Source organism: Podarcis melisellensis (assembly GCF_964234715.1).
Source record: "Podarcis melisellensis genome assembly, chromosome: 5".
Lineage (NCBI taxonomy): Eukaryota > Metazoa > Chordata > Lepidosauria > Squamata > Lacertidae > Podarcis > Podarcis melisellensis.
The window spans coordinates 71,074,784-72,228,216 of record NC_138537.1 but is presented as its reverse complement, the minus strand read 5'-3'; the positions used below and the strand labels follow the sequence as shown (position 1 = coordinate 72,228,216).

At 41.1% G+C, this 1,153,433-nt stretch overlaps 7 protein-coding genes, 15 long non-coding RNA genes and 1 pseudogene across 67 annotated transcripts; 10 read left to right on the top strand and 13 right to left on the bottom strand.

Annotated features, from left to right (window-relative positions):
- Positions 1-17,825: 17,825 nt before the first annotated feature.
- On the bottom strand, positions 17,826-36,176 carry LOC309371199. 5 transcript variants are annotated; one of them, XR_014168897.1, is made up of 6 exons: positions 36,018-36,176; positions 30,599-30,664; positions 29,652-29,722; positions 25,951-26,076; positions 24,447-24,641; positions 17,826-19,062 (listed from the first exon to the last, which is right to left on the bottom strand). It is a non-coding gene; the product is annotated as an uncharacterized lncRNA (long non-coding RNA). The 5 variants fall into 5 exon arrangements; XR_014168898.1 differs by having other exon boundaries at positions 24,447-24,629; positions 25,947-26,076; positions 29,656-29,722; XR_014168899.1 differs by having other exon boundaries at positions 29,656-29,722; positions 36,018-36,174.
- A 30,497-nt stretch (positions 36,177-66,673) lies between these two features.
- On the bottom strand, positions 66,674-77,176 carry LOC309370450. Of its 2 annotated transcripts, XR_014168575.1 has the most exons (3): positions 77,114-77,176; positions 68,322-68,375; positions 66,674-66,888 (listed from the first exon to the last, which is right to left on the bottom strand). It is a non-coding gene; the product is annotated as an uncharacterized lncRNA (long non-coding RNA). The 2 variants fall into 2 exon arrangements; XR_014168576.1 differs by lacking the exon at positions 68,322-68,375.
- A 21,351-nt stretch (positions 77,177-98,527) lies between these two features.
- On the bottom strand, positions 98,528-109,705 carry LOC309371259. 2 transcript variants are annotated; one of them, XR_014168979.1, is made up of 5 exons: positions 109,452-109,705; positions 108,216-108,328; positions 105,969-106,119; positions 104,377-104,454; positions 98,528-98,939 (listed from the first exon to the last, which is right to left on the bottom strand). It is a non-coding gene; the product is annotated as an uncharacterized lncRNA (long non-coding RNA). The 2 variants fall into 2 exon arrangements; XR_014168980.1 differs by lacking the exon at positions 109,452-109,705 and having other exon boundaries at positions 108,216-109,216.
- Positions 109,706-154,786: 45,081 nt separating this feature from the next.
- Positions 154,787-158,949, bottom strand: LOC309371255. The gene is made up of 3 exons (XR_014168975.1): positions 158,656-158,949; positions 156,545-156,752; positions 154,787-154,915 (listed from the first exon to the last, which is right to left on the bottom strand). It is a non-coding gene; the product is annotated as an uncharacterized lncRNA (long non-coding RNA).
- An 18,501-nt stretch (positions 158,950-177,450) lies between these two features.
- On the bottom strand, positions 177,451-185,390 carry LOC309371298. Its single transcript, XR_014169026.1, has 3 exons — positions 184,888-185,390; positions 180,837-181,007; positions 177,451-177,685 (listed from the first exon to the last, which is right to left on the bottom strand). It is a non-coding gene; the product is annotated as an uncharacterized lncRNA (long non-coding RNA).
- Positions 185,391-231,669: 46,279 nt separating this feature from the next.
- LOC309371328 lies at positions 231,670-236,024 on the bottom strand. Its single transcript, XR_014169054.1, has 2 exons — positions 235,924-236,024; positions 231,670-231,879 (listed from the first exon to the last, which is right to left on the bottom strand). It is a non-coding gene; the product is annotated as an uncharacterized lncRNA (long non-coding RNA).
- A 75,971-nt stretch (positions 236,025-311,995) lies between these two features.
- LOC309371288 lies at positions 311,996-321,992 on the bottom strand. Its single transcript, XR_014169016.1, has 3 exons — positions 321,832-321,992; positions 318,827-318,914; positions 311,996-312,112 (listed from the first exon to the last, which is right to left on the bottom strand). It is a non-coding gene; the product is annotated as an uncharacterized lncRNA (long non-coding RNA).
- Positions 321,993-323,871: 1,879 nt separating this feature from the next.
- LOC309371207 lies at positions 323,872-401,074 on the top strand. The gene is made up of 4 exons (XR_014168910.1): positions 323,872-323,974; positions 324,174-325,313; positions 398,662-398,756; positions 400,976-401,074. It is a non-coding gene; the product is annotated as an uncharacterized lncRNA (long non-coding RNA).
- Positions 345,745-347,549, bottom strand: LOC309370449. Its single transcript, XR_014168574.1, has 2 exons — positions 347,376-347,549; positions 345,745-345,834 (listed from the first exon to the last, which is right to left on the bottom strand). It is a non-coding gene; the product is annotated as an uncharacterized lncRNA (long non-coding RNA).
- A 13,393-nt stretch (positions 401,075-414,467) lies between the features above and the next one.
- CTNNA3 (catenin alpha 3) lies at positions 414,468-979,308 on the bottom strand. Of its 13 annotated transcripts, none has more exons than XM_081913569.1 (18): positions 979,000-979,308; positions 973,416-973,524; positions 968,710-968,902; positions 957,030-957,196; positions 944,791-944,910; positions 879,695-879,958; positions 867,020-867,223; positions 664,787-664,867; positions 663,829-663,981; positions 611,476-611,568; positions 566,581-566,737; positions 536,955-537,155; positions 501,212-501,363; positions 464,548-464,640; positions 453,182-453,363; positions 432,359-432,464; positions 427,106-427,240; positions 414,468-418,524 (listed from the first exon to the last, which is right to left on the bottom strand). In XM_081913569.1, exons 2-18 carry the CDS (start codon positions 973,515-973,517, stop codon positions 418,237-418,239), a joined length of 2,691 nt encoding a protein of 896 aa, XP_081769695.1. In that variant the 5' UTR covers positions 973,518-973,524; positions 979,000-979,308; the 3' UTR covers positions 414,468-418,236. The 13 variants fall into 13 exon arrangements, 11 of the variants coding, with proteins under 11 accessions (XP_081769695.1, XP_081769696.1, XP_081769690.1 ...); XM_081913570.1 differs by lacking the exon at positions 979,000-979,308 and adding an exon at positions 976,068-976,100; XM_081913564.1 differs by lacking the exon at positions 979,000-979,308 and adding an exon at positions 975,762-975,896.
- Positions 442,777-465,021, top strand: LOC309371192. Of its 6 annotated transcripts, none has more exons than XR_014168865.1 (5): positions 442,777-442,992; positions 457,893-458,000; positions 462,451-462,743; positions 463,332-463,562; positions 464,568-465,021. It is a non-coding gene; the product is annotated as an uncharacterized lncRNA (long non-coding RNA). The 6 variants fall into 6 exon arrangements; XR_014168869.1 differs by lacking the exon at positions 442,777-442,992 and adding an exon at positions 457,277-457,708 and having other exon boundaries at positions 457,926-458,000; XR_014168870.1 differs by lacking the exon at positions 442,777-442,992 and adding an exon at positions 457,277-457,708.
- On the top strand, positions 556,513-560,364 carry LOC309371324. Its single transcript, XR_014169050.1, has 3 exons — positions 556,513-556,781; positions 556,896-557,018; positions 560,307-560,364. It is a non-coding gene; the product is annotated as an uncharacterized lncRNA (long non-coding RNA).
- LOC309371290 lies at positions 635,509-638,496 on the top strand. The gene is made up of 3 exons (XR_014169018.1): positions 635,509-635,745; positions 637,875-637,948; positions 638,416-638,496. It is a non-coding gene; the product is annotated as an uncharacterized lncRNA (long non-coding RNA).
- Positions 689,492-700,159, top strand: LOC309371286. The gene is made up of 3 exons (XR_014169014.1): positions 689,492-689,619; positions 691,855-691,923; positions 699,454-700,159. It is a non-coding gene; the product is annotated as an uncharacterized lncRNA (long non-coding RNA).
- LRRTM3 (leucine rich repeat transmembrane neuronal 3) lies at positions 723,697-824,193 on the top strand. Its single transcript, XM_081913676.1, has 3 exons — positions 723,697-724,218; positions 724,546-726,077; positions 822,881-824,193. Exons 1-3 carry the CDS (start codon positions 724,215-724,217, stop codon positions 823,067-823,069), a joined length of 1,725 nt encoding a protein of 574 aa, XP_081769802.1. The 5' UTR covers positions 723,697-724,214; the 3' UTR covers positions 823,070-824,193.
- Positions 824,301-825,765, bottom strand: LOC309371211. Its single transcript, XR_014168914.1, has 2 exons — positions 825,050-825,765; positions 824,301-824,804 (listed from the first exon to the last, which is right to left on the bottom strand). It is a non-coding gene; the product is annotated as an uncharacterized lncRNA (long non-coding RNA).
- Positions 979,309-979,420: 112 nt separating the features above from the next.
- Positions 979,421-992,757, top strand: LOC309371059 (plasma membrane calcium-transporting ATPase 1 pseudogene; annotated as a pseudogene). 4 transcript variants are annotated; one of them, XR_014173488.1, is made up of 5 exons: positions 979,421-979,847; positions 980,245-980,332; positions 982,684-982,738; positions 985,825-985,946; positions 988,822-992,757. The product of XR_014173488.1 is annotated as a plasma membrane calcium-transporting ATPase 1 pseudogene (transcript). The 4 variants fall into 4 exon arrangements; XR_014173486.1 differs by lacking the exon at positions 980,245-980,332 and having other exon boundaries at positions 979,421-979,601; XR_014173487.1 differs by lacking the exon at positions 980,245-980,332.
- An 18,651-nt stretch (positions 992,758-1,011,408) lies between these two features.
- DNAJC12 (DnaJ heat shock protein family (Hsp40) member C12) lies at positions 1,011,409-1,018,100 on the bottom strand. The gene is made up of 5 exons (XM_081912018.1): positions 1,017,850-1,018,100; positions 1,015,950-1,016,028; positions 1,013,431-1,013,570; positions 1,013,032-1,013,230; positions 1,011,409-1,011,984 (listed from the first exon to the last, which is right to left on the bottom strand). Exons 1-5 carry the CDS (start codon positions 1,017,925-1,017,927, stop codon positions 1,011,890-1,011,892), a joined length of 591 nt encoding a protein of 196 aa, XP_081768144.1. The 5' UTR covers positions 1,017,928-1,018,100; the 3' UTR covers positions 1,011,409-1,011,889.
- A 5,930-nt stretch (positions 1,018,101-1,024,030) lies between these two features.
- On the top strand, positions 1,024,031-1,037,846 carry SIRT1 (sirtuin 1). The gene is made up of 9 exons (XM_081913608.1): positions 1,024,031-1,024,601; positions 1,025,414-1,025,530; positions 1,026,565-1,026,806; positions 1,028,177-1,028,329; positions 1,029,967-1,030,114; positions 1,030,636-1,030,715; positions 1,032,163-1,032,349; positions 1,032,673-1,033,248; positions 1,035,802-1,037,846. The coding sequence occupies exons 1-9, from the start codon at positions 1,024,070-1,024,072 to the stop codon at positions 1,036,110-1,036,112; spliced, it is 2,346 nt and encodes a 781-aa protein (XP_081769734.1). The 5' UTR covers positions 1,024,031-1,024,069; the 3' UTR covers positions 1,036,113-1,037,846.
- Positions 1,037,569-1,039,483, bottom strand: LOC309371317. The gene is made up of 2 exons (XR_014169044.1): positions 1,038,777-1,039,483; positions 1,037,569-1,037,873 (listed from the first exon to the last, which is right to left on the bottom strand). It is a non-coding gene; the product is annotated as an uncharacterized lncRNA (long non-coding RNA).
- Positions 1,039,484-1,040,483: 1,000 nt separating this feature from the next.
- On the top strand, positions 1,040,484-1,045,652 carry LOC309371173 (cytochrome c oxidase subunit 5B, mitochondrial-like). Its single transcript, XM_081913857.1, has 4 exons — positions 1,040,484-1,040,640; positions 1,043,842-1,043,912; positions 1,044,383-1,044,482; positions 1,045,457-1,045,652. The coding sequence occupies exons 1-4, from the start codon at positions 1,040,553-1,040,555 to the stop codon at positions 1,045,567-1,045,569; spliced, it is 372 nt and encodes a 123-aa protein (XP_081769983.1). The 5' UTR covers positions 1,040,484-1,040,552; the 3' UTR covers positions 1,045,570-1,045,652.
- A 2,645-nt stretch (positions 1,045,653-1,048,297) lies between these two features.
- Positions 1,048,298-1,075,628, bottom strand: HERC4 (HECT and RLD domain containing E3 ubiquitin protein ligase 4). 13 transcript variants are annotated; one of them, XM_081913526.1, is made up of 28 exons: positions 1,075,448-1,075,628; positions 1,074,856-1,074,961; positions 1,074,647-1,074,691; positions 1,071,600-1,071,688; positions 1,070,613-1,070,892; positions 1,069,396-1,069,555; positions 1,068,806-1,068,882; positions 1,068,078-1,068,299; positions 1,067,521-1,067,612; positions 1,066,081-1,066,211; positions 1,065,501-1,065,661; positions 1,064,407-1,064,483; positions 1,062,962-1,063,095; positions 1,062,441-1,062,500; positions 1,062,182-1,062,293; positions 1,060,522-1,060,711; positions 1,059,237-1,059,409; positions 1,057,962-1,058,081; positions 1,055,152-1,055,175; positions 1,054,775-1,054,873; positions 1,054,351-1,054,518; positions 1,053,376-1,053,519; positions 1,051,969-1,052,135; positions 1,051,554-1,051,620; positions 1,051,289-1,051,371; positions 1,050,531-1,050,714; positions 1,050,205-1,050,307; positions 1,048,298-1,048,752 (listed from the first exon to the last, which is right to left on the bottom strand). In XM_081913526.1, exons 5-28 carry the CDS (start codon positions 1,070,836-1,070,838, stop codon positions 1,048,544-1,048,546), a joined length of 3,183 nt encoding a protein of 1,060 aa, XP_081769652.1. In that variant the 5' UTR covers positions 1,070,839-1,070,892; positions 1,071,600-1,071,688; positions 1,074,647-1,074,691; positions 1,074,856-1,074,961; positions 1,075,448-1,075,628; the 3' UTR covers positions 1,048,298-1,048,543. The 13 variants fall into 13 exon arrangements, with proteins under 13 accessions (XP_081769652.1, XP_081769654.1, XP_081769653.1 ...); XM_081913528.1 differs by lacking the exon at positions 1,075,448-1,075,628 and adding an exon at positions 1,075,334-1,075,435; XM_081913527.1 differs by lacking the exon at positions 1,074,647-1,074,691.
- Positions 1,075,629-1,080,967: 5,339 nt separating this feature from the next.
- On the top strand, positions 1,080,968-1,147,095 carry MYPN (myopalladin). Of its 7 annotated transcripts, none has more exons than XM_081912346.1 (22): positions 1,080,968-1,081,091; positions 1,082,522-1,082,589; positions 1,104,140-1,105,015; positions 1,114,230-1,114,405; positions 1,116,073-1,116,130; positions 1,117,151-1,117,283; positions 1,117,952-1,118,023; positions 1,118,685-1,118,826; positions 1,119,494-1,119,517; positions 1,122,978-1,123,094; positions 1,123,941-1,124,310; positions 1,124,508-1,125,113; positions 1,126,927-1,127,071; positions 1,133,158-1,133,250; positions 1,136,423-1,136,644; positions 1,137,057-1,137,206; positions 1,137,417-1,137,499; positions 1,137,712-1,137,838; positions 1,138,533-1,138,740; positions 1,139,695-1,139,860; positions 1,140,601-1,140,734; positions 1,141,587-1,147,095. In XM_081912346.1, the coding sequence occupies exons 3-22, from the start codon at positions 1,104,141-1,104,143 to the stop codon at positions 1,141,754-1,141,756; spliced, it is 4,071 nt and encodes a 1,356-aa protein (XP_081768472.1). In that variant the 5' UTR covers positions 1,080,968-1,081,091; positions 1,082,522-1,082,589; position 1,104,140; the 3' UTR covers positions 1,141,757-1,147,095. The 7 variants fall into 7 exon arrangements, with proteins under 7 accessions (XP_081768472.1, XP_081768473.1, XP_081768474.1 ...); XM_081912347.1 differs by having other exon boundaries at positions 1,080,973-1,081,091; positions 1,082,526-1,082,589; XM_081912349.1 differs by lacking the exons at positions 1,080,968-1,081,091; positions 1,082,522-1,082,589 and adding exons at positions 1,093,678-1,093,807; positions 1,100,116-1,100,234.
- The last annotated feature ends 6,338 nt before the right edge of the window (positions 1,147,096-1,153,433 follow it).

Genomic DNA, 1,153,433 nt, shown 5'->3' with positions numbered 1-1,153,433 from the left:
AATTGTTAAACAGAATATTTTTTTATCCTAAAAATGATAAATGCATTTTTACATGCATTTTAGCATTTATACATTAGCTTTGCCGGCTCAACTACTGGTTGATTCTACATTAGAACTGCTAGAGGAATCTGTCCTTTGCAGGATCTGATACTGACCTAATCCCCACTTTCTACGCCTGTGTGTGGATTTGAAAGTACCTTTATGCATTTCATGGTTGGGAACTGGAAAACTGCATGGTCTAAGTCACCCAGTGGGCTTTATGACTGGGGTTGGTATTGAATGCACAGCACCTTAACCCAGGGCTCTTTTTTAGCCGGAACTCACCGGAACTCAGTTCTGGCACCTCTCAGCTGAGCGCCATTGCCACTGTAAGAGAACAAGGGAGGTGTTCATGGTGAGTTCTGGCACCTCCTTTTCCAGAAAAATTGCACTGCCCTAACTGCTTTTAATTCTGTCTACAACCCCATTGTATGATAGTAGGGCCGATATGTTTTCCGCATTTCCTTTGCAAGTCTGGGCATAATTTGATGTTCCTTGGTCTCTCAAATTCCTTCTGGCCATTTCATGAGCAATATTCTTCCCATTATAGCCACAGCATTACCAGTGCTATAATCTGAACACTCCCTTATAATGCGAACTTTTATAGGGCAATCAAACATTTTGTTGAGCTGTTAGATATTATGCTGTAAAATGCATCCTTAATTAATAGATGTCTGACAGGTTCTATCTGGTGTATTTTACATATTCTCAACCTCTCAGGTTTTTTGGTTTAATTTCCTGCATGTTAGCATCATTCAATGTGATATTAAAAATGTCCAATTTATTTCTCCTGTCAAATCTACAAAGCAGGAGCAAGTTCTTGTAGTGATTGTGGTATCCTGGAATAATCTAATGATGTTGTGTCCCCATTTTATGCTCTATATAGCACTGAGTGTATGCTGTACATGAGTGGGTAGACATGGTTGGAATGGCAGATCGAATCCAAGAGATTATTAAAATGTCCATCAGACAATTGAAAAGTTTGAAAACTGTAACATGGCTCTGAACAAAAACTTCATCCAGTCACATCTGGTTCTGTGCCTTCTCTCTATACATAAAGGCAGTGAGGTCATGTATTCACAGCAGTGACCAGAGAAGAAAGTACTTTTAACAACCAGTAGTACTTTCCCTATATATATAAAATGGATGGTATACAAATACTGAATATATATATAGGGGACGCGGGTGGCACTGTGGGTAAAACCTCAGCACCTAGGGCTTGCCGATCGCATGGTCGGCAGTTCGCATCCCCCTGGCGGGGTGAGCTCCAGTCTTTCGGTCCCAGCTTCTGCCCACCTAGCAGTTCGAAAGCACCCCTAAGTGCAAGTAGATAAATAGGGGCCGCTTACCAGCGGGAAGGTAAACGGCGTTTCCGTGTGCTGTGCTGGCTCACCAGAGCAGCTTCGTCACGCTGGTCATGTGACCCGAAAGTGTCTGCGGATAGCGCTGGCTCCCGGCCTCTTAAGTGAGATGGGTGCACAACCCTAGAGTCGGACACGACTGGCCCATACGGCCAGGGGTACCATATATATATATATATATAGTATTTGTATACCATCCATTATGTGTAGCTTTGTATTTTCCTTTTTAAGATGTATATCCTTTTAAAATGAACAGTTAAATTTAAAAATGAACAGTTAAAGGGGGGGAAAGTGTGCAGATGGAGGGGATTGGTCCACTGATTGCTGATGTCACAATGAGAAGTTGCTTGGCAACGGCTGCTTGCCATCATGCTGGTGAGTGGCAGTTGCAGCCCAATGCAATGCCTCCTCTGTTCTCTGGACACACAGCACCATTTTAGATTGTTCCCCTATCTCCTCCGGCCACCATGGAGGCTCACAGGTTCTTGCCTAACCCATCCTTCAAAGGAGCCAATCTGCAGCGGCTGGGGGGGGGGCATGGCCAGCTACTTAGCCTGACTGACCACTCAGCACAGCATCCAGTCAGCCAGGAGCATCACCCATCCCTTCCCCTCCCTTCATTAATAGTTGATTACTGCTCTGTTTCTTTTCAGCTAGCCGGACTTTAATGTGGTCTTCTGGCAGTTGCCGTATTTGAAGCCAGGAAGTAATTTTCCCTGCTCTGCAGGTTTCACCTTCCCCATGGTCACAGCTGTGGCGGTTTAGGCCTTAGGCAGAATCCTATAGTCTTTCATCCAGCTGAGGTGTGGTGAAGTGGTGACTCACCCACCCCATTTTCCCTGCAGCGGCGTTAACAGGGTACCTCGTTAGAGGGCTCTGGAAGGAAGTCAATGTCCAAAGAGCCAAGTGCGTAGGCCTAGCGGATCATAGAGTTCCCCTCAGGATTTGGGGGCCATCTGCGTAAATGTGTGTTTTGCGATGGATCTACCCCCGAATAGACCCTGTCATGCCCCAGTTCTCCAGCAGGGGGCAGGCTGAGAGGGATAAACGCCCAACGCCTTTGCCAAAGCTTTCTACATCTGAAATCAATTAAGTTGCGGCCATTTAAATCCCAGACAGTTGTTGTGTCCGTTCATTTTACCACTCAGATTCTGCGGCTGGGCACGCAACCGATGTTGTCCTTTCAGAATCTGCTACCAGACTATGCTGTTGTGAATTAAAACCATGTTTTACTTCAGTTCCGCTTCTCATGTGATATATAGTCACTGCTTTTCTTCCATTTTGTGGAAATAAAGTATTCATTACCCATGAAGAAAATGATAGTAACACTTAAAAATTCTGGACAAAAATGCTCATCAGATCTGCATGGCAGAACTTAAGCTAAGATGCTGTGTTTTCTGTGTCTTCACAAAGAAATCAAGGGCATCTTTAAATTGGCAGTGAAAGTCATTGTGCACTGGAAAAAGGGGGAATGTGGAAAGTTTTTTTTTCCTTTCAGGTAAATTTGCTTTGACATCTGTGAAGGCCTGTGCTGCTTTTAGACCAGATCCCCTAGGATAATTGGTGTATTCTGGGTTCTCTCTAGGGCTTGTCTTCTCAAAAAGAAAAAGAAACAATTTCACACTTATACAAAAAAGGGGAGGAAAGAATCGAAGCATACTAAGCAACAATAGGAAATGAAAAAGGCCAGGGAAAGTATCACGTAAGTGATTCATTTAACCTGACCAAAAGTCCAATAGGAAGGTAATACAAAACAATGTAATTTAAAGGCAACGTATGTTATCTGGAGAAAATAAATTAAACTGGATTCCTAACCTACAAAATCCAAGCCTATAAAATACAGTGATAATCACACTGACAGTTAATTAAGAAGGAGAGCAGTGTAGAGAAGTATATCTGAGTCTGTCAGAAGTATGGACAGTTCCCTTTTGGGTTTCCAGATAAGTAAAATGATAGCTACAATTCACAGGAGTTTCAGCTCCCCTCTTCCCTTGAACCTGGCAAATGAACCGTTGCCCCAAATGGAAAACAGATTTCTGCATCTGATTGTAAGTTGCTCCAAAGAAGGGGCAGCCTGTCCTGTTTTGCCACCACAGGCAAAACAGGATAGTGTTGCTCTGCTGCTGAAGTCTCTCTTACCTGGGTTGTGTGGCATCACCTGTGAAATGGCGACAACAGCAGTGGGTTTCAGCGAGCCTTCACAAGATCTCACAGAACTCTCATGAGATTTTGTGAAGCTCTTGCTGGAAGCCACTGCTGCTTCTCCACCAGCAGTGGAGACAGTTGGGATGCCTTTGAGGTCACTGGCCCTTGATGTTGTGCCACCCAAGGCTTTACACTGCCTCATGGACCATGCTCCAAAGAGATGTATGTCCAACATAAAAAATATTAAACACCAGCATAGCAATGTTTGGATAGAAATTACAGTTTCAGCTCTACTGCTATCAAAGGGTAGACCATTCTATTTCCGGTTGATGTCATTTTTCATATGTTATGCATATGTCCATTCCATTCTATTTCCACATCTTTTTTGGTTTTTATATCTTCTGTCTCAACATTTTTGCCTGCAAATGTTATATTTATATACAGTTCTAGATGTTCATTTTAAATAGATGCAGCTTTTTACCAAATATTATCAAATTGGCCTGTAAGAGTTGTGTGGCAGACAGAAATTAAACAGGCTAAACCTTTTCTAGCATGGAAATGCAATTACGGGGAAAGCTTCACCTGTTGACATTTGTATCATATCTATTTACTTGTGTGTGGTTGTCCTTCATTCCCACCTGCAAAGGAGGACAACTTTGCATAAGATGAAGCATATGCAAAAATTTTGCAAGTTTGTGCCTTATTGAATGAGCGCAGCAGAGACCCAAATCTGCATATAGTATTCTGGGCCCAGAAATTCTTGGAGTCAACCCTGTTATGGTGGCCTCTGATTCCATACAATGTTGCACCAGGTAGGCAATGTCCACTGGTTGATCTAATCTTACATTCTGTAGCCGGCAATGCAAGCACTAAAGGATTCAGTTTCTGTAAACTATGAAGGATGAACTTTGTATTAAATCAGGAATAGCCAAAATAGTGAATTCCAGATGCCGATGGCCTCCAATTCCCATCAGTCCTAGCCAACAGTTGTGGATGATGGGAACTTTAGTCCTGCAACGTCTGGAGGGTACCACATTGGCTACTCCTGTATTTAATCTTCACTGCTGCCTTATAAGAACACTAGGGACAACTTTCTCTGACTTACATAGGGTATTGGCATGTTATTGTTTTCGGTAGTAAGTTGCCTGGAAGGTATAAATACATACTTGGCTTGCCTTTGTCTCTCCGTCTGGCAGGTGTTACTTTGTTCTCAGAGATTTCTTTCCAGTGTTTAATTAGTTTTGTCAGTCAGCTGTCTCATATGGCATTTCTTGAGTCATTACAATTTTTATCCAATTAACAGCAATATTTTTGAAAGGCATAATGACTAGAATGCCACTGGAGGTAGAAAAATGACCCCCCTCTTCAGTGTGCAACTACTTCTCTAGAGAAATTGTTTATAAAAAACAAATATACAAATATTTTATTGTTTCATTGAAAATACAGCGGTGTTCCTGTTCATGATAGGAGTAGACTAAAAAATGAGGCATTTCCTTGTTCCACACAGCCATTACTAGAGATGAGTGTATCAGTTTATTGGTGGTCTGTGCCATTTTTGAATGTGTTTGCCCTTAAAGCTGTTGTGTCTGATGCAAAAACTAACAACTGCATGAAAAACCCCTTTTGAATAAGTATTTAAACCTGCATTTCAAAATGTATTTTCTCTGAGGTATTTCTTTCAAAACGCATATTTCTAACCTGCTTTTGAGCTGGGAACTACTCCCTCCCAAGGTTATTATGTCCACCAGACTATAGTGAGGAACTGTGATCCAGGCTCATAGCCAGAGGGAGACCAAAAAAGTGTGCTTGGGAAGAGTGTTATCTAGACTGCTGGTCTTTTAAATACAAAATTGTAACCTGTTTTTATCAGTGTATCCTGTGCTTACAAGTGATGTATCAGAATTTGCAACAGGAGATTTTCTACAAACAGTGCAAGATGTCCTGCCACTCCATGATTTAAACCAGGAAAACAGGATCATCTGAATATGGCCAGCCATTATAGATGGCCCTGCATTTGTTGAAAGACGAGGCTGTGCAGGTTTAGTCTCACCTAAGTCTGTTGGTATGGTTATAGCTGAAGTCAGCTGAATTTCTTGCTAACTTCTCAGATGTATCTTCTCTTTCCAAAGCAGCTCTGGGCCTGCTGATAGTAGAATCAGTGTTTCCTCCATTGGTTAAAGGTGCTGCCGCATTGCCTCTGACAGAAGTTGCTGTTCAGTATTTATTTCCAGCAAAGAAACTAATGATGGATATTTGTTTTGAAGTGTTTCCTTATGTTTGCCTATAGTGTATATTGGTTTTGAAGTTATGATGATAATAATAGTGCTGGCGAATTGGGTGTCTGCAACTCCCCTAGCCAGGTGGAAATATAACTCTATCTCTCCACCTGAAAAGGCATAAAAACATGCCCCCTTGACAAGAGGCAACTCTTTCTGCTGTTGCTTCAGTTAATTAACTCCTTCCCTGTCATAGCAAGCGGAAACTCCTGTATCCCACCTCCCTGCTGCAGCAATTATGCTTGAATAGATTTCACAGCCGCAGAGAATGTATGTGTTTGCTATCTCCTTGGTCAGGTAGGAAAAATCTGCATCCCTTTTGAGTCCCTGATTGGTGATACATAAAAACAAATTGACCTAGCCTCTTGATATTCCTTCTCTCCATTTTGACCCGTCTCCTGGTCCTTGTCCATTTCACCCCCTCCAAATAATAGCATATGTATCTTTCAAAAGAAAAATCATTTTCTGTTGCTCTCTAAAATTTCTGTAGGAAATTTTAAGTATTTGTTTGTAGAAAAAGTTAAAATAGGGATGGCATAAAAATGTCACATATTTGTGAAAACAACATATGAAAATGCATTTTATTAGGGGGAATTGCTTTGCAAAATGTATATATCAGGGGAAATTACATACAGTGGTACCTCGGGTTACAGGCGCTTCAGGTTACAGACTCCGCTAACCCAGAAATAGTACCTCGGGTTAAGAGCTTTTATTCCAGCGGCGCGACAGCAGTGGGAGGCCCCATTAGCTAAAGTGGTGCTTCAGGTTAAGAACAGTTTCAGGTTAAGAACAGACCTCCGGAACGAATTAAGTTATTAACCCAAGGTACCGCTGTACAAACATGTGCATATTAGGAGAAATTCACTGCTGAATTGTTAGGAGGACTTTTAAAAAGTAAATCACAAATTGGTGTGGAAATGTTTAAAAGCTAAAGATGGAAAAATGAGAAACTGATATTGACAGAATTGCCCATCTGTATTTCTGGGTTACAACCCAGTTGTAAACCAGGAAAGTAAATGCCTTACAGGAACAAGTATAGAGGTAAAAGGGAAGGGAGAAAGAAATTTGCATAGTAACCAGAGGGAGAGCTAATTGGCGAGAAGAGGTTCATCCTTCCTATACCAGGAGCCAGAGACTTGCCAATATCTGTCTGGAGGAATAAGGAGGTTTTAGGGTTCCAAGCTCATGAGAGCTTGGCTACTCTCATCTGTGGGAGATTTCAGAACAGGAAGGATGCTACAGCAAGCAGGGAGACAGGGAGCGACGAGTCCATATTTATACATCAAACCAATGCAAGTTGTATGAACTAAAGCAGCACAAATTTGCACGGAAGCTATAGTGAAGAGAAATCCTCAGAGAATAGTACACAAATGAATTCTGGGGGAAGAAATGTTTAAGTCCTTAGAGATTCTGTAACTAGAAACAAGTTTAGAAAGTGACGCCAGTGGAGCAATACATCCAGAAAAGAACCAGGGCCAGAAAACAAAGTTTGGTATCACCGGCTTTGCTTCTTCCTTTGCTTTATTCTTCTAGCAATGCTTAGTTAATCGAGGCCCATCAGAAATGCTACAAAAGAAATAATGATACAGACAGCAGTAGAAATAACACCCAGTTTTTCATTTTCTGTAATGGGACTTTGATAATAATATAGCATTGTAGTTGATTCACTGTAGTGTCTGGAGGCAAACTCAGAAAAGGAAATATGTTTCTTTAAAAGCTTTCTCCATTCGAAGCTTTTCATTTTCCCAGGACAAATGGAAGAACTGAATTGCACAAAGAGCGTTGTGTCATGAGTTTTACAGTCAACTCTGAAATTAGTCCTTGGGGTTTGATAAATGGATTAGTAATGCCTAAGATCCAGGCAACTGTGTGGTTAGTTCCATATGCATAGCCACAACTTGTGTAGCCACATCGTATAACAACATCACCTTACATATATAACAATTTATTAGTGTTCAGTGTTGTCAATGTGCTTTTCAGAAACAAAGAAAGAGAATGGATAAGTGTATTTCCATTTCAGTCACAGATGTGTTTCACCTCATTTCTGCATTAATTGGTTTTTTTAAAAGAAACAACAACCCCAAAATGAAAATAGGACTTTCACGTGTACTTTAGCACAAAATATTTATCTAACAGCAGCCCCATCCTCCATCATATGCTAAAGCAAATGACTTTCGAAACTCTGAGGAAAGCTCTTTCTGGGCTGACAAGCAGAGATGCTCATCTATAAGCTATGAACACCATAGCTTGAATGATTTGGAAACTGTGAGGCAGGCACAGCCTCCTTTGAATACCCAGGTGCACATACCTGATTTTCCCTATGCACCTTGAATGCAAGCCACTTCTGCCTTCTCCTTCCCCAGGCGAGAGAAAGAAGAAGAATTAGCTCTTTCGGAATGTGGTAGAAGTGGTGGCTGTGGCTGGGCTCATGGAATGTCTATTTCTTCTGAGGATCCTAGGATCTATAACATGCAAGTTCTAGTTTAAAAAAACAAAACAAAACTATTGTGGGTCAGAATTAGATCAAATTTGTAGAGAAGGTTTGCTAACTCTGAAGGAATGGATCATGCCAAATTTTGAAGGATAGCTGCAGCAGTTTTATTTTGCACTTTTGGAGGGTGAAAGAGAATTATGTACTCTCCCTAAATGTTTTGTGAGAATTTTGGTCTGAAAATTGCAGAATTAAGAAAGGTGCCGCTGCGTAGGAAATCTTCCAGATTTCAGATAAATGGGTCCAAGGGCTTTAGTGCTAGGTGTCATTAAAGATAGACCCCATTCAATGAAGCTGTCTAAAATGTGTATGTGTGTACAAAATCGAGTGACATTTGTAGGCAAAGTCATGCCTTCCAATGGGTGGAATCCTTCTAAATTCCAGGATGGCGACAGCTGTTTTCCCACAAGCACAGTCTTTATAGTTGTGTGGTGGGTAAGACAGGAAACAATCTCCCTCTTGTGTTTTCTGGGCAATTGGTCTCAAAATTGCAGGCACAAGAAAGGTGCTTCTGTGTAAGAAGGCTTACAAATTGTAGTTAAATACATCCTAGACCTTTAAAGTTGAATTTTTTTTTGGGGGGGGGGGAGAAGTGGAAGAACTAAAAGGCATTTGCTTTTTAGGTAAAACTATTCCTCTGATTACAGGTTTGAACCATCAATCACAATAACTGTCCTCCGGCCCTCTTCCCAGGCTGGTGTTTGCTGTTCCTTCCCCGATTGCTTAACTCTGGCATTTTAGCTATATGATAAGCTTACAGACATTTAGCTAGAGCTAAACTGAATGATGACAGAGCTGTTGATTATCAAGTCACCCAGACTTTCCCAGGAAAGCTTTGGAGTGGCTGGCTTGAGAATTACATCTTTAGGATGCAGTTGCCTAACATCTGCCACCATAAGATTCTTAAAGGAGCTGTCTCTTTCACGTGCAGATATTGGCAGCCAAAATATGGTGTAGAGCACACTTCTGTTTTTCTCCAGAAATGTGTGCCAGAGCTCTAAGATTCCATCTAAGACAGAGTTTCCCAAACTTGGGTTTCTAGCTGTTTTGGGACTACAGTTCCCATCACCCCAATCACTGGTCCTGCTAGCTAGGGATGATTGGAGTTGTAGTCCAAAAACAGCTGGAGACCCAAGTTTGGGAAACCCTAATCTAAGAGATGGTAGTGTAGTGAGTGGCTTGTACTTAAGGTATCCTGAAGAGAGAGTTTCGGAGATCACCAAGTGATAGGCAAGGAAGAGTGGTCCTGTATGAGAGACCCAGTTTTGCTTCCCTTGCACCCCCCTGTTCTACTTGGCTGAAGTCTATCATATGTCATGTTCTTTGTTTATCATTGTATCAGAGAAATAAAATGATGGTGCAAAATGCAATAGCACAACATTGTGAGTTACGGTATCTACACCCTCCATATGAGCACAGATTATACATTCCAAATTAGGAGCATTTCTTCCTCCCTGCTGCCTCAAAGACTTCCACCTACACTTGCTTGCTTTAGCCAATTTTCCACTGTTCAAGAAATGAGGGGGAGTTGGATGTTTGGCTAAATTACAGTTCTAAGCTAATCCTTTTGGAACAAAACCATTCATTCTCGTGTTGTGCAAGAGAGTAAAAATATAACAGGAGATAGGTGCATTAATTTTTGCCTTACAAAATGTTCCAGAAAGATAAAATGCTATTACCCAATGAGTTTTAAAAAGCACCTCTGCTGCTGCCGCCGGTGAATTATTACTACTTAGGAAAATCAATAATGACATTTGATTTTTCAGGACATTTGAGAGCCTGGATGATCCACTGTTTAAATACAGAAATCTGTCTTACTTGAAGTCATTAATAGCGAGAAATGTCAAGCAAAGTACTTTGTAGTCAAGGAGAAAAATGAGCTTTATTTTAAAGTCTGGGATGACAGTATACCATACAGGCCTGACACCAGATGTTTGTGGATTTTACACATTCACATACCACGAGGTCCACTTTCTCCCCTCCCTCCTGGCAACATTTCACTTCTTGGTAATGATGCTTCTTAGACCGTAAATTCTCTATATTATGTTCTGCTTTTTCTCTCATTTTCTGCATTATTGTTCACAGTTCCAAAGGGTGAATTTATGCCCCCTTCAAGCCTTGGTTAGGAATTCAGATCCTTCACACGTCAAGGGTCATGTCAGGGAGGGTGAGGGCACGCAGCTAAGCCCCACCCATCCAGCACATCGCAGGAGTTTGAGGGTGGAGGTCTGCAATTGTTTTCTTTGGAGCTCGAGAGTTCATCTCAGGCTGGACCCTGAGTGCTTAAGGAGTCTCAGTGGATGTTTAGCAGAAGTTTCTTTGTTAAATGGTAATGTGGCTGTATTGTAAACCTGAAGAATGTTTGCATTAATTTAGCAGGAATTGCATGGTGAGCTAAGAATTATGGCATGTTTGCTTGTTATTTTTTGCTTCAGAGCATTTGAATTCTGGATTAACTCCTGTAGCTGAGAGGGGTGCATACAATATGAATTGTTGTAAGTCTCCAGGCACACCTTTCCCTCACAATTCTAGGCATTTATTTATTTCTCCTTGATTCCCCCCCCCCCTCCAAGTAGGTCCTATTGAATTCAGCCAGTAAACTAAAGTCCCTTGGTCCTTGGCTCTTTGCCCCATTCTCTTCACTTTATGTATTCTTCATTTTGACAATCTGTTTCTTCTTTTGATTTGAAGTATCAGTGTTATGCTGTCTCCCCCTGTTCTTACTCATATTTCCAATTGTCCTGTGGGCTATATGTGATTGGATATCCAAACATAAACTCCAACTTAATATGCAGATGACAGAATTTATTATGCATCCTCTAAACCTTTCAGCTGTCAACATCACCCTCCAGCCTTTTCAACAAATTGTGAATGTGGACACTATCCTTGATCCTTCTCTTTGGCTTTCAGCTCATGTTATTGCTCTGAGGTCTGCTATCATGTTATCAGCTAAGGTCTGCAAAGTCCTTCTGTCACATACGTTCCCAAAATCTGTCCTTTTTATCTACTGACTCTTAGTAGATTCTTATTCATACCTTCATTCTATCATATTGACTTATGTAACATTTTGTGCATCAGTCTTCTTATCTCTCAGCTTAAGTCTATTATCTCTGTTTTCCTCTGATCATTTAGTCTGCAATCCTACACCCCCTTCGCTAGGAATAAGCCCCAATGGAACTCAGTGGGACTTATTTCTGAGTAGACGTCTATAGGATTGCAGTGTTGTGTGTGTGTGTGTGTACACTCATGCTTATATCATGTTCCTCCTCTATGTTCCCTTTCACAAGTTTCCGCTTTTATTTTTTATCAACCTATTTTTATTTTAGTCAGTTTGTCTTAACTTTCCAGTCTTTCCACGATCTTGTTTCTTATCTACTTTTGTTGCTTTCTCTCTCCTCTCTTCCTTGATCCCTCTGCTCACCAAACACTAATCTCCTTATAAACCTCCATACTTGTCTTGCAGTTTCTTGTCTCCTTGCATTTTTCCTTGTGACAAGCTGAGCTGAAAGTGTCGCCTAACCGTCGCAGCACCATTTTGTGGCTGCAACAGTCAGGAGCTACTTTCAACACCTTTCAGGGTGGGCTGGTGAATTCTTTAAGCTTTGGGGCACAGAGAATTTACATTTATAACATCTAGGAATATCTCAAAACAAGCAGTGGTGGTAGTCCTGGGGCTCTCCAGCACCATGCTGACCTACAGACTTTCCTCTGTGGAAAGTCACATTGTGGAAGAAAATGGCTGCCCTCAGTTCACACTTCCACTTGTCCTGTCCTTTTAGGCATGGGTCTGAGTGGTTTTGACTTGGCCCTGCCACTTCCCCCTGAAGAACCTGCTCTTTAGTGCTGAATCGGAGCAACTAGCAACTCAATTGCCATTTGTTCTAATTCAGTGCTAAAAATTGTATTTCCTCAGGAGAAAGTGGTGGGGCAAACAGAGGTGTGGATAAGCCCTTAATTTGCCACATTTGTTTGTTGTTATTAATACAATTATATCCCAACTTTCCCCCAAAGAGATCTCTTCTCTTTGGGGTAGTTTAAGCTGCATTGTTGTTTTTCTGCCACTGAATGAACAATCAGCTTGGTTTTTACAAAGAGCTTCGTACTGCCTTCAGCTAAGTGTATTTGTGGGTTATGGACTCAGTCTCACTGATGGGTTAAGTGAATCAATTCAGTTCCACTGTAGTGTGTGAAGTAACTCACTTTGGTGCCATTTTAGGGCAAAACCCTAATACTACCATTTGCCTGTCGGCTGCTATGTGCTTCCAGTCTTCTCGTGTCAATAGCCTGGAATAATTGTCTGTTTCACTGATTTGATAAAAATGCATCATCTTCTGTTGGTGCCACTGGTTATGAAGCGAGGAAGAAAAGTTTTAGAGATCACATTTGATGAATTATGTAGGCTTCTTACACAGTCACATAGTCATTTGACACCTGTGACCTACTTAAACTACGGAAAATCCTGTTAGAGCAATTGCAGATTTGGAGTGACACACGAGTAAGTAGCTCACAGAACTTTAAATAATGTGACCTTAAAAAAATAAAAATGGAAATGGCTGGTTTTTCTAGCCTTGAATTAATTTTACATTAAACTGGCTGAAAGAACATGGACCTACTTTTGCGGCTCTTTGCAAGCACTTAAGGAGAGCGTTTCTGGGCAATTATATCACTTTGTGCAGTTACTTTGATATGGCCAAGCTTAATGTGACATGCAGTTGTGTGCATCTTCTTTCTCTTGATAGTTTAAAAGGAAGAAGCCATAAGCAGCTTCAGCATGTAGTAGAGTTAGAGCTGAAAGTGTGTGTGTGTGTGTTCGTTCTCTTGAGTTGCTTCCCACTCAAAGTGCCACACCCAAGTTGTTTTTCTCTCTACAGGCTAAAGATACGGAAACCCATATTTTTTTCTCTGTGGGAGGGAAAACATTCTTGGAGGGATAATTTTAAGCAGAAATTCTGCCACAAGGAACCTAGCCTTCTGCTATTCCTCCATTCAAACTCACAGTCCCTGAGACTGCATTATAACTGGCCATGTGCTGGACCTTAGGAGATCAGATTTACCACGTACACCGATGGCCGCTATGTATTTCATCTTGAGAAACAAATAAATGAGTATCTGTTTGTGATAGTAATGCCTTATTTTATACCAGGCATGAACAGCTTCTCCCATCAAGATGTCAGACCTTACAAGTGTCCCTGTTTTCCAGGGACAGTCCTGGATTTACAGATGCTGTTCTGGTTTCTGATGTGATCCTGGAATGTCCCACTTTCCCCTTAGGATGTCCCTATTTTCTTCAGAGAAATGTTGGAGGGTATGGAGTTATCCGACTCCCAAGTCAACTAGAGGTAGCCATCTATAGGAAAGGTTTTCTTTAATGTTTAAAGTTCTATTACGTTTATATAAATGTTGGAAGCTGCCCAGAATGGCTGGGGCAACCCAGTCACATGGACGGAGTATAAATAGTAAAAAATGTTGTTGTTGTTGGCACCCCTATTTTCATCAGAGAAATGTTGGAGGGTATGAGATGTACATACTAAACAGCTGTATATTGGGGTCTGCCAGGTGCTTGCACATTGTTTATTTCCATGCTGTGTGCTGTTCCAATCACTGTGGGAGGCAGGCCTTTCCCACCCCCCCTGAGCAACCAGTAACTTTAATGGAGGGGTGGGAGGGATGTAATTCAAGCAACTGCTGCTACATTAGCAGTATGTGTAGGAAAGGAACAGCTGGCAAAGATAATTGCGTGTTCAGACCCAGAAACCTCCTCCCTAAATAACTTCACACTTGACTCAAATTTTAGTTTTGGTTTTTGGCAGAATTTAGGCCACAACTTTATTGATTACAGAAAGTGAGTGGTTGCATAGGCTCTGGTTCAACTAGCTCCCTGCCATGCAGATAGCGCTGACCAAGGGTTCCAGCATAGGTCAGCCAAGGGTGAACACCTGGATAAGCAGAAAGCCGGGAACAGGCTATGTTCGCCACCCAAATGTCCCCCTCAACTCAGGCATGGGCACAACCCCCTCCCAGGGGTTGACCAAACCATTGAGTCCCTGGATTCCTTTAACGGAATACCCTTCACATACGGATGGCGAGAGCATTCTCCCCTCCCTATCACCTGAACCAGAGCCTATCCGCAACCTTACAAGTTGTGAAGATTTGCTATGCGGCCGGCGAAACCCAAATGGCAACAGCCAATCAGCCAAGTGCGGCAAATTCCTGCCGTGCCCCTGTCCCAACAACAGACGACACACGACAGCATAGCAAGGTCAAGCGCAAAAGCCCTAAAAGTAGGGAGAGGTGGGCGGGTGTTCTGAATGCACACACCGAAAGAGGAAGCTCTGGGTCACGTGCATGGGCATATATAGGTATAATAATAATAATAATAATAATAATAATAATAATAATAATAATAATAATATATTTATTTATTTATTTATTTATTTATTTATACCCCGCCCATCTGGCTGGGCTTCCCAAGCCACTCTGGACGGCTTCCAACAAAATATTAAAATACAATAATGCATCAAACATTAAAAGCTTCCCTAAACAGAGCTGCCTTCAGGTGTCTTTTAAAAGTCTGGTAGCTGTTGTTCTCTTTGACATCTGGTGGGAGGGTATTCCACAGGGTGGGTGCCACTACCGAGAAGGCCCTCTGCCTGGTTCCCTGTAACTTGGCTTCTCGCCAAGTGAGGGAACTGCCAGAAGGCTCTCAGTGCTGGACCTCAGTGTTTGGGCAGAACGATGGGGGTGGAGACGCTTCTTCAGATATAATGGACTGAGGCCATTTAGGGCTTTAAAGGTCAGCACCAACACTTTGAATTGTGCTCGGAAACATACTGGGAGCCAGTGTAGGTCTTTCAAGACCAGTGTTACGTGGTCTCGGCGGCTGCTCCCAGTCACCAGTCTAGCTGCACGTCATTGGCCAGATTAAATCCAGCATCAAGGGACCTACCAATCGGGTGTTGTGGCTGACCAATCTTACCCACCCACAACACAGGGTATCGGTTTCCAGGTCTCACCACAACACGTGCCCTCTTTAAGGGAGGACACAATTTGTGAATGGAGCACTGGTATTGGAACGGCATAAGTGAACTGGATGTTTAGCACTGGGCACTTTGGGTGACCTCTGGCATTATGCTTCCCCCTGGTCTCTGTTTTCAATTTAACATGGTACACCAGCCGCTTGGAAGGCTGCGAGTCTTAATCCGAAAAGCATCTCTGCCTTTGACTCTGTCTTTGAGAAGGGCATTGCTTTGGGCTCACTGTTCAGCCAACTGTGTGTGCAGCAAGAATCGGTGCTCTGCGCTGTGACCTTGGTGTATTTGACCTGGGAGCCCCGGAGAGATGTAAAGGAAATAAACAGAAAACCCCAAATGTATGTGTGTGTGTGCTGATCAGCAGAAAAGATGTATGAATACGCTGCAAGGTTGATCAATATTTTAGTTCTTCTATTAGCGGTTCTCCTTTTGCGTGACCCCCAGACTAACAAAGCCATGTGGCTCCTTTTTTCCAGTGCCTCTTTGTACTGTGACACAGTGCCCTGCCATCTTTAAGGAAATGGGATTCCTTGTATTGTCACCAATAAAACTAGCTCAGCTGTCAAGAAAGACAGATTTTTCCTATGTGCTTTATGTCATGCAGAGTTTGTATTAGGCATTCTGTTTATTAGGTGTATGCTTCTTCAGACTCTATCTTCAGTTGTCCCTTCATGTAATTATGGTTGGTTTTCTGGTCATAAATAAGGCTTACATGGGAACCAAAGGCAAAGGGGAAATATAGGTATGTGAAGAATATGGTCTCTCCAACCATTTATCATTTCATACAGCAGTTATTCTTTGAGTGCCAGTGGCATTTGTGTGAGAGGAGGAGTGGGGGGGGGGAGATGATTGTGAACTAGTACTCACTTCCCCTATAGTAAGTAATAGAATCATAGTTGGAAGAGACCATGAGGATCATCTAGTCCAACTCCCTGCAATTCAGAAATATTTCAACCAACATGGGACTCGAACCCACGACCTTGAGATTAAAAGTCTCATGCTCTACCAACTGAGCCTATTTCAGTCCCATTAATCTGGTGAAGAAGAACTGTGAGATGCTGATAGGGTCTGTTAACCCCATTCCAGAGATCTGTAGTTCTGACATCTACGCCCCTAAATGGTCTAAAAGAGTATACTTCCAGATGGGCCATCACTCACTGGTAGAGAACATACTTTAAGGTCTTAACTTAACTGAAGCTGCAATCCTGCACAAAGATATTTTCAAGAAAGCACCATGGCAATCAATGGGGCATGATGCTGAACGAATCTGTGTAGGTGCATATACAGCCTCAGGCAGACTTGCTATGACATATTCTCTTGAAGACAATTTGGTTCCCTGAAGAATTTCCATTTCCGAAAAATCTGCCACAACTCAATTGGAAATAATAGAGCAGACTTCTCATAAAGTGTGTTTAAAAAGTAAGGAAAATGACAAACCCAAGTGTTTCTGACGTAGGGATTATTAGCATCGATTATGATTTTGTAGTAACAATAATGTGAGACATACAGAAAGAGGGTCCACCCTCCCTGCGTAGTCGGCTATGAGTCACAGAGAAATGAAATTTGTAATACATAAGGCATTAACTTTTATTGAACCAATCATTCAATGTAAAAAGCATACAGCCTTGCTTGCTGCCTGCATATCACTCTGAATTGGGGAAGTGTCCATTTCCATCCTGGAATGCCAATCTGTATCTATTTGCTTCTCTCTGGTGGCCATCAAGTCTCAGACTATTTTGCTTTTGTTTTCCCCCATCAGGCCATTTTATATTATACCCAGCACTCAGTGCTTCCAAGAGTAAAACTTAAGTCAATGTGGAGAGCTTGCATGCTGCACCCACTGTAGTGTAGGTTAGTGCCTAAGGGCCAAACTACACATTATGTTAAATGCATGACCATATTTCACGTATCTACATTTTGTTTTTTAAAATAGCAGCTGTTGTGGGTTAACATTTTTCCTTGAGCTTTGGTGTCAATGAAAATCACCATCTGCAAGCGGCTACAGTATATGCTCTGTAGGGGAAGCTGCTATTTGGCACCAGTGAGTTTCCCTAGTCAAATCACAGCTTCTGGGGTACGATCTCTGCTGTTGTACTTCCAACAGGGTGCAGGGTTGCTGTTGCCTTAACCCATTTTCAAGGTGGCCAAAGGGTGTTTGCAAGCATCTTTGCTTTAATTCCACAAATCATCTCTGTGGTAGTTTGTGCTAGGATCAATGTTAATATACCTTTAGACACACTTCCCATATCTAGTTTAGGAAGTTAGGGCCAAGGAGGAGTCAGGGATAGAAGCAGGAGGAGAAAGTTGCCAAAGGAGAGGGGTTATGTTGTACAGAGTTCTATAATCAAGTATTTCTTTTTCAACCAGCCTCCCTGACTTCCCATGATTCAATTGAAGCTTAGGGAAAGATGACATGAGGTCAGTTCACCCATGAATTTTTTTGTGATCAGGAAGCACAGGTAGTTGGGGAAGCTGTAGAGTGTAGGATAAATGTTTAATGGCAAGATAAACAAGCACCCCACCCACAGCCAGCTTGCAGCAAGAAGGTAATCTCACCTTTGCCCCCACTAACGTTCTAAAGAAATATTTTAAGTGCCTTGAGAACTGGACAGAAAAATGGAAGCTTCTTTTTGAATTGGAAGAAAACTTTTAAGAAATTGGAGAACAGGTTTGAGCACAGTACTAGCTGAAATCTAACCCCTGCCCTGAACGTAATAATTGGACTTAGATAGCCATTCTGTGTTAACTTCACTCCTAAATTGTCCCCTATTGGCGTAATAATACTGATATCCTCTGCCTTCAAAACTCTCTGCCTTGCTTACTGAGCAAGGCCCACTCAGCAATACAGCACTGGGAGGGTAAGGACGCTTGTGTAGAGGCAGTTCCAAGGGGAGTGTTTGTCATATACGTGGTTTTGCATATACATGGAATGCATGATGTGATGATACTGTATTGTTGTTACCCTTTTTGAACCTAGACATATTTCTGTTTTGCAAGGTGCTGAAGGTAGTGCATGCCAGTCCTTAGGATTTGCTGATGGTATCAGATACAACCTTCTTTCCAGATCCACCTTTAGTCCCAACTTTCAACAAGTGATTCCCCTTCCTCCTTTGCAGTCTTCCTTTTTCTTTTCCCATTCTGCAAAAGTGTCCAGCAGCTGCCATTTTAGATTGCCTTCTCATGCCCAACGCTACTTTCCTTGTGCAATCTTTTTTCCTTTGTGTTTCCACTTTCCCCCTATCAATCAGTGTTGTTTTTTTAAAAAAGACTTACCAAAGGGGAGGGGGACTGAATGGTGGTAAAGCCATTTTTGCAACCCATCTCCTATCACGGTGCAACCAAGCGGTGAGTCATGTCAATGGGCATCTATTTCTTTCAGCATCTAGTTTTGTAAAAATGTGCTGCAGGCAGGACTGATATAGGCGAATGAAGTTTGTGTGACTTAATGGCCATATCTCAAAAAGATCTGAAATTTAAACCTGCCATAATGAAGTTACATTCTCTCTGCCTCAGATCGGCTCTGTGAGAGGGTGTTTAGCGTGTAGCTCCCATTAGGATCATCCAGCTGTCACACAAAGGAGGTGTTTTGCCACCAGCAGTTTTTGTTCAAGTGATGCATGTTGTCTGTTGGTGTATCCAGGTGAACTAAGCATCTACTTGGTGAATCACAGCAAACATTCGCCAGACTACTTATAGGCAGGGGCAGCCTTTCAGGTTTCCTTGATTGGGAGTAGGAAGAGATTTTAGAATATAGGTGGGATGGGGAGCAAGAGACACAGCAAAAGTGAAATGCCTGCATTTTTAAAAGCATTTGTTGTTTATTTTTATTTTCTAACTCCCCCCGCCCCCGATCCTTCTTCTGTCATGGAGCCCACAGAAGTGTACATGTGGTTCCCATCCAAGCACTGATCATGTGGTTTTAAGCCATAACCTGGGACTTCAAAATGGCCACATTTATGGTGGTGTTGAAGGAAACAAAAACCCCTCCATATGGCTTGAAATGGGATAGAGCAACTACCTACACCCACTTGGCTTCCCAAAATAGTGCCTTGAGAATTCTGTGGCCGTTTCTATTTTAGGTAGAAGTAGCAAGTCCCTTTTTAAAAGTGATCTACGCTAGCATGAAAGAGCAAGGAAATTCAGAGGAAACTGTAGCAACAATAGACTAGCGGTGGCTGGGGACCATCAAGACTGTTGGGGTAGACTGCAGGGAGCCGAAACAGCAGGCAGAGCCCAAGCCAATGACAGGTTGGTTTTGTTTTTTGCCCCCAGCCTCTTCTCTGCTGAGTTCTATAAAGACAACATTGAGACTACGGAGGAAGAAGTCGACCGGTTGTGCAACCACCCCCCCCCCCGGACTGCTTGTAAGTAAGATGGCAGACAGGTGGGGGCTGGGAGAGGGCAGACTGAGGTTGGTGGGGCAGTGCCCCACTTGCCATAACGGACCTGGCTCCTCTGCAACAGGCTATAGGAACAAAAGTCATCCTGGGCACCCATCTCCTATTTTCCCCATGTACAATTATCTACATTGATCGTAAGGCATTCTGCAAGCAGTATCGCTTCAAAAATCTGACAGTAAAGTTTGATCACACCAATTTATAGTTTGTTCCAGGCCTCCATTGGTATTAAATTACCTAGTTTTAGATTTGTATCATTTTAATTTGATATTTTATGTCTGAAAAAGAAATTGCATGACTTACCGTTCCCTCACTTTCAATATTTGTCCATCAAAGCTAACAATGGCCCAGGGAAATGTCCATATTAGTTCTTAAGGAAAAGCAAGCAAGGGAAGGAACAACTTTGTTTTCAGGCTGCTAACATCTTCACATCAAACTTCCACTGTCGTAATACATTATCTGTTTCATTGATTTCAATGTCAGGGTCCCCCCCCCCCCAGATTGTCAGGAGATGAATGTGCTACAGTTTGAAATAATTTTATTTGAATATTTATAGCCCACCTCTCTTTTGTAACTTCTGAGGTGGTTCGTGGCATACTTAAAACCAGCAGTATATAAAAACAGCAAAATAAAACAGAAATCCAATATTTAAAAAGCAACAAAAACATTTAAAGCAGTAGGAGAAAATCAGATGAGAAGCCACGGAGGTCCATTAAAAACCTGTGCAACAGAAATGTCTTCTTCAGCTGGAATGTGAAAACTATGGACAGGGGCACCACATTAAGGAGCAGAGGCAGGAACTATGTAAGCAAGGTGCCACAACCAAAAAAACAAACAAAAAAACCTCTGTCTAGAGATGGTGGAGCTCACAGAAACTAACCTTGGATTAACTTGGGAAATCAGAAAAAGGTAATTTTTTTAGTCAATCCAAGGGCTTGGAAATATTACCTCTGCCCTTTGTCCACTGCCCTGCAGCATTCCACTCCCTAAAATTTCATCGAGTGAACCCACATCATTATATTGCATTGCATTGCATTGTGCAGGGGGTGGTAGAGTGCTTTGGGGGCAAAAACCAAGGGAAGAGGAGCCTACCTCTTGTAGAGGACTCACAGGGGTTTGGTTTGCCTCCCCCACTCTGTATATTTGGCCGTGTACATCTTTATTCCATCCCCATTTGATTTCATGATGGGTATCCATTACACACTACTGCGTACTGCTCAGTCCAAGAGCTGATCTGACCATATTTGTCATGATTGTCTGCTTCTTTTTTCTAACAACTTTACCAAACTGAATGTTTTCTAGTTTCTTTAGGCATACAATCCAAATAACCAACGGTGTGTGTTTATTTGTGTGTGAGAGTGAGAGTGAGTGAGTGAGAGATGCTTAGTTTTTGCCGTTTGAGGGTACATTTTAAATAGTACTGCTTCAGCTTACTTTATCAGTTAGGAATGGCCTTTTGAAATGGAAATCAATCTCTTAACTTAATTTGAATCTAAAATTGCTTGGACATTCAGGGCTCGGCTCTGTGGTCTCCTTAAGGCAGTTTTCATGAAGTTCCAATTAGGAATATAATCAAATTTTTGAAACTCTTCAATCACATTGTGCTCACATGTTATTATATAAGGAAACTTGTTTGTGCATTCAGTGTGTTTATATTCTTCAGACTCTTTTTATCGGCTATTAGACATGCAGCTCTCATGACCTCCCTTTTGTCCTTTCTTAATTCTGTACTTCAGAAGAATATAAAACAAGAAGTTGCTGTCTGTGAACATCATTCTTATTTGGAAAGGAAACCAAATCCACTTGTCATTCTAAAACTCACTTATAACCACAAGATGGGCATGCCATTTATCTAGGTAACAATACAAACCTGAATGTTCAAGTGATGAGTCATTTAGAGAGATGTCGGTTTGGGGGGGCCCTCTGCTTGAGACAATATAAATGGACCTATTTCACTATATTCCAACTACTTCAATTTTAACATTGGTAATTTGAGGGAGAGCTCAAAGTTCTGCCTGATGCAATAAAAAGGCTTATTGCTGAAAGGTGCAGGATCCTCAGGCTGGATCAGAAATCTGATGTTTGGAAGGGGGAGGGTGTTTTAACGCTTGTCCCCCTGCTGTGATCCTGGATCCACACTAGGAGATGTGCCATTTATCTGTAAAAAAAAATCCTATAATTATTAATTGCAGGATTGATGTCTCATCTAGTTTGGCCAAAAGGCAAATATTCTGACCCCCAAGGTTTGCGCACAGCAGAATGATAGAATGCTGAGGCAGTACAATGGTCTGTGCTCTTTCAGAATGCTGGTAGGAGAGGCATTTTAATGCTCTACAATTGCCTGTGTAGAGGTGTGTGTGTGTGTGTGTGTGTGTGTGTGTGTATGTGTGTGTGTGTGTTGCTTCACACCACTCCAATATCTTAGTGGTGTGAGATTCCAGAGGTTCCAGGTTTACGCAGGGTTTGTGTTTTCTTTTGGAATGAGGCACAGTGGAGACTGTGGGGTCTTTATGATATGTGGTTTATTTACACATATATACAACCTGAGCCTATGATGGAGGGGTTGGCAGCATTAACACCCCAAGAGGGTCTTGCTTCTGTTGCGGCCACAGGCTTGGGATTCTAACAAAAATCAAGCATAGCTCTATCTCCCAGCCTGGAGCCTTCTAGCATCTGGTTCACAAAACTCAACTCTCAGTTCTGGCCTTTGTCTTTCTAACTACCACCTAGTTGAGGGGCCCACCTAGGGTTGCAAAATTGCAAAAAAATTGGATGTTTTTGAGCTTTTTCTGAGGAAAGTCGACTGCCATATGTCTGGATTTCCCCGATCATTTAGCCAATTTCTGCCCGGACACTGATTGCGGCTGCAGTATTCCATATATGTCTGGGTAATTCTGGACATATGGGAACCCTAGACCCATCTGTTACAGAGCCACTTCCTTTGTTACCTTAATGGTCCATACTTAGAGGACTTCACCAGGAAGCTAGCCAGGCTATCCCAGGAATTGAATATGTGCTGGATCCAGGACATACACAGCCTAACCCACTCCAAACGCATATTATTATGTAATTTACATAGCATATGATGTTTGAGTTAGGTCTGTGTTGCACTGCTGAATTAGTAAGACTTCCTCCTATTATTTCTTCTTAAGAAACTCAATTCTTTATTCTTTTTCTTGAGATCTTTCCAGGCTTTGTTTCATTTCTCTAGAGAGCCTAACAAGATCACGATCATGAATGCAATGCTTGTAAAAGCACTGGCTTAAATGCTGCAAAATGCACCAGTTTTTTCCACAATATCTCATTAATTTGTTTTAGCCAAATAAAGTAAAAAGAAGATGATGATACATTGCACACAACATCTTTAGGCTGTCATTTTATATATAAGAGGGGTTTGATTAATTATACAAAATCATTAAAGGAAATGTTGGTTGTAGAGGAATAAAGAAAAACTCCCAAGTACAGAGCTCAGATCCAGGTAAATGTGATTGATGCTCATTGTTGTTCTCGCTGTGAGGCTCCATCAATGTAATTAAATTAAAAGTGAGGAAGTGGGCTGAAATGGTCTCATCACTTCTTAGAAACATGAGGATGATGGAGGGAGAGTCTAACAAGTAAGTAGCATCCACATACAACAAAAATGCAATAAAGGATGGGGCGGGGAGAGGACCTTGGTCAATTGGACATTGTTGAATGTTTCATCTTAATTTTCTTCTCTGCTGCAGAAACAAGCTTGTCTCATTGGGAATATTATAGTTCATTCATGTCCAAACAAATTAATGTCTCAGCTTACTCAAACCATTATGTCTGTTCTGTATCACTTGGTATTGCCAGACATGAAACCTGGAAGGCTTGCTGTGGTTTGATTTGAAGAATTTAAACAATTTCTCTTTGAAAACCTTTTGTGGTAGGGCAAAATGTAGTTGATATCAGTTAAAATAGATGTGCTATTTTGTTAGCTAGGACTCCAAGTTAGGGAAGTAATACTTCTATGTTATATGGCTTCCTTTTAAAGACCATTTGTGCTTTGTACACTAGAGTGAACATACGGCCTAACACTCATGGACAGGGGCACAAGAAATATCTGTAATTTGAGCGGGGAGGGAGCAGTGGCAGCATATTCACAACCATGGCTAAGGCTGTTCTGAACAATTATAGCAGATCCATAGAGAAGAAAAATAGCAGCTCCATGATCACCGCATGTTTTGCCCTCATCATCTCTATACATATGTTAATAGTGCACTTAGGTGACTGCATGTTATTCAGTATAGAAGCAAAACAGGGCCACCTATAAACAAAATGGTAATTTCTACATGGGGGGGGGGCACACAGAACTATGTGAGTTTGTAAATTAAAAGGAAAAAAATGACGAGGTCTGTTAAGCCTGACAGTTGCTCTGTGTTGATGTCCCCTAGAACTCATTAAAAAGATTCCCTTGACAAACACAGCTTGAAAATGGCCACTTACCCAGTACAGAGGTGGGTGGTGGTTGCGACCCAGCACAACACTTCCCCCTCCTTCTGAAGCCATGACACATTTGCCCCAACCGTTGGCTCCTCTCCCTTGGCTGCTGCAGTGCCTGCTGGATTCCCGCCAAACCCAGTTTTAAAATTTCAGGCCAATCCGTGGTGGCCTTGGGGGCAAGGCTATCTTGGCAGTGGAGTCAGCCCCATTGTGTCACCCATCTTGTTTTCTTGCAGTCTAACCTTTTCTTTCCAGGCGTGCGGCCATGGCCATGGTCGTGCAATGGTTGCTGTCTTCAGAGCTGGGAAGGAATTTTCCCTGCTCTTCAGGTTTTGCCTTCCCCATAGCAATTGTCACAACTTTGGCGGTTTATTTCTTGGGCAGAATCCTTTAGTCAAACATCTGAGGAAGGGGTGAAGGGGTGACTCATCCACTTCCTGTGGTGGTAATAACAGGGTACTCAATTAGAGGGGTCATGAGCGTAGTCTCTGTCCACAAGCACACGGTGGATGGGCAATAGCGATTCGGGGAGGGAGCAGTTGGGTAAACTCACATTTTGCGTTGGTGCCATCTTCCCCTCACTGACCCTTTCATGCCTCAGACCCCCAGCAGGGGGCTGAGATGGATACCCGCCCAATACCTATGCCAAGGTTTACCTACATCTGAATTCAATAAAGTTGTGGACATTTTTATCCCAAATGCATGGTGTCTTCTCCTTTCACCATGAGGCCTGGCTCCTGGGGGAGGGAGTACTGTGTTTGGGTACTTAACCACTGGGTTAATGCCACTTCAGATTTGTTTTAATTTGAGAGTAGAGAACTTGTGGCCCTCCAGACATGTTTGGATTGCAGTTCTCAACAGCCCCAGCTAGCATGGCTAATAGTCAAAAATGATAGTTCAACAGCAACTGGAGGGCCCAAAGTTCCCCACACCTGTTTTAAATCGCTCATCTATATTGGTACTATATTAAAAAGCTCATCTATATTGGTACTTGCAGTTGGGGATTAGGATATATGTTTATTCAGACCAGCAGGAATTTTTCAAAGTTTTTGGGATTTTTTCCTTGCTTGGTTGTGCCAGGAGATTGGACCTGGGATCTTTGGCATGCAAAGCATGAGCCCTATCCGTGAGCTATTGTCTTCTGCAATAAAGGCATGGGATGCTGCTGGAAGCAATAAGAGAAATAATAGGCCAGGGAAGACAGAGTTGGTAGTGAGAGCAGAAATACTTTGGAATGAATTTGTACAGTGGTATCTCTGGTTACATACGCTTCAGGTTACAGACTCTGCTAACCCAGAAATAGTGCTTCAGGTTAAGAACTTTGCTTCAGGATGAGAACAGAAATTGTGCTCAAGCGGCGTGGCAGTAGCAGGAGGCCCCATTAGCTAAAGTGGTGCTTCAGGTTAAAAACAGTTTCAGCTTAAGTACGGACCTCCGGAATGAATTAAGTACTTAACCCAAGGTACCACTGTACCTGGAAATAATTGGGTAGTTAAGCATATATCCATGCCACCAAGACTGCAATCTCAAATAGTTAACCGTTAATAAGTCTCATTGAAATTAGTGAGACTTGCTTCTGGTTAAGCTGCAAAAGAGCTTTTTTTGCATTCTCCACCCATAATGTGAAAGAAAACCTACATAAACTACAATGGGTATTGTAATTTACCATGCAAAGAGTAAAGAGAAGTTTCTGCTGCAATCCTTATACCCAATTTACCTAAATAAACTGAACTGAATGAGACTTACTTCTGAATGAACCTGTATAAGATTGCTCTGTGAGGCATGTTGTTAGTGTCAACACCTTGAAGCACCATGCAGTTTAAAACTGGGGAAATCCATCTTGCGGTCCAGCAGCTTACTGGATTCATATGCCTTTGTGTGTTATAGAAAACATACATTAGTCATTTTTTTAAAAAAAAAAAATGTTCCCCTCTGTGAGTGAGGATCAGAAGAAATTTATTTTCCAGAAGACTCACATTCTGAGGACTTAAAGCACTCTAAAATTATGCCACCTGCTATTAAATCAAAAGGATGGGCAGCCTTATATGGGTCTCGAGATCATTTTAAAATCGTGTTATTTTGTTGTCGGCATTTCCTTGCTTTTAGCTGCCATTATTTAAAAATCCATTTCCTTAAAGCTGATATATAAGTTATAGCTTTTGGATATTGTAACAGTGAACATGTTAATGCATTCTAATTTGTCTAATTTATATCTGAAATGGGACGGGGAACATGTGAAAAGATTGTCCAGAAATACATGCTGTTTGGAGAACGGAATTAGATTTAAGTACTAAGGTAGGAATTTGCAATACTAGTGTGTCTCTTCTCGCTTTCTCATTCAAAACTCTGATGCTTCAGCCATATTCTTTGATAAGCAAAAGCATACCTTCTTCAGATGTGCAGTAAGTCTAGAATTCTAAAGAACAAGTATTTCTATCAATAAGGTTGTACCAAAAAGTATGGGAAACAGCCTTATTAGAAGAACTAACCAATAAACTGAAACTGACACGGGGGAAATGGAAGAAGATGCCTTCACCCCTTTTATCACATACACAGCTCAACAAGACAACGACAAGAATCCACCAACAGCATACGAATCAATATGGCTAACCTGACTCAAAACATCCACCCACCCCACTCAAACATGAAAACAAAGTTCACCACAGCCAATCACAATCAAACAACCACACCCTAGGCCAACCTCAACCTCTCTCACCACCAAAGGAAAACAAGCGAATAGTAAAGAAAACCCGCATGTGTGACGCTGACACAAAACCCCACACATACAATAAGTAAAATAGAAACATTGCCATCTGACTCCACCCCCACTCACCATGGCCCCCTCCACCTCTTTCCCCCTTTTCTTCCTAATGTAACGCTAATGTCTCGGCATATGAAACTGATGTGTAGAAAATGTAACTTGAAAAGAGAGACATTGCACATACTTTTGTAAACCATGAAATCTTTCATAAAAAAATATGTTTAAAAAAAAGGTTGTTCTCTGTTATGATAATTAGGGATGGAACCTACAGCTACAGATACAGTCTAGCTTTGAATACATGGAGAGATTTCTTTTTATGGTTCTAAAACAGTATGCCTAACAGTGAAGAAAACTGTTTTTATTCACAATTTTAAACTCACAATTTTAAGTCAGTGTAACTAAAAAAAAACACTTATTAGCTAAAGGGTATTTAACTGATGGGGAACATCAATTATTCTGTCGCAGCACCTGAGTATGCAAAGCATTTATCCTCAAAGGGGCTAAAAGTACATAAGGTAAAACTTAATGATTTAAGATGGAGGAAAATTCTGAATTCATGCTGTTCAGATAGCAGGAACAGCCTCAGCCTATCTTGCAACAAGTCTGCTCATAAGCAAAAATCAGCCTACTGGTTCCTTCTGTCTAGCAGGGATTTCAGTCACCCTCTGAATGTCTCCTCCCTCAATAGCAATTTTCAATGGCATAACATTACACAGCCTCTGTGCAGGGTGCTATGTGACTTTCCATTTAATAATTCAAAATATAACGATTACCAATTTATATATGGTATGACTTTTGAAGCACATTTTCTTCTTCTTCTTCAAAAGCATTTTTATTGATTTTCTATCGCAAATTTACAGTGGAGGAAGAAGGGAGGAAAAAAGAGGGAAGGGAACCCCCGAACCCCCCCCCACACTTTGTCAGCTCACCCTAGCAATCCAATAACCATCATTATACCCATCTTAATTTATTCATATAGCTTGATATAAAGGTAAAAGTAGAGGGACCCCTTCCCATTAGGTCCAGTTGTGACCGACTCTGGGGTTGGGGCGCTCATCTCGCTTTACTGGCCGAGGGAGCCAGCTTACAGTTTCCGGGTCACGTGGCCAGCATGACTAAGTCGCTTCTGGTGAACCAGAGCAGCACACTGAAACGCCGTTTACCTTCCTGCCAGAGTGGTACCTATTTATCTACTTGCACTTTGACATGTTTTCAAACTGCTAGATTGGCAGGAGATTGATATACCGTATGTTGTCCAAATAGATACCCAAGCAGCATTGCTGTTTATAACAAGTGTTCAAATGTAGCAAGGGTGTACAAACCGTTGTGTAATAGATGGTGGGTATTTATCCTTCCAACTCAAAGTATAATTCTCTCATATATATTTTTGTGCTTGCTTGCACCAAGGGCTGATATCTCTATTGTCCCATCCTGAATTCAGAACTGCAGCTGGAATCTGGTTACTATGGCAGTCCTCCCAGTGAAGGCAGTGCTAAGCAGATCTGGGAGCAAACCTAGCCCAGGGAGATGATGCGCATTTTTCCATAAGAATGCAGCAGCTGTGTAAAATTTTAAACCCTAAATAACCATGGGTGAGTCATTCTAAAAAAAGAAAACGTAAAGGTGCTAAGAAATGCAAATTATTTGCTGGAAGAATCAGAGAAGCCAAAATGGCTTTGAAGAGATTAAGAAGTGTGCCTATGTATCTGCTGTATAATCCTGAAATTATATCAGTGTTCATTATGCAAAAAGTATGGAACACAAGTCTAAGCATCCTGCAGTGGCAATGTCTTAAAGAATATGCAGGGCTTATCAGAAAATTAATATCTTGTTTAACGGATTTGTAACAGGTTCCTCTGAACAACACTTTTCTCCTTAAAGTTACTTTTGGAAATAATAATTATTTACGAATACCAAGTTTACATGTTTTACTCTGAAGTCTCTGTCAGACACATTTTATCTTTTTCCTTTGACAGCACCTCACTAGCTTATTTTTGCTCCATTAGTCTTCCCAGCTTCATATGTCTCCATTTTGTTATCATGTTTTTACTTATTGACTTCGTTTAAAAATTGCAGTATTGAAGGTATGGGTCTATGGGTGGGGGGGAGAAGCATTTTGCTCTGATGTTTTAAAGTGACTTATTTCTTTCTTCTTTCCCCTTGAACTTAACAAGCAACAGACAAGGAAAGCAGATCTGTGGCTTGTCAGGTAACCAGAGGGTGGCACTGGTCTTTCATATCTAGATGGTTTAGGTCATGCCATGAAATATTTAAAAGAGTTTATGTAAGTTGTAAGCAATGTATGCATTCTATAGTCTCTCCCAAACATCTGTGACTGAAACAACTAAGCGTGACATATTTATATATACTCTTATTTCTAGAGACTTGTAGTTTAGAGCTAAGCTATATACAGCCAAAGATGCAAGCATCAAGATAACCATTGTTACTACAGGTTTAGTCTCTGCCATTATGATGCCAATACATCTCAGTAGTATTTTGTACAAAACTTAAATCAAATCAGCAAACAGATATGCAAGCACCCCAAACAATGCCTCAGAATGCACAGGACCTGTTTCAGTTAAATATTTCTTGAAATACGGAAGTTTTTTCATGTGTTTTTTTAACTGAAGCATCCTAGATCTGGCTTAGCCTTATATTGTATTTGCAAACATTTTTGCTGGTGTACTTGCCTGCAGTGCTGTTACATTATAGATTTTGATGTGGCAGTGAACCAGCAATGTAATTGTTTGGTTTCCCCTAAAGCAGAAGAAAAGAAAACATTGTTGTTTCCCACTTTAGTCCCTGGGGAATATTTGGGGGCTTTGAACTAGAAGAAAGGTTGCAGGTTCTATAACAATGTCAGAAGAGGCCCGGTGAATCAGGCCAAAGGTCTTGTACTCTTGTACTCACAGTGGCCAACCAGGTGCCTGTGGAAAACCGAGAAAGACGTTATGAGCACAACACTCTCCTCCATTTGTGATTCCCAGTAATGGGTAGTCAGAGGCATTTCAACTCCGATACTGGAATTGGCTGAAGTCTTTTTAAAATCTGAAAACAGAAACTTGGGGATGGGACCTGGAAAAATCCTTAAAGGTCCTGAAGACTGTTCCTCAAGTCTACAGTATAGCCCTTGACATAGGGCAAGAAGGTGCTCACGTGGCAGAAGGCAGATAGTTAAGCGCTCCAGTTGAATAAATCATGTACCCAGGATATTAACATTGCCTGGATCTCTTATGTGGAGCACTGTGTTTTCATTTATTCTTCTGCAGTGCCCAAGAAACAACAGAGTTTCAATGCTTAAAAGAAAAATATGTCCCAGTACAGCAAAATGTATTTATTTGCTTGAAGCTCAAACTCAGATGTGAAACTGCAACCAGACAGAGGCATTTCTGAGTAAAGTGGTTTCATTTATTCTTCATTGCAGGCTGATCTCTCAAAAATTTGCTTTGAAAATCAGAACACTCAACCATTTACCAGGTTGGGGCTGTCAAGGAAATTAAAGGGGGATCAGAGTAATTCTACAATTAAGGGCTACAAACAAGTATGAGCAGAGTAATAGCCAGTGTACTGTGGAGATCCAGAACCTACATTCCTTCTATAAAACGAAATGAACCTGAACATTAAGATGCTTACCTACACATCTCGCATTCTGCACTCTATAGTGTATTCCCTGCATGCACATGCTTCTATTGATCAAACCTTAGGCGAAAAATCAAACAGTAGCATACTGTAAACAACTGCTATAACAATACATCAGCATGGGTAGACAAATTCTACATACACAATATGTAGATTTATTTTTTATTTTAAAAAAACATGTTTTCTTTTTTAAAAAAGATATTTTATCCAGCATTTAACCATTAAGTATCTATAAACATTACATACTTTGAAGTGAATCCAGTCATCATTCAATGCTCTCTTTCATTCCTGTTAATGCCAGCTGTAGAGCATTCCAGTTGTAGAGCATACCTTTTACATGAAAAAGGTCCCAGTTTCCATACCTGGCATCTCCACAGAAAACTGGAAAAGACCCCTGTCTGAAACCCTGGAGAGCTACTGTGAGTCAGTGTAGAGCAGTGGTTTTCTGATTTGGGGTCACCTTTAGTCCAAATGTGCATTTGGAGACCCACTTTTTAAATGTGTGTTGCCGTTAATTTGAAAGGGGATAGTGCTTTTTTGCCACCCAGCCTGGATCAGCCTGCAACTCCACATCACACCATTGTAGTGGGTTGGCACAATACTTATTGGTTATAACTAAATTAGGGCATGCCCTCTAGGGCACTAGTCAAAGCTCTTCTGGGTAGACTTCCCCACAACATTTATTTTTAAAATGTTTCTTTTCAGAAGTTTTGAATTGCAAATGTTGTACTCCTATGGAAAGTACAGTGGTACCTTGGGTTACATACGCTTCAGGTTACAGACTCCACTAACCCAGAAATAGTACTTCAGGTTAAGAACTTTGCTTCAGGATGAGAACAGAAATTGTGCTCCGGCGGCGCAGCGGCAGCAGGAGGCCCCATTAACTAAAGTGGTGCTTCAGGTTAAGAACAGTTTCAGGTTAAGAATGGACCTCTGGAACGAATTAAGTACTTAACTCGAGGTACCACTGTACTAACATTTATATTGTTTATTTATTCGTTCCTAATTCCCATATTAGGGTTGCCATATTTCTAACAGTGAAAAGTTGTTGAACTGTTTTTAAGGAAAATAGCCAAAAACAACATTGCTGACATGGGTTGCCATATGTCTGGGTTTTCTTGGACATTTTTTGTGATTTCTGCCTGGACACTGCTTCTGACTGCTGTATCCCAGATATGTCCACAAAATTCCAGAAGTATGACAATCCTGTAAGAATCTTTGAAAGGTATGGGACCCGAGTCTATTCCTTTCAGATCAATTTTTATAGTGTCAAGCCTACGTGCCATTTGTGACTATGTTCCAACAATTAACAAACATCTTTGCAATTATGTATGATGCACAAATGTTCACTTTACTTTCATTCATGGGCAGTGTATCCCTTTCCCACAGGGCTCTTATCTGAGGCCTGCACATGAGCATCTAATTGTTTTCATTGTGTTTACATTTTTGCATGTGATGCTATGAGCTCCTGGAGTACTTTTTGATAGATGGGTGAAATATGGATTTTTGGAATGAATGCAATATAGTCCTGGCTTACCTAACATCTTACCCATCTTTCAATCATTCTCTCAGAACTGCCTTTTTAATTTTTTGTAAATGTCTAGCCTTATGCTTGCTGGAATTCATGGGGCAATCTTTGGTGGTAAAGAGTCTCTTACATTTAGACAACGCTAAGCGTCAAGATTATAGAATCAATCAGCAAATAGTCTCAAAGCTGCGGAAAAGATTTCACTCGGCTTCTGCATTTCAAAGGGAAATAGGATAACCTTAGGATCACTCAGATAAGGACTATGTCTTAAGTGATTTACGAAGCAGAGCCTCAGTTGGGAAATGTATTAGCAGGCTTGCATCAAAGCAGATAAAAGGCTTTACGTGCTGGTCCAAAATGTTTGTGCTGTCTCCAATCCCTGAACTATGTTTCTGTAAATGTGACATGAGTTAACACCATGGGTTGTGATGTGCTGGCAGCACAATAGTAGGTATTTCATTTCATCCCACATTCTTATTTACAGTTGTTTGTCCACCTTATGCTCACATGCTGGTGCTGAAACAAACCTATGTACAAAACAAACTAAGTTTTGCAAACCCCATGGATTCACTGGAACTGTCTGTGAAATTATGGGTGTGGTGTAGTTATATCTTCCCCAAGATTTCATCTCACCTGGTAACATCATGTTAAAACCATCTGGGAGAGGGCAGGGTCATGTGGGAGAAACCACATCCTAAGTCTGCCTCCAGTCCAGTCTTTGGATGGATTCTTCCAACACAGTTCCCTCCTTCCTCACATGCTTTTTGTTGTGGTTTAGTTTCTTTTCCTCTAATACTGTTAAATTTCATGATGGGGCAGCATCCACTCTCCTAAAGTAAGAGTAGTGGGATACAGGCATGGGTTGAACAGAGACTTGCTTCCAACAAGTGTGTTATAATTTATTAAAGCTTATTTAAAACAACAGCAAGAAAATATAATATATTGCAGACTGGTTATCTAACAGTGCTTAGTTTCACAATTGTTTAAATATGGTTACTGTTGCTTTAAAATCAGTGGCTATTATAGCCCTAGTTCTCATCCCCATGTGAATCTAATATGGTGTTCCCCATTCCTCCTCCCTTAGTTAACTCACACTAATTTAGAGGACTTCCCTTGAAATCTTTTCATTATATGGAATCCAGTTCACATTCCAGGTCCTCGGAATAGTTTGGAAAGATGTGAGTAGACGTTTGCTCTGACCCACTTCTACCTATGTGATTAAGCTGTTTGTGAATTTGTCCTTAAATTACTATGCTGATGCTCTTAATAAGGATGTATGGATGGCTTAGTGTATGTATGCCTGAACACACACACCATTTTAATTGGGAGGGAAAGGATAAACTTTCCACATGGCACGATCCCACTGAAAAAAGCTTCCTACCCCTCTGGCCTTCTATCAATTTTTAAAAATCCATTCTGTGTGGAGTGGCATGTTTACCATCAATTCTAGTTGGGCTGTCAGGAATATATTGTTCTCTGGTGATTAGAACATTCCAGATTCCAAACAGCTGGCTTTCTGCTTCATTTCTGAGGTGGCAGTTCTGAGGAGATGCCTCAGTGCTGCAAACTATGTGGAGAGGAGAATATTTTATCACTTTTGTGATTTTCTCGTGGTTTTGTTTCCCTGATAAAAAGGCTGTTACACAGAAGTGTTGTTACTTTTGTTCAAAATAGGCAGAGTTCTCCTCTTCAATTGTCATCATGTTGGTGTTTTGTTTTGTTTTGTTTGTTTTGTTTTGTTAAAGACGACTCCTAAATGCATTAGCCCTGGTTCCCCCTTCATTAGCATCCATCATTGTAACTCCATTAACATTAATAGGGTCATCCTGTATTGTGAAAGAAAACCAAGCTTGTGAATATTTTGGGAAAGGAAAGCTGCATAGTGAGAGAATTCAAAAGATTGCTTTTTATAACCATGAAATTCTTTTTGTGCTCAAGTGAGAAATATGATACGCTTTCTCTCCAAGGCCCCAGCCTTTCTGTAAAGACCTAGAAAAACTTTCCTTGAAACATCAGAGAGATGGATGAGGATCTAAATTTTTTGACCAGTGCCAGAAAACCTGAACAAGCCTTAAAGTGTTTTGAACACCCCTCATTGTTACAGAAAACTCCTGACTGAAGTGAAGATACCAATATGAAGGTGATTTTAAAAGGTCTGAATAAGCTCTAATGCTGAAGAGATCCACACAGTGTCCATGAAGCTGTATTTTGCAACATCACTTCATCAGTAAAACAGCCATGTTGTGTGAACCTACTATGCACTCCCTGAGGTAATTGTTCTTAGTAGCTGGACAGGGAAGAAAGAGAAAATCTAATGGGGATGTTTGCTGTTAAATTTGGCTTGTTCAGAATACCATTCATGTCAGCAGCAGTGGGAAATGCATTCCTTGGAGGCCGGATTTGCTGCCCCTGTGGATCCTGTTGCCTGAGGCAGTCACCTCCATTTGCCTCATGGGTGGACTGGCCCTGCTTACTCTACAGCACTGCAGTAGTTTGCTGCAGGAACAAGCTACTAGCTTGCTTTCTACTGCACTACATCTACCAACAGCAAGGATCAGTTAATGCCAGGAGACCAGTGGGCTTCCATCTGGTCCAAAAAGCAGTATACTGACTCTGGCCTGCTCTTTGGTATATAAAACATCACAGGTTTGTAAACATAGTAGACAGTGCTGCTTTTGGACTCTCCTGCTTGCCTACAAACCACAAGACTCTTTCCCTGAACCAAAGTAGAAAAGTTGCCTGGTGGTATTAGATGCCTTACTCATCTCTTCTCTAAGGTATGTTTTATGGGTACCTCAAACCCAGCCATAGCCAAATGTATGCATTTTTTTCACTCAAGGTGAAATGAACATTCCACCTCAAACATGTGTGTGTGTGTGTGTGTGTTGTATCTCTCTTTCAAAACTGAGATATTTATGTGGCTAAAGTTTCATGGATAAAACTACAGTGGTACCTCGGGTTAAGTACTTAATTCGTTCTGGAGGACCGTTCTTAACCTGAAACTGTTCTTAACCTGAAGCACCACTTTAGCTAATGGGGCCTCCTGCTGCCGCCGGAGCACGGTTTCTGTTCTCATCCTGAAGCAAAGTTCTTAACCCGAGGTACTATTTCTGGGTTAGAGGAGTCTGTAACCTGAAGCGTATGTAACCTGAAGCGTACGTAACCTGAGGTACCACTGTACCTTCAAACGCACCAGGATCGATAGGACACACTACATCAAACACAACTGCACCTGCAGTATAATCTATATCAAGTGGGGAAAAAATCAGAAAGTCATATCCACTAAGCACATGTTTTGAAACCACAAATCTGCAATTTTGAAGAAAAAGGTGGAGAAGCCAGATGCTAAAACATTTCAGGTCTGAGAACCACTTATCAACAACTGCAGCAGAGGTGGCAACTGATCCCACAGCATTAGTGAAGACGGAGAACTTCTGGGCACATTAATATCACATGGCTTCAAGCTGGCAGGTGGTACCAATATCACTTAGCTTTGGCAAATGATGCCTTTCTAAACATTCCATCCTCAAAGCTCTGTAAGTGCTGCCTTGTAAACGACAACCTTTCATTTTTATCAGGGTGGTTGACAAAGGCACAAGCCAAAACATTTTGCTACATAAATAAAATCTGTTACATTATCCGCAGTACCATATATTTTAGTTACAAACCAAATCCCCAAAGGGATATAGGGAAAGCTTGTGTGAAGTGTTGTTTGATGCTTTTTATAACTATCTACCTATCTGTAATTCTTGTTGCTATTATTTATATCTAGGCTTTCAGGATACAAAGCCTTACAAGTAATATTAAACCACATTTTTAAAAAAGTAAACAATAGCAAGATATAAAAGGCCATCATGATAATTCCCATTGGGTAGTTGATGTTACCTGGTTCTGTGAGGGAGTGGAGGAGATATGTGATTTCTTAATAGTCATCCAGTATTCTCCTTATGCATGGAGACCTGAGAATAAAAGTACAGAGCTAATCCGAGCAGCTCAGTCTATGTATGGTTTGGGCCAGGGAGGTCATGGTGGAAATTCTGCATTCTGTAACTGCAGGGCATATTAATAAATACACATGTACAACATTTACTGGGAGAATTCCATTTGCAAAATTATTTTGTTTTGGATTATCATTGAACAACCATTTGCCTTTTCAAATTCAATCTTGTGCTATTATGCTGCCATTCCTTTAAAAATATCCACTGCTCGCTTTCAGCAAAGGTTTTGTGTTCATGCTTGTTTAGTGCATAATTGAATTAGGTAATTGTTTCACTAGACAGATCATTCTTGCAGATTTCAGATTTCTTTGTGGCCATCTGCATCCTGGTTTTGGCCAAGGAAAAGTTTGTTCACACGATTGGGCAGAATTATAGGGGGTTGTTTGGCACAAAGGGGTTAAATATCACATGAATAAAGATATTGTAAAGACTCGTAAAGACTTAGAAATGAATTGGAGCACTTCTTGAATTAATGAAAATATTGAAGATTTGACCAACATTTGCAGATTTCAGCATTCTTTTTTTGCCACCGAAAGCACCCTAGGAACTGTAGTTCTGTGGGGACTAAAGACCTTTCAAAGCAGAACTCCTTGGAATCTTTCAGGGGGAAGACATAGCACTTAAACTAGTGTAAAAGCAATATATGTTAATGGCGTGTAAATAAACCTAAGATAACTGGTAAATATGATCACATTTACAACATTGTTCTGCCATCTGTTTGTTTCTGGGACCAATGCAAAGTGCTGTCTTTAACCTTTAAAGCACTAAACAGCTTACAGCCAAATAATCTGAAGGGTTGTCTTGTCCCATAGGTACCTGTCAGGGCTTTGAAATCCTCATTGATGGCTGGGGTGCTTCTTCAGGTTCTCCCACCTAATAATTTGAGGTTGATTACTACTCGATAAGAGCTTTTGGGTGGTGTTGCTCCATTTATGGAATGGCCCTACCAGAGAGTCTTGCTTGGCACTGACGTTGTTTAGTCTTTTAACTGTCATGTAAAAATACCTTTTTTGTTCTCCCAAGCCCTTTAATTTTAATTACAATGGCTATGTATACCTGGTACATTAGTTCTTTGTGCCAACTTTCCCCTTTTCTGGTTTTAAATTTACTGGTCTAAAATTGTTGCAGCAACTTATTTATTTATTTATTTATTTATCCATCTACCCATCTTTTGATCTATCTACCCTGCCGTTGTGTTTTTCAAAATTGTCTTGAGTGTTTACTGAGCCAGTTGAACTCAGTGATAGATAGGTGTAATAAGTAAATGTGGTATACAAATGAAATACAGAAAGAAAAAGCATTAAATTAATAAGAGCGCTGGGTATTTTAGAATACTGTATCACTTTAACTGAACGCCATATTTCACACAACTTTCTACTTTTTTCAAAACTAAGCTGCAACTCTCATTAGACCCTTTGGCTGCAGGACTTTAGATCTTGGCCCCAGGGTCTAGCCCTAGATGCACCAACATTTGTAATCGATGAAGGGGGTTTCTGTCATCACTGAATATCCACATTATCCATCTAGAGAGCTTCTTCCCCATTCCCCCACAATGTATTTCCCATGTCTTGGTTATTTGTTCTTACAAAACTCTGCAAGTCCCTGAAAAGAGAGAAAGCACTTAACACGGGCTTAAATATAGTGCAGCCAATGTTGCACAGTAATTACTTTTATCTATCATCAAATTTAGTTTCAAGGATCTGGCTCTGTGATCAAATGCTCTATCACGCTGATATTTTTCACGGGGAAAATACTGCTTCCAGAACAAGACAGAGCACCTATACAAAGCAGCAGTGACAGCGAGCAGAAAGAGACTGGTGAAATTAACAGTCTGGTCCTATATATGTAAGAGAATACGAGTGCTGAGGTCAAAAGTACACTGGACTGCTACTGAAAACAGATGCCATCCCCAATTATGTAACATCTAGTTGAACCTATCCCTAGGATTGGCTCCAATGTTAATAAGGAGATTCTTGTGAAAATGTCACCTAGTGGGCCATCCTACTGGTGTCCTTCATGGGCAAGCTGAGAAATAAGGTGGCCAGATGCAAAGAGGACAGAGCTCCTATACCTTTCACAGTTCTGTAGAAAAGGTAAATTTTAGCAGGCCTAGTTTGTATTACAACTCATAATCATGCAGGAGGCCTGTCTTCTTTTGCATCTGGCAAAGCCAGTATTTCAATGTCCCCACAACTTCCTAGCATGATGCCACATTGGGTGCCCTGAGGGACTGTGATAAAATTAAACAGCCAGGTTCCATCCACCATAGGGAGACAGGGTAGGTGCCAGTAGACCTTGCCAGGATATTGGGACCAAATTTCTACCCTTACCTCTCAGAACTTGACAACCACTGGAAGGCCTGAAGCAGGTGTCAGGAACTTTTGGATCTCCAGATGTTACTAAATTACATCTTCCATCATCCCCTGTCAACACCTGAAGGACCAAAAGCTCTCCACACCTGATCTAAGCAACTAGTGACATTATGTGGTCATGCTTGGGGATAGGGCAACAGACTCAGTTTTCATTATGACCTAAGAACAATACTTGCTGACCTCCAGATGCTGCTTGACTACAACTGCTATCATCCATGACCTTTGGCCAAGGTTGATGGGAGCTAGAGTACAACAACCTCTGGAGAACCACATACTGTATTACCTACCCATTGTACTAGACATGTAGAGAGATCCTAGATGCACAAAGTTGGACTGTCCCTCTCCTCAGGCCAGGTTTCTTTCTTAACTTATAGGCAGAGAGTTCCCAGTTTCTTCCCCCTGTCTTCCTTTGATGTCCACTCTTAGCTGCCTTTTTTCTACTCTCACCCCTTTTTTCTACTCTCACCCCTCTACTTCTATCCCACCCCGATCCCATCAGCTGGCTTCCTTAACTGCTGTTTTTTCTCCTCCCTCTTCTGAGTATTCTCTCTCATCTCCCCGGTAACCAACTGCCTGCCACTCCATTCTGATCCTCCCAACTGGCCTGTGGTATTCTTGTAGGTTTGGGAACACTGAGGAGACCTTGCAGTTGGCTTGCCTGAATGCCAGGAAGCAGCAGGAGTCTGGACAACTTCAATAGTTTTATTTATTTGTGAATAGCAGATCAACAGAATAACAGTTAGGACTTGCTGCACAGGTAAGGCTAAGAGTCCAGCTAGTTCCCACCAAGCTTTGGAGGGAACCACAGACACCCAGCAAGGGGAAGGGAGTTTCTGTTACAGACTTCAGGCCACTCCCTGTGTAAGGTCCATTGCAAAGGGGAAATCATGAAGGGACCCAAAACCAGCTCCAGGGCAACAGAAATCTGGGGCTTTATCCATTGAGGAGAAATGGGAGGGATAGGAATTACTATCTAAAGTTATTGTTGATAGAAGGGTGCGTACTGGTAATATGTTTGCACTATATAGTACTATACTAAGGGTTACAACAAGGCTACAGAGCTGGTAGAAATGGTTTTCATTTTTTTTTTATTTTTGAAGATGCCTTTACATGGTGCCTATGGAATTCTGCTGGTAATTAGGTGACCTCTACCCTGTGTCTTTTAGGACTGCTGGGGCATTGATTTTCCACAATTATCTGAAGGTGGAAATAAAACAGACCTTTCATATAGCACCAATAAGAACTCTTCATTACCTAGCAGTGCCTTTCCCCATGGCCAAGCTATTTCTGTAACAAGCAAGTCTCATTCAGCTAAGGTGCCTCCAACATTCATAAAATTGATTATTGTACTAAGTCGGGGGTGGACAACCTGTAGCCTTCTGGCAGTTATTGGCTTACAAATTCCATCAGCTCCAACCATTGGTCTTGCTGGCTGTGTTTGGTGGGAGTTGGCATTCAGCAATATCTGGAAGGCCACTGGTTTCATATCTCTGGCCTATATTCAGCTTGTCTAATTGCTTCCTGTTCCGTACAGCTGAGGGAGATTAGTATTGAATTAGCCTTAATTCGTCAGCTTCTGTTCTCTCTTTGCAGGTGTGCTACATTTCTAGTTCATAGCCTTCCATTTTTCTTCTTTCTCTTATAGAAAAAAGTGCATTATTTTTCTATAAAGCAAGAGAAACATTGAAAGGAAATCAGTAATTTAACACATACAGAAATAGAGGACAGGAGCTGACTAAAGGGGCAATTCATCACTAATCACCAGGTTAGTAATAGAGCAGGTGGAGCCACCATAATAATATTCTTTGCGGCACTTCCCATAAAAGTGAGTGAACCGGCAATGGGAGTTCCAGATAAAAGAGCTAGAACGAAAGTAACTTTAGTCTGAACATTGTAAATGGTATAAACTGTGAATAAAAAGAGAATGATTGATTGATTGCTCCCAATATGCGGCTTATCAGAGTCTATTAAATGACATAGAACATGGCAGTTTAGATAAGGAGCAGTGACTGGTTTCGATCCCATTTTCTAAAGTGAACATCAGTTGGGGTATATCCTGTCCCAGAAGTCCCCATGCTTGTTTCTTCCCCTTTAAGACCTATAGTGAAAATATAAGCAACATTTCTGAGTTTCTATTTTCTAGCATAAAGGGAGTCATTTAAACCCCTGCAAACCTTTAACTCAAGGCTCATCCAGACTTGTGCTTGTCCCATGCTTAGAAAACAAGAGTCTGAGCAGTTTTGCACTTGTCCCACACTGCTTTCCCCTGAAAAACCTGCTCTTTAGTGATAAACCAGAGCAAATATCAATCTGGAGAAACCCTGATGGATGTTCGCTCCAATTCAGCAGTAAATACTGGGTTTCCCAGGGAGAAGAAGGTGGGACAAGGGCAAGTCTGGTTGAGCCCTTTGCCTAACTTTTCTAAGTGAAATCCTCATAAAATTGTAGGAACTGAAATGGAAATGTGACTATAAAAAGGTCCCTCTGCTCTGAAACCCCAGTGAGTAACTGCCAGTCAGTGTTGATGATACTGAGCTCCTTGGACCACTGGCTTGACTCAGTATAAGGGAGTTCCCTGCATTCCTAACTCATAGTGCAATTCAGTGTTTTCTTGGACAAATGCCTTTGTTCAGCGGTAAAGCATCTGCTTTGCTTGCAAGCCCACTGAGGTTCAGTCCCCAGCATCTCAATGCATTAGGAGAGAACGCTGCCTGAAGCCCTGCAGAGCTGCTGCCAGCCTATACTGAGCTAGATGGACCAGTGGTTGACTCAGTATAAGGCAGCTTCCTATGTCCTAATTTCTGTATGTTGCTCCTTGATGAAGGAAGCATTTGGAGGCTCCCCTACAAGTGAAAGGAGGCAAGCCCCAAAATACGAAGCTGTTACTTCCACCTCAGCTTTTTACTGGCACATCCATTCCAGCAAAGTGGTTCAGTATGAAAGGTGGATGCACAGACTTGCCATTGTTTAGGAGATTGGACAGATTTTAAAATATATATATATTGCACATACACAGTTTAATCAATCAATTTATTGCCTATAGCCAAAGGCCTTTACAATGTACAGCAGGGGATAAGAACAAGGCTGAAATCACACAACATGACCTATCAAAGTTAAATCAGTTTAATCAAAATAATCAAGATAGTTGATCATATTTCAGTGAATTTGAATTGCTGCTCTTTTGACTTGAGTCATGCACTGGCAATAAATGAACAGTGGACAAGATGCAAAGTAATGAAATATCAGATTTACACAATCTGGTCCCTTTTCTGCTGTGTCAAGTGTATTAAATTAATATAACTAATTAAAGCAAACCAATGGATCCATATTTTATTGAAATACAGAGACCAGGACCTACACAAGTGACTATTCTCCCTACAGACACTTCTAATATGAAGGTGTTAATGGAGCCTTTACCGTGCTGTAAATTGGCACCATCAAATTCCATGGGCCATTAACAGCAGACATTTCTGGCCTTACTTTCTGAGAGGACATTCACAGACTGAGCCTAAAGGCACTGGCATGAACAATTCCATTGAAATTAAGTGGGTTTACTTCCACCATTTTTTCATTTATAGGATGCAGAGGAGGGGGGCTGAGGGGAAAATGAATGTCAAATTTACATAACCCCAGAATCATGTGGCCTAAACATTGTTTCCCAAAATTCTGATAGCTGAGACACTCATTTCTTTTTCTGAATAAAAATAGGACACACACTTTACTTTGACATGCCAAAAGGTTTGTATGCTAAGTGTCCAAGAAGAAAAGTGACCAGCTTCAGTGAATCCCACCTCTTTGTTTCTAAATGAGTCACTGATATGGGCTTGCTTCTTCTTACCCTGATGGAGGCAAGCCATGACAGCAACTGATGCATAGATCCTACATTTGAAGGCAGGTAGTTTTGCTGAATCTTCACACTGGGAGTCACACAGAAGATTATGTCTGATAGGTGGGAAAAACCAGTAGACCTCTAGATGTTGTTGGACTCCAACTCCCATCATCTCTGCCAGCATAGCCAATGGTCAGGGATGGTGGGAGTTGTAGTCCAGCAACATCTGGAGTATCTGAGATTCCCCATGCCTAACTTAGGTGGTAGAACAAACAGAAAAGTCAATGCCCAGGAGTAGGGTCAGAGGGGAAGTAACCCATGAAAATTAATGTTATTCCACTTGATTAGGTCCTGTGGGGGTGAGTACCTCTAGTTCCATCCTTGATGGTGACCTAATCTTACAAGGATTCAGGAGGTCTCAAAAAGTAAACATTTCAATGACTTATTTGAGAACAAATTAGGCTGATCTCTGTCGGTGTACCCTTTAGCCTGTGGACATGGTCTATGTGGAAAGCCTATGGTATTTGAGATGCTCTAGTTCTGAAAAAAGCGATTAAAGGAGAACATGGTTGAAGTTCATAAAACAAGATGAAAGATGAAAAAATCTTTTTAAATAATTCCAGTGGCACCTTTAAGATCAACTAAATATAAGCTTTTAAGGTATGAGCTTTCATGTGTAATACACACATTGTCAGATACTCTGAAGCAGAGGTTGCTTCAACCTTATAACTATTGATGACTGTTATGGCAGTTGGTTTCAAAGGGAAGGGCAAGGGATTTTTAAAGGGATAGATGACCAAAATTAGCTTTAGTATGTATAATGGGATATGAATCCAATATCTCTATTCAGACCAGGTCTCTCCATAGTTTTTAGTTTGGTAATGAGTTGTAATTCAGCAACTTCTCTTTCAAGTGTATTTCTAAAATTCTTTTGCAGTAAGACAGCCACTCTAAGATCCTGCACAGAATGTCATGGGAGATTGAAGTGCTCTCCTATTGGTTTCTCTTTTTTATGATTCCTGATGTCAGATTTATGCCCATTTATCCTTTGGTGTAAAGTTTGTCCTGTTTGTCCAATATAGAGAGCTGAAGGGCACTGTTGGCATTTGTTTATTATGCTTCTTATGGCTATGACAGATCAACACAGCTATCTACTTGAATCTGAAGTTCATAAAATTACTCATGATGTAGAGAAAGTGGCTAGAGAGATGTTTTTCTTCCTCTCTCACAACACTAATGATCTACAGTTATCCAATGAATTTGCCTGGAGAGAACAGACAAGAGAATGCATAGCATCCTTCACATAGCACATAGTCAGCTTATAAAACTTGCTCCCACAAATGTGGTGATGGCTTCGGAAGGGGAATTGATGGCTGAGTGGAGGGGAAGGAAATGGATGACAATGGAGGATCAGTGACTCCCAATCAAGATGGGTATACATTCCCTCTGCATTCAGAAGCAGCGTGCTCCAAATTGTTGGGGAAGAACAGGAGAGTGCTGTTGTCATCACCTGCTTAGGGCTTCCCAGAGACATCTGCTTAGCCAATGTGGCAAACATGACACTGGACTTGGAAGGCCTGTGGTCTGATCCAGAAGGCGTCTCTCTTTGTTCTAACCATCCACCATTGCCACACACCTGATGCAAAAAAATTGTGGAGGAACCAATTTCTGGGTTTTATTCACATTTTCTGGTGTTAGATTTGAAAATCATGGGAGTATCTTCACCCAGTTTTATCCTGTGCTTGATCAGGTTGTTGCCGTGCAACTCTGTCTCTCTATTTCCATGGAAATATGGATTAATATATCATGCACAATCTGCTTGTGGTTAGTTTTCATGCACAACCACGGCTTAACTCGCTAGAGCTTACTTGTAATTTCTTAGAAAATTTCCCATGTTGACAGTACACTTATATTTTGTGAACATAAGTATTATTCTAAAGAGATTGTTCACTTCTAAACTTGACTTGATTGCTTCCAAATTGTGAATATTCCAAACTGATAGCATAGTTCTTGAGGGAATAGCCAATACTTAAGGCCAAAAATAATTTACCAGCATTATTTCTGGGAAGGTAGCATTTACTTGCACTGTTTTTCTTTTGCGAAATGAAGACTATAATCTTGTTTCCTAGCATCTTGAAAACAGAAATCCAAATCAATGTACCACTTTCACTAACAGTTGAGCTTTTAGAGACGTGCCCTTGGGGTGATCTGGGCACATTTTCATTATTTTCTGATGTTAAAAGGCCAATTGCAGAGGGAGGAGCAGCTGAGCAGTGACATTTAACAACAGCAATTGGGTAACCAGCATATCATTTTAACTCTAATATCTCAAACTAGTCTGAAGAGCAGAGAAGTGTGTTATATCTGTGGAAAGGATAGCTAGGTTGGTATTTGGCTACAATACCTGAATATAGGATTCATGACACTGGCCAAATGGTAATGGAATTATGGGAGTGTTGCTCATCTTTGTGCATGCCCAATGCCAAATCTGTGTTTGCCAGAACCCAAATTAATTCACAGTGAGGAATCTGCTTGGTTCCTTTATCTAGCACAGTTTCATTTAGCCATTGTTGGTGTGTTTCCTATACAATGAAATACAAGCAACACTCCAAATTTTAAGCAAATTCTGGCTCAGCAAGGCTGATCGTTTACACAAAGGCATATTGCAAAACACAGTTCCAACACTTCAGGACACTATATGAAAAGGACTTTTATTCTTAAATCCAGTGGTTTTGGACTTAGGACTCTTTCCAACATTACCTCAATGACATTGGAGGCATTGCAACATATCGTCTTCCCACACTGCTATAGTACATTGGAAGCCCCACATCATTTTCATTTCATTTTCACTTTTAATTTGTATACTGCCTTTCTATATTACTATACACAAGGCAGTTTACAAGCTAAAGTGACGTGCTAGCTCCCATATTGCTTGGGACCTCTGTTGAAGGGACTATAAAAATTAGCTAAAATGTTTCTTTTCATTTGAATGCAACTGTGGCACAATGTCAGATTCATTGGCAAAAGTAATTTGGCTCAGCAGTAGACCTCATCAGACACTCACCTCTGCATGTTTGCAGAACACAGGCAGGCAGGCTCAAGCAAACATGCTAACTCTGGCCACATTGTCCCCATCCCAGACTGTATGCTTCAGATCTTTGCATGTTAAGCGGGGTGGGGGTGGGGAATTGTTTATGTTTGGCTGAAGACCCTTGGAAACCTCCCCTGCACAATGAGGGTTCACATTTATGTGGAAAATCCTAAGCATATTCATCTGAATGTGCTAAGATTTCTTCTTCAGGCCTTCTGCTCGATGCACGAAGGTTGGAGCTGGAGCTGGTGGGAAAACTGGAGGCATGCCCAGTGTATTTATTGTTGTAAAGGGGAGGTTGATTTAGCCCTATTAATTTCTACTTGCCCTTCCGTACATTCAGACTAAAGGCCTGAAGAGGGCCAGGGTCTCATACTTCATTTATGTGGGTTTCTCAGCAAAAGTTTAGAAGACTTTCATGCCCAAGTAGGTTTCTTCCTCTGTTAAGCTGAGTAGTTCTTTAGAATCCTCCTCCCTTAAAAATTAATGCGTGATATTTACTGCAGATGCATAAACTTAACGTAGGTCAATATTTTGACTGAAAGGAGAGGCAGATGGGTTGAGAGAGAACAAAACATTCTGTTGAATGATCAGATTCCATGAGATGAAAGTCTCGTTCTTAAGATATTGCAGATATTAGGATAAAACCATGGGAATCTCTCCTAGAATTAAAACAAAAAGCAAAAAAATCTTCAAGCCTGGTTCATTCAAAGTTCATGGAGTTTTTATGAGTTCTGTATAAACCCAATTAACAATTTAGGAGAAAAATGGAATAAGAGAAGCTGGTAAAGGCAATATTTGGTGGTGAAGATATAAAGTTCTCTTTATAGGGGACAAGTAGGAACAAAATGGGGAAGAGAGAACACTATCATTGTTACTTCGGTTTGCTTGGACTTTTATGTTAATGGACCTAATTCCACTGACCAGAGCCAGCATGCGGGAGAGATTAGCTTACAACAAGTGGTGACAGGCAGGTACCTCATCTACTGAATGCAAAGCCATAGGATCCCAAATGTATAGTGAGTAAAAAAATAATGTGGAGGTTTTCCTGGCTTCCTACTGGTGTGTGCAGCTCAAAGGAATCCATGTTTGTAAATGAGGTCTGAGTGGCATCCATGGTCCTTACCTGGGTGTGTGTGCGCACGCTGTGGCACTTTTCACTAAAATATTGACCACAAATATTGTATGGTGGTCAGATGCCTTTTGTTTGAGAAAGATACAGAGGAAGCAGGAAGGAAGAGAAAGGAGCCTCCTTTGTTTAATACGGGAGATTTCTATACAGTGGTACCTTGGCACACAAACGCCTTGGTTGTCGAACACTGAAAACCCAAAAGTAAGTGTTCCAGTTTTCCAATGTTTTTCGGAAACCAAACGTCTGATGTGGCTGTTGTTTATTGTTTCCAGGGCACCTGCACCAATCAGAAGCTGCGCCTTGATTTTCGAACATTTCGGAAGTTTGGCGCTTTTGTTTTTGCTAATTTTTTATGTTTTTGTTTTTGAGGCTTTTTCGGTTAATTTGTTTTTGTGACTGTAGGAACCCAGTTCAGCTACTGATTGAGTGAGTGAGTGAGTGAGTGAGTGAGCGACTGCGGAAATGGATAAAAGCCCCCCATACAAACAATGACTATCATCAGTGCAGGTTAGAAAAAAAAATAATGTTAATTTTTATCATCTACAATATTGTCTTGTTTATTTTATATTACAGTACATTGATTATTACTTTCATTTTATGGATCTATTGTCTTGTTAGATAGTAAAATTCATGTTAAATTGCTGTTTCGGGGGTTGTTTTTAAAAGTCTAGAATGGATTAATCTGTTTTGCATTACTTTCTATGAGAAAGTGTGCCCTGGTTTTGGAACGTGTTGGTTTTGGAACGGACTTCCGAATGGATTAAGTTTGTGAACTAAGGTACCACTGTATGTAGGGAGGTTTTGTTTATGTAGAATAGCCTTGAACCAGGATTCTCTATCTGAAGCCATGTGGTAGTGTCACACAAGAGCTGACTGTGCAACTCAGCTCCAGGATGAAGCAATTGCAGTGGCAATTTAAAATTCTGGCCTGTATTTGCTCAGCTGGTCATGTGTTACTTGTGCAGTAGCTGCAGGTTGTGGCTCATGAGACCATCAGGAATGAACACGATAAGCACGTGTTTTGTAGGTTGGAAACAGGTCACAACTTTAATTGATATATACAGCAGGTAATGCAGGGTTGGCAGTGACAGTAGGGCAAGGAATTTGACTCCATTCTAAGCAGCCCTCTCTGCTGACATGTTGTTTTCATTTTGGTGGGAAGCATCCATAAACACCCATGAGAGTTGACCAGTGTTAGATCCTGATGTGGTGCAAGTGAGGGATTGATGCAGTGCTGGTCCCCTCCCAAGCTAAGGGCATAACTTGTGCATTCCCTTCCACTGCGCTTTTGGGATCCCCCAAACCTCCCTACCCAGAGCCAGTTGAGGTTGTGAGTAAAATTTTTCCCTGGCCCTATCAACCAGTGGTCTAAGATCCAATGGAATACTAGCACTGAGGGCAGGTGGGGAAGCTTGTGGGGCAAAATGGCCCTGACAGTCAAGTGGCTGAGACTTTTAAGCTTTCGGCTGCCCCACCCACCTCTTGTGAAATCCTGCATCTTCCCTTGGAATCTCATGAGAACCGGCTGGATAACCAAACCCCTCCTCTTGCCACCCAGATACGCAGCAGTGCTAGGCAATTCATCTCTCTCTCTCTCTCTCTCTCTCTCACACACACACAGAGAGAGAGAGAGAGAGAGAGAGAGAGAGAGAGAGAGAGAGAGAGAGAAGGGGGGCACATGGAGCAGTGGCACACATATTCACAGTTTGTTCATATCTTCTTATTAATTTATTACTTTTCGATCATTGGTCGGAAACCTTTCACGAAATATTTAAACTCACCGACCCATGCATAGTTAAATGCATTTTAAAAAAGAGTTGCCTTCCCGAATGTATCATGTTTCCCCCTATATTGCTCCCCCATTGAACCCAGAGAACTCTTGGAGAATAATCAAACTTGAAAATGTATCTCACAAGATACATTTAATCCACACTCTGATGTGGTATCACAAGTGTAATCAACAAGACATTCAATATCCAAGCAGAAATGAACATTTGGAGCAATTGTATACTCTCCACATCGAGGATTTCCAGATTTTAGTAGCAGCGTTTCTGTAGGTGTGATACATTAAGAAAAGTGAACCGCTCTCAAACATAGTGTTTCCCCTATAATGGTGTAGATTTTGATGTTGCAAAAGGTTACTGAGGTTCTAAGCAAACAAAGATTTCTTTCTGAAAACAGAACATTCAAATAAAAAGTTTTGTGCCTAGAAATTCAGTTACTTTTCCTTCAGAACAGATGCCCACTAGGTTCAATTAATTTGAGTCAGCTTAAAAACTAGCAACAGGAAACTGGGCCCCAGTCTGACTCCCCCATAGTTGAGCCCAACAATCCATCTGAGCCCAACAATCCTCCTCAGATGATGCACCACAGAGGAAAACCCCTTTAGCCTTTATTCCAGCCTCCAGTGTGAGCTGCACCTTAATTGGCCAATCCTATGTGCAAACCAAGAGACAGTCAGATGAGAATCTATTGCCAGAACATCTGTTGCTGATCTTGTTGGGAAAGGAAGGATTAAAGAGCCCATTGATTGCTCCTCCCTGTTTTTTGCACTGGAGTTTGCATCTAGTTACAAGCTGCATATACACACCATACATTCAAAGTACATGACTATTCCAAGAGAATCCTGGGAACTGTAGTTTAACCACACAGAGCTACAATTCTCAACACCCTGAACTAACTACAATTCCCATGTGCTTTAAATTTTCAGTGTGTTTGCAGCCATTGTGTGCGTGTGTATTTTACAAGATGGAGAATACTCTTGTTCCTCAGCAAAAGTAAACAAATCTCCCCCTGCTCTTCTCCAGCAACAAGCTTTAGATTATTAATTGCATTTTTGTATTCTTTCACTGTAAATTTGGAAAATGCCAGAGGACTACCAAGACTCTAATAAAAATAAAATAAAAAGTAATAAACTGTACAAAGCTAGATTCAGGCCACCCCTGCTCCTAGATGCCTCTGAGATTCAACTGCAACATGGAGCGCATGAGGGAATCCAAGCGTGTTCCTTGCTTCCTTTCTTTGGACGTCACCACTCATACATCAGTAGAGAGTGGAGATGTTATGTACTGAAGTTCTCACCCTGGGCCAGCAGGGGGATACTGTAGATAGTTATGCAAATGAAGTGTCGAAAGTGACGTTCAGTGATTGTATAGTTTGTATGCAAATGAAGGATCGAAAGTGACATTCAGTGATTGGATGGTTTAAGAAAGTTGCAACAGTTACACTGTTCTGGAGCTCTATATAAGCAGGCTGACTGAGCTCTTCAGTTCAGTTCTGTTCTGGCCTCAGAATAAACAAGAGCTGTTTGAAGAATCGCTGTGTCATCTGATATGTTTGCCCACAACTTAACAGGAGAGATCAGTGGTGTATGAAGATTCCTAGCTCCGAATGGGCACAGAAAGGCAGCTACATCCAACATGCTGGTCTAAAAGTTCAAGGCACATTGCAGACCCTCCCATGGTAGACTAGAGTGCTCCAACACACTGTTCAGAAATCACAGACAGTGAGCCTTGTACCACTCAGTTCTCTGGAGTTAGAGCACTAAACCCCAATAAGCAAAATGTTTTAAAATATTGTTTGAAATGTTTCATTTAATCTCGGTGTTTCTGTACTTCCATTCCGCGTAATCATTTAATTTAATGCCTTTCTTGGTCATTTCTATGGCCCACTCTCAGGAGGATCCTCCTTCTCCTTTCTCTAATATGTAAGGTTAACCGGCAGGATTTTTTTTAAGCCTCTTTTCTGTACATTACCATATTTTATCTCCACCTCTGTAGCTTTCTCCCTCAGCCATTAATCTCTGGTGTGAAGCTTTGTCAAATTCTATTTTGAAAATTTATCTTCACTACATCAATTGAATTCCCCTTCATCTGTTATGGCAATAATATTTTCAAAGAACTCCAGCAGCCTAGTTAGGCACGACCTCCCCTGCATGAATCTGCACTGCCTCGCTTTAATCTGCCTATCACAGGCCCACACTCCTACTTAGATCTCTTAAGATAATTAATCCCTTAAGAAAACATGAATGTTAATACTTCTCCCACAAACAGTATTTTGATTGTGGCTAAATTGAACTGTTGAGTGGGTAGAATAGGAGAAGCTTTTGAGAATATAGCCCACACTACAGATATACACTGGTTTAAAAGACATTCCCTCTTCTCCACGGACCGGTGGGAATTGTCCTGTGTGGAGGCGTTAGAGAGTTGTAAAAGATAATTCCCAACTCCTAATGAAACTACAACTCCCAGGATTCTTTGAGGAAAGCCTATGCAAGAATACAGTATTAAAAAATAATAATCTAGGGGATTAGAAACTGGCAGAGCTGCAGCTACTCTAGTTTGATCTCTCTCCCCCTTAATAGGGGACTTTTGTCCTGGGGCTTTTGTCCCAGTAGGTCGCGGCATATCATGATCTGGGGTTGTTTGGGGTGGGTTGCTAGTGGTAAAGATGGAGCAACTAGACTCAGGTCTAATGTGGTTTACTTGGGGCTTTTCCAGGGTGCCACGATAATAACTCTTCAAAGGACCCCCAAGACACCACAGTTGCCCTTCGTGAGGGGGGAGGGAGGAAATTGTTCAGTCATTCAAGGCTTCTGCCGTGAAGATTGAATGAAAGAATTCATTTAACTTCTCTGCAGTCCCTTATTCTCCTCCAGCAAGCTTCCCCCTCCTTTGTCATTTTGTCACAGAATGATCCATCAGCCTCCTAGCTTGGTTTGTACTTCAGATGCATTTAAAGATTTTTATTTTTATTTTTGTCTTTTGACTTGTTTTTAATGTCATTAGCAATGTGCTACTTTTCTACTTCTTTGCCTTATTATCAACCTACTTTTGGTTGATAGTTCGTGTTTCTCTTCATTTGGAAAATACTACTTTTGTTTTAAGGGGGGGGAGATATTGCATTTTATAGGACTTCTTGTTACTCTTCATAGTCCTATCACCTCACATTATCCCAGATATAATTTGTATCTAAGGTGGCAGCTCACATGTTCAGCTGTACATAATATTAAATGATGTATTCATGGGTGAATCGCCCCCGTCTAAAGACTGAAATATTAGATATCTATGAACACACACTAAGCATTTTCAGCCTTAGATGGGAGTGTGTTTGTCCTTGCACTGAACTCCACCAAGAAATTACTATTGTTTAATCACTGAAAAATCCATAAAGCCTTCTCGAGAGGAGAAGACCAACAAAAAGGACTATCAACAAAACTGGTGGAGAGAGACTAAATGGGGCCGAAGGGCCTCTGATGTGAGAAATCCGGGTTAAAAGTGATTTTCTTTTTTGAGGACATTGATCTGGGAAGGGGCAGAAACCGGGGTAGGGGGGGGAGGGGAGAGCAGGGTGGTAAAATTCTGGGATTTAGAACTGAAATATTATGATTTTTGGTTTAATACAAAGAGGGAGGAATTTGTGGGAGAGAAATTGGGCCGACCTTAGAGAAAGGATTTAATGTGTAAAATGGGATATGTAAAATTAGGATAAGTAAAAATGGAAAAATGACAGATTTTAAGAAAAGATACGAATAATATTTAAGAGATACGAACAAATAACTTTGCTGGGATACCCAATGAAATTGGAAGGTGGGTAGGGGGGTGTGGGGAAGTCACTGAAAGAAGGTAATGAAAGTAAGGGTATGAAATTATAGATGTTTTATTTTGTGTTTGTTTTTATGTGTGTGTTTGTTTGTTGAAAAAAATTGAAAACCCAATAAAAATTTATATATATAAAAAAAGAAAAATCCATAAAGCCTGAGAGCTCTATCAGCATCCATAAGCCTTATAACAGCTGGGCACTTTAGACTCCATTGTATGTATCCTGAAAACATAAGAACTATGTTTCAGAGTACTCCCAGTTTTTCCAGTTTCATATTGATAAAAGTCCCTGGAAGAAGAAACGCTTTGCTAGCACTGTTGCCTATTCATGTAGAAGTTCTTCATCAAGGATTGAGCAGGTTGTAAGAGAACCTATGCTTGTTACAGAGCAACCTTTTTCCACCTTGGGTGCTCTCCTCGGATATTGTTGGATCACAACTCCCATAATTCCTGGATATTGACATGGCTGGCTGGGGATGATGGAAGGAGTCCAACACCATCAGGTGACCCAAGGTTGAAAAGGGTTGTCATAGAGAGTAGAAACTCAAGCTGTACATGGCAGCAGGAGACTTAGAGTAAAGTCAGATTGGTTGTAGCCAATGGGCTTCAAGTACTTAAAAGTTCTAATGCATAGGAGAGGCAATTTGTGGAGGTAATTATGATGTCACCACCTCCTACTGGCCTCATGATGACTTTTAAAAATCAGCTTCACACAGTGAAATTCATGAGGTGGTCACAAGAGGTATTTTCATAGGATTTTGCTTCACTTTGAAGCTGTGATAGGAGAGGATGGCACTAATTATTGTGCTGAACCTTCAACGTTTCAGAATATTGGGTAAGTATCCTGTTGGAAATCTGTTACTTCACATCACTATGTTTCTACACAAAATATGAATACGGAACATGTACCAGTTAAAGTTTGCTACAAGCCTAATGTTGAAAATTAAGTAAGTGATGCTTTAAATGACGCTTGGAATATCCTTCATCCACTCTCATGAAAGTTGAGTAGCATGATTCCTTTGTTATGGACTTTTACTTCGAGGAAGCAGAACTCTTTCAAATATAATAAATGCAATGGACATATAATATATTAATTGCATGCTTCTGATCAATTATTATCACTAAAACGTTCTTTTACTAACCAGGAAATGACAGTTTATCTCACACTGAGACTGACAAGCGAAATTATATTAGAAAGTGGTTTCTAATTAGTTAAGCACTGCGGACCCCCTGTTTTTTTAAAAAAAGTCAAGCCATGGACCCACTACTTATGAAAATGTTGGTATCTCTATGGTAGTTTTTGTTACCCTGGGTGGGTTATGCAAACTCCCTGCGGTCTGTGGACCACCAATTGGGAACCACTGATATAATATATACTGTTCTCTGGTATAGATGGTAACATCGTAGCCCCAGTATATTTCAAGTGAGCTTTGAAGAAATATGGGTGCCGACCTTAATGCTGCTTTTTGCTGGCATGACTCGGAGATATGGCTGTATGCATATATTATCAGTTACTCTTTTTGAAGAAGTTAAAACAGTTCTAACAGATATGCGGTGTATTGCTAAAGAGTAAATTAGCTTTCACTATACAAGATTAATTAAATCTCCAACCTTTTTATATTCCCAGACCTTGTCTTGCAGTGTCTGGGAAGAATGGGGGGTATACTGTTGCACTTGGATTTAATTAACCTGGATATAGCTATGCAAGGCAACAATTCTGGTGTTGATTTGTATGCTGGTGAGGCTGTTAGCCTGTTGTTTTCATGCATCTTTGTATAATGCTTAATAAATATGTAAGTAGTTTGTAGAGCTGTTTGCTCTTCTGGTGAATTATTGTGATCCTTCATAACAAGTGTGATTATGTTTTTCGCTCTACCAAAATGAGAAGTGATCTGAAGTCAGCCCATTAACTAGGAAGGCAATGTACAATAGACTTGACAAGGAAATGGTCTGCTAAAGTTTGGGCTGCTTGATTCACAGTCCACCCGAGTGAATACAGCTAGCATGGCCAATCCAGTGAATACTTATTTGGCAGAGAGTCCTATTGAACTCAGTGGGACCCACTTTTGTGGCAATCCTGCCAAAATACCCCCATCGTGGAGCAGCATGGATGGATTGAGGCTATCCACATGCAGCAAGGGGAAACACCCCAGTGAGCTTACCCAAATGGACACCACACACATGAGGAACAATCCACCAGGCATAAAGTCCCCACGGTGCTCTCAAACCCCCCCCCTCCCTTGATGAATAACCACAATTATGAATGACAGGGAAGGGTATATAGGCAGTCCAATGCAACAGCTTGCTTGGGAGGGGGCATGTATGACAAGTGCATAGGCTCTTCCTCGGACAAGGGATCAAACCCCACTGCAGGAGCAAGATCCATTTAAAGGGGAATTATATGGGGTAACCTAATGGCACTATGAAGGGTAGCTGGTAGCTCACTCAACAAGCCACTCAGCTTACCTTGAGCAGGCAAGGTAAGTTAAGGCCAAACTCATCTTATGAGAATTTGCTTACTTCCAGTGGGAACGCTGAGTCCTTTTGCCTCTGTCTTTTGGATGGATGATTGACACACTCAGAGGAAATTTCATAAAAGCTTTATTCTTATCTCTCTCCAGCATACAATAAATGGTCATTTAGGGTTTCTAGTTTAATTCAGTAGGAGTTATCAGAGTAATTACAAGAAAGAGAGGCACCTTTTAATATATGCATATATGAAACACCCCTCACTACACCGTTTTCATTATAGCATAAGTGTTTTGTGACCTGCCTCCTCCCTCTCCCACAGATTTGGCAAACTGCTAGAGAAGAAAGGAACATAGGAACTTGCCTTTTATAGAGTAAGATTTTGGTAATCTAGCTCACCATTGTCTGGACTGACTGCTCTCCAAGCTTTCTGGCAGGATTCTTTTCCAGTTTTACTTGGAATGGCAAGAATTGGATTTGGGACCTTTTGCATGCTAAGCATCTGCTCTAACACCAAGACCCCAGCCGTCCACCATCCCCTTCCTATAATAAAAATCAAATAGTCACAATAACAAAATGGAGCCTCCATATTCAGAAGCAGTATACCAGCTCAGTCGGTGGAGCATGACATTCTTATTCTCAGGGTTGTGGGTTCAAGCCCCACATTGTGCAAAATGATTCCTGCATTGCAGGGGGTTGGACTAGATGGCTCTCGTGGTCCCTTCCAACTCTACAATTCCATGATTCCACCAACCAACAAGTATAGGAAATGGGCAAAATAGGTGTGGAGCTTGCCTTGATGCTTTGCTTGCAAGATCCCAGAATTCCCGAGACATCTGGCTAGCCAATTTTGTAAACAAGAGTGCTTGATTTAAAGTCATTGTGGCCCAGTGGTTAGAGTCTCAGCCTAGGACCTGAAAGACCAGGGTAGAAACAGTCAATCAGCCATGAAGCTCACTGAATGAACTTGAACTAGCCATTGGATTATATTTAAAGTAAAGGTAAAGGTAAAGGGACCCCTGACCATTAGGTCCAGTTGCAGACAACTCTGGGGTTCCGGCTCTCATCTCACTTTACTGGCAGAGGGAGCTTCCAGGTCATGTGGCTAGCATGACTAAGCCGCTTCTGGCGAACCAGAGCAGCTCATGGAAATGTAGTGCTGTGAAATGCTCAGTCAACAAAGCAAGGATTTCTGTTTGTGTAATGCAATTTTCTCCATCTCTCCTGCTCCCATGCCCCCTAAATATTTTCTAGGAATTCCCCAACCCTCCAATTTGGGGAGGGTGCTGGATGTGTGTAGGGGACACTGCAAGTTCAACTCTGCAAGTGCAAATCATTGTACTAATGAAACAAGTGCATTGGATACCATCCACTATCTTACAACCTAACCTTTATCCCAGGGTGGTTGTGAAGATAAACTGGGGAGGGAGGGAGAGAGGGAGGATGGGAGGGAGGGAGGGACAGCACCTTTGGCTCCCTAGAGGAAACGTGAAATATAAATGTAATTAAATAAAAACTAATCTTACTGTAATCTAGCAAAGCAGTTCCTATTAATCATGATACAAAGCATGAAATGTTAAAATTATTTTTGCCTGTAATTTCAAAGTAAATATGATTTCTAGAGGAATAGGATCCTTTTCCTATTTGCTGTTTATCATCCTTTCAAAATAACGTTGTTGCCTGCCATAGAAGAAAATAACAGCCTCTAAAACATCTTTGGAGTTAAATGGTGGGCAGTTAGATGCTAACTAGAAATGATCAAATCTGTAATGAACCTTTTCCCCACACACAATGGGGAAAATGTTTCCATTTTCAAATGATAAAACTAGGCAAAAGAAAATTTATGATCTAAACTTGCAGCAAATCATTTGTATTGATCTGTTTGTTTCAATTCTGCTGAGGCTAATGGAAATAATTTGTCACCTGACTTGTCCCAGTTGATTTGAAAAACTACCGTATCATTTATCAGGCCAGTTGAAGCCCTGGTACAAGTGTGCTGATACAAAGTAAAGCATCTAGGAGCAGAGCGAGCAAATTATTATTTTGTTATCCTTTATCCTTTGGTTTCCCATGCTGAATGCAGTGACACTATGAATTTTGTTGTTTAGTTGTGTCCGACTCTTCATAACCCCATGGACCAGAGCACGCCAGGCACTCCTGTCTTCCGCTGCCTCCTGCAGTTTGGTCAAACTCATGCTGGTAGCTTTGAGAACACTGTCCAACCATCTCGTCCTCTGTCGTCCCCTTCTCCTTGTGCCCTACATCTTTCCCAACATCAGGGTCTTTTCCAGGGAGTCTTCTCTTCTCATGAGGTGGCCAAAGTATTGGAGCCTCAGCTTCACGATCTGTCCTTCCAGTGAGCACTCAGGGCTGATTTTCTTCAGAATAGATAGGTTTGATCTTCTTGCAGTCCATGGGACTCTCAAGAGTCTCCTCCAGCACCATAATTCAAAAGTATCAATTCTTCGGCAATCAGCCTTCTTTATGGTCCAGCTCTCACTTCCATCCCATCACTACTGGGAAAACCATAGCTTTAACTATACACCATGAATTAGTGGAATGCAAAAATTATGAATTTGATTTTGCAGTCTCAATAGGACAGCTGGTCTAAGTTTGTTTTCATGGGATGCCTGATTTTTAGTTGGCTATTTAACTAGTATAGCTCAAGTTCTCAAAGTTATCAGGAGATTCCTCAGTCACAGAAAGAACATTACAGTACACAGTTGACATGCAGGTATAGCAGAGTTGCCAATCAGATAAGAGAAAAATAACCTGGCTGGGTTTTTGTTTTGCTTTCATGCTGCTTGCCATAAACCCTCAGTGTACTAAGCTGTATACCTCTGGTGAACAGGCAGCTTTGCACTGGTTCTTGCTCCAAATCATCTACAAATAATGGCAGCTGGTAGCTGGTACACATATATTCATCCAGGGGTGTCGGGGTGGGACAAGCAATTCCAGTGAGTAGTTTGGGAAGCTGGAATCACATTTCCTCATCAAACATAGCCTGTAAACCAGCCCATACACAGGATTAAGACTTCAGCCTCATATGTAGTTCTTTTCTGGTGAAATTTAAGCTCCTCCAGTTTTCTTTTTGCTATTTCCCCCTCAGTTCAGCCTTAGTCTTCGCTAATGAGTCATTTTTAACTGATTACACTTACATAAAATTAGCATTTGCAATTTGCATCTCCCCCTGTCCACCCCATTACACTGGCAGCACTGGCAAAATTAGGCCCATGTTGGGCTGTCACAGCTGTGGTCATATAAAATTCTCTCCACCACATTAGAGCATACTGCAGGGTTTTTGTTTTTGGTTGGGTGCAATTTTGTGGTTTACTTGTTAAAAGCGCCAAAGGATGGCTATATTTTTAATTGCAATATCAAAATGCATGAGAATGAGACTGCATTTTAAATTATAAAAATGGAAAGTGAAAAAACAAATTTACAAGCAACACAAGATTGGCAAATGTTGTTGCATCCTAGTACTTAATAGATTAATTGGTCATTTAATTGATTAAAAGCAACACAGTTAATTAACTAAACATTATAATTGGTCAGCAGCCCTTGTAATTACCCAATTCCCAAAAGACAAATGTCCTAGTAGTTGTTGTTAATATGCATGCAATTATTCTAAATTGTAGAGCTTTAGGCTTCAAATGTTACATCTTAATCAGAATGGAATCTAGAAAAGGTTTCCATGTAGCAGTGGCTCCTTCAACTTTCCACAGTCCTGGGCTGCTGTGGAGAGGGGCTATATAACCTAAACTAGCTATTGTTTTAAGTGGAACTTGTCAATCCAAAACCTATTAAAAATAATCAATAATTTGTTTATTGAAAAGGATAAAAAACAGTTAGAGTAAAATGTCAGCCATTTGAGAGGTGCTCTAAACAATGGCCGAGAGAGTAGAAATCAATACACCCCCTAATCCTCTATTAAAAGTAAGCCTGTGATCAAAGTGAGCTCTGTTCTTCCTATGACACTCCTAATTTCCCAAACTTTCTTCTTTCAAGGAACACTTTCTACATCAACTTGTCTGCTGAGAAATCACTGTCTTCTAATGGAACCCTTGCACATTGCAGTGGATTTTCTGGGGCATGTTCTTTCAGTTAAATTGAGCATTGGCCAGAATTGGTCTTCCCACTTTACTTCTCCTTGTGAGCTGAGACCACACCATTAAATCATATTCAGCAATCCAGTGCAACTACCTGCTCCCATATAAATCTACCCACAAGTTGGGCTATTCCCCAGAGGCCTTGTCTGAGTGCCTCCACCCACTGAAATATGACAGATGGTAAAGGGCTTGCCAATCTTAAGGTTGGCAGTTTGAATACTCATGATGGGATGAGCTTCTGTTGCTTAGTCCCAGCTCCTGCCAACCTAGCAGTTCAAAAGCATACCAGCGCAAGTAGATAAATAGGTACCAATGTGGCGGGAAGGTAAAAGGTGTTTCTGTGTGCTCTGGTACTTTTCACGGTGTCCTGTTGCACCAGAAGCGGTTTAGTCATGCTGGCCACATGACTCAGAAAAGCTGTCTGCAGACAAATGCCTGCACCCTTGGCCTGAAAGCGGAGAGAAGCGCCACACCCCATAGTTGAAATTGACTGGACTTAACAACCATCCAGGGGTCCTTTACCTATGGCAAATGGCAAGGTAGAGCAGTGCCTTGTTAGTGGAGAGCTCTCCTCCTCTTTGGAAATTTGGCTTGGTCCTTCCATATTCTCTTTTAGTAACAAACCATAGGTAGCTCTGAGAACTTTTGGCTGGCTCTGAATAGTTTCCTCTTGTTGTGATTAATGTTTCTGTTAGCAAGTGGGACCAGCAGCAAAATGGTGCCGTGTATCCCCACTTCCCTAAGAAGCTTGCTCCTGCTTCAGCTTGGCTCAGAAGCATTGTTCAAGCCTCTTGGGGAATGGGGATGGTCATCCCTTTGCCTTCCTCTCCATCCTTCCTGTTATAAAGCAGGAAGAGAAGTTTAACTTCATGGCCTGTATCTCCCAGCTCTAATCCATGCACTCGATAAAGTTGTTAGGGGTCTCAGCAAGTCAATTCTTTCTCTCTGTGAGTCACCTGCTCTCAGTTTATAGACTAAAGTGATAGACTCACACAGTCCGTCAGACTTTTGGTTTCTTTATATCTCCCTGCTGCTGCCACAGAAGTGAGTGCTGCCCATAGAGAACAATAAAGAAATCCAGCGTCATAGCATAGCTGCGCGTTTTCACCCACCTCCAACAAAAAGTGGGAGTTTCTCTCTTTGGTGTTCAATATGATCCTGGAAGTTACACTTCCTAGAGAATGTGGTGAGATACTCTATTATCTGCATATGCTCAGAGTCAACTGTGCTCAGTACTTTGTAAACCATGGAAGCTTGCAGGTTCCTGTTGGTCTGTTGCTGTTTAATTAAAATAAACCATTTTAATTCTTTTAAATATAAAATAAGTTATCCTTCTCACATTTTCTTAAATTGTTGGACTATGGCAGCCAGACCAAGCAAATTATGCTTTATATCTCTATTATCCTGTTGCATGCTGTTGTTGTGTTACATTGCTGTGACAAGGAAAAGGAATATATATATATATCCATATTCCAAATTTCCACTCAGCCACCCAACTTTGCTATTAGAGGGAACAAAAAAGAATGGTTTTGATCATTTTTGGCATGTGTTTTTCTAGGATTTCCTTATGCTTGTTGTCAGGGAACTGTCATCGGAAAGAGAGTTGGTGCAGAGGCTCCAGCAGACTCGGAGAGATTCTGCAGCGGAGGAGGGAACCAGCAGGGGGAGAGCAGAAGCTCCGGCAAAAGGGGAGTCGGAGGAGGGAGGGCTCTGGGATACTTCTAGTGAGAATAGTGCAGAGGTAACAAGACCCCCGTTGGCAACTCCCACCCTTCGCCGGAAGCTGTCACGTAGAGAGTCACGAAGGCGCATGTCCGTGAAACAACTTTTATGTTGGCGTAAATTTCGTAGACGCCCACTGTCAGATTCTACCAGCGACTAACGGAGTCATGCCTTGGGAGGCTCCGTTAGTGCCTCGGTTTGGCTGAACTGCCAAACACCAGAGGGATCAAGCTTTTACGCACAAGCAGCTCATTATCCCATCACAGCAATCTGACAGTCTTTGTAAGCTGCTTGTGCAAGCAGAGGGCATCATGAGCGAACCAGCCGGAACCGCAGGAGCTGGAGCGGGCGCAGGTCCAAGCCTGGAGGAAAGGTACAGAGCGATGGAGGTCCAGCTCGCGCTGCAAACGGCGAGGCTTGAGGAGAGGAGGGCTCAAGATGCGGATAAGGGGAAAACCGCCCCACTTGCCAGAAAGGTGCCTGGATTGGTGCAGAGATTTGGGGGGATCCCAGGAACTATCAAGCCTTTAGAACGGAGATGCAATATGCTCTCAATCTACTGTTTGATGACTTCACCGATGAGAACTCTAGAGTGGCGTACGTAATTAGCCATCTAGAGGGAGGGGCGAGGGACTGGGTTCGACCCCTGATGGCAGCGAATAATGATATCTTAAAGGACACGAGGAAGTTTTTTCGCGCCATGGACTTGATGTTTTCCAGCGAGATTGAGCAGGGGGTGGTGCGGAGGCAGTTGATGGGGTGCAAACAGGGGAGCCGATCTGTACGTGAGTACTGGACTGAGTTCACTATGCTTATTCATAGACTGGGGTGGGATCTGGCAAGTGAACCTATTCAAATGTTATTTGAAGAAGGGCTCTCTCCGACCGTGAAAGATGAACTTTCCCGGGCGCCCAGGGCGGAGTCTATGGACCAGCTGACTAAATCTGCACTGTCCATAGGAGCGCGCCTAGAAGCAAGAGCTTTGGAAAAGCGGGAAGGAAAGGGGGAACGTTGGAAGGACTTCCGCATTCCAGAGATTCCGGAGCAGTCTTTCCCGCCCGCAGAGCCGATGGAACTGGGAACAGCGCGCGCGCGCGCAGTTTCAAACACCAGTGAAGGGCGGAAGAAGGAGGGAAAGAGTGCCAAGAGATGTTATCTCTGCCAACAGCCAGGGCACTTTGCCAGAGTTTGTCCGCAAAGGAAGGAATGGCAGGGCATGGCGGGAACTGTTGGGGGAAAGGAGGAAGGAGAAATAGAGGAGCAAGTAAAAGCCAACGCCTGGTTGCCAACATCAGGGCACAGCAGCCAGGCCAGGGAGTAGTGAATGTGCCCACGCCGGAACCTCCAAGACCAGCGCTTGTGATAGAGGTGTTGCTGGAACTGCCAAACGGACACCCACTAAAGATAAAAGCGCTATTGGATTCAGGCAGCTCCTGTAATTTCATGAGTAAGGAGTTTGCTGCTGAACACCAGATACAAACTCTCCCATTAAGTAAGCCTTTGCAAGTAACCACGATTGATGGGAGGGAACTGTTGGGGGGAGAAGTGAGCCAACAGACTGTACCAATGATTATGAGGGTGGCAAGACACATAGAACTGATAGCGTTTAATGTAGCCACCTTGGGAGGAGCTCCCATCATTCTGGGAATGAGCTGGCTGGCACTACACGATCCGCTAGTAGGCTGGCATCAGAGGGTTGTTTCCTTTGGTTCAGCACATTGCCTAGAACACTGCAAGGAGGGAGAGGGTCAGGCAGGGGCCAGAGCCACTCTAGCAGGGATGGAAGTGACTGACAAGGGGAAGGTGCCACCACAATACGCTGATTTGGTTGACGTCTTCAGTGAAAAGGAAGCAGATAAACTGCCCCCGCACAGACCCTTTGACTGTCAAATCACCTTACTCCCAGGAGCACAATTGCCAGTGGGCAAGCTGTATGCTATGTCAGACCGTGAGATGCAGGAGTTAAGGGAGTTCATTGACAAGAACCTCAAGCGAGGTTTCATCAGAGAGTCACGAGCGGTGGGGGGCAGCCCAGTGTTCTTTGTGGACAAAAAAAACACGGGCAAACCCAGGCTTGTGTGTGATTTCAGGGCCCTAAATGCTGTGTCAGAACCAGTGACTTTCCCTATGCCCAGAATTGATGACATTCTGACACGGGTGAGAAAAGGGAAGATTTTTACCAAGCTGGACCTTAGGGGGGCATATAACTTGATACGTGTGAGGAAGGGGGATGAGTGGAAAACCACTATGTTCACCCCCTTGGGGGCGTTTGAGTACTTAGTTATGCCTTTTGGATTACAAGCGGGCTCCGCCTGCTTTCAATCATTTATGAATCACGTCCTGGGGCCATTGCTCTACAAGAACTGCGTGGCGTTCTTAGATGACGTCCTGGTGTACTCAGAGAATGAGGAGCAGCATGTGCGAGATGTTAGAGAAGTACTGAGCAAACTGCGAGAAAATCGGCTGTGGGTGAAACTGGAGAAATGCCAGTTTCATAGCAGGGAGGTGGAATTCCTGGGGTACCGGTTGTCTGACAAGGGGTTGGCTATGGATCCCGGCAAGGTTCAAGCGGTACTGGAATGGAAAACACCAAAGACCAAGAAGGACGTGCAAAGGTTCCTGGGCTTCGGAAACTTCTATAGGAAGTTCATCAAGAACTTTGCCCATTTAACAGCGCCCATCACGGATTGTCTTAGCAGCAAGAAAAAATTTGCTTGGACGGAAGAAGCGCAAGGGGCATTCGAACGCTTAAAGGCAGCGTTTGCGTCGGAGGAGCAACTTTTGCACGTGGATCTACGGCAACCAATGCGAGTGGAGACGGACGCGTCAGACCGAGCGGTAGGGGCCGTGCTTCTCCAGCCGGGGAAAGATGCGTCTGAATGGAGACCGTGTGCATTCTTCTCGCGGAAGTTGAACAAATCCGAGAGGAACTACACAGTATACGACCGAGAACTGCTCGCCATTCATGAAGCATTCCGGAGATGGCGGCACTTGCTGATTGGGGCGCAGCACAAGGTTCAAGTCCGGACTGACCACAAAAATCTGGAGTACTGGAGAACAGCCCGAGTGCTGAACCAGAGACAAGTGAGATGGGCCCAGGAGTTCTCCAAATTCAATTTTGAGATTCGTTACGTGCCAGGGTCCGAGAACGTAAGGGCGGACGCTCTTTCCAGAAAGCCTGAGTACTTAGAGGGGGAGGGGGCGCCGGAAGCAAGGCACGTAATCCCTGAAGACCGCTGGGTGTGTGGGGCGGCTTTGGTGGGGCAGAAAGAACTGTTAGAGGGTACGGAGAACGACGAATACGCCCAAGAGAAACTCAGAGAACTCAGGAGGACAGCGGAGAACACAGGGGGGTTTGAAGAAAAGAGTGGGGCGTTGTATTACAAAGGGGCACTGTACATACCCGATGGGGAACTGAGGGGCAGAGTACTCAAGCAGTTGCATGATAGCCCCACAGCGGGGCATTTTGGACAGCACAAAACCATGTGGTTGGTTACCAGGGAATTTTGGTGGCCCAAGGTGAGGGAGGATGTACGGGAATATGTCAGGGGTTGCGACAGGTGCCAGCGAGCGAAAGGGGAGAGGGTGGCGCCAGCGGGGCTCTTACAACCCTTACCCACACCAGAAAGGCCATGGGAGGCAGTCTCCATAGATTTTATGACGGACCTGCCAAAATCCAAGGGCAAAACGGCGGTCATGGTAGTGGTAGATCTATTAACTAAGATGTGTCATTTTATAGCCTGTTCTCATGCGGTCACAGCGGAGGAAACCGCCAAGTTGTTCGTAGAGCATATTTTCCGGTTGCATGGCGCCCCCTTGAGGGTGGTCAGCGACAGAGGGAAACAGTTTACTTCCAGGTTCTGGAGGAAACTTATGAGCTTACTGCACGTGGAAATCAATTTCTCCACTGCCCGGCACCCGGAAACAAATGGGCAAGCGGAAAGGGCAAACGGGATTTTACAACAATACCTGAGGTGTTATGTAAAGGACCGAGAAAATGATTGGGTAGATAAGTTACCTCTGGCAGAATTTGCCTACAACAACGCTGAGAACGTGTCCACAGGGCTGAGTCCCTTTCTGGCAAATTATGGGTGTCATCCCAGGGCATTTCCAGGGGAAGGAGGGGAGAGGTGGAGTGTGCCGGCGGCGGAACATTTTGTTGAAGAGATGGAAGCCATCCACCGTCAGCTACAACTTAACTTAGAGAGAGCCAAGGAAGAATATAAAAAGCAAGCAGACAAAAATAGGAGGGAAGGTGAAACTATAAGGGTGGGAGACCGGGTGTGGCTATCCACCCAGGGACTACCTTTCAAGGGGGGTTGTAAGAAACTGAAACCCAAAAGATTGGGACCCTTTGAGGTCATACAGCAGGTGAACCCAGTAGCATTCAAACTCAGACTGCCCAGTCACATGAAATTGCACCCAGTATTTCACAGGTCATTACTGTCGCCGTACCGAGAGGGACGTGAATGGGGGGGGGAGCGTGAGAGAGAGGTCTCCCGAACGCCCGTGATAGAAGAGAGAGAACGCGACATGAACGTGGCAGGAATCATTGATTCCAGGTGGAAGGGGGATCAGGTGGAATATCTGGTAGAATGGGAGGGGGAAGTAGAGTCGGAAAACACTTGGGTACCCGCTGAGGTAGTCAATGACGAGGTTTTAATAGAAACATTTCATCGGCGTTTCCCAAAAAAACCGCAACCCGTGGCACGATTTAGAAGGGAACACTTTGGGACCACTGATGAGGAAGGAGAGTTTGGAGGGTTCCCAGAGTCAGGGGTGGGTGAGGAAGCCGACTCCGACGAAGAAGAGGAAGACGGGGAGAGAGACGGTACGCCATGGTTAGAAGTGTTTGAATCCTCGGACGACGAGGAGAGTTCCTTTAGGGGCTTTCCGCCCTCACCGCCAGTGGGAGAGGACGCGGGGGGTGAAGGGGGCCCTGAGGGGGAGGTGGATGTCAGGGAACTGTCATCGGAAAGAGAGTTGGTGCAGAGGCTCCAGCAGACTCGGAGAGATTCTGCAGCGGAGGAGGGAACCAGCAGGGGGAGAGCAGAAGCTCCGGCAAAAGGGGAGTCGGAGGAGGGAGGGCTCTGGGATACTTCTAGTGAGAATAGTGCAGAGGTAACAAGACCCCCGTTGGCAACTCCCACCCTTCGCCGGAAGCTGTCACGTAGAGAGTCACGAAGGCGCATGTCCGTGAAACAACTTTTATGTTGGCGTAAATTTCGTAGACGCCCACTGTCAGATTCTACCAGCGACTAACGGAGTCATGCCTTGGGAGGCTCCGTTAGTGCCTCGGTTTGGCTGAACTGCCAAACACCAGAGGGATCAAGCTTTTACGCACAAGCAGCTCATTATCCCATCACACTTGTGTTAGACGCTCACTCAAAATATTTTAAAGAAAATACAGAATACATCTCTGGGTGATATAATGGATTATGGGCAATCTGTTTTTCAGGGAAGCTTGCCTGACATCATTGAGAAGCCCCTGGTAATCTTCCAAGGAACTTCAGAGTTTCCATGGAACAAAGTTTGAAAACCACTGCTGTCATGCTGCAGTGGATGCTAACCAGCATGCAGCCATTTTCATCCCCGCCTTCTCCAGATATACAGAGTGGAAGTCAATTTATGGCTAATTCCTCGGCAGGAATGCTTGCTCAAACCCAACAGAGCTTCTAGTGGGTATACCAGTTTATGAGGCAATCTGTCATATTTAAGCAGATCTCTGTTCCCTGACTAGCCTAAAGCAGAAGCAAGCTATCTGAGTACTGCATACTGCACTGTTGTGAAAATGTACTAAACAATCATTATGGAAACTGGAATGCTTTGAGCATATTTCTACTAATGGATCAGTAACTTGCATTCTGATTGGTTGAGAGACAATATGTTTTAAGTCACCCATACAGAGAGATCAGAGCAGCCAGCAGCATTGTAGACTTAAAGCTACCTCGCTGCCAATCCTTGCTTATTAGGCAATTTCAAAACTATAGATTTTCAACCTATAATTCATTGTGTTCTACTCCTTTGTATTCAGTGGGAGTTGTGGACTTGGAGTATAAATGTGGAAAAGTTCCATAACATCTGCTACTAATTTCTGCCAGATGAAAGTGATAATGATGATGAATATTTCTGTTGATGCTACTGATACATCGGCACATCTAAGCTCACTTCCACACCGTATGAATATCTAATTGAAAATACATGACTTGTAACACAGACTTGTTGACTTGGACACAGTTTTAATCGTCTTCATTCATTTTAGGATTTCAGCTTTCTAATTTTAAAGGAATAGCATATCTGGTGAAAGTTTCTTGGTGGAAATTTTGCTATAAGGCATTTGACTCTACCTTGGTAAATGCATTTTATGCTTTTGACCCGAAGGACTTGATATTTTTGTGTCCTCAGCTGAAACTGCCCAGCATTGCCTTGGAATTCTAAGAAATGAGAGAGAATGAGTTATGAAAGGTAAAGGGACCCCTGACCATTAGGTCCAGTCATGGCCGACTCTGGGGTTGCAGTGCTCATCTCACTTTATTGGCCGAGGGAGCCGGCGTACAGCTTCCAGGTCATGTGAACCAGAGCAGCGCAAAGAAACGCCATTTACCTTCCCACCGGAGCGGTACCTATTTATCTACTTGCACTTTGACGTGCTTTCAAACCGCTAGGTTGGCAGGAGCAGGGACCGAGCAACGGGAGCTCACCCCGTCGCAGGGATTCGAACCGTCAACCTTCTGATCGGCAAGTCCTAGGCTCTGTGGTTTAACCCACAGTGCCACCCACGTCCCTGAGTTATGAAAGAATAGTGTAATTTGTTAATTTTAGGCTGTGCACAGTTTTCGCTCCCATCAACCCAGGGCCCCAAACAGACCCAGAGGACTTATGTCTTGGATCTGTTCCTGAATTTGAAAGTTGGGCCAATATTTAATTAGGGATTTTTTTTTTAATCCCACACAGTCATGGGGAGGGCAGGGGAAGAAGACACTGCACCTCTTTCGCCTCTCCTATAACTATTGCAGAGAGCAGAAGGATTCAGTCCTGCTGAAGGAACATTGGGAGGTCTCACTGGAGACACAGGATATCCAAGATGAACACTGATAAATTCATACATACAAAAAGAACATACCAGAGGCTACTGGCTCATGCTTCTGCCTCTGACTGTCAGGCTGTCTTTTTTTGGTGGGGTGGGGAGGCTGCTCTACCCAGGAATCCCAAAGAATGAAAAAGTTATTGTAAGTTCCGTTTCCCCTTTCTCCAGTGGTTTCAGGTTTATTCATTCATTTGGTTTGATTCATAAATCCTCCCTTCTGCATACAGATAAACAAATCCATTTAAACATAAAACAGGCATTTAAAATTATTCATAGCACATCAAACAATGCATTGGGTGAGGTACACAGTTGCAGCTGACCACTTCACTTAACTGTTTCCAAATGCCTGAATAAAAATATTCATTTTAAAATGGTACCAAAACTCATGTGAAGTTGGCACCATTTCTGAGAAGAAGGCATTCCAGAGAAGGAGTGCTACTACAGAGAAAGTTTCGTGCCACTATCACACAATGCACTTCTCCTGGTGGCTATTTGTAAGCCCAGCACTGGCTGAGACATTCCAGTTCCTGCAGTCAAACTTTACCTATCATGCTAATCTCCGCTGTATGGATAATCACTCTGTGGATCCTAAGCGGGAACAGCTGAACCAGGTGTCTTGGCTAAAACGTGTATGTGTATATATTTATTTGGCAGGCTACCCATTTGAAATAATGGAGATAGAGAATCCACTCTGACTCATTGATGAGCCAGTCTGCTGTGTTAATCTCAGTCATCCCTCCTACGCACACTGCTTGAAAATGTTGTAAAATTTATCACCACCTTGATTATGATCTTGCGGACTTCCAGTTGGAGAATGGAAGACGTCATGCTTCTCTGGTGAATAAATAATATAGGATTTGTCAAAATGGATGAGAATTGTTAACTCCTTGATACCATTCAGAGAAGGCCCAGAATGCTAACCTGCTTACCCTCACAGTCTGCTAACTAATCCTTTCTTGGCTGTGCATCTGGCTTCTGAAGTCAGGATGCTTTGCTAATGCGGTAGTTATCAAGCCTAAGGAGAACACTCTGTGGGCCTCTCTGGGAGCCACTATGACAACTGTTGTTGATAATAGACACCAATATAGTGATGAGTAAATATCCTTGTCATGCCCTCCAATGGTAAGGAGTTTTGAACCTTACCAGTTCAAAGGTTACCCAGACTCCAGTGAACACACTGGTACCAAACACAATATCCCCATAATTCAGAAGTGCTTCCTAGTTATAGCTGTAGCACTGTGGAGACATTAGCAGTTCAGCTGAGCTCAAGGCATGGACAAGTGACAGAACCTGGGGTCTTTGAGGAGAAAGCAAAATCCTTCTTCCTCTCATCATCACTTCATGGCACATGCAAATATTCTTCTCTTCCTGGCTTGTCTGCTTTTTGAGCTTCTCCCTAGTTCTTTCCCCTAGCCAGTTCCTCTTCCTGGGATGCCCATCCTCTCCTTCTTCAACCTTTCTCTCTTGAGACTATCTTGGGTGTCTGGGGATGTGCATTGGTACCTCTGCATGTGGTGACTGTTGTTAGCTTCCACTTCTAGTCTCTGACCCCTCTTTTCCTCTGCTGTTCTCCTTCTGGTTTCAGGTACTCCCTCCACACCACTTTAGCCTCATATTCCCCACCTGCTGGTGACAACTCCCCACAGATTTGACCAGAGCTGATTTTTGATCCAGTGATGGGCGCCCAGTACCAGCCACATGTACTGACATCAGCCAATAAATCCTATCCCCATGTGCTCTTGCTCTTCATTCAGTGGCAGCCATGGGAAGAGTCCTTCACCTACTGGGAAGGCTGACAGCACTCCACGGCCTACCTCTGTTGTCATATTTGCTTTAACATCTCAAACTAGAAATGAGATAAGAACTCCCTGAAAACAGCCATGTGAAACCCAGAACAATTACTCATGTCAGAAGACAATCATGTCTAGTGGTTTACCTGGTATAATATCCACAAATGGTCAAAGTCCTGGTCAGTGTTTCACTACTGGACGTTGTCATAAGCAGTGCAATTTTGTTATGAAACTAGCATTTCTCATATCTGTGTGGAGGAAAAAGAGCTCTCAAGCTGGTTGGGAAAAAATGAAGTAGTGGTCTCTGAGACAGGCAAAACAGGCCTCTTCCCTGGACAAGACCTAAGAAGAAATTGTTTGGGTAGGGAAAAACTTGCCTCTTGCGCCCAAGAGGGTGCCACAAACTTAACAAAAACTTGCATAAACACCCTCAGAACTGAAAAAAAAGATAACTGGAAATCTTCTGAAGTGGAAATATTTAAGGACACTGCTTTTGAAGGATCAACAGATGCCACAGTGATCTTAATCCTGGCACCACTACTGTCACTCTAGGATGAAACACTCTTTAATCATTGATTCCTCTTGCAATGAGCTACTTGAGGCTTAAAAGGGTTGAATATTGCCATTCTTGAGGGTCCTATAATTTACCATTTAGTGTCTTTGAGACACCTTGCTTTAGCCTTCTGCAGCTGTGAGAACAATGAAATGACTGGCTGGCATTAGGGACAGAAACCTAATGCTTGTAAATACAGTAAAACTGCCTTTGGGCAATTTGGCAACTGCAAGGCATAGCGTTGGAGGTGGTCTTCTGCTCCCACTGATCAGATATTGTCTGAGGTAATTTCTGCTCAAGGTGCTTATTTTGAAGCCAGGAATTGCACTGTATATTTGTGTGACTTCATGAACTACTCTTGTTTCTTTTATTCAAGAAGGGTGATGAGAAAAATGCTAACATGTTGGTAGTATACAGATGTACGGTTTGCTTTCATTTAATGGAAATGTATCCTCGCCTACATGGGCCAAGCCCATACCTGAAAGAGTGCCTCTCTCTTGCAAAAGACATAAGCTGCTGAAGTAAAATTCCAACCATGTCACAAAAGCTCAGATACGAGCCACACCAGAAACCTTCTGTCTGTTAGTCAGGGCTGCCCAGGTTGCTCATAGAAAACCACTGTTGGTGCACACCCGATCTCTCAGCCAAGAGGAGGTACTTCTCAAAAGTAAAGACTGCCAAACCAGTGAAGTAGTTCAAATTGTTACTTTTTCTTGATTAAAAAACAACACTGAATCTATGTGCCCACTGATGTGCAAACAGACACAGCTGTGCTGCTTTGCTTGTCTGACTTATTAGTTTAATAATCATGGAAGTGACTCCTAAAAACTGAATAGGTTTCTTGTTTCGTTTGTTTTTTTTAAAAAAATAATTATTATTGCAACCATTGGTGCAAGAAAATGTTTCTCCTGCTACAATCTCCTGTTCTTCTGTCACAATTAATCGATTTTCGACTGTAGATGCATACTTTATTAATGTTGTTGATGTGGAAGCACTTGTTAGTGCTATTAAAATATATTTATAGGTACAGACAGTACCCAAGAACTCACTGCACTTGCTAATTTAAACCAGTAGGCAGCTTAATTTGACAGGTATTAATCTGGGATGCAAAAGGGTCACTCAGCGAAAAATGTTGTGTTCGGAAGCCAATGAAACTGCTCGGAATCACCTTCCCCATTTAAAGCTATGCTTAAAATAGTTACAGACTCTTGGACATGCAAATTAGCATTTTGTGTTGATGCAAAAACTACTTCTTTGCTGGTAAGGCTGCAATCCTAAACAAATTTACTTGGCAGTAAGGCCCAATGAGCACAGTGGGATCGATATACAGTACTAAGTAACCACATATTAGATCAGGCTTGTCGAACTGCTATAGTCATACATATCTCAGCCATGCAGTTAACTATATCTGGCTGAAAGTTTCCCTGTCTCCAGAATACAATCCAGCTCCAATAAAATCAGTTGCCATTGTACCTGTGTGTTGTTATCATCCATATAGTTAGGCTGCTTAAGCCCACAACTTTAATGGGATAAAATAACCCACCTAAGCAGGTACAGGGATTATGGAAACTGCTTTTGCCACTTTAGAATGATGCTTGCATTACAAATTTAGAAAATAATAATAATAATAATAATAATAATAATAATAATAATAATAATAATTTATTTGTACCCCGCCCATCTGGCTGGGTTCCCCCAGCCACTCTGGGCGGTTTCCAACAAAGGATTAAAATACTTTATTTTTTAAAAAAGACCTATGACTCTCATTCAGAAAAAAATGTGCTTAGGTCCCATCTGATGCCCTTTTAAATGTGTTGTGGAAGGAAGGGATTACAGTCGTCCCTTGGTTGTCGAACTTAATCTGTTCCAGGAGTCCGTTTGACTCCTGAAATGGTTCAAAAACCAAGGCGCAGCTTTCAGTTGACTTCAGGAGCCTCCTGCACTCAATCAGAAGCCGCATAGGACTTTCGGCTTCTGAAAAACGTTCTCATACCAGTACACTCATTTCTGGCTTTGCTACATTCAGGAGCCAAAATGTCCGAGTACCAAGGCATTCGACAACCAAGGTACAACTGTATTGGTTTGTTGTTCTTAGCTTTACAATGTATTTGTGGTTTTTATATTGTAATTTTATGTTGTGAACCACCCTGAGATCTGTGGATGAAGGGTGGTATACAAGCAACAACAACAACACTAATAAGGGCTGAGTGAGTTAATAACAAGTTGTTATTATTATTATTATTTATACCCCGCCCATCTGGCTGGGTTTCCCCAGCCACTCTGGGCGGCTCCCAACCGGATATGAAAAACACAATACAGCATTAAACATTAAAAACTTCCCTAAACAGGGCTGCCTTCAGATGTCTTTTAAAAGTAAGATAGTTGCTTATTTCCTTGACATCTGATGGGAGGGCATTCCACAGGGCGGATGTCACTACCGTGAAGGCCCTCTGCCTGGCTCCCTGTAACCTCGCAATGAGGGAACCGCCAGAAGGCCCTCGACGCTTGACCTCAGTGCCCAGATGGGGGTGGAGACACTTGTTCAGGTATACAGGACTGAGGTCATTTAGGGTTTTAAAGGTCAGCACCAACACTTTGAATTGTGCTCAGGAACGTACTGGGAACCAATGTAGTTACCTTGTCTCATTGATTTTATTTGGAGTCAAGTGTGGGTAAGACTGTGCACACTTATGTTCTGAACTCCACTGAATGACATACTTCAAAGTTAACATCCATAAGTTTAGCCTGTACCTTTCTGGGTTCAGAGCTCCCTGTTTATAACTCCCACAAATATATATTTTTGGTAACACTATCCTAAATTTTCATCCATCTCTCAAGAGAGGACTTTTTGAAATGAGTTTCTAGTCTCAGATGAGACCTTGCAGTTTTTCCTTTGACCTTAAATAATTGAACACTTTAGATGTTTTTGATGGAGCTTTAAACATTCAATACATTTTAACTAGTCTTGAAATGTGTCATATTTTACTTTCATACTCTTCCATCTGTGGTCAGAGGTCATGTCTGAAGATAAAACTGTATCGTCATTTCAATGCATTTTAATATAGCTTTTAAGATTCAGGTGTGTGGTTTTTTTTTAAAAAAGGGTATCAGTTGCTATTGGAGTGCATTAAAACATGGGAAATATTTCTAAACTTGCTATACCAGCAAAAAAGGAAAATAAGGGGGGGGGGAATAACAGCACATATGTACATAATGCTATACCAGTGTAACATTACAAAGCATATTATAAAGCATAGGGTGGCAAACAACATAATGGCAGCAATGTTTGTTTGTTTGTTTGTTATTTCTCACCCACCCTTCATCAAACCATCCCAGGGCCAGGTTACAGTCCAATTAAACAAACAATTTTAATTAAACTGAGAACAGGTGTAACCATAGCATGGCACTAAAAAAATCTCAGTTATAAAACCTGCATGGAGCCCTCAATGATTTTTCATTGCATCAGCTAGCTAACATCACACAGAAATTAATATTCTATCTGGTGCTGAAACAGGAACATTTAGCAGCAGCAGTTGTATATGCAAGAGGAGGCCATCCCATAGTCAGGCCACTACCACAGAGAGGGCCTGAGCCTGTGTCACCACACAGTGCTCTTCCCCTGGTGATGGAATAACAAGGAGAGCCTCCTATCACTTTAAAAAAAGGGTGCATATAGATAGAACATACAAAACAATGATGTTATTCAACAGTATGCAATATAAAGATGTAAGAGTTCTATTGTTCTGGATCAGTTGTTCATCATTCCCACTCTTTCTAGGCACCTACAGATCGTGATGTCTCAAAAGAAAATAGTACTTCCTTAGAAACTGAGGTGAATAACTTGAAGTAAATGATGTTTTCAGGGGCAAGTCCCCAGGTCCTCTCTGTTCAAAGCTAAGAGCGAAATTTCTTAACTTTCCTGAGCCATGTTTCTGATCATGGAGATCAATGCAATGCAACAAAGCATTGTGTTTCATGACACTTTTGGAAATAAAGACAAGTTTGAGTTGGAGGTGGGGGATTGGTCACCACATTTTAGATGTGACATCCCTTCATGCATTCTGAGTTCAAGTTCTTGCCCTATTGCAAGAAAAGACTCTATATTTGCCTCCGTACCAGTCATACTGCTCCTGGAGTTCTTCCAGCTGCCCCCCACCTAGCTATACAAAAACCACAGTAAGGGCCAAGGACCTGGTGTGTAGCACTGGTGTCCCTAATTTAGGACAGGCAATGTGGCTGGTGCTTACTGGAATGGAGCCGTGTGGGTTCACTAGCAGGGGTGCTGTGCTAATGTGTCCATGTAGCTCTGACCCCACCCAGTACCATAGCAATGGTGCAGTTAAGCATATGTTCATTGAATTGCAAGTTTTTGGATATGCTGACGCAATCATGTAACTACTTTGGGATGCAACAACAAATGTGGGATGGATGTTTGAGCTAAATCAAAACTATTTCTTGAAGTTGCATGCTGAGGAGGAAGAAAAAGAGGAAGGACTTGAGAAAGAGGGCTCAAGGTGGGGGTTTTTTTAGTCTCTGTAGTCTTCTACTTTAAGCTGTAACAATACCCAATCCACAATACATCTCTCCTCCCCACAAAAGCCCTCCAAAACAGGGTTGCAAGGGAAATTAGCTAGCTGTACTGAGTGAATTTTACCTTCACCTCTTTAGCTGACCTGGATACACAGTATGTTATGGCCTTGCAAGCATCAACTTTATCCAGCTCAGTGAATTTTATGTTCAACTCTTTCCCCAGGCATTTAAAAAAACTAACTTGTTACAAAGCTCAGATTAAATCACTGCAGGCAAAAACATAGAAAGCTTGCGGCAACTGAGACAACACAAAATGGCTTCCAGAGAAATGAGGGTAGTGTAATATTAATGGTATTTGTCTTGGGTAGGAGAAGGTGAGATATATGTATACGTGAGTGTGTGTAAGAGAAGGGTATTTATTTCTTTTTTTTATGCATACCAAATGCCAGGTTAAGTAATTGGGGCCCTCTTTGCATATTATTGTTTGGGTTACAAACCACCCTGACAAATAAATGTGTACATAATATTGAAGTCAATTGACTACTTTCTGTAGCACTGGAGTCTAGCATAGCCTGAGAATTGGATTGGGGAATAAAGAAGCACAGAATTGAAGTCAGGAAGAAAGAAGCTGACTGCCCTAGGTCAAATAAAGCTCCAGGAAACACAAGGAGTGTCAAAACCTTGCAGAATCTAAGATACAGCAGCCACCTCTTTTGAAACCAGTCCAGGAGAGGAAATAGGCAGGAAGAACCAGCTGCACAAATATAAGAGGGGAGACGACACCTGGCTTACCAGTAGTACATGTGAAAAGGATCTAGGGGTCTTAGTGACTCAAGCTTAACGTGAGTCAACTGTGTGATGCAGCAGCAAAAAACAAACAAAACTGATGCTATTCTTGATGGCATCAACAAAAGTATAGTGTCCCCATCAAGGGAAGTGATAGGACTGCTCTGTTCTGTTCTGCCTTGGTCAGACCACACCTGGAGTGCTGTGTCCAGTTCTGGGTGCCCTATTTAAGAAGGATATTAACAAGCTGGAATATGTGCAGAGGAGGGTGGCCAAGATGATCAAGGGTCTGGAACCAAGCCTTATGAGGAACAGTTGAGAGAGTTGGGTATGTTTAGCCTGGTAAAGAGAAGACTAAGAGGATATAAGATAGCCATTTTCAAATATCCAAAGGGCTGTCACATAGAGGATGAAGCAAGCTTGTCTTCTCCTGCTCTGGAAGCTAGAACCTGAACCAATGGCTTCAAGTTACGAGAAAGGGGATTCTGACTAAACATCAGGAAGAACTTTCTGACAGGAAGAGCTGTTTGGCAATGGACCAGACTGCCACAAGAGGTGGTGGGTGGACTGTCCTTCCTTGGAGGCCTTTAAGCAGAGGCTGGATGGCCATCTGTGATGGATGCTTTAGCTGAGATACCTGCATTGCATGGGGTTGGACTAGATGACCCTCGGGGTCCCTTCCAACTTTGATTCTATTATTCTATGATAATCACACTGCAAGTTTCACCACAGTATGACTATAAACTTAGTACATGTTAAAAATGCTATAATATTAATAAATGCTGATGACATATTGCAGAGTCTCAGGAACTGTCAGTTTACCCCAGGGAAAAGGACAATATGAGCTGATCTCATTTCAATACTAGGGAATGTGTGCTATTGAATTTCATTATAGTTGCTTTATTTGTTGTTTTGAAATTGCTAGTATCTCCAGGGCAAGTGAACAGATCTAGAAAATGAGTTTTGAATAAACAAAATTGCACACTGTTCACCTATTTATTACCTGTGTTGCACTAATGGTCGAAAGTTCAAAACTTAAAATTGGTAACATAGTAGCCAACATTATTTGTGGTTGTGATTCTGCTCCTCAGTCTTCATATTTTCAGGGAGTGAATTGTATAGAAATAAATGAGACTTACTTCTGAGCAAAATTGCAATCCCAGACACATTTCCCTAGAAGTAATTTCCATTGAAATTAACAAGGACTTGTGTTTTAAGACTCTCTCTGGTAAAGAGCACTGGAGAAATAAAAACATCAGCTCAAACAGAATGGGCCAGAGTGCCCCCCTCATAAATATAAATGATGCCAAAAAATGGGATGTATTAAAGATAAGTAAGAACAATATTTCAGAACTTAAACCATTACAATGTTATATTTTGTTAACCCCTTCAGATAGCTTCTAGTCTATAAATGGTATTCTAGAAAAACAGAATGTTAGTTTTCAAGCTAGCTAAACCAACAAATTCAGCAGACACCCATACTCAGATGAGATTTATGTAATAAGCCAAAATGTGTCAGGAAAAATAGACCAACTACTGGCAGGGGCGGACTTTGCTCTTTCAAATTTCAGTGGTGCCCTGGGAGAGGCCAAAATTCAGTGCCCCCTGCCTCTTGCCTTCCGTTATGCGTGTGCTGTACAACATAGTTGTGACACCCTGTGGTGCCCATCTCAGCTTGGCGCCCAGGGCAAGGGAACTGTTTGCACTGCCCTAAATCTGCCTCTGCCTCTGGGCTATCCAAACCAACCAAATTCAAATCTGTGTTTTATGGATATGAACTACTATTGAAACATAGTTTCTGCAGACATTTTTGTGGTCCATTCCATGAATCCCATCTAGTAACGTGAAGCTGGTGTTCTGGATCACTTTTTCCAGAATAATGTTGCTTAGCTAGAATGGATATCCAAGCTTACCTGGCCTTAGGAGAGCTCACAAAGCCTGTGCCCCTGCCTTGCCTCTCTCTGCCTGGATCTCGGCGGGGGGGGGGGACACCAGATAAACAGTCACTCAGTGAGCTCACAATGACTTGCTCACTGGCATCCTGAGCAGTTCACAGTGAAGTCTCTCTAACCTTGTTTTACTCTGTAAAGCTCTAAACCACTTGGACCGAAAGCACCTGATTCCTCATGATCACTGAGACCCTCCAGTGGGGCACTTCTGGTGGTTCCCAATTCCCCTGAGGGTCAGTTGGCTGTAACTAGGGACCAAGCCTTTAGCAGGCCCTGCCCTGGAAACTCACTGCTGATAGAACTTCAAGCAGGAGCCAACCCTCCTTTTCCTGAGATGTCACTCTTCCAAACACTTTTTTGTCTAGACAGGTCTTTACAACATGCTTTCTAAACATGGAGCTTTGGTTGATTTCATACTTACATGTTACGTGCAATCTTTCTGTATTTTTATGAAACTGCAGGTGATGACTTTGTAATTAAGTAAGTAAGTAAATAACTCCCGGGAATCACCCCCTGTCCCTTTCTAAGTGGCCTGGACCTGGTAGATCAGTTTAAATTGAATATAATGGTCAGACCTGGCATCTGGATCTCTGCAGAACTCCCAGGGGGTGGTTGGTCTGTCACACGTAGTAAAGACTCCAGGAGTCCGGGCAGTATTTTGGAACCATCCTACTTGGAAGTTGGTGTTGTGTGCTGTTTGTCTGGAATACTAGTTATTTCCCAGGGTGCTTATGCAAGCATGGTTTCTGTGGAGGTTTGGTGGCTTACTGCATGAATCTCAAGTTCTCATATATGTACTGTTAATTTTGAGGATCGATGTAGCTTAGAAGTTGGTGTTCTGAGCCATTTCGGTTTGGTTCCGGCCTTTACACCGTTCAATTTTCAATCTATATGCTCCCTACAAAGGCAGTTTAATATGAGAGACATTTGTGTGAAAGGAGAAGGAAGGCCAAAACACCTGACCTGTTCATTTCTACATGTTTCTGTTTTACTAGGGATTCAGTGAATATGAAATTTATAGGCAACTTAGAAGTCTGTAGTCAAATGCCTGGCTGGAGAAGCTTATTTAAGTAAGATATTTATGTACCACTTTTCAAACAGACCTCACAAAACAGTTCACAAAAGGGCATTACAGCAATAAGGATCAGTTTAGAAAGAGAGAGAGAAAGAAAATGTTACAATAGAAGGTGAAAACAATTGTTTAGAACAAGCTATAATGGCTTCCTTAGCATCCTGCCCAGGTCAGGATGCCCCTGTGGTAATGGCTGGAAGAAGGAAGAGGAACCACCATGGACATCTGGATTGTGGCAGCTCACCTGAATGATTTATTTCTTCTCCCTTCCCCTCAAGGCAAAATAGTCTTTATTGATTTTAAATCAATACAGAAAAAAATATAACTGTTCAGGTTGAAGCTGCAAGGCCTATTGACTACAGTGGCTGATAATAAGGCATCTGCTTTACAGTATTGTTATCTTATGTATTTTTACTTGGAAATAAATCTCACTTGAGGGGGGGATTCCCTTAATGCTCCCCATCAGTGGAAACCCTGCACAAGGAATTCCATTTGCCTAACAGGGTTACCCCCTCTCTTCCTTCCATGCCCCCCAAATTGGCTTGGTGGGTGGTTGGAAGAACCCCTGGAACAACATGCAGGGAGATGAGGGGAGATCATTCGATCTGGCAAGCTGCAGTGCTTGTGCAGATGGAATGTTTGTAACAGAGCAATGTTGAATTCCTCCCACTGTATTTAATGGGTCTTATTCCCAGCGAAGTCAAAATTAGTGCCATTTACACCCCAGTGCAGCTATGGTTTATGTGGATGTATTTCAATGGGACTTGAAATTACACATATTTGGGAGTGCAGGCCTAAAGGGGGTGAACTTTGTTTGGACCATGCTTAGTGTGGTTATCAAACATTCCTCAACTACTTATATAGGCTTCAGGGTTATTAAAATAAGAGAGGTACATTTATGGTAGTTTTGAGGTCATGTTTTTCTTTAATTCTCACATGAGGGCCCCTCTCCTTCACTATAACATATGGGAAGGTTTTGTTTAATTATTGAAAATCTTATTATTTTAATCCTCTGAAGTAGCCAGCTCTAGAGAGGGAATTGGTCGTGAAACTCTAACTTTCATTATGGATCTGCCAATATCCCAGCATAGTAATGTGCCATTGATTTTGCTATTATGGCCGATTACCTGCTTCAGCTAAGGGGTAAAAGGTTCATGGATTAATTCAGCCATATATTTTCCCTTTAGTATTGTGTATAAGACATGCACAGACATGAGATGTATGTGAATAGACCATTATGGGAAAATATCTACTTAGTGTACATTTTTAAAAGCACCCTTCCACAGCCTTCCTCTATGAAAGATTTTGTTTGGTTTAATGATAAAGCTGATGAAACATTGATCCCGTGTTCTCTTCTGAAGTCTTGAGGAAATTATTGTTAATCAATGTAATGGAGATATCATGAATTCCTTGAATATAAGCTTGGTTATTGTAAAAATCAGGGTCTGAAGTCTACCATACTTACTCAATTAGAAGCCATTTTATGAAAATTATGTATAAGGTAGAATATATTATCCCAATAACCTCCAGATTTGACTCCAAGAGTTTCCAGATTCTATGTGCAAAGTTGTGGCCCTCAAATTATTGCTTTGAAGAAGGTGTAGCTGGCCAAACTGAGGCATTGTTTGTGAGTGGCTTCCACCAGTTGTTTGTCGATTATCAGAGTCAATGGTCTCAGGTAGTGAGTATGCCAGACAGTGAATTGGAGTTTGCCAGGGCTCCTGCTTGCCTTAGCTTGGGTGACCAGCCACCCAGATCCCTAATGGGGCAAGGCTCCTTGTTGCCCCCCCCCCACTTCCACTTTCCTCCCTGCTTCACTCTAGAAATATCTAAATTTTAAACGATCTTGCACCAGGTCTTGATTACTTTGGCCAGAACTTACTGTCATATTTGGATAGATGAGATTAACCCATGGAATGTTTTATACCCTCAATATTTTATCCATCTTTCAACAGACTGATAGTTCCTATAGATTAAGCTACAAAGCAAGTGTACTCAGAAGTGAATGTACTTAGGGTTGCTTCCTTAAAAACATAATTTTAAGGATTACATATTGTAATCCTTCATTAGAATAATAACTTTGTAAAGTATACAGTCTGGGGTTTCCCCCCTCCCCTCTTTACTTTCCCTTCTACATGGGTGCTGTTTCTCTTTTTCTCTTTCTCTCTTTTATTTACGTCACACCACGTTTAGTGCACATAAAATTATGCACTTTTTAACTTTCAATAAAGATGTCTGAAAAAATAATAAAAAAGGGATTGCTTCTGTAAAAGCATGAAACCTTTGGTGGCAAGCATCAGACTTCATTTGTAAATCACACTTGAGTGAGACTTCGTTGTTGTTGTTGTTGTTGTTGTTGTAAATCCCAGGATAGTAGGCAGAACCAATTCAGAGTGGGAGGTAGGAGGGCTACTTGGCCTGGTTCTCCAGGCTCAAAGGGGCCTCAGATTTAGACACTTGTTAGTTAGTTGTTTTTTTACATTTGATAAGCTTCATGACTTGTTTTTATGCACATTGGATCAAAATGTAAAACACACACTCAGCTTAGCGCTTCAGATTTAAACTATTAAGAGGTGGTTTGGAAGAATTCATTGTTGTGGTTGCTAACTGATAGATTTTATCATATTAAAGAGTTTTAAATGTCCATAAATATTAATAAAAATGTATATGTTCTGAGGGCACAGACTTAGACTGTGATGATTGTGCCCTCTCAGACAAACTGATTATACAAACAAACCACTCGCTCTTTTACATGATGCCTTACATTAAAACAGTATTGCCATTTTTAATATTTATTATGGCTAGTGGCCTCAAAAGCTGGAAGTGGCCCAGCCTTTGCACCTGGGGCCAAATTGCAGATGCAAAGGTTCACCATACCCACAGGTCTCTTTTTACGTTTCTTAATTTCCTGACCCAGATGGGAGACCGGGATCCCCACAGAAGGTCGGGTGTTTGGCTCCAAATGCTCTTTTTAGAACCACCACCCTACAGATGAAGTGCTAGCATTTTTTAAAAGAAGCCACTTTTGACAGGTGTACAAAACATCAAACAGATAACGATGGTGGTAATGATTGATTTTTTTAAAAATAAAATCTACTGGGTGATGTGTATTTTGGGGAGGAACTCATAGTCTATCCAAGACTCCATTGCCACAGTCCATCCCAAATACTTTATTAGGGATAAAATCAGACTATCACAATTGTTCTTGCAAGTATGGCTGCCAAAATTAGATCAGTGTTCATGGGAGAGCTGTAATTTAGTTCATGTCAAAATGACATGCCTTCAGGCACCTTGCTGCTCTGGTTCAGCGAAGTATGTGATTTTCCAGATGGTTATACTGTGATATTTAGTTTTTATAGTGAACATGTGATTGGTTTCTATGTCTGTTTTATGGTTAGCTGTTAAACTGACCTGACCATTGCCAGAAGGTGCTATGTAGCTGCAGTAGTTAAAGCCTCTTTTATTAGCTCTCTTGATACCATGGGCAAACAGATCGAAGCTACCTGCTTGAATACAAACAGCTTACCCATCCTTTGGTGATAAATTCATCACAACTTTTCCGTTATTGGCAACTCCTGCTGTTCCATGCTGAAATGACTGCTTTGTATAAACAACCTGTTGCATGATAATGGCAATTATTATTTGAAAAGCAGTCATGAAAAATTGAGTCCCCAAAGCATATCAACAGATCTCGCTAGATTTTTGAATACATCTAGGCTTAGGTCTCCTCCTCCTGCAGGGATGCAGAATTTCCTTTGGATGCATGCAATTTGTGAAGCAGCGTGAAGCTGAAAAGGCAGACGTTGTGCAAATCATTATATGAACCCATTTCCTACTACTGAGGAGTGATACATTTTAGGGCAAAGGGTGGAACAATGTTATCTTCTCCCTAGAGTTGAACATGTTTATAATCGAAACAGGACTTTTGTGCTTGCTTCCTGACTGACATATCTTCCTCCACCTTTTGGCCCTAAGACTGAATATTATTATGGTTTCAGATTCTTTGGCAATGACAGTTGACTTGAAATTTACTATAAACCTGTGGCCTCTTCTCCCACTGTACTCTTTTGTGACCTAAGGGCTGGAGTTAAATAGCACTTCACCTTGCCATCTCTCTCCAAGAAAGGTGATAGGGTTAATAGAGCAGAATAAATTCAAATGTGCCCTTGATAGTGTATTAAAAGGCTGGCTGGGATGCTCTGGCTTCTCCTGCCTCTGACAAACAGCCAAACACAACCTTTTCTGGTACCTGCAAGGATTTGTGCACATCCAGTGGGATATTCCTTTGAAAAGCAGGCCATTCCACCCAAGCTATATCACAAATTGGTTTTGAAACTCCTTTCAGCTTAAAAAGGTGGCTTCTATGTAACACAGGGAGGGATCTGGCCTTTGCTTCTCTGTCATGAACAATCAGTATAGCTGAAAAATTAGTTTGGATAGGCTCTACTAATCTGAGGTCCGGGGGAAGCATGTTAGAGAACTGATCTAGTTTACTTCACAATCATCAGTTTCTCGAAAGCTGTCAGCTGGGTAATGTGTAAATGTTTTATGGGGAGATTCTACCTAAAGCCATGGTGGTGGACTTATTGACATTTGATTCCTCCTCTTTTACAAAGTACTTCTTTGCAGGCTGGATAATTAACTTACGGAACTTGTTGCTGCGAAGGGTGGTGGAAGCTACTCAGGTTCAGCACTTTCATAAGAGAAGCTGAGACCATTATTTCAGGCAATAGGTGCAAGGAAGCAGTGATACCTCCCCAGGGTCCCCTCTTACTTGCTTCATCCTTGCTGCTGCTGCTGCTGCTGCTGCTACTGTTACCACTAACCAATCTCTCAACAAAGCTCTCTGCCTCTTCTGCCTCCTTCTGAGGAAGCCTTCTTGTTCTGAATTACCTGGTTCAGGGGACACGGTGGATGCTTTTCACAACCAGAATGCCTCACTCTGAGGAAGGATGCCCGTGGCTCTTCCTCAGAGCAAGGCAATGAGAAGGGTGGGGGGAGAGAGAGACCATCAGTGTTTGGCTGGCTCCTGTGTGTGATCCAGTAAGGCTGCCCTTTAGGTGGAATTTTAAAATATCTTTAGGAGTAAGTGATCCAGTACACACAATCGTATCACAGCTTCTTGGAGCCATTGTGGCCCTTATAGCTTTTATGCACAGTGCTTAATTCCTATGGTCCTACACCAACTTGCACGTTGGGGCTTTTAAAGCAGTAAGAACAGTGATATATTACATGGTCATAAGAACAAACCATGATTTCAGGTCAACTGTGCTCTACAGCCATTCTTCTGCAGTAGCAATGGCAATGTATATTGTCTTTATTTTTAGAAAACAAAACAAAACAAAACACAAAACTCATGTCAGTGGGAATGGGATAAACATCCTTAGCAGTTATTAATTTGCTTTCTGGTGTGAAAACCATAAATACAATCTTGAATTAATGAATAACCCTTTCTCCATTACCACAGAAGAGTAACTAAAGAGTTCATTTTCTTATGGAGCTGCTTTAAAAACAACAACACAACATAATATTTAGATCCATATGGGAGGTTTGTTTCTACATGGTAGCTTTGCAGGCAGGCATTGGCGATAGAAATTTTAGCCAATGCTGCAGTGTCAGGTTTGGACAACTACGTATATGTATGTGGCTCTGGGTGGAAATGTACATTGTTATTCACATCAAAAGTCACATTCAGCTGTTTCAGTAGGGCCAATGTGAACCTTGTTGTGTGGATGAGGAGATGCATTCAGATCTGAATCTGCATAATATAGACATTTTGGGGCTGCTTCCATTTGGCCCCCTCTCTTTCCTGTTTGCTGCACGGCTCTGACTTCTTTTTATTCTGGCAGCCATTTGGTATGGCCTGCCAGGTTGAAGATTCTTTTGTGGCATCCCTCTGGTTTTTTAGATTGGTTTTATCAGCGGCACCTGCCTCTGTTTTCACTTGCTGTTTATTTTGCTGCTGTTGTTTTATGTTGGATTTTATTGGATTTTTAAACTATTGTAAGCCACCCGTAGGATCGCAAATGCAGTGTAAGGGCAGGATATATATCTCTTGCCAATCTTTTTGTCCTATGGTGGTTTTATTGTTGCTGCTGCTATTGGTATTATTTTAATTTTATTGCAGGCCCCTTTTGAGCCATCAAACGTAAAAGCAGCAGGATATAAATTGAAATACGAAATAAATTAATTTGTCTATTCTTCTTCTTAGCCTGTGCAGTTTATGCATGATTTCCACATGTTTGGATGCTGTTGTGGGAAGCCAAGAATTAATAAACAGAATAGAGCAAATTTTCTAGAGAGGGGTCTCCATTAAAGGTGGCTATTATTATAGCATTTTGAAGATTGGAGAACCACTGAGAATTGCCGTATTCCAATTGAGCAAATTATTCTGCACATTCACAGCTCAGTGACTGAGAAAATAGCAACAGTGCTTTAATGGCAGTATCTGTGCTCTGATAGGATTACTCGCGGCCAGCTAACATGTAAGAATTGACATTTTAATAGTAAGATTATTGTTTGGGCAATTGTACATGGATTAGCCTCGTCAAACACCCACTGACAATAATAAAAAAATTATATAATTGTGTAGTAGGGCATTGGCATGTGCTATCTTGCATTGCAACCAGCATTCAGTTTTAGAATAATTGTTCATAATGTAGCCAGATAAAATGTTGCTGTAGCTGCTGAAAAAGATACATCCAGTTGCTTTTACTGATTATCAGTCTAATCGCTGGCGTCTACGATTTGCATCACATAATAACTAGTATTAAAAAACTTTTTATCAGGGAGTCTTTTTGTCCATCTCCTAATCTCACATTCATGCTTTAGAAAAATTGGATTGTGAATTAATCTCTGAAACCATGAAGACAAATGAAGCATTATGCACAGGGATCAGATTATTAGGGCTGACACAGGCTTCTAGAGACACCCATCCAATAATTAGAGTGTCTACCATGAAAAATGTAAAGAGAGCTGGTATAATCAAATTACAGTACTTCTACACACAATTGCCACAGGAAATAACTTCCGACTCCTCAGGTTGCATATCATGTTTCTTGTAAAATGTTTTTGTGGTCCATCTCTGTCCCAATGCATGCATTGCTGAGTCAGCATGGGAGCAACTGAAAAGTACCCTCCTATAGCTGGCTCCACTTGTCTTGGCAACACATGGAAGCTCTGATCCAATCAGACACCCCTCTGCTCCTCTTCCTTTCCATGTGAGCACCATTCCCAGATCTAGTTGTTGTTGCTGGCATGGGACGAAATACAATATCAAGATGTCCCATGTGACTTCAGCCTCTGTACACTATAGAGAATATGTGGAGAACCACAGTTGTTTTCCCTATAGCTACTGCACATGTCTGTTGATAATGTATGAATTTTGCAAGTTGTTTGATGGTTTTGTTTAAAAGAATAAAAGGAGAATTTCCTGAATGCCTAGATTCAGATTTGGGGCAAATACTCTCTTGGTGAGAGAACCCAAGCAGAGATTTAAAATCACAAAACATGCAGCAAAGTAAAGCATGGAAATATAGGCTTTTAGACCTTTAAAATATCCCATTTTAATTTGCTTCCCAAGCTTCCTCTGACTTCCCTTTTAGCATAGAAAAGACTACACAGTTTGCTAAGTTAAAAATTGTTTACTTACAAACTCTTCAAAGGTTGTATTTATAAGCAGTCAGAAAACGCAGGCAGCCAAATTACCAATTATTGCAAAAAAATGGTAAAAATGTTTCTAAATTGTTGGTCTAGAAACACAAAAATGGCTTGTAAGCCATGCACGCAGTCTGAGCCTGGAGCAACCAGGTTCTAACCTCCATTACACGTGAAGTTCACATGGTAGATGAAGTGTTTCTAAATTACTTGTACAGACACACAAAGATGGTGGGCTTAAGCCATGCAGCCATCAGTCCAGATGTCCTTCCTGGTTCATTAAATGTTCCTGGTTCATTAAATCATTAAATTTTGGAAAAGAGAAAGAGAAGAAACAAAGTGACGACTTCCAAGATGAGGGGGCATGCTGCGTGACCTAGCTAAGTCTAGGAAAACAGCTTACTCTATGGTCTTGACTCCTTCCTGCATGAACTAGAGCTAAGCATGCTGGTTATATGCTGATTTATCCCACAAATTATGCCTCTACATTGGTAAAATGTGTAAAGAAGATGATTAGGGGAGGTCAGATCTTCCTGTGAACTAGGTCTTGGAGTCCACATAAGTCGTGAGCCTTTACTGTTCTTCTACTACAATTTTATATTTACAAAGCTTGTATTAATGTTTAGGGCATTCACCTCATTACTCATTTTGGCATAAGCTTCTTTGGGGCCAAGAGAGGGAAGCATTATGCTAAAGTAGCAGCTACTTTAGTCAGAAGTGGTTTTATAATTTTGTTCTAGTGTCACTTGTGGATGTTCTTGGACTGAGGCCAGGCCCTTTTATAAGACCCTAAGACTCCAGGGCTGAAAGTTCATTTGAGAACTTCCTTTCTTCTCATTGCACCCTGTGCCAATGTCATTTTGTTTGAGGGGGGAAAAATTCCTAGATTTGACAACAGCATTTAATACAGCAGCATACTAATATCATCAGCTGACAAACAAGGTCGCCATGACAACCAAGAATTTAATTCCGGTGAACAACCAGAAGAAGCCAAGTATCTTGCCCTTTTTGTTCATATTTTGACTGGCAGCATCAGCATCATATGTATTAATTTGAATTCTTTGAGTGTCATTCTTTGTCACCCAGCCACACACAAGAGGAAGAGACTTGTGTGAAACCAAAGGTTTATGGATAAGTTTTTTTAAAAAGTGTCTCAGTCCCCAGTCCCCCCCCCAATGCCTAGTTAATACTGAGCATGCCTAGTGGAAGCAGAATGATGGGTGACTGTTGAGGTGAAAATAGAATCCCCAAGAGAGGGAAGAATGGAGTGCAATATCCCAGAATGGGGCATTTTGTTGCAGGTCACAATTGTTTTCCCTGTTGGAACTAAAGTTCACTGCAAGAACAGACCATTGTCTTTTACTTTCTTTTTGTCTCTCAATAGCAATAGTATTTTTTTGTGACAGAGAAATACGATAAATACGGAAATAATTCTTTAGTATACTTGAAAACCCATGTACCTTTTGGAATATTAAATTTTACCACAACGTTGTTCTGGAGGAGTATGTGGACTTGATAACAGAAATTATTTTTAAAGGGAATAGCCTTTTATATGGCTGGTTAGCAGAGCGCACATAAGGCTCTTTTATTGTAATAAACTATATTATAATGGCAAATAAATTATACTATAGTCACTGTGCTTTGTTTTGACATTTAGCAGATGTCGTCCTTCTAGAAAAGAATAATGGATGGAACAAATTTCCACTTAAATTGATGCAAAATTGATATAATCTAACTATTAACAATTTGTCATAAAACCAAAACTATGAAATGCATTTTAAAGCTTGTCATAATATTTCTGTAACTAGGCTGATTACAGGGTAGGCATTGGGGACTTGAGGCACAAGTCAAATTTCATATAAATGATGTTTCATAAAATGTTTCTGCTCCTTTTAATGCAGTTGGGAATCATTAAGAATATATTTGTTCTTATTAAAAACTGATGGTAATTCCAGTTCATTCCAAAAGCATAATTTACAGCTCTGAATATACTAAATTCACTACTTTTTGTTTGTAATGGAAAATTTACTTAGTGTTTTCATAGGGAAGGAACTTCCTTCTACCACCAGTGAAGATGAGCCAACACTACCTATTCCATCCTTCTTTCTTTTCCTACCTTCCTTCCTTCCTTCCTTCCTTCTTTCCTATATGCTCTTGAAAAACTAAAAACTCCCGTCCCACAGCAAGTATAAACATTTGTGAAATGTTTGATTGTTCTTTTCATTGCTTTTTCCTGACCAAACTTTCATCATATTCACGTCATTAGATCTGGCTCCATAGCATAATGATCACTGTAATCCATGCATTGGGAACCTCAAGGCTGGGTTACTGCAACGTGTTCTAAGTGGGGCTGCCCTTGGACCTGGTCTAGAAACTCTAGTCTGGTGCAGAATGTGGCAGCCAGACTGCTAGTGGGGGCACATGACTGACAGCATATGAGACTGTTGTTAAAACAAATGCACCAGCTGCCCATTTAGTACTGAGCCAAGTTCAAGGTCCTTGTGCTAATTCACAAAGCCCTGAACAACTTTAACAATTTTAAATCTTAGGTCCAGGGTACGTTAGGGACCACCTAAACCCTTATATCCTAGTTTGACCACTGAGATCCTATGTAAGAGCATCCCAGTCACACACACACACACACACCCCAAGTTAATGAGGCTCATTTGACATTGACATGAACCTGAGCCTAGTCCTGTGGAATGTTCTTATCAATAGAGATTCAGCTGGCATCCTCAGTTTTAACCTTTAAACATTTGCTGAAAATGTTTCTGTGGCACCTGACTTATGCAGACAATTAAGGAAACATTTTCTGCTGATGATCTGTAATTTTAAATCCTCATGCGGTTTTAATTATGTATATATATAATTGTTGTACGCTGGTTAAAATTGTGGCATACACATATTTTTATAAATAAATAAGATAATTAAAATGTCACTCTGTTCACTGTGTCATCCCTGACAGGACATGCTCGTGTGTGTGACTGATCTAGAAACAGAAAAGAAGCAGCTAACAGAGAGAAGACAACACTAAGGAAGTCAGGGGAGCCATGGGGCCAGTGAGAGAAGAGAGAGAAAATAGGGTGCATTTCTGCACAGTCGTTTTTTGAGGGGGAGGGGGGATTTTACAACAGAACATTTGCTATTTCCTAAATCAGAACTGGAGAGAATTCAGTGCAGCTCCCCCTGCCACAAGCACAAGGAAATGTTGGTAGGAAAGGTGGAATCTCTTGCACTCAGCTGCTGCTCCATTGAGTAAGTGGAGCAAGTAGATTTCCAAAAGGTAAAGCAAAGGGAGTGCCAGACCCCCAAAGGTTTCTATGACGAGCTTTTACAAGCAACAGCCTTAACTTCTATTACTAGGGTTGCGTGCTTGTATCTGTTTAATGGATAGGTGAATCCACTGAACGTGAGTAGACTGAATAAAGCACTGGCTGATCTGTCAGTACCAGTTCTAATCAGAAAGGCTGAGAGTGAAGAATAAATTTATTGTTTGAGGCTATCTAAGTCCTGGTGGTTTACTGTAGAAGATAAAGAAAAAGAATAACTGAAAGATGCCATTTCTTTCTACCAATAAGTGATACTTTTGATTCTTTACATTATAAATTCCCAAATTTAATCTTGGATGTAAGCAATTTAACTGTCAGAGCAATCGTGACACCCTGATCAGAACTACTGGAGGGGATTTGGGTTACATGGAGGTGTCCCTCTGCTGAGAAATGAAAGCGGGGAAAGGGACTCCACCACCACAGAGGGCTCCTTTGCATTTGCTAAAACACAGGCAGTCGAGAAACTTCTACCTGGGGTATCAGGAGCTGGAGTTAGTAGTAGGTCAGCAATAAAAACCACTAGTGTTAGTGAAGTTAACTCTTTAGTCAAAGAAACCAAAACAGCACAGGCCTAGTGATCACAGCAACTGTTCCCAGTAAGGCTTGCCCCAGTGAGGCAGTTGTGAGGACTGAAGGTCCCCACATTCCCACCACACTCTAAGCCTCCTACCCTAGTTCCTTGCATGCCAAGGCCCTGTGACCCCCGCAGTTCCCTAGTGGATAATCAACACACGGACATGAGTATTCACAACAATTCACAACAAAAGAAAAAGAAAATACATCTAACCAAGGGGGGGAAATTAGAGAATATTTTGTCTCTTTTCATATTTACAGTTATTTATACCTCTATAAAATGCTATTCCCAATAAAGCAGTGAAATGAAAGATAAGATATCAGAAAAAAGAAAAAAAAGAACAAAGAAAGAATAAAGAAGTAAAAGAAAAAGATCATAGGTGAAAATTTTTTAAAGTAGATAAGTACTCACAATACATGGCCGTTTCCCATCTGTATTTATATTCAATTGTATAATTTCATCTTGTCCTTATCTACCTTAAATAGTTGTTGTTGTTTTTTTAAAAAAGACTTCCACCATTTACCTCACACGTTTTTAATAATCCGTTCGTCAGAACCTCTGTTCTTCATATTTTCCCTTTGGATTTCCTTAATGTCTCACTTTGTATTTTTTATATTACGCACAAGATTATTCTAAACACAACCAGATTTTTGTAGTCGAGCCCTGGTTTTGTAAATAATCATTTAAGAACTCCCATTGCTTCATAACCATAGTTGAGTATTAGGTTTATGGGTTCAAATAGGCCATAACTTTATTGGTTACTGATGTGAGCGGTTTGGCTTAGGCATTGGGTGAAGCCAGGCTATATCTCGACCCCCGCTATCTGCTGGGAGTCCGTCTAAGGGTAAACCACCAGTAGGTGGAGCCCTATGACTTACATCAAATAGGGGCACACCGATGGGTCACTGTTGTGGTCGTGGCATGGCCCTAGCCCATGTTCAGGCATCAGACAGAACCCATACCCCTGGATCCCTTTAACAGGATTCCCTTAATGAGCAGGGGCAGGCAGACCTCCATCCAAGCAAAGGTTTATCCAATGTCTAACCTCACAAAGTTGTAACGATTGCTACAAGATAGGTGAAAACCAAATGACTGGCGCCAATTTGCCTAGTGGAAAAATTACTACCCGGCCCCAACAATATGGTGGCCAACCTTTGTCCATAGCAAAGTCACAAAGCATAAAAAAGAGGGTGGGCGGGTTGGGAGATCTGGTGAAGGGCGAGAGAGGATGGTTGTGCCATGGTTTAAATTCCCCACGGTCACACCCCCTACTGGCACTGATTGGTCAGTGGGGCCAACCCTGGGTGAGGCTCTGTTCAATGCTGGTGACACAGCCAGGAATGTACAAGGGGACATCAAACTCTACCCCCTGCCGGATCACTGCTGCAACGCCACCCACCTGCAAAGGTGAGCCGATTTCCCCAGCAGCCTAAGGCTTCGTCACCTTGCCTCTTGTTGTCCAGCCCTCTTTATTTATCTGAATGTTCTGGGAAATGAGGGGGGAGGTGAGCTGGTTGCACATACACTTACTACAGGAATGGTGGTCTTGCAACCCTTCCTGACCACTGGGCATGCTAGGCTAATGGGCTGGGAGCACAAATATGGAGGGCATACCCTGTAACATTTCTCTGATGAAAATAGGGACGTCCCATTACATAATAATAAATTTACTATTTATACCCCATACACATCTTATTGAGTTGCCCCAGCACTCTTGGCAGCTTCCAGCATATATTAAAAACGTAATGAAATGTTAGACATTTAAAAAAGCTTCCCTGTACAGGGTTGCCTTCGGGTGGCTCAGGGGTTTGATAACTCCATATCCTCCATTGTTTCTCCAATGAGAATAAGGACATCCTAAGGGAAAGTGGGACATTCCGGGATCAAATCAGAAACTGGTATGGCTTCTTTAAATCAGGGACGTCCCTGGAAAATAGGGACACTTGGAGGGTCTGGACTCCCTAGATTCTTCAGCAGTCTGACAGATCTCTGCCTCTTGACCCCACCCCCCTGCTTCAGCCTCTGATTCTGGACTGCTGTCTGCCACAACCTCTTCCTGCTCACTAAACCCTGTTACCTCTCCATCTTCCAACACCTCCTCTTCCCAGTCTGCTCCCTCTTCTCCTTCTGACCACCACCAACCCCCAGGCTCTAAGCCTTCTTCCCCTGGGGGTTCCCTTCAGGGTTCTGCATTCTTCTGCATCTAGCCGGTCCATGACATGCAAAAATAGTTTTACGTTATTTCATATTTTCTTACAAAGGAATGTAGATTATGGGCCTCCGATAACAAGGAGGTGACTGTGGACAGATACTTAAATCTACAGGATGGATTGTGTTTTGGTTCCACTGAATTGAAATTTCAGCCTTCACGACATATGAAAAGTAAACAGTTATTTTCATGGAGGATGGTCAAGATATTAACTGATATGCATAACATTTCAGATATAGCTATATAATTCCTAGTGCAGTAAGATAAGACTTTTGGAGCAGGCATTTTTTTAAAAAAGTTTTTTATGAACCACCCTAGTAGGGCAGTAATTGTTTCTTTTTGACACCCCCCTCCATGATGGAACCCAGGGTGCACCGCCCCCCCCTTCCTACGCCCCGATTGTGGTTCTGGGGCTCTGGTTTGTGCCCTGCTGCATTCCTCATGCCAATTTAGGATTGCTCATGCAGGATTGTGGCCTTGCTCTTTCTGTTCATACATTTCTGAAGGATGGGCTGTAGCTACAATTAATTAAAAGAGCCTATCAATTTCAGTTTGCAGCGTTCACCATGCTAGAATGCATAATTCTGCCTTGCAGATTAGGTTATGATGTACTGAATGCTAATAGGTAACCCTTAAAACATCAGTTTGCTTTCATCTTCAATATGTGTTGCTACATACCCATAGAATTAGGTCTCCACCCTCTTAATTTTCTTTCATATTTTATCATCATTCAATGTATTATTATTCCATTGCATTGATTATATTATCTCAGTAAAAGGATTTTAAAAGCCTGTAATTATAGTGCTACGTAGCCATAATACATTGATACTATTATTTTCAGAACATCCTTTTGTCGTTATATTTAATGCTCAAAATAATGCCAAATGATGAAATTCCAAAGCAATACTGAAAATGACAAAATCGGGTCATTTTAATTATCCATTGTTGCCACATGATAGTGGGACTAGAATAACATTTTCCCCCTCAACAGGTGCATCTATTCTTTTAACTAAAATGGGTGCACAATTTTTTTGTGTGGTTCTATGTTGTATCGGAATAAAGATGAATCCACCAGGCTAATCTGCAAAGATTATTCAAGTGTTAAAAGAATATAATTTCAACAGGATTGGATATTTAGTGAAAAAGTACCATGCAACACGCAACTACTAACTGATAGCATTTCCAGACCATTTATCATAAAATGCATTACTGGTTTTGTCATTAAGACAAGATTTATATCCTCCAGTTAATTGCTTTCACTTATTATTTTAAAGGCCATATAGTATATAAATCATATTGTTTTAACTTTAAAAGTATACAGAGCCTCTTCATGTGCAGTAGAACTGATGAAGGACAAAATGTATTTTGTTTCATATTAGACTTAAGAATTCCACCAAAGGTTTCAAATAAGACTATGACCAGTGTGCCGTTAATATATATTTTTTAATCCACACTGTTGAAATCAATTTGCACCTTGAAGAGGAAGTATGGGATTAAATAACCATGAAGGTTGAATTACTTTGAAATACAATTTGGCTTAGAGTGAATGGCAAAGTACTGCAGATATCCTCTTATTGTAGCTGTCAGCACTATTTCAGGATTGCTCAACTTAGTCCGTACATCTTTGTGCTTGGCTCTGATGATGACTGCCGAAGCCCTATGCCAGACTCTGGTTCAGAGTGTTGTACTCCTTATACCTCCAGGGAGCTTCCTGGTGGCCTTTCTAGCATCTCAGGTAGGGATTCCAGGGTGAAGGATGGGTTATGGACAGTCAGTTTGATTCATAGGGGGTTCTAGCCACTCCTCCAAGAATTCATTGGCTTTGGGTACCAAACTGATGTCTAGAAACCTATTTCTGGTCCATGTCACTTTTGCATGTGTTTACCATGAGTCCTCCTGTTCTGTTTCTAAATTAATATGTGAAAAATATGCACACATGAAAATCTGCATATAAATATATATCAAAATGCACATTTCTAGACATACAATGTATCAATATGCACAATTAAAGCACACTTCGAAATGCCTTTTGAGCTGAGGATGGTGCTGGAATATTTGGGAAATACAAATTCCAGTCGATAACTAAGTTCCCATCTCTATGCTAGTTTGTGAAATTCAATATTGGACTTCAGAAAGTTTGAATTCACAAAAGATTTCTAGTTTCTTCTTTTTTAAAAAAAGTATTTTTCAAACAATGTTCTTATATATTTAAATCGTTTTCATTTTTTGCACATCTGAGATTACTTGACTCCCCGGACTTCCCCCCACACCCACCCCTGGTTTCCCATATTTATCTACTCTTTCTATTGCATCTACTTTTTTCAAATTCATTTTATATCCTTTTTTAACTTTAGTATTATTACATTATGAGTGTTATAACAATCCTGCTAAGCTTTTTAAATATCTACAGTGGTCTTTAAGGTACTCTATAAATTTCCCCCACTCTTTGCTAAATTTCTTTTCATCTTGGTGTCTGATGAAAGATTTCTAGTTTCAAGGTACATAAAAGACTCCTCCTCATAGAGGTTTGTGTGCTCTTTGCCCATGGACTTGGCTTTCACCAACGTTTAAAACATTTGGGATTTCTGGTTCCTCCACTGCATAGCTCTCAAAAGTTGTTGTTTGTGGCCAGAGTCAAACAGTAGAACAGGCGCAAATTGGATACAGACGTACAAGTCTGTTCAAATATATGCTTGAGTCCTCCCTAGAAGCCACTGACACTGACTGTTTCCTGCAACTTTCATGGAAACTCCTTAGGTAGTGTGTCACCACTGCCATCTTTCTACATAGCTGTCACATAAAAAGTCCAGTACTCATATGTGCAATGTTTCAAAGGCCAGCAAAGAAAAGATGACTGTAATAGAATATGATGGTGATACACAACCTATGCCAGGGGGCAAGATGCTACAAGGAGGTAATATAAAATGATCTGGAGTTTGAATTAGGCCTGGCATGGGACTGATAGTGGCAACCAGGAGACAATTTGTAGCTGCTAGTGATTTACCATCCTTGCCCTGTGATTTACCATCCTTGATACTGAAGCCCCAAGGTCAGTGTGCAAATGTTCCTAAAATTCTCATTTTTTTCATCTTTTAAATTTTCCCCTCTGCATTAGGTTGCAGGATCTTTGTATTTATTTGCTATCTTTTGTTTGAGTTATTGGGAAATTGCCTGTTTTCTGATGCTGGTGTTTTGGACCTCTTGGATAATGGAAGCTACTTTTTTAGAGTTTCCCCCTCTTCCTTTCCTAGTGGGGGATTTCAGCACAGAGAGAGTGCTGTGGTGCCTTTCCTCCCCTGGGAGTTTTCTGCAGCTAATTTCCCAAAGTCTGCCTCCTGTTGGTGTGTTAATCTATGTGGTGGCAGACTACCTTTAGGGAGTTTGTGTTCACCTGAGGACTCCTACTATCTACTATCCTGACACCCCACTTCCCACTCTATGGCACTCCCAATTACATTTCTGAACATGTATTTGGAACCAAGATTAGGTAAAATTCAGGGTGGGGGATTCCAAGTGGAGAAGTGACAGGTATGCAAAGGGTTAAAGACCCTTCACTCACTGCTTCTCCAATCCAAACTGTGTCCTCAAAAGCATCTGCCCTCATCACCTCCAAAGGTATCAGGGCAGGTGCGCAAAACATTTCCTTAGGCCCTCAGACTCATGTCTCTGAATGATGTCAAAACACCAGATTACTGTCCTTGAAACATGACATTTAAGATGTCAGCAGAGGAACACATTGCCTTTAGAAGCCAAGACAATTTAGATGCTTCATGGATATTGCTGCCCACTTCCCCCGCCACCACTGCTAGAAATGCTGGTTGGTTTATCTTGCCTTCAACTTGTATTTGCATCCTCTTGCTTCGCTAGCGTTTGTCTGTATTTCTTAATGTGATTATTTATATGCTAGGAGCGCTGTCTACCCTGTTATCAGTGGTATAGTTTCTGGCCATGTATTTGTTCCCTGGAATTAGTTTTTCTTTTCTTTTCTCCCTGTAGTTTACTGCTAAACTTTGTTTTCGGGCGTTTTAAAACTATTTTATTTATCCCTAGCATTATATTTCTTTAATAAGTTTTTGCTATCGCACTGCAACATTTTCAAGAAAGATAACTGGAGTTAGGGATTTGGATGTTGGGTCACCAAGGAAGTTCACTACACAACAGAATTATGCTAATCAGAAAGACGATTACTTCATTTTCTTTTTAACACATGATACTTTGCATATATGAATGACATTTTCTTCGATATTTCATCTTCTATGGTGTGAGGGTTATATAAATCTTCACATTATGCTACTCTCTTTCCTTTTTCATACTTCCATCTATCTCAGGTCTGCTAAATGTCTCCCTCAAGCCAGTCTTGTCAACTCTGCCAAGTGCTCCATGTTCATTCCCCATTTTTCTTGGTGCATTCGGGGGGGACAGGACCCACAGCTGTGTGAATCATCACTTGCTTTTTGTCTGAACTCTTGCTTAAGTTATGCAGGACTAGGTGAACAGGATATCAGGTATTCCATATTTCATGTTCAGGAAATTATGGGATCTTCAATATGAATGTTGAAGTAATCACCACCACTGGCACATTCCATAGGAGAGGAAGTGTGGGAGTGGCCCCATTTTCATTAAGTGAGAGAAAATGAGCTGAGAGGGGGAGTGATTCCCCGCCCCCCCCCCCCCCGGATTTAGCAGGCATTCCATGGTTCAGGTGGAATGCCATAAGGGTAAAGTAGAGAACAAAGAGAGGCAATCTGGCAATCTTGACTATTTAGAACCAAATTACATTTTTTGTTAATTGTGCGTAAATAATTAATTATGTGTGGCTTTGAATGATTTAAGTTGCTGTTCTAGGGGGAAAGAGCAGGACTTTGGCACTCCTTCTGACTAGGTACCAGGCAGGAATGAAGAAGAGCAAAGATACAGTATTCAATGCTTGTGAAACAGAGTATGTGTCTTGCCAAATAAAACAGAAGCATGTCAAAGATATATTCTCAGATTTTAAAACGTGGACCAGTGGACTGGCATGCAACAGAAAAGCAGGAGTTTGGGGTTTTTTATTTAAATTTTTAAAAATGGATTCTAAATGTTTTATTTGAGGAAAATGCAATACTAAATCCAACTTAATATCCATTAGCAGTATAAAGAGAAAGATCAGAGCTTTCCACAGTTATCTGTGTGGATTTTCCTTTGAACATTCCCTTCACTCCCCAGTGAAATTTCCATAGAGAAATGGGAAGTTGAGCAGTAAGTAAAATGAAGCATTGAATGATAAGGATGACTGGAAGATATCACTTTAAATGAAGAAGAGGAATCCTGAACTTATTCTGTTTTGGGGTAAATTCAGCAAAATACAAGCCGAGGGCTGCAAGTATGCATTTAGCTTTGTATGGAAAATATTATGTACTTTGAGTAAATCAGGCTTGGCTGAAAAAAGAAAAGAAAGTGGTGTGATATTCAAAGACGAGTGTGGTGTTTACAGAAGATGAAGAAAATAGTGTGGCACAGTACTGACAGTGGAAGGCTGCTCATGAGCCAATATTTATATTTGTGTTGTTTTCATGATATAACTTTAATTATGTATGGGTGCAAAATGCTAAACTCCTAAGTAAAGCCTCCCAGAAGTCTGATAGTTGATCAGTAGTGCCTGCATGGTGTCTACCTCACATCACATGAAATCAAAGTGCTTGCGTTGTTTGACTCCTGCCACCAAGGTTTGAGCTAGAGGTTAGCTAGAGATATCCCTGAGGTGACAGGGTTGTGCTTTGTTCCCAGGGCAGTTCTGCCAAAGAAACTGAGAGTTTCTCGCAGTAGTAGTCTGAAATCTTTTTGTCCTGCAATGTGTGCACATGCTGCTTTGTGTTGGCCTTTGATGTCATTTTTTTCTTTAAGTAAAAACTTAGAAGTAATCATTCCTGCCTCCTTGAGGCAACTTCCTCTGGAATCATTCAGACACATACACAGGCTGTTCCATTTTCCCATACAGCATTCTCTCCCTCCCCCACCTTCTTTTTCTCTTCCAGCAGACAAGTACTACCCAATAAAAGCAATTTTTTCTTTCTTAGTTTTCCTTCAGTTCCAAAACACAGCATCCTTACAGATGAAATATGAATTGCACATGCCAGAGAATGGAGTAGTATCTACATTATATTGGGAAGCAGTTAATTTGGGGCTGATGTTCATTTCCCTTTTTTGTAGTCAGTTCTTCATAATGATGTACAAAATATACAGGTGTCCTGTCAAGTGTGAATATTGTAGAATTAGGCATCTGCCACTTTAAAAGCTGAAACAGGCAGTTAGGCAAGGTTATTGGAGTCATTGTCCCTGAGCTTTTAAAAGACGTGTATATATATACACGTTTCTGTGTGCTGCGCTGGTGCTGGCTCGCCAGAGCAGCTTCGTCACGCTGGCCACGTGACCTGGAAGTGTCTCTGGACAGCGCTGGCCCCCGGCCTCTTAAGTGAGATGAGTGCACAACCCTAGAGTCGGACACGACTGGCCCGTACGGGCAGGGGTACCTTTACCTTTACCTATATATATATATACAAGACATATTTACTCAAGAGTTCCTTGAAATCAAAGATTTTCTCTGAGATCCCATAGGGCATGGAGTGGTCAGCCTGTGGCTTACAAGATGGTTGGACAGCTATCAGCCCCAGTGAAGATAACCAATAGTTAGGGATTATGAGAGTTGTTCAACGACATTTGGAAGGCCATAGGGTAGCCATCCCTGCTATAAGTAAAGAGTACACAGAGTGTTCGATGGCCACTTTGCTTGATCTGTTGCTTGCTGCTTGCAGTCCCGATGTCAAGAGCTATGGGATTAGGTTCTGCCCATGTAGGTTGCAGAGCCTGGAATGCTTCTAGCTTCCTGTTCAGATTAACTATAGTCCTGCCATGCTACCTCTGTCCTAATTCTGTGCATGACAACTGCTCCGTTGCAGGATGATGCATTTACACTTGGGAGGGCGGGAGGAGAAGAAATGACAAAGCAACCAATTAATATGTGTACAAATCAGCAAAAAAGAAAAAGAAAAAGTGGTGTAGTAAAACAAGTGTCATACTTGGATTCAAGCATGGTGCTTACCTTGGGAAAGTCACTCTCTCTTCCCCCTAACTTACCACATAGGGTAATTGTGCTTGTCAGGTTATAGGAGAATAGCACCAGGGTATGTAGTCCTGAGCTCACTGAAGTGTGATAAATAATTGCAAAAATGCACAGGCATGTGACTACACCCACCACTTCCTAAATCTTAATAGCAAAAATCAGAAGAATATTAAAGGGATCTCAAATTGGCATTGGTGCCCATTCAGGTTTCCAGATTTCATATCTTCATTCTGAAGTGATATCTAGGGAAATGTTAGAAAGCAAGCTGCTGCAATGCAGAGGATGTTCCATTTCTAGATAGCTGCTGGATTTTGCACCACATAATCTGTAGTGTTCCAGAAATTAAATCTCATACATTGCAGTGGTAGTCCATCACTTAATTCTTGATGTGTTTGTTGTTTGATGGTGTTAACATCAGGCACATAAAATTGTGTAAGCCAAAATTGGTATTAATCATCCTGTGTCAGACAGTTCTAATACTTCTATTATTACTGTAATATGACTATATGTTTTGATTTTATTGCCAATCTATCTTTGACCTGTCCTTTTAATGACTGCAGTCTAATTTACAGTGTGCTTGCAATGCTATTGGATTTCCAAATGAAATGAAATAAAGTAAACAGTTCTTACGTTAAATTATTTAAGCTGCGGGTGAAATGAGGATTGCAGAAATACAAGTGCTTTGTCTAAAGTACAAACAGTGAAGTGATTTAACCTTTAAGCCAACCTTTATGTTCTTAAGAAAATAAGTGAAAACTCCTTGTGAAGAAAGGCCAAACTAGCCATTTTCCACAGATGTGCATAACCATATCCCAACTGCCCTTTTTAAATAGGAAAGGCTGCTTCCAGGTAGGATAAATGATGGAGAGGGAGGGGTGCTTAACGCTTTCCCGTCAATTGTTTTCATTCTCCAAATCCCTCCCCAGCAGCTTTCTCCCAAGTCAGAGTCCCTAAAGGGATCAACATGTGTTTTGGAACTCCAGTAGTGGAGGGCTGTTTGAAGGTGATAAATTGCAAGCAGAGAAATGATATAGTTGCATGTGTCTCTCTGTAAAGTTTAGCTCGGCCCTTTAACGACACCCAATGTCCTTTTCCCTTTCAAGATGTTTTTCTAAGGCCTCATTCACCTACACATCACAGGTGTGTACTGAGGTTAATGCTAGGTTCTTAGATGGTTATGAGGCTGCTTTGCTCTATATCTTTAATGAGTTCTCCAAGGAAAGTTATATGGCTCTCACATTGCACAAACTTGCTAAAAGGAAAGCAGCTTCACACAGCTTTCCAGCTGCATAATTACTGTCTAAAAAGGACAAGCTTACTGCCATGATGTGTGCAATGAGAGCAGCAGAGAACACCTCAAGTAAATGAGTTATGAGTCAGGGTCCTGGGGGAAAGAGTTGTTCTAAGATGTTATGGGTTTTATCCTGCCAAACTTGCCCTACCACAAGGTCTTGTGTCAGTGAGCAACACTAAAAACCTAACAATCAGACATCAAACGTTGGAATAGCCACAGCAGAACACACTAATTGCCCATTGCTGAGTAAGGACTTGGGATCACTCTGTGGAAAGGAGATCCCAGCAGGAAAGTGAGCCAGTCTGCTTCTGCTTCATCCTATTTCTACATTAAACTGTGGTTGTTGTTGTTTTTTTTAAAAAATGAATGAAGTACATATTTAAACAAATGCTTGCTAACATTTATTTCAGAAGAGTTTTCTGAATGTAGCTTCTCTCAAAATACACATTTGTAAATGGCTTTTGAGGTGAGATCTTAATTGGAACATTCACAAAGGGGGAATCTGGAGGATAACATGTGAATATGGGAGATCAGATTAGTTCATATCAGAGTGTGCAAAGATCCATCTCCTCAAGCATTTTAATTTTATGCTCAGTAGGAATGTATAAACTGCCATAGGTTAGGAGAAATTAGGTGCCCCTAACTCTTTGAAAGAGGCTTAGAGTATGGAAGAAGATCAGGATGAGGTGCTAGACAGAAGACAGTGACTGCAGTCATTTCCAGACTTCCCTGGATTTCTTGGGAATGGGGTACAAACAGAGCTACAAAGGATGGGAATCTACCTATGTACTCCAGCTATGTACTTGAATTGCATCCCATAGTATAGCCAACCTCTAAGGCAGGGATGGGGAAACAGATATTGCTGGACTCTAACTTCCACCAGTGACAGCCAGCATGGCCAAAGAACAGGGAAGATGGGACTTATAGTCCAACAACACCTGGAGGGTGAGAGGTTCCCCATCCATGCTTGAAGGTTAGGGTGACACTTTGAATGAGAGGGTACACTGAGTGTGTGTAGATTGGTGCCAGAATGAAATCTTCTCACTCGACTAGAAGATGAACTGGAGTTTATGATGCTCCTGCTCATAAACTATTTGACTAGCTGAAAACCCTGCAATTCCCTTTCCATGAATAATCCATTAAGTTCCTGGATGTTCCTAAAACAAATATGCAGAGGCTAAAACAATCCATATTTTCAGAATATCTCTTCCTTAAACAAGAACATAATCACATGCTTTAAAGCCCTATACTGAGAAATTCTTCTAAACGGAATCTTTACTAGCAAGCTCTATTTGTCCTTTAATTAACACTGTCTGCATTAACTAACTTCCTTGTTCCTGGTCTTGAGAAAAGAAAAGCTAGCTAAGCACCGATCATTGATTTGTTTCCTTTTTTTCTCATTGCAGGATTAACTGAACATTGGCAAGTAGAAGGAGTGCAGGAGAAATTCTATTCAGTTCGCATTTAAAGGTAAACCTACTTAATGTTCACTGTCCGAAAAATATGCAAACTGAAAAACACTTGTCCTTTGAAATTTGCACTTTTCCAAATTTTGCAATGCAAACTGTGCATATAAATGTGTGTGTTAGGGACAATAATATACAAAATGCATTCTATGAGGGGAAATTGCTCCCCCAAAATGTGTACAGTGGTACCTTGGGTTAAGTACTTAATTCGTTCCGGAGGTCCGTTCGTAAGCTGAAACTGTTCTTAACTGAAGCACTGCTTTAGCTAATGGGGCCTCCTGCTGCTGACGCACCACCGGAACACTATTTCTGTTCTCATCCTGAAGCAAAGTTCTTAACCCGAGGTACTTTTCTGGGTTAGCTGAGTCTGTAACCTGAAGCGTATGTAACCTGAGAGCGGCCAAGGGATGGAAAGATCTCAAGGCTCCAAAAATAACAGATTGGCAAATCAAATTACAGGAATTGGTGGAGACGGCTCAACTGACTAAGAGGAAACTCAAAGCAAAAATTTGCGGGAAAATGGGATGGTTATAGAAGATATGTTCAAAAATACAATAATACTTTTAGTGCTAGCATTCGAGTGATAAAGGAACTAAAAGGAGGTAGACAACAATTAAGGATTTATTATGTTTTCAGAATGTATTAGAAAAATTATATAGAAAGATTTATTGTTTTGTGTACATTCAAATGTAAGATAAAATATATGCAAAGGGACTTGACAGGAAGTCAAAGTTGAAGAAAAGATTTTGGAAGATAAAAGGGGAAAAAATATTTACTTTCATTATCATCATTTTGTGGGTGTGTGTGGGTGTGTGAGTGTCTGCACATATGTGTGTTGTTGTATGCAATGTTTGGGAGGAAATAAGACGGTAAATAACAAATAACAAACTAAATATTGATCTATGTAATTTTTATTTCTTAATTATATTTAGTGGTAGTATGGCTGTATTGTTTTTTGTAACATAAAATCATTCAATAAAAAATATTTTTTAGAAAATAATAACCCAAGGTACCACTGTATGGTAGACAGTCCAAATTGCACACCAAAATGTGTATATTAGTAGCGGAGCCTAGTGTAAATTAGAGGTTATAGGCAGTGCTTTATATATATATAGTAAAAAAGGTGCCAGCACTCACCATGAAGAAAAAAAGCGCTGGTTATAGTGATGATGAAACTAAAGTATTGTTGTGCTGTAGATGAAGCTTTCTCAGCATAACTCACCTTTAAGCTTATTGTCTTGGGGATGTTTCCCAAGGAAAACTGTCCTTTGTACAATGTGATCCCTTATGGCATCCCAGGAAAAACAGATAATTGGAATTTTGCTCATAAATGATTTTACAAGCAAGCTGTAATATCAAAATTATATCACAAGGCAAGCCATAAAGTATATGCAAAGAACTATTTGGTTCAGCACCTGGCTTCCCAAAGTGGCCAAGCAGAGGGTATAGTAAGCCCAAAAGAAGGACCAGCACAGAACCCATTCCCCACTGTTCTTCCCAACCAAGTGCTGTTCAGAGGCATACTGGAGGTAGTAGCATACAGCCATTAAGATTAGTAGCCATTACTAATGGCAACTTAGTGCGCCTTGAATTGGTCTGCTCACCATTTAAAGGCATCCAGGTCCATTTGGTCTGATCCAACAGGCCTCCTCTTTTAGTCTTAAAAGGCCAGCTTAGACATATTTGGCCAATGGGAAGTTACTGAAGCTAAACTTCAAGGGCAAGGCCAAATGCTAATCCAATATGGCTGGCTGCTACATGGAAACCTCCCTCTAGAGGAGTCTGTCTTACCAGTTTAGAACTTTCCGTCTTGGGGTTGGTGGTGTCTGCTGCACCCCCTCAGTACACCTTTAAGATCATGTGCTCAGAGGAGCAATACACAGGACTTATTCAAGACTGTCACCGGGCACCTTGAGAGGTCAGTTGGATATGTGTTTTCCTTTGTTTTCAGTTCAGAGCATCAACTGTTCTCCATCACTAGAATGGATGAGGTATTGGGCTGAAAGCTCTTTCTGTAATGAAAATGCAAGTCTTTTTGGGCTCCCACAGATTTTCACAGCAGTTACCAAATGCCAGGGCCTGACCCAGAGTGTTCAGAATTGATGGTCCTGAAACTTCTCTCTGTTGTTGTTCATAAAGAAAAAGGAAAGCTTAAGAAAAAAAAAACATTTTTTTTTTAAGTAGCACAAATCCTATGCATGCTTCCTAGTTCAGCTTTTGCTAATCATTCATACAGCACAAATTTTCTCATTAAAATGAGTATCCCAGAGAGGCATTTGATAAAAAAAATACCAGAAGTATATTTGGAAACACATCAAAACGTCACAGTAATATCAGAATCTCTGTACGCTGAGTGTTGATTTAGAAGTTCAGAAGAATCTTGTGCTATGACTCTCCTGGGGACATACTGCTTGAGAATGTGGGCAGTAGATTGCATAATTGAATGCTCCTCCAGATCAAGAATTCCACATACCTTAGAGAGATAGAGAAAGAGAGAGAGAGAGAACACTAGTAGCAAGAATTCTCACCTGCTCTCCTACCCAAAATGCACAAGAAGGTTTTGATGTAGTTGCTGCTGATGTTGTTGATGATGATGTTGTTCCCTTCTGCAGTATGTGGATTGGGTTGTTTGCATGAGTAATTTACAGTTATCTCTATAAGCTTGTGGAATATTTTAGCCTGGACAGTGTTATCGAAGCTACTAACATGAGTTTGACCAAACTGCGGGAGGCAGTAGGAGACAGGAGTGCCTGGTGTGCTCTGGTTCATGGGGTCACGAAGAGTTGGACACAACTAAATAACTAAACAACAACAACAAATAATTCACAAATGGAAGAAACACAAAAGAACTGTCAACCTTCCTCAGTCTGGGGCTCCATGCAAGATCTCATCTCGTGGAGTTGCAATGATGAGGAGAATTGTGATGAAGCAGCCCAGAACTACACGGGGGGGACTTGTCAATGATCTCAGGACACCATGAAAACAGTTGGTAATGCACTACGCCATGAAGGACTGAGATCTTGCAGAGCCCGCAAGGTCCCCTTGCTCAAGACAGCACATGTACAGGCCCATCTGCAGTTTGCCAATAGACATCTGAATGACCCAGAGGAGAAGTGGTGAAAGTGTTGTGGTCAGATGAGACCAAAATAGAGCTCTTTGGCATCAACTCAACTCGCCATGTTTGGAGGAGGAGGAATGCTGCCTATGACCCCAAGAACACCATCCCTACTGTCAAACATGGAGGGGTACATATTATGCTTTCGGGGTGTTTTTCTGCTAAGGGGACAGGACACCTTCACCGCATTGAAGGGACGATGGACGGGCCCAAGTATCATCAAATCTTGGGTGAGCACCTCCTTCCCTCAGCCAGGGCATTGAAAAAGGGTCAAGGATGGGTATTCCAGCATGACAATGACCCAAAGCCAAGGCAACAAAGGAGTGGCTCAAGAAGAAGCACATTAAGGTCCTGAAGTGGCCTAGCCGGTCTCCAGACCTTAATCCCATTGAAAATCTGTGGAGGGAGCTGAAGGTTTGAGTAGCTACACATCAGCCTCAAAATCTTACTGACTTGGAGAGGATCTGCAAAGAGGAGTGGGACAAAATACCTCCTGAAATGTGTGTAAACCTGGTGGCCACCTACAAGAAATGTCTGACCTCTGTAATTGCTAACAAGGGTTTTGCCACCAAAGTACTAAGTCATCTTTTGCAAAGGGATCAAATACTTATTTCACTCATTATAATGAACATCAATCTCTGACTTTTGTCTTCTGGATTTCTGGGGGTTTCCCTGTTGTTGTTATTCTGTCTCTCACAGCTACAATAAACCTACCATTAAAATTATGAACTGGTCATTTCTTTGTCAGAGGGCAAACGAGCAAATTTAGCAGGGGATAAAATACTTTTCCCCCTCACTGTAGCAGGTAAGTCACTGCTGTTTACTGAGGGGGGGCAAGAGGGTGGTGAGGTCAGTGCAACTGTCCCAGTGGAGCCAGTCCAGGGCTCCTGCTAGTGTGTTCTCACCCTATTGCCCTCTCTACCACCTTATCCCTTCTGGGAGGTCCGGTAAGTGCCTCTTCCCCAGCCCACCAACTGCTCCCAGTGTTATCATTAGCACTCTTACTTTGAAGCTTGATGTTTGTTGGAAGCTGTAGATGCATTGATTGGCAGCAAAGCTCTTCCCATCGGATAGTAAAGATTTTCACTTTCACAACTTCTGGGCTTCTGAGTACAGATGGCACTTAGCTTCTCAAAGACAATTGGCTTTATCTTGGCTATAAATTGAGGAATTTCTTATGAGTGTGCTTTGATTTAGTCACATTGATTGCAGAAGCAATCTCTGTAGACTCTTAAAAGTTTAGAAAGGACCTCAGAAGCTATCCTCATTGGCTGCCATGAAATATGCTCTTTAAGCTCTGCAATTGTCATTGTCCAGAAGCTCCTTTCTTGTATTAATGTCCTGAAGATGTAATCCCTCCTTTTCCCCACTTTGTCTACCTGGAAAGTTTTGAAGTTACCATTTCATTCTTAGCATTGCTTTCTTTCTTTTTTTGTATTCAGCACTGCAGTTGCAGACTGAACAGCTTCATACATTTCATAATAGCTCTAGTAGGTACTTTCAGCTTGCCTAATCTAATAATTAAGAAGCAGGTTTCGGCTATGGGATGTGTATTATAATTGGAGTAATTATGCATATGTTTATCCACAGTTATGGCTTATGCTACGTTCACATTACTGACATTGTCAGTGACTAAAGCAAATGATTTTCCAATATCAGGCTCCCCAGACACATCATTATTTCACTCCCATTGTATTTTGTGGTGCGTTGTGGCACTTTTCTCTTATTTTGGTATACCCTGAGGGTGTGGTGTTATATTCATTACCAAATATTGAATTGCCTCCACCTGCATTTGTACTAAAAATTACAGAGCCTTGTTGGTGGTAACAAACTGAAGATGTTTCCTATTACACACAAGCATACTTGGCTGCATCTGCTACTAACTGAATGGGGAGATTCCTGGAGCCTCAGCCTCATGCTGTTATTTATTTAGTTAGTAGATTTCTACTCTGCTTTTCAGCTAGAGTCCACAAAGTGTCTAACAACTAGGACTGGGCGGATCTGTCAATTTTGGTTTCTCATTTTTCTACTCTTAAGTTCAGTTCTCCTCATTTCCACCTAAGTATTTTGGGAGGAAGTCCTCAGGAAAATTCATCAGCATTTTAATGTGAGTGTTGATGTTTATTAAATTTGTATACCGCCCTTTGTGCATAGATCTCAGGGAGGTTCGCAACATCAGATTAAAATATAAAAACCACAATGTTTCTTACTAGACTCGTTTTTACACAAGTTTGCCTACTACACTTTTTGCAAAGCAATTTCCCCTCCTGCAATGCATTCTATATATTATTTCCCCCAACATATGCATTTTTATGATCACTTTCCCTCAGTATCTGCATATTTGTACATCTTACTTGGCTGGAGAGCTACATTGAACATTTGGAGAAGCAGGAATTCCAAATGATGGCTGTGTATCTGTTCTTCTATTGTTTTAGAAAGTGTGTGTTAGCTAGGTTCACATTTAAAACCACATACTCACAAAACAACCAGTCCCACTAAGCAGGAGACAGCCTCAGGTGTTCTTTCCCACAGGGCAGAAGTGATGTTGACCCAGAGGGTGGCAGTGGCAACAGTCTGACTGAAGCAGGCCCTGATGTCACCTGTGTCCTTGCTTAACTTACCGTGTGTTGACTTGTACTGTCAAAATATAAATGCAACGTCTAGGAGCAGACAGTTTCATTTTGCAAATCAAACCACTCTTGTGGATATGATTATTCATCAGTGAATGTAACTGTGCAATCCTGCCTAGAATAGCTAGCAATTTATGATGGCTGTGCAAATGAAATCTAACTTTGAGGTAGGAAAAGTTTGTTTGTGTGTGTGTTGTCACAGAAGTCAGTAAGGGAACCTGGTAGAAATGGGTTTAGATGAAAATGTAAATGAGGGCAATTCATAAAAAGCAGAGGTGTATGAAGTATTGGCTCCATGCCTGTTTCATGGCCAAACCATGAAATAGGTTTGACCATCAGGGCAGTGCCTCAGATTTTTGTGCCCCCCTCCTTCTCCTTTCCCCCCACATTCCAATTCTCTCCCTCTTATCACAGGTCATGATAAATATAGCTTGCCATAATGTCTGAACTAGACCAAAAATCTGTATCCTGAAACACCGGGGTAGCTTCGAATAACAGCATTTTTAAAAGAAAAAAACAGAAAGCAAAACAGAAATAAAGCAAGTAACAGAGCGAGGTCACATAGAGAGTCTCTGGTTCCTACTGCAAGAAGATGGAACTATGGGTGGTCTTAATAACTCACCTTTGCCACTGAAGGTTGCTTTTGGCCCTGTTCCTGTTAGATGTCTGAAGTTACCACAGGTGGTGAACAACAGGAAAACCTATGATGTGCTGCAAGTTTCCTCCCCGACTGCTCTAGGGTTAGGAGGCAAGTGATATTTCTGTTCTTGCTAACAAATAACACCATAATGATTTTTCAAAACAGCTTTCACACCACAGTAACATTTTTTACTTTGTGGAATATTTGACAACATTTGACCAGGGTAAATACAGTGGTACCTCAGGTTAAGTACTTAATTCGTTCCGGGGGTCCGTTCTTAACCTGAAACTGTTCTTAACCTGAAGCACCACTTTAGCTTATGGGGCCTCCCACTGCCGCCGCGCCACCAGAGCATGATTTCTGTTCTCATCCTGAAGCAAAGTTCTTAACCTGAGGTACTATTTCTGGGTTAGCAGAGTCTGTAATCTGAAGCGTATGTAATCTGAAGCGTATGTAACCTGAGGTACCACTGTAACAGGCAGTCAAGTTGCCACATTTAATTGACTCTTGTGCCAACCCTATACCCAGTTCCTACGTAAATCCTTTATTATCCTTGTCTAATAATCCTAGCATAACCACTGTCTATCCTACTGGGCTAGGAGAATGCACACAAATGGCCTGTGACAGGGAGAAGGTTAAGATCAAAGTCAAACACTGCAATCTAAGCAACATCTTGATAAAACCACAGAGGAAGAAGTACTATGGTCTGTGTGCCTTGCTCTCTTACGTCTGGAGGTCGGCCAAGATTCCTATCTATCTTCTATTAAGACATGATAAAAGTTTTTTTAAGAAAAATTATGCATGGCATGGAGAAAGTGGATAGAGAAAAGTTTTTCTCCCTCTCTCATAAGACTTGAACTTGTGGACATCCAACGAAGCTGAATGCTGGAAGATCCAGGACAGATAAAAGAAAGTACTTCTTCACATAGAGCATAGTTATACTACAGAACTCCTTGCCCCAGGGGACAGTGATGGCCACCAACTTAGATTCATAGAGGCTAAAGCTATCAATGGCTTCTGGCCCAGATAGCTGTGCTCTGCTTCCATGGTCAGAGGCAGTAATGCTTCTGAGTGACAGTCTCTGGAAACAGCAGGAGGGGGAAGTGATCTTGTGCTTGGGTCTTGCTTGTGGGTTTCCCCTAGGCATCTGGCTGGCCGCTGCAAGAACAGGATGCTGTACTAGATTGTCCTTTGGTTGATCCAGCAGGCTCTTCTTACGTACTTACGTTCCATTATCTCTTCTTTATTTGATGCTGAACCACCCTGTGTTATTTACTGTAAGTAGAAGCTCTGTAGTAAATGGGGTGTCTGCCTGGTCTCTTCTGCCCTCGCTTGGCTGCCTGTTTCAGTGAGAGAGATACTGAAAGCCACTGTGTTTGTCCCCTGTTGACAGTCACCTCAGTGACCTCATGCTGATACTGCCTTAAGTATCAGCAGAAGACAACCTGGCCATTGTGACTTCATAATGGTGATGATGATGATGCCTGAAGAAAAGAAAACACTGATTCTTGTACCCACATCTTGCTCATCACTTTCATGAAGAAGGTGTTGTTTTGCATCTCAGAATAGATGAAGCCTCTTAACTGTCTTTCTTACTCTCCCATCCTTCGGCCTTTTCTCAGGGAGGCTCCATGGCATCCACCACTGGTTTTTTGGACCTCTGGCAGCTGCCATGTAATTTATGTTAGCTGCCACTATCTCTCTGTTACCTGCCATTCATTTCTCTAATGCAGGGCCACATTTCCTTTTGCCAAGCCAATGTGTGGAGAGGCAAGAAGAACAAAGAGGGTGCAGCAGTGGATGTGATCCTTAACTTTGTTTCATGCTGGGGGGAAATTAGGAGAAGTGAGGTATTGACTGCTTCATGGCTCAAAGAGAGGTGCCAGTCACCATAGTTAGTTGAAGGAATCTTGAGACTCCCTGCTAGTCAACCACCAATACTGTTTATTTTATTTTTATTTTTTGCTAAGTGTAATACTTTTAAATTGACTGCATTTCTGAAATGAATAGTATATTCATTCTCTTTATCCAGAAGGACAAGCATGAGTAGAGACTCTTGCTATTGCTTTTACGAAGTACATAAATGTATATTTTTATATGCCCAGTGACTGTGACCAGTATGGGCCATGCAACCAGCAAGGAGCATGACGCTGCCTATACATTACAGTATTTCTCATTTTGAGCATGTTCCAGTGAAAGTAAGCACCATTGATTTCAATGGAATGGGGTTAGAGGGCAATCATTGGAATGCAAAGGCCGTCTTCTACTCCCCACAGAAATGTACACCACCTACCGTGGAAATATAGAAAATATACATTTTAAGAAGTTTTGTAAAAGTTCTCTGAGGCTGGAGTTTTAAGTCATTTCATACAGAGTCTGAGCAGAATCTAAGTCAGTGGATGATGCGCAGGTAATAATTCATTTTTCTGCAGAGAAAATCAAATTTCATGTCCTTGCAAAATCTAGGCTTCTTTGAAATGTGACATCCACTTTTCATTTAGCAGATGATACAGATGCAACAGAACTGATGTGGCTGGAAGGATATTTTTGATGGTTGTGGTGTGGGGGGGAGGGTTGCTTCCTGTGACACACCCAGTTGGCTACAAAAATTGGCAGAATTTGCCTGGGATGCTCAGTCTTGTTTAGCATGCTGGACAAGAGAGAATGACATGTTGTTTGCGGGATTATGACGTCCTCTAAACAGAAGGGAGATGGGAAAGACTTTTCTAGGGATAACGGATTGGTAATGAAACTTTTTTATTTATTTTTAAAAATCGCTAGACACATAACTCCTTGTGAGTCTTGGCTTTGGATGTAAGAGAAGAATGTTCATCTGCCTTGTCTGTCACAGAACTGAGGTGTGCTTAGCACACCCAGCCCAAGGAGGACAAATGGCTGGTAGTTTAGTTCTTTATTGACAATGCACACACTTAACAGTAGCTCCAAGGTGCACAGAATACACACGCACATGCTTCTGGTGAATAAATAGTTGGCATCCTATCCCCCAGGCTTGTGCTCTGAGCTGGATTGTCAGAGCAACAGTGTGACCACCCCCGCCAAAAAAAATCTACATCTTATGGCATGCACACAAGCAACCTGAGACTTTAACTACACAGAAGTTGCCGTCGTGCCTGTCTCTTCAAGCCCCTCCTGGTCCTGGAAGACAGTGGAGAAGGGGACAAAGGGGATTCTACTGCCCCCCTTACAGGCACCATCTCTTCCTCTGCTCCTAGTCACTATCCAGCATTGGCTTCACCAGAGGCAAAACACCCCATAAATCGCATTCCCCTGGGTGGGTCAGCCTCTGGCCCCATGGCCTCCATCACCCACTCCTTAGTGCCCTGCCAGTCCTTGACAAATAACATTCCCCTTCCGTCCATTTGTCCTTTGTTTTTGTTTTGATTTTTTTAAAAAAATGTTCCCTTGCTAAGCAGCAAAGTGCAATGACAAGAGACTGTGAATTAGGTACCTAGAAGGACAAAGGGCTTAGGACACACACCATCCTGGCCAGTGTAGAATGAAAGAGGTAGAAAAGTATTTTTGTAAAATGGATGGGGTGGATTGGTTAACGTCTGAAATACCTAAAGAAATTAAGTCCATTTTGCTTGGCCAAAGTCATGGGTTTCCCCAGTAAGTTGACCCAACATATTGAGTCCTTCTTGGAGTCCAGATACATTGCTGTGTATCATATATGCATGCATACTTAATTCAGTTGCAATCAATCAAGTGTCATGTTGTCTGTAATTAATAGATATTTAGCTTCATTTTATGCAAAACAAAATAAACATTTTTACTATGGAGAAAAACCTGTTGTTGGAAACCATAGGAAAGGAGAGTGCTTTTTTGTTCTGGTCCTTTCTATGGGTTTCCCATAGGCATCTGATTGATCACTGTGAGAACAGGGTGATGGACTAGATGGGCCATTGGCCTGACCCTGAAGACTCTTTTTCTGCATTTAAACATGAACAGGATTGTGCTGTAAATATGTTTCTTGGTCCTTCTGTGTCCTTAATTCAAATAATAATTGAATCACTGGAGTGTGACTGTGCTTTTGTAGGTTTTGTTGCCAGCCTATTAGCCAAGACAACATTGGCTCTTTCTAAGGAACCTGCCAGGTGTCAGATTCAGACTGAGTTGGGAACAACTGGATTCTCATATATATACAGAAAACCCATTAAACCAAAGTCATTCGGATGCCAGTCATTATCTGTTTAACATTGTGTATGTGTTTTTAATATTTCAAAGCAGTAACGTTTGAAATTATTGCTTAGTTTTACATTTGCTAGGAATATCTAGGAAAATAGTTTGTATGAAAACAGAGTTGGAATTAACAAATGAATTGCCATAAAAGACATTTCCTGAGAGAGATTAACGCACGCACCAAGAGTCTAAACTTCCTTCATAGCCGAGCACTGCAATATATTTGTTAGTCATTTTTCATTGGTTCCATTTGACACTGTTAATGATTTCATTTCCTCTGGGAGGAGTTCTAGTTCCCAGTTGTTACATCTCATATTTATTGGGCTCTCAGTGAGGATTGTATTACCTTCAAACAATGCAAATAACTCATAATTCAGATTAGTCACTTTAAAAGAAAATGGAGAACTGCAACATTAAAAGTTTGGTAATGGGCCCATTCCTGAGTTCGAAAAAGGACTCCTGACTCTTGGGACTATGGCACTAATGGGAACTGACTGGCAAATTAAATAATTTGTCAGGGTCTACTGTTACATGGAGAAATGCTCTTCTTTTAGTAACTCAACACTTTAAAGCAAAATAATGGTAATGTGCCATTGGGTGGTGGAGAAGGAAACATTTTTGAAAAGCTAATAACTTAGAGTGTTCCTGAAGCAAAAGAAAGCATTGTTTCAGTACCCAGACTGTGAATCAAAAAACATAATTGCTGAGTGGTAGAAACATCTGACCACATCTGATGTATTACTTTAAAGCCACCGCAAGGGAAAGGAGAGAGAACGTCTGAGTGCCTCACACTTCCTCCACCCCCACTTTTGGGTCTAGTTCAGATATGCTTGTTTCCTCCACCTATGTGGCTATTTACCTGTAAGTGTGACTGATGGGGGGGGGGAATAGAACTCCAGGTTCCTCTCTTGCTGCTTATGCAGTAAGTGAAGTTACAGGGAAGCAGCAGAGGGCCTTCTCAGCAGTGGGATCCTTCCTGAGGAACGCCCTCCCATCAAATACCAGGGAGATAAAAAAAACTGCACACCTTCTAGAAGATATCTGAAGGCAGCCCTGCGTAGCAAAGTATTCAATGTTTCATTTTTTAAATGATTGTATATGTGCTGGAAGCCGTCCAGAGTGGCTGGGAGGGGAGTAATAGTAGTAGTAGATTGGAACAGGTTATCAGAAATAATATTTTAGCATGTGTGTGTCTATATGTGTGTGAGTGAGAGGGGGGTGACCATGTACACCAAAACCCACACAAGGCAATGTGGTGGGTCAGGGGAATATGTTGCCCTCCCAGACCCTCCAAGTGTCCCTATTTTCCAGGGACATCCCTGATTTAGAGAAGCCATCCTGGTTTCTGATTTGATCCCAGAATGTCCCGCTTTCCCTTAGGATGTCCCTATTTTCATTGGAGGAATGTTGGAGGGTATGGAGTTATCCAACGCCCGAGCCATCTGAAGGCAATCCTGCATAGGGAAGTTTTTTAATGTTTAATGTTTTATTATGTTTTTATATATGTTGGAAGCTGCCCACAGTGCTGGGGCAACTCAGTGAGATGTGTGGTGTATAAATAGTAAAGTTATCATTATGGAATGGGATGTCCCTATTTTCATTGGAGAAATGTTGGAGGGTATGCCCTCCATATTTGTGCTCCCAGCCCCTAGCCTAGCATGCCCAGTGGTCAGGAAGGATTGCAAGACCACCATTTCCATAGTAAGTGTATGTGTAAAGCAACCTTTAGTCTTTGTGCATGGATCAGGAGCACTGCCCAGATTGATGTCTCTCATTCACAACAAGGAAATATTGAGGTCAAAGTATTAGAAGTATGATAGCTTTCTAAATAATTGCACACTGCTGCACATATTAGATCATGCTGTGCCAAGAATACAGTCTCATGTGAATCTGAATAAGGAATGCCGTGCTGTAGAGTAATTTAACTATAAGCCACGTCCTGGTAAGTGGACATATTTAAATGCCTATTAGAGAGGATCCTAAATAAATATCTTGCATAGGAAACATACCAGCCTCATTTCTTTTCCAATGCATGACAGGGATACAATAGAAAATTTGTTTACTGTAGCAATTTGTTAATCAATGTATTCATAAGACCATTAACTAACTAACTAACTATATCTATCTGAAAATACAAATTCTACTTCATATGATGGTTGTGTTTATTGAATTTCTGTATCAGGCACCCTCAGAAGAGAGTCAAGTGTGAAATTATTCTTCTGAATTTTGCCAATGGGTGGGTAATGATGACTAATGGAAGATGTAAAGCGAAGCATGATTTATTCATGCACTGTGTCTCAAAACTGAATTATCTTTCCTCCAGTTGTTTCCTCAGAAAATGCTAAGAATAAGGTAACTTTCACAACATCACACATTTAGCTAATTTCAATATGTGGGAGGGATTCGTGCTTCCTATGTGACCCTCTCCTGACAGAGGTTGTCCATCAGGGCCACCAAGACAGATTTAATCCTGCACATGCTGAACCCACCCAGTCACACACACACAGAGAGAGAGTGTGCTTGCATCTGCTTCTGTATTAGTGATCTAGTAGACTCCATTCACTTTTGGAGTGAAATAAAGCAGCTGTATTTGAGGAACTTCTCAAGGAGGAAGCAAGGTAAGGCATGAGGACTGCATACCACCCCCCCCCCAAGATGCAGAGAGGGGGGCAATAATCTAATGTTCACCAAGGGCAGCAATACAACTTAACATGGCTCCAATTGGACAAACTGGAAGCTGCCCATCCAGTGGTAACTAGTGACCTCAGCCATAGTTTGTTCCTAATATATAACTAGTAGAAACAATAGCTTTAGTTTAACTGATGGTACTAATGATAGAAGACCACTTCGACTGGTTACTTCATCAAGCCACTTTCCTCAGTTTTCCCACAGTTATTTCAGGTAGCAGCTGTCTGCAATCAAAGCATTTGGCTAATGTTTTTATTTTTGAAATATTGCCGAACAGCTTAAAGACATCTATTTGTCAATATTAACAGGATGAAAGAAATGCAAACTGCCCCTATTATGCATAATATATGCAGACAGAATACTAATAAATCCTGCAAATTGCAGGGGATATTGGGTATGATCCAGCCACAGCAAAGCCCATTTATTTCAGCAGTACAAAGTTGCAAATACATGCTTAAGGAAGGCTGCATTTCTGTCCATATTTGGGATCTCAGTGGGATTCCTGAATAAACATACATAGGACTGGGCTAAATGTCTCTCCCACTAGAATGGTGACTTTTAAAATGTTTACCATTTGGAAGGATCATTCCCATTCTCTTTGGCTTTTTCCATTCTACATCCCAAGCTGCTCTAAAGTTTTATTTTTGGAATGGTTTTTAAGCAACAATTTCTTTTAAAGGTCTGTGAAAAAACATGGTGTGCTTTTTAGCAAATCAAAGCAGGCTAATGTGCCTGTAAAATACTAATGGCCTCCTAAAAACAACAACAACATACAGCTCTTTGGGATATGTCTGTCCAACCATACAAGTTTTCTATTGTTTTGGTAGCAGTAAAGGTCATATTCTAAGAGAGTTGCTCTCCCCACTGCTTGAACCTGGCAGCTTATGATTTCAGCTAAAATAAAAGATGAAGCAGGGAAAGGAGGACAGCACCAAAACAGAAGAGAAGGAAAAGAAGAGGTGGGTCCTCAAAGCTTTGCTAAGATATCAGGGTCCTATCCAATGCTACTGTTCCACTAGCACACAGTAAAGCTAGCGCCAAATGTATTGCTCTTTTTTTCCTTTGGACCACATCAGTGAGGCCTAGAGGGCGTCTTGTTGCCTGGGAAGCCCAGGACCTCCATACACACTGCCTAGACTTGAACCCCGGGGAGGTCACTTTGGTGCTGCTAATGCAGCAGTTTTAATTTATTCCCGGAGGCACACTCCATTGTCTCTCGAGACAGATGAATGCCAACAACAGCAACAACAAATCTTATGAAGACTGACAGTTGCATCCAATGCCAAGTTCCACTTGTGCAACAGAACTTCCCCTTCCTCTTGTCTCCTCTTCTCTCCACATGCCTGCAATATCTGTTCTGGAGGCTCCTCCAACCCTCTGGAGCAGATTTTGAGTGCGTGAGAGGGGCTGCAGGGGAGAAGAGGAGGGGATACTTTCAGTCTGCAAGTGGATGTCTGCTGTGTGCTAGAAGGAACATGACGTGTGTAATTGCCCCCCTCCCCCGGGTACTACCACTCCCCTAATACCCAAAATACAGTTCTGGTAAAATACTAAAAAATGTAAAGTGTTTTTCATTGATGTCAAAACTTTATTGCCTATTTTTGACAAGTGCTCCTGAAGAAGCTTGTTTTGAACCATAGCACCCTGGGCTTTTACAATAACTTTTTAAACCAAAACTAAGGGCCATTTCACACATTTTGCACGGCCGGGGTAGTCTGATACCTTGGTGCCTCTACCTGTACGGTGGACTTGTTTGTCAGTAGCAGGCAGTGGGGTGGGGTAGCAGTGCAACCTCTGATTGACTACATCGCTGCTGTATACTGGGATGGATAAAGGGAAGGGCAAGGTGGCAGCAAGCTCAGCACAGTGAGAATGTTCTGGCGACGCCAAGCCATCATTCCCACAAGTCTGTTTGCTCCATGCTGGCCTTACCCTTCCCTCCAAGTGTTTAGGAGCAATATGGGTGATTGGAGGTCAGGTGAGCATCACTGCTGTGCTCCACTGTTGCTTGTTTCCTTCATGTTTTGCATATTGATGAGCAAATCTAAATGTAGGTTCTAATCAAATACATGGAGCAGTTTGGCTGGTACACATGTAGCCAGCATCTTTAGAATGCTAAAATCCTGTTGATTGTGGTGTGGAAGGAGACATTTGTATGCATGGATTGAACCTGGCTCTACTCCTGAAGAGCCAATCAATAGAGTTTTAGATTTTTAAGAAGGGGCTGCTAAATTAGGGAGAGAAAGCTGCTCGTGCAACACCCAGTTGTATATCCCTCATTCAGCAAAGGCAAGGATGGGGATCCTATAGACCCTCTCGAGATTTGTTGGGTTCCAGTTCCCATCAGCCTCAGCTAGCATAGCCAGTGATCAGCAATGGCGGGAGTTGAAGTCCCATGACATCTGCAGGGCCACAAATCCCCTATCCCTGACCTAGAGACATATATGCAAAAGTCTGCTTTCTCACACAGTTACCTGGGTGGAAATGTGCCAATAAGCTGAAACAAACTCAGGGTTACTTGTCCGACTCCACTTTTCACCTGCCAGTGTTTCATTCTCCTATCCCTTCGGAGTAGTTGCAGTTCAGTGATTCTGTGGTTTTCTTCTTTCATTTTCATTTTCTTTTGCGCAGGAAAGTCAGGCACAGCAATTTATTAACAATATGTGATATTGACAAGAAAGCCAAATCATCCTCTAGGTGAGTGCTTGTGATTGATGTGTAACTTTAAAAATTGAATTTGGTATTGCAACTCACCCAGGTCAATTTGTTTAATTGTATTAGAAGATCATAAACCAGACAGACAGCAAACTGTTTTAGCTCTTGCAGTGTGGTGTGTGGCCATAACTTAAAAACGATAAGTGACTTATTGAGGTACATAATTGAATCCTGAGGAATCTCATGCATCATGCCCACTCCACTGCCACACAGTCTTCTAGTGATCTGTAATACCAGTTCTGTTGGATGGAATATGGTTCAGTGAGCTTGAAGATGAAGAAGAAATAAAAATAAAAGGTGCAGATGTAGACGAAAAAGAGAAAATTGGCTTAGATCTGCAGCTAGAGTTTGCACACACACACACACACACACACACACACCTGCTCTTTTTATCCTTTCAGATAAAATAGAATCCAAACAACATTATACGAGAGGAAAAGAAAAAGAGGATAGGCAATCTAAAGCTACAAGGTCCAATTCTAAATGTCTACCTCAGCTAAAATCTTAATTGATTTCTGTTGGACCTTTGTCACCCAGAGCCTATTAAGTCAAGAGTACTTGGATTTAGTCTTACTGAGAAATAATCTTTATCCAATGGAATAAGAAAGCGCAAGCAAACCTATTTATTCACTGTTGAATGAGCTACTCTTGTTCTTCTGCCTTCCTCCCCACTGTGGATTTTACTTTTAAGTATGGATTATACCTGCTGCTTGCTTGTACTGGATTCTCTGCTTTCATTGAACCCTTGAATCTATCCTGTTGTATCATAGCCACACAGAAGTATGGAATTTGCTTGATCTATGCAAGGGAGAGGGTCCCTCCCTCCTCACCTTGCATGGAAGAGCTTTCCATGCATAGACCCCTTTCCCACAGCTCCCAAATGAGCAGTTTGGTGGGGAAGCAGAGAGCAAGGGGTGGGGATAGCCTGTGTAAATCCTCCACTCCCATAGGTTCTTTGTGAACCCCCCTACTGTAACATAGATGTCGTCTCCTAGGGGCCAAGGCAATTTTGGCACCCATTTTTTTTAGGGATTGGACCCCCTCACTATTCAGAGAAAGTCATGCAACGTCGTGCTGCCGCCCCCCCCCCCAAATTCTCTGGAAAAGCTGGCACCTCTGCCCATGTCAGTAATATAGCCCATGTCAGTAATATAGGAATGAGAAAGAAGGGCAACAATAGCACTGAACAGGATTTTTATTATTATTATTTAATGCTAATAGTCTCACAGCTAGAGCATTTGGGGATGGGGACACTGCCTCCCCAGCTATTTCAGCTTGTTAATAATAATGGAAGACATTTCAGACTAACTGCAATATTACTTAGTTTTGCCTTCTCTTGATTCTGATGTGATTCTGTCTCAAGGGAGGGGGGAATCAGTGTTGACCAACTTCTTACCCAACCTCAAAAGGTGCAGACCCTCTGCCCACAAAACCTTCCTTAGCAAATGGGGGGGTGAAATGTTTGTTAAATGGTAGCAAACATTTTATGCAATATAATCAGAAGAGAAATGCTGTATCCATCCCAGAATGTGTTTGTATCGAGGATGTATGATTTGCACTGGTGTCTGGGTTCTTTTCTTAAGGCTGAACAAATATTCAAGTTCACAGTACATAGCTATAGCTGTCTGAGTTTAGGTGATAAATACATAACATACTCTTGTCACACTGTATAGATAACATCATTTAACTGAACCCACAGAGCTTTATCTGCAGGTAATTGAAGTTATAATTACAATGGTGTAGTACTTTTATAGAGTGTAGCTGTCACCTAGGAAACCAGTGGCATACAGAATAAAAACATACCTATAAAATACACAACTGGTAGAAGTGAACATCTAAGTACCAATTGTCCTCTAAATATAAAAACACCAACTCTTCCGGTGCAAAAGGTTGCTTTCAAAACATTATTTCCAGAGAAAATGTTCCCATTAAATTTTTCTAGTAGCTTTTGAGATTGTTACTGACCACGTTTGTCTGTGTCTGGATTTCTACAGGCCTCCCGGCTCTTTCACGCGTTAGCCTTTTTCTTGATTTGTGTGTATTTTCACATATTTCCACGTTTCATGGCCTGACCTTTATAGAGATACTGGCACCTAAACGTGCGCAAAGAACAAGATGGTGAGTGTCAACTGCCCTCTGGCAACAAAATGCTATTCAGCCCTAGCACTGATCAGAGAACTAAGGTTTCTGGGAGTTTGTTCCAGCTGTAAGATCTCCAAGAAGGCCAGGCTATTGCAGACCCACCTCTTTCCTTCTGTGATGTCGTGCCTGTTTCCTGTGCATCTTCTTTTCTTGCATCAAGTCTTCTTCAGAACTGTGGTATGGCCATTCAGAAGGTCCATTCAGTGTCACTGATGCTTCCTGGACCCTCCTGCTGTACTATAGAAATGCTGGACAAGTCACCTGCACAGCACTGGCAGGGATGGAATGGATAGAGTCACAGATTTTGTGTGTGTGTGTGTGTGACTTTCTTTGGGCTTATTGGTAGCTTTCTCAGGACTATGTAATAAAACATTTAGTCTTCTCCCCATTTCTGTGTTCATTGTGTTCCAAATCTAAAGAGGACCTCTGCCCTTGGTAGAACACAGGGGTGAGGTAGCTTATTATGTCTGAGGCTACATTGCCTTCAGGGTCCTGATGAGCTCTCTGGAAGATGCATCCCGAAGGTAGGTGTAGCCAAAGCAAAACGTTGGTGTGGCCAAAGCAAGAAAGTGCTTGGAAATGAATTTGTAATGAATGACAGGCTTTCCCCCTCTTGCAGTTTAGAAGGCAATCTAAATTAACTTGGAAGACCCTCCTCGTTAACTTGCAACCCCCTGCCTCCATTTAAATGACCCTGAGAGGCACTTTTATGTATATTTTTATGTAATATCTACATTTATGTTCTCAGATATCTCTTTACATAATTTGCTCTTTATATTGATAATGCACATCTAGTGTTCTGGAGAGGGTTGCAGAGAATGTAGGGAAAGTAGTGTAGAGGAAGAAAAGAGAAGCACTGGTTGCTTACACAATCATTTGTTAAAAACTATATAAATAAATGGCAACAATTTAATTCTATTTGACACTGAATTTGAGTTTCAGATAATGAAATTGCATTAAAATTTGAATGCCAACGTTTTGAAATTTTGCCTAACCTTCTTCAAACTCTAATTATTAGTAAGGTTACATTTGTAATGCAATTATGTTGTGAATTGTTAATGTAGCCTGAGAACTATATCTTGCTTCTCTTCCTTGGTGGGAGGGTGGACCTTTAAACATTCTAGCCCTGTGAAGATTGTTTTTAGAGTTTTGACCTTGGCTAAATGTAATGCATGATTTTGTCATTCAACATTAGCAGATAAGCTTTCAAGTAGAACTCAGATACAAAGGCTAATATATTTTTAAATATACTTGGTTTGCTCAGTAATAGAAATGATTAATAATGTAATATTAGGAGAGCTAGATTCATCAATCATAATGAACACAGAATTTGGCAGTAGATATAAAATGTTTTACAAGTGCTTAGAATGGATAGACTTGCAATGGCGTGATAATAAAATGGTATGATAAGAATGTGAATCATTAACACTTCTAGTGGTATAGTTCCCCATATGTAGAAGTAAAAAAAAAAAGTTTGCTGGAAATGAGATGAAAAAATGATTAAAATGAAAAATGTAACTGCATTTATCTTCTGCAACATTGGATTTGCTGTGTGGAAACATATGTAAACTCCTGTGAGATGGAACGAGAGCAAGATTAACCAGAGCCAAAAAACAGCTGGCAGATGAAAAAGCTAAAAAGGAAATGAGAATATGTTGTCAAGATGAAGAGGCAAAGAGCAATGGAGAAGATGGTGAGTGATTCTTGATTAAAAGGCAGATGGATTCTGAAATAAGCAGTACCAAAAGAGCCAAAAAAGACTAGATGGCTGGATGCCGTACATGGACGCTTTATGGAGAATTTGGGGGCAGGGGTGACCGATGTTATGCTGGGATCAAGAAATTGTGGTGACCAGAGAAGAGAATCATGGTCACATTTCTGCAACCCTGATTATGCTGTATAAATATATTCCTGTTTTAAAGTTGTTTTGTTTGATATTGCTGCCAAGAAAACATTGAATATCTCTTAGATAAATTGTGTAGATATAAATAACATGGAACATTGTGGAGGTACGAAAAGCTTGGAACCTTTTGAGTTGTGTGTATAGATGGGTAGTGCTGTGAGACTCTATTTTCTTTAAGAGCTGTCTACCTATATTAAGCTGGGTTTGCTGCTGAGTGTAGGATCAGAAGAAAACCTGATATATATATATATATATATAATGTGTGTGTGTGTGTTTATAACATGTAAATAACAATGCTTTGCATTTATATAACTGCATTAGGGCTGGCTCCGCCATGTATAATATGAACCCTGAAAACTGTGGTTTAGTTTTTAAAAATGGCAATGGAAGCTTTCACTACCCCCACCCAATGGAAAGTAGAAGGGGAGCACATGAGGCTTCCCACAGCTCATGTATGAACCTCCAGATACTCTCAAACTCTAACTTCGATTAGCTCCAGCTGGCATGCCCAGTGATCAGGGATGATGGGATCTGTAGTCCAACAACATTTCTGGAGGGCACCAGGTTGGGAAGGCTAAACTAACCCTTGGTCTAAACTAAACCTTAGAATGTGACAGCTGCACTCTATAAAAGCACTACACCATTGTTGCAATTTTGCCAAAGGAGGTCAAGATAATAACTTGTTGAGTTAATAACAGAGGTAAGATTTGAACTGTAGACTTCACGATCTGCAGCTCAGTCTCTTAGACACTATTTTGTATGAGCTATCAGGAAATAGGGATGACTGAACCTGGACTAAAAGGACTGTTTACTTAGCAAAGCAAAAATGAATGCTATCTTTGAGAATATTAATGCATCTGGGTAGATGAAGATGCCCTGCTGTTGAAGGATGGTTTAAAAATAGACTCCATGTTAGCTTTTGCTGTGGGAGTGGGTATCAAAATATTCTAAGTGCAATTTCTAAGTGTCAGCCTACAAATGAACAAATGTTAGAAATGTTTTTGTACCTCATAGTGTATCCACAGGAATAAACATATTTGGAATCATGCAGAGTTACAGCTGCTGCTATATTCAGTCACTAGTCAAAGCAAAGACTAAGTGAACTAATACTGACACAGAGGGATAAATGCCATGGTAAGATACAAACAGTGAAAATTCCATTGAAGGTTTTCCTCACTGAAAAGAAAGTCAGCAAATTGACTACATAAACCTGACACACATCAACCTGACACCTATCAAAAGGATACTTGCCCCAAAGTGACACTCCTTGATTTCCTATATCACAAAGGGTTGTCAACAAGAGATACTATATTTCAAAGAAGCAACTGATTCATCACACACTGTCAATACAGTTTCTACAGAAAAAAACACACCTTTATTTGTCTGTTTTTCAAACTTTTCGCTATGGGTTATTTTGACATCATGGTTACTTATTTGACTCTTCTGTCAAAATCAGAGGTAGACATTTCAAAATGCTTATTTGTTAATAGTAGAATTGTACACAACAGTGTTTTGCTCAGTGTTTTGTTCTTTTAAAATTATTCTCCGACATGGTGTGCCCTAGTCATTCCTGGCTCATTGAATGATATGCCATCTGGATGATCATGGCTAATCTGCCTGATATCTTGGCTATAGAAGACTCTAACTCAGTTCAGTAGGTTGGAATACACTATGTCTTGGAATACAGTATGTGGTGACTGTGATGGGGAAAATGCAGAACAAATTTGGGGCATGTCTGAATGCACTGGCATATTCCATATGCACATTGTGACATGTATCTCACCACATACTGTTTCTAACCACTATGTGTTCCTTTTCTAGGATATGGTGATATCACTGGGCATATGTAATGTGCATTCACAATCATGGTCATGGTGTGGAAAAATTAATGGTATTATGATGACATCACATCAGTGATTATCACTTCAGTATTTTGCTGCTGTCCATGCTTTCTCCTGCTTCATAAGTTACTGGAATATCATGGGAGTCCACACATCTGCTTGCCAGTTTAGGGGATTTTTGCATCTGGAATCTGTGCCCCCCTCCATTAATGACACAGGGTCAAATCTATGCAGTAGCTGGACAGAAGATTATCTTACATATATTGTGGTGATGTAAGTACAGTACAACAAGTAGCAGTAATGTGTGCCAAGTACTGTTCTCAAACTTTATGAGACTCTTCCTCATTTTAAGGCAGTCCTTTAAGACCCTTCTGTCTTCTGATCTCATCAGTAAGTATTTTTAAGGCATGGAAACCAGAAAGCGTCAGTAGCCAAGATACACTGTATATGCATTTATCTTTTGGAGTTATTCCAGACTTGAGGGTATCATTTCCTGTGCTTTTTCAGTATACCGGAAATGGCATCACTGTGAGATATTGTCCTGTCATCTCAGGACTTTGCCTTCAGTACGGTCTGCACACCAGGGAAATACTCTGTTTTGGTTGCAGCTGGATGTTCCTGGTGTGTGAGCGAAGTTAACCAATTCTGATATAAACAGAATCAATTTGGGGAAAATATTGATCTAGACTTTTTGTCCTCTTTCTCTTCCTGAGAGACTGTTAAGATACCAGCCATCCTAATACAACATTTTTGGCAAGTGTGCTCCAAATCAAGCCTACAGTATGAGTAGGGGTGTATTCTGGTTCCTCGTATCAGTTTAGGTGACAGTTTGCCAGACTCATCATCCATTCCTCTTTCATTACAGATCTCACTTCACTACTTTTAATTAGTCCTGATCTGGTCCTTTATGTTTTTGAAAAATAGCATCATTGTTTTTGTTTTTTTCTAATGATTGCAGATGAGCTGAAAAATCGATGTGCCAGTAATTGCCCACTGAAGGATACATCTTGCCTCAGGGTTATTGTCTGTTCAAGTGAAGGAGAAGGTCACACACACACACACACACACACACACAGCCACAGTTGCTGTCGCTTGTCCTTTTTTCTTTTCCACTAGCTAGCATATTAACAACATATATTGCCCAGCAAATGCATTTCCTATTTCATCGATTGTTTCTTTGGATTTAGCAAAGCAAAACAATCAATGAAATCCCTGGTACGAGGGTTCCCAATCCCTGGTACAGAGACTCCAGACTCCTCCTTGAGAAAGACACCTAAAGTATTCTGAGGTAAGCTGTGGTCACGTTAGTTCAGGCTACATCTGTTTAAAAGGTATGATTTGAATAGGGTCATAGGAAGTTTACAAAGTGAAAAACATTTGCAAACACAGTTTTGTGTGTGTGCTTGTATTTGTTTGGTTCAGTATACTCCATTCACTGCTTTGCAAAGCGCAACTGGTGGCGCCTGCTCCTCAAGCCAAGGGGAGAGGAGACATTGTTTTATATGTTCTGTGTCATCCTCCCTCCCCACAGAGGAGAAAATGAAGTGGTGCACTGTGTATCTGCAAGACAAAACTATGCAAGCGGCAAATAAAATCAAGGGGTTGTTGGGGGGGGGGGAATGTAGTCCAATAGTGCTGATACCTCCATGTCACGCAGGTATGGGCATGGCTCACAATTTACAGTGGATGCACTGTGAATTCATTGCAGTCAGTTCCCTGTTGTTCTGATCAGAAAGAGTGACTGCCACTGAAAGTGGAGGCTCCATTGGAGGCAGTGTTCTTTTTTTTAAGTAGTACTTCTGGAACTGTAATGAATTGCAGAGGGGAGTAGCTTATGCTAGTGGGTAGGAATTTGAGAGGCGGTGGAGAAATTAACATTAGCAGACTTTATACAAAAATGATTGTGGATGGAGGAGAGTCTCTCCCTGAAAGGGAAGTCAAACTGATTTGGAGGAGAAACTGCTGGAAAGTGGGAGCAGGGTAGAGGTACTGGCAGGGGCAGGATAGGCTGTTTATGATTTCCTGAACCCACCAAATAAATAATCCACTTTCTTATATCTAGAATGGGACACATTTCAGGGCAGTGTGGTTTATGATTCCCACTCACCAACCTAACCCACCTCCAAAACCCCAATTCACTTAATTCAAGGCATAGCTTGCAGGGTATGCTTATGACTACCTACCCAACCTACCCAAAGAATCACGCTTTGCACAAAGAACCAAAAGAATGCAGTTTGTATTTTTACATTGATTCATAATGGTAAGTTATAAGCATTGAAGAATATACTATGCATCAGACTCACATTTTCATGCTAACAAAATAAAGAAAGGTTAAGAATAAAAGAAATACAACAAAAACCATGTTAGGATACATGTTGTCACATTCACAAAATCCTTAAATATATGTCTGGTATTGGAAAAGTCCACAAAAAGTCACTGCAAGCCACATGGCTTCACAAAGACATCAAGCAAGCATATGGTGGGCTAGTTTGGTGCTCAGTCTGCTTGTAGTGTATTTCTCCACCTTCTCTAATGAGAGAGCGCCACTCAGGACCCATTTCTGCTGTACCTTTAAAGCAGTATTATACCACTTAACAGTCATGACTCCCCCAAAAATATTAATATCCTGGAAAATGTAAGTTGCTAAGGGTGGCGAGGGTAGTTTGGACATCCATATTCCCCTCACAGAGCTACTGTTCTCAGAGTTCCTTAAGAAGATGGTTTGACTGTTATACCACTTAGAGAACTCTCAACTTTCAGCATCCCTTAAGTTCCCAAGCTTCGTTGGGAGAAACCATGTCACTTCAAAGTGGTATGATACTGCTTTAAATGCATAGTGCAGATGGAGCCTTAGTATGCAATGTGGTACATTTGCATCCTCTCTCCCCTGACCATTTGTCTCTGGTCCGTGGAGCAAGCACAAGGCAACAAGAATACAAGCATAATTCTGTGTTACAACAATACAGGCCAATATCCTGCTCCTGCCCAGATGTGTTGCAGTGCACACAACTTGTGCCATGGACTGTCCATCTGGGCCTCCTCAATTGCCTTGCTTTTATTTGCTTCCCAGAAACATCAAAAGCAATTGTCCATCCTCTGTTTCCCAGCTCTCCTTATTACAGTTAACCTCAGACAAGTGTCAATGTATTAACACATGACACACACATCACAGTTGTGTGGAATCAATACAAATAAAAATGCTACTTCAGATAAAAATAACTTTCCAGACAGCCCAATGGACCATCCTTATTGTACTGATAGAACAAGGATAAAACACTAAATTATATGTTTGTATAGACTGTTGACATCTGAAATTGATTACCACCTGACATTTTAAACCTAATTCTGTTATTTTTATAAAAGCCTTTTTGTCCAAGTAAGTTGTGTACAAATTGTTCTCCTAACTAGATGGGACATCTTAAGCATCACAAATCTATCCCTCTGCTTTAACAAGACACAATATAGATCACACGTCTGGGGTGCTAAATATAAGTAGGGGATGAATGAAGTACATTCAAGTGATTTGGACTTTGTTGCATTTTTTAAGCAGTAAAACGTCTTTAATGTGAGTCAATCAATATTTGTCTGATGAAATCAGAAAAGAATTCACTTGAGCCACATGTTCTCATTAAATAGAATGGCAATGTTCAGTTAGGGGGGAAATGTTGCACATTAATAGATCACTTTAGAAAAAGTGTATCTAAGAGAATGTGGTGAAGTGGCAGATGCAGATGCAATAGGGGCTCATATACCTAGGAGGAACTACTATATTCCTGCTTTCTGCTACTTCCGCATGACAAAAGAAGAACTCTGCTAGATCAGACAAAGATGGTTCTCGGCCAGCTTCTTGTTCTCACAGTGGCCAACCACTGAGGGAATCCTGCAAGCAGGACATGAGTGCAATTGCACTCTCCCCACTTGTGCTCCCTAGCAACTGCTACTTAGAGGCACACTGCCTCAGATATTGGAGTACACAGTACACAGCCATCATGACTAGTGTAGTTGCTAGCCTTGGTCTCAATGCATTTGTTAAAACCAAGAACCTTCCGTCGAAAAGCCTTCAATCTCCTCAAAGTTGCTGAGGCTTTTGGGGGGGGGGTTGGCATATTACTGTTTGTAGGGTGTGGTTTGGGAGACTTCTGTCGCCTGCCATTTCTCTCTGACTACTGCAAGCTGTCACTCTGCAAGCTCAGAAAAGAGCCATGGCAGATAGAGACACTGGCACTGAGTCAACTGACCGCCATTGACAATTAGCCACAGACAAACTTTCATCACAACAGGCAGGTTCTCCATAGCTCTGGAAGACACGTAGTTCATCTTCTAATCTCCTATATTCCCGCAACATTAGAATTCCATAGTACTCTGCATTCAATGAATAAACAAATAAATAAAACCATGAAAGCGATATCCCTATGTGCTTGCTCATAACCATTCCTCCCCCAGCCTGGGAGAGAGAGAAGTCTCTACTGACTTGCATAGGGGAAGCAGGGGTGGAAAAAGAGGATAAATCCACAGGAAAGACAGGGGCGGTGGAAACGCCACTCCCAGTAAAGACTTTTTACCTCAAAGGTCACTGATGGAGATGTCAGCTTCAGCATCTCCCCACATGTATGTATGAGAATGCAGTGGAGATTTCTCTGTTGACTTGCATTGAGAGGAAAGCTCAGATCCACACAAAAAGCAACACAGTTCTCAATCCCTTCCCCAAATACTGTGTCTCTAACAGGGCTCTAACTTAGATATTTTAAGCTCTTGCCACATCTCAGTTAATAAGTAGAGGCTGACTTCTAAGTTTTATCACTAACTTTTGTTGTTGTCAAATGGGATGGGGGGGAGAAGGATAAGGGATTTTTGTGACCTTAGTTCTCTACCTGAAATAAATAAACCTCACCATATCTTGCTTAATGTTTCTTATGAAGAAAAACAGGTCGTAAATAGCATTGGCAATGTAAATGCATTGACTTTTTTAAAGAGATGAGTTTGACATTAACATGAGGCAATCAAAAGATGAAGCATATGGGAATACTCATAATGGCTTATGAATAAGGAAAGGTGTGTGCGTGTGTATGTGCTCCCCAGACCATTTGGAAATATCTAAAACAGATATTTTTACATCTGCAACAGGCAGATATAAATTATCTCAGTGATGCTTAAAAAACAACAACTTGCCTTTATCCAGTCAGCTTTCATGGTGTGCCCATTGAAGCTATATATATATAAAACAGTTTTTATTTTTAGAGATACCTTCAGCACCACCAATGGGAATAGTTGTGATACACATCAAGAATCTCTTCTCTTGTCTCAGGGCCAAACTAGATATTCCACTGATTGAATGAATACAGTTAATGTGCATAAAAAAACAAGGAGAACCTGCTGGATTGGGTCAATGGCCCATCTAGTCCGGCATCCTGTTCTCACAGTGCCCATCCAAATGCCTATGGAAAACCCACAAGCAGGACTTGAGCACAAGAACACTCTCCCCTCCTGTGGTTTCCAGCAATTGGTATTCAGAAACATTACTGTCTCTGACTGTGGGGGCAAAATATAACCGTTATAACTAGTAGCCATTGATAGTATTATCCTCCACAAATCTATCCAGTCCTCTTTTAAAGTTGCCCAAGTTGGTGGCCATCACTGCCTCCCCTGGGAGAGAGTTCCATAGTTTAAGTATTTGCTGCAAGTTTTTGCTTTGTGAATTGCAGCAGTGGGGAAGCTTGAGCGGCCTTGGAATGCTCAGCGGGCAGGAAAGTTTAACTTTTTCACTCCCTTTTACTTTCTTAACAAACAAAAAAAGTGCCGCTGCTATTTGCATTTTGGAGGAAAGGTTGCAAGGGTCCCCCTCAGCTGCTATTTACTTAATAAAAATTCTAGTTTGAACCTTAGGTATAGCATGGGACACTTGCAGGAATTGTGACATTAATCAGAAAGGTTAAGGTGGTTGTTAGTGTATTTCATTGACATACATCACCACCTTGAGCTCTTTTAACAAACAGTGCTAAAACACAGTGGATTGTGTCCAGTGCTGCACAAATGGAGTTCCCCTTTCTTCTTCCTCTTCTCTCCCATTGCCCCTGCCCCAGATCTGCTCTTGAGGGTCTCCCCAACCCTTTGGAGCAGATTTTGAGGAAGGCAGGGGGGTTGCAGGAGACAGAGGATGAGGAATAGCCAGGCTAGCCTCCTGATGAGGTGAGAACCTGAGTGATAAGCCATTTAGGGGGGTTAGGAAGGTTAGTGCAAGATGGCAAATGGGTGGAGCCCCCTCCCTCAACAGATCAAGCTAAAGTAGAGAGTTGGAAGTATGTTTAGCATGTAGTTACAGGTTGGTTTTCTTATTACATGTGAGACAATTCCAGAAAATCAGATACAACGGTGATGTTCATCATTCCGGTCTCTACACCTTTGACTCTTTATTTTTTGTGGTCTCTAAAACTGGGAAGTCCAGGAGTCTGTCTTCTGGTACATCTTTTAAGCAAGCTGCTCAAAATCATCATTGGACTTCCTTCTGCTGAGCTTGTCATAATTCCTAAAGCACCTGATGAGCTGAATGGAAAATAGTTTAATAAGGTAAAAGGTAAAGGACTCCTGGACAGTTAAGTCCAGTCAAGGGCGACCATGGGGTCTTAGTGCTCATCTCACTTTCAGGCCAAGGGAGCCACTTCTGGCGCAATGGATTATTAGTCCCCAAGCTGGGATTTCAAGCAGGTCCCTGTGGGGCTTTCCAGCTGCTCCCTGTCAAAAAAGCTCAACAACTACTTTGGGTGGGTGCTCAACAAGTCCCACCACCTTTTTTTCTAGGGGGGGAAAGCCCTGGGTCCCTGCACTAATTTCTCAGTTGTGACATGGTGTGCAAAACAGATTTGCTATCAAACAATTCCTTAACATTCTATTTTCTTGGGGAGGAAAGTGTGTTTTCTACAGAATATGTAGGATTTTTTGATGAGGCCATATAAAGTGCTGTTTGGGGCCTGAAGGAATCTAGCACTAGACTCATTCAATAGATGTCTCTGTCATGAAGGAAATATGTACAATTGCCTCCACCCAGCCAACATAATGCAATCTAATTACAGTGGGAGATAATTTGGTGCCATTCTCTACATCATTTGGCAACTAAAGCAGTCCAGAATGTACGTTCAGTAAATTTGAACAGTCAAAATTATTAAGCGACCAGGCGTCTTCCTCTGCTACAATAAGATTGCTATAAAGGAAGCAGAACCTCTGAGGGGAAAATGTCCCTGCTCCACATAGTACTACAGAAAGTTTAGCAAGTCGCGATTTTGAAACTTTCTACCTCCAGGCGACGGCATTTTCTGCACTGATTTGCAAAGGAATTCTTTGAGCATCTGCCACAGAACTCCTTTGTGCTTCAGAAGATTTTGAGTCATTGCCAGTCAGTTCACATGAAGCACTAGCCAGGCCTGTGAGGGTCATTGCAGGGTAAGGAGATCAGTAGTACTGGGCAAGCTTATCTTTGGTTTGTTTGCCATTATTGATCTTCTCATTGGGGGCCTCCAGCATTCCTTAGAAACATGTTCATTTGATAGGATGAAACAGGGTTGTCTTATGTTGTTCCCATGGCCGGAAATTGAGCTTGGATAGCTCAGTCAGTAGAGCATGAGACTCTTGATCTCAGGGTTGTGCCCCACATTGGGTGAAAGATTCCTGCATTGCAGGGGGTTGGACTAGATGACCCTTGCGGTCCCTTCCAAATCTACAATTCTATGGTTCTTTTAAAAACAATGCTACAGCAATTTGGCTTCGGTGTAGTCCTTCCAGGAAGATTTGTTGAGAGAGGGGATTTTAAAACCTAGATAATATTGTCATGAAAAGAAGTATGTGTTTAATTTTATATTTCCCTCCCTCTCTCTTCTGGAGAAAACTGTCGGTTTGTGTGTGCGTCTGTGTTAGAATTATCCTTGTGTTAAACTCCAGATAGAACCCTACTGATTGGAATCAGTTAACAGAGGCATTGGCTTGCGCCTTTTTGAAGCTGATTGAATTCTCATTAGAACCTCCCTGGGCCAAAGAGAGAGAGAGAGAAAAGTTACGTTTCATGTGTTAGGTATTTAACAGAGGTAAATGAAAGGCACCCATTTTGTATCGTAGCTGCTAGAAGCACGTCTCTAATTAGGGAGGCTGCTTCTGAGTGCTCTGTTTTAGAAGAAAGAATCACTTGATCTATCATAGTATTTTTCCATTTGCACAATCTCTTCCGTGCTGCCAATTTGTAAATGTACACACACATCAGAATACAGAGGAGCCCTGCTGGATCAGTCCAGTGGCTTGTCTAATACAGCATCCTGTTCTCACAGCGGCCAACCAGATACCTGTGGGAAGCCCAAAAGCAAGACCTGAGCACAGCCACACTCTCCCAGCTTGTCATTTCAGAAGCACTTAGTTCTTCCTACAGTAAGAATTACCTTCATGTGACTTTACTGTGGCATAATAGCTTTTCCATATAGGTGGAGCTTTTAGGGACAGCAGAAACTTGAAATTTTCAAATGTTTAATAATAATACATTGCAATAATGTAGCAGTTTAGAGTAATCCTTACAATCGATCTCTTCAAGGGTCCTTGCAATTGCTTCCTCCCCCCTGCTTCCTTCCTGCTCTCCTATTGGTTAGGTGATAATTCCATTGCAGAAAACAAATCAAGGAATTATAAAATCTGGTTCCGAGGCTAAAATATTTTGCTTCAGTGAGCCCTTGGTTTCTAATATTCAGAAGATACAAGGGTGTAAATTTGGCTCATTTTGTACCTTCTGCCTTTTAGCACATTAACCTTGCAATCCTATGCACACTTACCCAGAGAGCAAGCCCCATTGGACATAGTACTTACTTCTCTTAGTATATGCACAGCAGCCTATAAATAAGGGGTGAGCAGTTATTCATTCCCCAGGTTATCACTGCTCTTGCTACTATCATCTTATCATAACGAATGATTTTCAGGAATGTTTGTGCATTTTAAATGGATTTAATTCTGTATTATAACTTTTTTTTTGTTGAAACAAAAAGCCTGTGTAGTCACCACGACTCCTTTTATAGACAGCAGTTCAATATTTGTGTGGTAAAATCGTGGCAATATTTTTGTATTCATTAGTTAAATGCAGGTTGTACAATAAAGGAAACTGGCGCAATCATCAGTACTATGGCTAAGTAAGAAAATGGCTTCTGTTGCTTCTGAGTTAATCAGAATGAAAACATTATACTACCTAACATTTCATCCCCAGCTGGTTTGTATACGTCTAAAATCTTCTATTTGCAGCAAGCCTGCGAACACAGGTGAGTGGCGGAAGATGCGATTGCACTGACAGATGCTGCTTCCCAGTTTTGGTTGGCAAAAGCAGAGTGTCTGGAAAAATGGCCTTCCACACTCATGCAAATTGCTGCCAGGAAGCAAGTGTCTGTCAACATGGTGGTTGACAGCTCATACATTGTTACCTCCACATTTTTGAATCCACAGGATTGCACCACATAGAAGATTTTAAGATGTATGAACTTTTCCTCTATTAGCGTGTTAGTCAAATGGTCTCATAAGTCTAAGCGATGAAATCATGTTCTCTCTACTAGATAAACTACATTTCAAATTCCTATTGGGAAAACTTTCAAGCTTTTGTTTTGACGGCAGTAGCTTAAGTGCTGGTTTCTACTGCCTTCTTATATAAAAGTCAACCATGAAAACCTGGTAACAGATAAAAGGATCCAATTATATGTGTGACGTGATAACTCAATGTTCACAGAGTTTTTCTAACCCTTTGTCTCCTTGCTGCAACACCGTGGATGTCCACCGGGGAACAAAGGGATAGGGTCCCCCTTCCAATAATGCCCCCTTCACCACCAGATGACCCATAACCTCTAGATCTCCAGCTTTCTTTTTTTAAAAAAAGGATGTGTTTCTAAAATTTGTAGACGTTGAGAAGTGAAATGTACAGGCAATATTTAATTTTTTTGGGTGGAGACACTTGTCTGCTCCCCCTTTCAGTGTTTTATTTTGCTCCCCGCTCTCAGAAAAAAAATCCTGTGGATACTCACATGCAACACCAATCCGAACCCCTCCTTGTCAAGCTATTGTTAGCCACGGAAGGGGAAATGAGAGTTTAGGAAGCCTAGCCTAAGTATTGAGAAATCAAAGTTTCTTTCTGCTGTTACTCTTAATATGTCACTGGTGCCATTTGAGCCAGTGTGCTCTTCATTAGGGGATATTATTTCCGTTAAAACAATTTTAATATTTGCTTACTGGATGTTTTACAGTCTTTTTATCTTTTTATCAACCTTTTCAGTTGAGGTTATCTGATCCTAGTCTTTCTGCAACAACAACAAGCCATGGCATGTATTTAAAAAACAAATTCAAGTAATTTGTCACTGACTCAGTGACCCAGTATCCCATGATTGTAGAGGTTAAACTGCCTCATTGCACTCCTTTTGATCTTAGAGTGTATAGTAACTTTCTTTTCTTTTCTTTTTTGGAGATCCACAGAGGCAGTGATGATGTATGTTCCAACATCTGATGTTGGATGCTATTTTGCTGTTAGCAGTTAGAACAGTGTTCATTATCAAGGTTATATAGCACGTTCAATGATAGCTAAAAAGAAAACAAACAAACAAACAAACAAGTAAATAAAGAAAAACTTCTCAAGGACAACAGTTGTATTTCATCAAGGTTATAAAATGCATAGAAGGACGCAAAACAGGTCTACCATTTTATACATTACCTTTTTTGTTTTTAAGTTAGAGTTTGCTGTTTTATTGTGAGACACCACAATTGCACAAATAAATTTTTCCAGAGATGCACAGTTCAGTGATGCTAAGATAACCTCTTTAATTAGATTATTACTAATAATTATTGTTTATTAAATTTATATATCCATAGATCTCAGGGCAGTTCATAACATAAAATTATAATATAAAAACCACAAAATATATAATAAAAATGAGAACAAAACAAAACAAAACAAAAATCCCCCCTCCCACAACACAACAGAATGGCATCAGAAGTCAATCAACCAAAGGTCTGATTGAAGAGGAACCTTTTTGACTGGTGCCTAAAGGTGTATAATGAAGGCGCCAGCCAAACCGCCCTGGGAGAGCTTCATTAACTGGCCCCGCGGCCAGATTTGCTTCCCTTTTATGCTTTGCATGTTGATTGCAGCTTCTGGGCTTGATGAGGCATCTCATCTCCTCCCCAAGCTAGCAAGCCCCACCTGGGCTGTGAGTCCTGGCCTCCTTAGCCTCTGTGATATTTGTGACAAATATGTAAACTGAGTGACAAAGCAGGGTGCAGATAAATTGGTCAGGCCTAATTGTTTATGTGTTAGGAAACGTCACAGTGACCTAAAGATCAAATGAGCAATCGCGATGCCATTATAGAATGGTATGTGCTCGTATTGGGGTCTATTTAACAAGCCATATAGTTACTTAACAAGACATATAGTTGAATATATATGCGAGGGATGAAGAAACTGTTGTCCTCCAAATGTTGTTGGAGTATAACTTCATGCTAGTTGGGGTCCTGTAAATCTGGGGTCGGGGGGCAAAAATTCGTCTTCCCTATAGCTGCATGCAACTGCTCCTAAATCCCAGAACTAGTAATGGAGTACCAGGAAAATTGTAATACATAGAAATATAAAGCCAAGTCTTGTTTCAGTTTCATCTAAGCCTTAGCATACTGTGGGTATTCTTTTTGGACCATGAATCCAAACATCTGCCAACGAAAATTGGCATGTTTCAAAACATTGTTAATATAGTAATCCCTAATGTTCGATTTGTTTGTTTGTGCCACTGAGTTCTTTACAAATGTTTGCAAGTTTGCTACGGGACCAGAAAGATGCTTTCTCAACCCATTGTTTGTTTAGCTAATAAGTACTTGGTTTTGCTGGTGTATTTTGACCAAGGGAAGTTTCTAATCTTATTTATTTAAGCTGCAGACCTATACACAAGTAATCTGGGAATAAGAACCATTGACCTTGATGTGAGTTACTTCTGAGGAGAAATGTATAGGGGAATTGTTCCAATGGATAAAGAGATTTTGCTATCCTTTAACTTCTAATGTACCGTAAATAAACAGTTATAAGATTTTGAGAAGGCCTTTAGGAGTTTTGCCTCTGGACAGCTATGTGTGAAAGCTTCTGTTCTTGGTATTGATAGCACCTTGTGTTGTCTTCTTTTTAATGTACATTGAGTTTTGTATAAGGTTTTGAAAATCTATGCTGTTGTGATAATTAAACTTTTAGAAAGCTGAAATCAATGGTGCATGTTATGAGTGCCTAGCCTTGGTTGGATCATTGTTTATTGTTTTTAGGGTCCCTGTGGAACATCTACCAGCTGTTGGATCCACAATTTTATTTTCGGTATCAAGAGCTTGGAATATGTCTTTGATAGCTTTATTTAGGCCTTCACAACAATGAAGGTGGTGAATTGAAATACTTTTTTTAAAAAAAAAAGTGCCAAATTTTCATTTTTAAAAGGAGTATATGTGAATTGCAAACTAACAGCAGACTATTCAGAGCATAATTAGTAGCTTACAAAGAAGAGCTTTAGTGTTAAGCCAGCTAAAGCTTTAAGCTTCTGAATATTGTTCTGTGCATGTCATATTTCTGCGCACAACTGGCCAAAAAAAATATAAAGAAAAGGTTTAATGCTTTTCATGGTGGCAGGGTAAATGCCTTTTATTAGAATGATTTCTGACCATTTACTAGGATCAGTGGCGTAGCGTGGGGGGTGCAGGGGGGGCCGGCCGCACCGAGCGCAACATCTGGGGGTTAGGGTTAGGGGGCGCAAATCCACGGGTTAGGGGGCGCAAATCCACGGGTTAGGGGGCACAAATCCACGGGTTAGGGGGTGCAAATTACTTGCCTTGCTGACAACCCACGCTACGCCACTGACTAGGATGGTTTCTGGACATATCAATCATGGAGTGTCATTTAGCTACTATATGGAATCCATTCATTTCTGCAGTTCAGTGAGCAAAGCATTGCTTTTAGTTCAACACAACTGAATAGTCAGATATCAGAATGAAATGTAGTATGCACATGTAGTGAACAATTCTGTATTTAAACCCCAGCTTAGATTCCCTTATCTGATTTCAAATTTGTTTGGGGGCACAGGACTGCAGCATCTCCTATAAAGACTGATTCACAGTAGCAGTTGGTGGGGCAGGACACTGGCAAGGTCAGTGCAGTACAAACATATGTGGGGGAAGCATGGGGGTGGGGAGAGAATGCAAATAAATGGAAAGCTACTATGAACTGCCAAAGCACAGTGGTCTGTACAAAAAATCAGAAATAAAAAAAAGCAATAATGGCGGATTCCTATCACATCAGATTCACTTTGGAAAGAAGACGTGGCAATTTGGGACTTTAAAGCTCCTAATAGGTAGGATTCCTGATTGCAAAGAGGCTCATAAGTGCTCAGTCAAATGTTCTTAGAAGCCCCTTCAGACATTCCTGCTCAAGCGGGGAACATTGGGTTGTCCTTTTGAATGCATGAATAGGACCTGCGATGTCAAGAGAAATGAACCAATGGCAGCCAAGGCAGTAGAAGGGAGGTTTGATGACCCTCACAACTTGTGGCACAAATGGGCTTTTCGCTAACATGAATATAACAGGAAGAACATTTAAGAAAATGACAAGTAGAGAGCAGTTTTTTTAAAAAAAGAAAAAGATACTGCTTTTGCATTTTTGGGGGACTCCTGGCAAAGAATGCCATTTCTTATATTCCGGCATTTTTTAAAAAATATATCTAAGGCTAGCACAATTTTGCTATCATCTATCAAGAACAATGTGAATAAAATGAGAAATATGATGAAAGCATTTTTAACACTGTGAAATGAATATGTCAAGGTAGATGGACAACTCCATATTTTTGGTGTGCATGATGAGGTCAAGTTATGAATGATAGATAATTTTGAGAAAATTGGATTGCATTTGTCCTATTGTTGATGCCAGCACAAGGGAAATCTAGATTTTGGCAAGAGTCCTTTTCTGCTTAGCTTGACCTGCAAAATCTCACGAATTAATTTTTGATCTGGTTGTCAGGCGGAAGAAGGGTTTAGTATTTATTGTTTGTACGTGGGTGGGAAACTAAACAGAAGCAGCTGTATGCCATGCATATGACACGTGCTCAACTTTTCTAGATATTGGGCTTTCTAACCACCACTTTTTCAATTTCAATTAGCCAATAAAATTTCCTTCCAGTGAAAATAACACCTAGGTCTGAACTTTATTAGTGGAAAGTAAGCCCTATTCAGATCAGATAATGGTAAGGTTTTCAACCAAATTACTATGGTTTAACTGTTGATTTCAAAACACTAGGGATGGGCAAGTTGTCTGTTCCTCCCCTCATTTTTCCAATCTTAAATTAAGTTTTCTGTATTCCAAAATGGGTTTTCAATTTCAGAAAAAAGTCAAGTCCTCATGAAAATTCATCAGCGTTTTGGCACTTTATAGACTACAGGCAACTCCCCCTTTACACACATTCAAGGCACAGGTGCACGAGCACATTGTCATGAACCCAGAAGTGGCACGAAAAGGGCCCTAAAAGAGCACAAAGATGGCAAAAATGGCATGAAAGTTGTGTCTAGCAATCTCATGAGCCTTTGTACTGACCTCTGAGACCTATGGAGAGTTGGAGCTTTGAGAAGGAGATTTGGAGGAAGCAATTGTGGTGGAGTTTGGTGGATTTGGGGTTTTTTAAATGGTTTTTCAAGGGTTTGCAGAGGTTTAGAGGGCATCTGCAGTCTTTTTCAATGATGGTCCCAATATACATGAATTCACCTAAACGTGTGGTGCCTTGGAACATAACCCCTGCACAAATGGGGAGTTGCCTGTACTTCGTTAATGCACAAAATACATATTTCAAAGGGTTTCTTGGGCATAATTATGTTTTAATCAAATACTCAGATTTGGATTTCCTAACACAGTACCCTAATATACGACTATAAATGGTTTTTAATAAAAACATACCTGTGCACAATATTAATCCATATAATTTAATACTTAACAGCTGAGTGTTTATATACATATTAGTTTGATGATTTAATCTTTTCTTATAAGAAAATTATAAGAATTAAGACCTTGATATATTTCAGACAGTTTGTTGCGGGTGGGCGGGCTTGTGGTGGGTGCCTTTGAATTTCTGAGTTATTTAGAGAAAGGAAGGGCTAAACTTAGGATGTTTCCAGATTTTTATCAGAATTCCCCCCCCCCCCTCTTCAGAGAAAATGCTGTGACTACAAAAGTGTTAAGAATACAAATGAGGATTTATGTCCGAGCAGCTGTATAACACTCAAGCTTTGGTAGAGAGAAAAATTGAACTTCCACAGATTTTGCTGCCCTTTTGCTCACAAACACTAGTGTCTTTAATGGGGAGGGAAAACAAGTTGAGACCAGGCTCTATTTATCTTGGGGAAACTGCCCACCTGAGTTTCAAATGTATGATTCCTTAAGGATACTCCAGTGCTGAACTGCAACATCACTCAACGTCAGCTAGCGCTTATCTCTCTTTATTTCATTATTCATCAAATGTGACTGTGATCTGGCAGGCTTTCAGAGTTCAAATGCAGGGTTAAACAGAATGGTAGCGTTAGAGGTAGACAGAAGCAAACATTTCCATCATCTTGGCATGGCTAGGCATGCTGAATGGGAGAGAGGGAGAGTGGTAAAAATAACTTTGCATCTGACAGTCATGTGTGTGTAAAAGACGTCTGTACAATATATCCAGCTATTCTGAATTCCAAGACCTGAGCATTGTTACAGTCATTCTTCAATAACACAGTTCCGGAGTTCAGCAAAGAGCATAGAACTATATGATACAGCTTGTCATTTACCAAATGTTTACACACAATTTTTTATGCTAGAAGCAATAGAACAGCATGTTATATGTGGGGCCACCTCTGAAGATAGTTCAGAAACTTCTGCTAGTGCAGAATTCAGCAGCCAGGTTGCTCACTAGGTCAAGACAGTTTGAGCATGTTACACTGATCCTGGCCAAACTGCACTGGCTTTCTCACTGGGACCAAGAGAAGGTCCTCCTCCTAAGTTCTCAAAAGCTGGACAGGTTTGTATGAGGGAATGCAGTCTTTCAAATAGTTTGGACCTAAGCTGTGTAATAGTTTGGGTGAAGACTCTATCTAGACAAGCCAGAGGTGCTATTGCTGCACGGTTCATCAAGCCATGGGAGATAGTGTTCAGCCTTTCTCCAGTGTGGCCACAATCACTCTGAAGGTTCAGGTTAATAGTTGTGGGTGGTATGGGACTTTGATATGAAACTGGTTACTGGAGACTTAAGTCACCCTGGTGGAACAAAACATCCTTCTCCACGTGAAGCTGGTGTACCAGTAACAGCCCCTCCTGGACAGAGACTGAATAGAAACTATTTACCCTATTTTTGAGGAAAGCATCTACGTGTAAGTACTGTTGCTTTTCTCTTGTAGTTTAATCACCACCATGCCATGATATGTCTAAGTAAGAATTTGAGAGCCTTGTTCAGTCCTTTAGTTTTAAAAAGACTTGCATGCATCAGGCAGTTAGCAATCAGCGAGGGTGTGTCTAAACTGGTAACCTAAATGCGTTTGAGGTCTCTGAGCTCATTAATGGCATCTTGAGGCCATTTTGCCCTGTGTCCTTCCCACCCCCTTTTTAAATCATGTGTTAATACCATGTCTGAAATTGCTGAGTACTTGGTGCTCTTCCTATATTTCCATACAATTAATAGCTCTAATTATTAGCCATCAGATGGCAGCTGCAGATGAATATTGTTGACAGATGACAAGGATATTTGTCTTCTTGTATCAAGCAGGACACATTTTATTACCCAAGTCACACGGCATGCAATCAACTAGGCTTACAGCTCCCCAGATAAAGGGCAGCCTGCCTTTCAGCAGGGTTTTCATTAGCATGTCATTCTAAAGGGAAGTTTTAGCTATAAGAAAATTCAATGCATCAGAAATCCATGTGTATATTAAATTACCTGATCCCCACCCAGCAGCTTCTGGCGTGTGAACCCTTTGGACTAGGCTTTTTCGTTAGTTTTAAGGGGGTGGGTGAAAAACAGTCCCTGAAGATTGGAATGATCTTCAGGGGCTTGCCAGCATTGAAGTGGTGGCAAAGTTTACACACAAACACACACACACACACAGAGTGAGAGACCAGTATTTTTCAGCTTCATCCACCCCAGAAGATTAATCCAAATTTTGGGGGTACTTTTGTCCTCACCTTCTGGAATTGCTGGAAAAATCTGGGCCAAAGTATTCAGTCCATGGCAATGCAGAGCACTCAGAAGTGAGTATGCGGAATTAGGAACCATAACAATAATAGCTAACCAATCAGTGCAAGATTTCAAACCCTAATTTGGGGGGGGCGGCGCTTGGATTGCAAAAATATCAGAAGAATCCCCCGTGCAAATCTCAGCTTTTCTATCTCAATCTGCCACCCAAATCTAATTTAAGGAGATTTTTCTCTTTCTCAATTTAGTAGTATAAGAAATTTAAGTATAAATAAATAACATAAAATGTCACAGTGCTTCTCAAATCAAAGCTTCTATGTGTTTGTCGCTATTGTGGGTGGGATGGGGAACCCAAACACAGCTACTTTGAATGGGAAGTAATATCAGGACTCTGCTCCATGGTCTTTCTATTGTAACTAAACTAAGTATTTGCCAGATAATCAGAGTCACATAGACAATCCCAGAAGAGCATTTTGTTCTCATTCCATGAGCGTAACTGATACCATCATTCTCAAATGTCAATATAGTATAGCTTGGACCTGCCAAAAGCTGAGATACTCACTCTCTGCCTAGAGGGACTTGGAGGAAAGTTCAGCAAGGAGACTATTGGGAGTCTCTAACAATTTGTTATCAAGAGCATTGAAGTGAAGCTCCAAATGGTCTCTGACTTCCCATGCTGCTTGCTCCAGTGACAAGAGCAACAAAGCGGTCGTTTTCAATTACCATTGGACTTTAAAACATAAACTGTATTACTCCACTGTCAGCTGCTCAGAAACCTGGAAAAGAAAATAGCCTGCATTTTTGTCAAATTGCTTTCTTAAATCAAAGGATGAGCTTTTCCTCCCTTTTTTGCACTGACAAAATAAGGTCATTTAAATAGTATAGAATGGTGGTGTGTTAGAATAATAATAATAATAATAATAATAATAATAATAATAATAATTGTTCCCTATTATGCTAAATGTGAATGTTAATTCCTTCGGCAATATTTTAATAACTTGTCGGGAAATGTTGGATTCCAAATTACTGAACACTTCTCAAGGAGAATTTGTGAGAACTGTGGCCCTAACCTAGAGGCAGATACACACTGAAATCAGTGCGCAAAGTTAGTTGCAACTAACTTTATTTCAATGTCTTTCAATAGGACTCGGCATTTGTTGCTACAGAGAACTGTAGTACGTATTTTTGTGTTTTTATAAACTGCTGTGTGATTCTTGGATGAAGAGCAGTATAGGGATTTAATACATCCATCCATAAATGGAATGGGGGGGGGGGGGCTCAAAGGAAACGTTCTAACACTTTGCTGGGTGACCATAAAGCCTTGTAGAACACATCATGGTAATATTAACATCTTGGTATCACAATATTTATTGCTCAGACAATTAGCTTGAGTACTATGGTATTGAGACAGTGATGTGACATTCTTCTTGTCCTACAGGGATGTTTCTCAAATATCATTAAACATGCATAAAACCTACCAATTCACTGCACATCAAACGTATTACAACCTTTGACTATTCAGAACACTTCTCGATCTCATTGGTAACTAAGCTCCTACCTCATGAGCATTGGTATCAGAGGAGCAAATATGGCAGGGGCTGCAAAAACAAACCTAAGTACCAATGATGCTGTGATGTTAGTTTATTTTCCTCTTGATTTAAACCCTAATCTGCTCTTGAGGGTAGATAAACATCAGAGATCTGTGCTTCAGCTCAACATCTTATTAAACAGTCTTGCTGCTTGCAAATATTCACTGCAGGAACCCAAAACCGCATTAAAGTTTTTGTTGGTGTGCGAGTGATCTGAGAGATTATTAGGTATTTATGTAATCTTATTTCAGCTACAGAGTCAAATTATGTATCACTTTGGGGTAGAGCTGGGGTAGAGCAACCTATGGTGAAACCCAACATTTTCCAGATCTACACTGAGAGTCCTACATCCAAGTCTGATCTTCATCCTGGACCTCTGTTTCCTGGTGCCCTTTTCATAGGATCAGGCCATAAATTATAAAGACAACAGAAGACCCATGGAGTTGGAGTCATCCCTGACCATTGGCCGTATTGACAGGGGCTTATGGGAGTTGGAGTCCAACAATATCTGGACGGCCACAGGATCCCCATTCCTGCAGTAGATAATGGGAAACTATGTGGCGCTGTGTGTAACACCTCAGTGCCTAGGACTTGCTGATCGTATGGTCGGCGGTTCGAATCCCTGCGGCGGGGTGAGCTCCCGTTTTTCGGTCCCAGCTCCTGCCCACCTAGCAGTTCGAAAGCACCCCTAAGTGCAAGTAGATAAATAGGGACCGCTTTATAGCGGGAAGGTAAACGGCATTTCTGTGTGCTGCGCTGGTGCTGGCTCGCCAGCTGCAGCTTCGTCACGCTGGCCACGTGACCCGGAAGTGTCTTCGGATGGCGCCGGCTCACGGCCTCTAGAGCGAGATGAGCACGCAACCCTAGAGTCGGACAAGACTGGCCTGTACGGGCAGGGGTACCTTTACCTTTACCTTATGGTTTATTCAACAGGGAAACCTTTCAGTCTTCTCCTCTCATGCATGCAGATGGAGAAGAGGATCGGGGAATGCACTCACCCAAGCTTGCTGCAGCTTGTTCCCACCCACCCAAAACATGGGTTAGATCAATGGTCCCTAGCCCTTTGGGGACAAGGGGTGCATTTGGAAGTGGAAGAAACTGTCATGGGAATCACAAAATAGCAATTTCACACAAGACAAATGGGTGAAGCTCCCTTCCCCCTCCCAAAAAACCAGCAAAAGCACCTACATGTGCTACACACACCCCTAAAACAGGCAAAACACCTAGATACATACACACCAACCCACCAGTAAAAGACAGACAATAAAGCAGGCAGACCCCCTCAAAAACTCAAATTGGGAGGGATAGCAGGCCTTTAGTGTGCCCCAAATGGGGTCAGAAGCTGCTGTGGTGCCCAGGAGTGTCACATTGGGTACCCCAGGGTTAGTTCAGTGATAACTGGAAATAATTTTGTTCTCTTAAATGCTTTAGAAATGTTATTGTAAAATGTTTTAGCATCCTATTGATAAATATAAAGGACTGCTTTGCCAGTGATTTGGGGAGAGTTTAATAAAGAGTTACTGGCATTTGCTCACAAATTCCTAAAGAATTCTTTCCAGAGTCATTTGTGATAAGATTCTGGAGTGAATGAAAAGGTCCAGCTTAGGCATAGACAGTTATTAAGCTGCTTATTATAATCCTCTCTAAATATTTTAAATTATGTATATTTGCATGTGAAAGTTGTTGCATAATCATTTGAGTACCAAGATGCCAGTCATTGCTGAATTCATCTTAATTTGTTTTTAGCTAGTTAAAATCTTTCTGGAGAAGCACCACCTCTTCTTGAATTGCCTTAGGATTTTACAGATGGAGAGAAACCCCTTAGGTGAATGATGCTTTGTTGGGAACTGATAGGATTTCTAAGTCTCTTGACCCAGTATAAAATTGCTGCCATTGGAGACAAAAGAGAAGCAATTACCTACTTTTACAATTCCAACATGGAGCATTTTTACAAGACATACAGTACTTTACGTGCATACATTTAGCAGGATATGTGGGAAAGCAGAAGGCTTTTTGTCAATGACATTGAAATATTGCTATAAATATTCCCCAGCCTTACAGCGTGTTATACCAATGAATATGTGCTTAAATAGGATTAGGGCTGTCTAATGGCAGGGGCAACCCAATCAGATGGGTGGAGTGCAAATAATAAAATTGTTGTTGCTGTTGCTGTTAAACCAGACCATGCTATCAGGCTTGTGCTGCAAGCGCATTAGGCTTGCACATGTATATGGCTACTACTACACTTTCTGGATGTTCGTCTGTACTCCTCTGGGTTTAGCTCAAAGGGCCACAGTTCAGTAGAAGAGCATATACAGTGGTACCTCAGATTATGTACTTAATTTGTTCTGGAGGTCTGTTCTTAACCTGAAACTGTTCTTATCCTGAGATACCACTTTAACTAAATAAGTTAAAGTGCTGCATGATTTCTGTTCTCATCCTGAAGCAAATTCTTAACCCGAGGTACTATTTCTGGATTAGTGGAGTCTGTAACCTGAAGCGTATGTAACCCGAGGTACCACTGTACTTTGTATGCTAATGTTTCTGGTTCAATGTTTGGCACCTATGGGTAGGACTGAAAATGTCTTCTGTCTGAAACCCAGGGGCTACTTCCAGTTTCTGTAGACCAGTTATACCTAACCTGTAGCCCTGCCAGATTTTGCTAAGCTACAATTCCATCTTCCCCAGCCTGCCTGGCCATTAGTTAGGGAACAATGGAAGTTGTAGTTTGGCAACATCTGAGAGGGCCACAGTGCAGACAGCACTGGATCAGATGGGCTAATGATTTGATATCAGGTAGTTCCCTGTGTTCCTAATCTCAGGCAAATAACAAAAGTGAGGAAAGCGGCAGCGGAGGGGGGAAGATTTATCAACCTTGCCCTACCTTACTGATGTACTGTGTTCAGTTTGGTATCTCCCAAACTGTTAGAATAGCCAGCTTTTGAAATATTGGATTTGAGTGGGGTAGCAGAGCCCAGAGAGTGAGTTGAGTGTGGACACTAGCTGTTTTTTAAGGGAGAGCTCAGGGGGAAACAATACCTATTTACCCTAAACCAGGGGTCAGCAAACTAAGGCCCGGGGGCTGGATGTGGCCCCCATGCTCATAAAGGCGGACCGTGCCGCCCACTCGGTCAGTCCCTGCGTGCTGCGGATGCCTTGCTGTGCGGGGACTGACTTCCACGATGCTGGCACAGCTTCTGGGCGGGCGGCAAAGTTGGCGTGGCTTCGGATTGGCTGCAGGAAGCTCCTGCGTGCTGCCTACCTGGACTTCCATGTGCACGTTCTGCCCGCTGACCTGGCCTCAGCCGACGGGCCGCAGCACATGGTGCACGCCACCTGGGAGCTCTGCGGGGACGGGCCCATGGAGCGGCTGCTGCTCATCAACAATGCCGGTGAACGGGTGGCGCCAAGACGCGCTCCTGAGCGCGTGCAGAGTGCGTTCCTCCTCCAGGTCCGGAGGCAGCTGCGGGACCGGCTTGCAGGGTATTCTTCAACCCCCTGATGAAAAGGTTTGCTGACCTGACCCCTGCCCTAAAATATATATAACTTTTAAAAATCTGCTTCAGCTCCTTGTTTTTCTGACAACCCTAAACACTCAGCAGGCCCATTGAGCTTGTGGGGGAAAGATAGCAATTAATGATAATGATCATTAGCGACATTTTGCGTGTGCGCGCACACACACACACACACACACACACAGAACACATTAATTCTGCTATGGTATTAAGGCTGTGCTGAAGAGTAGTATATACATATTTTAAGTAAAAATTAAATATTTATTATATTATTTATTAACAATACTTATATACTGCTCAGGAGATGCATAATAAGAGTACAGGTCCAGGGCTGTCATACACTGTCAACAACAACAACATTAACAATAATCTCAAACCTTATAGTGGGAGACTCTAATGGTCTACCCAAACCTGTATTCAGCAAGAAAGTAAAACCTTTGAAGAGCTGCTTTCTCTTCATGATAGAGGTAGGTCCACAAAGCAGTTGAAATAACAGGCATAAAGCTGGAATAATTTGAAAGTTCTTTCATATATCAGATCCAGCTGTTTTATCTTAGTTTGTTAACCAGAGTTTCTGGTTTAGGCATAATGGGCAGTTCTGGTTCAATGCAAGAAAGCATCTCTGGGTGAAGGCAGAGCACGCAGTCAGAATGTTTGTCCCTGACTTTTATGAAGCTGGGGATAAACATCTAAATGACTGCCTCTGGCTAGAGGACAACCTTACAAAAAAGCAGGGCCTGCTCTCTATTTTTTTTTAACAACGGTATCAAAGAGATTACCGAAACCAGTGCTGCCTGTCAAGCAAGCCCCTTAATGACTATTCTCTCCAGATGACCAAGCAACTGTGATCCAAGTCTCTTTGAATTTCTTTTATTGATGTCCCTCTCCAGTGAAAACATAAAAAATGAGCCCCTACTAATTGCATATGAAATTATTCATCTGTTTTGCTTTAATGCTATTCCAGTCCTACAGTATTAATTCCCTTTTAGTTGGTGGTTTGTGTTGGACATACAACCAAAACTTAACAGAATTCTTATATTGGAGAGAAGATAAGAATATCTTGTTTATTGAATACAGTTCTTAAACTCAAGGAGTGTGCTCTCTCTCTCTCTCTCTCTCACACACACACACACAACCTTAGCACACAAGCATACACACAGTGGCGTAGCGTGGGGGGTGCAGGGGGGTGCCGACCGCACCGGGCACAACATCTGGGGGTTAGGGTTAGGGGGCGCAAATCCACGGGTTAGGGGGTGCAAATTACTTGCCTTGCCCCGGGTGCTGACAACCCACGCTACGCCACTGCATACACATTAACTGTGGGATAACTAACTTCATATAACCAACATGCTTAAGTCTAATTGATGCATGACGGGGTTAATACCATAGAATAAGCAGTCCTGCCAGGCTTAGTGAGGTCACTTCCCCTTACCATGGGAGGGAATGGTTAATCAAGCCTATTGTTCAACCCCCAGTCTACCAGAGAAGCTCAGTATTTGAGGAGCTCTGAGCTGATTGCTGCAGTTCAGAATACATGGCTCTTACAAGCCACTCTTGATTTCCTAATTTAGTAACTTTCAGCACTTTGGAACTAAACTTAGTTTACTGCCTGTGCAACTTTTTCTGAATGCTGTATGGAAAATCACTTGAATTCAACCTTTGGATAGCTTGTAAGTAAACCTTTTTTTGCGTGCCAAACTGTGTGTTTTTTTCTATGCTGGGGAAAGAGGAGAACTTTGGAAGAAACTAACAGGGGCATATTTTAAGGGTCTAACAGCCTATATTTTAATGCTTTACTTGCTGCATATTTGGTTATTTTAAATCTCTGCTGGGGTTCTCTCACCAAAGAGTACTTGCCCCAAACTTTGATCTTTGCATCTAGGAATTCTCCTTTTATATCTATATTTTTCCTTGAACCAACATAAACTCATACATGAACAGCATTGGCTACAGGGGTATTGTTGCAAGGGACAGGTGCTCTGACTAGGAAATGGCTAGGAGCTTAGAGTGACAAAGAGAAGGCAAAAAGTAGGAGTGTGGCTGTGGTATCAGGTGTGTTAAGCTGCTTCAGGTGGATGTTTGATTATAAGAGGCTTGCCATGTTTTCAGAGGAAAAACATACATGAGCACTTGAAACAGAAAGAACATACCTGAGTACATAACTCATAAAACATCTGTTTTGCAACTTGTTTTTATTGTACTTAATGGTTTTACATTAATTGCAATTAAGTTTTTTTTAGAAAAATGAAACACATCTAACATTAAAATATGTAACATTTGCCAACTATGTATCATATTAGTTGTTCATAAGTAGTCCAATTTTATATCAGAGAAAGAACATTCAGCCTAGTGCTGTTCTGAAAATTTCTGCATTTTTTTACCATTCTCCAGTGAAAATTATTAAAGACGAGAGAAATTCATTGAGAATTTCATGGTTGGGGTACAGTAGTACCTCGGGTTACAGACGCTTCAGGTTACAGACGCTTCAAGTTACAGACTCCACTAACCCAGAAATAGTACCTTGGGTTAAGAACTTTGCTTCAGGATGAGAACAGAAATCATGCAGCAGTGGTGCAGCGGGAGGCCACAGTAGTTAAAGTGATACCTCAGGTTAAGAACAGTTTCAGGTTAAGAACAGACCTCCAGAACAAATTAAGTTCTTAACCTGAGGTACCACTTTAACTACTGTGGCCTCCCGCTGCACCGCTGCTTTTGTTTTTGGTGCACTTTTTGGTGCACTTTTACTTGACTTTTGAGGTGGCCAACAAGTGTTTGTAGCCCTCCCAGTTGCTCATGCAATCAAAGCCCAGGGGAGGATATCATGATTTAATTCCTCCCATAGGACTTTTTCAGATCAGGAGCATGAGCAGCTGGGAAGGCTGCAGAACACTAGAGAAAAGTTTACCAGAAGAAAAAACACACACGCCACCCTTGGTCACCTCACAATAATAAATTATGCTCAAAACCGCAAACTGACTGAAATTCTAAATAAATTCTCAAGTGCTATGAGAATGAGACAAAAAAAGAGGAAGGCATTTTACAAAGGAAGAAAACTTTCAAGAAAATGGAGGATAGGCACAGCACTAATTCACACTGTATGGCACCTAATTGTGGATTTCGTAGAACAAATCCTGTCATTCACAGTAGTTGAATATCTGACTTACTTCAGAAGGGTGAGCTAAAGTTACAACTGTCCAACCTACTGATCAAAATTAACATAGATACTGTGGATTTTTACCCTTCTTTTCCAAGTGTCTCTCACAGGGCAAAGGTCAGTAGCAATGAACAATGGGGAAAAGGTCTGCAGAAAACCTGGTACTCCCACTGGTTCAAATCTCTCAGAAATTCTGTAGACTATGGCACCACCAAGTCTCCCAAGTAACCCAAACAATTAAGATATCAATAGACTATAGTTTTTAAAGAAGTCAAAAATGGACTTTCCCTCTTTTTGAGAACGAACATCTGTACCTCCACAAAACCTCACAGCAAAGCAGGTCATCAGCAAAGAGGAAAATCTCTTCAGCTGAAGACTTTACTAATGGCCCAATCTCTGAAGCAAGGGACACGGAGGGTAAAGGTCTTGGAAACTTATACACTGGAGCAACTCTGCAATAGCATGTTAGAAAGATCTGACAAAGACTGTGTTCTTGGCTTCATAAAGGTTCCTTGGGCCACATAGTGACCTTCCTTTCCCTTTCATAACAGGCATGGAGGAAGTGCTTGTCCATAATTCTTACTTCAAGGACATTCACTGAATAATGTAGTGGTTTTCAACCAGTGTACCGTGGCACCCTGGGGTGCTTTGAATGATGGTCAGGGTTACTGCAGGCAACACTGGCCTCTGTCCCACTTTCCTTTCCTCCCTCCTCTGATACCATCTTGCCCCTCTGCTTCTCAAAAGCTTGCACGGCTATTTGTTGCAGCAATCCTGGCTACAAGCTTCCCTGGTGAATGGTGCCTCTGGGGCTGGCCAGGGGGTGCTGGTTGCCAGGAGCTGAGGCGACCGTGGAAAGAGGAGAGGAGGCTGAGTGAACACTCCACAAGGGAGGATGTTTGAAAAGGGATGAGGGGCTGCCAGCTTTGCAGGCAAGGGGTGACATAACTGGGCTTCAGAAGTTTGGAGTACGTTTCCCCACAGGGGAGCCACAGAAAGAATGTAGCTGGTCAAGGGAGCTGTGGACTCAAAAAGGTTGAAAACGTCTGGAATAATGTATTCTTAAGTTGGTATGACAAAAATGATTGTGTCATGGGTGACATGCATCACCCAAGTCTGCCCAGAAGGAAATTCCATCAAGTACAATGGGATTTACTCCCAGGAAAGTGTGTATAGGATTGCTTTACACATTTCAGTTTGTTTTGAAAATCATTCTGAATATGTGACCGGGACTTCATTTTCACATTATTTTGGACCACACTGTTGGAACTGTAGTTATCAGATTACAAGCATTGCTTTCATTCCCTAGAGCCCCATCAGGGTGAAGGGGTTGGTAGCAACAACATCATAGCAATGCAAAAATGTGGCCTTGCAGCCTAACCCACTGGGTGATTTATTTATTTTAAATTTGGAAGTGACTACCACTGGGTTCAATTGGGCTTGCTTGAGAGTACAGTAAGGCAGCAATCCTATACACACTTTCCTGGGAGTAAATCCAATTGTACTTGATGGAATTTCCTTCTGGGCAGACTTGGGTGATGCATGTCTGTTTAAGAGTACATGGTACAGAATTACACCGTTACATTTCAGACAGCTGGTTTGCTTTCAGGCACTAGTCACTACTTAACCGTGACTCTGAAATCTCTGACAGAATATCATGGGCTGTTTCTTACACTGACACTTTTACACTAAAGTTTATTTTCTCAGCCTTATGCACATTTCACCTACTGTTTATTACAGTGTTTTCTCTATCAGTGCAAAGAAAAAACAGAAAGAACCTAAAACCAATAACTATCAAGGCACAATTTTAAAGATACATGCTGATATACAGGAAAAAAGGAGGAAGGGAGAGAAATTATAATCTAGTTGTGTATTGATTCTGTAAACATTTGCAAAGAATGCCAAAATGCATGGATGTTTCAGCAGTGCAATTTGGGATGAAAAACTGGATCTGTCGGGATCCAAGTTTTGCACAATATGTTATTGGGAAAGTGCACCCAGGGCATCCATTTTCTATACAAATAGTTATTTTTAATACTCTATTTCCTTGAATTATAGTGGACTTTACTTTTCCCACAGAGAGCACTAAGCTAGCATAACAATGAAAGTCATTGTGGTTTATTTACTGGCTGATACTAGGCGCTCCGCTTCCTCAGAGGGAATTTGCATTTCAATGTGTTTTGTTGCAATTGTTTTAATAACTGGCAATACTTATCCTACAGCAATTTCACCGGTGTGTAGAAAAGATTGGGAGATGGGTTCCCCCATACAGACAGCACCTGCACATGTCAGAATCATGTTGCTGTTCTGATGCATTTGTTTGGGGCAAGTCACATAAGCACTGAGGCACAGAAAATTCTGGCATGAATCTCTAAACACAACTTGAACATTGTGGAATAGGTCACACACTGGTGTCAGCTCTTAAGGCAGGGGGAAAGTGGCAGTGTTCATCTAATGGTGTTTAACAGAAAGCAAACTCTGCCTGTACATCTTTAGGAGCAGACCAGTTGCCCTAGTACAACCTATGCACTGTCATATGGCTACATGAAAGGATAGGAGAAGAAACAGATGTCAAAAGACAAATTTATTATGAGCAATATGAACAGCTGTACAAAGTACAGTTGTGTAGCCTAATAAATGTTGCCTTATTTTTCCATTATTTTCAGTCTAGTGCCAGATAAATACACAGAACAGAGCTTTGCTGTTACCTGTATTTTGTATTACAGGTACATCAGGGAATTAAATTAAATCAGGGAAGAGCATAGAGTTATCTCTGTATGTGGACAGCTAGTTTTGATTGTCTGTTGTGCCTTGAGTCAAGAACAGTGGAAGAGCTAAAAGGAATTTGGGGACAAAATATTCTCAATCAAATTCTCCTAGCCTGAATTTTCTTGCTGAAATTTAATTCTGTCATGCCCCCCACAACACATTCTCAGTGATGTATTGCTGATATACTTAAAAGGTATTTTATTAGAAATGAATGTTTTAAAGGAGAGTTGGTAGATCCATCACACCATATAACTCTTGAGGTTGAGTTTCAAAAAGGAACTGTAAAAATGTGAAAATGTTTGCAATTCTGTGTGTCAGATTATTTCTGAAACTTTGCTGAATTTTAAATGCATTTGAAATTTCTTTGGGGCTCTAAGGATCAGTAAATAACTTTGCAGACAGTTCTCTTGTAACACTTTCTTCTCATGGTGTATTTGACTTAACACAGAGAGAGGAAAGCTACAACCCAATAGTTTCACCATATCACATTTTTTAGTACAGCAGGATAAAATGAATTAGGACTTAAGGTACTGTCTCTGTAGTTCTATTGCTTGGGTTTCCCCTATCTCCTCAAATGTTTATCCAAATAGGACGGGGCAGGAATCCATTATAAATTAATTTCTATATGGAGTATGGCATTTCCAACTTGTTCAAGCTCTGTCTCCTCTTGTATTCAGCACCAAGCCACTTATGTGTTATTGCTGTTTTGATTTTAAAGCCTGACTATATGCCAACACCCCCATATATGTATAATATGTATAAAACAGTCAAGCTCCATGCAGTACTATATTCCTGCATCAAAATTTTAAGGAGATGTCTGCTGTTGTGGTTTCCAGAGGATTAAGTGGTTTAGTGGTTTCTGTGATCATCCCACCTCTGATACACAGGCTTTTTTCTTTCTTTCTTCTTCTTACATGGTTCACAAACCTGGATATCCCTTTCCACCACTCCAGAGGGCCTTCTGGCAATTCCCTCACTGCGAGAAGTGAGGTTACAGGGAACCAGGCAGAGGGCCTTCTCGGTAGTGGCGCCCACCCTGTGGAACGCCTTCCCATCCAATGTCAAGGCAATAAGCAACTATCTTATTTTAAAAGACATCTGAAGGCAGTTTTCCATATTTAATGCTGTATTGTGTTTTTAATATTCAGTTGGGAGCAGCCCAGAGTGGTTGGGGAAACCCAGCCAGATGGGTGGGATATAAATAAATTATTATTATTATTATTATTATTATTATTATTATTATTATTGCTTCAATTCAATACAAGAAGGCCTTGTAATGGGGCATATTTGGAAGACCACTACCACTGTATTTTGAGGAGGAATGATATGCCACAATCTCCCAGTTAATGCCCCAAAGGTACGTAAAAGCACAGACCCGGAGTTGGCACTTGCTCATAGTTATAATATTACAATTTGTAGACTAGAGTTCTGAAAGAGTTGGTCATATTTTGCTAGAATCAGCAATTATTATAGAAAGGTCTCCCCACGGGAGATGTGGGGCCACATGCTGTTTAAATGTTTAAAGGAAGAAGAAGAAGAAGAGTTTGGATTTGATATCCTGCCTTTCACTCCCCTTCAGGAGTCTCAAAGCGGCTCACAATCTCCTTTCCCTTCCTCCCCACAACAAACACTCTGTGAGGTGAGTGGGGCTGAGAGACTTCAAAGAAGTGTGACTGGCCCAAGGTCACCCAGCAGCTGCATGTGGAGGAGCGGAGACACGAACCCAGTTCCCCAGATTGCGAGACTACCGCTCTTAACCACTACACCACACTGGCTCTCCTGGATCTTAAAGTGCTCTGTAGACTAGCATGGGAATGTTCCAACCGTCTCATCAATCTCTCTCTTTGTAATCTGCATTTTGTTTTGACTGTTCCTTGGACCTTGCCGGACATCAGCATTGACAGGGTCGTGGGAATGTGACTCAAACGCAGATGATCAAGGGTCACCGGCACTACCAGATAGTATAAAAGGCTCATGTCCACTTACGTCCAGTGAGAATTTCAGTGCAGACCTCACTGTTGATACCGGGTACTGCACCCATTGCCTGTGAGGAGTTCGAACCTGTAGTCTGCCTTGGAAGAGAGGGGATTCTCCAGCAGCAGAATGGGCCATATGAACTTCTTGCTTTGCTCTTTATTTTCCTAATCTTTTAAATAAACCTTTTAAAGAGCAACTCTTGTTGTAGAATCATAGAACTGCAGAGTTGGAATAGACCCCGGCGGCAATCTAGTCCAACCCCTGCCTTGCAGGAAAATGCAGCTGTCCCATAAGGGGATCAAACATGCAACCTTAGCATTATCAGCACCATGCTCTAACTGACTGAGCTATCCCAATGGCTGTCTGAATCCAAAAGAACCTTTGGAAGCCAAAACCTTTGGCAGAACAGGTCCCAAGGACAGCCCCTTAAAAGAACTGTGCTATGAGGGGGAGATGCTCTCTTTGCTGTTTGTGTTATTTTTGCTGCCTTTCTCCCTTTCATACACAGATGGATGAATCAATATTGGAAAATTGGGAAAGTTGTTATTTATGATGACCGGCAATAATGCACTGGCATGGAAGCGAGCGTTCCCACTGTTGCCGGAACATTCAAAATGCTAGTTCAGTCTTCAGATGTAATGAGGCATACAGTAATGGGACCACTGAAGTAAATAATGTGCTTCATAGCCCACTCCTGTTGTACTATTAAGAAGAGAAGGATTCATCTCTTTTGCACTCCATGCTCCACCGAGTAAGTAGCTCATGTTCTCTCTAGAACTCCCTGGCCAAACTCCCCCAAGCAGAGATGACATAAAGATTTTAAAAAACACCTTCTGAATACATGTAATTTAAAGTAATAATTTTTGTATCTCATGGAGTTGTTGTAGTGCTATGCAGAGTAGAACAAGTTTTAATTGAAAACAAAGAGGTGCAGTAGCTCTTCCTATGAATGGAATTGCTCTGTGGAAATGTTCTGAAAGGGGAAAGAGGTGTAGGTCAGTAGAAGAACACAGGCTTTGTATAAAACAAGGCTAAGTCCCTGGCATCAAGCAAAGCTAGAAAAGACCCTTGTCTAAAACCCTGGAGAGTTTCTACCAGTCAGTACAGGCAACAACTGATTGGGGCGCATCTGAGTGACACGCAATCGCCATGCATGCACAGCACCAAGCCTGGAAGTAGCCCAAAACATTGTAAAGATGTGATGAAAAAGTTTGGAAAAGGGCGTTAGGGGTCAGCAAGGGGAGGGTTTTAAAAAAAATTATTCAATCATTTTTTTGATACAAATAACAACCGCAAAAGACACATACAGTGGTACCTCAGGTTAAGTACTTAATTCGCTCTGGAGGTCCGTACTTAACCTGAAACTGTTCTTAACCTGAAGCACCACATTAGCTAATGGGGCCTCCTGCTGCTGCCGCGCCACCGGAGGATGATTTCTGTCTCATCCTGAAGCAAAGTTCTTAACCCGAGGTACTATTTCTGGGTTAGCGGAGTCTGTAACCTGAAGCGTATGTAACCTGAAGCATATGTAACCTGAGGTACCACTGTACAACAAAAACAATAATAACAATAATAACACAATTTGACAATTCAGATTTGAATTCACTGATATACCTATGACTACACCTTTTTAACAATATTTTCCCACCTCTCTCTCCTCCCCCTACTTCCCACCACTATCCGCCTTATCGCTTAAATATTTGTTCCAGATTTCTTCATATTTATCCATTCTTATTTTGCGTCGACATGCAATTCATTCGTATGTAGCTAATCTGTCCATATTATCAATCCGTGTGCTCAATTGAATCTTTTTTGGTCAGCAAGGGGAGGTGTGGCAGAGTGGGCTTACGTGCATTCCGCCAATGCACATTGGGGTCCAGAACATTACTGTCAGGTGCTGGTGTGGTTGCTCGAGAGTAAACAGGCAAGACTCCGACCTGTCTTTTCCAGGCTTTATTCTTGGTGCAAACTATTTACAGTGAAGTGCGTTGTAAGTTCATGTCTGGCTCAATCGCTAGCAGAATCTGGGAGTGGTCAGTCTTTGTACCTCCCCCAGCATAAAAGTTGCATCACCCTCAACCTTTTCCGCCTCTCCCTGTGCCGAAGCCCACTGCGCAGAATGGGCGCTGGCAGGGGCGTACTTCCCGCCTCTCTGGTTTGCTCAGGCTCGGTGTTGAGGCTCTCCCTAGCATTCCCTGGTCCCTGCACCTCTTTTTCACTGGAGGTGGGGCTTCCCTCCTCGCTGGAGGAGGAGCTGCTTTGTAAAATTTTCGGAGGCTTCCTATAACACAACTGCCCTTCCATCTCTCGCCTCTGAGTTGATGGCAGTTCCCTGACAATAACCCCCGCGCAAAACAGAGATTGCCTGTATAGACAATACAAATATGGAAGGATCCCTGATCAGATTCAGCAGGAGGGTATGTTCTCAAAGACAGGAATCCAGCAATCTCTGGAATGTTTGTACCCACTGGTACATAAATACCATTCCAATGTTGTCCCAATCTGTTTCCACCCCTTAAAAATGCTTCATGTTGGTGGTTTAGAAGGAACATAAGAAAACAGGAAGCTGCCTTATCCTGAGTAAGACCATTGATCCATTTACCTCAGCCTTGTCTACATTGATTGGCAGCAGCTCTCCAGGATTTCACACAGGGCTCTACAAGTGACAAGGGCACAGGAAGTTAATGTCTCCCTTCCTTCCTTCCTTCCTTCCTTCTTTCCTTCCTTCCTTCCTTCCTTCCTTCCTTCCTTCCTTCCTTCCTTCCTTCCTTTCATTTCATTTTTTCAACTGGAATTTCTGTCATTTCAATCTGTTGTAGAAGAGATGTGTGAACAATAATAGTTCTGTGACTTCAAGAAACTTCCTCACTCCATCCCTGTAACTAGGGATGTGTGAAAGCTTCTGGATAAATTTTTGCTAACATATTGAAAGCCCTATTGTCTTTTACCTGCTCTGCGGTTTTACATGCAGAAGAGTCTAAACTTGCTATGAATTTTCCTCTGGTGCCAAGAAGGGATGCATGAAACCCCACTGAGAGTTCTAATGGAAAATTTGGCTTTCATCAAAAATTCTTCAGAGGTTTCACCTAAAGATGAGCTGCCAAATTCTCTTCAAATATCACTGCTTGCTAGTTATGTTTAGGAATGGATGGATCAGTCTGTTTTCAGACCATGCCAATTTCAGATGTAGTTGTTCATCAGGTTGTTTCATTCCATTTGTGCATTAATGTGTGAACTTTTTTTTAAAAAATACAAAAACTCATATTTAAATATGTTTTTGACACATTTAAATACACTATTTATTGCAGTGTTAGCATTTCTAGATGTACTATATTCTAAAGCATGCATGCTTAATGAAATTTGGTACATTGTATCAAATTTCATTTCACCAGTACTACATCTTTTTCCCCCCTTTAGCTTAAAATTATACGGCAAAATTCAGAAAAGTGAGATAGTACCAATTCATGGATTAGTCCAGGAGCTGCAAATTAGGTCAGTTCACTTAAAAATGCAGACCAAATGAGATTCTCCTCCATCACTGTGCATGAAACCGAAGATAAAATATAATTTAAGCTGAATAACTTTCCTTAGTTGATCTGTCAGGAAAATATTCTGCACACCATCCATCAAGCAATCTGTGTGCTCGGCACTGCAAATCACCCTCCTGCTCTCTCTTAACTTTCATATTTAAACAAAACTCCTGCAATGCAAACAGCCAGCCGTACCAGATGCTTCGACACAGATGTTCTGTCCAAGCATATTGCCTTGGTGTTCCAAAGGCATTATCTTGAGTCCTCCCTCAACGTGACAGTTGTTTCATTTCACCTGTTGGAAGCCATCTTCTTTCACAGATGGTTATATTCAGTTCACTGACAAAATATGCAAATGGCGATGGGTTATATCTACCTAGTCCGCGCTATTTTCACCCAACGCTGCTGCAGCTTCCTTCCAGCTCATCCAGTTCTGCAAATCCTTGCCCTTTGTGGAAGGGACGAGTTTGCCAAGTGCCCAAGGGGGTCTATTTAGACCTGAATGTCTACTGACATGGAGAGATGACATATTGCTGCTATAATTCTGAGGTGTGAACCCACCAGGCTGGAAAGGATTAGCAGAGAATCCTCTCAGCTCCAGGCCCAACAACTGAACTACTCTCTTTGCTCAAGCTGCTGGCAAGGAAACAGAACAGACCAAAGCAGGTCAGCAGCCCAGGGATTGGCTCTAAGCTGTTATTAACTGTCAGCCTGCTCAAAGGCTCCTGATTTAGAAACTAACATAGGAGGTAGAGGAAAGTCAGCATTATATCTATATTGTATTGTGCTCGTTGTGGTGAAATCTCTAACACCGATTTGACTCATCTGGTGTGAGTGTTTCAGCTAATTCCAAATATTCGTAAAGCACTCAAGGTGTTTTATGTTTTATAATAATGGCCTGCAATCTCGGAAGACGGGATACAAATGGGAATTTGATGAGAGGAAGAAGGAAACTAAGCTTATGCAGGTGTCAGTGCTTTCATAGGATTACACATCATGAAGTCCCATAACGGCCAAATGGAATGGTTGTTGTGGGAGACAGTTCTGGGAGGGGAAGGAGCCAAATGGCAGTTGCTCTGAGGGCTTCTTGCTGTGTCATTTCTCCATCTGCTTCATCCAGGTATGATGGCAGCTGGTGAAGGTGGTTTTGGGAGAGGAGGAGCAAAATAACAGTTGGCCTTACCTGAGCTAATGGAGGATGCCTCACTTCACTCTCTTGGAAGAAGCTAGTTGATGGACACAAGGATGCATAGAAATGCTTAGTCAGACTCAAGGCTGGGGAACCTGCGACATTCCAGATGTTGTTGAGCTACAGTACCCATCATCCTGTCATGTTAGCTGGGGCTTATGAGAACTGGAGAGGCTAAAAACTTCCATAGAGTCTCAGGTTTTCTACTCCCTGGTCTAGACTTTGACAGGGTTGCTGTTCATTTAAGACAGAAAATTTTGCTGATTTTGGCTTGTGTCACTGAAGCATTGTGACATGATAACCACTAGGGGCCATCATACACTAGGGGTTGGCAACCTAAAGCCCATGGGCCACAAGCGGCCCATGGGGGTCATTTAACTGGCCCATGGACCCCCGCTGCCCACTCAGGGACAGCCTTCCACAACGCTGGCTGGTTTCCCATTGGCTGCAGGAAGCTCCTGCAGCCAATGGGAAGCTGCACACGTGTCCTCTGCGCCGGAAGGAGAGCCGGAAATAGCGTTTGTGCATGTGTGCGTGCATGTACACTCCGGCCCACTGCGGTGTCTGCAGGACTGTGAACTGGCCCAAGCCACAAAATCTTTGCCGACCCCTGTCATACACTACACCAAAAAATGCTTAGTTTTAATCAGTGCTATTTTTCTAGAAAAGGAGGTGCCAGAACTCACCATGAACGTCTCCCATGTTCACTTATAATGGCAATGGCACCCACCTGAGAGCTGCAAGAGCTGAGTTCCAGTGAGTTCCTGCTCAAAAAGTCATTATTTTAATTACTGTGTGTTGTCACATAAACCTTAGGAAAGTGGCATGCTGTATAAGCTTAACCTTACAATGATGCCAACAAAAAGTTTTAAACATCACATTATGTCTTGAAACCAGAGACTGCTGGATCGGGAAAAGGGCAGAGTTTTGTCAGATTAAAAGTGACAATGTATTTTATAGATAAGGCATTTTTAAAAAAATCTCAAATTACCTTTCTATAATCTCTGTAACCTTTACCCTCCATGACTCTTATTTCCATCCTTTACGTTTTTAATATCTTGACCTACTGAGAGAAAAGTTCAAATTCTCTGCTGGTTTTTTAAAGAAGAAAAATTCTTTTAAATGCTGGTGGGAAAAGATTGCTGCAGAGTCATCATTCCCTCTGATTACAAGTCAATTTAGCATGGGTCAAAAATGGGTTTGATTTCCAAGACTGTGTCCCAATTTATTATGAAGGTTCAGAGCCAACAGTGCTCAGCATCGCACCTCCAAACTACCCTTGTGATCATCTGAGAGAATGAAAATGTAAAAAGAAGGTACTGGTGAGGCTTCAGCAAGTGGCACAGTCAGGATTGAAAAGGTTCAAAGGAACATGGACCTTGGTAACATTTTCCTCCCTAGAATGTCAGTGGACTAATGACTTAATACCTGATTTGAGAAGCTGCTTCAGAGACTTGATGTCTCGTAATCTGATCACCCTGCACTCAATAAGGTGTCCATGAGTGCTATGGCTATCTGCTCCAAGTTTGGTCTGAAGCACATGAAAGGAGAACAGTGGCCTTGAAGTAGCCCATAAAAAGCTAGCATGCACACACAAATGCAATTTTTTTGTGTGGAATTTATAATGTTGATGAAACAGATACAGAGCAGAGATGGACACAGCAGCTAATTCTGTCCCATTATGGATGTTGCTAGCATTTGATTATGTGCCCTGTGGCATGAAATTACGTTCCAAAGGGTGCATTTTGTTCTGATTTGCGCTGCACTTATTACACAGCTTTTACATGTATATATTTTTTTATGCAGTGCTGCTTTTGGGGGGGGGGAACAAAAGAAAAAAGCGCTGGCACCCCCATCTGGGTAAAAGTGCTGTGGGCAACAGCACAAAATGCCTGTCATAGACAGAAAGAAAAAAGAAAAAAGAGAGGTGGTGCTACTCTGTTAACAGCAAATACTGTCACAAAAAAGCATTGGCATCGTGTGAAATACGTACTGTGTGCACATTTTGCCCATAGAAAATGCACTGCAAAATCTGGAGTTGTGAGCAATCCAAGTGGGAGATGTGTTCTGATCTGCAGGGAAGTTTGGAAGTGTTGAATCTGGAAAAGTGTATGATACAAAAAAAGAGACTAAATCTCTAACACAGAGCTACGAAATGTCAGATTGCCAAGCAAACCCACATTTTAGAAATAAGCATTTGCTTTTAGATCTCATACAAAACATGCCCTGTATTTATGCACTATGTCACAGGAAATTTGGGACCCGTTGCCTGTCAAATCCAGCATCACATTACCTGACACTGATGACAGATATACTTTGCTCCCCATGATTGAACACAATTTCAAGCTTTGGGATTTTCATTAAACTATCTTTGAACAAAAAACATCTCCCTCCCCCTCAAAAAAAACCTTCCTGTATCAGAGATAAGGATCATGGCAGAGTGGGTCTACATAATCTAAAGTTGACAATGTCGTCCTACAACAAGTTTGCATATATTCATAAATATGTTGAGGCAGCCACAAGCTTCAAATTACCTGTTGTTGTTGTTTTTTAAGTATAACAAGGAATGGTTTTTACTGTTCCAGGAAATAAGCTTTTTAAAGTCTTCAGTCAACCACTGAGTTCTGTTGTGAAGGAGATCAACAACTAAATAGGTGTGAAGGGATCTTCTAACAGCTGCTAACTTTTATTTTTTTTCCAGAGCCAGACTTTGGCTGGATCTAGACACTTAAAAAACGGTTTCAGGAAAACATGTTGTAAACGTCATAATAGGAAATCACGTTGCTGAAAGACGGAACTCCACAGCACCATCTGGTGTCACGGTGTTATAATACATTTAAAACACTCCTCACCCCTTTCTTTTTAATAATGAAGATGAGTCCTTGATCACTGCAGCATCACCCAAATCCAGACCTGGGATGAGGAGTTTCCAGCCAAGCTGGCATACCAACTCCATGGGACTGAGGTGTCTTCAGCCCCCTCAATATTTGTTGGAAGGGAGCTGAGGAGGCCGAGCGTGGAGCTGAGTTTGACGCAGCTTCAGAGGTTGGCTCCTCCTGAGCATGAGAGATGAAGAGCCGCCGGCCATTGAAGCCGCCTCATTCTGGGCTCCACTTTCGGCCTCTTCCCAATGATGTGACATCGAACGTGTTGCACATTGCACACACATGTGATGCATCCTGGGCCCTCTCAATCTTGGGTGCAAGTTGACACCTCTGCAACCAAAAGTCCCTCTTGTCTGCTAGAACCAGAACTGGAGAAGTGCAGTATGCAGAAGTCCACAATGCCTATGTACTGTCTCCGGGATCAGAGACAGCATGCCTATGAATTACCAGCCACTGGGAAACTACAACAGGAGAGGGCTGCTTGTGGGCTTCCCATAGTAGTAGTAGTAGTAGTGGTAGTAGTAGTAGTAGTAATAAATTTATTATTTATACCCTGCCCATCTGGCTGGGTTTCCTCAACCACTCTGGGTGGCTCCCAAGAAATTAAAAACAGAATAAAACATCAAACATTAAAAGCTTCCCTAAACAGGGCTGCCTTCGGATATCTTCTAAAAGTCAGATAGTTGTTTATTTCCTTGAGATCTGATGCGAGGGTGTTCCACAGGGCGGGTGCCACCACCAAGAAGGCCCTCTGTCTGGTTCCTTGTAACCTCACTTCTCGCAGTGAGGGAACCGCCAGAAGGCCCTTGGAGCTGGACCTCAGTGTCTGGCCTAACGATGGGGGTGGAGACGCTCCTTCAGGTATACTGGGCTGAGGCTGTTTAGGGCTTTAAAGATTCACACCAACACTTAATTGTGCATAGGTATCTGGTTGGCCACTGCAAGGTGTTAGATGGGTCTGTGGTCTGATCCAGTAGGGTTATTCTTATGTTCTTAATCTCTGTTGACCATGAAGACCAGAAGGGCAGGGCTTCTAGTATTTAGATCAGTCTTGGCCAATCCAGAGGCTTTGTTGGAACAGTGAGTTCCTCTCATAGAGGGGATTGGGTGGGGGGTGTCACAGGGAAAAGTGTAAGGGGATAACCTTTTATGTAACTCTCATTGAGTAACAATGAAGAAAGTGAAGGCAACTCAGTTGCCCTGCTTCTTCCCCACCCCTTTTCTTTACAGTTTGTAAAAGGCAGTGTTGGGTTTGTTATAAGCAAAGTTTGTCAGTTAATGAAAGAAATCTATGTTAAAGAAATCAAGCGTCCAAGAATCATCATTCCTGTTAAAAATACCTTGGCTGTTGTAATAGGCTATATATGTTTAACATTCCTCTTTCCATCTGTGCACGAATAGAGCTCCTATGCCAAGACAAGGGGAAGCAGCCATAGCTTATTGGTATGGCCGAAACCTTGCAGGCATGGGAGCCTAATTCAATTGCTGGTATCTCCTGCAAAAAAATTCAGGTAGCAGTGTAGAGACTGCACCCTATTCTCAGTTCCCAGGAACTGTTTTGCTAAGGGCCAAATTTGATGTGATAACTCACCTGCAATCAAGTGAGTAATAATAATAGTATTAATTATTAATTATTATTTTATTATTCAATTAAAACATTCCATGGGGGCTGCAATACCATTTTAGTAAGAATGACAGCCACCGGGCAACTCCCAATAAAATGTTGTTGTTGTTGTTGTTCATTTAGTCGTGTCCGACTCTTCGTGACCCCATGGACCAGAGCACGCCAGGCACTCCTGTCTTCCACTGCCTCCCACAGTTTGGTCAAACTCATGTTCGTAGCTTCGAGAACACTGTCCAACCATCTCATCCTCTGTCGTCCCCTTCTTGTGCCCTCCATCTTTCCCAACATCAGGGTCTTTTCCAGGGAGTCTTCTCTTCTCATAAGGTGGCCAAAGTATTGGAGCCTCAGCTTCAGGATCTGTCCTTCCAGTGAGCACTCAGGGCTGATTTCCTTAAGAATGGATAGGTTTGATCTTCTTGCAGTCCATGGGATCTTCATGGATCACTGCCTTGCCATGGCAAAGGGGGTTGAATAACTCAGAGAAGCTATGAGCTATGCCATGCAGGGCCACCCAAGATGGACAGGTCATAGCGGAGAGTTTTGACCAAATGTGATCCACCTGAAGCAGGAACCGGCAAGCCACTCCAGTATCCCTGCCAAGAAAACTCCATGGACAAAGACAACAGGCATATAAAAACAAAATATTAAAATCACAATAAAACCCTCAAACATTAAAAACTTCCCTGTATAGGCCTGCCTTCAGATGTCTTCTAAAACTCATATAGCTGTTTAACTGTTTGACATCTGGTGGGAGGGCATTCCACAGGGTGGGTGCCACTACCGAGAAGGCCCTCTGGCTGGTTCCCTGTAACTTCACTTTTCACAGTGAGGGAAATGCCAAAAGGCCCTTGGAATTGCTCCAATAGGACAATTTTTGTCCAGATGGCAGCAGAGAAGAAGAGATTAAACACATTTCCTGCTGCCCCAATGAAAACTGCCCCTTCACCTGCTATTGCTACTTTAAAATAGTAAAGTGTCGTGTAGTGGTTAAGAGCGGTAGTCTTGTAATCTGGGGAACTGGGTTCGCGTCTCTGCTCCTCCACATGCAGCTGCTGGGTGACCTTGGGCCAGTCACACTTCTCTGAAGTATCTCAGCCCCACTCACCTCACAGAGTGTTTGTTGTGGGGGAGGAAGGGAAAAGAGAATGTTAGCCGCTTTGAGACTCCTTAAAGGGAGTGAAAGGCGGGATATCAAATCCAAACTCCTCTTCTTCTAAAATAAAATAAAAAAGATTGCTGATACATTTAGCACCACACCTACTTTGACCCTTAGTCACAGGCTTCCAGCCTGAATGAAAGGTTCGATCCCAGTTCAAGTTTTAGACTTCCTGACAATTCTCTCCTTTGTGTTATATGTTTAGCCTTTGGTCCAAACAGTTATCTTTTCTTATATGATACATTCTGCTCCACTGATCATTCATCTTATACGATGATAGAGACCTGGATGGTGTTATTGCTTCAGTTAAACCTTTGACCTGGTTGAGCTTTAAGTAAATCGTGACTCTCCCTTACTTGGTATTTTAACTGTGTCAGTCACATTAACGTTTTAAAATTAAAAAACACCCTTTCACTTGTTTGATATAAACATGCATCTTATCCCTGAATAGCCATAAGTACATTGCTCTGATCTAATACACCAGTGGCACTTTATCCCTCTTTTCCTTTTAACTGCTCTTCCCCACTGTAGCTGAAACAGAAGTGTAAAATGCTGAAATACTGCTATCAAGGTCAACAGTACCAGTAAGTATTGTGCACACAGAGAAAATTGGAAGTGTCCCCATTATGTAGGTTCATATGGAGGATATGATAGAATGGTAGCTTTGGCTGAGGATAAAAATCAAGTGAAAATGATACCCCTTGAAGTGTCTAATTGCATCATTTCATTTGTAATCACTGACCTTTCTTCCTTGCACAACGGAGAAGAGATAGGAAGACAAATTCCTCCTTCCTCCTACCCAGCTTCATTTGATTTGGTGCCAGCAAAGGATTATTCACTCTTGGCCCCATCCTGGGCCCAGTTACAATATTGATGCTCAGTGCATTTCACTTGAATGTTTTTGAGCTTCATGGTGTTTGGTTTTATGTGAAAGCAAAGGATACCAAATAATATTCAAAAGGAGGAAGAAAGGACTTTCAAGCAGATATTGAAGGTTTCATTGACTCTGAACACACGGTAAGGTTTCGTTGGGGTTTTTTCAGCTGTCAGTAAAAATCTATATTGATATAAGAAGGGCAACAGCTGCAAGCTATCTGCGTAAAATACTTAGTCTGATGGCTTGACAAGAAATGACATTTCTCACATTTCTTCATGCAGCAGTAGAAGGAATCATGAGACATGAGTTCATTCTTTGTGATTTGATGATTGTGGCTACCCCAAAGACCCTCATGTCTCTGAAAACTGGCGGACAGCAACTTATATCACCTGGGCCAAATCTGCCCCATAAATTGTATCTTCTGTACCTAAATGGCCTGCTTCAAAGTAAAAAAAAAAAAAAGGGATGCACAAGCAACATTTCTAACAATAAGATTGGCACCAGACCACTGGAGTGGAGGTGGAGCATGGTGAGTGGATCCCTCCTCCCTTGAAAAAAAAATTGCCCTCCAGCAAAATAGTTCATATGTGCATGCATGTTTGCATTCACTCTGATTATGTTGTTGTAAGCTGACCTTGTAGCTTGGGTGAATTAGATTGGAACAATCACTTAGCTTCTGGAGTTCAGAGGCTTTATTCATGTAGGAACTATTTACAGGAGGAGTGGAAATGAGACAGAGAAAATATCACATATTGTCTGGAGAGAGCAACAAACAAAATGGCTCAGTTTTTTTGAGTGGACAAACAGTGCCCTTGTGTGGTTTAAAGTAACACATGCATTAACTGGAAGCTTAAGAGAAGGAAATGTATTTGCTTTTCTCTAATAGTCATGTGTTAGTGTGAGAGTAAAGGATATCTGTCTCTCTGTGTTAGATGTGTGTCTATTACTGTGTGTAAATGGCTCCACCCACCCACCAGTATTTGCCACATGGCCTCCGAGGAGCAATCCACCTCCACAAGTGGACCATGGACCAAAAAGGTTGCTCACTTTTAAAAATATAGCTCCTTGAGGCTGCAGCTATCTTTCTGAGTTGATCCTATCATCTGTGGCACTAGAACACAGCTGCCATGTTCAGAATCAGATATGCATAAATAAAATATATAATGTGTTTATCTCCAGCCAGAGAGCTCCAGCCAATCATGATTTTGGGAGTTCTGTACCTGCATGATGCATGCATTTTCAGAATTCATGCTTGCATCATTTTAACATTTTTTAGGCTCACCCATAAAATATCTTAGCTGTACTCCGAAAAACATGCAAAGTGTCCCAGTGTCTGTCTTAACATGCTTAAACAGAACCATACTTGTTGAAGAGGCAGGGAGTTTTGCCCTGCTCCTCACTCTCACTCTCTGAGACAATGTTTGTAGTTTCCATATATTTTGAAGATGATGCCATAAAGGCCCAGTCATACTGTTCTGTAATGATGAATTAAATAATATCCCCTGGGTGTCATCCGTATTTTTGGCTGTCAGTTCCTTCTACCCTCCAGTTGCCTCCTCTGTGTGCTGTTTCTCATGAAGACATTAAAGGAGGTTTAGAGATCACAGGAGGCCTTTAGTTAGAGCAGCAGATAATGATTCTCAATTAGTTCAGGTAATGGTAGTTATCAGCATTTTGGAGGAAATGGAGCTTGAAATGTTTTGTGGATGAAAGGTGAGCGGGATCTCACAAAAGAGGGGAGGAAATGCTCCCTCCTGTTTATGCATGCGGTTTGTACAGAGATATTTCATTTCCTTGTACAATCTTTTGCTGGAAACAGTAGTTTATTGTTGAGGGACTTTAACATCGTTTTTTAAAAAGCAACAATCCTTAAAGAATTGTCTTAAGGAAAATCTACTGAATCCAACAGCGGAGTCTACTGTCTGATGTGGGTGTAAACCTGGGTTGCCATGTGTCCTATTTCACAGAGGACAATGCACTCTTTGAAGGGCTGACCAGTCCTCTGTTTCCAGAGTAGGCAGATTTCAGACTTGCAGGATATATGTTAGTTTTGTGATTTGAACACCAAGGTCTACCAACCAGAGTCATGTGCAAAATTGTGGCATGTGGAAGTGCAGGACACAGAACTAAGAAGCGGACTGCCCAGTCTTGTTGGGGATCTGAGGTGAGATAGCCACAAAGTGGAAGTTGCTCCTGGTTCCAGTCACCACACAGCGGCTGCTTAAGGTATAAAACAGTTCACTGCTGCAGAAGATCAGGCTTCAGTAATACAGTTCTGGATACCTCGGGTTACAAAATGCTTCAGGTCACAAACGCTTCAGGTTACAGACTCTGCTAACCCAGAAGTAGTACCTCGGGTTAAGAACTTTACTTCAGAATAAGAACAGAAATTGCACGTTGGCGGCGTGGCAGCAGCAGGAGGCCCCATTAGCTAAAATGGTACCTCAGGTTAAGAACAGTTTCTGGTTAAGAACGGACCTCCGGAACAAATTAAGTTCTTAACCAGAGGTACTACTGTATATACATACAGCTTGTAGGTGTTGCAGATACAGATACAGATATATATGTCAAAAGCATGTCTGTTGCAACAGCAATTCAAGACTTAAGACAAACTCTGACTCATGGACTCAAAGACATGAGCTAACATGCCTTAATCACTGAACCATTGTTATGGCTGACCTTTCCCCTGTTGGTTTATCTCATACATCTCATACATATGGGTCCATGAATGAAATTAACCTCTTTCTCCACGTCCAGTTCCTCCAAGAAGCCCAAACTTTTTTTTTCAGTACAAGATTGTGAGCTCAAAATCCTATCCCATAAAACCCATCCCTAGTTTTCCTCATCCCAAGCTTTCCTCATTTCAACAGCATCTGCTGTGGAAGAAGTGAGGATCAGAATGCTTTGCTGATCAACTGCGAATCATCCAGAGCTCTTCAAGTAGATCCTGATCTACCTTCTTTCCATCCCCGCTTTATTTGGAGGCATCTTTTGTTTGAAGGTCTGTCTTGTACAAAGCCAGTTTAAGGATTCAGAACCCTTAATAAGGGAGATAAGGCATTTTGAGGAAGTTTCATTAATGATTAATTTTAACTGATTTTATGCAATATATATGCTTTCTTGCTTTCCATAGTTTTTAGGTACACAGTGCAGAAACTTCAGGAATGACACAAAATATAAATAACTGAACATGCAACTTGTTTGCAAACCTGTGCCTTCTTTTTTGTGATGGGTGGCTACCCTAGTGCAAAGGTGCATCCAATTTGCATCATTATGCTCATTCAGTCCCCACTCTGAATACAGCTTGTGATGCCGATAGGATCACACATCTAGGGCCAATAGTTGCTATGGGTGACTAGTTGTACTTTACTTTTAGTTGAGTTAAGATCTCAGTGCTTTCATACCCTAAACAATGAGTAACATAAGCATAAAAAATGCAATCATAACATTTTAATTTATTTTACAAGATAAAGACACCAACAAAGCAAAGCATATGCGCGCGCGCACGCGCACGCGCACGCACACACACACACACACACACACACACACACATATATATATATATATGCTTTCGTAGATTTTCACGGGTACAGGAATGCAGGTTTTGGTGTCCTCGGGTGTCTTCCCGTGTAAAAGTTGGGGTGTCTAGGCGACGTTTCGACGAGGTCTCACTCGTCATCTATAAGGAACAAAAGAAGAAAAGGCACACTAGCCTGGGAACCTCCTCTCTGCCCAGAACATTGGAGGCTATACACCACACCCCCTCAACAGTATTTATAGGAACTCAAACACTGAGATCCTGCTCTGTTCCAGTAACAAGAAGCCGAAAGCACCAGCCTGAAGATGACGAGTGAGACCTCGTCGAAACGTCGCCTAGACACCCCAACTTTTACACGGGAAGACACCCGAGGACACCAAAACCTGCATATATATATATATATATATATATATATATATATATATACACAGTCTATTCAGTTGCAATGGCATGTTCAGCTGTAGATGTCAGGAAACTGCTTTGCCCTTTTGTTGCAGTTTTATTTAATTTTTTCCCCTGAAGAATCAATACTTGTGTTGTGAAAGTCACTGTAGCCCTAGAGCTATTGAGTCTCTTCTAAAATTAATTTTATTTTCTAGTCAAAGGAAAATAGATTGAAAATGCCTTTAATAAAGTAAAAAAAAAATTATTTCAATAGAATATAAGTTAGGATCCAATAGATGTTTCCTTGTGCAAAAATAGGCTTCCACATATGGAGGGGCTTATAGGAATGAGATGAATTATCCAGATAAATGCAATTTAGTCTAAATGAAACTCTTTTTTGTTGCCCTTGACACACTTTGGATTTTTTTTCTGAGCAGAAAATTCCACATTTACCTTGATAGGCAAATTTCTGGGTCAGATGCATCTCTGATCTTATCAGCTTTGCCCACTGATGGCAACTATTGGACAAATTCATAGAAGATAATGCCTACTAGCCATTCATAGAGGATAATACCTAGGTTGGAGAAAGTATGACTTTCGTTTTGGGGAATCGCAACTGGAATGAGTGCTATTTGTCGGAAGACTCCCCCCCCCAAAAAAAAAATCACATAAGAACTTTTGACTTAGTCTTCCTAGGATGTGGCCTTGAATTTACAGAGATCGCAATAATGTGTAGAGAGAATTCCATGCACACAGTGCAGGGTGGGGAGGTGGGATTCTTCTATCATCTTCTCTAAGCAGGAGAAAGTGTGATGTGCTTTGACTGAGCAATCCCTGGGTATCTGGCCCAAGGGGCTTTGGTTTGTTGTTGACCTTTAGTCTTGAAGCACAGCAGCCTGGAAAATCTGATGAGGCCAGGCATGCTGCATCTCTGCTACACACATATCATAAAAAGCTCAGGGGGTGAGAACATTTGTAGCCTGCTGAGAGAGAAATAAGGTAGGGGGAAGCACCCACTGAGGTGTGCCACTGATTGCTTTTAACAAGTAAGTTATCAGTGGGACAAATTGGTGAACGGTGAAGATTCAAGACTGATTTCTTAAGTAGAAAACTTGATATATCCAATTATGGTTCTTTGAGCAGAACTAAACTGCAGTGTGTTCAGTAATCACACTGCACATGAGGTGTTCCGAGTAATATTCTTGGATGAAGAAAAAATATTCATGGAGGGAAGGGAGACTTCATCAAGAGAGTCTGTAAGTGCATGACTTAGATGAGCGGTGGCAATGCAAGGTCTTCATCCATACTAATCTCTCTAAGTTTCACTGATGATGACTGATTTCTAAATAAGAGGTAAAGCAGCAGTAAAAAAAAAACTTCTGGGATTCTTATTTAAACCCACCACCACCACCCCCCAAAAAACACTGCCTTTCCTCCACTGAGTAGTAAACAAAAAGCCATTTGATAAGCTAATATCATATTTGGGTGCAGAATAGAAGGAAGTTGCAGTCTGGAAAGAGCAACAACTGACGATCTTCCATCCCCAAATCTTGGAAAAGATTTATTTCCCAGAGTGAGACAGAGGAACTAAAGCTGTTATTCTTTAGGAAGTCTAATTTGAGGCACTGGCATGCTTATGCAGTTTGCATATGGTCTCCTGTCCAGAGGCACAGATCTGAGATAAGTCCAATTCCTGCATTTACTCATAGGTAGGACACTCATCTTTAGCAGCAGGAGTAGAGATTTTGACATACTGCACTGAATAATTGCATAAAATTAAAACATGCTAAATTGGAAAACAAGAATTTAAAATCTACAGCCATAGACTTTTTCAATGAATTGATAGGCATATATATTTGCATCATTTATTCATATCTATGAAAATGAGAGGTAGCTAGCATTTGTTTTAAAATCAGAATCGAAAGTTTTGAGAGGGTTTTTTTATAGCAAAGATGAAGTTACAATCAGCAGAAGTGGCTCCTTTCTTATCAATTGAGAAGACTAAAATAAATAGTTATGATGTTCTTCATCTTCTCTCAAAGGCTGGCCTGAAGTTCCCTCCCACCTTTCATGATACCATTCTCCACCTGTAAAAATGGACAGAGAATTTCTGTCCATTTATAGGGAGAAGGGAGACTTTCTAATAAATTTTCATGGTGGGCTTGCCTTACTTGAATAGCCAGTGAGTTGCACCTTCTCCCTGTAGTGTTGTTGGAGTTGTCCCAGTCAATCAGATTCTGGGAAGTATGGAAGCGAGGGCAAAGAAGGCCAAGTGCTTTTTTGCCTTCATCCCTGTTAGGTTGCTTCATCCCTGTTAGGTTGGTTAGGTTGCTTCAAGTCATGTGCTAATCTAGAAGCAAATGTAGAAATTAAACTTCACTGCAGATGCCTCCTGAGAGAGAGAGAACAAGTTCCCAAACCACCTAAAGAAAAGAGAGTACCATGCAATGCTACAAATCCCTGGGCTGCATTCATTTTCCTAAAGTCAACACTCTGCTATTCTTATTGTTCCTTAGCCTAATGGAATTTATTGAGGCTATTCATCCTCTGTGTGCACAGCAAAAGTGCACTTTTTAAATCTGAGAAAGCTATAGAGTTAATAGCTTAATAATTCACCAAGAAAAACTGATGTGCTGCTGACCCATGTATCAGGCTGTCAGCAGTGCTTGAGGGTAGTTCATAAATTGCATGGGAAGACTCTGTGGGTGCTCAGGACCAATCCTCTTTTCAAAAGAAAATGGCCTTGTATAGGAGGTCATGAGGGATTAATGCAGAGTTATTCTCCAACTTAATTTGCATGCCAGTGAAGAGGGTGAAGGGGCAGGAGAGAAGCAGCTCCACCATCAAGAGCTAATAAAGAGAAGTCCATTTCTTTAAAGACAAAGCAATCCCATCATTTTGTGTAGTAAGTAGCTTGATCTTCACTAGGAGTGCAGGCATTTCATTCCCTAGAGCTCCCTTGCAATTTGAGTGCAACATGGATAAAGGTATATGTGTCATCTGAGTCCACTGAAAAGCATTATATTTTGAGGCATTGTGAAACTGGTGTAAGCCCCGTGGTTGTACCAGCAAAAATATTGTAATACTAAACTAAGTCACCATTTGTTGCTTTTTCATGATACCCATAATCAGCTGCTTGATATGTCAGTTATCACGGTAGGGCCAATCTTTTTCCTGGTGCTGCTGTCAAAGTTCACCCTTGTGCTCTTAAACTGCTCCAACTCTTTCATAAACCAAAACATAGGCAACTGGGGGATTGAATAGCTGAGGTGCTTGAAATGAAAAGACTCTTCCAAAGACTCTTGGCAGCCATGCACTTTGCCTCCATCTTGGCTTGAGGCCCTCCAGTGGGTAGAGCCAATTTGGATGGCTCTTTGGCCCTTGCTCATTTCAAAATATGACCCACACTACTACTACTACTACTACTACTTTTTTTTAGAAAGATTGCTGACAAGGGCCACGTGTAGACTTCTAGGTGGCAAAAATGTAGGACTGTGGGACCAGCATTGTCTTCATAGCCAGCTTTGTGTTACACGAACCATTCAACATCTCCCAACTCCTTCACATACAGTCTTGGCATCATTATTTTTTAAACCCCATTGCTGAGCGCAATCATCTATATCCTGCACATCTGATCAGTATTCCTCTCAAGCTTCCTTTCAGATGTTGAGATCAGTAGAGGGGGCCCTCTAGGTAGTTCCACTGCCATGAGAAGTATGGGGGCAGGGACCTGGGAGAGGGCATTCTCTGTGGCAGCCCCTAAACTATGGAATTCTCTGCCACCGAGGTGCAACTGGCACCTTCACTCTGCTGTTTTGGTCAGATGCTGAATATGCACTTCTATACCCCGCCCTTTGAAACTTGAGATAGATGGACAGATAGAGACATATTTTAGGACTTGCCCTAGTTTGTGATTGTAATTTGTTTTAAACTGTTTTTAATGTTGTATGTTAATTAGCCCTAGGACACTAGAAATATTGATTGAAGTGGAGAGGGCATGGGAAGAGTGGAAGAAGGAGAGTAGAAGAATAATTTCAGTATTATTTTACTATTTTCACATTGGTCTTGAGAACTGATTTTTCCTATATGTATTACACATCCGATGTGTGTTTGATTGTCTTGTCAAATGCTTGACTGCTGTCCTTTTTCTTTTTCATGTTTCTTTTTTGTCTCAGCTGAAAACATCCCTTTGCTTCCAGGGAAACTGTCCATGTTTTGCTTAGATGCTACACTGCCCAGCCATCTGGGTGGCAAATTGTTCACCCTTAAACAAGACAAGAGAACCAGCTCCCATCCCCCCACGTCTCAAACTGTGTAAACTGAAGTTTAAATGGTGCATCCCAGGTGACCTACACTTGGAACACACCAGGTCGTTTCATCAAGCTGAGTGGCCAGTTAAATTCACTTCAGTTTAACATGGCTCTGTAGTGCAGTATGAACCAGAAGGGAGGAGAGAGACATGGCTAGTGTGGCTTGGCTATATAGTGTTAATCTTTTCAGTGACAGGAGGCCTGGAACAGAAGCACTGGAATGCAAACTGTTGCCAAAGGGAGTAGGAAAGATATATTCCAAGTGCAAATTTGTGAACAGCTGCAGTTCCAAATCAGAGGAAACATGACAGTACAATGCCACTTATTGATTATAGGCAGATCGAAAAGGGCTGCTGCTTTGGCTCAGGCAGAACAAATGGGATGTCACTGATATGGACATAATTGTATGCAACGGGTTCTATGCAAAAAGAAAAACAAATGAGTCAATAATCTAAATAATAAATTTGATAGAATCCGTGGCACGCAAAATCTGTGATTCACAAAGCAAGCAAGATAGTAAGGGACTGCCTCATATTACTCTTGCTTCGGCCATTTTACAAGACACTGCTCTGAGCCCCATCTTCCCCTGAAGTTGAAATGAATGGCTATCAAAGCTCAGGGCTTTTCCCTTCAGTGGTGCCCCCATTTTGTGGATTTATTCCAGAAGGCCTTTAGATTTTCTTGCTGAAAATTTGTTTGCATGTGTGTTTTGCGTTGTATTAATTTTTAATTTCATTTGGTTTTCTGGTTACCATCATTACCATGTTTCATTGGGATTGTTTTTGTAATGATCTTTTAATATGTTTCACAGTTGCTTATGCATTTTGTTATGGACAAAGATGTGAGTTATGAGTAATATAAATGAATTTAAAAATTCCTTCCAGTAGCACCTTAGAGACCAACTAAGTTTGTTATTGGTATGAGCTTTCGTGTGCATGCACACTTCTTCAGATACACTGAAACAGAAGTCACCAGACCCTTATATATAGTGAGAGGGTGGGGAGGGGTATTACTCAGAAGGGTGGTAGGAATGGGTGATTGGTAAACCTGTTGACGACTGTTAGCGACTGCAATTGATCAACAGGTTTACCTTTGCTATGAAAGATGCCATTTTGGGGGAAGCATGGGAGGAGACCTACCTCTTTCACACTCTTGCATATTTTTCATGCCTGCTTGCAGCCATCCTTCCTCAGTCTGCTGCTGCTTGAAGAAGAGGGGATACATATGCACTGCTACTCACAAGGTAATCTTTGCAACTCTTCGAAAAGGAAGGCAGTGCAGATGCTGAGGAATGGCATCTGCATTGTGATACATGTCATGATGCACATAGTTATACAGTGGTACCTCGGGCAAAGTACTTAATTCGTTCCGGAGGTCCGTTCTTAACCTGAAGCACCACTTTAGCTAATGGGGCCTCCTGCTGCCGCCGCGCCACCGGAGCCCGATTTCTGTTCTTATCCTGAAGCAAAGTTCTTAACCTGAAGCACTATTTCTGGCTTAGTGGAGTGTGTAACCTGAAGCGTATGTAACTGAGGTACCACTGTACGACATTTCATTCAGTGGGATGCACATTCCAAGTTGAGGGAGCATCAATCTCTAGCTGCTTCATAACATCTCTCTCTCTCTCTCTCTCTCTCTCTCACACACACACACACACACACACACACACACACACACACAAATTGCACCCTTTCACAAAGGTGTATAAAACTGCCCAAAGGGAGGGTTTTGTTTAACGGTAAGTGGCTTCTTGAAAGCACCTCCACCATTTCAGTTCAGCATTATTGGAAATATTGTCAAGGGCTGGTCTAAAGTGTAGATTGCAGGTGTACAGTAGTTGGAAAACAACCCATTTACACAAATCAATAACAGAGGAGATGGTGGGCGGGGGGAGAGGAAAGCTATTACAGGATGCTCACTCTATCTTAACTTATACTTTGTAGGCTCGTGGTCACACAGTATTTTACTTTTTTAAAAAAGTTTGAAGTTTCTCATGCATGGCCTTCAAGCCCACCTAATAATCCCCCCCAGACAAAAGAATTAGAAAGAGAAAGTTGTGTTTTAATAAAGAAGCATACTGTTCATCTGGGTAAGACATAGTGTGTAATCTTTCAAGTGTAAGATGATTTACAGTGGAGTTTCAACTGATCAGGTCCCTAAAGAAAATTGTATTGCATTTGATTTGCTGCCTTGTGCTTTCTAATTTTGTTTTCCTAATGACAATTGATTAAAAATAAACTAATAGAAAGTCAGTTGATTGAGCTGGTTACTGGCTAGGGGACGCTCCACTCATCTGCAGTGCTGTAATGAAGTATTTATCTTAGCAGGAGTCCAATTTCCAGAGCCATGTGAAGAGAAATCAGAAACAGGGTGGGGAAATAGAATACAGAACACTTTGATCTTGGGCTTAAACTTCTCTAAACCACAGAAGTGTTTTCTATCCCTATGCATAGTCTGCATGGGTTTACACACACCTGTCAATTTTCTCAGACATTTAACAAGTTGGTTTAGAGGAAATAGTTCTGAGTTCAGGAAAGCATGAAGGATGGCACAATGGGTGAGCAAGTGAACATATGGGTAAGAGAAAGTTCCTACTCTTCTATGACCCTGTTCAACCTTCAAGGTCAGGAACAGAGTCCTTGCAAGCTGTCCTATTTATTCATGAGGCCAATAAAGAGAGGTGGCCTTTTCGATGCCAGGACCAAGTTTATGCAACCTGGAAAGCTATTGTATACCAAGTCAGTCTGTTTGTCCTTCTGGCTCAGGATTCGTTACAGCAGAAGTAGATACTGTGACTAGAGATGGGCGAATCTGTCAATTTTGGTTTCTCGTTTATCCATTTTTAAGTTCAGTTCTCTGCTTGTCCCCCACTTTATTTATAGGCATGGATCAGAGTGCTTTTGTCTTTGCCCCCATCACTTTTCCCTGGAAAACCCACTCTTTGGTGCTAAATTGGAACAAATGGTAATCCGCAGAAAACCCAAATGCCATTTGTTAAACCACAGATTTTCTTTGGGGAGATTGAACCCAGGACTCTGTCATGGAGTTACAGTCCTTAACATGGTGCCCTGCAGATTTACAGGCTCCAACTCCCATCAACGCCCACCAGCTTGGCCAACCATCAGGGATGATGGAAATCAAACTACAAAACATCTGGAGGGCACAACGTTGGGGAAGGTTTCCGTAAGGGAACTCCTTGTCAGTAGAAATCTTCCATGGTTTCTCCCACATTTAGACTGGCCTGTTCCAGCCAGCTTTTAAAACATGGGTTATGGTTTATTATGCTAAAACAAATTGCCATTGTAGCCTGATTTTAATGTTCCGCCTGGCTTGCTTCCGTTTTCTTTTGGTTGTGATGTATTTCCTATTTTTATTTTGTAAGTTGCTTTGTGAAAGTACCCTGCAAGTAAACTGCAAGGCAAAAGTAATAACATAAAGTTGGAGCTGTTGTTGGCTTTGCCAGCTTCCACAGTCACCTGGAGGCATGTGCAGTAGCCTTGCTTATATTTTCTGTGTGAATTAGGGTAAAACAAGGTGGAGCAGCACATATGATAGATTCAACTTCAAATGCAAATGGATTCAAATGTCTCCCCCAAACACAGTGGTGCCCTTTTGCCTAATATATTGGTTGTGACTACACGAGTGTGCGCAGATCATGCAGACCAGTTTGTGTTGGCATCCGATGTTATGAAAGTTCTGTTTGTGGTTTGCTTTGCAACAACTGAAAGCGACCACTTGCTGCTACAGTTGCTATGGGAAGAAAGTGTAAGTGTGAGCAGGCCCAGAGTCTCACTGATTTTGATGGGACTTCGGCACACCTAATGTCTCTCCAATGTGGCCATTATTGGCAATCACAAAGCATAGAAATTTGAAAAATCAAAGCTAGTATCGTATTCTCTGCTACTAACAGATGTCCTGGTCACTCAGGAAAAAAACATTTACTCGCACAACATGAAAACCAGGGTTGTTTGCATGTCTATTTAAAAGTTATTGGATGAGTGACAATTTCCCCCAAGCTCTTCGTGAACAGTCTTTTCATTGTCTATAATGGGGAGCAGAAGGTAAATGTCAGCACCAGACGCCTGGGGCACATGCAGAGTACATTCATCTAGCAAAGTCGCAATTTGCTTTAGACTCATCTGTGCTGCCTTAACTATCGTCTGCTTCCCTCTGTTGCCTGAGGAGAGCACCGCAGAGTGTAAGATCATAGAACAGTCTTGAGGCGGGGAAGACTAAGGCAGCCTTGTGTGCTGTTAGGAAAATAAACGGAATGTGAGGGATTGTAATTAGAGCGCTCTGAAGAAAAGTTCGAAATTTGATTTCCATAAGCCAAGGTTTCCTCCACTTCCCACTTCCAGAGTATTTCTAATTACATGCGCAGAGGCAGTCTTGCAAAAATTTATCTTGTTTTAAATCAGCATGGCAAATAAGGTAATTTTTCCTACACGCACGCACACACACATGAATTTTTCACTTGAAGCATGGCACGCGCATTGAGATACTGATAAATATGGTTCCTGGAAGACTCTTACATTTGAGCTGACATTGCACGTACTCGTATGACTGGCTGAAGGCAGAAGCTGTTTACTAGTATATTGCAAAAGAAATTGCTAGCAGAGTTGATATTTCTAGTGTGAAAAATGTGAGAAGCATCTACGGAGAGGGAAAGGAGAACAGGTTATGAATAGCAGCAGTAGCATTAGTGTTTACTACTATTCCCATATTGCAAATTGGAGCGGGTGCTGAAACTGGGAAAGAGTGCCTTGCCTGATGAGTTCCATATACGATAAAGGTAAAACTCAAACCAGGGACTTCTAATTCATAGCTCTATCATTGCCACTATAGGAGGGAGGGGAAGCTAGTGCCCTCCGTGCATTGTAGGCTTGCAACTCCCAGCTTCCCTCATAACTGGCAATGATGGTGGGGTTTGATGGGAGCTGTAGTCCAACAACATCTGTAGGGCCACAGGTTCCCTACCTCTGCACCACAGTATACCAGCAACAGTTGGGAGTTAGGTGGTGTGGTAAGGATAGGAAAAGAAATCTGAAAAGGGATGGCTTTGACTTCAGAGAGAGAGAGAGAGAGATCTCAAGGTGGTTCTGATTGATAATGCTATTTTGTGGAAGGTAGCCTCAAGACTCTCAGCAGCAATTATATCAGGCATTTGTCTGATTAACTTTCTGTGGCCTTTTAAATGTGTCTGTGGAAGAAGGGCTGAGGTCCCTGACCCCTGAGCTGCATAAAAACATACATAAATAAACAACAAGCCCACAAACAGTAGGGCACTTGGCAAGCATAACTTGGGCCATTTATATATTTTGTCCCCTCTGACATCTGGAATATTAAGGAGATGCCATTGCATTTAGGTATTCAATCTGAAGGCCATGCTTAGTGCTATGCATTACAATTGTACAAAGACAGCCTTTCTCGATTGTATTTTGGGTTGTAAGAGCAATATGAAAATGTCATCTGGGAAATGTAAAGCTTCAAGCTTTGGTCAACATATTACCATAGAAATGGCAGTCAAGTCCAGGGCTAATTTTTGTCAGTGTGTTGAGATCAAGCCAGGTCCTAGTATGGGAAATATACCGAGACGGAATTAGATTCATAACCACTACAGTGTTTGTTTCACCTTTGGGGACTCTTGCTGCAAGGCAAATGCATTGGGGCACAGAGAGAAGCAGAGTTCCTTGGAGTAATGCTTGCTGTGTGTGCATCTCACGCATATCTCTTCAACCTCTGCATTTGCAATGCAGCAGAGGTTTTCCTTCTCTCTTCTCTGATGGAAACTGATCCCGGTCTTTTAAAAGGGACCTGGAACCATCAATATTATAATTGCCGGGCTTTATACAATAGCCTATGATCTTCTGACCTCTGAACAAGCAAACCAAATTTGTAAACCAGGCAGGCCAAAACACATCACACTAGCTTTAGCGGCACAAAAGCATTCCTGGAATCATCATCCAGGGACTCAGCTACATCCGTCGCAATAATATGTTTGAATGTGTTATAAACACGCAACACCAGATGGCACCAGAGAGCAAAAAAAGAATTTATATGGATTTTTACATAGGCTCCCCCCCTTTCTGTTGTAACGATTTAATTTCTGACTTATTTATAGTGTTTTTAACCTGTGTCTAGATCCACCCCAGGGCTGAATCCAGGTGTCTTCCATGGTAATGCAATCCCATATCCAAGACAAGTCAAAGTTCTGTTCCCTGATTTGCCTTTCTACTGACCAGAATCACCTCTGTCTTGTCTGGATAAAGCATCACTTGGTTCCAACTCATCCATTGCTTTATTGACAGACACCAGAAACTTATTTAGAACTTGAACACTTTCCTTCAGTTGTGATGGAAAGAGATAGAGTTGGTTGCCATCCGCATATTAAATCAGAGCCACAGTTCCTCAATGACCTCATCTAGTAGTTTCATTCAGGACAAGATGGAGCCCTGAGGCCCATCAAAAGTCAATGGCCCTGGGGCATAATAGGACACACCTTCAGGAACTGCCCTCCTATCAAAGCCCAATGATCCAGAAGGGTTTTGTGATGAGCGGTACTGAAAACTGCACAGAGCTCTAGCAGAGCCATCCAGGACACACTCCCTCTGTGCAGTTCCCTTTGCAAACCCTTAGCTATTTAAACCAGCAATATTTCTTTATTTGAGAAAGCATTCATCTAAAAAGGCAATGTGTCAGTTTTGAGAGAGGGTTAAGAAGCACTTGTAAAATCACAAAAGGAGCACTCTTCAAAACATTATTAGAAGACCAAAAGCCTATCATCTGGGATTTTTTGCAGTCAATTAGAAATATGAATTTTCCTTGAACTTGTAATTGCTGAGGTCAGAATCTAAGTGATTGCTTTAAAGTGGGGTGGGGGCAAAATTACCTTGTGGACCAGGAAAACACTGGTGCTGTTTGAATTTTTCGCTAGATTTCTTACCATAACATTTAGCACTGATCTAGAGCATTGCACATAAATTACCACAGTAATATAACAATTAACTCCTTATTACACATGAGACATTAGAAACTCCTCATCCATCTATAGATAATTCTTTTATCCAGCGTTATTTTTCAAGAAAGAGGTGCTGGAACTCATCATGAACACCTTTCTTGTTCTTTTATAATGGCAATGGTTCCTACTTGAAAGGTGCCAGAACTGAATTCCAGTGAGTTCTGGCTGGAAACGCCCCCCCCCCTGCTTTTATCACTTTACCTTCATTGCAAGGGTAGCAAGTACAGCCCTTTCAGGAGTTAGGGGCCACATGACATCCCCCCCCCCATCGCTAAATCAAGGGGGTTTAAAAGTTTGTTTTTTTAAAGAAAAACACTCGTTAGAATTTAAGCAAGAGCCCACAGACTCCTCAAAAAGACTCTGGAGACACACACATTTCCTACCTGTGGCAAATGAGTGTACGTCATTGTCTGAGAAGAGATGCACTCATCTTACAGTGCATGGAAGTCATATGAAGACACAGAGGTGCCCAATTCTGTCTCCCGTGTAATGACTGTAATCCCAATTGTCACAAATTGCATCTGCCTTGAAGCCCCAGGAATTCTTAATAGATTCTGAAAAAACACAAAATAGACATAAATCTGGAAGAATTACCTACTGATAACAATTGTCCGACCATGAAAGAAGCTCTATAAATCCTGCCTAGAGAGTTACTTGCCTACTTTGAAGCCAATTTTAAAATCATATATTACTGTGTAAGAAGCAGCACACTTCACAAGCTTGAAAAGAACAGTTGTTCACCTGCTGGCTCTGAAATTAAAAAGTTTAGAATGTAAGCTTAAATGTGATTATGGCTAAATTGTACCCCAGTGTTTTAGTTTAATGTGATTCTTAAAGAAAGAAAAAAAATTAGAGGGATCCTAAGATAAGTTACCATATAAGGAAGTTTGTGGAAGGAAAAGTTCACCTCACTTTCTCTCCCCTTCGTTCCCCATCAGCAGTTCCCTACAACCCACCCAACCAGTGTGCCCCATGACCCACTGGAGGGGCTTTTCAGGGGGTTCAGATTGTGGGGGGAGAAGTAGATGGAAAACTTTCATTTCATGAACTTTCATAGATTAATTTATCTTAAGATCCATACCGGTGTTCCGTTTGGTTAGAATCCATTATGAAGAGACGCGTTGCAGATGTCCAAATAAACCGTCTTTCATTTCTGATTTCCACAATGGCCCAGAGCAATCCTAAACATTGCTAGATTTCCAGAATCACAGGAATCTAATCTCCACCCATCTCCTCTCTCCCCAGGTGTGATGCTGATGGTCAAGAGGACTGAGCGTCCTTTACCATGAAAGTGTAAAGGTAAAGTGGGAAGTGGGTCAATACTGTACTAAGTGCTTTTCAGTGCAGTCCTGCACATGTCTAGTCAGAAGTAAGTCCCTTTGGCTTATCCCAGCTAAGTGAGTATAAGATTGCAGTCTTAAAGGACTAATTTTATGATGGCTGTAATCAGATGGAGAGACAGGTGTCTGTAGCTTGTGGCTAATGTTATCACCCCTTTCCCTCTTCAATTGGAAAATGTGAGGAAAAGGAGATGTGGTGACTGAGCATTTTGTCTAGAATTGCTTTTCAGTTCAAGAGTTCCATGGGAATGGAATTGTTCCTAGACAAAGATTCTTAATCACACTTTGGGATTCCACATCGAACAAAAATGTCTAGGGAATTTAAAGGAAAACAGGTGGAAAAAAATATTAGATGAGACATAGTCTGTATTAACAGAAGTAAAGATTTCAGATTGTAAGAATTAAGAAGTCCTCTTTAGGCGTTGGTTGTGAAAGGATGAAGAGAGGACAGCAGGCTGGATGCCCCAATTTTCCATCCCCGCCAGAGACTGTCCTGGACTGACGGGGAATTGTAAGTACTTTCTTCCCTGTAACCAGGAATCCTGCATGATAGAATTCCTAATTGTGGGGATGATTGTACCTGTGCAACCCTGCTTCAGAGACAGAGCCAGCAGCTTGGGGGTTGAGTGGATGAGCAACTCAGGCAGCAAGGCTGGTTCATGCACATTGGAACAGTCATTAGGTTGTACAGAGTGCCTCTTAGGCAGCTTTCTTTAGTTCTGTTATGTCCTAAGTAGAGAGTGATATTGGATATCACAATGAAGTCCGAAAGGGGTTTATTTAAATCTTGGGGCTCCATTTCAACACTGAACAGGGATAGAGGTGATCAAGGATATACTTCACTACTTTGCTAACTAAGGTGAAGAAATACATCTTGCATATTAACACCTACAGGTTGCTGTAATAGGCAACAGAAATTATCATTCAGGCTGAGCTTCACAATGGAGCAGAAGTATTTGAGGCATTGTTTTAATGTGAATGATTTCACACAAGCTATCCAATTTCATAGGTGAGCAGAAAAGTTAGTTCAGGATCCAGTAAGTATTGATATCATCTTAATGCAGATAAGACGCACAGGAAAACCAGTGAGTCAGTGCTCTAGTAATGCCAAACATGTTGGACTTTAACTTGCAGAGCTGACACCCTAGTGATTGCTTGATGCCTTCCCCCCCCAAAAAAAAACCTTGCCAGGGGGCAAATGTAGATGGGTGTTGGTGGCAGGCAGAAGAGAGAAGGGGGGGCGGCTTTGAAACCGCACAGCTCCATCTGTCTATTAGTAACTCACTGAGTGAGAATGCTGCTGCTGCCACCATCATCATTTCCTTACCTGTAATGTATCTGGGCACATCCCAATGTGCATGTTAGAGGCACTGGAGAGAAGGAAGATGCTTGTAGCAGCAGCTGTCTAGCCCAATGCTTCTCTTGAGAGTGCTGGGCCATTAAAAAATACTAGAAGGCTGGCATTAGTTGTGGTGGGCCACAGCGACTGTCCTACCATGCCAGGTCCACTGCGCCTGTTAAAAATAATGTCTTAATTCTGCCAAGCTTTTGTATTCTGGAGAAGCATTTACAGAACAACTAGCAAAATGCTTGCAATTATGGCAGGTAGAGTAGTGGCAGAGAGAGGACTCATGCATTGCCAGAATCCCCAGGAGTGTTCAGTGTGCATCTGTGTAAGACACACAGTGCACCCACTTCCATTCACTTGTATGGAAGAAAAGTAGGTCACAAAATTGTCTGGTCACATTCCTTCCATGGCTTCTGCTTCACTGGCAGCAAGCCTGGGCTTCATGCTGTATAACCACTTGGCTCCAGTCTCTGCCAAGGGGATCACCAAATCCATGGAAATTTTGGACAAACCTGTTTGAGGCTCCTATGACTTAAGGGACTCTGTGGCACCCCAGAAAACGGGGGCCTTCAGTCACAGTTTTCAGTGCCTGGTATTCGCCTTCCCAATTGCTTCTTTCAAGTTGTCACATTTCCACTTTCTTGTGGGTATGAGAAACGCCATGTAAAATTAGTTGTCTGTTAAACTGTGAGACCATTTCAGCAAATCTGCCAAGTCATAAGAAATATACAGTGACAGTAGGTCAAAAACTTCCCTAAATGTGAAGTGGAGCAGGAGGCTGCAAACAGTTGGAGTTCCAGTTATTTGATATGGTACTGCGTGCATTTTTCAAAGCAGTGGAAATGGTGATACTATTTTGAGAGCAAGAGCATTAAGGGAGATGATGAACTGACCTCTGTTTAGGATGGGTTGCTCACCCTCTCTGCAGGTTCTCTTCTCAAAAGGATACAAGTAACTTCAAAGAATCATGATATATATTGTTATTATTATTATTTTAATCATGACATATATTTATTTATTTCATTACCGTATTTTTCGCTCTATAAGACGCACCAGACCACAAGACGCACCTAGTTTTTGGAGGAGGAAAACAAGAAAAAAAATAGTCTGAATCTCAGAAGCCAGAACAGCAAGAGGGATCACTGTGCAGTGAAAGCAGCAATCCCTCTTGCTGTTCTGGCTTCTGGAATAGCTGCGCAGCCTGCATTCGCTCCATAAGACGCACACACATTTCCCCTTACCTTTTAGGAGGGAAAAAGTGAGTCTTATAGAGCAAAAAATACGGTATATGTTTTCTTATTTTAAACCACATTTTTTGGCTTACATACCATCCCAAGGCAGCATATATAAAAAAACCCCCACAAAAAAACCAGGAACAGTGCAACAGAAATCCAGCACAAAATATATGTGTCAAACATAACATTAGACACAGCAGGAGGAGCAGATAAATATTTGCTAAAACAGAGCTCCATCAGATTTTCCAAATGCAAACCATAATCAGAACATTGTTTCTTCATCTCCTAAAAGTTAACAAATAAGGGGCCAGAAGTATCTTCATGGGGAGGGTATTCCAGAAGTGCAGGGCCATCACAGAAAAATACCCTGCTTATTGTACTCATCAGCAGGTCAAAGAGCATGGTCTCTATTGCCTATATAATGACTCAAGCAGTTCCATATAGATGGGAGTGGCCCTTCAGATACCCTGATCCCAAACCATTTATGACTTTAAAAGTCCATTCCACATACCCTCCAAGGCACTGACACCAGAAATGGTGCGTCTTCCCGGCTCCTTGTGTTTTCAGGCTATATGATGTCATGTGAGGCTGCAATCTTGCATGCTTTACCCAATAACCTGTGTTTTCAGGCTCCGTGATCTTTTGCAAGGTCTCAGTCTCATGCATTTCTGCTCCACAAACAGGGATGTCCTGCTTAAAGTGGGCAGTTGACGGGTATGATACCACCACCTTAAATTGGGTCCGGAAACAAATAGGCAGCCAATCTTCTCTAGATAAGGTTGCATCTAGCGAACCAGCTGAAACGGGTGGTGAGTGGGAAAGCGCTTCTAGCTACCAGTGCCCACGCTTTACCTCCATAGATAGTGCTAACTGCAGGAACACTCCCAAACTACATGCTGAGCACTTTAGTGGGCATGTGACCTCATCTAGGAGCAGCAGGACATTGCCTTCCAGAATGACACCTTTCCTGGCCTACAGTGTTTCCAGAAATGCCACATCCACACTATATATTTCAAGCAGTTTGAGTTCCCTAGGAAGAGGTGATGATTGTAAAATGACTCTGGAAATTGTAGCCCTGAGAGGGGATGTGGCGATCACACAGGGTCCCCGGACGTTTAACGGTCTATTGATCCCTGTGCCACCACTGTGCTCGCTTCCCCGCTGCCACTAACCAGTTAGTCTCTGGTAAAACACTGAGTCCAGTCCACTGTTAAAAGTGAACCAAAAAAAGAGAGTTTATTTTACAAACATTAACAAGTTTATGGTTTCTCAGAAAATATTCCTGTCAGTATCTTTACTTTAGTTTCTTTACTGGCCTATACCTTCCTAATACCTTCTGACTGATTATTTCAACTGTTTGACTGACTCCTCTTAACAAATTCTCTCACTCTCTCACACCAGACTAGCCCAACCCACAGACATATCTTCTCTGTCTCTTCTAACTCCAGACTGTCTTCTCAACAACTCTAACTCACTAAAAAACCTCTGTGCTTAAACCTTATACACAGTTGACTCTGCCCCCTGGGTTCCCTATGAACCCAGTATGATGTCACACACATAGGAGGGCAAACGCCACAGAGGAATAGGATCTCCTAACAAATCTCAGCATCCTTAATAAACTTCAGTTCCCATGATTACTTCATGGAAGCCATAACTGTTAAAGAGCAGGTCTTTCTGTGGCCACTCCAAAAGCAACTGATTTTGTGTGAGTACTTTAACTCCTCTTTAATCAATGCATCCGATTTCTGAGAGCCAGTATTAATCTTTAGGCCTTGATTAAATGAGAGGGGCAGGAAACCATGGGAAGCACTGGGTCGAGCAAGGATTTAATTATATAGAATTAGAAACTTACCTGTGGGCAAACCTCTTCAGAAGAGTGTCAAGAATTGCTGTAGGGTTTTCCCCTCCCCCCTCTTAAAAGTGCCATCATTGCAAGACATAGAGCTTGCATGATTAACACACTTTCCTTTCACCATGGCAATTAGGAATAATGAAGATACTCAAGGATTCAACATTGACAGAAATGAGTAGAAGATTTCACTAATGGGGAGATTAGTCATTCCACTGAATCCTGACATAGATGTGGTAAAAGGGAATCTATATCTATCATCTATCTATCTATCTATCTATCTATCATCTATCTATCATCTATCTAATCTATCTAGAAACACAAGGTGAATTGGTATAAATCAGAATAGATTTTAATGTAAGTCAAAATAATGTTTGCTCAGAGCATGTAAATGCACTAAACCCAAAATGAGGTCTAGGGGCAATTTAGGGGTGGATGAGGATGAAAAAGCTAAAACCTTATCTAGGTCACATCCACACTATGATGATGCTTCATTTATTTATTTCATGAAATTTATACATTGTTTGAATGTTTAAATAAAAACCGCAGTGGTTTACAAAGAGACTGTCATTCCCAAAGGTGTTAATTTTGGCAGCAGGCACAGTTGGTTGAATCTCCCAGTAACTTCTAGCCTAGGGGACAAAAATGAAGGTGTGCATACACAGCAACATCCATACGGCAACATGTTTCTAAGTTAGAGAAAACTCTCTGAAACAGACAAGTTGTTTTCCAAGTGTACACTAAAAAAAAGTTTGAGAGCACAGTGCTGATTCTGAACTGAGCAGAGATGGGTGTGCCCATCACTACTACCAACCGGTGTATTTGGGAATGTTATAAGCAGATGGTATTCTTCCATCTTGAGATACATTTGGTCCCTAGAGAGAAATTTGATGGTTTTTGCAATACAGAGCCCATTTGTCAGATCATCCACCATTCTTCAGCATTCAAAACTATTCCTCCCCCCCCCCCCGAATAATCAAGAGACCAGTTAAAGTGTTTGCAGTCCATAAATCTTCTGGGGCTTTGCAGCTTTTATTTAATTAGTGTGTTAAATTTAGCTATGATTTCAATTTACCCAAATTGACACTTGGCTTTCATGTCAGTCAATTGCGATTTTCTGTTATTAGTCCCATTTTCCCCTGGATATATAACAATTTTACACACTGGGAAAATTTCACACCTTTAAGTAACACCCTCCTTAGCATTTAACAGAAGATTATGGCATGAGTTTTCATTAAAATACTAATTGCTCTGAAGTCATGGAGTGCAGTGTGTGCTTTAGGTACTCCTTCACAGCACAACTTAAATCTGTGGGTCACTTTTTTTAAGGGGGGCTGGGAAAACCAAACGACAATTAGGTTTTTTTGTAGGGCTGTGCACTGGATTCAGCCGAGGGACAAGCCTAATTGAGCCTGTTCAGAGGGATCTAGGTTTTGCTTGCTCAAGGCATGTTGAGACAGCCATGCATTGATACAGGTCAGGTTCCATGGACTAGAGTGATCTAGGACTGTCAGTGAGTGGGGCATCAGACTGGAAAGGAGAGGCAGGCATCACATGGGAAAACCTCCAGAAAGGCCAAGGCCTACCTCACTGGCAGTAGCATCTTCCCAGGAGAAGGTAGGAGTCTGATGCCCCCTGACACACCTTGCTGAGTGGAGCTGATTAGCAGAAGCAGTCTACCTGAATCTTCATTGTCCTTGAGTGAATTGCAGGGTGGCCCTCCTTCATCCTCTGCTATGTTGGCCGCTCTGCCCTCCCACAAATTGGCTGATGGCTTCAATGACTCCACCAGACTGTGAGAAGCAGGTTGCAGGTTATAATTAAAGGTGGTCTGAAGAGGCTGGAGACTACCTCTTTGAACCACAAACCAGTTACGGTACCTCAGAAGTTCTACACAAATTTGTACACACACCAGCTTGCTGTTGTCTTGCCACAAGTTTAAAATAATGAGATGTGAAATCTGAGGGCTTCCTTCCTGAGGGCCTTGAGACATTTTTGCTTCCCTGTGCCTGCTTCTCCCACTCCTTGGGTTCCTCATCCTAATGCATGATCCTATAAGTAAAATCTCCCCACAATTATGTGCTATTTAGCCAGCTATCCTCAGTTGTGACAGGGTTCCTGTCCATGTCACATTTGGTCGCTGCAGAGATAATGAGCCTGCCACTCCTCTGAGTTAAAGAAAAACACTCCCAGATGTTGGCAAAGAGTGAAATCTACGCAACAGCTGCTGTCTAAAGTAAAACTTTATATGCTGAACTGTCTCGTGCTGAAGAATCCAGCATTCTCCTTTCATGATGTGCATACATTTAGCTTGGCAGGTGGCATCATTTGAGCCCAGGGAGGTGTGCTTGGGAGAGGGAGAGGTGAACAGCTCTTTGATAGGTATATAAAATAGCATCCACATAAGCATCCTTCATGTAGCTTGAGATCTCTTAAATTAGTTATGTGGTACCAATACGAGGGTAGGTTTCTGTAAGTATATGTACATGGCACTTCATGTATATTGCATTAAGCATTATAAGTGAAAAACAGTTGTGGAAATGGCTTTGTTTTCTTTCCAAAGTAAACAGTCTGTCTTATCCTACATAGTCAATAGTGCTTTGGACTCCTGCAGAGGATAATTTCCTAGATGCAAAAAGTCTACAGATGTAGGATAATGTATTCCTCTAGTCTCATTGGTTTGCTGTGTGTGCAGTTTGATACAGAAATGTTAGAAAGCAATTTCAAGTCACATCGCAAACTTGCAGGTACTGTTCTCAGAATGCCAGGCAGGCAGCAGTGCAGGTTTCAACCCAGCCAGAATCAATTTCTTGCCAGGCACATCTTGATTCTTCTCTCTCAGAACCAGATTTACACTGGAGAGTAGAGGACAGAAAAGATGCAATTCATGGATGGGAACCAATTGTTCAGCTAATGAAAACTGAAAAATGCACTGGGGAATAACACTTTACTTGTAAGATCTGGCTAAAGTTCCACACCGTCCAAGGTTATTTGTATAGGTGACTTTGAAATGTTGGTTTCTTTGTTTCTCATCTATCCAGTCTTCAATTCATAATAATAATAATGCCTTTATTGTCACTGTACAACCTGTGTACAGTGAAATTAAATGAGCCTCCCCCCCTAAATACTCAATCTCTTATCGAACAACACACCACCTCGCAAGTCAATTTCGCTATGTTATTTAGGTTCAAAAGCCTAACAGCCTAACAGTCCACAGATAGAAGCTATTTTTTAGCCTGTTGGTACGGCTGATTATACCCTCCTGCCTGAGGGTAGAAGATTAAAGAGGTGATGGCTGGGGTGTGAGTCATCCCTGAGAATTTTTCTCGCTCTCCTAAGGCAACGATCCCTTGTGATGTCATCTAGCGGCCTCAAGGGACAGTCAATGAGATCATGCGCTGTATTCACCACCCTCTGTAGAGACTTTCTGTTTGTGGCTGTCAGGCCAGCATACCACACTATGATACAATATGAAAGGACATTTTCTATTGTAAAGGGAGTTAGTTCATCAGTTGTTGTTTAACTTTATTCTTTCACAAGACCCTGAGGAAATTGAGTCTCTGTTGGGCCTTTCTGACCTCCTGAGTTATGTTGATTTTCCAAGTGAGGTCCTCACCAAGGTAAACTCCCAGGAATTTAAAGGAGGAGACAATTCAGTTCTCTACATAAGCAGAGTAATTTGTGAGGTTTTTAAAATAAATAAATAAATAAATAAATAAATAAATAAATAAATAAATAAATAAGGACAATGGTGTGGGGAAGAGCTAACCCCCTCTCCCAGCTCAGTGGCCCCAATCCATCTCACCCCTCCTTGAGAGGCTACCGTTAATCTTGTTTTGCAAGTGGGAGATCACTCTAGTCACTATATTTTCAACTAAGCTGCATTTGCAAATGTACCTAGAGGATCATTTACACTCTTGAGGCAAATTCTATAAAAGTGTTTGCTTTTCTCTTGTTGAGAAGCTGCACAATTTGAATCTCTGGGAGTGAGGAATCAGTGCTGTTCCATAGAACTGGAGTTTGTAACATGAAAATATTTTCCATATATTTTTTTAATTAAAAAATTGTTCATTTGTTAAAAACAGAAGAAGAAAGAGAAGCCAAAAACATTTGCTTTATAACATTTTTATTTATCTAATTAGGCTGCTATGAGCTAAAACTTTGGAGAAATATTCTTTTTTATTTCCATGAACGTTGGCCCTGGCTGAGCATCTTAGATATCATTCTTGGCATTTGCTTGAAAGTGTTAACAGTTTGAACAGATGGATCCATGCCTGACTCTCTTGGCTGGTTTCCAGATTCATGGGGAAAGGGTGTAACAGGGACATCAGCTCCTATCATATGGACCAAGTCTGCTCAGAAGTTTCTCTGTATTAAGGTTTCAGAGTTCGTGGAGATTTTTTTGGCATTTTAATATTCCCAGCAGGGGATTTCATCAAGATTAGGATTTTTAGGGCTATCACTCAACCGGGAAATCAACACCTATTAGGGGCCTAAACATATGGGAGGATGCTACTTTATAAAGATTTCAAACTGGGTTAGGCACGCTGTGAGAAATATCATGCTCATTTCTAAGTTTCTGTATGAAACAGGTTAGTGGACCTTAAGCCTCTTGAAATGCATTTACAGTGTGATTAAAGATACAGTCCAGTTTTTTATAGGGACATGCACCAGATTTGGCTGAGGGCCAAGCCAAATGGGAGAGTTAGGGGGCCTCAGACAAGTCAGGTACACATAGCTACAGACTGCTGTAAGTCAGGTTGGATTGGCCCAAAACAATCCATGGCTGTCAAGGAGTGCAGCATTAAGCAGGAAGTTGTGGCAGGCAAACCACAGGAAAAGGCTGAGACCTACCAGACTGGCAGTTGCATCTTCCCTGCAGAATTTAGGCTGAACACCATGTCTCTCCTTCTCGTTTGATGCCTTGCCCTGCAGGATCAATAGCTTTGCTCAACAGCTGTTGAGTGGAGGCATCAATCCGGTGAGTTGCGGGTGCTGCTTTGCAGAACCACACAGGATCAGATCCTCCAGTTTATCCTCACTTGATAATACACATGATTACATCCCATACAAAGAAACTCTATCACTTCCAATTATGAGCAGAATTACCACTTGGCACAATTAGGCCAGGATAATTTTGTAGTCGCTGCATTTTAAAATATTCCCTCACTCCATTTTAAAACATCCTAAGGAGGAATGATGACAGCGATATATTCTCTGGATCAAAGTCTGATTTCCCTTGGATGACAGTGTGTCGCTAGATTGACGTACCGAAGCATTTTATTCTATCACATGCGGATGCTTTTGAGCCATTCTAGAGGCAAGAATTTTCAATGCTGTGGATCTCAAAATAAGTTATGAGCTGTATGATTACAAAAGCAGAGTGAGCTAAATTATTAAACAATTATTGAAAAATAAGCATTCTCCATGAGTAGTCACTTTTATTTATGAGCTCTTGCTGATAAATGTATTCTTGCCTGTGAGGTTTTGTTTTAAGAAACAATCAGTGAATTAAATTAATACCCCTGGTTTCTAAACAGAAATACATGAATTAATGCTTCCATTACAGCCTGTTTAGGCTGTGATGCAATCCCATTTCCTGTGGGTTTTATGAATGCAACCACCAGGGGCATGAAATTTAATATCATAGAGATTTGCACAGCAAAATGTCTCTTAGGATGTCTCGGTGGTTGACTTTTGTTAATGTTCTAGGTCTCACTGATGCCTGGATGTGTGTTGGGAAATGATTTTTTCAGCCAGATCTACCTGAAGTAACTCTAGCGCTTCCCAAAAAAATGTAGATTGGCTTATAAATTCATATATTCATACTGCAAGCCAATTAATGGTTCTCTCTGGGGTGGAGATGGTAGGACCTGGCTGAGCAGTTGTACAAAATATTTTGTCCGCTGTTTGTTTTACTGTTTTAATGTCACATTGATTTTGCTGGGATGGGGTGAGCCTGTGCTCGGCCTGTACCATGCAAGGTCATGAACTGGAGTGATGGCACCGAATCCAGTGTGGCTTTATACCAGCACGGGGGGGGGGGGGGGGCTTGCTGCCTGTTTCTGCTTTGCCACTAGTGTACTATGTGAAAGAGAAGCTTGCATGAATCTCCTGCTGGAGAAGCATATGAGCTGTAGTGCACCAGGACAATAGAGGCATGACTTTCCCTTTTTGTATGTTCCCTGGAAAATAAATAGAAGTCATTCAGTTTGCTCCCCCTGCTTTTGTGTAATGTGTGATGCCTTTGTTACATTGATTTAGTTTAGAACACAAATGCAATCACTAATGACGCTTGAGGAAAGAGTAACAGCCTAACCTACAAATCAATCTGAAATACTTGGATTGACTTCTGTTGGACTAAATTGCCTTGAATTCACATGCTCTCTCTCAGTTGGTTCAGGAATCAGGCTGCCCAATATGACTTTGCAAAGGGGGCCTTGCAGATGACTTGGAGCCATAATGCAGCCTTATGCGTAGCATATAGCACTTGGCCTGCCCAATTCTACTCACACTCGGTTGTCACTGCAAGCAGGCTGATAAAGTGTTGTGCATGCCAACAACACAGCTTATAGATTCTGTTTCTTGGTATCAATGCACCGTAGGTTATTTTCTGCCTCCTCAAGTAAAGTCAAGCATAGCAAAACTAATAATTACGGTACATTTCTGCATCTTGGAGCATCTGACAAGGGCTATTGAAGTTGCCCTTGGGGAGGGAGGAGAAATCCATAAGGAGACAATTATGAAAGGGTTTGTATGAGTGAGTTGAAATGCGCCACATTGTTGAAAAGTAATTTAGCTTCCCAGCAAGCTGAATCCTTCTCATGTTTTGAGCCTAAGTGATCATTCAAGCAAAGCTGTGCTTGTTCCCTTCTGAAGATAGCTATGAATATTGTGTTTTTCAGCTGTGTCTTTTTGAAAACACAATACCTGAAACATTTGTACTAGAGAGAGTTAGTCAAAAGGTTAATTGCTTCTATCAGATTTTGAACGTTGTGGAACATCCAGGTTTGCTAGCATCTCTTGGCAAAGCCAGGTATTTTGCTCACCTTTTAAATTAGCAAAATACTGTATACTCTTGAGCTCATAAAACAACACTACACGATTCACTTTTTTCCTGAAGGCTCTAGAGACCCCTCAGATGCTCATTGGAAATTCTGGATCTTTTGAGTTGTCCTCCCCTTAAATTGCCATTCCAGATATGTGAGCCTGTGCATGGCAAGGCTGCTCAAATCAAGGCTGAAATAAATCATTGGTGAAGGCAACAGGAGTTTCTGTTAAGCATCTCATTAGCTCTACATGCAGGCCTGGAGACTTCAAATAGTAGTCAGTGAACAAACTGGAAAACAGCAGACCTGAAAAGGGAAGACTGTCATTGGAAAATAAAGAAGAAAAGAACATTTGAATAAAGAAGTATTAGGATTGTTCCTTCTTAGCAACATGAAGCACCAAAAGCATCCTAAATGGTGGATTTGGTTAGGGAAGATTGCCCAGAAGGGAATGTGTCCCTTGAGTTGAAGAAGGTTCCCAATCCCTGCTCCTTCTGGCAGTGAGGGAAGAAACAAGCTCCCTGCAGCTTTTCCTTCTCTGGTTTATGGTTGAAGCTAAGCGGCCTTTGCCAATATTTTATTCACAGCAGACAGGGGGTTCAACTTCTGAGTGGCTGTTATATAGGGTTGCCATATTTCAAAAAGGGAAAAATCCGGACACAAAAGTTGTTGAGCTTTTATTTGCCAAAATCTCGACTTCTGACATGGGTTGCCATACATTTCAGTCAGGCTATTGGTTCATCTAACTCAGAATAGTCTATCCCGACCAACAGTACTCCAAGGTTTCAGAAACAGGACATTCCAGTCCCAGCTGGAGATCCCAGGGATTGAACCTGAGGCGTTCTGCATGCAAAACAGATGCTGTACCTCTCATGGTTCCCTTTATGCCCTCTGATTCAGCCAAGAGTGGGGAGCGTTTGAGGACTCAGAGTGGAGGAGGGGAGTTGAGGCTATGCAGTGGAACCTGCTTCATTAAGCTGCTGCCACCACCACCGCCCCGACTCCCTGTGAGGCTGGACCTGACAAGGCAGGGGACTCCAGGGCTAGCCCCCTTTCCTAGCCTGTGGAGGATGGGGGGGCAGTTTGCGGTGACAGAGCAGGAGCATTCAAAGGACAAGAGAAGAGAAGCGGAGCAGGCCAGGTGGAGTGCTCAACTTCAGGCCATGAATTCATGCAGGGAGAGGGAACTTTCCCTGCCTCTGGACAGGTAGGTGGGGAAACTTGCTGGAACAACTTAACAACTCCCGTGCAGTTTTGGACCTCTTCTACTTCATGTTGTTGGACTGGGTATACTGTAAATGCCTTGTAAGCAGACCTGTACTAGATTCTGCTAGCCACTGAGTTTGTACTGTAAATTGGTACAACAAAAGTTTTCCATACAAGTAAGCGCCTCTGTAATCCCGTCTTGGGCAGGAGCCAGGAGAGTCCCACAGAGCTACAACCATTCCCTATCAGGAAGCGGGGCAGCCATCTTTTCATCTGAACGGACTTCTTGTCAGGAATGGTTCCAGACTTTTTTAAAACAGCAGCTTCTGTGCTTTCAAGCCTCTCCAGGCTGCTAGAACAAAAACAGTTTAAAAAGAAATCAAAACTTAAAAGGCAGCCTTTGGACGTGCTGATGAATTTGTAAATTCCTAATTTTGCTTTGTTTTCACACATTATTTTTTTTAAATAATCCACAGGTGTGTAGCTTGAAAGGGTATTGAATAGATTTAACCCTGTTCACATGTTAAATTAGCATGGATTGAAATGAGCTGATCCATCCCTCCATTCAACACAATGGGACTTACAAATAAACTTGTATAGGCTTGCATTGCAAATGGTTATTGGCGAGACTGTTGAAGAAGACTTGCGTGAAATATTGGTTGTCTTGAGATCTTGGGAGGTATTCCCATCATATGAACAAAGTTACCCCACCGTGATAATTTTCATGATTGGATAAAAGACTTCCATTTGAAAGGCGCCTAAGGAACGTAACTGCTGATTTTCCTCTGCCATTTTCCACTTCGGTGTCTGACTTTCATATGCCAACAAAGCCAGACTCGCTTCAGACAGTTTGGGTTGTTTACAAGTTCTTCATGCTGATTTCTATGATGCTTTGAGAGAAGAATAGCTCCATGATGTCTGTTGCTATTGATTTCATTCAAATGAAAACAAAGGACAACATGGGGAAAAGACACTTCAGAGGAAAGCAGACGATCCTGGCCTATGAATAAAAAAGTGCATGTCAGAAATGTTCTTCACCTTAAGAGAACAGAGGCGGGGAATTCTTCTGAAATATTTAGATTTTAAAATATGTTTGCCAAGGATTCCTGCCATAAAGAGCCTGTCATAAGAGTAACTCAGTCATGAAACTTAAATACAAAAAACAAAACAAAAAAACCACTCTGCACAGAAAATGTCAGGAAAGAGGGTTCCAGGGCTGCCTTCCCATTTCTGTCAGGGGGGAATTTTTGTCAGATTGAATGTTGCATATGTTGCTCAGCAACCTCCTGAGGGGCACATGGCAGTGACAGACAGGGTCAGAGACAAGAGTAAGCAGAGCAAACAATGTGCATTTACCTTTGTATATAGGTTAGTTTCCACATACACTTGTACACTCCTCTCTATCCTCCATTCAGGCCAGCAAGAAGCATTTTCAGCATTCAAGGACATTCAAGGAGTGTGCAGCGCTTGGCCCAGTAAATGGTGTGGCCAGGTGAGAGGAAGTGTGATGTGGAGGGGGATGGCCAGAAGAAAAGCCTAAGGGCCAGATAGGGAAACCTGGAGGTTCACATTTGATCCCTGAGCCTCAGGTTCTCCAATCCTGCCGTAGAGTTCATAAGTAGGACCTGAGTGTTGAATACTTCTGTTCAAGATGGCAGCCAACCAGCCATGTCCCTTTCCCAGGACACTCTATTCCATCTTCAAACCTGGTTTTTGTTTTTCTTTCAGCAGTTGGTTGCCATTCTGTGCCCACTAAGCATGTACCACCCTGATTCAACTATTGGGAGGGCTTGTTTATTATTTAAAGTATTCTTACCCCACTCTTCAGCTGGAAAGGCCCACGGTATGGCTTACATTAAATCAATAAAATAAAACGGTCCCTATCCACAGTTTGTAATCTAAAAGACACAAGACAAAAGGAAAAAGTATTGAGGAGGGCAGAGAAAAGCATCCAAACTTGGACACCAGTTCTTAAAGTTATATAATAGTTTTGTACCCTGCTATGTAAATGGTAACAAAAGCAATAAAACGTTTTCTGAATCCACACAAACACAACATTTTAAGAACAATTGACCGCTGATATGAGAAGCAGCTAAAATGTCAGTGGATGCAGCTTGTCAAAAAATGAAATGTAACAATTGATGATATCTAAGAAGCTAATTAAAGAAATAAATAAAAAGGACAAAAGGGGGATCTATCCATATTATATCTTGGAGGAGAGATGGCTGTAGCAAATGGGGGCATGCCCCATGTTTCTTTGATTGAAAATCAACTCTCAATACCAGTGTGAATGGGAGGGAAAATACAGCTTTACAAGGCTGTGGAAAAATATCCTGGAGAAAAGACCCACTCCCTTTTCAAAAAGTTATTCCAACAATACAAAATTTTGAAGTGAAGAGACTAGTTTTTATGTTGTTATATTGTTGGATAGTTGCAAGACAGCATTGCTGGGGTTAGGAAGGGGGATCTATCCATATTATATCTTGGAGGAGAGATGGCTGTAGTATTTGTCTGGTAAGAGAATCCTGGAGAATCCTGGGACTCAGCTGCATTAGTTTTTTAAAAAGTGTTTTAAGTGTGTTATAACGGTGTGACACCAGATGGCGTTGTGGAGTTCTATCTTTTGGCAATGTGATTTCCCATTATGAGGTTTACAACACGTTTTTCTGAAACTTTTTTTGATGTGTCTAGATCCAGGCCTTGTTCTGTTTATCCTAATGGCAACAAGAGTTGTCAAGGCTCAGATGTAGCAATGGGAAGTAGTGATAGTTCTTACGTTCCTACTTGGCTGTTTGCCAGCTTGCTTTATCATTTGTTCTGTTTCCAATTAAATATTGTGTGTTCTCACATGAAGATAGCCTTAATAGGCAAGGCAGGCTCAAGACATTTTGCTGCCTGAGGTTAAGAGCAGAATGGCTCCAGGGACCCATGTTCTTGTAACTGCCTGTTTGTGATCTAGAAGCTGGTCTAGAAACTTCACTAGCAAGTGTGTTAACTGAGACCAGGCATTATAAATATAAAGAGTTGGGACGAATCAGTTAATTCCATTTTCACTCCGTTTCTCACTTTTCCAATCTTAAATTCAGTTCTCCACATTTCCACATCGGTTTGCAATTACTATTTTTAAAAGCCAGATGAAATTTCTCCTAATAAATAATTTTTGTGTGCAGTTTTGGCTAAATAATAAACATTTCTGCAAATGAGTTTTCCTAACACATTTTGGTATGTTATGTTCACTACTACAGGCATTTCTGTTCACATTTCTGCCCAATATGTACATTTTTGCTTTGAGGGTTTTTTCCTACAGTCAAGCGGTATATAAATCGTATGAGATAAATAAAAATAAAAATGTATATTTTCATGGCCAATGGTCAGGGGGGTGGAGGTTGTTTTCCAGACACTCCAGGGTGGGGAAGGTTGCTCTGGAGTGTCTGAAGCAGCTGAATTGCAGCTGGAAACTTTTAAAAATCCCATTTCTAAAAATTGTTATTGGCCTTTATTTTCAAAAAGAAAAAAAAGCCAGTAACCAGGGTGATTTTAGAGGGGGGTGCCATCCTGAAGAATTGTACAGCAAGTTCTATTAATTTGTACTTTTAAAAAAATCTAACTTTGTGTGGTAGGTTTTGAAACTTCTCCTGTTTAGCGATGCATTTAAATTAGATCTGCACTCCCTGTATCCTAATTTGCATTATGACTCCTTGTCAAGAACACCAAGACAAATCTGCTTCAGCATTGATATGAACCCTATTTGCAGACAAGGGGACCCTTCAGCGAAGGTCATAGAGACATTGATTTACAGAGACAGTTGATTAATCAGAAAATGAAAAATAACATGCCATTGTTTTGAAAGAGATGAAGGCATGAACAACCTCTAGATAAAAGAATATTGGAGGAGATAGGTTAAATGGTTAATGATGAACTAATACGAATATGAAGTCCTGTCGATTCTTTAGCTTAGGAAATACATTCACTCAGCTGCACATTCTTTAGGAAGTAGTAAATGCAGACAGAATTGCAAGATCTGGCTCTTCAGAAAGGGCTGCTTTGTACTTCCATTTTTTAAAGTGCCCTTATGACATATTGAAGACGGTCATCTCTAGTTTAAATGACTCTTCTCCAGTTTTAATTATTGTGTATGCGCCACTCTTTATCCAACAGGATCGATTCTTCTTCTTATGCTATTAGAAGTGGCTTTTTGGTAATGTCTCTTCACCACAAAAGGAAAAATGGGGCTTGGCGGGAGATTAACTAGCTACAACTTTATGATGGATGTCTGCTCGAGAGGTTATTAGCTTCAAGTCATACTGTCCTAACCTTGAACCCGGTGCAAGTAATGTGACCTTTCTCATAAAAAGGTAGGAAGCTGCCATTGCAAGCCACCTGCATAGATGTGTGACCCTTAAGATCCACTGCCATTTTAACCACCAAAGTTGTGCTGAGTTTCTGAAGTCAATTTAAAACCACAGATTTCCCAGCCTACCCCAACTTGCTATACTTGTATAAAGCTTCACTGAGGGAATGCTTACGTGGACCCAGTAGATGCTGCAGCAGCTCTTCCCATGGCGTTACTCTCCTGATGCTGTTGGAATACAACTCCCATCAGCCCCAGCCAGCATGGTAGGTTGGTAGGGATGATGGAAGTTGTAGTCCAACAACATCTGGAAGTCAAAAGGCTGCGGAAGGCTGTGCCATAGTATGTAGATGCCTGATTTCCCCCTCCCAGATCTGGCATTAAGCTCATTCTACATTGTGATAAACCCTCCAGAAAAATGAACTTTTACTTCTTTTGTTGCCATAGGTTTGAGTTCATGGATTTACTCTGCGTCCTCTAAACCAGATCCAGAAAAAGCTACGAAGCTCATGCTTCTTCTCCCATTTTTAACCGCTGAATCAGAGCAAACAGCTAATGGGTTTTCCATAGGTTGCTGTTTGTTCTGATTTAGCACTAAAGAGCAGGTTTTCTGGGGGGAAGTGGTGGGACAAAGGCAAAACTACTCGTGCCCATGCCTAGAAAGTGGAGGACAAGTGGGGAATGGCTCAGACTCATGCTTTCTAGGCACAGGACAATCAGAAGTGTGGACGAGCCCTATGGTCTGGCTGCTTCATTGGGTCATGACACTTACAGAAAGGACTCGCTCTTTTACATTATGATTTTGGCTGTTGCCATGTTTACTGGGAAAGGTGGTGGTACTGTTCATTTTTATTACAATGGTGCTGTTTTCTATTTTTTATTTGACCTGAAGAATTATATGGATGTGTTTCTGTTGCTTTTATGCCTTACTGACTGCCCTGAAGGCTTTATAATAAAGAAATGAAAGTTGTTTGGCACTGCTAATTTAAGAAGGAGGAATAAACATGAAAGTGACAATCACAAAGTGCACCCCTTCTCCAATTGTCGCATCTGTGTCTGCAGGATTAAAGTTGAGATAGATTGCAGATGTTCAATGTTTCATAGGGAGCTACATGTACAGTTCATAAGAACAGGTGGGTCTGAAATTCCAGATGCCACTAGCTATGTAACTTGCCAGTAAGGAATACATGCCCACCAGGATAGATAGACAGAGAGACAGACAGACAGAGGACTCTGTGTCAGCTCTTTTTGAGCAAGAGAAAAATGCAGTCGAATGTAAGGTGCATCTGTTCTGCATCTACATTGCTGTTCAATTCCTGCGCACTTCTCCCGGCAGCTTCATTGGTACCGACTACCCATCTTGTAATTAATTATATAGCTTTGGTCGTGTGGAGTTGATTTCTAAAGCAGCTCATCTATCACTCGAACTCCACCAAAGCTTTTTGTTGGGTGGAGATGGGGGGAAACAGGAGGTCTGTGCAAAAATGTTTCTTCCTAACAGCCCTGAAGCTGTTTCCTGTTGCAGGCCAAAATGTGGTTTATGGGTGCAGTGTTCTGAAGACTGGAGCAGAAGTAAATTTTATCAGGGGGTTTAACCAGAGGTTGTTGACGTGGCTCTGACATGCTGAAAAAGAAATATAAGAGACCGTATACATCTTGTCCCCTTTTGACATGCCCAATAAATATCCCATCGCTGCTCTTACACATCTTCCTGGTAATCATTGCAACTGTTCTGGAGCTTTTGACACTTTGCTGACCAGGTTAGCGTTGCTACTCAAGTGCAATATGTGCTCTGCATGATTCTGTGCAGAACTGCATTTGTTTGTTTTTAAACAACTTTTTTCACTTTAAAGTTATAAACACATGCTTTTCTAGTTCTCTTTACAACTTATAATAATAAACCTCAGATTGGGTCCAGACTTGAGCAACCCATTAGTGATTGATGCTTAGGGAGAATGAGTGAGGAAGTAGTGTTGGCAAGTAACCTTGGTGAGAGCCATGGATATGCTGAGACATCTGCTATTGGCGGGAAATAAATGCTTAGACAAAAGATGTTCAGAGGGTTGGAGAGGACGGATCTCTGGGGAAGAAAGCTAAACCAGGGCTGAGGAAACCCCAACCTGTGGGCCAGATAGGACCCCTGACGCAACTGAATGCAGCTTGTGGTGTTGCTGGCAGCCCATCCTGTCCCCATTGTCCTTCAGAAGGCAGCAAGGGAAGCTGAGTTGCTGCTGTCACCAAGAAAGGTGTGCCCTATTTCTTTTATGGAGGTGGTATCGGGAAGCAAGCTGAGAGATGGAGGAACTGAATGTTTTATGAGCCTTGTATCCCTTGCGCTTGCTGGCCATGGAGTGATTTGGGGCATGCGGGCTTCATCAAGATTAAGGCTCCATGGGAATTGGACACCTTGGTGACCAACAGGCCCACCAGCTATGGAGTACTTTGAGATGAGCTTCATCAGTGGGCAGGCCACTAGCATAGGTGTGCCATGTTGCCTGCAGCATGGAGGATGGCACATTTGCTCTGCAAAAAAAGAAAGAAAGCAATGAGTGTATCTATTGCTCTCCCTTCACTCCACTGCATCCTGAGAATGAATGTTTCTTCTGTGTTTTGCTAAAGTCTCACCCCAAATAATAAAAAGAGCACAGGAAGAGCATTGTTTTCAGCCAAATGTCTTCAAGGTATCAAAGCAATCATCTCTGTTTTTGACAACCAACAATGGATATTCAGAGGTGTCTTTCTTTGGAACATGGAGATTCAGAGGAATACAGTGTTCAAAGAGCAATGGAGGAACATATTGACCATAGCCCATAGTAGCTGGTAGAGATTGTTTAATCCCCAAATTGGTGACAATCCTTACATCTTGCAGCATCCCAGGACAAAATGATACTTTGAGGGTTTTGAGCTTGGGTGGGTGGAGCAATAAAAAGTGTATGTAATGATGATGATTGAGGTCTGCACAATTCTGCATGGTGTGAAGAAAATTAGCATAATTATTTATGTTTTATTTCATTTTCCCCCTCCCACCCACCTTTGACTCTGCCCACTGTTGACTGCAATCCCCAGGACTGGCCTTATCATTAGGCAGAGTGAGACAACTGCATCAGGCAGCTGGTGTTGAGTACTGTGAAAGAGTAGCAAATGGTTAATGATTTAATTTGTTATTACTGTATTTGTAATGTGAGGGAGAGGCACTTGTGGAATTTTTTTGCCTGAAGTGCCAAAATAACCCAATCAGCTTTGGATACTATGTACCTTGTCATGTGCGTGTGTTTGGTGGGAGACTATTTGCTGTTCTGCCCCAGGTAACAAAATTTCTCAGGTCTGATTGATATTTCCTGTGGGTCAGTGGATGGAGTTGTGTGTGTGTCTACACACACACACACACACACAATCTCTTTCCTGGAGACTGATAGAGATACTGTATCTTTAAGAGAAGAGGAATTTTACCTTTGTGGCTTCTGCTGTCGTTCCAGCAGAATGACATTGACATTGTCAACCCTAATGGGGCATCAAGAAATGGGATGAATTTCACATATTGATTTGAATCAAGCAGCCTGGTCTTTGTCTGTAGGCCCCAGACACATAGCAATCAGACACAGGGAGACAAGAAAAAACTCACAAGTATTCCTGAAACCTCTGCTTTCCAGAGGTGATGATAGCTGAATTTTATTGCAGGCCAGAATACATGATTGCCAACCACATATCAATGAGAACTGTCATGCAGTAAAAAGCTCAAGGGATAGGATGCTAAGAAGAAGGAACCGAGAACTCTTTTAAACTTTGTTCTACCTATCAATAAAATTACAGACAAATATAATTCATGTGTGACAATACCTTCATAATCCCTCTAGCATTTTGGGTATAGTTAAAAATAAGAATCTCTATATCAGTTTCATCATCTTTGACACTTGATTTGGAAAGGACTAGATACTTTGGAGCTTTATTGGTAATCATTCAGTAAGCAAGTGTGGATGTTTCTGTCTTTTCTTGGAATGTTGGCAGTTGTGCATCGATGTATCTTGTCATATTGGGAATTGCAGCTCCTAGTATCATCCGTGGCTGAGAACTCTTTGAAAACTCAGCTGCCCCCAGCCAAACAAACCCAGGAACAAGGGAGAGTTTTAAAATTAGGGATAGTGGATGACAGAAATGGAGAGAACTGAAATTGACAGGTCTTTCCATCCCCAACACACAAACACATTCTATGCTGCATGGAGTTAAGCAAGGGACATTATCAAAGTTCTTAGATACATTCTAGTGGAGAGAAGCTCTCAAGGAAGACAGGCACTAGGGCTGGTGTGGGATAGGATGTGGCCTGGGGTTGAGAATAGGGTCTAGGGAGAGTCACGAAGGTTGAATAAAGAGGCCCAAAGTGCCATATTTGGCCCTTTGGCAGGAGGTTCTTCACTCAGTTTAGAGCGAAAATAGCTGACCAGCCGGCTCCTTGGCCAGTTGGTCTAGTCAGGCACTTCCTAGCAATCAAGGAGAATTACATTGACCAGGGTTTAACATTCAGGGATTGGGGGACATGTGGATATGCAGAATCTGGTTCTGCATTCTGAGCAGGCAAAAAGAAAAAGAAAAAAGGAGAAGCTAAAAAACCCCTTTTATGTGCTGGTTTAGGGATACCCTTCAATTTGCTATGTAGCACCATGATCAGTGTTCCAAATTAGTTAATAGGGAACTTTGGTGGCATCTCTAGTTTTAAAACAGAAATGGTCGAGCAGATCATTTCAAATGCCGCAGGAAAACAAAGCGAAATACAGTGTTGGTTCTTTTTCTGTATCTAAATGGCCCTGACCTAAAACTCCCCATAAATTAAGCCACCAAAGAGCAATACATAACCAACCAGATATTCTGCCAACTCTATGAAAGGGCTCAATGGGATCCCATCATTTACTGTAAAAAGCATCAGAGAACTAATTGCACAGCTAAAAAAGGAATCAGCGGGTTGCAAGAAGTCATTACTCACCCCAGCAATACACCTTGTAAATTATTAGCACATTTAAGCAAAGCTTCTTGCGCTGGTACTGTGATGGTGACCTGCTGCCAGACTCTGATCTTTTGTAACAAATCACCGGCAGACAAATGTGCTTTCCGTTCAAGAGGCACCAGGAGCTTGCACGACATGGAGAGATTAAAAACAACTCTAAGAACAAAAAGCTGGGTTGCAGGAAAGGCTGGATGCTCTCAAGGATAGTGAGAAGCAGATTCCTCCAGTCAGGAGACCTCCTCTTCCAGCTTGGAACATGTGACACTGCCTTGTCACCCAGTCAGTGTCCCATTTAGCCCTGCAACACAATGGCATGTCTGAAAACATACAGCACATGTCATATGCAAAGGTTCTGTCTCCTACCAAAGAGACAATGGCTCTAATCCAAAGGAAATTCATTGTACTTATCCTGTTGAAAGCAATGGGACATGTTGTGACTAATTTATATAGGCATTTCTGTCAGTTGTGGCTAACTTAGGTATTTGAATCAGGAGTGGTCTTTTATTCCCGTTTTATGATTCATCTGATTGGTGGAGCATTTTAGGTAAATCCTGAAAGGGGGAAAGAGAAGGTGCAACAAATTTGTGCCGTTTCAGAGGACAGGGGGAAAGGTCTTACAATTGCAGGGGTGGGGGGCTTGTTACATCCCACAGTTCTGGAAATGGAGTCATGCTGGGCAGGAACGAATGGCCTTGAAGGTCAGACCTCCAGGGCTGAAGCTGTCGGGGAGGAGGCAATTCCATTTCATGGGGGTGCAGAATTGTGGCCCATTGAAGTTAATGAAATTTCAGTGGGTTCATTAATTTCAGTAGGTCTACTCTGAGTAACAGTTGACTACCACTCCTTTTCCCTATCCCCAAAGTTTGTAATGCAACAACAAAAGAATACATTATTAGATGAACAATGTACAGGCCTGTCCAAAAAGCAAAACAAAAACAAACTCCATAGCTAGTTTTTGAGCCAGATGATTTCCTCACATTTGCTTTTTGTGGATTTGTGCGACCAAAACCTATACTGGAAATTTATGGATTTCATTTCTAAAATAAACTGCTGGTTGGGTGGATGTCACTCTGGTTTGCTTGTGTTGACTCTGTTCCAGAAAAGTCTTGGCTGTTATTTTCCAAACATCGCTCAGTAACAGATCCAGCGCTTAGTACCAGCCGCTGAAAATAAATCGTCTTTTTCCTCTCTTGATATCCAGCTAATTTGATTCAGTCCCATTATTTAAATATGGCATTATATACACCTCCTAGTCTCATTCCTTTCCCTAACAGAATTGCTAGGCTTAGCAATAGCTAAGGTACAGCAGCCTTGTCTATATTGCTAACACAATGTAATTTTCACCAGCTATGTTATGCAGTGTGCCTTTGTTAATGCTGTCAAGTCTGATTGCTTCTCCCACACAGATGTCCATTTTAGAATGTACTTGAACTTCTGAGCCATTTCCAAATTGCTCCAATCAAACTCTTTCTTTTGGAAAACAGCCCTTTTGGAGGATATGAACTGACGTGCCTATGGTCTATGTGCTTTCGCCCATGCAACCAGCCCATTTGAGCATAATGGGGGAAACTCTGATGATGATATCAATGCTAAAGCACCTCCATTAATTGCAAACAGATGCCAGAAAGATGGTTTTTCATAACGCATGGATATAAAACTGGGTCCAGAAAGCATAATGAAACAATTCAGCCAATTTGGTAATTCTGATTTAATGCGAATATACCTATTTGCATTTGGCCGCTCCTGCTAAGTACCTTCCTCATCTTGACAATGTCCTGTGACGCTTCAGGGGTGGTGTGTGGAATAATGCAGGATGTATACAAATAATTCTGCAGATCACCAGAAAAGAAAAAACCGTAAGGCCCAATCTGGCTCGATGCTGGAAACATGGAGGTTTCCTAAACCAGAATCCATAATGTATGTTGCATACCCTCCAGCATTTCTCCGATGAAAATAGGGATGTCCTTTTCCATAATAATAATAATAATAATAATAATAATAATAATAATAATAATAATAATTTTATTATTTATACTCCACCCATCTGACCGAGTTGCCCCAGCCACTCTGGGCAGCTTCCAACATATATAAAAGCATACTAAAATATTAAACATTTAAAAACTTCCCCATACATGGCTGCCTTCAGATGTCTTCTAAAGGTTGTATAGTTACTTATCTCCTTGGCTTGGGGGTCACATAACTCCAACATTTCTCCGATGAAAATAGGAACATCCTAAGGAAAAGCAGGACATTCCGGGATCAAATCAGAAACCAGGACTGCTTCTGAAAATCTGAGACTGTCCCTCCCTGGAAAATAGGGAAACTTGGAGGGTCTGATGTTGCTGTACAGGCAGAAAGTATTGCTGTGCTGACCTGGGAGTGGCAGAAGGTTCCTCTGATTTCATACTGGGATGGAGAACCTTTTCCTGCCTGACAGTGACATTCCTTTGTGGGCAACATTCCGTGAGCCACACGCAGTGGATAGGGCCAGAGCCAAAAGTAGACACAGCAACAAGCTTTTTTGTACAGTAGGCTACAATCCAAATGTCATCGGTCCATAAACACTCACACACATATATGCAAGTGCACACACACTTCTCCATCCATCTTCCACCCAGGTGAGCACTATCACTGTTCAAAACAAAAGCATAAAAAAGACATGGATCAGGGGGTTTGGCCTGGGGCAGATAGTGGCCCGAAAAGCCACATTTGGTCTGCAGGGTTCCCCCCACTCTATTTTATATCATGCATGGCCAGTTCAGAGGCTTCGTCTTACCTGCCAACCATGAGGTCCCTTGCTACACAGTTTTATTCTGTTGTTCTGTTCCGGAAAAAAGCTCTGAGCACCCACATGCCTGAATCCTCTGAGATTAAATCCTATGAGGTTCCCAGTACAGGATCTGGAGCCCCTGCCAATAGTTTCATTCTGTACAGAAAGGATCCACTCCTATCTGCAAATTAGCAGCATTTTTATTTTATGGTGTCATCGCTGTAAACAACTCCATGTCAATGGGCCAGCTTTAGTGAATGCTGTCTGTGCCCCAGTGCGAAACAGACAAATTTATATTCCTCCCCCCAGCTTCTTCAAATTTCTGTGTTTAAGAAGCACAGCAGATTTGACTGAATTTAGCTTTCTTGCATTCTTAACTTCAGTAGTCCTAGATATATCATTTCCTGCGGCACAATGCTGCCTGAAATATAGAAAACAATAAGGCATGGCTATAAAAGTTGCTTCCATCTGCACATTATAGTACTAAAGCGCTTTAAAAACTCCCACCCGCTATATACAAAATGATGCTACAGAGTGTTCTCTAGCCTGGTATGAGCATCAGAACAGTTGGTACTTCCTCCCCCAATCCTATGCCAGTCAATCAATGTTTCATTTTTCAATAGCCTTGTTGGAAAGGCTAGATACAGGAGAGTTGCCAACCTTAATTCATCAAGTATCTTATCTGTGTCTAGGAACAAGCTCCTGTAGGTGATGAGGGTTTACATAGAGCATCCATCTTACATTATTGTTCATTTCTGAATCATTGGCAGGCTGCCATAGATGGTGTCCATTGATTCGGCAGTCTCTTGTCCTTCCTGCAAGGTTACATACAACGGCATCTCTCTTTCAGTCTCCAGCAGGAGGCCAATTCCCATTGCAGACAGCAGGAGGAAGCCTTTTTCTACCACCAGCTCTTTTGTTGTTTGCAATCTTCTTTCTTAGTGTGTGTGTGTGTCTGTGTGCACGCGCTGAATTGGCAGCAGGAAGATTACCTTTTAATTACTTGAAAGGCAGTAGGGTGGAATAATATCGCAATATTTTTTCCCCCTTCAGTATGGTGCTGTGATATGCCACTACTTCCTAGTTCCTTGCATGGGGAAAATAGACTGTGAAAACATATTAACTATCCTTACAGTTTATTCATGCTGGTAATAGTTCTGTTTCAAAGAGGTCAATAAAACATTTTCTCCTTTCACTGGAATTATTATCTTTTTCTTAGGGAAATGTTTTGGCTCTTAAAAAAAATAAGATCGTTCACAACTTAAAAGTATCACTATCTGTTGTGTGTAATTTCACACCGTAAAATAATGATTAATCACACATTCTTCCCAGCCGCCCTCATCAGACAGTTTCTTGCTTTTCAAATCTTAAGTTCAGTTCTTCACATTTTCCTGTTTTTTTTAACTCATGAAACTTTTTCAGCATTTTAGCTCAAATTTCTCCTGTACACACTTTAGTGTGCACCTTTGTCTCATATACATCTTTTTGCAAAGCAAATTTCCACGAAATAATGCATTTTTGCATGTCGTTTTCACGGATATGTGTATTTTTATGTACTTTTATCCCATTACATGCACCAGCTGCTTTGAGACCCATATGAGATGGAAAACAGAGTCATTTTAAAAAAATAAAATACTTTTTTATGCCCCTTACTTTTCAGGAGAACTGCATTGCAAAATCTGGAGAGATGTCAGTTTCAAAGGTCATCTATGGTTTGGTTCTCATATTGTTTTGGAAAGAAAAGAGCAGATTAAGCAGGCTTGCCTTTAAAACCAAACTAAGTAAAAAAATTTCCCCAATCTGTATTCTGGCTTAGCATCTTAGTCCGAGTAAACCCATTACTCAGGCACAGACTGCTACTGTTCTCCTGCAGCCTGGATCCTAGTTGCTTTCCTGGATCAACTATTAACTTGATTCCAGTTTGCCAGTCCCAATGAATTTCAGCTCTGAACAGATCTCAAGCCTAATTTGCAAGCTGTATTTGTTTCTAACTCAAGGCAGCTGATGTGTCCATAGTCCATTGTTCTGCATAGAGCACTTCAAGCACGGGAAACTCTCACTTTCTATTTGCTTTGTGTCATCCATCTAGAAAACGGATGACATAATTAGCTGTATCCTGTGATAATGGACCACAGTCAAGGCCCGAGTTCACTGAGCATAAGTCATCAATGTACATTTAAAGTACCCGTTTGACTTGCACTGAGAGAACTTTATCAGCCTCCTTTTTCTTCTGATTCTTCCTCTGTCAGTTCATTTGACAGTCCATTTTGCTGCTTATGGAACATGTTGACTCCCCTTGCCATAACTTCTCTAAATCTGAGTCAGAAGGTTCAGGAAAAGTGAAAGGTGCTTTTAGAATGTCAGAAATGTAGGTGTTCACAATTGAAAGTGGATTATAACCTTCTATTGCCCCAGTGCAGCAAATCCACTTAAAGAAGGGGAGGGGGCTTTTCCAGTTAGGAAGGCTATGGAGAAATGCCCTGAAAAATTAAGGAGAAAACATGTAAACACCCTGCAAGCAAATCCAAATGAATGTTCATGGCTGTATAACCTCCCCACAAACAAATGGAGAAGATGAACAGAGCAAATGTTTAAAAAAGAACAAAGATAGTCTAACTATCCACTTCTGTGTAGGTTTTGTGCAAACAAATCAGGATGGATGCACAATACACAGGCCATCTGGATGAGCCTGAAATCATCTGTAAACCTATGTTTTCATCAGCACATTAGTCTAGGAGCTGCAGATCATAATGCTTTGAATTTCCAAAGATCAAACTCCTGAAGGATCATAGTTAAAAGTCTTCCGTTTCTTTTTCTTTTCTGTTTTTACACGTGCACATAATTTATTTTGCTACTAAGAAATCTGATGACTAATCCTATTGAAAAAATTCCTGTGAGGTGAATAACTTTGAAAAGCATCTCCTAGCTCCCCTCCCCCAGACAACTGAACCCACAGACAACTGAAATGGGCAGAGCAGAGGGTGATGGTGTGCAGATGCAGCCTGAGACGGCGTGCGAAAGACCCTGGAGAGTCCTAGTGGGCACTGGGAAGGTGGGGACCTTCAGTTCTCACAACTGGCTCATTGGGGCAAGACCTCCTCGAAGGAATTGCTGGGGCCACTAGGCCAGGACCGTGGATTGTTTCCTTGAATAAACAGTTAACTGATGCATTGTTTTGTGCTGACTCCAGCCGTGACATAGCCACCCAACAACTCCTCACTCAAAGGAATTCCATTCGGAAGAGTTATCAATTTGGTTACTTAGCAGCACACTGGCCTTGGTTTAATGACAGGAGTCTTTATTTCAGAAGAAATGCTTGCATTAAATGAAGGTCACCTCTCATGTTCAATTTAAGGTGTCATATTTATAGCAGGTCAGCTCCCATTAAGCTAATAAAGGTTGCTATGTCACATCTTTTTGATTTCCAGTGGGATGCAGTCATACTTAAGATAATAAGTTGCGTACAGTGCATTCCTACATGATGAGCCACACATTTACCATGTTAAACATTTTCTCCTTAAAATGGGACTAAGTGTAATAAATGCTATTCGGTCTTCAGTGCCTTTTAATTAATACACGAGGCTCACTGGGATGAAATTGGTAGGGAAACCCAACAGTTACAACTGTTTGCTAAAATAACAATTAAAAAAAGCTCAACAAGTTTCTTTGATCAAACTGCCTTCATGCTCATTAAAGTCTCTCTCTAATTCTGTAGGCTTCACACCTTTAGTTCTGTAGGCTTCACACCTCTATTGTAACCATACCCCCTTTCCCCCCTTTGAAGTTTCTGATTCCAAAGTTTTTAATTGCACTGATGCTTGTTAGAATAAAGTTTTCTACTAATTTAAGGTTTAGCTGGAAAGCAGACAAAGAATGAAAAGTGCAAAGGGTCCGGTCTCAGGATAGGAGGAAGCCTAGGGAGGTCTAGTGCTGAGGGCCTTCTGGTGGTTCCCTGACTGCAAGAAGCAAAGTTACAGGGAACCAGGCAGAGGGCCTTCTCAGTAGTGGCTCCCACCCTGTGGAACCCTCCCACTAGATGTCAAAGGAATAAACAACTATCTCACGTTTAGAAGACATCTGAAGGCAGCCCTGTTTAGGGAAGATTTTTAATGACTGATGTTTTAATGTATTTTTAATCTCCTGTTGGAAGCCGCCCAGAGTGGCTGGGGAGACCCAGCCAGAGGAGCAGGGTATAAGTAATAAATTATTATTAGGGAGAGCCTGCTTCCGAGCCCTCACCACCTTTCCAATGGTGGTGAGGGTATGTATGACCTTGCCCCTGTTACTGGGAGATGATATAAAGCCTCTGGATTGGATTGGCCTGATTTACGTACAAGAAAGCTGAACATTTAGCCCTTGCTTAGTCAACACATTAACACTGGCTGCATTTCAAAGTTCAGCCCCTCCAGTTTAAACTCCAGCCCTCACTGCTGTCCACGCTGAACTCTGAAGGGAAGACTGCTCAATGTCTTTTTCTATAAGAAAAGGGGTCCTGATATGGATTTGGGTCATAATTTGGATCAGGAGGCTGCTGATTTAGATCTGGTCCATGATCAGGGCTTTTTTCCCCAGCAGAAACTTGCCAGGACTCAGTTCCGGCACCTCACAGGTGGGTGCCATTACTATTCTTAGAGAATAAAGTGAGTTTCAGCACCTCTTTTTCTATAAAAAGAGCACTGTCCATGATATAATCCCAATATCCCCCCCCCTTCCCAGCTGCATTTTTTAATGGAAAAAGATGGGTGTCCCAGATATGCATAGGGTAACCCTTTGTTCAGTGGTGAGAAGAAACAAATATTTGGCACCCCATTTGGAGCGTGTTCCAATCTTGAGTGATAAGCAAAGGAGACAGAATTCTGCTCAGTGCATGAAAATGTGTCGGAGGCAGAAATGCTGCTGATTACCAGTTGTCGGAAACTGCAGGGGGAGAGGGCTCTTGGGTCCTGCTTGCTGGTTTCCCTCAGGCATCTGGTTGTGAGAACAGGATGCTGGTCTAGGTGAGACATTGTCCTGATCTAGTTGGCTTGCCCATATGTTTAGAAGTGTGTGAAGGCCCACTATGTGCTGATTTGTTCCCTTCTGGTTACACAAATAGTGAAAACTTAACTCCTTTCTCCATTACATGATCAGAGGGCAACACAATGATGCAGCTGAAGCTTAGCAGCTTTGGATCTCCTCAGTGGCCACATGAGAAACTACTCAACAATCCTACATACACTGCCCTGAATTCCATGAACACAAAATCATATAATGTAGACGCAGGTGGCGCTGTGGTCTAAAGCACTGAACCTCTTGGGCTTGCCGATCAGAAGGTCGGCGGTTCGAATCCCACGATGGAGTGAGTTCCCATTGCTCTGTCCCAGCTCCTGCCAACCTAGCAGTTCGAAAGCATGCCAGTGCAAGTAGATAAACAGGTGCTGATGTGGTGGGTAGGTAAACAGCATTTCCATGCTTGCTGGTCATGGTGTTATGTTGCACCAGAAATGGTTTAGCCATGCTGGCCACATGACCTGGAAAGCTGTCTGTGGACAAACACCAGCTCCCTTGGCCTGAAGCAAGATGAGCGCCGCACCCCATCATTGTCTTTGACCGGACTTAACCATCCAGGAGTTTATAATGTGGCATTGGAAGGTACTCTAAGGTCATCTAGTACAACCTTTTGCAATGCAGGAGTAAAGGTGGCTTAGAAGATGGAAGAAAAGTGGTATATAAACCACTTTATATACTAAAATGTACATATACACTTTATGTACTAAATAGCTTTTGATACGTCAGTATAACCTAGTTTTAAGTTTTCACTAGATTCTGGTGGATAATGCCAGTGGTGGCTTGTGCAGGGAGTGGGGTGGAGGCAGTGGTGTCCTCTCTTGGTGCTCATCTGGATGGGTTTGGGGCAGAGTGAGGCAAGATGCTGGTGCGGTTGGGAGAGCTTTGGGCGCACAGTTGCAACAGCCCCGGAGTTCTCCTCATCTTGCCACTGCTGCTTTATTCTGTCCCTTCCCCATCACAATGAGTGTGGTGCTACCACCAAGATGACACCACTGCCTCCTCTCCTCTCCTCATGAGCCATAGCTAAATAATGTTTTTGATACCCTTGGCTTCCCATCAGTATTTTCAAAGATCATATTTAGTTCATATACATAACATCTCCCTTACGCTATGAGTATGAAGGTTCTCCCCCTACCTCTCCATCAAGGCTAGCGTCTAGAATGCACCACATTTTTTCCTTTGTCTGCCTTCTATACTTTCTGCTACAGTGAAAGTAATTTTGTTTTAAATTATTATTCTGTCAAACACAGAGAGGGGGGCTAAAAGAGCTGTCAGAAAGAGAGGCAGCAAGGTAATTATCCACATTATAGTCCTGTTTGTGACTCCTAGACCAACCTTGCCTCCGAAATGGGTGTTTATTGTCCCTGAACACAATAAAAAAAAAGTCTCAATATTTCTTGTTTAAATTCATACTACATACTTACAGTTCCCATAACTACCTCCCACAGGACAGGTGCCTGTGAAAAATGGAAACATGTGGCTTGTTGACCTTTCCTAATAACTTGATCTTGGCAAGCTTTACCCATAAACCTATGTGTGCATTTCTATATGATTCAGAAATGGGAAGCAGAGCAAAAAATGTTATTCCTCAAAAGTAGTATATAAACTTTTTAAAACAATCCAATAAAATGCCAAAGCCATTGGCAGCTTCGAGGAGCAAACTATCAAAGCAGTTAACAGTAATATTTAAACAAAACATAATTTACAAAAATAAATGAATAAAATTAACAGATAACTGCCAGGGCAGAGGTGAAATAAATGGATTGAAGTGACTGGGTTGTGTGGGGGTCTGCCCCTAGGAAAATATGCACAATTTTTCAAGCTTGACGAGTCACGCTTCAAATTATCTTTCAGAAACAAATGACCCCCTGGAACACAAATGTCACCCATGTCACCCAAGAAGTAGTCAGGAGCATAGGGAGGAGTCCTTTCAGGATTGGGACCAGTGGATAAGAGAAGAAAAAGTGAACCAAATTCTAGAGGAGGTCTGGAGAACCTTTGGCCCTCCAGATGTTGCTGAACTGCAACTCACATCAATCCCAGCAAGCATGGTCAATGGCCAGGGATGATGGAAGTTGTAGTTCAGCAACATCTAGAGAGCCAACAGTATCCTATGCATTACTTAGAGCAAGGAACGGGAGTCAGTGGCTCTCCAGATGTTGTTAGACTCCAGCCCTCATCAGCCTCAGGGATAATCAGAGATAATCAGTGTTCTTGTACAACAACATCTGATGGGCTACAGGTTCCTCAGTAAAGATGCAGAACAGGTTGGAGATAAGGATTAAGTCCTTTCCTTGCCTTAGTGAAATTTTGTTGGCTTTCCCTCCAGTTCCTCTGAATTCTCACCTAGAGCAACAGATTTTTTCTCTTTATTGCGGATGATAAAGCAATGAAAAGTGCCAGGCAACAAGGTCATAGAAGGAGTCCATCTTAATAAAGAAATGAATGTGTTGGGGAAGGTAGCTGTCAGTCATGCTAAATCTAATGACCTGTCACTCGCGGAACACATTTTTATGCCTACATTACAGTAGGGAGATGAGGTCAGAAAATGAATTCCATTTGCTTTGACACATTAGTACACTGGATCATTGCTTTATAATTCAAATTATACACAGCAGACAAAGAGCTAGAACATGGCTTTGTACTTAATAAACAAAACATACAATGAATTGAGGAGACAGAGAGAGCGCTTTGCTCTTGGTGTCATTTACTGTTATACAATTTTTGCATAGCTCCAGATTCTCCCCCTTCAAACAAAGAACTATAAAAAGTGCCTGAATATGAGTAAAATGTATGTTAATGAATAAGAACCTGTCATTGTACATAGTCTGAACAAGGTTGTCCAGCTGGAGGAGGTTCAGATAGTATGAGTGCTGCACAAAATACTTTGTGGAAAAATGAACAATGGATAGCTGTGATAGCAATAGAGCTGCCTTGTGGCATCTAATGGATGGAAAGATGAGATATCAATATTTTAAAATCCAGCTCTTTGAGCTTTTCTGCTGTAGGCATGCTGCGGCTTCTAAGAAAGAAAGGGTATGTATCTCATGTTAGTCATACTTAAAATAGGGATGTGAGAGAAATTTGGCACATACCTGAAGGTGAGCCTGTCTAATTCATGCTTTCTGAAACAGCACAAGAAGTTAAACACAGCTATCCTTTGAAATTTGTACTACTCCAGATTTTGCAGTGCAGATCTCCTGCTAAGTAACGTGTACAGAAAAGCATATACTGGGGGTAAATGCGCATACAAATGCATATACTAGTGAAATAACACAGAGGGTGATTCTATTGAGGGAAGTTGCTTTCCATACAGAAATGTGTATATGAGAAGAAATTCACACTAACCTTCATGAGGACTTTAAATAAATAAATAAATAACATATCGATGTGAGAATGTAGAGAAATGAGTGGAAAACTGAGAAACTAAAGGAAACCAAAATTGAAAGAGTCACTCATCCCCCTACAGTAACCGTAGCCCTACCCTACTTTTTTTGTTTTACCTTGTGTTAACAATATTCAAAACTAAACGCATCCAGTGCTTTTTAAGAAATGTTCTTAACATCATTTTTGAATTCACCTTTACAGCCTGATTCTTTCATGGCTGATCAGAAATATCTCATTTCTGGATTTCACAGGAGCTTACTTTCACCTAATTAATTAATTAATTAATAAGTGTGCACAAGGTTTCCACCTTCATTTCCCTCTTCCTTCAATCAAATTCAAATACACAACTAATATGAGGGAGTGAAGTGCCTTCCCAGTTTCACAGGGTATTGGCTAGAGAAACTAATTATTTCCAAGCTCACATTTGTGGGTATGGGACATACTTTTCAACAGTCATTATATATATATATAATTTTGATTATCTTTTTTGTTTTTAAACAGCTTTTGGTGCTGCTGAAAATGTTGGCAAGAACCATTTTCCACTCCTGGAGCATATCTGAAGAAAGACTGTGTCACTAGGGGAGCAGGACATAGCTGTCCATACTGTCATGCAATAGGACGGTGGGGGCAGCTACCTGGAAGGAAGCAACATTGTGACACTGAGTCCATCCTCCAGATGCATTATGGGGGGAAGTGGTTCTGGAGTCAAGGAGGATTGTTGCCATCACTTCCACAGCACAATAACTTTTTTTTAAAAAAGAATCAGAATGGTTAAAAGAATTAACAGAATCCTCTGCTAATGGCTGTTGAAAATCAAACCCCCCCCATGCACCTGCAAAAGTATCCAGATTTTCTTTAGTTTGTCAGGTTTTTCACCTTCCCTCTTCACAACCCCTCCCCCAAAGTGACAAGTTCTCTTAAGAACAGTGCCGCCCCAAAGCAATCATGTAATGCTTTCCCCACTGACATGTCTATGCTAGTGTTGAACACAAATATATTATTTTGTCAACTATGTATTGCAACTGTACAAAAAACAATGGGAGGACGTAAAGGGTGGGCCTGTACAGCTTCATTATAACACAGTGCTCTTGTCCACAAATGTAGGGTGATTTAGAATTGGTCTTCTCAACACCTTTATACTGCATAGAGAACTGCAAAAGGTAACAAATGAGGAACAACTATATCAAAGTGTGGCTTCTGGGAGAAGCTTTACTGAGTTTGAAAAAGCTAACAAATAAAGAGCTATTGTGTGTGTTACATTTCAGGCATAACTATAATAAATGAAAATGATCACCCAGGGTACCCATACTTACTGGTTTTCCTGATATAAGCATTTTCCTTATTTTTTTAACCCTGGGGCACTAGTAATAGACTGCTTTCACACCGAGGGGAAGAGTTATAGATGGTACTGTGTTCAGCCCTCTCAATTACTAAGTCTCAATATATTTTTGCTATAAAGTCCTAAGACATCTCTAAGCAGACTAAAACTTTGACTCATTGTAACAATCACCTATTTTTTCCATTAAACACTGCATTACATATAGTTATTTTCTCCCATCAAGCCCTGTGTAAGAAACAGCTTGCAGTTGATCAGCACCCCAAAGGATCAAGTCTTCCTACTCATTATCATTTTATTTGCATGCCACATTTCCATAGTTAAAATATTGTGTTAACTGGATCTTGGTTGATTGCTCTTCTTTTAAATCTTTATACTTCAGGTTTCAACCAGGGATGGCATGAGTGGTCTCCCAAGCCTTTCTCAGAATCAAACCCCAAGGATTCAGAGGATCTGAGTCCAACTAACTCCCATTTTTGCTTTCCTGAGCAGCAGTTGCCTAGGGAAAACAAGGGATAACTAAATGCAAGCTGTTAAATACAAGACCATTCTTGGCAGCCGGCAACTGTTTCCAAGGGAATTGGAATGTTGGGAATGATGAAGTTGGTGCAATTAAGATGGAAGAGAAGGAATAATGGGCTAGTGAGGAAGAAGAAAGAGTTGCTACAAATTTCTAGAACGTGCCTACAGAGTGAATGGTATAATCAAGTGCTGGAAGTGGATAGTGGTGGAACAAAAGAGCGATGAGAGATGGAATGGCTGGTGTATGGGGAACTGAAATACTGTAATGTGAAGGAGCAATGTGAGAGCATCACCATACAGAAATATTTAGGCAACATATGAGACTCTGGGAGAAAGAGCTTCAGTGTTGGTTCATTTTCCAAGAAAGGGTACCTGCTGGAGAAATGTTATTCCTTCCCCCATGAATGAAAAAAATGATGTTTTAACAAAGGTCTTTCTATAGGCTTGCAGACTCTCTTCCCAAACTTGGAACATGGTCTTCTACCCCTCACAAAAGAATAGGAAAAGTTACTGCAAAATAAGGCGAGGTAGCACCTTGGATAGCTCCATGTGGAACTCAGACTCAAATGCCAGCTGAGGAACAGATAACCCAAGACTGAAACCTATTTAGGGTTTCTGCTCAGTCTGAGTGGTTAACTGGAAGTCTCTTCCAGTTAAAAATCTCGCCTTCTTCAGCTGTTGCTTCTGATGGTGTGGAGGAAACAGTGACTATGCTAGGACGTCTGGGCAGGTGTCCTCAGACTCAGAAGTGGCAGCCAGAGTGATGGCCTCTTGCTTCAGAACAGCTACCAATAAATGGGTGTCATCCAGGGTTGATGTTGCAAACAATTTCCTCTCTTGGTCAGACACTTTCTCTTGAGTCCACAGCCTCATTCCCCAAACCTGGCGAGTCTGGCACCTGCCCAGTGTCATGAGGACTCATGATACATGCAACATTTTTGTGGTGGAGGGGAGGAAGAAAGAGGAACAGAGGGAGAGAAAACAGTGCTATTCCCCTGCCACAGGGTCTGCCCCTTGGTTGTTTATCTTTGATGTTCATCCTTATGTGGGTGGGGTGGTAATTTTATGTTGGATGATTTTTGTGACTAAATACTTTTAGTACATTTGTTTCATTTTAATGGATTTTCACTGTATAGCTTACATGTGGTTGTCTCTGTAAATCACGAAGACTCCTTCTGGGTGGATGCATAAATTGACTTGAAAATAGCCTTCCCTTTTGCTTCACATTGCTGCCCCCACAATGGCTATGCCTGCATTTAAGAAGCAAGAAAAATAAATAAATTAGTGACATTGCTGGTGATTTAGTCCACTGAGATCTGGCTCTGTGTCTCATCTCTATATTTAAAGGCAACAACTTCTCAGCAACATTAAAACCACATGCCCTTTATCTTGTAGCGGCAGCCCAACTTGTTCTACCCCATGGATGGCAAGTTAGTTCAAATGTCACAATTGGTAATTGGCTCAAAAAGGTTGTACACATTTCAGTTATGGGAAAGTTCATTCATCGTCTGCATGTGCTGCAGGGAGTTGCAGAGCTGGAGGAGGAGGTGGTGGAAACAGGAAGGGGGCACAGCCCAAACTCTTGGCTTGGCTCAGAGGACTTTTTTTAAAAATCCTGGGGGAATTCTGAGCCAAACCAAAGGGAGTCTTAGTGGCCTTGCCCATCAGTGCTTTCAACAAACATTGGCTTTTACATTATACCTTTGAATTAAAGCTATCATTATTTCATCATTTTAATTTTGAGTCATCTTCTAGGCAACCTGACTCGTGTTGTCGTAACCAGCCATTCATTGGGAAAACACCTTGTTTTAGCTGCAAAGCACATGAGTTTATTCAAATGATTTGTTTTGTCAGGAGCAAAAGGAATGAGTCTTGTCAGCTGTGCCCACCCATCATGTAGATTTTTGTGCTTTAGATCAACAGCAATATTTCTTTTTGCCTTCAGTGTCATGGCATATGAAGCTTGGTTCCTGCTTGTTCCCTGCTTGAAATTATGCTGTGCACAGACTCCTTTATCTACCTTATGCCACTCCAGGGGACACTTAACCCACCCTGGATCAGTATTGGGGGGGGGATAAGGATTTTAAAGAGGTTTTTAAACCCTGTTTTTAGCATACAGTTAAAACAAGGTTTAGAAAGGGTTGAGAGGAGTAACACCAGCACAGTGTGAAATCGCTGATTACTTAAACTGGTTTTCATTCTTAGATGATCCCTGTCAGTTGGCGACAATGCAGTAAACAAGATGATATCATGGCACTACATATTCAACCCAATTTGGACATTTGATGACATCAAAAAAGGAACAAGAGAGGTGAGTGTTATACAAACTAACATTTTTGGAAGCGTTGACCAAAACAAAACAAAAACAAAAAAACCAACAACCCTCAATTACAAGGGTGTTTGTGTGTGTGTTTTGACACAGCCAAAAATGTTCCTGAAAGTTTCAATTCAACCCTATGTGCAAAGTAAGTTGAATGTTGGACTCCATGTTTCTGTAAAGTTTTAAATTTTCACAACCTGCTCACCTTACACTGTCAAAATCTGCTTTTTTAGCACTTTTCTCTTGGACATTACATGCAAACTACTAATGGGTGAAGAGAACTGAAACAGATGCCAGAAAATTTAAATCAATTGATTTTCTCCAGAAGATTAACAAGATCTTTTATCTTGGTGACAAACAGTTCTATCCTAAATAAGCATCAATTTGACCTCCTGGCTTTGAAAGGTTGCTATTAATAGCCAAGTAATATTCATTAAGAATCATGCAGTTTTCAGCAAGTTAGCTGGATAGGTTAAACAAAGGTCTTCCATTATTAAAATGAAACAGCTTGTAAGGCCTAAAGGAGGAATCATTATGAAACGGTAATCAGATAGCAAAATATGCTTGGTTCTAACGGATGCAAGGTAATATACGATGAGCCATTAGTTTTAAATTAACTGTTGGTGTCAAATGAATATATTTAATAATACAAATAGCAATGGACAAACTCCCTAGTCTCAATTCAGAAAGATGCTGGCAATTAAAAAACTATATTGAAGAATGCTTCAAAAAACTTCTTCCATCTCCCCATCAAGCTTTATAAATTTGTTCGTAATTGCTAATCCCACACTGAGTCCTCACACACCATTCCTTACTTGCTAGTTGCAACTGCAGTGGTTGCAGCAAAAGGGAAGGATGTCTCTCTTACCTGCTCTTCCTTGAGTCTGGACCAAATGCTGTTATGGCAGCATCCCCTGGCACTAGGGACTTCAGAAAACAGCATTTCACTGGGGCATCTAATGTCCCAGAAAATTCATTGAAAATTGAAATTGAAAAGAACCCGCAAGGAAAATACATCCTGTCTGCATCTCCTTCTCCCCAATTCCAGCCATGTCTAATTAGGAGTTTAAATAGGAACAATCATATTGCTCCACCACCTCTCACAGTGAGGGATGGATTATCTTCTTGGCTCAACCTGCTGCCCCACTCTTACTCACTTTTATGATCCATAAGGGGTACGTTCCCACTCCTCAGTTGGGTCAGAATGTTGCATGCTCTGGATCAACCAGGAAAGTTGCACAAGACAACCCGAGAAAATACAGTGGCCTTCACTGCTGCCAAATAGGCTCTAAAATGAGACTGCACCAGTGTCTGGTTGCAAAATATTGTAGTACTGTATATGTATGCATGACCCGTCTGCAAGGGTAATATGTATAGAGAAGCAAGCCCTGAAGGCCAGAGCGGATTCTGAAAGCCTAAAGACATCTGTGTCTTTGGAGATGAGTCATTCTGAGAGAAGGTTTTTGAGAGGCCTGTATTATGTGAGCATAAGTTGATAAATATAACACCTGTTGTTTGCCTCAACTGGATTACTGTCTTCTCAGAAAAATGCCTGCCTGGCTAAGCTGCTGTAGGCCACAAAGCTACTTAAGAATATGTTAATTTTGTGGAAGGAGCAATCTCCAGATTCTTGTAGCCCAGTTTATTATTTTGGGAGCTTCTGCAGATTTGGAAGAATGTCTGTTTCCTTTCTTTCTTTTCTTTTGTTTCATTTCCGGATTGCCACCATTTAGCTAGGCAAGTAGGTTGATCAGCAAGGAACAATTTGATACCTCTTCCCTGACTTATACCAGCCTGGCTGACCAAAAATCAGTTGTCCACTTGCAGTCAGTCCACCTGGCTGCATCAGGGGAAAGGAGAGAGAGTAAGGCCTTCTACATCAGTCTATCATTTGGTTCCATGCCCTCCTAAGACTGTCTCCTCCAGTTAGTATGGATTCACAGCCACATTGAGAAAATAAAGAGGACACAAAAACCCAGAGAATAAAAACAAGTGGAATATTTCAGTAGCTCAGTCACTAACAAGTTGCCTATACCAGTTATCCATCAGGAGATCAGTTGGAAGAAGCCTTGACAGATATAAAAAGACACAACCCAGATAACAGATTTGAACCAGATGGCTAAAGGAACAAGCCATGTTTGATACTGTTTTTGTTTTGGAAGATGCCCTGAAGGCTTTTGATGTTGAAAGAAAGAGTAAAAATATAGCAGACCTCACTAGAATGGTCAAAACACATGAAAATTGTCCCCAGGATTTTAAGTACATTGGCTCCTGAATTATGATGATGATAATAATGATATTTCAATATATATTACTCCCAGTGGAGCCCAGGGCAGCAAACACATCATCATTAAGCATTCTAGAGACAAACTAAAATACAGTGGTACCTCAAGTTACAAACTTTATTCGTTCCAGAGGTCTGTTTCTAACCTGAAACCATTCTTAACCTGAGGCGTGTTTTCACTAATGTAGCCTCTCGCTGCCGCCGCGCTACCAGCATGCAATTTCCATTCCCCTCCTGGGGCAAAGTTCACAACCCAAGGTAGTACTTCCGGGTTAGCGGAGTTTGTAACCCGAAACATTTGTAACCCAAAGAGTTGTAATCCAGGGTATCACTGTATTATATAAACAGTTCAAAATATCTCAACCAGTAATATGAATACCATATTAACAGGAGAAGAAAAAACCCTTTTAACCTATCTGAGTTAGGCAGCTAGAAGGCAGGGCAGGGTCAGATACACAGGAGGGGAGACCTATTAGGAACTGCCCTCCTTTCAGCTCCTGCTGGGTATTTGCTCTCCTATAACATAACTGGAGATCGCTCATTATATTTCAAGTTGTGAAGAAATTTTAAACCTGCCCCAAGGTGTGTGTGTGTCTGCCTGCTTAGCAAGAGATGTGTATCCCCAGAGTCTGGTTCAGCACAAAACCTTTAATCTTGGATTTGTTGCAGGTTTCTGACTGACAGTGAGCTATTGGAATGGCCTAAAGAAGGAGAGCTCTGTGTGTTTCTTTTTGAGGAATTATAGATGGGCAAACATGGACTGCATTAACTTGAAATAATGTGGGGGGTTTTATTCCACCTTGTGTATCATAAAACCTCAATTATTCAGAATGCCAGATGCAATATATTTATAACTACTCGCCAGATTAACAAGCATTTCCATACTGTACACCATGCTGACTCTACCCCATGGAACAGCCTTCCCAATGAGACACACTGAAGCTGCTTTGGACTACAACTCCCAGCAACCCTGGTGGTCTGGAGCTGATTAGGGTTATAGTCCAAAGCAAGGGGGGGCAGGACCTAGCAGGAGAAAGCTGACATGGAGCTAAAAAAGGTCTGGGTCATAAGCAGCAGAATAATCCATGCATTTTCCCAGCCATGAAGGAGGACCCCAAATTCTTTAGCCTTTTTATCACACAAACTGCCATCAGAAACCTCATTCACTTATATTTTGGATTTGCTATATTATGCTAGACTATACTGTCCTGGATGTTTCCTGTGAGCCAGAAAGAAGATAAGGGCAGATGCAGAATGTGAAATATTTACTGTTTGCTCTCATCAGGAGAGTGGAGGTGTATATTACCTTTATATTTATATTGCAGCAAGCCAGATTCACATCAATATTCTACAAATAAAACCCCTAGATAAAATTTACTCATGGTCCCAACCTTCAAAGCACTGTACAGCTGAGTCTGCAGTGGTGGACAGTGCCATGAAGCAGGCTGTCAGAAAGAAACATCTTTGCACAGCTGTCTCCCCCAAAGATGAAGGTAGATGAGGGGCCCACAGAAATCAACTGCACATGACTGGAGCAATAGAATTAATTACAGGATGGGCAGGCAGCACCTATGAAACCACTGGAATGAACAGCAATGTGCATGCAGAAAAGATACCTGGTTGTTTTCAGCTAACTTTTTCTCAAAGTAAGCCTGTTGAAATTAGTGGATTCAAGTTAAACCTGGCCACTAATTTATTTGGTCTACTCTGAGTAAATCTTAGTCACCCACAACATTCTGCTGCATTTTTCTCATGTTCTAAAATACCTTCCTCTGCCCCGGTAAGAATGCATTCCTCATTGGTAAATTACCCGGCTCCTGAAATATGGAGTTTCAAAATCTTGTTATTGCTTCCTGTCCCCAAAAGAGAACATGTGGCTCCCTTTGAAGCATCTAGGATATTTCATACCTTTAATCCCACAGACCTGAATATGATTATTGGAGAGGCTATGAGTTTGTTTGTCCCTTTCCAATTTTATTCCAACTACTTACATGAGCAATGACAAGCATGTTTCATTCACTTATTATATTTTCAAATGGATAGCCCCCCAGCATGGCATCAAAAGCCTTCAGGAGGTTTGCAAGACATAAAATCAATAAGACATCACATCAATAAAGTTACTCAGTTTTTAGAAAAAAGAAAAGTGCAGCGTACCACGTTTCTCCATGAAACTTAGTAACAGATTTGGACATCAATTAGTGTTCAATTGCTTGCTGAAATGAAATATATTTATTGCCATAATGGGTTAGTATTGTGTTGTGGGTTTTCCAGGAAGAGAGCAATGTACACAGAGGGCACCCTGCTACCAAGATGTCCAGTCTTGACTCCAGTTATTTTTGTTTTTGCCTAAGAAAATTAGAATTCCAGGAGGGACTGTGGAAGGAGAGATGAAGCTCTTTGGTGAGACCGCCACTGCCCAGCTAGGTTAGTGGGTTGGGCCAATGAGGGGGCGAATTTCAGTCCGGCATGCAGGACTGAGACTGAGTCTCAGATTGGTGTACAGTCAATCAAGCTATTTTCCAGGTTGGGAAGAAAATACCCCAAATGCAAACTGATCTGGGGAGAGTTTGTCCATTGTTAGCCAAAGCAAGACAAAGCAACAGCAGATAATGAGTGAACCTGCCAGAATGACTTGCAAGGCAAACAACTCCAGATGACTCATTCAAGCAAGCCGTGCCATATGCGGCAGCTGAAGGAACACACTCTTCCCTCCCCTCACACAGACTGCAGCCTCCTTTTCACAAACAGAACACGAAGTGGCTTTTGGTTCTGTATGCTTGTTTTGAGGGGATATTTTTGTATGCAGAAGCATCTCCTCATGTGAGACGTCAACAGCAAAGCCCAGAAGCAGATTTAAGAACCTCCTCTGCTGTTTGTGAAAACTAATAGCTGAATTGCTTTGTCATCAGCTCTGTGGATGCTCATTCCATGCACACTGCACTCTTCTCCCGAAGCAGACCTTATAGGGGTGCTAACTAGGGTAGTGCAATCTGAACGTTGGCATGTTCAGGACAAACAAAATAATTCCTTTGCACAGGATGTAGTTGAACTAGGGAGTTCATTCCCACGAGATAACGTTTCATGACCGCTAACTTGGATGAGGATTAGACAAATGCATGGGAGATAAGGCTATCAATAGTCACTGGCTGTGATGGCTATCTTCTACCCTCACTGTTGGAAGCTGTGTGCCTCTGAATACCAGCTGCTAGGAATCACAAGTGAGGAGAGACGGTTGCACTTAGCTCCTGCTTGCAGGTTTCCCATGGGCATCTGGTTGGCTACGGTCAGAACAGATTGCAGCACTAGTTGAATATTTGGCCTGATCCAGCAGACTTGTTTATGTCATCACAGCATGGAGCAACCTGGTCAGGGAGGAGATGGAGACTAGCAGAGCTGGCTCAGCCATTAGACAGAGTGAGGCTGCTGCCCCAGGCAGCAGATGCCTCCCAGCTGAAACCCCTGCAGGTGCCCCACCTGCCCCACTGCATCTGCTAGTGGTAGAGGAGCACTGCTGTGACTGGTGCTGATTTTGATCAAGATCATGTCATTTGGGCTGAGATCTCACTCAAAATTGCTTCTGCGCCAGCAGTCAGTGCAACAGGGCACATGACAGCAGAGCAGGCAGTGTTGACAGTGGCAGCGGCAGTAGCAGCAAGTGTAGTGGTAGCAGAAGTGATGGCAACAGTGGCAGAGCAGAATGGCACTTCCTGTTACACCTCAAGCAGAGATACAGGATGTGCTGCCCTGGTTTTTAGCATGATAAATGGGGCAATTGCCAGTTTCTGTCGAGCCAGATTTGGCTCTAGTCACTGGGATCTAATATGTATGCTTCACAAATCTTGGGCTGCCTATCCAAGGAATTTTTTTTATATTAAAAAAAGTCTAAAAGCTTCCATACTTTACTTTGTTTGTGTGCACGCACAAATATCCATTCATATTTATGATGCCTGTGATTGCTGGTCTCATTTCTCTTCTCTAATAACAGCAGCTTTATTACAAAGGTAATACCAAATGCCTCCCCCTGTTCAGGACAGTAGGGAACAATGACTAAAGGAATTCTACATTAATGTATGAAATGTAGAAGTCTGTAGTGTGCAATAAAGAATCAATAGCAACAAGCTCCCCTCCTTTTTGTGACAGAAGGAGCCAAGCAACTCTAGATTGATATATGAAGTCTTAGAGGTTATTTTTTTAAGCAGTACAAATAAAACTAAGACACAAATGTCAGCATGATTTAGGAATGTATTTCTGTTCACAGAAAAACAGTGGTAGGCCAAATCACAGGAGAATCAACTTGGTTTTTTTAAGAACAAATTTTAGCCACAGGGTGCCTTGATTTACATTATTCAGTGGGGGAAAACCTCCATGATCTTCACTCACATACCTGCTTGGAAAAGTTGAATGCTGAAGTTCATAATTGCACAGCTTATCTATTGGCAGATGTGAAATATGATAGGCAACTGAGTGGGGTGTCTTGATAATACCACTCTGTTAACAAGAAGTGTTTCTATACCCTTTTACTTCCATTTTCTCTTCTGCAATAAATCCTACACATACATTCTCTTTCAAAAATTGCCTCAAAAGATGAGCTAGGCTGTTGGTGATGTTTCCTTTCTTTCATTTTCTGGCAATGAAGTGGAAAAGAACCCACACCTGCTTGCATACATACTCTGGGGAAATGTGTGCCTTACCAGCACTGGCAGCAGTGCTTTTTGGAGTGACTGCAAATACCACACAAACCTAGGCAGAAGTCCTCTTGGAGCTATGCCATGTGGTTACATATCATCATTGTGGATTCTAGCAGCTGCCAGCATTAGCAGTTGGCAGAGCACAGCAGGGTGGGACGGCAATGCTCACCTAGCTTCCCAATGCGGAAGACACTGCCAGAAGCCAAGAGAGTGGGGAGATGCGGCAGGGAGAGCTTTGTGGTGCAGCGGCAGAACAATCCACTGCTTCCACTGAGGCAGCTGCACTTTGCTGACATGTCCACCACCTCATCCCTGTTCCTCTCCCTCTCTTTTACTGGCAGTGACCTCTGCATTAAGAAGCCAGGTATGCAATGATGCCCCACCCAAACAACCACTACTGGTCACCAGCCACTTTGAGAAGTGCCACTTCTGCCACAAAATTGGCAGCTGCTGCTTCAAAGAAGAAGAAGAAGAAAACATTGGGTGTTGGCTTTGGGATATTTGCCCCCCCCCCCCAAATTTTAACCATTCTCACCAGATAACTTTGATTCAGCTTTAAAATAAACAGGTGTTACATTTAAGTCCCCAGTAATTCCTATCTAAAGGAAAACTGATCTGGTAAAGCTAGCTGAGTAACTTCCAAGGCTGTAAACAGTGGGAGATAAAGGGGTAACAGAAATGAAACTACTACTACTGTCTGCATTGTGGGAGGGAACAAGGGATGTGTGTGAATAGTTGATACTATGTTACGGTAAAAATATAAACACTAATATGCTATCTATTTAAAAAACCTAGACCTGCTCAAAGACATAGAAAGTGTTAAGTATTATTATTTATCTCATAGTTATATTCATGCTTTGATAGATTCAGTGACTCTGAATTCTCATTTCTTTCTTCCCATTATTTCTTCGCAATGCAAGCTTTTGTTTTGTTTTTAAAAACCACTAGGGCTCCAAACTTTAACTGACTTCATTAGTACCTAACTCACTTGTGAATTTATGGGGATCAATTTTTATCGGTGAGGGAAATTCTAATAGGTAGGGTTGTGAGCTAAGGGCACACTTACTTGCATTTTTTAAAAGGCAATTTTAGTTCTGGTGTGTTACTGCGATGCAGAAGGACAAAAGATATTAACATGTTAATGTTTTAGAATACAGTGATTGATAACATTTGTTAAGAATGTTGTGCTATGGCACAGTTTTGATGATTAGGCATGTGTAACTTTAATCAGCTAGTTAATAGGTAGATGGCTAATAATTCTTACATTAACTAGTGATTCTTTCCAACTGTGAAACAGATTAAGGGGCATGTGGCAGGGGGAAATACTCCAGCAAAACATAGCTATAACTATATCGCAATTCAAAGCAAAGGGAGAGTTCTTTTGGGCTCATGTCCTGCTTATGGGTTTCCCATTGGGGCATCTGCTTGGCTGCTGTGAGAACAGGATGCTGCTCAGTCAGTAAAGCATAAGGCTCTTAATATCAAGGTCGTAGGTTCGAGCCCCACACTGGGCAAAGGTTTCCAACTCAACAATTCTATGATTCCAACTCTTCAATTCTATGATTGGATTACTCTTAAATATGTTTTGCACCTCATCAGAGCAGCTTGTAAAAGGACCACGTGGATGAACTGTGTCAGTGAGGAATGGCACTAGTTTTTTTTGCTGGTGGCGTGGGGACTAATTCCTTCATAAAATGGACTTTCGAAGTACTGAAGTTTTCTAATTAGATCAGGAAATGCATTCATCTTACCAGGGCAAGAACCTTTGGATTTCGTTCTCCTTTCTTCAGAAATATGACTGTTCTTTTCTGCATCCCAAGAGGAGTGAAAAAGCAGCCCCATGTTATTAACCTAATGCTCTCCCGCTGCTGGTTCATTTTACTTTGAAAGTAGGAATTCAAATGCTACTCTGGCAGAAATCCAACAAAAGCTACTTGTGACAAAAACCCTCTTGAAATCTGTGGGACTTGGCACCAGGCCTTTAAGTAAGCCTATTCCAATGTAAGGACATAAGAATAGCCCTTTGGATCAGGCCAGTGGCTCATCTAGTCGTAGAATCATAGAACTGTAGAGTTGGAAGGGGCCACCAGGATCATCTAGTCCAACCCCCTACAATGCAGGAATCACACCTAAAGAATCCCTGACAGGTGGCCATTCAACCTCTAATGAAGAACACATGACATGCATGCTTCATTTTTCAATAATAAGTTTGTTGATCTGCCTGCTCTCTCTAGCCCTTGCCACACCAGTCAATTTCATCATATAAACTGTGTCCCAGTTTATTCAGTTTATATATTTTCAGTTTAATCACACCTGCTGGTGCAGCAAAGTAATTGGAAATACTGGTATGGCCATGATCAAGCAAATAATATAAAAACCACTGTAGCAAAGCTTGCATTATATTGAAAACTTTCAAGTAATAAAATATTTTGCATAGCACCACTTGCCAAGCTATGTCAATACAAGATAATGGTTTGGGCAAATTGTGTGAGTGAGAAATTAGGAGCCTAACTAGAAAAAGGAAGCATAATATTGAATTTGCGTAGCAGGGATTCAGTGAATACAATATAATTAATTTGAAACTTGATCCTTAAGACTCAGTTACAGGGGAAAATCCTGGAGTGCTTGAAATGCAACACTTTAAAGAGGCAAACACAAAGCCTGACAATGGTGGGGGGAAATTAATTCCTCATTATTTTGAATTTGTTTTGACATATCAAGGAAGAGAATTAGGGTATCTACAAAAGATGCTAATGCTCAGTAAAGTTCTTGTAAAAGACATCAGAGTTCTATAGGTATTCCAATGCTCCTGATAAGCTATTAAGTATTCAAAAGCTTCTGTATTAGCTGCAACATCAGAGGCAATTCTTGCATTCATTGTGAAGACACAGGCACTGCTGTCCTTGTCATTGCAGTGAATCATAAAGGCCCCTGAGCACTGATAGTTCCTTGTAGAGACCGCTCTTGGTTGTGTGGGTTTCTCAGCTAATGGCCTACTTGGCGGGGGTGATGATACTATTTCATTATATCTATATATGAGCATCGAGGCATCTGGCTGACATGGCTTTTCTATGTTTAAGTTGGAGGAAAAGGAATAAGGAACCCTGAATCTAAAGCAGGATTTTTTATTTTATTTACTTGGTTTTCTTTTAATTTTTAAAAAGGTCAACCTTTCCCTTCAATCAAGTTTGCAGGATGACTTGCCAATACGCATATATGTATGCTGCTTGCCAAATGCATAAAAGGCCTTTCTGTAAGACACTGAAAAACACTGTCATTCTGTTGCCAATGTTTATATAAATTTGGCATAATATCTTTAAAATAATCGCAGCTGTCCTGTATAGTTCAAAAGGGTGCACATGTCTGCAAATTCATTAGCCGGTGATTAAAATGCAGAGGTTTACTTGACTCCAATGAAAGGTGGTTTCAAACGATGACTGAAATAGACCATTGCGTTATTAGGCTACTCACTAATCTACTGGGGTCCCTCATTAGCATGCTTGAATGATAAAAGGCCTAAGAAAAGTTTCCACCAAATGAGGCTTTAAGTGGTACATATCATGCCTGAGAAACATTATAAGTCATGTTTATGATTTGCAAAACCTTTTAACAGCACCTGACTCACTGCATTTTTTTCCCTAGGAAATGAAGAATGCACACATTTGGTTCTAGTAGATTTCCTAAATGTTGTATATCAAAGACTTGCTCTGAGCTAGAGATGTCGGAGGAATACATTGAAAATGAACTATGAAGCAGATTTCCTTCCATCTACATCTTTGCAAAGTGAGCTTTGGGATTCTTACAGTAAGTTCAAGTTTGCTACTAAGTTGAGTTCAAGGTGCTACAATTGGCACATAAAAGTCTCAACAGCTTGGGACCAGTTTAGTTAAGAGATTGCCTTACCCCATACATGCCTACTCAGTCACTTCTATCTGCAGAACTTGCACATTTACAAGTGCCACAAAATATTTGTTCTGTATTTGCAAGGACTGATTCCTTAGTGTGGCAGCACCTCTGCTCTGAAACCCTGCCTTATTGGCATTAGACAGGTGCATTCATTACACTTTTTAGATGCTTTTTAGAAACTTTAATGTTTCAGTAGGCCTATCCAGATGCATGATTTTGTTACATCTATTTTAAAATTTGTTTAATATCCTACTGTGTTTATTGTTTTTGGATACCTTTGATTGATTTTAAATGCTTTAAATATTGTATTGCATCATTCACACACACACACACACTGTCATGGGTTCCTTTGAGATGGTCAGGAGAAAAAAACAACATAGATGCATACAGTAAGTTTATTTAAAGTTAATGCCATTGTTCTAGAAAAAGAGGTGCCAGAACTCACCATGAACACATCCCTTGTTCTCTTACAATGGCAGTGGTGCCACCTGAGAGGTGCTGGAACTGAGTTCCAGCAAGTTCCAGCTGAAAAAAGCCCTGCTTAAAGTGAAATTGTGCTGTTAATGAATCTGTTAACAAAAATTCCACTGGACAAGCTCAGGCCCTCTGGCACACTGAAAGTGGGTTTCTGGGGGGGATCCTGACAGTGGTACATTCTGGTTGGGGAGTCCAGAATTGTGGCCACATCAAGTCACTTGTAATTGCCATTATTTGAATAGTACCAAAAAGAAACAAGAACTTCAAAAGAGAATTATTAAACATGTCAAGTAGAACTCATTACAATTATTATGGAAATTTGGTGTTAATGATATCCTTCTTTTGACAATTGCAGTTTAAGACATGACCCTCACCTGTGTTTTTTTCCTTAATGGCATTGCGTGTAATTTTATGACATCTGACCATGACCTTGTGACAGTATCTTCATTTTCTACCCATCACTCCTTCCCAGATTATTTTTAATGTGTAGTGTCAGTGATTAAAGGAACTCCTGGTCACTAATAATAAATCTTGAGCAAGCAGTTGTCTCTGACAACTTAAGTACATTCTTGCAGTAAGCACTTGAAACAGATGCTTCTGGCTTTTCCTTCATAAGGCTACAAGGTCAACTGGAAGCCCTTCAAGTGAGAAATTAGTGTGTGCACTCATGAACATTGATGATCTCAGCAGCAAAGTATTTCACTTTGTACTTTTGTGTTGTAGCTTTCAAGGCATGATTCAATAACAAACATGGCTGCATTGTCCACAAAGCAAAAGCATGATTTCTCATTAGGCAAGCAAGCTGCAGTGAGCTTCTGTCACATGCACTTCTCTCTTCACCAACTTGCCATGAGGAGGTCAGGAGCTTCCACTCCCATTTTAGATCAACCACAGTTTAGTATGTCATATGAATCCTAAACTGTGGATAAATCTTAACTATGACTAGTCACCCACTCACCACTGGCACGATGCCCCAGGTGATTAGCCACATGCCAGAATGCAGCCCTTGGGATGAAAAAACGTTCCCCACTCCCTGGATACTTCTTGATGGATGCTATAGAGAATATATAGAAGTATACAAGCCTAAGGAAAGAACCCCAAAAGATTTTCCAAAACAGCTTTTAAAGACGACGGAGAAGGAAATTTCTGATTCATTTTGGAGCCATTTCTAGATCTTCTTTGGTGTATGTATCATTCCAGATTTTCCTTAGATTCACATAATGGAGAAGGATTGCTTGGTTCACTCAAAAACGCCATCCTGGTTCATTTCGAAGCTCTATGTTCTTCTTCCCTGGTAGAGAAATGATTGTTGCCTAGAGGAAATAATTGAGAAGTCCAGGATTTTAGTGTAGCTAAGACGGGGCAGTAGTGTATATACTTGGTGTAAATCACCAGTTCAAAATATTATTTTCTCCCTGCCAGGCTTTGGCAGAGTAGCAGCAGCAGTGGGTTTTGAATTGGTGAAACTTAATTCATACAGGATTGCTTTATGCCAGCTTCTTATGTGCAGGAATGCTCCCTTAGTGTGTTGGTTTTTTTTTAAAAGGGCAGAAACAGTTTTAAGGTAGCATGACCAGTGTAGCCACACTGGGTACTGGCCAACGCTGGCCACACAAAAATGCTGTAGAATGGAACATGGGGTGCCAATTTTTTTGCATTGCACAGGGTGCCACTGAATTTTGCAAAGTTTGCCGCTGTTTAAGGGGAATGCATTGGACAGGTTAAATTGATAGTAGCAGCAACATGGAGGGAGGGGTTATTATGCTTGTAGGGGGATTCTTGAGAGTGAATTATTGCCACTAGTATAAACTCTTAAATGAGGAAGCTGATATTTGTATGAAAAGATCAAATCCATTTTGCTCAAAAGAAAAGAAAAGGTTGCCTGTTTGACCCGTGCTGATAACCCTACTGTAGTTATTATGAGGTATGAATGAATAACTACAACACATGCTCTTAGAATACATTGCTGTCTTTTTAACAGTTTGATCTTGTATTGGCACACGAACCTTGGTTGCTGTAAATCTTAAAAAAAAAAAAATTGACATCAGGCCGCTGCCTCCACCATCTAAATACTATGCTTGGTCTTGCATAGATGAACATAACGTCAACCTAAGATCAATTGCTAAAAGAGCTGCACTAACAGAACTGGTTTATAATTCATGAAACCTGTGCTCTTTTTACACCTTGGGGTTGGCATTGGGGGACAGCAGAATTTCTGTGCCTCTGATAGCTGTGTGCCAGGCAAAAATTCAGCAGAGTAGACCTTCTTACTTAAAAGCAGTCCAGGGATAGCACTGCCTATCAGCTTCCTCCTTCTCAGTCTTAGTGTTGCCCTTGCAGAACTTTGTGGGGAAGAGGATGGGGACAAAGCTGGAGGTCAGGGTGCAGAGAGGAGTAAGAACTCTCTTAAGGATCCCTAGGTATGTCACAGTCGAGAAGCAGTGGGCAAGGTGAGGAGACGTGGGATGCAGCCATCCTCAACTACTAAAGGGGAAAATATTCCCACCACATCATCTGCTCCTGGGAAGGAATGGAATACAGATACCAAAATATTGAAAGGAGTAGGGTTATGTTTTGGGAAGCAAATGCTGGAATGTGCCAGGCCCTCTGGTCTTAGCAGCAAGCAGGAGCTCAGAGCATCTGTTCCCTTTAGGGATAGCTTTCATAATGTCCTCCCTCAAGTTGAACAAAGCTCTTTTGTGTGTTACTACCTGATCCCTAGGGACGCGGGTGGCGCTGTGGGTAAAACCTCAGTGCCTAGGACTTGCCGATCGCATGGTCGGCGGTTCGAATCCCCGCAGTGGGGTGAGCTCCCGTCATTCGGTCCCAGCTCCTGCCCACCTAGCAGTTCGAAAGGACCCCTAAGTGCAAGTAGATAAATAGGTACCGCTTTATAGCAGGAAGGTAAACGGCGTTTCCGTGTGCTGCGCTGGTGCTGGCTCGCCAGTGCAGCTTCGTCACGCTGGTCACGTGACCCAGAAGTGTCTCCGGACAGCGCTGGCCCCCTGCCTCTTAAGTGAGATGGGCGCACAACCCTAGAGTCGGACACGACTGGCCCGTACGGGCAGGGGTACCTTTACCTTTACCTTACCTGATCCCTAGGTGGCGCTGTGGGTTAAACCACTGAGCCTAGGGCTTGCCGATCAAAAGGTCAGTGGTTCAAATCCCCCTGACAAGGTGAGCTCCCGTTGCTCTGTCCCAGCTGCTGCCAACCTAGCAGTTCGAAAGCACGTCAAATTGCAAGTAGATAAATAGGTATCGCTCCAGCGGTAAGGTAAACGGCGTTTCCGTGCGCTGCTCTTGTTCGCCAGAAGTGGCTTAGACATGCTGGCCACATGACCCGGAAGCTGTATGCCGGCTCCCTCAGCCAATAAAGCAAGATGAGCACTGCAACCCCAGAGTTGTCTGTGACTGGATCTAACGGTCAGGGGTCCCTTTACCTTTTGCCTGATCCCTAGTGTATTTGCAATGCCAGTCACTGTGATTCTTGCTCTCACCAATCCCCTCTTTCTCTGGCCACCTCTCACATTGTTGCATAACTTTGCATCCCTACCTCATGTTAGGCATCTAGGAAACCATAATGAAATCCAACAAAATTTTGTTTGCTTTCTATTTTGTTTTAGCATTAATTAAATTGAAAGTGACTAATTTAGTTTTCGTTATTGTATTAACTAAAACTGAATGCACATTCCTGTTGCTCTCTGGTTGCCTAAGGGAATGTAGTCCTAGCCTCCTTTATATATTACGAAGAGTTTAGCAATTGTAGTAAAGAGATTAAACTTCATTCTTAATCTAGAGCTAAGTTTTTTCCACATTTCCCTAAAGTGTTATAGAAAATAAATGCTGCCTCTCCTTAGACAATTGTTTCATTAGCTGGCAACAAACTTCACAAGCTTTCTGAATATAGAGTAATTTAATGACATAAAGTCTTAACATTTTTCATTAAACTATAAATAAATAAGTAAATGCAATTCATATTCTATTTTTCCACAGTGGAAGGTTTTGTAACAAATAACAATATTGTACCAAGACTCCAGTGAACAACCTAGTTTCAGGAAATGAATTTAATACCCCACAGCATAATACTAAACATGTCTACTCAGAAATGAATCCTAATGAATTCAGTGAGACTTACTCCCAAGTAAGTGAGGGTCGGATTGCAGCTTTTGGTTTCATTGATTTCCCACCTCCCTCCATTCATTCTAGCCAGTGAAAGTGGTGGGGTTGAGGATATGGCACTGAAAGCCAAGGGGTTAGGACTGCAGCTTTAGCCCTCGCAACAGCCCTCCATAAAGCATTGATTAAAATTGGTCCACACAGATGGAAAAGGATGAGCAGGGTTCATCTTATGAGGACATTTTCTAAAAGTGTCATTGTTTGGAAACAAAACAGTGGCAAATTACATATCTATATAACACATTTATAATATAACAGATAAAGTATATCACCCTTTATCCATAGGTCTCATGGCAGTGCACAACATAAAATTACTATATAAAATCCACAAAATACATAATAAAATTAAGAACAACAAGCCAATAATCCCCCACAACATATTTAAAAGGGCATTGGGATGTCAATCAGCCAAGGGTCTGGTTTTCACCTGGACAAATGTTTTCACCTGGTGCCTAAATGTGTATAATGAAGACCCCAGCCAAACCTCCCTGGGGAAAGCATTCCACAAATTTGACACATTTTGTCAAATATGTCAGAACCTTCAAATGGAGAAGGAAGGAACCTATGTAATTTAACATTTACCCTCCCTTCCAAACTACCTCCTATCTGTTTGATATTCGTTTCTCCTCTTTTGTCCTTCTAGACTATTTGAAGGAGAAGCAACTGGTCCAAATTACTGTTCTCGCCAATATAAATCACACTAATTGTTTCTGTTCCATTCTGTGCATAGTATTTTTATTGTCCATGACTGAGCCTTTCCAAATGTGTGTTGTTTGTGATTCAAATGATGAGATTTCAAAAGACAATTACAATTTTAGCAATAATTTTTCATTCCCTTTTGGAATATCCCCTGCTATAATTCTGTGTCAGTGATCATGGTTGCCACTCTTTTTTACTGCATTACACACTACAATTATCCATCTAGGCAGCTGCTTATTTCCCCGATATCCTTTAGGGGGATATTGGGTACACATTTGATTTATGCATGTTGATAAATTGCAAGGCTACATTTATCTTGCTAAATTTGTTGGCCTGGCATATAATGTGGTTACAGACACTCATCTGTGGTGCACACAACTGTTGGAGTATTTCTAATACAAATATGTGGTAGAGTTGCACTGAAAATTCTCTAATATTGCTCTGAAATTTGCATATTCAGTACAGCCAAGCTAATTACCCACAACTACCCATTTCATCAATTGCCTTGATGCTGTTCAGTTCTTCTTTGATGCTGATGCTTTTGGGCACCATTCTTCCTCATCTTTGCCCACACTGCCTTCACTCTGACTTTATCAGGATCCATGATGACACCATCATGGCAAACAGAGCATTGTGACATCACTGATAAAACCATGGAGGTTACTGCAGCTGATCAGATTAAACATAAGTAAGAACAAATCAGGCCATGGCCAGCAAGGGCACAGAAGTGAAAATGGTACAAAGAAGAACAGCCATTGAGGAAACACAGATAATGAATGGAACAACATTGGTATGACACAAATATGATCACAATGGATGTAAGCAGATTATCAAGAACAGGTGATGCTTTTTGACAACGAAAAGGGCATGAAAGTAAGTAAGTTGTGGGGGGCCACCAGGTGGCGCATTGGAAGATGACTGACAATAACATCTCTCTGACCCATACGAGGTAATTAAGAGGCTGCTATGGGAAGTATGCAGTCCCCCCTCCCCAAGGATATGGGGGGACTGCCTTGCCAGCGGTGGCCACAATGCACCCCCAGACTCGAGAGAAGGGGGTGCACCGGTCACTTGGCTAAGCCCTTGGTGTGTTCGGCTCTTCCCGGACGCCGTCTCCAATTTGTGCGTGCTGGCTTGCTTTAACACGAAAATATAATTGGAAATATATAATTGGAGATGTTAAGGCACATATGTCAAGCAAAGGTCGGGAGATAAGACTGCTGATTAATGGATTTCTGGGATTGGAGCGGCAGGCGAAAGACAAATAAATCAATAGACGAAGCGCCATTAAGAGATGGGTATGTTTGGAGCTAAGAAGGTGGGGTGGAGGAAAAACTTTTCTTTCTTTATATTATATGAGCATAAATAACCCTCCACCCCAAAGAAAAAAGAACCGCCGTATTTTACTACACAAGCAGGAATCTAAAAACTGTGTGGGATGAATTAATGATGAATGAAGAGAGGATTGGTAAAGATCGGAGAATGGAAAATTTTATGACGCAGATTTAAAATGGCGTCTCGCAAGACAGGCTTGATTAAGAAAGACAGGGGGAGGAGAACCAGGACTGTTTGAAAGTGAACGATGTTTGGAATTTGATCTTTAACCTGGCAGAGCCCTCTAGGAGATATTTTACAAGCCTGGGACAACTAATGGGCAGACTGAAGATAAATTTTCGAAGTAGGAGTGGAATGGTGGCTGTCCCTATGAAATATGACTTATGAAGTGCGTAAAACCCACGCAGACGATGTTTGTTCTTAACCTGCCTGTGAAGATTATCAGAGATCGCAAAGAAAGGAATATATGACAACAACAAGAATGAAGAAAGTAAAAAAGAGACTATCTGGATAGAACTGGATAGAACTGTTTAATTAATGCAGTAATAGAAGTGATGTTTGGATTCTCATCCGGAGCTTGACGTATGCGTACCCCCAACAAAATTGAAAAAATCGGCTGTATAATTTGGAATTAATGTGATTTGAAATAATGTGATATGATTGGCCTGTTAATAAAAATTACCATATTTTTTGCTCCATAACACTCACTTTTTTACTCCTAGAAAGTAAGGGGAAATGTCTGTGTGTGTTATGGAGTGAATGCCTACGGATGGTGGGGGGATCTGCTGCAGTCGTGAGCAGAGGATCCATGGTTCCCCTTCCTTCCCTCCTCCATGGCTCACTTTGAAACAGCAAAGTGGGACAAGAGCTGCTGAGTGGGGAGGAGAGAGGGACAGAGAGCCTGCTTCTTTAAAGGAGCAAAACAGGAGAGGAGAGGAGCCTTCTCCTCTTATACCCCTCACCTGCATTATTAGCAGCATCCTTCTCCACCCACCCCACGCGTGTTCCTTCTCCCCTTAAAGCCCTCTTCTGCATTATTAGCAGCATCCTTCTCCACACACCACATGTGTGCTCTTTGTCCCTTGGGTGCTTTTCCTTCCCTCCCCACTTAAAACGTGGTTACAAAGCACGGATCTACATGGATCCTCAGGATTTTTGCACTGGGTCACCCCAAATTCACCATCAGATCACATGTCTGTGGCCACAGCATGAACCACAAAAATCATACATCCATTGGTTTGTTTAGAATATTTTTTTCTTGTTTTCCACCTCTAAAAACTATGCGTGTTATGGTCGGGTGCGTGTTATAGAGCAAAAAATACGGGTATGTTAAAAAAAAAGAAGAAAGTAAGTATGTTGTTTAAATTCAGTCATAATCTGTGGTTTGGAGAGCTGACCACTTATTTTTCTAATCTCCAGTATTATCTGAGCATTCAATATATCATGTTTGTTTTATCCATATGCTGTCAGAAAACACTAGCCAAAAACCTATGGGGGTGCTTTCATTTATTGGCTATGGTACCATAACAACAGAGCACTCACTGGTGAACGTGAAAAATATATATTACAATGACTGCCTATGTTGTAGAAGGAACATATTTCATTGAATATACAGTCATCACTGTGAATTCTCTCTTATCTATAAGTCCTTGCTAAACAATTATGGATAGTCCAGCAAGATTTGAATGGTTGATAGGGAAGTACTTTATTTCCAGCAGAGGTTATCTTGCATCATAACCCTTCAGTTGCATTTCCCCAGGGACTTTGTTCTTATTGTTGTCAGTTAACTGTTTCACCTTCAGTTGCTAGAAAACCTCTAAAGGTTGTTCACTGAAGGTTCACAGTAACAAATGGCACAAGCGGATAGATGTGCAAGTCTGTGAAGAAGTTGGGTATAACTTAGTAAAGGGAATAACTCGCTGTTTGGTTGTAGGCCAATAAGCATTGGTGGAGTCAAGGATGGAACCATTCCACTCCTATAGCACACACACCCCAAAGTGGATTGTAGAATCTAGTGTTTCTGTCCAGAACCGAAGAGAATTCTCTTGATACTGATGGGTTCATTCTGGACCAAATCGAAATCTGAATTTCTAGTTGGGATCCTGATTTAAGTGAAATCTATCCCCACTTTTAGTACATCTTTGATTCAAGGCACACTACCTGCCTGTTCCGTGTGTCCAAATACTTTAGCAACTTCCTTCTATATGAAGCAGGTAAGGTTTCAAATAGGGCTCAGCTGAAATATCTCAGGAAATGATGTCTGGCATGTGTTGTTGCTTTTTTAACATTCATTTTGAAGCTCCTCCTCAGTTGTTAGAGCATTTTACTTAACACCTAGAGAAAAATCTGAAAAATGGCCTCCCCAGTTTCACCATGTGAGACTTTGGAATGCAACCATGAATCCAGTTACACTAAAATGTTGTTGAAGGAAGCAATGGGTGCCAACGCTGCTCCTTCCATTTCTCTGGTTGCGTTGGGACGACATGGGGTTGGGAGGCCAACTCCCATCTTTTGTGGGGGCACAAGAGCCTGGGTGTAACCTTTGACGCCTCCCTCTCTATGGAGGCACAGATTGCAGCTACAGCAAAAGAGGCATTTTTCCATCTCCGCCGTGCCAAACAGTTGGTCCCTTACCTTTCCCGCCCTGGTCTTGCCACTGTGATCCATGCAACAGTCACCTCCATGCTCAATTATTGTAATTCGCTCTATGCGGGCTTGCCCGTGAAGCTGGCCCAGATCACATTCATCTAGTGCTACACCAGCTGCACTGGCTCCTGGTGTAGTACAGGGTCAGGTTTAAGGTGCTGGTTTTAACTTTAAAGCCCTATATGGCCTAGGACCCTTGTACCTATGGGACCGCCTCTCCTGGTATGCCCAACGGAGGACCTTACAGTCCACAAATAATTAAACCTTGGAGGCCCCGGGCCTCAAGGAGGTTAGGCTGGCCTTGGCCCCAGCCTGGTGGAACGCTCTGTTGCAAGAGACCATGGCCCTGTAGGATTTAACATCTTTCTGCAGGGCCTGCAAGACAGAGCTGTTCCGCCAGGCCTTTGGTCTGGGTCCAGTCTGACCCCCCTTTTTTTTACAAGACCTTGCATGTAAGGGGCGCCTCTCACCCTTCTCACTGGCTCATATGAGACCAGCAGAAATATCCGGGCCTGGTGAGCACTTAATGTTCCCAACACCATAGTTATAGTTATTATTTGTGGGTTGTCATCTGATTTTATTCTGATTTTAAGCTGTATTTCAACCGATTGTTTGATCTTATGTTTTAATGTATTATATATTTGATGTTAGCTGCCCTGAGCCTGGTCTTGGCTGGGGAGGGTGGGATATAAATAAAATTTATCATCATCATCATCATAATCATCTCTGAACCCATTGCTTCTTGGCACCCTTAAAGTGTGTCATCATTAAGGGTGCCAAAAAGTTGGAGAACATCATCTCACCCTCACAAAGATAATCTCTAGAGCAGTGTTTCCCAACCTTGGGTCTCCAGCTGTTTTTGGACTACAACTCCCATCATCCCTTGCTAGCAAGACCAATGGTCAGGGATGATGGGAATTGTAGTTCAACAGCAGCTGGAGACCCAAGGTTGGGAAACACTGCTCTAGAGAGCCATCCCAATTTCACCACCCACGATAATGTGGAGAATTTTAGGAAGTCATTTAACTCATTTTAGCCCTAGTTAACTTTCAAACCTGTATATCATAATGCTGATACGGAATGCCATGTGTTCTAATGACAAAATTCAAAGTCAAGGAAAACCAATGTGCTAGCAATTAAATTGTTATTATTTATGTCATTTATTGATGTAGTTTAAAAGTAATTTGTGAATCAGGCAACTGGATTTCTGACCCTTCTGATAATGGGATTTGGATTACCAAAAGTTTATTATGAAACTGATGGAACCATTTCTGGTGCCTTTATAAAAGGTAACTCCGTTTTCTCCAGGAAGTTGAAACTACTAATGGAAGGATTTTATTCCCATTTAAACAAATTGAATATCATTTTTTTGTTCACACAGTAGGTAAACACAATTTAGCAAGATAGGCATTGAAAATAGTCAGAGTTTATAATCCAGGAAAGAAAGTATATTCATACAGATGGATGTATAATAAAGAGAAATGTAATTGGACTGGTAAGACTTTTGCACGAACAGACAACAGCTTTTGTATGCGTGGCATAGTGAAAGGGATAGAGAAAAGCTTCGATCTCTCCCATTACATTAGAATTCCTGAATCCAATGAAGCTGAATGTTAGAAGATCCAGGACATATCAAAGGAAGTACTTGTTCATGTGGCACATAGTTAAATTGTGGAGATTGCTCCCACAGGAGTCAGTGGTGGCCACCAACTTGGATGGCTTTAAAGAGGATTAGACAAATTCATGGAGGATAAGGCTATCAGTGGCTACCAGCCATGATGGCTATGTTCTGCTTCCACTATCAGAGGCAGTACACTTCTGAATACCAGTTGCTGGGAATCACAGGTGGGCTGAGTGCCATTGAGTTTGCATTCTGTTTGTTGTCTTCTCACAGGCATCTGGTTGGCCACAGTGAGAACAGGATACTGGACTAGATGGGCCACTGGCCTGATCCAGCAGGCTTTTCCTATGTTCTTCTGTAGATGCTGGTGCAACTCATTGACATCAATTCAAATCTGGAATTCTGTTGTCTTTTCCCTCAGAATACACCCATTGAATTCATTGTCATCAACTCAAGTCCGGAACTCTATTGTTGTTTTCAGTGAAATTTGTGAACCTAAATTAGTCGTGTATATTAATTCCAATGAACCTCCTCCAAGTAGGACTAGCATTGTATACAGCCCATTGACTTTTCTTAACTTGAAATATCTCAGAGGGGATAAGAATGAACTCCCTGGTGTCTGACCATTTATAGATAATGTGCTTGCTCCGACCTTCCCGCAATGTGTTAGGACTGCCATTATGCAAATGTTTAGAATTAGAGTTGAAACAACTTAGCCTTTCATGAATATTTTCAGCAATGCTAAAAAACACCCTCTTTTGAAATCTTTTAGCACTCCTTGCAAAAAATATTCACATACTCAGTAACATTGTCCTCATTCTTAATCATTCAATTAATTAATTTCTATACCACCCTTCATCCAAAGATCACAGGGCAGTTTACAATAATAAAAACACAAAAATACATATCAAAATAACAAACAAAAGTGATAACCCCCACAGTAATATTTATTGCCATTAGTGTTGACATCTTGCATCCCAATCTAATTAATTGATTGTGACTAACCTTATAACACTGTGAACAGCCCTGAAGGCAGTATACAAATTTAATAAATAAGTAGTAGTAGTAGTAGTAATAGTAGTAGTAATATCATCCTGTTCCCTGCATGGTCCCTGATTGAGTGGGCTCACCCATGCTAGGCTTGCCATTGTTGTTGTTGTTATTTAGTTGTTTAGTCGTGTCTGACTCTTCGTGACTCCATGGACCAGAGCATGCCAGGCACTCCTGTCTTCCACTGCCTCCGGCAGTTTGGTCAAACTCACGCTGATAGCTTCAAGAACACTGTCCAACCATCTCGTCCTCTGTCGTCCCCTTCGTCCTTGTGCCCCTCCATCTTTCCCAACATCAGGGTCTTTTCCAGGGAGTCTTCTCTTCTCATGAGGTGGCCAAAGTATTGGAGCCTCAGCTTCAGGATCTGTCCTTCCAGTGAGCACTCAGGGCTGATTTCCTTAAGAATGGATAGGTTTGATTTTCTTGCAGTCCATGGGACTCTCAAGAGTCTCCTCCAGCAACATAATTCAAAAGCATCAATTCTTCAGCGATCAGCGTTATTTATGGTCCAGCTCTCACTTCCATACATCACTACTGGGAAAACCATAGCTTTAACTATACGGACCTTTGTTGGCAAGGTGACTTCTCTGCTTTTTAAGATGCTGTCTAGGTTTGTCATGGATCACTGCCTTGCTGTGGTGCAGGGGCTTGAATAACTCAGAGAAGCTATGAGCTATGCCATGCAGGGCTACCCAAGATAGACAGGTCATAGTGGAGAGTTTTGACCAAACTTAATCCACCTGGAGCAGGAACCGGCAAGCCACTCCAGTATCCCTGCCAAGAAAACTCCATGGACAAAGACAACAGGCTTGCCATACATCAAGAAAATTCTTGACATGTCCTGGCTTTCGGGTATAAAAATGGTGTCAGGGGAGAATTTTGCCCAATCAGCAAAAGGAAACCTGGATGTATGGCAACGTGATGGAAAAAGGAGCGGAGACAGCTCTAAAAGTTTTAAATCACTATTTTGGGGGGCAGTTTCCCCAAAACAGCTCAACAATTTGGGTTTATGGGTGTCAGGAATTTTACATTTTGAAATATGGCAACCCAAATCCATGCAACTAATCCAAGAAGGCAGAAGGTGAAGCAGATGGCAACTGGTGCCAGTGGGGAAACCAGAGGAGGGAAAATGGTCATTAAAAGGTAAATACTTTGCCCAATCAATTCCCTTAGGAAAGAAAAAAATCTACCCTATTGAGAATATGGTCTGAAAGCACACAACACAATTACTTTGCTGAAGCAAAGCAGGTATGTGTCTGGTTAGTGTTTTAATGGGTGGTTGGTTGCCTGAGTACCACATGGATGTGCCATTGAATTCTATGATGAAAGAACGCCAGAATATAAGAAAATAAAATGGGGTGGTGCCCAGCTAATGTGCACCATTAGTGCAAGAGTTTCTGCTTGCACAATAGAACTCCCCAGCCATGCACTCTCTAAATCTGTTCATAGTTAGCTGTGTGTTTAATAGCACAATACTACACATGTCTGCTCATAAATAAGTTCCACTGAGTTCAATGGGGCCTGCATCTCTAGCAAGTATGTCTATGATTTCATCTTAAATCAAGAAACTTTAGCATCCATAGCCATTATTATATTGAAGCAGCTAACATTTTTCCATAGAATATAAGTGGGTTAATTAGCACAACCTCTACCATATTGAACAGATGGCTGTTCTCTTAGAACTGTCCTTAAAAGGTTAGTATGCATACAGTTTTAAGGATCCCACTCTTAGAAAGGGAGGATGAAAAGAAGATTAATCAATGTTAGTTAAAATAGGATACTTTGTTTTCATCTAAAATTGTTTGAATACCTGCCTAGTCCATATCCAGTTTGAAGATAAAGAACCATAAGAAGGGAGAGCAGAGGCCTTGAAGATGTCTGGTACCTGGGCAGCAGACAGAAAGTCATATAACTCAGCAGGTCTCATCCTTCAATATGGCAAGATGTATTGTATTTTTATTTAAATTACTAATTTCTAACTTCACATCCAGACACCAAAAGTAGTACATTCAATTTTTTTTATACAGTGCTTTTATATACTCCATGGGAAACATACAAAAATTAGACAATCTTACAATATTATTTTTTATATATTAATAATATACCTACACCAGCAGGATAATATTATTACTTACTCCCACAGGTTTATACTGTGGCTTAAATTATATTATTAATATTGTTGTGTGACTTATTTTACATGTTACAAAACTAAGCATTTCTCCCCATCAACCAACATTCTCAATTCCATTTTTGCATCACTAGCTACTACATTTATTATTATCTAGCTCTTCTTGGTGATTTTCTCTGTTGCTTAACATGGTTCAACAACAAACGTAACTGTTCTCAGATTTTCCTAATGAAATCTATGTGACTTAGTTCATGGATGTTCTCCCAAGGCCTAACATAAGAAGCCCTGCAGTAGTTAATATGCGTAAAGTTTGAATTTCATATGCTTGCAATAATCTATCCTTGACAAAAATGTAATAAACATCTTAAGGGTCGAAATGGAGTTCAGCCTGAAGAAGTCCCCATATTATCTCTGGTAGACAGCTCCAGAACACTTTTGCTTTCTTACGCCTACACCGCTAAAAAATACCTTTTGTTTCACAAATTGTGTGCAACTCTGTGCCCTCTTTTGTCTTCCTTTTTTGTGATGAATTTCCCTCTTTCTTTTCTTTTCTTTCTTTTTTTTGAAATGTGTCAGTGGCTATCTTAATAGCTTTCTAACTTCAGGGAGCCCTTCCAACAAAGCCCTGGGCACCTGCCATATAAGCCTTGTGTGTTTCAAAAGATTGGGGTCATGCTTTAGAATGCACTCTCAATGAAAACACTGGCATAGAAATACAATCAATCAGTCAGTCAGTCACTGGTCTGGCCTGTTGGGCATAATTGTTATCCAGCATAAACTGATAGTGTGTCCCCAAACAAAATGCAGCATTCCCCTGCCGTTGAAAATTTATGGGGGTGGTGAGCATTCTGTCTGTTAACATAAGAACATAAGGAAAGCCTTTGAGGACCAGGTCCATCTATCTGGTCCAGCGTTCTCTTTTCACAAGCCAACCTGCAAGCAAGCCTTGAGTGCCCCAGCCTTCTCCCCATTTGCAATTCACAGCAACTGGTATTCGGAAGCTTACTGCTTCCGACAGATAAGATAGAATATTTCAAAGAGCCTTGTCCACCTTGATTTTCTCTTTGACAACTGTCTGATATTACTTCCCAAGAACCCTAAGACACCTTAATTTGAAAAACACAGCAATAGCAGAGTAATAGATGGTAAAAGGAAAGATGTAAAAAAAATTAATTATTTTAAAATCAGTATGTAAGCATTTATGATGCTAATGTCATTGGTGCATGAAGTCTAATTACAGTTTACAAGTGGCATGGATCAAAAAGCAATGTCTGCAGTCAAATAGTTATTTACTAGTAGGATTGTAAGAAGTTTACCAATGTTTGTAACTCCAATTACAGTTCTAAACTTTGGATGAATGAATATCTCCAGTTGATTGTGTGTGGGTTATGATTAAGAGGTTACAAAGAGTCAATTCGTAATAGATTGAACCAGATCTCTTGGCTTACTGTGGGATGATATTTATTTATTTATTTAAAAATACTTAGTTTACTAAAGAAAATATATGCTGCCTGCATATGTTAGTTTCAGCCTTTTCCATGGTAAGGTTGCCATATTTCAAAAATTAATAACTTGACTTGCCTAAGATCCAGGACAAAGCACCACCTTTCAGAAATCCTACCCCACCCCCTGGGTAACGTCCAGGAAAATACAGACATAAGGCAGCCAACTTTGTCAGTGCAAGTTTAATATATAAAAAAGTAGCAAATCAAAACTATTTATAGGGCAATTCTATATGGGATTCAAAGGTCAGTGCCCAAATCTATTGTTGCTATTAATTTTGCTTTTACAGGTTTAGAGCCTAAACTGTTCTGAAGAGCAATAAATAAGCTGGAAGGGAGGGGAAAATATACCACAGGCATATGATTGTATCATGCACACACCTACAGTGGTTAGATAATTATTACATATGTTGACTAGCACTAATCAGGCACCTGCAAAAGTTAGTCTGATGTGTAGAACTTATGGCTCTCCAGATGTTGCTGGACTTCAGCTCTCATGAGCTTTTACCACTTGCAGGCTGGGGTTGATAAAAGCTAGAGTCCAGCAATAAACGGAGGGCCACAGGTTGGCCATCCATGCTCTAGACCTTCAGAATGTTTGCCAGCTTCAGGAGTGTTTCCACCTATAACAAAAAGGCACACAAAACAGAGTGAAGTGAGAGTGGGTGTGGGGTAGTGCCATGTCTACTCAGATGTAAGTCTCATTAAATTCAATATATGCAAAGTGCTTTGGACGCTTGGCATTTGACATATAAATGCTACAATCTTTATTAGGATTTGATCATTAAAAATCAGTTTACAACCCATGTTTAAACTGCTTTCTAAACACTGTATCTCCTGTGGGAATTGCAAATCAGGTTTTGACCAGAGCACCCCTTGTAAAGGTCATTCTATTTTTATCCTATCCTTAATCTATTTTTTATTTACTTTCCATTTTCAGGTACACTGAAAATACCATACTGTTTCCCCCCTCTCCACCCCCTCTTTCTGGTTTGTAAGAAATTAGATAACTGAGGTGGGAGATGTTGCAGCTCTTGCCTATAACGGATTTGACCTCTGCTGTTTTTAGGTTTAATTGACCAAATTTAAATGTTCTCTCAAGAGAAAACAAATTACTGTTCCATTATTCACTAATCATCTGCATTCCCATTTCCTGCCTTGCTGGCTTTCATTGATACACCAAAAAGTAGGGCTGCATCACTGATCACAAAAAGCCCAAGAAAATGCAGAATTGATATTTTAATAATCTCAAGAAGAATAGGTGTAGGAAAATGTGGCATGAGATATGCCTTAGAGAATGAAGAAAGAGGTATAATATTTCCTACGGAATGCATATAATCATCCCAGTGTGTGATATTGCAGCAGCAAAGCTGCCATTATATTCTTTTCCTCATCACCAATCTTATTTCTACTCTTCCTCTCCAACATCCCCATTCTTACTCCTCACCTCCACTTAATCCCCACCCCCCCTTTGTTTTGCCACTCCGTTAGCAGTAACAGCACTGACAGTTTCTCTGCCTCCTTCCTGCCTCACTCTGAGGAAGGACCAAGATCAAGAGGGTCCTTCCTCAGAGTGATGCATTCTGGGTGAGGTGGCAGAGAAAGTGCCACAGTGGCTAGAAATGCTTCTTACATTTTTTTCTAAATTTAAACAAGAGCCACAATGTGTCACTGCCATTTACGAGCAGTAAGAAGGGGGTGGGCAGGAGGGACGTTAGTGCAGTGAAGGTGTGCTGATGGGAGCACCAGGTTAACTATTCCAGTGCACCCACAGGGCACCAATTTCCCTTCCATCTTGCCCTTGCCCTTCCAGATAAGTGGCAGCAACACACCTGCTGGGAAGGTGGCATTGTGGCTTCACTCTGACGAGTGAGCCACATCCAGTTCAAAGAACATTTCTCACTGTGGTTGCAAACTACAGCAGCAGGGCAGGCCCTCTCCCATCCACCAACCTTGGCCCTTCTTCAGAGGGTAGAGAGAGGCAGGGTAGGATCTGCAGAGAGCCTTGCCAGATGAGTGTCTGGTAGCAGCAGCAATAATGTGATCTGGGAACGCATGCAAGAGGAGGGGTCCAGGGAACACCAGTTTATCACCTTGCTGTGTCTGGCATTAATTACATAATTTGTATTGTCATTACATTATTCCACCTCAATCATTTCAGTGTGAAGGAAACATAATGCAGATAGGGTGGGGGGCATAATCAATTACAGTGGATACAATTAATAAATACACACCCAGCAACACAAGGGGAATAGTGTGGTGGATATAACAAATGGCTCAAGGGGTAGGAGCTGACTCCCAGTAGATTTATCCTGAGCATATATCCAAACTTCTCCCCAAAAGCATGGTTTTGCACCTCAGCCATGATGAACATCCAGACTTCAGCAGTAGCCACCTCACTTTGTAATGAGGGATGTGGTATAACGTAGAAAGTGTTTCATGAATAAACCTAAACATTGTGGATTTTAATTCCTTTTTCTAAGTCATAATTGGTATATAGGAAGCTGCAAATATTTTTTTAAAAAAATTCTCCATGGGATAGTGACAAGTTATGAACTTGGGCTGGTTTTGTACCACTTGTAAAGGAGATGACAACCCTTTTATAAGATCTTTGGACATTTCTTGAAAATCCTCCCAATTAATCAAATGTCTGACAGATCAGACTTGGCTTATGTTTGTTTGCATTTCATGTGTGAATGTGAGTGAGAGAGAAGTGGAGATTTAGCACCATCGATCATCTCTTTCCTACAGTTGCTTGGAGGAAGTTCCAAGAAAGTGACCTTCCCGACAGTAACAGTTAGCAGTGCTCCTTCATCAGCATTTGCAGAGACAGATATCCTTTAGGGCATCAAAGTGTTCCTTTTGCAAGTACTATTTAACTTCAAATTTCTGGTTTATGCTTTTTCTGAGTGTCATGAGAAAAAGCTATTGCTCTTATACAGTGAACATAATTGAAATACTGGTTAGTGCAGAATGCTTATCCTTGAAAAATCAGTTATATTCTGCAGCAGATGCATGAAGTCCAAACAATGCACGCAGGCCAATGGCTAGGAACAGAAGCCTAGGGCACCTAGCATCTCCTGGTTGGAGTGGAAATTGTTAGTTTCTGTTTTGCCACTGAGCAGCTGCTTAGAGTCACAGGACTCTGTGGAATTCCTGGGATTCCATACTGTTGGAGTCTCATGGGAAGGGAGACAGGATGTGACGTTTGTTCCTTGTTCCTTTGTTCAGTTGCTCTCTGCTTTCATAAAGAGAGGATGTCTTTTCTGACTGCGTAGCTTAGAAATAAAACTCTTTACAATGTAGCCCAAACCTCTCATCTCTTCCTTGTGCTGGGAACTCTGCTTAATGGATGAAAACGTGCCTTGGATCCTCATCAAAGGCTCGAGGTCGTTAATTATTCGTCAGAGGCGATTCTGAAGGCTCGGCTTGGAAGAAGATGAGGCTTTATCAGCTTGGCCGAGTGGAGATTCTGACAGAAATGTCCCATGTCTGAAACCTTGAGAGCCTCTGCCAGTCAGGGTAGACAATAATGAGTTAGATGGGCCAATGGTTTCACAGCTTCCTATGTTGTCTGGGCTCCTTCAGAAAAAATACATACATTTTTCTTCACTGTAGTAATGATCAAATGCTGGTTAGGATTATTCCATAATTATGATGGGTCTTCTGTTTAGGCAATGAGATTGTGTAGCTCCCTCTCCTCACAGCAGCCGTGGAAGCTACTCAGGGGACCCCCCCCAGTCCAGTGCAACATCCAAACTGTACAAGGATTGCAATTGGAATAAAAAATTGGCAAGCCCCCTGTACGTGTATAGTTGAGCCTACACATGGCTCCCTGGATCAGTGGTTCTGTGTTTAGAATGACTCCATTCAGTAAAAATTAAAGTTACATGGCTTACAAAAAACCCTGAACATGTAACCTGATTTTTGCAAAGATCATGTTCATGGCAGGTACACTGAAAAACAATACCTCATACTTACCAAATGCTTATTTCCTAGCTGGAAAAAGCTTTGCGGTTCTATTTCATTGTGATTTATTTATTTGGCTTTCACAGAAGCTTGCAGTAAATGGCTTGTTGCTTTGGGAGTATTTGAATGGTTGTGACACCATATATCTCTCCCTCTCTAGGTTCTACCTAAGTGCCTTGGAGGTCCAGGGACATCTGCTCAATTCTCTTGATAACATAGATTTTGTCTCATTTCCCCCCCCCCTCCTTCTCTTCCTTCTGCATTGGCAGAATCTGGCAGGGCTGATTCAAGAGTGCTTTAACACAGAGATGAAGGGCATCTTTAGAAATCTGAGCTGAATCTTCCAACTTTCAAGCAATTATTTCAGAAAACACTTTTGTGACCCCAAAATGCTCCAGTTCTCTATTGTGTCACTCAGAGGAAATAACCATGCACACTCACACAAATGAGTGCCTGGTGTGCTCTGGTCCATGGGGTCACGAAGTGTCAGACACAACTAAATGACTAAATAACAACAACTCACACAAATGCTTGCAAAAGCTTCTAAGGGGTAATATACTCTACATCAAGAAGAGAACTCTTATGAAAACAAGACATCACATCCAGTCTGCTCATCATGTATTGTTATTCCTGAAGGAAAATTCAGTTCTAATGGCCCCAGGGACCCCTGTGATTCAGCCACCTTCTCTGAATACTTTCAGACTAAGTATTCTGGCAGCCTGGTTGAGGTTAGCATATTGCCCGACATGCTGTAGGTTGGTTAGTCCTTTACCTCATCATCCCCAGATGAGCCACTCCATTTTGTCAGGGGACAAGTTAGTGTCACCAGGGCTGGTCATACTGTGTGCCTCTTGCCTCAGGTGGCAGATTGGGAGGGACAGGGTACAGTGTCCCCTGTCCCCATGGCTTGCTTAAGCCTCTGTTGCCACTAGGTACCCTGGACACCTTCCTGAATTGCCACTGAACTGCTGGAACAAGCACCTCCACCAACCACTGCTTTGAGTCCCCACCACACTGAGCCACTAGTGATGCTCTACACTGCAGCCTGCCAGGGTGCCATAAATCCTGCTACCCACCCTGGCTCCTACTGCACCAGACTAGGAATGGGGGAGAAAATTGGTTTGGTGTCTATACCAGGCATGCCAACTTTAGGGGGCTGAAGAGTCTCCAGCCCCCTCAGTCTCTGTACATACTCTGTACATACTGATATTCTGGCGAATATCACACACACACCCCTGCAGATCCACGAAAACTGTTCAGAAACTTGTCATGTATTAGATGCCTATCTTGATACATTGAATGTGTTGTTTTCTCTTCAGGAAATGAAAATCATTGATATTAATTGTATTCCTAGTTGCCACAGATTTAAAAAGGCACATGTACATCATATATCTTCAGTGAAGTACCAGATTTTTGAGCTATGACTTGTTAATTAAAATTACCACTAAGCATTTCTGTGCTGCTACATAATGAAACATAAAGTGTGGCAACAGTGTTGTCATTACGAACCATTTTGGAGTATCAGGTGATCAATGTAAGGTTATAGTAACATGGGAAAACCAGTCCTTTTGTTGGCTGTCCAGCTTTTAAGACATGGTTACCAAATCGACAGAAATGTATTTTACCACCAGTGGAGACTTTGCTACTTAAAAGAATCCAGAAGCATTAACCAAGCACTTGTAGTTCAGTGCCTGGAAGTATTTTCCTCCGCAGTTCAGAAGGTTGTGCATTTACCATCTGTGCAGCTGTGATATTTTAACTCTGTATTCATTTCTCTCTCAGTAGGGTTGACCAAGGTTTTATCGCTTAATTTATCACCTTGGCTGCATCCAAGGAACATTCCAAAAGTGGCTGAAATCATAAAAGTGAATGAGAAGTTCCACACGCCTGCTAAGTTTGGTGCATGTAGAGGTGCTATGATTACTCGGCATCCGTTACTTTTCACATTTCAACATCACTTTTTCCAACTAGCCATTTTTGCAATGTTAATTAATGTCACAGCTTGCTGGGCACATTTGACAGGACAGAATTTACGTGGGAAGTTATTGGATGTATTCTGGACTATAATTAAGTAGTTAGCTTTCTGTCATTCTTCTCAGTGTCAATACAGTTCTACTGGCTTGGAACTATACATGTTCACAACAGTAACTCATTTATAATAAACGGTCCTAGTATTGGTGAAAGATCTGTATAGCTTATTACACCAGGATACCAAAATGATAGCAAAAGCAGCTCATTTATTCTTCTCTCCAACTTTCTGCACTTCCTTTTCACTTTCTTTTTCAGCTTCAAACTCCTGTTACTCATATTAAACCAGTTGTGGCCAATGGGAGGGGGTATCAAAAAACCAACAAACTAACTTTTTGGTTCAGCTACTTTCCTAGGACTGCAAAAACAGGAAGGGGCGGGGGATTGGAATTATCATTCACATCTTCTGCTACATATAGATATACCTGGATGAGCTCTGTACAGTTTGATTGGCCACAAGTTGTCGAGTCTTGATTTAGAGGCCCCACCACTTTGTTCTACCTACATCTGTCATTTTGAATTCCCATTTTGGCTCCTATTGCCCTATACAAGTTTATCACACACACCCCTTTGATTTTTGCTGTCCACTGCATCCATGCCTTTCCCCATTCTGTTTAAATGGGCTGTCTTTCGGGGATTAGCTCTGCATTGGGTCCTCATGATCCGTACTGCATGCAGCGCAATTGTGCTACAGATATGCGTTATCATAGTTCCAGTACAACAGGAAGGATGCCTGCTTATAAAAGGGATGCTAATGACTGAGTCTCCCACACTGTATGTTCCTTCTTTTAGAAATGCTAAATCCATTCCACATCTTCTGGAATGAAAGCTCCATTGTGCATATTTTGTGGTTGCTGCTTCAACTTTTTCAAAAATGCAAAGTGTTCATATAGACCAAGGGCAGGAAACCTTATCAGTCCAAGGTCCACATTTGCTTCTGAAGAACCTTCTGAGGGGCACTTGTCAGTGTGGGACAGGGCCAGACGCAAGACTAGGCAGAATAATATAAATATTTGTACAGAAGGTGAATTCACACACACACACACACACACACAAACACTTCCTCTCTAGTCTCCATCCAGGCAAGCAGGAATCATTGCCAAAGTTCAAGGACGCACTCCAGCCAGGCAAAAAGTACTCAAGCCGGGTGCAAAGCAAAGCCAGTGAGTGGTGTGGCATGGGAAGACAGAGATGGCTGAGGAGGGGCTGTTTTCAGTGCAGAATGAATACTACCAAGCTTTTATGCTAGAATAAACCAGACCCTGGCTATTGCATTTTGCACCAGCTGATGTTTCCTTCATTTTAAACACAGCATGAGATCTGGTCTATACATGTAACAAATTGGACGCGGATGGTGCTATAGTCTAAACCACTGAGCCTCTTGAACTTGTTGTTTGTAAGGTCAGCAGTTTGAATCTGTGCAATGGGGTGAGCTCCTGTCACTTTGTCCCAGCTCCAGCCAACCTAGCAGTTCAAAAGCATACTAGCATGAATAGATAAATACGTACTGCTGCAGCGGGAACGTAAACGGCATTTCTGTGCGCTCTGGCTTCCGTCACGATGTTCCATTGAGGCAGAAGTGGCTTAGTCATGCTGGCCACATGACCAAGAAAGCTGTCTGCAGACAAATACCAGCTCCCTTGGCCTGAAAGTGGAGATGAGCGCTGCAACCTCATAGTCAAATTCAACTGGACTTAACTGTCCAGGCGTCTTTTACCTTTACCTTACATGTAACAAAAAGGAGTGGTAAAATTTACTGTGTCCCTTCAGAATGGAGGTGCAAACAGCGGTGGAGCTAGCTGCTTGGGCACCCAGGCTAGCATGCCATGCACCCAAGGGTGGGGCGATCTGCCCATGGGGCGGGGCAATCCAACCACAGGGGGCGATTGGCACAGCGGCAATCCGCCCAGGGGGATTTTGTCACCCCCCTCAGGGATGACACCTGGGGCGGACCACCCCACCGCCCCCCTTCCCACGCCCCTGGGTGCAAAATCAAACCTTTTAATGTTTTCCCTTTTTAAACACAGCCTTTTAAACACAGCCAACACAATCAAACCTTTTAATGTTTTCCCTTTTTAAACACAGCCTGCCTTTTCTCACACCACCTCAAAAAGCTCCTAAATAGTCAGAAAAAGTGGGTGACCTGGAACAATTCACCCTGTTGTGTTTCCATTTGCTGGGATTTTTTAAATGTAGTGGTGCGTGGCATCCTCATATCTGAAGTACTGAAATCCTTTCCATGATCACGTTCCTACTTCATTGTGCTGCATGTATGACCCAGCTTCCAACAGATAGGTCCCATTAGTTTCAATGAATTTAGATATGCCTAACTTTCTCCAGATTGTGCCCAATATATTTAATTTATGAGAGCAAGACCAGCAGCATTTACTTTTTATAGTGTCATCCTAATAATCCATGGACAACAAGTTTAATAATAAATTGCCACAAATACCTATTTAGGTACTTTAAAGAGGGAATCAGCTTATGGTATTTTACTTGATACTTTTTATTTGGTTAGGATAGCTAATCAATGAGTTGTAATTATTTTCCAATTTGAGATAGAAGAGGCTAGAAACCCACAGAGTTCCAATTACTGTCATCTGCAAAGCAGGAATTGCCTGGTGGTGCCTCTGTCAGCCAATTGAAATGATAACACTGTTCAAATAAATTTATGAGATGGTTTGTGTAATGAAGAGTTATAGTATAACTTTACCCTTTTATATAAAAATAAAAACTCATACAACATGTTTATACCTTTTTAAGGGTGTATTACACAGAAGGTGATTTAGGAAATTATACACAGCTGATTGAAAGTTACTAGAGAGCAATTAGGAAATTGAAGATGTCCTTAAGACACAGGTTGATATGGCCAACAGCTACAAATGCTAATACTGAGCTTGATTTCCTCCACTGTGTGGAGGAAATTATCTTGTGTGCCTTCTTGGTCTTGTGTACAGCTCTCTGATTTATATGATAAACTATCATACTGTGATTTGCTTTATGCGGGTCAATCTCTAGGAGACTAATTTTAAATTTATACATGAAAGCAAGTACCTAATCAATGACCTGCTTGACCTCCGGCCAATCAGATTATGAAAAACTGCTTGTTCTTTCAATACCATCACCAGAAGAACGAGCTTTGCTATCTGCTGCTTGTTACCAGTAGAGGGTGTCTCACTCTGTTCCTTATAACAACTGGCGCTGAGGTCTAGTGCTATCTCCCTCTTCAGGGCTTTAACTCTGCTGTTAGCATGCCAGCCAGAGGGTGTTTCACCTTGCTATTGCTGGTAATGCACTTTTAATAAATTATTTTTATGCCTATTTAATTTTTTTATTATTACATTCATTTGAACTGTCTTTTATATGGATATTATGGACACTGATGGTTGGGTTTTTTATTACGCTTTCTTGTGAACTGTTCGGAGCATAACAAGCATGAAATAACAAAGTGAGCATGACTCTAAGAAACTGCCTAAATGTCCTTGAAATTTAGAGAAAATACAGCGGACTGTAGTCATATATGCCTGTTTATGTTTGGAACAAACAAAAAAATCTGTGACAAAGTTCAAGGCCTTGTACTATTAACAAAAGTTTCAAGCCTGTTTAGTAGTAGTTGCTAAGTGGCGGGTTCTGAGAGGAGAGAGAGGTCATCACTTTGAGAACTTATCAGGTGTGGCCTGAATCAGGTAAACGCCGTCTGATTGGTCTGGATGACAGAGGACTCTTGATTGGCTGGAGGTTCCAGTCAGTTGGGAGTTAACTGTCAGTTGAGTGGAGAGGCAGTGGAGGAGTCAGTTGGAGGATAGGAGGGAAAGGGGAGTTGATAAGGAAGAGAATAGACCAGAGAAAGATAGGACTGAGTATTTACAGCCAACAAGGTCTCTTGAGTCTTAAGAACCTATCAACAAGCACCTTTAAGACTGTAAGTATCCGTATTACCTTAAGTGTATAGTATCTTGCTAATTAGCCAACCTTAGTTTTAAAAGTTCATTCTGTCTCTCTTGTTGGTGTCCATCTCATGCCTAAGCCTAGCAAACCAGTTATTTGGCACAAAATGTGTTGTCAGGGATACTAGTTCCCTCAGCATCATGTTGTATAAACATAAGTTTGGGTATCTATTTATGCTGCCCCAAATTAGTGAAGAAGCACAGATACCTAAACATTTTGTGCTGAAGTATTTGGCATATATGTACAGCTTGCTTACCCATCACTATTCATTGCAAGTGACATATTCTGGGTCAACTGAAATGTTCTGTATAATTTATGTGCTCAATTTCATACAGGTTAGGAATAAATGCACACCATTATATTCACTTTTGGCAAATTAACAAGAATTCTTGTTATTTTTCTTTGGAGCACAGTCTTTTTGCCATTGGCTTATTTTAAAAATGTTCCTAGAACTTAAATTATAAATCCAGTAGTTCATTTCAACAAACCATTATACTCTGCACAGCACATGAGATTTATTTGCAATGAAGGTGGAGGAACGCTGATGAAGTTCACCCCAAACAACAAGCTTGTCATATTAATTTACATGGCTCATAATTCTTATTTAAATTGGGAGTCAGGAAACCTTATCCTGAAACTCTTGCTGCATTCATCACAAATAATGAGATGCATTTTGAGTGAATGTCCATCTTTTGTGCCCACATAGCAGCATTCATACGACCAGACCAGCAAACTCAGGGGCCCTGTTAGTACATGCTCAGAAATCATTTGATTACTCCTTTCCAGGTATCAAGGAGAAACTGCCCTACCTACCTAATAGCTGCATTTTAATCCAGTGATATACCCATAGCTGTATTTGTATTCATGTAATGGTTTCCTGCCACCAAGTCCTGCTACCCATCTCCATGGCTCCCACTTCTACTGGGAATTTATATTGCCTCTTAACAACAGCAGGCCCCATTTCCACATAGGAAAGAGTGGATAATGTGCACTCCTGGAACAGGTTCACAGTAGTGTGGCAGTAAAGTTTGCCACCAGTGGAGCTGCTGATAGCCCCTTCTCTACAATCCAACAACCAATTAGGAGTCAGGGCACTGAGGCTCATGACAACTGAAGAACAGGAGAAAACCATGGTTCCTGAGGCTGGTGGGGGCTAACCCGCAACCTGTGGCCAGATGTAATGATGCCAAAAGTTTCTGTGTGTGGACTTTTAAGACTCCCGCCCCCTGCAATGTTTCCATTTTTTCATTAAAAGTTTTACTGACTGCTCTAATAAGCATGCTACTGTAACATTGTGATGACACAATATGTTTTTTATTTTGTTTTTTGGTCTCCCAAGACGGCCCAAATTTCTCCATTCTATTTTTTTAATGAAATATTTATTTTAATAACCACTTCCATATGTCCCTGGATGTAATTACCTGGTGCTGAAATATTTTTGTCAGACCCCCCCCCCAGACCCCGCACCCCAAATTTGTCCTTTAGGGGGGGAAATGGCCTCCACGCATTTACACTTTGCTTGTGTCTGCTTGGACATGTAGCCCTTGGCCCAAAAAAGGTTAGCAAGCCCTAGCATAGATAATATACTTTTGCCTGCCCCCTGCCCTCTGCCCTGTGCTAAGTTTGCAAACAGCATTTCAAGAGTGTACATGAATAAAAACACTATGAGTCAATTTAGAACTCTTGAAACATGTACACCCTAGGGTTGCACCACCACCACCAAATAATAAATGAACAAATTATTCGGTTTCTATCCTGCCTTTCGTAGAACAATTCTAAGGCATGCTACACAAGAAGAGCAGAATGGATACCATCTTATGTTGTGTATCAGATATAAAACCACAACTAAAAATGAACAGCTCCTGTCCCTTCAACAGCAACCTGACTCTAAGTAGATGATTTCCTGGCAGGAAGATAAAGTGATGGGGGAAGGCTTGGATGATTGCCTATGCAGCTATAACCTCTGTGCATCTGCAGAAACTCCATGAGGATTTAAGAGATTTATGCTATAATATCTCTCAATTTTGTTTTGCATGATATTTCACTGGTTAGTATCATCTTCATTGTTCACCGGGGGTGCTTTTTTGGTTGTTTTATTACTGCAATTGAAGTCAGGTTTCCTATTCCTGGCATCCCCAACATCATAAGTAAGCTCACAGGATCCTGCAAAATGACTGAGGCAGGGCGGACCCTCTCTGGAGCTCACAATGGGGTTATTTGGCCCCTGTGCATTAGGGTGAATGGGAGGATGGGGGAAGGTAGAAACAGCTGCTAGTACGGTGGTGTGGTCAATATCATTGGCTGCAGAACTGTGTGGCGATCTTGCCGTCTACACTGAAGTTTAGGGTCATGCCATCCATTGATTCTCTGTGTAACAAATACAATTGAGTGGTCTTATCTGCCCTTCCCCTTCAATAACCACCATATGAAATTAGTTTCTTCCAAAAATGAAGAATTTGACTGACAAAATGTCATCTGTCCTCACCAATACTTCCTTGAATGATTATGAAACCTAACTATTTGTTAAATACATATGCTGTATAAATGCCGATGTTTAATGTCTGAATGCTTATAATCTAAACAGTAACATAAGACAAAGAAAGAAAGAAAAAGAGGGAAAGTATCACAATACACCATTAAAAAAGGTAGGAGAGGGAATATTACCCATCCTACACAAAAGTAAGCCCCACTGAGTTCAATGGGATTTATTTCTAAGTAAGTATACATAGGAATGACTCCTGAATGTACTTAATCTCAATAGGTAAAATGATACAGACATAACTCATCCAAAAAAATGGATTTTGCATAGAAACATAGGATATAAATGCTTAAAAAATAATGCACACATTTGAAAATAAAATAATACAGTACTAATAAATTATGGTTTTGAAAGAAGAGAAATTAAAAGACACTAAGGTAGCAGAAAGCAAAAAAGACAAATACAAAGGAGACACAGAATAAATAGAGTTAGGATGACAACAAAATCTTAAAATGTTCAAGGCTTATTAATAAACTTGTCATCTGAAAAAATCAATTTTTACAGAACACACAGGTGGGAGAAATGTACGGTAAGTTAGCTGCTCAGTTGTATAATGGCTACAACTGTAATTTATGCAGCTTTGGAAGCGAGCTTTATCTTTTCTCTATAGGTAGTAAGACAACGAGGTGTACAGGAGGTTGGGGCTCCTGAGCTTTTAATGGTTGTTTTATAGAAAAAATTTGAACAGATACAGCTCTCCATACCTTTGCATGATCAATGGCATCTGCCCAATCCCACCCCCTTAGTGATCTTCTTCACTTTTTCAACTGTTTGACTACTGACCCAGCTTTGAAGGTGTAAGCTCCACTGATGGTGGTTGCCTACTTATTTTGAAATGGTTTCTCTACCTTTAACACTTTTCATTGCATACCCTTTCAGTGATCAAGAGAAAGCTTCACCTGTTGAACTTGTCTGTCATAATGCAGATGTTAAAAATGTCAGTGCCATGGTGCTTTGTTTAAAAATATATATCTGAATACCCATAAAACAAGCTATGGGACTCCTGAAGGTGTGCATGAAATTGCAATCAGCACTGTCAACTTTTTAACTAGTGTAAACTTGTGCCATTTAACAGAAACCTAACATGAATAAATTTCACCAAGACAAACTATTGCAGAGACAGAATTATTTCACCTCCTCACCTGTGTTTTTAATTGCAGAGAAATATGAAGAGGCTAAACACCTGTAGCTCACTAGGTTCTCTTAGCACAGGTATGTAGAGGAAAGTTGGAGAAATACTATGTGAGTTGTATACAAGACAGCTAATGTGGTAGAGTAGATAGAATATTGGGTTGGGAAGTCTCGTGTTCAATTGCCCCCCCAGCTATGACAGCTCACTCGGAGTGCCCCTAGACTAGTCACTGTTGCTAACCTGTAGAGCAGGTGTGAGAAAACCCAGGCTCTCCAGAAGTTGTTGAAGTACAACTCCCATCATCCCTGACCATTGGCCATAATTGCTGAGGCTGAAGGGGGTTGTAGTTCAGCCAATCGAAAGGGCCAAATGTTTCTTATTCCCACTGTAGAGGATGAAATGGAGGTACAGTATATGCTGCTTTGACCTCCCTCGAGGAAGGACAGGACAACAGTGTAAGAACAGTGGTACCTTGAGTTAAGAGCTTAATTCGTTCTGGAGGTTCGTTCTTAACCTGAAACTGTTCTTAACCTGAAGCACCACTTTAGCTAATGGGGCCTCCCACCGCACAATTTCTGTTCTCATCCTGAAGCAAAGTTCTTAACCCGAGGTACTATTTCTGGGTTAGCGGAGTCTGTAACCTGAAGCGTATGTAACCTGAGGTACCACTGTAATAAAAAGTTTGGGATAATTTGTCAGCTGAAGGACAGTGGGCTCACCACTTATGTGAGGGTCCAGTTCTGGAGGCCCACATGCAAAGACAAAATTGCATAAAGCCAAGAGCCTCTGGAATTGCTGCTCCTGCATGACCATCCCTAGCTGTCCAAGTGGGCCTTGCCTTCTACCTTGCTTCCCTTGTACCTCCTCCCCAGAGCCCAGTAAGCAAGGAGGAGGGCTGCAGGTTCCACCTCTTTTTGTTTATTTCTTTATTTGGCCAAGAGCCTCTGTCACAATTGTGTAAGTAAATTACTTGTGATGGCTCACTGCATTATAAAGGGAGAGGCGTCTCATGACTGTGTTGATGCAATACAACTGGTTCAGTTCTGCAACTGTTGGCTGTTTTCTAAGAGGTAATTAGGAATTCCCATGCAATCTTGAAATGGATCCAATGGTGAGTAGAAGGCTTTGGTGAGACTAACAAAACAGAATTTGATAGCAGGTTTTCAGGAGTGAACTGAAGGTGTGGTAACTGTCCCATTACACAGAGCACACAGAGGTTGTATTAAACATACAATAGTTTAGATGAAAATAGATTATGCTACTCAAGTACAGAGCTGAATGTTTTAAACAAAATAGGTAAGGGGAGGAGAGGAGAGGAGAGGATATGGAATCCTCTTGCACCAGTGGATCTGTGCTGGTACAGCATTGGCTACAACCCTATAGCTGCAGGGACATAAATTGTGAAAACATCCTCAATTATGGTTTTCAATACTTCCCCCCCCCCCAGGCATAATTTTAAACTGAGAGGTCTGGATCAAGGGATGGGGATAAATCTGCCTAGCTTTGTATTTTAATGCAAGCATATTCACATTTCTCACCATGCAAAAACAGAACACAGATATCCTGTGTTGTTGTACTCTTGGGGAGGGGAATTGGAGAATTATATCACAAACTTCAGAGAACCACGAATTTAGAAGTGTAGTTCTCCAGCCCCCAAAAATGTGCATAAAAGTAGACGTATTAGTGGAAAACATAGTGGAAAAATAAATAAAAATATTAGTGAAAATGACATACAAAATGTACTACATTATGAACATTTCTTGCAAAAATGTTTATATTAAGAGAAAGACACTGAAAAGTATATGAATTTCATGACTTTTATTTTTTAAAAAATTGCAAGCTGATGAGACAATGACACAAGCTTCCTGGATTCCAGAAAGTATATCCAGTCAACCCTATGCTAAAACAGAATACGTTTTCTAGTCTTCTGTATGCAGGATGAATTTTATTTTTGTAAAGGCATTTGAACACACAACCCTCTACCTGCATGCTGAAGTGGTGCAGTCCAGGAAAGCTATTGCCACTTATTTCAGCTGCATGTATAAATTAGTTGAGTTAGAACTATTTTGAGATGACTTGCTGAGAAATGGTTTGATAGAAAGTGGTCAGTTAACTGTAGCACTATGTTTTTCATGTAAAACTTGGCTCTTTGTTCCTCAGATAAATAAGTACAACTGTGTATGTACAAGAGGAGTGAGGGGCACTGCTTTGATTTCTATTGAGCTAGTCAACATGTTCCAAAAAATTTAAATATTTAAAAGGTGTAGGATTTTGACCCAGCAGGAATTAACTTGGAAAGGACACTTTCTCTATATACTGATATGTAATGCCTGAGTAAATCATCTTGAAACTGCTTTGAGTACAGCAGTGAATTTGAGTGGGAAGACATTACATTTTCCATATAAAAGAATTATTGAACTGCAACACAAGATTGGTGCTGTGAATGTTTGATTCAACTATTAAATCATTTCAATCGGAAGGATGAATGTATAATATTTCAAGCCAAATCTCTAAAGAAACACACAGACAATCTTGCTATCTTGAAATTTTATCTACCAGATAAAATACCGTCCTATATCAAAGGTATTTTTAAGCTAAATTAGAATTGCATGGCTTGTAGCAGCAAGCTTCCTTTGCAATTTAAGGGTGTATGTAATCTTATTAAAGGTTTTGCCTTTAGAAAGCCAAAAGGAACACCTGACTTTAGATGCTAACATACACATTTCATTGGTGATTTGGATTATTTTGCCTAGCTAAGCTAGTGAACAATATGTTTGGCTTGTGTTAAAATGCCACATATCACATAATAAGATTAAAATGGCAGTATATCATCAATATATGATAATTATTTCATTAGTTACTAAGTAGGAATGTTAAAGTCATTAGATTAATGAAAAATGCAAGATTTGCCCCACCATCATGTGGTTCCAGGGATGCTAACCCAAGGACCATAGGACACATCAGATCTTTCTCTCAGAATGTAAAGAGGGAGGTTCTAAGGTGCACCCCTTCTCTGCCACCACGGAAACTTGTACGCCCCTTGCTATACCAACATCAAAAGCTCTAACATTATTACAGTGGTTCTGTCTCTCCTCTCAGGGAACTTTGGGAATTGCAGCTCTGTGGGGGCATAAGAGGCCTCTTAACAGCTCTCAGTGCTCTTAACACACTACAGTTCCAAGGAATCTTTAACAAACGAGTCTTTAAAGTGGTATAAAATTGGGGGCAATGGTGACTCAGAAATGGATCAGGATATTTTTCAAATTCACAGAAACAGATATGAGGCAAATCTGGGGGCCTCTGCACACTCCTAATGTATGTTCTTATTGTGATGGCATGGCAGACAATATGCCGACTTTTTGTCACTTTAATTCATTGTCCCTGGTGCACATGAATCCTGGATAACATAAACAAAATAGAGTACACCCTTGCTCCCACCTGCCAAATCAGCCCAGCACAGTGTGAGACAAGGTAAATGAACCACCTTGTAGGTTTTAATACGTTTTAAATAATTAAATTTGCTGTTTCTGAGTAACACTATGCTCTCTCTGCTTCAAACTGTGCTGCAGATTTGAAGCAGCTCTGCATAAAACAAAGCTCTGTGCTTTCCATTCATTATAAATCTATAAGATGAATCTATGAAATGACTATAGCTTCTTCCTTTTGACCAAAGCAGATAAAATTTACAGGCACAGATGCTCCTCCAGAGTGGATTAAGCCTGCCAAATTGCAGACAAATATTTCCAGGGGCTTTGGTAGGGAAAATGAAAGAGATTCACTTCCCTCCATAATTCATATTTGGGCAATACCTTTATTAGAACGTGAACATGGTTTGTGGTATACAGGCTAGTTGAATAGTGCTTTTCTTTCCTGGCAAAATTCTATTGCGTCTCATGGAATGATAGATCATGTCAATAATACATGAGATGCAAGTAGTATTTTTTTTCTTTAGTAGTAATGTTGGCTTTAATTTTTTTATAATACACCATCAACCCTCATTATATGCAATATGACATTCTTAAATTTCACTTATTCAATTCCCCCTATCATAGCAAATGTGAAAAAGTTCAGTTCAATATAAATGTCTTTCATACTAGGCTCTCCTTCTTAATGTTCCATATGTAGGTCTGCTTTCTTGGTGGAAGGGGTGAAAGTGTGTGTGTGTAGCGGGGACCAAATCTGTTTTTATTTTAAAAGTCAGGCCTCATAATGGCAAATCTACTAATTTGTTCTGCCGCAGAATGATTTGGGCATGTGCTTTTTAATATTCTTATTCTTGAGTTGTATTGCCTGTAAATAAATCATGATCACCAACAAACTTATTTCTTTAAGAGCTAAGATTTCTGACAATCCCTTTATTCTGAAATATAAATTATTCATTGCAAGCAGCCACAGTTGGTATTGATCAGAAATGTTTTGTGACTTGTTAATCCATAAAATACCTCATGAATGTTGCTTATATGTGGAGTGGGTTATCCTTTTATTTTCTCCCATCCTTTCTGCTTATATCATTCTTAAGTCATTCATTAATAATGTCACATTTATTAACTGGGTTGCATAACTTTTCCCCTTTTAAGATGATGTTATAATGAACCGGTTCAGTGATGCGTAATATCTTGTCAACAGAATGCTTCTTAAGATTCTGTTGATAAAATGTCACAATTTTAAAGCCTCCTATTTATTTATTTATTTATTTATTTATTAAATTTATCCACCGCCCTTCATCCGAGGATCATAGGGTGATTTGCAGTATAGAAACACTGGAATATAAGGCATACATTTATCCTGCTAAGTCACATAGCACATTTTAAATGCCTGTGGTCTGATAGAATTAATATTTAGATGGTGTAGACTGACTTTTTTGTTTTTGTTTTGTTTTTAATGTAGTTTCCCTCAGCAAGGGTGACCTCCACACATACACATACAAAAGTAAGCTGTCTAGCTCATTTGGAACTGAAATGCTACAGAAAATACATGGATAACAATAACACTTTCACAAAACAATCCCTTGGCAATTTGTCTACTTTAAAATACTGGAATTACTGATGGAGGAGTGGCTGTGAAGGATGAGTATAGCTATGGGTGGGTTATCTGGAGATTCTTGATAACATTCATGACTAACTTGGGCTAGAGCATGGGCATTGTTTTAATATATTGGAGGAATATAATTACACTTTCTTTGAAATCCTTAACAATGTGACTTGTGCTTTTGCAGTTATCTAAAATGATTTATTGTGTTTATTAATCCCTTTTTACACAAGAAGTGTCTTAAAGAGATTTATAAAAATTGTAATAATACAAAATAGTACAAATATCAAAACCAAGTAAACAAAAAGCGAAGAACACATCCATGTATGTAAAAGGCAAGTACCACTGTCAACATGGGAAATATGAGCAGCAGCCTTTGTAACTAAGAAAGGGGATGTCCTTCCGCTCCCCCTTTTTAGTTGCTCTGCAGAGCTATTCCTGTGTAGAGAGCCCATTGATTTCAGTGGGTAGAGGATAATGTTGCAAAGCTACAGAATGTCCTAAGCATACTTAGATTGCAATGAATGGGATTTTCTCCTGAGTAGGTAAATGTAAAGGTAAGGGGACCCCTGACCATTAGGTCCAGTTGTGACCGACTCTGGTGTTAAGGTGCTCATCTCACTTTATTGGCCGAGGGAGCCGGCGTACAGCTTCCGGGTCATGTGGCCAGCATCACTAAGCTGCTTCTGGCGAACCAGAGCAGCACACAGAAACGCCGTTTACCTTCCTGCTGGAGCGGTACCTATTTATCTACTTGCACTTTGACACGCTTTAAAACTGCTAGGTTGGCAGGAGCAGGGACAGAGCAATGGGAGCTTACTCCTTCGCGGGATTCAAACCACCGACCTTTTGATCGGCAAGTCCCAGGCTCTGTGGTTTAACCCACAGCGCCACCCGCATCCCTTTTCTCCTGAGTACTTATGATTAACTCTGAGATGAAATCTAGCTTTTTCAGCTGGTGAGGATCCTAACAGTCCTCCCTTTTCAATATGTGAGAATGATGAATTACTTACAGGCTTCTCTATAACCTGCAGGAGGAGCCTGATGGCTATATGAATAACAGAGGAAAGAAAAAGGAGTGTGGCTTCTCCTGGTAGTAAGTTTACAAAAATATGAAGTGGTGGTTGGAGTGTAGGACTAGAACATGGGAAGACCAGGGTTCCAGTCCCCACTCAGCAATGAAGCTCATTGCATGCCCTTGGGCCAGTCACTGTCTTTCAGCCTAACCCACCTCACAGGGTAGTTGTGGAGATTAAAGGAGGAATGGGAGAACCATGTACGCAGCCCTGAGCTCCTTGGAGAAAAGGGGGGCAGAATGCAATAAATAAAATAAATTACAAATCAAAGATGAGAGAGTGCAGAGTGACTCAGAAACATCAGAATTTTTTAATACAGATACAAAGTAAATCTTGGGGCCTCTAATACTTAACATTTGTACAGTATATCACTTTCTGAAACAGTTCAGATGATCTAATTGTAATCCTTTCAATAATTCTGTATGGTAAGTTAGCATTAGATCCTTATTATTCCACATACTGGAGACGTGGAGGGGAATTGAGTTAGTTTGCCTAAGGTCATCCAGCTAAGCTCACGGCGGAAGCAAGATTCAGACCCGGACATCAATATTCATAGTTCAGTCTCTTGGCCACAATGCTACATTATTAAAAAGCAACCCCAACAAATGCCTTTAAACTACACTGTTCTTTTTTTAAAATGTGTATCATAAATTATGAATCAATGTAAGCAAAATCATACTAGAGCATTACAATGTAGATAAAACGTATGCATTATCACATACTGTTTTGTTTCAAAACAAAATAGAATTTGACAATTATTGTTTTCTCCTCTGATGAAGTACATAGGTTTCACTAACATTATTATATTCCTAATAATTTCAAACTATTCTACAATTACTGGTGTTTAACTTTGCTTCCACACTTTAGCAATAGTTACCTTTACTGCTCATTTTTTAGACTTTGTGTTTTTTGTTTGAATGGCATGCTCTCAGTGACTGTGGTTAACGCTTAAAGTGTCATTCCTAATGATATCATCAATATATTTTTATTTCAGAACTGTAGCATTGATCACACGCGTTTGCATCTATACAACTCCCAAGCACCCTCAAGTAAATAATGGTGCCTTTTAACACATCTACTGTTCTTTAGTCTTTTATTTTATTTCATCCTTCCTTGTATGCAGCAGCAGTGTGTAAGACAAGTAGTTACTGTTACAGTAGCACAGAAGAGAGGATTAAGTGATTACTTGGCATTTGAAAATTGCATGTCTGTTTAAGGGCTCTTACAAGTATTTAGAAGAATGTATTCTCACTGTGGTATACTTGGCTTCCTGACAAATTTCCTCCCTAAGCTGAGCACAGCACCAGCATCCTACCAGAATAAAACAAACAGGCGCCAGCATACTTCTAAATGACACACCCTATTGGATAAGAGTACGCACACTGTTGGCTTGAAACTAATTACAGAAATTGATCTGCTGTGGGTTCTTGGTGTTGTTCTTTTATTTAAGAGAGCATAATATGTAAATGTAACACAGTTAATTCATATGACTTATTTGGGGAAACTAGTCCAAATTTTTTTTTAAGTTCACAAATATAAGCACCATCAATAATCTATATTATTTAACTTATTTAATTAATTAATTATGCTTTTAGCATATTAAAGGGCTATACTTGTTATCAGGATCATTGCACTGTTGCCTTTTTGAGATAATAAAATTGATAAAAAAACGGGTACCACACATGGTTGGTTGGAAAGCCTAGATTTTCCAGAGCACCTCTACTCTTAATTCCTAGCTCCACTAATTAAACTGGAATTTGGCCCCTAACAATAAATTTAATATTACTTTTATTTGAATTGACACAGGAGTACAGCCCCATCCAAAATGTAGGGTGGATGTTTCAAGTACTATGCTGTACTGTGTAAGCAACCAATTCTTAATTTTTAGAATGCACATATTCTAAATTACCGGTATCTGTAGAGAAGGGGTGAGGAATCTGATGCTCTCCAAATGCTATTGTGACTCCATCATCCCTAACCATTGGGCTTGTTGGCTGGGGCTGATGGGAGTAACAACCTCTGGAGGGCTAAGTACTCATCCCTCAGTAGAAGCTGAGAGTTTATCTGTTCCTTACAGAATGCATGCACCCATGGTTATTTTTCTTCACAGCATACCTTTTTAAAATATAATCAAATTAACGAGTTAAAAATGAAAATTGTGCAGGTGTCAGTGTTTTTTTCCAATAACTTCAATCTATCATAGCCTACAAAACAGACTGATAACAATGCAGTAACTAAAGGTCTAATCAAACTTCAGGATGTTAAAAAAATTATCATTTCATTTTAATTATGTATTCCAGTTAATCATTATATCAATTTAGATCACTAAATCTTCTTCAATCTTTCTGATCATCATTGTTTTCTTTTTCTCCAAAACATTAATTTATCCATTTTCCAGTTTAATTAAATCAGCCTATCAGTTCATCAACATTGCTAATATCCCCACCCTAATTCAATCATTAACCTAAAAATATTCGTATTCTTGCAGAGTTATGGATTCAGCTGAATGGAAATATAATATAGTAGTTCATTAAGCTAATTCATCCTAATTTTCAATTAGTCTCTTCCATTTTATCAGAAACACTACCAGCTCAGAGAACTCTATTCCTGTAACGTAAAAAATAATAAAAATAATATCAAATCCTGAATTTTCCATTCAATTAAATCAATGTGCAGAACAATTCTGTGGATGTGTATTCAGAAGTCCCAAGAACTCTCAGGTAAATGTGCTTGGGATTGTACTTCTAGACTTCCTTTGGCAGTTTAGCTGCTGCTAATCCTTGGAGCTCACTCATCTTTTCTTCTTTGCACTCTTGTTTTGAAAATGTACTGCAGACCACAGTGGTTTTCAAATGCTACTTTTCACATGGAAAAGGTTACTATTGCTGTCACCTCTCTGTCTGCATAGATGCAAACATTTATTTTAAGAAGAAATAATCCATGTGGCTGGCATAGGAAAGGTAGGGTCGAGTAGCAATTGGATGCTGGGATTTAGCTTGAAATGTTAACTTTGAAATAAAGCTTCTGAAATTCAACCAAGAAGGATGTTAATGAAAATAAACAGACCTCCAGACCTGTCACCAAAAATATACAGACTTGCAACTTCTGTGGGGATTTGGTTCTGGAGATTGCATATCAAGCTGAAATTGTGTATAGCCAGAACAACCCCAGAACTGACTCCTGCGACCATCCCTATCTTTCTGGATCTGGCATACCAAGCAGGTGCCCACCCCCTTCCTAGCAAGGTAGAGAGCTTTTAAGCTCTCTGCCTCACTTACCAGCTCTGGGAGGCTATCATACCAGCTCTCAAAGCCTCCCAGACCTTGGTAAGTGAGGCGGAGAGCTTAAAAGCTCTTTCCCCAGTGGGAAAACCTAGCATGGAGTGAACTTTTAAGGGAAAGTTTTGTGTGGCTCTACAGGAGGAGACTTGCCAATAGATTGGCCCAGCTCACAGGATTTGTGAGGTAGGTAGGTGTGTGAATTCACTAGGCAGGGTTAAGCTTAGGTGATCACTCTTAGGCCCCCTGAGGAGCTTAGTCCCAAAACTTGCCTTCAAGGCTGTGAGACATGTTGACAAGGTAAGGATCAACTTAGAGGCTAACCTGTACAGTGGTACCTTGGGTTAAGTACTTAATTCGTTCCGGAGGTCTGTTCTTAACCTGAAACTGTTCTTAACCTGAAGCACCACTTTAGCTAATGGGGCCTCCTGCTGCTGCCGCGTCGCCACTGTGCGATTTCTGTTCTCATCCTGAAGCAAAGTTCTTAACCCGAAGTACTATTTCTGAGTTAGTGGAGTCTGTAACCTGAAGCGTCTGTAACTTGAAGCGTATGTAACCCGAGGTGCCACTGTACTACTAGCTTGGAGTTGCAGCAGTCAGATTTCTGGACATATTATCACCTATACATATTCATTTTTAAAGATTCATTAAATGATCTCATTCAACACACTTTATTTGTGTTTTATTTCTCTGTCATGGTCACAAACAAAAATCTGACTTGAGCTAGATCCGATAATCTAAATCCTGCTGTAAATGACTGCTGCATAGCTGCTTGAATTGTATGATAGGCTAAGCCTATCATATTATTTATATAAAAGTATCTAACTTTTAGTCTAAAATAAATTATACTACTCTAGCTTGGCAGGTTGCTTGTTAAGAGCAAAACCGTACATGGTTAATCTAACTAATCCTGTCATTAGCCTTTCTGCAATTATGGGGAGCAAAGTAAACTCTCTGATTGTGATTGACATCTGTTTGGTTTGGCTTTAAGTTTAGCAACCTTAAGTCTGTATCATAAAATGTAAGCCTTAATGAAATCCTTTTTTAATTATAATTTTTTAAATTCGAACATCTTTCTCTCTTTTCAATTTGTATTTTTATGTGAATATGAAATTTATCTAAACATAAGAAAAGTGTCCAAGCTCATGCAAAAGTTGAGAGGATAAGCTGTGTTCATACTACAAAATTCTGGGTTTCTGTTTTAGGAGATTCCTGTCACCTTTCTAGTGTGAAAAGTCAACCACCATCCTTCTCATAACATCACAGCTTTTGATTAATAATGCATGCAGAGTTCACTGGGTGAGTAAATACTCTATATGCATATATGGTGTTTGCACTTGTTTTATGCAGTATAGTTTCTGAATGATTGAGCCTGAAGTATAAAATGCAAAATATTTCTGGAACCAGTGATGGGACTCAAAGGAGAATGAGTTTTCAGAGTGCAAACAGCGGGTGCAATCCACTGTTAAGGCCCATTGATTTCTGTAGAATTAAAATAAGTGTTCAACTCTCTTCCATTGGAAACAGTTGGACTTCTTAGAGTTGAATGTGCTTAACTTTGGTTAGACTATGGAGTTTTGCCCACTGCACAGCCTGCTATCCATCAAGCCAGAAGTCCTCCTTCCAGCCGTTGTAAGGCAGCCATCAAGGGCTCAATAGGCAACCAGTGGCAGGTAGCAAAAATGGGAGGGTTATCAAGCCCCTTGTGGATAATGTGCAGGCCTGGTATACCTTAAATGAATTTGTGGTTCCAGTGCATGAGCCTGGAGCCTGGAGCTGTAAATGGTTCAGAAAGCTTTTTGTCTGCTGCTACTATCATTTTCCAATGTCAAATCAATTTCAATAACCAAGTTTTATGCAAAACTTTAAATAATCCATTTCTAAGCCTGTGTTGCCTTTGTACGCCAATGAAAGCAGAACATTATCATATGTGCTCAAAATAATCGCATGAAAAAGAATGAAAACTGGAAACTTTTCTATTTTTATCCTGTTAATGTGAATTTCAGTGACATCACTAAAGTCTTTCAGTCTTTCTGGTAACCTACTTCTCCAAAGAAGAGCGGTGAAGTCTGATACAACCAGGTTAATTTGCTGGACACATCTGAAAGTGGGCAGAGAAGCATTGTTTAATAGGAACTAGGGTAGACAGAAGGTATGACAGGAAAGAGAATGAATCAAGTACCAAATGACTGATGTGAGCCCTCCAACACATTTTTTTAGAATGATGGGAAAAGGCAGCAAAAGCAGATGCAGCCTGTTGCATATTTTATCCAAAAGAAAATCCACTATACAGTTCATCGTAACAATTATCTGTATTTGGAACCAAGAAAGAAGATTCCAGCTAAACATTAGGAATAACTTTCTAACAGGAAGTGCTGTTCAATAGTGGAATGGACTATCTCAGAAAGGACTACTTTCATTAGATGTCTTAAAACAGAGGTTGAATGACCATCTGTCAGGGATTCTTTAGTTGTCATTTCTGAATTGTGGGGGATTGGATCAGATTATCTTTTGGGTCCCTTTCAATGTCACCTTTCACACTAGTATTGTTTAAACAAAGAAAATCCCTGGACTCACTGAAATATATTTATTGGTCACAAGGAAAACTGAGAACCTGGAGAGAACCATAGATTAATAGATAGTGGTTGAAGGCAAGAAGTAATATTTGGAACAATCATCTGGATTAATCAATCTGAAAGTGTCTCTTTCTGCAGAAAGATTTGCCAGTTTAGCTCGATAAGATATCTATTTTCTGGCTAGCCTCAAAGGGTGGGTGCAAGCTTTCTTAGGATGAATTAAATAACGGTTGGAAGCACTGTCACACAGGCCCATCTTGAAATTGTGGGCAGGTTTGTAATCTGATATTGATTGCCGATCGCACTTCATTGAAGTGTATCTATCTCAAAAAGTCTGTCTGGTGTAGTGGTTAGCTATGAAACTCACTGGATGAGATCTTGAGCCTGTCATTGTCTCTTAATACTAGCCTACTTCACAGGGTTGTTGTGAGGAAAAGATGGGAAGGGAAGAACCATGTACACCACCTTGATTCCTCTTGGAAGAAAGGTGGTGTAAAAATGTAATTATAAATAATACATAAATAAATAAGCTCAATTGCCTGACTGCCTATTCAACTTGAAGTTCATGTCTTACTCGTTAAGCGATGGAACCCAACTTTGAAAGGTTCACATCAGTAACACTGCAGTGAGCAATGATGAAAGATAATGGAGTAAAGAAATTCTTTTCCATATACTGTGATGGGAGAAAAGAGGAGTAAAATGTCACCACTTGAAAGTGGAGAATAAAAGCTTCATGTCGTATAAACCTTACCGATATATCTCCTTCTCCGTAGAAGAGTATCAGTGGAGACATAAAGATTAAAAGTTTTGAAAGATCTTGTCATCCTTGCTCTTAGGTTGTCAAATGTAACTTTCAAAGGCAGGCTGCCAAGCCATGTGCCATAGGTTGTTCAGGGGAGGGTGGGGGGCGTGATCATACACAGATAGCCACAATCCAAGGGCTCTTATAAAGCAGATATTTCTCTTGAAGTAGTGGGCATGTTGTTTCAGCAGATCCTTTTGCTGAACTGGAAGCTTAATAAATAGATTGTGGTCTAGTAAGGAGACCTGCTCATTTAAAGCCCGTTTGTGTGTGTATGTGTTTATCACTCCTCTGTTTCCTGACCTACAATGTATTAGTGATGCCACAAAAGGGCATTTTTGCTCAAATGTTGGAACACTAAACTTTATTGTGAAGACTAAACTCTGCTGCCAATTCTTTTCTTGAGTGCTTTGCATTTTCTGCTGGTGGGGGCATGGGATACTTCCTGTTATATGCCCTCTACGTCCACAGTTTAGGAAGTTATGCAAATCAAAAGTGTGTGTCTGTAGAAGAAATCATACAGTTCCTATTACTATTCTGAGTATACCAGTCCCATATACCTATTTGCTGACTCAGACATAGTGTGATAAGCTGGAAGTTGAGTAATGAAGCTAGAAGAACTTTCTTCAGCATTTATCCAACTTCCATAGTCTACATCCCATATATTCAAAGAACACATACAAATGTTAGGACATCACACAATTTAGGGGCAGAGGCTAGAGATAAGCATGCTTTCCTGCTGACTTAATTCCACAGAGTGTCTGGGATGTCTGTTCATTTATGTTTCTAGGTCAGAAAGTTTGCAAGTGAGTAAAATTTTAAATTAGACCCAGTTTCATATAATATTTAAGAAAGTTTAAAGGGACTAGCTCCACAGGTTCTCAAATGTTTTGTATGAGAAGGCATTCCCATATTGCCTCAAAATCAATTTCATGTGAAATTTTGTTAGCAACTCCAGAGATGCAGTTTTGTACTCTCAAATTACATTAACCTCAGTGTCATTTCTTACAGTGAATTTTAGGTAGCATTGTTAGGAACAACAGAAGAAACTCAGTGGTATGGACATCACTTTCCAACAAAATAATAATATGTCTTGACATTTGCTTGCCTGATTCCAGTGCTATTGGATGAGGATAAAAGGAGTCTAGATGTAGTAGGGTGGGGATCATTTAGTTCAGTGGTCAACTTGTGTCCTGCCCCATGTTGCTGGACTGCAATTCCATCTCTGCCCATGATAGTTAGGGTTGATGGGAGTTGGAGTCCAACAACATTTGTAGGACCATAGGTCCCCTAATTTATTTGATCCAAGAAGTAGGAGATAAATCTCTAAAAATAGTTCAGGGGACTAGAGTGAACTTGGATGGCTTCAAAAAAGGAATAGACAAATTCATGGGGGATAAGGCTTTCCATGGCTACTAGCCATGATGGCTATGCTCTACTTCCACTGATGGAGGCAAGATGCCTCTGGCTACCAGTTCCTCGCAATCACAGGTGGGGAGAGTATTGTTGTGCTCGGGTTCTGTTTGAAGACTTCCTACGGGAATCTGGTTAGCTGCTGTGAGAACAGGATGCTGGACTAGATGGGCCTTTTGCCTGATGCAGCAGCACTTCATGTATTCTTATGACTTGGGAAAGATGAGGGAAAGGTGTTTGTTTATCACATCTTTGATCTAGTTCAGACGTGTTACATGTGGGCCTGGGTCTCTGCTATATATAGCATGTGAGCTATGAACCAGGTAGTTACAGACCAATAGTGTTCAAAACTTGTCTGTTGTGCCATGTATGTAAAAAGCTGCATGGTATGGATCATTTTTCAATTATTTTGATTTTCTGGAAAACATTGAATTGGAAAATGTCCCTAGGCAAATTAGGCTACTTGGCACAGGGTAATTTGCACCAGAGCATTTTTTAGTATGTACCAGAAAATTTCCTGATGTCCTAGAGAGTGATCTAATTTAGTGTACTGATTTTACTTGTATTTAGTAAACAAAGCTGAAAACTTTGAAATTGCCAGGCTTGTCTAATTTTTATTTGCTATTGGCATCTATTCAATATTTATTTGAAATTGGCATCGAGTCATTGTTACTAATGAACTTAAAGATATTTCCCCCCCACTGGCAAAATCACTGTAATTGCCCTAGAATGTATCAGGACTTCAGCTGTCTAGATGAGAGTCAAGGTATGCTTCTACGATATTACCAAATGCCATGTGATACAGGACCTTGTTTGATTGAAAAAGACCATTTACAGTATAATCAGGAGCAGTGGTGATTGTAGCTTAGTGTGGCTGTGGGGGACCCCAGGGGTGGGAATTTTCACCCATGCGATCACCAGTGGCATCTTCAGCCTCAGTCAGTTGTAGCGTCTTCTGGGGTTTTCTGCCCAAATTTGAAATTTAAAACTGCCAATCACAGCCAAAGTAGGGAGCACAAGTGTTGAGACAGACCTGACGAAGACTGTCTCCACTCAGAACTGCCTCCATGCCTTATATTCCTGTTGCATTGGGAGTGGGCAGCACAGTCTGCAACGGTCATCCCATCTGCCCACCCTGTATATATTGGTGGAAAAGGCATTGGGTTGGTCTAAACTGGAACAAAGGGGTCCTGGTAAAGGGGTCCATGGCAAAAGACCCAGATGGGGACTAATGGACCAGAAAACTTCCTCAAGTGGTGGGTTGGGTTAGTTTGCCCCATTTTATCTGCATCGGGGGGGGGGGTCCTTTAACACAGAATTGACCCTAAGGGAACAATCAGCCAGCATTCAGGCTAGGCTGATTGGGATACAAACCCAACACCTATGCCAAAGCCAACTTATGTCTGTAATCAATAAAAGTTGTAGCCATTGCAAACCAAAACTGTTGCCCAGTCATTATTGGAATGTACATGCCATCAGCTCCCAGGGAACCAGGGTTCATTGCACCTGGGCCCACAATATTAATATACTAGAAAGACACTTTGCATCATGATAGTGAGAGCTATTGTGGATGGATGGATGTGAACTCTTGTAAAAGTCAGGGAGGCAGCAGTTGCAATTGACAGGAACAAAATGGCCCCAAATATTATGTGCTTCTGGCCAAACATTTTATCTACATTCACTCATAACACTGAAGTGTTGGCTAGATGACATTGGAGAGGTCTTGGCAAAACTATGAAGTCCACTTTCATCATACAAGACTGCTAGGTAACATGTTAAGACTTCGTGTATTCTATTAATGCATTTTCACCAGAGCTACTGTTATCAGCAGGATCCAAAATTGCTATAGTGTAAATTTATTTGTGGCAGAAACTCAAGCTTGGCAGCTAGGTGTAATTTGCATATTACCTTTTCTCCGGGTGATCCTGTGCCTGGATACAAATTGAGCCAGAAGGTAAGCATATAGTGTTCATCCACAGGTATGTGGGTTTAAAAGCTAGGTGCAGAAGCAGGGCTGAATGGATGTTTGCACTTACAAAGTTCAAAGGGGTCAATTTATTCCAAAGGTGTTGGCATTTGTTAACCACAAATCTGTTTAAAATGCAAGTCTTGTCACAGAGGATTCGTTCACCCTAATGAAACTTGACTCTTGCTCCATTTCTTTGTGGAGGACTGATTTCTAGGACAGTCAATTCATTCCCAGTGAAGCTTCAGTCCAGTCGGACTAAATTTTCACTCAACTGTAAGTGAGTTCTTTTGCTAATCCCTCTTGGAATGCAGTAATTGCCTTACTATTTAGGTAGTAGGTACGATATCCCAAGAGGGTTATTATCTTTTCCTGAGCTGTCGCTGAGCCATTGAAACTATAGCTGCTCAGTGAAGGAAAGGCTAAAGAGAAGTCTCTAGTTCCCAGTCCCTCTATAGCTGCTCCTAGCAGGGAGCAAAAAGAAATTGGTTGAGCCTTGCAGCACGTACTCCCCATTGGGAATGGAGAGAACTTCAAAGCTCTTCTCTCCTGTGGTCCTGAAATTCTCAGCATGCATGAGCTGAAAGGAAATGAGTGGAGAGTCATGTAGACTGTATTCTCACATCACTAACATCTATAGATGTTACTTTACAAGATGCAGGGATATGAATCCCCTTCAAGACTACTTTCTTGATTCTGTGGGCGACAGAAGTAAGACTGTACTATGGCTTTGGAGGTTCATAGGGGGGCACTTTGTCCGACAGAAGAGCTTCCACTGACTCACTGAGATTTTTTGCTACCTTTATCAGAGTTACTTTTGTTTAAAATTCACACAGAAACATATCTGAGCATATTTGTCTGGTATTTCTGTTGTTAGCTGCCAAATTTGTTGTAGCAAGGTTCTGGAAAGGTGATATTTTACCCACGTATGTGTTGTGAATTGATAAGGTGTGGGAACTTATGGTCATAGAGAAGCTAGAAGTTGTCAAAAGACAAAGCAAGCCAGAAAATGTTTTTGTTGTCAGTGTGGGAACCTTTCTTAACCTTCTCTGAAAATAATTCTAGAATACTGGGTAAATTGACTAAATGCAAAACAATGTATGGACTGCTTAGACTGTTCAGAGACATTCAAATGTAGCAAATGGGAAAGCTAGTTAAGTGGAGGAGAAATATAATGATGTCGTTCACATTGAGAGGTTTTTTTTATATATTATTAATGTGGAGTAAAGGGAATGTCATCCAAGCTGATCAGGATTCCACTTCTGTTTAACCATGGCTACTTAGGAAGGTCTGCATTGATGTTCCAGAACCAGAATTCATTCTGTGATATTGCAGTCAGGTAAACTGACCCAGATGGCTATGTGAGCAGACTCTGAATGTGATGATTAGTACATCACAATTCAGGGAAGCTGCAAGGCAACTTTTTAGAACATTGGCAGCTTGGCCATTGTGAGGAGCGGAATACTCTCTGTACCACAGAAGGGTTTGAAAGGACAGAGCAACTGAGGTGAGCAAGGTTCAGGGAGGCTCTGAGGATGAATGTGGATTGCCCAGGACTGGTCTTGCTGACCAAGGTGGAACAGCAGATGGTGACCTCCCCCAGTCAAGACACATCGTACCCAAGCCTGGCCAAGTTATTTTGGCATCTGAGACCAAAAATCTCTGAAGCGCTTCACAGTAAAAATGCAGAAATAATAAATAATTTAACAATTTGCTGCCCTTCTGTGATGCCAGAAATCAGCTCCCGGAGGGGACTCCTTCTTTCTGTCGAATGGTGAGGCCAGCCCTGATTGCTCCTGTAAAATTTTGCAGCTCTTATTGAAGTGCTTTTGTTTCCTTCAAAGCCCCAGTTTAAACCTGGTGCATTCAATGTACCCAGGTAACTCTGCACATATCCAGGCTTGCCTCAACTGCCCGAGTTTCATAGCCTGTAGTTGAGGGCTTGGCTTCACTAAAATACTGGGTGTATACAACACAACACAAATATGTTATTTTTGATTCCCTGGCATTATGTCTTCTGGCAGGCCAAGTTTTGGAGGTTTGTAGAGGTTTTTTTGGTGGCATGGAAGAATATGTAATCATGGGAGCCTCAAATGCAGTCACAAGTGTGATGCAATTTGGGCATAGATTTTACACGACCTCTGCTTCTAGTGAGAACGATGTCCCATCTCTTTATTTTAAAGTTGCTGTTCTCTTTCCTTGTAGCATCAATGGGTGCAATCCAGCATAGCAAGATGTGGCGTTTGCCCGTTCTTTTGGAAATGTCTGTACAAATCCGCAACGAGGTTCAGGAGATGCTGAAGGTAGGGATCATAACCCCCTCAGACAGTCCCTGTCTGTACAGGGGGAGAGAAATATTATTAGGTAGACCAAAAGAAAAGCCAGAGGCAGAGCCTATCTGTTTTTAAAAGGTTTAGCCAGAGGTTTAGTCAGTTGGGGAAAAACAGCTGGGAAAAAGCAGTTGGGGGAAAGAGCAGTTGGGAAAGCAGTTGGAAGACAGATGGAAATAGAGAGACAGTGAGTGCAGTTGGTTCTTGTGTGAGGGGAGGTAGAAGAGTTAGAGACAGGTTAAAATAAGACTAGGAGGGTAAAGGGTAGCAGTGTTTTGAATGCATTTAAAGTTTATTTGTGTTTGCAATAAACGACAATCTTCGTTGTTAACTTGAGAACCCGACTGAGACTAAATGTTTTACCGGGGAGAACCTGGTTGGCGGCAGCAGATTAGTGGTGTACAGGTCAATAGTCTGAGAGACGAGTGGGGGCTCCATTCGAATGCCACACAAGCATCTTTGCATGTAATGAGGCTTCTTCTTCCTCTCCTCCTGTCTCTCCTCCCATCTGCTCTCCTCCTGCGGTTGCTCAGAAATTCTGCCCCATAAAGTTGGGGGATGCTCCAGAGTAGATTTTGCATGGGTGGGTGGGGGGTATTGTAAGGAGGAGGAGAGGAAAGATAAGTTTTGTTGTGCAAGTAGATTTTCACTATGCAAGCAGGCAGGCAGACATCACTAGATGTCACCAATTGATTTCTTTCTCAATTTTTGTCTGTTCTATAGAGGCAGAGGTGAGACAATGAAAGGTCATTCGCTGATCATTTTCCTCTTGCCTTTGACCACAGTATTAACAGTATGAATGATTTTTCTCTCTGGTCTCATCTTAGTAATTTTGGAAGTGCCTATAATGTATTCAGATCCCTAAAGATTTGCAAGAAGTTTCTGCATATATTGTAGTATAGTTAAGAACCATTTATGAGATAACATTTGATCAAGAATTCATTGTCTTGTTTTAAATAGATTTTTTCCCACTGCCTCAATGACAGATCACTGTTTTTACTCCTGATGCATAGGGAGAGCATCATTTCAAAGGAGGCTAGATGCAAATCATTTATCACTAAATAGGCTTTTGCCAGACAAGTCAATGGATATATTTTACAAGGTCTTTCTGACAGTTGTGGAGGATGTAACGGCTCCTCATGCAGTCGATTGTCAAGTCACTCAACAAATAAAACAAAACTATCAGCAATTTTAGTTTAGAAAATGTAGAAACATCTCTTGCTTTTTCTCTTGCTAAATTTACAACTTGGAACCATTTATTTGAAGTGCCCTGTTACAAGTGCATTTGATTGTTCCTCAAGCACTGCACTTCTAAGGGAACTAGGATGTTGGAGAATTCCACCAGAAAAGGAAGTGAAAATTGCTGCTAGTTGCATTCTTCTCCCAAGTCTGGAACAGGTCGCAATCCATTTAATATGACTGGTATTCAATCACAACATTCTTGGTTTTAGGGTTTTATTTACAGCTTACAACCAATTCCAAATTAATGGTGTGTTTTTGTTGTTTTAACATTGTTTTGATATTTCATTAAAATGAATGATGTGGAAATAATTACATCATTGCAACATAAGCTTTCATGGACTACAGTCCACTTCCAATCCAAGTAACTTTATTGTACTAGCCATTGGCCATGACAAATCTGAGTCAAGAATAAATACAAGCAAAAGGTGTGTCGTGCCACACATAATGGTCTCTATTTAGATCTCTGCGTCTCTCTTACAGTTCGCTGCTATATTGTCCAGGGTCTTCTTTCTGATCTGTTTGGCCACCAGATCAAAAAGGGTGACATTATGAGTCCCTGAAGTGTTTACATTGCTAAGAAGAAGAGGAGGAGGAGGAGGAGGAGGAGGAGGAGGAGGGTCCTGTGGTGTAGTATGGTGTAGTGGTTAAGAGCAGTAGACACATAATCCGGTGAACCAGGTTCACGTCCCCACACCGCCACATGCTGCTGCTGGGTGACATTGAGCTAGTCTCACTTTTCTGAAATCTCTCAGCCTCACTCAATTCACATAGTGTTTGTTGTAGGGGAGGAAGGGAAAGGAGAGCCGCTTTGAGACTCCTTAGGGTAACGATAAAGCAGGATATTAAATCCAAACTTTTATTCTTCTTCCTGTGACCATTTCTGGCTGGAAGAGCCAGGAGCTTTTGATTCAGCTACTGGCAGGCTGCAGTAGCTGGCTGGTCAGCTATCAGGACTATATAAATCTGATTGTCATCTAGTCCAACTCCCTGCAATGCAGGAATCTTGCTCACAACCGTCCCTTGAACCATCTACTTACTGGATAAGAGCCAGATACACTGACCCCTTGTGCCACAAGAGATTGAGTCTTGAAGGTTGGCAGAGAGGTATGGAGAACCACATTTTACTCCTGAGCCACAGGCTCCTCATCCCTAGTATAAGCTTTTTGCTTTGGCCCAGTGAGGCAGCTTTTATGTTCTAAAAAAGCAGGCTGACTGCTTGACTTCACCACTCTAGGTTCAACACTTATCTCTAGTCCTGTGAAATAACTTTCTGAGGTCAGATTACTGTAATCTCAATACACCAACCCGTTTTTTCCTCCACAGGGAGCATGTAGCATGCAGGCTGAATTGTTGTAAAGCTGTTTTTCCCCTCCTAACTTAATCCTTTTATCAATAGTTTTAGAACTTGCTTTATGATGATAAGTAGTGCTTATTGTGGATCTTATTTTAAATGTCAAACATGCCTCCTTTTTGATATGTAGTTAGATCTCATTGGACAGCATTATCATTTGCGAACAGAATATGTATGTAATCATTTTTATGTTCAACCATGAATCACTGTATAAATTGTTTTAATAGATTAAAATATGTTATAAAACTAGATTAAAACAAGTTATAAAACCATATAATAATTTTAAAGGGACTTTATTTTATTAAGCGAGATTATGGCTTAGTATAATGTGGAATATAAATTGTCGGCCTAAGTTTGAGATTTTAAAGCAGTTGGATCTGCATTCATTAAGGGGCTTAAGTATGCAGTAAATACCCCATGCACTGGGCCTAGAGACAAGCCTTTTTAAACTTCAGTAACAAGAAATAATTGCAAAATAAAAATAATGCAATTTTGCTGGTTGAATATGGAGGCAAATAAAAATAATGCAGGTATTGGCTTTTGTTTAAATCCTTGCTAGAGGCAACTCTGAAGAGTTTAAATCTTGCCCACTACCAATGCCTCTTTAGCAGATGGTAGAATAGCTACTGACCCTTTATCTTCTTCGAAGGATGAAAAAGGTAGTCTTTTGTGGTCTTCTGGGTCCAAGATGTTGTGAAGTATGCATTGTTTGTGGTTCTTTATTACTGGGTTTTTGATAAGCCTCCAGGTATCTGCTTTCCTGAGTGCTTATATGGGAGCAGGGGGACAGGGATGTGGTTGTTGATGGCCACATGGAACAGGGGGAGGATCGTGTCAAACATATAAAGGGAGGCCAACTGAACTCTAGCTCAGAGGGACTGGAGGAAGTTTCCTAAATTGGGTCCTTGTGGAGCTACCAGAAGAGTTATGCAGCTGCCTGAGGTCTAAAGATAGGAAGGTTGCCTCTGCTTAATCATTTTGAAATAAGTCTGAACCCAGGACCAGCTCCGTCCATATAGTGAAGACTAAGTTTCAGGCAGCAGATTATTGGGTGCTGGGGAGCAGTTGTGAGGTGTTGAAGGACAGAGCTGTGTGTGCCACATGGCCTGCCTTGCGTCACCAGCTTTCATTTTCACCAGATGATGCTGTCCTATCCCCAGTGTTGAAGTTAGATTTACCTGCCAATCTAGTCAGCTTCTGTATGAGGAATGGGATGGAAGGGTGACCAACATGTTGCGTCTTGTTGCAAAATGTTTGGGCTGCGTTCCGCCTTGCCTGTGCCACCCGCTTCCATAAGCTGTAAGTCTTGCATTAGTTTTGGTTTTCACTTTTTTAAAAATGTAGAAGTTCTACTTCGCTGAAAGGGGAAATGCCTAATGCACAAATTATAAACTGACAAATATTCTTCTCAGCCGTAATTTATTATTAAAAAGGGCTTTTATGGACAAGTTAATAGCAAATGCTATTAGCATGACATTTTTTCTGTAGTGCAAATTAATACTGGTGGTATATGTCTGAAACAGTCGCACAGATGTTTGACTCACAGTTGTGACTTACACATCACCCAGAATGAGAAAATGCACCCCCCTAAAGCAGTAGTTCTCAAAGGGAATGGCGTGCCACAGTGGTGAGGCATGAGAGGATGGCAAGTGTGGCAGAAGGAGTCAAGGACAATCAAACTCATTGAGGTTTTTATGCATACTTAAGGTACACATGTAAGAGGCTCATTTATAATAATTTTTTGGGAATGATTCGTGTTCTTATGTAGCTGCATTAGGAGGGTCGGAGGCAGTGGCCACTGGGAAGACAGGATGCTGGATTAGATTGGCCTGATCCAGAAGGGCTCTTCTGGTGTTCCTAGGAGGAGCAGGATAAGAGGGCTGATAAGAGTGATGGAGCTGGAGAGGTGAGGATGTCTTTCCACAGCTGACATTAAGTCAAGCTCTGTTGCCTTTCTTTTAATGGTGGTGTTGGCAATGGTTTGTTTTTTAAAAAATTAAAATAGAATCAGAACAAGACAAATTCTTGGAGGAATTTTTAGTTGTCTGTCATTTTAATCCCACCCTTTTCTCAAGGAGTTCAGGGTACATTGCTCTTCTTCTTTCTCCTCTCCATTCTGTTTTATTCTTGCCACAGCCCTGTAAGAGAGTTCAGACTCAAAGACTGGCCTGAGATCACCCAGTGAACTTCATGTGTGGATCTGAGCCTGGCTGCAGGGGCTCTTAAGTCAGATGTAATGTGGACACCACATAGGCATCTGGCAACCAAATGGAACCTCCATTTTTAGAGGCAGTGTACCTGTGAGTACCATGTGTTTCTAGAGACAAACAGGAAATGGCCATCACCCCTCCTAACAAGGTTGTGACCTAGTTTGTTGTTGTTTAGTTGTTTAGTCATGTCCGACTCTTCGTGACCCCATGGACCAGAGCACGCCAGGCACTCCTGTCTTCCACTGCCTCCCACAGTCTGGTCAGACTCATGTTTGTAGCTTCGAGAACACTGTCCAACCATCTCGTCCTCTGTCGTCCCCTTCTCCTTGTGCCCTCCATCTTTCCCAACATCAGGGTCTTTTCCAGGGAGTCTTCTCTTCTCATGAGGTGGCCAAAGTATTGGAGCCTCAGCTTCATTATCTGTCCTTCCAGTGAGCACTCAGGGCTGATTTCCTTAAGAATGGATAGGTTTGATCTTCTTGCAGTCCATGGGACTCTCAAGAGTCTCCTCCAGCACCATAATTCAAAAGCATCAATTCTTCAGCCTTCTTTATGGTCCAGCTCTCACTTCCATACATCATTACTGGGAAAACCATGGCTTTAACTATACGGACCTTTGTTGGTAAGGAGATGCCTCTGCTTTTTAAGATGCTGTGACCTAGTTTAGTAGTCATTATTGCTGGTACATTGTTTTGTACACTGCTTGCTATGACTAGCAGTGACAAATATGGAATCAGATATTGACCATCTTGTTAACCAAAGGCAGGCCCAAGTTAATGTTGATTAAAATCATTCTTCATTTTAAATATTGTATTGTTTTTCCTTTTTTGTGCACTACAAATAAAATATGTGCAGTGTGCATAGGAATTCATTCATATTTTTTTTCAAAATATAGTCCAGCCCCCAACAGTCTCTGAGGGACAGTGAACCAGCCCTCTGTTTAAAAAGTTTGAGGACCCCTGGTCTTGAGAAAGAAGTTTGAGAACCATTGCCCTAAAAAGAAATTAGTGATTGCATTAAAGTTCCATATGATGATGCAGTAGTTGCCAGCAGGGCTGTGTTGCTCTCCTGTATTCCCAGTGCTGAACCTTAGGAAGGACAAGGTAGCAGGGATCTTGGCATTGTGTAGGTACAGTGTCAGGAACACTGGATTAGTGCTGCCACTGTGTCCACACCACACCAAGCTTCCTACTGTATTGGAGTACTTTAGTGATAGATAGGAAAGTATATAAGCCTAAATTCAGTAAAAAGAAATACATAGTACTAGAGAGTGTGGAAAAAAGAAGTTGAGAAAGTGGGTCTCCTATGCTCACCTAAATTTACTAGCAAATGTTGACAGATTATGTTTGCTGTTGTCCACATTCTTAAGAAACAACACTTGTAGGACCTGGAAACTGAATGGAGACTTTACCTTGTCAGTGAATGAAAACAGATTATTCTCTGTGAGCTCAGACAGATAATGAGGAGTACATCATTTTTGAATAGTGTTGCTAAAAGGAGCACAGGAGTTTGCAACCATTTATAGAGGTAGTAAAAATTAAGGAGGCATTGAAGTTGACAAGTATCAATCCCTCAGCTACTAGAATTGATGGGACTCTGAGTTTGTCTCCCCTGCATTGAATCACTTCAGTTAAAAGGTTGTCAGTGATTTAGAATCCATTTATAGAAAATGCATTCTGTTTTACCTCCTGTAGAAAGCACAGGTTTTCAGTGTCAAAGCTAACCTAATACAGTTCTCTTTATTATAAGACCACAGGTACATTTGTCAGATTTGGAAAACACAAATGAAATGCCTTTATTTTATACTCTGGGGATGGAAAACTTTGGTCTTCAAATGTTGTTTGGCTCCACCTCCCATCAACTCCAGTTTAGGAACACCTTGGTAACGGCTATTTTTGAAAATGCCAACCAAGGTTTTCATAATAGCTCTGAAAGCTGTCCATCACCACCCTATCATGCAGAAACTCTTCAAAAGTCCACCTTATCTCATTAATTTCTTTTTCTCGCACCCACCCACTCAATCTGGATGGTGCAATCAGGATTTGATAAGGTCAATTACTACTACTAAATTAATATAATAATGTGAGCAGAGCCAGTTTGGCACTCAAATTAATATTTATTATCACAGCAACACAAAGAGTCCAAAAAGTAAATTGAGTGGTGTGGTAAAATGATTTTATTTGCAAAAAGGACATAGGTTGAGCAACTGAGTAATGCTTTACTTTGAGATTATTGCCAAAATAGTTCATGCATAGTTTCAATCCAATACAGTGGAAATTGTTATGGCTTCTACCGTATTAAATGAGCTTATTTGGAACTGCCCCCATGTCAAGTAGTCAGATTGGATATTTAAAGATGCAAGATGGTGACCTCTATCAAGTGTTGCCAGTTTCAGCCACAATACCTTATGATATGATCAATTATAAGTAATTAATTTGTTGGGGTTGAGCCCCATTAATATCTTATACAGTGGTACCTCAGGTTAAGAACTTAATTCGTTCTGGAGGTCCGTTCTTAACCTGAAACTGTTCTTAACTTGAGGTACCACTTTAGCTAATGGGGGCCTAACACTGCCGCTGCGCCGCTGCTGCACGATTTCTGTTCTCATCCTGAAGCAAAGTTCTTAACCTGAAGTACTATTTCTAGGTTAGCGGAGTCTGTAACCTGAAGCATCTGTAACCCAAGGTACCACTGTAGTACATTCTGGAATGTACACTAGATTGACTTCATAGGCGTCAACTATAGGTTATTTTATATGGGTGCTCAGCGCTCACAGTGCAGGCTCTGACGTGACTTCCTGTTTCTACTGAAAGTCATGCCAGAGCCCGAAGCAACCTCTGAGACTATGCCGGAGATCCTACCAGGCCTCCGATACAACTTCAGACCCCAAAGCGACCTCTGAGACTATGCCGGTGACCCTACTAGGCCTCTGATACAACTTCTGGTCATGTTGGAGGTCTTGTGAGGCCCCAGACGTGATCTCCAAGGCCCTGCCAGGCCTTGGAAGCATTTCTGTGGCGCGTTGATGTCATGAGATTGTGGCGCAGGTGCCAGTGGGCCCACGTTGGCACCCCTGATTCATCTATAGATGCAGCTTTTTTCATCCATGTGCGGGTGTAATTATAGTCCTGTAAATAATATGTACTCATAAAATATTTTGACATGGATTCTTGGAATAATACTGTTGTAAACCACCCTGAAAATGTCTAATCGAAGGGTGGTATAGAATTTTTTTAACAGAGAAGGCAAAATTTTGCCCACTCCAATGCCTGGGGTGGCTGATCTTGTGTATATCTGAGACCCTTCCCTGGTAGATTGACAGATGATACTCATTGTCACTTGGGCTGCAAGCTATGATACTGCTTTGTTGAGGGTGAGACTTGCTGATAATACATAATAGCCCTGTTGAGCTTTAACCTTTAATGGGCAATGTTTGGGCAACCTTGCTTTATGTTTAGTGAATCAACACTTCTAGGCCCCTTTGACCAATTCTCTTGTTGGCCACAATACATTTCTGAGTTCTATGCTCTCCTTTACCTGTGGAGATTGCTATCTCCATGAAATTCGGGCTAAACTACCAGCTTTCCATGTACCCCAGTTCCTGCTACTCAGAAGGCTTTCAAGATGCACCAGTTTCTTCTAAGTCCCACAGACCAATGCATCCTACAATCTCATTGCCTAGGGTAGGCTTTCCAGCCTACTCTCTCATCTTAAACACATGGTTAGGGATCTATAGCCCTCCAGATTTTGCTGGAGTATAATTCCCATTAGCCCCATGTAACATGAACAAAGGTCAAGGATGATGGGAGTTATAGTACAACAACATCTGGAGAAACAGGCTAAGATCACCTGCTTAAACAGAAGAGAAATTGTGCCAACCATGTGTTTTCTCATTTCCCCTGTCACTTTTTTCTCAATCATTTCCAATGAAGTGACTGCAGTAGTTTACAATAGTTCTATATTCATAAAGGCTACACTATAGCATTTGCGTATTTGTACTCATTCGACCATTCACCTGCCTCCCCCCATTTGATTTCAGTTACATTTTATGGTGCTTTTTATTTATAGTATGTAAGGATATACACAGTGAGGAACAGATTTGCTGTTATAATTACTTTGTATTTGTTTAACTGCCTACTAATCACTATAGCAAATTCCAACATACTATATACCATGTTTACCTTTTTTGTCCTCCTACTTCTCATCTTTTAATTAGTTTTTTTATTGCTTAAGAAGAAGCCTTTTGAGTTTGAATTTAAAGAACAGTAATGATTGCTTCTCCTTTGGAAATGAGAAGTGTAAATCTGTTGGTGTTCTTGTATGATCATGTGGATTGTGCTATAATACACCAGAACTGCAGTGGCAATCAGGAGTACAAACAAAAGGCAGGAATGACTGTTATGGAATAAAGAAAAATCAAAGTATTTGTCAGATGCTGCTGTTGGTTGCTCATGAGTAACCAGGCAGGACTCCAACCTGTCTTTTACAAGTTTTATTGTGCAAACTATTTACAATGCAGGTCTACAAAGTTCATGTCCGTCTTAGTCACTTGCAGAATCCGGGAGTGGCCCCTTCCGGCTTCTCCCCCGACATAAGAACTTCGGCACCCCAAGCCTCCTCCTCCCCTCCTCACGTTTCACCCCTCTGCGCAAGCTGGGTGATGGAAGTGGCGTGCCTCCCTCCTGGCCGGCCTGGCGAGGTGAGGCGCTGGGGCTCTCAGCAGCATCCATGAGCCCTTTCCTCACTTGGCTGGCCCCTTCCCTCTCTTCTCCACTGGAGGTGTGGCTTTTCCCACCACTGAAAGAGTAACTGCTCCTCAGGAGTTTCGGAGGCTCTCTGTATCCCAACGGCCCCCCTGCCTCCCTTCCCTTTTCTGATGGCAGTCCCCTGACAGTATTGAAAAAGAAAAAGCCTATACCCTGCCATCACTTCTGAATGGTTGTTGTTTAAGGAGCATTCTTTTTTTGGGGGGGGGGTTCAAAACACCACCACCATGCTGTCTATGTATCTCCCCTTTGAAAAGCTAGCATTAGAGTACTCAATTAATTTTGTATGGTTTAAAAACACTGAAATTTCAAAAGTGTAGCTGTTCCAACTTTTCCTGCCTCCTGCACTTACATATCAACCTTCTCAAGCTGTACCATCAGCAGGTGCTGCCCGCTCAGTGATTATGGGCCTTGTCAGTGGTGGTTCCCCATTTGTGGAATGCCCTCCCTGACAAGGAGCATCTGTCTCCCTCATTGACTTTCAGAGGAATTACAGATACTGTAAATATACTATATATACAGATTCTACTGACAACCTTGAAATGTTTTTTGCTGGAAGAATAGGTGAAGTTTTAAAATGTGTTTAGATGTTTTTAACTGTTTTCAATATGCCCCCCCCCCATATATTTACTGTCTTGTCTGATCAGGCATGTGCTTGGCACCCTATCTGCAAGAAGGCTAGTGCGTTAAACATGTGGGGAAGGCATATCATGCTTCTGCTGCTAAATCAGGTTTAGAATGAGGATATTGCTATTTCCAGGTTACTTTTTGATCATTTGGTGTGATATAGGATGCCAGCTATGAGGTAGCAAGTGGCACAGCAACATAAATGCAGGATCCATCATGCAATGAGGGGTGGATAACAGCAATTGACAAACCTATCTTCCACAATTTCTTTAACCTCCTTGTACATTCGTCTAGGCCAAATGACCATCACTATATCTTATGGGAATTAATTCCACAAGTTAATTATAGATTCTGTGGGGACGTGCTTTTCTCGTCTCTGTCCTGAGTCTGCTGCCAATCAATTTAATTGAATGACCCCAAGTTCTTATACTGTGAGAGGATTCCCCCTGCCCCCCGTCTCTCTACTTTATCCACAGCAGACCTTGAAATGTTGTAAGCTTTCCGTTTTCTCCTTTTTTGAGCCCTATGCAGGCTGTACAGTGAAGTGTAGAAAATAAACAGATGGGGGCAGGAATGAGGGCACTAGCTTCGCTTCCTGTACCATTGTTCCCATCTCCTTCAACTTGCGGAGGGGGGCAGTGAAGAGGGAAGCCTCCAGTATACATGGAGGCTTTTCACATGATTTGGAACCCTCATTTTTCAGTGCTGCAAAATGCTTGGGGCTTTCCCCTGGATCCTAGAGGCTCCTCTTTTCACACCTTTGCCCTCTGTGAGTTGAGAGTTGAGGGGATAGAGTGGGCAGAGAGAGCACACATCTTCCTGCTGCAGCCCCAAGTGTGTTTTCCACCTTTCATTGTAAAGCTTGCATAGATGCTTTTCTGCTTATTTTCTTTATGTATGGCATATGGTATTATTGTTTGGGTGTTTGCTGTATCGGGGTGAAGACACAGAAATCCAATAGCTACAGGTCTTCTCTGCCCTTAAGTGCTTTTTGCTCAGCCCTTCAGTCCTGGTTCTGATAAGTTATGACAAGTGATAATTCACTGTTCTCAGTGTCAATATTTCAGCTCTTTCTTCAGGGCCTGTAGGTTGCTCATCCTTCTTTCTTCAACCTTTCTCCTCTCAATTTATAATAGTTTCAGGACAAGCTCAGGTAGACTCCCAAACTAACAGCTACTAGGTCCAACAGGCTAAGCTAGGTAGAGCAAGGGCAGGGCAGTGCATCCTGTTTCACAGCCTGAGGTGGAGTTGCCACCTTTGGTTGGGCAAAATACGGGACAGGTTGGGGGGCGAGGGATTGGAGGGCACACACACACTCATGAAACCAAATCCTCCCCCCGTTTGTGAAGTGGGGTTCCCTGCATTCGGTCTCCCAACTCCCTCACCACCCAGGCCCTGCTCTTCCCCTTGACTCATATAGCTGGACAGGAGCCAGGGGTAGATGGCCAGCTTCCACAGGTGACTTGAGCCACAGCTCCAGCCTTTTACTCATGGATAAAGTGAAGTGGTTCTGGCCAAAAAGAAGGTACTTTAATGCAGTTTAAGTCCATTCTATCCCTATACAGTATAATTTGTGTACATATTGTCCCTGATATTGCCTGATTTTTAAGTGCTTTCTAAATGTGCCTTGTTTCCCCCCATTTTTTTCAGCAGCACATTATCAGCTTTCCAACTGCATACTTCCTTCCATTGTGAAAACTGTTTAACCTTACCTTGCTTTCTATTCTTTAGCCATTTACCAAACCAGCATCTTATCCCATGACTGCTGACTCAAGTAGCTTTGGTGAGGGACTTTGTTAAAAGCTTTTTCAGTGTTCAAGTATATACAGGGTCTGCCAGATAACTCTGTGTGCCCTACTGACACTCAACTATAAATTTCTAACTCTTGTGGTAATGGAGAGCACAGAGAAAATAACTTTTTTGTACTTTTGAAAATGTCAGAAACAGTTTCCTGGAAATAGAAGCACCCTGGAAGGCAAAAGCATATATGTGCCTCTCTAGAAAACTGCAGTTGGAGACCGTAAAACAGAGCTCTAAAAATAGACAATTCATTCTTTAAAATATGTCATGCAGCTGCATGGAGGAAGTAACCACATTGATGCTCATGGCTTTTTGGCAGTGATTCGTGTGAGCTTAGGAGCACATTTTTCACCTGGCCTGCTTGCATGAATCGCTGCTGGGAATTGTCACTGCTCACTGTTGTTGCCGTGCTCATATGTTACCACTTCCATGGGCCTCTCAGCACTGAGGATTCAGAGTCTTATTAACTACCTCTCAGTATGCTGTTTCTCTAGTGTTTGGGAGATACATTGGTCTCTGGCAAGCTTTCTATGACTGTCTCTATGTTTTATAGCCAGCACTGAGGTTTTGCTTGTCTGTAGTTACTGATCAATACATTTTCTGTATGCCCTTTGCAATCTTCTTTATTACATCAGGATATAAACAGTCTGTTCAAATATGAATTAGGTAGCAATTTCATCACATTTATGTACCCAGCTAAAACAAAGCTCCTTCATTTCATCCTTGAGTTTGGGTCATGTATTCCTGGATTACTGTGCTTCTTCTCTTCGACCAAACTGCTCTTCAGTCACTAATAGATGAACAATCTGTCATCAGCAGTATCGGCCTTATTTTATCATAGGTGTATTCACCATTTTGGCCCTATTTTGGCATCCCTCTCCCCTTTTAAATTCATATTTCCAATTAGTCTTCTCTAATGTTGACTCTCGCCAAGAAAATTTTAATTGTGCTCCGTGTCTCCTCCTGGCCTTTTTGTTGTTGTTGTTGTTGTTGTTGTTGTTGTTGTTGTTACTCATAACAAAACTCATTTTCTCTGCCCCAGTCCATAAATGGCTTAAGGGTAAGTTTGTATCTAGAGCAGAGCATTTTAAAAGTTCAGACTAATGATATACTAATGATATATTTCTAGCTCAATTTCATTGTAAGGACCACTGTGAGCTACAAGGTGGTTTTGGCAGATGAAATAGTTTAATTATACACATGAGGGCTGAGCAAAAATTATTAACATCTAATAAATAAAATGCCTCCCTTTTGAACATACCGGTAATAATAACAATTTTGCATGGTGCCATCTTTAGAAAGCATCCACCTTGCTCCTAGAGACGACCACACTATGGGTTTCATCTTAGACTGGGTAGATTTATATACCCAATCAGACACAGGTATCTAAGATAGTGTGGCTCACAGTGTGCTCACTCAATGGAGCAACATGAATGCAACTAGGAAGCCACCTTCAGTGGACACTGTTGCTGCCACAGCTGGTTAAGAGCGGTGGACTTGTAATCTGGGGAACCGGGTTCGCGTCTCCGCTCCTCCACGTGCAGCTGCTGGGTGACCTTGGGCTAGTCACACTTCTCTGAAGTCTCTCAGCCCCACTCACCTCACAGAGTGTTTGTTGTGGGGGAGGAAGGGAAAGGAGAATGTTGGCCGCTTTGAGATTCCTTTGGGTAGTGATAAAGCAGGATATCAAATCCAAACTCTTCTTCTTCTTCTTCTGATGTGACCAACTCTTCTGCCAGCAAAAAGTTGCTTGTGTCAGTTGCAACAGCCAGCAAAATGTGGAAACTTGGGAAAGCATTCATGTTGCACCCTAGAAATTTTGCATTAGAGGCACTGCTGCATTGTATACTGTAAGCACTACCATTTTATATGCATTATGGACTGTAGGTGAGTGGTAGAACAACTGATTAGCATTGCAGAAGGTCCCAGGTTCATTCCCTAGCATCTCCAAGCACAGGACTGGGAGAGACCCCTGTCTGAAACCCCAAAGACCTGCTGGCAGTCAGTGTTAACAATACAGAGTTAAGATGGAACTAATGCTCTGATGCAGCGTAAGAATGTAAAAATAGCCCAGCTAGGTCAGGCCAATTGCCCATCTAGCTTAGCATCCTGTTCTCAGAGTATAGTGAAGCTTTTAATGTTTGATGTTTTATTGTGTCCTCAGTCAGATGGGCAGGGTACAATTAAGTACAGTGGTACCTCAGGTTAAGTACTTAATTCGTTCCGGAGGTCCGTTCTTAACCTGAAACTGTTCTTAACCTGAAGCACCACTTTAGCTAATGGGGCCTCCTGCTGCTGGCACGCCACCGGAGCACGATTTCTGTTCTCATCCTGAAGCAAAGTTCTTAACCTGAAGCACTATTTCTGGGTTAGCGGAGTCTGTAACCTGAAGCGTATGTAACCCGAGGTACCACTGTATTGTTGTTATTAGAGTGGATGCCCATGGCAAGGCTTTCAGTACGACCTGAGTGCAACAGCACTTGCAGGCCCAGGCCCAGAAACCTGAGGTCACCGGGAGCAGGATTGTGATAGGTGGAAAGAAAGACAGAACATCACCTTGGGATTGAAATGGCCACAACTTTATTGATTACAGATGGCAGTAGACTTTGGCATAGGCACTGGGTATGGACCCTGAATCAACCTGCCCGTTTGTTGGTTGATTGAGCTGGAAACTTATTCAGAAGGGAGAGGGGATGCCACAAAAATGCCCAGCAAAGAACTGGGAGGATAAAGGTTCAAATCTCCATACAGCCATGAAGCTCATTGAGTGACTTTGGGCCAGTCACTCTCTCAGCCTAACCTACAGGGTAGTTGTAAGGTTTAAAGGGAAAATTCTATGATTCTCTTATCAAAGGGGTGTGGGTGAGAGAGCAGGCATTGTGTTTTGCTTTTCGCTTGGTGACATGTACACAGCAGACAAAATTCCCCTGCTGAAAGTATATAATCTGGAGAAGAATTTTATCCTAGCACAAATACCAACTGGATTTCTACTTAAAGCATTCTGTGTGCCTGACTGGTTCAGCACTGCTTCTTTCTGGGGATAAGGGCAACCTCGATGCCACCAGGGGAACTCTCCTTTGCCTATATAATGGTGATACTCACCATGTGAATATGAATATTAAATTTATTGCAGGGAGTTGGGCTGTAACACATATTGTGAGAATTGTCCTAATTGTGTCATTAGATGAGAGCAGTATTGAGAAAGCCATATATTACACAGAAACACACGGGGGAAATTGATCCTTTCTCTTAAAGGTCTGCATTAACTTGGTAGAGGAAAGGTGTGGTAGGGCTAAATTCCTTGTAGCAAGATTATGAACAGAATTGGAACATGCACCTGCTAACAGCTAGGAGGAGGTTAAAATGAAAAGAACTGAACTTGGAGTTGCTGTAAATCACTCTAATTTAGCAAGTGCCTTCAAGTTGTATTCTTGTCGCTAGGGTGAGCACCTCTTTCACAGTGATTAATGAGATACAATGGAAACCATGAAAAGAAAGGCACTATCTTAAGCTGTTTTTTGTAGCAATCCCAAAACTTTGTTTAAGTAAAAAAGAAGAAGTTGAACTCATATAACTGTCCAATTTTGGAGAATGTCAGCATTTGTATGTGGTGTGTAAACTCTCCCTGGCCTGATTTAGAATTGGTTCAAGCAAATGATTTCAAGACAAATAAAAATAAAATATTGCATCTGAAGTAGACCCATTGAAATTGATGGGCATGATTAACCCCAGTCAGTTCATTCTAATGAGCCTACTTATTTGGGGTGGGAAGGGGATATAGCAGTAACAGTGTATAATGGCAGCATTGCTGGAACATCCATGTTAGGCACATTGTGAAATTGCATTTCCCTTGATTCTTGGCTGGTCTGGACACTGCTGTGCATGTTCACTATGAACGGACTTTGTTATGCATCACTAATGGAGGCTATACCACAAAACCTGGCTTGCTTCTCTTGCCACCAGTCAGTAATGTGGTAACAGGGAAAAAGACAGGGAGGAAGCATCAAGTCATTCAGAATGGAACCGTGTGATTTGAATTTGTCAAGTTTGCTTTTTGAATGCCCTCCAAGAAATTAAGCACCCCTCAACACCATTCATCTGGGATTGCCAACAGTCATGCAGAAAAGGTTTCAGACATTCATGAAATGTATTTACTCATGTTTCAGATATAAGTCTGAGAGTGCTGACAATCACTTTGCGGTGTCTGTCACCATTCATTGGTGTATCCCTTAGTGTTACAGTCACTTGCACCATCTGCTTGGGATGATCAACATTTGCACGGGATTGTTGATAGTGATTCATACAGGGGTCAGCAAACTTTTTCAGCAAGGGGCCATTCCACTGTCCCTCAGACCTTGTGGGGGGCCGGACTGTATTTTTTTGGGGGGGTGGGGGAATGAACAAATTCCTATGCCCCATAAATAACCCAGAGATGCATTTTAAATAAAAGCACACATTCTATTCATGTAAAAACACCAGGCAGGCCCCACAAATGACCCAGAGATGCATTTTAAATAAAAGGGCACATTCTACTCATGTAAAAACACGCTGATTCCTGGACCGTCTGCGGGCCGGATTTAGAAGGCGATTGGGCCGGATCTGGCCCCCAGGCCTTAGTTTGCCTACTCATGCATTAAACTGTGGAAGTTCACTGTATCAAATATATTGTAACTCATTAAAGCAACACTCCTTGTGTTAAACATAGAAACCAAACAGCAAAGGAGTGTAGCCAGATGAATGCACTATTAAATCATTATTAGCGAGACAACTATGGGTTATTTGCTTGTAGCAGTTCAGTGAGAGAAAGAGACGTGCTGAGTTATGAGCTTTCAATGCCCAGATGCCTCCTGACAGTCTTTAAAACATTTAGCATTCTTACTACTGGGACAGGTGGATCTGTCAATTTCAGTTTCTCATTTCCTAATCTGTTTGATAATACTCATGAAAATTCACCAGCATTTTAGTGTGAATTTTCCCCTAATATATACATTTTTGTATGCAATTTTGCCTAATACATACATTTTTGCAAATCAGTTTTCACTAATGTGTCATTCCTACCCTTTGGTTTGCGTTATCCCCTCCTTTGCAAAGAGGACTCAGGAAGTTGGGACCTATATAGAGGGAGTTGAGGAGAGTGACGTGGGGCCTGAAGGCCAATTCAGAAAGGAGAAGGAGCCTGGCTTTATAAGCCTGCTGCTCCCTTGAGCCCTTCCTCTTTGCCATTTAACTGTGTCCTCCCTCCCTGTATGCAATGTGAGTTTCAGCTAGTCATCTGCTAAAGGGACTGAGGTGGAATCTACACACATTTAAAAACCATTCTGAAAATACATTGAATTTTCCATAAGGCTCACCATCACCTTCTAGTGTCACTTTGTATATTGCACTTAAAGCATTTTTATTTAAAGCTGTACAGCTGAGTCCTAAGTATATTTTTTTCTTGCTGTTAATGTATTGAGTCTAGGCAGGTGAGGAAGAGGGGAATAAAAACTGTAGGTATACTGAGATATTGTTGGGTTAAGGGTACATTTTAGGGTACCAGATGTATTGAACACTGGACAAGCAGGGCTTGGGTGTGCATGTTGAGTTTGTTTATTTATTAACTAATTAAATAAAAACATCCAGGGCTCACATAACAAGGAGGGCATTTTCTCCCCACAGCTGTATCACTTGTCCAGGGATCTGGTAGGATCTGGCCATATCCAATACATAGCCTATTAGTTTCATGCCAAATTTTGTTAAAATAATTGCCATTTTTAAAGGTTCAGCTCACGATCTGAAATGGCACCTAGTGGTTTCCAAACATAGACAAAAAGCACTTTCTCCACCTTGGGAACCCACAGAGCCTCATTTTATACAGAATGACTCAGAACCTGAAATATATATTAAAGTGGAGGCAGCACAAAGAAACATTATAATTGTTTAAGAATTCACAGACACAGGGCTGATCTTTTTTCTGCCTTGTGCACACCCCAAAGTAAGACACCACATTCTTTTTCAGATATGAAATGTGAAATAGCAGCAGACAAATTGGTAATATGCATTGATAACCAACCTCTGCATCAATTGAAGTAATTTTGTGGTGAATTTGGAGAGGATGAATTTGTTTCTATCACAGTGATTTGCAAAGTTTTCTTTCTTGAGCAAATAGTGGCCCTACATGTCTCGCAATGCCAAGGAGATGTTGTAAACTAATTTATTTGTTTATTATATTGATCCATCACTTTTCACACACTAGAGACTGTCCCCAAGTGTATTGCAAAATAACTATGAACTGTCAGGACATTTTAAGCATGCTCTGTAAAGTGGATAATCTCTCAGATCTCAAAAATCCTATCAAACCTTTCTATGGTTGGCGATAGGGGGTTATTGCTAGAATGTGAATCTCTGTTTCTTGGAAGCATAACATAAATTCCACTTCTCCTCTGACAAAATATCTGTGGTTGTTGGGGGGAGGGCGGGGGCACAGACTGCGTTTGTAAGCTCTTTCTCCTGTCTTTGTAATGAGGCATTACAACCCTTTTGCTGTGGAATGGTTTGGTGTCATCACTTCCAAAGTCATTTAATAGCTGTACTAGATCTAAATCTAAACTTTATGTTCATATTTTTTTTCCCCTTGCAAGCTGCTCACAAGGCTCGAGTCAGCATTGGTCACAGCTGAATGCCTGTACTTGATGCAATGGCACCCACCCAAATGGGAAACGATAGATACACCTTGTGTGTGTGGGCGGGGGGAATATTGTTCTCCTACATTTGAAACAGCTCAGCCATGTGTCTCTCTTTCCCCCAAAACTTTGGGTGAGAAAGAGAGAGATAAAGAAGTTCACAGAGTGGCATGCACACTATGTACTTTTTAAATTAGCGTAAGGGTAGAGGATAAATTTGATTCATTTTGCACTTAATGGAGAATCGACTTAATTTGCACTTTCTGGATAAAAGAGAATTTAGGGGGATCCTTTGCAATTCACACTTTTCCAGATTTTTCAGTGCAGCTCTCCAGCTGTGTAATGTGTAAAAATACCCACCATATACCAGAGTGATAAATGTGTGTGTGTGTGCGTGCGCACACATATATATGATATGTGCAAAAATAACATCCATAAGGCATTCTACAGTATTGGGGGGAAATGTCTGTACAACGAATGTGTTTTTTAGGGACAATTGCAAACAACATGTTCATTTGCATAAGAAATAAGTGGATGCCACACCATGTCAAACTTATCTCTTTTGGAAGTTCCTTGTACAACCCTTCGGTGACGGGTGAGTCTTTTTGATCAGGCCACATCCCACACAGCATTAAACCATAGATTCATTTGTATTTCTGATTGCTTTTTCCACTGCTGGGTTATCAAGCCTGCTTAGGTTAATATACTTCTAATTGTTTAAATCCTGTTGCGTACTTTCATAAATATTTGTATTGTTGCTTTGGCCTATTTAATAGCAGATGTGACAGTTATTCCTAGGTATTTAAAGCAGCCATGGGCTATACCTGGGAATGAGTTAGAGATAAGCCAGACTGACCGGACAGATTATTTTTGAATAATTTGCAAGCCTGTCACTTTGCAGAATATATTGTGTTGCTCCAATATATAGGGAAGGGACTCCCAAGGGTCCTGGAATGTCATCTGCAAACATGTTCACTTTGTATTCTACACCTTTCTTTATTGCTTCCATTACTTATACAAAGCAGCCTATATGGACTGGCTTGCAAGCTGCAGGACCTTTGTTTGAAATTTAAAAGGGGGGGGGGGAGACTCTACTATTTTGAATGTTTAAGGTAAGCAGAAGCTCCTATCTGCTTTCCTATTCCAAATATTGGAGACATTTCTCTTTTGCCTCCTTCCACCACACCCATACACACAAGAAATTCAGAAAATAACACTCCACATTTTCATGTACGTACAAGAGGTAGATTTGCACCCAGCACTACTTCCAATCACATATTTGTTACTGAGACAGCATTGCAGAAAGAATAATTCAGAGGAATTGCGCCACCAGGAATGTGTGAAGAACACAGCAAACCCTTAAGGGAAGACATTGCAGACATATTGATTTTACAGCATTAGAACTGTCACATATTCCTCTAAAATCCTGGGAATTGTAGTGTCACAAGACTGCAATTAACACTCTGTTAGAGACCACTAGCCTATTAAATTGCTTAGGATGAGAGAATAACTATTAAATCAATGGTATATATATGCCTGAAGGAGCAGAAGTCAGCATAGTAATGACTGGACAAGTGAGAACATGCACAACAACTATGTGCCAATTCACACATGCCTGTCATCAGCGGAACACACATGGTGACTCACAGCTGAATGTGTGAGATAACAGAGAAATATTGTACTTGTGCTTTCGTCATATGCTAAAGACACACTTCTTTGCTCTGGCCTTTTGACACCCAAGATATGCGTTTTTGGGACCCACCCTGTGACTGTGATGTGTTTTAACATTGTTGTTTTTTATGTTGGAGTTTAGATTGTTGGGACCTGCTGATGAAGAATGCTTAATAAATGTAATGATGGTGGTGATTATGTTGGTGATAATTTTTTTAAAAAGCATTTTCACAGCTGCTGCATGAAGGATAGTAGTCTCTTTTTACAAGTAGGGAATCGTAGTATTTGTTTTCCAAAGCTGCAAAGATTCCAAGCTGAGATGTGATTTGAACAGAGATCTCTGTGGCTTAATTCTGCTTCATTCTCTCTCCACTGTGATACCGGGGAAGGGAAAACCCTGATAGGACTCTGGTAGCACATGCTGTAACTATGCCTAGACTGGATTATTGCAATATGCTCTGTGTGCAGGATGGCTGGCCTATGAGGCCATGTGAAGTGTCTGCCTCAGGCATCAGGATCTGTCCCATCCATAGGGATGGCAGATCCATACGCTAATGCAGAGGTGCCACTGCCGCTTAAAGCTTCATCCAGGTGCCGCCTGCCACTGGCCCTCCCCTTCTTTGGCCTCAGCTCCCAGCTCACCTTCTGCCTCCTTTTCAGCCAGAGGCTCCTGTGCCGCCACAACTCTGCCTTCTTTTCACCAAGACTGGAGAGGGGCAGCAACTGGAGGAGGAGGAGAAGTCAAAGCCACAACTTCACAAATGCTGGTCTTCAACTTCTTCCATATGTTGCTTCTTCCATATGTTGATCTCTGCTCCCACTTTTTCGCAAATGCTGATCTTTCCCTCCCTGATGCAAATTTTCCCCCTCTGCTTTCCAACCCCACACCGACACAAACTTTCCCTCCCCTCTTTTCATCCCCTCATGCCAACTTTCCCTTTCCTCCTATTTTTTCTTTTTAAATCACCCACAAGCATGGCTATTACTTTCACTCACTTCACTAACAAACTGTAACAGTTCCGTAACAAATTCATGGTTGCATGTAAGATGCACCTCCATCTCACTAAACTGGCAGGAGGGGTGCCATTGTGTGGTGTGACTCAGGTACAAAGATGTTTGGGGGCCAGCCGTCTGCATGGGACTGCCATAGAAGAGTCTTCAGAAACGTCTGTTTGTCTGTTCGTCCAAGATGCAGTAGCAAGGAGTGCTTGCTGCCAGTGCTGCTTAGCGATTTGTTTCCATGCTCAATTCAAGGTGGCTGTCCTTACCTTTTAAATGTCTAAATGATTTAGGTGGTTATTTGAGGGACTGCCTTTTCCTCCCTGCCTGCTCCTTGAGAGTTCGTGAGGAAGCACTTCCCCGTGCCCCACCTATGAGGGAAGTCAGGTTGGTTAGGGTGAAACAATAGTGCCTTCTAAATGTCTATGCCAGTATTATGGAACACCTTGCCCCATAAGGCTGGCATGGTTCTGTCTTTGATTGCTTTTTTGCTGGCTGGTGTATCCTTTTTATTCTAACAGGCTTTTCATTGGCCAGGCTGAATTGGTTAGGGTTTTATCTGCTGTGTCCATCCCTGTCAAGTTTGCTAATTTGTGATTGTTATATTGTGATTTCTTAATAATGTCAATACTAGCAGCATATTTTTATAATGTGGTTATAATGACTGCAATCTACCTTTTGTATACATTTGTATCAGAAAGGCATTTTAAATGAATAGGTACATGATTCTGGAACTCACAAAGCTGTTCTGAAAGTCTCTCTCACCCTCCATTTTTGCATAGAATCACTTTACAAAATCACCACTCCATTTTTCCCCTTGCCAGATAGACCAATTTGCTTTAATGTTCAGTTCACATGGCAAATAGTCAAAGCATGAAATGAAATCCAATGAAGCATTTGGAATAAGAAATGTAAACTATTTCAAAACATAAAAACACAATAACTTGACTGGGCTCTGCTAAATAGCTCTTGGGCATTTGTCCGCTGTAGTTTGGTTTAAGTATTTTTTTAAGGTTGTATAATGTAGTGCTGCATAAACGCAAGGCTATGTACTCCCTTCATAATCCCACCTCATTAACCACAAGGACATAGCCCATAATAGTCCAGTAAACTGCACCGCAATACAGAGGATTAAATTTTACTCCTGTGCACTGACTTGTCTTCTAGCTACCAAACCTTTAATGTTTCCTATGCACCATGCATCAGGAAATAACATGGTTATTCTAAGAATTAAAAGATGTGTGCCTCTGTAATGAACATTAGCAAATCCTATAGGATGTATTGTAAGCACAGCTTTAATGATCTGATAATATAGAGGACTGTAGGCCTCAGGAATTCCTCAATGCAATATTCTGAGGTGAGGAAATTATGCAGCCTCTCTCCCCTCCTTTTTCCAAGCTGTAATGTTTATTTGTGATAGACTTTAGCATCTCAAAACAGTGACATGTTTATGGCCCAATACAGGAAGCACAGCAAATCTATAGTATTGTAATGTGCTAAGGAATTTAATGATGGATTGGATGATGCTACTATCAGTGATCGGCTCAGCTGCATGTGTAAGCACTGACAAATCTTGAGTGTTTAACCCACTGTGTGATCTCAAACAGAAATCCAAACAACAAAAAGGGAGAAATACACAATTTCAGTTTTATTAAACAGTAAATCAATCACAACAGAGGATAATTGTCAAACACTGATGGCTATTTGCCATCTTCAGGAAATGAGGATTATTATTCATTAAATGTGCTAGTTGCTTTATCTTGCCTAAGGCAACCCCCCCCCCTACACTTAAAGCATCCCACCCAGGATTAAATTACAGACCTATTTTTAGTTATGAGTAGATTAATAATATTTGCAACACATGGTCTCTTTTTCCTCAGATAGAAGCAAGAGCTAGGCTTTTCCCAGCCATTCCATGGCAAGGGCTTTTAGATAGAACAGGCAAACTTTCCTGGAACTGTCTCATCTGAGTGCCTTGAATAAGGGGGTAGCTAGGGATGGGGGATAAATTCAGTTCACTTTTCATTTTAATATAAAGCTGCCCAATTCACTTTCCAAAACAATGCTTGAACTAAAACAGACATTCTTCCAGATTCTCATTTCTCTGAATTTTGTTATCAGTTCTCCAACTATTTAATGTGCACAAAAGTGTGTATATTAGGATGCGTGCACAGAAATGACTTTGTTATTGAAAATATAAATATGCATTGTATTAGAGGAAATTTCTTATTAAAAATTGTGTATGTTGGGAAAATGTGCACTGAGGACTTAAAAAAAACACCTCACACTTGTGTAGAAATGTGGAGAACTGAACTTCTGCTTGGACAAAGGAGAAAATAAGAGAAACTGAAATTGATGGATTTGGTCAACCCTAGGGTAGTCAACATGGCACCTTCCATATATTGGACTCCCAACTCGCATTAGTTCCTGCAAGTGTGGCCACTGATCATGGATAATGAGAACTGTGGTCCAATCTGGGGGGCACCATGCTGTCTACTCCTGCCTTAGCATCGCCTCATCTTTACCGACACAACTGTTCTTGCCCAACCCACTTTATTCTTCATCACCTTTTTGTCTCCTTTGCTCAAGATGTTCCCAATCTCCCCTTACCAATAATGATTAATGACTATATGTGATCTGTGAGATACATAGTATACTTGCAATATGTGAGAATTACAATAAATGCCCTTGGGTTTTAGCTAAGCAGGTCTGGATCTGGCCACTGCATGGATGGTAAACTAATGTATTCCGTCTTGGATTCTGTGATGGAAGATGAGACGGAAATGAAATAGAAATAATTCTTATATAACTTAACACACTTTTGCACACTTTTTGGTAATCCCCTCCAAGTTTTGCCAACTTTACACTGGTTCAGATAAACTAGTCTGTGTCTGCCACCAGCCAACCAGGGATGTCTTTTAAAACTGTAAGTCACTGGGCTTCACCTCATCCACCCTGCCCTTTTATAAATATTTTGGTTCATACAGACCTCAATCAAGAGTAAATGCGAATAATGGTCAGTCTCTTAAGGCCTTCACCTGTCTCTCCAGGAGGAGCTAGCCAGTGAGTACTCAAAAAGTAACAGGCTCAGTTGCCTGATTATCAGATAATGGCAGGTGAACCTAGGAAATAAGGCTGAAAATGGGAGTGAGCAGGAGACTGTGAGTTGAGAGATAAATCCATGAACTGCAAAAGTGGGGAAAGTTTTTATACTGGCCCAAAATGATTGGAAGCCTCTAGCAAAATGAGAAACAGATACATAGGCTGTTGCAGTTGTGTAATGTCTTGATGAGTAACAATGTTGACATAGAGGATTAAGGCATAATATGCTGGTGTCGGTCTACATGCAACACTGTTGGCAGATCTGTCACAGAAACAGCAAAATTGGATTCATGAGTAGAGGTGTGTGAGCACCTCTTGTATGTATCGAATTGTCTTAGAATTAGCAAAATATGTATGCATGAATATTTCAGAAGATCTTTTCTACATACAATTCAAAGTGCATGCATTTTTTCCAAGTTAATTTATTTGGTTTGAGTCATGGACATGGACTTCATGCCAGCATTACTTTCTTGATTTGAGATTAAACCATATGGAATCTCTGGGGATCAAGGGTAACAGGGCTGTTTTGCTAATTAATTTTTAAAAATCAAATAAAAGTCCCCCCCCCTTTTGTTGTTTTCTCTTTCTTTCTTTCTTTCTTTCTTTTTTTGGTTGGGGGGAATTAGACCATTCAAACATGCAACTATCAGTGGAAAAAATAACTAAAAATGGGATTGGGCTGCTGACTTATAAATCATTACCTTTCTGATTGACCGGAATGCTTCCCCTGACTATTCTCCATGCTAGAATAGTCACTATCCATTTCATCAATTAATATAGCACATCAAGTGTTCCCAAAGATGCAAAAACTCACATCAATTCAGATTGCCTACCTACATAGAAGTTTTGGAGGAAATGGCCAAATGCTATAGATAGTTCAGATGGATGTAGATTGGTTTTTGAATGCCTAGGAGCCTGTGACTGACCTATTCATGGATGGTTTATGAATATTTTAAAGGGGATAACTTGCATGGGATTGAAAATTTGGAATTTGACTGACTGCATTCTGATTGTCCAAATCACATTTACATTGAAAAGCGAGGAAACCATCATTCTCTGGCAAGGCACAGTATTATCTTAAATAGCACCCAATCATATTCTTCCTCAAATCAGTTGCAGAATTCCATTTGAGAGGAGAATCGGGCCTCCATATCCCTTTAGAGCCAAAGACACTTTTCAGATAAAACCATTCACACCCCTTCTAACTTTGATGCCATGGTTGATCAGATCCACTTTTTGTAGCTTTGGATCTGGCTTGTCCGGTTGTTAGGGATACTTTTTAGCTTGTAAAGAGTGAGGATGTGGACAGGATTCGTGAAGTGAGATTTACCACGTGTATGATTAATCCTAGTCCTTCCTGGCTCATAAAAGCTGCCAGAAGGACACGGGGTGACTGGGTGATGTAGGGAGGCTTCTCAATGCCTTCCTGCATGAGGAAGTTGCTTCAGAAAGCATTGGAGGTAGTGGTGAAGTCTTTTTTTAAAAAAATTACTGAACCCCAATGTATTTGGGATAATTTCTGACCGGTCTCTATTCCTCTGTTCTTGGACAAGGTGCTTAAGCATGTGGAAGTATCTTAATGCCATGTTTTCCTGGATGGTTTTGAATTATCTAGAGCCATTTCCATTTGGTTGCAGGCCTAGATAGAGACTGAAGACTGGTTTAGTCGCCTTCATAATTTATACAGTTGAGACAATGGTAGCCTGCCCCTGTTGGTTCTGTTAGCATGCTCAGCAGCTTTCGATACCATCCACCATAGTATCATGGATCACCTGAGTGACACCATTCTGAGATGTCAGTTCCTTGTTAGAGGGGTGGTTTCGGAAGGTGGTGCTGGAAAACTCCTTGGCCCACTTGCTTATTGCGTCTCATAGGGTTAATATTATTATTCATTATTCATTAAATTTCTATACTATACATCATCCGAGGATCACAGGGTGGTTTACAATTAAAAAACACAAAATACATAACTTACTAACAAACAAAACAATACCCCCCCATTCTGCCCTCCCTCCCATGCCACATAAGATCTACGTGAAGCCACTAGTAGCTTGGAGTTTGGTGTCCTCAGTATGTAGATGACACCTAACACACACACTCATTTCCATCACAATCAAAGGAAGTTGACTCTATGTCTGATGATGATCATGGACTGGATGCAGGTGAACAAATGGAAGCCTGCAAGAAAATGGAGGCAGATCAAGGAACTGGGGTTCAGTTTGTTTTGTATAGGGTTTCATTCCCTTTGCCATAATTTCCTCCTATATAACAATAAAAATAAAAATAAAAATAAAAATATTTATTTATATCCAAAGCCGGGCTCAGGGCGGCTAACAACAAATAATCCAACATTCTAAAAACATTTCATTATAAAAATTAATTAAAATCAAATTGATGGCAACCATTAAGCAAAATTATGTGCAGATTGCCAGAGGAGGGGGTCAGGCTGTGCCCTGACCAAAGGCCTGATGGAACAGCACTGTCTTGCAGGCCCTGCGGAAAGATGTCAGGTCCCGCAGGGCCCTAGTCTCTTGTGACAGAGCATTCCACCAGATTGGAGCCGCAGCTGAGAAAGCCCTGGCTCTAGTTGAGGCCAGCCTAACCTATCTGTGGCCTGGGACCTTCAGGATGTTTTTTATTTGCAGACGGTAAGTTCCTCTGTGGGACATACCAGGAGAGGCGGTCCCGTAGGTACGAGGGTCCTAGGCCATATAGGGCTTTAAAGGTTAAAACCAGCACCTTAAACCTGATCCTGTACTCCACCGGGAGCCAGTGCAGCTGGTATAGTACCGGATGAATGTTATCTCGCAGCGAAGACCCCATAAGGATCTTTATAAACCCCAATTAACATAGCCAAACATTTCCTACATTCATTATTGGATTGAGGATGGAAAGCACCCAACAATCCTGAAGCGGTTAAAGACCAACTGCTTTGACTTTCCCCCCTATAGATTACATGGTTCTGTTTGCCTAAAGCTTACTTGTCTGCTGTTGCCATGTTTGCAATCACAAATATATGTTCCTGAAAAGAAGAATGGCATGACCTGATGGAAATAGGTTTGGAGCAGAAATTACCAACAGCTCACCTTGAGCCGCTAACTTGAAGTACTTCTCAAATCCAAACTGAGAAGGAGCTGCTTGTTTTGTCAAAATAACTACTGTGTTCATGTTGTTAAGTAATTTTTAGCTGAAATTTGTTTTTGTCAATAACTTTCTGCTCTACTGTTCTACAGAAGAAATAGTATTGAATTAATGCCCCACACCTCTTTAGTCTGTTTGTCCTCCTCCTCTTACTGCAGTGCTTTGCCAATGCCGTTGGGAGATTTACTTCCCAAAGGTCAAGAGGGAGGAGAAAGTGACCCACTATTGTTTACTTGCAGGAGAGCAAGTGCTCCCTCCTCTTAAGAACTGCAAAGGTGGATAGCACTTCATTCTGCCTGAAGGAGGCATTGCTGCCGTTGTGATAGCAGCACATTAGTCCAAAACCCAGCAATTGCTGAGCCTAGCAATCAGCATGTACAGGCTTGATGCTGTGCCAAGATTAAAATGCATCTTGTACTATTTAAATATGGCTCTAGACAGCTGGCTCTAATAAATATGGTTCTAATAAAGCAGAAGCACAACAACCAACTTGTGTATTTGGCAACCCAGTAAGCTAATGCTTGTTTGAGACATTTATGCTTATGCTTATTCATTCTTTTAAAACATGTACCAAACTTCTTGTTTCAGTCCTATCCATTCATTTTAAAGTTAAGTGTCTGTAACCCAAACAGACTGAAAACTTAGCATAACCAATGAAGCTGTGCAGTTGTTCTATCAGTAACCTTGATATCAGGCCAGAATGTCCTTAGCAACTGCTTAGCGACCACATAGCAGCAAGAATACATTTGTGTGTATGTGGGTATTTTTTTTCCTTCCAAAGGCTGAGAGCAAAGTAGTAGTTGGGGGCTGTGGCTATGAGGTGTGAAGATCAAGCTGGAACTGGGATGCAAAGCAATTTGCTACTTGGGGAGATTGTGGGCCTATATAGTGGATGTTCCCATGCATATGAAGAGGATAATAACCGAGATATTTTTCGGCACCTAGAACATGGATTTTGGCACTGGTTTGCAACTTTATGGTATTCTGGATCCTGTGGGAAAGGACTTTGTTTTCCATCCCTTGTGTCTAAAAGTGCAGTTCTTTCTCTGTGCTAGTTTGGAGAAGGCTGTAGAAAGAACTCAAAGGGACAATGTGTTGACAGGCACCTCCTTTCAAGCCTCGCCTTTCCCTTTTTTCTGCTTGCTATAAGGATTCCCTTGACAGGATCTTTGATGGGAATAGTAGGAGACTTCACCCTTCTGTCACCTTGCATCAGGCATTGTTCATTTGATCCTAATGAAAGACATGCCAAGGAGGCCCAGTCAATATTGGTAATTAAAAATAATTATTCTAAGTAAAAATTGTAACCTTCCAGAATAGAAACAGAATGGGGAATCTAGATTTCAAACAAATGACAAATGGAACAGATGGATTGGATATCCCTCCATGCTGCTGCGTAGGCTCCAGTAGCAGTCCCTCCATTTGTCCATGAAAGGGGCACAGAATAACTGCATCAGCAAAGTTTGAAGTCGGCTTTCAGCAAACATGCAGTTTAGTCAATTAAAAGTTCATGAAATATCGTTAATTAAAATGTGCAGAGAATGTGAGAAATCATTTAGTGAGGTATGTTCAATGTATAACAAAGATTAATGGGAACAATATGGAAAGATAAATGTTTGGCTGAACTTCAAGAAAATCTTCTTGACAGTGATGTATATTGCTCCAAAGAACTTTTCCCAAGGGAAGTGATACAAACCCATTATCTGGGACCTGTCATGCCAGAGAAGATAAGAGCTGCAAAGGTGACAAAAGTTCACTGCTTGAGGAATCACATGTGGTCTGAAGAAGGAAAAGGTATTATTGCATATCTTGCTGGTTGTGTGGCTGTCATTCATTGGTTAAATCTTGATGACTTACTTGTGTGAAAAGGCCACTGCAGATTAAAGAGCATAGATGGTGCTTTAAATATTGCCTACATGCAATCACTAGGGGGCAGGGAGGAGTGTAGTTCAGAGATAGATCATTCTGTTTTCCTTTATCAGACCCAAGGTTCAATCTCTGGTGTCTTCAATAATTATTATTTTTAAATCACAGGCAATACAGTTGGGAAAGATCTGAAACCGAGATCTGGAGAGCCACTAATAAGTACAATAAATATTATTGCGGCTAGATATGCCAACAGTCTACCTCAATATCAAGGTATTATTTTGTATGTGCAAATACATCTCTTCTAAATGAGCACAGATGTAATTTTCAGCTGTGATTCACCGAGTGCTTTACACATGTATGTGTGAACAAAACCTCCATAAAACAATCCAGCTTCTCTCATACTCAAATCCCTCATGGGTTTCTTCTCAAATTAACTCAAAAACAAAACAAAACTGCATCTGCTCAGGTCTGATTTCCAGCTGATTTGGGGAAGCGTTGTATTCTGTATTGCACGGCTGATTAGAACGAGCAGACCTCTGTACATTGGCTTAATCATTCCAAGTAGGCAGAACTGAGAAATACACTGCACAGTATGTATTCATTTAATTTTACCTTAACATTAATAAAATGCCATTCCTTATTGTAAAGCACCAGTCAGTATTTTTTAACAGGGAAAATGTAACAAATGACAAATCTACACCATTAAAAGCAAACAACAGAAGTCTCATAAAATGATTGCAAAGTTGAGATAAAAATGTTTTAAATCATTCATGGCACAGTAAGAGCTGAAATTTTAAATGGAGGAAGGAGGGTCCCAACAACTACAGCATGTTAAATGCCAGCTCTAAACACACAAGGGTGTAGTCCAGGCATCCCCAAACTTGGCCCTCCAGCTGTTTTGGGACTACAACTCCCATCATCCTTGACAACTGGTCGTTAGCTAGGGATGATGGGCGTTGTAGTCCCAAAACATCTGGAGGGCCAAGTTTGGGGATGCCTGGTGTAATCAAACAAAAGATTCACCACTGTCGAGGCTGCTATGGTGAAAATGTCTAGTGGTGATTTGTTCATATCTGATCATATGAGAATGATCAATGAGGTATGTGGGAGTACTTCCACACAGCAGTTGGCTGTGGACTCGACAGCACTAGTAAGTGCTGTCCGTTCTTTCTGTTCCCATTTAATCTGGATTTACCATTTTTGTAGGGCTTGTTTAATTATTGCATTTTCCAATGGGTAAAATTCAGTTTACATGGGAAAATAATAAGAGATGGCATTTTGGTGAGGATGCTGTGTGGGTATTTCACAAAATCTGCATGTACAAGCAACACACAGTCACCAATAAACTGCTGCATGGAATAGCCCTGATTGAAAACCATACAGCATCCTTCATAAATGTGTGCATAAATGTAAACCAAATGTGAAACAAAGGTCTTTGATGGTTTTGTTTGAGGGAGGCTTTTGAAGAATTTCAGCAACTTCAAGTTAAAAATACTCTTAAGTACAGGGATAAAACTTGACTTTATCCGGTCGCTCTCTTAGAATCTGTGGACTGAATTACTTCCTGCACTTGCCAGTGCCTGCAGTATGAAAGGATATACACAGATGGGTAGGGACATGTGAATATCTGAGGTTAGAAATTATATAAACAATAAAATTAAACGTTGAAATGTGTGAGCAGGTGAAGGTTTGTTTGCAAGAAAACCATGAGAGAAGAACGGAACAATGTGTACACAGAACCTATTGCTATACCTTTGATGAAGGAGTGAAAGGTGAGATGCCTTGTGATTAAACCAGTAGAAACTAGTAGAAGGAAGTGTTGCCATACACGGACATAACTGCTCCTTTGCTTGTAAATGTATAAATGTGTGTGCTTTTTTCGTATTTGGTGTGCTACCCACTCAACAACTTGCTGGTTGAAGTTGTGTTGCACTGACCTTGGCTAAAATACTAAGTAATCTCTAGCCTCTTAAACTGGGGGAGGGGTTATTGCTTTGTTGTGTATTTTTGTGGTTTTTTAAATAGTAAACCGCCTTGTGTTCCTCAGATGAATAGCAATGTAGAAATTTAATTATTATTATTAATAATACATAAATGTATCATACCCTTAGGCTTCCCCTTCACTCATTACCTATATAGGATTGGGGGTGGGGGGTGGGAAGAAACAGCAGAAGAACCACCTACAGTACCCTCTCTTAACATGAGGAAAGAGGAGGAGGCTCTTGACTGGAGGTTTTCAGCAGAAGTTGGATGGCCACCTGTCATGGATGATTTGAGAGTCCTGTATTGCAGGGGGTTGGGCTAGATGACCCTCGGGGTACCTTACAATTCTATGAGTCTATGATGCTAAGAAAAACCGAGGCATATTTAAGGAAGCCCCACAAGCCTCCCATTCTCGCGCACCCTTTTCACGAAGAAACAAATTCTCCTTCCCTCCCACCATTTCCAAAACCCCAATTTCCACCCACCCTTCACGACTCACTGTACAAATTAAAACTTTTAAAAAGTAAATAGAGTTGATGAGTGGCTTCTTCCTCTGAAAACTACCATTTAAAATTTCTGACGTCCAGACCCCGCAATCACAATTCAGGCAAGGGGAAAAAAAAACCAGGAAAGGCACTGAAGTTGGCTGGCTGGCACGTTCTCGAAGAAGTCAGTCAATCTCCCGCGCGACAGACAACCCAATACATCTCGGTGTAAATGCAGACGCCTTCCCTCCACTACCAGCTACGGCCACCCACCTGAGCCTCAAGCAAAGGCTCCTCCCTGGGGGAAGGTCTGGCTCTCAGAACGTGCTTGCAGCCGAGGGAATGAATTGCGCAGTCTCCGGGCAGAAACAGCCCATTGGAAGGTTCTGATTGGCTAACAAGGTTGCCACATGACCCATCCTAGTTCCCTTTGTGCTATATGGTATTCCTGTGACCTGATTGGCTAGACCGCTAAGCAAGAAGAAAAGGACGCCATTTTGTCTGCTCACAGTGTTCTCAGGAATTCTGCCTTCTTTTGGACTAAAACGGTCAGAACTGAAGAACTGCTCCTGTCCGTTGCTGTGTTTTCTGACTACCTACAGAACAGGAGAGTAGCAGTGAGTTGCAGAAGTCTCTGTAAGTGATCGTGAAGGATATATGGTTGGGCCTGAGTGTTTTGGCTTTTGGATTTAGGAGGTTTTTTTTTAAAAAAAAACGTTTTCTCCTTACAAGTTCCTCAGGGCTCTGCCTAGTCTGTTCAATAGACACACCTCTAGTACACTTGATTACTCGCTTTCCCCTGCCTTCATCTGACTAAGAACATATAGAAATGTGGGGGAGGGGGACGAAGCTTAAAGGATATTTCAAATCCAGCCCTACTGATGATCCCCCCCCCAAATGTTTTTAAACTGAACTGTAGCCAATTCAGCTCCCCCTTTCCAATTATTCTGTTATTCGCTAGATACAAGCCGAGAAAGTTCATAGATCTAACTTCATACATCAGGGAGAAAAACAGATTCCTAGTTTGGAAGGATCCATTTTTGGGGGGCATTCAGAAAAGGTCTGTTCAGCCAGCAATTTTGAAAGGGAGGTTAGTGCCTAAACAACCCAGAAATAGCTGGGAAATGGCTTATAGGAAAGAAGATGAACATTTTGTTTCCAGCCTTATTAAAATTGCTGGAAAATGTTCATCCAAAATGAAGTGTACTTGAAATCCAGCCTGTGTCTCTAGGTCCTTCTACCCACCCTTTTAAGTTAGCCATCCCTACACTTCTTCATTCACCTCTTCCTGCTTCTGGCATACCTTTTGTAGCCTGTTATCTCATTTTCCTCATTAGCTTTTTTGGCTCAGGTTATGGTGAGGCACTCTATCCTCTTGTGATAACAGTGGTTGTACATATTACTGGCAAGAAATGTAGTGTTAGGTTCCAGGTTAATTGGTGCCTGGGATTACCAAACCATGGGAGCAAGAAAAGCCCCGAGGCATTAAAACGAAGATCTATGTACTCCTTCAAAGCCGGCTGTAGGAGAAGACCTCCTAAGGGATTGTGGATAGTAGCAAATATAATAATGACATATGCTTGGTCATGGGTAGGGACAATATCTCAATTATGTAAGCGTGGCGGATGTTCTTTTAAAATGGGAATGGGAAAATGATGATAGGCATTATGGAGGCTTTTTGAATGCGAAAGTGTTTCCCCTCTGACTGGTAAATAGAATTCTTCTGTTATAATGTAAATCATTTAAAGATGGCTTATGCAAGAGACTTAAATTTGAAATAGCTTCTGGTAACTGCACTCTGTTAGCTCAGGAGGCATTTTTGGACAATTGCTAAATCTGCCCTACTTGGAAGAAGGGATAGGGGGCAAATATGAGTCAGTTCACATTTAAAAGCAAGCACTTCTCTGAAATTTGCAGTGCTGTTCTCTAGCCGAGTAATGTGTACAGAAATGCAAATACTAGGGCATGGTTTGCATAAGATGCATATATAAGTGAAAATAACATATAAAATGTATATTAGGGAAAAACAGATTGCAAAAAGTGTATATTAGGGAAAATTGCATTAAAAAGTGTATGTTAGGAGAACTTCACACTAAAATGCTGATAAAAGTTCATGAAGACTTTTATATTTTAAAAAAATCAAAAACTGATGTGGAAATTGGAATAACTGATTTTAAAATGGAAAAATGACAAACTCTGAAAATACAAAATTGATTGATTCATCTATACCTCCTTAGAAGCAACTTGCTGTTCCCCTTGTTAGACAAGCTCCTTAACACTTTATTTATGGCAGGGGTTGTCAACCTGGTCCCTACCGCCCACTATTGGGTGTTCAGGATTCTAGGTGGGCTGTAGAGGGTTCTGTGGCACAAGCTGAATCCTCCTTCCATCGAGCACTGGTGGGCAGTAAGGAAATTTTACCATCAAGAAAGATGCATTAGTGGGCGGCAGGTATAAAAATGTTGCCTACCCCTGATCTATGGAAATGTGCAATGTAACTTGAATGCTGTTATGTTGGTTCAAGTGGAAGGAATACCATATCTAGGTTTTTGTATAAGCAAGTATCTAGCAGATGTTTGTATGATGACTATTAGGTACTAGTCACATCCTGTATGCTCCGTTGGAAGATGGTGGAGAGAAATGGTTTCGGAAATTTGAATGAAGCCAATTTAAGGCAGAAGTCTTACTTTTGCATATGGTTGGCAAGAAGCAGTCTTTGTAGGTGTGTGTATTGGCTGCTGTTGGTTTTGGGAGAACTAGTGCTGTTTTGTAAAAACGCTTGCCTGCTTCCTTCTGCTCAACTTGTATATATTTTTTTAAAAAATAACATTATAATACTCTAGTAAAAGGACCCCTGGATGGTTAAGTCCAGTCAAAGGTGACTATGGGATATGGCACTCATCTTGCTTTTCAGGCCAAGCGAACCAGTGTTTGTCCACAGATAGCTTTCTGGGTCATGTGGCCAGCATGATTAAACTGCTTCTGTCACAAAGGAACACTGTGACAGAAGCCACAGCGCATGAAAATGCCATCTACCTTCCCACTGCAGTGGTACCTATTTATCTACTCGCACTGGTGTTTTTTTGAACTGCTAGGTTGGCAGAAGCTGGGACAGAGCAACGGGAGCTCACCACTGTCGTGTGGATTTGAACCGCTGACTTTTCAATTGGCAAGCACAAGAGGCTCAGTGGTTTAGAGTTAGACCACAGCGCCGCCTGCGTCCCTCAATATTCAGTACTCTAGTACACTTTCCTTAAAAGATAACTGACCCTATAAAAGCTATCTTTTGAAATTTCCTAGTGCTTGCAGAAAGTGCTGGAATAGTAATAACATTTTTCAAGTCAGGCATTATTTCATGGGACAGTCAGGTTCCTGGGAAAATAATTTTTGAGAATTACTGAATGCAATCGTCTCAGGGACAGGATCTCTGAAAAGAGAACTCAGCATGGAGTCCAATTGTAGAAATTTTGGCAGGAATGATATTCACTAAGGGAGGAGAGAATGCACAGTCCAAATGAATTAAGGCCTTTTTCTTGTGGTTGTCAGCTGGTTAGCAGATGGAACCATTTCCCCCACCCACCCCAAAGTTAGTCATATTTTTAAAAAGAGGTGCTTCAATAAAAATAAATTGCTCTATCAATCACTGTGTTTTTCCATGAGCCTTCATCAGATCCGCCCACAATTTGCATCAACTGCTGTTAATCTTATTTATTTAATGTTTTAAAAACAAACCTTACTGCATGAAAAGAAGACCCAATTGCCCACTCTCCTTTTAATTTAAAGACCAACTTGAAGTTGTGCACTTCAGTTATGCAAAGCGTTTGTCCACAAATTACTGTGATAAAAATGTAAACTGACAAACCATGGAACAAAAGCAGCTGTCCAGAAGCTCAAAATAGGCCATCAGTTTTTTTGATAAGCAAAGAGACAGGAGTATTTTAAAAAGAAGACAAAATTATCTCCATTGAGATGCTGGTCCACATATTTCCATGTGTGCTGAGTGTATTAATAAGTAAACATTTGGCCTAGGAAATGTCTAGTTTTCATGTAAGAGATTCTGGAATGGAAGGTGCACATGGAAGCACTGGAAGACTGTGACCTTAGCGTATTCCACAGAATGGTTCACATTCCTCCTGGCCACACACTTACCTACATAATTGTGCTGTCAATATGCAGCAATTCCAGTTAAAAGGTCTTGAGAAACAGGGCTGGGAGAGCCCCTCCAGAATGGATAATGCCTGCCAAATTACAGGCAAATAGGTAAAGGGGCTTTGGGGGTGGACACTTTCAAAATGTGATCCCCCAAATTTATATTTAGTTCCTTAGATTCTTTTCTTAGAAGTGTAGAACAAATATTATATTGCACCTGTAACAGTGCCACAAACTCAGATCATACTGGTTGAGTGGGCATATATTGTGTAAAGCAGGAGTTGTCAACCTAGTCCCTACCACCCACTAGTGGGCATTTCAGGATTCTAGGTGGGCAGTAGGGCATAGGGCACTATGGCATAAGCTGAATCCTCCTTCCATCAAGCACTGGTGGGCGGTAAGGAAATTTTACCATCATGAAGGACGCATTTGTGGGTGGTAGGTATAAAAATGTTGACTACCCTTGGTGTAAAGTGATCCTGCAACTAAACTGGTACCAAGGGCTTTATATACTAACTCCTTAAACTGAAATGATAATACACCTGGTTAAATAACTGCTGCTTCTGTTTCAGGAGCTTTAATAGCCAGGCAATGAAAGACGGGAAGAATTTAGATGAAGTATATTTTAAAAGGCCTAACTTTAGCTGTTAATTACTGGAACTAGATGAATATGTTCTGGTACAATAGAATTCCACCTCTACCTGCACTCCTGCTGAACTCATTTTTGTGGCTTAACTAAAGTGTAGTTCCTCCCTCCATCCAGCTGAAACTTTTTATGTGGCCTTCCACTACTTTGAACTTGCAAAAATGCACTTAAATTGAGGTGGGGACAGAAACCATTTATATTTGCACTGTTAATTATGCAAAAGTCCACAAATATGAAAAAGGAGGAGAGCATAATCCAGGTTTGCTTTGTTGCTCATAATAATGGAGTCTCTATAATTATGTGACTATGACCTGTATCTCCAATAATATAATTTAATGTGGCATAAATTGTAAAAGACTTTAGTTACCACCCTACCTTCCAACTATTCTTTATTAAAATAATTCTTGCTCATATAAGTAATTATATTATAGGTACATGCAAGTGAATAATGCTTTTATTATTCAGGGGGAAAAAGAAAAGGACTAGGGTCTTTGGTAGATCTTGGCACGAGTAACTTCTGCTCTAGCCTACAAGGTGTCCTGTTCTGTGTCTGTTTGGGCTTTGGACATGACGGAGATAGAGCTTTGTGAAGCAATAATAAAGTCACCAGGACTTCCGCTTGCCCTGTACAAAGAAAGAACGAGTCCAAGTTGTCCCGTGCTTTCTAGGTGGTTTTGCCTTTGCCTTGCCACTTTCCCTTGTAAAACCTGCACTAAACTAAATAGGAACAAATGGAAATCTGTGGAAAACCTGATTGCTGCTTGTTCAGATTCAGTGCTAAAGATTGGGTTTCCCCAGGGGAAAGCAGTGGAGCAAACAGAGGCGTGGATTAGGCCTGGCTGATAAATCAAAATATTACCCAGGACCAGTATGGGGAGCAGACCACAATGTCGGCTTTATTCAATGGTATATCGTTGGTGAAATTGCCACCACTCCTGAGTCCCTCTGCTAGCAACTTTCTCCAGTGAGCATTGCTAGCAGAGGGACTCAGGAGCAGTGGTGGTTTCACCAGTGATATATAGCTGAGTGAAGCCACCATCCCACTCTGCTCTCATATTGCACAGAGGGAGAAAAAGGCTGCATTGGTGAGGCACCAATACAGCTTGTTGCTCCCTCTGCATCTTCAAACTGCTCAGCTGAGTGTGCGGTTGCCGCTTGCCTCAGCCGAGCAATTAAAGGATCCCCCAACCCGGCTCTGGCTCCCTCGAAAGTGGGGGGAGCACTAGTGATGATTCTGCTAGCCGTTCAAACAAGCCACTTTGTTCCAGCCCACTAGGAGCTGGGGTGAAAGCGCCTCAGCTCCCACGTTGAGAGCTGTGGCAGTTTCACCCAGCGCCTCTCAGCCTGAGGCCAATGCAACTTGTTTTTTCAGCATTGCGGCATATCACCAGACTGCGAAGTTTAGCTGGTGATAGACTGTGATGTTGAAAAGCTGATATCGCCCAGCCCTAGTGTGGATAAGCCTTAAGTTAGGCAAAATTGTATCCAGCCAGAGCTTGCTGATTGTTGGATGTCACTACAGTGGGACCTCAGGTTACAAACACTTCAGGTTACAGACTCCGCTAACCCGGAAGTAGGACCTCAGGTTAAGAACTTTACCTCAGGATGAGAACAGAAATCATGCGGTAACAGGAGGCCCCATTAGCTAAAGTAGTGCTTCAGGTTAAGAACGGTTTCAGGTTAAGAATGGACCTCTGGAACGAATTAAGTTCGTAACCAGAGGTACCACTGTAAGAGAAGGTATCATCTTGACTCCTTTCAAATAATTTTTGAAACTAAGAATGCTGAGTCTTGGTTAATCACTGGAAAGTGTCGGATTGTTTTATTTACTCACAGCAAAATAAGATTGCAGGAGTCTGTTTAGAGCAAATGCTTTCTCAAATACTCATACATAGAGTAGCCTGCCAGTTGCAGTCTCCATCTTGGTGTGCATTGGACCTGCCTTGCCATCTCTTGGCAGATATCAGGGGCAGCAAGAGGGTGGATTGATTTGTGCAGTGTGAGCAACAGGAAGTTTGAATAGTTCTATAAAGATGCAATGCAGCTATTGCCCTCCAGCATCACAGGATATATTCTTCTTAGGAGCATGTGCAATTACAACTGTGCTACTAGTTATGATTTGGCTATATTCTACCTCTGGGATGAGAGGGATCAATGTTTTTGAAACTAGTTGGTGAAGAACAACAGTGGGAGAATGTCCTGTATGTAGCAGGCTGGCCACGGTGGGAAACAGAAAAGATACTAGACCAGATCCAGCAGAGCTCTTCTTAAGTTCAACTCCTACAATAGTGCATGATATATACTGCAATAGGCATGTGCTTACTCTTTTTAATAAAAGTGGATGCACACAACCTTTGAATTGCCATTACTGAAGCACTCTTTGGAAACTGACATTACTACTACTGCATCCCCTTTAACCCCAACTTACTTTGCCATACCACAAGAAGAAAGGAGGCGAATTTCTTGAAACTTCCCTCTGTCTAACCTTGGATCCATCAGACTACCCATTTTCTGCCTAAATCTCTCATCATCCTTTAGACAGCACTCATTGTAGCAAAAATGAACAAAGCTACAGTGGGAGTGATTCGAAATAGTCAGTGGCTTGGCATTTGGCTTGCGTATTTTTTTCCACTTCACTGCCTGTTTTGTAATTTAAATGCTATACACCCACTCCCTAATGCAGCTGATGGGGTTGCTTTCAGTGCTGATCAGCTGATGGGGATTGGGAGGGAGCACCTTTGAAGTCTGGAAAATGTCTGCTTCCAGGTGCAGTTTGAATGCAAACCATGTGTCTGCAAATCACATTTTTCCCCTTCTGCAGACTGACAGAGAGAAAATTACCATTTGGAGACACAGTTTGAATCCATATGATGCCTAAAACTTACAAGGGCTTCCACTTTGCACCCAGCAGCTGATTGGAGTTGAGAGCAAGGACCTTTGATGTCATACCTGACATTAGTGCTCACGTAGCATATAATTGACCTGCAGGCAATAGAGGGTGTTGTGGTTCAGCCTACCAGGTGGATGCAGTAGTTTTCCACTACTAATCCATTGATTTGAACATGTCTGAAGGTCCTTGGGATGAAGATGCAGGAAAAGTATCATATATTGCAAACGGATACACCACCTTTGTAACAAGATAGAAGTCTTGACACTGCATTCCTTACTTAATCTGTGAAGACATAGGATTTATTCCTGAACCAACATCCTCTGAGGTGTGTGGGTCTCTGTGCGCAAAGAAACAATCTTGGTTATCCTTAGATTGTTTTTACAACTTCTAATTATTTCATTTTAGTATAATTGTGAACAGTGAAAAACATGATATTACCGCAGAGTAGTCATCATATTTCTGTGCTGAAACTTAAAATATAGGAAAACATCAGGGTGTAGGTTTGTCTATAAGTTGTGGTTAATAAAAATATTGGGAGAAAGTAAATGTGGGTGGCGCTGTGGTCTAAACCACTGAGCCTAGGGCTTGCCGATCGGAAGGTCAGCAGTTCGAATACCTGCAACGGGGGTGAGCTCCTGTTGTTCGGTCCCAGCTCCTGCCAACCTAGTAGTTTGAAAGCACATCAAAGTGCAAGTAGATAAATAGGTGCCGCTCCGGTGGCAAGGTAAACGGCGTTTCTGTGCACTGCTCTGGTTTCACCAGAAGATGCTTAGTAATGCTGGCCACATGACCTGGAAAAACTGTCTGCGGACAAACGTTGGCTCCCTCGACCTGTAAAGCGAGATGAGCACCGCAACCCCAGAGTTGTCCGTGACTGGACTTAACTGTCAGGGGTCCTTTACCTTTACCTTTTTAAACTTAGTAAAAAGCTGATAAATCATTTGGGAGGACTTATAAAAAATCATAGAAATGGGGATGCAGAAACATGAAGCACTGAATTTCATATTGGAAAAATAAGCATCTGAGAGAAATCAGAAAACTGACAGATTAATAAACCCTATTTACCACTTGACCTCCTCCATTTTACAGATAGATTAGCAAGACACTAAGAAGAAAATCTTAGCTAAGTTACCCACTCTTGCTCCTTTGGGGGATAAAATGTAGCAGATATGAAATCTTCAAGGCATCATCACTTTCCATATATCTGATATTAATAAAAGTGGTTTCTTAAAAAAGAAGCTTGACTGCTTATCTGATCAATGCCACGCATGCACAAATAAGCAAGAAATAGAATTAGCAACTTAAAAATAACAGTGGCAATTAGTTTTTAATTACAGCATAAATTTCACCTAGTGTATGTTCTAACATCACTGAATTTTAAAATACATTTGTTTGTTTGAATAAGTAATAAAAAATACTGTTTACCTTGCAGTTTGAAGTATTGTTTGTTGTTGCCTATTTCTCACCACCCTCAGCTTTTTCTGTCTTCCCTCCCTCCCTTGCCACAGAAATGCTGCAAGAACAAAACCAAATGAAATGTTCCCAATATGTAATCATTCTGGTTCAAGACTATAATCTTTTAAATGGCTCTACTATGTTACATAAAAAGAGAAATATTATTAGACAGGAGTAATTTGGTATAAACTAAATTCTGGACGATAGGGTTTCTGCAGTTATTTAGGCTTCAGGGAAAAAAGTGCTAGCAAGGAGGATAATTACATTAGTAGCACACATTTTGCAGGTCTTACGAGTCAAGCAAGCCAACATCTTGGTTTGTTAGTGTGAAGAGATGAGCAAGCCTGAAAAAAATTGTAGCCCACCCTCCCCACAAATGATTTGGAAGGTGGTAGTAAAACATTTTCATGTGTAAGAACTGCATTCTCAGGCAGAGATTCATCCTATGTCTTGCAGCAGTTCATTCAGCTGAACAGAGAAGCTGCTTTTTAAAAGCTGAATACTGGCTTGAATATTTGGCAGCAATTGCCATGGCAAAATGTCCTACAAAGTTCCGTCTGTGCAGTTTGTCCTGTCAGTGTGCATCATTTCATTTTTAGAGTGAAAATAGTAAATTTACACATCATGTTTCACTATCATTTCCTTTGACAAATGTCCAAGTTAAAATCAACATTCAGAGCAATAGTAACACTTAAACAATTCAAACTCAACACTTTTATTTTTCATTGTCATGCATTATGTGACATGAGAGATTTGTTCCTTTTTACAATAAGTTATAGAAATGAAGCCCAAATGTGGAAAAGGAAAATATCTAAAAGTGACAAAAACATAAAATAATTTAGGCTGCAGTCATATGCACATAATGTACCTCTATACTAGAGATGTTATTATAAATTGTTTAGTACAATTGCATTTAAATATGAATCAACCAGCAGCGATCTAGATACTGAATTTTTGAACAATAGTTCATTTTAAACCCTAGTTTCTGAAGATGATACTTGAAGAAGAAATTTAACTGAAAATTTCATCTCAATTCTTCTAAAAGGGACAAAATATAATTCGGATGAGCTGAATGGTTATGCAGTGCGTGATTTGAGAGAATGTTATTTACAGTAAAGAAATAAAAATTCTGAAAGACCTTAGTTCTGAGTTTCCTATGAACCGGTTAGAAGCAGGCCCTGAGCATAAGATATAGTTTTGACCCCGTTTTAGCATTTTTGAAAACAATCTGAGAAGTCATAAGCAGTAAAGGGATTGCCTGATTTGGTTCAAGTTCAAATCTGGATCACAATTCAGAAAAATAAAGCTTAATGGCTCCTTGATTCACTATCATGAAGAGCGTGTGTGTGTGTGTGTGTGTGTGTAAAGTCTATTCACACCCCTCCCTCCCAGTTGACAGAATTAGATGACATTTGAAAGCATAATTGCCTCAACTTAATGGATAAAGTCTTCCCAGTTATAGACAAATGTTCTTTGTCATGTTGCATTATAATTGTTTCATGACAAAAATGTAATTATTGTATTTTTCCCCCCTTTCCCCCTGTAATCAAAACAATTGAATGGTGTGCAGAAAGGGGAGGGTTAACCCATCTCTCGTAGTGTGTGCCCTTGTGACTGTGTAGCAAAAAGAGCATGGCCCCCAGCACCACAGTCATGCTCACTGGCCCCCTACTGACTACCTACCACTGCTGCATGGGGCCATCCCCTCCTTAGAAAAATGTAGATGCCCTACTACTTGTTCCTATAAGCTCCTCCTCTTCTCGCAACATCAGTTCAGAACTCATTTCCCCAATATTCTTCCTAAGGAAAAATTCTGTAAAGTTAAGCTCCCCACTCCCCCCCCCCCCAAATAAGGATGTGTCTTCATTTTTTCTTCCGGAGATCAACAGCCCCTGCTTATAATTGTCATCTCAGTCTGGACTGCATCTTCATCTGTAATAAATGAGCATCTTCATACATCATTTAACTAACAGACTTTTTTCCATGTTCATTTCTTGCTTTTGAAGCTATTCTGTAGCATGTTATTTAGGGAAGATCAAATGTACGTGATTTCTCTTTGGAATAAAGCAGGCTTTGAGAAGAGGGCCATATATATAAAATCACCCTTTGGAGTTCACCCATCCCTAAGTCTTTAATTTTTTTGAGTACCCATAGATCACCATAATCCATATAAATGCCAGGAGGCAGACACTGAGAGAGCCCAAAAGATGTAATGATTTCTAAGATAATAGCACTTAGATATATGGGGAAAATGAATAAAAATCAAACTAATGATCCTTAGTAGTTATGGCACTGAAGTTTGTAATTATGAATTTGGCCCACTTGTACTGCTTGGCTGATGATACCTGAATAAAGCACACACATCTGTACACACACACATGCAAAATGAATTTTTATCTAGCTCAGAAAAGGTAAATGAGCCAGCTGCTTTCTAGATAGATGTATAGAATTTCTTGTTAACCCTGTGACTCAATTCAATTTTCATTCATTGGACTAAAGCTCACGAACTGTTTGAAATTGACATGTAATTTACAGAACAATGCCAGGTTGTTTAGATGAATTGCCTTTATGCAAGAGAAATCTTGACAGGAACAGCAGAAGGCGTGCTGGTGGCCCATCTAGTCTAGCATTCTGTTCTCACAGTGGCCAATGGGAAGCCCACAAGCAGAACAAAAGGTAGCAGGACTCTCCCACTGACATTTCTTTAGTAGCTGGTACTGGAGTATATAGTCATCATTACTAGTGGTCACTGATAGCCTTATCTGAAATTTGTCAAATCCCATTTAAAGCCACCCATGTTGACAGCCACCACTGCATCTTGTGAGAACAAATTATGTAGTCGGACAATGTGCTGTGTGCATATATATTCTCTTGTCTATCTTGAATCTCTGACCTTTAAACTTTCTTAGATGACCCCAGTTCTGTTATGAGGGAGGCAAAATTCTATCATATCTACTTTCTGCATGGTTACTTACCCCCTCCGGAATGCACATTGTGGCTCTAGTCCTCATTAGGAAGGCTGGGAACACAGGTCACTGCTGCTTCTGCCTTTTCTTCCATCTGCCTGAAGGTTTTTTTGCATTTAGGAAGGGGGTCAGGAGAAGCCCCAGTACGTGGAGGGGGAGAGGGGGGTTCTATCTGGCAAGCTGAAATGCTTGCACAGATGGAATGATTGGAAGAGTGTGAGGTTGAATTCCATCCTGAGTCTATCAGTGTAAGAAGCTGTTACGGTGGGATATGACACCAGCTAGGCTTGACAATGTTTATTCAGGCACACAGTTCAAATGTTGGAAGTGCTCAGTCACAAATGCATATCTGCTTCATATTTGGTGGGGCAGCCAAGCTGGCTTACGCTTTTTGGAGGCAAGTAACATTCATTATATCAGAAATGATGGATCTAACAGAGGGACTTAGCCCAATGTTGATTTTGTTTAATTGGATATTCCAAAATAAATTCATTATTAAAGACTTGCCTTTATTAATAACAGCAAAAATTGTGTGGGTTCACAAGAGGAAAAAGCCACACATCACATCTATCTGGGAATGATTATTGAAATGTTTAGAGCTTGCAGAAACTGACAAATTAACCAACTTGATTCATATGGGAAATACGAGTATTCAGATTTTGTTTGCTGAGAGATGGACATGTTTTTGTTCATTATTGAAAAGTTAAGTCTTGGCAGGATTTTGTTTTTCTAAGTAATAGAATATGTGCGTATCTATTTGAAGTATTATGTAATATAATAAAGTATAGAAACATTTTATTTTTAAAAAGACACAAAATGATGACAAATGAAAAGGGGGGAAACAGAACGATGGATGGATGGGGAAGAGACTGGAGGATGAGGAATAGGTGTTGACGGTGTGACTTCTCCCTTGTTAATTTTCACAGTCAGTTTTCAACCTGTTGCATCCCTCAGTAGGGCTGTGTGGGAGTGACACACCTCTGTAGACCCTTGGGACAAGAGCAGGTTGCTTCCCTGACACCACATCAGCTCTTTTCGGGCACGCAGGATGATAAAATCTGTCCACTGAGATTCATGGAGACAAAATAAATGCATGAAGAGGAGCTTGCCAGACGGTTTGTTTTTTTAAGCATTATTTTGCATAATAGTGGAGGTGTCTACCTGCTAAGGTCTCTTCTTTTTGCTTACAACTTTTCCAACCAAATATTGCTGCTGATTTGAGTGTTGTATTATCATCTGCCACCCACCTCAGGAAGAGAGAGACTGCGCTCACGTGCTCTTGCATAGCTTTTCTCACTGAGAATGAGACTGTGCTCCTGATTCTGCTTGCCTTGTGCCCACGGTCTGATGAAGCCTGCTTTCATGAGATACAGCCCTGACCAATGTGCCTTCATGCTTACTCCCTGCCTCAAGAAGGCAGGCTGGCCATTGTGACCTAGTGCTGATGTTTCCTGCCTCAAGGGAAGCAGTCATCCATTGTGACATGGTACTAATGCTGTCTGTTTGAATGGGAGGGACCAACCATTGCAATCCTGTGCTGATGCATCCTACCCTAAGGGGAGGGACCAGCCAATGTGACCTCATGCTGATGATGCCCACCTGAGGAAATAAGACAGAACCTGTTACGATTTGTGGAGCCTCATTGCCTTGATCATTTGTTTTTCATCTAAATCAACAACATCCTTGGATTATGAAGTAACCGGGACTTTCTCATATTACCAGAAATGGAGGCTTGGAATCTGTGTGAAGATGTGGGAGACAAAGATGTTGGATTATTTTACTTTCTGCCCTTGACAACCGTTGAGAAACTGCATATAAAATAGTTGTCTTCTTTCAAGTTGTTTTCATTTCTGGAGTCCCACAATTCTAAAAAACAGCAAAGTCACCAGTACTTTGTTTTACAGAAATTTGGACTGCAGCACCTATTAACTTACATTGGGTTGTATCCAGAGTTGCCCTGAAAGGCTCCTTCTCCGAAGGAAAGGGAAAAGGGGAGCTGTTTTTGCCTTTTCTTCCTACAGCCTCCCGTGCCACCTCCCACACTGTCTAGAGTAGTTATGGATCCTTCTATTTCCATTTGATGTCATTTTCACACATGTTCAATCAGAAGTTGGTTCAGCCCCATTTTCAGCTAATCTTTTTTTTAAAAAAAGTCTTAAATTATATGCATTTTTGCATGCACTTTCCCCTAAAATAATTTTGTGCACATGTATATTCCCCCCCATTTACATTTTTTGAACCAAAAACCATACCTCAAAATTTAGGGAAGTGTGCAATTCAGTTGTTAAACATGTCCAGATTAGAATATTCAGGATTTCCAAAGCTTTCAGAGCTCTCTCCTTTGTTACGAGTGTTCCATAAGTGAAGTTCCACTCATGAAAACTCTTATCTGGATCCATGCTGATTTTGTAACATTTCCTTTTTTAAAATATGACGTTGGACAGTTCCAGACACACTGGAAATTAAAGCAATCATCAGAAGTAAGCTTATTGGGCTTAAAGTAGCAGCCAGGTATCCTGGGGTTCATCGCATTTAAGCAAAATGGTCTTGTTGCGATCTCACTTCCAATGCATATTAGTCTTAATATAGTCTATCAAGCTAATGTGCCATACCTCTGAGAGCTGACATACTGTGGAACCTGCACTGTATTTCCTGCACTGGTGAATAAGAGATGAAATAAGCTTGTGCATTTATTTTTAAGTTGCCTAGATACAGGATAATCAGCCATGAATTTATTCCATCACTAACAATTAACTACCATCTAGAGAGATACAGAATTTGTCGTTAGCTTTACTGTGGATAATGTGCACATGTCTTTAAGAGCATTAAACTAAGTCAGGGAATTGTAACATTCCCAGCGTTTCATTAAACGAAATTGGTAGTATATATTTCTCTTAATGCAATCATGGGGACATTAGCTAAACACATTTCTGAACTAATTCTCAAAATTGTAGGAGTGCTGAAGAATTAAACAGGTAGCGACTCTCCTGGCATGGTTCGCATTTGCCATCATTACTTGCATAGTTCTTCATATTAATGATTCTTTGTTGCTGAGGGATCAGCTAGATACAATCAACGCAAACAGTTCAGCATGATAGAGATAAGAACATAAAAAGAGCCTGTTGGATCAGGCCAGTGGCCCATCTAGTCCAGCGTCCTGTTTTCAGAGGCCTGCCAGATGTCTGTGGGAAACCTGCAAGCTGGATTCGAGCACAAGAGCACTCCCCTCTCCTGTGGATTCCAGAGACTGGTATTCAGAAGCATTTGCTGCCTCCAGCTGCAGTGGCAGAGCATGGCTATCATGGCTAGTAGCCATCAGTAGTCCTCTCCTCCATGAATTTGTCCAGTCCTCTTTTAAAGCCATCCAAATTGGTGGCTATCACTGCCTCCTGTGGGAGCGAGCTCCATAGTTTGACTGCACTTTGTGAAGAAAATATGCGTGAAGAGTTCCTAGTTGGATCTATTCGATTCATCCATCCTATTGACATCAGGTACAATTTATGTGAATTTTTAATTCTATTTTATTTTATTTTTTTCCTCTTGATACGGTTTATTGTATGACACCAGCATCATACTGAAACTTATGGAGATGGGAAGCATAAGAGGTGTCCTTTCTCTGTGGTTGCAAACTAGAAAATGAAACAAAACTGCCTACCTACTTTGGTTGGCTGTTTTGGCCCAGTTGCCAATAAAGCAAGCTGCAAATCTGTTTCCCTCTTCCTCCCCAGCTACATGGAGTTTCTTAGCCATACGCATTAGCTGAGGCAACAACTTTTGTGGTAGAATCTGCCCCTGGGTCCTCCAAACACTGCTGGACACAACTATCAGGAGTAATACTGTGCTGAAAGCATCTCCCATGCTTTACCTACTCCACCCCACTTCTTCAGTTAGTGACATAAGAAACTACATTAAAAAAAAAATCAAAGGGGAGGAAATAATTGAATGAAAATCTCATGGATGGGGTTTGGAGTTTTTGTTGCACTTAATGTACTTTCAAGGGAGCTGAAGGGTTTGTGAGTGTCCTTTCATGCTGTAAATATATTCACTGGGTTGTATTCTGCAGCCTTCTTGGGTGCTCCCTTTTCCTGAAATCCCCATGGCATTCTCAGCTGGGCTTTCCTGTGAGTAGGAAGCTGGGGAGGCTGCCTCCAGTGAATCTGACAGCTGTTTGTCTTTTTCTATTTTTTAGGTGAGGTTATTTAACTTTTAAAGAAATCATTGCAGAAAGATTTCTTTAACTGGGCTCACTTTTAACTAAATATGCATAGGATTGGACTGCAGAGCTTCTTTTAGGAAACAGAAGCAATGCTAATGGCTTTGCAGAACAGATGCTCACAATATGGGAATCTTTTCGATTGCTCCAAACGTCTGCCAAAATGTGTTATTGTTGATAATGTACTGAGGTTGTGAGAAGCCTGTACATTGCAGTATTATATACAACAGTTATATAGATTGCCAGGATCTAGTGATTTATTTTTTGAAAGTTTCTTTTTGCATTTGAGATTAAGGAAACAGAAGGAATGTGAACTTGTCGATATGTTATCCAATGATAACAAGTGCAATTACTAGTGAGAAATGAATGAAGAACAATTAATGGTGATATATTCTTTTACATTCCACTTGTGATTTCTTTATTTCTTGATTCAAAATGCTGTAAGGGGCAGAGATTTGTGTTATCTATGGAAATGTGGTAGGGTTTTGTTTCCGTTTTGCCGTCTTAGGTTTCTTTGCATTTTAGTGTTATCAGCTCATTTGTGCCTTTGGTAAGGCACATGGCTTTGACTAATAATCTCTTATCTTCGGGGCTCAGCAAAGGCATTTGTGTAACAGCGATGATTAACATTTTATGAATGCAGGTGCCCTTCTGCAACAAGTAATAATAAATAATAAATAATAGCCCCGACTTCCACAGGAGGATTGCTCTGATAGAACAGCCACAATATTGGATCCAGAAACTGCTTACAAGAGACAACTTTAGGCAGTTTTTGCCATGCTGCTTTTGGGGAATTAGGAAATCTTCTGAAAGTCACTCTCATGATTAATGTATATAAGGAAAGGCATAGACAAGCATCTACTTTGAAGGCTGAAACTGCACATTAAACTTTTTTCTCCCTTTCAGATTCTTTCAAATTAGCCTAGACAGACTTATGAATAGAAGCTGAAGAATTGTAGGCAGAGAGAAATTGCTTAACCCTTTTTTCTTCCGGTTCTTATCTTCTACATATCCCCTTCCACTGTTGCCCTGGGTGGAAAAGAAAAAGTGGGGTAGAGTGGGGTTGAGCTGAAAAATAACTAGAGGGAAAAGGGTCAGGCAGCTTCTCTCCTCCGAACCCACTTTCTTTCTGTGCTGCCTGTCCAGGCTGGTTTTTGTCTTGAAAGAAAGAGCACAGAAATTAAAAAAACAAACAAACACAGGGAAATTGATGTAGATTGTTGGAACTAGGCATGTGTCTGGTAAGAAAGGTCTAGCTTCTACATCCTTTCTAAGCAAATACCTATTTGCTTTCTTTCAGTATCATCAGCCACTGTCTCTGAGTAGTTATTTAGGGGCCCATGGGCTGTGGGGCCCCAAACTTTAGCCAAAAAGTCTTGCCCTGCCTGCGCCATTGGCTGTTGAAGACAGTTCAGAAGCTGTAGCGAGGTCATACCTTGGCGTGTATTGCAACAACTCTACTGGTAGGGGTGGGCGGTGCAGCGTCCAAAACTGGTTTGAAGTCCCTATCGTGATATGGGTTTCATAATTTTTGATCCTACAAAATATTGTGAATCATGGTGTGTGTGTCTGTGTGTGCGTGTGCAGGAAAAACCATGAAGCCAACCAATGCCTCTACGTAGCTCCATCTTTATTTCAGACATTGTGATATAGTGATATATTGTGATGTTTAGCTGGTGATGTATTGCAGTGTTGAATACTAGATATTGTCCAGCCCTATCCACTGGCTCTCAACCCCAGTTCTAAAGGTTGGTCTGAGCCATTACAGCACAAAACAGTCTAGGACCATATACCTGTTGGGCCACCTTCTCCACACCAATCTACCTATGCACTGAAATTATCACCACAGTTCTTTCTCTGGGCTCCCCTGCCATCTGAACTGTGAGAGGCAGGCTTTTTCAAACAAACAAACAAACAAACAAAAAACACTCTTTACCTTTGAAACGATAGTTTTAAAAAGATGCCACAAACTCCCCAGGTAGCCTGGTGATGCTGTTACTGTCATTAGGCACCAGGTATTTTTCTGTCTAAATAGACAATATGACTGTATTGTTTGCTTTACTTTGTTGTGTAAATTCATGCTAATTTTTATTATTTTCTTTTTAAAGTGCTTCTATTGCTACCCAGAAAGACAACCTGGGAACATAATTTATTTAATGCAGAAGGTATGAGATATGAATTATTAAAAAAATGAAGTAAATAAAAAATAAAATATTTTAGAAGTGTTTAGTTTTCTAAAAGCATAGTTGCGTTTTTTAAAAACCTTGATGTACCATGGCAGCAATATTTGAAATTGTATGCATATAAAAAACTTAGCAGCTTAAAAGTATTTGTACATGGTACTCCAATCTCTGAGTGGTTAGAGACTTGAGGGGTTCCAGGTGCTTACCCAGCATTTTGTTTTGTTTTTTCATGATAGTCAGGAGACATGGTTTTTAGGATAGAAGGTTTTGTTTACACATACATGCAACCTGAACATAAGTTGGAGGGGCTCACAGAATTAAAACCCCAACAGATCTTGCTTCTCCATTAGACACAGCTTTGGATCCAGGACACATCAAGCATGCCTTCCTGTCTAAAGCTTCCAGCCTGCCTCCAGCTCTGCTAACACACACCACACTGACCTATTGTTCTCCCACCTGGCAGCTAGCAGAAGTGGGAGGAAGGCCCATCCATTAGCCCAGAGGGCACCACCACTTAGTTGTGACTCTTGCAAGCTAGCTTATTCTTTAGGGATCCTGTTGAAGACACTTAAGTGACCAGCTCAGGTCACTGTCTTACAAAGAAACTGGGCTCCGCTCCGCGCTGGAAGGAAGCTGCCTGGCGAAGCCGGCTTAGCATTGCTGGGCAGCTTCCTCCCAGCGTGGAGCCCGCTGCCCAGCGAAGCTGCCGAAGCGTATAAGAGCCCCCCCCAACTGGCAGCTGCCAATGGGGGGGGGGGGCGTCTTACACACCCAGTCACCTAATACACTGTGCATAAATAGAAGAATCTCCCATTAACCACAACCAGCATGGCCTATGGTCAGGAATTATGGGAGTTACAGACTAATAACATTCAGAGGGCTACAGCTTTGTTCAGTCACTGAGGGCAAGCTTGAAGGACTTGCTTACAAGAGCTCTTGGTCCTCTGAATTGTGACTGGGCCACTCAGGCCTTAATCTCTTTCTCTGGTAGCCACAAGGGAAATGATGGTTGTGACAGATTTCTCTTTGGGACGGTGATCAAGATTTCAGCTGCTCCTATAGCAACAAATATTTATTTTTAAAATTGCATTTTGCTAATAGCATCCTGAGTCACTGCTGCAGCATTTGGTGGGTGAGATGAATAGGGAGCATATTCTCCAGTGTGCGCCTAAAATACTTAAAATGCACAATGTATCTGCAGGGAAATGTAGAGAATATGCCATCTAAAATAGTTGGTTTTCTTAGATTCTTATAGCCTGAAGCAAAAGGATGCTTCTGTCAGACTTTTCTCCTAATTTACTTGTTTTAAATTGGCATTGCTTTAAATCTGCATTGTGTTCATATGGAAGGAAGAGGTGGTATTCTTTTTAGGTTAAATAGCTTGGAATAGGCGGTTTCTTCCTAGAGAATCTGTGCTGCCATAAGGCTTCATCTAATTTTATAGTTCCATTATAAGGCCACACAGTCATCCAATTGTGTTACAGTGAACATGGAGAGAAACAGGATTGCAGTCACTGTCTCTACTGATTGACTGGTGGTCAGAACTTAAATATATATGAAGGGCAAAGTTCATGTGATGCTAAACATGTCACTTGAAGCAGCATGAATATTTTGGGAACTGTAAATGCAGATCAGGTTCAGAGTCATGAGGAGATTCACCATTTCCTCTCATGCTACAGGCTCAATGACAATCTTAAAAGAGCACATGAGTCACAAAACATGGGCCTCTCTTTTGTCTCTCACCCTGTGGTTAAAGAAAGACAAACCCATGTTCAATTTACAGTGTGACCAAAGCCCTCTGCTTAACAACCAACAGACCTTTAAGGTAGAAGGAAGAATCAGAGAGAACCATGAGCATAGTTCTGACCCTTAGGTAGCCAACATGGTGCCCTTCAGATGTTTCTGGACTCAAACTCCCATCTGCCCCAGATCACATGACCATTTGGTGGGTAACACATTGGCTAAGCCTGTTCTGTCCTTACACTAGTGGTGGTGGGGAACCGAGTAGCTAATTCTAAACCTATAAGATCCCAGTTTGATTTCAAAATGCAAATGTCTTCTGGCTGTCCAAGCAAACTGAGGGAATAGATTCTTCCCATTTATCTGATTAGAAGTCTTTTGCTTTTCTTATTTACACATTTTGGGTTCAGGGAAGAGGTGGCTCGGATACTAAGTGGACAATGGAAATGTCAAAGATTTTGACATTTTTGAAATAGCAGGCTTGTCTGATTGAGTTCCTTGCAGGTGAAAGCTGTGTGCCCACCTGCCTGTCTCCCTTACCAAGCTATGTCTCCTTTGCAGCCTCAGAGTGGTAGTGAAAGGGACAACATTGTGCACGTACCTATGCACCTAGGAAGCCTTGTATTTCAAGGCCATGTTGGTCTGAAAGAAAACATATATTCTTCCAAACATGTTAAGAATGTCATAAACATAATTCCCCCCCCCCAACCAATTTTTTTCCAGCTTTGGTTAACTATTCTCACCACATTACCAATTTATTATAATAGGGTGCATTTTGATGCAATCTCTCCTATCCTGCAGCTCAGTTGGAGAGCACTTACAGTACTTTGAATGCAAAAGGGTTGTCAGGTTTAATCCCTGGCAAGTTCAAGTAGGGCTGGGAAAGATCCCCATCTGACACCCTAAAGAACTGCTCAATGTTGGTTTCCACAGTACTAACTTAACTGGACCAGTGGTTTAATATGTATCCTGTATAAGCTAAGTTGCTTAAATGTTACAGGCAAATAAAAATCTAGTTTCATGAAGACCCCAGGTGATTCTTAACAACTGTGTAGGCCAGAACCTATAGCATTGCAAGCTGTTTCCAAGAAATACACTGATCAATATTACGCATTTCATTTCATTTCATTTCATGTCTGAACTGCCCTCTCTTCCAAGGCAACCCAGGGTGATATACAATGGAAAAAATGAAAGAACAAGAACCATCTCCTAATGTAGATAACAAAACATAGCTTTGAAATAGGAGAATGCAAAGGTGTTTTTTCATGGGAACTGCATATATTTGTTGCACAATTTGATAAGTGCATTTGCTTATGTAGTTGTATAAGACAGTGTGGTAGGAATATGCCTTTTTAAAGCAGGAAATAATGTAGTATATATTCCTCATACTTGAAGAAGCAAATACAATAAAAGTTGAAGCTGAAGTTAAGGAAGTCTCCATAAAACAAAGCAAAAACCCCTGAAATTAAAGTAATTAATTTTGAGACTTTTAATGAATAGTGTGAAAACATCTTTTTGGAGTAAAGTGTATTACAGAAAGCGTCTCATTAAGCTGGATAAATTGCAACATTAAGTGTCCATGGTTTAATAATGTGATTTTCTCTCCCTTTTATTAGAGAGAATATTTTTGAGTCATGTGCCATTACAGAAAATTAAATCAGTATCTCCAGCAACACTCAATTTAAAATCCAAAAACAACAACACATATTCTCCTTTCAAGGTTTTAAAGAACTACATAATATTGGTTGGCTTCTTGATGCTTTTAATGAACTTTTTAGATCTGATAGGAAAAACCTGGACATTTCTGTGAGTAATGATCTGTTGGCTTGAGTGGATCTGTTGGTCTGCATATTTAGTTTAGTGATTGAACTCTTAATTTTAAAATATTTCACCAGCGAAGGTTAGAGCCAAGTTCACATGCTTACTGAGTGATCATCATCATGCAGTGACTAGAGTGGGGAAGGGCAATTGTACTTACTAGGAATATGCATATGGACCTCCACATGAAGGCCATGGTACATGCAATATGCTACTGTATGCGGATAGGGGAGAGGAGGGATATGTTTGATCCATGCACAGCTGATCACCAATACAGTAAAACCAAACGGTGTTCAAGCTTCTCATAGGCATTGTGAGAGCAGGATGCTGTGAGAACAGGATGCTGGACTATACAGGCCATTGGCCTGATCCAACAAGGCTTGTCTTAAGTTCTTAACGGTTTTGGTTTGACATAAACATTTCTCTTTCTGTTGACTGTATTTTTGTTATCTTGACTCCTCTACTCCTTTGTTTTTGTTATATTTTATTTGTTTAATTATTTGGATTTTAAATTGTATAAATTGTTATCTCAGTTGTTTTGTAAGTCCTCCAAAGCAGCCAATGAGCAGGACATGGATACACTTTGTAAAGAATGAATGAATGAAATGGGCTTAGCCTTCCATGTGTGAGGTACCATAGCAGAAGAATGCTCTAGTTGACCTGACTAGAAGTCAACCTGGTCAGGTAAGAAAGGGCAGGGAAATACTAGCGACACCAACGCTCAGCCCCAGTGGGTAAACCAAGGGAGGAAAGTGCCTTCATTCTTCCTCTTAAAGGATTCTAAGTTCATACAGGGCGAATGCCTGAAAAGCGCTATTGACATACCACCAAAAAATAGATGTTCTGTATGTTTAGTTCATACTTTCCTCTTTATACCCTGCCTTTTCACTCAACGGGCATATAATGCAGCTTACAGCCGTAACATAAAATATTCTGTACAATCTGCAAACACAAAGTGACATTTCAGTAGAGAAAGCTTGAACAGGACTGTGTGATCCCCACTCCCCCAGATGAATTCTAAATGACATGGAACAGCTTTATCAGACAAAGTATGAAACTCCGCCAAATGGCTTCTTTTATGGCTACCTTAGATCCTTCAATCCAATGAAAAATTGAACACTTGCCTCATTCTACAGTTGAGTGACTTGCCTGAGTCATTGGTTCCACTTCTGGGAGCTTTGAACACAAGCCGTTTTGGTCACACTTTTTCCCTCTTAGGTATCCTATTCAGTGCTAAAGTATAAAATGGATTTCATTAAAAGTGAAAGTAATAGAAAGCTTACATCGTGCTCTTGTGATGCAAATATTAGATGAAATGACACATCGCATACTAAACGATTCCAGTTTTTCAAAGCAGTCAGTTTTGAGGCGTTGCATTTAAAGTATTTGGAATAAATCAATAGCATACCTGCTGCAGCAAAACATCCAGGAGAATCTTTTGAGGGAAAGGAAATCTTTTGACATATCCATGCTGATGGCGGATATGGATAAAGTTTGCTGCTTGTGTCAAGAAACCTAATCTGCCCATAGGAAGCTGCCATTACTGATCAGTGGTTCATCTAGCTCAATATTGTGTACAGTGACTAGCAGCAGCTATCAAGGGTTACAGACAAGGGGTTATTCCTATCCCTACATGATGCTGGCGATTGAATCTGGGACCTTCTGCGTGGAAGCAGATGCTCTACTACTGATCTATGACCCTTTCTCAAATTTATCTACAGAATGGTGAAGTGGGCCTTGTGGTATGACAGTCAACGTTGCAGCCTATCACTTACCATTTGGGGCAGAGCCAGAAGCAGCACATCCGGTGGGGCAGAGCCACAGTACTAGCTTCCTGGTGGTTATGTCACTGCCACGTACCATGAGGGGTGGTAGTGAGGCAACAGGGAGGTCAAAGTGGTGTGGGTGCACTGGGGGAAAAAACAATCCTTTGCTTCTGCTAGTGTGCCTGCACTCAACCTCTCCCAGTAAGCAGGAACAATACCTCTGCTGGCATTGCATCTCCACCCCACTTCTGGGCAAAAGATAGCAGTGCTACCCAGCTCACCATTAAAACTCCTAAAATGCCCCAACAACATCAGTCTATTGGTGTCTTGTTCGATGAATGGAGTCTGCATATACAGAGGCAGTATATCAGAGGCATTGGGCCTGTAATTAGAATTAGCTGGATTCATTAGAATTAGGACTTGGGTCTGATCCTGTAAAGCAGTTCTTGAGCATTGCTTTAGCAGATAGGCGCACGCACGCACACGCACCATTTTCTGTATAAAATATGCATTTATGAAGAGAAATGTTGCAATAAAAAGGGACTTCTGCATGATTAAGTGAGCAAGATAGGCTGCAATTCTAACCCTTCTTACCTGGGAGTAAGCCCCACTGAATTAAATGTGACTTACTTCTTAGTGCACATGTTTAAAATTGCAGCTGTAGATTGTTTGTGGTGGGCCATTAGTCACATCATTAACTTTGCCTTTAAGGTGCCACAAGATTCTTCATTGTTCTTGCTGCAAATGACTAGCAAGGCTGCCCCTCTGGAAATTCATTCACTTTGAACAGGAACACAGAGGGAAGATAACTGAATTGTAAATATTTGTTGGTGTCTGTTGTGTACTATGATGTATTAAAAAAAAAACAACAACATCCATATGAGTGGTTGACAAAACAAGAAAAAGACTTGAGCAACATAGACCAATAGCAGCAGAATAGAAAATATTAGTTGAAAGTGTGAATGAATATTGGAACAGACTGAGGCATTTTCATAAATTTCTAGTGGCAAAGAAAATAACAAAACAGTACATACAAATATGTGTGTGTGTGTGCATTTATAACATCAAAAACATTTTAAAATATTAAGAACATCTGAAAACACAAAGCCATATAAATATTAATTTCAAGGTTACCAGGAACTGTGTCTTGCAGCCATCAAATTGCCAAGGTATAATAAACAGGCAGGTAATAAATATGGGAGAGGGGCCAAATAATCAGCATGCTCTGTAGTTTAATTTTTAGCGCCAGATTTTATTTAAAGTTCTTATAATTATTGCCAACCCAAAAACTGCTGGTGTTGCTACTTGAAGTTCTGCTAAGTTTGCTAATGGAAGAGTTGCTAGAAGAGATAAATATGTCTGAGTATTTAACATAAATATTGTGGCCAAAAAATCCTAAGACCACCTTTAATGCACCAAGAAGGAAGCAGTGGACTGCAGTTGCAAGCAAAACTAAATAAAGAGACTTGTTGAAGATGTTAGTGTTTAGTTTCAGAAGTATCCTAGGGAAATATGCTACATAGGCCAGTACTGGTGCAGCTGCGATGTGCAGAAACCATGAGGGATTGCATTATTGACGCTGAATCCATACTGAATACAACATATTTAATGTACTTATGCAACTAAGGACCTACCGTATTTTTTGCTCCATAAGACGCACTTTTTTCTTCCTAAAAAGTAAGGGGAAATGTCTGTGCGTCTTATGGAATGAATATGTGGTCCCTGGAGCCGAATTGTCCAGGGGGCGAAAAACAGATTGTGCTTTTTATTTTTAAAAAGAGGGAGGTGGTGTTGGAACAAAGCCACTTAGCAGCTGATCAGCAAGCGATTGGGAGGGGAGATAAGGGACTCTAGCGATAAAGGAGGCTGCCACAGCATGAACCACAAAAATCTAACATCCACTGTTTCGTTCAGAATATTTTCCCCCCTTGTTTTCCTTTAAAAACTAGGTGTGTCTTATGGAGCAAAAAATACGGTAACTGCATGCTACATAAATGATGTGATCTTAGAGTTTGTTAGAAATAACATACATCTTGGAGTTTGTTAAAAACAACAAGTGTGTAGGGAAGTGGGGGCTAAGCCTTTGTTTCCCAGCCTCTCTCACAGAGCAATTACCATTAGAGGGGAAAACTTCCCATTGGCTCCAGTGTTGATTGCAAAGGTGCTAGGTGGTTTTTACCCAGATCACAGCTGGAAAAAAAGACTTAAACCAACCTTCCTGGCACACAGAGGTGCTAGTCACAGCCACCCTACACATACAAACACACCTGGTCATTAATTTTTCAAAATCCACAGCATCCCTGCTAATCACATTGTTCACATAGCATGCTGGTATGTTAACCGAGAGCAGCTACTTTGTCAAAAGCTTTGTAAGGAAAGGTAGGTTGAAATGACACTGGACATCTGCATGCTTTTATCAAAAGAAGGGGGATAGGGAATCAACAGTAGAACATTGTGAACGAAGACATCTGCTACATTAGCACAGATGGGCTCGTGATAACTTTATGAGAGCAGCCTAGGTTTTCCCATCACACAGGAAATTATCTGATTAATTTCAATATACAGTCAGTCTGCAAATATTAGTCTCCATTCGACATATTCCTAAGTATTTCCTATGCTGGATCTTCAGATGGCTTAAATCAACGTAGTACAGAACAAATTAAGGCTACCAGTAGGGATGGAAGGATTGATCAGTTTTGATTCTCTTAGTTTCTCATTTTTCTAATCTTAAATTCAGCTGCCATGTTTCTGCAGCAATTTGCAATTTTTAAAAAATGATCATTATGGAAATGCTTCATTTTAGTATAATTTCTGCAGTTTTGATTAATATATGTATCTTTTGCAAGTAGCTTCTAATATAATGCATATATAATATATATGCTATCTTCAGTAATATATTCATTTTTAAAAGCATTTCCCCATTATATATATATAGTACTGTACAAATAGTTTTGAGATACTTTTTGTGCGGTACATAGGAAACTGCGTTATACTGAGTCAGACCGATGGTCCATCTAGCTCAGTGTTGTCTACACAATGGTTGTCAGAGGCTCCTCTGAGTTTCATTCTTTCAGCCATCCCTGGAGATCCTGGAGCTTGTATACAAAGCATGTGTTTAATCACTGAGAATCGTGCTTTACCAGCGTGCAAGAGTACACGTGTGACACTGCAACACTGCAAAAATACAAAAATACAAATGTCTTGAGGCTACCATATTATGATTGCTTTAACTATCCTCTTTTTTTGGTGGGGGGCAGTCTCTCTCTCTCTCTCTCTCTCTCTCTCTCTCTCTCTCTCTCTCTCTCTCTGTGTGTGTGTGTGTGTGTGCGCGCGCGTGTGTGTGCATACACCAGTGACATCAAGTGGAGGGTAGGTGCAAATTAAGTGAAGAAACTCAAAGCTGTAGCAAATTGAGCATGCTTCAATACCAGAATTATAGAAATACTTCTGGTTAAATGGACTCTGGAAGAGTAAAAGAAGAAGAAGAGTTTGGATTTGATATCCCGCTTTATCACTACCCGAAGGAGTCTCAAAGTGGCTAACATTCTCCTTTCCCTTCCTCCCCCATAACAAACACTCTGTGAGGTGAGTGAGGCCAAGAGACTTCAAAGAAGTGTGAGTAGCCCAAGTTCACCCAGCAGCTGCATGTGGAGAAGCAGGGAAGCGAACCCGGTTCCCCAGATTACGAGTCTATCGCTCTTAACCACTACACCACACTGGGTGAATTTATGGAACACAAGGAATGCAATGTGGACAATCTATTGCTAGCCCTCATTGAGGCAGTAATTGATGCAAAAGGGGCCCAAACCAAGTACTGAGTACATATGCATGTTTCTACTTCTCAGAGGTCCAACATTGCTCTATTTGCAATCCTTGTTTTGCTGATTTCATTTAATCTAATTTTCTGAGATTGTTAATCTGGGGTTTTCATCAGCTGTACGCCATCATCATCATCATCACAATTATAACAAATAAAGGCTTGGCATATCTCACTTTGCATGTCATGAATCTATCTCATATATTAGTTTCACCTTTTAAGTTGAATTACTGAAATAAATGAACTTTTCCACGATATTCTAATTTTCTGAGTTTTACCTGTAAGACCACTCCATATACATTTGTGTAACTAAACAAATAACACCATACTTAAAAAGAAAGAAAAATCTTTGTAGCCAAGGTTTAGGCAGCACATTATGCTTCTCATCAGTCTGCTTTGCTTGCTTACTGTCTTTTGTGTATATTTAGATGCTGATTGAGCAAAATCTGGTGAATTAATTACTAGCATAATTATGTAGCATTGGTTAAATTATTCTCGCTTCCCTGATTGATGGGAGACGACTCAGCAGTTTTACCACTCACACAAAGCTTTACCTGGCTCCAAGGCCTCATTTATTCAACCATTTTCAAGAAACTCCCACTGCCCAATTTTTTCAGGTATGCTGAGGGCATGATCCCTCTCTTCCTGTGACTGGGCTTCCTGTCTTGCCCACCACCACCATTGCTCCTGAGCTCCAGGGGGGCAATGAAAGAACCAGAGATCAAAGTGGGGCTCACAATGGGTTCATTGGGGGTGGGGACACAGGCAAGGCATGTCTGAGATGAGGCTCTTCAGGCTGCCTTTGGACTGGCATGCAGTGTTAGAAACTGGGAGAGAAAAGCTAGGAGCCAAATGGCTCCTGGGACTTGGGTTGTGGGCGCCAAAACAGGATGTTTAGTCACCATTTGTGGGGTGGGTTGGAAACACTTTATATTTATTATTTTGATAAGCATGAAGTAAAGCACAATTCACCTAAGTGACACATTGTTAGTACCACATTTTCAACATAAATTGTTAATACATGTTTAATTAGGTGTTTACAATAAAAATATTGGTACCATACTTCAATTTTCAAAACACTCTACTTAACTCCTTAACATCTATCCTTAACATATCTTTGAGGCTTCAAAACACGTACGTTTCTGTAATCCTTGAGTGTCAGCCAGGCACAAAAAATGGCACCCAGACTTTTTTAGGTGCTCGCAAATGGAGAATCTTTAGGCACAAAATATGTCTGGCGCCCTGCTAATTTTGAACCCTGCTAGCACGGTTTTCTCTTTGTCTTCAGTGGGAGCAGGATCTGAGTGAGCTGGGATCCTGACACTCATAGCATTAAATAGGTTGAAGCACCTTAAACTATAAAAAACTTTATAGCATTTTTTGTGAATGGGATTTATATTTTCTTTTTGTGCGCTGTTGGTGTTTGACTGTGGATCACTTCTAAAACCTTGGTTGCCCTACATATGAATTGTACTGCTTTTATGAGCACTTGCAAAATACAAATTATTCAAGCTTCCTGACTTCATTTATAGCTACAGGGGATCCTCTCCCTCCCACCCTTCATCAATTTTTCACCTCTAATCGGGAGGTCTAAGGAATAAATACAGCCCTGGTGAAATAAGAGCTTCTTCTTTCTGTCTTTAATGATTGAGAATGTGTAATACTCATTTGGAGTGTAGTGTCCTTTTAATCAAAACAAATAGTGTAATTTCAGAGACCTACACCAGGTAACCTTTAGAAAGGAGGATAAAAATCATTACTGGGAGATAATAAAACAATAAAGCGAATCCATTTCTTTTCATTTCCCTGCATCCAGTGGCACTTCTATTCGTACAAAGATCAACCTGGATTAACTTCCATTCTCTTTGATTAGCCCTTATTAAGGTGATAGCATTTCTGCAGCACATCAGTGTCGGACATACACGTACTTTTAACAACCACCGTGAAGACGTGAGTCGGGTGAAAGGGGAGTGGGAGCCTCGCACCTTATGTACGTGGTGTTAAAGCTATTTCTCAGATGGAAAGTACAATGGTGCTCCTGGGCATCTGTGGTTCAGGGCCTATTGTGAATCTACATACATACAGGGGTATTTAAGATTCATTGGCTGATTGTAATAAGAAAAAGAAGCTTTCGGTAGTTTGCAACTTTGATTTGGGCTCAATCCTTTTTCCAGACTTCATTTTCGGCTCCAGATTGCACTTCTCCAGGAGGGGTCAAGACTGGATCTTTTCTCAGAGTAAGGCAGGTGCTGCTGTTGCTTCACCACAGCAGCTAGAATTTTTCTTTCAAGGTTAGTTAAAAGTTAATTTAGTAACTTTCAGTTTTAAACTAATTTTTAAAAAGAATTTCCAGCTGCAATAACAAGGCACTCTCCTGGGCCATCTTACCCATAACGTCTCGCTCTAAGGAAGGACCCCTTCCCCCAGTGTAAGAAAAAGAGGAGGAGGCAGAGGATCAGACCAATAGCCCATCTAGTCCAGCGTCTCGTTCTCACAGTGGTCAACCAGATGCCTCAAAGGGAAGCCCACAAACAAGAGCACTCTCCCCCTCTGTGGTTTCCAGCAACTGGTATTCAGAAATATTACTGCCTCCAGTTGCGGAGGGCAGAGCATAACATCATGGCTAGTAGCTATCAATTGCCCTCTCCTCCATCCATACGTCTAAATCTCCCAAGAGCTCTGTACATGAGCCACGCCAGAGCGGTGACAGGTGGCAGCAGTGGTCAGTGAGGCAAATGATTAGGGCTCTGCCACCCCTGCCCTTACCATTTTCTACGCTTGCTTCATGAAAGTACCAAGCCTGAAATTCAAAATGCTGCATACTAGTTATAGGAAAGAACTGTGGTTGGTAGGAAGACAGACAAAAGAACTTATATTGAAATGGATTGTGCCTTGGAGAAGCCAGGGAACCAGTAATAATTGTTCTACATGTAAAACAGACAGATTAAACACTGCATAATTGACAGCTTCCCTCACAAAGAAAAAAAATTGATTTGGTAAGAGTTGAAATATGAATTAATTTTATTCAAGGAGTGATCGTATCCCACTGGAGGAAGATTTTAATGCATCCATGTATGTTCTGACAAGGACACTGCATTGTTAAGAGACTTAGTTTTACCTACTTCAACTTAGGTTTACCTACTTCTCAAGCTTCTTTTATGCAGATTGAGGCCATTTGGGAAACTGAATGGAATCTAATTCAAAAAGAAGGAAAAGGTAGTGGAGTGATGATGCACCACTCACCTTATAGCTAGCCAAATAAAATAAATTAAAATGGACAGGCCAGTTGTTGGAGAATTTAGTTTCCTCCAGCACTGAGAATCTTGGGAGCCTAGTCAAACATCTATTGAATTAAAATCTCTTCACTGTTGCTTTTTAGGTTTGAAAAAAAACATGATAAAGGTGTGCAAAATGAACTGTATGGAGAAAGTAGATAGAGGTTTTTCTCCCTCTCTCATTTCATGAGGATATTGGATAATCCAATGAAGCTGAATGTTGGAAGATTCAGGAGAGACCAAAAATAAATAAATCACAAGATGTAGTGATGGTCACCAATGCGAATGGTTTTAAAAGAGGGTAAAGCAAATTAATGGAGGACAGGAAATCCAGTGGCTACTAGCCATAAAAGCTATGTTCTGCCTCCGGTGTTGGGGCCAATATGTCTTTGAACAGTGGTTGTTGTGAATCTCATAGGCATCTGGTTTGTCACTGTGGGAACAGGAAGCTGGACAATGGGCCTTTGGACTGATCCAGCAGGGTTTTCGTTATGTTCTTAATTATCCAAATAACTTGAGTGTTTCAACAGCTGGGAGTGTTTCATCATCTTCCTCTCCTTATTGGGAGAATGTGCCTATATTACAAATTAAAACACAACTATTACTTTTGGGGTGGGGAGGGAATATAGATGGCTCACCAGTAGGGGTGCTTCTGCTTCAAGTCTCAGAAGTCAGTCCTACTGAATTCAGCGAGGCTTTCTTACAGGCAAACAGTGTTAGGATTAGCAGTCCAATTCAGTTATTTCCTGCCTAGGAGGCTTTCAAACAGAAGGGTACCTGCTCTATAAACATTGGATTTCACTGATTTTACCCCAGAGAATCAAGATGAGTAATGTTAATATAACTAATGAAAATGTTTACATTTTGAAAATACAAATTGAATTGGTAGATTTCCAAACATGAATTAGACCTTTGACATCTGATGCATCTCTTCCACTTACGTAGAATATTTTGTTCCAACAGATGCTTCCACCAATGGGTAATTTTCTTCCATGCTGTTCTGGAGAGTCCCCAACCTTCTAGAATAGATTTTTCAGGGTGTGCAAGAGGCTGCAACAAATATGGGAAGTTTGTGAAATTTGCCTTCCCTCCTCTTACATTAGTAAAAGAGTCAGACCACTGGCAGATGTTGTATAAATATTTGTTGTTCTTCCTTAGATTTAATTTTTGTATCCGCATAAATAGAGAGGTTTTGCTTCTCTCTAATCATGCCTGATGATCACATTTCTATGTCGCTGTGCGTACATACAGTGGAATTTGAGGGACAAGATGTGTACTTGCAGTTTTCCTAAAGGAAAGTGAGATCTTTGTGGGACACTATAGAGTGTGATACATCATACTAATGAGGCAATGGGCTGTTTTATGCTTCAAAGTGGAGTTTTTCCTTTGTTCTGCTGATTTGAATCCCTGTTGAACTTGTATCAATAAGACCAGGCATACACTGAATATATGGCAGTTTTCTCTTTTGTTGTTTTGTGATCTGAAGATCATACGGGAAGAAATCAGAGGCCACAGTGAGGATTCGTGCTGACTGGAGCAAGTTGCAGTGGGTGTGGTGCTACCAGTTGTTTTATACCACAGTTATTCTTAAGGGAGAAGTGAAATTGATCATATGTAGCTCAGTGGTAGAAGATATGCTTTGCATGCAAAAATTGCCAGGTTCAATCCCATGCATCTAGGTAGGACTGGGAAAAGCTCCTTCCTGTCCCAAACCCCAGTGAACTGCTAATTGATCTCATCATGATCTATTTTACAGAGGAAGTGAATATGATTTGACCATGTCTGCATATTATGTACAGTAGGCAGATATAATGGGATATCCTGGACTGTGCCACCTTGGGCTGAAGGTAGTATGTCATAGTTTTGAATGATTTCCCAAAGCTTTTCTTTCTCTCCCCCCCCCCCAAATCCTTTATTGAAATTCATAGATAACATACACAACATGCTAAAATGAAAACAATCGTGTACTAATCATCTTATATATGTTTACAAAAAATAAATTTAAATTAAATTTATGCAATCTCTTTTTTCCTATCTTTTTTGCTAACATAGAATAGATTTCCTATCATTTCCCGATGCATATAACCTTTCTGGTGATGAATGTACTTATCATTATTACCTTACTCTTTCTGTACTTTCTAATACTTTCTTTTTGCTTGTTTCTTAACAGTTTGTTTAGACAAGGGTCATTCAAACACTGCCATAGATTGTACCGCTATTATTCTGTAGATATCTCTTTTACATATCCCATTTTTTAATAAATGATTGTCTTGTATTACTTCTTAGCCTGTTAGTCAGTTGTGCCATTTCCACATATTCCAGTAATTTGCACTGCCTATCTGATAAGGTTGGAACTTTTCCCCCTTTCCAATTCATTGCAATCAGTATTCGGGCTGCAGCCGTTGCATATAGAAAAATTTTTCTTAATTTTTTGGAATGTCTTTACCTAATATTCCAAGCAGAAAGGCCTCTGGCTTTTTAAAGAATGTTAACTTAAGATTTCCCAAAGCTCTTCAAGAAAACAACAACAAAAACAAACCCAGGCATGTAGTTAATATATGGTTAGCACATCAGATAGAGAAGGGGTCTCACAGCTAGTGCCTGCAGAGGCCTTCCCTGTTGCAACAGGGTCCTATCATCCAACTAAAATTTGGCTTGAAAATCACCCCATTGTAGCCAATAGAATAGGGTATGATATGTACTTAATTGCGGGTGGTGTATGAGTTCCCCATGACAGTTTCAGCAGTCTGCAAATGGGCCCATGGATCCAAAAAAGTTGGTGACCCCTGAGATAGAGACCTAGCATAGCTCTCTTCTTCATATGCTTCTTTATTATATGTGCAGAATATAATAGATAGATGAAAATTAAAAGAGCATTCACAAACATGACCTTGCGCCTCACTTGCAGTCATCTGTTATCTCAGTCTAGTATCTTATTCTGCACAATGTAAGAAACAATCTTTGACAGAACAATATGCTCCTTTTGTGGAGTTGTTGCTTTCTTCCTTTTTAGGTGTCAGAATGCTGGGGGCTGTCATGTACTGGAGATGTTGCTAAGACAACCAGCTACTACAACAGAGTTTTGCTTGAAAAGGTGGCAGGCCAGGGACATTGTTAAGCCAGGAGCTTTTGACATCCTGTGGAAACATATCTTTCCTGACAGCAAAAAAAATGGACAGTAGTCATTATTTCGGGGAGAAGTCACGAAGGAACAGCCTCCCTTCTCATCAAACATACTTTTGTATGATTTCTACCTTGTCTCCCAGCTAGCTTTTAAAAATATTCTCCAGCTCCACGGCAAACAAAAGTTATTGTTTTCCGAAACTCCTAAGGTACCAGAAAGCAAAGTTGCTTCTTGTAAGCAACAAGATTGCATTAAATGTGTCCTCTTTTAAGGATTTTTTAAAAAGTCAGCAGTAAGACAACAGGACTCTTTTCCTCAGTTATCCCTGTTTTTTATTCAGTGGATGTCCTTTCTTTTTCTAGGAGGGTGTGGAGGGACACGGGTATTTCATAGGGTTGTGCACTGGTTTTGACCAAGGTGCAAATCCCAAGCCAAATTGGGCCTATTCAGAGAGATTTGGGCATTGTTCAAGGTGGGTTGAGACAGCCAGAAATCACTACAGTCACTTTTGATGGCCCAGAGTGCTCCAGGGCTGCCAGGGCGTGGCGCATCAGGCAGGAAGGAGAAAGTAGGTGCCCTACAATTCTCCACCCTGCAGGATCACCACCTTCACTCAACAGCTGTTCAGCTGAGGCATCAATCCTGTGGGGTGCTTACTTGCAAGCAGTTTCCCTGCAGAGAAGTTGATTGTAAAGGAGCATCCTGCAGAATTTAGCCTCACTTCAGGGGAGGGCAGTGGGGAAGAGACAATATGTTTCCTCCCTCATGACTTTGTGGGCATCATAGGGGCAGGGGGCATTGGAGAAGGAGGAGGGAGCTGGGTGACAAGGGTTGGAAGCAGCAAGTGGTGCATGTGTCTCAGGACTGGATCTGCCGCCCCTCCCAGCTGTGGCCCTCATGGGAGAGCCGGCCCTGCTTACCAGGCCCCAGAGTCTAGCATTCCAGATTGCCTCTCACTTCTCTCACTCAGTGCTGTAGATAGCTTCTCTCCCCGTCTCTTCAACCTGAGCCAAGTGATTCAACTACCTGAGCAAGTCTTCGGTCACCAATCCACTCTGCCTTCCTTTCAAGTCTTCTTTCTTCTTCCTCAATCCTCATCCTCTCGTGTCTTCTTCTTCTGACTGTTCACTATGAACACCAGCCAACATGGACTTTCACCTCACCAGGCAGAAGACGTCCCCCATCAAATACATTGCAAATGACAGAATGCATGATCAAAACACAGTTTAAACACAGTGGATTTCTCCATAGAGGAAGCCAGGGGAGCCAGTATCCCAAGCCTCTTGTTTTCCCTACCTTGTAAGGGTTATTGGGGGAAGGAGACTGTCATGATTCTAAGATCAGAGCCAGCTTCCTTCTTTGTGAGACAGGGAACACTGAGGTTTAAGTGTGTCATCTAGGTGGCCACTGTGTGAACAGGATGCCAGACTACATGGGAATTTGACCTGAATTTGATCAAGCGAGGCTCTTCTTATGCTCTTACGATATTACCAGAGCTGTATTTGTTAACAAAAAAAGTCATAATATGACTGTGCTTTATTTTTAGTTCATAACTTTATGAGGTGCTATTTCCCCCTTCTCTTACTTGTTACTCGCCATGGTGCAGTCACACAGATAAAGATATTCCAATTTCTGACATTTAAAGATTATCAACAGTTTCTATCCTTTCTGGCATGTAAATGGCAAAATAATAATTGTAGGGTTTTTTTGTCATATCATTGATTAACTTATTTATAAGTATTTAAGTGCTGTCAGCTCTGTTCATAATTCATACGGAGAGCCTTCATAATTCATAAGGAGAAGCACCTTAAATCCAGCATCCAGTGGCAGCTTCTCTCCCAGGGTCAACAGCCACTTCATGATATTATTTCCCCCAGAACTACAGTATAGGAGGCAAGGGTTAAACCGCACTGCATGTGCGGCAGTGCTAAGCCTGATTTCCTCCATACAGCTGCTATTTTTAAAGGAGAGGGGACAACAACAAAGTAAATGTAGTCACACATTTAATGGATTGTCTCTTTCATCCATTAGACAGTAAGCTCCTCAGGGCAGGAACCTGTCTTCTTTACAGTTACCCTGCAAAGCAACAGGCACATCAGTGACTGGTGTTACATGAATAACAACAAGCATGGTAATTTGAATGATTTATTTGCAAGTGAACAACTAATGATGGTAATTTTGAGAACTACAGAAGCCGATGTACCACACTTTTTCCATTCTAAGAAATAATAACAATAGGTCTGCCACTGATGAGCATGGCTGTCAATTATGAAAGTTCGAACCCAGGTTGTAATATTTGACATAACTTAGTGGGTATCCCAGATTTCCAGCCAGCATATAATCAGTGTAATATATAAGGGGAGGTTGGGAGAAGACTGGCTTGCATTAAAAAATATAATAAATTGAATGCCACAAGTGTGAAGTGGAAATGATTTGTTTATGTTCTTTTGGAGTAAAATATGTTTTAATTTTTCCATCTGCATTGCTGCAATGATTTGAAAGCCAGATCACGTCTACCCAGTAGCATTATTACAAAACTGGAATTAAAGCTCAGCCTACTCAATCTATCTGTATCGTAAAGCAGTCAAGAAAACGCTGATGGTGGTTGAACACTTGATAGTTTGTCAGGCTTTATGAACTAATGGAGTGTAGATCATCAATAATTATGTTAATAATGGATTTATGGTACTATTTTTAAACAAAGGAATAGTGTAAGGAATATGCCTGAATGACTGATTATGAAAGAACCATAACACCCCCACCCCCACCCCCCGTGTATGTGTGTGTGTGTTGTAAATTCTGAGGAGTGAAATTCACTCAGTTATGGGAATAAAGTATATGTGATTTTTAAAAAGTATAATTCAGTGAGTATTGCACTATAGTACACCATACCAAATTGCTCTTTTTTGCTTGAAAATAGTCTGAATAATTTTTTTCTCCTTTAGGTAGTAGTCTTTGGGGCAAACTCAGTAAATGGGGGACTGTCTCATTACTGTCCATCCTTTCCTGCCTCTGTACGATTCTCTCTTTCTTGCTTTTTTTACGACCACAATAAGAACACAAGTCACATCCTTCCAGGCCAGGCCATCTAGTCCACTATTCTCACAGTGGCCAACCAGATACTTATGGAAAGTCTGTAAGCAGGACCTGAGTGCAGCAGCACTCTCCACACTTGTGCTCCTGAGCAAATGGTTTTCAGAGGCCATGTCCCCTGCACTTCTCAGTAACAGCGTGCAGATGTTCTGAATTGGTATAGTGAATACATTGTGGGTAATGGTCATGTTGACTCTATCCTCTCTTTGGGTCCAACTTGCATTTCTTGAGACCTTGTGCATATGCAACGTTAGAATACATAGAAGTTGGGTACTCTTACGGAGTGGAGACAATAGCAATGATAGCCCAGTGTGCACTGCCAGTCAAAGGTGGCAATAAATGTCACAGTAATCAAGTGATGTTGCAGTCATGGCAACAGAACAGGGCTGGGGTGGGAGACAAGTCCCCAGAATTCCAGCCATCATGAGTTTGATCCCCATAGCCAGGAAGAGATGTCATGCTTCTGTGGCAATGGAATCAATATGGGGCTTTGCCCAAAGAATATCTCAGGTCCCTGGGCCTACCTTGACACTCCCCCAGTGTGAACGTATTTCAGACTTTTCACTGATCAACAACATGAAGCTGCTGCAGCTAGGGGGGGCGGCGGTCTTGTAATCAGTTGAAAATTAGTAACTCTGAAGGAAGCCCTCATTCTCAGGTGAATTTACCATTTTCCATCAACTATAGTCAGTGGAATGATCTGCAAAAGAAACCCAGGAATATTGATTGAGAAGTATGCATGAAATGAGTTTTATTAGTTGCATCTGTTTATCTACTGCACTATTGTATCCATACATAAACAGAAATCGCCTAGATTTTAGGAGCAATCATGCAAAATTTGGTTACAATATCTAAAGTGGTGTCCAAATACATAGTGAACAAACATACAACTTTCCCAAATATATAGTAGATTTGCTGCAAAATCCTTAACTGAGGGACTTGGGCTTCCTCCTACTTCTCCATATACACTACAGCAGAAAGGTAGTCCCACTGAAATAGTAAAATGATGGATTGTTGGCTTGGGATCCTAACTAGCTTTCAAAATTCTAATCTTTGACTGATTTCTGCTTTTTATGTGCATGAGTTTGTGAATGTTGCGTGGTTTATTTCATAGTTTCTCTTTTCACATTTTTTATTTGTGCTAATCCTCTTGCAGTGTTAACTGGGAACAGTGAGGTGTAAAAAAACAATTAATGTCTGATTTGTTTACATCCTTGAAAAATATCATCTCCTTTCAAAGAAGGGGAAACCACCATCTAGCTCACCCGAGACATTTAAGATTGGAATGTCATGTTAGAAGCATCCTAATCAGACAGTTGCTCCAGCAAGTTCAGTATTACACTGATGGTTAGAACTTTTCAGTGCTTCAGGTAGTATCCAAGCATGTACTTGACCACAGACCTCTTCATTTACTTATTTTTATCTCATAACATTGGTTGTAGTAAAAGCTCAAAGCACTTTACAGCAGGAATAAAACAATAAGATTATTGGTTAAAAACCACTAATATTAAAAACATTAAAGAAATTAAAATCAACCATGACCTAATACCAGATTAAACACGATGCTTTCTGTCATGTTTATGCTTGCTTAAATGAAATGTTTAAACAGGCACTGAGAAGAGTACAGTGAAGGTGCCTGCCTGATATCAATAGGCAGGGAGATCCAGAGTGTGAGGGGCTGCCATACTAGGGATATAAGAAAGCATTAATTTCCATTCTGACCTGTGCTCATCACTCACAGCACTGCCCCATCAGCCCTTGCCTGCTTGCCTTCTTACAACCATTCAGGAGTTGGTTCTGCCTGCCATTGACTCTGCCTCCACCTATTGTTGCCCCCTCCCCCCGCTTTACACCCTACTAGTCACATTGGGTACCAACCATGACTGAGGGAGGGGCTTGGAGAAGGGTGGTAGCTCAGCAGAGGGTCCTGGGTTCAAGCCCTGGCATCTTCAAGTAGATCTGTGAGAGACCCCTGCCTGAACTGCTGGAGAGCTGCTACCAGTCATTGCCAATGCTGAGTTAGATGGTCTGGCTTAGTAAAATGCAGCTTCCTGGGCCCTGTTTCCTTATGACTTCTGAAGTTGTGAGGAGGAGTGAACCGGGGGGGGGGGGGGGGAGAATGTTTGTGGAGGCAGTTTGGGCCACACATTCTTACAAGTATGAGGTGGTGCGATGACTTTTCTTTCTGCTTTTAAAACAATTAAAAGGCAATTTGTGTTCCAGACAGCTGGAAAACTCTGCTCCTCCCACACTACAACAGACAGGCAAGCATTTTCAGCTGAGATCTGCCCATTTAATAATCAGCTGTTGCTGCAACCTCTGTGCTCTTCCTGACTTTGAAGTCAGAGAAATTTCAGAGCTATGGGATTTGCTGAGAGTAGGGAAATAATGCTTCTCAAGGCCAGTGGTCCCTGCCAGCCAAACTCAATCCTATTATTTCTCTTCACCTCTCCTTGAAAATCAATAGCCATTTAAGCATATGGTTGAGATGGTCCTGTGGTTAGGCAAAGCACTTAGTCAACTTCAGGCTTTGAATTTCAAGTATTTTTTACTATTATTAAAGGCTTTAGATAAGTGAATAGAGGAAATAGTAAGATGCACTGAAGATAAAGATAAACAATATTATCTAGCATGATTTTATGCTTGATCCTAACATTCATTTCAGTAACTTACAACTGAAGTGAAACTCCTCAGGCCATAGAGGATAAAGATAAAGCACACTCAAAGTCACCACATAAAATATTATTTGAGGGAGGATGTCCCATCAGAAGGCAGCAAAATGGCATATGGGATGTCTTCCCTTGGAGGAAATTGGTGTTTTGCTCTTTCCGTTTGAGGATAGGAGAAGAGGAAGTGTAAATTGAAATGATCCCCATCTTGGGCTACTGTCAGATGAGAAGCAAACACTGATTTGTATATTGAAGAGGATGCTAGACAATTTTGGCCCCAGAGCTTTGTCTTGTTCATTTGCCCCACTATGCACCCTTTACCAATTTTTTTTAAGGAATGAAAAAGGCCCCTATCTTTCATCACTGTAAATTCCCCACCCTAAAAGCCAAGTGACTTTCCTTCCCATCCCCACTTGAGATGTCACTGAATTCACCACTGCTGTTGGAAAGAAAAGTGTCACCCACATGGGGGGAGCATTTGTGCCGTCCTACCTCCATTTTCTTGGGTCATTTGTGTTGCTAGCAACTCTTCCTGTTTCTCCCCGCCCCCTAAATGATAGCAAACCTAACCTCAAGTCCGACTACTGTTCTTCTCTCTTTCCCCTGACCATGGCTAAACAAGAAGTGGTAGTAATTGCATTCGTACAATTAATCTGCACATCTTTGGTTATGTAAACAGCAGATGTGGGGAGACCTCAGCAGTCTCAGAGATCTGGAGCATGAGCAGAGAGAGTTTAATGCTTCCTCTTCCTACTACAGTCCTGGCAAAAATCCCTTCTTTTAAGTTGTTTACATTTCAAGGGAAAGCTCATTTTTTTCCTTATCATTCCTATTATGATTACAACTTGCTAGCCACTTGTTCTGCAAAAAGGCCTCCAGGCAACTTACAACATATTTCAGAGCATAAGTAAAAATACCTTATAATAAAAACACATTTATGAAAAAGCGTGCAATTCATTAAAAAATACACAAAGCAACCCCCTGCAGAAAGCTTCAGCAGCACAACTAACAGCAATCAATATCTTTGCAGTCTCTCAAAAGCCTTGGGGAAAAGGTAAGTTTTTACCTGACACTGAAAATATGTCAAAGAAGGCTCCAGGGAGACCTCAGTGGGGAGGATGTTTCACAAACAGGGAGCCACAACTGAACATGGAAACTTCCCTTGAAATGCAAAGAGCAGCTTCTGGGAGGGGCCCTTTGCCAGGACTGTGACAGGGAGAGAAGGGTTGGAATTTGCTTCCCCACAACTGCTATATACATACCAAAATATGCACCTTAATTGTGTTCAGCAGTTAATGGTCCGTCTCGTTTGGCTTTTTGCCTCTTAAGTACATGTAACATTTGCTTCTAGTTATATTATTTCTTTATACAAACATTAAGCCTGTGAAATTATATCTGTTCTTACTGCATTCAGAAAGGCAACCTGCGCACTTTTTAATAGCTACAGTTTAGATTTTTGTTGCAAGACACTTTAAGCTTTGGAGAAGGATAAACATATTTAAATGAGATTAAATAATCTGCAATTGAGTTTCATATAAAGATAGGACAAGATGGAAGCTGGGCCAAATACAGACCCAGTGTGAAATTCTACTACATTCAGGTAAAAGCAGTTAGGCACTCATCTACTTGGATGCTGACAATCCCCCCCCCCCCACGATCTCGTTGTGCATTGATTAACAAAGAGTCTTGTACAGGTAGCTTGCTTTCCTTGACGTTAGAAGCTTGTATGTCACTCAATCCAAGCTGCCTTGTTTACTGACATTGTATCTGTTTCTTATGGGATGATGTTTTCTGCCATTTACTTTTCTCATTCCTTCATACGTCAACTAGATTGGCGGAGCTAGAGCAATTCACCAGACAGGGTCTGTGTTACATTTTGTATTCTCTTTCAATCTTTCCTTGCTGGAAGGAGCCTTGTAGAATCAAAAGCAAGGGAAGGGAAAGAATACAGCATTCATGTACTGCTGCCTTTTGGTAGTTGAAAAGAACATTTGCCACTTTTAGCTTCCTTTCTCTCTTTCCTCCTAAACTTAAAAGAAAAATCTATCAAGTGGCATCATCACAAAATCTATCAAGTGGCAACCTCAAGGAAGGAAAGCTATAATAGGGGTCAACTACAGTAATAAATTTCATAAACACCAGAAATCACACAGAAGCTATTAACATGATGATGCCAATCTGAAAACCTGTAAACGAATGATAAATTTTAATACTCTGCTGCTTGCAGTTTTATAATCACAGCAGACATTGTGATTCCTCTGGGATAATGTTATTTTTCTTGTGGGAGCTGGTGGTAACAAGGAGAAGGCCATCAAAATACAGGGAGAAGCACATTTGTAGAAAGAACTAAATATATGCATGTACAAATTGTGATTGGCATGATCCCATGAGAATCTATGTGATTAGGGAGTCAGGACTTGTGTAGATTCATAATCCAACTAATTAGAAATAGGCTAACCATTGAAAAACATTCAACATAGAGGGCAATAACAACACTGGAAGTCTGGAAGCTAAGGCTGTGCAGTGTGAATTAGAAACCCACCATTTGGATAAGTTAAATAGATGGATAGAATGAAATGGTGGGCATGCCCCAGAGACAATGGAAAAGAGATCTGTAATAAAGACATTCTATTCTGTACTTCAAATTCAAGAGCAGATGTCTGATTTCTTGGAGTGTGGTGTACGGTGACAACAAGACTATATTCCCATTGGTTGTAGGGGGAGGAAGGGATGTAAACCTTTGCTTCCATGAACTTCCTAAAGTTAATTTATCTTGGGACCCAAGATTGGAATGACTCTCACTTCTTCCAGCAGTTCATTGCACCCAATTCACACTGTTCAGCCCCCCCGTTTCACAATATGCTTGAGAAGCACTTTTGTTGTTGTTAACTATCTTTCTGGGTCTTGAGTTGATAGAGAAGGAGCTTTTACAACATCCCTAGGAAGCTGCTTGTAACAACATCCCTAGGTAGCTGGTGACGGTATCCAGTGGCTGGAGAAACTCCTCTAACCTTTCTCTGAGGAGCTGGTATAACTGCCTTTGGCAAATAGCACCACCTGAAAAATGCATACAGTGTCAGGCCAACGTATGGTCAAACTAAGCCTAAAACAGTTGAAAGGATATGGTTTTCCTTTAATCTTGTTTAAATAATTCAAACTGAGGTTGGCTGTTCAAAAGCTGTTGAGCACAAATCCTGGTGACTTGACTGCCAGTGTCACACCCCAGATTCCTACCCACCCACCCACCCCGCACATTCTCAGGAGCAGGAGCAGCAGCATTCAAATAGCTGAATGTGCTTGATTATGTTAGGCTGCTAGCCCAAGGCCAGTGAGAATCTGCCGTGGCCACACACTGCTTGATCTGCTGCCCTCACTAAGCCTCAGCTGGCTGTGCAATTCAGCTTTTCATTTACCATGCTCTATTATCCCATGGGAACATGGGTGGCGCTGTTGGTTAAACCACAGAGCCTAGGACTTGCTGATCAGAAGGTCGTTGATTCGAATCCCCGTGACAGGGTGAGCTTCCGTTATTCGGTCCCTGCTCCTGCCAACCTAGCAGTTCGAAGCCACCTCAAAGTGCAAGTAGATAAATAGGTAAGGAAGGTAAACTGCGTTTCCATGCGCTGCTCTGGTTCGCCAGAAGCGGCTTAGTCATGTTGGCCACATGACCTGGAAGCTGTACGCCGGCTCCCTCGGCCAATAAAGCGAGATGAGCGCCGCAACCCCAGAGTTGGTCACGACTGGACCTAAGGGTCAGGGGTCCCTTTACCTTTATCTTATTATCCCATACTGAAATTAAAGTTGTACATAACATTTACTAACAGATAATGCATCACATGATCTTTGATACCTGTTTAGCATTACTGTATGCTAAGGCTGTCTTCTGGGCAGACATCTGTTTCGTCCTATCACCACTTGAGTTGCAGGGGGTTGGACTGGATGACCTTTTGGGTCGTTCCATCTCTACAAGTCTATGATTCTATTTAATGTTGAGGGCATTCAGACACTAGGCTTTCTGGGAAGAGGTTTCTACTGCAATCAGCAGAATCAAGTGGGAAAGCATGGCCAAACTATTTCAGGTTTCAGGAAGGGATTGCAGGTGCGTATTTCCAGGGAGGAAGGAGGAATTTAGATTTGTTTGCATTTTAATCAGAAATGACGAAATTTACACTTCTCAAAACAATACATGAACCAAAATTGTCATCCTCTGGAATTCACACTTTTCCAAATTTTGCAGTGCCGTTATCCAGTTAATGTGCACAATAATGCATGTATTAGGGGAAAATGTGGATAAAATACATATAGAAGTGAAAACAAAATGCATTACATTAGTGGAAGTTGCTTGCAAATATATGTATATTAGTGAAAACTGCATACAAAAATGTGTTTATTAGGATAAATTCTTGCCAAAACACTTTTAACACATGAAGTGTATGTTTTTAGGACCCACTTATAGTTGTAAGTGGGTTGGTTTTTTAAATAATAATAATGTTAATAATGTTATAAACTGGTTTGGAACCAAAGGGCGGACAATAAATAAATGATAAATTTTCTGGAGAATTCCCCCCCCCCCCATTGCTGAGAATGTGAGGACGAAATTTGAGATTGCAAAAATCAAAAGAAGTAAGACAATGAAATAGATCAATGTCTCCACCCCTATTATGTATGCCACCCAGGAGATGTAATGAACATGTTCTAGATTTCTCTAGAGGGAAGGACTAGAACAAATAGGTAGAAATAACAGGGAAGTGGAGTTCAGCTAAATGTTCAGAAAAACTTTGTAATGGCAAGAGTTGTTCAACCAGGGGACAGAAACTGCCTCATGGGGTAATGTGCCCTTAAATTACTCAAGGTATTTAAGCAGATTGTGGACAACAGTCTTATCAGGGATGCTTAGTTGCAAGATTCTTACACATAAAAAACTAGTATCTCAAAGTGAAGTCCAGACTAAAGTTTTTTCTGACTTCTAATTTTGTGTATGGAGTTGTTTTAGGGAGCAACACACACACACATAGCACAGTCCAGAAAAGCAACAGCAACAACAAATTTGCTAACTATTCTGCTGATTGTATAAGTGGTCATATGTGTAAAAGAGAGAAAGGGGATCAAACATACATTCCCAAACAGCAAATTTAAGAACTGGCATTTGTGAAAAATCACATACTAATTTCAAGTCATAGAGGCCCTGGATCCAACTCAAGCCTTTTTAAAAGTTAAGATGCACTAAGCTTATATGTTTGTGGATTGGTGACAAGCATTAGACCAAGGAATCTTGATAGTTGGTTGACCAAGGCCAACTAGCAGAGCCAGGTTCACAGCTAAAGCCAGCCAGCCAGCCTCAGCACCGGGCTCCTTCCAATAAACAGTAACAAGGCTCTGAGTGTTTCATCTCTCTTTCTTGGAGATGATAGATAGAGATGTAATCACACTTGCTAGGGCAGAGATAATCAAAAAGCACTACAGCCAACATAGAGTTTATTTTGTTACAGCTATGGTGGATGGTGTGCTTATGAGCCATCTTGAGTGTTTGATCCTGTGAATTAAAAAAAGGATAAACCCCCATGAGCACACAGTAAAAACTGATAAGTCTATATAAAAAAGAAGCTTTTCCACAGCAGAAGTTGGGCACCTAGAGGTTGCAACACATGAAAGGAAGAAATGAAAGTAATCCATTTAGTGTCTGTGACAACAGCTTTAGCCAAAAGGCCAATATACCATTTTAAAGGGGTTTTTTTAGTGCTAAAAGAACAGTTATAAAATCAAAGACCAAATTAATTCCTCCTTTGCTGTTGCACAGTCTATGATTCTGAGTTGATTATATCTATTAAAAAAAATATCAATAAAGCCTGGGAAATCAGAAGCCAGTGACAAGCATATTTTTCAAAGAACTAGAGAAATTATCCCATCTTTTAATATTTTTGTCATGTTCCAGGTAGATTAAGCATCTACAACTGGATGGAGGGCAATCTTGCACAGGGGCAACTGGAGGCAAGCAGCAGGATGCTGGGATCAAGGATTAGGGAGTGAGCCCTTGTCACTAACGAGAGCAGTTTCCTAGACAGCTCATCTGTACCAGTGTTCTTCACCCTTGGCTCCCTAATCCCATTGAGTAAGCCATCTGGGAACGATGGGTGTTGCAGTTCAGCAACATCTGGTTATCCAAAGTTGAAGAACACTGATACAGACCATTCAGTACCTGGGAGAGCTCCCATGAATAGCAGCCAATGCTCTAGCAGAGCTCAACTGAACTGTCAAGTTGAGCAAGCCCACTGATGTCCCAAACTCTACCCCTCAAATGTGAGCTAGCAGGGTTTTCCAAGAGGGGAAACCTCTGGTTTGTAACCATGCACACCCTAATGATACAACTTTGCGCTTCTCACCTGGTCTGCTGTATACATCCTGTGGTTCAGTTGTGCAAGAAGACAGTCAATTTGTACTTATTCATTACTTAGGATGAACATGAAGTTTGCATCTGGGCGGACCATTATAATGTATAGAGGTGTTATCTGATCCAACTTTGGTTATAGGCAACGCAGGCATTTCTATACTGTAATGATTTTCTGTGCTGTATTAGTCAACGCAAACCTTGCCAGACAGCCACTTTATATAGCATTAAAATGGTGACATAGTGTGCGGAAGCTAGCTACCTTTTAGGCCTGCTATAATTGATAAGATGGTCTTGCCTCTCATCACTCAAGAGCATGCCTTTGAAAATATTCACTGGCCATGCTGCCACTCACTGCTAGACTCTGCTATACATTTCTGCATTAAGGATAAGGCTGGATAGTTAAAAGGCAAAGTGACACCATTTCCTAGTCTGTTTTTGTTTTCTTTTTCTTACAATGCAATGCATTGAAAAGTTCTATGGTACTGCATTGCTCTGCTGCCACACAGATGGCTAGAGGAGGCACTCAACCTACCAACCAAGCATGATTAGGCGACTTAATGAGTCAGTGGGTCTCCATCTGCCCCTATAAAGCTGGTGACTTTGGTTTTACTCTCTAGTCTGAGAAAGTGACTATTGAGACATAGACTGAACTTCCCCCAGGCTGCCTTGTCCCCCTTCAGACCACCAGATGTTGAATCTTGAAAACCACAGGTGGCCCATCACAGGAAGGTGCCACCGCTGCTTCCCCCTCTGTTGAAGCCTCACTTACCAGGGTCATGCAGTGGCTTTTGGTGAGATCTCAACTGACTTCCACAAAATCTTACGAAATCTTGCTGGAAGCCACCGCCAATTTTCCTTGCTTCTCTAGAGGCAGGCAGGGCACCCATGGGCGCACTTTCCCACAGGATTTTGTCTCCTGAGGTGGCTGACTCCGTCTGTTTCATGGGCAGGCTGACCCTGTTGATAACTATCAATGTTGTCCATTTGTGGTTGCTAACTTTTCCATGTTTGATTAAAATGTTGAAAATGCAATGTAGACATTAACCTGATCTGACATTAAATCTTAAAAGAAGTTCTTTGATGATGCATTTGCTTGACACTACGCTCGTTACTATTTTTATAAACCTTTTATTCTGCAAAGAAAACACAGCTAGATGTTGATTACAGTCCTGATCTCTCTCTCTCTCTCTCTCTCTCTCTCTCTCTCTCTCTCTCTCTCTCTCTCTCTTTCTCTCTCTCTCTCTCTCTCTCTCTCTCTCTCTCTCTCTCTCTCTCTCACACACACACACACACACCGCTTTGTATTGCATATGAAAAGCACATCATCATCTTAACAAATTTATAACACGTGGTTAACTATAGGTTATTTTCTTAGTGAGTACAAGTCTGCCCAATATATTTTATGCAGTCATTCATGAAATTTTGTGTGTGTGTTTGTGTGTGTGGTGGCTCATAAATATTTCATATTCTGCTAGCAAGGCTATAAATAAAAGACACTAAACAATTTTCTTTTGATTAACAAAAAAACAACCATTTAGTGGCAGTAATAAGTGGTGTTTGTGGCCTGTGTTGCTGAATAAAATTGCGTTACAGTGATTGGTTACCGCAGCATGTACAATTATTATTTTAATTAATTATCTCATAATTTTAAAAGTTTTCACAAAGAAACTAGGTTTCTGAAGCTCAAAGATGCTTCGCTGAAGAATATTTTTGAACTTCAGAGCAACATTTTTTAATTTCTGCAATGATCGCACACTGGAGAGGTGTTGGGTTCCCCTGGAGACTCAGGCCTCTTCCTTTGAGGGGGTTGCACACAAAGGTCTCCCTGAGAGGAAAACGAAAACTAAATTGGAAGTCAAATATAGAGTGATACCTCTGGTTGCGCATGGGATCCGTTCTGGAGCTCTGGTTAGATCCTGAGGAATTCGCAACCAGAGGTGCCCGTTCTGTGCATGCACGCGGCATGGTAGAGTATTTCTGTGTATCCACATGCGGCGAAACCCAGAAAAATACTTCCTGGTTTGCCGCGTGTGTAACCTGAAGGATACGCAACCAGAGGTGTGCGTATCTGGAGGTACCACTGTATAACATTTCAGCAATACCCCTGCACTTTTTTTAAAGGTATACATGATTGTCTCATTTAAATATCTACCTATGGCTTAACACTGACTGTAATCTGTGGGATAATAGGCCTCATATAACTAATATGCTTAAGTCTAATTAATGCATTAAAGTGTTAAGACCATAGAGTAAGCTATCCTGCCAGGTTTAGCTTACCTTTGGAGGAGGACAGCATTTGTTCCCTCAGTCTGCCTGAGAAGCATAACGAGTGAAGAGGTTTGAGCTGGTTGTTCCAGCTCATGCTGTATGACTCTCACAAGCCACTCTGGTGTTCCTGTGCCAGTAATTTAGGAACTTTCACCACTTTGCTTCTAAGCCAAGTTTTACTGGCTTGCAACTATCTAAAGCACGTGAATCTGATCTTTGAAGTTTGTAAGTAAACTATTTTTAACTTATCAAACATGGTATTTTTCCATGCTAGAGGAAGAGGAAACTTAAGAGGAAACTTGGAATGACCTATTTCCACACTATACTTTGCTCCATGTTTTGTGATTTTAAATCCCTGTTTGGGGTTCTCCCACCAAAGAGTACTTGCCCCAAAGTTAGAGCTTGGCATCCAGGAATTCTTCTTTCCACCCTTCCATCAGCATAATCTACCTGTAAGCCCCCTTATACCTTAATTGAGCAGCTGCAATGTCAGGGGATGTTTAAAAACATTCTAACAGCAAAAAAGCTGTGGGGGTGGCATGCTGTTAGCAGAAGGAAGGATGGCGGAGGCTGGTACCCTTCAGAGGCAGAAAGGCTGAGCTAGAAAGATAAATGGATAATCTGGACCCAAGAGGCAGGGGAGCTGAAGAATGAGGAATAGGATAGGATTCAGAACTGCTGAAGCAAGGGAGCAAAAAGCAGTGGGTTTAGAAGCAGAGAGATGATGCAGGGATGAGTAGAGGGAGAGAAGTACTCCACGCCCAGGGAGGAACAGAAGAAACTTGAGGCTGGGAGGAATGGCAGGCAGGGGAACTTAGGAGAGATGTGGCCCGCTGTTAGGGAGCTAGCAACACAAGGTGACAAAAACACCATTGGTGGACAGAGTTACGGTTGGCTACTGAGTTGAAGCAATCAGCTGAAAGTTTGACTAGATCCCTGTGCTATTGAAATATAACAGAAAATGGATGTGTAACATTAGAACTGATCCAAGCTGTAGGGTCTAGTTCATGAAGATTTCATGAAAAACTTCATTAGCATCAAAAGGGTGCTGTTATTTTTCAGAGCTTCTTTGAAAGGGATACACAACAATTCACTGAAAACTTCTTGCAACGACTCTCAGAAGTACTGCTTGCAGACTAAATTGCATGGTTTGCCTTTTCATTTCATTACAGTAACATAGCCAAATCCATGTAGCTCCATCAAATTCAGCATATGATCTTTGACCCCCTGACTTGCTGTGATTACTTAAGGAAGTATAAAAAAGTGAGGGTTGGTTTGGTTCCAGGGCTTCATGAGCAGTTTTCATGGGGCAGTGTGCTTGCAGGTCCCAGTTCCCCAGTTGCCTTGATTTGCTGCAGAAGAAGGAGAAAATAGCAAAACTTGCTTCCTTTCATTTCCATTCATACACGCCTTCCTTCTCCACTTTCATGAAGAGATAACTCCTTCAGTGAGTATAAGGAAGCCTTTCAATAGAAGCCATTTGCACCAAATCAGCAGCAATGGTATGTGGTGGTGTGGTGTGTGTGTACCACTGATGAATAGTTACAAAAGGCAATGAAAACTTTAGGATTAATATGGAGAGGAGGCTCTTTGAAATAACAATTTTGAGGCAAAAATTGAACTGGGAAAACATTTGACTCACCATTATATAAAAGTCATCACTAAGAGCTTTCTTCTGTCAGAAACTTTTCTTCCATAAATGTATATTCCTGTTGTTGAGATAGGTGCATAAATTAGCCTAACTTAATTTCAGAAGGTGGTGGCAGCACAATTGTGCTGCCAGAAGCCAAAATGGGGGTTACATATTTAATATATTTAGAAATAGATTTTCTTGTCAAAAGTTTTGTGTGAGGCTGATCTCAAGCTGTGCTCTGTAGGCAACCTGGATTTAATAGGTGAGCAAAGAAATAGTGCACTAATAACTTTTGACTTTGCCTAAGGTGGTTAATTAACAGTACAAAGCTATGCCTATGATTAGGAAGATATTACTGTATCATTATTAATGTCACATTATGAAGGGTGTATTAGTAGTTAATTTGATTAATAGACTATGTATCTTTAGACTCGTTTATATTAAGTATTATCAATATGCTTAATAAACCCAGAAAATGAATATCATTTAAGTGAGCTTTTTAACCAAGCAGTTTTATTTTTTAAAATCATATTATTTCAATATTGTCTTTTATTGGGTTGGTGTTGTATCTTGACAATTGCCTAGTTGTCACAACTGAGTTACCATCTTCTTCCAGAAATAAAGGCAAAGGTAAAGGGGCCCCTGACCATTAGGTCCAGTTGTGACCGACTCTGGGGTTGCGACGCTCATCTCGCTTTATTGGCCGAGGGAGCCGGCGTACAGCTTCTGGGTCATGTGGCCAGCATGACTAAGCCACTTCTGGTGAGCCAGAGCAGCCCATGGAAACGCCGTTTACCTTCCCACCAGAGCGGTACCTATTTATCTATTTGCACTTTGATGTGCTTTTGAACTGCTAGGTTGGCAGGAGCAGGGACCAAGCAATGGGAGCTCACCCTGTCGCGGGGATTCGAACCACTGACCTTTTGATTGGCAAATCCTAGGCTCTGTGATTTAACCCACTGCGCCACCCACCTCCCTCTTCCAGAAATGGTGGCTTTATTAAATATATGATTTCAGAACTGTTTATGAAGAATGCATTGGCCTGGCCATCTTCAAAATACAGAAGTTAGTACTGTGTACTAAGTCAGACCATCTAGTTTAGTGTTGTCCACACTAACTGGGAGTAGACCTGGAAATGGCATGGATTGAAATTGGGGCCTTCTGCTATAAAGGAGATGCTGTACCATTGAGATACAGCCCTTTTAAGACAGTGGTACCTCGGGTTACAGGCGCTTCAGGTTATAGACGCTTCAGGTTACAGACTCTGCTAACCCAGAAATAGTACCTGTGGTTAAGAACTTTGCTTCAGCATGAGAACAGAAATCGCACGGTGGCAGCACAGTGGCAACAGGCGGCCCCTTTAGCTAAAGTGGTACTAAAGTGGTACCTCAGGTTCAGAACAGTTTCAGGTTAAGAACGGACCTCCAGAATGAATTAAATTCTTAACCCAAGGTACCACTGTAAAGGCATGAGAGCACCAATGACTAGAATATTAGTTTTTCCCATCTTTAGCATACTTTTGTAATTTTAAGGAAATCACAGTGTAAGAGTAGAAAGAGTTGAGTTTTTTTGGGTGGGGGGAGAGCAGTTAGGATGAGTTCACATCCCCTTGTTCAGAATTTGTATGACTCAGATTGAGAGCTCACAAATAATTACAGTGGGAATATATAACTGGAAAATATTGTGTTGCATATTTTATGTACTTATTCACCACTTTTGACAACTTGCCTTTCTTCCATCATGGAATTCAAGGTGGTATATATGAGATTCCAAGACTGTCTCCCATCCAGGCACCGACCAGGCCCAGACCTGCTCAGCTTCAGCATAATAGCTGTATTATGTGCCCTTAGACCAGTCTTTCCCATCCTGGTACCCTCCAGATCTTTTGGACTACACTTCCCATCGTTCACAGCAATTGGTCATGTTGCATGGAGCTGGAGGGAATGTTAGTCCAAAACATCAGGATGACACCAGTTTGCTTTAGGCCAGGTTCCACCAACATGTGACATTTAGAGTTTGTCTCCTGGATCATCCCCCACACACTGTTTTTCTACTGTATCTTGAAAGTTGGACCAAGTGGAATTAGTCTGAGCCTTGAAAAGCACATAGAGCTGAGAGAGAAAGTGGGATTGTCCCTCTTTCAACTTCCTCATTCAACTCTTCCAGGTCTATCTAGCTCATTGTTATGTACTCTGATTGGTGGCAGCTCTCCAGGATTTCAAACAGGAGTCTCTCCTAGATCTACCTGGAGATGCAGATTGAACCTGGGACCTTCTGCACACAATGCAGAGGCTATGCCCCTTTGCGCCCACAAAAATCGTATGCACAAAACTGGTTTCCAGAAGTCCTTGTACGTGCCAGTGAGGGTCTCTCAAGCATATCTGGATCCTTTAAAGTTAACTGAAGAACCTTTTTAAAAGATGTGGGTGTGTTTTGTCATTAAATCGACAAACCTCTCCAATATGCTAAGTAATTTGAACTTTTATTTCAATATAAATTATATAAATGAGACTGTGTGATCTGTGTGAAGCCACCTATGAATGGATAAACCAGCATGGAGACCAATGGAATACTGTTCCTCACCTCCTTGATTGACATGTGGGCCAAGTTTGTGCAGTATTGGGAATGGAAGACCCATAAGTGCCTGCCATATCCCCATAGATCCTTCTGTGTGCCATTGATCAGCATGGCAGTATATGACAGGCACTCTTAGGCATTCCCAGACTTTAGAATCCATGGTTAATTTCTCTGCACTTGGGCCCATATGAGGATTTTGCCATTGTGTATCTTGCTGCCCTTCATGTAAGTTAATCCTAAATATTGTGCTTCAGGGTGGTTCTTTTTTCCCTTTTGTAATATGGAGATAGTAGATACAAGAATAAAAGCTAAGCTATTTTATTAGATACACATCATATAAATGGCAATGAAACTGAAATGGTTATTGCTCATTTGTTGTCGGAAGATTAGATCGTACCATTCCACTTAACAAACAGTTCTACCTATAATTCTATGGTCTTCACCTAAATTGAGTTTTTGTAATAAAATAGCATAGCAATAACAATTCAGCTAAAATCAGAAGCACTTCTGTTCAGAGCACTTACATATGATTTGCATTTTTTAATGTTAATGTTCTGCTAATTTTTGCAAGTGTTGGTTGAGTCTTCCAAATGAACCAACACATTTTTAGTGTTATTTTCCCTCTCCGACAGAATAACTTTAGCCTATTGGTCTGGAGCCTATACCTCATTCATGCAGTGAGACCTTCTTACCTCCTACTTCAGGCCTCTGGGCCTCTTGAAGGTCTGCTCCTGGTGGTTGGGGATCCTTCGCTGCAGATGGAGGAGTTGGTGGAAATTAGCCCCTTTATATGAATGGAGGAGCAACTTAAGCTCCAATAACTATTTGTACTTTATTCAGGCAAGGAGAGGTAGCCACACACCCACACTCCTGTCAATAGCTTCCCTGACCTGAAACTGCATCATCATGTAGCATTTTTCCCAGTTGCATTCAGACACTTTGAATGGAATGGCAGCTTAGCTGTTAAGCATAGCCAAGCCTCTGTTTGAGACAGCATTGTAGCTTTTGCTATTGCTAAAGAAGGAAAGGAAAAAACAACAGTGCTTGACCGCTTTGTTGAAAGTAAGGATATCACCTTCCTGAACGTGCTGCCACTTTCACCCACCATACGAAAGTTGTCAGTATTCTCCACACAACACTTTCACAGCTACAAATGGCCTAGCAATGGCAGGAGGAAATAACATCCAGGCCTAAGCCAGTCCTGTTCACAAGTACTATGAGGAAAGGTTTTTTTTAAAAAAAAACCATACTGTATTATGTAGATTAAGTTAAGCTTGATAAGTGATCCAAAATCCAATGGGGAAAGCGCCAATCTTTACCAACATGAAAACCCAATCCTATGGGACATCTGTGTCAAGCATATGTGAAGTATTAAACAAAATAGTGAGAACCTGTGTAGAAATATTTAGTGCTGCTATTGAACATTACCTAAAGCCACAGTTCAGGGTGAATATGGTGGGTCCTGCTCAGGAGTAATATCTGAGGAATTATGAAAGAAGAAAAATGACACTAGTGACATTCCTCAAAGATATTCCACACATTTTTATTTGGGACCCACAGAAACTCATAACGGCGGCTGTTAGTCAGCTTTTGCTTTGGCGATCCATCAGCTTCTCAACAGTGTTGGATGTCCCTCTGGAAGATCTGGGCTGGTGAAGGAGCTGTCTGTTCAGCCACCAATTTGAAGAGCCTGGACTTGCCAGCAAATTTTCTTCAATCAGAGGGATGAGGTTCCTACCATGGTGGGGCCATTGGGGAGAGAAAGAGAAGACTTGACCATTCTGAAGGAGGCAGAAAGAATTTGGGTATGACTAGCAACATTTCTCTGAGGGGTTCTGTACATCCCTAGAAATACTGTACAATATATCGTACAAACTGAATTCACTAGAAAGTCTGATATTTATTCAAAGAACACAGTATGATCACAAAAGTAGTCTGTGTTGCATACATTTTTAAACACTAAAAATGTGCATATTTAAAAAGCACTTGAATACACTCAGAGTGTGAAATTACCTTACATTTGGCTAGACAGCTCATAGACGTCTCTCTAAAATATTACTGCAACATGAATTGGGGCTTTGAGTTTGGATTTTTTTTAAAAAAAAAAATGGGTGGTTTTAGACTCCATATTTGCCTATAGCTGCCATAATAGAATCTTGCTTTTAAAGTAATTTCTTAGGTATCAATTACTCTTCATTGAAACCTTAGGGAACTGCTGTAATGCCAAGACAGCACAATTGAGAAATGTTGCCTTAATAAGGACAGGCACTGTAGCCAGTGGGGTAATTGTACTGAAATGCACTTAAAAAGTGTAATGCATGCCACTGGGAGAAAAGCTGAGGAAATGTTTGGTGATCAGTGGCAGGAAAGGGCCAACATTTCACAAATTATCCCTAAATAAGCATAGGGATATTACAGTTATTTAGGAGAAAAAGTGGCTTTTTTCTCATTTTAAAAAAGACCATTAATAAGTCATACAATTACTGAAGCATCACATACAAATTTGATTAAAGACCAGATTCTGTTATCTGTAGCATCACATGATAATGCTTTTCCTGCCCTGCACCATTTCAAACTGGAAGTTATGGGGTGGGGTAGCGGGAGGAATTCACATGCTTAAATGTTCCTACCCTGAGAACGATCTTTATACATTGAAAACTAGCATGCAAGGAGTGAAGGGTTCTGCCAAGCAGGGAAAGACTTTCATGTCTTTTCACAGGAGAACATTCAAACATAAAAGTTGCCAACAAAACTTTGTCAGCTGAATCCACTGGTTGTATGAATGGCCTGAAATTGAACTGACCTTTTCTTCTTTTTGGCAATGTGCAGTCAGGGATGCAATGCTTTTGCTACAGGAAAACCTATACAGGTCTAACTTGTTGAATTTAATGGGGCTTACTCCCTGGTAATGTTTATGTGATTGCAGCCCTATAGTTTCTTTTCAATCATGGTAGTATCAAAAACATAGAACTATATTTCCATATTAATAAACAAATATAAATAATTTTTAAAAAGTATATTCTTAGATATTTATCACTGGATATAAATTTCTGTATCATATTTTGCCATGTATGTAAAATTGCATAGGTAAAGTACACTGGGGAAACTTCTAAAGAGAAACAGAAATGTTGGTAGCATTGTCCATCATGGCTACCCAGCCAATAAATTCCCACCTTTTGCCAGTGATTTATATCTGCTTCTACTTTATGTACTAATGGAAGATAATTATTTTTATACAGCTCCCATAGTGAAGCTGATACTGTAACTCCCTGATATTTAAAGAGAAATATATTTTTTTTTTCAAAGGGATGATACAAAACCATTTTCAACTCAAACCCCCTTTTGTTTGGTACATTCAGCAGCATAAGTTCTGATTTTTAGGTATTGAATGTGAGGCTTGGCTATTTTTTCCAATTAACGCATTTATCCAGCAATATTTCTGGACTGCTCATAAAGTCTGCCGCATTGTCTGTGTAAGTCATGCTGCAACGCACCAGTTCTAATTCCTTATCTTTCAGCAGTATTTATAATTAGAAATCAGATTTTTATTGTTTGTAGCCAAGGCTACAACAACATAAATCACAATAGACAAACAAAAGAACCCAAGTGCAACTTAAAGCATATAAATTTTCAGAACTACAAATTATCAAAAGTTAAACTTGTAAAGTTCCCAGAATAATTTAGATTGAAATATTTCCTTGGCAGGCAACACTTTTTTGGATCAAAAATGTTACAGGCTACTTAACTCTAGTCTTTGAACACTGGATTTCCCTGGCTTTTGAAATGGTAATGTATTTAAATACTAGACTCTGTCAAGTGTGTGTGTGTGTGTGTGTGTGTGTGTGTAGTTGCAATGTGGGCTATATGTCAATTTGTGTGTGTTGCCTACAACACAGGCCCCCATAGTTAGGGGAATCTTGGTTTAGCCACTGCACCACACTGCCATATTCTATACCAATAGGAATAATCATTTTACACAGCATCCACTAGGTGACTCCCTTTGCAAACACTGGCACACTAGCAGAATTATCACTTCAAGATCAAACTGCACATGCACCATATTGTTCTGCCAGAAGGTGCTGTCATATGCTTTAATGGGGCAAGAAAGACTGAATAACTTTGAACTGCTACTCAGAACTTCTCCAAACCGGTGAAAGTATCCCTTCCTCTACAAGCTTGAATAAATTACATCAATACAGTCATACCTGGTGTTACGTTTGCTTCATGTTGTGGCTTTTCAGATTACCAATGCGGCAAACCCGGAAGTGTTTACTTCCGGGTTCGCTGCACGCGCATAAGCGATCTGTGCGCTTCATGCATGTGCAGAAGCGCTCTATCGCGCTTCACGCATGTACAGTAGCGATGCTCTACTTACAGGCTATTCGGGGTACAAATGGCACCCCGAAACTGATCACATTCATAAGTAGAGGTATCACTGTAGATTTCACCAAAATTGGAAAGAAATATATGATATGCCTGTACGGTATTTACAAGTTGTACTAAAAACTTCAACTTTCATTGTAACTGTAGCAATTTATATCAGAACATATTGAAATTTGACACATTTGTAGACCTCATCAGCTACCTCATGTGTGTCAGGTTGCTAGTTCTTAGCTAACAGAAGCCCTTTTTTTAAACAATATACGTTTGAGGCTTATAATGGTGTGAGCCAATTTTTTCTTTCTTGCGACTTTCCTAGGCATGGGCATTTGGCTGGTGATCTGTGAGCCCTAACCAAGGGGCCCTTGCCTTGGCCCATCTCACCTTCCTTACCTTGTTCTTTCCACTGTGTACAGTGCTGTGCCACAGAACTCTCCCTTCAGATACCATCTCTTTGTGCCAGTTTGACAAATGCAATTTACCTCTGTTTTGAAACTGATTTTGAGTCAGGGACATTTCAGCTTTTGATTTGGGGCTGGGTGGGGTGCTCAGCAAGATTTAAAGGCCTGTGCTTAAACAAATTTAAGACTGAACTGCCAAAATGAACTGTCTACGAAAACCATTGCAGTTGATTTTGTATACCCAGCATCTGCAACAATGATCACAGATAAAACACTCATTTAGACTGCAATCCTAAATAAACTTACCTGGAAATAAGTCCCAATGAATACAATGGTACTTACTTACTTACTTACTTACTTACTTACTTACTTTCAGACATGCCCCAGAATTGAACTATTGTTGTTAGCATCCAGCTGTCTCGAGAAGCAATGGAGTGTGCCTGGGGGGGGTCAAACAACTGTGTTAGCCGCACTGAAATGTCCTCCCTGGGGTACAAGCCTGAGCAGTGTGTATGAAGGTCCTGGGCTGCCCAGATGACAAGATCTCCTTCTTGCCCTCACTGGTGTGGTCCAAAGGAAAACAGAGCAATACATTTGGAACCAGCTTGGCTGCCGGAAGGAGGCGTACAAGGTGTCATCAGGTCTTACAAGCATGGCCACTCACCTGGGATGATGGGAGTTGTAGTTCAACAACTATAAGAGGGTCAAATTTTCCTCCCACACCTGTGGTAGAGGCAATTAATTGGCCAGCAATACAGGTGCTCTCTTGCCCTTCTTCAGTGCTTCCCGCAACCTGCTTGTGGTATGGGTCCCGTCAGACCTACCCAGATACCAGCCCATTTCATTCCCACTTCTGATGCCCTATTTCAATTGCAATTTCTTTTAGACATAGTCTCTCTCTTTTTCTCCCTATCTCAGACGGCTTAATTTAAATAAGCACTTAAAATGCCTCTTAATATTTAAAAAGTAGAATTCACTAGCATAAGCAATTTCACTTTTCAGTCATGCAGTCAACTTACCATAATTTGTGCAACTTCATGACACATAATGTCTGTTGGTAATAACTGCACCTATTCACTCCCCACTTCCCATGACAATACTTAATAACGACGGCACCGAGGGAGACTTAAAAAGACAGACTAATGATCAAGTAGTTAAAAGTTCACCACGTGCAAAATGTGTATGCCTCGTAAGGAAAAAAGAAAAATCTTTTAAAGGTAATAGAAGTAATGAGAGGGAGAGCCTTTCATGTTTCTCCCGCTAAACATAACATTGACAAGGGCAGCTAAAAACCATCAGTAGGCTCGTGGCTGTAATCGTACCCCTCTCCCACATCTTCTGCACGTGATCAGTCACTCTTGTTATTTCTGCTCCTTTGTATCATACAGAGATGATCTCTAGTAGGGATGTTTATAGATCCCAAAATTCGCTTTCTTCTTTTACCTGTGCTTTAAAAAAAATTCAATCTATTTCTGAGTTGTTCTGTCTGCTTTCATTTGGGTTCCGAACTGCTTTATATAAAGCAAAGTTTTGTGTTCCCCATACACCCTTATAGGGAATTGAAAAATAAGAAACCTTTTTTCCTCTTGTAGCAGAAGCAGATGAAATTTGTAAGCAAAGGAGCCTTCCATAGTGGATTAAGCACGCCAAATTGCAGGGAACTAAAATACATTCACTTTCCCCCCAATCCATATTAGGGCAGCATCTTTATTAGTCCAAGTAAGCTTCAAAATTGGCATTAGTTCCACATTTTCTAGGGAGACTGGGATTTTTGTGTCTTACTCTCTATTACCTTTAAAAAAGAAGAAGTGGCCACGTTAGGTGTACTCTTGCTTGTACGCTTTTGGGGTCTTAGCAGCTCCAATAGGCATCACAATAATGAATAAATAAAGTGGTGTTGGACACTCCCTAGCTGTAAATACAATGTGGAAACATTGTCTAAAGGCCTAATCAGAATGATCTTGGGGCTCCAGTTCTTCCACATACACACACTGATAACTGAAATACCAGTATTCTGACAACCATTGATGCTGATGAAGTGAGAACATGACACAGTCAAGACATTTCCCCCATAATTATGGATCCCAGTCAGCAAACACACACTGACACCCAGATCCCTGCAGTTGGTATGTTCTGCCTTAACTAGTTTGGGGCCAGATGATTGCAATAGAAGGAAAAAATCCATTCAAGGGGGAAATTCGCTTGAGAATCGAAACCAACATCAATACCAGCTCAATAGAAAAGAATTGTTCTACTTTTTTTCCGTTATAACAAGTTAATTCCGACAATGAGTGGGAGGACTAGCGAGAAATACATGTTGGTCCTCCGATATGATTGCTATCTGGCAGAGGGTGGGACTGTCAACTGTGGTCCATTGAGTTAGTCCTCAATGTATTTTAATGACATGCTTGATTTGATTTTAATGTATATTAAAATCTGGAAATCACAGCCCCCTGCTACAGGGACATACAAACTCTATTCACATGTTACAATGGAGGGGGATAGGACCATGTGCACTGTCCTAACTCCCAGCTTTCATGAGTTCTGCTGATGGTGTGCATACATACAGATAAAGAGCACACAGTTCTTCCCTGTGTAGTCAAGAATCCCGGAAAAGAGCAAGGTTGTCAGCCATGTGAAGAGAAGCATTTACAGTATTGGCATTTAAGTGCCGGCTTTACTTGAGCAAATGATCCACCTAATTTGATGTATTAATGTGATCTAACATTGGCAGTATAGCCAAATATTTTATTTTATTTGCAAATGAAGAAAATAAAACTGTACACAGAGACTCGATACAGACCTCCAGCTGAACTTGCAGATGTGGAATAAGGACATAAAATGCGAACAGAGGCTGCAGACTTCTGTGTCATAGAAAATATGGCTTCTCTCTCACACACATTCACCTTTTAGTGTGGAAGTACTAAAAACAATGTGTGAAATAGGTTGCTAATACAGTATGATGATTATTATATGAATGAGTCCTTTAGCATTACAATTAGCAGTTAACATCAATATGCTACAGTTCTGATTCAAGGAAAATGTAGCAGGTGAGAAGAATGTTAGCAGGAGCCATTGAAGTAAAAGGCATTATATTGCAATGCTGCACCATTGATTATAGTGAAAGGAATGTGTGCACTTAATAGCATTCACATGCAGGATATGAACTTAAGTTTACAGTCAAATTCTGAGATCACTGTCAAAATGGAGTTATTTCCTTTCACAATATAGCTTCATAGCCCTGATTTCTCCTTTGTGTGGCTTCAAGGAAATTGGACAATTGTATCTAATAACTATATAAAAATGAATTTATATTGTTATGAGCTTGGGATGTTAAACTGGGTGCCAGAAACCTCTAATCCCTGAATCCATCAAGTGTTAGAATTTAATCAAGGCCTCTAATTCTAGAAATAGCCAGGCTAGCCTCCTGGTGAGGTGATAGCCTGGGTGGTAAACCATTAAGGGGGATTAAGGGGCTCAGTGTGATATATCAAATGAGTGGGGCCCCTCCCTTAACATAAAAGGCCAGAATTTGGAGTTGAAGGGGGCAGTGATGTGACCTAGAAATAAAGCAGCAAGAGAGAGTTAAGAGCAACGTTTGAGAACAGTGCCTGATTTGTGGTTGTGGCTATGGAAGAAAGTCTGGGTATGGTAGATTCTATTGCTACTTTCTAAATTAGGTTTTCTAACGGACACAGTCTGGTGTGCACTGAATCCATATTTGCTATATTGCTCATTAGCTTTTATCCTGTTTCTTTCATTCCCATGAGATGCATTAACAAAATAACCAAGAGAAAATCTCACATTTTAACATTCGGGAGCTTTAATGATGTTTTAGTTTGGTTTATTTTTCATAAGTTATCTGTGCACTACTTTGTCAGCATAATCTATGGCTTGACTATTAAATATATATATAATAAGCAGAACAAATTATGAAATGAAAAATGTACCATCTTATTTTTAGCTTTCCATCTAGCTGGCTTTCTAATGAGAGCCGCCCAGGGATCTTATAATATTTACTGAACAGAAACTTATTTAAGAATATAAGTCTGTGGGGGCCTTTCTGTAATTTTGGTAAACTCGCAGTAAAGGCAGGCAGAAGACCAGAGCTCTGGCCAGTTGGTATGAGTGTGTGTACAATTGAAAACAAGCAAGTCAGAGCTAAAGAGGGGGGAAAGGTAGCAAGAAATTTTATTTACTTAGCTGAAGTGAGCCTATCATTATCGGCTTTGAATAAAGAAGAAATACCCAAGGGAGAGACTTATCTCTGATCTATCAGATCTCATCCAGCTCTGTCCCCAAAGGAGCAAATTAAAAGAGGCAGTTTGCATTAAAGAAATTAAGCTGGCAAAGCAAAGGGAGTTCCCCATGAACATGTACGGAAAAACGTGTGATCTACTCTTGTGAAGACTTACTGGGACCCAGAAGAGTTAAAAAAGTTTTGCCCAGTGGCAAATATCCCCCTCACATAGTCCCCCATCCTCTCCCCCAAGGCCAGGAAGGGAGAAAGCGAGGAAGTGACCTGCTTATATTCGGGTATTGTCTCCCCCCACCCCATGTCTTTTAAATATGTGGCTTATATTCGGGTGCTGCTTATATTCGGGCCAATACGGTATTTGGATCCATTCCATTCTGGCTTCAGGCTTGGTTATGGCACTGAAACTGCATTGGTCACACTTGTTGATAGCATTTATCAGGTGAGAGATGGGGGAGTCAATGCTGTTCATTCTCTTGATCTCTTGGCAGAATTCAGTACTGTTGACCTACTGCTCCTACCTCCAGAGAGTAGTAATGGGAGGCAACTGTTCAAAACCATGGGAGTTATCCTATGTTCTCTCAGTGTTTGGAGGCAGTATTAGGCTTGTGTTTGGACCAATAAACTGAAGGCAGAGGTGTTATGTGTCCTGATTTCTCATGTCCAGGAGATGGGGAGGTGACCTGCCCTGGATGGGGTTGAACTCTCCTGGGGAAGCAGGTTCACAGCTTGGGGTGCTTTTGAATTCAAACTTGCTGGAAGTTCATGTGACCTCAATAGCTAGGAGTGGCTTTTTTTAGTTCTGGCTTGTTCGCCAGCTACAGCTCACTTTGGACAGCAATGATTTGATCACTGTACTGCATGCTCCAGTAACGTTTGGATTAGATTATTGCAAAGTGCTTGCCTTGAAAATGACTTGGAATCTTCAGTTGGACCAAACTCCAACAACCAGATTAGTGACGGGGGTTCAATTTAGATCTCATTTAACCCCTGATTTAAAACAGCTGCTCTGGTTCCCAGTTTGTTTTCAGACCCAATTCCAGGTGCTCATGCTAGTGTTTAAAACCCATCCACACCACACATTAAAGAAAACACACAGGGTATTTAATACTGTTTGTGGTTCCTAGCAGGATGTTTTCTGTTTTAACGCCTCAGCTGTGACTTTCCTTTTCCTGGAAACTCCACCACTCTATAGGAAGTATGTTTGTGTTTCTTTGTTTCACAAATCCCTTGATGAAAAATTTTGCTACATGCTTCTTGTGGTAAATTGGTCCTTCATATTTTATGATGCATATTAAAAATGTGGGAGCTTAGAGAGAAGCAGGTCCCACAACTACAAAAGCTTCCCTATTAAGACAGTCAGAGAGGATAGCTCCTCCCACCAATTCTCCACACACAGAGTTGCCCATTGGATAAGCAGAGGTCAGCAAAGTTTTTCAGCAGGGGGCCCGTCCACTATACCTCAGACCTGGTGCGGGGCTGGACTATATTTTGAAAAATATATATGAATGAATTCCTACGCCCCACAAATAACACAGAGAAGCATTTTAAATAAATGCACACATTCTACTCATGTAAAAACACCAGGCGGGCCCCACAAATAACCTAGAGATGTATTTTAAATAAAAGGACACATTCTACTCATGTAAAAATATGCTGATTCCCTGACCGTCCGTGGGCCGGATTTAGAAGGCGATTGGGCTGGATCCTGCCCACAGGCCTTAGTTTGCCTACCCCTGGATAAGAGCCAAAGGCTGCAAGACACAAACTACTCACAGTAAAGTAGTCTGATGAAAATCTAGTTTTGACATAAATCTCAGCTCCTTACCTTAACCTTGAAGCATGGGATTCACTGAATGCAAAGCAAATTGTAACTTAATATTTCTTTGTGCTGCTTCATCTCATTTATATTTTATGAAACGACAATAAAAGCTGAATGGCTTTTTGTTACTCTCTGTAAGAATGGACCAATGATTTTTCAGCCCTAATGAATGAAAAAAGAAGCAATGATGCACCTACCTCTTTTATATGCTTATATACTCCTTTACATCAAAGAGTTCAAGCGTGCTGTGAAATAAAACTAGGCAATCAAATCAAGGAGATGTAGACAGATTTTCTGCTATGATATAACAAGGGAAGGTAGAAAGAGCTGTGAGGTTTGTGTGTGTTTGATCCAATTCTGCATGATGGGATAGATCCAAGCGTTGTCATGATTGCTCTAAGTTAGCTATAATTGGAATATTCAAGATGTCTTATCATGGGATGACTAGAAGCCCTCACTTCCCAGTGATGCCAAGTTGGTGTCTTAACTTCAGTTTCCTTGGCAGAGTAGGAAATAGTGGAAGGGGAAATCAAAGCCCACTGCTTGCGAATCATGACATTACAACATCAGCTCTGGATTAGACTTAGCGAAAATGGTATCCTGATATAGCTGCAGTCTATATATATACTGTAAGTCTCCTGAGCCAATTACGAGCCCAATGAACCTTTTAGGAGAACATTTTAAGTTGGCTGTTTTCTTGCAGTGTAGTTGACTCTAAATAAGTGTGCTTTCTGCCTGAAAAACACACAGGAAGTGCATTGAGCACCATCCTCATCCTTTATAGGGTAAATAGCACGAAAACCAGCCACTAAAGTGACACATTTTTAGGCCTTGGTGTACCTCTTCTTATACTTTGGTCCATTTAGTTTAATATTATCTACACTGACTGGCAGCAGCTTTCCAGGGTTTCAGAGAGGAGTCTTTCCAAGCCCTCTTTAGAGATACCAGAGATTGAACATTGAAACTTCTGCACGGAAAGCAGATGCTCTACCTGAGCTACAGCCATTCCTATGAATAAAATAGAAAGGAATATACCTCAGCTACACCTTTTGGTGGCTATTATTTCCTCTTTTTTCCTCCATGGTGCTGAGTTCGTCTTCAGTTAAATCCTCAAGTCTCATTTTGCTTTGGGTTTTTGTGTGACCATAGCTTGTCTCTGGATTTCAACTGTACTAGAAAGCAATGATAGGAAGTGTGAAAATTCCTTCTGTGACACTCTGCATTTGTATGAGGCACTGAACAGTGGTAGGAGTCGAACAGAGGTGAAACAAATAGAATGCACCTCACTGAAACCTCAGTCTTTTGGAAAAGCTCATTAAAAACCCACCACTCTGTGGCCGAGACCTGCTGAAGAACTAACTAACAAGCAGAAGCTGAAATGCTGGGTTGGCGCCATTCCTCTTGAACTGAATTAAGCCATATAAGATGGAAGAAATGCAGCTCAATTTTGTGTATACTGTGGACTCCAAAGAATGAATTGCAAGCAAATAGTACATGAGATGGAAGAACACTAAGTAAGACCATATTTTACAATGACAGGATCACATTTTGCTCTGGTATAAAATCCAAATAACCCTCTTGAATTGTTTGGAGATGCTGCAGAATCACAAGGGCATAGATGAGATGGGAACAGGTACATCGAGAAGTATGTAGCTGGAATGGGTTTATAAGGGAGGTTGTAAGACAGCAGAACACATTGGTTAACTGAAAATATTTCCTGCATAAATTTTGTTTCCTCCCAGATACTAACGTAACTTAGAAACTGATTAAAAGTGGACTTTAGCTTTCTCAGGCTGCAGTCTTACTAAGAAGTATGTTCCATTTGACACAGTGAGTTTTAGTTCTGAGTAAATATGCAAATTATTGTGATATGTATCCTGTTAAATAAATACCCTTGTCGTGCTTAATTGGGCTTTAGACACAACTTCATTTGCTTATTGAAGTAATACTATGAATGAGCCTACTAACTCCTTGCAGGCAAAAAGTTAGGACATCAGGGACAAAAAGACTAAATCCTCCTCTCCCACATACTAGCTATCAGTGAGCAAGAAGCTTTAGGGGAGCATTCAACCACCTAAAAATAAGATAAAACAAAATACTGTAAGTTCTCTGTGATGTGGTATGTGCATTTTGTGCACAGTTGGTGTCATATAAGTAGTAATAAGATAATAAGATATAAAGGAAGGAGAAAAATAGAATCCATGACAACAGACAATGTAAAAGCTCCATCTGTTTTGTCTTTAGCAAATGTCTAGCTGAGCAATTATCTGTTAATATGTTTTTAGTGACTCTTAAGCGCAGAAAGGTAGTAGAAGCATCACATATTCTGAGGTCTGATGAAGTTTATGTCACATACCTAGCGTAGCTCTTTGTAGCTCTTTGTTTTCCACATTGTGTAGCACTTCACAAACGGTTTGACATTTGCTTTATTTTCTTTGTTTTTCTCCTACTGAATAGCTTTGACAGATAATGTTTTTAAATCCAAGTCCTAGCTTTTAATTTCCCCCCTGCAATTTCTATTCCACATGCTATGGAGGGTTATTTACCCAGGTATCCTAGTTTTGTCTCAGAACCACTCCCAGATGAAAAACAATGCATAATCTAGATATAGGTGATGGACAGTGTGGGTTTGTTCAACTGGTAGGTGTGGCAACCTTAATATCACCTAGAATCTTGAAATAGGGACACGAATAAAACGGAAGCCAATTGGATGGCTGGTTCTGTAGCTTTTCTATTTGGATCTGCTGTATTCTTAAATTTTGGAATCCTGCCCACCATGGTGACCCCTTCCCTCCTGTTCCATTCATTACAGTCTGTTCGGTTGTGTATTATTCCACCTCATTCCATTGTGCACATATTTTCACTTAAATTATGCATTTTCCAATTCTTTCCAATGCACTTACCAGTGAATACATTTTATGCATCTTTTGCACATCTTTTACCCTTTTTGGGTGCACCAAAATGCATTGTGAAATCTGGAGGAGTGCCTAATGTGACTAGGAGTTGTCTACAAGCATATTCAGTGTGTTGGATCAGAGTGGTTCACTGTGGAAAGTGGATCAAATGAAATCCTCCCCCATGGCTCCTGAAAGCTACCTTATATTTCAAAGAAACAAAAAATATATATGAAATAAATACTTTTCCCGAAGGAAGGAATAAAAGGTAAGAGAACAGATAAGCATAATTTAACAAACTTCCTTTCCATTGTCTTACATCAAGCTGCAAGACAGAAAGCCTAAATATGAGTAGCTGGTCTTTTGAATTTTCCAGAAACATTAAAAAAAAGGGAAGGATGCTTCTCACTGCTGAGAAGTAGGATGTTGCTTTACTACTTCAGTGAAGCTGGTGTCACAGCCTTACTGTGCCAGGTCAGATGAAAAGCACAATTTAAGCAGCCGCAGTGAATGGCTGCCATCTGTGCTGCAGATGTCACACTTTCTTTTCCCCTAAGAACTGATTTGAGGTTTTACTCATAGGAAACTAAAATTAGGAAGGTATAGAGAAAAGCAATATGTGGAGTCAACTTTTTTTTTCTATGAGAGAAGTAATAATTGGAGGAACTGCTGGGGAATTTTTTCTTTATAAGCTTTGGAGATCGGTTCCACCTGGTGGACAGTTACAGTGAGCTTTCAATGATAACATTAAACTGTCACGACGACACACAAAATGCTTGTTTTAAAAACTACAACTTTATTTGATAACTGTTTTAATGCTGAGCTGAAATTGTATACTGGCACCCATAGCCCAAATGAATGTTAAACCGAAAGAATATTTATTACATTGGCAGAGTATTCAGTTAATTAGAGTATCAGCAGTTTGATTAGAGGCCTAACCAAGAATTCTCATTATGCAAAGCTGTTTATACAATTTTTTGTACATCCTGATGAAATAATCTGTACCAGGAAGCACTAATGTTGCTAGCAACAATCACGTTCACCCTTTGTTTCTCAATCAAATTGGCTGGTATGCTGCTTAGGACTTCTTAAGCACAATCAAGATCCAAAAGTTGTTTTCTCTGAATTGTTATGCAGAGCTCCAGAGTACTCGGGAATGAAACAAGGCACTGTGGGGGATGCCAGGCTGCCACCAACAGATGACAACTCTGAAGCAAGTGAACATGTTTTGGGGTGGAGTGGGATTGCACAGGCAGGCCTTGCCCTTGAACAATGCCTGCAAACTATGCAACCACAAGCTGTATGTGCTCATATGAATGGGTGTGTGCTCATTTTCTGTACACAAAATTCCATCATGTTTCCCTTTGCATAATGAGTGGGGACAAGGCCATTGGTCTATTCACTGTATCCCTGTTTTTGGCTTTATTGCCTTCCATGTGCTGGGAAGGGACCTTTTGCAGCAAGAAGCCTGCTGTACTCATGAATGCTCCTTGCATGATTAGAACCCTGAATTTTCAACGTTCTCAAATCATATGAGGAGCCAACCTAAGCCGAGAAGGCTTTACACAGGAGGAGCTCCCTTCTCAGCGTATGAAAAGTGATGGCCAGTGGTGAAAATGCAACAGATAGGGCCAGATTGATGGGCTCCTTCCCATTCTCTACCCTTATTGGGTGAGATTTTAACACCTGTATAAGGTTACATATAATATGTGTACTGAACATACACTGTTTGGGGTTGAGGATTGCCATCACAATCCTGCCCTGCTCTGTATTCTCATTGTTACCTCAGAACTGTTGTCTGAAAGGGAGAAGACTATGGAGTTAATTGGCCTGCTACTGATCACATATCTCCAGATTAAAGAGAGAGAGCTCTTGATTTTGTTAAGGGTTGTTGACTCTTCCAATTCACTTCCTGATTCATTCTACCAACTTATATGCAAATCAGAAGATGAAGGGTACTTATGTTTGCATTCAGAAGTAAGCGGACTGGGAAGGCTGGAGCCAGGGTAATTAGACACACAGTTGGCTTCCATTTTATTTGTGCGCCTTTCTTTATACAGGATAGACTGGCTTGGTGAATAGACTTTCCCTATGCTCCAATTTTATGGCTAGATGTTATTCAGAAACCAACAGGCACCCTATGCAGGAAATGCAAGCTTAACAAGCTAATTCTATGCATATTTAGTCCTTATTCAGTAATTCTTTCCAATTTATTCCATGTTTTAATCTCACCTTTCAACCTGAAACACTCTCAAAGCCATTTAGGAACCATGATGTATTTGAAATACAATATAAAAAAAAACCTATGTATCTACCTATATGCATACACACACATGCACACACAGCTGTGCATGCCACAAATCCAAATGTCCAGTGAATTAAAAAGGCTTTGGCAGACATCCACAATAGCACCAGATTCCAAAAGGAGGGAGTCACTTAAAATGCCACTTCAAAAAATGTCCTGCTCTTACCAAATGTCAGCCTAATGTCCCGTGAAGTTCAGCAAGATTTACACACAGAAGGGTGGCCCATTCAAAAGCAGTTAATTCCTTTACCAACCATTATTTCCCAGAGACACAATTTGCTCATTTGAGGTTATTGCTAAGCATTTAGTTTTCACTTGGTATGCAATCCGATAGATCTGTCTCCTATACATTTATATCCCACCTTGTTTATACCAAAGAATTCAAGGCAACATAGATGGTGTTCCATGTGGTCTCCCATCCACGATATTGAGCATAACTAGACCTACTTAGTAAACGGGCTGCATCACGTACCTTCAGAGTATGCCCTTTCCACATAATAGCAAAGCCTAAAAAAAATGGACCTGGAATGATTTCAGTCTTATCCAGTACAGCATGTACCTTTGTTTTGTTTTTGACATTTTCTTTGAAGTAGAACTTCCACAGACATCACTAGATGCTCTATACCGAAAGGCTTTTCAAAAGTGAAACATAATAAATGAGAGAAGCAAATAGAACATTAGGGGAATTTTTGCTTTTGTAACTGTATTAAAGTAGGTCACATTTGGGCTTAGAACCTTGGCTGTGCTTGTTGCAGTTAAATATATATAAAAGCAATCATAGGATTTAGGATCCTAAAGCCAGTGGCATTTTTCAGAATCAAATTCAAGCTGGCCTGAGTCTGCTAAGTGATTTATATTGACACAGCTCAGGGGTAAGCTGTATTTTATAGAGGTGCCTGCCAGTATGTTTAAAATCTAATTGCAACCAAGTTTTAAAGCACTGGTTCTTGCACAATGATGCTTCATGTTCTTTTCAGGAGTATCTGAAAGGTTGAACTAAAAAGCACCATAAATATTGTCCTTGGTGTTCCTTGGATGCGGGTGGCGCTGTGGTCTAAACCACTGAGCCTCTTGGGCTTGCTGATCAGAATGTCAGCGGTTCGAATCCCATCAGCTGTTGCTCAGTCCCAGCTCTTGTCAACCTAGCAGTTCGAAAGCACGCCCAAACGTGCAAGTAGATAAATAGGTACCGCTCCCGCGGGAAGGTAAATGGTGTTTCCGTGTGCTGCTCTGGTTTCAGTGTTCTATTGCGCCAGAAGCGGCTTAGTCATGCTGGCCAAATAACCTAATAACCTGGAAAAACTGTCTGTGGACAAACACTGGCTCCCTCAGCCTGTAAAGCGAGATGTTGTCAGCGACTAGACTTAACTGTTAGAGGAGTCCTTTACCTTTAGTGTTACCTATTAGATGCAGAATAATTCTGTTTTCAAAAACTACTGTTTCTCTCAAATCATGGTGTTCTTTTCCAGAGATAAGTGTATGTTCTGTCAGTCATGCAGGGGCAAATATATTTCAAATGGAAATAGGGTGTTTTCAAAACCAAAAATAAGCATATGTTAATTTCCAGAAAGTCATGACTGGTGTTGCCATTACTTTCTATTCAGATTTGTTTTCATTAATATGTAGATCTACATTAATATGTAGACACACACACACTTTATTTATTTTCTTTCCTTTTCCAAGATTAAACAGCAACAAATATACAAGTGTTTACTGGCTTTTTTATTATGTTCTCCGCTATACACAATTTCATGTATATGTGTGGTATCCGGGAACGTAGCTCCCACGTAAGTGGGGAAGGTGCCTTGTATCTTTGTGCTATAGAAGACCATGTCTTTCAGACCCCACCCCACCCTGAAAATTAATATAGCTTCAAGGCTTCAACCAATGCGTATTTTATATGCATGAGTCCCAGTTGTGTTCAGTTGAGCTTATTCTCAGGATAGTGTGTGACAAGCTATTATTTCCTAAAAGGACTGAGTTTAGGCCTGTAGCCACTGAGAGTGGGGCTGCAGAAAGCAGAATGTTCTATGTTCAGTTTTTGTTTTTGTTTTTTTTACTACTTTCCTTTAACAGGTAAAATATTAAGGAAAAGCACAGATTTAATATATTTTTTCTTACTGGTTTAGTAAAAATAAAAACTAATAACAACCTGTTCCTTCTCTCCAATGTCCCTAGTGGCAAAAGTAACTAATAAACCTAACAAGATTTTAAAACTTTATAGAATAATTTTTATTTAATTTTATTAATAATAGTTTAATTGTAGTAAAGTATATGATCTTTCAACCCTGTACTCACTTACTTGGGAGCAAGCCCAATTAAACACAAAGGGACTTACTTCTGAGTAGACATGTATACCATTCTGCTGCAAATAGCTGAACAGTGTGCATTCCTGGACTTTAGCTATGGCACAATAGGACTTGTAAATAAAGTCTCTATACCAGCCTGCACCTAGAGATTCAGGGCTATACAGAAAGGAGGTAAATAGACATCACTCCTGTGTAACCATCAGTTCCTTACTGCAGTCAATGAAATCATACTCATTTCTTAGTATAGACTCACACCCCATAATGATGCCTTCAGCTCTCCACTGAACATGTCCAGAAATAATCTCTCTCCATAATTCTTAAAGGAACATGCACTAGTCGATCACAGGTTTATAAGGATAATTTATTTGTGCTTTTGTTAAGGTTCAGTAATGACCCCAAACAGACTTTTGGTTAAAACGATATGCAAGGTTTTAATGTCTTGTATATGATAATCCTGAAGCTATGCATTTTTAAATGCATGGCATTCAGTGGGCTTCAAATGGGGGCTGTGCTTATTTCAAAAATAGCATAACTTATTCTTCAATATAGTGGGGCATTATTACAGTCAGACCAACAATTTGTGAGGCTCACAGAGTTTTTCTGTAAAATTTGCTAGAGAGAACTCTGTGAGATCACTTCCTTTGTCTGTCTTGGCAGGAAGCTGTAATACTACATCCTTCCTGCCTGCCTTGGCAGCTGCCTCTTTCTTCATCATGCTTCCAAGCTGACCACATGTGCGTGTCTGAGCTCTGCAGCTCAGCTACCATTTTTGAACTTGCATTTTGTACTTTTATAGATAGTAACTATAAACCTGCCTTCATTTTGCTACTGTAATTGCTGCTTCAAGACGTAGATTATGTAAGTAAATACCACTTTTAATTTTTTCACAAAGAATGTGTGTATTAAGGGGGAGAAAAGGGGTAAAAGCAGGGAAAATCCAGTCTGTCTTAAAGGGTCCTGGGTTATTGTTTCTAGAAGGTTCAATCAACCTTTGTCTCGGCTTCCAAGTTTAAGCTGCAAATCATGGTGCTATGCTGATCTCACTAAGATGAACAAGAAAGGATAATAGCTAAACAATATGTCCTCTCCTGGTGTCTAAATCAATGCCTACAGATATGTGGACTGAAATAATGGACACAGCTACAAACATTTAGCGAGCAAACGCTCATAACAAGTGGATAATCAGCAATCTACCTGGTAACTGATAATTATCATTGATACTGTTCAGTAAAACAGTCAAGGGGTCAGGAATAATACCGTGAAAATTTGTAGGATCTGAGACCAAAGAGTTTGACTCCACAACTCAAACTCCTGTGTCCCATGACTCATATAAGAGCTAATAATTTTAACCAAAGTTGGTTAGGAATACTAATTCTTAAAACCCAGTTATCTGGCCATATGCATGATTCCGTACACTGTTTAATGCTTGCTACTACAATAGATCATGCAACTGTAGATAACTGGCAGGTCATCAGTCAGCCATGAGAAATGTTATTTTTAGACAGTTGTTGGTTTTTTTTTAACTACTCTTGGTGGAGATTTTCAAAGCCAATGTAGTCACAGCTTCAGTTTTTGTAGGCTGTTGGACAAGAAAGCATTAGCAGGTCTGCCTGGTCCTTTTTTGTCACTAGACATGGAGGGGGGAACCCATCCATTGGTCATATATTAAGTGGATACGCAGAACCTGAGGACTTTGCTTGTGTTTGGTGGACTTTTGTGACATAACAATTGTCCCCGTTTCAACATTATACCTGCCGAAAATGACTCTATGTGGAACTAATGATGATACCTGCATATGCGTTTATGTAAAAATAGCTTGTAAAGCCTGTTCTTTCTTTGGGTCCTCAATCCAGTTGCATGATGACTTCTTGGCACCCATCTCTAGATTTTCCTTTTAGAATAAATAAATAAAATGTACAAAGTACTTTTTCTTATCACTGAAAAGCCATGGGTCAGCTTCTGATATTAAAGGAGGGGACCCAGAGGACAAAGCTGACAATTACAGGCAGCTCTCATGTCTCTATCTATCAGTATTTGTTACTTGCTTATTTTACCGCATCAATTTCTTCTAGTCTTTTCAGACTCGTAAGTCCTCAAAGTGTAGCCACCACTAGGGATCTCTTTAAAGATGTAGCACTCCCACTGGTGCAATGTCTTTGAAAACTGAGCTGTGAGGTTGGAAATATTGTGATACTTTTAGTACTTCCATGGAGGTGCATTGTGGACCAACTTTGTCCTCTCTCCATTGACTCCTTTTAGAAACTCTGCAGGTTTATTTGAGAATCTCTCTGGGCTCTGTTGTTGTTGTTTTTAAAAAGATGTTTTCATCCTTTGAGATCATGCTTTGATCTACGTTTAAATAGGCAGGGTGAGTCTGACCTAGTTTCCCCCCACCCCTTTGAGCATTTGGGGACTTTTAGAAGCATTTTATTGAAGCAAACATATAAGAGTATCTGAGGCCAGTTTTAACACTTCAGAGGTTTGTTTTGAATACTCTACTATTTATATTTTGCTTTTACTGGCATCTTATTTATTCATTAAGAGACTTGGGGACCATTAAAGCAAGAAACCTCAGCTGCTGAGGCACCGTTTCTAAATTCCTTGCAATGTTAGCTCTTACTAGAATAAGAAATATATGGGTTAAATTGATTTTCAAAAATAAGGATCAATTTATACTAGGGCTGGGGAAGCTTTTCAGCCCCAGAGCCACATTCCCTCCTGGGCAGCCTTCCAGAGAGCTCATACCAGAGGCAAAAGTGGGTGCAGCAATAATGTAAATTTTGTACTGCTGGCTAGTTTCTACACACATTCACCCGCACCTTTCTCTATCCTCTGTCCAGGCAAACTAGAGGCATTATCAAGAGTTCTAGAACACATTCTAGAGACAGGCAAAAAACTGACTAGACCACTGCTCCCATATGGCAAGCCGCATCACTACAGCATCTCCATGAGAGTTTTCTAGACTGATTCCATCCATAGTGGCCATTGGCTCCTCCTGGGCAGGAAGAAGTGTAAGAGGAAAATAGTAAGCAGCCTTATACTCGGTACTGTCTACTCTGACTGCCAATGGCTCTCCGGGGTTTTCGATAGCAGCCTTTCCCAGCCCTCCCTGGTGTCAGCAGGGATTGAACCTGGGATATTATGCATGCAAGGCAGATCCTCTGCTATTGATCTGTGGTCCTTTGGTTTGTCCTCTGATCCTGATAACACTTTGCTTCTGATTCTCAGGTTCTCCCTTCTCATTTCATTCTGCAGCCCACAGCCCATAATTGACTATTACACTGATACCTTGTATTTCCTCCAAGGTGTTCAGGTGGTACACATGGTTCTCTACCACCTGTTTCATCCTCCCAATGATCTTGAGGATTGCTTGAGCGAAAATCGTTCACCCAAGGATACCCTGTGAGCTTGAAACCTGGGCCTGCCAGCACACTGACTCCCAAGCCCTCTCTAGCAAACGGGAATAATTTCAGAGTGGGGCAAGTAGCAGGGGTTCTGTCTCACACTCTACTCCCATCAGAAATGGGAAATACATGGATAAAAGAGATTGAAAGAGGTGGGCTTCTAAAGAAACCCTCAACATGGTGTGGGGGAAACTAGAGGATTAAGTGTCTACATTACTTTGGCATGAATCAGTTTTATTATATTTCTGCATTCATATGTTATTTTTTTTTAAAAAACAAATAAACCCATATTTAGAAGAAATACATGTTTGTTCAACACTCCTATACATGTTTAATCAGAAGTCTTAAAAAATAAATCAGTGGCTTTACTCCCATGGATCGGTTTACTCACAGTTCAGTATGCATAGGATTAAGGTCTTAGATATTTTGAGAGAAAATATATCTATTTCTAGAAACATTTTCTCTCAAAATAGTCATTTTAAAACTCATCTCGCTATTTTTCTTCAGCTAAGAACTTCATCAAAACATCTTGGAAGTGTGAAAGCTGGTGGCTCCCTAACTTTCAATTCACACTTTAGTCAGCAAGGTATGGGTTAGGTCAGTTTGTATTGGAATTCATAAAGACTGAATTCCTGAAGCATGCCTAGAAGAAGCTTTAAAACAGGAGAAAGAAACGGAAAACTCAGGCTACTGCAAAAACAGACTGAAAATCAGGACAAAAGAACTGATGAGGAATGTCAAGCAGAGGCAGTACATGAAAGCAAACACACCTGTCGCTCTACTGGCCTACAAGGGCTGCTTTTTCTTGTGCCTTCTGAAAGCCTTATAAGCTGTTTTTTCTCCCTGTGACATTGTGTCTCCATGGTGTGAAGGAGAAGAAGCTGATCAAAATCCTAGCTATAGAAGTCATCACAAGAGTAGGGGAATGCACACACAGGTTATAGAGGAACTAGGAGTGATAGCCAAAGGTATACATAGGAAACCTTTGAAAAACAGATAATACATTCTCAAATGTATTGAATGGCTGTGAATTTTAAACAGCCATTGGAGGGTAGAAGAGAGAAAAGAGAAAGTAACCAATGTGCGGTTTAACCCTCCCCCTCCACAACCCTAACAGATGGATTTCTAAAAGCACCAGAGACAGAAAATTCAAATCAGGGAAGACCACTTTTCATGGAATTTGCCCCCCTCTAATTAAAGCAAGGGATGCTTATATTTTTGAGCACCCCTGCTTTGAATAATTGCCCCAATTCTGGATGGAAGTCATTACAGTGTAGGGAACTTTGTGAATTCTAGATTCGGTTTGTTGCATATAGTGTGTGCATATGTGTCTATTTCATTTGTGTCACTGGTAACTTTTTGTGTAAAGGATCCCCAAGTATGTAGCTTTCACAAAATCATAAGAGCTGGATGATCAAGAGTTGTAAAATCATAAAGCTGATCCAATCCCTTGCTCAGTACATGAAATCCAGAGCTAGAACATCCCAACAGATGGCTGTCCAACTTACACTTGATGACCTTAGCAACAAAAAGCCCTCCAAGTAATTGGTTCCATTGTTGAGCATTCCTCTTAATGTTCAACTGAAATCAATCCTGCTGTAAGTTAAACCCATAAGTTAAACCTGCCCTCCAGGGCAAAGAAAAAGTTTTTGTCCTCTGCTGTGTGACAGCGCTTCAAATATTTGTAGAGTGCTACTATGGTCCCCCATCCCCCCCTTCTTATTTTCCAAACGAAAGCATTCCAAGATTCTTCAACCTTTATTCCTAGGACTTTGTTTTTCATACCATTGACCATCTTGGTTGCCCTCTTGTAAACCTGTTCTAATTATGTCTAGATACTTCTTAAAGTATGGCACCCAGAACTGGACGTAGAACAGCAGAAGAGGTCTGACTAGTGCAGAATGAAGTGGGCCCTTTGCTTCTCATGATTTGGAAACTTGAATTATGTTAGTGTGGCCTAAAATCATATCAGCCTCTGTCTTTTTTCCCCAGCCACGTCACATTGCCAACTCATATTCAGCTTCTGATAGACCAAAATCCTGAGATCTTTTTCACAAATGCTGCCTTCAGTTCAGGTATCTCCTACCCTATAGTGGTGTGTTTGATTACAGGAGAGGGGGCAAAATGGAGAACTTTGTCCCTATCAAAATTAATTTTGCTAAGTTTCAGAGCAGCTTTCTAGTCTAGCAGCCTTTTATTCCTGTATTTTGAGGTGTTAGGTGTGCCTCCCAGTTCTGTGTAATTGGTCACATTTAATAAATAAAGATTCCCTCCACCCTTCCATCCACCCTGTGGCCCGCCAGATATTGCTGGACTACAACTCCCACCATCCCTAATCACTGGCCATACCATTTGGAGCTGGTGAAAGTACTTAATAGAGCAGCAAGGCCACCATCACATCCACAGTCTTGCCAAGAGTGCTGGCTGTGACCAAAGATGGGGCAGGCTGGGGAATGCTCCCCACTGGTTGCTGCCGCGATAACTTCCACCCATTCACCAGTTTGGTGGTTGAAAAGGGAAACTTCATGCTGGTGGAGTCGCACTGGCATCACTCCATAGGGAGATGTCAACAGGGGGTGGGTCACTTCCACCCAATCCACATCAACACCATTCCAATCATTTGGATTCCTCTGCCAATCACTGGAAAAAACCAACCAAGTCCCACCCCCATTACCTAGGATAGAGTCCAGCCATGCCCCACGTGAAACTTCCCTTCAGTTTGAAAATAGGTTTCTAACAAGGATTATCTCCTTGGAGAGGGAGTGTGAGAGAGAGATTTATGCATCCAGTTAACTGTTCCTCTCCCCACTCCCCAATAATAGTCCTTGGCTTTCAGTTCATGCCTACTCTTCCTCTTCAGCAATCAGTCATCCTGTAAGGGGAGTTGTTTCTTTTTGTGACATTCAGCTTTCATTCTTTTATTATTGCCTCTTTTCTGTTGTTGTTGTTGTTGTTGTTGTTGCTGCTGCTACTGCCGCTTTGCCGTTTAACTCACCCTGATTGTCACAGACACAAGCAAACTAATTGAACTTACCTATGTACTGTCAAATGTAGTTGCCGACAATGTTTGTATTGTCTCGCAAGCAGAACTTCTGTAAAAACCAAAACCATTATTCAGCTTGCAGCCTTGGTGAAATGGCTTCTTTGGGATTTCAGAATGCTCTAGTAAGGAATAGGGATGGGGGAGAAATTCAGTACAGTTTACATTAAAAGGGAAACCTACCTAATTTGCACTTTCTGAAACAATATGAGAACCGAAATGCAGCCATCCTTCAAAATCCACACTTCTGCAAATTTTGCAGCACAGATTTCCAGTCAAGTAATGTGTCCAAAAATGCATATGCTGAAGTAGTGTCCATAAAAATGCATATATTGCTGAAAATAATTTGCAATAATGCCTTGTTTTGGGGATAATTGCTTCGCAAAAATTTGTATATTAGGCTAAATTGGATACTAGGATGTGTATATTAGGAAAAAATCACATCAAAATACTGGCAGGTTTTCATGAGGGCTTTAAAAAAAATAATAATCACAAGCAGATTTGGGAATGTGGAGTACTAAATTTAAGATCAGAAAAGTAAGAGGTTGAGAGAACCTGAAATTGACAGATTTGCCCATTCCTAGTCAAAAAGACTCTTCCACATCTTCAGAAGAGAAAAACCATTATTTATGTGTAACTCACGGAGCCTGCTTGAGGACGGTTGATGTAAATGAGTGTATTTCCATTTGCCTCACTGGAATCTCCTGAAGGTTATGGGGATTAATGAATAGACAATCTGCAGATGGTGACTGAATAACTTGAAGTCTTGCTAGCAGTACTGCATTTATACAGAGAAGAAAAGAAGCAGAACTGTTAGTCCTTTCCGCCTCCGTACACTTTGCTCACAACATAAGTAGTGCTGAGAAACCTCTGTTAGAGATGCTTTGTTTCTTTCATAGAGCTTGAGTCTACGAGGTTTCTTGTGGATGACGAATGATGGTTAGTGCTATTAATTATGCATCCCCTATCTATGAAAACATAAAACTATTGGAAGGAATTCTGTATCTAATCTGTGGCTACTGTACATACATCCTGGATATTAAATGAAAGAGTTCTAGACTTTGCATTTTAATGTGATTGTTGTTGTTGTTGTTTAGTCGTGTCCGACTCTTCGTGACCCCATGGACCAGAGCACTCCTGTCTTCCACTGCCTCCCACAGTTTGGTCAAGTGATTACTACATGCACTTTAGTTTGTTTGCACTTTGGTTGGGATTGGGGTGTATATTTCCTATGTGATCTAAAATCTTCCAAAGACGCAGATAAAATTATAACCTAGTATTTGAACACAGAATGAAAGGTGGGTTTTGAATAACTACATATTATATAGTCTCTTATCCAATAGAGAGTGTTGTACCCAAGGGGAGATGAGCAGCAAGAAGATAAACAGCTCCAAGCCATAGGTCAGAGAAATTTGGAGGAGGATGAACAGCAGTCCAGGAAATTCAGTATGCTATATGCAAAGGCTGGATAACCCTCTTGATTCCAAGGGCTAAATTCCATGATGGGGGTGTATACAACTGGTGGGCAGGACTAGATGCAAAACTGGGGGAAGTCCTGAGGGCCAAACTGAGAGAGCTGGAGGGCCACATTTGGCTCCTGAGTTTCCTACCTGTGCTCTATTCTTGAACTTCAGTCATTGTAACAAGGCTTTGGTGTGTTGTCTTGAATAGTTGCGGCACTTGCTGTTCAAAGGGGGGGGGAGCTTGATCTGCAATGAATGTTTTAACATTTAAAAAGTTAATTTGAGACATGAAAAGATTTCTGAAGAAGTGATCCCTGAACCTATGCACTCATAATTCGTTAACCCAAATGCCATCTACTGACAAATTTAATGAAGGCCCTTTTTCCTAGACAAATGAAATGCCAGGAGTCTCCCAAGAACATAGCAGTTACAGGAAGTGTGGAACTGGCAAGGGATACCTTTATGCTCACATATTCACAGGCTATGATATCTAAAAAGGACTGAGAACAACTTTGGATGTTACAGCCAGTGATAATAAGCAGCTGAGTGAGTGGGTTACACTGACTATCATTTTTGTATGAGTTCTACTTGGAACATAAATGTGTGAAAAGTGGAAACATGAGTCATGAATCCGTTTAGTGGTTTGCTTATTTTTTGTGATATCCACTGCATTCTGATTTAAAGGCTTGCAAGCCAGTGGGTCACAAGGCGGTCATGCCTTGGCCCCCTCTCTCCTATGCCTTTCATGACAGCTATCTGCCCCGTTACAGGAGTAATAGCAAAAAGAGCTGTCATGAATTTTGCTTAAAGCACATTTTCATGTTAAATTTGGAGGCCCCTCAGGGAATATCCAAGGAATTTTGTGGGAAACAAATCACATTTTGATAAGACTCATGCAACTTGTAAGAGGAGTGGGTGTTCTCACATCCTTGGCCCTATCAAATTTCAGAGAGGTAACTGTCTTTCTCTATATCATTCCTGGATAAAGAAGGAAGATTTCTTGCTTTCCTGCTCCATTGCTCTTAGTGACAGTCTGAGGATTGATGAACTGAAACAGAATCTTTTCAGAGCATTGAAAATGTCTCCCAAAAGAAGTGGTGGAGTCTCACTGCTTCATACATTCTGAAACAACTTTCTAAAAATACGGTACAATTATAAGTGCAGAGTACAGGCCACATTGCAACAGACTGAGGAGACTTAAATTTTTTTGGTGGGGGGCACATTCCTTGCCTTATGCTTTGGAGCATGCACACTATGGGGTTCCCTTGGCTCACGAGATAACAGTCCACCACCCCGCTATAGTGGGCTTCCTGCAGCAACAAGAGTTCTTGGACTAGATGACCTTTGGGTCACGTTCCAACTATGAATCTATGACTTCCGTCACTGTTAATAATTTTAAAGATGCCTGATTGAGCAGTCACTTCCTTCTTGTTTTTCAAAACTGTCCAAAAAAAATAATGACTTTGCTTAAATAATATGTTGGAAACTTAATCAAAAAAATTACAATATTTGTTTCGCTCTCAATGACTTCCCATTGTCTTTGTCTTGCACCACAAAGAGGCTAGTTATCAAAGCTTGCTACATATGTTTGGTTTCTCTTATATGCCCAGGAGGTTGGTATTTGATGGCCTTTTACCCCAAGAATTCAGTTTCCTGAAGCAGAAAATTAAGCTTTTTCCTCTTTTCTGTGGAAAAGTCAATGTGTCCCTAATATTCACGCAAGACTGTGCTGACATACACCTAGCAAAGAAAATATTAAGTACTATCCCTAAATAGCTGGTACAGCAAAAGGAATGGTCTGAACAAAGACATAGGGCTGGATCCAGACTAAGTCATGCTTTGGCCTCATTGAAATCAAGGAAGCTTAAGTTAGACATGACTTAGTTGTCTCCTTGATTTCAGTGGAACTAAATAAGGCATGACTAACTTAATCAGCACAATCCAATCCAGAAGTGAATCTCATTGAGGTCAATAGAGCTTACTTGCACATAAGTGAGGATAGGATTACAGTTTTTGTCTAGCTCCTTCCTTGTGTTCAAGACAGTGGCCAAGTGTTTTTCCTTTAGCTACACTGAAGCTTCTCTTAAATAGGACTGAGATCCCTTGCTTCTATTTGCATTTTTGCAATGAGGTGTCAAGACACAGTGAGATTTATATTTTAGTTGTGTTAATGAGAACCTGTAGATAGTCTAACTCAGATGTGGGAATGCTTTTAATAAATGATTTTGACCTTCTGAGCTTTAAGTGGGGCGGAAAACAAAACTTTGTTCAGCACTTTTCTCCTGCAATACAGGAAATGAAATCAAGAGGTGTGAACAGGTATATATAATTGAATGTTATTGAAAAGTAGACTCGCAGCAGAAACTGCAGATCCAAAATCTGTTCCTATATCCTACCACTGTAGGCTCTTTTCCTATACCATACCACTTTAGGCTGCAGAGGGCTATGTGTTTATCCCCACCCCTCCTTGATACATTTATTTTGCATAGATTAATTGAGTTGTAGACTTGGAAGGGACCACGAGGGTCAACTAGTTCAGCTGCCTGCAATGCAGGAATATTTCCCCCCAACATGGGATTGGAACCCACAACCCTGAGAGTAAGAGTCTCTTGCTCTACTGACTGAGCTGTCCCACAGGTCCATAGTAAATTAACATGTCAGGAGAGGGGGCCAACCTCGCTTTCTTACTGATATTCACCTGGTAGATGAATGAGCTTTTTCCCCCACATAGGGAAGCATTCAGACATATATACGCACCAGGCAGTCCAGGATTTTACCATAATTTTGCCACTTAACCTTAGCTTAATAATATAAATGGTGTTATTAAGCAATTAGCCTGGCATGGTCATTCTGAGGTATGCTCCACTGTTTTCAAAGGGCTCTACTCCCAGGAATGGTGTGCCTTTTGAGTTCCTTCTTTCTGTGGTCATGCTGCCACTTTCATTTGCTTTAGATGGGGAGCTTCCAGTCACGCTATAGGAGGACTTTAGAAGTTGTCTTATACCTGCTGGTCCATCTAGCACTGTATTGTCTACATTGACTGGCAGCAGCTCTCTATAGAATTTCAGGCAGTACTATCTCGAGATACCATAACTTGAATCTGGGAACCTCTTCATGCAAAATGTGTACTTTATCACAGCACTACAGCCCTTAACTCAATTTGCACCTCCTGAACTAATACAGATATTGGAATACAATTATCCTTTGGATTTCGCACTTCTCTAGATTTTGAAATACAGCTATTGCCTTGAAAAAAATGTATTAAAATGTAGAAGAAGGGGGGAGAGGAATTTAAGGGTAAAGTACATTTAGAAATGAGTACATTGAGATAAAATAAGTGTTTAAATAAGTATTTTGTGCTCAAATATTTAAATACAAATTTCCATCTGCTTAAAAAAACCACACCCCACAGATCATTGTAAAAATGGGACTGAATGGAGTTATGATTAAACACATGCAAAACTGCCATGAACTCAAGATAGAATGATGAATAATCAGGCTGTTTGCTGGAGCCTTGTGACAAGAGGGTGACATGGCTACATTGTCTCTTTATTTGTCAGTGTAGAATTTATTGAAAATCACTTTCATGGGGGGGGGGTCTCAAGTTCTATTATGAAAAAAGAAGAAAATATCTGTCAGATTTCTTCATTACCATTCATAATTTTGTAAATCTCTATCAAATCCCCTTCCAGTTTGTAAAAGGGTCCTTTTTAAAACTGTAAAAGCTACAGCTTTGATTATTGTGGTTTGCTTACTATTCAGCAGTGATATCTGGCCAGCTTGTTCTGCCCTTTTAACTGTTCTTTCTGCCCATCTAATGGCTTTATAGATATAATTATAAGATGTTTGGCTGATGTACTATTAAAACCTAATTAATTTTCAGTTTGCATGAATTAGCTGTAATATGCATAAAGACACACATTTAGAAGTGTGATTACATGTTAACTGAAAAGTTGACTTTGAGACATTTGTTTATATATTATAAAATGAAGTAGCTCCAGGCTTAGTGTCTTAAAAATTCTTGGCTCATTACATTATGGCTCTTTGATTGTCTGAATGGTCGCCTGGCATTTCCATAGGGCAGAACTACATGTTACAAGAAAATACAGGAAACACAGAGGAAATAACTGTTTCTGTCTGTATGCAGAGAGGAATATTTGAGCTCAATCAAATCAAATGTATATCTGAGATAATTTGTTATTCCTGATGTTGATAGATTATAATGGATCAGTCTTATATCAGAAACACAACTGAATGTAACAGGGTTACTTACAAGTAGATGGATATAGGATTAAAGCCTTACAATGCAATCCTGTGCATGTCCACTCTGAAGTACCGTAAGTCCCTCTAATTTCAATTAAGCTTCTCCTATGTAAAAGGGTATAGGATTGTAGCCTAGAAAAGCAATCAGGTACTGCTATTGTTGTTGTTGGTATTTCTGTCTTGGGAGACAATGGAGGAGTGTGCCTTTGGGGGATGAAGATAAACTGTTGGAAGGTTTACAGCGCCTGCTGTAACCGATGCGGGAGAGACATGTTTTGTTCCAGCTGGGGCAAATGGAGGCATTCGGATGTGCTGCTACAGCTGCACCATGATGTTTCTTCTCTCTGCGCTCCTCCCAGCAGTCACACTGTAAATATGATCAGTAGTTTGTAATTTGGAAACAGTAAGATGATTCAGGTAGCCTACTAAGCCAAACCTTGGCTTGCTGAGATGACACAAGCATGAGGCCTTCCAGAGAGGAGCTCACAGCCACTTAGCCCCCCTCCCTGCTCTCTTTTGCTGCTAAGCTTTGCCATACTAACCCAAGATTTGGCTCCGTGTGTCATCTGAACTGACACTTGTAGTTTTGGTCTCTCTCCACTACTCATACTCAGCTAGAGATGGGCAAGAAATTCAGTTCAGTTCAGTTCACATTCAAAGGGGAATCTTATCAAATTGGCACTTTCTGAAATCATAAGTGAACCAAAATGTATTTTTGCCTTATGTATAAAATTGCTTTGAAATACAGTGGTACCTTGGGTTAAGTACTTAATTCGTTCCGGAGGTCCATTCTTAACCCGAAACTGTTCTTAACCCGAAGCACCACTTTAGCTAATGGGGTCTCCTGCTGCTGCCGTGCCACCAGAGCACGATTTCTGTTCTCATCCTAAAGCAAAGTTCTTAACCCGAGGTACTATTTCTGGGTTAGTGGAGTCTGTAACCTGAAGCATATGTAACCCGAGGTACCACTGTAAAGCAGGTGCACTTCCCTTGATTTTCAAGTCAGAATTGCCTATAAATTTTATTATAAGAAAATACAAAAATATTATTTCCTGACACCTTTAATAAGGGTGTCTGATGACCTCACTCTCTCCTCCCTGAAATATTGCTTGACCTTTCCAGGTGTCTTTGGCTTATTGTCAAAATTTCTTGAACATTTGGCCCGAGGAGGAATTTCCAGTTTTGATTTGGACCCTACTTGAACTGAAATTTCTCTTGGGTGTACTGCCAAACAATTTCATTGAGTGCCGCCAAGTTCTAGTCTTATAAGAGACGAAGAAACATTTATCTCTGTCCCATTTTCTTCACACCATTCATGATTTTTATAAGCCCATTTAAAGCTGTAAAAATGTTGCTTTTAAAACTGTGTCTGGGATGGAGTGCAGACCCCTCCTGTTTCTGAAGTCTTTTCAGAATGTTTCCATCCCCAAGTGTTCCCATCCAATTTCACTTCAGGCTAAATTGCAGGGCCAATTCTTCCTTATATTAACACCTCAGTATTAATCCTTTGGAGCAGCATAGTTGACAAGCAACTGATAAGGCAGGGTAGGGAGAGGTATTTAACTCTGCCTCCATCACTATTCTTTGTGGAGGGTGACTATTTGCAGGAAGTCTCCACTATTTTTCAATCGATTTTCCCAGAGTTCTAAGATGTACAAGAAGTTTCAATGGTTACAGGACGCTCCTTGCTTCAGATGATTGCCTTTCAATTTATCGAGGGCAATTGGAATGGTGACAGGGCTGTAGATACTCTTCCTCATGGTTCCTTTCACATGTATACTGACATCTGAAGGCAGTCCTGTTTAGGGAAGTTTTTAATGTTTGATGTTTTATTCTGTATTTAATCTGTTGGGAGCCACCCAGAGTGGCTGGGGAAACCCAGCCGGATGGGCGGGTGGGGTGTTGTTGTTGTTGTTGTTGTTGTTGTTGTTGTTGTTGTTGTTATTACTATTATTATTATTACTGAATGTTTGAAGAGAGTTTTAGTCTTAGATGTGTTTTGTCTAGTAGGATATGTCTATATTCAGATTCCTTGCGACCCTCACATAACAAATCTATTTGTCATTTGCACACTGGTGTTTGTGTAAGGTGCGAAGATAAGTTATTTTTAAATTTGTTTTTAAACTATTCAATCTGTGCATGTTCTGGAGCTAACAGATCTGAACTGTACCTCCCAGACTAATATGCAGATTGGAACATAGCTATCCTTCAGATTTTGCACCTTCCAAATTTTGCAGTGCAGTTCTCCACGGACTGCCTTAACAACAACAAAAAGGTCCCATCTTTTACTCACCCAAATAAATAAATGATGATTTAATGATGGCAGGAGCAGATGGATGTGGAACTGGGGTGAGACTGGTGTGATGGGTCAGAAATAGGAGAACCTGTTCAGCAGGGGGTTGCAACTGGCTAGGTTCTCTTCTGCTTTCTTACTCCAACATGTATCTGTACTTCATATTACACAGTATTTGCAAGGAGCAGTCCACCTGCTTGGAGTGGGGGGTGGGGAACCGTGGCAATAGCCTCCCAGCCGCAGCATCACTGTCACTTAAAGTGAGGGGTGAGACAGTGGTGTGGTTGGGGTGTGCAGGTGCGCTAACATAGCTTATATGGCAGTCTGTGTGCAGCCCCAACCTTGTCCCCCTTTCCTAGTATGTGGCAATGATACTGATGGGGGGGCATTGCTATAGCTATGCTTCACGAAGCAAGCTGCTCGTGGTGTTTGCCACTGCTGACTCTAATTTATATGTAGCATTTATGGTGCATACAGTTCAATTTGTTCTTACTGGTGCTGGCTCAAGACATTTTGATGGCTAAAGTAGCTTTTATTTACTATTAGATGTGTAACACAATCAGTTTGAAGTCACCTTGGTCTTTCAATAAATTCTATAGCTCAGACATACACTCTGCTCTTTTGTGAATAACACATCTGTGAGGTGGTGTTGGTGTGTTTTGGGAGTTTCAACCAGGAAGGCCCAGGTTTCAGTCTCTGCTTAGTGTGAGGCTCAGTGGGCAACTGTGGGCCTGTTACTTGTAGACTAGCCTAAAAAATAGGTAATCTCCATGCCCAACACGCTAAGCTCCATAGAGGAAATGAAAGGCATTCATTCATTCAATCAATCAATCAAACAAACAATCAATCAAGAGTTTGGACGTGCTATTATCTATATCATATGGGCAGAATTCCACATGGGCACCCCCACTGATAGAAAGGGAGGGAGGAAATATCACCTCCTCCCTGAAGCTCCCAGTGCCACCTTTTATACTTCATACTATGTCATACTTCATACTATTTCATACTATTTTGGAGGGTCCCCCAACCTCCCAGAACAGATGGGAGGTATAGGGAGCTGCAGGTAGTGGGTAAATCATGAAAACCACCCCCTTCATCATTTTGCCAGAAGAATTCCTCTGCTATATCATGTGCCTTTCTATCAGCAGGAAGCAAAGTCTGGCTCCATCCTTGTGAAACTCATAAGTAATGTATATTTTTCTAAAAAGCTTGGGTTTTCCCCCCCTTCTGCACTGCAGTCTCTATCAGAAAATTGATTGCTTTTGTTTCCTTTTCACTGATGCCAGTCACATCTTGAACAGAGCATTTAGTGATCCTATTGAAGATATCAAAAATAGTGAAAGCCATGTCAAAGGAGAATACATGTTAGAAGAATCAATTTTTTATCCATTCTAATTGCTTATATTATGAATTTCATTACAGCCAATTCCATTATATGAATCCATTCTCTCATGATAGTCAATAATTTGAAAGTTCAAGTGGATTTAATAATTCATTCAGTGGGCCCTTAACATATTTCAGTTTTCCCCAATACCGTATAACAATTATCACGAGAGGCAAATTTAAACTTGTGTGCTCAAAGATTTTTCTAAGTATGACATTTTTGGTCTCTGCACATTCTATAAACTCCCATAGGAGAAGAATTCATGAACAACTAATAGCAGACCCAGTCAATTTAGAGATACACGTTTATTCACCCAGTTCGCTGTGCAGTTAGTTCGGGTTCAGCTGAGCTAAATAACAGTTGCAACAGAGATGTGTGCTACTGGGTTAAGAAAATGGATCTGATGCAGACATAAGCGCTCTTCAGGCATTCAAAGTGAATATGTGAAGATTGCTGTGGCTTTGTGTGCAGAAACCCTGCCTGCAAAACCCAATTCCAAGAGAATACCTTCATGCACTGAGTGCAAAGGTCTGAAGGGGGCTCCACCCATATTCAGCTGAACACAGTTGCCTCTGTGGGACTGGCAATCCTGTGTTGTCAGGGTTCCCAATTGCACAAAGGCGTCAATGCAGGGATCTCCTATACCAGGCATGGGGAATCTATGGCCCTTCAGATGTTACTGGATTCCAACTACCATCAGCACAAGCCAATGTGGCTAATGATCAGGGATCATAGGAGTTCACAGGTTCTCCACCTATACGCTGCATATTTTACCCCACAAACAAGCCAGATGTGGCTTGAATGCACAAATAGGGCCATGATATTGCATTGTTCTTAAAAGTTTTAAACAAAAACAGCGGACAACATGAACTCTTGATGTGCTGTCAACTTTGGCCATTGCTGCTAATATGTTGGATGTTGAATATGAATAATGGGTTTAAGCTCTCTATGGCCATGAACTCACCAACCTGGTTGGGGTATGGATTTTCAAGCTCAGTTTCAAACAGCTTACCCCTTAGGTATGCTGGAGAATTTAGACTCATAACAGTTAAAAGCTAGAGCAATATTTAATAAAAAAAAAAGGAGTGCAAACCAAAGTAAGCACTTTCACACGTATTTTAAAAGGTATTTCTGATCAGTAATGGTGTGTATGGTGAGGAAGAACCATCCTCCTGACATTAGCTTATCCGCTGCCTACATGGACAGGGCCTGGGCAGGGAGGCAGCAAGTTAGGAACACCAGTGTATCTGCGCAACCCTGGGCCTGCCACTGCCCCACCCATGTAAGGAGAAGTGATGCTGGAGATTCCACCCCACCACATGTGGTACCACTTTTAATATATTTATAGTTCATTGCTCTGAACACCAAAAGTTTTTTTAAAAAATTAATATAATATACTTCTGCAACCATAAGTAAAATGAATTCAGCAGAAGGAAATGTCCATAGAATAGAGTTCACAGCAATGCCCTTCACTGAAGACAAAAAAACCAAAGAGTCTGTAAATCATTAAAATGACAATCTTCACATGGGGGTGCATGAATTGGGGTTGGGGTCAGTGAATTTAGGATGACTGACTAAAAGGTTTTAAAAATTGAAATGCTATGGATGTGTGGGTGGGTGTGAAGATTGTAATGCAGCACCAAAATGTTGCAACATAGACTTCAGGGAAGCGTCTTTGGGAAAGGCATTCCATAACCAGGTTGCCAGCCCAGAAAATGTCATGTCTCTAGTAAAGTCCCATCATAAGTCATTTGGTAGAGAGACACCCAAAGAATATCCTCTGAAGGTCCATGTAGGTAAGATAAGTTCCAGAGGAGGTGATCCTTCAGGAAACCTGACCCCAAATCTTTAGGGCTTTAAATGACACTTTTAATTTGGCCGCCAAACAGACTCACTAAACACTGGCATAATATGATCGTGTTCCAGCTAGCAACCTCTCTGCACTCTTTGAAACTGCATAGAGTTTTGTCCATAGGAGAGTTGAGCGTTCACTACTATATACCAATGGAAACAGTACGGATGACGGTCTATATAAAATAAATGCTTTCCACTTTGATTCCAGATATGTGTTTGTGAAATTTAACATCATCATCATGCATCAGGAATCCACTGGAAACCACCTGAGGGGAAAGAGGAAGCAGAAAGCACTTAGGCAAAGTAAGTTTCAGAACTCTTAATGCAATATTGTACTTACCTTTTCTTAACTCATTCTTGAAACAGCAGTGGTATTCTTGTTCAAAAAACAACAAACGAACTTTGTGATGTTGGACTTTTGCACATTTTGTGTGTTTTTATTGTTTATCTGGAAAAAATGGGTTGCTGTGTATTAGTAAAGTTCCCCTGCATCAACCCCTCTGCTCATAATCACACCCTCCAAACATGGCCTTGTAGTGAAGAAACAGGACATCAGCCTGTGCTTGTTGTGTGCAACATTCAGCTACACACTTTAAAAGTGCTTTATTGTAGCCTGATTGAACCTACTAATCATGATGATCACCAACAACAAATAATCTCCACTCTTTTGGTAATCAATCGGCACTTTACCAACTCTTTCTAGTTGCTGGAGGTGGTTGTGGGCTAATGGAATCAGTCCTTGGTTGCAAGCTATTATCTCTCATTGTATGCCTTTTGTAGACACTTTTTACCCAGAATTTATCAATTATTTTCAATACATTGAGCCATTTAGAAAAAAACATATTTGTGTGTTTCCGCACCACAAATGCATGGCAAAATCCAGAAAAGTACCGTATTTTTTGCACCATAACACTCACTTTTTTCCTCCTAAAAGGTAAAGGGAAATGTCTGCGCGTGTTATGGAGGGAATGCCTACGGGTGGCATGCCTACGGATTTTCCTCCTCTAAAAACTACGTGCGTGTTATGGTCGGGTGCGTGTTATAGAGCGAAAAATACGGTACATAAGGCAGCTGGGAATTGTGTTCCATTTCTCAAGCAAGTTCAGGTACATCAGATCATGTCAATCCCCTGTGAAAAGTGGACCAAATTTCATCCCTAGATGGAGCCAGGTAATTTTCCCCTGTATTTTTCTCTGTCATCTAAGTGAAAATCTGTACCTATATCCATCCATCTACCTATGGGGGGGGGGGAGTGTTTGTTGTCTCCAGACCTCAGTAAACCCTGAAAAGGTAATCACAAAGTTCTGCAACTCCAGATTGACATTATAAATATGAAATGAAAATCAGACTTGAAGCATTAAAGCTCATGATGGTGTATGAATATTCATTTATTCTGTGGCACTTCCATGAATTCTTTTAATTACCACCTTTTCATATTCCAGTTTCTCTGTAATTCGTTTGATAAACAATTCTGCAAAGGGGTTGCAAATGACACTTTCATTTTGCCAATCTCAGAGGTTATTACTTGAAGAAAATACATCATCAGGATTGGTCATTTTACATCTACTACGTATGAGAATCAGTCCTAATTGCATTTTTGTTTAATTGGTGATGCCTAAATCCATGAAGTAAGGGAATTCTATTCTTACACATCCACAAATAATTAAATATGGATTCATAATTAGCATTCTCAGAGACTTTGACGAGTTTTGCAGCAAGGTCCAGGGACCAAAAGGTCAATAATTGAAATCGTATCATATGTGTGGGTATTTAGTGGCTGAAATGCAAGCAGAATCCATAGCTGAACAGACCCAGTTATGTGTATACCAATTATGTGTATCTGCACGATGGATTAAATTGCTGCCAAAATGTACAATGACCACTAACAAGGAGGTAGTTAGTTTGGTAAAAGTTAAGCACTTTTAGATCCCCTTGGTTTCAATAAGAGAGATTTAAATGCATGCAAAGCTCTCGTATTTAAATTAATTGTCTTTGCTGGATCATGAATTATGAAATTATAAAAAACAAATAATAAAAACACATTAAATCATTTGGAAACCTTCAGATGATTTCAGTAAAGCCACATTTGAAAATTGATGAAGGGTTTCAGGGCATAGTGATTAGAAGGAAACTCCAACCCCCTGCACTGCAGGAATGTCAACTCACAGGTCACCCAGCCTGTGCTTTTAGGTTTATTTTACTCCTATGCAGTTACTGTATACCATTTCTAAAATATATAAAGGAAAACATAAATATCTGCTTCTATCAAGGATGTGTACCGTGGTGATGTTCAGTATATAGAGAGCTGCTGATGGGTTGGAAGTGTGAGAGAAATAAATAGGCAATATAGCAGCATCTCAGCTACTAAGGACACCAAGTCATCTTGTCTAAAAGCGTTTGTACTTTCATCTGTCCTTTCCAGTCTGCCTGCCCGATGAGGAGTACTGTGAACTCAGTATCTGTGCATAGTCCTTCAGTAGCATATATTGGTCGAATGAAGATTTCACTCCCCCCTCCCTCAGTTGTAAAAAGTGTCACTGCAGATGATAGACAGACAGACAGACAGACAGATGCACAGATGCTTAGGTGGAAGGAGCTCCCCACACAGCCGGCCACACATTCATTTGCTGGAGCTTTGGTGTTGTATACTGCCATTATGTCACTATGGATAAAGAGGAATCCCACTAGTACTTTGCACCAGTAGAAGAGGTTAAGCACCAACAGCAGGAAGAGAGAAAGGCCCCCCCCAGATGCCCTTTTATTGCTTATGGTGATCAGGAACAATGGGAGTTGTAATTCAACAACATCTGGGGGGGCCACAGGTTGCTCCAGCAGTAGGTCATTTGTGGGTGGGGGGAGGACAGCGGCATCCAATTGGTGATGGAGGCACGTCACTCATTAAAATGAGGCAGGGTACCCTAGGGAGCTCCAGGTTGGTGGTGACAACAGCCCTGCATGTATCCCCCCCCCCAAGTGGAGCCACCAACAACCTAGAACTCCCCCACAATGACACTGCCTCGCCCTGCCCTTGCTCTTGTGAGCATAGTGCTGCCACTGGAATGACACCACTTCTTCTGTCCTCCCCCTTATGACCCATCACTGGGTTCCCTATCAGTAATATAAAGTGAGTCTGCTCAAGCTTTAGCTGAGACTAGTTGGGGAGCTTTCCAAGTATTGGCAGGCCAGACGTGGGATTGACTTTGCTGTCAAAGCATGGGAGCCTTTTTTATTTGTATTTGTATCCTGAGCTGGGGCTCAGGGACTGCACTGCTCACTGGAGTCTAAATGCCAACATTTGGGGGCTTTTGCATACGCTTTTTGACTATCCGGAACTTGGATGAAAAGTAGCCAAACATGGGGACTATGTCTTATTTAAGTGACTAGCACAAAAATTGCCTTGCTGGATCATGCCAAGGTCCATCTAGTCCAGGGGTCAGCAAACTTTTTCAGCAGGGGATGGGTCCACTGTCCCTCAGACCTTGTGGGGGGCTGGAAAAAAGGGGGGGAAATGAACAAATTCCTATGCCCCACAAATAACCCAGAGATGTATTTTAAATAGAAGCACACATTCTACTCATTTAAAAACACCAGGCAGGCCCCACAAATAACCCAGAGATGCATTTTAAATACAGTGGAACCTTGCGTTGCAGACATAATCCGTGACAGAGGCACATCTGCAACCCGCAGCGTTCGCATCCTGAAGCACCACGTCTGCGCAGGTGCGATTTGGCGCTACTGCACATGCACAAAGTGTGATTTAGCACGTCTGCACATACATGAATGGCGAAACCCGGAAGTAACCCATTCCGGTACTTCCGGGTTTCCCATGATCTGCACCCCGAAAACACGTAACCTGAAGCGTCTATATCATGACGTATGACTGTAAAAGGACACATTCTACTCATGTAAAAGCATGAAGATTCCAGGACCATCCGCGGGCCGGATTTAGAAGGTGATTGGGCCTACCCATGATCTAGTCCATCTCCAGCATGCTGTTTTCAACAGCAAACAGCTAGGGACTTTGGGGATAAGAGGATTGACTAGGATCTGGAGATGAACTCTCACCTCTGGGTTCCTAATGACTTGGTACTGCCTTGAGCTAATCATAAGTAGACATGGGCAGGAAGGCTTAATCACACTTTTATGAGCTTGTGTCTTCTATGGTTATTTTGAAACATTGTTGAGCAGCACCAGGAAGTGGGGAAGACACTTTGAGAATTAGAATATACTGTAATGTCTGAACAACCTGGTGCTTAATGTAATACAAATTGACTTGGCTGTCTTGCATGCGTCATCCAGAGAGCACATTATTATTATTATTATTATTATTATTATTATTATTCATTATCATTATTTGCAATGCACCTATTTGCTGTCTGAGGCATCCAGGAATCACTGTTTGGAGGGCCGGAGCAGGAGTTCATGGGCAAAGACTGATTCTGTTTTGATGCAAAGGGTCAGCCTTTTGTTCTCTACAGTCAAAGCAGATTATCTTAAAATTTTACCTTTTTATCATATAAATCTTAACGCCAATGCAAAGAGAGAAAGAGATGACAAATCCCTCAGTAATACTAATCAACAGTGCATAAGGGTCATTGATGGAAGGAAATGTATTTCATTTTTTAAAGTTTTCTCAACAAATCCAACCTGTTCCATCTTTGGAGCTTCAAATCTCATAGTAAATAGTACATTGGCCTGTGGATGTGCTGGCGTTCTTTGGTGTGAATTAACTGACTCCCCCCCCCCCCCCGAGCTGCCCTTTACTATAGCTACTCATTAGTCGATGAGTGTGTGACTATGGGGAGGAATTTTGTCTTGTACAGAAAGTCACTGTGGATTTTTTTGTATGTCATGTACATTTTAATTCCCTTAAATACATTTCGTTTTCCTTTGATGATGATTATGATAATCTATGACCAGAGTTCACTTGAGGCACCCTCCTATGTCATCCGTTGGCAAATGCTGTGGAAACTAGTAGGGTAGTTCCTTTTAAATAGTTTTGGAGTCACCACAATTATTTGGGTTATTTTGTAAGGCCTTGAAAAATGCTAGATGGCGGCAGAAGTTAAGGCTTGTTTTATAAAGTTGTTTTGGTCCTGTTATCCCCACCTTGAATCCAGATCCTCTACAGATGCATTTACCAGTACATCTTCAGGAACAAAACTCGGTTCAGTACTTGGATTCACATTATTACATAATCAAATTAACATATTAACTTTATTAGATATTAGAGTCTGCATTCTTTTTTCTTACTTCATAGAATCAAAGGATTGTAGAGTTTGAAGGGACCATGAGGGTCATCTAGTCCAACCCCCTGCAATGTCAGGAATTTTTTGACCAGTGTGGGTCTCGAACCCATAACCCTGAGATTATGCGACTCGTGCTCTACTGACTGAGCTATCCATTCAGGAGCATTGAACTTATATGCAGGCTTCAACATGGTACCCTCCAAAGATTTTAAACTATAACTCTCATCACCCCTGACCATTTGGCATGCTGGCTAGGACTAATGAAAGCCAGAGTCCTAAACAGCTGGAGGGTAACAGGTTGAGGAAAACTGTTCTACAGCTCCCTTGTGCCATTGTTAGGAGGCTTAAACGTCACTCTGTCTATCATGTTTTAACATATAAATGTGCTTCAACCTTTGAGGTATCCAGTGCCATGGGAACTGATGATTGAAAATATTTTCTTTTCAGCTTAGTATAAAATTGAATAGACACATTGTTCTGTATTCAAACTGATTCTTTCTCAGTAATAATTTCCAGTTATTTATCTACTCATTCTGTGTATGTATAAAATATTTAAATACAAGTTTTAAAACGCAAATATACTGTTGTAATAATAATAGAAACACAGAGAAAATAAAAGCATATATTATTTACATTTTTAAAAGGAAAAAGAAATATAATCTTCCTTACACAGAACAGCAAATATTTAGCCTGATGCTGAACAGAGCAATGTTATTCTCAGGCAAACTTTCCTGGGAAGCAAATTTCACTCATGGGCACCATGAGCCATAGAAGGCCCATTTGGCAGGGTCACCTGGAGGAGAGCCTCCGAAGTTGACCTCTGCACATAGACGGGTAGATGCATTCCTTCAGAAACTGGGTCCCAAGCTGCATCTTCAATTTGAATTGTGCTTGGAAAAGCACCAGTCCTCTAAACCATCTGTTTTTGGACTGCAACTCCCACCATCCAAAGCTAGCAGGTCCCAGTGGACAGGGATGATCGGAACGGTAGTAAAAAAAGCCCAGCTTGAGTCCCACATTTGGGAAACTCTACTCTAAACACTCATTTTGATGTACGATTAAAGGGCCTTATTTTGGGTTAAACATGCATAGAATCACTTTCTAACTGTCTTTAAAGACAACCAAAATTGATTCAGACTAAGGTTGCCATATTTCAAAAAGTAAGAATCAGGACACCCTGAAAGTTGCTGAGCTTTACAATAATGCAATTTTTCGATCCAGGGCAAACCACTTCCTTTCAGAAATCCCCCCCCCCCCCCAACATCAGTTCCGCCTTTGAGATCCCGCTAATGTCTGGGAGAATTTGGATTTATGGCAGCCCTAATTCAGACTGAGGGCAATGAAGAGGCAAGCAGTTTCTAACTCTTTCAAAGCAACCACCCTTTGACTCATTTCTAACATCATTTTACTCTTTGGTTTTAAATTATTTTTAAGTTGCAGTGACAGCCCTCATAAAATAAAGACATAAATAATAAATACTGGAATGATTCATTGTATATTTACACTTTGGTCAAACATTATCAAACACTGTTGGTGTGTAACTAGTTTTATAAATACTGTTAGATAATGGAGACTGACAGCATGGTTGCTATACATGAGTCCATGTGTGTAATTAGTTCCCCCATCAGATTGCTAGGACTTTACTACTTTCTTACGTTTTATCACAGCAAAATATATAGACTTCAGTATGTGACTGCCTGCAGGCACAGCATGTAATGTTTTGTGAGTTTTTTGTCTTGACTGCAGTGATGGACGTTGAATACCAGTCACTATCTTGACAGTTAAGGACAAATTGACAGATGGGATTGAGCCATCTTTAAAATATAGTAAGATTGGGGGGGGCAACTATTGTACCCACTAACAGGCATACAATCCAGTAACTGAATAGTTGAATATTTGTTTTCTGGAACAAATAGTACTAAGTAGCATTAACAAAGATTTTAAATAAATTCAATGGATTTTTATTATTATTATGGAGGGGTCACTGGCTATCATTGAGCTTGGAGGAAATACTGACAGTCAATTGAAGCACAAGGAGAAACAGAAATACATGCCAGGTGGTCTCTTTGTTCACTGCAGAAGTGGCAAGCTGCTTTTGTAAATTGAAGGATTGCCTTTTCAGCACTGAGTTGTTTGAGTGAAAAATCTTTAATTGCATATACATTTCTTCCTGCTATTTACAAGCAATAAATGGGAAATAGTTTAGGGAGAAAATGAGAACCCGTCAGTTTGCTTTTCAAAATATATTGTGCTAGTAAAGTTGGTTTCTGTTAGAGTCCTATGTAGGCATATAAAGCATGAAAAAGATTTTGGGATTTTAAGAATGATGAATATTAGGCAATAGGATCCTAGAAAATGGGATGTGGGGTTATTGGTTTGTGGATTTTTTGCTCTTGTTTTATTATGTATTTTGTGTTTTTATTTTGTGTTTTTATGCTCTGAACCTCCCTTAGTCCTACGTATGAAGGGCACCATTCAAATTTAATAAATAATAATAATAATAATAATAATAATAATAATAATAATAATAATATATGAAGACATTAGCCCAGTGACATTGTATATATCCACCTTAAAGGTTGTACATATTTTTTCAGTATCTCACTCCTGTTCTCTAAAGAATTTGCAAAACTTTCAGTTTTGTGTCATTTTTAGATAGAATTGGCCTGAATCTTATGCAGGGGTTTAGTTCCAAGGGTAATGCATATGAGTGAAAATTCCATATAGACAAAATCGTGTTATCCTTGGAGCCACCCCATGACTAGCTAGCCAGCCTTATAGCAGTCAGGGAGAGGGAGAGCATCCCTACTACTCCCAGAGCCAGCGCACCAAGCAGGCCCTGCACAGGAAGCAAGTCCAAGACCTTAAAAGCGCATTTCGCCCCAGGGAGTATACTGTACACATAATTCTTCAAGGCAGAGATGATTTGAAGAATTCTGACACAGTAATTTAGGTGACCAGCTATAAACAATTTTTTTTAAAACGTAAAGTGAGGTGTCCCTTATTGTTCAATCCTAAAAATTGGAAGGTTAGGAATTCAAAGGTAGTCCCTTCCCCTGATCCTTATTTTAGTTCACTGGGAAAAAGGGAAAGTGAGGAACTGGAAGGCACTGGATCCTTGCCCACCTTGCTCCCTAACACATCACTCTTTTGGCCCTACCAATGTCAAATCTCCAAAGTCTATAGCATAAGGAGTGAATGTTGGGAGTAGTGGAGGGATGAGAGTTCTGATGTATCTTTTGGTCCCTGGAAAGCCATTGATAACCACTGCCTCTCCCTGACTATTAATATAATAAAGTTCCCATGGGAAGGAAAGATTGTGAATGGAAAACACTAGCAGATATTCAGTCATGATTGAGCACTTTAAAGTTCTTGTTCATTTCAGCAGGAAAGGGTTAAGGACATGCTAAACATTCCTGTTGAGTTTGATGAAATTTGAAACTGGATTGTATGCATTGAGTAGGGAAATATTTATTAAGGGGGGAGGATTGCAAACTTGATTTTTATGATCCAGTGTTATTTCTTTTGTTAGAATTATAAAATTTAATTGCTAGCTACATATATTTATGTCATTTTGAGGTAGACTGGTAGACATACGTGTATGTGAGTGCGAGGATCCCAGGGGGTGCAAAAAAGGAGAAATATGGCCGTCAAGACATCTTTTCTTTGGGTTTTGATTGCCAATATATTACTTTAACAGCCTCCTGTAAATCTCACCCAGCAAAGAAGCTGCATAACGAAAATACCATGTTTCATCATCTCCATTCTGTTGATCAGCAGCTTAATACATTGACAGAGCTGATGCCAATGCAGGAAGCTGAGGGTTGGCTCCAGGTCATGGAAGGGACAAAGATGTTGACTCTGTGTTGACTCTCACAGGAGGGATAGAGGAAGCCATTTTGCCACTTTCCTTACCCCTGCAGCCTCAGCGCCACCTCTGGCATTGTTCTGGAAGTCTTGCCTGTGTGTTTGCACCATGTCTAATGCCTGTCACCCTTCCCCAACCCTCGTGAAAAGCAACAGCAACCCACCTGCTGGGAAGCTAGTGTAGCAGCTCTGCCTCACTAAGAGAGCTGCTCTACTACTGGAGAGAAAGGGGAATTGGTAAAAATAACCTCCTACTAGAAACATTGTGCCCATGGGAACTCTGGATCCAACCCCATATAAGTACTATTCACTTATGTGCTTGTAATGTTAGGGCTGGGTGGTAGGTGGGTGTTACCTCTACAGCATTGTTTCTTCTTATGAATAAAGAGCACTCATTTACTTCTATAAGAAGCTGAATCACTATTCCGTTTATTGTATAACTCAAGGACACCATAGAAGTAAAGCCTGTCCTGCATAATTCCAGAGCTTGGGATGAGGCTCAGGTTTTGCCCTTCTGAACTGTGTCCCAGATTACAGTTAGTTTACTGTGCCTACTGGAACTCAACATCAGGGACTTCAGTAGTGGACGGTGGGGTGGGGTGGCAGTACTAACCTGGCTTAACAACAGCTGAGTTGCTGCTTACTGGAGGGGAGGAGAGGAAAGGGGCAAGGCAACAGGGAGGCCAGCGTGGAGCCAATGTCCTGGCAGAGCCAACCTGCTACTCTGCTAGTTTACTTGGTTCACTATCAATGCCCACCAACTTGGATGGCTTTAAAAAGGGAGAAATTTATGGAGGATAAGGCTATCATTGGCTACTAACTACAATGGCTGTGCAATGATTCCTATACTGGAGGCAATATGCCCCTGAAAACCAGTTGCTGGAGACTGCAAGTGTGGAGAGGTCTGTTGTGCATGTATTTTTCTTGTTAGGCTTTCTGTAAGCATCTGGTTGGCCACTGAGAGACTAGGATGCTGGACTAGATGGGCCTTTGGTTTCTTATAGTCTCCCTCCTTCAGAACTTTGACATATTCTTGACCTGCATTTTTGATAATAGCATCTGGTATATGCATGTGTGCCTGAATGTAGTGGTGTCAGTTTTCTTCTAGATGTTACGAACATTCTTTGTTGAAAGGATAATTATATTGAATTAGAATGTATTTTAAGTAAGATAATTATCCTTTGCATAAAGAATGTACATAATGGTTATGGGAACCCTGAGGTCATCCATACGACAGACTCCCACGCACAGCCCTTCCCTGCGCTCCAGCATTTTGCAAATGTAGCATTACAGGATGGTTCATTCTTGCAAGAGACTCCTAAAGCACAGTAACTCTGTGGCATGGGAAATGTGTGGCCTCCCAGATGTTGTTGGACCAAAGAACCCTTTTGCCATGCTGACTGGGGCTGATGGGCATTGGAGTCCAACAACAGATTTCCCATCCTTGCAGTGGACCTGAATACTTGCAAGAGGGTGTCTGTCACATGTAGGCAGGCCTGTGGACACAAGAATATTTTTACTATTGCTTAGTTTCTCGTTCCTCTTTTCTTCTTCATTAGCTTGGAAGACACGTCTTCTACCATCTGTTTACAAGAAATCTTTATTTAATCCAGTGACACAGTCCCATCCTTGTTATTAGCATAGCACTTATTTGATAGTGGTGAGTTCTGCAACAAGCCTATAATTGCTCCATTTGCAGGGGCCTTTGTTCCCTTATAGATGCCTCTTGTGTTCATTGTTTGCTGAAACTCCTTGGATTCCCTAATTTATACCAGTCAATTACTATCTGACCAAGGATAGTTAATGAAACAAATCACAACAAGCATGGCTACTTCGTACAAATGCTGTCTTCTTTCATGTAGTAGTGCCAACATTTGGTTTACTTTCTTCAATATCCCTGGCCAACAGTAAAAAAAATCAAACTGGAACACAACAGCCAAATGACTTGTATTAAGATGATCATCAGCATACTAGATTTGAAATAAGGGGGTGCCATGAATTGCATTTTGATGACGCGCCTTTTGAAATCAACTGACAAATCCATGTTGGTTTTCAAAAAGTGTGTTCAATTTTTAAATGGCTTTCTCTTTTACTCTAACTCAGATTCAAAAGTTATGCATTAAGAGATATACTGAATTCTTAGCATTGTTTGCAAAATACCCCATAATATTTATTAGCATTTCTATAGAGCTTCTCCTACATTAGCAAACCCTACCCCACCAAGTAATTGGTCTGACTGCCAAACTGGGCAGTCTCTCCCCATTTTAAACTGCTCTGTAATTATGTTCAGAGATTTATTCTCTGTGGATAAGCAGCACAGTCACTGTCCTCCTCCAGACACTTCTGCCAGAGATTCCATTCTCTGTCTGCTCAAAGACCATAAGAAACACCCGGCTGGATCAGGCCAAAAGCCTCTCTAGTTGTATCAGTCTTTTCCCCAGCAACAGATATTCAGAGGCATACCACCTCAGATTCCTGAGGTTGTACACAGCCATCTTGGCTTGTAGCCTTGGTTAACCTTATCCTCAGTGAATTTGCCTGAAACCTTTTCAAAGCCATCTAAATTGGTGATCATCACCACACATTGCAATAGCATATTCCATAGTTTGCAACTGTACACTATGTGAAGAACTTCATTTTGCCAATCCCGAACCTTCCCACATTCAGCTTCAGCTGATGACCCCGGGTTGTAGCATAGTGAGAGACGGAGAAAGACTTCTTTCTATCTTGTTTCTCCACACCATACATAATTTTATACACCTTATCATGTCCACCCCTTCCTCAACTTTTTAGCAAACTAAAAAACCCCAGCATTATAATCTTTCTTCATAGGAGTGTTGTACCAGCCCATTTATCATTTTGGTTGCTTTTTTCTGAACCTTTTCCATCTCTGCCATGTCCTTTTTGAGATGTCAGGACCAGAACTGTAAACAGTTTTCTAATTATGGTTGTACAAGATCTGTATAGCAGTGTTATGATCTCTGCAGTTTTTGTTCCAAACCCTTTTCTAATGACCCCTGACTTGAAATCTCTTTTCACAGCTGCCACACTGTGACTTGACATATTCACCACCAATTCATAAGTGTATATGTGAAGCTTGAATTTTTTGCCCAATGTGAATCAATTTACATTTGCTTATGCTGAGTTGTATTTGCCACCTTAACACCCATTCATTCAGTTTGGCTGCCTCTCTGGAAGCTGAAGCTTCCTCCTGGCTTGCCTCTTTATCTAGGAGCCACCAGTCATCCCACTTTGTAAATATAAGGGTCTGTTTTTCCTTGTGCTGGGTAGATCTGATCAGGGTTGTGTGATCGTTACTTGTGAGTACATGCAAGGGATTATTGCAAAACCCAGTCAAATTATTTTCCTATTACTACTTTTAATAAAAAGAGCATGAAAGACAGTTGGATAAGTTTGATGCATTATGAATTAGGAATTGGTGTACTAAAATTAGGGTTGTTCATTAATATTTTTACCTTATTATTGAATGTTGTCTGTTTTTGGATTAGCTGTCTCTTGTTTTAAAACACACTGTCTCCATAGCACTTTACTAAGAAGGCATAATATAGAACTTTCCTGGATCTATAAGGCAGCAATGGGGTAACATTGGCCCTCTGAGCGTTGTTAGACTACGTTTCCCATCATCCTGACTATTGGCCGTGCTGACTGGGGCTGGTGGGAGCTGGAGTTCAGCTACATTTGGTGGAACACAGGTTCATCATCCCCGCTATAAAGACATGTGTCAGACCAAAGTGTGTGCAAAGGCAACCCCCCCCCAATGTTTTGCTCCTCCCAGTTTTGCCTGTGGCTCTGCTTACCATTGGCATGCGGCCTTTGAAAGGTTTTTACAGAAATATATGTGGCCCTTGAGCTGAAAGTAGGGCATCTGAATCCAGCTCTGTCATCTCTACCACTTTCCCAAGTTGCTACTGAGGCAAGCACCAGTCACATGGTTAGTGGTGGCAATCCCTAGTGTGAGCAAATTGCTGTGCAACTGTTAATTCAAGGGTCATGAATCTGTCCCCGTGGCTAGCAAAATATGACTTATATTTAATTTTACCTGGCTTTATCTGTAAGAAAGTAATGAAATGAAGGTGGTCTAATGGCAATGCCAGCCGGCGAGGGTGAATCTCTTCTAAATAAATTAGCTACCTAATATAAATGGAAATTATGATTAAAACTAAGCATTTGAATCAAGGCTGCCTTGTTGTTAAATCATGATTAAAACTCGTGATGTAAATCAAAGTGGTTTAAATCTATTTGACCGGCTCCTGAGATTATCTGAGAAATGCTAATTAGATTTGGAGGCTCAGAGAGATACTGTAAGGGGGAAATGATAATAGAGACCCACATTGCATTGATTGCATAGGTAAAATAATTAGGGGTTTCATTTAAAGAAAACAGTGGAATTGACTCACAGAGTCTGGGCAGGTTTGACATTATTGAGACAATTTGCGGAAGACGCCCTACTTGGAGTGAGGGAGGCTGGTAGACTGTGGCCTTTGCTGATCAAAGAGCTTTAAATGCAGAAAGAAACCATGACAACAGGTGGCGTAGGTTCAAGGAACCAATTGGTTGAGGGAGTAAGAACCACAGGAACACAGGCGTGAAAACAAAAAAGTTACTGCTCTTGCATTCTGTAGATTTTAATCCCATTTTATTATCTTCTTTAAGCACTTGAGGTAGCTTGCAGTAGCAGCTTTCAAAACAAATCTGTGGCTGGTGTGGCGAATGATTCCCAAACTGTTTGCTAGAATGACTAGTGTACAAAGGTGTGGCCTTAAAGCACAATCCTCTGCATGTCTACTGAGATGCAAGTCCTGCTGAGTTCAGTTGTGTATAGGTTTGTCTCATTAATATTTCTATCCCATGTTTTGTAAATCATCATATGTCCACTAAAGATGTCAGACTAACTTCCTATTTGGGTTTTTCAGAAATATGATTATGTTTTGTGTTTGGGTTTGGATTTGAACAAACCACCTGACAAGACATTATGTGGGAGATTGATATTTGCATAGAGTAAGACAAACATTATGGGCTTGAATTTGGTAATAGAATAATCTAGTGTGGAGCAACGCCCCCTTTTTTCTATTCAGTATCCAGTTGGAGACACCAAATCTGGGGTGAAGGCATTTAGGCATTTCTTTCAGGGAGCAAATGTTTATGGCAGCCCAAATTCCTCACCCCAGTTTCAAGGAACAAAATTCATCCCTCCTTTTTTTGTTATCTGAATATTCTTCCTCAAGAACTTTTGGCTCAGCAGTAGCTCTAGCTGAAATAAAAGAAAGGCAGTGTGGGTAGAACTGGCCAGAGTCAAACTGTGCATGTGGGAAAGCAATTTTATTTGACATGGTTTATTTTAAAATTAAGCCAGTGCCTTTCTAATAAAACTGTCAAAATGGCTTAACAATAAACCGAAAGAAAAGTCAATATTAAAATAGCATATGAAGCCTATGCACAGTTTTACATCTAATTTTAATTTGAATGACAATCTGAATCCCAAAAGCTTCCTATAATTGGTGACAGAAGCACAGAGCACCTCTCTGCCAAGGGCATTCCCACGTAGATGGTGTCACAATGGTCCCATCTCAATCAGCCTAATAAGGCAAACAGATGGACCCTGAAGCAGGCTGCCTCTTGATGATCACACAGCTGCAAATGTGGGTCACATGGGGAGATTTTATTCCTTCAGTTACACAGGGTCTATGCTGTTTAGGATGAGTACCTTTAAAATACTTCATAACGTAGCATGTATAATAGGAAACCAATTGAAATTCAGAAACACAAAGCTTTTATCCAACACAGCATAAATGGAGCAGCTTTTAAAAAGCTAGCATCTCCCCAGTCAGCTCTCTGATGGGAAAGCTGGGTAAGGGACTGAATCTAGCCCTCTACTCTTTCAGACAGTTTAATGGCAGAATCTCATCTTTTAAAGAAAGAGAAAAGCATGTGCACACATGTTGAAGTGAAGAAGAAAACTGAATGCAGGAACTTTTTATGTATGCAGTTCACACTAAAAGATGGATCAGTGGATGAGCTGCCAGTATCTTCCAGAGGTGTGTTATGGCTGAAACAAGAAACGAGAGACCAAATATTTAGGCCTCTGCCTCAGATGGTTGTCAGTCACTCCACTTCAACAGAAAGTGTGGCAGCATCTTTGCAACTCCTTGCTTCTTGCCCAACCAGACTAGTTAGCAGATGGGCGGGGTATAAATTATTATTATCATTATCCTGTATCACCATATATAATTCAGAGTTTAGGGCCAAAGATAATAAACAAAAATCCAGTAGTAGGCACATCGCACTCTGTCAGGAATAAGAGAATAAGTCTCCTTCAACACTCTCCCTCTGTCTCTCATGGGGGGGGGGCACCAAATCCTAACGATCTTGCTTTGGTGTTGACCCATCTGGAGTCATCCCCACAACCTGCAGCAGAGCCTGTTTATATAGCAAGGCAGGCACTGGACCACATCCACCCCACTTATTTCTGGTTTTATAAATGTTACTAACACACGATTACTGCATCATCCTTCTGCTTTCTTGTATTTTGCCTTGAAGTATATTATGGGATATAATTGGAGAAACATTCCAGTTATGGAGTAGGTTAACCAGCAGAATCTTGTGTCACACTAGCACAGGGTTGTTTTGTTATTCTCAGGGTGAGCTTGGAGACACAGTTCACTTTCAGAGATGCTTATTTTCTCAATAAGATCCCATAGCAATGGACAGTCCTTTTTTTCTTGACAGATAGATAGCCATGTTAGTATTGTCTCCTTGGACCTTCCCTTCTCCTTTGTACCCAGTTACCTTGTTCCTTCACATTTTCTAATATTACCTAATATTGCCCAGAAACTATAATAAACTGAAACCATAATAGAAAAAAGCAGGAGGGAATTACTTCTGTGTGTGCCAAACAATATTTATTTCAGCTTGATTAGTAATGTAAGTCACGCCATGACTCATCAACATCAAAGTAAGCTGAAAGAAAGACATGACTCCAAGAAGTGAAAGGCTTTAAACAAAATATCTGCAACCTGAGCCTTGTGGAATTTGAGTTTCTGAGGGAGCAACTCTGATGTCCACAACCATTTCATATTGTGGTGTCAGTTGTGAGAACTCTGGTTCCAGCTAGAATGTGTAATTTGCTGCAATTGATAGGATTACTGCATCCTTGATTTGCACAAATCACATCAGTCATCTGCCCACTCCTCACATGAAGGTGCTGGTATGACTGATACTGCCATATCATCTCAGCCAGGCCTGGCATTGGCACATGGCATCTTCAGATGGTGGCTGCAGGTCCCATCACTGGTTTTTGCCCATAGAAGGTGGGAAATTCCGTTATGCGAGCATAAATCCTTGCACTGGTAGATTTAGTTGCTTAGCACTACTTTGGATACAACCCACTGTTCTTTACCTTAGTACCCACAAAATAATAATAAGTAGTAGTAGTAGAGTGGAGAAAGCAGATTTAGTATCCTTTCATGTCACCCCTACTTACACTCACTAACTAATCACAAAAGCATTGAGGGCCAACATTTCTAATACATTTTCCAGGAAATTGTTAACAGTTTCCTAGCAACCACTGTAACAGATGTGAAGCTTTGTTGCTGCTGAGTTTTAAGAACTCCCCCCTCCAGTTTATGAAATCCACTAGAAGTGGAGGAAGCAACTATTATATTTTAAACTTAATTCCACATTATACAGCATAAGGAGGAATCTGCTATTTTATGCCCCACCAAGACCCAACATGAGAGCATCCAGCACTCAGAAAAGGGCCTTGGGGGCATTTTTGCTTGCATGTAAAACATGTGCACAGGTACACAAGAGGTGCTAAGTTGCACCTGCATATTTTGGGTTCTAAAATGTTCAGGAAACTTCCACAAGTAGAGGAAGCTCCTCACTTTATGCCTTCACCCTCCATGACTTGGAAGGGTCATGTGGGGGGGGGAGAGCTTAGTGCACATGTCCCCATTCTCTTAGCTTGCATGTAGTTTTACGTGTAATCCAAGGGTGTGGAAAGTCCAGTCTGCAGGGATTTTTAGGCCTAGCAAGTCCACAGTTGGGCCTGTGAGGCTGTTTTCCCATAATTATGCCCACCTGCCACACACCTGATGTATGTGATATCAAGTGTGGCATGATGTCACGTGTGGGGCAGGTAGATTCATGTGTGCTCCTTAACATGTCAGGGAGATTACTACCACGGCTGTTGATTGGCTTTGAGTGCAGGCCTGCTGGGATCAGCTGAGCTATGGTATTCCCCATAGAAAACATAGTAGCACATCCGTACCTTGCCCAAGGCAGGAGTTGAAGCCACCTCCTTCAAGTCTGCTGGAATGGCTGCACTATTGAGTTCCCCATGGGGAACACAGCTGAAACTTGCAGAAGGTAGGTCTTGATGTCAGTGATATCAGTGATGTCAGTCCTACTGGACTGGCCCTGCCCACCTCTCAAAGTGGCTTGTCATCAATAGGGGAGCTCAGAATATGGTCCACCAACCAGAGCCAGTTCCCCACACCTGATGTAAGCAGAGTGTTTAAATAGGGCACCTCCTGCTTAAATCTGTAGGTCATTGATAGATTATGGGCGCTGAAAGCCAACTTCTGGTATGGAGAAGGAGCTAGTTTCAGGCTTGTCAGTGAGAGACAATATGTTTAGGTAGATCCTTGGTGCAAGTAAGCATGGCATTTGGTTATGTCAGATACCACTTTCTTATTCAGGAAGGAGAGGTGTAGGCACATAAGCACAGGACAGGGTCCTACTCTCCTTTTATGTTGTGTTCAGAAAAGTAACATCTGACCATGTCCTGAGAGACAGAGGGTAGTGGAGACAGTGGAATGAAGGAAGTTCACAGTGATATAGCTGACTTTGTTCAAAACATCTGATAATCAAGGATTTCAAAAGCTCTTTCATCTTTGGTGTATACTTTGAAAAACATTAAATGTAATAATTCACAAAGCTATTTCTGCTTCTGAATTGTCACATTTTGAGAACTGGGACACCACAGGAAAAGACGTTTATATACTGAGCCGTCTCCTTACATTACATTTCAATTTATCATAGTGTCACAAATAAAGGTGATTTTTGGGTCATTTACAAAAATGCTTTGCTGCTCCATCATATCAAGGCTTCTCTCCCCCCCCCCCCCGGAGAGCTAGTTAAATGGATCTTATGAAAGGTGCAATTATCCTAGTATTCATATAAATTGTATAGAAATTTATATAATCATTTTCATTTCTGATGATGTTGAAACAAATGGTGGCTTTCTCTTTGACAATGATTATTTCAATCCTTTAGTGTTTCAACAGGGATTTAGTATGTTGGCCTCAGGGAGACTAAAATACTTCGATTATTTTAGTTTTAACAGTTTTGGTTCCCTAACTATATATTGTACAACTATATGACAGCATCAACCAAATAGAATATGCATTTGATCATTGAAGCCATTGTGCCAGCTGGTAGAGTTCTGTCAAAACATCACCTGGGGAAACAGGAAAAAAGCAGGAGAAAACATCTCACAAACTCAATACATGTTTTACATTTTTATAATTTCTCCTCCTATGAGATATTAAATTTCATCACTCTGCGGGATACCTTAGTTGTTCATTACTAGATGGTTAAAACTTCAATTTTCTTCAGGTTTATATATTTTTCATTGTTAAGCAGGACTAGTGGGTTTTAAGGAAGGAAGGTAAAACAGTAGAGCGTTGGATGAATCAGCAAGCCTCCTCGAAAAAACAGAGAGCTATGAAAGGAGCAGGAGAAGACTGATTTGAAGAACAAGGTTTCCTTTCTGCTCCTGAAGTCCAACACACGCTGCAGCTGTATCAGTTTCCATCACTTGAACAGCTGGTCCAATTATACATTATCCTTGTAGTGCTGATTATTTTAAGATTTTTCTGAAGGCCACCCATTGACTTTAATTAAGCCAGTATTTCATAACATGAGCAAAATTCTAGTCTTATTAACTATCCCACTAGAAATAATGTGAGAGTTGCTGCAGTGCAGTTCTTAAGAGTGTGAACAGTAACATCCCATAATCAAATCCACAACCACAAATAAGGATGTTCTAAGAATTCATTCTTTGCAATATGAATTTTTCTGCATCATGGAGTGAAAATAGACTGCTCCGTTCCTCCTTAACCATGAAGTCCCTAGGTGACATTATTAGACAACCTCTTATCAAGCTGCCTCAACCCCTTTCTTAAACCTGGGGGACAACAAAGGTTGTTTTAAATGTATATTGTGTGTGAAGTGCTGTGAACGATGCAAAGCTTTGAACAAATGCTAATTTTTTTTTTTTTTGGATTAAACATGGCACATTGTGATACTATTTTGTTTTCCTAATATTGTGTTCAAAATAGTGAGGTTCCAGATCAAATATATTAAATAATGGGGTGAGTGATCAAAATTAAAGCACTCTTCAAAACAGAAGAAATTGTGTTAAAAGATATGATGGCAATGACTGAAAAGTGGGTTTAAAAAGTCATAGGCTGCTTCATCGTGTACAAATGAATATAACCTAATGTAATGTAAATGTTAAACATATGTAAAACAAGAACATCAACTATTACTTTACTTGTAGGATTAGAGAAGTGAAAAAATAACTACACAGAACAAGCAGCCTCTTGGTGTAGGAAACTTGTGCAGTGAACAGAATAATAATTTCAGTTTATTTCTCTTCCTCTAAATTCACTCATGATTTGGACGGGATGGATTTTCTTCTTAGCCGACCCTTTCCTGACAGCTGCATAGATTTCCTCTGGCTTCTCTCTCTTAATCAAAGGCTTCTTTTCCGGAGCCTTCATCCGCCACATCACCACAGGGTGTCGTGGGCCAGCAGGACTTTGAATTCTGATAATCTTCGTAGAGGCGATATAGGACATCTTCACTGTCTGCACCACGGCATTCATCAAGTTCTTGGCAGCCTGAATTAGTGAAGTCACGCTGTCCAACTGTAATCAGAAACACAACTGTTAACAGCCTCAGAAATCAAGCGAGCTGTAATCAAAAACAAACATTTAAAATGCAGGTGATCTTTCTTTCCATTTGTGCATTCCATGTAAGGAATAAGCCAACATGAATGCAGAAGGGTCAAAAGTTATTTGCAATGTTGGATAAATAGAAGCTTGAGGTGAGGACAGAGTTACTTTAACAGTGGACATTTCTTTTTGCATTTGTAAAGCATTACAGCCAGTCTTTTCTTACTGAAAACCTAAAGACAGCACAATTTAAAAAACAAACCCAAGAACAATAGAGTAGAATCACTAAATCACAAATATAATTTTGGCTATAATTTGGCTTAGAAATGATGTTACACATCTTTTACTCCCCTGATCTTTTGTGATTTCCGAGGTCTGCAAATTTGATTGAGAAGGTTTATATAGAAAAAATATTAACTGCTTGATCAAAATGTTCTCAAAGGGATGCATAAATAATAGAAAGATAGATAAAACTTGGCTAAAATCAAATATACCTATAAAACCATCATAATTAAAAGCAAATATTAAAATCAACAAAACCTTTAGGACATATGTAGGTAATGGAACTATATGTCTGGATTATTGTGTCATTCTAATGAGGAGTAGGACAACTGTGCCATGTCTCCAAAGAATGGAGAAAAAGAAACCAATGGATACAAGAGTTTTTAGAAACAAACTGAAAGCACACACTATATTTTAGTATTTTTATGAATGGTGTATCTTTACACACATATTGCTTTCATTCTCTGTGGAGGAAACACATAGTTATCCAGAACATTCAGGAAAACTGATGCCAGTTTCTAAATAAAATTCTCTTACATCCGTAAGTTTTTTCTCTTAACATTTTCTCACCCCTAATTCTGCTTTGGGACTTTGAAGCAGGCTTCTAACTCTGTCTCTGCAGCTGGGAATTATGCAACGTATTGGTCGCAGCATATCCTTATACAACAGCTATGGTGGGACACATGTAGCCCTATCAGATAGTTCGGTACTACCCTCAGCCAGGGGCGGAGCTTCATGCTCCGGCATGGGGGGGGGGGGCAGCTGCGATGGCATTGTGGCCGGGATCATTCTTCCTCGTGCTAGTATTTTCCCTGTTTCTTTTTTCACAGTAAACTTTTAAAGTCGGTGTTGATATAGCAAATCAGATTTAACAACAAAGGAGTTCAGCTTTGCTGCTTAGTAATAAGAAAGCAACGAGCTCTAATTGCTCAAGACTACAGTGAGCCTTGCCTTTCTAGTTTTGCAGCTAGTTTTGTATTATTTATTTATAACATTATTTATAGCCTGCCTTTGGGGGCCTAGCCCATTCAAGACAACTCACAGTGTCATAAAAGCATAATACATAACACAAGCTTTAAAAAAGTGAATAAAGGAGCAGTACAGTATTAACAGAAACATATGCCAGTTAAACAACAAAAAATTCCTGTAGATGTATTGTGCCGCTGTTTAAATACACCTAAGTTGGGGGAGGAATTCTGGAACTCTAGAAGAGCAGAAGACTTTTAGGCAGATGATTTCCAACATGGACTGCATAGCATTTGAACTGTGTCATATTTCATTTTTGTGTATGAGCCTCTGGGTGAATGTTAAAATTCTTCAGCATTTCTTTCCATGTGCTATGAATTCCACCTCCAGCTTAAGCTGCCTTTGCTGTTGTCATTTTGCACTAGAAAATTGGCAAGGGATAAATTTACTGTAATTCATATCAATAACCTGAATGAATAACTTTTAAGCTTCAAGGAGTCACTGTGCTCATATTTAATTATAAGGTTGACAATTTCAATTTAGAAATGCAGCTCCTTTTTGAATAATTTTAAAGAATACTGTGTTCTGGGGTTTCTGCCCGCCTCCTCTTGAAGATCCATCTGATTATTCTGAACATGTTTTGAAGTTTGGCTTTTGTATCTCCCAAACACAATTTGTTTCAAAAACTACTACAGAATTAAGTGATAAGAATTTGTACTGCATCATGAGAATGTGATCAGAATGAATTTCGTAGTGCTCAGGAAGCTGCATTTGGGTTTTTTTCTTGTGATATGCACAACAGCAGTGACCAGTCATTTTCAGTGAGTATGCCTTTCACTGAGTCCAAAGAATAAGAGAGGTCCACTATAATGCTTGCTCTATCTTGTGCATAAGGCACCGTACAGGCCCTGGCACCACTAGAGAGGCTAGGGGAGTGTGGACTCATTGGTTCTTTGCCATTGCTAACCCTATTTCTTCTACCCAGACATGCCCCAAACTCCAGTTGCCCATGCCATTTCTGCCACAGGATGACTGCCTGTATGTCAGTATGTATCAGTGTTAGAGGGCATGTGTTTGTCTTGTGTGTAGTGAGAAAAATAAATAAAATTTGGACAATTGAGAACTAAACACATGTGTGTGTTTAGTTCTCAATTGTGTTAAGGGTTCTGGGGATTGTAGCTTTGTGAGGGGTAAACTGCAGTTCCCATGTTTCTTTAGAGGAAGCCACTTTAACTGTATGGTGCATACGCAGCTCTAGTGTGTGTAATGGCTGGTGTGTCGGGAAGACTAGGGCTGGGAAGGCTCAGGTTTTAATGCCTTGTTGGACATGACCTTATAATAGTCATCACCTTTCACGTTAACCTACTCAGAGAGTTATGGAAAGGAGAAAACCATGCAAGCTAATTCCAGAGATGAAGACAATTTACTCCAGTGAGCATTCTTTTAATTTGGCATTCTTGGCAGCGTTTTAATGATTGCCTTTTACTATTCTGTTTTGTTGTTGGTTTGTATATTTATGACTTTGCATTTTATTATTTTGGGCTGTTGTACAAGGAGCCACCTTGACTACACTTTAGGGTAGAAAGTCGGTTCCAAACAAACAATACTTCACTAATTTCCAGTACTAAAATTCTATGTCACCTGGTATCTGCATTCTTCCCCTTCAAAAACACTATTTTTAAAACAAATTACATAATTACACCCTCCCCCAGGTCAGGCTGCAGATGGAAATGAACATGAGTTGTAGTAGATTTGTGGTTCAGTCACAGTCCTTTAGTCCTTGCACATTACAGCAAGCATAGTTTATAGTTTTACCCACAGCCTGTTTCATCCATATCTGAGTAACGTTCTGCAGGGAATCTAATGTACTCAAGGACAATAGTCACTGGGATACCTTTTTGTCTTTCTCTGCTATTCTCTACAGCCTCTTCAAGGCCTCATGCCATCGTAACCAGAGAAAACTGATGAAACGAGAATCCACATAAACACAAAATAGACAAAATATTTCTTTACAGCACCCTGAAGTTGATCTTTCAAGGATGCTTCTTAGATGACACTTTGCCATCAGCATCCTCTTCCTGAGAAAAAATGTATGCGCCTTTTATCAGGCATACTGTGATATAAATCACCGCTTTCCCTCTTCCAAATATAGTCAGGAAATTATCAAGCCCCGTTTCATATGCAAAATAAATTTGAGAGTGGGGCAGAGATGCTATCATGGGCATAGCCAAGGGGGCGCAGGGGGGCAGCTGCCCCTCTGATCAAGTAAAACAATAGAAACACTTAACTAACAGACTAAACACATCACTTCTGGGGGGCCCACAAAAGTCCCTCCCCCCCAATCCTGGCTACGTCCATGGATGCTATGCTAGTTTCCTGACAGGTGTGTTGCTGTTGCTTATTGGGGGGGGGGGAGAGATAGGACTATTGGGTATTTTGGCATGTTGTTGGAGTACCACATTGACTCTGCCTGTGTGTTTCCCTGAGTCAAGCTCCCTGACATTTTCCATTAAGTAACAGCAGCCCACCTGCCAGGAAGCAAGCATATGGGTTCTCCCCCACCTAGTGAGCTGTTTCTGCCAATGCATGCGCATGGTGGCTCTTATGAAGGCAAACCCCTGCCCTAAGGTGGGATGCCATACGATTTTGATCCAGCCCAGATTTTGCTGCAAACTCCCTGCCCCTGCCACTGTTCTCCCTCCCCTCCACTGCCCTTAGCTCCATGCAAATTCGAAGCATTGTGATGGTGTAAGAAGGGAAATAGGCAGAGGGGTCTGGTGTGACTGGCGAGCATTGTGAGCAAAGGAAGAGCTGAAGCAGAGATTGACCTTGGCCTGTCATGCCTGGGGCATCTCCAAATGGAGAGATTCCTGCCCTCCCCACGCCTTTCCAAGATGCTTCTGCATCCCTGCTTTAGACCAATTTTCTTTTCTGTGCTTAATGTGAGAATTGTTTTGCTGCCAAGGGCTGCACTTTATATCAATATGCCTTCTCCAGGCTGCCATCCTAGAGGAAAAAGCAGAGTGTAAGAAAATAGGGAGAAATGCAGGTTAAACTGTAATCAGCAGAAGTAAAAGCATTTCTTCTTTGATCCTTAGACTGACAGGACAAATAAGAGCTTGATATGTCATTCCTATGCTCTCCTCCAACTGAAATCCAGTCACCTCTGAAGTGTTTCAATATTTACAGCCAAGTAATTTAACCTATAGTCTGGTCATGGAAATCAGAATCAGATTCCAAGTGTACAAATGAGAAGACTAATGAATGTTCTTCAATTCCATCTACATTTTGCCTTCCATGCCATTAAGGCAGCTGCTGAATATCTGTAGCAGATTCTGGCAGAGAAGGGAAACTGGAAGAGAAAAGGGCAGGCCATAAGGAATACAATTTAAGCAGAAGGTCAACACGTAACTGAGTTTGGCAAAAGCTATACATAGTTAGAATTGGCCAGAAATCAAGTATCTGTACATCAAAAGCAGCAGTGAAAAAGGAAGGGTGGGTAGATTCTCCCGAACCTCCCAAAATGTGTTCTGAGGCAAGCCAAACAATTAAAACTTCTGAGGAACAAAGACAATGGAATGTGTAGCTTTCTAAGGCAGCGTTTTCTTAAACCATGAGCCTTGGGTCATTTTCAGGTGAACCTCAGTGCCACTGCCTGCCCATCACCTCCTCTGCCCATTACTCAGGCCATATAGTCTGAAGTTGGATCAGCAGCTCCTTGCATCCTGAATAAAGTGGGGGTGGGCAGAGACCAGGAAAAGATAAATTGGGGAGAGTGGGAAGGAAGGTCTCCCTCCTCTGAGAAAAAAAGGAGTGAGAAAGTTTTAAGGAAATGATAAAGTCAGATAAAATGTTGTTGTTGTTGTCTACATAAACTGTGAAAAGAAAGGAAAGGGATACGAGAGGAAAGCTGCTTTAAGAGGAAGAAGTGAATGCAAAAGGACCAGGGGGAAAGGGATAAAATAAATGGCATGGGATGGGATAAGGTTCAGCTGAGGAATGGCCCCAAGTAGTGTGCCAGCAAAGCTGGTTGAAGGCACTTTTCAGGGAACTGCCATCGGCTCATGGGCGAGAGGGGAAAAGCCGGATGGATTACAGAGAGCAGGAAGCAGCACTTCCTCAGCGGAGGAAGGTAAGCCACGCCTCTAGTGGAGAGATGCAGGGGGCGGAGGAGGCAAGGCGGTGCCAGGACACCTTGCCGGAGCAAAGCGGGGAGGAGGGAGGTCCCCCGTTATCCAAGCCTTCCTTGCGCAGAAAGCTTCCGCGCAGAGAGGGGAGGCGCAGACTGGGCGTCAAGAAACTAATCTGCTGGGGAAGGTTTAAGGACTGCCCACTCTCAGATTCTGCCAGTGAATGAGCAAGACACGGATTATAGGCACTCTGTATTCTGAAGGTTTTTATCACTAATAAGAAAGCTTTAGAACAGACTATTGAGGCATATTGCCTGATAGCTGTCGAGCAACCAACCGATACCTTTAACAGCACTGCTGGCCACTATTAACAAAGATGGACCCATGAGCAACCCCAGGTTTCAGATAATGGTTCCAGGGGACATAATTCTCATGCCTATGTAGATACTTATTATTAGCTCGGTGTGAAAAGAAGATATCAGTCCAAGAGCATACCAAGTTAAAGAGCAGACTGCAGGGAGAACTCTTGGGATATGTGTGTGTATGGTTGTGTAGAAGGTCAGGAGAAGAAGGTGGAAAATTCACAATATAAAAAAGGACTTGCCTAAAGTGAAATAGTTTTCTTTCTTCTTGCCTGCTGCATTGATTTTCTGTCGGATGCTCTCTTCTATTTAGCAGTTCATTTGTCATTATGCCAGTTGGTGGTATTTAGGATGATTATGAAAAGCTGGATGTGTTATCAGTTTTCTGTTTACTTTACAGCATTATAAGAACTTTATTAGAAGAACCTGTAGGATTGTTTGGTTGTGACTGATGTCTTATTCTCAGCTTCTCCTTGCCAGGGCTTGTTCAACCTTCCTGTGGCTGACCCCAAACAGCCCTTGCCCATGTTGGCAATCTATGGTTGGGGATCCAGGTAGTTAGTCGTGTTGGTCTGATGCAGTCAAAATATATTAATTTTTTTTAAAAAAATTGTCCAGTAGTACCTTAGAGACCAACTGTGGTGGGGGAGCAATGTTTGAACCTGTCTTCTGCATGACCTGGAATAAGAGCTGTTTGGCAGTGGAACAGACTCTCATGAGAGGTGGTGGACTCTCAATCCTTGGAGATTTTGAAGCAGGGGTTGGACGGCCATCTGTCATGTATGATCTAGTTGAGATTCCTACATTGCAGAAGGTTAGCTAGATGGCCCTTGGGATCCCTTTCAATTCTACATTTCTATTACACACAAGTATGGATCACCAGCAAGGACTTTTCCTCTGCAATCACAAGAAAGTGAGCACATTTGACTGCACACTTTAGTAAACCATATTTTTACATATGCAAAAGCTTGGAGAGCAGTGAGTAAGCAGAAAGGATTGCAGTTGTTTTTATGAAGGTTGTTTCTATTTACAGCTTTAATAAGTCATACTGCATGAGAAACAATATCCCACCCCCCCCAAAAAAAAAATCCCCATGTTGTTTTGCAAAAATCTGAATTACTGTTAAGGTAAAAGGTAAAGGTACCTCTGCCCGTACGGGCCAGTCGTGTCCGACTCTAGGGTTGCGTGCTCATCTCGCTCTAGAGGCCGTGAGCCGGCACCGTCTGAAGACACTTCCGGGTCACGTGGCCAGCGTGACGAAGCTGCTCTGGCGAGCCAGCACCAGTGCCGCACACGGAAACGCCGTTTACCTTCCCGCTTTAAAGCGGGTACCTATTTATCTACTTGCACTTAAGAGTGCTTTCGAACTGCTAGGTGGGCAGGAGCTGGGACCGAACGACGGGAGCTCACCCCGCCATGGGGATTCGAACCGCCGACCATATGATCAGCAAGTCCTAGGCACTGAGGTTTTACCCACAGTGCCACCCGCGTCCCTGAATTACTGTTACTGCATTCCTATTGCAGTTCAAGTCTCTTGTTAAAGCTATTTGCATATTTCCATGGAACATACCTAAATGATAAGCTCTCAAACTTTATAACGTAAAGGTAAAGGACCCCTGGACCGTTAAGTCCAGCCAAAGGTGGCTATGGGGTGAGGCACTCGTCTCGCTTTCCAGGCCGAGGGAGTCGGTGTTCGTCCACAGCTTTCCGGCTTATGTGGCCAATATCATTAAACCACTTCTGGTGCAACAGGACACCGTGATGTTTCCATTTACTTTCCTGCCACAGTGGTACCTATTTATCTACTTACACTAGTGTACTTTCAAACTGCTAGGTTGGCAGAAGCTGGGATAGAGCAATGGGAGCTCACCCCGTCACGCAGATTCAAACAGCCAACCAGCAAGCCCAAGAGGCCCAGTGGTTTAGACCACAGCGGCACTCGTGCTCCCTAATTTTATACTTCATCTTGTGTAGCGCAACTCAAACTATTAACAGTAGTAGGAGAAGAGTGGTCAGTCTTTCACTATGGTAGCTCAGCTGTTGGTTCCAAGAATGTTGATTCTGCCACTTTACCAACAGGTTTGTTTTCTCCTATACATTTCTCACTAAACTTATTCACAGAGTGTTTATTGTTATAAGAATGAAGGGAACCCCTGTAGGAAAGTATCATTTTTGTATTCTTAGTCACTGAGACAATTCATCTTTCTCACATATTTCCTGGAGTGCATTGATATTCCTCGTAATGAAAAAGATGCTTATTTAAGAATAGGTATGATTGCAAGAAATGAGTAAAGAATTATACAATAATGCCACATTTAAATAAACAAGATGGGATCGTGTACAGAAGGAATATTTAACTAAAATTGAATCTAAACATGCTGCTTTTTTAATACCAATCCTACACTTGTGCAGTGGCATGTTTGCTCATAACTCTGGCATAACCATCATATAGTATCGGCCTTTTTCTTGATTTTCTCTAGTACAGCAACAAATGCAACCCACTTTCCCCCATTATGTTTCCTGTGTGAGTAATCCCAAGTCTACCTGCTATTTTAAGTAATGATTTGGTAATGCAGCATGTCTTGAAATTGGTGCACTACACTAATAATGCTGCTATCAAATGTATCCCCCCCCCCTCTGATCTAGCCTGAAAGATCTTTATGCTGAGGCAACAAATACAATGTACATTAGAATATTCACGTGTATTCACCCACAAGAGACTAAAATATTCGTCTCATGGATCTGACATTTTGTGCAGGTTGTAACCAGAAGATAATGGTATAATGAAATGACCTCAGGACAATTTGCACTTACTGCTGACATGATGAGTTCTCCGCCTAAATTCTGTATTTCAGCTTTAACTTGACTGCAGATTTTGAGCTGGTGGGAATACAGTTTGATCTGTTCTAGATAAGCCAGTAAGTCCTGCTTGCATGATGGGTCTTGACACTAAAAAAAGGAAAAAATATTTCATTTTGCTAGTAATTTTTATTTTTTGGAATACAGGTGAATCCAAATTCGTACTTTGGGTGAGTCCAAGAGACCGCATACATATGGTAGTACTTTTTTAAAAAAAGGTTTTACTTGGAAAACAGACATCCATGCTACAAACTCCCGACATTTTAAACAATGGTTCTCTAAATATCTCACTTCTCCAACACCACCTATAAGGTGCATGCTACAAAAAACAATTTTGTCCTTAACTCAAATGAATCACATTCTCAAATCCTTGACCCTGACATGACTGGATCAAGAGCACACATTGAACACCATGCCCTAGTCTAATCTTGCTCTTTAGTATCATCATTTGATTATGCCATGTTCCTTTTGCAATTTTATTTTATTATATTGGTGGTAGAACCAATGTGGGTATAGTAGTTAGAGTGCTGGACAAAGATGGCAGAGACTGGGATTCAAATCCCTTCTTAGAAACATATTCAGGTTACCTAAAATAAAAATAATGAAACAAAGTTGTCCATCTTAAAAATTAAAATAATATTGGTTATTATAGGTTTTTTTGAGAGTGCAGGCTTGTTTTAATTTTGGGATATTTGAATTTGAAGTTATGAAAATTGGCTATTGGGAATTTAAAAAAAAAGAATTTACAGTCAGTAGAACATTATATGCTGACATGTAAGGAAATAAGACCTAGCAAGAAAAAAATTCCAAAAGAAGTAAAAATTGAGTATTATATACAAATTTGAGTACATCAAATTAGGCTTAAATTATTTTAAAAATATTCATTTCAGAAATATCCTTTCTTTATACCTTCCAAGCACTTCTAAATGTAACACTTAGGTGTACTTGACAAATGCAAGGAGATGGCAGTTGCTGCTCCCTAAAATGTCCTCCTCCCCTAGTTGATGTCAGGACCAATTGGAGATGGAACAAGGCAACAGAGAATCTGGAGGTGTAAAGGGCTAAGGTAAAGTAGCTCCCAGTGACATTTAGCATCAGTCCAAACTTCTCTGCGTCCAGGCATCCATTAGTAAAATTGATAATGACATAGCTGACCTTCCTCAGTCTATGCAGTAATGAATATTTTTATGTGGACATTCTCAGGCACACCTGATGATAATATTTACTGTGCAAAAAAATACATGGGAGTGGCTGTTTTAAATAACTAGACTGCATTGCTCAATAATATTTTCAGCACAGTGTGATGAATGAAGACAGGCATTCCAATCCAGCATTTGGCATGTGTTGCTTTAAGATAAGCATATGGAATTGCACAGAGGAAACATGCGAGCTTGTATAAACTTCCATATTAATCTGGGCTACTGGGAATGGAGTTTGTAACTGGCTGGATGGTGTGTGTGTGTTTTGCATGGAGTGCGTGAAATTTGAATTTCTGCCTTCCTGTATACTGGCAATGCATGTTTGGAACATTTTTATTTATTTCTGAACCACTTCTAGTTGAGATTCCTGCTTTGCAGGGCGTTGGACCAGAAGACCCTCAGGGTTCCTTCCAGCTCTACAATTGTCTACAGTGATTATAAGCATCCTGAAGCTAAGCTTTTACAATACAACAAAGCATGTATAACAACACACTAACAGCAGTCTGTTTTGATATCACGCAGAATGGACCTTCTCATAAGATGGTACCTGCAGATTTCCCTCTTTTGCACAACATAGTGATTGGTTGGATAGGTAGATAATAGATATGCTTTTTCCACAACATGGAGTGATATTATAGTGTCACACTACCCCCTCTCTCAGTTCTGTGTATTGCTATTTAAAAGTAAGCCCCACTGTGTTCAGCTGGTCTTACTCCAAAGTAAATCCATAACATAGCGCGCGCGTGTGTGTGTATCATTGTTTATGTATTCTGATCCCCTTCAAAAGCAAAGGCAATGCTCTAAGCAGTATAATGCAGATTAAAATCACTGTTGTGTGTCATATGACCATTAGACACTACCAGTTGTCGTGTTAGCTATTGTATGGTTACCATGATATTTCCTGTAGGAACAAGAATTCCTTTCATTCTAATGAGTGTCTGTCATCCAAATGATAACAGAATTAGCCATTTCATTTCTCACAATAAAAAGTAATGATCAAGTGGAGCTGAAATGGGCAGATTCACTGAAAACAATGGTAGAATATTCATTGATTTCAATGGGTAAAGCCATTTTGCAGAATAGTTGGGGGGGGGGTTAGTTAATATAATTCCATAATTCAAAATGCTGTAAACTGCCTCAAGTATACATTATTTGGGTTTTGCTTTACTTCCATCTCATCACTTTCCAAGGACATAAAATTACTTTGCTGCTGTACTGATTCTAGTAATGGCTAGTGCTACAGATCATGGCCATAATCCAGTATGGATCAAAGTACACTTAAGCCTATTAAAAACGAAATGTGCTGGATTGTTGCCCCGATACTGCTTTCAGTGGCTTCTCATCAAATGGTGCATACGTTGAAATTGTATTTAAGCTATTCGAAATAACACCCACGACTGTGCTTATTGTAATTATACAACTGTGATTTTTGTCTCAGTTATTTTATCATCAGCTAGTACCCTTTAATGGTAGTTTGGTGATATGCAACAAAATGGAATATAAATGAAGAAATAAATATCTTAATTACAGTTTGCTTTAAGTCTTTGGCTCCCACAGCACAGTGATGGTAGCATAAAGTGTATTGTTATGGCTGCCGGGTGACTGTCCTTTGTTAAATTGATTACTTGCCTATAGTCAAAGATGATATTTTGGTGTTTCCTCCTGAATGGGCAATTTACTTGCAGGCTGGAGTTTGGGATCAGACTGGGACTATAAGGCAGTTGGCAGTTCTGAATTTGGGTGAAGTACCTGAGCCTGAAGTTCCCCTTCAGTTTTGCAGGTAGCTTGTTTCCAGTGCAAACAAAACTATCCTCTAATAGTGGGGAATAATATTTCTGGAATTTAAACAAATGAACTCTTAGCAGATTTATTTTTAGAGTTTGTGAGTAAGGGTTGCTGGCATATTTTAAACCTGCAATGAAAATGGGTTGTAACCTGAATGAATGTGGCCACTTGTATTGCACTGTGTCATATTTCTTTAACCAGAAATAAGAAGTAATGTTGTTTTTCCTGTAGATTTTCAAAATGGCCCCTGCTAAAGTGAATAATCTATACGATGTAGTTAATGCTAAGCCACAACACATATTTTTTCCCCAGAGGCAAAAATCCCAAAGCCTAATTCAAATGGTTTCACAGTTCTCTATTTTGATGATATGAGATTGTATGCAGCTTGAGTAAAAGTCATTCATTTGAAACTGCTCTACTTTATGAACTGGAAAAGGTCAAAGAGATGCAACAATGAGTCTTCATTACACAGTGATTGCTTATTTCAGCTGCTCTCTCGCTTTAGAAGCTACATGGGGAAAAGAAAAGAAGGGTTTGTTTTTCTAACTTGCATGTAATATGGGATACTGAAAACTCTCTTTTACATTATGGCCAAGGTGCTGATTGGGAAAGGGGTGTCAAGATAAAAGAGTTGTGCTCTGTGAGGTATTGTGAGTATTCTAATGTATTCTAATGAACGGACATTATTGGTTGTGACAAGAAGACCTGTAATGACTGTTATTCCCAGTTTAGGGAACCAGAGCGGGGAGAAACTATGAGAAAGGTATGTTCCATCCTGAGAACAATCAAACAATCCAGGCCCCAGTGGTTGGGGTTGTGTGCACATATCCAGGTGAGATAATTGCAGTGGTGCCTATCAGCTATTAAGAGACAAGGGGAGATCTAAGTCTAGCACCCTCATCTGAATAGCCAATTTATGCTACTTCGTTTTCTCAAAGGCTACATGCACCAGCTGTAACAGCTGCACCAGGGAGCAAACTGCACATGCAGCACCCATTTGCACCCATTTGCTAGACTAGAGCAGATATTTGCACAAGGTGAAGACAGGGAAATGCTTAGAAAACAGCACATCAGAAAACTATGGACCATGCTAAGCATGTCCCTGCTTGCCTGTAAAGCATGGGAATGCTGCTTTGCATATATCAAAATAAGCTTGTGGAAGAGAGGAAGGATACCTATTTCCTTCCCTGGGTTGGCTGCTTTAAGCTGTTCTCCCTTAGCCTGGTTAACTTTCAGTATCAGCAGAGGTGGCGGCTTTGTTCATGTCCTGAGCTTTATATTTCAACAAGCCTTTTAAATTGAGATATTTCCCAGTCTGCATCTGCATTGGAATGGTTTTAAAGAAGTTTTTATTGTTTTGTGGCTTGTATTTTGCCATCATGAGCTCTTTCGGGAGGAAGGATGGTATATAAATATGCTAAATAGCATTAAAAAAATACTATACTATACTGTGGTACCTCGGTTTTCAAACATCTCCGTTGACGAATGTTTCAGACCTTGAACACTGTAAACCCGAAAGCAAATGCTTCGGTTTTTGAACATGTCTCGAAAGTCAGACTGGAAACGCAGCTTCTGCTGAGTGCAAGACCTTCAAGCCTAGCTTGTCGACTATTGAGTTTTGGTTTTCAAACATTTCAGAACTCGAAAAGTCTTCCGGAACTGATTGCGTTCAAAAACTGAGGTACTGCTACTGAGTGAACTGGTGGCAGCACAATCGTAAAGGTTAGTTTATACTAAACAAGTATCCTTGATATGTAGCCTTTTATTTTTAGACTAGCTAGACTGCATCTGAAAAGTGAACGAATTCTTATTCCTGATATAAGAGAAAATAAATTAATGTGTCATTTCTTCTTCCATTTTAACTTAACTGCACATCAATTCCAGTGTACAGCTTATAATAATTCAATTGAAAAAGTAGGGTAACATTGAGGTAACATCTCAATGAAACAATGGAAAATTTTATGAAAGGAGTGACAGGGTTTTAAAGTCATTTGACCAAGACAGTTCATTGGCAAATATTGATGTGGCTTATGTACTCCTGGTATAATAGTTTACTATGCCACAGTTTGCCAGCTGTGATAATTCTTAGGTGTTCTTCTGACACAGAAACTAGACTTTAGATGAAGGGAGCCACAAATACAAAGAATATGAAGGTATGAAGCATGGTAACAGTTGTATTCATCAACTACTGTGTTAACTACTGTGTTCAAATTATTATACATACCTGATTAGAAATTAGTCTTGCAAGCATATCCATTCTTGATCCTGACTCTGAGATCATTTTTGCTGCATTAATAACATCTGATGTATTCTTCAGTGGGCCTCTACCCCTTAAAAAAGAAAAGCAATAAATATACTGAATTAAGTATGTATTGCAATTAGTGATGTTAAGTTCTTGAGAATAATCTTTTGGACAATATTTTTGAGAATATTCTTGATTAATGAGAATATTAGAGAATTTTCATTTAAAATAGAATACTTATTTTAATGCATTGAAAATGATATAATTTTAATGCATTGAAAATTAGTTAATATACATGTTTATTCATGGGTAAACTTGTTCAGATGGCAACCAAAAACTGTACAGATACTTTTATTCAATGGGGCAATGCAGTGAATTCACATTCTTTGATTTTTTGCACCAAACCTGAAATTGAAAATTCAAAGTGAATGACGTATATTTACTATCAGCTTTGAATTCTAATTATGTTGTGTATGTATTAAATGTAGCTTTTAAAGTAAAAGGAATATTTAAAAAAACCTCAGGTCCGCTACATGGGTACGTTCTTTAATAAGCATATATATACACGGTACAGTATTTTCAGTACAACACTAATAAAATTGATATAAAGTGGGGGGAATCTAGAAAACTTTCGTACTGCTCAGCAGGTCAGCACTGTTGACATATAGGGAAACTTATTGTTTAGTAAAGGAAACAGTGAAAATACATAAGCACAAACCTACTTGTCACTTGCAAGTATCAAATTAAAAAGTAAAACATGTTTTATAGTTAAAGTTAGACCATTCTAGGGTGATGGCACCAGTAATTGTCATGTTAAGGTTTGGTATAAGGAAACTCAGTAGTTTAATCATATTTTATTCTTCTATTAGAACATGTACATGTTATAGGACAAGTCAAAGAATACAATTGGCGTGTTAAAAAGTTTGATAAAAGTAAATTCAGTAATAGGCTATCTTGTGCTTCTAATAGCTCTAACACTTAATAACTGTTTTGGTGACTTAAAACACAGCTTGATAAACAAAACTATATGCATACATATAAAAAAGAAGCCATTAACATTAAAATCCGTATGTCAATCTCTAGTAAATGGCACCTTGTACCATTGAATGGCACTGTAAAAACCAGTTACTGGCACTAAATAAAAATATAGAAACATCAACTGTTTAACTCAAGGCCACTTCACATGCTGTTACACAGAATTGCCTAGGCCTAGGGACTTTAAGTGTATAAAGCATTAAAGCTACTGTAAAAAAAATAAATCACACTATATGGCCAAGGATATAGAATTGCTAAGAATAAGGTCACACCAAAAATAGGGGGGGAAAGGCTATTACATATTGTTGAAATACATACAAATTCAAATGTTCAGCAAATTAAGTGAATAGCATTTTTTAAAACTTTTTTTAAAAAAAAAAAGTTTTCTGTAACTCACATTTCAGAACTGCCAATGGTGAATGACACAATGTCCAGTAATGTAACTGGATCAAAAAATCATTATTCATTACTTAAACTAGCGATATCACACATTGACTTCTTATTTACTAGATTTTTTTAATGTGGATTGTAAAACTGGTTCTTACATTAGAATTTACAGTTTGTGGAGAATATCCTCCAGAGAATTTTCTAGCAGAGAATATTCACATTCTCCAGAATATTCTCACCTCACATCACTAATTGCAGTACTGGAGTTAACTAGAGAACAGTTGTTTGAGAATTAAAGGCAAACCTTCTTCCTGGCTTTTTTTTTTTAAAAAAAATCCTTTACTGAAGCTGTGTCCAATCTGTTTCATTGTTTTCTTGAATTGATAGCCATCCAATCCTTTCCAATCAAAAGGCAGTTTTACTTTAAAATATCTCAAGCCGCTTCCAGAAGTCACACTGGCACAATTCCTACCTTAGCATATATGCTACCAATACCATCAAAGCTCCTTCCTGTGACGATTAAAACTGCCATCAAGACTGCTGTCTGGGGCAGTAATAGTGTGACAAAAGCTGCCCTGTCTTCCTGGTCTGCACGGTGTCACCTTCTCTTCGCCTGGATCTGATCTGGAGGAAAGAGTGCTTTGCGGGAGATGTGTGTGCTCTGGGCCACTCTTATCATGAATGGCGCTATGGTTTAAACCACTGAGTCTTGGGTTTGCTGATCAGAAGGTCGGCAGTTTGAATCCCCACAACGGGGTCAGCTCCCGTTGCTTTGTCCCAGCTCCTGCCAACCTAGCAGTTTGAAAGTAAGCCAGTGCAAGTAGATAAATGGGTACTGCTGCGACAGGAAAGTAAACAGCGTCTCTGTGCGCTCTGGTTTCTGTCACAGAGTTCCGTTGCACCAGAAGTGGTTTAGTCATGCTGACCACGTGACTTGGAAAGGGACAGTGTAACAAGCCCACCAGCTAGGCTGCCAGAGCAAGGGCACCCCCTTGCCAGCTACTGCAGGCAACCCTTGCCACTCAGCCTCCTGTTGATGGCAGCTGTCAGGCCGCACACTTTGGCAACGTCTCATAAGATTCAGGGCAGCTTCAGGGCAGCGTCTGCAGTAAGTGATAGCTGCTGGTGCGCTGGTCGTGGGTCCTGACTTTTCTCAGGTGGCAAAATGGCTTGGTCTGATCCTCAGTAAAGTTGTGGAGAATCTATAAATGGCATCTCGGGGAGCATAGGAAGTTTTGGTAACTGAGTGCAAGAAATTATCAATAAGTAAGTGATTACAGTGGTACCTCGGGTTAAGAACTTAATTCGTTCCGGAGGTCCGTTCTTAAGCTGAAATTGTTCTTAACCTGAAGCACCACTTTAGCTAATGGGGCCTCGTGCTGCCGCCGCACAATTTCTGTTCTCATCCTGAATTAAAGCTCTTAACCCAAGGTACTATTTCTTGTTTAGTGGAATCTGTAACCTGAAGCGTCTGTAACCTGGTACCACTGTATGTGACATTTTCCCAGTCCCGTGTCATGCCACATTTACCTCAATATGTGACTATTAGTGCCACTCATCTACACTTAAATTGGTCAAATCTAGAAATGAAGGAACAGTACATCTTAAACACAAGAAGAACCATTCTGCAAATGCCACACTTTCAATTATTCTAATAAATGAATGCTCCCGGGGACAGATTCACAGTGAATTATAAATTATCCAGTAGAATCTGGTTTTAGCCATTCAACTCTTTGATTGAGGGGAAAGAGATCATACCTTTCTAATTATGTTCTGCTCAAAAGCAAACAATGCAGCTTACATTTCATGCAGGCAAGTATTGTAATGATTCCCTGGACATCACCAGGAATAAAGTTTAGAAAGTATAGCCTGGTAATTTCATTTTCTAGGGGACCCAATAGTATAGCTCCTGGCCTGTCCCTATTGCCCCAGGTCATCACTGTGGCATTATGTTAAATTTAGTTATATTTGAACTACAGTGGTACCTCGGGTTACGTTACCTTTGGGTAACATAACTTTCAGATTGTGAATGTGGCAAACCCAGAAGTGTATACTTCCAGGTTTCTGCGCAGAAGCGCACCGCACACATGCACAAAAGGAGTGCCTCTTGTTGCGGACTTTTCAGGTTGCGCATTGACCCCCAGAATGAATTAAGTTCGTATCCAGAGGGTCCACTGTGTACTTTGCTCTTTCCTTCCTCGTACAGCAGCAGCAACAGTTTCTGAGAGTACAGGTTTGTCCTCATCCTCTGCTACCTACTTCCCTGATCCCATCAGCATCATGGCCCTAGAGACCCGCAACCTATCTGTTATTCTGGGGTGGCTGCCCCATTTTGTCAACTCAGACTAAATGGGAATTGCCACCTCTTGGCCCTGCCCAAGCATGCCTCCCTTCTGCCACCACCACACCCTAGCTCTTGCCAAAGTCAGCAGGAGCCAGAGAGTGCTCCCCTAAGTGTTGCCTGCATTGCAGAGTGCCGAGTGGCAAACAGCATAGAGGAATGTCCTGGCTCTCGCTGAACTCAGTGGGAGCCAAAGCGTTTGGCCTGGGGGTAGGGAGGATGAGTGGCAACGCACACTGGAATGCCTCCTTGGTGGTGGCACGGATGAAGCACCACCTCTTGCACTTCCACCACCTGAGGTTGGCACTTCGCCTGTGTCATAGGTGGGCAGGCTCTGCTGTCATTTTTACAAAGACAGCTTAGGAACAAGCTGAGAGCCTCACCTAGTGCTTCTGCTTGCTCATTTTTCATCCTCAAGTGAAGTAGACCAAGGACCTTCTAAAGCTAAATCCTTCCTCTACACTGGGCCTTTGTTTGATTTTCATCCAAGACTGATTTTCCTAATTCTTAGTCACAGTGTGATAGATTTGAATGCCACTAAGAAAGAAGAAGGAATAAAAAGGAACAGTACATTTCCTACTAAGTAACATATTGCCCTCAGAATATTCTGGTTTTGTATTACACATAGATTTGCATTATCTTGGGTGCTTGTTTTTTTAAAGGTCATTCAAATTGTCATATTGTGAATACAACTTCAGAACTCCTTAAAAAAATTTTTTTTTAAGAAAAGAAAAAGATGTCGCAACTTTTAACTAATATATATTTGCATAAAATGCTACAGAGAAGCTTTAAAAAACTGTTAGATGTATTCAATTTAAATCAAGGTCAATGAAGAAAAATTGTATTGTATTTCAGCATGTGTTGTAAGGCATGCTGAAATAGAATCTGAAAGGAATTTGAAAACTTTTAGCAAACAAGAATTATTTTTTCTAACTGCAAAAGGTTTCATCAGTTGATCTCCCCCCCCCCCCCCCGGCTAGTTGTAGGTAAATAATACTTTTGCTAGGGGTAAATTCTTATAAACTGAAATAGCTGATGGACCTAGAAACACACTTTCTTTCAAAACTGCTGCTTTCTCTCTCGCTTCTTCCACCTTGCTATTTTTGGCAAAGACAATGAATGAGCAGGAATAGGGTGGCAGGTGTCCTACTTTACAGAGGACATTCCTCTGTTCAAGGGGCTGTCTGGTCCGAGTCCAGTTTAGAGTTAAAGAACCATACAAAAGAAGAACAGGATCTAAAAGTAGCCCATGGGCAGGTGGCATTCCTGGATAGCAGACTGAGCAGGCACATGGGTTATCTCTTCCTCACTATGGTGAGATTCCTGTATCTCAATTTCAATTAAATTATTTCTAATTTTGCATCTGTACATATATATCAGCACTTGTAATTTTTGCACATTTTTGTGCCTTTTTTAATGAAGAATGTTTTCTTTTTTATGATCCATGAGTGGCCATTCTAAGGATGAACTTTAAACACAAATGGGCCATATTTAAGCAATATCATTCTGCTGTTGCCAATTGCTCTGAAGCATTAAGATTACATACTAAGTTTCTACCTAGAAACAGACCATTGTGACTCAACCATTTCACAAATGCAATTAATTTGGGGAGTGGGAAAGACAAGGGGAGAGACTCTGGCAGGTGCAAATGAACAGGTGGGAAGGGGGGGAAGGATATAGGCAAACTATTGGGGGGTGACATTTCTGCTTCACTCCAAAATATGGTCCATCTTCTGTTTTTCTCTTACTTGTGGATATAATAAATGCCAAAGAGACACTGGAAAGGCTTCTATAGGAAAGTGTGGGAGTAATAAAGGCAAAAGGTGTGAATTTTATTTTATTCGTTTAAAGTCAGTAGCATTCAAGTTTGTGAAAATTCTGTGAACACAATGGGCAAAATCTGGCAGAAGTTAAGTAACGACTAAGCCTTAGGGGTGGAATCAAATGGGTGTTGCTCTGCTAATGGAAGGGTAGCTATCCATCAATGGACCGGGCAAGGAAGCAATTTTTGGTTATCCCTCCTCCCTCCTGCAGCCCCCCAATTTGATCTGGAGGATTGGGAGACCTTTAGGGGCAGGGGAGAGAAAAATTTGTCCCCCTCTGTTTCAGTTAAGAATGCCCTTCTTTCTGTGGGAAGACACCCATTTGACCCCAACCATTCAAATCATGACTAGATTGTGCCTGATGTGCAGTTGGCAATTGTAGCTACTTAAGTCTAGATAGAGATCTGTTCACTCTAGACTATGTAACTACAGGAGTGGGAAAGGATTAGAAATAACCTTTGCAGAGGGATGTAACTCTCACTGACATTAAACCCTTTAAATATAACACTTTGCTAGTTGAATATGTTCTGTCATTTAAAGCAATTTTTCCTACCGGGATCATCTGCTATCAGTGCTTCTTTCTTTCAGATACAGACGATGAGATATTTCATGTTGGTTTCAAGCTCAATGTCTCTTATCTTTGTTAGATCTCACTGTGACTCCCTCAGGATTCAACAAGGCTTGCAAAATAAATAACTAAACATACCTGCACTTCTCCTTCTTCCTCTGTAAATAACTCTGTCAGCTATTCCCAACTTTTCTGTTTTGAAATAGTGCTTGTATTTTGTCATTGAAAAGACAAATGCCTCGTGAGCATTTATTTTCATGACAAAGACAGCAGACTCCTATACCCTGGCCACTAAATGGGCCTTGGGGCAGAGTCTGGCAGGCTTAGAAGCGGACACACAAAAAGTATTTGATGGGCATTTCAGACCTCCATTTTGGTTAAATGTCAGTTTTACTGGATGGACTAAATGTATGTGGCAAGGTGGGACAATGCTTTTTACTCGGCAATTGATATGGATGGTGAAGGGTTAGGACTGGACCTGGCAGTTGTACCTGAAAAGGGTGGGGTTTGAGCTGAATCCTGGAAAGAACTTGTTTACCAAACAAATGCATGCCATTTGCAGTTTTCAAGAAAGATTAATGTCACTTCTGGATCCTGGAGAGATGAAAACTTTTGTTGGGGGGAGGACAAGAAAAATGGGGAGGCTGACTCCTCCCATTTTTGTATTTTTAACTTGGACCGTCACATCTCTATTGGCGCCTACTGGAAATTGTCCAAAGGATGATTCAAGGGCAACAGAACTTCCACATCCTTCCATCCAATATGAAGTTATGTCTGCTCTGTGCTGGGTTAACTAAAACTCCTGACAACAGTTAAACATAAAATTATCTTTTCTAGCGTAATAGGGTAATAGCGTAATAGGGTGCCTCTGATTTATGCTTCCTAGTTAGTGTGTGAATAGCTTGATCTACCCCCCCCCCCATTTGAATCTTCCATTTTGAGGAACAGGTGTACAAATGTTTTCTGATACTTCTGTTGATCTGGAAAGATGTACCAAATTTCAAAGGGGAAGTGAGATTTTGTAAACCTCAAAATTCTGAGGCATGGATTAAAACCACACGTTTCCCATGTGGCTTATTTCCCATCCTTAAAGGAATGGAAAAGTGGGGAAATAAGGTGCCGCAGGGGCAAAAACCAAGTGAGGGGAGCCTGTTATTTCCCATGGGGGGCCTTCATGGGAGAAGTGCTTTTCCCATCCCCACTCTTGTTTTTGTTTTACCCTTCTCCAAATGTTGCCCCTTTTTTGTGCAGTGGATCAGGGACCACAGGGGCAAAATCTAAGGAAGAGGGAGCCCATTCACAGGTTTTATCAAGCTACATAAGAACACATATAAAAATGGCTCTTGTGTTATGAGAGTCTGCATGTGATCCTCTGTTAAATTCATATGTTCATTTTTCTGTGTCAACATGCTGAAGGTACACTGTGTTTGCAGCTCACACTTATTTACCTTAAAGCAAATCCTACTGATTTCAATTGAATTTATTTCCAAATAAGTGAGTTTAGTAATGCACACCAACAGCGATTACAATTTGAACTATACTAAAATTATTTTAAGATCAGACATAGGAGGGAAATTAGTTCTTCATCTCAAGCACAAGGTAGCAAAATGAAACAGAAGATCAGTTTATATTAATCTGATTCCCTGGAATGTCTGCCTTTTGAAAACGGCAAAAACAAATATTTTTGCATTGATAATAATAAAAAGTGATTAGAAACAAATGAATGCTTTTCTCCTAATTTTTTAACATGAATGAGAATGAAAGAGAGCAATTCATGGCCTGCACAACATTTACAAACTCCTACTGTGAGACGGGCAGTCTCTGTCAGGTAGGAAGGAACCCTTCTAGAGAGAAGTAGCATTTTTGAAAGAGAGCATTTATTCTGAAAGAATGAAGTGAAGTTATCTGGATTAAATAAATTATACACCTAAATGTAACTGAGCAATCAGCATGTTTATAACTGATGGTCTATAAACAGCTGACCTGCCTTTTTTTATCATCATGTTGCTTCTAATCTTGTTACTCAAATGACTTCAGCAATTGCAAGAAAATGTTATTAGTGTGCCCTTTTGCTTTTAAATCTTTTTGGTCAACACTATTAAACTGTATTTATGACTGAGACAGTTGTAACATTGGATAATATAGATGTTACTGACCAGCTAACTTGCCACGGGATTCCCCCCCCCCCCCCAGTATTTCAAGATGGCAATAGGGACCCTCCTGGAGGGATGTAAGGAGGGCATCATTTCCATTCTGCCATGGAATCATCTATTCTGCTACTTTTCAGCTTCCATTAAAAACATTAATGGATCTCACTATCAGCTATGGCTGAAACTTATGTGATTAATTACATAAATAAATGCAATACATTTCAACAGGGAACACAATGTAGAAAATAACACAATTATTTGTGTAATGTTTGCACACTAAAGAATCACGATAGTGAAGACTGCTTGTATTGGCTTCCGTGATTTCCATTCCTCATCATGGACAAACATTTGAACTGTGAGAATCTCCACTCTCATTCCCTTTTCTGATGGAATTTGCTACCATCCCTACTCACCTGTGAATGTATAGTGAGAGATTTTTCAGAGTTAAGATAGCAAGTGTCACAATAATAATAATAATATAGTGCGCAAATATATTGCAGATGGCTTCTGGAAACCAAAGGCAATCCACAGACTACAGTATAAATACATGCATGTATGTGTATAATGTTACTCAGCTAAACATTCAATTTGGTGAATTTAACAACAATTTAAATAACACGTCATCATAATGCTGGGAATTTCCCTGGGAAGAGGAATTGAGGGGACTTGGTGTTTCTAACAGCTCTCAGCACCCTTAACAAACTACAGTTCCCAGGAATCTTTGGAGGAAGACATGGCTGTTTAAAGTGCTGTAAACTTTTGTGCAGATGGAGGAGCCTTTATGCAAAAGGTGTCATCCCACCTTTTATTTAACCTGTTGGGTTGTTGTTGTTGTTGTTTAAGCCTTAGGATAGCTGGCTGCACTTCACTTCCCACAGCTAACTGTATAGAATTCAAAAATTAAAATTAATTGTTCCTGTGAGAAGGAGGAAGAGAACTGTTACTGTGAGGAAAGCCCTTCCCTCCCTCTTGTCTGAAAATACTGAGCTCAACTTAGCTGCCTCAGAAGCCTGTAGGCAAGGGCAGTTTCAGTTTCATTAGGCATGCAAAAATGCCAGGGAGCGCTCTCTACTCCACTTTGCTCAACTTCATTTGAGATATTGTGTTAACGAAAGCAAAATAGAAAGCAAACAAAATTAAGTTTTAATATTGTATCATAGCTGTCTGCCCTGAGGCTGAAATTCAAAGCTACATAGCAATTTAAAGCCAGAGGGGGCTGGGTAGAAGGAGAAGCGCACTGATTGGCCCCATGCTGGCCAAGTGACATTGCAAATCCATCAGGCAAGTGTGACTCACACAGAGAAGCCAGGCCACAGGGCTTTGTTGGAGGATGCCACAACTCGGCCAATACGCAGTCAGGAGAACTCGGGTGCGGTGGGAAGACAATTACTAAACAGGGCTGTTGCTCTGAGCTCGGTCTGCTGCTATTTCTAGGTTGTTTCCTCCAGGGTTTGCTTCCCAAATCCTAACCCTCATGTTCTAAATCTTGTCTCTTTATTTTACTCCTCCCTCACTTTTACCTGCTTATGCTTTTATTTTGATCACATTTACTTTGGCTCTGCAGCTTCTAGTAATCTCCCTGTCTCAGTCTGTTCGTGGATAATTCTACCCCATATTCTTTCCCCTTTCCAAGCTGCTGGGGTTAGCCTTCTTCTGTGGGGGTTCCCCTAGATTCCCTATGAGTTGGAGTAAGTGGCACTTCTAAAAGGGGGAGCACTGGTGCGCTTTCCGACATAACTTCTCTTTCTACTCCCACATCCTGCTCCTCAGTGTGTGCTGCCTCCCTCACTAACCATCTTCCTTACTTATTTCTCTTGCTCTTTTACCCTGTTTTCAACCCTAACCCTGCGGAAAGCCATCTAATTAGACTTTAATTTGATTTTGACCTGTTTTTGGGAGGTAATTATTGTTTGATTTTATACCAATGTTATATACATGATGTTAGCCGCCCTGAGCCAGACTTTGGCCGGGGAGGGCGAGATTAAAAAAAAGTTTTTTATTATTATTATTGTTATTATTCTTTAGTACTAATAAAGGATAAGGCTTTCAATACCTATGCTCTACCTCCACTATCGGAGGCAGTATGCACTCAGCTTTGACTTCTTCCCACAGGCATTGGCTGGTCACTGAGGACATTTGCTCTTGTGTTGATGATGCCTGCTTGAAGGGGAGGAACTGGCCATAGTGACCTCATGCTGATGTCGTCCACCTGAATGGGAGAGAAACTGGCTAGCATGCCCCTTGCCCCATCTATCTGAAGGAGAGAGAGAGAAAAGACTGCTTTTCATGCCAACATACTGCCAGCCAGAAAGGTACCTTTGTGCCCTGGACCATACTTTACTATCCCAGCCTCACAAATGCAAGTATAATTTATATTGTTATTTATTGTTATTATATTCCACCATCCCTCCAAGGAGCTCAATGCAGCACATGTGATCTTTCCCCTCCCATTTTGTTTCCTCACAACAACCCTGTGAGGTAGGTTAACCTGAGGCAGTGGCTGGCCCAAATCCTGGCAGTGACCTGCATGGCTGAGTGGGGATTTGAACCCTGGTTTCTCAGGTTTCAGAGCTTTAAATGTATGGCGTGGCTTTAACTAAAGTGTTTTGGTTGCTCGTTTTAGTTGTGAAGCTCTTCATAGCTTCCTGGCCTTGCCACATTTCTCCTGTTTTTAAAGTTAAGCCTTCTATCTCTCTGCAGCCTCCTAGCACCACATTTTCTGGAATGCTCATGGGAGCAAGAGTGCATCGTAAAAGCTTTATCCAACCCTCATTAATTGCCAAATAAAGCTGGGGGGGGGGAGTACCACCTCTACTGAAAAATACAGAAAGCGATTATTATCTTCAATTGTGATACTGCAGGGGGTGTGAATATTGTAAGTGGGTTGCTGAGTTCTGAACTTAATCTTTTTGGCTTTTAAGATCATTTTGTGGCTTTTCAACGTAAAACCCAGTATCAAAACTGCTTGTGCAATTTGCAAGAGACTTGGATATATGCTGCTACGTTTATTTATTTAGAATTAGATTTAATCCTTTGCATGCAAGTAAATTCTCTCTCTCAGCTGTCAAACTCAGCTCTAATAATAAGTTGGCTAAAGGAATGACAAGCCCAATCTGTTCAGCAAGAATTACAAAATTCTTTCCTGTGGTCTCTAGTCAGCCACAGAAAAATAAGATTATGTGAATCAGCTTCTAGTGTCATAGAGGCACAAACAAACCCTGACATGGTATGTTGATGTGTTTTGCAAATAATGCTAAAATAACATCAGCAGCGAAATAATGTCAGTAAAGATAGATACCTATGGAGCATAATTTTGCTAGAATAGAGCAAAAACACCCTATGATCAAGTAAGTCATCTACTCCTGTACTGAAAGAATATCCAACAGGTGACTTTCTACCTTCTTTTTAATAGCTAAGAGCACAAGTCAGCCCAGCACTTTGAAGTCCCACATATTTAATGAGATAATTTAAATTCTACTCTTTAAATCACTCGGATTGAAATCTGGGGGCCTTAATAGTGCACAGCTTTGGGTTGGATAATAACTTATGCTAGTTTCAATACTGCACACTCTACCTACCTACCTACCTACCTACCTACCTATCTATTTATCTAATTATAAGAAACAACTATCATGTACAACCAATGTATACAGCCAACAAGAACACTAGTTTTCCTCTTTCCTTTTGCTTTATGGGGGGGGGGGAGAGTGCAGGTTTTGCAAGCTACAGCTTCACTTTAATCAGCAGTTACCCTCTGGTGCCCATCATTGTTTCTGCTAATAATGCACCCTTGGAACAACACTAATTCTAAGATTGCACTGTGATTATTGCCATTGGTGCTAATAGCACCTGCTGATCCGTCAGTTTTATACTTTGAAACAGGGATGGGGAACATGTGGTCCCCGTGATGTTGTGATCCCACATCATCTCGAGCGCCATGGGTTCCCAGGCCATATTATCAAACTAGAGTTTTTTAGGAAAGGAAAAGTCACAGTTGGTCCTGGTAACCCCTCATGGCTGAAAGCACCTGAGATCGGGGTTTTGTTTTGTTTTTTACCTACGTACCAAATTGGCCAGATTTTCATCCTCCCACTTAACTACACCAATATCTAATGAAAAGAGAATCTAAACCAGGACAAATAGCCAATATATGGGAGATAAAGCGGAGCAAGAAAAGCATTAGAAAAATAAATTTTGCTGTTCCTAAGGCAGCTGATTTCATTTATAAGTAAAATATATTAAGACTTTTAGTTATTTAACAGATTAACCCACCTTTCCACCACTTAGATTTTCAAGATGGCTAACAAACAGTTCCTTTCAGTCTCGGGGGATGGACTTCCACATCTACTCCTTCTCCTCTAGAACAAATCAAAGGACTCCCTCACCTTACCCCCGATGCCATGAGAGTGAACCAACACCTCTGTTCTTGCTTTCCAATTATGAGCTCTCCACCCTAGTTGAAGGACACAACAGATAATAGGAGGAGATCAGGACAGCTCCCATCACACAGCTTTTTCTCAGGCAGCTGCCACAATGGCAGTGAGAATCTTAATTGGTTATAGTATTCCAGTCCCCCAAATACTTTTATTATGAGCTTGCATCTGAAGGCAGCCCTGTATCGAAAAATTTTCAATGTCTGATCTTTCACATTTTTTTAATATGCTGTAAGCTGCCCAGAGTAGCTGGGGAAACCCAGCCAGATGGGTGGGGAATAAATAACCGAAATTATTACTATTATTCAGTCCTTTCCTCTAATCTCAAGTTCTCAAACTTTCTTGAGCCCGCTTCTCATGTTCTCCTGGTAATGTGGGGTTGGACAAGGACTGCAGAAATTGCCTACTTGGACAGCTAGCTGATTCTAAGAAGTGCCACCTGCAAGTTTAGGTGAATCTTAAGCATCCCAGGGAGTTCACACCACCTTCACACTCCTAAATTTAGATATTTAATCCCTGGTGTTCAGTACATTGGTTCAAGCCAGTAAGGTGGCAGTAAGATGTTAACTGCATGTGATGTAACTTGAACCTGAGTAGAACCATACATGGAACTCGCTTAAAAGTTTTTTTTTGAAGTCTAAAGTCTTTTGCCACTTACCTGGGAGTAAACCCCATTGAACTCAGTTGGACTTGTTTCTGGGTAGATAGGTTTGTTGTTAAAACAATGTAGACTTCCCGCAAACCTGAGTTCTCCTTGTTTACTAAACAGCTTACTCACTTTGGGTAAGTTGACTAAATAAGCTAAACTCATTTCCAAGGGTGTGGATACCACCTACAGCATATAGGCATAAATCTGTTCTGAAAGAGCAAGTTCAGTTTAGAACTGAGCTCAATGATTGGAAGATTCAGGAAAAGATTATGCAACTCAGATGATTTTTGCAACCCAAACAAAAAAGCACAATTTGGATGAGTGTCAGAATTATGTTTAAGCCCCCCTGCAAGAACAAGTTCCAAAACTTCCTAAAATACTTCCCTCGTTCATAAATCCACAGTTAGCAACTGAAATGGAACAAAATAAATTGCAGGATAGGTAATGTAATTAACCGCACAGTGAAGGAGTCGCGTGAATTTGCATTTGATATGTTCTTGGAACATCTGTTATGCAATAGTGACAGGTGTTTATTAATATGGATGTCTAATCACATTTCTAGGTCGCTAATGCCTCAGTAACTCATCTTTCAAATATGTATATCTTTCATTATACATTACAATCACTTATCAAAATATTTTACATTTATCTTTTGCACATGACTACTTCTGACCTATCAGGAAAATGTGTTTCTTTTGAAGGTTAATGCACTGTTTTAATTTAATTATTTGATATGACAAAATTTAATAATATAGATAAAGGGTATCATACATTAGTTCTGTTTGTGTCCATAGATCCCAGCGGCTAGAGGGGTTTCCTATGCTCAATGATCAATATTCTTTTCTGCATTGTGGTGTAGTAGTTAGAATTGTAGGCTAGGAGCTGGGATAACGGGTTTCAAATCTTCACTTGACCATGAAGCTCACTGTGTGGGTGACCTAGGATCACCCACCTAATCTTGTCATAAGGAGGCAGAGAACCATGCACGGTACCTTGAACTCCTTGGAAGAAAGGTGGGGTATAAATGGGTTTTTTTAAAAGTTAACTTTACTACTTGTGACCCATCAAGTTTAGGCATTATTGTGGGATTCTAAGTGCTTGATAAATTCCACCCCTGCCCCCAATCTCTGCCTTGTTGGGCAAACAGCAAAGGCCTACTGATTCTCTGGCAGGCAGCAATCTGGTGGGCTGTGTTTAGCTTGGTGCATGACAACAAGTTGTGCAGGCAGGCTCAGTTCAGAATATAAATAATAGACGATGCTATTTGGTATGCAAAAAAAATCAATTTAAAATAAATGTACTGTATCTGAAACAAAATATGCCAGAATTCATTTAGTGGAACTACATACAGATGGCCTCCCTGTCCTTAATAAATTATCAGGGCACAGATCCAAAGAAGTGATTTGCGCGGACAGCCTGTGCCTTGTATTATGCCACAGTTCCCATAGCCAAAGAGGTTGGCTGCTTTTAAAAATTAACCAACTGCTTATCTCTCCAGCTGTGGAAACCACTCTTTGTGGCTCTGTACGTTTTAATTCAAAATCCTCATTCTCTTTAGCTTTACTCCTCCGTTACGTTCTGGGACTTTATGGCAAACCCCATTGAAAAAGTAGTAAGTTCACCCTTGCTATGCTCTTTAGAACCTTGGAAGGTAGTTCATCTTGACATCTCTGTGTAGGACAGAGTGCTGGTTATTTCTACCTCTTACTCTGATGCCCTGTCAAATAACTCTGACCCCATGCACTGGCACTAGGGATCCTGCTGCAATATGACACAATGGAGCCAGAGCACTGCAAAAAGCATTTGATGCTTCTCTTTGGGAATTCAAATATATTTTCAATCATTCAGACCTTTTCAGGGAAAGGCAGACCCCAGAGAGTGAATATACACACCAATGTCATCGTATTCAATTGTCTCCTTCAATTCTCATGTGCTTTTTAATTCTAAATCATTACTTTTTTAATAAAATAAATGTTAGAATTTAGATCTAAAATCTTTTAATTGAGAAAAAAAAATATCTAACAAGTCATGAGGTGGTGGAAGACGTTTTCCAAATGGTTATACTATAATAGGGTCAGCTCCCAACTATAATTCACTGCATCTATTTCCAGTGTTTAGCTACTGCTAAACATTGTGCAAAAATGCAACTCCCATTAGCCAGTGGCAAGGAATAATGGGAGTTGTAATTCAGCAAACATCTGGAGGGCCAAAAGTTATCCACTGGTGCATAAGGGGATTCCAAGAATGACAGAAGTAACCCCCCCCCCCCAAAAAAAAACCCACCCACAATCCTACACAGCAGCAATCAAACATTTTGTTGCAGGTCAGTAGTTCAAAAAGATAAGATATACAGAAGTTATATTTCTTAAGTCAGGTAGTACTACTACTATTAAACTGATACATATTAAATCTAGCAGACACAGGGATCTGGAGCAATGTAGAGAACACGGTTTTTTGTATTAGGGATAGTTGGAGGAGGGGGGAAATTGCCCAACAGTTCCTGTCCACTCATTATTTCTACTTCTATTTACACATGAAAATGTTTATTCCCACTAGGATTAGAACACAGATGTTGTAAGTGACCAGTTTAAATAGCCAGCAATCATTTAGATGATGTCTGGACCATCCAAATGATGAAATGTAAAGGCAAGATAGACACAAAACATTTTCTGTCCCTGTGAGAAACAATCAACCAAACAACTGCCTCGTGAAAAGGTCACACATTCCCCATTTTGTTTTATAGGAACAATGTTGTAATGGACAGCTGCTCTAGGGCCACCTAGGCAGAAGACTTCAATCAAATAAAAAGAGACTTTAGAGCCACTAAATTAAGAAGGAATGGGTTTCTGTCGTTGGAACACTGTTCTGCACTAACACTATCAAAATAACTCAGCCAGCGTCTCTCAAGTGAGGGAAACTATCCGCCTATTGTATCCCCCAGCAGCCTTATAAAAACAACAACAATGCTCATCAAGATAACAGTCCATTATCAGGATAATCTCACCCATGATGTACAATAGCAAGGGCGAATCTGTAGTCTTCCAGCTCGCATCAGCATCAGCAAAATCTGGAAGGCCACAGGTTCCCCATCCCTGTTGTAGAGAGCATTTTTAGATTAAATTTCCTCCCCACTTTCCTTTCCCCTCAGCTCTGTTTGAAATTATATTTAATACTCAGCTAAGGTAGAACTGATATATTTCCCAAAGAGGCAAAAGCACTGGTTATGGGCATAGGTAAATAATATTAAAAAGATAAGCAAATTTAGGAAGTAAGCTACTTTGAAAACACTTGGGCATACTGTAATCATGCATAGGTTTGTACTGTTAAACATAGCCTTGCCTAGCATTAAAAATGAAAGAACTACAAGAAATGAGAGAGAAATGTAGGCACTGATTGTATTGTTAATTGGCTACTCTCTTTTCTTGTACTTGATTCATTTGTAGGACATCAAACATCTCCTGACAACACCTGACATCCCTAGTGGCATAATTTTGTTTGGAAGCTAAGGTCAAACCAGTATATTTACATAAGTGAACCTAAGCAAATTGACATTCTCAATCCTGTTTGTCATTATGCAAACCAAATAAGCCATTGTTCTATTTACTTGTTTACTTTGCTTTGTACATAACATTTATTTCAATTATGCATGTTAAACTGAGATCATAAATAGAAATAGAAAGTAGGAAACTAGGTTAGGGTGTCCCCATACCAGCTTGGCAGGTTTGTGGTTGGACATCAGATGTTTCACCAACAATACCTGTTTCAATTCATGAAAGATTTAACATGAGGAGGTTAGGATACTTTCAAGAATGGAGAACCAGGGGTTTAATTTAATACCACAATTAGACCCATCTTCAAACATATGAAGAACAAACAGAATGCAATATAGATCTCTTCCATTTCACTTTATCCAGAGGAGAACCTACCTGAATAGGTTAGAACAGAATCAAAGGTGAAACAGAGAGTGAACTGTTTTTGAAACAATAATAAAGAAAGAGGGAGGGATAGCTCTTCGCGAATATTTATAAAATAGTAGTGCAGCAAAACAAATGCAATTCCTCTGCAATGTAAAAAGGACAGGCAAAGGATGTCCAACAATAAATTCCAGAATAAGTTTGCCAATTAGAATAATAAAATCATAGAATTGTATTAGTTTGAAGAGACCCTGAGAGTCATCTAGTCCAAGACCCTGCAAGCCAGGGTACATTCTGAGCTTTGGCCTGCCTGACCTTCCTACAACTGTAGGCTACTTCATGATTTCTACTTTGTTCCATTTCTTACACATTCCCTTCTTTCTTCTCAGCTCATCTATATGCTCCTTATGCAGGCACACCGTTTTTCTTAGGTGCCTCTCACTCTTCTTTCTTTCTTGTTAGAATCGTCTGCATTTGTGCATTCAGTATGTCACCTTTAAGAAACTCCCGTCCATCTCAGACTCCCTTCTCTTTGGGTATTTCTGACAAAGGGACCTCACCCAGTAGTTCTGTAAGTTTCATTTCTGAAATTAGTCTTCTTAAAGTCTAGAGTGCAGGCGCGACTGTACTTAATTTTACCTTGCCTGTGTATAATGAAATCCCAAGAGGACGTGATCTCTTCCTCCCAAAATTCCCTGTACTTCCACTTTATAGATTAGTTTCTCCTTGTAGGTGAGGACCAGGTCCAAGAAAGATTACCCCCTTGTTGCTTCTTCCACATTCTGCGAAATGAGGAAGGCAATTGAGGAATTTGTTGGACCTTACATTCTTGCCAAGTGTGTGTCCCAACAGATAATCAGGGTAATTTAAGTCCCCTCTGACTACTATATCTTTCCTTTTTGAATGTTTGGTAATCTTGCACCACTCAGATTGGGGTGGTGTACAACAGTATAAAGGCTTGTTTCAACTATATTTTTAAATTCCCCAATACCCATGCAGGTTATAAGCTCCACGAGGGAAGACTGTGACTTCTTTGTTTTGGTTTATAGCTCTAAAAAAAAAATATCCAAGTATACAAAGTGTGCATTAAACTAATGCATTTTCTCAATCCTGTGTGATCCAGATGGTACCTCCACTAGGAAATTCTCTTCTTGCTCCATTTCATACCTGCTGCTTTTGGAATTCCACTCTTCAGGACTGCAGCCCCCAACACTACTCTACCATCTGCCTTCACCATTGACATGATTGTACACTTTTAACAAATATGCTTCTGTTTATTTTCCTGAGAATAATCCATATGGCTTATGCAGAATAAAGTGAACAAGCTTTTATTTTCTTGGTCCAGCTTACTTATGAAAGTCTTGATTGTAAATTCACAATTTTCATTTAAATTGTATATTACTAAGTTAATTGCACAATTCTCATTGACATCAATGGAACTTTTTAACCAGTTTACCGTAGCTGGATCCGACCTCTTATGTCCAACTAAAAGATTATATTTACATATTTCTCCATTGATTGGGAGTACTTGATTGGGAGTCCTTGTTGTAAGGACTTGTTAATATGGATCAGAGAGAGCAGGTAGTTAAAATTTTTGCAAGGCATTTGTTTAATCCTATGTATGAGAGACAAGGAGGGATGTGGGTGGCACTGTGGTCTAAATCACTGAGCCTAGGGCCTGCTGATCAGAAGGTCGCAGTTCAAATTCCGCAACTGGGTGAGTTCCTATTGCTCGGTCCCTGCTCCTGCCCACCTAGCAGTTCAAAAGCACATCAAAGTGCAATTAGACAAATAGGTACCGCTCCGGCGGGAAGGTAAATGGTGTTTCCGTGCTCTGCTCTAGTTTCGCCAGAAGTGGCTTAGTCATGCTGGCCACAGGACCCGGAAAAACTGTCAGCCGACCAACGTCAGCTCCCTCAGCCAGTAAACCGAGGTGAGCGTCGCAACCCCAGAGTTGTTCATGACTGGACTTAATGGTCGGGGTCCTTTACCTTTTTTATGAAAGGCCAATGAAAGTCAGTGTTTGCTTGGTAAAATGAACAGTGGCTGTGAACTGCACTCCATTTCATTTCTAAGTCTGCCTTAGTTACAGTTACAGGTAGCAGAACCAGCAGTAGGGAGATTCAAAGCCTTCCTGTGCCAAAGGGTTTTTGAGGAAGCATCCTGTTACTATTGTTTTAAAGTGCAAATTTCAAAATATAATGGCAGATAAGGGTGGGATTTTGTTTGTTCTAAACAAGAGCTTATTTTAAGTTTGCACGACAGAAGAACTGAGATGTTATACCACAACAAGGATACCACTTTTTAAACAAAGCAGAACAGACTGTAACATCTTAAAAATCTTGTTTGTTTGGAAATTCTCTTGGCACAGTGGTCCCCCTGCTTTTGAGAATAGTCTCGTATGAGTGACACAGGAGGCTGCATTAGGAAGGGGGTCATGAAAGCCCTTATATATATGGAAGAGCTCCCATTTATTTCCATAAAAGCCACATCTACAACATTTCTGCCAACATGTATGTTTATCAGCCAAGCCAAACATAATGTTTCATAATACTGTATAGATATGTCCTTGGATTCACAGCATCCTTACCATTATGTGTTACGAAGCAAGTCCGGGACATAGCCTTAAACACTGAGCTGCAGAGATCTGGGAAAAGGGAGATTTCCCAGTGTAGCTGTATGTCTATCTCGTAGTCTCTATCAACGGTTTCAGTTTCCAGCCAGAATATAATTACTCTTTTAGTTTTCTTTAGGTCTTTAACTAATCTTTTTTATCCAAAAGTTGATTAAATGGTAATAAAATGCCTGCAAAGGCGTAGTTTGCTAAAACAGATACTGGATGCACTCTGACCAGTAGACCCAACCCTGATAGCATTATGGAAAATTCCAGTATTTCAGACATAAGTACAGAAACACAAAGGCTGCATTACACCACCAATTTAAATTCCTATAACATTCCCAGAGAACACTGGGAATTGTTGTTATCTAGGAGGGATCCCTGGATCTACTCCCTCTCCATATCATCATATCCATGATTCTTTGATGAAGCTGTGACATTTAAAGTCATAAAACCATGTAAATTTCTAGCACAGATAGGCCCAAAGTTCACAATGAAGAACAAATGCTGTACACATTCAAGAGCTTTCCTGTTTTTATCTGAGTAATTTCATAACCACAGGACTTCAATCCCATTAGGTCACTTTACTGTTTAACAGTGCTAAAAGGATCAACGAGAGAAAATAACCTCAAGTAAAATCAAAGGAAAACAAAAAGGACAAAGATAAACATCACTTTTTTGCCCCTAAGGCAAGCACAGTATGATGGTTTAAACGGCTTGGCATTTCAGTATTTCACACTGAATACTTCAATTTTCAGTTTTATTAGTTGTGACACTCACTTGTCATCTGTCATTATAAACTCTTTTGTGTTTTCCACTCTGAACGTGACAATTGCTTCTAGCTCTATGTATGCATGTATGTATGTATTTTAAATCCTGCATAATTACCTTGTGAAGTCTGTCATCTCCATCATAATCACACACATCCGTTTAGCCAGAACGATGATGTCATTGCTGGTATCATCCCATATTTCAATCTCTGCATCAAGTTTACTCTTGACTTTCTTAAAGTCAGCCACTTGCTCAGCTATCTTTTCTTTCTCTGCCTCTGGCAACTGAGTCATCTTTGCCTGTAAGGTAAGATAATTTGATTTGCAAAACATCTGCCTTTGTCAGAGGGTGTCCTTCTTTTGTGGATGCAAATGGACATTAACAAATGACTGCTCTGAATAAGATGTCATTTTGAAACAACAGCTGAGATCTGATGCCTGCATCTTTGGGCTATGTATTTGTCCAAGGATTGGCTGGTCCTGCACTGGATCCTTAGAAAAGTCAAAACTGCACCACTGTGTGTTCTGTGCACAGATTGTAATAAATAAAAACGTCACACCCAGACACCCAGGGTCCCTTTTAGTGGGACAGGCCACCCAGTAACAGAGATAAAGGGCAGTTTAAGTGTAGCACTTTCCTCTTCACCTAAGGAATTAATAGCAACTATTTACCTATATAGTGGGACGCGGGTAGCGCTGTGGGTTAAACCACAGAGCCTAGGACTTGCCGATCAGAAAGTCGGCAGTTCGAATCCCCGCGACGAGGTGAGCTCCCGTTGCTCGGTCCCTGCTCCTGCCAATCTAGCAGTTCAAAAGCACATCAAAGTGCAAGTAGATAAATAGATACCGCTCTGGCAGGAAGGTAAACGGTGTTTCAGTGTGCTGCTCTGGTTTGCCAGAAGTGGCTTTGTCATGCTGGCCACATGACCCAGAAGCTGTCTGCAGGCAAACACCGGCTCCCTCGGCCAGTAAAGCAAGATGAGCGTGCAACCCCAGAGTTGTCCACGACTGGACTGAATGGTCAGGAGTCCCTTCACCTTTACCTTTATTTACCTATATAGAAGGAAGTAAAGAGATGTCCTCAGGACAAATCATCACAGTGGGGCAGAAATACCCCTGATGAAAGACAAGTGTTGTGGATTGATACTGGGAAATGTATCAGTTGCAAAAGTGGGTACTACTCTTTGGTATCACAACAATTTAAAATTACTGATATTGTCATACTCACTGTGATCCAAGCATATTCTTCATTTAAATATGTTCATATATTACTGTATTGTGTAGTTTGGGCCATTTGTTTTGACTCCACCATCTTACCCAGGATAACTCATTATTAACCTGTTGGGGTGGGTGGGTGGGTGTTGTATTGTGTTTTGTGGTGTGCTCCCCATCCCTTCAATGTGAAAGGCTCATCATACAATCCTTCTAGAATAGACAAGGGAATGATTAGCTGAATACTCCTGTGCGGCCTCAGGCTTGGATGAGCCCTCTGCTTACTACTTTCTGTGGGTTACCTGCCAGCACAGACCACCCCTTGCTGTCATTTGGGCCCACTGTCTGTAGTGGTATTCCTAGAGCTGCTGCCAACCACTTCCTCCTCCTCGGGACTAGCAGGATTAGCTAGAAACAGTGGCGTTGTAATTGCTAGAAAAGATTCAAGCAGCTGCCATGCCCCATAATGCAATGCCTGACAGTGGGCATTCCTTGCATTGTGGAGCATACAATATCACAACCATATGGATATTTTTCAGACAATCACAGCACCTCTGCCACCACCCAGAGGAGGTAGAGACTGGTGGCGAGGTTTCAGCAGGCAAAGCATCAGCCCCCAAGAGCCCTGCGCGGCACCTGGACCCCAGTTGTTTCCCAAGCATACCAAGTGCTGACACCAGGCCTGGGTGCAGCAGTGACTAGATCAGATCCACAGTCTCTGCAGTAACTGACAAGCAGGATTACCTGAATTCAGATGCCCTTTAAGCATATCACTTCTATAAAGAAAAAAAATCAGTTTCTCTCCCAAAGGCATGAAATACGGATAAACTGTTTAGTCATTTTCAATGCTGATGTTCTATTCTTTCTTCTACTTACATGCTTTAATTTCCAGGAATTGTCTAGAAGCGTGTATTTAGTGTTTGTTTTAATGATGGCCAGCCTCTTTCCAGCTGTCAATGATTATGCCATCTGCCTTGCCAAAAGGAGCTCTGAATAAATGCTTGAGGAGAAGAGAAACTGCTCTGGTATTGGAATAGAAATCTGCTAATCTGTGGTTATCTATATCTGTAGATATATATTCCTAAACTAATCTGACATGCTTAGAAAAATGTATTTACAGATTTATATAACCATTCACTTGGTCACCACAAGGAACATTTTTAAAAAACTAAAGAGAACAAAAAGAAATGTGTAAGAATAGCACAACTGAAAACAACCCTTTTCCTACTGTGCTTGTCATTTTCAGAATGAGAGGACAGCTTATGTGGATTGAAACAGAAAACACGTTTAGACTGAACTGTGACTAAATTCTAGTTACATTGGATAAATTATTTTAAACCTTGCAGATCGTGGAGAAGCGAATATAGCCTCCCTTCAGTTTTAGAATTCCATCCAACTGCATGAGAAAATATTGATTATCCCATACATTGGGGGACCTTTATAGGGTTCTTGATCTTTCCTGGCACTACAAGGTAGTGAAACATTCCAAATCTTAACAGAGGACATATTTAGAAGCAAGTTTCTCTAGGTCATTCATTCTATCTTCCTTAGTAGCACAGTGCCATGCTGCTCATAAATCATACAGAATAATCAGCCTGTAGGCATGGATCTCTGTGGGAATATTCTCTGATGGCTAAGGACTTTTCATATTTAAGGGGAACAATATTTAAAAGTATTCAGCTGAAACAGAAACCAAAGCTGACTCATGGCTGCATTCAACTAAATTTTAAAATTCAAACCAGAAATGCAGTTCTCTATCTTACTTTACATGCTTGAAAGGCTCCTCCTCCTCTTTTCCTTGCTGCATTTTAATAATGAAAAATGCATGATGTAATAATATTGTGTTGCTAGTGTCCCTGCCTCTACAGCAGTTTGCTGCTTGCTTACGGCCAGAGAAACTTAAGTCACATAGAAATAGCCTCCTGATACTGTCTCAGACCACTTGTCCATCTTGTGCAATATTATCTTCACTGATTGATTGTAGCTCTCCAGCATTTGAGACTTTCCCCAGTTCCGCCTGGAGATGCCAGGACCTAAAACTGGGACATTCTGCATCGAAAGCATCTTAATCACATGTTTGCTGTACTCCCAATCAATGACATGTTTTGCATTACTAAATGATACCAGGTAGTGCCACTGTTTAGAGCAAAAGCCATGGATTATGGTGTGACACACACCAACAAGTAAGTACAGTGGTACCTCGGGTTACAAACACCTCAGGTTACAAACACTTTGGGTTACAGACTCCGCTAACCCAGAAGTAGTACCTCGGGTTAAGAACTTTGCCTCAGGATGAGAACAGAAATCATGTGGCAGTGGCAGCAGAAGGCCCCATTAGCTAAAGTGGTACCTCAGGTTAAGAAAGGTATCAGGTTAATAATGGACCACCAAAACGAATTAAGTTTGTAACCAGAGGTACCACTCTATTATAATAGGTGAAGTGGGGGTATATTCCAAAGGAAAGCGAAGGGAAACAGATCGTTCTTCACTTAACTTGGGGTGTTGCATCTCTCACATATTTGGGCAGGTGGCAGTAAAGGTAAAGGGACCCCTGACCATTAGGTCCAGTCGTGGCCGACTCTGGGGTTGCAGGGCTCATCTTTCTTTATTGGCCAAGGGAGCTGGCGTACAGCTTCTGGGTCATGTGGCCAGCATGACTAAGCCGCTTCTGGCGAACCAGAGCAGTGCACGGAAACGCCGTTTACCTTCCCGCCGGAGTGGTACCTATTTATCTACTAGCACTTTTGATGTGCTTTCAAACTGCTGGGTTGGCAGGAGCAGGGACTGAGCAACGGGAGCTCACCCCATTGCGGGGATTCGAACCGCCAATCTTCTGATCGGCAAGCCCTAGGCTCTGTGGTTTAACCCACAGCGCCACCCGCGTTCCCAGTGGCAGTAGGTCCCCTTTAAAGCAATAGATTTCAGCTTCATAAACTGCCACAAAGAAAGTGGGTGTGTTACAATAAATAGCAATGGCTAAATAGAGCTATAATGGCCAACCTGTCTTTTTCAGGTAGGTTGTTACCCTGCACTGTGGTATCAACACAGTTGCCAGTCTCTCTCCTTCCGGTAGGTGGCATCAGGAGGAGGTCACAATGGCCAACTACTACAGCATAATGGAAGAGCAAAGCTCTCTTCTGATATTATCAGCAACACTAAGGGTCTCTCTGCCTGAAGGAGACAAATTGGCCATTCTGGTGAACTTATGATGCCACCTGCCTGAAGATGAGTGGCTGGCCATTGTGACCACTTTCTGATGCCACTTGCCTGAAGGAGTGAGGCTGAAAAGGAGAGTTTCTCCATTGTGACCTAATGCCAGAGCCGGCCCACCCATCAGGCAGTGTGAATAAGCACAAGAGGAGGCACCCTGCCTGTCCCTTCACTTTCAGCACATAGAGTTGCTATTCATGTTTCTTTGCCCTTGAGCGAAAAGGTAAGTGGCAAAACCTTCTTTTGGCCACCCCTCTTGTCAAGTTCCATGAGGGAGGGCATTCTGGCACATGGTGGAAATGTGGGGCAGCACATTCCCATTTGACATCTCCTCTGCCTAATACTGATGCTGCCTGCCAGAAGACTGACTGTAGTGTGTACTTCATGTTGATGCTGTCCATCTTTAGGAGAGAGAATGTGGTCCGTGTACCCTACTGCAGCTCCTGCTCATCTGACAAAAAGACTAAAAGACACCCCATCATGCCCACATGTTGCCAGCCACTTTCCTGGAAAAGGTACCCATCACATTCCAGACCAGACTGCTTCACTGTTTCCCTCCCATATGGAAATTTTGCCTCTTCAAAGGCAGGGGCATCAGTTCACCAATGCATTGTTAGAGCTCAGGTGGCTGCCCTCTTAACAGCTGTATGTATTGTATGCGCACCTAAAATAATTGCTACTCCTTGCTTAGAGGAATAATGCCTAAATAATTTTTCAGAATCCATTTTAAAATGACATACTTTCAGGCATACATTTTCTGGCTGCTATTGTGTTAGAAATTGGACAACTTCTCACTCTTCATCCTGATTATAAAATCCATTCAGATTACAGGACAGTAAAATAAGTTTAGATTTTGTGTGATACATTAAGGATATGCCTAACAGATGGTTAATTAACATTATAGCAATTTTGCTTCACTGAAAAACAAATTCCTGAATATTTTTGTGTATGCCAACCAACATGCTGTGAACTTAGACTGAATTTTAAATACATAATCAAATTCATCTGACATCAGTCCACCCTGAGGCTGTGGAGCCTTATAGAAGTATTGTTCCTCATTCAAGAAAACAACAGGAGGAGGATATTCACTGAGGTACAGCACTGAGGGCCTTCTGGTGGTTCCCACACTGCAAGATGTGAGGTTACAGGGAACCAAGCAGAGGGCGTTCTTGGTAGTGGCGCCCGCCCTGTGGAACGCCCTCCCATCAGATGTCAAGGAAATAAACAACTATCCGACTATCCAACTTTTAAAAGACATCTGAAGGCATCGCTGTTTAGGGAAGTTTTTAATGTTTGATGTTTTATTCTGTTTTTAGTCCTCTGTTGGCAGCTGCCCAGAGTAGCTGGGGAAACCTGAAAACTATTATTATTATTATTATTATTATTATTATTATTATTATTATTATTCAGGCTGCAATCCTGTACCCACTGAGGGGGTAATTCAATCCCAAGATCTGCCAGGATCCAATGGATCCCCAGGCTCAGGTGGGGCTACACTGGCATAAGACCCAAGCCCAGCTCAGCCGGAATGAAAGTCTATCATCCCAACTCAGAATGTTGGGACAGCTTGATTTAAACAATTTTTAAAATAGCAAAAACAATTATGGGAAAATGTTTTGTTTTTTTAATATATATTTTGCTGGCTTCTCACTTCAGTTTCCTTATCCAGAACCCACACAGCCTTGCTAAACTATTTGCACTGTGGATTTATTTTTAAATATTACTGAACACAAAAGTGAACAAAAGAAAATCCCTCTCAAATAGCCCTTCTCCAAAAGGGCTTTATATAAAATAAATCATGATTCTGGTGCAGGGAGCATGTGGGGTCAAAGAAGCCTGTTAAATTCAAGTGTAGCAGATCTGTTTGGAGACTACAATGCATCTGCAAATGCATTTTCATAAGCAAAAAGATATGGAGGCAAGGAGGTTGAAGGGCAAGCAGGAGCTACTGTGAAATCATGTCAGGCATCTTCTGCATAACAATCATATCACTACAAGAGTTCTCAGTTACACAAACAGCTTGTTTGTGAATCCAATTTTATATGTAAAATATAAAATATCTGTTTGGTTCTCACTGTCAAAACAAAAAATACAAACCCTTTGCCTTCTCACCTATGCATCTGCTTATCCATTTAAATTAGGCTCTTAATCCCATTCATGAGTTTTGGATACAGTGGTGCCCCGCAAGACGAACGCCTCGCAAGATGGAAAACCCGCTAGACGAAAGGGTTTTCCGTTTTGGAGGCGCTTCGCAAAACAAATTTCCGGAGGAGGTCCGAGGACAGTGGGGAAGACACGCCGCGCTTCCCCACTGTCCCGGAGATTTCCCTATGGGCTTCCTTCGCAAGACGAAAGCCCATAGGGAAATCTCCGGGACAGTGGGGAAGCGCGGCGTGTCTTCCCCACTGTCCTCGGACCTCCTCCGAAGGCTGGCGGTGGGGTGGAGAGACCTCCTCCCCCCACCAGGCTTCGGAAGGCTCCTCCGAAGGCTGGCGGTGGGGCGGAGAGACCTTCTCCCCGCGCCAGCCTTCGGATGGCTGTCCTGAAGACTTGTGGTGGGAGGAGGGTTTTCCTTCCCACCGCCAACATTCAGAATGTTGGTGGTGCTGCGCGCCTTCCCCTCTGTTCCCGTAACTGTCCTGAAGGCTTGCGGTGGGGAGAAAAGCCCTTCTCCGCACTGCCAGCCTGGCAAGCGGTCTCCATAGGAACGCATTAATTGATTTTCAATGCATTCCTATGGGAAACCGTGCTTCGCAAGACGAAAAACTCGCAAGAAGAAAAAACTTGCGGAACGAATTAATTTCGTCTTGCGAGGCGCCACTCTACACTGCTGGGCTTAGTGTCACAATAAGGTCCAGTATACTATGAGATCACTTCACTACATTAAATATCTTAGGTGCTTGATCAGTTAATACCATTCCATACCATAACTTCAAAGTAGAAGGTTGAGTGGTGAAGAGAAATGCACAGGTTAAGACCATTGTAACTTGAAAATGGCTCAGTTTGATTTTGTATATAGTTTTGCATGCTTACTTTATTGTTTGTAAAGGTAAAGGGACCCCTGACCATTAGGTGCAGTCGTGGACGACTGGGGTTGCGGCACTCATCTCGCTTTATTGGCCGAGGGAGCCGGCGTACAGCTTCTGGATCATGTGGCCAGCGTGAAAAAAAGCCGCTTCTGGCAAACCAGAGCATTGCAATGAAACACTGTTTACCTTCCCACCATAGCGGTTCTTACTTATCTGCTTGCACTTTGATGTGCTTTTGAACTGCTCGGTTGGCAGGAGCAACAGGAGCTCACCCCATCACGGGGATTCGAATCACAACCTTCTGATCGGCAAGCCCTAGGCTCTGTGGTTTAGACCACAGCGCCACCCGCGTTACTGTACTGTAAATGTTTGAATGTGTTTTCTGGAATAACTTCTATTGTCTCTTGAACTTGAAACCAGCCACCACCGCACCATTGTCTAAAAACCACCAAACTTCCCCGTTTACCATTTAATGCACAGTTCAAGAACCACTGTTATCTATCCCCTGCAATCCATCCTAATGCATAGTAAACTATGAAATTTACTTCAATGGGAGTCAGTGATGGCCACCAACTTGGATCACTTAAAAAGACAAATTTAATAAATAAAAAAATCAAATTTAAATTATATAAAATTGAAGGGCAATTTTTAAAATACAAATTCATGGAGGACAAGGATGACTATGTTCTACCTCACTGACGTAGGCATTAGGCCTCTGAATACCAGGTGTGGGTAATCTCGGGAGGACCAAGTGCTGTTGTGCTCATGCCTTGCTTGTGGGTTATCCCATCAGCATCAGACATCAGACTCCTGAGGGAACAAGATACTGAACTAGATGGGCCAATGGCTTGACCCAGGAGGGCCGTTGTTACGTTCCTGTGCCACTATTGCCATGTTTGCACCACAATTTGTATTTTCCCCACCAACAGACTTTTCCATATGGGAGCTTGAGCACACATGTACAATGAATGATGCAGTCCTAATGGGAGTGGCATGGCATAATTCAGCAATAACAGTAGGCAGTGAGTACCATATACAGACAGTTGGCAACAGGAAGAGAAGCAGCAGACCTTTTCCTAGGCAAATTCTCAGCCTCCGGACTGAAACCCAAATCTGAAACCATAGTCACTCTCAGCCGAAGCTACCTCACAATGTGGTTATGAGCATAAAATGGGGAAGCAGGAGGAGAATTATGTTCACCACCTTGGGCTCCTTTGAGGAAAAGTGGGATATAAATTCAATTAATGAACAAATCTTGTCAGCATCCCTTCCTGCAATTTCACCTATTTTTCCAAATTACACCAACAATTATTCCGCATGGAAACTATTTTAAGGAAATCCCTTATTTATCTCAAACTCCAAAGGTAATAGCTTTAAGGCACAATTCAGACTAAATTGGGCAGCAGTGGTATCTTAATTGCCAAGTGTTTTGTTTAGTTTAGGAATTATTGTGTTATGTATTCAGTGGCCTGTGTTTGCCTGAGCTTGAGTCTGAACTAAGGATTCTTAGCGCAATACATATCTAATCACAGAATGTTTCAGGATTTGGGCTATAGCCATTGGCCCTTAAACTCTTTATGATTTGAAGCTTGGGAGTTTAGACACGTTGAGAGTGGGAGTGGCCCAGGCCTTCAGAAAAGTATATAAGCAGCTGCTTTGCCCTAGTTGTCCAGTTCTTTTATTTCAGTAAAAGTTATTGCTGTTATCACTGTGTCTTGCTTCATAGGAACCCACCTACACTTCACCTCATTTCCCACAGTATGTTTTAAGAACACTGGAAAGTCACAGTTAAACCCTGGGGAATTAACTGATTTTAAATATTTGCACTGTTCCTTTAGAATATTGATACATTTTTTCCCAAAGTCTAACATAATAAATTGAAGAAAGAGTAGGTATAATCACTTATGCCCTGATTATCTGCATTCATTCTATACAGAGACTGCATGGAAGTTGCCAACATTCTGTTACTATTGGACACCATTGTGGAAGCATGGTGAAGATTCTGTTCCTCTGAACGCTCTTTCACCTGGGCAGAAGAGGACTTTGCTCCTGGAGACTGTGTAGAAGACAGCTGTTGATCAGGACAGGTGCTTTGGGCAGCTGCCAAAGCATAGTGCAAAAGGGCATCACCCATTTGGCATCTGTACAGCCGCCATCTGGTCAGTTTGAATGTTTATTCAATTTTATGTCATACCTCACACAGAGAAAATTGTACTTGTGCAGCAGCAGGTGAGCTAATCCCAATGAGTGGTAATTCTCAATATGGTATGTACAGGCTCCTAGGAGAGCATATATATCTCAGATTATGGCTGGCTGGGTTGCTCGCCTTCTATAAAGTTACTACTGCAATCTGAGAAGACTGTCGTTTTATTGCTAGAAAGGCACTGCAACTTAAAAGCCAAAAGGGGGGTTGCTACTTTGACTGGTACCGTTCCTACTGTTTTGTTTCAGTTTCTGAAAATTTAATGAATGATAGGGTAGCAAAGTGTTATCTCTTCTATATTAACTAAGGTGCATCCCACCCATAATAACAGGAGTTAATATTATTAAAATGATGTCCCTAGAGACTATTTAAAGTAAAAGGAATTGTGGTATCTGCATTGTACACAAGTTTAGACGTGTGTGTGTGTGTGTGTGTGTGTGTGTGTGAGAGAGAGAGAGAGAGAGAGAGAGAGAGATTTTTCCAAGATGCAGAAAACCTTGGCTTATTGTAAACAGGATAAACAATTCAACTAGAGACAAATTGTTTGGCAAACCCTGACGTTCAGCTGTCATTCTTCTGATTTCTTCCTGGAATGGTGGGTCTCTCTGATGTAGGGAACTGGAACTGATAAGGTCTTAACAGAAGCAGCATGCAAGGAACAAGGGAGTGGACGCAAGATGGAGGGTGCTTGTTTCTTGCTTTTAGCGCTCAGAAAACTCTATTTTTGTTCACAATGGGACTGCAAACCCAGAGGAAATCAAGCTGCAAGAAGGAGCATCTGGAACTACACCACTTGGACTCTCTTTTTCTGAAACAGCTGCTTTACATCTATAGCTGCGGGCAAGGTAGTGGGTGCATGCTTTATTTATTCAAATATTTCTATCCCATCTTGTATCACTTGATGTCAGGGAGATCGAGATATAAATTACATAAATGGGGTGACTAACCTGTGGGCCAGATGCAGCCCAGCAAGATTCAGGAAGTGGTCCACCAGCCCCCACTGGTCCACCAGCAGTGAGATCGGAAGATAAAGTGTTTTCTCGATACTTTGGATTTTGCATTCTGCACCATACCTACCCTAAAGCTGAGACAGGGCAGTCCTGGAAATTCTGCTTTTTACCTTTCACATATCTTTCTGTGAAGTGTAAAAGATTGTGCTACCACCCCCCTTCTCAGAACTATGATAGGAAAGGTTGGAAATGTCTCCGTTTGCTCTCCAAAGGTTGTCTTCCCCGCTCCCAAGCTGTGATGGAGAGAAGTGGAAATGCTACCTTTTACTTTTCACAGTAAAATAGTTCCCAATGAAATTTTATATTTCATGTTCCATTAAAACTGAATATGACACTACAGTATCTGTCAGATTCACAAATACAGATGTACTCCCTTCATGGGAGATTTCACATTGCCTAGTTATCTGAGCAATGTAGGTTAGCCTAAATTCTGGGAATGTGAAGAATCTCCATAAGAGCCAGGCTGCAAGGCGAAAACACAAGCAGCACTAGCCAAACTGTTTAAAACTAGTTTCCTTTTGTATTCAAACAACATACAAGAATATGAACACTCAATAATAGCAATCAGCCCTTCAAGGAATGAGCACCTTCCAATTTTGAGTGGGCATTTCACAAGCAAATTGAACACACACACACCAGCATTGAGAACTTCAGCCTTTTCTCATTCAGTTCATAACTAATTTCACTCTGGATCTCATATGCTTTTTCCAGAAATCTACTGGAGAAAAGAGTTAATATTTTGGCATTATCCATGATAAGACTCCTTAAAGGACAAACAATACAGGCAACTATTTTTGAATAAAATGGCTTTGGTACATACCCTGTCTGTTTTCCCTTCAGTTTGAGTACTGGTGCGGCTGTGTGCATCATGATCGTCTTCAAGATGAGAGACATCTTCAAGTTCTTCTGGGGTCTGAAAAGAACATGACATTATTCTTATGCATGAACTTTAAAGATGTCACACACCTGTGACAGAATACCAGATTTCTGCCTGGACCTAATGTAGGTGGCATATGACCCCACTTCCGCAATGAATGCACATATAAGAAAAATGTGAATTCAAGAACATGAGCTATTATTTCAGCCTATTTAACTAGTTTTTGTGTAGCATATTGTTATATAACTGAACATGCACAGCCAGATTGTTTTACCCCCATATTTTGCACTGATCATTCCTGATTTTCTTGGATGTTATATTTGTGACAGTTATGCATGGCTTACACAATGCAGTGTTGCTATCACAATGCTATCACAGAATGGTTTGTGATTATTAAAAACAAATGTTACAAAGTAACCTATGAGACTTGTAAAAGGAGGCTGATTTCACCACATTATCGTAATAATTTGTTAGGATACATATTAGAGTTACGTGTGTGCAAATGACCTCTCCCAATTCTCCAGAGAAATTGGGACCATGTCATCAGCTGGAGGTCAGGTGACCAGTGCTGCCTAATCATGTTGTCCACTTGTGTTTAATAATTGACTAACACTTCAACAATATCTGCTGCCTTCTCTGCTATATCTCTGTACCAAAAGCACACAGCCTCATCTTCCACTAAGGCGTGTGTGCTGCTGTTGTTGTTTTGACATCTGAGCAGCTGAAAGTGTCCATTAGCATTCCATAAATCTTTAGTTGTTGAGGTTAGGCCTCAACTGAAGTTAGACCGCTTACAACCAATAAAAATTGGTAATGAAAAACTCTGCTGGCATTTGCCACTTTCTTTCACCTGTCCCACCCATTTGCTCTAATTTTGGGGTATATTTTGCAAAAACATGGGGTGGTATTCAACTGTTACTCAGAGTAAACCAAATGAAATTACTAGACCTCACTTAGTCATTTTCATTAATGTCATTTGGTCTACTCTTAAGTAACAATTTGTTGAATACCACCCATAGTTCATCAGCTAGACACTTTGATTTAATCTGATACCTCATTTGTCTCTCTCAGACCATAGCAAGTGTTCCAAAGCCTGACTTTGCAAACACATATTTTAGTTATGCTCCTTATTGCTTCATATTAATTGCATGTTATTTGATATAGTCAGTTAAGTGACCCAACTCTTTTTTCCTGGGATTAAAAGACACTTGCATTTTCCAAGAAAGCTCCCTACATTTTCAAGTTAGAATTCAAATGCGAGACCTGTATGATGAGAACGTCTGTGTAGGTCTGCCTCTAATCATTTATTTATCCGCACATTTTGAGTTGTGCATTACCAAACACTCACCCCTATTTGCATAGAAACAGACTGCATTTATTCAAATTGCTTTTAAAGATGAATATAACTCTTCTGAAGGCTGGCGGGGGGCAAAAGTCTTTGCTCTCCCCCGCCTGCCTTCAAAAGCCGTCCGGGATAACGGGAAGCGCTTCCCTGCTATCCCGGACCGCTTTTAAAATGCTGGCGGTGGGGAGCAAAGCCTTTCGCCCCCGCCGGCCTTCCTGGACCTCTTCTGAAGTCCGGAGGGTGGGGAAAGGCTTTGCTCCCCACCGCCAGCATTTAAAAGAGGTCCCCGGAGATTTCCCTATGGGCTTTCGTCTTGCGAAGCAAGCCCATAGGGAAAATCGTCTAGCGAAGTGTCGCAAAAACCGAAAAACCCTTTCGTCTTGCGGGTTTTTCGTCTTGCGAGGCATTCGTCTTGCGGGGCACCACTGTACACACTTGCTTTCATTTGTCATTTTTCACTCCTGTCACCTAATTTTTGTATAGTGCAGCTGGCGCTACTGAGAGCTATAGCTCAGAACATCTGGAGGACACCAGGTTAGGGAAGGATGCCCTATGCTGACAGGAAGTGGCTCCTCAGAGTCCCATTTAGAGAGCTTTCTCAGCCCCTGGGACCTTTTTCCAGGAAAGAATATGCATTGTCCTTTACCTAATTTAGTATTCTGCGGTAATTCACCAAATTGAAAATGCTCATAAAATTGTGAATGACGCATTGATTATACAGCATCCCTGATCCCTGTACTTTAAGAGTCTCTCTCCTATCAAACTGTTCAAAATCCTTCTCTTTGTGGGTACTTTTCAAGTGCTGTAGCAGAATATATATGAATGATGTGGCCTTGTAATTAGTAGTACCATGACTCTGTCTAGCCCAGTACTGCTTACTTTCCAAGACCACAATAATTTCCATCCCCACTACCCAAGATCATTTTAATTTACATAAAGAGAATGCATCCAGATTATACGAAAGGCCCATCTAGATCACCATCCTATTTCCACAATGGTCAAACATACATGCCCAGTAACCCAACAGACAGTGCTGGAAAGGCAACCACCCTCCCCTGTTGTTGCTCCCAGGCAATGGCATCCTGACTCTGAATATGCACATAAGGCCAGTGCAAGGCACTTTACTGCATGAAGTGAAGGACAGAGTGCTGTCTCCTAGGGGTCAGCCCTGCTCAGATAAGGAGCAAGAGGTGCAGGACTCTCCAGCAGATCTCCATACTGCCAGTAAAACAGAAGAGTCATGGGATTGGGGCATCTCTGCCCCAGGACTGGAGTGCCTACACCAAATGCTTCAGTTCTTGGCCAGCACTTGCATCTCTCAGGCACACAGCTGCTTCCCAACTCCTGCAGTCATAGGAACAGAGGAGATGACAAGGCAGGTAGAAACTACAGAGCCACCACTGAAGTTCCTGGCTAGCTGCATATGAGGCAGCTTGGGAGGAGAGAAGGTAAGTACATGCAAACACCTGCTCAGATCAGGGCCTAACTGAGAGCAGGAATGGAGGGAGCCTCCAGTTCCTATACAAGGTCCAAAGTTAAGATGCTTCATTACTGAAGCAATGACTCTTATTCAAACTCCACCCTTCCTGACCTGTGGAAATGGACACACATACCCTTTCTCACAAGTGAACAGAAGCCAATCAGCCTGGCAGTTGAGAATTACTTCAATCAGGAGCAGCCAACTGAGCAGTGCAGGCATGGCTGTGCTGCTGATCTTGCTTCCCAATGGCATGCATTGCTGTTTGTTACTTAAAGGGGGTGGGCTATGGCAATGGGGGAATCAACATGGTGCAGCTGTAGCCAAGATTGTGTTGGATTCATTCTGCCATTAACTCCACCATATCTGAGGGCAGTAGGCTACCTTAGTAATAGAAGAGAAGCTACAGGCCCAGTCCTGCAACACAGCTACTCCCTCCTCCAGAGCATCTGCCACCTGAAGTATCTCCTGAATTCTGCCCAATGGTAGGGCTGGCTCTGATGCCTAAAGATTCATGCCTGAGCACACATACTTTTAAAACATATAACTGTCCATAGAGGAAAGCTATCATCTACTTTGGGCACTACACAACAGCAGCTGGTTGGCTGGTTGGAAATTTGTAGTAAAAGACTACATTCTTAAACCACCCTGGTAAATATGAGCTTACAATATGATTGGGCAGGCTGCTCAGAAAATAAAATCCTTAAATTCTTAAAAGATAACTTCATTATAAGTGTATTTGTTTTTTATTATTACATGCAGGAAACCCCAGATTTTACTGTTCCACAGTATACATTCTTTTTTACCTAATCAGAAGACAATCACTGTAGGCAAATATGCAAAGTCACTTAGCTGCAGTGATGGGTACAAGCTTAGACAGCTTTTTCACTTTTTAAAAAACAATCCTCAGACCCTAGAGCAAAGCACAACTGGTGTTACATCTGCAATGCAGAGAGGACTTGACTTAACTAAATCTATAATTTTGGTCTATAGCATGTAAACAGCATGTAAGAAAATGCAGGATTCAATCCTGTCTTGATTCAGTTCTATATTGAGAGGATGTTGTTGAAACAATACGACAGACAAAAGTAATGGAGGGGGTCCACTGTGGGAGATGCAGTCACTCATGCATTTTTTCCAGTCTATTATGTAATCGTAAACATACACAAAGGTTGCCTCCAGACTCCAGTATTCTGTGGGAAGGATTGAAGTGCATACTAGAATTTTAGGTTTGTGCAACTCAACTGATTTAAACAACTCTATTGTCCTAGCCCGAACTGCCACCCCCCCCCCCGGACTTTTTGCCGTTCGATCTGAAATGTGTGGAATGATTGAATAATTAACAGGGAGATGTGTAAACACCACATAAGCAAATCAGGATGTTCATTGCTGTATAACTTTCCTGCAAAAAAATCAGAATGAATGATAAAAAGACTGGATATAGTCTAACCTGCATGAACACTGACTGTGCAAGCAAATCAGGATGAATAGACCAAAATGGACACGTATAATTTCAGCTCATGGCAACTACAGTTTTTAGTCAACCTATGCAGAGTTTACTGACGTTGCTGTGGGCTGGATCAGTTGAGTAAGTGGTTGATGCTACATGCTGAACTCAGCAGAGATTGACTTCTGACTAGATTTACACTGCTATCACTAGTTAGTTTAGTCAAGGTGATTTATATATATATATTGCAGATAGTACCTTTTCCCAAGTCTGCTCCAAGCCCTATGTTCTGCTGACTTTGCCTTCCAAATGAATGGCATGGATGATCTCACCTAATTCTGCAGTCAATGCAAGGATGCCACACTGCTACTTAGGCAGTCATATCTATGCAATGACATATCTTAAACAAATGTGAACCTTTTCACCGAGAACTGAAAAATTGCTGGTAGGGATTTTTTAAAATCCTTCTGGAAGTATTTACCAAAGCTGTGAGATGTTCTTTTGAATATATTTTGCCAAAGCTCTTGGCAAATTCTTGGTGAATCCAGAGTTCTTGTTCAGTGAAAACAACTCTGAAATGTTGAGGGTTATCAAGACTCCATGTAAGATTTAGTTATCTCCTCTAAGCAACTTTTTGACAATGCATAAATTCTGTAAGAGTCAATTAATATGCATTTCCCCGCAGGGTCCAATCTTCATCAGTACTAGCTTTTCCGTTATTCACCAGTGACCCTATTGCTGGAAGACCAATATGTCCTATAAAAATTAACAAGTAACATTCTGTATTTTAAGCATTAAAAATGCTGCTTCATTGACAATACTGAACAGATTGTACTTGCACTGGAAACCTCAGTCCAACTGCCTAAATAGCCCTATAAAATCTGGGCCCACAGAACTTGCATCCCACTTCCATTGACACATGCGCTCTTGTCACCTAACCCTAACCCTCGACCTGGTAACAGAATACCTGAGCTGGGTGCAGGTGAACGGGGATGGGGTAACAAACGGGGAAGCTACATGTAGTCCTAAAGTTATGGGCCAAATTTTGAGGGGGGAATTTGGAGCTTTGGGGAGGGGGTGTGAATAGATATACGTGAGGGAATGTGTAGAAGATACAGGTAGGATGGGGCTGGGCTTATGGGAAACCCATTAGGGGGCCCAGATATGGGGTAATGTATTTGCTTGTGAGTCCCTCCGCTTGCCTTCTCTCCCTCTCTCTTTCCCCATTGCCCTTTTTTGCTCTTGACTGTGCAAGTCGGTAAGGGGCTGCCTAACCTGGCAGGGGTTGCAGTTCATATAATGAAGGCTGTTGCCTCATCAAATCATTGATAGTGGGATTAACCATTTTGTATAATAAGCTTGTATAATGAGGGAAATTGTCCTCAAGGGGTATGCGTTGGTCACAGATACAGTGGTACCTCGGTTCTCAAACATAATCCGTTCTGGAAGACTGTTCAACTTCCGAAATGTTCGGAAACTGAGGCGCAAAGTGCTATCTGCAAGTTCAATTGGAAAAATTGAAAAACACGCAGCGGAAGCCGTTCGACTTCTGAGGCGCGTTTGCAAACGGAAGCAATTACTTCTGGATTTTCGGAGTTTGAAAACCGAGGTGCCACTGTACTGCTGTTTGCACTGGCAGAGGACTCATCTATTCATGCAAAATGGAGGGTCCGCTTCCTCCTATCCAGCCATGCAGCCCAAAAAGCTGCTCCTGAAAGTTGGGCGACCTTCCAAAACAGTGTGGGGCATGACATAGATGGAGGAGTTAATGAAGGAAGGAAAGATAGAAAATCCCACAGGGGAACTACAGAATGTAGGTAGTTGGTCAAGGGAGACATGGACTCAAAAGGTTTTAAAACCTCTGCCATAAAGGTTTTCCCTTCACTGCAGAATACTGTTCCCCTAGAGACTTGTCAAAGCTTGAGTCTCCCAGATGAGAGAGACTGCAGTATCCAGGAAAGGGACACAGCTGAGACCCTAAACAGGAGAACTTCATCCCAAAACATATTATTGCAGGTCTCACTTGTTCATTTCTAATCTCAGGAGTGTGAAAAATGTTCTTTCAGATTCATTGCCTGTGATTCTGAAAAGGCTATACAGTAGTAATTCTCTCATTGCACGCAAAAGATTGATCCTCCTTCTTTGCCTCTTCCAAGGAAGTTAGATTCATATGACATCATATGACAGTGACACTTTATACTACAAGGAGAGAAAAGTACTTAGAAAATGTTTAAGAACTCAACTTTGGGGAGGAGGGTATATAGAAAATATGGCGTATCATTATGGTGGCATGTCATGGCGTAAAGATGTTAAAATCATGAAAGTGGAACAGAACTGTTATAATGTGCAATTGAGCTGTTTAGATGATGCCAAATGAATTTCAATACAGCATTTTATACTCTGCCACACCATAATATATTTGAGGTAAAACACATTTTACAGAAACGGTATTTCAGATATGTTTTTCCAGAGTTCCTCAACATTTTATTGGTATTATTTTTCACTACTCTATGCCTTTCAAGGAGTGTTTTCTTGGCACCACAGGAGCAATGGTACAGCCCTTGGGGGAAGAGGCAAAAATGACAGTTATTTTGAAAAGCTCTAAAAAAGGACTTTTCAAATAACTTGTCGGTATTTTGGACAATATTTTACATAGGGCTCTAGAGCCCCAAGAAAACATTTCACACTGTGCAAGGATGAGTGTTGCGAAACTCTATGAATTCTTTGATACATAAAAAATAAGAAAGGAAGGGGATTTAGGTTGTAATTAAAGAAGGGTAAAACCCAGTGAAGGAGCCCTGTGGAAGTATTCATATGCCTGGATTTTGGTGTCAGAAATCAGTATAATTTCTGGACTGCCAACCAGATTCAGCCTTCCCCTTACCAGGCTGCACCCATGCATCCATGGCTCTGGGAGGAGGGGTATGATTCCTCAGCTGGAGTAGGCTCAGAACAGGTGATGGTCACATATCTCATCAAGCCCAGATGTTGTAATCAGCATGTTCAACTTCCCCTGTTGGTTGGCCCACAGCTTGGATTTTCCAGGGAGCTCTTTGGGACTGACCTTCAGGTGCCCTGACCTGATTGGCTGCAGAGGAGGAAACCTGGCCTGACTGGACTCTGGATACGGACTGCACACTAACATCTGCCATAGGATCATGCACTCCAGCAGGACTTGCTGCCAGGTAGCCCATGGTTCAGGACACAAATATGTTTCAAAATCCTGATCCCACCCGTTTGAGAATTTATTGTAACTCAGCTCATGTTACAAATTCCATGGAACAAAGTCCCATTGAGACAGTGTCTGAAGCTGTGCTATTGCTGCTGCGCCGGTGGCAGGTTTCATAAGTGTCTGATATGCCCTAACCATACAGGTGGAAGAAGCAGACATTACACAGAGCAGTGCGGGTAACAGGACTTGAGAGCGTGTCTGCTTGGAATTCTCACCTCTGTTTTCATCTTGCTTGGTCTTTTATTGAGAGTGAAGTCCATGCATGCTAATCATACTCTAATAATATTTATAGTTAAGCCCAGCGCTGGTATATTTTACACCTTGTTCACATTATGCTCCAAGCTGCTGTAGTCAGTTCAGTCATAACTCATATAATTCACATCTACCTATGAACTGCCTTTGGCTGAGACAAAAGGCAATCCACCTGATTTCATAACCCCTGCATTTGATTTACAAGTTACATTTGAATAGCACAGCCATGAGAACTGCTGAGCAAGAACAAAAATGCTTAAGGGGAAGTATGCCATCTACGATTCCAGTTAAAATTCAGATGTTGAATTTTACAACATAGCGATGTTGTAGGGCTGATTCACCAGTGTGGAAAGCCAGCATGGGGAGGGTCCATAGCATAGTGTTAGAGCACTTGCTTTACCCACAAAAGGTCTTGGGTTCAATCCTTAGCAACAGCAGACAGGGCTGGGGAAATTCCCATTTGAAGTTCTAGGCAACTGCTGTCAGCCAGTGTAGAGAATAAGGAGCTAGAGCAGGGTTTCTCAAACTTGGGTGGCCAGTTGTTTTTGGACTACAACTCCCATCATCCCTAGGTAGTAGGACCAGTGGTCAGGGATGATGAGAATTGGAGTTCAAAAGCAAATGGAGACCCACATTTGGGAAACTTTGAGCTAGACCATTCATCAGACTTGATATAAGGCAGCTTCCTAAGCCTAGCATGCCAGGACAAATATTTAGGATTCTGGTATAGAAATATAAGGTGGCAGACAAATGTCTCATGATCTGTCATTCTCTTTGATCTTTTTAGTTTTTACAGCCAGAGTCTATGCATGTCTAATCCAAAGTCAATTTATCTGAATCCAGTGAGACTTACTGCCAAGGATGTGCGACTAGGATTGAAATTCTAGTTTCTTAGAGACCCTTACAAGCATTCATGAGTGTACAAAACAGGAAATTCAAGCACTAATCTGCCCTCTACAGTGACTGTAGTTTGCTCCTGTGTGAGAAGAGCATTAATACAGTTCATTGGGCACAAAAGTGACCCATCTACCAGCAGCCATTGTTTATTTGGATCTTGGGCTAATGCTCTTCTGAGAGTATTGAAATAGAAGGGCACATCCAGAGCCCTCCCTCTGTCTGTTCTGGTTTTTTAATCTATGCTTTTGCAAGTTTGGGGTTATTACTACTTTTTTTAAATGTAATCATGAACACTGGAGAATCCTCCTCATCCCTAATGCTGTTCCTCTGAAAGCCAAAAACATTTCCAAAGGAACAATTGCTCACAAAGCATTTACAGCATCATTTATAACCAAAATCCCTATACATGTATTGCATCATCAAGGCTATAATAAAGAGGCTCAGTCACAGAGGCTACGAAATTTAGAGGCCAGGCCAAATCTCCAGGTAGACATTGTCCTAAACTTACCCTACAGTGTAAGCAAACACACAAGCACAATGGCACGAAGGCAGAGAGAAAATTGATCCTATTGCTAACAGTCTCGTGGGTTTGTCAGCTTTTTACCTAAGGATTTTGTTTGTTTGTTTCACAATACCCTTAACACCAGTATGTCATTCCAAATAAATGGTGATTGCATGCTTCTGCTGTATTTTGTTGACCCAAGAGACAGCAATAGCTCTTTCAGAGCCCTTTAAGCCAGATTTTCAGCTCCATTTCATTGCTATAAGAAGCCTGTATGTAATTCAGTGACCCAAAACACATTAAGCAAACATGCCAAGTTCCAGCCTGGACAAATCAATGGACACATTTTAGTGGTACAGATGGATTATTTATGTCACTGAAGAGAAACTTCTGAAGGACTCTCTGAACGATGAACTGCAGGACGCTTTGCATGTTTCACTGGTGAAGGGTCTCACTTCCAACTGAAAATCTGGTGGAGTGACCAGGACCTACTGTTGATTGGTAATTATATTTTGTGGTTGGGAAGCTGCACGTGAAGACTATACAATATGAGAGCCTTGTGGACATAAGGATTGGCCTTGTGGGACAATAATTTTGTAGTATGGATTTCTGTTCCTGATTATGTGGTCTGTATAATCCTAATGACCCATTACACTGACCTAAGCCAATGCTTACACTATTACCGGTAGATCTTGTAAGTTGCTTTCCAAGATCTCAAAATCAACACTATTCCTGCTTCATCCTGTTCATCTCCAGTCATACTAAAATATACATGCAATCAGTTCAGTGAGGTCCAGACAAACATAATGAAATATACACAACCAACCGTATATTTGAGTCTTCATAGAAGCCCAGGACCAATGTTTAAATAGGGTTGATTTAGACCACCGTCTTGATTTGGAACAGTGCCCAGCATCCAAATATAGACCACCTCCTCTACCATGGGAACCTTCATGTTGAGTTTGGTAATGATACCTCAAGAGGTAAGTTGGCAAAAGTTGGAACTATACAGCCAAATTGGGTAACACCTTCAGAGCCATCCAAATTGGCAAAGCCCTGCCAAATGAGGTGACGATATCTTCTGGGGTGTCCAAATTGGCAGAGTTTGGAACTACTATGCCAGCAATTGGGCAAAGTTATACTAAAGCCACATTTCAGACAGCTATCTTCATTCAAAACAGTGTCTGGCATCCCAACAGCAATGAAAACTGCTGCTCTCACCTTGGGAACCCACGTCAAATTTGGTGACAAAATCTCAAGAGCCGTCCAATACACAGAGAACAAACAGACAAACCATTTTCCAAAATATATTGTAGATAAGCCTCACAACAACCAGAAACCATCAGTCTAGCACAGTAGTTCCCAAACTTCTTGGAATGGTTATGCTTGTTTTATTATTTTAATCTGTTTTTCTGCATATTAATTTGTTGTAACCTGCCCTGGGACCTTATGGTGAAGGGTGGGTAAGAAATTTTATAAACAGATAAAATACATTGAAAGCCTTTTGGCACAAGGCTATGCAAGGCCGCCACAGAGGATGGGCATGGTGCTTTACCTGGTACTGAAGCCCAGCCCTGCTATTTTATCAGACTGGAAGGAAAAGAAGGGAATGCCAAGGGATTCTCTGGGTTGGTTCACTGATTGGGGTGACTGATGAGAGACATATAGAATGCACAGCCAGACACAATTCTAGAGTAGCTGCTCCATTGTACTCATGGGATGACCTAATAGACAGCATCACAACAGAATTCTATTTCTACGCAGTGAACTTTCTGTGATGCAACGTTCTGTAGTGTGCTTTTGCTTCTTTCCTGCTTGGCAAGGGGTTGGACTCGATGGCCCTTGTGGTCTCTTCCAACTCTATGATTCTATGGAATTGAAAAGTCACACCACACAGCCTCCACAGCAACTCTGCCAACAGTGTATCGGTAAAGGGTCAGCAACAGCAACAACTTTATGGCCAATTTAAAACCCTGTTATTTTGCAAGTGAATATGTGATAACGGTCGATGGCAAAAGTAATGCAAGTGAAATGGTTATCTAAGCAGAGGTGCTGCAGGTTAATGCTGTGGGAGTTTCTGCTATGAATAAAATAAAGAACATTTGAAACCTGGAAATGGACAATTTTGTTTCACAGTAGCTTAAACACAATTGAAGATAAATGACAAAGTTTCGAGAAAGCCAATTTTTAAAAAACAAAATAAAATATAAACTTCTCTGCTGAAGTACACTTGGGCTGATAGCTTTAGAATATCTTTGCTATGGTGTTTTCCCTCTGAGGTACAAATACGTTCTATTTCTGCAAGGACTATAAATTTCCATACAAATTAGGGCTCTATAAGAATTGCATTGTAATGCTAATTAGATAACTAAGTCCTGTCAAATGGATGCAAAAAAAAATCCAATAATCATTATGCTTGTTTTTCATTATTGCAGCATATTGTTAATTTCCTCCAGGGCTTATTATTGCTTAAATTAGAGAATAGCATTTACAGTAGGATGGCACTGAAAATGTACTTTTCTCGATGGAGAAGAAGATAGGAGCTAATGCTACTAGCAGTACAATACTGATTCACACAGTCAGCTTGGCTATGATACGAGAGAATCAAGAATAATTGTACATAATTGATGGATTAGATCCAAAATATTTATATCCATCTATCTCGTTTCCACCAACTCATTTCAGGAAAGCTGTGAAACTCTTGAGCCTGTGGTCTGGAGGTAGATTTGGGTGGATGGGGGTGAATAAACAAGAGAAAGGTGCTGTGGATTGAGGCTTATAAATTCAGTGAATAGCTAGCTGTATTTGGGTCTACGTACTGTTTCAGGAAATGCAAATTAGGTAAATTCACACTAAAATATGAACTGAACTGAATTTCTCCTCTAGCTCTACTCACAGATAAGTTCCAACAAAGATCCATGGCAATAAGAGTTTATAGTTGGCAGGTTCAAATTCAGGTTCAAATATTTATTTAGGCTTCCTATTAATCCCAGATGAGAGGCTGAGTAATTCCCTCTTGGACAATCTCCCCATAGGTTTGTGTAGGTTGGCTATTTTCTTGCAGAGGGAGAGGTGGTGGGGTCTTTGAGTTATTATATATATATCTTTTTCTAATAGCATGATGGTGCAATTGATACTTATTTTCTCATATTCAATGAGGCTTCCTCCCATGTAAGTGCTCAGAAGACTGCTGCTTGACAAGCACCAACTACCTGCTACCTGTGCCATCCTTTATTTATTACTATTCTTTTCATTATTAATATGTTATTATAGATTATTAGATTATTGCTGCTGCTGTTGTTTTGTTGTGTATGGGGTGTTAGGGGATGGGGGACACGTCATGCTTCTTCTGGGGGAGTTTGTCTACCTTTGGTCCCTTATTCTTCTGCCACCTGAGGCAGCTACTTCATCCAGCTCTGAGTGGAGCAACTGTAACACTGTGTCTCTAAAGTGGGTTCCCAGTTAAGTGGGGACCCAGGGTTTGCCTGAAAGGGATCTTGCAAGCATGTCTTGCCCTACCTTATTCCACAAATGCCCCTTCAGATGGCTCAAACAAGGAGCTGTGGCTGATTGTAGAAGATACCACACAGGAACCGGGTAGAAGTTCTTTGTAATGCCCCAATATGCTTATAGATTGAAAGGCTTCCTGGAGAGGAACTGCATCACTTCCTTTTTGTCACAGTGCTAATTGTTGGAACTAAATAATGATGTACATAGTCAAACAACATTACTGTAATTGACCACCATTGATGTTATTTCGTCATGCTTGCACTCTGATCATAGTTATTAATGTTGGCAGGTCATAAATGTCGCTTGCTCTGAAACAGAGTATCTTTTAACTCTGATTATCCATCACTTGTGAACATATAAATTGTGTTGACTATGAAAATTGTGCTGCATATGGAGGCAACAAAGCAATGAAGGGTACACATCTCCCGTTTCCATAGCAAAAGAAAGGGTTTATTTTTAAATCAGCTTTTTGTTGAGATGACATCTAGTCACATATATAATTAGAAACATCAGCTGGGAATTGGAGATGTCTAAGGGGAATTAAATTCCACTGACTATCTATAGAGCAGAGTACATCTGAAAAGGATGGATTGGTGAGGAAAAGATGCTCACAGGAAATAAATGTAGAGTCCTTGTATGTCCTGTAACAGAACCTAGACAGAGCTCTTATGTCGTATTTTAAAACATTTTCTTCCAAGAACATTAACCAGATTTTTTCATAGGAAAATGTTTTGTATAGACTGTTCTTCTGTGGTCACAGACAGCAGCACTTTCAATTTGTTCTCTTGCCATCAATTGGTTCAGGGAAATCTTTAAGTCATTAAAACTCTCAAGGGATTCTTTTCTGGGCAGCTGATAAACCACTTGGCTCATCATCACAGCCCAAGTTAAACACATACACCCCCAAACTCAATTAAGTCGGTTAATAGCTGGTTGTGGGAAATTCTGGACTTCTTGAGCAGTGATACATATTTGTATCTCAGTGGATCATTGAATATCTGGCTTTTCCATATACTAGACAATACTGACAATACTGATAGTACTGATTTCTAGATCCCAGGACACCAAAACACTGTCCATCTAAATATGAATGTGCATATGATTAATAAACTAGATGGTACCCAGATGTGATTATTTTACCCTGACAACATATATAGGGCTGCTCTGAGGGGCATTTTGAAAACTGTGTATGCGGTATATTGTTGCATACTTCCTTTTCTGAGTGGTGAGACATTGTAGAAGCAACATTCACCAGGTTTTGGTTTCATTTGTAGAACAGAGGCCTTTTTGGTTATATTTGTTTTATTTACGTATACAGAAGTAGAACATGGGTGGAGGCAGGAAATGTGTGCTTAAGTAATGCAGAATCTACTACGGCATATCAGAGCTGTCAGGGGCTACTACCACGATGGCTGTGTTCTACCTCCACTGTCAGAGGCAGTATTCAGAGCAATGTTTCATTTTGCACCTGCTTGTGGGCTTCCCATAGACATCTGATTGGCCACTGTGAGTACAGGATGCTGAACGATGGACTTGGCCCTGAACCAGCAGGGCTATTTTATGGTCTTACATTTTGACAAAAGGTGGTCAGGGAGAGAGAGATATCTGCCTCACCTGCCCCTAGCACATTCAGCCAAATTCCTGCTTCTCCCTCTCTCTTTCCCTATTTGACATATACCACTGCTTTTTGCTCACTCACACCTGGCCCCTCTCCTTACCTGGGCTATTGGGGGAGTGTGCCACTTTCTAAGTTGTGATGGTTTTTCCATTCAAGCACACTTAATAAAGCTCCAGCTATCTCCCAACCATTAGATCACATGAAGGATACATCAACCAAACGTCCTGGGCTATCAAAAACCACTCTGGCCAACAAAGAAATAGCCTTTTGCAGTTAGAATATTTTAATTACCACATGTAGGTGAGCAGTTTAAAAATAAGAAATGAGCAGTCTGAATGTGTGATAATGAGGGATCAAAATCAAGTCTGGATGTGATGAAGTGGAAAAGGTATTAACTTATGCGTACAGGAGGGAATGCATGGCAATTGAAGTTGGGCCAAATTGCAATTAGGGTATCAGAGCTCTCTTCTGACATTAGTATATTTCTACATAATATAGCAAAGTGGGGGAATAAACCCAAGGCATGAATAGGAATAGATAGCAGGTACTGAGAGCACTGCATTTAAATCCCTACAAGTAATAACTGTGGTTTCATAAGAACATAATTAGAGCCCTGCTAGAGCTTGAGCTACTTTCAGAAGCATAAACCCTCCCCAGTTCTCACTGACACTAACTTATCACCATCCTGACCTCTTCTCTAGGTATCTCTCGCATTTCATTCTCTGGAATAACCAGCTGGCATATTTCATATGTTAACAAAACATTATGCACTGCAACTAAATAGGAGGTTTATTATAACGATTTCCAGATATACAGCACCTCCTACGCCCATTATTAATTCATTGCTTGCTAGCAGTATGAATGCTACCACACAGGAAGTGGTGAACAGCAAAACAAGCATAAATATAAGCATGTTTAGTTATGACACTCTTTTTCTGCCCCTCCACCATGAATAAATGTGAATGCTTGGATTATCATAGTTTTAGCTGCATATCTTTTGACAGCTGGTAAGGTGCAGAATAGCAGTCTTGTTGACCCACACTTTAATATTAATCATTAAGGTTGCTTACAGCAAAAGTATTAAGATTCTACAGAGCTAATTATTTTTCTAGATGTTCTCTTTTCCTTAAAGGAAGAATCGGCTGAACTGGCTCATTCTCTCTCACACACACTCTCTCTTAACCTTTGCCTTGAGTAATGGCTATATTAGTCCATTTCCAAGTGAATTTCAGAAGAACACACAGTAGCTGTAAATAATGGCACAAATTGTGTCATCGGCACTCTCTTTATTCACTGATTTGGCTCCTCTGTCTGATCTAGCAAGCCCAGAGCTAAGCAACTTGGTGGCAAGCCACAGAGCAATTTGCTGCTGCAAATCCTTTAACTCACTGCCTTACGTTATGCCTTAGGCAATATAGCTATAGCAAGGGACACTGTTGAGTTGCCAGAATGGATAACTGTCCATTTACCCTGTGAAAGACACACTGCAGCCATCCTTGAACCAGTATTTATGAGGTTCTTATCTAGTCTTTTTCACGTTAAAGTAGTCAGAAAACATCTGCCACAGGAGGATGAATATATGCAACGGGACACACAGCATCACATGTCACGGTGATGTGTTTTAGATTTTTCTTACACGGGCTCTCTCAGGACATCTTTAAACTACAAATATAAACCAATTTAAGTGTCATGCCTTCCTATGAAAGGGACTCTAGAAAACAGTTCTGTGACTGGTGATATGTGTGCTTCTGTGGTTTTCTTTACCATTTTCGTATCTGTGCAGGGAAATAACAAATATATCTGTTGGTCTTACGACCTACACAGCCTGAAGGCATACAATACTACAGACTCACCAAAGTCCAACACAAGACCCTTGTCTGAAGCATTTGTCCTGCCTGTATTGACGGGCCTCAAGGTTGAGTTGGAAAGCATGGGGAAGTTTAGAGGAATTCGAATTCTGCTGTCTTTGGGGAAGATAATTGTTCTTGATAGAACAGGGCAGGCTATCAAACTAAATAAACAAGAGACCCTAGTATATAAGCCAAACCAGCCCCATCTAGCATAGCAAAGGCCAGGAATGATGTAAATTGTAGTTCAATAATACCTGGAGGTCCACATGTTCCTCAGGTCTGCCTTCATTTATTTATTAGGCACTTTTTTCATAAAGGTGAACTCAAAATGACTTACCCAAAACAGTAGCACACTTATAAATATAATTGTCAATTTTAAGGGAATATAAAAAGAAAAATTCCTGGCATGCTACTCACAGTGGTTCTGATAATTCTACCCTTACTGTCCTAATGCTAAATTGAATGATGAAATTGTAGGTGGTTATGCCTAATTAATTCTTATTTTTGTCAGCGTACAATATTATTTCACCTTTGATTGGCCTAAGAAGAGCAGCATATCCCATCAAACAGATGCAGCAAATGTTAAATTGAGTGTTTATTAATCTGAGGGTTTTTTTTAAAAAAAAAGATATGAATTGGTTTCTCCTAGCTAGGTTTAACGGTGTTAATCTTTCTGGTCCCCCGCCCCCATTAAGCAGCTTGTCTCATTAAATTATCAATCACAGCATGGTATGAGTACAGACTAAATGCAAGCTTTCTAGTGAGCCCAAGATGAGGAAAGAGACAGACACCTCTAGCTTCCAGACCAGAAACAGCCCGATCAAAAATTAATTGAAACATATTACACAGCCATAACATTGTGGAAACATGCCTCTGTGAAAGATATACAGAATGAAGAAGATACTATCCAAAATATTAAGCTTATGCAAGGTCAACATGAGCTTTGGCATAATATGTTGAAGAGAACTGGATGGATGCTGCAAAGGCATGCACACTTACTCTTGAGTAAGTCTCTTTAGACTGTATAGAACTTAATTCTGAATAAGCTTGCTTCAGCCAAGGATACACAACACAGAATTAATAGGGATTAGACTCTGTTTACCTGACACTGAGCAGGTGAAATGGCCCAAGGATAAAGATTATTGATTACAGCTCAGTATGTTTTGCTTCTTTACTTAGCCCTATGTCCTGGGTAGTCAACATGATGCTCTCCAAATGTTGGTTGGACTACAATGCCCATCATTTCGGATCACTGGCTATGCTGGATGGGGTTGATGGGAGCTGGAATCTAATAGCTTCTGAAGGGGTCCACATTGGCTACCATCCCTGCCTTACTACTATCCCGTGGATGGCTCTTGAACAAGGAAATCATGCACTTTATAGAAAATAGCTTGTATAATTTGTTTATTGTATGTAAGGAGAGGAAATGAAATGAATTTGTTCAAATGAATATAGAAAAAAGGAGAATTAAATGGTTCAAATCCAGCTAATGTTAGTTATGAAGAAGGCTGTAAAACTAAGCAAACTTACTAAGGAGTACCTGTCCCACTAAATGCAGAGTAAGGCTGGGGCGTGAGTAAACTTGGGAAGGCTACCTTGAATATAAAGGATGGTATTCAATGAAGTTTTACTCAGAGTAGACCAATTTAAATGAAGGAACATGACTAAGTTAGGTCCATTAATTTAAACAGTTCTACTTTGAATAAAACGTAGTTGAATGCCACCCAATGTGGCTTAAGTTAGTTTTCACTAACTAGCTAAATGGCAGTTTGAACCCTGGCCTCCCAGGTCCTATTCCAAAACTCTTAACCACTATGCCATGCTGGTTATCCACACTGTACTGCCTCTATTTGTTAGCGACTCTTCCATGAGATACATTTAAACATGCCTTTGGATTAGAGCTGTCAAATGAATATTCTTTCAGAAAACATGCATACACAGCACTGTCTCCATTCTAGTTTTCTCTGAAGAGTTTTTTTAAAAAGAACATGCTCCCAAATTACAAGAGCCATCTAGCTCCTATGCTTGTTGCAATAAATTCAACCATAGTCTCCATTCAGAATGTATGAATACTAATATTTTGCACTAATAAAAATTCTTTGGCAACTATCATAATGGGAATTACATTTAAAAATAAATATACTGCAGTTCTTTTTCAGCTGAATACCTGCCATGAACAGGGCAACCATCTATTTTTCTTTTATTTCTATTTCCTTTATTTTTATATGAATTGATACTTAGCAAAAGAATTTAAACAAAGCCATTCTCCAAGAATGGTGCACATTATTCACAAATCAGTGAGGCTATCAGTAAACCTACTCTATATCGCTACATTAACATTCAGCATTCACTATGCAGGAGAATAGAAAGCCTTTAAAAGCCTTTTTGCCATTCACTTCATTTTTTTTAATGCTATTAAAAATTCATTGCAGGGCCATGTCCAGAGGTTTTTTTAATTGACTACGAAGACATGTGTAGTTAGTTGTACATACCCAGGAAAACTTTGGATTCTTGTTTTCCTAACAACCTTCCACTATCCTGCAAACCAAAAATGTTTTCAACAGCAGATATTATTAGTAATAATTTAATTACCTTGCCCATCTGACTGTGATATGTGTGGGAAATTGCAGTCAAACATATGCATGAGTGCCAGTTAGTGTATGAAGGGGTTAAGGCAACTAGGTTGTCATCCTAGACTCAGCTAGGTCATGCCCCCTCTTCTCCAGCGAGGGAGGAAGTGAAGCCTTCACTTCCAGTTCCCCCTCTCTCTGCGCCATGTAACTGACCAAGGAAGACATGCCTAAGCAAACACCAAGCTTAGAGCACATGTCTGAAGCTATCTTTCTGTATTTTCTACCCTAGTATTCTGCCTGTGTTCCCCTTGCTGCTATATGAATGAATCCCTAAGTAAGGCATTTTTAACTGACTTCACAGCGTGTGGTCTGTTCATTGCAAGAGGGGTAGAAAGAGAGGAGCACTGCTTATAAGCAGACTAAATGGGATAAAAGGGTCTACTAACACTATACTGCTGCTTGATTTTTTGAGTTTGCACTCTGCTACTGGGGACTTTCTCTTTCAGGACAGTTAGTTTTGAATTCAGGCACCTAGCCTATCCTTTTGTTATTTACCCCACACACGGGTCACAGGGATTCATATTTTTCCTCCCACAGTATGATGTGAAGAAATTTTGCTATTCAAAGGTGTGGGGGGGGTGTCAGATTGCTGCAGAGCATACCTAAATCCACCAGCACACCCAAAGTAGTTACGTGGATCAGCTATTGATTTCCACACACACACAGAGAGAGAGAGAGAGAGAGAGAGAGAGAGAGAGAGAGAGAGAGAGAGAGAGTAGGGAAGCAACCTCATTCCCACGTATTCATACTCAACAAACTCTACAAGACCATAGATGGAACTCAAAGCAATGCCAATGAGATTGTTCCATCAAGCAGAACTGCCGCACTCACAGAGCTATTTCCTTTCTTCTCCCCCACATGCTGTTCTGGGAGTTCTGATCTGCCTAGAGCCAAATTTGGGGTGGGGCAGAAGACAGGGAGAAAGATCCATTGCACTAGTGGGACCTGTTGCTTCGGCTCCTGCTAGCACAACTATTTCCAGAAAAGAGAGGCCAGCAGGTGAAGACCACCACAAGATCTACAACAGTTTGTATTGTCCCTACCTCCTTCCCTCCACAGGATGACGGCATCCGGTGTCCTTTGGGAAGGATCCCAGAGAGTTTTAAACAAGTTTCTTGGCAATGACCCCTAAGTATGGGTCATTAAATTAACGAAGGAGGTGGCTCTGTGCCAGACAACAAGTGGGTGGGCCCCGTCCCTCAACTGTTGGTCATTTAGAAGGACAAAAGCGTGAGTTGAGGTGTGCAAGCTAGGAGGAGGCTGGACAGCTGGGAGACAGAGCCATGCCTGATTTCTGATGGGAACCAAGGCTGTATGGGAGAAGCAAGACCCTCTTCGGGTATTAATGCTGTGAGCACCTCCATCATAGGCTCAGGTTATACAGTATGTATGTGTAAATAAGCCATGTATCTTAAAGACACTATAGTCTCCACTGCCCCTCATTCTGAGGAAATCAAACCCTGGGTAAGTGCCTGGAATCTCACACCACTCAGAGATTGGGGTGGCATGCAACAAAATGTTAAATATTGCTTTTATTGTTTTAATGTAGCTTGTAAGCCACCTTGGAATGGTTTATACCTGGGAGGTGGGTTAATAAACAATTGTCACGAGTAAATAAATATGACCACACCCCTCTCTTGCAATCTGAAGCAGGGCAGACTAGAATCCTACCACCTCTTTCTGCACAAAGGGAGCTAAACTCATAGCTCACACCAAACAAATATTCAAGCAACTCACATAACTGGAGCACCGCTGACTTGAGGTATTGACGCAAGCAAAGGGTGACTGGCTGGGTTGAGCCGGCACCTGCACATGTCTCCCTTTCCTGAGATCTTGAGCAATATACCAGGATTTGCCCCACTGCTGCTACTGCTGCTGCTGCTAGCAAGTCAAAAGGCACATGCCATATAAATGAAGAAAAAACACCAAAGGAGAATACCTCTATGCCTCTATTACTCTTCAGTTGGAGCCTCCATGTACTGGGCCTCCACACTAACTCTGTGCCCACCTGTCAGCAGGCCTGTCAATCAAATTCTAAATAGAAGTCATTACACCACACAGTTACAGTCAGTACCTGAGTAAAAGGCTGACAGGAACAGCTTGCTCATGGCTGAGCAACTGCTCCCAAACCTGATGGAGCACTGTGGGGAATGAAAATACCATTTTTAAAGAAGTATGAACAAGTATGTGAACTAAAGGAATATTTTTCCACACTTCCCAGCCTGAAATAATGAAAGGCTCTTCTGGCTGGTGCCTTGATGGTGAAAAGGTGTTAGGAAATGTTATTTGTATTCTTCAACAAAACTATGGGATGATCAAATGAAATAAGACATTCAAAACCAACAAGAATGATTCCAGGGGAGGTTTGTTGTTGTTGTTGTTTTAAAATTACTCTAACACAAGGCCAACTATCTATAATTAAGGTATTTAAAATCCTCCTTGAGGAGGAGCAATGCAAAGGAAATTCTTTTTGACTATTAACTAAGCTTAGAAGTTTGGTCCAGATTATACATTTGCCTCTTGGTGTAGCACCTTCTGAATAGCACATCCTGTACTGGACTCCAGGAAAAAAAAAGGAAAGTCCCTTTCTACACTGCCCAAAATACACAACTGTGACTGCAAATGCACCTCCCATTTGCTTATTCATTTCCCCCATGCCTTGCGTTTCTGGACAAGAAAGAACTGCCTTCACTGCTGCACATGGCCTTGACACCAAGGAGCCCTGGAAATGGCTCCCCTCACCACACAGTCTTCAGATGCAGTAAAGTGCACTGCCATTGCTGCAACTTTCCAAACCTTTCACACCTCCCTGCTCTCCCCACATTGCTGACACACCCTGAAGCCACCATCTTCTTGTGTCTACATACTGTTTTATGGTGTATGCACATCAGGGATATTGGGATGGGGGGATGCAAATTAACAAACGCGACTCAAGGACACACAAGCTGCAGTCTCACAATTTCCCTGGGTGAACCATAATCATGAAGTTGGGGGGGTGTTTCCATTTACAGATTCCTCAAGTATCCGGATGTCACTGACCAGAGCGAACGGATGTGGTGGAAGTTTGTGTAGTCAGGAAAACAAAAGGCAGGTTGTGCACAGGACACTGGGTACAAAATACATGCATTGTACACAAACCTACCATTTTAACTATTAATTAAAAATGTGTATTTTTATATTTTAACAGAACAGGCTGAACCAAAATCAAGGAGCAAGATGGGAAATAGAAAATAATCTGCAGATTAGACTGATATCACTTTTTTCAGAATGATTCGTCCCTAGGCAATGCCCCAGGAGTTTTGTTTAAAGCACCCTTCTCAACTTAAACGTTTTGAAAAAATAAACATTTTGTGTTGCATGTAGAGAAACATTTGTCCCTGCAATAACTATTTTCATCAGCCTTGACTCCTGAAAAATTATTGGGATATACAGCAGTATTGGTGAATATTCCTTTTCTATATGAACCCTGCTTTAAATTAAGAAGATCTTCCTGAATTAAGTGGATATTTTGTCTTGAATAGGCCTTTCCTTGTACTACAGGAATATTCTGAAGATAACCAGCTACTTAATTTTGCTGTGAACTTCTAAGGTGCTATAAAACATAATCTCAAGATTACTGTAATGTTACTTCATTACTTGAGATAAGTGGCCTAGAAAATGGGTAGCACACCGGTACGAGAAATACATAGTCAGATCAAAGTTCCCTGGTTGCTTTCAATTAAAGGTGACCTATAAAGGAAAGAAACATTCACTACTTTAAAGGTCTTTTATAATATACATGGTTTATAACTTACAAAACAAAAATCTACTATTCTCTCATACTTTTGATATCTGTAATAGACAGCCTAATGAAAAAGACTAGAGTCCTAACCCCAGCTGTTACCCAGCAGGGTTGAAAAGAGCAGTGGGGCCTCTGCTGCCTCCTCAGCCCTGCCACACAGGGCATCTTACACTCTATACAAATTTGCATAAAAGTGGACACAAATTTGCATAAAAGTGGCATGTGGCTATTTATATTAGATTTCATTTCATTTATGAATCACTTGCTATGAAGCATCTTGAAGTGATCCACAAGCACAAATAAAAGCCCATTAAACACAATCGCCTCTTTAAGCAGCTTAAAGAGCACATATACAAAAACAATGTACATATGCGTTTAGATGCAAACTTTGAAGCAATTACTACAAACAGAAATATAATGGATTTCACCAGAGAGGGGAAGGCACTAGGTGGCTTGTGTGCCTGCTCCGTCTGCTGATGAAAGGAAGTAGCTCAGAGGTAGAGGATCTGCTGTGCCTGCAGAAAGTCCCAGTTCAATTCTCAGCATTTCCAGGTTGGGCAAGGAATGTCCCTTGTCTGAAACCTTGGGGAGTCGCTGCCAGTCAGCTAGATGGACCAATGGTCAGTGTCAGGCAGCTTCCTATATTGCTCCAGGTATCAAAATACACTGACCCAGTGAATTTATCTAGGAACACCTGGTGCAAAAGATTGTGGAAGCTAATGGTATGGATCTGATCAGGGTGTGCCAAAAAAAAAAAAGAATCTTTAGAACAGATTAACATAGTAGGGTTGTGGTTTTTTTTCCCTTTTGGGAGAGATGAGACATTTGCCTCAAAACTCTTGCATAGTCAACCTCTCTTCCAGGATTCACAATGCATTATCCAAAATGAATGTCAATATTTGTAGCATTTCTTCTCCGGTAAGGATGATACAGCAACAATAACTTGTCTTATATTGGGAACTGCTAGTGAATTGTGCTCCTGCTTACTCTAGTTTCATTTGGAGCTTTTTCAAACAGCAGGACAGAAAGTGTTCCTTATAAGTGCTATCTCTCTCCACAGTCTTTTTGCAGGAAGCAATTAGATTTTTTCTTCTTTCCTTTTTTGTTTCCAATTGTACAATATTTGCTCAATTCTTGTTTCAGTAGGGATTTTAAATGTCAAATACCACAGTAGGGCCATGATAAAAATGTATGTCATACTGTGACTTCTGACACTGTTCTCTAACCTATGCAGTTTTCTCATTCATTTTAACAGTTTTTCTCTGTATTTTTACACAAGTTGAAATTTTCCTTGTAGAGGTTACAAGGCTATTTTCTTGCATGTTTTAAAGTTTAAAAATACAATATTGAATAGAACACTGGAAGGGGGAAGAGTCTTTCTATGAAATGTCACTGCAACTGTGGTAATTTAAAAATATCACACCACTACTCCCTGGAGTAAGTGAACTTCTCTGTTGGTGAGGGAAAGAAGTTATGCTGCAACCACAATCCTATATGGTCAGGCTAGGACAAATATCCCACCCCTTCCCCTTCCTGGGCCATTCATTGACTACAAAAAGGAAGTATATTCTATTACTGTTGAGATGGGGGTGTCACTTTACCTGCAATTACAAATTTTCTATGGCAGTAATCTTTCTCACATCCAAACCATGTATTAAAGCACAATGCTTCTTCCAAATAATCCTGGGTACTGATTTCTTTAAGGGTGCTGGAAATTGTAGCTCTGGGAAGGCTACACTACAGTACTCAAGCTGATTTGGGAAAGCCATGTAGTTTAAATTTGTGTTAAATGTGCTTTAGAAGTACAGTGGTACCTCTGGTTAAGAACTTAATTCGTTCCAGAGGTCCGTTCTCAACCTGAAACTGTTCTTTACCTGAGGTACCACTTTTGCTAATGGGGCCTCCTGCTGCCACCGCGCCACCAGCGCATGATTTCTGTTCTCATCCCGAGGTGAAGTTCTTAACCCGAGGTACTACTTCCGGGTTAGCAGAGTCTGTAACCTGAAGCGTTTGTAACCCGAAGCGTTTGTAAACTGAGGTACCACTGTATGGTCTTGTTGTGACCCTTCTGTCTTTTAACTACGTCAGTGGAGGCTTCTCCCTTTCCCTCTCCCTCCAAAAGGCATTGCAACCACTTCAGACAGCAGCTTAGATGTATTCAGCAGTCTGTGTGGCTGGGCCAGGATGCTCCTGGAAACAACACTATGCCATAATTCAGCCTTTTCCCAAAGGGATTCACATGGTGGTGGTGATGGTTGTGGTGGGAGATGGCTGCCCCAGTTAGCCACTATGAACTGAAAGCAGCAAAATCACTTCCCGATGAGACAGCAAAGTATTTATTTTATTTTTTTGTAAAAGAAAAATGTGTTGGGCCTTCTGCCAGTATCAGAAATGCATTTCTCCAAGAGGAAACATTTCTGTAAGGAAATATGTTCCATGCATCCCAAAGCTAACAAAGAACAAGGTCACATCATGCCCACTGAGTGCATGAAACATATTTGATGCGTTTGCTCTCCTAGAGTCCCACGTAGTTGTAATTTCATGTGCTTTGTTGTAACAGCTGTGTTTGTCCATACCCCAGGTCCCTGGAATGTGCTGCAAGCCAGACACAATGATCACATCCACATCTGTGCCTGCTGTCCCGACAACCATCTTTTCCTGGCCTGCTATGTGCTGCATCTGATGATACTCAACATCAGACATGTGTCAGCTTCCTCATGCAAACGTGGCTCAATGCAACCTTTGCTGTCTCTGCCTGGGAAGCATAGTACTTGGACCTCAAAGATACTGTACAGTTGTTAGCCTTCTGTTTTAATCGAAGTAACATGTTCCGCCAGCAGCTGAAACGGATCAGTTTTATTTTCATTGACATGAAGTAAGTGGGGCCAGTTACTTGGCATCTTTGATGCAGGACAAACTCTCCATCTCAAAGCTTTGCTTCTTTTCTTTCTGGCTGCTTTAAAGCTACCTTTGATACAGCTATCCCACATATGTCTAGCCTGTCTTCTAGGTTCTGTAAAATACTTGAGAAAAAACTGCTAATGTTCAAAAGGTTCCTGCTAGCAAGGCACCATCCAGATATCACCATGTTAACTAGAAATACACATTTGTCTCTCTCATGCTCCCTACCCTTACTGGGACTCATAGCAAAACAACAAAAACAAAACAAAACAAACAAAGACTTGGTGTGTAAGTGTGCCAAGTTTCATACAAGTCCAAAGTGCTTAATTCTAGTTCTACTCAAAATAGAGATTGCTGCAGCAGCCTTGCAGCCAGACCTTTCCACATCTGTTTCCTAAGCAAATACAGTGGTACCTCTGGTTACGAACTTAATTTGTTCCGGAGGTCCGTTCTTAACCTGAGGTACTACTTTAGCTAATGGGGCCTCCGGCTGCCACCGTGCTGCTGGCACACAATTTCTGTTCTCATCCTGAGGTAAAGTTCTTAACCCGAGGTACTACTTCCGGGTTAGCGGAGTGTTTGTAACCCGAGGTACCACTGTAAGCTTATTTCAGAGGAGTTGGCAGAGGGCCCTCTAAGAAAGGAGAGGCATTGTTCTCCTTCCCTTAACTCAGACTTCACCAACCTAGTGACCTCCAGATATTAGTGGACCACATCACACATCATCTCTGACTAATGGGCATGCTGGTTGGAGCTTATGGAAGCCACCATGTGGTGTCTTATATTTTCTCCCTACAGTTTGACATAGAAGCACAAACTACATTAAGGCTGCAACAGCCTTGAGAGACTGATGGAGCTGTCCATTTTTTCCTGTTATGAGAAAGAGAATTCCGCAATCATATCAATACTCTTCTGTGTGCAGTTTTAACCAATCAGTGAGGGGAAGGATAAAAAGACGCACAATGAAGACTCAATGAACTGTGCATGTGCCAATTCTAAAATCAATTTCAGAAACTTTCAGAGATTAACTAGAACACTGGTAGAATCAATATATACAACTTTAACAAAACAATGTAGGGAAACTACTCAGATCTACACTTACTAGTTGGCTTGTATACTATCGGCAACCTCTCATCGTGTTCCACCTTCCCCAGGCCTAAGTTAGAGAGCAAAGTGTCTGGTGATGGATTGTACAGAGCACAGGTAGCCAATGCTACCTCTAGATGTTGTTAAGACCGCAACTCCCATCATGTCTGGGCATTTGCCATGCTCGTTGGGGTTGAGGGAAGTTGCAGTCCAACAATATATGGAGGGCACCTGGTATGGAGTGCTTTCGCTTTTATAATCAAGTTGTTCTTCCCCCAAAGCTTTCCTCACTCTTACTTCTTCCTGGATCCTGATGGAGTTATCTACTTCCAGTTAACTCACTCACTGCTCCCCCTTCACTTTGAAACTTTGCAGGTTTGGTTCAGATATGCTTCCTTTAATTGCATACATTTCATTTCCAGAAGCGGAAGTTTCAGTTGTGTGGCTGGTATTTGCCCTTAAGGTTCAATTGTATTCCTTCTAACCTCCCTTGGGGTAGGTTTGTGGGTATGGCAGAAGGAGATAGGATCTGCCCATGTGATGCCCACCTGGTGGAAACTCTAGCTCACATGGCCCTTAATTGTAATATACACGATGATCTCTGCCAACATGGAAAATATACGATGATCTCTCCCAACATGGAAACCAGAGACAGAGGTTATACGCTTCTTATTACAGGGAAGAGACCAGGAGCTCACCAAGACACTAGCCAAGTTCCTCTATTTGATTTTCTGGCGCCGAGGTACGCTACAGGACCCTGCCCTTGCTGGAGTCCCACAGAGGTGAAATAGATTACTCGCCTCTTCTTCCCTTTGGCAAATGACTGTACTGTTGAAATGGCAATGAGATCGCATTGGCCTATTTATTCTGAATGTTTGTAAGTGATGCCAATAAAGGTGTGATGATTATGATATTTGCCCTTAAGGAGGAATTTAGCTTTTTACTAATTGTGGGGCATGTTTTGCCCAAATTCTTATTTTGCTGCATGTCTGCACAGTATGCAATTTAATTTAAAGCCGGAACCAAGTCTGAGTAACTTTAGAAAATTCCTTACCTTCAGATCCACACACTACCTGGCAAATTTATCATTATGTATGTGATTCACTCTTACAGCATTCCCTCGAGTGTTATAAAGAGACAATAAAGTGGGAATCTATGGTCTTGCTACAGTGCTCATATAATAGAAGGGGAGTTCAGGCTGGGTGCTCAATTCTTGTATTGAGTGTAGGAATAAATCGAATGTAGGAATAAAGCAATATAATATCTAGCAATCTGGCTCACTGCTCTAGTATAAGGTACAATACACTCACACTGTATACTGTGATCTTCTTAAAACTCATAGTTCTCCACATATTAAAAAGTATAGAAGCTATGCTGTTCCAACAGAGAAAAAGTCCAAAATCCACGGTGAGGCAATACATTTATTAGAACCCACCAAAAACTCATAAAATACTGAGCAAGGTTTTGGGTTCTTCATAGCTCTTCATCAGCTGCATGTTAAACAAAGCAGCAGGGAAGGGAGAAAAAAAAGTTGGCAGATGTTAAAGCCATGGAATTTGCAGCTGGCATTCCTAGGTGCAACCTGAAAACTAGTAGAGCTTCACTCCTCCAACACTCCATTTTAAGAATGAATTTAGTCAGATTCCAGCTTCCCACTCATCATTTTTCTAGAGAACTTTAAAGCAAAGAGATCTTCACACTATCATTTGCACATAAAAATATAAGAGCAGCCCTGCTGAATCAAACCAAAAGCTCATCTAGTCTAGCATTCTGTTCTCAAATGACCAACCAGATGCCCATGGGAAAGCTACAAACAGAACCTGCTTATTTCCAGCAACTGAACCAGTGAGGCATTTTTGAAAAGCAATTCGCAGTGGGGGAGGCCATGGTTAAAGGAGGAAACAAAAAATCATGTTAAGGGCAAGCCTGATTTAGAAAATACTGCCCTCACTCATATTCTGATAGGCCATGTAATATAATACCATCTTCACACTCACTACACAATCCCTGTGGCTGGAGCAGAACATCATTACCACAAAGAAGACCATCTAAGTGTGTGTGTGTGTGTGCGCGCGCGCACACACACACACACACACACACATAATGCTAAAGCATCAGCTGTTGGGGTGGATAAAGGCAGCTAACAAACTGAGTGCGGGGAAAGTTCGAGAACATTTTGATATCCTTGGAAGCTCTACTTTTATCCACAACATTGAAACAAGTGGGTATTTGGTGCAGCTCCAAAATACTGTCAAGGCAAGGAATTAAATCAACAGAGACAGTTTGTGCCATTGTTAAGTGGTCAGTGAATTGCTTCAAATGAACATTCAGCCCAGTCCTATGAGATCAGGGAGAAGAAGCAATATTTCAAAGAGCTGATTATCTCTTGAGATTAGGAAAAGAAATGTTGGCCAGAAGTAAACACACAATCCCATCTATTTGATCTCATGACAGTGATCAGTTTATATCTATTTTAATTCTGCAGAGTAGCCACAAATCCCAACAAGAGCATTGGAGCAAACATAATGCAGACAGTTCAAGGAGAACCAGAAAAAAGCATTCATTATGTAGCCTGGTTTCACTTGCAAAACTATGTGCTGGTGCATGTTACAACAATACACAATGGACAAAACAATGTGCCATTTTAGCTGAAACAACAAGTCTTCCACTTAACAGTTGATTTTTACTTTTTTAAGCAGTGGGAATCAAGGAGTGCTGTTCTTAGATAGCTCCCTTGGCTGTGTCAGTTGGATACATAGATTTCAAATAAGCAAGAAGAGGAGTTCATTTCATATCTGGTGCATCTCTCAGCTGCAGATGTTCTGGCTTGCTTCTTTGCCTTCTCACTTCCAGCACCAAGTCCTCCTGTCTTCCAGTCTCCACTGTTCTCCATCACACCATTTCCTCAAAGTCCAGCTTTATTCTCCACTGCCACGAAAAGGCAGAAGAAGTAGGAAGCAGGAGCACAGGCACCCACAACACCAGGGTCCAGCCCAGCAATGTCTACCTTTGGCTGGGCAAGCACTGTAGTCATGAAAGAGCTGCTATCAGCATGGTTCCCAACAACAGTATAAAAAACATTAAAGAATAGTTGTTGTGCTGTCCTCTAAATCAAGGACATGGAGCACTAACATGCTATAGTATCTCAGAATATTGTGCGTATGCCTGGGCTTTTTTTAGCGGGAACACTCCCAGCTGAGTTACATGTGCATGTGCATATATGTATGTAAAAAGAGTGTGAGTCCTTACATCCTATGCTCAAGGTTGTATATATGTGTAAATAAAACCATAGATATTAAAGACACCATAGTCTCCACTGATCTTCCTTCCAAGGAAACCAAGGGTAAGCACTTGAAATCACTGGAGTCTCTCACTGCTTGGAGATTGGAGTGGCAAGCAATGTTTAGATGTGCATATATTAAGAGAATATATATTTTTGAACATGTTTTTAAATTACAATGTTTGTGTGGACTTCAGATAAAAATAAATAGCGTATTAATGCAGAAACAGACCTGAATGGACCAAGTAAACACATGCAAAAGAGGAGTAGAAACAGACTGATTCATTACACATGACTTGCTTACAAGCACCTTCATTTGCAGTGTCCACACTGGAGAACAAATACTCCTAGAAATCCACTGCCATCAATATGTAGACTGTTTGTTGAGCTGTGGAACAATTTGAAGAGTATGTGAGTTTTCAGACTTGCCTGAACTAAGCTTCCCTTCGCTTGAAGACTCTACGGCTTTCTTTTAAGGTCTATAAGGCATTTGTAAGTAAGTTGTACAAGATAGCCTATGAACAAAATGAAACGTTGTGGACTGACCATGACAACAAAAAAGCAGCCCATGAAACCTTCAATTATCACTACTGAGGACAGAAAAATAAAAGTCTTTCCCGTGCCCAAAGATGCAACCTTCATAACCTTAACCTCTGACTCCAGTGGCGTAATTATAATCAGAGAATGAAAACCATCTCTTGTTCTGAATACAAAGCCACAAAAATAGAGATGGCAGCAAACTGAATAGGCTCAAAAAGACTTGCAAAGAAGAAGGGCAGGGATCAACACAGTAGCAGAGCAACATTTCAGGACCAGAGAGGGCTGGAGACAAAAGCACTGCCCTTTTGTTCGCACTCAAAGGAGGAAGGGGAAAAAATTCAAAAGAACACCAGTTTAAGCCACCAAAGCAATGTATGGGGTCAGGCCTAGCACAAGGAGGCAACCTTGCAGTCCGTGGAACTTACAAGTGAAGGGAAAGAGCTAAAGTAGTCTTATCCAGTTATTAGCATGGCTGAACTCATGCCCCAATTCCAAAACTGCAATGCACAAGCATTGTTGCGAATAGTTGGTGAAACACACCCCTCGTTTTCATTTTATTTTTTAAAACAAGATTCTAGCTTTGTTAAGCAAAGTCCGTAGCTCTATAAGCAATGACCAGTGAAATATCAGGGTGAGTTATAGGTCTTCTCCTCATAGTAAGCTGCTTTATACCAGGGCAAACTAACTATCCATCTAGTGCAGCAATAACTCCCCTTCGCTGGCAGCAGCTCTCCAGGGTCTTTCTATGCTGGATATGCCAGGAATTGAAACAAGGGTCACATCCACACTATGGCTCTCCCTAAAGAACCCTGGGAACTGCAGTTTATTAAGGCTGGTAGGAACTGCAGCTCTGTGAGGGGTAAACTACAGGTACCAGGATTCTTGGGGGGAAGCTACATGCTTTAAGTGAATGGTGTAGATCTGGAGCTTTCTATGTAAGAAACACATGCTCTACTGCTGACAGCTATAAACAGCAGTAGAAAAATCACACGTGACAAGCAAGCATGTGAGAATGTACTTAATTTGTACAATTACAATTTGTATAATGTATGAACGTTTCTGATTTCAGGTTTCATTTGTGAAGGAAGAAGGGAGAGGTTTAGCACAAATGACACAAAGTCCTGGTGACGTGATCATATTTTATCGACCTAGCCCTCAGGAACTTGACAAGAACAAGATCTACTAAAACGAACAATGATATCACTATTAGAATACCTTGAAAACTGAGTGAAGTTATGATGGAAGAGCTGGTCAGTGGTTCACCAGTCCAGAATTCCACTGATATATCCTAAAACAATTATAACTCTCAATAGAAACCTGGAAGTTAAAACTCTATTCTGACAGAAACAAAAATTTATGCAGAAGATTTCATAGCTCTTTACCAAGAAGCAATTACTGTATTTACTTGAATCTAATGCTCCCTTTTTTGGCCAAATTATGTTGTAAAAATTAAGGTGCGGATTAGATTCAATGACACGTTTACAAATACTTTTTTTGGTTTCAAGTTTCTGAAAATTGAAGTGCACATTTGACTCGAGTAAATATGGTATGTTTTCTGGCTGGGAAATCATTGAAGTACACACAGAAGTCAAGTGCTCACAGGAGCTGCCACATTTATTTCAATGGAAGAGGGTGGTTCTATGTTTTCCCACCTTTATGTGCACAGAAACATTTCAAACATTTAAATTAATAAGGATTAAATTCAAAATGTTGCATTCTGATGATTAGGGGGCGGAGAAGCTTTGTGTGCTCTGATTCATGACTGCTGCAGTTTGATATTGTTCAAACAACTGCCTGTGGTGAGTTATTACGATTTCTGGTCATTTTTGCTCTGTGTAGCTTTTTCATTTCCATGCAGAGCCCCTGGCAGCATTATCTTACCCAGACGGTGACCCCATGTCACTTTTACAGGTATTCAAAGAGCATCATGTTTGAGGCTCCAGTACTCAGCTGGCATCAAATAATATGCAGCACAGACAGCTGCCTAGATACCATTCAGCCACCCCACATAAACAATGCTATGAACCAGAACTCCACTTTCCCAACCTTTTAGTCCTCAGTTAAGCTGCTGCTTTAAAAAGGCCAGCCAGATTGCCATAGAATTACAGGTTCAAGCAATACAATGCCAAATCCATATGCTCCTTACGTATATACTTACCAATAAAATGGTAAATACATATGTAACTAATTTACAAACAGGCTTCACTTTATCACTGATTCACAACTAATAGTGTAATGTTCAAATCACTTATAGCTAGATCTGGTCTGCAGTCTGATTGATGTGTTGAAATGAACCCCTGAAGCAAATGAATCTGACCATGTATGACTATTTGACTGTTTTTTATACTAGGTGCAAGCCATAAATGGCAAATATATAAGAGGACTTGTCCTCTATCTTGAACAATATAAGCTATTAACAGAACGTGATATAGAAAATGTGCAAGTATAGAGGAGAAAACTCAAGTAGGGAAACCATGAAGGCACTTTCACAGAATGAACACAAAATGGTACATTTCTGAACCAGTCATCAGGTTTAGGTCTAATTCAGCAAATCTCCTAGCAGAGCAATAATAGAGTCTGTAGTAGGGCAAAGTACCTGCCTTTGATCTCCCCCCAATGCTTCCTAACATTTTACACATTTGAGAGGTTGCTTAAACTTTGAACTATACCGCTGACAATCTAAGCTAATAATTACTTTTGGCAGACTGGTTGTTTTTAGCAGGTTTTTTAATTAAAAAAAAATACCCCACAGTCATTTCATGGTTGAAATAGTAGCCATGCTGTTCCCATTGAGAGATTCTCCTTTTCCTTTCTTGTTGAAAGGAACCCCATGAATTTGTGTCCTTGTTCATTTACATCTCCCAGTTATATTTTGATCAAGAATTTTGTTGCTCGCATCAGTACTCAGATCCTTGTGTAATCAGAAGCCCAGTGTGTTTGGCAGGGAGTCAATGTGTCCCAGCAGTTGGCTGTAAAGCATGTTACTTCCCTCACCTTGGCTGCCGCAGACAGTGCTTATGCCTAAATAGCATTTAGAGATACTGAAGTGCCTTATAGGCAGGTATTAGTTCTGTTTCTTACAACTAATTGGATGGTATCTAATTAGGAATATGAATGCACCTCCTTTCAATATACATGGAATTCTTTATTTTGGCTCATTTTGTGAGGCACTGTTCTGAACCAGATCTCTGCTTCAAGGGTAAGGGGAAGTGTGCCCTCTGTTATTAAAGCAAACCTCAGAAACACTTCAGGTGTCAAGCTCTCGTAACAAAGTCAATGAAACAGAAATGTCCAGATGGCGTGTCGGATTATTTAACTTCTTCTGACTTTTCCTTGAGTTGCCAATGTTAAGCATATTCTAATGCAGATTAAGTAACAGCTGGCACCAGTATCTGGGAAACATGGGCACCTGGACTAATTTGCTGTGATTCCTACTTTCCCATTCATTCTCCTTTGCACTAGCTAGCCCATCCGCAAGGAACCTCCAGCCCTCCATACGTTATTTGACCCCAACTTCCATTAGCCCCAGGCAGAAAGGACAATAGTAAGTGATGATGGAACTCGCAGTCCAACAACATTCGAAGATCCACATGTTTCCCATCCCGGCTGAAAGCTCTTGAGAAGGGTGAATTAAAAATGGCAGAAATGAACAACCTGTGTAACAGCTGTCTTTTGGGTATGGGGGAAGAATGAAGAGTTTCTACAGAGGGATATTTTTAAAAATAAATACTAGCAGCATTACAAACCCCAGGAACTGTCCCTGGACAAGACCATTTACAGCCTGATAAAGCATTTTGTTCAAAATGGAAAGGCAAGGCATAAGTACTATTAATAAATAATGAAATATATGTTATGCATTACAATTATATTAATCTGTTGGTTGGTTGTATTTTACAAAAGAAGCCTCACACAATAAGGAAGGGAATCCTGGCACAATTCAAACAACTATAGGAAACTAAATGCAAATATTACTAGAATAAGAGAACTACCCTCTCCCCGCTTCCAACATAAGATGATCACTCAAATGAATGACAGAAAATAGTGACTTCTATTTTTGTTAGGAACACATGTTGTGAAGTCTAGCAGTACAAATTCTATAGGGTCAGGTCATCATTGCTCCTCTAAACCTATCTTGCCCATAGCCTTCCAAATATGGACACAGAAGAGACTAGTCCACAAAAACATTTACTTGTCTGCCTTCCCATACATGCCTTTGTTAGCAATTGGTGGCCTAAGAGAAAAGGACCGGTGAAAGTGTCCTTTCCTCATTGTGCTGAGGTGACTCTCACTTGATACAGGCGAACAGGCAAGGGCTGCTTGAAAACCTGCCATAACGTTAAGCCTATTTTCATGTGGCACAGAAAAACTAGATTTCGATAATCATAGGACTAAACACCTCTGCTGGAATATCCTGTTCCATAATAAGTCTAGCAAGAGTTTTCAGCTAGCCTGTCTAGGAGAGAATGAGGGAGCAAGAGAAGAGAGTGAGAAAAGTGCAACTGTTCCTGTGCTATCAAGCACTAAGCTGTTATTTCAGGACTCTGATGGATGTCGAAAGCAGAGCTGAAACCAATTTTGCCTAAAGCAAAATTTGAGTAGAATTTGGAGGTTTGGTCTCTGATGGAATGTCCAATGAATCTCAAGGGGAGCAAAAGAATAAAAATAAGAGTTTCAATAAAACTCGAGGATTTTTGGAGCGGAGAAAGCTCTGCTCAGTGTTTACTAAAGTGTTCACTTCTTCCTACATCCTCTGCAAAAAGTCACCTCTATTCCCCCTGTCACATTCGCAACAGATCTTTTTCTGACCTCATCACACTATACAAGCACAGCAAGAAGACAGGGACATATTTTAATGGTTATTTTACTGGGTATTACCAAGGTGAGTGCTCTAAATGGCAAGTGCATTTCATACATGATTTTAACATCCATACTTGGTGTAGCACCATTAACAACACTGTGAATGAGCTAATTTGGGATTTTCAGTTCATTTGCTAATTTAGATGCAAGCCCAATCCTGAACACCCCCATGCCTCACAGTCTCCATGCAGTAATCTGCTACCAGTATTTTAGAAGTATTTCCTACAGAAAAGTCCCCATATTTTCATTATACCAAAGCACATGAAAATGCATGTTTGGGAAATAAAATTGATCTTCCTCTTCAGATATAAGGAAGTAAACATCCCTTGAAAACCTTTATCCTTTTATCTGGTGTATATTTATACTTTGTTCTTAGGGGAAAAAATGAACATATTGATAATGTAGCGAAAGTGTTTGCTCTGCATAATTTGCATGTAATGTGTGTGAAGAATGTGAAAGAAGCTTGCCATTTAACACAATCTTATTCATTTTGGCAGGATGAGGAATCTACATTTCTTTAGGATTTTCAAAAGCACAAAAGTTGGGACATGTATTCTCTCAAACCCAAGAGCACACAATCATTCACAGCTATTCACTTTCAAGCCATGTCTATCATGGAGCTGGAGGCTGAGAAACCAAAGTTGCTTCTGCTCTCATCAAATACCCTGTGTTCATGCAGTTCCAGTACAGAAATTAAATGTCTCTTTAATTTTAACCCCAGCCAAAGTTACTGCCTTGCATTGTCAATAGGGTTACTTTATGTTGTTACATCACCAGTCGGTACAGAACAAGACTCTTAATCTCAGGGTCATGGTTTCGAGCCCCACATTGGGCAAAAGATTCCTGCATTGCAGGGGGTTGAACTAGAGGATCCTAATAGTCCCTTCCAATTCTATGATTGTATAATCCAAAATTAGCCTTCAATCAAGTGGCAATAATAGCTTTTTCAAATAGCTGCAAAATTTCAAAACAATTTCTGTATAGCTAATATGATACACTGTCAAAAAAACTCTTCTTCATATGCTACACAAACATTCTATGCAATAACTCTTGCTTATTTTATTTTGCTAATGTGTTTTATTTGTTATATTATTTGGCTTGGGCAAAGAATACACATAAAGCATACATATTTGTGTTTATAAAGAGGACATTTGTGAGTAGTACAGATTCTTCCTAAGTAGGAGAAACCGCACACTGCACACCTTCTCTCTCCTGTGGCTGGTTCTGAATGTTACAGCGCAGTTTCTCAAAACAAAATGCAAACTATTTTTTGAAAGAATTTGTCTTTCACACTTGCTTAGTCACTTGGGTTTAGCTCTTGTTCCTATGAATGCTGCACAGCAATGTGTCTGACTAATTTGTGTTAATTGGCAATGCATGAAAGAATGAAGACACTTACCCGAATCATCATAACTGAACATCTAATATCATGAATTGTGTCATAGACCTTCTTGGAGATGTCAACAAACTGATTGTCATCAAACAGATGAATTGCATTCCTGCTTATCTTTTCCAATGCAGTGTTGACTTGACCAATAAACTCTGGAATCACTGTTAAATCAAATTAAAAAGAGAGAGAATTTTAAGGCAATTGTAGAATGTCTTCTTAGCCATTATCTTTCAGTTTTGAGAAATCCCATGTATTTGTTTTTTTAAAAAAAAGCTATTGGGGACAATAGTGGAAAGGAAAAAGAAAATGGAAGGTAGACACCTAGGTTAATAATAAGGCAACACATTAAAATTCTATTTGCCCACTTTTGAAGGGGTGGGGATTAAATGTTGATTCACATGATTGCTCCATGCATCGTACCCAATGGAAATCTCCCAGAACTTGCTGTACTTCGGCTCCCTGCTCATGTTTTTTATTAGTCCAGGACATAGTAGAGAACAGAAATGTTTAGACAGAAGGAAGAGAAAATGAATAAATGGTCGGTAACAATACAAGAATCAGTTCCTGCATTTCCCATCTTGTTTATTTTCTTTCACTTACTCCCCTCCCCCCCAGTTGGGTCCACATGGAGAATTGTTTTGTTTGTGTCATATTTCCAAGGACTGGCTTTGTCTGGCAACCTCTCTTTGTCCTGCTCTGGAGGAAGGGCACAAGAGCTCAGAATACTTTGCCAGGTTTGATGCCTGAGCTCAGTTTCAGGGACATTGCTCTATCAATTTAGTCTGAGGCACACGAGTACTAAGGGATTGTATAATAAGAACCAGGAACCAAAGTACACATCCATTATGAAGGGAAGGGTCAGGAATACATCTACATGTACATTTGATTATCTGATTATGCAACCAAGCTCTAACCTGCATTTTGCAACCTGCTTTTGTAGATACCTTATGAATGTACAAACTGCATGCATGCAAGGACCAGTTAGAGAATCGGACGAACATATGAAGATTACAAAAAGGACAGTATGCACAATATCCTTCATGTGTTCGCTTGGTCACCTGAAAAGGGCTAATGTGCACTGCCTTTCCCATTGTGTACCTCTCAAAAGCATGAAGGAGGCAAAATTCATCCCACATCTTACTAAGTAATTTCCATGCTGTCTAAAATAGAAGGGTGTGCACCATAACAAAATTAACTGCATTTTCGTCCAATGATCAATTTTGTATTCAAATAATTTACGACGGCTAAGCAATGCTATAAGTGCAATAGTCCACATTGCTAAGACATTGGCACTGCTACCACTAGCTAAAGTTATAATGACCTTTTTATCCCACAGGGCTTGCCATAGAAAGTCTCAGAATGGAGTCGTATCTTAAGACGTATTAAAAATAAAATGTAAAGAAACTTTCTGTGTAAAAGCTCAGCCAAGAGCTCTTTCTTTGAGTTTCATTTCCACGAGTTTTAAGTACCCATGAGTTAGGAGGTGCTCTGCCAAAAGCATGGAAGGTTTTTAGCATGAATCATGGAGCAATATTTGATTTGTAAAAGGTCACATGAGCATCCGTATCCAAACGGATAGGTTCTAACGGAATAGCATTTGACCTTGTGGAGACCTCAGTGGAAAGCACTTTAGTGTTCTCTGTATGTCTTAAGAGGGATGTTACTAAAACATTAGACAGGCTTTTTATCTAGCTATTATAATTATAACCGTCACTGTGGCTCTTCATTTTATTGTACCTTTTCCTGACAAGCTGGTGTATAGGAACTATAGCCCAGTAAAAAAAATTAACTTAAACGTATATATTGATTGAATGATACCACAGATCAGTTACCATCTATCCACTACAAAAACAATCCTGACATTAATAAGATACAAGGAGAAAAAGTACTATTACTTTCCGTCAAAACTCAGTAAAGGAAATTGTCACTGCAAAGAAGCCTTTTTTCAATTCCTAAATGATATGCAAGTTCTTATGGTGGTTTTGAACAATTCACAAGCAGAAACAACTATTTGGTTAAGAAATCTGGTGTGTCAACATGAAAAAGTCAGCAGTCCTATCCACATCAACTAAATTGCATCATCTCTGCAGGATGTCTGAGAACACATGTTTTGGTTTGGGCTGCAGGAATATGAACTGGGTATCAGTTCCTCCTCCCTTCTTTTCCTGCTTTGTCCCTTTATATCCAAGCCTCATTTACAAAAAAAATTCTGGTGAAAGAGTGGGACTTCAGATGTGCTTGTGCAACATGCGAACATTCCAACATCCCTAAAGCATCATCTCTTTTTTAAAGAGATTCAAGGAACATAAGGAACCTTGATACTAGGAACCTAAGGCCCAGGAGGCATACCATTCAAAAAATATTAAATACTGTATGCTACCAAGTATACGAAAGAGGGAAAAGATAAATGGATATAGTTCAATATTCCAGATATTAAACAGAATCTTTAACCCAGAATATATAAAGTACTTAACTTGACAAGACATTTGCACCCTCAGATCTCAGATCACACCAGTTGATCCTAATACATTTTAACGCTTGGCACATAAACTGATCATATATTAAGCATGCCAAGGAGCCCATGGCAAATTTCCATTTCAAATACAGGTGAACTGAGTTTCTTATCTTAAGCTTTCACGTTCCAATTTTCAATGCTATCTATAATTGAAGGAGTCACATGTTGAGTTTTGATTGTTGGCTTTGATTTGTTACATATTTTGAAAACCTATGCTTTCTGCATGCAGGCCAGGCAGAACAGACACTAGTGTTTCTGTTGCCAGCCACATTGTTTGCAATGGGGAATTCAGATTGATTTAACTGTTCTGATTATGAAAATGGATTCCTATCAGAAGTACTATATGTCTGCTAACAGTGATAGACAAAGGGTAAACATTTTGTGCATGCACAAATCTTAGGAGCCAGCAAATTTTTCAATTGAGATGAAAGCACAAGTAACAGGACTGCTTGGGACTTGCTCTTAGTACCGGTATATTCTATTTTTTGCCACAGCCTACCCACTGCCATTCTTTTAGGCAATAATTAGTTAAGAAGTTCCAGGACTCAAGCAACATGGAAATAACTTTAAAAGTCCTCCAAGGAAGTTTTAATATTTAATGCTGTACTGTTTTTAACATTTGACTGGGAGCCGCCCAGAGTGGCTGGGAATACTCAGCCAGATGGGCGGGGTATAAATAATAAATTATTATTATTATTGTTATTATTATTATAAACTGTATACCAGTTTACACTAGTGCACAGTCTAAAATAAATTGAAGTGTTGGTAAATTCTTATTACTGCACAAACAACACTTTTGGAAATTAGACTTAAATGTGTCTCCAATTTCTAGTTGAGAAAAAAGTGTAACTCCAAATGTCAAAATCTTGGAAAGCACTGATGTATCTGCTATAGTATATAAATAATTCTAATAGACTAGATAAGATAACCTTCTAATGTAAGAGAATGAAATTGGCCAAGGGGTGTGTGGGTGGGTGTGCACACACACACATACATAAATGTATTGGCCAAAATGTTTTAAGTGCCATTGGGTCATCATTCATAATATGCACAAATAATTCCAGGGCAAGTTATTAACAGTACAGCAGAATCCATAATGAGTAGTTGAGAAATGATCTGTTCAAATATAGATGAAAATGAAACAACAAAGAAGAGAAAAAGAATGATTGTATTAATGCAGTAGAAAAACTATTTTGGCTCTTTAAAGAAGCTTGAACTGTATGACACAGGCAATCTCTGGATATCACAGAAATCTAAGCTTCTTTGCAATTAGTTTTTGCAATGCAGTACAGAAAAGGGAAAGATTAAGTTGTTTCTAAATTTTGTTACACGGTGGCATAGACATTCTGTAATGTTTCTGTAATTAAATGTCATTGGTTTCACATTTTGTACATTATCACGAGAGACAGCTCATAAGGACATCCATAAGTGGGGGGCTAACCAGATCTGCCACAACATGCTTTTATATCTGCTCTACATCTTAGGCCTTGATTGTTCATATTTAATCATAAATTATATAATAGCAAGCTTGAAGGCTGAAGTCAGAAAAGCTGATTAAAATATGATTCCAGGCACAGTGGGAAGAAGGGTGCAGAACCTGCAATAACGTATTTCCCTTTTGGTAATTTTTTTTAAAAAATTATTTTATTAATTTTCCAAAAACAAAAAAAATAAAAGCAACAATACATATTCAAACATAGAAAAAAGGGGAGTTGACTTCCCCCTATTCCCTTCCCTGGTTCCATTGTTTATCTTCATACCGCATGTCCATTTTAAATTATAAAATCATTAAAATTACTTATTGTCCAGTCACAATGTCTTTACAAGCCTTTTTAATCCTTTTGGTAATTTTTACATAACAGGAAAATATCTGGTTAAATGCCACCTCAGCCACAAATTCATCCAGTGGCTTTAGCCAAGCCTCTGTTGTCTCAGCTGCACCGCTCTCTACCTGCAAAATGGGGATAGCAACACTGACCTATTTTATGAGGGGCTTTTTGAACATTTATAATGTGGTACATATATGCTAAATATCCTGTGGGATTTGCAGGCCAATTCTAAACATGTTTGCTCTGCAGTCCCACCCTGCAATCATGTGTTTCTCGCATCTTGGCAAGTATGCCTAGGACTTTAGCCTTAATTTAAGCATCTTGTTAGAAAGTGTCAGCATCCTTCGGGGTTCGGGAAGCCAGCTGGCTAGCCCCCAGCTGGATCATGCCCTTCCAGCAGTGATGATCCCCCGATCTCTGGTGTGATGTAAATCAGCAACTCAGACTTCAAAGCCTGAGCACACTATATCAGCAGAGCATACTGTGCAAACAGAAGTGGCGTGAGGCTTGCGGAAGCATACTAACAAGCTACAGATTTATTAAGCATAAATCAGGACAAGGAAAACATGTCGTCTCTCTTTCATCTCATCAGAGAGTGTCAAAAGCAAAGACTATAAACAACAGAAGTTCCCAGCAAACTGTGCTGGAACATAAACAGACATGTGACACGCAACAGTTCCATGTCTGCAATTAAAGGTGGAATGGAAATTCCCAACAGAAAGCACCCCTACCCTAAGGAATTGATTTACACAACTTCTGACACATTACCTGCATGGCAGTGGATGGCAGGGTAGGGCTGCATCATTCACCTGATCTCTCTTGATTGTTACAGCAAACCAGGATGGAGAGGAGGAGAAAGGACACAGTGGTGACAAGGTCATTTTGGTGTAAAGACACTGGTAGGAGTGCTGCATTGGTTCCACTTTGTTGGAGATCAGGTGAGTGGCACAGTCACACCATGCTATCTGATGCAGTTTCTCTGGCCTTCATCCCACCCTACATTCAGAGGAAGCAATGGACAGAAAGTAGACACTTCTCAGAGAGTTGTTATTTATTCCCTACTACAGAACTTCTAGGCCGGAAAAAAATGCTTTGCCCAACTCCTCAGACTCAAAAAACACTCTCTCAATGCAATCCCTATCACCTCCATGTCACAGGAGCTAACAGCTGCAGAATTGGGCAATAAACCTATAAACGCTTACTGGATTTTAGTAAAGTAAAAGTTCAGGTTATACAACAAACAATAGAAAATGGCTTTAGAATCTATCAAGAACATCTCCTGAGGCTTAAAACTGAGATTGATTCAGCAAAAATTAATGTATCAAGTATTATCTAATACAGATAGATGCTGAAGGTGTAATGCTGGAAATGACTCATTGAGACATGTGATTTAGAAGGGAATTCAAGGAGGTAAAGGTTCTCAAGAGCTACTAGCTTTGATGGCTATGTTCTGCCTCCATAGTTGGGGGCAGTATTCTTCCAAATACCAGTTTACAGAAGTCACAGGAGAAGAAAGTGCTCTTACATTTGGGTCCTGCTTGCGGGATTCCCATAGGCATCTAGATGGCTACTGAGAAAACAAGATGCTAGACTAGATAGACCCCTGACCTGATCTAGCAGCTGTTCTTATGTTCCAATGATATGGGTACGTCCAATGATACAAACAACAACTTCAGACCAAAATGAATGTCTCAATTTTGTACTGCTGAAACCCTCAATATTTGTAGACTATCGTGCACCTTTGAATTGCTACTTTCTGTTTAAGTGTATGAGACAGGGAGTTGTGGCCATCTTGCCCACTTAATGCTTTTGCCCACCTTAAAAAGAGAATGACAGGCTGAGGCCACGCCCACCTGCATACGCTCTCCTCAGCGAGGAAGAGATGGTGCCCAAGTGTTCATGTTGCTGATGCTGCCTGTCTGAAGGAGAGCGGGCCATTTTAACCTCATGCTGACACTGTCTTCTTGAAGAGGAGAGACATGCCATTGTGGCCTCAGGCTGATGCTGTCTGCCTGAAGACAACATTGGCCTCTGACTACACACTGCTGTCCATTTGCAAAACAAATATACCCTTTGTACCCAGGACCACATAGGAATTAATTATTTTTTTACTCCCATCCTGTCGTGTGCATGCTTTTCTTCCCAGGGGTTACCAACGCTTTCTATGACATGAGTGAATGCTGGCAAACCTGTGTGATGTTTGCCCGCTGTGCTATGTTCTCATACTACCTGTCAGTCATCTCTCAAATCAATGAGAGCCACTGAAGAGTGAGCAGTCAACCTGTGGGGATGAGAAAACATCAGAAAACCAGCTCAAGAAGGTGTGTTGTCGTTCCTACAGAGAAGAGAGATCTAAAATTAAATGGACAATGGAAACTAATTTTTTAAAAAAGACTAAACTGGAACTTTAATACCTGCTACACATCCTGGTCCACATGATGTGTATTCCATATTAAATTTATATATAAAGTGGCAGTTCATAATTGAGAAGAATACTTTTGCATAGCGTTGGATTACTTCATTTTAAAAAGATATAATGGGAATTGTTTTTCAAAGGAAAAAATTGCATTAAGGTAAATGGAACTGGGAAGCTATGTTAAGAACATTTTTGCCTTTCATTATCTCAGCAGAATTAATCTGGGGGTCAGTAATAAAGGTAGGAAAATATTTAACCAGAATGGAGAAATGTTACAAATAACAATATTTCAGTATAAAGGCTGTGAGCTAGATTTAGTCTGCACGTCTAGAACAAAGAGAATAATGTAGCTTTATTGAAAAGAACATTTACAGAATCTAGGCTTAATAGCACAATCATATTTACTTTTTAGATGTGTATCCCACCCTTCCTTCCAAGGTATTCCAGGGCTATTCCTATCTACTCAGAAGCAGGTCCCTTTATGTCCAATGAGTCTTATTCTCCACTAAGCACGTATACAATTGCGCCCTAAATAACCATTACTATAGTAAACCTTTGGCATACCATCTATGCTTAGAAGTCTTACCCCTGCCTCATGGATGGAGAACCTGTAATCCTGCAGGCATTGTTGGACTCCAACTTCCATCAGTCTCAGCCAGCATGGCCAATGGTAAGGATGATGAGAATCAGAGTCCAACAATATCTGGAGGGCTGCAGGTTCCCCAGGTTCTGCCTTACATAATGTCGTTACTGTATTGCATTGCCCCAAGAACAGGAAGAAAGACAAGGATGAAGCAGCTACAGTGAATGATTACCACAGCTTTCTTAAAGGATCAAACACCTATGGGGCAATGGATATAGTGTCACATTTTTTGGCAGTACCTACCCTGGCTTTGAGCCCCATAACTACTAGTATATTGTCAAGCAGAAAGCACCTCCAGTCCTGAACAGCCAATCCTCCAGGTCAGCAAAATTAATTCTGCCCAAAGGGACTCTAAAACCACCCCAGGTGGCACAAGCATTTCTGGAGTACACTAGGAAATGGAGAGAGACTTGTGGGTACTTTTAATTTCTCCCCGGGCACGCCTGTCATCCAGGGTTGGCAAGCCCAGGGTTCATCGTGGGACAAAGTCTGGACTGGAGTGACCAAGGAAACAGTAAAAGGACTTGTAGTAACATAGAAAGCTGCCTTACACAGAGGCAGACCATTAGTCCAGCTACACCAAGATTGCATACCCTCCAACATTTCTCCAGTGAAAATAGGGACGTTCTATTCAAATAAATAGGACGACTCTTGAGAGTCCCATGGAGACTCTTGAGACTCTTGAGAGTCCCATGGACTGCAAGAAGATCCAACCTATCCAATCTTAAGGAAATCAGCCCTGAGTGCTCACTGGAAGGACAGATCCTGCAGCTGAGACTCCAATACTTTGGCCACCTCAAGAGAAGAGAAGAGAAGACTCCTTGGAAAAGACCCTGATGTTGGGAAAGATTGAGGGCACAAGGAGAGGAGGACAACAGAGGACGAGATGGTTGGACAGTGTTCTCGAAGCTACAAACATGAGTCTGACCAAACTGTGGGAGGCAGTGGAAGACAGGAGTGCCTGGCGTGCTCTGGTCCATGGGGTCACGAAGAGTCGGACACGACTAAATGACTAAACAACAACAATTCAAATAAATAAATAAAGCCCCACCCATCTGACTGGGTTGCTCCAGCTACTCTGGGCAGCTTCCACCACATATAAAAACAAAAAACATTAAACACTTAAAATCTTCTCTATACACGGTAACTTCCAGATGTCTTCTAAAGGTTGCATAGTTTCTTATCTTCTTGGCTTGGGGGTCATAACTACATGCCCTCCAACATTTCTCCAATGAAAATAGCGACATCCTAAGGAAAAGTGGGACATTCCAGGATCAAATCAGAAACTGACAGCTTCTGTAAATTTGGGATTGTCCCTGAAAAATAGGGACACTTGGAGGGGCTGGAATTTGGGACCAGTTTGCCCCAGCAGGCCACATCTTCTCCCTCCACTCCCACCTTGACAGATGGGCGGTGCCACCCAGTTGGTGTCAGGTGACTGGTAAGTGTGTGGTTCCACCCAACTGTCTAAGCTGGGCTGCAGGGTGTGGGGGGAGGGGTCTGCTTTAGCAGTGCACCCCCTGCGGGGAACATGCTGGCAAAGCAGCATCCAGCACAATTGAACTCAGAGTGGAAAGTGCAATCGTGCTGGCTGCAAGGGTTACTTTTGCCAGCTTGTTCTCTGGCAGCGATAGGACTGGCAGCATAGCACCCAGCAGAATTGAACCACACCCCCAATCATCAGCTGATATCACCCAGTAACATCAGCTTGTGGTCAGGTGGCTGTGGTTTTTGTTTTCAAATTTTTTTTATTGGTTTTCACAAAATTAAAAAACACACTAACAAATAAACAGACAAACATAAATCATAAGCTTATTAAACCTAATATTCTTAACATTGTTAAATTACTTCCTCGTATCCCCTAAGTTGAATTTCAATGAATATCATTTTAACGGTTTTCCAAATCAAAGTTCTTAAAATCTTAACTTAATCACTTAACATCAGTCTTTCTTCCCAATTTAGCATTAAATATAGTAATTCCTCACATTACTTATTTAAATCCTAGGCCTAGCTGGTAATTGCAAGCTTTTTCCAATTAATTTAACTTGATATATTTAGCTAAATAGTCATTAAATTTCTTCCATTCTTCCTGATACTCCTCCTCATTCTGGTCGCGGACTCTTCCAGTCAGGTCGGCTAGCTCCGAAAAGTCCATCATCTTCATCTGCCATTCTTCCACAGTTGGTAATTCTTGCATTTTCCACTTCTTAGCTAGTAATATTTGAGCAGCAGTTGTGGCATACAAAAATAATTTAACATCTTTCTTGGGCAATTCCAAGCCTGTTATTCCAAGAAGAAAGGCCTCTGGTTTCTTTAGAAATGTATATTTCAACATTTTTTCAATTCGTTATAAATCTTTTCCCAGAAGTCTTTCACCTTGGGGCAGGTCCACCACATGTGATAAAAAGTTCCTTCTTTTTATCTTTCTTTACATTTCCAACATAGGTTGTCACAGTTATGATAAATCTTTGCTAATTTAACAGGGGTCAAGTACCATCTATACATCATTTTCATTATATTCTCTTTTAACATTGTACATGCAGTGAACTTAACCCCTTTCTTCCACAATCTTTCCCAATCCTCAAACATTATGTTATGTCCTACATCTCTTGCCCAATCTATCATTACTGATTTAACTTGTTCATCCTTTGTATGCCACTCCAACAGTAACTTATACATTTTAAACAGATTTTTAACTTTAGAATCCAACAACTCCGTCTCCTGTGGTTTGGGGTAAATGGTTTCGTGTGCCAATCTTGGTCTGGAGGCAAGAGGTTCTGCAGCCCTGGCCTATACTGGATGGAAGCAAGCTCCCTATGGTTTCAAAGAGAGAACAGCCCTACCTGAAGATGCCAGCGACATGTGTGCTCTTTGTATATGGGGTTGAGCCACCTCAGCATGATTGGACCTCAAACAGCAGGGGTGCATCTGTAAATGATCTATGGAATTGGCCCTGCCCACGTTGCTACCCGATTGAAATGTGGATTAGTTTCACACCACTGTGACGTAATCATGACTTTTCTAACTTTACAGTAGTGTGAATGGATTCAATATTGATTATGTCTTTGACTGGCTTCTCAGCATTAATCTACGTCCATGTGAATCCAGTCAAGGAACAGTGCTTCTGTAGAAGCAGCACCAAAAAACACATGCTTTAAAAACATTCCTTATTTTATCATAAAAAGGAAGCCATATATGTTATCCCCATAGGATTAAAAAAAACCCCTGCTTGTTCTGTTTACAGAAGCTGAGATATTTTGCCAATTTTCATTTGCTTACATGTTTGTCTTTATGAAGCTCATAAAATAACAATGGGAATTGAATTCAATAGCAAAAAAATAAAATAAAAAAATAAGCCCAGTATTCATTTCTACTTGAATGACAGTGAGTGGATTTTTTAGCTCTTGCCTGGAGCATGCCTTTTGCAAATGCAAAACAAAGCAGTTTCCTAATAAGGTTTCCTCACTGAAGCTGAACTTCCTTTACCCAAACGTGGAGGCTGCGGTTCAGACACATCCATCAATGGAAATGTGCTCTCCTAAGCAATGACCAGACAGAACACTGGAGCAAGTACCTTAAAAGAGAAGACAGTTTTTTGTTTTGTTGCGTTGTTGCTCCTAAAGTGGCATCACACTTGGTAAGAATTATGCATAGTGAAAAAATGTATTTTCGCTGATCAAACAAATCCCAGATTCCACAACTTATTTAAAACAGATTGTTGCTTATGATCTCATAGAAGAGGGGTAGATGAATACAAAAAACACCCCCACAGCAACAGTATTCATTGAGTCAGAGATTTGAATATAAATAGCCACTTACGGGGAATCAGGGTGTGAAACTGCAAAGCAGAAATGTTTGTAAGCTGAGGATTTATTTTTTATTTCTGGGAACAGTATTTCTTGCTCTCTACTGGAAACAAAGGTTACCAACTCTCCCTTCCCAGGAGAGGGATATCAAAAGCTCCACTGAAAGGAGAAGTTTATTCACACTTAACTTTCCCCACTGCTACCGTTCACTCAGCTGTTGTGGGATGCAGTATTCCACCTCTGGTGCTGATTTGCCACAAAGATGGCATGACTGACAAGCACAATCTATCCAGTGTGTGTCTCAATGACCAACAGAAAAAGAAAAAAAACCCACACATTTTGGCCTGCTGGTACAAATTCACACTAAGACAAGGATCCTAGCTGCAATTGAGAGACAGAACCTATAGCTGGAAAGAGGTTTTTTTTTACCCCTCTCCCAAAGAATCCACATATATGCTTTATATCGTATTTTCTAACTATGTTCTGAAACAGATGAAATAATTTCCACAAGCCAACTTAGATGTGCCAGGCCAACACATCTAAAGCTTCCATTGCCTTTTTTGCACCTGCATCACATGATAACACAGCAAAGTTGAGTTCAGCAAAATAAATAAATAAATAAATAAAGATTTCCTCTATTGGTTCTAGCTAATAAGTTCTCAGACAGCTCAAATGTTTTAAGTATCTTGTTATTTTGTGGGATAAACATTAACATAATCCTTTAAGTAGTGTATAAGATGCTGTAATGAAGTGTTTCACTAAAGTGCTCCGTCGTTGCGTATACTGAACCTATACCTGGCGATGATACTGAATGGCAGAGGACAATTTATAACCTACATTTTAAATCATGTCTTGAATTTTTGAGTTCATTCCCTGATTTATATTCAGTATGTTGTGCACAGATAATCCATTGTTATTAATGGATTTTATTATCCCGATGCAGCTTGCAAACAGAATGAAATCCCTGGCTTAGAACTCCAGGTAGAATTTCAAGGGTTCTATATTTGTCTTTTGAAAGAAGTCTGAAATACAAGAAATAGCTGAATTGATCTAAGAATATAAGGACATAGAAAGAGCCCTGCCGTATCAGACCAAAGACCCACCTAATCCAGCCGCCTATTCTCACAGTGGCCAACCATATGCTTATGGGAAGCTCATAGGAAAGACACCAGGATGACAGAACTCTCTCCACTTGCGCTCCCCATCAGCTGGTATTCAGGGGCACTCTGTGTTTGATACTGGAGGTAGTAAACAGCCATCACATTTAGTAGCCATGAAGACTCTTATACTCCATGAATTTGTCTAACCCACTTTTAAAACCATCCAAGTTGGTGGTCATCAACTCCATCTTGTGGCAGCAAATTCCATACCTTAACTAAGCACTGTGTGAAGAAGTAACTCCTTTTATCTAGCATGGGTAGCCTGTTGCTTCTGCTCTGCAATTCATGGATTGAATTCCAGGGCTCATGTTTTCTGATGGAAGGGGAGCTAGTTGTGACAGAGGGAGATTTTCTATCAGAGGAAGGTTACTGAAGGGGAGCCTTGAGACCTAACTCCTTGCTTGTAATCCTCAAGAGCAAGAAGATAGAGGATTCCTATGCTCCCTCAAAGAGAGAGGGGGGAAATGTTCCACATCCATGGTTTCCCCTTTCCATAGGCTTTTCTTTCTTACTTTCTCTTTCTCTTTCTTTTGCTTACAGTTTTTGGACTTGTAAATCAAGTCTTGAAAACCTATTGATATTTTGTTTGCAAAACTCAATATGCCATGTTGTTCAGTCTCCTTTGTAGTTTGGGGTTTAGACAATTAATTGTTCAGCTTGGGGTTAAGGCAAATAATTTGTTCAATTTGCTGCATCTTTGATCCATTTGCTAGAGGTGAGCGGCCTCTATGGCACATTATAAAATCTGCAATTATTAGGGCAGAAGTGTACATTATTGCAGACATGGGACTGTAGCTAAAACTGACATTTCACATGTCACATTCCTCTGCCTGTCCCCATTAAATGTAGTTTCACATCCCATGGTATGACACATCACTGTGCTTTTCCTTGTATGCGACAGCCCATGTAGTTGAGTGGCAACAGAGACATGCAGAACTTAACATTACATCATGAGCTATGAAACTACACATTATGGGGTGGGGAGGGAATACAATAGATACATTTCCCCTCTAAACACAATCCCATGTCTCTTGCAGTACGCAGTTCAGCCTTTAGGCTATATGCAATCCTACCAAAGGAATTCCTCTCATAAGATGCCATTTGTGTTTAATTCACAAATGGCATTTTCTCTCTGACCAAGCCCTGTGACCTGCAGTTCACCAGTCACATAATGCTCTCTCTGAAATGTCTGTACTATGGCAAATTATCCTCCTCAATATTCTGTATTTTTTGATTACACCTGCTTGCTGAGCCCCATGATCTGCACTTTTTTCTAATTTAATGGAGATACATTTTGGCAGTTGAAAGCTGTACCTTGAGCTATTTATAGCCTTTAATGCTGAGTGAGATCTTGGAAATGACACCAATGTCCAAACAAGCTCAATATTTAAATGCAGAGGTGCGATTTCCCAAGCCAAATAAGTACCGCTCAGACATGATGCTTATTTTTTTGTCCAAGACAAATTGTCCGTGACCAATTGTATCACTTTGACAAAACTATATTTACCACCAGACACAGGTGAAGCTGTGTACAGTTTCACTGATTTATTTCACAATAAACATTAAAACTGTAGCCCACACATGCATAACCCAGGTCAGATAATCGATGATGACATTTATTGACTGTTTAAGGACAGGACAGGTAAATCCAGTGATTTGCTCCCAATGTCCCTTCCAGCAACTTATCAAACAAACAAGTGTATTTCTATCACATTTCAATTTAGCATAAGTTTTTTTATATCCTATTTCTGCATTAATTTGCAATTTATAGAAAATCTGTCTAAATTCATAAATACACATAGTTCAATGTATTTTCTCCCAATTCTAAATATGCAGTGCTACATGCATTTTTGTACATATTTTGAGCAAAGATCAGCACTGCAAAGCTTGAAGAAGTGTGAAATCTGAAGGATAACAGTGTTCGAAGCTGCACATTTGTATGGGAGATGTGGAGCAGGTCCGTTTGTATCAGAATTCCTCAAGCATCCCTTGTGATATCACTGATTTTCTGATTGAAGCTTTATGTACACAGCTCCACACATAGATCAGGAAAGGAACTACATATGCAGCATCTATTTGCATGTGCTATTCCACATCTACCTAGGGATGCCCAGGTGGAATGAAGCCTACTTCAACTGGCACATGTCCACCAGTAGAACTGGGGCATCTGTATTTATTGCTTAACACTTCCATGCATGTTCTATTATAATTTCCTGGGAAATGCATATGCCACATCTACAATGTTTAATTAGATCACATTTTCAAAGACAGCATGTTCAAAGAGTAATCCAGTTCTAAATATTCTACTTCTGATTCAAGTTAAACTGTATTGGAATTCAAATCAAACCTGGGAGGCTTTAGTTTACATTTTATACACATTTTCAGTTTGACAACTTTTATATCACTTAATGATACACATGTCAAAAAAGAAGAAAGACCAAGTCAATATAGGAAACATGCAGCATTATTTGGATCAGAAAGCATAATTGCTCAATAAGGCTAAAAATAAAAGCCAAGTAAGAGCATTGAGATTTTGGCTGCAGTGCTGCACACATTCAGCTGCTTTAATACCCAGTGAAGTTAGCGGAATTTACGCAGCCTGACTGTACACAGGACTGCAGCCCTTTCCAATTAAATTTAGCCAATATGAAGCAAAGGCCAGTTAACCAAGAAAACCCAATCACAGTCTACTGGCATTTTGTAATAGTGTATCCAAAAAGTGCAAATAGTTTGGTTTGGGGTTTTTTTTTAAAGAAGATTAAATAGAATGTGGCAGAGAGAGAGCACGCGCTAAAGATCAGACAGCTTTCCAGCTTTTGCATCTGGCTCAATTAAAATTCCTGGCAATTCAGAACATGGTGACAGCTCACTGTGAGCAGTAGCCATGGCCCCACCTGCAAGGAAATGCGAAGTACCAATAGCCAGTCTAAAATCAGGAGAGAAAATAAACATATTCTCTTTATTTTGTGTATGGTGAGAGTGCCAGTACCTCTCTGTGTAAATGGTCTATTGGACATGAACAGAGATGGGTTTTGTACAGGTATCCAATATGATCTGACTAATCCATCCCTGGCTGTTGACTTTCTACTGTGCTTCCAGGCAGTGAGAAGTATTGCCCATTCATATGCTGAGCTTAGAGCTTTCGATCTTCCCCATGGCGAGGGACCATGGCTCAAGCTTTACATTCTTAAGGTCTCAGGTATCCCTTGGTATCTCCAGTAGATAAAGAGATAGAAGTCCTCTTTCTTCCTGAGACCCTGAAGGAGGCTCCCATTCAAGAGTAGAATATACTGTTCTAGATAAACAAATACAGCCCCCCCCAATTGCACACCATGGGTGCACAACGGCATACAGTGGTACCTTGGGTTACATACGCTTCAGGTTACAGACTCCGCTAACCCAGAAATAGTACCTTGGGTTAAGAACTTTGCTTCAGGATGAGAACAGAAATCGTGTGGTGGCGGCGTGGCGGCAGCAGGAGGCCCCGTTAGCTAAAGTGGTACTTCAGGTTAAGAACAGTTTCAGGTTAAGAACGGACCTCCAGAACAAATTAAGTTCTTAACCCGAGGTACCACTGTATACATGTGGCACCGGGAAATAAATAATTCAAATCAAATCTGGAAATGGTGAGGAGAGGAGACCCTCCCCAGAGCCCCCAGACTCCAGTGAGGGCAAAGGAAGCTCCAAAGAGACCGGAGGCACTGTGGGGCTTTGTTTACACTGCTCCGCCTCCCCCGCCTAACAGTTGGTGTCCAGGTTAGTGCAGCAGCCACTTTCCTGTGCATCCTCCAGGCTCCAACCAGCCCCAGAGCTTCAATTCTTGTTTTGGATACAGTATTTTTGGTCTGGATTGAAGAGAGAATGGCAGGATGGATGTTTAGAGGCTGTGTAAAGGGTGCTCCCCACTTTACGTGATTTCACTCATGTGCATGGGCCTGGAACGTAACCCCCAAGTAAGTGGGGAGTTGCCTACACTCTGACCTGGTATAAGGCTGCCTCCTTTCTATTGCTTTATGCTTGTTACACACAGCACATAATGCAGAATTCAACTGAAGTTTTAAAGAATATTTTTTTAATCCTCATGTGCCCAGTTACTTGACAGTATGTTCTCAGCTTCTCAGGGCTCAACTGTGGCCTGAAAAGACATTATTCCGATTCAGAATATGCCCATGGTGGCTTTCGTTTTCTCTGTTTTAATAAAACCACAATAAAGTTGTGTTTGCTCTTAAAAACACTTAAATGAAGTACTAGATAAAAAAAAAAAAAACCAGGCCAGTAAAAGCCACTTTCTCATTCAGCTTCTCTTGCATGCCATACAAACAGCATTAATTTGAAAATGTTAGATGTTCCACAGGTTATATAGATGAAACACTACATGTGCTCCTCATCCTTCTTTTGCAGACAAAATATAGTGCTTTTAAAATTTGTCACCTTTTCTGTCACGCTGCACAGCAACAAAAAAGGCAACAGATCCACAAACTGCAGAATGTTGGCAGTTCCATCTGGAATACAGGATAGGGCATGAACTTTAAGTGATGTTATAATATCAGTGACTGACAGGTGGGCAACCCAACCCACCTTTTGAAGTGATAATCACTGGATCCAGAGGGATCCAACTTCCCATGCCATAATAAATTTGTCAGCCTTTAAAGTGTGGCAGATTAACACAGATGTTCCTTGGGGAATAGCCTACGCACCACATATTAACATACCTCCCGACATTTCCACTTTTAACAGGATTGTTTGACAGTGATAATTTGTCATCCCTTTGGAAAGGCTTTCTCACAATAGTTTCTCTCATTCCACACATGTGCTGATGTAAGGAATACATCCCACCCCCTCACATAAAAATCTAGCAATTGTTCTAGAAACATTGGTTTATTTCATTCCTGTCATAGCCCTCATTTTCTGAATGGCACCTTGCTTCTCAGAGGTGGGAAACTCAAATGTGGTCAGATTGTACCTGATATTAACTGAAATTATCACTAGCATTTTGACTAAAGTGAAGTTAGAACTGGATTTGGGTGAACAACCTTAGTTGAAACACCTGAGAAATCTTTAGGAGAGAAAAAGGAAAATATATCCTCTTCAGCTACATCTGCAGGGGACATCATGGGTGTGGCCAGAACTCAGACTATACCTGAACTGGTAGCTTAGCAATTAAAATTTTCCATGAAATCTGATTAAAATATCTGAACTTTTAATTGGAAACAGAAAAACAGATATTTTTCCCCCATGGGAAATATGTTAGCAAAAATCAACCATGTTAAGCCAGGTTGAACAGCCTGGGGTAAATCTAATCTGTGAAAAAGGTTGTTCTAGGTTGTTGTTGTGGTGGTGGTTGTTGTTTTTTAAATACTGTAGTCATTACAGTAAATAACTTGGAATAACTGAAATAATAATTTAATCATGGCAAGGTACCTATCCTGGCAGACTGCTGACATTTAACAGTAAGTGTGTGTGGGGGGACTCAAAATAAAACTCCAAGGTTCTTAATTAAACTGAAAACCAGTGAATATGCATCATTGCCAGTTGCCAAGAAAATTTTCATCTGACTGGCACCAGGAAGATATTAAACTGAGTATAAATTTAAGATTAATAACCAGTCTCCAGAATGAGCTCAGACACACTAAAAGATAACACTCTATTTGTCAGGTTCCTGTCCTTTGCAGTGTCATCTCTATTATTGCACATTGTCGTCTCCAAATGTTTTATGCCATTACATATATTTTCAAGTCAAACAAAATAGCTGTAGCAGACCCAAATCTTTTCTGATCTAAGTAGTTCAGTATGAACACTAAACTCAAGCCACTGACTTTAGTGCTATGGCCCTTAAATAAGGAGATTACCTTTTCTCTAGGCTTCTGCTAACTTAATAGCTAAATAGCTCAATGAGTATTGAATGCTGCAAGATATCTGATTAAAAGAGCAAAGGTGGTTGGTGGATAATAGCTACTGAACATATCCCACTTATCTGGGTGGGGACTAGTCAGATATCTGGGTTTTTAGATTACTCTCAAGAAGAAGCCTTCAAGGGCTCAAAGGACAAGATTGTTGGGGGGGGGCGCTGGCTGGCTAGTGCAATCTGTCAACTTCCTCTTGTTCAGCATGTACATTTGTAAATAAAGAGACACCATAAAACACTCAGTCTCTGGTACATTCTCTTGACACAGTAACTGATGGTAACAGGTAAGTTAAAGGTAACAGGTAAGGTAAAGGTCCGCAGACACTTCTGGGTCACGTGGCCAGCGTGACAAAGCTGCTCCAGCGAACCGGCACCAGAGCAGCACACAGAAACACCGTTTACCTTCCTGCTATAAAGCAGTACCTATTTATCTACTTGCACTTAAGGGTGCTTTCGAACTGCTAGGTGGGCAGGAGCTGGAACCGAACAACGGGAGCTCACCCCACCGCGGGGATTCGAACCGCCGACCATGCGATCGACAAGTCCTAGGCGCTGAGGTTTTACCCACAATCTGTCAACTTCATCTTGTTCAGCATGTACATTTGTAAATAAAGAGACACCATAAAACACTCAGTCTCTGGTACATTCTCTTCACACAGTAACTGATGGTAACAGGTAGCCTCTGAAATCTCCTACTGCTTAAGTAAATGGGAAGGGTAAAGCAACAGTAATTATCTCTAATTAGAGGTCTATACCAGGTACTGTAATTTAAGAATCACATGAAATTAAGTCATTAAAATGTAACTTCTCCCAGCTTTTAATATGGAAATATATGACCTATATAAACTGCCTGAAACTATAAATGTGAGTTGTTTTTCCCATTTTCATTATTTAGAATTTCCAGGTTAAAACAACAACAACATTCTGTTTCCTTAATTGAAAACATCTTGACAACATTGAAGTTGTTTCACTATAAATAATTAATTAAAATTAATATTATAATTAAATTAATTAAAATCAAAATCCATGCTCTCTCTTGTCCAGATGCTTTAATTGAATCCCACCCAATATATGTATATAACGATAAGGCTAGGCATATAAAGCTGATGTACTGATGTTATGCTTAAGACCAGTGCTATTTTTCTAGAGAATGAGTTGCGCATCGAGGTACCCAAGACACCCTCCCAAAGAAAAACACAATTGACACTTAATTTTTGTTTAATGTTTTTGGCAAAATTTTGGCCACAACTTTATTCAAATTACAGCAATGTGAGTGGTTGCTTAGGCATTGGTAGCACTAACTGACCCTGCACAAGGACAGCTCTGACATTCGCACTCCCCGCAAAGTCAGCAAGGGTAAGTCACCTGGGGAGAGAGACAGGACTGGGAACCATGCCTCACCTCTCCCCAGAATGCTCCCAGGGGCTTGCGGGGCCCTAGCCCCTTGCCAGGGGGTTTCGGACAAAAGCATGGGGAGCCCCTGAATTCCTTTAACGGAAAACCCTTGAAGCAGCAGCAGCAGCATTTTGGAGGGGCAGGCACAGCCAAATCCATACCCCTACACCAACCAATTCCAAGACCAATGCCTAACCGCAACCTTACAAGTTGTGACAATTTGCTACGCAGTAGGCAAAAACCAAGTGGCACACACTAATCAGCCAAATGGACAAAATTCCTACCAGGCCCCTGCCCCAAAGCAGACGACCCCATGACAGGCATAGCAAGGTCAAGCAAAAAGCCTAAAATTAGGGAAGGGAGGGCGGGTGATCCGAAGTAAGCAGCGAAAAGAGGAGGTTCCTCGCTGCGAGCATTGTATTTAACAAATAGGGCTGTCAATCAACAATTGGCAACATCTAGATTTCCCCAGTAACAGCCCGCCCCTGCTTAAAGGATGGCCAAACCATTTGCCTAGTAACAGTGAGGTGTCTTGTCAGCCCTGCCCGCAACCCGTGCTTTCCATGAGGGAGAACACACCGTGCCAGAACTCACTATGAACTTATAATAGCAATGGCAAGCACCTGAGATGTGCTGGAACTAAGTTCTGGCTTTAAAAAAAGCCCTGCTAAAGACTTGTCAAAAGTAAATGTGGATCTTACTTTAAGTGATATTCAACTTAGGTTAGACCCTTTGAAAATAATGGACTTTAGTTACTTGTCCATTGCTTTTAATGTGTCTCTTGATTATGGCTAACATTGGCTATCACCCCTTATCTAGAAGAAATATATGTGTCTCTTTGCTTAGCTTAACATCATAAGAATCTTTAGGGAGGATAAATTAGTTAATAGTATATTTTATTAGTTAATTTGTATATTTTAAGTGCTTAGGATTTTCAAGAAACATTAAAATAGTTTGATTGTATTCTGAATTGAGCCGAGTTATTTTCTTCAAGTGATAGGATTATCAGAGACTAACTATGCTGTGGGGTTTGAACATACATGCTTTCTACCATCTGAAGCTCCCTTGCTTGTACCTACTAACTGGCAGGACCTTACACAAGTTCTGGTTAGACAGGGAACCTAGACAATGTTCTCCTATTTAAAGTATTGAAATTTAAAATCTAAGCTTTGATTTGTTTATTTGATATGTTTATTAATAAAAATAGGAAAAGAACTCAATACTTTGTACTTTAATTACCCAAACAAAAAATGAACCCACTATTAAATTAATAGGTGTACTCTGAGTTGAAGTGTAGTAATCAGGTTTGTTGGTTGCTCAAATCTTTCTAAAGGCTAACTCTATAAACTGATAACACTACAAAAGTTTAAATTCACAACAATAGTTTCAGACAGGAGCACATTTGACTGACTGGCAGTGGCTTTCCAGGGTTCCAGACAGAAGTCTCTCCCAATCCTGGCTAGAGGTGCCAAGTTATTGAACTTTAGGCACTTTGCATGCAAAACGTGTGCTCTAGCACTGAGCTACAGTCCTTTCCCAGCCATTCAAACTAAGTCAAAGAAACCATGGAAATGTTTTAGATTTTAGATTTGCATCCTGGCCTAACCCTAAATCTGACATTTGAAAAGCAGAATTGAAAGGAAAAGAGAGTGTGCTATCTGAATAATTAAAAAGCGAAAACAAAACTGCATTCCCAAAACCAGATTCTGCACTTTCACCCACAGATGCTGTAGCCAGACTGGCTTTGCTCTTGCTGAGATGGCACGCAGGCTCAAAACACCTTACAGGCCTTCTGGTTGAGGGATGTGGCTAAGCCTTCTTCCCTGTGACCCTTGGAGGCCCTGATACAGAGAGGGGGAAGGAGAAGGGCCACTTACAACTTTCCCTTTGACTCTCAGGGTCACTATACAAGCAGAATCAAGGCGATACTGAAGGCAAAACTTCCTGGACTGCACCATGTCAGATAGTAGTCATGATGAGTTTCATATCTGAATATTATCCATGCCAGGAAACAACAGCACAAAGCTGCACAGAGAAAAAGAGCATGCAAGCGAGATATATTTTAATGTTAGAAGTGGTGGAGCAGTTTCTTTTTCCATCAGGAGACATTATCTGAAGTATCTGAAGAAGTGTGCATGCACACAAAAGCTCATACCAAGAACAAACTTAGTTGGTCTCTAAGCTGCTACTGGACAATTTATATAAATATATATTTAATATTATATCATGCAGCCCCCCTCATCACCTACAGCCTGAGGAAGGGGCAGCATGTCTTATTTCACTACTTGGGGTGAAACAGGAAGTGCTGCCTTGCTCTTCTGCTGACAGCCCAGGAAAAATCACTTGAATCTGCTGATTGCATGCATTGGCCTACAGTGACTTCCTCTAGTGAATTAACACTACTGAGATTGTAGAATCACAAACCATAGGTGTATCTCAATGAGCCATAGCCAGGCCATTACCAGGAACCATAGCCAGGCCATTACCAGGAAGTGCCCTACCCTGCTTACAATGTTGTTTTCCCCCATCTAAGTTAAAAACAAAATAAAAACAGGCTGTGACAGCACAAGGCATAGTCTGCACTCTGAGAGGAAAGGCAAGCAAACCACCTAAACCAGCCTCCACTGATGGATGTGGCTAAGCAGTCCTACTGCCAATCGTTAGAGGCCCAGAGAGATTGAAATGGGAAAAGGCATAGTTAGTTGGTTGGAACACTAAAGAAGAGCCTTCCAACACTGCAACATTTTGTTGAAGGTCCCATTTGTTTCTTGGAAGCCCCATTGGGAAATGTAGCAGCTTCATCTGGTGAGGAAGGCTGTCTATGATGCTATTGATACCAATACCACTACATCCTCTACGTAAAAGCAGGAAAAAGTTTAGGTCATAGAAACAGTATCTCATGGAAATACTATATCTAGGCTGCGTCAACAAAAATATAGTGTCCAGATCAAGGGAAGTAATAGTACCACTATTCTGCCTTGGTCAGACCACACCTGGAATACTGTGTCCAATTCTGGGCACCACAATTTAAGAAAGATGTTAACAAACTGGAACACGTGCAGAGGAAGGCAGCCAAGATGATTAAGGGTCTGGAAATAGCCTTATGAGGAATACTTGAAGGAGCTGAGTATATTTAGCCTGGAAAAGAGGAGTGAGAGAGGAGATGTGAAAGCCATCTTCAAATATCTTAAGGGCTGTCGTCACATGGAAGAGAGGGAGCATGCTTGTTTTTTCTGGCTCTGGAGGGTAGGGCTCAAACCAATGGCTTCAAGTTACAAGAAAGGAGATTCCAACTAAACATTCGGAAAAAGCTTTCTGACAGTAAGAGCTGTTCAGCAGTGGAACAGACTCCCACGAGAGGTGGTGGACTCTCCTTCCCTGGAGGTTTTTAAACAGAGGTAGGATGGCCATCTGTCATGGATGCTTTGATTGAGTTTCCTGCTTTGCAGGGGGTTGGATGAGATGATCCTTGGGGTCTTCTTCCAGCTCTGTGATTCTATAACCAACCCATACTCTCAGCTGAACTGAGCTCCCTATGAAGTATCCATCTCCAAATTGGGAAGCTATAAATTCTTATCAGGAGGCTTCCTTGCAGTGTTTACCTTAAGTTCATCCTGGCCTAAGATGTCACACCTGGAGAATCATAGAATTGTAGAATTGGAAGGGACCATGAGGATCCTCGAGTCCAACCTCCTGTAATACAGAAATATTTTGTCCAACGTAGGGCTCAAACCCACACCCCTCATGCTCTACCAACTGAGCTATCAAACTTCAGCTCCCTAGTATAGCATGTGGGTGAAAAGGATTCAGGGCATTTTCTCACTCATTGATTGTTTTGGCTTTTGTATTTGTAAATATAAAAATTAAAATACTCTCATTTGATATGTTGGCAATATTTCTTCCTAGTAATTTCTCCAAAGGCTCACAATAACCCTGGCCTCTCTAAATCACAGCTGGCAAGATTACTACATGAACAATTTACGGAAGGTAGAATTATATAACATTCTTGAAAGCAATTGCCTTATAATAGTTTATTTGCTAGGAAAGAGGAAACAAAGGACTCACAAAGTGAATACTTTCCAACAACTAATAAGTATTAAATATATACATATACTTACTTTAATCATGGAGTTAAGCACCTAATTAAGCAGAAAATGCAATTGCATTTTTAAATAGACTATCCCAAACTTCAGGCTCACACATTGTCCTCTCACTGCTCTTACTCTCTAAAAGCCATTATAATTTTTTTAAACACACAAAGTATGAACTCTGATTCAGAGAAAGCAATTCCTTATGAATTATGCATCAGGGATACATATGGAAGTTTCCATGGTCAGGTGGTAGGAGAAGGCTGTTAAAGAAAGATAAAACAAGAAAAAAAATTGTATTCTGGGCCACTTCTCTTTCAGAAAGTGATAGAAAGATGGACAGTTTCTGGATCAGTATGGTTTGATTGTGGAATTTATGTGAATAAGGAAACTAATGATGTAATGCTGCCATCTCAATATGCTACCCTGTGGAACTCATAATTCTTTATGCTCTAGTAACAGTAAGGAAGCTCATTATATTTATACTGTTCTTTGTAGAGGCTAAATCCTGTGTGATTCTTGCAGTGCCTGTTAGTCTCTGGACCTGAATTTTATTTATGTTTTAAGTTATGTTCTTTGCATAGCAAGATGAATAACCCAGATCTTAGTGGAAGCTATACTATAGCAGAATGGAAACAGCACTGATTGCAGTGAATACAGGATGGGATGGAAATCGCTGCCTCTCAGCCACATCCTCATTCATTACACATGGAAGATGAACATTCGTAGGTGATGGTGCCAATCAGGTGATGAGTGTGGAGAGGTCTACAGGAAGGAAACTGACGTGTGACACATACACCCCAACTGCTGCTGCCTAAGTCACTATGGTAGGAGTAAAAAGCCAGGGAGGTTTCTGTCCTCCAGGACTGGTCGTACCATTAGGCAGAGTGAAGTGACCTCCGCAGACAGCTGATTTTTCGTATCATAAAAGGGAAACAAATTATTAGTTGTTTGAATGTTACTGCAGTTTTCCTTCCAGACTGGGAGAGACGTTCTTGTGGATTTCCTGCCTCAGGTTCCAAAATATTTTAACAGATGCATCTTAGGTGCTGAAAACATCAACCTGGAGCAGCACAATGACTTGGGCCAGCCCTAGAATTCTTAAATTCTAGTTAGAGCAATCAAAATGATTCAAAGCACTGATTGATAATACCTTGCACATACTCAAGGCGTAATGTTCTAAAGGAGGCCATTAGTGTCAGCAGAAATGCCTATACAATTGTGGTGAAAACCACTATGTAGTAAACTAAAGACTTTTCTTCCTAGAATTTGCCTTTGTTATTGTAATTGCAGCTATAGTAGGTGTGGCAATGATGCTATTCTTCCTCCTTACTTTCCTTCTGGGCACCATCCTAATTTCCCAAAGATCACAACAACTAACCTTTCTGAAGACTTGAAGAACCTTTAGTGCCATGGCAAGGTGGCTGCTTTGCATTGAATGGTATTTATTTCTGTGATGCCCTTTTAAAAATGAGGTACAGCTTATCAAATGTGAGCTTCCTTCAGCCTTCAAAAGGTGATTAAATAACTTCTCCTGCCTTGCTTTTTATATCATGCACCAGTTTATATATCCACATGGGATTTTGTTTATAATTTTATTACAAAGAAATGTCACCAATTTGACAGCTTCCCAAGCTCTGGCAATTGAAACCCAGGCTTCATTCCCCTTTCTGTACAGTTCTTAGAATGGATTCTTTACAATTGTCTAAGTATGGCGAGATGGTAGACGATTGTTCATATAACTAATTCATTTCAAATTGTTCTAAATTGCAGTGCAATTTTCATTAATACTGCTCCCAGTTTTAGAAGAGAAATAAAGGATTTATTGCCCTCTGTCATATTTCTCATTCCAATAAAAGTGATACAGTGGGGAGGAAAACAAATAACTGCCGATTCAGAACAGGAAAGTCCAGCCTCTGTGAGGCTGCCATTACCATCTGCCCTGATCACTGGCGGTGAGGGGGGTGGGTGGAGTTGCTATAAAGTGAAGTGGATTTTGTATGTTTTTGATGGGTTTGGGGAAGCGAGACATATGGGTTTGTGTCCAATGTTCTCTGGTAGGATAAGGGCTCTTGTGGTAGCAGACATGTGCTTGAATGTTCAGCAACAGAACAGTCCAATGCAGCGGTTGATCTCATTGTGCAACAAAGTTACCAGAAATCTGCTTATGCATTCTCTTGTGCAACAATGCTCCACTGGCATAAAACAGTTCACCAGTGGGATGAGTACATCGTTAAGTGACTTAAACGTAGCACTACATTGGGTGCAACCCTTGATGCTGTTTCAAGACCGTGCAAAATGTACACTTGGAGATATTTAGAGGACCTCTTCACAAAAGCAAAAATCACTTCCTCTCCGTTGCCTTCTTCAGTACGTTTTTGGGCTTTCCTTATGTTATATGGTATATAGAGTAGGTAGATTGTACAATGATTCTCACCTTCATCTGTGTTACTTGTATGATGCTGAACTTAGTTCTCACTATAATTTGGAGGCTTTTATTGTCTCACAGAGTGCATTATAGAAACTGAACTCAAGGGAGAGAAATAACTCTTCAGAGAAATTATTCATTTGTTAAATCAGCACAAAGTAGCATATTCTTCTAGCACTCCAGTTTGTTTTCTAAAAACCTGCCCTACTTCCCCAATTAAACATCATATTCTGATTTCTATTCCCCAGTCAGTCTCAACAGTCAACAGTCTCAATCTATATAGCACTAGCTATTTCCTAACAACTGCTACCATTAGGCTAGTGCCCAGGCTTGACTCAACTGGGATGAATTTAAAACACTACAGGGAAGCAATTCAGAATCAAGAAAACTACTGGGGAAAGATTGTGTTGCTGCTGACCTAATTTAGCTGACTTTATTTCAGAATGGGTAAGGAAAAACAGTCTTACAGCTGAATCCTATGCTATCCTAAGAGCAAGTCTCACTCTTCTCAAGGCGCTTAGGCTCAAGTTAGTATAATGCAGCATTACCAACACTGCAAGCCTAACAACTTCCTAAGTGGTAGATGTATTAGACAATACAGCCAACATATAATCTTGTGGCATCTTACAAATTCACATCATCATGTACATTGAATGACTGGGATCATTCAATTAAAGCTTCAATGTATGTAAATTAAGCATACTGACTGGAACAGAAGTAACTGTTAAAATAGACCTCCAAGCATGTTTACTCAGAAGTAAATCCAATGGAATTTACTCCCTAGTAAGGTTCATTATAATTGCAGCTAGGGGGAGACTTCAGTTTGCATTTAAAGACAAAGTTCCCTACTACACACTTTCCAAAACGGTACAAGAACAGAAACACAAGCATCCTTAAAATTCACACGTCTACACATTTTTGAAATGCAGTTCCCCAGCCAAGTAATGAGTACAAAAAATGCACATTTGGAGAAATATGAACTAAAATGTTGATTAATTTTCATTAGAATTTATTACTTATTAATTTACATACCACTTAAAACCCTTTCTTTACACACCTGTGTACCCCCCCACACACAAATATGTAACTTGTGGACATCCAAAGAAACAATGTTGGAAGATTCAGGACAGTTAAAGTACTTCTTTATGCAGTGCATAAACGACGGAACTTGCTCCAACAGGAGACAGTGATGCTCAACTTGGATGGCTTTAAAAGATGAATAGAAAAATGGACGGAGAGGGCTACTGGCCATGATGACTATACTCTGCTTCCACAGCTGAGGCACTAGTTGCAGAAAACCACAGTTGCAGAGAGTGCTCTTGTGCTTGAATCCTGCTTGCTGGTTTCCCACAGGTTGGCCACTGTGAGAACAGGATGCTAGACTAAATAGCCCACTGGAATGAACCAGCAGGCTCTTCTTATGGTTAACTAAATTTATGTGGGATACATAATCAATTTTGACTATAAAGCATCTCTCCTGGAGTGCAAAATGTCAAGTAAGCTCACCCATCGGCCCATCTTTGCAAACAACCAACAGGCTTCACCTTCACTGTCTGGTGCCTTGTATTCTTTGACTGCTTAAAAGTTACTTAGAGAACAGTTGAGGGCATATGCATTTAATCTACTTAAAAGGTCTGCAATTGAAATTAGTGGGGATGGGGAAAACGAACATTTCCCATCCTTTCTGCTACATGGTCCGGGCTGCTCAAAGGATGTAAATAAAGTTATATAATCCTCCCCGAGTCCCGGGAACAGGAAAGGATACACATTCAATTAGATAAAATACATTAAAAAGAAGTACAACCATCAGTTCTGGCACAGACTAGGTCTCTGCACAACAGAGGTAAAAGACTGTATAGATTAGGGAGTGAATCTTTGTCCACTGATTCTACAATCATTTAAAACTAATGGACTCAGCATGACCTTTGCTGTAGAATATAACATGCAATAAAATTATGGGGCCTGTGTTGGCGTCTGGAAATAGAAATTTGATAGATAGGCACTATTGTGAAAATATGAGAAGGAAGAACCATGATACATAATTATAATCTGACTGGGTCTCCAAATATAATTATAGCAGGAAACCCATCTCACTCATCCCAAATATATACATCTATGTAGGTGTGCTTTGAAAATGTAGCTTACAATTTAGGAATAGAGAATGAAATAGGGACTAAGTATTATGAAGCTTCAGCTATAAATACTCCCTTCCATCTTAAAGGGAAAATGTTTGTCTTATAAAGGAAGAGTGGCATACCAAGGTCTGGATGAATAACACAGGTAAACATTTGGTCAATTTTTTCTCTAGAAAATAGTACCTCTTTAATGATGTAATACGAAGTCATAATGCTATTTGCTAGTAATATATGGGAAGGGGAAACTTCTCTTTTCTTGTACCCATTTCTGCCATGTTTCTGTGTGACCTTTCAGAGCTGCAAGCTCTAAGGATCCAGAGTAGTAGATGTGATACAAAGATGGCCTACTACTCTGAAGTGCGAATATAAATTCCTGGTGTACTGAAGATCCCAGGTACTGGCTGTATTTGAATTCATATTTTGGAGCTCTATGCAAATATGACTGAATGAACAATGAAATGTTTTTACATTCTTATAGCAGCTAGTGCAGCAGGTAGAAGGGGTGAAAGCTTTAATCCAATGAAGACTTTGGCATATTCACTCACTTAATCATTCCAAAAGCACTTGCTCTAACCTGGTCATCTCCTAACACGGTATTTGTATTGCTCTGTGTGTTGGTGCCAGACTCACTTAAATTTCCGAGTCCAGTAAGTGTTAGAATTTAATTAAGGCTTGGGGTGTTGAAACTGGGTGCTAGACCCATGTGTATTAAGTTGTGTGCTAGACACATCTAATCCCCTGGAATATACAAGTGTTAAAAGCTAGGCTAAGATTCCTGGGTTGAGGTAATAGCTTGGGGAATGGGCCATTAAGACAATCAAAGGAACTCAGTGTGAGATGCCAAAAGAGTGGGGCCCCTTTCCCTCAGCAGATAGAGCCAGAACTTAGAGTAATATGACCTAGAAGTAAAGCAGGAAGTCGGAGGGACAGAGCAACATTTTGAGAGTACATTTGATGTCTGTTTGGATCCAAGACTGCAGCTATGGAAGAATCAATACCCTCTTTGGGTGACTGTGCTTTAAACTTCTCAATCGTAGGCTCAGGTTGTAGATATGTATAAATAAACCATATATCATAAAGACACTGAAGTCTCCCCTATGCATCATTCCCAAAAGAAAGCACAGAAGCGCATCTGGAACCCTTGGAATCTCACACTACTCAGAGATTGTAGTGGCATTCAACAGTATCATTGAATGTATTATTTATAATAAGTTAAAAAAATGTTTAGATATACTTTCCCCTCAAAAAACGGAAGCATTCCTGTTGGGAATGAGCGGAAATATTAAAAGTTGACCAGAAATTGTTTATGTATGCCACTATGGCAGCTAGAATTTTATTAGCCCCAAAGTGGAAGCAGCAAGAATTACCAACGGTAGGCAAATGGCAGATAAAGATGATGGACAATGCGGAATTGGCAAAGCAGATGGGGAGAATCCGAAAGCAGAGTGACCAAGTGCCCCAGGGAGAATGGAGTAAATTTGTTCAATACATAGACAATCATTGTAAACATATAAAGACACTAGCTGGACTGCGATAAAGCTCGCAACGTTTAAAAGAAGAACTTTCTACTTGTGCTTTAAGTTTTAAATAACTTAAGATAAATGTAGAATGTAGATGGTCCAAATAAAATGGAGGGAAGTCAAAAGCTCGGCAGAGCTAAAATTTGTAAAAGGTGATATGATTTTTTAATACAGTGGTACCTCAGGTTAAGTACTTAATTCGTTCCGGAGGTCCGTTCTTAACCTGAAGCACCACTTTAGCTAATGGGGCCGCTGCGCCAGCGGAGCACAATTTCTGTTCTCATCTTGAAGCAAAGTTCTTAACCTGAAGCACTATTTCTGGGTTAGCGGAGTCTGTAACCTGAAGCGTATATAACCAGTACCCAGAGCTCCAGTACAACGTAACTGTAACAATTTTCTAAAACTATCCAATCACTGAACGTCACTTTCGATCCCTTATTTACATAACTATCTACAGTATCTCCCTGCTGGCCCAGGGTGAGAACTTCAGTACACAACACAAACCATACATTAAATAGACATATGCTACTGTTTCATTACTCCCCAATTCAGTTACCAGAGACAGCCCCCAGCTATGCCAAATAGCAGGGCTTATGCACTGCTGACAAGAGATACCCAGTTCAATATTTTATTCCCTGTGATCCTGAGGAGCGAGGTGAACCCTGAAGAATGACAACTCTCACATTTACAAAATTTAAACATCCTTCCAAAAGGGGAACATAAGGAGAAACTAGAGACAGTAGTTTACTAAGAATAGGGAACAGGAAATATAATATACAGTACAGGACAGCTGTATGCATCAGGAACAGAAATCCTGAGATTCTTTGGAGAATCCCCAATAAATTTGCAATGTAAATATGCCCTAAATTAATGACAAACCTATTTCTAAGTAATCTCTCATCTTGACTAGAGATTTCCTCTGATGTACATAAGGGGATTAGGTTGCTCTATGAAAATATTTGTTATTGATGCAGGGCCTACAATCTGTCCTCCATTAGTGATGGACAAAAGTGTTTTCAACAGTGAGCAAACCAATAAAAATTATGTCAGAAAAAGTGATCAACTAATGTAATATATTTTAGATTTAATAATATGTTAGGCATGAATGCCACAGAATACTACTGTGTATTAAAAAATTGAAATTACTACATGCTCAGTAAAACTTTTTTTCAGAGATAGGCAAGCTTTATGGAGGCAACGAAAAAGGCAGACATGCTTTGTTAAGGCAGGTAATTTAATTCCATTTTTTGTCATGGAGCTTTCCTTGCCCTAGCCAACAAATAACTTTCAGCACAAGGAAAAAACAAAATTGACTAGGCTCTTTGCAGTGCAATCCTATACATTCCTACACAAAGGTAAGCCCCATTTAGCTCCATGAATCATCACAACATCAACAGGCTGTAATCTTGTTTACCCTCACTTGGGAGTTAAGTCCAATGATCACAAAGAGCCTTACTTCTGAGGAAACATGCATAGGATTGGGCAGAATGACTGTCAAATTCAGAAACTGAGAACACAGAAAATATTTTCTTCTCTAAACTCGGCAGGATTAAGGGACAAATATATACAGGATTTATCTATAAACCTATTAAATCACCACTCAGCCCTGTAGGTGAAACCTCTGCCCTGCCTCTGAGGACACATCTTTTCTTATCCACAGTCATTCAGTTGAGCCTTTCTCTAACTTTAATGGGGAGCTGTATTTTACAGCAAATTTGTGACTCTTCAGATCAATGGTTATGGATGATTTGCAATTCAAGGGCTATTAAAGTAAGCTTTTCCTTTAAAATAAATCAGTGTGCTTCGACTCAGATGTTGAGCCTACAAATATAAGCATGAAGTTTGCGCTAAGTTAATTGGAATATTTATACATCTAAAGATACTCAGCAATTTGAATCTTCTGTGTAGAACACAGCACAATGGACCAAAATCAAACCAGAAGTTAGCAATACAAACTATGATAAGTAAGCAACACCAAATGGTGGCTCATTTATTTATTTCATACACCACTTGACTGTTAAAAAGAAAACCCTCAAACTGGTTTGCAAAAGATAAAACAGTAAAATCAAACACGTAATGACCACTTCCAATGGCTTCATGTAGGTATTAAAAAGGAGTGGAGATAAACAGTCCCCAGCAGCACCCCTGGCCTGAACCCCTGGCCTACCTGGCAGCAAGTCAGTATGCCAAGTTCCCAGTCCAGGGCCAATCCACACGCCCAGAGTCAAAAACCAAAGAACAGTCCCACAGAGATCCTGCAGGATCTGAGCCCTGGCCCAATCATGGGCAGCTGAGCAGACACAGCACCTCAGCTCTGCTTCCCTTTTGTACTTTGCCTGCTGACTGCAGCATCTGGGCTTGACGAGGCAGATGACCCTCACCTGCTCCAAGCCTACTCCAGTTGAGGAATCACAACTCAGAGCTAATAAGTCCCACCTGGCCACCCAGGGAGCTGGGCTGTGGGCCCTTGACTGCCTCTGCCTCCTGGAATTACTCCCTACACCTCAGAGCTCACCGTGTTTATGAAGACAGGGACCCCTCTGGCTCTGGGTCCTATGCTCTGACCCCAATCCCCTCGTCCTCCTCCGTCCTCCTGTGAGTACTTCCTACACCAACCTCTCCTTCCCCATTCCCAGCTTGCCCCAGTGTGTCCCTGTCCTGGCTACACCCCTTGCCGGGATCCTCTTCTTCCTGCTCGTAGTTCTGCCAGTTCACGACAATCCTATAACATAGCTGCCAGGGGGCTGAAAGGCACTCTTCCAATGCTACTTAGTCCCAAAGGTGGGATTGGAACCACTGTAATATAGTCTGCTCTCTGCTCAGGGATACGGGCCACTTATGAGGCCAAGTTGACTCATTCAGCTGTAGCTATGGAGTCCCAGGGGTGGTGAGGCAGCAACGCTTCTCTTCTCACTTCCAAGGTATGGCCTGGGAAAGGGGGTAAGCTGGATAGCCATGCCTGTTTTCCACAGGCAGGGGTGTGTTGTCCAATGGTTACAGCTGTAGTTCAAGTGAGTTCTCCCTTTATAGCTAACTCGCTCTGCTGATCTCATTATGTTCACCGAATAAAAGAGGCCCAGTTCAACCCCAGCCTGTGTGTTTGTCTCTTTATTCAGTCACCAGAGAGCAAATTGTTCCCTAATCTTTAACTGCTGTATTTTCTGACAGGCAGTAAAATTTAAAAACGGCGTTCTAACAGTAGATTGTGTTACGTTTTCAGATACTGCACAGTTGAAGAATGCCCTTCCTTTCCCATGTTGTTGCTCTTCTCTCAAAATAAATGATAGTGCCAGACATGACAAATGCCATGTAGTGGAAGGCTGAGAATGGTCAATGAGTTCATATATATGCTCCCACATTTCAGCATCAGTGGATGACACTGGAATCTAACTAATGGAATGGGAGAAAAAGTATTTCTATCCACTTGGTCCTCACCATTTATTTATTTAATTTATTTATTCATTCATTCATTCATTCTCTCTCAAGTATGGCCCCCTCACCTTTTTTTCTAAACTAAGAACCCAAACCCTTTCTTCATAGGGGAGTTGCCCCAGTCTTGTGAACATATGGTTATACATTTTTTGCAGATTTACAATATCCTTTTTGAGATGGGGAGACCAGAACTTTACACAGAATATACAGTACAGCTGTATAATAGCATTACAATATTGGCAGTTTTATTTTCACTGCCATTTGTAATGATCCCCCAGCATAAAATTTGGTGTTTAGTTGCTGTCTTTGCAGCTACTGCATTTCACGATATGGAAAGGGACAGGAAAATAAAACTGCCAATATTGGGCTGCCATTATGCAACTCTATGGTGCAATGACACTTGGAGTACCAGGCACTATTCTTGATTAGTAAAAACCACTACTGGGACCCTCAACCCAGATAGGGACTATGGTACTGAGAGAGCTCTTATTAAAACCTTTTATTCTACAGCTTTTCCCAGTGCTACTATTTGCTCCTAAGGGACAATTTTCAGAGTGGTTGCAAGAAGGCAATGATCTCTGGCTGAAGAGGGTAACCACCTGTGAGGCAGAAGCCGCTGATGTAACAGCAAAACGTAGGCCCTCTTGGAAAAGAAATGGATTCAGTGATGCACATTTGGACAAGCTGCTTCTAAATATTTGATTAGTTTCTGCATGGAAAAACTAGCTGTATCATTGCTTGCTGGGTCTAGCTTTTTAGAGCCAGTTGTATTTTGCTTTCAGTATGCTTTTCCTTGGGTGGGGTATCTTTTAGGATTTCATATTTATTTACAACATATGGTCCAAAAGTCATGAACCATTTATAATAATTTTCTTATGAATTTTAGTTGAATAATTTAAGGGTGCTGGATTCAGATGTTAAAAACTCAGTGTGTAACACATTAGTGAAGTGTGCCAATTTTTTTTGCAACCAAAAGCCTCTTATTTGTGGCTGCCTTTTGCTATATATGGATTTAGACTCTGGTACATTACTGTCATAGATGTGCAATGGAACAGCAGTCAGTGCCAATTCAAAGTGTCTTTGAACCAAGTTACAATGAGGAAGGGTTGAAGTTTACACAAAAGCCGAGCTTTTTCTATCATTCCCAGTCATTCCATTCAAGAAATAATGAGAAAACTGTGTTGTGCCACAAGATTTCTCACCTATGCCTTCCTGAGGAGGGTCACAGAAGAATGAATAGAGGGAGGAACGGGGAGAAAGAGAAGCAACTGGGGATGCTTCAGGAATTAGTTTTTTGTTAATTCTGATATGAGCTGTTCAGATCCACACTTCACAAACTTATGTCTGGACTGGAATATAGTCATGCTTTGGATTTCACACTTTTCCAAATCTAAGCATTTCTTTGCACAAAAGATATTCAATTTGTATATTTCTTTTAAAAACACACATTTAGGAATGTGTATTTTGGGAGAATATGCATATTTGAATACAAAATTCATGAGTAGGAATCGTGTTCCCTTGTCCTATGTGACCCAAACACAGGTGGTAGCATCAAAAAGAAAGGTCTAGGATGGGTTCCACAGGACTACAAGCCTACTTTGCAGGGTTGGCTAGGGAACCGCTCTAATGTCACAATACTCATGCACTCCGGCAACTTGATTCTATGCTTCACTGCACTGAGGCAGCAGTAGCAGGCCATAACATCTACCCTAAGCAACCCAGCTATGGAACTTTACTGTGCAGAAGCAGCCAGTAGCACCACATGTCAGGAGTTTAGCCTACACTTGAGTAGGACCCTGGCAGAGACAAATGCCCGACTGGCATGTTCCCTCCCTCCTGGTTGATCGTTCGGGAGCTTCATCAGCTTTCTTCAGCCCAAGCATCATAGCGCCCGATGCCAACAGACACCAGCACACTTAGGGATCCGCAGAGTTTGCCCAGCTTGTGTAACAGACCTCAGCAACTCAGCATTTTGGCTAATCTACTTTATTTACATATAAACACACACGGAGCACTGCAGCATGGCTCCCTCTCTCTCTAGCATCAGACAGCAAAGAGAAAAAGATCAAGGGACAATAATCCCACTTCATGGAACATAGTAACACAAACATCCTGTCTCCGTCACTTCCCACTCTGTGGAGTCAAAACACATACCGTCATGTGAAAGACAACAATCCCATTACTGCAATCATGGAGCAGGAATTCTAACACCACACTCCAAAAGCACTTGCTAAATTGACAGGTCAAATTGGGTCAAGCATTCAAAGCATTACTGGATTGGAGCTGTAACAGAGACACTTCTTTCCATTGTGATAGCTAGGTCTATACAAAGAAGAGCATGCCCCGCACTCCAGAATGTAAAAATCTGGGTGTCATAAGGAGGAAAACTAAGCTCTGGCAGGACGGAAGCTAAATAAATTTGGGCTGTTATCTACAAAAATTCAACGCAAATCAAAACCTAGGATAGAATGGATACATACCAGCATTTGTAAGATACTGCACATTTCGCATCACTCCTTCAGTGTAGGCCCCAGCCTCGTAACTGTCCATCTCACCAGAAACAATATGCGCCACTCTAGCCACACGCCCTCGGATGGCACCAGCTGCACGATCTAAATCATCGGCATCCTGTTCTCTTAGGGCAATGATGCATTTGTTTACATCCTCAAGGATATGACTTTCTGTGTGAAAGAGAAACAGCAAAACATGATTATATAGACCAAGCTATCACTGAGGATATATGAAATTAATCAAACCGGTCCACTGGCATGTAAGTTAACATTTCACTTATGTCAGTGCAGGCTGGTCCAAACAGCCTTTAGTTAACTCTGCAAAAAGGCACCTGAAGCATCACACATTTTCCATCCTTTCTCACACCTTTTTGAGGGGGCGTGTCTTTTAAAGCTTCCTTCCATTTATTTCATTTTAATATTTTTGTTTGTTTGTTTCATTACATTTTTATCTGACTTCTCTCAGCAGTTCTGTGAAGTAGTTTAGGCTAAAAGAAAGTGACTGGCCCTGGGCCATCTAGTCAGCTTCACAGCTGAGTGAAGGCTTGAGTCTGGATATCCCCCACTTGAGATTAGTTTCACGTGCCTCTTGACTTTTTAAGGTTAGCCCATGACATGATGGTATCTGAGGCAGAAAGATAATGTACATTCTCCCCCTGCCTGGTTAAACAAAAACAGAATAACAGTTGACAATATTAATGGCATCCAACAATCATCTCTATTTATGCTCCATCACTTCAGACCAAAATGTCAAACTTCATCCCACATACTAAATTTACAACTTCCAACAGAGACTATAGATCATTTTTCTTGCATCTAGCCATTGCCATGTAAATAACAAATATTAAATTTCAATGTTCAAATAATAGGATGAGCAGAATCATGTTGATGCCTAACTTGCTCTAAAGCACATCTAATCTCTGGAAAGGAAAGCAGAGCAATAATAATAATTTATTATTTGTACCCCGCCCATCTGGCTGGGTTTCCCCAGCCACTCTGGGCGGCTTCCATAGAAACCAAAAATACACTAAAATATCACAGATTAAAAACTTCCCTGAGCAAAGCAACAGGACCCCCTTACAAATGGAAAAGTGACCCCTTAATACTGTTGGGATACTGCCAGGGAGATAAAGCCCATCATGGCCCCCACGTCGCCTCCGGACGATCCATCAATCTAGCGTAGTATCAGCAATTAGCGACACAAGCTCCAGAAATAGCTTGCCACATTCCAGAGCTGATGCACGCTCTATCAGCAGAATTCACACAGCGAAAGATGCATACAGGAGAGCATTATTTAGGAGTTTATTCAGCGTTGGTCAGAACAAAAGAAAAACATGACTGCCTGCTTGCGTGTTCAGGCACAGACAGAGAGAAACGAAAGCAAAGACACAACACAAACATCCTGTGAACAGGAAATACGCAGGCTGTGACACAAACATCCTGCTCCCTTTTAAGGTGGAACAGAAATATCCTAACATCCTAACAAGGGAAGACTTAGGAAAATTGCATTGAGCCACCAAGATCTCATGGGGTGGGGAATTCCTTGACACTTCCCCTTTGTTACTGAAGTGGGGCTGGGGATCATGTGGGTCTCATACACTGTCAGTGTGAAGCTACTTCTTGTATCTTCCCCCGATACAAAGATAAATGCTGTTTCTAAGATTTCTACAACAGCCAAAAATGGAGAGGAAAAGGGATGTCTTTACTAAAATTAGTGTCTATTAATAAGGAAATTGCCAGAACCAAGGGACCTATTTGACTTATTTTAGGAGTGCAGCTAATGACTACTCTGGTTCACAGACTTAAATCTATCCTCCCAGAGATGAGAAAAACAGTAAGGAATATTGGATAAAAATGTAAAGACAATATATTCTACATAGAAAGAGCATAAGAAAGCAAAGGGCTTCTTGTGGCGATTCTGTAATCATTAGCATTCATATAGCATTTCTGAAGCACGTCATATACATTTCCCTTAGCAATCTTTACAAGGAAGGTCTACAGTGCCGAAAGAGGGCTGAAGATGAGATTTGAACTAGGTACCTCGTAAGGCTACCTGGCTCAGATTTACTCAGATCTGATGGGAGGCTTCACTTAACAGTTAAGTAGCAACAATTTTCACTGGCTGCATCTTCAAGGGTATCCCTACATAGTTCATGCATTCATTGAATCTGGAAGTTAAGCCTTCCAAACTTTATGCCTTAACTGAACCACTTGAACAGCAGAAACCTCTTTATTTTTATTCAGAAGTTGGTGAGAAAGGATTGTTGCAATGCCTACCACCCCATTTATAGCTGGGTGGGTGTATTTGCCACATGACATTATGGCCTGAGAGTGATTAGCCCAATGAGGAGAGGTGGTGACAGGCTATTAAGCCTGCTCTGACCCAGACTCTTCCCTCTTCTTTATTCAGCAACCGCCCTCCCTCCCTTTTGCAGCATGGACCTACAGACTAGTCCGTTTTCCAGGGGCTGAGTAGGATTTTTTAGGGGGAGACCCTAATTGGCTCTGGGTCTCCTCTTTTTTGCCTACTCCACACTGCTAGGTGATGTTTGTTGGTGTTCCATCAATTTGGCTAATTGGCATGTAGTCCAGGCAAGTGAGATGATTTCAGAAATAATGGAACACTTACCCGAATTAGTGTTGGGTTGTGGGCATCCCTTAGTCACTGTTGTCAGGCATGGCCTGCAGGAGCTGGGGGGGGTGCCCTTTGGCAAGACAGACACATCAGGGTGAACGTTGGCCAATGGGGCCACAATGTGCCTGTTGGGCTCTTACACCCAAGGTCCACGCAGCAGGGAGGGAGGAATCTTAGGAAACCTTGTAGCGTGCACACAGTGTGCGGCTGTTAACTTGCCCGTGTGATGGGGGTAATTTCTATTAATGAACACCTGCCCGGACTTGATTTGGTTACATTGGTTGAATCTGACTAGTTAAAATTTATTCTGCAGATCCTCAAGTTGTTATATTTAATAAATACAACCTATTTATTCACATTTGGTCATCTTGACTCATCTTCCTGGTGGTGCTGGCAACTGGATATACGTGCAAATCACGAGAGGTTTCCTAAAGTTGTCCAAGCACTTGGTAAACTACTACATGCACCTGGCAATCTTCTTGACAATTAGAGGGAGAAAGACCAAAAAATGGTAGCTAAACAACTTTTTCAAGGTCACTTGAAGTGACACCTTAAAAGTAAAGATGAAGTTTTGCATCTCTCCTGATAATGTTCTTACAAGTTTTCCATCAATAGCTAGAGGGCCCCAGTTAATTCACCAGCTTTTATAGGATGACTAAATTCACTTTGAAACAAATAGATGAACACTTAAATTTTAGGCTCCCCCCCTTCCTCCATTAGCATTATATGACTGCAGACATCTCTGCAATGTTTTTACTTCTTGTGCAATGTGAATAACAGAGTGAACATCACATCAGATTATACATTGCTAAGTGCTATCCATTTCAGAGATGCCAATAAAATATTGTCAGAGGATAATGGCCATCTGCTGCTCCTACATAATTGCTCAGGTGAAGACACTGGCTTTGTGGAAATATTCTATTGTAACTGCTTTATATCTGCAATACCAAACCCTGACACAAATGTGATGTCTGCCCGTGGCAGTGAAATTTGTCCTCTGTGTCTTTGTTGGATAGCAAGTGCAGACTGACATTAAGGTTGCAATTCACAAGTCATTTAAAGCAGCAAACTTGCACCTAATCCAGGTTTGGGGCCAAGCTACACATTACACTTAACTGAATGTAGTGTACCCGATAACTTTCAGCCTTTTTTGCATTAATAGTTGCTTCAGGAGGGGTCAGGGAGACTAGGGAAACAGTAAGGAAGGGGCACTGCACTGGTTTCCTGTTCTAACTGATCCACTAAGTGATCACCCACAGATTTAATCATTATACAATATGGAGAGCAGGAGTGCAGAGACTGATAATGTTTTGGATTCAGACTGGGCCATTGGTACCCATATATGAATCTACATCTCAAGATGCAGAGAACCTGCAAGCAGCAGATAGTGCTCTGTTGACCATGAGATAATGATGCTCAGACACTCAATATTTATACTTGAGCTGGGCCAATCAAGAGGATTCTACCAATTGTAGGGAATGATGCTGCATGGCTTTATTCCCCTTTGAACCTGGATATTTTTGTGAGGCTGGAGCACACATAGTCCAAGGTAGCTCACCAAGCTAGGTGTCAGCTAGAATCCCTGGCAGATACAGAATTTTTTAAGGTGGTACCTGCTGAAAAGTGATGTGTGAAAATGCTTGTTGAGCAACATTTGAAATTATGATGGTAAAATAAAATATATTTGTTGCTAAACTGGAAAAAGTATGCCAGCAAAAATTTAAGGCTTCTTGTTAATATATAGTCTGAAGTTCAAGATGTAAACAAGAGACATCTGAGGGAAATAAGAAGAGACCAGCTGGCTCATCAGTATATTCTTCAGTATATTCTTTGTGCTAACCCTCTCCTGTCACAGCATATAATCAAACTTCCTTGAGCAAATTCAATATCATTGCCTGGGAGGACATTCCTTGCTTTTAAGTACCTCGGGATGAGAAAGAGATTCACATCTGTTCTGATTTTTCTGTTCTGTTAATTTTTGTTTTGATCTCCTTCCACTCATCTTTATTAAGACCAAGCATAATAATTCTGAGTTGCCATCATCAATTCTCATTTCATTGCCTATCTTTTAGGTTATAAGTCAATTTGGCTTATGCAACAAGGCTGGCTGTAGATGGAAAACATCTATTAGTTGATTAATCTAGAGAGAGAGTCAATAAAAGTAAGTTGGCTGCAATCCATTCCAATCCACTATGAATCAGCTGGAATGCAAGCAGCAATCATTTAAATCAACATTTTTCCTACCTCATCAATATTTTTATATTGCATTTTAATAATGGTTCAGAGAAAGAGACAAGATTTTAGCATTCAACAATATGCCATGAATTACTGTTCAGTGAGTTCCAGACTCATGTACTGCAATCCGATTGTTCAAGAGACCTCCTCATGTGTTTACTGAATGCATGAGGAGAAAGCAGCATCACACCTGCTGGCGGTGCCCCAACAGCAATATTCTAGCTGGCAACACCCCCAGGTGGCCTATTATAAAGTCTTTCCACATCTACCATTTAAAGTTGTATTGTTCCCAGGTTTTGGGGATATTTTGGCATGCTGCCACACAACATCATAGTTGAGCTACTGCTCCAGAATAATGTACTGACAAAACCTGTTTTTTCTTCTCCTATCAATATGTGTATGTGTGTGAGAGAGAAAGATCCGGAATCGATCCTCAATATGTTCGCTTGTGTGGCATGTGTGCAAGCATCCGTTCCAGTTTCTGGGTGGAGGGGATGTGGTTAGTGGGTGAGGCTTGGGAGATATCTGTTTTGCACAGCTACCCTCTGATACCTCACAGGGAAACCAAAATGCTTGTTTACAAAGCTACTGTAGCTACTGTTTGCTTGTGAAACATGGACCATTTATAAATGCCATCTCCAACTCCTCAAAAGATTCCATCAACGGTGTCTCCGAAAAATTTTACACATCACTTGGGAAGACAGGCAAACTAATAACAGTGTACTGGAAGAAGCAAAGATCACCAGTGTTGAAGCAATGATTCTTCAACATCAAATTCGTTGGACTGGTCATGATGTGCGGATGCCTGATGATAGTCTTCCAAAGCAACTACTCTATTCCAAATTTAAAAATGGAAAGCATAATGCTGGTAGTCAACAAAAGAGTTTTAAAGACTGTCTCAAGGCAAATCTTAATAAATGTAGTATAAACACTGACAACTGGGAAACACTGGCCTGTGAGCACTCCAGTTGGAGAATAGCCTATACTAAAGGTATCATGGGCTTTAAAGACACTCAAACTCAGGATGCAAGGGAGAAACATGCTAAGAGGAAGGCATGCTTGGCAAATCCACACCGTGATCAACTCCCGCCTGAAAACCAATGTCCCCACTGTAGAAGGACGTGTGGATCCAGAATTGACCTCCATAGTCACTTATGGACTCATTGTTAAAACTGTGTTTATGGAAGACAATCTTACTCGGCTACGAGTGATCGCCAAAGAAGAAGACAAGCCTCTGATAGGTTTGCCTGAGGAAACAGGTGTTTGAGACAATGGTACTGAGTCAAAATATTTCCCATGACAGCTATCATAAGTTGCAGAAGAAAATCCATTGGAATAGTCAGGTTCACCATAACTCAAGCAATCACATGGATCCTCTTCTAATCTATACTCCCACAAGGTTAGAATATAGGAGTACTAGATGTTAAAACCAAAATAAAAGGCTATGGTTGTGTGCATGCTTATTATTCCAACATGGCTGGAGGAACATGAGGGTATGTAAGAGATGTGACTATAGCCATGGAACTTTTCTCAGTTTGGGTACAATGCAGCCATTAATATGGAAAGGAAAACCCTATACTCACTCCAAAGGTGCAGATAATCAGCTACAAATTCAGTCTTGAGAATGCTGAATCAAGGTGCAACTTTGTTGTCGTTTAGTCATTTAGTCATGTCCAACTCTTCGTGACGCCATGGACCAGAGCACGCCAGGCACTCCTGTCTTCCACTGCCTCCTGCAGTTTGGTCAAACTCATGCTGGTAGCTTCGGGAACACTGTCGAACCATCTTGTCCTCTGTTGTCCCCTTCTCCTTGTGCCCTCCATCTTTCCCAACATCAGGGTCTTTTCCAGGGAGTCTTCTCTTCTCATGAGGTGGCCAAAGTATTGGAGTCTCAGCTTCAGGATCTGTCCTTCCAGTGAGCACTCAGGACTGATTTCCTTAAGAATGGAGAGGTTTGATCTTCTTGCAGTCCATGGGACTCTCAAGAGTCTCCTCCAGACCATAATTCAAAAGCATAAATTCTTCGGTGATCAGCCTTTTTTATGGTCCAGCTCTCACTTCCATACATCACTACTGGGAAAACCATAGCCATAACCACCTTTGTTAGCAAGGTGATGTCTCTGCTTTTTAAGATGCTGTCTAGGTTTGTCATTGCTTTTCTCCCAAGAAACAGGTGTCTTTTAATTTCGTGGCTGCAACTACAGCACTATAAAAAGGTAAATGTGGAAAGGCCCTCACCTGGGTTAAAACCTGTCAAACCTATCTAAATAGATCATCACCAACATCACCCAGTATATATGCTGTAGATGAATACAGTGTAACACTCTATGATCCATGTGGGTAGGACCAATGGCAATCTTCACATAATGCAAGGCAGCTGTCACCAGTTAAGCCATGGGTAGACTATCTGTGGCCCTGGGGACACATGCACCTCTTGGCCTAATTTCACATAGGTAGCAAGAAGGGTTAAAACAGAGGGAGGGAGGAATGAGCAAGTGAGTGAATGAGCTCTACCCACTTTTAGCCCTGGTCTTACTCACTTTTCAGTCCAGTCCCACTCACAGGAAAGGACCCCTGCTCAGTGGTAGAGCACCTGCTTTGCATTCCAAAGGTCCCTGGTTCGATGCCCAACATCTCCAGGTGGGACTATTTGAGTGCTACTACCAGTCACTGTATATATTATCGATCTAGATAGACCAATGGTCTGACTTGTTTAGCGTATGACAGTTTCCTGTGTTCCACAGGCATGTGGCCCATGAGGAATGCCCACAAGGGAGCATGCCTACCAACAGAAAAAGGGTTCCCTACCCTTGACTGAAACCATTTACTTAAAACTACGGTATGTAGAAAAGAGTTCAAATTGACAGGAGTGTAATTGGCAAGAGTTCAAACTTTAAACTTTCCACAGTTTTAGCAAAACTGATTTTATGGGTGGACCTTTTGAAGGAAGGGAGATTTAAGGTAAAGAAAGCATGCATTTAGCTTTATTTTACTCAGAAAGTAAAAAGAAAAAGTAGCAAATGCCACTAAAACATCTATCTTGTTTATTTAGACAGTGGAAGATTGAGCCTCTTATAATTTACATACAGATTGTCTGTGCAGAATAATCCTCCTGCTCCTTCACTCTCCTTGGAAAGAGGGCATGCAGGGATATGAACTAGCAACTCTTAAAAACACATCAGTGAATTCTTTCCCCTCTGTTCCTCCCAGACTGAGACACCAAGGGTACAGTATGAAACTCAGAATGGGGCAAGAATTCCTGGATCTATCATCATTTGCTTACAATATCCTGGGGATCCTTAGCTTATCCAAGAGCAATTATACTCTACCATTTTGTTGCTATTCAGTTGTGTCTTCGAATAATTAGGGTAACCTCATTAATGTCCTGTGTGGTTTGCTATTAAGCTCACCAGTGGGGAGCTTAGAAAAAGTACCTCTTAGTCAATGATTGGCTTGTGCATATATAAAATATATACATATCCAGATGCTTTGTTTAGTCCAAAACAATTGGACTAAAGGTTTGTTGCAGGGGGGGAAACATAACAAAGTTTTAAAGACAAAAACAAAATGCAATATCCTCCTGCATTTGATCAGGGAATAAGTGCTCAGGAGCCCAATGCAGAGACATGTATTGGTGAAAAACAGGCCACATTTTATTTGTAGTCCATGGCTGGTAGGGAGTGAGGGCAAGATTAGGAGACCAGAAACCCATAAAACCACGGCCAGCCTGTATAGAGAGGTGTAACAACACAAAAATGTGACCCAATGCTATGAGGATGCCCTCCACAATGACCAGTAATGTGGAGGGCAAAATTTCTTCCCATCTGTGTTAACCAAAGACTGCTCAAGTCATAGCAATGGTGCCCAGCCAAGGGAGAGAGGGCGAGTAAGCTGTCACTGACACTGGCTCTCTGCTTCTTTTCTTGATGTGCAAATGCTCAGTAGCTTTAATAAACAAACAAGACTGTCATCTACCCCACTCTCTGCGCACTGTGCACCTAGAATAATGCTGCTGCATCATAATGACACACTGTTGCAGCCAGTGTAGCATTGTGAGGAAACAGGATGGCATGGCTTGCCAAAGGCTGAAGCTGCTCCCAGGCACTTAAAGAGGCTGGGAATTTTTCTGGAAAGAGAAAGATTAAAGAAAGAAGCTGCAGCCATTTCCGGTTAAATAACTTACTCTGAAAACTGCTATGTTTATAAACCCAATCAAGGTTTGCAAATGTGTGTATGGGAGTGTTTTAAAACACACGTAGAGAGTGTATGTAATCTATGCTGCTAGGAGAATCACTATTGTAACACATGGGATATGGGAAACAACTGTACAACATTTATTATGGGCAGATTCCCTAAATTACTACTTAAAACAGCAAATCAAGCTTAATAAATAAAATGAATGAAGCTTGAATATAAAAAGCTTTTAAAAAAAAAGAAGATTTTTTTTTTTAAAGTGAACAAATCCAATAAATGCATCTTGCATTATGCTGAAAAACCGTGTCAACTACATGATCATTAGGCCACAAAGTGAACACCCATATTCAGTTAGATTTGTCCCCCATAGTAGTAACATTTGATTAATTAAGGAACCTCATTTCACTATGGAATGACTAGGATGACATTTCCTTTTCTGTATCTTTTTATTTCTTTTTATTTTCTTTTATTTGAAATAAGAATTTGTTCCAATTCAAACTGCACTGAGATCTCAAACAGGAGTGGGGGAAATAATCTGTGAATAATATATATATATATATATATATATATAGAGAGAGAGAGAGAGAGAGAGAGAGAGAGAGAGAGAGAGAGAGAGAGAGTTAGAGTTCTATGGGAGGCTGATTGATTGCCTAAGGAGATGGCTCACTCACCGTGCTTCCTTAACAGCGCATCCAGAAAGGTCAACTTTACCTGGCATGTGGTCATTCTCTCTTAAGATTCCACAGTTCAAAGAAAATTGCAGGCAAAAAACCCCCTTGAGTTGGCAATAACTGACTTTATGTGTAATTAGTTAGCAAAGGAATTGAAAAACTGTGTCCCAGAGTTCTTTGTGTTGATCTAGCAAACACAGCTCTGGCTTGTACGTGCAGTATCTGAGTTTCTAGCTGAAGAGTTCTGTTTTGATAGGCCCTTCAGCTCTTTTGCAAGTATAATAAACTGACCAAATATCAGTTCTCTAAGAGAAGATAAAGAAGCTGCTGGTGGGGTGGGGTGGCGTAGGCCCAAACGAAATGCCTGATCTGGTTTCTCTTAAGCTGCCTGGTCACAATAAAAATGTGTGGGGTTTTATGCAAATTCTGCAATATCATACCCTCCAACATTTTTTCGATGGAAATAGGGACATCCCATTCCAACATCCCATTCCAACATGATAATTTTACTATTTATACCACACACATCTTACTGGGTTGCCCCAGTCATGCTGGGAAGCTTCCAACATATATAAAAACATTAAATATTTTTTAAAAGCTTCCCTATACAGAATTGCCATCAGACGGCTCAGGGGTTGGATAACTCCATCCCCTCCAACTTTTCACCAATGAAAATAGGGACGTCCTAAGGTAAAGTGGGACATTCCAGGATCAAATCAGAAACTGAGACAGCTTCTCTAAATCAGGGATGTCCCTGGACACTTGGAGGGTCTGCAGTATGGTTACTGGATTAAGAAATGCATTTAAAATATTAATTTAGGGTGAAATATATTTAGAAACATGTATTTAATGATATTTATACTTGAAAAAAGACAGATTAAATGGATTTAGGAATGAAAATGTGTACAGCTGACATGGATTGAAAATAGATGGATCTGCCCATTGCTATTCCTCACCTCCTTGAAAGAAGCTGCCACAAACCACACCCTTTGTTTTCATTATGTCATAGCCCTCTTCTTCTTTGCTACCCTCCCCCCCCCACCATCAATGCATGAAATTGTAGTCTTCTTTAAACACGTATTTCAATACATTTTACTATCTGGTAAATTGTTAATCTGTATTTACCCAAAGATCAGAAAGTTGGGGGTGGGAGAGTGAGCCTGTAAATCTGGATTTTCAAATGTTGATAGTATGAGTATGTGTTTTTCTTGTCCTGACATAATACTTTTCCTTTAGAGGAAAATGAGAAATAATTTCAATACACTCCTATTCTGAAGGCTTTTTAATATACATAATCATTTTTAGAAAGTATGCTGTATAATAACAGTCTATTTCTACAAAGTCAGACTTAATGTTATGGGTATTTTATGGATTAACTACACTGGTGTTAAACCTTTTATTACAGCTACTAGCAAGTCACATTCAAACTGTAATGTTTAACATCCCCCCCCAATCTTTCTGTACAGCTGCACTAAAAGTAAACCTAGAATTAGCATCATGTGGTGCACTCATCTGAAAGCTGGCTTTATAGGGAAAGAAGAAGAATGTCAATCAGAACTTTTGAACTACTGATGGAAAAGTAATTGCAAATAAAGATAAAGATAGGAAAGCCTAAGATCTCAATCATATTGCTAGCCATTGTCTATTTACAATATGCTGTGCAATTTGCTTTGAACAACTTGAATTTTCCCTGATTACTATCTTAATGTCTGTGACTTGTCGCAACGAATTTGAAACATAAGCCTGATCATAAACTATAATTTACTGTCACATAACCAATTATCCAAGCTGCTTTACCAGTGCAAGTTCTGTTCACTTAAACTGGGTTTCTATCCCTGGAATGTTAAGAGGATCAGGCCAGCAGAGACCGAAAACAGCATGGTACAAATCGAGCTTTTGCTGGCAGAATGCCTGTAGCCTACAGCTTGACCTTAACAATTCAGTTCATTTCGGTTTTCCTAATAAAATGTTATTTAATACAATGGCACTAGCTACAATAAAGTTACAAGGTTAAAAGAAGAACAGTCAGGATTTGGGCTTTTAAAAAACCCAAAAACTCAGCTATGTGGGGTTTTATGTTTAATCCCAGAGAGCCAATTTGAATGTGAATATCTGAAATTATAAAGTAGCTGTAATACACAAATTGCATCTAAGATGTGCTTGTTTGCAACTATTAATAAGGAAACCTTCCTTTCTACAGGCAATATAGTTTAAACTCAAAGATCAGATCTCCTGAATGAAAAACAAACAAACAAATATGCCATTGGCTTATGGAACCAAAAATAATAATAAATCCTGTTCTTGATTCTGCTTTTTAAACCAGAGAGGAAACAACACTGTTACCTAACCACTAGGAATGGAGATTACAATTTCTACCCTCAATTAAAACATGCTGGACATGCAGGGGGAATAATAAGACAATTTATATTGTCTTTATATATCTATAAAGAAGATTTGTGGACAGGGAGAGAAGTTGCCTCCTTTCTTCCATCAACAGAAGCATCCAGGATCTCTGGAAGCAAGCCAATGTTTCCTTGCTCTCCATTGTATGGTAAACAACAAAGGCTGAAAGACAGAGAACAATCCCTGAGGGATGGCTCAGTCAGTAGAGCATGATGTTCTTAATCTCAGGGTTGTGGGTTCAAGCCCCATGCCGGGTCAAAGATTCCTACATTGCAGGAGGTTGGACTAGATCACCTTGTGGTCCTGTTCAACTCTACAAGTCTGTGGTTGTCTTGGTACTTAAATCCTATTGAGTAAGGTTAAGGCCATCAAGTTTAGTAGGTTTCAACATTTGTCAATCTGTGTTGCATTGCTGCCAACCCAGGTCTACTCAGTTAGTTAGTAGATGGTCCACTTCATGCATTGCTGTCATGATTCAGGGCTCTGACTTCCCATCCTCAATGGAAGAGGCCACAGATTCAAGACTCTCTAAGGCCAGTAATATGCCTTTTGACATTCCTACCACCTTTGAAGTTCCAGCAACCTCCAGCCTCAAGAGGTCATATTACCTTTCTCAGGCTTGAAGGACTCCAGCTCAGAAACCTTGCCTTCCCTTTCCCCTGGAACCAGTGGCTGCTGAAACAGCAGAGGTGCCTCTCACAAGGAGGGGGATAAGCTATCAAAGGACACTGCAGTTCTCTGTGGGGATTTACTGACAGAGAAACATTAAAGTCTGCTTCCGAGTTTAGGTGGCACATGGAACTATCCAAGATGCTACCCACTTTCTTTGTTTGCCTTTGGTCTGTTTTGTGTGATCTTGCTTATCTGAACTTAAAGTCTACTACACCTGATCTTCCTTCCTGGATTTGGAACCGGGACTAGCAGTATGCAATCTGGTGACTCTTAAACCTGTGATTTGTACAAACATACACACATATGGGTTAGAACCCTGGCCACCAGCAAGAACAGAAGATTTGCATTGGAGTCCTGACCTCTTATGCAACAAAGATAGCCAACAGCCCTCAAGGAAACTACTTCTCTCTTGATCCCTTGGTTTTCTGCCTGATGCTGTTATCCAGAGTGCCTTGGGGATGGTAAAGGAGGATGGGAAGGGGGAAACCTCCCTCCACTGCTGCCCTTGTACACTATCACTGCTGCTCCAGCCACTTCTACTGACTGAAAGGGACTGGTGAGGTTGGTGGATGGAGAACTGGTTTGGAGGCCTTTGGGAGATTGAAGTGGATAGTGGGGGCTGGAGGATATTTTTATGAGCTTTCAGATTGGCTTGGAGAGGAAAACTCCCCCCTCTCTTTTGGAAAGATCTCATATTCTTTCCAAGGTAATCTGAGGTGGGCTTGGGATACCCAGCTCTATCTTAGGTCGCATCCACACCATACATTTCCCCCATAAGTGGCACATGCCTTTCCCCTCTCAAGAATCCTGGGAACTGTAGTTTGTTAAGATGGAAACTGTACCTCTTTGAGGGGAAACTCTTATTCCCAGGGGAAGTCATGACTATTAAAGTGGTATCAATGTACTTTAAACATACAGTGTGGATGTGACCATGATGGCTGACAAGCTGTATTTCAAGGACCCTTGTGCAACATTACAGATTATATCTCAAGGAAGTTGCTAATACGCCTCTGAGAAACCACAGTGTTTCCAGGAACATACTTTGAAAACCAACAATTTAAGCAATGCCACAGCTAATGTGGGGAAGGTAGCTATTGATGAGCTTCATCTTCTTTCACTGTTGCAAAACTGTGGTGGTAGAAAGGATGTGGGCATCCACATAGCTATTCAAGATAACAGAAGCACACTCCTGAACTTGGCAACCCCACATTACAGGCTTACATGTAAATGCCCTATCAATTCTGGGTGATATCCGTCATCACTATGTTCTACTGTAGTAAAAGAAAAGATAAATTGAAAATGGTTTTCATTGTTGTTTTAGTTTAATAAATTATGTTAACTTGAAGACTGCCAATGAAATGCCTTTAGAGAACATTTTCAATTACAGGAAAAGCTATGCTTTTCAGCCCATATAAATTATAACCTTCAGTACAATGCAGCAGCTACTGCATTACCAAAGGGCATTCATCCAGCAAATCCCAGCTCCAGCTAACGCCATCATCTTGAGAAACTCAGCCGATGACTCATAGTGTTCAGCAATGTATCATTTTTAATTGCTGCTTTTGAAACTATTAGAAACCATATATAGCAGGACGTAAGAGATAAGTTGAACATTGCAACACATTATTTCACAGCAAGGCACAGGCAGGTGCACAATCCTGCTCATCTCCACCACGTCCTGTTGAGGTTCTTCACATACAAAAGCACCTTGGGGCTAGAAAAGAGTAGCCACATGTTTGCCTCAATTCAGTGCCCAGCTGATGTCTCCATACTGGGACAGAAAGGCAATGATTCCCCTGCAACCTTATTCTCACCCAGGCATCTAGTGGACTGAGTATTTTTGAACAGGCTGCTTCCACCTGGAGTGGCAGAGGGGCCACCAGTCCCAGCTGCCAAGCAAGGGTGCAAGGGATTTAGACGTTGCTGCTGAGCTCCTGGCATTATGTGGCATCCGCCAGAGAGGTCTCACTGACTTTCCAGAAGTCAAGGGACAATATGGGGGTGAGTAAGTAGGATGGCTTTCAGAATCACCAGCAACAAGAAAAGCTAGAAATAACGTTACCGAGCACACTGAATGCTTATGTCACTTCCCATTTAGTGGCTGGGCCTCATATCCTGTCCTCTCCTTCACCCACCTTACCCTACTCCACCCCACCCAAAAACTCCTCATTAAGGTAAAACAAAAATAAGGATTTATGTAAAGGTGGGAAAGGGACCTTAATGAATACATTTAGGAGGAAAAATGCGTAAGCATTTGGCTGTTGTTTCAATAATATATGTATGTACAGAAATACATGAAACCACATTTTATGAAGCTTATGGTTAGATGGTATGGAAATTAAAATGCAGGTTAAACAGAAGGGAGAGATATACGCTGGGGAAAGTGTGGGAAAGCCGGAAAGCACAGACATGTATGGCAGTTATCATGTGTGCACAATTCTCCTCCAAAGCAATTTGTGGTAAGTTCCAGGGAAATAAATGTCACACGCTGCCTGTGAACTCCCAATTACTTCTACTAAATGAAGCCCCAAAGTTCATCTTTTATCCTACAAAAATAATATTAAGCTTATTAGCATCAGTCAAATTATGTGTGGTTCAGAACTGGAAACTCTTAGGGTGTTATAAAAGGTCAAGCATATAAGCTAGGAGTGGAGCACTGAACATGCTGAACTGATCAAACTGTGAAGAACCAGCCTGAGTGATGGGTATCATTATATTGAGGAGAGTTTCTTGCTTAGAAGTACTCACAGATGGTAGCTTTGCTCCACTGGCTCATCAGCTAAGGCCAGAGAACAAATCTGAGGAAAACCAAATTTGCACCTGATCTGCCGTGCCTGATTTCATACGGATATTGGAGCATAGTCCAAGTGAGGGCTTTCATTTTCTTTAACAGAATCTAGCTGCTTAGAGAAGCTAGGAAGAGCAACAGGTGCTACACACTTTGCAAAAGGGCTGAAAATACCCCATGATAAATGGTATGTGGTAGCACTAAAAAAAGTATTTTTGAGAGAGAGAGAGAGAGAGAGAGAGAGAGAGAGCGCCCTCATGTCATCACACACTGTCCCTCACAGAGGCATTTCTAGTCCTGTTTTGAACTGTGTAGCAACTGATGCACTTTCTAGCTTCTCTGAGTACCTAGATCCTGTTAGAAATGAAAGTGGGGAGAGTGTTAATTGATTGTAGCCCAATATAAACATAGAAGTATCTCACTTAAAGAAAAGAACTATGCACAATTTTTAAAAAAATGAAAGTTCCATTTTAGTCTGGACAAAACTGTCTTAATACTGGTCATGTGTAACATAGACATGGATGAAACAGAGCCAAATCCATCCATCCTGATTCTCAGCCAAGTATATACCAAATGCCTGAACTTGTGGCTCCTTTTTTATTGAGCAGGATTACCATTTCAACAATACATTATAACCAAGGACACAGTGGCCAGGTAGTTATTTTGGGATTCCAAATGGGGGGAAAAACAGCAATGAATTATTCAGGAATGTAAAAACAACAGACAGCAATGGCCTCTATATAAAATCTGTGCATGGAAAACAGGCAATCTAGTAAAGGAGCAATTAAGGGAAATTCCACACAATCGGCACCTTATTTATCAAAGACTCTAATGCATTGGTAAAAGCTGGGGGCAGGGTAAGACTAACAGAGTTGGAATTAATAATAGATTCATATTCCCCAAATAATAGAGGAGCTGGTGTCAACAATATATAAAACAATTTATAAATTACCTACAGGAACATGAGATGGAGTAAAAGAAATGCTAAAAAAAGAATTGGGAGAATCAGTTGCTCAGGAAACGTGGGAGGAACTTTGGAGCAACCCCTCCCCCCAAATAAACACCCAGTGCCTGCAATAATAAAAGAAAATAAACAAAGTGCTGTATGAAAGATATTTTACACCTTACACACTGAGATCCGTAAATCCCACATGCTTGAGGTGGGGCTGTTCAGATCTCGCACTGTATGACATGTGGTGAATTTGTCTGAGCGTGCAAATATTTTGAGACAAAGTTATTTCAGAAAATAGTAAAATAACAGAGCAAATGGTTCACAGTAGACCGGCACAGGCTTTGCTGTCAAAACTTTTGAATGGATTTAGCACACAATGGTACAGTTTTATAAGATTTACGTATAAATAAGCAAGTGGAGTAACTTCACCTACTGTTCATGGGATTGTTAACATATCATTGGATCTGTTGGGATAAAGTAAATATATATGTAAATATACATTCTAATACTATGTCTTTAACCAATGTAGCACGTGACATTTCTCATGACCCTAGGTCAGATTCCTTATCTTCATCCCCTGAAGGCAAGGACTCTGAGATAAAAAGGAAAGGCATGCAGTGTCAGCATATCCACCAGGTGAGCTATTATTGGTGCATATGCCCAGTGCTTTTCTTCTTAAAAAATGTTTAGGGGTACTCTCATTTTTCTACTCATATTCAAATACTGCCCCTCAATGAGGCTAAACTTCACAAAATGTTTAGGAGTATGCATACCCCTGCATCCCCCCAGAAAAAAGCACTGCATATCCCCCAGCCTGAGGATTCTAGTGCAGAAGACCCAGTCAGACCAGAGATCCCCTTGTTCTATCACATGGGTAGGCAAACTAAGGCCTGGGGCCTGGATCTAGCCCAATCGCCTTCTAAATCCAGCCCACGGACGGTCTGGGAATCAGTGTGTTTTTACATGAGTAGAATGTGTCCTTTTATTTAAAATACATATCTGAGTTATTTGTGGGGCATAGGAATTTGTTCATTCCCCCCCCTTCAAAATATAGTCCAGCCCCCCCCACAAGGTCTGAAGGACAGTGGACCAGCCCCCTGCTGAAAAAGTTTGCTGACTCCTGCTCTATCATGAAAAGCTAATTCTAGGCTGCATCAAGGGAAGTATAGTGTCCCAGTCAAAGGAAGTAATAGGACCACTCTAATCTGCCTTGGTCAGACCACACCTGGAATACTGTGTCCAGTCTTGGGCACCACAATTTAAGGAGGATATTGACAAGTTGGAACATGTGCAGTGGTGAGCAACCAAGATAATCAAGATTCTGGAAATAGCCTTATGAGGAGCACTTGAAGGAGCTGGGCATCTTTAGCCTGGAAAAGAGGAGACGTGATAGCCATCTTCAAATATGTAAAGGGCTGTCACATGGAAGATGGAGCAAGCTTGCATTTCCTGCTCCAGAGGGTAGGACACAAACCAATGGCTGCCAGCTAAGAGTGATGAAAGGAAACAACATGGGAATGTAATGTACATTAAACACATATCTCTGAGATCTGAGGAATGAGAGTGAAGTGGGATGGATATGTTATAGATAGGAAGAGGGGCTGGAGGGTGAAAGGGCCTTTTTGGTGGCAGCTCCACATCTATAGAATGACACACACACACACACACACACACACACCGCTGAAGTGTATCTTGCCCTAACCTTATATTCTTTCAGATGCCAGGTAAAAACTCTCCTTTTAAGAGGCTGATAGGCTGCCATTTTTATGATGCTTTTAATCACGTAATTTATGTTCATTATTGTAATATTTCTGTTTATAATGAATAATGTTTTTACATTACCTAATTTTTCTAAACTTCCTTGTGGACATTTTTGGTGAGGGGTGGTATAGGAATCTCTTAAATAAATATTCCCAAGGCTAACTCCTGATTTGCTAACCATAATTAACAGGAAGCTGACATTCTATGTTCACCACCCTTCCTGTGTCTTGAAACAATTTGTCACGCCGTCAAAAACTTTTAGAGATGTGAATCAAAACCCTAGCAAGTGATAGAAAAACAAACAGACAGACATACAGACAGACAAACAGACGAACAAAAGAATGAATGAATGAATGAATTGTGGTGACTTCATACAGTAAAGTCATTTTAAAAATGCTTTTTGTGAATGAATCTGATGCTTGACAAAAACTGTCTCCAAGATATAATTTTAGGATTTTCTTCACATAACTGAATTAGCCCTGACATATATAGAAGAAGGGAAATACTGCTAGACACATTTCTATCACTTTCATCTCTCAAATTGGTCAGAATGTGGCTAGGAAGGCACAACAAACTTTGCTGAAAGTAAATGGACCCACTGTGCTCCAAACCCTTGTACTCAGGGCAAAATAAATGCTATTCAGAAGTGATAAGCACATATTATTTACTACCAAAAGACGACCCTTCACACTGGAAAAAATGCATCAGCCTACCTACCCACTCTTGAGGTACTCACTGAGTCTCACAGATCCAAATCCTTAATTTCATTAGTAGCAAGGAAGGAATGCTTCTTAATTTCAACCCCTAGCTGTAGTGTTGAACTTAAATATATAGGAAAGATTTTGTTATCTCTTCCTAATAAATGGCACAATGGACATATTTCATCTGCATGCTTGAAATGGACTGGCATTGCTTTCAGCTCAGATCTGCATTGCTTGGGGGCGGGGTGAGAGAGAGAGAGAGAGAGAGAGAGAGAGAGAGAGAGAGAGAGAGAGAGAGAGAGAGGGTCCAGCTGAACACACATTTTTGTTGGAAAGGATGAGAAAGTTTAGTAATTTTAATTAACAGTGAAAGGAAAAGAACTTCAGAAAGAAGCAGGAGAAGAGTTTAAAGAGAAGGAGCTGAATGTTACCCATTTGCCTATTCTTTAGCACCGTATTGGTACCCTGTTAAGTATTTTGAAGCTTTCTGTATATTTATTATATATTTTTCAGACTCTCTACTTAAAAGAATCCCTCCTCACTTCTGATGCTGTGATCCCAATATCTTGATGGCATTTGAACGTTCCACCTACAGTGCTCCTTTTAAGTTACTAGGTCAAATGCACTGCAGGTTTATTTTTGACAGTTCTGTTGAAGCTTCACAAATTTATGTCAGAAGAGAATCTGATTCATTTGCTTCATCATTAGATCTACGCCTTAACTCCTACATTTCCCCCACTGGGTGCAAATGAACCTACAGAATAGCTCTTTACCATCTGTGCAATGTATCCTTTTATATCCACAGCAAATGCCTTCCAAGTTCCCTCCAAAATGCAGTCTGGTAATTGTTTGTCTCTTTCCGTTCACCACTCTCTCAATATGTCCTTGTATCTTAAAAGGTTTTGATGAGACAAGCTGCATTGGTTCCTTCTCATCTCCTACGACTGCCGTGTCTCAGCTCCTGTGCCCACTGACTTCCACAGTGATTGAAAAACCCGTCTACTGTGCACCTTAATTATAAGGTACACACTACTGCACTCCCCAAAAGAGGATTAGTAAGATGGCCTACATTTCAGCCTTTTACTCTGCCTGCATTGGGAAATCATTTCACTTTGATATAAATGGGCAAGCACACATAATTTTCCTGAAACTGGCCTGTCAATCTGAACCATCAGCCATTTCCCTGTTGGCAGTAAAATCAAGGTGAATGCTGAATCACTCGTTCTCCCTCTTCACAGCACCATCTGATTCATAGCAACATTCATGTAAAAAAAACAGCACCACAACCATTCCCGTTCTCTACAGTTGGGACATTCTCTACAGTCATAGTATTTCTTCTACAACACAAGCAAAATAAATTTTGTTGTTCAGACACACATCATTATTTCCCAAACAACTCCTGTTAAGAGTTGGAGTTTTGGCAATATTGGCAAATAGCGAGATATTGCAATATTGAAACCTGCATGTTATAGAGTGGGTTCAAAACTGCCCACACAATATTTCATCATTAGAACTACACCATTAAATCACAAGAAACAGGAAACATTTTTTTAAAAGCAGCTCTATTCGTGAGATAATATATTATGGCATGGTGCACACATAATCTTCTGTGCTATATACATCATTTACTTGGGGAGCGGGGGAGGAAGTTTCCTGTCTTTAACATTTAAGCTGGTGTAGAATGCATCCTCCTATCAACAGACAGAGCTGGGTGAGAATAAATCAATGGTTCAGCATCTGCATTTTGCCCTAAACTCTTTAGAACCTGCCTACCTGAGAGATCAAAATATCTCCCAAGTCTTGCTCCAAACTGAGTGCTCTCCACAGCATTTCATCTATGCTTGGAATCCAAAAAACAACCCTAAGGTTACATACACCACACTGTACATATAAAAGCACGATTATACAATTTTAACAGTCATTGCTTTCACCAAAGAATCTTTGGAACTCTAGTCTATCAAGGGTGCTTCTAAAAACACTCAGCACTCCTAACAAACTACAGTTCCCAGGATTCTGTCTCAGTCATGGCTTCCATGTGGCATAAGAGTGCTTTAAATGTATGGTGTGGGTGTGACCCATGTTGCTTGAGATAAATGGGATTGCTGGGTTTTTCCTTTGAACAGTCACAAAGTGCTCTTTGAACCTCAGTCATCTGCAATGTGACATCAGCAGTTTCCCTTCAGGAAACATTAAGTCTAGAGTTTCCTTTGAGATGTGCAATGAGTTCTACAATTCTTTAGATCCTGATTTATTTTGTTTCCTGGATTGTATGAGGTGGAGAATTGAGCAGCAATCCTCCAAGGGCCAGGGAGAGTCCTTCAACTAGTTTGAGCATAATGTATCCCTAAGCATGACCTGCTGTTTTTCTTTGTTTCCCCATGGGGAATATTCAAAGTTGTACAATGCCTCTCCGCTTCCTGATGTTATGCTGAGATGCAAAATGTCACCCTTTTGTTGTATATGCGTATGTGTGCATGTGTTTTTCAGAGATTTTCAAGGATATTGGAATAAGCACTAATATTTTTTTCAGGATGGCAGGTGGCTTAGATAAGATGATAGTTTTTCATAAGCTTTATTTTATTGTATGTTTTTTTAAAAAAGCAAAAAGCAGATTTGCTCCTATTTCAAGAATCCCAGCAGTGTACCTCACTTGTAACAGAACAATCCAAGGAGACAGGATGTTGCTGCTGCTGTTGTTTTTAAAGGAAGATGACCACCACAATTGTGGAAAATCTTTCCATGGGAAATTTGCCAAATGCCCAGGCTTGGGCATTTTCCAGATTTTCAGTAAGCCCTTCTTGTTTTGGTCTAGCTTTTAACAAGCAGGGATAACTCGATTAGGGTGAATTTCCATTTGATGCATGTGTATTATTTTTTATTACTGTTTTACACATTGGTTCCATACCCTCTCAGAGTGTCAGCTTCAGTGATGAGATCAAACAGACAGATTCAACATAGTTGAGTCAACATAGGTGATTCCAGCAAGAGACTGGAATCAGAGAATTCCTGCAGTATCCATCAAAAGGTCCTGGAATATTTCCGACTGCACTTGAAAGATGTGTTTTTACTAGTAAAATAGAGGGCTAGATGTGTCTAGATAAAAAGGTTTCCAGGGGGTGTGCATTTTTATTTTTTAAAAAATCTGCAGAAACAGCCATGGGTCTTGTCAACCTCATACCCAACAGCAGCAATTTTAAAGACTTGTTTTGCTTCAAACAGAGCCTGCTGAGCTGCGATTTTAACAAGCTTTTGTGTGCTACCTAAGTGGAAGATGTTACATTAGTACTCACCTGTAGGCACCCCCCTTTTTTTTTTACTTGACAGGAATATAAATGTGAGATTTCTATACTTATAATAGCTAAAAGCAGCTGAGGTGAATATGCAACTACTAATGCAAAACAGTTTTTGACATTTCTTTTTCTTTTTTGTCCCTCTCAGCCACATTCAAAACATACAATGACTTTATTCTGAGTGGGAGATTTTCAATATATATTTCTTTAATTTTTAGGGATTTTTTTCTTTCCCACCTTCAGCTTCATGCTGAAAACTTTCACAGTTCTTCCTTGAAGTTTAAGTTACCTGATGCCATATGATATTATGTGACTGACAAGTGGGCAGCCCCAGCCACCTATCAGTGGCCCTCCCTCTCTGCCTTCCTTCTAGGGAAAGGGGGAGGATTAGGACTGCAGCCTTTGTTAATTACATTGTCAAACAAATGTAACAAATGAATAAAACAAGTATAAAATATTGTGCATTGGGGAAAGTTTACAAACCCATGACTCATTTAGAAATCATGTTCATCATTTTGTTTAGACCTATTTAAAAAATGAGTTCAGTTCCTAGTTGTTGTACCTAATGAACCTCTCTTTTTAAAGGAATTAATATTCTACAATTTTATCCTGTGAACTGCTCTGAGACCTGCAGGTATAGGGTGGTATATAAATTTAATAATAATAATAATAATAATAATAATAATAATAATAATAATAATAATAATAATTTTTAAAAAATGTTCTTATCAGCCATTTAACTCCAAGGCCCTAGCCAGTCATTCCATATCCATGGATACTGTAGAGAGCTCTCCACACTTATTATTGTGCAGGAGGGGTTCTTCTACAGACATGTGTATTAAATTTTCCCAGATACTGAATATCCAGATATAGGATAATATCCAGCTTGAGTGACTTGCAAAAAGAGATTGTATGATCTCAAATTATTGTGTTTGTTACATGTGTCATGCATATCTATCTATCTATCTATCTATCTATCTATCTATCTATCTATCTATCTACCTACCTATGGCATTTTAGGAAGTAGCACAGCAATCCACCCACAAGCTCATCCCTATACACCATGCTGGAAGGAGTTCACTGCCCTCCAAATTTTGAAATATACTTCTTTAATCAAAAATGTGTACAAAAGATTTATGTTAAGGGAAAGTGTGCACATACTGCGGAGGTATGCATATACTATGGAGGAGGGGACCTGTTTTACAAATCTGTACCACTACCACCCAGGAAAGATGCTTAGGCCTTGCTCCCATTTGTTAATTATGATGATTTTACTACGTCAAAAAATGTGGTACAATAAACAAAACAAAAGGAAGATCAAGCATTTTTCTAAGTCCTGTTAGAGAATGAACCTCTGCAGGAAAATCATCAATGTCAGCCCTAGTGGATAAACACTACATAGCATAAATTGGGTTTAATTTTAATTATAGGTTGAATCACAGTGTAAAAGCAACATTACAGAGTCAGACAAATGGTTCACCTAGTTCAATTTCCTGACGGTTGTTTACAGAGGAATTGTACAAATGTGCTAGATAACAATGAAACACTTGATTCCCTCTCTGGGCATAAATGTCACTATTAGCGTAAGGGGCCATTTTATATTCTTAAGTCCTCACCCACAGCATGTTTCTTTCAAATCATCAGAGCCGTACTATTTATTACTTGTCATAGAAGACTTTTAAACTGTTCATATTGTTTTTCATTTTGCATTTCCTCAAGTGATAGGATATTTCAAGGGCAGCTTTTTATAGAGCCAGTTCCCTTGTAAGGCAAAGACTCACACTGTTTTTGTAGTATCTGTTTTTTACAAATATACATGTTGAGCAGAGGGGACCATACCAACAACCAGACAGACAGGGCTTGTCTTCAGAACTCAATCAGCTCCCCAAAGCAATAACAAACAATTTAAGGAATCACAAATCTCATGCTTGGAAGCTAGCCAAGAACAAAACCTAGAAACTTAAAATGCACAATTGTTTCCTTCAGGCCCTACCCAAGCAGAGATGGTATATCACAAATTCAAGTAGCTAGTCTCCACTAGTCATTAAAGGCCCTTAAGTATGTTCCATTGCCAAAATATGGCTTGAAGGGATGACATTTTGAACATATGAAAAGCATATTTTGCACAATATGTGCAAAACAGCTCTCTATCTGACAAGCAAAAACAGATGTTTTAAAGGAACACAAAGTGGGTATTTTAGAGGAACACAAAGTACTTATTTACTTTCAGCAGAAGGCTTAAACTTTTGTAAAAACATTAGGAGTGGGCAAGATGGAGATCAGGAGCTGCACAGAACTCCAAACTGTCTTAAACTACTGGAAAAATAGGCCTTTTCAAAATTTGCTCCCATAGGGGCTTGTTTAGAACCAAACTAAAACTTGCTCTAAGGTTCTTATTTTGTATTGATACCTGGAGCCTTTTCCAGGATAAAAAAAATATGTGAATATTGCCGCTGGTTATATCCAATTTTTGTAGAGAGATTCTGGACAAGAAGAGTCTTGAAGAAAATGGATAAGTACACTCAGCTGGAACAGTTAAAGGTCTCTGGTGACGCAATTATTCATAATTTCAGCACAAACCATGCTCTCCAATTCTTAAATGAAAGGCAAACCAAAAATAGGATGCTTCATTAACTGGGATGGATGTGCAATAGTATTTGGACATCATGCAAATATAGTGTTGAGTGGGAAAAGAATGTTGTATACAGTAACAGTTCAACATTAGCACTACCAAGGTGCACTGATGTTTATTTCTCTTCTCTTCGGGGGTCAAGTGCAGGGAAATAACCTAAAACAAGTGTTGGGAACCTGTTGCCCTCCCTGTGTTGTGTCCAGTCTCCCATCAACTCCAGTCCGCAAGCCTGATGGGATTTAAAATACAACAATTTATGGATGGCTACATACTGTAAGCTTTAGAAGGTGGAGCCTGAAACAAAATGTTTCAGTGTGTACTCACTTCCTAATAGGATTGTTCCTGTTGCAGCTAGACAGCCATGTTCTCTTCCATTCCAACCCCCCATTTTCTATTCCTCACCAGGGACCTGGGTGCAGGCAGGCTCAGGGTGCATGTGAAAATCGTGCCACTTATCAATGCATGTGAGGGCAAAAGGGGGGTGTGAATCCACACCCTCTCTCTCTCCTTCAGGTTTGACTGCCCCCAACCTGGCCAGACGCCAGAGTTTCCCTACAGATCATTGCTCCTGTCAGCTCTCCCCACCCCCAGGCAGCAGCAGCAGCAGGAGGCAGTACTTGTCTTCAGTGCAGCCATCTTTGAAGTAATAGCAGCCACTGACACATTCCCACCCTCCTACCCCCTCTCTCTGTATATGCCCTGTAATGATGAGGCAGCTTAACTACCTGCATTGCAGCATCAGCATGAGAGGAGGAGGAAGAAGGAACTTGGGAGGTGCACTGGCAGGCACTGGCACGGCACCACCCTGGGCAACTTGCCCCGCTGAAGTGAAGGGGTGAAAGAACCGTGAAGGGAAGTGGGGGAAGGCGGGTTGCTCTTTGCCCCTAATGAGGATGGACAGACCAAGGTTCGACTGGGCTCTCTGGCACTGCTCGCAACACCTGGAAAAACCAAACCTTCCTCCTTCAACTAGCAGCACCAGTGAGACATGCTTCTAGGACAGGAGCCCTATCTCACCTGCCAGTTTGGTTGTTGACTTCCATGGCTTTGGAGGCACCAATGCAGATCCTTGCAAAGGATACAAGGGAACCTGAGTATGCCTCTGTTCCTCACTACTAACACTCAACATTTAGTGGCTACTGAGTATTCTCGGTCCTCATTGAATTATTTCATTGAGAGGCGGGGGGTGAGCCCTTAGATTTTATTTTTGAAAGATTTTCTTGTACTTCTGCAAAGGGCAAATCTCTCCTGTTCATCCCTCTTGTTTCTCAGTTGATCTAGTTTGACTCTGCCACTTGAGTTCACTATTAGCAGGGGGTTGCTTAGAGTATACTGAAAATGGAGCTCCCTCCTGTTGTCTAGCAGAAAGAAGCAAGTCACATGGTGTGTCAAATGGTGTGGAATTTTTAGCCAAACCATCATATCTTCGTGCTCTTCCTAGGCCCCATAAATTTGTGTTACCCGGAACGGAATGGTTGCTGTTTCTCATTTGTTGCTTCACACAAGTCAAGTTACTGGGTGCCTTAAGACAATTTGGATAATTTGTAGTTGCATTTCATCACAATTACCGGTAGTTAACAGTTAACGAAACATCACAGCTGCTCACTAAAATGAGAGGGCTTTCTGCAGAAATACCATTAAAAGGTTGAGCCATTCTTTGTGAAGATAAAGCAGAATCAGACTCAATACAAGATGAATAAGAGAGCCAGTTCGCATCCCCTCCTTAATTGCTGAAGAAAGACTGCAGAAAACCACCACTGAATGTGGTGGTTACACTGAATACATTTTTAGTGAACACTATTTTAGAATACATTTTACAAGACTAATATCTCTCTTAAAAATGTGAATTTGGCACAGTATATTTGTTCAATTTAGGAAGCACTTCAAAATATACCATAGCATAAGTGTATGTGCAGGCTGTGCATGCACACACACACACACACACACAATTGCTGGTAAACTTTTAATTATACATTTATTTATTGTTCAACCAGTTGCAACTGAATGCTAGATAACTATAGATAAAACCATAAAGCCAGACTCCATATAAAGGCCTCTTTTTTTGCTGCTGGTAAATAATATTCAAGGAATAGGAGACACGAAGGTGGCTTTATGACCCATTTATCTCTACAAATCTAATGCCAGTTCAATATACAAGAGGTGCTGTTGCGCATAGCCTTTGAAAACTAATAGGGACCCAAGAGGTATCTGAAGAGACTAAAGGGGATGAAGTGGCAATTACTTCTTTTCCCCAGTCTTGCAGGTGCCCCATATGACCGGCAGAAATGCTAGCAATCTGAAATGCCACGCACACAGCATCAGCATACAGAGTGTAGAATCCAATACCCTTTACAGAATCCAGAGCATCCTAGCTTGTATTTAAAGCTTTAACATCTGCAAAAGGGCGCTTAGTATAAATATATAAGCAAGATCTTCAGAAGGACCTGGCATTGAGGAACTACGTCCCACAAAACTCCTTCTGTTTCTCTCGTGGTTGTCAGTCGTGTCTCTTTATCCGTATTCCACTACAGACCATCACTTAGCTGTCTATTTTCCTTCTGACACCAGTATACCTCTAATCCAAAATGTGAGGGGGGTGGGCAGGTGGACAATTCTTTTGCACTGCCAAAGGCTCTTAGTGGTTCCCCATTGTCACTCAATGTCTCCACTGCACCAGAAGTGATTTCGTCATGCTGGTCACATGACCTGGAAAGCTGTCTGTGGACAAACACTGGCTCCCTCACCTGAAGCGAGATGAGCGCCGCACCTCATAGTCGCCTTTGACTGGACTTAATCGTCCAGGGGTCTTTTACCTCTACCTTCAATGTCTGCACTTAGCTAGCCCAGCCAGGCTGATTTGAATATGCTAACCCAAGCATTCGTTGTCTGGCACAGTCCTGCAGCTTTTATTCCCCCCCTTTTCAAACCCAAGAGCAGGTCCCTGTATCTTTTTTTGCAGCAAAGTATGGCACAAATGGCAGGCCTCTCTGCACCATACTGGTTATAGATTTCTTTTCTTTTTAAATTTTCAACCCCTTTCAAATCTGTCTGTGACTGATGGTGGGGATGGTGAAGGATATTCAAGCAGTGAAAGAGTTAAAAAAAACCCCACAGTATTTGATTGGGTTTAATGATGAATGCTACAATGAAGACTTGTTCAAAAACTGGCTTCCCAAAGTCAACACAGTTAAAACAGAATGCCACCCCTTTATCAGCAAGGTTAAGATCTGATAAAGCTTAAGATGCTAGACAGAGTAAGCAAGATACTCAAAACAATCATATTAGCCCATTAGATAGATGATAGATAGATAGATAGATAGATAGATATATGATAGAGAGAGAGAGAGAAAGAGAGAGAGAGATGATAGAATAAAATAGTGATATGGTACGGTATATGGTCAAAAGCACAGAAATAGCTAAAGAGCCAAATCATGGTACACACTTCAGAGGAATGGGGGACATTCCCAGGGTTACTAGTCATTGACATAGGACAAGGGAAAATCTTCCTGGCATTCAAATATAGCAATCCTCTCCAGAGCATATACCAGACTTCATGCACAGAGCTTCTGCCAAAAAACACACCAACATCTGACAGCTACACAAGCCTAGCACACCTGATAATTAGAAGCCAGCTCACACACAGCTTTTTTCAAAGACAAATCTGTGTGAAGGACAAACAACGAATCCACAAGGGAAAAAAGTGGTCCAAAATTCAAAGCCATTTTTGAATCTGATGTCAGAAATGACAATGGTTCTAAAAAGGCTACAGTGAGAACTGAAATATTTCTACCAACTTGTATCTGTTTGCTTTCCCAACCATGACACACAACCCCTCCTTAAACATGACACTATTCAACCTCTTTTTATGACTGTGAAAGATCCCACAAATGGGATCTCATGTGGGCATTTATGTGTCAAAGCCCAAGTTCACATTGAAGATTCGATTCACAGCGCATAAACCCAGGGGTTTGGTCTCCTGAGCACCATGAAGTGTGTAATTGACATGGGAAGCCATGGGTGAACCCAGCCATTTATTCCCAAATTGGCTGGAGTGTCTTGACTCCCTGAATTTGTCCTGAATATTAATGGTTTCTTCTCAACCTTGCTGTTCCTAGATATTATTTCAGCAGTTTCTATTGACGTTTGTGAAACATGCTACACCCCTTTGCTGCTAGATGTGCCTAATGGCCAAGTAAGCATTTCAGAACATCTTTTCAATCACATACAATTATAATTACTTTCCCCTGAAAACCCAAGTGTGAGTTGGGTCCACTAATTAGCTTTTTATCTTAGTAGGAGTAAAATGTGAACCTTTCAAAGCCTGCCTAGAAATGCTACTAATTTTCATTAAAGGCTATCCCACTGGTGGGTTGCATGCTTCAAGCTGTACAATGTTTTTGCTGTAGCCGAGGATGAGGTGAAGGGAGCAACGAGCCTCTGCTGTCTTTTGCAAACTCCTACAGGGACTGGCAGCAATTGCATTCCTCTGTCTTCATATTCACTTTCCCTCACACTAATTTCACACCTGGCTAGATACTGGAGGCTGGATGATATAATGCAGCTTCCTAAGGGATTGTGTCGTTTCTCAGATAATCATTAAAAAAAAAAGAGGGAGCGGGAAAGGTATCTCAACGGGAAAAGATGAAATCAAAAGCAGCACACCTGATACAGCAAGAAAGTCATCAATGCTTGTAATGTCATCCACAGCTTCAGTGAGCACATGTATGTGGTTCTCCCATGTGTTTTTATACATTTCCATGTTGTTTCTCACCACCTGGCTTTTGGGTTTGGCCGCAAGAGCTAAAGCAGCGTTGATAACCTACAGGAAAAGAAAATGCACACTTTTCTTTGTAAAATACCCTAAAACCAGGCAGAAAAGTATTTAACTACATTTCAGTTTTCCAAGCTCTACAACAGAAAAGTCTCAGTTTTCACACCACATAGAAATATTGTGCATATGCTAACCTTCCTGATGATTTTAAATTCTGTTAGGGTGAGACAGGAAACAGCGTCAGAGAGTCTCAAATGGAAGACTAGCAGATAGACACAAGCATCATATCCTTTGCACTCATGACCATGGTAGATGGTGAGAGGACAGAGATGCTTACCTGCTCATCATCTGCAGTGCCACCATCATGCATGGCCAGAAAGGGGTGTTGCAGCTACTAGCTCAGCAGCAGTCAGGTGACAAAAGGGACCCAAACCATTCTGCCTTGTCCTAATAAACTTGTTCATGCATAGATTAGGCTTTCAGGCTGCCCATCTGCTAACTTGCCCCCTGCTTTCTGTCTCACCTTCAAATCTTCAAACTGACTGCAAGAAAACACTTGTGGTTTTTATTTGTATGTGGAAGAGTCAATTATTTAAATACTTTTAAGAAGATGAATAGTCTGTTTGGTGTCAACAGAGCCTCTGAGCACCAGATACTTCCTGTAGGGCAGGCACAGATAACAATACTTACAAAATTTTAATTAGGTCAGGGTACCTGTAATGGCAATCTTTTAAAGAATAAATTAATACCTAATACTTTTAAGAGAAGTGATAAATAAAGACTGGAAGCATATTGGAAACCATCCTTGCTTTATAAGTCCAATTTTAAAGGGGTACTGTATTTTCAGTTCATAAATCATATGACATAGACACATTACGTGCCCACATGAGGCATGGAAAGTTAAATGCAACAGCAAAATCAAACATGTAGTTTTGCACCTCTTTTTTGAAATTCTATCTAGAATTGTTTTCTTGTTGAGTAAGCTGCGGGGTGCGCTCCCACTGCTCGGTCCCAGCGCCTGCCAACCTAGCAGTTCGAAAGCACCTCCGGGTGCAAGTAGATAAATAGGGACCGCTTACCAGCAGGAAGGTAAACGGCGTTTCCGTGTGCAGCTCTGGCTCGCCAGAGCAGCGATGTCACGCTGGCCATGTGACCCGGAAGTGTCTCCGGACAGCGCTGGCCCCTGGCCTCTTAAGTGAGATGGGCGCACAACCCCAGAGTCTGTCAAGACTGGCCCGTACGGGCAGGGGTACCTTTACCTTTACCTTTTTAAGGAAGGCTCCCTGAATTTTCATTGCATTAAATTGCTTCCAGCTTTAAAATATACCAAGACATCAGTCCTCAAAACAAATACATTTTCTTTTAGGGAATACTTTAGGGAATACTTTTCAAGTTAACGGTTCATTAAAACACAGAAATCTAAATCAGTTTCAAAAAGCTATTAGGTTTGAAGGTAAATCTTGCGTTTCTAATAGAGGTTTTTTTTCCATACTAAAGCTGCCTTTGACAAACAGAACAAACAGACCTGGGAGTTTGATGGGTGTGGGTGTGGCTGGAATGTGGTTTGTTTGGTTGTTGTTGTTGTTTTGCTTTTGTTGTTTTTTAAGGGATGGCATCCAATTTCGTTGCACTTGTGCAATGTTGCACTTGTGTAATGACAATAAAGAATCTATCTATCTATCTATCTAAATAATAAAGAAAAACGGTCAAAAATTAAAAGCTACTAAACCATATTTTGCATTACACAGGCATTTATGATTCGCATTATTAAACAAATATATAACACAAAAAGAAATCTCATATGGCCCTGAATATATAAAAGGAGGTACTCCAAAAATTGGGAAAGCCTGAGATTTGAAGGCAGCTAAAATACTTTTTGTCAAAAACCAGGTTGGTTTTATTTTTTTCTTCTTTTCTCTTTTGAAAAAGAACACCTGAGTAAAATGTAAGTCATTATTCAAATGTTTCTTAGTAACGTGGAATATATATATATATTATAGTTCAAATTTTATTGTGAAGTTAAACAGAACTGCTAAATAGAACAATATTGCTACATCATTCTCACACACACAAATTCTATATTCCACCTTGCAAAAGTTAACAAGTTCATTTTTTCCAAAGGTGGCCATTTCTTCTATCAGAGCAATCAGTTTAAATGTTTGTACACAGGAATGTTGGTACTACCCCAGATATGATAGGATACCAATCTTCATAGTCTGCCAATGCTGAGCACAGTTTGTGAAACAGCCTGGAAAGCTCCAGGTGATCAGAAAAACATGATGCCCCAGATATTATGGTCCTTCAGCTTCAGCACATGTTGCCCCACTGTCACAGTGCTGCCCGATGTGTTTGCAATGCCAGTTAGAATCCTAAAATCATAAAATTTCAGAGTTGGAAGGGACTCCAAGGGTCATCTAGTCCAACCCCCTGCAATACATGCGTTTGTCCCAGCATATTCTTTCCAGGCAGGCCAGGTGCCCCTGGAACATTCCTAAGACACAAAGGCAAGACCCCTCCAGTGTCTGACCCAAACAGGATTCAGGGGTATACAGCCCCAGCACAAAGAGAGGCATAAGTTGACCACGTGACATAAAGGGATACGAATTGCCATGCTTTCCCCATTCCCTCTGTCTTACATTGCCAGACAGTTTTGCATCTCAGCCTCATGGCAGGCAGTTTTGAGGCCAATTTAAAATCCAAACTCTACTTGGTTTGTGTCCTCTTTATACAGAGTCAATTCAATAATGAAAACAAAACTGATATTTTTGTTTAGCTTCCTAATTAAGGGCTAAATTGTGCTCATACACTGCAATCCTGCACCATGTAAATAAACATTCTTTTTTCATCTTAGTATATAAATAATTCAAAGTTATATAAGCATTAACTAATAGAAAAGCATCCTTTGTTTTTGCTAGTTTAGCATTTCACTCTTTGAAATCATTTCACTGTCACTGAAGCCCCTTACACAAAACACTAGGGTGATATCTCTGAAGAGGTGACTTAAACTTCCAGTATAATGCACCAGTGCTGCTGAAAGCAATATAATATGGTTCTTTGCAGCAAAACATCAAACCAGAAGATTTAAGAGATTATTAGGACGGCATCCTTACAGGGACACATACTTAGCGTATCCACCTGGTAGAAATTTGTCTTTGACATTCTACACACACTTTGAAAAATGCTTCATAGTAGGCATGGCAGGTACAGAAGAGCACTGCACGCTAATGCCAGCCTTAGCCACCATCTATCTCCCCCTTCAAATTCAATATGTCCCTGGGCCAACACACCTTTTTCATAATTAAAACAGGTACAGGCAACCTGTCTCTTTATCAAACCTAATGCAATCCATTTTCTTAGTTTTCATTAAAGTGGTTTCTCTGAAGATTAAAAACAAAAAACAAAGCAAACCCCTCAAACTGAGGGCTAAAATCCAAAGGGCGAGATGCAGAATACTTTTCTGCCACTCTTTGCTACTGCAGGGCCCTGCACTGCATGAGAACCTGCTCCTGGGAGGACACTGAATACAGCAGTACATTGTTGTTGTTGTTTTTAAAAAAGAATAATTTAATGCATAATTATAATGTTAATTAAAATGCTCTTTTACCGGGTTTATGTTGCACATTTGTTTTTAGATAAATATGTTATTGTTTTCATGTTGTATTTTTGGACAGCTCTTAGGAATTTTTTAATATTAAGGACAACTAAATTTCTGCCCCAGCGCAAGGGGATTTTCCCCTCTCTTCTCTCCCCATGTGTGCCCTGCACCATCCTCAAATCTGCTCAAAAGGGTTGGGGGGAAACCCAGAAACAATTTAGGGGAGTGTGGGGAGGAGAGGGGGAGAACGTTCTGTTGCACTAGGAGAAATCCTTGTAATGACAAAGCATTCACCTTAGCACTACATTGAATACAACCCAATGTGGTTCAGAAACACTCTTACTTATTTATTACATTCATATCCCACGTTTCCTCCGAGGAACCCAAGGTGGAGAACATGGCACTCCTTGTTTCCATATTTATCTTCACAACAACCCTATGAGGTAAGTTACTCTGGGAGCTGGTGACCAGCCCCCAATCCTCCAGTGAGCTTCACGGCTGAATGGGAATGTGGATCCTGGTCTCACAGGTCAATGTCTTACCCTTTAACAATTACATCACTCTCATTCTCCTTTAAACAAAATAAATAAATAAGGATATGAAGCTGGAGGTGAAACTTGTCATAACACTTTGTTTCCATGGAAGGAAATGCTTGCTGCTCACACTTGAGGAGGTAGGAATGGACTCTGGCCAAGAGAGGCAACTGATGCTATTCTATTTCTTTCTGCACTTTGGGTCAAATTACATCTGAAGTGTGTTTCAGTTTCTCAGCATTTATAACAACATACTGTAATATGAAATTGCCTCCAGTTACAATTTATATGAAGAGAAACATGCTGCTTGAGTTAGCCTGATCCTCCATTCCCTTTCCCCTTTCCTTTTTTATGAAGAAAACCTTCTGAGACTCCACATTTAAACTCTTCCCTGGTCTCCTTGCTGGCCCTAGTAGGACCTACTTGGCCTGTTAGCCCTGGTGATCATTTGATGTTTACTGACTGGGTTCCCCCCCACCTCCCAATTTTTTTTTGAATTTTTGAATTTTATTGACATTGATACTGCATTTATGTTGTATTTTATGCTGTTTTTAAGTCACATTTTAATCAATGTTTTGTATTTGCTGTTAGCCACACTGAGCCCGGTTTTTAAACCGGAAAGGGTGGGGTATAAATAAATTATTATTATTATTATTATTATTATTATTATTATTATTATTATTATTACTCAAAATGGCTGAATTATTTCTTACAACTATGGTTGCGCCAGGTAGCAAACCAGAGTAGTCCTTTTAGGAACAATACTGCCCAGATACTTTTTGTGACACAGTTTTCTGTTCTATTTTTTAACAAACAACATAACATGACATTCCATTAGGTAAATGTGGAGGATGCATCAGATTTGGACCAGGCAGACTTAGGCTTAAATCCTTGCTCACTGATAAAGTTGTAAATTTTGTGTGTGTGTGTGTCCCCTGTTGCCCTCTAGATGTTACTTGGCCTCAACTCTCATCACCCCTGTCCATTGGCCATGTTGCATGTTGCTGACACAATATTGAGTTCAACAATATTTAGGGGAGTACAGGTTCCCCATCCCTACTTTAAATAATCACAGCATGAGTTCTCTTCTGCTTCATTTGGTAAGAGAATTAAAAAGCAAATTTTTGTTCCCTATTTCCCCCCACCCAAGTCAAATTCAAATGGCACCTTCCTCCTCACTAGCAAAATCACTAGCTGCAACAACCAGATACCATTTCTTACAAAGATAATAGAACTGTAGAGTTGGAAGGGACCCTGAGGACCATCCAGTCCAACCTCCTGCAATGCAAGAATATGCGGTTGTCCCATACGGGGATCACACCTGCAACCTTGGCATTAACAGTACCATGCTTTAACCAGCTGAGCTATATGCCTTCATGCATTGCTTCACCCATCTATCTTTTTTTTTAATATAATTTTTATTAGGTTTATAGTATACAAAATTCAAATTCCAAATACATGTTTCCATAAATCTAATGGACTCCCCCCATCTTCCGGACACTGCATTCTCTGTAAAACCAAAACCTCAGCAATTTGTTGACTTATTTTAAACATAATAATATATCTTCCATTTTATCGTGATATCTGGTCTCTAAACATTTCAATCCAAATCCATTAATTTTTAGTTTCAACACAATAAAATTATTTCATTACACCACTTCTGTCTTGTTGTGCCTTATTTACCAATTCAAAGATTTACCGATACTGAAGCTATAATTTCCTAGAGAGAAGCATTTTTTAGCATTCATACAATTTATAATGTTTTTTCAGATAGTCCTTAAATTTTTCCCAAACTTCCTCCGTTTCTTCTTCTCCCGAGTCTCGAATTCTGCCAGTCATTTCAGCCAGTTCCATATAATCCATCAGCTGCGTCTGCCATTCTTCCAATGTGGGTAGATTTTGTGTCTTCCAGTGCTTTGCCATCAAGATCCTTGCTGCTGTAGTAGCGTACATAAAGAAAGTTCTATCTTTCTTAGCCACCCTCTGGTCTACCATGCCCAGGAGGAAGGCCTCCGGTTTCTTGGGTAAGGTGAGTCTAAGCACCTTTTTTAGTTCATTATGTATCATCTCCCAGAAGGCCTTCACCTTCGGGCAGGTCCACCAGAGGTGTAGAAATGTCCCTTCCTCCTCTTTACATTTCCAACATTTATTGTCAGACAGGTGATATATCTTTGCAAGCTTGACTGGGGTCATGTACCACCGGTATGTCATTTTCATAATATTTTCCTTCAAGGCACTACATGCCGTGAATTTCATTCCGGTGTTCCATAACCTTTCCCAGTCTTCAAACATAATGTTGTGCCCCAAGTCCTGCGCCCACTTTATCATGGAGGATTTAACAATCTCATCCTGTGTATTCCATTTAAGCAGCAAGTTGTACATTCTCGAAATTAACTTAGATTTTGGCTCAAGCAACTCTGTCTCTAGTTTCGATTTTTCCTCCTGGAAACCCACTTTTTTGTCCGCTTTAAAAACTTCCTGAATTTGAGCATAATGCAACCAATCTCGCACCTTGTTTTTTAACTTTTCCATACTCTGCAACCTCCATTTATCTCCAATTTTTTCAATTATTTCCCAATATTTAGGCCAATGGGCCTCCATATTGAGTCTTTTACGTGCTTTGGCCTCCATCGGTGAGAGCCACCTCGGAGTTTTACTCTCCAATAAGTCTTTATATTTTGACCAGACCATAAAAATTGCCCTTCTGACAATATGGTTTTTGAACGATTTATGAACTTTAACCTTGTCGTACCACAAATATGCATGCCACCCAAAAGCATTATCAAATCCCTCCAGGTCGAGGACATCGGTGTTCTCCAACAAAATCCAATCCTTCAACCAGCAGAGGGCTGCAGATTCATAATATAACTTCAAGTCCGGCAGGGCAAACCCCCCTCTTTCTTTCGCATCTGTTAGTATTTTAAACTTTATTCGGGGCTTTTTGCCCTGCCAGACAAATTTAGATATATCCCTCTGCCATTTTCCAAAACATTCCACCTTATCCACGATCTGGAGGGCCTGAAACAAAAATAGCATTTTCGGCAAAACATTCATCTTTATAGCAGCTATTCTGCCCAACAAGGAAAGTTTCAGTCTTGACCATGTTTCCAAGTCTCTTTTGATCTCTGACCAACATTTCTCATAATTATCCTTAAACAAATTCAAATTTTTGGAGGTCAGGTGCACCCCTAAGTACTTTACTTTTTTAACCACATTTAGTTCTGTTTCTTTTCTGAACTCCTCTATTTCAGTAGTTGTCAAGTTTTTTGCTAAAACTTTAGTTTTTTGTTTATTCAGCTTGAATCCCGCCACCCGACCAAAGTCAGAAATTAATTCTAACGCTCTTTTAGTACTAGAGGCTGGCTCCTGTAATGTTAATACCAAGTCATCTGCAAAAGCTTTCAGTTTATATTGTTTCTCTCCGACCACAATTCCCTGTGTCAACCGGTCATTTCTAATCATGTTCAATAGCACCTCCAGGACTGAAATAAACAACAGAGGAGATAGAGGGCACCCCTGTCGTGTCCCTTTTTCAATTTTGAACTCCTCTGTCACCACGTTGTTTACTATCAATTTAGCTTTTTGTTCTGAATAAATTGCTTCTATTCCATTTTCAAACCCCCGCCCTACTCCCATCCTTTCCAAATTTTTCTTCATAAACATCCAAGAAATGTTGTCAAAGGCTTTCTCCGCATCAATAAAGATCAACACCGCTCTTGTATTTGAGTTAGTCTGTAAAAATTCCAAAATGTCAATGATGTTTCTTGTGTTATCAAATAAATGTCTGCCAGGGAGAAAGCCTGCTTGGTCCTTATGAATCACTTCATTTAATACTTTCTTAAACCTGCTTGCCAGAATGTCTGCAAAGATTTTGTAATCCACATTTAGGAGTGAGATAGGACGGTAGTTTTTAAGTTGAGTTTTTTCAGTTTCTGATTTTGGTATCAACGTGATGAAAGCTTCTTTCCACGTTTCCGGTGCCTTCCTCCCCTCCATAATCTGGTTACAAACTTCCAACAATGGTTGTATCAATGAATCCTTCAATGCCTTATAATATTTGGAAGTAAGTCCATCAGGTCCCGGAGACTTGCCCAGTTGGAGGTTCTGAATGGCGCATTCAATTTCTTGGATTGTAATATTACAGTTCAGGGTTGCTCTCATTTCCTGGGGTATTTTTTGTAATCCATTAGTTGTGACAAATTGGTCCACCTCCGAGCCTTTTTGTGGCCTTTGTGAATAAAGTTCTTTGAAATATCTCTGGAAACACTTTCTAATTTCCTCGGGTTTCTGAACCATTCTCCCTTCAATCTCTAGATTTGTAACTGTATTAAGTTTTTGTCTCTTTTTCAACTGCCAAGCCAACAACTTCCCGCACTTATTAGCAGATTCAAAGGATCTTTGTTTCATTTGTTTAATTTTCCATTCCACCTCTTGATTTATCAGTTTCGAATATTGTGCCTGGAAAAACTTCACTTCTCTCAATACTTCCTTTGATTTAGGCCTGGATCTCAGTTTTTTCTCTCCTTCTCTTATTTTCTCCAAAATCTTCTCCTTCTTTTCATTCCAGAGCCTTTTTTTAATCGTGTTCTGCTGTATTAGAAACCCTCTCATAACTGCTTTACTTGCGTCCCAGATTGTTCTTTTTTCCACATTTGTCTTTAAGTTTATTTCAAAATAGTCCTTTAAAACTTTTTGGGCCTTCTTAACAATCTCCTGATCTCTTAACAAAGCGTCATTCATTCTCCATCTGAAAGATCCGGTTGTATTTAATCTCAATTCCATTCTCAAAGCGTTGTGGTCGGAGCAGGTTTTTGGGCAGATTTCCACTTTTCTGGTCTTAGGTGCCAGCCCTCTAGTTATCCATATTTGGTCGATTCGCGTCCATGTCATGTGGGCCTCAGAAAAGAAAGTTCCTTCCTTCCCTAGAGGGTTCTTGATCCTCCATATGTCAATCAAATCCAAATTGTCAGTCATTTCGAAAAAGGTTTTTGGTAGTCTGCCGTCTTTCGTTATTGTGATGGGACGATGAGCTGCTTGTGCGTAAAATGCAAGTCCCTCAGAGTTTGATCAGGTTTTCAAACCTCTGCCTGTGACGGAGCCCCTCCAGCATGGCTGCGTCAATCACTAGTAGTATCCGAAAGTGGCTGCTTTCGGAATCTTTTCCAACATAAAAGCTCTTTAACGGAAACACGTCGTCTGGCCTCTCGGCGTGACAGTTTCCGGCGAGGTGTGGGTGTCCCTATAGGAGGTCCTGAGACCTCCCCACTGTTTTCGCTGGAAGTGTCTCTGAGCCATCCCTCCGACTCACTTTCCCTTGGAGTTCTTGCTCGCCCTCTACTGGTTCCCTCTTCCGCTGCTACTCCTCTCTCAACCTCAGTGAGCCTTTGCGCCCCCGGCGCTTTAGATGGCAGTTCCCTGACATCCACCTCCCCTCCAGGGCCCCCTTCACCCCCTCCCGTCTCCTCCCCTACTGGCGGTGAGGAGGTAAAACCCCTGAAAGAACCTCCCTCATCTTCCGACGTCGCGAACACTTCCCTCCACTTGTTGCTGTTCCTACTCTCTCGGTAATCTTCGTCATCGGAGTCCACTCCCTCTTCCAACTCCGACTCCGCGAACCCTTCCATTTCCTCTTCCTCATCGGTGGTGCCGAAATACTCCCTCCTAAACCTTGCTATCGGCTGAGGTTTCCTCGGGAACCTTTGGTGGAACGTTTCTGTTAAAACCTCGTCATTGACTTCCTCTGCACTTACCCAGGTGTTTTCTGACTCCGGTTCCCCTTCCCACGCCACCAAATACTCCACCTGATTTCCCTTCCACCTGGAATCGAGGATTTCCGCTACATGGTTGCGGCGTTCCCTCTCTTCCAAGGCTGGTCCCCTGACGTACTCCCCTTCACGTCCCCCCCTGTATGGTGACAGTAACGACCTGTGGAACACTGGGTGCAATTTCATGTGGTTGGGTAATCGGAGTTTGAAAGCTACCGGGTTGACCTGCTGAATGACCTCAAAGGGTCCCAATCTTCTGGGCCTCAATTTCTTACAACCCCCTTTGAACGGCAACCCTTGGGTTGACAACCACACTTGATCCCCCACCCTTATGGTTTCACCTTCCCTTCTGTTCTTGTCTGCCTGCTTCTTATATTGTGCCTTAGCCCTTTCTAAGTTGAGCTGGAGCTGATGATGGATCGCTTCCATCTCTTCTACAAAATGTTCAGCCGCTGGGACGCTCCATCTCTCCCCTCCTTCCCCTGGAAATGCCCTGGGGTGACACCCGTAATTAGCCAAAAAGGGACTCATCCCTGTGGACACATTCTCCGCATTATTGTAGGCAAATTCTGCCAACGCCAACTTTTCGACCCAATCGTTCTCTCTGTCATTGACATAACACCTCAGATATTGTTGAAGAATGCCATTTGCTCTTTCCGCCTGCCCGTTGGTTTCAGGGTGCCGGGCAGTTGAAAAATTGACTTCCACGTGCAGCAAGCTCATGAGCTTCCTCCAGAACCTGGAAGTAAATTGTTTGCCGCGATCTGAGATCACCCTCAAGGGAGCCCCGTGCAACCTAAAGATGTGTTCTACAAACAACTTCGCTGTTTCTTCCGCTGTGACTGCATGTGAGCATGCTACAAAGTGGCACATCTTAGTTAACAGGTCTACTACTACCATGATGGCTGTTTTCCCCTTGGACTTTGGCAGATCCGTCATAAAATCTATTGATATCGCTTCCCAAGGCCGTTCTGGTGTGGGTAATGGTTCTAATAACCCTGCCGGCGCCCTTCTTTCCCCTTTGGCTCGCTGACATTGGTCACACCCTCTTACATACTCCCTTACATCTTCCCTCACCTTAGGCCACCAAAATTCCCTGGTAACCAACCACATGGTCTTGTGTTGTCCAAAATGTCCCGCCGTGGGGCTATCATGCAACTGCTTGAGTACTCTCCCCCTCAATTCACCTTCGGGTATATACAGTGCCCCTTTGTAATACAATGCCCCATTTCTTTCCTCAAAACCTCCGGAACTCTCGCCCTCCCCCCTGAGACCTCTGAGCTTATCCTGGGCATATTCATCATTTTCCGTTTCCTCTACCAGTTCTCGTTGCCCCACCAGCGCCGCCCCACACACCCAGCGGTCCTCAGGGATGACATGTCTCTCTTCGATCACCCCCTCCCCTTCCCAATACTCTGGTTTGCGTGAGAGCGCGTCCGCCCTGACGTTTTCTGGGCCTGGCACATAACAAATTTCAAAGTTGAATTTGGAGAATTCCTGTGCCCATCTCACTTGTCGTTGGTTGAGCACTCGAGCTGTTCTCCAATACTCTAAATTCTTGTGGTCGGTGCACACTTGCACCTTGTGTTGTGCCCCAATTAATAAATGTCTCCACCTCCGGAATGCTTCATGAATGGCAAGTAGTTCCCTGTCATACACCGTGTAATTCCTCTCGGATTTATTCAGCTTCCGCGAGAAGAAGGCACACGGTCTCCACTCCGACGCACTCCTCCCCGGTTGAAGAAGGACCGCCCCTACCGCCCGGTCGGATGCATCGGTTTCCACTCTCATGGGTTTTCGTAAATCCACATGCAGAAGTTGTTCTTCCGAGGCGAAAGCCCTTTTCAGTTCTTCAAAGGCTCGATCCGCCTCTACCGTCCAAACAAATTTCTTCTTGCTGCTGAGGCAGTCGGTGATGGGCGCCGTCAAGTGGGCAAAGTTCTTGATGAACTTCCGATAAAAGTTCCCAAACCCCAAGAATCTTTGCACGTCCTTCTTGGTCTTCGGTGTCTTCCATTCCAGTACCGCTTGGACCTTGCCTGGATCCATGGCCAATCCCTTGTCTGACAAGCGGTACCCCAGGAATTCCACCTCCTTGGTATGAAACTGGCACTTCTCCAGTTTCACCCACAGCTGGTTGGCTTGCAGCCTGCCCAACACTTCTCGAACGTCCCTCACATGCTGTTCCTCATCTTCCGAATACACCAACACGTCGTCTAAAAAGGCCACACAATTCTTGTAGAGCAAAGGTCCCAGAACGTGGTTTATAAAAGCTTGAAAACACGCGGAGCCCCCTTGTAGACCGAAGGGCATAACGAGGTATTCAAAGGCTCCCAAAGGGGTAAACATGGTGGTCTTCCATTCATCTCCCTTCCTTATGCGTATCAGATTGTACGCCCCCCGCAGGTCCAGCTTTGTAAAAATCTTTCCCTTCCTTACTCTGGTCAAAATGTCATCAATTCGGGGCATAGGGAAAGCCAGGGGTTCCGACACTGCATTGAGGGCCCTAAAGTCACACACCAGTCTCGGTTTGTCTGTGTTCTTTTTGTCCACAAAAAACACTGGGCTGCCCCCCACCGCTCGGGACTCTCTGATGAAACCTCGCTTCAGGTTTTTGTCAATGAACTCCCTCAGCTCCTGCATCTCCCTGTCTGACATGGCGTACAGCTTGCCTACTGGGAGTTGGGCCCCAGGGAGTAGGTTGATTTGACAGTCAAAGGGTCTATGCGGTGGCAGTTTGTCTGCTTCCCTTTCGCTGAATACGTTGCTCAGATCTGCGTATTGCGGGGGCACCTTCCCTTTGTCCATTACTTCCATCCCGGCTAGGGTGACTCTGTCTCCTCCCGAAACCTTCCCCTCCTTGCAGTGTTCTAGGCAATGCGCTGACCCAAAGGAGACCACCCTCTGATGCCAGCCCACTAGCGGATCGTGTAGCGCCAGCCAGCTCATCCCCAAAATGATGGGCGCTCCTCCCAGGATGGCCACATTAAACGCTATCTGTTCGGTGTGCCTTGCCACCCTCATTATCATCGGGACAGTCTGTTGGCTAACTTCTCCCCCCAACAGCTCTCTGCCGTCAATCGTAGTCACCTGCAAGGGGTTACTTAAAGGGATGGTCTGTATCTGATGCTCAGCTGCAAACTCCTTACTCATGAAATTACAGGAGCTGCCTGAATCCAAAAGCGCCTTGATCTTTAGTGGGTGTCCGTTTGGCAGTTCTAGTAACACCTCTATCACTAAAGCGGGTCTGGGAGGTTCCGGCGTGGGCACTTTCACTGCTCTTTGGCCTGGCTGCTGTGCCCCGACGGTGGCAGCCAGGCGTTGGCTTTTACTTGCTCCTTGCCTTCCTCTTCCTTTCCCCCAACAGCTCCTGCCATCCCTTGACATTCCTTTCTTTGTGGGCAGACTCTGGCAAAGTGCCCTGGCTGTTGGCAGAGATAACATCTCTTGGCGCTCTTTCCCTCCTTCTTCCGCCCTTCACTGGGATTTGAAACTGCGCGCGCCCGCGCTGTTCCAACTTCCATCGGCTCTGCCAGCGGGAAAGGTGGCTCTGGAATGTCTGGAATGCGGAACTCCCTCCAACGGTCTCCTTTCCCTTCCCGCTTTTCCAAAGCCCTCGCCTCCTGGCGCGCTCCTATGGACAGCGCAGATTTGGTTAACTGATCCATAGACTCCGCCCTGGGCCCCCGGGAAAGCTCATCTTTGACGGTTGAAGAAAGCCCCTCTTCGAAAAGCATTTGGATGGGCTCCGCCGATAGGTCCCACCCCAATTTATGAATCAGCATAGTAAATTCAGTCCAGTACTCACGGACAGATCTGCTTCCTTGCTGGCAAGCCATTAACTGCCTTCGCACCACCCCCTGCTCAATATCGCTGGAAAACATCAGGTCCATGGCACGAAAAAACTTCCTCGTGTCCTTTAGGATCTCATTATTCGCTGCCATCAGGGGTCTAACCCAATCTTTCGCCCCGGATTCGAGATGGCCAATCACAAAAGCCACTCGCGATTCCTCGTCGGGGAAGTCATCAAACTGCAAGTTTAGAGCGTATTGCATCTCTGTTCTAAAGGCATGATAGTTCCTGGGATCCCCCCCGAATTTCTGCACCAATCCTGGTACCTTTCTGGCGAGCGGGGTGGTTTTCTCCTTTCCCTTTTCTGCATCCTGAGCCCTCCTCTCCTCAAGCCTCGCCGTTTGCAGCGCCAACTGGATCTCCAACGCCCTGTACCTTTCTTCCAGGCTTGGACCCCCTCCAGCTGCTCCTGCTCCTCCGGTTCCGGCTGGGTTGCTCATGATGCTTCTCCCTGCACAAGCTGGCTTTCGGTGACTTTCGGATTGCTGTGATGGGACGATGAGCTGCTTGTGCGTAAAATGCAAGTCCCTCAGAGTTTGATCAGGTTTTCAAACCTCTGCCTGTGACGGAGCCCCTCCAGCATGGCTGCGTCAATCACTAGTAGTATCCGAAAGTGGCTGCTTTCGGAATCTTTTCCAACATAAAAGCTCTTTAACGGAAACACGTCGTCTGGCCTCTCGGCGTGACAGTTTCCGGCGAGGTGTGGGTGTCCCTATAGGAGGTCCTGAGACCTCCCCACTGTTTTCGCTGGAAGTGTCTCTGAGCCATCCCTCCGACTCACTTTCCCTTGGAGTTCTTGCTCGCCCTCTACTGGTTCCCTCTTCCGCTGCTACTCCTCTCTCAACCTCAGTGAGCCTTTGCGCCCCCGGCGCTTTAGATGGCAGTTCCCTGACAGTTATATTAGCACTTTGCGACTTATCCATATTCACTGAGGCGACTCCGTTCATATCTCCCAACATGATAATGTTGTTGTAATCCAAATAGTCCAGCATAGTCTCATGCAGCTTCTTGAAAAATTCCGATTTTCCATCATTTGGGGCGTATATTCCTAGAATTAAAAACTTTTCTCCTTGTGTCTGAATTTCAATTGCCAAAATTCTACCCTGTTCATCTTTAAATACGAATTTCGGTGACAAGTTCTCCTTTGCATATATCACCACTCCTCTTTTCTTAACTTTGTCCGATGAGATAAATTCTTGGCCTAGCCTTTTGTTAATTAACACTTTTCTGTGGAGTCTTGTCACATGTGTTTCTTGCAGGCAAATAATGTCCAATTGTTCTTTTTTCAAAATATGAAATACTTTTCTCCGTTTTTCTGGAGAATTCCCGCCATTTATGTTCCAACTAAGAAGCTGTAGAGACATCCTGGTCTACTTCTTAAATATCACAGTTGGGTATCTAATTTGTCCTCCGTTCCCGAAGGCTGTGGTGCTGGTCCGCCTCCAGATGGTACGGGTCTTGGTGGTGATCCCGGTGGTGGAGGCCAAGAATCTACAGCTCTCTTTTGGAGGTCCTCCTCGTTGTCGTGTAGGAACTTCTGGTGGTCTTCTGGTGTTTTAATTCTTACCTTCTTTCCTTTATAGGTGAATGATAAACCTTGAGGAAATTCCCACCTGTAAGGGATTGCGTTGTACCTTAACAATTTAGCCAAGTCTGTATATGAAGCTCTAAGGTCCAACAGATATTTAGGAATGTCTCTATAAATTTCTGCCCTTTTGCCTTCAACTTCCAGAGATTTTTTAAAATGTTGGCCTAGTATCTTGTCTCTTTCCTCTCTTGTTCTCAAACAAACCAAACAGTCTCTGGACTTGTCTTTCTTAACCGATCTTCCCAATCTGAAGGCCGTCACAATTTTGAAGTCTTTATCTTCCTCAACCCCCCAAAATTTAGAAAACAACTGTGTCAAAAATTCCTCTAGATTGCCCTGCTCCAGCTCTGGGACGGCCCTCAGCCTAAGATTACATTCCTTACTTTTCAGTTCCACCATTGACAGGTAGGCTTGCTGTTCTCCTACCTGTCTTTTCAGAGGTCTTACTTCCCCTTTGATCTCCTCCACCTTTTTGCACGCTTGCTCAGCTTTTTGATTGGCTTCCGCAGCTAATTTGTAGTTCTCCGCCGTAGCTCCTTGCAATTTCTCAATAGCCTGAGTATGCTGGGAAACCTGATCTGTTAACTTACTGATAGTAGATGTAGCTCTGTCAATTTTAGATGACTGATCGTCCACCTTCTTATTCAAAAGTGCCAGTTGTTCCAAAATTTGTTTCAAGACTGGATCAGTTCCTCCAGTTGCCATATCTTCTGTTGCAGGCGTTTCAACTTCTTCCTCCTGCGCCGTCAGCACAGTTGGTACCGAGGATCTGCGTTGATGAGTCAACGTTGTTTGAACAAGCTGCCCAGCTCTCTTATCTTTTTTCTTTTCTTTAGCTTCCTCAGCCAAGGCTTCCTTAGCTTTAGATGCTCTTGTTTTCCCTGGGCCACTCATTCCCCAGCTGCCTCTGTTCAAGGTCAAATAGTCTTTCAATCCATGAGAAAGGCAAGTCCAGAATGTAAACAATTAAACCACAAAAAATCCCAATAAGGTACAGTTCCCAGACCTCTATGCCTCCGCAAATCCACTAGGGGGGGTTTTCAAAAGAAAGAAAGTTTCTTTTCCACCATCAAAGTTCCTATTTCAACTTTTATAGTCCCCAAGTTCGAAAAGGAGGCTTTCAGATAGTTCTGTTTCAAAATAGTGCCACAAGGTAGCAGAAAGGTTCCAATATCAGTATTAAAGCGATAGTGTATCCATCAATGCAACAATTTGTACTTAAGAAAAAGTTTCAGCAGCCTGACAGTACTCCTTTGCAACACTGGCAGTCCGATAGCTCGGTTATCCCTTCAATTCCACGTCACTTCACAATAGGAGGAAGGTTCCTTAGCGCAGTAAAGCAAAAGATTTAATCCTTCAATCTTTTTGATTTCTAAAAGAACACAGTCTGTTAATGCCCCTTCATACTAATTTCAAAGTCTCTTTTGAGCGCTTCAGCCCACATCGGGTTCTTTGCTTTGCTCTGATTAGCAGGACCGGGAGACGGACTTCCTGTTACTCGCCTCCCGTTTTCAGCCGAATTAAATAAATTTGAGTCAATCTTTAGTACCCCTTACTCACGGGTAAATTGCAGCCAATTCCGATGATTTTCAAGAAGAAAGGTCGACGCTCATCAGCAACAGCAGCGCGGCTTCACTTCCGCGAAAAGAGCGATGAACTCACAGCGCCGCTCCCCCTTTCACGTTCCGGAGCCTCTTACGAGGTCCCTTCCTCGTTTCTGGGGGGGCTTCTGGCACCCGCCGAGTCCCACGGCCGCAGGCTCGCTCTGCCTACGGTTTGTCTTAATGGGTCTCCGCTTTGCCGCAGCGGACGACCCTTTTTCGCGGAGCCCCTCTTCACACAGTAAAGAGGACCGCCATTGCCGTTTTGCGCCGCCTCCGGAAGTCTGCTTCACCCATCTATCAAGGCATGTCACTAGAATTGTTAGCCTCTCCCATCCTCACTCCCACAAGGCTTCCAAGCCTTGAACAGTTGTATAGCACTAGTTTCTTTCCCCACCGGAGCATCTGCACGGTGGGATAAAATTTGTTTCAGCCTGTCGGGCAATCGTCTCAAACAGAAGGCATCTGCCAGAAACTGGCTACTGGCCATAATGGCTGTGCTGCCTCCACTGTTGGAGGCAGTATGCCTCTGAATAACAGCTACTAGGCATGGGTTTCCCATAGGTATCTGGCTGGAAACTGTGAGAACAAGATGCTAGGGCTAGATGGGCTACAAGGATACAAAGCTACTTAAGTCACAACCGGACAGAACCATTGGTGTAAACTGTGTTTAGCATTGCACTAGAGCAGGGATGAGGAATGTTTTCCCCTCCAAGTGCTGTTGAACACCAACTCCCAGCCAGAACAGCATATGGATGAGTAGTCTAGCAACAACTGGAGGACCACAAGTTCCCCATCTCTGCACTAGAGTGACTTGCAAATGAAAGATCATGGAGCAGCAGGGGGTTACCCATACTTTTAGGGAGACCACACTGATCCATACACTCTTGAGTGAGGGGCAACAGCACACAACAAGGTTGCTGTGAAATGATGAGTAGCTTTTGGAAGAGGTTTAGAGAGCTTGGGCTTTTTCATGGAAACGCTGGAATCCATATTCTAGAAATCTAGAAATTTGTTTGGAAATAAAGAAAGAGAGAGTGAGAGTGGGTGGAGGGGGTGGGAGAGGAACAAAAAATGCTATTTTCCCTGTAGCTTCAGGAGGAGATTTCAAAAACACTTGCATTCTTGATCATATTAACTGGTTTTGAAATAACGGACTGTGAGGCTCTTGAGCCAACCTGTACACAAAACTCCTTATTTAAAAAAACATTTGGTATTTCCTTGGTGAACAATTTAGCAACCTACTTGCACATAAAGTGAAAGGACAGGCTACGATAGCTTGCTAGTATATGTTATATAATTTGCCTAGAGCAATCTTGGTTCATCACATTCAATATCCCACTCGAGAGATACATATGCAATGAAGACAAAGGCACAACTGTTAGCCCAGGGGCTGACTAGGAGTTTGCAGGAGTTGCTTATGATGCTCTTGGAACCGGAATTCCACAGCTGTGACCCTGGAGTCAGGTTCAGTCCTGTATCGGCTGTTTCAGCCTAAAATACACCATGGGCTTTTGGCTTATTAACTTGCATTTTGTTTCTACTTCTAGTGTTACTGTGCAATCCTACACACGTTTACTAAAAAAAATGCATATGTGTGTATATATATATCTTTGTTTATATGTGTGTATATATATCTTTTATTTTTATGAAACAAAGCAATAAAAAATAATTCAGACATCAAAAAAAAAAATGCATATCATTGTGTTCAGTGGGGCTAGCTCCCTAGCGTTCACAGAACCAAAGCCTTTATAATGCAGATCTTATTATTGCCTGGAACACCACCTTGTGCATCTCCTTCTTTGTATTGATACTCTGTAAACAATCCAATAACCTATTTCTTTTTAGTCAATAGACATCTCTCTTTTAACTATCAATCCTAGTATTGTCTCCTGGAATGATATGCCTCAAATGCATTTCCTTATACCACAATCCTATAACCCCTTACTGTAATCCTATAATCCCATTTAATTCAGTGGAATTTACTTCTGAGTAAACATATATCAATTGAGGCTGCACATCTCTTTCCTGTTTTGATTTTGCAATGTTACCCAGTTGCCCCTTCATATTGTGCAGAAGAAAATCGAGTATTTAATGATAAAGGTATGTGCAGTCTGTGCAAGGTATTCAAATGAACATTTTGCAACTTTTTATGGCATTCAAATAAAAGCAACACAACACAAACTGAACCTTTAGAATAAACAAAAAAGATTCCTTCCAGTAGCACCTTAAAGACCAACTAAGTAAGGGGTATTACTCAGAAGGGTGGTGGGAATGGGTGATTGGCAGATAGCTGTGATGAGCCTGTTGACGACTCTTAACGACTGCAATAGGTCTTACAGGAAAAAGCAAGGGGTGAGAAGGTGAAAAGTGGCTTTGCCATGTATAATGAGATAAGAATCCAATGTCTTTGTTCAGGCCAGGTTTCTCCATGGTTTTAAGTTTGGTGATAAGTTGCAATTCACAGCTATCTGCCAATCACCCATTCCCACCACCCTTCTGAGTAATACCCCTCCCCACCTTCTCACTATATAGAAGGGTCTGGAAACTTCTGTTTCAGTGTATCTGAAGAAGTGTGCATGCACACGAAAGCTCATACCAAGAACTAACTTAGTTGGTCTTTAAGGTGCTACTGGAAGGAATTTTTTTTTGTTTTGACTATGGCAGACCAACACGGCTACCTATCTGTAACTGAACCTTTAGAATGCAGATCAGCAGCAGCCTGAGGACTCAATCTGGCATAGAAGTAATATTGGTGAAATAAATTTGTCATTTGTGATGTGGCCATAGGGTTAGGATTGGTATAGAACCAAGGAAAGAAAACCCATTAGAGCCTAATTAGGCTGTTTTGGCAGATTTTGCAAATATTATTCCATATGTTCCATATAGATTAAATCACATCAACCTCCTGCCTCGAATTCAGCCTTGTTCTTGCAATAATTAGGCAAATTAGAATCTTCTTTCTGACACTGTGCCAGCTCCCACTGATCTGCTTTACTATCCTACACAATTTCCAGGGTGCCTGCATGCATGTGCTATTATATTAGGTCAAGATCATTCAGTGATGTAGCTCCAGGTATTCTGAGAAGGTCTGTGTCTGATTCCAATATGGCTGCCCATGCCTTTAATGCAGTTTTGATACCTACTGAGCTGGATCTAGCCAACCTGTGTCACAATCCAAGTTTATCTGGGGCAGAGGAAGAATATCACTAAACTAAGATTGTATAATCCACTGGTTTGTCCCCCCACAGTTGTGCCACAATGTCACTGCTTCCAAATCTGACAGCTTCCATCATGCCAAGCCCCAGATTAATTGACTGTCTTTTATGTGACCAAATATCTGGTGGTCTATATCCTTGCAGCAGTCAGGGAAAACCAGCATAGTAAAGCTATTCTCATTGGCTACCTTCTATAACTTCAGGATAGTCCAAAACAAGGAGTAATTAGAGACGAAATGCACTGCCTATTGGCTAGAGCGTTGCACTAGGACCAGAGAGAATCCTCATTCAGTCTTGAGGCTCAATGGGGAATGCTAGGCTTGTCTTTCAGCCTAACCTACCTTACATAATTATTGTGAAAACAATATGGTAGAAGGAACTATGTTAACCACCATGAACCCCTTTGAACAAGTGCAATATAAAACATAATCAATTAACAAATATTTACATTTTATTTAAAGTTGAACCTCTTTGTTTCACAATACCAGCTGATTAGGGTGTGTGTGTGTTTTGGTAACTCCCATAAGTTACCAAACATAACTTAATGATACTTGACAATTATTTGACAGTATTTGAGCAGTCAATTAACCAAATCCTTTTCTCCCTCCCTTTTTAAAAATGAGTCACTTCTCAAGCCTACCTAGATTCCAACAAGAGAGTACATTCACACACATATATGAAATTGGCCGAGGACAGGCTCTCAAAGTTTGCCACTCACATGCAAAATTCAGGCCACAAATATGCATAGAAATTCTGAGAAACCACCCAACATTTCCCTAAAAAAGTCAGAAGTTTTTTGAAAGCATATTATGCAATGTTTGTTATGTGTTTTAGTTTGAATTTAATTATTATTGTTTTTCTTTTTAAAAAGATTGTCACCTATTCTGAACTTCTGAGATTGGATAAACTTTTAAAACACTACATAATTTGGGTGTTTAAAAATCTTTCACAGAGGGTAACACCATTAGCATTTTAAAGAGAGAAAACAGCAAAGGGTGGTGATTCAAGAGGCACATGGTTTTAAAACTGTTCTAGGCAATGATAAGATACTGTGGCCACAAGGCAGCCAGAGATGATACTTTTTAGTTTCTGCAGTTTCACTTTAGATTTGACCAGCTGTGGTTATTTTCCTATTTTAACATTCTCTTCCCACACTACACATTTTCTTCTATATTCCTCTACATTCTTCACACTGAGATCAGCCTCTGACTCATCTTTCCATCATTTTTTCTTTCTTTTTTTTAACCAATATGTGAATATTTGTAATAATGACTGGTTCGTGACACTTATGCACCCTTGTAATATGAGGTGTTTTAACCTCTAGGTTTTTTAAAGAACTCCTTTCAGAAAAAGAATCGTTCATTATCACCACCATTTGATTCTGTTGACTGATGTGAGGAATCCAGGGATCAGAAATCTTTATCCAGAATTGCTCCACTGAGAACAGGGAATGTAAAAATTGGATTTCCCCCTTACAGACAAAGTGAATAAAATTTTCCAGCATCCAAGTGGATTAAGCCAGCCAAATTGCAGGGGGGGGGGACGACGACTGATCTAGGGGATTCCTTCATAATCCATATTAGGGCAATACCTTTATTAGTTCAACTAAATGGCCAGTTTCCACATCAGTTTCATATTTGGGGGGTGGGTGGGCTGGGGGACTAACTACTGCTCTTTCTTATCTTGAAATAATTAAAAGATGTCCAAGTGTTGTGCATTCTTGCTTATTCTAAAAAACTTTCTGATTTTTTGGTGTCCTTCAACATGATCCTCCAGTATAGGCCTTACAGATCATGCAACATGAGGCTGCCTAGACTGCTGCCTGGGGAGTTCTGAATGGCTCTGTTTATTTGTTCTTTGGTTAAAGCCAGAAAAGTAGGATTCAGGGGGAAAAACTTGAACAAAGCTTTTAACTTTTCTTTTTTAAGCCCTCTGTTGTTGCACTTAAACAAAATAACAAGGAAAAGAAAACAGATTTCTTCAATGTTCCACAGGCAAGATTTTGGATAGCCTTTCTTCTTGCTAAGCCCATGAACCTAGAGAAACATAGAAATATACAAAAATATAGAGGTATAAAAAAAGATGGCGCTGTATGATACCAAAATGTTCAGAGGCAAAACAGCAACAATGGGGGCCCTAATCCAACTGGAGGCAGGGTTAATGACATTGAGCCTAAACTTGAGAGGGAGGGAAGATTCCTGAATCACCTCATCTGCCTCATTATTCAGCCTCTCCACAGAGAGCCAATGCACACCTCTACAATATATTTAAAGACAACATGTTTAAAAATCTCATCAGGTTACCTTTATTGAAGATAACCAAGTGACGCCATCAAGTAATTCTCAAAATCAATTTCTCTAAGCAACAGAGAATCCAGCAAACTGGATTTTAAAAAAATGAATAAAATAAGAAAAATCACCAGGAGGATGTTTGCGGCCAATTCTTCAACACATTAGGATTTCTTTTTTAAGATATGAGATTGATGAACTCCTTCCAATGTGGAAATTAATTCTAGACGCTGCTGCCAGAGCATAGGCCCTGCAGCCAAGCTGTTTGCTGAGGAGTGCTTTGGCAGCCAGGACGAAGAAATGTTCCTCAAGTGATACAGCGGCAGTGGAGTCACTCTGCTAATCTAGCCTGAGGGACAGAGGAGAAGCCTCCATGCCAACACCTCCCTGAGTGAGAGAGGGGAGGGAAGAAGAGGATGGTTCTTTGCCCACAGCTGGCAAGCAAAGCAAAGCAAAAGATCTCCTTATCTGGATATCAAAAGAGGCAAGGAAGAGGATGTAATGAAATTTAACAGCAACTTAAATATGCCTGGAAATAGAAGAGATAGAAAAAGGTTATAGGGGTTTTATGAAACAGGCAGAGAGTGGGAGGTGTAATACATGTGTGCAATAAAATGTCTGAGAGGGTTCAACAAGAGAGGTTTAAATTTGTATTTATTATTCCATTTATATCCCACCTTTCATCCAAGGAGCTGAAGTAATAAAATTCATGGTCCTCACTCCCTTCCTTTTTCTCTCACAGCAAATTTGCTGAGAGACTGTAACTAAGCCAAAGTCACCAGTGACTTCATGGTTGTGCAGAGAGTTGAGCCCTGGTCTCCCAGGTGATAGCCCAACACTCTAACACATAGTCCACTACTCCATATTGGCTCTCTCCCGAATGTGCCGTTAGTGATAGATAGAATGTCCCATGACCTCATTTCTAAGATGTAATCAAGCTCAGTCTTCTCTTGTATCCCATGCCAGTGATTCCACAGATTAGTGACCTTTGTATGACCCACTTCTAAAAGCAGGTGCTTCAGAAGTGGGTGCCTGAGGCTACATGTTTAAGTATTGCTCATGGTCCCATCACATGTGCATCCCTCCCCCTAAGAACAACCATTCAATTTGGCTGGGAGTTCAAAGCTGGTCAGAAATGGTGCTGGTTGCATCATTCCTTCATGCAACATGGCCACAGGGCTTCTAGATAAGGTAGGATTGCCATATGTCCTCTTTTTCCAGGACATGTACCCTTTTTCATGGGTATGTAAAATAAGAGTCGTCAAAGAGATCCATAGTTAAAAGTAGACGTTGGCAAATGTGTCCTTTTTTGCTCTTCAAAACATGGCAATCCTACCACATGGTTAGGGTCAGAGAATATTGCCTCTATTTTGATTGTTGGTAGTGGACTGCAACAGCTGTACCCAAAGACATGTTTGGTGATAATCCCAGGTGAGTACAAGCACTCATACCTTCAGCTGAAGATTATCAACTGGTCAAGATTAGCATAACAAATGTTCTTGGCTGGATTTGCTAATTTTCGTTGTTTTGCTGTATTATTGCTACTGATATGTCAAGTGCTGTAATATGCAGAAAAGCTTGAAACCCATTCTGATCCAACCAACCCAAAACATTTTTCTAATTGAACTGGAATAGAAAATGTCCCTCTCCCACCAGTAAAGTTATTTTGACACTCAAGGCAGAAAATCCCACAAGCATCTCTCCCCGTTCTTGGAAGTAAAAATATAACAGTGATAAATAAAGAACAATTAATGGCCCTTAAGTGACACCCAAAATTAGCAGGACAGTCCTAATTCTGAAGCCTCATGTGCCCAACCTCATTTAGTTAGCTTATAAAAACAGTTTAAGAAAATGCCTTAGTCAAATCAATACTGTATCTAATGGAGATGCTGTGAGAGGATGTATACAAGAAACAGATCGATTCTGGAATATTCCATAGGCTAAATTCAACTAAATAGTTGCACTACCTAACAAGTTGTGCTAGAGCAGATATGCTCACTTCCCCTACTTGTGTCCTACCCCCATCAGCTCTGAGGGGTTGGAATAACCCCCAGAACAGCTCATGAGAACAGAGGAGATTGTTCCATCCAGCTGGGAGAAATGTTTGCACTGATGGAAGGATCATAACAGTGCAATGCTGAATTCCTCCCCTTGTCTTTTGTCACTCAGACATCACAGCGCTTACAACCCATTATTACATTGGCCTGGATCCAGAACAAGTTGGTTGCACTTAGGCCCCATTGAAATAATAATAACAAACCTGAGCACCATTGATTCCAATGGGGCCTAACTGTGAAGATCATGCTGTGATCCAACTCATAATAATTTCATAATGACTGCAAAACAAAACTCCAAGTGCTCTACTGGAAGAGCCTGAATCCCTTCAAGGAATGCTCAAGTTTGAAACCTCACTGGCGTGAATGAGGCTTCTGCCAGCAAAACACTTTATATCTAGGTAACATTTGGAAACAAAACTTTCCAGCTCAGACTTCTGAGTTGGACAGAATGCATGTGCGCAAGAGATAGGGAGCAGAAACATATGGGTGTCAATGCAGAAGGATGGAATCCTGCCTACAAATGCAAAAATAGACTAAATCAAGTCAGATGCTGGACAGCTTTGGTAGCTTTATGCCAATGTTAGGCTCCCATTTGTCTTACCTGGCATACACTACTCCCATTACTTACAGGGTACAGCCGTCCATATCAACGCTTCTGCTGCAGTAATGTGCAAGATGCAGATACAGCAAATCCTCCCCCTCCCCACAGTGTTTCAACTGCAAAATCTGTTGTCTTCATCAGCATTTGGCAAATGTAAGAATCCAAGGAGGAGTAATAAGCATTCTTGCTCAAATGTGGCAATGCCAACCCATCTTGTGCTTTAATTTATATGCTAAATTTGCCCATCTGAAATCTCTTAATGGGTGTTGGGAAGAAGCTAACCATTACCAATGCCTCAGCTGATTTGTTTTCATGTATTTCGGTACTGTTAAAACAAATTCATAGAGCACAAGCACAACAGCAATTTATCATCTCGGTGCTCCTGTCCTTGTGTTGTTTTATTGTTATAGTTTGCTATAGTGGGCCTCTCACCTGCTCAAGCAGTACAAACTTTGACTTAAAGGGGAAACAGTTTACAATCCTGTGCCAGATTTAATCAAATTGTGGCTTCCACATACATTTGGAACTCTGATCCCTTGTTTAAATCCCACCAGCTATGCAAGAATTACTGAGGTTGGCCACAGACAATCCTTTACTATAAGAGAGCCACATGTGAGCTTATGGAATACATGCACTGACCTAGAATGAGGTGGCCTAGAGGAGGTGGTAAAACTGTTCCTGGAGTACAGCCGAGCCAAAATGTCTTTTTCTCACCCTACTTCTGGGGAAAAGAAGGCCGCTCTGCAGAATTTTATCAGAATTTTCTCCAGTTTTATGCTGTGGCAGGCACGCCCATCCCAACACACCAACACACACACACACACACACACACACACCCTGAATAGAAAAAGAATTTGTGCTCCCACCACTGCAAATAGTGAGCCCCACTCCTGAGAAGCTGTTGAAGGATTTATCCTCCCACTGCCACAAATAGGGTGCAACATTTTGAGATGCCATTTGCATACAGCTCTATCCTAGATGATATCAGGATAGACATTGTATAATTGGATGTTTCTACCTTGGGGGGGGGGGTATCCTGCACATGGAAAAATAGATGTCAGAGATAAGGGTTTTTAGCTTAGACCTCTCCCTGATATGGGGCACCATTCAATCATACACTCTGCCTTGGATGTCATAGAGAGACATTCAACAGAGCTCCAGAGGAAGATCTCTGCTCACATGATAGGATTTCCTGTTCCTCTCTTACCCAAGAAACCTCATGTGCTGCCTGCAATTGGCCCTGGAGGATCTCCCAAGCCTATGGAGTAGATTTGGGGGACACACAGAGGGGATGGTGAATCCATTCTGCTAATGGTGTCCAATCCTGTGGTGAACAGGTATCATTCATACTGTCCAGGAACAGTTTTGCCACTAATCAACAGGCTTGTCAGGAAACAAAAGACACAATTCCTTTCCATTCTTACACTAAACTACACCTTGAACCAATTGCGAAATTTGGTACTTTGCAATCTGATATTTTCATCATGCTGCCTAGAGGAATCCTGACTGCAAACCCACATTATGTAGCTCAAGTCATTTATGTTTGTTCTGCCTACATAGAAAGAAAACAGTCATGAGTAAATGAGGAAAAGGAATACACAATGAGAATGACTGAATTTATGGTCCTATTAATTTCTACGGAAACAAGTTTAGTTATTCTTGAACTTTCCTCAAATAAAGTAAGGATCTGGTCAGTATTATTTTGCTTTAATTAAATATAGATTTACTGGATGCACTTACACCAAACTCAAATTACATGTTGAAAATAGGCTTGTTAATAAGAGCAAAATAACAAGCTTTGCATTAGCCTATTGCTATGATTGAATCTAAGCTCAAAATGCCACCAAATATAAAGAGATTTCCAATTTTAATATGATTGGGATTGCTAATAAATGGAACACAAATATTCCCTAATAAACAAATATGATTCTTTTCTTATTTTTAGAAAAAGGGCTTGGTATCATTACTATTAGAACTTTTTATGATCTAGATATATGAACTTTAAAAATAATGAGATGAATCCACAGAAGGCTTCATCTCCTATGGTCTCTGATGAACAAGAAAGGAAATTTGACCTTATAAACTGGGGGAGGGAAGGAAATAATGCAATTTTGAGTGCAATTACCTTTACACTTCCTTTTAGCATACACTGCAATATTCTATCTTGTCTTGCAGAGACATGATGGCTTTTGACACTCCATTCCAAACCACATAAATTAACAGGCAAGGGTCAAAAGTGCTATAAGGTGGGAGATACATGATCAGATCTCCCAACCTTTTTTTCTTTTACATCAAAGGAGGAGAAGGGGGCAACTAATGGCCAAACTATATATGACTTTTATTACATAGTTTACTCTGGATTGCAAGTTTTTTTTTCTCTTTCTCCTGTGCTAGCAATTATGAAAGAAAAAGCTTTCATTCAAGGGCAAACTGTACGATAAATGTTATCTGTCATTTAGTCTTAATTCAGTCAAGGAAGAACTGCTGGGGGAGAGGTCAGTGAATACTCCCCCCCCCCCCAGTAAGCCAAAAAAATCTTTAATGAAAAATATTTCAAACAAACCAACAAATAAAATGGTTCTGGGACTAAGCCTTGGTTTGGAAAGTGCAGAATGTCCACTTGCAGCGTGGCCACCTGGGTGTTTGTCTGTTCTTTTTATAAGGGTGGCTTTGGCAACAGCCACAGGGGACAGTGTTCCTACAACTCCCCAATCCTGTTTCAGAAGAACCTCTTCCTTCCTTCTGCCCCTGTACTTGAGGGTCATCACCTCTCTCCAGGGATTTGTCCAGAACAAGGTAAATGTTGGGGAATGGCTCCCTCCTGAACTCTAACCCTTTTCCCTCTTTGCCTCCATATGGAGGTCCACCCTTCCCCCTGTCCCAGTACCTGAGGTGAGTGCCCGCTGTCTGGGCTCCAGTCCCTCCCAGGATGCGGCAGCTCCCAGGCTGAATCTTTTCCTCACTGATCTTAGCATCTTTCCCCACTTTGCCTCCATACGGGCATCTCAGCTCCATCCTGGCCGGCCTAGCCCAGAAGCAGCAGCCAAAGTCTCCTTCCTCTCTGAAATAAGTTGAGATGCTGTTTTAATCGGAGGAGACTTTGGCTGGTCCCTCCGCACCAAACAGGGCCAGGAAGGAGCCATTCCTGCACGGAGAAGGGGCAGTGGGGAAGAGGCGTGAGGGATGGCAGTCGGGAACTGCAGGGATGTCCTCTAGTCCTTCATCCTGGGAACTGGAGTTGGAGCCTCATCCCTAGAGGTGTGGCCCTGTGGAGGAAGCAGGATATTGTTTGGGCTCTCATGTCAATGGGCTCTCACTTTCCTTGGATTCCCCAATTACTCTATTGCCACACCATGCTGCTGGTTAAATTCACAGTGCATAAAATCGCTGGTGGCTCCTGGATTTTTAATGCTCGCAGTTGTACTCTGCATCCATCTGGAAGCTGTAGTGCCACATGCGAGCCGAGACGGGGAATAGCCAGTAGTGGTGGAGGCCCTGTGTTGTCACAGATATTATATATGAGAAATGCCAGGGAACCCAGAAGTCTAAACTGAGAGATCCTGGCTTATGTTTTTCAGCAGGACTCAGGGACCACCCTGGAACCTCAGCCTTTCGCTGTTGCCTCCTTGCATCAAATTAAAGAGTCTTTGTAAAGGTCACACACAGTGATAGTGCAAACAAATAATACCAAATAAATCTCACTACGCTCCTGCCCCATGCAAGCTAAAGCCTGCTAGAGACATTCCCCTTGAAACCATAGGCTGTGTACCCACCATACATTTGGGGCTCATCTCCACTTCCCCTTAGGTCATGTGCCTAGCAAGCACAGGTGTGTTAACAGATTTGCTCTTTGCTAGACCGGCCAGCATGGTTTGCAAAAGTCAGCTCAGGGATTCCTTGTCTGCAGCTTCTCCTTTCATTGATATCCCAATTAATCAAAAAATTTACCTCTGATCAATTTCTAGCTTTGGGAGTGGGGGGCTCCTGTAAATCTATAACAGTATTTCTCCTGTACAGTTTTTAATGCCTCTATTGTTGTGAACTGATGCATGATTATATATATTTTTAAAAATAATTTTTATTAACCGACCAATCAAATCAAATCACATCACATAAATTCCGAATTACAAAGCCAAATTTTAAATTTTTGTTGAGGGGACCCATATTTCAAGTTCCAAAGGGGGATTCCGATCATCTTCTTGCTACTGCGTTAATCAAATCAGTCCAAATAAAGTTCATAATTCTATCTTGCTGTTTCCACATCCTCCTGGTAGATGTGGGGAATGGATGCCCAATGCCCCTGCCCTGACATTGCTTCCAAAGTAAGCTTGGCCCACCCACTTCAGGACAAGAACATCTCCTTTCTGCTCTCATGCAGGATGGTTCTTCTCCCATTCTCTGTTGACACTCAACTTGTAGGGTGTTCTCCCAGCCCCATGCAAATCTTTCCTTCCTCATACCTGTTCTTTTTACACAGAGTGCTTCTGCAGGAGCCACAACAGTGCACAAAAGAGATCCTGGAAGAAAGAAGGGTGGACCTCCTGTTTTAACCCTATGTGTATCAGCAAATTCAGTCTAATTAATTCTGATCTGATTATGTTCCTTTCTTCAAGCAAAATTATAGAAGATGCAGAATTCTTCTTACCCTTTTATTTCAGTTTGAATATTTTTAGTTGAGAATCTCCTGTTGATGGTAGGCAGTTCAAGGCTTTATCCCACAGAGTCTCGGTGCAGCCAAGAGTGCTCTCAATCGCTCTCTCCCCTGCCCCTTTGACCTTCAGCAGTGGTTATTCTGGGGGTGGCGGGAGATTTGGTGCTATGCCGGAATACTTGACACTCTGCACACCCTTGCAGAGCTTTTGTAGGAGGGGCGCCTTGCCTTGGTCGCTCCCCTCTGACCTCTGTGGGGCTCAGGTCTGTCCAGAGATCAGACTCGTACTCCCTGTTCTGTCGGCAGGAAACCGGAAGTCTCATCAGTGAATACTTACTTAAGCACCATTTCCATGATCTACATCCTCTGTCTGAAGCTACTATTAGTTCCACCAGAAACAAAGTACACAAACACACACAATGCCTAATAACAGCACCAGGGGGGCCATTTTGATCAGGGAAATAGTACGGGGGGGGGAGAGCTAGTACAACTGGTACTCACCTGAAGGGTAGATTTACATTGCCTGCATAGGGTCATTGGACTGGGTTGGGTTCTGACTCCACCCAGGGACGAAGACTTGGAATGTAGGCTTGCTCCCAAGTCAGTTGGTTTACAGACTTGTGGAACAAGTTAATATTTGTGCCTTACAGTGGTACCTCGGGTTAAGTACTTAATTCGTTCCGCAGGTCCATTCTTAACCTGAAACTGTTCTTAACCTGAAGCACCACTTTAGCTAATGGGGCCTCCTGCTGATGCCGCACCGCTAGAGCACGATTTCTGTTCTCATCCTGAAGCAAAGTTCTTAACCCAAGGTAATATTTCTGGGTTAGTGGAGTCTGTAACTTGAAGCATATGCAACCTGAAGCGTATGTAACCCAAGGTACCACTGTACACTCTTGATGTGGAAATGTGAGAAATAAACTTAAAACTGGGAAAATGAGAAACTGAGAGGAACCAAAATTGACAGATTGAAAGCTTTTGGAATGTATTGTCCAAGAAGCCCTGCCTAGAGACCTCATTACTATCATCAGGTGTAAGGCAAAAATGTTTCTGTTCTCCCAGGCTTTCAGTAACTACTAAAGGAAGCACTTTCAGCTTACAGTAGTTTGATTTCACCATCTGTTTTGCTGTTTAACTTTGTTGTTTTAATTTGGAATGATAATAATATTTTTGTGTCTTATCATGCTAGCTGCCGTTGGAACATTAATCTATGTTGAAAGAGTAGGGTTTAATTATGTATAACAAGCAATCAAGCAATTATTGCGGTATACTGTAGTATATCCCCACCAAATTTTCAGCACCCCCAAATACAATTTTTAAGTTAGCATTTTTACTTTTTGATGTTATATTGTGCCTCTTTGAGTCTTGGAAAAAACTGGTCGTATGAACACGTAAATCCCACTGAAAATGGAAATTACTTCTAAAAAGAGATGGATAAGATTGTGCTGTGAGGTTAGCAATGTCACATTATTTTTTCTCATCAAACAGAGCTTTATTGTAAAGGTGCTCAATTAAGCACAGCCAACTAGAAGTTGCAGACCTTTAGAATACCCCTGTGCACATCAAATAGCTATCCATTTAATGGTTTCCTGGGGTCTTCCTACTATGAAGCGGAGTGATTTATTACTGCGGCAAATAAATGTATTGGTTTTACTTTTCCCCATGCAGATTGCATGACAAGCTGGAAGACATTAACAGCAAAAAGAATAGCTATGTATTTATTTACTATTAAATTTATATACCACTCAAAAGATCGCAGGGTGGTTTATCGCATGAAAATAAAAAATGAAAACACAAAATAGTATCATAATAACAACAACCAAAAAACCAACAATCCCCTTCCACAAGCACATATTTTATTTGTTACATTCTTACTAAATCTTTTATTTGTTAAGTTATTATTGAAATGCCTCTACAAATTAAACTGTAACTGTTCTAACCACACGTTAAAAGGAAAACTTTCTGTTAATGACACAAATTATTCTTCTTCTTTTTCACAGCTCCTCTCGTTTATGTTTGAATATTATATAATTGCAAAACAAATTAAAAATACATGAAATAAAAAAGCAATCACAAAGAAGTACACTAATTATATGCACTGTTTTGAATAAGCAAGTGTCAAAGGCATAATTTGTCCATAATATAAATGATATGATTGACTGCATGGGCTGGCTGTAGAAATTAGCTTCAGGTAAAGCATCTGTCTCCAGTTATTAGCAGCCAAAGAGACAGAGACCCTTGTGGCTATAAACAGGCAAGAAGAACTTTTAGTTACAGGCAAATGTACTGTACCCTCTAACAGTTTATTAAAGGGCAAAAGAAAAAAAAATCAGTTTCATTCCAAAAAACTTCCAATTCTAAACTGCTCGCATGAATTTTAGCAACGCTCCACTTTCATGAATATTTGAGTGTGTGCACGCTTGCAAATAATCAGCATTGCTCAGCATTTTATCCCAGTTCACAAATTAAGTTCTGTGTTGAGAAGCTACCAGGCAGTGGCAGAGCTTCATGCTTCGGCACCGGGGGTCGGAGAGCAGGCAGGGGCGGGACTGGCGCACCGCCCGCAGGGGATGGCGTGCATCCTGGGGGCGTGGCACCCAGCCGCGATGGCACCCCACCGGTATCGCGCTGCCGGGGGCAGTGCACTCCCCCCGCACTCCTCTTCCTCCACCAGTGCTACCAGGCAGTGCTGGCCCAAGCTATTTTGGCACCTGAGGCAAACCACAAAATGGTGTGTGTCCCATCCCCCTGCACCCAGGGCAGAAGAGGTGAGTGAAGATCCTACACTGGGAACAATGAGAGAATAAAGGCCTACATTGGGGACAAGGGTGGGAGCAGACCACCAGTGCCTCCTATTCACCAAGCGGCTACTGTAGAGGTGGCATGGGGGCAGATTTGGCTTTCCAAGGAGCACACCATAGCTGTTTCTGCCACCACAGCAGCAGTTGGCGATGCATTCCTTGGAAGCCAGAACTGCTGTCCCTGTGGATTCTGCCACTTGAGGCAATCATCTCACCTTGCCTCATGGGTGGGTTGGCCCTACTTCCAGGTGAGCATATATATTGTAAAATCACAGAGGAGCATTACGATTTCCAGGAGGTCTAGGTGGTAAACAGCATTCTCTCTTTTTTTTTTGCCTAGAACCCCTCTGAAATCCTGCTATATTTCCACAAAAATCTCTTAAGTGGTTTACAAAACCCAACAAAAAAGGGAGAAATGTAATAAATGCATTATGAATTCCACATTCAAAATCAAACAATACTACTAATCATAATTCTCTAAACAATATAAGTAAGTAAAACAAGTAAATCCACAAAAACAAATTGTATACAAGATATATCAAGACACGTCAAAATGGAATGCAAGTACATTAAAAAAAAATTCACAAATGTCACAAATATATCACAAAAGAAACAAAATAGAACCCCCAGAATCATTCACCTATGTACTCAATCTATGCAAATCGATGCAAAACTAATCTAAACATGAGGATAGAAGGAATAAAATAAGGTGACTGGTATTTCGGAAAAGAAGATTCCATAAAAGAAGATTCAGCAGAGTCCAGGGTTCTGGCTATGTACTATTAAAGAATTATTTAGAATGACTGTAGAACAAAATTTCATAAATATTAATGAGAGGCTGTTTCATTCCAAATTATTTCTGCATGTCTTTATGGTTTCTAGGTGAGTAAACCTCTACACAAAACCTGAATGGATGTAGTACATTTCCAAATTCTACACCTTTGAGAAAATATACCCCTGGGCCATGAATTTCTGCATGGGTGAGGGCTGTCCTTGAGACACACATCAATATTGCCTTGCAGGCATTATATGTTTTCCTCTTCCGAAAAGGCATTTGAGGTCACTCTGAAATCAAAGGACCACAGCAGCAAGGCCATGCTTTCAAAGAATATTACTTCCCCACTTCCTAGCAAGAGAAAAACTAATGTGGCTGAGGCAGGCACACACATGCATTTTTACCAGACAACATCTGAATAGACACAGGGATGCCAGGTAATTGAATTAGCCAGCTAAAGAGCCAATAAAATAGCAAGGAAAGGAAATAGCTCGCATAATGACTGTTAATTTTAAAAACTGCTGTTGTTAAAATCAATTGGGTACAACATGGTTCTCAGCTATAGAACACTAGATTCTGCATTCAAATGAATTAAATTATAACTTACAGAAAAAAGGAAAGAAAAGGCACACAGGAGCTGGTTCCCAGTGGTAAAATACAGAAAAGGTACAAAATATGAGTCACACTTTCTCTGGGAGATGCACCAAATCCCTACATTTTAAAAGGTTTTCAGATTTAAAAAATGGTTTTAATTGTGTTTTTGGTATTGTTCAGCTGCTTTGTTGATTGCCACCCCAGGTGCCTTTGGGAGGAAGAGCAGGACAGAAATTTAATGAATAATAATAAGATTTAACAATGTAGGTATTGTAAGATTAACGTAAGCTAAAGGAACCCTGGATGGTTAAGTCCAGTAAACTGAAACTATGGGGTGCAGTGCTCATATCTGCTTTCAGGCTGAGGGAGCCAGCATTTATCCGCAGACAGCTTTTCCAGGTCATGTGGCCAGCATAACTAAACTGTTTCTGGTGCAACAGAATACCGTGATGAGTGCCAAAGTGCAGAGAAATGCTGTTTACCTTCCTGCCACTGTCATACCTATTTATCTACTCACGCTGGTATGGGGGGAGCTCCATAAGGCTTGGTAGTTAGACCACATCGCCACCCGTGTCCCTTTTGTGGGTATTGTAGCTATAATACTGGGATGGATGGAAATATTAAATAACTAAAACAAAAATATAGGTTGCAGGCTCAGGTGTAATGAACCTGGGTTCACCAGGGGCATGAGGGTACCTATAAGGACAGGGCAACAGCTTGGGATTGAAATGGCCACAACTCTTGATTACAGATGGAAGTAGGTTTTGGCATAGGCAGTAGGTATGTATCTGGCATCAGCTAAGCCCGATTGTTGGCTGATTGGTCCATTAGGGTAAATTCTGGGTCCCCCCATGACACAGATCAAATGGGGCAAACCCACCAAGTCTCTACGTAGGGAGTTTTATGGCATATTAGCCCCTCTGTCTGGGCCTTACGATAAACTTTCTCCATGGACCCCTTTATCTGGGTTCCCTAAACCTTTGTTCCAGTTTAGATTAAGGAGTCAGGCCAATGCATTTTCTGCCAAAAGTTATGACAGTTGCTATGAGGTAGCCAAAACCTCCAGGCAAGCCCAATTTTTATGCAGGCAGATTCTTCCTCCCTGGCCCCAAATATGGTGACAGATAGATTCCACAGCAAGGTTGCTTTCAGGCATTGCCAAGATATGCGGGGGGGGGGGGACTTCCATTGCCAACTGTGCTGCCCCCTCAAAGCACAACCAGAATATATGGTATGCGGGTGGACCTGAGTGGAGTTAATTATTAATTATAAAGCCTGTACTTCTAGATTGCACCAGCTTTATTATGGAGCTCATGTTATGCAGCAAGATGCATTTCCAGTCTATTCCCCAGGACATTGTCTGAAGAATAAAGGGAGATCCAATAACATAAAAGGCCATTCCTGCAGTAGAATACACTCGCAAGTCACAATACACCTTTTAAAACATGTAATTTCAATCTAAATATTTTCCTTCATTACTGTTTACTAAAGACTTCTTTTTTTGTAGTCCCTAGTTCATTCCTTTTTGCTTTCATTGAAAACAAAACTCACACAACAAACTGAATGGATCTTTGGGCTGCTTGGTATTGTTTCCTACTACATTGCAAGGCAAGCTTATTTTTTAAAATTGGTAGTTTCTGATCAAAGGAGGTAACTCTCTAATAGTAATGCTATTCTGCTTTACCCATGGCACTTCTAGCATTCTGTTTTTTGTCTCTTCCAAAAACAACAACATAATACATTAAAATACACTGATTTTGTAAAGGGATCATGCAAAATGGGGAAATTAAAGAAAAGACTTTCTGGCGCAAAAAAGAATTCAAATATTCTGATACAAAGGGATATGAGAGAGACAGAAAACGATCACAACACACTTTTGTGAATTTGCTGTGGACTTTAAAGGAGTGTCCAGCTTTACGTTCATCTTTCATTAACAGAATTTCCTACAAATGATATAAGCTTCTGGACATATGAAGAAAAGCAGTATTGCTTGAATAAACAATGATTTCACCAGAGTTTTCAAACCTAATATTATAAATGGCAAGGAGAACTCTGCAACAAAGTGATGCAATGTATCTCTGGTATATTTGTGCTTCCTGTGTCTCTGGCTGAGGGGGCAGGAAAATAAACATTAGGCTCTAAGACTCCTTAGATCTTGCATCACATGGAAAATGTATTTTTAGTTTTTGAATATTTAAAGCCAGTCTGCATGCTAGTCAACAGAGCATGAGGCTTCTGTATGGAATTGAATGCTTTGTTTGCTCAGGGAGGCAGTCTGAGGGCAATTTAATTAGCCGCACCTCACACCTGAAATATAAAATTATACCACACTGCAGGGCTGATATAAGCACCGCCCTCCAACCCGCAACAAGGTGTTGTGGCTAGGGGGTGGAGAAGGAAGTAGTCTGTATGTGAGATGCTTCTAACCCAGCAAGCGTTAAAATATAAGGTTGGCTAGCTTCCTGTGTTGAGATGATCACCTGGGTGATGGACCATTAAGAGAACAAAGGAAAGGGAACTCTGTGTGAGAAGACAAATGGGTGGGACCTCTCCATCAACTCAGAGATAGATAGTCTTTAAACTCTATTATCTGAGCTGGAAGAAAAGCTGCTGGCCCTTAAGAATCTCCCTAGTCCACATCCTTCACTGGCCCTGCTCTACACTGTCTTTGAATGTTTTTCTCTGGCTAGAATTCTGCCCTTCATCTGATAATGCATCTTGGTTGGCTGGATGAAGAACAGAGAGGGTTGTGTGAGTGTGCATAGAAATATTTGCTTCTGGTCTCACCCACCACTGGCATGTGGTGCCCAGAACAGAAGGCAGCCCTCAGGGTGAAAATGTTTCTCCATCACTAACTTGTGAGGGCACTTCACCTTGAAATCCTTTACATAAATGAACAGTTTGTTCTTGCCATGGAGTATTTCACTTCTGCATTTAAATGACAGTGGTATTAAAACTATTGGTGTTTGAAAGTGAATTGGCAGTGCAGCCAGTGTGGAAGTAAAGTACTTGAGTATGGAAGTTATGACTGGAATAAACTATTGCATTTTGACAATATGGGTGCAAATGTATTGCCAGGTGAATGCATGGATACTATTCTCACTAGGAGGGCCACCATTTCTTTACCTGTTCCTGAGGTTGCGTACCTCAATCGAGAAAGCAATTAAGATGCAAAAGAGGCATGGATTTGGAGATTCTGAGTATCTGGGTCACCAGTATTTTAATTCCTTCCTTAAAAGATTTTTTGTTCTTGTAAGAGAGAGCCCAGGAACAAGTAGCTGAACAGGTGTGGAATTCTCAAATAAGAGGGTTGTCCAACTGAGGATGCAGAAGGTGTTCTCAGTACTTCTAATCTCTCCTGCATTCTACGTCATGCTTCTCAATACTGTGCACACAAAACTGGCATCAGCAGTCCTGCACATAAGGTTCTTGTTGGCTAAACCTGACATGGACAGACAGTCCTTTAAATAGAAAATGCCTCCCAATAGAAGACTGTCTTCTGAAAGAGTCATAGAATTGTAGAGTTGGAAGGTGCCCCAAGAGTCACCTAGGGCAACTCTCTGCAATGCACAGCAATCTGTCCTCTGCAAGAAAAGGGCACCCTCATGAAGATTCCTATTCCTCTTTGTGCCCCTCTCTTCCACCCACCACACATTATCGCTGGCCCCAACCTGAGGCACCGTGATTTTAAGCACGTCCTACCTTGTGTTTAGTTTAACAGTGTTAGAAAGTAAATTAAGAAAACGGTTAAGCGATGTAAGCAACAGGTATATAAAAAAAACTCCCTAATTAAAACAGCAGCTCCCTTCATTAATACTCAAAATGGTCTTCGCAAAAATTATTTACTTTTCTATATTTAAGACATGTTTATATTACTAAATTATTTGCATTTCTAAGCTGTGTACATAAAATAGATCCATAGAAAATTGGAAAAGAAAACAACAAAAACTATTATAAAACCAGAATAGTGTATGCCAGTCCTAAATATGCTATACTGGCAGAAAGTTGCACTGATTTCAGCTGAACTGACTTCCAATCAGTGTGTGTAGGATTGTAGCAACAGCCATAAAAATAGCAGTAAAACATTTTTCCTGCTTTTTCAAAATGTCATTTCCACTTTAATAGCACTAATCTCAAGGCTATGGTATGTACCTTTAATTAATATCCTTATTGAAAGGCTGGAAATGGCACTTAAGAAAATGTTGACATTGTTTGAGACACTAACATCTGTTTTGCCAGTTTTAAGGCAGATGGTTAGTAGTTCACTGACTCTCCACTTTACCCTATTATTTCTGCCCTTGTTCAGTACTCAGTATGTGTAGAAAATAGTTTTGGACAGAAACTCTGTCTAGCAGCACTCTGCACACATCAGGAGATTCAAAATGGAATAAAATTGTGATCATTTCAATTACTTTGATGAACAACATGCATGACTCTTTAATCATGACATCAAGATCTAGAGAAGAAAACCAAATGGATACCTGACATTTAGTGGAATGAAAGCAAATATAATATACAGGAAATTGAGGTGCTTTCAGCTCCAAAAATCCATAATAACACAAACAGATGTTTGAAACTCTGCATTACCTAGAAACCAACATATTGGATGAATACTTTTGCAGGATCACATTGCTTCCAAGTGATAGCTTTTGTACAGAATAATTTTGCATTTTTGCCAGCTTACATAATTATGCTTGCTGGAGACATGAATCAATATGTGTACAAACTAGAGGACGCTCAACAATTCAAAGTTCAATAAGGGCTAGGAACAAAGCATAGAAAGAAACTGCAAAAACAACAACATCCCAAACAACCATTGATGGCTTTGGGATGGAAATGAAATATTGTGCATTTATAAATGAAGGTTTACAGCACAAGCTTATATATGTTTATTCGCAAGTAAGAGTTCAAAGGGGCACACTGAGAGGTGATTTGGTATAAGGAGTTGTCCAAGAGGTTGTTATTTCATCCCACCACTTTTACTGGGGAAACCCAGGGTTGTCTGTGGATTGGTGTTTGTTCTGATTCAGCAATAAACAGTGGGGTTTCCTGGGGAAAGTAGTGGGACGAAAGGAAAATCTCTTGGATCCCTGCTTAGAAATCATGAGACAAACAGAAGAAATTGTGGGTACAAAGGGAAGACTGCAGTTGCAGATACTATTATTATTTAAGGCTTAAGTGGGATATCCAGACATTGCATAATGAGTTGTTCAAATAGAAAACTTAGGCCTGCAATTGTGCGGAAGGGGTTAGACAAAACCCAGGATATACTAGGAGAACACAGCGAAAGGGCAAAAGAAATCCCAGGATGCAAAGAACAATACACGACTGTGGATCTGTAATAACTGTTTCAGTCATTACATTTGAACTTGTATCACTTAAACACAAACACAATAATATAATCAGACTCTACTGAGGTATTTACCATTTGTGTATCCAGTTGTTGTTCTTTCTCTCTCCAAGGAGCTTAGTGCAGCATACGTGGCATTATTTCATTTTTATCCTCACAGCAGCAGCTCTATAAAGCAAGGTACTGCAGTGTTGCGGGCAGGCTACTGGCTGCCTCTTCACTGCAGCTCAGAGATGAGGAGCCAGAACTCCAGAAAGTGTGCTCCTGCCTCACACCCCTTCTCTTCTCGGGAGCAAATCCCCACCATGCACTGAAAGAAATGCCAGCGCTGGATTAAGTTGCAGTTCACACTACCACTAATTCTGTTTTAGAAAGGATCTGAAACCATAGATGAATGTTTGCTTCAGATACTGGTAAAAATGAGAAACTTTCATTGCATTAGCATTAACTACAGTATGATCTGTGCCTCTCAATTGCATGTGGCAGGGTGGGGGTGATATCTGCTGCTCAGTACTCAACCCAATAAATAAATGTTTAGGGACAGACCAGGGCAGGTGTCACATTGGTGGTTGAGCCAACCAGGGTTTTAGGACCCAAACAACTACCTAGGAATGTTGTCTGATGATGTTGGGTCTCCTTAAGAGGCATTGATTTAGGAGGGTTCCCAATAATCATCTATTCGAACCCCCTGCAATGCAGGAATTGCAGCTAAAGAATCCCTGACAGATGGCCATCAAAATCTCCATGGAAGCAGAGTGCACCACCTTCCACTGTCCAGTTGCTCTGTCAGAAAGTTATTCCTAACTTTTAATTGAAGGACAGTTAGTGTACACAAGCATCATAAATGTACTGTTCCGTTATGACCATACATGACCATTTCTGGCTAGAAGTACAAATAAAATGCCATAAACGTCCAGAGAAGTAATGCTTGGAGGCAGAGGAAAAGAAAACCAGGATGTGTCTGCAACACTACTCTGACTCCTGCCCTAAGTAGCCCCAACCCAAAGGTGAACAGTTATCTGAGAAAAGCATTTTAAGATGGTGAAGGAAATGAAGCTTTTGTGAATGAAGGACCATAGTACTTCAGATATACCAGATACCCAAGCAGAATTGCAGGCAGTTTTCAGCTTTCTTGCTATAAATGCTACATATTATGTAGCAGAAGAAGCAGTGGGCTGGTGAGGTATAAAGATTATGGCGGCATACGGGTGGCACAATAAGTTCAGTTAATTAAAGCCACAGTTGGATTGTGGTAAATCTCAGTAAAAATGTTCCAGCGGCATCACTGCTCTTTCAGCATGGCATCAAATTATTTTACACATTTATTGGCCACTTTAGGACTTCTCCCATTTCCTCTTTGTAGCAATAAATACAGCTCTATTTATGGAGGGCTGTCTAGGCCATTTGCCAAGTAGGTTTCATTAATATTCTGAAAAGACAAAGTATACTTCTTTAAAGTATTGTGGTTGGTGTCTTAATAGTCACATAACATTAGCATGTAATGTTAAAAATAATTACAGCATATAGGGCTCTCAAGCAGCAAGACAGGATGACATTAAGAAAAATATTACTGTACATGAATATGCTGCATATTTGTGCTTTCATAAACCAATTGCGGATGTAAGGATAAAAACAGATGGCTGTACCAATATGCCTATATTATTAAAAAGTAGCTCTGCAAGCTGGAGACAAGAGCTAACATTTCCTATGACTGCCTGCATTTCACCACCACACTTCAATATGACTCAAATTGTAAGGCAGCCCCCACCCTCCACAGAGGCATGTAAGACCGTCAGCAACAGTGGGTGGGTAGGGAGGATTGCCAGCTTAGCCATCAGCGGCTGAGCAGTTGCAGCAGTATATCAGCCTTCCCAGCTAAGAATAAACCACTGCCTATTCCAAGCCATCATTTGCCATTGCCCCTATCTTTCCTCTGCCCCAGGCCCCAGTCCAGCAACAGAGGGAACAGTGACAACCCAGCGAGGATCCATTCTTAGGGCCTAACAACATGTTACATTAATGATATAATTAGCAATCATGTTGGGTTTTTAAGAAATGACATGGGCAAGAGGGTGTGAGGACACTAAGCCTCTCCTCCCCTGACGTATTATCTGTGAAAACTGCCCCCTTGTATGGTAATTAGCATTGCAAAAAAAGTTTCCTTTGGTTTAGGGCAAGGTGACTAAAATCAGGAGTGATAAATGAAGGCAAGAAGTGGTGTATCAATGCAATGTCTACAGACACACACACACACACACACACACACACATATATATATATATATATATATATATATATATATATATATATATATGCGGGTGGCGCTGTGGTCTAAACCACTGAGCCTAGGGCTTGCCAATCAGAAGGTCAGTGGTTCGAATCCCCGCAACGGGGTGAGCTCCTGTTGCTCAGTCCCAGCTCCTGCCAACATAGCAGTTCGAAAGCACGTCAAAGTGCAAGTAGATAATTAGGTAACACTCCGGCGGGAAGGTAAACGGTGTTTCCGTGCGCTGCTCTGGTTTGCCAGAAGCGGCTTTGTCATGCTGGCCACATGACCCAGAAGCTGTACGCTGGCTCCCTTGGCCAGTAAAGCGAGATGAGCACCGCAACCCCAGAGTCGGTCATGACTGGACCTAATGGTCAGGGGTCCCTTTACCCTTTACCTTTATATTATTGTATAAAGTCAGGGGGAAAACAAAACTGTGCAAAACAAAGCAAAACTCTCACAAATGTATATCTACACATGTACACACAATAAATCTATGGTTGCCATATGTCCGGAATTTCCCAGACATATCCAGAATACTGCAACTGCAAGCAGTATCCAGGAAGAAATCAGCTAAATATCAGGGAAAATCCAGACATATGGCAAAGCCAATGTCGGCAGTATCATTTTTGATGATTTTCCTATTCTTTACTAAACAACTTTGGGCAAAACTTTAAAAAGCTCAACAAAAATCTGTACAGATTTTTACTTTTTGAAATATGGCAATCTTATCCATGTCTGAAAACAAAGAACAACTTTCTATATCGAAAGCAAATAGAGCCCATTAAAATAATAAAGTTGAATGAACTAATGAACACGTTTTGCAAGCAATATCCCCTAATATATGCAGTCTAGTAAACATTGTTTAGTTGGAGAACTGCATCACAAAATTCAGATAAATGTGAATTAGCAAAGATAGCTGTAGTTTGGTTTACAAATTGTTTCAGAAAGTGCACATCTGATAGATTTGGCTTTAAATGCATACAGAATCTAATTTTACTTAGTCGTACCCTCCCCGACCCAAGTCTTACGAGCAAGAGGGTACTTTATTTCAAATCACCAATCCTTTTGCTTAGTAAATGTTCTTTCAAGCCTCCTGGGTTCTTATTTGCCTCCTAAGGTTAGGAGGTCTAGCCTTCCAATAGTTCAAGCAATCTCTTAATTATTGGTATCCCGCTGTCAGCATACAAACACCATTACCTCTTGTTTACTCTGTCATAGCCCTGATAGATTTGCCAAATATGATACATGGTAGGAACAACAAAATTACTATAACAAAAACTAAATATAGTAGTTTCTTATATGACTGGTTTCTAATAACTGTGTTAGTATACTGTGTATTCTGACATGCACTGATATAACTATATCCCTAATCCTATCCTGCCTACTCCATCCCTTACTCCTCAACATCCACTCCAGCCACCCTTCCCTCACTCACGCCAAAGCAAACTGTCTTTTGCTCTCTCCACACACCTGTTCTGTCACACTTCACCCTCAGCCAATCAGCACACAACGCACTCCAACATCCCATCGCTCTCTCATCCCTGCTTTACACTCACCTCACCGCGTTTTACAAGTATCTCCATACCTAACATGTACCCAGTGCTTTTTTCTGGGGGGACGCAGGGGGACGCATACCCCTAAACATTTTGTGAATCTTTGTACTTTTGTCCATTTTCTGTATTTATGTTTCCCAATTTGAACTATAAAATGGTCATCATCATCATTTTATTTGTATGCCGCCTTTCCATAGTTAAAGCAATGCTCGAGGCGGCTTACAACATGACAAGATTTACATAATTACCAACATAACAAAAGTCATAAACAATAAATAAAACACATCAAAAGGTACACAACCAAATGGGGAAAATTTCCAAAGAAATCATAAAATCTAAAACTAAAAATACAACATTAATATCAATAACAATTTAAAGTGACATAGATAAAAATAAAAACAAACAAAAAAGGAGCCCTCTCTGTTGAGCAGAAGCAGCAGCAGTCCTTTATGGAGCCTGTCAGGCTCTGCCCCAAGCCAGGTGGAGAGAGGCAGGGCAGGGCCCTTCAGGCTCCCAGCAGGTCAGTCCTGGGCAGTGGCAGAAGCAGCAGTCCTTTATGGACCAATGGTGATTTTCTTGAATCAAAATGAGAGTGCCCCTAAACATATTTTTTAGACAAAAGCACTGCATATACCTTATATCTTTTAATATGCAAAGTTGTATAAGTCAGTCACAATGACAAATACCACACTCAGTGGCGTAGCGTGGGGGGTGCAGGGGGGCCCGGCCGCACCGGGTGCAACATCTGGGAGGGCGCACTCGCAGCTCTCTGCCCCTACTAAAATCCACGGATTAGGGGGCGCAAATTACTTGCCTTGCCCCGGGTGCTGACAACCCACGCTACGCCACTGACCACACTACTACATCCCTACTCTAGAGGAATCAGAGGCGCAGCGTAATGAAGAACCAAAAGCAGAGGCCATAAGTGCTTTAGTGGTGTATATTACCATACTGCTTAAGCTGGCAACTTGTATTGGCCCTGTAACTCTGAAAAAGAGAGAAACCCACCACAGTGACCTGTCAATTGTTTCTCGAGCACTCACTCTTCTCTCATTCCAGTATTCTCAAAGAAACATCTGTCACACTGTTGTTAGGTCTGGGTTGCAACAGACTGTCAACCTTTCATACACATATGAGTCAAACCTGAATTTGCTGTGCCAGAGTATGCCCTGTACCACACATTGCAGATACAGAAGAACTGTCTCTGTATTGAAAACATGCCAGGACCCATGTGCTCTCTTATTATATCTAATAAATACATGCCTGGTAAAAATGAAAGGTTTTAAAATTATGTTGGTTTCTCCCCCTCCCCACCAAAAATAGTGTTTCCTGACCACTATTTATATTGCGATCAGGGCTAGCCATGCCCTGAAACACAGTGAAATAAGTTCCAGTCCCCCTGGGGATGACTGTGGGCAGGAGCTAACAAAGGCAGACATCCTCCCTACCATTTTCTAATGGAATGACAATGCACCAATAGCCTCAAAGGACAACATGCTACTGCAAGACAAGCCACGCTCTGCATTTTTGAATCTGTACAGTATACTGTTTGGAAAGACAAATAACAAAACATTCGTCTTTTAATATTTTTCTCTTTATGCTTATACTTTTTTCAATGACTCATTCTGACATTATATTCCTGCACACATATTGAACAGATTCTTTTAAAAAATATATTGAATGTAAAAGTCATACCTGTGGGCACAAAGTCTCCATGTGACTGGCTGCTGTTTGGACAATTTTTATTCCTTCTTCATTTGTTGATACTGAGCAAGCAAGATTAGCCACCTGGAGAAAAAACATTGACATGTTTGCATTTATCCCCAACACAGATACATAGTCCATAAAACATTTTTTTCTAGAACATTATTTTCACAAATAAGCATCCCATACTTGCACATGACTTTGACTGCCCTTTAATTTCAGATAGGGTCCTCTATGTATTTAGAAGGGTGATATGCTAAGATGCCAATGACAAGTATACATTCTGTGCCTGTGGTTAACAGGAAATTTAAAATGTCAGTCATTATTGTTATATTGCCAGATTTGTATATCTCATAAAGAAATAGTCATTGTCATTTATTGCACCACTGATGGAAGGAGCAATCTCACCCAGAGAAAAGCTGTGTTTTGCTAAATAATCAGGATAATTATAGCACTGCTAAGATAGCTCTTTTTTGCCATAGCCACACAAAACCCTGGGTGGCCATTTGTTCAGTGAAATGTTATAGATTGTAATAGTGACCTGTTGACATCGATGCCTTGATAGAAGCTGGCTCAATGATACATTTGATTGTGTGCTTTGAATTTTGCTTTAAACCACTGACACTTTTATCTGTCGAGTTGTGAACTTAAGTTATGACCTTTGATTGAAGAAATAAACCTACTGACAATAATGAAAAATTCTACAAGCAATAGTATCTTTTCAGGATATCAAATTTAAAACATAAGACCTAAATAAAGCACAGGTTGTCAGCTGGCTATCTTTGTTAAGCTAGCTGCCCACTAACAATGCAGAATTATCAGTTTATATTTCCTGAATGGGATGTAATGTTTCCTTAATGACCAGTCTACACACAAGATGGATTCTGAGACAAGAATTCTACTGGGGATCGGAGTCAGGGTTGTAAAAGAAGGGAAACTTCAATTTGGGCAAAGAGCCAGAAAGTAGTGAGTATTGACCTTTTGGAATCCAATGCAAGATTTATGAATGTGCCTCTTCCTCTAAGTCTTTTGGCTTCCACTATGCTCTGCTTGTATAGATATAGACCAGGGCAAGAGAAGTGGATCTCCCCTAGCCCTTGCAGGCAAGTTCACCAACCTATCAAACACCTGTTGTAGCAATGGAATCAGATGATAATCTGGTCTTTTACTGCCTTTGAAGCACCACTGATCAGATGAGGCTTAAAGGGATAGGCTGTACAATCGAGTTCCCCACAGGGAACTCTTGCCATTCAGCAAATTCAGGAGATTTGGAGTCATCATCTATAAATTATTTTCTGCAGGGATTGATTTAACTCAATTGCACAATCTCTACCTGCCCCACTCCTGATACCACAGATAACATCAGGTGTGGGGCAGATGTGCATGGTTTGGGGAAAACAACATCAAGGGGCCAAATTGGACCTACGTTATATAAATTGCAGATAAATTGGTCTCTCATTATAAGGAAACAAATTCTGCAAAGAGACCACTCCTGGAGCTTACTATTGCCCAGGGAAGCTGTCCAGAGTGGCTGGGGCAACCCTGCAGGATGGGTGGGGTATAAATAATAATAAAAATTATTTATTATTATTATCAACCCACTTTGTAACAATGTTTTGTAAAACTGAAACCATTCAAAAGAGGAGGTGATATGAATGACATTTAAACTGATAATGTTATGTTGGAAGGATGCAAAGAACTTCAAACCACACCAACTGCAAGATATCTCAGGAGTCAACTCAATTTGGCCCAGAAGGCCTAGGTGCAATATTATTTGTTAACTGAAATCAGTTACAGTCTATCAGTTTGCAACCATTTTTTAAATTTATCTGAGAAACCCTGATTTACCTAAGTTGCCTTTCACCTCTCCCCTAGTTTAACAGCCCTAAATACTACATATTGTACTTGAATAGGGTTGTTGCCGTGTCTCCAAACTAAAAACAATAGCCTTTTTGTTGCAAACACAGTGTAGCAAATAATTGTTTATATCCCTTCAGTATTGTTCCTCGCTGCAGCTTGAAAAACCTTTGTCTATAGGAAGTCTATCAACTTCTGTTGATCAAAATGCTTTTAGCTTATCAAAAACTGTAAGATAATTTGCTGGAAAAAGAGAGGACGGGAATTCTAACAATGCACCCAATCTGCCAAAATGTAATTACAGCTTCAGAATGTCTACAGTTCAGAATGCTAGCATATTTAATTATTATAAAACTATAAAATAATATTTCATGCATAATCATTCCCCTCTATCTTTAATTATCCCATTAGGGTACAATCAAGATGTAAAGAGCTAAGTTACTTGCCAATGCAAGAATAAGGCCATAGAAACCCAAAACATAATGTGAGATCACTGACATACTTGGAAATTTGTAGAGTATTACAAGCAGAACATTGTGCTGTAATCTATATTATCATCTTGAGATACCACAGACATGCCCCATGAAGAAGCAATCCATTGTTTCAGTGCTACTGAATCTACACAGCTAAGCAAAATACAGGATAATGGATCTCAGAATAACTCGTTTGGTAAAGGCTGTACTAATGCCAAAATTATTTATTAGAGCAAATAAGGAGATGCAAAATTGGAGATGCAGTGTGGATAGCAAAAAGCTCATATAGGCACCCAGTGCAATTAAAGTCAGTTTCCAAGAAAAAGTAGATGATGATTAAAGGATCATTTATGTTTTTGGCAAATAACAGTAAAAAGGATTAGGAACACCAACTGTGAAACAATGATACTGAAGCAAAATTTAACAAACAAATTGTGAAGGTACAGTTTTAGAGCTTAGCAAATATATGGAGAAAACTGTTCATCTGGAAAACTATTTTCTAAGCAACAGATTAAAAAACACATTGAACTATTAAAGTATCAGCACCAGATATGTTAACACAGTAAACCTGAAGGATATACATAAATACAGGGATCTAGTTTTGGAAAGTAATAACTTAATAGTATTATCAAAGCAGACACCCAAAAATACTGTTAAGAAAAAAATTAATAGTTTTCTTAAAATAAAATAAAAGAGAGACCCACAGGTCAGATACTACGGATCAATAAACTTACATGTTTGTCAGAGACATTTCTTTTGTTTGAGAGACTTATGGGAAACGTATCTTAATCCATTCACAAACTCAGGTTTATTCTTTGAAAAGAACAAGAAGACTTTAAAGACTCTGCTTGTACTGATTTACACAGCATTATCCGATTAAGAAATGAACTATTCAAACTGTTTTAATGCTGCTCTTGTGGCCCTTAATGGGATTTTTTATTGCAATAGAAATGTAAGTTTTGGAAAGGAATTACTGGAATTTAAAACTGATCATGTACGTTGACTGTAAAGGCAAGGTGTAAATAGCTAGAATTCAAAATAACTAGATTCCGACGTATTAGGTGACTGGGCATATAAGACGACCCCCCAAATTGGCAGCTGCCAATTTGGGGGGTCGACTTATACGCCCAGTCTTATATGCAACAGCTTCGTTGGGCAGAGGCAGTGGATGGCAGTCTCCGCTCTGCTCCGTGCCGGGAGGAAGCTGCCCCGCAAAGCAGGCTTAGCATTGCTGGGCAGCTTCGCCGGGCAGCTTCCTCCCGCCCACTGCCGCTGCCCAGTGAACCCATACCTGGCGTATAAGACGACCCCCAACTTTTTAGAGGATTTTCCGGAGTTAAAAAGTCGTCTTATACGCCGGAATCTACAGTAAGAGGTAAAACCAAAGTTTCTTGATCAAACTCATATTCCCCCTCCTTACAGAATACTGAGATCTATACTATATTCTATTACATAAGCAGTAGTATAGATACAGAAATTAAAATAGGACTCAACAGACTAACATTATTTTGCTCCAGGTGGATTTGACCCAGTCCAGGGCTGCCTTGACCCAATCTGGAGAAATCCCAGATTGTCCTGATTTGGTTCAGGATCTGGGATTTGTCTGGACTGGATGCACAGCCCTGTCATTAGGGCTTTATTGGTATGTATGAACTAGCACTTTGGGTTATACCTAGAAACAAACTGAAAGTTATTACAGATGAAGCAAAACTTCCAAGCAGACAGCCAATCTAGGGTAACAAAGATATAGCTATATCTTAGCAAAGACTTTAAAACATTACTTAGTATGCAGAATTACTTGAGTCTTGTTAAATGCAGCAGTGTTAAAATATATTGAATACTCTGCTGCAGCCAGTCTGATGTTAACAAACTTCAGACAAAAAAAAAAGACAGTAACAAAGCTTAGATTTATGCAGATGGAAACTGCAGCCCTGACAGATAAGATGATTAAAAATGCTTGCTTGTATTAGAGTAGCATTTGCAGCTGAGGCATAAATCTCGAAGATATCCATCATTATGGAAATACTTCTTATGTGAGAGAAAAGGGGGAAATGGATAACCCAAATGGTAGCTTAAAGTCCAGTTTGGGGCAGAAGAGAGCATATTGGCTGTCTTAAGGTAAATTCAAAGAAGCAAAGTTTCCTGTTCCATCCTCCCCCTTGCAGCCACCTACACCCATGGAAAAGCTTCTCTGGTGGATTGGGAAGCCCTCCCGAACTATAGGAGATGGGGCACAGGAAACCCTTGGGAAAGAAAATGAGACCTGGATCCTAAGCTGTGGTGCATTCCTCAATCAATTCCAACCTTCATGTGCATTTCCATCTGGAATTCCATCTGCTCAGAAGAAAGTCCCACTGCATTCAGTGGGGCTTACTCCCAGGTAAATGGGGTTAGGACTGCAGCCATTCAAACAGATGAATGCCACAGTCAAGTTTACCATTGTGTTCACTTAAAATATCCTAAGTGTACACATACTAAAAGTAATGCATAACAAAAATGTTATGAGCATCAGCAACATTCTTTTATTTCACAGCATTTTCTTTTTTTCTCCAGCTTTCTTCTACACTTAAAATTTCTTGCTGCATTGAGATTCTCACAAATTAGATCTTGCTGAAAGCAAATGAAATTCTATTGAGGTCCATGATAAGCTGAGGTGAGTTTTATTCTTTCACCTTTCACTGAGATTGTGAAAGCAAGATGTTAGTATTTTATGGGTTTCTTTAATATAAAGTAAAAATAATAAAAGTGGATTTACCCAATCAATATTTAAGCAACTCAAGTTAGGAGACATAGGTGAGAAAAGACGACACAGCCATTATACACACAATAATACACACAAAAGCATGTGACTTGAATGAGGGATGCTTCTTTGAGAGCTAAAGCTCCGTTCCCCCTATTGCAGGCTGAATCACAAGAAGTATGTCGCCATGGGGTGGGGGCCAACCATATTAAATGAGACACAGGACATTGGTATTGGGATGAAATAGGCCACAACTTTATTGATTACAGATGTAAACCGATTTTGGTGAAGGCATTGGGTATGTATCCAAGATCAACAAACCCATGTGCTGGTTAATAATAGATGGGTTGACCCTGGAAACGAGGTCACCCCCGGGAGATACATCGAGTATGAGGCTTCCTCCAGAACTGCCTCTTGAATTGCTGCTATGACCCAATCAGTCCCTGTGTGGGCTCCCAGATAGCACTACTCCTTTCCAGACCCCTTTAGCAGGCTATCCAGATGTTAAAGATCCAGACCCAATGCCTTAACCACCAAAGTTGTGACAATTGCTATGAGGAAGGTGAAAACCTACAGACAGGCCAATTAGTCCGCAGGGAAAATATCTCCCTGACCCTGAATATGGTGACCAAGTATTCCATAACAAGGTCCTAACAAGTTCCAGCCCACTTACCTTTGGGCATGACCATAACATGATAGAGTGGGAGGGTGGGGAATCTGGCATTGTCCAGAAATAAAGGCCAGAGCCCAGGCACCGCTCCCTTTTATAGTGAGGAAGAGGAGCTGGCCTCTCCAGCCCTAATGTGATTGGACCATGTCATGGACCTCAACATGTTATAATTTTGTGACTAGAAGGGTAGCCCCAATGTTCTCCCTCCAACCGTATGAACTATAAACCCCCTAGGGTCCCATGATCTGTGGCATAGCCGCACTGGGCGGCAAAGCCCCCCATATCCCATGAGTAAGTGGCTATTCCCAATGATGGCTTCTTTACTGAAAATTGCCCCCTGCAGCTGCTTTTCCCAAAACAGATGTTGTTATTATTATTATTATTATTATTATTATTATTATTATTATTATTGCTGTGTGAGGCCCTCCTGCTTTGCTTCAGGGCCCACTTTGGTAGATCCAGCCCTTCAGTTCAGATTGCTTCATAAGGGGCTTGCTTTGGACCCCAAATCCAAAGCAATATCCAGAAATATCCAGAGCTTTGGGCCTCCCATTGACTTGCATTGGGAAACCAAATTGCATACTCTGCAAGTGCCCCCCCCCCGACAGGACATCCCATTTTTTTCTGCTGATATCTCATCCCCGCAAAACACACAGCACCCCAAGGAAAGAAGGCAGGAAGGAACATTGGGGGTTGGGTGTAATGCAAGATCATACGTTCAAATTTATATGCATCTTTCTCATTTAAACTATAACTCCCAAACTCTGTATGACAACTGCATTGACAGAAAGTCTCCCTCTGTGTGTGTGTACTAATTAAATAGATAATGAGACAAAATAAATGAATGTAAACATCTGGGGTAACTGTGACACTATTATCCCACATTTTATTGATTGATTGATTGATTGATTGATTGATTAACTTTGTATACTGCCCTACACCCGCAGGTCTCAGGGCGATTCACAGGATAAAATCACAATATAAAATCACAAAGTACATAATCAAAACAAAAACAAGAACAACCTAATCCCCTCCAACACATTTTAAAAGGGCACTGAATGTCAGTCAACCAAAGGCGTGGTTAAAGAGGAACGTTCCACCTATTATTGCTCATCTCTGTCCTTACAGATCAAAATGTCTCTTAAAATAGAAACTGGTGTTTTTTTTTCTAAATCTGTGTCCAAAAAACTCATATAAAACTAGATAGGTTTAAGCTCCATTTCATAGTTTTATTATTTTGTATTTGCAGAACTTTAGAGATGACTTTGCCAGGCCATATGCACACACTGCAAGTCATGGAACCCACAATACGGCACTTTTGTATTATTTATTTTCTCCTCCCAATAGGTTTGTGCCCCAAAGAAAGTCATTCCACATTTCTGTATATGCTAAGGCTCAGCTGACCTGTTATGGCCTCCTTTACCATTGCGCAGCTCAATGCAAACAGTCACTGCTGTGGTCTCCGCTGAATACTGAGAGTTTTATATCTCATTTAAGTCAATTATATTTGGGGGCACTTTGCAGGACCAGATCAATAATATCAAATCAATAAGCTTTACATTCAGCACAAGCTGTCTGAATTGCACATTTAATCTTAAGCATTTGACAACCAGAAGTTTACAAAGCCAAATATTTTGTCTAAGAACTATGTTTCTTTAATCTTATTTACCAAAACTAATCTAACAGATGCCCAGATATACTAATTCCACCCAAAAGGATAAACTACAATCTGTGTGTCTTTGATAAAAAGTACAACAGCACACCTTGCGGTAGTTTGTGCTGGAAATGAACTACCACTGATCTGGCTAATCTTTAGCATGGGGAAATTATAACCACTGAGCATGTCTAATTATCTAATCTTAAAACCCTTAGGATTTATCTTCTTCTGTTTCTAACTATGAAATGTGTCTCCTATTAGTAGAGAGACATAACTTCTCTCACAGAGATCCAGCTCTGAGGGCCTTCTGGCAGTTCCCTCATTGTGAGAAGTGAGGTTATAGGGACCCAGGCAGTGGGCCTTCTTGGTAGTTGTGGAACACCCTCCCATCAGATGTCAAGGAAATAAATGACTATCTGACTTTTAGAAGACATCTGAAGGCAGCCCTGTACAGGGACGTTTTTAATGTTTGATGCTTTAATTTGTTGGAAGCTGGCCAGAATGGGACAACCCAATCAGATGGGCAACATATTTATTATAACAACAACAACAACTTGGAATGGCATGGGATCCTTCCTGCCTTTTGGTTTTGAATTTCCGGAGCATATTTATTACACAAGTTCCTCTACAGGGCAGAAAAGTAGTTCATGAACTTGTTACCTTCCAATAAAGCTGAGCTTGTTCATGATTTAGGTACAGACAACTATTATAAGTTCTATTAAAATTTGCTTTCTACTGCATGAATTCGACAAGGTTTTATTTTGTTGCCATTTTAATGGAAACAAGAACATTTATATTTTATGCATATAAAATAAGATGAAGTTCCTGAAGGGTAAAAGTGAGAAAATGTGATGAGTTCAAGAGCATATAAACCTATCTGGCAAAACAGCAATATGTTGTATTATTACACCTGAGATGAAAATGGTTTAAGGTATAACGCCAGGAATATTTTAATTTCTAAACAGTAGTTTTCTCATTCTCTGAAGTTACTTAGTGAGAAAAAAACAACCAGAAACTAAAGTATATACGAAAATCATTTAAAGCTTCAAAATACAACAATGTTGAGCAAAGAAAACAAGTTAACATTTGGAAGAAGCCTTTTCAGAGGCAAGATCAAAAGCCACAATATGTAGGAAGACCATACTTTATCTTAAAACAAGGAGACTGATATTTTAACTGTTTGAACATTTATTTGCATTAGTTTTTTGCTACCATAAACAAAAGCTATTTTGGTCATGGTATATCATAACAGTCAATAATAACTGCTTTGGCAAAGGTATTTATCCACATAGCAGTATATTGTAGACCCAAATAATGCATCCAGATGCACTGTTTTATACAGTCGACTCCTCAACACCTGATGGCAAGCGGTTAAGATCCTCCCAAATTTTTATGGTTACTCTTTGTTTCTCATTAATATTCCATTTCATTTATTATTATTTTTATGTGGAAGCTTGTCTCTCACTAGAATGAAAAATATCCTCTATAATTGGTCTGAATAGAAGTTTCACCCTGTCCCTCCTTCAATGATTGGAGCCCTTTAAATAAAAATTATAATAGATGTATACCTCTGAAACCATTAGAGATTCATGTAAAGTCTACTGCTAACTTTATTAATTAGATGATAAAACTGGCCTTTTTAAAGTCCTGGGACCCAATTATTTAACAGTCCCATCTTAAGGTGTCTACTCCATTCTCTACACTTTTTTTACATTATATATAATTTATCAACAGAGGTGGGGTTTATGGGGAAACCGCAAATTCAGAATTAATTTTTATTTTTTTTAAAAAATCCAAACCTGCACTTCAAGGAGGGAATTTGTATGAATACTTGTATTAGAATGATGATAATGACTGCTGATCTGAACGCACTGTTAATAGGCCAAGATTCATATTATTTTCTTGTTGTGCTACTGAATGTGGTTAACCTAGACTACTGAGGCTGTGCTCTCCTGTATGCAATCAGGATTGATATTTTGGGTGTGGGAAGCAAAAGAAAGAAAGAAAGAAAGAAAGAAAGAAAGAAAGAAAGAAAGAAAGAAAGAAAGAAAGAAGGAAAGAAAGAAACTAAAACAATCCTTATACAGTGGTACCTCTGGTTACGTACTTAATTCGTTCCGGAGGTCTCTTCTTAACCTGAAACTGTTCTTAATCTGAAGCACCACTTTAGCTAATGGGGCCTCCTGCTGCTGCCACGCCGCTGGAGCACGATTTCTCTTTTCATCCTGAAGCAAAGTTCTTACCTCGAGGTACTATTTCTGGGTTAGTGGAGTCTGTAACCTGAAGCATGTGTAACCTGAAGCGCATGTAACCCGAGGTACCACTGTAAAAAATTCTATTTTGTCCATGGCTGCCTTTGAAGGTGATTTTATGTGTGATAGCCACACAGCTCAGGGTGTCCCCACCACCACCACAAAAAAGAAAGAAAAAAGCACATATATATCAGCCCTAGAGTTTTAGTTCACACAGGTTTCCAATTCACAATCTGTAAAGTTGACTCAAGAGAAAACAAAACTGGTCACCTCCCTCAGCTTGGTAAATAGATTGCATGTCATACACAATTTGTAAAACCTGCACAGTGTGGTGGTATGATAAATATAGCTATCTCTCTGTCTCTTATTCTTCCGTGTCCAGGTTTGCTTTCATTAGGTTGACAATCATAGCTTTGGTGATTTGACAATGTGATTCTATCATTCTGTTATGAGAAAGCTTACTTACTTGCCTTCATATCTTCCCAAACTATCAATTGAAATAGATGGCCAATTGAATTATGCCCTCCAACTTGAGGTTCGGATGGGGGCAGGGAGGAGTGATGCACATAAAATGGGAGGATCTGATATCTTTAATGTTGATTTTTTCCCTATATTACTGTTCTCTAAAACATAGATGGCTGCTTTAAAAACCAATAAGAATGGAGACTACTCACATGCTCAAAATATCCTGCTGTGAAAATAACACCTTTGAATAAAATGAGGCAAAGAACTGCTTCTTAGGACTGCTTTGGTGCATTTTGTAGATCCTTGACTACAAAATACATGTGAAGTACATCACACTTGAATGACACATACAAGCAGAAGTCACTTCTTTCCCTGACAAAAGGGGCAGGGAATATGTGGCTCTCTAGAGGTTGTTGGACTACAGCTCCTATCAGCCCTTACAATTGACCATGCTGACCGGAGCTGGCTGGAGTTGGAATATATCAACATCTGAACGGCTACAGGTTCCTTACACCTGCCCTATAAAATACATGTGCGTGCATAAAAAAGGAGATGATGTGCTGGCAAAGGCACTGTATGAAATCCTATACTGAACAAAGACTTTCTGCTTGTGTCTAAGATATGCATGCAATTCAGTATTCCTGGTATCCAACAACTAGAAGCTCTCTCTCCACTGCTTCTATCATTAGCTCCACCCTTGTGGAGCTCCTAAGTGCAGAGACTCCATTGTACACCTTTCTATCCACTTAACACCTCTCAGAAATTGCCGTCTGAGGCAACTGCCTCACTCTGCCTCACAGTAGGACCGGCCCTGCTCAGGAAGCAAGTTAAACAACTTAGCCAGTCAGCTAATGACCACCTGTATTTCCACCCCTCTTGCGAAGATGCTTATAAGAAAACAAGCTAAAAGCAAGTAGAGTAATTTTGGGGTGCAATTTCCCGAGGTTAAAGGAATATATGAATTACATCAGAAACAAAGGCCACAGTGTTGTACTAAATCCTTGATGACTGTGCCAGTTTAGATTGCTTGCAGTATTCTTTTTGTTTCTTTCTATACACCTTTATATGTCCTTGCAGGAAGTCTTAAGCACAGATGCACTGTATTTATATGAAAAATTTGTCAGAGAACCTATATGCTTACTAAGAAATAATGGTTCCAGTTTATATTTTTAAGGAGGAAGATCTATTGAGGTATATAGAGATTCTATTTAACAGTGTTTTTATGTGTATTTATGAATGCTGTATACATTTTCATTGTGGTTTATAACTTATATAGAGTGGAATATTTGGTTTATGGGGGGAAACTATATTTCACTGGGTTGAAAAACTGACCTCCAACATGCAGTAAAATAATACTACAAGGTTAGTTGATGTTTCAACCTCTTTTTCAATGTGAAACTGAGCTTTAGCAGAGCTCTTCTGGATGTCAAATACTGAGCAATAGCCAGCACACAAAATTTTGTTTACTTTTCTAAATATAATTTCTATATCATTTACAATTCTTTATGTTAAAAGTTAGGAATAACATATTTCATGTTACAATATAATTACCACCCCCATCCATCATGTACACTTTCCCAGCTCAGACAATTGTTCAAGTCCTCATAAACTATGGTTATGCTGTGAATGGGTGTTTTGGCCCAGCACTTCTCTCCTCACCCCTTCTCTCTCCTCCAGTTCTCTAAGCTGCCTTCAGCATGTAGAGTCTGGCTTGAGTTAAACCAGTGGTCCCTGTTATTAGGGAACACTGGCCTAATGTCAGTTAACCAATAAAGCCAGAGTTCCCTGGTTCAGATATAATCAGGAACTTTGAATTAGGCTGTGTAGACATCACTGGCTTAAAAAGAAGCTATGACATGCCTTCTCTCAGTTTGGATCAAACCTGTGTTGCGGGGGGGGGTGCATCAAAATGCAGTATTTCATAAGAAACAACAGAATAGATAAGGATTGTGGCTAATGTGTGTACACCACTTTCCAGACCAGTGGTGGGAGTGCACAGAATACAGAGTAAACGGGAATGTGCACACCACATTAATAAGACCCAGGATCTTTATACTAAAGTTGCATGATGGGAGGAGGGAAGGGGTGAGGTTCAGACCTGATGCCCAACCTGATTTCAAAAACTATTGTTTACGAAGTCTCAATGATTATCCAAACTGAGCCACTGTGTTTATCAACCTCTATACTATTTAAGAAGTATGTTTAAACATTATTCTACTGAGACATTTTTCAAAATTTGCATATTTATATTTGATAACCACAGGCACTACACCACAAATCTGAACATTCACTCCCTTAGACTATGCATCCCTTTTAAAATTATTATAGAAAGCATAATTTAGGTTTCAATCGTACAGTCACTTGTGAGTAAGAGCCACTGAACTCAATGGGGATTACTTCTGAGTATATAGGATTGCACTGCTAAATTATTTTCCTTCTAGGAAAAGGATTGTTTTAGTTATGTACTATGTTATTAATGTCACATCTGCTATTGATTTGAAAAGATTACACAGTATACCCACAGGATGATTATCTTTGCCCTACTGCCACTGTAACTGTCTAGTTAATGAGGGAAGTGTCTTACGGAATCATATAATTCTTGAAATGTTCACTGTAATTTTGTTTGTCAAGGTACTAAATGGTTGAATTGGCCACTTAATAAATAAAGAAACAGTGTGGAAAGTATTCATAGTGGAACCTTTACTTTTTATCCCCTTACTAAAATTGGCATCCATTTTGGTACAGTCCTAAAATAAAAGTTGCCTTTAACTGCAAAGGGCAAGACCTTAACTGCATTTAATCAAAGCTTTTGGAATACCCATTTTCTTGAAAGCTGCGGAGTGTCTATTCCTCATTTTCTTTGGTAGAGTATGTCAAAAATATTTATTGTGAAGCAGTAGCTGTATTAGTCTATTGTTGCAAAAAGAAAAATAAGAGTCTTATGGCACCTTATAGGCTAGCAAATGTATTGTTATGAGTTGGGGGGTAGAGAAGGTTGTTGCCAAGGCCCTTCTAACCCAGGACGCTTCTAACCCCTGGATCCAACAAGTGCTAAAATATAAGCCTAGTTAGCTTCCTTGGTGAGGCAACTGCCTTGGGTGATGGGCCATTAAGGAAAGCCAAGGAAAGAGTTTCTGTCCCAAAGCTCCTGTTTTGCAGGACAAGAGAAAATGCTTCTTCACATAACACATCATTAATATATAGAATTTACTGCCACAAGATGTGTCACTTTGTTAAATTGATTTAAAGTGGTTTTGGACAATAGCCATAATGCCTATATGCTACTGTCAGGCAGCATGCTGCTGAATGGCTGTAGCTGAAGGCAACAGTGGAAGAAGGAGTCTGCTGGTAAGCTTTCCATAGGAATCTGCTTGGCCACTGTGGGGGGGGGGGGGAGAAGCTGGACCCGATAGATTACTTTCAGATCAGACTTAACTTTTTGTAATTAAAGTCAGTATTCTGGCATTGTGAGAACTCTTAATTAATGTACACATTGCAACTAAAGGCAAGATATCGAATTTATAATGTTAGAAACTTAAGACCTAAGACCTAATGGATTTATAAAGTGCTTTGACACTACCTTTCCTATTCAGCTGGCCCATGAGAGCAGTTCAGGAAAGGGAGACTTAATGAGATCTAAACAGCATCAGATAAATGCAGGGCTGTTAAAGTAAACAAAAATCCCATTTGGTTTGTCAGTTTATTGCAAAGTATATTGACTGTAAATAGTAATGTTCACAGCCCCTAGATAAGGGCTGATATATTCTGCTGACAAAGAAACCATCTAAACTTAAGCAATATGCTTCAAAAGCAAGACTTTTTCTGCAATTCCATCTTAACAACTGCAGAAAGTATTTCCTAAATTATCATTGAGGAAAACAAAAGCAGCAGCACAATCCAGGATGCATTTACTCAGGGAGATGTGCCAATGAGTTCCAGGGCTTACTCCTAAGTAAATCTGTAGAGGATTGTGGCCATGCTGAACAATCCCATACATGGAAATGTCATTGAGTTCAGTGGGACTTACTTTCAGGTAAGTGTTCTCAGAATTGCAGCTTCAGTCTTGTAAATGGCACAGCATATATGTATATCACCAAGCACCCCCATAAAAGGATGAAAAGATCCCAGGAACCATAAATGTTTACACATCAGCCAATATGCATATGTCCTGCACCATATTCTTCTTCAGAACCTGCTTCACAGCAACCTGATTTTGCTGGCGTTAAAAAGTAATTATTTCACAGAGCCCGCTTTGACAATACTGCCCATACTACTGACAGGCAGACTCCTAGCCTCAGTATTCCCATCTGTAATACAGGTAGATAATGTATGAGAAGCATTTTGAAAACATGGTACCAGGAGTGGGGAACCTAACAGGACTGATGGGAGTTGGAGTCCTACAACATCTGGGAGACCACAGGGTCCCCATCCTGCATGATACAAACACAGCAGCATTATTGCTTGGGGATGACAGTTTTATTTATATTATGTACATTTTTAAAGAAAAAGGCAGCATATGAATTTTAAAAAGAAATAAAGAAGTGTCCATTATTTGTACTAAAAGTAACTCAGTGCTACTTTTAACACAAATAACATTTAAATTTCTGCCAGTTTCTCTTCCTTGTTCTAGATCTGAGATTAGCAGTCCACAAAATACCAGCACCACAATCTAACAACAAATTTGGTCAAAATAGTCACTTATAGTAAGTGATAGTTTTGAACAATATGTTCTTCATCTGGCATAGCAAAAACATAAATGCAAGTTAGTAAGTAGTACATTTCACTGTGGATATAGACGTAGCACATATCCTCCTGTCAAATTATCTGTTGTCCTTGTCTCCTGCTATTTAGGGCAGTACACCTGACATAGACATGTTCCTATTTCATCCCATGCCATATCCCAACAGTACTCCCTTTACCTGGCTCAAGTGGCAGACTTGTGTCACTGGAAATCACAAAGGGCTAGAGAAAGTGGATATTAAATAATGTGTTTTGCTGGGAGATTTTAACAGCTATATCAAGAAAAATAAGCTTTAAGAAGTCTGATATACTGTTTGTACCCACAAGTGTACAATGGCCCAAAATGGCTAAACCAAACTATTTGTCAAAGAAAGTGGAACTCCTCCATAACCCTTTATAAATATCATAAATCTCTGCTGCTTAAACTAAAGCCCTCACTATAGGTCTCTTGTTTTTGCTCTTTTATAAATCTCTGTTCTCTTGCTTATAAGCATTGGATTATTTATCTATATATTTATATTTTAGATTTTCTCCCCTATTTTTAAATAATTTTTTATATATTTCATTATCTTCTCCAAACCTTATAGATGATAATGAATATGTAATGGCCATGTGAACCTCTTCCTGTCAGCTTGATCTGATTCACACAGAACTCCCGAAATGTATCACCAGCCAGGTTTCAATGTCAACAGTTCACCTTAATCAATGCAGAAAAGCAATCATGGAGCGGGTGCTCAGGAGTGACCATGTCAATTGCCCCTCCCATCTTATCATTCCACAGCAAGACTAGGGTGTTGATAGGGTTGCCAGCCACACCATCAAAAAAAGATCCCAGGACATTCAGGAATCCCTAGGATTTCATAAGTCTGTTCTAGGGTCCTCTCAACCCCCCAAAGCAGATATGGTGGAGTTGCAGGGGTAGGGAGGGGGGGAAGCTCTGTTGCACTAGAGATAGTTCCTGCATTCCACTTGACCAGATGAGTTGAAAACAGCCTGATGTCCTGAGGTTAGCTAATACCATCCTGAAAACTATCTCTGCCATCTCAGGGAAGAAGACTGCTGTGCAGCAGGGTGGATGGTATATAACCAGAATCTCTACTCTATGTCTTTGGTCCATCCAGTACTAGGTGCAAAGCCTCTGACCAGGACCCAGGCTGGTCTCCTGGCAAGGGTGATTGAATCCTGGTGGTCAACAACAACTCCTCCACTCGAGGCTGTGATGGTGCTGTGCCAAGTATTCAGGTGGACAGAATTGAGTCACATCCAGACCACCCAGCTGGACGTTGGTTCATCCACAACCAAATGGTGAATGAGTGGAAGATCTGGTGTTCACCAATAGCACTGCTAGTCTAGAGGGCTGGCTGGAATGACAAATCAAATCCTAGAGATAGGCAACCAAGCCAAAACAGAACAACTTCTGATACTGACAGTCCCCTCTTCTTACTGGCATGACTGCCAGCCTCTCTCATATCTCCCCTCTCCTGTGAGTATTGCATTAGAGACACACACAACTCTCACTGCACATGTCAGGTTCACAACAATAGACAAGCATAACTGACAGCAACCAGGTACACTAGCCCCACTCTAGTAATTCATACAACTAATATCAAAACCAGAGTACAGACTAGGCTTAGATGTATGCTTATTTGTTTTCAGTGTTTATACTTGATTTGCTTTTACTTGCCCATTTTTCTCTGTGGGACTACAACTCTTCTCAAGTTGGGTCTCTAACGTACTGTTAAACCACAAAGGATGGCTGGTGGCTTTTCAGTGCCTCCTATTCACTAGAGAAATAACTGATATTTAGGAGGTAAACATTGCACAGGGAGACTGTACCACCAGCAGCCATCAGAAGTTAGAAAACAACCATCTCATACCTTACTTAGATTGCTTTGGTTGACAGTGATGCTTCCTTGTCTGCCTCTTTTCCCAATGAGAGGTTAAACTTACATTTGAGAGAATGGGAAACAGACTGTTAAGAAATTTTCTGCTTTAAGGTGTAGAGAATAGTGGCATGTGGGCAAGGGGCCACTGCCTGCCTTTCTCTTTCAGGTGGGAAGAAGGTATGTGACAGCATGTTGGTCAGTTTCTATTTCCATCAGCATAAAGGCACAGGAGTCAGTCACTGTTCTGGCAGCATGAGGTCACAATCCCTCCTCTTCAGGCATCAACATGATGTCATGATGACACTTCAGGCAAGCAGCATCAGCTTCAGAGTGCAAAACGCATTGGTCAGAAACAGCACAGTCTCTTTTTCATTTACGTAGGCATGTTCAAGAGCATATGAGTATGTCTCTTATTGAGATGAGAACATGATATAACAGGGTGACCACTTGCAGAGTCTGCCAAAGAGGGGCATAGCTGCGGGTACTGACATGCCACCCCAGATACAGCAAAGCTTCCACTTTCATTGGTGCCATGAGGGGGCAGATTAGGAGAGGGGAAGCAGATGGTATTGGTGGGTGGTGGGTTGAGTGGCAGCAGTGGGCAAAGGCCAGCATTATCCGGCACAGGACTAAGTGTGGGGCTTCCAACTGCAGCATGTGCCCTGGGAGGCATCCTGGCTCCTGCCCAAGAACAAAAAAAGGTGTCCTTTCTTGTAAGTAAGAAAACAAACTCTATTTTGACAGTGTAAACTCAGCAACAGCAGAAGGGCAGAATTTTGTTTAGTCTGGGCGCCAGCAATGAGGCAAAGATCAAACCAACTTATGAGACAAGCTTCAGCATTCCCTGAAGCATGGGCGTAGCCAAGGTTTTTGTTAGGGGTGGCAGGACTTTTCTTGGTCAGTTAGTTAAGTATTTCTATTGCTTTACTTGATCTGGGAGGGGGGAGAGCTGCTGTTTAGGGAAGCTTTTAATGTATTTTAATGTATGTACCACTGTATTTTAATATTTTGTTGGAAGCCACCCAGAGTGGCTGGGGAAACGCAGCCAGATGGGCAGGGTATAAATAAATTATTATTATTATCATCATCATCATCATCATCATTATCATCATTATTATTATTCCTGCCCCCCTGGCTACACCCAAGCCCTGAAGGCAGTTCAGGGACAAGGCCAGGGGGGTCAAGGCTTCAGATCAGGAGTTCTGATCTTAAGACTGCACAGAAGCATGAAGTTGTATGAACAATTGGCCCTGCTTACCTGCCACACTTTTAAACAGGAAGGAAAGTACAGCTACTCATGAGAACTGCCTGTCCCACCAAGAGCTCCTGGATTGATGCCGGGAACTCCTTCTAGGGAGCTCGGTCTGCACCAGCCTCTTGAGGTGCTGCTGTTGCATCAGAGACAATGCATGGCTTTCCTTCTCCCTTGATTGCTCAGTCTGTGCTGTGGGGCTCCCTCCTTCCTTGGGCATTGAAAGGGCTTCCCTGGCATTGGATGGTTCTGCCTTCTCCCCCTGCACTAAGGAAGAGAGGACTGGTCAACATTATTCTTGCTCTGCCCCCCCCCCATTCCTTCTTCCCCTCCACCCTGGCTTAAATTTGCTACTTAGTTTTGCATCCAAGCTTCACAGCAGGCAGTTGTGAACAATTTTTTTCTCCTATTATTCTTCCATTTTTAAAACTCTAAAGCACAAATATCAAGTGTGCTTGTCTGGACTTTGATAGCTCTCAATCTATCTTCATTGTGATGGTTTCTTTGACCTTTAATGTATTTAATGTTTAATCTACATTGATAGTGCAAGATTCCTTCTATGGATTAATAATGGATATGGCAGCACTATGGATATGGAATGCAATAAAGGGCAATAAAGGCCAGGAAAATATGGAAGTATGTAGCTAATGCTCTCTCACTATTGAAAGCCTCTCAAGGAAAATCAAGGTAGAAGTCATGACACATGAAGATTTATATAAACAAAGTTCTTCTTATTATGATGTTCAATGTGAGGTTCCCCTAGAAACACAGCAGAAGGACAGCAAAAATCTCATTGATTAACACAAATGTTTATTTGTTACCTCCATTCTTGGCTGAACAGAGTTTGGGGGTTCAAGGGAATCCATAACTGCTGAAATTAGGATGGTCTGTGGGAAGACCATCTAATAAATGCACCACTGTGTTGAATGAAGAAACCAGGATACAGAGTTTTGTACATGAAACAGAATAGCAAACTTAATTCCCAAGTCAGAGAAACCCTAACCCAAATTCTACATTCATTTTCACAGTAGTACCTGTTTCTGAGGAGCTATTATGGTAGATGCAATTTAGACTAACCTTGAGGAAAATTAGCATCCCGCATTTATCTTGCCAGTGCAAAGTCAACAATAAGGTCTCTTTTAAAATAACCATATACATGCATTTCCCAATAAGCCTCATGTTTTGGTTTTATATTGTTACCATTCTCATCAAATATATAATAGATATAGATATATAGCTATTGCAGTTAATAGTTTCGCTCTATCCTGCATGCTAAGGGAACATGTGGAGTACTGTTTCCTACTGTGGACACCACACTTTAAGAAGGATACTGATCAGCTGGAGTATATCCAGAGGACAATGACTAGAATGGTGAAAAGCTCTGGAAATCAAGTCCTATGATGAGTGGGTGGAAGAGCTGAGAAAGGACTAATCTACACTGATGAGTTATAACGTTAAAAATGTGTTATAGAAATGTGACACCAGAGGGTGCTGTAAAGCAGCGATCTTTTGCCAATGGGAAATTCCACTGGGAGCTATATTTTTATAGTGGTTTTTTTATTAGTGTTTTTGAGATGAGTGTAGATCCAGCCTATGTTTAGCTTGGTAAAGAGAAGGGTTGTTATTGTGGGAGGAAGAGATTTTCAAATATCCAAAAGGCTATACTGCAGAAGATATAGCAAACCTGTATGGTGTTGTTCCAGAGGACAAGACAAGTCAGTAGGTGGAAATCGCACTGAATATTTCATTTGCGTGTCAAGAGCCTCAAGCCAGCCCAATCACAATGAATATTTCATTTAACATTAGGATAAACTTTCCAACAGTATCAGTGAAAAAGACTATCAGTGTGGAGGTGGCTGGTAAACTGGAGAGACTCAAGCAGTGGTTAGACAGCCCTCAGTCATGCAGATCCTGCACTGAACAGGGAGCTGAATTAGTGACACCCAAGGTCCTTTCTAACTCTATGATTCTATGAGGGAAATATTGTAAAGGCATTAAAGACTGTGATCAAGTAATGCCACACTAAAAACAAGGCAACTGTTTGCAGGCGTTCCTAATCATCCATGGACATGGCCAGACAGGGCTACAATTATTGCTAGAGGGCGGCATTTAAGTACAAGTGTGCTTGGAATCTTCTTGCAACCACTGACCCCTGGAAAGAAGCCACTGGGCTCTGGAAAGAAGCTGGCAGGCTATTCGCTCCTTGGCGTGAGGTCCCTCCACATCTCAATTCACCCCAGAGACCTCCTTTTGCAGCTGGAGCAAAGGCTTGCTTTGTTAAGTGAAGTTGACAGCTAAAACAGTGCTAAATAGGGTGACTTGGCTGCCCCAGGACATGTTGCCTCTAGATTTCCAAGTTATGTCCCATCCAGGGCCGGCGTTATGATGAAGCATCCTCAGGCGATTGCCTCGGGTGGCAAGACCCTGCCATGATCCAGGGGTGGCAGATCCTGCTGCCATGCCTGCTGCTTCCCTGTGGCTTAAGCAGTCACTGCTGCTGCCTCCAAAATGCTGCCTGGGCCCTGGCGCAGATTTACTTTGTAGAGATTTCCCTTGCAGATTACCAATGCAGTATAGGGAGCTAAGGACATCAACAGGAGCCCAGCCAAGGGGCCAGCTTTTGCTCCTTTTAGCACAAAATGCAGAGCCACTGATGTTTGTGTCTGCCCCTAAACTAGCCTTCACAAATCAGGTGCCCTCCAGATGTTTTGGACTACAACTCCCACCAGCTGCAGCAAGCCCTAAGGGCAGCTACACCTGAGAAGACTGCACTACTCTTCCACCCTTTGAATAAACAAAAATTAAGCCAAACCTTCTGCAGTTTGAATAATGGCAAAACCACAAAGGGAGGAAAGTATGACATTGGTTCTATGACAACAACGTGTGGATGCCCCATAAAAACCAAATGAGCCAAGAGTGGCAACTCCACACTAAACACACAGAGAATAAACATCCTCTCCTTGCTCTTTCCAGCAGCTGTTTACCGAACACAACCCTACAATTACTGGATAGGGCTCTTCTCCACCCGCGAATTGTCCATTCATGAAACTACCCACAGCCATTAACAGAATATAAGCATCCTTTCTTCAACTCAAAACTCTAATCAGATGGCACATTCCTGAAAAGCCAGAGTGATATACTAATTCATGCTACTCATGCAGCAAACTCAAAAGCAATATAATTTGGATCCAGTCCAACAGAAAGCACAAATTGAAACCCTGTCTGCAAGAAGATTTTACTTTGTTAGAGGCTGGCCAGCAGAAGTTGTTATACCACAGTATTATTTTCTTCTGCCTTCCGCAGCCCCTTTTCTTTCTGTATTCGTTTGCATGTCAAGAACATAAAGAAGAGCCAGCTGGACCAGGCCAGTGGCCCATCTAGTACAGCATCCTGTCCCACAGAGGCTGATCAGATGCCTGTGGGAAATCAGCAAGCAGGATGTGAACATATGAGCAATCTCCCCAACTGTGCTTTCCAACACTGCTGCCTCCAGCTGTGGAGGCCGAGCATAGCCATCATAGCTAGTTGCCATCGATAGCCATGTCATTATTTTAAATTTTGTATACATCATCCTTTGAGTGCATTGGCAGAAAAGCTGTGTACACAAATGCAGTCAATAAATTAAGAAGCCTCCAGACAAACTGTTGAATATTTTTTCCTCCGTAACATTAAGCATGAAAACTCCCCCGCAGTTGGGAGTATGTATTTCAAACGGCAGGGAGACAATCCTCAAATCACTTACTGCAAAGTAATTCCATTTGCTTCAGTAAGACTAGTACAGGTAGTGTGAGGGCTATGGTTTTAGGCTGCAGCCCTATATACACTTACTTAGCAGTAAATCTCATTGAACTTAATAGGGCTTACTTCTAAGCAGACATGTACAGGATTGCACTATCAAGTGTATTTAATAACTATGCAGGCCAACAACCTGTGCAAAGAAATTCTAAAACTTAAGAGATGCTCAATCAGTGAAAAAAAGAAGAAAGGAAAGAGAACAATCTTTCATGACCGTTAGGTTTTGATGTGAAGTTTATACATATTCATGATACTTAAAAGCTGTAATCTCTGAAGTTATGCTGGGGAATATGTAGCCTAATATATTCTTCCTATTACCCAAGGGGGCAAAGATGAATTAGTTGACTGGATACTTTTTTAATCAAATAATGACCTGATCCTATGGTGAATAGGAACAGCTTTTAGGAGACTACCAACTATATTTACAAGTTCCAGTTAGGAATTAAAGTAATTCTAATCAACTTTGCATTGCTATTTTTAATTAGCACTGCAGATGTGAGTTAAGTGAGTGAAAGCCAACTGGTCACTCATTGAATGCAAACACAAAGCAATCTATCTGGCCTCTGGTGACCCTTCAAAAGAGATGTGGGAAAGATTTTTCCATAATTCAGTTAAGAGGAAAAGAAAACTGTCCTAAAAAGGCAAAAGAAAGACATATTCCACAGGATCTCCCCATTTTTGGACAAAAGTCTCCCCTGTCCTGTTTGGACATCAAACAGGAAGCCTTTTCCCCTGTATTCGAGTTTGACTGGCCCCATCAAGATCAAAGACCGACCTATGACACATATCAAATCCAGGTGGTTCCTCCAGGATGCTGTTTGGGGTGGCGTCTGTGGCCCATCAAGCCCCATCTGGGTATTCAGACACACACAACACCTCCCCCAGACCTCTTTACTGGGATACCCTATTTCTTTGGATCAGGGAGAGGGATAGGGATCCATCCCGTGGCAAGAGGAGGAGCCAGTATCATCCAGTGGCCATGTGGGCAACAGAAGCTCCCCCCCCCCCGTCTCACCCATGTTCTTGCTGGGCCACAACCTCTGTTCCAACAGAAGCTGGTAAGCAGTCTTTACATCAGCATCATTCCCCTTCCCAATTTTGGATGCAAATTAAAAGGAATTCATCTCATTCAGAAAGGAAGGGTGGAGCCTAAGAAATGTAAAAGACATTAATCTAGCCCCACACGTTTGTTGCCGTGCAGTTATATAGTCATGAGCGGCTAGCGGGTAGGAGTGCCTTTTGGAGCAGGCCTCCACACAGTGATGTCATTGCTGCTAACTGCAATGGGGCAGGGCAACAGCAAGGTCAAAGTCAGAACTAGTACACTCACATTGCATGTCACCAAATAACTGCAAATGTGTTCACAAACGTGAACACTGACTGCATGGAGCTCCACTCATGCGGAAGCCTTTGGGCCACTACAATACCACTAGCATTACATTTGAAACAAGCCTTAGTTCACAAACCATTACCTCTCAAATGTATTTCGTAAGGTTTTCATGAAGACCAATGTATCCACAACACAGGGAAACGGAAGAAAAAGGGGTGGAGGAAGAGAGAGAAAGAAAAGAACCAGTTTTGCACATTAGTATTAATCATTTGCCAGAGGCAAATCTTTTATTTCACTTTCTTTCTTTCTTTCTTTCTTTTTGGAAATGTACGAGTGCTCTTTCTGTCCATTAAAAAGGGAATTCAGACAGAGATGGCCTCATGGGAAAGTGGAGATTGGCTATTACACTGAAGTGAGAGATTGCTTTTCATATACAATTATTGGAAGTGCCACTTGTCCCTAGCTAAATTAAACAGTTGTAGAGGCAGACCATATCACTTCAACCAAAATCAGTACATTTCTCCTCTCTGTACTGAATGATCTTTTGCGAATATAGAAGTGTGTAAAGCAAAATATACTATGTTTTCTATTGTTAAATAAATTACTATTGGGGGGGGGGGAATCCAACAATTTTAATTAAGAAGGGCTGGATTTAAAACCAGTATAGGTATTTATATGTCTGCGTACCCCAAGAATATTTTAAAATACTACTCTATCAGAACTACAAATGCCACTACCCTGAGGTGGGTACAAAAATTAGGTTCTTGGCTTTTATAGCTTTATACTGTCATGATTAAAATGCATTTTTTAATTTTTTTACTATGATTTTAGTAAGTTGGCAACAGTAATAAGCAGAAGCACTAGGGTCAAATTGTGTATTTGACAACCTAGTAAGCTACTGCTTGTTAGATGCATTTATGCCTATAATATATTCACATTCATATATAATGCTTTTAAAAACATATATCAAACATATTTATACTACTCTGTTTTATCCTTTCATTTTTAAAACCCAGTTGGATTGGCAAATCTTTGTACAAGCAGGTCAGCCTTGAAACCAAGCCAAAATGTGTATGTGTGTATGTGAGTGAATGATTTTTTGCTTGCAGAGGGCTAAGAAGGAAATAAGCAGATGAGCAAACAGGTAAGCCAGACATTTTCTGCTTTGCTTTACTATACTACCAACTGTGGGCCTATGGAAATGGAGTATGTTCCCATGCATTTTTCAGCCCAGTGGCATTCCAGATCAGGCTTCCTCAACCTCAACCCTTCAGATGTTTTTGGCCTACAACTCCCATGATCCCTAGCTAGCAGGACCAGTGGTCAGGGATGATGGGAATGGGAATTGGAGAGCCGAGGTTGAGGAAGCCTGTTCTAAATCCTGTGACAAATGAAAGTGCTTAATGATCCCATGTGTATATAAAGGCAGTTCTGCATCAGTGCCAATTGAGAGAAGGCAATTTGGGTGGAGAAGCCTCCTTGAAGCAGGCAGGGCTCACCCTTCTCACAAGAGGCAATCATCACCTCTCTGGCTCAGGCAGGTGTCCCCTCCCTGCCTCCCCTCCCCTTTTTATCAGCCAAGAGGGGCAAGAGCCTAGAGTGCAAGTGGTCACCCTGACTGATCCACACACCTTTGCCGTATTTTTGAACCTTACTAACATAGCAGGTTTGGACAGTGCTCTGGACATCTCTCAAGATTCATCTGCTGTAACAGTGGAGTCAAGGTCCCAGTGGATGCAAGCAATTTTATCCTCAAAATGCTTTGTAAACAAGTCACACGAGCTACCGTCAGTTCTGTCACCTCCTTCAGGCCAGACTGTAAAAGGCCCTGCGTTCCCCAATAACAGCTCTGCTGGACGGCACAATGAGAATACAATGGCGGCTGCAAAGTATGCCTTCTTTGCTGCCTTCACTGTCACTAGGCTGGCTCAATAATGAGCCTTCGCCAGTGTTTGACTGCATTTGACTGGAGTTTTCATTCTTTCACATTCAAGCTTTCTCCCAGCTTGTTTCCTCACCCTAAGTTCTGGAGTATATCAGGGAGCTAAATGGGCTCCACAAAGCAGGAGAGGGCGTTCAGGAGTGATCGTGTCAATCGCCCAAGCCATTTGGCTGTTCCAGATGTCGGCTAGAGCTTTGACAGGAGCACCTGTCATATCAGCTGAAAAATCCCTACAGGATCCTTAGCCCCCTGGGTCCTGTGTGTGTGTGTGTGTGTGTGTGAGAGAGAGAGAGAGAGAGAGAGAGAGAGAGAGAGAGAGAGAGAGTATACCCCATCTTTTGTGTGTATGAAATTAGGGTTAGTATGCTAAGTAGAATTATTCATTCATTCCAATTTCTATTCACCACTTTCTTGGGCTTTTCTCTTCAAAAGGAAGAGAAAAGCCCCAACTGTGTAATATTGATTTTAGGAAATAAAGCTTTGAGCTTGCATTCTCCTTTTGCAAAGAAAGATCCCTAGGCTGTGTGCCAAGATCAATCTTGGCATACACAGCAAGGCGGTTGTTTAAAGTTCACAATCCAGTTCCACCTCAAACAGGATTCTGTGACAATAACATGCTGAGCACAATGATGACTGGACATCCAGTAGCACTATAGTAATGTTACATTCTGGAGGGAAACTAGAATGGTTGTCATAGAACTTTCATTTTTAAAAGGTAAGGAGAATCTCCAAGGATAAGATGTACACCAATGCTTTCTCATATGTGACACACTGAGCTAAAACAACAGGTATTTTCTGAAGTTGTTCTGGGGTGTTTCTTCCAGAAGTAATAATTTACAAAACTGCTGACCATAGCCAGAGCTGCCTTAGTTTTTATTTCTGCTCTGTAGTTCTGCTTGTCCTTCATGCCAACTTGACATCTGTTTCAATTGTCAAGGTAATTCGTACTTCTATACTACAAATGGAAAAAACTGTTTTGGTAACATAAATGATGTTTTATGACCACAGAACTTTACACAGACTCTTAATATGCACTATGGTTAGTCCACAAACATCTTACTCAGGGTTAGCTATATTGGTTTTGGAGCCCTACACTTCAGTAACCAGTTTTTGGATTGTAGCCTAGATAAATATTTTCAGATTCCCAACATGGGGTACAAAACCTTCTAATATTGATGACCTGTCCTAGTCATATTTGGAAATTTTCATGGAACCACATTGGGTTCAACTGGGCCAACACTCTTGTTTCTCACACTAAAATCTGATTTTGCACACAGAATAGACTAAGCAGGTTTCCTAGCCCTAAATTTCCAGCCCTCACTTTTACACAGATTCAACTTCACTTACTGACAGAAACATCTGGATCTGACATGAAGGCTACATGCTCCCTTTCAATATGGCTCAGGTAATGTTTATGTGTCATACACAATGGAACTGCTAGAAACATTTTATAATAAACAGGAATAAAGGGGAGGGATTAACCAGGCCTTAAAAGCAATGCATTTGTAATGGCTACAGAACTACTGCAAACTTTATACACAGCAATATGGATATTATCTGGCTCTGCAAATGTCAATGGACAAGCATCCTCACTGGGAGCTGGGACATTTGTAATGCAGCATGCAGCTCTCAAAATAAGACAGCATCAGTTGAAAAATGTCTAGCTATTATTTGTTGCAAAGCAGATTCATTGCAAATAAAGTATTTATCTATATAATATGTTACTCATCTATTGACTAGCCTAGAAGCATTCAATTAATTTTCTCATTCATATTCCAGCCTTCCCATAATATGTAGCCTTGCAGCTTCTACATCAAGAGTTTTTCCATTTCTTTTCATTTTATTGGCTTTTCTTGCCTTTCCTGTGTACAGTTGGAGACATCAGGGAGAAGGGTTATCTGCTTCCTCCAGTTACCGTGGAAACGTTGCATAGAATCAGACAGCACTAGCTCCTAAGAATTTTTTAAAAAATATTTGTCTAGTATAGATTACATAAAATAAAAAAATGGATTGAAATGATATAAAATATGCTTCCATGCTCCTAGAATTCATTATGTGATCTTAATTCAGTTTAAAGGGATGATAAAACATTTTTACAAGGGCTCACTCTTAACAGTAAAATTACTGTTCTAGGAAAGGTAAAAAAGGATCATAAGGGAACATATTAAACATTTATAAGCATTATAAACAAATTATTATAATATAGGACTCAGTATTCCAACTTAAGCACAGGACTTTATAAATCTAAAAAAGTTTCACAATATGGACATATTACATGGAGCTATTGTTCTGAGCCCTAAATACCCAGGGTTGTTGTTTTTTACCCTCTAAATCATGGAAACTACAGAGCTGTGAACATTTATAATTTATACTGTAAACTAGGGAAGGCTTAGAAAGTCAACTTTTGCAAATTTCTCTCAGAAATGGCCTAATCCACACATCTTGGATTGGAATTTAGCTGTCTACCAGATTTTGCACTTCTGTGAACTTCTGTGATGCAGGTCTTCACCATTAAATACATATTTTGAAAGTACTCTCTATACTTGTCATTTTAATGTAGAAATGGAATGGAATATGAATATGGGTAAAACAAAATGTGAAAGTGCTATGGAATCAAAACAGACAAATTCACCTTACTGTAAGCTGGCAAGCATGGCTTCACATCATTTCAAAAGCAATTTTAACAGTGCAGTTCTATGTACAATATGTTCACTTGGATGTATGCCTGATAGTATTCAGTGGGGCTTGCCCCCAAGTGAGTGTGCACACAACTGAGCCTAAAGCAACAGCAGTATCAACAACAACATCTCAATTGGTTCAATCAAGCCTGTTTGCAAAGTTTCCCCAAAACCTGATCTAGTAAAATCATACTAATTGGTACCATCCCCATCAAAGTGAAAGGGAATTTTTTTTCTTACCCTTTGATCTCAACAAAAGAAGGGCCTTCTCTTGCATCTAAAAGATTCCCTTAGAGGGAACAACATGGAGTCCACTTTCCATGTGTTCCTCCTGCATCATTTGATTTTTAACATAGTCAAAATTTAATGTATTCCCAAGAGCCAAAATTGTTCTAGTTATTGTGATGGTGCACAATGTTTTCTTTTTTATTGATATGCATTCACAAAACTGTTGCTTCAGCTTTTCTGATTTCTTTCTAGGACCTACTCAAGCAGCACCAGCAGCTCAGCAAGTGCCCAGATCTGCTAATGAAAAAAATAATCAAGGGTATTACTTTTTGTGCCATGAGATGTTGAAGGAATTCAGGCATTACAGGGAGGTTGGGCAGGATTTTCTTGCCCACACTAGGTTCAAATTAAAGAACTATACATGAGTCACCACCATAGCAAAACTATTGTTTCATCTTACTATTTTGACATGGTTCTCTCCTTGATGACAAATATACCAGTATTCATTCATTTTATTGCTTTGACGACCAGAATCATAAATTAGTATATTTACCTGCTATAAGTTACTTCTTTCTTGCAGTTTTCTTTCATGGTAAAACAATTCCATTTTCCATGCCCAGTCATAATTAAGTTCTCCCTTCTGCATTTCCTCCTGCCTTTATATTTATTACTTATTACTTATTGTGTGCCATTTCAGACTTGTGGTTAGTAAAACAGTGGTAGTTTGCCTCAGCCTGAAGAACTGCATAAGGTATAAATTATGGCTGGGGTTGTTTCTTGAAGAGTATTTCCTCACTTCACATGGAGGGACATTCAAAAGCAAAAGATATACAGTATGGCATCTTTTGTTCAAAGGGAGGGGTGAGTTTAAAACCCAATATGCATGTCTGAGCCTTTGGGTACACTTAAAGCACTTCTGCCTATTTTTCTTCTTTGGCGATCACTTGTAGCCGAGTAAGATTGTCTTCCATATACATGGTTTTAAAAGTGAGTCCATGAGTGACTGTGGAGCCCAATTCTCGATCGACATGTCCTTCCACAGTGGGGACATAGGTTTCCAGGCGGGAGTTGATCACAGTGAGGGTTTGCCAAGCATGCCTTTCTCTTGGCACATTTCTCCCTTCCGTCCTGAGTTCAAGTGTCTTCAAAATCCATGACACTTTTGGTAAAAGCTGTTCTCCAATTGGAGCGCTTTACAGGCCTGTGTTTCCCACTTGTTGGTGTTTATACTACATTTTTTTAGATTTGTCTTGAGAGAGTCTTTGAACCTCTTGTTGACCACCAGCATTACCCTTACCATTTTTAAGTTTAGAATAGAGTATTTGCTTTGGAAGACGATAATCAGGCATCTGCACAACATGACCAGTCCAATGAAGTTTATGTTGAAGAATCATTGCTTCAACACTGGTGATCTTTGCCTCTTCCAGTACACTGGCATTAGTTCGCCTGTCTTCCCAGGTGATGTGTAAAATTTTTCGGAGACACTGCTGATGGAATCTTTCTTGCTTTTAAATTTTTTTTTATCTGAGAATGTGTGAATTTTCCCTGTGAACCCTTCCTCTATGCACAATTAATCATAACTCTTGCATGGCCTAGGCCAGCCCTCCCCAACCTGATGCCCACCAGATGCTTTTAACTACAACTCCCATCATCCCTGACATTGGTCATGACTGATGGGAGTTGTAGTCCAAAACAGCTGGAGAGCACTAGGTTGGGGAAAGCTTATCTTGGCTGATCTAGTGACATAATTCATAGGCTTTAATGAGTCACTACCAGAGACAACTATCATACAGAGCGAACTAAGTACATTCCAAACAAAAAGGTCAGCCTGAAAAGGCCTTGCCTGTTTAAATATAACACATCTACATAATATAATATGGCATATTGCTTCTCTGCTGTAATGTCTAAATCATCTGGATCTCCTAATATACATTTTCTTAATACGGTAAAAAAGCAATCACCAATCTTCAATCATGTAAATTTCTATGCAATATGGATACATGCATACTATAATGTTAATATGACATTTCATAGGTCAATACAACTTTTAAATGTCTTTGTTTGCACAGTGCACCATCTGCCATGCCTGTTAACTGTAGGTTGATTGACATTTCTAACTGGTATTGAAATATATCTCTCAGGCATCCTGAAACTAGGAAATCTTTACTTGTTCATCTTTGTTCTTCTGTAATAAAGGTTGTGATTAAATGGATTAATCAGGATGTAGGCAGGATGTAGCTTGCAGCTCAGTTTAGTAATGGAGGAGCTGGAGTTGGTTAGGTGGATTTTATCGAGAACTGAAGCTTTTATCTAATTATTTTCATAATGTGGGGTAGACCAGAGGGAATGTGTGTGAAATATAAAGTTGAGAGCCTTGACTTCAGAACCATTAGTGGCATCAGGAAACAAAATAATCTGAACACAGGTTACACTTTGGCTTGCTTAAAAGTGCAGCCATGAGAGAATTTTGATTTGAGAGAAGAACTGTATAATGTTTTTAAGGTACATCTGCTCTCTTTTGAATGTATTGCCCCAGTGCAGGCAAATTAGCTAAAGCACGCTCCTCATTCCCTACCTTACAGAGGCAGAAAAGGTGATCCAGTTTATTGCTGACTATATGTTAGCAAGTCAATTTATTTTAGCCATCTCTTCCCTGCTCCCTCTGCCAAGTTGCCTTTTTATATATCTGCTTGAGGTAGAACACAAGAGGAACTTCAGTTTGGAGAGCCATGTGCCAGCACTAATTCCATTTCCTTCAGCCACAGCAATCTCCTCCCCGTATTGGTCACTAGTGGCTGCTGCATCTGGAACAGCAGGTCAAAGCTTCTCACTCCTACATTAGCAGTGAGAATGACAACCCTGGCTCTGGTGCAGGTGTAGGAAATCTTTGGTCCTGCAGATGTTGCTGTATTATTATTATTATTATTATTATTATTCAAACCCCACCCATCTGGCTGGGCTGCCCCAGCCACTCTAGGTTGCTTCCAACAAATATAAAAACATTATAAAATATCAAACATTATTAGTAGCAATCTGATCCAATATAGAAAGTCACAATAATTTTGAAATAAACAACATATCAAATAAAGCAATATTCAATAATACGTTAAAATCTAAGAGTAAAGAGTAAAATTAGACTATTGGGAAAAGCAAATAACAATTAAAGCCCCGCTAAGCATGATCAATGGCCAGGGATGGAAGTTGAAGTTCAGCAACATATGCAGAAATCAAAGACTACATAGCGCATGGATGGAGAGGTGTGTGTAACCTGGGGAGAGTCTCAAGAGCCAGATAGGACACCTAGGTGTCAACTTTCTGGAAAATAGAACTATAGAATTGTAGAGTTGGAAGGGATCGTGAGTATCTGTTTCTATATTCCAAAGACAATGACCAGCACTGATAGAAACACCAGACATGTTATCTGTAATTTCCCAAAAATTATGTAAATTTGTCCCACAAAACTAAATACTGAAATTACAATTGGATTTGTACTTACTAAAAATTCTGCTCCCAACCTCCTTCAACTCTGGAGCATTGGGAGAAACCCAAAGTACATGTGTAGGGGGAAGAAAAGTAGAGATTGTTCCATCAGGCATGCATAAATGTCTGCACTGATGGAATGTTTTCCTTAGTGCTATGCTGAATTCCAAAGAGTTATCTTTTATCTCAAACAGGAATTCTGCAACCAGATTGTTGCTGTGTCTTTGGGACATCTGTGACAATGCATTATTTAGCCATTATTTTATAAACTGAAAGCAGCAAAAAATAATAATATAGATATAGTCTAGTATGGGCTCTTGAATTCCACTTCATATGCATATGCTCATCAGAGATTTCAATCTTTAGGTGAATCAAAAAGGTGATCAACTTATAAGAACCATGCTTGTTTCTCAGATCACTGTACTATTTAGGTCAATGCTTAACTCAATAAACACTACACTTTCAAAGCAAATTCAAATGAATGCAACTGTTTGCATCTAAGTGGAACTAAAAAATGGAAGCCATGTAAAAAGAACTACCATTGATATTTTAAGTACCTCTTTTCCATTTCCATCACAGACTTCCTGCTGGAGCAATCTGTGTGCAAAGCAGAACCTTTGCCTTCATAAGCTCCAATTCTCTGCTTATTGTATTCAACACATATAATTATCTCATAATAAATTCAAAAATTCATATTCAAAACTCTTCAGTCCTTTCACATGATAAGCACTGAGATGGAGTGAATAGCAGAGAGATGTTATAATTATACCACATATGCAAAGGAGAAATAAAATGTATGGTATCAAATGTCCTTCAAAATACAAATACTCATCAGTCAGTTGTTGTGTAATGGCGAGGATATATACTGTATATGTGTAGGTGCATAAAAGAACAGAAGTATAATGAAAATATGAACTGTGGAGAGGGAGGAGGATAGTAATCATATAGGCTTTAAAAAGATACAAACCAAATATCCTGCAACAAGCAAACTATTCCTGCAAACATGTACCTATCTTGTAAAAATGGTGCACTGTTCCCCCCCCCCCAAATGCCACTGAGCCTGGGAGATCAGTGGGACAGCTGGAAAGGATATGTCCTGTTGTTCCAACTGCTTCTACCTCTGATATATTCAAATGTAAACAGGAGGTAGGGTAGAGATTCCCCCCCCCCATTTTTAACTCTCCTGTCCCATCACTTAATCATGACCATAGGCAGAAAATCAATGGAAATAGGGGAGCCTCTGAATAATCATCTTTCCAGTCACCAGTGTTTTCTAGACATCTAGACAGAAGTTCAACCCTAGTTGAACCAGCGCCATACTTCTTTTTTTTAAAAAAAATGCATGTTATGATTGACAAGTAACTTTTGATGAATTCTTCCCCTCTTATCCATTACCATAATACCCCTGAGGTCAGATCAGAATGGGTGTTAGTTATTCCAGCATTAGTATCTTTACTATACCATCCATAAGACACACTATAAATTGCTAAGTGTCACCACTTACTGTGTTACAAAGCAACAGCATTCAGCGAATAGCAACCAAGGTTAATTAAGGTGCACCAGAGAGCTATGGAGTGATTATCATTACTGAGCACTATTCCTTTTGGCTCTTCAATCTCCATCTACACAATAGATTCAAAGACTATAAAACTTCATTAGTAGTTTAACTAAGCAATCCAGCAAGAATATGAGATGGGTCAAGCTTTTTGCTTAGTAGCACAGCATACTGTACAGTATATGAAGGCTTAATTACAAAGCACTTTTTTTTTTTTGAATACACCACAAAACATCATTAGTAGTCTACAGGGCTTTTCTTAGGATGGAACTTGGTTCCAGCACCTCTCAGGTGGACATCATTGCCATTGTAAGAGAACAAGGTGAATTCCAGCACCTCTTTTTCTAGAAAAATAACACTGGTAATCTATATGATAAAACAGTGACAGCAGTATGCCTACATTGCAAAAAGCAGCCTTCCCCTTTCAATATTCTGGCTATAACTCCCATCAGTCCCATCCAGAAAATCTATGTTGGTTGGAGCTAATGAGAACTTCTGGAGGGCACCAGGTTGGGGAAGGGTGACATAGATGTTTGTGCAATATATTTATGTTTATTGTACTGTGTCAAAAGTCAATAAATGAGAGGACAAAATATAGCTATCTTAAACAACTGTTCTAAAAATCACCACTGACAACATGATGATCAGCAGATCTTAAGTGAGCAATAACATGTAGGCAGACTTCTCGGTCTGTACAGGAATAGGAATTTCAACCAGAGCACTTTGCTTTTTTGTGAAGCTCAGCATGAAGGTATCACTGCAATATTTCACTGGCAAATAACAAATTTATTTCAGTGGGTGTTACCGATATAGCCACAAGTGAGTAAATTTACACCAAAAAGATTGAAGGCCGTTTATCACACAAAAAAAGAAACACTGGAATTTCACTGAAGATAGCACAAATACATCAACTGTGTATTTTCAATGAAACTTCAATGCTCTTTATCTGCCATGGAAATAAAAAACGTGTGTTTATGGGTGATATAGAACAGTAACAATTACTCTTGCCAAAAGTATTGTTACAAAGGCATTTATTATGAGGGTGTTTCAGAAAGAAGCAGCAAAATGGCTGCCCATGCTTCTTGATTCACACACCACTGTGTTATTACTGAACCTATACTTAGCTCTTCAATAGCATGCTAGGCATCATCCAGAGCACAGAAGATCTCTGCTTGGTGGACTCACAATGTAAATAATATGGGAGAAGAAAAGGCTTGAGGATAGCATAGCAAGGGTGAGGAAAGGAAGAATTGGTGGCAGCACTCCCCTGTCCCCAAGTACATTGCTCTCCACTTATTTAATTTATTTATTTAACAAAAAAATGTATACTGCTTAACTACAAATAAAGCCTCTAAGCAGTTTACAAATAATATAAAATATACATTTAGAATGCCTATAAAATCCAGCATTAAAAACAAGTTTATAAAAAGTAAATTAAATAAAATCAAGAGTTAAATGTATACATTTTAAACTTAAAATACAGATTAAGATACACATCAAATTTATGTGTCTGGGTAGGCTTGCCAAAACAGAAAAGTTGTTTAGCAGGCACCTAAAAGATTATAGGGAAGGCACCTTCCTCATGTCAATGGGCAGGGAGTTACAGAGTGTAGGAGCTGCCACACTATAAGATCAGTTCTTTACAAATCACCTCCCCTAACACCCCACAAATACAGGACAAACATTAACCAGAACTTGTAAAAGTGCCAGTTCTACATATAGTAGTCAAATGGGTATATAAGACAATCTGCCAAGGAAACAGGGACCAAGATGTTAAGGGCTTAATATACTAATAGTAGCACCTTGAACTTGGTCCAGTAACAAATTGGCAGCCAGTGCACATATATGAGAAGGGGTGTTATAAGCCGACAGGATCTCACTCATGCTAGCAACTGCAATGCAGCATCTGTACTAGCTCCAGTTTCCAGGCCAAATGCAAGGGAAACCCTCAGTTCAAAAGTGGCTTAATGGGGAACTGTGGTTTAAAAAGGGAATGAAGTTCCACAGCTCACCTGCAATAGGAGGAGGGAAGGGGCAAGGAGTGTCCAGGCTTGATGCTCATTTCCAAGTATTAAGCCAGAGATGTCAAATCTTTCCCCAAAGCAGAAACACTGGGTTCTAGATGCTGCAACACAAGGAATCATTCAGGCAATTGTGGAAACTCTTTTCTTTAGTGAGAACACGAAGGACTCTTCTGTTCAGAATCCTGAGCATCTCCATCACATTTCTCCTATATTGCTCATATTATGATGGGATGTAATTCAGCTTCTCCAAAGAGATCAAATTTGGAAAAGCCTCAGTTATGTTTAACAAACAATCTCAGTTCTCAAAGAGTGAAAAAACATATATAAATTAGAAGCTTGGACGCTGTTAAAGTTATTTTGTTGCAACCCTTTCCAGGGAAAAAAATGGGAGAAGAAAGAGTTAACCTCCTGTTCAGGAATAGAAGGGAACATTGTCCATAGAGGTCAGCCTTTGTGTGTGTGTGAATTAGCTGAATTAGAAAAAGCAGTCCTGTCTCAGCTCTTTTAATAATACCGATACATATTCAAAATTACGTTTCCTTTCGCCTGACACCTCGGGCTGGTCATTTTTCATTTATTCTGATTTGGAGAAGTGTCTTTACTAAATTGTGATTGATTTTGACAGGCTGTTCCTAGGAAAAAATATATAGCTAGCATAAGGGACTTCTTTCCCCAATGCCTTCATTCTGTGCAAGAACTGTGGTGTTATTGGATATTCTAAATTAAGTGGTTTTTAAAATATCTGGGGGCTTACTGCATGACTGAAAAATATAGCACTTTCTGCTAGTTCCAACCAGCCCATGAGCTCAGAAAACAATGAATTATAATAATAAAGATTGTCCTTGATCCTCTCAGGATTTCACAGACTCTGCAAATCCATTCTGCATGTCCTGCAGGGCATTTTATATTTCATCTCTCTCCACTAAGGATCCCCAGGCTGGGAGCATTCCACAATCCTGCATTAAAATCAGACTGTTGAGCTAGTTCATTATTGGGTTCCCTTCTGTGTGAGAATATCTGCAACAGTGAGAAAGGGAGCACAAAAAGGTTAGAATTGATTGATGCTGATGACCTGACAGATCGACTCAGGGCAATTAGAGTTTCCCACACCTATTGCACGACTGCAAGTTTCCTCAAATACATGCACTCATTCACTCCTTTTAAAGTAGGAAATGGAGGATTATATGCTAATTGATCCTGATACAGTTTTATTCATTAGAGGCTTCCATATTCAGAATCACAAAATTGCAATATAAGGAAATTAAATTCAACTGGGCCACGTATCTCTTCCAACTATGTTTCCAACTATACTTCTATGACTCTATGATTATCAATTAAATTGGCTGCAAGTCTTTAGACATCAAGTTGCCTTTGCTATCTTTCATTCTCTCTGATCAACATAGCAATTAAAATCTGTCAGCAGGAAGTCTAACAAAGAGAAAGACTTTCAAAAAAAAAAAAAAAAGATTACAATGTGGAACACTCCTGCCCAGTGTTCCAGCCATTAATCCATGCCTTCTTGCAATATGCTGTACTCCATTCTACTTCCTCCATGGCTTTCCAATTTTATGTTCCAGAAGACTGTCAACATCCTTGTCCACTAAGCATGTTCAGCCTCATTGGGTGGTTTCTTGATTGATTGTTTTGGGAGGGGGGAGGATTTTATACTATGTTGTTGTTTGTATTTCTGCAAACATCTGGATTTCCCTGAGCTTGTTGAGACCTCCCCTCCATGGTGCTCTACAGCAGGGGTCAGCAACCTTTTTCAGCTGTGGGCCAGTCCACCGTCCCTCAGACCATATGGTGGGCCGGATTATATTTTGAGATAGAAAATGAACGAATTCCTATGCCCCACAAATAACCCAGAGATGCATTTTAAATAAAAGCACACATTCTACTCATGTAAAAACACGCTGATTCCTGGACCGTCCACAGGCTGGATTGAGAAGGCAATTGGGCCAAATCCGGCCCCCGGACCTTAGGTTGCCTACCCCTACTCTAGAGTTAAAGCTGATACAATGGGGCACAGCCCCTACTTTGCAACTGCTTCCCTTAAAGGGCAGGGAAGAGCTCTGTAACTGCAGGATTGTTAAACTCAAAAGACATAAGACAATTGCTGAAGCAATGTTTCCAGCTTGCTGCTCTAAGTTGCCTTGCATCCAACCTCAGATACTCGCTCTGCAGAGAGCTGACCAGGGTCCTGAGCTCTTACAATTAGATTGATTTTGTGCCAAGTCTTGCCAGCAACCCTTGCAGTGTTCTAGTCTCAAATAGGATAGGGTCTTTCTCCAAGCAAAATCTTCTTCTCTCTTTTGCTTCTGCTGAGTCCTCAGTGTGTGCAAGTCAAACAGCTCCCCGTTGCAAAAGTGCACAAACACCTGACATGCTGGTCATGTACCACTGGGAAGCTCAGATGGAGGGCAGTTTACCAGCCTGAACTTTTTCCTCCAGTGACCTTGCACTTTCTCAGGTCTTAGGACAAGTGAGTATGTTCTGTTGGGTGCTAGGCTTAATTCAGCAGAATTGGAATTTTTGCCAGTAGTCCTGGGGGATGAAATTATGCAAATAGCAAAAGGGCAGTATCACTGCAGTTCATAATTCCTTGGCAACTCATGATGCTTCATTTCAATATGGAGGTGTGTGTTATGGCCCCTGCATTCTCCATTTGTATTTTAATCTGAGAGGAAAAACTCTCTGTCCCTCTTACCCACTCATTTAACTGACTGCTGATGTGGTGATGTCTGTGGTAGGGATAAAAGGAGACTCTTCCTGTTTCTCCCCCCTGTGGCATCTGTGCCACTGTTACTGTCTGCTACAGTTTCCTTCTGTTGCCTGATAGTGTGGAACACAGAGAAAATTATATGTCCTGGGGCTGCTGGCACATGTAATATGGCATAACAGTTCTATGGGTGGTGTGGGATAAGGGAGCCCTCCTGTTATTTCTGCCTATGACCAGGGGTGAATGGGGATGGGAGAGAGAGATGGGAGGGAGAGGATTGTCATTGCTACTGAAGAATCAACAGTCACCAGGTAACAGATTTTTTTGGGGGGGTGGTCACAAGCAAGGAAACTGGAGGCTTCATGAATCGGGACCAGAAATTATGAGAAAATTTAGAATTCTCAGGAGAAAAAACAAACCATTCCCCAAGTGCTTTCCAGTTTCACTCATCATAGGCAACCTCAATCCAAATAAAGCCCTGAGGTGCTCACCAGTCACTAGATTGGTACTTGGTGTGTATGGGGTGTTAAGTGAGGGGTAGTATCCTCTGGTGTCCTCAGGTGGGGGACACATACTGCTCTTTCTGAGGTAGTTTGTCCACCTTGGGTCCCCAGCCTGCACTCAGCTCTCTGTGGCTCCTAGGAGCTGTCAGCATGTGGCAGCAGCCACACCCTAAGAAATGGCTTTGACTGGCCGGCTAAATTGATGCATAAAATTAAAGCATAAAATGCTTTCTGTGTGCTGTGTGAGAATGGGTTGTGGCTGCAGTATACTTCCTCAATTCTCTCTGTTTCCCGGGTGCATTATTAGAAATTGCTTTGACCAAGACAATGGGCAATATATTCCTGCTTCCATGTCTGATATTGAAACTGTGTCTCTGACAATCTTTTTACTGAACTTAATTTAATTCAATGTCCACAAGTATCAAACTGAATTAGCAGGAAGGGCTGCCAAGTTTGCTAGGGTCTATGGTGCTGCTAATTCACAAGCAGCTCTGCAGGATTCCAACCAGTGGGGCTGAGCAGCATATCAGGAGAACTGTGCGTATTTCTTCATTATTTTGCAGCAGGTTCTTTACTGCATGAATTACCTGTTTTGTTTTCCTACTACTTCAAGAGAACTCTTGACTGATGATGATATGTTGAAAATCAAAGTCAATTGCAAAGCAGCTTGGCAGAAAATTCTGGCCTATTATCTGTTCTCAAAATAGAAGGTATGCCATGATGAGCAAATATGCACTTTAAAGTGGTGATAAGTCCTTCTGCAGTGGTGCTCCAGGTAGCAGGAATGGTAATCAATCAATAACAAGTAAACAGAGTCCTTCCAGGTAAAGAAATAAATAAACTACCAGGGTTTGCTATGGGTGAACTGGTGATTCTGTCATAATGCATGTCACTACTGGTATTGACTGATGTCAAGCACAAACTTGGTTATCCAGGTTTGTATGTCTTTACCATTAGTCACAAAACCATACCAAATTAAAACAAACTTTTCACTTTTGCATTGGCCTCTAAGTGCTCTCCGTTTGTGTGTCCATTTTTCTAATAATGCAATATCCCACACTTTTTTATATCAAAACAAAAAAATTCCTTCCAGTAGCACCTTAAAGACCAACTAAGTTAGTTCTTGGTATGAGCTTTCGTGTGCATGCACTCTTCTTCTTCTTCTTCTTCTTCTTCTTGACGATGGCAGACCAACACGGCTACCTATCTGTAACTTTTTTATATCAGTAGTCTATATCTGCTTCCACCATGTATCTCTAAAATAATTAGTCTGGCAGCAGTAAGTAAATAACTGGCCAGTTCCCTGCTACACAAAACAGACCCATCTTCTGTTGTTTAGAAGGGCTAACTGCAGGGATAGCATTATTGTACCTTTTACAATGTGTCTGATATAACAAAACACAGCGTTCCAATACAATTTAATCTGTGGATATTTCCACCATAAATGCAGATATGTTCCTATATCTTAACATCCTTTCTAGGACCTCAGCAAGGAAACTGGAGCCATATGTGATAATCTTTGTGAAGTTATATGCCACTTATGGAACAATTCAACATAAGTTCCCCATTTCTCACAGAGTTAGATCTAAATTGTGTCATTTAAATGGTCCTCCCATAAGGACCGCCATGTCACTTTATCAAACGGCATATATATTTGGGAGATCAGGCCATTGTCATGACTTCTGGTCACTAAAAGGCTTCCAGAACACCTTTCATTCCTTACATTTATACCTCCCATTTCTTCCATCATGGAACCCCAGGTGGCATGCACATAGTAAGAAGCGGTGCATGCAGTGGTGTGTCATAGCTGCTTACCTGGAGTTGTGTCAAAGTCTGGGTTCCAGTTACACCAGTGGGACAAGTGCAGTCCTGCTGCTGCAACCACACAGCCCCACAGCTCTGCCCCAGCCCCATCCAAGTCAGCAGCAGCAATGTTAGTGTCAGGAGGGCAGCTCCACATCTCTGCCCCCCCTACCACTTCTGCACACAGTTACATTCACTAAATATTTTTGGTTTGAATGTTGGTTCTTTTAATGCCATAAGCAGTGTCAAATCTACACTTCTTTCCTAGATAATTGTTCCATGAATTCTACCCCTAAAGTATTGACAGGATAAATATATTGGACAACTTTGCATTATCTGGTATTCACCACAAATGCATCATATCCAATTTCAAGTTCCTCACTTTCCATTTTTGCCATAAATTTCACTGGCCATGATGGTCAGTTTAGGCACAATGCAAAAGAAAGCCACAGTAAAATGACTCTTTTAGTGTTAGTTTCATATTTATATGATAATTACATCACAGACAGATGGGCAATAAACCTTTGCATGATTGGAATTTTGCCCAGAGAATCTGTACAACCCACTATAATATGGCTATTGTTTTATGTCACTTTTAATATTCAAGATTCCTTTTAACTGCTTACCTTTTAAACACAATGTATTATTTATACTGAATTATAATGCTACCATTTCAGAACACAGGCTATCTCACATTTCATTAGAAATGATTTTTTACCTTGTGAGATTATCACACAGCTATGTTATGAGGTCTTAGTGGGGTTCTCTTCCTTTGAATATAGCATCAGAAGCATTCAAGGGAAGGGGGGGCGAAATAGATTTCTAATAAACTGATACAACTGTGGCAGAATTCTGTTTTAAAATAATGATATGATACACATAAATGCTCATTTAGTTGTAGTTTTATGATGGTACTGTTAGAAGTATAAAAATAGACAGATTTCAAAAAACGAAAACAAAAAAGAGTATAGTTTCCAAAATGCCATCTGAGTGTACATGCAAATCAAATATAAATAAATATCTATATATTTACCTCATTTACATGAGTTTTTTCCTTACTGTGTGCAACTGCATAATTCAATTTTCCCAAACACTGCATTATGTATATTGGCTTGTGATGAGAATAATTTCTTTCATATGGCCCAAAGAATATCTGACCAGTGAATTGTTTAATAGGCCAACAAATTATCATCTCTGTTTATGCAGATCAAGCTAGATCATAGTCTTTGTGCACTACAACTTATACAATTCCCCTGGGGATAGATTCATCCATTCATTTCAGAATCTTCTACCAAGTGAACAGGTCATTTGATTGTTACCTATTGGGTAGCTTCATACATAATACCAATGAGAAAGTTACAAGCTACTTTTTTGACTCCAAACAGTGTCAACTGCCAAAGTTTTGGTTTTTTTAATTGAAATGATTTAGGGAACTTAATTTTTAAAGTTTTTTTTTGACAACTAACATTTCTGAAAATCCCTGTCTTCAACTTTCTGTTGGATTGCCTCACTTGTCTTTTGTGAATTACGGTATATTGTAATGGAACCAGCTTCAAACAATAACTATCTGAGTGACTGATTTGACTAGACAATTTGACGCTGACGTACGTGAGAAGGACTTACTACACTTTCAGGCCATTACTAGCTACAGATTTAGGTTTCACTTTGTTCTCTTAAATTCTGAGAGAAGCATAAACTGCTATTCATACAGCTTGAGATTAAAATTAATTGGAGAGAATGATTTGACCACAGGGTCTCCTAGACCTAGAGCCAGGATAGGCTACTTCTCACAGAGAGAAGGAAAATGCTGAAAGGAGGAGCCGTGTAGGGAAAGAGTTGGTACCTTCCATACATGTACCCTTTTGTGTTTTAAATTGCAGCCCCACATACAGTGTTAGATGTTATTGGGCAGACTCTTTGGTGCCCATTTTGCCCATGACACGAGTCCTCTAAATCTCCATTACTGCCCCATACACATAATCAACTGTAGGAAACTTGTATGGTTTTACACAAATATGATAAATTCAAATATATTTAAGTTTGGATCCTTAACAGCCATGATACATAAACAACAAAAAGAAAAGCGTTTCCTCTATAATTCTGAGTATTCAGTGCTATTCCAAATAGATTTCTGGCAGGCTGAAAGGGGATATTTGTTTACATGATACAACTGTATCCATTTCCCCCCGCCCTCATTTCTAATAGTGTTGGATACTAAAAGATTATTTATTTTTGCATACATAGGGCTGCAATCAAAGACAAATTTACCTGAATATAAGCCTCTGTGAATTCAATAAGAGTTCAAAGCAGAGACTTCTGAGCAGGCGTGCACAGGATTGCATTGTAAATCTGTTAATTTGTGTGTCAAATATCCCCTTGTATGACTGCTTTCTTGGGAGTATTTTACATATGATATACTACTAACTTGACAGATGCAATATAGCTGCTATCTAATTAATTTCCTGGAGAGCCAAGCACTACTATTTATTGAAAATGCACTCAGCATCGTTAATCATGCTGTTTCTCAGAAATGCATGTAAGTACTTGGGAACCACATCATGAAACTTTTAAATAAGAATTTCTTATAGCTGTCCCTTTTTTTCATTACATGTATCCAATAATAGGATGATAACTCTCAAAACCAGAAAGTAATAATGGGAGCACCAGAAGCAGTTAAATTATAATAATTAATATCACTAAAAGGAAATGGAAGCATTTATGCATACCTAAATGAGCATAAGAATTTCTCTGAATCCAGTGTTAGTAGGATTAAAACAGCCCTCAGCTACGTATATGCTTGTTACACTCAATGGTAATATTATATTAAAATGAAGGAAGCAATTACCTTAAAAGGAAAACTCTAAAATTACACATATATTATTCAATCTCATTTCCCCCCCCCCAACCCACCTGACAGTAGAAGACCCTCAGCTAGAGATGGGGAAGAGATTCAGTTCAGTTTGCCTTTAAAGGCAAACCTGCCTAATTCACACTTCCCAAAACAATATGGGAATTGAAATGCAGTCTCACTTTCAAATTTGCACTTCTCCAAATTTTGCAATTCAGTTCTCCAGCCAAGTAATGTGAACAAAAATGTATAAACTAGGATAAAATGTACATTAAAATGCATATATTTCTGGAAAGGGCTAATATATATTAAGTACAAAAAGGCATTATATTAGGGGAAATAGCTTGCAAAAACTTGTATACAGTATTAGTAAAACTGCATACAAAGATGTATATATTCAGAGAAATTCACACTAAAACACTGATTTTCTTGAGGATTCAAAAAAAATGTGGAGAATTGCAATATTTTTATTGCTACTTTTTAATCTTACTGTTACCAGTTTTTAAACTCAGATTTATGCTGCAAGCTCCCCAAACACCTAGGTTATAAGATGGTCTATCTGTGCTGCATATACCGGTAAATATATAAATCTTTAGCAGATGCCTGTTTCTGTTATAACATGTGATATAGCACTAGGAGAAGGAAGATAAGAATACAGTCTTCCTAATTTTAGCTGGAAGTAGGGATCCAGAAATGTGTGTAAAACATAAACAAAAATTGCACTGATGCAAAAAAAAGTGAGAAGCTACAGTGTTTGCCAAGGAGCTGGCTTATTATATGCAGCTTATTATTAAAGAAAATTTAAACATGCACATGAAAGCATTTGCTCTCAAAGAGAGGAGGAGGAGGAGGAGGAGGAGGAGGAAAGAGAAGAAAGCACTTCACAGATTTTCAAAGAAATTAGGAAAAAATGCTGTTTATGTTTTGAGGTTACAAACCTTGACAGTGCTTCTAATAATGCTTCCAAGTCACTAAATTCTGCAGAGAGGTGCATTTTTACAACTTTAGGATGCATAATGTAAAGCTAAGTTTTGAAGCGCGCGTGCACACACGCACACACACACACTTAAAAGCATCATTGTTCAGAGCAAGGAGGGGGAAGCTGTGGCCCCAGACAGAATGGTCAGTGCTCAAGGCTGATGGGAGTTATAGTCCAACAACAGCTGGAGAGCCATAGGTTTCTCTCGTGATTAGAGGCACTCTTTTGAGAAAATGGATTTTGCCCAAGGCATGTTCCTTAAACAGAAAACAGTCAAGGCTGATACCTCAGGCCTACACATATGAAACCATGGTAGCTGCATTTGTACACAGGAATTATTCATAACTCACCCATCCCATACAAATTCACATGTACGTTAATATGGATCACCTCTCCCCATAAGAACCTGCCCGGATCAGAGTCTTTGTGTGCCTCCTCCATGAGAGGTCCAGAGGGTGGCAATATGAGAACAGGCCTTTTCTGCAGTGGCTTCCTATCTGTGAAATGCTCTTTCCAAGGAGGTTCAGGTGAAAGGGATCCTTTTCAACCAGGCTTTTGGCTGATCAACTTTCTATATCCTTTTAAATGTGCTTGTGGGAGGGGGGCTATTGTTTTTGCTTTTTCTTCTTGTTTTTTATGTATTTTGTATTTTTATGCTGCTAACAGTCCTGAGATCTTCAAGAAATGGCCCTGGAAGGAGTATGTTGGGTGGGGGGGGGGCAACATTTTCCCACATAGTCGGCCCATACATTATCAACCAGCAGGTGGGTTGGTTGATCTTGGATACATACCCAGTGCCTTTGTCAAAACCTGTTTGCATCTGTATTCAATAAGTTGTGACCTATTTCATCCCAATACGGACATCCACTGTCTTATTTAACATGGTTCTGTTGTTGATAAGCAGTGTCCAGTGCACAGCGGAATGATGAGAAGTATGAGCCAACATGCTCTATACTACTTTATTTACAGTTCAAAGCTGGTAAGTTACAGAAAAACATCTTCCCTCTGCCAGAGCAGAGAAAGCGTCATCTCTCCTCTAAGGCACGGAGAGAATCTCAAACTGAAACTGCAAAGAGCAGTGAAAAACAGGAAACCAGTGTACGTCACATCCAGTCTCCCATTCCCGTGGGAAAACCTCCAACAGTACATCCTGTGGAATGTAAACATTGTCTTGTGACAAGCACTTCGCTGCACAGAGAAGAAAGCAGAAACCAACATCCTCCCCCTTTCTGTGAACATCTCTGGGCAGCGTGTTCGTACAATATCAGTACAAACCCAACTTCTGCACATAGGTACAGTGTTGATCCCTTGATACAATCTTGGACAATACATCAGCAGGAATTTCATTACCTGGCATATAGGACACCGTTACGAGTCCCTTCTGAATACGTTCCCTAGCATGTTGCACCTTCAATTGCAAGTGCTTCGTGCTTTGCTTACAACCTTCAGAATTCAGCAAAGCCAAACATGCTTTGTTGTCTTGGTAAACCTGGATTGGACATTTGACAGGAATTTTCATGTCTTTGCACAATTGTAACAACCATTCACAATCTTTAAGTGAATAAGACAGTGCATTCAGTTCAGCTTCACAAGTACTTAAGCTAACTGTTGTTTGCTTCTTGCATGACCAATCAAATAGACCCTGATTGTACTTATAGCAAACTCCAGACGTACTTTTCCTGTCTGTAGTGTCACTTCCAAAACTTGCATCTGCAAATATCTCAAGACCACCAGACTTCTGATTGTTAAATCTCAGTCTGTAATGCATAGTGCCTTTCAAATACCGCGCTATGCGTTTCAGAGCTTTCCAATCCTTAACAGTAGGATTGTTGACTTGTCTGCTTAGCAAATTACAGCTAACAGCAATGTCTGGTCTTGAACATCTGGCAATGAAGTTTAGCTTGCCTAGCACACTTCTGTACAGTGTAGTGTCAGAAAATGCTTCTTCAGTGTCATCTACCTGATAACTTGTTATCATCGGTGTGTCCACAGGGTTAGCATCCATCAGGTTTAGTTTGTTTAACACATCAGCAATTTTCCGTGACTGGTGTACTAGAATGTTACCATCTTGATCTCTCTCTATTTCCAGAGATAGGTAGTTGTTTACCTCACCAAGATCTTTCATGTCAAAGTGCTCTTTCAGTTGAGCTAGGGCGTTATTGTACATTGTGACATCTTTCCAAAAGAATAAAAGATCATCAACATAAAACAAACAATACAGTTTCTTTTGCCCCTCCTCTTTGACAAACACACATGGATCAGATTTCCCTTGCTTAAAACCTAGAGAAAACAATACTTCAGTGAGTTTTGTGTGCCAACACCGTGCACTTTGTTTGAGACCATAAAGGGACTTTTTCAGAGCACAAACATATCCCTGTTTTACCTGTACTCCATCAGGTGGAAGCATATAAAGTGATTCATGTAGAGATCCGTACAGAAAAGCTGTATTCACATCATGGTGACTAATGTGTAGATTCTCCTCTGCAGCTAGCTTGAGCATAAGCCTAATGCTCTCATACCTCACTGTGGGTGAGTAGGTCTCGTGATAATCTTCACCTGGTACCTGAGCAAATCCTCTGGCTACCAATCTGGCTTTGTGTCTGACTATCTTGCCATTTTGATCAGTCTTCGCTTTGAAGACCCATTTGCTTCCAAGCAATTTCATTCCTGGAACTACTGGAACAAGCTCCCATGTTTTGTTCCTTTCCAAGGAATCAAGCTCAGCCTTCATGGCATTTAACCATGGCTCAGCTTCCTTTGAATCCAAATCCTGGATTTCTTGGAAACTTGAAGGTTCAAAAACCTTCTTGGAGCTTTTAACAGCTGTTACTGCTATCTTAGCAAACTCATCAGCAAATCTCTTTGGAGGTCTGCCTTTTGTGGCTCTCTGTGACCTACGAATTAGCCTTAAGTCTTCAACACTCTCCTCTTCCTTCTTAGGAGAAAAATGACCTATTGTGAACAATGGTTCCTCCAATTCCTGATCAGAGCTTTCAGAGGGTCGCATAGAGGCTTTCGCACTCTTGAAATCCTCTGAATCATCTGATTCAGTTTCAGACTCAGAATCAGAACCTTCATCAGTGGGTGTGGGTTGTTGTGGTTGCTTTTGACTATCCTCAGTCTCATCACTGTCATCAGGATAACATTGGAAAATTCCCACATTCTCCCCCCACTTGGCATTGTACTCAACACTTCTTGTGAGCTTAATTTCCTTAGAGTCAGTCATCATTATTCTGTAAGACCCTTTCTGATAACCTAGAAAGATACCATGCAATCCACGCTTGTCTAACTTGGAGTTTTGTGGTGAGTGAACCCACATGTCCGAACCAAAAATTTTCATGTGTTTGATGTATGGCTTCTTGCCAAACATCTTCTCATAGGGGGTACAACCAATCGCTGAAGATAACCTGCGATTATAACTGTAAGTGAAACATGAGAGAGCTTCGGCCCAATAACTCTCTGGAAGATTTGCATCATGCAGCAAGGTTTTTAACCCTTGAAGCAATGTTTGATTTGCTCGTTCCGCAAGTCCATTCTGCCATGGCGAGCGAGGACTAGACAAATCATGTTGAATTCCTTTCTCAGCCAGAAAAGCTTCAAACTGCTGAGAAGTGAACTCTCCCCCCCGGTCAGTGAAAAGAATCCTTATCTTCTTACCATGCACATTACCCAACCAAGCACAGAATTCCTTGAACCTAGGAAAAGCCTCTGATTTCTGCTTGAGATTGTACACATAAATATATCTGGAAAATGCATCAAGGAGAACCATGAAGTACCTATTCCCACCCAAAGAGGGCGCTAGTGGTCCAACCAAATCAGCATGAACAACCTGGTATGGTTCTGTAGCTTGCCTACTAGACACCTTACCTTTCGCAGCCATTTTCACCTTGTTTGCTGCGCATGCCTTGCACTTCATGTGGTACCTGCAGGGTTTAATAGTCATACCTTCAACCAAGGCAGGCATTTTAGATAGTGCCTCAAAATGCAAATGTCCAAATTTTCGATGAAAAGCATGAATACATTCTGCATGCAAACTTTTGTTAGAACCTGCAATGCAACAAGTGTCATCCTGCACAACATCATCATAATACAAAACAAACAAACGATCAACAAATTCAGCATACAATTGATAATCATTTTTCTTGGTGATGATGCATCTATTGTTCTTAAAGGAAACGTCTATTTTCCGCTCCATCAGCTGTCCAACGCTAAGCAGATTATGTTTCGCGTCCGGCACATAAAGCACGTCCTGTATCGATAAGTCCAAACTGTGAAGAACAACAGTTCCGTAGCCTTTACTGGGGATTGTGTGGTCATCCGCCTGGTGAATCGCACCTTCCTGCGGTGTAAAAGACACGAACAGTCGCTTGTCGTTGCACATGTGATGCGTTGCAGCCGAATCAACAACGAAGAAAGATCTAGACGTCTTCTGGACCTCTGCAACCTCTGCAACCTCTGTAACCTTTGGAGCGTAGCGTGAGACCATTGCCTTGTGCTGCGTTGTCCTGGACACCGGACCTTTGCCTTTGCTCTGGCCTTTTCCACGCGATGAGCTTCCGCTGCGCTGCTCTGTCTTGGCCCTGGGATATATGCATTCCCTCTTCATATGGCCTAGACGTCCACACGAGTAGCATTTCACTGCCTTCAAAGCTTTAGCGCCATCTGGTGGTTCCACTGCACTATGGGATGACGTCTGTGAAGTCTCCCCATTTCCCATGCAGCCAGCACCGCGCCGATCCGCTTTATGCTGAATCATGGCAGTATCACAAGCTACTGTGAGTTGAGCACTTGGCTGATCAGTGGTATCAAATTCCCCACTTGCTTCATCCAGCCTTCTGCAGCTAGCCATCATGACTTTGGCAATTGCCTCCTGCGTCATCTATGCTGCTTTAAATCAGACTGCTTTAATCCAAAGGCAATTTCAAAACAGCCTCTGCTTATGAGCCTGTGCTGCTGTTCTCTTTATTTGCTGCGTTGCTTATCTGCAGCTGTTTCAAACTGCATTCCAAAAGCAAGCTCAATAGCGAAAGTCCCCAAGTGCTTTCTCTACTGCCCTAATTCTTGCTGCGTCACATCTGCAGCTGCTTGAAACTGCAGCATTTGTAAAAGTTACTTTCACTTTCCCAGCCATCCAAGCCACTACGCTTGTGCCGTGGAAAACGGCTTTAAAAGTTCAAAGTCCAGCCTTAAAGCCATTAATTAGAAGCTGGCAGGCTGCCCGGAGCAGTAGCACATACCTTCATCAATCATCTTGACGCGCAGAGCAGATACCGTGCGTTCCGTCTCTCTGCTGCTGTTCCGATGCCGGCACTTCGTCTCTTGCTCCTTTGTTCCTCTGCCAGGAGCCCGACTTCTGGAGTGCATCCTCAAAATACTGCATATTTCTGGGCCCATAACCAAATGTTGTTGATAAGCAGTGTCCAGTGCACAGCGGAATGATGAGAAGTATGAGCCAACATGCTCTATACTACTTTATTTACAGTTCAAAGCTGGTAAGTTACAGAAAAACATCTTCCCTCTGCCAGAGCAGAGAAAGCGTCATCTCTCCTCTAAGGCACGGAGAGAATCTCAAACTGAAACTGCAAAGAGCAGTGAAAAACAGGAAACCAGTGTACGTCACATCCAGTCTCCCATTCCCGTGGGAAAACCTCCAACAGTACATCCTGTGGAATGTAAACATTGTCTTGTGACAAGCACTTCGCTGCACAGAGAAGAAAGCAGAAACCAACAGGTTCACCCCTTTCACTAGGTGGCATGCCTCTTGCAGGCATATAATATAGAGTTATAGTCAGTTTACTAAGACAGTGTAGGGCAGAATATTGCAGGGTGAATAGTGTGTAGTTATTTTTGTGATTTTAAGTTGTTTTAAACTGTTTTTAATATTGTGACTGCCCTGGTTGGATCTGCTGATTATAAGGGTGAAAGTTTTATCCCAGTGACCAGTATAGTTATTAAAGCCAAACTTGCATCACGGATACAATTTCTGGAGCACTTAATTGGTTTCCATGCTTTTAAATGCACATGGAAGGAGCTCAACCCTATTTTCTTTTGGTTTATATTTGGCATTCCTAGACGTGTCACTGGTGCTGCTCTTAATTTGGACACTGGTCTAAATTCTTTGAGCTATTGGATCTAGTCCATTAAATTTTGGCTCTGTTGCTATCTTCTGCTTACTCCCAGTTCCTCTGTATTCCAGGAAATGATAGACAAGTCTGCCTGGATGAAGAAATTGTTGCAAAACTTGTGTCAGTTGAACTTTTGTCTTCTACTTTGTTATCTACAAACTGCCAAACAGAGAGCAATGAATATTGACTCGCAAAGTCCGGTGCAGACCAGAGGTCTTGTTCTATCCCAGTCACTGGGTTTGCGGGGTTCTAGTTCTAAGAATGGGATGCCTGATCTGAAATGGATATCTGCTCTTAAAGCTTTTTCTCTGGCATATTTAATACCTTACACTTAAAACTTTTTAATATAGCAAAATTCCCATAAATCACAGATACTGCCCTTATAAAATGAAGAGGTGGATTCTACACCACATGTTCTTTTTAAATATAGTTTTTATCAGGAGGCAAGATAAACTCTTATATATATCATTACATAATCCTTTCCAGAATAAGAGTATCTGTTGATCTTTTTTCTTTTTGGAGGACTTAAAAAAAATAGTAATCAAATTACAAAATTTCCAACCATTGCAATTTCCTTTTGACTTTCCATGCTTGTTTCCTGAGGTTCTTCTCTTTTAACAACATTATGTATTGTAAATTCTGTGACCAAACACAAATGAAGTGTTTGGTGGACTGTGAATAAATTATATTTGTATTTGCTTGTTTTAGTTGTGTATTTATTTATTCCAGCCTGCACTGAGGGTTCCTTTTGGAGCTCAAAAGTCAAAATAAAATGCCTTTTGCAAATGGGTGTGGGTGGGTGGGTGTGAATGTTACATTGTTCAACGTAAATGAAATACTTGTGAAAAAAGTGAGTGATTGAGCCTGAATTTCTATTGTAAGAGGAAGTGTAGAATTGCATAGACAATGTCATCCACAGCCACTTTAGCATCTGTTTAATTCTTTTTTCATCTATGGGTGAGGCAAAGCTTATTACTGTGTTTGTGAAACAAATTGTTTAGCAGAATATCTCACTAGTAGTCACAGAGGCAACTCTAAGGAATTCAAATCCCACCAGTAACTTTTCAAATTATAGCAGTGTTGCCTCTTTCCAAAGAAAGATGAGCAAAACGCAGTAGTATTTATGAAGGATATGTCACACGTCTACCTTCTTCAGACATTTATCGCAGAACACACAAAGGTGCCTGTTGGTACACATGGGGCTCACTCCACCCCTGGGCAATATTGCATGTGCCAGCAACTCTTCCCAAGACACTATATGATTGGCTGAGACTTGAGAGGGTTGCTTCACTGTGCAAAGTGTTTCTAGCAGGGAGATGGGAATCTTATTGAGGGTTTCTATTCCCATGTTGAAAACTCTTCCTATAATGAACTGCCCACTTCACTCAGTCAATTGCACATCAGCTCAGTGGTGTTAGTAGCATGTGCAACATCATCCAGGAGCAAAGCTCCTCCCAAGTTTTCCTGCCACACTTTCACATGTCCTACAATGCAGAAAGACTGCAGCGTCCAGAGTAGCAAATAATTTATCAGATTAGTCTCTTCTAAGTTCAATGGTATGCACACACACACCACTTGACAATAATTTCCATGATTTCTTGATTCTGATTGTGAAAGCACATGTTCTTGAGTTCTCTTGCATGGGTTCAGTTCAGACCAGGCTTCAGTAAAGTTGGGGGTGGAGTGAGGCAAAGGCAGTCTGCAGCTAGAGAAGACTATTTGCTAGTCTGCAGCTATTTGCTCAAAACAGCAAGGTAAGCAAACCTAGAAACTTTTATAGGTGCCAAGGAATTAGCCTGCTAAGCTGAAGAAAACAGAGAGAGGTGGGGTATAAGAGAACTTCAGATTCAGTCATACGAGTATATGTTTCATGGGACACAGTGGGTGGCTTTCTCCCTAGCCCTTCCTGAGCTACTATTTGCCACCTGACTCCAGTTAGTAGATGTCAGGATTCTAATACAAAACAAAGTAGATCCTGCAAATGCAAAGTCTGTTCACTCCTGTACACTATCCACATGTGAAAGAATATGCTTATATGAATCTCTCTTAATAATTAGACAGTAAGTACCTAACATTATTTTAAAGACTCTAGGACTATTCAAAACGCCCACAGAAGATTCCAATAATAGCTACAAGAAAAACAACAGTATGGTACAAACACTTCCACATGAACAAACATGGAGCAGGGCCATACAAAAATATGTATAATAGGGAAAACCAAAAATATGCTGCTGTGAACATAGTCACTAATGCAGTCACTGTATTTTCCTAGGGGACAAAAATACAAAGCGATTACTGAAAGCTAAGGTTACATCAGGTCCACTGCACTACCAACAAACTCACCTCAATAAGCCTGCACGTATGTTCTTTAAATATAGCAGCATATTCCATTATTTCCTTTTCTCTTCCATTTTTGGCAGCTTCAGTGAGCACAAGAAGTGGAACAGTTGTGTCCAAGAAGGAGTCTGAGATATGATCAATGATAGCTTTGCGGAGCTGGGAAAAGAAAGCACCATTAATTAAATCATATATCATGGTATTTCGTGTGTGTTATGCTATGCAGTAAATGTACTCTGCAAATAAGAAACCTTGGGTTGTATCCAATGCTCTGTGCACATAGTTTTTGCTAATACAATGGGACTTCCATTTCCTCTCCCCCACCCCATGCCCCCATCTAAGTTGCTCCGGACCCACGAGATCCTCCACTCCAGCTTTATGTCAGAACTGTCTACTAACACAAGACTATGCTAGATTATGGCTGTTAGTTTTAATTTTATTTTAGTGCATTGTATAAAGATGTTTTTAAAATGTATTGTGTAAGGATACTTTTAAACAACCTCCAGTATGGAAAGAATCATTTTCACAGAAGAAAGCTGTTATTCTGTTTTCCATCCTTTCTCTCAAAACAGACATTGCTGTGCAGGAGGGACTGACCAGATCCAGATCTGCTTGGCTTTCAGCAATGCTGCTTCGTCGTGTGCCTTTGCCCTAGGACTATTTAATCTCTCACTCTTATATAATGGAATCTGTCATCCAAGGAACTGACTAACCCCACACCTTCAAGCAATAAAGCAACATTAGGTATTCTCAGACCACTCACTGGAGCCTTGAATACATATTTCTTGGACTTTTGGTGTTTCCACTGTTCCAAACCTGCATCCCTAATCTCCATCTGCATTTCTTAAAGAAAAGTGTGTCTCCGTAAAATAAAACAAAAGCATGTCATAATTATTATTTTATGTTATAACTGCTTGCAGACCTATCTATTTAACATACTGTACTTTTCCCCTGAGGAGATTACCTGCCTGCGGAGGTCTCTTGTTTTCTTGCACATATTATCTATTGCAATATTCAAGGCCTTGCTCCTTTCTTTTTTGTCAGCCTGGAAAGAAAAAAGAAAAAAAGAAATTTTTGAGCATACAAAGCTAGTATGTTTAACATCTTAATAAAAGCAACAAAGAGTCCCATGGCACTTTAAAGACTAGCATTTCTCACTACCATAATTTCTCTTTAGAAAATAATATATTCAATCTACTTTAGTAAATTATATTTTTGAACATAACAAAAGGTACAAAAGTACTGTGTTCAACAAGGATGATTTGTTCATTCAGGCCACATGTACTTGCAATAAATATATGCTTCTGGTTTCAAGGATTTCCAATCAACTTACGTTCATATTGATCTAGTATATCCAGGCTAACCGTAACATACATTCATATGGGCACTGCCCAACCCCTTGCACATTTCCCTGCTTAGGGGCTCCAGAATATACATATTTTTTCATAGGACAATTAATTACAGTAGAGTTAAATAAAGAAATAGCTCCAACTTCTAAAAGTTAAAAATAACTATGTAATGCATAAGTACTATTTATTTTATTTATTAAATTTGAATAGCGCTTTTCATCCATAGATCTCAGGGTGGTTCACAACATAAAAATACAAGGTAAAAAAACCCTCAAAACATGAAATAAAAACAAGAAAAACACAAACCAGTAACCCCCCTCCAACAACACATTTAGAAGGGTCTCATATATTTATCGGCCAAACGCTTGGTTGAAGAGGACTGTTTTCATCCGACGCCTAAAGGTGTATAAAGCAGGTGCCAGCCAAACCTCCCTGGGGAAAACATTCCACAAATGGAAAGCCACTGCAGAAAAGTTGTCTACAAAAAGCAAACCTAACATCTCTGACGTTACCTTAAAGAAAATACCAGGGTAGGGGTGTGGGGCGCATGCTCAGTTGTGACTGATACTTCAATCTTGTAATCAGAGATGATGATTTTACCCACTAGAAAACTGTAAAGGCTGTCCTTGAAGGTAAACCACTACAGTAGACCTCCTGAAATCTGGCAGGATTCATTTCCTCCATAGAGTCTAACCTGGCAGCAAATTTCACCCAATTCTGCCAAAAATCAAATTTATGGAGGTTTCTGTGGTGGGGTAAATTTTAAAGGCACCCAGCACAGAAGAAGATCCTCTGCCTGTAACCTGACAGGCCTTATCCATTCTGGAGGTGCTACTATGCCTGCAAATTTCAACCATGTTTTGCAATCCCAAAATAAATCCTACCTCCAAACCCACTAACATCCCTGTCCCCCCCCCCCATACAGACATACCCAACTCATTCTTACAACCTTAACTATGTCTTGCAAAAGGAAAAAGTATAGATATTTTTATTTCCCAGTAATAGTGAATTTTGGAAAATGTTGGCAGAAGAAGCCTCATTTTTTTCCAAATCAGATTCAGCCTAAAACTGACAGGCTGTTTTCTGACGCACTAAATCAGGATCCAATCCAAACCCTCCAGTCTGTTTATACCCCTAAAGGTAAGGTAAAGGTAAAGGTACCCCTGCCCGTACGGGCCAGTTGTGTCCGACTCTAGGGTTGTGCGCCCATCTCACTTAAGAGGCCGGGGGCCAGTGCTGTCCGAAGACACTTCCAGGTCACGTGGCCAGCGTGACGAAGCTGCTCTGGCGAGCCAGCACCAGCGCAGCACACGGAAATGCTGTTTACCTTCCTGCTATAAAGCGGTACCTATTTATCTACTTGCACTTAAGAGTGCTTTCGAACTGCTAGGTGGGCAGGAGCTGGGACCGAACGATGGGAGCTCACCCCGCCGCGGGGATTTGAACCGCCGACCATACGATCGGCAAGTCCTAGGCACTGAGGTTTTACCCACAGCGCCACCCGCGTCCCTTGATACCCCTAAAACTGACCTTCAAATCACCACTGAGACAAGAAGCAAACCCTGTGATTTTGAGCAAGTCACTATTTCTCAGTCTTGTGATGGTGTTGTGAGGTTCAGCAGCCTAGGAAACTCCTCCGCAGAAGGGGAGGGTAGAAATGTTATAAGTAATTAAGGCACATTAAGATCAATCAATGACACTGGGGAAAAAAAGATTTTTTCAGGGCTGGGCCTATCATTACGCAGAGTGAGACTGTGCTGCCTCTGGCTGCTGATTTTGGGTGTTGTGAAATGGCAACAAATTGGTATATTATTAATTGTATTACTGTTAGATTTTTTTGCTGCCAGGGAGAGGGAGAGGTGCTTGTTGGATTTTTTTGCCTGAGGTGCCAAAATAACTTGACCAATTTTGGGTACTATGCACCTTGAATTTTGAAGAGGGCAGATTTGCTGCTCTGCTTCAGGCAGCAAAATGTCTTGGGCCAACTCTACTTAAAATGTTTACAGGTCTACATGCTGAAAATAATTAGGGTTCTGCAATAACTGCACAGTTCAGCAGTGACTAGAAGGAATAATTCACTCACTGTGTTTCCAATGAGGAAAACTACTCGGGCTCACTTAAGACATTTTCGTGCATCTGCAGAAGTCTCACCATTTTGACAGTTTACAATTTTCACAGAGACTGGGTGATCAAAGAAGCTGCTATGGACATATTGAGCTGAAGCTTCATGTTGCAACAGTGAAAAGATGCTTCAGGACATTTCATCCCTTTCCTCACCAGTTCTAATATGAATTTCCGGATTAAGTACCCAAGTAAATAATAGAAGTTGTGCAACCTTTAGCAACACCACACAAAACTAGAATGAACACTTTTTGTTTTTTTCATTAAAATATTGCATGCACCGAAAGTACTAGAATGCAAAAACATTACTGCAAGTTTGCTGTTCAGGCTTCAGAACAGCAGTGGGCGAACTAGATTTCATTTGATCATCGGTCCTTTGACATGGTAAAAAAGTAAGTGTATGTAATCTACTCTAAATGCATATGAGGTCTGAGAGCCTAGAAGCAAAGATGCCACCTGACCAAGGGGACTGTTCACACATAAAAACTCTGGCAGCCTTTACAAAGCCAACAGAATGGTATACTGGTATAGTAAACCAAGATTAACTCTCATAATTTTTATTGCCTGGAAACCCTTAAACAAGGGAATGGAGAACCTTTTTTAGCCTAAGGGCAACCTCCAAGGGCTGCATGCCAGGGGTGGATATGCCAGGGGGAAAGTAGTTCAAGCAATAGAGGGCACGCTTATCTTTCTACCATTGCCCAAACAAAACGCCTCTCCATTCTCCATCCAGCAAGCACTATCACAGTTCAAAGACACAATCCAGCTAGGCATAAATAATGGAGGATGCAGGGCAGTGCTAGTAAGTGAGGGTGGCAAGGAAAGGGAGTCTGGCCTAGGGAGAACCCCAAAGGTCAAATAGGCCTCCCTGAGTGTCAAGTTCTACCCCCCTGCCTCAAACAGAGCTCATTAAGCAGATTACATTTTTGATAGAAGACTATCTCAACCAGAATTCACCATGGCAAAGCAGCTGTTTGTCCCAGTATTTTCATCCTACCTCTTCTTTGACCCTATGGTTTGCTTCCAGTTTTGCTATGGCTCTGCTCTGGGAATGAAAGAGTTGTCCTGCTCTTGAATAATATCAGTGAACAGTTTTCTGCCTTGCAAAATTCAGTGGGTGTGAACTGTCCAGACTCTGGACTGTTCTTTTCCACATAATTGCAGAAAACTAATGGTTAGGATTGGAAACATGATTAACTATGGCTACAATGCTGCTTACTGGGAAGTAAATTCCATTGAACTAATGGGATCTGTTTACAAGTTAAACATCTCTATTGTAAGTATTATCCCCTGCCTTTGTGCACACAAGGCTATACAACATGTTTAGAACTGCATCACTCATTGTTATTTTTTGCAGAAGGTTTCTCCTGTAAATGTTACTTTAGGCAGTGTTGATAACACTGCAAGCAAAGTATGTCTCTCAATCCCTTGGTTCACTATACATTTAGAACAATTTGTCCAAATAAATTACTTGTCTCAGCACCTTAGTGTAAGAAAACTTATCTTAATTAAATATCTCAAGAGCATCTGTGTTAGTCTGATGTAGCAAAAACAAAAACAAAAAACAAATAATCCTATGCCACCTTTAAAAAATGTCACAATAAATCAGTTCACCTTTAAATGTTGTGTTCTACATTTTTTTCATTGGATATTGTAATGTTTGTAATCAGTTGACTGTCAGGCCTGATTTTTTTTAAACCAAGGTTTTCAGATCAAAAATAAAACCAAAATTTTCCTGTTAATCCAAACAAAATGGAAACAGTTTGGGGGTTGACATCTATCATAAAATGGAAATACCAGAAAATGTGGATAAAGTAAAAATAGTGACTTTTGCCTCACAACCAGGGCCTAGTCCCATGGCACATGCGTGTGCGCGCACACACACACGAATGTGGCTGCCTCAGGAAAATACTAATTTTATTAAAATTTTAATGTCAAGCTTATATCTTTAGGGATTGTTTTTTCTAATTCCCATCTTGCTCCTTACTTTTGACAAGAAGCAAGTTCCCCTCCACCACCCTACATTTTGAGTTACCAAAAATAGGAACAATGTTCACATATAAAATTTATCATTATTCACATCATTATACATATGATTCAGATTTATACACACACACACATCCATGTATATCCCAGGTTGCCTCAAATAATCAACACATAGAGACATACAACAATGCATATAACTGTATAAAATATGTATTAATATACATATGTAGAGATAATATTATGCTGCACAAATATTGTACCACAGTCAGCTTGATTATTTATTTGTATTATATGCATAATAAAGATTTCTTATGTATAATTTAGTATAAAATTGGTCAGGCGTTCTAAAAACAACAAATACACAAGCAGGTTACATATAAGTGGCCACTCAGTACAAGAGGTGGTTCAATACTGCCAAGTTCTGAGTATAAATTCATTTAAAACAGATTCATCTTCCACTCACACCGAGTTCCAGCACAGATGGTTGTGCAACTGCCCCAGGCACTTAGCATTCCACCATAGCCCCTTGTGTAGACAGAATATTTAGAAGAGCACAACATCAAATTCCACCCTTTGTGCTTAGGCTACCATTTTGATTTCAGAAACTGAAACCATAAGGAGTACAGTGGTACCTTGGTATACAACCATAATCCGTTCCAGAGGTCTGGTTGTAAACCAAAACAGGTTGTAACCCAAGGCGCACTTTCGCCAATGGGGCCTCCCAAAAAAAATTGGTTGTAATCCAAAAAAAGGGGGGGTTGCAATCCAAAAAAAAGGGGCACGCACTTCCGGGTTTGATGTGGTTGTAATCCAAAATGGTTGTAATCCAAAGTGGTTGCAAACCAAAGTACCAGTGTACTGCAATGTTACATATAAAAGCAAAATTACAAATTCACCAAGGGTGATGGCCTTGGACTCCGCAGATGGTGAGGGTCTGTTTGACAAGGGCCTGATCTGTGAGGCGTTATCTACATTTTGCTGATTCCTTCCTCTCATTTATGCCTAAAATCTGGCTGGAGCGGATTATTGCATATCTCAGGATCACAAAGCTTAATTTCCCTCAGCAACTCTTGAAGAATCCTTATTTTAAGAGTCCTGGAATTATACCAAAAACAGCACAGCTCCTTTCCAGTTTCCACTCCAAGTTGTGTGTAAAGCCATGCTCAGCCTCTGGGTGACAACCTGTGCATTAGTATCAGCTTATCAACAAATTCAAAATCACCACAGGTGCTGGTTAGTGAAACTAGCAAATGAGAATAGAGTTCATACACTTGCTTGGTCAGTGTGTCCTGTATAAGATATATTGCTGTGTTTACATTTGACATATCCATGACCCTCTGTGCTTTTACAAATGAAAGTGTCCGCCTACCCACTGTGCCAATGTTTCGTCGATGCTATTCCATGGTGGTTGTCCTGATGAATTCTCAGAGCCATCTGTTTCCCTGCGGTTTCATATTCCTTTGATAGAGGAAATAATAACAAAAAAACAACCCCTCTAACTTATACTACTTGCTCTATGTTCAGACTGCCTGCCAATGTTCCACATGTGTATACTCTTAACCTCCTTGTTCTCTGCAATATTAATGCTAGTAGCAATATCCAGTGAATGAGGAAGCAGAGACTTTATTCAGTGTCTCCCATGGTTTCCCTCTGGGGCACTTTCCCCCTGTTGATTCTTCAATGCTCTTAAAAAATGATCTGTACCTTCCCCCATTCCATCCTCAGACAACAGGCAGAGTCAGATGGGGCTGTAGGATGGTGCGGAGGCAGGTTTTGTAATTGAAAAGCTGAGCTTGGAAGAAATGCTGTATTTTCTTAGTCTTTCCCCCCAGCTATCTCTCCCCCTTCACATACTCCAAGTCCAATGCAATTCCTCAGTCCCCTACTGTCCTCCCATAGGGGGGCGAGGAGCAGGAAATCTCTTCTAAACCTACTTTTTAAACACATAAGGCGAAAACAAATAAATGGTACACAATTTTTGTTCATTGTTTACATCCTTACCAGGAGCCAATTTACCTCAAAATAATGACTTGGTCTCCTGAGAGGCTGGTATGCCAAGAATGATATGATTCACACTGTACAATTCAATGAAGCAGCATTTTGCACTGTCAACTTGCTCACCCACTGTTGTTTGCAATGCCCAATGTATCTCATGTTAAAAGTGAGCTACACCCTAAGCTGGAATTTGTTAAAATATTTTTGGCCGTGACCCTGGAGCTGCCCAGTAGAAGACGATTTTCCAATATGGGCTTGATTTTACTTGGTTCTCCTGCCACCATAGAAATAGAAAATGTGAAACTAGCTATTGCTATTGTTTGTTACTATGTATTTTTGTGTGTTTATATTATAAACTGCCCTGTGATCCTTGGATGAAGGGTGATATATAAATTTAAATTTTAATAATAATAATAATAATAATAATAATAATAATAATAATAATAATAATAATGTGGAAAACAAAGAACATATTACAGCCAAGCAGGTTTTAATGGCTGTTTACCAACACACCAAAGTAGGATTAGCCAGCCTCTCATCCACATGCTAGGCTCCTTTGCATCTTTTCCATATCTGATCAAGTTTATATTAACATTTGCCCTTGGCAGTCAGTTGGTTGTCCATAATGACAGAACCAGCCTTGCTTCGGAAAATCATAAAATGCTTTGAGAGATCTATGTTATGTTTGATGGACGCTGTTTCATATCTATATCTAAATCTATACATCTGAAGTTACACATTAGCTGGAGATTACTATTTTCCAGAGTGCCAAAAATAGGGCATGAAAGACTTGGTTGCTCTGAATGTATGCATACATTTCTTCTTCTTTTTGAAAACGAAAATGCTTTATTGAGTTTTCAAAACAAATAATACAAACAGAACCGCCAACACCATTCCATAAAAAACAAGGGGAATTATTCTTAACTGGAAATGTGGGTTGAAGTGTCATCAGTGTGCAGATGAAATCCAGCTCTCTCCCTCCTTTTCAGCAAATCCAAGAGAGACAGTGGGTGCACTGATTTAGTGTGTGGGTGTGGTTAATGGTCTGAATGGGAGCCAATAATTATTCTCAATTCAGGCAAGGCAGAGGTACTGCTAATGGGTGACTTGTATGCCCAGCTAAGCAGCAACAAGCGATGTTCGCAAACCAAGAAGCAGCATGAAAATCCTCTTCCTTTGCTCCTTCTGGCTGTTAAGAACAGGCCACAATGCATCCTAAATTTGGCTTGAAAGATCACACACACACCTATTTAAAATATATGGGTGGTGGTGTGTTTTTTAGATGGACACAGGCCCAGAGATTGCTCTGAGTGACAGAGCATGGCCAGAATTTTACCACGACACAACAATTAAGAATAGAGCTTTGGCTTCTCAGATATTCTCCTCCACACAACTGTAATCACACTGAGGGGAAAGCAGAGCTGCACTTATTGGCCCCATCTCAAGGTCTCCTGCTGGTCCCAGCACCTCTGCCAGCCACATGTCTGGAAAGAGGAGCCTACTGTACACAGATAGGCTCTCCCCATGATCAGGAACGCTTATCGCAAAGAGTTCCTGACCATAGTGTTAGGGGCAGACCAGCTCACAAGGTTTACAACTGGGAGGGGCATGGAAAGGGTTCAGATTAACTAGTGTCAATGCTGGTACCTCTTAAGTAGCTGCCACTGACTAACCAACCTCTTCCGTTATTCCCAACTGTGAAAGATTTGAGGGGATTATAAACACCCAAAAGCTGAGAGTGTGAAAACTGTATTCTCTAAAGGCAGGTGTAAGAAACATCAGGCCTGGGGAAAGAATGCACTCATCCTGGCCTCTCTAATCTGGGTTTAGAGACCCTCCCTAGGCCACATCCCATTCCCAGGACACATCCCTCACTGACCCTGTTCTACACAATCTTCATGTGTTTTTGCCTGGTTGGAATGTATCCATGACCTATGATAATGCATCTTGCTTGTCTTTATATGTGGGGATGTGTAGGAACCTCCGATGTGTGTGGTTGGAATGCAAGCTACTGCACAAAGTAGGAGTAATATCTGTTGCTCTGCCCACTTTTGCCCCTGGTCCAAGCCACTTTATTTTTTACTATGGCCCACGAGGGTATGCAGGCTTTAGCTGAAAAAGGTCACCCACCCACAGCTTAAAGCCAATGACTAAATGCTTCTGATATATGTATGTCATTGAAATATTACTATTGTTAGCTAGAATGTATTCTCAGTACTGATAGCATCTGAAACTAGTTCCTATGGAAAAATAAGCATGGTAGAGACTGACTGAACAGAATTTGAATCATCCCTACACAATGTTGTCTAGGGGGATATGGGCTCTTCTGGGGTTTTTTAACATGTGGAATGGGATGGCAACAAACTTAATAAGGTAAAGGTACTCCTGACCGTTAAGTCCAGTCATGGATGACTCTGAGGTTGCGCGCTCATCTCGCTCTATAGGCCAAGGGAGCCGGTGTTTATCTGCAGACAGCTTCCGGGTCATGTGGTCAGCATGACTAAGCCACTTCTGGCAAACCAGAGCAGCACATGTTTATCTTCCTGCCAGAGCGGTACCTATTTATTTACTTGCACTTTGACGTGCTTTCAAACTGCTAGGTGGGCAAGAGCTGGGACCAAACAACAGGCACTCACCCCGTCGTGGGGATTCAAACTGCTAACCTTCTGATCAACAAGCCCTAGTCTCTGTGGTTTAGACCGCCCACATCCCATAAATAAACTTATGTATCCATAAATCTTGACTATATTTTATTATTTAGATTTTTTTAATTTTAAAAATAATTGAACTTTCTCAGTGGCAGGGAAAGAGGTTGTGGAGAAACCGGAAAATGAGTTAAATATAATAGTCTAACAAAGTGAGAAGGGGAGTTTGCATGGAATTGCACACAAGCTGGAAACTATAGTATTCTACTGACTATTTTATGCAGCAGGGATTCAAAGAATCTTGAAGGGGATCAATCTTGGCTTTGTGAGCATGGTTCTCTAAAGTTTCCTGCAGGAATTCTCTATTTTTTTTAACCCCAGGAAAGAGCAACACATCTGAACAAATTAAAAGAAAGTTGTACTTCTGGAATGTAGAGTTCCTGGAAGATGATGGCAGAGTTCAGAGACTTCACCAAATGCTTGCTCTCTGCAAAATTCTCTAAAAACCCAGGCAAAGGTTTTTATCAAGTCTTCCCTCAGAAGAAGAAGAAAAAAATCAGTTTTCATTTCCTATGAAGGATCTCTTCGTGATTCAAGAAACTCATACAGATAACCCTTCATGTACAGTAATACAGGCATTTGATTATTTTCAGATGGAAAGGGCTAAGGATATTCTTAGTTCCCTGCTACACTGAATATTTCCATTTTGAGCTTAGACAAGTAGCATGCACCAGTCTTGTAACCACAACTGGTCTATGGATGCACACTTGAGGCAAAAGCCACATCCTTGCTTCCAATTTCTTCATTAGCCTAAGAAGCCAGGCTGTATAATGGAAGACTGGATTCATCGGGGTCTCTTTAGCTCTAGGAATAATCAACTAGAAGAATCCACAGATATGGCATATTACCAAGATGGCCCAGTCTGTGTACTGGATATAATGCCAATGTGCTCAGGCTGCCAGCCAATCTAGCTGAGGGCCTCTGAGATCTATTTCAATTTACTAAAGCTCATTATTGCTGCCTAATCATAATTCCTTGTACAAAAAATATTTATGTCTGTATAATGCATCAGGAAATGTACAAACAGTCTAGGATGCTCACTTAAATCAACCCACGTAAAAGTTTCACACATATAACTACCGTTAATAATGCGAAAGTGTTGAAAGGTATGAAAACCATACCTGACAATTTTGTTTACAACCATTTTTTCAATCTGTTTTGTATGTCAAAACAAGTTGACAAATTTCCTAGCCAGCTTTGTCATGGACTCTTCAGATATTGTAGTTAAAGTATCATTACATCATCATTGTCTGCCCCTCTCAGGGCCCTAGAAGAAGACCAAATAATAATAATAATAAATGAAAACATATAGAGATCCCTCTCAAGGTAAAACAAAATAATTCTGAAACTGGAATTTACCAGTTGCTGGAAATTGTGCGTAGGCAGGGTGCTGTTGTGCTCATGTCCTACTTGCATTTGTGTGGCCACTGTGAGAGCAGAATGCCAGACTAGATGGGCCTTTGGCCTGATCCAGCAGGCTCATCTTGTGCTCTTACCAAACAAATTGATGTGTCAAAGAAAGGGTTCAGGATCCCAATATGCCTAAAAACTGTAGATGGCAAATGATAACAATTGATAGTATCTTACTATAAAAAAGCAGTACTTGTCTGTTCCTGGCAAGTCCATGCAAAATACAGACTCAAAACACAAAGAAGAAACAAAATCGTTCCCCTCATCTCTGAAGCCTACATTGTGTTTCTGCAGATGGATGGGACTGGAGTATTTTCTTTATGTATCACCCTTTCCCCTCCACTATCTTTATGGATCCTGCAGTTGCGACTTGACAAGAGCTGAAAGGATTTTGCTCACAAAATGATCTTACTTGGTGGTTTGTCTTTACAGGAATAAGCCACAGTGAGCGTCAAAGAAATATGAATATTTACATTTAAAATTTCATCTTCCAAATCGGATTGTAAAAACACATTCACGTACCTATTTATTCTTTGTTACATTTTCATCCCACCCTTCTACTAAGGAGCTTGGTGTAGTATGCATGGATCTCCCACCACCATTTTGTTTATAACATCTCTGTGAGGTAGGTTAGGCCACAAGACAATTGCAGGCCTAAACATCCATTAAGAGCAAAAATGGATGTGTTGTGTGAGACAGGTGGAGCATAGCCATGAATTTGATCAGAGTTTTGGCAATGGTCCAGTTCCCTTGCAAAGCAGTTTGTGGCAACTTTGATCAGAAACTGGCAAGTAAGGAGAAGACTGAGCACCTGTTCCTGCTATCTCCTTATTCTGATCAAATTCAGTCTCCATTTGCTGTGTGGAAGTAAAAGCAAAACAAAAAATGTCAGGGCACATCACCCACTTTAGAATCTCACTTGGCCCTAAGCTTCATGGCTAAAAAGGGATTTGATTCCAAGTCTCCCTAGTTCAAATCTAAATCATTGTCGATACTCAGTCCAACTCTAGAACTGATTGTACTAATTAGGTGCCTAAGAAGAGGGGCTGTTAAAAGACTTTTGTTTTAGTATAAATCAGATTTACTACAGGTAACAAAACTTATTCTGAGAATCTAAGGCTAGGGAAAGTGGAAGCCTTATGGATTATTTTTCAATACATACATACCAGAATTGTGATAAAAAGCGATGATTATGCTTCTGGAGGAGTTAAGAGATAGAGCCTGCAATCTGGCTGAGAATATGAGCACAGATCTCCATTACTGTCTTGCATTTGCGACAGCTGTTTTCACTCTGTTGATGTTTTTTCTGTTAATAGCCATCATTACTCAGAGCAATAACAGCCAATGTGTGCAAACTGCAAATCTAAACAGACTTGAGACAATCATCTCCCCTCCAACAGAAAAATACGTCTTTCTTGATAACTTGGAAGCTGTGGACCTTTTTGACTATGCTTCATACCAGTTACATCATTTCGCTGAGAAATGCAGCTCTTACCATGTTATTATCAGTTGATAGCAGACAAGATACCCAGACATGTGCAATGTATATAAAAGTGATATATTGGGAACAAACTCGGTTCACTGAAGAAACCATCATTCCCTCTAATAGCAAACTTGGATAGTTGAGTGCCCATCGGTTTGAAAGTAAAATGGAGCCACCCATAAAATAAAGAATTGGGGTTTGTTTTTGTTTGGTTTTTTACATATTTCCTGAGGTCTCCCAAGATAAACAAAAGTATACAAATGTGCAAATTAAAAAGAATAACAGAGATGCCCTGTGAATGCCCAGAATTTATAAAATGTTAATAGTAGCTAACACTAGCAAAGGAAGGAGAAAAGGGAGGTGCCTAATGAAACAAGGCTTTTCAAGAAGTTGAGAGGACTGTGTAGGTCTATCAGTCTATGGTTAAGAACAGTTGAACCATGAGTGTCAGTTGAAGGGCAAACCCCAACCCCAATGAAAAATGGGTGGCAGAGGTAGAAGGGCAAGTGGCCTACTCAGTGCTATTTTTCTAGAAAAAGAGGTATCATAACTCACCATGAACGCCTCCTTGTTCTCAAGGCGCTCAAGGTGGTTTAAAATTTTAAAGTACTAAAACAAATAAAGCAAAGTTGGCCCTATGCGGGGGGTAGAATTCAACCAAAGCAATTACTGGTATTGTATTTGCCTGCCTCTCTTACTCTCTGCTTTCTTCCCACATGGCAAATGGTGTCAGTTGCCCCAAGAGGGTGTGTGATACATACCCTGAGCAGGGCCAACCCTTCCATGAGGCAGATTGAGGCACCTGCTTTGTGCAGCAGATTCTGAGGGGTAGCAGAGAGGTGTACATGTGCTACATGCCTCACCCTACACTCCCTGAAGCTAGTTTGTTGGTTCAGGTCAAGTGGAGGATGTTGCCTTGTCACAAGGGATGAAATAAGTATCAACAGATAGTCCAGCCAACTCCTGAATGTGGAATGAACAGGGGGCACCATCTTGTCTGCCTCAGGAAGCAAAATGTTTCAGGCTGGTCCTGACTATGAGGATAACACCACTTGTATGGTGACTGGGAGCGGCCGCCGAGACCATATAACACCGGTCTTGAAAGACCTACATTGGCTCCCAGTATGTTTCCGAGCACAATTCAAAGTGTTGGTGCTGACCTTTAAAGCCCTAAACGGCCTCGGTCCAGTATACCTGAAGGAGCGTCTCCACCCCCATCAATCTGCCCGGACGCTGAGGTCCAGCGCCGAGGGCCTTCTGGCGGTTCCCTCATTGCGAGAAGCAAAGCTACAGGGAACCAGGCAGAGGGCCTTCTCGGTAGTGGCGCCCACCCTGTGGAACGCCCTTCCAGCAGATGTCAAAGCAATAAACAACTACCTGACATTCAGAAGACATCTTAAGGCAGCCCTGTTCAGGGAAGTTTTTAACGTGTGATTTTACTGTATTTTTGGTTTTTATGGAAGCCGCCCAGAGTGGCTGGGGAGGCCCAGCCAGATGGGCGGGGTATAAATAATAAATTATTGTTGTTGTTGTTGTTGTTGTTGTATGACAGAATAATGTTTCAAAACTCAGCCCCTGCTACATTGACTTATTTCATTTTGTTTACTAGAAATTCATTCAGTCAACCATTTTGTCACAATCAAGTGGGAGAACACACTGTGTATATATCCACTGTAACCTGCCAACCTAGCAGTTCAAAAGCACATCAAAGTGCAAGTAGATAAATAGGTACCACGACAGCGGGAAGGTAAATGGCATTTCCATGTGCTGCTCTGGTTTGCCAGAAATGGCCTAGTTATGCTGGCCACATGACCTGGAAGCTGTCTGCAGACAAATGCCGGCTCCCTCAGCCAGTAAAGCGAGATGAGTGCCGCAACCCCAGAGTCGTCCGTGACTGGACTTAATGGTCAGGGGTCCCTTCACTGTTACCTTAACCTTGAATTATAGGCATTTCCAGCATGGTGACAACCATGACATATATAATATGCCATTTCCATGGTATGTGCATCTTCTGGTAGAGTTTTCAGGATATCCATAGTGAAAGAGGAGAGTTGCATTATTAATGTGAAATGCATACAGTTCAAAAAGTGAAGATAACACATTTGTGTTACTCTTCTAATCTGTAATGTTGTATATGACACTTTATAGATGACACAGTACATTAAATGCCACAGAGATGGGAGTGTGTCCAGCTGAGGCACATTATTTCTTCCAATTCTGCAGTTTCCCTGGGTGGAATATCACCCTAGTATATGATCTCAGGAATTCGCCTAGCCCTAGTTCTTGCTAGAACCCATGAGCTCTTCCGATGATGATGAAATCTCATCTAAATCTGGCTCTGGGTGCTGGCAGGTCCTGACATGATACAGTTTTAGCTTCTATAGGACAGAAGTATACAGTGGACCGTGCCTCCATTGTCCTTTTGCTCCCAGTAAAAAAACAATGCAAGGATTAGACTATTGCAAGTTTTAAATGGTGTTAAAGAGGAGTCCAGTAGGCATACTTTCTACATAGTACTTTCATTTATAGTGTAGAATTTTACTGAGTATAGAACAGTAAAAGTTCCCAGTGGGGAAAAATTGCAGTATGTGTTAATGAATATCAACAATAAATGAAAACCTACCATAGAGAAAGGGGTGTAATAAAAAACAAAAACAAAGGGCAAAGACTCTGGAGACAGTTTCACTTAATTAACTTACGCAAACATATATGTTTACTGTTTGTACATATTTTCAACACTATCCTTTAATTTAATTTGGGAGTGTTTAAAAAAGGCAGTGAGGGGCTGCAGGGTAAGAAAAATAAAACAGGGTTAAATAAATTTCACCTCCAGATAATCACTTGAAAAAGTGCATTAAGTAAAAGATATCTGTTATATCCTGAAGTATTCACCAAGTGTCACAGGCCTATGGGCACTCCAAATGTACACTTACAGTATCTTGAAAAAAGTACACAACCCCTAAGTGAAATGTTCAACCTCAATTCATTTTGTAGAAGCAGGATCTAAAAAGCTTTGCTGATCTCCAAATAACTGTCCTTTGGGGACCATTTCACAAATTACACAGGGGCAAACCAGGGTTTGCTACTGAACATAAAATCAAGAGAGAGCTGCAGCCGATCACATGACCCTGAGAAGTATATGTGTGAAATATATATTTGCAAACATGTGTTTGTCACATTCACACTTTACGTATTTTAGCTGCACACTTTTAAAACTTTGGTGTGTGCCTAAAATAGTAAGTGTAAATTGGTTCTTGATTATATCTGAAAAAACTGTATATTCAGGATATAATTTTATTTTCTCTATTCTTCCAGTGCATGCTATAGCAACATACCTGCGGAAGTTCTTGTTCTCATGGGGCACCCACTGCTTAATCCAGCTCACTAACTAGTAGCTGAAATAGCCCTAAGCAACATCTTTGACACTTTATATTCTCATTAAAAAAATGTCAACCTAAATATGTCGATGTCACAGTACAGGTTTCTGATCTCTACAGTTATTCTTATTCCAGTACATATACAAAAAACAAGCATGTTGGTGCAAGCCAAAGTTTAAAACGTTTAACAGCAACTAATAACTATGGGTGCCTAGTAAGTTCATGTCCTATTCTTAGGAAATGTTCAGTCCTCTTGAATTAAGTTGGTTGAAATGGAACACTTTGGAGTGTAAAACAAAGGCACCTTAGAACTAAAGCACTCATTGGCCTGGTTCAGATGAATCAAGGTCATCATTGCAACAAACCACAGTTTGCTGCCACATGAACAAGTGGCAAGCTGGACCACTTCCTTATTCTCTCTCCCCTCCCCTTCCCTGCTCTCCTTCCCCATCTAGCTGCAAAGAAAAGTTAGTGGATTTTAAAACCACAGCTTCCTGTGATAATCTGATCCTTATCTGCACTCTTTGTAGGGAGTCCTGAAAGCTACCATTTCCCAATTCAAATATCACCAGAAACTATGGTTTAAGCAATCAGGAAGAATCCTTGCAGCCAAGTACACAAGAGAAAGGGAAAATAAAACTAAGCATTGTGCGGAGGAAGTGAATACAGAGAGGGTTTTCACCCTATCTCATAATGCTTAAACTACGAGCCAAAAAACATGTTCACATAGCACAGAGTTAAATCTATGAACTTGCTATCACAAGATGTAGAGATAGCCACAAATGTAGATGGCTATAAAAGAGGTTTAGACAAACCCATAGTCGCTTGGCCCTCCAAATGTTTTGGGACTACAATTCCCATCATCCCTGACCACTGGTCCTGATAGCTAGGGATGATGGGAGCTGTAGTCCCAAAACATCTGGAGGGCAAAGTTTAGCTATGCCTGCCATAGAGGATAAGGCTATTAATGGCTACTAGCTACTTCCACTGTTGAAGGGAGAATGCCCTTCAATACCAGTTGTTAGGAATCACAAGTGGGGGAGAGTACAACTGTACTGAGGTTCTCCTTGCAGGCTCCTCATGGGCATTTGGTTGGTCATAGAGAGAACAGGATAATAGACTAGATGGGCCTTTGGTAGGATCCAACTGGGCTTGTCTCATGTGCTTAAAAGAAAGAGGAAGGAAGGGCTCAAGCTCATTGTCACTCTGGAACACAGCATCACTAGGTGCAGCACTCTTGTTACATGTAGCCATTATCAACTTCTAGATTAGAAAAGACAAGTCAATTGTTCAAAACATAAATTAACAGAGATGGAGAACTGTACAGTCCTAAAATGGAAGAAAGTCCCAGTACAGATATGATTGCAGCCTGAGCCCTAAAACATTATGGAACTCATAGAACAGAGCCATGCAGATCTGCATGGCAACACAGCCCTAAAAATAGAAAACTTTATAGACACTGAGATCCCTGATAAACAATGGCCATATATTTACAAATATGGCTCATATACTGTGTTTCTATAAGCTCTCTATATAATAAGATGTGTTTTTTAGTTCCTTGTCCCTGCCAGATCTAAAAGGATTTATCTGACATATTCAAATTAACAATGGCAATGTGAAATGGTTGGTGTTTTAAAATCAAGTCATATTGCATACATTTCTGTAGTATATTAGGAAAAATGTTGGAATGCACAAATGAATTCACCCCTTGAGAGTTGTTAACTTAGACATTAATATGCTTTGGGGGAATTTAATAACTACAGCAAAACTGACCACTTTCTTAAAACAAGAAAGCGAACATAGTGCCGCTGAGAAGATATGGCTAATTAATATTGGGACCCTAATAGAGTTGAACAAACTTAACTCTTAAATGGTTGTATAACAATGAAGCCTTTTAACAGAATTGTAATGTTCTGTGACCATAGTATAAAATGTGAGCTATCAATGAGGGCCTGAGGCAAATGGAATTATTTCTATTCCGATACTAGATGAGGTAAAATTGGAAAAAAGGGCGTATCAAATACATGTAAAATTGAATCAACTCTTAAATATATTTTGTTGGTACAACTCCTCAGAAAGTCCACATGAAGGATTTTGTTAGTTATTAACTGTAATTATGGCCTGCTTTACCCCATGAGCTCAGGACAGGTAATAACAGTAAGCTAGCAACTCTACCCTATCCCTGTCCACCCATACCAGTTTAAATAAAATGTTTTATGTTGCCGAAAAGAGCTTCATAGTCTAAAACCAGCACCTTGCATTGCACCCAGAAGCTAACTGATAACCAGTGCTCAACAGCCAAATAACTTATTGCCTTTGGTTCATCCTCCCCAAAGACTTAGGGGGCGGGGGGCGGGAATAGTGCTTTGCATCAGCTGACAATTATGGGTAATTTTCAAGAGCAGTCCCAGGAATGAAACTTTGAAGTATTATATACAATAGCATGGCCTGTGAGCCTGCCCTTAAAGGAAGAGGCTGTTTCTTTCAGATGTTAATCCACCTAACAACATGGATGGAGGTCTCTTGCTGCATAACTCTCAGGCCACTGCACAGGGCTCTGGCAAGAGTCAAAATAAATGTAACTTAGTCTGCCGCTAAGTTAAAAACAAGGCATTAAAAAGCTGAGAGCAGAACAGGTTCAAGAGAAAAAGCCAGATTACTTACACAGACAACTATCTGGGCTATGCTAGGAATAAAGGGACAATTGTCTAACAAGATCTAGTAAGATAAAACTGACCCTTGCTTCTGGGTTTCGACCTCAACTGTCTTGCTTTCCTACCTTGTTTTCTCTCTAAATCTTTTATTCATTAAATAAATGATTATGGTAACATTAATACATTTAAGAAAATATATCCATAGTACTTTGCATGCAACTGCAGTAACCAGCACTTGTAATGTATTTGTATATATGACAAGTAATGTATATATTTTACACACACACACTCACACACACACAACTTTCAAGTACTGGTTAGTGTGGTTATATAGAGATTTATATTGTTTTATATGTGCATTTATAATGCTTTAAAATACTTGTGAAGTCTAAATGATATGCTTCCACATGTGTGACACACAGAAAGATAGTGCCTCCTGTGTTCTGTGATCAGGTCCTAGACTTAGAGAAAACATACACATACCACCATGTCAAATTTGGCCTTTAATACCTACCCCTGCTCTAGGTGGGATAAATCTAAATAAGAAAAGCCATCAAAAGCCACAGACTTCTCATGGAACTATCCCATTGTAGAATGAATGGAAGAGATTTCCTGTTAAAACAACATACTTTTCCATGTATCTAAGAGAATGTTTTTGATAAACAATGGGAGCTTATATAAGCAAGGAGTCCTGAGGTAGTACAGTTCTTCACTATCTGTGCCTCTAGAATAACATCTTTGAAATTATCCCAATCCAAAAGATCTCCCTCAATATGGACAGTTTAGAATACACTTTTCTGGGAGGGCTGTGAAACTTCTGGATACTAGAAGGTGAAGACAAAGTAAGGAAAAACTAAAAAGATCCTACACTAGATGGAAGGAGGAGCAAAGACATATCATCAGAGCAGTGTGTTTGTGACACTGGTGATAAATAATATGAAAAGATGGGTTGATCTGGACTTCATTTAAAAAAAATACAAACAAGTAAATAATATCAAGTAAAAAACTACAACAATGAAATACATACATAAAATAAAGGTCACCCAGTCTCCTAGAGAGAATAAACAACATGCAATCTCAACTGACCACAAATGAGATAATTATTTTATATTCCACTCAAAAGCTGCTGTCATTCAGAAGTGTTCTAATCAGATAACCTTCCTCTGCTCCCTAAACCATTTTCTGCTTTTCCAATTTTCTCAGAAAAGGACAATCTTGCTTCAGGTCACTGAAATCTGACTTACTATACAATAGGAAGGATGCATCTATCTTACTTCAGCTCCATGCCAGTTTCCCCACTGTTTACTACTAGTGCCTTTAACACAAGGCTGGATGTGTATCAGGATGAAAACAGGAACAGGAGAGTGTTTATTTAAACCCACAAATAGCAGTCTACTTAACTGGGAGGGGCTGGTGCTGGTGAGTGTGCTTGCACGTTCCTATGACCCTTGTGAGCAAAGCTGTCGGAAGTCCCCATAAGCAGCAGAAGAAGAAGAGTTTGGATTTGGTATCCCGCCTTTCACTCCCTTTAAGGAGTCTCAAAGCAGCTCACATTCTCCTTTCCCTTCCTCCCCCACAACAAACACTCTGTGAGGTGAGTGGGGCTGAGAGACTTCAAAGAAATGTGACTGGCCCAAGGTCACCCAGCAGCTGCATGTGGAGGAGCGGAGACGCGAACCCGGTTCCCCAGATTACAAGACTACCGCTCTTAACCACTACACCACACTGGTAGATGACAAAATGGAAGAAAGACTTATGCAAAATAAACCAATTGCAACAGAATGGAAAATACCACATTACAAGTGTGAATGGATGTCAGAATGGACTAAGGCACTTTCACACATCCCTGCTTCTACAAATTATTTCAGATTGCCTGTAAGAGGTGCACACAAACTACGTAGGTGTCCTTTGGAAGGGAGAGCTTCACTCCTGTCATACATGGACACCACAATCCTTCCGGCAGTTTCAATGTGATCTGCATTAAGTGGAATCCTTAAGGCTGAAGAAAACAACCAAACATGCATGGATAATTAATAGATCTGTCATCTTTAGTCATCATCTTACTCTAGTTGGGAATGAGAAGCAACATCCTATGGGAAGTGTATGTTGCCACCGGCTAACTAATTGTTAGATACTGTGACTAAAAAAAAGCACTACATTTGTTAGAGTTACTGCCAAACCATGGAAGACAAAAGGAATGCTAAATGAGAGGATGTTGTTCCAAAAGCTTCCAAAACAAGGTTGAAATTGCACAAAACTATCAAGAAATCATTCTTGCTGAGCTTTCAGTTTCTGTTTTCCTCCATAGTTCCCTCCTTGTTGCTCCAAGTTTAAACGCTCTCTTGTTATAGTTCAGAATTTATCTGGTTAAATTCCCTGGTGTGTGTCACCTGCTGACGTCAGCTTACAGCTGGGCGGAGACAGAAGCTTTAGAAGCTGGGCGGGACTATTCCCTGTTGTTCAGTCCCCCTGTGACTCTGAGGGGAGAAGGATGTTCCCTCTGTGTATCTGAGAGGGAGACATGTTTGCAGCAATGGCTGCCAGCAGTGACGGACTTTGATGCTGAAATGTTGTAATAAAGAGCTGTAAATAGACACACCTGTCTATGTGTGCTTACAAGGAGTGAGACTGCTTTACACGCTGTGTTCTACTCTGCTAAAAGCCGTGACTGAGAAGAGACAGCAGGAGTTATTGCGCAGCTTGGGAGGAAGCGTGCCGGACCGCTGTAAGTGATTGATTGGGATCGTATAGCTGTCTGAAGTCGCGGCTCTATCGATCAAGGGCCAGATCGATATATTCGCACAGGTTATGGGAGGTCAGCCAACGCTCGTAAAGCAGTCGGTGTGAGCTCCAGGAATGTCTTTGAAGTCAGCGGTCTGCGGCTGAGGAGCGGAACGGGAGCTGACTGGGTGCCGGAGAGCAAGAATGATTAATTGCCTGCTTCCGAGAGGCAATGAGAGCTTCTGATACAGAGAGCTGGCTGGAAGCTGAGAAGCAGCTGGAGCTAAAAGCAGCTGGAATCGTTACTCCAAGCAAGGGAGAGCCGCAGGAGCTGGTACTGAGCACTGAGTACGGAGTAAGTACAGCTTGAGGGGCCCCTTGGGAGAACGGGAGAACGGGAGAAGATGGCTGAAAGCCAGGATATACCGGTGGAGCCTCTAACTCTAAAGAGTTGGGCAACGTGGTCCAGAAAAATAAGGGGGTTGTTCTTGGTTGAAGGGCTCTGGGAAGCAAACCAGTGGGAGCCAAAAGAAATACCCCTTGGCTGGCCAGCAGCTGAAGCAGGCTGTGGGGCTGTGTTGGCTGAAGATAGCCAGAGACTGCAACAAGAGCTGAATATGCTCAAAGCATGCGTTCATGCATCGCTGAGACCTCATTTGGAGGGCATAACGACAGCGTGGGCTGCCTGGAATTTGCTGAAGGGCTTGTGTGAGGCGTCAGCGAAAGGCCAGAGCCCTGGAGGAAGCCCTGGAGAGGCTGAAGGATGCCCAGAAAGCCCAATGGGGGCTGGGACAGTGTTGGGGAGCTGTTGTAGTGCTTCTACACGTCTGTGTGATGGACTGAGTCCTGGAGAGGCTGGACTGGCAGGCCCTGTTCCCGATGGATTGGCCTCTAGGAGCGCTAGTGAGCAGATCGGGGGGGCGAAGAGTTCCAAAGGCAAGTTTAAAGAGCTTTCGCTTTGTGCTGAAGCGGAGAGCAGCTTCAGGGGGGGCCAGGCTGGTGGGAGGCGCCGTTCCAGAAGGAGGAAGGCCAGGCCAGCTGGCAGGAGCCCCGGGCAGTGTTTTTCCACTGGAGTTCAACGTCGGCGTGGCAGTTGCCCCCACCGGAGCAGAGAGCCGAGGCAGGATGTTTGCAAAGACTTTTCCCATGGGAACCAGGCGGGTTTCCATGGCAACAGGCCTGGGAAGACAGGCAGGCGTGGAGCTGAGCCAGGTGGTCGTGGTAAACAGCAGGGAGAAGAGTCTTATCAGGTTTCTGCGAGTATGGCAGTGTTCGAAGACGGCCGAGTGGAAAATCCCGAGATGGCCTTTGTAATAGACTCTGCAGCTAACCGCAACATGGTTCCAGAGACCCCTGCAGTCGAGATGTGGAATTGCACGGCAGTTCCGAAGGGACAGACTATTAAGTTCGCGAATGGACAGAAAACTAGAGTTACTAAGTTCGCTAATGCCTATCTTTCTGTTTTGCAGGAGGCGGTGGATTTTTGTATTGTTCCAGAGATTCATCACTGTTTGTTATCTGTGCCTTATTTGTTAAGTAAGGGGTTCAAAGTTTGTTTTGAAAATGATGTCTGCACAATCTCCAGAGGAGGGAGGTTACTGGCCAAAGTGCGGAAGGGACAGAATGATCTTTTCATTCTTAAAACGTCTCTTGGAGGTGAGGGGAAGGTTGAGAAAGCACAAGCGTTGCGTGCTACAGTTCCCAACCAGCGTGCTACAATTCCCGCTCATAATGTTACGTGTGCATGCGTATGGCATCAGAGAACGATTCACAATCCTTTAGAGGATTTGCAGGCGCTACCTGAGGTTGTTACAGGTTGTAAGATTAGAAATTGTCAAAGTGCCATTAATTGTGCCACTTGCAAGCAAGCAAAGGTGAGAGGGTGCAGTTACCCAAAGGTGGAACGTGTAGCCACCAAACCTTTTGAGCTTGTTCACATAGATTTGTCCGGTCCTGTTAAGGAACCAAGTCTAGGGGGGGCCAGGTTTCTGCTAACTTTTCTGGATGATTTCTCGCAGAATTCCTGGGCTCACGGTCTCAAATCCAGGGAGGATGCAGCACAGCTGATCAAGAGCTGGATTGAGGGGGTGGAACTAAGGTTTTCCACCAGGGTTCAAGCGATCATCAGTGACAGAAATGCTAAGTACACTGGTTCTGCTTTGCAGAAGTTCTTTCAACAGAAAGGGATACGTCACACAGTTATTTCACCCCAGCAAGGGGGGGTGGCAGAGCTGAGAAGTGGAGCTCTGGTTAAGGCTGCACAGGTGATGCTGAAAGAAGCCAGGCTACCTCCTAAGTTTTGGCTGGAGGCTACGAGGGCTGTGTCATTCACCTGGAATCGTGTCTACAACTCACTGGTAGGTGACACACCGTTCTCTTTGTTAAATGGCCGAAAACCCCAGGTTCACTTTCTGCGGACGTTTGGGACTCCTGCGCTTGTCTCTGTGCCTAAGGCTTTGCAAGGGCCAGATGGAGCCAAAGTCCAGAAAATGATATTCTGTGGGTATGAGCCAGAAGCCCGTGCATGGCGATTTGCTTACCCGTCAGGTGATCAGAGTAAGGTGCTGATCAGTAAACACGCTGAGTTCTTAGAGGAGGAGGTAAAGTCAAAGACTCCTGTCAGGCGTGATGTTCTCTCAGAATGTCTCTCTGATCCAGAAGACAGTTCTGATGAGGCAGAGGAAGAAGAGGCTGAGGCTGCTGATGACGACCAGGTCACTGACCAGGGTCAGGAGCAGGATAGGGCATCTCCACAAGCTGTTAAGAGACTGCCCAAGAGTGAGCCTAGTTCTCCTGTGAGTGTGATGGAGAGGATTCGAAGACGCTTTAAGTCAGAAGGAGAATCCCGTGATGCAGAGGACACACTTGCTGATCAAAGTGAGTCAGAGGGAACACCTGAGTTTGTGCCTAGGAGGTCCAGTCGCACAACTAAAGGTATCCCACCAGAGAGGTACCAGGCCACAGGTGCGTGGGTAAGTTTCGCACAGTGTGATTCTGAGAGTTGTGAGGTGGTTCCACAAATGCCAAACAGGTTTGCCAAGGGAAGGCGCAAGGCATTGGGGAAGGGATTGATCTCACAAGGTGTTACTGAAGATGTTGCACAGGTATCACGCAGGGACACAAGGGGGGGTGTTATAGTTCAGAATTTATCTGGTTAAATTCCCTGGTGTGTGTCACCTGCTGACGTCAGCTTACAGCTGGGCGGAGACAGAAGCTTTAGAAGCTGGGCGGGACTATTCCCTGTTGTTCAGTCCCCCTGTGACTCTGAGGGGAGAAGGATGTTCCCTCTGTGTATCTGAGAGGGAGACATGTTTGCAGCAATGGCTGCCAGCAGTGACGGACTTTGATGCTGAAATGTTGTAATAAAGAGCTGTAAATAGACACACCTGTCTATGTGTGCTTACAAGGAGTGAGACTGCTTTACACGCTGTGTTCTACTCTGCTAAAAGCCGTGACTGAGAAGAGACAGCAGGAGTTATTGCGCAGCTTGGGAGGAAGCGTGCCGGACCGCTGTAAGTGATTGATTGGGATCGTATAGCTGTCTGAAGTCGCGGCTCTATCGATCAAGGGCCAGATCGATATATTCGCACATCTCTCACCATCAGCAACATGGTCGCCATAATTTAGAGTCTCTGTATGGTGCTTGCCTATCCTGTGAGCATTTAAAGATCTCCATAGCACTTCTCCCCAACTTATATTGAGGTAAGAGACCACATCTTCCTTTGTTTTCAGGATATGAAAACAATGGCACATCGACTGGCTGGGGACAGTAGTAGACAACAATGTCTTTAGCCATTATGAATCATTATTACATCACTGGACTGTTGCTAGAGAATGGTGGAGGTTACCAAGCTATCACCTTCGCAGACCCTCCAAGTATCCCTATTTTCCAGAGACATCCCTGATTTAAAAAAGCCGTCCCAGTTTCTGATTTGATCCCAGAATGTCCCAATTTTCCTTAGGATGCCCCTATTTTCATGGGAGAAATGTTGGAGGGTATGGTGTTATCTAACCCCCCGAGCCATCTGAAGGCAATCCTGCATGGGGATTTTTTAAAATGTTTAATAGTTTATTATGTTTTTATATATGTTGGAAGCTGCCCAAAGTGGCTGGGGCAACCCAGTAAGATGGGTGGTGTAAAAACAGTAAAATTATCATTATGGAATCGGATGTCCCTATTTTCATTGGAGAAATGTCGGCGGGTATGCCTGTAGCCTATAAATTTGATCCAAATTGGCTTTATCTTAGGCATCAGTTCTGTTTGGTGTGCTGGAGACCAAAATAGAAGACAGGCCTTCTGATACCATATATTTATTATTTGCCTCCAAGATCCAGGTAAGGTGACCAGATGAAAAAGAGGACAGGGTTGCTACACCTTTAGCAGTTGGTTTGAAAAGATAGAATTCCATCAAGTATAGCTCATTATGCAAGCTGCACCTTCTGAAATTCCCTCTTCTATACAACTCCAGGGGCATTCACACATTACATTCAACAAGCATGCAGTGTATATGTACACAATAGTTGAGTTGTACATATCTAATGTTCAATGAGTGTAGAGTTTTGTACCTGTGTACACTGTAGCTGAGCTAGATTAATCCACAAGTGTGCACTCTTTCACACAAACATGGATGGAGACAGTTTGTACCTGTGTTCAGCATAACATGGGAAGACAACTTATTAAAGATGAAGGAGCCCTGTCTTGATCTGCATCTGCTCACCCTGGTACCAGGGGTGCACTATTCACTCAGGAGTCCATGTTGTGAAAGATTCTACTCTCATGTGAACACTCAGCAGAGACAGGCAGGTTCAAAGGCAACTTTCTTTTTTTTCAGAATAATACATAGAAATCTATATGGCAGCTAAGCAAAGCCTTCTACTCGGTCCCAACATGCCTGACCCAAAAATAAAATGAAGTTGAGCCATGCCCAGTGGGACTAAATCACACCAGGCAAGTATCAGAGGGGGAAATGAAATGTTCCATTACAGGCTCATTAAAGAGATATTCAACATGCCACAGTTACAATACCAAGGGGACTTTTTGCCTCTCATTATAGTCGATAAGCTAAGGAAACCTGGAAGTGTGTTCAGACTGTCCAAGGTGTTTCTCAGAGGTAACTGTATACTGAGTGGTACTTTAATAAAATGCTTATATGCTGCTTTTCTGATGCTTTCATTGGTTTACACTGCAACCCAAAAGCCCAAAATAATTTGAAAAACAATATATTACTAACATCAGCAACAGCATAAAAGCAGGGACAGAAAATACTGAGAACGATATTGTCAACTGAAACCTTGACGGAAGAGATTTGCCTTAAATTGAATTTGCAATCAATATTGGAGCATATGCTCCAAATACATCTGGGCATATGATAGAAGTGATCTTGAAGAATGAACAATGGTGTACTAATGACTTTTCTAGTATATATTAAGGTTTGACTTGATGAAAAATGGCTTATTTGAATGCTAGAGTTGTGGAAGGTAATTGATTTTTAAATCCCTTGCGTGATCATTTTGGGTTCCTGGATAACTCATAAAACATTCCCACATTTGTCCAACTAGCTTTATATGGAATTTCCACCAGTTAAACTGTATCAAAAGTCCAGCTGATCAACAGTTACACACTTACCCATTTCCTATTACTAATATTTATTCCTTTCCATAATCTAGCCAACATAGTTTGCATGGGGTAACCTGTTAAGTGCTATTCTCTCCTTGTGGGTATAGATAAGACAGGCTTAAGTGCGAGGAAACAAATATGGCATGGAACTGGAGAAGAAATATTTCTAGAGTCTATCCACTGTGATTCTATTATTTTTCCTCTGATTTGGCTTATTACCAGAGCCCAATGTCTCTAACCTTAAAGTCTGAAATTAAATATGCTGATTTAATACTTCCTAGTTACCTTAGTTACTGCCTGGATCACTGTGGTGAAATCCCCGCTTTTTGCTTTTTAAAGACAGTCATTTGTTTCGTAACAAACTGGTCTATTGATTTGCAAAGGCTTGTAAACTTAATGACTAGGAAAGCCACTTATTTTAGTCCCATTCAAAGAAATCCCTGGAGCCACTCTAGTCTTGTTTGCAAATTAGTGAGCCCAATGCTATCCCCACTTACTCTAGATTTACAAGGCTTCCAAATTTACCAAGTGTAGCTAAACTCTAAAATTGGTTTGTTGGTCACATTTTTCTCTGCCACAAGTATTGAAAATCTTTTTTTTTTTGTACTTTACAGTGTTCCTTCTCAGAACACCAGTGTAACGATATGTGTTTTCTGTAACTTTGACACTGACTGGAAATGCAAGTAAGATGGGTGTGATGGGACGATGAGCTGCTTGTGCGTAAAATGCAAGTCCCTCAGAGTTTGATCAGGTTTTCAAACCTCTGCCTGTGACGGAGCCCCTCCAGCATGGCTGCGTCAATCACTAGTAGAATCCGAAAGTGGCTGCTTTCGGAATCGTTTCCAACATAAAAGCTCTTTAACGGAAACACGTCGTCTGGCCTCTCGGCGTGACAGTTTCCGGCGAGGTGTGGGTGTCCCTATAGGAGGTCCTGAGACCTCCCCACTGTTTTCGCTGGAAGCGTCTCTGAGCCATCCCTCCGACTCACTTTCCCTTGGAGTTCTTGCTCGCCCTCTACTGGTTCCCTCTTCCGCTGCTACTCCTCTCTCAACCTCAGTGAGCCTTTGCGCCCCCGGCGCTTTAGATGGCAGTTCCCTGACATCCACCTCCCCTCCAGGGCCCCCTTCACCCCCTCCCGTCTCCTCCCCTACTGGCGGTGAGGAGGTAAAACCCCTGAAAGAACCTCCTTCGTCTTCCGACGTCGCGAACACTTCCCTCCACTTGTTGCTGTTCCTACTCTCTCGGTAATCTTCGTCATCGGAGTCCACTCCCTCTTCCAACTCCGACTCCGCGAACCCTTCCATTTCCTCTTCCTCATCGGTGGTGCCGAAATACTCCCTCCTAAACCTTGCTATCGGCTGAGGTTTCCTCGGGAACCTTTGGTGGAACGTTTCTGTTAAAACCTCGTCATTGACTTCCTCTGCATTCACCCAGGTGTTTTCTGACTCCGGTTCCCCTTCCCACGCCACCAAATACTCCACCTGATTTCCCTTCCACCTGGAATCGAGGATTTCCGCTACATGGTTGCGGCGTTCCCTCTCTTCCAAGGCTGGTCCCCTGACGTACTCCCCTTCACGTCCCCCCCTGTATGGTGACAGTAACGACCTGTGGAACACTGGGTGCAATTTCATGTGGTTGGGTAATCGGAGTTTGAAAGCTACCGGGTTGACCTGCTGAATGACCTCAAAGGGTCCCAATCTTCTGGGCCTCAATTTCTTACAACCCCCTTTGAACGGCAACCCTTGGGTTGACAACCACACTTGATCCCCCACCCTTATGGTTTCACCTTCCCTTCTGTTCTTGTCTGCCTGCTTCTTATATTGTGCCTTAGCCCTTTCTAAGTTGAGCTGGAGCTGATGATGGATCGCTTCCATCTCTTCTACAAAATGTTCAGCCGCTGGGACGCTCCATCTCTCCCCTCCTTCCCCTGGAAATGCCCTGGGGTGACACCCGTAATTAGCCAAAAAGGGACTCATCCCTGTGGACACATTCTCCGCATTATTGTAGGCAAATTCTGCCAACGCCAACTTTTCGACCCAATCGTTCTCTCTGTCATTGACATAACACCTCAGATATTGTTGAAGAATGCCATTTGCTCTTTCCGCCTGCCCGTTGGTTTCAGGGTGCCGGGCAGTTGAAAAATTGACTTCCACGTGCAGCAAGCTCATGAGCTTCCTCCAGAACCTGGAAGTAAATTGTTTGCCGCGATCTGAGATCACCCTCAAGGGAGCCCCGTGCAACCTAAAGATGTGTTCTACAAACAACTTCGCTGTTTCTTCCGCTGTGACTGCATGTGAGCATGCTACAAAGTGGCACATCTTAGTTAACAGGTCTACTACTACCATGATGGCTGTTTTCCCCTTGGACTTTGGCAGATCCGTCATAAAATCTATTGATATCGCTTCCCAAGGCCGTTCTGGTGTGGGTAATGGTTCTAATAACCCTGCCGGCGCCCTTCTTTCCCCTTTGGCTCGCTGACATTGGTCACACCCTCTTACATACTCCCTTACATCTTCCCTCACCTTGGGCCACCAAAATTCCCTGGTAACCAACCACATGGTCTTGTGTTGTCCAAAATGTCCCGCCGTGGGGCTATCATGCAACTGCTTGAGTACTCTCCCCCTCAATTCACCTTCGGGTATATACAGTGCCCCTTTGTAATACAATGCCCCATTTCTTTCCTCAAAACCTCCGGGGCTCTCGCCCTCCCCCCTGAGACCTCTGAGCTTATCCTGGGCATATTCATCATTTTCCGTTTCCTCTACCAGTTCTCGTTGCCCCACCAGCGCCGCCCCACACACCCAGCGGTCCTCAGGGATGACATGTCTCTCTTCGATCACCCCCTCCCCTTCCCAATACTCTGGTTTGCGTGAGAGCGTGTCCGCCCTGACGTTTTCTGGGCCTGGCACATAACAAATTTCAAAGTTGAATTTGGAGAATTCCTGTGCCCATCTCACTTGTCGTTGGTTGAGCACTCGAGCTGTTCTCCAATACTCTAAATTCTTGCGGTCGGTGCACACTTGCACCTTGTGTTGTGCCCCAATTAATAAATGTCTCCACCTCCGGAATGCTTCGTGAATGGCAAGTAGTTCCCTGTCATACACCGTGTAATTCCTCTCGGATTTATTCAGCTTCCGCGAGAAGAAGGCACACGGTCTCCACTCCGACGCACTCCTCCCCGGTTGAAGAAGGACCGCCCCTACCGCCCGGTCGGATGCATCGGTTTCCACTCTCATGGGTTTTCGTAAATCCACATGCAGAAGTTGTTCTTCCGAGGCGAAAGCCCTTTTCAGTTCTTCAAAGGCTCGATCCGCCTCTACCGTCCAAACAAATTTCTTCTTGCTGCTGAGGCAGTCGGTGATGGGCGCCGTCAAGTGGGCAAAGTTCTTGATGAACTTCCGATAAAAGTTCCCAAACCCCAAGAATCTTTGCACGTCCTTCTTGGTCTTCGGTGTCTTCCATTCCAGTACCGCTTGGACCTTGCCTGGATCCATGGCCAATCCCTTGTCTGACAAGCGGTACCCCAGGAATTCCACCTCCTTGGTATGAAACTGGCACTTCTCCAGTTTCACCCACAGCTGGTTGGCTTGCAGCCTGCCCAACACTTCTCGAACGTCCCTCACATGCTGTTCCTCATCTTCCGAATACACCAACACGTCGTCTAAAAAGGCCACACAATTCTTGTAGAGCAAAGGTCCCAGAACGTGGTTTATAAAAGCTTGAAAACACGCGGAGCCCCCTTGTAGACCGAAGGGCATAACGAGGTATTCAAAGGCTCCCAAAGGGGTAAACATGGTGGTCTTCCATTCATCTCCCTTCCTTATGCGTATCAGATTGTACGCCCCCCGCAGGTCCAGCTTTGTAAAAATCTTTCCCTTCCTTACTCTGGTCAAAATGTCATCAATTCGGGGCATAGGGAAAGCCAGGGGCTCCGACACTGCATTGAGGGCCCTAAAGTCACACACCAGTCTCGGTTTGTCTGTGTTCTTTTTGTCCACAAAAAACACTGGGCTGCCCCCCACCGCTCGGGACTCTCTGATGAAACCTCGCTTCAGGTTTTTGTCAATGAACTCCCTCAGCTCCTGCATCTCCCTGTCTGACATGGCGTACAGCTTGCCTACTGGGAGTTGGGCCCCAGGGAGTAGGTTGATTTGACAGTCAAAGGGTCTATGCGGTGGCAGTTTGTCTGCTTCCCTTTCGCTGAATACGTTGCTCAGATCTGCGTATTGCGGGGGCACCTTCCCTTTGTCCATTACTTCCATCCCGGCTAGGGTGACTCTGTCTCCTCCCGAAACCTTCCCCTCCTTGCAGTGTTCTAGGCAATGCGCTGACCCAAAGGAGACCACCCTCTGATGCCAGCCCACTAGCGGATCGTGTAGCGCCAGCCAGCTCATCCCCAAAATGATGGGCGCTCCTCCCAGGATGGCCACATTAAACGCTATCTGTTCGGTGTGCCTTGCCACCCTCATTATCATCGGGACAGTCTGTTGGCTAACTTCTCCCCCCAACAGCTCTCTGCCGTCAATCGTAGTCACCTGCAAGGGGTTACTTAAAGGGATGGTCTGTATCTGGTGCTCAGCTGCAAACTCCTTACTCATGAAATTACAGGAGCTGCCTGAATCCAAAAGCGCCTTGATCTTTAGTGGGTGTCCGTTTGGCAGTTCTAGTAACACCTCTATCACTAAAGCGGGTCTGGGAGGTTCCGGCATGGGCACTTTCACTGCTCTTTGGCCTGGCTGCTGTGCCCCGACGGTGGCAGCCAGGCGTTGGCTTTTACTTGCTCCTTGCCTTCCTCTTCCTTTCCCCCAACAGCTCCTGCCATCCCTTGCCATTCCTTTCTTTGTGGGCAGACTCTGGCAAAGTGCCCTGGCTGTTGGCAGAGATAACATCTCTTGGCGCTCCTTCCCTCCTTCTTCCGCCCGTCACTGGGATTTGAAACTGCGCGCGCCCGCGCTGTTCCAACTTCCATCGGCTCTGCCGGCGGGAAAGGTGGCTCTGGAATGTCTGGAATGCGGAACTCCCTCCAACGGTCTCCTTTCCCTTCCCGCTTTTCCAAAGCCCTCGCCTCCTGGCGCGCTCCTATGCACAGCGCAGATTTGGTTAACTGATCCATAGACTCCGCCCTGGGCCCCCGGGAAAGCTCATCTTTGACGGTTGAAGAAAGCCCCTCTTCGAAAAGCATTTGGATGGGCTCCGCCGATAGGTCCCACCCCAATTTATGAATCAGCATAGTAAACTCAGTCCAGTACTCACGGACAGATCTGCTTCCTTGCTGGCAAGCCATTAACTGCCTTCGCACCACCCCCTGCTCAATATCGCTGGAAAACATCAGGTCCATGGCACGAAAAAACTTCCTCGTGTCCTTTAGGATCTCATTATTCGCTGCCATCAGGGGTCTAACCCAATCCTTCGCCCCGGATTCGAGATGGCCAATCACAAAAGCCACTCGCGATTCCTCGTCGGGGAAGTCATCAAACTGCAAGTTTAGAGCGTATTGCATCTCTGTTCTAAAGGCATGATAGTTCCTGGGATCCCCCCCGAATTTCTGCACCAATCCTGGCACCTTTCTGGCGAGCGGGGTGGTTTTCTCCTTTCCCTTTTCTGCATCCTGAGCCCTCCTCTCCTCAAGCCTCGCCGTTTGCAGCGCCAACTGGATCTCCAACGCCCTGTACCTTTCTTCCAGGCTTGGACCCCCTCCAGCTGCTCCTGCTCCTCCGGTTCCGGCTGGGTTGCTCATGATGCTTCTCCCTGCACAAGCTGGCTTTCGGTGACTTTCGGATTGCTGTGATGGGACGATGAGCTGCTTGTGCGTAAAATGCAAGTCCCTCAGAGTTTGATCAGGTTTTCAAACCTCTGCCTGTGACGGAGCCCCTCCAGCATGGCTGCGTCAATCACTAGTAGAATCCGAAAGTGGCTGCTTTCGGAATCGTTTCCAACATAAAAGCTCTTTAACGGAAACACGTCGTCTGGCCTCTCCGCGTGACAGTTTCCGGCGAGGTGTGGGTGTCCCTATAGGAGGTCCTGAGACCTCCCCACTGTTTTCGCTGGAAGCGTCTCTGAGCCATCCCTCCGACTCACTTTCCCTTGGAGTTCTTGCTCGCCCTCTACTGGTTCCCTCTTCCGCTGCTACTCCTCTCTCAACCTCAGTGAGCCTTTGCGCCCCCGGCGCTTTAGATGGCAGTTCCCTGACAATGGGCATAGCAAAATAAATACATAATAGACCTGCAAATATTCTGTTGCATTTGCCTAAAACACAGTGGTCAGCATGCCCAGTGGTCATAGATAATGGGAGCTGTTTTCCAAAACATTTGGGGGACACCAAGTTGGGGAGGGCTAGTATATCAGACCACAGATAGATAGCGTAAATTCTATGCACGTTAGTTCAGAAGGAAGTCCGACTTATGTAATTAGGACTGAAGCTTTAAGCAGATATTTAAATATGAACCTCAATGATCAACAATAATCTTGTGTTGAATACAGTGGTACATCAGGTTAAGTACTTAATTTGTTCCGGATGTTCGTACTTAACCTGAAACTGTTCTTAACCTGAAGCACCACTTTAGCTAATGGGGCCTCCTGCTGCCGCCGCACCGCAGGAGCACAATTTCTGTTCTCATCCTGAAGCAAAGTTCTTAACCTGAAGCACTATTTCTCGGTTAGCGGAGTCTGTAACCTGAAGCGTATGTAACCTGAGGTACCACTGTATAGCAGCAGTGGCAAAACAAAAGTAACACAACCTGTGTTTCATAATGGAGAGCCTGCATCATCATTATTATTATTATTATTATTATTATTATTATTATTATTATTATTATTCTCCTCTAAATATGTGAAATTACTAGAAAACCAAAGATTGAAAAATGGAAAATGGTGGCATTTTAAAAATAAAAAAGTGGCAAATTTTCAAATTTACAAATACAAACATAAAATCTGGTGTTGCAAGACGCATCCAAATCTGAAATTAAGAACATGGAATATTGCCCACAAAATATTATTGAACTTAATAATTATGTTATAAAGGGCTTGCTAAAATAAGGAAGATGTGACAATCCACTGTCCCAAGCTGTATGTCACAAAGATTTTAATACCAATGTCCAGAATGAGGTTAGTCAAATGCTCAGTTTTCAGTGGCGTAGTTCACACATTACATTAAACCATATGTTACTTTAAACTGTAGTTTATTTTAACTACTTAAATAGCTCCAAACTTCTGAAAAGGAAGAACAGTTTATACATAAATAAACATGTTTCAGGGGCGACAAGCAAAGACAATCAAGTATAGTCAAAATTCCATAACTATCCAAATAATTTATTAACCAAAACAAATTATCCCAATATCTCTCAGGTGTAATATTCTTCCAGGGAAGCCAGGATGCACTGCAAAATAGATTTTTTAAAAACCCAGACAGTTTTAAATCCTTAACAGACAGAAGACCTCTCACAGCAAGATGGCAATGCAGTTCATTAGTATATATGTAAAACTATATTAGCCCCAAATTACAGGCAATCCAAATGGCATTGAACAGAATGTATTTACACATTAAATAACCCCAGTGCAAGCTATTACATTCTGCATGCAGGTAAAACCCATCATCAGTTTTATTTTCAACTTTTATAACCAGCCACTGGGGATTTATGTCTAGTCCAAGGCTTCTACAAAAATAAAATAATTTCACAAAAGGGTATTTTTTTAAACTAGTAAATTAACTTGAAATATCCTTTCTCTTAAATTTACAATAACTATAAATTTCTCTTTGCATTTTCCTAACATAGTATTATCAATCAATGGTTGAACTTCAAGTTATATAACTTCATTGTATTTTTAATAAACAAACAAATCTCTTTTTAAGTATCATGCTCACACTTCAACACAGCCGTACTTTAATTCTGCAAGGCAATATTTCCTATTTTAACATGCCAACAGCAACTCCTTGAATAATTTTAAGCTGCTCAGTGCCATGCTCGTTATCTGTAGTTTGTTTCCATGCTCATATGATACATGGAAACGATTGCATCATTTCAATTTTCACACACAATTGCACTGATTCTGAATCAAGGTGTTTCCAGTTTAACAGCTCCCTTTTGGAAGCATTCGGATGGCCCTATTTGGCATCAGGGGGTTTCCAGGCAAGGAACTATTTACTTGTCAATAATCGACAGCACAGTGTAGCATTAATCTGCTCTCACAATTCATAATTTGTGAATTGCTTCTAGATGCAGCCATTTATGGTGATATCGCCTCAAGAGAAAAAGATCCATGGTACATTTCCCTCCCTGAACCCCTGACTGAATTCATTCCAATTAGTAAAAATGAAATGTTTTCCTGAACCATTCTGCATATTATTCAAAGCTGAAGTCAAGAGTATTCCACAAGCCACTTCTATAAAACAACTCAATGAAATACACCAGAGGAGAGCGTCCATATTTATGCAGGATGGATGAAAAGACGGAAGAAAATCAGAAGGGAGAGCACACACATCTTTTTAATATAGTATATTTCACAATGACGTATTTCTATAGACATTTCCTATCATTTCTCCACTTACTGAAAAATATAAAATGGCACAACATTTTAAAAAAATGCTATCAGCTAACAGCAGCTGCTGTTCTCCTTTCACTACTCATTTTCTTTCTGGCATACAATCCCAACAGTTACTACTAACATGTCTTTCCCTAGGAGCAACATCTGGAAACCTCTAATATAAGGAGGCTTGTACTACCTCCAGTTCCTCTGCAATCAACACCTTTCACCCTCTGATATCAATAATATACAAATCTATGCTCCCTTTCATCCATCCTAATTATATGATTTATGCTGCAATCCTATACAAACTTCATTGAGAGGGGGGAAGGGAATGCATTGCACACCCAATCATCTTTCTGAACCTCAAACCTTCCCTAAACTATTGCTCATTCTCTCCTCTGCCTCCAATCATATCTGGACAGTACAACCAATCACAATCATCACTAGCTGGCACCTCTGTACCCAGGGTTAAAAAAAGAAAGAAAAGTAAAATACATTATTTTAAACAAGAAATTGAAAACCTTTCTAGTATGGGTGGCTCAAGATGAATGTCGGACCATTTCAATTTTCCTTTTTTCCCCCCTTCTCCCTCCTTTGATTATAAAGGGTAAAGGGACCCCTGACCATTAGGTCCAGTCGTGGACAACTCTGGGGTTGTGGCGCTCATCTCACTTTACTGGCCGAGGGAGCTTCCAGGTCATGTGGCCAGCATGACTAAGCCACTTCTGGCGAACCAGAGCAGTACACGGAAATGCCGTTTACCTTCCCTCCCGCCAGAGCAGTACCTATTTACCGTATTTTTTGCTCTATAAGACTCACTTTTTCCCTCCTAAAAAGTAAGGGGAAATGTGTGTGCGTCTTATGGAGCGAATGCAGGCTGCGCAGCTATCCCAGAAGCCAGAACAGCAAGAGGGATTGCTGCTTTCACTGCACAGCAATCCCTCTTGCTGTTCTGGCTTCTGAGATTCAGAATACTTTTTTACTTGTTTTCCTCCACCAAAAACTAGGTGTGTCTTGTGGTCTGGTGCGTCTTATAGAGCGGAGCGAAATATACGGTAACTACTTGCACTTTGACATGCTTTCAAACTGCTAGGTTGGCAGGAGCAGGGACCGAGCGATGGGAGCTCATCCCGTAGCAGGGATTCGAACAGCGACCTTCTGATGAGCAAGCCCTAGGCTCTGTGGTTTAGACCACAGCGCCACCCGTGTGATTATACACTAAGCAATTGAGAGTCTCTTGGAAATGCACTGGAAGGAACTGTCTGAAATAAGTGTGCACAGGATCACAACTTTACAGCACAATCCTAATCATGTGTACTCAGAAGTAAATGCTATTTAATTCAGTGGGGCTTAGTTCCAGGTAACTGGGGTTAGGATAGCAGCCTTAGTGAAGCAACTGCACCCTTCATGTGACCTTGGGTACTGTTATGCTCACTGGCCCTTCCAAAGCAACATGCTAGAAACAGTTGACAAAGCAGCCATGAAAATACTTGGTAAATGCTGGATCTTATTGAGCCAGTACAGTAGTAGCTGTCCATATTTTCTGCTATTTGTTAACTACAAACAATGAACAATTCTTATGAGCAACTTTTATTGTCTTTTATTATTGTTTTATTATTGTAGCTGTTTTTGTTTTCTTAAAATAAAATAATAAGAGTACCAGCAGAATTAGGATGCAAAAGGGTATACCCTACCTGAGATGGACCGGTGGTCTAAGTACGTACTTGCTTAAGTATTTCATATTTACTTACTTTTAATCTCATTTTCACCGCATATTGAAGGTTGTAAATAGAACATTATATGGCTGAAGAATTCTGGATCAAAATTTGCTTCTTTTTTAGCACAGCCTGAACATATGTAATCTCAAGGCCACCCATCATTCTGTTCTTCTTTAAGAGATGCATAAACCAACTCAGCTTTTCCTGAATTAATTTGAATAGCCACAATGGACTGGGGTTCAGTTCATAAATTATTACTCCTTACCTCTCCACCAATACTACCAGGCAAAAATTTCCATTCCAGCACCCCAATCAAGTTGAATGTGACTGGGTTTCTCTACAAAACAGAGAAATTGCAGGATGATATTGATGACTCAACCTCCAGACAGAAACACCCTGTATTCACCTGACTGTTCACCAAATGAAACATCACTACTGGACAGCACTTTGGAGATGCATAGTAGAGAAAGAAAAATATGTATTTATTTCTGCCACTGCTACAGCAGGATTTTTAAAAAAAGAATTTATGCCACCATGAAAGAACTTTTGGTTGACTCAAGCTTCAGTCATCTCTCCATGCCCCCTCCATTTTATTCATCTAAGCTCACAGATGTGTAAGTAACTGCTAGCTCAACAAAAGAAACACCTTGCCTTCAGAGAAATCAGGAAATAAGCTAATTTTGCACCTTCTTACATGGAAATATATTTGTATAAAAAGGGGCCCTGAAGAACTGCAGTTAACAAGAATGAGAAGGAATGGATGTCTGAAATCAAAATGAATACCATTTGTCAATCATTTCCAAAATCTGCTATCTTACATTATTTTTTGCCACCCAGACTGTAGCCTAGGAAAAAAAAATGGCTCAACTGATTGGATATCATTTTAAGCTGTCAGTTGTCTAAACTAACTGCTCTGCCCCCCCCCAAACACCAGAAATAGGATCTTCTACTTAAAAAAAAAAGTCCTAGTTTTAAGTTTTTGTTTATTAACCATTTCTTTATATTCTGTAAACCTTGTTCCTTCACATACTTCAATATGCAATATGACTGCATGTACAGTACACAAACCTTTTGCGGGGGGGGGGGGGGAGGTATCCATTTGTTTCTACATACTATGTAAAAGTATGTACTTTGTGTTTTATATCTGTTTTCAAGGATATGGGCCTGTCTCCTATTTAGGGTCATAACTTTGGAAATACTGGTGCAATCTTCACACCACACATCAAGTTACAGAAAATTGGTTGGCGACCAAATATGTAATATGACCACTTTTGAAATAGTTTTGAAATAGTTGTGTGGGATTGTTAAAATGGTACCATGTCCTATTTAGGGTCATAACTTTGGAAATACTGGTGCAATCTTCACACCACACATCAAATTACAGAAAATTGGTTGGCTACCAAATATGTAATAGGACCTTTTTGAAATAGTTGTGTGGGATTGTTAAAATGGTACCATGTCCTTGGTCCAGCACCACAGAGATTATACCAGAAAGGGGGGGGTACAAAATGGAGGGGAAATATCCATTTTCAAGCCAAAGGGTTAGCCTTTTAAGGCTTCAAAGTTCTCCAAAAGGCATTGAAGCTAGAGGCCAGGGCTTTAAAAGGTTAAGCAGCCCTCAACTTTTTTCAGAGCAAATTGCTCACTCTACGCTATCCATAGTCCTGCAACTTCTGACCTGCCTCCAGCTTTCTAGCCTTGCGAGAGCAAGCATCAGATCAGAACACAACAAAATTGCTAGTCAACCATGATGTCTTGCGACTTTTTAAAAACAGTGACAGCTGGCATTCTTTGGACCTTGAGTAAACCTTTATACTGTGGATTGATGACCTTACTCTGCAATGTATATGTTATCACAAAGATGCAGATTCTCAGAAATCGATTTCTGATGGTTGTACTGTGTGCATAAAAAGGAGGCGTCAGACACTTTTCATAGTATGAAGACGTTATAGTTTATTAAGTGTATTGTGGCAGTTGATGATCTGGCAGTTGCCCTTGTCTCATTGATCTGAACTAATACAGAATTGGTTCCAGCAGAGTAAAAGGCACTTCCATCAAACTATTATCATTCCAATTTGGCTAATTTATTTCCCGCTATTTTGTAGACATCTTGGAGAAGATGGTCCATAAACTTCATTAGCATCAGATTAATTTGATGGGGACATGTAGCTCAGGGACAGAAAATCAATTTAATTACGTCCTCTGAACTTGTCCAAATATGCCTTCAAAACTGGAACTTCAACAATGAGCCCCTTGACCCTTGGCAAGAAAGCACATATATTATTCCTGATCTGACTCCAAGAACCATTGATTTGTCCTGGGGCAATACTGTAGTGCTTCCATGTGATAAAATGATATTTTTCAGACTTATGCTGTCCTTTGAACTTTTAATATCCTATAAAATACATCCTGGGCATCTTGTTGCAATATCATTTCTGTTCATCTTTCTTTTAGTTATACTACAGATGTGTGGGGTGCCTCCAACTATTACTGGGTGCCTCCAAATTGTCGTTATATTGTGAGAGGGATTCAATTGCATATCAGAAATTTAGCTTTGAACAATTGAAGTGGAATAAAGCACTCTGTCACCCTAGCACAGAAAATCCACTTTAAAAATAACACGAACTTTTTATAGTTAGGAAAGTGACAGGGAAATGCTCTGAAAAGTGTGGGATGAATGCATGATTAATGTGAAGATCCCAAAAGCCAAATAGGATAAATGCTCATTGCCATACAACCAGCCTGTAAACTATTTGGAACAAATGCTCAATAAAGGCTAGATATAGTCTAATCACCATGCAACCTTTGTGCAAAGAAATCAAGATGAATTAAGCCAAAGCACAGGTCATCTGGACAAACCTACTGTCAATCTTAGCAAAAGTATTTTGCTAAAAATTTCTGTGATGTGGGGAGAAACTCCCACATTTGCTTTTGTTTCAGGCAATAATTCAGTAGCCACTTGTCAGACTCAGTTCCTGCCCAGCTGTAGGCAGGAACAGACAAATATGTAGGGAAAGAAAAGAGGATGCTTATACTAGGTTTAGCCCAGTATTATATACACTGACTAGCAGCAGTGCTCCATAGTCTCAGGCAGAGGTGTCTTTCCTGTCAATTCAGTCTTTCAAACTGCATATTCTAGTGACTGAACCTGGAATCCACTAGATGCAAAGCATGTGTTGTTGCCAACACAGAAAACATGAATAGAATCCTCTTAACTGCTCAAATAAGTGAGCAATCTTAACCAGGAAGCTTTTATAGGAATCAAGAGCACCACCTGACCCACTCTGATCTATTGTTATAAAAAGGCTTGTCTCCCTACAGTTTCATCCTTTGGACAAAGCTGGGACATGGTATACCTGACTGAGATTCAGAAACTGATAAAGGCTCAGGTCCAGACAAAACTCTACTTTGAATTGCCATAATGTTTAAGGGTTGTTTCTGTGAACCCAGTTTAGCTAGGCAATTGGATCACTAAAAGGTGACCCAAAGATGTACCACTCTATTACAAAGGAATTCTATATTAAGTGAATAAATTTATTTGCATGTCTCTCTCAATATTTCTGCTTTTCGCTGTCATTTGGTGTTTTATTAGAATACACACTGAATCTACTGGAATGAATCACCTTCTACCAACTAATGTGTGTTCTTAAATATGCATTAGGTTGGCTCTACTACTAAGACTGTGTTGACACTGCTGAAGTTGAGGAACTATGACTCACTCCATAACAAAGATAACCTACTTCATCATAACTGGAATGCTGAATACCTTAAGAGAGAGAAGGATTAGGAGATTTCTTTTGGAATTTGCCCTTGAGAAGCATCAATGTGAATCCACTTTATAACAACCTTCTTTCCTAATCAGGCATGCACATATATTCTATTGCTGAGTAAATAAACATCAGTGGTAACAAACCAACTCATTATTCAATGTAACTTATTTCCCCATTTTTCCTGAGGTTCTAGACGTCCCACGGAACAATGATGAAGGACACGCAGTGAAGAAAATAGACTCTTGTTTATTCTGCTATGGATATTTTGTCCCAAATAGCAAACCTCAGTTAGGAGGGCGAGGCTACTGCATCTCTATTTCCTATGCAAGCAGAAAGTATTTTTTAAAAAATGGAAAGACTTAATTAACAGTCTCTGTCAGGTTCTTTCCATTTGCTAAGGCCTCTCTAGATGGTCAAGGTGCTTGCTACACCTATAATAATCTCCTTCCTGGACAGATGATGGGCCATTAAGCTTAGTCAATGTCCTACAGAATTATGTGCTCTTTGCTAAATAAAAACAAAACAATTGCCCCTTTTCCTCGATTGTTCTCTTCCTGATATGAATAGCAAATTAAGACTGGCTTTGGGCACTTCAAGAAGCACTGCGAATTAGATGTGCAAGTGAGCAGATTATTAATGTTAATATTATGGGTCCATGTACGTCCAACAGGACCTGTTTAGTAGCTGGTTTCTCATGAGATGAAATAAACCATATGCAAAGTCTAATGTTGAAAATTAAAATTGAGGCAGCTGGTTATGTTCCTAATGCATGTTGAGAAAATCACTCTTTATCTAGGGATTTCCTCCAGTGCTTCTTGGAACACCGCTTGGGGCACCTTCTCTTGCAGCTCACCTAAACCTAATGTAACACTGCTAATAATCTAAATGCTTTGGGTAGAGAGCCTACCAAGAGGGGATTAGTTAAAAATATAATTCACATCCCATTATGAATTTTAGCAAATGAGAACATTTCCTACACATCTTAAGTTAACAAAGCATCTGCCAGGACCATGAATCACTGCCACATTGAACCTTGCATGCCTAGGTGGGGTGGTAGTGGGTGCCACAGTGTGAGAGACAGAAAAGCGCTATGGGGTAAGTGCCTCCATCATTATTCAGTGAGGAGATGGCTGTATGCAGCATTAGCTATAAGATGGATACAAGGCATGGAGCCTTTGCTTACCTAGCATACGTATGTATTCCTACATTGTTGATGCGATGGTGGGGGAAGACAATAAAAATATGAAACAAAAGAGTAGAAGTAACAGATATCTTAGTGGAAAGGAGAAGGATGGCACATTCTGAGATGAAATATTTTATTAGTGTGCAGAACAAGTACCAAAATAAAACTAACCCTAGGAGGACAGGAACATAGGAAACTGCCTTCTACAGTGTCAATCAATTGGCCTTTCTAGCTCAATGTGGTTGACATCAACTAGCAACAATTATCCAAAATTTCTGACAACAGCATTCCTGGGATCTTTAACATGCCAGACATGTGACTATAAGAAGAACCCTACTAGATCACAGGAAAGGCCCATTTAGTCCAGCATCCTGTTCTCTCAATAACCAACCAGATGCCCAAGGAAAACTAAGAAGATAAACAAGTCCTTCTTGGCCATGAACTCATTGAGTGGACTTGGCCAAGTTACTGTGCATCTGTAAAATGGTTGTTGTGACTAAAAACAAGATTTAAGTACTGTAAAGCATTTTTGCAAAATTATATTTCTAAATATGTGATTACTAATAAATATTACACTTGACAATGGAAAACTGTTTCAGAGTTATAGTCTAAGCATCGGAGCAGTCATCTAATTTAGTCTTTGAAACATCTAAAACAATTGCTTCAAGTAGCAGGTATTCCCTTGTGCCCTTTTCTGATGTTGGGAAAGATGGAGGGCACAAGGAGAAGGGGACAACAGAGGATGAGATGGTTGGACAGTGTTCTCGAAGCTACCAGCAAGAGTTTGACCAAACTGCGGGAGGCAGTGGAAGACAGGAGTGCCTGGCATGCTCTGGTCCATGGGGTCACAAAGAGTCGGACATGACAAAATGACAAAACAACTAAACAACAACAAGAAATATAATGTGCTCATTGCAGCCACAATGTTCCTTCCAGCAACAATTTTTTTGTTGGGTAAAAAACAATGTTCTTAATAATGTACATTTTAGAAATAGGCTGTATTATGTTGTTAAAGTAAGTACATATAATGACATAATTACAATGTATAATTATGTAATACTGAGAGGTAAGTACATGGCAAAATAATTGTGTTGCACATTCACAGCAGCCTAATGTAAAGTTCAGTATTGGGGAGGCAGATGGTAGAGATGTAAAGTTACTGTGAGAGACAGAAAAGCGCTATGGGGCAAGTGCCTCCATCATTATTCAGTGAGGAGATGGCTGTTTGCAGCATTATCTATAAGATGGGTACGAGACATGGAGCCTTTGCTTCCCTAGCAAACAAACAAATCCCAGTAACTTTACATCTCTACCATCTGCCTTTTGCCTTTAACATCACCATTTGAAAAAGAACCCCACTTGGGCTGTTATGCTGAAATTGAATTGTTGTTAAGTATTGGGTTTTATACAGTGGTACCTTGGGTTAAGAACTTAATTCATTCTGGAGATCTGTAGTTTCTATGTCAAATATAAAGAAATCCACAACTTCCTTTATAAGTGTGGGGCTTGATCAAGACACTACCACCAAACCCCACAAGTGAGAGATTTCTGTAATGGTTTAAATTCTAGATATTGTTGCTCACCTGGAAGACAAATTATTGATGTGAGCTACCTTGGGACCCCCCCCCCCAAATCAGGCTCTTTAGAGCTGAAAACACAGTACAAATACAATAATTCTTGCAGGGCTAGTTGCCATGCATGCCCAATGACTTGTGAATAAATTTACTTACAACAGGTTATCTCTGGAAAATAATGAAAACCACCTGAGGAGCTCAAATAGCTCCACTATTAATCATCTCAGTGTTCTGGAAATAACAGCATGCCCTCAGGGGAAGAGTATTTGTGCAACATGCAAAATGGGGAGCTAAAAATATAAATCACAGCTGATCCAAAAATGTAAATCAGAGCTGTGGACCAGTGGTGATAAGTGTGGCTTTTTCACATGACTGGGTGACACATGTAAGCATTTAAACTCATGGCTGCCTCCTTTACAGAGGACAGTCCTCTGTTTGAAAGTTCCCTCCGTTTGACAGATACCTGGCCCAAGTCTGGTTTACAGATAAGAAATCATAAGAACAGAAGCAGGAGCCTTGCACTTGTCTATTAGCACCTGGTCAGCAGACTGAGCAAGCACACTAATCTTCCAGTGCCTTCCTCACAATAGTTTAATATACAGTACTTCTATTTAAATTATAGCAATTATTTACCAGATCTTTGACCATATAATAAATTTGGTGTTGCTGTTCCTGCTGCTAAAAGCTAAACCCTGCCTACAGAGAGAGGCCACACTGCAAGGCTTGGCTGGTGGGGCATTGCTGTGCGTCACTGTGGGAAATGAAAGTGGCAGTTGCAAGATCCAGCTGTACAGGGCACACATCAGGACAGCAATGGGCCCCACCAGGGTGCTCTGTCCCTGGTAGTTTCCCAAGGGTGCTTTTGTCCAGAAAAAAAGACATACCAGGCAATTATGGTTGCACTCACTTTCATGCCCTTTTTGTAGCTCAGTGACAGAACACTTGCTTTGCATGTAGATGGTCCATGGTTCAATCCTTGGCATCTCCAGGTAGAGCTGGAAAAGATTCCATGTCTGTAACCCTGAAGAGCCAGTGCCAGTCAGTGTAGACAACACAGTGTAGACAACAGATGGGCCAATTGGTTTGACTCAGTGTAAGGAAGCATCTTATGCTGCCCTTGGCTAGGTAAAGGGACCCTGACCATTAAGGGGTCCCTTTACCTAGCCAAGGGCAGCCGGCGTACAGCTTCCAGGTCATGCGGCCAGCATGACTAAGCGCTTCTGGCGAATCAGAGTAGTGCATAGAAATGCTGTTTACCTTCCCGCTGGAGCGGTACCTATTTATCTACTTGCACTTTGACATGCTTTTGAACTGCTAGGTTGGCAGGAGCAGGGACTGAGCAACTGGAGCTCACCCCGTTAAGGGGATTCGAACCGCCAACATTCTGATCGGCAAGTCCTAGGCTCTGTGGTTTAACCCACAGCACCACCCATATCCCTAAGTAGCCCTTGGCTACCACAGACCAAATGGTGATGTGAAGATATTCCAAGGGCCACCTCCCCCACTCCTCCAAGAATATTTGACAGTGATACTCTTAACTACTCGCCAAATTCTTACAGATGTTTTACCTTCTTAAAGGGTTCTCCAGATTAATCTCAAATTTTGCTTTAGGCAGAACATGAAACAGCTTAAAGGAGTGAAGCTCCCTCCCCTAAGAATCTGCACAAACCTCTGTGAAGTGGCCTTTTAAAAATCCCTCAAAAACGCCTCCAGGTATTATGCCTCAGCATGGTCCAAGTTAGGCATTCAATTTCCCTCTAGGTGAAATTCAGGGGGAGCTAAATCAGTCACTAATCATTATTAGGGCCTTTTGCACTGACAGTATTTTCTGCCCTGCCTTGTGATCATCAGCAGATGAATATAAAATTGTATATGATAAACAGAAAAAAAACCATTTTAACCACAAGCTTTGAAGCGAGATGACAGTGGAGCAGGCTACATATCACCTCAGGGCTGGTTTAAAAGGCCAAGAGTCAGTCTAGCTTGCTGAGCTTTCCTTCTCTCTTCTGCTTCTTTATGAAGTAACAACATTTGGTCTCTCCCATAAACAAAATTCTGTTCTCTTAAAACTGCAGAATTACCAATAAAATACATTATGATTCTCATCACTTATCTCCTCTTTCTCACTTTCATCTTGTATTTGAAGGCGTGCACACACAAAGCAGAACAATAAAGCTGCAGACTGGTAAATTACCCTCTTCCAAAAATAAAATCTCAACTCACATTATTTTATTGCAATAATATGATTATAGTGTAATTTAAGGAAGATGGGCAAAGATTTGCCAGTATATATGCTGTCCACTTAATGTGAATATTTTTGTGCATGTAAAAAGTTGGTGTCATATTGTATACATTTTTATTATAGGATTTTATTAAGTTTTATTTAAAGCATGCTGCACATGTTTATTACAAAACTAGAAGCTATTATGAAGCCCTGAGCAAATACAAAGTTTTGCATTACATTAGAAAGGCTTCTTAAAACTGCCATTTTCCTGCTAAATTCTTCTCATTATTTTCCACTTCAAAAGAACTCAGCCACAAACATAAAATTTACTTCAGAACTCTGCCCTGCTTTGCTTCTACTATCCATAAATCGCTTCAATAGACTTTATAGCAGGAATGCAGTTATTTATTTATTATTGGTAAATGTATCATGCCCACTGTTACTTAGGGCATACACTAAGGTATGCTTCCAGTATAGAAAGTGCTAAGAGGTTTCTTTTTTTGGCCCTACAGGTTACATTATTGTAATGGCTAAGGGATATACAGGGAGGTGACAGATAACCTGTAGGTGGCAAAGATTACAGAGAAAAGAAGGAAAGAAGATAAAATAATCGGAAGGTGAAATAGGAAACACCATGGCTTGTCAAAAGAATTGGATGAGTGTGAGAGATAGAGAGAGCGTGTGTGTGTGTGTGTGTGTGTGTGTGATATTTGTGTTAAGCAAACACTAAGGCTACAATCACACACAGAGTTATGCATGTTTAGGTGTCATTCATTTCAGTGGGGGGAAATTCACATAATTTGTATGAACAAATTTGTGTGAGACAAGCAATAATAAAAATAAACACTTTGGGTGGATTAGTGCTCTGTATGGATGGGTGTGGGCGGGTGTGCCAATCTTTCCTATCTCTCCGCATTTTCAGATGACCTTCAAATTCAGCTTAAAGTAGGGATGGATGAATTTGTCAATTTTGGTTTCTCTGAGCTCCTCATTTTTCTAATCTTAAATTTGGTTCTCCACATTTCATGAAAATCACCAGCATTTTAGTGCAAATTTCTCCTAAAATATGCATTCTTATATGCATTTTTGCCTAGCTAGGGTTGCCCTATTTTGAAGAGCTAAAAAGAGGATGCATTTGCTGACTTCTACTTTTAACGATGGATCTGGGGTCTTCTGCATTCAGAGCAGATGCCCTGCGACTGAACTATGGCCCTAAAACAAACAGAAGATCACATGAGCAGAGAGAGGTTTAAAGAGATGGACAGACCCTGGATGAGGATCTCACTCACAGGAAGTCATTAGGCAGAGGCTGGGGAGTCACCGTAGTGTAGGGGGTAGAATGCTGGACGTGAAGGTGGAGAAAGAAAAGGGATGCGGCAGGCAGTGGAGGGGCAAGTCCTTGGAGGGACGAGGGAGTTGGAGAAGTGGAGAAAGGGGAGAGAATGAAAGAGGGATCCAGGGAGAAGGAGAAGGAGGGGGAGGAGGGGGGGAGGGGAGGGGAGGGGAAGGGGAAGGGAAGGGAAGGGAAGGGAAGGGAGAGGGTCCAGAGGAGGAGGAGAGAGTACTGAGTAGATGAGCACTTGTGCGCCACAAAACAAACAAAAACTGGATATTTTGTCACATTTTAAAATTCTGCCTGGATATAAATTTTAAGCCTGAAAAAGATGACATGTCCAGGAAAGTCCAGACATCTCTGTAACATACATTTTTGTATGTTATTTTCATTAATATATGCATGTTTATGCAAACCCTAGCATATGCATTTTGGTACACATTATTTGGCTGCACATTATTTGACCAAACTGCGGGAGGCAGTGGAAGACAGAAGTGCCTGGCGTGCTCTGGTCCATGGGGTCACGAAGAGTCGGACATGACTAAACGACTAAACAACAACAATTTGGCTACAGAAATTCCACAGCAAAATTTGCGGAAGTGCGACTTTCAAAGGATGGCTGTGTTTTGATTAACATATTATTTCAGAAAGTGTGAAGTAGGTAGATTCACCTTTAAATGCAAACTGAATCCAGTTTCTTCCCCATCCCTAGCTTAAATCACCTCAGTATTGTGCTGCTGAGAGTCCTCTTCTAGCTGTTATTTCAGACTTCTTCAAGGGTCTCCTGCAGCAGAAGGATGCCTTGGGACATGGCGCTCTCAGAGATATATATTTTAAAAGAAAAAAGTGGGAAGAGTCAAGTGCCTGTCAACATCAGGAAACTCCCTTGCTGCCTTCTGTTTTTCACCCCAAACCTCTCTGATGCTGCAAGAGAGGCTTGGAGAGCTTTGAGAAAGCAGCAAGAAGAGGTTTAGGACTGACTGATTCCCCTCCATCTCAGCAACACAATCAGATCCTAATGTCCTTTAAACTGAAATTAGATGTCAAGTGGAGAAGGCTGGGAGAGAGAAATTATCTTAATTTACAGAAAGTTCAGCATGTGTACCCACCACACACAGAGCACTAAGCAGCCCCAATTTGTTTTTATTATTACAGATCTCCTGCAACTGTGAACAAAAATTAATTTATAATTTGGGGAAAAAAGAACAAGCCAACTACAATTCAATCCTGTAAACTAACTGAGTCTGAGTGTGTAAAGGAGTGACTGATGAGAGGGACAAAAAAAAATATCCAGGATATTTTCTGCCTAGTTCTACCCAGTGGGGTTGACTGCAAGTAGCGGAATAGCAATTTAGGGAATGGGAAAAATGGGAGCATGTGGACCCTCATATGTGCCAATCACGCACACAGAAAAATTGGATCGGAACGACCTGTTTGCAATATAATGTCCCTGTCGGGACACAGCCTACAATCAGCAGGTGATATATTAGAGACTGAGTTGCTATATTATTCCCTTTTGTTGTTGTTGCCCACTTTGGAATCTGGTCTCCAAAACGGGGCTAACAAGACTGAAAGAGACCCAGGCTTTTCTAGGGACCTCTGAGTCTTTCACACATCCTGATGATATATTTACACAAGCTACCACCCTCCTACAAGTGAAATTGAAGTAAAAACAAAAAACCTCTCCCCAGCCATTGCACAAAGTAGTCTTCTACAAGTCCTTATCTCTCAGCCAAACCTACCTTGTAGTTTGCCTTAGTGGTTAAAAAAGAAAGGAAGATGACTAAATAAATAAAGCCAACTTAAGTTGGACATCACCTTGAGATAAAATATTTACATTGATCAGTAGCTAGTCTAGCCACTAACATGGAAATGGGAAAGGAAAAAGTCACTGAGACATGAAGCATACATTACTTTTGAAGTGTTTCAAGTATTCCTCCATTGTTTGTAGCACCTTTCAGGGAAGGAGGGGTAAACACTGCTTTCCCCAAATCAGAGCATGTTTTCAAAAGGCATTAAATTATTTCATATTCCTGAAAGAGACAGACCTTTTCAGGAGGACTTAAGCAAAAATGGGAACGGAATCCATTCAAAGCAAACACTGGGCTGCACTGATGGGGTGCTACATTGTGATTCAAAGCATTTGATAGAATGCTCTGGACAAATCAACATCTATTTCTGAAACTTATACATTTAAGTGGGAGCCACAAGAATCACACATATACACAAAACCACAAAGATATTCCTACAGTTGTTATAGGTATCTATCTGTGCAAGGTTATTTTGACACAATTCACTTTAGGAAACTGCGAGAGATAAAGCACAACTACTGCAGCAAAGATCACACACACACCAAATTGATGGGTACTTTTGAAAAGCTTTAAAGGTGATTGGACTACATTACGATATAGACTGAATACAAAGAAAAGTACACTTAGTCATGGAAGGACAGCTTTTGCACAAAGGAGAGGAAAAAAGTGATATATTAGGCCCTATCTACACCACAGAACAGTTATTCCTTTCTTTCGAGGGAAGCCTGGGAAGTGTAGTTCTAAAATAATTCTTAGCACTCTCATCAAAGTTTAATTCCTTGCATTCTTTGTGGAAAACCATGGCACTGGAGCTGGTTACAAAAACTAAAGTAAGTTTATAGTGTAGATAATATTCCCCCAGTAACTTCCAAGAGGATATCCACAAAACATCATGAAAATGCAGAGGATAATATATGAGAAGGACCTATGAGGAGGGAAAGATTTCAAGGATGGTCCATCACTCAGATCCTTATCGAACCCCTTCCTCCACACAATGCTGTCAGTGCAGAAAAAAACACCTACCGCAGCTTGGGCTAGATACCAAGGCCATCAAGACAGAAAGCATGAGCTTTTATCAGACACTAAGGCTGCCTATATGGAGAAATGCTGAGCATCGAGACATGGGCTGCTTATGAAAGCCATCAACACCAAGGAATGCTATGTACAGGCTACAATTAAAGAGGCCCCATCTTTGAGGTATGCAGTGACACAGTTCTCCGCAATTGAGGGCAAGGGCTTCAAGCTCTTCCAAGGTCTAGACCGGGGTGATAAACTATCAGCCCCAAGCAGCATGGCAAATGGTTCAGGGATAATGGGAGTTGCAGTCCAGCAACATTCGGAGTTGTACCATAGGCTCTCTATTCCTGCTCTTTGTTCTGCACAAATGCAGATTCTGAAGACCACAAAGAGTAACAAACTGTACTCTTGGCAGGTGTGACCTCAAAAGGAAGCAAACTAACTAGTAGTTTAGATATCTTAATAGATTCTTCAAAGTTTGCTTTTTCGTTTTGTTGGTAGGGAAAAGGATCAGGAGGGGGGGAAGATGAAAGAAAAGAAAGAAAAAAGATAGCACCATGAGAATGCATTATAGGAACCTGCATTCTCATTTTACACCAGAAAATCCTTTTATATTCTTACTGGGTATAAATCAGTAGCAGCCAAGACTAAAAAGAACTGGTTGACAAGCTAATTAACTAACCAAGGCTGCCTGTACAATTAAGTTCTGGTATTTCTCCAAGAATATTGCCTATTACAATTAGGCTATCTAGCAACTTACAGTAGTTGGGCTGACTGAAAAAGATTTGATTGATTTTATGCACAAATACACAATACAGGAAAATTCACTTCCAGGAGGTATGAATAAATATTTTTAGCAAGGAATTTGTCCTTCTTTGTCATCCCACCCACCACCCATCCTGCAAAATCAAAGTGGAGCTCAAGAAAGGGGTGGTAGTGGCTAAATACACAACTGTAATCATTGTGAATAGACTATCTTGATTCTAGCCCCAGAATGAATGGATATAATTATATGTCTCTTTACTATATTCATGGGTTTTTTCCCTCTTTCACTTGCAAATCCACTAAACAGTCATAATGTCGTTTCCTTGAGATGTTACTGAATACTGTATGAGACCAGTTTTTCCCATCTGCGGAACTCAGCATATGACCTCAGAGCTCAGATCTGAACATCTCATATGAGTAAGCACTTTAATTTTACAGAGTGATAGGTATTCAGTATATTTTACTGGCAATATACAGGTTCAAAGAGAAAGTTACAGAGAGCTTTAAAATATTTTGAAAGGACAAGTCAAATTACAGGTAGACTGTACTCTAATTGCTTACACCTGAATGCCTGCCTGCATTTAATAGCAGAATGATGGCTGTGATCCAAAGAACTGTGAGTGGAAGAGGACGAGAAATACAGTTTCCACAACGTGGTAGTCAGATGCGCAGGTGCTTACATAAGCAATGTGCAGGTGAACTCTGCAAATAGTTCCATTCACACGCAGCAAGAAACCTGTTTCCTTGTAGCACAATATCACACTGATGCAGTATGCATGAGTATTCAAACCTCATGAGTAAGCTCAACTATGTGGATTGAGCCCAGGAATTGTTGCCCTACTTTTTAGTGAGATGGCTACTGGAAAAGAAATTTGTCCCACTCACGTGGTTCCAATATTCTCTGTCTCTCTTACACACCACAACAACTGCATGACGAAGGGTCATAATTCAGTAACAGAAAACAATGTTTTGTGGGCAAAAGGCCCCAAATTCAATCCTTACAGTTTAAAGGATCAAGAAGCAGGTTTTGGTTAAAAAAAAAAGTAAGTAATGCCATGCAGAATCAGACCAAAGGCCCATCTAGTCCAGCATCCTGTTCCCACAATGGCCAACCAGATGCCTGCGAACAAGATATGAATGCAACAACACTCTTCTCGCTTACAATTCCCTGCAGCTGGTTTTTAGGCAGCCACTTCTCCCTCACACTCTGAATAACTGCTGGCAGTCAAAGTAGACAATACTGTACCGAGGTAGATGGGGAAAACAGATTGACCTGGGATAAAAAGTAAGGTTACCAGATGTTTTTCAAAGAATCTGGGGACACTTTTTTTTAAAAAAAAAAGAGGAAAAAAGTTATTAAAAGTAAGGTTTCTTTGAAAAAATTAAGAAGTAATATCTTCTCTTCTGTGGTCTCATCTGTCACATGGCCTTCCTCTGGGCCTCGGCCTGCTCTCTTGGAGCACTAGCTGCTGTGGAGTAGGCTCAGGTTGGGCCTGGGATCAGCCACATGCCCTTGCCCTCCCGTTGCTCTCCTACCTCTCCTCCTCAGCGGCGGCAGTGGTGTAGCAAGGTCGGGGCTCACCTCTTTTTTCTCATTCCTGTTTCTCTCTCTTCCTTTTCTTTCTCCTCTCCTCCTTTTCCCTGAATTGGCTCTGGGGTTTTCTCGGCCCTGGAGCGCTGCTGGGCAGTCAGCCGGGTGACCGGGTGCTCTCGATCCCAGCTCAATTTGGGTCGCAGGAGGGTGGTCAGCGGTTCTCCCAATTGATGTGCCGGGCGTCCCCGGTTCCTTCTCGGCAGTGGTGGCAGCAGCAGTCTCAGCAGCCCAGAGTCAGCCTGGTAGTGCAGCTGATTCTGGCTGACTTCAGGAGCTGCTTGCTGCCGTGGCGCCCGCAATTTTGCCTTGCCAGAAGTCCCCATATGATGTGTCTTGTGCCATTGAACCAATCACACAACATTCATTCCCTACTAAAAAATCTACAACACTAAAAATATAAATCTGGGGACATTAAATGAAATCCGGGGACATTCCGGGGATGGATTTTGTCTGGGGACAGATTTGTAAATCCAGGGACTGTCCCCAGGAAACGGGGGCATCTGGTAACCATAATAAAGAGTTTTCTTAGTTCTTATGCATAGGATCACACCACAGGGAAGTACCACTATACTGCTTTCTCACTCACTCTTGTGCTCTGTATATGTATATGTTGTCTGGAGTGTGGTGTGAGAGAGAGAGTCTGAGTGAAAGAGACAGAGAGAGAATGATGAGGGCCATGCAGGCTTCCATATGCATAGCATATCACCAGAGGCAGCAAACAATGTCCCAGTGAAATATATTTTTAATTAAATTCAGAAAAGTCAAAACTGGCAGATGGGTGTTCAGATCCCATCAGCTGTAAATGTACTATATCAAATTCAGTTGAAGAAAATCAGAGTTAGTAGATGTGTCCTTTCTCTTGAAATTTTCTACATCATTGCAAAAGAAAAACCAATACCTAGATCAAGAAAGAGTAATCAATTTAAATATGAATAACTGTCTAATGAATCATTCTTCTGAACTCTGTAAATAATGCAGCTATGAGACTGAAGATGCTTTCATAGGGGGGAAATAGGCAGTGATGATAATAGATGAATTTTTAAAAATCCCTAACCTTATGGTACCTCTAGGGAATTAACAGACATAGCTTCCAACAGTCTGCTACCAATTTTGGGCTAAACCACAAAGAGATCTAATACTTCTTAGACATTTGCATATATGATTGATTGAGCTACAAAAGTAAGCATCTTTTAAAATTTTAGTTCTGCTTTATTTTTTAACATGATGAATGTTCTGCCATAGGAAATAAAAATCATGAAACTGAAACTGTAAATTTGCCATACAGGAACAAAAACACAGAGAACAGGAATGCCAGTCTTCTCATGGGAAGCACCTTTACTTAGTGCACGGAACTCTAAAAATGTGTTTTCTATTCCCAGTTTTGCCCAACATCAATAGGTGAGTTTGGAGAGAACATCACTTAAGTTTGATTTTCTTCAACATCCCCATCTGTGTTGCGACACTCCACAATGCTAGACATGCAGTTGAGAAGTGGTGGATAAGATCTCCTGAGCACTGTCACTGAGAAAGGTCAGATAAGATTCTGTGCAGGAGGGAGTCTACAATTTAACACATCTCACAGTTGGGCAGACAGCTACTTATTGCAGTCTGGAGGAGTACGTGAAAAGTGTTATAGCCTTCTAATTTTGTCCCAGATCTCGTAAGTATTTTATTGAATGCTGTTTCAGAGTTTTTATTTACTGGACTACACATTGTAGAAATCAGCAAAAAGATGTATACATGCTCTGTGACAGGGAAAACCAAACATAGCTATTTTGAAATACAAAATCAGTTGTACTGATATGCCGGATAATTTACACTAAAATCCTATTTACACACTTACTTGGGAGTAAGCCCAATTTAACACTGTGAGACATACTTCCAAGCTGACATGCAGAGTATTTTAATGTTAATCACCAAGATGGTAGAAGAAAAAACAAGGAATGGGATACAAAAATATAAACATTTTGTATCCAATGTTAATCATACCCAAAGTAAATCCATTAAGGTAGAGGTGTTACTTGTTATGTATGGGCTGCAGCCAATAAGTATTTGTGACAATTGCAACCAAATGCATACACATCTAATTGCAATCATGCCAGTCATACTTCTGGGGGTGCATTTTAGCTTTAACAGGTCTGTGTTACAAGCAACATGAAAATCTGATGCTGGTTCTACCAGAGACCATGGCAGAACAACATTTAAACGTCTGTACTGTAGTATTATTATTATTATTTAAAAAGCAATAGCTTTAAAATACTGCATTCAAAGCTATCTCTTATATACACATTCCTAAAAAGCTTCAATGGTTCCCATGATCAGTTCCATGTTTTTTCCATTAACCACAGCATGAAATGCTGATCGTACACATTTTTGATGCAGAATCCTTCCATTAGCTTACAGATTAAAATAACAGGCTTTTCTTAGCAGCAGCTAATGGAAAATTCTAAATATGCTAAACAAGACAAGAAAAGTTTGTACTAAATTTGGTATCTTTTGATTGCTCAACCTCACACGCATACTCTTCAAACACACACATAGTGTTTGCTAGCTGCCTAGAATGGCAAAGTGTCTTTCATGGAGCTACTCAAGCCCAGACCCAAATCTTCACAGCCCTGAGAAGTCATTGCTGCCACCCCTGACAAATACTCCCAAGGCAGAGGAAGAGCTGAAGCCAGTATAGACCCTGCCAAGGAGCTGATCAATCAGAAGGGCTGGCTGAGCCCGAGACCAAGATTGGAACAGCGGAGCTAGACAAGTTTCTGTTTCCAAAGACATGGTGTCAAATGTGCCAGCACACACAGACTGAGCCATTCTGAGAGAGCACTTACAGGCAGACGCTTGTTTATATAACGTGGGTGTGATTCATGTGAGTGACAGCCTTCACCTGCTGCAAAAAAAGAAGAGCAGGAGGGACACACCAGGTGTTGGGAGAGCTTAGCTTTTGCATGGTCATGTGAGAACTCCATTTATGTGCCCTGTAATTATGCCTTGATCATGTACCGATTTCTTGAATAAAGCCTCTAGATGTTTTCAAGTTCAAATTCTGTGTGTGAGCGTTCATCCACATTTCCACTTGTCCTTTGCCTAGAAAGCACTAAAGAGCAGTGGGACAAGAGGAAGTGTGGATAAGCCCTGATAGTGGGAACCAAGGCAGTTTCACTGTATGTGCACAAACAGGAAGGGGTTCAAGTGAACATAATACAAACCAGAGATTGTGATTTAAAACAAATTCTGGTTATTTAAACAAGCCAGCTTCATAATCCTTGGGCTTGAAGTTGATTTGTTTAGCATTCTGTATGCACATATACATGTATTTATGCGTGCATTGCTTGGGTGGGGGGGTTGCATTCTGAATTCTGTCACTGACATCCCAGATTCTTGTTAAGGGTTCTTGAGGTGAATCCTTATGTGAGTTCTTAGCACAAGCTACTCCATGAATTGTGACATAAGCCAGGGCTTGACCTGGGAATTCAGATGTCCCTTAACTGTATGAAAAACACAACATTGCCTTGCAGTAGCAGTGAAAACAAATTTCTAAAGGTTGGGATGAAAATACAAGGTAAGAATTCCCCAAGCAAAAATACAAACATGTAGAAATCAGAGGGCCTTGTTAAAAGACAGATGAAATAAAATATTGGACCATCTAGGTCAAAGAACTATGGAAGGGCAGGAATGAAAATACGAAAGGCACTTGCCAAACTTCTTATCTGAATGAGTTGCCTATCCAGTACAGGTGTAATTTAAAAAAACAAAAACTTGGTGGGGTTTATCATCTACTTGAAAGAGATTAGCCAACATAAAATGGCATTCCCACTGAAAATTTCATTAGCCTTCCTCAGATGCTCTGCTTAAGAAAACTTCACATTCACCTCAAAACCCAAAGATGAAGTGCAAATTGCACTAAGTTTGTGATCATAAAATATGTACATCTACTTTTCCAGTTTATCTGTGTGACTTCCTAGTTATGTGTATAATATTTTGTGTGTGTGTGTGTGTGTGTGTGTGTGTCCCAGTTAAAATCATTATGACTTCCCTCAAGATACAAAATTTGTGAAACACAAGTGATTACTGATAGTGGAGTTATCACAAACCTAACCTGTGCACAACAGCACCCTCCCCACCAGCCATTCCCAGCAAATTGTATTTAAATGCATACTACCCCCAAAAGTGGAGGGAGAATATAGCCAACATGTTTAGCAGTCACTGATCACCTTATTCTTCATGAATTTGTACAAGCCTGATTTAAAGTCATCCAAGTTGGGGGGCATCACTATATCCTCAGGGAGCAAATGCAATGTGTCACGTGAGAATGAACTTTCTTTTATCTGTCCTGAATCTTCCAGCATTCAGTTTATTGGATGTCCATGAGTATGATGAAAGAGGGAGCAAAAAGATTATCCTTCCTTCACTCATTGCATAATTTTATAAACCTCTATCATGTTCTCTCTTACTCAGCTTTTCTCTAGAGTAAAAAATAAAATGTAGCTTTTCCTCATAGTGGAGTTGTTCCATCCTCTTGATAATTTTCATTGATCCTTTCCAAATCTTTTCCAGCTTTACAAGACTGTTGTTGTTGTTGTTGTTAATCCGGCCTTCACCATAAAGACCCTGGGTGGGTTACATCATTAAAACACAACAACTTCTTTGAGGTGAGGTGATCAAAACTTTACACAGTATTCTGAGTGCAGTCACACTGTCCACTACGACCCCAGGTGCTATGAGAGCATGCTCCACCACGACATCAATGCACACAGAACTTTATAGAGAGCTTTATATGCAAAAGAGAAAGGTCCCTGCCTTTACGCTTCTGTGGACAAGGTGCAATATTTTCTTAATCATATATTTAGAGCGCAAGGCAGCAAAAAAAGGAGCAGAAGGCTGGCTAGGTATATATAGAGAATTGGTTTATGTAATAGAAGTACGCAAAGGTACTTGTATGTGTACTCAAAACTTCCGAACCAAAATTGCCTGGGCCGACTTCCAGGTCAAGTCTGTTTTGAGTGCTGTGCTTTCAAGGCTTTTGGTTCTTTTGCTTTCAATGAATGTTTTAAGCTTCAAATTCTTAAGGATTTGAAGCAACAAGAGCAAGTTGTGGAGCAAAGTGACCCAATCATTGTGCTGTATATTGAGAGAGAGAGAGAGAGAGCGCAAAGTTGGGGAGTATCAAAGATCCATTTTCACCTTCCATAGAAATCCTATATACTTGTTGAAATGCTGTATCTTAAATATGCCGAATAAGCCGGAATATATTGAAGACCTAGCCTTCCCTTACTGAACACTATGTTCCTGAGCACAACACTGCCACCCACCCCTGATATTTAATTTTTGAAAAGCCTTGACATGACTGCTAATCACACCATTCATGTCATGTGTAGTTAGGCCCTGGAAGGAAGGCAGAATACAGGGTAATTGAAAAACTGTGCATGGCTTCTCAAACAGGAAACAGGAATTACAATACTGGTAAAATAATTCGTATTCAGAATCTGTCACCATCCTTTTCCCCTTTAGCTTCTCTGTACCATGTGGGAAACATCAAGATAAATGGTAGACTGCCGAATAAAGAACATCACTGACTGTCTACAAGCAAGAACATTCAATACATGGATGTCCGTCACTTGATGGCTGCAGCACTGAATGGAAACTCGCATGTTTCCTATGTGGGAAAGAGCAAAGAAGGCAACACAGATGCAAATGCAGAGGAGTCTTAAACTGCATAGAATCAATGTGCTTCCATTTTGCTGTACAGTTGGCAATTTCCTCTGAGGTGTCCCACTTGATCTATGGACACAGGACAGACATTTGGGGGTTGCAGGGGACCCCTCTTTCTCACTCAAATTAGAGGGCAGGGTGTTCAAAGAGGATCTCAACTCTTGCAAACCCACACTTCAGTGTCTCCTACTTCTAAGCTGGAGAAATCTAGGGAGATGGGAAGGCTATGAAGAATGTGCACATCATTACTTCACTATCTGCAGAGCGTATATATTATTATTAACTATCCTTATTTATTTATAACAATTTATACCCACCTTTCCATGAAAACGACAGAGGCAGCAAACAACAATGTAACAAAAAAGTACATTTTTAAAAGCATAACAAACATGGAAAAGGAAAAATTAATTGGAAACAACATTAAAAAGTTGACATGACAATCAAGCCCACCTTAAAAGGCAGCATCATAAAGCGCCCACTGAAAGGGATGCGTCTAAGCCACCCTGCCATTGAGCCAACTATACCTCGGGTCCACTTGCCAACTTCAGACAGTGTGGGGTTTCAGAGATAGATCTCAGAGTCTCAAATGGGGGTTATGTACCTTCCATAGATGTGGTGGATCAGGGAATATGCATTGTAGTATGCCAGTCAGTATACAGACATGCCTCCTCATACACCCACCCAAAAGAGTTAACTGCACTGGTATTAGACCTGTTAAGTTTTCATGCCTGATTACTCATAGTACTTACCATCTGTATACCAGTGGTAATAGCGAGGATTAGTGTGTTTTACATGACAATGTAATGCCTGTGGTGTTCAATTACACCCATTGTGTATATAAGCAGGTTTCTGTGAGTATGGGCTTGTGTGTGTGCTGTTTTCTTGCCTAAATGAAAAGAAATGTTACATCCAAGCTTTATGTTAGGTGGAAGTCCCAGCAGCAAATGCTGGGCTTAAAAGGCTTAGTTAAATTACCCAAAAGAGAAAGATGACAATGAAAAGCTAAAAGCCCAGGGAAATTTCCAACCATTTCACTAGTGTATACTGAGGCTGACCAGTCTGCTCCTATTTAGTCACCCAGAACAATCACTCATTTCCCAGCACAGGGCTTACTCATTTGCAAGATTTAAAAGGGGGGGGAGGGAGGAGGAAGATATTTCTGCACATGCCCATAATATTCTTCACCACTGGGGGCAGCTTTACATAAGACTGCACTCACTGAAACCAAAGCAACAGTCGGAGGAGCTTTCAGAATGACAGTACGCAGAAGTGAACAGTGCTTGTTCATTGAACAGGGTCATCCTGGCTTCTGTGCTCCAACGCAGTTTCCTTAGCTGGATCGGGAGTGCTAACTATGAGAACTGCTGCCCAATGGAATACAGACGGGTGAATTCAGACAGCTGAGCATCACTTGGAGGAATCTATCATGCTTTGCACGGGGAGATTTTAAAGCAGCTCGTTTCTAAATGTAAAGATGCAAAAACGCACCATCCATGAAGATCCTATTACCTAGGAAGAACTTGACATTCTGCTGCAAATGCTGTGTTGGGATTTATTTATTCTTGGGATGTTCTGCATGGCTGGCAAAGAATAATGTTCCAAAATCGGTCCATCTCCCAAGGGGTCCAATTTTTCTTCCTGGGTGTCAGCAAGCCCTGACTCACCACAGAGCAGCTGACAGGGGCTGTCATGCTTGTGGCACCCTAAGCAAAAGCAAAAGACCTAACGACGACCTTTGAAAACACAAAGGATGGGTAGGTTTTCCATTTTATTTATTTATAGTTAGCCTACAGCAGTGCCTGCACTGATTCTGTTTTAATTGCTCTATAGGTTTGCCTCCCTGCAAGATGTGACCAGAGTTAAATTTCCAAGAGATTGTATTTGACTGTGGCTAGCTTATGTGCATGATTTTTTTTTCTTTATTACATTTTCCTTTATTAAAATAAAGTGGGGGTAAGCTACAAAGTACTTATGCTGCTGGGGGTTTCTTATGCATGTAAGTAGCAATTCTGAGCATGATTGAAATAGATCTGGATTGTTTATTTGGGGGGATAACTTTTCTAAGTTATTTTTATTTCCAGGTTTCAATGTATTTAGGCTACTGAGCGGATCAGCTGTAGCCCTGGTAATAGCCCCTACTGTATTACTGACAATGCTTTCTTCTGCTGAACGAGGATGCCCAAAGGGCTGTAGGTGCGAAGGCAAAATGGTATATTGCGAGTCCCAGAAATTACAGGAGATACCCTCAAGTATATCAGCTGGTTGTTTAGGTTTGTCCCTCCGATACAACAGCCTCCAGAAACTAAAATACAATCAGTTTAAAGGTCTTAATCAACTCACCTGGCTCTATCTAGACCATAACCACATCAGCAATATTGATGAAAATGCTTTCAATGGAATACGCAGGCTAAAAGAGTTGATTTTAAGTTCCAACAGAATTGCCTATTTTCTTAATAACACCTTCAGACCAGTAACAAATCTCCGGAACTTGGATCTGTCATATAATCAGCTGCAGTCTCTGGGAGCTGAACAATTCAGGGGCTTAAGGAAGCTGCTGAGTTTACATTTGCGGTCCAATTCCCTGAGAACAATCCCTGTCCGAATTTTCCAGGACTGTAGGAACCTCGAACTCTTAGACCTGGGCTACAACAGAATCCGAAGCTTAGCAAGGAATGTCTTTGCAGGCATGATCAGGCTGAAAGAGCTTCACCTGGAGCACAATCAATTTTCTAAGCTTAACTTGGCTCTTTTTCCAAGGCTAGTCAGCCTCCAGAACCTTTATTTACAGTGGAATAAAATCAGTGTTATAGGACAAACGATGTCCTGGACCTGGAGCTCATTACAAAGGCTTGATTTATCTGGCAATGAAATAGAAGCTTTCAGTGGACCTAGTGTTTTCCAGTGTGTGCCCAATTTACAGCGTCTCAACCTGGATTCCAACAAGCTCACGTTTATTGGTCAAGAGATTTTGGATTCTTGGATATCTCTCAATGACATCAGCCTTGCTGGGAATATATGGGAATGCAGCAGGAACATTTGTTCCCTGGTAAACTGGCTAAAAAGTTTTAAAGGGCTGAGGGAAAATACAATTATCTGTGCCAGCCCCAAAGAGCTGCAGGGGGTGAACGTTATTGATGCAGTGAAAAATTACAGCATATGTGGCAAAAGTACTACAGAGAGGTTTGAATTGCCACAGGCTTTCCCAAAGCCAACCTTTAAACCCAAAGTCATCAGGCCTAAGCATGACAGCAAGCCCCCTCTGCCCCCCACCGTCGGGTCCACAGAAGCCAGCTCAGAGCCTGAGCATGACACAGAACACATCTCTTTCCACAAAATCATAGCAGGGAGTGTGGCCCTTTTCTTGTCTGTGCTTGTGATCCTGCTGGTAATCTATGTGTCGTGGAAGCGGTACCCTGCCAGCATGAAGCAGCTGCAGCAGCGCTCTCTCATGCGAAGGCACAGGAAGAAGAAACGGCAGTCGCTGAAGCAGATGACTCCAACCACACAGGAATTTTATGTCGATTATAAGCCAACTAACACCGAGACCAGTGAGATGCTGCTGAACGGGACGGGACCCTGCACATATAGCAAAGCAGGCTCCAGGGAATGTGAGGTATGAACCATTGTGATTCAAATAAAATAAGCTTTTTAAAAAGGTGGGTTTGTTGAACCTCAGTGATTAATATGAAGGTTACATTTCTCTTTTCTGCCACAACCACTTCTATATCACATCTTGACACATGCTCATCATATGCTGGCCTTTTCCTTTCCTTTTATCATTTTAAACTTTCCTCCATAAATCCACTGAAAGTGAAGAGAATGCAAATCAGAAGTTTGAGTTCAGGTTCGACACAGTACCTGTTGGTACAGGTGCTTTGTTGGTTTTTATTCCATCATCATTATTATTTCAATGGAAAGCTTATTTCATAGCTCATAAATCACATCTGCAGTGTTGCTGCGTTGTTTTTTAAATGCAGAGTTGTTTGCATATGTGCTGATTTTATGTGGACAAATAATGCTAAAAAAAGAACAGTGCAAGCATTTTAATAAATGCTGAAAATCACTTCATGATTCAAGGATGCATGGCAGCCAAGTGTTGTAGGCTCATACACATTTTAGGACATGCTTTGGCTTATAGATGGTGCAGGAACAACTGCAGCCGAATGCTTGATTTCTGTTGAATGCAAGGCATTATCAGAAGCAAGTGGGTTTAAAGCAACATCCTGAACTACTGAGGGTGGGGGCAGGGGCAGGGGCAGGGGAATCATTTGAAGTTCAGAGGAGGAATAACAGCTTTCATGAGGAATAAAAGATGGGTAGTAGAACAGAATGGGATTCACTGCACTGTGCTCTAACACAATAGTTTGTAGAGTTGATAACTACTAATTGAAACCTGTTTATGTGGTTTCATATAAAAGATGCTAGTGTTTCTCCCTTCTCACAGTCAGTTGCCTTTCAGAAAGTAGTCAAAAGGCATTCATTAAATGAGGAGACCAAATTCCTTATTGATGCAATTAGAGGAGCTGAAATGTACAGTTACAAAGGCAAAACCACTTCCTGCACACATTTGCTTGGGTGCTCATTGGAAATTCATTCTGCAACAGTGTTAGAGGCCTTAACGTGATTGACAATGGAGGCATTAAATCTGTCATTTTTCTATCTTGAAAAAATGCTACGTTGTGCTTGGTGGTGTTTCAGTATGCAATTTGCCACTTTGGGTATTTAGAAAGCTGGCAGAGCTACATTTTAAATACAGCACAGCAACTAGAAAAAGCTTGCAGTGAAAACTGGATACTTGCCCAGTCTAAGGAAAAGCACACCAGAAATATTCTCTTTTAGGAAAAGTCCATGGATCAATGGGGGTTGGAGTTGGGAATCAATTGATTCTTTTGTATAACCTTGCTGAATGGCATTTTAGGGACACACTTGTTTGTTTATTTTAATACGGATGCAATGTTCAGAATAGATTGGAGGTTGTCATGGTGGATACTTGTAATCCATAAGACCCACCTCAAATGCCATGGCAAAATATAACCAAATGAAAAATTCCTCTAAATATTTTATAATTAGCAACCACATATTACTCCTTTATGAAAAACAGATCTTTCCCCTCCATCTTCAGAAACAAACTGGAGCATGTTTATAAAAGGTGGCAAATAATTTCACCACTTCTGTTGCATAACTTGATTTGGCTTTGTACACTGCCCATCTCTGGCCACTTGGGAGAGAATGTATCTACAAAGCGGTTGCACTGCAGCAATCTAGAAAAAGAGCATCCATGTTCTGGGGTATTTTTGCTTTTTGGGGGATGGGGAGATAGTGAAAGAAAATCACTGTGAACTATTTCCAGAGGTAAGAACTGCAGAACCTAATCACCACCAATGCACTTAAGGTGATTTTCAGGGTATAAAGTTGTTTTTGTTTTACAGGAATATAAGCAGAAAGAAAGTGAAAGGCTGCTTCATAATTTTACTCATGTGAACTAATATCATACATTTGTTGAAAGCCAGGAGTCAGTGATTTCAGCTTGATTAAATATGACACACTTTACTCAGGAGATGTGATTTTCTGAGTCAATATTCTTCTTGAGATATAATATTACCATAAAAGTGAATATATCTAGTGCCAAGAGAGCACCAACATTGTATCAGATAATATCTGTACTGAAAATATTGACTTTCTATAACTGCAATATGCAAAATGTCAAGGCACTCTCTCTGGAATGGTGGGAAATGCCATTCGTGCATATACAAAATGAGAAAAATTGCCACCCAAAATTATCACACAGAAAATGTTTTCCTAGTCTTTAATTCTTAGTATGAAATTTGCAATGAACATATATTTCATAGTGTTAACCAGGGACAGTTTTGACGTGGCAATATGAGAATATTTTATTTTTTAAAATGTGTCTGACTCAAATATGGTAACAAATGGATTGTAAATATTGGTAGAGCGACTTTACATTAGGCATGTTTCTTTGTCTCTGACCATACCTGAAGCTAACACTACATTGAAGAAAGCTCAAGTACCCCTACACAAAAATGCTCTGGTCAGAATAATGTGCTTTAGCATTTTATAACCCAGTAAGTAGGGGTCGGGAATGTAGAAAAGGAAACCATTAAGAATAGTGGTGTCTTTTCAAATGCCCAACAGTTGAACTATTGATATCAATAATGTTTCATATTTATTATGTAGAATTAACACATGAAAAATATTGCCCAGGCCTTAAGAAACTGCATTTTCAGCTGAAGGATATCTAGCAGGCAATATTTATTTGTGCATAACTTCAGTGATAAACCAGAGGTGAATATGTAATTATTACTATAGTCTAAGAAAGAAGTGTCTGGCTGATGGTGCAGCTTATGCAGGCCCGTTCCAACCACTCTAGTCTACAATCTTTTTTAAAAAAAGTGGGGGGGGGGGTCAAAACTCAGTTAAATAACATTAGTTCCAGGAGATGGAAATTGATTGTAAATGGTTGAACATTCTCTGTCTCAAGAGAATCAAACCATGCTTTATTCATTATTTTGTGCAACAAACAAACAGTTGGCCAGTGGTTTCCACACAGCGTCTTCCCAAAATGCAAAAAAGAGAGTTTATTCCTCTGCCTTTAATGCTATGCAGAAGCAGGTGGCAGCTTGTCACGCAGAGATGAAAAAAGCTGTGTCTGTAGTCATAACCTCCTTGTACACTGCTACTGGGTTTACAGAAGCCATTTACTCCTTTGCATCACAAAACTCTACCCAAATCTCTTAACAAAGAACAATGAAATATTCTGGCTCTCCCCTGAACAGATGCCATGCCATCTTTTTTGAGGTATAATGTCACTATGAAAGTTTTTACTTTTATGTGATCATGGCCAAATGAAAACGCTCTTAGGTGGCAAAATTTGCACATGAAAAGATGTTGGGAGAAACATGCCCTTTTCTTGACATTGTGTCATGTGTTTTTACCACATTTGGTGGGAGGGGGTGCTTCACAAGATTTCTTTGCCAGATTACAAGAAAAAGAGAAAAGAACTGTTTTGTAGTGATACTTCCACCACAAACATCAACAAGGGAATCAATTGTTGAGATCAAATACCAGAAGAATTCTTCCATAGGCATCTGCCTGGCAGAGTGAGAAAAGGATGCTTGACTAGATAGGCTTTGATCTGATCCAGAGCTCTCCTTATGTTCCTAAGGCAGTTAAGCTTTACTGGACAGAGGAAAGCAAATCCTAGGAGAAAGGAGGTTGCAGAGCACACATCTGTTTTCAGGTCTATGGGTTACAGAATTCAAAGGAAAAAGGAAAGCCTACATAACACTGTCAATCAATATGGAATTAAGGGGCACAGCCCACACAGTCACCACTGACAGGGAAGTAGGAGGTCAATAGGCCTCCTACCACCTGAACCAAAAATTCTGTTGTGGAATCTCAGGCACCTAATTCTTCCCCAAGCACATACATGTACTGCCTTTAAAAAGCCAACTCCACAGTTTAGAAACCCTAATGCAAGATGTGTGACTGTTGGTAAAGACAGAAATACTTCTCTGCCTCAACCATCCACTCTGCACTTCGGAAAATCATAGGATCATAGACTCTTAGAGTTGGAAGGGACCCCAAGGATCATCTAGTCCAACCCCCTGCAATGCAGGAAACTCAATTAAAGCATCCATGACAGATGGCCATCCAACCTCTGCTTAAAAGCCTTCAAGGAAAGAGAGTCCACCACCTCTCATGAGAGTCTGTTTCACTGCTGAACAGCTCTTTCTGTCAGAAAGTTTTTCCGAATGTTTAGTCAGAATCTCCTTTCTTGCAGCTTGGTTCAAGTCCTACCCTCCAGAGAAAATAAGCATGCTCCCTCCTCCATGTGACAGTCCTTTAGATATTTGAAGATGGTGGTCACATCTCCTCTCAGTCTCCTCTTTTCCAGGCTAAACATACCCAGCTCCTTCAAGCACTCCTCATAAGACTTAGTTTCCAGACCCTTGGTCATCTTGGTTGCCCTCGTCTACACACATTCCAGCTTGTCAACATCCTTCTTAAATTGTGGTGCCTAGAATTGGACAAAATACTCCAAGTGTGGTCTGACTAATGCAGAATAGAGTGGTGCTATTTACTTCCCTTGATTTGGACACTATACTTGTGTTGATGCAGCCTAGAATAGTATTAGCTTTTTTTACTGCTGCATCACACTGTTGACTTATGTTAAGCTTGTGGTCCACCAAGACCCCTAGATCCTTTTCACATGTACTGCTAGTAAACCAGGTGCCCCCATCCAATATTTGTGCATCTGGTTCTTCCTGCCTAAGTGCAGAACCTTACATTTGTCCCTATTGAAATTCATTTTGTTAGCTGGTGCCCAGTTCTCCAATCTGTTAAGGTCATTTTGAATGCTGATTCTGGAGTAAAGAGTATTCTGGGTGGCAAAATAATAATGTAAATTTTGAGTTAAAGCATAGCTGTAACAGTTGGTTAGGGACAGAAAAGGAATTAATGGGAACATCCTATGCCCTTTTAAAATGCAGTTCTTTTGGGGGGGGTGTTATTGGGTTGTTGTTTTTATTTTGATTATATATATTGTGGTTTTATATTTTGATTTTGTTTTGTGAACTGCCCTGAGATCTCCGGGCATAAGGCCATAAGGCAGTATATATATTCAATAAAATTAATTAATTAATATGCTAAGAGTAGCTTTAATATGTTGTGCCTCAGGAGTCAACAGCAACAACAGCACAAATGTTTATTTCATGTTTCATTTAATTTTTAAAGATCCTGTTGGTAAAATTCAGACAAACCTTTTCTTAGCATAATGGGAAGATGCTGTCTTTGCATATGGCAGAGTAAAATAATGAAAAAGTGAATTCATAGCTTCATTCTTTTTGAGGGGCCAGGCGTAGGATTTTACTGCTGGGCCATGCTTCACTCCATTTTCCTACAAAGCAGGCCTTATGCAGAAATCCAATTATTCATGAAAAACCATTAGTTCAGGACCATCTAAAATATCTATTTTAATTTTCTGTACAAAGGATGCCATTCCACTATGAAAGTTGATTTTGGGACTAACAATATCAGGACATGAACTGTTTTGTTTTTTTGTTTCCAAATTCTGAATACCAGAAAAAAATGTGCTTTTGGTAACCCTAAACTCTCTGAGGAATCCAGGTCATCTCTTCTCCATAACCCGTTTATGCCTACCAGCCCATTAATCAATGTCCTGGTGATGCTTACATCCCTGGTCCTGTGGGATTAGCTTTATTCAGTCCCCTACAGATAAGGTACTTCAGAACTATCCTGCTATTGATAATGAGTATGCTACTCTAGTTTAGAATGAGGAGAGTCTCACTTCATCAGCCAGCATATTTTCTGAGAACATGGAAAGGTTGGCAATTGAGTATTTACAGAGTTAGCCTTAGCCCTGGTGATGTGATTTTAATTCACTAGGTTTAGAGTAATCTCCAGCTCTCCATTATCACCTGTTGTGTCTCGATCAAGGGTCTCCTGGGCTCCTTCCCAGACTCTCACTTAGCCAATTCACATGTGCCTACAGTGGGGTGAGAGCGGCTTTCCCAACATGTGAGTCTACACAGCTTCATCAGGCAGGATGGGGATACTACTGACACACATGTTGTCCAGTAGAGAGAGAAGGCAATGTTCCTGTCACAGGAACAGTGTGGGATTATAGCACAGGGAAGGCACTCCAATGCTTCTGCATGTGAAGATGACACATGTTCTGGAGCAACTGCAAATCTCACTCACTTAAATCAATAGGATGCACTTTTGACTTGTCTTCCAGCCACCCCACCCTACCCCATGTTTTGGATTCCAAGCTTCTAAAACATTTAAAGCTGCTCATATACAAAAGCTGGTGGTCACTGAAGTATGATGGTGCATTAGCTCATATCAGTATAAAGTGCCAGCATACCTGCTGCAGAGCACTGGTGGGATACCCCGTTCTCTATAATCCAAGCCTTCACCTTTCTAGGGATAAACTGAAGTGGATGCTACAAGTGGGCTGTTGCTAAATAAATTACTTCAGTTCTTGAGATTGATATTCAATTCTCAAAAGCATTTCTCATACTAATGAGACTGAAACTGCATCACGTTACAGGAACCTCTGTGTTAGGCACACATGCATATATACACACATACACATTCTCTGCTTAACTTTGGTTCTAAAAAAAATTGGGGTGGGGGGAGTCAATTAAACTGGAAGTATATGTTCTGATCATGCTCCAAACTGTTTTCTTGAAGGGCATACCTAGGCAGCCAGGCCTAGGAGTGTTTTTGTAAAAACACTTAGGAGTGTAAGCTCAACAACTTCCGGCTTTTTCTAAAAGAAGCTCAACAATTTTGGTGTCCTGGTTTTTACTTTTTGAAATATGGCAACCCTAATGTATACAGCTGCAATGTTGGAGGAAGTGTCCATTGGTCCATTGCAAAGGAGAAGGATGTCAGAACAAGTGGAGGCCACACAACTTTCCTTCCAACAAAGAACAACAGGGGCCCCTGTAAGGCATTTTTCAGTTTAGTTATGTGCTGAGTATTTGTATAACTGCAGTACTTATGGACCCACAGCATCTTTGCAAACAGGGAGGATAGGGAGAAAATCACAATTGGCCACACCCATGTGACTATTGGCCACATCCCCATGGCTCCCTAGCAGGCTTACCAAACCCAGTGGACACCATCCACCACTGTATGAGAGAAATATGGCAACCTCCACTGTAAAGTTAAATTATGCCACAGTGTGATGCAAATATCTTCCTGTGGAATTGGGGAGGGGGAGCAGCCTGCAGGACCACGGATTTGAGTTCTACCAATGCTTACCACTGTAAGTTAACAGAAAGAGAGTGCACACACGCACACACAAAACGTTTCTGCCACCACCACTCATTAAGGTAAGCCCTTTCCAGGGGCTGAAATTTTTTAGCATTTCTTATCTCCCTCATCTCTTGAAAACATAGCCAAAAATATTGCCCTGCTTTCTCAGACTGCAAATGAGGCTCCAGAAGCAGAGTGGTACTTTTGACACAGATTGAAAACATTTGGTAAACTAAATTTTTAAAGAAAAGCAGTGACACCCAGTGGCAGGATTAAGTAAAGCAGGTAAGGGTGGCTTTGTTTTTTGTTGCTATTGTTTTATTTACTCCCAGGTATTTGGTTGCCCCATTTTTTCACTGAGAACTGCTGCAATGGGCATAAGGCCCAACACACAATTGTTTCCCTTTTGTATCTCAGCTGCAATCAAAATTAAGATGCCACAAGTGATCAATTCATTACAAGTATGCAAACTATATACTAATGCTACCAACAAAATTTACTAGATGCTTGCAAAACTACAATACCTACCCAGTTCTTAATATTCAAACCTAATACCAAACAAGGCCTGATGTACGTTCACATAAACATATGCAAAAAGCAATGGTGTGATTCAGAAGGTGTACCTTATTACTGCTGTGTTCACATACCTTTAAGATACAGGGCTACATGCCTATTGGAGCAATACTTCTCTTTAAACTTAATTCTGTCTTTAAGCAATGCATAGAATACTTTTACAAGTGAAGAGCCAGTACCCTAGGAACTGCACTGGGGGTTGCTTCTCCTTGTCCAGAGCCAACACCAATTGAAATAATGGAGATTTCCTTTTGAGAGCCAAACCTGGCATTCCCTTCAAATATACCAGGGTGATCAGTCCACCTGTCTGGTGCCTGGCATCCCTGTTTGGATAATACTGAGTGAAGTACTCATAAATATACACAACAGCAGAGCAAACTAATTATCTGAGGGAAGTTGCATCCATTATTATTATTTAAATGGTATCAAAAGGCAGAACCAGAGAAGGATTACCCAGCATGCTAATTAAGACATGGAGGAAGCCAAATTGGAACATGTGAGACAAAATTATTCAACCATGCATCTGTGTGGCTTCTGTGATTGAGCATCTTTAGATGGATTTAAAATTGGCCACAACTAAACAATGGATGGCTGTTCCCTTGCAACTAAGGCAGTTCAGGGCTAAATTAAAATAGCACCAGCTAACTAAGCAAATGAACCAGAATAAACTGTGCTTTTCACACCAAAGCATATTTTGAGAACAGAATCAGCTGGATGAGGGAAGAGCACCTGCCTATGCCTATATGTCTCTATGGCTGCACTTATGCACATGCTCAAGTTCAAGGGCAAAAGAGGATGCTGCTTGTATATCAGAGGTGAGAGACGTGCCAGAATATGGTTGAGCAGAGGGTCATTAATGCATTCATCAAGCAGTGATTAAGAGGACTTACAAGATTTAGCACTTTGGAAATGCATTTCTAAATAATAGCTAATTAACTCTACTCTGAACTGAAGCACCTCTGGGATGGATTATTTAACAGTTCACTATACAACTGTATGAAAAAGTTAGACAGAAAGCTAAGTAAAAAGACTAAATAAGCTGTGAATGCGCATGGAAGGTTCCACTTGTAATGTTATCCAAAGCAATTCTGACAACCAAAGATCCAACATGCAAAAGCTACTGCATAATAATAATAATAATAATAATAATAATAATAATAATAATAATAATAACAATAACAATATTTATACCCCACCTATCTGGCTGGGTTTCCCCAGATACTCTGGGTGGCTTCCAGCAGACATCACGGTCATTTTCATATTGTTATATCTGCATAAGAAATGTAGGGGCAGAGTAACAAAGTTAAATTTCCCCAAGTGTACTCAGTGCTATTTTTCTAGAAAAAGAGGTGCTGGAACTCATCGTGAACGTCTCCCTTGTTCTCTTACAATGGCAATGGCACCCACCTGAGAGGTGCCGGAACTGAGTTCTGGCGAGTTCCATCTCAAAAAAAAAGCCCTGAGTATACTAGGTGTGTCTCAAGTACTAAATGTACTAGAGACATACAGTAATATATTTTTATTTACAAATACTAACACAGAGTATAGTGAAAGTCAGCAAACGCTTAAAGCAGGAAGCACAACCATTAATCATGCAACAGGTTCCCAAAGAGAGCAAATGTTAACTGAGGAATACCTTGGTTTTAGCTAATTTGAGTAAAAAAACCCCCACAAAAAACACCCCTCTCTGGTCACCGTGCCCAAATTCAGGCATAACAACAAAGCTCTTTCGTGACCCTTAAGCTCATCTGCTCTCCTTCCCCCACTCTTTTATGCCTAAGGAGAGGAAATCTTAAGTTTCCATTTCCAGTTTGTAACAAATTGCAATTTCCTAAATTGTTAAAATACAGCTTACTGTGGTTTATTCAAACCATGTCCTGATATAAAATCCTGCTTTGATGACCAACAGTGGTTTGTTACAAACCACAATGGCTCAATGCAGTGCATTATTGGATCAAAACACCATGGTTTGCAGTTAAGTCTGAATTCAGCATGTATGAATTTAAATTTTGAAGTCTATTATTCTGCTGTAAAATTCTGGTGTTATTATATACCAAAAGCTGCAGCCACCAAGAAACATACTGCATTTTTCTTAACTTCCTAATCACTTATTCAGGTTTGTCAGGCAAAACTGTAACTTTCAGCTCATTCATGGCTAATCAAGAAAGCTATGATTATATTCCTTTTCACATCCTAATTATATAACAAATAAAATTAGTCACCAGTTAAACTAAAGCTGTATACTAGCCATGCCCGCTCAGGAGTAAGTTCCATTGAATTTAATGTGGCTTACTCACAGGTAAGCTGCATTGGAAACATAGAAACCTGCCTTATAACAAGTCGGATCAATGGTCCATCTAGCTCAATATTGTCTAAACTGACTGTCAGCAGCTGCCCACAGTTTCAGACAGGGAACATTTCCAGGCCCACTTAGAGATGTTGAGGGTTGAACCTGGAAACTTCTGCATGCGAAGCAGATTCTCTACCACTGAGCAACAGCCCTTCCCCACCCTTCAGATTCCAGCCCTAGCTGATTATAAATTGAGGCAATTAAAGCTTGCAGTCCTATTTGTTACAGGCCTTTCCCCCTCTACTTAAAGTGGAGATTGTGATCCTTTGCCCACCCCCCAGCACCTTCAAGAAAAATAGTAATATTCTATTCTATTATTCTATTCTATTCTATTCTATTCTAGATTGGTATGTAATTTAAACGCATTGAATATATGAAAGTCAATCAGTGAGTGGATTTAGGAAAGGCCAAAACAATTGATGCATCTATAGTTTTAACTCTGTTATGAGCAAACCTCAGCTTTTTTTTTTTATTAAAAAAAGAGTATACCTTGTCAAAGGAGCAACAGTCAGTGAGCAGCTGCTCATTGATAAGCCAAAGGGGTACTAACCTTTACCACAGCATCATGTACCATTTTTTATTAAGAACATAACTATGCTAATATTAGACATCAGAGGCTTGCTGTGTCAAGAAAAGGTCAACATTTTAACATCAGTGTCTGAAGTCACAATTGCAGAATAACTGCTGGAGATGGAAGAAATACTGCAATTGTGGTTATTGCTCTAAGATTCAGATTGATGTGGTAGCAGGGAGTGGAGCTTTTCTATTGTTTTATGAAAAGCAAAGTGCTCCATATGTGCAAAGGCAAATGAGAGGGAGGGAAGCAGGTTTTCCAACAGTATAAATTCTCCATCAGACACCATACATACATACACACACACAAAAGTACTAAATGAACCCAAAACATGACTTGCTCCTTGCTTACACCTTGTATCACTGGTGATTTCTCCATAGGAGTCAGTAGTTCTTATCTACTATATGGTAACTAATACAGTGGTACCTCTGGATGCAAACAGGATCCGTTCCAGAGCTCAGTTCGAATCCAGAAGCGAACACAACCCGCGTCTGCACGGGTCGCGATTTGCCACTTCCGCGCATGCATGTGACATCATTTTGACTGTCTATGCATGCGCTAGCGGCGACCCAGAAGTAACGTACTCCGTTACTTCCAGGTCGCCGCAGTGCGCAACCTGAAAATATTTATCCCGAAGCCACTTCAGCCTGAGGTATGACTGTAATGCCCTTGCAACAATGTAAATTCCAACTGAGCAACACACTAGTGCACACCATTTGATCAACCAAAAAGTTATCCATTTACTCCTGCTTCCTCATCAAAAACTGGCACCTCTCAAACTCCAGGCTTCTCCAGTTTTCACCAACATTGTCTGTTAAGCATAACTCAGATGGGTTAAATTGGTTCATGTTACACTGCAGTCAGTAGGGCCTGCAGTGCAGACCTTCAGCACTGACTTCTGTCAACTTACAAAGGAAACAGGATGACTGCTCACAATATCTGGTATTATTGTTTGGATGTTTGCGGCCTCAGGGGTGCAGTACATACATATGGATAAGAAAAGGAGAAAAAGAGGAGAACCACTGCCACCTTAGTTTCTGTCTAAAGCATTCCTGTACAGTATCAGACCTTGGCTTCTGTTTGTTTTAGCCAACAAGGAACTCCAAACGCTGTCTCCAGTAGCTAGACTTCTTCTCTGCCCTTGAGTGTTTTCTTTCTCTGGTTCTACTAATATCCTTAGATAGGACCTGCAGACTCCTTCCTCATCCTCCTTTCTCCAGCCCTTCTTCTCTCAATTTATAACAGCTGCATCACAAGCTCAGAGAGACTCCCAGACTAACAGCTACTAGGCCCAATAGGCTGAACTACACAGGCCGATGCATGCAAGATCTCCTGACAAACTGAAGGACAATGAGAAATAAGTCCTGCGTGCACATGGTTCCAGATCATGACCTTTAAAATATGTTGGGAGCTGCAAGCAAAGTAACAGCACCCAGGCTTCATTGCAAATCATATAAGCCATTACATTTTACTTCTTTGTTGCTGAGAGTCCTACTGAGTTATGTGAATCCCATAGCTACTGCAGAATAAAAACTGTACTTCCACTTTGTTTTGTTTTTTTAAATTTCATCCATATACAGAACTAGTTCACACATCTTATTTTACTTTTCTGCTGCTACGAGGTAAATGCTACATTCACCTCACAGTTCAGCTGAGGTGTGTACTTCTTAGAAAGCCATAGCCCATGTGCAGGTAACAGTGCATATGTAGGTGACAGCTTCATGAGTTCAGGGCACTGCAGTGACAGGGAAACCAAACCTGTAATGTGCACCAGATGAAGACATTCCTGCCTTTCTCTGGTGTGTACAGCATGCAAAGGCAACTTGAAATGAACCAGGGAAAATCATCTCACTGTATCTTCAGCTGCTAATGTGTTCATAGCCATTGAGTATTGGTCCATCCAGCTCAGCATTTGCTCTGACTGACAACAGCTCTCCAGGATTTTAAACCAGGCCCTCTCCAAGTCCTATCTAGAGATGTTGAGGATTGAACCTGGACCCTTCTGCAATGCCAAGCACTGAGGCAGAGCTCTTTCCCACATAGAATGCAGATGCATAATGTAATTCCAGTTTTCATATCCTCAGTGGAGTAGCTGCCACTATGCATCTCAATAAAGTTGCCTGTTCAAAAAATTCCTGCAATAAATTTGATGCATGTATTTGGCAATGTTTCAGAAGATATTTTGCCCCGTTCTGCCTGGTTCTCTCAGAAGAATTTAGCTGTGATTAGGGCAGGGGGAATCCTACTTTATTTCTACGGAAATGTATTCAGGTTAATTTTTCAACTGACTGCATTTCTGTTGACACTGCAAATTGTTTACTTGTATTGTACTCTGCTACTTCCAGCCATTATCATTTTAACAATGAGTCATTGCTTCAAAACAGAGCATTATGTCCTATTCTGTTTTCTTTTCTTTTGAATTACCAAATACTATCTATGTGAGGATACAAGTATATGTGTACCCCATTAGCCATATTTCCCCTTTGTTAAATTCAGAGCTGAGCCAAAACACAGTTTGTAGGTTTGTTTATCATTTTGTTACCATAGAAGACAACGCCCCTCTGTTTTGGGGGTCTGCTTTTGCCTGCTGCCTTAAATTTTTTAGTCCAAATCTTGAACATTAAGCACAGCTGCAACTAAACTGTGCAAAAGCCACCCATGTCTGATTTTAAGGTTCCAGGAAAATGTGCCATCCCTCATGAGCATAGCCAGGATTTTTGATGGGGGGCAGACTTTATCTTGGAAGGGCAGAACCAAGCTATCTGTGATGTGATTGGTCAGTTAAGTATTTTTATTTATTTACTTGCTGTGGGAGGGCAACTCCCCCTCAGCTGCCCTTGGCTACGCTCCTACAGTTCATGCTAGTTTAGCATGGCATAGACTGAAGAAGCTTGCAGGCTTTGGGAGCAAAGACCTTTATCCAATCAAATTGAGGGAAGGTCCCCAGCTGGACTGAGTTGAAGCATAGGTGGGCTCTCTTTATATATTCACTATAACCCATCCAACTATATGACTGTAAGCAGGCCTAGGGGTGGAATTAAGATAGACCTTGTTACCAATTACAGTAAAACTGGTCTTGATTTTTTTGAGGGGACCCCTCTTGGGGGGCAGGCTTCCAAAACAAAAGTGGGCAGTGAGGGCAGCACAAAATTATGCAAACTATGGGGGGCATTTAGAATGGGGAAGAACTTCCTACCTTCCTTGTTTTGTTTCTTTAAAAGAAATGAAAACACTTCCGAAAGCTATTCTCTTTTCTTCCCAGAGTGCCTCTGGGAAAGAAGCTAGTCTCTGAAGCACTCTGGGAAGGAAAGAAAACACTGATGGACAGCCAGAGCTCTACTGCTTCTGTTGCTTGACATATTTTTACATGAAGCACTTTCAGAGGGTAGGGAGAAAATGCAGATTTCTCAGAAGAAACATTTGGTGAACTGGTAGTATGCAGTAGAGGAAACTACAGTGAGCTTTTAATAGGATGTTGCCTATCCTCAACACAGTCACTAATGTGATCCATCACAATTCACTCCAGTTTGTCTTTCTGAATGTTTAATGCACACCGTCAAAGGAGAGAGCTCATACCTCTGTGGTGGAAGACATGCTTTACAAGTACGGAGAAGATCCCTCGGCCCCATCCACAGCATCTCCCATTAGGAAGGATGCTGAGACCCAAATGAGTCATGATAGGCGAGATACATAATTATGCTCTCCTATGGGTCTTTATTTTGCTAATTAGCAGCCCCACTGGGTTTCTTTGAAGATCTGCAAATTGTTGCTCTGGGAGAGAGTATTCATCCATTCCCCACCTCCCACCCCCACCCCATAAATCTCTTTTTCTCTTTCTTACACATAGCTGCCATTATCTCTTTCATGTGAGAGGAGAAACAGCATCCATGCCTGCCCTTTGTCCCTTATGAAGCTATTAGCAGGTGCTGGGGATTTAGAGAAAGACCTAATGAGAGCAACACTTTCCTGACTTCAAAGCAGCCCTATGGAGCTGCTGTACAACAACAAAAAATCATGCCCATTTGGCATCCAGGTAAGGAAGGGCTGTAGCTCGATGGTGTGCATGCAGAGGGTCCCAGGTTCAAGGCCTGGCATCTCCAGGTATGGCTGGAGTCATCACATTGGAAACCCTTGAGAGCCACTGCCAGTCAGTGTAGACAATGAGCTAGATGGAGCGATGGACTGATTTGGTATACAGCAGCTTTCTATGTTTTATGTTCAGGTAGCTGGCCTTGGGAATACCTCTGCTTGGCATTAATAGTTGACAAAGACAACTCTGGTCTAGATGGATAAGTGTTCTGAACCAGTATAAAAAAAGCTTAATACAGTGGTACCTTGGGTTACATATGCTTCAGGTTACATGCACTTCAGGTTACACACTCCGCTAACCCAGAAATTGTGCTTCAGGTTAAGAACTTTGCTTCAGGATAAGAACAGAAATCAGGCTCCGGTGGTGCGGTGGTAGCAGGAGGCCCCATTACCTAAAGTGGTGCTTCAGGTTAAGAACAGTTTCAGGTTAAGAACGGACCTCCAGAATAAATTAAGTACTTAACCTGAGGTACCACTGTATTTTCATGTGATTACCATTAACAAATGTAACGGTACCTGGGAAGATGAAAAAGAGTGGCGTATTTGTTATAGCCACTACTGTAGCTGCCATTTTTGTAACAGTAAAATAAATAATTGTTAAGTATGTTTAATATCTTATCTGAAATTAAACGTTTTCCCCTTGGGGTTCACTATTATTCTGAATTTCGAAATAGTGACAGCAAAAAAGACAGTAAAATAAAATAAACCTCTCTGGTTTACTTCCCTAGCTCCATAAAGCTAGTGATTTCTATGCTTTGATTTCCACATAGAAACTGACGTGGCAAATACAACATTTTAACAAAGCCAATTTCTTTTAAAGCCTTGTTGAACTAATTACATCCAACCAGGGTGCAAAAATACATTTTGTCAGGAAAAGAAAAGCGGACTTCAATTAAATGTAAATCCTTATTCAGCACTCTAAATTCTTAGTTGCTCAAACTCATTAATGAGGTGGTAAATAAAACGGCCCTAAATGCATATGTTGTGGTTACAACATTCATTGTGGTTACAAGTATTCATTATTTTCACTTATTCCATAAGCCAAAGCCAGTCACCTTATTATTTCCCCAGGTATTCAGGATGGTGAAATTCAAGCTTTCCAAAAGACTTTAAACAATGATGTGATGGCAAAAACAGGGTTGCCCCTGTGTCTATTTTCCCTGTCCCTCTCTGTATCATCACATGTAATAATGAGAACAATTAATGTTTGATGGCATCCTATTGCATGTTTCCTGCTTCACCCATTATTGGCTGCCACAAGGGTGTGAGGTAGGAACATGACAGTACATGCAGGTCCTGCTTTATGAAAAAAAATGCATTCCCTGGAATCGTTCTTTAGGCAAGAGTTTGCATAATGACTCAACAATTTTTGTTTGCAAAACGATTCAACAATGTCCACTGATTCCTATGGGGAAATATTGAATGTGTTTCTGACCAATCCAATCCAAGGTTTGGATAGGTGAATTTTCACAGAGCAAGTGTCCATAAAGTGGGACCTGCATGTATATTTCTTTTACAGTACATAGTTAATTTTTGTAGCTAATTTCCATAGCTGTAGTGAGAGGAAGGGGAAACTCAGTTACTCACCCATGTTCACTGTAACTTCTAGTTACTGTATTCTCTAAGACTGCCTTTGCAAATGATGCCCTCCAACTGTTTTGGACTACAACTCACAGGCAGCTGGAGCTGATTGGCATCATAGTCCAAAACAGCTGGAGGGCACTAGGTTGGTGACAGCTGCCTAAAAGGTGTCCCCCTCCCCTTCCTCAATTCATAACTTTTCTCCTTGAGTTTTACAGTACAGGATTATCTCTGCCTGTGATGTTGATTAAATTTGGTGATATCCAGTGCATGGAGCTCACTAAAGCATGCCATCCAGCCAACATTATTTAAACATTTGTTTGAGACAGAATTCAGTCACAGCAGTTAATCTGTAAAATACACTCAGCTCCCTCCTCAGGCAATCAGCAGAAAGAAAGGCTACAATGGGATGTCACACTAAGCCACCAATAAATAGCTCACAGTTATAAGATGCTAAGTAGGTGCTCATAGGTAGCACATGCCATGGGGAAATGTCAGATTTCCTTTCTAAAGTTGTTTGCTTGTTATAATGTTCTGGCTGAGGGGTTTTAAGTATCCACATGCCACATTAGCGTAGGGGGGGGGATGAATTCACCAACTGTGAGGGGAAGCTTTTGCTGATTTATTTTATAATCTGACTAGGATGACAAGGTGACTTGTGCTAGAAGTGGGATGGCTGTTTTGTCACTCTTAGCTGCTGCTTTGGCATTGGGTCTAGGATTTTTATTCCTATTCTGTTAGGAACATAGAAAGCTGCATGATACCAAATCAGACCATGGTCCATCTAGCTCTCATTGTGCACACTGAGTGACAGTAGCTTTCAAGGGCCTCAGACAGGAGTCTTTCCCAACCCTGATTGGCATTGCCAGGGACTGAAGCCAAGGACCTATTGGCTTCAATGCATGTGTTCTGTCACTGAGCTATGGCCACTTCCACTGAGGGGCAGCCTTTCCTGTAACAACTCAAATGCACTTGGCAGCAATCCTCAAGCAAATGCTGTGCATTACTGAGGAATTAGAGAAATAAGTTTAAGACATGCTTCCATTCTATGTGTCCAGGAATCCACAAATTTGATCTAGGCTTAACAGCCAGCCATTATTTGTGGTTGCCAGCAACTGACCCCTCTCAATGGGATGGGAAAGAAATCAGTTCACCTTTAGAAATACAGGAAGCTGCCATATACTGAGAAAGCCTGTCAGTCCTTCTAGCTCAGTATTCTTGACACTGACTGGCAGCAGCTCTCCGCGATTTCAAGCAAGAGTACTTCCCAGCATAGCTGTCAACTTTTCCCTTTTCTTGTGAGGAATCCTATTCGGAATATGTTTCCCAGTCCTACCTGGAGATGCTAGAGGTTGGTTTTGAATGCAATATGTCATATGATAGCCATCTTCAAATAGCTCAAGGCCAGCCACATGGAAGAGGGAACAAGCTTGTTTTCTCTTGCTCTAGAGGGTAGGACTCGACCAATAGCTTCACATTACAAGAAAGGAGATTCCAACAGCAAAAACTGTCCAACAGTAAGAGCTGTTTGACAGTGGAAAGGCTTCCCTCATGAGGTTGTGGACTCTCCTTCTTTTGATGTTTTTAAGCAGAGGTTGGATGGCCACCTGTCATGGATGCTTTAGCTGTGATTCCTGCATTGCAGGGGGTTGGACTAGCGACCCTTGGGTCCCTTCCAACGACTCCATGATGCTATAATTCTATGTGCTCCACCAATGAGCTACAGCCTTTTTGCGTCAAGTTCCTCCCAAATTCCCTGCAGTTTGGGCTGTGCCCTTCTTCCCAGATGTGTTAGCATTTTACCTTCAGGGAGAGATTTATTGGGGGAAGGACTGAAAAATGGTATTCGCACAACCAGAAGTGGTGCAGTGCACTCTTCTGCTCCTCGATTCTACCACTTCATTCTTCCACAATCTTCCACACAAGGCCTCAGTCATGTGAACTGAGGAAGGAAGTGGAAGGACCCAAAAGAACTTGCTTTTGCTCTCTGCATCATTTGAACACAGGAAGCTCCTTATACCAAGGAATATTGGTCTATCTAGGGGAGCATTGTCTACACAGACTGGCAGTGGCTCTACAGGATTTCAGATAGGGGTCACCAGCCCTATCAAGAGATGCTGGAAATTGAATCTGGAAACATCTGCATGCAAAGCAAGTTCTCTACCATTGAGCTGCAGCCCTTTCCCTAAGCTATAATCCTTCACTCAGCTCTCAAATAAATTGTTGTGACTATTATCTGGTGCAGTGGTCATCAACCTGAGAAACTACAGACACATATTGTAGAGTGGAGGACAGGGGCAGACTTTGGTAATATGGCATCCCCCAAATGGATCTCTTACATTTTGCAGCCCCTTGGCTCAGTACGCTGTGAAGGGAAACCACTCACACTATCCTAAATCCAGTGGTGCTAGGAGGGTCTTTAAAGCAGGGATAAAGACCCTGGGACCCTCCAGATGTTGTTGGTCCTCCTGTCAGACCAAGCTGGCATGGCCAGTGGTCAGGGATGAGGAGATTTGTGATCCAGCAACATCTGGAGGGTCACAGGCTAGTCACCCCTGCTGTAAGGAGAAGAGCAAACAGTTTCCTCCCTGGAAAGATTCTCCTTAGTTGTTTTGTTAAGTTAAAAGGAAGAGGGAGGGAGAACTAAGTTCAGGAATAATAAGCCATGCAGTGCATGTCTTGTATACATGGAGGACATGTCCTTGAAATACTTTCTTTAGATCAAGAACTGTATGCCTGTGCTTTAATAGGGAAAGGGAACAGAGATCCAATTCCATCTTCCTCCATGCCTATAATTTTATATAATAGTAATGTCTGCTATTTGCAGTTTCATTACATCTGGTGCTATGTACAGAGATGGAATGTAGATATTCTCTCCTTTTATTGTTGGCTTGCAGGCAGGCAGGCAGGCAGGCGTGTGTGTGTGTGTGTGCAAACGCACAAACACACACACACACAGAGATATTTCTCTTTCCTAATATAAATATTCAAAGTGCAATAATATGATGGTACATGCATTATAGAGCTCATGGGTGCAAGTCCCTTTGTTCTATTAACCACTGCTATTCATATGCATTCAAAAATGAACGGGTCTGTGCTAAAAGGTTACATTCATTAAAAAGAGAATGGGCTTTTTTTTTTAGTTGAAACCTTTTCCTTATAATTCTTAGCTAGAACTGGTTTGTCTGGGGAACAAAAGATATATGGGTTAGTCAATCAAGCAGCCCACTGAAGGCTAATATTAAACAATATTGCCAAAATGCACACTGGCAGCAGGCAGCCTGTGCCACCAGAACAAATTCTATGCAACATATTCAAATACTGTAGTGTTTCAAAGAAATGGCCAAATGTAGAGCTCAATGTCTGCACTACTGCTGAACTGGGGACCTCATACAGCAAAGGGCTGATTAGTTGAGAAGGCAGCATTTGATTTCTTAAACAACTTGTATTTGGTCATACTCCCAACAGCTAGGGTGTTGCCACAGCTTCGCATTTCAACTAAATGTAATTTAAATTTTTTACATTAATGATTTACCACGGTCATGACATGTGAGTCATAGCCGTGACATGTCTTTACCCTAGAAGGAGAAAGCAGACTTGCCCAGGGCTAATTTCACAGTAGTTTAATTATTAAGAGGCGTCTTCCTTTCACATGTATTTTTCTAAACGTATTTGAAAAGAGGAGGGGGGAGATGGAAGCTCTGGACAGAGAAGATCTCTGTTTATCGACAGGCTAGTTTACAAGCAGACAGCTACGCTGCAGTGCATAGACAACATTTCTTCAGCTGATCTGGTTCATTAAAATGCAAGCTTACAACAGGCTCTCTTAGAGCTGCAGCTGAATTATCCATGGACTTTTCCTCCCCTGCAGGGCCACAGTGCACTTTGGGTAAATGGGACAATTCCAGGAGAATTTAATCAGAGTGTTGCAATCTGCATCTTTCTGGAATGAGGCGCTCTCTCTCTCTCTCTCTCTCTCTCTCTCTCTCTCTCTCTCTCTCTCTCTGTGTGTGTGTGTGTGTGTGTGTTTGCTAATTGGCAGGAGCATAATGGTAGTCCAGGCTTGGGGCCAGTGCTTAATTTCTAAAATAGGAGGCAAGGAGCCAGGGTTTAGACTTGCCTCTAAGATCACCCTTATCGACATTCTAGACCATGGATTCTGAAGTACCTTTCCACTTGAACAACTGTAATAGTCATGGGGAAAGTCAAACTTAGAGAAGTTAACAAACAGGGGTTAGCATATGATCTTCCCCCATATACTTGGCACAAGGTGGTGTCTTATTTCAAATAACATTCTAGGTCCCACTGTTGTGTACAAAAACAGTGAAAACTGAACCACCAGAGTGAGGTGGCAGCAAAAATCAGGGACACCCCAAATTTGGACACTTAGGACTCAGCTACACAGCTGCAATTATAATGCTATAAGTGCGTTATAAAAATGTGACACCAGATGGTGCTGTAGAGCTCGATGGCAGATTGCAAATATATTTTATTGCATTTTTATAGCATTTTCATAGTGGGGTTTTTTATATCTGCGTAGATCCATCCTCATAATAAAGTCCTACAGAATAAATGTACCATATTGGCCCGAATATGCCACACTTTCCCCCCAAATTCAACTGTGAAAAGTTAAAGTGTGGCTTATATTCGCGATCTTACGGTATGCAGCCAGGAGCGCAGGGTAAATAGCGCCAGAAGCGTGGTAAAGCGGCGCCCGTCCAACGTGCAGTCACCGTCCTCTCCCCCAAGGCTGGGAAGGGAGAGAGCGAGGAAGGGGAAAGGTCGTCGGCAATGCAGCATGGCTCCCCCCCCCCCCCGTATGCAGCTAGGAGCAGTGAGGAAGGGAGTGGCTTATATTCGGGGGGGTGTTTGTTTCCCCTCTACAATTTTAAAGGTGTGGCTTATATCCGGGTGTGGCTTATATTTGGGCCAATACGGTAAGTATCCATAAGAATATAGGAGCCTTCTGGATCAGACCAGTGACCCATCTAGTTCTGAATTCTGTGCTTGCAATGGCCAACCAGATGCCTATGAGAAGCATGAAAGCAGAACCTGACTGCACTAGCACTCTCCCCTCCTGCAGTTTCCAGCAACCAACATTCAGAAGCATACTGCATAGAAAGGCTTTGGGACACTCAGCAGGTTTATACCACAGTACTCACAGAAGTAAGGCCTCATGCAGCTGGGAGGTCCTGTGCCTGGTCTTCCTGCTTCATTTCAGCCTGTAGGCCATGGCTAGGGCTCACATGCATATGCAACATGCTTTGGGATGAACACTAGACGCTAGCACAAGAGAGAGTTCAGAACCTTTCTGCTGGTTCTGAACCTCTGCAGGGAGGTTGGGTCACTTCAGTGACCCTCCCTCATACAAAGTAACTATGAGTAACCCTGTCTAGTCTGCAGCTGACCAGCCCCAAGCCAGGAAGTCTCCACCATTCCCACTGCAGTCTCCAGGATAGACATCCCACCGTGTTCCTCCAGGGCAGACAGTTATAGGGGTGTATGAGACTGGGTGCCTCTGGTGAAACCCTGCCTGGTGGGGCAGTGCTCACACAGGGCCTTCACTGCAAACGTCCTGACATAGTGTAGTCTAAAGTGGTGGCAGCAAAAACAAGAATGCAACTGCAGTCCTTTGGAGAGAGTTTTGCCCAGACAGGCTCTTTCTGGCTGGGCCAGGGCTTGCCTCCCTCCTTGGCACAACCCTTCTGCTTCTGCTCTTCACTGTGGAAGCAGAGATGGTTGGAAATTTGTTTGTTTCCTTTCCTGGGAATGCATGAAACAGTGAGAGACGCAGCCTCTAGGCATCTGCAATTGGGGACACTTGAGAAAGCAGACACGTCTTTAATAGCACTCCCTATGGTCTAACAAATAGCATGAACGAGCAACAACTCTGGTCAGAAAATAGTGAGCCTGGAGAAACAAGTTTCCCTTTGTAAACCTGGGACAGAATAATGGCTTTAATTACAACAGTATTAGTAATAAGGTCAGACATAAAGGGCCATTGACCAGTGACAAATCTGAGCCACTGTAGCCAAATTAGAGTGCATTTAACAGGGACGATATTGAGCATAGTATATGTTTATTAGCTTAGCTGCCATTAGCCTATGTTACCTAACAGTACAGGCACATACTCTTCATTAGAAAGCAGTGTTGGGTTTGACAGTAGTAACACTGAATACAGCAGCAATGGCCCAATAGCAGCAGTAACCTTATGCTCTACAACTTCTGTTAATGATCTCAGGGTGCAGAATTTGCACAGCCAATGGGAATGGAGCCAGTTGTAAAGGCAACATTCTTTCCTTACTGTTCATTTTTCACAAGTATGTATGATTTTATTTTCAGTAGCAGTGCTGGCTGGAGTGCAAGAAGGTCACAGAATAAGCGTCATGTAATCAAATGAATGCAGGATATTTAAAATGAAAATGGTCTCAATCCAGCTAAACTTAAGTTCCTCTTTAGGTCCAAAGGAATGCGTTAGCTGTGAAACCATTGAAGCTCATTGGTTATGTTATCAACATGACTTAAGAAAGAACTATAACTGGATTGGGGCCAACAATTTTACCTGCTCTCTGATTTACTTGCTGAAAATATTAAATTTTTGAACATGGACTCTAGCTTGAAGAGTGGAATTTTGTAACCCAAATGACTCCTATAGGCCCAAAGAGATAATGGGGAGCTCTATATTGTTCCCTCTTCATTAAGCATTTATTCTACTGAATGTAATTCAAAATTTATTTATTTAGAAAAATAATAAAAGCTTTTGTTAAAAATAAATAAAGCTCCAAGTAGTGTGCAGATAAACTGACGGATAAACATGGCTAAAATCCGTAATCCAATTGAAAATAAATTTACATAAGATCATCATCCTTGTTTTAAAAAGGCTAAAATCAATAAAATAAATATGTCACTGAATTGTTTGCCTGGATGAACTTGCTGACAATATGAGCGTGCCAGAGTAACATCAATAGGCAGGGAGTTCGAAAGCATAGGTGCCGCCACACTAAAGGAATAACTCCACAAATGTGGAACATACATTTTTTAACATATTACTTGACTGGAAAATTGCAGTGCAGAATTTGGAAAGGGATGAAACTTTGTTTCAGTTTGCACATTGTCTTGTAAAGTGTGGCTTTGGTACACTTTGCCTTTAAATTTGAAGTGAATCAAATTCCCATTCCCACACCCCAATCTCTAGGTAGGGAACAGATTTTTCTCTTCCTTTCGCAGTAACTGCAAATCAGCTATGCTAGGGTTCCCCGGGGCATGTCAGGAAAATAAGAGAGCTTTAGTTGCAGTGCATCCATGCCTGCCCATGACTGGTCTCACTTTTCTCCATTTAACTGGCAGACTCTCACTAACAGAAAAACTATGTGAGTGGTGTTTTCTGCTAGCGTGTCAGGAGAGTTTGGCTGTGTAAGTAGGATCTGGATGGTGTTATCTCCATCTCTGCCAGTGCAGTGGCACTTATTCTGCATCCTGAGGCATCTCAGCTGACCGTAAGGTACCGTAAATATAGGATTGCCCTGTAAAGTTGTTTCTTAAGGATATATATTTCAAATGTTGGACAGTTAATCTGCAGGAAGGCAAAGTGAAAGGTATAGCTGCATATGTTTTAATATACACCTGTTTACAGTTAATTTAATACTGAATTCCAACAAGACCTTTTCTTGTGACTTGCACAATGATAATTAAGGGAAATCCAGTATAATAATTATGCATGTTTATTAATTTGGAAGGATTTTGGATGCTTGGCCCCAACTAAAATTAAATGGAAATGTAAACAAGTTTTTAATGTATTTATATGCTGAATTAATTTTAATTAAAATTGTGAAAGGAAGTGCCTGTATGCTTTAACACTAGTTCAAGATGAAGGCCCCGGCTCCTCATAAAATTAAAAACTTCCTTAAGTAATGCTTCTAATCACTATGAAAAACCTGCAGGACTCTAGCTTTCCATATAGCTTGTCGGACATTATACAAATGATGGCAACTTGCAGACTTTCAGGATAAACATATTGTTCAGACTGCAAGTCAGCAAAAGAGCACTGCCTTACAAGCTACTGTATTCTTTTCATTAAAGTAAATGGATTAAAACTCCCACAGTCACCAATACCGCAGTTAGGACCAGAATAATAAACCAGTCATCAAAGGAATCTAATTTTAGTATTAGACACCTATGTTTCAATGACTGATGCCCTATTAATCTGAATCCTAATTATACGAAAGCAAGCTTAAGTCCTGATATGGATAAATAATACCTTGTTTGTATATTGTTAAGTTCAAGTGTTGTTAATGAATCCGGTGTTTTCTTAGAGAAATGAACTAGCTGTGATGTTAAATGCATCTTTGCCTTTAATGTGCCAAATGCAAACAGCATCAACTGAAGTGGGGTGGGGCTGATTATTATCAAAATAGCAGCAGGTGTCGAGGTAGACTGAGAAAAGTTTGTCCTCTAAAGGCACTTTTTGCAAGATGACTCCTTTTGGATAACTGACTATGCATCCTTATGCACATGTTGTTGTTTAGTCGTTTAGTCGTGTCCGACTCTTCGTGGCCCCATGGACCAGAGCACGCCAGGCACATACCCTATGCAGTTAACATGTGAGAAGGAGGGAGTAGGATTGGTCCATCTGGTTATGCCACTGATATCCAGAGAGTGAATGGCTCTTCTGCACAGAGCCTCTGCACACATATAGGCACAGTACAAGATGTGTGTAAAACCAGAGGGTAGAGCTAGTGATCATCAACCTGCTCATATCCCAAGATATTGATTGCACCCAGAAATTGTCTATAGTGCTTTTTATTTGCTGTTTTATTTGCAGTTTCTAATGCACATGAATATTTTACCTTTCACTTCATATTTACTGTAGTTTCCTAAATAACCTCCTGTAATGGATTTTGTCACAGGTTTTTTGATAGTCCAAATAATAATTTATATTAAGTAGCTCTGCTTCACCCAGTTTATCTTGTCAGAAAATATTGATTACCCAACATGGTAATAGTAAAAGTCATAGTATAAAATATTAGTCATAGTATAAAATATTAGCTTGTTACCAGGGCAGCAGTGACAACATTTTGAGGTGCTGCAGTTCAGGCTCTCTGAGAGTATTTCACAAACACTAAGCCAAGTACTAAGCATTTGTCAATTTATCTCTGGAAAATTTGGCAGAAGTAAATTCAAGTACCGTTCTGAACTTTTTTGTCATTTGGGAAAAAAATAATCATGGTCAAAACCAAAATGTAGCCCAAATCAATTTTTTAAATGCTAATCTGATAAACTATTTACCAGATATGCTGAGGGTTTCAGATAACGCTCGTGAAAAAATCTACCATTGCTTTGCCACCTTCACAAAAATCCCAATATGCTTTTTCAGAGTTCTCAGTTCACATGTCTTAATCACTGTGCTCTCACCACAATTTCCCCCCATCCTTAGCTTTTTTTAAGGGGAGACACTGTGTTTGTTGAATTTAAACTAGTCTTTGTATATGGCGGCACAGCCTCTGAAGAGGAGGAATAAAATGGAAGACTGCATACAGAAAAGCTGAGGTGAGAACAGGGGCTGGAGCCAAGGTAGTATGTCCTTCTCTCCTCCCCACCAGCCCAATTAAACTCTAAACCTTAGAAGGCTGAACCCAGATATATTACAAAGGCACCATCACTTGGCCAATTCTAAACATGGAGGTATCATTCACATTTAACTGCATTGGATGAAAAGTAGCCAAGCCGAGCTATTATGAAACTATAAATCTGAAATAAAATATGGTCAACAACTCTGTTGCTTTCCACCTCTTAAAATCAGGGAAATGCTTATGAACATCAAAACCCATTATACTAAAGTGGAAAGAGCTGTAGGATTGTGATTAGAACCCTACTGTGTAAGATTAAAATTCTTATGAATAGCACAAATTAAAATCTATTCTCTTACTCCATGCAAACAGGAGGGTGCATACGTTTAGACACAGATAGCACACGTGTTTACAAGGCATAGCCAATGCACAGATCAGAGCACATTGATTTCCAGAAATGCCTGTTATTTCAGCAATTCATGCATCAGTGAATCTATATTGCAGCTTGAAGATAAGAAAAACAATCCTTTATTACTGAATAGAGGACTGCTGTACACAGTGCAGATGAGAGATCAGTTTGCAATTTTAATCTTGCCTTTATAGTTCCATCATGGACTTGTTTGAAATCTTTTCAAAGAAAGAGGGCATTTTTTCACTTTCACTGCATAAAGGACAATTCTGTAGATAAACTGTACCTGGTAAAAGCATAAGTAATAACAATGCTAATAGCAGCTTTGAATAAACAGAGTATCTAAAAAATAGAGTAGCATACTTTAATGGAGTCAGTCATTCAATGCTTACACGCTTGGAGAAATGCTGTAACTAGTTAATATTTTAAAAGAAGGTTATTAGATTGTCTTCATGAAACCACCTTAATAAGATTCTATTGGGGGAGGGGGATAATATGCTTCATTTCAATACTCAGCATTCTCTTGATCTCATTATAAAATTGCCACAGTTTTTATGAACAGACACTACATGACACATAATTCACGCTTTTACTGCAAACAGCATCTCTGGTAGCAAATATCAGACAGTGAGGGAGCTATTTGTCACAGATAAAAAGGCACTCGCCCACCTGCCACCCCAAATCTGGATCTGGGACCCAGATCTACTTTTTCTCAAGACAGCTGAGCATGCTTAAAAAAAAAAAAAACACTTGGATAACATCACATGTAGTTTAGTCCTCATTATCTTCAGCAAATACAGCTTTACCTATTATTCTATCACCATTCCAGGAAATTCTTCTTATTACCACTGTTTGCCTCTGCCCATAAAAAGAAATTGCTGCATTTAAGTCTTCCTCAGGTCTTTCATATTATTTTTGTCCCCTCTGCCCTGCATCTAGCAATCTGTGGTATACAGACTATTAGTTACATAAATTTATTTTAAAACAACTACAGTACTAGCTTGCGAGGACTACGCACACAGGTGGGCCTCCAAAGAGGAGCTTCTAACTACTTTGTTCCTCTAGTATTTTTTACTCTTGTGCCACACTGAGCTAAGCCAATAATTGACAGTGTGTCATCCAAACCCAGGCTCATGGTTAAGCTCTCTCATTGCTAACCACAAACTGTAGCCAATAATAAACTCCGGCTTATTCCAAGCACCACATAGTCTATTACTGTAATAACCAAAAGCAGTCCAGTTTTCAAACCTCAGACAGTATTAGAGTTTCTGAAGAAGAAATTAAAATAAATAGAGGGTCCCCTACATGCTTTGGGAATAGGTTATATTTTGATATAGTGTTTTTAAAAGATATCTAATACACAATGTACAAGAAATGCATTCATTGCAATTCTCCTGTTGACATCAAATTTTGCACATCCTCAATTGATCTAAGAGTGTTGGATGAAACTGGAATCTTTTTTGATTCATTCAGTACTTGTTTTTCACTGCAGAAGTACAAGTACAGAATGTTATTTTGTAACAAATGGTGATAATAATAAACTCAGTTCCAAGTATAGCTTAACAATTAGGAGATTTTGAAAAATGCAGCAACAGGGTTTTGATCGTTTATCAGCAAGAAGATTCAATGAAGTTGAATTCATACCAATACGTGGGTATTTATTTATATGAAAAGCTCTCTTGGGTATGTGGTTTTGGTTCAGAAAAACAACCACCCTTAAGGCTGATTATGACATTGTACTATAGCAATTATATTACTAGACGCCCATTCCTCTTTCTTGAAAGAAACAAGCAGCACAGAGATTCAGGCTGTTTGTCACATTTCCTGGAGCCAGTTATTGTTCTCCTTGTGTTCATTAACAACCTCCATTGGTAACACTGTCTTCACAGATAGTAGACAATAAACTGACTTTTAGCAGCTACACTAATTAAAACAATGCCAAATCACTTTGAAAGTCTTTTATTTGGTAGCAGTGCTTAATCTTCCTTCTGCCTCCCCATGAAAATCTTAATGACTTGTAGGAGTTTGCAGTAGGATTGAGCACCAAGGAAGCAGTAAGCCACACATACCGTACTAACCTATGCATATACAGTGGTACCTCGGGTTACATACACTTCAGGTTACAGACTCTGCTAACCCAGAAACAGAACTCCAGCTCCCCCCTGCCCCACACACTTTATGGCCCTGCACCACTGGGCAGTCATCCTGTGCTCAGATCGTGCCTGGACCAAGGCTAAAAAGAGCAGCTTAGAAGAAAATAATATTTTACTATCTTACATCCTGCACAGAGAAATTACAAGAATATAACCAGGTTTCGTTAGCTTTTATTTGTGTTTGTTGTAATTAAAATGAGTAGAAACATTATAGAACAAAAATTGAGATCTTACACAACCATTCAGTAAACTTTTAATCATACATCTATCTATTAGGTAAAGGTAAAGGGACCATTAGGTTCAGTCGCGGACGACTCTGGGGTGAACCAGAGCAGCACACGGAAAAACCGTTTACCTTCCCGCCGGAGCGGTGCCTATTTATCTACTTGCACTTTGACGTGCTTTTGAACTGCTAGGTTAGCAGGAGCAGGGACCGAGCAACAGGAGCTCACCCCGTCGTGGGGATCCAAACCACTGACCTTCTGATCAGCAAGCCCTAGGCTCTGTGGTTTAGACCACAGCGCCACCCGCGTCTATCTATTAAACGAGGCTAATTATTGTATTCTAACAGATTCTAAGTGTTTAATAGTCAGCAGTTTTCAAAGTCTTCTCTTTACTAGAGCAGAAAGCACTAGCATATGAAAATCTCTATTTATTGAGCAACTTCACTACATTCATTTTATTTAAACTCACACAAAGAAGGATATTGAAATCTTAGTGCTATAGTCCACTATTTCCTTTAGACGTTGGAATTTATTTTGACTTGCTGAATGAACTCATACCTGTTTATTTAGCTATACAAATTCTAGCACTAATCACAGTATGTTGCCAAATAATACTCTACATACAAATAGTTATTTTCCTAGATTTCTATGAGGAATTTTGTAATAGCAACTAATGTGGAATATAGAACAGCAGTTTAACTCATAAATTTCTATCTTAAATTATGCAACATAAACCCAATAAATGGTTTTCCTAGAAAATTCTCATAAGCTGCTTCAGTGAACTTAAGGCAATTTTTTTGAAGAAGACAAATCTTGTATCTGCAGAACAAAAGAGTCAATTATCCAGTGGGCAATGCTCATTTCTATAGAGGTCATTTTTCAACAGATTATTAAGAAAGCAATTCTACCATTGAATCTTTTGTCTTTCATCAAAAACAAGAGCTACATTATCTAATAGGAGAGATGTAGAGCAGGGAAAAAGCAAAACCACAAAATGGAGTCCATCTTATATGAAAATACCGTGTGTTCAGTGAATACTTTGCTGTCATCACTGTAAATTGCTCAACCACTGCAAACGATGCCTTTGAATATGCATATTAACTATGTCTGTCCAACAATAATAAACCCTTCACATGGTTTTTATGGCAAAGTGTTGAAAAGAAATAAATAATGTGCTTTTCAGAACATAACTTTCTTTTTTGCAAGCTGCATATAACAGCTTTGTTATGAAAAAGTCTATCAGTACGTTGACTGCAACAATTTTTTTAAAGTCTTTGATTTAGGTGTGATCCTAGATCAATTTCTCCAAATGACTTCTTTCTTAAGACATAAAAATCGAAGTGTATTTGAAAGGAAAAAAATTACTGGTAAATGCAGGATCAAATATCATTATTCCCCTGCTACACAGCCACATTAAAGCCCACATCTGTGACCAGACTTATTCACGGAGAGTTAGGTTTAGAAGAGAGAGAAAATACTCAGCAAAGTACTAACCATGATACATATTTCTAAGAAACTGCAGAGAATTCCATGTCTGGTTCTAGGCATACTGTCAGTTTCTATTCCAGCCTCAGTGAATGAAAGGCAACTTGAAAGCAAGTTAGTAAGTAAGAATACTTTCCTTTCCCTCCTTTGTTTAAAAGACAACAGAGTTCAATAGGTAAGTCAATGGCAGGGAACATACTGTATGATTTGTACAGAAGACACCATGCTTGAGGCAGTAGTTATAATATAGGCTAGTAAATTGTCATGGGTGAGCCATAGGAGCTTGGAACCAGGAGCTGGGAACCAGGAACCAGGAGCAGAGGTGGATTTAGGGAAGCGCCACCATTTGCTCGCACTGGATGTGAAACCTCAGGGACGCCGTGGCTATTATTTAGAATGGACTGCAAGATGTGGAGCGATGCCAAATGTTGGTGTTGCACAGGGCACCACTGAAATTAAAGACCCCAAGAAGGTCTGTCACTGCAAGGAGTTGCACCAGAGGGCAGAACTGGGGAGTCAAATAAGAAGTAAAACCTGGAGCCAGGGAAGAGAAACACAACACAGTAGAGCCGGGAAGGCTCTTGTTGCCCAGGAAAAGTCCCTGTACTCACAGAGGAATACTGTTGTAGCCTTTCCTGAAAGGCCTAATGGTAACCATTTAGGCATTACACCTCAAACATTACATTACTCTCATTATTCTGTGAATCGCCCTGAGACCCAAAGGTGTAGGGAGGTATATAAACTCAATAAATAATAATAAAAAACCCAGCATTAGTTTTAGACAGACAGACACACACACACGCGCGCGCGCGCACACACACACACACCTCTCTCAATGTGGGGAAATGTAATGAATGAACTCTGCTGTACCACTTTTAATTGCATGCAGCATCTCCCTGACTCCCTGCTTTTAAAAAAAATCAACATTATTTTGGGGGACATGTTAGGAGAATAGGGAGACAAAGACCAGTTCATTAATTTTGGGAACAGGAGGCTATTTGTGAGGACTGGAGACAAACACGAGGTTGAGCCCTCTTTCTGGAATGTTACACGAGAATAGGCCCTGAATAAACTCAGAAGTTTATAAAAACCCAGAATTTTGTTAAACTGTCTGAAGTTACCAGGCAAGCGAATTCCTATCCATTCAACTAAATTTCAAGTTGAACCAGTTGTGTCTCTTTCTTCACACTGTACAGTACAATCATAATTAGAAAACATCTGTTGCAACACTATCTAGCCAAGTGTGATCTGTAGTAGTTAAGAAGGCCTTAATGGAACAGCAACAGAAAGAATACCTTTAAAAATAGTTAAAAGTGATTATAGCAATGAACAGTTCATTTGCTGCCCCCTCAGGAAATAGACATTTTCCTGCTGTGAACAATTAACTGGCTCCATTGTGAGATGCCTTCACCTTGCAAGTTAGCATTGGAAAGATGACAAATGACACACAGTTATAATTTCTTCAATGCAGAGAAAGGCAAACACACATACACACACACACACACACACACACACACACACACACACACACACACACACGCACTAGTCTATGTTCAGGACATTTTTGTACATTCCAAGGGTACAAAAATATGAAAATATGACATGTGAAAAACATAGTTCATGGGAACACCTGCTAAGAACATAGCAGAGAAATATATGAAGAAAAATTAATGGCAGGAGTATATAAAGGTTTATAAAATAATAATGTCTGCTATAGAATGTTCTATAAGATATATTCTGGATGAAAATAAAGTAAAAATGCAGAATAACAGAGCCTCAACTCAGGATAGCATCAACTTTCTTTAAAATTACAGTTTAAATGAAACTACCCCTATTGTAAACAGTTATTTTCCTAATAATTATAATAGTAATCAGGTTAAGATCTTTATGTTCTGGGGTCCAGCTTCTAAAAGGAAGATCATGGTCAGTAAGCATGCCTTCTTTCTGTATGATTACAGAGATTGCTGAGCAATGGATGGGGATTCCTCCTCCTTTTATGTAAAAATGTACAGTAGAAATGCTTGTCACTCTGACTGTGACCTGGTTGCCACAATCACACCTCAGGACAGTTAACCACAGCTTCTCAGTAAATGCACTGGGAATTATGGATAATGGTGCAAATAGTCAGGATTCTTAAGCCAACTTTTAAACCATGGATTCATGTCCTGGCTTGTTTGAAAGTCATTAACCATAGTTTCCTGCTCAGGCTTTTTGGGGGAAGCCCTTTTGTAGAAAGAAAGGGGAGTGAAGGGGCTGTGTGCTGGTCAGCACAGGAAAATCCTGAATTATTAAGCTTTGATTTTGTCATTCGAATACAGCCTGTGTTTCAATTTAACTCATCATTCCGCATTTTCAGTCAGTATAGAGCATTATGGAGGTACCTGGCTGCTAAGGCTCAAAGATGCTGTTAAAATGGAAGTGCTGCATAAGGCTCAAAGATGCTGTTAAAATGGAAGTGCTGCATAGTTCTTCTCTCTAACAGCACCATTTGCATCACCAATACAGTTAGTTGACTGGTGCAGAAATTTGAATGGACCCATAACCTAGTGAGACACACATCCTTCATACTAAATGGGTTGCTCCTTGTGCACCCATACAAAACATTCCCCCCCAAAGAAAAACTCCACCCAAGACCAAAAGCATAAAGGTACTATAGGTTGCCCTTTGCTACCTACAAGTCTAAGTATTACTCTCATCCCTATCCCCTATCAGTCTTCAAAACAGAAGAGCACAGTCATGGCTATTCAACAATTGTTCAAGTGTAAAACACCCATACGTCATTAACAGATGGAGCAATATGGGACCTTCACCTATACATAACACTGGCAGGCAGTTAACCAAAAGCGAAAGCTTGATCTTATTGTCTTCTTCTTATTGTGCAATTAAGTAGAAGCTGAAGAATGGGAAAGGCAGACAATGTCAGAGCTATACCATCCTCTTTATTATTCCTAATGGACATGTAAGTCAATATATATCTGTGAGGGAGTGGCCCATTTAACATACTAGTATACTAATAATTTTTGTTTGTAGCGAGATCTCCACATATCTTAATACTTTTGCCTTAGATGTCTGCCTTGCACATTATAAGGCAGTAAATAGCTTTCACAGTCACTGAGGTTGCAAGTCAAAATAAATCTAGATCAAGTACGGCTACAGTTTTACTTGAACTTTTAATAATTGCTTTTAAGGTTCACAAGTCTAAAGTAAGAGGAATTGCTCGAACTTATTTGATCTCTTATTTTTTTTGCAAATCTGTACATCTATTAGATAGTCAAATATGTTTAGAAAGACTAGTGAAGACAGAAAATGGCTAAGCTAGTCAATAATATGTCTTTAAGAGTTTTGCATTCAAATCTTATGTACACATAGTTACAAACAATCCTATTAGGCAGCAGCGTTCCAAGTAAAGTTAAGCTGTGATTAATCTGAAATGGCTATAGAAACTTCCACTAATTCCATACAGTACAGGTGGAGGGAAGGGAGCACACAAACTGGGGAGGGAGCTAGAGCTGGGCTCATTCTCATTCATTACATCTGAATGAAGCTGTTGTCTCAAAGGCCCTCCAAAAATTGCGAACAGATCAGCTTGGAAACAAAACAAGTCAATATGATTGCAATGCAAATGACTGCAGTCCAGGGAGCTGAGCAGATCTCTAATCCTTACTTTTTAAGGGATTTAGTCAACTCCATTGCTCATTCTGAGGACTTTAAGCTACTACAACCAGTGTGCTCCAACACATATGTCCTAGGAGTTTTTTTCTTTGATAGTTTCTTCCCAAGTATTTGGCAAAGTGCCATTAGTAGCTGAAGGGGTAATAGCCTATTCCCACCACCTTGGGTTCAGCTGATAAACAAGGGAGGAAAAATATGTTAGGGACCAAGGCTTGTGCTACCTTTTATCTTTATTGGGATATGACAACTTGTAAACTCAGCCTGTGGTAGCTACCCGTTAAGATGAGACTTCAGGACAGAATATAGGAAGTAAAAGCAGCTCTTCACAGAAGCACATGGCTTGAGTGTCTGATCCACAGGGCTTCTGCTTTGAGCCCAATGGTGTCTAATAGAAATCTCAGCCTAGCAGATTGTAGAAGAATTTTTTAAAAATTGAACACAGCAAGCGGGCTTTGCTTTTGCTCTCATAAGTACTTTGAGTGCTGTGGTGTTAAGTATTTGAGTGCAAGAAATATTCAGGTCATCTTTAGCAAAAACCAGCTGCAGAAGCCTCAGCAGCTTAATTTGTTATTTTGTATTGTAATTTCTTAGCTATTGACCTTTTAGCAACTATAATACATTATTCAGTAGGTATTATGGTAAGTATTGAAGAAGTATTGCATTCAGTTTTTTCTGTGCAATGGCTACTGGATGTTGGTGCTGCTGTCATTGTTCCAGTGCTTCTGAGCCATTTAACATGTATATAAATTAGCTAATATATAGCCACCACTTATTTTTTGCTAGAGCTGCCATGGAGATTCACCACATGCCAGAGGCAACTGGCATGGCAAACAGCTGACGAAATGATAGCCTGAGTGTTAAGCTGCTGTCATATTTCAACATCTGCTACATGGATAGGCATATATTATAATATGTACCTTAACCTCAAGTTGATAGTTAAGAACAGCAGATTGGACTTAGTTCCAAAAGATCCTCATCTCAAAAGACTGGGAAGGCACTCTCTACCCTTTCCCCAGTACTCCATTTTCCCAAATGCCACAACCACTCCAAAATCTCTCTCATAGTTGTGCCCATTAAGTTGTCACTTTGAATGTAATGTAGTTTATTTCTGCATGTTTGCTTGCTTAGAATCACAACCATTTTTCAGTATGTATACCCTAACCAGCGTCTACACCCTAAGATAAGGTTAGTCTTAACTTTGAATAGTTAAGTTAATAGACTATGATTTGAAAATGGCTTGTTTCCATTAACCAGAAATAAGATTAATAGTAGTTTGGACAGCATGGCAAGCTGCATTTAATTTTAAATAGAAGCAAAATCTACCCAACTCATGTTCCAACCAGAGGAGCAAGGGGAGTGTATGAGCTGGGGGGGGGGGCATTCTCATAATTCTAAATGGCTAATTATGTCTGACTAAGTCCAATAAATCCACCTTTTTCTTCACTCACTTCCTTTTTTAAAAATATATTTTTTATTAACAGGCCAATCAAATCACATTATTTCCAAATCACATTAGTTCCAGATTATACAGCCAGATTTTTAAATTTTTGTTGGGGGTACCCATACTTCAAGCTCCGAAAAGGGGTCCAAACATCACTTATATTACTCCTTTAATTAGACAGTTCTATCCAGTTCTGTCCAGATAATCTCTTTGTTACTTTCCTCATATTCTTGTTGTTATCATATATTCCTTTCTTTGCGATCTCTGATAATCTTCACAAGCGGGTTGAAGACAAACATCCTCTGTGTGGGTTTTACACTCTCCAAAAATCATATCACATAAGGACAGACGCCATTCCACACCTCCGTAAAGAACTTTCCCTCAGTCTGTCCATTGATTTCCCCAGGCTTGCCAAACATATCTCAGAGGGCTCTGCCAGGTTAGATCACATTCCAAAAATCCTTCGCATTCCGATGACCCTGGTCCTCCTCCCCCCGTCCTTCTTAGGCAAACCTGTCGCAGCAAAACACCATTTGAAACTGCGTCATAAAACTTTCCTCCGTTCTCCGATGTTTACCAATCCTCTCTTTGAACAATAATTCACTCCACACAGTTCTTAAATTTCTTGTGATTAATAAATTGCAACGATTCTTCTCTCTGGAGTGGAGGGTTATTAATACTCACATAAGGCAAAAAAGAAAGAAAAGTTTTTTCCTCCACCTCCTTTCCGTTTCACTCCAAACATACCAGTCTTTTAATGGTGGTTCATCACTTGATTTATTTGTCCCGCCCGTCGCTCTGCTCACAGAGATCCATTAATCAGCAGTCTTAACTCCCGATCTTCGCTTGATGTATGCGCTTTAGCTTCTTTCCAATTATGTATTTCCAATTATATATTTCGAGCCAAAGCGAACCTGTGCGCTGATTGGAGACAGCATCAGGAAGAGCTGACTTCACACGAGGGCTTGTGCCAAGTGTCCGCACCCCCTTCTTTCAAATCCAGGGGTGAATTATGGACATCGCTGGCAAGGCAGTTCCCCCCATCCCCTTGGGGGGGCCGGGAAGGCTGCATACTTCCCATAGCAGCCTTTTAATTACCTCGTGTGGGCCGGAGAGATGTTATTGTCGGCCATCTTCCAATGCGCCCCCTGTTGGCCCCGTCTTCACTCACTTCCTATCTACAAACTACCATATTTTTCCGTCTATAAGATACCCCCATGTATAAGATGCCGCCTATTTTTGAGAACTCCGATTTAAGAAAATGGGGGGAGATGGCCCCAGTGTATAAGATGCCCCCAATTTTGGATATTATTTTTAGGGAGGGAACCTACTTATACACTGAAAAATATGGTACTTTTCTTGTCTTCATCTCAGTCCAACCACTAGCCAACAATTTAGTCCAGCTTCAGTTTCTCTTCTACATTCTTTTCCACCCAATATTTAAAATAAAAAGAGATTGTGGCGAGGTTACACTGTATGTGGATGGGCAAATTTCTTTAAAATTCAGAACAATTAATGTGGCAGTGGGGAAATCCAAAGATGGCTTAACCACCCATTCAATGCAGTGCCAGGCTTATGTCAGCAGGATATTATTGTGCTGCTGCCTGTTTTCAGGCTTTAAACCCCACCCCATCAGAAACGGAGACTGTGACAGTTCTGGATCCTTTGGAATGAAACCATTTCTTGGTTCATATTCCCAAACTGCCTCCAGAACATACACACCCTTTTGGCCCTAATAATGTTGGAGCTCCATGCATCAAAAGTTTCCAAAACAGTGGGGTGGAAAGATCTAACATTTTATCTCCCTTTGTGACATCAAAGCTGTTTCTGATGTTGGAAAGGAAGATACAATATATCCTGCAGCCGCAGGGTTGCTCTCCCAGGAACCATAAAAATCTCAAATCCCCAGCACAAAATGGGAGCCATTTTTAATAGAAATTGTAGATTGCAGACTTGTGTCTTGGCAATTGGAGCCTAATGTAATGCTGTGCTTTCTCATGGTTTTCCACCCATATTCAGCACTGAGCATGACACTAGCCCTATTGAGGTGTTCACTTGCACAATGGGTCCTTAACAGGTGAATGGGTGAGTGAGAACAAATGTGGTAGTCATGGAATAATCCCCACACACAAACTTAGACACCAATGCAAGTGTTGCCCATACATCCTGGCCAATCCATGTTGACTGTCTGTATGAAGGGGAATGTATGTATACACACTGGTCACTCTCTAAGCAGCAAAGAACAGCAAAGAATGTGTGCCTCCACACATTCTGCAAGGCATAGTAACAGCACATAGGAAGGCAAAACATGTATATGGGAACTCTGTATATGGATGGATGGGCAATATGGGGTCTATATTGGAGAGCTAGAGAAACATCACATTATTTAATCCAAAGAACTAACCCAGCTAAAGCTAAAGCCTATGACTGGCGACAAATGTACTAATTGCTGGCAAGTGTGCTGAATATTTCACTGCCTCTCTATTAGAAGATGAAGCAAGGGCCAAATTAATTTTTCAAGGCCATAGTCTAGTAATTGTATTTCTCTATGTCAGTCTTTCATTCAGGAAATCTAAAGAGCCTTTCAGCAATACGGCTTACTTGAGCCTTCTGAATGATTCTCATTAAATTCTAAATATATACTTTCAGCCATTTAAATCACTACAAACTGGTTTCTAATTAAAATTTCTTAACCAACACGTGCAATAAGAACTGAAAATTGTAATTTCAGTTATTAAATATGCTGCCATACCTTTCCTGTGCACTAACGATCAGAAGTTCTCTTCCACATTTCTGTGGAGGAGTGCAAAAAGGTTTCATTTGTGGGGAGGTCAGATTCACAACAACATTCAAAATCCAAGTTTAAATTGCAGAAAAATATCCAACATTATTTTACAAACATTTATTGTAATTAATGGTTTATACCTCATGATTACCAGAGATACAATCTCTGAGCTCCTAAGAAATAATCATAGTCAGAAACATGTGCCCCCCCATTCTCCCTAAATGGCTCCCAAACAATATTCCATAAGGATGGATGATAATGTACAGAGAGTATATTGTATAAAGAAATTTCTGTGCAACAAATCATGCCACTTTTACTAATGCTGGGAAGCCCCTTTGTTATGGCTAAGCAAATTTAACAGAGTACTCTGTGTAAAATGGCAAAATATAATACACAGAGAGATCTGTATGCCATTTAAAATAGACATAATTATGCTCCTACTAACTCCATTTATATTGCTGAGTAGCATATAATAATTCTCCAATGATTTTTCTGTGTGCTAACACTTGCAGTGGCTTTTAATTAGGACCAAGCCAACACTACATGCACATGTAATGTATGTTCTCCCTGCTCACCTCAAAACCCTCTCTTTTTTAAAAAAATAAAAAATGGTTCAGTTGCTTCCAGAGAGTCATTGGAAGCATCATAGGAAGCTCCCTCCCCTCATCTTGTGATCAGTTTCCTTCTTCCCAGGATTCTGCTGGACCACTCCTCTACTGGTCCAGGATTCTTGGTCAAGTCCTTTGCTCTTGATGTCCACATGCTATTGGTGAATTGCCCAACAGGTCTAGACCTCCTTCCTACCTAGTACTCATTCCTGCCACTCAGATTGTCTCACACCACTCAGGAATTGCAGACATACATAAAAGTCAAGGGGGTGTCTTATGACCTAAGTTAGGGCCCACACACTTCTCACATTGCCATGGGGAGAGGGGCAATTTTTGTTTAACTTGCCCATTGATGTGATTAAAGGTTTAACCTTTTTGAAGGGGTTTTATTGCAAAAGCTCACAAAGGTTCTGGCTCAGCCTTACTTTTAATTAATGTTAATGTTTAGAAATTAATTACAGTATTGCTTTTTTGTCTATTATTCTTCAAAAACTCTACCAAATGGCCATATAAAAGTTATTTTTACTTGCTGTCACTTTCCCAAAAATGTGTGCCTGCAAGCATGCACACACGGGGACACACAGGCACACACACACACAAGAAATTATCCAATTGCAAGGGAAGGAGGGAGAATCCATATTTTAAGATTATGGTTCAACCAAACAAGATCATTTCTTTAAGTGCTGCTTTACTTTGTGAAATGTTTTAGTTGTTAGCAGTTTTGTTCTAAAGTAAGTCACAGGGGCTATTATTAATTCTGTAGATGCATTAGAGAGACGCAATTAAAATGTTGCATCTTTTCCCATCAGGAAGAGGTGATCATAGCCTTGAAGGTTTTACTCTTGGAAGAATGCCTAATGGTCCTTGAAAATGTTACAAAAGTGGTTCTTTGGCACTATAAATGCAGAATCCCCTACTTAAGCAAGGTGAAAACCTTTCTTATTAGCTCTTCTAAAAACTCTGAAATGAGATGAAGAATTTTTATAGTCACATTATACATTAAACATATATACAGAAAAACATTTCTCTACCATATTTGCTAGTAATGACAAAAAAAATCCTGATGTGGAATGTTTACATCTAAAAATCGACACATTATATCTTTGGCCAGAATGCAGCTAGTTTTATGTATCCAAGAAGACGTCAAGCTTGTTTTTCCTGAACAAAAGCACAACCACCCGATTCACATGGCAAATCACTTTTGAAACCAAGAAGAATTTCAAAAGCAGCCTGTGAATGGCATGGGAGGGATGAGGTGGGCCTACTGTTCAGTATCAAAAATCCCCCCAAGCATAGCCAAGTCATAAAATGGTTCCTCTGAACTGAAATTAAAGTACAGAGATTAACAAATTCTGGTAGCTCAAAGTTGCGTATCTGAGCTGCTGCATAATGTCGCATAACATGGGGGCTGCAATCCTTTCATGTATTACTGCTCTCCACAAGGCACTTTCTGTTTTCACTGTGCCATCAATCTCCCAAATTTAATAAAGTTTACGCTGATGTGGTAAAAGTCAGAAGTTCTACCTAGTGAGCAGTAGCTGCTCAAAAGCAGTTTGTCGGTGCATGGAGCATTCTCCACTCAATAAGATTCAAAATAGACCACTATATGGCTAATGGGTTTGGGAATCAGGCTGCAATTCTGTCTACACTTACAAGGGAGTAAACCCTGTTGAACACAGTAAAACTTGTGTCCAAGTAAATGTGCATACAGTTGTAATGTTGTTCCTACAAAAATTTGGCCCACACTTTGAGCTGGAGATCTTATTGGTAATGGCCCATTGATAAGAGGACATGTTGTACGTAATGTGACTCATTGAGTTCCTGGATCTTTTTGTTCATGTTGATGTTTGTTTGCCATTGAAAGGACAAGTAAGTGAATCAGCATCTGAAGGGGAGGAAGAGATATGAGCCAGAGCTGAGGGAGAGAGGACAGCAGATATATACAGAGTGGAGGTGAGGTATAAGACTAGGTATGAGAGCAGTAGACAATCTGTTTCAACATAGCACAGACTTAAGAGATGAGAGATACTTTTCTCAAAAGCATAATGTGTTTTCATTCATTGTGTGCAATTAATCAAGAAGTTTGTGCATTTATCCTTGGCATCCTGCATCATATACAGGCAACGACTGTTTTGTGCAGGGGTTGCATTCCTGACTCCCGCCCCCCCCCCACACACATCGGCAGAGTGCATGCAAGCCTTCTCTGTCCCGCTGCACCCCCACTCCCTTTTCTCGTTGCTTCTGAGTTGTGGTGATGCGTACATGCATTGAACATGCCTAAAATGGTTGCTGCCAGTAATGGTATATAAATATAAGTGAATATCCTCATAACTTCTGGACAATAATAGTGATGGTGGGGTAATAAAGGAAATTCAGATGCCCAGTTGTTTTAGACCAGAGCTGCTGCTGTGGGTTATTATCTCAGTCTTGACCACATAAACTTTGGAAGAAAGCGCATTTGATTGAGCGTATATATTGAAGATATGCAAATTTCTTAAATAAATGGGACTTGTTTCCAAGGTGGTGTGTTTTAGAGTCACAGTAGCAGTAACTGACCAACCCCTGACTTAGAGCAAGTGAATATTTTTAAACTGCCAGTATCAGCCATCACAAGCCTTGTCACTTTGGGCTTATTCATCCTTTCATTTAATCCATATTTCAATCATATTGTGTACTAATTAATTTCCCTGGAATTAATTTATTGTTGTGCCACAGATGTGCCTTGTGCAAATTCAATCTAACCCACTGAACTAAAGCCCGGTTAAGCAAGATCTCTTCAGATTGTCCACACATCTGGTAAGTGGTTAAGTTTTTCTCAGGGCACAGATGCAGAACAATGAGAAAAGCTCTCAGACCCAGGGGAATTAATCGGTACATGATACAATCAAAATACAGGTCAAACAAAAGTGTGGATGAATCCTTTGACCCTTATCTTCCCCTAGATTTGCTCACATTTCCTAGAACTCACCTGAGAGGAAGTAAATACTGCAATCCAGAGAATGCCAAGGCCAGATGCATGCACTCAGTTGAGCTTTAACTCTTCACCACCCCCCCACCTACCCACTGCCACCATCACAATAAACACAGTCCCACATCTTAAATACCATGTGACAATCTGTATTTGAAACATGCTGATTTCAAAAGATGTTTGTAAGTAGGGATGAGGGAGAAATTCAGTTTGGTTCACATTTTAATGTGAATCTACCAAAGCTGCAGTTACCCCAAATAATACATGGACCAAAGTACATCTATCCTTCACAAGCTCCTCTTCTCCATTTTTCAGGGTAGTTCTCCAACCAAATAATGAGTACAAAAATGTATATGTCAAGGGGAAGTATGCATGAATGTATGTGAGATTGTTGGAGTATGCATACACATGCATGCAATATTATTATTATAATGATATACTACCCTTCCTCCCAAGAGCTAAGGGCAATGTATGTGAGATTAATCTCACATTCTCAAGGATTTTAGGTTAGAATGAGAGAGATTGAATGGTCCAAAATAATCCAGTGAGCTTCATAGGTGAGTTGGGATTTAAGCCATGCTTTCCTCTTTGTCTAAGTCCTAAACTCTAGTGACAACACTGTACTACCAAAAAAAGTGGGGAGGCACATTTCAATGTAGCATGGAAGCATTGTGCATGTGTGCATGTAAATGATCTTTTTGGAATGTATCTTAGGTAATAATAATTTTATGACTCACTCTGTCATAGAAGTTTTGCATTTAGAAGATTGAGTGAGAACTATAATTACTATGTGATTATCATAAAATATGAATTCACCCCCAATGGAAGTTGCAGCCCAGCACACAGGTGTTACGGCTCTTTCTTGTACTTCAGAAACAAAGCTCTAGATTTAGAATGAAAGGAATGGAACTAAGCATCACTATAAGCAATGATCTGGCTAAAATCATAACTGAAATTAGCTATTTCAGCTGTATGCACAGGTGTCAATTTTTTAAAGTACATTAGAAAGCTGTTAGGAAAAACAGATGCAATTTAAAATATTAAGACATTTTTCAAAGATTCCATGGATACTTTCCATAGCTGCTCTTTGATTTTATTATTAGCCATAAACTCCTTTTAAAAACTTTTTAAATAACAGGGGAATCCACAGCAGACAGGTTCCTCCACCAGTGACCATCTTCTTCAGCATATCATTAACTTTTATAATGAAAATACTGTGATTAAATCAGTTACCATCTTCCAGTACTTGATTGCCTCACTACATTGCCACTATATATGTAGAAAATTACCTTTCAGTTTATTGTGGCCCCAACAATTTCCTTACCCTTTTTCATATACAGTGGTACCTCAGGTTACAGACGCTTCAGGTTACAGGCTCCACTAACCCGGAAGTAGTACCTCGAGTTAAGAACTTTGCTTCAGGATAAGAACAGAAATTGTGCAGTGGCTGCGCGGCAGCAGCGGGAGAACCCCATTAGCTAAAGTGGTACCTCAGGTTAAGAACAGTTTCAGATTAAGAACAGACCTCCAGAACGAATTAAGTTCTTAACCCGAGGTACAACTGTATTTTAAACACTTTCCAGGCCATCCTATGCCACCAAGAGGGCACTTTAAGGATGTTTTCTTTATAAATTCCAGCAAAAGCAATTTATAAGGGTTGACCCCTTCTCAACTGATTTATTCTTCCCTCCACTATGATTCCCATGATGATTGGCCTGATACTTCTATTAAGGTTTTTCCTAAGCTTAATATCATTTGTGACACCTTGATGGCCTAGAAAAAACAAGCAGCCCCAAAAGCTTCCCTGCCTAGTGCACTGGAGGTGACTATTCTCAGAGATAAGCAGCTACTGTACACAAGCCTGCCCAATCCAGTATTTAACCTCCATGATGTGACTAATTATTTCTCTCATTGTTCAAATCAAATCAAAACTTTACTGCAGTCCAAAGACCCACAAAATAATTTGAAAACTAGATACAGTTAAAACAACCAGACAGACAGATGGAAGAAACCAAGACAGTCATTTTGTTTTATCTAGGGCATAATGATCTTTGTTTCTTATAACCTCTGAAAGAAACTTTGCCACAGCCAGAGTAATATCATTTGACCTGTCTTCCAAAAGATTTCCCCGGCAAATTTGCCAGTAAGGGTTTGATCAGTTGATCCCTTGCTTGCTCATATTGCCCACAATGCAGTAGGATATGCTTCATACAATCAACGTCCTGAGAACATAAACAAAGCCTATTCTGATAGTGGATGCCTCTCAGTCTGCTATTTAGAAATTCTGAGGGAAATACATTTAGTTTGGCTTTGGTGAATAAACACTGATAGGTAGGTACAGACACATTCCTAAGGTATGAGGATATCTGAAAGTCGTACCCGTATTTGATTCCAGCTGCGACTGGGTTACAAATTACATTTCTGAGTTCACATTTGCCTGCTCTGGTACCTGATCTCCAACCCACCCATGACCACTCCTCTTGCCTCTGGCAAATAGGTTCATCATCTTACCTATAGGCAACCTGAACTCCTTAGTGACCTTACACAAGCTAGGAGGGCCAAAGACTGACACAGACAACACATCTACACTTTATATATTTGCTGCGGGAAACACAGGTGTTTTCCACACCAGTCACACTATATAGACTTTCCTTGAGTAGTCTGCCATATTTTATGAGCCAATCATTCTGCACCAAACCTCATGCCAGTTTTAGAGTGTTGGAAATTATAGCATAGACTACAGGCTACACAGAATATGCAACAGTTGGATATTCTCATCTAAACTAACTTTCCATAGTCAATATTTTCAAGTTTCATTCAGCATGTACTTTCTGACTTTAATTTTCTTAGCCATATGTTTGAGAATTTACAAGGGAAATTCGGGGGGTGGGGAGAACCCAAAGCTTTTGTAAGCATAGTATTTTTCAACAGCCTGCTAAATCTTGCAATACATGATATGGAAAAGTTAAGAGTAAAGAATTATAATTACCGGGTGCTTTTCAGTTATTTGTAGGGATGTGGAAGATAAAAGGGGGAAAGTTTCTAACTTTGACAAATGAACACACTTCAGTTTTCATAGGAATGTAAGCTTATTATTTTTGGAGGTGACATCCAAATTGAACAGCAGTGGATTGTTCAAAATGCTGTTGTGGGGTTAAGGAAGTTTGCTCTGTCAACATAACTTGCTAGCATATTTGTGGCAATAATGAGCAATCTATTCTAATTGCTGTTCCCTTTGACCTGCACTAGTTTTTTAATGGGGACCCTACACTCCTTTCTTAAAGGGCTTCTGCAAGGAAAATATTTAATTGCCAATAAAACACAGTTGTGTAAAAACTTACTGTTGACACAGAACATTTTGCAGAAGTGAAGCCATTTTATTTTTATCTAATTCATACTAAGCTTTGTGGGAGTCTCTCTTTGAGCTTGTTTTCACACTGTTTTCCATTTCTCTGACTGAAAAACAGTGTCCTCAGTAATGACATTTCTACGGTAATAGAACCTGCAGCAAAATATAACTACCATTTTGAGTTTCACCATACTACAGGTTCAGTAATAGAAATGAGTAATTGACAATAGTACCTAGATTCCTGAATGTATAGTAGAGCAACCTAAATTAACCAGTCTGGAGTGATTCTCTGGAGCTCTGTGGCCCAGTACAGACAACCAATTTATGCAGTGTAAGATTCTCTAACATGGTATGTCTTGTTATGATTTTTCTGCCACACATCCCAATGTATGATGAAAGTTGAAGATTTTATCAAGTGCTCCACATTTGTCACTTGGTAAGATGCACCTAAAACTCAGTAAAATACAGAGATATGATCTTTTTAAAAATAAAAAATAGTATGGTATGGCTAAATCTACACATTGTTAAGAGTGTACTTTCAGATGCATGCTTACAACTGGCTATATATTAGTAAGCAGATGCCACAGAACTTAGGTGCATAGAATCAAAGTCAAGGCCCTCTTGAGCACCTTCTCAGGAACTGAGTACGTCCTAAACTATCTTACTATCAGTGCAGAGAGTACACCAGCGAGGGGGCTACGGACTGCAGGAGAACTGCTTGTCTTTAGGCCAGAGCTTGGCCCTTTAAAAGACTCTAGTTTTCCTCAAGGAATTGAAGCTTAGCATAGGCGGGCTGGAGACAGAGGCTAAAAGGCTTCACTTCACTTCCAACACTTGTTGGAGCAAGTTGTTCACTAAGAGCTATCCATGGTTCTGCCACGACTTATTGTCCCCACCTACCCTATGGGATTACTTTGATCATTTCAAATGCTATAAAAAATTTCATTGTTTATGCTATTGCTGGTCCCAGTGGAATTCCCTCCCACCAGATGTCAAGGAAATAAACAACTATCTGACTTTTAGAAGACATCTGAAGGCAGCCCTGTTTAGGGAAGTTTTTAATGTCTGATGTTTTATTGTATTTTTTATATTTTGTTGGAAGCCGCCCAGAGTGGCTGGGGAAACCCAGCCAGATGGGCGGGGTATAAATAATAAATTGTTGTTGTTGTTGTTGCCATCATTATCAAGCTTGCAACCAGTTGCTACGCTATCTGTTGGATCCCCAGAAGTGAGTTGGGTTGCTTCACCTTTCCCCTAGATCAGGCATAGGCAAACTCCGGCCCTCCAGAAGTTTGGGACTACAATTCCCATTATCCCTAGCTAACAGGACTAGTGGTCAGGGATGATGGGAATTGTAGTCCCAAACATTTGGAGTGCCGGAGTTTGCCTATGCCTGCCCTACATCTTCTCTTTTCCATTTTTGCATTGTGAATAGTCTATAGCAAAACAGCCTGCTCTCCCAAGTTCTGCTCCTCATCACTACCTCTTGTAAGCACCCACTGTGAACTAGCTGAGCTCTCAACAGGGCTTGGTCTCCCAGCTCCCAACTTGAAATATCTGGTACCTTCATTACATAGTGTTAGAGTGTTAGTTCATGAAGTGTTATATGCAACTTCAATGTAAATGAATCCAGAGAGCTCATTTTGAGAAATCCAGAGCAGTAACACCAGAAGGTCAAGACCCCTGGAGCACTAACTGGGCTCAGTGGGAATGTCTGCAAAGGACCTCCTTGATTTTCCTCAGTAATATAAATATTTCATTTTCATAGAAATTACATACTACATCCCTATTTCTCACCCACCAAAGGAAGGTTTTAACAGCAAAGCATGCCAGCAAATCCTCATTTTAAAGTGCAGTGTTACTTTAAATACTTTGGTACATTTTTCATGCACTAATATTACAGATTCTTATTAATGGTCAATTAAAGCTTACATCCTCACTACGAATTATTGAGATAACGGTTCTGTGCCCACTAATACAGCCCTTTTCTTCCCAATTACAATTCAGTTTTCTCTTGTAGACCAAAAATCTTTATACATTTTTTCAGATCAGTAAAACTTACATTAACATACATACACACACTGATTCCATAAGACAAGGCAGTAAGATGAAAAATTATTTTGAGAGAGTGCAAGAGGAATATTGATATATTTCTGAGAGTAATGAATCTACTTGCTTCCCAGATACAACTAATGTTGAGTAGGCAAGGTAATGGTAATTCTGAGAAATGGATTCACCTTGATACATCAAATTTGTGAAACATCTCTTCTTCCTTACTTGTAGCCTGTTACTCTGACCTCATATCATTACACTGTAAAAGGCAGAAATGGAAGAACAGCACACTCATTAATAGTAATGCTTGAAAGCAAATAAAATTTCTGGATTAAGTAATCTTTATTTATTCATTCTGCTGGACTCATGTGAATGTTACTCTTACTCTTATTAAGACAAGAGAGGAAGGGAAAGAAGGTGAAGGCAATCAATAGTGAGCAAGAGCATAGTGCAGTCTTTCAATTCCCAAGACCAGCAATCAACCCCTGCAAGAGACTTTGATTTATTTAAAGTATTTTAGGAAGTTATTAGGGCGACACCCTCACAAATCAACAAACACACAAGAGCAATGCTATATATAGATATAGCCACATTAGCAATAATACAAAAGTGTTTAAAAAAACCTGCTCTATAACACATAAGCTAATGACAGTCTCAGTTAAAGGCAGCAATGAAGATGCAGGTCTTCAATGCTTATCTATTGATGCAAGGAGCTTTCTTTAATTGGTGTCATGTTCACGCTATTGTGAGATCAGCAATTGCCACATGACTGCAACTATAAATACAGTGTCTTTGCATCACACACATGGGTTCCATTCCAGAGGCAGTGCACATACACAAAACTGTGTATAGACAATGTTTACCTGGCTGCTAGCTGGCAGGGATGGAGAGCCCCAGTGGAGCCCCTCTCCCCGTCTCTGCTGCCTTTCCTCACTCCTTCAAGCAAAGCAGATTGCTTTCCCTCCTCTCTGAGGGAACTTGGGAAACACCAACCCAGCTCCCTCAGCTGCAACAGCCAGTGGTGAAGTGGCAGTGGGGTGTTTAGCTCCAGCAATGGTGCAGTGGTTGCAGTGGAGGAGGTGTAAAGACAAAGTTGGAAGCAAGAAAGAAAGAGGTAGAGAGAAGAAGGAGAAGGAGAAGGAGAAGGAGAAGGAGAAGGAGGAGGAGGAGGAGGAGGAGGAGGAGGAGGAGGAGGAGGAGGAGAAGAAGAAGAAGAAGAAGAAGAAGAAGAAGAAGAAGAAGAAGAAGAAGAAGAAGAAGAAGAAGAAGAAGAAGAAGAAACTCAGCTCCCTCAGCTGTGAGACTAACAGGGAAGTGTTGGAGGAAAGTTAGAAGGGAGGAAGAGAGAAGCAGAGAGAGAGAAAGACATGCAGAATCTGCAGCTTCATTCCAGCCTTTTTCTTTTGCCTTTTGCCTTCATCTCCCTCTGTCTGTCTCACTCCTCCTTCCTTCCACCTTCATCTCTCCCCAACTTGCCACTTCCCCACTGATCTCACAGCCTAGCGGGCCAGGTTTCTTCTTTCTCTGTCTGCCTCCCTCATCTTCCCTTCCCGTCTTGAAGCCTCCTCATCTGCAACCATCACCCAGAAGGCAGCAGCTGCCACCAGAGCCAGACATGTGTAATTGTATTTATGCATGTTAAATGTGCCTACACTATATCTGTATTCATTTCAGTTTGCTAAAACACTCTAAACATACAGCACTGCCTTAATTGGGATCTTCAGTACAGTGGTACCTCTGGATGTGAATGGGATCCGTTCCAGAGCCCCATTCGCATCCTGAAGCGAACGCAACCCACGTCTACGCATGCGCGGACCGTGATTCGCCACTTCCGCGCATGTGCGTGATGTCATTTTGAGTGTCTGTGCATGCGCGAGCGGCAAAACCCGGAAGTAACGCGTTCCTCTACTTCCGGGTCACCACAGAGCACAACCCAGAAACGCTCAACCCGAAGCTACTTCAACCCGAGGTATGACTGTATAGGGCCCTTAACTAGAGAATTAATCAACTTATTGAGTCCCTCTGATGGTATGCTACTGCTGTGCTCTGCCCACACCCACACCAGATAATGAAAATATATAAAGCTGTGGTAATTAAAGACAGTGAAGGTCACTGGATTAGCAAGATCTACAATACATCTCTGGCTAGATTTTGCCAGTCACTGCTCTGTCGACTTTAATTCAAAAGAGGCATTAATCAGAGTTGCAGGCTACATTACTATTCTGGCTTACAGTGAATGTGTGTGTGAAATCTGAACTTCTTCTTATACACCCCCCCCCAAGAAGCTCTTCCCTTTTGAATAAGAATGATATAAGCTATCTTCATGATATGCAACATATCAGCAAACTCCTGGAAGTGGAAGTGGAATTGCATCTTCTGACCCTCCCATCTGACTTTCATATATGAGTTGTACCTTGTGCACAGTCTATTACGTGTACAAGCTTTATGTGTATAGGTCTGATACAAAGGATCTACACTCTGGAAACTCTATGTCCAACAAAGTTCACCCCACCCCTCAAAGTCTTCACAGGCCCCTTTGATTTGTACACAGATCCCTTAAAGTGCCCCAAAAGCTGCATTTTTCCCGCCCAGCTGCTGTTTCAGGCCTCACTGCTGATGAAGTGATTCCTAGTCCACTAAGGAGTATGCTACAATGAGGCCTCAACACAATCCAAAGCACCCCTCTCTGGAAACAAGCCCCATTGACAAGACAATAGTGGGGCTTGCTTCCAACTAAACAGCAAAGTGTAGGATTGCACTGCATATCGATAGTTTTTAAGGTGGTATAAGTTTTTTATGCATTTTTATTACATTTGAAGCAGACTTTTTTTTCAAATAGTAAACACATTGTGTGCATGACAGACATGTATCCCCTATGTACGCACATCCAGGAACAATACTTCTTGGAAAATCCATACGGCTGTGTGCTGAAAGACATTAATAGTCATTCACACTTTATCTGTTTGCTGATGAAAACATTGAAGGTAACTCGGGTGACTCATACTGCCTGCAACTGTAATGCTTACTTCATGCACTCCTTCTCCAGGAGAGGATCAATGACAAGTGTGTGTTAAAAGTTAAAGGCTGTCTGCCAGCAACACCTGAATTGTGTGAAGATAGTAGAACCTTTAGTATTTCTGGGAGGTGTTAGAGTGTTTACACTGGGGGAGAAAATGTCTGTGATCATCAACGACCAAAATGCTAGGTGCAATACAAAAATTAAAACTAAAACAGATACTGCCCATCAACTTACTAGCTAAAATAAGATACAATAGTGAGCAAAGGAAATAAAATAGAAGGAGTTCACCTTCCTGATGACTTTTTTTACACACAAACTCATGTTATATCCTACCTGGAAGACTTTTCTTTGTAGAAATGTCATCACATATGAAGTAGCTCAAAGCTAGAACTGTTAAAATATATTTTTCTGCATTCACCAAACTCACAAAGCCCTCAATAAATGCACTGAAAGGTCTTAGGACCCAACAAATTGTAAAGATACATGACATCTCAGAGCAATGAAAAATACCCTTGAGGCAATGAAGAAGGTATTATACTACAATGCTCTACTGTTTCAATACTTTTAGAAACTCTTACATGAGCTTTTTCCTGAATTTGAAAAACGTAGCTGGGTTCAGGGGAAAATAGGTTGTCACCTTCTCATGTGGCCTTGCACAAAAAAAATATTAAAAAAATAAATCACCCATCCTGAGAAAATGGGGGGGGGGGGAATGTCCAGGAATGGCAGAAATGTTAGCAAGCAGTTAAACCATGCTACATAACTACAAAGTATAATGTGATCTTGCTTATGAGTTAGCTTCATCCTTTTTAGTAGTGTGCATCAACACAAAGGCCTGAATTAAACAAATCAAGTGTGCTAGTAGAAGCCAACACAAGCGCTCCCACTGGTGCAATGGCGCTTTCCCACCTCTCCCCCAAATCTGCTCAGAAACGCGAGAAGAACTCCCAGAAGAGTACATGGGGGAGGAGAGGGAAGATCACTTGACTTTGCAAGCAGGAATGCTTGCACTCACAGAGCAATCAGAAGAGCTGAAATCCCTTAACTTCAAATCCTACACATATTTACTTTGAAGACACTGATAATGAAATGGACTTACTTCCAAGTAAATATGTTTTGGCCACTTTCAGAGATGAACTTTTTCAAATCTGTTCCTACAAAAACTGGAAGAGAATGGCCTTTTGGTCTCTCTCAGATGAAAGTTCATGTTCAACATAGATCAGGCATAATAAAACATACCAGAGATTATTTTCCATGCTTTTATGTTATATTATGCTTTACCATTGATGTTTTATAATGTGTTTTTAATGTTTTACACTGCCCTGAGATCTTTTGATAAATAGCGGCATATAAATTGAATAAAAATAGTAATAAATAATAATATTGATACAAAGTTATTTTTTCCAATCAGGTTCCTTGTAACTGTGTTAGTGAAGTGAGAGGAAACTGTTCCATCCCCCTCAAAACAGAAAATACTTTTCCAGCCTTCATTTTTTTTTATTCACAACTAATGCTCTTTTATCAAAATAATATGCATTAAAAACAAATTGTGAAGATGACAAAGAAAATGAAAGAAAATTCTATGCCGCAGTCAAGCAATGTCAGTGCTGATGACATGGAAGTAAGTCAACAGGGAAAAAAATCTGTGGAGATGACAGCATGACAACAGCAGGGGGCGGGAATTATTACAGTTTCATTAGGACTGAAACATAGAGGAAATTTAACTTGATGGCTTGGCACCCAAGTCAATTACTCATCCATAGTTGTCTGGCTATTGATCAAGCACTGACTCAGCATAATTCATCATTCTCTGTTAGCATGTAAGAGGCAAAAAAGGCACACTTTGAAAGCAGATGGTAATGCAGTAAGAACAGAGAGGATCCTTTATTACATTAAAAAAAATCCTCCATTGCATATGGTTCCTTTTTGCCAAAACTGGTCAGGGTATAAAACTCCAAATTTATCTATTTTGATAGGATCAAAAATGTAGGCTGAATAGCAGCTAATGACTGTAACTTGTGTCAAAATAATCCACTGCCTTGGAACCCCACAGGTCCTGAAGTACAGTTCTGAACTGAATAGATTTTGACCTTTGTAATTTTAAATAAATTAGCTGCCATTATACTGTGCAATAAGTTGCCTTTGTAGAAAAAACAGAACTTATTTGACATGCACACCATAACTGTGTATGTATTGGTATCCTAACCAACGTATGAGAATTCCTTTGCTGTCATTTTCTATGGATTTGTGAATTTTAAAAAGAGCAAAGAAATGAAGAGATGATTTGGGCTAGAGATGAATGTACATTATTTATCATAGTGCTGATCCGTAATTTAAAAAGAAAACACCTGCAGCCATATTTCACTTTGATCATAACTTCATAAGCAGATTTACTTTGATTTTGTTCAAATAAGTAGACCTTTTTATGACCTAAACTTGTTTAGTGACAGGGAAATGAAGTGTGCTGCCTACTGCTTGCCAGTCAAAAAAAGTAGGGCAAGATTCACTGTGTACTTTGAAGCATGATTTGCTAGTGACTTTCTAACACAACAGTTATGGTAGCACAGGGGAGAGAACATCCTTGGAAACAGACACTCCCATAATCGTGTCTATGGCAAGAATCACTAGGTTTGCCAATATTAAAAGCCATCTAATATTGAATCAGACCATCAAGTTCAGTGATGTCTACACTTAGCAGCAGCTCTCCAGGGTTTCAGTCAGGGGACATGACATTCTGAGTTGCTGGTTCCCTAGAAAAGGATATGTCTGCTTGTGAGATTAATATAGGGCATGGTAGTTTGCGAACTGAGAGAGATTTGTATTTCCCTATGTGGCATGCTCCCTCACATACTCAAGAGCTGCCATTCCTACAGCTCCTTGGGCATAACCCAAAGGGAAGAGCACCTGGTGGGAGGTAGAAAGCACCAGGATCCCAGGAACAGTGGGAGGGAGTGCTGCTCATAGGAATTACAGGCCAAAATTATATGTGAGTAAATGTCTAGTTTGCTCTGTGTCACACACATCAAACTACCATGTCTGGCTTTAAGTACGAATCAGGCAGCCAGAAAAATGTAAGATGGTTAAACAAAGGAAAAAAGAAGCAAAAGAATACCAATAAATCCTCTCATTTTTTTCAAAACAGACAAGGGTCACCTCCAGGCTGTTAGTACTTTGTGGGAGGTATTAAATCACATTCTAGAAATTTAGGTCTGCACATTTAAACTGAATTGAAGCACACTTGCACAGCAAATCCACTTTTTAAAATAAATTGCCTTTCTAAGGTTAGGACAGCGGCAAAAAAATTGCACTAAAAAGTGTGGAATAAATGATTGATGGGATGACATATCACCTCCATGCAAGCAATGAAGATGAAAACTCACTGTCGTATAACCTCCCTACAAACAAATCAGAATGAACACTTAAATTATAGTGAGCATTGATTGTAAGACTGCATAAGCTTTGCACAAGACAATCAGAATAACTGCTTTAAAAACAGGTCATCTGAAGGAGTCCAAACATTTTCTGCAGTTTAGATCAGGCAGTATGCTACGGAAATAGATTAATAAAATCAAGATGAAAATGATTTCAATATAGTGGTACCTCTGGTTACGAACCTAATTCGTTCCGGAGGTCCATTCTTAACCTGAAACCATTCTTAACCTGAGGTACCACTTTAGCTAATGGGGCCTCCCGCTGCCGCCGCCACTGTGGAGCGATTTCTGTTCTCATCCTGGGACAAAGTTCTCAACCTGAGGTACTACTTCCGGGTTAGTGGAATCTGTAACTCGAGGTGTTTGTAACCCAAGGTACCACTGTATAGGGACAGTGTCTGTGGCAACCAATGATGAAGAAAAGCTGCTAGATGCATCATGAGACACCAACGTAGCGCTTTTAGAAGACAGTCAGGTAATATTACCACTAGCATGACTACATTCAGAAGAATGTTCAACAAAGAGCAGGAGTGGTACACTTCTGGATTCATGTTTTTTCAAAGGCCTAAAAACATAATGCGTAATTCATGATTTTGCAATGGAAAAGGCCAGATAAGTAAAGTTGTAAAGTGAAATGGTTTATTTTGCAAATGTGATTGTCTATTAGAGCAAGAAACAAAAAATATACCTTTATATGGACAAACCAAAGTTGCAAAATAGACAAAATAGTCTGCATATTATGTTAAACAAAAAGGAAAAAAGGGGGAGGGGGTTGGGATATGAGAGAACTGCCTCTGTATGAGTCATATTGTAACTGAGAAATGTAGAACATGCAAGTATTAAAACAGATTTTCTTTCTTTCTTTCATGACTCATAAGACTGCATGTGCAGTGTGATTGTGGAAGATGGGGGTGGCGGCGATTGTACAAGTTCGTAGTAGGCCTCAAAAATGATGCTTGGACCCAGACATGGTTTACCTGAGTGCATGCATTAAAAATAAATAAAACCAAAACTGTGCTTGCCATGAACATGCTGTGAGTGCACTTGCAATTGCCATTTATGTCCTGATACCTAGACCAGTTTGATACAGGGTGAGTCCTTTAAAAGAGGCCCCATGGATACAGAGTACACATGTTCCACGGGGCCTCTTTTAAAAGACTCACCCTGTATTTTCTGCTCTAACTACTTCACTGCTAGCACTGAGTCCAGGGAAGGAGCTTGGTGAGACTCCTGAGCCCTTAGGATGTGGCATAAGATGACCCCACTAGTTACATCTTTCTACCACCGCCACCTTGAAAACCAGTTGCACATCATTTCTTCACTGCATAGGGATTTCTGCTCAAGGCTGGTGCAGCAGCATCAATGCCTGCTAGCAGCCAAGCTTAGGAGGTGCTGCAGTTTCCAGCATTGAAGCCTGAATGTGGAAAATAATGCCAAGCATCTACACTCTTCTGCCACTGCTCAAGCAGTTAATGAACGTGCTTGTTTTATTGCCATATAAGCTGTGTGTGCCTATAAACCAAAAGGCAGATTTATCAAGAAGCAGGACTTGATCAGCAACTGCAGAAAACTGCTGGTCAGCACCAAGCCAGTGTGAACAAGTTTGGCCTTCAAGTGTATTATATATTGTAAGTGGATTGCTGAGGTAAATGTGCCATCAAGGATAAATCATCATTGTGTGGGTGTAGGTGACTATGGTCTGGCTCTGATATTTCCTGTGCATTTATTAAGTAGAAAGAGAAGGCCAAAAAGCTGAAGCCAAGTTTGTTTCCTTCTGTACTCTGCATTAGCTTGCCTTCTCTTTCACATCCGTAATCAATGCAGAAGCTGTTGATTGAAAGGTTATTATTGCGTGCTGTAAGAAGTAGAAAAAGAAGGTATTAAAAAAATCACAAAGAATTGTGGGTTGTGGATATTTTTCCTACTGAAATGCTTATATCCCAGCCCCTCCCAGGGCAATTGTTCCTCTGGGACTTGTTATGATGCAAGAGTACTTTTTTAAAGCATGGTAGAGTAAGTAATTTCCCTTTGGTCAAGGAAAACATAGATGCAGACTTGGAACATGGGTGTCTATTTCCCCCCAAAAGCAACAGTAGCTTCCGCAGCACAGCTAGAGAACCTAAGAGCAAGGTTCAAGAGAAAACAAAAATGATTTTGCAACCTATAGCAAACTCTGGAAAAACCTGTGAGAGGTATTACTTAGATGTATGTGTCTGAACTCAAAAGAATTTGTGAATTTGGCAATATTCTTAGACTCTGCAAGATCAAGTTTATGACCCTGTCATTATATGGGCTGTCAGAGCGAGCAACAGAACTTGATAAAGGAGCAGTTGATAAAATAAACCCCTTACATTGCATCTTTTTTTATAAATATGACTGGGATTACCGGATCTGTGACCATACAATAAAATTTGTGTTATATCATACGAGTGGGAAACATTGCTCTGTTTTATGATGCAAAGTAGGCTTCTTTTCAAAATACATTTTTCCTGAGGTGCACCTTCCTTTATATGTTTTAAAAAGCAAAATGAATTTCCACAGCAACCACCATCTCCACAGTAGAATAATTCTGGAATAAACTCTTCCGTTTACACCATTCATTTTAGAGCCAAACTAGATCCAACAGTGCAGTTACAGGTTTCTTTTCATTTGCCTATCCTCCAAGATACATATGTTCATACAGGGAGGAGGAGGACACAGAAACATTCATCATTACCACATTTTACCACACCCCAACTCATTGATCCAAGATTGAGGGAGGAGGTAGGAAGTGGTGGGGCTCAGGTTCAGCATCCCTCTCATTTGTACTCATATGACCCTAGTAAACTGCCTTATACTATGACTGCTTCTCCAACTAGCCCAGTAATGTTCACTTTGATTGGCAGCTGCACTCCAAGGTATCAAAGCACAGGAACTTTCCCATTACTTGCTACCAGATTCTATTAACTAGAAATGCCCAGGACCACAAGCTTCCAACCCCTCAGTTATAGCTCATTTCACTATTAAAATCAAACCTTCCCCCACCCTGAATGATGTGGACACATGAGCTTCTTTGTGTCTACTCTGACCCCTAGGCAGGCTCTTCAAATGCATCATTGCAGTTCCCACCATCCCTGACCACTTGTCCTGTTAGCTAGGGATGGTGGGAGTTGTAGGCCAAAAACATCTGGAGGGCTGACTTTGCCTATGCCTGTTCTAGATTTTGGGGCCCCCATGGTGGTGATTTGTGAAAAGAAAAATCTTATATACACAAGAGCAAAATACAAAACTAATGAAATGTGTTGTTTGGTTTTCTATGGGCACCGTATTAAGGAAGCCCTGAGTTGCCCTGTCTAAGGAATACTAGGGCCATACCCATGCTAAATAATTTGAAAATGTATCTTTTTTGGGGGGGTGCCTTATTTTATTTCTACAAATTGCATTACACTGATCAAAGTCATCACCTGAAAGACGTAAAGAGTCTTTGAATCAAACATATTTATTGCATAATTTTGAGATAATGCATGCAGCATCACACTCCTGATATAAATGGTGTGTGGCATTTTTCTGGATAAGATTTCTCTTTCTCCTAAATGAGGGCATTTTCAAAATAAGCTATATAAAATGAGAATGAGAGAGAAGTAACTCTAACTAGAGAATGGTTCCTTCCAACTCTAATTATTCAGAGCTAGCTTTTCTTTGCACTAACCAGACTCTTAATGAGAGCTGTCATAGCTGAATAAAATGCAATCATTAGAAGTACTGTAGCATTAGTAATTATGCCATATGTGAATGTGTCCTTGCAACAGTACTTCACAATATTTAAACCAGTACCGTTCTGCCACCAGCAATGTATTGAGGACTCTCTTAACTCAGAGAAGTGGGATATGCAATTATGCTTTTTAATTAAGATTTGCTCAGTGTCTCCAGAGCAAAGCCTCCTACTACTCAAGTGGGGTGGGCTAACGTACATAATGTTGATAATGAAATCTTATTCTGAATTGCTGTAGACAGCTTTGCAACTTTGAACAGATAGAGATGATAAAGCACGCTCAGCAAAACCACACCCACAACCCACACAAGGGTGCACAATTTATTTGTGAAATAGCTATACAGTATAGGCCAATGTTTAAATCATAATGATACTAATGGTATGTTCTTCAATATCTCATTGTTCTATATAACATTTTCTTTAGTTTTGTCAACTGGCCGGGTCGTTCCTCCTCAGTTCTCTCCCTTGCCACATACACAGACATTCAATCCCTTCTCCCCCTTCCCAGCTAGTTCCTCAGAGTTTTTGTTGATAAAACTGGCACTCTAAAGAAAGACCCTTTCAGTAATTCCATTTTTGTTTCAGTTTCCCATTCAGAAAATAGGACAATCTATCTTCTTTCTTCTTCTGCTAACATTAAGCATTCATCATGGGTAACTATATTTCTTACTTTGCCAATGGGCACCTTACCCTCACTGCAATAGTCAGTAAATTATGCTTGTTTGTCCTGAATGACTTATATTTCACACCTTCATCAGATTTAATTCAAATGCAAAACATCTGCCCATGAATGCATTGGCTACTCTTCCATGTATATTTAATTTGCTATATTGCTGTAAGATCTATCATAAAGACAGTCATGCATGATATTAAATGCAGTTTATGATATAAGAATGTCATTTGTTTAATTTGTTTAAAAATAATTCACCTCTGGCGTATTTCACATTATAATTATGTTAATACCATTACTCTACTCCGCAATGTAGTGGTCTTGTGTCTTGCACAAGGTCACTTCTTTTCACACATCAGACAATTAAAAAGCTGCTGTCAAAGAAGTGACACAAAATTTATTTTGTAAATTAATGACCTAAAGGGATTAAATAAGTGAGCTGGCCCAAATGGACTTCTGACTTTAGAGAAAATTTTGCTATTATACCTGACAAATGCAGCTGCCACAGATAGAGACCAGATTTGAACAACGCAATTGAACAATTGGTGAATATTGTGCTGATCAGAGGCATACATGGGGTTCTTTGCATCCTTGGAAAGGAGCTGTATCAGCAACCCCACTCAGGAAAAAAAATATTTTACTGCAATAGCCACATTAGATATTACTATTTTTTATGTGGCCCAAGTACTTGGAGAGAAGGTGAGGTGAGGAGGAAGGGCAAACAAATTCACACATCTTTGTGTCACGGTGCAAGAAGGACAGGAAGTATCTCCCTTGTTTGATCTCACCACAACAGTGGCATTGCATCGCTACACACACATATGGTCTATACACCATAGTCTGATACATGATTTTTGCACCTTCCTCTGCTGGGCCTGCACCTCTGGAGCGGGCGATTTTCACCAACCCTTAGGCATGCCTCCGGTATTGATGATACTGACGATGCTCCTGAGTAGTGTGAGCTGCCTCCAATTAAGTGTTCAGGATGTGTCAGTGGATTGCTTTCACTCAGCATTGCCTTCAAGTCAGGTTGAGCAGTTGACTATGGGGACCTTTTCCCTTCCCACAGTACCATATTTTTTTGAATTGCTTGAATCATCTTACTTTTTTGCTTTGGCCATTTTTGTGTGTGGTATACTATGGTCTGAATTGCACAGGTGGGTGTATGTAGCACAGGCATAGGCAAACTCGGCCCTCCAGATGTTTTGGACTACAATTCCCATCATCCCTGAACACTGGTCCTGTTAGCTAGGGATGATGGGAGTTTAGTCCCCAAACATCTTGAGGGCCTAGTTTGCCTATGCCTGATGTAGCAGATGATAAGCATGCATGGGCCCAAGGAATCCTAGTTCCTTAAAGAGTGACATTTCCAGGGTAAACCGAAAGTGGTTTCAGAGTTCATTTCTTACTGCTGAAATCTGCATTTCCCATTTCACTTGTAATTTGCACTACTCATTTCACCTGTAGACAACAATTCCAGCAAGTACCTAAATTTATATTTTTCTAAGTCACATCTCTGGAAATTAAAAGGTCTGAGGAACGACATCTAGTTCTACCCATCATTTCCCAAACTACCGCTCCTTTCTTTACACTGTGATTTCCAACTTCTATAGTTAATATGATGCATTCACAAAAATCCCTATCTTCTCACAGTTTTTCTTCTCTACTTCTGTGTTAATTAAATGCACAACTAACTTTCATATCTGGTAAAAGTAAGTAGCATCTAAAAGAGGGACATTATTAAGAGCTTATGGAGAAACACACTAACCATATATCAAAAGTTTTGATGTCAGAGGTAAGGAATTAAATATATACTCCAAAAGAGCAGTTCCCAAGCTGTTTTACAATCCACTAAAATCAATGAGATTTGCATAAAAGTAGCACTTGGCTGACTTTGCCTTCTAAATGCTTTCATAGGACATGTTTAAGAACTCATAAAACTATTAATACATTTTGATGACCAGAAACAACAAAAGCAACCAACCCAATCTATATCTCATAATGGATTTGAGAGCTGAGACAAGAAATCCCACTCACACTCAAAGATGAAAATGGGATGGTAGTGGTATTATTGTCCACAAATTCACTATTTTTTTCTCACTTCCACATCCTGTAGAGAAGCTGATCCTTAAGCAATACAAAATCTGTTGAAGAGGCAAGGCCTCTGTTATTACCCTGCCTTCAGATCTCATAAACAAACTTGTCACCTACTGACAACTTCAGCAAAGTTGATGGAGAACTTTTTTTATTTTGTTTTTATTCTACAGAAGTAACACTTTTGTCTTTCTAAATTCCATCAATAGGCAAATAGCTAATAAGATCAGTGTCGAATCATCCTATTTCAACAGTACTTTTGATCAAATGATAGCAATTTCTATGTAAGATGACTTTTTTCTTTAAACCTCAAAACAGCTTATTGGAACATCTTAAAAATCATTAAAAAGCCAGATCAGATCATCTTGTTCAGGACTGTATTTCAAACAGGTGAGAGGCAGATGCCTCCAAGAAGCCGAGAAGCAGGGCAATGGTCTCCCATGTTATTTGTCCCCCTGGAACGTATTCACTCTTTACACAGAGGTTCCATTATTGTGGCTAAAAGTTGTTGACAATGCTATCCTCCAATTAATATGTATAATGTCCTTTTAAAGCCATCTGAGTAGTGGCCTTTGTATCTTGCAGCAGCAAATTCTTAAATCAATTATGCAATGTATGAAGAAATACTTTCCTCTGTCCTAAATTTCCAACCATTCAGTGTTACTGGATAAGTTCTAGTATTATAACAGGGGGTGGGGAATCTGTATCCACTTTCTCTATACTATTCAATAATTTTGTTATGATTTTGTCTTCTTCCATGTCCCGCTTTTTGTTTTTGTTTTGTTTTTAAAGTCCCAAAGAGAGGTAATTGAGTCCCACCCACCCCAGCAGTTTTAGTTACAGCTTTCTCCACAGAGGGGAAAATATGCAGCACTGTCTACTTTCTCTTGCAAAAGGAAAAGCAGCTAGAATGGTGTTGTGGGGGAGGGGGGTGATTTTCAATCAGAAAGAATACCAGAGGAAAAGGGTTAAGAATTACACACAGGCACACATATATTCTGGTCTTCCATGGTAGAATTGCAGCTCCATTTGGTAAAAAGGGGGGAAAAATTAAAGTGACTATCACAAACAGTTTGGACCTCCCATTTATTTATTTATTTATTTATTTATTTGCTTTGTCAGAGGTGTGTGCATCAGAGAGTATGTCACCAATGCTATCTTGTTTTTGGAGGCTACCATTTCCACTTACAGTGACATTGTATCGTATGTTGTTTTTCTTACATTGCCAAGTTTATTGAAATGTATGCCCTATTTGAAAAGATACAGCAACATCACCTCCAATATGCCCTTCCCTATCCTTCCTACAGATTTTTTTTTAGGGATAACTGAATCCCATTGTTCACCAGGTCTGTATCTATGTTCTCTATTAATGCCAACTGTTGCCCTACCGTAACTTTCAGGCTTCTAGAATTAGCATATAAACACTTATACATTAAATCCTTCCCAAATGTCCATTGTGCAATTTCTCTTATGTTCTCTTTAAATAGCAGGCATTTCGTTTTGTATTCTCTCATTGTGAAATTATACACTGGGATCCCTACTATGAGGACCTAGGACATTTGCACCGTCATCTCTAAGGATGTTGTCAATTTTATCTATTTCTGAACTCTTCCTATTTCCCCAACTCTTCCTATTCCCCTCATCCCCCAATAAAATATGTATTCATGAATATTGGGGGGTTTTAAAATTTGTAATAACTTACAGAGCAAGCAACTTTTTTATAGGCTTGTGGTACCAGCACTCTAGGTGGTAGTTATATATATATGGGGTATGAAGATGACTTTCAAACTGAACTTTTATTTCTTTTGTTAGTTAGTTGTGAAGTCTCCAGATAGTCAGCATAACACGCCAAGGAGATCATTTTTTAAAACTGTGCTGCTTATATATAAAGTGGCTCATTGTTATATGGCAGAAATCTGGGGGAAAGATGCCCATCAACGACCTAGAAATAGTTAACCAGGGAGAAGAAATAAAAACAACTCAATCATCTCAGTTCCAACACAGCAAAAAATGCAGCATCTCAGTTCCATATCCTCATAAATACTGAAGACAGGCACATAAAGCTTACAGCGTTGACCCCAGTGAAGCATGAGTAATGTAATATATAGCAATGTAGTATTTAAGGGGGGAACTGCTATAATGTGATATGATGCAAAACTAGCATGTAATTTAATTGATTTGCAAACAATATTTCAGGTTATCGTCAACCTTTTCAGACCCAAGACCCACTTTTAACCCAAACATGCATTTGGGGGACCCATTTCCTTTCCCCCTCCTAAATATCTGCATGGTGGTAGTACTTCTGCTGCAACCCACCTTGGATCAGGCCACAACCCACTTGTGGGTCCCAACCCACTAGTTGAAGACCAGTGCTGTAAAGAAGGTTCAAATTCATGAGTGAACATGTTTTGTAAAATAACAGATTGCTTTTACTTCACTGCAGAAAACACAGCTAATTAACAGTGCTCATAAAACACTGAAGTTTGATAACTTGGCAGAGGCATAGCCAGTAAAAGCTCAAGGGGATCACTCATTACTGGATGCTGCCACTGCTTCCAAATAAACATGTCCCAAGTCAGCCAGGCAACACAAGACTGCAGAGTGTATTGACAAATAATAAATAGCAACAGCAACCTTAAAGAAGGATTCCCCATTGTTTTTCTGAAAATCCGGTTTTCTTACTGTGCTTTTTGCTCACCAGTTACTATACTAGTGAAAGTGGTTGGCGCCTTCAATCCCTACCCACTCCACCCCTATTAGCTGGTTTGCTGGCCCAGTTCATGAGGGGAACATCCTAGCAAGCCTCCTTCCTGGATCATCCCACTCCCCACTGACTGCCTCAAACAGCATCTACCCACCTTGTACTCCTTGAGAGGAGAAGCAGTTTTAGGGTGGCACAACTGGTGCAGTCACACCGGTCACCATGCTGCAGGGGGCACCAAAACAATGCTGTAGAACAATGCTAAGAGAGGGAGGGTGCCATAAAATTTTATCGTCTCACAGGGTGCAACTGAAATTTGAAAGCCCAAAGTCTGCCACTGCAGACCCATATACAGTCTTTAATGAACTGTATCCATAATGGAGCTGATCCCACAAAGATGAATTTGCCAACCAGTCAGCCCATGCAGGGTTCAAATGCTGGTTAGCAACTCTGCAGAGGAGTAACTAGAAGCATCTTGGTCACAGCTGAGAGTTGTGCAGTGCGCCTCCTCCTTGGTCTGAATGGAACTCGCAGTGGGGTGGACCTGTACCTGTGTGAGATAGGGATGTTGTTTGGATTACTGCAAGGTGCTCTATGTGAGGCTGCCTTTGGGAAATGTTCAGAAACTTCACTGGGTTCAAGATGCTGTGAACTGGAGCCAGTTACAGGAGGAACAGAAACTCATTGTTACAACAATTCCACGGGTTTTGGGTCCATTTCTAGGCACAACTCAAAGTGCTGATTATGGGCCTGCTTGGGTTTTGAGATCTCCAGGGAAGGTATTTATCTCAATCCCACCACCCTCATAGACACATTTGGACACAAGGATGGCCTTCTCAGTGGCTGGTCCCAGATTGTGGGACTCCCCTCCACAGGAGGCTAGGCTGGGCCCCTCTCTACTTACCCTTCACCAGGAGGCAATTTTGTTGTTGTTTAGACAGACCTTTGTGTTAGCCATTTTCTCAAGCTCCCAGATGTGTTTGAACAAAGCAGCATTTCCCCTGTATCATGGGGAACATAGGAAGCTGCCTCTTACTAAGGCTACCTACACAATAGTGGCTTAAAATGCAGCAAGGTTGTTTCCCCCACCCCATTGTGTTTCAAGTTGTATCACTGTACACACAGAGAGGGGACAGGTACATCTTCATCTGATGTGCATTGCCTGTTTGGTTTCTCCATGCCTGCAACCACTCTCTGCTCTTGTACTCCTATTCATGAATGCATCATCTGCATATGCACAACAGCTGTCTCAAGACAGATGGATAAGAAATTCAATTTTCTATCTATTCCTGTTCTCCTGCATGTTTTGTCTAAAAATGGAGGCAGAGCTGAGTGATAGTTGGCTGTATTTATTGAGATGAGGGGTGCCTTCCTTCCCAGGAGGCCTGAAACCTGTGAATATCTACTTCCCCCTCCTACACTCCATCTTAAGACTCTTATTGGACACAGACAAGGATGGATTGACATCTCTCTCTCTCTTTCTTTCTCTTTCTCTCTCACACATACACCCTTGCCTATATTTTTTACCATTTAGCCTGAAGAAGAGTTCTAGGAAACTCAAACACATGCTTTGTGTCCTTTTCATTGGCCTAATAAAAGTATTGTCCTAATATGTGTTGTCAACAAATTAAAGATTTGGACAAATGGATTAGAAATATTTAATGGATGGGACATATCATCATAGGGGAAATGAATTTTATGCCAAGGGTTATAGCAGAGATAACAAATGCCTTAGGAAACCCTTCCTGTTCTGCAGAGACTAATAGTATAAAGAGATATGGGAGTTCTAAATGTGGAATGATATTATTTCTCTCACCATTCCCCTACTTCTAAGATTTGTTACATTAGTCTGATATTACACATGGCGCAGTATGTCAGATTCAAATCATGGTGTGATTTCTAACAGTTTGGGGTGTGTGAGTCAGTTTTTAACATTTTTGTTTGATCATGGAAGTATCCTCTGGTGTAATAAATCATTGATGGGGGTTTTATTTTTAAAAAAAGGGTGAATAATATTATGCTAAAATTTAAGTTAGCATTAAAAGATCAGTGCTGGATCACATACATTCTGATCCAAAATAAATTAAGAAGAGTCCTGCTGAATCAGACCACAGATCCATTTCATCCAACATTCACAAATTTGGGCAGATAAGGCATTGGGTCCCATCTTTATCCTATTGGGGACCCCACTAAAGAGATCTGGGAAGGGGTGTCTTTGTCCAGGAGTCCATACAGGGACTAATGGGCCATAGCACCTTTCCAAGTGGCAGCCAATTTCAACTCAATACTGATGTCCTAAGTCTCATTTCTACTTTGGGTGGCCCCACACCAGGGCCCCATGCTTCCTGTACTTGGGCCCACAATACAGCTAGATTATGGACAATGATCTTATGGAGAGCCCTCTTTAGGTGCCCATGATGCAAAGTAAACAATACATACTCTCTTTCTTCACCACCCGCCATTCTATGCTTTACACGGCACTCCCTATACTGTCCTGATAAAAGAAAACAATCAAAGGTTTGCCAATCCCACTATACACACACACACAATACTGTGAGCATGTGCAGTTTTGCATGTTACACTCCTTTTAAACATACTATGATTATCACTACACTAAAATGGAGTTTGCTTCTGCTGTCCTGAGGCTAAACACAAGTATCTGGAAATAAGCCTTATTTTGTTGCAGAAAATGATAATTTATTCATAAGAAACAGAGTATTTGTATATGCCCAGATGTCTCCTCAAGCTATAACACGTGTTTTAGAATGACAAGAAATTTTATGTGATGAACAACATCAACCCCAGTGGGCCCAAAATACCCATGCTGTCCCATAGTGTGCCCCCCCTGGGTGGTCCTGCCCTAGCTGCATCACTGTTCTGAACATGATTTCAACAAGCTATCATGGGACCAATATCAACTGACCAACCTATCCTCCATTAATTTCTATAACCTTCTTTAAAGCCATCTAAGCCCATAGGCATCACATCTTGTGGCTGCAAATTTCACTAATTGATTTTATCCTGGTTTAAGAATAGGATTTAGACTGGACATATTTGGGTACTGAATGGTGTTATAAAATAATGGGGTGTCCTGATAAATAAACAACTAATCTCCCCTGGATAAATTGATAACACTTGCGGGTATGGTGGGCTGTGGCAGAGGTGGATTTAGGGCAGCATAACTGGTTCAGTCGCACTGGGTTCAGAGCCTCGGGGGCGCCACAACTATAATGTACAATGGAAGGCAAGATGCAGGGGACACAGAAATTTGGTGTTGCACAGGGTGCCACTGAAATTTGAGGCCCCAAGGTCCACCACTGCCTGTGGTCTTACAGTCTTATGGTTACCACCAATAGCACCAATGATGGGCTGGTTCACAATCGCATCATTACCCACCAATCTGTCATGGGAGGCCTGCCAGTGGCGTAGTGTGGGGGGTTCCGGGGTTGGCCGGCTGCACCGGGCGCAACATCTGGGGGTTAGGGTTAGGGGGCGCAAATCCACGGGTTAGGGGGTGCAAATTACTTGCCTTGCCCCGGGTGCTGACAACCCACGCTACGCCACTGAGGCCTGCTATGGTTTACTTATCCCATCACTTTATTACTGTATGCAGAATCTATGCCACAAATTACATTGATTAAAAGTACCTACTATCATGCTTGTATCTCACTGATGCGATCATTTAGTTTCATATAAATAATACCTTGTGTAGCTTTTATCACATACTTTACTGTATGAGATGAACAGTCCAAGAGACTACAGTCTGAAAGTCAAATACATTTTAATTTATTTGCAGGTTAGTTATATAAGAATAACTTTAAATATATTACGATTTCCTTAAAGATGTTCCATTTACATTAATTATGTTACTGTTGCTTTAAAGAGGTCTCTAGACTTGCTCTATTTCTTACTCCAATGACACCATTAGCCAAAGACCCTGCTAATCTCCACCTAAGCTAAGTCACTGGTTGTTTAGCAGACTTTACCTGTTCTCTCTTACAGGCATTGTTGAAGTTCATACTAGATTTCTGGTCAGGGACTTGCCGTTTCTTCAAGTTTAACTGCCAACCACTGACACACTGATCCAGCTCTTCCCAAAGACTGCAGCTAAATTCATTGCCACCCTCTACAGACTTTCTTAGTTTCTGCCTTCAGTAATTTTACCTTTAAGGAACTGACTCCTCTCCCTTCAGCAGCTGCTTGGTACCGCAAGGATTTCTCAAGCTCCTGGCCCCGTTCTGGACCCCTCCTTTTCTTGTTGCTGTTCTCAGCTCCAGACTCTCTCAGGCTTGCTTCTTTGCCCCTCTTCACACTCTCCCCAAAACTGCCCATATGACAGAGCCAGTAGCAGCCAGCAGGGTAGTGTCATGTTGCCATGCACTGCTGTTGGTTACTGGAAGGAAGAGAAGCAAAACCTTGGGGGGAACTCAGCATGGGGCAGTGTTGGGAAGAGAAGTGAGCAATGCTGGCCACTACTGGACTAGCCCTTAAACAGTCTTGAACTTGCCCTTTTATACTATGCATTCAGAACCCTCTAACCAACCACCAGGTTCTTGCTTGAATTCCACACTCTCTTTGGCCTAGATCTATGGACCAATAAATTTGAAAGGAATGTCCACAAAATGACCTATCACATTCTGCCCTTTTGAATTCCATTTAAAATCTGAATTCTACAGCAACTGCCATAACGGAAACCTCAGAAATTACCTACTCATCTCTTCAGCAATTCTATCAGTTTAACTGATTCTTGGCAGACCACCAACTGAACTCCAGTACAATGGATGTCACCAACTTTGGTCAGGCCAGGTTTTCCCCTTTAACACAGTAAACTATCTACTGTCTAAACAGTGTTCAGTACAGAACAGAATTCTTTCATTTATACTTCTCAGAAAAGTAGTTTCTTCACAGAAGGTAGCCATCCCCACTCTATCCCCCCCAAACCTTCTGAATTACTAACCAATATTATATGTTGGGTATTTATTAACATAGAAACAGAAAGAAAACAATCCTTAAGATATACTCAGTGTAATGAAATGGATCTGTAGAATATAAAAGGAACTGTAACTTACCACAGGTTTCACCTCTGTTGTTTCACAACATTTTATATGCAGGTAATATATATGTATGTTTAATTTTTTTGGATTTAGTATAGTTAAAACTAGTGCAGATGGGTGGGTTTATGTGTGGGGGGGTTTTTTAGTTGCAGAATGGCACTGCTAAACAAAGGGAACGATGGATTGCCCGAAGCCCTAAGAAAGCCTTTTAAGTATTTGAACACGGTCCTGGCTATTTCCATGCTAAATATTTTGCTGCTTAAGCAGCCACCTGTTCTGTTCCTTTTAGCTGCCCTTACTGAGGAGAAATGTTTAGGAAAAGCATCTGGAAAGTATTAACAGTAATGGTCCAAGAATAAAATTATGCACAAGTGATGAGGGCGAGATGCTTAGGCAGATAATTAGGCAGATGCTTCCAAATTTAACAAACTACCCCCCAAAGACAGTGGCCCTGCTCCAGTTAAGGGAGTAGGTGAAAAAGGCTTCTGCATCCATATCACTTACCTGGATGGGGAACAAAGTGTGTGAATGTGATTCCCTGGCCCATTTCTGCACCTGGTGCTGCACACATACAGCCTTCCTCCCCACACCCCAAATCCCACATATCAGCTATTTACAATAGACAAAGTTTCCCATTTCTTGTCAAACTACTTGTAGTAAGATTTTGCTCTTTTTTTATCAAGGGTTGCACAGCTGTAAACCTGCCTTTTTTGAATTAGCACCAGGAGCCTAAAGATCAATTTAAGGGCATCTGTCTTTGCTTCTGTAGTAAGCAACACATGGGGGGGGGGGGGACCTGGTGTGATACTAGTCAAAAAATAGAATGAGGGGAAACAAAACTTTGTTATCCATTGTGCAACCATGATATACTCTCCTGGCTTTGGAAGCACACACTGCCTCCAATAGCGGAGGCAGAACAGAGAGCTAATGCCATAGTTTAGCTGCATGAAGAAGCACTTTCTTTTGTCTGACCTGAATCTTCATTGTGTTCCCTAGTTCTGGTCTTATGAGAGAGGGGTGGGATTCTCTATTCACTGTGTCCATACCATGCATAATTTTCTACACTTCCATCACATTGCCTCTTCCTTACCTTTTTTGCTAAACTTAAAAGCCCAAATTGTTGCAAACCCTCCTCCTGGAGGAGTTGCTCCATCCCCTTGATAATTTTCATTGCCCTTTTCTGAACCTTTTCCAACTGCACAACATCCTTTTCAGGATGAGATTGCTATAACTCTACACAGTATTCCAAGTGAGGTCAGACCATAGATTTGTACAATGGCATTTCTATTTCAATTCCTTTCCGAATGACATCTAGCATGGATTTTTCCCCTTTCACACCTGCTGCACACTGGGGCTGGATCTAGACACATCAAAAAGTGTTTCAGGAAAACGCATTACAAACCTCAAACTGGGAAATCATGTTGGCAAAAGACAGAACTCCACACCGCCATCTGGTGTCACGGTGTTATAACACATATAAAAAGCTTTTTCTTTACTAATGCACCTGAGTCCTGGGTCAAACATCTGCATTTAGCTATCCACCACGATCTCATTCGTGGTCAGTCACTGCCAGTACGGACCCCATGACACCATCCCAAGCACTGCTTTTTCACACAGAGTGTGGAAGATACAGAGAGCCTACATCTTTTATCTTGCAGATGAAAAAGCAGCTTGGCAAGAGTATTTCTGACTTGGAGAAAGGCCACAAAGTATAAATAGTTAAACAACACCTCTCCACCTGTCCTTATTCCACAGATAAATGTATCCTAGAATTCCCAAGTCATGGAATATACATGGAATAGAGCCACGATTAAGCAAAACCCCAAGCTTTTAAACAATGGCGTGCTTACTGGAGTGTTTTCCCGACAAATTGACTGCTTGTGAATCTCTAAAAATGGGACATTTTTCATCAAGGAAATTAACAAAACACAAAAGCTTGGATCAATCCAGTTACAGTAAATGGAGAAGGTTGTTTAGAAGCAGAAAGCTCAAAAGTAAGGTTTACATCTGTATTTCACTCAAATAGTATGTTTTTCTACAGCTGGTAAAGCCAAGGGCAATTTGGGTTTTTCCTCCCATAGCTGTCTGCTTGATTCATGCCTTCATCAAACATTTCTTGCATTGTTCCACCAGCACCAATTGTGCTGTTAGCTGTTGCATCATGCTTCACTTAGCTAAGCTGCCTTTTCCTTGTCCATTTCTCCCTGCCCCCTCCCCTCTGTCAATAAACTGCAAGGCTTAATGATCTTCCGGCAGGCACAGGTCGTAAGATTTCTTCATGGACAAAACTGGCTTTATTTCTAAGCTACAAGTGTCAGGATCAATGTCATTCAAACCCCTGGGCCCATGGAGCAGTTATCACTGAATGAAGTATAATAAATGTGTCAGAAAGCACAATCTGGTTTCTCCTGCATGTGAAAAATCAGATTACTATAGGGGGAAACAGACAATAGACTAAATCCAGGGAATGTGTTACTGACACTATGTGTATCTAGGGACAGGCATTAGGACTGTGAAGTTTATATGATGATCAGGAGACAGTACATCATCATGCATCAAAGACAGAAGAATTAGCAGCGCTGTAACAGTTTGCAACAAGGCAGGACATATATTAGTTTTGTGGCACATCACTTAAGCTTTTATGCTCATTTCTTCAACTGAAATATTTAATGCTAAATTCCTTAAGTGGGTCCATTATACTTTCTCTCTCTACTCCCATTATCTGTTTCAAAGGAAAAACATGACCAGCCCTTTTTCTATTCATAACTTTTCCCATAACTGACATGGAAAATTCACAGTAAAAATGAAACTGACAATAAGGGGGTGGGATACTTGTGAAGAGTGGCGGGGGGGGGGGTCTACCCCAGCATTTTATCCCTGAAAATATTTCTATTTGAATTAATTCACTAATATTTAGCTGAAATGTTCTATATTTGATAAATAAACCACCAATGCTGCAATGTTCACAGGTGTATTGGTGTATGGTTTGTGAAATGCTCTGAAAGGTCTCCAGTGGTAAGGTAAATTGTGACAAAGGAGGTAGGCTCAAAAAGCATGGTATTTTTATTTTATTATTTTGTTTAGCACATTTCTATTCCCACTTTCCTCCACCATAGAACTCAAAGTAGTAGGCATGGGATTCCCAGAAGGTTTCCCATCCCATCACTGAATAGACTCACACATGAAAAACTCAGCTTCAAAATGTGCTTTCAGATGAAAATATGGGGACTTGTGGGCAATGTCTCTTATTATTTTTGTTTTAAATCTCTTTGCTTAATATAAACCATGCAACATTTTCAGGACTTGGTTAAATACATACATGTAATTAATATTACTTTTATTTATTAAACACTTTTAAATATACATGTTAGGAAGATCTAAGGAAGTATTTTTTTAGCAATGGCAGGTATCCTAAGATACCCTTTAGCAAGAAGACCCCCAGACCTGAAGAGAAGACTTTCAGGGCTGCAGAGAGCTACAGGAGGAAGAAATAAAGCCTCTTTCAATGAACAGAACTCTGTTCCAAGGGACCAAACTGTCCAAAGCCTGTTTAACTGAGCATAAATCTAATAGTTTGCTGCAGCTTTACACATGGTTCCATGAGTGTCTAAAGACAGAGAGAGAGAGAGAGAGAGAGAGAGAGAGAGAGAGAGAGAGCGCGTTGTGTAACATTTATTTTCTTCAATAATTTCTTTTAAATAACACTCAAAAGAAAGCTTATTTACATATCACTTGGTGGTGGGGGAGATAACAAAAGCACAGCACTTTGGACAATCCACTTAAAAGCCCAGCAACTTCTACCACAGTAAATTATGTTCAGTTTGTTTTTTGGAGTGCTGAATGGCATCGTTTATGAATGTGGAAGATGAATTTGTCTCAAGTTTCCTTTTTATCTACAGAACAGAAGCCAGCTCAGTAGTTAGCTGTGACACTTCTAAAGAGGCAACAACAACAAAAGGAGCTTAACATGATTGTTTCTCATTGCTTATTTGTGTGATGGTATGCATATTTTAGTCACAAGACTGTTCATGTTCAATCTGGCATGAAATAAATTGAGAGTATGATTTCATTACAAATAACATCAAGTACCTTCTTAATATCAAAGTATATAAAATCTACTTGCTTTTCCATTGAGTGCACACATCTCTATAAAATTGCAATCAGATTTCCTAGTTTTATTGTTTATCTGATCTGAGAGCTGTTATGTAGTGAGTGATACTTGAACTGAAAAAAATAATACCTGAAAGAAACTGTCCTTTTAATATAGACATAATTTGCTTGCTGGTGAGGACTTTATTTTTAATTCAGAAGACTACTAGTCCACCCAACTAAATCTTAACTTTGCCTTTTGTTCAACACTATTAGATATTTTATTTTTTAAAAAGCTGCACAGATTTGTTTCATAGCTACTTGGTAACATTTACAGTTTGAATGAGAGAACAGAAAGTAATAAAATAAAATAAAAATAGCTCTACATAAAGTTCCCAAAGATCTGTGTATTTTCCAAGTAAAATTGGAATTGAATCTCCCGCTACTCCACTGCCATTCATTCCACCATACTTAATGTTCATTCAGAGACATTTGTACCAATTACTTTTATGTTTGACAGAGAAAGAGGAAACAGAGTTCAGCAGTGAAATGTTAGTTTCAGCTATGTAAAGAGTTTGGAGAACAGCAAGCCTCTGAATCCAAATTTTAACCATAACGTACATCACTAAAATTGAAACATCCAAGCAAATGACTTGGACAAGTTTAATGATGATCAGACTTTCTCACTTTTTACATTGAAGCTGATATAAGGAATTTCACCTGTTTTCCCCCATATGAATTATCTTCCTAGTGTCTAGATCTCTTTTATTTTCTTGTTAAGTTTCCATCCAAAAATACCTATGAAGTTATTTGCAGCTATTCATTTCCACAAATCAGGAGGGGGATAATTCTGTTTGTTCAGTGTTCAAAATACTTTTCACAGAACATAAACTATCACATTACTGCCTGATAGGAAAACTATTTTCTTTTTTGAAGCTGCAGGCTCACTCAGTAGTTTGTTTAGGGCAAATGCCAGCCCATGGGAACAGCTCTTCCATTGATCTGCAGACTCTTCCATACCCTGGCAGTTGATAGTGATGGTGGAGATAGACACACATTTTAAATGTAGTGTCCATTTCCATTAAATGTAGTGGAAACGGAACCCGTGCATAAAATGGTCGCCACCTGTACAGGCATGATTTTCTGAAGTTTCTTCCAAGAATGTGTATAATATATTTTAAATGTTCTCTCAGTATTCCTCAACATAACTCAGATAAGCAATACACCTGCTAGTTATAGAGATTACTTTAAAAGCATTATACAAGCTTCTATTACTTCCCTAGGATTGCATAAACTAGCACTCAGACAGCAGGCAAATATTGTGTGGAAAAGGCAAAGCGAACAGACTCCCCCCAAAAAATATTGCACTTCTCTTGGCATAACAGCTACAATCTCTTTCAAAAGCCAAGGACACAAGCATTATCTACAAATAAGTATATTTATAACTCAGATATCACTGTGTATCTTTCCCATTTTATCTGGGTCTGACATTTATATTTGCTAGTTATCCAGTCATTAGCGAACTTGGATTGTTGCCAACTGAAAAGGAGTGGGAAACCCATAAAATCATAGGGTTGGAAGGAATCCAAAAACAATCTAATCCAACCACTGCATTAAGAGTGCATTCAGAGAGAGATATGGCACACATACATTATTTTTCCTTGCTGTGCATGTAGCCCATGCCATTGATTAGAGTAAAACCTTATAAATCAAAATGTATTGCTATATGCCCATAACAAAGCATTGGAAAACAACCCAATTTGTATTTTCTGGTGGCATGCATTGGAGCATGCAGAAGTAAAACTCACAGCACAGAGTAACATACATAGTGGGGACATGGTTGGATAATGTATCTCTGAATCACCCTAGCATAGGATTTTCTATAGCCAAAACCCCACTGTGGTCAACTGAGCCTCTTTTTATAGCCTCTGAAGCATTGCAATATGCAAATACTGAGGTGGTTATCGATAGCATCACAGTACCATCCTCACTATGAGTCACAGTGACCCTTTTCAAATACAAAATTTAGTTCTTCCACGCAGTATTATTAGTAGAATTTGTAGTATTAGTAGTATTTAAGGTCTAAGCAGTGGAGTTAGAGGAGTAGCAGCACTTGAAGGAGACACTGGCCCACAAACCTCAAACCCTTTTGGCCCACAAACCCCCAAACTATCCCAGCTGTTGTGCCTCCAGCTAGGTCTGCCTACCAAGAAACCTCAGTTGGTGCAAATCCAAATATGCTTGGTGATGCTTGCCTGACTCATCCTGCCCAGCTGCATGAGAAGGATGCTATTATAAACTCTTTTTCTGCCTCTCACTTGCAGTCACATAAAATCCCAGGAAAACACAGGCAAACATCCACATGCTCTGAGCAATCTTCCCTTCACCCAGCAGGCTTTGCTGTGGCAGTGAGCGGCCCTTTTCAATTAGCAAACAAATTACAATGTTTTAATTTCTTTTCATAATCTCTAGTAGAAATACATGGGTTCATCATTAAAAGATAATTACTCATTCTGTAAATCAATTCAAGTTTTGAACATATATTAAACATATTTTTTAATGTTTAGGATTACATTTGAGGCCTCCTGCATCAGAAGATATACCTCAGTTTAAAACTGCTGTAGGAAATATTAAAGGGGAGTTCACTTACTGCATTGTGCACCCAACCACTTTTAGCCATCTGCCTCTTCCTTTGGTTTGTACTTTGCTAAATCACTACCAGGCTTTCATCTCAAAATGTTGCAACATGTATTGGACAAACATCAAGTACACAACAATTTACATGAAGAAACCTTTCCGATCTGTTGCTATAAATGTGGAGGGGAGTTTCAATAGTGTCTTTCCTGCCCATACAGTCTTTGTAACAGAATCTGCAAGATATAATATTTTAAGTATTTACAGTGGCGTAGCGTGGGGGGTGCAGGGGGGCCGCACCGGGCGCAACATCTGGGGGTTAGGGGGCGCAAATCCACGGATTAGGGGGCGCAAATTACTTGCCTTGCCCCAGGTGCTGACAACCCATGCTACGCCACTGAGTATTTAAATTCGAAGTGCTCAAAGGGCACAGACCCAAACATTGGAAAGCAGCCTCTGTATAATCCCAAATTCTGCTAACCACGTACTTCTCTTCCAATTCCACAGTCAACTGACTAACTACTAACAGCACAACAGCAGTGATAAGATAAGCACCTTTCTGCTCACCTCTTTCCTGGCCACTTCAGGGGCAGGAGGAGGTTCTCTGAAATTCTTTCACATTATGTCTCATTGGCAATTTTTAAAAACCCTTTTTAGCTAGTGTCCTTGTCAAAAATTTGTTAGTAAGGCAGTTATTTGTATCTTTTAAAAAATCCTCTCTTTACCATTCTTTACTTGAGACTCCTTATACAAGTCATGGAGACTATGAAAAGGAGTTGAGCACCACAAATACAACATATGGACACACAGGTTGAGAGCTTCTGACATAGTTAAGAACACATCCAATATTGTCACAGATCTTGGGTTGCCAGCCATATCCCACGAGGAGGAGGACACATATGCTTGGTACCACTGCTTTTGATCAGTGGTTCAAACTCCCCACCACCACCAGACCACCTGAAAATTGCTGAGGATCTTGACAGATCATTTAAGGATTCCCCCCATCTGTTGTTTCACAGTTATGTTGTGCTAGATGCTAAAGTATTTTTTTAATATATGAAATTCAAATTTTAATACAATAAAATATAGTAAGAAATAAAAGAAGCAATTTAAATACAATCAAAAATCAATATGAATATTTTAATATGATGGATATGCCTGTTATGCTAAAGTTCTTCAATATTCAGCGTAAGAACTGTCATCTTGAATCGTTGGTCGGATTTAGTATTCATTCTGCTTCTATCAAAGTACTAACTCTCCAATCCTTTCAAGCACCTCCTCAGCTACTTTTCACTGTTCCCAACCTTCCCACATCATGCTACCAGCCACAGCTTTATTCCTTCGAGAAAGGCGGAGCTTCCTTTCCCTTGACACTTCCAGTTCATTCATCCTGCTCACCTTTGCTGAGTTCTAAGAACTATGGAGAAGCCACTGTGCCTGTGGTACACACACACACACACACACACACACACACACACACACAGCATTCTTCACACAAATGTAGCTACATCACTCCATTGGCCATCTAAATGAAGCTTACAGACAACTGGTGGTCTGCGGGCCACACTTTCGGAACCACTGCTTTAAATAATATTTAATGCTACATCCAGGCTTTCCCTAAGGGGTGATGTATTAAACTTATCTACAATTTTGTAATGACCGCTCCCTGCTTAAAACGGGGGGGGGGGCACCTTTGCGTGGACGCGCGCAGCCCTGGATCTGGAGCGGCCCCATCAGCATAGGCTTGGTTTTGCCTTCCTTCAGGTAGGATACCTGGAGGTCTCCGCCTACCTCAGTCAGTTGTCCAATCCCACCTGGGGGAAGCGTTGCCAAGGAGACCAGGCCAGGTAGGGGAGGGATTACCTGCCCACACAATTGAACTTATCTACAATTTTGTAATATATTTTTTGTTTGGTTTTTGAATGTAAATTTCTTGTTGATTTTATGCTGTTCATCATCATGGTATTCTGCACCCCCTTAATGCTGGCAGCATAGAGATTTTAGCAAATAAATAAATAGACAAGCAAGAGAACTCATTAATTTTTCCAAAACTTTCACACACTGTTGGAGAAGAAAGACTAACCTGCCCTGCTCTTATAGGAGTGGAGATCATGATAGAACTGGTTCCTCTCCATTCTTCCATGTATGTGTGTTAAACGTGCTTAGACTTTTTGTCTTCACCTTATCTGTTTTCTGTACATCCATACTTTGACATCAACAATGAAAAATATAGTAAAAAAAAAGGTCAAAAGCAATTTTGAGCAAGCTGCAATGTACACAATTGCAAAGGCAAAAATACTAAGCTTGCTTCATGTACAACAACGCGTTCTCAGTTGGTCTTTTGATAGAAACGTAATAGCTATCCAGCACATAAAATTAAAAGCTTTACCTCTGTTGATCTGATTATTTTTTCTAATCCCATTTAGGTCACTGTTATCTTTCTAAAACAATATTTCCATAATATGTTTTCCTGTCGAGTAACATCAAGTATCAGAATTTTGTAAACGAAGTGAATAATATTTTAAACACTTTGAAAGCTGGGTGTGAAGAGATGTGGAAGCAGTTTTGATAACTGCTGCCTAGTTTCTTAACATCTGAGAAATTAAAAATTTGTTTGTTAAAAAAATCCTTTTAAATGTCCAGTTACATACACAAGTTATTCACCAAAACGAAAGCCTGAGACAATATTTAATCAATTATCATCATGGTGCATGGATAAAACTTACATTTTAACTAACAGAGTTATTAATTTAGAAGTGATGACTTGAAAAATATTTAGACCTCAGAGCCTAACACTTGGGAAATAAAGACACAGGCATGTAGGCATATAAACAGACAGTCCATAACATATGCTGCAGTATTAAAACCTTACTGTTCACCTTTCCCCACCTTCTGTCATGACATGTTTGGTGTCCCGGTGTGCATTTTAATGCCATCACTGCTACATTTATTTTAAACTGCAATAATAGGCAATACAACTATCTTTGATTTTTTTCCCCTCAGATAGAAAATGTTTTAGCATGTAAATAATTTTGAATAATCTTGTGAATTGTGATGTTAAAATTTACATTTCCTAAAACTTGCTAACTTAAAACTTTCAATTACAGGGACATCAAAATCTCACTTTGCTAGCCTTTTCCTTTGCACATGTCACCAATTCCTTCAGGTCAAGGGCTGATGTTTGGGTATGTTCAGTTGGGTATGTCCAACTAGTCTCTTTTACAACATTGTTGCACATATGTAAGAAAAAAACCACCTCACCACTTGCCACTGACACTGGAATTGTGAGAAGGGTCTTTAGAGCAGCAAAAACGTTAGGCACATTATCCAAGAGTTTTTGTTATAGTATGAAGAGAAGTACTCCTTGTGGTGGCAGATACTTTGGAAGTCTTTAAAGGTATTGCTGTAAGTTAACAGCATAGATCAATAGCTTTGTTTCCACTGGGCATCAGTGATTTTTCCAAATTCTTGCAGGCCTTATATACGTCTTCAGTAGATTTTTTGTTGATACTGTCTATATCATAAGGGAAGCCAATTAGGGAATTTTAATGTTATAGCTGTTAGAACCTGTCTCCAACAAATTGTATGGCCATGCCTAAGACAACATAGTAGAACCCTAATTTGAATTTCTACTTTGGATCTTGCAGCGCCGCTTCCTTGAACTTCATACTCATTGTCATTTCTTTCTCATTTTTCTAACTTGTTCTGTCTCAGAATTTGGTAGTATGTCTAGCTCCTGACACCAGCATCACAGGAGCTTAAATGGATGGGGTAGGACAGAGTGGCAGCGAAGTTAGGGCTGTGCAACTGCATTAGCAGGAGCGCTGGATTGGCTCCAGCAGTGTGAAATCCCAACCTCATTGCAACCCTGCCCTGCCCTCACCCTATCCACAGGCTGCAGGAACACCTCCCTTGTTGGGAGGTTTGGATTTGATATCCCGCTTTATCACTACTCTAAGGAGTCTCAAAGTGGCCAACAATCTCCTTTCCCTTCCTCCCCTACAACAAACACTCTGTGAGGTGAGTGGGGCTGAGAGACTTCAGAGAAGTGTGACTGGCCCAAGGTCACCCAGCAGCTGCATGTGGAGGAGCGGGGAAGCGAACCCGGTTCACCAGATTACGAGTCTACCACTCTTAACCACTACACGAGGTGTTGGGAGGGTGACTGCCTTCCCACACCAGTTGCTTCTGTTGCTATCCCATATTATGCCATTATTAAGCAACATGGTTTGAGGTTATAAGGGCCAAATTGGTGTGCACTGTGTAAATGGTGTGATTGCATCACTAAATAAGTCCAAATACCATTTTTTCAACGCACATTGATATTTTATCACACCACTTCGAATTCAAAGGTTTCTGAGGGTTAGTGTATACATTTAGAAAAGCAAATGATGAAGTTCATCATGGATTGAGAAGCATGTCAGGCTGTTTGGAGTGTAATGTTTGACTACTGATTGTTCACTTGATAGAACTCTCAGCATGAAGAATAAACCCAACTCCCTCCCTGACATCAGTTTTTTGTGTACTGAGAGCTTTTTTGAACATGGTGGAGCTTTCAAGTAATAAAGCTGGTTTTGATGTGGATTCTGATTAATAAAAAATACACTCCTCTTACCAAGTCTGCATATGTCCCTAGTCAAACACTACTTGAACTTGAGCATTACACATGTGGCCATAGAAGTGTGATATTTAGGATCTTTAATCTGGAGCTCCTCACATTGTACTGTCCTGTTACTTGCCTTAATTACTTGGGTGAATTAGCAAAAGGCATTGAGTCTCAATTCTGAATTTAAAGATAGAAAAGTGTTTATTTACAGAATCAAAGTGGCAAGAAGTCAGCATGGAAAACGGTTTTGTGGCTTGAAGCACCAAATATAATGTTTAAAGAAAATGCTTAGTTCAAATAGAGAGACTGACAATCCAAACCATTGTCTATACTTCACTTGTTTCTAAGATAGGAAATAGACACAAGCAGGGAATCCTATGGCTTTTGTATAATGATAGCGGAGTAGTACTAGGAATCTGGCTGGCTGTACTGGAGGCCTAAATGCACCAGGAAGAATACTTGAATGCAAATAAGACAACTGGACCACATTAGGGCAGAAACATTGCAAAAATTATGAAGTGGGGAAGACAGAAGTTAGAATTAAATGCTTATAATTACCCTTTTCCAAGAAGAGGGTGCAGATTTCCTAAGTTTCATGGTAACTTGACAACCTTGAACCCACTTTCTGCCTCCACTTTGAACTTGCCACATTAAATAAATAAAGCCCAATGTATGTATAATATCACTAATCACTAAATACAAGAGCCCCTCATCTCAGGGAAAAATCTAGCTGGTTGGGCCACTGCTTTGGTATTCAGTGCTCTGCTGCATAAGGAGCAATTTCTCAGTGTTTTATAGCTTGCAGCCAATAAAACTACTGGGAATTATTGGAATTATTTGCATTCCAAATGCTATTTGTGATATTAAGTGTTAGAAATATTTAACTTAAAATTGGAGGTTAGTTTGTTAAAAACTGATAACAGTTTCAGACAGATCTGTGGCTTCCCTTCTTATTTATGAAGAATATAGTAGTTCAGACAGTAAATTAAGAGGCGTGTCTCAAACTGATTTTATTCCATCCATGTTTTCCGCCCTCTTCTTACATACTTATAGTCAACAGGCAGAAGTATCTGATCTTTTTCTCTTGATGTTTTAGTGCCTGCTTAGCACCTTAAATATTATGAATTCAACAGCTCTACCATGAATGTAAGTTACCTGTAAGAATTCAAAGTTGAAGGTTGACAAGGTGAAAAATAATCAACGGGAGCTCAGTGTCTCAACATGAATTCTACAAGCAGTAGAGCTTTATATTGTTGATATGACAATACCTTAGACCTTTTAGACATTCTGCATCTGTTCATTCACAAGATTGTTGTGAACAGAAAAGCCACTTCTAGCAAAGGAGCTTTGAAATGCTTTTATTCCCAAGACCTGATACAGGCTTGCAGTTATAAAGCTGATCAGTTGGGCATTGCTCACAGTTATTAGAAAACTATTGGTTAAGTTAAAAAAAATTAATCTAAAACACCCACTGTGAACTTGCAGCTGCAAGAAATGATGTTAATCCTCTTCAAAAATACTATTTATTTATATGTTTTGGGGCACAATATTGTAACAAGAGGTTAACAGAACAATTCGACACATACCTACTCAGAAGTAAGCCGCACTGAGTTCAAGGAGGCCTACTCTCATGTAAGTGTGGGATTATGGCCTACTATTGTTACCCGTTTGGAGCTCACAAATCACACCTTGAGATCAGATATCAACCCACAACTTCACCAGTATCATGTTTATTGTTTCATTTTGCCTCACTGAAGCTGGAAGAATTTAGGCCAGGCTTCCTTGCTACAATCTACAAATCCACTTCTCCCCCTGCATGCCATGGAAGATGGAGACATAGCATCTCTGTGTCATCAAGCAACCAGAGATTGTTTAGTGACAATCAGTTGACAAATTATTCCATGCCAAAGTGGCATGTGGTTGCTCAATATTGGACTCATTTTGTTTTTATGTTACACCCCTTTTTGACCTGCCTCACTGTATCTCAAGTTAGCCTTAAAATAAATAAATGTATGACCTGATGAACACATGCAGTAGAATGAACAGTAATATTTTTCAGACTTTAAGTGGAGAATATAGCAAGTGAGGGTAAACTAGCACACCAGAAAGAAAGGGGATTGGGATTATTTTCTATTTACAGGGGGGAATCTTTAACACAAAACAGCACCCAAAATGTGAATCTGTATCTGCATTCTCAAGTGGTCCAGGCCATACTGTCACCTCAATCTTTCAGTACCATCTGATAATTTATCATTTTTAATTAAATACAAAAGCATTTTAATGTATAAACTGCCAGCAACTTGATAGAATACTAACTCTGTATTGGGTAGAGGCTTGGTAGGGGAAATGAAAGAAACATCACCAGGGCTAGTAAACACCAGCCCAGATATTGGAAATTGCAAGTTGTTTTAAACTGCTTTTAATGTTGTGTTTTGCGCAACCCACCCTGGGACCTTAGGGTGAAAGGTGGGTAATAAATAAAATCATCTTCATCATACTCAGGCTGTGTGCACACTCCTATTTAGTCTGCATCCAGCACAGTCCCACCACAGGTTTGGGAAGAAGTGTAAACACACTAGCCAGAATCCATATCCATCCTGTCTGCACTTTATTGGGAAAAACTGCATTTTGATGCATTTCCACCAAATCAGCTTCAAACCGATTTGAGAGAAAGAACAATCTAGCTGCATTTTAAACTGGTAATGTGTACACAACCTCAGACTGAAAAGACGTGGGTGCAACACAAACAGGCACATTTATTCAGGTTTAGGCTGCCATCTGCATGGCTACAAGCAAGCTGTTCAGCAATGTACTCCAATCACTTCTTGTTATTTCCAGCATGGAGGCACATATTTTAATTACATAAAGCAGCAGCATCCTGTAAAATTCTCATCTGTCTTGAGAGATGCAGTGTTAAATGTCTCCTCACTAACAGTTGCAACTGAAATATGGGCAATGCCGTGTCTAGCATTTAAAGCCAGATTGTGTAATATTTTGTCTGGTTTCCAAATGGAGGTGTAACAACGTGCAGGCTTAAGAAGATATGGGGCCATATGTTACTTTTGCTTCGGCAAGAAGAAGGGCAGCAAAAATCTGACTAAAGTGGGCTCTCCAGGGATACAAAATAAGCCAACTGTTAACAGTGGAATGCTTACCTTTCCTCCAGCTCTTCAGAAGATTCTTAGTGAAGGCTCCTGGGGGAGTGAGCTGTACATGCTATGACTGAACAGCCCACACCTGGGAAGTCTGAAGGAAAAACTGCTTTTCCTGTTTAGCCTTGGAGGAATTCACATTGTATGTTTTACTGAACCTTCCAATATTAAAAGCATTGATTGATCCTGCCCTAAATAAGGGTGATCAATAATAAGCGCCCATCAGTAGTCCCCAAAAGCCTAAGTATATGAATTAGTGTGAGAGAGATTGAAGATTAGGGGCTAGGAGGGGCAGAGAACAACTATTGCTAACTTGCAATTTGTGTTAACAATACTTTGTATGAAAATAAGGCAAACAAACAAGAAAATCACATTGAAAACAAGGGGATGGGAAATTGTAGCAGAAGGGGATGGGGAGGAAGAAGCAAATATAAATGAAACAAAAGTTGGTTAGGAATATGAAGAGAGGCAGGAGCAATCAGCGCCAACTTCTCAGTAGGATATATATATATATATATATATATATATATGCTTTCGTAGATTTTCACGGGTACAGGAATGCAGGTTTTGGTGTCCTCGGGTGTCTTCCCGTGTAAAAGTTGGGGTGTCTAGGCGACGTTTCGACGAGGTCTCACTCGTCATCTTCAGGCTGGTGCTTTCGGCTTCTTGTTACTGGAACAGAGCAGGATCTCAGTGTTTGAGTTCCTATAAATACTGTTGAGGGGGTGTGGTGTATAGCCTCCAATGTTCTGGGCAGAGAGGAAGTTCCCAGGCTAGTGTGCCTTTTCTTCTTTTGTTCCTTAATTACTTGAGGGATATCTTGAGTGATTTCTTGAGTGATATCCTGAGTACCACTTAGGTGGGTCATTAGGTGTGGATTAGTTGCTAAAGTCTTTGTGTCTTGACCTCTTGAACTTTGTGAAGAGTTTTTCTGAGAAGATGGCTGTACTGCACTTAGTTGTGCTCTGGCTTGGCTTCGTGTATAGGGGCGAGCTGTGGTTTTGTGGCCTGTGTCAGCCAGATCTGTGTAGGGATTGCAGGGGGGTGCAGCATCCGGAGGTGCCAGACTGTGTAGGGATTGCAGGGGGGTGCAGCATCCGGATGTGCAGCATCCGGAGGTGCCAGACCGGAGGTGCCAAACTGACACCAGATCCAGAGGCACACAGAACGCTATCACCAATCAACCACACCAGACCCAAACCCAGACCCTCTCCACAGATAAATTACAGACACCATCCAGTAGCCAAACCATGGTGGCACCTCCGGATGCTGCACCCCCCTGCAATCCCTACACAGATCTGGCTGACACAGGCCACAAAACCACAGCTCGCCCCTATACACGAAGCCAAGCCAGAGCACAACTAAGTGCAGTACAGCCATCTTCTCAGAAAAACTCTTCACAAAGTTCAAGAGGTCAAGACACAAAGACTTTAGCAACTAATCCACACCTAATGACCCACCTAAGTGGTACTCAGGATATCACTCAAGAAATCACTCAAGATATCCCTCAAGTAATTAAGGAACAAAAGAAGAAAAGGCACACTAGCCTGGGAACTTCCTCTCTGCCCAGAACATTGGAGGCTATACACCACACCCCCTCAACAGTATTTATAGGAACTCAAACACTGAGATCCTGCTCTGTTCCAGTAACAAGAAGCCGAAAGCACCAGCCTGAAGATGACGAGTGAGACCTCGTCGAAACGTCGCCTAGACACCCCAACTTTTACACGGGAAGACACCCGAGGACACCAAAACCTGCATATATATATATATATATATATATATATATATATATATATATATATATTTGCTTTCGTAGATTTTCACGGGTACAGGAATGCAGGTTTTGGTGTCCTCGGGTGTCTTCCCGTGTAAAAGTTGGGGTGTCTAGGCGACGTTTCGACGAGGTCTCACTCGTCATCTTCAGGCTGGTGCTTTCGGCTTCTTGTTACTGGAACAGAGCAGGATCTCAGTGTTTGAGTTCCTATAAATACTGTTGAGGGGGTGTGGTGTATAGCCTCCAATGTTCTGGGCAGAGAGGAAGTTCCCAGGCTAGTGTGCCTTTTCTTCTTTTGTTCCTTAATTACTTGAGGGATATCCTGAGTGATTTCTTGAGTGATATCCTGAGTACCACTTAGGTGGGTCATTAGGTGTGGATTAGTTGCTAAAGTCTTTGTGTCTTGACCTCTTGAACTTTGTGAAGAGTTTTTCTGAGAAGATGGCTGTACTGCACTTAGTTGTGCTCTGGCTTGGCTTCGTGGTACTCAGGATATCACTCAAGAAATCACTCAGGATATCCCTCAAGTAATTAAGGAACAAAAGAAGAAAAGGCACACTAGCCTGGGAACTTCCTCTCTGCCCAGAACATTGGAGGCTATACACCACACCCCCTCAACAGTATTTATAGGAACTCAAACACTGAGATCCTGCTCTGTTCCAGTAACAAGAAGCCGAAAGCACCAGCCTGAAGATGACGAGTGAGACCTCGTCGAAACGTCGCCTAGACACCCCAACTTTTACACGGGAAGACACCCGAGGACACCAAAACCTGCATATATATATATATATATATATATATATATATATATATATATATATATATATAACTTATTCTATCATTTTATTACATTTGTATAATAAAATATATATCTCATTTTATTTTCAAGATCCATAAAGTCTGTTACTAGGGAATCACTTTACCAGGGAATCACTAACCAAACATTATAAAAACTGGATATAATCAATACGCAATCAATGCATGGAGTTGGGTATGCTTTGTGCATGAAGTCTGCCTGTGTACAAACTCTATGCATTTAGGTTACGTATGCATGATTGGACTTCAAACTTCAGACCTGTTGGTGCTGCTTCATAGTGCAGTTTGGGACTGTCTGAAAGGCCAACAACCCTGCACTGCTCTTTAAATCTCTCAATCACTTTCTGTGAAGACCCCATTTTCATTCTTCCTGTTATTCATATTAACAATTCTGATACGATCCTCTACCTAGTGCTGGCCCCAATTGTGCTTCTTGAAGCAAAGCCCAAGAAGAATCAACCCTTTAAAACATTTCGCTTTACTTCTCAGACATCAGTTCCTGCCTTCATGTTATTCCACTCCCCTCTACCCTCAATCAGGTTGTCAAATGAAGCAGGTCACTCCATCTGCTGCATGACAGTACTAGCAAGGGACTGAGTATGCTCTGAGCTTAACCTACCTCACAGGGATGTTGGGAGGATAAATGGGAGAGGAGAGAATCAGATATGCCACCTGGGCTGTTTGCAGGAAATGTGGGATATAACTGTAGCAATAGATAACAATATAAATAAATAAACCAAACCACTACCAATACAAAAGGGGGAAAATGCTTTTGTGTATCGGTGTTTCAAGGTGAATGGATGTATTGTTTATAAACCAAAAAAGATTGAACATACATACATACATACATACATACATACATGTTTTGCACATCTACAGCACAAAGTGACAAATTAAAAATCAAGGACTTTGACACAGACCGACAAGATGGACATCTACAGTTCTGTTAAATCCTTTCATTCTGAAGGGTAAAGGCAACCAACAGTAATTCATGGGACAAATATGAGTATGTATACCACCATTTCTTGCTCACTGAGTTCTCAAATAATATAATAAAGGCATAATAATAAAATGACAATATTAACATAAATAGCAAGCCGTAGATGATTTCTAAAGACAAGAACCAGCTTTGGACTGCAATCCTATATAAAGATATCTTGGAGTAAATTTCATTGAACCTAATAGATTTTACTTCAGAGTAGACATGCATTGGATTGCATTTTCAGTCAGTTCTTTAACAGCTCTGCCTATCTCTGTCACAGCAAAATATGTCTCCTTCTAAAAGTAAATTTGAAGACAGGCTGCTTAGTTAGACTTCCTCTGGTTTTCCTTCCCTATCCTTTGCACATTCATTTCATTTAGCAACACACCATCATAGATGTCACATTATGCTGACTGGGAAGAGATGGGAAGATCTGCTTTCAGCTATATAATATACACAAAAATGATCTGGAAAGGAGAGGAACTTGTACCTCCCTTATGAATTAACTAGATAACCACAGGGAAGCCCAGCTCCCACTTTGACAGGCTGTAATAATCCCATGCCATTTTCATAAGCATCATTATAACCTTGTTCATGTATATCAGAGTTAAAGAAATGTGTCACTATGTTAACATCCCATTCTCTCCTACTATATATGGAAAGAATCAGACCAATGTCCCAGCTAGTCCAACATCCTGTTCTCTCAATGATGCCTTTGGGAAGCCCACAAGCAGGTCATGAGCACAACAACACTCTACCCATTCATATACTACTTCCAATTATGTAGAAAATTCCTAGTTTATTACAGAATGTAGAGTCCTTAACAACCAACTTCTCCTACTGATGTTTCCAGTTAACACTTTACTGCTTCACTTTACTTTTTGCTTCATCTCTTGAAGTGAAATTATTCATAATAAGTACAGCTTTACACCAGACGGCACAGAACTAAAGCATTCTGCTTGAACAGGGTTTCCCCTCTACTTTTGCTTTAGTTTATTAGGCGTTACCTTTGAACACATAACAATTCTTGGACTTTCTTTAATTGTTAATTGAGGCCTTTTGCTTAAGGACTTGTCCCAAACAGGAATCCTGATATTGAGACTGTATTCTATACTAATTTCATGTGTTTTGATTGGCTCATGTTTTAAATGATTTGTTACATTCCTGCCACTGTCATTCTTAGCTTCATAGTGGATAGTGTTATTATTTAAAAGGTAAAGGTAAAGGTACCCCTGCCCGTACGGGCCAGTCTTGACAGACTCTGGGGTTGTGCGCCCATCTCACTTAAGAGGCCAGGGGCCAGCGCTGTCCAGAGACACTTCCGGGTCACGTGGCCAGTGTGACAAAGCTGCATCTGGCGAGCCAGAGCTGCACACGGAAACGCCGTTTACCTTCCCGCTGGTAAGCGGTCCCTATTTATCTACTTGCACCCGGAGGTGCTTTCGAACTGCTAGGTTGGCAGGCGCTGGGACCGAGCAACGGGAGCGCACCCCGCCGCAGGGATTCGAACCGCCAACCTTTTGATCGGCAAGTCCTAGGCGCTGAGGCTTTAACCCACAGCGCCACCTGCGTCCCTTATTATTTAGGATAGCACATAATTAACAACAATATTTTTAACAATATTTTATTACGGCCATAGGCCCATACAGGTAAAAACAACACATAAATAACAGCTTGTGCACGTGGGGGGGAAAAACAGCCGCTAAAACACCACAGTAGCAATAAAATACTATAAAATAGAATGGCATACTACGCCTTAGTTAGCTTGTAGTGCTCCTTGGCGTCGCTTTTGGGTAAGGACAGCGACCAGGAACCTAGCCACATTCAGGGTCGTATGGGTATCCTTATCCTGCAAGATTTGAGCAAGGTGGAATTTTGGTGGGGTACCCTCTAGTTTCTGTATGATTGATCCCAACAAATTTGCCCGTGGCACATTGAACAGGGGGCAAGTGAACATGATGTGCTGGAGCGACTCCGGCGTCTCCTTATCACATTCGCACGTGGCGGGGGCTTGGCCCTTTGAGAATCTATGTCTCAGGACGTTAGAGGGAAAGACGTTGAACCTCGCTTTGGTGAAGGCCAGTCTATGGGCAACAGTCGAAAGGGAGGAGAGGTATGATGGAACACAGTAAGTTAAAGTGATACCAATGTTCTGGGGCGAACAAACACCTCCCCCCAGCATATAATTTCGCTGTAGATCCATGTCATCCAGTCTTTGGCGGATCAGTCTTTGAGCAGTAATTTGGTCTAGTTTTAGGGAATCTGAAGGAGAGATTCCATAACTCAGGAGTTTGGCATGAATTCTACTGGTCCAAAGGCTAGAGAATTCATCTCGCCATAAGCATTGGACAAGGTAGTGGTTTGGTAATCTATGCCACAATGATAACCAATAATTGAAGACTTGCTTCCACAGGCAAGTTTCTAAGGATGCGATCTTCAGTTCTAGTCGCATGGCTGCGTTGCTTACGCACAGGGGGAGCATTAGGAGCCGACGCAGGAATTGATTTTGCAGTGTCTCAAGAGGAGCAAGATCTGTCATCACGGCTCAAAGCGGGGCAGCATAAGCAAGCACGGCAACCACTTTTGCCTTGAACACCTTTAGGGCCGAGGGAACATGCAAAGCTCCATCCGAAAAAAAGAATCGGAGGAGCGCATATGACAGAGTTTTGGCCTTGTTAAGTAGGTGTTGAATTTGAGCTTTCCACCCCAAATTGTGTTGAAAAATAACACCTAGGTATTGAAATTTTAGGACTTGCTCTATTTTTGCTCCACCAAGCTTCCATTCGTATAATCTCCGGCTTCTGGAGAAAATCAGAATCTTGGATTTAGCATGGTTGATGGTTAATTGGTTGAGTTGACAATACGTGGCAAAGATCTTCAAAGCTCTGGTTAGTCCAACACGTGTATAGGATAGAATTACCGCGTCGTCCGCATATAAAAGGAGTGGGCAGCGGTAGTCCGCAAGTCTAGGCGCGTGTGTACTTGGAGATGAGTTAACTAGGGGTGCTCGCATGTCGCTGATGAATAGGTTGAATAGACAGGGAGCCAATATGCATCCTTGGCGCACACCCTTGTTTATTGGTATCGAATTTGTGAGGTCGCCCGCAGGAGTAAGTCTCACTCTAGCAAGGGTACCTTCGTGGAGCTGACTTATAAGCCATAGGAGTCTTCTATCGATGCCCTGTTTCGCAAGTTTCTCCCATAGAATATTTCTAGGAACGCTGTCAAAGGCTGCCTTTAGGTCTAAGAAGGCAGCACAGAGGTAGCCCCGGGGGGGAGAGGAGTACTTTCGTGCCAGATGGTAAAGAACTATCGCATGATCGGTTGTAGAGCGTTTAATTCTGAACCCTGCTTGTTCGTGGCCAATCTGATTAGTCTCATCTACCCATCGCAATAGTTTAGTCAGCAAAAAGCTGGCATAAATTTTCCCTATGATCGAAAGGAGGCTGATGTTACGGTAGTTTTCCGGCTCCATTGGAGAACCTTTTTTATGAATTGGTACTATAATGGCCTCCTTCCATATTTTGGGGATGAGGCCAGAAGCGTTGATTGCATCGAAGGTTTTGGCCAAGATGCCAGCCCACCATTTTGGGTGTAGTTTAATGGCTTCAGCAGGGATCAGATCGGGCCCTGGGGCTTTACCCGGTTTCAGCTGAGCTATTAGCTTGGCTATTTCGTCAGGATCGGTGGGAGGCCAAATAGGTAGGTGGGTAAACAGATGCGTCAGGTGGTCGGAGGGAGCATCTGCCTGTGAGAAGCATTTCTTCAGGAACAATTCCCATGTCGGTGCAGGGATGACTGCCCTTGGGTATTTCCTCACCCTTCTGTTGATCAAAGACCAGAATTCCCTGGATCTGTGTGATTTTGAAGCAGTAATCAAAGCCTGCCAGCGATTGTGTTGCCACTCACGTTTGGCAATTTTCTGCGTGTGTTTGTAAACTAGCTTGGCTTGTGCATAACTAGCTGGCAGAGTAGCTGCATCGGAGGTCTTATATACATTATATATAGCACGGAGGCGCTGTATTGCTTGTTTACACTGAGAATTATACCAGGGGGCACCGTAAGTATATTCATTTCGATTTAATATTTTGGGTGGTAACCTGAAGAAGGACGTAAGATCAGTCGTATGATGGTGGAAGCATTTCAGCACTATGCTATGCTCGTCTGAGGCAGAGCCTATGTTAGGATGGGGCCCGAGGATTACTTTTTGAAAGAATTCCTGGTACCTTTGAGCCTGGGTCTCCGACCATTTGATTCCTCTTACTTGGAGAGATTTGTTGGTTACCATCTGGGTCGCATGTCTATGAGCCTCCGACTGCCAGTTCAGGGAGAGCTTGGCTACAAGGGGAAGATGATCACTAGATTGTATATTCTCGATCTTAAAGGTGGAAATGCACTTAAGTAGATCCCTGGAGACCAACAGGTAATCGAGGACGCTGTTTGATTTAACGCTCAGGTGGGTAAAATCCCCAGGAATGTCAGGGAGACATGTGCCATTTAAGGGGACCAGATTTAAACGGATGGCCATTTGATAGAGGAGTACTCCAGCCTCATTTGCTCTGTGGTCTTTAGAAGTTCTCCTCATGATATGTTCCAGATCATAATTATCAAGGTTTGGAGTAACCCACCATTTGGCTTTGGTCAGCGAGTCCCAGTTTGCTGCTGTGCGGGCGTTAAAATCGCCACCTATTATGGCCGGGGTATTAGGAAACTTAACATAGCATGAGAGCAGATGCTCTTCTAGCGAGCCCCATTTAGAGCCAAGTTCGGGGGAAGAACCCCCAGGTGGCAAGTAGACATTTGTGACTAGAAGTGAGATCTTTTCCCCCGCAATCAGCCCGGTAAGCACATAATTATTTTTATAAATGAACAGTGATTAAATAAAAAATAAAAATAATAAATTTATATACTGCCCTTCATCTACAGATCACAGGGTGGTTTAAAACATGAAAACACATAATTACAAAAAAAATGTTTGAATGAAAATTGCAGTTGCATTTAAATCGAGCACCACACTCGGCTCCATGTTTCACCTCTGCACTTAGTCCTCTCCATCTCCTCAACCCTTAATCCAAGAAAACAAAGTTTTTCATAACCAGAAATCATGGGTTCTGGTTCATGAATTTTCATGAGTAAACAGATATGGATCGCTATTCATACACAGTACACTGTAGAAATTTTACTCCCAATAAGCATTTTGGATTCATTGCACAGGAGAAGAAAAGATAAAATGAAAAAGGATATACGTATCTCTAATGGGATTTAGTATTCAATTTTAAAGCTTGCTTTATTTATAACTTACAGTCTGACGACACAGACTTCTCAATATGCCTACTTTTTAGGCACTATAAGTTAACCACTCTGCCTGGTCTTAACATTTCATATGTATTCCATCAGAAACAGACGGTTCTATAGACATATGTTTTTCAAAAGTTCCAAATTATATTTTTGAATGCCAAGAATATGAGGATCCTTTACATTCCAGATGGTTTCTTTATTACAGATCACAAAAACCCTACAAACATAGTTTATATGACTAATAACAAACTCCTGCACTGCATCCTATAATGTGGACTGAATGTGTGACAATTTTAATTCTAGGACAACATACTTTGCAAAATTAATGTTTCCTTAATATACACAAACAAAGCACAATCCATATGTGCATCTTAGTGGTAAATGATGACATAAATCAGAATGTATTGGTTTTAAAAAACAACGGTAATAAAGTTTTCAAGATGTTCATCTTAACACAACTTGCTAGGAAGAAAAATCCAATAATTTTGTTCTAGCCAGTAGTAGGAAAAATGTTATTTGGGCTACCACTAACTCAGGATTCTTCCAGACTATTTCTATTTCCAGGTGGGATTCAATCACATACTTGCAAATTCAGGATGCATAATTATTGGGAGGTCTTGCACAACAAACCCACTTCGCCAAAAGATCACATATTTTGCAAAGGGGCATGAAAATGCACTGGAAGGTGTGGGATGATACTTGCTTTGACCTCCCCTACAAACATATCAGAATGAATGCTCACTAAATAGTGGTCATCTAATCTCCCTGCAAACAAATCAGAATTAACAATCAATAAACAGTTCATTGCCCTCAGTGATAGAACATATGCTTGCAGCATAACAACAATAATTTTTATTTATGACTTATACCCTGGCCATCTGACTGGGTTGCCCCAGCCACTCTGGCTGGCTCCCAACTTAATAAAAACACAGTGATGTATGTTGGAGGTCACAGACGGAGCCTCTACATCACTGTTAAAGGCTCAAGTAGCAAAGCTGGAAAAATCCTTGCCGTGAAGCGCATTTTGAATATGCAAGTGAGTGGGGTGAACAGGAAACAGACAGTGGAGGCTAGTCCATTAGATGGCTGGAGCACTATCCCAGTAACTTCCATCAGCTCTCACCTGCCTGCCTTCTCATTTACAACCAGACAAGGGAGTAGCCCTACCTGTTAGCTTAATCTTCCTCAGTCTCAATGTTGCCCCTGTAGAACTCTGCAAGGATGTGGACAAAACTAAAATTAGTTGTTTCTGCCTCCTCTTATTGCTGCTTCCAGTGAGCTCCAGCCACCACAGTCCCAATCCCTGAGTTTCTTCATCTTGTCCAAAACAATGCTTAATATGTTCCCCTCTGAGAGGAGCCATGGCTTCTGTAATGTTAATAAAATTATCACATACCAACACAGTTGAGAACACAGCTGATGTTGATTTGCAACATGCTGAGGCTACAGCTTCCACTGTGATGAAATGAGCTGTTGTCTTCTATTAGGAAACATATACTGAAATGAAACGTATGTACTGCAGGGATGTTATCATAATGGCCTTGGAATACAGGAAGTAAAACATGTGGCCCAAGAGATCTCATTTACTAAGATTTGTCAAACTTTGGAGCTTTACAGGGAATATCAGAAGTTAGAATGTTCAGTTAGCGCTCCCAAATGAAGGACTATTCAGTGATAATTAAACCAAGTGAAATAGCTTTCAAAACACTTAATCCTTCATTAAGCTCATCTTGCCTACAGCAGGCATTAGTCTCATGAAAACTATTACTTGACCCACCTTGTCCCACAAATGAAGAACCTAACCCTCCCTTGGGGCACAAAAATTGTGTAGTATAATGTGGGGGGGGGGGAGGAAAGCAGCATTACTACAGCAAAGAAGTATAGAACCTCCTCCATCCATCTAGATTCCATCCATGTCTAGAGTTCCACTCCTGTCTCATCAGCTCCCTCATCAGGATAAGCACCACGGTGAGACCACTACATTGGCGCGGCCATACTTATGCAAAATATGCAGTCAGTTAAATCCTGAAGGCTATGCTTTTGCAAGGTGGATGATGTCTGAACAATGCACAAGTATGCCCAGCATATCAGCTGATACCACAAAACAAAAGGATAAAGCTGTCTGTGAATGTAAATTTATAACATTTAAATGGAAATGGTGGAATAGGCAGATTACTTTATGACTGGAAATACAGTGGTACCTCGGTTAAGAACTTAATTCGTTCTGGAGGTCCATTCTTATCCTGAAACTGTTCTTAACCTGAAGCACCACTTTAGCTAATGGGGCCCCCTGCTGCCGCCGCACCGCCGGAGCACGATTTCTGTTCTTATCCTGAAGCAAAGTTCTTAACCCGAGGTACTATTTCTGGGTTAGCGGAGTCTGTAACCTGAAGCGTATGTAATCTGAAGCGTCTGTAACCCGAGGTACCACTGTACTACATAGGTTTCTTTGCTTATTGCATTTATATTCTGTTTGTCTTCCACAGCCTGTAAGTCAGAAAGGGGAAACCTGTGGTCCTCCAGGCACTTTCGGACTACATCTCCAGTCATCCTGTGCTGTCTGGAGCTGGTGGAGGTTGGAATCCAACAACATCTGGAGGGCCACAGGATCTCCACTCTTGCTGTGTGGGATTCCCAGCTGTTCCCCCACCATCCAGGCACTGAGTTGACTTTGATCTCCTTAGATTTAGCAAGGTTGCTGTATGATATGTCTCCCCACCATGTACTGGGAAATGATGCAACGCTTATTATGAAGATTCATGTTAAGAAGAGCTGTTGAAGACAGAGGTACTTTATTTGTATGGGAGCCACTTGAAGACTATAGCTCAGACTTTCTTGAATCATCTGTATGATGTTGAGAAAGTGGATGGGGGGGGGGTCTCCTTCTCTCATAATTGGAGAACCCAGGGCCACACAATGAAGGTGAATTGGAGATTCAGGACAGACAATAGGAAGTGCTTCTTCACATAGCACATACCTAAGCCATGTAATTTGCTACCACAATATATATTGACGGCTTTAAAGGGGTGTGTGATACTTTTCCTCTTTGAATTTGTCTAATCACTGGCTATTAGTTACAGTGGCTATATATTAGTTCTAGTATCAGAGGTAGTATCCTCTGAATACCACCAGTTGGCGCATCCAAGCATGAAGGAGCTATTGTTCTCATATCCTGATTGTTTTCATAGGGATCTACTTGGCCAGTGTGAGAACATGATGCTGGACTAGATGACCCTCTTGTCTAATCCTGCAGGGCTCTTATGTTCTTATTGATAGCTATTTGTGTTGTAGGCACAGTCACTATTCTATGACTGATTCCTGCTTGTTGGAGCACCTGAGTCTGGTTTATGAGTCCTTCTGTTGGTAGTTTGGTATCACAGAATGGCACTAGTTATTGGTCCCTTCACCATCTATGAAGGTGAAGCTGCTAGGAACTTCTTTCCTTACCCTAATGGGTCACACATATCTCTACCATTAGAACCAAAATCACATTTCATACATTTATTCAGCTCTTTTTAGAATCAGCGAGCTTCTTTGTTCTCATATAATGAAGTATCACGACTTTTTGGCATTCTCTGATTTATATTTTAGTTTTCAAAAAAAAAAAATCTCAGTTCCTTTGCTTGCCATTTCAGCAACACAGCTTGGTCTCATAAAAGGTCATTATCTGCTGCCACAAAAAGCTTACATACATCATATGTCAAATGAAAGTATTTCATAATGTGGGGGTGGATAGTGAGACAAGAGTTTCTCAACTAATTAGCAGCTAGAGGTCTCCAACTCTTCCTTTATAGCCAAAGGAGACCATTCTCTATCGTCGCTAAGTGACATACTCTTCATTTGCTTGTTGAATGGCTGGACTTGTTTTTCAGCAATTTTTTCTTTGAGAAGACTCTGTAGGTGGGTTTTGCTTACTGCTTAGGATGAAACTAGCTGAGTAACTCTGGAGTTTTTCTACTTTCTGATTTCCCTGGTGTGTGCAACTTGAGTCATTTGGAATAGTTCACCTGATTTCTTCTTATGCTCTGCTCAAAGATGCTGATCTGAGTCGGGGGAGAGGAGATGCTTGGATTGGGCACTGGGCTTGGCGATACTTAGCATTTATATAGCTTTTCTTTAGTGTTCCAACTGCTTCACATACATTATTTTCACAAGCCTCCCCCCCCCCCCAAAAAATGTGAGGTAAGTCAGTAATTCAATTGTATTGCTGCTGGAGAGGGAGTGCTGAGGCTGAGAGAACTGAGGCTTGCCCAAGGCCTTCTAGCGATGAGGAAAGATTTGAGCCAATAGCCGTCTAGCTCACAGCATAACCTTAAGCATATTCACTCTCTTCCTGAGTTAAATGAGATTTTCACTGGAATTATTCTATCAAATGCTAGAGTAGCAATAGCCATTACTATACCCCACCAGCATTTGTTAGAATTCCAGAGTTAAGATTCTATGCTTTTTAACAGTTTCTAATTCAAGGCCTTACAGTCTGATACATCTCACATGATTGTTATGACAACTAATAAAAAAATAAAGACTTGCCTCTTAGCTGAGCTTTTTGACAGGGTAGCTAAAAGACACATTATGCATTGTGTATTTGTTTAAGGCCAAGCTTCCTCATTATAGGCATTCTTACACTGTAGCACTCTATAGGTATTCATCATCACTTTCACTTACGCCTTTTCACAAACAACCATGCTAATATAATATATATAAAGTTTTTTAATTGCTATAAGCCACAATGAGTGGCGCATGGACTCTAGAAGTCTTTATTAAATAGAATGGGAACTATGAAATGAGAAATGACAGGAGAGCTGTGATCATCCTGCTGTTGTTATTTTCTAATAAAGATTAATAGCAGCCACCACACAAGGAGTGTGTGATGCAATGAGCGCCATGGTATTTGGAAAGTGAAGTTAACCCTACCCCCCCCCCATCTAATTTTCCTAATGAAAAATTATTTGTCCCATCAGCAATTGGAGTGGAGGAGATGATTACTATTATGAAAACAGTCCAGGGAAAAATATTTTGGGGATAAAGGAATAAAATAATATATATAGGAATAAAAGAAAAACGTATTTCTGGCTGTAACAATGGTAAAAATGTATTAATTTGAAAACTGTATTAAGTGGTTCATGGATTGGTGAAACATTTGTGTAATTGATGTATTCAAACAATCTATTACAGATTAATGATGATGAAATACCATTAGCTGAAATAAATTAAGTCTGGCTAAACTACCATTAGTCTTTGTGGGAGATGACTACATTTATGAAAGAAATGTCCACATTTTACCATTGTGGGATAATATTTGTGGGAGAATAGATTTAGAGACCAAGTAGTCTACAATGGAGTATCAAATCTATAATGAAATTAAAAATAGATGGGAGGGAGAGAGACGGCTTGGTTTTTTTCCTAGTTAAGAGTTCTTTTATCGGAAAAAAAGATATTTAATAGATAGTATAGAATGTGGAGGGGAAACAGAAAAAAATAAACCTTCTCCCCAGCATCACAATTCTATTCATATCTCCCCCACCTCCCTTCTGTAGCTGCTAATGAAGCTGGAAACATAAAGCAGAAAATGTAATCATGGTCTTCCAAGATTACATCTAGTTTAGTGCTCAACTGCCTCTTTACTAACTACTTTTCATATTTATTTCCACTTCTAGATACCTTTATCTATGAACGTGTCAACATTTCTTGCATATGACCAGCCTACAATAAGTTACTGTGGTGTACACCATGAACTTCTTGCTCATAAGCCCTATGAATCTAATGCACAGGAAGAAACAATGGAAACACACTTAGAGACTGATTTGGATCTGAGCACAATCACAACGGTAGCACGAAATCAGTGATACATTCAGTGGCCTGAAATACAGCCAAGGGTTGCCACCATTTTTTTTTTCACATGAAGGATGAAATGAAGATTTCTTCAGTAATGGATTCCAAAATTCCTGTTCTGTTGAAATTTACACATTCAGATACAGATTGTTTGATGTCTACAATTTATAATTAGCTAAGTTGTGCAGTATTTTTTGACTTTAAAAACAGAGTACAATCCTTAAAATAAATCTTTTTTCAAAACTCATCCTACCTACCTGTAAAAAAACAAAACTGTACAGATCTAATGTATTTTTTCATATTGTAAAGTTTCAATATACTGAGATGTACTGGTATGTACAGGACCATGATTTAATTACATTTTACTTTGCAAATTTCAGTTTCTAAAATTTTAAATTAACAAAAGTTTTATCTTGTGTTATATTCTGAGTTTCTCAGTTTTGTAGAAACTGTTTTGTTACTGCTTTTGTGCCCAGAAAGAAAACTTCACTCTGAAATTCTGTGCTGTGCAAATTCTGCACAACTGTTATCACACTGACTGTGCAGGAAATTCTATTTGTTCCAGAAATAATCCATTAACCAAATGGAGGGGTGGATTGTACAAGATTACAGAGACAATGTTTTTTTTTCCTATTAAAAAGAATCAAAGTTTTTTAAAAACAGTTCTCAGAATTAACTGTTGCCTTGTATTGCAGCCTGGTTTGTAAAGCAATGAAATGTAATGATAAAGAGGGATATTTTATCAATGCATCTGTGAATGAATGACTCATTGTCCTATTCCTTCATGTAGTACTGCATCAAAAAACAGAAAAACACACCGCAGAGAATAAGAGCATTGATGACAAAGGAAGTAACCACAGCAACAAAGTTACATTCAGTTAATGGCTGACCAGAATGCAGTTTTAGTTAGTTTCTAAGTAATTCAGATAAAGCAACCAGGTAGCCATGACAATTAGATGTATTTTAATTCTTCAAGTATTCAATCAGTACAAGCACCAGCAGTATGCTTTTACGGCTGTTTCATCCTGAAAATTAGCCAATAAGCCAATTCCCTAGTTTTACAATTAAAAATAAGTTTTGGGATGCATAGTACAATGCATGTAAAAAGTTGTCTAAAGAGGCCTGAATGTTGGCTTTTGGAAATGCCATTTGGACATAACAAATTACAGATGGAGAATAAAATGTAGAGACAAGTCACACATATCCTTTTGGGAATAGGGTTCAGTCATGTTGCCCTTTTTAGGGGTTATCTCTGACTGAATGAAGAGGTAGTAAATTAATCCACCAAACAGTTGTCATGGGCACAGATCCTTATTTGGCACAGCCACAGAAATGGATACTAAGGGCAGTTTCACACAGTACTTAGCCTCCTACCCTTCCCACATGCATATTTGCACCTTTGTATGTATTCTGCAACATGCATATAACCTGAATGTTCCATGCACAGGCTCATTTGCTTTTAGATTTGATTGACATCATCTATCTCTCTCTCTCTCTCTCTCTCTCTCACACACACACACACACACAGCTGTGGCCAAGTGGGAAAGACTATATGAATTGGAACTACATATGGATGTGCCCTTTACACGCAGAACCTGCATTATCTCATTGCCTAACCAGTGTAATAAGAGGCATTTATGCACCACCATCCAACCTTCTTGCAGTTGGGTCCTCCTTTAAGCTAATGCAGGAACCAGCCCCTAGTTTGGATCTGTGTTCATGATTGCCTACAGGTTACAGCTACTTTACCTCCATAGTCAAAACAAAAAAAAAATCCTTCCAGTAGCACCTTAAATATCAACTAAGTTAGTTCTTGGTATGAGCTTTTGTGTGCATGCACACTTCTTCAGATACACAGTGTATCTGAAGAAGTGTGCATGCACACGAAAGCTCATACCAAGAACTAACTTAGTTGATCTTTAAGGTGCTACTGGAAGGATTTTTTTTTGTTTTGACTATGGCAGACCAACACGGCTACCTATCTGTAACTTTACCTCCATATTCAGTTAAAGGTGACAAAAATAAGTCAGACAAAAAGAAAGCCCCCCAAACCATAATGAGATTATCTCCCTCTCCTCTATATTGACAGGTAACTTAATAAGGAAAGATATTGACCAAAAAGTAAGAAATGTTTTATTGTATCACAGAACCAATTATAGAGAAAGACCTCTAAATAATATTTAAATATTTAAGATGTCTAAAATCTAAATAAATTGGTCATGAATTCTAGCTGTTCATACAGAACGTCTACTGAGTGCCACCCAATTACTGGTTTTTGAGAAGGAAATCTTCATATTTTAGCTTCAATAATGCTAACAATACTGGCCTATAGCAGCAGAGGTTACAGTACAATTACTTTAAAAATATGGAAGGTTACATAAGTTAAAAGATTCATCCTCTGGGGTTCTGACTAGGGATAAGTATTCAGGATTACCTGGGTTTTCCAAAAGGTTAGGGCAAAACGTTTCATACAGTAGTAACAAATATCTTCTTTTTATATATAAATAAAGAGAAATTATTTAACCACAAATCTATTTTTCTCAATACTTCTCCCAAATATTTTACAGTAACTTCATGAAAGAAAATTAAAAACTATGAAATCCACCATTTGTATAAAGCAACTATTATTGGAAAAAAATTACCTTCGGAATATTGTTAAAAAGAAATATGGGAATACAAAATGTCAAAAAAGAGTACACTGTATTATTTATTTAGCATCCTAGATTTTGTAACATATTTTGCATAAATTATTTGCTATTCAAAATATTTTATTTGTCATTTTTAAAATTCATCCTAACTTTCATAAGCTGTTCAGTTTCTGGTTTCTTTATTATATTGGCATAATGATTCTTAGATTTCTGATCTTCCTTTAATAATCTGGGCCAGAGCCATGAGGTTTGAAAATGGATTTAGCTACTTGCAGTGGGTGGTAAAAAGAGGTGGGGGGAAACTGTATTCACATGTACTGCATGGGAAAAAACATTTGCAGACCTTGACTACTTTAAGTATGTAGTTTAAGTATGGCATTAATTTATCTGATTGTGATGGAAGTTTAGAGGAAATCTCAGTGTTCCCAAATTATGAGTCTGGTAACAAAAAATACAAGTTCAGTAACAAACCAATATAATATGATGTTCTTTCCTCACTGTTGGTGCATGAAGACCACTTCATATGTTACTAAGGCAGCACGGTCACTAGCTACTAAAAACAGAACTGTGTGTATGCCTTTCTATGACAATGAGGGGGTATGTTGGCATGGTTAAAACTGCTGCACCTATGTGTATCTATGCACTTCACATAAGGAAAGGCCTCCATGTTCAATATTATTGGTAGCTACCATGCTGAACCTCAAACAACTTATAAAGTCAGCCTTCATATGGCTTCACACTTACACTCCTCAGATGTTTGTTAGGGCTGAATGGGTGCACAATATGATGGGGAAAGAGGCAGGACTGTAACAGAAAGCTCCTCCACATACCTAGATGTGATGATTAAAACATGTAGAGATCCCTATGCATAGACATAATGCTTTCCACAGATGTTCCAAAGAGTGAGCATTGGTTTGGAGAGGAATTTGCCTCTATACTGGTGCTCCCCACCTGCAATATGTTAACCTGGCTCTACTATAACATCTAAAAAGAGATTAGGTGGCCTTTGGAAAGCCTCTTGCCTCTCAAGAGCACCAAACCATATGAGGACATGAAAGGTGTTGATTTGTAGAGCAATTATGTGAGGTACTCATCCAGCCTTATTGAGGAGGAAATAAAGGTAAAGTTAAAGGTACCCCTGACCATTAGGTCCAGTCATGAACGACTCTGGGGTTGCGCGCTCATCTCGCTCTATGTGTGGCGTTTGTCCACAGACAGCTTCTAGGTCATGTGGCCAGCATGACTAAGCCGCTTCTGGCGAACCAGAGCAGCGCACGGAAACACCATTTACCTTCCCACCGGAGTGGTACCTATTTATCTACTTGAACTTTGACGTGCTTTCGAACTGCTAGGTTGGCAGGAGCAGGGACCGAGCAACGGGAGCTCACCCCATCATGGGGATTTGAACCGCTGACCTTATGATCAGCAAGCCCTGATCAGGTTTAGACCACAGCGCCACCCGCATCCCATGAGGCAGAAATTGGAGTGCCCATTTTCTCTTACCACAAAGAAGCCTTCTATTTCCTATTAGCTAAATGAAAAACTCTCTCTTTCTTGAAGAAATAATTATTAGCTGTTTGTACCATGGAAGCAGAATAAGCATATACCCGTATTTTTTGCTCTATAAGATGCACCCAACCATGACAGTCCTAGTTTTCAGAGGAGAAAAACAAGAAACAAGAAAGCAACGCAAAGCCTTTAGAGCGAAGAGGCAGGAGCGCTCCCACTGCTCTCTAGAGGCTTTGCGTGGCTATCCCGGAAGCCAGAAGAGCAAGAGGGATCGGTGCGCACTGATCCCTCTTGCTCTTCTGGCTTCAGCGAAAGCAATGCAAAGCCTCTTGAGTGAAGAGGCAGGAGCCGCGTGCTCTGTCCCTTCCCCCACCTCCCGCAAAAGCCAGCAAGAGCCACACACTCTTTAAAGGGAGCGCGGCTCTTGCTGGCTTTTGCGGGAGGTGGGGGAAGGGACAGAGTGCAGCTAAGCCAGAAGCTAGAACAGGGAGAGGGAGCGCAGCGATCCCTCTCGCTGTTCTGGCTTCTGGGATAACTGCGCAGCCTCTTCAGGGCAGCGGGATGAAGGCTCCCCGCTGCTCTGAAGAGGCTGCGCGCGGCTAAGCCAGAAGCTAGAACAGCGAGAGGGAGTGCTGTGCAACGATCCCTCTCGCTGTTCTGGCTTCTGGGATAGCTGTGCAGCCTGCATTCGCTCCATAAGACACACACACATTTCCCCTTACTTTTTAGGAGGGAAAGTGCGTCTTATAGAGCGAAAAATACAGTACTGAATACAGAATTTTTGCTGCTCCTCTTGCTGTTGGCATCCGTCTGACTTGGGAGACAATGGATAATCAAGCACCTGACAGGCCACAATATAATGCTGGTGGGTGGGTGTCATTTGCTTGCTGGGATTAAGCTATGGAGATGCTTCAGCTGGCTTTCATAATGCTGGACACATTTCATATTTGTAGCCCAGTAATTACCTTCAAATAACTAGTTGTGTTATTACTAGGGTGCCGCTTTCATTTTATCATATAATGTGCAATAATCAAATAATTGGGAACTCAGTTTATTAATGGAAATTTTCAGTAGCTGTTAAATTAATGAAAACGTTAACAACCATCAGCCTCTTCTCTTCTGAAAGGATGACTGATAGCTGTAGATACTACACCCACCTGCATGCTGTTCATTCTAATGTGATCACTGTTGATAGTTCATAAGCAATGAGCCAAGATTAGAAGGGCCATCTGCACAATGGATCCTTTCAGGTTCCTTCTTCCAAAAATAGCAGAGAAAGCATGGGGAAACCCAGGATACATGCAGATGTGTTTGTGCTCTGGATCCCAGTGTACATGGTCTGATGCAGCCGGGGGGGGGGGGATAAAAAAAATAAAAAATTGTCCAGTAGCACCTTATAGACCAACTAAGCTTCTTCCAGTATAAGCTTTTGTGGGCGTGCACACTTCTTCAGATATTAAATAATTACTAGAAGACAAGGAATAAATCCATTTGTCCCAGCCATCAGGGTGTGTAGCTCTCTAATAGACAATTAAAGGAAGAATTCAATGTTGTTGTCTTCCAATGGTTCAGTCACCACAAGCATTTCAGATCTCTGCTTCCCCACGTGCTGTTCTGGGTGCTCTCCCGATCCCCAAGAGCTTATGAGAGGGCATGGAGCAGGAAGAGAGGGGGGAAGTCACATTGCATTGGTGGACCCACTGTGCTGTTTCCTGCTACTGTGCCTACATAGCTGAATCCAGCCCTATGTCCTTAGTTTTAAAAGATGCACACAGAAAGCTGTATTACCCTGTGTCAGAACACTGGTCTATATCTAGCTTAGTTTTATCTACAGCTCTACAATGACAAACAACAGTTCTCCAGAGTTCTCACACTGAATCACAAGATCACACAGAAGGCACAGAAGAACACCAACCATATTTCCAAAATATGCAGGGACTCAGCTATACAGCTGCAAATAAAAGTTTTAAGTGTGTTGTAAAGTGCATTATACAAATGTGACACTAGATGATGATGGTGAGCTATGGCAAATCCAATATATATTTTTCAAAAAAAAATTTAAAAAGCATTTTCACTACATTTTTTTATTTGGGTCTAGATTCCACCCAGGCTGGGGTAGAAGGCAGCCCGAGCATGCCAACAGACTGTTTCCTCTATAGGTCCAGAGTAAGCATTCCCAGCTTCTGTATTATGCAGGAGACTTTGGGTTCCAGAGCTCAGCATTAACTCCTGAAAGATTCTGGTAGCCTTAGCAAACCTCAAAGCCAGCTTTTCTAGATATTAACAGTGGTCTGGTCATATAAACCTGAAGGATATGCTAATGTTTTTCTAAGTAAAGACAGGTAAAATCTACTCAGTGTTTGACTGTATCCTTGTGTAACAAGAGCTACAATAGCTGGGATAAATGCAGTAGAAGCTGGAATATTTGGTTTTAGCTTACTGTAGTTTATTTGGTTTATTAATTTATATTCCACCTTTCTGTATAAAACACATTCAAGGCAGTTTACAATAAATAAATAAGGCAATAATAAAACCAGCATCAATTATGAAAATGCACTAGAAGTGGGTGGGGATTCTTTAAATGTATTTCACAGGAGACACTGGTGCAAATCTTTTAAATATTCTGGTTCATATGTCCCTGCCACTAATTACATGGTTAGGAGCTGAATTCAAGTTCACTACAACACTGGGCTACAGGGCAACTAGGTTCTTCCTTAGAAAGAAAGGCACTTTATGGGGGGGATATTCTTTTCATTTAATGTCTTTTTTTCTTCAGCTACTGCTGTGCAAGAGAGAGGAAATAATGAAATAACACGTTTTCCTTTGCTGTTAACATTAACTGAGTCTTGGACAACTGGGTCGTGATGCTGTACTACCACCCAAGCTAACAATGTCCTTGCATGCAAGCTATATGTTGTATAAACTGCTTATTTCATGTTCTTCTTAGCAAATCTTCACACTCACTAGAACGAGAATTGTGGAGGCTCACAAAGTGCCATCGGGTCCTCTGCATCTCTAAGCGAAGAAGGTGTTAAGATGTCACAGTGATCTTGAATACAATGAAGACTGAGAGGTGATGCTACAGTGAGTGGTGCTGTGTGCTGAGGTGCTCACAACAGCCATCAAGAGAATGTGCAACACTTGTTCAGAATGCACGAAAAGGTAAACAAGTAAGTTGCTGAAGGAAAAACACTTCTAAATAAGTAATTTGTTCAAATAAAAGAGGCCTTGCATATTAAAAGCATGTAAAGAAGGTGCAAAACATGAGTGATTTTTTTGCATTTCATGTTTCCACTTTTTAACATTTAAAAAATAACATGGGGAAAAGGGACGTGGCATCTTCTTTTTGATGAGATGCAATGCTGCAACTCTCTTTTCTCAGCATAGGAAAAACACTAAAAGTCTTCCATCATCACCACAAAACACAAGAGGCACAAAAGTTGAAGCAGAAATCATGCACCCCTTCTTTTCACTACTTCGTGTACCAACAACAGTGGCTGTAAGAGGTTGCATAAGCAGTCATTAGAAAGACAAATCCTTGGCCTCAAGAAAATCTACAATTGACTGCATCAGCAATCGTTAATGAATGGCTTGACACTTGGGAAGAACACTTCTTCCCTGAAGAGTTTATATTATCATTATTATGGGGGGGGGGGAGAAAAGAAACATGCACACATAAGAGAAAAGGGATTAAAAAAAACAAGGACTTTTAATGCTTCTCTTCATCAAATATATGGCCAACTTCCCACTACATGGGGAATGGCTATGAAAGAGAATTAGACAAACCTCTGGAGAATTTTGAACTTGTTCTCTGTCAGAATATGCATTTCAATAATTTTGTTTTAGCCAAGAACCACAATGGGATATTTAGGAATTGCAAAAGTCAGTGGATAATTCAGTGATCCAATCCGCACATTAGGCCAAGAGATGAAGCTCTAGTCTTCTTAACAGAGAAGTTTAGATTTCCCAATCATCCCTGCACTTACCCACCTCAACATTGTTTTAACCCAAAGCAGCCCCAGAAGAATTCAAACTTGGACTGAAGCATGTGTAGGATATAACCTTTGTACTGTTGTCCAGTTAAAACCCATCCCTTCAAATGCAGCTTCCCTCCTGGGTAGGGATGTCATATTTCAAACAGTGAAAATCCAGACAGAAAAGTTGTTGAGCTCTTTTTTTTGCTGTTTTTGAGCTATTTTTATGCCGACGTGGGCATTTCATATGTACCACAATTTCATAAAACCAATATCAAAGCAGTTTTCAACAAATGTGTGCGGGTGGGTGACCACATAGAGATCTAAAGATCTAAAGTTACAGATCATCAGCTATTATAGAAAATGATTTTCCTAATTGTCTGCATAAACCTGGCAGCATTATCTCTCCTCCACTTTGACTCTCCTCTACAAACAATACAGCCCAAATAATGATTCCCTTCCCCAATTCTTCTTTTTAAAAGTAAACATGCATTTAATATATCACATAGATAGGCCCCAAGAGGTGAAGGAAAGAGATTGTGAACAGAAACCCTACTGGTTTCATCTCTTTAAGAACCCAGGACTAAAGTATTAAGAACTCTGGAATAAAGGTCTTCCTGAGCTCCCACAAATGTTTTACATCTATGCATGAAAGTATGGGATTATTTGAAATAGTCAGTCTTAATAATGAAATGTTTTTACTGGGCTTCAATCAAAAGTAGTAAGTGAACACATTTATTCAACAAGGAACTACAGTATCTGCAACACACTCATTTCTTCATTAATCAATGGGCATATCTAGTTAACTTTCCATGCTTCTCCTTTTCTAACTCTGAAAAAGCTTCTTTTAGTATATGCCATATTTCATCTGCGTTTTGCTCAATCAGATTTCCACTCCACTCAAGTCATTTGAAAAAGACCACAGTGAGAATATTCTATTTCACTAGGAATCAAGTAGCAGAGAGTAGTGCTAAAAAGGGATATTTGTTATTAAAGTTCATACATGCAGAGCGGACTTTGGTAATCTTTCATAATATGGCACCTTGTGGAAAGCCAAAATTTGGTACGCCCAATGGATCTTTGCAATTTGCAGCCCTTTGGCTTGGCTCCCTGTGCAGAAGAACCACCCTAAATCCGGCACTGTCACATGTTGGGAACAGATTCATGGTGGCAGAATTTGCAATTGAGAATTTGCAGCTCCAAATAAATATTTTCTGCATCTGTAGGGTGCAAACATCTGTAGGAATACTTGCAGAACATACATTCAGTCCACAGTTAAGGGACTTAAAATCAATAAAATTGATGAACTGAAACATGCTAAGCTCAGTGTTGGACTGTGACCATGGAAAAGCTCACTTTTTTGACTATTTTTTACTGGCACTAAGATGTTCTAACACTAGCCATCTAGAGGTGTCTCTATTAATCTTAAACCATGTCACAGAGAGGCAATACCTGTTTTTTTCCTGAAAGGGGTCAGTCGTGGATAATTATTTTTAGCATCTCAGAGATCTTTTTGCAGCAAATATCTAACAGGATCCATCCACCAATCCCCTACAATTAATGACTCATGCAGACAATGGTTACGTTCATGGATTTTTCTAGGTATCTGCAGTATGGAAAAGAGGGCAGACGGTGCAGTGAAAGAACAGTAGTTGCCTTCTAACAATGAAGGTAAATGTATACGGTTGTTTTTGTTCCTACTTTTGTTCCAACTAGCACTGACCTAAAACACACCACACATACCCCCTTTGCAGATCTATTTTCAGTTAAATAATGAGCACTTATTTTGGTATTCTTGAGAGGGCCCTGTGAACAGAAGAAGAGCGTTCACCTATCCAACCTTGCTGCTGGTGAAAGCCCACTAATGGAGCACTGTAGCTATCCATAGCTACGTTGTCCTCTTTTCCCAATACCAACTGAGATGGAGAGGAATGTTTCCTGTCCTTAGTGAAAATCTGCCTTGTGATGTAAAATTGTCACAAAGCCAACTCAGAGGACAAATCTGATTGCCTTCAGTTTGAATGGGTGGCTGGGACAGCAGGTGGTATACGATCTGAGATGTGATAGCATCCCACTCCCTGCCAATTAGAGAACAGGAAGGAAATGAAAATGACAATAATGATACAGTTTTTATAGCAAGCAGCTGCTGAGAAGAACACGTATGAAGAAAGCAAACTTTGAGGCACAATGAAAATATTCAATTAAGAACACTGAGCTGAGCCCTATGAAAATAGTCACTGAACCTGTTCTGAATGGGGTTGCACTCCCTCTGAAGAAGCAAGTGCACAGTTTGGGGGTACTTTGTCACTCCAAACCCAAGCATCCTTGGCTACAAGTGCCTTTTAGCAGCTTTGTCTGGTTTGCCAGTTATGGCCATTCCTGGACAAGGATAGCCTAACCACTGTGATTCATGTAATCTTGACTCTGGATTACTGCAGTGTACTCTATGTGAGGCTGTCATTGGGCCTTGTTTGTTTATTCAAATATAATTCTAACATTTCAAACTTTGACTCCCTTCTCCCTCTTTCTGTGGTACTTTACATTTATTTTCATCCTTTCCTGCATACTCCAAATTATCTTAATTTATTTTTTATTCATCTATTGCCATATGTATCTCATATGCCTTTTTTTTAAACTGCAGGTTTTTATAGTAATCCTGCCACTGTCTTAATCTGTTTACACGTTGCTTGTACAAATAAACCATTTCCATTCCCTTCTAAATAACTTTTTATCTTAAGTTCCTATTCTTCCGGTATGTTTTGCCATTTCTGCATACTCCATTAATTTCAGTAGCCATTCTTCTCTCATCAGGACTTCTTCCTTCCATTTTTGGGCATACAACATTCTTGCAGCTGTAGTTGCATACATAAATAAATTTCTATACTGTTTAGGTAGTTCTGATCCCATAATTCCCAAGAGAAAAGCTTCTGGGGTTGTTGTTTTTTAAACAAATATTATCTTAAACATCTTTTTTCAATTCATTACATATCATTTCCCAGTAAGCTTTAACCTTATTACAAGACCACATTTAAAAAAAGGTTTCTTCTTTCTCTTTACATTTGCAACACTCCTTCGAATTTGATTTATACATTTTTGCAAAACTACTAGGTGTTAGGTACCATCTATATAGCATTTTTATATAATTTTCTCTTAAACAAGTGTTCCACCAGGCCGGGGCCAAGGCCAAGGCCCGGGATCTCCAAGATGTTATTCTTTGCAGACCGTAAGGTCCTCCGTGGGGTATACCAGGAGAGGCGGTCCCGTAGATACGAGGGTCCTAGGCCATATTGTAACCATGTTGTTAACAACCCAGATAAATCGCTAAACTCTTTTAATTTAAATTCTCCACCCTCCTCTCTTAGCAAATTTCTATAAGTTGCCCAACTCTCCATCATATTTTTATTTTTCACCACTATTTCCAAAGGTTAAAGCCAAAGTGGTATTTTGGTCTCCAATAAGTTTTTATATTTATCCCATAATCTACACAAAATTTTCCTAATTATATGGTTTGTGAAACCTTTATGTACTTTTGCCTTTTCATACCACAAATAGGCATGCCAACCAAAAATATTATCGTATACTTACGAATTCTTCAATAACAACCATTCCTTCAACCAGCACAGACATGATGCTTCATATTATATGCTCATTTCCGGCAGAAAATTCATATTCCAGTCCTGTGGAATACTCTGCCAATACAGATTCAGCAGGCACCTTGTTTCAACCTTTAAATGGCTGCTGAAAACTTTTCTCTTCCACCAGGCTTAAGCAGACAATTAAGAAAACATCTGTACATAATAGTTGGTTTCTGGTTTTTATTGTAATGTATGGCTATTGTAAATTATGAAGAGGAGTATGTAAATATTTTAATAAAATGCCTAACCCTGACCTAGTATGAGACTACCTCACATGTCAAGGACACTGAGGGACGGCAGGGTCCCCTGGAACTAATGCTGGGAATCCTCTTGAGAGGCCCTTCAAATTGAGACCCACTAAAGAACCCTTGGAACTGTCAGAGGAGGTGGAGAACATCCCTCCCCAACCTTCTCAAGAACACTGATCTCAAAAGGTCCAAGTCTGGCCCAAAGAGCAACAACATCTACTGGCCCAGAAGGAAATTCCTGAAACTCCTTCACTACTAGCAGCTACAGTTAGGGTATGATCTAGGGAACCAGAGAACATAAGGTCTCCCTCTTGAGCCTTCTATTTGCTAAAAAGAACACAAGTCTCTGGCTCCTTGATCCTTCTTGTTTCCCTTCCTTGTTGTGTTGCACCTTGCCTGAACTCCCTGTGATGTTGACCTTGGACTGTTGCCTCAACCTGCTTCTGGATCACATTTTGGACCTAGACCGATTCTCCACGCTTGATCTTGGTTTCTCTGGAATGCACTGCACTTGCAACCCTGTCATTGTTGATGAATATTTTGGTAAAAGGCTTATGCCTCCTGAGACTGAGACCCTAGCTCCTGAGGGCCCCCTCTGGAGCATGAGAAATATGAAAACTGGATATACATTTCTCAGCCCCTGGGAATTACAGTGTGTATGTTGCAGCATTCACAAACTCCAGTGTCTCTAGAGCCAATGCATTTACTAATTTCTTAAGTCAATCCAAATCATTAGCCTCAAATCATTAGGAAAATAGTTTATTTGCTGTAAAACAAATGTATTTGCTACAAAATACTTCTGCATCTTTCTAAGTATATTGTTGAAATGATTTTTTTAGTACTTCCAGCCAAAGAGGTGCACAAAATCTCCTATCCTCTACAGATCAATCCTTAAAACCATTTCTTGTTATTAAATTCATCCCACAAAATATTTCCAAGTTTAAACTCACTATATAGTGTAGCATAGAGTAACTAGGTCAGTGCCTATTTTCCCCTCTAGCTAATTATAGAATCTGATTTATTTTAATTAGAAGGTTTCAGAATAAATCAACATTAACACCAGCAGAGTTCATCAAGATTAATGTTATTTTAATGAATATCAAAGGAATTAGTGTATTTCAGTGTTTTTCACTGGAACACTGAGAATTCTCAAATAAACTGAAGGTGCAGCAAATGCACCTGTGAAAATTCCACATGACACAGACCTTACCAGTCTACTAACCTCAATTTTGCACATAAATTACTTTTTAAGGTGTTTCTTTAGATGGTTAACTACAACATAGATTCTACTGAGTAGTGGGAAATGACCTGCAACATTGACTTCATTATAACTAAGTCCTTTTATCTCAAAGGTCTAATGTATTCATGATGATGAATATTTCCAAGTGCCACTAATTTTGATATTACATATGTAATGATAATCATCTACAAGTGAGCATTAATTAACACTACATTACCTTACTGATGCATTACATCTTGATTAATACCAAAAGGTCTCCAGCTGAAAGACGGTCAAACTTCTAGTGAGACAATGGTGGACAGCAGCTGCTTTTTGATACAAGGAATGCCACATAGCCCATAGCAGGTGACTCTTGAGAGAAATATCCAATGCCAATGCATACCCTCCAACATAGGGACATCCTAAGGGAATGTGGGACATTCTGGGGTCAAATAAGAAGCTAGGACAGCTTCTGTAAATCCAGGACTGTCCCTGGAAAAAGGGGGAAATTGGAGGGTTTGCCAGTGCAGGTGGAACCCTGGTCATTCCCTTCACACATTAAAGTTTTGGTCTAAATGATTTTCCAGGGGAGGAGCAGAACGGGAGAAAAGCGAAAGATTGCTTAACACTTTTTTAAGGACCAAGGGCCAATCTACATGATATTTAAAATACAATAACAGATTTAACATGTATTTCTGGGAGCCACTAGGGAGTCTAATAAGAATCAAGGCTGCAAGGCATGGGGAGAAAGTTAGCCCTGCCATAGCTCCAATGGAAATAACCTCCCTGAAGCTATTATTTACCCCAGAAGAGAAACTGCTGTTGACACCAGAACCAAGCTTCCCTCCCAGGGTAAAGAACTGTTTCAGGGAGGGGCTGGTTTTTCAAGACCACAGTGCTGTGAGGAAAGGTGTTTTATTTTTATTTATTTATTTATTATTATTATTATTATTATTATTATTATTATTATTATTATACCTTTCCTGAACATTGGAGTACCAAACCTGATGCTGAGAGATTTAGTACTAAGTCTTTCAGAAAATCAGTGCAATGGGACTCCTGTGGGGAGAAAACTGCTCAGCTCCTAGTTTTTAACAGAGGCTGGGATGACTGTTAAATGGCCACGATCACTGACCAACTCATTGTCCACACATCATGAAAGAGGAGTCAAGAGATAGGATATTGGTGGAAAGGTTATATAACAATGGGAAGATCTGTTACAGCATAGGCCAATCATAGAAATGTAAGCAGGTGAAGTTAATTCCTGAGTGTGAAGAATGCATCCCTCAAGACTTGTGAGCATATAAGCAGTGGGACTCATTCCTTTCTACCTGCGAGTTCATTTCTATGCCCTGCCACTGAGTTCAGCCCCTTCCCTTAACTGCCACAGCCTGCCAGGCACAATAATTTCTGAACCTATGGGGGAAGGGGTGCTATCAGAGTGGCTGGGGAAACCCAGCCAGACGGGTGGGGTACAAATCATCCCACAGAGAAGGCATCCTGGAGGCAGAGACTCACAGAGCTCAATGGCCAGGTCTTAGAGGTATGTAAACCAGAATCGGGATCCACAATGATGTGTTGCAGAAGTGCCAGATTCTCAAAGCCAAAGGCAGACCCTATAGCCAAATGCAGGGACTACCAACAAAAACCAGAATTTGAGGGCAAGAACTTAGGGGCCTAACTCCACCATTGCAATCTAGCAGGTACGTAATAACATGTCAAATGCTGCCAGAAGTTGGGCATGTGGGACGCCCTCCCATCAGATGTCAAAGATATAAACAACTATCTGACTTTTAGAAGACATCTGAAGGCAGCCCTGTTTAGGGAAGCTTTTAATATTTGATGAATTACTGTATTTTAATATTTTGCTGGAAGCCGCCCAGAGCAGAGTGGCTGGGGTATAAATTATTATTACAGTGGTACTCTGGATGCGAATGGGATCTGTTCCAGAGCCCTGTTCGCATCCTGAAGCAAACGCAACCTGAGTCCGTGCGTCTGCGGGTCGTAATTCGCCGCTTCCACGCATGCTCGTGACGTCATTTTGAGCGTCTGCGCATATGCGAGTGGCGAAACCCAGAAGTAACGGCTCCATTACCTCTGGGTCGCTATGGAGCACAACCTTAAAATAATCATCCTGAAGCATATTTAACCCGAGGTATGACTGTATTATTATTATTTTTATTATTATTATTATGCCAAAGGAGGGCTGAGCAGGACACAGGCAAGGCCTAAGTGGCCTGATGGCAGTGTTGGTTTCTGCTTTCTTCTCTGTGCAGCGAAGTGCTTGTCACGAGACAGGTTGTTTACATTCCACAGTAAATGCGCTGTTGGGTTTCCCACGGGAATGGAGACTGGATGTGACGTACACTGGTTTCCTGTTTTTCACTGTTCTTTGCAGTTTCACTTTTGAGATTCTCTCCGTGCTTTAGAGGAGAGAGGATGCCTTTCTCTGCTCCGGCAGAGGCAACATGTTTTTCTGTAACTTACCAGCTTTGAAATGTAAATAAAGCAATATAGAGTATGTTGGCACGTACTTTTCATCATTCCGCTGTGCACGGGACACTGCTTATCTCCAACAGGCAGGTCCAAAACTGAATTCAACACAGACAAAGATGGAGAAGTTATGGTAGGACCTAAGGAGCCAAACTGCAAGGATGGAAAATTGGGCTCACACAACCGACAAGCACATCTAGGCAGTGAGACCTACAAATCCTCAAAGTGTCCCTATTTTCCAGGAATGTCCCTGATTTAGAGAAGCCATCCCAGTTTCTGATTTGATCCCATAACGTCCCACTTTTCCTTAGGACATCCCTATTTCCATTGTCAAAATGTTGGAGGGTATGGAGTTACTTGACTCCTGAGCTGCCTGAAGGCAATCCTGTATAGGGAAGGCTTTTTAATGTTCAATGTTTTATTATGTTTGTATATATGTTGGAAGTTGCCTAGAGTGACTGGGGCAAACCAATAAGATGTGTGGGGTATAAACAGTAAAATTATCATTATGGAATGGGTCGTCCCTATTTTCATTGGAGAAATCTTGGAGGGTATGGACCTATATGGGCAAGGGGAGATGTTCTGATAGTGAGGCCTACATGGTGGGCCTGCTTGGCCATTCATGGGGTTTAGACTGATGTTCGCACATAAACATCCTGATGTCCAGTCCTACGTGGTCAGCTAGTGGATCTCTCATCTGTGCAAGCCCCAAATGCCATAAGCAATACTGATGACCAAACTGATGACTGAAAGGGCAGTTACCTGCTGTGAAGGCAGGAAGCATAATGAAGTCCTATTCAAAGTGAGACACTCGTGCTCACTCCTACTCTTCACCATCAGCCAGCCAGCTGCGCCTCAGAGTACCTAAGGAGCTAGCCTCCACAGCATGGAGAGAGAACGTGAACCACTCTTAACAATGCTGCAATGTGAAAGGAAGGAGAGGAAGTGACACAGCAGGGTTGAATGGCTTCCTCTGAGAGAGCACTCCTGCAGCAGTGGTTCCCATATAGCCCACCCCCTCAGGGGAGTTCAATTCAAATCTCTTCCAATGAGAGGGGTGTGGGGCAAACCTGCCCCCACCAAAGGTGGGGTGCATTCCTTTTGCCACAAGCAAATGATTCTAAAAGCCTTTCCTACAGAGCCTTTGTCATAGCAATCCCTTAAAGCAACTTAATCATTCATTCAAAGGGCCTATCAATGCATTACCATGGCAGTATCCCTGGAATTGGGCAGCATTGTGGGACAGACAGAGCCTTTGATCACTGCTTGCCTACCTGCACTATAAAGTGATTGTATTGCTCTTAATGTTATTTCAAAGTCAGAGAGAGTAAGATATTGCATCTACTAATCATGTGCTCTTTTGGAGGAGAAAACTCTTTCATTAGAAATAATAGTCGTCATTAATAATAAACCATGTGTCACCCCAGCACCATATACTTCAATCTTTCACTGCCTTAATGCTAATGTATGTCATAAATGAGGCATGAAAAGCTATTACAGGAAACTCTCAAAAGGAATAGATTTTGTTGTTTTCTTTGTATCAATAGAAATCATAACTGATCTATTTCACAGCTAATGATAATTGTACACTTCCACCTGCATTTTCAGTACATTTTGCTTTGGACTGCGACTATAAATAAACAAAACAGTCTCCCACTGTTCCCAACAAAACTGAAAGTATAGCTTTTCTTTCCAGAAAAAAATATATTTTAAGGAACAAAATCTGAATGCAAGCATGCACTGGGAGGCAATTATTATTTTATCAGTCTTATCCATGTTTGTTTCTTCTCGTTACACTTTCACAGCTTTCTTCCTTTGTCAAAAATCTCATTGGCATAAGCAAGAAAGCTAAGCAATACCTATCTCCAGACTTTCACCTGACCTAGTTCCATCTGCCTGCTGTCACTCATAAAATGAGTAGACTAGTAGACTAAAGTACGTAAGAAAATATGAACTAGGAAGCATTTTGTAATAAACCACTCCCCTGCCCAATGTCCTGCCCCCTTAACCAACAACCGCACACTTTGAAAGTAATCTTATAAGACAGAGTTCACACATGCATGTTCACCCCTCAATAGCCATAACATGAAGTGATCATTAGTTCTACAATGATTTGAGTATTCTGGCAGGAAAGTGGATTATTCATCGATTTAATAAGCAACTAAATGACGTGTGAAATTGCCATTACAGATCAAACATCAGAAAGAGCCTTCTGTATCACCTGAAACGACTTCAAACACAACTCTGTTCTGCAACTCTGTGTGCATAGTTTACACATCATCAGAGGTCTCATTGGCATGAGGAACCAAAATCTACTGAGTGTTGGCAATATGAGTGAAGTAAATACCCAGCCAATGTCTGATTAACAACAATCTTCTTGGGGCATGCCTGTAATTCAGCTGCCCATGCTTTCAGTTTGGTGCTGTTGATGGTCAATTCAAGGTGTGGAACACGTTAGTGGAAAACACATAGGCCTTTCTGCCAGTACACTCTGCTGGCTCTGTAGGCAGCATAGTATGATTTTCTTGGTCCAAAAAAATCTTCCGTATTGGCAATGTTGAAAGATGACAGTGCAGCACCAGCTGAAATGTCTGATACAAAGTGATCTACATGAATTCCCAAATTAGTACAGGATTGCTGTGGACCTGTTCATGATCACTTACTTACAGTTCCTGAAGATTATGTAAAATTAAAGTGGGATATAATTTGATAACATGCAAATAAAGATTTTCTAGTGTAGATGTGTTCAATCCCTGAAAATCAGTTGAACTCTTTGTTTTATTTGTATACAGCAGAAATATCATTAGAGGAAAGAGGCAAATCAAATTTTGACATCAACAACACTGGACTCTCAGCACTACGAAGATTTTCAAGTTTCAGAAAAGAAAATACAGAAATTGGATTCCAAATCCATGCTATTTTTCTAGGTCAATGCCTAAGGCTTAATTTTTATAGCTTTGCGTAATATGAATTCTGTGTTCTTTATTTATTCACATTACTCATTAAAAAGACCAAACTGCAAGATGGAAACACATTATTTGGCAAGAAATTCTGCTCACAAAATAAATTATACAGATAAGTACGGAAGTCAATTTAAAGATTTTATTATACTGCTGTGTACACTCCAGTCTCTGAGAAGCAAGAGATTATGGGGAGCCAGCGATTACCCAGTGTTCAGTTTCCTTGGAACAAAGGTTAAAGGTGGTGTCTTTAGGATATATGGTTTTAAATATGCATATATATAACCTGAGCATAGAATGAAGGGCTCACAGCATGAACCCTCCAGCAGATTTTGTCTCCCCATTAAGCTTCCAGGGAGCACCACCACCACCAAAGCCATAGCTCTGGATTCAGTACAGTACAGTACAGAGAGCAAGTCAAGTCAGGGCCGTCTTAAGCATATGTGGCGACGGGGTGCAAAGATCTGCCTGGCGCTCCCCCCCCCAAGGTTGCCCAGAGTTGTCATCTTTTTTTTTAAGGAACTGACACCACGCTTCTCTCTGCTCGAGAAAAGAAAAAAGGGGCAGGCTAGTTAAATAGATTCCTTTGCCATTATGCCAGCAAGCAAACTAATAAATTGAGTTGCAGAGCAATCCAGTGCAGTAACAAGGCAAAATTATTATTTTTTTAAACCTCCCTAAAAGTTCAAGATCAGAAATGAACAAACACAGCATTTAATTTGAAAGGAACCCTTTATTAATTCAAGGGAGCTGACAATGAAGACTCCTAAATGGCCTGTGCCAGCCCTTATAAAAAATGATCGCTGCTTAGTAGACCACAATATGAGTCAACAATGTGATGCTGCAGCAAAAAAAGCTAATGCTATTCTAGGCTGCATCAACAAAAATCTAGTCTCTAGATCAAGTACCACTCTACTCTGCTTTAGTCAGACTACACCTGGAATACTGTTTCCAGTTCTGGGTGCCACAATTTAAGAAGGACATTGACAAGCTGGAACATGTGCAGAGGAGGGCAGCCAGGATGATCAAGGGTCTGCAAACCAAGCCTTATGAGGAGTGCTTGAAGGAGCTGCATATGTTTAGCTTGGAAACAAGGGATCTGAGAGGAGATATGACAGCCATCTTCAAATATTTGGAACAAGCTTGTTTTCTCCTGCTCTGGAGGATAGGACACAAAGCAATGGCTTCAAGTTACATGAAAGGCAATTCTGACGAAACATCAGGAAGAACTTTTCTGACAGCAAGAGCCCTTCAACAGTACAACAGACTCCCTTAGGAGGCTTTGCACTCTCCTTCCTTGGAAGTTTGCAATCGGACGTTAGATGCTGTCACGGATGATTTAGTTGAGATTCCTGTATTGCAGGGGGTTGGATTGATGATCCTCAACAGGGTCCCTTCCAACTCTACAATACTGTACTATAATTCTAGGGGAAAGGAGCCAAAAGGGCAGAGAGACAGAGAGAGTGTCATCCTGTTGCGAGTGTCACAACTTCAAAAACACAGCCCATTACTCAAGAAAAGAAACCCATATCCGCGACGGTCAGATACATGGAGATTCTTTTAATAGAAAAACAAATTGGAATTTTGTTGCCCCCCCCTTTTGGATGGCACTGCTTCCCATGCCCCCACATTGCGACACCCCTGGCGGCAGCAGCTGCCCGCTGGCGGCCGCCTATGCAGCAGGAAGGCGATTCCAGACCGCGTTTTGAGGCTGGGGTGAGCGCACCGCTTGAAGAGAGAAACGAGCAAAAGAGCCTCATTTGCTTGGCTCGCATCGTCCCACCCTACAGCTGGGGAGTGCGGCGGCTTCAGCAGCGGGCGCCTATGGGTAAGCCATGCCTGACTCCAACGCTTCGTGCCCCCACCCAGAGTAATAAAGCAAGTAATTAGAATGCTAAAGACAGGTGTAAATAACAGGAATGAGTTTAAACATGGCAAACCACGTCCCGCTGCTGCATGCCCCTGCTGGGCAGGCACATGGCGCATGGCGCCACTAAGCCAAATAGAAAAGATGGCCCTGAGTCAAGTCTTTGTGTCTCCAGCTCCCAGTCCATCCAAACTCATCACACATCCTTCCTAGGATGATGTGGCATCCAGCCAGGTGAGGTGGGAAAGGCCCACCCCTCCTCCTGAAAACATCTCCAGTTATCTCTATGGTAACATGCTTATCACTTCCCCTTTGGAGATGGGGATACCTAACTGGCCATCAGCTTGACAAAGAAATTGGTTTGACCAATTCAACAGTTCCTTCAACTACCATCCCCCCAATCTTATAGCATAATGTCATCTCAGACCTGAAATCGGAGTCAGCATTTAAGCTGCTGCAAATAGAGCACCTAGTAGATTCTACCTCAGTCCCCTCACCTAATCCTAACTCAAGCTATCATTACTGAACTAAAACAATGATGATGGAATTGTCCTGTTTCTCTTTCTGAACTGCCTATGTACTGTACTATATTTTCAGGGTACCACACACACACACACACACAGAAAGGGAGAGTGTGTGTGTCCTGTACATATACAGAAGACCTGCAAAAGAGATTACCTATACTGTATAAGCAATGTCTTTTTCAGAGACTCTTTTTTAATGTACAGAAAAGATGAAGACTGCAATGTGATTGTGTACACCGCTCCTACTCTATATGTGTTCAGATGAATATCAAAATAGTGCCTGCAGCATATGCTGTACAGCTCTCACCAGACAATCAGAAACTAAGGCTTTAGATAGCAGGTTGGCCTAAGCAATATTAGAGAGAGAATCCTCAGAGAGGCTCTGAACCTCAGCGGCTTCTGCCCATTGGCAATGTTTCATTGAAATTTCCAGAGTCAACCATTTCTTTAATTTTATTCTCTTAGTATCTCTTGCTCACTCTCTACTGGATGGCTTGTTTTACAATCATTGCCAGTGAGAAATAGTTTACTACATCCTAGATTCAAAACTGCTTACAGTAGTGGAAACTATTCCAAGCTTCCTCCGAGTAATTAACTTTAAAATCATACTGGAAACAAAGTTTGCATAATAAGAGAATATGAGGAGAATGCACTTAATTGATGACATGGTCAGGAAAGTAAATATTAATAAATTGTTTTAATAACACCATATATTTTAAAAATAATAATGAAAAAGACAGTTATCTGTAATAGGCCTGCATCTTACAGTCCCCAAAGAAATCAGATGAAAGCATTCATTGCAGCACAGGGATTGCTGTCTCTTGAAATGAATAAAACACAAAAGCTTTTTTTCACTATGAGAATACACACACTGGGGGGAAATATTAATATGATTCTGAAGCTCTTTCAACATTCATAGAGACCAACTAATTTGTAAGTGGCATCCAAGTACGTTAACATTAGACAAGGTTCATAAAACTGTATGAAGTTAGACATAACCATTTTTACCCTTAAAATGTAGAACCCTAATTCATGTAGAAGTGAGCTGAAAAGTCTGATTTATGAGCCATAGATGCGGATAGATTTAAAAGACAAATTCTTACTTTGCATGCAAATCTGTACCTTAGTCAACTCTTTTAACACTCACTGGAGAGGCAAAAGGATGTGAGAAACTTGTCTAAGGATTATGTAAGTGTGCTTTGAATATGCAATAGGCCACAGAGTTGCCACCTATCAAGATGCACTCCAACAACTCAGCTCCAGTTTTCCTTAAATGATATTATAGGTTGACAGAAATATCCATGTGAAATTATTCATTCATCACATTCCAAAACCACAGCAGCAGTAGATGCCAACAACTATGGAGCCTATAATACAGATGTGTGGGAAGAAAATTAATTGTATTATTTGAAATATTTTTACAAAGATGGGCGACTGCTTACCATAAAAGAGATACAAATTCAATTGGGAAATGTTCAAGTATCATGGCTATTAGTCTACCAGTTAAGGTCATTTTTCCCTAGTTAAAAATGAAGCTATGAGACAATTAACAACATATGAAAATAATAATATAATAACGAAAAGGTTAGTATCATCTTTGTATAAATCTATTATAGAGCTTCAATTTTGTCCTTGGCAAAATTTGAGAAGGTGAATTGGGATTTAGAAATTGAAGAGGCATAGGACAGACTGTGAACAAAAGTGCCATACAAATCCATATTGGCAACAACCAGGGAAGGAGCCTTTAAAATTATGTGTGACTGGTACTTAACACATAGATGCCTAGCCTATATAAAACAGAACAGTTCTCCCATGTGCTGGAGAGGATTTTCCACTAAAGGGACTCATCAGCACATGTGATGGCAACATCAAAAAACAGAAAAGTTCCAGGAAAGGTATTTACAGAAATATCTCTGCTTATATGGCAGTCGGTCCTCATGCCTAGCTCTACTTAACTAGTATAAAAAGGTAAAGGTAAAGGAAACCCTGACAGTTAAGTCGTCACAAACGACTCTGGGGTTGTATGTGTATGTGCACTCGGGGAGGGGAGGAGAGAGAGGAAAGAAAAGGAAAGGAAAGGAAAGGGGGGAACCCACAAACCCAACTCCCAAACAAGGGCATGTACATCGTTGCATGCATGCGTCGTACGTAGCGGCGCCATGCATGCACAGCCAGTGGTTTGCCCCACCCCGGGTGCTGGTTAGCCTTCATTCACCCCTGGCATGACTAAGCCGGTTCTGGCAAAACCAGAGCAGCGCATGGAAGCGCCATTTACTTTCCCACCGGAGTGATACCAATTTATCTACTTTGACATGCTTTCAAACTGCTGGGTTGGCAGGGGCTGGGACCGAACAACGGGAGCTCACCCTGTCGTGGGGATTTGAACTGCCAACCTTCCAATCAGCAAGCCCAGGGCTCAGTGGTTTACACCACAGTGCCACCAGCGTCCCTGCCTTAACTAGTATAGTCACAATATATTGCAAATTAGAAACAAATAATTTCCCATCTCTCTTGTGGGAAATATATCCATTCATCTCTTGAAGTTAAATGAGATCTGCTAAAAGAGGTTATGAGAAAAAGCTTACGAGCAAACAATTACAGCAAACAAACAGAGGGATTAAGATCAAATTGCAGCCTACATGAAAACACACACACACCTATGTTCTCAAAGGTTTACTTCCATATTACTATTTATTAAAGAATGCCGGAGTAGAACATGGGAAATCACAAAACATACTGAGTTTGTCCAAAAAAAGGAAAGTATGAAATAAAATATTTCAACATGGATTAGTTACTGTTTATGTTTTGGCAACATCTATACATGAATAAATGTAACATGCATCAACAAATATAACTGCTTTCATTTATTAACGTTATTTGTCTTTCAACACAGTGAGGACCTTGCTATAGTACACTGTCCTGCAGACAAACTGTCTTGTCTGCAGGTTTTCGCCTACCTCATAGCAAATGCCACAACTTTTGGCAGATCAGGCATTGGTTTGGATCATTAGCTGATCAGGTAACCTGTTAAAGGGGTCAAGGAGTCCACACTCAAAGAGCCATAGGACCCTTCCCAATGGCAGCCCTGGCAGAATTGTATCACCTGGTGCATGTCTGGGGGCAACCCCCAGCCAAGGTAGACCGCCTACCCTACTAATCAACCAGCAGACAGGCTGCTTGATACCGGATACATACCCAATGATTACATTTGTAATCATTAAAAGTTGTTGCTTATTTTAACCCTGTGTCTTATTTCTATGGTTGGGCTCTCACCAGGCTGCAGGCATCATGCACCTGGGTATGCAAACAATTCAGGATGTATCATTAACATATGCTTCATTTGGAAGCAACATCAAATCAATTGACTGATGACACATTACTGAAAAGATTTGGACACAGACCTCTATGCATCATCTGAGAAAAGATAAATATCTCATGAGTCTAGAGATCTCACAGGAGCTTGTCTACCTGAATCATGTTTTCTATACTTGAAGAAGTCAGTTTTCAAAGGCAGGTGCTCCTGTCTTCAAGTAAATTTATGATTTATGGAATTTATTATCTAACCATAAAACCATAATAATCAGGACCAATTCAAACATTCCCTGAGAGGCACAGTGTGGACTATTCGAAAGAGCCATCACCTAAAATTGTGTCCCTTATAAAACTTCAGAGAAAATGTCCATATACTGTTTTGAACATGCATGTTCTCCTGTCAGTATCACACCACTCGATGGCACATAGTCAAATGACACACAGCAGTGCATACTGCTGTCATTGTCTGCATGATGATGCCACACACTACATTCTCCATATGAAAGCCACAAACAGAATTGTGTCATCTTAAAGACTAACCAATTTATCATGGCATAACTTTTAATGGACTTAAACACACTTCATTCGATTCATTACATAAAATTTTAGTTGGCTTGTATGTAAAGGAGAAGACTATAAGGTGGGAGTTGAGTGGCAATGAGATGCAAAAATTAGAGCTTAAATTGTATGCTAAACAGGCACACATTTTTACAGTAGCGGATTCTGTGTGTGGTATTTTGATATGCAAAAGCTGTTTCATACATGGAAGTCATCATTTTGTGCTGCAGTCATTCACTTCTGAAAAATGCAAGTGTGAACTCACCTCAAGAGAAGGATGTGTCACATTTGAACCAGCTTTTTCAATTCAACAACTTAGCAAAGGAGAAGAAAATGAGGAGGCAAATGACGCATGTGACAGATGACGAATGTTTCCAAAAGGATGCAGGCAAAACTATATAACTGAAAACCATTTTGTACACTGACATGGTTCAGCATCCCACAATAGCCATCCCCACAGCAAAGGCAAATGTTTCACTGAAAGGAAGGAAGCACAGTTGGTGCAGGGTGCATCCACAGACTACTTCTGTGGCTGAGAAGGCTCAGATCCCAGTCCTCCATCCCTAGGCTGATTCCAGGTGGGCAAGGAGTCTATCAACAGCAATCTAGATTCTGTTCCCTGGCAAACACTGTCTGCTTTCCTCTTTTCATTCTTACCCTGGTTTATGTAGCCACTGATGCTCACTCTCTACCCAAATGGGCTCCAAGTAAGTAGCCCACATCAGCCCCTTATTAACACATCATCTCAAGCAAGTCACACTGTGATTTTGCATTTGGTGAAGTAAACCCAACAAGCGATAAATTACTGGTTTTTAACTAGAAATATGAACTTTATTGAACAAAAATAGATTTATGCAGTTCAGCTTGAACGCAAAACAAGGTTGGGAGTTAAAAACAAAAATTTGGCCAAGCTGGGACCAAGTTGTTGGTGGGAAGCCACTCTTCCTGCAAGGTGCAGAAAGACCACCATGTCAGCCCACACTGGACAGTCTAGCATCACAATTAGAATCATAGAATTGTAGAGTTCGAAGGGACCCTAATGGTCATCTAGTTCAACCCCCTGCAATGCAGGAATATGCAGTTGTCCCATATGGGACTTGTTAAGTTGTGAACCTGCAATGTTGGCATTATCAGTGCCACGCTCTAACCAACTGAGCTATCCAGACAAGCAGACAATTCAGTAAAAATACTAAAATGCAATATTTTAGCAATATTGTCATCAGGATTGTCCATTAAAATTGAGCAAACAAAATGGTGATACATTTCAGGGGAAATGGCCAGTTTGGAAGCAAACAGCTGTAGAGAGTGTTGCATATTTATATTCTGTGCTTCACCTGTTTGTTTGCCTGACTCTTTGCACAAACACAAGCACACACAGACCATTAGAAGCTTAAAAAATAATCTGCCAACAACCAGAAAAAAGAGAACGTTGGGATTTGGGACTATGTGATATCAATTTGAATAACATTAATTTATGTTTTAGCCATTCAAAGAAGACAGGCACGCCAGTAACTTTGCATTATGCAGTTGGTAGGGCATTATAAATGTATCCCCCTGTAACTAATGCACAGGCCAACAGTATAATCTGCAGCAAACAGCATAAGGCATGTGTGGTTAACGATAAGGAGCAGGGACAATTTTGTATCTGTATAAGTAACATCCATTCTACTTTAGATAGATAGGTTATCAAGAATCATCCGTCATGCTGAGCCAGGTGACTTTACAATCAATGACTGGAGCTCCATGGGAGTCACGCTGCCTTATAGGAAGCAAGTATGAGCAGTGAATTACGAGGTACAGAGCCAGACATCGATTGTGACTCCTGCTTATTTATTTCCCAGATCTACACAATGACAAAGCACCACTAATTTTATTCCATAAATCTTTAATATTTCTATTTACAGTGTGCTCTAGAAAATAAAATTTTAGAACTTAATGATGCTTTCTGGCAACACTTCTGCTAAGCAATGTTTCACACACACACACACACACACACACACACACACACGTATATTTTGTGTTGTGTTTGGGGTAAATAATGGTCACAGCTGGAATCTCAATAAAGGGCACGGGTCAACACAAACATAAAATTGGAATTCAGCCTACAGAATATTTTTCCTTTTCTTTTCCGCTGTACAGTCAGCAAGCATTTTTAATGTAATTGGTGTCTGACCTCAAATAGCACATGTTCTGCATATGATTTTCTTTTCCTCCCATTACTTCTCCTCCCTTGGGGACTATGTAGTTACACAGCCCAATCATTACCAATAGGTTTGGTGTTATTTAGCACGTCTTCTTCCTACCTAAGGCTGCAATTCTAGGCATACTCACTAGGAAGTAAATCTGATTAAAATCAATGGGACTTATTACCATGCAAACATGGCTTGGACCAGGCTATACATCTTTGGTACAATAACTTTGTACGTGGTGGCTTGGTGTTATTGTGGATAACAGAACTACTGTGCCTTGAAACAAGGTTCTACAGCTCTTTCTGCTTTGCCCCACAAAGTGCTATTGTTTAGATGCATTTTACAGCAGGGCTACAGAGGTAAGGAAAATGAACAATAAGAATAAGATGTCCCTCCTCCCTAAGCTGTCAGCCAACAGATCTCTAGAACTTGCAGTTTTCCAGAAACAGCATCTCTAAAACTTGCAGTTTTTCCAGAAAAGCCATGTGGTTAAACCTTTCTTGAACCATTGGTGCCAACTCTAAGGGGCTCAAGTCCCTTCATCCCCCTCCTCAATAAAATATTGGGGGGCTGCCCCCCAGTGTTGAAGACAATCAGGGGCAGATGTCATAGACACCAACTTTAGGGGGTATCAGGTGTGTTGCACCCCCAATAATATTCTTCTGTGGTCAGAGCCACAATGCCATCGGCCACTGCCATCGCTCTGGGGCTGCTTCCCCCCTCCTTCCCCTCCATGGCAGGAGCAGCAGAATGGAAGGAGGTTCATATGTGTTTGGGGGCAGTGGGATGCAAGGAGCGGAGCATGCAGAGTCATCGCCCAGACAGTTTTTTGTTTTGTCGTGCTTGGAATCAGAGCTGTTGCATCCAGGCCACTCAAGCCCTTTCCACCCCACATTGCTCTGCCTCGCAGCATCAGGGCCCCACCTCTCTGCCTCTGGACCTCAGAACCTGTGAAATAGAATGGTGCTTCTTTGCTCCTACATCCTTCCCTGAAAAAGCGAGGAAGAGAAGGAGAAGAGTCAAGAAGCAGCAATCTGCATAGTGGCACAAAATACTTTATCGGAGGAAATAATCACAAAAATTAAGTGCTGATCTAGACTAGACCTAATATTACTGCAATCAATTAGACAGCATGAGCTTGTTTTCTGAACGGAAATTGGAACACGGTGCATTTTACATGAAGAGAGATGCAGAGTTTCCTTTTACTTGATCCATTTGAGTGCTGGAGGTTAGAACCCTGCACTGCTATTCTGCTGACTCTCCTTGGCAACCAAGAAGTTAGAAGCTCCAAACAAGTAATACTGTATATATAGAGAGAATGAGCTTTTCTCTAAAGCAAAGAAAATTAGGAACGAAAATAGAATGGTCTTTCGAAATAGAAGACCTATTAAAGTTAAATTCTTTGACACCCACTGCCCCTGCACATTGGTCTCAATGTACTCATTGTCTGTTTTACACAGAGTCTATATATTCATAACCTGTACATACATATGTAGGCAATGCATATGTTTTATGTACCTTTAAAAATGAAAAAAACAGATTGCACAGAGAGAGCCTGTGTGTGTACTGCTGGTGCATGCATAGCATTGGTGCAGAAAAGGTGAAGAATGTGTGTAGGTTGGGGCAGGCCAGTGGGCACAACCTCAACTCCCTATCCAAGTATTCATTCAACTCAGAAGCCACATGCACAAGACTGTGCATTTGTAGATCAACATACTTTGTTTTTAAGTGAGGCTGTCAATCAATCTCCCATTGATACCAGTAGATTTTTTATGTATCTATGCATGGAAAACACACTTAGGGGATGGAGGATCAATCAGTAGATGATATATTGATAGTATTATGAAGTGGAAGTGGAAGGATAAAACGCGCTTCACCAGTCCATACCATTCAAATGTTTGTGTCCACTTTCAACTTGAACCACTCTCTTCTAGTTTTGCCTTGTTATTTGAAATACATTTTATCCACAAATTAGTTTTAGCACAAGCCACCGCTATCAGCCTCTATTATATAAAGCTATTCTCCCACACACACACCCCGCCACCAGTATTGTAGAAAATCTTTTTCAGTCTGTCATGGACAAACTCTAGGTCAGCTTCTTGATGACCCAGCAATCAATGAGAGCTTTTTAAAATGTCATCCAATCAGGATGGTGGTGGCAAGTCAAAATTCAGTACCTGCTTTCTACCAGCTTAGGCTAGTATGTCAGCTGAGGCTGACTCTTGTGCACTGTATTGCCCTTGAAGCTGCTATTTGCTCAAAATACTGCAGGCAGGATTTTAACTAGAAAAGCTCATCAGGAACATATTTCATCCATGCTGAGAAATCAATACTGGCTATTTGTTCACTTCTGAACCCAACTGTGATCAGCAAGAAAGAAATGTACACTATTCTTGGATTATAAATTTAAGCATTATGCAACATAATTCTAATTAAGAAAAGGGGGATGAAGGCCATCCTACCCACCCAACTCACTGGCCTGGCTTTTCATGCCACTTCTATGCCTTGGATTATCTAAGTGTTCGCACTTGAACTTTCTGTCCTATGTTGGGCATATTGTTCAGCTACAGGTAGGTCTCTTTTCCTGCAGTTGCTCAAACTCTGTTGGGTGGTCTTTACCCATGGATGACATGGCAGACCTAAATCAGAAGCTCACCCCCCTGTTATTACTGGACTCCTTTCATTAAGATAAACTGTTATTTTTCTTTCAGCTTTCTTAATATGTGGCACACAACCAGCCCACCTAGAAATATATTTAGCCCTTTCTGTGTCCCCCCCCCCCAATTTTTTTCTGGTGCTGCCAGTCTCTCTACCCTGCCCTACCATGCCCATAGCCACAGGTACCTGCCCACCCTTGGAAGGCCCCCTGCATACATTTTTTTCTGCCAAAGTTGTGATAGTTAAGAGCCAAATCAAAATTGTATGTGTTTCCCTAACAAATACCTCAAGGAAGATAAAAAATATGACCATACCCAGCCAACATTGATGAAATAAAAAAACCCATTCCCATCTGTCAACAGGACATCCAGCTTAATGCCCAAAGTAAACCTGATGAACACAATATTCTGTGCTGCTTTCTGTACCTGAATGAAGCAGGGAGCCTTATGCAGGTCATAAGGCCTATCAACCTGAAATTGTTACAGAACTGAGAAGTGCTGTGTCTCATGAATTTTTGCCCTCTGCTCACAAAGACAGGGAAATTCCAGTCACATTTCTTAGTCAGGCTGCAGTGCCTTGAAATCTGCTTCAAAAGCTGTCAGGCAGATCACAACATACTTGTTTTTTAAAAAATGTTAAAATGAAATTAAATATATTTATGCAAATCTTAATAAAATTATGTAAATACTAAATGAATAAGAGTATAAAACAAATTTTAGATTCTGAATCTCACTGACAGGACACAGCATTCTCCCGTTACAAATTTTCTCATCTCATCAATTACTGCAGATAGAAAATGAATATACTTCACTGTTGTATCATTTCCACCCAATAGAGAAACCGCAGGCTTATAATCAAACCTCTCCACACCTGTCCACAAAATCTGTCCCAAATTGTTCAAGGCATCATACAAAGAACAATATACAATAATATATATATAGAAGGATACTTTAGATGAGATTCCTGCATTGCCGGGGATTGGACTAGATGACCCTTGGAGTCCCTTCCAACTCCACAATTCTGTGATTCTATGACTCCAACCTGGTACTCAAGTACCACAAGTACAGGTATATTCAGAATACAGCATATTGGTAAACCTTCCTTCTGGGACAATTGAGAGCATCACATTTAACTAGGCTTTAATAAACACCATCCCCTCACTGGGTTTCTTCAAATCCTTACAAGGTAGTACAATATGAATGTAAGCGAAATTATTAAATAATGGAACTTTTTAAGGCACCAGTTCAATTGTTCTGCCCATCTGAAGAGATACATCAGATCAGACAATTCCTGCTTCTAATGCTTTTTAGTGAGCTCCACCCCCAAACTCTGCATATAGTTCAAAAGAAGCCTAATTTCACCACTATGGAACAAACAAATGCATTCCAAGCGTGATTGTTCATGACAGATATTTTTCCTTAGCCAAATGTTTAGCAGCATCGCATATGCCACAGTTTGAATTGTTGTTACAGCCAATGCATAAATCAGAAGGGACTGATAGGGCAGTAATAGCCACAATTATATAACTTTGTTTTTAACTATATCCAAGGGACTTCGTTTCTCTGCAGACCACACTTTGAGAAGCTAAGGAACGAGTTTCCTTTATATAGTTCTAATGCTGGTGCACCCTTAGCTCTAAAGTAAAATAAACTCTACATGTTGTGTACAGGTTTCTGTCTGAGAAAGCACCACTCCCAAATATCAGAAAAAATATACTTCCTCAATTTTCACCCTGTCTAACCTCCAAAGAGGTGTCTATGGTCTCTTCTGAAAAATAACCCTTTTGTTCTTTTGATAGTTATTCTGCAAGCCTGCCCAAGCAGTGCATTTTCTCTGGGGCAATTTTTTACCAATTTGAACTATAAAATGGTGATTTCTTGAGCCAAAATGAGAGTACCCCTAAACATTTTTTTAGAAGAAAAAAAGCACTGTGCCCAAGCATCCATATTTTTCACTGAGGCCCTTCTCAGAATGTTCCCACCACCAGAGGTCAAGGAAGTGGCAACAAAGGAGAGGGCTTTCTCATCTTATCTGTGGTATCCCATCCAGAGGAAGCTTGCCTGGCACCCACTTTGTCACACTTATTTTCTCAGGCATTTTAATAGTTTTTTATTTCAAGTATTGAAAACATGGAAATGAAGCATTTACTCTGCTGTTTTAATGGAGATTTAATGTTGCATTTAATTGCATATCTTGTTATTCTGTTTTAAACTGCCTTGAAATAAAAATTATGCAGGGTGGTATAAAAAACACTTTAAATGCTGTTGTATGTTTACATGCCTATAGAGACTGACTTAAAAAATGCTTCTAAAAATGTGCCTTAGGTAAAGGTAAAGGGTAAAGGGACCCCTGACCATTAGGTCCAGTCATGAACGACTCTGGGGTTGCGCGCTCATCTCGCTCTATAGGCCGAGTGAGCCGGTATACAGCTTCCGGGTCATGTGGCCAGCATGACTAAGCTGCTTCTGGCGAACCAGAGCAGCGCACGGAAACACCGTTCACCTTCCTGCAGGAGCAGTACCTATTTATCTACTTGTATTCTGACGTGCTTTCGAACTGCTGGGTTGGCAGGAGCAGGGACCAAGCAACGGGAGAGTGTATATATAAAAATCTAAAATTAATAAATCTGTTATCAGAAATTAAGCCAGTCTCACTTTGGGCATAATTCTCAGATCATAAAAGGAAACTCAAGCACCCAATAATTTCAAGGAGATCAAAACTGCTTACTTTGTATTTTTACTAGTTAATTGGAATTTTCACTCCTTGTTACGATTGCTAAACAATTGTCCTGTTTCACAAGTCCACTAAGATAAAGAGGGAGGAGAGGGAGCCTCATAGCCAAGGCTCCAAGTAGGTATGCTCAGATCCAGATGTGGATTTAATCACTGTTAACAATACCTGCTCATAAGGAAGATCTCATTCTGCTGAATCAAAACATTGCCTTCTTTCTCCAGTTCTTTAAACAGCAAAATCTCAAAGTGGTTTAATAACAGGGCTGAAAGCTTTAACTAATTAATTAGTGTCATTAATTTACTATTTCATTAATTGATTTAATGTGTAGATTGCTGATTGATTAAACCATGCTGCACAGGAAGAGACAAACCACATTAAGCACGAACACTTGGTGCTGTCAACTGTTCTGTTAACAAGTTTCATACATCTCTTGACTTCTGTGTTAATAGGCTAGCGAAACTTGTATTGGCAAAGTTCAAAGCCAAGGGGCAGGATCTCATGATTAGATCCTATGTTATAGGCTCCTATTTTATAGTGTTGATGTTATTACTAGTAGATATTTCTTTAGCAAGCAGCTATGTTCAAAATGCAGCAGCAGATATATTGAGTTCCTAAAGTTATGCTAAAAATTACTTTAAAATTACATATATAAGTAACTCAGCAATAAGCATTCCTATTTATTCTTCTGAACAGATCATCAAAACTGATTTATGAAATTACACTTATTAGAATACGATTTATACTTAAAATGTGTTCCAAAAGGGAGCAAAGAACCAGTGACAAAGAAGTCAGGATTTTGCTAGTCAAATACTAGAGAAATATAATGCTCCACTGATTTGAGGCAGGAATATACAAAGTTTACTAAAGTACTTAAGAAGTTTCAGAAGCATTTGCAAAGGCAGACAAAAGCTGAACAACTTTTCTGTTGTTTTCTTAAAAATTCAAGACCTAATGACACTGATAATTTATTCCGCATGCTTTTCGAGAAAAATACATTTATTTTTAGTTGCTTTTGAGAAAATCTGTACATATATTTGAAAAATGCATTATATTAACTCCTTTCTATCTCAAACAATAATGCTTGGAAGCAACAGCAGTTTCTTTAGAAAGGTCCTAAGTTAAACACCACGGGGAGGCAAACAGAACCCACAGTAAAGGTACGATCAAAGACTTAATACCTAGATTGTACTGTTACTAACTGTGACTGGTTCAACAGCTTTTGCCATTCCTGAACCAGGAAATCCTGGGCACAGTAGTGCATTGTCAGGGTTTCTGGGAGAGAGGAGGAGATGACAGAGGAGACGGAGAGCGAGTGGGAGGAGGGGCAGAAGGATGAGGAAGAAGATGACGGAATTCTGAGGGAATCCACGAGTCTGAGCAGCGAGTCAGAGGATTCTCAAAAGGGGGTTACCTTAATCAAGCAAAAGGGAGGAGAAGGGAGAAGCGGAGAGGAGCCCAGTGGAAGACAGACGCAGCAAGAGGCGTCTCAGCCGGAACGGAGTAAAGGGGGTGGAGTCGTCAGCCTCTCGGAGGGAGCAGGATTAGGAGAGAACAGAGAAAGGGGGTTGGAGCAAGGTGTTCAGCCGGAAAGGGTGGAGAGCAGAACAAGGGGTGGTGTAGCGGTCGAAAGAAAGGTCAGCAGCAACGTACGCGCGCCAAGTTCAAACGTAGAGGCGCGCGGAAGTGGAGAGAGCTCAGGGGAGGAGCCCGGCCCTAAAGCCAGAAGGAGGGGGGAAGAGGCGGCAGAGGATTCAGCCTCAGGCGAGTCACGGAGAGAGGGAACCCAGGGGGGCAGGAAGACCCTGCGGAAAAGAAAGGAGAGGAAGAGGTGGTCTAGAGCCAGGCTATTAAGTTGGTGTGGAAGAGGGGAGGAGTCAGAGGGGACTTCAGCGGTCTAACGTGACAGACGTACGGCCACGATGCTGAACTGTACGAGAAGCAGAAATCTTCAATAAACTTTTCCTGTAAATAAACTGCAACGGAGTGAGGTCTCTTGTGAGCTGGGACCCGTCCTGGGTGGCCGTGACAGTAAGTCCCCTCTCTGAAAGCAAAAAATTTTTTTTTGCGAAGCTCACGAACGGGAGCAGCCATGAGCGCTGAGGAGCAGCTGGTTGCACTGCGGGATCAGGTTACCGCTCTCACATCGGCAGTCATTGCTTCGCAGAAGAAGAATGACGACTTGGAGAAGACGTGCCAGGATTTGCAGGCAAGGTGGGAACACGCGGACAGGGCGGGGGCCCCAGGTTCCAGAGCGGAGGGCATTGCGCTTGGACGGAGGGGGGGTGCCCTGGTTCCGCATTTTAATGGCAACTTGCAAGACTATCCCAATTTCAGAGCGGACGTCGTATATGCACTGCATTTACTCCGTCACGATTTTAAAGATGAGGAGGAGAAAGTGGGGTTCATTGTTTCGCACCTGCATGGGGAGGCCAGGGCTTGGCTACGCAATCTGTGGCGCGAAGATGGACCGGCCCGTCGCAATTCAACTGCGTTCATCAAAGCGATGGATTCTTGTTTTCAATCCTCTGTGGATGTGGACATTGCGCGCCGTCAAATGCACGGGCTGAGGCAGGGGAAAGCGACTGTGCGCCAATACCACTCTAAATTTTTTGCATTGCTCACCGCCTTAGATTGGCCAAAGGACAGTAAGCCGGTCAGAGATCTTTTTTGGGAGGGATTGAGCCCCCCCATCAAGGATGAGATCGCTAGGGGGGACAGACCCCAGACCCTAGAAGACGTGGTGCAACGGGCTTTAGCTATTGGAATTCGACATGAGGGACGTCCGTGGCACGAGGAGGACGGGCCCCAAGCGCGTGCGCAAGCGAGGACTCTCCCTTTTGTGCACAGGGATTTCAGCCGTGCGCACCCCTCGCCAATGGGGAAGGACAGCGAGGAGCCAATGGAGATTGGTGGTGCTAGGGCTCAGAAGCCATCCCAGAGCCCTGTCCCTGGTGCAGCCAAAGCGAAGCCTCCTAGAGGAACCAGGAAGTGTTACATCTGTGACAGTGCGCACCATATGGCGAAAGAGTGCCCCCAGAGGCTCCAGAAGCACACTGCAGCACTGGCAACTGTAACAGCAGAGGTGCAACCAGGGGAGCAGCTTCAGGGAAACGACAGTGCCTGGCTGGAAGCAGAGCTACTGGGGCTCAGCCAGGCGGATCTGTAGACAAGCCCCCAGCATCACTGCAGAGCGTGGACCCTTTGCCTCCCAGACCGGCAGTTCTGCTCACAGCAACGCTCCAGTTGCCTGATGGGAGACTCCTCGAGGTTCCAATAACGATCGATTCGGGAAGCAACGCCGACTTCGTGGGACTGCAGTTCGTTAAGCAGCACAACATGGCGCTCCTGCCTGCAACGACGCCTCTAAACGTGGTCACGGTAGACGGCAGGAAGTTGCTGGGGGGGCAAGTGGTGCAGCAAACCCCTCCCATGATGATGCAGATTGGCAACCATCGAGAACTTATTAGTTTCAATGTCACCCACTTATCGGACACACCCATCGTGTTAGGCATGAGTTGGCTGGAGAGGCACAGTCCCGCGGTTGCGTGGTACCAGCGGCAGATCACCTTTTGTTCATCGTATTGTGCTCAGCATTGCTTTCAGACCGATCAGGGAGGAGAAGCCGAGCAGCAGTTGCATCTGGGTATGGTGCAAACAGTGCCTCACAAGTACCAGGACTTCTTGGAGGTTTTCTGTGAGAAGGAAGCTGACAAGTTGCCGCCTCACAGACCTTACGACTGCGCGATTGATTTAGTGCCAGGGGCGCAACTGCCTGCTGCCAAGCTGTACTCCATGTCGGAAGACGAGATGCAAGAGCTTCGGGAGTTCATAGACCATAACCTCAAGCGAGGTTTCATCCAGGAATCTAAAGCAGCGGGTGGCAGCCCTGTGTTCTTTGTGAAGAAGAAAAACACGCCCCAAAAAAGGCTTATAGTGGATTACAGGTTCATAAACAGCTTGACTAAGCCCAAAGCTTTCCCCATGCCCAAGATTGACGACCTTTTAGCGACCGTCAGGAGGGGCAAGATTTTCACCAAGCTGGACCTACGTGGAGCTTACAATCTCATCCGCATCCGGAAAGGAGATGAGTGGAAGACCGCCATGTTCACCCCTCTGGGCACATACGAATACAGAGTCATGCCTTTCGGTCTCCAAAATGGCAGCCACGTTTTTCAAGCATTTATGCACCACGTGCTAGCAGGTCTCCTCTACAAGAAGTGTGTCTGCTTTCTCGACGATATCCTGATTTTCTCGGAATCGCCGGAGGATCACGATAAGGACGTGAGGGAGGTCCTGCAGAGGCTGAAGGACCACAGGCTGTACGCCAAGTTGGAAAAATGCCAGTTTGATGTCAGAGAGGTTGATTTCCTTGGCTACAAGTTGTCCGACGAGGGACTGGCCATGGACAGGGCTAAGGTTCAAGCGCTGTTGGACTGGAAAAGCCCTCGAAATCGGAAAGAGGTCCAGAGGTTCATCGGCTTTGCCAATTTTTACCGCAAGTTTATTAAAGGTTTTGCGAACGCGACGGCGGCTATCACTGACACCCTCAGTTCCAAGAAGAAGAAGTTCGTCTGGACCGAACAAGCGGAGCGGTCCTTCCGGACGCTTAAAGGTCTTTTCGCCTCCGAAGAGCAGCTGCTCCACGTGAATCCCGGCAGACCCATGCGGGTAGAGACCGATGCGTCAGACAGAGCGGTTGGGGCCGTTCTTTTGCAAGAGGATTCACAAGGCAACTGGAGACCGGGTGCGTTCTACTCCCGGAAGCTCAGCAAGACGGAGCGCAATTATACCATATGGGACAGGGAGTTGTTGGCCATTCATGCAGCTTTCAAAGCGTGGCGACACTTCTTAATAGGAGCCAAGCACACAGTGCAAGTCCGCACGGATCACAAGAACTTAGAGTATTGGCGGACGGCTAAGTTACAGACCCAGCGACACATGCGCTGGGCGGAGTTCTTTGCGGATTTCGACTTCAAAATAGAATACGTCCCAGGAGACTCCAATGTTATTGCAGACGCGCTGTCCCGAAAGCCGCAATACTTGGAGGAAGCAGCTCCAATCGCAGCAAAGCACATTTTCGCACCGCAGGCGTGGACGTGCGCTACCATCGCAGTCGACCTGGACGCGGTGCGACGCGCGTTGCAAAGGGATCAGTTTGCACAGTCCAAGATGGAGGAGCTACGCGGAGGGTCGCGAGACAACGATGAGTTCCAATTGCAAGATGGACTTTTGACTCGTAAGGGTGCCCTTTACGTGCCCACCGACGATCTTCGGGCCAAGGTTCTGCAACAATTGCATGACGCCCCTAGTGCAGGCCATTTCGGCAAAGAGAAGACGATGGAGTTGGTGTCTAGAGACTTTTGGTGGCCCCAGATGAGAGGAGAGGTGGCGGACTACGTCGCCAGGTGTGATATCTGCCAGAGGTCCAAACCAGTGCACCAGAAGCAGGCGGGATTGCTAGAACCGCTGGAGACACCGCAGCAACCGTGGGAGAGGGTAGCGTTGGACTTTGTTACGGACCTGCCCAGCTCCAGAGGTAAGACGGCGGTGTTAGTGGTGGTGGACTTGTTCACCAAGATGGCGCATTTCATCCCTTGTGCCAAGGTGGCGACGGCAGAACAGACCGCAAAGCTCTTCATCGATCACGTCTTCAGAGTGCATGGACTTCCGCAGTCCGTCTTGTCCGACAGGGGGCGCCAGTTTGTTTCCACTTTCTGGCGAAAGCTTCTGGGCATCTTGCACGTCAAAATCAACCTGACATCGGCGAGACATCCACAAACCAACGGTCAAGCGGAGAGGGTCAACGCGATCATGCAGCAGTACCTGCGGTGCTACGCCAACCAGCGACCTGCGGCGTGGGTGGACTATCTGCCGATGGCTGAATTCGCCTACAACAACACGAAACACGCATCCACCGGGGTGACGCCTTTCTTCGCGAACAATGGCCGTCATCCCAGAACCTTCCCGAGATTTGCGGCACCAGGAGGGGGGGGGCCTCAAGATGCCGACCAGTTTGCAGCGGAGTTGCAAGAGGTGCACGAGGAGCTGCGGAGACATTTGGAGCTGGCAAAACAGGCGTATAAGGTGCAGGCCGATAAGCACAGGAGGGCGGGAGAGGACATCCAGATTGGGGACTGGGTGTGGTTAGCAGCCCACGCGATGCCGGCCAGGTCATTGGCCAAGAAGAAGTTAGGACACAGGCAGCTAGGGCCATATCAAGTTGAGGCTAAGATCAATCCGGTGGCTTTTCGTCTAGCCCTTCCGGAGGGTTCCAGGGTGCACCCGGTCTTTCATAGGTCGGTGCTCACTCCCTACAAAACCCCACACAGGTTTCAAGAGTCAGGAGCACTCCCAGAGCCACGTAGGAGGGCGCCTGAGGGGGGGGAATCGCCAAGACCAGAACCTCTTAACGAGGTCACAGAGATACTGGACTCGAGATGGGGGGAGGAGGGAGTTGAATATTTTCTAGCCAGGGAAGGCACTCCGGCCTCTGCCAATAGCTGGGTGCCGGGTTACGCGTTGGACGAACCCCTGTTGAAGGAGGAGTTCCATGCACTTTTTCCGCACAAGCCCATGCCCGAGGAGTATTTTGATGATTGGCTTTTCACGCCCACTTTGTCAGACAGCACGTTCGAGGGTTTCTCCTCACCCGAGGGCCATACGCCCAAAACAAGCCCGACCAGGGATCCGAGACTGGGGGGGGAGGAGACAGGCCCTTGTTGGTGGGTGGATCAGCCAAGGGAGGCATGGAGTCAGAGATGGATGGTAGGTCCTTGGCAGGCAGCGCCAGGAGAAGCAGTGATGGAGGAAGAGACTGTGAGGTCTGTGGGTGGGGAACCCGAGTTCGAACACACATATACGGAGATGACAGAGGAGAACGTTGAAGTGGACAACTTGTATCCTGAACCGACCCCGGAAGAACCACGTTTTCCTCAACCTGCACCCGGCGAGCGGGAGGGGGGAAGGGGGGGCTTCGAGGGGGGGATGGATGTCAGGGTTTCTGGGAGAGAGGAGGAGATGACAGAGGAGACGGAGAGCGAGTGGGAGGAGGGGCAGAAGGATGAGGAAGAAGATGACGGAATTCTGAGGGAATCCACGAGTCTGAGCAGCGAGTCAGAGGATTCTCAAAAGGGGGTTACCTTAATCAAGCAAAAGGGAGGAGAAGGGAGAAGCGGAGAGGAGCCCAGTGGAAGACAGACGCAGCAAGAGGCGTCTCAGCCGGAACGGAGTAAAGGGGGTGGAGTCGTCAGCCTCTCGGAGGGAGCAGGATTAGGAGAGAACAGAGAAAGGGGGTTGGAGCAAGGTGTTCAGCCGGAAAGGGTGGAGAGCAGAACAAGGGGTGGTGTAGCGGTCGAAAGAAAGGTCAGCAGCAACGTACGCGCGCCAAGTTCAAACGTAGAGGCGCGCGGAAGTGGAGAGAGCTCAGGGGAGGAGCCCGGCCCTAAAGCCAGAAGGAGGGGGGAAGAGGCGGCAGAGGATTCAGCCTCAGGCGAGTCACGGAGAGAGGGAACCCAGGGGGGCAGGAAGACCCTGCGGAAAAGAAAGGAGAGGAAGAGGTGGTCTAGAGCCAGGCTATTAAGTTGGTGTGGAAGAGGGGAGGAGTCAGAGGGGACTTCAGCGGTCTAACGTGACAGACGTACGGCCACGATGCTGAACTGTACGAGAAGCAGAAATCTTCAATAAACTTTTCCTGTAAATAAACTGCAACGGAGTGAGGTCTCTTGTGAGCTGGGACCCGTCCTGGGTGGCCGTGACATGCATGCTTTGGTCAGGTCAAGACTGGATTACTGCAATGCACTCTATGTGGGGCTTCCCTTGCACTTGGATCTGGAAGCTACAGTTTGTGCAGAAGCTACAGATTAAAAAAATCCCAGTTCCTCCTCTTTCCCATTCACCCTTAAAAATCCTGAAATGCTCTAGGGCAAATTCCTGGCAGAACTAGCAATGAGATATGAAAATTAAATATAGTTTCTGCAACCATTAATTTGAACAATAGAATGACCTTTGCCATATTTTTAACGCATTTAAAAAAGCAAGCCATGTTAAATACATTAAATTCTTTTCTACTTGCAATGGACTTATTTACAGTAATTTTTGATTTACCTAAGGAAAATTCCTTCTCATGAATTAAAAAGTGTGGTAGCTGTTTAGTCAGTGAACACTTCCAATATTTATTTGCAGTGCTAGGTTATTACCATAATCAAGGATTTATTCTACCTTGGAGGGAGGGAAAATACCATTTTGTTGAAGGCTTCCTGGGAAAAAATGGTCTTCAGCAGACTAATATATTTTGGGTGCTGTCAAGTATACCAAATATGAATTACTGACTATTGTACTGAATCATCCTCTCAAGATCCATGAGCTGTGCATCACTCTATATTATTCTAGTGGATTCCTCAAATAAGTATCCGATTAATGCTGAAATTGCTGGCTCAGAAACATTTAATGAAGAACAGGACTTAAGTAAGAAAAATCTTTAATCGTCTTTCTCCAGTTCTCCTGGCTAAAAAAAAAATAGCAACTTAGGGATCTCCCACATTATTTACCAGAACAGAAACCTCTAGAAGAGAAAAGCAGGTTTAGGAAACCTGGTTTTTGAATACAGATAGGTAGCCGTGTTGGTCTGCCATAGTCAAAACAAAAAAAATTCCTTCCAGTATCTGAAGAAGTGTGCATGCACACGAAAGCTCATACCAAGAACTAACTTAGTTGGTCTTTAAGGTGCTACTGGAAGGAATTTTTTTTGTTTTGGTTTTTGAATGTGTGTGAACATTTGTCATGGTGGCACCCCAGTTAGAATGCCTACCTCCAATAAGGTCAACCAGAACAGACAATACTGACATTTCAGCAACATGTTAAGACCTCTCAGTTTGCCTGGTCCTCTTCACAATGCTAGTATAGGTATGTTGCTGTAACAAGGAACTGTGTTTAGCTTCGTGTTGTTTTGTACTTGATTCTATGGTTGTTTTATCTGTTGTTTACATTTTTATTTTTGTATTTATTGTTAATTGATTTAGGTTTGCTTTTAACTTACGCTAACCATATGATGAAGGACAAGATAAAAATTAATAATAATAATAATACTGTAGTCATAGCCTCAGTTTTTGTATATAACCTCCACCACTTTGTTGGCATTGTCACACAGAGTTAATTTGTTTTCCGCCCATTTTCTGTAGAATATATCAACTTCCAAACTACACAACCATAATCTCAATCTTTGTTTGCAAACCCCCCTGTAATGAGAATGTCACAGCAGTGCAGAAATCTCCATCATCAAAGATTAAATAATTCAGGAAGACCTGGAAGTCATTCAAACATTTCTACTCTTCAATTTTACTTGAAAAGCTTGTCACAATGAATAACTGTGATCCCCACAACGTTAAGCTCATTTGGAAGCTTTTGTTTCTCTAAATCAAAATATATTTTTGCTGGGATCATGCATTTTATAAGCAAATGGATCCTTCAAATTCTTCAAAGCAATAAGAATAAAATACAACAAATCTTTAATCATGATACCTAGAGTGGGTATCATCTTTTTAACTATAGGGTCATTGCCTTCTGCACCCAGGACACGCAGATGGAGAGAGAATTATAAAATAGAACAGGAAAAAATATCATAATCCACCTTAGAGCCTATTCTTGATGTAATATAGGATAATAGAGGACTTACTCTGACTAGTAATTCCAGGCAGCTCACTACCCACCTCTCAATGTGAGAAAGGTGTTTGAGATCCCTGGCACACAGAGTATCATAGTTGACAGCTGTAATATTAAACTGAAACATGTAAAGCTCAGCATCCCCGTTTCAATAGCAGGATCCAGTCTGTTTGTTCACCTTGTGCATTTATCTTCAATATTACTGTATATATTTTCTGCTAGGAATCATGTTGTGTAATAAAACTGTACAGCCATGAGACAAGAGGAGATTAAATGAGCCCTAAGAGAACTGTTGGAAGGCAGCCTTGTATCCCTTAATCTGATGCTATTGTCTCTTCTTATTGTCAGCCCATGGTATGCATTTCTAATTTTGGATTCTCTCCACTATACATCTATGGATACAGCATGTCTCAATTTAGGCACTGTTTTAAAGCATTTTCATAGAGCTTTGTGTTCTTAGAGTCTATTTTGTTTTGCAGATTTTAGCATCTACTCTTAATACTTCAAGTCTAGACCATTAATTCTGACTTAGAAGAACATCCTAGGGCTAATGCAAATGAATCCTGGGTGCATGGCAGCTCCTGAAAATTTGATCGCTCAGTGGCTCCTGGCAATCAAATTTTAAGCAGCTACAATGCTCAGCAAGTCATTATAATGAAATGTAATGAAAAATTGCAGCACAAATGCAAAGTGTAGCTTCTTGTTTGATTCAGGCAGCCTTCTTCTGTGATAGGGATTCATATTTTTTATTTATTTCATATGTATTATGTTCTAAGCTTTTCATATACCAGCTACTTCAAAGACAAAGGAACTGACAGCAGAACTTCATTTATTCAAATAATACTCCAGGCATCATTCAAAATAGAAGTATGGGTAAATTACATTAAACTAGGTTACAGAAACATGGGAATATGAGAGACCTGAATTTTCTGATAACTGGGAATGAACAACAGTGAGGGGGGTTCTATACTTACATCACATACAATGAACCCACAGGGTCCCCTTAACCTTGCACAATTCATCTACTCTCTCTAAAAGGATGTGACTATGTTAAGAAATAAACAAAACTGCTTGCCTAGAAAAGGTGCATGAAATATTTGGAGTCTCCATTTCTCATATATATAGTTCTCACATCCTGAAAAATGGATATTTTACACTGTTCTGCACATGTCCAATTATCCCCTGGATCAGGCACAGGTTAATAATTGGAACAGAGTATTGTTGCTGGTATTTGTTTTATCTCTTTACTGCCAGTAACATCCACTATAGTATTGGTTCAATCAAAAGTCTACCTCCAACATCTAAGCATTGTCTTTTCAGAATACATTATAAATGTTTCAGATTTGTGAATCTAAGACTTTCCGCTACTGAACACTGGCCCCTTAAGATCACTCATGACATACTGCTATTTTTAAAAGTAAGCACATGTACCAGGAAAATGTTTACAGAATAATAATCACAGATATCTTATTTCTAATGTTCTGAGAAAACAAGAAGGCTAAAAAAAATAAATTACTTACCATCTCCTTTTCTGTTGACTTTTGCAAAAATGGCACCATAGAGCACTGTGGGTTAAGGTCGACTTTGTACATATACAACATATTAAGTATTATTCTGAAAATCAGCAGTATATAAATACCTTTCAGAAAACTTTGACTAAGATTTATTTTCAAAGTACTACTCAGTAGACACCAATAACTATTGGACTACCTTCATATAAGCAGCAGTGCAGAAAACAGTGACAAACAGCAAGAGTGGGTAGAGTAAAACATTCACTTACATTATTCATGTACTCTGAAAGAAGATCTTGGAGGGCTTGGCGAATAGCATTGCACTCCGTGATAATGCGCTCACGGTGAATATCACGTGTGCAAGAAGAATCTGCTAACAAAGCAGCACCACTGATAATTCCTTCTAAACGCTTTTCTAGCGATGGCCTTATTTTGTCTTCCTTCACAGTAAGAGGATCCAAGACAACCAGATTCTATAGGGAAAGATAAAAAGGGGGCAATAAGAAGAGTACTCATGCTCACACTGGTCTTCTTGAACACATAGCTGGAATGCATATATCATATCTCCAGTGTAACCATCCTACTGTTTGAATCTTGAGAATCTTCATCTCTGAAGGACAGCAAGAAATTCAAAGCAAAGTTGAACATTTATATGGTTCTCAAGCAAAGATCTTGTCCATTGGGTACATTACAATACATGCAACAGATGGCTGCAAAATGCCCATTGGCAGACAACCAGGGCAGACCAATTGTATTATCTGTTTATGCGCTGGCCAGGGCCAGCCCACAGCAAGGTGAGGTGACTGCCTCAGGTGGCAGGATCCACCGGGGCAGCAGATCCTGATGTCAATTTTTCTTCCTCCCCTGTTCCTGATGTGGCTCTTCCCTATCCCTTTCTTCTCTAGCAGGGAGGGGAGGTGCCACTTTGTTGTCCACCTCAGATGCCAGAATGTCTTGAGCGCTAGTTACCTTAGAAAACCTGGAGTGTCAGTGCATATAATATGCATATAATATGTGAGATTTGCTCAGATTTTTAGCAGAATGGGGTGGGGTGGGGGGTGTAATAATCCATTTCTCATCAATAGCAAGATAGGAATTAGCTCAACACTGAGATTTATTTATTTTTAAGCCCATCCCTACTCACACCCTGTCTCTTCTCTCCCTTGAATGACCCTGTGTCATTCAAACCCCATGGCCCACAGAGCAGTTATTGCTGAATGAAGTATAATAAATGTGGCAGAAAGCACAATCTGGTTTCTCCTGCATATGGAGAATTAGATTACTATAGGCAGAGGTTTTCAACTTTTTTGAGTCCACAGCTCCCTTGACCAACTACATTCTTTCAGCAGCATCCCTGTGGGGCTCAGGAGCCCAGTTATGTCACCTCTCACCTGCAGAGCTGGCAGCCTCTCACCTTTTGAACAGCCTCCCTTGTGGAGTGTTCCCTCAGCCTCCTCTCCTCCCTTTTCCTTGCGAGTCCTCCAGGCAGCCACTGCTGCCACCCTGGTCTCCGGGCTGCTCCCCCTGCCCCAAAGAGAAGTGCCTCCTCACACTGCCCCACAGGGACCTGGGAAGCAGCTTGAGGAGCTTGCAGCCAGGGCTGCTACAGCAAATGGCTGTGCAAGCCTTTGGGAGGCAGAGATGCAAGAGGGCATGGCTCACTGGTTGAAACCCCCTGCCCTATGTTAATTTTATGTTTGAAAACTGCCCTGAGAACTTATAGTTGATGGTGCACTAAATACATTCCTAAAATAAAGTAAAATAAATTGGCCTCAAAGATGATGATGGATTCCTAGTCCAGTTCCTTTTATCAAATGACAAACTCTGATGTGAAATTCCTCTTCATAGTTTGATCATGGGGCAGATAAAGGAACTGGCCTCAGAAATACTTTTCCATGGATTCTAACTTGCAGAAGTAGTTTTATAAATTAGTATAATTACCTATTTTTAATATATTTTTATACTGCTTACCATTACAAGTAAATCTCAAAGTAGTATGTAAAGACAGAACTAAAATACATTAAAACAATTTCAATAAAAACGTTACAGATATAATCAATAATAAAAAGCAGTAGTAGCAACAATAAATATCATTTCAACTTCTGCATGCATCTGACCCCTCCATTTTCTTCCAATAAATGTTGCTCTTGCTGCAAGTGGGGCATCTTTAAAAGGGGAAATTCAGGAGTTCTCCTGCCACTATTCCATGCATTTAAGTGATCCTGAGCCCTCTCAATAAGGCAAGACATATGCAAATAAATGCTGGTGATCTACTGCTTGGGATTTGAGGGTTAAGTGTTTGAAGAAAAAAATTAATGAAATGGATTGTGCATTCTGTAAAGTGAGGTTTGTTTAACTAGAAAATTTTGAATGAATACATCAAGATTCTCTCTGTGTGTATGAAATTCCTTTATCTGAAAATGGAATAATGTTGCTTTGTTTATCCAAAAGCATTATCAATTTCATAATATCTAATTTAAGCAAATCACTTTCCTAACTCACGATAATGGCAACAGACATTAGAAATTCATCAAACTATTACATTTCTTTCTTTCTTTTTCTTTTTGCAGCACCCTCTTCTCGCAGCAGGGTGAGTCTGCCTGATTGCAAAGGGAAATCACACATGAGAGAGAACTCTTCTGGGAGTCTTTTTCTAACTACAATACGAATTCATGAAAATTAGCAGTATTTAATTAAGCAAGAAATATCTTTTTCTGTGACTTCTTTCAGAGAGGAAAATTAAGGAACTGCGGCAACGAAAGCTTAATTTGGGGTTGTGTGGGGTATTTTGAGGAACTATGTACTATAATGAAAACAAGCACATTTGTAGAAATGTCTGAATGAACAAACTAAATTTTAAAATGCTGGGCCAGCTCCTGCACCTGGTTGGCCTTGTGAGTGAGGCCCACCCCACCTGGAATGTCCAGTGTGGCCAGAGGTGGGTGGTACCAGCTGCCCATCCACTCCCCTGTCCACACAAGAAGATGACGGCCTCCCAGGACCCACTGTAACTTTATGGAGACAGAGAAAGCTATATTTAAACTCTGACTTTTTTTCATATAATCTAACTTTCCATTTTGATGTGATCAAATGGGTCACCTTCCACACAGTTGTTCCTTAGTGGGATTCTGACCAAACATCAGCATCAATGAAGCCAAATCTATGAGAAGAGTGCATTCATCTTCTAAAGAGATGGCTGTCAGTGGGTTGAGAAGCAAAAGAATTAGAGTAACTTTAGAAGGTTTCGGCATTTCAAAAGTTTGAGAAACATCAGCATGGGTCAAATCTTTTTCTTAAAAAAACCTAGACTTAAGAAACTGCTCTCAGCAAATATGTACCGAGAGGCTTGTGTTAAAGTTTTATTCAAAATGACTGTCATCTGAAACAACCAGCAGCTAAAATGGTGTAGGAAGATAAAACTAAAAAGCTGAAATGAGCAGGCCTTTCTATATCCATCAAATATCTTATTTCCATCAAATATCTTAAGCTAGCAAAATCTCAAGAATATTATAACCAAGACACTGCTACAAGGTACATCAAATCATTAAGCTCCGTTAACAAATTATTAAATAATTACATTTGCCCACTCTAATGTACAGAGTTTCTGGATGAGATTTTGCAGGCTGTCCCAACTTTAGATTTCAGTATATATGTTGCTATTATTTTTCAAAGAATTGATCTACATCATATGCTTATGCCCTGCTTCCTTACTCTGGATTGTGAATGCAGATTGACATTCCAAAGAGAAAGCATTCCTATTAGAGATACTGCCAAGGCTCGTCCTTCAACCATAATTGTTGATCTGTGATTTGCAGTCTGAGTCCTTTCACTTGCAATTCTAATGTTCCAATCGGAGGGATTGATAATTTTGGTAGAGCTAGGCAATCCATTAAAAACCATACTGACAAAGTGACTGAGAACAGAGAAAATGGGTGGTATTCAACTTTTTTTAAAAAAAACTAGGCCCACTGAAATTAATGAACATGACTAAGTTAGGTCAATTAATTTCTGTGGGTCTACTGTGAGTAAAAGTAGACCACCCAATGTTTTTTTAAAAAATATTCAAAATTCTCAACTTACTTAAAAATAATAATAATTATATGTAGTATGACCAAATGCTGCAGTGGTGATCATCTTAGGTACATAAATTCATTTTATATTAGTTCACCTTGGCATCCATAATTTCAACACAAGAAAGTGATGTTTGATTCATGATATGGTGTTTTAATTCTTACTACAACTTCTATCAAATCTCTATGTTTCCTTCATTAAAAAAAAAGAACTGAGGGTGGAGGAAGACTGAAGATAAAGAGCCATCTTATTATCCAATTGAGCTTACCAACAAAAATCTGATATGTGCTGGGCAAATTGCATTGATGAGTTTAAAAGGAGCAGTAACGAAATCAATACAAATGAGTGAGCATTTGCAGTAGACAGATCTGATCAAACAGATTTTTTAATCTGTCCTGCCTGAGTGCTTCATGCGTTTTGCTCCTGTAGAATTAATGGTGTGGTAAGAAGATATTAGATTTAAATGGAATGCTTAGCTACAGACTTTTCCACCAAGTTTCCAGTTTTATACATCATCTGAAATACTCGTAACAGCGCCACTCTAACTTGGTTTCACTTCAGATTAGAGACATCGACAAAACTCTCTCTCCGAAAAGAAATTGGAGGGGGCCTCCTTAACATCCTCCTCAAAGAAAAGATTAGCTTTCTTAAGCCCCCGAATTCTTTGCCATTTTTGACTGAAGTCTAAGCTGGAGAAGGATTGCCATCTTGGACCCCAGCAAGGTTTTTCTCCCTGTCCTATAGAAGCTAATGGAGTGGCTCTGCTCCATTAGCTTGCAAGGAGTGAGGACTCTACAGAGTCCACCTTAAGGGTCACTCCTGCACCCACAAATCCCCCCCCAAAAAAACCCAATGCAATTGAATGAACTGTCTTAACTCCATTAGCTTGCTTGGGGGTGGAAAAACCCCCAAAGGTAGGGGGAGAACCAGCCACTGAGGATAAGTAGGGGGTTTCTCCCACACACCGCCTCCGCTTTTTGCCACTGCAGCATCTTTTCCCATACACCCACAGGAATTAATGGCACCATTTGTTCCTGTGGGGCTGGGAAGGCAACACAACAGAGGCCAAATCCTGAGGTAGTGGGAGATGGCCACACACTCCTTTAGTCCTACAAGTATATTTGTCCTGCCCCCATTAGAACCACCTCATCTGATTTCACAGACAAGGAAGCTGCTACAGGTGAATCAGGAACCATATGTCCAGGTCCTTTGTACAGGGGATCGAGAAAGAACTGTCTATCTGTCATTCCTTTCCCTCTGCTTCAGATGGCTATGATGCCATTTCTCAAGAGATGCTGGAGGTAACTGGGACACTGCTGGAGCTAGGAGGTGCCACAAGGTCTTCAAGTTATCAGGGTCTTCATCACAGAAGTAGTCTTCTTGGCTCAGGCCTATGAATTATCTCATCTTACCTCCTGGTCCACACATTGATATCTCTACATATGTCATTTGAATAGGGCTATGAACATACAAAACAGCTATGATTCCCAAGAACATGCTCAACTTTTTAAAATTGTCGTAGGAAGAGCTATGGTATAGCCATGCTTCCCTAAGATGGCTGACTAAATCAACACATTGCAAGCGTTTCTAGACCTGTTGAAGTCTCCCTCTTACACAGCTAGCTGGAATGCAGTACAGTAACTGACCATCTAATGGGGGATTTAAGTTTCAGTTATTACACATTTAGTATTATACTTTTTTATTACAGTCACAACTATATCGTATTGTTAGAATGTATTGTAAGCCTGAAGCTTTGGGAAGTATTCAGACTCACTTCAGCTTTTGCCCAAGTATAAATCCTAACTTCCCATACTGTATATGAATGATATTAAGAAAGCTTCCAGACAGTACTTGTTGAGTAAGCTCTTTCAAATATTTCCAGACTATAAACATTTAATGAGATTGGCTCCCAACAGACTGTTTACTACATCCATTTATTTCATTGTACTTTATTTATAATGCAGAAGATAGAGCAAAGGTTGTTTCAGGTTCTTATCCAATGCCATTTCCCCATAAATAAAGAAAAATGAAACAATTTAATTCTCAAACATTCGTAAAAGGTTAGATACTCAATAAATTTTGCTTTATCTAACTCACTCAGCCTAAGGTACCATTTGCACTACTTGTGTTAAAGAAATATAGAAAAAGTCTATGAACAAGAAGACATTTAACAATATAATCTAAGCCCATGATCCATAAATGTATATATGGGTGCTCTGCTTATACACAGAGGCAGCCCCCCAACTCCTTGAACACCTCCCCCTCAAACAAAGCACACCATTAAGGATGGTGACCTGTTGCTAGAAGTAGGTTCCCTCCCTCCACAATATGTGAGAAGCATATTTTAATATATTTAGTATATTTTAACTTGCGTTGTGCAAAAATGATCATGTATCGCCCCATAAATACATATTTCAGATGGTTCAAAATGCAGCAGCCTATTAATTGGCTGGAGCTGGTTGTTGGGAGACTATAATACCCATGCAGAAAGAACTATGTTGGCTCCAATTTGTTCTGACGCACAATTCAAAATATTAGTTTTGATCTTTAAAGCCCTAAATGATCTTGATCTAGAATGGCCCAAGAATTGCCTCCTCCTATTTGAACATGCCTCCATGCTCTAAAATGGGTCACCAAAAATGTCCCTCCTCCAAATGCCATCTCTTTCTGAGCTCATACTGATGTGGGCAAGAGTAAAGTCTTTCAAACAGTGACACCTTCCTTGTAGACCTGTCAGGGAACTGACATCTAAAGCGCCGCAGGTGCAAAGGCTCCCTGAGGTTGAGAGAGCAGTAGCAGCGGAAGAGGGAACCAGTAGAGGGCGAGCAAGAACTCCAAGGGAAAGTGAGTCGGAGGGATGGCTCAGAGACGCTTCAAGCGAAACCAGTGGGGAGGTCTCAGGACCTCCTATAGGGACACCCACACCTCGACGGAAACTGTCACGCCGAGAGGCCAGACGACGTGTTTCCGTTAAGGAGCTTTTATGTTGGAAACGTTTCCGAAAGCAGCCACTTTCGGATTCTACTAGTGATTGACGCAGCCATGCTGGAGGGGCTCCGTCACAGGCAGAGGTTTGAAAACCTGATCAAACTCTGAGGGACTTGCATTTTACGCACAAGCAGCTCATCGTCCCATCACAGCAATCCGAAAGTCACCGAAAGCCAGCTTGTGCAGAGAGAAGCATCATGAGCAACCCAGCCGGAACCGGGGGTGCAGGAGCAGCTGGAGGGGGTCCAAGCCTGGAAGAAAGGTACAGAGCGTTGGAGATCCAGTTGGCGCTGCAAACGGCGAGGCTTGAGGAGAGGAGGGCTCAGGATGCAGAAAAGGGAAAGGAGAAAACCACCCCGCTCGCCAGAAAGGTACCAGGATTGGTGCAGAAATTCGGGGGGGATCCCAGGAACTATCATGCCTTTAGAACAGAGATGCAATACGCTCTAAACTTGCAGTTTGATGACTTCCCCGACGAGGAATCGCGAGTGGCGTATGTGATTGGCCATCTCGAATCCGGGGCGAAAGATTGGGTTAGACCCCTGATGGCAGCGAATAATGAGATCTTAAAGGACACGAGGAAGTTTTTTCGTGCCATGGACCTGATGTTTTCCAGCGATATTGAGCAGGGGGTGGTGCGAAGGCAGTTAATGGCTTGCCAGCAAGGAAGCAGATCTGTCCGTGAGTACTGGACTGAATTTACTATGCTGATTCATAAATTGGGGTGGGACCTATCGGCGGAGCCCATCCAAATGCTTTTCGAAGAGGGGCTTTCTTCAACCGTCAAAGATGAGCTTTCCCGGGGGCCCAGGGCGGAGTCTATGGACCAATTAACCAAATCTGCGCTGGCCATAGGAGCGCGCCAGGAGGCGAGGGCTTTGGAAAGGCGGGAAGGGAAAGGAGACCGTTGGAGGGAGTTCCGCATTCCAGACATTCCAGAGCCATCTTTCCCGCCGGCAGAGCCGATGGAAGTTGGAACAGCGCGGGCGCGCGCAGTTTCAAATCCCAGTGAAGGGCGGAAGAAGGAGGGAAAGAGCGCCAAGAGATGTTATCTCTGCCAACAGCCAGGGCACTTTGCCAGAGTCTGCCCACAAAGAAAGGAATGGCAAGGGATGGCAGGAGCTGTTGGGGGAAAGGAAGAGGAAAGCAAGGAGCAAGTAAAAGCCAACGCCTGGCTGCCACCGTCGGGGCACAGCAGCCAGGCCAAAGAGCAATGAAAGTGCCCATGCCAGAACCTCCCAGACCTGCTTTAGTGATAGAGGTGTTACTAGAACTGCCAAACGGACACCCACTAAAGGTCAAGGCGCTTTTGGATTCAGGCAGCTCCTGTAATTTCATGAGTAAGGAGTTTGCAGCTGAGCACCAGATACAGACCATCCCTTTAAGTAACCCCTTGCAGGTGACTACGATTGACGGCAGAGAGCTGTTGGGGGGAGAAGTTAGCCAACAGACTGTCCCGATGATAATGAGAGTGGCAAAGCACACCGAACAGATAGCGTTTAATGTGGCCATCCTGGGAGGAGCGCCCATCATTTTGGGGATGAGCTGGCTGGCGCTACACGATCCGCTAGTGGGCTGGCATCAGAGGGTGGTCTCCTTTGGGTCAGCGCATTGCCTAGAACACTGCAAGGAGGGGAAGGTCTCGGGAGGAGACAGAGTCACCCTAGCGGGGATGGAAGTGATGGGCAAAGGGAAGGTGCCCCCGCAATACGCAGATCTGAGCAACGTATTCAGCAAAAGGGAAGCAGACAAACTGCCACCGCATAGACCCTTTGACTGTCAAATCAACCTACTCCCAGGGGCCCAACTCCCAGTAGGCAAGCTGTACGCCATGTCAGACAGGGAGATGCAGGAGCTGAGGGAGTTCATTGACAAAAACTTGAAGCGAGGTTTCATCAGAGAGTCCCGAGCGGTGGGGGGCAGCCCAGTGTTCTTTGTGGACAAAAAGAACACAGACAAACCGAGACTGGTGTGTGATTTCAGGGCCCTCAATGCAGTGTCGGAGCCCCTGGCTTTCCCTATGCCCCGAATTGATGACATTTTGACCAGAGTAAGGAAGGGAAAGATTTTTACAAAACTGGACCTGCGGGGGGCGTACAATCTGATACGCATAAGGAAGGGAGATGAATGGAAGACCACCATGTTTACCCCTTTGGGAGCCTTTGAATACCTCGTTATGCCCTTCGGTCTACAAGGGGGCTCCGCCTGTTTTCAAGCTTTTATAAACCACGTTCTGGGACCTTTGCTCTACAAGAACTGTGTGGCCTTTTTAGACGACGTGTTGGTGTATTCGGATGAGGAACAGCATGTGAGGGACGTTCGAGAAGTGTTGGGCAGGCTGCAAGCCAACCAGCTGTGGGTGAAACTGGAGAAGTGCCAGTTTCATACCAAGGAGGTGGAATTCCTGGGGTACCGCTTGTCAGACAAGGGATTGGCCATGGATCCAGGCAAGGTTCAAGCGGTACTGGAATGGAAGACACCGAAGACCAAGAAGGACGTGCAAAGATTCTTGGGGTTTGGGAACTTTTATCGGAAGTTCATCAAGAACTTTGCCCACTTGACGGCGCCCATCACCGACTGCCTCAGCAGCAAGAAGAAATTTGTTTGGACGGTGGAGGCGGATCGAGCCTTTGAAGAACTGAAAAGGGCTTTCGCCTCGGAAGAACAACTTCTGCATGTGGATTTACAAAAACCCATGAGAGTGGAAACAGATGCATCCGACCGGGCTATAGGGGCGGTCCTTCTTCAACCGGGGAGGAGTGCGTCGGAGTGGAGACCGTGTGCATTCTTCTCGCGGAAACTGAATAAGTCCGAGAGGAATTACACGGTGTATGACAGGGAACTACTTGCCATTCACGAAGCATTCCGGAGGTGGAGACATTTATTAATTGGGGCACAACACAAGGTGCAAGTGTGCACCGACCACAAAAATTTAGAGTATTGGAGAACAGCTCGAGTGCTCAACCAACGACAAGTGAGATGGGCACAGGAATTCTCCAAATTTAACTTTGAGATTTGTTATGTGCCAGGCCCAGAAAACGTCAGGGCGGATGCGCTCTCACGCAAACCAGAATATTGGGAAGGGGAGGAGGTGATCGAAGAGAGACATGTCATCCCGGAGGACCGCTGGGTGTGTGGGGCGGCGCTGGTGGGGCAACGGGAACTGGTGGAGGAAACGGAAAATGATGAATATGCCCAGGATAAGCTCAGAGGTCTCAGGGGGGAGGGCGAGAGCCCCGGAGGTTTTGAGGAAAGAAATGGGGCATTGTATTACAAAGGGGCACTGTATATACCCGAAGGTGAATTGAGGGGGAGAGTACTCAAGCAGTTGCATGATAGCCCCACGGCGGGACATTTTGGGCAACACAAAACCATGTGGTTGGTTACCAGGGAATTTTGGTGGCCTAAGGTGAGGGAAGATGTAAGGGAGTATGTAAGAGGGTGTGACCAATGTCAGCGAGCCAAAGGGGAAAGAAGGGCGCCGGCAGGGTTATTAGAACCTTTACCCACACCAGAACGGCCTTGGGAAGCGATATCAATAGATTTTATGACGGATCTGCCAAGGTCCAAGGGGAAAACAGCCATCATGGTAGTAGTAGACCTGTTAACTAAGATGTGCCATTTTGTAGCATGCTCACATGCAGTCACAGCGGAAGAAACGGCGAAGTTGTTTGTGGAACATATCTTTAGGTTGCACGGGGCTCCCTCGAGGGTGATCTCAGATCGAGGCAAACAATTTACTTCCAGGTTCTGGAGGAAGCTCATGAGCTTGCTACACGTGGAAGTTAATTTTTCAACTGCCCGGCACCCTGAAACCAACGGGCAGGCGGAAAGGGCAAATGGCATTCTTCAACAATATCTTAGGTGTTATGTCAATGACAGAGAGAACGATTGGGTCGAAAGGTTGGCGTTGGCAGAATTTGCCTACAATAATGCGGAGAATGTGTCCACAGGGATGAGTCCCTTTTTGGCTAATTACGGGTGTCACCCCAGGGCATTTCCAGGGGAAGGAGGGGAGAGATGGAGCGTTCCAGCGGCTGAACATTTTGTAGAAGAGATGGAAGCCATCCATCAGCAGCTCCAGCTCAACTTAGAAAGGGCCAAGGCACAATATAAGAAGCAGGCAGACAAGAACAGAAGGGAAGGTGAAACCATAAGGGTGGGGGATCAAGTGTGGTTGTCAACCCAAGGGTTGCCGTTCAAAGGGGGTTGTAAGAAACTGAGGCCCAGAAGATTGGGACCCTTTGAGGTGATTCAGCAGGTCAACCCGGTAGCTTTCAAACTCCGATTACCCAACCACATGAAATTGCACCCAGTGTTCCACAGGTCGTTACTGTCACCATACGGGGGGGACGTGAAGGGGAGCACGTCAGGGGACCAGCCTTGGAAGAGAGGGAACGCCGCAACCATGTAGCGGAAATCCTCGATTCCAGGTGGAAGGGTAATCAGGTGGAGTATTTGGTGGCGTGGGAAGGGGAACCGGAGTCAGAAAACACCTGGGTAAGTGCAGAGGAAGTCAATGACGAGGTTTTAACAGAAACGTTCCACCAAAGGTTCCCGAGGAAACCTCAGCCTATAGCAAGGTTTAGGAGGGAGTATTTCGGCACCACCGATGAGGAAGAGGAAATGGAAGGGTTCGCGGAGTCGGAGTTGGAAGATGGAGTGGACTCTGATGACGAAGAGTACCTAGAGAGTAGGAACAGCAACAAGTGGAAGGAAGTGTTCGCGACGTCGGAAGATGAGGGAGGTTCTTTCAGGGGTTTTACCTCCTCACCGCCAGTAGGAGAGGAGACGGGAGGGGGTGAAGGGGGCCCTGGAGGGGAGGTGGATGTCAGGGAACTGACATCTAAAGCGCCGCAGGTGCAAAGGCTCCCTGAGGTTGAGAGAGCAGTAGCAGCGGAAGAGGGAACCAGTAGAGGGCGAGCAAGAACTCCAAGGGAAAGTGAGTCGGAGGGATGGCTCAGAGACGCTTCAAGCGAAACCAGTGGGGAGGTCTCAGGACCTCCTATAGGGACACCCACACCTCGACGGAAACTGTCACGCCGAGAGGCCAGACGACGTGTTTCCGTTAAGGAGCTTTTATGTTGGAAACGTTTCCGAAAGCAGCCACTTTCGGATTCTACTAGTGATTGACGCAGCCATGCTGGAGGGGCTCCGTCACAGGCAGAGGTTTGAAAACCTGATCAAACTCTGAGGGACTTGCATTTTACGCACAAGCAGCTCATCGTCCCATCACAAGACCCCTTTGCCCAAGAAAGCCCAGTAGTGTAGCTTCATTTTCACATTTGGGGGAAAATATATATGAAAACTTTTATTATGCAGAGCATTTTTGGAGAAATTGTTGTGAAATAGTAAGAAGGTGTGAGATGAACTTGCTACTGTGAATTTTTGAGATATCTATCTGTTGCCATTATGTCACCTTTTGTTGCTTTTAGTTTTAAAGATTGGGATTTAACTGGGTAGTCGATTGTCTTGATGTTTAATTGTCAATTTATTGCTGTTTTCATGGAGCCCTGTAGAGACATTTGTCATTTGTAAAATTAGTCAATGGGCTCTATCAATGCTATAATACTGGGGTACCTATTGTGATACCCACCAGATGTTGTGGACTACAAGTCTCATCACTCCTTGAGGCGGATGGTCCACATTGGCTATCCCCTGCTTTAGTAGATACCATGTTTACATCTGATCCCTAGGTTGCAGGTCACAATCACTCACCAAAACAAATCAGCCAGGCTGGAAGCGTGTCTGAGAACTGCTATGAAACTGATCACACATAGGTCAGTAAGATTTGGTTTTCTGGTATGCTACATTCCACAAGCACATCATTTAAAATAAATTAGGCCATTTTACAGAGTGTGCTACAGTGCTACACATTCACCTACCTCAAATTCATCAAGGGCACTTCCAAGAGTAGCAGACTGTGATGTCGACTGAACCTTTTGATTTCCAATTCCTTGAGAAGCATTGGAAATGACATCAAGAGCATTCTGTATTTCATTACAAACAGAGTCCTTGCTGGCTGCAAGAGATGAAATGTCTGAATGTTCCAAACAAGCAGAGCAAATTGAATGGAGAAGAGATGAATTTTCCTTCAGAGAAGCACGTGCTGCTGCAATGTCATCACGTTGATTGTTGGATTTTAAATCCTGTCAGGAAAATCATACATATGGGGATTATTACTATTATTATTTCAACTTAAATACTGGCAAGCAGTGTAGCAACACATTATTTCAATTTGTTCTGTATCCAAGAAAGAAAGAAAGAAAGAAAGAAAGAAAGAAAGAAAGAAAGAAAGAAAGAAAGAAAGAAAGAAAGAAAGAAAGAAAGAGAAAAATTCAATAAAGATTTATTAACTGTGTATTCTCTGGCAGCATGTTTTGCTGCTCATTTATAACATGCCTAGGATGAAATGGAAAGAAATGAATTCTAGCTCAGGAGGAAAGAAATATTTTTGTGTTTGTTTGTTTTTCAGAGTGCCTGGAATAGTTCAGTCCACAGTAATTGTTCACTGCCCTTAAGAACGCATGAACTGCCTTTCTGGATCACGTAGCCTGAATATCTTCTCCAGCTAGCTGCCCACCAGGATTTCCCAAGTAGGGCATGGCAGAGCGGAAAATAGCCACCTCCTATTGCTTGCATGCAGTATCTGACAATCAGAGTTCACCTCCACAGCAGCCCTCTCTAACCCCTATGCTGTAGGAGCCAAAAGCTGCAAAAGACAACAGCCCTTTAAAAGCACAGGCAGATCTGACGAAGGTCTCAGGCTTGTCCACCTTGCTGAAGCAACAGCCTTCCTTGTGAGAGAACATGCTATCACAATGCTCTGTCAAAGGTGCTGCTTCTGACCTGTTGAAGCCAGACCCTACAGGATCTGCCTTGATCTGACCTTACTAGACATGACTTTGTCTTACTTGACCTAATTTCACTGCATATGACTCTACCTTACCTTCCCTTACACTCTACTGCCAGTAGGTGCCACTGTTCTGTTCCACTTCCCTTGTGAGCCTGGAGACAGCCCAAGCAGGACAATAATTTATTTTAAATGGTCTTAAGAAATGGAAATGTTTTAACTGTGGTTGAATTAGTGTTGCACACAGGCCCCATATCCTGATTCAACCACATCATTAAAGAATATACTGTATCAGCCCAGCAACAGACAGGAGACTCTTTTTCAATAGCAACTCAAAACACTAAATGCTTAGTAGAAGGAGGAACAATGAATTTGTTTGTCCATGATGATATAATTTTACAGTTTCCAGTAGTATCCATTTGGATACCACATTGATACAATAAAGTGTTTGTTGTTGTTTTTTAAATGCAATAAACAGAAACAGTAGGAATATAATCAGAAGATACAGGTCATGGCTTCAAGTTTCTTATTTCAAAGAACAATCATAAGCACAACAGAAGCATTTTCATGAAAGTTCTGCATGTTTCAGGTAATGCATATGGGTTAATGAGTATGCAAACAATGCAACACAATCCAATGCTATATTCTGCCCAGTCAAGGAAATATATTAATTTTTCACTGGAAGTACTTGTCACTATGTAAAGAACAGAATTATTTATAGCACTTTTTGAGTGTTCAAAGTTCTTCACAAACCTATTAATCCAGACTACTGTGCTGACCAGATTGCTAGCACCAGCTGCTCATCTTAAGCACAATGGAGAATCATCATACCCATTCTCTAGGATTCCTAGCTATTCATGAACCTGATCCTGATTGATCTCAGTACCCTAAGTAGGTCAGTTTGTTGACCTCATCTTGCAAATAGTGAGGTTCATTTAATCCAACCTAATAGGTTCACGGCTGAGGTGAGATTTGAACCTGAAGCACCGGCAGAAATAGTTCAAGATACTATAGTACCAAGAGTACAAGATGTACAATAATCAAAACTAGAAAAAATAGAGTGAGCAAGGAAACTGAGAAAAGAAAGAACCGACATTTTAAAGGAGCAAAACGTTGGCTACCGCTATATAACACATTCTGAACAGAGAACAATAAAATATAATTTTAAGAAGATTCCTGGAGAAAAAAGCACCCAAGGTTAGCACTTGTAGCTGCACAAAACATCCTGGGATTTGTAATTATGAACTAGAGCATGCTGGCATCTCGTCTTAGATAAAAAGCTCAAAAAAGCAGCATGTTTATTTTTCTAGTAACACAAAGAAAATAAATTCCCTGAGCTTATTTCTACTTTGCAACTCAATTCCTATTCAGCCACATTTTACAAAAATAGCAAAAGGGCAGGAAAAGTGGGGGTTGTCTTTTATTTTTTTTAAAAAAATATTATTATCGTTTAGATTTTTGTGTCGTTTAGATTTTCTATCCTCTGCCATAAAATCACTAATAAATGCAGCTTAATTACTGTCTAACAACGGTATGAAGGTTAATTACACTTGCACATGCCTCAAGATCCATTAATATTTTTCCTTGCAGCTTTTTCCTATTTCCCCACGCACAAATGTATAATTTTCATGTAATTCACATTTTGAGAATTTGTTGCAGGGAGTATGAATAAAAACAGTCCTGGAAGGGCTGTAGCTCAATGGTAACGCATTTGTTTTGCATGCAAATCGCCCCAGACTCATTGCCTTGCATCTCCAGGTAGGTCTGGGAAAGAGCCTATTTGATGCACTTGAAAGATACTGCTGTTATAAACAATGGGTAGATAGATAGATCAGTATCTGTCTGCTAAAAAGGGGGGTAGGCTAGAGCTCTCCATTAATGGCTGTATGAACAGAAACAATCCTTTAAAATGGAAATATTGTTTCGTATCTTCCACCTGTGTAAAGTCTGCAAGTCCAGTGAATTCAGATTAAATATAAAAATCAGGTGGGATGAAAACTAGTTTATAGGAATGACACTTTGTGATGGTGCTCATTTGGGGCCAGATCAGATTAGAATCAATATGGCAGGTCTTGGAAGAGGATACCAGATGTGGCAGTACTGGAAAGCAATACTTTTCCAGCATGCTATCTACAAACAGCTTGAAGTACAATCAAGAAACATATAACCTATTCTAACTGCAAAAGGAAGGAAGATATAAGATTACAGTGGTACCTCTGGTTACGTACTTAATTCGTTCCGGAGGTCTGTTCTTAACCTGAAACCATTAACCTGAGGTACCACTTTAGCTAATGGGGCCTCCAACTGCCGCCACCACACGATTTCTGTTCTCATCCTGAGGTAAAGTTCCTAACCCAAGGTACTACTTCTGGATTAGCGGAGTCTGTAACCCGAGGTGTTTGTAACCCGAGGTACCACTGTATATAGAAACTATATTCTGGTGTTCAGATTTCAAGTTACATGAAGCATAGCCCAAAATCAGTTACCAGGAAAAGCATTTGTGACAACTTTACCAAGTTGTAAATGTGAGTTCTTATTAAATTACAGTCATGATCCACCTCTCAAGCTGTCAGCAATCATGCTAAGAATTATATTAAAGGAGATGGCTTTGCTGGCTGGATTGTAGATATTTACCAGAACCCTTTTAAAAAAAGAAACCAATATCTTACTTGTTCCTTGGTAAAAGAGATAAATTAATGCATCTTTTAAAATATGCATCTAGCTAGGGATAGTTTTCAGCCGGTGTGGCATATAATTGCCATTCTGCATCATATTACTACTCCACAGATATATTTTTCACCAGGAAGTATCATATGAGCTTAAGTTATTGTGTGTTTCCAAATACATCATCAAAGGGGTGATGAGATAGTGGATAGTGGAAAATGGATTATATATCTATCCAAGAACCTGAATACTGTTGCACGCCACCACAGTCTTCAAGCGAGAGTCCAGGGGTTCCAGGCGCTTACCCATAGTTTGTGTTTGCTTTTGGAAATGAGGCACAGCAGAAACTGTGGTGTATTTATAATATATGGTTTATTTACACATATATACAACCTGAGCCTACAATGGAGGGGTTCACAAACTCATAATACTACCCCCCTCCCCCCAAAAAACAGACACCTATCCCCAGATGTACAACAAACATCTTTCCTGGAGAAAAATCACAGACAGGTTAGCAAAGGCGTTGGATACACATTTTCAAAAACAGATAATAAAACCCAATTACTCCACATAATAGCATTCACTTTTTAAAACTTTAGGATGATTTTGAGCTTCACTACCACAACATTTCATTCTCATTTTGTTCTACATGAATTCTCAGCACCATTTAGAAATTCAGCTGGCCACTGAGGTTCCATGCTTCAGTTGGTGAAGTATTACACTTCTGAATTTTTCAATTTCTTATGCACACACCAGTTGCCACCCACAGGCATGTACATCATATCCACTTGTACTGAAATCAGAGAAAAGAATGTATTATCTGTTGTAACCAGCTTTTTTCATATGCATTGTGCACCGATTTCATTCAGTGTATGTGTTTTGACTTGTTCTCAGATACTTTTAGTTTAATATTTTTAAGAAATCCAATTAGTAGCCTCTTATGGGATTAGTGTCATTTGGATTTGTCCTTCACCAATACCTTCACCAGTTTGTGGATCCATTCTGCAATAAATCAGCTCAGACTCTTCAGGTATATAATCTTTCCTGGTCTTGGATGCAGTTTGATTCCAGTGAGCTGTTCTTAATACTTGGTCTAGATTCATGTGAAAGTGTCAGGGTTGTAGAGACACACAACACATACAGAATAGATTTCACCCCACCCACCCCGATTATTTATTTATTTAGAATACTTAAACTCCACTATATAGTTGCAAGAGGCTCTCAAATATTGTTACAAAATAGTCTCTCAGTGAGATGAAATCAAACTCAAACTAATACAAGGAGAACAGATGGCATTATGTCCATATGATGCCAGGCTGAATCTAGCATCTATTTCCTTGTCTTCCCTGATATTGTCCTTACACTATCACCTACTAGGCAGCAATTCCTATTGAGGTAATCTGAGACAAGGGAGTTGGGCCGAGCTCCTAGAACTCACTAAGCCCATTGTGGAAACAGTCTTCCATATTATATTTGCAGCAGGGGTGGGCAACCTTTTCCTATCAGTCCTCTGGGAAATCTGTTAGTGGGTGCATGCAAGCAGCGGGTGAGCCAGAACCAATGATGGGGAGAGTCAGGGACAAAAGCACTCCAATTGCTCTGGAATAAATGTTGCCTTGCTTCAATTTTCACATATGTACCTCAGATTAGAAATCCAAATCATATATGCGTCTGTTTAGAACTAAGCCCTACTGAGTTTTGTGGGGTTGCTCTCAAGTAAGTATACAGAGCATTGTTTAGTTCAGCAGACAATGTACCCACTATTCTGGAAAGCAAGTGAAAGTATTTCCTTTTCTAACTTTAGCATGCTATATACATGTTCATAAATAAATGACTCCCCCGCCCCAAGTCATACAACTATGAGAAAGGGGGAAATAAAATAAAATGCTGGCCCTTCCAGTTGTTCTGAAACCACATAGAAAGGAGAGGGGGCTTTTAAAAGCCAGGAAATAAAATAGAAAGGAACATAAAGGAAGGAAATCTGATGGGATGGAAGAATGGGGTACTTTCAGATTGTGTCAGACACAGAAAATGAGTCAGGAGCCACGGGCTGTCCACTTGTTTATTGGCAATTGCCCGTTTCAGAAACAGCTGTTTCTATTCTCCATTCTTCTTATCAAGTTTTATCTGCACTATATCTTCCTAAAAGAATAATCCTATAAAATAGGATTATTTTATCTATAAAATAAAGCAGCAAAATGGGCACCATTGTTGCTACAAAATGTGTGAGAGAAGAAGTTGCATTGAATACTGTAAGAAGCGCCATTCCGTGCCCTATAAGCCCTGGATGCCTTTGCCCGGTAACACTGTGGCCCATGGATTGCAGCAAAATACTGGGGAAGGTTTTGCCCAGTATCTTCTCTGTGTGGTGGGCTCATGAGGAAAAGCTGTCCCATGAGCCCTTGCTGAAGAGGGGAGGGGAAAGCCTATATAAGGCTGCTCCCCTGGAACTCACAGCCATTTTACCTGGTCTGACTCTGCACCCTGCTCCCCCAGTGAGACCTTGCTTGGTTTGCACCACGGAGAGGTTCAACACTGGCTGACTCCCATCGTACAGGTTTGGAGTGATCCAAACCCTGCAGATCCATTCCATCAACATGGGGCTTGTGGAATGATGAACTGATCCTGGGACCCAACGCCATGCAAACTCTTGCCCTGCCTGCTGCTGGCAATAAAGATTTGGCCTGATTTTATCCCATCACAGTTGTACAGTCTGGTTATTTTGCTGCTCTCATGGGTCACATAATGCGCCTGCCTAGGCAATGTGGAGTTTGTGCACAGGCGCATTCTGCACCCACTTCAGGATCTCTGCCAGTAAAACTGGGCCAATACAGTATCAAGAATGACAGTGCAATAACATCCCTGCAATCACAACCCCCCAACAGCAGAGAGAATGGAATTTATTCACATTATGAGAAAAATGATGGACGACATTGAGATGGTGGCTAAGCTTGCTCAGTGATGCCAGGGATTCCAGTTACTGAAAACCACACCTGTTTCTGTTTCCTACAGGGAACTACCCTGGGCTCTGTTTCTTGTTCATGCTAGTACAGTATAAAGGAATGTTTCTTTAAAAATACAGTTTGTTAAGCAAGAGATTCAAATTACACTAATGAACACTAAAACTGATCTTCCAAAGTCAGCCTGGCATATGTTAAGATAATACATTAATGAAACCTGAACACGTTTTAAAGTGACATACAGTAAAACTAATGCAAAAGAATTTATTCAAACATGATTATTAGGCTTCCAATTTTCCCTAACGTTGACAGGAGGCTTTTAAAACAAAAATATATAAATCATAGTATTAAATGGAAAAAGCCTCAAATATTTAGTAAGGGGAAATCATAAAAAGATGGAGCCCCTCTTTAAATATGAACTTAATAATAAATGACAGTCAAAAATGTGTTTTGTGTAACCAGAGAATATTTACAGGCTGCAAGACCATGAAGAAGGAAAAAACTATCTTAAGCCCTTGAGTTCTGTACTGAATGTTAATGCATTTGTATATGATAGATTTAATATGAGAACCAAGAATAAATGACTTTCAACAGCTGCACTCTGGACCTATAAATCGCTCTTGGTACTGCAAAATCCATACAGAGGAAGAACAGCTGTATAATTTACAGCATCAGCATTTGTCAAGAAAAGCAGCCGGTACAGGTCCTTTTTCAGCTTCAGAAGGCACCTTCGGGGGGGGGGGGGGAGTGTTTGCAGAGAACATACTTGTATAATTATGAACAGCCTACTTGCATAAGTAAATAATTACATTTATTTAACTTTCACATTGCTACACACAGCATCCTCTTTAACCCTTAATAGATCTAAGTAAAATTCAAAAAGCATAAACACCATGGCAATTTTAATGCAATTTTAAAAGTGTGAAGCTAATTACCATTTGCTTTATTATGCTTTGCCAGAGTTATGCTATAGTAAAGTAGGAAGACCTATGCAACTTCACAGGGCACCCAAACCATGAGCTAACAGGTAAGACAGAGATTTGATGGGAGTTTCTTTCAACATATTTCCCCATCTATTATCCCAAAGACAGGCCTAAAAGACACAGCCAGCATTCATATATCAGTTTCCTCAATGTTTAAGAATTACAGCTCCTTTGAATATTAACACATCTACTCCTCTCATATTTGATTTATTTATTTTATGAACCCAAAGCTTTTAAGATCTGTTTCACAGATTTGGGCTAAATGAATGTGGTATTTACAGCATTTTCTAGGTACTAATTGTCGTATTATTTCTCAGCATTTAAACTATTGTTTCAATTCCTGCCTAAAAGCAAAGGAAAGAGGACAATTTGCCTTAATTCCAATTCAAGCATTTGAAATCAAAATCAAAATTTTTCAAATACTTCAAAATTCACTTTGGCATTAGGATAGGAGATCTTTAATTCTCTTTCTCCCAGCACTGTTGTCCTATTGTGGACCAGGCCTCATGCAACTGCTATGTGCATTAGGAGAAGCTCACATTCACTCCAATAGGAAATTCCATCTACAATGGAAATAAACAGACCCAGGACCCCTACCCACATCAGAGGAAAGGGTTAAAGCACTGCTAAAGGTCACACCATGGTCACACCAAATTGCACCTGCAATTTATTTTTCAAAAGGCATTCACTCAATTGCTAATTGTATGGTCTATCCTAGTATCCTAGTTTCTTACCAAGATTGAAGAACTCTGGACTGAACCACTGCAGCTGCCTACATGTAAGAAACTAGTGCAACCAGGATTTGATTTGCTTTTACCATGGGAAAATATTCAGAAATATGAAACACACACACACACACACACACACACTGCTGTAGTCTGAGGCACAGTCCAGAATTCTACCTCCTTATTTGGAGAGTGTATGAAGCAGCTCTGAAACTTAACATTCAAAGCTATGCACCAAGGTTTTAATTCTGAAAATTCAACTGGATCTTGGATTGCAAAGTTTAATTTTTGTGCATCTTGGTATTTCAAATTCCTTTAAGCTCAGATGTTGTTAAGTTGTGGGTGAACATATCAGATGACACAGTAATTCTTCAAACAGGCCAGAACAGAACTGAACTGAAGGGTTCAGCCAGCCTGCTTATATAGAGCTCCACTAGAATGCAACAGTAACCATTTTCTGTAACTATCCAATCACTGAATGTCACTTTTGATCCCTTATTTGCATATGTGGACCTGAACTATCTACAGTATCCCCCTGCTGGCCCAGGGTGAGAACTTCAGTACATAACAGATGTGTCATCTGTTCCTGTCTTTCCCAAGTTCTCTTCCACTTCCAGAAAGCTAGAGAAAGAGAATATTGTATGTGCAAAGTAGAGATGGGAATCCTTTTTTTTATTTTTAGTTTTAAGGACATCTGAAATGAGACTAATATTAAACACTTACTGAGAAAACCCTATTAAATTCAGTATATACTGCCATAAGAAAAAGTCTTCAGCGGTCTACTTAAACAACTCTTTCTATAAATCTGTGCCATAGTTAGTGAAAGTACAGATACTTGCCTGATTATTTATGGGGGCTTTGTTGGAAAATAAAATCACCCCTGGAAATCTGCCAGGATCTAAGAGTCAAATGCCACATTATATTGCATTCAGATATAAGATTAGACCCACAATCTTGTCAGTGTTGCAAAGCACCCTCAGAAGGAAGGACTTTGCCGTAGTGAATTGGAGGGAACAGTGCTTAATCCTTTCCCTGCCACTTTTACACAGGAACTTCCTTTCCACAAGTCACTCCCCTTCTCCGGACAAAGGGTTCCACTTCAAAAACCCATGTCTCAGGAGGTAAATAATTGGTCTGAAACACTGGCAAGAAAAAAGCACCAGAAGGCAAGAAATTTAATTGGAAAACTGGCTGGTGGGGGGTGCTTTCTACAGTATAGGGCAAGTAACACATCTCAATAATAAATGCATAATAAAGGATAATTTAAAGGAATGTAGGTTTTCCATATTTCAAAAAGTGAAAATCCAGACACAAAGGTTGTTGACCCCTGCTCCAAACTAATCAACAAATTAACACAGGGAGATGGTACTTGTGCCCCTGGTTCTATAATTCACAATATTTAATTTTTAAAGACAAATAATGCTATGTTTTCTACTAACTTCAGTAAACTGACAACAAATCACAGCACATAGTATTACCAGCAAAAGCTCTACCGAAAGTACTTTAGCCAATGCAAATGCAAAAGAGATTTTTTGTTTGTTGGTTGGTGAATCTAGTTTATGCTATGGCTTAAGTGTTTCTAAAGAACCTCTGACTTCTTTTATTGAGTTGGAGAAGTTTCATTTATATGAGTTGCACCTAAGCCACAGAAAGAAAATAAACTAAATTATACAATCTTTAGTAAATGGATTTGGTGCTCAAGATAAAGATAAAGATAACTAAAAACAGGTTTTTGAACCAAGAAGAAAAGTAGAACTGTTTTTAAAATGCTATTAACTAATTTGCCAACCTGCATAATCCCCAAACAGTACTCTGCTTCAGTAATTGTTTTTAAAGTAAGATAGATTTGGAAAATAACCAAGAATTCCTTATCAGTGGCTTACCTCTTCCTTAATTTGATCTAAGAGAACTATGGTGATTTTCCATGTGCATGCTGATTTAAAATAAAAAAGTTTTGAAGTCATCTTGAAGCAATTAAGTGTACAGTATATATGAACAAAAATATTTGTAAATACTGTACATTATCAGTTCCGAGTAAGAGAAAAAGGGAGAGTACTTTTGTTCAAAATCAGATATGATTGCTAGATAGGCATGCATCTATCCATCTCTATCAACTCTAGTTGGTAGCAGACAGTATTTGCTAGTCTAATTAAATGCCAAATCTGCTAAGAAACTATTTTTTTTAAAAAAAAACTTCTATTAAGAGGAGTTCTGAATTTCTACAGAGCCTTGATGTTATTTCTTGAAGTTCAGACCACATCTGGACTTCTATGTGGTCTGTATATGACAGATGTTCAAAGTGCATATTTCAGGAGTATGTACAATTTAGATGCATTTTTTTAAAAAAAAACACTAATGAAATTATTCTGATTAACAAATATCTTTAAGATACAAGAATGGCTGCCATCTAAAGAGACAACATAAACCACTTGCTAATGTGCAGAAGAGTACAAGGCTCATGGGCAAGTACCCTTGTGAAATTTGGGTGTTCAATTTAAAAAAAAAAATTTTAACTAAGCAAAATACTAATTGCACCCAATGCTTTGTGAATACTTCATCATTTAAAAAATAAAATATGTCTGAGAATCAATGAGAGCTACTGGCTCGCTTTATAATTATATAGTTTAATACTTGCAATAATTCAAAATTACTTCAAAAAGATCAAGAACCCTGCATTTATTTTCTACCTGTGGCAAAAGGTTCATTTGTTCCCATAATAGGAATGAGAGAATGTTTTTTTATCCAGAGAATAAAATAATCTCTGGACCACCAAGATTCTAAGTCTTGCCACAGGACATAAAAGTGAAATGTTTGGCTAGTAGTGTCATTTAAAAATGTAGAATCTCCAATTTTCCTGTGCTGGTTATTTCCATAGGTATGGATAGTGAGCTTGAGTCTCACATTGTGTCTGATCTACAACAGGACTGTCCAGCTTCCAAGAGATTGCGATCTACTCCCACTATTAAAAATCTGGCAGTTGTTGTGCTTTTTTGGGGGGAGGATGAGCCAAAGTTGTTGAATTTGGGGGGGGGGCAATCAGGGTCCCATGATCGACCAGGATTAATCAGGGACACCCCACGATCGACTGGTAGATCGCAATCGACCTGTTGGACATCCCTGATATACAACATCCAATTGCATCCGTTACAAATTCTAATTTTTACATCTCCATTTGTAAATCTAATGGTTTCTTACTGCAGAGGGATCACCATTGTGAAAAGTGCTGTTGTAGTGCAATGAATCATGTAGTAACCCATTTATTTTGAATGGGGAATTGGAAATGCTTTTATTATCTCTCTTAGGCCAACATTATGGTCCTTTTTGATGTAGCACAACTCCTGTGCAAGGATCACCTCATTTTCTTAATTACAATCGCCTTATTCCTGTGGCTGTAATTTGTTTTAACTGTTTTTAATACTGAATTTTAAATTGTTGTAACCCACTCTGAGACCTGCAGGTGATAATGATAATGATGATGATAACGGATTAACTGTTTGTCCAAAACCAATTCTGTGTGAAAACAGCAGAATTTACCATGCCACAGAGAAGGCTTGGAAACTAGCAACACCGAAGCGTTTGGATTTGATATCCCACTTTATCACTACCCTAAGGAGTCTCAAAGCGGCTAACAATCTCCTTTCCCTTCCTTCCCCACAACAAACACTCTGTGAGGTGAGGCCGAGAGACTTCAAAGAAGTGTGACTAGCCCAAGGTCACCCAGCAGCTGCATGTGGAGGAGCGGAGACACGAACCCGGTTCCCCAGATTACAAGTCTACCACTCTTAACCACTACACCACACTGGCTCTCACTACACCACACTGGCTCTCTGATGATGCAGACCAACATAATATGGTATTTTCAGGCAAGTGCTTCCTCATGAAATAATCAGATGTTACAATCCCCACACAAGGATGGTAAGAATCAGCCCTGTGCCTATCTAGTTAGCACATCCCCACAGGGTACAGCACATATCGGTTGCTGATCGATTATTGAAAGTATATTGTGGTCTGAATGTATTCTATGGACTGCAGTGTTAGAAATAGAACACTTTTAAGATATAAAATAAATTCAACCTCTGTTCTGTAGCCCGTATCATTCACAGATAACCAAACACCACTGGTGACAAGGGAATGTAGGTGGTATATTTTTATTCAGGACGTGTAAATACCTTCTGAAGAATATATTAGGAGAGTTATAATTCCACCTGACACCAGTAATAAGATTACTCACTGCTGATGTAACTGAAGTCACAGTGCTCCTATGAACAAAATAATGTTCAAAGCAGCCCTCAGAACCTGTTCTTTTCTCTTCTTACACATTCCCTTCCTGTCAGAACAGAACAGAAACCCATTTCAGTGGATTAAAGGAAATGACAGGAAACATGCAGAGAAGTCTATCTTCCTGCTAGAAAGCCTTCTAGGACCTGATCTGTTCTATCAAACAGCTGTCCTTGAGTGCAAAAGGAAACTTGTGGACATTCCTTGCATGGATGCTCTGGTTCTTCTTTTTGAGAATTTGCCATATATTTGATTAAAAAAAACAGATGGGTTGGTGGGATTGAAGACCTTTTAAGATCTGTAGCTATAAAGTGAAAGAAAGCTCTATAAAATTTATATATTATGAGAAAGTGCACAATTTGACTTTAAAAACTGTATGTCTTGCATAAATATTTATCTGACCTATTCTTATGACAGAGCGGTGGTTTTTCAGTACTATTTCACTGTGAGCTTCAAGGAGAACAAATTACAAAAACCAATATACTCTCTTACAGAGAAAAAAATCAGGTCACACTTTAAACCACATCCCAACTTTTCACATATTGAGAAGATGGAACATAAATAGAGAAGAGTGACCAAAGATGATAAAGGGTCTGGAAACCAAGACTTATGAGGAACAGTGGAGGGAACTGGGTGTGTTTAGCCTGGACAAGAAGAGACTGAGAGAAAATATGATAGCCATCTTCAAATATCTAAATGTCTGTCACATGGAGGATGGAGCAAGCTTGTTTTCTCCTGCTCTAGAGGGCAGGACTTGAACTAATGGATTCAAGTTACAAGCAAGTAAACATCAGGAAGAACTTTCTGACAGTAAGAACTGTTCGAAAATGGAATGATCTCCCTCAGAAGATGGTGGGCTCTTCTTCATTGGAGGTTTTTAAGCAAAGGTTGGATGACCACCTGTCATGTATGATCTAGTTGAGATTCTTGTATTGCAGGGGGTTGGACTAGATGACCCTCAGGATCCCTTCCAACTCTGCAATTCTATTATTAACTATCTGATTTTATTAATAAACCATGTTTTACTTTAAAGTGCAGTCTGCACTGTTATGTATCACACTTTTTTGCACAGCTGCTGTTGGATGGGTGGAGGTTTATTATAATTGGTAATTTATACTTAGATTACCAACTATACTTAGATTCTTACGGTGGTAGCAGAAAAACAGTGCTGAAAAAATAAGTAACTGGTGTATGAGATGAAGTGGAGTGGGAAAATAGTAATTACCTGACCCCTCCATGCAACCACTAAACCCCACCCACCACCACCACATGATGATCCTTCACTCAGCACTGGCAGAATATGAGAAATATGGCAAACTCAAGTTAATATTCTGGCTGCACTGTTCTGAACCACATAAAGTTTCTGAACATTTTCATACCGCCCTACAAGTAGTAATAGTAGTAGTAGTAGTAGTAGTAGTAGTAAGGCATTTGGGGATTTACTTATTTATTCTCCCCAAATATGTTGGTCTCCATGGTATTTGTGTCAATCAATATGCTACAAACAAATCACTAGTTGCATCCATTAGGAAATGAGGTAGAAGTCCTTTTTTCCAACTTGATGTTCTAGAGAGGCAATTAAAATGCATCCAATATATCATTACCAAGCACATTATCTCAACTTCCTTCATAACATCTCAGTAGCTGCCCAGTGTAGAGGTCAAGCATAGTGAAGATGTCCTTGTAATAACTCCTACTAGAAATGTTTGTGTGTAAATGTAGCCTGATGCAAATGAAAGATTTTTGATGTCAAATGAGCAGTAGGTGGAGGTCAACAGATCAAATACAAACACAAAATCTATTTTTTAACTGAGCAGACATTTGCGTTTGGGATTATTTTGAAGTGATTTTTAAAGCATTTGTCTTTGTATCTAAAATTGTGACACAATCTGGAAGGGATCAAATGTCACATCCTTCATCCCTGTTTCCATTTACCAGAAAAACAGCTGACTGAAAGATGAAGTTGGAATATGTGTTGCAGAGATGCAGTTAACTGGTTGCACAGTGATCTCACCACCCCTAAAGCAATTGTTGCTTCATAAGAAAGGGGCCCAAATACCCTATGGATTCATTGACCACTGCAGTGAAGGAGCAGAAAGTATTTCCAAACTCCATAAGAAGAAGAAGAAGAAGAAGAAGAAGAAGAAGAAGAAGAAGAAGAAGAAGAAGAAGAGTTTGGATTTGATATCCCGCCTTTCACTCCCTTTAAGGAGTCTCAAAGCGGCTCACATTCTCCTTTCCCTTCCTCCCCCACAACAAACACTCTGTGAGGTGAGTGGGGCTGAGAGACTTCAAGGAAGTGTGACTGGCCCAAGGTCACCCAGCAGCTGCATGTGGAGGAGCGGAGACGAGAACCCGGTTCCCCAGATTACAAGACTACCACTCTCAACCACTACACCACACTGGCTCTCCGAGAAGAGAATTGTCATAAATAGAATTGTCAAAGTTCACCAATCCACTTTCATCCTCAGGACTTGCAGCAGTGATGGGACACATGGCAGAAATGTGTCCTTTCTTACCAGCCTAGGAGAAAAAACTGGCAGTCACTAATGCTTGCTCTGAGCAACATGAATTAATTCTGCTGACTAGATGTAGTCTTCTGCACCTAAACCTACCACCCCAACCCAACTTTATATTTCAAAAACCACAGCCCTTTTCAGATATGAATCTGGGGTAAAATGAAGGCTGGATTACTGCAATGCTCGCTGTGTGGAGCTGCCCTTGAGATAGGTTCGGAAGCTGCAGCTGGTGCAAAATGTGAGGACTGACAAGAATACCTGAAATATAATCTCACCCTTTTATATACTAAGCGATCACTGTGCTCTGGAGGTGACGGCCTCCTGCAGATACCATATTATCATGAGGTCCGTTCCACACAATTTAGGAATTGGGCCTTTCGTGTTATGGCAGCTACTCTTTGGAATTCACTCCCTCTGAATCTCAAGCAGGCACAGTCTGTTGTCTTCTCAGTGCATACTGAAAACCTTCCTCTTTCAACAAACCTTTTTAAACTGAGATTTTTCCCTGTCTCAAAGAATTGTTTTTTTAAAAAAATGTTTCATTGTTTTATCACTTGTTGTTTGTCACCCTGGGCTCCTTTGGGAGGAAGGACAGAACATAAATTTAATAGACAAGCATGTTTTGGGGTGAGGGAAAACAACACACCAACAGGCTCCTCTGCCACACTACACTTGTTCATCCAAATGCGCGTAGGGCATGCCACCTTGATGATGTTGACATTCCACACAAACTGGTTAATCTGAACTGGTTTATTAACATGGCTCATAACTGAAAACTGCTGCCACTTGTTTGAGCCAGGAAATGAGGAGGAAGAGGGAAGCCAGGAGGCTCAATCATATTTAAGGAGAGAATGGACCATTAACCCACTGGGCATTAATGCAACATATTCCAGTAGCCATGTTCCTACAGTCCACTAAGCACAGGGGTCATTGTATAGTAGTTAACAGTATGAATATGAGTGGGGGGGCTATGTCCCCCAATCTATTTAGATGTTCAGAAGTTTTAAATTAAAACATATTCGGTGTTTTATAGAACACCAGAGGAATACCACCAAGGGTGGTAGTTATGGTTGATTGAGGAGAGCCATTTTCCTTGCCTCCACCTTTGTATCCACCTCTTTAATATTACGACCCAGAAATTCTTTATCTGTATGCTTGATTCTCCTTGTGAGAGAGGCATAGCAAATTACAAAACATCACATTAATTTGTCCTAAGGGCAATGCAAGTTTTCATGGCCTTGTTATTCTCTTCCCGTACGCATATGACAAACACTGTTTACCTATAGCTGTTATTGGTTTCCTATCTCTGTGGTACATTTTAATTGTCCTGGGAATGTAATTGCCTAAAATATCCCCTGATTCAGGATACTTAAGGAATATTAATGACAAATGGTTTTTAATTTAATCACCATAACTACAACTATCTCATATTTCGCAGAGGTTTCTGTGCTAAGGTTCAGTTATATGCATTTCTGCAGAAGAAGATAAATAAGAAGAGTTATGCACCATGCATTCCTCATCTATTAACATCATAATACTACACATTTACATAGAGGTTAATGCTCACTGTGTTCAATGGAGCTTACTCCCAAATAAGTGTGTTTAGGACTGCAGTCTTTCAGTGCAATCTTATGCATGTCCACTCAAAAGCAAATTAGTTTTACTCTCAGGTAAGTGAATATATGGCTACAGACTAAAAGTGTTAGCCATAAAAAATAGCATGGAAACATCCTGCCTGTAAACTTTTCTGGGTTTTTTGCAAGGCACACCAAGGACAAAGGTTCTAAAAATAGAAGAAAATATTTTCCTCAGATTCAAAGAAAGATTCATCTTCAGAAACCTTCAAAGTTACTGCTGGAAGAAGAAAGAGAGAGACAGAAAACCTAGTTGCTCTGAAACAGAAAATTGTGTATCATCCCATTTAGTCCTGGGATGGAAGAGGGGAGTAATTGGCCAAGCATCTAAGATTGCTCCTCAAGTACATGCCTACACACACGCCCCCAATAGACCATGGCTTTGTTGAACTTCCAGGATAGACTACAGGTTGGGCCAGACTTTTTATTTTCCCTTTTAGCTTGTTTTCTGCAAATCTGGTATATCAGAAAACTTGAAACTTAAAAATAAAAACTGACCACAGAGAGAGAAAATTGACATACATGCATGCAAGCCCACAATGGACCTTAGGTTTCCAGAACCCACGGAGGGTGACAAAGTACTAATGCAGAGGTTTTCAACCTTTTTGAGTCCACGGCTCCCTTAACCAACCACATTCTTTCTGCAGCACCCCTGGGGGGCTCATGAGCCCCATTATGTCACCCCTTGCCTGCAGAGCTGGCAGCCTCTCAACCTTTTTCAAACACCCTCCTTTGTGGAGTGTTCCCTCAGCCTCCTCTCCCCTCTGCTTGGGAGTCCTCTGGCCACTACCCCTGGTCTCTGAGCTGCCCATCCTGCCCCAAGGAGAGATGCTACCTCTAACTCCCCCACAGGGCCCTGGGAAGAGGATGCCCCCAGCCTTAGTGGCCCAACGGAGACTAGCCAAAGGTAAATTTGAGACCAGCACCATAGGCACCGGGCACTCAGCTCCCAGGCATGCCTTGCATTCAGCAAGCACAAGAAAGCCAGTGCAGCGTCTGCCTGCCCAGTCTCGCACTTGTCTGTCCATTTTCAACAGCATGGGCTGCCAGACTGGCTGGCTGGGCTACAGAGAGTGGTTGCTCTTCCTGTTCAGTTCCTGGTTGCAGTGACTCAGCCTCTTCTACATTTATGCACACCTTTAAACATACCCACTCTGCACTGGACACCAGGACTCGACACCCATCCTCCCTTCCATTCTGAATAGATGAAAAGTTATTGCTCATATAGGTCCCTTTTCCCCATCAGTGGGACAGGTGTTGGGGGACATGCCCACACATTTTTCCCTGTCTTTTTCTGCTCTATTAGATGTGACAGCCACTTTGTGTTATGCCACACCCTCAAGGCAGCCATTTTATGACTGTTGGATATGTCACTTTCTCAGAATTCCAGATGTGTCCACTAGCCTACGAAGTTTGGCAACTATGTTCCTCTAAAATGAGTATGCCAGGAGGAAAAGCATGAATTTTCATGCTGGTCTCCTTAATGAAAAGGAAACGGGAGCTTTCTGCCACCACTCTTATGGTAGGAACACTGCAGATCTGAAGGTTGCAGTGGGGGCCATTTTATATTGCTGGATACCAACAGTTGAGGAGGTTGACTGATGAGTGCACCTCTAAACCTGTATTTTGCAGAATTGGGCATTTGCAAAACTAGGCATTTTGTTCCTGCTTTGAATGAGGACAATTTTTTTATCAAAGCAAGAACTACCCACTGACCCTATACCAAGCAACAGGGGCTCCTCTGCGGTATGGTCCAGCCACAGAATTCCTCATAGGAGGCTGGCATGTTAGGTCACCATTGGCATAAGAGGAACAAGGCAGTGGCACAACAGTTAAAGAAAAAGGCAACTACCTTGTTGATTGGTCACAACTGGGAGGAAAGGCATTAAACCATTAAGATATACTGTAACACATTACATGTGGGGCTACCTCTGAAGATGGTTCAGAAACTTCAGTTGGTGCAGAATTAAGCAACCAGGTTGCTCACTGGGGCAAGATGGTTTGAGCATATAACACCATTCCTGACCTGACTGCACTGGCTGTCAATCAGTTTCCAGGCCCAATTCAAAGTGCTGGTCTTTACCTTGTTGTTGTTTAGTCGTTTAGTTGTGTCCGACTCTTCATGACCCCACGGACCAGAGCACGCCAGGCACTTCTGTCTTCCACTGCCTCCCGCAGTTTGGTCAAACTCATGCTGGTAACTTCGAGAACACTATCCAACCATCTCGTCCTCTGTCTTCCCCTTCTCCTTGTGCCCTCCATCTTTCCCAACATCAGGGTCTTTTCCAGGGAGTCTTCTCTTCTCATGAGGTAGCCAAAATATTGGAGCCTCAGCTTCACAATCTGTCCTTCCAGTGAGCACTCAGGGCTGATTTCCTTAAGAATGGATAGGTTTGATCTTCTTGCAGTCCATGGGACTCTCAAGAGTCTCCTCCAGCACCATAATTCAAAAGCATCAATTCTTCGGTGATCAGCCTTCTTTATGGTCAGGCTTTCACTTCCATACATCACTACTGGTCTTTACCTATAAAGCCTTAAATGGCTCAGGACTACAATATCTCAAGGACCGCCTCCACCCATACAAACCGACCCAGACCCTGCAATCATCATCTGACGCCCTTCTCTGTGTGCCCCCTCCATGAGAGGTCTGGAAGGTAGCAACATGATAACAGGCCTTTTCTGTGATCGTTCCCCATTTGCAGTATGTTCTTCTGAGGGATACTTGCCTGGTGTCTTTGTTACATATCTTAAAGTGCCAGGCGAAAACATTCTTCTTCTTCCAGGCCTTTGGTTAATTAAGCAATCTATGGCCTTTTAAACTGGGAGGTATTATCTTAGTTTGTTACTATGTTATGTATTTTTGTGTTTTTTATATTGTAAACCACCCTGTGATCCTCAGATACAGGGCAATATAGAAATAAGATTGCTAAAGGAATTAAAGAGATTTTGGCAGAAGAATCTAATTTATTAAAAATGGATGAAGTCCTTGTTCATTTGTGTGCAACCCTTTAGGCTACACCATAATAAAATGTTTTTAAATGTATGAAAATTAGCTGCTGTCATTTTCCATATTCAAGAAAACACAAGCTGTTACTCAGGAATTTAAATTGAGGTTTTCCGTAGTCTGACTATACCTCTGAAATTTGGACAGATATTCACAATCAACAATATATGTTGTTGTTTCAAAAAACTGAGATTTCAATAGAGTTAGAGGAAATATTTTCTTCTAGCATTGGCCTATTTTTTTTCATATTCAGATCAAAGAGTACCGAAATATTGCTGCTCATCATTTTCTCTATTTTCAGCTTGTCCCTGAAGGTATTATCTGATGTAATGCTGAACTCACTGGCTTTTGGGATCAAAACATTCTCATAACCCAGGATCCCTAAAGGTTTCTGTGATCAGCCAAGCAAAATTCACAACAAATGTGGAAAATTGGAAAATGTGATTTATTGAAGCTGTAGTAGAGGTAGCTTCAGATGCATATTGCACTGTTCTTTTTTAAAAAGGAAGGAACCAGCAAAACAAAGACCTCATTCATTTAGTTTCAGAAAGAAGGTGAAAGTCTGTATGTATACTCGATGCTTTCTCCATTCTGCAGTCCACCTTGCCTTTATACCTCAAACTTTGGGGTTAGAGAGTTGCATCCAACTAAGTTTTAAAGATTAGAGCCACTTAAATTAATGGACCTAAGTTAGTCACGTCATACATAAGAGCCTGCTGGATGAGGCCAATGGCCTATCCAGTCCAACATCCTGTTCTCACAGTGGCCAGCCAGATGCCTATGGGAAACCAACAAGCAGGATTTGAGCAGAAGAGCACTCTCCCCTCCTGTGGTTTCCAGCAACTGGTATTCAGAAGCATTGCTGCCTCCAATTGTGGAGGCACAGAATAATTATCTTCCAACATTCATCTTCATTGGATGCCCATGAGTTATGATAAGGGGGGACTCCATCCACTTTCTCCATGACATGCATGATTTTATAAACTTCTATCATTGCATCTTTTGCATTTTCTCTAAACTAAAATGTCCCAAACATTATAACTTTTCTTGATCATGTTAGTCTCCCTTTTCTGAACTCCCTTTTCCAACTCAACAGTACCCTTTTTGAGGTGAGGTAACCAGAAATGTACACTGTTCCAAATGTATAACAGCATTGGCAGTTTTATTTTAAATTAGTTTCCTATTTCCTGCATCACAGGGAGTTGGACTAGATGGCCCTCGTTGCTCCTTCTGTTAGTACCTTCTATGATTCTATGATCCCTAGCATGGTGTCTGCCTTTGCCATGACTGCCAAACCTTGAGGTGACATCTTAATCAAGCTATCTACTAAGACCAGGAGGCCTCATTCCTGGTCCGTCACCACCAGTTCAGACCCCATGAGCTTTACACTTGTTTACATTGAATTGCATTTGCTGTTTTACTGCCCATTCATTCAGTTGTGAGAAGTCCTTTGGGGTCTCTTCACAATCTTTTTCTGTTCTAAGAACTAGGAATAATTTAGCACTCTCAGCAAACCTGGCCATCTCACTCCTAACTCCATTTATGAACAAGTTAAAAAGCACAGGTCCCAATACCACTTTCCACTTCTCTCCATTCAGAGAACTGTCCATTTATTCCTACTATTTCCTTCCTGAAACTTAACCAATTCCTGGTCCACAAGAAGACCTCTCCTCTTATTCCATGACTGCTAAACTTACTCATAATCCTTTTGTGAGGTACTTTGTCAAAAGCTTTTTGAGAGTCAAAGTATACTTTTAACCCCCTCCCTGAAACATCACACTTGGGCTTGCACTGAATGTAGTACTGCCAGCCTAAGATCAGCAAACAGAAGAAGAGCATATTTTCTACAGTGTTTATATTCACTTACATGTAAGATTGGGTATGTATTTTAGTTGGCAAATGTATTTTATTGGCAAAACCTATTTGGTGTGTCGCAACTTTCTGACTAGTTGCAGGACCTTAGCCAGACCTAGCAGAGTAAACGCAGAATCCATGGAAGCAATTGGCAACTTGGCTGCAGACAGGATAGACAAAGCAGGAACCAGGAACTTGTAGTTAGGTGTTTATTATATACAGTGGACTATTTACAGGAACAGAACACAGATCTTTTGCTAGCTCTCTCTGACACGACTCACAACTCCTACACTGACACACAGAACTCTAAACCTCTGAACTAACACATTCCAGTTAGTAGGCCATTAATTAGCACTCCTTTGAAAGAGCTTGACCAATCAGGGAGATGTCTCCATGTCTCTGTTATCACCAGGCAGACTTACTCCTTCACATGACCTTCTGGCTGGCTGCCAAACCTTAATTGACTCTGTGTGAGTAGCTGCACGTACACAGTTTCCCAACAGTATGTATTGTATTATGCATTTTATTTTATACAGATGCAGGTTTCATCACATGTATATTGTAATTTCAGCTTGTTAAGAAATTGAACTGCATCCTTCTCATATTAATTCTTACAAGTCTGGCTGATGAAGAATTGATCAAGTTTGGCTGATGAAGCATTGACCAAAACAGATTGGTTATCCGGAAACTCTGTTCCGAAGATATTTGGTGACAGATTATGTATATATCGAACTTTTGAATTATTCTACCACGACTGGTGAAGAAGATTTAGAGACATTGGTTGCAATTTCTGATCATTTGTATCAGTCTATAAGTAGAGTTTAGTGCCGTTGTTATTGGCCATTATGTTGTGTTATTTTGTTCAACTTTAACAGTTATGTGGCAGGTAGTATTAAACAGAGTAAGCCTTTTTTAGATTTGAACTATTAATTATGGTGAAAGCTTCACATGTTGATATACTGTCTCTCAGACATCTTATTACTTATGTGTGCTCCACCACTGACTGCAAAAATATATGCAAATTTGTGTGTTCTTTTGCAAGTGCAGCAGAAAGCCCAATCCACATGCAGTATACTGGGCCCAAAATATTATGTTAGCACATGTGATCATTGCTGCCCAATGGCAGATGCTCTTCATGAAGAATTGTATATAAGTTTCTTCTAATAATTTTGAACATTCCATTCCATGACAGGATGAAGAGAGACTGAATTAACCCTATGAATACAGTAGTTTCGTCCTTTTGTTCTATCTGTCACCCCTACTCAATTGCAATCTTTCAGCAAATGTCATAGGCTCTTCCACACTTACTGCTAAATAATTTGCTTTAGCTCTGAATTCTACTTCAAAGCTATTTTTTTTATTTCTGAAAGTTCAGTTGTCTGAAGCATAACTGTTGTACCCATCAGATACTAACTGGTATTGTGTGATTCCTTATCTTTAAAATCAGTAAACTACAAAGGAAGTCATTTTACAGTTAATTTGTTGCACATGTTGGTGTAGAAAATAGGACTGTTTCTACTCACACACCAAAGAAATTATGTTCTTCTTTAAGATCAATTACAGATATAGTCAACAGGATAAAGCACTGGGAAATGCTGCATCCTGCCATTTAAAGACAGGATACTTTACTAGAATTATTTTTCTCCAGAGCTTCTTTTTTTATTTAGAGCTCTGATAATACCAATATGGTGCTTTAATGCAATATATAGATGATGCAAAAACAGAATCAATCAATTGCACCTGATTTTATATAGCCTATAATATGCCCTAATATTATGTACATATTCCTAGCTACGTATTGGGATATGGCTATAATGGATTTTAAAAGTTTCTTATTCATACATGCTCAGGCACACACATTTTTCTATGACAACACACATAGCTACTTGACATCCTTTCGCAGGGCCTGCAAGACGGAGCTGTTCCGCCTGGCCTTTGGTCCGGGCCCAGTTTGCCCCCCCCCCTCTATGGGACCACTTTGCCACTTTGGGCCTTTTATCGGCTCATGTGGGACCAACGTGGATAGCTGGTGAATACTTGGGGTTCCCAACCCTTATGGATGTAATTCGTGCGCAGTCATTTAATTTTATCCTGATTCTAATTTTTAAGCAGTATTTTAATCAAATGTTTGATTGTGTTTTAATGTATTTGATATTTGATGTTAGCTTCCCTGAGCCCAGTCTTGGCCAGAGAGGGCAGGGTATAAATAAAAATTTACTTACTTACTTCCGTACTTACTTTCCCAATTTTCCATTACACTTCAAGGCAGAAGGAAGTTTCATTTATTTCATTGAAGTTTACTCCCAGGAAAATGTGTACAGCACTGCAGCCTAAGCACAATATTGAATATCCTGATGCTTTTCCTCCTGATTCATAGGCAAACAATGATAATTTCACATTTCAAGGGGTGGAACTCTAGTGCATGCTTTTAAAATGCAGCCATGATTACCCCACTCTCATATTATGGTTCAAAACAACATTCTGAACCAAAGGCCCACTTACCCCAGCATTCTGTTCTCAAAATGACTAATGAGATGCCTATGGGAAACTCACAAGCAGGACCTGAAAACAAAGCTGTATCCCCCTTGTGATATTCAGCAACTGGTATTCTCAGAGACATAGTTTCCAGTACTGGAGATAGTACAACAGCCATCACAAACAGCAGCCACTGAAAACCATATCCTCATTGAATTCAACTAAAAGGATAATCAAAGCTGGCTGCTGCTGGTGAATTCCATAATTTCAATTACGCACTGTGTGAAGTAGGGCTTTCTTTTGTCTGTCCTGAATCCTCCACCATTCAGCTTCATTGAATGACCCCAGGTTCCAGTATTATCAGAAACAGAACAAAACCTTTTCTCTATCCACTTTCTCCACACCATGCATAATTCCATACAACTCTATTATGTTCCCTCTTGCTTGACTTCTTTCTGACCTGTACATCTAGAGTAGACTCACTCATAATATGTCAAGATTTGTTTTAAAGCACTTACAGAACACAGGGTGAAAAGGAGGTATGTAATCTTTATGGCACATATTTTGTCAGCCATTATAACACATCTCTTTCTCTCCATTTACCTATATTTTGCCAGTCACAGCATCTCACTTTTTTTCTATGTCTACCCCAATTTCAATTTAAAATTTAAGCCTTTACTAGTCTACTGCATTTCCCTTTTCTCTTTCTTCATGGTGCACACACATGCACGCACAAATGGATTATCTTGCTTCACCTGCCAGCTTCCTTGGTTTGTGAAACATAAGATGAAGAAAAATGACGCTTTTAATGACGCACTTCTCCTTCCCAGTACCTATTTTCATGCAGCAGGTACCACAGCTCTGTAGTAACAGGTGCAAAAACTGTGGGCATTATTTGGCTAAGTTTTATTCATTTCAGACTCACTGGAATTAACGGACATTACTAATTTAGGTCCATGAATTTCAATGGGTCTACCCTGAGCAGACTTAGTTGGATACAACTCTCTCTATATTAGATCTGTACAGAACTGCAAATCTTGCATATCAAATGAGACTTCTTAATATTTCTTGACAAATTAAAATGAACAATGAGGGTGAAATGGTCTTCCTATCATGGTGCAAGAAGCCATCCCATCCTATTCTAGGAGCAGCCTTTCATATTGCAAACTGCCCTGTAATCCTTGGATGAAGGGCAGTAAAAAGGGGGGGCAGTAAAAATAAAACCCTTGCTGGGTTTGGTAGACTCCTAACCTGCAGAGTGGAGCCATGGACTCCTGCCCAGATACCACCACTTTTTAAGAGAACTAGAAATTCAGACATAGTCCTGCTCTTTGGGGAACATTTCATAAGAAAATCGCTGAACATAAAAGCACTTAGGATGAGAGGGGCTGGTTACATAAAGTTACTTCCACCAAAGGACTCTCACAGAATCAACTGTCTGCAGGAGTCCAAAGCTTCTGTAAACAAGACATTACAAAATTACAACCATGGTAGCAACAAGCACACTGCTAGCACATACAGTTCAATGTTTGTGACTTCATGTGTTAACTACAATGGGGGCCAGCAACATCTGGAGGACCACGGATTCCCCATGCCTGTCCTAAATAAGAGAAAGAAAAAGATGCAGACCCAGGAAAAAAATGATAGCTTTAGCATATCTATCTATCTATCTATCTATCTATCTATCTAGCCATCTATCTATCTATCATCTATCTATCTATCTATCTATCTATCTAGATATATTGGTCAAATGGATCCTACTATACAAAAAGAAGCAATGGAACAATGAAGGGGAATTGCCCTAAATACCATATTTTTCCCGCAGAGAAAGTTAAAAGGAAAAATCCAAAAGAACTTTTGTTGTGGTGATAAATACACCAGATTGTCTTAGTAAGCACTTAGCTGCCAATCCTTTAGACATATCAGTCACTAATTTTTCTAACAGCTGATATACCAAGTGCACAGACACTGTAAGACTGTCAACTTCAGAGTCAAAGTTGCTGTAGTTCTGACAGGCAATTGATATACCATGCAGGCTTATGTGAAATGCACTTACAGCATTATAAAAATGGTGTTCTGTCAAAGTGTGTGCCAACCACTATAAAAGATTCTAGAGGAAATTGTGTGTAGCACTCAAACAAACCACCCAGTACCTGTGGATATATTTAGGCATTTAAAGCCATTCTGAAAGGATAGTTAGCCTTTTTCATGTGTGTGTTATTGCCAAAAATATCACAAGAACATTCTTTCATATAAGTAGATATTCTATAATATTCAGCTTTTCAAAAATCTAACCATACTATGTAATAATTCCACACAATCAACTTTAAAAACACACCCACCTGGCAGCTTCCATTACTGTGGGAAACAATGGAACAAACACCCTGTGCTCTCCGCTCTGGATGCAACTGAATGAACAGGTGTGCCTGAGGCCTACTCTAATCAATGGAACTGAGGCACACAGTTAAATCTAACTGGATGGTGTTTTTTTGTGAGGTTTAAAGCTCACAAATGTGAAAAGTCATTAATTTTTCATCAATCCATTCCAAATCATTTTTAAAAAGTGTCCTGAATCTATGTGGCAGCTGTCTGTCGGTTTAATTTTCCTTTGTCCATCAATAAGATTCCAACTATTGCTTTTCCAATTTGTACCCCACCCTATTCTCAAACCTGAAGGTATGTGAGCAAATATAAAGCCATAATGCTTTCTCATCAAACCACTATGCTCCTAGGAATGAAATGTGAGCACTCCACTGCCTTTTGTTCCTTTCTGCAAGAAAGAAGAGAGGTTGGGGTGGACAAGAAGGGCTGACTCTCTGACTTTCCTTTCTATTTCTCAGGTAAAATGGTGTCATAGTGACCATCTTTTGTGGAAGGGAAAAAAAGAGCAACAGGACTGCATCGGGGTACCACTTTTCACAAAAAATGAAATAAACATCTAGAAGTTGATACTTTGGAAAATCATTTCATCATTTATTAGGGTTGCTAGTCAACCAGAAAACAAAACCCCATAGTTTCTTTAAGGTGTGTGTGTGTGTGTGTGTGTGAGAGAGAGAGAGAGAGAGAGAGAGAGAGAGAGAGAGAGAGAGAGAGAGAGAGAATATCTGCCCCCACTCTCCATCATACTGGAAAATCAGCTACAGTACAAAAGGAAGTCTTATCCTTGCCCGCAATACATGAACTTGTTACAGATTAGATGTAAAACCATACCCTCCGACATTTATCCGATGAAAATAGGGACATCCCATTCCATAACGATAATTTTACTATTTATACACCACACATCTTATTGGGTTACCCCAGCACTCTGGGCAGCTTCCAACATATATAAAAACATAATAAAACATTAAACATGTTTTTTAAAACCATATACAGGATTACCTTCGGATGGCTTGGGGGTTGTATAACTCCTTACCCTCCAACATTTTTGCATTGGAAATAAGGACATCTTAAGGGAAAGTGGGACATTACGGGATCAAATCGGCTGGGTGAGGACTGCAGGGCCTGCTCCCTTCCAGGGCCTTTTCCAACTGGCCCAGGGGGCGTGGCCCAAGCCCTCTCTCCCAGCTATAAAGGGACTCCTGCTGCTGGGAAGCCTCGGACCATCGGCTGGGTGAGGACTTCAGGGCCTGCTCTCTTCCAGGGCCTTTTCCAACTGGCCCAGGGGGCATGGCCCAAGCCCTCTCTCCCAGCTATAAAGGGACTCCTGCTGCTAGGAAGCCTCGGACCATCGGCTGGGTGAGGACTGCAGGGCCTGCTCCCTTCCAGGGCCTTTTCCAACTGGCCCAGGGGGCGTGGCCCAAGCCCTCTCTCCCAGCTATAAAGGGACTCCTGCTGCTGGGAAGCCTCGGACCATCGGCTGGGTGAGGACTGCAGGGCCTGCTCCCTTCTAGGGCTTTTTCCAACTGGCCCAGGGGGCGTGGCCAAGGCCCTTATTCCAAGTGGTTAATGTGTTTTAAAATGTCTTCAAGCAGTCGGTGGCAATTTAAATTTGTATTTCTCTTTTCCCTTTTTTCCTCTGTTGGGGGTGGGTGGGTGGTATGGATATTTGGTTGGGGATTAATTTTAGCATAATTGTTCTGTTTTGTTTTCTGTTGTTTTATTGGTTCTGTATAGTTTGTATTTTGTTTTTAAGGGGCGGGATCTGGGCTGCCTGGGAGTGGGGCCCCAGCCAACACGATGGCTGGGACAAGTTCCACAGGGGCGGAAGCACTGGGACATCCGATCTCGGTGATCATGGGCAGGAGGCGGAGTTACGCTAAGACCAGACCATGTCATTACCGAGGAGGCAGGTTTAGTCGTTGTTTGAAGACTATCCCTGCCTCCGGGTCTGGCCTTGACCAGATGGATACTGGAATCAACAGGGGAAACCCACATGACCTGAAGGTGTTGCTGTGTAATGCCAGGTCAATGATGAATAAAACCACTGCCATCCACGACCTGATTGTGGATGGAGGATTTGACCTGGCATGTGTGACAGAGACCTGGTTGGAGGAAGCAGATGGGCCTGTCCTTGCTGCCGCTTGCCCACCGGGTTTCTCTTACGCACAGCAACCCAGGTCATGTGGGCGGGGAGGGGGGGTTGCAGTGATTTTTAGGAAGTCATTAGTTTGCATCAGGCGTCCTACTGGGAAGACCCAGTTTTCTGAATGCATGTTCTGGAAGTTGGGCAATAGGGGCAGTACAGGATTCCTTTTGGTGTACCGACCTCCCCGCTGCACCAAGGATTCCCTGTCCGAGCTGCTTCAGGTCATGGCGGATGTTCTCCTGGAGACACCTAGCTTGGTTGTCCTAGGGGATTTTAACATCCATGCCAACACGACCTTACAAGGGGCCGCTCGGGACTTCGTGGAAAGCATGGCCTCCATGGGGCTGTCCCTGAATAAGTTGGGCCCAACTCATAGTCATGGACATGCCTTAGACCTGGTATTCACCTCTAGTGACGTGGGTGATCTGACACTAAGTAAAAGTGAAACCAAAGAAGTGCCATAGTCAGATCACTTCCTGGTGCAACTGGACTTCTCCGCGACCCTTCCCCTCTGCAGGGAGGTGGGACCAATTCGGATGGTCCGCCCCCGCCACTTAATGGATCCAAATGGTTTCCAGAGAGTGGTAGGGAATGCTTTATCCCATGTTGATGGCCTTTCAGCTGATTCCCTGGTGGCCCGCTGGAATGCGGAGTTAGCCAGGGCTATTGACTGTCTGGCTCCGAAGGGCCCTCTCCGATTGCATGGAGCCCGGACAGCCCCGTGGTTTTCTTCGGAGCTGAGGGCGATGAAACAATCGCTGAGACGGCTAGAGCGTCGGTGGCAGAAAACTCAGTCCGAATCTGACCGGACACAGGTTAGAGCTCAACGTCGAGCCTACCAAGTGGCAATAGCGACGGCGAAGAAGACTTTCTTCACCGCCTCTATTGCATTTGCAGGAAATAGTAGCAGGAGACTCTTTCAAGTGGTCCGCAATTTAACGGAACCACCTTTACCACCGGGGCCTTGTAAAGACCCCAAGATCTCCTGCAACGATTTTGCAAAGTTTTTTGCAGATAAAATCACTCATATTCGGAAGGAGCTAGACACCACCGTGGGAGCAGGGCTGGGGCGGGAGAGTGCTAGAGCCCTGTCTGGTCAAGTTGCATGGAATCAGTTTCAATCCGTTACCCCCGAGGATGTGGACAGGCTGCTTGGACGCGTGAAACCAACCACCTGTCTCCTTGATCCTTGCCCATCCTGGCTAATAAAAGCAAGCTGGGAAGGGCTGGGTGATGGGCTCTGCGGGGTGGTGAATGCTTCCCTCTGTGAGGGAACATTCCCAGATCCGCTGAAAGAGGCGGTCGTTAAACCGCTTCTTAAAAAACCATCTTTAGACCCAGCCAGTATGGCCAACTATCACCCAGTCTCAAATCTTCCATTCTTGGGCAAGGTGATTGAGCGTGTGGTTGCTGAACAACTCCAGGCACGCCTGGAGGATGCGGACCATTTGGATCCCTTCCAATCGGGGTTCAGGCCTCATCATGGGACCGAAACTGCCTTGGTCGCACTGGTTGATGATCTCCGGCGAGCTAGGGACAAAGGTGAGAGTTGTTTCCTAGTTCTGCTGGATCTCTCAGCGGCCTTTGATACAATCGACCATAACATCCTTCTGGACCATCTAGAGGAGTTGGGAGCTGGGGGCACTGTTATACAGTGGTTTCGCTCCTTCCTCCTGGGCCGTGTTCAGAAAGTGGGGGGGGTGAGTGTTCAGACCCTTGGGCCCTCACTTGTGGGGTACCTCAGGGTTCCGTCCTCTCTCCCATGCTTTTTAACATCTATATGAAGCCGCTGGGAGAGATCATCAGGGGGTTTGGACTGGGTGTCCATCAATATGCTGATGATACCCAGCTCTACCTCTCTTTCAAATCAGAACCAGTGAAGGCGGTGAAGGTCCTGTGTGAGTGCCTGGAGGCGGTTGGAGGATGGATGGCGGCTAATGGATTGAAGCTGAATCCTGACAAGACAGAAGTACTGTTTTTGGGGGACAGGGGGCGGGCTGGTGTGGAGGACTCCCTGGTCCTGAATAGGGTAACTGTGCCCCTGAAGGACCAGGTGCGTAGCCTGGGAGTCATTTTGGACTCACAGCTGTCCATGGAGGCGCAGGTCAATTCTGTATCCAGGGCAGCTGTCTACCAACTCCACCTGGTACGCAGGCTGAGACCCTACCTGCCCGCGGACTGTCTCGCCAGAGTGGTGCAGGCTCTAGTTATCTCCCGCTTGGACTACTGCAATGCGCTCTACGTGGGGCTACCTTTGATGGTGACTCGGAAACTACAGCTAATCCAAAATGCGGCAGCTAGACTGGTGACTGGGGGCGGCTGCCGAGACCACATAACACCGGTCTTGAAAGACCTACATTGGCTCCCAGTACGCTTCCGAGCACAATTCAAAGTGTTGGTGTTGACCTTTAAAGCCCTAAACGGCCTCGACCCAGTATACCTGAAGGAGCGTCTCCACCCCCATCGTTCTGCCCGGACTCTGAGGTCCAGTGCCGAGGGCCTTCTGGCGGTTCCCTCATTGCGAGAAGCAAAGCTACAGGGAACCAGGCAGAGGGCCTTTTCGGTAGTGGCGCCCGCCCTGTGGAACGCCCTCCCATCAGATGTCAAAACGATAAACAACTACTTGACATTCAGAAGACATCTTAAGGCAGCCCTGTTCAGGAAAGTTTTTAATGTATGATATTTTAGTGTTTCCTGGTTTCTATGGAAGCCACCCAGAGTGGCTGGGGAAACCCAGCCAGATGGGCGGGGTACAAATAATAAATTATTATTATTATTATTATTATTATAAATCAGAAACTAGGATGGCTTCACTAAATCAGGGAAACTCCTGGAAAACAAGGACACTTGGAGGGTCTGCAAAACTCAATAAAATATTGGTTTGGTTTTTGTTTCTTCTTTTAAAGGAAAGCAACAGTGGTGGCAAGTCTCCAAAATATGTATATGATGTTCTGTGGAAAGAGGGAAGAAGGTGCGGCAGCTAGAGGCCTGCATTGTTGGTTTCAGTGGGTCCAGAAGTTGCTTAAGTTTTGCCTCAATCTGCAAAAAATCTTGCAAAACAGAATGTTTGTGAACAAGATGAATAGATCAATAAAATCTGGAACATCCCTTGACTCAGGAGGAAGACAAAATCCTGATACATCAATATAACTCCACAAATTTAACAGTTCCAGATTTTCCAAACAAATATTGGTGAATACCTCTTCTCTCTGGGAAAATATACTTGGCCCAGCCCAGTCTAACTTCATGTTTGTTGTTCAGTTTTTTCAGCTCAAAAGAAATGCAGAATGTTGACATGCGTTTTAAATCAGGTTTTTAGCTTCTTGTTGATTTCAATTATTATTTTTTTAAAAAATGTTTTAAAATTAATTTTAAAATGTTTTAAACAGTAGCTTTTAACTTTTTAATTTATGGTGTCATTGTTTTATTCTTTTTGTAAACCGCTTGGAGGGTTTTTGGTTTTTACAATCAAAAGGTATATAATAAATTTTCTGAAACAAATAATAAATAAATATAGAAGACTGTTTTCTCTTGCTGCTTTTTCTCAAGTGACACCAACAAGTGGGTACAGTTTCAATGTAGATTGCTACTTTGAATTCAACATTATATTCACAACTTATTAAAACAGTTATGAATAAAGCATTGCCAACTCACACCACATATGAAAGTTGCTATGCTATCATTTAGTTGTTATTCATAGCTTTGATCCTATTTTGCAACACATGTGCAAGACATAATTAGATGTAAACAATCTTTTAAGTAACAGAGGTTTTTCTCCCTTTTCTCTTCACGCATTCAGCTGGCTCTTTATAGAAATAATCATATATAATTTGCATCAACTTTAATGAGCAGCTATGTAAGAAAAAGCTTCTCTGGGACAGAATAATTCACACCTTTAAGATATTCTGCACAAGGAAGCCAGCAAGCTCAGGTAGATGCCACTGCAATGGAGCCAATTGCACTGACACAAATTTACATTTTAAAGATTTTCTCTGCCCTCTTTATGGCTCAGACCCACTTATAAAAACAACACAAAACCTTGAGCACAGTGGAAGGAACACAGGAACATTAGAAGCTGCTTTATACTGAGTTAGGTGAATAAGTATTGTCTATGTTGACTGGCAGAGGCTTTCCAGAACTGCAGACCAGGAATCTTTCACAACCCTGCCTGGAGCTGCTGGGGAATGAATCTGGAACCTTCTGCACACAAACCAGATGCTCTACCACTGAGCTCCAGTGTTTATTCCTAAACCTAATTGACTTGGGAATTAGTTTTCACATGAAGGGCTTTTATCCATGGTTTCACCAGGGCCAACTTTTGGTCATAGTGATTGCCATCTTTAGCTCTACCTTTATGGTTTTTCTAACAAATCACAGGGTATGTTCTAAGGTGCTAGAAGGCTGAGCAAAGCCCAAGGAAGAAAGCTCGGATGAACCTATAGTCAAGTTACCCACAGACTTCGAGGTTAATCATCAAAGACTTCCAGCTAAGAAGCAAAAATTATCTTTATATAGCATTTTCCTTAAATATTTATCATTTCTAGGAAAGCAACATAAAGAATGTTGGATGTAGCCATAGCCATACACCTCTGTTCTTGGGGTTTGCTATGGACTGCCACTGGCTGCATAGAAAACTGTAAGAATGGGTTTATTTTAATATAATCTCAAAGGAAAGAATGCCTCCCACCCTCCCACTTCAGAATCTCACCTGAGGTTGTTTTATATAGTGGTACCTCTGGTTAATTCGTTCCAGAGGTCCGTTCTTAACCTGAAACTGTTCTTAACCTGCAGCATCACTTTAGCTAATGGGGCCTCCTGCCGCTGCTGCTGCATCTCCGCCACATGAGTTCTGTTCTCATCCTGAAGCAAAGTTCTTAACCCGAGGTATTATTTCTGGGTTAGCGGAGTCTGTAACCTGAAGTGTATGTAACCTGAAGCATATGTAACCCGAGGTACCACTGTATGTATATTCTAAGTCAATGTTGACTTCGGTTTTCCTAACTGAAATATACAAGTGGAATCTACAGTGTGGAGTGCTCTTGTTCAGGATTCCTTCAATTGCAGGGGGTTGGACTAGATGACCCTTGGGGTTGCTTCCAACTCTACAATTCTGTGACTAAGCTCTATCCTGCAAGCTGAAAATAGCTTACAGTGATTTTTCTAAATGTCAATAATCTTGTCACCTAGATGCTGCAGTTGCTATTGAGGGAACTTAATTCATGTTCTCAATTTTCAATACAGTTTTTCATATGTCCAACATATTTGACTCACAATAACAAGTGTTTTTAAAGAAAAGAGGGGAAACATTATGTATGTATGTATGTATGTATGTGTATTGTCTTACACCTTTTCTCCTTTCTGCAATAATGGAACCCAAAGTGGCATAGATTTGGTTCCTAGGCAGTCACCCATGCAGCACTGACCAAACTCAGACTTCCTTAACTTCAGCAATTTACAAACTGTGATCCTGTACCAACCTATTCAAGGCTATTCCCAGAAATGCTTAATGCATGTACATTAAGAGCCTTAAATAAGCAAAGGTGTAATAAAGGAAAACTTAACACTAGATTCCTTGTTTGTCGCCAATATATGAAAAGTGGAAAAAAGCACAGCCTGAGCAACAGCCTATCTAATCTAATACAATTAATATTCATAAAGTTGCCTTTGAAGTATCACACAGGGATATGTAAGTGAATTTAAGCAACATCATGCATGCTAATAGACACAAGGTGAAATGTTAGAGAAATTACAATGGAAATGAATGACAATATGTCAACATTTAGACAACCACTTTAAAAGGGTATTCTGAAATGAGAGGCTGAATTAGTAGAATTCCATCTTTGTTAATGTTTGAAATTATTGTGAAGACTCATGCTCACAGCATGTTTTGAATAAAAAGGTGACATTACAATTGAAATAAATGGACAACTGATAGATAACAAGAGTATTTCTTGTCCCTGAAAGCTGCTGTCCTTCCCTTAAGGTCCTTTGATGCACAGAAATCCTTTAATAGCATTACTAATTTCCAAGATAACACACTATCTGACATATACTGAGTTACTATTATATGAAATAATTTGTTTAATTGCATTAAGAAATTTATCAGAGCTATTATGGTCACATACACATTAATTTGTACTACATACATGTTACCCATATTTATTTCTGAGAGAAGAAATGGTCTTCACCATGCATTAGGATTAAGACCCAGCTCCTCTTCAAGGAGGAAATTAAAATTTCCATTTTAATTACTTAGGAATTTAGCCTACTGAAGAGCTTTGACAAGGGAATCAAACCACTTTAGGGAACAATTGTGGAGGGGTTGTTGATTGGCAAAAGCTAGCCATTAAGTTTATACACTAAAGGAGATATATCACATTCTATAAAACACCCTTGAGTAGCATTAAAGGCTGCCTGGGGCACAATTTGATCGTGTAAGTGCTTTGATGGGAATTCACAGCAGGATAAAAAAGCTGTGTATGAAGGAAAGTCAAGTCAACAAGCTTCTCCACAGAATGAGGGAGAAGGTAATAATATAGGCACTTTTAAAAGCATGCCAGACTGAAATAAGTTTGGCTAAAAGTAGTGATTATCATAATAACTAATACAGATCAGATGCAGCTACTGAATACACATACACACAAATAAATGCTCTTGACAGTACACTAGATCTTCCATATGCATCTTGTGAATCAAGAAACTCACTTTAAAGACAAATGACCAGAAAAAATAAGCTGACAAGCAACACCCTGTAAAGAGTGCACCCAAAGCATTTCATCTTCAAAAGCAAATATGGAAGCTCTTACATATAACTTCTTAGCTTTTTATTCTGCTCACAGAACATTGTTGTTGTTTTGTATACTTTAATACACACAAAAATTTAACAATTTTTTCTGCCTCAGAATCTCCTTTACATTTTCTTCAAAATACCTTTGCCCCCTATGGTGACACAGATCTGAATTGGCTCCCCCCATTTGCACTATATATACAACTGTTAATTATATCAATGGTGTCACATACAGGTTGACCTGCATATTTGTGAAACAATGAAGCCACTGTTGATCATATTTGCATATACTAGCCTATGTAAAAGCCACTCAATATCCTTTGTCTATGCCCTTGACCCCAAAAATATAATTAGGAATCAACAGATTTATTGAAGTGGTGTCACTATCTTTTACATTGCTCCATATCTTATGCCAGATACTATGGAAAGCATGGAAGTGTCTGTTGATGTAAGAAGATTTTGTTGAGAGCACAACCTGGGTAATTGTATACAGGTAATTCATTGTCACTCTGTAATTAAATTCTGAACTGCAGGGAATGTTTCCTTCAACCTACCCTGCAGGATTAGCCATTTGTCATCGGTAAATGGAGTCTTTGCTGAAAACTGGAGCACAGCAAGCATAACCCATTTTATAAGGGAAACAAATCTGAAACAAAGAAGAAAGCTATAGTGCAACCACTTTAACATCAGCCACAGGGAAAACCTAGGAAACTATCTACAGGGAACACCTGGGAAAGCAGTTTGATTAAAGACAAAGAACATGGTTGCAGGTAGGGGAGGTCATGGTTAACTAATCTGCTATGTTCTTTGAATATATTACCACCATTATATATAGGAAAACCCGATAACTATCAGAGCTTCAGTATTAAGTATATGTGCAATGTGTGCACCAGCCATTCATATAGGTACAGAATCTTCTTTGCTATTGATATAATATTTTCACCCTGATTTCTGTAACTAAACTGAATGTTTCTGATCATTAGCCTAAGTAAGTATAAGGGTTTGACAGTGCCATTGAAGACATTATTCCACCAAACATACAGTGAAGCAGTCCAATTTATTGAGTGAACGTAATTCATGCATGTTCTTTATCCCTGCACCACCACAACCCTTTCAAGCATCAAGCATATTGACACAAAACAGAGTATTTGTGACTGGGTGATAATTGTTAAATAGCATCTGGTCCAAAGTGGGTTTTTTCGGGGGGGGGGGTCACACTACTGCCTCCTTCAAAAAGAAGTCAATGTCCATTTTTTTTATAATAGTCAAAGAAGTTCCACAATGTGAAAATGTCTATCAGATGCATTTTCATTCAACAAACCTAATTTACTCTTATACATGATTTAACTATTACGCTCAGTATCAATCAGACCAGTTATAAAAATGTTAATAAGGGCCAATTGGTTTTTATTACTGAATCTTGCAGAATGAAAGAAACTGTTGGCCCATGCAACCCTTCTGCATGCACAGCTGCCATAACTGCATGCTGTGCTTCCGTGCTGCTCTGCTCCAAATACCTGCTTTGTGCTGGCCTCCCACTGCCCAGCACATCTGTTCATAATTTACCTTCCAAATGCACTGTTTCTTCACATTTTGATTCCCCCAGGAATCTTTTAACAATCTTCCTACTGCAAAGCAACAAAATAGCAGCACAGCTTGCGTGACCTTATGAAAGTGCCTTAAGATTGCCATTTATTTCACTACTAAAAAGTAGCAACCCTTAAAGTACTCTTGCTCTTCCCATGGGAGCCTACTGTTCTGAGTGATTAGCGAAGTACTTTGGGGCATTGGGTGCTTGTTGAAAGGAGTGAAAAGTATGCTTCTGTGGGGAGAAAATTGTTGAATGTGTATAGTACAATGTAGTCACACCTGGGAGTCTCCCCTGAAATCAACCCTTTAGATGCAAAATTGCAGCAGGATTTACATGTCTAATTTTTAAGCCTTTTGAAAATGAAAGCATGACAATAAATTATATGGGAAATTATTTGCCCAGCCATTTAGCAGAATTTTTAGCAACTGGAAAGGGAAGGAGCTAGAAGAGAAGTCAACCCCTTCTTTTAAGACTCTATAATTAGGCAGACAGGACAGGCATCATAAGAAGCATGGAATTTGACTCATTTTATTGTCTTAAAAAATAACTCAATAACCAACTTTCATTATCTGGTTTATGAGCCGATGCTTTTTGTGGGCTTCCTAGACTTTTAGATGCCTAAAAGGGCAAAAGGTATCGTATTTTTCGCCCTATATGACACACTTTTTACCCTCCAAAAATGAAGGGGAAATGTTTGTGCGTCCTAGGGGGCGAATGCAGGCTTTCGCTGAAGCCTGGAGAGCGAGAGGCGTCAGTGCGCACCGACCCCTCTCGCTCTCCAGGCTTCAGGAAGCTATCCGCAAGCCTTGCGCGCCCGGCTGGAGTTCCCCCGGGCGCACAAGGCTTGTGGGCGGCAGCCTGGAGCCTGGAGCACTGGGCGCCCTCCGGAGGACACCCCGTGCTTCACGCAGGTGTCCGCAAGCCTTGCGCGCCCGGTAGGAATTCCTGCGGGCTTGCAATGCTTGCGGGCGGCAGCCTGTTCTGGGGGCTGTGGTCAGGGGAAGCTCGGGCTTCCCCTGCCCCGGCCCCGTGGCTGGAGGGGAAAATAATTTTTTTTCATTCCCCCCCCCCAAAAAAGGAAGTGCGTCCTATAGGCCAGTGCGCCCTATAGGGCGAAAAATACGGTACCTAGTGTTCCAATAGCAAGGCCTAGGAATTGGGCATCTTTCCCTCCGGAAGACAACCATGCATAGCTCAATTCTGGACATGTTTGTTCAGAAGCATCCCTCAGTTGGCTAAGTGGGGCTTAACTCTCAACAAGTAAATGCAGTGGTAGCCGCTACCCATTGGGACTGGTTGAGCAGAAGACAGGGAAACCAATGGTAGATGAAGCCAGAGCCAATGACAGATGGAGCAAATTAATTCTAGTTTTGTGCCCATCCTCCTCCTCTGCTGAGTTCTAGGGAGGAGGAAGCTGATAGGCAGTGTCACCCCCTGGACTGTGTGTTAGTAAGGCAAGCTGGTGTGACTGGCTGAGGGCTGGCTGATGTTGGTTGGGCAGTGCCCCATTCACCCTCATGGACCTACCTCTATTGAGTTAATGTACACAGGATTGCAGTCATAGATGTATACACATTGATAACCCATATTCAGTACAGTAAGTGTTTCTAGTTTAAAAAAAAATGAATTACTTTGTGTGGAAGGTTGTGTTCATTAATGTAAACTGCAGCCACTGTAAAATAGTGTTTATCTAGTGTATTTTTAAGTATGCTGTGACAGCAGTGCATGCTGCAAATGTTAAACATATTTTTAAAAATCCAAATAAGTACACATGACTATGAAGAATACAGTATATATCAAATAAGCTTGCCACATTGAAGCTCAAAGGGAAAAGACAAGATGGCAGCACTCAACAATTGCGCGCGCATGCACGCACACAAGCCCAGAAACCAGATATAGTGATTAAGAAAGCTATTTTCCTATTTTGAGAACAGAAAATGCAAAAATGTTTTTGAATTCTATGTGGTTCCACTTGTGAACATGTTTTGCTCGATAATCACAGATAGTCCCTCCTCTAATAATGTAATCTAGTGCATATTTATTCAGCAGTAACTTCCACTGATTTCAATGGTACTTATATCCAAGGTAATTTTATCTCCTACAACACCCTTAAATGAATGCATTATGGACTAATTTGGATTACCTGATCAATAATGATTAGGTAAGTGTTGAGAGGGGAAATCATAGCTTATTTTGCACTTGATATATATGAATTATGATTTGCTTTCACATTGTCACCTTCATACATTTACAACTGAAAATCCCAATAAATTACTTGTTATGAAGACATGTCATCCAGCTCAAAAAGTATGCCAAAAACAAGTGAGACTTAAATGGATGCTTTCAGCAAGCAATGCTGAATCCAGAATCACTTTTGCCTCAGCCTGCACCATTTCTATCAAAACAATCTTTAAACAAAAAATCAATCCCTGTTGCACAGCAAGGAACACCAAATAAAATAAACCAATTTCAAAGGTTAACTTCTGAAAAGGAAGAGTGACAGGACATGCTACAAACAAACACATATGAATTAGTGTTTTGGTGGTTAACACCACCAATTCTGAAAGGGCTCGTGTACTTTTCAGAGTTGCACAGATGGAAAATTCCACTAAATATCATATGGTTTCTCGCATCAATATAACAATATAACAGAAAAAGACATACAGTGAAATTTTTCTTTGAATGTTTTCCTGAAACCCTAAACAGTAACAAGAGGTCTTTCAGATTTTGCAACTAGGTGCAGATATCTAAAACAGCCAACATTAATTGTATTGAAGTCTTCCATTGTTTCTCAGATCATAAATGATAACATAAAAGAGTATTACAGAAATAAATTCCATATTTTCTGCCTTTTTAAAATAAAAATGCCAAAACTCAGGGTTAGAAATAGGAACCCTTTCCAGTCAAACATGTTTTTTGTAGGTCTTGTTGTATGGAGAACTCTTCCTGTACTCAGCAAAATCACAAACCAGAGTATTGGAAAAGAATTAGTCATATAAGACAACTGCAAAACAGTTGTTAAATAAGATTAAGTCTACCTCTACAGTGGATAACAATGTCAGAGGAATCACTACTGAACTATTGAATTTGGTCCTCTCCTCTTACAGATTATAATGAATGAAAGAATTGTACAAGGCTGCTAGAAAGTTTTACACACCTGTAAAGAAACCACTGTGTGCATTTTCTTTCTTTTCAACTGCCTCTCCTGAACTCACCAAAACGCCATTGGCAAAGTAAACCAAAATGCTTACCGGTAGATATTTAATCAGTACTTTACCTCCTATTTCAATGCTTGATCTCTTTTGTGGGTTATGAAGCTTTATTGTATAATAGAAGCATTTTCCACACAGTAAGATAAAAATAAATAAATCCTGATAACTATTTTACACAACATAACTTTGCATCCTGGAGAAAAATACATATTTATGTTATGTGCACTTGTGATGATGTATCATTACATTTAGATCCCGCTTCTTCTCCAAGAAGCTCAAGGTGGGATACATACTTCTCCCACCCCCTCCATTTTAAGCTCACCACAACAGCCCTGTCGTGTAAGGTTAGGTTGAGAGATAGTGACTGGCCCAAGAGTGCCCAGTAGGCTTCATGGCTGGGTTTGAACTCTGATCTTCCAATATACATTCAGAATGTAACGAATGTTTGTACCGAAGTGTATGCATTACCAATAATATATTTTCCTACAAAAATATTAAATCCTTGGAGGAAAGTTGTGTTTAGAGGTGCTCAAAACACTACACTGGGGGTGGGGAACCTGAGGTCTGTGGGTCAGGCTTCTTTATTTGGCCCTGCAGACACCACTTTCTCACGGCATGATTTCTGGAAGCCATTTCCTACCAAAATCAAAGAAAAATCAAACACTCATCAAGAGAGAAATTACTATTCATGGCAAAATGAAATAGAAATGAAATTGCCCTTTATAACAGTTTGAGCAATGACAGGAACCTTGTCAAAACCTATTATCAGGGGCATAAAATTTTATTCAAGTTCTCAAAACTGTATAAACTTTTACAATAGATTATATAGAAGCTACAGCTTGCCTAATGCTAACCAATTGCTATATTATTAGGAATTCTAAATGAGGCTGGAAAAGATGTGACCTAGGAGATCTGAGTTCAGATTAAACAACAACACAACTGTGTGCTCTGGTTTGGATTGGATCAGCACTGTGCTGAGGGAGGGGCATTTAGCTTTTCTCCTTCAGTTTTCACATTACATTCACCCTCCAAATGCTATTAGCATTGCTGGAAAAGTAACACCACAAGCACAGTACTGTATAAGCATGTAGCTGTCTCCCCACCCGCTGTCCTTGCCCCCAAAAGTTGCTTTGGAAGGGAAGAAAATACAATATAGTATGGGATAAGAGCACGGGGAACAGATTTTTCCTTTGAAGGTTCTTGTTTTTTCCTATTAAAGTCAGGAGACCTATCATGGCTCTCCATGTCACATCTGACCTGAAAGAGCACCTTTAAGCATCACATAGTTTTTCATTCACAAAGCATCCCACCTACCTTCCTCCATCCTTTTTTATGTACAAATGAATTGCACTTAACAGCGTGCCTGCTCAGCAATAGCTCCCAATGACTTCAACGAATATTCATCTATACAGACGTAAGATGCATAAAGGTTTGCAACTTAAGTACATTTTGTCTGCCCAGGCACATGAGGGGAAGGGGGCCAGAGCAGCAAATGACAGAGAGAGATTCGACAAGTCACAAGATATTGACTACAGCAACCTTGGCATGGGACGGCCAATTCCTTCCACCTCCCCAGGACGCCAAGCAGAAGCAAACTGACTCCCTGAGGTCTGGCCTGCTTATGCACCATTAGCACCAGGCGACACCATTGCAGTACTGTATCTGAAGTGAAGCAGACCTGTTCCTTACTGCTGGACACAAAACAAAATCATCAGGTAAGCAGGTTACTTGGGTCTTATACAGATCTATGGCTTAAAAAAAAAATCTTTTTACCAAAATAAAAAAAATTACATAAAATATGCCAGAGAGCCTTCAGTGTCATAGCATCTCTCTTTCTCAGTGAGGAAAAAAAAGAATGGGAGGCTATTTCTTGTTCATTCCAACACTAAAGGATCTGAAAGTTGCTCCAGGACAACCACCAAAGACAGGCTAGAAAGATCTTGATTTAACATTTCTTAGAAAAGATTAGTACTTTAATTGACATTTGATATATAGGTCACAGTGGCAAACCACCAGTATCTCAGTGAGTTGTCAGACTTATAAAGTACGCATTCCAAAAAAAAAGACGTTCTTGCATAGTGCCAGTTTCTCCATTACCTACTACATTCGTAGGGTACTGTGCTGGGAACTTTTGTTAATTGTTAACTCCACCAGCTCAATTAGTGCCTTGACAACAGGTTTGTACTTGTATATTAGTGGTGTATGGGTTTAGAGAATGCAAACATGCCTAAGAAATTTTTTAAGATTCAGTACAGTAGCTTTGGCAAAATAACTTTCTTTTTATTGTTTTAAATAAATGATCAGCTACAATGGGTACTATTTCTAATGTAAACACTCAGACTCACAATTCCTAATTAGAGGTCAGAATAAATGAAAGTTGAAAATATAGCATAAAATCTTGTCTAGAAATTAGGAATGTATACAGAACACTTTTCTGCCTAAAATATTCTGTGTCGTGGCTATTTTGTTGCCCACTTCAAGCATTTTAGCCTGGGTGGAGGAAATGAACACTGTAATTGTTTTAAAACAGCTGATAGTTTAATCATCACTCTAGAGTTAATGTGGGTGGTCTTTTCAGAAAACCCTTAAAAGAATTCACACACGATTCATATGTGAAGGTGGCTATTATCAGGCAGACATCACATGTTTTGCAACTATTTGTGCTCACCCAAATACATCTTTAAACCACTTAAAACAAGTTCCATTTTAAAACAGTCAGTTCACTAGGGCAAGGAGTGGTACTCATGTCTGTTTTCTGTTGTGGCCTACTTACCACAAGAAAAATGAAAGGGGACTGACTGCATCTGAGCATGCTTCAGGGAGGGAGGGAGGGGGAGACAGACACAAACTTACTTGATTTACCCCCCCCAAAAAAGGTAAAGGACTCCTGGACAGTTAAGTTCAGTCAAAGGTGACTGGAGTGTGGCGCTCATCTCGCTTTTCAGGCCAAGGGAGCCAATGTTTGTCTGCAGACAGATTTCCGGGTCATGTGACCAGCATGACTAAACTACTCCTGGTGCAATAGGACACCGTGACCAGTGCCATTGCACATGAAAACACCATTTACCTTCCTGCCAAAGCGGCACCTATTTATCTACTTGTACTGGTATGCTTTGGAACTGCTAGGTTTGCAGAAGCTGGGACAGCAACAGGAGCTCACCCTGTCACGCAGGAACCACTGACGTTCGGATCAGCAAGCCCAAGAGGTTCAGTGGTTTAGACCACAGTGTCACTCGCATCCCCTAATTTACAACTTCTGGCTTGGTCATATCCTCTACTACTTTGCACTTTTTCACTTCTGTTATATTCACTTGGTTTGTAGACTATGGTGACGACAGCAGACTACATAGTTTCTGTAAACTAATGTGTCTCAGATAAATTTTAGTTGCACAGACCACACAGTATGTCTAATATATTTTTTAACTAGTAGGCAAACTATGACCATAAAACTGAAATAATACTTAATAGCCTACACTCCAGGGGTAATGCAACACCCTGAAGAGTATTACATGTGCCAAGTGTTTTAGAGCCATTGTGAAGTTAAAATTTTGCATGTACACACACAATGACTCATGTAATACAGTGAATTTTCTTTTCAAAAAAACAAGGCAGTTATAGGACCAGAAATATGCCCAGTATTCCACTATTTGGGTTATTTTGATACAGAACAACAACTGAGCTTTCAGATCAGTCTATTGTTCTCAAGCTCCTTTTTATCACACTTGACAAGTCTAACATACAGCATGAGTGAGTGATAATCAAGCTTCATTTTCATCACAGTATGTGGGAATTTCTTTAGCTACTATCTTTTCAAAAGTTAACTAAAAAGAGAAAGTGATCAACCAATACAGCCACATAAGAGATCTCAAGGCCTTTTCCAAGTTTACTCTATTTTGCTAACCACCCCCTTGCACAATCCTCAGGAAAGAGGAGAAGGAAAGATGACCAGCACTGCAAATGACACACAAAATATAATTTCATCATAAGAATCATGGGGCTCATCGTCAAGTCTCATAATTCCAGGGCAAGGAAAGCAAATAATTTGCCAACAGCCGAGAACCCCGCTGTACTTCTCCTGTGTTCATTGGAACTAGGAATGGATAAATCTATCGATTTCAGTTTCTCAGTTTTTCCTCTCTGAAATTCAGCTCTCCATGTTTCTATAGCAATTTGAAATTTATTTAATCCTCATGAAAATCCAACAGTACTTTAGTGGAAATTGCTCCTAATGTACACATTTTACTTGCAGTTTTGACTAATATACACATTTTTGAAAGCAATTTTCCCTAATATAATGAATTTTGTAAGCAGTGTTCTCCAATAGATGCATTTCTGTACACTTTGGTTGGAGAACTGCACTGTCATCATTTTAGCACTCCACACTAGGATGGGGGGAAATTAAATTGAGTTTGTATTTTAAGGCAAGTCTTCCAAATTTGCACTTTCCAACACTACAAAACTGAAATACAGCCATATTTTGGAATTCACACTTGAATTTTGTAATGCAGTTCTGCAGCCAAGTGAAAATAACACACAATAATACATTATAGGGGGGTGTATATTTGGAGAAGTTCATACAAAAATGCTGATTAATTTTCTCAATGGTTTAAAACCGCCTACACACACCACCTGATGTGGAAAGATGGAGAACTGAAGCTAAGACTAGAAAATGAAGACTTGAGAGAAACAGAAATTGACAGATTCCACCATCTCTACTCCCCGCTCAAACTGGAATTTCCATAGTTTGAACACACACACCTAGACACAAAGCTGTCTGACAATTGAGATTAAACTTTGAAGACCTTTCCCTCCACCTTCAAGGGTAAGGCAGCTGGCTACTAAACAAGAGAACCTTTATTTGCCTTGTGTGCCTTCCTGGGGCTTTTAAACTCAGAAGCCAGGGGATAAGCCCAAATAAGCATATAAAATAGGCCATAGGAATTCTAACAGAAACTCTGCAGAATGTCATCTGCACATTTTCTCCTTTAACTTCTATTAATGAAAATTTCCCATCAAAAACCATCAAACCAAGACTACATCGAAAGAAGTGATGCTACTAAATTAAGAGTCTCAAATATCTACCTGCTTGCTAGGCCACAAGTCCTGGTCTATATTTACTTTATAAAGTTAGGTAGGGTGAGCTCTGATTAATATATCAAAGGTTGACAGGACGCCAAGCTATCAGTTTCCTTAAACACATAATGACACTGGGCGAATTAAGGAGCATTGCTCTCATTTGAAAATAAAGGAAGTCTAGTTTATTGCTTTACTGACTGGTGTAAACAAGACGATTTCATAATAAATAATGCTCAACGTTTATACAGTACAAACATAACAGAAAGCCTTCCTTTGATAACTGACATTCCACTGGACTCTCAAGTAGGGGGGAAAGTATTTTACCGAAGGTCATGGGGAACAGGTCCAGGTCCTCCTTTTTACAATGAACTAAGCTGAGAAAAAAAGAGCAGAACAGCTTGATTCCTTTGGCAAAAATACCTTCAACAGGTTCTCTGGTTTTGTTTCGGAGCCTACAGCTTTCCCACTGGATACTCAGCAGTTTGTAGCTATCCTGCTGTGTTAATTGATAGAGTAACAAGAACCACCTGTCAGCAGACTCAACTGTTTCTTAACACCCACTGGGTCTGAACACATCTCTGCAGTACAAACAAGGCTAACAGGGTTTGTTGCCAGTCACACAGTTGTGAGAAAAGATGTGTTTGAAGTCAACAGGGAGTTCACCCCCTATGGCCCTGAATGTTTGCTATCCCATATCACAATGACACCATTAAGAAATGTGAAGTATGCACATAAGCAACCAACAAGAAACCAGAATTCAGAATGACATTTATTGACATTTATTAGCATGCAGATTATATTTGAAATTTTTAAATCAAATAGTCCCAGGGCACAAGCGTAGGTGCAATTCTAACAGCTGGTAAATTAAGTATAAAAAATATGCTGTCAGATTTGAGTAGCTAACATTTGGAGATATAAATTAACCACTGCAACTTTTAGAATGTTCAAAAGTCTTGCAAAATAGAGAAGTGATTATTGGTGCAATCATGTAACCTTATGAACACGTACAGTATACCTTATCAAATGCAGTGACAAGCACTGCATCTGACTTCGAAACAACTTCCATTCACAGTAAACTTTATAGAGTCTTGTCTTTCACCAAACATTAAAGTGTGGCTTGACATGCTCTTTAACTTCAGAATGATCACAGATGATGAGGACTCATGCACTAAAAATGTTTCAAGTGCATATATCGTTTTAACAAGGGAAATTAGGTTTTCAGAACTGTCATTCTGTCAGGAATATTTTACAATGACAGCAGAATCACCTCTAATCTGATCTGCTAAGAGAGCTGCCTGAGGTTGGAAATCTGATTCACTGAAAGAGCTACAGAAGGGTGCACCTTTCTTTAGTATTGTTCACATGCACACACATGCAAGAATATGAGTATATTCAAGACAACCATAAAGGCACTTGACATGGAAAAGCTTACACTTCAGTTTGAAACATAATAATAACAGAGGCAAGTATCAAAATAACTGAAAAGCAACATATTGGTTTTTTGACCAAAATGGTTTTTTAAAGCCAATTGAGTTTCTTAAAAATAATAATAATAAACAACTGTAGAGGTACATGGTGCTTAACAACAAGTCTGTGCCCAGAAACTTTTAATCACAAAAAATAATCTTTAACATCCAGCCTGAGGAAGAGTTCTGTCCAAATCAAAGCTGGCGTGCTACATACTGGTTCACCTTAATAATGTATATTGCTTTACTGACTCAGTGGATTCTATTTTAATGGAACAACACAGCATTTTGATCATGCAGATGGGTTTCTTTTGTTCCCCAGCAATCAAATGGACATTTTGTTTGTCAGAAGCTGATGCCGCAATTCTGAGAAGCTCTGCAAAATGCCAATAACCTCCAGCAGTAGAAGGGGGCAGATAAAAAATAATAAGTAGGAAGCTGTGCGTATATTTAAAAAATAGATATATATTCAGTGTCAGGAACTAGCTGGGTGTGGTGTCACAGCCTCAGCAAAACAAAACCCAACTTTAAAATTTCAGCTATCTAGTTCCAAAGCTTGATAAATCATGTAAAAACAGACATCTCATTCTAAAATGTCATTTTCGTAACTTTACTTATTGCTAATAGAACAGCTGGGGTTTATATGCCCTATGGCTATCTATACCATATGCTAAGCATTACCAATGTCAAGTTCCCCCTCCCCCCCCCACATACACTTAAGACATGTTAAGTAACTCATGCTGTTGAATAAGCGAATGTTCAAATGTGTGGGGAAATGATAACATATTTTTTGAACATTTCAGTTTGGGACCATCAGTAGCCCAGTTCAGATTCTACAATAACTTTTTGTGGAAATACATGTTGGTGTAAAATATAGCTATGCCACCTGCTAATGGCATTCATTATACAAAGAAGCACCATGTGCTCCATTTGTTATATAAATAAACATTTACATAATCTCAGTATTTCTGTAGGGCTGTTAAATTGTAATTAAATTGATTACATACATTTTCATATTACCCAAACCCTTGTTATGGATGTTCTTTTGTGTATATGGGGGGAACTGTGAGATAATACAATACATACCTGAGGAAATAAAAATGTCTTTTTTTGTACCTGGAATTTTGCCTGAAAGGATAGAATCCAATGCTTAATTGAAATAGGAATAATAATGTTACAAAGGTTGCCACCCACAATCTCTGCTGAGCGGTAGCAAGATTCCATAGGGTTCTAGGCACTTACCCAGAAATATAGTTTATTTTACACCTATTGACACCTAAAGCCTTCAGTGGATATGGCATAGAACGCTACACCCCACAAGTGTCCCTCATGGCCACTCATAGCTTCAGAAAGCTTGGTTCCAAAGCAGCTGCCAGTCATAGCCCATGGTCTCTCAGTGCTGGCTCCTCCAGCCAATGCCGCATGAAGTTCTTCTCACTTCCTGCTTCTCCTACCCAGAAAACCCCTTGCTAAGCAGTTCTTCTCTTCTGTCTGCTTGCACTCCTTCTCCCCATTATTCCAAGCCTAGTTTTAAAAGGTGACCAATTTCCTGTAACCTACACAATCACTCAGCATAACCTTAGCAACCTTCATTGGCACAAGCCCAAGGATTTCCCTGTGATGGGCCATCAACACCTTTTCTGATGCTTGGAAAGCATGCTCCCTGGAAAGGGAGCTAAGCCTGTGTTTTTCCACTGGCTTGGAATCTTCCCCATACTCCAAATATCAGCTTAATATTACCCCTTTATTAATTTATAACATTCACTAGTTCTAGCAGTTGTGGGTGCCCCTGCACCCCCAAAACTTTGTTACCCCAGATCTGTAACAAAACAGCAATAATAATGCATATAATATATACTACAAGGTCTGGGAAAAACCCATTACTTTCCAAAATACATACAAACCAGTAATCAAAGTAAGCATTTCACCATCTCCTAATCTCTCCCTATGCTCTTTAAGCAACTAACAAACAAATCAAGTTTTCATATGCTACCATATATCATTCCCTTTTGCAGGAACACACGAGGACCAAAATAGCTGAATAAAGACAAAGGAGCATGCCTTTAACCCACAGAGCAACCAATTTAAATTGCCCTTGCATTTATCAACTGAAGCTGTTGGCTGCAATCCTACAGATGAGGTCCAATGCATAGTAGGAAGGAGGAGAGCACAAGAACTGCCCTGCTGGATCAGACCAGCAATGGTCCATCTAGCCCAGTATTATATTTCCAACAGTGGTCAGTCAGATGCTTCCAGGGATGCCCACAAGCAGCGTATGAAGGCAGTGGCCCTCCCCTAATGTTTGTCCATGCTTTTATTGCTATTGGGAGGTACACTGGACATGAAGGTTACATTTAGCTAATATCAACTGATAGACCTATCAGCCAAGAATTTGTCCAATAACCTTTTAAACAGTTCAAAGTCAGTCAAATTCACATCAGTAGAGTGGACTGTTGTTGGGTTGTTGTTTGTTCCTTGTGTATAGGAGAGAAAGACATGCTTTGGCATTTTGCCATCATAGTTTAGAAAGTTGAGCAAGCAACAAAGACTGACAGATGAAATTTAGAAAGTCCCAACCAAAGAAGAATGGATAACCAAGATGATGGACTATGCCAAAAAGAGTTGTTTGGTTGTAGGAGGCATCTTCTCAAAACTGTTCTTATAAATAGCTCAGAATGATTGCAAGACACTAAGAAAGAATCTGCATGTTAGAGCTAAGAGAACAAATATTGTGATAATATAAAGAGAAAGGAAGACATGAGGATGGATCAGCTGTGCACAGAAGATGTTCCCAGTTTAGGATGATTTTTTTTAATTACACATTTCCTGTGTAGGAAATAACAGGATCACAAGTGCTCATCTATTTAGCAATGCATACAAGCACTGGAGAAAGTGCAACCAGTCCCAACACATTCAAAAGGACTATCCTATACACACTTTCTTGGGAGTAAGTCCCAGTGAATGCAATGAGGCTTACTTCTGAGTAATCATGCACAGAATTGTGCTATAAGCAGATATATGGGGCAAAAAACCAACTCTTTATTTTTCTGCATAAAATTTTCCAGAAAAAACTCACATCACTGGATATTTAGAACTCCGCTGTGTGTGTTTACCCACATTTACAAGGCATTTCCTAAACAGAATTTCAGTACTGTAATGCAAAGAACTACCAGTAGAGTTGTTCCCCCATGTGCACACACAAGGGCATGGGATTGAGGAGCAAATAACAGACATGAGTCAAGTGATGGGTGAAAAATGGCCACAACTTTATTCGATTCCAAAGAAGCAAAGTTGGCATGTCATGGGGCTTAGGTCTATTCATTAGGCCAACTATTTCCTCCTGGACCGTTTGCAGGGTTCACCAAAAGTAGGAACTTCACCTGATGGGTTTGAGGTCCACCACAGCATGAACTGGAGCTGGTATCCCCATCAGGCAACCTATTGGAGGCACTGTGACACATTAGCCCCCAAGCTGGGCTTTTGGACAATTTACTCTAGATAAGGTTTACATTATGAATACCTGTACTGGGTTCATGTTTTCCACTGAAACTGGAGAATACAGATAGATTAAAGGTAATGCTTGAACCAAATCATTCAGTTATTTATGCAGTTCTAAATGCTAAATCTCTCTCCTCCACCATTCTGTCAAAGGAACCTGGTATTTTATTATGGCCAAATCCTTTTAAAAAATTAATATTCACATGGGAGCAGACTAACTATGGTGTTTTAAAAAAGAATGCTTTAATTGCAATGTTCATATATGAGTCAGAGAATGGATTACATTTATGGATTACATTTTCCATTTATGGGGGGAAATGTAAGATAAATTAAGATATTCTGCTCTAGGTGACTGTCCATCTGGAAAAAGAAAATGTATGTTTTAGAATATTCCCCCTTTATATTTAGTTTACAGTGTACCTCGGGTTACAGACACTTCAGGTTACAGACTCCACTAACCCAGAAATAGTACCTCAGGTTAAGAATTTTGCTTCAGGATGAGAACAGAAATCGCGCGGTGGCGGCACAATGGCAGCAGGAGGCCCCATTAGCTAAAGTGGCACTTCAGGTTAAGAACAATTTCAGGTTCAGAACGGACCTCCGGAACAAATTAAGTTCTTAACCCAAGGTACCAATGCATTGCAGTCACTAAATCAAGATATGAACATATTTTCTATTGATAAGATAAAGGCTCTTTCCCTCCTTTATCCTTCTGAAAAGGCCATGCTAAAGATACTGTATGTGACACATCTACTATTTGAGGCTTACCACCTTTAAAAGTCATATGCTGTTTGTGTACCACAGTAAATCAAGCATGAACACAGCATGTCAGTCACACTTCATCTTATTATACAGCCTGTCTTCTTACTACCATGGGCAACTTCAAATAGATTTTCAATAGTCACATTCAAGGGGAATTAATTTTACAGTGAGTAAAAAATATCTGAATGGAACCAATATGCTTTTTAAAAAATCAACTCTCTAAAAGGTGTTTGAGAGGGTTTTTTTAAGGCAACTGGTTTTGGACATAAAACTAAGGTAAACTTTAATGGGTTCAGTGATGCATTTCAGTCATCACTACTTTGAACATTAGCATAGGTATAGTAATGCCATTGATACGGTCTCTCATGTAGGCCAAAATAACGTTCTCTTGATAGTTTGTTGTGTGTACCCCATAAGGTAATGACGAGTCTTAATTGTTCTGCAGCTTTGAGTATCTTGCCACAACAATGTCAAAAAAGGAGTGTGATTTAGAGAAAACAGAAGGCAATTACTTCCCTCTCTTTCAGACCAAAGGCTTGGTTTCTCATAAGCACTCATAGATCTTGCCATCTTGCTCGTCCTACACATTCCATTGCTATTGTTTACAGGGGTTTATATGCTAGATGTGTATGCCAAAGGGAACATGTCACTTCGCTTAATAATAATAAAAGAGTAACCTATGCTGATAACACTGAACTAGTTGTCATGAAGTATAAAAAGGGAAATAACCACAGTAAGTGCTCCTGTAATACACACATACACTGAAATCTTTTCCATCCCCACTGGAATCTGAAAGACTGAAGCTTTTTTGACTGAACAAGCATTAATAGCTGGGAGCAATCAACACTGAACAAACATGAAACATCGCAGGTCTGGGGAATCAGTGGCCCTTCAGATGTCGTTGGACTCCATCTCCATTGATCCTAGACCATTGGCCATACTAGCAGAGGCTGATGAGAGTTGCATTCCAATAATATCTGAAGGGCCACAGGCACCGCACTTCTGTTCATAAACACAGCTCCAAACCTGTGAAAGAAAATGCGGATTCGGTATGAGAGAGAGAGATGCCAGGAATGAGACAAAAGGCCAAAGATTTACTGAGAATACAATCTGCTGTGCTCCCTCTGCCACACACAACTCCTTTCCTGATTCATTTCTCATATTCTGATAAGCAGCTTCTACCTCCCTTTTCTTTCTTAAACATGTCTCATCATCTAAATTCTGGATGCAAGGGGACTGCCAGGTAACCTAGCATGACAATGTAGAACTGTACTCTCTTGCCTTGAGCCCATGACAAAATTCATCATTGCAGGGGGTGCGGGGCAGGGGGGAGTAGTATGGCACTGGGCTTGCTCATCCTGAAGAGCACACAGATATAGCAGATTAGAAAAATATTGATAATGTAATTGCAATCCTATTGAATTATCTTCCTAATTTAATAGCAGTTGTACATCTTCCTACTCCAGGTTAGCATCCAAGAGGCCAATATAGTTATATTTTTAGTAGTATATTAGGAGGGGAGCAGAAGTTTACTGGTAAATCCCTGGGTGGTCTCCCGTAGATCCTCAAGGGTTTCTGATTCCCAATGGCTTAATAGCAACTACTGTTCAACAGCGAACTCCACTCCTTCCTTCCTTCCTTCCTTCCTTCCTTCCTTCCTTCCTTCCTTCCGGGGTGAATGCTAAAAGTGGTGCAGCGGACTCCTTCCACAGTTTTGGTCGTTGGCCTATGGGGTCCCTCAGGGTTTGGTTCTGTCCCCCATGGTATTTAACATTTACATGAAACAACTGAGAGACATTGTCTGGAGTTTCAGGGTTCTGTGTCAACTAGTATGCTGATGACACCCAGCTCTAGTTCTCCTTTCCACCTAAATCCAAGGAAGCTGCCTTTGTGACTGGTGTCTGTCATCAGTAATAGACTGGATGAGGGTGAAGAAATTGAAACTTAACCCAAACAAGACAGATGGTCAGTTGGGAGACAGAACAGGGAATAGAGATTCAGCCAGTGCTGGATAGAGTAACATTCCCCGCTTTTTAGCACTCAATCGGAGCAAACCTAGGTTTTCTTTGGATCGACATCTGCTCCGATTTAGCACTAAAGAGCGGGTTTTCCCTGGGAAAGGAGCAGAGCAAGAGGTAAACCACTTAGACCCATGCTTTCTAGGCCCAGGGCAAGCAGAAGTGGATGATCCCTGAATCCTTTGCATTTGGGGTTCTAAAAAAAGAACAAAGAAGATCTGACAAGCTGTGTAATATTTTTAAGTTTTTTCTTTCTTTCTTCAATAAAATTGCAAAAGATCCCTCAAACCACCTCTGGTATACTGTATACAGAAAATGGTTTGTAGTTACCTTTCCGTCCACAGCAACTAATCAAAAGATTTACATTACTTCTTTCTATCCTCCCTATACAGACAAATAACTTTCATTAGGAAAACTGAGACTGGACACACATATGGATTATTTCAGAGTTGTGTGCATCATTTCAGATACAACCAATTTATCCTAAATCCCCCCTCCCCACTCTGGGTCTCAAATTCAGTACTCCAAAGTCACTTAAAAAGCCAGGCACAACTTAGCATTTTTTTCAAGAGTACTTATTTGCGCTGGGTTGATACTCATACAGTTGTTGTTGTTTTATATTTTTATGTTGAGAAATAATTACAAGTAATGCCCTTAAAATTGCTTTTTTTGCAATTTAACCTTGAATGTTAGCCCATGTCCTGGTGTGCCCTGTGAACACTATTCATTCCTGTCCATCCCAGCCACTAACATCATCCCCCTAAAAGCACTCTGAAATTATGCCTCCAGCAAGAGTAGACTGAGAATAAGTTAACACCATTGTTGCTTTACAGGTGAGCTAATGCTTCCCAGCTACATAAAATTTCCCATTGCTTGAGACATGCTTCAGTGCTCTGGGAAGAGCAGTAGATAATAGTATCTATTTTTAAAAAACTTATACTGCTTACTAAAACAAAAGACCTATAAGTAGTTTACAAATTAGTAAATAAAATAATAAATACTATGCTTTTCCTGAAAAGGTCCACTGGTGAATTTTCCCAGTGTTTTCTGGATTGATCATTGGATTCTGGGCACCTGTTAGCCACAGAACTAAAAGGCTGCAGAATTTCAAATCACTTTTTAGGGTGTCTATTGATTATTAAGAGGAAGAGAAGATGAACAGGGAAGGGAAAAACCTGAGCAGGTCAATAAGTTTGAAAACACTGGTTTCATGATCATTTAATCCAAAAAGTATATAAGGAAAGGATTTGGTTAATGGTTTTAAAAAGTGGTAGCTGGCTTACCAACTGCATGTATTTCCTTCAGACCTATCATATCATCAGAAAAAAACAGTGAACTCTGACATAAATACAACTGCTAGTCATGCCTGTGCACAGCCCAAGTTCCTGCTAAACAATTCCTCTGAGTGTTTGCCAATACAAAATAACTATAAGAAATATTAAGAAGCATAAACACAATACTTGGTGCTGACCTCTGAGAACTTTTTATTTCCCAAATCACTCCAAACACAGAGCTATTTTATTCTGGTCTCAAGGACGCAATCAATTTCAACTAGAGCATACACCACACTCCATAAAGTTTTCCTATTGATCTGCAAAACATGGGGATGCCAGGTACCCATGGCACCCTATTGGTTAAACTTTGCCCAAGGGAAGCCTGTAGCTGATAAATTCTCCCTCAGCAGTAGGGCTAACTGCAATTAATAGAAATTACTACACAAGGTTTGGGGTGATATAGATTATTTCTGCAGAAGAAAAACAACATAAATATAAAGCATTGCTTGATATATCATCTTTATTACTTTTATTTCCAGGGTGGCTGGGTGTTTTAAAGAATTCTTATTAGTGCTTGGGATTATAAAAGAAGGGGAATTGCCTCACTGCCCTTTTTAACCATCTGATTCTTAAGACTTTCCTCTTCCCCCAAAGATAGACTTTTTTCCATTTTCCCAGTGCAGAGGGCTAGTCAAAAAATGAAATAGCATGTAAAGTCAATAGCATACCCACCCACCAAGGAATTTTGCCACATTTAAAACAGAAAGTATCATGGTGGAGCACATCTTTTGCATGCTCAATGATACCCAATTACAACAAATGAAACCTTGGCACCGTCTTCCCTGTCATTTTTTCACTGCACATCATAGATCTGCTAGTGGTAAACACAGCCAGTGCTCACATTTAAAATATGTGAGCAGCTTAAACCCTTACAACTGCAAAAAAAACCACAAACCCATAATTCTCCATTAGTTAACAATTTAGAATATTTCTATTGTGACATGGAAAACTTTTTTATATTTGTCCATAAGCGAAATGCTGTCAATAGGAAATATGCACATTCTGATTTCACACAACAGCTATTTATTAATACAGTCTGAAGCTATTGTTCAGGATGCTTGTTGTATTTCTTTTCATTACCAAACATGCATAAAGGACTGCAACAGCAACAGAAGCTGACATGACAAGATCCACATGACATGCATTTCTTTGAATACTGCAACCAACTGCCCTAAATTGTTTGGTGAGGGGAAAACTATACAAACTGAATCATTGTCATATAGAATTTTAAGAATAAATATTAGTCGCAACATCTTGAATTTGCATAAATTCTGAATGAGATTTCATGGTGGTGCTCAGGACACCGCAGTTCATGGTGGCAGTGCAGGCTCAAAGCAGCTGGGTGCTATAGCTGTTGGATTTGCCTTTGCATTTAGAAATGCAGAAGGCAGAACTATTTAGTGTTGCCTTTCTTGCCTCATACCGGATACGATAATAGATGTGGCAGGGATGTTACAAGTCTTTGCTTCCATTGCAACAGTTCTCAGGAATAGGGATAATAAATATTTTTATTATTTATATGCCACCCATCTGATTGGGTTACTCTGGGCGGCTTCCAACAAACTATAAAAACACAATAAAACATCTAATCTCTCCGGGGTTCTGGATACATCTTCCTTCAATCTCTAAGTTTGTCACTGTGTTTAACTTTTGTCTCCTCTTCAACTGCCAGGCTAGCAGTTTTCCACATTTATTAGCCGACTCAAAAGTTTTTTGTTTCATTAGTTTGATTTTCCATTCTATTTCCTGATTTATCAGTTTACAATATTGTGCTTGATAAAGTTTGATTTCTCTCAGAATCGGCTGGGACTTCGGATTAAGTCTTAACTTCTTCTCCAACTCCTTGATTTTTTCCAAAATTTTATCTTTCCTTTCGTTTTGTTTCCTTTTCTTTACTGTGTTCTGTTGTATCAGGAACCCCCTCATCACGGCCTTACTTGCGTCCCAGATAGTTCTTTTTTCCACTGTGGTGTTCATATTGATCTCAAAATAATCCTTTAGGGCTTTTTGGGCCTTCTTAGTAATCTCCTGATCTCTAAACAGGCCATCATTCATCTTCCATCTGAAGGAACCGGTTGGAATCAATGTCATGTCCATTCTCAGTGCGTTATGGTCGGAGCATGTCTTTGGGCAGATTTCCACCTTTCTGATCTTAGGTGCCAGACCTCTAGTTATCCATATCTGGTCGATTCTTGTCCAAGTCAGTTGGGCTTCAGAGAAAAATGTTCCTTCCCTTCCCAAGGGGTTTCTCACTCTCCAAATGTCAATCCAGTCCATATTGTCTGTCATTTCAAAGAAGGTCTTTGGTAGTCTCCCATCTTTAGAAATTTTTTGGCTCTGTGACTTATCCATGTTGGTTGATACAACTCCATTCATATCTCCCATCATAATGATGTTGTTGTAATCCAGATAGTCCAGCATAGTCTCATGCAACTTCTTATAGAATTCCGATTTTCCTTCATTTGGAGCATAAATTCCTAATATCAGTATTTTTTCCCCTTGATGTTGTATTTCTATCGCCAAAATTCTTCCATGCTCATCTTTAAACAGAAATTTAGGTGAAAGGCTCTCTTTTGCATAAATTACCACACCTCTCTTTTTAACTGTATCCGAAGATATAAATTCCTGACCAAGTCTTTTATTTGTTAACACTTTTCTGTGGAGCCTGGTCACATGTGTTTCCTGTAAGCAAATAATGTCCAAATGTTCCTTTTTTAAAATGTGAAAGATTTTTCTCCTTTTTCCTGGAATGTTACAGCCATTTATGTTCCAGCCAAAGGGCCCTAGGAGCTGGATCTCAGTGTACAGGCTGAACGATGGGGATGGAGATGCTCCTTCAAGTATACAGGGCTGAGGCAGCTTAGGGCTTTAAAAGTCAGCACCTACACTTTGAATTAAGCTCGGAAATATACTGGGAGCCAATATAGATCCTTCAGTCTTCTGTGCCCGTCCATGCCACATTTTACATAAAATGCCACCAGATGATATTTGCTCCTTAAATAGACTATTCAGTAGTGATTATTTTAAAAGAAACATGCTTTCCTCAAGAGTGGGAGGGAGGGTGCTGACTATATGAGAAAGAGCTATGGGATCTGCCCCATCAATGTGGCTGCTTCATTTATACACCATCCGAAACCATTTGGGGTTGCATCATGGAAAAGTTGTTGCCCTGCAACTGTGTTCGTATGTGAAACCCACCAAATTTATACATTTCAAAAGGGATTAAAGTCAAATGTCATCCCTAGTTTCTGAGGATATGTGTCTCCAGCCACGTACAGGCAATCAAAAGCAGCACAAGATCAATATATGGGTGATGTTTCCTTGGCCAGCCTTCAGAATTGGTATGTGGATTGGTTCTATGTGCACATTGGTTGGCAATGTGTGGAGGGCAGCAGGCAAGATTCCCTCTCTATGCATTGATCTTACAGTTTTAGAACAACTGAATAATAATTTGGTGTTTCCTGAACTCTTGTGTGAATTTAAATCATCCATGTATCTAATCTCTACGACTGCAGACTAAAAAGCATAAGTCTTTAAAACTGCTAGCTTTCTGGCAGCTTGCAGTGAAAATTTTAAGGTTTTGATAAAAGCAGATGCACAATAGTCTTTCACAATGTATTTAGAGACCGAAGCAGAAGCAATGCATTTTAAAAGACAATGTATCTTTTATTTCTTATCGAAGTCAGAATGTGAATGTCCTAAAGTTTATATTAAAAAAGACTGAACACTGAACTGTGAAAGTCCTCCAGAAATACAGGTTCTTTTGTTTTACTAAAGAGCCTCAGAGTACTAGAGAAAAATGTTTTTAAACACAATGGCATTTCTCTTCTCGGAGAATTTTAAAGATCCAAAACTAGATTCAGTTGGATGTTAGGTGTGTCAGAAGGAAAGCATTGACTTCCTCCATATTCAGTGATTATGTGAAAAAGCTAACAGATTTTGGAAGATGGTAAGCCAACACAAAGAATGTTCATTTACCACTTGGACTCAATAATTTTTCTGCTTAATTATGTGAAGGAAGTTATCCCTGAGAAATTATATGATCAAGTCCTAAATCTATCTGTGGCAGCAAAAGAATGCAAGTACCCCACTGAAAATACTCTCTCCCCTATACAACATAAACTGAGGGATAGGTGGGTAATTATAGGGAGACAGAAGGAGGTGGGTTTCATTTCTGAGGCTTAAGGCTGGCCTGAAGTCTCATGACACACAAGTTAGCTCAAATGGCATAACAAAACTTCAAGAAAGAGGTTGGAAATGGACCTTTATCTTTCCACAGAGCTGTTGGATTTGGGGCATTTTGGGGAGACCAAAGCTGTTGGACTTTGGTTGGTCAACCTCCATAGAGACCAGGATTTTTTTAACGCCTGCCATCATTGACTATTGGGTGTGTTATGTTTTCTACCTTCCTTATATTGCTCCTTTTTGTCCTGGTGAACATAATCTCTATCTGGCTAAATCTGGTCCACTGGCTTATGCTTGGCAGTTTTATTTGTCACAAATTTGGTACATAGAACAGTATAAATTTGGAAGAGGCACTTTAGACTGGGGAGTATAGGAAAGCACCTCAGAACTTCATCCCTTATTAGGTAAAGGACAGATGAAAACATGTCTGAGAAGTATTGGAGTTGGTTTGCTATTTGTTCTTTTATTGTTTTATTTGTTCTTTTATTCTTTTATCCATGGTTTGTTAGCAGACTTTTTGAGATGGTCTTGTTCAGGTTTTCCCATTAATATATTAATGGAAGATGGAGCCATGTGAGTGCCTAGAAGTCACAGGTTTTCCACCAAATGCAAAGTTACACAAGTAATGTCAATGTGGCTAAAGCATATATAATGCCACTAGTGTACAGTACAGTCGTACCTCCGTTTACGTGACCCTCTGGTTACATAAACTTCGGGATGTGTGCACAGCAAACCCAGAAGTATTTTACCAGGTTTCACCGCACACGCATGCGCAGAAGCAGCCTGAACATGCACAAAAGCAGTCCTCAGGATCTGACTGGACCTCCAGAATGAATCCTGTCCACAACCAGAGGTACCACTGTGTATACTGTAAATAGTTTTTTGCAAGGGAGGAGAGACACAGATAGGGGGGGGCACATCTTTAAATTTTCCTGAAGGCCTTCCAGTAGTAGGGGAGACTGCCTCTATGCCTTCCTTTATTTCTACAACCAAAGGCAAGGGTTGGAGACTTCCTTTTCTTACTGAGCTTTCAAATATTCTCCAAAGGTTGGATGTAGTAGATCAACAATACCATAAAAACAGGAACTATTTGTTCAGGTACTTTCAAAAAGAAGTCTAACCTGAAAATCTGGCTCCAGGGGCTGGCATTTATCCTGTAAACCTTTCCTCTTTCTGTTTTCACATTTATAGTGTTATCATCTTTTGCCTAACATTTTTGACAGTCCTTTTTTAGACTAGATTTCTCCTCTGACTTTCTTATCTGGGTGCTAAATATTGTAAGGCCAGGCATCAAAAGATGGCGGTGATACTTTGGACAGCTTCACCTATAGCATAGCTCCAGGCATCCTTCAGCAGTGAAAAGAAAGCCAATCATACTAGAGGAATGAAAGATCCATTGTGTAAGGTTGAGTGCAGATAGCAAGAGAAAAATATGTTGGAAATTATACTATTAAGTCTACTGAAATAATACTGAATACAAAACTTCCCAGAACATTGATTGCTGTGGGATGCACATGTAATTTAAGAGCATTATCTGAATTGACACTCAAATATTTTTCTGCTTAAGAAGCAAGAGTGACGAAAATGCATAGGCATGTTTAAAATGGTTAAGTGCCAAGATCCCTGAAATCTTGCTACCACTCAGCGGAGATTGGGGTGGGCAGTAACAGCAGGCTTTCCTTGTGGCATCTTCCTCTTTTTAAGCTTAAGTCTCAGAATTGTATACAATGGTGGTTTTCATTTAGCAGAAAGCAGGTCCGCTCCTGAAATTCAGCACATCACCAGTTCCCTGAAACCAGTTCTAAGGATTCTCTGGAGGAGAAAGGAATATGACATGGAGGGGTGCAATAGGTACGGCAAAAATCAATATGGCTCAACTTCTAAAAGTGGAAATTCTTTTTCCAAAGAGAAAGTCACCACTGGATACAAACCTCTTGGCATAACTGAGGTCTCCAACTCCCCATCCTCAAGGGGAAAAGGTTGTGGCTAAGACAGACACCTTGGAATGGGCTTGCCTTTAGAGTCAGCCTTAGATAGCCCTGCCTTCTTGGGAATTCCAGCATCAGAGGAGCTCACGATGCAAGCACCTCTGCAGCCTGAAGAGGTCACAGTGCTCTCAGTGAACTCCAAGGACTCCCTCCCAGAGGAAGAATAATAATGGGAGAGCAGAACAGGACTCTACTGTCTCATCTGGCCATGGTAGGGAACCTATGTTCTCCATACATTATTGGACCCTAACTCCAAATCAGTCTCAGCCAGCATGGCCAACGGTCAAGGATTATGGAAGTTGTAGTCCAACAAAATCTGAAGGGCCACTGGTTCCCAAACCCTATGTATGTGAATCCCCACTGTGCCCTTGATGAATTGGACCAAGTGCTTATTGTACAACAGATACAAATTGTGCGCACCAAAAGACTGATAGTCTTGCTCCATCTTCTGGAAACTGTAAACATGACTTTGCACACCCAAAAAGGTCTAAGAATTTCTATTGAACTGATATGTTTTTGTCTGACAGTTTTTTATCTGCACAAAGAGGTGGTCACGGCATATTCTTATTTGCCTTAAAATAGCACTATTTAAATAATTCATGATCAATTAAAAATCTTTCTGTACAGACAAATTAAAAGCTCTTTTATCGCATATTATTAGCCTCAGGGTATACAATCAAAATCAAACAACTACCTTAACATCTACATTAGAGTGGGGTGGTATTTTTACATTTTTAAAGCTCTGTTGTCAGCTATTATGTCACTAAATAATCAGAGATATCTAAGCAGAAACAAAACTTCCTTTGAATTTGAACCAGCAGTGCCACAGGCACGCCAAAGGCACTACCAACATTAAAAACATTACTGTTTTAACCAAATACCTAGTTTGACAAATGTACTGCTGAAACAGGTCATAATATTAATACAGATATGATGACCTTATAACCCCTCTGTTTTTCTAATTGACTAATTAGCTAAAACAATTTTAAGATTATATTGCCTTCCACTATTATCACAGCAAGGGGCAGGAAAAGTATTTTTAGTCCACCCGTCAACATAAGATCCAGGGCAGCACCCAATACAATAAAGCATCAAAACAAGCAGTAAAATAATGCTACAATAAAACAAATCCAGCTGAATTTATAAAAGCAAGATAAAAATACAGCATACCATTAAGATCACTCAGGGAGTCACAATTTGCCCATCCCCTATTGCAAAACTGACAAAATTCCTAGTACAGTTTTAAGGACCAGGTAGAATGTGATTCTAAAAACATGCCTCTTACAGATGTAAAGATCTAGAGTGAACATCAGGTACTGTTACTTCATAATCATTTTTAAAGCTTTATTGATATACAGAATGTTGTACAATCTACATCTAAATTTTGTCTTCACAACTGAGCAGCAGAGGGAAAAACCTGCCCAAGTCTACCTCTGAAAAGCTAGGAAAGTTTTCCAGATCTAGCTCCGCAACTCCATCCCCTGGGCTGTGGGGCTCCCAACTACCAATGCAGAACAGCAAAAGCCTCATGCAAGTTGTCCTGAATGATTGTACTTTTATCAATGTCAGTGGCAATGAACCAATTTTTAAAAATTCAGCACTGCTTGTCTACAACTACATCAGTGTTCTTATACTACATGGTGTTTCTGCTTCATGCACAAATGATGCAGGAGAATCCTGTTTGTGTTAAAAGAAGCTTGAATAAGATTGTTAATAACTAGCAATTTCAATTAAAAACAAATGAAGTAAGGATATCAGAAGATTAAATATTTAATTGATTAACCAGCTTTATAAAAAAAAGCTTATATTGCTCCTAAGAATTCAAATATTATTTATTCAACAAAGCAACAACTTACATACAATTAATAAATGAGCTGCACCACTCATGGTTGAGATGTCACAAAAGGCCAACTTTTATATTTTATTTTTCATTTCCTTTTACATTAAAACAAAGAACAAAAAATACTTTCTAACAATAAGCAAATGTGCCCTTAATCCTTGGCTTCAACTATTAAAATCTGCCCTCACCAAATAAACCTTTTAAAGGTTGCAGCTTACAGTATCTGATGCTAAACCACCAACCAGAAGAAATAAATACTGTAAAAACAAATGGAGATATGCTTGAAAATACTGCCACCTACTGGCAGTAAAAAAAACACAACATGATAAAGAGGAAGTCACACAATATAGGGGTTCTAGAAGTCTTTCAGAGCATTCACGTGATCTTTTGGCATCAAAAGACCAGACAGTTCCTCCCCACTACACACACACACACACACACACACCTATTTAATCTGAATTTACCTTTGCCATAGAAAATATGATCCATAACATCATAAAATATGTGTATTTGTAAATACTGTACAGTGTGGATGAACCTGGTATCTCATCTCAGACTTTGAATATGTTCACATTACTGCTTACTCTGCATCCAGTGCACTCCCACTGGTAGTTTTTGAAGCGGCATTCACACAACGTTAGCTGCAATCCATATCAATCCCGTATCGTAGTCTCTTGACAATAATGAAGTATTTTCCTCAAAACAGCTTCTTCAGCTTTCTTCTAGAAAACTGGATGTGAAATGAACAGTAATGTGAACATTTGATGAGTGTGCATATGCAGATGGCTGCTTCAGTCCTGGAGGGGTTACAGGGGGGTCATGCACACTGGGTGAAGACACCCCCACCCACTCTCTGATATGAACAACATTCTGCAAATGCAGCTTGAAATGTAGCAGGGGGGAAATGACCTTGCTGCTAATGTGACAGGTTTTGCATGTCGCTTCTCTTTTAGGAGGGCTAGAGACTAAGGGAGGAATTTGATCCTGTGCTAATTTGATGGTTCTGTCAGCACACACATTTCTGTTTGCCTGATGGAATGATCTCTCAATCCCCTTCCCCCATTTGCTATTCTGGGGGTTCTTAAAGGTAAAGGTAAAGGGACCCCTGACCGTTAGGTCCAGTGGTGGATGACTCTGGGGTTGCAGTGCTCATCTCGCTTTATTGGCCAAGGGAGCCGGCGTACAGCTTCCGGGTCATGTGGCCGGCATGACCAAGCTGCTGCTGGCGAGCCAGAGCAGCGCACGGAAACGCCGTTTACCTTCCCGCCGGAGCGGTACCTATTTATCTACTTGCACTTTGACGTGCTTTCAAACTGCTAGGATGGCAGGAGCAGGAACCGAGCAACGGGAGCTCATCCCGTAGCGGGGATTCAAACCGCTGACCTTCTGATTGGCAAGCCCAAGGCTCTATGGTTTAACCCACAGCGCCACCCGCATCCCTTCCTGGGGGTTCTTACTTCACTCCAAATAGATCTGGATGGCATGGATGAGAGGGGCAAGTCCCCATGCACTGCTGCCTGCTAGTGCAACTACTTAGCTGAATCAAGCCCTTACTTTTTAAAGAGAAAAAAGAAAGGCCAGCATCTGGGCATCTGTCCAGGGTGCCAATGAAAGCCTTCACAGGCACCAGGGCACCCTTGGGTGTCAGGTTGGTGATCCCCGGGTTGGCTACCCCTGTTCTACATAATGTGTAATTAGAGTTTAGAACAATTGCTAGAAGGCACTGAGCATGATACTGATGAATAATTGACCGTTTATTGATAAGGAAGAAATGTAGAAGAGAAATCTAGTGGTTTAAAACAAAGCTGTTGAATTTTATTCCTCAGAGCACCAAGTAGTCCTCAAAAGTTTTTTTGTTTAGAAAAGAGGAAAGGATAGAATAGAGATAGTTGTATCACTCCTGGAAATAAAAGTGCTGGGAAAGGTCTGTATTTTAGGGTTTTTTCAACTGAGTACCTGGGTTCAAAATAATTCAACAACCCTTTATTTACACCCTGGTTTTCTACAGGAGTATCGAAAGCAGCTTAGAAGAATACTATGTAGCTCAGGTAGTGGTAAGACTTCTGTCAGCAGAACAGGGAAGGAAACAATTTTTAGCAATTTCCCCCTCTGCAGTCCTCCACAGTCCTCCTACATCTGCTCTGGAGGGCCCCTCAACCCTCTGGAGCAGACCTAAGGGGCATGGGAGCTGCAAGGGCAAGGAAAATAACCAAATCTGATCTCTGGATTCCTCCTCCATCCCTTGGAAGCAATCAAAAATAAACTGCTTGAAATAAACTGAGAAGCTCCTTCTCTAGTCTGGACAATGGGTGTTTCACTCCAGCCTTCTCTTTGTCTAATTAGCTAGATCTGCTTTCCTAACTAACTGTCGGTCATTGCTATCATATCATTCATTGGCTAAACACACTGAAAGGTGGGAAGAATAGTACAGTGGTCTCTGTTGTGAATGTGTCTGTCCTATGGATTCTGGGCTGTACCCTATATTTTTGTCCTGGCGTTAAGAGAACAAACCTCAGTGAAATATGGGGGGGATTGTGATAATTTTCAGTTTTTAAAACATTGCAAACAACCTCAGTTTACACCTACATAAGACATTGTGGGTAAAATTCAGGGTACACATTATATTGAAATAAACAGAAGTTGCATGTGATAGCAACATTTACGTACTTGGGTTTGAGAGCAGTTGAAAATTGGTGATCCAAATGTACAGTACAAACACATATAATTGGGCTGCCAAAGTTTCTTACCTGTTGTCGTTTGAATGCCAAATGGTCCAGCTTTTTCAACTCTTTCTGCAGGTTTTTATATGTTTTCTGCAGTTCAGATTTACTAGATGCATTTTGAAGACACACAAATGTCCTTTGAACCTATGGCCAAACAAGGAGGGGGGGTTAAATATTATTTTAAAATCTTCCATGCTTAATTAGGAATAGGCTCAGAAAGAATAAGCTAAATTGGGATCTATTTGCTTTGACACCAGGTCTAGCCACACTACAGTGGTACCTCGGGTTACATATGCTTCAGGTTACATACGCTTCAGGTTACAGACTCCGCTAACCCAGAAATAGTACCTCAAGTTAAGAACTTTGCTTCAGGATGAGAACAGAAATCATGCAGCGGCGGCACAGTGGCACCAGCAGGCCCCATCAGCTAAAGTGGTGCTTCAGGTTAAAAACAGTTTCAGGTTAAGAACGGACCTCAAATTAAGTACTTAACCCGAGGTACCACTGTATTGGAAACATGACGGTGCCTCTTGGTGGCTTCCCCTCTATACCCTCAACCCAAACAGGAGCTGCCCCTCACTGGGGCACCTGGTAAGGTCTGTCTCTTTTCTCCAAAAGTTACCTGTTAGTGGCAAGAAAGATATTAGGTGGTGGTAGCACCACTGTGGATATCAAGATCACTGGGAAATTTAGTTCTCCGGGTTTCTGTTGTTGTTTTCCAGGTGAAATGGAAGAGGGCAGCTGCTTTGGTGAGGATAGCTCGACTGGGGCTGGGTCCAAACTAACTGAGCTTGAATTTCAGAGGAGCTTGGGCTTGGCTTATAAATAAGGAAACTCGGGAATTCAAACATCATCTGCATTGATACATAATTATTATTTCATATATGTTTTTGTATGAGCAAGACATGCATGCTTTGTCTCACGAGATTCATACTTTAAATTCAATTCCCCTTTCATTGTCCAAAAATGTTTTCTTGACCTTGAGGTAAATTAGGGCATGCAGCCCTAGTTTACTCATTTTGATGAAAAACTATTTTCCCCCATTTGCATCCATCAATGATTCAGTTTATTTGTGCACATTATGCCTGAACTAACTTTCAATTAAGAGAGATGGGTGGTTTTGCAATTAAACTTTGTTCAATGCTTTTATTTACTAAAGCTTTTCTTTCACATTTAAGAAACACCTGTTGGATGTGCAATGCACAAACAAGGGATTCCAGAGTATTCCCCATGTGTCTCAGTATCTGCTACTGGAACATAAAAAGCCTTTAGCTCTCAGCTGCTTTAAATGCATCAAATCATTAATTGCCGAGAAGTACACAGTTACTATGGTTACAAACACAAACTGGAAGAGAAATGTTACAGAGTGTACAATGATATGCAGAAAAGCACGGGCCCATGGATTGCAGTTAGTATATACTGGTCCCACATTATGGATCAGAAATTAGGTTAAGTCATAGATGTATTCAGACAAACGTTTAAACTCAGATGCTGTCCATCCACACTGCATTGCTTTAAATGGAATACACATCCAGGTATGCAATTTTTTTTAAGCCATGCACAGGGCCAGATTTAGGTTTGATGAGGCCCTAAGCTACTGGAGGTAATGGGGCCCTTTATATGTCCAGCTGTCCTTTGTCAAAAACAAATTGTCACTGTTTTTGTGTTGAATATGCTATATGGTAATTTATGAACCTACACAACACAAAACACTGTTGCTGTATGTAGGTTTTATTTTATTTGTTTTTTATCTTATATTTTGGAAATGTACATCCAGGTGTTTTTTTTCCTTTAAATTTTTTTGGGGGGCCCAAGAGAGTGGGGCCCTAAACTATAGCTTGTTTAGCTTATACTTGTACGTAAATCCAGCACTAGCCATGCAGCATCAATAGATCACACCTACATTGGTATCCTGGTTTATGATCAAGCAGGTGATGTGCATGCAAAAGCCAGCTTGGATGGACTTGAGTCTGTAGATGGGCCTTTACAGTTCCCCTGCTGGAAACAGGCTGTGATTGCTCAAGCAGAGGGGCTGTGTCAACTTTTCTGTGGATGCACATCTTCAAGACAAACTGTTCCCCACTACATGCACATAGCTTTTCAGATTCCAAGGGAGCATCAGTCTCATACTTCAAAGGAGCTTATAGGAAGATGATGATCTGGGAAGATGTGTACTCCTCTCTCTGGAGTACCCTAAGCTGGAGGCAAGCAAGTCACAGACTGTTGGCTTCCTTTCAGCCTAACTCTAAAAAGCTTCTCACTAAAAGTTTGAGGCAGCAAGAGAAAGGTGCACATGTACAAGGCTACCCAGCAAATCTGCATGCAGGACACCCACTTAACAGTAGGAAGCTAATATTTGTAATAGTGGTCACAAATGAGTAATACTTAGTTAAAAATAGCTGTAATTTTGCGACAGCAAATGTACTTTAAACGTGGATGTGCTAAAACTCTGGTGCTAAAACTCTGCACTAAAATGTGCAACAACCAGACCTCCATAATCTGCATGGAGCTCAGTCAAGTCACACAACGCAACCTACATTTTAACTAATATAATCACTATGCAAACATCAGCATGACATCAGGAACAATGTCAGAGCTCGACACTCCTGTGCTACCAGGTTATTTATTTTAAGGTGGTGTGTACTTATGGGACATAAAGGTCCAACAAGGGAGCAAGAATGAAGATACAAAAAAGTTCTTAGACTATGAAGTGGAACAGAACAGTTGGGTACTGTGATGGGACGATGAGCTGCTTGTGCGTAAAATGCAAGTCCCTCAGAGTTTGATCAGGTTTTCAAACCTCTGCCTGTGACGGAGCCCCTCCAGCATGGCTGCGTCAATCACTAGTAGAATCCGAAAGTGGCTGCTTTCGGAATCTTTTCCAACATAAAAGCTCTTTAACGGAAACACGTCGTCTGGCCTCTCGGCGTGACAGTTTCCGGCGAGGTGTGGGTGTCCCTATAGGAGGTCCTGAGACCTCCCCACTGTTTTCGCTGGAAGTGTCTCTGAGCCATCCCTCCGACTCACTTTCCCTTGGAGTTCTTGCTCGCCCTCTACTGGTTCCCTCTTCCGCTGCTACTCCTCTCTCAACCTCAGTGAGCCTTTGCGCCCCCGGCGCTTTAGATGGCAGTTCCCTGACATCCACCTCCCCTCCAGGGCCCCCTTCACCCCCTCCCGTCTCCTCCCCTACTGGCGGTGAGGAGGTAAAACCCCTGAAAGAACCTCCCTCATCTTCCGACGTCGCGAACACTTCCCTCCACTTGTTGCTGTTCCTACTCTCTCGGTAATCTTCGTCATCGGAGTCCACTCCCTCTTCCAACTCCGACTCCGCGAACCCTTCCATTTCCTCTTCCTCATCGGTGGTGCCGAAATACTCCCTCCTAAACCTTGCTATCGGCTGAGGTTTCCTTGGGAACCTTTGGTGGAACGTTTCTGTTAAAACCTCGTCATTGACTTCCTCTGCACTTACCCAGGTGTTTTCTGACTCCGGTTCCCCTTCCCACGCCACCAAATACTCCACCTGATTTCCCTTCCACCTGGAATCGAGGATTTCCGCTACATGGTTGCGGCGTTCCCTCTCTTCCAAGGCTGGTCCCCTGACGTACTCCCCTTCACGTCCCCCCCTGTATGGTGACAGTAACGACCTGTGGAACACTGGGTGCAATTTCATGTGGTTGGGTAATCGGAGTTTGAAAGCTACCGGGTTGACCTGCTGAATGACCTCAAAGGGTCCCAATCTTCTGGGCCTCAATTTCTTACAACCCCCTTTGAACGGCAACCCTTGGGTTGACAACCACACTTGATCCCCCACCCTTATGGTTTCACCTTCCCTTCTGTTCTTGTCTGCCTGCTTCTTATATTGTGCCTTAGCCCTTTCTAAGTTGAGCTGGAGCTGATGATGGATCGCTTCCATCTCTTCTACAAAATGTTCAGCCGCTGGGACGCTCCATCTCTCCCCTCCTTCCCCTGGAAATGCCCTGGGGTGACACCCGTAATTAGCCAAAAAGGGACTCATCCCTGTGGACACATTCTCCGCATTATTGTAGGCAAATTCTGCCAACGCCAACTTTTCGACCCAATCGTTCTCTCTGTCATTGACATAACACCTCAGATATTGTTGAAGAATGCCATTTGCTCTTTCCGCCTGCCCGTTGGTTTCAGGGTGCCGGGCAGTTGAAAAATTGACTTCCACGTGCAGCAAGCTCATGAGCTTCCTCCAGAACCTGGAAGTAAATTGTTTGCCGCGATCTGAGATCACCCTCAAGGGAGCCCCGTGCAACCTAAAGATGTGTTCTACAAACAACTTCGCTGTTTCTTCCGCTGTGACTGCATGTGAGCATGCTACAAAGTGGCACATCTTAGTTAACAGGTCTACTACTACCATGATGGCTGTTTTCCCCTTGGACTTTGGCAGATCCGTCATAAAATCTATTGATATCGCTTCCCAAGGCCGTTCTGGTGTGGGTAATGGTTCTAATAACCCTGCCGGCGCCCTTCTTTCCCCTTTGGCTCGCTGACATTGGTCACACCCTCTTACATACTCCCTTACATCTTCCCTCACCTTAGGCCACCAAAATTCCCTGGTAACCAACCACATGGTCTTGTGTTGTCCAAAATGTCCCGCCGTGGGGCTATCATGCAACTGCTTGAGTACTCTCCCCCTCAATTCACCTTCGGGTATATACAGTGCCCCTTTGTAATACAATGCCCCATTTCTTTCCTCAAAACCTCCGGGACTCTCGCCCTCCCCCCTGAGACCTCTGAGCTTATCCTGGGCATATTCATCATTTTCCGTTTCCTCTACCAGTTCTCGTTGCCCCACCAGCGCCGCCCCACACACCCAGCGGTCCTCAGGGATGACATGTCTCTCTTCGATCACCCCCTCCCCTTCCCAATACTCTGGTTTGCGTGAGAGCGCGTCCGCCCTGACGTTTTCTGGGCCTGGCACATAACAAATTTCAAAGTTGAATTTGGAGAATTCCTGTGCCCATCTCAGTTGTCGTTGGTTGAGCACTCGAGCTGTTCTCCAATACTCTAAATTCTTGTGGTCGGTGCACACTTGCACCTTGTGTTGTGCCCCAATTAATAAATGTCTCCACCTCCGGAATGCTTCGTGAATGGCAAGAAGTTCCCTGTCATACACCGTGTAATTCCTCTCGGATTTATTCAGCTTCCGCGAGAAGAAGGCACACGGTCTCCACTCCGACGCACTCCTCCCCGGTTGAAGAAGGACCGCCCCTACCGCCCGGTCGGATGCATCGGTTTCCACTCTCATGGGTTTTCGTAAATCCACATGCAGAAGTTGTTCTTCCGAGGCGAAAGCCCTTTTCAGTTCTTCAAAGGCTCGATCCGCCTCTACCGTCCAAACAAATTTCTTCTTGCTGCTGAGGCAGTCGGTGATGGGCGCCGTCAAGTGGGCAAAGTTCTTGATGAACTTCCGATAAAAGTTCCCAAACCCCAAGAATCTTTGCACGTCCTTCTTGGTCTTCGGTGTCTTCCATTCCAGTACCGCTTGGACCTTGCCTGGATCCATGGCCAATCCCTTGTCTGACAAGCGGTACCCCAGGAATTCCACCTCCTTGGTATGAAACTGGCACTTCTCCAGTTTCACCCACAGCTGGTTGGCTTGCAGCCTGCCCAACACTTCTCGAACGTCCCTCACATGCTGTTCCTCATCTTCCGAATACACCAACACGTCGTCTAAAAAGGCCACACAATTCTTGTAGAGCAAAGGTCCCAGAACGTGGTTTATAAAAGCTTGAAAACACGCGGAGCCCCCTTGTAGACCGAAGGGCATAACGAGGTATTCAAAGGCTCCCAAAGGGGTAAACATGGTGGTCTTCCATTCATCTCCCTTCCTTATGCGTATCAGATTGTACGCCCCCCGCAGGTCCAGCTTTGTAAAAATCTTTCCCTTCCTTACTCTGGTCAAAATGTCATCAATTCGGGGCATAGGGAAAGCCAGGGGCTCCGACACTGCATTGAGGGCCCTAAAGTCACACACCAGTCTCGGTTTGTCTGTGTTCTTTTTGTCCACAAAAAACACTGGGCTGCCCCCCACCGCTCGGGACTCTCTGATGAAACCTCGCTTCAGGTTTTTGTCAATGAACTCCCTCAGCTCCTGCATCTCCCTGTCTGACATGGCGTACAGCTTGCCTACTGGGAGTTGGGCCCCAGGGAGTAGGTTGATTTGACAGTCAAAGGGTCTATGCGGTGGCAGTTTGTCTGCTTCCCTTTCGCTGAATACGTTGCTCAGATCTGCGTATTGCGGGGGCACCTTCCCTTTGTCCATTACTTCCATCCCGGCTAGGGTGACTCTGTCTCCTCCCGAAACCTTCCCCTCCTTGCAGTGTTCTAGGCAATGCGCTGACCCAAAGGAGACCACCCTCTGATGCCAGCCCACTAGCGGATCGTGTAGCGCCAGCCAGCTCATCCCCAAAATGATGGGCGCTCCTCCCAGGATGGCCACATTAAACGCTATCTGTTCGGTGTGCCTTGCCACCCTCATTATCATCGGGACAGTCTGTTGGCTAACTTCTCCCCCCAACAGCTCTCTGCCGTCAATCGTAGTCACCTGCAAGGGGTTACTTAAAGGGATGGTCTGTATCTGATGCTCAGCTGCAAACTCCTTACTCATGAAATTACAGGAGCTGCCTGAATCCAAAAGCGCCTTGATCTTTAGTGGGTGTCCGTTTGGCAGTTCTAGTAACACCTCTATCACTAAAGCGGGTCTGGGAGGTTCCGGCGTGGGCACTTTCACTGCTCTTTGGCCTGGCTGCTGTGCCCCGACGGTGGCAGCCAGGCGTTGGCTTTTACTTGCTCCTTGCCTTCCTCTTCCTTTCCCCCAACAGCTCCTGCCATCCCTTGCCATTCCTTTCTTTGTGGGCAGACTCTGGCAAAGTGCCCTGGCTGTTGGCAGAGATAACATCTCTTGGCGCTCTTTCCCTCCTTCTTCCGCCCTTCACTGGGATTTGAAACTGCGCGCGCCCGCGCTGTTCCAACTTCCATCGGCTCTGCCGGCGGGAAAGGTGGCTCTGGAATGTCTGGAATGCGGAACTCCCTCCAACGGTCTCCTTTCCCTTCCCGCTTTTCCAAAGCCCTCGCCTCCTGGCGCGCTCCTATGGACAGCGCAGATTTGGTTAATTGATCCATAGACTCCGTCCTGGGCCCCCGGGAAAGCTCATCTTTGACGGTTGAAGAAAGCCCCTCTTCGAAAAGCATTTGGATGGGCTCCGCCGATAGGTCCCACCCCAATTTATGAATCAGCATAGTAAATTCAGTCCAGTACTCACGGACAGATCTGCTTCCTTGCTGGCAAGCCATTAACTGCCTTCGCACCACCCCCTGCTCAATATCGCTGGAAAACATCAGGTCCATGGCACGAAAAAACTTCCTCGTGTCCTTTAGGATCTCATTATTCGCTGCCATCAGGGGTCTAACCCAATCTTTCGCCCCGGATTCGAGATGGCCAATCACAAAAGCCACTCGTGATTCCTCGTCGGGGAAGTCATCAAACTGCAAGTTTAGAGCGTATTGCATCTCTGTTCTAAAGGCATGATAGTTCCTGGGATCCCCCCCGAATTTCTGCACCAATCCTGGTACCTTTCTGGCGAGCGGGGTGGTTTTCTCCTTTCCCTTTTCTGCATCCTGAGCCCTCCTCTCCTCAAGCCTCGCCGTTTGCAGCGCCAACTGGATCTCCAACGCCCTGTACCTTTCTTCCAGGCTTGGACCCCCTCCAGCTGCTCCTGCTCCTCCGGTTCCGGCTGGGTTGCTCATGATGCTTCTCCCTGCACAAGCTGGCTTTCGGGGACTTTCGGATTGCTGTGATGGGACGATGAGCTGCTTGTGCGTAAAATGCAAGTCCCTCAGAGTTTGATCAGGTTTTCAAACCTCTGCCTGTGACGGAGCCCCTCCAGCATGGCTGCGTCAATCACTAGTAGAATCCGAAAGTGGCTGCTTTCGGAATCTTTTCCAACATAAAAGCTCTTTAACGGAAACACGTCGTCTGGCCTCTCGGCGTGACAGTTTCCGGCGAGGTGTGGGTGTCCCTATAGGAGGTCCTGAGACCTCCCCACTGTTTTCGCTGGAAGTGTCTCTGAGCCATCCCTCCGACTCACTTTCCCTTGGAGTTCTTGCTCGCCCTCTACTGGTTCCCTCTTCCGCTGCTACTCCTCTCTCAACCTCAGTGAGCCTTTGCGCCCCCGGCGCTTTAGATGGCAGTTCCCTGACAGGTACTGACATCACTCTCACCAACTATACAGACTTTACAGACACTGGACTATAGAAAAGATTGTATGGCATGCCACCATTTTTACAGTGCTTGCTATAGACTAGTATCAGAAGTTGCATGATAGATTTCCTGCCTACTATTTAGATTGACTTTTATCACATTTCATTTTATATTACCTGATGTCATATATAATTAAAACCACTATGCCTAGGAGTGAGGGTCTCACCTTAGCAAGGAGACACAGGTGTTACAGTGCTTCAAAAACCAGTTCCTAACCTAATTCTGATAAGCAATGGGCACTTTTGTAGAAACTGCATGATGTGAATTTTAATAATCCTCCACAATATAGCTATTCTATACAGTATCATTTCATGCACTGCACGCCCCAGACCAGACAGTATGTCTCTGACACTAAAGCGATAAAATGCTGTGCCAAAACCCATTTATGGATTTGGCCCCCTTCTCCCACCATTTTATACATTTAACAAATCTCTTACTTGGTCAGCAGTTTCATTTCGTAGTGAATGACATAACCTTTAAAATTAATTTCGGTTCAGTGATCAAACACCTATTTTATTCTATGAAAATTAGAAAACCTTGGAGCAATGGAACTGGAAAGGAAAGAACCTCTTCATCTGCTCTCAGATGATTAATGGACAAACCTTAACAGCCAAAATCCTCATGAAGGAATGGTACAATATGTCAGCATTGCCACTATAGAAGAACACATTCCAGGGGAAGCTTTATAGACATATATTTAAACAAGATTGCCTTTTTAATTGACGTGAACTAGCAAACATTCTGAGAAGGGTTGCTCTCAGTGCTGCACAGCCATCTCTAAGGTACTGCAGAAGTTCAAATGCCTTTTCTTGGATCAGCTCCATAGTTAAGAATATTTCAATTACCTGAGGGAGCTCTAAAATATAATAATGAAAGTTAAAAGACTTCAGATAGAAAAAAGCAAAGTCAGAACTCATTACAGATTTCAATTGTATTAGAATTTGGCCCTGGATGGCAGTGACCAAAATGCTATTAGCGCTTGATGGCTATTCAACAGCATATGTTAAAGTTACCTGGTCATCTCAGTCTATTTTCTAATTAATGTGACAACATAAAAAAGAAATGCTTTTGGCAGATGCAGTATGATGAACAAGCACTGCAAAGCAATGAAAAATATACTACTACTTCCACAGAACAGAACTGAGGAATATGCTGGGCACTGTAGAGGAAGATTATACAGCTGTCTAATGTGCTCTGTAAGGAGAGAAAATCATTCTTTACTGATGGTTTGTTTTCAATGAATACTACATTTTTAGAAAATAGAAAGGAGATGATTATAGTATTCTTTGGTATATGCTCCATATTTCTGAAATATTCAACAGCACACTTGTGTGGTTTTCAATCATTTTAGCAATTTCTAACAATTCACACAATAAAGTAACCAGAAAAGTTTCAGAAGTACTGAAAGTACCCACAAGATGATTACTTAAGATTGGTTATTACTGCTATATGAAGCATTGTGGCAAGTCAAATTTCAGAACTCTGATAGAGCTTAGATATAAAAAAACATAGTGGGCTAAATAAATAATAATAATATAAGGCTCAACAGAAAAACAACATTCTATCCCTGCTCTGCAGAATATTGTGGATTATAAATAAAAATATGTAATTTTTTTATTTAAAAAACTGAACTGTTTCACTCACAGTGCCTGTATAAACTAACATATGCTATAGGACACTGGTCTTCCTCAGTGACCTCCAATCACAGATGCACCACTGTGCTATGTTCTACATGTAGCTGCTTCAGTGACTGCTTGGAAACTGCTACCTGCCTTTCAACAGAAATAGTCTGCATACACATTTCACACCCACCCACCAATAATCCTGGAAACTGTAGTTTAAGGGTGCTGGGAATTGTAGTTCTGTAAGAAGTAAGCTGCAGTTCCCAGGATTCAGGGGGGTGCATGCTTGAAATGTACAGTTTGTCCACAGACACAGCATGCATATAAGGGAATAGAATTTCAGCTCTGATCCCATTGTGGAAATGCCTTCTCTGCATTTTGGCTACATATATCATCTCTCCCCCTCTTCCAAGATTAGTCGTTATGGAAATCAGTTCTTCCAGTTCACAACTGAATGGACAATGCACAGGTAAATGGTGTCGGGATGGGGGAATGGGGGAGCATGGTGTGTAATGTCACTATTTTTCCTAAAAATAAAGCACTGCTTAGGATGTTAAAGTACTGCAGTGAGGTCACACAGAGGACGACACACATTAGCAGGTCTCCAAAACTCAATCTTAAAAGCCTCTAGAAGTAAATGTATTTCTGTACAGAAAAGACATTGAGGAAGGAATGCTGCCTTGATGTCTAATTTCATTGATACTATGGTGGTATATTTTTCAGTTGACATTGTTATTATGCACATTTCAGCTTTTTAAAATTAGGTTAATGGGTTTACTGATTTTTCTGAACTAAACTTTTGTTTGGATAGAAAGTCAGTCTACAAGATTTTAAACAAAGCAAAAACTAAATACTTGCAGAAATTTTTCAAAAGAAAGCGGGAAACAACTAATAACAAATAACAAAAACAGTAGGTGCTCCTTTATGAGGCATTTCTGTATTGCCATCCATACGCAGCATCCCAAACCATTCATTACATTACAGATTATAAAAAATACACATTATTACAAAACCTACATGAATGTCGTATGAAGGTAAATGTATGTGCATAACATGTAATCTTGTCTTCTGAGCCTAAGGTGACAAAACTGCTTCTAGATAACCTGGATTTGAGCCCATGCCTCTTAGGAAGGCCAATATCTTTCTTTTCTACCTTCTCTAAAGTGGGAGTGGTGGCAACAGGATTGCTGTTAAGATGCATGCTGTACAGAAATGTTGTTATATAAAACAAGAGCACAGCAAAAACAGTAGAGTGGTACCTCTGGTTAAGTACTTAATTCATTCCGGAGGTCTGTTCTTAACCTGAAACTGTTCTTAACCTGTAGGACCACTTTAGCTAATGGGGCCTCCTGCTGCTGCTGCTGCGCCGCCAAAGCACAATTTCTGTTCTCATCCTGAAGCAAATTTCTTAACCTGAAGCACTATTTCTGGGTTAGCGGAGTCTGTAACCTGAAGCGTATGTAACATGAAGCGTATGTAACCTGAGGTACCACTGTATAAGTGTTTCTTGCCCCTTAGAGATGCCATATGCTGCTCATAAAAATGAAACATTTGCCCTGATCTATCTGCTAGTAAGTCATGTTTAAGTCCCACTAGAATCAATGAAACTAGTTAGCCATGACTAACTTAAGTCTCATGGATTTCAATGGAACTAGAGCATAATTAACTTTGGTTAGAGTTGAGCCATGGCTTGGTTGTTGCTTTTGAAAACAAAAAACCTCCCATTTCTAAAGATTTATTTGTTCATTTATTTTTAGGGATTCTATACAGCCTATTCAAAGAAACTGAACAAAATACTGTACCAAAAAAAAAAATAATGGGAATAAATATAGTACAATAACCACATATTATAACTAAGAACAACACCATAAACTCATACCAACAGCTAAAATCATCCACAGCCAAGGTCATAAAGACTGGAGGTGTGGGGACCAATAGTAAGGTGCTATAAAAATTAAAAAGAGGAATTAATACCAGTTCTGTCTGAAAGTCCAAATTAGCCCCGGGTCAGTTTAAAAAATATAATGGAATTTGCAGGTTGAGCAGCAATGATTCAAAATCCAGTCCTTTCGTTCATCAGTAGCAAGCTCCATGGCTTACCAACATGAATTTGAATTTACTGACATGTTCCGCTTTTTGTATATTTGTATTCCCAGTTATCTGTATTTCCATGCTTTGAATGTTTGCTGTAAGCTGCTTTGGACACAGCTCATTGTGGAAAAGCTGCATATAAGTAAACTCAACCAATCAATGAATATTTTAATTACTTACTCAAAAAAATCTGAAAATTAAGAAAGCTTGGTAGCCGAGAAGATGGGAAAGGTCATTTGCTGACCATAGTAGCTACTTACCGTGGTTAGATGTTGCAACAGGTATGAGACATCAATCATATCTGCCAGAATAAGAAGCCTTGTAACAGCAGCCAGAAGAGCACGTGCTACTTGGACAACGGCCTCCCTTTTAGGCAAATAACAAGGATCATCTGTGAACTTTTTTGCAGCTACCCTTAAAGCTTCACCTGTAAAATAAAGATACAAGTAATGCTGCACTCCATAAGCAAATTCATCTGCTTTCCTTTGGACCACATCAGTGAGGCCAAGAGGGGGTTCTTCTCGTCCAGGCACCCCAAGACCTCCACACTGCCCAGGCTTGCGGCCCAGGGAGCTTACTTTGGTGCTGCTTGTGCAGCTGTTGGCTTCACCCCCAGAGGCACATTGACAGATAGATGCGTCAGATTTACAGAGATGTGGAGTTGAAAGGAAATAGTTCACCTTTGTGAAAAGTTTTCTCTTTTTTGCATTCTTTATTAGGGAAAACAATAACTAAGGCAGGGAAGCTTAAAATTACATGACAATGTATTCATTTTCGTGCTACAATATACCACTTTCTACCTATGCATTATGCCAATTATTGCTTTTTAATATAGGATATTATTTATAATATATATCATTCTGTGTTATAGTTTATAAAGACTGGAGCAAAAGGCAGCACAATGCAACTTTGCTATATTGTGTAGTTCTAGAGCCATCCACTTTACAGTCACTGTGTATTTACTCCAAGTGAACTGTTGGTCTAGTACAACTTGTTCATTTTGCATTCTGGGGCTGTTTCAACACAATACCATAGAATCTCCAAATCTTGCAGTGTGGCTGCATACCACTGGGAACAATTGCTAATAAGTTCACTGTGGAGTGTACCCAAGTCAACCACAGGTTGTTTCCTGTTAAATTTTTTAGCATGTACAATACATTAACATACAAAGCAGCTGTCAATCTGGGAGAGAAAGGCTGACAGATGCCAGGTCTGGGCATAGGGCAGGGGTAAAGCTTTATGACCTGCTGGTTCCTTCCAGCATTACAGTTCTGACGACATTAATTTGTTTTATAACTGCTTTGCATCACCAACGCCAAGAGCAAAAATGAAACCATCCCTATTTCCTTCAGAAAACTCTCTTTTTTAACTGGAGTGTTTCACAAGAATAAAAAGAAAGAAGAATCAATACATTAGACTGTTTTCAAGTTGTATCTTCCTAGCCAAGAAAGACATACTGAGACTGCTGGCTGCAGCTTTGAAGAATTGCTACAGTGGAGCTAATAGATTTGTTGGGCACAGAAAAAAAAACATTTCTGAATTCAGGGAAAGGGGAAAATGGGACAAGGGAGAACTGATTGGCAAAGAGAATTTATTACTGCAAGGCAGACTGAAAAAAGGGAAGTGGGAAAAAAATGTGAAGGAAAGCAGGAAAAGAACTGATTGATTAATTCTGCATGCAAAATAGCAGCGCTTTGATGATCCAAGAATGAATGATAAGGGACAGACGAATTTAGATTGGAGATTAAGACAGCATTAAGTTTTCCAGGGGAGGGGGCATGAAATGAAAAGGCCACATGCTGAAGCAGAAGTTGTCATGAATAGAAAGAGAAAGAGAATAGAAAGAGGAGAAACACACACTCTTCAACAAAGCAAGACTCAACAAGTTTCCCACAAACACAACCAGGCAACCTTCCTATCAAAGCCCAAGGAGCAGTGCGATAGCAACTGTGATAAGATGTTCACATTCCACTTTTCCACATGCACCCAGACTCATCTTTGTGGGGGAAGGAGAGTGCTACTGTACAGCCCTATAATGTACAGGAATGGAAAAGACCACACTGAATTCTGTGATCCGCTGTCACCCCTGTTCTTTGTTTTGAACTCATTCCTGCTTTCTGTCCAGCACTCCACTTGAGCCCTGATTAGACCTTATGGCTGAACTGGAAATAACAATTCAAGTTGGGAGCTTGGGGCCTTGCTGGTCCAACCCTCAACATCCCCAAACCTAACTGCCTGATGTTCCCATGTTGTGCAGGGAAGGTTTGAAGGGGGCTTCTAATTATATGCACTCAGGGCTCCAGATTATATGGAGGCTCCTGCTCACATCTTCCCTACTCAACATGAAAAGGGGTGTGAGAGAGAGGCAGTCATACACAGAGGGGGTGAGACACTCATATACAAGGAAGTTGGGGTGGGGCAGCACATACAACCCCCTGCCTCCTATATGCAAGCAAATAACCTATTGCCTGGTCAAACTTTGATATTTTCTTATACCAAAAATTATACTTTGTTTAATGTGATACAAGTCTTCCTACAACTGGATCTAGAGAGAAATCTGATTATCAGGAGTGATACTACCATGAGGCAGAGTGAGACAATTACCATAGGCAGCAGAGGTGGCCCAGGCCCCATGCTCACTTGCCTCAATGACCCACCCACCCACCCACCCAGTTGCTGCATCATCCTCAAAGTCATCCCCTGCCTTTCTCCTCTCTTCCACTGCTGTGGCCCCTGTTCATCTGCCCCTCCGTTGCTCCAATTACTGACTAACTGCTGTTTTGCCACTGTAAATGTTGAAGCAGTGCTGGCGGTCTTCCAGACTCACTCTGAGGAAAATCCAGGGATCTTTCCTCAGACAAACACGTTCTGGGCAAGCTGGCACAGAAGGGTGCTTGTGCTGCCACTGCTGTGCCATGATAGTTAAGCTTTTTTTAAAAAAAAAAGTGAACTAAACGTAACTTTAAAGGTCATTATCTAGGCATTGCTGCAGAGGGGCTGCTGTTGGCCGTTCAAACTTTCAGTGGAATTCAGTGCCTGGAATTTAAGCCTTCAACCTATATCCTCCCTTACTTGTTCTGGCCTTCACCTCCCCTTCCCTCTAGACATCTGCTTTTAGCTGCCACTCTGAGAAAGCTAGGCTGAAAGCAATGGGCATTCCTTTCTCCTCCCACAAAGAGTTATAAAAGCTTGCTCCTTCTGCCAGGAATAGTCACCCACTCTGAAACCCTCAGGTTGCCAGCTCTAATTTTCCAAAGCAACATTAGCAATAATGTTCACTAGCTGAAGTTTCTAGGGGAGATTTGACCATTACGCATGACCTTAAATTTGACTTATATAGCTGTACACTTAGTTTAAAACACCCTCAACCTGCTTTTACTATTTCTGTAGCATATTGCCCTGAAGTATTTGGTCTGCATTGTTCTTTCACTTCACCTTGAACCACTTTGGCATGATAAAAAAGGAGAAAATGTATGTCACAAGCTGTTATTTTTGATACAAGGTTATACCTTTAGCCTGTTGTCCTTCCCTACTGTTGTAATTATTGGAACAAACAATACAAGCCTTTTTTGTTGCTATATGCAAAGCCACCTACAAGTCTGTTCAAACTCAGGACTGTGGAAGTTTCTCTCACAGAAAAAACAAATAAACACACTACTCTATGCAGCTGCTATTTGCATTTCAAGGGAGTCTCCCATTGGCAGTGATCAAACCTTCCCTCAAAACACCAACGACAAAATGCAAAAAGAAAGGCGTTGGGAGAGAAGCAGACATAAAGAACTAGACTCCCCCTTCCTAAACCTATGCATTTTACTGCATGTTATGGGCATATTTTTGTCACATAAATAGTTTCCCTGTGCCTACTTACATAACAAAAAACATGTACATTAATTGCATTCATGCAATTAGCACTTTATCTAGTTTGGCCCTCAGTCACAAATGGAGAGGGGGCTTTGCTTTGGAGAGGCAGTTATTTGATTATATCTGAAAGAGAGATACAGTTTAGAGATTATGAGATTTTGTATCTGGCTGAGCCAATCACAACAGGTCTCAAGTGTTGATTACTAAAGTGGGTGATTAGCAATTCTAATTCTAATATTTAATTTGTAGAATATTTAAACATGCATCAATGGTGTGGTTGGCTGATAACTCATCTGTGCAAACAATAATAAACTTAATGAATTAAAATAATTATTTTAAAGTCTTTTACAAATTTGATTTAGGCAAACAGTAAATGATACCAAGTACCAATTAATCCCAAAAGAGAACAGGCAGATTTGTCCTAAAATTGCTATTGCTGACCACTGACTACCAAAACTATCTTTAACATGTGCTCACAATTTGTACAACCTTTTGATATTTACTAAAGGCAAATAGAAGCAGCATGCAGTGGCAAACATGCAGCATTTCAGTCATCAAACTGCTGGCCCAGGTTCTTCTCTAAAACAGATAGCAAGGGAATTTGTACAAGAAACTAAGACTTGTAGCTTGAGAACTAAAGAGAATTATACATCTCTGTGTAACATGCTCTCTAAGCAACTATAAGTTCCAGAGTCCCTTAGCTTCTGCTAGCATTTCCATTGCAGAAGCAAGGGGAGCCAATAGGATGGGGCTGCAGGATACAAAGACAAGCATCATCATAAATCGGGAAGCAGCGTCCCACAAAATAGTATGAAAGAATTGGATTCTACAATTAGATTCAGTGAGTATTTCCTTATATATTGTTTCCTGATATGAGAAAATTACATCAGCAAATTAAGAACGTCAAATCCATATCTTCCGATTTCCTTTTGGCTTGAGAACAAACAGTATCTGAAGCAACCTATATTTGTTTCATAGTGATTGTGGTATTTGTGAGCTAAAGTTTATCTAGGCGTACACTTGAGATATGATAGCAACTAACTGCATGCAACACTGACAAGGCAATAGACGGAAATAATACAAGCTGCAGCTGTTGCCTTCAATACCATATATAGGCTGTAAGTAATGGGAATAGATATCAAGCATTTGAGCTATGTCTGAACCACTTCTGTCTGGGGGAGGAGGGAAAGGGATGAAATGCACAAATGATTATCCTAGGAATATGTTACATTGTTGTCCTGGTTTTACAATAATTAAATATCAGCCTCACTAACATGCTGTTAATTAAATTATAGTTTGATATTAACAGTTTGAAAACTCCCACTACAGAAATAGTTCCTTTTTTCTGTTACAAGTCTTTTTCTTCCCACCTGCTTTTGAGTCATACCACACACAGGATTTCATATGTCAAAAGAATGGGGTTTGAATTTATAAAGAACACATAAAGTCCTGTTAATAAACTTTTGTAAGGCTGTAAAGAAGTATTTCATTCATAGAAGCTGTCAGGGGCTCAGGAGCAGAGGCACAGGAGAGGGAGGAAATGGAGAGCGAGGGGGAGGAATCCGAGGGCAGTGTAGGGGGTGACAGTGGCCCGAGGGATTCCTGGAGTCTGTCCAGCGAATCGGAAGACTCGCAGAAGGGAGCGCCGATGGCCAGGGCAAGGGAGGTGCCAAGGGGGACACCCCAGAAGGAAGGGGCCAGCGGGGACTCCCAGAGCAGCAGTTGGAAATCAGGACCAGCTTCCCCACCAGAGCGCAGTGGGGGGGAGGAGTCCCAGGCATCGGGACCAGTGTTCCCACCACCAGCGAGAGGAGATGCGTCAGGATTGACCACGCCTCCATCGGAGAGCGGGGAAACGGTCGAGAGGAAGGTTGCCGGCTGGGCGCGCGCGCCAAGTTCAAATGTACAGGCGAGCGGCACAGCAGATAGCCCGGATAGGGAGCCAGGTCCTAAAGCCCGCCGAAAGGAGGGGCAAGAATCAGGGGGGTCAGCGTCAGAAGAGTCCAGAAAGGAGGAAACCCCAGGGGGCAGAAGGACCCAGAGGAGGAAAGAGCAGCGGAAGAGGTGGAGCAAGGCTAGAGTCTTAAACTGGTGTACAGGGGGCGGAGACTCAGATGGAGCTTCGCCGGTCTAGCTTCTAGACGTAGAGCTGCACGCTGCGGTTTGGAAATGGAAACTAATCGTCAATAAAGACTTTTGTACGTTACTACTGACTAGCATTGGTCCTCTGTGAGCTGGGACCTAGAGGCAGCCCTGACAGAAGCATAAATATTTCACTTTCTAATTTGTCATCTCTAAGTAAGGCAAAGGCACTAGGAGCAGGGTCTCCTAAACCTGGGTCTCCAGCTGTTTTTGGACTAACACTCCCATCGTCCCTAGCTAGCAGGACCAGTGGTCAGGGGTGATTGGAACTGCACTAAGGGTTTCATATAGCCAGATCTTAGAAGCGAACTCCAAAGATAACGAGCAGTACAGTATAGGACAAGTTTAGGCCAAATTAGGGCCATTAAAAATGCTGTTTTCAAGACCAAATCTCAGGGTGAAATGGCTGCCATGCTCCCACAAGGACAAACAGGATGTTCCACTTTTTCTAAGACACTTGTGGTGTATAAGACTAGTATTTGAAAAAAGGGTACTTTGTGGTCTAAGATTACTTGGCTTTTGAGAACGCAAGGGAAATGAATGCTAATGGATCTATGAAAAAGTAAATTTTGTAAATTTCACTATGACATAGAGTCCAAAATGCTACACAACCTTTTAAAAAATGAATCCTTGTGATGAGTAGAAAATGAGTTTTGTATTAACTATATAAAGTGAAGTATATATTATTTGTAGTTTTTAAACGGGGGAGGGGAAGTGTGATGAAGTGGGGAACAACCCCATAATAACTCAATGGCACAAAATGTTGCGTGTGTAAGGGGAAGGGAGAAACCTGACAAAAGAGCAGGAAGGGGAATGGAATAAAATGGAGTGGCGTGGTTACTGTCTGCAAAGGGATTGGCACAGAAACTGGGGAATCTGACAAATAGTTGGAAGAATGGCTAGAGGAGGAGACACATACAAAAAAAAAGGGAAGAAATAATCTTATTCATCTGGAAAGATCTCTTCCTGGTTCATACTAAGAAACTATTTTTAAATCTCCCCAAGGATGGGATGAAGACCTGTCAATAGAACACTGGAAGCACCCAAGAATTTAATTGGAGCTGGCACTGAGCACAAACATGCCCATGCCATCCGCCCAAATTTTAAATTGATGAGGACGAGACCAATGAGACATGAGCGTGGTCGGTGGGCACAGAATGTTGATAAAATCTAGGGAGGGGAGGTGGAGAATGAAAAAATAAAGGGTATTGGATAGAACATACTGGTTGAAACCCTGAACCGAAGCACTCCACACTGTGATATTTTGGTACAGGGCCTCACTTGTTCCTTCAAATACTGATTCATGTGTTCCTGTGCTAAAATCTCCACCGCTAATGCAGAAGAGAGAGGTATCAGCATAATTGGGTTATCCCAAGGCTTGCAAATGCTTATAAGAGACTGAAAATTAAAAATGCAGATGAGGTGGGAGGAGAAAAGGTAAGAGAAAGGGAGTAACACACCATGGGTGGAATTCAACATGATTGTGCTAATATGATTGTTCTGTCCTCTGAATTTGTGCAATTGCAGTCACAGACCTAAGGCCATTCTGATATATGTTTTGAAGCAGCATGCTGGCCAAAGTGGGGAGACCTTGCAACAAGATGATGAAGTTGTCAGCTCAGGGGATTAATTTCTGCCAGGAGGTCAATTTAATTTACTTAACATTTTAAAGAAAAACTCTTAGTGGTTTATGAGAAAATGTACAATAATAAAAACACAACTAAAATATAAAAGAGACATATTACCAAAATATAAAAATACAACAGTGAGCAGTGCAATCTGAAAAAAATGTTTCACTATCAGGGAAAACCTGAGTAAACAAACAATTTTTTAAAAGACGTTTGAAATATTCCATAGTTGGTACCTCACAGATGACAAGGGGGAGGACATCCCACAGGGTCAGTGCCAAATTAATAAAGTATGAAGATGAACAATGCACATAGGCATGTTGATTGTTCACCAAAGCTATTTTTGAAGATAGAAAAAAGGCTGAGAAAGGAGGGGTAGGACAATGTCCCCATACAACATGTGACACTGGTCCTCCAAACCAAGGGCTCATCTACACTTCTACACCGAAAACATGGGTCAGAGCAGTTTTGCCTTTGCCCCGCCACTTTTGCTCAGAAAACCTGCTTTTTAGTGCTAAATCATAACAAAGTCAATCCACATAAAACATTATTGCCGTTTGCTCTAATTCAATGCTAAAATGCAGATTTTCCCAGGGGAAAGTGGTGGGGCAAGCTGAGGTGTGGATGAGCCCTACCTTAAACAAGTTCTTATACAAAACAGAATATGTTGCAGAAATGGGAGAATTGAATGTAGTAACTACCAGTCTGTATCATTTGCTATCAACAAGCTTTTCTCTCCACCACCCATATTTACTGTTCATTTATGAACCTGCCCACCCAGCATTATTGGTTATTCTGGCACCTCAAAGATATTTTATAGCACCAAGCACATAAAGGCTAAATAAATTTTAAATAAATGATTAAAAAAATTAGAAAAACTGACAAAGTTGAAAATCTCTTTGTTCATTAAGGCACAAATAACTTCTACAGCTAGGTGTTATTTACCATTACTGTATATTTACATGGCAGAAAACAGATGCACAAGAAATCATCCAGGGATCAGTTTCATTACATCCACTTTAGCTATTACAGTGCCTATTGAGTAGGGAAATGAGCTCCAGATTGTTACTGCAGCCAGCTCTAGTGCAAGCACCCAGTGATGGTGAAAAGCTGTCATATAAACAGTGTTGTAGAGTTAGAAGGGACACTGAGGGTCATCTACTTCAATCCACTGCAATTCAGGAATCTGAACTAAAGCATCCTCAGCAAATGGCCATCCAACCTCTGTTTAAAAACCTCCAAGGAAGTCCAAGGATTCTACCACTGCCCGAGGGAGACTGTGCCACTGTCAAACAGCTCTGCTTGTCAGAAAGATCAGGGCCGCCTTAAGCATGTCCAGCGCTGTGGTACAAAGATCCCTCCGGCGCCCCCCACCCCACCCCGTTTCCCAGAGTTGTCGACCTTTTGGCTGGCGGGGTGGCATGAGGTAGGCCCAGGATTCCCGTGATGCACAGGGCAATAACCAGAGGCATAGTAAGGTCAGGTGCAGGGCCGTCTTAAGCATATCCAGCGCTGGTACGCGACAATGGCCGTGAGAGTCTTAATAGTGCAAGGATGGAAGACTGAGGAAATCCCGACTAAAGAATCATGGCAAGAGAAACTTATCAGAACTGGCAAAATTGACACATAAGCTACGGGACAAGGACAACTGTGACTTCAAAGATGAATGGGAACCTTTTACAAAGTATTTAAAGACGCAACAAAGTAAATTGGACTCCTTGGCAGGACTCACAAACTTTTTATTGACAATAATCAGTTAGATAACTTAAGGATTTATACAACTTTGTAACATGCAGAGAATAGCATCCATAGAGAAATTAGAGATTGGAACTGAGGGAAGTCGGGGGGGTCTTCATGGGAGGGTGGGGGGAGGGAGAAAAATGGGGGGAATTAAGGATGATATATTTTCAGATAATATGTTTGTTTAAATTCCTAATTAAAATAAAATAAAGCATATCCAGCGGTTGGGGTACAAAGATCCCTCCGCCCGCCACACCCCCATTTCCCACATCACACATTCAACACACATTTAAAGCACATGATTTCCCCCAGAGAATCCTGGAAACTGTAGCTTCCCACTCACAGAGCTACAGTTCCCAGGATACTTTAGAGGAAGCCACGTGCTTTGTGTGGTCTAGAACCGGTGTCAGCGGCTGAACATCTGCTTGACATGCGGAAGATCCCTGGTTCAGTCCCTGGCATCTCCAGGTGTGCTGAGATAGGACCATGTAAAAATCCCAGAGGGCTGTTGTCAGTCAGTGTAGACACTATGGAGCTAGGTAGGCCAGTGATCCAACTCTGGTTAAGTTATCCCTCTATAAAAGTAGTATTTCATTTCCTCAGGTCATGTGTCCCCGGTTAAACTGGCACTGTGGAAGAGGTTGTCCTATATAATGCATGGGAGTGGGGGGCAGAGGATTCTCCTTTATGGAAAAAATTAGGATTAAGCAAATAAGAGAGCCAGGGAAGTATAGCAGTTAAGAATGTTGGGCTAGGACCAGAGACCCAGATTCAAATCCCCACTCAGCCAAGAAGCTCATTGCACGACCTTGGACCAGCTGTTCTCTCAGCCTTGCCTACCTTGCAAAGTTTTTACAAAGATGAAATGAAAAGCGTGTTTACTGCCTTGGACACCTTGGGGGAAATGGAGGAGTATAAATGTAGTAAATGAAGAAAATAAATAAGGACATTTACTGGAAAGGTGCCTTTTCCCAAGTCAAACCATCAGTCCATCTAGCTCAGTACTGCCTACACTGACTGGCAGCAGCTCTCCAGGGAACGATGCCCCGATGCCGGGCGGTGGGGCGGGAACCTCTCCCCCCGCCGCCAGGCATCGGAACGAGGTCCTGGACCTCTTCTGAAGGCAGGCGGGGGCAAAAGTCTTTGCTCCCCCCGCCTGCCTTCCCGGGACAGCGGAGACTTCTCCGCTGCCCCGGGCGATCTTAAAATGCTGGCGGGCGGGAGCGAAGCGTTCGCTGCCGACCCCCAGCATTTTAAAATCTCCTCGGGGCAGCGGAGACTTCGCTCCCGCCCGCCAGCATTTTAAAATCGCCCCGGGACAGCAGGGGCTTTTAAAATGCTGGCGGTCGGCAGCAAAGCCCTCCTGTCCCCGGAGCTTGCGGGGCGGGAGGTGGGAAGAAGGGCTTTTCTTCCCACCGCCAGCCTTCAGAACAGCCTTCTGAAGGCTGGCAGTGGGAAGAAAAGCCCTTGTCCCCCCCGCCCAGCCTTCAGAAGAGGTCGGGGGACAGACTGTCCCCGGACCTGGTCTGAAGGCGGTTTCCCTAGGAACGCATTAATTGATTTTCAATGCATTCCTATGGGAAACCGTGCATCGCAAGACGAAAAAACCGCAAGACGAAGAGACTTGCGGAACGAATTAATTTCGTCTTGCGAGGCACCACTGTATGTAAGTAATTGGCTTCATGAATATTTTATTTTGGCAGTTATCTCAAGAACTTATCTAATGTCAATTGCAAAGTGAAAATTGAAGTTGCCTGTCAATACAAAATTGTAAGTTATGTTATACTGAGATGGATAGGTAGACTAAAACGAGTGATCCTCACTAGAACATTGTATGATTATGGCTGACAGGTAATCTTTTCAGTTCAAGTCACACTGTATTTTCTTCCAATCAATTTGAAAGAATTCTTAAAAACATTTATAATATGCATAATAACAAGCCTGTAAGTTATTCATATATTGGACAGTGGAAAGTGGATGGACAGCAAGCATCACACCATGTTGCAATGTACTTATCTAACCCCAAGGTTTCAGCCTCACCTTCTCCAGTGCCTTGTATTTGTGTAGTGAACTGCTGAACATATGTACATGAAGAAACTGAAATCAACCTTCTGATGGTGCCACTTTGCAATCACCACCACTATGAAGTTGAGGACAATATATAAACTCATAGGAATCAAACAACTTTTTTCAGCATGTTACCAGTGATCCATCCAGAGTTCCCTGCAATTGATATGCTCTCTGAACACAAAAATGAATCAGTTCCAGCTAATGCATCTCTCAGACACAAAGATGCCCATGAATCTCCTTAGAGAACACTTGTCTTCCATTTCACAGGGAAAGGGTTGATTTCCAGTAACTCTAGTGAGATTGAGAAGAGAAGGAAATGATAGAATGATTTAATAACTTTAAGAATGGGCATGTGCCTATTATTCCAAACTATGGGGATTGTTGCAATTTTAAGCATCATAATAAAAAAATTAATAGATTAGAGTCAAATGCACTTTTTTTAAAAATGCAGCTGATCTTTGAAATAGGTGTGTTATTGTTATAGCAATGACAGACTTACTTTCTTTGCGAACATCACGAAGCGCAGCATTAAGTTCCTCCATTAGCACAGGAGCCTCTTTAGCAATTTTTTCCCCTTTGTCCAATAAGTTCCAAGTGGCTTCTTCCACAGAAGCAAGGATAACACGGGCTCGTTTGGAGCATCCTTTTTTCTTATTAGAAGGGTTTTGAGGGCAATTCACTAATGTGGTAACCTAAAAACATAAAAGACATTTTAGTACTTTCAGCTCTGAAATTAAGCAGTTACATTTTTCAGCATATATTAAGAAAATAATGATCCCAGATAACTGACTAATGAAGCTCTAAGGGAATTTTTATATCAAATTCATAATCCATGATTTGTGCACACACCACTAGCATATCCAACACATGGTGTATGAAGAAATAAACTCAGAATGAAGCACACACAACAAATAGTCCCATTAATTGCCCCAAAAGCAGCCTCTAGCTTTTCAAGCTGTTGTAGTGATTCGTCACACAAAGGCAAAATATGTAGAGATATAACAGTGGTGTTAAAACAGACATCATATAATCATAGTGTTTGCTTTGCTTATATAAGCTTTTCAGAGAGAGAGAGAGCGAAAGTTGCTTTTCAATATTAAAGCTATTTCCAGGATAGTGCCTGTCAGGACTGGTCGTTGTCCTCTTCAGATCACCACACAAACGCTTCTTGTTCTTTTATAACTTTTTATTGTGCATTAACAAACAAACTTTTAAACGATCCTTATCTTTAACTATTCTTCCTCAGAGTCACTTCTTTCAGATACCTTCTGAGCTCTGCTTCTCCGTGACCAGCCACTCTCAAAATGGCGAAGGCGCCCTTCCCTTCGCTTTCCCGCTCTTTTTTCTAGCCTCCTGGCTAGAGCTGGCTTGTATCTCCCCTCCTCCGAATCTGAGCTAGAACTTAACCCTTGCCTTTCCTGTGAACAGCTGGTCCCTCCCTGTTGTTCCTCTTGCTTTCTTCTGTTAGATTCACTGCTCTCCTTCCCCCCCCCTTGGGGAAAACATTCTCCCTCTGGGAAACTGGAAACTTCTAACTCTAACTCTTCCCTGACAGTGCCCAAGTATCATTTTTCTGGGCTCTATACAAACTTGTACAAAACGTTGACAATAAAAGTGTTGCCTCCCTTGAAAAACCTCCTTCACTTTCTTTAGTTCCTTTATTTAAGCTGCTTCAGTGTAAGTTTGTCTGATTTACATTGATAGCTAGGCATGGCATATTACATATAAGCATACAGAGTCCAATGAGGACTAAACATTCTTAGTGGCTACAGTGCCAGATTTACATATAGGCTGAGCAGGCTGCAGCTGAGGGCCTCATATTCTAGAGGGGCCTTATCCTCCTGCCATTTTTTTAATTCAAATTTTACTATCTAAGCCCAGTTACTTAGTAACATTAAACATGTGACATGTGTCTATGACTGTATAACAGTTACACAAGTGTGAACCTACTGTTTGGTAAGGTTTGTGGACGCTTTAAAGCAGGGGTCAGCAAACTATGGTCCCCAGGCCGCATCAGGCCAGTCTGGGTCCTAAATCCAGCCTGCCCGGCCATTTAAGAACCGCCGCGAAGCCGAGACTCCTGGCGATGGCGACGGGAGGAAGAGGCTAAGCGGTGGCGGCTCTGCCAATCAAACACCGTGCCTGGTTTACCTCAGCGCAGTGCAGACACGTCTCTGCAAATCACATGCCGCACCTGGTTTACCTCAGCGGCATTTGACTGGCAGAGAGATGTCCCCGCACCGTGCTGAGGTAAACCAGGTGTGGTGTTTGATTGGCAGAGCCGCTACCACTCGGCCTCTTCCTCCCACCACTGCCACCACCATGGTGCTCCTGTAGGCCAGAGAGTGGAACGGACAAGCTCACTCTGCCTGCCCACTTCACAAGAAGCAGCAGCAGTGGCAGCAGCCGCGGGAAGTTAAGTGCAGCGCCCTCTTTCTCTGGACGGGGAGGAAGCCCATTTCGCGCCACCGCAGCCAGCCCTTCCGTGAATGAGGCAGGCGGCAAACCAAGAAGGCGGCTGGGGCTAAGGGGGTAGGGAGGAGGACTACTTGCCCCCCTCACCTCTTCTTCCAGCTCTGCCCCCCCCCCTGGTGCCACTTCTCCAGAGTCCTTTGAAGATTACTGGATGGCCCAGTGTTTGCAGCAGATCCAGCCTTCTGGTTTGGGGCACTCAAACATCCATGGGAGTTGTAAGAGTAGTTTTCATTTCCCTATAGTTTCTGGAGGCATTTTTTCATCAAAACTGAAAAGGACAGGACAACCAACATTCATCCCTGCAAACATGTTCCCTGCCTGGCTGCTGCCTCTTTCTACACAAAGACAATCTTTCAGGGCAAGAGAAAACACATAGTATGAGAACTCCCAGTATAAGAGAAGAAGTGAGACAGCCTGCTGGCCACATACATCTGTCTGTAAACACAAGGGATGTTGAGAGAAATATGCCTCATTCACTAGTATTAGGTTTAGGGAAAAATAACTTGCAACAAATTCATCAGGGTTTAAAAATTTAAAACAAACTAGGGGGAACACACAGAAAACTCTGGCTAAAAGTGCCTGTCATACTAGAACTAAGTACAGCTCAGAGTTTGGGGAAAAGAAAAAGAAAGTAAACTTCCATAAAACAAATCCACCAAGAATTTTTGGATTATCAAGTTGACCTGCATGGAATGGAGACATAAATCAACAGTAGGAGAGAGTTCTCCTAACAGTATTAATCTCTGACTCAAAATGGCTAGGTTAAAGGGTAGTGCAAAAGAAGCAAAGTGGTCACTTCAAACCTAATAGTTTATTTATCCGCCTGAGCCATTTATACACCAATAGCACCAAGTAAACTTTTATCTCACTGATGAATAAGACAAATAAAATGGGCAGCAGTTTAGTGTTCAGTTTCTATAGTCTTTATACTTTAGTTTCATACTGTAACTTTATTTTCTGCTTGTAAAAAAGGAAATGAGAGAAACTGTTCCAAAATTAATCTTTACCTACAAATAAACAAGGAATGGGGATTATACAGATTGGATCTAGAAAACTGGATTAGAAAATTGGATCACATTCACAGAACCACAAAAAAGTGAAGTTCAGACAACAAAGCTAAAACAACTCAGGGAGAGAGAGAGAGAGAGAGAGAGAGAGAGAGAGAGAGAGAGAGAGAGAGAGAGAGAGAGAATATTCATGAATTGGCTAAGTGAGAATTTAGAAAATGATGAAGGGCATATGATATAGTTACAATAATAGAAAATGCAATTACCAGGGGAAACGTGCAGTCAATTGAAATAATTTACTGCAAGTAGAGGCCATTGTGAAAGTTATCACATGGAATAAATGGAATGAAATTATGGAAATATATCAGAAGGTAGGCATCTGTGTAAACTAGCTTACTGGTTTACCTATATGCCAGTGGGAAGTTTTAGGTTCAGGAAAAATCAAGCTTTTATGTGAGTACTAAGGAATATGTAAGAAGGCTAAAGATTTATGAAAAGAGAGGTATCAAAACAGAAGAGATTCAGCTTAGCTGCTAAACCTAAATTACTATAGTTCAGCAGAAGTCACTTTATGCATCCCCAACACCAAAACCAGAGCCTGTCAACTTCAAAACGTAACTCTGGCAATAGTTCTGAAACATTTGCAAAGCATACTCTCTGACAAAGTCTATGCCAGGGGTCAGCAACCCGCAGCTCCGGAGCCACATGTGGCTCCTTTACACCTTTGCTGTGGCTCCGGGGCGGATACTAGCGAGGGGAGGAGGCGCATTGTGCGCCCCAACACTCCCCACTGTGGCGGGTGCTGTACTGGCTGTGACGTCGCATGGGAGCAGTGCGTGCGTTAGTCACGCACCGTCCCGACGTCACCTTCCCGCCCGCCCGCCCTCTACATTGTAAGGGGCATGTACACTGGTCACTGTTTTGAAGGGGAGTGAAGAACACACACACACAAAAAGGTAACTTGTTAATTTAACGTTTATTTCTATGAGGAGGAGTAATTCTGAGGGGTCAAACAAAGAAATAATAAAAAAGTGACGAAAAAGGTTATTTTTATAATGACGAGTTTTGCGGCTCCCAGTTTTTTTCCTTCGGAAACGGGTCCAAGTGGCTCTTTTTGTCTTAAAGGTTGCAGACCCCTGGTCTAGGCCTAAAATTGCACAAGTCTCCTTGAAGTCACAAATACACAGAGGAAAGCACAAATTACACACAAGCCTCTATCTTGCCTTTTGTTCACAGACCAGTTTAATATTTTTGCAAAGAGGAGGTTTGGGTCTCCTATAACCTAGTCTGTAGTGAGTCATTGCCTACCTCCAAGCCCTTGCACTGTTCTCAGTGGGAAAGAGATTTCTAACAGGCCAAAAGCGGAGGTTCAGCCTCCTCCCCAAACATTCACATATTCTAGCCCACATGTCCTCTTTTTCATGAGTCTGGAAAATGAGAGTTGTCATAGCAATCCATAGTTAAAGGAAGAAGTCGGCAAATGTGTCCCTAGATGTCTTCACTGTGTGCACAAATTGTGGTTTACACTAAGTTCATAATCCTTATTTTGGGTAAGCATGAGTTCACACTTTATGCAGTGGAAAATGCATATATAGCTATCCTGAGTCAATATTTTGCTCAACTGATTTTTCTGAACTCTCATAAAATATCACATGAACCATCTCAAAATTTTCCTAGTTTCATTTCCTAGTTCCATAACACACTTTTCCTATTTCTAATTTACCTGAATAATGAGGGGTTCCAGTAACTTCTCCACAGTATGTGTCTGAATCTGCAGGTTCCATGGATCAATTTTCATTTTCATGTATGGCATGGCTGCTGACATCTTTTCCCTGGGAGCAAAAGGAAAATAATTTATTATGTAGTTATGTCAGCAATCATGGTATCTAAAGAGCTAAGCATATATGAAATAATCCAAACAACACTATTATGAAATAGTTGTAGATGCCTATTGTTGTGTTGTCCCTCTATGGCCCCATTCACATTAGTAGGGACCCCCATCCCAGTACTGCTGCTGTTTCTTGCTTGCTTGGACCAGCCTATAGTCATACCTCCACATATAAGTACCAACATTACTAAAATGATGCCAGCTTGCAACCAGACATTATTTCCAACCAGCTTACTATGGGAGGCAAGAACATAATTATAAGGTGAACAAGTAAACTTATGCAGAAATATAATTCTTCATGTCAGACAGGATCACAAGACATATAAACCATAATGTTGCAACCTCAGAGATATTTGGAGATAAATCCTGTTTAGCATATATAGATATGGCTTTTATCTCTCATTCACTTATCTCAACAATATTATTTTCTACCCTGATTCTGGCAGCCTCCTTATCCCGCTGGTGTATTTATTTTTGTCACGTAGACAAGTGTTGCATCACTTCTGGTAAATGCTAGCATATGGCTCAGTCCTCTTCAGTTAACAAAAAATGGCACTTCAGACTTTCACTTATGTGATATATTTCTCATATGCTGAACTACAGGAACATCTGTTGTCAGATTCTCCTGGACATGGATTCATACGTGTTAACATCCTGTACCATTAGACAAAGATATTGAACTATTTATCATTTGATTGTGAATCCACACCTAGAAAAGCTGGGTAACATCACTGAGTTATGGCCATGTATGACTTTAATTAATTCTCCTACTCGATTACTTATTTGACATGGCCTTTACTAACCTCTTTCAGAGTGTTATTTCTCAAACAGAGCCTTTAGCACAGTTGGCTGCTCTTCCAACTGGAGCCAAAAAATCAATATCTGGGCCATCATATAAAACACAATTATTTGGGTAGAACAGCCTTGAAAGGATTTGTGTCAGCCTATCACAAAAGACATTAATATAGTAATTGTCCAACTCTATGCATGCTTACTAGGAAGTAACTGCTATTGAACTACGTTGGGCTTATTTCTGAGTAAACATGCGTTACTCAAGATCATTGTTGCAAAATTATACTAGTATATTTTTTTACCTTTTTACTAGTACATTACGTCAAAACATCAGTTAGTTTATTAAAGGCAAAACTGTAAAAACTCAATAAAATGCGAGCTTTTTCATAACAATAAATCAACACAAAAGATATAACTTAACATACAGTATAAAGTCTTAATACTGAATGCTTCATAAAGTGCCTTGGAAGTTGACACAAAAACCAAAGAGATGCAACATGTGTTATGTTTCCTTCCTTCATTAAATATAGACCTGTAAAAATGACTATACAATTAGTGGAAAGCTCCCAATTGTTTTTAATCTGTGTTACCTCAGGCCCAGAGAGATTCTGCTTTATAAACCAATTCCAATAATGTTCCAAAAGTAGTGAGTACCTTTTGACATCTTCCAATGCCCTGCAAATTACAAGTGCTATAGGCAGGCACATATTTTGCCAATGTTCATATAGTCAGAACCTACACATGATTCTTGATTTCAATGGGATTTACTCCCAAGCGTGCATACAAATGAAATATGAAGTCAGTATTTTGAATATTTCGTCAATATCATCCCACTATTCTTGCACATAAATTCTGGGTTCCTTAGCTAACTAGATCTCCAGAGCTGTACAATAAACTGTACAAAATTAGGTAGGTTATATTCAGAAATACCTAATTTCTATAATTGATTTCAGAATTTGAATCTTCTTGGTGAAGTTAGCACAGAATATACAAAATCTTAAATTTTAAGAGCATATTTTTGTATGCACTTGAGACAGAAAGATTATTATTAGGTGCTGTAATTCCTAATAAATCTTTCTCTTAACAAAACTAGATGGAATAACTACACCTACAGAATTTTAGTACAAAGCAATGTGTAAAGCCACTTTGGTTTTTTCTTTCTGTATAATGAATGAACAAAACTGACATTTCAGGAGTTTAAAGTTTTTTGCAACTTTAACAGGAGTACTGTCAACTCAGCTAATGAGTGACAGTTCCTTAGTACATGTGTGCACTATATGTTCTCACTTGCCTTAAAAAAAAAACAGCTAGTCTGTTTCAGTCACAGAACTCAACTGAATGGTAATTTGTGACAAAAAATTTCTAAAGGTGCAATGCTACAACACTCACCTATTTCAGAATACAAACAGTTGCCGTTCAAGTGCTGAACCAATGTCTAGGCAATTCTCCCAAAGTTTAGAAGTTCAGTGCAGCTATTATAGCTCACTACTTGGCTTATCATACATCTGCAAACAGAAAGCTTGACAAGCACTGCAGTGTATTTCAGGGTAAGTGACAGCAGGGCCATAGGGACTTCTCGAGGGGGGGGATGGGCACTCCTTAAAGCTATAGAGAGCAATACTATACAAAGTCTTGGACAAATAATGAAAAAATAAAAATGAAGAACATAATTCTTCTAGTCTACATGGAACATACCTGGATAAAAGATGCCTTGTTTTGCCAAGAGAAAACTGTCTTTGTTTCCAGATTATTGGTGTCCCCCCCCCTTTCTTCTCTCCTACAATTTGGTCAAATGCCAGTCTCAGCCTCAAAGCAATGACTCAGAATTTCAAAGAGGACAGCGAAGGGATTCATAAGGTTCTCACCCACTGCACTGGGATTGCAATGTTATTGTTGTTATTTTTTCTTTTCTGCACCATGTGGCAACCCACAGAATATTGCATCTGACTCATAAGATGTATTTTGTCTTCCACCCACTTCCAAACAGAAGTATGTTGGTAAGAAACAGAACTCAACCCTGACAGTCATTTTACTTAATTGCTCTCCTTTGTGCGGGCATCTAGAGCAGGTTCTGCCCCTTTGTATATGATGGAATGAATGACTATGAAATTTCAACACTTCCCTTTAGAGTCCTCAGACTTCTCCCACCTTGAGCACTAACAGTGGAACAGCCTTCTCTGTTCACTCACTTTTACAGAACAGCTTCATGTTTTCTCTATTCAGCTTCAGGGTCCCGTCCCCCTCGCCAAGCTAGAATATCTATCTGTCTGTCTATCTTGATATAGATACAGGCATTTGAAATTTCCACCCAGCTGTGGTGGTAGTCCTGCTGTAGGAATTTCATTCTCTATCGAGAAGGAAACAGAGCTCTATATTGGAATAATGAATCCAATCTAACAACTGGTGACTTTCCCACTCAACCCCCACCAATGTCACGTACTACTATTCCCGTTACCTCCTGCCAGCATGATCAATGGTAAGGGATGATGGGAGCTGTAGTCCATATGAGCTGGAGAACAGCACATTGGCGACCCTTGCTGTAACACAAAGTAAAAAAGAAGTGCACATAAAACCACCAAATCTCTTAGGAGGCCAAGACAGTGCGAAGGCATACTTGGCAGGATATGTTTTATAGTTGCAGTTAGCTCTTAATTTTATATTTCTCACACGTCATCATCATCAGTTGATGTCAGCACAACGCTAGGAATGTTATTTGTTAGCCTCTTGTTTGTTACTGAGACAATACATAAAACACAAATCATGTTTTATAGGCACCACCAAAAAATTGTGACTATATTTTTTCTTTAATTTGCCCTTATGCAGGAAAGATGTTTATAATGCAAGAGACTTGTTATCTGTGAAATTTTTACAGTTTTTCTTGGAATGGAAAATATGGTGTATTCTCCCATAACAGCAACCTGGCTGTTGTAAAATAGTTGGCATAAAATATTATAGTTCTATAGAGTTTAATGAAGCTAAGCCAATTTAAAGCAACAGCATGTCTGTTCTAGCTAATGTCAGCATAATGTCCTGCTCAGTTGACCTATGCCACCATACGTAATAGTTTACCATTTCTTAAAAACTATGCCTTCCTATTTTTCAAAAACCAAATAAACAAAATGGTATTTCCAGAGCCCTGTCTTTAACTGAGACTTTTACAACCTTCACCAAAAATTATAGCTTTTTTTACTTTGAAACCAGCAATTACATTACTTTGACCTAGATTACATTTTTATGTGTTTTATCCTTCATCACTTGAACCTCCTTGATCTCAGTGGCACTTGTGAGGAATTCCACACTGTCTTTTTATGGCATATTTTTATATTTTTGAAAACCTATTAAGTTGTTATTTAAACTTCAGCAAAAAAATATAATTCCTTCCCCCTCCCCCGCCGCCCTTTTGTCATATAATCTATGTTCTTAAGCCTTTACCATTTCAACTGCTAGCTAAATCTACCACAAGTTGAACGATTCCAGGAGAGAAAGGAAGATATCTGAGCTGTACCACCTGGACTTTTCTCTCCCCTTTCACAGGTCTTTTACCACCTACTGCCTTGTGGAAAAATTCCAGGAGAGAAAGAGAGGCAGAAAGGCAAACACAACCTTGGAGTCTACTTTATTTGGGTTCTCCACAGAGGGCTATCTACCAACAACTGCCCTGTGGGAAGATAGAGATAGAGGTAAACAAAGAAGACATCATCTACCACTAAGGACCCTCTGGTAGGGATAGGAGAGAAATTTGATTCAGTTTGCATTTAAAGGAAACCTACCTAATTCAGGTGGATTAAACCACAGTGCCTAGGACTTGCCGATCGGAAGGTCGGCGGTTCGAATCCCCGCAGCGGGGTGAGCTCCCGTTGTTCGGTCCCAGCTCCTGTCAACCTAGCAGTTCGAAAGCACCTCACAGTGCAAGTAGATAAATAGGGACCACTCTCCGGCGGGAAACGGCATAAACGGCGTTTCCATGTGCTGCCCTGGTTCGCCAGGAGCGGCTTAGTCACGCTGGCCACGTGACCCAGAAGCTGTCTGCGGACAAGCACCGGCTCCTGGCCTCTTGAGCGAGATGAGCACGCAACCCCAGAGTCGGTCATGACTGGACCTGATGGTCAGGGGTACCTTTACCTTTTTTACCTAATTCATACTTTCCAAAGCAATTTACAAAATGAAACACAGCCATCCTTCAAAATTCACACTTCTCTGAATTTTGCAATGCAGTTCTTCACCAAAGTAACGTGTACAAAGATGCATATACCAAGGTGAAGTATGCATAAAAATGTATATACTCATGAAAATAGCAAGTGCATTCTGTTAAGGGAAACTGCTTTGCAAAAAGCTAATATTAGGCAAAAAGCTTGTCTTGTCCAGTGTCTTGTTCTCAGAGTGGCCAATCAGATGTCTATAGGAAGCACCACAGCACTCATGATCTCCAGCATTTGGAATTTAACATGTATCTGTTCCTGGAGTATAGCCATCATTATTAGTAACAAATGATAGCCTTATCCTCTTTCATTTGCCTAATCCACTTTTAAAGCCACCTAAACTGGTGACTGTCATCACATTTTGTGAAAGTGAATTCTGTAAGTTATCACTGCTGTTTAAAGTTTTTGCATATCTAGAAAAGCCTCACCTGACAAAAATGTGCAGGATGCACCTTCATCCCATGAATGAAGGGGGGGAGGGGTTAAGTGCCATGGCCAGGCCCTACATAAGGCCTTGGACTTGTAAAAGCAGCCCAAAAGAGGAAAGTCCGCCAATTGTAGCTTCTCCCATTAGTGTAGTTTCATTTGTGGAAACACCATACTGGCAACCATAGTAAAGACCAAATCCTCTCTTCTGCCTAACATTGGGTCATTTCATATGGGATAAGGTAGTACATGAAATACCCTGTTTCCAGAATAGCAAGCTTAAAGGCCCAAACCAGCACCTTGATTTGGTCCAAGAAACAAGCCCTATAAGCATTAGGGTATCAAACAGAGTCAGAACTAAAAGAAATGTAACCATAAGCCACATGTCATTGGTTGATGGAAGTGTTCTGATTCCAGCTCCCATCTTACTGTAACTGTCACTTTGAGCAGTTACTGGTTGATATGGGGAAATGAAAGAGGCTGAGATATAGAGCTATTACAGTCTTTCTTGAACCTTGGAGCTAGGACAAAGTATTGCTGCAAGTCTTGAGCTAGGGCTGAGTTGGGAACAGGGAACTAGAAAAGAACAGAAGGAAAAATGCAGGTTCGCATTGTACAGTGGTTTAGATAATTAAGGATGCTGTGTAAGGTGCAGGCAATTAATAAGCTAACAACTTTTTCTGACAAGCCTATTATTGCTGCCTGACAGGCAGAAACTTAGTTGGTGAAGTTTTTCCAGTATGGAGGTGAAATGAGGGGGAAAGCTTTGCTTGCTAAATTTCTGCCAGCCAAGCAGCTGTTAAAGACACAGGAGCCCTACCAGGAAAAAACAGCTTCGAATGTTTACAAGGTACGGCAGCTAGAAAATTCTTCCATTTAAACTAGACTCACCCATGTTATAGTTGGACATTACCAGGTGATAATGCTGGCTTAATCTGCCAAATTCCACATATCAAGATGCTGTTAAAGGCACATTAGCAGGCTAGGCTGTCCCCTCCCTTCCTGGCTAAAAACAAAGCAGAACATAATGATTTGTGTGTTTGATTTGACTATTTTATCTAGTACTTAGTAGAAAAGGACATAAGACTGATCTTCCCCTGCCACAGTGTTTACCTTTGAGAAGTCAGATATACCCGTTTCCAAGTTTGTCTATTAATATTCCCTGACTGCTTACAAATACTGGAAAGTATAACAAGTTGATTTTCAACCATCTTGCAATACCTTTGTCTCTGTATGTGGAAATGGAGAAAAATGAAGATAAGAGCCTTTGGAGCCTTTCTCCTTTGGAGGAAGACATAGAAGATAATCTCAAGAATTTGTGAATACAAACAAGGAGTATGTAATCTGCAACTTTAGCCCTTATAGATTCATTGTTTTTGAAAAAAAATGTAAACAAGCTAAGAGACTGCTATTGACAATAAGTTGCCTATGAAAATATTTTACTAGAACATTTTGCTTGATTTTTATGAAGAAAAGAGTGCAGGAATGTATGGAAAATGGTGAAATAAATTTGAGTGAAATTGGATACAGGCAGAATGTATCAGCTGGGAGAGGCGTACATAGTCACTAAAATGGTGCCTACCAGCCTGTACATATTATAGAATGAAGAGTGCAATCCTAATTACATTTACTAGGAAGTAATTCCTATTAAACATCAGTAGAACTTGAGTCCGAGTAAAGATATCCAGGGACTCAATTGGATTTGCCCTATTAAAAACATCTAGCTCCAGGCTGTAGGGAGAGCTATATGTGCTTGCTCCAGCCTTTGTTGTTAAAGCAATTTTGGTGACATAATTTCTTTTATAGCAGCAGGTTGAATTGTGTCTTCAGATGGGCTATAGAAAGTTTTGGAGGAAACACTGTTTGGAATAAGTCAGGCTATCAGCATTCTATACTTGATCTCCTTTGTAATGCTTTTTTAAAAATAAAATAAAAATCTTTTAAGATATTTTAGTTTTTTGTTAGACACTCAAAGCAACATATTTAACTACCTTCAGTGATGTATACTATATAATTTGATGTTTTCATGCAGACTGTAGACAACTTTGAGATTCCCCCCCCCCAAAAAAAGTATAAAGTGGTATAGAAATGAAATGAATAGTAGTAGTATATTGTTGTTGTTATTATTACTACTACTACCATTTACATACCACTTATAAAGTGCAAAGCAAGCCACAAGGAAATAAAGCAAATGTAAATATAGTGTAGAAAACAATAAGAGCATCAAAATCTATAAAAGAGGATTTCACTATCCAGTACCTACTAACCATCCATATCTCAATCTGCCTGCACTTTCACCCACACAAAAACAAACCCACATGCGAACACCCTTTCCTTCACTCTTAACAGTTGCCAATTCCAACAATCCCCTGAATACATATACAAAAAGACCATACATACTTGGTTGCTGCTGAAAGTCATTAGCCTGCCAGTTCTGTTGTCCTGTATCAATATTTTTAAACTACTCCTGATGATGCCAGTTTGCTCTTCAGAAATAAAACAGGGAGAGTATACTAAAACGCTGGCAGCCTCACAGTGAGACTAAAATCATATCTAATTTAGGACTACACCAACCCAAATAAGAACCTCACACCGTTCACCCAACCCTTCATTTAACAATCACATATGGTTATCATATGGCTGAGAAATAAAGCTCTCACCCTAGTCAGCCACCAATTTCCACTTGAGATGTGGTCAGTCTCCCTTAATTGCTCTATCCTCTCACCCTGGGGCAGCAGCACACATTCCCACATTCAACCAAAACACAACCGTAACAGGATCAGTGCCCTAACAACACCCAAAAGCTGTAACACCTCTTTAGAACTTCGTATGCAGAAGTGGAAAGTCCACCACCCTCTTCAATAGTTCTTGCTGCCAGGAGATACTGATTTTGGGGTGAACAAAGCCCACCAGGAGGTGGTAGGTGCTGCAAATACCTCCAATTCTTACTGCTCAGTTTGAAGATGTTAACAAGGTTGCAGCTCCTTGGGAATAGGAGACCAGGTATTCTCAATTCACCCTTGTGGCCCCTTAATGATTTGGCTACAGCTGCATCTCATTATCTAGCTACTATTTCCTGTCTTCCACCACATGAGAGCCTTCATCTCCTCACTCTTCAGCTTGTGACAAGGCACAGGCTTCATACTGCATGCACACTCCTTGCTAAATGGGCACGGTTGTAAATTTTCCAGTGAAGAAGACAAACAATGCCACAGTGGCCATGGAGACATGCACACTGCCTTGCTCCTGCAATTGAGGGGGCTAGGGCTGCACAATGTCAGCATGCCATGTGCACATACCACAGGGTGTGCTGCCATGCCATGTGGACACCCCGTGGCTTGCGAGCATGCCTCACAGGGGGCATGCAACCACCACCTTGCTGAAAATTTTCAGGCGGCCCTGACGCCTGCTTTCAGCTGATCAGATAAACCAATCAGAGTACTATTCCTGTCAAAATTAAAAGTAAGGACCCATGTGTAGCTACTGTAGAAAGAGACACTGAATTCTTTCCCATGAAAACAATAAATTCTGCTCTGGCTATCTACATACAAATAGGAAACATTTACCTAGCTGTTCCTGCAATAAAACTTATAATTATTGTTTCAGTCCACATGACTACACAGCTGTTGATAATCCATCATTCTAATCTCTCTCCTATTCCCACTTCCTTTCTCTTTACCTGTCAGGATGCTGATTCTTTCAGTTTAAAGTGCCTTCTGCTGACTGAGGTCCCCTGTTCAGGTAATCAAACTACTTATGCTAATGATTTAGTTTTGAGGTCTTGAGTAGCCTATTAAGAACAGAAAGTCCTGTGATACCTCTAGTAACAAATGGATTCTGGAGTAAGCTTGCATGGTTTTTCCAAATATACAAGGAATGCAATGAAATGTTAATGGCAGAGTTTGCTGCAATTAATTTATAGCTGAAATGTATGCAGAAAAAGTGGAATGGCCATGACACTAACAGCAGTAACTAACTATAATGCAATCATCTTAGCATTGCTTGGTCAATTAATATCTGTAGTAGAACATAGTGCTTCAAAGACCACCTCTGTGACTGCCATCTGTGTGCCCCTTCCACAGGAGGACTGGAGGATTATATCCAGAGAACAGGCCTTTTTGGTTATGTCCTTCCCCCTGCCCTTTGTGTCAGGTTATCTCCAGGAAAGCATGCCTGGTTTCATATTTATCTATTTTTAAGTGCCAGGAAGACTTTCCTCTTTGCCTGGCTTTTGACCCTTATTATAAAGGGTTTCAGGCATTTGTTTAATGGGGTAAGGTCTGTAAAGCCTGTCTTTTAGCTGTGTTTTTTTTAGAATGCATTGGTTGTGTTTGTTTTGATTAATTTTACTGTAAAGTTATTTGGGTCATTTTTGAGAAGAAAGCAACTAACACTTATGAAATAATAACTGTTACGGGAATGAGTACATTGCCTCTGTTCATATTCCAATGAACAGAAGCAACCTTCTTGTTCTGATTAATCAGTTTTTTGTGGATTCTCCTTTGAATGGTAGCTTTCAAAACAGTAGTGGAATGCCCTGTGAGATGAAAGCATTCACCTTTTCGGTGGGAAGGGTGAGCAGCCTCCAGCTGTACACCTGTCCATGATTTCAAACCATGATTGCACAGGGATCCTGACCATGTACACATATAGCTGTACAGGATGCTTTCAGACATGCGGCCAAATTCAAGGATGTCAGGGTATACAGTGATACCTCAGGGTAGGTACTTAATTCATTCCGGAGGTCCGTTCTTAACCTGAAACTGTTCTTAACCTGAAGTACCACTTTAGCTAATGGGGCCTCCCGCTGCTGCCGCGCCACCGAAGCACAATTTCTGTTCTCATCCTGAAGCAAAGTTCTTAACCCAAGGTACTATTTCTGGGTTAGCGGAGTCTGTAACCTGAAGCGTATGTAACCCGAGGCACCACTGTATGGGTAGATGGTGGATTAACAACAGGTGTGTGGCGGGCAGGGCAGTCCTACATCCTTTCATTAGGGCTTACGTTTCATCCTCTTACCACATGATAGTGCATTCAGACAAGGTATTATTCAACACATACAACATCACTTCAAGATGTCTGAATTTTACATATGCACATTCAGTTATAAATGTCATGGACTATAAATTATCTAAGGGACAATTGTAATCTTCCAGTGGTTGAAAAGGTAAATTATCATCTTGCTAGCGGGTGGCGCTGTGGGTTAAACCACAGAGCCTAGGACTTGCTGATTAGAAGGTCGGTGGTTCAAATCCCTGCGACGGGGTGAGCTCGTTGCTCGGTCCCTGCTCCTGCCAACCTAGCAGTTCAAAAGCAAGTGCAAGTAGATAAATAGGTACCGTTCTGGTAGGAAGGTAAACAGCGTTTCCATGCGCTGCTCTGGTTCGCCAGAAGCTGCTTAGTCTTGCTGGCCACATGACCCGGAACCTGTACGCCGGCTACCTCGGCCAATAAAGAGAGATGAGTGCCACAACCCCGGAGTTGGCCACGACTGAACCTAATGGTTGGGGGTCCCTCTACCTTTACCTTTAGAGTTTTGTGTAATTTGATAACTGACAGTGCTTGGTTACCAGTTGATAAGTGCTTGAAATTAAGGTCTAACCCTAACTGCTATGATGGAGGGCAAAGGCCAAACTACAGGTTACATTAAATGTGTTGTTGTAATTAATGCATCTGGGGGGTTAAAATAAAATAAACAAAAGCAGCCACAAGAAGTGGACTCAACCTTTTTCCTTTGCATCAAGAACATTATGACCTCCACCCCCCCACACACAAATAAACACTGCTGTGTGTGAAAATTCAGAGAAAGGAAAGAGAAGAAGGAAGGAGGAAGAATATATTGAGTTTTTGCCTTAAACTGGCAGAAAAAGAGCTTTGCAAAGCTTACATAATTGAATTCTCCTTCACAGAAAATAATTATCTGCATATAGAAAACTAGATTTCAAAAAGAAGAGTGTCTAACTTTTAATCTGATGGGTTCTACGCTTCACTCGCTTAGTCATGCTAGCCACATGACCCGGAAGCTGTACGCCGGCTCCCTCGGCCAATAAAGCGAGATGAGCGCCACAACCTCAGAGTCGGTCACGACTGGACTTAACGGTCAGGGGTCCCTTTACTTTTACCTTTACCCCTCACTCCTATTAGCATACTATACAAGCCCCCATCTGTAGTTCAAAGTGGTACAGTCAAAGCATAGGTTTGCCACTTTATATAATTGTTTTTGAGAAATAAGACACTTCCAAGTGGTCTGTTGATTGAGAATTCATCATGATTTGTTTGCACAATATTTGCAAGGAATTTATATTACACAGCATCAAGCAAGTCTTATTCCACAAAATGTCAGGTTCCTATTTTTACTTTTGGAAGTGCGTTTGTTGCACAAGAACACCCAATCCACTTTAATTGCCCAACCTGAATTTGCTGGTATGTGATTGAAATACAACAGCAAAATATTGGTAGTCTGGAAGCACCCCTTGTCACCCAAGTTTTATTTATAAATAAACAGGTGTTACAAATATCTAAAGGGTTCTTACCTCACTGTCTAACTGAGCATATAAAAGGCTATCCCTAAAATTTCCTGTCCCTTGGAAAATGGGGAGCATGAAACAATATTTAACCAAGACAGTGAGATAGATTTTTTAGAAAAAAAGCTTAAATCTTAACTTCAAGCAATAAGATGGTCAGATTCTCTTATAAAAAAATTATTTAGAATCTAGAATATTAGTAATATTATGACTAGCTTTGTTGCATTGTCTGTTTGTAAAAAAAAAAAATGCAATTTAAGAACTATCATTATTGCTAAGTAATCTTTTGCTTTGCCATTATAGCATTTTAGCCAAGGCCTATTTCCTTGAAACTTGGCAAATGCCACTGGAAAGAGAACAGCAGCCATCCAGGTATATTTCTGTGAATAAGGAACAACTGGATTCTCCCATTTCTTTATCTAAGGGTATGTGATTTTTTTTTTAAAAAAAGTCATTTTAATTGTGAATGATTCTCAGAGAAGAAGCCTTTTCAGGCCTAGCATTTGAATTAAACTACTGCTCATACAGAACTGGTAGCCTGGCCCAGTTTGCATATTTCCCATTACATTTTTGAGGAACTAAAATTGACCATATCACTACTTCACAGAAAAGCAAAAGAAATAGTACCATCTCTATATAAATATTCATTATACATGAAAGCATGCATATACATACAGGCATGCATATACATGTATTGTAAAAGAGAGCCAGAGGTGTCGTCAGCTCAATCCAAAACACACACACACACAATAATTGTAATGAGTTTTATAATAATTTTGCAGACCTTGCAAACTGATTTGCTTTCATTGCATTGGCTGCAAACATGGCACATTCCCCTTTTCTGGGTGTTAGAAGTAGCAGGTCCTAGAGGTTCTGAGACTACCCAATTTTATTCTTGGGCATGTAGCTATGTATGTAGAGGAAGAGATGTACTTTGAGATTTCCACTCCATTTTGGGTTGTTCAGCTTCCAAACCATGTAGCCATTTAAGCGAATCACCACCATTTGATAGTGTAGTGAAGCATATGTGAATACGATCAGGTCACAGGTGCCAAAGTCAGTTTTAGTTTTTATTATAACAAAAGAGCAATCTTAGGCTTGGATTTGTTGTTATTCATGGAAGAAAGGAGAATCACCATGCTTCTTTTGCACATAATTTGCAATTGCATACCCAGGCACAGAAGCATGTGGGCCATCCGGGACAGCCCCAGGAAGGATTAAGATTTATGACACCAGTGCTTGGGTTGAAATAGGCCACAACAATATTGATTACAGGTGTAAGCAGGCTTTGGAAAAGGCATTGGCTATGAATTCTGCATCAGCCAGTCTGCCTGAGCTGGGTTACTCTAGATGGAAGGTTGCCCTATGACTCAAACTGGGGCGCTATCCTTAGGACCGCCAGAGATAAGGGTACTATGGCTCATCAGCCCTATGTTGGCTCCAGGACATAAATATCATCCTGGACCCCTTTAACAGGGTACTCATTTGGCTAAAATTCAAACCCCACGCCTAATCCACCATAAATTATGACAATTGCTATGAGGCAGGCGAAAACCTACAGACCAGCCAATTTGTCAGCAAGAAAAATATTCTCCCAGACTCTGAATACGGCAGCTGAACATTCAATACCAATGTCAAGCCAACACTGTCCAGGCCACACCATCCTAGACAAGGTGGAGAATCCATCGATGATCAGAGAGGCAGAGGCAAGGCACAGCTCCCATTCTAAATCTCTGGTTAGGACCTGGTTGGAGACGTCCCACACCAAATCTGCCTTCATCACCACGCCTCTCGACTCTCTCCTGATTGGCCTGTTTGAATCAGGCACCCTGCAGCTGGCCTGCTCAGTCACTGGCTGTGCAGACCAGATTTAGGCTCCAGGCAATCTGGCACCGTGACTCGCCCATAAACTGCCACTCCCCAAGCATTCATGGGTGAGCAGTCAGTGTCAAACCTTCTTGAAATCTGAAAATACTGCTACTGACACTTCTGGATTCACGGGCAAGGAATTCTGGAGATATTTCTGGTTGGCTGGTTTGTTTTCAATGCACCAAGCAGAAATATTTTGATGATTTGGAATTGCAACAGCCAGGTGTTTTTTTTCCCCCATGGTTTGTGAGTTTGAGCAGTGTTGGTCATCTTCCACTATATGACACTGCTTGCCGATAGAAACATTCTCATATGGCACAGACACCTTTGAGAGTGTCTTACAGTGTGAGTTAGAATTATCCCAAAAGCAGAGCCAGCATGTTCTGCTCAATATATAAAAAACTGATAATGTAAAAAACACAAGGAACATTCTAAGTGATTGTGGGAAGGGTATTGTAAACCTGTGGGGTATTACTAACCATAATACCATGTGTAGTGATACTAAGTGAAATAAGTAAATTGTGTATTATTGCAATAGACAAGTCAGTTTTCACCCTCAGCTCCTTTCTCACAAGAAGTGGAAAGAATCTGATCTGAGCATCTGCATACATAAAGAATAACTAAAATATTTAACAGCATTTTTCAGGATCACTCCATCTCTTAGTAGTTTTGTGCAGTTTTTCTTTCATTCCAGTACGGGTATAATTGTCCCCAAAGCTGTTAAAATGTTAACATGATATTTTTACTAGATTTAGGATAGGTCACTGAAACATATAGCAAATCAAAACTTACTGTGTTTGAGAAGCATCTGGAACAGGCTTCCTCAAACTCAGCCCTCCATATGTTTTTGGCCTACAATTCCCATGATCCCTAGCTAGCAGAACCAGTGGTCAGGGATGATGGGAATTGTAGTCTCAAAACATCTGGAGGGCCGAGTTTTAGGAAGCCTGATCTGGAACATGGTGTTGTGGAAAACTGACACAAATCACCGCTGGAGTACATTTGCGTGGAATCTACACACATGTTAAAAATTTGTGAAAAAGTTTTTTTTTAATCATTTTGGAAAATGCATTGAATTTGCTATAGCTCGCAGTTGTCATCTAGTGTCACAGTTGTATACTGCACTTTACAACACATTCAAAACGTTTTATCTGCAGCTGTATAGCTGAGTCCTTGACCTCACCTGTTAATGGAGGGTTTACAAAGCTATGGAGAAGCTCATAGTTTTCCTGTTTTTGTGATACACCTAGCTACATCTCATTCTAGGGCTAATGGTAAAAGAAAGAGTTTCATTTCCTCTGTCCCATTTTTAAAAAGTTTGCCCTTTTTATTATTGTAAGAAGTGCCTTTTTTAGGTAAATGCAATAAGATATGTCTCTAACCCTGTTTTAATGCTATTAAAAGTTTCTGGGTTGTTATTGTAAACTGCAGGAAGGCAGGATGATGGTGACTCCAGTCAACTATGAGGCAACAGACTTTAAGATCACTCTCCCAGAGTTGAAACATTTGATGGAATTTCGAAAGAAAGATGCAGTGAAGAAAATAAAGGAACTTTATGGTGACATCTTTAAAATCTGTGCAATGCTGAATACTTCCCCCACACTTGGGATACTTGGCTCCAAATCAGAAATAGATGCAAGGAAAGCTGTATTTGGAAAGAATTTTATACCTCCTAAAAAGTCCCTAACTTTCCTGGAATTAATGTGGGAAGCACTGCAGGATACGACATTATGCATCTTAGAAATTGCAGCCATTATATCACTGGGACTTTCTTTTTATGATCCAGGAGGAAGTGTTGCAGAATGTCATGCACATGAATTTGGAGAAGAAGAAGAAGAAGGGGAGGCTGACTGGATTGAAGGATTTGCAATACTTGTATCAGTACTTTGTGTAGTGTTGGTAACAGCTTTCAATGACTGGAGTAAGGAAAAACAATTCAGGGGGTTGCAGGAGCGCATTGAAAAGGAACAGAAATTTACTGTCATCAGGAAAGGGGAGTCAGTACAGGTGCCAGTAGCTGAGTTAGTGGTTGGGGATGTTGCACAGATCAAATACGGTGACCTTTTGCCAGCTGATGGTTTGCTCCTTCAAGGACATGATCTAAAAATTGATGAGAGCAGCCTCACAGGGGAATCAGATCATGTCAAGAAGTCTTTGACAGAGGACCCCATGTTGCTTTCAGGTACCCATGTGATGGAAGGCTCTGGAAAAATGGTTATTACAGCTGTAGGTTTAAACTCGCAAACAGGAATTATCCTCAGTTTACTTGGAGTTGGAGAAGATAATCAGAAAGCAAATCATAAAAAGCCAGCCAACCCTCATAAAACTGCTGGAAATGAAACAAAGGAAAAAGAACAAACTTCAAAACACAAAAAAGAAAAATCAATTCTACAAGCAAAACTCACAAGATTGGCTGTTCAGATTGGAAAAGCAGGGCTGGCAATGTCTATAATCACTGTTACTGTTCTTATAGTCTATTTTTTAGTTCAAACTTTTGTGATTGAGAAGCATACTTGGACTGCTGAATGTACACCCATTTATATACAATATATTGTGACGTTCTTTATTATTGGAGTTACAATCTTGGTCGTAGCAGTACCAGAGGGCCTTCCACTTGCAGTCACCATCTCACTTGCCTACTCTGTGAAACAAATGATGAAAGATAATAACCTAGTGAGACATTTGGATGCCTGTGAAACTATGGGTAATGCAACAGCAATTTGTTCAGATAAAACAGGAACCTTAACCATGAACAGAATGACAGTAGTCGAAATTTTAATTGCTGGCACACATTATAAACATGTTCCTGAACCTAAATTAATTCATCCAACCATGCTGAATTATTTGCTTAAAAGTATTTCTTTAAACTGTGCATATACTTCGAAAATACTGCCTCCTGACAAAAAAGGAGGCCTTGCTCTTCAAATTGGCAATAAGACTGAGTGTGCTTTACTGGGCTTGCTTGTGGAATTAAAGCAGGATTATGAGGCTATGAGGACTAAGATACCAGAAGAGAAATTGTTTAAGGTATATACCTTCAATTCTGAAAGGAAATCAATGAGCACAGTTTTGGAAAACCCCAATGGGAGTTATCAACTCTTTAGCAAAGGTGCTTCTGAAATACTTCTTCAAAAATGCACCCATATACTGGATGCTGCTGGGGAACCTATATCCTTTACCAAAAAAGAGAAGGAAAATGTGATAAAAAATGTGATTGCACAAATGGCCTCTGGGGGACTTCGTACCTTATGTCTAGCATTCAAAGATTTCCCAGCCGGCTCAGGACCAAACTGGGACAAAGAAGATGATATTTTCAGTGACATGACTTGTATCGCAGTTGTAGGTATTGAAGATCCAGTGAGACCTGAGGTTCCTGATGCAATAAGAAAATGTCAGAAAGCTGGTATTGTTGTACGTATGGTTACTGGGGATAACATTAACACAGCTCGAGCAATAGCTGCAAAATGTGGAATTCTGCAACCCGGGGAGAACTTTGAGTGCTTAGAGGGGCATGAGTTTAATAGACTAATACGTGGTCCAGATGGACAGATTAAACAAGAGCTTATTGACAAGATTTGGCCTACGCTTCGTGTGCTTGCAAGGTCCTCACCTGCTGACAAGTACAACTTGGTAGAAGGGATCATTAACAGCAATATCACAGAACAAAGGCAAGTGGTAGCAGTAACTGGTGATGGTACAAATGATGGGCCTGCATTAAAAAAAGCTGATGTTGGTTTTGCAATGGGTATTGCTGGAACAGATGTAGCTAAAGAAGCTTCTGATATAATTCTTACTGATGACAACTTCTCAAGCATTGTCAAAGCTGTCATGTGGGGTAGGAATGTATATGACAGCATTTCCAAATTCCTTCAGTTTCAGCTTACTGTTAATGTAGTAGCAGTGGTAGTTGCTTTTATTGGAGCAGCAGTCACCCAGAATTCACCTCTGAAAGCTGTTCAGATGCTGTGGGTCAATCTCATTATGGACACACTTGCTTCTCTTGCTCTAGCAACAGAAAAGCCAACAGAGACTCTGCTGGAACGAAAGCCTTATGGCAGAAATAAACCTCTTATTTCCCGTACAATGCTAAAAAATATTATGTTTCATGCTATTTATCAACTTGTAGTTGTCTTTGCACTTCTTTTTGTGGGTGAAAAATTCTTTGATATTGAAAATGGACGAATTGCACCACTACATGCCCCACCTACCCGGCATTACACTATTGTTTTTAACACATTTGTAATGATGCAGATCTTTAATGAAGTCAATGCGCGCAAGATTCATGGGGAAAGGAATGTTTTTTCAGGAATATTCACAAATTCCATTTTTTGTTGTGTTTTTGTGGGAACATTGATTACACAACTAATCATTGTTCAGCTCGGAGGGAAGCCCTTTAGTTGTGCAAGTCTTACACTAGAGCAGTGGCTATGGTCAATCTTCTTTGGCCTAGGAACATTGCTATGGGGGCAGCTGATTGCATATATTCCAAATAGGTTCCTGGGTTTCCTGTGGGAAGTTGGTGATCAACCACCACAACCTGTTGAAGATGAACAAATGGATGGTGACACAGTGATTGACTTAGGTGAACAAGAACTGAAACGCAGTAAGTTTCTGTGGTTCAGGAACTGGACTAGAATACGAGTTCAGTGCGGAGCAGTGAAATCATTTCACGAGCCCTCATATAATAAAGATGTGCATTCAACAAATAGTAAAACTGCATAGCACAACACGAGTAATGAATATGAAAACTTCACGTTATTGTATTTCCATTTCAAAAAAAGTAATGTGCACATTAGCAATATTAAGAAATGGATGGATTTTTTTCTCCGTACTGGTGAGTGAGATGCTTTTTAAAAGATCTCTGACAAAATAGATAGACCTTTCTAGAAGATATAGGAAACAACTTAAGGAATCAAAATAAAATCCTCTTCAAAATGTCTTCATATATGGGTCTGAATATTATATTAGCTGACTTTTAATGTACCTTGAACCTTTAAATTTATTTTTTCCAAGGCCATCTTCAGAAAGAGGGAAAGTGATTGATGAAGCCAAAAGCTGTGTCGTGATTTTTTTATATTTCTTGACTTAAATGTGGTATTATATTATAAATTATAGAAGTTGAATAGCTTTTTACTTTTGCTCCTGTTTATACTTATAACTGATATCAATTAGCTGAGCTGCCTTTTGCCCTCAATCACCTGTTTGGAAATGTGTTACTTTTTCAAGTATTTTGAACTCTTTCTTTAGCTGCTCTGCTTTGAATGGAGGGGGACAGATCTGACTACAAACAAGCCAAGCTTATTTGCATTTTGTTATTGCTAGCTGCTTATAATCAAATATTATTAAATAATAAAAATGCTAAAAACATTTTTACTCTTGTTGCTTAATTAAGAGGAAGGGGCAAAACAAACAAACAAAAAACCCTAAGGATGATGTCAAAATAATAATTAACTACACACAGAAGGAGACATGGTAGACTAATGACCCACCCTAGTTTATTTTATATTCCCTTAAAAAGGGATACAACAGATAGGGGTCTGTAAACCCTCTTTTTACCCTACTTTTTGTAGAATTTCAAAGATCTCCAGCATTTCATCCTGAACTAAGAACCCATGCTTTCCATTAGGAATGGGGAACCCGTGGCCCTCCCGAAGTTATTGGACTCCAATTCCCATCAGCCCCACACAGATTTTAAAAGGACAGGTGCCCCTGCCTAAGCTGAAAATTGACTTCTCAATAACCAAAGGAATATTTCCCCAAACTGTATTGTTGCACTTGAACTGTGCAATTGTTACTCAGTTTTAACACAGTACATGGCAGCGAACCTCTCTTGAAATTGCAGCTACCACTGCCCCCTTCATGAGTAAAACTGTTACAATGGAAGTGTAATATTCAGGGACACATTTTACATTCATGCTTCGCAGTATCAGAGATACACTTAGAAAAAGTAATCCAAAAGTGTGCAAAATGACCAGAGGATTCAAATGATTGAAAAAACTCCACAATATTGAGTTGCTCAGAAATGTACCCTCAATTAGGGCTTTCTCTTAAGAGTTATGAGGGCAGTGAGGATATGACTATGGGAGTGTTACAGACACCAAATGACTGAAGTACACAATGATGCTAGTGACATGACAATCTGCCCTTCAACTTCAAACTTCTTTTCTTTTCACGGTGCACTGTGTCCCTTCAGTGCTAAAATGCACACACACATTTCTTTTATTTAGAAGAAAAATTAGCAAACTTCCCCTGCAATTGCAAAGAGCCAGCAAACCAACAGCTATTTTATCCCTGCTTTCTTTCCATCATTTTAAAGAGGGCCTCCTCTCATTGTTTCTAGTCCACCAAACAAAAGGAAGAGGAGCAAGGAAGCTAATAGCAGCAACAGTGCTGGTGGTAGCAACCCACACAACTAGTCCAATATGCTGCTGCTTCTACTCATGTCCTTACTCATAGCACAAAACAACATAGCACAAAGCTATTTCCCATAAAACCTCTATTTTACACCTGTAGGAATTGTATCTTCAACCTCGGCCCTCCAGATGTTTTGAGACTACAATTCCCATCATCCCTGACTGCTGGTCCTGCTAGCTAGGGATCATGGGAGTTGTAGGCCAAAAACATATGGAGGGCTGAGTTTGAGGAAGCCTGAACTAAATGGTGGGGGGGAAGTATGCAGAGACCCAAGACTGAATACAGTCATACCTCGGTTTGAAGTAGCTTCGGGTTGAGCGTTTTCAGGTTATGCTCCGTGGCGACCCAGAAGTAACGGAACACGTTACTTCTAGGTTTCACCACTCGCGCATGCACAGATGCTCAAAATTATGTCACGTGCATGGGCGGAAGTGGCAAATTGCGACCCGAGCATGTGCAGACGTGGATTGCATTCTCTTCAGGATGCGAACGGGGCTCGGGAACAGATCCCGTTCACATCCAGGGGTACCACTGTAATAATACTCTTAAAGGTAAAGGTACCTCCAGTCGCGGATGACTCGGGGGTTGCACCACTCATCTTGCTTTACTGGCCAAGGGAGCCAACGTTTGTCCGCAGACAGCTTCCGGGTCATGTGGCCAGCATGACTAAGCAGCTTCTGGCAAACCAGAGCAGCACACAGAAATGCTGTTTACCTTCCCGCTGGAGTGGTACCTATTTATCTACTTGCACTTTGACGTGCTTTTGAACTGCTAGGTAGGCAGAAGCTGCGACCTAACAACGGTAGCTCACCCCATCACGGGGATTCGAACCGCTGACCTTCTGATTGGCAAGCCCTAGGCTCTGTGGTTCAGACCACAGCGCCACCCATGTCCCTAATAACACGCTTAAAAGCTAGTAAAATGAAACATTAAAGAGATCCATAATTAATATTGAGAATAATGGGTGTTTCTGTCTCTTTGCAGATAAACCATCCATTAAATGGTTGGGAATTATATACTGAGAATGTGTTTTAACCTGTTTAGCATCAAGGTTCAACTAATAGTTCAGTTCATGTCTCATTCTAAGTGCTGTAGTTCATTAAATTATACAAAAAGCATTCTCCACCCATTTGTCACCATATAAATGCATTCATGTAATTATTTAATAAAAATTATATACCACTTGACTGTAAACAAAAACAAAAACCTTCAAAGCAGTTTACAAACATGCTTTGTAGACATTCTTCCTTTAGGCTTTTAGACATGCTTCTGAAGGCAAGTGGAATTTAGAATATTGTGGTGTAGAATTTCTTTTATTTAGCCTGAGGGCACCCATACTATTATACTATGCTATACTGTTATGGATAAAAGTGAAATCTATTATATTGGAAAACAAATGTGAACTTGGGGGAAAAGATAGGAAGTGGAGGAAAAAAACAGCAGGGCAAAATTGAAGAAATGTGTCCTCTTTTTGCTCTTCACCTTCTCCCCTTTATCCACACTTCCTAGCTCTCATCCAACTATGGCAAGAACAAAGAATATTTTCCCTACCTGCACCCTGAAGCTGTTCAGCTACAACTTCCATCATCTCTAACTACTGGCTCCGCAGACTGCAAACTCCTCATCCCTGTTCTACATGCAGAAGCAGCTTTCCACAGCGACATCAGGAACAGCAGACATAAAGTGCATGTGTTTCTATCTGCATATTCCAGTTCAGATACTATTATTCTGTGCTGCATGAATTTCAAGGGCATGTGCATTTTTGTAGTGAATATTTTCCATTGAAAGCAATGCAGTATGGTTAGATTGAATCTATATTTGTGCAGAAGGTCTGCAATGGCTGACGTGGAGATAGGTCCATGCAGCTAAGCATTCTGATCCAAGTATGGAGTTCTGTGCATTGAAGGAAGCTTGCAAGCAAGTATTTCCTGGAACAAGAGCTGCAGATAAACCAAGTATGGGTGCAATATATTTCAGTGGAGTGTGCACTCAGGTACAGGAAAATATCTGCAATTTGAACAAAGAACACTTGAGGGCACCCTAGCACTAAAATAATTCATCTTTATGCTACAGTCTGCAGAACTTTTTTTTTCTTTTCTTCTTCAAGGACCATAAGAACCAAAGCACTTTATTTTTTCCAATGGACTCAAAGCAATTACATAGCAGAATAAGCTGTAATTGTTTTCTAAACAATAGAGCATATATCTAAAAGCAGCACAGTGTTCAATGTTAAGGAAGCTATTTTTGTAAGCTTTCTGACCACAGTAGAGAATAATAATGAAAATCTGCATGTGAATTTGAAAACATTTCCATGATGGAATATACAACTGGATGGAGTATCTAATTCTTTCCTCCACTAACAGTCACAAATCCACTCTCATAGTAAAGAAAATGCTCTGACTCTACCTGCTTCAAAATTATGTAAAGAAATTAGAAAATACTATGGGTGCCATCTACTTCTACTTCTGCTTCATTGACTGTGCAAAAGCCTTTGACTGTGTCAACCACAGCAAACTATGGCAAGTTCTTAAAGAAATGGGAGTGCCTGGTCACCTCATCTGTCTCCTGAGAAATCTCTGTGGGACAAGAAGCTACAGTTAGAACTGGATATGGAACAACTGATTGATTCAAAATTGGGAAAGGAGTACAACAAGGCTGTATATTGTCTCCCTGCTTATTTAACTTATATGCAGAATTCATCATGCGAAAGGCTGGGCTGGATGAATCCCTAGCCAGAATTAAGATTGCCGGAAGAAATATCAACAACCTCAGATATGCAGATGACACAACATTGATGGCAGATAGTGAGGAGGAATTAAATAACCTTTTAATGAGGGTGAAAGAGGAGAGCGCAAAATATGGTTTGAAGCTCAGCATCAAAAAAACAAAGATCATGGCCACTGGTTCCATCACCTCCTGGCAAATAGAAGGGGAAGAAATGGAGGCAGTGAGAGATTTTACTTTCTTGGGCTCCATGATCACTGCAGATGGTGACAGCAGCCACGAAATTAAAAGACGTCTGCTTCTTGGGAGAAAAGCAATGACAAACCTAGACAGCATCTTAAAGAGCAGAGACATCACCTTGCCAATAAAGGTCCGTATAGTTAAAGCTATGGTTTTCCCAGTAGTGATGTATGGAAGTGAGAGCTGGACCATAAAGAAGGCTGATGGCCGAAGAATTGATGCTTTTGAATTATGGTGCTGGAGGAGACTCTTGAGAGTCCCATGGACTGCAAGAAGATCAAACCTATCCATTCTTAAGGAAATCAGCCCTGAGTGCTCACTGGAAGGACAGATCCTGAAGCTGAGACTCCAATACTTTGGCCACCTCATGAGAAGAGAAGACTCCCTGAAAAAGACCTTGATGTTGGGAAAGATGGAGCGCACAAGGAGAAGGGGACGACAGAGGACGAAATGATTGGATAGTGTTCTCGAAGCTACCAGCATGAGTTTGACCAAACTGCGGGGGGCAGTGGAAGACAGGAGTGCCTGGCATGCTCTGCTCCATGGGATCACGAAGAGTCGGACACGACTAAACAACAACAACATGGGTGCCAGCAAAACAAGCTACAGTGAGAATGATCAGCAAATATTCAGTGAATATGCGGGGAGCCCCATCTGACAAATCATTTCAACCCCAGTGTCAAAGGCTGGACCTAGACACATCAAAAAAACGTTTCAGGAAAACTTGTTGTAAACCTCTTACTGTAATGGGAAATCATGTTGCTGAAAGACTGAATGCTATAGTGCCATCTGGTGTCACAGTGTTATAACGCATTTAAACTGCTTTGCTTTTTTTCTAATGTAACTGAGTCCAAAGTGTCAAGATAAAAACATTAAGCACCTGTACAAGGAAAAGTTGGGGGTAAGCTAATCAGGGGTACAAAAGTAAAACAGACTTGTGGTGGTGACCCCCTCTCTGTCCCCACCATTTCACCTGCACTACCACCTGGCCTGCTACCTCAACTGCACCCTCACCCACAGCTGCACCTGCACTTCCTCAATGATGCAGCAGTGAGGGTGCAATGTTAGCAGTGAGGGTAAGGGTTCTGTGGTGGCGGTGATGCAGGCAAAGCTGTGGGACAATGTAGCCAGAAGTGGCGCAATGGTAGGGTGGGAGTCAAATCTACTGCCCGAGGCAAATTGCTTCAGCTCACCTCATGGAAGTGCTGGCCTTGGAGCTCCACAAGGATGGCTGTATCACCAGTTGAAGAAACATTTAGTAAGGAGGTCAGGGCCATCAAACTTCTCCCCTAACTTTCAAAGTAAACATGCTCAAAAATCATAAACAGTTGTGAAGGTGGAAAGTCAGTAGAGAAGTTTATTAAATCACACATATACCTGTCTGCAAGCTTGGCATGTATTCCAGGAATATGCTCTCAGGGAACAAGTTTGTTCCCTTGAGGTTGAAATAGCTGACCTGAAAAAGAGAAGTTTGTTGACAAGGCCTTCAGGGACATGATATCCATGTCCCACCCCCAGAGTGGCAAATTCTTTGCTGTCATGGTGAATGAGGGTCTCAAGAAAGGTGGCCGTCAATGAGAAGGGACCAATTCTTTGTTCATTGAAACTTTGTTCATATAAATTCAACATTTTCTCAGAGCACAACAGGAATCTGTTGACATAAGCTATTTTCTTCAATAGGCCATGCCATAATAAACCAATCAGCCACTAGGGTGCCAATGAACGCTTTTTTGGTACAGATCAACACTGCTATTTTGTTGGATTTTTCTCAGTTATGGGATGGAACAATTGGTTCTAAATCTGGGGGGCCTCAGCAGCCTGCCCTCTCCCCAGTGCTGCAGTCTCCCCTCTCCCAAAATTGAAAACCCAATACTTCATGCGAGGGCAGGACAACTTGGGCCTCTAAATCTAGGGGGCCTTGCCAGCCTGCCCACTCCCCAGAGCCGCAGTCTCCCCTCTCCCAAAATTGTAAACCCAAGACTTCATGCAAGGGCAGGGCAACTCAGGCCCCGCAACTATTAGACTCAGGGCTAGCCACTGGGGCCCAATTTGAAGCAGTGGGGCACAACTTGATTTATTTATTTTTGTAGGGCCCCAGTTCACAGCCAAAGTCTGCGGCCCACGGGGCCCAATTGCTCCAGTTGCTCCAATTGCCTTAAGGTCAGCCCTGATGAGACTGTGCAGGGGTTGGACTTACAAGCCCTGCACCTTCTAGGTCCCTGGTGTCATCATTCAGAGTACAAACTCAATAACTTGTTATGGAAATAAAGGGGGGCACTTATTGGAAATCAGTTTTGTCACATCTTTCCCCCAAAACCCTGAGACAATGAGCCCAGCCACCTTTTACTTACAGTCACATAAGCACTACACTACATCATGGCCTTAAACTTGTACATTCAACTGCTGAAATATACACCCAATATGTAGCAATGGAGATTTATGTTACTGCTTTATGAATGAACTCTGTATTTTGTGAATTACCTAAGAGCCACCAATAGGGAGCTCCAGAATCTGACAGCTAACCAATTGGGTACTACCAAACAGTGACCCCTATTGCTGAAAGCAGGTAACCAGCAGGGAATGCTTCAGCTCAGCCTTTGCACTGTTGACTGAACACCCTCTTCTGTGCAGATAATGGAGAAAGCTTGTAAATTGTATTCCTTCTGGCATCCTGGCCAACTATATTATGCTGGTGTAAACCTTGGTGCACCAGAAGCACAGAATAACAGCAAATAAAATCCGCTCATATGTCAGCAACTGATAAGACTTGTCAACCAGTTCTTCCAGAGTCTTCCTAAATTATAAAGCTCCAAAATACAGGCCAAAAGAGAGCAGGTCTGGGAAGAGCAAGGTTTACAATGGGCACCACCAGTGAAAAGGCCCTGCTCCATGTAACTCCTGCCCTGTCATTTGATAAGAGTGCCCACTTGCCCTCCTTCTTGACATGGAATGCTCTCTATTGGAGTCTCCAGGTCCAGTACAAAGACCATAAGAAGGGAGAACAGGGACCTTGAAGTTCCAAACAGCTGTTAATCAAGCAAGCAAGCAAGCAAGCACGCAAGCACGCAGGTCACCTTTGTAACAGTCAGGATGCCTATGTCCTGGCCAGGCCTGCATCCAATCTTGTTTTTGTACAATCTTGTTTGTCCTCAGTAACCAAAACTATATTATCAACATATACTAGCAGAAAAGTTGTTTTCCTTCATTTGCAAGGAAAGTGGCACTAATAAGGAAAGGTTCTAGGGTGGCAACAGAAAGCAAAGTAAAAATGCTTTTGCAGTTCATCAAAACTATCCAGCAATATCAAGTTATAGGAAGCCTGGAGCTATTAACAGTAATCCTTCTAGTTGGTTAATTGGTTTGGCAACTTCCATGCACATGACGTGTAATGCTAATTATTTCCCCCAAGAGTTAAATGATAACTAATCAGAGGCAGCTACAGGAGATCTATGAGATTCAGGTGCGGGTCAGATGCCTTGTCAATCCCAGAAGGTATATAAGAGGACAACCCAGCCTGCCCAGGCCACAAAAGGCTTGCAAATTTCAGTTATTGCAAAAGTTTTTCAGTGTTAATGTTATGCATTTTTTTAAATCACCATGGTATTTAACAATAATATCTTATGTCCTTTAGAGGAAAAATTGTGAATTGTAGAATTTTAAATACCCGTCATCATCCTTGGCTTCACTCAGTTTTGTTTATAACCCTCTTCCATTTTCTTCTGGTTCTGAGGGTGGGGGATAGGAAGGGGCCTCACAAGTGGAGTAGCCTAGGGCCTCTCTTCATCTAAAATCCAGCCCTGTGTGCCAGGGTGGAGATGGGCAGGCTGCCTGACAAAAGAGGGCATTTGAGAGCCATATCGTGACAATGTGGGTATAGTATTGGGTGGCAGCTGCCTATGTCACCTGTGTTGGTATCTGTTACCTGTCACGAAAGCTTGTTTATTTTTCCACACAGATTACGATTCCTGTCACCTCACCACGGCTCTGAGGTGGAGGTCTGTGGAGAACTTGGGAGACGTCCAGTCAGTGTGGCATCTAAACCTTTCTTACCTCAGGCGCTTTCTCCTATATCTCTGTCGGGGTGGAAAGCTTTCCCGCCAGCCTTTTGAACCGAGTTTAAATTATGAACTACGTTCAATGACATGAATTATATTGGGGCGACGGGACTGTTTTGGCGGGGGGAGAGAGCCAAAACACCCTGTGAAGCTGGGGGAGAGTTGTTCATCTGAGGGGAGGATTGTGGGTCTCTGGAACTACAGGGAGCAGAAAAGGGATGACATCTTTCGCAGTGCTACCTCTTTGGCGCCTCTGGAGAGACGCCATTGCTCGGCTGGATCCTGTTTTCTAAGAAGCGCCGCAGCTTTTGTGCGAGCCCGCCTTTCCCCGGTCTGGATTGGAGGAGCGGAGAAACGCCGTTTTCTGGTTGGGCGCTTTAATTTTGATTGGCAAGCGAAGGTAAGCAGCAGATGCCATTTCCTGTTCTGCTAAATACCTCTGTTTGCCTCTCGTTTCTATGTAGCAGCGATGGCCGAGTGGTTAAGGCGTTGGACTTGAAATCCAATGGGGTCTCCCCGCGCAGGTTCGAACCCTGCTCGCTGCGGAAGTGCGAGGGGTACTTTTTTTTTATTATTTTCACACCCTAGGCTTGTGTAAGGGAACTCGCAGCATTTACTAGCGGTCGTACCATAAATATCAAATTGAATAAAACATTCGAGTGCATCGTGCCAATTTAAACGTTGCCTCCTTTAAATGCCCACGGTCGGTGTGACAGCGTTCGATCTTTCATTTATTTATTTAAAAAAAAAAAAAATTTTAAGAAGTCATACATTCACAAGACATTCTTTTGAATAACGAACTGAAGCAGCGACAAATAAATTTTATCCAGCCTGCCGCATCTTTATTTTGTCTTCCCGATGCAACAGTTAACAGAACTCGCAAATCGTAATTGCCGCTGCATTAAATGTTGTCCCATCATCCATGTAACGCGTCCCTGTTTCGCGCATCAAGTCATCCCGCTTGGAAGAAAGAAGGCAAAGCTTTGAGTTATCCATTTGCTCGAGTGAAACAGAAATAGCGCGTGCAAAGGAAGCACAACCAACTACCTTCCACGCACGCACAGAAGGCAAATAGTGAAGTCTCACATTTTCTGGGTTCACATTTTTTTACATTTTCACATTTAAAATTAAATTTTAATTTTAATTTTTTTTACATTTTCAGTTCACATCCTCAAACATGCTCAGAGGCTGGAGCAACGCATACCTCGGAAGGGGGGGCGAGTGGCAAATTGCAAGCCCCCTGGGGAAGGGCTGCTAAAACATCGTACATCTGAAGCAGATGCCTCCGCTGCTCCCGCCTCAAGATTCCTGGGAAATATAGTTTGCCAAGGGTGCTGGGAATGGTAGCTCTACGAAGTGCAAAACTAGAGTTTCCAGGGAGAAGCAATGTGCTTTAAATGTACGGCGTTTAATGTAGATGGCACTCCTTTTCAGACCTTCGTATACTGGCTGGAAGGGGTCGGGACTGCTCGCCCTGTCTCGGTTGCACAATCTTCCCGATTAGTCCTCCTGTGTATGTACAGAGCCGGGCACGCACACTCGCATGTGCGTAACTTTCTCCGTGGCGTCTCGGGTACAAGTTGTACGCGCGCACATTCCGCACTCGCAGCCAATCAGCGCATAGACATCGTGGGCAGGGACTGCTGCCGTGACCTCGCTCGCCCTCCCTCCACCCATTGATTTTAAGGGGGGGATTTGAATGCCTGACAAAGGCTTTAGTTTTATGGACTTTGGCAAGAATCCCACCACACCCCCTCCCCAAATTGTGCAACCGTCTCATGTTTCACGGGCACTTTGGTCTTTAGAATTGTTGTATTTGGATCTGTTCTATTTTGTGGGTAAATTGCCTTGAATGCTAAGTACTAGACAGGCACTGCAATAAATTAGAATAGAAATGAAAAAAATATATAGACCTGGTGGGAAATGTTCACAGTTTGTGTGTTTTACTCCTAACCTTTTCCTTGAATCTTAGCCGCCCATTTTTTTTTTAAAAAATGCTATAAATTAAATGCAACATCTGTTTGATCTTAAACAGCACTTTTCATTTGCACCATGCAATTTTTCTTGGTGGTTGGTTTTTCTTACCCCACCCTTTCTCCAGATTGGAGCAGGGCTGTTGACAGGAGGGTACAGAGGCTACACAAGGATACTTTTTGTTTGTCAGTTGGCAAAATGCTTTTGTGTGTGTTTGTGTTGTTGAGGGCTGTGAATCGGCACATGCTTAGAGTATTTGTTGCTTGTTGTTGTTGTATATTTGTTTCTAGCTTTTCCTCCCAGGAGCTCAAGGCTGCATTCATTGGCCTCCCATCCGCCTCCTTCAGAACAGCCCTGTGATATGGGGTAGATGTAGAGTTGGTAGTTCAAAGTTGTGAACCTGTAAATACTTGGAGTATTATTATTTTTTTGCTTGTTGATATTTATCAGGGTTGGCATTTTCTTTCTCTATTTTTTTGTCTTGGCCTTTCGCCATAAACATCAGAACTATGAAACATTGCAGTTAAAGCAAAGGGTGGGCTGCTTTACTGAATTTATTGTGTGCATTTATTTATTTATTTAAACATTTGAAATGATATTATATAGATATACAGTGGTACCTCGGGTTAAGTACTTAATTTGTTCCAGAGATCGATTCTTAACCTGAAACTGTTCTTAACCTGAAGCACCACTTTAGCTAATGGGGCCTCCTGCTGCTGCAGCGCCGCTGCTGCGTGATTTCTGTTCTCATCCTGAAGCAAAGTTCTTAACCTGAAGCACTATTTCTGGGTTAGCGGAGTCTGTAACCTGAAGCGCATGTAACCCAAGGTACTACTGTACCTTGGTGATTCTCCCTGGAACTCAAGGTTATGTTTATTGTCTTTTCACTTTTTATCTTTTCAACAGCCCTGCGATGTGGGCTAGTCTAAGTTTAGATATGCAAGCAGCAGTTCCTGCCAATAGATTGCAAGGGGGAGCAGGTGAGAGATGCAGGGGGCTATAACCACATACATTTTACAGGGCCCAAGAAATTCTGTTGGCATCCCTTCTTGCCACCAGCACCACCTGTGCATCCATCAACAACACCAAGCCCTGAACAATTCCTAAATTGTAGTTTGTACCTGAGCAAGTGGTACATTTGTAGTGAGCATGAAAATTCTCTTTATTTGTCATGGCTAAGCAGTTGTTGATAGACAGTCACTGTTCCCTATGTACTTTTGCCTGTCATCGTGCTGGTGACATCCTCTTGACAGTGACAGAATTCTCCTTTGATATTTCCATGAAAATCCCAAACATTTCCTTCCCAGCCAACATGACAACTCTAAACCTAGTGCATTATGGCAACCTTCTCCTAAATTTTAGCTGGAAGCTTTGTAGAAAGTCAATGAAAAATCTAACAAAAGAGGAGAAAGATAGGTTTCAAAGTGAAACTGGGTTGGAAATAGAAAAAAAGGTTAAGTACCTGGGGGTAAATCTGACATCAAAAAATGTGAATCTATTTAAAGACAACTATGAAAAATGCTGGACAGAAGTTAAAAAAGATCTAGACATATGGTCTAGGCTGAAACTTTCCTTGTTAGGCCGAATTGCTGTTATCAAGATGAATGTATTGCCAAGAATGTTGTTTTTATTTCAGACGTTGCAGATTCTAGACAAAATGGACTGTTTCAAGAAGTGGCAGAAAGACATATCTAAATTTGTCTGGCAGGGCAAAAAGCCCAGAATAAAATTTAAGATCTTAACTGATGCAAAAGATAGAGGGGGCTTCGCCCTGCCAGACTTAAGACTTTATTATGAATCAGCAGCATTTTGCTGGTTGAAGCAATGGCTACTTCTTGAAGACACAGACATTCTTGATCTGGAAGGATATGACAATAGTTTTGGTTGGCATGCATATCTGTGGTATGACAAGGTAAAGGTTTATAAAAGTTTTAAAAACCATATTGTCAGGAAAGCATTGTACAATGTTTGGAATAGATATAAGGATTTATTGGAAAGTAAAACCCCTAGGTGGTTGTCACCAATGGAAGCGAAAGCAGTGAAAAAAATTAACATGGACTCTAATTGGCCTAAGTATTGTGAAATTTTAGAATATGATGGCGAAAGACTGAAGCTACAAAGTTTTGAGAAGCTAAAGCATAAAGTTCGAGATTGGTTACACTACCGTCAGATAAATGAGATGTTTAAGCAGGACAGGAAACTTGGTTTTCAGAAGGAGAGGTCAAAGTTAGAAACAGAATTGTTAGAATCCAATACTAAAAATCTATCTAAAATGTATAATTTGCTGCTGAAATGGAATACACAGGATGAAACAGTGAAATCAGCTATGATTAAATGGGCACAGGATATTGGTCATGACATTATGTTTGACGACTGGGAACAGTTATGGACCACCGGTGTTAAATTTACGGCATGTAATGCCCTGAAAGAGAATATAATGAAAATGATCTATAGGTGGTACATGACCCCAGTCAAACTTGCAAAGATCTACCATCTGCCCAATAACAAATGTTGGAAATGTAATGAGGCTGAAGGTACTTTTTACCATATTTGGTGGACCTGCCCAAAGATTAAGGCCTACTGGGAAATGATCTATAATGAAATTAAGAAAGTCCTTAAGTGGACATTTGTCAAGAAACCGGAGGCTTTTCTCTTGGGCATGGTCGGCCAATTGGTATCAAAGAAGGATAAGACATTCTTTATGTATGCAACCACAGCAGCAAGAATCCTGTTGGCAAAGTATTGGAAGATGCAAGAATTACCTACTCTGGAAGAATGGCAATCGAAGGTGATGGAATATATGGGACTGGCAGAGATGACCGGCAGAATCCGTGACCAGAGGAAAGAGACAGTGGAAGAGGACTGGGGGAAATTTAAAACATATCTAAAAAACTACTGTAAAATTGTGGACTGATAAGATGTTAAGGGGTAGGAAACAAAGAATTACAGCTGTAAATCTTAAACTTTAAGAAAACTCAAAAGGGACCTGATTAAAGACTGATTGATGAGTTGCTCGAAAAAATGGTAAAACAAGGATGTGGCGAAGGGAAGGCATGGGGAAGTCAATTTTTGTTGTTTGTTTTTAAATGTTTATGTTTGTTTTGTTTGTTCTTATTATGTGTAAAAACCAATAAAAAAATATTTTTAAAAAAAGAAAGTCAATGAAAAGGCTTAGAAAAAAATATCGACCTCCTGTTTTCTGTTCAAACTGACATGTTAATAATCCTGTCAATGCAGTGACAAAGTTGAAATCATCTTCTGCCTCCGAGTTATTTTGCATCATAGAAAACTGGTATGCATTCCATATTTCCTCCCTCAGTTGTACTGAACAATCCTAAGCATATTTGTTCAAAATTAAGTATCACTCAGTTTAATGGGGCTTACTCCCAAGCAAATGAATGTGGGATTGCAGTTTTTAGGACACAATGTTATGCACACTTAATTGGAAGTGTGTCCCATTGAAATCAGTGGTACTTTCTTCCAAGTAGACATGCACAGGATCAGGTGGTATGGCTGATTTGTTTTCGGGTTTCCCCCTGGCAACCAGCAATTAAGTACCCACATATTTGAACTACAAAAGTAATTAAAGTGGTGCTACTTTTCTTAGATAAATCAGTGGGACTTATTTCCTAATAAAAATAAGTCTGTTTCTTCCTCAAAAAGACTCCTGATCACAGCTGGATTTCATACAGTGAGTTGAAACACAATGGTCTGTGTCTTTTGATCCATGCCAAATGCCCGAAGTATAGGCCTGATGTGCATCAGGCACATGAAACTTTATTAAAATGTTAATATGTGGCTCAGTTGACTTCAGCAAATGCTCTTGAACTTAAACTGTCTCAGCCCCATTGTAGTCAATTTGACCAAACTGATTTAAACTAAGATGTTTGCTTTAACTACTGTACTTTGTGTGGTGGGATTATTAGATACTTATGTGTAGTGGGGACTTACCAGAAGATTTCCCCATCGCATCAAAAGTTTTTTGTTTACTAACCTTTCTATTAAGTGTTGTAACACTCAGACACTTAGGCACCGGGATTTGATGTCAGCACTCCATTCCAGACATCCACATCATAAAAGACATGTGTTCTTAATTTTTGTTATTCGTCACAAACCTTTACAATAAGAGGAAACTACAAAGGGCTAAACCATCTTATTTAATAACTATAATACTTGACAGTTTCCAAAACATTCATTTTTCTGCATTCAATTTTCTGTCCCTAGCGTTTGACATCATTTTATTTAATGCAACAGGTCTGTATTGTGAATTTATTCATCCTTTGTGCCTAGCGTGTAAATGGTGGTATCACATGTCGAAAAATGAGAAAGTATAGGTCCAAGGACTAGCAAAGAACATTTTCTCTGAACACTGGTTCAAAATATAGACACATATATATCTGAGATAAACCCCAAATGATAAGCAAATTCATGCATTAAAAATCACACCGGCTGCTTCTCCTGGGATAAAATAGCTCCAGTGGCCATTTTCAACAAAGAAATAGCCAGGGAGAGGGATGCTTAACTCTTCTTTCACCCACTGCCTTTCATCTGCCACCCACCATTCTCCACGTTCCTTCTTAGGGTTTCAGGTGTATACAGTATTTATCTCTTTTGCAACACATACTTGGAAACCATCAGGGCAGGAAATCAGCTTCTGGGGAAGGGGAGAATGGTAGCAGAAAAGCAAAAAAGCAGGGGAATGGTTTCCATCTCCACCAGGACTGAAGCTAGTTTGAGAAACAATATCAAACATAAGTATTTTATAAGAAAGGACAGGATACATAATGCATTTAAGATAAAGCTAGCATGGAATTGCAGTGAGTTCACATTGCACTGAAGCCACCCTCCTCTTTCATAAAGTCGTCTTTTCACCCACCCTCTGAGCTAGGCCTCTGTCAGCACATAGGATTCCTTGAGCCCACCATTTGCAAAAGGTAGACAGCTGCAGAGCTAGCTGGGAAGTTGTAGGGAATGAACCAATAGGACAGACAGAACACACACACACAAAAAGGGCTGTTTGATTCTGGAGCTTAGAGAGCGTTGGTGACACTGATAGGTCAAACAGATGCCGAGAAGCAATAACGCCAACCGCAAGCGACTGATGCATATCACAACATCTGAACCTGAAAGTATACAAAGTATTTTATTGTGCGAGACAGTTTTATCACTTGCTTTGCAATTACATCAGCTTTATAACATTTCATGCGCTGCCAACCACACCAAACTGCCCTTGCCATTCATTTTTTATGAATTTGGAAGGAGGTGGCGACTGCCTTCAGGAAATTAAAACCCCTCAATTACCATATTACTCATCAGTAGCACTTGCTACTACTGATGTGTACGGTGCTATTGTCCTGTTGCTCAGAATAAAAGGAAGCAATCTTTCTTGCTGCCTAGTCATAGAAAGATAAGTATTTTAAATGACAAGCTATTTGCATTCCTGCTAACATTGCATGAAGATGTATTCTCAGCTGTGGGGGAGGTTATCCACTGAAAATTAGACTTTAGAGCTTTGCTATTATTTTACTTCCAGATTCATATAACCTATTAATTTACCACAGGCCCTACAATGGATGAGCATCGCTCATCAAAATCCCTTTGTTTAATCACTAGATAAATCCTTGGAGGTATGTAGAGTCTGCGGACACAATTCTAGAAGCTGAAATATGTGGCCTAGAGAAATGGTCAAACTAATTATCCATCAAGCCCAGTGGCTCTCCAGAGTCTCAGGAAAATGTATTTACCATCCTACTAACTATCCTGTTTAACTGGAGATGCCAAAGATTGAATCAGGAATCTTCTACATTCAAACCATGTACTCTACTGCTAATAACAGTCCTTCTCTAGGAGTTCTACCATGTAATGTAATGTAGTTTTACCATGTAATGTATCTTATGCCTAAAAATGGCTTCCAATGCATTTCCCAGCTCCGTTTAAGGAGTTGTTTATTACCTACAAAGTATTGTCACACACCACTCCAAATCTCCAAGCAGTGCAAGATTCCACGGGGTTCCAGGTACCTTATTCAGGATTCATGTTTCCATTTTGGAAATGAGGCACAGCAGAGACTGTGGTGCCTTTATGATATGTGGTTTATTTACACATATATACAACCTGAGCCTAGAATGGAGGGGTTCACAGGCTTGAAGAGTCTTGTTTCTCCCATAGCTGCTGCCCTGGATTCAAACAGAAATCAAGCATTGTGCTCTACCTCTGCCTTTTCCATCCTGCCATCTTTCCCTCATAGGGAACTCAAATCTGACTTTGTCCCAACTATCTAAGAGCTAGAGAAGGGGAACCAACTCATATACCATTGGCACAGAGCCCCCGCTCTTTACTTTCTTAATATCACCTTTCCCTTGTTTTCTTAATGGCTCGTCATCCCAGGCAATTACCTCATCAGGAAACTAGCCTGGCTTGTATTTCAACCCTTGCTGAATCCAGGAGTTCAGGACGCTTGATTAAATTCAAGCACTTACTAGATCCAGGAATGTAGGGGAATGGCACCCCGAGCTCATAACAGTATGGTCTGGGACTGGGTTATTTCACTGAACAAATCTTCCTATATGACTTTATTTGCCCACTGTCATCCAAGTTGGTGACTATTACCACATCTTGTGATAGGCAACTCCTTTTGTCTGTTCTGAATCTTCCAACAAGCAGCTTCACTGGATGGCTGTGGGTTTTAGTATTATCAGAGGAGGGCGAGAGAAAGAGAACCCTCTTTATTCACTTATTCCATCATGCCCAATTTTATACACCTCTATCATGCCCTACCCTTGCACACCATTTTTCTAAGCTAAAAAGTTCCAACCTTTCATAATAGAGGAGTTGCTCCATTCCCTTGATCCAAGCTAAAGTGAATCACCCAGGCAGAGGCCGATTTGGTTTCCAGAGATACATGTACTAGAAAAAATGATTTCTTTAGCCGCTCAAACAAATCTAAAATATCCTCAAAACATGGAAAATGCTCCCTGACTATATGATTTTTTTTGTGGAATTGTCTGCTTTCCCACAGTACTTCTATGTCTTGTGATTTACTCAAATGGTTAAACAAAGAGAAGGGGGAAATAAAACAAAAAGGAATAGGCAACTTTTATACTCAACTTCAAAATAATTTATTAATATAAAGGCAACAGAACATACAAGAAAAGAAACAGATCAGAGTACACATCACCTTTTGTGTTCGATGCAAGATGTCAATACAGTTTTAATAATATACAATAGGCTATGGTTCAGGCACACAAAACCATTTCAAGCTGAAATTTTAAATGACTGACAATGGGCCAGTGCCACGCTAAACTCACGTATACAAATAGCTTTGCTTTCTGCATCCCTAAAGATTGGTACCAGGCACAGGTCTTTCTTTTTAAAAGGAAGGGTCTGGTGCTTACAGCTTCAAATAAGTGCTTAAAATGTTGAAGTTGTGTCTGGTAGAAATTCCCAAAGCGGAGCTTCTGGTGCAAGGAAGGGAAATATTCAGTGCCCATGTGCCTACACTGCTGGTTGAATGATTTCAGTGAACGTTGTAGAGAGGAAGGAGAGCACAGAAAACTATATTACAGGCACCCCCAAACTCGGCCCTCCAGATGTTTTGGGACTACAATTCCCATCATCCCTGGCAACTGGTCCTGTTAGCTAGGGAGTTGTAGTCCCAAAACATCTGGAGGTCCGAGTTTGGGGATGCCTGCTATACTACATGTGAGTCCACGGAAGAGCAGGAACAAAACATCTGAGAAATAACAAGTAGTTGCATATAAGACAGATCAGTCTTCAACTGCTAACAATTAGTTACAATTATGTTATAATAATATTATTACTTATTTATATACTGTAGTGCCATCAATGTACTGTACATGATGTTTACAGAGTATTACAAGCAAAACAGGAAGGAAGGAAGAAAGAAAAAGGCAGGTAACAGCCACAACAAACATCCGTTCTAAATTTTGGCAATGAGGAAGCAAATGAGGGAAAGGAAAATACGTGTTACATTGGAGATCCCAACATTGTGTGTGTGTGTGTGTGTGTGTGTGTGTGTGAGAGAGAGAGAGAGAGAGAGAGAGAGAGAGAGAGAGAGAGAGAGAGAGAGAGAGAGAGAGAGAGAAAGAAAGGAAGGAAGGAAGGAAGGAAGGAAGGAAGGAAGGAAGGAAGGAAGGAAGGAAGGAAGGAAGGAAGGAAGGAAGGAAGGATAGGGTGAAAATATTAGAACCCTTCCCGATGCACCATAGCAAACATTGGGGGTGGGGGGTCTTGAAACTACTTTTATAAAAAGAAAATTTTAAGATAGCTCTGTCGGTAGAGTATGAGACTCTTAATCTCAGGATTGTGGGTTTGAGCATGAAGATTTATGCCCACACCGGGCATAAAGATTCCTGCATTGCAGAGGGTTGGACTAGATGACCCTTGAGCTCCCTTGCAACTCTACAATTCTATTATTCTATGTTAGGTTATCCAAATTAACATGTAGTTTGTCCCTCAGACGATAGGACAACAAGAACTAAATATGAGTAGATGCTGTTTTTTATGTGGGGGATAAAGACTCAAAGGGTTATATCCCAGGAAAGGTGGGTTTTGAAATGACACTGAGTGGTAGCATGAGAAAGTTAATCGGGAGACAGAGGGAACCAGGTATCAGTGGCTGGTAGCAAGAGAAAATAGGAAGAATACAGGATACCTTTGGTTGGCTGAGTGTGGTAGAGTTAAAGGGCTAAAGGCTGTTTGAAGGAATATAGCAGGAAATAAGGGCAGAAAGATATAAGGGATCAAGGATGTTGAATAACATGTGCTTTTCCCAACTGTTCAATAATGATAGGAAACAACTCACATATACATTAAGTATGAATGGAAAAAGCAGTTAACTGTATTCACATATTACTTATGCTAATAGGAAAGTACCTGCCAACATTAAAAAAAAAAAAACAAGCAAACTATACATGGTATTTTGCATGGGAAATTGTGGCATCAATAGTACAAAACTACCTAGTTAAATAATATTCAAAGACACTCCTTTATGAACATATGCAAAATACTGAAATGGTGAACACGGTGTTCAACATATATTTGGTCTTCTGCATGGTATTTGGTCTTCTGCTTCATATTTCATAGTTTCTAAACTTCCGCAAAAGTTCAGATGGGGTGTCACCAGACCAACGAAAGCGCAAATGCCAACAATTTGGATCGGAAAATCCTGTAAGGGGGTGGGGAAAATTGAGTGAGAGAGAGAGAGAGAAGAATCAGCTAGTAGAGAGGAAATGGTACTTTGGGTTTATAAAGTAAAACTCCTTCAATACAAAAACCACCAACTCCTTGCTTATCCATTCATCTACAGTTTTTGGCCTTTCCCAAATGAAGCTTAGATAACTTGGTGGAGGGTGCATTCAAGCTGTGCACACAACTAAACCTAGTCCTGGGTTGGCTCAGTACCATGCACACACACAATAATAATAAGAAACCAACATCACAATGTATCCCAAAGGGCACCTGCATGGTAAAGCCACTTTGAGGTTTAAGGAGCGATGCATGCCAAATTGTTGGGTTTCTTTGTCCATACATATATTTTGGGCCAGTAAATCAGCAGCACTGGCTCCCACTCTCCCTAGGATTAGTATCCCCAATCTTTATGGTGCTTTGTCTCTCCCACCAGCTGTCCTTCAGAGATAAAGCTTCGTGGAAGTTTCCTGCCCTTCCTATTCTGCACTAGTTAATCCATGCATGCACATCACTTGATTTTTCAGCATTTGTTACTGTACTGTTAACAAAAGCTATTCTGCTCTTCTTCAAAATCATTTGAAAATCCCATCTGAATGTGTGGCCTGCTACACCGTGTTTCAGATGATAGGGAAGCTCCAACTGTGATGTTTGACATGCAATCTCACACACCATGTTAGCACTGGATCCTGCAGTCTTCAAGGGACACTTCATGCACATGTGAACTAGCCCGAGCTGAAACATGAGAAGTATGAAGCGCAGCGCTCAGAAAGACATATGCAGCATGATGCCCTCTATGGACTACACCATCTGAACACCCTACAATTTATTGGGTGTGCTATGTAGCTGTGCACAGGTGCCATGCAGCTTGCAGGGGTCAAGTACACCGAGGAGTATACCTGATATTCATGCAAACCCACATGAGGACAAACTCCAAAAGAAGGCTGCATATTTCACTTATCTGGTGCCAGCCCCAATTATCAGGATTTTTTTCCTGTGTCTAGCACTGGTACCGCAAACTATTTACCTGGGGAATCAGGGCTCTTTGGTGACAGCAGCTTCCCAGTAGTGGGGTCAAAGTCTTCTAGCCCCTTTTGGTCATCCAACAGTTCATGATTGTTGTTTTCAGATTTCTGGGGAAAGTTTTCAGCCATCTTATCATTAAGATTTAAATCGGGAGCTTCCAGCATTGGCTCTTTTTTGCCTCTGACAGCCCAGTGCATTGACTAGACAAAAAACAAACAAATCAGTGGCATTTGTGAGTTGTAACACAGCTACACATGCTTGCTCAAGGATGAATGGTATCCTCACCGATTCCCATTCCCCTTGCTGAACAATGCTAGCTAGCAGAGAACTTCCCCACCCACAGAATGGCCTCTTTTTTTTCTATTCCCCAAGAATTATAGATGCATAAACCAAAACTAACAGTTTTGACCGAGTTGCTCAGAGCCTCCCACTGCTGGAACGGGATGGTAATCTTGCTTCTCCGCCAGTAATCATAGCGAGATCGGCTCTCTTCATTGGTGAGGATTTCTTTAGCTTGCTGTAGCTTCTGAAAATTCTCCACTACAAATCAGAGACAGAAGAAACTTTTATGAAAATTTTACTGAAATGCATGTGTTGCTTTTTCTGCTTTTAATTATTTTATGTGTAAATGACCTTCAGCCAGTGATTTAGAAGGCAATAAATAAAATAATTGCAATAATAATAACAATAATCCTTTGTTGGATATCACTCAGTGTGAAAGATATATCCACTGTCAATATTTTGCAGAAGGGATTCAAGTGCATTATAAAAATGTAGGTTTGTACTGTACAGTTAAAAATTATTAAAGCATGCTGTCTCCTTAGCATGACAAATTGACTTATTCTTTTTTTTAAAAAATCAGACTTATTGCAGTTTGGGAAGTGACAGGAGACATATATTGAAAGGTGTGGAATGATGATAGGAAAGTGTTCAAACACCCCACAGCAAATCAGAACAAATGCTCAATAAATATAGTCTAACACTCCACAAAAGGATTGTGCAAGCAAATCAGGATGAATATCCAATAAATAGGTCACCTGGAGGAGCCTTTAGTTTGATTTTGAAGATTTCAAATGCAATCACGATGACTAAAAAAGAATTAGTCATCAAAAGCAACCAGGTATATACAAGTGAAACAGAACAGATAGTTCCAAGAGCATCATGGGAGCAGTGATATGCACATATTAGGTCTACTACAAAACAAAAGCTTCCCGATCGTATTAGGGTGATCTCATTTTTTCCAGTGGATATAAAAGTTTCCATACTATACTAGAAACGCAAGTCCGCATCCTTAGTAACCATCTGTGTAAAGGTTATGGAGATTTATATTTTATCTATGAGTCACCTTTCTATTATATGATCGTTATTATTATATTCATTTATGCCAGGTTACTATACTAGATAGATCTTTTGAAAGGCACTGAATTAAAATGCTAACAGGGACTGGCAAACACAAACAAAACGTCATACAGTTTAGTTTTCCAGTTATGTTTCTCCCCCACCCGATTGGCAAGCTGATAATTCTTCTACAGGAAGCAATTTAGATAAAAGGGACAAGGCAGTTAGTATTTTAACATCTAGTCATGACGTAAATCATATGAAAAATAAATATACATTCACTAGACCTATAAACATTATTTTTTTTGTATGTGGAAAACATACTACTCCTCATTCTTATTTGCATAATATACAATTTTGTCATTTGCCCCTGATTTTTTAAGTACACATTACATGGAAATGTGTGTTAGCAGTGACCCAACACCATTTTAGAAAGCAAAAATAGCTTTGGTAAGAGATTTTGAGTGATTAAGTGGGAAGGCAGGTACTCTACCTTATTTTTACTCCAAAATGTCCCTTCTGGCAACATTTCCTCCATGAGGTTCAAAATATGTTTCACTTGGGGACAATTTGGTGTGGATAAACAGTGGGCATGAAAGGGGTTAACCACATTTAACACAAACACAATCCCATTACCCCCTTTCCACATCTTAGTTATTCCCAAATTATTACTCTGCAAGGTCCAGAAACAATGTACTGCCAAATATAATTTTAATATTTAAAACAAAGGGTTATATCCAATTAAGTCCTACTGAGCTTAGACCCCTTGGAATTAATGAATCTAAATGAGCCACATCTACAACTTCAATGGGTCTACTATGTGTAGGACTAACATTGGATAAAACCCAAAATGTGTAAAAAAATATTGAAATGCAAATAAATCTATACAGTATTAAACACCCTGAATTTGCATAGCCTCTTATAACTATTTCTTGTTCAAAAAATAAGTGTACATGTTAACAGGGTTGCAACTTCATAAAGCCCCATCTGTTTGCTTAATGCTTTTCTTTAGATGTAAATCATTTGGAGAAAGAAAGCTGGACCGTAATTTGTTTCAAAAAAGGGAAGTGAAGATTTGATTTTGTAAGCCATCCTATTAAACCTACGTTGCCAAACAACTGCACTAAAGAATAGAGTAGCTATGATTTTCCTCCAGAATCAATGTTTGTATAAGCATTAGGGCAATATAGTTCAACTTGCTGCTGAAAAGGAAGTGTGCCACACAAATAAAAATAAAACAAAGTGTGCTGCATATATATAAATAGGGCAAAGTATTAGGCAGGAAATTGAGGATACTTGTGCCTTCTTCTATCGTAGCCAGTGCCAGCAAGTGACAAGGCTGCGCATTTGCTAGGGCCCAGATACTTGTAGAGTCTGAGGGTGAACTTCCATAGCAGGCTGACCAGTCTCACCTTTCAGAAGATGGCAGGAAAGGGAGCATGTTTTGGAATTTTTGATTTACACTCCAATCCTTTGTCAGGGTTAGGGGGTGCTTGGCCAATGGCTCTCAAAATCCTGAATCCACTGTTCTGTGTAACGTCACCCGTTTCATTTTGAGAGAGAAAAGGAAAAACGACATACCAGCTTGAGGGTTTCCAGGATGCTTGTCAGGATGACATTCGAGGGCTCGAACCTTAAATTCTGAAAGAATTTGTTCAACCTAGACAAACAGTTGAAGAATGGATGGAATTTGTTTTCTTGCAAAAAATATACCTATGGAACTTTCATATATGACTTCTTTCTTACACAAGTATGTATGTGGCACCATGTGTAAAACTCATGGATTTGTATTATCCATTTTACTGAATGTAAGATTTACTAAACTGGCAATTGGTATTCACAGTGAAACAGCCACTTACACCAACTTTACCTGATACAGGCAGCAGTGCATATGGGAATATATTTATTTTCCCTTACAAATACCTACGTCAAGCAACTCTTCTTTTGCTATAGGTTGACACTAGAGCCTCAGTACACAGCAAAACAGTCTATGCATGTGTTCATGCACCATTTATTCCACAGAAGATCCATGGAAGTCAAGGTCAGATTTCCTTGGAAATAGTCTCCACCAATGTTGGGATATATGGGAGCAGTCCACTATATGTGTAAATATGGTAAATTAATCCCAAAGCTGCTTGAGTGCAAAACATTTTCCATATATCTAGATTTCTTTAATTCTAAAACATACATAGGTTCTGTTGAAAATGGCAGACTCACACAATACCATGGCTGTCAGCAATCTCTTGTGTCTACTGCTCATGGTTTGTAATGTGAAACATCTCTGTCTCCCTAACATAAATCACTTTTGTGCAGTGGATCAGCTTTCAAAGCCAGCAGACAGCTTTTTCATAAAATGTTATTTCTGTTTACTTCACTTAGGATGCTACCCACTTGTTGTGGTTCAAAATGACTATCCCATTGACACAGCTTTTCATTAAAAAATCAACCACGCTGACTTTTCACGCAGGCAAAATCTAGTGCCCATTGCTGGAAGCCATCTCAGCAAACCTTTAGTGGGTGGGCAGAAGGCAGATCTGAATCTACTGGTAGATCTCTTGGTGTTTTGTAGATCAGAAAGGATTCGCAACTCTCAACTTGTTTCACAATAGCAGCAAGAAAATTATCTCCCCTCTTCCTTCTTCAACTACTGAGGTGAAGAACGTTTGTGGTAACTGAGAGTGGATTTTTGCCTGAAACAGTTCCGTTCCTCTCTGGTACGCAAAGCAAATTTCTGGGCTCAGCATTCTTTTAGTCTGTGCTTTTTTCACCTCACTTTGCTTGGTGGATCTCTAAGTTCTAGTAAAATGCAAGTGAAATCCACAAGCCCCAAATGTGCACACTCACAGTAAGTTTTTATTTACTGTGAGAAGGGATATTATCTTTTCAAAGTTCGCAAGGATTTCAGTGAAATCCACTAAATACCAGATTGCTGTTTCCTTACGTCAACATAGATCTTTTTAAACAGAACAACTGTAACTACATTCTGTGCCACTGTAACCTCAAACATAATCTACTGAGGCTTTGCATATTAACTGGACTATTTAAGTTAACACAGGACAACTAGAGAATGCAGAGAATTCCTTAGGTGTAAACCAATTAAAAGGTTTTACTTTTGAACAAATATGTTTAAGATTGTGCCATGAATAGCTTTCTGGAAGCCTCCAATAATTACTTTCAGAACTGCTTCATATTTACATTACACAATTGTAATGAAAAAATTCAAACTATTCTATTGAAACAAAGCTGTGTGAACAGTTAATTGTGTTCAACAGCTTAATATTGCATAGGTCAAAAAAACTGAACTGGGGAGAAAAACAGATCAACTGCTAAAAATATGTACACAAAGCATAGGGAAGTTATGGAAGAATAGAAACAGCACATATACACCAAATCAAACCAATTGACAAAGAAATAACATTTTTAAAAAAAATTGTAATGAACTAAGGAGGGAAATAGTAAAATCATAATTAACTAGTCTTACTGTAGACAATTCATCACAGCCTAGCAAGCTGTAAAAATCTTCCATGTCCTCCAGTCTGCAGTTCAAAATTGCATCCATCTGCTTCAATCTGGCAAGCACTTTCCCACTTTCTGAAAACAGAGACACAAAAAGCTTAAAGGCGTCTTTTAACCAGTTCAAAGCTACTTAAAGTGATTAAAGAAAAACCGATAGGTGCAGTGATGCTGAAGCTTCTCTACAGATGATTTTATACACTGAGATGTCACCCTAGACTCTGTAAGCACACCCTCGAATGAGCCTGCTCTTATTGGTGGAAGCGAATTCTGATCACAGTTTACAATTGCAAAGCTCTCTGGGATTTGTAGTTTACAGAGTGAGGGGGGGACCCAGCTTTATGATTCATGTTTCCACCTGTAAAGAGCTTAGCTTTTTAATGGTTGTTTTGAAACAGTTAAAATTGTTTTTAGTTTAATATTTTGGCCACGGGTATGTGCTTAATTTGGGGATTGTTGTTTGTTTTATATTTTTTTGCTGCTGATTTGTTAGCCACCTTGAGTTTCTTTGGAAAACTAGGCATGATAGCAATTTTTAAAATAAATGAAGAGGGAAATTTCAGAGCATAATTATTATTATTTTTGCCATAGTCTTAGCTTTGGAAATTAACAGCTTTGATATAAACTGTAATTCCTGATTCAATTTAATTTGATATGGTATTGTTGCGATTTGTTCACATTTATTTGTTTTAATATGTATTATAACAGTTATTTAATGGAGCTACAAAGTATGTTCCTTCTCACTTGTGAGAATAAGAAAATCAAATCCAGACAATTTAGAACTATATATTTTAAAAGAATGTATAAAGGGCACATAATGCAATTTAAAAGATGATGCAACAAATAACAACGAGGAACAAGTGCCAACATCTAAATGGATTCTTGCCATTAGTTTGCCTATGTAGTTGCAAAACACTGTGTACAAGTCTGTTTGCCCAATCTTTTTACAACTGAGAGTACTAGCATGACGTGCAGGATGATGAAATCTAATATTTGAAGTTCTGACAGATGTGGGTATTATGTTTCCCCCAGCTTCATTATTTTTTTTTTTTAAACCTCCTGTGCTTAAAGTTCTGGTTTACAGAGTAACATCCACAAATACAGTAATAAGGAACAGATCAACCTAACCTCAGTCTAGTTTGCAGTGGGCAAGGTAACATCCCTGAATGGACTGGATTTCTGTATTGATTTGAAAGAAGAATTAGAAGGTGGAGTTTACTCTTGCTGAAAGCCATACACTGCAATTAATAGCTGTCATTAATATCTATTATTAATATCACCAGTTATAACATAATAGGACCAGTTCAGCTGGCTTGTTGGAAAATGCTTCATTGATTTAGTTCATCATGTACCAAAATAACTGTCCCACAGTTAATCACAAGGCCTTGGGCAAATATTTGTGTACTGAACCCTATATACAGAAAAACAGTATACAGGTGTCTCATACTGGTCACCAGCTATAGTGTGGAGCAGAACAGGATGGAGTCCCTACCATTCAAAAGCACCACATTTACAACAGAGGAAACCCTTCAAATTCTTGAAGAGGACAAAGTTGCAGTTCTTCCCACAGGGCATAACCAACCTATGCAATTTGCTACCACAAGGTATTGCTACCAGTTTGGATGGCTTTAAAACTGGATTATACAAATTGATGGAAGATATAGCTACTCGTCATGATGGCTGTGTGCTGTCTCCAGTGTCAGGGAAATAATGTCTATGAATACCAGGAAGAGCTTTTGGCATCTGTTTGGTCTCTGTGGGAACAGAATACTGCTTCCCACCTCTTTTTCCAGAGGACTAGATGGCACTAAGGTTCCTCTCCAGCCTTTTCATTCCATGACCCACAATGAGTCCCATTGAAACAGTTATTAGTTCTCTGTTTTCTTTTCAAAGTTTTTAAAAATATGTTAATGAATACTATTTATTGAGGATCTTAGGTGCCTTGCGCAGTGCGATCCTTCACATATTTACTAGGAGTAAGGTCACATCCCCCAGTAAGAATACCATCTGAACCATGCATGTTTATTTCAAAGTCTCATTGCATTCAGTGGAGCTCACTCTTACGCAAGTATGTTCAGGATTGCAACATTAGTCACTGAACCATTGTAACACTTGCAAATTTCAGTCATAAAAAAAGAAACATAGTTTTGCTCTTTATAAAAAGTACATGCAATATTGAAACAATTGGTATTCCTGTGAAAAGAATTGCAGCATAATTGTTTACATTGTGCCTAGAAATGATTTAGCTTATTTGAATGTTAGCCTTCAAGAATGGAAACAAATAAAGACCAACCAACCCCCCCCAAACCAACACCTTTTTCTGAATGCAATTCTAAACTAACCAAGAAGAAAAGGGAGGGGAGAGAATGAGGTATATCTAAGCATGGGGATGAGTGAACAGGTAGAAATTGAGAAGCAAGTTACAGAGCAATATAAATTATAGAAAGTAATGCAAGTTACAACAATTTAGGTTACTACTGGCAAACTCTGTTCAGGGTGAATTCAGAGGAATTTGCCTTATGACACCCTTTGGGACAGGTTTTTATCCTGTCATGCTCCTGCCCCACTCCCAGAACATCCCTTTTGGGGAACTTGCACTCCACACTGGCTGTGCTGGGGTGAAGTACTTGCGCCAGCATATCACCAGCTCAGCCATGGCTGAGCCAAGAGACTCCAAGGCCCACCAAATCCGAATTCTCTTACCCTGACGGATCTTGGGTTAGGATTATGCTGAAATTCTGATTATTTATTTTTTTTTTAATATAATTTTTATTAAGTTTATAATATACAAAATTCAAATTCCAAATACATGTTTCCATAAATCTAGTGGACTCCCCCCCTCTTCCGGACTCTGCATTCTCTGTAAAACCAAAACCTCAGCAATTTGTTGACTTATTTTAAACATAATATATATCTTCCATTTTATCGTGTTATCTGGTCTCTAGACATTTCAATCCGAACCCATTAATTTTTAGTTTCAACACAATAAAATTATTTCATTACACCACTTCTGTCTTGTTGTGCCTTATTTACCAATTCAAAGATTTACCGATACTGAAGCTATAATTTCCTAGAAAGAAGCATTTTTTAGCATTCATACAATTTATAATGCTTTTTCAAATAGTCCTTAAATTTTTCCCAAACTTCCTCCGTTTCTTCTTCTCCCGAGTCTCGAATTCTGCCAGTCATTTCAGCCAGTTCCATATAATCCATCAGCTGCGTCTGCCATTCTTCCAGTGTGGGTAGATTTTGTGTCTTCCAGTGCTTTGCCATCAAGATCCTTGCTGCTGTAGTAGCGTACATAAAAAAAGTTCTATCTTTCTTAGCCACCCTCTGGTCTACCATGCCCAGGAGGAAAGCCTCCGGTTTCTTGGGTAAGGTAAGTCTAAGCACCTTTTTTAGTTCATTATGTATCATCTCCCAGAAGGCCTTCACCTTGGGGCAGGTCCACCAGAGGTGTAGAAATGTCCCTTCCTCCTCTTTACATTTCCAACATTTATTATCAGACAGGTGATATATCTTTGCAAGCTTGACTGGGGTCATGTACCACCGGTATGTCATTTTCATAATATTTTCCTTCAAGGCACTACATGCCGTGAATTTCATTCCGGTGTTCCATAACCTTTCCCAGTCTTCAAACATAATGTTGTGCCCCAAGTCCTGCGCCCACTTTATCATGGAGGATTTAACAATCTCATCCTGTGTATTCCATTTAAGCAGCAAGTTGTACATTCTCGAAATTAACTTAGATTTTGGCTCAAGCAACTCTGTCTCTAGTTTCGATTTTTCCTCCTGGAAACCCACTTTTTTGTCCGCTTTAAAAACTTCCTGGATTTGAGCATAATGCAACCAATCTCGCACCTTGTTTTTTAACTTTTCCATACTCTGCAACCTCCATTTATCTCCAATTTTTTCAATTATTTCCCAATATTTAGGCCAGTGGGCCTCCATATTGAGTCTTTTACGTGCTTTAGCCTCCATCGGTGAGAGCCACCTCGGAGTTTTACTCTCCAATAAGTCTTTATATTTTGACCAGACCATAAAAATTGCCCTTCTGACGATATGGTTTTTAAACGGTTTATGAACTTTAACCTTGTCGTACCACAAATATGCATGCCACCCAAAAGCATTATCAAATCCCTCCAGGTCGAGGACATCGGTGTTCTCCAACAAAATCCAATCCTTCAACCAGCAGAGGGCTGCAGATTCATAATATAACTTCAAGTCCGGCAGGGCAAACCCCCCTCTTTCTTTCGCATCTGTTAGTATTTTAAACTTTATTCGGGGCTTTTTGCCCTGCCAGACAAATTTAGACATATCCCTCTGCCATTTTCCAAAACATTCCACCTTATCCACGATCTGGAGGGCCTGAAACAAAAATAGCATTTTCGGCAATACATTCATCTTTATAGCAGCTATTCTACCCAACAAGGAAAGTTTCAGTCTTGACCATGTTTCCAATTCTGATTATTTAGAAAAGAACGAAAATACAACATTTGCATTGAAGAGTATGTTGAGATGTCTGCGTAATATATTAAGGTGACAGATATCTATTTACTGAGGTCCTGCTAGAAGTGAAAAAGATAGTCAGGTTATTTATACACCAAATTCAGGAACAAATCAAGTGAAAAACAGCTGGCACAGACATACCCTAAGGCAATTTTAGTAGGTGTATGAGTCCTTTGAAAAGCACCCAGTGAGACTATAGCTATACCATAATCTTTATGAAACCATTTTTAAAAGACAAACCTGAAAAACAGGTAAATGATGCATTGAAATGAATTGCTATGTCCACAAGTATGGAAAATGTGTTTACAATACCAACCAGTAAATACGTCAGGCTCTTAACCTGAATTGACTTGTGGGTGCTTTCCCTACAAGGAAAGTTTGTCTCCTTTACAAACAAATTTAACCTGAAAATTATGTTTAAGAGTGGAAAAAAGAGGTTAACTTCCACTGCACTCTGTCTAGATTACAGATTTATAGAGATGCCAAAACAGGAGCTATGAACCTTACTTAAAAAGCAAAAGGAAACCCAGAACAGCATGAAAAATCACTTGCATTCCTAAACACGTTCCTTCTGAAGCCTGCCCCAATTTATTTGGCGTCGTGTATATCTGTAGATGACTCGCACAGGATGCTGAATTAGTTGCCTACCTATTTTTATCTGCTTTTATGTATAGCGTTGTGGCGCTTAAACTTTGCAGCTTTACTTTACATTTGCATGAAATGTAAAGCTTTAAAGTATTTAAAACAGGTAAGCATTTCAGTGGGAGTTCTTCCAATCTACAAGCCGATGCTTATTTTAATGAGTGCATTATTAAATCCCACCTTTAACTGCTTTAATGTGTGTAGTATTTCATCCTGCCGAAGGCGGCGGCCTTCTGCTTGCCTCTTAAGGCTCCTCCCCTCACGACCCCTTTCCAGAGCTTGCTGCGGCTCCCGGCCCACTAGCGCCCTTTCCCTTCTTTACAGTCTTTGCCCAGGCAGAGCAGAACCCGGGAGCTACTCGCCCATCCCGCCTTCGCTGCTCCTTCAACGAGTTGCTGCGTCAGCGCCTTTCCTCTTTCCTCCCTCAGTTCTTTTGTTTATTCTCCTTTCGCTTTTATTCATTTTTTTTTGGGGGGGGGGAGGGAACACACCAAACACTACAAAAGCATATAACGATCTTCTCCCTATCCATATTCACTCAGAAATAAATCCCACTGAATTCAAAGGGATTCCTCCCCCCCCTACCCCATAAGTTACCTTAGAATCCAAAGGAATTCGTTACGGTATTTTTAGCTTCAAGTTTTATTATAAAAGAGTCGACAAAATATAGGTGAATTATTCTTTTTTTAATATATAAAGAAGGTGGGCACGTCAGAAAAATTCTGGGGGGGTCACGTGACTGCGGACTCCGCAACTTAGCCGCCTCGTCATTTCACCCCCGCCCGCGCTCGGCGTCACGTGATCCAGTTTGTTGTTGTTGCGGCCCTACGCTGGGCGGCTGCCCGCGTGGGCGTCGACGGGGTCACGTGACGTGTTTAAATCGCTCTGTGTGTGTGTGAGAGAGAGAGAGAGAGAGAGAGAGAGAGAGAGAGAGGTGCGGGAGGGGGGGGCTGTCTTTCCCGTCTACGGGGAAAGGTGGGGGGTGAGAGCGAGCGGGCGGAGAGAGAGAGGGAGGGAGTAGTTGCTCCTTCTCCAAGATGGCGGACGGGGAGACGCCGCTCCTCCAGTGCCGGAGCGGCGGCCGCGGCGGCGGCGGCGCTGTGTCAGGCGCCTCGGAGAGCCCGGAGCCAGCTGTGAAGCGTCAACGCCGGGGCTCCACTGACAGCGCCGGCCGGGCCTGTTCGGCCGCGAAAGAAGCCGGCGGAGAGGCGGAGGCGCCTCTTTACATAGGAAGCGCCGCCGCCGAGGAGGCCCTGGCGAAGGAGGAAGAGGTCGCTGCTGCTGCTTCCTCTGGCGACGGCGAGCCGGGAGAGGCCTCGGCAGCGGTGGGAGAAAGAGGAGGAGAGGAAGGCTGGAGCTGCGCTGGGCTGAGGCGGTGGGGCCTGGCCCGAGAAGAGCCGCCGCCGCAGCCACTACTGCCGCAGTTGTCGTCGCCGCCGCTGCCGAGGTGGTGGCCGAGCCAAGGGGAGGGAGCAGAGGCGGCGCCCGCTGGAGACGCAGCGGAGGCGGCCATTGGCTGCGGGGCGGCGCAGTGTTCGAACGGCGCTGCGGAGGCGGCCGCGCGCCCAGGTGAGGAGCCGCTCCAGAGGCGGAGGGGGCGGCAGGTGGGCGCAGGGCAGCGACCGGGTCACGGAGGAGGAGCATCAGCACCGCTCAGCCTGCTCTTTAGCGGCACGGGAGGGAGGAACCCGAGGACACCGGCATCCTCTTCTAACCCCAGCTCAATGGGAATCGCGCTGTCGGGGCTGGGGGAAGTCAAGGCACTGCTTAGTCCTTCTCCCTCCCGCGATCTTCAAGAGCCGAAGGCCTTGGGAAATCCTCCTAAACACAGTCTTAATGTTTGCAGTAATCTGTGGCTCCTCCCATTCACTTGTCACCGCGGGAGCGAGTGGGGTGGGGGAAGAGAGCTGGGAGAAGGCGACTAAACGTGCAGCCTGGTCCTATACAAGTTTGCTCTAACTGCATATAACTTGCAGCCTTGAACAGCAGCCTGTGCCTGGGAGGATAAAGTTGGCGGAAGCCAGTTTCACTTGGGCTGACGGTTTGCTTAGTAGCAAAAAGCTAGTAATCCCATGCAGAATACAGGGATCTTGGGCAAGCTAGGTTTTTCTGACTTCTATGGCAAGTGCATCATGTGGAGGTGGAGCACCCTCTTCTATGCAACTCTTGAAGATGCAGAAGTTAAAGCAAATCTTACACATATATTATTTCGATGGTACCTAAAGCTTACATAAATGAGTATGACTGATGTAAACATGATTAAATCCCAGTTTAAAAGGAATCTTGTTACTTCTTGTAGGTGAAGTACAGCATAACTTGTTCTAAATGTGATGGCACTACTTTTATCTGATAATGGTTTTTCTCTGTTTAATGTCTTTCAGACAATATGTTTTTTAATGATGAAATAATTGCAAATGGCTTCCATTCCTGTGAGAGTGATGAAGATGATAGAGCCTCTCATGCAAGCTCCAGTGATTGGACTCCAAGGCCACGTATAGGTAGATATTTAGAATTCAATATAGGGGTTCCAATTAAATATCTTGTAAGATTACATCTTCATCCTTGCTTTTATTTTCTTGGGCAAGTCATATCTTTATATTTGTGACACTGTTGGCTTTCCTTCATGTAAGTCTGAACTCTGAGTGGTTTGTTGAGGTGCCTCTATATTTTGCTGCTTATCTTGGCATGAGTAGGGGTTGCACCTTGGAAGAATAGCTGAGTGGCAAATTGCCCCTGCTTTTATCCTTCCGTATTACCACCTCTACACTGCGCAGAACTATGGAGTGCTCTATCTCTTTCTTCAGCTCTAAATCCGGAATTGGCAATTGAGGGTAATCTGAAGTGCAAGCCTGAGCAGTGTGTATGGAGGTCCTGGGCTGCCCAGACAACAAGACGCTCTCTCACACTTGCTCATGTGGTCCAAAGAAAAGGAAAGCAATACATTTGGCACCAGCTTGGTGGCAGGAGTTGCGGGAAGGAGGCATACAAGACACCATCCAAGTGCCTTAGGGACTCCACTCCTAATTTTTGCAGGGTTTACTCCCATGCCTTTTCTTCTCCCAAAGATGTCCTGCAAGGCAGCAGGTACAGATTGTTCCTCAGGGTTTACTCCCAAAGCCTTTTCACATTACATGTAGTTCTGTGATTTCCCCCCACCGATGTTTTTTCTTTGTTTTATGCAGCAACTGAGGTTGCAATCTGAATTGGGGATTAATTCTGCCCTACCACTTGAATTGCTTTCTTACTGAAAATAATCTCCTTAGCTGCTTTTGTCCCACAAAGGAAAAAAGATATAGGAACCAATTATCCTATTCATGGGATTAATACAAAAATGCTGTGGTTATTTGTTGCTCACAGGATGCCTCACCCATGATGCCAATGCATGCCCTTTTGTGTGCAGTACATTACACATTTTTCAGATTGGTATGCTACTTGCTCTGTTGAAAATGTGATAAAAAATGTTGCAGAATTTTCTCCATCAGTTGAATATTCTGCATCAGCCAGATGACAATTGCTTTATTTTCTATTACAGGCCCATACACTTTTGTCCAACAACATCTCATGCTAGGCACAGATCCACGTGCAATTCTGAAAGACTTGTTGCCAGAAACTATTCCGCCTCCTGAACTTGATGACATGACATTATGGCAAATTGTTATTAATATCCTGTCAGAACCACCTAAAAGAAAAAAGAGAAAAGATATCAATACAATAGAGGATGCTGTGAAACTACTACAAGAGTGCAAAAAAATAATTGTCTTAACAGGAGCTGGGGTATGTATCTAATGTTGAATAGAATAAGTAGAACATTATTTGAGATTTTAATTATTCTGATGCAAGTATATAGATCATGTGAATGGATTGCTCTCTGCTGTGCTACAGTAATGCTAGAGTCGCTCCTGGGCAGATGTTTTTCTATATCCAACACAAGCAAGGGATGGTTGTCCATATCACACAGCTCACAGTTCTTAAGAAAATATTTATATCCCATGTGCCCAAATATGCTGAAGGAAAGATACCTGTGTGCCCTAGTGGAATGTGAATATTGAAGCAAATGCAATGATTTTAAGACCTTTCTTCACGGGCAACAATTCTGTACTGTGGCCCAGATTAAACTAGTTGCACTTGTGGGAGCCAGTGCGACAAGTGCCATTTGTGTCCTCCCCCCCCCCCCCAATCAGGTTTGGAGGGGTGGGAGAACTGCTAGAACAGTGTGCGGTGGGGGGGGGGGAGGGAGAGCATTCATCCAAACAAGCAGACAGAGTCTCATTGTGCATCCTGCAGAGCACCTGAGCAAAGGGATGAGCAACTAACTTCTATCACTAGCACGAAGGAACATTTAATTCCCTTGCTCTGATACTGTAAGCACTGACCTTTCATTGAGGCACTAGCAGCTACCCTTGTTTCAGTAGTTCAAGTATATGCAAGTGAATCTTCAAAGGTTGGTAGAAAGGCTAAAGAAAGTAACTAATTTTTGGTAACCCACTACTGTTGGCCAGCCTCCAGGAGACTGAGGCAGCAGTGTATTTTCCAAACCATTGTAGAAATCATAGAGTTGGACAGGACTAGTAAAGTATTTGACAGAGTTTTAGGAAGTAAGTGGTAGAACTTGGCAGCGATGCTCATTTGCATCATATATAATGACTTTAGTTGGAGTGCAAGCAGAAGCTTGTTCTGCAGCAACTAATGTCCTGAATAGAATCACACTACCTACTTTCATTTGTCTGGAACCAAGATGATACCTGTTAAGAAAAGTATTATTTGATTTTGAAGTGACTGAACTGAAATGTTAATTAACGCTGCAGTTCTCTAGCCTGTATGCATATTGCGTTGGATTCTCATAAGTAGTTTTGCTATAGTTGTAAGTGGAATTTCCTAATCTGCAGTTTTTTTAGGTACCTGAATAATGGATAGTTCTAAAAAAAAGTAATATTTTATTTGCCAAAAGAAAATAAGCAAACAGTTGGGGGGTGACTATTTTTAGTTAATTATTTAGTTAGTTATTAAAAGCATTTCTAAACTGCTCACTGTTTTAAAACATCTCTAAACATTAAATTTTACAGTGTATAGTCCAAATATTTTACAGCAACAAATGTTGTTATAGTATACAATTGATCTTTATTATGGTATGTAACCTATTTCAGGTATCTGTTTCTTGTGGAATCCCTGACTTCAGATCAAGAGATGGTATCTACGCACGCCTTGCAGTAGATTTCCCAGATCTTCCTGATCCTCAAGCAATGTTTGATATTGATTACTTCAGGAAAGATCCAAGGCCATTTTTTAAGTTTGCAAAGGTGCCTTTTCTCTCTTGCTTGTATGAAAAACAGATACGTTTAAACAACCTATAATCTTTATGTATCTAAAACAAAGACAGTTTTCCTCAAAGCTGTTATGCCCTTACATGAGCAAAGGGGCACATTGATTATTGCACCAATATAAAATCGCAAATAATGATGTCATGCTTGCTTTGTAGTGTGTTTGAGTAATAATCGGTGCTCTCTTTCTCTTGTAGTGGTTCTTATTTTTATGGGATATAAAGAAACTAAAGAAGCCAAAGTTTATAGAGTAACTATCACTGTTGCTTCTCCTATTAAGAATGCACTACTCTCTTTTTTTTTTTTACTCGATAAAGTAGCGATATGCTTATAACAAATAGGTGGAGTCAAATGTGTGAGTGAACTTTAGCTTACACAGTAGAACTTCATCTTCCTCTCCAGCCCTCCTCCTGCCTCTGGTTCCCCCTCCCCCCCCAAAAAAAGTTTAAGATGATCTCCTTCCCTACTCTGAATCAGATTTTGATGGTGTCTGGATGGGAAGAGGAAAGTGAAATACTTCAGTGTGGCTAAAAGTCTATTCCACTCATAGACAGTTTTGAATACAATCAAATGTTTAAATGCCACTATGATTTATGACTTTAAAATAGCATTGCATACACTGAATCGTGTTTGATGGTGGCGGGTGGGGAAAACTAATTTTCTGACAGTGTATTTATATGCCAAGCTACGGCATAAATATTTTTGGCTTAAACTTAAGGCATCCACCGAAAAAGCAATAATATTGTTTTGGAAGCTTTCCACTTTATGAACAAATTTTATTCTTTCATAAAATTAATAACATGATGAATGAAAATAGCACAAGCTAAGTTGTCCAACTTGAATACATACAATGCTAGTAAAATGTAAAATCAAAAACTTTTTCAGTGGGTTTCAATTATATGTGATTTCACTGATGCACGTGGTGCCTCGGAACATAGCTCCCACATAAAAGGGAGCTGCCTGTATACTTTTTTTAATGCAACCTATAATTCCTTTGGGGATCTTTCTGGATGTAAGATTGTGGATGCTAAATAGCTGTTCTTTTCATTCATACCTTTTAATGATCAACACTGATCAACAGTTGTAATGATCAACATTTTGGAGGCTTGGAAGATACACTTTTTAGAGGAGTGGGTTGTATTAAGGTTGTGCGCATGCAGAGTACCGCTCACAAAGTTGGACTTCCCCTTTCTCTCTTCTCCCTGTGCTGCCTCAAAGTACCCTTTGAAGGCTCCTGCAGCCCTCTGGAACAGATTTTGAGAATCCCTGGAGGTCTTCAAAGGAAAGGATAGGAGGGGGAAGTTCTGTTGCATGTGGAAGTATGTTGTGCTATCAGAACAGCAGCACTGGACATGACTCCATATTTAAGCAGTGCATAGCATGTCATATGTTCAATGGGGGGTGGCAGGAGATGGTGTATACATTTTCCCCATTTAAGTTAATGATGTACGTTAGTAGTATTTTCTCCAAGCTGAAAGGTTAACACAAGTTACGATTAGTTTAAGAAAATGTTGGTTCTAGTAAGCAATAGCTAATGTATGGTGGCCGATCTTTGAACAAAAACTGAAATGTGATATTAGCAAAATTTATTTTTCGCTTTTTCAAAAATTCTACAGGAAATATATCCTGGACAGTTTCAACCATCTCTCTGTCATAAATTTATAGCTTTGATGGATAAAGAAAAAAAACTGCTTCGCAATTATACTCAGAACATAGATACACTGGAACAAGTGGCAGGAATTCAAAGGATAATCCAATGTCATGGTTAGTCAATCTTAAATTCTATCTAGATCTCATGTTAATTTTAATGTGTGTGATAAGGGATATGTGGAATCTTTCAGCATTTTGCATCATCTGTCACTTGGTTAGTTCCTGGAGAATATAGAATAGGATAAATGTTTTGAACTGTACATTTATGAATGCATCTGAAAAGGATTGTGCTTCCGCTCCCTGACAGTGAATTCTATTGCAGTGCCCCCATAGATTTTCAGGATGAACAAATGAAATAAAACAGCAATGGGTAGTATTCAACTAATTCATACTTGGAGTAAACCCATTGGAATCCAAGGGTTTGCTTAGAGTGGGCCTACTCTAAGTATGACTAACTGGATATCATCCAGTGAATTTTATCAGCTAAGTGTGAACATGCAAATTAAGTCATATATGTTTGTATGTGTTCCTATTCTCAGATCAGTATGACTAGAATAAACTAGGTTGGTTAATATTTGAATCCAGACACCACATCTACATCTTTATTTGCTTTTTGGTGTGTGTATGTGTTTCAGGTTCCTTTGCAACAGCTTCTTGCCTCATCTGTAAATACAAAGTTGATTGTGAAGTTGTTCGAGGAGACATTTTCAATCAGGTAGGAATAAAACCCTAAATATTATCAGGTACATTTAAGGCTGCATTCATAAACAGGCTTAAGGAGTAAGGCTCACTGAGCTTAACTGATCTTCTGTGCAAACATGATTAGGAATGCACTGTTAATGAACAAAAAGTATGAGTGTTAATAACTTTCAGATAAAATGTTAACCTTATATCTAGAAATGTGAACTGTAGCAGTTCAAGAATTCAGTTTACATAGAAGCAGTTGTAGTTCTCCAAACAAGTGCAGTTCTTATTTATTATCATTGTTGCATGCCACTCCAATCTCCAAGCAGTGCAAGATTCCAGAGGTTCCAGATGCTTACCTAGGGGTTCAGAAAGCTAGCCTGGCTTGATTGGCTTTTAACACTTGCTGGATCCAGGGATTATAGGGGTCTGGAATCCTCCCAACCCCAAATCTCATAACACTATATTTATATTTCACCATTGCTTCAGTTGAGCTCAAAGCAGCTTGGAAAGATTCTTCAAAGTAGAATATTTCTTGAAGGTTAGTTCAGATGTGACTCTTGACCTGTCATTCACTGGAGGACACTTTGACTTTTATTTCCCTAAGTATTTTAACTCAGCTGCCTAAGATTAGAGCTAGCAGTGTCAGAATGATTTCAGTCCACCTTTCATTTGGGAAGGGGAAGTTTCAGGGATATAATTTGTAAGCTCTAGGGGCAGAAGCAGCTTTGGGGAAAAGACTGAAGATTAGGAGGAGGGAATCTAAAGGATGGGGGTCTGGAGACAAGGTGGTTGAATCAAGGATGCATGGTGACAATAGACTGAGAATTGGGAGGAAAGGCTTTGTGAGACTAGGAAAGGAGGAACTAAGGCATCCCTAGAAACTACTACCCTGCAAAAATTATTATAAGCCTGCTAAGAGGCTAGTAACCTGGGTTTCCATGCTGGCTATGGAAACACATGACTCTAATGTTTAATTGATGCATCTTCATTGTATGCATCATAATCTGTTTCTGTACAGTAGAGAGAGAATACATATGTGAGGCAATCCTTCACAAAAGCTGATAAATATGCAACATGTGCTGTGCTTCTCTTTGTTGGGACAGATGAGAGGAAATATTTGTAAATTATTCATAGAATAGTTCTCTGGAAAATTGTAATCTCTTAACATTTTCACGAGTTTAAAAATAATTTGTTCAGGTGCTTCATGGGAAAAAAACTGGTTAAAGTATTAGTCTTCCTCTATTGAGTACAATTATTAAAGAATACAATTCATACTTGCATGTCATCATCAGTTTTGTTACACTTGGAATATTGTTTAGAAAAGCTGTGGATTATAACATCAGTCATTTTTTTATAGCAATCTGAACTTCTTAATAAATCTGTTGCAGCTAATGTTTTGACCCAGTGATTTGCTAATTGAATTTAGCTTCTATAAAACTAAAACTAAAAATAATAATGCAACCTTCTGTATGCAGGTTGTTCCTAGATGTCCCAGGTGTTCACCTGATGAACCACTTGCCATCATGAAGCCGGAAATAGTGTTCTTTGGTGAAAATCTACCTGAGCAGTTTCATAGGGCCATGAAGTATGACAAAGATGAGGTTGATCTTCTCATTGTTATCGGGTCTTCACTTAAAGTAAGACCAGTTGCATTAATTCCAAGTAAGTGTTGATTGCTCATCTCTTAGGCATATGGAGGGGAGTCTCTGTTTCAGAATAAATATATAAGGAGCTTCCATACAACTGCCATGCTGTACAGTGCTGTAATTATTGAATTTAGAGAGTTTTTTAGATCTGGGAGGAATATAAGAGCAAGGAGTATATTTATCTTGCATACTACTAAGTAATATTGCAGAAGCAGAATTCTAGGTCACTTTTTAGTGCATTTACAGGTAGTTCCTAAAACTAGTTGACACATTTGTTAATAACAGTTGACATTATATGTCTGTAACATTCATTTTGTTTTATTTTTCTTAAACATGTAGGTTCTATCCCACATGAAGTGCCTCAGATTCTAATTAATAGGGAACCATTGCCTCATCTACACTTCGACGTGGAGCTTCTTGGTGACTGTGATGTCATTATCAATGAATTATGTCATAGATTAGGTGGTGAATATACAAAACTTTGTAGCAATTCAGTGAAACTTTCAGAAATAACAGAGAAGCCTCCCCGACCTCACAAAGAATTTGAAATACATTCAGCTGAATTACCACCTACTCCTCTAAACATTTCTGAATATTCTAGTTCACCTGAAAGAATTGCACCACAACATTCTCAGGTGGTACGTTCAGAGCAATCTTCTGAATATAAAGCAGGAAATTCTGATGCTTCCTTGGAGTCTAAAGAGAACTGTGTAGAAGAAAAAATTCAAGAAGTTCAAAACTCTTTAGAGAATGTTGAAAGTCTTTCTGACCATCTAGAAAACCCAGAACATGTGAAGGAAAATGGATCTAACCAAGAGGAAAACAAAGAGAGAAGTGAAAAAACATCTCTTGAAACACTGAGAAAATGTTGGGTTAATAGATGTGCAAAAGAGCAGATTAGCAAGCGGCTTGATGGTAAGTGCTTAAATAATTTGCAAACACCACTACATTCAAATTAAACAATACTTTCAAAGTATTAAACACAGCAATTTTGTTTTGAAGGAATTCACTCAGTAGTGAACAGCATTTTGTAAAAATGTCCTGATCTTGCAACCAGAGATACAAACAAAAACATGTACATCCACTTCAATAAAAAATACTTAGATTTATGTTGGTGCAGTACAATAGGAAATCTAGAACAAATGAAAGAATTCCTCTGACTGAACCAGCTGATTACTTCAAATGTTTGCAAGCTTTCAAACTACATGTAGGCAATATGAACTGAATTTATTTTGTATGCCTTCAAAACGAATGTCTGCATTTCTAATATACTTGTTTTATTTCTTTGTTTTTCTGCCTTACAAAGCTATTGTCAGACCCATATGAAATGAGATATCTATTTATAATTATATCCCACTTTGTCCCTGAAGGTGTTTAAAAAAGTGGTCCTACCCATGGCTGTGGGCAAAATTCAAATTAGGATATTTGTAATAAAACAATGTAGTAATCTTTGTTTTGTTCTAAAATGCAACAAATCTAGAAAGGCAATTAGACGTGAAACACTGATAAACACTTGGTTGATGAAGTTGTGCAGTGCCTTTAAGTCAATTCCCATCACCTTCATTTGGCATGACTTGGTCAAGGATGATGGGAGCTGTAGTCTATAATAACTGGCATCACATAGATTACCACTGGTTTCAGCAATTAGGCTGCAGTCCAAACCTCTGATCTGCCACAGGTAGGGTGACAGGGACAGCACTATCCCCCCACCCAGCCCAAAACAGCTGTACTGGGGGAAAGCCCCCAAACAGGATGTGCCAGGGAGGGGTTGAGCCAACCAGGGATACCCTGGATCCCAGCTTGGCCCCACTGACATCACTTAACCCTCACACTAACTCCAGGCTGGTAAGGATTATTGAGTTCAATGTGGCTTACTTCTGAAAAGATGTGTATAAGATTGTGCTGTCAAGTACATTATGGGCGATTCCACACAATCTAAAAAGTGGCAATGGAAATGGCACTTCGGTATGTCGTGTGAAGGGGAGGGGAATTTACATATCCCCATGGATATTTCCCCCCTGCATCTCCCCACAGGAAATATGCACATCTTTTGTTTCTTTCCCACTCCCTCATCTTTTTACAAAATCCAGAAGGAGCAAGAGGGGGAAGGGTCAGTTCAGGTAATCCTCAAACATGATTTGCAGGATTCGGAATTACTTCTACACATTTGCGCAGCATTGTTTACCTGGTTAGGACATCATGACAAAATTAAGTTTTGCTTTAAGCAGAAAGGGGATCTTGGGTGCGGGGGGGCAGGGAGAGAGAGAACATGTGAGGCAAAGTCTCACTCCTGAAAATCTAAAACAAGGTTTGAAGGATTATCTAAACCAACCCGAATTTTAAGATGCAGATTTCTGTTATTACCACTGCTTTTAAGCATCCAAATCAACTCAACTGCTGCAAGAAAAACCTGAAAAGAATTGGGAAACTTGTTTTTCCCTAAGTTTACAAAGATTGGTGCACATGGCAGTAGTTTTCAGTGCCAAGCTATTTATATGAAGCCAGTCCTTATATGGACTATGTGAGTTTTCTCCACACCATCCAATTTCTTCTTTTTTGCATACAGAAATTGACTTTGTATTTGTGGCAGCTTGCCTCGTAGAAGTTGTAGTGTGCACACCAGCACCAAGCTTCTGGTACATGTGTGCCAGATGTGAAGCATGGATATGTTTTTTGCATTACAAATTTTATTAATATAGAACAGTATGCTTTCCTCAAGTTCAGAATGTCTAATAGCATACTGGAGATAACAATATGATTTCCTGAGTAAAACAAAACCTCATTTAGATGCCTGGAATGGGAGAGACTTGCAGCATGAACAGGTTGCAGGAATATCAAGAGTTGTACAGGCCTTTTAGTGTAGCTTGCAATTGCACAGCCCATCAAAAATGGTATTTCAGTCAACTTGCTTTTAATAAGCCTTTAGGCGGTAAGCTCTGAAGCGATTGCTGTATTTCTTTGATAACAGTCATTGGCCCAGTCTGACGTCATTGCTTATTAAGATGTATCTTTGAGAAAAGTGAAGGGAAAGAAGTGGATTGTAGACTTCATAATTAAACCACAGAAATTAGTTACACATTCATAACTGCTTCCCTTCCCTCAAGATCTTTGACTGTGGCCACCAGTAAATGAGAGTGGAAGGGAGCTCTTCCTTTGAGACAATATTGGAATGTGTACATTATGTGTACAGTGAGAAACTTGGAGGGGGGTGCTGAATAGTGAATGCCTTCATATGTTACTGAATCCAGTTAAGCACATAGCAGCATGTAGTGAGCCTTTAAAAAGGGATTCCATAGTCCACAACATGTGAAATTAAAGTGTAATAAATTTTATGTATACCTATTTCCTTACTTAGAAACAGTAGTGCTTAAAATAATGACAACCCATAATCATTAATGTATCACATTTAGGACTTCTTGGGATTATTAATGCTGAAATAACTATTCTTGCTAATCAAACATGTTTCAGGTACCCAATACTTGTTTTTACCACCAAATCGCTATATTTTCCATGGTGCTGAGGTATACTCGGACTCTGAAGATGATGTCATATCCTCCAGCTCTTGTGGAAGTAGCAGCGATAGTGGGTCCTGTCATAGTCCAAGCTTAGACATAGAAGACGAGAGTGAAATTGAAGAGTTCTATAACGGTATAGAAGAAGATACTCCTGACAGAGAAGAGGAGAATGGATATGGAGAAGATGGAATTGAGCTTCAGGAATCTGAGTCTGTGTCGGTAAACGAAGCTGTAGGATTTGACCATTCGACAGACAAACTATAAAGTAATTACTGACTGGTTTCAGGAACTTTCCCACCAGCATTAGCAGTTTTGGCATGTTGGAATGAATGTGTACTGAATTTAGAGCAAGGAAAATATAAGGATGTAGTGTTTATAAGCAACTAGAATAGATTTTCATGCATAGTTTTCTAACTTTTCCAATTAAATTCTATAAAGGCACACTCAACACTAATCTTTTTGAATTTTGAAGGTACTAAGTATCTTTTTACTGTCACTCATTCATTTTTATTAAGTTTAATCTGTGTGAGCTGTGTGTGTGTGTGTACATATACAGTATTTTTGCTTAACAAATTTCAACTTTTTTTTTGAACCGTTTTGAAAAAGCCATTGGAATGTTAATATAATATAAAGGGAACAGCTAATCTAGACCAAAGAATGGTATTTTCACGCCTCTTGCTTTGTAACACTTTGATTTATTTAAAGTCTCCCCCCCCCAGCTCTGTTACTGCATAATCTGTTTAACACTGGTATTTCCCCAAAAGTTAGTATGGCAGCTATGTTTCTTAACATTAGACTTCATGTTGAAATGCATGTGAGCATATTGAAATTAGGCATCATAGTGAATACCTGGAAATCCCTGACTACTTTGATTATTAGAAAGTGCTACTGCAAAACAAAAAACTTCCTGTGGTTATGTAATAGTGCCTATTGGCATGCAAAATTATAGCAAAATGGTGTTCAGTTAAGTAGTAGCTCATTAAACTTTTTTGTGACACACAAAGGATAGGTGGAACAGGAAGTCATTATACAAAGCTAGCACTTAATGTATAAAATCTTTTGTGAATGCTGCCAAAATGTGAATATGTAAATGTACTGAAGGTGTGTATATAATATTCAGGATATGGGAGCAGTCTCCAAAAGAGCTTCTGTACCCGACACAAACCCTTAAAAGGAGAAACTTAAACTTCCAATATAAAACAGAAAGTTCAGTTTAAGCATAAGTTTAAAATATGCTGTTTGAGGACGGGCTTCTGTTTTAGATAACTTAATACCACGTGTTGGTACTGAATTATACAAAAAGCAGCTACAGAAATTGGTCACAACGCTGCTTCTTCAAGGCTGCCTTTTAAAAGTGGATGTCACACATACTTCCAGCTGCAGATTGTTTCCATCTTCCACAATGTGTTTCCTCACCCTGTATTTAATAGTAAGTTTTATGTTTATTTGTGAAACCACTTTTCAGCCGTATCCCAAGAGAGCTCTGCCAGTTATTGATCATTCATTCATGTACATTGCTTTAATATTTATTCCATTTTGAAATATGTAAAGTGGTTGTCCTTTTTAAGCAATTAATACATCTGTTCCGTAACAATAGCATAAAAAAGTGTTAAGAATGGCCTTCTGTGTTCATCTGAAAAACATTGGCATGTTTTCTCATGGTCCAGGTTCTAAATAGCAGAACTTGCTAGACTACACTAAAGAATGCAATATGTTTAGCTTTGCTTGCATGTCAAAATGTATTTGTGCTATAGGAGATATTTTAAAATGAAAATATTTTGTTTTTAAATTATTTTTACAGTGTGGATTATTTTATGCTTTTATATTGTATATAGTGTCTTTTATGTAACCAACTGGCAAATGTTTTGTAGAAGACTGTTTTAAAATGACCTGGCTCTCTTCCTGCAACTTTTGAAATACAAAACCAGTGTTTTATACTCGTATAGTCTGTTTTAAGGTCTATTAAATTGTCGTTTAAATTTTTGTTGCTGTTAATAATGTGTGTGGAAAGCCTCTCACTCCTCTCTTGCAACTTCTTGTTTTACCAACAGATATGAAATACAATACAGCTTGTGGAAAGTATACTATGGCGTTTCTCCACTTAGGGTTTCTAATGGATGTGAACAACACCATGGCTGGTTTTAAATTTAGTCTAAGCTTAATGTGAGACCAATATGATCTTTTGAGCAATTTAGACCAAGCCTCCATCAAATGTCTTAACTTTTCATTTTAAAGAACGAACAGGACCACTGCAGATGCAATGCAGCCAGCTTCCTCTTACCTGTGCATAAGGTGGCCTATTACTTCTGTGCTTCTCTCTTCTGTGCTGCCATGCTATAATTCACAGCATGAATTCACACAGTGAATTTGCAGTCCCTGATTTGAGCTAATCCATGAGTAGTGCCAACAATGATTATTTACAGATGAACAGAGAAGAGCAGCCTGACTGGACCTTAAATGTTTTCCATCCTTCATAAGAAGCTTTTCCTATGTATGTTTTACGCATTAAAAGGAGGTGCTAGAATATCTCAATACATTAGGATAACTGAATTAGCTGCCTCCATGTAGCAAGCCATTTCTGACTGCTGACTGCTGGTCTGACTCACTACATGAATTGCCAAGTCTTCACCATGCCAGTTAGTTTTTACTCCCTATGTTTTGCCCCAGAAAATCACTCATGCACCATCCAAACACCTTACAAGCTAGAAATAGCTTAATTGTTCCTTATGGCAGCCATCTCCCTATAATAGTCATCTTTCCATATCAAACCTAAAGTTAATGTTCAACAGTTATTCTACTGGCTTCCTACACATGGGCAGAGGCTTGCATGTGAGGAAAGGGAAATATATAATCCACTTAAAAGTATTTTATTTCATATTATTGTGTGAGTAAAAGTGTATTAAGAGACTCATCTTCAGGTGACTCTACAACTCAACAGATGGAGGAGAATCTGCCACAGTTCAGCACTGTAACTTTCAAAGTAAAAACAAAGGAAATTTTCTATCTGATTTTTATTTTAATAATATACAAGGCCACTCAAAAACAGTGTTCACTGGGTGGCTCATTAATAAAATGATAAAATGCAATTAATACTTTGTATGTAAATATTTTAATTTGATAACCTTGTATTTATGAAACCCTAAGAGCAGCTGTGCAACTGCAACTATAAAAGACCTAGTGGCTTAAGGAGGGTGTATTTGTGTGATCAAGGATTGCCTGTCTTTTTTAGGAGTGAGACTCCTATAGAGTAGAAAATAGGACAGTTAATATGGGCAGTATAATAACAAAGCTCTGAGGATTTGGACAGGTGCACCTGCCCAAATTCCCATATGAGCCCTAATGTGAGGAATGCCTTTGTTTGTTTTTTAAGTGGGGAGACCTTTGACTTGTCATTTTCTCTGGCCCTAGCTGTATTTCATAGCAAACTGTTCTGTGAGCCCCCTTGCCATGTGAAACACCCGGTAAGAGTCATCTTATTCCACACGGACATACCTGAGTTCTAAGACCATTCTTGGAGGTGGTTGCTCATCTTCTGAAACAGATAACCAACACCTCTTCTTGTTAAAAAGTGTGGCACTTACTGTAGCAACTTCATTGTGAGTACCAGCACCTATTTTTCTAGAAAGAAAGCACTGGTGCAACCCTACCTGGCCCTTGAGAGTGCCTCTGTGCAGGTGCTGCATTGCAAATCCCCCCCTTCCTCCATTCTTAGGGTTAACCAAGCCTTCCCCAGCCTTAGGGTTCTTAGGGTTAACCAAGCCTTCCCCAGCCTGGTAACCTCCAGACACTGGGGGTGACAGACCCTCCAAGTGTCCCTGTTTTCCAGGCACATCCCTGATTTAGTGAAGCTGTCCTGGTTTCTGCTTTGATCCCAGGAACATCCCACTTTTCCTTAGAACGTCCCTATTTCCATTGGGAGAAATCTTGGAGGGTACGGAGTTAATGTTTTACAGTGGTACCTCAGGTTACATACGCTTCAGGTTACATACACTTCAGGTTACAGACTCCGCTAACCCAGAAATAGTGCTTCAGGTTAAGAACTTTGCTTCAGGATGAGAACAGGAATCGTGCTCCGGGGGCGTGGCGGCAGCAGGAGTGCTAAAGTGGTGCTTCAGGTTAAGAACGGACCTCCAGAACAAATTAAGTACTTAATGAGGTACCACTGTATTACGTTTCCATATATGTTGGAAGTTGCCCAGAGCGGCTGGGGCATAGCTTTCCTTTTTTTGCGGGAAATTCCCTTATTCCAGCACTGCTTCCCGCTGCTATCCCGGAATGTTAGATATCCTGTAGACTGTCCCCGGCACAGGTGAGGCTGCTGATCCCTTATTTTCAAATCTGAAAGTTGACAGCTATGTGCTGGGGCAGCCCAGTAAGATGTATGGGGTATATAAATAGTAAAATTATCATTATGCAATGGGACGACCCTATTGTCATCAGAGAACTGTTGGCGGGTATGGGATGATGGGAGTTGTGCTCTTCACGATGGGGGGAGCACCAAGCTGGCGAGAACTTGGGGGGGGGGAGGCCCATGAATGACCCACAGCCCTGAGCCTGCGGGCGCGCAGCCCCGATTCGGGCTGGTGTTGATGGCGGTCGCCCGCTGCCCCTCCCTCTGGTGGGAGTGGCCGCCTGCCGTGAGCGCCGGCGACAGCTGCAGGGCTGGCTGACCTTGCTTCGCCGTCGGATCCCCGCATCTCCGCCATGGCGACCAGGCTGCTGCTCCTCCGGCTCTTCCCGCGAGCTGTGCGGGCCACGGCGCCCGCCTCCATCCGAGCCATGAGCGCCGGGGGTGCGTACAGGCCGACGAGGGGCGGCGGCGGCGGGGCTGAGCGCGTTCTGCTGGGCTTGCGAGAGCGCGCTCCGGGGGAGCGAGGGGCTGCTTTTGCCTGGCGCTCGCAGACCCGGCAAGGTGACCTCAACTCAAACCAAAGCGCGGCACCCTCTGCCCCGTCCAGGAGGCGCCTCCTCGGGTTATGAGGTCGTGATGGGCCCTCGAGGGCCCGTCCCCCCGGGCGCTCCTACCTGGTTTTCCGCCAAGAAACCAAAGCCCACCCCCCACCCCGGGCGTATGGCAGGCAAGAGCCGCCCCTGGCACAAGGCCCCTTTGCGTCCCTCTTCTTGGAGGGAATCACGTGCCCTGTGGGGAAGACACGTGGAACAGCCCCCCATAAATGGCCTTTGAAGTGAGGCAGGCAATAGTCTCTTTGCAGAGCTGCACGTGAGTTTGGGGGGAGGGGGAGGGAGGGAGTCACCATTGGCGTCCAGCGAGCTAATGATTAATAATTATCATCTAAACTTGACAATTACCCAAAGCAAAAGGGTTGTTTGTTTGTTTTCTGCTGAGGTTCTGTTGTAACTCTCGTTTGACCTGTGGGTGGAAGGCAAAGGTTACGAAATGCCCCCTTCTCACCACAATTCTGCCACCCAGCCCCCTTCCTTGGTTAACTCTGCTGGTGTCCAGGGGATATAGAGTAATTTAGGAGTATGCTTTCCTACCACCCCACTTAGGTAAAGGGACCCCTGACCATTAGGTCCAGTCGTGACCAACTCTGGGGTTGCGGTGCTCATCTCGCTTTACTGGCCAAGGGAGCTGGCGTACAGCTTCCGGGTCATGTGGCCAGCAGCACTAAGCCACTTCTGGTGAACCAGAGCAGCGCACGGAAATGCCGTTTACCTTCCCGCTGGAGCGGTACCTATTTATCTACTTGCACTTTGTGCTTTGGAACTGCTAGGTTGGCAGGAGCAGGGACTGAGCAACGAGAGCTCACCCCGTCGCAGGGATTCGAATTTTCAACCTTCTGATCAGCAAGTCCTACGCTCTGTGGTCTAACCCACAGCACCACCTGCGTCCCACCACCCCACTTACCAAATTGCAAACATCATGTCCCTGAACAGAGCCTGAAGGCTATAGCCCAGTAACTGGGATTCAGTGGAATACTTTCTCTGATGTAACTAGTGATGGAAATACGCTCCCTTTTCTGCACTGTTTCTACCTCTACAACATCCTTTTTGAGCTACAGCTAAAGCTGTACACAACATTCTAAATGTGGCAACACCATAGATCACAGAATCAGAATTATAGAGTTTGAAGGGACAACATAGTCCAACCTGCTGCAATGCAGCAAACCTTTGCCCAAGGTGGGGCTCAAACCAACGACCCTGAGATTTAAGAATTGCGTTCTCTACCAACTAAGCTATAATGTATTGTGTAAGGACATTGTGGTACTCTCAGTTTTCATTTCAGTCCATTTCTTTATCATCTGAAGCTGTCTTATTCACTGCAACATACTGATAATTTCATTGAGCTCTCTGCCATGACCCCCAGGTTTTTAATTAGACCCTGCTATATGCCATCTGATCAGTGTACTTAATAATGGTGGTGGTAAAGAATATGTAGTGCATCCTAAAATATCACCTTCAAACCAGTATGATTTAAAAGTGCTTAATTTTATCTTCATTGTGTCATTCTCCACTTCTTCCTGGGGTTCATTTAGTCGGTTCAACATTTAATATTAAATTGCTACACCCTCCAAGGGCCCATGAAACTCATTTTGGAAATTAAAACAAATTTTCAATTCGCCTGAAGCCAAAACAGAAAAGACTGGGAAATACACAGGACAGCTGAGTTTGGTGGCACCTTCAAGGGAAGTGGTATACCCAGTAGGCTCAGAGTGGCTGGGAGCCTGATCATCCATGTACACCTCAGGCCACTCTTCCACTGCTCTGGATGGCTGGGTGAGATATGCAGGCTCCTCTGGGTGCCATGATGGAGAAATCAGATTGCTGCAGCCCTGAGGGCCCCCCTCCCCAGGCGGCTGGCATCGCTATTAGAAGTGTGAGTAGAGCACCCAGCAGGACTCAGAGGAACAGAACACAGGGAGAGGGCAAGAGTGGAATGGAGGCAGAAGGAAAAAGGCAGAAGTCAGGAAGATGGAGTTATGGAGATGGTGGGGAGGCAGAGCAGAGCAGACTCAACCCCAATGTCTGTGGAGGAAGTCACTGGCTGAGTGCAAAAGCCAATGAAAAGCAACCGTTTTGAGTTTCTGGTCCATGGTCTCTCCCAATACAGCTCCTTGCCAAAAGTGCAAGGAACAGGGGAGGCAGCAGACTGATGTGTCTCCTTGTTAAGACACAAGGGAGCCTAGTTATGCCTCTGCCCAAAGGTACAGTGGTACCTCTGGTTGTGGACACAATCCGTTCCGGGGTACCATTTGCACCCCGAAAAGTCCGCAACCAGAGCAGCGCTTCTGCACATGCGCGAACTGTGCAGAATGCTTCTGCGTGTGTGGCGAAACTTCCAGGTTTGCTGTGTTCTTAACCTGAAAAAATGCAACATGAAGCATTCACAAGAAGTATGACTGTAGTTGTTATCATCAATGCCAACAAAGCAGAATGTAGAATGACACATAGAATCTCGATCAGTGCATAAAGAGAGATGGCAATTACAAAAGAAAGAGCTAGCTGCATTTGCTATGAAGGCCTGAGATTTGCGTACTTAAGCCCAAGTTGACCCTACACTTAACAGTTGATTTAAATGGGTTTAAGTTTGCATATCGGGGGACGCAGGTGGCGCTGTGGGTTAAAGCCTCAGTGCCTAGGACTTGCCTATCGAAAGGTCGGCGATTCGAATCCCTGCGGCGGGGTGCGCTCCCGCTGCTCGGTCCCAGCGCCTGCCAACCTAGCAGTTCGAAAGCACCTCCGGGTGCAAGTAGATAAATAGGGACCGCTTACCAGCGGGAAGGTAAACGGCGTTTCCGTGTGCGGCTCTGGCTCGCCAGATGCAGCTTTGTCACGCTGGCCACGTGACCCGGAAGTGTCTCCGGACAGCGCTGGCCCCTGGCCTCTTAAGTGAGATGGGCGCACAACCCCAGAGTCTGTCAAGACTGGCCCGTATGGGCAGGGGTACCTTTACCTTTACCTTTAAGTTTGCATATCAGTGCATAGTGTCAGACAGGCAATCAAATCTGGGGGTTTCCATTGTTCTTTTCAGGTATCCCTACAGATGAAGAGCAAGCTACTGGGCTTGAATTGAAAAGTATGCAAGCCTTGAAGAGAGGGGAAGTAAGTTTAAAGCAATTGAAGAGTTTCACTGAAATATGATTTTGTTTGGTTTCACACTCTTGACTAATAACTATCACTATCAGTGGAAGATTTTAAAAAGAAATTTAACCTCTAACCCAACACATCTCCCATTGCTTTTGTTGACTACACCATTGGCTGTGGTCTCATCATACACTGTGACTTAGAGGTCTCAAGTCTTTACGGGCCTTGTAGATTTTTCTCAGCATCACTTAATTTACACATCAAACTGAATTTAAAAGCAATTAAATTCATGCAGATGACCCAAGGTTGGAGTGGAATACAGCCTGAAACTCTTACTTCAGTCACCCAAGATTTATAACTTTTTTTTCTTTTCCACTGTATTCTAGTTCTTTAAAAATCAACCCTTGGTCATTCAGTAAAGGAAAAACATGGCAGGAGGGGATATATAACAACTGTGCTGCTAACTAACACATTTCTTCTTTATAAAGGATCCATACAACGTATTGAAGCCCAAGAAATATCCAGGAACCAGAGAAGAGCCTCATATTGTTCCATCAATTGGGGACAAGAGACTAGTGGGTTGTATCTGTAGGTATCAGAATTCGTTTGACTTCAGTACATACTGTCTTCCTGATTCCCATATTGCATAGTCTTGTAAAACCTATTAAGCACCAGACATTTCAGGTGCAATCCCGTCCCACCATGGTGAAGCAATCGTCTTTTGATTCAAGCAGTAGAGCCTTTCCCCTTCAACACATCCCTCAGTGTATGCATGCACTCAAAGAGGGATAATTATAGAGGCAGCATGCTCAGACTTCCCACTCCCTGTCCTGGGCTGCCTGTGTGCATGCACAAGGGGAAGAAGCCACTGAACCCAAGGCGAGTTGAGGAGGGTAAGAGTGGATATAAGTATTCCATCCATATCTTATAAATTACCGACAGCGAAATTTATGTTGTAACAGTGTTGATTGTTAACAGTGGTTTCTAGTTGAGTTGGGTGTGAGTGCTTTAAGAAATTTAAAAAATACTGTTCAGGCATACTTATTGCCCCTGTAACAAATGGAGCGGCATGTAAAATATGCAAAGCCTGAGTCTTTGTTAGAAGATGCATACTATATTAAGATACACACATGGGATTTTCTATGATTCTTGCTTTGAAACACCAAGGAGCTCTTTCCCAGGTTGTTTTCACTCTCTGGCCTTGTTTTCTTGTCCGACACCAACAGTCAGCAGGGTGACAAGTTAAACATTTCCTGCCAATTCTCACCCACATTCATGCATTTGGGAGTCTCTTTCCCAGAGTCCACGTGTAGTTATGTCCTATGACAACTACACAAAAGATGCAGCAACATGCAAAACTACTTTCCATTGATATGGTAGGAAAGATGCCATAACCAACTTCAAAAATAGACCAGCTTCAAAGGCTGCTGTTCCGTTATTCTAGGGAGCCAAAACTGTTGTCAAATGTACGGTAACTGGCCCTTCTCTAAAGTCCTTGAAGCTTTCTAAAATGTGGGTTCTTAATTAACAGATACCAGAATTTTCTTTCTTTCTTTTTGCAGGTGAGGAAGATAACTCCACTATTATTTGGTTCTGGGTACACAAAGGAGACAGCCACCGTTGCCCTCAGTGTGGGTCTTACTACAAGCTAACTCATTATGAACTCCCCCACTGAGAACTGATACCAAGAAAAGGTGTTTTTTCTTTCTTTCTTTCATTGTAGACTTAAATAAATCTGCCTGCCTTTAGTTGCATCAACCTTAGTTTTACTTTATTGCACCTGCATCTAAAAGCTGAAACAGAAATATCATACAAGAGCTCTGAACAGTATCCCTTTTTTGGGATCAAAGCAGCCACAGTAGGTCTGGTTTGGATTATGGCTGCAGCTGTGCTGTTTTTTCTATTTTTAAAATCACTCCCACCGTCCTACAGCTGCTATTTACCCCATTAGGGGAAACATACAAGTGCCTATATGCTGGTGGATGAGGTACAGTTAGGACCTTGATAGCAATGCATGCACCCTCATTGCTCATAATCCCCTCCCACCTCGTGTAATAACAGCATGTGTGTGTGTGTGTGTGTGCACGTGCACACGCGCGCGCACACACACACACACACACACCTAGCTTCATTCTTAAAACTACTGCTGACACACAAAATGTTCCTTCCAAAATCTCATCATTTTCACGGGAACTACTTCAACAAGTTATTTGTGAACTACAAAAATGGAGATGATCCAAACTGCAACCAACAGAATGGTAGAAGAACCTAGCTTCACATGCCACGCTTGGTCAAAGTAACAGACATCTAGGCTGAGCATTATTACAATGTAACACATGGTTATGGAACAAACTTCTGCAAGGGAAGTAGTGATATGTTGGGAACTTAGTAGGAAGGAAAGACAGCTTACTTAACAAGGTACAGTGGTGCCCCGCAAGACGAACGCCTCGCAAGACGAAAAACCCGCTAGACGAAAGGGTTTTCCGTTTTGGAGGTGCTTCGTAAAACGAATTCCCCTATGGGGTTGCTTCGCAAGATGAAAAAAATCTTGCATCCCCCCACGGTTTTTTTTCGCTTTTTTCGCCCTTTTCTTAAGCCGCTAAGCCGCTTATCAGCTGTTCCACTGATAAGCCGCTTAACAGCTGATCGCTGGAAGCCGCTTGACAGCTGTAGTGCTAATCCGCTAAGCTGTCAATGGGCTTGCTTCGCAAGACGAAAAAACCGCTAGACGAAGAGCCTCACGGAACGGATTAATTTCATCTTGCGAGGCACCACTGTATATGCAAGGAAGAACTCATTCAATATAACGAGTAACTTGGGTTGCTGCTTTCCCCACTTCAATTATAACGGGTTGGCAAGGCTTACCAGCCATGGGCCGGATCACTCCTGTGGAGATTGTCCGTGGGCCGGACCGGCACAGTGCGATGCTGGAAATCATGTCTACGCATGTCCACGGCGCCAGAAATCACTTCTGTGCATGCCCAGACGCCAAAAATCGCACCTGCGCAGAAGCGATTTTCAGCGTCTGGGCATGTGCAGAAGTGATTTCCAGTATCTGCATGTGCGCAGACATGATTTCCGGCGACGCTCCGACACTCCCTACACAGCGCGCGGGAGACTCGCTGAGCGGGCAGCTCGTGGGCCAGTAAAACGGTCTTCGTGGGCCGCATCCGGCCCATGGGCCACACGTTGCCAACCCCTGCATTATAACATACAAAGTATTGCACATATGCATAAGCATGGTCCGTGTTTCTGATCCTTTGCTAAACCATGTCCTGTCATTTCAGCGTATCAATATAAATTGACAGTATTGACAGTATTCCTGTTTCACTCTAATGTGACATTGCCAGATGGACTTCAGTCATGCAGACTACAGAGCCTACATGGGTCTTGTCAACTGCAGACGCAGTACAGCCAGAACTGGGAGTTAAGGCTGAACCTCATATGAACCTCAAAATAATTATCACAGAGATGTGTGCTAAGTGACACATTGCTATGCTAACTCCTGCACAGAATCAAATTTGTTGAAAGAATGAAACACCTACATGCACACTTGTACATAATTCATTCAAGATTTTTTTTATTTGATGCTTGAATTGTTTCACTGCAGTTTATAAATCTAAAAAAAAATAAATATTTCACAGCTGAAAGTCACATACTATCCATTAACATGTAAACATTCAGGAACTTAAGCCAGCCCCCACCCCATCAATCCTCATGTTCAATTCGATATCATCAAGAGATGTCTTACTGAAATCCCAAAAGTCTTTTAAAAAGAGAGCATTTAACAATTATCTGAAAAAGTGTAAACTGAACCAGAACTGCAAAACTGCTCTTTCAACATTTGTGAATGGGAACAAAAGGATAAAATTCTCAGCTCTACTGAAGGTAAAAGGCAAAAAGTGGAGCTGAAGCCAGGCATTCCTTGATTAAATTCCAAGATTAAATAATGGGTTCCATTCATAATTTTAACAACTGATAGTTGCTTCATGCTGCCATGAAATTATCAGACAAATTCTCTTTCACATTGTCTTGATCTCTTTTTTTATGTTAACAGGAGCCATATTTGTTCCAGTATGAAAGGGTTGACATAAAATTTATGGCTCCTCATTAGATTTTTACAAAAAGACAAGAGATGCATATCTCTTATCAGCTCAAATGTTAACGCCTTTTGGGTGTGTGTCTGTTTTTATAAAATGAGCCCCAATTCAGTTACAAGTAATAGATACTCTACTGCTATTGGAGCACAGGCATTTTATTACAAAAAAAAAATTATTTACAAAATGAAAAACCTAATGTGACAGTTGCAGTGATTGGGGGGGGGGGTAAGCACACCTTTCACACACACAGCAAGTCATTTTGCAATATGTGAAGTACTAAAATTTAGTTAGTGAAACCATTGCTTTTATTCCAAAGTTGAATTTTTATTAAGATGGCAAAATGTGGCTCCAGCATTCATATCAAGACAGTTTATTAGTGTAAGGATTTTTGGCTGCCATTAGAGGATCCGATCACTGAACATGTTTACAAGCATTTCTTATAATAGCTCCGCTGCCAGGCTTTTCACCTAATGTGACACTGCAAGATAGATGCAAAATTAGTTCAATGTTCCCACGTTAAAGAGTTGCTGTGTTCTTAGCTTCTGCAAGTTATACTAAATTGAAACCTTCATTGTGATCAATAGCCTGGATCAGCTTAGATCTGAGTATTTCTTTATCTGTATATTTTGGAAGATCAAGAAGATTAAAGCATGTATGAGACACTGGAAGATACTCATCACCACCTCCAGTCGGCTGAATGACAAGACTAAGGCTCTTCATCCCAAGAATAGGAATACGATCACTGCCTGTCAAAAATACTACCAAGAAAATATAAATAAGTAAGAAGCCTGGGTACAAAGGCCAAAAATGTAGTGCTGTGCTATAATTTTCATTTTACTTTTTAGACTGATATAGCCCAAATCTAAAATTCTGAAAATGTAAGGCAGTTATAGCCATATGAAATTGTTTATAGTTCATTATTTTTGCTTAAAGTTATTGTAAACAAATTTTATAGTTTAGAGAACTTATTTATTATATTTGTTCATTGCTTTACCCAGAGGTTCTTTGGGGGAACAATATAACTAAAAACAGAAACTCCATATAACACCCCCCGAGTCCAACCCTAAAAAACAAGTGTGGTGTGAAGTGATTTAATTAAGTTAATATTTTCTTTTGGCTAAATAATTATTTGCTTGGAAACAGGTGTGCTTACACCTAAAGCAAGGTTTTCAACCTTTAATGAATCATATCAAATCAAGCAGAGCAGCTGCATGGGTGCTTTCAACTGGTATGATATGTTTCACCAGAAACAGCTGCAGTTAATCTATTCATATATGTGCCTGTATGCATGTTAGGGTGCTCACACATTCAAAACTCAGGGCGGAATCCAGACTTAAGTTAACTTAGGTCCTACTGAAATCAATGAAGTGAGCCAAGTCATGATGCATGTTGTGCTTCATTCCCATTGAAACCAGGCAAAAAAAGTCTGGATCCAACATTTGAAACATAAGTGAATAAGCAACTTGCAGACCTAATCCTAGTAATTGTTGTTTATTTCTGTTTAAAATATTCATTTTTTTAAAAAGTGAAAATGCAAATTCTCCCTTGGACAGAATCCAAAGTCAACTTAGCATTTTAACCATTCAAAAAAACCAACCCTAACACTAACACTAACACTTGGGCTTAGCACGACATGTAAACCAGGTCTACACTGTAGTTTAGCATTACGTGCATGAACAGCACTGAGCCTCATGCTCACATTCATAGGTGCCAACTCCCTGGGGCCCTGGGTGCTTGAGCACCAACAAAATTCCCATGAAGGGGGTGGGCACCCACAAATTTTGGTGCCAGGGCCAAGCTGGCACTCCTGCCTGCATTTCTCCCTAACCTCCAGTCCTGAAGTGATTAGAAGAAACTGCTGCTGCCGCTCTTAAACTGAAGTTCTTACTTCCAAATTTGGGGACTAATTACACTATAACCTGATATCAAGACAGGATCATAAACTGCATATTGATCCTGGCTTGTCTGAACACGCCACAGCTAAACTAACCACAGTTCCAAGTTTGGATGTAGGTTGTTTAAAACCATAGGTAGATCCTTCCGATAGCCAGCTATGCTGAAGGAAGCTCCACAGGCCCGAGGCTCACTGCTGCTTAGCATATAGTGCTAAATTACGACCTAGTGTTACATGAAAAATAAGCCAGTGGTAACAGTTGCTCTAGAGTTCCTATTCAGATTTCTTATTTTCTTACACAGTTTTGTATACTTACATAAAAACTGTTTCTTCTTCTCCAGTGGTAACTCATGAAAAACTTCCCAGAACATTTTAATTGTTGGATTCTCTGCCCAATATTCTCCTTTGTATTGAGTATTCTAAGAACAACAAATCAAAATCACAATATATCCCCCTCAAATTTACAAATAAAATGTTGTATATTGAAAAAACAAAAATACCTATGCGTAAACGTATTTATAGAATTTTATGTATTTTAGTGTTTTTCTACATAATACAGAAAAGCTCTATTTTGGACAATCGCTTAATTATACAGGATTCTTTAGTGTTCAGTTGTTGCTAATGTCTGGACTAGTAACATACCTTCTCTAGTTCTTTCCAATCATAGTTTGTATTCCCAATCACCATTGCTTGCAGTTCGTTGGGCTGGAAGAGCTGCAGAACTTTACCTCCACACACCTTGTGAAAGCCTGCATGGAATGCATCATAGAGAGGAGCCACAGATTTATTGAAGATGTAGTCCACGTAGGCATTCACAAACTCTTGCCTAAAGATCAAATGAGAAGAAAAGGCACCATGTTTTAAAAATATGAGAATGTTCAACCACAACTCCACTAGCAATGAACAGCAACCATTTTAACACTGTCAACAATTATCTTCAGATAGCTCCTAGTTAACATGAATGTCACAGTGAATCCAGCATACAAGGCAAAGAGGGGAGGCATGAGAAAGGAACAGGCAAGTTTGACACTAATTTCTGACTTCTTAAGCTATGGTTTATGAAGCCAGGAAAGATAATTCAAATGCTGCCAATGTCTTGGTGGCTGCAGTAAGAAACCACCAAGAAGAGCAGCGGAAGGAGGGCAAAACTCATTTCTTAAAATATTTTGCCTGTTTATCACCACCACAACAAAGAAAGAAAGAAAGAGAAAGAGAAATTTCTTTTGCAAGATTACAGGTTTGGAATAAATATCTCAGAAGTTGGGTGTAACTCCCCACCACACCCACACCCCTTATAGTTCAATTCTGAGTTAAGAACCTGCATGACATGAAAAAAGTATTTCTCACTGATAAAATTGCAAAGGCAAACTATTCTGTCAACCTACCATGCTAAAACTTACCTATTTTGTTTGACAACAGGAATATCAGTACCATTAGGAATTAGCTCCTTAACTTCCGTAGTACCAAAATTTTCAACAGTGATCTGTTTAGAACATGAGAGTGTATTTTACTTTTTGTTGCAGAATAGAATCGATAATTCAATACAGGAAAGCGAAGCATGCTATACAAAGCCTAGCATTTTAACAGGAAAAGAGAGACTCGATTACATATTATTACTCCTTATACTGGCATTAAAAAAGTGGCAATGGATGATCTCACACTTACTGTAAAGTTGAGGCAGAAGGTATCCTCTATATCATCTTCTGGGTAGTCCAATAATTGCTGCATACTCCTGAGAATAAAAAGTCTCTCATCGCAAGTTGTAACAGCACAATTTATTCAGAAACTTACAGAACTGAAATGGTTTTATATTCTTCCATAGAAATTTACAGTTTAGATTAGCAAAAATCTAGCAGCTACTGAGAAGTCAGTATCTGTTCAAGTTTTTTTGCCCTGGAAGGATTTCAATCCTAAAAAACCTACATTTGTTTCAAGTGTATCAACTAGAAATAAAGACACTCTAAATCTTGTATCTCATCTCCTTAACAAGGTATTGAATTATTTCTTTGCACTGTGAAAGAAGTTATGATGCACAGAAATGTTAATCTACTTACTGTACTTTCAGTTGTAATGTGCTCACCTGCCAACATCAGGCATTAGCTCTTTGAGGTCATCCAGGGAAGGTTTCTTGTTCAGGAGCTTCTTATATAAAGCCAAGGGGAAGTGAAGCTCTACAATAGTAAAATTATATATTGCTAGCCCACAGACAACACCAATCAGATGAAACAAGTCACTGTCTTCAAAGGTCTGCAAATATGAAAAAACTGAAATTAAACTTTTAAAAGCTTACAAAAACATGCACATTGCTTTAGAGACCATGCTTGCATTCAACTGCTGCTAGAATTCAAGTGGAATCACAATAATTTTGCAAGCTAGTACACTCAGTTATTACTCAGGTATATATTTGAGGTTGGGATCTATAGGGTTAAAAACTCATCAAGTCATTTTTTTCAAGGGTTACAGAAAAGGGTGTTTAATTGCTTTGTATTTGATTTTGCAACCCCCTCTAGTGTAGTGAGGCAACAACTCAAGTGGCAAGCAACCAGTGTTTTGAGGGTTAGCATTCTAGAGAGAGAAGTCCCGATGATGGTTATCTATGATCTGGTAACATCCTGTATTAATGCACTGTCCTTGGTGCTGCCTTTGAAGCAACTAGGAAAATTCAGCTAGTATGAAATACAATGCCTAGGTTACTAACAGAGACCAACTGAATATATATCTCACTCAACAGAAAACTGCACTAGCTGCATCTCTGGCACAGTTTAAGGTGCTGGTTCTTGCCTTTAGAACTTTAATCAGCTTAGGAGGACTGCTTTGTTCACAGGAACCTACAGCTCAAGTTCTAAGATCATCCTTGAAGTCCTTTCTCTGAGACATCTTGATGAAGCCAATTATGACAAAGGAAAAGGGTCTTTTCTGTGGGGCACATCTGGTGTAGAGTATTTCCGTGGGAAGGCTTTTTATCACACTAGGGTGTCTCTTTTGTCACCAACAAGAGTTTTGTGAATGGCCGCTGTTAATAATGTAATTGTGACTGATCATATGTTCTACATTTCATTTCCCTCTAACCTCATAATCTATAATCCTTCTTCCAAACAACTCAGGTGAACACTTCATGTACCCAATGAAATGATCTGTACTCCATGAAAGCTTATGCCATAAGACTTTAAGATGCGGATACTTTTATTTTGGCCCCAACAGACTCTACAAAAACACAGCCATGCAGCAGCCACAAAACACACTGACTTAATCTAGTGCTGTTGTATTCATGGCCTTCTGTGACCACCAGGGTAAGGGAACAGAAATGAGCACATTCAGGATCAAGAGCAACGGGCTAACATAACAAATGCTATCATAGACTAAAGGATGCAGTGTGCACTGGTGCAATTATATCATAGTAGTAATATTCTCAAAGATACCATAGGCTGAAAGTAAATCAAGATATTCATTTCCACTATAAATACACAAAATCCAACAAATTACATACCTTATCTGAGAACCAGATGAGCCTCGATTGTTCATCGTACCTGAACATTCCATACTTGGGATCTAACAGCTCTCTCATGATAAGCAAGAAAAATTCTTTGCGAACTCCTCCTGCATCAACAGCTTCTTCCCCTACAAAAATAACCTAACATTGGCAATGCAGTTAGAACATTACATTTTTTAAAAATAAAATACTACACATACTCATAGAATCATAGAATTGTAGGGTTGGAAGGGACCCTGAGTATCATCTAGAACAACCTCCTGCAATGCAGGAATATGCAGCTGTCCTGTAAGGGAATCGTACCTGCGACCCTGGCGTTATCAGCAACAGGCTCTAACCAACTGAGCTATCCACAAGTGCTCAATTTGTTACTTGGATAATGACATTTACAATAAGGAGTCTGAATAAAGGCCACTTCATACATTATATTTTAAAGTTGTAAAATGTGTTTTAAGTTTTTATGATGTTTTTATATATATAAAAAATTATTATTAATGTGCTGGATGCCGCCCCGAGTGGCTGGGGAAACGCAGCCAGATGGGTGGGGGGATAATGAATGAATGGATGAATGAATGAACACGGCAAATGCATATTTGTAAAGACATACGTTATACAGGTATATATTATACAGGTACATTTTTCATTGACCTGGAGCAGCCTCAAGTCTATGAATGAATGTTGAGGGGCAAGTTATGAATTATATGCAAGTGTGTATACTAAAGTTCCAACAATTAAAAAGAAAGAAAATGCACCAAAAGGAGCCTTAGGTAGTTGTGATTTTGAATGATGGGAGGAAGCGAGTGCTGAACCCTTTCTTGGCCAGCTGTTCTTTGCTTAGAATTCTCCCTTCACCCAGTTCTAGGACAAATATTTGCCATGGGAAAAGCAGAGGGTAGGGGGTGGAGAAGAAGAGAAAACTGAAGGCCAGGTGTGCATCACAAAAAGGTAAACATGCATGCATATAGGCTATACCTTAAGAGGCTTCTTGTAGTCAACATTTTTTGTTTTTCTTAGGACTTCCATGGTATCCCCCACAATATTGTCTCTGCGCACAATTAAGATCAGACATGGATTGACAGATTCAAATACTGGGAGAAAAATAGATGAGAAATTCTGTCTGTGAGCCTGGTCAACAGCCATCTGGGAAAAACCAAGTAAAAACCTTAGTGGCAGCAGCAGTAGTAATAAACACTGGATGCTCAAGAGAATCTACAATTCCTAGTAATATTTCCACCTTGTGATTATACTAATGCAGTACTGCCTGAATCTTTGATATCCAAAGACACAGTTTTTCTCGATATCTGAACAACTGTTAATATAAACAGGGCCTAAGTTATATCAATCCAGGAATAACTACAGTATTTTAAAGTATTTTATTTTTAAATTACTGTTTTACCTGCATCTGTAAAACCGCATCTGTCTGCAAGAGTGTTGTCTTTGCCTGTGCATCAAACACAAATGGGTAGGTGCAAATTGTAACTGGCACATCTGCTAGCTAGAAAGGCAATAGAAAAAGCTGTTAGCATGTGCAGTATTAGCAACAGTATATATAAATTTTCTTTTGGCAGTTATGCAACATTTACTTGACAGAGAGATATAATACAGGATATCCAGTTTATGAAGAGGTTTATGTTTTTTACACAGTTTTAGATATATCTAATCCATGAATTTATTGCAAGATTATCAGAATTCAAGGCCCATGGATAAACCTGATGTCAGAATCTTTGGGTCTAGTTTCCAAAACTTTACTGTGGGAATCAGATAACTTCTTACCTCATTTAATCCATGGCTGATATCCTACCAAAAGAATGCATAAGAGGCAGCAGTAATTAAAAGGAAAAAAACACTGTTAGGTTCCTCTCCACTTTCCTCCACACCCCCAAAAGCCTTCATGCAGATGCCTGCATTTTTTTAAAAAAAGATTGGCACAGACTAATGCCTGTGTGGCATTCAGAGTAGAGCTATTGAAATTAATGAACCCAAGAGCTTCCTCTTATCCTGCTGCTTCCCTGCCCTACCCCAAGCAAAACTGCTCTTTAGTACTCAAATGGAGCAAATAGCAAATGGTTTTTCCGTAGATTGCCCTTTGTTCCAATTTAAAGTTAAGAGCAGGTTTTCCCTGGGAAAGGAGCGGGACAAGGGGGAAACTGCTTGGGCCCATGCTTTCTAAGTGTGGACGAACCCTAACTTAAGTCACTTTCATGAATGTCAATGGGTCTATTTTGAGCAAAATTTAGTTAAATACCTCTCTCTATGTCCTATGTGCAGGGATGCGGGTGGCGCTGTACATAGGGTGGCGCTTTGCACGTCAAAGTGCAAGTAGATAAATAGGTACCGCTCCGGCAGGAAGGTAAACGGCATTTCCGTGCACTGCTCTGGTTTGCCAGAAGCGACTTAGTCATGCTGGCCACATGTCCTGGAAGCTGGACACTGGCTCCCTCGGCCAATAAAGCGAGATGAGCGCCGCAACTCCAGAGTCTGCCACGACTGGACCTAATGGTCAGGGGTCCCTTTACCTTTATGTCCTATGTACACAGAGCAGTGTAGAGAACAATGTATGCTAGTGCACATGGACCCCAGGGAGGTACATGGCATAACTGTGGCCACATACAGATTCACTGCTAATACATGCATGGAGCCTCTACCAAAGTCATGCCTGGCACACATTCACTTCCACAAGTTGCAGTGGTCACTCCTTAGAAAACAGGGATAAATAAAAGTTCACAGAGAGGTTTGGTCCTAAACCGTGCAATTCTCCAACTTTAAGATTGGTTTATTCAAACATCTATCCCAGCTCATTTCTTAAGCTTTATTGTGGCCCACCTCCAAATTATGACTAAACTATTAATGTGCCTAAAAACCAAATGTCACAGGCGCAAAAATCTAGCCTAGGTAGTTTTTTTAGTTCTTTTCATCCTTCATCAACATGTTGATAATGGACACAGAGCACTCATGAGCACAACTTATCTATTCAATTAATACATTTATGAATAATCTTTTTCATTTTCAAAGTCTTAAAAAGCAGATTGCATTTCTCACAATCAGTATTCCGAAACCACAGATCCTATTTAACCTACACTGTTTCTAGGCTCTGCTCCAAGCCATTACAAAAATACTTCAGATGCCCGACTTGAGATATATGAGCAGGGAAAGAGACACTTCTGAGCTAAAAATAAAATTGATACTTTAGGGAGTAGTATTAAATAAGGGTGGGGACCTTTCCTTTGAGAACATCACGATTACTGAATAGAAGAAGTAAAAGAACAATGAATTATATGCACAATTGCAATGGTGGGATGTAGAATACAGGTATTCTCCCATAAAAGTAATATATTTGATTAACTCATGAGGAGAGATGCATGAGGGCAGATGATATTTTTAAAAGGTGTTAGTGTTTGATCACCATCATTTAATAAACCTGGAATTTTGGTTCCTGTTGCCTCCATTAAATAGTTTCCAAAAATATTCTTGTTTGTTTAAAAGCCCAACTCTATTACTACCTTCAGTATAAATTAAGAATCCATGTTCTGACTCTGAGTGGTATCTCAATTAGTGTTTGGAAGCAAGAAGCAAACTAACTAGAAACTTAGATACCCAGCAAGTCTTTCATATATCCAAGCAACACATTTAATTTTCAGTTCAGAGATGTGGCTGTGAGAAATCACCTCTGCTTGCACCCTATGGTCCAGTTCACACCAAACCAGGGGTGGTTAACCTGTTGCTCAACTACAACTCCCACCAGCCTCAGATAGCATCACCAATGATCAGTGGTGAGTCGTAGTTCAGGTTATTCATGTCTGTCACTATACCATGGCTTAGTGCTGCATGAACAAATCTCCCTGAACCCTGAGCAAAGCACTGGCCTGCATGCTCGCCTCACCAATTCTTGTTAGGCCAGGAGAAGAACCTGCACCCAGTTTGGTTTTGCTTTTGAACAGTCTAGGCTCAGTGCAAATGAATGGACTAGGGATTTTGGCGGTTAGCTTCAGGAAGAACTCATGTGCCAAGATGTGACTGTGGTACAGCATGATTTGCCAGTATATCCAAACCAAGCAGTGCATCATTTGATGTACACTCTGTATTCTTTAAAGGAAAAGAAGAAAAACTAGCCCTCTCTCCAGCGCTTATCAAAGACCAACTTTTTTACTCTGTATGGATGTAATGTTTCAGAAAACTTCATAAAAAGGACATTGTCCAGGAAAAACTAAAAAGAAAAAGAAAACCCAAAACTGACATACACTAAGAACCACTCTAAATAGAACACTTGTCACAACCTAAACTGTTCTTGGCCTGCCCTGCTTCAGACTGTGGTGGAGGAGCAGGGGACCTAACATAGTCATGTTCATTAATTTCAATGGGTACACTGTTGAGTGAAATTTTGGTTGAATACCATCCAGAGAAATCTAGCATGTTAGGGAGAACACCCTTCTTTCCCACACCTAGCTATCTGTTTGCAGGAATTTATTTATGTATTGGGAACACTGAGCCATGCAATTCATCTAACTGAGCAGCTATGCAATGTGAATTCGAGCCCATGCAGTGTGTTTTATAACGCATAGTGAAAACAAAAATGGGACATTTACCATTCCATATGCCTGCTGTTGAATCCAGTGGAAGTAGTCACTTCTTATGTCTATCAAATCCTGTAGTTCATGTATGTAGAATTTATCATATTGTATGATTTGCCCACCTCTTTCATTTACCTGCATTTTAAAGAGAATGCAGTTTGTCACTGAGAATATTTTACATTTCACTCTATTCTATTAAAACTATTTCTTCAGATTTGTATATGAAATGCTATTTGCAATATTTTGGCTGGCCTAATAAAGGTATTGCCATACTATGGAGTCTGGAAGTTGCTGTCTATGTTAGCCAGCCTTCTTCACAAAGAGGAATAATTTGTCTGAACTCTTAAACTATTTTCATTTATAAATATATGTCCTTTCCCAAAGCATAACAAGACTGGAATATGTTAGTCACACAATGATTTAGTTATAAACTATAGGGAACAGCCATTTTCTGTGTGCACCGCTTTCAGCCACAGAATGGGGAGGGGCTGGAACAGGCTGATGTTTTAAGGATATTTTTGATATGATGCTTTCTCCCTCCCACTTTAGGGGTAGGTATTTGTTTGATGAATGTGACTGAGGTTATTTATAACTGAATAGCAGCAAGAGAAAATGTGTTTTAAATTGTTTATTTATAGAATGATACTGTTTATATATATTAAGTTGTAAATATTAAGAGGTTAGTGTAAAAACAACCATGCATTTTATTCCAAGATGCACTCCAAAATCCAACTTGATAATAAAAGTATTTGCTACTACCAGGCAGCCTGTGAGTAAGACTATTTGAAAAGTGAGGTTCCACATGTTTCTTGTCAGCTATTTCGATATGCAGTGTCAGATCTTAAGACATTGAACCAGAATGCATGCATGTATGCATAGAACTGCAGCCTTAGTGATTTCTCTTTTGTGGTTCTGCCTTTGCTAAAGCAAGGTATGTTGTTCACAAAATAATTTTTGACTCCATTTGTAATATTGGCATGAACATTCAACTTCTGTGGTTTGGGTGAGTCCATATACTGAGAGCCGTATACTTTGATCTTAGTTCTGATGTTACATTAAATCAAAGTCTTGCATGTCTCTTCATGAGAACATGAGGAAATACTCCATCCAATGATCATACGGATTCCAAACAAATTCCAATGGTCCACACAGCCACAACTTACTGTGAAAGTTCAGACTTCTAAACTCTAGACTTCTAGACTCAGTGAAAATCAATTGCATCAGTGATACAGTACATCAGCAAAAATGTATCTGGCAGCAGAAATAAGGATACAAACTGCAAAGACCTACCCTGTGCAAAATTTCCAAAACCTTGAGAGAAGAGTGCAGGCAGCTAGAGAAGATTCTTTGCTCTGAAGTTGGAATGCCCATCTTGTACAATTTAAGAAGGTGGACAACAACATCCTTGTAAAGTTCCACGATTTTAAGGAACAATGGAGGCTCCAATGCAGACCACCAGTTTTCTGTTAATAAAAGGGAAAAGCAAATATAGCAGACAAAAACGTTGCACAACTTAACAGGACTTATGTGTAACTAATACTGTCTAGATCTCAAGTTCATTAGTTGTTCAGCAATGAATAAATTAGACCATCCGTTTTTCCACTCCATATCAACATCCTTTTAATATGTAAGAATAGGAGACATACTTTTTTGGATGTTAGAAAGGGAAGTGCAAAGTTTATTATCCCTGAGGAGAAATCTCTCAAACAGTAGCAAGAAAACAGTAGCAAGAAAACAGTAGCAAGAAACCCTGCTTATTAACTATCATGAATTCAAAAAGACAGTTTAAGAAATTTCATTGGACACTTGAGCAATTCTGGATTTAAAAAATAACTTGGCCTCAAAATTATAAATTTTGAGTAGAGCATAGTTGATAATTTACTATTATGCCTTTCTTGTATGTTTGCCTCGTACAGTCATAACTCGTGTTGCGTTCTGCTCGTTACGGACTTTCAGCTTACGAATGCGGCAAACCCAGAAGTATTTACTTCTGGGCTCACCACCCACGCATGCGCAGAAGCGATCCATGCGCTTCGCACTTGTGCTTGATTGCACCATGCATATGCACAGAAGAGGCATTCTAGTTGCAGACTTTTCGGGGTGTGAATGGCATCCTGAAACGGATTAAGTCTGCAACTAGAGGTACCACTGTACCTGCTAATGGAAAGAGGAAATCCATTACGTATTTTTCACTCCAACAAACACCATCAGTAAGCCAAAAACAAACCTTAGGACTGACATAAACCACAATTTATAGTTTGCATTTAATGGTATGCCAGAGATCACTGTTTCCACCCAGCGTGAATGTGGAGGAATAAGTGACCAGAGGCAGTGTGTTCATGGCAAACGATTAATAAAGGTTTACAGTGGTATGCAAAGAAAGCAACACTTGCTCATAGAGCTACACAAGGATATCTATATGCAATAGCACTTCCCTTTAGTAGTGCAATGAACAGAAGGTGAAAACTGATAGCAAGAACAGTTTGAGAGATTATATATGCCCACAGTTAGTTTTGCAAGCTGCCACACCCTTGCAGCAGATTAAGACATACAAATTAAACAAAAGAAACCTTACCAAGTACTTTCAGTGGAGCCTTTTCTAGATTCACAATAGCAGTTGCAAATGGGATAGCTAGTGTCATGTAATTGTTTGCGTCACTCATTAGTGGGCATTCTGGCAGGGTTAGAAACAGTCTTAGGGCTTCAACATCAGGCAAGGAACTAGTCAGTTTAGGAATAAGGTTCTTTTCCAAACTAGCTGCAACCTGGGAATGTGGTACAAAATAGATTCTGGTTTTAAACTAAAAACATTTTCTATTATAATAACTCATTTTACACTTTTTTTAAAATGAATTTGAACAAAAACTTGTTTAAAAAAAAAACCTAAAAAAAAACCCCAGAGCTCCTTAATCACAATAAATGTTTTTTATAACAGCTATTTTACAAGAATGATGAAAGTTACCTTTCATATCTGTTCTGGAGTACAACACACATTACAACATGAAAAGTGGGGCCCTGAAACACAGTTTCATACTGTGGTTTCTGTTCAGGGGTTGGAGCCATTCTAGTCAGACATAAAACTAAGCCATAGTTTGCTATCACCATGGTTTGCTGAAGAAACCAGGACCCCAACCACAGATGGTCAAAGAAACTGTGGCTTGTTTTGCCTGGTGATTTCCCCCTGCCCCCTAAATGCTCTTGTGAATAGATGGTTCCTGACCAGAAGGCCTTTGTGATAATCAACTTACCACTTCTTTTGCCATTGGCCAACTGCAGACAGGAAACGAACATTCTGCTCAAGATCCTTTAATGGCTCCAAAAGCCCCTGAGTAAAGTAATAGTCCTAAAGGTACTATCAACCAACCCTTTCCTTGCAATCCTCCTGAGCAAAAGTTCTGTCTGCTCTGGCTAGTCTTTCAGTAACAACAAGTGTTTCTCAGAACTAGGAATGAACTAAGTTTAACAGGAAGTGAATGGGTGACAGGGGAAGCTTTTACATCAAAATCTGCAACTGCATTTGTTGAACTGTTAGTATAGTCCTTCCTAAGAACAAAGGTGAGCTTTTAAACATATATCTCTCATTAGATATTAGGGGGACATGCCCGTGGTCTCTTACTACTTTTCTTTCTCATAGGGCTCATCAGCAAGGAGGCATGCAGGGTAATGAGCCTGTTACTGGGCACAGTAGTGAAGGATGGAGAGATCTGTTAAAAGTATCAGTGATAACTTCTTAGTTGCATGAACAATTTCATTTTCCAGCTGTTTTTCCCTTACACCTCTGTAGCCAGGCAAGGGCTTATGAGCGATGTGACAAACTAAGCTCAAACCTAAGGATTTGAAGTTCAGAGGTAACTAAAAGTAGAAATTCACACGCCAACTTCAAAACATAGTTTGAGATCATGATTTGTTGGGCACAAACCAACCATAAATGGTTGGCCAGGATGCTCACGGGCATAGCCAGAGCTCACCTGAACAACCCATGGCTTAGTGTTATGCCCAAATCCAGCCACTGAAACACTAATTGAAGTGCATTTAAAAAATCTCAAAATGTTGACAACTCTGTGGAGCTACTACAATTTACATTTTTTAAAAAGTATTGAATATTTCAACAAAGCATTAAGCATTGCATTGCAAACCTAAATTTACCAGTTCTGTGCAAAAAGAACCACCAATTGTTTAACACAGTGTAATACCTGGGATTTGAAACTAGGTGCAATAAGGATTTCAGGACAAACCTGCTGAGATATATGAGGATGTTCCGGCTGTATAAGTTTGTGAAACAGAAGTCGAGCAGTATTCATGTCAATCCCTGAGTATCTGGCACTAGTTCTGTAGTGATCATCATGGCTATGAAAACAAAAAGCAGTAAGTAAATTCTGCTTTCCACTACTTATTCTCTATACTTTTAAATGAATATGGAATTCTTAATTATTTCCAAACTTTCATTAAATCTTGTGGCTTGGACATTTAAAATATTGTGTATCACCCACTGACCTGATAGCTAAAAAACTTCCATTTAGACAGCCAGCTGAGGAAAATGTTCCGTCGATTTCACTATTAAAAACAAGAATAAGAAAAAATATATACACAAAGTTAAATTTACTACAATGTTCTAACAGTCTGTAATAATCACTGTTGAAATTCTAGTCAATGGCAGTTGACTAGCAATACATACAGATAGCCATGCTGAAAGGAAACATCCTATGTTACAAGAAAACATAGCTTAACATACACTACACTTGAAAAGACTAAAAGGAGAGAAACTTTCTACAAACCCCAATCATATTTCTTAGTGAATTTAATGGACATTGTCATGTCTGTTTTCTTCCCTCTCCCATTCCTACTGCAATCCTTTCTTATAAGCAGAGCTCTTCCTATGTTAACTAAGCTGAGCATCCATGAGGTAAGAGTAATACATTCAAATGCAGGAGCCAAGTGGATGGTTCTGTAAAGTTAAGCACACAACACCACTATCTGCAAGATATGCCGAAAAGTGTAACAACCACCATTCTTACTTTGCTATCTCTGCAGGGAGCCTCCCTGATCCTGAAGATGAGCAGTGCAGCAACCTCTGAATGAAGCCTTCATTCACAGTCCAGATTTGCTTCGAAGCACATGGGTATCTGAAGTCATCGGGAGGTTCCAAATCCTACATTTTGAGTGGCAAATTATACATAGAAATATTCCCCCCTATTAACTAGGGCTAATTTCCAGGAATTTCCCTATATTTAGAGTTGCTACACCATACAACTTTGTTTCATCTTTACTCTTGAGCAGTCCACACATTTTGCTTTTGAACTTGTAGCATATAAGCATTATGCACAGAAGCTGGTTGGTTTCTATATTATCTGAGAAGATTTATATAAAATGCTTTTAAAGAAATTGTTTTAAAATTTCCCTTTTTTTCAGGAGTGCTAATTGGAGCTCAGCATACATAATGGCCCCAATCCAGCTGTAGTCATGCTTTCCTGCATGCAACTATCACCCCCAGATTAATTCATTAAGTTCAATACACTCACATCAGTGCTTCACAGATTTCCCTTGCTGCAGTAGGGCATTTCAGGGCAAGGTCCATCCATCTAAATTAAAGGCTGAATGCGCCGTTTTTAATAATATGATATAACAGGGATGGGGAACACGTGGTCCTTTAGGTGTTTTTGAACTCCAGCTGCCCCCAGCCCCTACCATCATAGCCAATGGTCAGGGATGATGGGAGTTAAAGTCCCACAACACTTGGAAGGGTCAAAAGTTTCCCATCCTCATAGGTGGAGAGCAAGGATGTACATAACAAGCTAACATCACCATAATGGACATTCATATCTTGTGTGTGATATAGAAGGCATTTTTATTTTATATGCTTGAAAAAATTATATTCTGCACTTCATCCAGGGTGATGAATAAAACATAAAATATACTGTGATGAAACAAAGCAGATAAAAATACATCAAATTTAAAACGGTTATAAAATTATATTTAAAGAATGCAGACAGTTCCAATAAAACTTTGTATTTCTATGAATTCATACTTCCAGTTTACAGCTTTCCCTAACTTAAAATAAGGATTGGCTCAGTCACAAAACTCTAAATATTATGTATGCACACCAATCCTCAAAAGGAAAGATTGCTTTGTTTAGGAACTGTGAGTTTTGCTTTATCAGCTAACAAAATGAAGCTTAATTTTCTCTTAAACAACTTACAAATAACAAGTTTCAGATACTTTAACACCAAATCCGAAAGCATATTGACCACTTAAGATATAGAAAAAAAGTTTTATCTTAAGGTACAATAATACACAACTGAAGCTACACTAGTTGCACTATATTTTAACGAATACTCTAGTGAAGCAAATGGAAAGCAACACTAATACAAAGTCAAAGTTCCGGGTATCAGATTCAGCTCTAAGCACTTTACTGAGTTAACACAGAAGCCAGCTTATGGATTTTAAAAACGAGATGAACTACCTGTAGAGTAACGTAATGTGAAAAGCTTTGGTCTCCACCAGAGAAAATCCTATGTACATAATAATATTCTTCACGATCTATAATTAAAATAGCATGATGTTAACATCAAGAAGAAAGCTTGAAAAGAATTTGTCTTTTATTTAGGTAGGAATGAAACTGAGGGATGCCACTTTTGCAAGAACATCAGGTAACTTTTGCCAATAGCAGGTCTGCATACTAGCATTTTACACCACACACAGCAACCTTCCTTTTTGAATCATATTCACAGTTATTGCTCTGCACTCTCATAGATCAACAAGTTCATTCAGAGTTGACTTGTATGGAAAATGGTGCATTTTGGGGGGCGGGGTAAGGATTTTTATTCATTTTCATCTTTAAACTCTTTACCATGGTTGCATTGAGATATATATTTGTTTACATTAGAGCATAACATGTTGTGATTATATAAAATTAAAGTTAAAAGTAAAACAACACAACAATAAACAGATACACATTTCTGACAAAGTTGTGTCAGTGTATATATCAAAAATATTAGTTATTATGTGTATTTGCTTAGATCACTGATCAAAAGTCAAAGGTATATTTTATCAACAACTATAAGAATTTATGGGAAGGGGGTAAAATAATAAAACTTGTACTTCACGCACACCAGACTGTGCTGTAAACTATGGGTGCTGTTCTACATTATGTCTCATTATTTCTGTAATCAATAAAGTCACACCAGACTGCAAAAATCTGTCGTGTTTATTTTGGCTTCTTGCTACTTTTAATTTTGCTCTCAGCTTTTCCAATAATGCTGATTGCCTAATTGCATTATATCATTGGTTCATAGTTAATAACTGTAACGGTTTCCATGTCCTGGCAATGGTTGTTCTTGCAGCAGTTACTATGATATGTTAGGGGTCCTTGTTTCCAATTTGCAACATATTGGTGCAGCATTTATTGCTTCTACAGTAAACATAAAAATCTCATGAGGCATAGATGCAATACTAACAAATCCAGTCCCCTACCCATTATCACAATATAACTATTCTTAAAATAATTCCCCCCCAACACTCCAAAAATATATATACAACTAAAGCAAGCATTATTACCTGAATTTAGTGGGATGTCTCCATTATAAGGAAGCCAGTTTCCTTTCACTGGGAAAGGACTTTTCCTGTTACTGGTTGATCCCATGCCCAACTGTCCATTGCCTCCAAGACCAAAAGAATAAATTCTTCCAGTGGAAGGGACAAATGCAGATGTGTGCTGCCTAGTGCAAAGAAAGAATAGAAAATCAAAAAGTAAGAAACTGAGAATGCTGTAGTATATTACATATGCTATATGTGACTTATCTATCCCCAGTAACTTAAGAGAAGACAGTTGCAATGTTCTGTTCAGGGTATTAAGAGGGAGCGGCCTCTAAACCGCATGGAAATTGTAATGCATTGAGATGGAAGGCTACTGTGCCTATAGAACAGCCTTCATGCCAATCCAATTAAGTAATTCACCGGGCTGCATAAACTAATGTGTTATCTAACTTACAGCAGTGTTTTCTTTATACTGTAATGGCGCATAACTGGGGTGCCCAACAAGATTTTGAGAATTCCACAGCACCTAGAGGTAAACTTACTTCTTACACTTTTCAAGTTGCTAAATACCCCATAAAATTATTCCATTCTGTGGTCTTACCTTCCACAAGCAATCTGTGTGACAATGCTCCCCATAAGTTCAAAAACTTTTCTTGGGTTTATCTCATGGCCAGTAGAGTTATGACCTAATTGCCCATAGCCTCCAGCTCCAAAAGTAAACACCCCACCTTCCTAAAAAACATTTGAAGTTAGAATACTTTTTATGTACAAAAAATAATAGTTACAACTGTGGAGAAGCACTAGATATTTGCCCTACACATATAACAAATAAATTGTCTTTACAAACATGCTTATCTTCATATATATATAGTTTAGTCTCTGCACAACATCCTCACTGTGTAAGAGTATAAACAATAAAATAAATTGACAGTCCTGTACACCAAAAATAAATCACATTAACTTTTTTTTAAAAAAAACCATTGATTTTTAATTTCAAGTAACAAAAAATACCCATGCAAAAAAAATGTAATCTTTAGCTGAGTTCCAATTTAAAGACACATGGTTGATTTTAAAAAATCCTAAGTTAGTGGTAATATCAGACTGATAAACAAGATAATGTAAAATGCTATTAGTGGACATTGCGCCCTGCCCAATATAGTAGGACTACTATTTTCACTTTCATATTTATTTGTTTCAAAATGACTTCAACTGCAGAGCAAGAATTGCTCAAGAGAACAGAAAGTGCATTTCTCCACATTACCTGAAGCAAGAGTTCAATTTTGAATTTTAAATCCCACAGGTTTTTAAATATAAGCTTTACGTTATGTACTGAGAAAGCAAACAGTATTTGTTTACAAAAAACATAAACTATTCTTCTGTTTGCAGATACTGTAAATGTCATATTCCAATTCTGAATGTAATGACAGCTGTGTAAATAAACCCAAGTATGTTGCATTAAATTAACACACACACAAGACTATAAACTGTGCTTCAGCACTAGCAAGAGAGATGGCATCCATCAGCGGAGCAGCCGCCCACATGGTTATTAGAGCTAGGCTGAATGCAATGGAATATTTCTAAACATGAACTTGTAAAGCTCTGAAGGAAAATAAGCACAAGTTCTCCTTTCTTTCTCCCCTCCTCTGCATGTCAGCAGCAAGTGACACATTACATTTCAGCAGCTCTCCCCCCGCCCCCCGAGCTTATATAAATGCTGGTGTGAGCAAGCCAATGCAACATGTGATCTTGGCAGGTTCACTGAAGTTGCCCAAGCTAGTGGCTCAGTACAACTGTAATGTGTGAATCTTCCCTCAGATGAAGGGGTTGGTGCGGGAGGAGTTCACACCCAATATTGGGCAACCATTCACTCTTGACAACAGTGCAGGGTTACAAAAAAGCAGACCAACTGGTGACATGAACATGTTTTCTCTCCTACTGACTGCTGAATCCCTCACTACTGAAGCAGTCAGCCTGCATGTGAAAAGCTATCAAATCTACTAATTAGTTAAGAGTGTGAAATACAGTATTTCTACTACAGTACCTTTGTAAGAGCCGCAGTATGATCTTCTCCACAGGAGATGTAAACAATTTTCTGGGATCTTAGTGACTTTAGAAGATTGGGAACATATCTATCTGAAAATTGTAATACATCAGGAAGTGTAATATACACTTTGCAACACATTACATTAAAATATATATATAAACTACTGATTTAGTTTATAAACTATTATTGTTTTACATAACAAATAGTTTTGTTGCACTTTGAGGTTTATAATTCCACAGTATGTGTTGTTCAGAGAAGCACTACAGTGCAACAAATAGCAAAGTGCCTGGAAGTTATATAGTATTTTATTCACTATTTTGAAAGTACTGTTATTTCCTACAATTAAAGCATGCAAAGCATTTCAAAGTTATTGTAGTACTGCACTGCAATGATATCCACAGTTCCTTTCAGCAAGTTTCAGTTCAGTGGATTTCTCATCCGTTAACACAGACGCTCTGAGCATCAATTCAGCAGAGTAGCATAATTTGGTTTTACAAAAATAAGCACACATTATCTGATCATAACTAAAATAGTTTTAAATTTTGTGTACTTACCATTTTCATCATTAAGACCAAGTTGGCCAAATTTGTTGCGTCCCCACCCAAAAACTGCTCCAGAAAGAGTAAGCACAAAGCTATGTGCTCCGCCCGCTGTAATTTGCGCAAAAGGTATCCCTTGCAAAGATTTTATCCGTTGTGGGGAAGTCTGCTTTTTGAATTCATAACCTAAACCTAGTTGACCATGTTTGTTCTGTCCCCAGGAAAAGACTTCACTACCTGTTGAAGAAAAGAAAAGACACACATTTAAGATGAAGAATAACTGTAGGAATGTACGTCACTCTAACAATTAAAATTACTCCACTATCATACACAACAGAATTCAAATGGTGGCAATAATTTTTCAGCCAAGAGAAAGGGGTATTTTTGAAATTAAACACTAAAGAAGTAGGGTAGGCAACAAGTCTACACACACATTTCCAAATAAAGCCCAATTCTCAATAGTTCCAGGTATTGCATTCTCAATAGTTCCAGGTATTGCATGGAATCTCTGTACATTTTAGAATTTGGAGATCAGTGGCAAACATAAATGCTCATAATACACACATTTCCTTTCCTTAACATGAGCAAAGCTGAAAACTTGTTTACTCTTTCTGTCCTCTCAAAGCTATCAAACACTGGCTATTTTACGATGTGAAATGTTTAGTGTGGTTTTTTCTATTGTCATTGTAAGAGTATTTTAAATTTATACAGAAAAACAAGCAGACAGTCCAGAGATTTATTACCTTTGGAGAGTGCAAGGGAATGATAGTAACCGCAGGCAACCTGCACTATTTGGATGTCTGACAAGCTTTTTATGTTTCTGTAGGAATAACAAGACATAATTAAATGAACAGCCTTTGCACAAAATGCTATAAAAACACAAAGCTTTATTTCCTTACAGAAAATGCATCTTAATCATTTCAAATATTATGTGGCATCATGACCATATGCAACATTATGGTTCAGTGATGTAAATGAGCTGCAGAAGTGTTGGACTCACATGCTACCCTCTCCTGCCTGCATAGCTCAGGAGTCATTTGGAAGCTTCCACTCTCACTTTTAGTAAACCCCAGCTTGCCATATCATCTGCACCCAGAACTAGGATTAACATTATCTATGGTTAGTTTAAACAAGCCAGATTCATAAACTACTAATAGTTTACTGTTGACTTGTTAAACTAGCCATACTAGTTTGAGCTTGAAAAATTACAAAGATGCAAAGATGAAGCAATAAGCCCTTTTTACAAAAGCAAAAGGAACAATTTTTCTAAGATGAAAGTTTTTTTTATTAACCCCCCCCCCCAAAAAAGCCTTATGTTATCACTTAGTTTTACCTGGGCACTCTGGTATACTCCTCAGTTCCAGGCAAGCCAAGTTGTCCATCTGCAGCAAAACCCCAAGCATAGACTTGACCACTGTCATTTAATGCTAACGTGTGGGCTTCTCCACATGAAACAGCTACAATATTTTGAGCATCCAAGGCACTCACCTGCTCTGTAATCAAGAGAAAAAGCAGCATAATGTTACATCGCTCTTGCCCAAACATTTCCATGATGGACTGCACAACTGAACTAGCAAAAATGTGTTCCTACAAACATGTCAGATCCCCTTTACCTGAGGTCATAGGTGCTACAAGCCACAATTCACTGGCTTGTAGGAAACCATTTCACTATTAATCTGTGCCTAATAAGGATTGTAGTTTTTCTTCCTCTCTTAAGAACAAAAGTTATGCTACCTATATATTTTCACCCTTGGCTGAAGTAACTGCTTTGGTGGGGGAGGTAATTTTAATCACTAAAGTGACACAACTGGATGCTGTCTCTCAATGCCATGGTCCCTATCCGATTCAGGGAGCCCCAATAAAAATGGAAGATTCTATCTCCTGAATCATATGTAGTTGCACCTTAGTAGCTATCTAGTGAATTCTATTTTAGAACAGAGTTGAACACTACAGTGCTATCAATCAGCAGCAGCACATGAGGTAGACACAGTGGCAACTGAGGACTAGGCAGTTTTGTAGACTAAAGCATTTTCAATAAAACTATTTCTAGAGACCCCACTTTGTATTACCAAAAATTACTTCATGTTTAGTCCAATTAGTGTATCATTGGCATAAATAGAAAAAGTACCTCAGTGGTTCTAAGCACTGAAATCAAGCTGCTGCTGCTTTAAGAATTTAAAATATAATACACTTAATGATCAACTAATGTTAATACATAATTTCTCAGACAAAAATAAAAAGTCAACAATATTTTAAATACTGCCTCTGAATGGGCTACAGTTTAAAATAATATAAAAAACAGATCTCCAACAATTTCTTAATGAACTATCTTGTTGCGTTTTCAGTTCCATATAAATAGAGGCTTTCACGCAATAGCAGTGGTACAAAAGTCAGAAGGGAAAAAAGAGCAGGTCCTTGAAGCTCTAGTAATTCTAGAAACACTTCCGTAATCTAAGCAACTGCTGCTGCAAGTATAACTGGCACCCACATACAGAACCTAAAGCAATACGATTATCTAATAGGCACTGTAAAACACTGTAAAAGACTTACCTGGTCTTTTCCTGGATTTTTCATGTCCTAATTGTCCTAAATCATTACATCCACATGTATACACAGTCCCATCATCCAAGACAAACACAGTGTGTCTTAGTCCACAGCCTACATCTCGAACCTTTTTGTTTATGAAAAAGTTGCATCTTCTGGGTTCTAGGACAACTTCTTCATCAATGCCCCCCAATCCAAGCTGTCCAAAAGAGGCATTTCCCCAACATAACATGTTGCCAGCCCTCTCAATGATCTGCCAGCTTCAGCATTCAAACGTCCAGCATCACTGTAATGGAGTGGAAAATAAGTTAGTACTAAAATACAGGTGACTTGGTATTTATAATAGGATTCACAAATTTCATCTCTCAATTATTGTGATTAGCCCAAATAAATACACTAAGAATTTCACGTCTCATTAGAAGAATTCTATTGCAGAAAAATGAAAATATGACTGTTACATGTTCTCTAAAATATTAATCATCTAATTTTAAATAAGTATTTTGCTAGAGCTAGTATTTTTGGACCTCTCAATCTCAGAATTGCAAACATTTATTGCAGGCCAAATGTGGTTGCTATGTGTTACTCTTACAAGCGAGTAAGATGCAAAAAGGCATAACCAGAACTATTTATGAAACCAGTAATGACAGCAGGATAGAAAGCACCACAACGGCAAATATGAAAGGATTTTTTTGTGCAAGACAAATTTTTGTGCTGAATTCAGCAAATTTTTGTACAAATTCAGCATGGAGATTAAATTTTCTGGACATTTGAGACTTGGAAAAGAACAGTTCTCTCTTCCCCACCATTTTTACACATTTTCTCCCATGTCTTTACATTTAAGTCAACCCCTAAGATTATATTTAGCCCAATCCTAAGCATGTTTTACTTGATAAGTAAATCCCACTGAGTTCCATGAGATTTACTCCTAGCTGGGAGGATTGCAGCTTTAGACTGAAAACCGCAAAATAGTTAACAAAATCCAGGCACACTTACTAGACACTCAAGATGGTGCTGCCAAGAGCTGGAACATACTTGTAAAAAAGTGGCCTTCAGACATCCATGCCAATCACGGCAAATTTAACCTATGTTATAAGAACATAATTAGGTAAAAGTTATGGGAATTCATATTTCTCCAAACCCAATCACTTTTTTCCCCTACTTGAACATCACTGAAAATAGAATTTAAAGAGAGCCCCTAGCTGAAAAAGCATGGTAAATCTTCACTTCCTCCAGTATCAACCATTCAGGCCCTCCAACAGGCAGCGGGGTGGGTGGGTGTGTAATGTTAGTGGCGGTTCCCCATATGTGGAATACCCTTCCCCAGTTAGGTATGCCTGTCTTCTTCATTATTAAAATGCAAGAGGAAGTGAAAAACATTCCTGTTCACCCAGGCATTTAGTGGCTGAAAGAAACAGTTCTTGGCAACCCTGAAATCATTAGATATGAGGCTATTTGACCGGTTTTAACTTTTTTTTTATCTACTAATTGTTTTTAAATGTTTTGAAACACGTCTTTCAATTTTCATTATATTGTTTTATTGCTTGGTTAATTGCTGCCTTGGGCAACTTTCAAATAAACAGCAGGAATGAAATTTAATAAAGAATAAAAATAATAATTAGATTAAAATGTGCTAGAAAATATATATCACCCTTCTTCAGAAAAAATAAAAGGGCTTATTCAACTTTCAGTGCAATGGAACAGGCACACAGCAACACAAGGTTACTCAAGCAGATCCAGAGAGTTTTCTATATAGCTCTCAGTACGCTTATGCATATTTCTATGATTTATTTTCACCATTGCTTTTAATCAACTTAGATCCAGATATCTGAAAGACAGCCTCTATCCATACTCATCTTCTCAGGTGTTAAGATGTGCAGAGGGAGCTCTCTTGGTAGCTCTGCCATGCTTAAAAGTGTGAGAAGTGGCGGCTTGGGAGATGGCTTACTCTGTGGTGGCCCCTAAATTATGGACTTCCTTCCCATAGGGGTGCATCTAGGGTCTTCACTGTACAGCTTTCACCATATGCTGAAGAAGACACTCCTCTTTGTGCTCACCTTTGATAGTTAAGTTCTTTTGCTGAATTTGTACTGTTCCATTTCATAGGATTTGGCATAAAACAATATGAATCAACATGAAACAATGACGAGGCTAAACAACCAGATCAATATTTTTGAACACTAGATACAAGGAAGTCTTTATCATCCACTAGGATGAACACTATAATGGCAATATCAAGCCAATTTATTCTCTCACTAATTCAGGGGCTGTGCTGTCCTGCCATGCTATTTAGTTGTATAAACATTTTTATTATTAGAAGATTAAAAAGCAAAAATTTCTGAATTAGAAAGGGCGCGGGAGGCGTAATACGACAAAGCTTTACTGTATTTCTTTCTATTTAGGTGAATAATGGTTTGTTTTAGTCATACACCCAATAACTCTGAAAAGATTTACTGTATGAACCTAGAGCTTTCCAGAAGCACCTACAGTATGAATCATTGTTGCTACATCACTTATACGAAGCACAGTAATGCACTTAATAAAGGATGAACACTAGATATCTCTAAATCGCCAGATGTCTAAAAACCAAGGGCTTATCCACATCTTTTGCCCCACTCTTTCTGCACTTTGCCCAGCAGCAAATTGGCAGATCTCTGAGCACAGGTATTACATGCTGACAAGGCGTCACTACTGTCAGCAATCATGCTGTGGCATTCTGCACTAACTGCAGCTTCCGGATCAAGCATGAGGGAAGCCCCACATAGAGCACATTGATATGGAGGGTAAACTTACACACAAAAGCTACTTTCTGTCAACTCTGGATGAAAAACAGTGCAAAGCCAAGTTCCAAAATGGTTTTTTTTAAAAAGGACCACAACTTCCGTTTTCAAACTATTGCACCTTCCAAAACACATCTCCTTTATGCCTACCTCCATTAAGCTCACAACTTAATGTAGCAGGGAGTTAATGTATATGTCTGCTAGAATTTCCTGATCCACATGTATAACTACTGCATCACCATAAAAGTTAAAAAATTCAAATTATTTCTAACATGAAAATTACTTGGTATGGTTAAAGGCACACACACATGATTTATATTCTAAGCCATGGATGGGGCTTACCAAACTAACCCTTCAAAGGGTGTGTAACTCTGACTTGGCAGCTGCAGTTATGAAACCACTCTGAGTAGTACCAAATAAATTGCAAAACACCCACTTGCCACTCAACATACCTTAAGCATGTCTAATGGGGAGAAGGAGAAGAGAAATGCTATGATTTGCTATCTCTGTGTTTCTAGGTTAACAGAAACTGTTGCGCTAAAAGAATCATTGGATGAAGGAGCACTGTGGCTACAATATTATGCTCACTTACTTGGAAGTAAGCCTTACAGAATATGATGAGACCCACTGAGTAACCAGTTGAGCTTATATAGTTTATCTAGGTCAACCTTTTAAGCATTGGCTGAAGGCTATGTGTTTGGACAGGTAGCATTAAAAAGTGAGCACCTTCTGACACAGGGCTCAAGTCAAGTCTCCAACAACTTTACAGTAGCTCTTTTGTCCCCCCCCCCCCATTTTTGGTGAAGCTGGCAGAGTTTGACATTAGTAAACATCCAGATGTAGGAGAAGCTTAGTTGCAATCCTAGATACACATATTTGGAAGTAAGCATCATTGAGTACTACTGGACCTACTTGAATAAAAGGCTGGGGTGCATAATTTCTGTAAGGTCAGCTCTTTCGGGCCTTGACAGAGCATTGCCCTGAACAGAGGTGAAACTGGGCCCTCAGTTTCATTTCAAGCTCCTCCTCTCAAGTTTCAGCTTTCATTTCAATACAGAAGCCCTCAGTACTTCTGCAGCAATGCTAACTAGGATTCCCATCTAGATGGGTATTTTGGGAGTTTTCTGTATTATCTTATTTTGAATTACTGTACTTTTAAAGTATATTTAATTTGAATTTACTATGCAGTTCACAGCTCTGGTAACCTTTGCACTAACAGTGGCAAATAAATAAACCGTAACATTGCTATCACTTCTTTCTTACTTGTATGAGGAAAAGCGTATTGGTAGCCTTCTAACCAACTGCTCACTAAGAAGTAAAAAAGAAAAGAAAAGCTCTTGCCTTCAGATGTCCCTTCCAATGATGCAAAGGTCACTCAGTAAGCGCTGGGTATTTATTAACAAAATAAGAATATAAATATATTTAACCGAGTACTGTACTGTATTGTCTTCACTTTAGATATACCCAACTACCTGTATGTAGGCTTGGGCTATTCTAGGCTGCTGGTGTTTTAGTCACGAAAAGACACCATCCTGCATTTGCTCAACACAACGGTTTTTTCATCTAAAAGGCCTGCGACTGGATTCAAAACATATATATAATTATTTAGCAGGGTTCGTTCCCCCCGGAGGTTTCGGCAGCCCTGCATGTGGAGCGCCCCACTTTTCCCTCACGCACCCCTCGGGAAGAGGGGCGAGTGGCAGCTGTCAAACCCCACCAGACCCCAAAAGGCTCGTTCCTGGCGACGCTGCCCCTCCGCCCACCGCTGCCTCTTCGTGAGTCACGAGGAGGCTGAAGAGAAGCCCAGACCCCCACCCCCCACCCTGACCGAGGCCCCGGAGAGCCCCAACTCTCTCCCGCAGGCAGCCGGGCTCCGCTGACCCTCCCCTTCCCCTCTTCCAGGCCCCGCGCTCCACCCCGAGGTCCGCGCTCTCCCGCCGGCCACCTTACCAGCCCAGAAAGCCCGCTTTCTCCTCCGCTTCTCCACCCCCGACCACAGCGTGGACCCCCTCGGGAAAACACACAGCAAGGCCGCCCTGCCCTGCCCTGCCCTGCCCGACTCACGGCAGCCTCCTGCGCGACAGCGTCCGCCCCCGCTTCTCTCCTCCGACGGAGGAAGCTGCCGGGCTGACTCGGCCCGACGATTCCACCCCAGGCGGGCCCCGGAGTGCAGCAGCACCGAAGCGGGAGAGCAGGCGGGCGGGCGGGCGCGCGTGCCGAGAAAACAGGCCCAGCAGCGCCGGCTCGCCTTGCTTGCTCTCCCTCGCAGTGCGCAAGCGCCGGGCCCGCCTGCGTCGAGCAGCCGAGGCAGGTGGGAAGCACGCTCTGGCTCTTCTCCCCGCGGACGGAAAGGGCCCGGGGGAGCTTTTCCCCTCGTGTCGCTTTCGCTGAGGGGGGAGAGATGGGGTTGCTTATTACAGTGGTACCTTAGGTTACATATGCCTCAGGTTACATACGCTTCAGGTTACAGACTCCGCTAACCCAGAAATAGTGCTTCAGGTTAAGAACTTTGCTTCAGGATGAGAACAGAAATCGGGCTCCGGCGGCGCTGCTGCAGCAGGAGGCCCCATTAGCTAAAGTGGTGCTTCAGGTTAAGAATAGTTTCAGGTTAAGTACGGACCTCCGGAACGAATTAAGTACTTAACCTGAGGTACCACTGTATTTCCCCCCTGCCTCGCTCGCTAGAAGTTGAGGGAAATGGTAGCAGGTCCTTTCACGTCTCCACACACTTTTTAAGTAACTCAGTAGGACCCACTTCACTGTGGAGTAAGTCCCCCACCTACTTCTGAGTAAATTAGGATCAGGGCCCAGCGCTATTTTAGACTGCAAGGCCCCTAGGCAAAGGATGCCGCCTTATATAAAATATTGGGGGGGGGGAGTTAAGCCCAGCCCCGCATAATCGATCACAAGACCCAGTGGGTGAACACCATTTGAATGGCAATGCCCATTAATTTGGGGGGAGGGAGGCCTCAATTTTTTTATTGGGGGGCCGAAGTGACGTCAGCCCCTAGGAGTTGCCTCCTATGGTCTTAGGGCAGTGCAGGGACTTGCCTTTTCTGCCTACTATTATGTTAATACTGTAAAACGCCCAAATATATTTGCTGAGGGATGTCCTATAATACGGCTTAAAGGCATCATAAGAACAATTTTGTGACAGTAATTGATTCCCACAGATTTGCATACGACTAGGAGGAGTAGTTCTGAAGAATAGCGCCCATGGACTTCTTTTGTTTCTTTGTTTTCCTATGATGCACACACACATGTCACAGCAGGCACCACCAGCACTATGAGAGAAGTTTCCTCCTGTGAGAAGGAAAAGGGAAGGTCTGTTCTAACATGCTGCCTGCCATCTGTGGTTTTGGCAATTACTTGTATGGAAAGTAGTTAACATTTTTTTAATTCACTGGTTAATTGGAGACACGTTTCAAATAAAGCAGTGAAAAGTGCTAAATTGACACTAAATGGTTAAACTGTATGAGTAAAGCAATAATAAGAAAGCTCAGGTTTGCAGCCTAAGACACTTAATATACCTGTTTCTGTTGGAATAGTTGTACAGTAGCAAGTTTGAATGTGATGCAAGGCTCTTTATTAAGGATTTTTTTCTCTAGCTTTCTGCTAGAGAGTCCTTAGTAATTCAAAACTTGCTTTTTAAAAAGCTAAACCAAATTATCTGTTTTCCTTTTGTAATTCAGTCTAATTAACCTCTACATTATAGGCGTCATTCTTTTGTTAGGCAGACTGCATGCTAATGACCCAGGATGGTTGATAAATGTTTTCCCAACAGGAGAAAATGGTCAGGAAATAATTGGAGATCAGAACTATGAAGGTGACACATTTCATTTCTAGCAAATGCTAGATTAAGAAGTACCAGTATATGTGAAGGAGCAAAAGAAGCAGGTTTTCGACCAGAGGGTGGAGAGAGAAAATTGACCTGAAAGCTACAAGCATCTTGGGGTGCAAGGTACATCTCTTAAGGAATCTCATGCAAGGTATCAGATCTGTTGCCTGGTTAGAAATGTATGTTGTTTGCCTTCAAAGCACATATTACAAAATTATCCTCAGTTTCCATTGCTCTCCAAAGCAAAGCAAAAGCAGTTAGCACTGCCCCTGGAACTTCTCATTATTTGGGGAAGTGGGATTTAGAATCAGGTTGTAAATTTTGTGCTGCCTATTCAAACTTTCATAATGTTATAAGGGTTTATTTGGGGGGGGGAGGGGACCCAAGAAATTAATGGAAGTCGGAAGTCAGAATCTAGGTAATATTTGGAGTACAGTATGAGTCCAGGCCAGTGGAAAAATGCAAGCTATGCTTCCTTTCCAAGCCAGAACCTGGGAAAGAGGAGTTAACATGTCAAAAGGTGTTGATGGGCCATCAAAGAGGAATCCTTAGGCCTGGGCAGACAAAGGTTGCTAAGGTGTCTGGGAGGGGGTTTGATGTGAAACAAAATTGTGCTGGTTTTGAAATGAGAGCTTTGAAGAAGCAGGGGCCACATGGAAAAGTGGTTTCCCTGGACAGAAAAGGGGCAGAGTTCCTGGGCAAGGGATTTTCTGGAAAGAATAAAGGAAGTAGGTAGAACCCTATGTGAGGGGGCTGGAGGTCAGAGCCATCTTGGAGCTGGTAGGGAAGCATCTGTCTGCAATGTTGGGCTGCTTTGAAGAACAAGCTGCTCTTGAAATGACAATGCTGTAAGATCTGCACCCCTTTCATCTCAACAGGTGTAAATATGTGTAATTAAAGCATATTTCTAAAAGATGCTAAAGCCTCTGCTGCACCTTGCTTCTCAGTGGGAACAAGACCTTGAGTGCCTGGAACCCCCTGGAATCTTGCACACTGCTCAGCAGAGAATTGTGAGGCATGAAAGTATGTACATAACAGTATGTACAGTGGACATTAGATGTGTTACATGTTTAAAAATTAATTGGACAGCTGTAATACAGACAGGTAGATTACATCCACATAAATCTTCAGAATACGAAGCATAACAGAAAAGCACTTTGAAATAAGCAGTAACAGTAACTTTACTCATTTTTTGGGTGACTGTCTTTAAAGTGCCAGAACAGCATAGTAGCATGCTGCGGTTCATAGAAATTATTTAGAGTTTGGAGGATCCATTTTTATTTTTTAAACATGAAAGAAGTGATAAGGGAATATTATCAATTAGTAGAGGAAAGTAATGGTTGTCTCAAAAGATTCTCAGTTCTCACAAGTCTAGCAGCTAATGATCAAATTGTAAAGCTAGGATGCCACTGCTTTGGGCAATAGTTGGTTCCTACCTATTGGGACGCGGGTGGCGCTGTGGGTTAAAGCCTCAGCGCCTAGGACTTGCCGATCAAAAGGTCGGCGGTTCGAATCCCTGCTGCGGGGTGCGCTCCCGTTGCTCGGTCCCAGCGCCTGCCAACCTAGCAGTTCGAAAGCACCTCCGGGTGCAAGTAGATAAATAGGGACCGCTTTCTAGCGGGAAGGTAAACGGCGTTTCCGTGTGCAGCTCTGGCTCGCCAGAGCAGCGATGTCACGCTGGCCACGTGACCCGGAAGTGTCTTCGGACAGCGCTGGCCCCTGGCCTCTTGAGTGAGATGGGCGCACAACCCCAGAGTCTGGCAAGACTGGCCCGTACGGGCAGGGGTACCTTTACCTTTACCTACCTATTACCTCCCATACTGGTGAGTGTGAATGCTTGTTTTTTTTTAATTCCTCTCATGAATCACAATCAGTGGCAGCACACCTGAATAAAAAGAACTCAGTACATTTCTCTGTTTTGTGATTATATCGATCTGTTCAAGTAGCAATGTCTTTGCCTGCAGGCAGAGGGAACCAGACTCTTACACTACAAAGCAACAGCATAATTACCATCAGGACCTATGGAAACAAATGGCAATGTAGACAAGAAGTGATACTTGACTATTAAAGAATACTTAGATATTTTTGTATTTAAGCCTTTTCATAATTAGTAAAGAGATTTGTTGCAAGTCTGCAAGGGCTAACATCTTTACATTCTACTGGGTACTAATCTTTAGTTATCAGTACTATCAGTTATTGAATTGTCTGCGCTACAGTGTAAAAGCCAGTTCATACATAATGAATAATTGTCAAGCCCTCTTAGCTAAAGAAATTTCCCTTAAAATATTCCTGCAGTTGTACTTATGCAGGTGATGTTGATGTTAATGTGTATCACTGTATCTGATGGTGACCCAAGTGGAAGGCAGCTTACCCAGCCAATGTTTCTCTCCCCCTCCTTACCCCTATAGCCCTACGTACTTCTAAAACCTTGTCCTTAGGACTGAGGGGCCCTGAACAGTGCGGGGTGTATTATACAGAGCTGAAATGGAAGGCGGAGTCCTATGCTGTTTCCTGTTCTCTTTTCATCTTGTTAGAGATTAGAACACATGAATAGTGCTATAGTTGTTCTTGGCCAGCTTGGTGTAAGTGAGGCATTGGGCTTTGGGAAGGAGGTGTGAGGGTCTATCACACCCAACAGTGTGACAAATTAGTGTGCAGTCTGCAGGTTCTGTGTCGAAGTACTCTTGTGGCCCACTTGGTATGAAAAGACAGAGGTGTGAATTACAAGAGAAGAATAAGTGCAATTATATATACTTTACCTTAGTTTCTGCTTGCAAAGGTTAAGCTGCAATTGTGGGTTTAGATAAAGGTCTTAAGGAGAGAGGTGGCAGCACATAGATGTTCTGGATGCAAGTTTTAGCCAACAAATGTGAGTGCTCAGGCCAGGGTCAATCCTGTGCACACTTTCTTGGGAGCAATCCCCATTGAACTGAACAGACAAAAAGGTAAAGGTAAAAAGGTAAAGGACCCCTGAATGGTTAAGTCCTGTCAAAGGTGATTGTATGGTGACACACTCATCTCGTTTCAGGCCAAGGGAGCCAGCAATTGTCCGCAGACAGCTTTCCAGGTCATGTGGGACTGCACTGTTAATGGAGATCACATCTCTTCTCATAGGCCTTTGGTAAAATTGTTTAGATGTCTGAGGTCTTGGATTACAGAGAGTTTTAAGTCTTCTGTGTTTTCTCCAGACAGTAATTGAATATCTGCTTGCACTCTTTTAAATTGTTGGTTTGTTGTTTATTTTGCATTTAATTGTGCTTTTAGTAACTGACCTGTGAACTGCCCTGGGAACTTTTCAAATGGCAGGCAGTTTAGAAGTCTACTAAATAAATAAATTAGCAAAGTCAGAAAACAATTCTGGAGACAAATATTGGGGACAGATGTCCCCCTTCAGTCCCTACACTGGATACATATCCATCTCCTTTTCCTTCCCTTCACAAATTTCATAATTTTAGCACCCTCTGTTGTCTAAAGTTTTTGTTTTGATCTGGCAGCAGAAGCCCAACAAAGTAGAGGCTGGAAGAGGGAATTCCATAGTCAGGCAACTTACTCCTGAGAAATTTCCTTTAGTTCCTTAATGTGCATTGCCACAAAGTACCAAGTGCTGCCCTACTGTAGATAAAAGTGAGACCACAATTCAGGAAAGGCGGGGAGGGAGCTCAAAGCAGTGCCACATGCTGCTGATTTTGAAATGACACCATGTCTTTGCATGGCACTATGATGAAGTACCCTAAAATTAGCCTTCTTACTACTTTGTCAAGACTGCATGCAGGGAAGCAAGTAGCCTTCAGTGGGAAGAGGAAAGAGGCGCTGGAGAGGAAAGACCTGGGACTCGCTCACACACAAGCAGGTCACGCCACTTCCCTCACGGTGAGCTGAGCTGGCTTCTATTCAAATTTCCACAATGGATTACTTAAATGTGATCCATTGCGTGCAAGTGTTCTGGGATGGAGCTAGGGAGGATATTACAGTGAGAGCACCAGGGAAAGAGAAGAGTTGTTTACTACTTGAGAATTGGTGGGGTGAAGGCAGTTTAATTTTAAAATAAAGGGGTAGGTTTTATATTCTCAAATGTTTTTGTAATGGAGTTGAGAGGGCTTGTTCAAAGCCTAGTTGCCTCAAGGGCCTTTACCACATGAAAAAGGATTGAATAGAAGGAGATTATCCTTAAAACTTAGGGCAGCAAGCTTTACAGCTAAAGTAATAGTTTGACAGTTCTGGACATACCTCTTCTATTTGTTTAGAATATTATGGTTTTGATGTGTGACTACTGTACAATAAGGGAGAAATATGAAGCTGGGCTCTCTCTTTTTCTTCTAACAATGAGCAGTAGCCATTTATCAACTTGGAAGTTACCTTAGACACCTCCTTCAGTGTCTCAAAAAAGTGCCTTTCTAGAGGTTTAGGTAAATGCACATTTATTTAAATGTAACCAGTCTCTTCAGTTTAATTTAATGGGTTCATAGCCCTAGTAAAAATTGGATGTACACCCTGTTCTTCCTGTGCTCCCAGAGTGAATTTTCCCTGATGTTTCCCTCTCCCCTCACAGAATATTTCTGAGAAGTCACAATATTCACTTGGGAATAAAGAGTGCTGTAATGATGCAGGAATAGTTGCAAGTGAGGGAAATGGGGACAGTGGGGGCAGGGAGACATAGAAAGAATGTTAATGTGTTGTCACATGTTTTGTGGATGTGACTATAAGAAGAAATACTGAAACTGCAGGAGAGAAAGAAACCTATAGAATATTTGTTTAAGGAGGCAAGCAGGACAATAAGCAGCATAACTGCTTGGATCTTTGAATAGTGAACAAATTACAGAAATTAGGGCCACTGTCCACACGCAGCAGTTCCAAAACAATGTAAGGAAAGCAGGGATAGTGTCACAGGACTTCCCATATTTAACTTCCTGGGATGAAGGAAGAGGTTTCCCAAAAGCATCCTTTAACCCCATTAAAAAAATATCAAACATAATAAAGCTGCTCATTATGGAAATAATTTTAACCCCTTCCATGAACCATAATATTCTTAAACTTCCCTGGGATACTTTTCCTACTGTAATAGAAGTCAATAGGACATTCCCCAGAAAACCAGTTTGATATTTTAAAAAAAATCCTGGAAGTACAGAAAAGAGACGTTTTCACCCATGTGAATATAAGCTATGGTCCAGGAGGCAGATCTACATATTTTAAATAACTGGCCACTCATTCTTGTGAGAGAATGGAGTAGTGAATGAAGCCATAGGTTGTGATCAAAATAATGAAATGCTGTTCCCTGTTTGTACCTATTTGTGTTTCCAAAGCCAGGCAGGTCAGCATATTAGCCAGCCAACATCGTGTTCCTCATTTCATCCTGAACAGTGAAAAATTGGTGAGTGATGATACCTTCTACATTCTATCTGCAAGCTTGGTGGTACTAGGTGTACCTCTCCTAAGGCAGTTGCCAATGGTCAGGTGTTTCATGTGCACAACACTGTGAAGTTTCGTAGAGGCTATGATGTCTGAACTGTAAGGCCAGGTTATCTATTTGTGGACCAAAGAAAGTGCTTTCTTGTAGTTCCCTTCAGCATAGGAAGGATTCCCAAAATCCACCTACTCCCCAGCATTTAAAAATAAATAAATCATTATAGTAGTTCTGCATACTGTACTGTATAAGGAATTTACTTAATTGTTTATGTAGGTCAAAATGACCTGAAAAACAAACAACATATGATGTGCCCTAAAATTAAATATTTTGAATCCTTTTCCTGGCATTCATTTCTGAACAAGTGAATGTGCATAGACCTCTGAATCTCCATTTTCCAGGGTACCAGTTCACTTGTAGAGGTGTATGCGTTCAGGTATGTGCAGGTAGACCCCGTGCAAATGTTACCTTTTAAAAGAATGAAGGCCAGCCAAGAGGTTTACCCTCAAACATGCATTCTGTGTTCATTTGTGCACAAATGAATGTCAATAAGAACCTCGAAATGCAGTGAGCGCATGTTCCACCATACTTTAGAATATATGTTTATCTTCACCCTAATGTGTCATACGATATGCTCTAGACCAGGGGTCAGCAAACTTTTTCAGCAGGGGGCCATTCTCCCCCCCCCAAATGAGGTGCGTCCTATGGGCCGGTGCGCCCTATAGGACGAAAAATACGGTAACTACTCAATTGAGAATTCCTGATAGGCAGGGGAAGGAAGTTCCTAAACCAGGGTGTGGCAAGCAAGAGTGACTTTCTAAATAACTTTTACATTTGCATGTGACACATGGAGAGTGCTATCAAGTGGCCAACATCAGCTGACCACAGAAATTGTGTGGGACATATGAATAGTAGATATTTATAGGCAACAGACCTGATACAATTTTTAACAACTATCACCTGCTTAGAACCTTTACATGTTCAAATCTGTTGGCCCACTGTCACAACCATAATTTCATAAGAGCCTTCCTTACAATTCTTACTGCCATGGTTTTCCGCTGAGTAATGACTTAATATTTGACCCCAAAGCTCATATGCATCTTGGTGTGTTTGTGTAGAAGTGTAAATTGAGTGTCCACAATGCTGTGCACAGCAGAAGATACTCTTTCTTTGCTGCCCTGGGCAGGGCTGGGCCTACTATTAGGTGGAGTGAAGCAGCTGATTTTGGACATCATGAAAGGGCAGCAAATTGATAGTTACTTACTTAATTTTGGTATTTTTACTGTCACGGGGGAGGAACATGCACTTGTGGGATTTTCCCACCTTAGGTGCCAAATTAATTTGACCGGCTCTGAGTATTATGTATCTGGACTTGAAGCAGATGGGGAGGGCAGGGGAGATCTCTAGTGAAATTCCAAACAAAATATTTTAATGTGCCAGTAATTAGGATATTTGTGATTATACTGGTCATGTCAAATGACTGATATTTAAAACCTAAGGAGGTTAGGAAATAACCTAACACAGTTATATTATTAGACTTTACAATGTTTCTCAGAAGTGAAATTCACTGATTTATTGTGATCATTTTGGATGGTAAGATGGATGCAGCCTTACTGTGCTACCCCTCCAGTTTTCTTCACTAAACAACCATTTAGTTCTAAGGTCTGTCCCTTGGCTTCCACAATAGGCTTGGTCAAGGAGTGAACCCCTTTTGTACTCTTGCACCAGCTTACTAGTACTAGTGCCAGAACCTCAAAGCCTTAAAAATCCTGAATCTTTACCAGCTGCTTTCTGTCCCCTGCAAGTTGGTAGCTGTCAGAATTTCCCCCTCTTAATAGTTTAGTGCACTGTGCACAAGGATTCGCCACTGGTTGGGACCCAAAAATGGTCTGAGCCCTGACCAGCCCACCATATTCTTTCTTTAGCATGTTGATCACACCAGCACTCTTTTTCTGGTGAGAAAGAGAGAGAAGCAAAGGAGAAAGAAATAGAAAGTACAGAAAGGGGTTCTGTGATGCAGATTGGCGTTAAAGGTGCTAAAAAAAAACGAAAGACTGCTGCAATAAAGCATAGGCTGGAAATATTTTTGTTTTGTAAAGGTCATTATTTCCTTGTCCTTCTCCGTCTAAAATACTATGGGAAACTTCTATATTGTTCTTCACACACAGCGTTTCTTCCGCTCTAGGCCCCTCCTAATAGATTTTCTATAAAGAGCAATCTGAACAAAAGACTTCAGTTACCACCACCTGGTGCCTTTACATTAGAAATCAACAGTTCACCGCCCAATATAGAAAGATACAAATGCATGCAATCTGGCACTATAGGTACCTAGCAAACTAAAGCACATCTTATTTTTCATATACAACGAACAATTGAATGAAAATCATAAAACGAATCTGTTGCGTCTTCCAGATTAAAATGACACAACTGACAGCTTCTCATTTATTTATATTTCATATACTCTGTACATATGGCACAATTTGAAGGGTTGGTTCAAATTGTAATCTCAAAATTCATTCTAAGTTTGGAGGATTTATTTCTCAGGAGTGCTTGAACTGATAGAAAACAAAGCCTAGTGAATGATAAAAGTAATGATGCAGTTTAAGTTAAAACTGAGTGGCCCACATAAATTTGTTCAGCTACCAATTCTCTTGAAGCCAAACAGTTTCTTCAACCTCTCTCATAACTCATTCATGTTAATAGACAATAAAATCTTAATTAAAAACGTTAGAACTGCAACCTGTGTTTTTTTAAAAAAATACACACAATCTTTTTCTAATAATTGGAACTGGCAGCTACTGTTGTAAGCAGCTGTTAAGTAAGATTATTGTTTTGCTTTCTCTTTAGGATTTCTAATAGCTTAATTAGAGTTTCTTAGACTTACCCAAATAATTGTTTTTTAAAAGATCATTCGTTCTAAGCTTGTGAGCCAGGTCTGCTCTTCCTTGTTGGAGAAAACAATTATGCATATCACTGGGGAAAGAAGCTTTAATTCATAGCTAGAGAGATTTCTCCTCGGTCACACATGTACTAACTAGTCTAAAAAGGTTTATGTTAATGCATAGTCTGTCATATCAGACTATATTTTAAATGCTGTGACCTGTTCCGTTTTGCCCGGTCATAGTGACTCAGCTGATAATTTAGGCATTAGGGAACACATTGGCTCAGGAAGCAAATTAAAAATCTCAGGAAAATATTCTTCCTTACCTTTATAGTATAGGCATTTAAGCAACATTTCTGTGGTGGTGGGGTACATGGGATATATGTTGTTTGTTTAACGGGAAACGGAGGGATTAGCTGGAATTATAGGTGCTTTTCATTAAATGTTACCCACCACACAACAAATGCACACCCCTTTTGGGTATCCGAGGGAGACTTCTTGCCATTCCCTTGGTGGCACTAGAAAGAAGGTCTCGCTGACAGAGACAGCCAGCCTGCTCACCACCGTATGCATTCAGTTAGCCAACCTGCTTTTGCATACCTGGCATAAAGGCAGCACTTCACTGTGAATCCTGTTTGTCCTTAGCACCATTTTTTCTTTATAAATGCCTTCTTATTAAGAACGGTAACACCATCACATAGCAAATCAGATTTGGCAGTGCTTTGATGTTTCTGAGAGTGAACAAAGCTAACGTAGAGTGAGGTACAATACAATGCTTCCTGAGTAGACATTGCTTTCTCTCTGATGTAACTTTGTGACCTCAACCCATAGTCATATCTGATGGGCTGTGTGGGAACACTGCTGTTACTAAAATGAAGAAGACGGCTGGGCGGCGGGGAGGGAAATGGCACCAAAGCAATAGGTGATTGGAGCTGTGAATATCACTAGTGAGTAGAGCTGCCATATATCCCACTTCACAGATGGCAATCCTCCACTTCCAGAGGCAGCATGCCTTTGAATGCATTCAGCTGCTGATGGTATTGATGGTGTGGTGTAGTGGTTAGTGTTAGACTAGGACCTGAGAGACCAGGGTTTAAATCCCAACATTGTCATGAAACTCACTGGATGATCTGGGGCCACTCACTGCCTCTCAGCCTAACCTACCTCATAAGATTGTTGTGGGGATTACCGTATTTTTCGCCCTGTAGGACGCACTTTTTCCCCTCCAAAAATGAAGGGGAAATGTGTGTGCGTCCTATGGGGCGAATGCAGGGTTTCGCTGAAGCCTGGAGAGCGAGAGGGGTCGGTGCGCACTGACCCCTCTCGCTCTCCAGGCTTCAGGAAGATCTGTGCAACCCTTGGGAGACCAGCTCGAAGATGTGCGGGCTCTGAAGGGTTGCGCAGAGCTGCCTGCACTCCCGGGGATCGCCCAGTTCTGCGTGACCCTACAGAGCCTGGCGCAAAGCCGCACCGGGCTCTGAAGGGTTGCGCAGAGCTGCCTGCATTCCGAAGCCTGGGGCGCGCTGAAGAGCGTGCCCGGGCTTCACGCAGCTCTCCGCAAGCCTGGGGAGACGGTGCGGCCCCCTAGGCTTGCGGATAGCAGGCTGTTCTGGGGGCTGGGGTCGGGGGAAGCTCGGGCTTCCCCTGCGCCAGCCCCGCGCCTGGGGGGGGAAATAAATTTTTTTTTCTTTATTTCCCCCCCATAAAAACTAGGTGCGTCCTATGGGGCGGTGCGTCTAATGGGGCGAAAAATATGGTAAATAAGGAGGAAGAAAACCATGTATGCCACCTTGAGCTTCTTAGATAAAAAGGTGGGATATAAATGCAGTAAACAAACAAATCTCAAGAGGGGAGAGTTCTACTGCACTCACATTCTTTTTGTGGGCTTTCCACTGGCAAGTGGTTGGCCACTGGGACAGTGGGATACTAGACTAGGTAGCCATTGGCCTGATTCAGCAGGACTCTTGTGTTCATATGACTCCCATGTTTCAGCAGCCCCAGCCAGGATGACCAATGTATGGGGATGCTGGGAGCTGTAGTTCACATCATTTGAAAGGCCACAGGTTGTTCACCCTGTTACAGTGGTGAGAATGTTGGAATAGGACCAATAGGACCTTGATTTAAATCCTCACTTGGCCATAACATTTGGTGGATGACCTTGAGGCAGCCATATACCTCTCAGCCTAACTTAACCTCACAGGATCATGACAGAGATGGGATTCACTGTCCATACAAACATTGTGAATTGTGCATGCAACCTTGAATGCAGTATTCAAGCATTATCCATCCATGGGATCTACAACAGGAGCACCCAATCCACTCAGGATCTTCCCTGATGGATTATGTCTTGTGACAATGTATTGGCTCCTTCCCAAACAGCAAACAGTGCCACTAGGATGGCAAACTCTTTAATTTGCTATATAAATGTTTTGCAGCATATTTGTTCATAGTATACGCCAGCTGTCATGCACTTTACATGTAAATGAATGAAATTTAAGGCTAGAGCAAAGAAGTGATTCAGTAGCAAAGAAATAGAATTCCAGTCAGATAAGTGAAAAAATTAGAGGGAGGGAATTTAGGCTGATGCAGTCTTATAAGTTTTCAATAGACTTGGTGAAACTCTAAAGAGCATTTTCCAAATCAACATCTGATAGGGATCAAGGTTACAAAAGTTAGTATTATTAACTGTATTGACTGGCAGAAGAAATATCTATGCCAGATTTATGGTCAAAGAAGGAGCATGTTAAGTCTTTTAGAAACTTCTGCCCCAGCTTAGTATTTGCTTTCTGTGTCAGAATATCAGTTCAGGTTAAAGGCTGAAGTATGACACTGTTTTGAATTGCACTGTTTAATTGGCTTCTTGGTTTGCTAATATCCTAGAATATACCAATTATATCAGATTTATCTGGCAGCTCCTGACTTCTTTTTTTCAAATTTTCTGCCACATTGGTCATTCAGAGAACTTTAGACTGAATAGTTTTTAAGATTAGGAAAATATACAAGACTGGATTTCATGGAGCTTATTCTCCCAACTCTATAACTTTAACTCTTCTTTAACTCTTCCCTTTCCCCAAATTCTTAAATGGGGTGGGATGCAGAATTCAGTAAAAAGGGGAGGGAGTATTTAGCCTTTCTTCGCAAACAATGATAATAACCCATACAAACATCTGGTGTTGGGGAAAATGGAAGCAGAGTTGTTATTCCATTTGCACTTCAAAGTGGAGCAGCAGTGATTGGGTGGTGTTAAATCATCCATATTCAAAAGCATCCTTAGACTGAATATTTGAAACTAATGCTTGTTTTTTGGAATTCTCCCTTTGAGCAATGATGTGAGGTTTCACAAAGTGTAGTACATGCTCAGGAACAGTAGAGGGAGTGTGGCAAGCAATCAGAGTGAAAAGAAACAATGGTTTAAATTTAAAATCCAGCCACTAATCAAATGACTGCTTGCTGCTTCAGCACATACGTAATACAAAAGTACATAGCAATTCCTGTCATAAAACATACTATCCAACTGTGCCTGTTTAATACCTATTGATAGGCTGCCTGCTTTTCTTGCGAGATAATTTATGCTGAACTTTGGAACTTCTGATGTGCGTACATGGAGCTGGTTGCATTTTTTAAAAATCCCCGTTAGTGTGATTGTTTCTGATAATGTGTTTCCTGAGCAATGTATTTTAGAATTAATATTTTTTACTATAAAAAAAAATCTGGCAGGGCACTACGCCAACTCCTATGGCAATGTTTTTTTTAAACCTTGTTTAAAGTCCTACTATGAATCTGGACTGAGTAAGACAGCTGGATACAAAATGGGGTGAGAAGCCATTGGAAGGATTTGAGGAAAGGGTGACATGTGGGCAGAACCAAGAGATGTGAGTAATTTTGGCATACACATTTACCTTGCTGGATTAAGGCAATAGCATTTTGGTATTTTGTTTTATTTGTGTGGTGTTATAGATCAAGTTGTAGTTGCTGGAGCTGTCAGAAATGTGACCTGTTTGTTTTTCTTACACACCCACACCCACACACCCACACCCCAGTGGAAGGGATAAAACATTTTTGGATACGTATATTAACCAATTCATCCTTACAACTCTTGTTTAGATGATGAAGAAAATAGAAGTGATTTCATGTATCATTAATGGAAATGCTGCATCCAATTCTAGGAATGGTGCCAGTGCATGAGGTAGATAGCATATAATTAATAACTTGAAAACCCAGAAAGTATGACGACTTGAGAACAACCCAAGTGTGATGTTGTCTTATTTCTTTTATGATGATGACTCTTAAGGGAGTACCAAGTTCCAGTGGGTTTAGTATGTTACCATAAAAGCAACTCATTGTCTCTTGAGACAGACAAATGCCAACAATAACAACAGTTTGGCTGTTTTCATGCTGCTAGGTGTGTACTATCAGTCTATTTTAATAGAGTATCACTTTCTTATGTATAAGTAGGTGCACTTGCCATCATATTTTGGGACACCTTTTGCAGGCTGCACACTTGCACTTGCTTCTGTAACTGGAGTCATTTAGGGCCTCACTTTCCCAGGGCAGGAAGCAGGTCTTACAGGACTCATAGCCAATATGGTTTATTAATTACGGCTGATATTCTAATTGCTGCTGTTCAGTTTTAAAGAGGTGAATGTGGTTTTAGTTGGATTGTTGTTGTTAATAGTATGCTTTCTTAAATTTTGTACAGTGCCTTGAAAAATGAATTTAAAGAATTTAAAGAAAAATGAATTTAAAGATCAACTTCATATATCATAACAAGTTTGAGTTCACTACTATGCATTCTTCCCTCCAGACATTTAGACACAGATGTTGTCTCTCACTTAAAAACAATAGCCAAAGAAGTTAGTGGTGTGGACTTCAGAAAAAGGGATTCTGGATTGAGTCACTAGGAACTTACGTGTGGAGACTGTGTCTTCCTCTAATGTTTGACATTTTGAGGGAGATGTACACCTCTCCTCACTAGGACATGTCTGGCAAGGAAATGATATATGGATTCTTAATCCTAAAAAATGGTGGGGACATAACCTTCACATATGCTGTCGCTTGTCTTCCTCTCTTGACATTCTCCTGATCCTGCCAAGATTGCTGGTTTGGTGAGGAGGAGGAATGCAATACTACATTCATCAAATGGTGTTGCCACATCATATTTGGTCTGCAATATATTCTCAGTTAGTATCAAAACAGTTATTTCTATTGCAGATGGAGATACAAATCATTTATATTAAACGTTGATGACAGATAATATAAAAAATTATTACTAATGAGATGGCCACCAAATAATGGGCATGTTTGCAATTTGCAGCCCTTTGCCATTTAGAGTTTGGAATATTCAAACATGCAAAGAGAGGAAGGGGCAGAGGAGTGGCTGCCTTTGTCATAATGACCCTTAACTATATTTTGAGAGGGTCTATTCATATACATTTAAATATTATCAAATACAAACATAGTAATACTTTATCTGTTTTTTGATCCCTTACTGTGCAAGCATATAAAAATGTGAATTTTCTAAGACTGTTACAGATTCTTAGGAAACCAGACACAGGTAAGAGCTGAACCCCTGGAAGATGGGGGCAGGATGTTACCGTATGGTACAATACAGCTAGCGGTACAATACAGCTAGCAGAACCCCTGGAAGGTGTGGGCAGGATGTTACCGTATGGCACAATACAGCTAGCAGAACAGCCAGCAGATTTTACAGCATGCATCTGGTTTATTTCTGTTAACAATAGTTTTTGTTAATTAATTTTGTGTTTGTGTGTGCGCGAGCATGTGCATAATATAAATATTAGAGTATCCAACCTAATTTCATTTGGTTACATTTCAGCCTGGATGTTTTTTTCAATGGAGCCTAACACCCCAGTCCTAAAACCTTTATTTTAAAGCAGGTTCTATTCATGTCAGTAGTGTGCTTAGGATCTCAGCCCGATTTTCTCTTACTGTGCTTTTCAAATGTTGAATAGTCAGCCTTTTTACTGATGCCATTTTTTTAGGGCCACAGTAATCATTATAGTGGAGGATTGCCATTGACTTAAATGTGACTGGGATCAATCTCTACATGACAGTAACTTTACAACTGCATAACCATAACTCTGTCTTCAAGTGTTTTCTGTTGGAAGTATTTAAATTATGTTTACAAATGGCTTGGTGACACCCTGATATACATTATTGGTTTCAAAAGTTGGAATGTATTTATTGCTATCTTTGTGGAGTGCTAATGTGGCATAATCCATATCGAGATTCCATGCAGGATTTAAAACCTCCGGAAGAGTTTGTGTAGAGTTGTGAAACTCCTCAAGAGTCTCTCCAGTACTGCAAAGCTATGTAAGAGTCTGTATGTCTTTGTGGAAGGGAGGGGTCTGCAATGATGTAAATAAACATCCAATTTATTCACTATTCCAGTATCTAAGATATTCTTGGAGACTAGAATAGTTGCGGAATGCTATACTTTTATTTTTACAGTTGCATCTAATACCAGGAAATTAAAATATATTTAACCAGCCAGGAACTTCTCCAATCAATGTTCTGAATGCCATAATCCGCTCTCCATTCAGATTGCTCCTTAAAGACCATCCTTCCTCTGAAGCCATTGGTTTAATTCAATTGAAACAAACTAGATGCTACTAACCTATGGCATTTGTGTGTCTGACCTATCTCCCCCAGTAATACACACTGAAAGTCACATATTGACACTGTGCCATAACACTCCAAATTCCCCGTCCCAGTTTTACTTCATTGACCTCCCCATGTAAAGGGTAGGGAAACTCTGAGTATGATTATGTCATTTCCTGTGCTCTCAGAGATGAGAGTTCACAGCCACCATGTGGCCCCCTGCAATGTCTAACTTGAACTCTAGTTCTTCCCAGTTGAAGCAAAACCAAGCTATACTTTTTGTATCCATTGAAATTTTCAGCCATCTGAAATTTGCAATGCAGTTCACCAACCCAGGTTGTTGGCTTTTTTAATGCATCTATTGGGGGAAGCGAGCATAAAAATGAGTATATTAGTGAAAACGACATACAAAAATGTCTGTGGAATGATTGCTTGCAAAAATGTGTACATTAGTGAAAACTGCATACAAAAATGGGTTTATTGGTTAGTCCTGATATTTTCCATATTTATTTCAGCTTAACTGTGACTTAATTAGCATGAATACAACCTGATTTATTATATATAATAACAACAACAGCAACAAAATATTTAAAAGATCACAGCCTTAAGAGTGATAAAATGTGCTGTGTTCGCTTCGTAAATCTTAGGTTAAGCCCCTGGGACGTAATCCCATAAACAGTTCCTGTTTATTTCAGTCAGACAACATGTCTTCAGGCTTCATGTACTAGCAACAGATGTTTAGGATGGAGTTATTAATTAAAACATAAGTGACACCTCACAAACCATGACCTCATGCAACCGTTGCAGGCAAAATGGTATTGTAGGCTTATATGCCACTGCCTGTATTTAGGATTGCATTTTCAGGATGCAAGATGATAACCCACTGCAAGCTGATTTGAATGGATCAGCCAGGCACAATTAAATGCCCTTGATTTCAATGGGAGAATTAAGCACTTGCTTAATTATGTCTCACTGAAACCAATGGGACTTAAAAGGGTTTAACTTTAGCAGGATCATACCCCCAATGTTTAATCTGTTTGATTTTTTAATGTACATACTCTTAGCCTTGAATCTAACTAGTTAAAATCTTAAGTCTTTATTAGTGGCATGTAATCTTAGGCATCTCAGATATTCTGGGTAATAAGAATAAGGAAGAGCTTAGATCCCACTATTTTCTAAGTTTAAAATGAATGTGCCTTCTTTGACAACAGTTTACGTAAAACAATACAAAATCCATTTTGAATGAGTCATGCCAAGAGCGTGAGCATCCATCAAAGACATTCTGGGAGGAGATAAAATGATGACCCCCTCCCTTGCATACACACACATACCCCGTAGGTGCTGTTACAGCAATGGAATCCCTTTGCTCAATATTATCCTGTCCAATGAGGTGGAATGTTTCACAGGCACATGGTTTATGAGTCTCAAAATAACTTGGGACCTGCAAACGGACAAATGCTATTGCTTCAGTGGTGACAGGTTGTTCAGCTTCTTACAGCCATCTCCCACCAAAACCAAGGTTAACGCCTTTCCCCCCCGCTCCACCCGATGGACTCCAAGACGTTTTGGTTCCAAAGGACTTAAAGGAATTGCTTCAGTCATTTTAATCTCTTACTTCGGAATCTTTATCACCGTGATTGTGTTGCCAGAGTTGGATTTCAACATCTGGATAAATCAGAAAAGGTAATGTCTTTAACTTTCAAGAGTGAGTGTGTGTTTCAATGAGATTGCGCAGGTGCACGAAGGGTCCAGGAGGGAGAGAATCCATGTTATAGTTGAATGATAATTGTTGCTGATAAATCATATTAGGTGAGCAAGAAACTTTAAAAATTCTCTTTCTTAAATGGCGCAGAGGCACACGAGATTGAATGGAAATGAAATAATCTACAGAATCTACAGAGTGTGAAGGGTGGGAGGGAGTCCAAATTCCTTCTGTGCCTGTTTAGGTATTCTAAGTAGAGTCGACAGAAGGCAAAAAATGTATAAATTGCATGGATGAGAAATGTCCCTTTTGAATCCCCCTCTTAACCGTACTTTAAGCAATTGCTTTGTAATCACTAGCACTAAATCCACACCAATAATCAGCATTACCTCCTTAAAGAAAACACATACATAGTGTCTAGTTTAATATTGCCCTATATTTAAAGTCTTTTAAAAAAAATGGGGGGGGGGAGAGTATGTGTCATGTAAAATGATACTGCAAGCTATATTTAGGGTTTGGAGATCTGCTCTGTGGATTAATGTACACAACAGCTGCAGAAACAGTCTTGCTCGAAGGGCATTGCTCTCCCAACCCCCAACTCCCATCTCTCTCTCTCTCTCTCTGAAAAAAAATGTTTTTGATGGTCAGTGGCAAATGTTTGGCCTGATATGTTGCAACATTAAGCAGTAATTGAAAGAGCATCGTGAAATATAATAAAAGAATGAACAACATAAAAGAGAATTTAGTAAACTCTTCGGTTATCTGTTCGGAACAGTTGTTACATATCAATTTACACAAGCAAAAATGTTATTATTTTAAATAAGCTTGAAAAAGAAGTTCCTGGATTTGTAAAGCAAAGCCCCATGCAGCAATACAGCCTATAAATTTTAAACTCTGCAACTGTAAACACCACGCTAAAGCTATCTATGGTGGCAGAGGGTATGTTTGCCACCCTTTCAGAATGAAGATGTTTAAAATGTGCTCCTTAAGGCCGTGAAAATGCATTTCTCAAGATACCACCTGAGATTCTACTAACAAAGTATGATTACTCCAGAGTAAATTGCTACAGGATTGTAGCTCAGTCTTTTTAGGAATAAAACTTGTATAATTAATATGCCTTGAAATATGGTACACAACTTAATTAATTTTAAATATTATACTTTAAAGTAGTTGTCCCATAAAAGTCAATGAAATTTGATCAGCTTAAACAGTAGCACTTCAGTTTAACCATGTTTGAGGATTATTAATGTAAACACTTATTCAGAATTTTCAGGCTTGTTTTATATATGTATATATATATATATATATATATATATATATATATATGATCAACATTTTGAGGTATTAGGTAAAATATTTTATATATCTTATATCTATTTTATATCTATGCTCTTTGAGGCTCCAAAATTTAATTAATACATTAAGATGCAGTTAATGACATTAAAAATAGCTATCAAACAATATTAGCAATTCAGGATTGCATTAATGTGTGAGTTCATAAAAAGATCAGTATACAGAATTCCATTTTGTATCATATCAATCCAGCTTAGAACATTACAATCCTGAAATCACTTGTTCACTAGTAGTTCACAATTGTATCAATTAATTCATTTTATTTCTGATCATTGGGCTACAAACCAGAATCCAGTTATTTGGAAGTAGGCTCCAATGAAACCAATGGAATTTTTTGCAAATAAAGTAGCTTCAATATAGCAGTTGTTTAGTCGTCTTAGTTGTATTTGACTCTCCATGACCCCATGAACCAGAACATGCCTTGGAAACTCTCACTTTCTTCTCAAAGCTTCTCCTTTTTTATGTCCATGGAGATTTCTTACTGGAGTGGTTTGCCAGTTCCTTCTCCAGGTGGATCACATTTAGTCTAAACTCTTGGCTAGGAACTGTCCATCTTGGGTGGCCCTGCACAGCATAGCTCATAGATTCTTGGAGTTATTCAAGCCCCTTCGCCATGACAAGGCAGTGATCCATGAAGTGATCCATGTAAAAACCACCACCACCACCTAATTACTGTAGAAATTATACTGTTGCACGCCACCCCAGACTCTGATATTCCAGGGCTTCCAGGTTCTTACCCAGGGTTTGTGTTTCCTTTTGGAATGAGGCACAGTGGAGACTGAGGTGTCTTTATGATATATGGTTTGTTTACACAGGTATACAAGCTGAGCCTCCTCTCTACCAAAGAGCTGGTGGGCTGAATTTTGCCATCAGTTCTTGTCCACCAAGCTGCCCACAGATCTGTGTGGTGCATGGCTGTAATAGAAGAGAATGGAGGGGAAGGTAGTAGAATAGAGGTTGTTTGGTTTTTAGCAACTGAAAACTGTTCTTCACTGTATGCACAAGACCGAACCACATACTTCAACTTCTAAGAAGCACAACTGCAGTGGAATTCAGGGTGGCCTATATTTGGGGGCAGTTGAATCCTGACTTTCCATTTCTTTTTACAGAAGGCACTATATAATATGAGTTGGTTCATTAGAGTTTAACCCCACAACCTTTTTTTTAAGGACAAGGCTTAGCTTTGGAATAACGAGATTCATGAGAATATGTTAAGTGGTGTAATAATGCATTTGCTTATGCTTGCAAGGTCACATTTACACCATACATTTAATGCATTCTTATTCCACTTGAACAGTCATGGCTGTTAGAGGTGCTGAGAGTTGTTAAAAGACCCCTCTTGGAGCTACAATTCCAGCAGCAGCCTTAACAAACTACGGTCCCAAGGATTCTTTGTGGGGAAACTGCATATAAGAGTGCTTTAAATGTGTGGTGTGGATGTGACCTTTATTAGATCAATCTTCTACCCACTCTAAGCAGGTTTCTTTTTTTGGGGGGGGGACACTGCTATTAACCTAAAAAGATATATAGGTTTACTGGGCATAACTACCTATTCTAGTGATTAACCAAACAACCCAATTTTATACCTGCCATCTACATTTCATAAAATTTTAAATGAGAACTGTATCTGGTCCCATAATCTATTTTAAAAAATCAGTCAACGTGAGCTTTCTATGTTAAGCATGAGCAGCAACTGTTTGTATGCTCATGCCTGCTGGAAAATGCCACTGCACATGTGCAGAGTGCCCTTCCATGCTGCTGAGTTGAAATGACCAACTAGTGCACGTTTTACGGCTGAGCTCCCAGGGCCCAATCCCTGGCTATTCCTCTGTCTTCATTGTATAACTGCTCTGTGCTGTTAAGGAGAGATCACACATCCTTTTTAATAATTCAATATCTATATAAATGTTGTCTTATAGGCTATATATGTGTGAAATAGCCATCACAGGTCAAAAACTACAAACAGATATTTCATACTTTTCAGCAGGGTCACAGACCGGGTTGTTCATTCATTTGGGAGTTGTAATGTCATGAACCAGTGAGTGATGATCAGGCATATTTGACTAATCTCTTGAGTGCACCTGATGCAGTAGTCTTTCCTCACTGTACTTAAAAAAATGCAGTTTGACTAACAAGGCAATTATGCCCTATTCTTTTTTCTTTTCTTTTTTGCTGACATAGTGTTTTGTTCTACTATTGATCAGGTTTTGCAGGTTTTTGTAGCCCTACAAAAACCTATAAAACCTATTAACTAAAGCAGGATGAGTGAGCTGTACAATGATGGTTCTAATGTATGATTACTGCGTTCAATATTCTGGAGGCCCGGAGGGGAGAGGAAACCCAACTGTTAGCCTAAGAGAGGGATAGCTCTGTCAGCAAGTTTGATATAATTATTTTATTTCTCTCACTTAAAAAAGTAAATGGCAATCCAGTTGACTTAATAGAAATAATAATTGTGAAGGTATATAGATCAGAACAGTGAAAAAAACAGGATTAAAAGTTATATAAAACAAATTTATTTGGCAGGGCCTCTTGTAAACCCAGTCCTAGTATACTAAAGAAACTAAGATTAGAGTTGGAACTACCAGCAGTTACCTTTGAGAAGTTATGGAGGGCAAAAGAGATCACAAAGAATTGATGACAAATAAATATAGTACTTTCCCCATTAAGGGGGAAAGAACCTAGGAAACTACAGAGAAATTAACTTAGGCTGCTGTTCTTTACCCACATCCCTTGAAGTAAGTCCTGCTGCATACAATGGGACATTCTTCTTAGTCATGTTTAGGGATTGCACTGTTAGAGTGAGGCTGGAAGTCAATGAGAATTAAAAACATACCATAACAAGATCAATGCTGTGTTCTTTAACATGCAATTTTTTTAGTTGATACCTTTTAGAATGCAGTTGACATTTCTTGCCATATGATATTGTCCTAGATATGCTAAGGGAGGATTTAAGTAGAAGTTTATTCAGGGGTCATCAGATGCGCTCACTGGGCACCTTGTGGTCATGACAATTCTTTCTCCATCTCTGCACTGCAGATTTGGGTGAACAACACAGCCATCATGAATAGCACAGTTTGCACCATCACAGAAACAATGTTCACATACAGTTCCCCTGTGCCGCACTGTGCCTTATTTTTGGTAACTATTTTGAACATACTGCATGCAATTCAGTGAAATTTAAGAGAATATAAATCCCATGGATTGGAATGGGAGAGTTAAGCATTGTCCTGACTGCCTGTAGGAACACAGCTGGTTGAAGAGCTGCTTTGGAAGAGTAGCTTTCAATTATTTGTTTACTAGTATGGGATGAGATTAGCATAGACTCTGAACTGGGTGCTATTTTCAGCAAAACAGGAGAAAAAACAGTAAATGCTGTGGAAGGAAGGATTAAAACAAAAACAACTTGCAAGTATAAGCATTATATCAGGTGAAGATTGAAAAAGCAAATGTATGCATATATTTTAAAAGGATAAATATAGTACTTTTCGTTAAAAGAACCCAGGCATTGTAACTGATCACAAATTATAAATATATGCCAGCAGTGTTTTGGTCTCTGCAGGGAGAGACTATTTTTGGAATGCACAAACATCACAAGTAGGATGTGACACCCTCTATTCAGCACATATCACTCTTATGCTTGAATATTGTATCACCCATTCCACAGCTCAGCTGAGCCACAGTATTTGTACTGAAGCTTATCAAAACAAATTCTTCTACAGTGGCATTGGTTGGGTTGTTCCACGGCTTCATCATACTGGCAAGTTTTTCCTCGTGTTTAGCCAAAATCAGGCCTGCAGAACTGTAACACACACATACTCCAGGATGATCAGAGCCCACCAGTGACTTCATAAACTTCCAGCTGTCACTGTCTATCTGAAACTGCAAAAGCAGGTGGGTGGGAGGTCATGTACCTAGGAGGCTAGGATACATAGCTGGGAGTGTTTTTGGCTTTGTGTTGCGCACATGTTAGGCACACATGAGCTAAATAAAATAAAATAATAATACAATAAACTTACAGAAAACAACTGTATAAAAACAGTTAAAATTGTATACATATAAACAACCTAAAATCTAATGCATATACTGACTAGGATAAAAATCTCCAGTTAGGAGGCTTGTTGAAAGAGGATTTGCTTTCTGTTCATTTAAACCACAGCATTGTTGTGGTTTTGTCATTTGGGTTTGAGGGTAAAGATCAATTACTGTGTGATAATGCCTGGGTGGCAAGCTAGTTAATTTCTTCCTTGCCTTCTGGTTACACAAGTGATGGAGAGGTAGCATTTTCAAATTCTGCATCTGATTATTATTATTATTAAAGTAATTCTGCCAATTTCATGTTTGGCAGAGCAGTTGTGCCTTTGTAAAAAGCAGAAATCAACTGGTGGAGCTTTTCTCAAATATGAAAATTCAGAAAAGGGAACTGCTTTGTTTGCTGGCTATGCTTCTCTTTCAAAAGCACAGAAGCCCTACCAAAATAAAGATATAGATATATGATAACTCTAAATATGAAAGTTCTAACTTGGCTGCTGTCTGCAACTCAGAACTTTAGAACAGGGTTGGGGGACCTTGGAGGGCCAAATGTGGCCCCCAGCCTGTTTATGTGGTCCTTGAGATTCTCCCTAGATCACACCCTGTGCTGGTTCTGTTTTGCCCACTGCTAGCTAGGAGGAAGAGTTTCCTATCCTCTTCTTCCTGCTTCAGCCACCTGCATTTCTGGGATAGGGCGAAGTGGGGCAGAGGAGATAGGAAACTTTTATTCCTAGTTTCCTTAAGTTAACTTATCATAGGATCCATCCAGACATTCTGGTAATTTGTCTTTTTGCATTTAAGTGATTTCAGTCAAGAGGACTTGTTACATCCCAATCCCCATGCAGTATGTGGGTATCACTAGTTTTGAGTTTGCTGTCCTCTGAAGTCAGGTTGTTTTCTACAGGCTGTACAGTGGCCATGACTTGATTTTGTCCAGGGTTTGTGAAGCATAGGACAGGGTCATTTAAAAACATGAACTGCCTGTAACACTTGCCACACAAGCCGATGCACATCTACTCAAAAGTAAGTTTTGCTCAGTTTAATGGGACTTACTCCCAGGTGAGTGTATAGCATATATGTACACAGTGGGACTTATTTCTGAAGATATATGCTTAAGATTGCACCACTTATCTTTTCAAGGCAGACTATTGGCAAAACTGACACCTTTTCTCGTTTGATTATTGCATATGTTGCAGGCAAAATTAACAAAAAGTGAGGTGGGCAAAATATGTTTCAGAGTGCTGTAGTTTGACTGCTAGCTAGATTCTCCCTTACTAAATACAGGGCAAAAGAATTTATCTTTGCCAGAATAGCAAACAAAGTTTTGATAGAATGTTATGACCTAGATGATTCACAATAAAATGTTAAGATTTAGGCTTAGGGCTAACTCAGAAATTACATGCGCATGAGACGTTTCCCCCCTTCGATTTCTGTATCTATGGAGCAAATATGTTGCATGAAAGCAGCCTCTCTCTGAATCTGCTTAGCAGTGAAAATAGTAGCTTATTTTGCTGTTGTTAAAGCATCATCCTTCCTTTTCCCATCTGGATCTACTCTTGTTTGTCTGCATAGCCCTCTTTTACACTAATTATTGAGCAAGGCCAGGCAGTGCTACTGTAGCGATGGATGTTCTTGAAGGGATTAGAGGTACTGATTACATTTATCTGTCTAGTCATACTTACATTTTACTAATCCATGTAATATATTCACTAGAACTGCAAGCTTTGAGCAGTGACATTTGTAAGTTAATCAACTGAAGTTTTAGTTGATTGATCAGTAGGGGCCAATTTTAATAAGTGAGAGCAAATTTTACTTGGTGGAGCCACAATGTACATTTGTTTATTTTTAAGGATTATTTTGGTTATAGTATGTTACTGTAACAGGAATTTTTAAAAATATGTTCAGGATGGCCCTTGCTTCTAAGTATCCATAGCAGCTTTTGTTTGTCGCATTATAGATTTTGCTTCTTACCTTTTCTCAAAAAGGCTCCTATATTGGGGTTTTTATAATATGCAGATTCATGTACATTGAATTAGCCAATTCATAGGTTGAAATGAAGATACTTAATCAACTCAACATTATTTAATTGGTCAAGAGTCTTAATAGTTATTCATGAAAGAGCCTATGGTGGTGGTGGTGGGGTGTTGTTGTTTTGCTGGGAATCACAGGTGGCCAAAAATGCAGTTTTGCTCATGTCCTGTTTGCAGGTGTCCCTTAGGAATCTGGCTGGCCCCTGTGAGGCTAGGATGTTGGACTAGGTGGGCCATTGGCCTGATTTAGCAGGCTCTTATGTTTTTATGTACCCCAGAAGAAGACTAGATAAATTTATTTCAAGTGCAATTCATCTAAAGGGTAACCACACTTTAAGTCCTATTGATTTTACTGGGGGACTTAGCCACATGGTTACCATTTGCCCACTGAAATTGATTGGAAGTTAAAATGGCTGCATCATGATTTTTGTTCTTTGCTTTTTAGGTAATACTTAATACTTAGTTGTTGTGTAGGTCAAGTTAGTCACTAGCAGTCACAGCTTTCTAGTATCCCGGTTCCAAAATGTTTCTTCCTTTCATCCAAATTGTCAGCCACCGCAACACCCCAAGGCAGAGATATTACACACTTAGATTACAGAACTTTGCTAAAATGTGAGCATAGCTAGTGGGTTGCTTTCTAGACAGGAGTCAGACTCTGATGCTGCTGAATGTGGTTGTTAGGTGTGTGACCCTGGATTAGGAAATGGTAGAGTTGTCCTGGCAGACTTGGAAATGCTGCCTGGAAATAGGCAGTAGTCCTTTTCAGTATGTTGAAGGGAGACACCATGGAGAGGCATCATTGCCTCTGGCAGCTATGCTGACCTCATGATTGTTTCTGGGTATAGACAAGAATAATAAAAACCCTTCTAGTTCAGTTTATGGAAAAAAGAGGCAAAAAAGAGAGGACATGACCACTAAAAATTACTCTTAGCACATCACTTTCAATTATGAGAAACTATCATCTTTCTCCAGCCCCCTATCTGTTGCCTTTAGCACAGATAGCACCACCCACCCCAAACAGGCTAACCTATGGAATTTATTTCTGATGATCCATGTGTCAAATGTAGGACTTTGGTAAGTTCCACATGCAGCACGCAGCACATGTGTTTTTGCTGCATTAAGCCCCTCCCCCTTTTAATGGTATACTTAACATAGCAGTGATTCTTCTATTCCTAAGACCCCAGCTGGCTGCTTTTGACTGAACTGCTCAGTTGGCTCAAGAGCTCCTCTTTAAATCAGCTGCACAGCAAAGCTGGTCAAAATTTCTCACGCAGCTCCGCGTCTTCTGCAGACCAGCTGCTGCTTCACAGGGACAAGACTGGCCATTTTGACACCCTTCAGCCAGTTGAGAGGCATTGCGTCTGAATTAGATGGATTGCTTTCACAAACCCCTCTCTGACCTTTATTCAAAAATTCAAAGGGCCAAACTACTGTTTACATGATGTTAAATGTATCTTTGCATTTAACATGCAGGTTTTTAAAAAAATGCAATCAGAATAAACTAAGGAAGTGTGGCTACCAATTAAAAGGTTCAGGGAAGGTATGGAAAGGGAACTCAACAATTTCCTCCCCAGCTCAACAAGGAACTCAACAATTTCCTCCCCAGCTCAACAAGGAACTCAACAATTTCCTCCCCAGCCCTGAGAAAATTAGTTCTTCCAGTGACATTATTTGTTTTGCAGAAAATCCCTGTTTGGCACCAGTGGAGGAATTTCCTCCCAATACAAACACTAGCTTGAGAAGATGGATTTTCCTCAGGACTGCAGCAAGGGAGGAAGTGGATAAATTTTCTCACAATACCTGCTCTGATTCTGTTAATTCTTCTCCATGCCCATCAACTGAAGCTATTTGCCTTTTTAAAACCCTGAATGTTGATTGCAAAGTCACATTTGGCCCTTTTGGTCTTATATAGATAAATAATCCCCCCCAATATTAAATGTATGTAACTAATTTCTGATACCTTTAAACATCAGTTTTGGTTTTATAGGTATCACATGAATACATTATTTCGAATATATGCATAATATATGTACTACTATCCACCTCAAACCACAGTTCAAAATCCAAAAGCAATGGTAAGAAACAGCATGCTTTTCAGGGAAACATAAGGATTTCAGGAAACCATGGTCTAGAGTGCCATTGAGAGAACAATCTCATGTAAACAGCATTCCAAGTGGAAAGGTTTTCATATAGATTGGGGATGACCAAGTAGCAGACCTTGGGTTACTTTTAACTGGTTCCAGGCAGCCTCACCAATTTTTTAATCAAGGTACATTAAGTAGTTTGTCCACAGTTTGACTTGTAAGGCAGATAAAAAGTTTTAATGTTGTAAGAAAGAGAAATAATTCACACTGTAATTTGCATTGCATTTTGATTGGGTATCTATATGCATGCAACATGTAAAATGCATACATTTGTATGTATTGTCTGAGTGCATGCACTCTTCATTCACTTCCTGCTAAGGTGGACCTCAGCTCAGTGGAAGGAATTTCTTGATTAGGGTGGGTTAATAGCACTCAATCCCTGGTATCTCCAGTTTGAAGGATCTCAGGTTGCAGGGCTTAGAAAGACCTCTGTCTAAAAGCAGAGACACCTATTACAGTATGCTTGAAGGATTCATGAATATAAGGCAGTTTAATAAATTCATGGCACCAATTTTTTTAAATGGAATGGGGGGGGGCAGTTTTTGCTGCAAAATGCACCTTCAGCCTCTGCCATACCATTTGGAGAATAGAGAGGCTCACAAGGATACAGAAATTGGACATCAGATGGGGTTCAAGACTTGCTATGTCCCTGGGTAATAGAGTAGACACATCCCCAGTTTCCTTTTTAATTCAATACCAGGAATAGATTTGCTATTTATGAGGTTATGGTCCTATTTGTACTCTTTGTTAACAGCATGCAAGACAATACTTCAGAATCTTCTACTTCGATAACTCAACTACTGAGAGAGAGCTATTTAGCTGAAAACAACCGCCAAGGGAATAGTGAAAGAAGCAGATCAGAACCATCTCCACTTTCTTTCCACCGTGGCAGTAGTTTGGGGCCTTCAGACGAGGTGGCTAGCCAAGAGGACCTTCCTGATCTTTCAGCCTTTTTGAGCCAAGAAGAGCTGGATGAAAGTGTGAACTTGGCAAGGCAAGCCATCAATCAAGATCCACTTGAGAACAAGCAGGACGAACAGATACATGTGTTCTTTCCCTCTGAGTTGAAAAACTCTGGAAATACAGTTTCAAACAAACAGCAGTTCCCATCTAAGGCAGCTTCACCAACTTCAGACAGCAGCCTAAGGAAACAGCAATTTGGTTCTGAGACAGAGTCGAAAAAGGAATTCCTCAACAAGGCTGCAGATTTCATTGAGGAGCTTTCTTCTCTTTTCAAAGCACACAATTCAAAAAGAATCAGGCCCCGAACATGCAAAAACTACAGGAGCAAACTTGAATCTAAAAATAAGGCTGCTCAGGACAGTGGTTCTGCTTTCTCAAATCTCTCTGAAAACAGAGAAAGGCCTTGTGACCCAGTACCACAAGATTTAGCTGTAGCTGAGCACTCACTTGAAAACCCAGATAACCCTCCACAGGCAGACTTGGAAGCTGTTAATCAGCTAGAAAGCTCAGGGTTAACAACAGAGTCACCAGCTGCATCTTTTTATTCTGAGGAGACAATAGGCCAACCACCACATTTTACTCAAAAGCTGAAGAGCAGGGAGGTCCCTGAAGGAACCAAAGTGCAGTTGGACTGCATTGTGGTAGGAATTCCAACACCTGAAATCAGGTAAACATGTCCCTGTCTTATTTCTGTAATAGCTTGCGTACACAGAGGGTGGATTAATGTATAGCAGTTAAATGTTTTCTCAATATTTCCTCAGATTGTATTCTAAAAACCATACATTTCTCTTTTTCAATGCTCCAGTAATTATTCTGTCTCTGACCTTGGGAAGGTCACTTGTGACTGGCATAGGATTGATGCCAGTCACAGGTTTTAGGCTGCTTTTGATTAAAATGCCTTCAGTGGGCCTTCCTCCCTAGCTGCCCATGCACTTGTCCTCTCCTCTGGGCCCAGTCTGCATGACTATGCATGCAGTGATGTAGTGTGGGGGGCCAGGGAGGCCCTGGGTGCAAATTTCTGAGGAGGCATAACAAGGCACCCTCATGACATGCTCCTTCATTGAGGCAGGAGCTGCAGGGAGGCAAGCCATGCCTGGGCTGGGGCTTCAGGGCTGGGGCTGCAGCAGCGCCGCCTCCTCCTCATGGCAAGGAGGAAGGGGAGGAGGAAGGACAGGAAGTTCTGAGGCTGGCATAGAAACTGTCCAGTGATGCAGACCCCTTGAAGCCTGCTCTGTGTAAGTGTCAAGGCATTTATTCAATAGTAAATGAAGTTTTGGTCATATATTTAATAAATACCAAAATGTTACTATCTGGTATTTGCCTCCCTACATAGTAGGGGTGGATGCCACCCTCACAAAGATAGAAAGAAAATCACAGCTGCACACATGGGAAGTACATAGCTGAAATTGAACTGAGTCAATGGAGCTGCAGGCATGCATGTACTACATTTGCATTTCCTTGGGAAAGGGACTGCATATGCAGCGCTTTCCATTGCAAGGAGAAGAGCTATGTTTCATCGGTACAGCATCTGCTTTGAATGCAGATGGCCCCATGTTCAGTCCCTGGCACATCTAGGTAAGGCTGGGAGAGACCCTGTCTGAAATCCTGGAGAGGCACTGCCTGGCAGTTTAGAAAATACTGAGCTAGATGAACCAATAGTCTGACTCAAGGCAGCTTCCTATATTCCTATAGGCACACATGGGAGTAGCAGCGCACCTGTCTCCATGGTAGACATTTAGGATCACTCAAGAGACAAGGAATTTCCTTAATATTTGCCTGTTTATGCCCGTGTGTGTGTGTTAGTGCATATTCAACTGCTGTTCCAATGACTGATTTTCAAGAAAAAATATATAAACATAAACATAACCAAAAGGATTAATTTCCTTCCTCCCACTCCCACACCCCAAAACAGAAAACTACTGCATCAATTTCCCCCCATAAGTTTTTGTGCATAGTTGGTGTTCATTTGAATATTTTATAAAGGGGTACCATATTTCAACGAAGTTGTCTGTATCGGATATGTCATTCAGGGTGTGTACTCTCTTAGTTACTCAGATACAGCAATTGTCCATACATTGTTTCCATTATGCAATGTGTGATCAAGTCCTTTGTTGTTTTTTGCTACAGTATAAGTAATTGTGCTGCTACCAGGCGAAGGGTGAAAAGTTCCTTGTGTAATAGTTTCCCATTCAGCTGTTAAAGGCCCCTTTAAAAACAAAACACCAATAATTGCTTGGAAAGATTAGTTTAAGGAAAGAGACTTGAAAGGCTGTCATCTGAGCCATAAGACTCTTTCCCATTCTAAACATATAAAATATGTTTGCACAAGGCAAAGATGGCAAAATGCTTCTGTTCATGGAAAAAAAGCTGTGTATTTGGATCTAGACATGTCATACTGTGCACTGAGGTGGGCCGTTTACAAACTATCTAAAAAGAAGAAATGCATCAGCAAAAAAATAATAGCCAGAGTTGCTTATTGCTGCAAAACTAGAAATTATTGCTATAACTTAAATAGAAATAAAATGCATGTCACCATAATGGGGAAGACTGTGATCAGGGAAACTGTCTGGGCCAGGTGCTAGTTCAAGTTCAAGGCTTCTCCATTCATTCTGGTGGTTCTTTATCTTTAAACCAGCCTTTGATTGGTCAGTCCTTTAGAGAGAAGTCACCTGCAGACAGGGGACTGTCCTTCTACAGCCCTTCAAATAAAGGACTGTCGTCTGTAAAGTTGGACACATGGCCACCCTACTGTGGGCTCCTTCCATTTGCAGGAGGGATTCTGATTCAATAGCAGCTTCCACAGGAGGAAGATGTTTTTTGCTGATCCCTTTTTTTTCCTGCACCCCCACCTTCACCATATACCACACTGTTCCAGAGGATCCCCCCATTCTCCATAACAGCTCCTCAAGGAGTGATTCTTGCTCCTCCTCCTGAAGTGCTATTTAAATATAATAATATGATGAGGAGCACTAAGAGATTTAAACTGTCTCAGGGCTGATTCACATATGCACAGGCATCCCTTTCTAGCACATTGCTCAGTGATGCATAGATGAATGGGGGAATTTTTCCCATTGAAAAGGTTAGGGCCCAATCCAATTCCCCTTTGCATTGGGGGGGGGTTTGATTGTGCAGAGGTGCCCTTCTAGTGTCCCTATTTCCCTGTCAGAGTCCCAACCAGCAGCAACAAAAAGCCTTGAAATGGGGCATTCTAGATGCAGGGAGGGCTCTGCTCCCGGGTGGCACAGTGATCTGCCTGCCCACCATCTTTGTCAGCATGCTCAAGAGGGTTGTAGATGTGACTGTGGCCCTATTACGCAATGGCTGGGTATTGAATTGCACCCATAGTGTTTAGCTTCATGATTGTCTAAAGATACTAATGCTTGCTCTAAGGTGCTGGAGCTGTGATGGTCATTTCACACATGCAAGGCACTCCCTGATGTAGCAGTCATCAAGTGATGGGCATGCATGTGTGAACTCACTTTCAAGAATTCGATTTGCATAAAGTTTTATATCAGTCTGCTTCATTGGAGGTTTTTAAGCAGTGGTGAGATGGCCATCTGTCATGGATGCTTCAGTTGAGATTCCTGCATTACAGGGGGTTGAATTAGATGACTCTCCGTATCCCTTCCAACTCTACAATGCTATGGTTCTAAATCCTTTCATAAACGTAAGGGTTGGTGAGGGACAATTCAATCTCTCGTACCTTGTAGTAAGTGGATGCACACCAAATTGAATTGGACTTACTAGAATGTGTTTTGGAATCAGTGGATTTGGGAACCTGATGTCACTATATGGTATGGATATTGTGATACAGGTTTCAGAAAATGCACACAAAATAATGACAGATTTAATTATCAGTGGCCATTATTCAATGTAATCAGATGACATTCCTGTAGGTTCAGTCCCTAAATTCTTAACAGCATTAGGAGTGAACAGCAGGTGAATATTCTATTACTACTCTATTTTCCTCTGTTACCCTATAGCAGCCACAAGGTTGGCTCTTTGATTCCCCATTGCTGTATATGTTGAAGGGACTGTCCAAAATTCACCTTTTAAAGAGAGAGACCCAATCAAAGTTGGCAATGAACTACATGTCAGCATTCATTTCTGTATGTCTGAAATGTTGGTGTATATTCAGGGTGGCATTCACAAAATTCATTTGTCATTGTCAGCATTCATACATGCATATCATTTACCAACATTTGCTAACTTTTGGACATTCACTACAATATTAAATGTGGAAATGTTTCAACGAGACCGATAATTCCTAGAATCTGCCAGTCCTATGGACTGGAACTCTTTAGCTTGGGATCTAGTCTCAGATCACAGTAACTGGCTCTCAGCAAGTGAGATGAATGATATTCCCCGAAGCATTTTCCACAGGAAACATTCCAGGAAGCTTCCCATGAATGCCGTATACTACGTCAGAGCTGGCCCACTGAGGCAGAATACAGTGCTAGATGGACCATGAGTGTAACCTAGTAAGGCCAGTCTTACGATCTTAGACATTTCCTCCATTGGCTGTAAGTGACCCATATTTGCCATCTCTACTCAGAGGTGCCTGCATTTTTTCCAAACTACTTAGCTCACCTCTGTTAGGTTAATTTTACTTTGGCTTGGCATACACAGCTAGCCTGACCCATGTCAAAAGGATTTGAAGCCCTATAAACAGGCTATGTGTCATGCATTTTCTATGAGAGCACTCTCTGGCAAATGCACATGAATACCTGAGAGAAGCACACTCTAACCATGCTTTGTTTGAGAATTCAGATCATCTGCACTTAAGGTTCCTAGCCACATTCACAGCCTGATCCTAAGAATGCTTACTTAGAAATAAGCCCCACAGAATTAATGGGTAGTATTCTTTTACTTAGAGCAAACTCATTGGAATTAATGGCGCTAACTTAGTCATGTTAATTAAATGGGTCTACTGTGAGTAAAACTTAGTTGAATGACATCTAATGGGATTTACTTCCTAATAAGTATGTTTAGGATCACAGCCACAATCTCGTCCAAGATACATCATCCTTCTTCAGTTTATTTTTCTTTTATTGAGTTCTGCTAGAATTTGTCAGCACTAAATTGGGGAACAGATGGACCATAGCTCAGAAGTAGAGAAAGTTATTTGTATGCACAAAACCAATAGCATGCAAGCAGAAAAAGATCTCTGCCAGAAATATTGGGAAACTACTGCTGGTTAATGGAAGAGGCAGCATACAGTAAATTAAAAAACAACAACATGAAAACAGAACAATGATACAAATATACACAAAAACTGAAATCAGTATGAAAAAACAAAACATTGCTAAACATAGCTGCTTTTACACTTCAGACGTACTAAATTAACGTTGAAAAGTTAAAAGCTAAGCCACCACGATAAAACATTAGAGAAAATATTAAACAATGATGATGAAATTATATTGAAATGTTGCTTATAAGGTATTAAAAGGCCCAGCTGGGACAATTAAGAAAAAAACTTTTCTTGGTACCAAAAGATCATTTATGTGGGTGCCAGGTGAGCCTCCTTATGGAGTTTTCCACAACCAGGGGGGCACTGCCAAAAAGGCTCTGTCCCTCAGGATAACCTCCTTATTTCAGAATGAAGGAAGCTGTTGATCTTAAGGCATGGGTGGCTACATATAGGAAGAGGTACCTTCAGGTACTCCAGTCCCAAGCCATGTAGGATTTTACAGGTCAGAACCACCTTCCCTTCCCTCCCCTCCTTACCTTCCAATTCATTTATGGATCTAATCCCAACCCATAAATGAATTGGAAGTTAAGGAGCGACTGCTCAGTATTCAGCACACTTACAGTGCTTTTGTTGATGTGGAATTCTGCGGAAAGACGTCAGTCAGGAATGGGGAGAGAACAGAATATATGCCTGGCACATATAACATCCCAGATACAATCTCTCTGGCAGGACAGGATCTCAGCAGGACTGGAAAAGACCTGTGCCTGAGATACCAGGGAGCCACTACCTGTTGGAAAACGTCTTTCCAGGGCTAGATGGACCAATGGTCAGACTAAGTAGAAAGCAACTTCACATTTTTATGACATCCTCTGGTGGTATGCAATGCCACATGTCACAATGGCGCAGCAATTTTTGCTAGGCAGCAGTTCAACCTGGCAGATTGTGGTCAAACACCATTTTCATAAGATGGTCATGTGTCCTACTTTGCAGAGGGCAATGCTCTGTTCAAAGGGCTGTCCAGGCCAAGAACAGTTTAATGATAAGCATAAGAAGAGAGAGTGAGGACCATGACTTTACTCACCAGCGGTGAGCCCCTGGACAGGAGACTGATCAGGCACACCAGTCGCTTGGTCACAGTCTTCCTCACTATGGTGAGTTGCATTGCATTAATACTTAAGTTATAGCAATGATTTCTAAATATGCACCTCTACCTATAAATTAGGTGTGCAAAGTTAATCAAAATCACTGTCCTTTTGTACTGTGTTTCCTTGTTTCAGGTGATATGGAAGCAGCCTGTCTGCAGCACTTAGAGTTATGTTTTCTCTTCCTTTCTTTACTTTTTAAATGTCACTGTATAACCATGAGTATCTAGTCACATTGTTTTGATTATTACAGAGGGAGATTTTCCTGTCCAGCAGCATTGCACCAATATGACTTGAGGCTGATGGCAATGTTGACTGCATTATTTCAAAGGTGGATGTATATAGAGTAATACAGGCTATCAAATTGATGAATACATCATCTCTGATTCATCATTCATGTGCATCCACCAAGATTTCATGGCTTTTGAGAAATAACACACAAGGATAAACCCAAAACAAATGTATAGAATTCTGTCCATAACAAGAACTATTAATTTATTGAGAAAGGTATTACCATAATACAAATATCTACTAAAATTATGAATGAGTAAAACCCTGGTCATTGCAACTCAACCTGATTGTGGCTTTGCTACTGTGCCAACCTACAGGAATTGGTATTAAATATATTAAAACATTTGGATATACAGATCCTGCTGGGTAGGAATATAGAAATACTAGATCATAAGTTCCTTCCTGCCCTATATTTCTGTCATAGGTTTACAGATTTGTTCCTGAAAGTTTGTCTGTCTAGAACTAAGCTATTCTGCACATGGGATGGGGAAAGCAAATTAGTGTCTTCTTTCATAAATGTGTAATGTTGTCTCCCATCTGATCTTAAAATATGTACATCCCTGTACATCACATGTAAAAATGACATGAGCTGTTGACTGTGTACACATTACTGGCTGAAAATGCAGTGATTTTGTTCTTTTGCACAGTTTGGATTACAGCTGATTGGGAGGGAAACATACCAAAACACAGTATTTCATAAGAAATTACAGTCTAGATACAGGATACATGTGGATTGTGGCTAACCAGCTGTGGGAGTACACTAGTTTTACAGACTAAATGGGAGTCTGTTTGCAGCCCTCAGCTGCTGCATGCCATGCATTCCAAATCCATTTAATAAACATGTATTATTTTCACACTTGATGGTGTGAGTGTACACTTTTTTTAAATTGCGTGTTCAGATCCAGAAACCTCCCCCTCCCCCTAAACGTGACTCAAATTTTGGTTTTGGTTTTTGGCAGAATTTAGGCCACAACTTTATTGATTACAGAAAGTGAATGGTTGCATAGGCTCTGATTCGACTAGCTCCCTGCCATGCAGGTAGTGCTGACCAAGTGTTCCAGCATAGGTCAGCCAAGGGTGAACACCTGGGTAAGCGGAAAGCCAGGAACAGGCTATCTCTGCCACCCAAATGTCCCCCTCGACTCAGGCACGGGCACAACCTCCTCTCAGGGGTTGACCAAACCATTGAGTCCCTGGATTCCTTTAACGGAATACCCTTCACATAGGGATGGCGAGAGCGTTCTTCCATCCCTATCACCTGAACCAGAGCCTATCCACAACCTTACAAGTTGTGATGATTTGCTACATGGCAGGCGAAACCCAAATGGCAACAGCCAATCAGCCAAGTGGGGGAAATTCCTGCCGTGCCCCTGTCCTAACGACAGATGACACACGAAGGCATAGCAAGGTCAAGCGCAAAGCCCTAAAAGTAGGGAGAGGTGGACGGGTGTTCTGAATGCACGCGCCGAAAGAGGAAGCTCTGGGTTACGTGCATGGGCATAAATAAGTCCCTCAAACTGTTTGGACTGCGTCCCATTGGCCAGATTGCACCCAGTTATGAGGGAGCTACCAACTGGGTGTTGTGGCTGACCAATCGTACCCCCCACAACACAGGGTGTCAGTTTCCAGGTCTCACCACAATATGTGCCCTCTTTAGGGAGGGACCTGATCTGCATAGATTATCATTGCATATATGAGGAAGGAAGTCATCGCTTGAGGCAATTGTGATCTCTCACACATCTCCATGTTTGCTTTATTAGGCATAAGCTGCATTGCCCTACACTTACTCCTGCCTCCTGTACTACATAAGATCAAATGAATTGCTGGATCACACCAAGTGTCTGCTCCAGCCTCCTGTACCCAACAGAGACAAGACAGATGCTTCTGGAAAGTCCACTAGCAGTTAATGAGCGCAACAACCCCTCCTAGCTGTGTTTCCCCAGCCTCCGCTATACTTCCTTTGGACAAGGAGATTAAATTGAGCCATTATGGCCAATAGCCCCTCATAAACCTATCCTCCAGGGGCACCATCTGGAGGGGCAGGGGGCCAAGGCCTCCCAAAAAATTTCAAGCAGGGGGCCGAGCCCCCTCAATATTTTGCAGGCCATGGGACTTAGCTGTGGTGGGCCCCATCAGACCTTCCCTTGGCTGCAACAGGCCCCATGAGGCCGCCTTCTGTTGCATGACATCATACACATGTGCCGGGGAGCCCTAAATTAGGACGGAATCCAGCGTGTGTGATATTGTCCAATTCTTTTTTAAATCCAGTGACAATCACCACATCTCATTGCAATGAATGCAATAATTGAAAGCATTGGGTGAAGAACCACTTCTATTTCTCTTTGTCCTGCATCTACTGCCAGTCAAGTTTCATTGAGTAGCTCTGAGTTTTAGCCTTATGAGGAAAGAGAAGCATTATCTCTATATCTGCATCAAGCATAATTTTATAAAGACTTACTGACATCCTTGCCTTTTAGGCCTTGCCTTTAGCTTTTTGTATATTGTTGTTTCTAATTCTTCCCCTAATAATATCTGCCTTGCTCTGTTTTAGTCTTGTCGAGTTTTAGCATTCCTTAGTGCTTCTTACATAGCCCAAGCATATGCACTGTATATTTAAAGCACACACCCCCAACCCCAGAATCCTGGGAACAGTACATTATTATTATTATTATTATTATTATTATTATTATTATTAATTAATTAAATTTATATACTGCCCTTCTTCCGAAGATCACAGTGCATTTTACAATATAAAAACACAAAAATACACACGGTAACAACAACCAAAAACAATTCCCTAACACACCATTTAAAAGGCCAAGGGTCACCCTCTGAAAATGACCATCCAAGTAGGATCCCTCTGCATTTTCTCCTCACTCTGCATTTTCTCTTCATAACAACCCTGCAAGTTAGGTTAGGCTAAGAGATAGTGACTGGTCCAACAAGCTTCCAGTCTGAGCTGGAACCTCAATCTCTGTAGTCTTAGTCCAGCTCTCTAACCGCTACTCTACACCGGTTCTATCTTCTATTGTGCAACTTACTGATCAGCTAGTTGGATCCAAATACTCTCTTCAAAATGTGGCCCTGTTACTGTTAATAACTGAAGAGTGCAGGATATTCCTCTGTTTGCTTCAATGTCATTGGTGTGGTGTGTGTTTCTGCTTAGGGTGATCAGGCATTGTTTTGACTGTTGCGCTTGCAGCCTGTCTCTTTGTCAAATGGATATTACAGTGACAAATAGCGCTCTTGCATTTCAGGTGGTACTGCGAAGGGAAAGAGCTTGAAAACTCACCAGATATTCACATCATCCAGTCAGGACAGCTGCATTCACTAGTTATTGTTGAAGCATTTGAAGAAGACACAGGGCGTTACTCCTGCTTTGCTTCTAACATCTATGGGACAGACTCAACCTCTGCAGAGATCTACATAGAAGGTAAAGGCCTCTTTGGAACAGAAAGCGCTTGATAATTAACAAAAGGAAGTTGTACTGTGAACTTGGTTTTATGTGGCTTTGCTGCATAGTTGTTCCAAATGGAAATCAGTGATCCAAGAGCATGGAATGCAAACAGTTCTCTCTTTGATAGAGTCAGGTACTTGAATTTATTTCTTCAGTTAAAATTATTTGATAGGCAATATTTGCTGGTTTTCCACAGGCCAATGTGAAACAGGATGCTGGACTAGATGGGCCATTGTCTTGATCCAGCAGGCTCTTTTTATATTCTTATGAGTGAGGAGGAAATAGCTGGGCTGAAGGGGAGACTTCTTATCGGCTAGGATAAATATGGCACAGGGTAATTAGCCTATTTACAATCTTTTAGATAGATGGGTATACAGACAGATAAACATAATCTAAATTTACTGTTTTACAGTCTGTTCTGAACATGGGCTGAGATGGGATGGATAACCTTGCTGCTGTACAGTACTTTAAAAAAAATAGATTATAAGGGAGCATCTTATATCCTTAAGATAGTTTTGCCAGGGTGACAGATACCCATTTGGCATGAAAGTGCACATCCTTTCCAATACCTCTTCCAGACTACTGTCGCCAGTAGTGGTCAATTTTTGGGTTTTTGGGTGCTCTATGAAAGGGCATAAAGGTGATATTCTGTATACTATACAGCTTTCAAATACAAAGAATATCACAGCTGCAATTTTTTAAAAATGCGATGCAACCACAAAAAAAGCAGTGATGCCTTAATAGTACACATGTTGGCTGCAAAAAGTGGGCTTAAGCAAACCCACTTCGCTGTTGGGTGCAAGCACATTTTTTTGCTGTTGAATTAGCCCATATGTTGCTGTTTTATTATTGCTGTTGTTATGAAATTATTCTTCCTGTTGTTAGCTTTGTGCTTTATTGTTGTTCCCTTTGTTAAAACCCACTTGAAGAATGATTTTTGTGTAGGGTAAAAGTGGCATACAAATAAAGCGGGAATGATGATTTATTACACAAAAATATTGGCAGTGCCCAAACCAAAACACATTTTATGAATGGTGCTAGATTCCTATCTGCTCCTGCCATGGAGGGGGAAAGTACCTATTCAATGACTGAAGCTGAGTGGAAAGCAGTGCTGAAAATGCTCACTCCGGCTAACCAACAGTTTAAAAGTAGGTATTACCCAGCCCACAAAGTCACAAAATGGTATTGGGAAGTTAGTGCACCTTCATACCAAATGGGTGTCTGTCACCCTGACAAAACTGTCTTAAGGATATAAGATGCTGCCTTATGCCAAGTCAGAACTTTAAAGCTCAGTTTGAGTGGCACCGGATTTCCAGGGTTTCAGACAGGGAATCTTCCCCAGTCCTGCACAAACCAAACCTTGTGCTGTCCTGCCCTTTCCCGTGACACTTGCAATAGCAATTACAGCCTTAGCTGGAAGAGAAATACTATTTTTTAGGAATATATCATATTGAAATGTGCACAATGGTACAGCAAAATGTTCCTGCAAAAGATGCATAGGCCCAGGGAAAGATGCCAGGATCCATCTTTACAAGGAGTTAGTAATAATTGTACATTTGTCGCGTAAACGAAAACCTCAGTGAGGAAGTTAAAAGGCATTATTAAATGTGGTGCCATGTAAACTGACTTTTGGTTTCCCACAGGAGCCTCCTCTTCTGAATCTGAAAGCGACACAAGCACCAGCAAAGAAGATATGGATCAGTAAGTCCATGTGTATGAGAGCTAAAATAGATTAGACATTGAAGATCCATTATTGAATTTCCCACCAATTTATATTTATTTTGAAAGCAGCTGTGGGAGTGGCAGAAAATTGGATCATGTCCATAGTACTGTGAGTGGAGGTTCTCTTTCCTCCTGTGCCATTTTCCCAATCTAGATAATCTCTTCTAGGTCACTGTTTATTCCATTAGAAGGGAAACCATACATGTACCATATGTTTTCCCTAATTGGGGGGGGGGAAGAGCACATGTGGGGTGTGGGGGCAATCTCATTTGAAAAGATGGTGCAGGGGTAGAAGGTAAACTGTAATTCTAATTACCGTATTTTTTGCTCTATAACACTCACTTTTTCCCTCCTAAAAAGTAAGGGGAAATATGTGTGCATCTTATGGAGCCAATGCAGACTGTGCAGCTATCCCAGAAGCCAGAACAGCAAGAGGGATTTCTGCTTTCACTGCGCAGCAGTGGCGTAGCGTGGGTTGTCAGCACCCGGGGCAAGGCAAATAATTTGCGCCCCCTAACCCGTGGATTTTAGCACTCGAGTCTCTTCCACTAGATTAGCGTGCCCCCCAGATGTTGCGCCCAGTGTGGCCGGCCCCCCTGCACCCCCCACGCTACGCCACTGCTGTGCAGCGATACCTCTTGCTGTTCTGGCTTCTGAGATCCAGAATATATTTTTTCTTGTTTTCCTCCTCCAAAAACTAGGTGCGTCTTGTGGTCTGGTGCGTCTTATAGAGCGAAAAATACGGTGCCGTAATACACAAATATTGGAAAATAGGAAGGCACACCCACAACAATCCTTTATTTTTTAAGTGAGATAAGGTGTGTGCGTTGAAGTGGACATCATCTTACAAAAGGCATTCTCTCTTTGTGTGAGAGAAAGGGGGAATCTGCTGTTGGGAGCTTCTTTAGTCAAATAAAGGTTTTTAAAGCAAACAAAATGACCTATCAGTGAAACTTGCTTTCTTTGTAAATAAATATACCTTCTTGGATATTTTCCCAGATACCAAAACCGCACCAAGATCTCTTCAAATGTGCCTCCTCCTCCTGCTCCTCCTCCTGTTAATACCACCCATCAAGAAACACCGAAACCACAACCTTCTATGGTACATCCTGTGTCGATACCTGCCTACCATGTAAGAGAGATAAATATTTATATCATTCAAGGAAGAGAAACTGTATAAGCTGGAGATCGCTTGCATGTTTCCCTAAGAGACGGGTGGGCAATCTTTTGTCTGTCAAGAGATATATTATGTGCTTTTGGGGAAACCCTGTTTTAATTCTGCTTCCAGATGATTTTGAAAAAGCCATAGCTCAGTGGTGGAGCACATACTTCTCATGTGGGATGTATCAAGTTCTAGTTCTGGAAAACGTTCTTGCCAGACATCTAGGCAAGCTGTTGATAATCATTGTAGACAATCGTTAGATGGACTCCAGGAATTATTCAGCGAAAGAGTGGGATAAGCAGTCAGGCTTCTAAACAAGAGGGGAAATGTTGTGGAAAATGAACAGTTCCTGGGTCATCATGTCAGGCCTTCTGGCTTCCCAAAAGGCTCTAGATGAAATGCTGAGGGTAATGTGGGACAGTTTTTATGTAACACCCTTAGGAAAATGCACTGATCCTTCTCTGCAAAGTTTGCATCAAATTGTTTTCCTGTGTCATGTTTTTCATGTGGACTTCCCTCTTAATCTTGTACTGGAGGGGGTGGGAATTACATAAGTGTCAGGACTGGGGGCTTCCCTAATCTGCCGCTTGATAACTACTCTTGTATCTTTATCTTCCTGTTTGCTTTTTAACCTCCAGAGTCAAAGCCCCACCAACTATTTACAAGGACTTGATGGAAGGCCCATAATAGCTGCTCCAGTATTTACTAAGGTAGCTTACTTATTGCTTTTCCACAATGAGAAACAAATAGATGCTATCAAGAGGGACTTTAACCTAAAATGAAACAATTTTTTTTTTTTTAAAAAAAAGAGGGTCTCTAACCGTCCCCAGGCTGTTTCCTCTACCATAAAATATCTCTCTGAAGATCAGGGGTTTGGGGGTTGGACCTCGAGTTGCATTCAGCAGAGCTCTGCTCACACTGGAGGAAGGGGGCAAGGAGGCAATGTTTATCAATTCTTCCTTCCCTCTGCAATCCCCTGTACTTCCTGAATAAGCTGCTCTGGGGGGGATTCAGGAACCTTTGGGGGTGAGGACAGTGCAAAGTGAAGGAAGAATTGGCACAGATCAACTTCCATTGGGAAGCCTTTGATCTTGGTTCTTTCTGCAATTGCAATCGCCGATCTGGATCCAACCCAGCATTTTCAAGCGTGGTATCTAGAGTCACTTTTCTAGAACAGATCAACACATTTTTATGTGCATGGCTATTTGAAAACACTACATGTCTCTGCACTGCAGAGTAAAGAAAATTTCCAGCACACATATACATTCAAAGGTACAGCTCTTCTTAACACAGACAACTATTGGCACATAATTATTCAGTTTTAATTTTAAAATTAATTTAAAACCATGTTATGGCCTGTCTCTGCTTTAGATGCTACAGGAAATATCTGCCTCTGAGGGCCAGCTGGTTGTGTTTGAATGCAGAGTGAAAGGAGCCCCTTCTCCAAAGGTTGAGTGGTACAGAGAAGGGACGTTGATAGAAGACTCCCCGGACTTCAGGATATTACAGAAAAGTAGGCTTTCCTTTCATTGCAGACATTTCTTTGGAAAGGGTTGGCAGTACTGAGGGTTGCATGGGTGTAGCCAAGGGGAGGCAGGGAAGGGCAGCTGCCCCTTATTGATAAAAATCAATAAAAATACATAGCTAACTGAGGTTCTGCACCCCCTAACAAAAGGCTTGCCCCGCCCCATAACAAAAATCCTGGCTATGCCCATGGAGAGTTGTAATATTTTGTTGTATGCTAGATGTAAATGTACCTGAATAAGAAGCAGGGAGCCACGGTATTTCCAGAACTTACTTTCCTCTACCACAATTTGTAAAATAGCCATTGCTGTTTCTGTAGTGCATTTCAAGGGTTCAGGGTGCTTACCATGTGTTTTCTCAGCAATCCTTACAACAACCCCTGCAAGGTTTGTCAGTGCGGTGGTTGATTTTTGTGATGTATTCTCATTGTAAGCAACTTTGAGCATAATTTGTTGTGGAAAGGTGGCACACACAGAGAAGAGGTGGTGGTGGTGGTGGTGACATTAAAGAACTTGAATAAGTTAGGCCCATTCATTTTGTTCGATCTACTGTAATTAAAAAATAGTTAAGACCCCCCATTAGTTACCTGGTGGGTCCTTAGGGAAAACACTGAAATAAATATTGAATGGAGTAATGTTTCTCTTACTTTCCTTTAGAACCTCGCTCTATGGCTGAGCCAGGTAAGTACACTTCTTTACCTTATATGTATAAATGTTCCATTATTTGAGCCTTACCAAATGCCACTGTGGCATACACAAGCAAAAGTAAAAAAATAAATGACTGCAGTCTAGCATTCCAGTTCCTCTTCCAGAAAGTGCACAAAGACTGTCATGGCTAATGCATGTTTTTATATTCTTGTACACCGCCCTCAATTTTTATGAGAGGGTGGTATATAAATACTTTTATAAGTAAATCAATAGCTGGTATTTATTTATTTATTTAGTCACGTGTTGTATTTGTATCCTGCTTGTCAGACAATTACTATCTTCCAAAGCAGCTCACATCAAGGGTGGGTGGCGAGAGACTATCAAGCACTGCTGCCAAGTGTACAGACACACAGAAGGGAAGGGAAAGGTATCATCAGCTAGTTAAGGCCAGAACGAAGAGGTGAGCTATGTGGGCATTGATATCCAGTTGGGGCCAGGCTGATGTTCCTTTGGTGGTGTTCTTCCTTGAATAGTAGCTGGCATCTGAGCTTTGGCCAATGGATGGGGCCAGCCTGTTCTTTCCCCTCATGCCCGCAGTCCCAGGACAACCAGCAGTTGGGGGTTAAATGTTAATTCTGCCAGAGATGGGGGAAGAAAGTCCTTGCAGCTGCTCCTCTTCTGGCTAATGGATGAGGCCAAGTTGGTCACTATGTTTTTCCTAGGAGGCAAGCACAGTCTCCCATTGGCCTCAGTCCATGGCTGATTGCAGAGGCCAGAATGTGCTGCCTTCAGCTCTGCAGTCCCTGTGTAAGAGAAACAGACATGTTTTCTGCAACATTGTGCTACATTATCAAGCACTCTGCTCTACCAAGTGTTGGATTGCTGGCATGGTGGTGGGTCTGTTGCCTTTTATATCTTTTTCTGTTGACAGTAACAGAGATGTTATCTGCTGTGAAGTTTACAATCAGACTCATGTAGCCAGTAGGCCAGGCCCTTATCTCCCCTACCCCTTATAGACCAAATATGACAGATGGGCCGAGGCACCCACCTGTCGATCACCTGATGCTACAATGATGTCAGCTGACTTGAAAGCACCAAAAAGGAAAAGGAACAAAAGGAACAGCAGCAATCATACACCTAGTTAATGGGTGTAAGGCGTATTGAACTCAACAAGGTTTAGTTCTAAGTAGAGATGTATAGGATTGTGCAGTCCTGTACATTTCTACTCAGAAGCAAGCCCCGTTGAGTTCAGTGGGACTAATTCCCAGACCATTGTGTATAGGATTGCAGCCCTGAAAAAGCTGCTAACGCGGACACTAACTACTTTCATTGGTGGGGAGATAAGGATCCTGTTCTCTCCTGTGATTGCTCTTATTTCAGAGCAGAGGACTTGTTCTTTTCCCAGGGTAGATGTGAATGAAGGAGTCAGTATTAAATCCTTTCTTTTCTTCGGTGCAAAATGTGCACCAGATGATGTAGGGATGTCCTATTTTTATCCTGCTTGCCAGTTGGAGAGTATTGTGTCACACCTCAGGCCATGCCAGTTATTCTCTCTTAACCCTCAGCTCCCCACATCCCCGCCCCACTCATGAAATCTGAGAGTACCACTTCAGGCATTCCACCTCTGAAACCGGAGAATGCCACGTCGTGCATTCTACCTCTTGAGAGGTGAATCCTGACTGTTACTAGATTTTTTTCAATGCATTCCAAACCAGCGCAGATTTTCTGCAGGCAATGCTGAATTAAAGGGCATGGAGACCCCATGCAGTGCCATTCCTCTAGATCCCATTGACATGGCACTCCTTGTGCTCTCTGAAATGCTTTTGATGGTGAAAGAAGACTCACTTGTTTGTACATGATGTGAGAGAGCACTTCATAAAAGTGGCACAGACGTGCCCTTCCTGCAGGGACTGGCAGATGGGATGCCACCTGCTAAAAGATGTTGAGAGCGTTCACCTCAGAAGCACACATTTTCCTCTCCCCAAAAGGCTGCTATCCCAGAGTTACTGAACAGGTTTAAATCCTGTGAGAGCCAAGAAGGTTTAACTGTGTACTGATTCTGACTACATGGGTTTTGGATAGTGACATCATAAAAGCAACACAAAAACAATTAACCTGGGTGTGGGGGTGGGTGTGAGATTCGGCACTTTTCAGAACTTTAGACTTATAAGATGCTTAAAGGTGGTACTGAAGGGTAAAGAAAATGCTATCCTGTCAGCCAATAGACATTTGGAGTATACACTCCAATGAAAGGTATAGACCAGCAACTAACATACAGAAAGATAGGTGAAAAATAGGTGCTAGTTTTCTTGGAATCATAGACATTTTTAGTTTGAAGCAGCCCTGGACGTCATCTTGTCCTTGCTCAGTCCAGGAATCTTGCAGCTGTAGCAGCCCTGACAACATGCCACCCAGCTTCTGTTTAAGGAAAACCCACCACCTCCAAAGGCTGTCTGTAAGGTTTCCTTACAGTATCCACATATTTTACTTCAGCCATCTAGGGCACCAGAGAAGAGGTCTGCTCAATCTTCTGTGTGGCAGCCCTTCAAATATTTGAAAACCACTACCAAGTCTCCCTTTGACTTTCCCTTCTACAAGCTAAACATACTATTTCAATTGTTACTCATGGGGCTTGGTTTCCTAAGAAGCAGCCTCAGAACATGTTTGCATTTATACTGTATATATGGAGGCATATATATGGAAACAGTTTCCATCTTCCATGACTCCGGTACCTGAAATCTGTTTTTCTGAGACAGCATCAAAACCAGCAGCCTAAGACATTCCCCTACCAGTTCAAAAATTTAACCAGCAATCTCTTCCCAGTCCCCTGCCTTCCCCAAACTAATATAGGGACATAGGAAGCTGCTTTATGCTGAATTGGGCCATTGTTCCACCTAGCTCTGCATTGTCTGCATTGACTGGCAGCTACTTTCCAGGATTTCAAGCAGAAGTCTTTCTCAACCCTACCTGAAGATGCCAGGGATTGAACCTAGAATTTTCTGCATTTAAAGCCCTGCCACTGAGCTATGGCCCTTCCCCTTCAAGAGCCATAATCCTTGAGCCTCATTACAACAATGCATGGAAATTTCAATGTGAGTTATGGGAGAGAACATCCTGGTGGATTGTGTCTCATGGGCCAGATCTGCTTGTTGCTCACTCTACTGGCTTTGATGGTGCTCAAAATTAGCCCCTTGCTTGATATTTGATAGTGTCAGCTCTGGGTTGAATGGCCACTTTGCTCCACATATTGTGATGGCTACCAATATTTTGAAAAATGCCACAGTTAGCTACATGTCTACTACTTTCTGGTCATGCAACAAAGAAACAGCAGCGCCATTGCCAGCTGAGTGCAATTATTAAAGTAGTCCCAAACAGGGCACACTTGGAGGACCCCCATTTATCTGGTACCCTACCCTATAGCATGATTATTTTATTTGTTAATTCGCACCTGCTCTGTGGTAAAATTTGCCAATTCCGTTGTGATGTCTTTCAGAGGAGATTTGCACGTTGGTCATTGCGGAGGTGTTTTCAGAAGATTCTGGGAGTTTTACGTGCACTGCAAGCAATAAATATGGGACAGTCTCCAGTACAGCTCGCTTAACTGTAAAGGGTAATAGAAGACTGTAATAATCCCTTTGCAATAATCACAGACACATTGATATGTGGCCTGAACTTCAGAGAATATGGAAAAGAGTTTGGGTTCGGCAAGGAAGCAGCCTTTCTCGACTACATTTCCTTCAATGTGAAAGTATTTCAATCCAATCTGGTGACATATCTCAGTTGGATGTGCCTAAAGACACCAATTTCATTAAAAGTTTGTATCATAATAATTGGGGGGGGGTATTTTTTTTGTTCAGGTGTTTCAAAATTAGTTAGTATAGTGTGCTTGTGAAGGAGTGGCTAAACTGAAACAAATAAGTAAGATAAAATGTGACAAAATTTAAAAGGCATATTAAAATATTAGTCATGATCCACAGATCTACATGTCAGTGGGGTTCTAAGTTCCACTCAGCCATGTTCCTACTAGTCAGGATTCATAAATTTGACCTCTATCACTCTGTTTTCACTGCTTTCTTGAGTATTTTTAATCAGGATTGTGCAGTAACATTGCAGGAAGAGCAGACCATTTTAACTGCTTATATGTCACACCAACTTAAACAAGGCTTGTTTACACCAATTGCAAGAAAATCAAGTTTAGAGTATTTTAGGTCTCTCTGATTAATATGTGTATGCTGTCACTGTAATCAAGTTCAGCATATTTGGGTCATAGGCACCTCCAAAGCACACATCCCCAAACAAAAATCCTAAAATATTTTGTCTTGCCTTCAGTAATCTGATATGAGTGACAAAGCTTGCACACCACTCAAAATGCATTTTGCCCCTTCTATGCACCCCTGTTGTTACTGATTTGTGTAATGAGTTACCAAGGCCATAACTGTAATGCTTGCTATTCCAGGACCTGAGGACCAGAATAATAATGCTGCTCTCCATACTATAAGTTCTATCAGTTTAGTTGCTGCTGAGCAGCAGCCTTCTGCACCTGCCCCTTCAAATCCGCGGGTGGATCAGCCTCCAAAGCCTAAACTGGAAGGAGTTCTTGTAAACCACAATGAACCTCGGTCAAGTTCCAAGATAGGCCTTCATGTGCACTTTAAGCTTCCGGAAGATGATCAAGGAAGCGAAGCTTCATCAGAGGGTGGAGGAGTGCCTACAAATCAAACCAGACCAAACTGCTTCCCAGATAAGATCAACGGACAGATATTTAAAAACCAGGAGCTAACCTCACCTTCTAAAGAGCCACCTCCTGTGTTGGCTAAACCAAAACTGTAAGTAAGAAGGCATTTTTAAAGCTTTAGCCGTGTCTGAAATGGAATTCCATTTTAATTGTTACTTATATTCTTATTTCAAACAGAAATTATATTATGTATAATATGTATAGTATATTATGGCCTGATTTGCACGTCACAATGCTTTTCTTATGGGCCCTAATAAAGATTTCATCCATTTTTGTTTTTGTATGCAGAGATCCCACCCAGTTAAAACAGCTACACACCCAGGTTTTGCTTGAGCAACAGCAAACACAGCAACCATCCCCCCCACCTCCAAGAGAGTTGCCATTCAATACTGGCACACTGAACTCTGCTACTTCAACCAACCAGCAACAGCAGCAGCCTTCATCGACTACATACAAGCAAAACAAGGGTCCCTCAACACAGACATTCACCTACACCCGTCCTAAGCAGTTCCTGGCATCTCAGAACACCACCCCAGCTGTCAGCTCTCCTTCCAGCTCCCCCATGCCTTCGTTCAGCAACATACCACAAGGATCCCAGAGGACAACCAACAAGGAGAACTTCTTAGGATCCCCACCAGCCCAGACAAGGCCTCCAGGAGGGTTGGCAAACCAAACTGAGCAGCCTCTTACAAGTCCCAAAGAACCTGTGTTGCCACCACTGTTGCTTTCTGTATCTAGCATGAATCAGTTCCAGCCCCAAAATGTGCCTCCTACTCCTCTCTCTCCAACTGGTCGCATTCAGAACCCGGTAGCCTTCCTCAGCTCTGTTCTACCTTCTCTTCCTTCTACACCCCCAACGAATGCCATGGGTCTACCTAAAAGTGCGCCAACTCCGTAAGTGATGAAAATGTTACACATTCAAGTTAGTACAAGGGAGCCATTGTGAAAGAACAGACAGGGATGGTTTGTCCATAGGAAACATCTGCCAAATAATAATTGTGGGGTAGGGTGTTTTGAGCACAGTTAACAAATTGGCCTCCATTATTAGAACCTATACATTGATGAGCTCTTGAAAAAGGAGGGAAAGTGGTCCTTTGAAGGAAAGCTCTCCAGGAGTCTGTATACAATATCACAGGCAAGGTTATTTTTAATATTCTGTATTTAGAATCTCTATCCCCAATAGGAAAGTGTATGGTAGGGAAGAGGAGGATCTTTTTACCATGCATGCTTATTCATTCTGTCACACCACTATGTGCTTTCTTGGGAGTTCTGAATTCCACTTAGCACTTTCTATTCTTTTGCCCAGGGGTGGGAAAAGACTATTGATACATCACTGTATGAACCTATTGGGACAGATCGTCTGGAGTTTAGTGTCACCAGTATTCCTTGTACCTTATTAGCTAAACATCCAGGTGCTGCCATTTCTGTCTTCCATTTTTGGAAGCGATGATCAAATGAATGAAGTTGAACAGATTAAACTTAATTCAGACAAGTTGGAGCAGCTGTTAGTATGAAATCCTTGTGCCCTGGTGGGATTAAATATTGATATTAATAAAGGTTACAAACAGTGCTTTTTTCGGGGGCGATGCAGGGGGATGCATACCCCTAAACATATTGTGAATCTAAGTTTGGCCTCATTGAGGGGCAGTATTTCAATTAGAGTAGAAAAATGAGAGTGCCCCTAAACATTTTTTTAGGGGGGGGGAAAGCACTAGTGGGAAGCAGGTTTTGTGGTCCCGAGAGCAGTTTTTGTATCAGCTTTTATATTGCACTGGCCATGCTGCTTCTTTGAGGACAGGGATCCCACCAAGCTGTTGTCCTCCTTTGCAACCTCCAGACCTTATTATTGCAATGAGTTTCATTTGCATTTTGCTTCACTTTAACTGCATTTTTAAGGGACGCGGGTGGCGCTGTGGGTAAAACCTCAGCGCCTAGGGCTTGCCGATCGCATGGTTGGCGGTTCGAATCCCCGCGGTGGGGTGAGCTCCTGTCTTTCGGTCCCACCTCCTGCCCACCTAGCAGTTCAAAAGCACCCTTAGGTGCAAGTAGATAAATAGGTACCGCTTTATAGCGGGAAGGTAACGGCGTTTCCGTGTGCTGCGCTGGTGCCGGCTCGCCAGAGCAGCTTCGTCACGCTGGCCACATGACCCGGACGTGTCTCCAGACAGCGCTGGCCCCCGGCCTCTTAAGTGAGATGGGCGCACAACCCTAGAGTCGGACACGACTGGCCCGTATGGGCAGGGGTACCTTTACCTTAACTGCATTTTTAGCTTTAGTTAATTTATTTTTAGCAGACATTTGAGGCATCTCCAGGAGATTTATACTTGAAAAGCTGGATAGTATCTGTAAAAGTTATCCAGTGGATCACAGCTGTAGTCTATTTAGAACTTCCCATCCTCTTTCTTCATAATGATTGGGATCATTGACTAAGACCTTGGTTCTATACAGTGTGTGTGCACTAGCAAGGGCTATACCACTCAGCCCATGAAATAAATTGCAACTGCACTGATCAGCTGTTTGGTGTAGAGGGCGAGAAATTATCATTGCATCATAATTTACAGAGCTGGGTGTACTTAATCCACATATGGACCCTGGCTGGATCTGATCAGCTTCTTTTTGTTGGCAGTGGTTTTTTGTAGAAAAAAGAAAAGAAGCATGGGTTAATGAAATGCTAAAGCAGCATTTTAACAGAAGATTTGTTTTGTAGTGGAAGCCAGGGAACGGTGAAGAAAAATCTTAGGCCTTTGCCACTGCCAACAGAAGATTCAATTAGAGATCACAAAGCTGCTGTTGTCAAGGACCTGGAGAAAAGGCTGCATTTACGGGATGATGCATTTCCACATGGCCCACAGGTAAGAGCACTGCCTACTGTTTAAACATGTGCTCTTCTTGGACCTTCAGCCCACACCTTGCTTCACACCCCCAACACACTAGGCTAGCAAAATATCACACTGCATGGCATTATGCCCAGGGATAGTGTGACATTTTACTGGCATTATAGGCACATAGACTGGCCTAATGTTTAGGATCAAAACATTAATCACTGTCAGCAGGGCTGCTGATGAGAACTCTTGTGTGTATATTCAGGTGCAGCATCAGTTTCTGGTATGGTGAGGCAAATGGCAGCGCCCTACAAGACCTGCTACAGCTGCTGCTGCTTTCTGGCATCCTTTTTTAAAGCCATTTTCTGGGTGGCAGTGCTCATCCCAGCACAGTGAAGAGAAGTACCAGGTGAGGCTGCATCCACCCCATCTTATTTTGAGAAGAATTCCTCTGGACTGCTATGCTAGAGTCCAGAGGCATTCTGGGGAAATGAAGTTGGCAGTGGCTGTTGCAGCTGCTCCACAAGGCACTTCTCTTCTCACCGCCAGTCTTAGCACTGCAGTTTCTGCTCATTGCTTCCTGTTAAACTTATTGGAGGGATGGCGGAGGTGGAGGAGAGATCTGTCAGGGAGGTGCTGTTTGATATTTTTTTTAAGGGTTCTAATCCTTAAGGAAATGGAGTTTGGCTTGAAATTGTGTGGACAATGTCTAGTGACTTCTCAGAAGGGGAGAAGACTGAGTGATCAGTGGTGAGAGCTTCTGCTGCTTATATAGTTCTTTGATTCACTTCTCAGATCAGAAATGAGCTTTCTTGAGTGCTCATGGCGTCTTTGCAAGTGACCAGAACACTGATCTCCTAGGATGCAGGAGACTTGTAAACTGGATTTGCTAATTGCCGCTACTTCTAATGAACCAACAAAGCTACCATAGAGATATCAAAATTTTCAAAAGTAGGGAGTCCATGGTTTGGCTTTTGAAAAACTGGGGGCTCCGCAGTACTTAGCCAATAGGGAACCATGGAACTAATGGATATCAGAAATGGAGTTTTTGTTATTTGTGACTTAAAAAAAAAAGAGTGTTGCCTCAAAGCGACTAAGAATTTAAATGTATTTGTAACCACATGGCAAATGTTTTATGATTCCTCTAGACATAAGTAGTACAAGAGAAGGGAAAGAAAGGAGGAAAGAGGGTGATGGAGAAGTGAACATTGTTTGATTCCTAAAAATCAGAGTTTTGGATGGGGTTTCCTCTCACCTAAGAAGAAACTTTGAAAAATATGATAGCCCTGTTTGAATTGGGAGCAGTTGCAGGATAAGTGACTGTGATTGCTCCATGGTGTAGGGCAGTGTTTCCCAACCGGTGTTCCGCGGCACACTAGTGTGCCGCGAGATGTTGCCTGGTGTGCCGCGAGATGTTGCCTGGAGGGAGGCGGGCGAGGGCGTTTGCTTCCCGGAGGACGGAGCGAGGGCGCCCCCTGCTGGGCCGGGGCTCGCTCTCCCCAGAGGGTAAATCTGGATCAAATGGGGCGAGGGGCGGGCAGAATTCTGGGGGCCACTGATGCCCTACAGACCCCCCCCCAAGTCCTCCGGGGCGCGCGCTCTGCTGGGCTCTTTTCGGTCGTCGTGCTTGTGGGAAGCCGCCCCTTCCCTGGGCGACGCGCCGCCTCGCGACTCCGGAGTCAGTCCCGCGGGCTCTCGGAGGGACTCGCGAGCGACGGCGCGGCGGCTCCGGGGCGCGCTCAGCTGGGCCGCCGCGCGCCCCCGCGCAGCCCCTGCTGCAGCTGCCCGGCGTGGAGCGCGGAGCCGGCCGGGCTTGGAGGCGCCCAGGTAGGGCCGAGCCGGGCGGGGGCGGGGAGGTCTCGGTCTGCTGCGGGCGCAGGAGGGCGAGCGGGAGAGGGGGAGCCGTCGGGTCTCCTGGAAGGAAGCGAGGCGGCGGCTGAGGGGGATGCAGCCCCGTCCCCAGCAACAGGCGCTCCTCGAAGTGAGGCCACAAGTCGGGGCTCGGACAGGGCCTAGAAGCAGCGGCTCCGGCTCTTGGGAGCGGAGAAGGGGACTTCGAAAGCGGCCTGGAGGAGAAAAGCCCCGATGCAGCGAGAGCGGGGAGCGTGCTGCCTTGTCCAGGCCTCCTCGCTTTGTGCCGTCCGCTGCTGGGAGCAGGACACGGGGCCTCCCCGTTCGCATGCTTTCCCGGGTGATTGGTGAGGGTTAGGGTTAGGGTTAGGGTCCCCCAGTCCCTCGCTTTGCTGCCTCCTCCCCCCCCCACCCCCCAAAGCTTGGAGGTTCCCCGGCAAGGGGGAGGGAAAAAAATTGAAAGTTACACTTTCGTGCGTCCCTCCCGGCGTGACGCTGCGCGCTGACGTCACGGGGCTGTAATGGTGGTGTGCCTCGATATTTTTTTCATCAAACAAGTGTGCCTTTGCCCAAAAAAGGTTGGGAAACACTGGTGTAGGGGAAAGTACTGTTGCACACATTAAAATATATTCTATTTTTAACTGTTGTTTCACTTGACCCAGATTTGAGCCCTGTTGCTGAAAACAGATTCAAGGGCCAAGTGTGGTGACTTGGAGTCCAGTTAAACTCTGACCTTGTTCCTGTATATATAAATGTGAAGTAGCACATAGGAATGTACTAATGACAATGCAGAGGCAATTTTTCATCTTCAGCGGGTTTGCGAGGAGCTCCCTATACAAACTTAGCTGTAGCTGCCATGCAGTGCATGTAAATCAGCTGTCCCCACCCTTGCCCAAATATTTATATTTACAAAAGGAAATCAGCCTGGAGGTAGACTGCCCACAGGCAATAACTTAGGTGATATGGTTTGTTGACAGCTCTGGGGACATAGTCACCTGCCAAACCACTTCTAGTAAGTCACAGGCACATGATGGGTCTTTGCAGATGAATCATAGGTGCTAAAGTCTGTACTTGCTGAAGCGGTGAGATGAATTTCTTAGAAGGCTACTGTGAAATACCACCCAATCTTTTATGTTAACGGCATAATAACTCCTTTAGAAACAACAGTCACTTTGTGCTGATGACAGCATGAGCTATTTATTTATACATGATGTGATTGAACAGTGAGCCAAGATGTTTGAGGCTGTAATCCTGTGCACACTTACCTGGGAGTAAGCCCCACTGAACACACCGATATTTACTCCTGAATTGATGTGCATTGGATTGTGTGATATGAAATGTTAATTTTTAACCATCTTTCATTACCGTGATAATAGATTGTGATTGCCATTTACTTCATTGTCGTTTCATCCAAAGCATTTTCATTCTTTCCATCTCTTCATCTTTCATTTCCCAATATTTTCAGCAATTGACCACTTGGGGTGGGGTCTAAAAGTACTTGATCTAGGATATTTTTTGTGGCGGTGGTGAGGAGTGTACCTTAGACCAGGCACCTACCCTTAACCTGGGAGAAGTGGAACATACTAACATGCCACATCTGACCCTTTTTGGACACCCCACAAGAAGTGTGAATGGTTGCACTTTTAGGGTGCTGGGCCCCTTTGCAGATCTTGACATCACAGCAAATGCCCAACTGCACCGCATTCTGGTGCCAACCCAAGGGACCAGTGTAGTTTGTGTGAGCAATCAAAAGTTTGTTCATTAGTTTGTTGTATTACAAGTATGTTTAAAGCACTTGATGTTTTAAAAATCAGGTTTTCTATATCAGTGATAGATCTGGGTTTAATGAATAGTTTTTATAAAAGCTGAATGTGGAGTGGCAGAGAGCAGAGTTCTAAAGCCCTTCAGAATCATCAGCTTAATTTATTGGGCTGACCTTTCCCAGAAGCTCTGCTGCTCTTTTTGCCAGCATCTGCTTGTGCTGCTCACACCGTGTTGTGTGTCCTGCCTCAATTCCCACCTGTCTTCCTGAGCTGAGGTAGGGGAAGCTGCATGAAAGAAACAGGTGTAATATGTTAACGTTGCCCCTACGTGAATCTGCCCAGTGACATCTCAACAAGTCATTCCTCCTGCACATTTTGTGCTCCAATGGCTTAGGTTTTAAAGATATAGTTTTAATGTTGTTTACTGTTTCTGATCAGTTGTACAGTTCCTTGCTGGTTTACAGAAAGGCAGTATAGAAACATTAACAATAAATAAATAAATACCCATTACCCTGTTTCCTCACCCCTCTCTTTTCTTCTGCCCCACCCGTAAAACCCCTGACTGCCCCTGCTCTGTGGCCTCCTTTAGTCCTTTGGCTTGAGCTGCGATAATACCTCTTGCTTGGAAGCCCTCCTGCTCTCCCCTCCCCTCTGGTCTCCCAGAACCAGAAGAGTTGTGAAGATGGCAGAGCAAAGACAGGAACTGTGACAAAGTCAGGCAGGACTGACACTTTCAACCCTTCAGTGTCAAGTTCAGGATACACACCTGCTTTCTGTGTCCACCAAAACATTTGAAAGAAATGATTGCTAAGGAGCCTCCTCCCTACTGAGCTTGTGCACAGAAATCCTCCCTAGCAACTCAACAAAAGTATTTCTCTCCCCTCAGCAAACTCTCCTTGCTTTCCTGAAAGGGGAGAGTTCTCACTGAAAATAATGGAGCCGCAGTTTGCTAGTCATTCCAGCAGCTCCGTCTTCTGGCTTCAGTCCTAGTGTGCCATTGGTTTCTGTGGTGAGGTCAGGCAGAGCTGAAAGCTGAGGCCCCTCAGAGAGAAGGATGTCCTCTGCAGGGTTGCTTGCAGTGGCAGACCTTAGCATCTCAAATTTCTGTGGCCCACTGTAAATGCCAAAATCTGGTGTGTGTGTCCCCCTCCCCAACTCCCTCCTTCTGCTGGATGTCACAGTTGCAGCGCCCCAGAATCTCCATGCTTGGTGCGACCGAACTGGTCAAGCTCCCCTAGATGCGCCTTTGTTGCTTGGATAGCATTCGCAGGGACGTTTCCTTGTGTTTTGCCAGACACACAATAGCTGCTGCAATAGAAGGGGCTCTGATTGCTACCAGATGACTTGTTTATTGAGCATTTATCCGAATTTGTTTGCAGAGAGGTTAGATGACACTGTGTTGAGTAATTGTTATCCCACAATTTCCAGTGCATCTTCCCATCATTTTTTCTACCAGGGTCTGCTCATTTTTTGTTATAGGGCCCTAGCATTCTACCCGTTTTGAAACAGAAAAGGCCTCAGGCTGACTGTTTTTGTTCCACTGGTATCAGGAGTGAACAACTTCATTGGAGAGATTCTGGGTTCATTTGTTCAGTTTCCTAAAAATGTTGCAGAGCAGAGCGCTATAGTCTTCTTTAATGCTTTTATGCAAACAGAGTACAGAGTATACTCTGATTTATCTTCCAGTCTTATATGCCAAGAATTAATATTAGTTTTCCCAATTAATTATAATATTTTAAGGAACACGAGAATGAACAAAACAACAATAATGTCCCAAGCTTTATTTATGTTTCTTATTGTTTAAATCCATGCCACCACATAGTCCCCTTTAATTCAAAATAGCCAAAAGAAAAGGACAAATTTTATTGATTTCGAAAATGGTATCTCCTTGTAAGTACAAAGGAGAATTAGCCCACAGGGCTGCTGCAGCCATCCTCAGCCATACACAGCCCTCTGTCGTTACCAGAGAACACTTAAAGCAAAGATAGGGAACCTATAGCTCACATATATTGTTGAATTCCAGGTCCTGTCAGGCCCAGCCACCATGACCATTGTTCAAGAATGAGAGATTTATAATCCAACAACATCTGGATAGCCACAGGTTCCCCCATCCTTGTTTTTAAGGTGTTTGTTTCAAACTTTACAAGAGGGTGGGGGGAGAAAGGAAGGTCCCTCAGTCGTCCCCACTACCTCCATGTAGTAAGTAGGGACTGAATTTTTTTTTAACCTCAGAATTTGCAATTCAGCTCCTCATTTTAACCAGTGGGGACTTTTTAGTTCAAATCACTGGGAATTAAACTGTCCCTTCCAGCTTGTAAAATATTCTATGCTCTCTTAATTATTTGAAATGGTGTGTGCACTGCAGTACTGGGTGATTAATCAAACCCCACACTACGTGTCACTTCTGAAACTCCCTTCTGTTGCCTGTGCTAGATTTTATTAAAATTATGCCCATATAAATCTTCATAACATTTTCCTAATCCCATTACTTCCCTCTACCAGAGAGCAACCTATGATGAAAATTTGGCTCGCAAGCTTCAGGGACCAAGCAATGATACCCCAATCTTCAACTTTACAGCTCAGGATGTATCTAAGGTACAACCCTGCTAACCTTCCCATCTAGGCTCCATATGTCAATCTGATGACTAGAATTTGAAAATCTGAAATTCAGCCATTAACACAATTGGAAGTGGCAGGGAGAGCGTGTGTGTGTTTATTTCTTACAGAAAATACCTCCATGATAATTCTTGACCATTAATTGACAGTAATTGACATTTTTTGACAATTATGAAGCTCCCAATTTGTTAAGAATAAGAAGGCTATACTTCAAGACAGATGTTCTGTAAACCCATACGGTAAAGAAGCTCTAAATTCTAGAAGTACATTAGCTCTATGTGTTATTACTTAGTTAGCTAGATAATCCCATCCTATCCCAAAGTACTTCACAGAGACACTATTATTCCCAGCTTACAGGCTAAGAAAGTGTGACTTGTCAATTCACATTTTTACAGTTTTAACATGGTACAAAAAGGGCTCATGTAATGATAAAATATACATAGTGAGCATATGTGCATATGTGCATATTAAATGCCCAGGTTTCTATCTGCAATAGAGGCAAAAGCAGTGATTAAGAGAGGTCTGGGCTCCTGTTTCTATGCATATTGCAAGGAAACCCACACATTTAAACACATATGCTTCCTGTTGCACATCTAGTTTGCCCTTTAATTAGTTAATTAATTAATTTTATAAAATTTATATACCGTAAAAAACCTCAAAACAGTTTACAAAAAGGGAAAAATTCACAACCATACTATAAAAACATACGAAAGTTAAAATATTAAGCCAGTTTAAAATTACCTCAAGTTAAAAATGTCAAGTGTGAATACTGCATCTATGGACTGAGCTGAGATATATGATTTCTGGGGTCCAGCACTTCCCTGGTTCAGACTGACCTTAGTTTTAGCAATTTTGGAGGCTTAGATCACAAAGCAATAAGCAGAATGTTTGACCTTTTTTATCTACTACCATGGAATAAGTGCTTTCAGTTGGCAACTATTAGAAGTTCATGCCTTTCTATTTTGCAAAGGCATTCTGTAACAACCATCAGAAGCAAGTAACTGAGACAGGAATTTGCTCCATTTTGTATAGCAATTTGCTGAGGCATGCTTCATGAAAGAGAAAACTAAACAAGGTGAAATTCTAGAAGGATAGGCTTTGCATGCCAGCTGGTGAAAAGCCATGAAGCACAGCCAACCCAAAGGTGATCTGACGACCCCCATCTAGTGGTGGACTCATGGCTTCATGGCTCAGTCTTTCACTGTTGGATGAACTCATGAAAACCATTCTCCTTAAGGACATGTTTTAAGGATCAAATTCAATGTGATGCAGAAGAACCATAATTAGGATGCCCTGCACACACTGAAAGAGAAAAAGAAAAGAAAGATTCCCCATAGCACTGGGGGAAGAGGGACTTAACCATCCCCACCACATAGCATTTTCCCAGTTAAAATTGTCCTGATGTTATCTGCCCTGCAGTGAAAGATTTATAGGAAGTTCGGTTTAAGAGTAGTCCATAGCCCTTCAAATTCCAAAAACAAACGTTTGATTCCATGCAAGGAAGATAGATGGACATTAAAAAAAAACGCACATAAGAAAGCCCATTATCAACTTGTTTGTACTCATTGTCAGATTTAAGATAGATTGGGACAAAATTAAAACAACCAATATTTATTTATTTAAAAGGAGTACAGTACTGAAAACAAAAATACACCATAAAAACAATAAAACAGTATCCTAAAAACAGAGATACAATGTACAAACCAATAAAATGGTATTATATAAACAATAATTCAGTAGTAAACAGGATCTAGTCAAATGAGTCACGGAAGTACCTGTCAACAATTATCTAAGTTATTTTTAGTTTGGGATACAAATTTTTATAACTAATTCAGTTACATAACATTGTGCATTCATGACCTGGAAGGCAGTAAGTATACTGCTCTCAAGACTTTCCTGGGGAAGGGAGAAATTAAAGGGGAAATGTCTGGTTATTTCATAACACAATAACAGCACAAGTAGCATATGTTCAAACTCTTCATTAGCACATGAACAAGTATCATTTGGTGGGTGCCTGCATGGTTTTCCGCATTGGGAAAAACATGTTTTGGAGTGGGAGAGGGGTGCTTTTATGCAGGAAAACGTCATGAGAGAAGGGGCCGAATCCCCTCCCCCAGTGTCACAGTCCTGATCAAATTTGGGGACTCCCTGCAACTGCTAATACTTTTCTTAAAAAATAAGGGGAGAGTTGTGTTTAATATCTTTCACCTTTTGCCTAGTCCTAGTCAGGTGTTAAGCTGACACTTAAGAAGCTTCAACCTGCCAGTCTCTGTGTGATGGAAGAGTAAGTGTGTCCTCTCTGCTATCTATGCACTTTCATTAATGTTTAGTGCTCCTGACAAAAGCCAACACATGTAGGAACTATTTTTGTGCAATCCTCCTCTTTTTTGAAGGTGAAGAATCTCACAAATTGGGCCCTCAGGATAAACAAACCAAGTATAAGAGGAAATGTACATGGTGTGTCCCTTCTAGAGGCTGCAGGCTTCTAAACCTTTGTAGTTTAGCCAGGTGACATCAGGAGCAAGACTCAGGATAACTCATGGTGCCTCCAAATGAAATGCTTATTGAGCATTTATCCTATTTTGCCTGAAGCTTACATGGATATTACACTATGTCCAGTCTTTCTTTGGTTTTTGTACTGATTTGCTTATGGGGTGTTTATATATTTTCTGTTAATCGCTTGCTCATTCTACACTTTTCAGTGCATTTTCCTGTCACTTTTCTATCTGCAAAATGTCTGGGGTGGTGGTGTTATAAGTAGATTTGTTCTGTTAGGGCAACAGAATGTTTTTAATCCACTTTAATTGCAAAAACCTAAATTTATAGTACACACTTGAAGTCTCACACAAAATAGTGATGGTCTGAAGTCATTGTCAGTTCATTTTGGGGGCAGCAAGGGAAGGAAGCTGGAATGGAATGGAGAAATCCAAAACCCATTTGATCTCACCCATGGTAAAATCAGAGGTTGAAGTAATGTCTCAATGCACAGGTTTCATTTGGAAAGGCCCTACTGCTTGGTTCTGGGGATAGCCAGTCTCTATGAAGATGGAGGAAACAACACTGATGTATCTGCTGTGAACTGTGATTTCAGCAATATATTGGAGTTCAAATTTTGTAACTAACTATGTCCCTCCACTGGGTTATATTGCAGGAATATAAAATTTCCAGCTTTGAGCAGAGGTTGATGAACGAAATAGAGTTTCGCCTTGAACGTACCCCAGTGGATGAATCAGATGATGAAGTTGAGCATGATGAGATCCCTACAGGCAAGTGCATTGCCCCAATCTTCGACAAGAGACTCAAGCATTTCCGTGTCTTGGAAGGGTACCCTGCTACCTTCACTTGCAAAATTGTTGGAATTCCTATACCTAAGGTAGGTGGTGCACAAAAATCCAACAGAAGGGAAGACCATGCTGGCGATGTGTTTTAAATGTATAGTGTATGTGAAGGCTTAGAGTACAATGACTTGTCATCACCAAGTAAATTGATTTGAATGTGGTGGGGAAGGGCTTCTTGGTGAACTGTTCAATCTCAAGTAGCCCATGAGAAGAAATGAACCATTCTCCATTCAGTTGGATTTACTTTTTGGCAAGTATGTATAGGATTGTAGCTGTAGCAACTATCAGAGACAGATTTAGGAGAGCACAACCAGTTCAGCTGCACTGGGGGCAGAGCCTTGGGGGCACCGCAACAATGGTGTGGAATGTAGTCTGGTTGAGTTCAGTGAGACTTGCTCTCACAGGTAAGTGTGCAGCCTAAGTCTCCTTTCTTTACAATCATGACAGGTATATTGGTTTAAGGATGGCAAGCAGATTTCAAAGAAAGATGGACATTTCAAGATGATCAGGGAGGGTGATGGGACATGCTCATTGCATATTGAAGAGACCACGAACGATGATGATGGGAACTATACATTCATGGCTGCAAATCCACAGGTAAGGGTTTACTTCCCTTTAAAAATGTATTGCATCCCTTCCCCCAAGCTTTAGACTTGTGTACAAAGCTGCATAACTTTGGAAAGTCCAATTAACTAGTACCACTGTTATATCATAACCGTACATTGGTCTTAAACACCACAACAACAGCAGCGAGGAAGGAGACAATTTAATGAATCGTGTTATTTCTCTCCTATATCGTTCTGACAGGGGAGAATCAGCTGTTCTGGTCACTTACTGGTTCAAACTGCTCCAATGCGTGGTAGATTAACAACAGCAATCCAGTCACACAGGTAAAAACAACCAACAACACCTGATCCTTGGTGTGTAGATATATTGTGAGGTAAGCATGAGTGAACTGGGCAAACTGAAGCTATGGTGGGTTCACCAGCAGTGAACGGAGGCAGATGCCCAAAGATTAAGCTTGGCTGGAAGTTCATCTTTTTCTAAGATGGCAGCCCTGCCTCCCAAGCTCATCCCATGTTTACAGGTTTTTGCATTGCAGGGGAAGATCCCGTATACCAGAAGGAGATAAGGAACCTGTCCAGGAGCGATTTTTCCGGCCTTATTTTCTGCAGGCACCTGGGGACATGGTAGCTCACGAAGGACGGCTTTGTAGACTGGATTGCAAGGTTGGCTGGCTTTTTTTGTTTGCCCTGTTGCGTTAGCATTTGATCATCTCTTCAGAGAAAATCAGTGCAGGCTGGGTTCAGGCTGATCACCACAAAAAAACGACAATAACAAAACTCCATAACTATCAGTATGTAACTTTAAAACATTTGGCTTTTGTGGAAACTTTCAACCCAGAGAAAATCACAAGCCTGGAGGAGAGCAGAGGTACTTAAAGCCACCAACTCTCTTCTTGCCCCTGTCACAGCCATACAACCCAAATGTGTAACTGAAAGTAGAAATGAACAAAATGCACTCTTCGAACGAATAAAAGGCAACATAAGCAAATGGATCATAAAATATATATTTTTGACGTGGTCTCCTGCTCAGATCAGGCATAACAGAATTTGTTGCCTTCTGTTCCTCTTTAACATTGTACTTCAGCGGGGGTGGGGGCCCTCTTCCGGCCCTGCACCACGTCCTGCATTAAAGCTTGTAACTTACAAAGATGGCATGAATTTCCCCTCAGTTTCCTCTTGAGAATCTTTGGAGCACCAAGGAGCAAAACAGAAATGGTACACAAAGTGATGGATGTTTTAATCTCACTCTGTACCTAATCTGTTTTACTTAAAGGCATGGATGGGGAAATTTAACAACAACAACAATAATAATGTCACTGTTGGTTTTTGTTTGCTTCCTTTTTCGTTTGTCTATTAGGTGAGTGGGTTACCACCTCCTGACCTGATGTGGCTTCTGAATGGCAAGCCAGTTTTACCAGACACCACTCATAAGATGCTGGTCAGAGAGACAGGAGTGCACTCTCTGCTTATTGATCCGCTTACACAAAACGATGCTGGAATTTACACTTGCATTGCCACTAACAAAACAGGACAAAATTCATTCAGCCTGGAGCTTAGTGTTGTAGGTAAGGCTGTTTTTTGATGTTTAATGCAGAGGCTACATCATGCATTGCAGTGTCACGGTTCCGTTGGCCAAAACAGAGGCAAATAAAAATCCTCATTATTTTAATTTATTGTGTCTCTTGATACTAAGGGAACTTGCCACATTTCATACCTGAAGGATGGAACCAACCTTTGTCATGCAGAATATTGCTGGAATTACACGAGAGTAAGAAGCACCTTGCTAGGGCACTTGCACAAGGAGACCTATTTTAAAAAGCCTTCCCCCATCAGTGGACCTTTAAGGAGAAGGCAGCCAAATCCCCTTCCCTTCAAGCTCCTATGCCATGGACCCTGACATCACACAAATCCAGGATTATGATGTGGCACTACAGGTCCTCCTGTAGGGGGGTTGTGTGACAACAGCATTATATTTATTTGTATATTGGAAGAAAGGCAAAATGCATGTTTGTTTTTTGAAAAGCAAATCAGTCAACAGTGGACTACCAGAAGTGATTCCTTTCCTCCAGAGGAAGCGCCTTTTTTTGGAGGAAGGGAACTTTAATATGTAATCCGGTATAGTGATATGAACATGGCAGGAGGAAAACAGGGCTGGAAATGATCAAGCTTCTATCTGCCAATTCCAGCAATTTCCATTAAGTAAATTGTGTCTTTGTTGTAGGAAGGTTTGTACTCATGCCCTCTCACTGCCAACAGACGTACACAGATACATACACATATTTTGGGGTCTTCCAGAAACTATACTGTTGTGAATTGTATTGTTTCCGATGGTGGGCTGCAATTTGTCAAATAAGCCTGGAGAATCACATGAGTAATTTTGTAGCGTTATACATTTTGTTTGCAGGTCTGAATGATAACATTAAATTAAAATGTGGTCCAGTGGGGCTGAGGGCAGGGTGAGGGGTGAGAGAGAAACCAGATAGGAGAATCACACAAGCCTTTGGTTCCATCTTTTCCAGAAAAAGAAGTTAAGAAAGCTCCAGTGATTCTTGAGAAATTACAGAACTGTGGAGTACCAGAAGGACATCCAGTCCGGCTAGAATGCAGAGTGATTGGAATGCCACCCCCAGTCTTTTATTGGAAGAAAGACAATGACACCATTCCTCCCCATAGAGAGAGGATGAGGTAGCTTTAAATATTTTTAAAATGGCATAATACCTGACATTCTACAAGTGAGGAGGCATTTCCTTGCCCAGGAAAGTAAATATTATCCTGCATAAGGCCTAAGAAACAGCAAGGACTAAGTTCCAAACATGAAGTCCATATTACCTATGAAGTCTATTTTATCCACTATAAGGGCTGGAGCATGTATGGCTCTGTTTTTACAGGTTTTGTGTAATAAGACTGCCCTATTAAAGAGAGGGATCCTGCAGCAGAAGTCTTTATGCCTGTAAATTGCTGCGTAAGCATGCACTGAACAACCACAATTGGCCATGGCTGCATGTACTTTGTATGTATTATGTATGTTTGCAAGTAAACAAGCATATAAACACAGAAAATGTTTGTAAGAAAAGTTATCGTTCCATAGTGTTGTTCCATACAAGAGGAGCAATGCAACATGTCATTGCCAGGACACCTAGTCTAGTCTAAGAATTTAGGTGCACTGGGAAAATTTTCTTTCTCGTGGTTACTACTGTTGTACCTGGGAGAGAGGGACAGATGTGAACATTGAAAGGAAATTGCTCAGTACTGCCTGGCAGCAGCTATCTAGGGTTTCAGACAGAAGTCTTTCCCAACCTTACCTGGAGATGCTGGGGACTAAGCCAGGCCTTACCCAAAATATTTGTTTCCTTTCCGTGTATGGTTATAACAGCCCCAGTTATATCAGCGCATAACACAAGAACCCTTGGTATTTTTGTTTCCAGTATGCATCAAGATGCTACAGGGTATGTTTGCCTTCTGATTCAGCCCGCTAAGAAAGTGGATGCTGGCTGGTACACTTTGTCTGCAAAAAACGAGGCTGGTATCGTCTCTTGCACTGCTAGACTTGACATATACGGTAAGTGGGTGTAGTTTAAGTATGGGATGCAGAACCTGTGGCCATCTGGGTGTTGTGGGACTCAACTCCCATCAGGCCCAGCCAGCAGGGCCAATGTTTAGGGATGATGGGAGTTTGTAGCCCACCAATATCAGGATGGGGGCTCAGCTTCCTCAGCCCTGATTTCAGTAATAAAATAACTGAACTGATGTACTTCACCAATACCAATTCCATGGTGGTAGCTTGTAGCCTTTTCTCATCTTATTCCTCTGTTGGGATATTCTCTTGAATTTAGCATTGTCCTTTTAATTTAGAGATCTTTTGCTTGGTTGACATAATAAAGGGAGATAAGTTTGCTCAGGGCTATGCTGTTTCAGCTGAACTGAGACTCTTGAGATTCCAGGTAGACTATATGGATGAGCTTTGAACAGAGGGTGACTAGCAAAGACAGCAACTTAGATAATGGGGAGGCAGTTAGAAGTAGCTTGGTCCGAGTTGGATACCGAAGAGTCAGGAAGACAGAATACAAACAAATAGAATGTATTTGGTGGGATTAAGGAAGGGAAGGGACTGGCTCTGGGTGGATAGAAAGTAAGTTATTATCTGCTTTCACCACATCCATTTTTGTGCCTCTGCCGTGTCCATTTTACCCTTGGCCACAAAAGGCATTAGCCATCCCTGTACTAGGAAGTTCTCTAATTTGAGTAGCTTGGGAACAGTTGACAACTGGAAACATCATGTTCCCACTAGTTCTTAGGTTTCAACTTGTGTGTTTGTAGGGGTAGACATTCAGTGTCTTTATGTATGATTGAAGAGAGATGTTTGAGATTTGTGTACGGTGTTTTTGATTTTTGTTGTTGCTTTTGGCTCCAGCCCAGTGGCATCAACAGATCCCTCAGCCAATAAAGATTCGCCCTGGTGGCACCCGATATGCAAATCTCTCGGGGCAAGGACTCGACATTTTTTCTGCTTTCTCGACTGTTGAGAATCCAGTGCGGTTTTCGTCACCATCCCAGCCTGTGGTAGAAAGTGAAGAACTTTAAAAACCTCCGATTCCAATCTTACCTGCAAAAAAACAACCACCACCCCGTAACTAGAACTGTGAAAAAGAATGGAAGGTACAAGCCAGGAGGCTGAAGGTTTACAAGCAACTTGTATTTGTTGAGTAACTGTAGGGTTGCTGCAATTCCTGTGAGTAACATACTGTACAAGATCTTAGTTCAGCATTGTACTGTGGGGTCACTGTAGCATTGAATGCACTGCGGCAAGTTCAGTGCTCTGTTGTTTTACCCCTCCCAAGTATTATGAGGGGAGGCAGCTGAGTTTTAAGCTGTTAAAAGAAAAAGCTCTGCCCACTTTTTTCTGCTTGAATTAAAAAACAAACTACTGTACCTTAAACGCATAATGGTAAAGGTTTTGGACATCCAGCTGAACACGACCAGGAGAAGTATTGACATTGTGAGAATTCTGAAAGAGGGTAAGCTGCATGACTTTGAATATAATACTTAAAAGGTGGCTGACAGTCACAAAGCACAAGTCAAATGTCAGCAAAAAAATTGAAATGAATCATGAAAGATCTGTTCAGGAGGAGTACACAATTACACCAGTAAGAGATTTGGTGAATGCAGATAGGCATAGCATTTCAAAAAGGAACTGCTAAATACCACAGAACATTTTAAAAAATGTTGTGGGCTTATGTTCCATGAATTTATGTACTCATGGTGTATCAAATCCTAATGGAAAAACACCATGCATATAGTTTGGATGTTAACATGTGCAATTAAACAGCTTATATCCTACACAACACACATTATATAGACACCACAGCTACCATTGCTATGTGCATTTTGAAGTGTGCTTACTAGTTCTTTTCTCATTTTAGGAATTCCCTAATTTGAAACAAAAATAAATAGCATACAGGTTATTTTTGTTTCATTGCGATATGAATTCCTTTCTCAGCCGGAGGTTTGGATAATTGTGTGTGCACAGTGGAAGGATGCCATCCAAATACTTTGCAAATGGACCTATAACTACCCGACATTTTCAGATGGACATAACTGAGTTCCACCTGACCATCCTACTTCCTTCCCCGCCCCTCCACTTTGGACACACACTGATGAGAAAATACTTATACAGATATTCTGTACTAAACAAACTATAGCCCATTCCAATCAAATAAATTTGTTTCATTTTGGGTACAAGTAGAGCTCCCAGTTTTCAAAGAGGTAATTATGCATCTGATTCTAGAGCAGAACTTTAGCATTTTTGGTAAAATGTCCCACCTGCACCCAGAAAAAACAATTGTTATTTGCATGGGGCAGAATGAACACACACACAAGCTATTTATGAGAGAGAGGTATTTACTAATACATCTCATTAACCAGTTTAACTGCATTTCTGTTTTATTCAGTATTCTAAACAAAATCTCAAAGCTAAGGATATGTGTTAGCATTTTCTTAATGTTTCAGCTATTTCTCAGGTGTGTGATTCCAATTTTATTGCTAAGGGATTATTCTGTTGCCATCAGGTCTGCCAAAGACCCCCATAAAGCACAAAAATAAGATTGCTATAGGTATTAATAGTAGAGAATAGCCACTTGGCTGTATAATCTCCCTACAGGTTGAACCCTTCCAAAAAATAGAATTAAATTATAATCCAAACCAAGAGCCTGAGAATTTTCTACTACTGCACTAGTGATAAGCACCCGCACCCACCATACACACATGATCTGAGATCACTAGCTTTTTTCACTGAAGAATCATCAAGCTCATGGAAGTCTGCCAGAGATTCAATATTTACAAATATAGACAGGAGAAGGAAGATATGCTAAGACTTTTTAACATGAACAAGTTTTAAAGGATTGATACAAATGAAAGGCTGGTGACTTAGTTTGGTATGATGTTCCTGATGACTGTTGATAGAGTAAAACAGAATATGAAACTGAATTCAATCATTGCTAGTTAGCTCAAGGTCTGATTCTGATGTCAGTAAGACAGAGTACAAAAAGAAGGAAATGTCATTTGAGACCATATCCTCTGCTTTCTCATAAACAAGCAAGCCCTACCAATAAGCAAAGTAGGGAACTGCTTCAGGCCACAAATGCTGGGTGCCAGTGGCAGCAGCGCTTTAGCTGTTCCTCTTAAGTCTCCTCCCCACCACCAGCCATTATCTTTGTGAAGGACAGAGCTTTATGGCTTATCTTGGACCTCAGGCAACACAATGTCCTGGGTTGCCTGGTAATGCTCTCTAAATTAGGCTAGAAACTGGACTGTTCTAATGCACTTAATATCATGAGATCAAGTGCTTTTAAATGGGTGTGCTACCTTCTACAAAGAGCAGAACTTGGTGGGCGGAACTTGTCCCCAAAATATATTCTAAACTTTGATAAATTAAAATCATACTCAGAATGTGTACATGAAATTAAGGATTACTTTTAACTGCCCACATAGAGAAAGATGGAGTCCATCTTCTTAAGTGTTGAATACAAATAATATCATTGAGTCATTTTTGCTATGAACACTTTTGTAGACAAGGAGGGGATTGCTGTTTCAAGAACAAAGGAATACTATGATTTATGTTAACAGCAGAGAAGTCTCTTAGGCAGTGCTTTTTTCTGAGGGGGGAAGGGTGCTGGTACTGCTTACCCTTGAGTACCCCCATTTTCCCCCAGGAAAAAACACTGCTCTCAGGACACATAAATGTTACAGCAAATGTCCAAAGTTTGGTTAAAGTTTAGAGGTATTCAGCTACTGTGTTCCATCAGTGCAAGAATTTCTACTTGTGTGGCAGGACTTTCTGCCCTCTCCCTTCCCTTAGATTTAGGAATTAGACGGGGTTCCATTGTGCAAGCAGAAATCCCTGCACTGATGGAACATTCACTTAACACTATGTTGAATTCCACCCTTTCTATTCATGTGTAAATGCTCCAGACAATAGCTGTGCCCAACCTGAAAAGTCAGGTGCAGCCAACTCCCAATTTACACAGGGGTTACGTTCTAAGCAGTGCAATTTTTCTAGAAAAAGAGGTGCCAGAACTCACCATTAACGCCTCCCTTGTTCTCTTATAATGGCAATGGTGCCCACCTGAGGTGCTGGAACTGTGTTCCAGCTGAAAATAAACCCTGGTTCTGAGGTACTGCAAGTGTCGCTGAAATTGTGTATATTTGAAATACCATTGGAAAAGCCTGCAAACACCATCTGGAAATGCTTGAACAACTCTTTAAAAAACAGCAACACTTACGAGACACCAAATTCCACCACAATCACTCCCTTCAAACCTCCTTTCTCAAACTCCAACTCTTCACCGGCATCAGCTGTTGGTATAAGAGCTCCTGGGATTCCTAGGTGCTGTTTTCATGCCTTTTGCCTTTTCTGGGCTCTTTAAGGGCCGTTTTTGCCATTTTGAAAGTCACTTCCAGGTTCAGCACAATGTGTGCATGTATAGTTGTACATCAGTTCGATGTACGTAAGCTGGGAGTTGCCTGTATACACCAGTGAATGTTAAAAATTACCTATACGTGATTGGCAGCATTCATTGGTTGTGTATATCTGAAAAATGCAAGGCATATAAATATTTCTGGAAATTAAAGACATTACTTAGAATTGTCAGTGTTCATGTGTGAATGTCAACATTCAGTGAATTTTGTTACAACTGATTTAATTGTAGTTTATTTCAATGGATTTTAGTCATGACTGACAGTTGTTGATCCCCCACCCAAACCTCCCAGACTAGTAGCCATGTCAGGTATGTTGCAGCAAAAACAACCAAGGGTCTTGTGGCACCTTAAAGACTAAAAATATATGTATTATGGCAAATCTTCCATTGTCTACAGTCAACCACGGCAGATGCATGAAGCTTTATCTTGAGATATATATATACACAGGCACACGCACACACACCTGGGGGGGATTGCAAGGAATGAGGTCAGAGGAAAATGAAATGCATAAAGAACAGAGACAGTGATAATTTACAAAACAGTTGTTGATAAGATAGGCACCCTGGAATTAGGTCAGCTAATTAACACATGAAATGTGATAATAGTAATAAATACCTTTGTCCCATTTCAAGTTGCAGTTGATAGCACTGAAACTGTACTTTAATTTTAATTCAGTGGTCTCACATTGCAGTCTCCCTGTGAAGCTCTTTTCTTAAACAACAGCCATATTAAGGGCAGTTTTACAATATTTTATACAACAACTTTTGATTCTGTGATATCAGTTGTGTGGATAATATATGAAAAGATAGTTGCAATCACTTATATAGCCAAAATGCAGTACAGATGCTCTACCAGAGTTTTCTTCTTCTGCAATATTGTTTGAGCTCTTTTTCCCCTTCATTTCATTGAACAGAAGCCAAACTGCCTTTGCACTATGAACAAATTATTTTGGCTTATGCAACAAAAGATGTACCTGCAAAAGGACAGAATTTTCATAACAACAAAATAAACATTATCTTTTAAGTACTCACTCAGGACTCAGGTGGTTCAATAAAACTTAACCACCCTAAAATGAGCAGGGGGTTTTTAATTGAGCTTTTCAAAATTCATGTATTTATAAATGTATTTTGTTCCTTTCTGAGCTTGGCTAAGACAATACAAACTTTGCAAAGCCGAAAAGACATCCCCAGAATCAGCACATGGTGTATGAGAACACTATTAAGCCAGAAAGCTTCTTCCTGTCCTTTGAGACTATTTAAAATATAGCTGCTCAAATCTCTGTGTGAGTTCCAGCAAAGAGCAGCATCAAAAGCACAACATGGAGGGTGTGCTGCAGAAATGTTAATAATGAAGGCTTTGAAGATTCACCAACTCAAATATTTAGTATTGGGAAACAAACAACCCTGTGTGGTTCTCATATGTAGGCAAAACATGAACATACCTAGCAGCATTGATATCCTCATATTTTAGAATGACTGAAAATACTTTTTTAAAATTATGTCAGCTGACCAATGTCTGCTTCAAAATATGTTGGAAACTTGCTTTGAGTCAGAGAAATGTGATGTGTAATACAAATTGTGGATTTTCTTTTTAATAAGCTGCACCAGAAGGATTTAAACACAGTTCTCTGAGAAGTGTTCTCATACCCTCTGTAAACTGTAACTGAGTTAATATGACAAGGAAAATCTAACAAAACTTTATAGCTGTTAAATTAAATACTGCACAAGCCGGTGGCCTTATAGTCTACCAATTTGGAGTTGTTACATTTCCATTAAAATGGGTTTTTATCTTCATAATATGTGAAGGTGCATACCTTCGCTAGGGAAAAAGGGGGGGAATAAATGTTGCAATTTTAAATCATATTTTAAATGCATATAAAAGGAAATGTCAGAATGTTCAGCAAATGTATTTTCCCTCCTCCATTAAATAAATGCTTCAGAGTTGCATTGTGAGAGTATCTCTTTGACTGGCATGTGACTTGAAATTCCATATGAATAATCCAGGTAAGATTTGACACAAAACATTTTTTCCTCACTGAGCAAGTGAGGTCCATGCAAGAACCAGATGAATATGTTTGGATCAGTACCCAATTCCATTGCTGTATCAGCAACGACAAGTACTGTAGAGATCAGATGCACATCTGAATGAGAGGCATTCCAGTACCGGTAGTTCGTCTTGCTGTGTGTCACTCAGAAAAGGGGGTTGTACTGAATGCCAGAAAAAGGGCACTTGATCATCTTTGCTGGCTGCTTAACTTAATCAGTTAATGCCTAATGTGTTTCTCCCCCTCCCCCTCAACAATATACAATATACAAGTTGATAAAGAGCAGCAAAACATATCAGGATTTATATTTTAAATTACCACTGCACCTTGGCTTTGCCCGCTGCATTCATATTGTAGCATGTGACAAAATCTGTATCAATGCTTTTCTGTAAAATCCTGGTGCCAGTAAGCAAATATTAGCTACACTTTTAGCAGCAGCATTCAGGTCTTGTGAACAACAGCAATTAAACGATCTTTTAAATAGCTACAAGTCTTCACATGGGGAAAGATTAAAGTTTTGGGATTCCTCCCCCACTCATAGTGCTGAAGGCATGTCACCCATGGTGTGCATTTCTCCCACTCATTAGAAGGATCTCTACCAGAGATCATTTTGGGTATTTTTGCAAGTGCTTAATGGACAGACCAAAGTCCTGGGAAAGGGGAGGAAGGCTATAGAGGGGGTGTTTTCTGGCCACCCATTCTGAGTAATGGATGCCATTATGTGGCTCTATGCATACCAAACAACATCAACAGGGCACAAGCCGTAGAGGACACAAACTATTTGCAATTGGTGACAATAATGGAGAAACGTTTTCAACTGGTAGCAGGCAAACCATACTTAGAATATTCAAAAGGTTAGTGAGGGATTACATTTTTAGAAGAGCTTTAGTATTTCACTAATAAGCTATTCTTTATTGCAGTAGTATGGCCACATTTAGAGAGATTAAAATCTTCTAGCATTTTTTTAGGCAAAGGCAACTGTGTTAAATCTTGAGTTACATTTTATGTTATGTGCTGACATTTGGGCATGATCCAGCCAAAGTAAAACACTTAATAAAGTTGCACTTAATGCAGGGACCTTTTAAACGTCTTCTCGTTAGAAAGATTACTCACTATCATGTTATCAGAAATGATAAAGGCACCCGATTCCTCCCCCCACCAGAGGAGCAAACAGCTTTTTGTGCGGCAGAAAAGGTTGACGGTTGTAGCCAGCGAAGTTTTACTCAGGGTAGACCCACTGAAATTAATAGACCTAGGATAGTCATGGCCATTCATTTCAACGTAGAACTAACATTGACCACAACCCTAAATGCCATCAAGGTCTACGCCACTTTCCAGATCAAATCAACAGACTCCTATTAACTGCATATAGGATGTATGCACGCCTGTTTGCTCTGCATAAGAACAAGTATTGGCGGTATATATTTTCCTGTTGTGAACTTGATGGAAAGCAGATACCTGCCCCAAAGGTCTTAGTACCCTGCTTTCTCCACATCACTTGATAAACCCCCTGCTTCCGTTACTTCAGTATGTTCAGCCTACTACTAACACCATAAATGACTGGACAATATTTCAAAAAAATTCAGAATATTGGTCATGATATATAATATTGGCATATCACATCCCACTGACAAGCACTGAGGGGAAAAATTTCCCTGCTGGCTCAATGCTAAAGTACAAGGTAAGGCACAAGGCTGTTCATTCTGAGTGTGTGAAAGATTTTCCACAGGCTCCCTCTTTTGCTGCTTGCTCAATTCAAACTCAATACATGCCTGGCTATAACAGTGGTATAATACAGCATATTAGAAAATTAAACCAGTTCAAAGGTTGTTTATAATGAGATGTGTTGATGTGTCCCCTGATCCTAAGGCATGAGAAATATAACCAGGCTTATATTGAACATTTTGCTGTTGTTACATTAACTATCCAAATTCCAAAAGTAGTAGCCACAGCAGCACCTTTACTGGGTACATATAACTCCCACTATAGGAACCTACTTCTTTTAAAATGTAATAACATTTTGTACGAGAGAAAACCATGTTTATTTGTAGTTTAGGTTACAAAATTTCCTATGGCTTGAAGGAAACAGAATAATGTAAAAAAATACAGAATCAGCATAGCCTACCAACTCTAAAGTCTCTATTTTCATGCATAATGATTTTTTTTTCTATTTTATCATAATGTCATTATCACATGAACTAATCTGATTTTACAGTCAGCACAGAGGAACATCTAAGCATTCCATAAACACTATTTGAAACTAGCTCTATTTCGAGCATACGCCAGAGAAGTGGTAAGTTGTAGATGAGTTAAACCTACACAATTTGGTCTCAAAGAACCTGTTATGGCAAACTTACAAAGTTTAAGTTGCTTCTCTGAGGACTAAACAGTATAATTTCTGTTTTCTATTTTAAGATACACAATCAAATCAGGAAACAAAAATGCATCCTCAAAGTAGGAATTAATGAAGCATCAGAAAATGTTCCAAATCAATTTGTTCCAGGGAGCTCAGTGCGTTGCAGGCAAAGAACAAGGCTACAACAACCAAAGATTACCTTATGCAGCTGTTTTAAGTTCCTGTTCTCAAATACTTTTACACAAAAGACCAAGCGGGCCTTTGCAAGTCCACAGTGATTTCTTAATTGCCCATTTAGTAGTGGTCTGGCTGGAAACTGAAAAGTCTCTGCGCATAAGGGTCTGTTTCAGCTGCCACCTTCTGCCCTGTGTAAGCATGGCAACTCTCCTGGTGGAAATGCTCACAGTGAAAGTTAATCCAGCCTTTCTCTGCACTGTATCTCTCGGCTTCAGCGAGGATCCTCGTCAGGGCCATAATGTAACTCAGGGCCATCTGAAGCGTCTCGTATTTGGACAACTTTTTGTCTTGCCCCCACTGGGGGACCACTTTGCGTAGGCGGTCGAAGGCAGTGTTGAGCCCTTGCATTCTTCTCCTTTCCCTGGCATTGGCAGCCAGCCTGCGCTTGGCAGTGCTCTCCACGCGCTCAGAGCCACACTTTGCTGCACAGACTGTTCCGTTTCGGCACTGGAGGTCCGTTTCCAAGCTAGCATCCATGCTGCTATTCAGTTTGCAGGGTTTCATGTGGGATGCTTTTGCAAATAAACAAATGAATGAACCGCAGCCAATGAATGCGTTGGTAGACAGAAAGCTTTTGCTACGATTCTCCTTTTTCGTTCTCGTTTTAAAAAGAAAAAGAAAAAAACCCAGCTTCACCTGGAGTTCAAGAAGATGGACTTTTTTGGAAAAGCAACATCTCCCCACACTTGCAAAACAATACTGAGGCTTAAAATTGTTCCTTCACTCCTCAGATTAAAGACTGAAATCAGGAGTGCACATGGCAATTAATTGGATGTTTTTATTTGTCTTCATTGCATTCTGTTTGGTAATGATGGGGGAATAAATGGCATCGCTGATCTCAAAAGTTCAGGTTTCAAATGGACCAAAAAAAGGAGGAGGAGTCCTTTTAATCCAAAAGAAAAAAAAGTTTCAATGGACAGGAAAAATAAATAAAAATCTACTCCAATTGACTGTACAGTAACAGTGGGCAGAGAGGAATAAAGTCTTTGTAATTCTTTTTCAAGTGATGCTGTCTTACGCGGATGCTAAGACAGAGAGAGAAACCCTCTTGCTTCCTCCTCGGTTGCTAGTGTTGGTCAGTGAGCCTAAATTACAAGCAAGGGAAGTCTTTATAGAGGCACTGGCAAAAGCTGAACAGGTGGCAGCAGGTGGGTGGGCGGCCCTGTATTTCCATCCCAGCACCTTCCCACCCTGGGAACGACACAAAAAACCCTCCTCCAACAAAATCCTGACATTGCAGGCTTCATCTGTTGAAAAGTCTCCCAAAGCCATGTCTGTCCAGCACTAACAACTTGCCATCTGGACTAGTGTCTGGCTGGCCCCACAAGAATCACGACAGCTAAGCAAAAGGTCTTTTCAATGAATAACCTTCTGCAGCTCAGCAAAAACCTTTCCTGACACATCACAGCATTGAGTCTGAATTTGCTTGAAAGTGCTTGGTTGGGAGAAGAAGTTGCTGCTAATAAGGATATCTAAGCCCAAGAGGAAGAGAATTTGCAAACAGCTTTAAAGGAACACACAAACCTAACTGCAAAGTGAAGCATGTTGGGCATATGGCAGAGTTAGGGATTTTCCCAATTGCCACAGTGAGAAGTGTAATATTTCATAAAGCACCAATGAACCTCAGTGTGTGTGTGTGTGTGTGTGTGTGTATAGTTGCTTATATATATTTCAACTGAACTTTAAATATTTATAATATTCAAATTATTTAAAAAATGGATTTAGAAATCCACCTTACAGTTGCCTCAGGATGCATACTACAGATTTCATATAAATATACATTCTTGACCTCCAGCAAAAATATATAGAAACACCCTCTTCACATCTATTTCAAACAGCCAGATCAACATCAAGCAAAGTATTGACTAGTGCCTTGTAAGCCTGCTTAATACATAATAAAGAAGTCTGTCAAAGAAAAGACTAATGACAAGAAATACTAACAATAAAATTATTGAATTATCATATGTTCACTTTTTAGGCTACTTATACCTATAGAGGTTGAAGAATATTTTTGTAGCTTATTTTAGTTTTATTGTGAGGATATTTCCTCCCCATGCCTTTCAAATATTTTCTCCTCCAAACGTGCTGTGTGTTACAAAGCAAAGCAACAATGTTTTATATATATTTTCAGACTAATTAAATTGTTACCGAGTATTTATGGACGAGTCATCTTTTCATTCAGACTTGTAACATGGCATTTTGATCTGAAACTGTAGACCAATTGTTCCCACTATGACTCCAAAACATCATGTGGTTGCAAACAGTTGATTAATCCTTCACAGAGGCAATGACAATGAATGAAGTTGAATAATCTGAAAACAATAGGATGCAATTGAGCATTAGTGGACTCCAGCATGACAGATGTTGAACCTAGTCTGTTAGGCACCGTCACTCTGCTCCTAATATTCTGCATCCTAAATGGTGTAGTTAATATGGGCACCCGGGCACCCCCATTATTTCATTAGCAAAATGTCTGGTACATTTTCAATTTTTAAAGAACTGTATTATGTTCTCGTTCCAGCAAGATCATTACTTGTTCTTTCAACTGTGCACTGATTGTTTTTCCCTCCATCATTTGCTTTCCTAACAACCATTTGTGATTTAGATATAAACAGATGGAAAATATAATTTAAGATTGTCATGAAGCTGTTCATTTCCACCCCGGAGCATCAGATCTCTACTTAAATTCCAGCAAACATTCAAGCTGGATCTATGCACAAAATTTTCACAAATAGTTATGGCTGCACAAAGGTTTGTAAACTGAGCAATCACATTACTACCACATTTGGAACTGAAATTTAAACATGGCCCCTTTCTTATGGCTAATCAAACTGCAATTGAGTCTCATTTACAACCCTGTGGTTTGCTTTATTTGGCTCATCTTTCAAAATCATTTATTTATTCACTGTGGTTTTTGTAAAAGCACATGCTAGGCTACTAGATCAAATCAGTGCTTATTGGAAACAAGAACCACTACTCAAAAATAGGCTGCAAATCTGTTAATAACTGCTTGCTTGCTTGCTTGCTTGCTTGCACTTTATCTAGGATCATAATGATATGTGACACTTCATAAACAAAGTTAAGCAAAGAAAGATAGGCCCTTGTCCCAAGAGTTTGGAGTCAAAATTTCAACAGTGGGGTGAACAACAAAGAGAGCAGGGGTAGGGATTGTGAAATTAAAGTGTGACAGAGGGTGGATATAAGCAAATATAGTTTCATGTTACGATTCAGCTACACAGCTGCAAATAAAACATTTTAAATGTGTTGTAAAGTGCAATATACAAATAAGACACTAGATGGCAACAGTGAACTATACAAAATTCAATGTATTTTTTAAAAACTTTTTTAAAAAAGCATTTTCACAGCATTTTTTATATGTGTGTAGATACCACTTTCCTCAGGAACATAGGAAGCTACTTTATACTGAGTCAGTTGCTTCTGGGTCCCCTCTGGGATTAGGGGCCCTGAAAGTTAAGCTTCATTAGGTTCATAGTAGAGCTGCCTTTGGCCTTCCACTCGTCGTTGGACTCCATCTCTCCTCAGACCCAACTAAGCATGGCCAATGACCAGGGATGGTGGGAGTTGTATTCTAGCAACATCTAGAGGGCCACAGGTTCCCCCCAATTGCCTTATATCCAAGATCCATT

Coding starts and splice junctions, on each gene's coding strand:
- LRRTM3 (XM_081913676.1), top strand. Junction 726,078..822,880: donor CAGGCTCCAGGGAATGTGAG/GTATGAACCATT, acceptor TTCCACTTCTAG/ATACCTTTATCTATGAACGT.
- CTNNA3 (XM_081913569.1), bottom strand. CDS start 973,517: ATGTCAGCAGCCATGCCATACATGAAAATGAAAATTGATCCATGGAAC. Junction 537,156..566,580: donor TGACTTTCTTGCTGTATCAG/GTGTGCTGCTTT, acceptor TCTTTCACACAG/AAAGTCATATCCTTGAGGAT. Junction 464,641..501,211: donor GTTCAGTTATGATGATTCGG/GTAAGTGTCTTC, acceptor TGTTCTTTTCAG/ACCCCAGAAGAACTTGAAGA.
- DNAJC12 (XM_081912018.1), bottom strand. CDS start 1,017,927: ATGGATGCAATTTTGAACTGCAGACTGGAGGACATGGAAGATTTTTAC. Junction 1,013,571..1,015,949: donor TCCTGGAAACCCTCAAGCTG/GTATGTCGTTTT, acceptor TCTGATTTGTAG/TGGAGAATTTTCAGAAGCTA. Junction 1,013,231..1,013,430: donor TGAGCAACTCGGTCAAAACT/GTTAGTTTTGGT, acceptor TTTTTTGTCTAG/TCAATGCACTGGGCTGTCAG.
- SIRT1 (XM_081913608.1), top strand. CDS start 1,024,070: ATGGCGGACGGGGAGACGCCGCTCCTCCAGTGCCGGAGCGGCGGCCGC. Junction 1,030,115..1,030,635: donor AAGGATAATCCAATGTCATG/GTTAGTCAATCT, acceptor TATGTGTTTCAG/GTTCCTTTGCAACAGCTTCT. Junction 1,032,350..1,032,672: donor ACCAGTTGCATTAATTCCAA/GTAAGTGTTGAT, acceptor TTAAACATGTAG/GTTCTATCCCACATGAAGTG.
- LOC309371173 (XM_081913857.1), top strand. CDS start 1,040,553: ATGGCGACCAGGCTGCTGCTCCTCCGGCTCTTCCCGCGAGCTGTGCGG. Junction 1,040,641..1,043,841: donor CCGAGCCATGAGCGCCGGGG/GTGCGTACAGGC, acceptor TGTTCTTTTCAG/GTATCCCTACAGATGAAGAG. Junction 1,044,483..1,045,456: donor GAGACTAGTGGGTTGTATCT/GTAGGTATCAGA, acceptor TTCTTTTTGCAG/GTGAGGAAGATAACTCCACT.
- HERC4 (XM_081913521.1), bottom strand. CDS start 1,070,838: ATGTTATGTTGGGGAAATGCCTCTTTTGGACAGCTTGGATTGGGGGGC. Junction 1,068,883..1,069,395: donor GAGTATACCAGAGTGCCCAG/GTAAAACTAAGT, acceptor TTATTCCTACAG/AAACATAAAAAGCTTGTCAG. Junction 1,063,096..1,064,406: donor CACATTACGTTACTCTACAG/GTAGTTCATCTC, acceptor CTCAAAATGTAG/GATTTGGAACCTCCCGATGA.
- MYPN (XM_081912346.1), top strand. CDS start 1,104,141: ATGCAAGACAATACTTCAGAATCTTCTACTTCGATAACTCAACTACTG. Junction 1,123,095..1,123,940: donor AGCTCGCTTAACTGTAAAGG/GTAATAGAAGAC, acceptor TTGCTATTCCAG/GACCTGAGGACCAGAATAAT. Junction 1,124,311..1,124,507: donor GTGTTGGCTAAACCAAAACT/GTAAGTAAGAAG, acceptor TTTTGTATGCAG/AGATCCCACCCAGTTAAAAC.